The sequence below is a fragment of the Equus przewalskii genome, chromosome 17, assembly GCF_037783145.1.
Source record: "Equus przewalskii isolate Varuska chromosome 17, EquPr2, whole genome shotgun sequence".
Taxonomy (NCBI): Eukaryota; Metazoa; Chordata; class Mammalia; order Perissodactyla; family Equidae; genus Equus; species Equus przewalskii.
Window position 1 is genome coordinate 17,348,674 of NC_091847.1, and position 1,077,021 is coordinate 18,425,694.

At 42.9% G+C, this 1,077,021-nt stretch overlaps 3 protein-coding genes and 3 long non-coding RNA genes across 14 annotated transcripts; 3 read left to right on the plus strand and 3 right to left on the minus strand.

The window, feature by feature from the left end:
- Positions 1–365,891: 365,891 nt before the first annotated feature.
- On the plus strand, positions 365,892–700,483 carry MGAT5 (alpha-1,6-mannosylglycoprotein 6-beta-N-acetylglucosaminyltransferase). 6 transcript variants are annotated; one of them, XM_070581235.1, is made up of 19 exons: positions 365,963–366,359; positions 411,693–411,742; positions 442,696–442,816; positions 488,243–488,622; positions 503,711–503,875; positions 553,719–553,795; positions 554,860–554,949; positions 572,391–572,462; positions 574,136–574,297; positions 577,640–577,809; positions 581,055–581,189; positions 590,490–590,623; positions 607,099–607,232; positions 652,499–652,648; positions 662,021–662,167; positions 669,848–669,964; positions 676,425–676,499; positions 688,578–688,735; positions 694,508–700,483. In XM_070581235.1, the coding sequence occupies exons 4-19, from the start codon at positions 488,382–488,384 to the stop codon at positions 694,704–694,706; spliced, it is 2,226 nt and encodes a 741-aa protein (XP_070437336.1). In that variant the 5' UTR covers positions 365,963–366,359; positions 411,693–411,742; positions 442,696–442,816; positions 488,243–488,381; the 3' UTR covers positions 694,707–700,483. The 6 variants fall into 6 exon arrangements, with proteins under 6 accessions (XP_070437332.1, XP_070437333.1, XP_070437331.1 ...); XM_070581232.1 differs by lacking the exon at positions 442,696–442,816 and having other exon boundaries at positions 365,903–366,359; positions 488,240–488,622; XM_070581233.1 differs by lacking the exon at positions 411,693–411,742 and having other exon boundaries at positions 365,938–366,359.
- Positions 375,500–381,143, minus strand: LOC103555915 (uncharacterized). 2 transcript variants are annotated; one of them, XR_546079.2, is made up of 3 exons: positions 380,915–381,143; positions 380,068–380,253; positions 375,500–376,718 (listed from the first exon to the last, which is right to left on the minus strand). It is a non-coding gene; the product is annotated as an uncharacterized lncRNA (long non-coding RNA). The 2 variants fall into 2 exon arrangements; XR_011528707.1 differs by having other exon boundaries at positions 380,068–380,346; positions 380,915–381,122.
- On the minus strand, positions 521,246–569,551 carry LOC139076774 (uncharacterized). Of its 3 annotated transcripts, none has more exons than XR_011528709.1 (4): positions 569,386–569,551; positions 537,411–537,558; positions 532,986–533,065; positions 521,246–521,483 (listed from the first exon to the last, which is right to left on the minus strand). It is a non-coding gene; the product is annotated as an uncharacterized lncRNA (long non-coding RNA). The 3 variants fall into 3 exon arrangements; XR_011528710.1 differs by having other exon boundaries at positions 521,248–521,483; positions 533,007–533,065; positions 569,386–569,522; XR_011528708.1 differs by lacking the exon at positions 521,246–521,483 and having other exon boundaries at positions 532,810–533,065; positions 569,386–569,522.
- LOC139076775 (uncharacterized) lies at positions 628,661–639,209 on the plus strand. The gene is made up of 3 exons (XR_011528711.1): positions 628,661–628,777; positions 629,719–629,792; positions 639,125–639,209. It is a non-coding gene; the product is annotated as an uncharacterized lncRNA (long non-coding RNA).
- Positions 700,484–701,680: 1,197 nt separating the features above from the next.
- On the minus strand, positions 701,681–928,570 carry TMEM163 (transmembrane protein 163). The gene is made up of 8 exons (XM_070581236.1): positions 928,190–928,570; positions 922,762–922,881; positions 788,173–788,216; positions 786,670–786,761; positions 747,984–748,080; positions 713,843–713,954; positions 704,116–704,257; positions 701,681–702,719 (listed from the first exon to the last, which is right to left on the minus strand). The coding sequence occupies exons 1-8, from the start codon at positions 928,389–928,391 to the stop codon at positions 702,659–702,661; spliced, it is 870 nt and encodes a 289-aa protein (XP_070437337.1). The 5' UTR covers positions 928,392–928,570; the 3' UTR covers positions 701,681–702,658.
- A 65,517-nt stretch (positions 928,571–994,087) lies between these two features.
- ACMSD (aminocarboxymuconate semialdehyde decarboxylase) lies at positions 994,088–1,064,259 on the plus strand. Its single transcript, XM_008531613.2, has 10 exons — positions 994,088–994,306; positions 1,001,076–1,001,120; positions 1,010,416–1,010,512; positions 1,020,710–1,020,759; positions 1,022,200–1,022,436; positions 1,025,863–1,025,956; positions 1,028,527–1,028,622; positions 1,029,779–1,029,951; positions 1,060,349–1,060,447; positions 1,063,230–1,064,259. Exons 1-10 carry the CDS (start codon positions 994,250–994,252, stop codon positions 1,063,290–1,063,292), a joined length of 1,011 nt encoding a protein of 336 aa, XP_008529835.2. The 5' UTR covers positions 994,088–994,249; the 3' UTR covers positions 1,063,293–1,064,259.
- Positions 1,064,260–1,077,021: the final 12,762 nt, after the last annotated feature.

A 1,077,021-nucleotide genomic window follows, 5' to 3' on the forward strand; every position in this document is an offset into this window, starting at 1 on the left:
AACGTTCTACCTTAGATTTTGGAGCCACTGAGAGGATTAAGGAGGGTGATTTAGGACGAAGAAGCTTTCCTGCAAACACAGAGGGTGAGAGTGACCTGGCGGGTTCTGACCGGTCTGCCCTGAGCCAATGGTTCACTGTTTATTGTGACCACACTACATCTTACTGGCTCAGAGAGATTTTATGTTTCTCATATAGGCAGTCCTCCACTGTGTCATTCTGTGAGCAGAAAGCTCCATGTATTACCATCGTCTATTTTTAAATTATCCTAGAGCCTTGATTCATGGTTTCACAAAGTTAAATTCAGTGCCAAAACCTCAAAGGCTATGCTGGCACAGTACTGTGAGGTCCAATTGCTCACCAGTTGCTAGAATACTATGACGTGAGTACCCAGGAGTCACCTCGTGCTCCCAGAGTTGTTCTCCAAGACCAGCCCTTCCCCTTGGATTTTGGCCTACTACAGCCTTAGCAGAAATCATATGAAAAAAACTTTTCTTCTAGAAAAATAGTTGATTTCAGATTGCAAATACTTAATGTTGCCAGTATCTTGTATCTGTAAGCTAGGTTGCTAACATGCTCTGACACTGGTACTTAACAAATAAAATAAATTAGCATTCTAGAAAATAGATCAAATTTAGAGATTGGCTGGTTCAAACTATTATTTTTTTAAAAAGTATAACTAAGGCAAGAAACGAAAGTCAATAAAAAACATGTCCAGGTTGCACATTTCCTTTTGCTATACTTGTTGCGATGTTGGGACGCCCAGTGGTCCCCCATTCTGACTTGCCTACTGACTCCTACATATTTCCTTGGCTTTAGTCTGCTTTTATAACTCCAGATTTATTTCAAGCGCCCAAGTCCTTACTCCTTGCCTTACTCTTATGAGCCACCTTTGCGCACAGCAAGGAGCGTGCTGTATCTGTAAGGAAATCCAGTCTTACGCAAGACACATGGCATAGTCATCATAGAACAAGGCCACCTAGGGATTTTTAGATCTCATGACATAAATACCTCTCTGCCGCTTATGGAGCTTTAGTAAGTATCCTGATAATCTTACTGTACAGTAGAGGCACGTTAGAGAAGCTCACACTCTCCAAGGAGTAGCAAAGCAATCCTGTTTTAACTCCCTGCCAGAGCGTGTCAGCTTATGCTGCCCTTCGTTATCCACACACTGAGGTACAGGCTTCAATAGGTCAGAGATTCCCTTCACTATAGCTGATTAGTATGGGGGCATCTAGGGACATATAGTGCGTCCTGGACACAAAGCAAGAAACTATATTCTGGAAATGTAGAACAATCTGTTAGAATGATCTGATAGGTTCTGGAGGTCATAGAAAAGTCAAGGATCAGAGCCAGGAAGGCAAAGTGAAAGGCTCTGAAGGTCTTGGTGCTACAGAGAAACAAACCTAATGCCTGACATGCCACTTTTCAAACAATGACCGTGACTGGGCCTCAACTTCCTCGTGTGTCCGTGGGTAGCATGGACACAGCTATACTAACCATATCCTCCACCCAAGATTAATATTAGAGTGCGCATGCTTGTCACACTCCTCTGTCACAGAAACAGTGAAGTCATTGAATCTTGGAAAGCCCTCAGGGCCCACATGCCAAATTTAGGTCAGCAGGTAGGAGGTCAAAATCCAAGAAGACAGATGGAGCAACGAGGTCCCAATTTCTGGTAAATCAGAAGATTCACACAAGGCAGATGGCCAAGTCATTGAGAAAACAATCAAATCCCAGGTGCCTTGGTTCTTCAGGAAATAAAGGGGAAAATGGCAAGTGGATTAAGATACTGGTATTTAAAAGGTACTGATAAAGCGCTTCCACATGACAATGCAGGAACCTTGTCTGCAACATGGCCAAGCTGGCTCGGGGCTGTTGTTCAACAGGGAGCAAAACCCAGGAGGAAAGACCAAAACAAAACATTCGGGTTTGTTAAATTCAGTCATTGATGGAGTCCAGGCTGAGTGCAAGGTTCTCCTCCGGATCACTGGGCTCCCTGAGAAACAGTCCTGGCACAGGGTGGTGCTAAGGCTGCCATAACAAAGTACCACAGACTTGAGCACTCAAATAGTAGAAATTTATTTTCTCACAATTCTGGAGGCTAGAAGTCCAAGACCAGGGTGTTGGCAGGATTGATTTCTTCTGAAGCCTCTCTCCTTGGCTTGTAGATGGCCATCTTTTCCTTGTGCCTTCACATTGTCTTTCCTCTGTACGTATCTCTGTCCTAATTGCTTCTTCTTATAAGTCATATTAGGGCCCTCCCTAATGACCTTGTTTTAACTTAGTCACCTCTTTAAAGACTCTATACCTAAATAAAGTCACATTCTGAGGTACTAAGGGTTAGAACTTCACTACACGAATTTAAGGGGCACAAGGCAGCCCATAACTGGCATTTTTGAGACCATCTCACGACTAGCCCATCTTTGTTTCTCCTACTGTGTGGACTGACTCTGCACCAAGAGCCTCGCTGGCCATTTCTCGCTTACTCCAAAACCACCTTACTATCACCCATTAACCAACTGATGGGAAAATTCAGGCTCAGAGAGATTAAGAAATGTGTTGGAGGACACAGAGCACAGCCAATATGACTCTGGAGCCCAAGCTCTTAATTTGGCATCTAACTGTCTTTCCAGAAGCCGGGCCTGTTGATCCATTTGATTAATATGATTCCCAAAACAGCTGGTGCCCAGAATCTGTATGTCATATACCATGAGCGCCTGGAGCTTGGCCATCATAGGTTTAATTATTAAGTGTTTATTGTGCATCTACTGAATAGGCCAAACTTTTCTGCTTGCTGGCAATTTTGCCTAAGAGATAACAAAAGTAGTCTTAGAATGAGGTAAATTGATCATTAAGTTTTTGAGAAAGATGAGACCTAAATACTGGGCTAATGATTTGATCTCTGCTAAGTGTCCCTTGGCTAGGAAGGGAGGCTGAAGGTTGATGGGGAAGCCTTATATTCAGGCCTCAGAAGCCATATCTCAGGCCCTGGAAGTGACAATATTCTCAGGAGCTATAACTTAGACTCAAGCAAGAAGCCCTGGGCAACTTACAATCACATGTGAGGAAGGAAGAGGAGGTAGGGAGGAAAGAAAAGAAGGGAGGGAAGGAAAAAGAGAGAAACAGAAGGAGAAAAACAAGGTAGGACTAACAGCTGCTGTGAGGCAGGAATTGTGCTAGGCATGATTTATGTTGCCTCTTTTAATCCTCACAAAATGCTATGAGGTAAATAGTATTTATCTTCATTTTACAGATTCATAAACTGAAGTTCAGATGTGTTAAAACTTTTGCTCACATCGTCACAGCCAGAAATCGGTAAAGCCAAGATTTAAACTCAGCTTTATTTATGTTTTTCTTAAACCTCTCTGCCTGCCAACTCTAAGCTCATCAACAAGAAGCAAGCGGGCAGTTTATACTAACAGTCGACCGGACTGTGCCAGATGAGCCAATACCTCTGACGGGAGCATCCTTATCCCCACAAGCCGGAAGTCCAAGCACCTGAGTGTGAAACCATGACACTGATTTCAGAGTAGATTGGCTGCTGGGGAGACAATGCAATCCAGTGTGAACTCAAGTGAGAAGGGCCAGAGAGGCTGTCTCCTGATGGATGTGGCTCTCACAAGGCTAGTTGTCTGATAACAAAATAAATGGGATTTATTGATGGGGTTCACTTAGTTTATGCAAATGATTCCACCCCATGCATTTATCCCTTTATTGTATGGGGTTTTGCCTTGGTAAAATATATCAGCTCCAACCACCAGGGAAAATAAATCTCACTGGCCATTCAGAAAGCAGACTCCAGATTCAGAGCTGGATGAGACAACCTTTGAGTGAAATCAGTGGGCTGCTGAGCACCAGGGAATTCAGATGTTTATCCAGCAAACAGATGATGATTTATAGCCAGGAGAGAGAGACACAGACGAGAGAGAGGCACCCTGAATTGTACTTGTATTCAAAGACTGTGCCTTAAAGGCTTAATATTTAAAGAGCTGTCAGAAGATTAGGGTTGAATCAACAATTCATCAATATTTTGGTAAGTCACAGATGGAGGACCCTATACAATGGTGGGTGCTGCAAACAAATATATGATTCCAACTTCCATTTTATCTTGACCATTGAAGAATTCATCAAAATAGTGAATGATAAATAAAATAATTGCTATGGGGTATAGAAATGCATTTTTTTGGTAAATGATCCTTCCTGATTTTTGTCTCATGTAGGCTCATAACGAGATCTTGTGTCTCCCAGGGTTTCACTTATTGTCTAACAGCATGTTTGAGAGCCAACCTGTGCACAGTGCTTTCTGTGGAACAGGCCTAGTTCCAAGAGCCTCAGATAGTACAGTTCTATGAAGGCAGATGCCATTAGTACTCCCACTTTACAGATGGAAGAACTGAGGCACAGTTACTTGTCTTCACTCACAATGCCATGAGTGGGAGAGCTATGATTCAAATCAAGAAGTCTCATTTCTAACCACTGCCTGTCCTGCCTCTCATGGAAACACACTGTCCTGGGCTTTATAGGAATCGAGCAGTTATGCCCAGAGCCCCAGCTTCATCTGGCCTCACTTTATTGCCCTGCCTGGTCTTCTACTACTTTCTCCAATAGTCAAGGGTATCTTCTCCTCATCTCCCGTGTAAGTCTATCAAGATGCCCAATTTTGTAAAGATATCTTAAATTTTTTGTTTTTGTTGCTTTTGTTTTTGTTTTGTCCAAGAAGAAGTTTTGCTAAAGTATGCTATGCAAATTGATCTTTTTTTGTCAAAGCTCAGTACCTTCAAAAACAAACTGGAGTTTGTTATCTTGGAATTATAGTCTTTCTCAAACCCATGAGAAACTACAGAACTTGCCTTGGCTACTCACTATTGTGCTGTTCCTCCTCAGAGACCAGGGCTTAGCTGAAGGATCAGGACAGGCCTAGAGGGAGCCATGCAGGGGAGGACGAGGACAGAAGTGAGGGATTCTGGACCTAAGCTTCTCTCAAGGTTTGTTTTCAGGTTGACCAGCTGCCCAACCCATCTCTGAGTTATATACTTTGTTCTTATGAAAAACAAACCCCTTCTGTTCAGGCAGAGGCAACAGGTCCCAATGGAAAAATGGCGGTCCTCACAGTCAGATGCACTTAATTAAATCAGCCTCTGCTCTGCCATTTACTAACTGTGTGACCTTGGGTAGGTGAATTAACCTCTCTGAGCCTCAGTGTCGTCATCTCCAAAGAGGGATGGTAATATGACTTTGTAAGGAGTGCATAGATCATAAAATGTGAAAACATCTGACTTATTAGTGATCTTTAATTAGTGTGAATTCCTTTTTTCCTCCATTGTCATCCCTAGACTAAAACTACTATGTGAAGACAACTGGGGCATTCTTACTCACAGTACTCTGTGAGTAAGTACTCTTCTCAAGTACTCTGGCCTTAAAGACACACCCATGAGTTGAGGTGCTACTGACATTATCTTTAGCTGCATAAGCAAAATTAGTCGCTAAGGAAAGGCCTTGTAACAATAAATGCCTGTAATGATAAATAACATTATCAAATTGTTCTGTAGGAATTCTGAACTTCAATTACATTTGGAAAAAACCAGAAAACACATCAGCTCACAAGCCAATTGGCTCACCAGACTTAGTGTGATAAACCTTTAAAATAACTTAATGTTAAGGATACATATAATTATTTAATAGCTTTAATAATCATTTCAAAGAGAAATCTTATCCTATCTTTTTAATAACAGCAAAAACAATAATAAGTACGTTTGCACTTGAAAAAGTTAATCTTTCAAAGTCACTTTATTTAAAAGGCATTTATTTTAACCTCCCCATTGGCCATTTTTCAATGTCTTCCCTCCATTCTACTTCTGTCCCTTTTCATTAAATTCTAGGAAAGGCATTTAGGAAAAGCAGACTGGGTAATATCATGACAAAAATGAAAAAAAGTTTTAAATGCAAGCCCAGTAAAGTTAGAGCTAATTTTTGCTATACAAATATGCTACGTTGAGAAAATGGCAGTTTCGCATTCAGCAAAGATGTCTGGAAGGGATCAATACTGTAATTATTTATTACTTAGATATGTGTTTTAACTCAAAAAATGGCTTGAACCACGTATGAGAAGAAGGTAAAATTTATAATAGCAATCAAGGACAGAGATCTGGCAGGATGCATGCAAAATGATGATACATGGGAACAAAAAGGTTTTCAAAGAACAAATCAATAAATGACCGAAAGAGAAGCCATTTACTGCAAAGCCCAAGATCAAAATAGGGAGACAGTAATTAGAGGATATTCTTCTAGGGTTGAGTTCCTTTATTCTCCACCTTTAGAACAACACTGACCCAAACACACATACATAAGAAGCTTCTTATTTTATACTGATAGAACACCTGGGCAATGAACAATGGGGAGATTAAAAAGAGGCGTTTGTCCCAAACGTTTTAGAGTTCTGGGTCAGTTAAACTGTGTAAAAATTATATCCATTTAGGAAAAAAGCAAGATTGAAACATTAAAGTACCTGTGCTTTAAAGTGCCAAACCAAGCAGTAGAGATTATTTTAAACTTACAACCATAGTCTCAATTCCACACCTCACTTCAAGATTACACAGTCAGTCCTCAGCTTGCTCTTTGTTTCCTGGCTCTCTTTCCTCATCTCAATCCATCCATCACCTATCCACTCACTAGTCTTCCAGACCTGCTGTATGTAATCTTGCCGTAACACTTTGGGCCTATTCTAGACACACACACACACGCTCTCATATCTACCTGTGCCCCCAGGATATATTTCTCTCTTCTTGGCTAAATCTTTCAAAGCTCAAGGTAAGTCCTGTCTCCTCAGAGAGTCTCCATTCCCGATCAGCTCAGCCACAGTGAAACAGCAACTTCTCCCTCTTCGTCTAGAGTAAGTGGCAAAGAGTATTAAAATATGCCTTATGCTGGGATTTTCTCATGAATACATTTCATCTGTTCTTTTATAATTGCTTGTAAGCTCTTTGAGCTAAGGAGCGTGGCCATGTAGCTCTTTGAATCTCTGTTTTCTGTACCTTTTACAGAGAAGGTGATCAACAGAACTCTGCTGACCAGCGGTTGGTGATCATTCGGTAATAGCAGTCAGCTTTAAAACTCTTCCAACAAAAAGAGATAGGGTTTACTTAACATTATTTGTTTGGGTCAGTCCAATGAGACTATGCCAAAGCTGCAGTCATGAAAGATGCAACTATCATGGACAATCAAAGGCCCAGGAGAGGGTTGATTCCTTCATGGCACAGAACTGGTGGTCTGAAGTCAGTTTGCTGGATCTCACTGCTCGCTAGCTATGTGATATTGGGCAAGTTTCTTAACCTTTCTGTGCCTTGACTTCTCCACTCATAAAAGGGAGATTGTGGGGCCAGCCTGGTGGCCGAGTGATTAAGTTCACGCGCTTCACTGGAGTGGCCCAGGGTTTCACCGGTTCGGATCCTGGGTGCAGACGTGGCACTGCTCGTCAGGCCACATTGAGGCAGCGTCCCACATGCCACAGCTAGAAGGACCTGCAACTAAGATATACAACTATGTACGAGGGGGATTTGGGGAGATAAAGCAGAAAGAAAAAAAAAAAGATTGGCAATAGTTGTTAGCTCTGGTGCCAATCTTAGGGGGAAAAAAACGGAGATTGTAATAGTTATAATAGCCAACAATTATGGAGTGCTCCTTAAGCCTTTTGCAAAGCAATTTATTTAATTCTCATAACAACAATATGAGGTAGGTTAAACTATTATCATTCATATTTTATAAATTAGGAAACAGAGGCACAGAAAGGGCAAATTTCTTGTCCACAGTCACAGAAACAGAAAGTGCCAGAGCTAGAATTTTAATCTAGGTAGCATTAAGGACAAAATCCATGTTCTTAACCACTATGCTGAACTCTCTTCTTTCGTAAAAAGTAACAGATGCTATCAGTATGAATTTAATAAGGAGAAAGAATATATGTAAGCTATTGGGGACCATAAAGGGAAGATACAGTTAGGCTTTTTTAAAAAAAAATGTGACTACTTTATACATCTGAATAGCTCCATGTAGAATGTATTATCTTCTTTGTCAAACCAGGAATTAGGGCTGTTTGAAGGATAAAATGAGACAGTCACGTTAAGTGGTCAGCACAGTGCTTGATAACTAGTGTGGCTCATAAGTTTGGAGCCATTTTTGTCATTATTATTATGATGAAGGTGGTCGCTGTCTAAGGGCTCAGACACCTTGATGCCACTGCTGGCTCTTCTTCACCCTGTCCTTGCCCTGCCTTACTCTGCTCAAATTTCCAGTTGGAATTGAGGACGGACTGGATGAGTTGAAGCTTATCCCTCAAGGAAGGGAGAGGAGGGGCAAAGAGGCACCTCCCACGGCTTGATACACGCCTCAGCTTTACCTTGAAAGCTCCAGGCTCCAAATGTATCCTCCACACTGCAGCCAAACTGTATTCTTTCTCCTCAATGTCTTGTACTTTCCCAGTTCCAAATCCTTGCTAAGCCTGTGCCCTCCATCGCAAGTGCTTCCTCTCCCAAACCCACTGGTTTCTGCCAGTTCTTCTAAGTGCCTGCAAATTTTACCACATCCACAAAACTTTTCTTCTTCCTGCTAAGTGAATCGAGGCATTCATCCATTTATTCGCTTTGCAGATATTCATCGACATCTATTCCACTCGGCGGCAGGCACTTTGAGAGGCACTGGAGATGATCACACCTGGAGAACCTCAGCCTCTGCCTTCAAGGGGACACGAAAATCCATGATGAAATGCCATGTGATACGTGCTATGATTGTAAGTTGAACGATACCGCTCCTTCCTTTGAACTTCATATTCTCTTCTTTGCCTTCCTTTGGGGATTCAGCATATTCTGTCTGCAGTTACTGTTATTTATACTCCTCTCTTACAGTCTGATTAGTATACAAGCTGACTGAGGCCAAGGAACATGACTTTTGCTCTACAGATCGGCAGGGCAACCTCAAGCCCAGAATCCCCCTAAATGCCTAAGAAATACTGTTTGCACTGAACCCTGAATCCTGCCATACTGTAGGTTATAACAATACTCCATTTATAAAAACAACTCTGAAGCGTTAGTCATTAGGAAAAAACAAAGAAATGTTTCTTTGTCGTCTTCCAGGGTTCTTTAACAGGCGATACCCAACCAACCCTCAGCCACACTCAGACACAGAGTGAGAAGCAGGGAGATTTAGAGCTTCAGCTGCTCAAAAGCCATTGCTGCGGCAACTTACAATCCAGAAATGACATATGGTTCTTTATTACCAAGCCTTACAGCCCTGAGCAATTGTATCTGCCAAAGGGAGAATATTCACTTCAGAATTTTGGATGTAAATACTCAGTCCCTTGTGCTTTGCATGTCATTGCTAATGGTATATAAAGAATGATCCAAGAGAAGTATAAATAATCATTTGGCTCTACAATGAAAATAGAGGTTCTGACTATAACCAGCCAAAAGTGAAATAGTGCAAACTTCAAGCTCAAATCAGGAGGTTATCATCTGTATCCACCTCAGAAAGGAATTCTTACTGTCAGAGTACAGAATTAAGTTTTTTTAAAAAGAAAAGCACTAGTCCTTTTCTGCAACCCTATTTCAGCCAACAACGTAGGAAGTCCCAAAATTAAAAGTGGGTTGTATTTTTCAAGATTTTTTGTAAGTTGAGTGCTCAGAACCCAATTTCCAAATGACCATAAACGGTGGTCTGGTTTCCAGGAATAAACCTTCCATAAGGGACCTAAACATCTTTGAAAGGGTTTCAATGGGAGAGTGGGATTCTAGTTCCAATTTTAAAACACTTGGATAATCTTCAAGGATTGATTTGGCTGCTCAGTGTGGATAAGCAGGTGTCCTCTTCTGTGGCAGACTATAAAAATGGCCACAAGGACCTCCCATTCCTATACACATGCTTCTTTGCAGTGTGGCTTAGCAGCTCCTCTTCAGGGGAAGTGGTGGAGTCAATATCTTCCCCGTTGAATCAAGTGATGGAGTCCATATTTTCACCCCTTGAATTTGGGCTTTGCCATTGTGACTTACTTTGGCGGACGGGACAGTAGCAAATCTGATACAAGCAGAAACTTGAAAAGTGCTTGTGCATTGGGGCTTGCCCTTTCTTCCTGCTCTCAGGAACCCTGCATGGCCAATTCTCACTCAGATGATACCAGACAACAACCAGACATGTGAGGGAATTCATCCTAGAGACTCAGCCACCGTCCAGCCACTAGCTGACTGCTGAGATCAGCTGAGCATTCCAGGACCAGAGGAAATGACCACCCAACCCACAGAATCATGAGAAATAAGAATTGGTTGTTGTTTTAAGACACTGGATTTTGGTGACATCTTAAGGAGCAAAAGCTAGTTGGTATACCTTCATCCCATGCTATCTGCTCCATGTAAATCTCTTCTCAAGTTTTACATTTTGGAGAGAGAAACCACCTGCCCAGAACTTGGTTAAGTTAAACTCAAACTCACAGTGCAGGAAACATCTCCCTCTTTTGCACTCCTGGGGTGACAGTTACAGGTGGAAAGTGGGGAGCTGGGGCTTGGCAATTTTCTGAAGGGACCATCCTCCACTGTGTCTTGAGCAACACCCGTGGTAGTGCTGATGGGGGACTAGAGGCCCCAGGATGGAGAATGAGAGCAGGAGGTGCCATAACAGAGGTTCTCTGAGAGTGTGGGACATTCCGAAGTAAAAGATTTGCATATCAGGGTCTGCCTTCCTGAAGCCAAACCACGAAAATCCATTCTAGCATCCACCAAACTCTCAACCTAGGATGGAGGCTACAGGTCCTGTAAAAAGGGCCCAGAGTAGGGTCCATACACTAGGAGAAGGTTGGCATGGGTGTTGAATGAGCCCACCATATCTTAACTAAATCCCGGCTAAGTTCCTCACCCATGACCATTTTGCTTTGACATTTGCTTCCCTGATGGTGTACATTTTCTAGCACAAATGGAGGGATCTGGCCTAGTATTGCCATATACCCAGCACAGATGCCACCCCTTCCCATCTGCACCAATGACTACTGCATAGCCAAAGCAGTCCCTGCTATGCCCAGTCTCAGAAGTCCTCCTATCACACTGGTCTAAGAGTCCACTTACCAATCAGTCAGAATTGAAACATAAGCTGAGCTCTTCTTGCCATCCCTGTCCTGACTCCATCCTGAGCCATGTGGAACTCTGTTTGGTTCACAATCATCTTGAACACTGTGTCTATCAATTCTATTTTTATGCACTTTCCCATACCACACACATCATCGTGATAGGTAACTTTTACCTCCTTTCTTGGCTTTTTCTTTGCCCCACCATTTTTTTTCTTTATTCTCTTTAATGTACTTTTCATTTAAGTCACCTTATTTTATTCTATATATCTTTAAGGTTGCCATACATCTGCATTGGAACAAAGTGATATGTAAATATATAAAGTATTTATGTAATTGTCTCCCTTTTTTTGACCAGAAAGTAAGGATTTCATTTGCCTATTGCTAAGTTCACCTAGTGGTTTTCCATCTTTCTTGTATAACATCTTTCTGGATTCTGATTTTTTTCAGCCAACATATGACTCAGCCCTCCCAATTTCACATCATCTGAAAATATGGCATACATGCCTTCCATGTCTTCATCCAGGTCCATGATAAAAATTGTCAAAGGAGAGAGAAAACTTTGGCACAGTACCAGAGATCTTCATCCAAACAATCTCAAATCGTTCATCAGCTATCAATCTACCTAACATGACAGGATCCAGCCCACATTTCTATATTAATATCACAAGACTCCATCAAATGCCTGAAAAAATGAAGAAGGGCAACATTCTATGCAGGGAGGAATAATGAGAAAAAGAGCAGAGAAACATGTGATCTATTTCTCATGTGGAGAATATTCTCTCTGTATTAAAAAATTAATATGTCTACGTAAAAAACAATTCTAATTTCTTTGAACAGCACCACATTTGAAAGTGTTTTGAAAGATCTATTTGCTTACCTTAATTAAGAAAATTAACTATTCTCTCATCTGTATTTCCGTAGAACATGATTCATATGTTCTATTTAGTACTGGTAGTCATTAGTGTGTTTCACTAAATATTTGTCTTTCTGTTCTTTCTGGATGCGTGTTATGGTTTAATTTCCCTGCCCTCTCTGGGGTTTGGTGTGACCATGTGACTTGCTTTGTCCAAAGAAATGTGAGTGAACGGTTTATGTCATTTTGAGTTGAAGTCTTTAAAAGCTGACTTACCTCTGCCATGGCGCCTGGGAAGCACACGTTGAGATGAAGGATTCATCAGCCTGGGTCCCTTGGTAATTACCATGAGCAGAGCTTCTCTGCTGCACTACATTGCACTTGTGTGTGAATGAGAAGCCATTGGTGGTTGTTTGTTGCTGTGACATAGCCTATCCTGTCCATGCTGGTGTATAGAGTTTGCCTGTGTGTGTGCGTATGAGAGTGTGTGTCTGTATGGGGGTGAGGGGAACGAAGATAAATTGGGTATTGGAGATACAGCAGTGAATAAAACAGACAAAATTCCATGACCTTATGGAGCCTACATTGTCTTACAGGAAGCCAATAACCCTCTGACTTTTCACGTGATTGAGAAATTTCATTTTCAGTTGTGTTTATGGTAGGTTTTATCTAGGAAAGCCAAATGTTGGACAACTTCCTCCTCCCCTCAGTCACACAGGGATGAGTAAAAGGCACTGTCTTACCCTGTTTCTTCAGTCTGTCTATTCTGAAACATGCCCTTAGGGCAAGGGTCCTTCCCTTCTTCCCTCAGCAACATCCAGAGCTGCTGCCATTTGCTCCACCTGCCCTACCAGCTCCCGGGTGATGCTGATACAGCTGGTGTGTGGACCACACTTTGAGTAGGAAGGGTGTGGACTTCCCAGAGCTCCAGCTGAAAAGCCCGACACCCTTTGCCTCCCAAGTTTCTCAGAACAGCTGAGGTGGGAGTGGGGCAGGAAGGAGGGTCAAGTCCAATGGTCATTGTGGGTCTTCGGTTCAGATTTCCTTTTTGGTGTTTGTTTCCACGAGTGCACTGCAAGCACTTTGTTTCCTTTCATTTAAGTTGGACTCATCCTGGTGGCTCAGCTGAATCAGTATTTTTAAAAAGCTCACCTTTGGTTCTAAGTGCAGGCCATAACAGAACCACACAGCATAGGTGCCTTTTCCAAGAAGGTCAGAAAGTTATTTCTCCAGAAGGTAATGTGCTGAGGCCTCCCCAGAGAGAGCCACTAGTCCCTCTATTACATAAAATAGAGTTACCCTGCTTTTCCGATTGGGGTGGGGTTTGGGCTACTACTCAGGGGTGATGTTAACCTCTAATTGCATCTATCCCTGTTGTTCCATGAGTGGATTCAATTAGCTTCTTGGAGTTCATTACTCTCCCACTGAGGGAGGGGCTGCCAATATCTCCTTCCATGCAACATATCTATATTAGGTGAAATCTAAATATTATTTTCTATAAACTCATGCACTTTACTGAACAGAATGTGAGCTTTGCTTATATTAAACTCTCAGATTCTGACTGTGATTAACAGGATTTTCATCCCTTCCTCCTCATAGTCACATAATCTCCCGTTTGTTCCTGACAGCTCTGGTCTGCAAGTTTACTTTTCTGACATTTAACCCTGGGCTTTCAGAGTTTCAATCTTCCCTTTATTTACATCTCCAAGCATTTAACTGGGTCATGAGAAGTCATGCTCCATTTAACAAATAGTAGTGGCCACTGCTTGAGATGAGAAAAAGAAGACAATAAAAAAGTTTATTGAAAAATAGGAAAATGTGAGAACTTACCCACAGAAATGAATAAATAGTCCCGTTCTCTCCAGCAGTGTCCTACAAGCTGCAGGTTGCTGTATATTAGTGGGTCATGAAATCAGTTTAGTCATTTGTGACCAGCATTTCAAAGGACACAGAATAGAAAATATCAGCATTTGTCAGGCATAGGGAAAGATATTGTTGTATGAAATTGTGTTTCATAAATCTGCCTGTGAATGTGTGTGTGTTTGCTTGTCTGAGTGTGGGCTGTGATACAAAACATATTGAAAATCATTCATCTAAAGGGTCTCAGGTGATATCAGACCTTCTAAAACGTGTTGGAATGGCATCTCACCCTGTCTTTCACCTTCCTATTGACCGCCTCCTTCCTCTCTCTTTTTCCATCTCCCAAGCACTTCACCCTCTCCTCATAAAGCTGGTATTAATCCAAATAACAGAGTGAAACACATTAAGGTTGAATCTACATGAGCCTTTAGATTTCCATCAATCTAGTACTATGGTTGGCTCAAATGGCCTTTTGTTTGTCTATCTAGAGGGTATGTTAAAGCCAACTAGACAAGTGAAACTAACTCACGGACAGCTGATGAAGAAGCAGAAAGCCCTGTATGGAAAATTCCACTTAAGGTTGTAGAAACAAATGTTTTGAAGGCAGAATAGTATTATACAGAGCTCGGGTAATTGCTTTTCAAAACAGGATTTTTTCATCGTCACCCCAAATTTTAACACTAATTAATCTCTCGGAGCAATACTGGGAATTAACATCTATTTTCCAACACCAGCTTCCTGGATCTTTTTGCTTCCCCTGGAGGGCTTGTCAAAAAAAGCAAAAAGTTTGAAGGAACAAAGCCAAAGTCAAAAGTAAAACGATAAAGCTTGGGAGTGAATAGAGGAAGAGAAAAATGCATACAAAAGAAACCCCCAGAGGGATAGGAGAACAGAAGTTGTGGGAGCAGGGGACCCCACAGGAGAAGAACAAAACACCTTCAGACCAGCTTCAAAGAATTCTTCATGTCTGGGTACAGTAGTAAAAGGTTAAAATAACATATGCTTCTCTTAGCAAAACTCAAGTACAAAAAGACACTGAGCAGGACCAGGGTTTTGTATTTGCTACACCTATTCTATGCATGAGGACCTGGTAGACACTGGGAATGGAATTCCTTGCAAGCAATAATTTTATTTTGATGAGTAAATTAATGATGAATATAAACATGACTATGACAACCATGTAAGCAATTATAAGGTAAAAAGGTAATATGAAAGAGTGGTATTTACTAGATCAAAGCTATATAAATTCCAGGTAATAAAATAGAATTGGAATTGAACTTTCCCTAGATATTCATCCAAGATAGACACCCATCCAACCCCAGGTCAAAGGTATATTTAGCAAAGCTTACTAAATGCAAAGAGCTTCAAATGATACACCAGAACTCATTTCTTAAGGTCGACTCCCAACTAATTTTGAAGAGTCCCTACCTTAGACTCATTACTAGCTTTTCTAGTAAAAAGATCAGAATCAAAATTCAAATATATAATTCTAATATTTTATGCAATAACTTTTAAAAAATTATTATTTTAAGTAATCTAAACATTGACTTTCACAAACTAAACTTTTGAAAACTAAAATCTCAATTCACAATTAGTACTTAACCTTTTAGGCAAGAAATTTGTCAAATACCAAACCATTTATTGCTCGATCTTAATCTCTGCTCCGTGGTATTAAACCATCCAGTTCAATTTAGCTCAGCAAATATTTACTGAGTAAATCATACAGTGATCTTTTATGCTGAGAGAATAGCCCTATATCTTTTTAAACTTATCATTTGATATAATTTTACACTTACAGAAAACTTGAAAAGTTGTAATTTCTGTCTTCTCTCTTTTTTTTTTTTTTTATCTTGGCCAGTGTGCCTAGAGGTTTACCAGTTCGGTTTTATTGTTGCTTTTGTTTTCCCCCTAAAAAACAGCTTTGGGTTTCATGAATTTTTCTCTATTATTTATCTGTTTTCAATTTTATTGATTTCTGTCTTTGTATTTATTATTTCCTTTCTTCTGCTTGGTTTGGATTTACTTTGTTCTTTTCTAATTTCTTAAAGGAGAAGCTTAGATTATCAATTTGAGATCTTTCTTCTTTTCTAATATAAGCATGTAATGCTATAAATTTTCCTCTAAGTACTGCTTTAGTTGCATCCACAAATTTTTATATGTTGTATTTTCATTTTATTTCAAAATTTCTATTGAGATTTCCTCTTTAACACATTTTTCATTTAGAAATGTGTTAAATTTCCAAATATTTTAGAATTTACCAGACATCTTTCTCTTACAGATTTCTAGTTCAATTCTGTAATGGTCCAAGAGCATACTTTGCATGATTTCTATTCTTTTTAAATTTGTTAAGATTTTCTTCCTAGCCTCAAATATGGTCTATATTGGTGAATTTCTTATGGGTACTTGAAAAGAATATATGGTCTAGTGTTGTTGATTGGAATATTCTATAAATGTCAATTAAGTCAAGATGGCCAATAGTGTTATTCAAGTCTTCTATATTCTTACTGCTTTTCTGTCTGAAAGCTCTATTAAATACTCAGAGTGTTGCAATCTCCCACTATATTTGTGAATTTGTTTATTTCTCCTTTCAGTTCTATCAATTTTTGCTTCATGTACTTTGAAGCTCTGTGGTTAGATGCATACATATTTAGTTAGGATTGTTGCATCTTTCTGGACAGTCAACCCTTTTATCATTTTGTAATATCCCTCTTTATCCCTGATAATATCCCTTGTCTAAAGCCTACTTTGTTTGTTTAGTATAGCTACTCCAACGTTTTTATGGTTTGTATTTGCATGGCATATCTTTTCCCATTCTTTTATTTTTAACCTATCAACACCTTTATATTTAAAATGAGTTTCTGATAGCATAGTTGAGTCTTGCTTTCTTATCCAATCTGTCAATCTCTGTCTTTTAACTGGTTTGTTTAATCTGATCACCTTTAATACAATTCTTGATATAGTTGGATTAAAACCTGCCACCTTGCTAGCTGTTTCCTGCTTGTCCCATCCGTTCCTTGTGTTGGAAGGCAATTATCCACAGTGTTTCAACACATTTTGTAGAAGCTATTGTCTCAGAATATCTTTTCAAGGATGTTTATATAGCAAAAAAATCCTGAAAGGGTGGAGATAGTGTTTACTTGCAAGACAGGGAGCATATTTTTTCCCAACCAGGAAATCTGATCTCTTATTCTATGAGTTTGATTTTTTGTTTGTTTGTTTATTTTTTTCTTTTTAGGTTCTCCATGTAAGTGAGATCATAGAGTATTTGTTTTTCTCTCTCTTATTTCACTTAATATAATGCCCTCAAGGTCCATCCATGTTATCACAAATGGAAGAATTTCCTTCTTTTTATGGCTGAATAGTATTCCATTGTGTGTGTGTATATGTATATATACGTATATCACATTTTTTTAAAATCCATTCATCTGTTGATGGACACACAGGTTGTTTCCATGTCTTGGCTATTGTGAATAATACTGCAATGCACATGCCAGGGCAGATATCTCTTTGACACAGGGATTTTGTTTCTTTCAGATATATATCCAGAAGTAGAATTGCTGGATCATATGGTAGTTCAATTTTTAATTTTTTGAAGAATAAATAATTTTAAATAACAGAGAAACTCAGTTTCTCTCAAGCCCCTTCCCTTTGTCCTTCCTATGGAAAGAAAGATTTATTTGATTGGTGACCTTGGGAAATGGATCATTACCCATGTTTTTCTTAGGCTCTCTTTGGCTCTCTCCCTTGGAACCTGTGAGTCAAAGGCTATGTTGCCTCCCCTCTCTGCTCCTTCCTCCTCCAATTAACCAACTAACCCACCAGGGTAGAATACTGGTCCTTGGAGAGATGGGGGAGAAGAGGCTTTTGTTGTTCAGTCTTAGATCAAAGCCACAATCTCCAATCCTGCTTCACTCACAACGAAAGGGGCTATTTGACACCCTATCTGATATCTGTGACTTTTTCTCATTTGGTTCACAATTTTTCCTCAAAACCGCAAGAGTAGTGGAGGGAGAAGGATTTGATGAGATGAGGTTAAATCAAGTGGGAGGTGGAAAGGAGAAGTCACGGAAGACCTAGGTTGAAAGCAAAGGACAACATGACAACTACTATCTCTGAGAAGTGAGGCTGGTACATTTGCAAAGTATTAATGCAGGAAGAGGAAAGGCCACACTTGTCACTGTCCCAGGGAAGAAACTGGCAGAGACTTCCTGGGAATTACTTCCTCCCCACCAGAATATTTCCAGCTCCCTGTTTTGCCAGGAGTTTGCACAGCACAAGTTGTAAGAACTTTTTTGAAAACTTTTCTATGGTGAGGAAGATTGGCCCTGAGCTAACATCTGTGCCAGTCTCCCTCTATTTTGTGTGTGGGACACTGCCACAGCACAGCTTGATGACCGGTGTGTAGGTCCATGCCTGGGATTCGAACCTGTGGACCCTGGGCCACTGAAGCAGAGGGCACAAACTTAACCACTATGCCAACAGGCCAGCCCATTCAAACCTTTTTGTAGTGCCTTAGCACTTCCAAATGTTGAGCCCTTATGCGAGGTTTTGTGAACCAGCGATCTTTTGAGAAAAAAGAAAAGTCCCCTGGGGGCCAGCCCAGTGACATAGTGGTTAAGTTCATGTGCTCTGCTTTGGCAGCCGAGAGTTTGCAGGTTTGGATCCTGGGCATGAACCTACACACTGCTCATCAAGCCATGCTGTGGCAGCATCCCACATGTAAAATAGAGGAAGAGTGGCACAGATGTTAGCCCAGGGCCAATCTTCCTCACCAAACAGGAAAAAGAAAAAACAATAAAGTCCTCCTCACTGACTTCTATTGATCAGAATTATGTTTGTCCTGGTAAAACACTCCCTCATGTCATGCAAACATCTGCAGGATTTTCTAAAATAGGTCAGCCAAGAAGATAATTGGTTTGGGCCTATTATATTCACCAAGTAAGTTCTCAGACCAAACCAATAACCCTCCCACTTGTATGCAGGTCAGAAAAGAAAAAGGTACCCAAGAGATGTCTACATTATTTCTTGAACAGAAAATACTGTAGCAAGATATTTGTATTTCGGTCTGCAATGCCAGTAGGTAGATTTTTATTATTATTATTTAGTATATAGTTTCAGGCTCAGAAACAAGCTTTCCTTCAAAAGCAACAACACATGCTATACGCCTTTGTGATACAGATGCTATCTGTGTCACATAAAAAGCTTATTTTATGTTGTAAGTAACATGCTATTTGTAACAGATGTCAGCTCAAAGCATAATTGTAAACATTTTGTGGCATGGTAGATACTATAGTGTCGATATTCGGGACTGTTCAAATCCGTGATATAAAGCTGGGTAGTGGAAAGATATGAATAGCTCAAAGAACAAGAAGTTGGAGTAAAAATATTATTTTGCCATTTCTGGAAACTTTCAAAATCTTTTTTTCCAAATACACTGGGCCTGAACTAATTTAACTCCCACACATGTGACCTTTAAAGTTTGAGAATGATGTTTTAATTTATATAAACACAATCACAAAGAAAACGCCAATAACATCAATTCAATGTGTCTGAGAAAATTTCCAATTCTTAAGAAGGGTCTATGGAAAGATCAATTCAAACTCTAATATATAAAAAGTTCATGATTAAGCTGAGAAAACAATATAAACAGTAACACACATTTACATTTAGGGCAATTACAAGAATAGCAATTGACTATTACACATACACACACAAACACACACATGTACACACAACTACTGCATGATTAAACATCAGGTGGTGGAGAGTAGGGAAGATGCTGATTTATACAAATTGATAACATAGATCAAATTCTGAGGATAATTCTTCAGAATCAGTTTTAACCTGATTAAAGATTATTTTCCTTTTCTTCTTTCCAAATAGGAGAAATTTTCCAGATGCAATTAGAACAACTGAACAGGTTTTAATGCTGTCTTTTCCCTTCCTTGAATCCTGTGGCAAGACGCCAGGAGGATCTCTATCCCAAGACAAAGTAGAAATCGCAGCTCTCGCCCCTCCAGAAGAGGGGGCCTCCCCATAGTCTATGGGGCCCTGAGGTACCCAGGGTCAGGAGAGATCAGAATTCCTCAGCAGTCTCCCACGGTGCAGGAGCAAAGCCATGTCCAGGCTACTCCAGAGAGAAAGAGAGCAAGCCAGAGAGGTCTGTCCACAGGGCTGTGTTCCTTTTTTAACACCCTAGAGAGAAGCCCATTGCCTTGCCTCTTCCAGCTTCTAGCAGCCACCTACATTCCTTGGTTCTTGGCCCCCTTCTGTCTTCAAAACCAGTGACGCTGTATCTCTCTGACCACTCCTCCTTAGTCACATCTTCTCTTTCTCTTCCTCTGCCTCCTCCCAGTTTTAAGGACCCTTTGATTACATTTTCCTCCTTCTTCACTTTTAAGGACCCTTGTGATTACATTGTTAAGCACACCAGATACCCGTGGACCCAAAACCGACCCAGATAACTCAGGATAATCACCCCACTTTAAAGTTTGTCTTAATCACATCTGCAAAGTACTTTTTGCCATGTAGGATAACATATTCACAGGTTCTAGGAATCAGGAAGTGGAACTCTTTGGGGACCAGCATTCTGCCTGCTCCAGGCCTAACTGGAATGTCCTTTAGTCATGGCTATTATCAAGGATGGTTGCTTTTCATGGGCCAGGCCAGCCATACATGAGTGAGTGACCAGTCCTTTCAAATTATATCATGGAAAACCAACCACCCCTTAAAATTTATATATAACACCTACACTTAAATACAAACTATTATCCTCAAATACTTCCTTAAGACTTTCTGGCCTAAACTTATGTGAACAGCTTTAAACAGAGCTGTCTCTATTCAGAGATCTGCCTGAGGTCTAAAGAGGGAAAGACTCATGACAAAACGGCATTTTCTTTTCTTTTCTTTTCTTTTGAGTAAGATTAGCCCTGAGCGAACTGCTGCCAATCCTCCTCTTTTTGCTGAGGAAGACTGGCCCTGAGCTAACATCCATGCCCATCTTCCTCTATATGTGGGATGCCTACCACAGCATGGCTTTTGCCAAGCAGTGCCATGTCCACAACCAGGATCCGAACCAGCAAACACCAAGCCACTGAAGTGGAAAGTGTGAACTTAACCACTGCACCAGCGGGTCGACCCCCCAAAATGACATTTTCTTGAAGGGCCTGTTGATATCATTTGCAAATGAAATGTAAGAAGAGAAATAATCATCTATCTCAAAACTGTGTTCTATGAAGCAATAATTCTTGAGACACGACACACACACACACACATGCATGCATGCACACGCACACAGGATTTTGTAATCATTTGGGTAAACATTGAATATTATCCACCTCTTAAGGATTCTCAACGCACATTAATATTTTAAAGATCTGAGAAGTTCTACACTAAAGAAATATGTGTATGGTCAAGCTTTGGCCTCTTGAAAAACAAAATGGGAGCTTCCAACTTTAATCTGACCTGTGTTTTGGCCCTGTGGTGCCCTCACTGATCCCATACCTTCATGGGCGAGAACAGGGTTTCCCATCACATTCCAGAATTCCTTTCTGCTGAGCTTTAGGGCAGTTTTCAATAAGCTTGTGGACTTCTATAAGAATAATCTTCAAATTTGTTCTGATGTTCATGGCAAATTTGTGCTGATCTGATTTTTAAAAATTTTAATTTGTAAATTATATACATCTACTATTATACTATTATATACATACATGAGATACTATAACATAAAAAATAAGCATTATTTTATGTGTTTCAATAATTATGGTTGCTTCATATTAGCAACATTTACTATCTCAAAGAAAATATACATTTGAGGTTAGGGCTGTCTTTACTAAAGCTGGATGTGAATTCATCTTATTAAATACTTTCTTTATGAGTTTCAATGCTTCGGCCTATTCCTTATCAGATCTTACAAGATTACGGCTATTTTTACTTTATAATGTCATTGGAGAAGTACTCATTCGAGAAGTAGAAGAATCAGTTATTCCATTTTCTGGTGACCTGATTAGGCTTACTTTTATTATGCTGGGTCTATGATATGTTCATATGTTTGTTCACTTTATTTGATTGCTTTGCAAAACTCATTTCAAGCTATTTGTCTATTTTGTGAAGATCAATTTAGTGAAAAGAAGACAACATAATATGTAATTGTAGTTAACTCAGCACATATAACATGGTATGCTGCAACCAAGTGGGGGCACTGCTGATAAGGCCTCTCAGCCATGGAATATTGTTCTTTATTCAGCCCCTAGCCTGGCTCAGAAGACAGAGGACCTGTTGACATGTAGCCCAAATTTTTATATACTTATATCAGATATTAGTAAAGATTAATTCCTTTCTCCCATTTTTTATAAAAAATCAATAAATAGAAGTTCTAACATTTTCCTTCTGAACCCTATTTGATTGTCTCACCTTCTGGGGGTTCTCCCCATATTCCACAACCACCCTTCATTCCAAAACTGCAGCTGTGAATTCAAGGAGGTCAGGGGTTAATTCCAGATCTGCTGTTCTAAGTCGTTTCAGAGTTTCAGGGGCAAAATGCTCTGTAGTGCGCAGTAGTGCTCTCAGGAAGACGAATATTGAATTTGTCTCTGGCGAGATCAGTCTCAGGAAGAGGCCTGATCTGAGAAATACTGATTGCATCCCCCTGGTGGACCTTAGGCTTAGCGGTCAACTGGATGTTCTAGGAGAGAAAGAAGGCTGAGGAATACTGTGGGGAAGCTCTTCCCCCAGGCCTACATGGAGGGACATCCATTAGAGGAACATTCACGGTCTCCCTTGGGGAGGCCGAGTGAATTGTGGGATGGGTAGATCAGAGCACAGAAGCCGGGAGCTGTGTTCAGCCTTTTCCTTTCTCTTGGGCACCTGCTGGCCTGCAAATGAGACACACAGAGGGGGACAGTCTCTACTCCTGCTGGGGAGGCCTGGGGGTGCTTGGGGCTGCCTTTGAATGCCTTTGAAAACAAATTTATGTTTGTCCAATTCTGGAGTTCCATTTTAAGTAGCCCACTGTGGCCACATACTTGAGTCACATTCTTTCAGCTATTTCAATCCTTATCTGAATAGCTCCTTTGTTTACCTTTAAGTGGTGCAAACTGGGTCAGGAAAACGCAACACTGAAAAACTGTGGGATCTTAGGCAAGTTTACTTAAACTCAACGAGTCCCTGTTTCTATGCCCACATATGAAGCTGGTAGCATCTGCCTTTTAGGGCTTCCCTAGCCCACACTTTAACATTTATTGGCTGTTCCTTATGTGCAGGTGTGTGCTAAGTCCTTTCATTACATTTCCTCATGCGATCTTCACAATAACTACATAAGGTAGAGATTATTATCATCTCTGTTTTAAGATGAGGACACTGATACTTAGAAAGTAAATAAGATAACGTGGACCATGCCCTCATGAAACTCATATTTTAACAGAGAAGCAGAGAAACCATTCAGAACCGACAGCCCAGGTCTTGATTCCTTTCCAGAACAGAAAACTGAGTGGAGATGACCGGGGTTAAACCAGGAACTTCGTCCAAAAGTGGGTTATCTACCACTGGCTCATTATTCTGATTCTCTAGCTGTCCTCAGGGTTCAGAGCCCTGAATGCCCACCCCCAAATCTCTTCTTTGTATCCAGTGTGCTTCAAACTGCAAGTTATGGCCCGTCAGTGAATCATGAAATCAATTTGTGGTTCAAGACCACTGTTTTTCTGAGGGAAGGGAAGAGAAAAGAAGGAAAGGGAGGGGAGGGGAGAGAATGGAGAAGAGAGAGAAGGGGAGGGAGGGGAAAAGGACATAGAGTATACACCACGTAAGGACCATGTTATATCACTTAATGAAATGATTGTTTGGGGGAGGCGTATCCTGGGTTGCAATGTAAAGTGTATTTTCTTACTATGGATCATGATCCTAAAAGTTTTAAATTCATGGTTCCATCTTATTTGGCTCATCATAAGCTTGTTTTTATGATGTTAAGGCTGGTTCTAACTTTGCTTCAAGTTCTCTAAGCTGCCTCTGGAAGAGAAGAGTGAGAGAGGGCCTCTGTGCATAAGAGTATGGAGAGGGAAAGTGGCAGAAAGTGGAGATGAAAGTGGAAGAGGTGGATGGGGCCAAGCCAGGCAGGCCTTGAATGACTTATGTGGATTTTGTTCTTAAAAGCCTTGGAGGGCTTGGGTTAGGGAAGTGATGGGGTTCCATTTGTATTATGAAAAGATCCCTGCAATTGTTGTGTGGAGAGTGAATGGTAGGGGCCAGAATGGAAACAAAAGCAAGACAGGTAGCATGATCTAAGACAGTAGCAGTTGAAATGGAGAGAAGGAGTCGAGGCGTATGCACCAGTCAGGGTTTGCTCAGAGAATCAGAACCACTAGGAAATGTATATATAAGGATTGTAGCTTACACAGCAGGGCAGCTGGCTACACAGGCTATGTGAGGCTGCTCTTTCTGTGCCTGGTGTTAGAGCCTGAAGCCAAAGGACAGGCAACTGGAAAGAGAAATAGCACAGGAAGTGAAGGATGTAAGGACAGTTGGAACCGAACCTGTGAGGCTGAACTGAAAGTCACCAGCAAAGACCGTAGCCTGAGCTGTCTCTCACCACCTCTAGACCTTCGATTTGGGTGAGAGCAGTTCCTAAGTGAGAAGCTGGATCTGTCATCAAGGTGCTAAGATGCATGTAGCCCAAGATTCAGAGATGCCAAAGCAAAAGATAAACAGGAGCTGGAGGCTGTGGGCCTGGCCTCTCCCCACACGAACTAGGTGTTGCAGCAAATAAGCAACCACATAGGCGAATTGTAATAACCGTTGTGCACTGCACACACCTTTCGGTGTGAGAAAATTACCACCTCCTCACTCCCTCTTCCAAACCCTGCACAAAATTTTTCTTGAGGTCTGTACTAATGAAGAGGTATGCAAGGAAGGGTATTCTGGGAAATGAGTTTCCAGCTTAGCTAAGTTTACACAGAACAAATACGTCAGAGGGGCTTTTCCTTATGCACAGAAAAAGGGATCTTGGTGCTTCCTGGGAAGAAGACGACTCTTAAAGGGAACATAGGTAGACAATTCTGCAGTAAATAACAACCCGCAATCTCAGCACCTCAACACAATAACAGCTTATTTTCTACTCACGCAAAGTCGACTGTAGATCTCAGCAATTCTGCAAGGAAGCTCTCTGCCAATGTGGTGAGGGAGTGATCTGGACCCATCCCCCTGTGGATCCATCATCTCAACACAAGGCCCCATGATCACTGCAATAGATAAAAATAATGCACCTTCCACCCTTCAAACTAAAGAGTCAATTGCACTTCTGTTTGCAGTGCTTTGACTGCCATAGAGTATTTTGGAACATGCCACAGAAATAAGTCATTAAACGTTCAAGGTTTATCATCATCATTGTTATCACTATTATCCTGTGACATGCACTCTAGACACTTTTGCCACTCACATCACTCCTATCAGGTGTTTCATCACTCCCGTAAAAATAATATTTCACCATCAACGTCATGTCCAAGGGTTCTGCTACATCCATTGCCAATGTGGTATGATTTCTGCATTGCTAGATTGCATGTCTCGATATAGATTCTGCATTGGCCTGCCACGCTGGAGATGCATCACTATTGGGAAGACTTTTAAAGTAAGGTGTCAAGGGTCCCTGGTTAAATGCCAGTATGTTGCCTGGGAAAAGAAGAGTTTCACATTGAGATTTTAGTCATTTTAATACAAATTGAATTGGCCCTAATAGAGATCAGGGTCTGTGTGGTATTTTCAGACATCACCTCTGACACCAAACATGTATGGTATTTTTCCTGACACCAATCCTCCAACACCAACTGGGTGTCCAACAATTCAATTCAGTTCATTTCAGCTCAGGTCAGTTCAGTTCAATTCAATCCAATTCAGTTCGTTTTGATACCTGGAGTTAACGCACATCCCCATAGGTTAAGGGCTCAGTCCCACAAGAATACCCCCAGTTCAGACACCAGCCACACATGGGGTGCCCAGGCTACTCACACTTCTGCCTAGCCAGCTATAAATCTGAGAGTTCCCATGACCGGCCCCCAAAGTTTGATAATTTTCCAGAACAATTCACAGAACTCAGTAAAGTACTACACTTACTATTACAGCTTATTGTACAGGATACAAACAAACAGCCAGATGAAAAGGTATGTAGGGAAGGGTCCAGAAAGTTTCCAAGCACAGGAGCCTCTGTCCCCCTGGAGTCAGGATAAACTCCTCTCCCAGCACATGGATGTGTTCACGTACTTTGAATATCCCTAAGCCCTGTTGTTTAGGGTTTTTTATGGAAGTTTCTTTACACAGGCATGATCAATTAAATCATTGGTCATTGGTGATTGAGCTTAATCTCCAGCCCCTTTCCTCTCCCTGGTGGTCCAGGGGTGGGCTGGAAGTTCTAACCTTCTATTGCTTTTGTACTTTCTGGTGACCAACCCCCATCCTGAAACCATCTCATCCCCTACTCTCACCTCCTCATCCCCAACCTTCCCACCTCCCGCCATGAACCATCTCTTTAGCATACAAGAGACACTCTTCAGTCAGGGGATTCCAAGGGTTTTATGAGCTGTGTGACAAGAACCGAGGAGAAAGGCCAAATATTTATTTTCTTATCATACTGCAGGGTCTAAAAGTATTATGACAAGGGTAGAAAACTCCAGCGCATGGAGTACCGCTCACAGTACAAGAGAAAGGGTAGAAGAAGGGTACCACAGAGTGGGCCCCCAGAGTGCTTGAGGATCATGGAATCCTTCCTGCAAGTACTAAAAAGGCTGAGGGGATGACTGATGAGTACAAAAGGAATTCAACCGAAGGCTGCTGAGAACAGAAAAGTTAGGGTTCTAATCCCTTCTTGAACAGTAATTTGCCATGTATTCTATATCACATCAGAACTGAGCAGAGCAGACCTGAGAATTCCATGCATGTAAAACACCCCAGGTCCTTCAGGGAATAAAATATTCTAACCCTGTGTGAATTTCCTCAAAAGCAGGAAGCTTATGTTGGCTGTTATCACTTTGGAGGATAAATAAGGAATATAATATAAGCATTTATTTAAAGACTATACCACAGGGCAGTGGATATAATGAAAGTCAGAGGTGTGAGGAGTGTATATGAATGTATGTGGGAATAACAGAGAAAGAGAAAATGGGTAGTCTGGAACTAAAGAATTATAGAGAATTTTTGCAATTTCTATTGATGTCATTTTCCTAGAGACTGCACTCTACAACTACTTAGGTGAGTGACATAAACAATTACATCAAATTGAGTAACTATTAGATGCCTTCATTTTAAATTATATACAGTCATGAAGGCACTCCAAGAGAACAGAAAAATTATTATTATTAATTTGTTTTTGCCTGTCCTCAAGACTCTAAATAACATGATAATGTCTAAATGATGAAAAAAAAGTTTTTAAAAGATGACACAAATGAACTCAATAATATACAGACTACACAGTATATATTATTAAGTGGAAAGAACAGTGTTTCTCAGTTTTAGGTAAATATTTTTTCCTTTAGGGAGCAAATGTGTGGAGGTGTTCTTGTGCTTTATCCCTTTCTTGGACTATGGTGGCTTCACAAGCGGGGGTCACCTGATTTGAGTGCCCCTTTATAAACAAGATGTTTTACTCTTGGGATTTAGCCTGGCTCTGTCACTAATACTTTGTCAAATCTGGAACACATTGCAGATTCAATATATTTTGCTGATGAAAAGTTTCTTAGAACTTTTGAGGGTTGTTTATTCCAACCCTACCATCCAGTTCATCTCAGCGAGATTAAATGGCTTGTCTAATGTCTCAATATTTATTAACTATGTCAGAATAAGAAGCCAGGTTGCTAGTGCTCTGAAGTCATTCCTGCTAAATTCTGAGGTTTTTGAGGTCAGCTGATCACTTCCTTATTTTCGCTCCTCCAGGAAAAAGTACAGTTATTACAGTTGCTCAGTAAATAAAGATAATATAAGAGAACATGCTAAAGTACTTGCAAAGAATTAAATCATAAGCACATGTAGGGAAAGATTACTATCCGAAGCATTATTGTTATGATTGGGCTCTAGTAGACCCACCCCTGAATAGACATGTAACCATGAGCAAGTTACTTAAACCCTATGCCTGTTTCTTCATATGTAAAAGAGGACAGTAACAGAAATTTAGAACAGAACCTAGGTACAGTAGGCATACATTCAATATTAGCTATTATCATCATTTTCCAAACATCGAGATGATCTAGGTAAATCCTAAGAGGTACTTACATGAGAAAGAGTATGGTTAATACTGTATTGTCTCAATTTATAAGTAAGTAATTTTATTTACTGAAGTGGATTCAAATCTCACGTCAATTCAAACAACAATTTCTTTGAGCATGTGCCACTGAGCAACCACTCAGTAAGCTTACCATTAAATAGGGGAGACAAAGAATTTATATATGGTAAATGCATCAAGAGACATAACTATAAGGGTATGTGGCACAGAAGAGGGAGTATCTAACACTAAAGTCAAGATCTGTGATGTTTATCATATGTAATACATACTATCATATATATGTGTGACATTGTGATTAATAATAATAAATATATATTTGGTCTTCATCCCCATTCCTGGCACAGAGTTCCTAAAACCCATAGAATTTCCTGAGCTCAAAGACAGAAATCTAGAAATGATTCAGGTGGAAGAGGAGAGAGAAGTAAGATTTTAAAAGAGTGAAGAAACCCTACAAGATATATCTGATTCATTAGAAAAGCCAACATAAGATTAATGGGTATCCCAGAAGGAGAAGAGAGGGAGAAGGAAGCAGAGAGCATATCTAAAGAAATAATAGCTGAGAACTTTCCAAACCTGAGGAAGGAACTGCGTATGAAAGTCCATGAGTCTAATAGAGCACCTTATTATTTCAACACAAAAAGACCTTCTCCGAGACACAAGTCAAAAGTCACTGACAAAGAAAGAATTTTAAAGGCAGCCAGGGAGAAAAACACAATAACCTACAAGGTAATCCCCATTAGGCTATCAGCAGATTTCTCAGCAGAAACTCTATAGGCCAGAAGAGTAGAATGACATATTCAAAATATTGAAAGATAAAAACTGCCAGCCAAAAATACTCTTCCAGCAAAATTATCCTTTAGATATGAAGGAGAAATAAAGGCTTTCTCAGACAAATAAAGCTAAAGGAGTTCACCACCACTAGACCTGCCTTATAGGAAATGTAGAAAGGAGCTCTTGAAGCTGAAATGAAAAGATAAAAGTACACAAAACTCTGATTAAGTTTATAAACAGTCAGTCTGAATTAGAAAACTCTAACTCCTTTTAAAAATAGTATATTAAACTCTTAATTATAGCATAAAGGTTAAAGGAAATAGCATTAAAAATAACTATAGCTACTACAACTTGGTAATAAAATCACCACATAAAAAAGAGATAATTTGTGACATCAAAAATATAAAAAGGGAAGAGTGAAAGCATGGAACCTTTATAGGTGAATGAAGATAAATTGCTATTCAGCAGAAAAAGGATCATTTTATTTATGAGATTTTTTTTGTAAACCTCATGGTAATCACAAAGCAAAAATCTAGAGCAGAGACATGGAACATAAAAAAGGGGAGACTGAACAAATCATTATGAAAAACCACCAACTTACAAAGGTAGAAGAAAAAAAAATAATATAAGCCGAAATAACCAGAAGGCAAGAGATAAAATAGCAGTAGTAAATCCTCACGTATCAGTAACCACCCTAAATGTAAATGGATTGAACTCAGCAATCAAAAGGCACAGAGTGTCTGGATGGATAAGAAAACAAGACCCAACTACACGCTCCTTACAGGAGACTCATTTCAGCTCTAGAGACATACATAAGCTCAAAGTGAAAGAATGGAAGATGGCATTCCAAGAAAACAAACTAAAAAGGTAGGCATACCATACTTATATCAGAAAAAATAGACTTCCAGTCAAAAAGGGTAACAAGAGACAAAGAAGGTCAACATATAATGATAAAGGGTCAGTACATCAAGAAGATATAACACCTGTAAGTATCTATGCTGCCAACACCCAAGCACTGAAACATATTAAGCAAATAATTACAAATTTTAAGGGGGAAATAGACAATAATACAATAATTGTAGGGAACTTCAATACAACACTATCAACAATGAATAGATCCTCCAGACAGAAAATCAACAAGGAAATATTGAAATTGAACCACACTTTAGAACAGATGGACTTAAAAGACATATACAGAACATTCCATCCAACAGCAGCACAATAAACATTGTTCTCAAGTGCACATGGAACATTCTCCAGGATAGATCATATGATAGGCCACAAAATAAATCTTAGCAAATTTAAGAAGATTGAAATCATACCAACTATCTTCTCTGACCATAATGGTATGAAACACTAGAAATCAACAAGAGGAAAGTGAGAAGATCCACAAATATGTGGAAACTAAATAACATACATCTAAACAACCATTGGGCTAAAGAAGAAATAAAAAGGGAAGTAAAGAATTATCTGTAAACAAATGAAAATCGAAATAAAACATATCAAATATTGTGGGATGCAGCAAAAGCAGTTCTGAGAGGAAGGTTTATAGCAATAAACATATATGCTAAGAAATTAGAAAGATCTCAAATAAGCAACCTACCTTTACATCTCCAGGAACTAGAAAAAGAAGAATAAATTAAACCCAAACTTAGCAAAAGAAAGAAATAATTACAATCAGAGTGGAAATAAACATGAAAAACAGAAAAATGATAGAAAGGATCAACAAAACTAAGAGCGGCTTTTTTTTAAAAGATCAACAAAATTGACAGACCCTTAGCTAGACTAACTAGGCAAAAGAGAGAGAAGACTCAAATAAATAAAATTATAAATGAAAGAGAATACAGTACAACTGATATTACAGAAATACATAGAATCATAACAGACTACTATGAACAATCATATGCCAACAAATTACATAACTTAGAAGAAATAATACAATGAAAAACCACCAACTTACAAAGGTAGAAGAAAAAAAAAATAATATAAGCCAAAATAACCAGAAGGCAAGAGATAAAATAGCAGTAGTAAATCCTCACGTATCAGTAACCACCCTAAATGTAAATGGATTGAACTCAGCAAGCTACCAGAACTGAATCAAAAAGAGGAAATTATGAAAATAACAATAGCAAATAAAGAGAACAAATGAGGAATCAAAAAACTCCCAACACAAAAAGCTCCAGGACCAGACAACTATCCTGGAAAATTCTACCAAACATTTAAAAAAGAATTAATGCCAATCCTCCTCAAACTCTTCCAAAATATTGAAGAGAAGGGAACACTTCCAAACTTATTCTACAAAACCAGCATTACTTTGATACCAAAAGCAGATAAGGACACCACAGGAAAAAAAACTATAGACCAATATCCCTGATGAATATAGATGCAAAAATTCTCAATAAAATATTAGCAAACTGAATTCAAGAACTCATTAACAAGATTATACACTATGGCCAAGTGGGATTTATCCCTGGGATGCAAGGATGGTTCAACATATACAAATCGTTAAATGCAATGTATCACATCAATAAAATGAAAGATAAAAATCACATGATCACCTCAGAAAAAGCATTTGACAAAATACTTCCTTTCATGACAAAAACCCTTAACAGATTGCGTATAGAAGGAACATACCTCAACATAATAAAGGCCATATATGAAAAGCCCACAGCTAACATTACACTCAATGGAGAAAAAATTCAAAGCTTTTCCTCTAAGATCAGGACAGGACAAGGTTGCCCATTCTCACCACTCCTATTCAATATAGTAACGGATGTCCTAGCTAGAGCAACTAGGCAAGACAAAGAAATAAACGGCATTGAAGTTGGAAAGGAAGAAGTAAAATTGTTGCTATTTGCTGATGATATAATCTTATATATAGAAACTCCCAAAGAGTCAGTCAAAAAACTGTTGGAATTAATCAACAATTTTGGTAAATTTGGTGGCAGGATACAAAATCAACATACTGAAATAAATTGCATACCTTTACACTAAAGATGAAGGATCTGAAAAAAGAAATGAAGAAAATTATCCCCTTCACAATAACATCAAAAACAATAAAACACTTAGGAATAAATTTACCTAAGGAAGTGAAAGATCTATATGATGAAAACTACAAGACCTTGCTGAAAGAAATCAAAGAATACACAAAGAAATGTAAAGACATCCCATGGTCATGGATCAGAGAATTAATATTGTTAAAATGGCGATACTACCCAAAGCCATCTGTAGATTCAATGCAATCACCATCAAAATGCCAAAGGCATTCTTTGTAGAAATAGGAGAAACAATCTGAAAGTTTGTGTGGAACCACAAAAGACCCCAAATAACCAAAGAAATCTTGAGGAAAAAAGAACAAAGCTGGAGGCATCACGCTTTTAGATTTCAAACTATCCTACAAAGCCATAGCAATAAAAACAGTATGGTACTGATACAAAAATAGACACATTGGCCAATGGAACAGAATAAAGAGCCCAGAATTAAACCCTAGCATATACAGTCAACCAATATTTGACAAGGGAGCCATCAATACCCAATGGGTAAAGAATAATCTCTTCAACAAATGGTGCTGGGAAAACGAGAAACACATGCAGAACAATGAAATTGGACCCCTATCTCACACCACTCACAAAAGTTAACTTGCAATGGGTCAGGCTTAAATGTAAGACCTGATACCATAAAACTCATAGAAGAAAACATAGGGAAGAAGCTCATTGATATTGGTCTCAGCAATGATTTTTTGGACACGACACCAAAAGCACAAACAAGAAAAGCAAAAATCAACAAATGGGACTACATCAAACTCAAAAGCTTCTGCACAGCAAGAGAACAAATTAACAAATAAAAAGACAACCTACAGAATGGGATAAAATTTTTGCAAGCCATATATTAGATAAGGGGTTAATATCCAAAATATATAAAGAACTCAGCCAACTTAATAATAAAAAACAATCTGATTAAAAAGTGGGCAGAAGAACTAAACGGACCTTTTTCCAAAGAGGACACCAAAGTGGTTCAACAGACACATAAAAAGATGCTCAACATCACTAATCATCAGGGAAATACAAATCAAAAAGGCAATGAGATATCATCTCACACCTGTTAGAATGGCTACTGTCAAGAAGACAAGAGACAAGATGAGCTGGAAAGGATGCAATGAAAAGGAAATCCTTATACATCATTGGTGGGAATGTAAATTGGTCCAACCACTATGGAAAACAATACGAAGGTTCTTCAAAAAATTTAAAACAGATCTACTATACAATCCAACAATTCCACTTCTGAGTATATACCCTAAGGAAATGAAAACAGGATTTTGATAAGATAGATGCACTCCCATGTTTGTCACAGCATTATTCACAATTGCCAATATACAGAGACAACCCAAATGCCCATCAATGGATGAATGGATAAGAAAGATGTGGTACATATACACAATGGAATATTATTCAGCCATGAGAAAGGAGGATATCCTCCCATTTGCACCAACATGGATGGACTTGGAGTACGTTATGCTAAGTGAGAAAAGTCAGACAGAGAAAAACAAGTACTGTATGATATCACTTATCTGTGGAATCTAAAGAAGTTAAACCTGTGAAAAATAGAGTAAAATGATGGTTACTAGGGGATTGGGGGGGATAAGAGTAATGGCATACAAATTTGTAATGAGTAGTAAATAAGCCACAAAGATCTAATGCACAGTATAATGAATATAGACAATAACATTGCACTATAATTATGTAATGTAATAAATATCACTACATTGGCAATCATATTACAATATATAAATGTATCAAAGTAACACGCCATACTTCTTAAACTTACACAATGTTACATATTAAATTTATTCAATAAAAAATGACTTTATCTTTCCTATGATTCTTTAGAATTTTAGTAGATAGTTATCTAGTTTATAAAAAGCACTCTGAGTCCTGCCTGAATGACCCTACTCCGATAAAAATCCGTTGAATGGAGAATTTCAGAAACTATAACTTGGAATTATAGAACACGTTTTCCCTTAACATATAGCATCTTAAATTGTGCCAGGCATCTCCTGCAGCTAAATAAATATTCAATTCAGCAAGTGTTTTCTTAGAATTCACACTTACAAGACACGACATTGTACTGGCTGTCATGGAGCTACCAAGAGGGGCAAGATCCATTCAGGAGACATGTGGAGGGGTGGAAGAAATCGAGAGTGAAAAGTTAACAGTCAACAAGGCAGAATGGGCTACAAACTGCAAGAAGTACCGAGATTTGCATTCATGGAGAGAGGAGTGACTGCTTCTTAGTGGGTCAGGGAGGGCTGCAGGGAAATGGAACAGTGGAGCCAACTTGAAGGATAGGAAGGGTTTTGACAGGTGGAGGAGGGAAGAAAAAGACATTGCTGGTATTTCTGGCAAAGGGAGCCATGTGCACAAAGGCCAGGAGAGCAGGCGAGAGGGAAGTTGAGTAGTTCCATCTGCTAGGGTAACTCACAGTGCACAGAGGTGGAGCCAGAATTTGGAAAGGTAACTGCGGCTCCATTATAGAGCACCCTAGGAGCTTCACCCTATATTGCAGGTCCTGAAAAGTTGTTCCAAATTTTGAGAGTAAAAGAAAGACATGAGGAGTCATATACATGTCATTTGTGGTTCTGAGGGTGGAAGCTGCAATCAAACAGACCTCGGCTTGAAACCCCACCTATGCTCCTGAGGTGTTTAACTTCTCTAAATCTTGATTTCTTCATCTGCAGAATAAGAATAATAATGGTACCTAATCAAAGGGTTGAAATGCAACTGAGATGAGACACGTAAAAGAAATGAGAACAGTGGCTCCTGTAGAGTAAATATTGTCAGCGAGGAAAATTTTCCTCTACTTTTGTAGGTTCCTCTGGCTGGTCCAATAATTAAATTGACATGAGACAGACTAACAGGAGAAAATCAAATTTAATTTGATACGTATGGGAGCCTCACATTAACATGAGAGGGTCAAAGGAGTGAACAAAGCAGGCAACTTTTGTACCTTTTAGACAAAGAAACAATAAATTTGTGAGGAATTGTCAAGATGGAATTGACAAGAAGAAATTTAGGGTTGGGTACTTAGTTAGTGAAGAAACTAAGTGGATTTGTTTACACAGCCTTCTCAGCCCTGAATCCCCATCTCGGGCAATAAGGGCGTCTCTCTAACTCCTGGTGCAGAGAAGGTACCTTTCACTTGGGAACTTTATTTCCTGCTTTCAGGGAGACAAAAGATGGTCAGAAGATCCTTTTTGCACTGGCTGTTTGTTAAGTAATTTTAATTCAAAATAATCAATATGTCAAAGAGGCATATTTTGGGTGGCCTGCCCTGAGCTCCCAAAATATTCACTAGATGCTGAGGATGATGATGGTGAAAGAGGAAGAGGAGGACAAAAAGAGAGAGAAGCTCGTTGACCACAAGAATAATATTTGAATTCATTTTTATGCCACAACACCTACTATAAAGCCTGGCACGTTGTGGGCACTCGAACTGTTTTGTTGAATTAGACTAAAGAACAAATTTATCCCAGGGAACCATAAGTATATCATTTCACATCTTCACCAGCCTTAGGGAATGAGGTGAAAACAAATGTGAGTAGTAGAAAGTAGCCAAAGAAGAAAAATGTAGACTGGATAATTTGGGGTGCTTATTAGAAAAACTCTCTGGTGAGAATAATTACTAATTATGCCAACCAAATTTATTATCTTTATATCACAATTGGGAGAAAAATGTCAAGGTCAGTGAAAACCACAGAGTTAAAATGGAAAACTTGGCACCCTTGAGACGTAATTAGATGTTCTTACTGGGTTCCCTCTCATTAGATTTGATGTAATTGTTTTTAAAACGTCAAGACATAATGACAAGTATGTATTTCAATATAACCCTGATGCAATAATCAAAAGAGCATTTAAAATTCACTGTACAATTACAGTCCCATTAAATCTAAGTTAACTGCCCATTTGAGTCACTAAATCTAATCTGTTACCTTGCAACACACATGCAGCGCATTTCCATCACGACTGAATCATAACCAGACTTCACTCCTGGCTCTGAGAAAAGTTCTGCAATAACATTTAACAAGGGCTGGGTGATGCATACACACAGTAACAATTTGCCTGCAGATTCACTGGGAACTCATATTATCACATCAGTCATGGAAAAAGGGCTTGACCACTTGATTCATGAGAGCAACAGGCGGGCGGCCTGATACGCACTGCTCGCCTCACCTACTCAATCAAGACAAGGGGGAATTCGAAAGGATCACACGTCATTGCACTAAAAAACCTGACTTCAAGTCTCCCCCATTTTGTTGTGGGCAACTTCAGAGGATCAACCCAGAAGATCCCTAGTTTGCATTCCGCCCCCCACCACAATGAAAAAACTTCAAAAGAGTCCAAAATGGGACTGGCCTCACATCATTCAAAACATTGTGCACAAGGGGTCTTGAGAGGAAATGGCTTTGAAAAGACAGCCATCAAGTGCTCCTGGGGCAGTCAAGAGAAAGAAAAGATCCTGTGGGGAGGCAGCTGGCCCATCCAGCTGTGGAGGGAAGCGGCATGATGGATGGCGTCCACTGGGGACAATGGACGGCCGTGAGGGACAGGTCTTTGTTCCCAGGTTCCTGCACCCTCTCCTTTGACCTACTCCACTGACCTGTGTGCCTGTGCACATGGCAGGGACGCCCTGGCCCTCTGCAAGTTAAGGCCCAGCAGGATGGCTCATGCAAAGGGCCTAGTGCCTGCTGCCCTCCCCTCCCCTTCCTCCATTTTCATGCAGTCAGGCCAGATGGTGACGGGGTTGGAGGTGGAATCCTGGACTACAAACAACAAGGCTTCCAATCTGAAACCCGTTCCAGGATTAGACAAATCAATTGCACAGAAAGATAAGAGCTAGTAGATGGGGGAGGGCTCTTGTTTTTCTCTGGAAGGGAGAGTGAGTAAGCAATCACACCCAGATGGTTACTTATGGCATAATCAATTTCTGTTCCCCGGGCTATTTTCCAATTCAGCGTAGAAAGAGGGCAGATCTAAGAATCCGGTGAAATTCAGTACATTCCTCCCACAACTGCAGATTTCTGGTCGGCCTTTTGGGTGTGAAGGGCAGGCCTGAACCCATGGTGTCGCTGTGTGCTTCAGCCACTCTGGCCTCAGGATCCCCATCCAAAAACATGTGAATACTTTCTACACTTCCTAGTCACGAGAGTCTCACCGGAACAGGTGAACTTAAGAACACAGTGGGGAAAGAAAAGTACTGCATGCTCACACTTCTATGTGGAATCTAAAAAAGTTGGATTCATAGAAGCAGAGAGTAGAATGATGGTTACCAGGGGCCAGGGGAGTGGGGAAAATGGGGAGATGTTAAGCAAAGGGTACAAAGCTGCAGTTATTGTCGATGCAAATAATCCATAACCAACCTACAAATCAAAATTGGGGTGAGTTTATTATGAGCCAGAGTAAGGATCATAACCCAGGAAGGACTTGGAAGGCGTTCTGGAGACGCTTGGGTTTCAGTATAGTCTTATATCTTTTTAGAACAAAGAACAGATTTTAAACACACCCAGGATACATTTTCATCAAAATTTCAAAGAGGTATTCAGTTGCAAATTAGCAGGTCAACAGGACTGTGATGTCAGGAAAGGGACTAATCCGGTGTTACCAATAGGTCGTAGGAGGGGAAGTCTGCATTCTTATTTTAAGGGGGTGCATTCTTTACTTTAATGGATAAGCAGATGTACAATGTATGTTTGATGGGCCATAAGTCAGGCTTTTTAGTTCAAGCAGAATCAGTTTTGAACTCGAATAGTTACCCCATATACTTCACTATGTGAAAACCTCTTGTCATTGTGTGGGATGAATAAGTTCTAGAAATCCAATGCATAGTGTGATGGCTATAGTTAATAATACCATATTGTTTACTGGAAATGTGCTAACAGAATAGGTTTCAGGTGTTCTCACTCCAAAAAAAGGTAACTGTGAGGAGATGGATGTGTTAATTAGCTTGACTGGAATAATCATTTCACTGTGTATACATATGTCAAAAATATCATGTTCTACACATTAAAAATATATGCTTTTATTTTAATTTTTTCAATTAAAAAGTTTTTTTAAAGTGAAAAAAACACAGAGGGAACTTATCCAATGACTTAGAATGCACAACATTTCACAAAATATTGTAATCATTTGTGAACGTCAGTCTGGTAATAATAAGAGTAATAGCCACAATTTACTACTCGCCTGCTTTGTAGCAGGCAACGTGGGAAGCACTAAACCTCGTAACCCTGCTAGGGAGCATTATTATTAATCCCATTTTACACATGAGCAGACGCAGGCTCACAGGTATTAAGCAAGCTGCCCCGGGTCACACAGCTTGTAAACAGGTGAGCTGGGTTTGAACCTAGTTCATCTGAAAGCCTATGCTCCTCCCACTGTGCGTGCTGTCTGTGTCAGGCTCAGGGCCCTGAGGCTGTCCTGGAGCTCAAGTTCAGGTCTAAGTGGAACACGAAGACCTTTCTACCCAGAGCACCTGAACGGTGTTGTGTCGCCAACAAGAAGCCTCCCCACTGACACATTGACTCCTCCTCCTCAGCGCCATGCCTTCATTTCAGTGACTTCCAGGGACTTCATCACTCCTCACAGATGTCTCCTTTCTACTCAAAGTTACCATGTCCAAAAGCACACACATCCTTTCTCCCCACCCACCCCGCATGCCCAACCAGCATATCCCATGATTCACCCTCACCCAGTCACCCAGGTGGAAACTCAACACCATGCCTTGCTCCTCTCTCACCTTCTTCCACATCCACCCCTGCAGCCCCACCCTCATGTAGGCCCTTATGATTACCACAATGTCCTGTCCTATTTATCTTAGAGATAGGTCTAACGTCACTTCCTGAAGTACTGCCAGGATCCTGTCATTATCTTGCTCAGAAAACAGTCACTCCTTGTTATCTCCACAATGAACCCTAAACTCTTTAATAAACATTCAAGATCCTCTTTGATTGGACATCAACCTACATACTGAGATGACACCCCCAATTTTCCCCATCGCATGCATTCATCTGCTACCAGAACCAGCTAGTCAGAAATCAACTGAGCAGGATTTGGTAAGGCAAGAACTGGATACCACACAGATATTCCATAGCTGAGGAGGGTTTGTAACTGCAGACATCTGGGCTGGCAAATGGCCTGAAGCCGACAGTGGGGTCTTGCCAAAGCAGTCACACCAGACGTAAGACTCGTGTTCCATATCTGCTAAAAACAAAGTACATTCCCAGGTCTTGGGGAATTTGAACACCAGACAGGATACAAGTCAGACGGAGGAAAACAAGACAGCAGCACAAGACAGGAATTGCCTTTCAAGGTGAAAGATGAAGCACAAAGAACCAGGTGAGAGCCTGGGTATTTGAACCAGGATAACATGGCAAAGCAGAGGCAGCAGCAAGACTGGCAGACGTCAAGCTCTTAGGGAGCTTGTGTGGGTACCTCAAATTTTCTTAACTTAGCAGTATAGTGTCCATAGGTTTCTTTTGTTTTGCTTTTTAATTACGTAGGTTTAAGTTTCTGTAGTAAATTACAAGCTTACTCAGTCTCCCTTCCCCACATCGGAGATGAAGGCTGTGTGAGTGGAGAAGCGTAAGCTGAAACGGCAGACGTGGAGTGGAACACAGTTTACCCTGCTTTTTGTTTCTACCATGATGCAAAACTTGAAAAATCTACTATAGCCCTGAAAAAAATAGAACCGAAAAGCAAGTTTCACAATTTGTGTGGCTGATTTCATTCACCATTACGTTTCATGGTTTCTGAGGTTCCTGGCAATTATATTTTTCATTTTGTCCTACTGTTACACTTTGTTACACTCTGCTATGGGGAAGATAGAGGAGGAATATTATAAACTAGAGGGAGATACTGGGTTATTTGTACCTCTCTCCTCCTCCAGCACACTACGTGACTGTTATTCTCATTTTGGGATTTGGTTTCAGTCACTCTTAACAAATTCTTTTGTCATTGTCACAAAACTCAGAGTTACAGAGCCCCGCAGGCATTGTTACATATGAATTCCTGGGCTTTGGGTAGCAGAGCTCACTGTTCTGTTTGATATTCTAGTGTTCGGCTTTGGCAAATAGACGCAAACCACCTCTAACAGAGCCGATGCCTTAAAAAGACTAAATTCTGTCTGGACATGCTACAAGCCCTCCAATACTGCCACGAGAAAAGGAGACAGCTCGCAAGTGTCTTTTTCCAGAACTGATGTAAATTAGAACATTTCCTAAGACAGGTCAGCCTGGAGTAATTTTCCACTTGACTTGTCATATAACCAGGGGACAAGCTCCCACATCACAATGCAATGCGGATGAAAACCTCTTGCAATTTCTCTCGGGTTTTCACATTTGTTCGTTTATCGTGTGGAAAATTGTCAGTGTACGGCTCAAAGTTTAGTCAGGCTGTGGGGAATCCATCCACAGCTAAACCCAACACATAGTGGGTGCTTAATAAATATCTGTTGGTTACCACTGTGACAACTGAACGGTCCTTCTGGTCACTGTACCCTCAAATACCCTGGAGATGCTTTCAAAATTTCAGCCACTCCAGCAGCTCCAGGATTCCCCCATACATAGATTCTCCTGCCCAATTGGCATAATGTAAAACAAGGGTTTGGGTTCATTTTAAAGAATTTTGTATTATTTAGTATTTATCAGGCTTCGTGGCCCCCATCATCATTTAAACAGCCTTACTATATTTGGAAGGTGCTTCATTTTGGCCCTACCTCCCCCAAGGACCCAGGGACACACACCTTTCCCAGCCTTGGACTTCAAAAATTAGATGCACTTGGCGGCCGGCGCGGTGGTGCAGCAGTTAAGTGCGTACATTCCACTTCGGCAGCCCGGGGTTCGCCGGTTCGGATCCCGGGTGCAGACATGGCACCACTTGGCAAGCCATGCTGTGGTAGCTCAGGGACAGTCTTCCTCAGCAAAAAGAGGAGGATTGGCAGATGTTAGCTCAGGGCTAATCTTCCTCAAAAAAAAAAATTAGGTGCACTTAGAAGAGATGTTGATGTAAAGAGACGCTAAGAAGACAGAACAAGAGGAATGCTTTTCCTGCCAGCAGTGGTGGAGGAGATATCCTGATAAGTGGCAACAGTGGCAGAGGCCTTTGTCCAGTGTCCAGTGTTAGGCTGGATCTGAGGTATTTATGCCCAATGGTGAAAGCAGTAGGGTGTTTACTGACCGTCTCATGGGGGAGAGGGGGTTAACACTGCTCCTGATTGAGTGATCTCCAAGCCTAATGCTGGTCCTTCCATAGACTCTGTGAACACTTGAAACTAATATATTTCTTTTGTACATCTTCCACTTAAACTAGCTAAGGAAGGTTCAGGTGTTCCCAGCAAAGAACATTGACTGCCAAGTCTGTGTTGTGCTAAATGCCAAAGGAGGTGTGGAGACACCAAGACAAATAAGACATGAACACAGCTTCCAAGATTCCAGGCTCTAGAGACAGGAACAGACTCGAGCCCAGCAGCGTAAGGCACTGTGATCGGAGCTGTGAAGTGGGCATGCAAGTGGGCACAGTTACAGCAGGGCGTAGGGAAGGGACAGTGTGCATGGCAGGGTGCACACCGTTCTGTGCCCTAGCAATGGCCCTGCACCACACTCCTCCCAGACCCTCAGGCCGCACTTTACGGAGGGCTCCATCCCACCTAAGAAGCCTAGGATGTCAGACACTGCGATCCTATCACCTAGGTGGGCTCAAAATTACACAGAAGCCCAGCCTGGGATGCAGAAGAACCAGTCAGCTCAGTGCTGGGGCGCTTAAACAGCTCCCTGGCAGTTATCAAGCTCTCTTTATAACAAGACAACCAGTTGCAAGCTCAGGACTTACACTGGCAACAACAACTAGCTAAAAGGTAATGATGTTATTTTGCTTTCATTGCGTTTATACAAATGATATAAAGACATATATGCCTGTATTATCTCTTTACATTTATGTGATATTGACATTAATTTCCCTTTTAATTTTTAAATATCTTTTTAAAAATAAATAAATTTAACTTATAGAAAAAGTGAGTAAAATGTTTAAAAATTATAAGGACGTAGATATGGCAGAAATTGTGAAAATTCCCCCAAATAACTGAAGTTTGGTGAGCCCACCCCTGAGATGTGGATCGTCATGCTGCTCCTTCCTGTTCTCTTGCTCAGGCTCAGCTCCTGGGGAGATGGGGGTCCCATCACCGGCAGTCAGTCAAAGTTGGGACACTTTAAGTCAGTGGTATTTAATTCGTTTCTCTTTTTTTAATCGTTTTCATCAATGTTTGCTTTCACCCCATTTGCCCATTGCGGGCGAGTTCCTTGAAGGCAAACACAACGTCACTGCTTTCTTCCCAACTTGCTTGCAGCTGCCAGTGGCGGTATTAGGCACACAGTGAGCAGTCCATAAACACCACTGCTCGCCATTCAACACTCAGGCAACACCAGCATCCCCACTCACCCAGACACTGGAAAAATAGGTCATCTATTTGGCAACGGCAACAGGATTCATCAGGACCGGATCTGCAAATGTTGTAAATTCACAACAACAACAAACTCGGTCTTTTGGAAAAATTAAATCTTTGTTGCAAAGATGCCAGAATATCAGAAAATGGCTAAAACCGGGGGATTTTCCATAGATTAGTCATGTGGTTTAAATAATTAGAAGTGAAGGCACAGGGTGAGATGGCTCCCAGTGAAACATGAGCAGATTCCAGGCTAAGTTTAGTCATGTGTAAAGAGGAGAAGCTCCTCGGAATGACAGCAAAGAATTAAAAGAAGAAAGAAATCAAGAAAAACCCTGCAGCCTGGAGAGGAGAGAAAATGCCTGTGTTATTTGGGCTGGGCCTAGAGAAAGGTGTGCAGAAAGCTCAAGCAATGCAGTGAATATATTTGCAATTTTACAGAAAGAGCCCAGTCTATAGTGCAGGCATTTGGGGTGTTTGTTTTAATAACATTCTAAGTGAAAACTTTCTCTTTGGTAATAGAATTTCTTTCCATTTTTATGAAGTCAAAAATGAAAAATAAGCTAACGCAAAAGAATCTAATTTCCTATAATAAGGTTTTGTTTTTAGTCACTTATAAATGCGAAATCATGGGGCCTTACACACCAGAAGGCATATGTTGATCGTGGAAATGAAATAAGAAAAATAAAATAAAATCTAAGAAACCCACTCATAAATATTGACTTTCCCCTTTTCCCTCCCTCCAGCTCTCACCTAAAACTTCACACGTGTGTGCCCACACACACACACTCACACACCCAGGGAGAAGTAACAACACTGGCTTTCAGAGGCTCTGCGAGACAGACTGTGAAGTGACCTGTTCTCCAGATAGAACACACTTGTTCAATAAATTCATCACCTCTGGGTGGAAGTCCATGGAATTCGACACTGCTGCCAAAAACACCCAAACTGAGAAGTGGTCAGAAATACCTCGTGGTCCCAAGTAGCCCACCAGAGGCTGAGAGTCTTTGGGGGCCAGTTGACGAGGGCCATCAGAATTACATGCCATACCCTTTCTCAACAAGGTCAAAGCGATGTTTCATCAGCAAAGTTTGTGATTGCATTGCAAGCTATGGAGTCAATGACACAACTTCTAAATGTCTATTCCATTTTGTCAATTCAACCTAACCAGTGTACCCTGTAGCCTTTTCAGCATGTCTTTTGTCCAGAAGATTGCCAAGAAAAGGTCGTGAATCTTTAGTTTCATTAATTCTCCCCAGATTTTCTTGTTCCTGAATTAGCAAAGGTGTGGCTCCCACTTCCATTTATACGTATTTGAAATTGTCATCGTGAGTGATGAGCCAATGCTACCCGCCCTTTGCCCTCTCAATTTTGCTTCTCTTTAAGACCTCTGGCCTCCCTATTTCTAGGACGTGAAAACTAATTTTGCACCATCATCCTATGAAGCCACATGCCTTCCTCTATATTAACTGTCAGTTGGTCCACCCTGCCCCAGGAGTAGATGTCAGTTACACACATTAGGTCAGATCCCCGGTCCCAGGTAACATCTTCCATTCTTCCCTCATTCTCCTGGCCAGACCACTTCTACCTTCTCCTCCTCCACTCTGCCTCGTCCCTCCTAGGGGTTCTCCCGCCTCTACAATGCACTCCAGCTTTGCACATGGTTCATCCATACATGAGGGAAACTTATCCTGGCCCCCTAGAAGCCTAGACTAAATCTTTGCCACTTTTTCTACTTTTCCCCAAATTTACCCTTTATCCCTTCTTTCCACATGGGGCCAATACTCATTCAGAACCACTCATTCAAATAAGAAGAAATGTTTTTATAACACTTTTATTTTTCAAATTTTTGGAATCTGATTGTCCCTACAAAGGAGTCACTGGAAGGGCTGAGTGGAATATCAATATTCTGGTATGCATACATTCATGTGTATATTCATAGAGTGCCATGGACAGAGTGGGAGTTATATTCAGCCAGATCTGAGTTTGAATTCCAGCTTCACCAAGAACTCCAGACACCATTTCTGACCCTTCTAAGCTTCAATTACCTGATCTGAAAAAAACAGTGGAGATAATAGGGCTACTTCAGTGAGTTGGTACAAGAATTAAATGAGTTAAGGTCCTTTACACAGTGTCTGGATCGTGTAAGCTCTCAAAAAGTGCTAGCGAAATGTTAGGAATGATAATAATAATACTATTAATAATAATAATTAATAATCAATAATAACTTGAAGTCAGAAAACCTGGTTTCTAAACTAGCTGTGTGAATCACTTGTTTTCCTAGAACAAATCTTTGAGTGTTTTGTTCTGCCATAGAGCATGAGGGCTGAGACTGTAGAGTCTGATTCTAACTTCTCCTCTCGCCCTACGTTTGACAGTTACACAATGTTGAGCAAGGTACTTAACTGCAGTGAGACTCAGCTTCTTCATCTATAAAACACAGGTGATAATGGCACCTACTCCAACGGCCATGATAATTATTAAATGAGTTGCTGCATGGAAAATGTTTAAAGTGCTTGGCACATAGTAAGTGCTCAAGAAATGATTTTAAAATCAGTAATAGGATGTACTAACATCCACCATGCCGATTATGGAGAAGATGTGAGATAATGCATGAAAAGTGCTCAACTCATCACCCTGCCTTGACATGAGTGGTTCTTAAGCCAGGATGTATCTTAGAATTACCTGGGGATATTTTAATAAAACTAATGCCTCTGTCTCATGTCTCACCCCAGACCAATTACATCAGAATCTCGAGGAGTGGGGCCAGGCCATTTTTAAAAGCTTCTCCGTGTGATTTTAATATGCCGCCAGGGTGAAAAATATAGCCACAGAGGTTGCTAAAAGGCAGTTTTGATTACTCTCTATCTATACGAGCACGTGTATCCAAACCTATAGGAAAAAGAAAAATGTTCCCTGATTTATAAAAAGATTAAGCACTTCATAAAAACAGTCTGGAGTTATTCTGCCTACACTCACACTCCATCCTACCAAGTATTCATTGACTAAGCAGAGCGCAGCTGCCAGAGAACAGTGAGAAGCTAAAAGATAGACCTAAAAGAAAGCTTCGGTAGCCATAGCCAGACTGTAAAGGCCCACAGACGCCTGTACATTGTCAGGGCTGAATGGCTGTTTGAAACACTGGGTTGACCCTGTGATGTAAGTCAATGGAAAAAGACTGATTAGTAAAGGACACTATGGCTTAAAGCAAGACACAAACAGGAATGTGCACGGACACAGTCACACACACACGCTTCTCACTGCCCCTCTGGAATTCTGCCTCCTCCGAACCCTCCGCAAGGGCTCTTGACACTATCGCTATTGCTAAACAAATAAGTGACATGGAGGAGAAGTCATCCTGTACCTTATGTTCATAGGCACTTATGCCTACTGTGACTTAACATTATCCTCTTCTATAAAAAACTATAAAAATTGATGGTCTTAGAAATGAAAATGTATGCCTGCACAAAACCACATACACAAATGTTTATAGCAACATTATGCTTACTAGCCAAAAGGTGAAAACAATCCAAATGTCCATCAAAGGATGAAGCAGTAAAAGAAATGTGGTATATTCAAGCAACGGAACAAAATAAAAATGAAGTACTGGCGCTGGCCCTATGGCCTAGTGGTTAAGTTCAGCACACTTCACTTTAGTGGCCCAGGTTCATGGGTTTGGATCCCGGGCTTGGACCTACATCACTCATCAGCCATGCTGTAGCAACAACCCACATAAAAAGTGGAGGAAGACAGGCATAGATGTTAGCTCATGGCTAATCTTCCTCAGCAAAAAAAAAAAAAAAAAAAAAAACCATAAAAATGAGGTTCTGATACATACTACAATGTAGATGAACTTCAAAAATATTACGCTAAATGAGTGAAGTCACACACAAAAGACCACATATTCTGTGATTCCCCCCTTTATATGAAACGTCTAGAATAAGCAAGTTCATAGACACAAATAAACCAGAGATTAGCAGTTGCCTAGGCCTGGGGCCATAAGTCTTTGCTCCCCACATTATTTCCCAGGAAAGTCCTGACTGCTGGTGTTCTCTGGCTTCCAATGGGCATGCCTAGGATTTAACTCTTACCTCCTTTGTGGGCAGAGGCAAATCTCAGGAGCCCCTGCATTCTGGTAGGTTCCATTCAAAGTCACTGCTCTTTAGCTGATCTGCCAGTTCTAAAGTTTTGTTTTGTTTTGTTTTGGTGAGGAAGATTTGCCCTGAGCTAACATCTATTTCCAATCTTCCTCTTTTTGCTTGTGGACCATTGTCGTTGAGATAACATCTGTACCAATCTTCCTCTGTTTTGTATCTGGGACACCTCCACTGCAATGGCTTGATGAGTGGTGTGCAGGTCTGTGCCCCGAACCCAAACCTGTGAACCCTGGGCTGCCAAAGAGGACCTCACAAACTTAACCGATATGCCACCAGGCCAGCCCCTCTAATGCTGTTTTTTAAATCTTTTAGGAAAGTCTAACATGTTACCCATCCAGGAGCCATTTACTCCTTCTCCCCTAGTATACAGAATACGAATTTTGTTTAACTGGCAAAGTGCACAATCTCAAGGGATAATTTGTATTTGCTTTTAGGTCAATCGCGGTCATTCATTTCCCTGTTATTGCGTAGCCTGGTGGTGGGCAAGATTTCCAGGTCTGGCTAATCAGTGGAAGTCTGCTTGAGGGTATATTGGAAATACGTATTCCTTGATTTAAAAAAAAAAATAGGGGTTGGCCCAGTGGTGCAGCGGTTAAGTTCACATGTTCTGCTTCGGTGGCCCAGGGTTCACTGGTTCGGACCCTGGGTGCAGACCTACCCACTGCTTGGCAAGCCATGCTGTGGTAGGCATCCCACATATAATGTAGAGGAAGATGGGCACAGATGTTAGCTCAGGGCCAGGCTTCCTCAGCAAAAAGAGGAGGATTGGCAGCAGATGTTAGCTCAGGGCTAATCTTCCTCAGAAAAAGCTAGAGATGCTCAAAGATGGGCCAGCTTCTGTGTTCTCTTCCTTGACTGTGATGGGGTATAGATATTTTGAGACTACAAGGGGAGACATTTCCTAAACGCAGAGGTTAGAAGAGCAGAAGAATCACAAGAGTCCAGGTCTGTGATGAGATCACTGAGCTGATGAATCCCCTTTGGGAACACCTACCTTCTGACTTCCTATTATAAAAAATAATTAAATGCTTTATTGCTTAATCCACCATTACTTGGGTGTCTATTACGTGCAATCAAAATGATATAAACTGGTACATTGAACAACCTAAAGATACATAGTTCCTTCTAGACTAGGGCTTTCAGACAGCGTCAGTCAGAATTAGGTTTGGGTATATATAAGTACAGATTAAACAAGCAGAAGTGAAAGAAGTTCAGAGGTAGGGACTCCAGAACTAGTATGATGGTTCCACAGTAATCAAGGACTCGGGTTTCTTCTATCTTTTTCCACTATTATCCTTTAGTTGCCATCCTCAAGATCATCTCATGGTCCAAGACGGCTGCTGGAGCTCCAGCCTTCACATTCACATTCCATGACAAAGGGAGGGGAAGGTGTGGAAAGATAATAGAGGAGAATACCCTAGACTTGAATCTCCCATAAGGTTTTCCCTGGAAGTGCCATACTGAACTCTGTTTATGTCTCATTGACTAGAACTAAATCATGCGGTCACATCCTGTTGCAAAGAAGGCTGGGAAATGTCTTCTAGCTGGGTACATTGTTGTGGGGTCCCATTTTTAAGAAATAGGAGGAAAATGGATATTGGAAAGACAATTAGAAATCTCTGTTACATGGGGTTAAGTGCTCAATTAATCTCAATATACTCTTCCATTAGCCAAAGGTGACAGAAGATGCTTGATGCAGTCTTTCCAAAGAAGCTGGGCTGGCAGACAGTGCAGTCAGTGCATCAGCTGTCCCCAGCTTGAGCAAATGCATGTACTGTTTAAGTCGACACTTTGAAAATGGGTAGCATATTTGAAATTGAAATCCAGATCAAACTCTTGGGTTCCACGGACCTCAGATTGAAAACCAGTGAAATGATGGATCACTAGTGGCACACAGGTTATCCCAGAAGATTCTAGAATCTCCCAGGAACAGATGCAATTTGAGACAGGGAAACCATTCATAAGAAAGAAATAGCACTGGGTACCAAAACCATCACTTACCAAAGAATTCATTATTAAACTTTAATTTTATAAAATTAGCTCATGGAAAATAACCAGTATACCGACTTGTGTGCCAAGAAAACTTATTCTGAAGGAAAACTTAGGATAAAGTATCTGCCACCTTTTGTTAACTAAAGAGCATTTTTCAAAACAAACAGCAAGTTACTTAAAAACTCCTGACTTTATTGATCCTTATTGGGATAAACCACTGTTCCCTCAAATCCGTGGTAACAAGGAAAAAACATCTGGAACAAATTGGATACTGGAACTGATAAAAGACTGTGACATTAAGTTCTCATTTCAAATATTATGGTGCATCAAAACAGACCCATTTTTCTCCCCAATTAACTTTACATGAAATAGAGAGTAAACATTTGGACTTGCAAAATAAATTTATGCTGATGAAATACTGCATTGTGGATTCAATATCATGGAACCCCAAGTAAGATTTAACGTGAAAACAGAATTCTGCTGCTGAAAAATATTTGGAAGCAGTTGCAAAAATTGTTTGAAAGCTACCGTCTTATTCTAAAAATAAAAGTCAGCCCAAATGTGTTTTCTACTTTCCTTCTTGAGTTTTAAACCAAAAACATTAAAAATAACCATCACAAATCTTATAACTGGATGAAAACCTTACCCCCAGCCGTATCCTAATTTACGACTGGATGTGACTTTATAGCATATCTTAGACCATATGCTTGGACTGCAACATCCTAGCCCCACAAATCACCAGCCCTGCACCATTTCAGGCTAAATTGATAACAGGGAGTTTTCTTTTAATTCCCTTCCCAAACATGCCAAGGAAGCAGACGTGTGTTTCTAAATCCACCACCTCACCGTCATCTCCCCTGCCAGTTCCATCTACCAGGCTGGCCCTGCCCCGGCAGCATCTTCCCAGGCCTGCAAACACAGGCTCTCAGATGCTGCCCCCATCTTAACGTTCATGTTTCCCTATCTGTTCCTCACTATCTCATCATGGCTCGATGACTGCTAAAGTTTCTCATGCTGCCTGATGCCCCGAAAGTGTTGTTGTATCACCAGATTAAGCAATTGTTCCTGCGTGCAGACCTGGAAGCTGAATTCTCCCTGTGGTTTTCAGTCTTGCTCCGTGAAGCTGCCTCAGAGGCTGCTGTAAGCCCGGAGACCCTGCCCTTCCCACGGCAGCTCCTCTTGGGTTCGTCCTATGTACCGAGTTTTCACACAGAACGTCATCTGAACCAAAGCCACCCCCTAGAAGATCTTTAGAAACCACGGCTTCCCTGAGAAAGAGCCTGAAGGAGGACGGAGTGCTGGCTCCTCCCGAGACCAGAAGGCCCCAGGACTCATCCCACACCCCAGCTGTGGGAAACAACACATCCCTCCTTTTGTCCTTTTGTTCTGTTTCTCATCTTCCGAATTTGAAAGAGTAAGTCTGTGTTCACGAAGTACATAACCCAGCGGTGGGTTTTATGGACTTGCAATAATATTCCAATGCAGTCTTTAATCTTTTCAACTGCAGCTTACTTTTTAAAAATCAGTCCTCGGGGGGAAACCTCTTGATCCTTCCAGCTGCCTCTCTCATGACGATCTTGGACTCAGCAATGTCTGTCTTAGGGACTGACACCAGCAGCCAGGCATGGCCAGCACGCTCTCCCCTCTGGTATTTGGTGATGTCCTGGCCCAGCAGCATCTCGTCCTGGACTACCTCCCACCGGTGACTTTCAGCAGGCCATACTTTGCTTTAAAGGCCACCCATGCCTCCTTATTTCCTAGGGGGGCAGCCATATTGCCTAGCGATTGAGTCACGAACCCTGGCGTCAGACTGCCTGAGATTAAATTCCCACTTCACCACTTACCTGCTTGAGCAAGTTGCTTAACCTTGCTAAACCCCAGCTTCGTCAGCAGCAAAGGGAGGACTTAAAACATCTCCTACTTCTCCATAGGGTGCTGTGAGAAGATAACACAGGAGGATGGCTTGGCCTGGATCTGGCCATGCTTGGTCCACATTGGCAAATATCGCAAAAGAAACTAGTGTCTGGGCCTGCACTAGAATATAAGCCGCCTAGAATCAGGGACCAGCTGGCTAATGATCAGTGCCTAATGGTCACGTGCTAAACAAATGAATGGATGGATCCAGGAAGGCCGACCTCTGCTACTGAGCCTGAACTATCAGAAAGTGCAGGGGCTTGCTGCTGGGTGAATCTGCGTCCATCCCTGGTTCTCTCTGTGGCCTCCGACCTGCCACCTCAGCCATGGCGCTGCGGCCACCTAGGGTGTTACGTGATGGATGTAACACACTGCAGGGTGACCGTGAAGATGAAATGGGGTCACTCTGGAGTGTGAGAGTGGACTTGAGTGGAGTCCCCTCCTCCTCGGGGAAGCACAGTGCACTGCGCCCAGCTCCCTTCATGGGCCTCTGAACACAGGCTGCCTTGGGGAGGAAGCAGATGCGCTCTGAGCGTAACTCAGCCTAGCATACATTTCTTAGGAAAGTGTTCAAACTACGTGAATAGTGGGTCTGTGAAGGAGAGTCATCTCTGAGCTAAGAGGTTTGCTGCCTTTTCAACATTTTACTGAGAATAAGCTTCAGCCAGCATGGAAGTTCTCTTTTGGGTCCTCCCCAGCCCCCCAGAGGATCAGCGCTCACCGTCTTCCCTCCCAAACCCCAAGGTAGGAGACCCTACAACAGTCATTCGCTGTCCACACCACATGGCTGCAGAAACTGCAGGGGGTCGGCCACGGCATGGCTAAGTTCACTCGCTCAACTATGGCGGCCCAGGGTTTCACCAGTTCGGATCCTGGGCGCGGACATGGCACCACTCGTCAGGCCATGCTGAGATGGTGTCCCACATAGCACAACCAGAGGCACTCACAACTAGAATCTACAGCTACGTACTGAGGGGCTTTGGGGAGAAGAAAAAGGGGGAAAAATGAAGATGGGCAACAGATGTTAGCTCAGGTGGCAATCTTAAAAAAAGTGAAAGAAACTGCAGATGAGAAACGCCTCAGCAGTAAGCGGACATCCAAGGCAGAGAAACAAGTCAGATGCAAGACAGCATGTGGGACTTGCTGGTTTCTGAGGGCGGGTAGATGGTCCCAGAAGTCTGGTGGGGGGCCTCTGAGAAGAAGGGAAGGTTAAATAGGGATGGATGTGCAGAAGGAGCTGTGACAGCCACAGAGGCCCCGCTGAGATTCTTTCGAGAATTGCTGTTCCGCTGCGAGGAGAGCGGTTAGCTAATGGCCCCTGGCTGTTAGCACCTTCAGGATTTGTCTCAGCTCTTTGCTGAGGCCACACTCTTCCTGGGCATCCACCAGCCAGGTACTAACAACAGCGAGCTCCCACAGCAGGAGCCCTCTAATAGACGTCTTTGCTCCATAGCTCTCTGTTGGGTGGGCCACGACTGCTCAGATCTACATCATAGCTTGAGCTTTCCCTGTGCACTCCTGCTCTTCCTTCTCTTTTCATCGCTCACCGACATTACCTCTTCCTCCACCCCCACCAGCTTCCCCATGTCTCTTGTGCTCCTAACTCAGTCTCAGCATCTGCTTTCTGGAGGACCCTGCTGACCTGGGAAGGAAGGGGGATCATTAGGAAAGAACAGAGGATACTCCTGGAAGGCCCTTGAGAGGCCTAAAAACATCTGCATCAGACCCCCTAACGCAGTTAGGTCCTGCTTCTCTGTTCTGGGCGAGGTGGTTAAGTGGCCATATATGGGGACTAGGGCCCAATGCTCAACTGTAAATACCCCTACTCCCCACCATGGTTTGTTTCAAGCATATAGTCTGAACCCTTGAATAGAGAACCACTGAAGTCTCTGGTGTGTTTGTGTTGGCATCAGGGAACAGCAGGGGAGCAGCTGCCTGCCACAAGGACACGGGTGGGCATAGAAATGTCATAACTGAGCTACAGGTTGTCAAGAGGACTCCTTTACTGGAGAGACTGTACAATGCCAGTTTTATCAGCTCTGGCCGCGTCTCCCCTTAGTGATAGCTGGAGACATAATGGAGGAGAAGGGAAGGACCTACTTCCAAATGTCCATGATGCAAAGTATTGAGCTTAGAGCCCTGCAAACAGCTGATGCTCAAAACATTGTAGTGTCTTTTATTTTATCCATAAATTGGCCTGACCCTATTTTTCCAAGCTAACCTCCTAACCTATGTTTGAGTTAGGTTCTCACATATAACAAGGCTCCCATATCACAGTGACTTAATATAAAAGTTCATGTTCTCACTCTCCTAAAGGAAGCCCAGAATTGGTATGGTAGCTCCCTCATCAGTAGGGACCCAGGTACTGTGTATCTTTTTTGCTCTGTAATCTTTATCTTATAATTTCCAATTTCAAGATGACCACATGGTCATCAGATGGCCACAGTAGCTCCAGCCATCACATCAACGTTTTAGTCAGCAGAAGAGAGGAAAAGATGAGGATGAAGAAAGTGCATGTTTATAACTACATCAGGGCCTTTCAAAGATCTGTCCTGGGAGTTTCAGTCTCACCCATAGACATACACTGATTCTGCATTGGCCATTTTTGCTGCAGAACATGCTGGGAAATGTAGTTTTATAAATGGACATATTAATATACCCAATAAAGTTAAGTTTTCCTAGGAAGGAAAAGGGAGAGGATAGTAACGTGCAGGCAACTAGCATTCTTTGCACATTTGGTTTTTAAGCTGGTTTTCTCACAGCTCCTAACCCAAAACAGGTCATTTGAAACCAAGGACTGTGTTTACCCTGTGCCTCCTGCACCATCTTCTCTAACTGCCCAAATCCAACACCCCATGCAAGATTCTAGACACGCCCTCCCTTCTCCAGGAAGCTTTTCCTGACCCCCCAGCCCCCCAGCCCAGTGACCTCTCCTTTTCTTACTGGGAGGTTGTTCAGTCAGTTAGTATGTAACTTTTCACTTACTAGTCTTCTACCACCAATGAGAATATGATCATCTAAAGGACAGAAATAATAGATTATCATTATCAAATCGATAGCACAACGTTAGGCAAAATTTTAGCTGCTGCACAAACCGTGCGCTAGATTAATTTAATTATAAAGTATTGCTCATTTCTTCTAAGTACCGTTTGGATTATTCTTCCCTTACGTTGCACTCAAATGGCATTTTCTTTGTCTTCACAGAGTTGCTTGAATTCTTCCTACTGTTTATTCCCATTCATTTGTCGTTTCCTCTCACCAGGGTCTCTGTGTAACACACAGCCTGGTGCTTACCCTGTGTACGGGCCCTGCCTCCAGGCAGAAGCCTAATTAGACATAGATGTCTGACCTACCTTCAGGCAGGGCATGAAGAAACTCTCATCTTGTGTCAAACAATGCTAGTTGCCTATCCCATGTCTTTTCCTTTTCCCCACTAATAGAACTCAGCTAGAGGGAGCCTTGGAGGCAGGATGTTTCCAGCCAAAATAAAAGGTTCTCAACTCCCCATAGAGGGCCATGTGACACAGTTCTAGAAAATGAGATGGATAGGTGACCATGTGACACATTCCTAGCCAATGAGATGGATGGGTGGCCATGTGACACAGACCTAGCCAATGAGATGGACAGGTGACCATATGACACAGACCTAGCCAATGAGATGGATGGGTGGCCATGTGACACAGACCTAGCCAATGAGATGGATAGGTGGCCATGTGACACACTCCTAGCCAATGAGATGGATAGGTGGCCATGTGACACAGTCCAAGCCAATGAGATGGATAGGTGGCTGTGTGACACAGTCCAAGCCAAAAAGATACAAATAGGAATCGTTAGATGATGCCTCTGAGAAGGCTCTTTTAGTTCATCTGACACTCACATTTTTGCCTTTCACCCTTCCCCTCCTTTCTGACTGGAACCTAGACAAATGTAGGTAGTGGAGCAACCATCTTGGAACCAAGAAATAAGCATGAGGACGAAAGCCACATGGTAAAATTGGCTAAAGAGAAAGATAAGCAACCAGTCCCTGCTGGCACAGTGCAGCCGCAGGCCTGGACTGGTTGCCTTCTGACTTCACTCTGTGCGATAGGAATGAACCCCCCCGCAAAGGTTAGCGACTCTTGCTCAGGCGCCTGGAACCCTCAGCAGAAAGCAATCCTAACCAGTTCCCCACTGGGAGAGGTGTCCCAGCAGCTAAACATCCTCCTTCAGCAGGAAGTTGCTTTTGGACTTGGGCATTTTCCTCACACAGCGTTTTAGATGCAGACCTCCCAGAACTCTGCTTCTTTAATTGGAATTTGTGGCCGTGTTGGGCACTGTCTGCTGCTGCCAGACCTTCCTCAGACACTGTAATTTCTATTCCCTTCAATTTGGCATGATGGACAGTAAGTTTTCATCATTAGTGGTGCCCAAAATATCAACAACATATGCGTTTTCATAAAATCTCCAGATAAATGGAGAGAGAACGGTAAAGCACGCATCAGTCAAGTTGTAACCAAGGCAGAGCTGCTGAACGTGCCGTCCCAATTACTTCCTATTTATCAAGCCTCACATTCTAACCTCAGAGTGATGTGCCTTTGAAAACGGCTCTCTTTTATCACATGATGTTGAATCCAGTTCTGATATCTTCGGCATACAGTATAAATCTTTCGGCCTCGCTAAATTCTGAGAAACACTCTTTTGCCTAATCATTGGAAGTATGTGCTAAGAAAACAGAGTTAGCCCTTCAACAATCAGAAGAATTCCACTCTTCCTGAATCAGATTCCCGACCATACCTGATGGGGTAACAGTCAGTCATGTCCATTTGCCCAGGACTGAGGGGTTGTTGGAATGCAGAAATCTAGTGTTACAACCAGGAAAGTCCCGGGGGATGGGCTTGTCACTGTACCATCCTAAGCTTCTGGAACAAAATCCAGAGAGCAAGCAAAAAGGGCCACTGCTCCCCTTAACTACAATTCACCCCAAAAGTCCTTGTTCTCGACATCTATGGTCATCGTTCAAAGGGCATTTTTAACAAGCCCAGGTTTCTGTTTTATCACTCATGTTCCAGGCACCGGTCCAGGTCCAGAGGACAAAGAGATGAGATCCCAGCCCTGCAACACCATTGTAGTAGGGAAGAATGATAATAAACAAGTAAAAAAGAAAGAAACAAGATCACTGCAGAGCGGTGAAGAAACACTGGAACAGGAGAGGAGCATGCTGAAGGGGCGAGCGAGAGTGAAGGCCCCATATCTGCAGGCCTGCTCTGACTCTCTCAAAGACCGGCCCTCCCCCTTATTGCTGGGGAAGGGAGAATTAGGGGAAATCTGTGAGCCATGAGGACACGCTCATTCCAGAATTTGCACCTTCCTGTGTACACTGCGCTCCAGGGACCTAGGAACCCACCACCCTGCCCAAATGGCCCAAGTCTGCCTGTAGGGTCTGTCCCATGGAGGTGAAACAACCTGTAGGCAGGTACACCTCTAAGCCTGGGGAGTAGTCTGGGGGCCTGTGGAGGTAGGGGAGGTGGAGGCCCACAGGGTAGGGCACAGAGTTGGAGATGGGAGGAAAACTAGGCAGGCCCCTGGTCAGGGGTCGGGGGCTGGTTCTCCTTGTGCCTCCATGTTCTGGCACAAAACTCTGAAGAATCCAAAATTTTTAAACATGAACCTGGCCTTCCTGCTTTGTCAGGGTATGAAATTGGAATATATTTTATTTAACAGTTTGCTAGCCTGATACACACACCTATGTATGTATATATACCTGTATATGTATGTATATGTACACATATATGCATGTGTATGTATGCACATACACATATATACACATAAATGCATAAGCAGCTGTATATGTGTGTGAGGATATGTGTGTGCACACACACACATAGACACACACACCTTGGAAGAAAAAGATTAACAGCTGGTTCTGTGGTCATCCTCCAGCCTCTGGGATACCCAGGGATTTGACTCAGTCAACATTACCTCAGGGAATCATTAGGAGAATGCCTATACTAGATCCAAAACGAATGAGAATCCAACAGAGGGCCGTGTACCATTCCAAGCACCTGTACCTCATGATTGTGACTTTACTGATAACTGAGGAACCCATATCAACAAGCTACAGCTGTGGCAGAGAAGGGGCACTAGTCACACCCCCACAAGGGTCCCTGAGTTGGTCTAAGGAAGCAGACTCTGCAAGACGTGCATGCAGGAAGTTTCTGGAAGAGGGCTCCAAGGATCTGCACCTGTGAGGGAATGAAGGCAAGAGGATTAGGTAGAGAGAGAAAGTGAATTGTGATTTATTTGCAAAGGGGCCCTCAGTTGAGCTCCTGGGAAGGTAGGGGGTGGGGAGTATCCTTCAGAGATTTCTTGTGTTGGGGTGACTCCAGAAAGAGACTCAGCTGTAAGCCATCAGCAGCCAACATTCCTGGGGCAAATGGGGGAAGCCGGGAAATAAAGGCGTTGGTTCCGAAGTGGGGTCTCTGGGCAGAGCCCCTCATAATCCACCATAGGGGATATGTGACCAGCTACTTATAAAGCTGAAGAGAACCCCAAAGTTTATGGTTTTAGGTAACTGAGGTGGTCCCTACACTCCCAGTCCTGTCTCTTGTGACCACACACATCATGCTGTGTTGTTGCCTGTCCTTGATGCCCATGAGTTTGTGAGTTTGAATATCAGTCTGAAGCCAAGGCCACTGCTGCTGGTCCACTGGCAAGAACATCACGGGACTCCTTTTGTACTCATGCTCCAGGCCCAGAGAGGTCAGCGCAGACCTGGACAGCAAAACATACGATAAGGAGGCCAGTGCAGGTCTCTCTGAGGAGGTTATAATGAGAAGCGATATATTCAAGGTTTCTTAAACAAGTCACAGAAAACATTGACCATAAAAGAAAAGGTTGCTAAATTTGACTTCAGAACTTCTGTTTATCAAAAGACAGTATTAAGAGAGTGAAAAGGCAAGCTACAAAGGGGAGACATTTGCAATACACATGCCTAACAAAGAACTCACACCCAAAATATACAAAGAACTTCCATGAATCAATAAGAAAAACACAGGCAATCAAAAAAGTTTTTTAATGGCAGAAAATTTGAGCAGTACTTCACCAAAGAAGCTATCTGTGTGGCCAATGAGCATGTGAAAAGTTGCTCAACATTGTTAGTCATCCGAAAAATGCACATTTAAAACCACGATGAGACAATGCTGTAGACCCACCAGAATGGCTAAAAGTCAATACCAAGTGCCAACAAGAATGTGAAGCAATAAGAGCTTTCATATCCTGCTGCTGGGAGGGTAAATTGGCACACCACTTTCGACAAGCTATTTGGCAGTATCTACTAAAGCTAAATATATCCCTATTCTATGGCCCAGTAACTCCACACCTGCGCATATACCCAACAGCTTGTTCATAGCAGTGTTAGTCATAATAACTGAAAACTAGAAATCGAATGTCCTTCAGCAGTGGAATGGATAAATAAACTCTAGTGCATCCACACAATGGAAGGCTACATGGCAAAAACATCCAACTGCGGGTATAAGCAACAACATGGATGATCTAATAGACTAGGCTGAGCAGAAGAAGCCAGACACAAGGGAGTACATGCTGTACAACTGTGTCTATATGAAATTCAAAACCAGACACAACTGGTCTGTGGTAATAAAGCCCAGAGAACTCTTTTACGTTTGGGGAAAGGAGTAGATACTGCCTGGCAGGAGCACCCAGGAGGCTTCTGGGGGCCTGGAAATGCTGGGCAGTTGTTTTATGAGTGTCTACATTTGTAAAAATTCATCAAAGTGTTTAATTAAAATTTGGGCTGTTTAGTGCATGATGTTATGCCTCAAAAGAAAGTGAGTTGCTTTTAATAATAATAATAATAATGAGGAGAAGGAAGACAAAAGGGGAAAGGTAAAAGAGGAGGAAAAGGGAGAAGAGAAGGAAGACGAAAACCAATGGTGATGAGACCATCAGGAGAATTCCAGGCAGAGGCAACAAAAAGTGTCAAGTTTCTGAAGCAAGAACAAGCTTGGCAGAGACAGCAACAGGAAGGCCAGTGCGTGACATACAAGGAAGAGAGCGGTACTGGTGAAGCTAGGAAAGGAGACAGGGCTGCTCAAGGAGGGCCTTATGGAAGAGGCTGGATTCTAATCTAAACGCAATGGGAAGCAATTGGTCAGTCCTAAGCAGCAGGGGAGCGGGGCACGTTATCTGCTTCATAGGCTTTTTCTAAAATCGCTTTCGCTGCTGGGGAAAAGGGATTGTGTTATAAGAGGCAGAGGTGCATGCAAGGAGGGAGACTATTCATGCGACTATTGGAGTGAAAAATAATGGCAGGAAAGGCTGTTAGAGGCAGACCTGCTAGCAACAATCAGGAGAAGCAGTGACCTTCCATTTGCCCCTCCAGATCCCCCTCACTCGTCTCACCCTGCCCTTGCAGGAGGCTGTATGGACACCTTCAATGAGCCACCTTGTCCTTGAGGACAGGTTGGCTCAGCAGATCAGAGAGCAGGAGGAGAACGAGGTGGGTGTTTGTACCTCTCAACTCCCTCTCTGATGCGTTCCCACAGGATGGGGGGCTCCTGTCAGGCAGCCCTTTCCTACAGCCATGTAGTCTAGGTTCTGGTACCTGCTCCTTCTCTCATCCCTTCAGATTTGCCCTCAGCTTTGTAAGGATTCCTTTATTTAATTCTCCCCAATTAACCCATTTGAATGTACCATTTGTTTCCTGCTGTGTATGAATTCCACACAGTATTACGACATAGACCATTGCTGGAAACATCAGGATGACCTAGAGGTCAAGAAAAGGATAATGTGTATCCTACATGCCCCTAATAAAGCAGGGAAGTTTCTAGTGTATTTTCAAAGGGTTTACATCCAAAATGAAACTATTGCATTTAAAGGGGCAAGACTCAGTTATCTAGAATATTTGCTTATATGCCACATTTTGTTCTAGACAAGGCTGAATAAATGAGAGTATTTAGACATTTTATTTTTTATTTTTTGTAGACATTTTAAATGACTCTTATATTTGTCCTCAATAGCACTTCTGACAACTGAAATTCATATTTTTTATTCCCATCTTCCTTACTAGACTCTAAGATCCATGGAGATCATCCATGGAAGTGGTCCATGAGGAGGTCTGTCTCATTGCCTGCTGTATCTCCAAGACCTAGAACAATGCCTGGACTTAGAATTTAATAAATATTGTTGAAGTATGGAACTGAAGGAGGGAGGATAAGACGAGAGAGGAAAGAGGAAAAGACATGGGATCTAGGATCAGAAGTTGAGAATGGGGATCCCAGCTCCCCCAATTACCACTAGCTGCGTGTTTTTATACCTCTAACTTCTCAGGGCTTCCATTTCCATGTATATTTATATGTATATAAAATTAGGGTAAGAATTCCTTCCCCAATATTTGTGAAGATCAAATGAGATAAAAGCAAATGAAGCAGTAAATGAAGCAGTCATTAAATATGAGATATTATTATTATAATAAAAACAGCATCAGTAAGATGGGGCTGGACCTGGTTTTTATGCAGCACACATCAGCTTTTGCAGGGCATGGAAAGATATTATGCTTTTTACAGTTTTCATTTAAGAATAAACCAGCTCAAGTGGCTGCAAACCTTGGAATCTGGTACTGTGCATCTGGGTGTTAAGGAATTCAGACAGCCGTGTACAATACATGACAAGGTAACACGTACCTTATTCTCCCTGGCTCCTGAAGCAGTAAAGTGAAGCAAGAGGCCAACAGAGGCAATCATTTCAGGCAGTTTCAGGAGCCTGGCACACGGCCAGCGCACCTTAACTCCATCATCTCCAAAACACCGCTGTTGGAGGGTCGTGTCAGAAGGGGCGGGACTGAAAAGACCCAAGAAGCAGTGAGTTAACAAAAATAAAGGACGATTCCATTAGTGGACTTAATTCTCTTTTGAGGGACTCTGAAACTAGTAGCATATCTTGATACTGCGTATGACTATAATTCACATCTAAATAGGAGTAAGTCCTCTTGATTTCATATAAACTTTTAAATAGGAATTCTTATCTGTATTAGTCAGGGTCTCCAGAGAAACAGAAGCAACAGGATATGCATGGAGAGAGAGGGAGAGAGATTGATTTTAAGGAACTGGCTCATGCAGTTACGGAAGCTGGCAAGTCCAAAATCTGCAGGGTGGCCTGGCAGTCTGGAGAGCTGGGAAAACAGAAGCGTCAGCTCAAGGTCTGTGGGCGTGTCCCATGCCACTGCACCTTTTCCAGTGCTACCTGCTCTTGTGAGATGTTCTTTCTTCTTCCACTTATCAAAATTTTGTTTATTCTTCAAGGTTCTCAAATGTCATTTTTAAATCATTTCCCTAATACGGCCCTGATTCCTCCCATTCCCTTTCCCTAATCAGGACTCATTACTTCCACCTTTGGGCTCCCAGCACTGTTCATAAGCCCCTCTGGAGAGGTCCAAACATAGTCTGACTTATTTTATTGTTTGCTGTGCACATGTCTCTCTCGCCCTCCCTCCTCCACAAAGTCATGAGCTGTTTGAGAATAGCGTCTAGGATTTCCTCTTTTTTTAAATTCCCAGTAGATAACACAATGTCTAGTATAGAATGGATATATTTATTTAGCATTTATTTTGTGCAATAATTTGTCATACAACAGATACATTTATTTGGCATATAATAGGTGCATTTATTTAGCACCAACTTAGAGCTAGGCACTTCACCAAGTATATACGCAATATCTCTAATCCTCACAAAAGCTTGAGAGTTAGATATTATCCCCATTCTGTGGATGAAGAAACTGAGGTTCATAGAGGTTCGCTGATTTGCCTAAGACTGCATAGTAGCCTAAATTTCAGCCCAACTCTATCTGACTCCACAGCAAGCTTCACGCAATCAAATGCCATATTTATGACAAGAACAGAGCATCTCTAAAACAAAGGAGAGTATGCTTTCAAGTAGAAGAACATTTGCTATTTATTACTTTACTGCACAGTCTTGGGAAATGAAAATAATCATTCTCCCCCCCTCGCCAAAACAAGCACAAACACATGGATACACTTTTGCTTTAAAAAATTACACTAAAAGCGAAAATATTGCATGTTCTCATTTTGTATTATTGAACAGGAAATGTTTTATGGATTAATGAAACTGAGGGATAGGAGCTACTAAATCTAGCCATAAAGGAAGACAGTCTGGATCATAAAGTATATTTTATTCGTCTTGACAGCTGTAGTTTAATTTTAAGTATTTATGATATGACTTCATAGTAAATATGTCTAATTCATGAAAGCTAGGTAATATGAGACCCAACTTCGGAAATTTGCTCAAGTTTTGGCCATTAAAGCTAGGTGTAAACGGATTTTGTGCTACGAATTATGGGTTTTATGTAGTAATGACATGAAAATTATCCACATTCCACTCTACTATAAATGCACTATTTCCACGACTTCTACTATTGCTATTACCAAGACAACTACACTTGATTTAGTGGAAGTAAATCAATTGACATGTCCTCTGTCATATGTCATTTGAACTGAATATGAAAAATGCCATCATCGCATGATATAGGCTTTGTAACCTGAAGAATTACACATTCTTATGTCAACAATGTTTTTACTTTTAAAAGAAATAGTTGATTCTTATAGAAGATCCTTTTTTGATATTGTACATCTTCTTTACGTTTGGGGCTAAGGAAAGAGTGATGGGATTTTAAGTGATTTAAATCTTAACAAAGACCACAGCTATGCCTCTATCACCAGCTGTGAGGGGACTGGTCTCTGAGTCCAATGTATTGTGACATATGTACAAAAGAAAGCAGAGAACATAACCTTTGGCTTCCCTGAGAATCCTAACATGAAAGATATATCTGTGATTTAGGGAGACGCAGCGAGGAATCATCATGGGGGTTTCTGACCCTGCTCACGTTTATGAGCAGTTGTTAGTCACATAAACCCACTGAGATCCTCTAAGTTACCCATAATTCATATCTTGGATACCAAAGAAGAGAGCCCCAGAGTGTGAGAGAACTCTATTTTGAAAACACAGCAGAAATTTAAATAAAAGAAGTCTTGAGATGGAGTTTCCACCCTATTGAGGAGTAGAAGATGAGAAAAGAAATACAGGCAAAGGTGCTGGCTCTCTCTGTTCACATCATTTCATCCAAGAGTTTCTCTGCTTTACAGTGCCTTGGAATTTCCAATCAAAGTACTTCACTCAATATCTCAGGAAAGCATCTAGAAGTTTTGCCTAGTATTTCATCACTGATTTGCAATATGGGCAAATTTCATATCCGGGCCCCAGGGACTAGAGCAGTGAAGAACTTCTTGTTATCATGGGGAGGCCCTAGAGGCTGTTGGAGACTGTAGATTAAATTTTGTCCCCATGGGGAAGCCTAATATGATAGAGGGAACAGGTAGAGAGTAAGTGTGTGTACCAGAACTGTGGTGTCCCACTCAAACCACAAAGCAGACCCATAACACTCTCAGTAGACACCTTCTCAAATTTAAAAAAAAATCCACTATAGCATGTAGCCGGGTCAGAATAACCATTTGGGCCAGGCTTCACATTCTCAAGGGGCTTTCAAATTTAGACTTTGGAAGCCATTTTCGAAAGAGGCTATGAACATAATTAGTTACAGAGATACACTGACAGGATTGGAAAGTGAAGATGAGCATTATACATCTTCAATTTCTTGTCCTCTGGCTGGACTACACCAACCAGCTTTAGTGAACAATGAATTGATACATGATACAAATCCCACGATTATCTTTTGTCATTAAATATTTGTTTTTAATTTTAAAACAAAAAAATACTATTTTTAATATCTTAACTTTTTTAACATACTAGAAACTTCATAAAGTGAGAGTTGAGAGTGTAAGAAAGACCAAGAATGAGAGAGAAAGGAGAAAGGAAGCCACTTGTATGTGTGCTCAGACCCTTCCCATAGCATAGATGGTCCTTTCCCTGTTGCAGCACCGCAAATCCTACTTAACCTTCACGTCTCTCTCTGAGATGCAACTGACTTCCCCCTCTTTGGCATTCCCACAGCACTTTGGCACCCTTTCTTTTGGCACTTAGCTGTTTCGATCCTTCAATGAAGTCAAAGAAACCTTGACTTCCATGTTCATTCCCTTCTTGCCTGGCAAAGTCCTCTCATACTTTAAAACGCAGCTCAGGCATCCCCTTCTGCAAGAACTCTTCTAATTTCCACCTCCCTTTGGCCCCCTCCCCATTCATTGTCCCCTGTGGGGACCTGAAATTGGCCACCCCAAGATATGTCTCTTTGGCATCAGGATTATTTGAGGCTGATTGCTTTTGATAAACTGGGACAGGCAAGGAGGCTCTGAGGAATGGAACTTGCCCTTTGTTAGGACACGTTTACATTTGTAAGGTAAATCTCTATCTGTAAAAGGTGCCTCCCTCTCTGTACCAGGAAGAAGAAAGGAGATGACCTTCTCTCTAAAAACTCTTAATCAATACCAAAGGCAAGGACTTAAAATCTGCATTTTATTGTGCTTGTCTGGTAACCTCCTGTAACTGACTTCCCTCCCCCTCCCAAAATGGCATTTTTTAAGGATTAAGCATCTTTCCTTAGGCTAGGAACTGATTGCTGCGCTCACCTGTGACCGCCCAGCTCCAGACAATAGACTTGCCTCCTGCTACGCCCACCGAGATAGCAGACCACTGCCTGTGTGTCCATCAAGCACTGTGCCGACAGGGCAATCTTGTGACTATTGTGGGAGGGACATTTCAAACACACGTGAAACACCCTGTTTGGGGGTATATAACTACTATGTGCACCCCACTTCTTCGGTGCCCTTTCTTCCTTCGGGAAGAAAGGCCCCGGGCCATGGTTCCTCATAAAGCTTTGTTTAATTTTCTCTTGCTATTCTGTCTCATGTGAATTTAATTCGTTCTCCGGCCAGACGAGCCCACATTTGGGAAGAGGAAATGTCTTCCTCCCCTACACCCCAAAGCGCTCCTTTAGCATCCTGGGCACCCCTCTACCTCTGCTCCTGCCGCAGCAGAGAGATGATCTGTTTATGTGTCAGTCTCAGTGGGTTGTGATCTGCTCTGAGTGAGGGATTCCATCTTTGAAGCATCTTTGTCTCCCCAGCAGCTAGCACAGTGCATAGTGCAGAGCTGGAACACAATAAACGTTTGGTGAACTTCATGAACTAATCTGAATTAGTTATTCTAATTTAAGTCTTATCTCCCTTGTCAGTCTTTCTCCTCAGGGGTGGGTAAGATGTATATCTGATCACATGAATATCTCCAACTTTTGGTGCATAACGGGGCTTAATAAATATTTGTTGAATGAGTGAATGAATGTGTCCTGACCTTAGCCTCCCACTACAAATTGCAATGTGCAGTAGAAATGAGAACATAAAAATTCCATCTGTGAAAGCATTTTTCTTATTTACAACTGTTTTTTATTTCTAAATTCACTGTCAAGAGGATACTGTAGATTTCCTTTCTTTAGTTTTTGCCAGAAGAGAACATCTGCTGAGGCCTAGAAGGAGACTATACCTGTGGTTAAGGGTGGGGCAGGAACGTAAGAGTTTTCCAGATGTTTTCAACAAACCTCTGATTTTTAAGCATCCAGGGAAAGTCATCAATGACATGTAGCCCAGGCAGAATAAAAAACGTTGCCAGTGTTCATTCATTCATTCACACAGTCTGTCAACAAGCATTTATTGAGCATCTTCTCTGGGCCAGGTGAGGCTCTGTGCTAGCTGTCAGGGAAACAAAGATGGGTAACAGACAAGCCTTTGCCCTCCAAGACTTCAGAGCCTAGTGGGAAATTAACAAGTAAACTAACAACTCCAATTCTGTGTGGTAATGTTAGCAGTAAACACAGGTTGTGAATGAAGCAAAGGTTAGAGTTATTTGTTCTGGAAACTTCTCTTTACTTCCTGAATGGGCAGGACTATGTGTGAGAGTATGGGTGCCAATGACGCTGTGAGGCTGGTAATTACCTTGACTGAGAAGCTGATGGCACTGGGATGACCCTGGGGCAGGAGTGAGAAGATTATAGAGAGTTTTCTAGGTTAGATTTTGTTTTCCCGTTTACTGACTGTAGATCAGGGCCTCTCAAACCTTCATATGCATATGAATCATCTGAGAAGCCTGCTAAAAATGCAGATTCTCTCTCAGTGGGATCAGGAAAAGGCGTGAGATTCTGCATTTCTAACAAGTTCCAAGGTGATGCTGATGCCGCTGGCCTGTGAATCACGCTTTCAGTGGCAAGAATATAGAAGAAAGAGCACTGGCCTTTGAAGGCTAACAGACCTGGATAGCAAATCCCAACTTTAACATTTATTATCTGCATGGCTCTTGGTTACTTTTGCTCTCTGATTTCCAGTTTACAGCATTTGTGAAAAAAAAAAAAAAGGATAATGAAGTCCACATCATAAGGTTGCTATGAGGATTCAATGAGAGCGTTTGGAATAGATACTCAATAATTACCAGCTATTATTTGGAGGGTTTCCATTCTTTCCTCAAATGCATTTGGCAATTATCAGAAACAAATTCTAAATCTCCCATATTCAGATAGCATCCTGCTTACTTTTGGTCAGTATTCTCTATTTTTCTCCACGTGGGTCCATTGTCAGCTTGGGGTTTCTTTTTTATTCCCAGCGCCTCTCAATTTAATATCAGATGCTATTCATGAGCTAGATGGCTTGTTTATCTGGGTTATTAATGAAGTTGTTAAGTGAGGCTGGAGGGGGGAGCTGGAAGCATCTCGCTCTCTGCCTCCCATAAATCACCACCCTGAGCTGAGCGGGCTTCTGCCACTTGTCGGTTCCTATCATCTCGCTCATCTCAATGAATGTGAATGAATTTCATGATTAAAGTTTCATGAGATGCCACATCAACCCTTCTCCAAACCTCAAAGTCTAACACTTCGACAGCACGTGCCTTTGTCTTCTCATCCTCCAGTTTTATCACAGAAAAGCACACAGGTGCACCCTGCAGGATAGGATTTTTTCCTTTAGACACCCCCACTGCTGATTCCCCGTAAAGCTGTTACCTCCTCGGTGTTGAGCAGCTTGCTTTCAGCCTCAGCTCTCCACCTGACAGGTGACCAGCTGGCTCTGCACATAATATATGCCTCTTACCTCGGTAATAAATCTGGTGGTCTGACAGCTTGCCTGTGGCTCCAGTCACCTGCATATTCATGCTGCCGGACCCAGGCTGGCATTTCCCCATCCTCCTCTCACACACAAACAACAATATCCTCCACATACAACAGTTTGCTCCCAGGCCCACGAGAACAATTTTGCTATGATTCTGACCAACTTGGTTCACATGTTACACAACAGAGGTATAGGCCTAAATTCTTTGGAAAATGAAAATAAAGGGTTCTTTGCCTAGAATCTGCAAGGCTTTCCACCAGTCAAATACATCTGTATGTGAACATCATCAAATGAGTATTCCTTGGGCCTCTGGGAACAACTCAGTATCAAGTAAGTTAAAAGCCATGACTCCAAACTCTTGAAACACTAATGGGACCCTACAGAAAAAATCAGAGAGGTTTCAGGATCCACATCGGCATCTTCTTGGTTCCTTCTTTAAAGGAAGTTCATCACTTCTCCCGGAAGAGAGAAACTAATATAGAGGTAGGTCATTGGGCTGGTAGGTTTGCTACAGCCTTCCTGGAAAAGAGACAGTGGTATGCAGAAAAGAGGCTTGGCCTGCAGAGATGCAGTTTAAAAGCATGAAAAGGAAGAGCTAGAAAACTCATTCTTTACCATCTGGGGAGCCAGGAATCTCAAGGCCAAAATTCCATCCTACTTTTTTTCTAAACGTTCTTGTTTTCCTTTCCTTAAGTCACAACAAGATACAAAATTGGACTTTTTGTAAAATTTGACAATTTCCAACAGAAAGCATTTGGCTATGCCTCTTGCATGCTCACATACACCCTCTTTCTCTCTCTCAATACCTACACATGCACGCGCGCACACTCACACACACACACTTCTCTATTGTTTCACCATCACCTATAGCTGCACTGCCCTATATGGTAGCCAGAAGCCACAAGTAGCTCTTTAAATTTAAATTAATTAAAATTAAATTAAAATTAAAATTCAGTTATTTGATTACACTAGCCATCTTTGAATAGCCACATGTAGCTAGTTGCTACTGCATTTAACAGCACAGATACAGAACATTTCCATCATCACAGAAAGTTCTATTGGCCAGTGTTGACCTATCAGCACGTGTCACATGATAAATACTCAAGAAATATGTGTTAACTAATTGGCTAAATGAATGAATGTATACGTACTGCAGTTTTTCCAAATATATTTTTTTCCTCTTGTCTCTCTTCAATTTCTCTAAATAAATTTAGATAATAAATAAATTTCTCATTTATTTAGGAGTAAATGAAGTTAAATTCCCTACCTCACACCATAGTACTCATAGAGTTATCTTATTTGGCATACATTTCAATATTTAAGTAAACAAAAACTACTAAAAGAAAACATAGGAGAAGAATTATATCAACTTAAAATGGGAGTGAACTTTCTAATCCAGTGAGGAAAAGATTCACAGATTTGTCTGTGTATAAATTTCAAATTTCTATGAGGTACAAATAATAAATTAATTAAATGAAGAGATAAATATGTGGTAACTTATTAACGTATGTGATTGATAAAGGATTAAAACCCTTAATATATAAAAATCTTTTAAATCAATTTAAAAAACATTCCAGTAAAAGAATGGACAAAAGATAAGAACTGCCAATTACAAAAGACTACAAATAGTCATTTTTCTCATTAAAAAAGTTTAACCTTACCACGACTCAAAGAAATGCAATTAAAACAATAAGATATTTTCACCTACCAGTCTGATAAAGATCAAAAAATACTGTCATAATTAGCACTGGCAAATAGGCACACCCAATCTTGATGTTCTGAATTGTAAATTAATATGGTCTTTGGGGCGGACAGGTTGACAGTTTTAACCAAAATTTTAAATATGCATATATCTCGATCATAATTCCATTCCTAGAAATTTATCCTACAGGAGTGCTCAGATAAATGCATAGAGATTTATGTTCCTAGAAGTTTGCTACAGCATTGTTTATAAGAGTGAAAAATAGACACATCTAAAAGTCTACTAACAGGTTACATGTATGCAATGGAATATTGTGTGATTGGTTTTTAAAAAGCAGTTTTATATTACCAAAATAATATATTGTTAAGTCAAAAATCCAAGATGCAAAGTAATTTATATATTATCACTTCCATGTGTTTTAAATATATGTGTACACACAGAGAGATACAGACATAGATAGAACACTTAAGTTTATCTTGTGCCATCTCTGTTCTGAGTTATATATTAACTCATGTATCTTCACAGACACCTATAACGTAGGTAATATTATTATCTCTATTTTACAGATAAGGAGACTGAACCGTGAAGAGATCACTAGCACAAAATCACTTAATTAATAAATGGCAGAATCAGGATTTGAATGCAGGGAGTCCATCCCCAGAGTCTGCCCACGTAACACTGCCAAGTAGTGTGTGTGTTGGGCGGCAGTGGGAAGGATAGAGATAGAGATAAAGAGACAGATTACAAATTCTTAACCTTGGTTCCATCTGGTGAGTGGAATTGGGCTAAAAGGTGGTTAGATGAGGAGGAATGTGACAAGAGAGTTTTAAAAAAAGCAAGAAAGAGAAAATGTTCACTTATTACAATATTATAATGCTTAAATTTTTATAAGCATTATCACTTTTATAATAAGAAATTCAAATCTAGAAAAACATGTTTTATCTCATTTTCTCCAAAGGGTTTAGAAATAGTGCTTTTCATTTTAAAAACGAAAAGAGTGTAAATATGGTTCACGGACAGCTTGGAAACTTCACCTATATCCAGTAATCTGGAGAGACATCACTTTTCTCCTGGCAGAGGTTGAGCTGAGTGGAGTCTTCTGGTTTCAGGAGACTTGTGACACCCAAGAGCACACTGGCCAAGAGCCAAGCTCTAGAGTCAGCTGCCTGTACTGCCAGCCCAGCTTGGTCAACTTGGCCACACTAGGCTTTGGTTTCCTCACCTGCACAAAGGAAATAATGATTGGTCCTCCTGCATCGGCTTGTGGTGAGTATGGAATAGGGTCAGAGTTAAGTGCTATGAGCAATGCCTGGTGCCTTGTTAGTTTCATTGAGGCATTGGCTACCACGGGCAATCATTGCCATGTTGAACTCTCATCACCCCTTCTCCGGGCAATTTGGAATTAAGATTGTAAATTGATCAAGTCATCTGAAGCAGCCAAGAGACCAGGACAACTAACTTGGCATCCTAAATAAAGGATGAGTATAAATGAGAGACTACAGAGACTATGGCCAAGTAACTCCTGAGGAAAACTGTAAGAAGGCCCAACATGTGAATATGATGATCACCTCCTGAAGCGCTACAGGCATTTGAATCCTGGATCCAAACTGCATCCACCAACTCTGAGAATAAGGGAGCAGTTTGTTCAGAAAGCTGGTGTCTCCCACTGCTGTACTGTTTACTCAGTAATGTTGAAAAGTGCCCAATAAACTTATAACACTTCTCATGTCCAAAGTTCTTGCTCTTGGTTCCTTTCTCCTGCCTTTTATTTATAAGGAAAGAATATGTCTTCAGGAAGCACTCATGGCAAAATGTGTTTTTAAAAAAAAACAAAAGAAAAAAGATACCAGAAACTCCTTTTAAAGACAAGGGCCCACAAGTGTCCACCCAAAACCCACTTGCCATATGATTGAAATGTGTAGTTTTGAGAATGACTGTGTCAACAAACCATACCCTCTGCCCCAATGTCCATCCTACTCCACATTGCTTCTGTGTGAAGACACATACTTATTTGCACAGACATACACACGCACATACACACACACACACACTTGCACACATGTGCACACATCCCCACAGCAGAACTTGTTGTCTCCCACATTTTCAAGGACTGTTTTAAAATACAAGGCACAGCCAGGTTAATAAAACATCCTTGAGGCTGTGTTCTGTTTGTTCATTAAACATTTTAAACCTACAATTAATTCTTGGTAAATTAAAGACATGACACAGCCACAGTACTTTTGCAAGAGCATTTGTGCTAATATCTTACTTTTTTTTACGCTAAATGACCCTGCTGAAAGGTTTAACAGCCATTCATATTTATAACTACTTTCTAGATTCTTTTTTTTTTTTTTACCTACCTCAGTTGTCAAAGCGTTAACGAAGTTGGCTTTTGGGAAGAATTCCAATTCAGAGTTATTTTTCCATGAGGTACTTAAGACTCCACACAGCAGCTCGTGATTATGTTGGCAGTGGCTTTGCATGACTGTTGGTTTCCTGGAGTATAAATAAGTGAACAGCTAAGAATGCTAATGTTTTTCTTTGACCAAGAAAAAGCTCTCAATAAATGACAAGGAATTACCCTCATTGGACTACTTTATTTTTTTTTTTTCTTTAAAGGGGTAAGTTAAACCAAAGCAAGAGAGATAAGTGATCATATGGTACAAGCTATCACTTTGAGATCATTCCTCAAGTTAAAAAAACACATTTGAATTGTTTAATTCCCAAAGTCCTTTCTAGTTGACAAACTCAACTGAGAAAAGGCCATAAGGGTCATTGGGGAGCACCAATGTGGGCAGTGCCTAGTTATGGCTAAATACAGTACAAAGAAACTCAGAGCCTGCACCCTCTTGAGACTTAGACCAAAAAGGAAGAAAAAGAAGTCCGGGTTTGGAGAGAGGTTAGAAAGAGAGACTGTAGAGGAGAGAGCTTGGCAAGAAGGAAGTGTGCAGATGGAATTCCGAGGAGCAGCTCCTGAGAGGGGGAGGCTTTTCTTCACAGCACAGCTGTCACAGTCAAGAGCAGTACAGGAACTCTGTGGGACGAGATGTTAAGGATCTTGCACAGAGCAATGTGCCTTTTGCTTCTTCCACATCCTCCAAAACATCTAGCACTAAATGCTCCCCAGCCAGTCTCATTTCTCTTCACTCTTCCCCTCAAACACAACAATCCAGCTATATTGAGCAAAAGCCAGGTAAATGTCCTCCCAGAGTGCCTTGCTGTTATCCCTGCCCTCCCACCATCCCTCCTCCTCCCCTGCCCTTTTACCTCCAGCCGGGGTATCCCTTCTCTCCCCTGGATGGGTCGACTGCATTCCCCTGGCATCATGGGCCATGATGTCTCAGGTGACTGCTATTCTGCCGTTCTGTGGTTTTTACTCGTCTGTCTGCCCCACTAGAAAATGAGCTTCTCCAACGTAGGACCATGATTTAGATGATTTTCATCCTTAGAGCCTAGCCTAGTGCTGGCACATAGTGGCCTCTTAGGAAACATCTTTTGAAAGAAAGAACAAATTAATTAAAGAGATTTGTGTTTCCACAATTGTAATTGCCCTTATTTGCCCTTATTTGAGTGTTACCCCTTGATGAAATAACACATATTACATTAAGCAAGTCATTTTAACCTATTATTCAAACATTTTTAAATCACTGAGATAAACCTGGTGATTAGATAACCTATATCTATATCTATATATATAATATTATAACCTAAAATTATAGTATTAAAAAAATCACATTATACATCAAACATTATTTATTTATAGGTACAGGTTCACATAGATAAGTTTCACAATAAATGATTTCTAGTCATGTATCACCTTCTCTATCTGCCATTAGAAGAACTAGTTGAACAAGCACTATTCTTTTTGCCAAGATAGCCATTTAAAAATTTTTATAAGGAACACATCATACACAAAAGTAGACAGAACAGTATGATGAACCCCATGAACTCATGACCCAACAATTTTCACCTTACAACTAGTCTTGTTTCATCTATACCCTCACCTAACTCTCTGCCCTGTGTTATTTTAAAGTAAACCCAAAACATCATATCATTTCATCTACAAATATTTCAGTAAGTATCTCTAAAAGAACTCTTTTAAAAATATGTCAATATCACACAAGAAATTAACACTAATTCCTTAATATCAAATATTTAGTCAGTGTTCAAATTTCTAATTGAAAGGTAAATGTTAATAATTTGTTATAGTTTGTTTACAGAATCAGGATGCAAATAAGATCCGTGCATTATGACAGATTGGTAATTTCTTAGCTTTTTTTCAATCTATAGTTTCCCCCCTTCCTCTTTTTCTCTTTCCTACAATTTACTTGTTGAAGAAATAAGGTCATTTATCTTCTAGAGCTTCCCAGTCGGGATTTTGTCAACCTGCATTCATGTGATGTCTTCTACTGTGAGACTCTGTCCTCTGCGTTTCCTGTAAATTGGTAGTTCCATCTAGAGGCTTAATCAGATTCAAGTTTCATCCACTGGCAAGAGTACTGCACATATGTTGGTGTATCTTTTGGTCAGGAGGTACATAATGGGACATTGTTTCTCTTTTTAACATGTTAGCAGCCACTCATGCTCAATGCCGAGATCCACTCATTCATTAGTGGTTCCGTTGTGTTGATATTCCAATGCTATCATCTCTTCTTGGCCTATTAGCAGGATACTTCTATAAATATAAATATAAAGTTCCCGTTATCTACTGTTTGTTTACCAAGTGGTAAAGTTTGTATAGAAAAGACAAAATAAATATTTGATTCTTTCCCTTTAGTGTTCGTAATAATGAGTTGGTTCCCTAGCATCCTCCTACAGTGAGCAATTAGGGGTTTTTTGTTGTTGTTGTTCCAATGTGATTTTGGTCTCATGGATTTAATTATATTTGATGAATATTAATCAATTGCGATTAATTTTGATTGATTCTCAAATTGTTTCACCTTTGACCAGTGGAGCCTGGTCAAAGTTGGCTCTTGAGTCCAAGATTTGACCCTAGTAACCCATGACAGTCAATTTAAGACAAATTAAAATATCCTCAGAATAAAGAGAATTTCCATGCAGATAAGCACCTCTTCTTTCCCAGACGGCAGCATGTCTAACAAAATGCCACACTATCCACTGACCTGCCTTTGATTCAGAGATCCCCTGAGGAACTCCAAGGGAAAGATTGGAACTCAGGAGCTAGAGCTGTGTCCTTTTATCTTGCGGATTATTCTCCAAGTACTCAGTAAATACTAGGGTTTTTATTCACTCTTATGAGGCTTACATTCTTATTTTCTTGCGACCACAAAGCTCCATTTGACTTGATGTTTAGTTTGCAAGAGTATATTATTGCAGCAATTTCATAATGATTCCTCTAGAAGTAAAAATAAATATAATGTAAGCAACACCCAATTTCCAAATGGCAAATGGGATGGGTCAAGATGATCCCATGGGCTTGAATTGTCTTTGCCACCTTTGATCTAGCAGTGGGCATTCTTCCCATCTCAGGGTCATGGTGCAGATGTCAGGGGCTCAGCAACGAGACAACCACAAGAGGACCAGGAAGGCACCATGACACCATTGCTAAATGTGCAATAACCATTCTTGAAAACGTTGATGAACGATGGAGAGAAATATTTGCCTTGGATGACTTAGGGTGAGTTATACTTTGACATAACAGAGTGGGTAGATCAATTTGGATGTTTCTTCCCACTAATGTAGGACTAATGTTGTCCAGCCAGTTAAGCAGAAGGCACATAAGATTATTCTGTTTCCTGTCAGTCACTAAGAATTGTCATTGTCTCATTCTTATCCCCCTTCCCTCACTATTTTTTCTCACCTGCAGGCATGCATGAATTCACTTTATTCATTCATTCATTCATTCATGCAATAACTAGTGATTAAACACTTCTATATGCCAGGAGCTGGGGATACACTGTGGTGAACGGAATGGGCAGTATCTCTGCTTTTAAGGAGCTTTCTTTCTGCTTGGAGGAAATAGTCAAAATAAAAGTAAATAACTCAACATAACAGTTTAGATAGTAACACATGCTATGTAGAAAATAAAACAAAATGAAGTGAGGTACAGCCACCATGGGACTACCAAAAATGGCTGACTGGAGAGGGTTGCAGACAATTAGAATAGGGAATCAGTAACTTTTTCTGTAAATTGCCAGATAGTAAATATTGTAGGCTTAGTGGGCCATATAATTGTAACTACTCAACTCTGCCATTGCAGCATGAAAGGAGCCATAGACAATATGTAAATGAATGGGTGTGGCTGTGTTCTAATAAAACTTTATTTACAGAAATAGGTGGATTTGGCCTGTGGGCTATAATTGGCTGACCCTTGAACTAGAAATCTATTTCATTGATGGCTTGATGGTCCTATTCAAGAGGCCCAGTCTTTCTATAATAGCTTTTGTAGACACACCAAAGACAATGTATTATTCTAACCACCTTGCAGAGAAAGTTGGAGGTCTTAAACTCCACAGTCTTACTTGGCTCTAGTCTCACTACCCAAGTGTACAATAACTGAGGATTTAAGATAGTACCCCTAGGAAAAGAAAGGGGATAATTACAGCTTGACTTGAGCTCTTTATTGCAATGATTGAAGTGCACCCCTTTAGGAAGCCTAGAGGTGCCAGCCAATGTGTGTGCCTATTTAGCAATACCTTGTCCAGAGTCTTTTGGAAATCCTAATAGTTTATGTCCACTGTCTCATAACCCTCTGCTTTCCACATTATCTCCTTCATTCTCTCTCTTTCTTTTTTTCCCACCACATTTGTCAAATAAGATTTACCATTTACGAAACCACAATGGCTAGTTTTTGTCAGTTCATATTTCTCCAGATGTTTTGTGATCTCATTCCTTCTTAATGTCTCTCAGATCTGCCTACCTCTGAAGTTAGGCTGGACGGTCTATAATTTCTCATCCCCTGCCGCTCTAAATGGGTCCCCGGCTAAGCAACAGCCCCTTCAGTGAGGTCAGCCAGAGAAAGTCATCCATATCGTAAACATGCCGCGAGCTATTCAGCAATAACATTCAGTGGAGTTTGCTTTAGTTCAGAGGCCAAGGGGATTTGGTGGAAAAAAATACACAAAAGGCTGTTCTATTGGAGTAAGCTTGACAAAGTCAACTGCTAAAGAAAACTAGAGCTAGACTTTTGGCATGTAGAAAGGGAGGAAAAGATATTCTTCCCATCCAGTTCTTTGAGGTCCCCAGAATAAGAAAATAGAAATGATATGTGGTTGCCTGTGACTTCATTATGATTTCACTCTTCTCATTATTAAACCATAGTGTAAAATTCAAGTTCAGGGGTGATCTGACCCAGAAATGTGGGTTACGAGCACAACCTGCCCTTTCTTTGTGAATGGATCTGCCCCATGCACACAAACTCTGATAGAAATGTGCAAAATCCAGAGCTGAGGGAACATGCACTGCTTAGGGGCTGTGCCATCTGTTCATTCCTGCTCGTTGTTTCCCATTTTCATCTTCTTTCCTCTGAGACACTAACTCAACCTGACAATACCCAGTGGCTCCTGAAATTTGCATCAGACCCCCTTGCTCTTACAGCCCTTGTTCTGATCTTTATCCTCTGACCCTACATGATGCAGTTGTGGGTAAGGGGTCCTCTCACTTTCCAATGAAAGCCCAACAGAGCTGGATCAGCTCCACTCAGTCTCCTTTGTACAGATTAGAAGGGTGGGAAAATCAGGTACCAGAAGTTGAAATATAGGAGCACAGGGATGAGTGGAAATGTGAGACCATAAATGAACATAGTTCTAGAAGGTCACATCAGGGCCAGAGCTGAAAGCCGGTGCAGTTTCAAAGGACATCAGTGAAAATGGGCTGAAAGTCTGCTTCTGGGAGGTGGTCTAGGGCAGATAAAACCCGAAGAGATTGGATATCATTGCTGGAATACCCGCCCCAGGGACGTGGTGGCAGCAAAGTCTGAAAGGAATCCTCAGCTGAACTGAGTGCGGACCCAGGCAGAGATGCTGAAATGGTGCTCCTTCCATTGGCCCAACCCACAGCCAGGCCCTTGAGTATGCAGCTCAGCAGGCAACAGATTGGAGCAGGAAGGACACAGTTGTCAGCTGTCTTTGGCTTCCTCTTCAAATAATTGCAACCCTTCTTGTTCCAGCTGCACAAAAAGGTTCATTGTAAAAGGGTTTTGCCCATGCTTGGGCCAAAGCATTCAAGAGGAAGTAGCACTACCTCCTGGCCCTGCCCAAGGCGAAGCTGGCGAGGAGGTGGTACTTTGGAGCGTAGGGGGTGGGAGAAGAGTGGAGACAGCCTGTCAAGTGCTTCCAGTACTAGCCTAGGCCACCTCGGTTTTCTCTTTAAGAAAGGAAATATTTCTTTCCCAGTGCAGGAGGAATGTGGGGTGGAGAGTCTCTGTCAGAGGAGCGTGTGAAATAAGTGACTTCACCCATAGAGACAAAGAGTTGCCTTGAGTCATTAGCATTCTGGTCCCATGTACACCTAAATGGTGTTGCAAGCTGGCTGCTTGGGGTTGAAAGGATAGCCCAGAGTCACGGAAACAATGTTGACCCAGTCACACTAAGATTGAACCCACAAGTGCTGGTTCATGCAATTGAGCGACAACGACTAACGTGGCTTTTTGAATGTGGCCTCCCACTCCAGGATCCAAAATACAATGACTGTATTACCCGTTCTAAAGGAGACTGCGGCACTGGGAAAAATCAAGTTGTTTACGGCGAGCAGCAAACTGAGGGAAGAGGTTTCCTAGAACAAGGCCCAGCTGAGTGAATCAAAAGCGTGATTCTCTAATCAGCAGTTAGGTCTTATCATTTAATGGAGATGAGCCACATCCAGCTTCTTAGCGCAGGATTGAAATATAACACATCACCCGGAAGTGGGATACAGGCAAGCAGAAATGGCTTAGGACCCGTCACACCTGTTTTCAGGTCTCTCTCCCTGCAAGGATGAGATGTTTCCCCTTATTGGGTGCTTCTCTGGGTGCCTGAGCTGCCCACGTTTCTTTTGGTCCATTCTCAAAACGTGCCTGTTCTGGGTGCCTTTACCTCGAACCCTGCGGGCAGGTGAAGCCAGTCTGATCAAGTAATCCCTCATGAGGCAGGAAAGACAGACAAAGGCTCCCATCTCATTCTCACAGGGAACGTTTGCATTTTCACACAGCCCTTCAGTGACTTAACCCAGAAAATGCTAAGTGGAAGAAGGGAGATAATCACAGGCCTTTCTGAACACAACAATTAGGAGGAAATAAAACACTACATTTGGAACAGGACAAACCTGGTTTCAGAGCATGGTATTGGGTGTGGTTTTGAGCAAATTACTTCTCTTGAAGCGTGTTGTTCCTCCTCCCCCGCTCCTCTTTTCTCTTCTTCATAACATTTTAGTGAGCACCTTCTCTCCACTAGGCTCATGAGTGAATTGAGGAAAATGAAAACAACTAGTTCACAGAATTTTTGTGAGAACTAAATTAGAGATTATACGTAATGCGTTCAGTTCCATGTGTTGCACAGAGGAGACGTTTAGAAAATGGAAATTCCCAAACGTCCCTGCGTAATAACAGCCTCAGTCAGCTGAAGTGAGTACTCAAGGAGCTCAGGAAAGAATTTAATTGTTCGTATGAGCCCTAGGTGGCCGGACATCTTTCTCTTCATACAGGTAACTGGAATATCCTTAGCACAGGTGGGTGTCCTCTACATCTGGGAGAGCAAGAGGAAGCCAAAAGGCCTGAGCTTTCATAGGTTGGCCAGGAGAGCAAGGACTTAGGTCGTACACTGCTGCTTGGAAAACCTTCCCTTTGTGTTCAAAATTCTACATTTTAAGAACAGAGTTGACGATTCCAGAGCTGATGATTTCTTTAAAATCTTCAGCCACGATACTCTAAAGGCCTCTTTAGAAATTACTTTAATCAGCAGAATTTCCAACAGCAGGAAAGTCAGGAATTTAATAAAAAATATTTAGAAGTGGAAAAGACTTTAGGGATAACTGAGACCAGATATTTGGTATATAAAGAGACTGGGGAAAAGAATGGCCAGAGGAATGGTGTCTTGCAGCTAGTTACTGAAAGAACAGGAATTAAAAAGCAGGTCTCAGGACACCCAGGTTCCATGACATGCAGCTGGCCGCTGCGTTTCCTCAGAGGGGAAAAAAAAAAGCAACTCTGGGCTTCCTCACAAAAGAAAAGGGAGATTGGTATGGCAAAAGAGCACAGGCCTAAAAATTCAGCATATGGGTCCAAGCCCCAATTCTGGCCACCTGGCTGGGTGACTTAGTCCCGGTAATCTCACGCTTGTCCATGTCTGTGATCAGAGGGCCCTTGGGCAGCTGCTGAGAGCTCTGGATCCCTTCCCCAGCTCTAGACATCACAGGCATGCGACTCTCCCCAAAAGAGCAATAGAACACCCAGGGTGTGCTTGGCTGACAGACTCGCTTCGAGTTTTTCCTCACTCTGTCCAAATAAAGGCAACCTCTCTCTGCCCATCTTTTGTCAATAGCATTTTTGTGCTATCATCCCTGGGGTCACTGGCTGTTTGTTCTTGGACTGTTTTCTGGGAAGCTTTTTTACTGCCATGCTGAGCCTCTCCAGTGAGCTTAGCAGAGCTTCAATCACACAGGATGCCTCAGACAGAAAGAAAAGAAAAGCAAGAAGGAAAAAAAAGGAATTGCAATATTAAGCTGGCCTTTCCCAAACTGGATAGTGGCAAAACTGGGCAAATGGAATTGTGCCTTCATTTGGCTCTAAAATCCTCTGCTGCTAAGGCAGAGAAGAGCAGGTCAAAAGCTCAAATCTTTGCTGGCTGAGACAAGAGAGTGAGTCTTTGGATTTAAATTCCTCTCTTTTGTTGCCATAAATTCCACTCAACCAGTATGAAGTGAGCTGCTACTCTAAGCTAAGCTAGGCATTGTGTTAGGGGCTAAATGAGAGACAAAGTGGGGAAGTTTCATCCCTATCTTCAGGGTGATTGGAGTCTGGGGAGACTGAAAGTAGATGGGAACAGGATAGCAACCTAGTAATGGAACATAAGGAATTCATTTAGTCATTCAAGCATTCTTTCATTCTATTGACATGTATTGGAGTATCTGCTATGTATCAGCAAAATGCTTAGCACTAGGAATTTAAAGAATAAATAAGCCAGGTTCCCAGGCTTCTAGGAATTCATAGTCCCATTGGGGTATATATATGTCTGAGGCCATGAGACAGAGCTACTGGAGTTCAGAAAAAGGAGAACTTTCACTATGAGGTGATGAGGCCAGCCCCCAAAAGCAGAGGTGACATTTAAGGGAGGGCTTGTACATTTCCTGTCCCACACTTGGAATCAGCCATGTCTCCAAGGACATCTAAAAACAGAGGTATAGAGGAAGGGTGGCCTAGGTGAACACATAGCATGAAAAACAGCGCTGAGGTGAGAAAACAGAGGGCAGGGTCGTCAAACGGCTAGTGGGTCAGTGTGGCAGCATTTGGCAGCGTACGCAGGAGAGAAGCAGGGTTTCAGCTAAGGACTCAGGTTGGACCAGGCTCGGAAGCCCATTTGGAATGCCCAGCTGATGGACCTGTGGGTCAGGGAGGCCAGTGAAACCGCTACATGGAACACCACGTGACTAGTTCGGGGCTTCAGGAGGATCTGGCAGCAAAACTGCAGCACAGCCGTGAAGTATACAGGAATCAGAAGCTGGTGGGTCAAGTTTGCTAGAGCAGTTGAGATTAAAAGTGACAGAGAACCCTAGTACCCAAACTGTGGTCTTGAAATACATTTCTCACTGCAAGAAAGCAGGAGTCCTTGGAGACGCGACTGGCTCCAAGTCTGGGGCAGGAGATGTACAAGATGGGTCTGGTGTATCTTATGTCAGACAACAAAGAAGCTATCAAAGCCATTTGGTTGTGTAAAAAGAACTTGGAGTCACTTAGAGACGCTACCACAGGCCAAACACGGAGCAATTCAAGCATCAAATCAGGATCATAACTGAAGGGGATTGAAACACACCACATCTATTAAATCCATGATCTCATAATGATATTGAAAAGAAAAACCTTAATTGTTCACTATTGGAAGATGCTGGGAAATCACCCGGTAAGTAAGAGAAAGAATCACACATTTTTCTCGTCTTTGCTACATGAAGTGTACTGCTGGGAACCCACACGTTAAATGAAGGGAAGTTTATCTTCATAGAAGCATTCCTGCTGATAAATGAATAAGGAAAGATAGAATATCACCATTTTGCCACTTCTTATGAATGAATGGTTCTAGGCATTAATGACTGTTAAAAGACAGAGAAGCAGATGTTATGTGCCTCCTATGCCAGTATGAAGTGGTCTTGCAAAAAAAAAATCTGTAAATCAAATCTGTTGATCTACCAATCAAATTATAGGAAATGCAAGGGACATAGGAACATATCTAATGACATCACAGGGATACAATTAGCAAGATCCAGACCATGGGAAAAATCTAAGGACAAAAGATCTGGTTTCTTCAACAAGTAAATTGTGAGGGGAAGAAAAAAAAGAGATGGATGGAGAACACATAGATTTAAAAACACTTTAAAAATGTTATCAACCGATCATGAATGTGGACTTTATATGGATTCTGATAGAAATAAACTATGAAAAGTAAAGCCATTTATGAGATTTCAGGATGCGATAATATTAAGAAACTATTATTAATTTCTTTTTGAGCTGTAAATAATATATTGTGGTTACGTTTCTTAAAACTTCCTTGTCTTTTAGGAGTGTTTATGGATAAAATGATAGAATATGTGAGATTTGCTTCAATATAATACAGCTGGGAAGGATCCAGGTGGGAGGATAGAGCTGATTATTGTTGAAACTGTGATGGGTGCATGGGAGTTTATTATAGCATCTGCTTTGTTATGTGTTTTAAATGTTTCGTAATAAAAGGTTAATAGTAAAAATCAAAACAATAATAAAGCAACAGTGTATTGCATAAGAAACTGGGGAAAGAGGGGCAAGACAAAAGCCAGAGACAGATCTGTGTAGGCCTACAGGGTAACCCAGGCCCTGGCAGAGTACCTGGCTGGGATGATGCTCAGGTCCTGACAGCTCTTTGCTGTTTCTCTTGTCTGGTTCAAACTCTCCTTTGTTTGAATTTTCCTAGCTCTTTTTGAAAAGCTTCTCACCTGTAACATTCTGGTCAAGCTCACCTCCTCCTTGCAGCTTTTTCTGAGCACCACCCCCTCCCCAGGCACACCACGCACTCTCTCCTCTGAGCCCTGTCCACACTCACCAAACTCTTCCACCATAACGTATCTCTCTCCTTAGGTCAAGGACTGTGTCAGACACATGTTTGCCTTCTCCATGCATAGCACAATACTGGTCACACAATAGACTTTGAAACAGGTAGGTGAACCATGAGTGGATGATTCTGAACTTTGGGTGACCATGGCAAAGGTGATGCTATTTATGGAAATAGCTGTGAGACCTTCGATTGAAAGGTGGATGATGCATTTTGTTTCAGGCATATTGAGTTTAAAACTCAAAGGACTCGAACTCAGAAAGAAAAGTTGGAGTCAGAACTACATATTGGCAGTCCCCTTCAATCATCATCAGAGATGAACATTTAAGCCATTGGAGAGGATAGATTTGTAAGGCAGAGGAGCATTCGATGAGAAGGCTATTGAGGACAGACTTGGGTACTAAGAAGATACAACAAAAGAAAAGCAGGTTAAAAATAAAGACAGAGAAAAGAAGAAGGTGATCCAAACTTTTTAAAAAGGAGGTGGATGTAGGGCAGAATTCCAGATGGATACTCAGAAGGACGAAGCCCTGTAGATAGACAGAGCTATTCCAGAACAGGAGGCCCTCCGTGCCCTACAAGGGAGCGACTCCAGCAAAGAAGAGAAGTGAGTGAAGGTGGGAAGGAGGCTAGAAGCCAGACTTCTAAAGGGTTGATGGAGCCAGAAGTTGTTAAAAAAGGAAATGTAACTGTGGCTCCCTTTTCATGAAGCTAGCGATAAAGAGATAGAAACAGGTAGCAACAGCTCAGAAGACTTTTTCTTTACCATTTCAAGAAAAAAGAGACTATGATACAAAACTTTCCCAGGAAAGACATGGAGAGAATGAGTTCCAACCTCTGAAAGTTGTTCTTTGTTTGACTCCTGTGTGTAACGGAGAGAGGAACATGTTATTATTACTGGTTCTTAGAGCCACGAGCAAAACTATACAAATATAGATAACATTTATGCAGCAATTACCATTACCAGGTTGTTCTAAGTGTTTTACTTACATCAGCTCATTGAACTCTCCCAACTTAGCCCTATGGACATGGTGCTGGTACTATTACCCCATTTTATACATGAAGAAACCAAGGCACCAAGAGATTAGGTAACTTGTGCAAGGTCAGTATGTGAAAAGGAGATCTGTAACTTGAACATGATCTAGCTTCAGAGTCTGTGTTCTTAACCACCACAGCCCATGGGCTCTTAGGTGAGGTGAGGTAGGTTTTTTTTATAACCATCTTATAGAGGAGAAAACCAGTTCAGTGAAAACAAGCATGTTGCCAACCAGCCAGAGGAAGAGCCAAGATTCAAATCCACATCTTTCTGTGCCAAGTCCAGGATTCTTTCCATTACCTACTATTACCTCTTCTTGGTAAAGGAGACAAGATGTTATCTATGAAAAGTGAGAGAAGCTTCCAGGGAAACTGGTCAACTGCAGATAATTTTAAGAGAGAGAAAAGCTTGACAGAGCTTTTGTGAATAATGAGATAATGAGTCAACAGTAGGTACAATTTCAATCCATATGCTATAACCAAAAAGCAAATTCCAACAGAAAGAAAGAAGAATTATTAATAAATATTTGTTGAATTAATTAATTAATGAGTGAAACTGATAGAGACATCTCCTCTTCCTCCATCCATTGGCTTCCAAAAACACACAGAATAAGCAAATCGATAGAAATGACAGCTAGCATTTATTGAATTATGTTATTATGTTTCCAGCATTGTGTCAAGCATGTTAAATGCATAATCTGATTTAATTTTCATGAAAATGCTTTAAATACCATACTATTATTCTTACATCCATTTTACAGTGATGGCACGTACTTTACCTAAGGAAACACGGCTAGTAAATTGGGGACCAAGATTCAGGCCCTACTTTGGCAGGCTCTAGAGTCTTTGTCCTTAATCACTAAAGATGTTGGTCAGTGTTTGCCCACAAGGCTTCTAGGAGACTTGGCCCCAACCTTAGATACTCATGTCTCAGAGTTTCTGTTAGGAACCACCTAATCCAAACTCCCAACCATGACTGATGGCTGGAAGATGGGTGTATAACCCAAGTGTTGTTCCACTAGAGGTTGATACCCTACCTATGATTTGATGTAAAAAGGTGAACTGGAGCAATCAGATTAGTGTTGTGGAAATTTAGAATTGGGCAACCAAGACACTAAACAGTTGGGAGGAAAAAGTAAAGTTATATGAGCATGAGTAAGGTTGGACCAGAGAGCTCTTGTAGGATCATGTGTAAACCAGCTGATGGAATAAGGAGAGGAAGTCAATGAGAAAAACTAGAGGAGGATGGAATAGCTGTGCAGAAAGAAACAGTGATGCCATAAGGAAGAGACGACACAGCTCCTAAAGGAGTCACTAAAAAAGTAGATTTGGTACCTTGTAGTCTTCCTGTCACAGTTCCAATGAGGTCTGGAAGTTGTGCAGTTCATTGCTCTGGTAGCCAGCCTTCAAGGTGGTACCCAATAATCTCCACCTCCTGATACTCACACCCTTGTGAAGTCTCCTCCCACAGGATTGGTATGCGTGATAATAGAATTTGGTAGAAGTGATGGTATGTCACTTCTTGGATTAGATTATAAAAGACTGTTAGGTTTTTAAGACTGGGATTAGGTTATAAAAGACTGTGGCTTCTGTCTTGGGTTCTCTCTCTTGGAGAAAGGGAGAGAGGGAGGCCAGCTGCCATGTCATGAGGACACTCAGGCAACCCATGGAGAGACTTGCCTGGCAGAACCGAGGTTTCTAGGCAACAGCCAGTGAGGAGCTAAGGCCTGCCAGCAACCACGAGTCAGCTTGGAGGCAAATCTACCTTGAGATGACTGGTGGACTGCAACTTTATAAGAGACCCTGAGCCAGAACCACCCCGTTAGGCTGCTCCTGGATTTCTGAACCACAGAAACTCTGAGATAAAAACGTTTATTGTTTTAAACTACTAAGTTTGGGGGTAATTTGTTACATAGCAATAGACAACCAATTATACTTTCTTCGCTCCAGGGATAGCTCTGCTCCGTTTGTTGTCCTATAAGCTTCCTTTCTAAAAGTACCCATTTCCTTGTTATAGTTTAAATATGACTGTGTTTCTCTGATTGAAAGGACCAGACTTGAACCCAAGCCACTCCACTCGGTCCTTAGAGATGTATTCCTGGAGCCCTGAGAACTCACCTTAATTTCTGACCCTATTTTCATCCCCTCTGTTCTGCTCAAATTAACTGCCTGCGTTTGGGCTCATCTTGTTTCTTCTTTATGTCTGCTTCCACACGGTTTCAGGCCAGTTGCCCAACTTTGATCTAGTGACAGGCTTCCAAGCCCCAGCTAAGTTGACCATGTAGGTGCTCCTCTGGCCTGGCTGGATCCAAGGCTCACTTAGGCTTTCAGTCTTGTTTTTGAGTCTCACAGTACTAACTTCAAAGGGGTCTCCTCTTTCCCCAATTGTCAAAGTCTCAGCTTTGAAGAACACCTATAATTTTATTCTCCACACTGACTTTCTAAAATTCACTGTCATGTTCACCATTAAATAAATCTTCATCAGTACCTACAATATGGCAGGTGTTGTGCCAGTCATTGGGAACATAGAAATGAAATAAGACACAGTCCTGGTCATCAAGGAATTTTCAGTCTAGTTAGGGAAACGTGCATAAATAAACAATAATTTAACGTGAAATGAAGATTTCCATAAAAGTGGTGATATTTGGGGGGTTCAGAAAAGCTAACTAGGAATTTTCCAACTGAAGAACATGAGCAGGGGGTTCCAAGGAAGGGGAACAGCAGAGAAAATATTTGCCTTACAGATGAAAAGAGAAACTCTCCTTAGAGTTTGCACTGGCTAGTTACTTAGAAATTAGCCATGTCCCATGCATATACTTTGATCAAATACTGCCAAGAATTTTACTTTACAGCTATCTCACAGCCTAACCAGAAGTTTATCTAACAGATAAATTCAAAATGTACATGAAGACATAGATACACAGATATTATTGCAACTATTTTTAATAGAGAAAAAAGAATACAACCTAAATGCGCCTTATTAGTGGACTGGTAGAAACAGATCGTGTGCATTCCTACAAGGAAATACTAGGCAACAGTTAATAGAATGAGGTAACTCTTAGGTACAACTGTAAAATATAGGAAATGAAAAAACAAAGTGCAGAGCAGTGTAAATAGCACACAACCAATTGTGTGTGTGCTTGCATTCCTGCTAATTCATTTATTCATTCAACAAGCTTTTATTGCGTGCCTCTTCTGTGTCTAGCACTATGCTGGAAGCCGGAGACACAGTAGAGGACAAGACAAAATGTGGGACACCGGAACAGAACTCACATCCCAGTGCATTCACATGCAGAGCCCATCTCTGCAATGACAACAAAGAAACAGATGAGACTCACCCCCTGGGGCAGGTGCACTGCAGGGCTGAGGGTGAGGGTGTCAGCTTCACCTTCACTCTGTCTTTCTTTTGTTACCGTTTGAAGTCTTTACCATGTTCAAGAGTTATCCAATCCCCACCCCCAATTTTTAATTAGAAAAAGACAATAGCCATTTCATGTAATTAAACCCCTTGCATTAAGTCAGATTAATGCTGCTCCAAAGCACACTCGTTCTGCACTTCCTACTCATTCAATTCTTTCTATAAACTCAAGCCAAGAAATGATCCTGGAAATATCTTTCAGACTGATAGTTTCTGGTCTAAGTTTATCTCTCAGCTAGTGAAGGGTCAATTGGAATCAAAATATGTGACTTTTAAGAAAGAAATTCCATTCTTAAGTCACAGAGAGCAATAAATTGATTTTCGTGATAGGCTCTGAGTTGGTTACTAACACACAGTCCCTCCTGTGAAAGCAAGAACAGAGTTGGACATGATTAGTATCATTCTAGTACATTGCTACAACATAACTTTACAAATGATTCCCAGCAACGAGGCAGAAAGAATGTGCCAAGATTCCAGTAGCAGTCCTGTTGGTCGGGTTTTGCAATGGTTTGGGGAGGGGAGGGCACTTGCTGAAAAATTAGACATCATGTTTTCATTCAGGTCCTATGGGAACACCCAGCGCTCCCTCCTCCAGCTGACTGGCCTGCTAACAATATATTACCCTCATCTCAAACCAACATAATTCACTAATAACATTGCAGGTCGAGAACTAAGTTTAGGCATGTATTTGGATTAGGCGTGATCTGTGATGACAAAGGTTTCAAACTAAACACAAATAACAAGAATGGATTTATGCAGGCCGGGATGCTTATTGCGGTTATTTATCACAGTTACATCATTCTGCTTTGGGGTGGGGAAAGGGAGAAGAAGAAGCTTGTGAAATGAGCCTTTGGACACCTCGGACTGGTTCCAGCTGGCACAGAGGACAGCCCTGTTTGAGTGGCCCCCCCTGTCCTTGTCAGGGCTCTCCTGACATCCTACATCATCCTGCCTCGTCCTGTCGGACATCTGTCTTTAAACAGAGGCTGCCATTCAGACCTGGTCAGATGAGAGTCCTGTGATACCTATCTGTGTCTCTCCAGAGCAAAATGAGGTCACTGAGTACCTGGGAATGTCACCTCTGGGATTGGAGACAACAATGTGACCTAAGAGTCCAGAACTTGAGCCTCTATCTGCCAGACACCATTGAAACTCCCTCTGAGTTATGCTGACTTCAATGTCTCTTTTTGTTCTTTTCCACTGAGTTTTATGGGCAGCGGGTTGCCCTCCCTGCTGGATATGAGGTGTTGTGGCCACCCTGGGCCAAAAACCACTCTTGGCCCAGAAGGCTCATACTTGGCTTTCAGACAGTCCTGGCAGACACTGCCCATGATTTGGCTCAGGGCCTGCTCTACAGAGTTTTTAAAGCAGTGGAGCCAAAACGAGGAGACCTTAGAATGCAATGGCTGAACATTACAGGCTTAGTTCACCCAATTGAGAAGATAAGAAAAATATAGTCAGTGTCACTGCACTACATCTATATGTAACGTACAGTTATTCTAAAGGTCTATAGCATTTTAGAATCTTTGGCATCTTCCCCTGGGTGTCACACAGTGTTTGAAGCATCCACAAAAGCACCATCCCTGTAGGATAGACCTCAGTGTAAGAGAGGAGAGACTAGTTGCCCTTGGGTGGGTCAACCAATATTTACAGCACAACCAGACCCAAGCTCTGTGTCAGGCACTGTGAGATGATGCGGACATGGGCCTGACAATGTCCACTGTCTTACCCCTCACCATAACCCTGATTGAGTAGGACCTGGAAAATATCCCTATCCCTCTTTTACAGATGAGAAAGCTAGGGAGAAGAGGAGAGCATTGGTTTACTCAAAGTCACAGTGCTAGGACATCACAAAGGCAGATTTTGGACCGGCTCTAAGGACCCCAAGAGAAATGCTCCTCCCATTAGCCTTTGTGGCACCAGGGTTTACAGAGCAGTTGAGTGTGTTTCTTGTACACGGAGACATGTGCCCAGGAAACAGGCACAATTAGACTCACAAACCCACACACAGAGACCTTTTTTTCTCCATTCATCACTGATCAATTTGTTATCTCCCCTCTAGCAAGAAAAACCCAGAAAGGAAAACAAGGGGAACTCGGAGAAAAGGAATACAAAATAACTAATGGACCAAAAAGCTAGGGAAGCCAGGATGGCTTAATCCTGAAATAGGAAAGGTTACAATCATATAATAAATAATTTTCAATGAAAGAGTCAAGACATATCTCACCTAAGGGTGATTGTGTAGAAATAATGAGAGTTCCCAAAGGTCCCTCTACTGCAAATTTCTTCCTTTAAGAATCTGCCACTTGTGCCTAAAAATTCCATTTCCTGGAGCCCATGGTTGATATTCATTTGTCTCACCCTATTAACCTTTAATACCTTGTCACAGATTAAAATCCACCATTCACATAGACAAGCATGGCCTGCAGAGAAAAGCCCACGTGGGAATGGGGTGCTGGCTGGATTCATTTTAGACAGAGGAAGGCAGGTGAGGCCTCTGGGACTGAGGGCAGCTCGAGCAAGCAGTTGGGCAGTGGAGGGTGACAGGGTCTGTGGCACGTGTGGCAGTCGCAGAGTAATGGGAATGCCGTCAGTGGGGGCAGCAGTAGGGACTGTGGTTGTCCGGGGCTAGTGTCGGCCGCCTGGAGCGCGTTCCTTCAGCCTAAGTGGTGTGCACAATGAGCAAACGGAGGGAACTTTTTGCTTTAATTTTTAGGCATTCATTTTAATGCACATTAGAAAAATTCCTGCCAGCATTGCAAGGCTGTCATTTCACAGATATTAGTGCTTACAACAAAGCTAGGTTTTTAAAAAGCAGTTTGATTGAAAATCAATTTGATGAAAAAGACTAAATTAAATTACAAGGGGTCCTCAGACATAGCAAAAATTGTGAAGGTGGCATCCAAATAACCTGATTTCGACCCCTGGCATGTTCTCGGCAAACACCGGGCGTCTCCTTTGCGCCAAGCACCACACGGGGCCGGGGGTGCACGTCCTCGAGCAGCTCTCAGTCTAAGGGAAGTGAGGTAAGTGCAACATCACAGCGCACACCCACCGCCACTGTGCAGGCACGGACGCGAAACACCCGCCCAGGGAAACTGCCTAGAAGACGGACCGTGGAAACTGAGTCCAGGGGCATTTGCAGGTGTTTGACAAGCATGTGAGGAGCATGGTGTCCCAGGAGGGGCACCTCTGCTTCAAGCCTCAGGCATCTGGAAGCAGCTCTTGCTTTCGGCCTCGTCTACCTCTGTGAGACTCTGTGTCTATGAAGAGTGGCTGAGGGGGGCAGCAGGTGGCAGGAAGGCAAAAGCGGGAATTGACCTGTCAGCCAAGGGAACCGGGTCCAGCAGATGCTGGAGGACCACAGGAACTCTCGGTCAGCTGCTCTGATTCCAGGTGCTCATACGGCTCCTGCCCTTGGGTCTGGGCTGTGAGCTTTCTTGGGTGCCCTTGGTACTGAGCTCCAGGGGTCCTGACCCCTTCCTACCATTCAGGCTGCTTTCCCAGAATCACCAATTCGGATGTTCTCAACAGCCCCCCAACCTTGCTTCTAGAATGCTTATGTGTTTGATGATTCAGCCTTTCGTTCTTGACCTTGGACTGTACCACAGATCCAATACCCTCCCCACCGTGGCTCAGAAGTGAGGGGCCAGATCCCTTCCCTTAGCACCTCCTAAAGCCAGTGTGCATCTAACCCACAGATAAAACCATCCCTACTCAAAGAGACAGTGGTGATTTTCCTTTTCCACCACTAGTGCCCTTGATTTCAGAAACCCTGAAAACTTGCATGATTAAAAAATGAAATTAATTAGAACACTTAAAATCCACCAGCAGCCACATTCAAAACAGCAGCCAAATGTAAAGCAGCATTTGCAGTCACTGCTGCCTCTGACAGCTCCCTGGGCACTGCCAGCTTAAGGAGATAGGCCCCAGACAGCACCCAGGAGGCCAGTAAAGGACCATCTGCAGCCTTGAGATGCTGCAGGAAACACGCCACAGTTATAGGCTGACTCATTTGGCAATGATGTCATTGGATACCTTTAATAAGCACCCAAAAACACTTTTTAAAAATTTTTACAGTCATACCTTTCTTACTACCCATTTTCTATATTTCTCTACCCCTAAAAAAGAAAAAAGAAAAATAAAGTAATTGTCTAATAATAAAAATATCGAAGAGCTTATTCAAGGATCTTTGCATCTCTTTTGCTCTTTGGTGAAAGAAAAGTACCTTGGACTCTACATAAGTGCTCAATAAATATGGGTTTCATAGGGTTATGGATCTGAAGGACATAAAAATGCAACATTTGATCCAATGCTAAGATGAATATTTTCCTGTAGATGATGTTAGGCATTTAAATAAAGACATTGTTCATATCTAGCATAGCTTTTTATAAATCTGATATTCACCTTTGTATGGCATCATTTTCTTCACTCTGCCTCTCCGATGACTTCTCTCCTATACTTTATTTCAAGAAATAATTGTGCCTCAACCCCTGTTTCTCAGTTGTGTGGAGACACTTCACACTGATTTCCTAAATGGGAACAACCTGGAGAGGAAAGAATTGGGCGGGGGGTGGGGGGGGGGGGGCCGGAACTACCCTGAATTTCATTTCTAAAGAAAATCTATTTTACAACGAGTCTCTGAGAACTCAACCAATTCCTCAATCTTGAGTGAGTGCTCCTATGTGTGAGACATCGTGCTTTTAAGAAGAAAAGCTTAGGTGGGAGCGGTGAAGCTGAGAACCAAAACTCTACTGCGATTTCCCCAGCGGCGAGCAATGCTCCTAATTCTAAAGGTGAGTTGGCATGCTCACAGAAAGATAGATTTCACCCTGAAGTTAGACTCTACTGTGGAGACACAAGAATTTCAACAGGACATCTCTTCCCATCTGTCTTCCCTTCATTGCTGAATCTTTGGTGGTGCCATGTTTCTCTCCAACACACAAATTCTTCCTAAAATTCCACCCTCTCTGGCTTCACCAAACCGTGTCTCTCTCTTCCATTTTACAAAACTTGAAATCCATTCATACTGTGAAACTTTCCATCATTAATCCTGATGTCTTTTGATCAGGTCAATGCGCAGCCTGCTAGCAATAGGTACATGCCGTACTCTGCCCTAAATGAAGTGGTGTTTGCTTCTGTATTTCTTACCAAATTACTCCTTATAGATGGTGATGTTTTATTTTTCCCCTTACACTGTAAATTCTCAAAGGCAGAAATCAGAGACTCATCCTTGCTTTGTGTCTGCTTTCTCATTTCTCTGCTCCAAAATGTCTAACTTATTTGGAGACACTGTTGATTCATTCTCTCTCTCTCTCTCCTCATACTCTCTTTCTCGCTCATTGTGGTGATTTTCTCACCTAAACACAACGTTATCTGGCAATTATCAAAATCACAATTCAAAAAACAATTCCTGTGTTCAATACGAAAAATGTAATTAAAAAAGTGCTAATACTTTACACTTTATATTTTACAAATTACTTTCACATATACCATCTCCTCATTCTCAAATTCCGGGTGCTCTTTCTGACTAAAATCCTATACCCAAAAGGGAAATCATGAAAGGAAGTATGCTTAATTGCTTAATTCAGTTCAGTTATTTAAGTATTAATCTAACCCACACCGTTTTATCAGTATCACTTAATAGCCATTTTGAAAAATAAGTTCAAAGTTCCATTTGCCCAGGTGGGAAGATCATATTTCAGGATTAGAAAGGGGAGGGAGGTGGGTGAAGAAAATGATTGCTGTGTCATTAAGAGAACTAATGCCCCAACTTCACCCTTTTCAGAGGAATTTCACCAATTTTCTGCTTGCTGGCTAATCATCTTACTGGGAATTAAGAAACAGAAAAAGGTTTAAATTGTTCCATCCACCAACTGTTTCTAAAAGCTCTTAATTTAATCCTGGGAGGTACTTTTTCACACCAAGTAATCCTGTTGAGAAACCTCTTTGTATATTTTGTAAGCTGCTTTCCTTCTTCTAAGCCGATGATGAAGAATCTAAAACTATGGGCACAGCGCTATCTAGTGGTGTGTATGGTGGGTAGGATTCAAGGAGCCTTGAATCAGGTTGTTCCCAGCTGGCTTTTGAAACCAGTTCTCTCTGTCTGCAGCTCTGCCCAGAGCGGAAAAACTTCACCGTTCTCTTTCATTGAGATACACGATATTGTTAAGACATCTAATGAGCAGCAAATTCTCAATGACAAGAGTCTCTCCTATATGCCCACCCCTTATTAAGGCTTTCTCTCCAATTACAGAGAAGTCCTGATGGTGTAGGTTGTCAGTTGCTCAGGAACAGGCAATTAAGAGTGGAGAAAGTAGAAACCAGGCCCTCACAATAAGCTATGGTAAATTCATGAACAAAAACCAATTTATGGACAAAAAACGATGTTCACCTTGCTCAGTTCTTCATAAACATGGATTTAGAGTGATGGTGGTGGTGGTGGTGGTGGTGGTGATGGTGATAGCTAACATTTCTCTAATACTTACCACATGCCAAGCTCTAAGTACCTATAATCACTTATTGAATCCACCCAACAACCTGGAAGTCCCATTTCACTGATGAGGAAACAGGCAGAGAGCAGCTAAGTCATTTTCTCAGGGCCACACAGATAGTAAGAGGCAGATGTGGGATTTGAACTCAGGCAATTCAAATCCAGAGCCTGTGCCCTTAATAATGATGTTCAAGAAAAGTACTAATTTTCAAATTTAGGAAAAAAGCGTTCCTTCCTGAGTAGCACACCATCTCCAAAGTCAGGACAAAGAACAACACCTCAGCGTCCAAGAGGCCGCAGTCCACTTCTGCAGATTTTATTCTGTTCGAGCTGTCTGGTTGCCTGTTTGTTGCCCCCTCCCACATGCACACACACACACACACACGATCATGCTGTATCAGGACCAACAAAGCAACCTTGATGTTGCAGTGTGGGCTCACGGGCTGATGCTGCTGGAGCTGGAAGAGGCCTTGAAGATGACTTCGGTTCAATGTCCTCCCCATCCCACAGACAACAAAACAAGACCAAGAGATGCAGTTGTTTTCATAAATTCAAATTTATTAAATACTTATCAAAGAATGACTACCTGCAAGAAATGATGGAAGGCTTTTTTGGGGGGAAAAAGATGAGCAAGTCCTGGTCCTTGCCATCAAGTGGAATGTGGTCCAGTAGGGGAGAAGACAGGTTGATCAAATGACTATTATGGCATGGAAAGATGTATAAAGGGATATGATGATAATAATCACTAATAATAATAATTACCGGTGTTGAATGTTCATTCTATGCCAAGCATATTGCATATATTACAGCACTGATATGTGTAAAAACTCTGTGAAACTGACATTATTATCATACCCATTTTATAGACAAGGAGACAGGCTCAAAGACGGTGTGCTTCCATCCATCTATCGACAGGTAGTAAGAGACAGAGGTAGGATTTTTAACCCAGCTGGGTGGCAAGACTGTTGGCTTCAACCCTCCGTGAGAGGAGCACAGATTATTATCCAAACGTAAAGAAGAGAGGACTCTCAGCTTTAGAAATCAGGAAAGGCTTTGTGGAAGAAAGTACATGTGATCTGGGCCATTAAGGGTAAATAAGGTTTCAAGCAGTAAATGAGGTTCACTCTATCACTTTCTTGTGTCTGCTGTAACAAACTGCCAAAAACTGGATGACTAAAAACAATAGAGATTTATTCTCTCACTGTTCTGGAGGCCAGGAGTCCAAAATCAAGGTGTCAGCAGAGTCACCCTCCTTCGGAAGCTTGAAGGGAGAGTCCGTTCTTTCCAGCTTCTTGTGGCTGTCAGCGTTCCTTGACTTGTGGTCACATGGCATCAGTCTCTACCTCTGTGGTCATATTGCTTCTTCTCTTTTGTCTGTCAAATCTCCCTTGGCTTCACTTTTACAGGGACACGTCATGGGAGTTAGGGCCCACCAGATAATGCAGGATGATCTCCTTATCTCGAGGTCCTTAACTTAATTACATCTGCAAAGACTCTTCTTCAAAATCAGGTAACATTCACAGGTCTTGGGGATTAGGTTGTGGTTATATCTTTTGGGGCGGCCAGCACTCAGCCCACTATACATGAGTAAAGGTGAGGGAAGCAAGAAAGCACAAGACAAGTCTTGGAAGACAAAAGTAATCTGATTGGGTTTCTAGTTCGTCTTGAAGTCAGCTGGTGTCAATCCTCCAATTTTGTTCCTCTCCTTCCATATTGTGATGGTTATTCTGGGTCTTTTGCCTCTCCGCATAAACTTTAGAATCGGTTTGTTAATATCCACAAAATAACTTGCTGGGATTTTGATTGAGAGGGCATTGAATCTATAGATCAAGTTGGGAAGAAGGGATATCTTGGCAATACTGAGTCTTCTTATCTATGAAACGATTTGATTTCTGAAGGTGCAGTGAGAAGGTTTGGTGTGGCCAGATGGTGGGCACCTTCCAGATGATACTGAGAAGGGTACGCTTTCTTCTGTGAAAGAGGAAGAACTGAAGAATTGTAGGCCAAGGATGACATATTCACGATTATGCCTGAAGCATCATGTAGGATGGCCAGGAGAGACAGAAGGGAGGGCGATCATTTAGGAGACTGTGGAATGGTCCAGTCCCAGTGAAATAAAGGCCTGAATTAGAGCAGCTGCCATGGGAACTAAAGGAAAGCTGAAACCGCAGCAAGGTGGTGATCATTCTGGTACCACTCCTCCACAGCAATCATCAGCAACACCCTCTAATGGGAAGGCCAGAGAGCTCCAAGTCCACTCCCAAATGCCATTTCATTTATCATTTCTGGGTAGAGCGACCTGTTCCCCTTTGTGGGAGAGCAGGGGATGTTGCGTTCAAATCTCATCTTTTCAAATCTGATGGTGGTGAGAGTGGTGGTGGGGTGGGGAGATGCCTGTGTACACAGCAAATGAAGGCCCCTTTCAATCAGTCCATGGTTATTTGGCACCTGATCTGTGCTTAGCAACATGCTACATGCTGTGAGAGATACCAAAGAAGAGGACAAGTCATTCTTATCCTCAAAGAATTTACAAACTAGTAACAGAAGTACAATATTGGTGAAGATGATTTACTTTCAATGCACGCTAATAATTCAGGTAGCGTGGTGTTGAGAAGCCGGGGGTGGAATCACAAAGCCCAGGACTGTATATCACTCCACCACCAGCTGGCTGGGACTGGCCTCACTTCCTTTATTTCAGGCAAAGAACTGTGACTCCCTTCCTCACAGCAGGGTTATAAGGATGAAAGGCAATAATTATTCATGTATTCAGCACTGTGCCTGGTGCAGAGAATATGGGGAGAATTTACATAAATATGGGGGAGCTAGAGTGGAGGGGATCCCTGGCATGGGTTTGAGCTGTGCCACAGGTAGCGTGGGCATTGGACAAGTAAAGAAAAATGAAATGATTTTTAGGTGAGAAGGACAACGTGACTGAAGATGTACTGCTACGCCTGGTCCACATCCAGCTATTTATGTAAAGGTTCCTACAAGAAGAGGCCCCAAGCAAAATGCTAAAGGGAGCCCTGTGTTGGCACTACTTTCCTTCCTCTGGTAGGCTCTCCTCTTCTCTGATAGGTCTTCTGTCCATGTACAGCACCTCAGATGATTCTCATTACCTCTTTCCACCACTGCATCCTTACCCAGGCTCATTTTCCATTTTCTTGAGGACTTTTCACTTAACAGGAATGTTAAATTAACTCTTACTAAGGTATCCTTGGCTAATCCATATATGTATATAAACACATATATACAAATCCATATGTAAATATATATAATCACATATATGTACTGTGCGGGCCTGGAATTGGCCACCCCAAGATATGTCTCTTTGGCATGATGATTGTTTGGGGCTGGTTACTTTTAATAAACTTCAGACAGGAAAGCAACTGAAAAGTAGAATTTACTTATCCTTTGTTAAGAGACGTTTACATTTGTAAGGGAAATCTCCATCTGTACAGGTGTCTCCCTCTCTGTACCAGGAAGAAGGGGGATGACCTTATCTCTAGAAACTCCTATCAATACAGAATGCAAGGACTTAAATCTGCATAATAATCTTATTCCTGTTTATTGTGCTTGTCTGGTAACCTCCTGTAACTGACTCCGCCCCCCCCCCCCATCATCTTCCTTTTTCTTTAGCTGAATATGATATTTAAGGTGGTGGCTTCAGCCATTTTGGCGAGTTCCTCAGTTTGCCTGAGACTCTCTCATGTATACATGTTATAAAGCTTTGTTTAATTTTCTCCTGTTATTCTGTCTCATGTGAATTTAATTCGTTTTCTGGCCAGAAGAACCCAGAGAGGGTAGAGGAAATGTCTTCCTCCCCTACAGTGCTCAAACACACACATATGTGCCCACACCCACTTTTTTTTAATGAAAGAATTTTTTTCCTTGAAATCAAAAGTGTGACTATAATGGTAGCACTCCAGGTGTTTTGAGCACACTCTTTGAGACAGAGTGGCCTTTGAAAACCTACTTAACATTTGCTGTATATATATCTAAGGACACTCCTGTTATAGCAACAATAATCCAACTTAGGATAAATTATTAACATATATGTATACCAGAGATCTATTTTCAACAAAATACTCCCCTTATGCTTTTCAAAAAGTCCCTGCATAATGAGAGATGAGTTCAAATGTTAATCCTGCCCCTGGGTAACTTGGTGAAAATCCTTTGCCTCAGTATCCTTGCCTTTTCCTGTCCTCTTAAACTGTGATGCCTTTTGTGCTGGATATCTCGATTCACCCATCATATCCACTCTCCATGTCTTCACCTCTTCCTTGCCCTGGTAGGCTGATTATATGGACAGAACCAAATGGTTTCCTTGTTCTCTGGCTTCCAGCTGGGTTTGGCTGATGGGAGCCATAGCAGGAGAGCAGAGGAGGGGAGGAGAGAAGTTCAGGGTATCTGACTATCTGCCTGCCCTTGCCCAGCAGAGTCATTGCAAGCAGACCCCTCCCTCTACCTACAGAAGGTAACAGGTACAGGAGCCCTCACTGTCTCTGAGGTCTGGGAACTGCCCATGCATCACCCCTTCAGCCTTTTCAGCCCCTGGTCCTAGGCTACCCACTATGGCTTCCCTATACCTTGCTCAGGCCTTTGAAATAGTCCCTTACGAAACTCTCCTCATTTAGTGCCATTTTATTTTTGCTGGGGCCCTGACTGACATGCCAGTCATTATGTGTCTACTCCCTGGCTCATACACCCTCTGAGGGAAACTGCTCTATCTAACGCCCCACTCCCCCAGAAAGCCATGTGCTCTCCCATGTGGATTTTCTGCCCACCCCAGCCACAGCTGACTGGACCAAGAGTGGCCACCTGACAGAACATCCCATCACAGGCTGGCCAGTTACCTACGACTTGCAGGGCCTGGTTCCAACAGATAGGCTCAGCTAATCAGAGTCTTCTCTTAGGACTTGAGAATTGAGAGACAGAGACAACAGGGCAGCAAGCTGGGGTAACCAACTTCTGAGAGTCATGAGGCAAATTCGGGGAAATATTCAGAGTCATGTGCAAATAAATGTCAGGAAGCAGCTATGAGGCGAAAGGAGAGAAAATAGCAAATGCACAGAGAGGCATAGATAAGCTGGGCAAGAAAGGGAATGCTCCCCGATGCTGCCTCAGTTCCTCGATTCTCATGGAGTTTCACCTCCATGAACTCGAATCCCCACGAGATCACTGCATCAGTAGAAAAACATCCCTTTTCTTGAACCAACCTGAGCACCTACTGTGTGCCAGATGATGGGCTAAGCACTGAAAATAAGGGTGAACAAAACAGACAAGGTCCCAGCCCTTGGGAGGCTTACATCTTGTGGATTGCTGGTGACAAAAGAGTGTGGGACAAGGGAGTCAGGCCAAAAATGTAAAACCTGAATTTAGTCATGAGGAAACATTAGAAATAAATTGAAAGATTGAAAGATGTTCTATAAAATAAACTCCCTGTGCTCCTCAAATTTTCTAGATCATCAAAATCAAGGAAAGATGGAATAAGTATTCCGTGTTAACTGAGACTAAAGAAATATGATAACAAAATGCAAGGTGCTATTCTGGATTGGATCCTACATGAGAAAAAATGGTTCCATTTGCTCAAAGGATGCCTGGGACACTTATGGATGAGGAAAATAAGACCTAGGATATGTATGTAGGGGTATGCTTATGTGAAAACATGAAACCAGAGCACAGATAACCTGCTTCTTGAGTCCATGACCTTCCCAGTCTATCACACTGCCTCCCAATAACTCTAAGTTTTGTTACTAGTTTATTATTATTTCTATGCTATCATCAGCTCATCCAAAGATGATCTGTAGCAACACAATCTCAGCAATGATTTTCCCTCTGGTCTCAGGGCTTCTGATGCCCAAGGAAAACTCTGTGCTGCTAAACATACCCATTAAATGACAACACATTGTGGAGCTAAACCTGGTTACGTTGGATAAATTTCCCATTTCTGTTCAAATCCATTGTCTGATGATGTTTCAAAAAGAAAAACCCAGGCGATGAATGGTTGTATTGTGGCAGCATCAGTTCTGGCTGAAAGGTCTATATTTTTGAATTTAAAAGTATTTCAAGGGACAGTGAATGTTTTGAAAGCTCTGGGAAACGGGACGAAGTTCTAGGTAACAGATGTCTATTCAGGAACGGCGTATAAAGCACTGCTCGGTGGCTTAGGTTTGGTGCCCAGTAAAAGTGAAAGAATGAAAGGAAAACCTTCAGCTTGCATTAGGCTTGACGGTGGGCTGCTAAAGCTTAATTGAGACACAGTGAGCCATACAAAAAGGTGTGTATTATATAATGAAGCTTAAATGAATAGGCATCACCAAGGAGCAAGACAGAAATGAAAGCAACTTTTCGTACTGACAGACTTACTGCCTTTCAGAGCTTTTTGATTTTTCTCCAAGATGAAAATGTACGTTTGATTCTTGGTTTTGCTCCTTGGTTCTAAGTGAGCATCCATCACTTTCATTAAATAGAACATCTCTTTTTCTGTCCTGTATTCCCAATTTCCAATATCGGAATTTCCTCAATTGCTTGACATTTCATTTCACTCTATTTTTTTTAATTAATGATTTTCCACTTAATAAAAGTACTTTGCCACTTGATAAAGTACCAGATATGGATAGTAAAAATATGCTTCCTGCTGAACATTTTTATCTTTGACCTGGAAGAGGAGAATAAAACCAGGTCCACTGAATACAGAGGAATACCAAATACTAAATACAGTGGCAAGCTCTCAAGTATCCAACACAAAAATGATCTGACAAAATGAACCGTGGTTGGTAAGAAGTCACTTTAAATAACACATAAAATGAAGAAAAATTCAAAAACTGTATAATCAAGGTTACAATATTGTCAAAATGAAACTAAGATAAGTAGTTAATAATAACAGCAAACACTGTGTGCCATGGTACAATTCTAAGCACTATATACATATATATTAGTAAGTAGAAACTAATTTAATTCTCACAAAAACCTTTTGAGGTAGGTTCTACTATTCTCCCATTTTACAAGTGGAGAAACTGAGGCACAGAGAGATTGAGTAGTTGCCATGCCCTCATAGTGAGTTTCAGAGCTGGCATTTAAACCCACACAGTCTGGCTCCAGAGTGCATCCTCCTGATCACACTTAATCAGCCAGCAAATATTTCATGACTATTTCATGAGTACTGGATTTTCAGTACCACCTAGACTGTTATTAGTCAGTTTTTGCTTCAATAACAGACAATCCCCATTTCCTATTGGCTTACTACAATACTTGTTAGTTTCTTGGCCACATTACTTAAGGGCTATGGGGGGACTACAACTCTGATCAGCTGTACTGGGCACGGCTTGGCTCCACTAAGCTCAGCAATGTGTGGCTTCTCCTTGTAGGACCAGGATGAAGGAGGGGCTCCTCTCTGGGACCCGCAGTGGTCAGGAATTTAAGAGCAATAGAGAGAAGCTGAGAACAGCATACAATTTACTGCCTCCACTTGAACACACAAATGTCCCATCTGCTCACATGCCACTGGTCAAAGCAAGTCACGTGGCCAAGGCCAAAGTCAATTCCGTGAGATTGTCTACTTCTCCCATGGGTGGCATAGGCTAGTCACATAGAGGAAGTGAGTGGTTGAGACCAATAATCCAATAGCTCAAAGGCTCTTCACCCTGTCCAGGTGACCTCACAATTAAATTAAGAAAACAAGATTAGCATAAAAATAATTAAAGAGCCATGCAAGATACTGGCCATCCTCACTTTGCATGGTACCATGTTAGGCAAAACTCACACACATAGGAACCGTGTCCTGGCTTTGCAAGATTCTATGGTAACTGAGATTTGGTCATGCAGGACTGTGCAAAGCAAAGACTGCCTATACTTAATCATAATAATAATTAATAATTGCTCAATTATGAAATGAGATTTTAATGCAAGTTCTCCTCAGGGCATTTAAAATGAAATCCAAACCATGCCTGCAAGGCCCAAAATCATCTGGCTTTTGCCCACCTTCAAACTTTATCTCCATCTCTCCCCTTTTTCACCATACTCTACCCCTAGGGCCTTTGCACATGCTATTCTCTCTGCCTACAGTCCTTTTCCCCCAGATCCTCACAGGACTGGCTCCTTTTAGGCATTGAAGCCTCAGCTGCAAGTTGATCTCTTCAGAGAGAGCATCTGAAGGTCTGACCAATCGACCTAGACTAGCCCTCCACCACCCTATCCTCTCAGGTCCACTATTCTGACTTGTTTTGTCCACAAGCCTTATCCCTACTGAAAACTCTCCTATCAATATATGTGTTTACATGTAAATGGTTTGTCTCTTTCGTCAGACCATAAGCTCCAAAGGACAAAAAACGTATCTGACTTGTCATCATTGTGTTCTTGTTGCCTAGGTCACCGACTGGCACAAATTGGATGTGTAATAAATATTGTTGACTGAATGAATAAATGTGGACAGGGCCAGATCATCTAAGGACTTGTAGCCATGGATTGGATTTTATCCCACATGCACTGGGAAACACTTGCACAATCTGACATTTATAAACAACCACATATTGGTTCCCTAAATAATGTTCCTTGTGCTTTCTTAACCCAAGCATGTCATTTCTAGGGCAGGGATCATCATCCCAATCAACAATTCGCAACCTTGCCTACATTTTGAAATCAGCTGAGGCAACTTCTTAAAAATCCTGCTGTCTTGGTCCCAACCCCCAGGAATTGTGATTTAATGGGTTTAGGCTGGGACCTGGCATGCGAGCTCGAATGAGTCCATGATGATTCTAATATTCAGCCAAAATTAACACCCAATGGTCCCAGTGGTACTGAAAGTATAGTAGGGATTCAGAAAACGCTTTTTGGCTCATTGAGCATGATTGGTTGGAGCATTTGGATTCATTTGACAATATCTGACACGTAGTAGGTGCTCCACCAATATTTGTTAATTGGCTTTCTAGTAAATATTTGATGAATGAGTAAATATGTGCATAACTGAATGATTTACCTCAAGTGTGTAGGAGATTAGGGGAGGCAGAGGTCAGTATGGACGGAGGTATTTAGACAAAGCTCCATAACAGGCAATGGGCATGAACTGTGCCTGATGTCCACTTCTTTGTTATTCTGTTCTAGAATCCTAGAACTCCACGTTGGAGTGGGCCATGGAGACCATCCAATACAGTGGTTCAAGATATTGTTCTGGTCCTGACCTTCTAGAAGTGGATGAAGGTTTTGGACACCCTTCCCTCCCCAAAATACATTCATAATTATGCATTCAATTTGAGCGAGTTCAGCGAGCTCCTTGACAGTGGTTCCCCAAGCTAAAATCTTAAGGCCCAGCTCAAAGTCCCCATGGATAGAAAATGAAACAGGGGCCCAGAGAGGGTGAGTGACCTGCTGGAAGCACAAGCAAAGACAGGGGCAGCAGCTGGACTGGAACCTAGTTCCTGCAACACTGAATGGAGATGCCGATCTTACTTACATACTCGCTGAGGACAAAGTTAAGAGGATGAATTTGTAGTTAATTATTTTGTGTTTCCCAGTCCCTTCTTCACTTCTCAAACCTCATATGCCATAAAATTCCGATAGCTAATCTAACCCCACAGCTGTGCCACTTCATTAAAAAGGGAAAATTGAAATTCTAGAGCAACCAATGTTTTCTACCGTGTTTTCACACCAATCTTTGGGAATAAAGTAGTGGAAAATGGTCTCAAATAGAGCCAAATAACCTTGAAATGAGGACCAGATTATGGCCAGTCCTTAGGGCAGCCATTTCAACCAGTCCATGTCCGTGATAACACACAGCTGAGGGGGGAAAAGCTGAATTCCATCATTCCAGATGTCAAGATGAGCAACACGAAGAATAGTCGTGGCAGCTAGCTGGATAGCAGGTGTTCTGAATAAAAAGTGAGCTGAGAAAGTAAGAGGAACAAATGCGATGGAAGGATTCATGGATTTTAGGAGTAAGAGAAGAAACTGATGTCTCCTTGCCCTGGCTGGGAATGAGTCTTTAAAGCCACATAGCAGAGCACAACTGCTTAAGGATGGCTGCTGAGGGTGAGGAAGGTTTATTGAGGCTCTCCCGAAGGAAGTCAGCCTTGTTTCTATCTTGGAAAAGGGCACAGATGCGACGTACTGTCAATATTTCAAAGGATCCAGAAGTAAATCATCTAATATCTGTTTCTTCCTCCTCCTCCTGCTGCTCTTCTAGGGAGCCACACTTGTCACCAGCACCTCCTACAGAGGCCAAGGAAAAGAACAAAAGCTGAATCAATTGCTAGGTTGTTCGTAAGAACTATGGGAAAAGAACTGGCACCTTTCTCCACAATGGCACTTGAGAATGCCACATATGCATGTGTTCGCCTAGTTACTAATATATCTTCCTAACTTTTGGAATACTGCATTAAGACTCAAAATATAAAATGAAATGGTCAGACCCATGGTCCATCCTGCCCAGGAAAGGATCCATGGAACATCATGAAGGAATACGGCGAATGCTCTATTTATAACCTTTTCCACATGAATGTCCCTGACCGCTCCGTGATGCCATGAGTCAATCATTTAACATCTCAATTTGCTATCTTCAAATTTATTTTTTTTATTTTCTATTTTCAGTTAATTGTTTTCAACATGTACCTTTAGAATAATTAGTTCCACAGATTTGTTTCCCTGTCTCACTTCCTTAAGCACATGAAACTTGCAGTTGCATTAATTAGTAGTTCATAGAACTTAATAGACTAGTGACACCCAATATAACCTTAGGGACTAGCAGCCACTCCACAGGATAGACTGTGTGTCTCTGCTTGCAACTAAGTAACACTTCATTTGAAATAGCTGAGCTCCAAACATGGCACTTAGACCAGGCATGTAATATGTCATGAGTTGTAAATATAAGAACTGTTTCTGTCAACTTGTTGAGGTATATAGACCAAACGTTTCCCTCCACTTTATCAAAAGGTTATGCAATGATACAGGAGGGAGGGCAAGTGGGAGTGATACATGGTAAAGTGGGAAACCAGCAAATGTGAACTTCAACCCACACTTTATACCTCAGCATCAAAATCTTATCCCTTAACTTAAGTCTATGGCACTTTACTAGTAGATGTTAAATAGTAAGTTGCCACTGGTTGAGGGCCAGGATCCTGACGTTTCTAAGCTTTCGTTAATCACCTACCACAGCCAGAGGTGACTTCTGTCTAAAGACCTAAGGCATCCCAGGCAAATCTGCTTTGTAAACACTAGCCAGCACTTTGGGGCCCAAGCTCAGCACGATATCTACCTGGTGAGCTGCCCAGGCCTGCGAGACACAAGGAGGGGCCGGTTTACCTAGACTGGAGGCGGGCGGGCCTCAGCCGTCTTCCCCACACCTGCTTCCCTCTACGCCCCACCTCAGTTCTTTTTCAGCTTTCCAAGCGTAGATCATTTTACCAACCACACTGGAATGCGTCCTGAGGAAAAGAATACCAAGAAAGTATTTGCCTAAGGAAGTAGATCCATCAAGGTTCTCATCACAAGAAAAAAAAAATTGTAACTATGGGTGGTGATGAGTGTTAAGTAGACTTACTGTGATGATCATTTTCCAACATATACAAATATTGAATCATTATACTGTACACCTGAAACTCATATAGTGTTATATGATTATATGTCATTTATATATTCAATTTTTTTGAAAAAGGCATTTGTCCCTCATAGTTTCACGTAGATTTGCTTTCTTCTTCCTCCTCCTCAAAGTTCTTCCCCTAGAGAGATAGCCTCATGTACATGCCTGAGTATGGCTTTTGTCCTTAACCCATATCAGAGACCTTCTCCATAATGGAGCTTCTGGAAATGGGTACTCACTAGGTGACGTTCCATATAAAGACTTGCAGTAGTGACTTGAAAATTAACAAATTAATAAATTAAATAAATAATAAGAAATTTTAAAAATTCGGTTCCCCCAAATATGACTAGTAATTGCACCCTTTCACTAACTTTGGTACATAAAACAGTTGGAACAATGTGGAGTGTCCTGAGAACTAATCATTTTACAAGTAAAACCAAGTCACGATCTTTCTGGAAAGCACAGCAGAAAAAAACAAATCAGCAAATGAGCCACAATCATCAATTTTTCAAATCCCTCCAAATTGATATCTAGTCTTCAGACTGAGAAATATTCTACAGAAAAAGCCGTTCTTGTAATCTTTGCATGGAGAGTCTGGTTCATCTACAAATGATAACAAGCGGGCATTTTCAATCTAATTTTCTTATTCCTTGGAGACAGTTCCAAAACCTTCCTTTTACCACAGCGTTTCTCCCTGATATTTATCTGATGTGAGTGTTAGGAATAGACTAATTAATGTAGGAACCTCAAGGAGATCTCAAGGGGCAAAAATATCTGAAATGTCTGAGGCTCGTGCTGGCCGCCCTGCCTGGTAAGGATGCTGAGAGTCCTGTTAGTGACAAGCATCATTAGACATTCCCCAGTTTGAATCATTTTCATTCAGGCGGAGGGAGAAGACCTTTCAGAAGGACAGACCACTGATTTCCTGTAATTTAAAAGAGAGAGCCACATTATGCAGCTCTTTCATTTGAATTATATAAGACTCCGAGATAAGCACTTCCTGTCCGCGATAAGAGGGAAGGCCCATAATAGCCATAGAACTATTTTCGTGAAAGAGTTCTCATTTGCACGCTTAGCAGCTTCTAGGAGAGACGTGAGCAGTCGGCTGGGGTCTAAAGTGAGCCGAACACCCAAGCTTAAGGGAGAGACTTGGAGGCACCGCCACTGGGGGTTACTGATTAGACCCCAACGTTAGCTAGTTAGTTACGCTGTTCATCTCCAGTGTCAGACCCATTAGTTGAGGATCCTGCTGAGACCCAAATGAAGCAGGAATGGGAACGTTCTTAAGTATGCACTCTGAGGGAAAGAGTCACAAACATTGGTTGTTTAGGGTGACAACTTTTTCTTGCCTGAAAACCAGAGCAGCGAGTGGAAAGCAAATTGTTTTTTAATGACATCAGAAATAAGCAGATTTCTGACCTGCAAGCAGAGTAGCTCCCTCACTGCGTGTCCAGCTAGGACGTCAGAGTGCCTCCTGTGCACTCAGGTGCAGAGGGTCCTGAGAGAGCCCAAGGGCATGAGGGACCCGGTACACCCAGCATCATCACAGCAGCATCAGAGCAGCATCGTTCCCGAGAGGCCAAGTGATCAGATGTGCCCTTTTCTTCCTTGTTCTCCTGTCGGCCCTCTAGTAGAAAAAGGGCAGAATAGACCTCTGCCAAAATAAAAAGGGCAAGTGTGGGTATTTGAGGAGTGAGGAGCCTGCCAAAATATTGGCTGGGGGGGCGGCCACTGATCAGAGCTGGGCCCACAGGAAGTAACATGGAATGGATGGGGAACCAGAGGAGCCAGAGGGTGACGAGGGACCGAGTCCATGAACTGTGTGGACAGTCGCAAAGTGGGTAAACAGAAGTGTCAGTCATGATGCACCAAGGGCAAGAGCAAGCAGGAACTCAAGAGCAAAGCACAGGGTTTGACCCAGAAAGAACAAAAACTGAGGTGACAGCAATGTGAGCAGAAGCAGAGAGATAGAGAAACCTAGGCAATCAGACAGGACAGGGAGGGCCAGAGGCCACGTGACTCACGGGTACTCAGGCTGCTGTTCGCATGTAGGATATGGGAAGATAGTATGAGACAGCACCATAAAAACAAAAAGTGATTGTATCAAAATATTTAAAATCCCTAAAACATATTAGGGGAAATGGCTTGGAATTATAAAGAAGCAGTTGTCCATTATTCTGTGCAGTCATTCAAAACCAATAGCTGGGTACCCTATGTTCTTATAAAGTACTACAATATTAATTGTCCTATTTAATTCTCATAACAAAGGTTTATGTAAAAAGATAGTTGTGATGGTTAATTTTATGTGACAACTTCACTGGGCCACAGGGTGCCCAGATATTTAGTCAAACACTATTCTGGGTGTTTCTTTCAGGGAGTTTTTGGACAAGGTTAACGTTTAAATCGGTAGACTGAGTAAAGCAGACTGTACTCCCTAATGTGGGTGGGCCTCAGCCAATCAGTTGAAGGCCTGAATAGAACAGAAAGGCTGACGGTCCCCTGAGTAAGAGAGAATCCAATCCGTTTGGCTGCTTTCAGACTGGGACATTGGCTTTTTCTTGCCTTTGGACTTGGACTGAAACATTGGTTCTTCTTGGGTCTTGAGTCTTCTAACCTTCAGAATGGAACTATACCATCGACTCTCCTGGGTCTCCAGCATGACGATTCACCCTGCGGACCTTGGGACTTGTCAGCCTCTATAATCATGTGAGTCAATTCCTTATATTATGACAAAGTATACAACCAATAGAATGTATTATATATATGTATGTATATATAGATAGATAGATAGATAGATAGATAGATAGATAGATAGTACATCCTATTGGTTCTCTTTTGCTGAAGATTCCTGATTAATACAATAGTAACATCACCATTTTATAAATAAATAAGCTGAGCTCTATAAAGATTAAGTGACCACCACACGGTCACACAAGGGTCCACAGTAAACAAGAGCTTGAACTCAGATCTCTTAACTTGAAGCTATCTTGACTGGTTCTTCCCCACAGCTGGGATAAGATCATAAATGGATATAGAATCCATAGCCTTATTTTTTAATCAGTAGACTTTACTTTTTAGAAAAGTGTTAGATTTACAGAGAAATTGAGCAGAGAATACAGAGAATTTCCAGATACCTCCTGCACCCAGTTTCCCCTGTTAGTAACAGCTTATCTTAGCATGGTACCTTTGCTACAACAAATGAACTAATGATGGTGTATTATTATTAACTAAAGTCCATACTTTATTCAAATTTTCTTAGTTTTTCCTAATGTTCTTTTTCTATTCCTGGATCCCATCTAGGATACCACACTACATTTAGTAGTTGTGTCTCCCTAGGTTCCTTTTGGCTGTGACAGTTTTTCAGACTCCTTGTTTTTGATGACTGACAGTTTCAGAAGTACTGGTCAGGAACTTTGTAGGATGTTTCTCTATTGGAATCTAGCTGATGTTCTCGCATGATTAGAGTGAGACTATGGGGTTTGGAGAGAAAGATCACAGAGGTGAAGTGCCTTTTTTTTTCAACACATCATATCAAGGGTACATTCTACTACCAACGTGATTGATGATGTTGATGTTGACCTTGATCACCTGGCTGAGGTGGTGTTTGCCAGGTTCCTACACTGTAAAGTTACTCCTTTTTATTCTCTTTCCATACCGTACTCTTTGAAAGAAGTCACTATGCATGGCCCACACTTGAGGAGAGGGAAGTTATTCTCCTATAAGATAGAATATCTATATGATTTATTTGGAATTCTTCTGTGAAGGAGAATGGTCTCTTCTCCCCATTTATTAATACATTCAATGACTTTTGGGCTTGTGGATATATGTTAGACTTTGGGTTATGATCCAACATTACTTTATCTTGTTATTCAAATTGTTCCCGCTTTGGCCATCGGGAGCTCTTTCAGTTCACTTCAATGTCCCTTTGACATACTCCACCAATGAGTTATTGTTTTGTTTTCTTTTCTGTTTGTTTGTGCATTTCCTTACTTTCTGGCACTATAAGATGCTCCAGGTTCATCTTGCGTATGTTCTGTCCCAGTACTCGAATCAGCCATTTCTCCCAGGAGCCCTGGTTCCTCTTATTGGAGAATGATATTAGAAACCAAGATTTGGGACTAGGTGCGCTCCTTGCTACTGAGCTTTCATTACTTCTAGGCCTTCTCAGTGAACAGAGCAAAGAAATATATGTGTGTATACTACTATCTATAAATATTTCTATATGTAACCATCCATAGCTACATTAAGTTAAACATTAGTTCTTACTTATGTCTCCAACTCTAATCCACTGGATCATTCTATTTTAAAATTTTTTATTGAGATATAATTGACATATAACATTATCTTAGTTTCAGGTGCACATCATGATGAAATGATGTTTGTATATATTACGATATGATCACCACAATAAGTCTAGTTAACATCCATCACACGCATAGTTACAGTTTTCTTCTTGTGATGAGAACTTTTAAGATCTACTCTGTTGGCAACTTTCAAATATACAATATAGTATTATTAACTATAGTCCTCATGCTGTACGTTATATCCACAGGACTTAATTATTTTACAATGAGAAGTTTGTACCTGTAACTACCCACATAGATCATTCTAACCTCCTCCTCTTGCTTATCTGTAAACTCCCACTCCAACAGTGAGAAACATTGATCCCGCCGTCCACCATCCATTCTCTTAATTGTTCAATTCCAGTTTACATGTGCAGCAGTATCAGAATCGTTAACCTTGTGGAAAACAACTTTATCAACTAGAATATATCTCTTAGGGCATTTCCTTTTGCCTTTAATCTTACAGAATCCATTAATTTCCAAAGTTTCTTAGTCAGCACTTTCCCCCGTCCCCTTCAGTGTATTATTTCACGCATTTGTAATATAAGTAGATTCTCCTGTTACAGTACACATTTTTTTTCCTGGGGTTCCCTGACTTACTAAACTAGTTTTTAATTTGTTGCACTAAAGTTCACTCTTTGTGCTGTAAATTTCACTAAGTTTTGACAAATGCCTAATATCGTATCCAATATTATAGTATCATACAGAATATTTCAATGCCCCCAAAATCCCATGTACTTCACCTATTCATCCCCCCTCCACTTTCCTCTGGCAATCACTGATCTTTTTGCCATCTCTATAGTTTTGCCTTTTCCAGAGTGTCATGTAGTTGGAATCACACAGTTTGTAGCTTTTTCAGATTGGCTTCTTTCATTTAGCAATATGCATTTAAGATTTCCCCTATTGAAACACAAATGAAAACTACAGTGAGATATCACCTCACACCTGTCAAAATGGCAATGATTAAAAAGACAAGACACAACAAGTGTTGGAGAGGATGTGAAGTGAAGGGAATTCTCATACACTGCTGGTGGGAGTGCAAACCGGTGCAGCCACCACTGAAAACAGTATGGAGAGTCCTCAAAAAATTAAAAATAGAAATACCATACAATCCAGCCAGTCCACTACTGGGTATCTATCCAAAGAATATGAAAACACTAATTCAAAAAGATATTTGCACCCCTATGTTCATTGCAGCAATCTTCACAATAGCTAAGACTTGGAACTGACCTAATGTCCATGAATGAATGAATGAATAAAAAAGACTGTGTATATATACAATGGAATACTACTCAGCCATAAAAAAAGATGAAATCATGCCATTTGCAACAACATGAATGGACCTTGAGGGTATCCATGCTAAGCAAAATAAGTCAGACAAAGAAAGACAATTACCATATGAATTCACTCACATGTGGAAGATAAACAAACAAAAAAAATAGATACAGAGAACAGGTTGGTGGTTACTAGCGAGTAAGGGGGAAGAAGGAAGACAAAAGGGCTAAAGGTGTATATATGTATGGTGACAGATGGAAAGCAGAATTTTGGCAGTGACTACAATGCAGTCTATACAGAAGTAGAAATATAATGATGCACACCTGAAATTTATATAATGTCATAAACCAGTGTGACCTAACTAAAAGAAATTTCCCCTATCTTTTGGTCACTTGATTGCTCATTTCTTATAGCTGAATACTATTCCATTTTATGGCTGTACCACAGTTTATTTCTCCATTCACTTGTTGAAGGACATCTTGATTGCTTCCAGTTTGGGGCAATTATGAATGAAGATGTTATGAACATTTGTGTGCAGGTTTTTATGTGAACCTAAGTTTTCAACTCAGTTGAGTAAATACCTAAGAGCAAAACTGATGGATTGTACGGTAGGACTACGTTTAGCGTTGTAAGAAGCTGCCAAACTGTCTTCCAAACTGACGGTGCCATTTTGCATTCCCACCAACAATGAATGGGAGTTCTCGTTGTTTGACATCCTCACCAGCATTTGGTTTCTTGGTTTTCTGGATTTTAGTCATTCTAATAGTTGTGTGGTGGTTTAATTTTCAATTCCCTAATGACAAATGATGTTGAGCATAAGAGTTCTTCGTATATTTTGGGGTAGAAGTCCTTTCTCAGATACAGGTTTTGCAAATATTTTCTCCCAGTTTGTGATTTGTCTTTCTGTTCTCTTAACAATGTCTTAGAAACAGAGCAAATTTTTTAATTTTAATAAAGTATAACATTTTTTTCTTTCATGGATCATGCTTTTGGTATCATATTGAAAAATTTGTCACCAATCCCAGAGTCATCTAAGTTTTCTCCTGTTATCTTCTAATAGTTTTACAGTTTTGCATTTTACATTTAGTCCTATGATTCATTCTGAGTTCAGAAAAGTGTGAGATCTATGTCTAGATTTATTTATTTTTTGCATATGGTTGTCCAATTTTTCTAGCATCATTTGTCAAAAAGACTATCCTTTCGGGGCTGGCCCCGTGGCCGAGTGGTTAAGTTCGTGCGCTCCGCTGCAGGCAGCCCAGTGTTTCGTTGCTTCGAATCCTGGGCGCGGACATGGCACTGCTCATCAGACCACGCTGAGGCAGCGTCCCACACGCCACAACTAGAAGAACCCACAACGAAGAATATACAACTATGTACCGGGGGGCTTTGGGGAGAAAAAGGAAATAATAAAATCTTTAAAAAAAAAAAAAAAAAAGACTATCCTTTCTCCATTAAATGCCTTTGCTCCTTGGTCAAATATCAGTTGACTATATTTGCATGGCTCTATGTCTGGGCGTTCTGTCCTTTTCCATTGGTCAAAGTGTCTATTCTTTCTCTGATACCGTGCTTTGTTGATTACTGTGGCTTTGTAGTAAGTCTTAAGGTCATGTAGTGTCGGTCTTCCAATTTTGTTCTTTAGTATTGTGTTCCCTATTTTTAATCTTTTACCTTTCCATGTAAACTTCAGAATGAGTTTGTCAATATCCACAAGATAGTTTTCTCAGATTTTGACTGAAATTGCATTAAATCTATAAATAAATTTGGAAAGAATCAATATCTTAACAATAATGAGTCTTTCAGTCTATGAGCACAGAATATTTATTTAGATCTTCTTTGATTTTTTTATCAGAGTTTTGTAGTTTCCTACATATTTTGAACATATTTTGTTAGCTCTTTATCTAAACATTTCCTTTTCTGACACTAATGCAAATACTACTGTGTCTTTTTAATTTCAAATTCCAATTGTTCATTCCTGGCAGCTAGGAAACTAATTGACTTTGTATGTTAACTTGATATCCTCTGACCCTTGCTATAGTTGCCTATTAGTTTCCAGAGATTTTGTTGACTCTGGGATTTTCTACATAGCCAATCATGTCAACTGTGAGCAAAACGGTTTTATTTCTACCAAATCCTTATACTTTTTATTTCCTATTTTTGTCTTAATTCACCATCCATGACTTCCAGTATGATGTTGAATAGGAGTGGTGAGAGCGGACATCATTGGCTTTTTCCCAATTTTAGGGGGATAGTATCCAGTTTCTCTCCATTAAGTAAGATGTTAGCTGAGGTTTTAATCAAGTGGAGAAAATTCCCCTCTATTCCTAGTTTGCTGAGAGTTTTTGTGATGAATGGGTGTTGGATTTTGCCAAATGCTTTTTCTGCATCAATTGATGTGATCATATGATTTTTCCTCTTTAGCCTGCAGATGTGGTGGATTACAAGATTTGATATTCAATTTCAGATACTGAACTAGTCTTGTGTACCTGGTTGCAAGGGTTGTGATGTATAATTTTTTTAATGCATTTTTGGTTTTAAGATTCCATTGCTTTTTAAGACCCATTCAGAATATAATGACTAGTCTCATTCTTTCAGGTATTATAATGTTCACTTCAGTATTATTTTTAAAATTTTTTCTTTAGCATATTATTAAAATTTCCATTTTTCATCCTGTTCAGAACTTCTTGCCTCCTGGTTTGTTTTGCCCCCTGCTCCAGACTTAGAAGCCAGCAGTAGGGAGGGGAGAGTTGTTAAGAAGTTTATCATTCTCCCATCACTTCCTTCGTTACTCACTAGCTGAGATTTCTGGGAACTCCTGGGTTGGCCTGAGCTTGGGAAAAAGGAAGAAAGCACATTCTTACCTGGCCAGCAGAGTTGTGATGGGCCTTGAGCCTTGTAGATGTGCCACACCGTAGAAGTGTCAAATCTCTCATGAGGCATTTGGGGGTTCTTCAGAGAAGCAATTCCACGCTGGGCACTTGGGGCCTCCCACCTGCAGTTCCTCCACCACAAATGATGTCTCTTCTGACTATCTACTCCTGATGCTCCCCTCAGCTCCTGATTCCCTAAGGCTCTTCCTTCTATTGGGGGTTACCTCACCTATCCAGATGGTCCCGTTGGGTAGGACCCTTTCTACGAAGACAGATGCCTGCTTCCCTTTCAAAGGATCCACATTAGGCCCACAGAAAACAGATAAGTACACGTTCTCGTCCCACCAGATTGCAGGGGGTTTCTGAGACCCCCTTGACTTTTACTCTCAGGATACAACTGTAAGCTTTATTGGGTATGAGTTAGGTGCCTGTCCTTTTATCCTCCAATTCCAAGAAATGGATAGCAAGCTCTCCAATTAGTTTTCTTAAAGTTTGACGTAAGTTGAGGGAAAGCTCAGTATCTACCTGCCCCCCCATCTCCTCCTAAGTCAAGATGCAGACAACATACAAGGCACACTGACAGCTCCCTCCTCGTGAAGTCCCAGCTCCCCCTTGCATAGCCTGGAGGTGGCAGATGAGCTAATGGCGGCAGATTCTCCTTTCATCATCTCAGTTATGCGAGTGTCTCATCCCCAAACTGCCACTCTCCAAACCTCGGAAGCAGGCCAAGAATAAAAAATGATGAGAGGCCAAAAAAGGCACTACAGAGTGGAAATGGTTTTCCCCTAAGGGAAGTGAGTATTCTTGCCATCAATCTCCCTAAAAAGAAGTCAATCTTATGGCAGGAAATGAAGACGCTAGAGTGGGACTTTGCCTCCAGGAAGAGGAAAACTTTTCTCTGCTGTCTGGCCTTCAGGGCTGTTGGGAACAGAACTTTAAAGAGCAGCGGACACAGAACTCTCCCAGTGAAGGGGTGAGCTGGCCCCTAGCATCGGAGACAGGCCAGCAGCAGGCCAAGGAGGGCCCTGCTCCATGGCGGGAAGATAGTTTCTGTTTGTGGACCCTGAGATGGCTCTCGTCTGGTAAGAGCTCCTAGAGGTTATGAGGTAGGTGCGTGACCCTTCCAGCATACCTAAACCTCCAACTTATTATTATCAAAATTAGCCTGGCCTTGGCTGTGCAGTGGGGAATCCAGAGAAAGACCTGGCCCTTTCTTGGAAAAGAGTGGTCACACAGAAAGCCATGACCTCTCTCTGCCCACTGCCTCCTATCTGAGGCAGGATTGGTGGTGGCAGCAGAGGGCACCACCCAGGGCCATCAGCAGCAGAGGCATATCCAAGCAGCAGGATGAGGAGGCTGGAGTGGCAGGCAAGAGCCAGTAGTGACCTATTCCCAGGTCCTATGGGACACACCAGGAAGGATTTCAGTAACAGCCTGGGAAGGCACAGGCTGGAAGTCAGTCTCCATCCGGGTATAAAGAATAGAAATGCGGTCTTCTTTACAGGCAAGCGCAGGGAGTCAGACCAGCCAATTACAGCAACAAAGCGGTCAAGAACTTTAGGCCAGAGACCAAAACTAGGTGGACTGTATTAAGCTTGTGATTTTCCCGTTGAAACTGTTGTCATCTTCTGTCCATCTTTTCGATGGTGATGAGCAGTAAACTTTTGAAGTAAAAAGGTTCTCTGAGTTTGCCTTTGGGGCAGCAATAAAAGGTAGAGGGAAAATTGAGGAGTCAGACATCTCTGTTATCAGTTTTTCAGGGAAAAGAATTCCAAGGCCTAGGGGAAGTGGTGAATTCATCACAGAAAAAAAGGAAAGTGGCTATCCTTAAGACAAAGAGGAGAGCATGAAGAAGGGAATGAGCCTAAGGAGGCCCCTATCTCTTCCAAGAAGAATTTTGAAAGAACACCCTCCCTCCCCACAAAAAATCGGGGTTCTGCAATCTACCACTCCAGAGTTAGCAACCTACCTCTGAAGCTTATTAGCTAGCTGTCTTTGGGCAATTTGTCTCTAAGCCTCAGCTTCCTCCCCTTTAAATGAACCTAACAGTGTGTCTACCTATCATTCAATTATTGAAGAAACAAACTAAGCTAAAACATGTAAAACACTTGGAACAGAGTAAGCACTCAGCAAAAGCTAGTTTTTCAAAAACTAACACTTACTTCCACACAGTACATGGATGCTCTTTATGAAGATCCTGAGATATCAAGAAAGAAAAAGTTAAGCTTAAAAAGTTTGGCACTGGAAGTCTACAACAGTTTTTCAGAAAACTTACTTATTTTGAAGGTTTTTAAAATGACCACAAATTCTTTTACAGCCCTCTCATCAATAGTTGGGGTCTATGTCCCCATCTCCTTGTTTCTTTGCAGGCTTATAACTTCTTCAACAAATAGAGCAGGCAGAAGTGGTGATCTATGACTTCTGAGGCTGGTCATCAAAGGTCATGCAGCTTACACCTGCTTCTCTTGGGATGCTAGCTCTGGGGGACGTCGGTCACCATGCAAGAAATCCAATGGTCTGGAAACGGCCCTTCTGGAAAGGCCACATGTAGGCCTTCAATCGACGGCCATGGCTGAATGACCAGCCCACAGCCAGATTAACCACCATCCTGTGACTGAGTCATCTTGAACATCCAGCTCAGCTGAGCCTTCAGATGACAGCAGCCCCAGCCAACCTCTGACTACAACCACATGAGAGATCCCAAGAGAGAACTTCTAAACCAGAAATGCCTTGAATTTCTGACTCACAATTTGGTGAGCAAACTAAAGGATTTGCCAGTTTACATGCCTAAGTTTAGAGATAATTTTTAGACAGTAATAGTAACAAGAACACTTGTGTAGGATATGCCATTAGCCTATGATGAAGAATAGACTTGATGTGACAGTACTCTCATCAGACCATAATGAACATTCACCCACAAGATTAAGAACCCCATGGGCACAATGCTTCCAGATTCTTCCTATGTTTCCCTAATACCTATTTGGTCAGTGAATTCAAAACCCTAAGAATAAAACTCGCCTCTTTCTCATCCCCATTTCTGCCACCTGCTTGATTTTGATGTGGGTGAACAGTAATTCTGTGTTTCTTATGTTCCTCCAAGTGCGATGAGTGGCTCTCATCCTTCAAACCAGGACAGAGCAGCTGTGTCCGCTGAAGTTGGGACTGTAGTCGGCAGGAGACCCACAGACTGGCAGTCAAAGCCCTCCCTTCATCAGCACAGCAGCCCCTCTGTCAGCATCTATCTGTGTGGAAAATAGGCCATTGTTCGTGAAATTTGTGAGCCACCAATTTGTCAATAGCCATGCCTTTGAACGGAGGAGGGTGAGGGTGGAGAGAAGAAATACAAATCCTATTTTTTAATCCTCTGGGGTTTAATGTCTGTTTCACTGCTGTTAAGATTTTTGAGAGATAGAGCATGCCTGAGAAAAATACCGTGGCAAAAGAGAACAGTGCAAATTGGTTTCCATAGCAACTTCTCAGATAAAAGTAATAGTTCTACTCAGCCTAGAGGGAAAAGTAGTCAGACTAAAATATGCTCAAAATAAACACTTTCATGACTTGATTTTTCCTTAAGTATTTAATTTTATGTAACTTTCTTGTTGCACATATTATAACTCTTACCATGGGAGAATGTTTTCCCATGATCCTCTGTTTGTGAGAAACAAATGAAATGAAGAACTACACTCTGATGCATAATGATATATTACACCTTATTCAAAGAATAAAGCATAAAATTTATAATGTAAGTGGATCTTAGAGAGCCCAGTCCCAAGACTTAAAGGGACTTGCACAATGTCATTCTTGATTTAATGCTTGAAAGTTTACTTTGTGCTTACTTTATGTGCCTGAAAATGACTCTGTTGATGTCTTCCTAGTTCACAGGGCTGTCGTGAAGATTAATTGAGACAAGGCGTACAAACATTTTTGTGCAAATCTAAAATATAGAAGTAGTAGTAATGGTGGCAGCAGCCTAAGTAATAGTAGCAGTAATAGTAATATGATTATTAACATGGGCAGAACTAGAATCCCAGGTCTCCTGAGTGTACCCCTAACGCTGGCTGGTGTTTTTCTACCATCCCTCCAATATTGGAGTCAGATCCTCTTAATGAAAATTTAATGCCACAGAATCCATCCAACCAAAGACTTCATTTCATCCCAGTCAGTTCCAGTGAGCGCTCAGATACTGTGACAAAAGATGGAAGAATCCAATGGCTTCTATCTCCTTCTGTATTTTCCTAAAACTGCCTTGTTCAAAGACCATAAGCCTAAAGGTTTGAACCAAAAGATGAGCAATGTAGAAGCAGTGAGGTACCAACAGCATCCCCTACCATTTGTTGGTTCAGAGTCTGTGCTACTGTTAGAAATACTTGTCACTACTCATAGGGCATTTTAAACACCACAGCTGTTATGACCCAGGGAGTGCTAAATGGATTGGGTGAAAAAGAGAGAGAGAAGGTGAATTCCAGTGAGGAAGAACAGAAGTTAAGAAAGCATTCTTTCAGCCTACACTAAAGACCTAAACTTTATATTTGAAAATAAATTTTATATATATATATATATATGTATATATATATATATATATATATATATATAGTCTTTGTTTTAGGTTTTTCTTTTTTTTTTTTTAATTTGAGGAAGATTATCCCTGAGCTAACTACTGCCAATCCTCCTCTTTTTGCTGAGGAAGACTGGCCCTGAGCTAACATCCGTGCCCATCTTCCTCTACTTTATACATGGGATGCCTACCACAGCATGGCATGCCAAGCGGTCCCATGTCCACACCAGGGGTCCGAACTGGAGAAGCCTGGTCCACAGAGAAGCAGAATGTGCGAATTTAACTGCTGCACCACTTTGCCGGCCCCCTGTTTTAGGTTTTTCTACTAAAATCATATAATATTGGACTTCGTAGTAATCACCATGGGAGGATGTGGTTTGAAGTTCAAACATTTTAGTGCTGCTATTTTAAAACTGACTTCAGAACTAGAAATAAAGTTCCATCACTTTAGAATTTAAAACTGTTAATGACCAAAATTATGTTATCTCTTCTAGCCCCCAAATCATTCACCAAATGTGGCTATGAATTACTTTTGGTTATTTCCAGAAATCACACTCACCCTCAAAGGATAAAAAGTCACCGCCACTGAAGATAAGTAAAAGCACGTGCTCTAAACGCAATTAAATCCTACAGGAGTTTGAAACTGCCCTGGGCAACAAAGAGATTGTGGGAATAAATCCAAGATGATTACTTTGAAGCAGAGAAAAATCTAAATGTAAAAGTCCCAGCATATTTGCTTTTCAAAATTAATTATACTACTTTGTAGTTAGAACTTGATTCATTCACTTACTCATCAGTTTGTTCATTTAATGAATACTAATTTTCACCCCTACTATATAGATACTGGAGGAATATTTAAGCTAAAGATAAGACAGTCTTATCTGTATGTTGATGATTTACAAACTTGTATTTCCATGCCCAACTTCTCCTTGTGTTTCAGGCCCGTATTTCTATCTGCCTTCTGGAACCTCCACCTTGATCCTCCATAGATACTTTGGACTTTATATGTGAAAATGTATGTCTGGCCACATCAACCTGGAGACGAAAAGGCTTCTTTTTGTTTTTCTAGTTAATCACTGGAGCACCAATCTCTTCTTACCAATAGGAAGTCTAGATGCTCCTTCTTAAGAACAATCTTTACTATGATTCTTTGGGATCCTGGAGGCTTTTTCAGACCCAAGGGGTCAATGTGACTTCAAATGCCAAGTAAAGAGAGAACTGTAAGGTCGATTTGCCCACTGCCATCACCACCTCAAATACAGTCACAGAATGAGCACTGGTCCCACACAGGTCAGTGGTCATTTGCCTTGACGATGCTCTTAGACACCTAGACCATGTTATATGCACCAAAGTGATGCTTTGCTGTATCTTCCCATGCTCAACAAGTTCCTAAAGCATGACACCACCCCAGCATGACCTACCAAGCTCTATTGGGCTCAGCCACACACTGGTTGCCTCACATGTAAACCCTTAGGCAGCCCAGACTCCCCTTCTCTTGTGGTGTTTCTCTCTGCTGTGCTGTCCTGTGTCTTTTACCTGACTCTCCTTTGTATTAGAAGAGTGTCTTAAAAATGCTAGTATGTCAGTGCTCTGACCTACACATTTCATCACTGTGCTCATAACTAAGGATTGTGAGCACCCGCTATGTAGGAGGCAAGTTACCAAGATGAATAAAATCTCACCCGGATCATCAAGAAACCCAGAGTTTAGGGGACACTAGGAGCTTCAGCAATAACGTGCTGTGAGAACCAGAGGAGGATTTCAACCACCTAAGAATTTTCTGGAGCCCTGACTCTATATTAGACTTCTTTTGGTTCAAACTTTAAGTTTGTGGTCTTTAAACAAGGCAGCTTTAGGAGAATGATCTGATGCATCAGAACTGTTCTCCTAAACCGGCAAACATATAGAGATTCCTGTAGTATTCCAGAAAGAAAAATCAGCTGCTATGACCTCGTTTTTCCCTTTCCTGGAGCCTTCAACATTTCTATCGCTAGTTCTGTTCTTTCCTCTGTGAAATAATTTAATCCTATATGTGCAAAAATGGCTTGTCAAAAACACAGCATGTGTAGGGCTGACGGCTTCTGTGGGGGCTCATACATGAGCAGAGGAGCTCCCCGCTCTCCACTGTGAGAGGATTAAAATTTCTGTAGCCATAAGCAGTCTCCGAATCAGCAAATTCTGAATCGGCAGCTGTCAGGTGGTAGAATGCTGGCTAATTGAGTGAATGCAAACATCTGCAAAATCTGATTCAGATGGACCCCGAATTTGAGACCATTTTGAAAAGGAAAGCATTAACTTCATTTATTTTGTTTGTATGCTGAGCTCCTTCGGTCACATTCAAATTTTTAGAACATGAGTAGCTTAGGTTTAAAATACATGCACAATACACATTGATCTGTCCCACGCCACCCTCAGAGATGCCGGAAGACCCCTTCCAATGTCTTTAGGAGGGTAAGGAACAGCTGCCTCCACTCACCCAGCCACAAGAAGAGAAGCTCAGCAGAAAATTGCCATGTCCTAGGCACCTGCTATGGTTTGGGAAATGGTGCAGGGATAAGGAAGGTGGAAGAAAAGGGAAGATGGACAGTTACACTGAAGAGGAGTAAAATCAAGATGCACCATATTTAGGCAATGTAGTTGGCTGATCACAGCATGTCACTTAAGGGACAACTAAAGTGCACTTGACCAGAAATGCTACAAAACAACTGGATTGCTGAGGAAGGCACATGGGGAAACAATTCCATTTGGATTGAGAAATGAAGACACTTGTCTGCAAAACTGCCAGTGCAAGGCAACATAGAACCCATCATACATACTATTGCGTTGCCGTGGCCTGGAAAATGAAACTACTTAGCCAGTCCCCTAGCAAGAACTTGAAGAAACAATGACACTTACAGATGAGCTTTCATGACAGGGAGGAGACAGGCGACAAAGAACAAAAACATGGTGGTCAGGGAGGGAGGCAACCCTAGGTGGGTCAACTCTCATCCAGTCGTGTATTCATGCAACAAACATTTATTGTTGTCTTCCACAACCAGGCACTACGTATGGGAATATGGAGATGAGCAAAGCCCTCAAAGAAGGTATGGCTCTGTGTGTGTGTGTGTGTGTGTGTGTGTGTGTGTGTGCGTGTGCGTGTGTGAATGTGCACATGTGTGACTATGTAAGGGAGGAAGCCGACCCACTGACAACCTGATATGCTGCCAAGTGAAAAGCACCCTAACATCAGAGCACATCAAGAGCAGAGGCATCATAGATGAAAGAACAATTAACTCTGCCTTGACACAGGCCTGAGAATGTCATTGACAGAAAAAAGTGATTTACGTGCTATGAAGTTAGGGACAGTGAAAGAAGAGGACCATACTCACTTCCCAGTCAAGGGAGGGTCCCCTGGTGTGAATCCCCAGACCTCTTCCCACACACAGAAAAACCTTTTTCTCTCCACAGAGTTTCAGTCAGAAACACATTTGTCACCCCACCTTCATTTTCACAGCTCCGCCTTCCAGCTGCCACAGGGCAGAAGACGGAGAAGCACCAGGCAAGAGCGTGCGATGGCCTATCCTGGAACCTGATGCTGCTGATGGCTTCCAGGCCCTCCGTCTCTCTCTTCACCCTTACCCCTCAGCTTCGAGGCCACCCCCCCCCCCATTGGCTGTTTCTATAGACTTTGGAGAGCCATCCAGCTCATGCACTCTGAGTTTTGGTTATTTAACTTGACTGACCGCTACTTAGAACTCCCTTCCAGCATCCCGACAGTACCCTCTGCAGGTTGCTAACCAAGCTATGCTTATAAAGAAGAGATTCTTCCAGGAACACAGCAGGAGATCACAGGTGCTGGCTGCTTTCCATTAATCCTTCCGGATTTACCTTGCACACTGTGTACCAGACTCTGTGCCTGGGGACTGACTTCATGGACACATCAATGGCCTCTTTTGTGTTCTGATTCCACTGGGTTTGATGAACCTGGAGGTGAGGGCAGGAGACCAGAACCTTTCCTCAGGTTGGCTGAGTCCTCCTCCAAAGGCCACACTTCTGTCAAGTGGCCCTCTGCAAGTGGCTCTCCTTTAGGATTCTGGGAGCAGCTCCCTCCTCTTGTCCCTTCAAGCATAGGGGGCGTATAGCTGTTGCTATGTCCACATTATATCTTGTCAATCCTCGTCAGCTCCAAGCACACCTTTGTAAACAGTGATCCTTCCTTTAAAGTCTCCACACAGCACCCAGCTTCAAGCGCTGGGTGTCTCCTGCTGGGACCTTGACTGATAGAGCTGAATGGTTCTTCTGTGGGAGACACTGGTTCCCTTCTTCCCCCAAGATTCACTTACTCCCGTTCTGAGGACTGCACTGGGGTCCAGCAGTGAACAAAACAGCAAATCATCCTGCATTTGTGGGTTTTGCATCTAATGGAGGGAGACAAACAATAAAATAAAAGAGATATAGTGTGAGGTGGCAGTAAGTGTTATGGAGTAGGGGCAGAAGGAGAAGGAAAAGAGGACAGAGAGCGCCAGGGGTTCAATTTGATATAAGGCGGCCAAAGAAGGACTGTTGTACTTGTGTGGGGTGTAAGTATCAGGCCACCCAGGAAAAAGGAAAATCCCAACTTCAAAAAATGTGAGAAAAGTTATTGTGAGAAAATTTTGACTAACTACTTGAGGGCAGCAAGCCAGGATTTAACATGCCTTATATTTAGAGAGAGCCAAGATAAAAGAATATTTAAATTAACTAAAATAAATATTTTAACAAAATTTTTTAAAAAGTACTTTAAGAACTTTGCTTACCTGACTTTGTATCCACCCTAAACAACACCTTACCCTGATAAGATATGCATATAATGGAAAAATGTTATTTCAAGATGATGATATTTGATGTTATTTCAAGAGAGAATTTCAGGCAAAATGAGTTTTTTTCCTAAAAATTTTTTCTTCTCCTGATAAACTCTTTCCCTCCTATCCATTTAAGAAAATATAGTCTGTCCTGCGTTCGTTGCTTCAAGGGTGGTATTGTGTCAGGAGGGAAGTGTCAAGTGGGTCTTAAAGGATTTGGATCATAAATAAGATGCTTTGGAGATGTATTATTAAAGAGAGCAGCCCCTCTCCCCCCGGTGCCTTCAGGCTCCAGGCAAGTGAGAGAAGGGGTGAAGAGGCCAGGGAGCGTGAGTTGACCTGGATGGCTAGGCTCCTCCAAGGGAGCAAATGATGCTCAGCTGCACCCAATAGTGCAGAAATGACCTGATCCACCATTTCTCAAGAGCAGCCAGAAAGCTGAATCTTCAGATGAAATCTCCTGATTTTCAAATGCTAGAACTAATTAAAAAGTTTATGTACAACCATGGGTCAGCTAAACAATATGGCTGCAGACTGTCTTTGTTTCTGGCCAGATTTAGCTTCTTGGCCACAAGTTTGCCTCCTCTGTTGTGGAGAGAGATGAAAGGCAAACAGCAGCATGGAGATGTAAAGCCCTCACTGGCCCCAATTCATCAGTACAGTCTGCTACAAACAGAGACACTGTGCAAGAGATGTTTACAGAAGGAAGCCAGGAAAGCGAGTGGGGTTCCACATGTGAGGTGCTGCACTTCAGACTGCAGAAAGAGCGTAGGACTGTAAAATGACCCATCTTTTGAACTACACAGCAGGCACACAGCTCAGTCTGCTGGGGAAGCCAAAGCAAGCCTCGCACCTAAAATCCAGAGAGATGTGCCCCCTCGCTTCACCGTCAATGAGGCTCAAGTCAATTTGATTTGGACACAAAGACAGGGTAAGTCAACCAACAACTAGATCCCCTAAGATGAGGACACTGTGCTCAGAGAGATGGCATGATCTGCGGGTGTTCACACAGTGAAAAGGCAGCAGAAGCAGGAGTTGAGTGCTGGTCTAGCTTACTGGGAAGTAGGTGCTCTTCCAGTAACACCACTTGGACCTCCATAGGTATCAGAGCTCATGTACTGAGGAAGATGATGAAGAAGAAGCACGGGAAGAGGATGAAAAGGAGGGAGGAGAAGGAAGAGCAAAGACAGAGAGAGAAGGAAGGAAGGAGATGAGAGAAGAAGAAAGGGAGGAAAGAAAGGGGAAGAATAAAATGACAGAAAAAAGGAAAGAAGAGGAAAAAAGGAAAGAAAACAGGCAAAAAGAGGGAAAGAAAGAACAGTCAGAGGAAACAGCAAGGAAGAAAGAGAAAAGGAAAAGGGAAGAATGTAAAGAGAAGCAGGAGAAACAAAGGATGGAAGGGAAGTAAGAAGAAGGGAAGGGAGAGGAAAACAAAAAGGGAAAGAAAGAAGGAAAAGCAACAACTGGGAAGCAAGAAAGGGAAATGAAGAAAAGAGAAGCGAGATAAAGGAAGTGAAAAAGGGTAGTTAAAAAAGAAGCAAAAAGTTAAGGGAATTAGGAAAAGAAGCAAGAAGGGAGAACAGAAATAGAAACAAGAAAGGAAAATAAGGAAAAAGAAGTTTTAAAAGGGAGGCTAAAAAGGGAAGTGAGAAAAGAGAAGCAAGAAAGGAAAATAAGAAAATTTGGGACTGGCCCTGTGGCATGGTGGTTAAGTTTGGTGCACTCTGCTTCAGCAGCCCAGGGTTCGTGGGTTCTGATTCCAGGTGCAGACCTGCACACCCCTCATCAAGCCATATTGTAGCCGTGTCCCACATACAAAAAAATACAGGAAGATTGGCACAGATGTGAGCTCAGTGACAATCTTCCTCAGGCAAAAAGAGGAAGATAAGCAACAGATGTTAGCTCAGGGCCAATCTTCCTCACCAAAAAAAAGAAAAGAAAAGAAGAAAATTGAAGTGAAAAAGGAAAGTGAGAAAAAGGAAATGACAAAATGTAAGCAAGAGAAGGGAAGCAGAAAAAGAAGCAAGAAACTGGAAACAAGAAGAGAAAAGCAAGATAAAAGATGCAAGAAAACAGAAAGCATAAAAAGGAAATCAAGAAAAGAGAAGTGAAAAAGGGAAGAGAGAAAATGGAAGTGAGAATGACAAATGAGAAGAGGGAAGCAAGAAAAGGGAAGAAGGAAAGAGAAGTAAGAAAGGAAAGCAAAATAGAGACATAAGAAAGGGAAGCAAGTCAGCAAGACCAAAAACACAGAGGGTAGAAGAGAGGCAAGAAAAGGGAAGTGAGAAAAGATAACCAAAAATGGGAAAACAAAAAAAAAAGAATCAAGCAAAAGAAAATGAGAAAGGCAAGCAAGAAAGGAAATCAAGATGAGGGAATCGAGGAAGGGAAATAAGAAAAAGCAAATGAGTAAAGGCAGGCAAGGAAGGGGAGTGAAAAGGGGAAGTAAGAAAAGGGAGGCGAGAAAAGGAATGGAGAAGAGTATTGAGAAAAGGGAATTGAGAATGGAAAGTGAGAAAGAGAAATCAAAAAAAGGAAGCAAGAAAAAGGAAGCAAAAGAGAGAGAGAGAAGCAAGTAACTGGGAGAAAGAAACAGGAAATGAGAAAAGGGAAGGGAAAAAAGGGAATTGAAGAGGAGAGCAAAAAGTAGAAGCTTCCCTTCAAGAAAGGAAGGAATATAGGCAGGGCAGAAAAGAAAGCAAGAAAAGGGAAGCAAAAACATGGACACAAGAAAAGAAAAGCAATAATAAGAAACAAGAAAAGGAAAGCAAAATGGAGAAACAAGAAAATGGAAGAAAGGGGAAGAGAAAAGGGAGAGAAAGAAGTTAAATATGGAAGCAAGAAAAGGCCAGCAAAATAGGAAGATAGGAAAGGAAAGGAAGATAAGGGAAGTGAGGAAAAGAAAGCAAAATAATGAAAGCAAGAAAAGGGAAGGAAGAAAGAGGAAGGAAAAAAATGGAAGCAAGAAAAAGGACACAAGAAAAGGGAAATGAGAAAAGAGAAACGAAAAATATAAGCAAGAAAAGGAAACCAAAATATGGAAGTAAAACAGGGAAGAAAGAAAGGAAAACAAAGAAGGGGCTCAAGAAAGGTGAAGCAGAAAAATGGAAGTGAGGAAAATAAGAGTGGGGAAGTAGAAAAGGAAATAAGGGAAGCTTGAAAAGAGAAGCAAGAAGAAGGAAAGAAAATAGGGAAATACGAATAGGAAGCAAGAAAAATAAAGCAAGAAAAGGGAGTCAAGAAAAGGAAATTACTAAAAAGGACAAGAAAAGAGGGGGATGAGAACAGGGACTCTAGAAACAGTGGTGATAAGAGATGAGTAAGAATGGGAAGCGAGAAAAGGGAAGAAGAATAGGGAAGTGAGAAGAAAGGAGTAAAATAGGGAAGGAATACTAGAGACTCAAGGAAAAGGAATACAAAAGAAAGGATGCTAGAAAGGGAAGCATGAAAGGGGAATCAGGACAGAGAGAGAAGAAAAGGGAAGCGATAAAAGGAAGTGAGTAAAGACAAGCGGGAAAAGGGAAGCAAAATGTCGACATAAGAAAGGGTTGCAGGAAAAAGGAGGAAAGAAAAAGTAAGTGAGAAAAAGGAAGAAAATCAGAGAAGCAAGAACACGAAGCAAGGGGAAAAAAAGAAGAGAGGAGAGAAAAGGGAGGAGGAAAATTAGAGGCAAGAAATGAGAAGCAAAAAGGGGGAAGAAAGAAAGCAAAATGAGAAAAAGGAAAGTGGAAATGGAAGCAATAAAGAGGAAAAATTATAGAGAAGCAAGAAGGGGAAGCAAGAGAAGGAAAAAAGAAAAGCAAGAAGAGGGAAGCAAGGAACCAAGAAAGGGAAAAGAGAAAGCTGGAAATGGAAACATGGAAAGAGAAGCAAGAAAAGGAAATCGAGAACTAGGAAGCAAAAAGGAGTAGTTTCTAAAGGGAAGTGAGAAAAGATAAGAAATAAAAGGAAAACAAAATATGAAAGTAAAAAAGGGGAGCAAGAAAAAGTAAGCAAAAATGGGGAGGAGGAAAAAGGAAGTGAAAAAAGGGGAAGTGAAACTGCAAGCAGGAAAGAGAATAAAATAGGGAAGCAGGAGAAGGACACAAGAAAAAAGGAAGCAAAAAAGTGGAAGTAAGAAAAGAGAAGCAAGAAAATGGAAGGGAGAAAAAGGAAATGAGAAAAGGGAGGCAAGAAAAGGAAGCGAGAAAAAAGCAACAGAAGAGAGCAAATAGGGAAGCCAGAAAGGAGAAGGGAGACAAGGAAAGGAAAATAGAGAAGTAAGAAAGGGAAGTGTGAAGGAGGAAGGAAGAAAAAAGAAGTGAGAAACAGAGGACAATAAAAGTGAAGCAGAACAGGGAAGTAAGGAAACAGAAGAAAAGGGATAGAAGGAAATAAAAGCAAGAAACAAGAAGCAAAAATAAAGAGAGAAATGAGAAAATTGTGGTAATAACATGGAAGTTAGAAAAGTAATGCAAGAAAGGAGAAGCAAATTAAGGACATAGGAAAGGGAAGCAAAGAAAGAGAAGCTGAAAGAGGAGCAAGAAAAGGGAAGTAAGAAACAAGCAGCAAGGAAAGAAAGGTGAAAAATGGAAGCAGGAGCAGGTAAGCAGAATAGGGAAGTGAGAAAAGGGAAGTGAAAACGGAAGCAATAAAAGGGAAGCAGAATAGAGCAGTAAGAAGGGGAAACAAGACAAGGGAAGAAAAAAGGAAGGAAGAAAAGAGAAGTGAGAAAAGGAAGCAAGAAGAGCAAGGCAAGAAGAAAGAACTGAGAAAAGGGAAGGAAAAAGGAAGCAAGAAAATGGAGCCAAGGAAGGGAAGTGAGAAAAACGAAGTACAAATGGGAAGCAAGAAAAGGGAAATGAGTACGTAGAAGCCAGAAAGAAAAGAGAAACGAAAAAGGGAAGTGACAAAAAGGAAATAGAATACGGGAGTAAAGGGAGAAGCAAGAAGTGGGAATCAGGAAAAGAAAAGCAAGAAATGGAAGATATGGTAAGGAAGCAAGAAAAGGGAAGTGAGAATAGGGAAGTCGAAAGGGGAAGTAAGAATGGGGAAGTCAAATGGGGAAGGAAGAAAAGGGGATTGAGAAAATGGATGCAGAAAAGAAGGCAAAATAAGGAAACAAGAAAGGGAAGCAAGAACAGAGAAGCAAGATAAGGGAAGTAAGAAAAGGAGAGCAGGAATGCAAGTGAGCAAAGGAAAAGAAAAGAGAAGTGAGAAACGGGAAGCGAGAATGGAAAACAAGATAAGGGAAATAAGCAAAGGAAGTGAAAAAAGAAGCAAGAAAGGACGAGCTAGAAATAGAAGCAAAAAGAGGGAAGCAAAGACAGGGAGGGAGGGAGGAAGGGAGGGAGGTAGAAACGGAAGGAGTGGGGAGGATGGGAGGATATCTTCAGACATACGAAGGAAAATAAGAGATGGCTGCCATATACATACTCAGTTCTAAACGCAGGTTCTCCCCAGCTTCACAGGTTGTCTTGGCTCAAGCCCAACTCCACAAGAATCAGACACACATCAGAGAGGAAGAGCGAACACAAGGAAAGACAAAAGTGCTTTGCCTCCTGTGCCCAGGGCAGTGGGAGGCATGGACTTGACTTGCCTGTTTCATGAAGGGTTTTTGTAAGGAGAGCCGAGTCTAGCAACTCCACACAGCAAAGCCTTTGGTATCCAACCATGAAAGAAAGAAGGAATTTACTACATCCATTCTTGTTTTTCCAGGTAGCCAATGCCCTGGTCGCCTGCCCCTCCCTCAGTGGTTGCACGGGAACCAGCTATGCTGGCCAAGCTTTCAGAGAAAACCATTTGTTATTTACTTCAAAGCTGCTGTGGTGTCTTATGAAGAAAGTTGTAAGGTGTTTCTCAGGATGTGAGAGAGAAGTTTGGTATTATTTCTGTCCTAGTCTTAAGCACCTGGCTACCCTCTACCTCTAGCATTCACGTGAAAAGAAATGAAAAATACTTTTTGCACAGGGCTAGGCTCATAGCAGATCCCCCAAAGGTGCTAGTCGAGTTGGATGAAACGTTGCTCTCTTTCTAATTTTGAGGTCCTATCTTATCAAGGGATTCCAGCTGTGGTTTCTGGTAGTCTCTGGAATGTTCTGCCTGATTGCTTTCTGAATCTGGGAAATGAGGATACCATCTACATCATTTGGAACATGAGCCAACACATTGTCCTCTGTTTACCAAAGAAATAGAAAGCAGTGCATGAAAACCATCACTTCTTAAGTACAGCATGGAGAGTTTTAATGACTTTATCCTTACATATAAATGAGCATCTTGTTCTCTCCCACAATACCTAAAACCTAGCACAGAATTTGCTCAAAATTGAAGCAGTGTGTTGTATGAGAAAGAGTTCTGGACTGGAATGTTTTCCCTCTGCTTTGACAATACCCAATAACAAAGGTACATCATCAGGCAAGTCACTGAACAACTCTGGTTGTCAGTTTCTTCATCTGTAAAATTAACAAATCGATTTAGTATAGGGGTCTCAAACTGGCAGCCCTCAAGCTGAACCTGGTGGTAGAGATGCTGTGTGTGGTGGGCACCCGTCACACCAGATCTGCCTGGCTCAGGAGCTGTAGGTGACATCTCCTGGGCTAGACAGTCTGAAGGTCCTTACTGTGACAATGAAGTGCCTGTTCCCCCAGTAAAAAAAACAAACACTTCCTTCCCACCTCTGTGACCCACTTGCCCAGTCTCTTTTTGGGGCTTCACTTCTTCTGCTGTCTCTGAAATGTTGGAGTCCCTCACGGTCCTGTTCACCCCAGCCTACAAGACACCTCTTGGGTGCTTGCTTCATCTCCCAGGGCTTCCTGGGCTGAGTGGTCATGACTCCCTAGCCTACATCTTCATCTTGAATCTGTTCCATTATCCTCCTAAGCATCCCTACTTAGCTGCTCCAAAAGCACCTCGATCTCAACATGTCCAAAATTAACCCACATTTTCTCTCTTCCTCTCTCTACCTTGCTCTCAGTCAACCACTCTTCTATCCTCAAAACTCTGCTGTTCCATTTGCTTGGAATAACTACTTCCAACCTCTTTCTTTGCAGGATAAACTCGTTCTCCTCCTTCAGAAAGCAGCTTACTTCCTCGAAGAAGCTCTCTCTGACCACCTAGACCATGCTTCACGCTGGAGTTTTTTTTTTTTTTAAAGATTTTATTTTTTTCGTTTTTCTCCCCAAAGCCCCCCGGTACATAGTTGTATATTCTTCATTGTCGGTCCTTCTAGTTGTGGCATGTGGGACGCTGCCTCAGCGTGGTTTGATGAGCAGTGCCATGTCCGCGCCCAGGATTCGAACCAACGAAACACTGGGCCGCCTGCAGCGGAGCGCACGAACTTAACCACTCGGCCACGGGGCCAGCCCCATTCACACTGGAGTTTTGCCTCTCTCATAGCACCTGTCACAACTGGGCAATCATCATTTATTCACCTATCTACCGTCAGCTCCTTAAAACAGGCTCAGTGTCGTGTTCACTGCAGCTTCTCCCATAATTAACACTATACCTAGCCCAGTAAATAACTGTTGAATAAGGAAACCAAATCAAAGACAGACACTTGTTCCTCTTTCCTAAAAATGTGTAATCAACCTCTAAGGATCCTTTTCTTCATTTCCTTCTCCCACGCTTAGCTCATAAATCAATGACCTGCCAAGACACATTCTTTCCCAGTTACTATCCAGTGATGTAATTTGTGCACTGAAGCAAAAACTCTTGTCTGTGTGGATTCTCTTGCATTTAAGTCACTGCTTCTGTGAGAGCAGGATGACCACTAAAAAAGAAATGTTTACCTGGGAAGGAAGGAAAAGTTTACCACTTAATTCAACACTAAGTAGATTTGGTAGAATTGAATTCCACGGGAAATTAGACCTCCCTTGCTGGGAAGGCCTCTCTGTGCCCAGTTAACACGCACAGCATGTTTCTGGTGTTATGGAGAGTTGAGCCGTCTTGCGTGTTCACAGAGGGTGGACCTCTATCTTTCTCATCTCCAGCTTCCAAAGCCTCAACACTCATTGCCATTTCAAGCAGCACTGGTGTGGGGACTGTGTTTTGTGTGTGTGATGACATATTTGTAATTCACTTGCATCTTTAACGTGACCTCGGCAACAGGACTAGGTGGTTGAGGTGAAGATTAATGAGACAATTATTTTTACAAGAAATATAAACAGCCTGACTTGGCTGTGTTAACAGCAGCCGTGACATTTGTTGCTCCTTAGCGTTGAGATTTTGCTCCTTGAATTCTGAGCAGTAGAAAGTCAATGCAAAGTGTTATTCAAGGTAAATACTTAAAGTAGAGAAAAGTAAATTAAGATACGGCTTGATATCATTACAACAAAGACTGTTAACATTGAAGTTTCTTGAAAAACGGAAGGGTAGAGCAGAAAAACCTCACAACAGGCTCTTACACCACCACTTGCTGGCTCTTTAGCTCTGGTGCTCCTACAGCCATTCAGGACTCAGATCCTCAGTTTCCTCGTCTGCAAAATGGAAATAAATATTCAAGAAAAGGAAAGGGGAAAAAAATCTATTACATATGAGAACCAGCTGCAGCCACTTTTGTGTAATTAGGGATTCAAAGCTGGGCAGCTATTAAAGACAGCTCTTTATTTAGGAAAATACCTTAATGAGCTTCTTTGAGAATAAAAGGTGAAACCTTCCAGAGCATGGACTGAACAGAGAAAGTTAAAAAAAAAAAAAAAAAAAAAAAAAACGGAGAAAGGGATTGTTCTGCAAATCAAAGTGGGAGAAAATTTAACCACAGAACAAAGGAGTGAAGAGCCATCAGAAGTGAGAGAAAGGAAAGATGGGGACCACGGAGGCAGCGAGAAGGATCCTACCATATGGCAGCAGGTGAACGAGAAATGCCCTGTGGTGAAAATTGCTTAGCAGATTTCTATGAACAAGAACATCTGAGTGGAATTTGAAGTGGTTTTCTACCTGTGGTGTAATTACCTTCCATTTTCCCCAAAACTTCAATAAAATCTGCCACACATAACGATCTGGTATGAGTGGTGAATTGTGAGGATGAAGAAAGCCTGCTGATGGGCCAACAGGGAGAGGAGGCATGGTGCTCTTGCAGATCAGGCAGCATCCTGAAGCAGACAGCAGCAGTGTAGGCTGGCCAGGGGGCTTTACACCTCCCTCACAAGGGACCCAAACAGAACTCGTCATCTCTCCATCACTAGCCCCAAGCTTGTCTCCCCTGGAAATTCATGGAACAATTAGGTGGGCCTGCCTGCACCACACAGAAGGGAGACTTGAGCCCTCTTATTTGGATATGCAAGTGGAAGGTGACCCTAAACGTATTTGGGTTTCACAGCTGTCCTCACCACCTCATAGAGACGTAGTGAGGACCTTATGAAATAATAGATGTGAAAGTAGTTACACAAAAAACTATTTTAAAAAAGTAAAGTAGGTATCATAAAGAAAGCAATTATTGTAAGTAGGTACAATAGCATACAAAGCAGGGCACCAATGTAAAAACAGTTGAACTATTACAATTCAGTCTGTGACCCGCTTCTTCCAAGCAAATGCAAAGCATCAAGATTTGTAGCTCACCAGAGTTCATTAGGAAGGGTTACAGTAAGTTATATCTTACGGTTGTTATAATATTCAGATAACCATGCATGTGGCTTCCAAACATATTTTATTAATCAAAACATCAGTGATTATTTATTGAGCATTATGTAAGACATGCGATGGAGAGATTAATACAAAAGGAATGCTAGTATGTGGTCACTGAGCTCAGAGATTATAAATAAAGAATTAAATAGACAGAAACTTAAGAAAAAGAAAAGAGTCTATCAAATCCGGGTTCCAAGCCCAAGTCTGGCGCAAATTAACTGTAACTTTGAACAAATCACGTAGCCTCTTTGGGTTCTTGTTCTCAGCTACAAAATAAGAATAAATATGTCTGCTCTGTCTTGTATACCTCCCAGCATGGTTAGAAACATAGAAGGAGATAATACACATGGAAACCCTTTAAAAACTATTAAATACTCCAAAAAATAAGGCCTCACAGAGAAAAAGTCTCTTTTTGAGTGTTTATTTCTTTGTTTTATATCTGTTGGGTGTTAGGTGAACTCTGCATTCGGCTGCTCACGCTGCATAAAATGTCTGATCTCTTTAAAAACTCTCAGTGGTAAATCATTCACCCAGCATCCTCCACGGGGCTTGGTTCGCTCCCCTCCCATATGCTGGAGAACAGAAGGGCAGAGAGCAGCCCAGAGGGAGAAGTGATTCAGCTCAGGATCCCCCTCTGATTGTTTTTATGTGGGTAAGAACTGGAAGAGAATACAAAATGCCAGAAAATAATAACTGCCTGGGTTAGCATAGCGAGATTGCAGGTCCCTTTTTTATGTCTTTAGTGTTTCCTTTTTTATAGCTGTAATGTTCTTGTGTGATAAATAAAAATAAGGAAGAAGAAAGTCTGATATACACTTTGCAGTTTACAGAGCATCTCCACATATAGCGATTTGATTCTACGACTGCTCTGTGAAGTCAAGAGGGCACTGTTACTAACCCCATCCTACAGCTGAGGAAACTGAGACTCAGAGAGAGAACACAGGCAGCAGAATCAATATATTCTTGCCATGGCTGGGCTCTACCTCCCAGAAGAAAAGGAGACGCTGCTCCAGGGAGGGACTAAGAGGAGAGGTATGAATCCAAGAAAAGGAAGACTGTTCTAGAAAGAACCAAGGTGAGGCTGTGACTCGACGTGAGACAGCTTCAGGTTCTGAAAGCAGTGGTGAAGATGGATAGAGACGTGTAAGATGGTGTTGCTCTTGCCTGTGAGAAGCCATATTTGTACTTTCGTGAATGCAAATGGGAGAGGAAGCCCTTCTTCCTCCCAGAGGGGGATTCAAGCCCCACTGCAAACAGACATGGTACGGACAATGAGAGCACTGGCTTTCCCAGATACATGTTCCTGAGAGTCACAAAATTTTCATTCTAATTCAATGACTTTAAAATCAGTCAAGATTTTATAGAAGAGAGAATTGTCCCAGAAGAGTTGCTGCAAGCCAATAATATTAACAAGCAGTGCCTTTTCAGGGGCAGCTGAGAGCCTTGTGTCCAGGCTCACAGGGGGTCGGGGACTGAGGAAACGGAAAGGCTGGGATGTCACTGAGAAGCAATACACCAAACTAAGGCAGAGGCGCAGACTGGTAGCCCATAGACCAAACCCTACTCTTGGATGTGCTATTTGGCATCCCCAGAACTGTTATCATGGGTGGTGGTATTTTAATATGATTCAGTTGCCAACAATTTAATATTATCGAATTTAACACAAAAACCTAGGTTTCTATCTTCTCTTGCAAATATCAAACGTTCGGGCTCTCAGGGCCCAGGATTCCCACATGGAGGCAAGTTTCTGGAGGCTTCACGTGTACCTGTGCTCTCTGCTGCTCCCCAGGCACCAGCCCAAGGTCTTCACCTGCTTATCTGGATGGCCCCTGTAGGCAGTTGAGTACGGGACTCCTACTCTAGCACTGAAGCTATGACTTGGAGGACGAGCCCAGTCAGGCATGAGGCAGCTGCGACAGCCTAAGGTAATGACAGCCAAGGAACTTACTCCAGCGTGTGTTGCTCAGACTCTGTTTTCTAGGTTCCTCCCTGGCCCTCCTGCCTGAGATGCTCAGACTTAAAGGTTGACCGTCTCCCTCCCCGAGGAGAAGAGACCAGAGTTGAGCAAGGACACGGGACCACAGTTGGAATGGTCACTAGGAGAACCCCAAGCAGAATGGATGGGCAATTAAGCGTCGAAAGCCATTGAGAGCACATAAACAGACAAGAAGCGGCTGCAAGGGGTCAGGTGGGGGAGATCCAGACTGTGTTCCCTCAGCTTGGTGATTCACACCAGCACGCCTTTGGGAGGATCTTCACCCCACTCACATGGGGGCACTTTCATCCATAAGACCAAAACTGGTGGTCTCCAAATCCAGTGCTATAGGTAAGGAGGCCACAGGGGAGGGCAAGGCCCCTGACGGGCCTACTGCCTCCATCAGACTTAGCTCCATGCCTGTCACACTGAACACTCACAATCAAATCTCCGTAATGAATGAATGAATGATGGGATCCAGTCTGCATCTCAGAAGTTACAGCCAGGAGGGCACATGGGTGGAACCTCTAAGGAGGGCAACTCAGCCGTAGCCAGCAAAACCACAAAGAATGTAAATTTGACCCATCCATCCTACCTCCTGGAATTTCTTCTAGATATACCTACACAGGTACAAAATAATACATATACGAGTGTGTTCATTGCAGTTTTGTTTATCCCAGGAAAAGATGAGAAATAATCTAATGTTTCTCAAGAGAAGACCAGTTAAATAGTATACAGTACAGCCAAAGAATGAAATGCTATGCAGCCATTTTTTTACAGTGAAGAAAAACATAATGCTCTCTATGTACTCTTATGAAAAAATTTCCCAAAAATGAAGTGAAAAAAAAGTACAGAACAATATGTATAGTATATTACCATTTCTATGTGAAAGCAGGAAAGATAAAAATTTATATTCATATTTGCTTTTTAAACTTCACCGCACATACTAAAAAATAATAAAAATGGGTACCTATTTGGGACAGGGCGGGAGGATGAGGTGGATGGGGATGGAGGCCAAGTGACAGGAAGCCTTTTCACTGTCATCTCTACTGTTTTGCATTTCGAACCATGTAGGTGTGTTACTATTTAAAATACAAATGCTGTACATTTCTTTTTAAATGTCAAGTCGGGAGGTGGAAGCATCAGTGGGCCTGGGTCCTGAGAACAGCATGGGTAGAGGCAAGTGGGTACCATAGCCTAGCAACACAGGCTCCAGTGCTCTCTTGAGATCTGTAGGAGCCACAGAGGCTGCCTCCGGCACATGGCATCAGTTCACCCGGAGGCACCTGGAGGAAAGTGTGGGCCCAGAAGCAAATTTAGCAAACTTCATTAGGACATGCCTGCTATCCGGATTTGCAATATTATAGGTACTGAACATGACATTCTTGTAATTATTAAAATATAACTAATTATTTATATGTAATGATAATTGATAGCATTCACACAAATTATTCCATCAAATTTGAGGGGAGCAAAAGAGATGGCACTGAAGGTGTTGTGTGTTCGTGCATAAATATAACGTGGATACGTAAAGAATCTTTTCAGACACTTTGAAATATATTTATTGTCCTGTGACTCTGGTTGACCCTGGGGCTTCCAGGCCATGGTTCTCAGTGCTTCATGGATGGTTCAGCTCCCAAAAGAGCAAAGTCACAATCGATTTTGGTTTGACAAGAAACTTGAAAGTTCAGCATTATTCAGAAAGAAAAGTGCATCCAGATTGTTTTAGCCTATCAAGAATGAAGACTGGAAGACCCAGAAGACAGAATTTCCTCAGTGGTTATGGGAAGGAGGAGGAAGAGAGAAAAGGATGGTGAGATCTTCATTTGTTGTACTTCTCTGGAAGAGGCAGGCAGTTTAGAAACATCCAGATAGGTATGGAGGAGGCCAGGAGCAAGACACGGCAGCCAGCAGCTCCCACAGGTGCAGTAAAAGAAACCCACAAGCCTCCAAAGAATTTCTCTGATATGGACTGAATACGTCTCCACCCCATGCCCCCCAAAAAAATTCATATGTTGAAGCCCTAACCTCTAATGTGACAGTATTTAGTGTTAGGGTCTTTAAGGGGGTAAATAAAGTTCAATGAGGTTCTAGGATGGGGCCCTAATCCAATAAAACTGGTGTTCCTAAAAGAAAAGGAAGAGACCTCAGGGATGTGCAAACATAGAGAAAAGGTCGTATGAGGACACAGTGAGAAAATGGCCATCTGCAAGCCAAGAAGAGAGGACTCAACAGAAACCATCCCTACCAGCACATTGATCTTGGACTTCTAGCCTCCAGAACTGTGGTGAAGTAAATTTCTAGTGTTTAAGCCACATGGTCTTTGGAATTTTGTGATAGCAGCTCGAGCTGACTAAGACAACCCCCAATAGACCCTTGTACTATTGTTGGGCGAGATGTCCCAGCACTAGGAGTAAGAGTTGGCTTTGTGTGTCCCCCTAGCATGGCACATAGGGCCTCAGAGGCCCTAGTGGGGGCTCTTGGAGGTTCTGCAAGTCAGATGGCCCAGAAGAAGGCTGGGATCCCTCAAGGTGGGTTGGAACTTTGAAACCAGATACAAAAGGTGGGAGCCAATGTCTGCAGCATGAACGCCAGTGCATCAAACCATCTGGACAACTTCATCTGTTCCTTGTCAATGGTACCAGTCCCACACATCGCAGTCTTGCCTCACTCTACCAAAGGCCAGAGAGCCCCCAGAGGATGGCCTGTAGATGCAAGGGCATCTGCCCTCCACTACCTTCAGGTCACCTAAGCCGTACCCCTCCCTCCATTCACCTAGGGACCATATTGTTCAAGAGAAAGGAAAGAGGCAAGGAGGGACAGAAATTGGAAAGGCATCATTTACCCCAAGGAAATGAAATTACCTGGAGAGACTGCTCACACTATTGACTCAGGCTAAGATTACCAGATTGGACTAAATTAAGTCCCTGTTGGGACTCCCCACCTCCCAGAGGAAGGGACTTCATAAGGGAAATCATATCAGTAACAGGCAAAATAAGAAAAACACATTTTTCTGCACATCTGACTGTGATAAGAGCAATCCATTACTCTGCTAGATATATTTATGAGTACATACATCTATATGTGTGTGTACATACACATATTTTGTAAAAGATCTTCTAGCACTTTATGACTGAACATTCCATCCAAAGGAAGGATTGCATGCTGCCTAAATTTTAGAAAAGTTTTCTCCCTGATTTAGAATTGCCCAGGGAAGCTACTGATAGCACTTTTCCATCTACGTCCACAGCATTTACCATCTGGTCACAAGCCCTGATAAAATACAGCCCTAGGATACACTCACCCTTCCAACCTGGCAAAGCTGCTCTTATCTCCAGGAACCTCCTTCCGCCCCTTCACGGTGGAAAACTCACTCCCTTGGGGCCACACTGCCCATGCACTGAAGACAAACGAATGGGATGATTTATGCTACCATTTACCTTTCCCACAAAATGGTACACTACTGCTGGATACAGAGATATGATGGCTCACAGACCTCACTGCAGGTCAAAAATAACAGAGAGGAGAACACAGATGGGATGGAAAGCCTAAATCCCCATGTTGTCATTTGTTTTTGGTTTTGCTTTTTCAAAGCAACTATATGTGTTTTACAGAGAAGCAATTCAAAACAAAACAAAACAGAAGCATCTTTTTAAAATAGGTCTTCATCAATATCAAACAATCAACAAGTATTTATGGGCGCCTACCTCCTACCTCCTGGAGGAGGTAGACAACCCCAGAGCCCAGCCACCTTGGCAGCATCTGGCCAGGGTGCAGACCTCAGGAGGACACCTGTGTTCGCCTCCATGGGGTCAGTTCTTGGGGCACAGTGGGAAACTCACAAGGTACTGGAAACTAGAGAGAAGTCCTAATGTGGGAGTGGAAGGGTCAAATCCAGGAGACTTTAGTCGGAGAAACAAGAGAATGGAGGAAGAAAATTAGGGGTTCCTAAAAAGCAAGTGGAAATGAAGATGAAGTGAGGAAGGGCAAGGGTGAAGAACTAGTCAAGATGAGCTCGGGATGAATTTCACAACCTCGGCTCATGGTCGTTCTGCTTTCTTTTTGCCTGGGTTGGTTCTTTTCCCTGTGTTGGGACAAGACCTTCTAGTGGCCTGATGGTGCCACACCCTCACAGTCTAGAGGGACACAGAGCATTGACCTACAGGATGAAAACTAGCTATTCAGGGCGGCACATGCCAAGTGCCAGGAGGGGGCACAGATGATGACCTAAAGGTACCCAGAAGGGAGGAGCATTGCACCAGGGAGTCCAGGAAAGGCTTTGTGACTACGAGACTTGAGTGGGGCTAGAGGGATGGGAGCCAGTGGACACATTGCAACACTGCTTCTCATGACTCGGAGAGGACACGACTTTCTTCTATGTGACCTCAGCCAAGCTCAGAATACCTTGGTCCTCTGACATCTCTCCCACAGAATGGCCCAAACCTGCTCTGTCCAATAAGGTAGCTACTAGCCACATATGCTCTTGAAATTTAAATTTTAATTAATTAAAATTAAATAAAATTTAAAATCCAGATCCACATGTGGTTGATTGCTATAGACAACATAGAGAATGGACATTTCCATCATCACAGAAAATTCTATTGGATAGAGCTGCTCCAAAAACATATTTAGCAGTTGACGACAACCCAGCAATATCAGTTTGAGCTCAGAGTAAATGGAAGCTTTGGGTTGGGAAACTATAAAAGTAATTTTAATCCAAAAAACTTCTAAGTAAATGATTTAAATTACTGAATAATTAAGTTAAAGGATTATCCCAAGAAATTTCAAGTCCAGAACTCTTGTGTTCGCAAATTCAGTTAGTACCTAAGATTCATACAAAAAAGTAAAAAGAATTTCATTGATTATCCTTGATTCTTTCCTACTGATGTGTATGACAAATATGGGAAAAAATCATGCTCTGAATGGTTTACAGGAATCACAAAAGCAGCATCCTACTCACCAAGGAAATTTTGAAAATTTATGCTTTTTTTGTCTCCGCCCACACAGTCACTTTGTGTAGAGAACACAGCTGTTCATTTGTAAATGATTCTCTGTGTTTGGATGACCTCTGGGGTGGTCTGCAGACGCCGTCCCCATTAGCAATCCTAAATGTTTTGACAGATATCTGAGTGGGTCCATGCTTAAAGCAGGCAGGGCCATCCTATGGCCCCAAATAAAGACCTAGAATGTACCTGTCACATTTGCATTCATAAATCAACCAAAAAGGCTTCAAAACTTCCACCTTGGTGTTGGCAAAATATGTAATGGAGAATGACGAATGATCCCGCGACTGCTCAGAAAGCCACCTGCAGCTCATCAGCAGCTTCGGAAACCAGCTCTTCAAAGAGCGGCCCCGTTGATCTCAGATCAAAGAAGAAAAAGCAGAGGAAAAAATCCAGACAAATCTTTCACTCCATTGTCTGCCAACTTCCTTCAAAAAAAAAGAGATAATTTACCCAATGACATCGTGGCAATATGTTATGTCCTCAGCCTCTTTACAGGACTCCCGCCCTTCAATCATTGGCTCTGTGACTGGTGTGCATTTCTTCCAGGAACGAAATGATTTATCTTTTTGAATATGATTCTTTCCCCTTGTCATGAAGATGCAGAATAGTGATTGATGCTGAACTCTGGGTTCTGGGTTGGCTGGTTCTCTTTCTTGTAGTTTCCTAGCAAAAGAAAGGTAAAAAAATGGAGACATTCGCTTGGATTTTTCCACCAGATGGTGGTTATTATTAGTAGCTAACACTCACTAATTGCTTCTCCTGTGCCTGGCACTGTGCTGAACACTATTTCTGCATGTCCTTATTTGAGCTTCACAACAATGTCATGAGGAGATGCCACCATGACTCACATTGGGGAAGGAGCAGACTGAGGCACAGAGGGCTGAAGTGCCCAAAGTCACACAAGTGGCAGAGCTGAGATGCAAACCAGATGTGTAGGAGGCCACACCTGGGCTCTTGCCCACCAAATGGTACTGCTCTGAGTGAAGCTGGGAGATATTCTCTTCCTAGAGAAGAGGACGGGGAGGAGAATAAAAGGAATGTAAACCAGGCTGGGTGCTCCCAAGGAGAAGCCTGAGAAAGAGCCTGGAGAACTGAGACCAGCACTCTTTACAAGTCGGTAGGGACAATCCCCATCATAGCTTTGTGGTGAGGACGGCGGGGTAGGGTCCTATAATTACATGATTTATCAAGTAGTTCTTTTTGTGTGCGTGCGTGAGGAAGATTGGCCCTGAACTAACATCCATGCCAATCTTCCTCTATTTCATGTGGAATGCCTCAACAGTGGGGCTTGACAAGTGGTGCTATGTCTGCATCCGGGATCCAAACCTGCGAACCCCACGCTGCCAAAGCAGCGCTCACGAACTCAACCACTACACCACCAGGCCAGCCCCCAAGTAGTTCACCTTTTGATTAACCTTTTCTCTGTTTCTCTATGGCATGGAGAAATAAAAAAGGCTTTTGTACTGTTTTGAAAGCAATAGGATGGGAGAGAAAAAAAATTGCTTTCTCCACTAGGATTTCATAAAGGAAGGATGGGCCATGTGCCAGGGGCCTGCAGGAGAAAAGAGGAGTAGAAAGGAGTGGCCTGAGGGCCAAGGGAAGCTGTGTAGACTCATTCTTTCCCAGGATACATCTCTGGTCAGAGTGGGTTTACAATAGTGCCAACGTCTTACAAATCTAATCAACTTTGGTTGATTGGTTAATCTCCTTACCTGATTTGTTGATGCCTGAAATGCTACTCTTAAGGCTTGCCATTTAGTTTAATACTTTACTTCCTATTAAAATGAAAACATGACAGATAGAGTAATGAGGTTTTAGGCCAGGAATAGTAAAAGAGCTATCTGGTAAGCAGTCTGTCAGTAAATAGAAAGATCTGGAGTAAAACAAACCTGGGAACAATTTTGGCTCCACCACTTAACCAATCTGAGATTTGGAGCAGGTTATTTACTCTTTCAGGGTTTTAATGTTCTCAACTGTAACTGGGGATTCTACCCACACTTCATCATTTTACTATGAGAATAAACGATCTAGCATATTGAAAATGCCTGGTCCATAGTAGATGCTCTTATTGTTTCTACAGGAGAAGAAACATGCACTAATTGAAAACCCTACTATGTGCCATATCCTCTCAAAGAACTTTTCTTCTTTAATTTTCACAATAACCCGTTTGACTAGGAAGGATGGAAGGTTAGAGAGGTTGAATAATTTGCCCAGGATCATGTAGTTAGTATTGGTGGAATCAAAATTCAAACCCATATTTTGACTTCTAGTTGAGTGCTCCTTCCGCTTTAGCATATTATCTCTCAAGAAGGAAAAAGGAAAGACTCGGAAGAGGCCATTGTCATTGATCTTACCAAACTACGCCACATAGGCAGCCATCTTCCCTACCTGCATGAAGAATGGATTCTACTGTAGAAAACTAAGAGAAGTTTCTTTCTATCATGCTGCAGACTGGATGACCTCTTGAGTTTCCCTGCATCTCATGGAACCTCTACTCCATGCCACGCAAGCAGTATTGATTATGCTATTACAGGATAACAAGCAGATCCATAAAGCAAGAGCCAGAACTAATTGGACCTGGTTTCCTATAGATTCAAGTTTTCCGGGTGAACAACTTGTGAATTGAATTAAGACAAAGTTATGTGACATTTCTGCCTTCCTTGGGTCTTGGGCATTGGTGTGTTCTTTGAGATCCATCTCTGGGCATTCTGGGTCATGAACCAAAGAGTTGAAATGTCCAGTGCATAGTGCAATGACCTTTCCTACAAACACAAGGGAGGAAATGGAGGAGGGTGGGCAACAATAGGGAAGAGAGAGAGGAGGAAGCAAATAAATATTGATTGTTATGCCAACCATATGCTAGGCCCTGCATTAGGTTTTTATATCTTTTATTGTTATGGTACCATCTGCAGTAATTTCTATTAAACCCTTTTACACAGCAAGTAAGTTAGAACACTGGTATTTCTAATTTAGCCTTTGCTTTTCCCAAATGAGTCCACTTTTATGAAATATGGAGGGGATCAGAATGACTGTTCGCTGGTATTCAGATAGGTCTGACAGCCTGAGTAGGGAGGCTGCAAGAGCCTTTTTCAATAAGTCTGAGGAGCCTCCTAGCAGAGAACTAAAGCTAAGTGAGTTGAAAGAGAACAGGCACTTGTTCACTGAGTAGCTAAGATCTATTCCTCACCTCTTTCTTATTAAAAGAATCCAGATATTGGTAGGAGTCTCCATATGTCTAGCTGAACATTTGTTTTCCTGGCCTTTCTTGAAGATAAGAGCTTCATTTTTGTGGCATGACCAGGAATGTTTGCTGGATTTGGAGTTTTGAGAATGTAAGACTGGAACTAGTAGGCTGCAATAAGAGAGGCTTTCCAAGAGAGACGCCAACCCAGAGCAGAGCGGAGGAGAGAAACTGAGACAGACCAGGCCTGAAGACGTTGATTGAGCCTCTGGATCCAAGGAGTCTGAAGACTGACCGCCCCCTGAGTTGACAGCTATGTGAGCCAATTGGTTCCTCATTTTTGCTCAAATCAGTCTATGTACATTTTCCATTACTTTGAACCTAAAGTATCTTCCCTGTATCTTGAGCTTCATTTGCCTGACTTGGGTCATGTGCACACCCCCCAAAATTGAACCGGAAGTGGGAGAATCAGCCTTACCCAAACTACATGGAGAGATTATGGGTATGGGATGGTTTCCCAAGGAAAATATATTCCCAAAAGGTATAAGGGAATTTTGGTAGGCAAAAGCAACACCATCACTTCTAAGATGCTCTTCCCAGCCCTATTACTTAATACTAAAAAGGTTGAACACCATGAAACCCCATAATTCAGCTGTGGTGGAAACAGTGATACTCCCTGAATATAGAAACACCACAAAATTCTAAGACAGATACCTCAGACAGTATAGTGTCAGAAATAAGCTTTTCAGGGGAGCACATGTAAGACATCACACAGGGATAATACCACAGTCTGATGTTTTATATCAGGAGATAGAGTCTAAAGCCTGTATTATCTGGGCTGTTTATCATTATAGTTCATTTGTCCCCAAAGGCTGGTAAGAACAATGAATTAGACCATCATCCAACAACTACTGAGTGCCCGGCATGAGCAGGGTAGTTAGTTGGCTTGGTAATTGTGAGGGAATCAAAGACTAGAAGACTTACCAGTCCTCAAAGATTTTACAAATGTATTTATTTAACACAGCTAATAATATAAAACAGAGTTGGCAGAGAATTGGCACTACTTGTGCAGAAATAGAAATACTAATGAAGGCTGAGCACGCCAAGGAAGAATCCATGAAGAAAGAATGAGTACTCAGGATGTAAAAAGGGATATTTCCTTGCTATGAAAAGAATACCCCTCTTCAAATCAAGACTTTTCTCCTGCAACTTCTATTTCCTCAACATTTCCAAGCCAGGAGTGCAAAGGCCATGTTTGACTTTCCAAAATTTACCTGATTCTCAGGATGGACACAAGAGAGGGGAGGTGTGAGTGGCCTATGAGGACTCTGTAGACAGAGCTCACCACAGTGGGTGGGCTGAGATGGGCCCTCCGCAGGTACAAAGGAGCAAAGGTCACGCAGAGAGCACAGACAGAACCAGTCCACAGGCTGCCCTGCTCTCATCTGATGTGATGAAATAAACAGCCGCTGGGAGAGGGAGAGGTGGGTTGTGCTCAAAGGGTACATGGGGTCAAGGGATGGGTGTTCATTTTCTTAAGATGGAGGAGACTCCAGCAATTTCACCACTGAGGGAAAAGTTCCACTTGAGAGGCAGATGTGTGCACACAAGAGGGATAATTGATGAGAGCGGGATTCCTGAGGAGGTAGGATGTTCTGCCCAGAGTGCAGAGGAGAACTGGTCTCAGAGGGAAGAGGGGACATGTGAGCAATTCACTTGGAATGGAAAAGCAGCTCAGGTTGGCCCAGCCAGAGACTCAGTGGTCAAGAGCAGACATTCTGAGGTCAGACAGAGCTGGGCTCAAATCCCAGGTCACCACTTCTAAGCTGGGCAACCTTGGGTTCACTTCTTCACCCAAAAGATAAAACTGCTATTCTTCTATCATAGAGGTATCTTAAAGACTATGAAGTAATGTATACAGAAGGCTCAGCCTAACAGGAGGAGAGTCTAATATAAACCCTAAGAATGTATGTTGTGTCATACTCAGTAGCAATGAAAAAGAATGAGGTAGATCTTTACATGTAAGCATGAAAAGACATACTTCTTAGTTTTTTAAACAGGAAATTACAACGTAAAATATATATTAGGATAACATTTACATTTAAAAATCCACATAACTGCAATTGATTGAAAAACATGATATATGGATAAATCCCTGAACTCATTATGATATGAAAAAAAAATCAAATAAGATTAGAAAACTTTCAAGGATGTTAGGGAACCAACTCATTATTTTGAAAATAGATAAAGGATAAAATCAAACATTTTTCTGTCAAATTTCCTCTGCAAACTGTACTTCAAGGTATCCAAACAGTTGAAAAGAGGAAGTTTCTCAGAATATTCCAGCTAATAAAGAAGAAGTAACAGAGTTTGAATATCACAGTTTGGCAACCCCCAATGAGGCAATGTATCAGAGAATTGAGTGTCAATGGATGACAACACCACAAAGAGAAAAACAACCAGAAATTAGGCACTTGTTGATAGAAGAACGCAACACTTACGAAGGAATCTTGCCAAAAAAATCAAATCTGAATCTGATCCCTCTTCTGGAGCAACTACCAATTTGAAATAATAACAAGGACAGAGGAACATGTTAAACACCACCAAGGGAATGCCAGCACTCAAATTCAGACTGTGGAAAACTCTCAAGACAAGCAGCCTGCTTTCTCAAAAACAAAACAAAACAAAAAATCTGCAAAGGGAAAGAAATGAAAGGGAACCAAAAGATTAAAAGGGATTTAAAATGTCATCCTATTAATATATGTGCACCATATTTGGGTCCTGATTAAACAAGCAAACTATTAAAAGAAATAATGAAACACCGGAGAAACTTTCATACGAACTGAATGTTTAAAATATTTAAGAAATCTTATTAATTTTTTAGTGCCTGTCTGGGATCAGCATCCCTGGAGGCAGGCTCTGAGACAAGAATTCATGTGCCAGTGCTTTCTTAAGGAAGTGCCCCCAGGAAAACCTGGTAAGGGAGTTGGGGAAAGATGTCAGGGAAGGGAGAAGAAATCAGGCAAGGGTGCAATTTGAAGCAAAGTCCCAGCCTCAGCCCGAGCCTATGAGGAGCTCTGGAGTGGATGATACGCTGCAGAGTGTGTCCTATCTTGAGGTGAGAGAGCTGGGCTTTCATCACTGGGTACCAGTCACTGGCCTCCAGGAGGAAAGTGGGAGGTCCTTCTGGCTCTTGGTGGGTCAGGGATTGTGCACATTCTACATCACCCTTCTGAAGGGCACAGTCTTAATTTAAACATGGAAAGGCCTGACAGCAATTTCCCCAAAGCCTAAGGTCCTTTATGCAAATCAGCCCCTGGAGCAGGCCAGGAGTATCCCCAAGCACCCTGAAGCACTTATGCAGATCTGGAACTAAAAGTGACATTTAAGCATTTTTTTTAATTTCTTATTTTAATTGAGTTCATAATAGTTCACATCAATGTGACATTTCAGTTGTACATTATTTCTTGACTGTCACCACGTAAGTGCTCCCCTTCACCCCCTGTGCCCAGCCCCCACGCTCCTTCCGCTGGTAACCACTGAACTGTTTTCTTTGTCCATGTGTTTGTTTATATTCCGCATATGAGTGAAATCATCTAGTGTTTGTCTTTCTCAGTCTGGCTTATTTGCTTAGCATAATTCCCTCCAGGTCCATCCATGTTGTTGCAAATGGGATGAATTTGTCTTTTTTGTGGCTGAGTAGTATTCCATTGTACATATATACTACATCTTCTTTATTCAATCATCAGTCGATGGGCACTTGGATTGTTTCCATGTCTTGGCTATTGTAAATAGTGCTGCAATGAACATAGGGGTGCATATGTTACTTTGGAATGTTGATTTCAAATTGTTTGGGTAGATACCCAGTAGTAGGATAGCTGGGTGGTATGGTTGTTCTATTTTTAGTTTTTTGAGGAATCTCCATACTGTTTTCCATAGTGCCTGCACCAGTTTGAAGGCCCACCAGCAGTGTATGAGGGTTCCCTTCTCTCCACACCCTCTCCAACATTTGTTATTTTTAGTCTTAGTGATTATAGCCATTTTAACAGGCATACGGTGGTATCTTAGTGTAGTTTTGATTTGCATTTCCCTGACAACTAGTGATGTTGAACATCTTTTCATGTGTTTATTGGCCATCTGTATATCTTCTTTGGAAAAATGTCTATTCATATCCTCTGCCCATTTTTTGATGAGGTTGTTTGTTTTTTCATTGTTCAGTTGTGTAAGTTTCTTATATATTATGGAGATTAACCCCTTGTCAGACGTATGCTTTGCAAACATTTTCTCCCAATTGGTGGGTGTCCCTTTGTTTTGATTCTAGTTTCTTTTGCCTTGCAGAAGCTCTTTAGTCTGATGAACTCCCACTTGTTTATTTTTTCTTTTGTTTCCCTTGTCTGAGAAGACATGGTTGTTGAAAAGATCCTTTTTAGTTTGATGTCAAAGAGTGTATTACCTATATTATCTTCCAGGAGTTTCATGGTTTCAGGACTTATCTTCAAGTCTTTGATCCATTTTGAGTTTATTTTTGTGTATGGCATGAGATAATGGTCTGCCTTCATTCTTTTGCATGTGGCTGTCCAGTTTTCCCAACGCCATTTATTGAAGAGACTGTCTTTTCTCCATTGTATGTTCTTGTCGAAGGTTGTCTTTTGGAAGATTAGCTGTCTGTAGATGTGCAGTTTTATTTCTGGGCTTTCAGTTCTGTTCCATTGATCTGTGTGCCTGTTTTTGTACCAGTACCATGCTGTTTTGATCACTATGGCTTTGTTGTACCTTTTGAAGTCAGGGATTGTGATGCCTCCAGCTTTGTTCTTTTTTCCCAGGATGGCCTTAGCAATTCAGGGCCTTTGGTTGCCCCAAATGAATTTTAGGATTCTTTGTTTTATTTCCATGGAGAATGTCATTGGGATTCTAATTGGGATTGCATAGAATTTGTAGATTGCTTTTGGTGGTATGGATGTTTTAACTCTGTTTATTCTTCCAATCCGTGTGCGTGGAATCTCTTTCCATCTCTTTATGTCATTATCAATTTCTTTCAGTAATATCTTATAGTTCTCATTGTATAAGTCCTGCACTTCCTTGGTTAAATTTATTCCTAGGTACTTTATTCTTTTAGTTGCAATTATGAATAGAATTGTATTCTTGAGTTCTATTTCTGTAAATTTGTTATTAGAGTATAGAAAAGCAACTGATTTTTATAAGTTGATTTTGTACCCTGCAACTTTACTGTAGTTGTTAATTATTTCTATTCATTTTCCAATGGATTCTTTGGGGTTTTCTATATATATAAGATCATGTCATCAGCAAATAGCGAGAGTTTCATTTCTTCACTCCCTATTTGGATTCCTTTTACTCCTTTCTCTTGCCTAATTGCTCCGGCCAAAACCTCCAGTACTAAGTTGAATAAGAGTGATGGGAGTGGGCATCTTTGTCGTGTTCCTATTCTCAGGGGGATAGCATTCAGTTTTTCCCAGTTGAGTATGTTGTTGGCTGTGGATTTGTCCTATATGGCCTTGATTATGTTGAGGTAATTTCCTTCTATCCTCATTTTGTGAAGAGTTTTTTTATCATAAATGGCTGTTGGATCTTGTCAGATGCTTTCTCTGCATCTATTGATATGATCATGTGGTTTTCATTCCTCAATTTGTTGATGTGGTGTATCACGTTGATTGATTTGTGGATATTGAACCATCCCTGTGGCCCTAGTATAAATCCCACTTGATGATGATGTATGACTCTTTTGACGTATTGCTGAATTCGGGCTGCCAAAATTTTGTTGAGGATTTTTGCATCTATGTTCATCAGCGATATTGGCCTGTAGTTTTCCTTTTTTTGTGTTATCCTTGTCAGGCTTTGCTATCAGAGTGATGTTGGCCTCGTAGAATGTGTTAGGAAGTGTTCCATCTTCCCTAATCTTTTGGAATAGCTTGAGAAGGATAGGTATTAAACCCTCTCTGAAAGTTTGGTAGAATTTCCCAGGGAAGCCGTCTAGTCCTGTGGTTTTATTCTTTGGAATGCTTTCAATTACTGCTGCAATCTCTTTCCTTGTAATTGGTCTAATCAGATTGTCTGTTTCTTCTTGATTCACCTCTTGGAGGTTGTAAGAGTGTAAGAATGTATCCATTTCCTCTAGATTGACCATTTTGTTGGCATATAGTTTTTTATAGTATTCTCTTATAATCCATTGCATTTCTGTGGACTCTTGTTATTTCTCCTCTTTCATTTCTAATTTTGTTTATCTGAGCTTTCTCTGTTTTTTTTCTTTGTAAGTCTGGCTAGGGGCTTGTCAATTTTATTTATGTTCTCAAAGAACCAGCTCTTTGTTTCATTGATCCTTTCTACCACTTTTTTGTTTCAATAGCATTTATTTCTGCTCTGATTTTTATTATTTCTCTCCTGCTGACTTTGGGCATTGTTTATTCTTCCTTTTCTAATTCAGTTAGGTGTAATTTGAGATTGCTTGTTTGGGATTTTTCTTATTTGTTAAGGTGTGTCTGTATTGTGATGAATTTCCCTCTTAATACAGCTCTTGCTGCATCCTATATGAGTTGGTATGATATGTTATCATTTTCATTTGTCTCCAGATATTTTTTATTTCTCAATTTCTTCAATGACCCATTGCTTGTTCAATAGTATGTTGTTTAGTCTCCACATCATTGTCCCTTTCTCAGCTTTTTTCTTTTTTTTTTTTAAGATTAGCACCTGAGCTAACAATATTGCCAATCTTTTTTTTTCTGCTTTTTCTCCCCAAATCTCCCCAGCATATAGTTGTATATTTTATTTAGTTGTGAGTCCCTCTAGTTGTGGCATGTGGGACACCACCTCAACATGACCTAATGAGTGGTACCATGTCCACGCCCAGGATCCAAACTGGTGAAACCATGGGCTGCCAAAGCAGAGCACGTGAACTTAACCGCTTAGCCATGGGGCCAGCCCCCGGCTTTTTTCTTGTAATTATTTCTAGCTTTATAGCATTATTATCAGAAAAGATGCTTGTTATTATTTCAATTTTCTTAAATTTATCAAGACTTGCCTTGTTTCCCAACATATGGTCTATCCTTGAGAATGTTCCATGTGCACTTGAAAAGAATGTGTATTCTGCTGTTTTGGGGTGGAGTGTTCTATATATGTCTATTAAGTCCAACTGGTTTAGCTTTTTGTTTAATTCCACTGTTTTCTTGTTGATTTTCTGTCTGGACGATCTATCCAATGATGTGAGTGGGGTATTGAGGTCCCCTACTATTTTTGCGCTATTTTTAATATCTTCTTTTAGGTTGTTCATAGTTGCTTTATGAACTTTGGTGCTCCTGTGTTGGGTGCATAGGTATTCATAAGTGTTATTTCCTCTTGATGGAGTGTCCCTTTGATCATTATATACTGCCATTCTTTGCCTCTCTTTACATGTCTCATCTTGAAGTCTACTTTGTCTGATACAAGTATTGCAACATCTACTTTCTTTTGTTTGCCATTAGCTTGGCGTATTGTCTTCCATCCCCTCACTCTGAGCCTATGTTTGTCATTGGAGCTAAGATGTGTTTTCTGGAGGCAGCATATTGTTGGGTCTTGTTCTTTAATCCATCTCGCCACTCTGTGTGTTTTCATCGGAGAATTCAATCCATTTACATTTAGGGTGATTATTGATGTATGAGGGCTTAATGCTATCGTTTTATCACTCGTTTTCCAATTTTTCTGCATTACATTTGTTTCTTGTCCTGTGTGTTTTGGTCTACCCATTGAATTATGTAGTTTTTTATGATGTGTTTCTTTGTTTTCTCCTTGTTTATTCTTTGTATCTCTGTTCTGCTTTTTTGTTTAGTAGTTTACCCTGAGGTTTGTATTCAGAATCCCGTGTATAAGATAGTCCATTTTCTGATGGCCTCTTATTTCTTTAGTCTAAACCAATTCAGTCCCTTTCCTCCTCCCCTCCTAAGTTGCTTTTCTCATATTTTATTCCATCTTGTGTTGTGAGTTTGTGGTTAAAATGACAGGATTATCTTTGTCTTTGGTGTTTTCCTTCCTTTTAGCTTAATGCTATACTTGAGTAATTGCTATCCTAATCTGAGTCTGTCTACCTATTTATCTCCCTACTTTGTGCTTTGTGACGTCTTTCTCCTCTTTTTTTTTCAGGTATGAGGGCCTTCTTGAGGATTTTTTGTAGGGGGAATCTCATGGCTACGAAGTCCCTTAGTTTTGTTTGTCTGGGAAAGTTTTTATTTTTCCCTCATATCTGAAGGATATTTTTGCTGGATAGAGTATTCTTGGCAGAAGATTTTTGTCTTTTAAAGATTTGAATATGTTGTTCCATTCTCTCCTAGATTGTTAGGTTCCTAAAGAGAAATCTGCTGAAAGCCTGATAGGGGATCCTTTGTAGGTTATTTTCTTCTGCCTTGCTGCCCTGAGTATTCTTTCTTTGTCGTTCATTCTTGCCAGTTTTACTACTATATGCCTTGCAGTAGGTCTTTTTACATTGACAAACCTAGGAGATCTGGAAGCCTCTTCCACACAGATATCCCTCTCTTTCCCTAGGTTTTGGAAGTTCTCTGCTATTATTTATTTGAACATGCCTTCTGCTACATTCTCCTTCTCTTTTCCTTCTTGAATACCTATAATCCTTATGTTGCATTTCCTCACTGAGTCAGATATTTCTCAGAGACTTTCTTCATTTCTTTTTAGTCTCAGTTCTCTCTCCTCTGTCTGGAGCATTGCAACATGTCTATCTTTGATTATGCTGATACACTCCTCTATGATGTCCACTTGAGCATTCAGGGAATCCATATTTTGTTTCATCTCTTCCATTGTATCTTTCATCTCTAATATTTCTGATTGATTCTTCTTTATAGTTTCAATCTCTTTTGTGAAGTAGCTCCTAAACTTGTTGAATTTTCATCTCTTTTACCTCGTTGAGTTTTTTGATGATAGTTTTTTGAATTCATTGTCATTTAGATTACATATTTCTGTGTCCTCAGAACTGAATTCTAGGTGCTTGTCATTTTCTCTCTGGTCTGGAGATTTGATGTAGTGTCTGATGTTGTTAGAGGAGGTAGGTAGGGTCTTACGCATTCTGATATTATTTGGTTGCAGATACTGCCTATTGCCACTGGATGGTGGTTGAGAGCCGCATATTCTGAGCCCTCTGTCTTCAGCTGAGACCCCAGGCACTGGAGCTGTGCTGGGCAGGTGGGGGGAGGGGCACTTTCTCCTGCATGCTCTTGGGGTTTTCTCACTCTGCTCTCACTATCTGGTCTCCTGGGGTGTTAGTTTGATGAGGTCACACCTACAAAAGCTTTCACACCATTTGAGGGCTTCCATCTAGGCTGCAAGGGCCTTAGGGAGTCCTTGGTGATCCCATGAATGAGTGACCCCTCCCCCATCCCTTCTCTCTCTTTTTTTTTTTTTTTTTAGGAAGATTAGCCCTGAGCAAACTACTGCCAGTCCTCCTCTTTTTGCTTGAGGAAGCCTGGCCCTGAGCTAATATCCATGCCCATCTTCCTCTACTTTTTTTATATGTGGGATGCCTACCATAGCATGGCGTGCCAACAGTGCCATGTCCACACCCGGGATCTGAACCGGTGAACCCCAGGCCGCCGAGAAGCAGAATGTACGAACTTAACCACTGTGCCACTGGGCCGGCCCCATGATCACAGTCTTTAGGGAAGAGAGTGAAGTTTTCTCTTACCCCATTCCACATTGTCTGAGGGGGGCACCAGCCTCTCTGCCCCAGCTCGTGTGGCTGCGTGTTTCTCCAACATTTTTTGTGTTGTGTTAGGATGTCCTCTGTTGGAATATGGATGTCCCTATTCATTGTATCTTGGAGGAGAGAGAATCCTGGACAAGTTCACTCTGCCATGATGCTGACATCCTCTTGAAGCATTTTTAATGGAAATCTTTCTAAAATGTATCCCATCACAGAACTAAGGTCAGTGAAGAAAGCATACTGAACACAACTTAAACTTTTCTAAATGACTTCAGATGACCTAAAATATGTCCATAGAAAAAAAGTTCCAAAGAATGCTATAGGAACCACGCAGAGAGGATGCTCTAATCAAGTAAGTCTGGGAGAAAAGAACTCACTCAGAGTTAAGCAGATGCCTTTACCACAGGACTGTTTGGAGTTGTTAACACACCAATGAGCAGTGTAGATCTCCTAAAGACAAGAACTTCCTAAACCAATAATGTATGTCAATTCTAAGATGAAGGTTTTTTTCCATTTCTCTGAAATCCAGATGCATTTTACAATAGATCTTATGAAATAGTAACTACAAAACTAAAAGTTTTCTCTGTACAGCCCACCTTTTCATGCCCCAAGTCCAAGTCCATACTAAACAAGCTCAATGGGAACTGAAAGACCTACTATGTGCCTATTGAGGACTTACTATGTGCCTGGCATCATGCTCGGTCAAAGTGGCTTCCACTAGACACAAAGGGGCTGATCTTTTCTCTCCACTGCAAGGAATTTGGAGTTTTTTCTGATGTATCAGTGACAGGCCAGAGTGAGTGTCTAAGCTCCATGCCCCCTTAGTGTGGTGCACCACCACCTGCCTAGGTAACGAGCATCCCCTGTCCCAGAGGTGCCTTGAAGAACAGACACTTTGGCCTTCACTGACTGACAGGCTCATACCGACAACCCATCCACTAGGCTCCAGGCAGCCTCTCAGCTGGGCCCACACAGCTGGTGACTCAATACAGAAGGTTTGCAGTGGTCTTGACTTTGGCCACCTTGTCAACTGTCCCTTTTCCTCCCAGACACCTTTTGTCCTGCTTTACAATTCATTGTTTTTCATCAGCTGCAGGCTGAATCAGATAACCAAATCTCCTAGAAGAGAGTGTAAACTGTGAATCACAAGGTTCTGGGTAAAGGTCTAAGGTCATGATGAGGGTTTTAGACTTGCTTGGGCTTCATAGTGTGGCCAGTGGGAAAAGAACAGCTAGGCTGGTGGAACAGGGGCCAGGAGAGCCAATCTCACTTTCGGGTGGGACCCTAAGGGCGTGTCCACTAGCAGTCACCCAAAGGGATGTCATAATGTTGGTCTTAGTTCACGCAGATGTTCCTCTATGTGGATTTCCTACCCAAGGGCTGGGGCTCAGTGGTAAGACAACCCAGACAACAGGGAATTCTTGAGGTCTTTCTGGGAGGAGCAGCAGGCTCCTGAGTGATCAGGACTCAGAGTCTACCCTTAGTTGGAGACCAAGGCGGAGAGTGTGAGTTGCCTCAGGCTGCCAGTGGAAACAAAGAACTGGACCCTACTGGATGTCAGGGGCAAAACAAGAGAGACAGCGGCCACATCTTGTGGTTTGGGCTAGCTCAGCTGCCACTTAGTGAGAATTACACAAGATTCAGGATCTCTTCCAATAGAAGGTGGCGATCCCAAAGGCCCACCCGGGCCAGGCAAGTCCCCTGGGAACCAGGCAGTGGATCAGATGACAGGAAATGCTGAGAGACTGAGGGTAGTTCCCACCACTCACTTCCAGGGAATCCCAATTTGAATTTTTTTTTTTTTTAAAGATTGGCACCTGAGCAACATCTGTTGCTAATCTTCTTTTTTGTTTGTTTGTTTCTTCTTCTCCCCAAAGCCCCCAAGTACATAGTTGTATATTCTAGTTGTAGGTCCTTCTAGTTCTGCTATGTGGGACGCCTGCCTCAGCATGGCCTGATGAGCGGTGCTAGGTCCACTCCCAGGATCTGAACGGTTGAAACCCTGGGCCACTGAAGCAGAGCATGCAAACTTAACCACTTGGCCACAGGGCTGGCCCTGAATTTTTAAAACACACTCTGCAAGACAAACACAACCCCTCTGGGGGCCAGCACCCCCTGACAGAGGTAGATACCTAAACACTCTGCACCAGGCAGTCTAGGGTGACAAGAGGTCCGACAAGAGGCCTCAGCTGCACAGGAGACAGCCATAGCCCTCATATGAGTCCTCCTTTGCTCACTCCGCAGCCTCGGCTCTGGTCCAAATGGCCAGCCTGAGCTGACTTCAGTGATGAGGGACAATCCTTCTTAAAGTTCTTCAGGGACCCGACTTCTCCTTTTCTTGAGGCCTGACCTGGGCCCATGGACACCGCAGCTATCCACCTAAATGAGGGGGGTGATGACAGATGCACATCCCCCTGGCTTTCCTACCAGTCTCACGTGGTGAGTCAGGAGGCCAACCTGTGACTCTCTGATCTCGCTTGTATTTCTAGTTTCAAGTTTCTTTCAGGGAATCAACTTCCTGAGGGGATACTGGAGTTGAAGTGACAAGAAGGGAGATAAGATGAGATAGAAGTTTGATCAAGTCATTTGACTCTCATCCGACTGGCAGCACTCCCTTCAAAGAAACTGTATTAAACTTCTCCCTTTTCTGCCCTTCTTCTTTCATTGAAAGAGACCATGTGGATGTGTGTCTTCATTCACTCCTCTTCTATTTGTGCAGCCAGGCAACCAGAGGTCCCTCTCCAGCATCCTCCACTTGCACTCTACAGAGACCCCGACTTGTTGGCCCTCTCCCCTGATCTTACTTCCTGTACGGCTGTTACACTCCCATCCCCCTCAGGATTAGGAGCCAACTCTTCAGTGAGAACACAGCCAGCCAGTATACAGGCATACTGGGCCAACATCCTTCTATTTAGTTAACAAACAGTTATACTACACTTACCATGTGCCTCAGAAATGATTGATCAAATTGAAATCTTACTGATTTTGTGCGTGTGTATGTGTGTGCATGTGTGTGTGTGTGTTGAGAAAGAGAGAGAACTCATATGTGGGTGCATCTAACTGTTCCTACATTATTACAAGCAGAACTTATATTGTGCACAGAGCTTCTCATCGGTAAGCAATGGTCAAATGCATCCCCATATCTCTCCTTGGGGTCTTGCCTCTTTAAAGAGAGGTCACTGTGGCTTGAGTAGGGGTTTGCTTAAGGCAGTAGACAGACCACGTGACACCTTGAGGACTCCCTAAGAAGATATGTATTAAAGGTGAATGGTATGCCAAGCAGTATGCTAAGTGTCTTCTCTACATTCTTCACTTAAACCCCCAACAGCCCAGCGATGGAAAGTTTTTTTATTGTACCCATTCTACAGCTGAGGAAACTGAGGCTTAAGGGAATTTAGTGACTTGTCCGATGTCTTATAAACATGGTCTTTCTGACTGCAGACCCCAAATTCTCAACACTTCCCATTAGAGGGTGAAGGTGGTAAAGAACAGGGGCTTATGGGAAGTGAGGATAGAGGTGTATTTCCCTAATTGGTAAACACATTAAAAGCAAATATCAAATTGGCCACAATGAAAAAAAATTCTCGACTATTAATGAGAGTTGGGGAAATAGTTACTCAAATACCTCTTGGGAGAGAGTAAATTGGTACACATTTTCTCGAGTGCAATCCAACTCGAAAGCCCTTAAAAAGTGACTGTGCTTTAATTCTATAATCTCATTTCTAGGCATTTTGCCTAAGAATATAATTGGACAATTATACAGACATATGTGCAAAGCTGTTTATTATAGAAGTTATTACACTAGCAAAAATCTGGGAAAATCAGCCAACAATAGGCAATTGGTTGAACAATGTAAGGCATAACAAAACACTTACACACCCGTGGAAAGCACTGCTGTAAACTGATATACTGATGGGGAACGGCACACATGACTGTTTTTTAGGTTGAAATATGCAGGTTGCAAACCAAAAATAACATATTTTTCCTTGAAAAAAGTCTGGAAAACAACCCACCTAAAATGTTAGCAATTGTTGTTTCTGATGAGTGAGATTTTACATAATATTTTTGCTCTTGATTAGCTGTATTTTTCCCTATAAAATAATAATTGTGCAAGTTTCTAAAAAATAAAATGTATTTTTTAAACAGAGCCCTAGAACACAGAAAGAGGAAGTCACTGGCGTGATCTTGAGGAGTAAGCAGCAGGGCCCATGTCCTGAGTCCTACCAGGAGATCCCACACCCACAGCAGCTAAGTGCCCCCAAGACCAGGCCTGGCTGGGAAGTCAAAATGGATGAGAAAGACAGAAAAAGGACAAATCAACCCGGAAACTATAGAATCCTTGATATTCCACTAACCATGAAACCAAATGTAGCAGAAATCATCTGAGAGGGAGCCTCTTCCCTCCTGCTCCTGTAAATTGATTCCAAAGCACTAACCGCCCCTCCAGAACAGCAGCCTGAGCCTGGGAGGCCCGGCCGACAGGGAAGGGGACCATCGACAATGTGCGGTCTCAAGTCGGAGAACCAGCACCCTCCACGGGCAGACCAGTGGAGGACAGTCTCCCTCCACCAGTCGGCCTGGGTTCTCAGGCGGCTTCGACACCCATGCACTGCCAACAGCCCGACCCCACCCCCTTGGGAGCCCCATGCTCTTGGCAGCAGAGACTGTTCACCACCCGAAACGCTGAGGGGATTAGATTCCAGGAATGCCAAGGTCCCCAGGGGCAGGCAGAGAAAGGGTTCATTTCCTATCTTGCTGGTGGAAATGTGAATGATGACAGCCTTTTTGTAAAGGTATCTGGAAACATCTATCAAAATTAACTGTGTACATATCTCTCAGCCTAGCAGTTTTACTCCTGGAATCTATCCCACAGAAATAACGGCGCCAATTCAGGAAAATGCCTCTCAGTGGTTTAGGTGCACTGTTTGAAGTATGTACTATAGACATATCCCTAATTTCCAGATGTTGCTGGTTCTAGGATATCTAATAAGATGACAATAAAAAATGACCAACTGTTGGGGAGAGGGGAGTAATTCCAAGGTGGAAGTCAGCAGGGCAGGAGGTGGACCCTTGCAGGAGCACAAGCACCACAGACTGTGAGTTCAACCAGCATGATCCAATCTCAGTCTAGTGGTAGGAGGGCTGGTGTTTGAAAACGCACCCCAGATTTGTTTTATTCAGGTATGGTAAGACACACAGACACGGAAATGACTGTCATGAAGGAAGGAGCTTTAACCCACATAGTTCCCCAGAAACAGAAGGCACAGCATGCCACGTAGGGCCACACGGGGAAACACCAGAGTCAGCCAGGAGGCAGAGGGAGCAAGGAGAAAATGTGAACAAGAGCCTTTGTCGTGGTTTCTGTGGGAAGGAACTGATGAGGCAGGGTAAACCGGTGAGGTGAGGACTAGCTAGTTTGAGTACTTTGAGCATGCTCTGGGGCATAGGGGCTTCCCTAGTTGTCTGGTACCTGGCCCTAAGTGGTTAGGGCAGGAGGACAGTGCCCAGAGTGGGAGGGGGAGGGGTGTGGGCTCTGGATTGGTGGGTTTGCAGATGAAAGGTGCACTCCCAGGTGGGTTATTTACTGTCTCTAGGAACTGGCTAACCCTAGGAGGGGCAGTCTCCCCCGACCTCCCAGGGTCAGCAAGGTCCCAGATGTCAAATCATCTGAATAAAATGTCATGCTGAACACAGCTGGCCAGGCTCCAGGCATCCAGTGGTCAGATTTCCCAACCTGGGTCCAGAGAACTAGGTGAGCCAACCAATCAGATTGCAGAGAAAGAATCATAGCAAAGTCCCAGTCCTACAGGGACCCACGCTGCCAGGGGAGAGAAAACCAGAAGTGATGGCTGGCTAGCTTCTGAGACAACTTGTGCATGGGGAACTCAGAGCCACACAGAGGAGACTCAGACTGTCTGGGACCTTACCTTCTAGATTTGGGATTATGACCTAATTTCAAGGCTCAACCTGCCAGGCAGAGGCCTAGTGTGGCATGCTGCTATTTCTCTCAGGGATATATTTCTCTCTGGGTAATATCCTGCAGATAGAAACTGGAGCCTGAGGAGTAACTGAGGCCCCCAGGCGAATAAAGAAGTCAATGAGGATACTCTTTCCTCCCCTTGTGCCAAGAAAAAATTCCAAGGACTTGGGCGGCCTTGGAGCCTCCGAGGTAGGTCAGGAAATGAAGCATGCTCTGAATGGTAAGTCTGACTTCTAACGATGCATGTGCATGTGAGAAAGGAATGGGTCATTGCTTCCACCCAAATGCCACTCACCTGCACTCCCCCCACCCCATCTAGGTGGACTGCACCTTTCTGGTGGGTGGCACCACCTCCCTCACTCCAATTACTTCCTAACAGTGGCAATTCATTTTGCTCTTATTTTAAAAGAGGAAAAGCCAGATTGGATAATATCCACTGTGCTAGTCTGAGAATTTAATAGAGAGGAGGAATTTGTCTTCATTTCAGCCAAAAGCTGTCCCCTACTTAAAAGCACTTGTAAGACTCGCATAGAGCAGATACTGATCTGCCGCTGCTTCATGACTGGCATTTGTGACAGTCGGAAAAGAATGGGAGCAGCCCCTTTGGGCCACCAATATCCTTATTTAGTGGGCACAAATATCCCTTAACTGTGAGGGCTGTGCACTTGCATGCTGTCTCCATCTGTCACCTATCCCAGCTGGCCAAATGGCCTCATTTAGCACAGAGGGTCCCTGGGGACAGTCCCTAGGTACAGTCTGAAGCAGCACCTGGAGCCCTTGGCCATGGGAAATCCCTTGATATCCCTGGGTTTTGCCTGCAAAGGCTGGATGTTCGAAGCTTGGCCTGCTCACCCACTCTCTCCTAAAGAGATGCCTGATAATTCCAGGTGGTCTTTGGCTGTCTGAAGTAATGTGTCTGTGCTGAGACCCTGCTGTTTTCTTGCCCTTTCCTGCCACCTCTCCCTCCAGGACACTCTGCCTGAGGAGCTGTCTTTCTCTATATGTCACTAATCCACACCTTGTGCCCTAAAATGACGCAGATATGTAGCCCCTGCCTGTTATTATCAAATGAAATGTGCTGATACCCATGAGCCAGCCCATTTTCTCTCCTCAAATGGGACAATGAGACAGAAAACACAGTCTCTGATGATTAATAGTAATATACCCACCCCAGGAAGCAGCACCCAGCTCTGTGGTCCTTCCCATCCTATTGGACTATTGGCCCTTAGAACTAGCTTTAAAAAGAGTCTCATACTGTGCATCTCTGAGACTCCAAAGAACATACAAATCCCCTAAGGATCTTGTTAAAAGGCAGATTCTGATGCAGTCGGTCTGGGATGAGGCCCAAAATGGTGTGCATCTAACAAGCTCCCTAGTGATGCTGATGCTGCTGGTCCATAGACCACACTTTGAGTAGCAAGGGCGTAGGGAACATACAGCTCTGAGCATCAAACACACGTATATGCATATGGGCTTGCTAAGGCAAGCAGCAGCTTAAAAGGGAGCACTGTCAAAATGATCTGTTTGTCTATTTCTGAATTGGACTGCTTTAAAGATCTCTATGTGGCTTCAAGGTGTTATCATTTTGATACCATTTATAAACACATCTTCTAAAACAATCTTGCACCCATGCCAGAGTCAAAACTCATTTTATAGAGAGAAACAGAAACACCTGAAGGAGGAAGACTTAACTTCGGGCCACTGGGTAAATCCCCGGGGACTCAAGGCCCCAGGTGAAAGCGCTGTCTTATGGATGTGAAAATTGAATCTGAAAGGGATCCAGAAATAAGGGCAGGTAGTGACATCACCAGACAGCTCGGGGAAGCCCACCGTTGGGGCCAACACAGGCCCTGCCTGTGCTGCGTGAGGCTGGCTGCTCTCAACTAATGGCAGAGAGGGCTAATGCTGAGGAAGCCACCTGTATTTCTGCTGACAGCCATTCTAGAGGACATATCTTAATGTTTTACCAAAAAAAAATTGTTTTGGAGTTGAGTGGGTTTTTTTTGATTCTCTTCTCTTTTTTCTCCAGTTTTGCCTCAAGAAGAGAAACACTTGAAGCTGATACGTGTTCACTGTCCTGCAGATTTTGTAGGCTCTAAACATCCTTCTTTTCTTTGTATAGACTAAATATTTATGTAATATATGATGACATCGCTGGGGAGATTTCAGCGAGGGGTGCATATCCGTACAGAATGAAGCTGATGGTTTTGTTGTTCCTTTCCAACTATTCAGCAGCTGGGCTCTCCCTTTGCAGAAGCAGCCTCACCTTTAAGCTGTCGGCGGCCTTCCTAAACACCCCTCACGTCACACGTCGTCTTCATTCTCCGAGGGCTGCACATCTTGGCCACTCAGAACCACCCTCGAGGTCCCTGAATAGATGGAGAAAACTTAGATGCTAGGGGTGCCGAGATCTCTCCTGAGATTCCTCCTCTCTGACAGGCCCCTGAGCAGTTTGTTGGGTTCCCTATAAGCCAGTTTCTCTCACTCTGGAACTGATTCTAAGCTATCTGGTGCCATCTCCTGGAAAACTCCACACATGGCGAAAAGGAACATTTCCCAGACGAGTCCTAGCAAAGAGGAGAGAATACTTCAAATCACGTGACGGTTGTTTCTGTAGGATCATATTGTCTGCGTTTCTACCTCTAATAACGGGCTTGATGTGCTAGATTTTAATATCCTTGAGCCTGGGCAAGGGCACAAATCTTTTTAAAAGAAACGTGATTTACTTGCAAAAAACTGATTCGTTTTGAGGGATCGTTAATGCCCTTGAAGCATTTTTGGTGGATGTGAAACAAATGTTGAGGAATTGAACTGGTCCCTTATATTATAGTATTGAAATTAAGGCTACTGAATTTATCAAATTAGGTGCATGCCCTGATTTTATATACCTGTATCTATCAATAAACTGATACTTGGGGGGAAAAAAAACCTATTCCTATTGGCGCTGCAAAGGTTAGCAGCATGTTATGAGGTTTGCATCGTGAGGTGGGAAGAATCCAAGATCAGGAGAGAGCTCAGTCTCAGGCCAGCCACCACCTCTGTGTCCCAGGGCGAGCTGCTCACCTGTTAAAACTTAGTGTCCTCAGCTGTACAAGGGCAACGACCAACGCCTTGGAGGGTCACTACCTGAATTAAATGTGTTAACAAGTGTAGAGTTCCTGGATGGAGCTGGCTCCAAAGATGGGATAAAATTTTATTTATTTGACTCTGTCATTCATGATTTTCTTAAATTTTGTCTAAAATCTGGTTATCATGATGTTTACACCACTTCGAAAATGATTAAGTTTTGTAACTATACATGTGGTTATATTCCTTTTTTCTGTTCTAAAATTGCGTCTTTACAATATAAGGGACTTTCCCTCCACCCATATTCCAACCCCAGTCTATGATGACAGTAAAGATAGAAAATGACTCAATGGTCTCTAGAATGATCTATTCTGCATTTGTCCAGAGGGTGGGCATTAAAAAGACCCTCCTGGACATTTTCCATTCTTACCTGGCACTCTATGGATGTAAATGTCCTACTGGCCATTTGGAGATCATATGGTTCTAGAAAGAACCTTTGGTGGTCCTGGAGCCATCCAGTCAGATGCTCAGTGAGCTGTCAGTTTATGGGAGCTTGAGCCCTCAGATGAAGTGTGATAAGAATAGAAAGAAGCTAGAGGAATGTAATAGGTGAGAATGTTGGGGAGGTCCATTATAGGGGAGCTGACTCAGCTGCCCTGTCCCTTGCCCATTCTCTTTCACCTGCCAAAAGTACAAATGAGATGGCTGGAGGACAGCAGCCATTTTGTGGCCAAGAGACAAACATGCACTAAGGATGATATAGCCAAAAGATTGTAGAAGGCTGGGTCTCTGATGACATTATGGAGCTGACATTGCAATCCTGGACTGACTATATCCGGATTTCACATTATGTGAGAAAAGCAAAGCCTTTCACTGGAATAAACTACTGTTCTTTGGGTATCTGATATTTGCAGCTGACTGAAAGCCCTAAGTGATATAGGACAGTTATTATGGAATAACCAACTGCCTAGCCAGTCATGGTGGAAGGAAGAATTTTTTCTCATTTTCTTAATCAGTGCTATTGCAGATATTCAGTCAGAGTGCTTGGCACTAAACAGGCACTCCATTTTTGCTGACCAATCCTAAACGCACACAGAGGAATTCATGAGTTGTTTGGCTAACACCTAAAGTTTATTTCCTCATTGCAATTTCAACTTTGCAGTTCCTCAGTTTGAATCTTGACAACTGGGGGAGATAAAATATGTAGAAAGCTTAGCAGAATGCATGGTACAAAGCACTGAATCCTGTGAAGACATTCTGAAAACTGGAGCTCTAACCCAGTCTGTGCAGTAAAGGGACATTGTATAATAGTCCCAATGGAGATGCATTCCTGAAATCCTAACTTATTATATATGACTGAAAATTATGGGTTTACTTGATTCTTTAAACCATAATACAAATAATCAGGAGATTAATAACAATGTTATATATTATAAAATGCATAGTAATAAAAGAAAATGAGATTGAGAAAGTTACGTACTTATCTGAGAACTGCACATCCCCAACATGGCAAATGCAGCTGCTTCGGGAGAAAGTGTTGGCTGTTGTTTAGTGATAGATAATTGTGGGGCTCAAGTTAGACTCTGCCAAAGCAGGGTCCCCGGGAAGAGTGTGAAGCTGTCCTTGGTGACTCTACACTCTAACACGTGGTTCTTTTCTCAAGAGTTGAAGAGCTCGGCAGCACATACTTCCAATGAAGGCCAGACTTATCCACAGTGAAGACAAGCTGGAAGGGTGGACACCAGGCTTGTGGGGTCCTCGGAGTGCTGGGGAATCCAAACACAGCTTGCTGGTCAACGCCCCTTCCCTGCCCTTTGACACTGTGTCAGGCACTGCAGTGTTTGAACCTGTCAAACCAGCCAGGTCTGGCCCCAGGTAGTTTTGATCAGGGTCCTTTCCTTTGTTCTTGGAGGTGATTGAAGAGGCCCTTCTATTTCTCCTGGATGAAGAGCTTATAGAATAGGATGCTTCAGAGCTGCGCTGGCAGTTGACATCGCTAGGTCTAGAGAACAACGTTGCCTGTCTTAGGATCCAGGTTGATCCTCCGCTTGCATTTCTTTGAGGCCCTTAAATTACATGGTTTTTTGTCAGTAGTTGTGGATTAAGACGATTTACTTGAATACAAAATAAATGGCAGAAAGAGTGCCTACAGAGGAATTAACAACCCTCTCGTATAATACACTCAGCTCAAGAGAAGGAGGTAGAGGGCTCATCACACAGAGGTTTGCATTACAGAGTGCAGACTCTCATTGCTTGAGAGTGTGCAGAACAGCTTCTGCTCTCCCTGTTCTTGAGTGAAAGTATACAAGAGCACTCAGAACCCCGGGGAGAATATATAATAGTAAACTACAAAGAGTTTTTTATACACATACACATACATACATCATTTTCTTAGGAAAATAAGTTCAGAGACAAAGAACATAATAAATTAGTACAGTGTAGATTCTATTAAATGGAATATGGATGCATTGACTCCAAAAATTTATTCATTCCTCTGTCTTCCTAACAAATAAACACTGCATTCTTTCCTTCAAAAACATTTGTTAAAGTTTCACTTTGTGCCAGGCCCAGTGTTAGAAACTAGAAATAAAAGATGAATAAAACACAAATGGTCCGCTCAGGGGGAGTGGCATAGCATGATGCTTATGACTCTGGAGCCAGACTGCCTAGTTGTGAATACCAGCTCTGCCATACATGAAATCTGTGGTCACAGGCAATTACGTAAGCCCTTTGTGACTCAGTTTCCTGATCTGCAAAGTGGGCATAATAGTAATACCTACTTCACAGTGTTGTTATGAAGATTAAATAAAGAGAGGGACATCATCAACGTGGCGAAATAAAAGTTTTCTACTGTCTTCCCCCAAAGAACACTGATTTTGACAATCACCCACAGACAAGAAGCCCTTTGTAGAAGCCTGGGATTCCAGCAGAGAAGTTCCAGCACACTGTTGGAGCCAAGGAAAAAAATTCAAGATTGAACACATTAAAGAGTATAAGCAGGACTGTTTCCATTTACCCGTGTCACCCCTCTCCGAAGACAGCACGGCTCAGTGCCAAGAGAGATCTTCTCCGCTTGTGATTCCTCCCATGGGGAAAAATGAGAGCAGCTTCATGGATTGGAAGAATTAACATTGAAAAAATGTCACGCTACCCAAAACCATTTGTAGGTTCAATGCAATCTCTATCAAAATTCCAATGACATTTTTTGCAGAAATAGAAATAATTCTAAAATTTGTATGGAACCACAAAAGACTCAAACAGCCAAAGCAATCCTGAGGAAGTAGAACAAAGCTGGAGGCATCACACTTTCTGATTTTAAAGAGTACTATAAAGCTATAGTAATCAAAACAGTATGGTGCTGGCATAAAAATAGATACATAGACTCATGAATGGAACAGAATCAAGAGCCCAGAAGTAAACCCTCACATGTCTAGTCAACTAACGATCGACAGAGGAGCCAGGAATACTCAACGGGGAAAGAATAGTATCTTCAATAAATAGTGTTGGGAAAACTCTATATTAACATGCAAAAGAGTTAAATTGGAACCCTATGTTACACTACTCACAAAAATTTACTCAAAATGAATTGAAGACTTAAACGTCAGACCTGAAACCATAAAACTCCTAGAAGAAAACATAGGAAAACTCCTTGACACTGGTCTTGGCAATGATTTTTTGGATATGACCTCAAAAGCAAAAGCAACAAAAGAAAAAATAAACAAGTGGGCCTACATCAAATTAAACAGCTTCTGAAAAACAAAGGAAATAATCAATAAAATGAAAAGGCTACCTACAGAATGGAAGAAAATATTTACAAACCATATATCTGATAAAGTGTTAATATCCAAAATATATAGTAAATACATACAACTCAATAGCAAAAAACCACATAATCCAACTAAAAAATGGGCAAAGGAGCCAAAAGATATTTTTCCAAAGAAGATATACAGGTACATGAAAAGGTGCTTGACATATTAATCATCAGGGAAATACAAATCAAACCCACAATGAGATATTACCTCACACCTATTAGGATGGCTATTCTCAAAAAGACAAGAGAGAACAAGCACTGATGAGGATGTGGGGAAAAGGGAACCCTTGTGTGCTGTTGGTGGGAATGTAAATGTTCCATAGTGAAGCAGCCTCCATGGAAAACAGGATGGAGGTTTCTCAAAAAATTCAAAGTAGAACTACCATATCATCCAGAAATTCCACTTCTGGGTGTGTGTTTGAAGGAATTGAAATCACTGTTTCAAAGAGATATCCACATCCCCATACTCACTGCAGCATTATTCACAATAGCCAAGACATGAAAACAACTTAAGTGTCTGACAACAGATAAATGGGTAAGGAAGACATGGTATAGATATACAATGGAATAGTATTTAGCCATGAGAAAGAAGGAAACAGTGCTATTTGCAACAACATGGATGGACCTCAAGGGCATTATGATAAGTGAAACAAGTCAGAGAAAGACAAATATTGAATGATCTCGTTTATATGTGGAATCTATAAAATCTGAACTGATAGAGTAGAATGGTGGTTGAGAAGAGCTGGCAGTGGAGGAAATGGGGAGATATTGGTCAAAAGGTATAAACTTCCAGCTAGAAGATGAGTAAGTTCTGAGGATTTAGTGTACAGCTTGGTAACTATAGTTGACAAGACTGTATTATCTACAGGAAAGTTTCTAAGAGAGTAAACCTTAAATGTTCTCAGCACACACACAAAAAAGGTAGTTATGTGAGGTAATGGAAGTGCTAACCAACCTTATTATGGCAATCATTTTGCAACATATATGTGTATCAAATTATCACGTTGTACACCTTAAACTTACAGAATGTTATATGTTGATTATATCTCAAAGCTGGAAAGAAAAACAATAACAAGAAACAGAGATTAAATGAGTTAGTATTTGTTAAGCACTCAGAAGAGTTAAGATATATTGTGTCCTTAAATAAGTAAAATAAAGTGGCACATGGTTCAGAGGCAAAAACAGACGTGTAACCAGATAATTCAAGCAATGTGAAAAGTGTCACAATCGAGATGTGTTCTGGAAGCTCAAGGGAAGAGACCAGCACTAATGAGGAGGTCAGGAGAGGTTTCTCAGAGAAGATGAGGAAAACGGTCTTCAAGCTGAATCCACAGGATCAGAAGGAGTCCTCCAGGGAGACAAGGGAGGAAGCAGAGACCCTGGAACATCCAGACATCCAAGTTGCCCCTCGTAGTTTGTGGGAGTCTCCCGCTTCTTCTAGGTCCTCCCAGGTCACGCGGGAAGAGCCAATCCCAAAGCAGGAAGTGTCCCTTGGCTGTGCTGAAAAAGGAGTGCTCAGAAGTTTTGCTTTCAAAACCTCATCCCTGATTCATCAGTCCTTGGGTAATTGGTCAGCCAGGCTCCTATCGATCATGTTTCATACGTGACCATTGTGATTGAGCCAATTTCATTTCACAGAAATGTGCTCCCGTGGTGAGTCCCCGTGGAGACATCAGAACAGCTGTGTTTTCTCTAAGTCTGGAGGGTCCACATTGAAGAGAGGATGAGGAGAGCAGCGTCTGGAGTGAGTGGAAGAAAGACATCTCTGGGTAAATTCCAGCCTTCTTTGGCTGTCTCTGAAGAACTTCATCCCAAAGAACCCAAGCCGAGCCTGAAAGAGAACCAAGTCCAATTTGTATGAGAGAGTAGGGACCAGAAACCTTCCCTTTCACTCCATCCTCTGAGCTGTGTGACTGTGTGAAGAGAATTTTCAGGAGCAAGCAGCAAAAGCAGGATCCCAGTCATGAAATGCAAATCCTGAAGGCTCACAGGTAAGAAGACTCCAGCTTTCTTCCTTTACAGAAGAATTTTCAAAACAAGAACTCTTGTGGGCAACCTCTACTCCATTCCCTACTCTGGGTCTGACCCTTCCACCTACCGTCTTTCCCTTTTGCATCAAGTGGATTCTTCTGTAACAATCCCTACACCAGTTAACTAATATCCCAAAGAGGATATGGGGGCAAGAATGGGTAAGCAAAAAAAAAAAAAAAAAGCCTGATCATCCTTGCTTGGCTTCATCTCCCAAAGACTAGTTCCCAGTAGTTGACATCTATCAGAAAGAAGTAATACTGGATGAATTCCAACGCGTTCACCTGGAATTCGGTAATTATACAGCTACGAGTTGTTACCTGCTGACTGTGCTTAAGGAGCATTTGGCCTCGGGTGTGGCAGATTGGCAGGATTCCCACATACTCACAAGTAGAGGGGTTATTTTATAGCCAACCTTATTCACGGAGCTCCCCAAATACATGTACAGTGTGAACTCAATGACTACAGTGCTAGTACTTTCTGTGTAGCCGTGGGACGTCGACATTTTGTGTTGTTTAACCGAGCCAAAGAGTCATAGAGAAAGAGACACCTGGAGCTTCTCTTCCCTCTTACCCTCTTCTGGAAGTTGAACAGCCCATGCACAGCTGCTCCCTATTCTGTTCATTAGAATTCATCTCATCAGTACATCTTGCCAACCATAATCCCTAGTCCTGTGATTCTCAAAATGTGGTCCCCAGATGAGCAACATCAGCATAAGCTGGGTGGAACTTGATAGAAATACAGATTCACTGGCTCCACCCCAGACCTACTGAATTAGAAACTCTCAGGTGGAGCCAGAAATCGGTATTTTAATAAGTTTACCAGGTGATTCTAAGGTGCATGGTCAAGTTTGAGAAGCATTGGTCTAGTCTTTGCTGTAAAGGACCAAACCATACATATGTTAGGCTTTGTTGGGTCATCAATTCCTGTCACAACTATTCAACTCTGCTGTCGTACTGTGAGAACAGCCGTAAACATGATGTAAGATGCATGAGCTTGACTGTGTTTTAATGAAACTTTGTGGAAACAATCAGCAGGTAGATCTGGTCCAGGGGATCAGGTACTTAGGGGGATGAGGCTAGTCCTCTGGCCTCGTCTATCTTGATACACCCCTGAGAGTTTTATATGGTGTATCATCAGCCAGAATTTTTATTTCAGTCATGTCTCTGATCCTGGGTTCTTTTGAAGTCCTTACTGGGTTTTTTAGAAATTATATTTACTCAGGTTAAAAAAGAAAAAGTAAAACTAAACAGAAAAGTACAAAGTATTGTATCTTTTTCAAAGGCCTTGGAAGTAGGTAATAGCCCCATTTCACCATAAGGAAACTGAAGCACAGACAGCACACGTTCAGGGCCTGCCATGCTGGGCAGTCGACACTGTGTTCCTTGAGCACAAAAGGCCCCATCTCCAACAGATTAGTGGCTACCAGGGGAAAGGGGGGGGTGGGGGGTGGGCACAAAGGGTGAAGTGGTGCACCTACAACATGACTGACAAACAATAATGTACAACTGAAATTTCACAAGGTTGTAAACTATCATAATTTCAATAAAAATTTTTTTTAAAAAGGCCCCATCTCCATAAGACGAAATAGGCACATTGTCTCCCAGAGTTGTGCACCAGTGACCCAGGATGTATAATCCCATTCAACCACACTGCTGATCCCAGTTGAGCCTCCCCTAGAAACCCAATTCCACGATCCCTGAGCGAGATATCTACCCCATGCTACCTCCTCTTACTTGGGGCCACATAAACAAGATACAATAAAAATGGACAAAGTTGTTAATTATCAGCTCACATATTTCTTTAGACTTTATCAACAAATGGTCCTTCCGGAGATCCTATTCTGTTGACAAGCAGCTAGTACTCTTTCCTCACCATGAGTAAAGTAGGAATGTTTTTCAACAGGAGAGGGATAGGTTTGGTGCAACCAGGTTGGCATCTAGGTCTCATCTGAAGAGCCAATATGATTCCACCAAAACCAGGGGAGGGGGCTGGGAGGAAGGTCTCAGGCCAGAAATATACTTACAAAAAAATTAGAAACTGATGTGCCTGGGCTACTCTGCTAAAAGCACCGGTGGAGTGCCGTGTATGACCTACTGAGGATGGCCAAAGTGTGCAAGATTTGTGCTGCTTTTTCGTTGATGTTTGTATTGGAATAAGCTAGGTTATCTCACAGCAACAAACAGCCTGCACATTTCAGTGGCTTAATGCAACAAAGAATTCTGGGTGATGCAAACACCTCTTTAAGGCAGCTTTTCTCATGTTGTAGCTCAGGGGTCCAGGTTGTTTTTTAACCTTGCAGCTCTGCCCCTAAAACAAAACCTCCTGCTGGATCACATGCCCTTGAAAAGACAGTACCTCAGCTTTCCACTGCCTCTGCTCACAAGCCACCCAGAACGAAGCACGGGGCCCTGCCCAACTGCAAGGGGGCCTGTCTTCCATATGCCTGGAAGGGGAGGGGAGCTGGGTGTGATGCCAGAGCTACTGGAACTCATAATGCCTACCCCATTATGTGGGTATCCTCCCACAGCACCCAAGGGAGGTTAGTTCACACGAAAGCCAGGCACATCTTAGCGGAGGACTGAACAAGGAGCGCTTTCTAATAGCCCTGACCTATCAAGTGTATATAATAAGCACTGTCATTTCCCAACTCTATTAAACACAGATCTGTGATGTCATAGTTCTCACTACAGGCCAACCAGGTTTTACTGTGATTGCCTTTACCTTTTGCAGGACTCAGATCAGCTGATAGAGAGACAGAAAGGGTGTCTGAGAAAGGGCAGACAGTGAACTAACACCCCTGAAAGCAAACACAGAAACAGAAACAAAGACCAGACAGGCAGTGAAGTGCCTGCTGTGTCTGTCTTCTTGGCTCTTTCCACTCTCCTTGGCTCTGGGCCTTCACACAGGACACATCTACCCTCTGGAGTCTCTTTATCCCACTTCAATATCTCAGGCTGAAAGATGATATTGGGTAAAACCTGAAAGATAAGGGCCTCAGGATTCCTCTTTCTGAGCTTATCCTCTGCCACCCATCTCTCATCTAGTAAATACTGTTACCTGAGCACCTACTGTGTGCTAGGCATGGTGATAGGAGCTTTACATGTATTATCTTAATACCACAACAGCCCTATGAGGAAAGTCTTATTGTACCCATTTTGCAGATTCAAAACCTGAGAACAGGGCCGGCCCAGTGGCATAGTGGTTAAGTTCAGTGTGCTCTGCTTCGGAGGCCCAGGTTCAGTTCCCAGGCATGGACCTATATCACTTGTTGGTGGCCATGCTGGGGTGGCATCCCACCCACAAAATAGAGGAAGATTGGCACAGATGTTAGCTCAGGGCAAATATTCCTCAGCAAAAAAGTAAAAAAGATAAAAATTAAAAGAAAACTGAGAACTAGGTTAAGTAATTCTTATACAAGGTTACACAGTTAACGAATGTCTAAACTAGAACCTGCATCAAGTCTGATGACTCCAAAGCCAGACTATGTTACATCTGTTGTGCGATGTTGTCGTCCTAATCATTGCTTTTGTTTTCATTTACCAAACATTCAAAGAGTACTGACAATGCACCCTGTGCTTTAACAAGGATCAACAACAACGTGGAGCGATATGCCCTCCAGCTGCTCACAGTCTAAATCAATGCCACAAATATGGTGGTAAAAATGTGCACACAATGCTCGGGGATCCCACAGGTGAAAACTGTAATCTACCTGGAGAGGTTGGAGATTTCAGAGAGGAGGTAACGTTGACCATCTGAGAAGGAAAACTTGACAGCTGTGGGGTGGGGTAAGAGGGAAAATTATCACTAGGTGACCTTTTGTGCCTTTCAAACATCAGGGTCCCAATGGGACAAGACCAGGCAAATAGAGTGGGTGGTTGACAGGTCCCTAGTGGGAGACTTAGATCACAGGTACTCCTGGCTGCCGATGGCCACCACCATACCACGTGACACCACCCTTTGAGCAGCCCTTGGTTTCTGGCCAGTAAGGCCAGATGTTGGGACTTCGGTCAGGATTAACTCTTCTCACAAGTGCCCATAAAGAGGATGTGGCCAAGGCTGCTGAGAAAGGACCAGAACAGGCCCCAGACCTTGGGCCAGGAGACCTTCCAATCTCCCAGGTGAAATTCATCTGTAAGAGTTTGGCCCGAAGTAGAGGAAAGCTGGCTCTAGAGACAGAGGAATAACGTAGTGCCATGATCTCAAGGTCTGGTACTCAGACCAGCAGCAGCAGCAGCAGCACCCTGAAATTTGTTAGGAATACAAATTCTAGGCTCCATCTCAGACCTACTCAATCAGAAACTCTGCGTTGGTTTTTAATATGTGGAGAGATTCCACTCTAGAAATTCTATTTCTCTCCCCAGAAGACAGTTGGGAACTTGAGGAGCCTACTAGGGTTGGTCATTCCAAACTTAGAGGGCCTATCCTCCTCCCCGACTCCTCCAGGACCAGCCTGGGCCACTTCTTGAGAACCACAAATTCACATTGCCTTCACGGAAGCCATCACATAGTATGGAAGAACTTGCGGGAGAGCTAAAGAAGAACTGTTGGATGTATTGGCATGTGGAGTAACGGCTTATTTATTTTGGGTGGGGCAGGTTGAAGGAGGTGAGTGAGCGCTGGATCTAAAGGAGAGGGAGAGAGAAGGGGTATCCTGGGGCAGAGACTAGAAGACCACTTACGGACGGTGCCACAAGAGCACAACCATGTTCTGCGCATTGTCCTAGATGCCAAGAGGAGGGACAGGAGACAAAAATACAGGAACCCTTCCCCACCCACACACACAAGGGAGCAGTTAGACAACAGAGCACTTCAATTTAGCACACTGTTTATTGAGCATCTACTCTGTGCCGGGCACTATGAAACCAAAGAGACAATACAGAGGAGTGGTAAGAATGCAGCTCCTGCAGCCAAGCTGCCTGGATTTGAATCCCCACTTGGTGCGATACTCAGCCAGAGGTACCTGTATAGTTGTGCCAGATTTTGTACAGATAGCATCTGTTCTGAGCGCTCACAGCCTTGCCTCTGACTGGCCATTGCCTGGATCATGCCAATTGTTATATCTTTTGACTATCACCCATGTTGTCACTTATTCACAGAGAGTACTTAAGTGATTAAGCCTCTCCATGCCTGCATTTGCTTATCTGTAAAATGGGAACAGTAACAGTACCCATCTCAAGTGTTACAAGGATTAAATGAGTGAACATAAGGACTGTGCTTAGAAAGCGCCTGGTGCCTAATAAGCTCTCCATGCATATTATCTATGGTAATTCTTCTCTCCTAAAGAATAAATGGTTCCTGCACAAAGACCAGCTCTGCAGAGTTGAGATATCCAGGCAGAGTATCCTCAGTTGCTAAAAGCAGAATCTTCCTTCCCAAACTGATTTAATAATTCCAGGGCTCGACATCCACCATCAGCTCAGAGCAGTGGGAGGCAGCTGGATGGCTACAGCTAGAGGGGTGGGGACAATGACACCATTGTCCGTCTCTAGCCAAAACAGAGCCTTTGCACACATGACATCTTTGCTCTCCTCCAGAACATGCAGATATTCTGGCCCTAGTGCCGGGACAGGCTTCTGGAGCCCATTCAAATGTGGAGAAATATTTAGATCCAATCAAAACCACTTGAGATTGTTGGCTCTTATTTTAGATAAACAGGACAAACAAACTCTGCCCAAACGACAAGTGGTAATAAATACTCTTTCTTCCTGTCTTTCTGATTGTTCAAAGTCAAATGCTCCAAGTCTACATGTCTCACGGGAAATGTCTGAAGGATCTCTGGAGCATTTGTTTATTTGGTTAATAACAAAAATCCTTTACATTATACAGACCTTTCACATATGTGTGAAGCTCACAATATGGCTGATAGGAAAGGAGGACAGGGGGCCTCAGCTTCATACTGGACGGTTGGGAACTGAGGCCCAGAGAGTGTAGGTGGTTTCTCTTGGGGATCATGGTGGGGAAAAGGGCGTAAAACCACCACTGTAGAAATGTACCACCCTTCCTCTCCAGTGACCAATTGGAGCCCTCTTTCAACACACTACTCCCCAAACACTTAGCCACCACAGACTTTCTTGAAGATGCCGTATGCACAGATGCCCACACACACCAACCACAACAACCTTGTGGCTTCAGGCCGGGAGCAGGATGACTCCTCCCAGCAAAGCCTGGAGACCCCCGATCATTCAGCTATCACCACCACCTCCCTTCAGCACAAACCATTGAAAGCTGGTTCCGTGTGTGTTCTTGCACCTTCTGGACACGAAAGACAGAGTTAGGTACTTATCTTCTGGATCTTGAAACAGGTGTTTGGGAATGGGGCAGAATGAGATATTTTTTAAAATATTTAAGAGAGCTACGTACATCTCTGTAAAGAGACAGTCAACTTCATGTACAAACAGGATAATATGCAAGTATTAAAATGAGAAAGAAATTGAGGTGGTGACTTGCAACTTTTCAAGCAGACCTGGACAGGAAGATGTCTCTTGGAACCACGGAGAAAAAAAGCTACACAAAATAGCCTATATCATTCCATAGGTGCAAACGTGCAAATATATTTTGAAGTTCCAAACTACCAAAATAAGCTCCATATCCTTACAAAAATAACTAAATAAATGAAAGAAACCTTCCTTTATATCATGAGAAATCATGAAATCAGCTGAAAGACACACAAGTACTTTTATCCCATAACACTCATCTAAATTTAGTCCCAATAGGCACTACCACAATTTGGTTAGTTAGACAATAGTTTAATGCATGATGCCTAATATGCATATCTTTATATTGGTGCTTCTCCACTGGAGGTGTGGAGGGAAGGACCCAAACAGTGAGACAGGGTGGGGCCTCTCCATGAGCAGGCTAATCAGGCATTCATTGCAGCACATGACGATGGCAGGGGAACAAGGAATACGGCCAAGGTCCATGAATTCCTCCATCCAGATAAGTCTAACTCCTTTCTGGTCCTTTGATACTCCTGGAAACCCTAATCCAAGCCCTCCATCATCCCTTCCTCCTGTCCTGACCAGCCTCTAGCCTTTCCCCTTTGGTTCCCTTGAATGGTCCTTGGCCAGATTAATTTTCCTAAACTAGACATGAGCAGACTAGTGGTAGCAGCCAAACCTCTCAACCACAAAGAACCGTCTGCGCAGTCTGGCCCTGCTACCCCTCAGCCACACCAATCATCGCTCCCTAGAAGAATCTGCCGCTGCAACCAGAGCAGCTTTAACATGACCTCTCTATCCACCTTAATCCACCTGAGAATCCCTTCCCCCATCCTCCTCACCTTTTCCATCTTCTTCAAAATCCAACTCAAATTCCATCACTTCCATAGCGTCTTTCTTGACTCCTCTAGTCTGAAGAAGGTTCTCCTTTCCCACATCCTAACAGCAATAGAATTTGCTGTGGCTCCATTCGCCACCATGGGGAGGAGAAAATGGCGCAAGAGAATACAGCCACTATGCAGAGAGAAACTGAGATAGGCATGTTTTATGGACAAGCATAAAACTCTTTCAATCCTTTCTGAAATTAGGCAAACGGATCAATTTTTATGTAAATCTCCAACCAAAATGGCCAAAATAAAAACAGTTTTAATAGAAGACAAAACCAATGTTGGCAAGAGTATTAAACAAAAGGAAGTCTCATATACTACTAGTAGGAGGTAAATTAGTCAATCTCTTTGAGAAAACAGCATAATACTGAAGTTTAGCATATTCTCACTCTATGAGCTAGCAATTCCAACACAAGTGCACATAGGCACCAGGAGAGAGACACTGGAACGTTCATAGCTGCACTGATTGTAATAGCTAAATACTGGAAACAACCCAAATGTTCACCAACTGTAGAAGGAATAAACGTGAATGAATAAACACAACGACTTAAAATACAACAATGCAAATGAGTGAATGAACTTAGCTCATACAACAACATGGATAAGTCTCACGAAGATAGGTGAATGAAAGAAGCCCATCACAAAGAAATAGGGTAGTGGTTAGAAAAAACACAAAAGGGTTTCTGGGATTCTGGTAATGTTCTGTTAATGGATCTGGAAGCTAGTTACCTGGATGTGTTTATTTTGTGAAAATCAATCTAGGTGTGTACTTCTGATAAGTACAATTTCTCTTATACATGTTATACATCAATTACATTTAAGGCATGTGAGTGGGTGTGTGAAAGAGAAAGAGACAGAGAGAGAGGGAGAGAGGGAGGGAGGGAGATGCTCCCAACTGGAGAACAGGCAGAGAAGGAAATGGTCCAGAGACCAGAAACAATATCTGTAAGCACAGAGGGCTGCCTTCATGGGTGTGCACGTCGTGCAGTCACACAAGGCCCCATACTGATAGGGTCCTGAACTTGGATGAGAGCTCTGCTGTTGCTGTCTTACCATTTTTTAACATTTAAACCAGGAACCTGCACTTTCTTTTTACCCTGAGCCCTGTGCATTACGTAACCAATTCTGTGCACAGGTTTATGGCCAGCTCCCAATATCCAGTAGATTTGAAAGCAGCTCACTGAATTGAATAGATTCAATCTCTGAAACACTTTTGAATGCTTTTTCAAGAAAACCAGAACTGCAGCTACCTTTCTTACCATAAAGTCCCAGAGAAGCCAGTTGACTTAAAGCCCACAGTAGGTCAACAAGGACTGGAGCAGGGGAGAAGTCGGGGGAGCTTCCATTCTCTGTGTCCTGAGTCAGCTCCTGAATGAACCAGGAAGATGCTTCATTCAGCAGGATGCTAGGGGTGAGTCCTGTTTCCCCACTCCGCTGCTTAGTACGTGTCTGGCCTCTTCTCCCATCAAAAGGGGCAGATGGATGAATTTGAGAACAACTGGAGGTGCTTGTCTCAGCTCCCTTTCTCTCCTCTAGGAAATGAGCTGCCCTGGGGAAGCAGATGATTTCTGGCACTCCTTGCGGGGGAGGGAGAGTGGTTTACAGCATGTGGAGGGAGAGGGCTGCCTTTTAAGCACCACCAGCTTTGGGGGAGGGATGAGCGTGCCTAATTCTGGGGGCACTAACACACCTAAAGTCATGCCCTCCATCTTGGTGTCACTGGTAATAAAGGTGACAGTTGGCTTCTGCCTGCCTGTCCTTTGTCTTAGTTCTCAAATCATTCAGAAACTGGGCGGGGAAAGAGTAGCTGACCAGATTTCTGACCTTCTAGAAAATTACCGTGCTTTGCCTTTTCTTTTCAAATGACAGCTGCACTCTTGTGCAAGAGCCACCTACAGAATTCCACGATTACATCCACACGATGAAAACCAGCCTCCAAGCTGGCGTCTGTGTGCTTGGCTTCCAGGCAGGAAACCCAGCATCTCGGATAAAACAACCTCCTCCTCCCTCCGAACACTAATGAGCTGGCTTCTCCTCCCCTCTGCTCCCTCCCACTGCTGGGTGCCTTTGCAGAGTGGACGCCAGCCTGTCTTCACTGGGCAGCCAGGCCGCCAAGGTTACTGACTCTCCTTCAGTCCTGGAAGTCCAACTAGGTCGGCTTCTCACCCTGAAAATCACTTTCTGCTGAATTAAATCCAATTCCACACCCTGGATTGAACAGCTGATATCACAGCCTGACCATCGCCTCTATTTTCTGCCCAAATTTTGCTCGCAGTTAATCTGCTGAAGGCCCAGGAGATTTTCTCGGGTTAATTCACATGAAAAGAAGAGCTCTCTGATTTTCAACTGAGTATAGATAAAATTCCCAGGGCACATCTCAGTCACACAACTGCTCCTGCTGACTCCAGGCAACCTGTCTGATGGCCGCACTCGATTTCAATTAGCCCCCGGAAAACCTTTTCTTCTCATGTGATGGTAGCAATAATAACTTTTTTTTCTTTATTGCTATCAACCTACAGAGTTTCAAATATGAGCCATGCATTTGTGTGAGTCGCTCCTCTTTGGAGAACCTGTGCCTCAGTGACTCCCTCTATCTATGGGATCTTTCACCTGAATAATTTCATATCACCTTGCATTCATTCATTCATTCATTCATTCATTTAGTCAGCGACATAGCACTAACTGAACATTCATTTCCCCCACCCTACTTTCCCTCCACAAACTTTTCTTTATGCTCTTCAATGCTTTGTTCACAGTACCTCTCCCAAAAAGTCTTTCTTGATTGAGTCCATCCTACTTTGATCAGAGCCCTCTGATCTGATTGATTTCTCCTGTGTCTACTCAGTACTAACTGCTTAGGCTGCCTATTCCTGAATTCCCAATCCTAATCCCCATGGCTTCCTACCCATATCTTGGTTTTTTCCCTTCAGATATTTGTCTTACTTTGCATCTGTTTCTTGGTTTGGTTTTTATTTATTTTTTTTAAGGTATGCTTTTTGGTGAGGAAGATTGGCCCTGAGCTAACATCTGTTGCCAATCTTCCTCTTCCCCCCGCCCCCCGCCACCGCCGAAGCCCCTCAGTACATAGTTGTATATTCTAGTTGTAGATCCTTCTGGTTGTGCTATGTGGGACGCCACAGCATGGCTTGATGAGCAGTGCTACGTCCATGCCCAGGATCCGAACCGGCAAACCCCAGGCCACTGAAGTGAAGTGTGCAAACTTAACCACTACACCACCAGGCCGGCCCCTCCCAACCCATATCTTAAGCTGTAGTCAAATCCAGTGATTTTCAAATGAGGAGGAGGAGTGGCAGTGAATCAGTCTAAAGAGAGGGTCCTGAAAGGTCCTTCGCAGTTTATAAAAAGCATGTCCAATATTTCACTGTATTTCAAATAGTAAATATTTGTATTGATTTTTGTAATACAAACTGTATGAAGTATAGCTTGATAAAACCTCCCTGATCTGGAGGAATACAAGGAAACATAATAATTCTCAGTGGGGACCTGTCCCTTTAGGGACTGATCAGATCCTGAGCCAGGGGGCACGGTTTCCCTGTCAGTCTGCCCTAGAAGTACCAGGTTCATCTGTGGCCCCAGGACGAGACTCTTGTTGCATAAGCCTTTGTCCAAACTCTTTTCTCTGCTTGGAATGCCTCTCCTTCCCCTCCCCTCAATGAAATCCCACCCGTTCTCAAGGAGCTATTCCAAATATCACCTCATACTCTAAGATTTTCCTGGTTCTACCAGCTGTAAGTAGCCTTTCTTCTTCTGAATGTCCTCTAAGATGCCTCACCTACGGCACTAATTGCACTGTGGCAAATACACATTGTTATCCACCCACCCCGCTGACAGGAAGTTCCCTGAGAGTAGGAACCGTTCACAAGTATGACTTTTACCCTAGAACCCTAAGATACAACAAAGACCATTCTTTCTCTAAACCAAATTAAATTAGTTCTAAGCTCTACCACGTGGCTGGAGAGACATTAAATTTCAGCCTTTGGTGGGTTCCCTCCTCACATCTGCCCTCCCACCACCGCCATGAGACTGGAGAGCAATATTGAGCTCACGTGGGATCAGGCAACAGGAACAGCAGTCTCCTCCTTGGAGTAGGGTGGCGTCAATTTTGGTGCTCACTGTCCACACCCACATGGCCAAGCTGAAGCAGGTGGTTCTACCCGCTCCTGCCCATCTCAAAGACCAGTCTAAAGTCTGTTCTCAACAAGGCCTTCCCAACCTTTCTATCAGGACACATCCTTATCTTTACCCCATCTTCTCACCCCCTTTTGATGTTGACTGCATTCATGCCTCTGGTCCTGTTAGGAAAAATCCTTACCCCTTTCAACCTTGCTTTCTTCACAGGAGAGATTCATGCAAACCCGAGCAGAAATGAAAATTTCCTCAAATGTCCAAATGAAAGCCCTTTAGGGGCCATTCAGGCCATTCTTTAAATACTATTTTCTACCACTAGAATGTGCATCAACAGGGATTTTAACATGTTTGGTTGAAAATAGAAAATAATTCGATTAATTAATGTGCTGGGCACTCAAGAACGGACATGGTATAATTCTAATTATCATGTGAGAATGACATTGCAGACTAGCCTAGGGGACTGTGAGGAGCCTGGTTCTCAGCACTGATGGTATAGATCATATTTTAGCATTTTAAGTTTAAAGGAGCCTATTCTAGCAGCGTCTAGATCTGCACTTTCCCATACAGTAGCTACTAGCTCCCTGTGGCTATTTAAATTTAAATTCAATTAAAAATTAAGTTTCTCAGCCTCACTAGTCACATTTCAAGTGCTCAGTAGCCACATGTGGCTACTGGCTACTGTATTGTATAGTACTATATCACATTTCTATCAATATAGAAAGCTCTGTGACAGCACCACTCTAGATGCCTTGAACACACACCAAGTTGAAAAACCATCTCAGTAAGAGGACTTGCACTTAAATAGGAAATATAGATCAAACAACCACTCTTTTTACTATGTGCCAGATTCTCTTGTACCAGTTTCACATACAGCGCATCATTAAATCTTCACAACTTGGTATACGTGTAGTATATGTGCTGTACGTGGTATACATATGGTATGTGTAGTTTAAACTCCCCCTAATCTTGTTTGCTAGTGCTGCCATTGCAGACTACCACAGACTTGGTGGCTGTATTTGATAGAAAACAGAACACAAGTCAAATGAGTCAGATGAATGACTCTGCCTACCAACTTCCTTTTCCTTCCTCTTTGCCCTCCCGACCATTTGGGCGTGAATGACTCATGATGGGATGGGTTATAACTCCAAACCCAGAGAGATGGTAGCGTGGGTAATAAATCCTGCCCAGATCCATGCCTGAGAGGGCAGCCTCCCAGGTTGGGAGTGAGCAGCCATCTCACTGAGCAGGGACAACACAGTGCAGCACATGGCTCAGATTGAAATAATTCAGGATGCCAGCATCATCCAGTGGGAGTTTTGCATTGAAATATGCTAATTACCAAACCAGTATAATGGGCAGGGAGTAAAAAGCACCAATTCTCCTCCACAAAAGTAAAAATAACATGCAGCCAGCTTTCTATGAACTATACAAACTGGAGCAATGAGATCATAGGCAATTGGAATTTACAGATAATTCCAAAGCTTTTCTCTAGCAAGTGACAGCAAGTAAGCTCATTTTCAGAGGCTTCAAGGCCAATTCTAATGTAATAAACAGAGAGAAATCATGTGAATGGAATACACACACACACACAGAGCTTGACTTGTGAGGAACCAATGGGAACCAGCCCAGATATCCATTCAGGCTCGCCATACTCCCACCAAGCCCTTAGACTTTGTGTTCATAAACTCACCGTTCATTCAGGGCCTTTGGGCTTAATGCAAATTAATTAAACTGCCATGCAGCCCATTTGACCATTATCAAGGTTTTGAAATAATTAAGAGTGAAAGCAACTGATTAAAGCCTTTCCAGGCTGCTGTAGCAGTTTATGAATTATATAAGTTCCATATTAATGGCGACTCTTCTGTGACTGCAGATGAGCTGGGGGGTATTCATTAAGATGGAATAAAAAGGCAACAGTCACTGTGATATCCTTTTGTTTCCTATTCCCTGACAGCTTTCCAGGGCGCTCAATGTGAAGGCATGAAAATAATATACCATATTTCTATAGCATTTTGCAAATAGGATAATATTGTTTATCCCATTTGGTCCTCCCACTAATCCTATGAGCTTGGCAAAGCTGGTGTTGTTCTCTTTGTTTTACACAAAAAGAAACTAAAGATCAAAGAAGTTAAGTGCCTCACGTGGAGAATAACAGAGGGGATGAAGTCAAATACCAGGCCAGCAGCTCACAATCCGGTGTTCATCAGTCTGCCACGGTGCCTCTCTTTCTTAAGAATCATGCTTCTCCAAAAACAGTCCCTCCATTCTCCCATCGTAAGTGTCTGAAATTTTCAAAGAGAAAGATTCATCACTTTGGCTTAAAGCGAGATCCCGTATTAAAATAGACAAGAAGGATTTTCACTGAGAGATGGGAGAATAGAAATATTTTTGCTGTACTCTCTTGTTATAACGCCATTAAAATTACAAAAAGAAACAAGAGATAGAGAAATAACAGCATTTTAAATAAAGGAAACAAGCACAGGCCCGAAGCACACACAATGAAGCACAGCTGCCAAATACACAGGCTCTGAGTCTAGACGAGGCAACAAGCGAGGGCCGACTCATCTCCCTCAGACCTCGTGGAAGATGCAGATTTTCCCAGAAGCAAGTGTCACTAAGAAAGAAATATCATCACTCTTTCATAAACCCTTCCAGGGACTTTTTTTTTTTAATGGAGACTGCTTCCTAGCTCATTTTATGAGGCCAGCATAACCTTAGTACCAAACCTGGTAAGGGCATTCTAAGAGGAAAATTGCATAGCAAACTTACTCATGAATCCCAAACACAGAGCCAGAATTCAAAAATACTAAACAAAATATTATCAAAGAGAATCCAGCAATATATGAGGGAGATAATACATTGCAAAAAAGTTAAATTATTCCAGAAACGCAAGGGCAGTTTAACTTTGAAAGCTCAAAGTGATTCATTCCATTTACAGAAAAAGAGAGAAAAATTGTGTGTTTTGTTCAACAGGTACAGAAAAAAGATCGGTAAAATTCACTACTCATTCATAATAAAACCTTAGCAAACTAGGAATAGAAGTGAACTTCTTAGTCTGATAAATGGGATCTACAACAATCCAAAAGCATGTCGTGCTTAACGATGAAAGGCTAGAAGCTTTCCCTCTGAAATTGGGAAGGTAACAAGAATGAAACTTATTAACTCCTATTCAGCATTGTTCTGGAGGTCCTGTCCAGTCTAATAAGGCAAGAAAAAAAAGCATTAGAAAGAAGGAAAACTGACATTATTTACATAAAATATAATTGTGTGCATAGAAACACAAACTACAGGTAAATTATTAGATTAATAAATGGGCTTAGCAATTATGACAGATAAAAGGACAATATACAACAACAAATTATATTTCTACATGCTAGTAACAAACTAGAAAATAAAAAAAGTTTTAATTTTACTATTTCTAATAACATCAAAAAATTAAATGCCTAGGAAATAAATCTGAAATATGTATTATCTCTACACAGAAAACTCTAAAGCATCATCAAGAGAAAATAAATAGGACTGTGATAAATTGACGTATCTACCATGTTCCTGAATTAGAAGTTTTATTATTGTAAATGTGTCAGTTCTCCTCAAACTGATCTGTAGATTCAACACGATCCCAAACAACATCCCAGCAGGATGTGTTTGTGTGTGTGTGTGTGTGTGTGTAATTTGACAAACTGATCGTAAAATTGATATGGCAGTGTCAAGTGCCAAGAATATTCAAGAAAAATTCAAATAAAAACAAAGAGGAAATATTTGTTCTAAAAGATGTCAGGACTTATAATAAAGCTATAGTAATTAGATTAATGTGATATTGGTGAAAAAACACAAATAGGTCAATGGAATTAAAGAGAAAGCCCAGAAAGAGACCTACACAATGTGGAAACTTGATTTATGACAAGTGTAGCACTAACAGCAGTGAAAAAAAGACATTCTTGTCATTAGGTATTGCTGGTCAATTAGATGTCCGAATATAAAGAAACGAAACCCAGTTCCTACCTCATACCATGCAAGATCATGCCTGACGAACTGTATGTCTGAATGTGAAATGTAAATCTTCTAAAAGATAATAAATAGTAGAATATTTTTATGACCTTGGAGTAGGGAAAGATTTCTTAAAAAGACAGAAAATCTACTAACCATAAAGGACAAGGTGATAAATTAGACTAAATTCAAAATAGTTATTTATCAAAAGACTCCATTACAAGTGTGAAAAGATAGGCCACAAAACGGAAGATTTTTACAATATATGCAACTAAAAGAGACACACATCCAGACTATATAAAGAACTTCTACCAATGAATAAGAAAAAGACAGACAACCCAACATAGAAATAGGCAAGATATTTGAATGGGCACTTCACAAAAATGAATATCCAAATGGCCAATAAACATATGAATATGTGACCATTTGTATATTTTCTTTGGTATACAAAAAGATATTCAACTTCACTAATCATCAAGGAGACACAAACAAAAACCTCAATGAGATATCGCTTCACACCTGTTAGGATGCTCATTATATATATATATATATAATTTATTATATTTATATTTTTTATATTTATTATATTTATTTATATTTATATTTATTTTATTTATTTATATTTATTATATTTATATAATAAATTGTATGTAATTATATAATTTTTATATGTATAAAAGATAAGTTAAAAAGTATTGATGAGAATGTAAAGAAATTGCAAACGCTGTATACTGTTGGTGCAAATGTAAAATGGTGTAGCTACTATGGAAAACTATGGAAGTTCCTCAAAAAATTAACAGTAGAAACACTATATGATCCAGCAATTCCACTTTTGTGTACTTATCCAAAAAAATTAAAATCAGGATCTCAAAGAGATACGTACATTCCCATGTTCATTGTAACATTATTCACAAAAGCCAAGATGTGGAAACAACCTAAATGTCTACTGGCAGATGAGTGGATAAAGAACATATGGCATATAACTTCCAATACAGTATTCTGTCTTTAAAAAGAAGAAATCCTACCGTACGTGACAACATGGATAAACCTTGAGGACATCATGCTAAGTGAAATAAGCCAGTCACAGAAAGACAAATGATTCCATTTCTAGATCTAAAATAGTCAAACTTGTGGACACTGAGAGTAGAATAGTGGTTGCCAGGGTCTCGGAGGAGGCGGGAAATGGGGGATTGCTGTTCAATGAGAATAAAGTTTCAGTTATGCCAAATGAATAAGTCCTAGAGATCTTCTACACAACACTGTGCCTATAGTTAAGAATACTGTAATGTACGTTTTAAAAATTAAGAAGGTAGAGCTCATGTGAAATGAGATTCTTATTCTTACCACAATTTAAAAAAAAGAAAATGTACCCAGACACATTAAAGGAAATGCATATTAAAACTACAGTAAGATACCACTGTATAACCTTTAACACAGCTAAAATTAAGTGTAGACAAGAATGTAAAGTTAAAACAAAATTTAAAAATAAAAAAGGAAATGCATGCCTGTGTGCACCAAAGGTTATGTGCAGGAGAGTTCACACATCGTTATTATTCATAACAGCCCCCAAACTGGGGACAAGCCAAATGTTCAGCAACAGCAGAAAACCTTTTAAAAGTTTGTTGTGGTGTATGTATACGATGAATTCAATACAGAAAAAACATGCTAAACTGTAGTTGCATGCAGCAACGTGGACGAATCTCACAATGTTGTGCAAAATAAGTCAGCAAGGAAAGAATACATAATGTTTGACTCCATTTATAAAAGCGCAAAACTGGGTAAAACTAATCTATAGTGTTAGAAATCAGAATAATTAGAGTTAGGGAGAATAGAGGGACTATTGAATGAGCACAAAGGGTGCTTTTAGGATCTGGAAATATTCCTTCTCTTGACCTGGTTAATGTTAAATAGGTAGGCTCACTTTGTATACTTAGGGTTAGTATAGTTTTCTGAGTGTATTAAACTTCAATTTAAAGAGACACATTTCACTACCACAAAAGTAGCAGCCAATGATAATGACATTAAAGACAGTGATCCTTCCATTAAACACCTAGGGTCAAAGACAGTCATAGAACAGGTCAAGAACATCCCTATTTACAGAGTTCAATTCTTTGGAAGGGCTAGGAAAGGGGAATCTGAAGGAGAAACTCTGCCAATAATCTACTCCTATTCTTTCTTTTTTCAATATAAATTCTTTATTAAGATGTAATAGAAACACCCACAGAATTCACTCTTTTAAAGTATACAATTCAGTGTTTTTTTATATATTCATAAAATTGTGCAACTATCACCACTATCTAATTCCAGAACATTTTCGTCACCCCAAAAAGAAAGCCTATGCCCATTGTCAGTCACACTCTACTATCCCCAACCCCTAGACCTTGACAATGACTAATCTAGCCTTCATCTCCATAGATATGCCTATTCTGGACATCTCACATAAATAGATTCCTACATTATGTGGCCTTTTGTGACTGGCTTCTTTCTCTTAGTATACTGTTTTCAAGGTTCATCCAAGTTGTAGCACGGATCAGTACTTGATACCTTTTATGGCTGAATAATATGCCATCATATGCATATATTACATTTTTTTGATCTATTCACTAGCTGACAGACATCTGAGTGGTTTCCACTTTTTGGCTTTTATGTATAACGCTGCCATGAACATTCACGTGGAGTTTTTATGTGGATACATGTTTTCAGTTCTTTGGGGTATATACTTAGGAGTGGAATTGCTAGGTCATATGACAACTCAACGTTTAACACTTTGAGAAACTGTCAAACCACTTTTCAAAGAGGCTGCACTATTTTACATTCTCTCCAGCGCTGTATAAGGGTTGCGATTTTTCCACATCCTTGCCAGTATGTGTTATTTTCTGTCTTTTTTATTCTGGCCGTCCTCATATGGTATCTTATTGTAGTTTTATTTGTATTTCCCTAATGGCTAATGATGTCCAACATCTTTTCATGTGTTTATTGGATATTTGTATATCTTCTTTGGAGAAATGTCTATTCAAATCCTTTGCCCATTTTTTAATTATTGTCATTTTATTGTTGAATTGTAAGAGTTCTTTATGTATTCTGGATATAAGTCCATTGTCAGATGTGTGGTTTGCAAGTATGTTCTCCCATGGCCTTCAATGTACAATTTTTACATTTCTTTTGTGAAATTTATTCCTAAGGATTTTATTCTTTGTCATGCTATAGTAAATGGAATAGTTTTCTTAATTTAATTTTGGGATTGTTTATTGCCAGTGTATAGCATTACAGTTGACTTTGGATATTGATCATATATCCTGCAACCTTGCTGAACTCATTTATTAGCTCTTAATTTTTTTGGTGTGAATTCTTTAAGATTTCACATAAAAAAAATCACGTCATCTGCAAATAGAGATTTTTTTTTTCCTTTCCAATCCAGATGCCTTGTATTTCGTTTTCTTGCCTAATTGCCCTGGTTAGAACCTTCAGTACAATGTTGAATACAATGTTGAATAGAAGTGGTGGGCATAGACATCCTTGTCTTGTTCTTGATCTCAGGGGAATGATTTCGGTTCTTAAACATTAAGTATGATGTTGGCTGTAGATTTTTCCTAGATGCCCTTTTTCAAACTAAGGAAGTTCCCGTCAATTCCTACTTTGTTGAGTATTTTTAGCTTAAAGGAGTGTCGTATTTTGCCACATGCTTTTTCTTCATCTATTGATGATCATGTAGTTTTTCTCCTTTATTCTATTAATATTTTATTATGTTAATTAATATATGTTTCAAACAAACCTTGCATTCCTAGGAAAAAAATCTCAGTTGGTCAATGGTGTATAATTGTTTTTATATTACTGGATTGGTTTACTAGTATTTTGTAGAGGCTTTTTATTCCATATTGATAAGGGATATTAATCCACAGTTTTCTTTTCTTATGTTGTCTTCATCTTGTTTTAGAATGAGTTGGGAAGTATCTGTTCCTCTTCTATTTTTTGGAGAATCTTGTGAAAAATTGGTGTTAATTCTCCTTTAAATATTTGGTAGAATTCACCGTTGAAGCCATCTTGTCCTGGACTTTTCTTTTTGGGAATCTTTTTGATAACTAATTCAATCTCATTATATGTTATAAGTCTATTCAGTTCTATTTCTTTTTGAGTCCATTTTGGTAGTTTTTTTCTTTCTAGGAATTTGTCTATTTCATCATAGTTTTGCAATTTCTAGGCATGCAATTGCTCGTGCTTTAAAATCCTTTTTACTTCTGTAAGGTCAGTAGTGAAATTCTCTCTTTCATTCCTGACTTTATTAATTTGAGTCTTCTCTCTCATTTTTTTTTCCTTCAACTGTCTAGTTAAAGATTTGTCAATTTTATTGATCTTTTCAAAGAACCACTGGAGGAAACAAGATGGAGGATTGATTTACTCACATTGCAAGAATTCCCCACGTAGAGAGGCTCCGGGTAGGTAAATTCACCAGCTGTGATGTCATGGAGGACCCAGGTCACGTCCATGTGTCTGCCCTGTGATTTTCATGTTGACTTGGCCCTTTCTTACCCCATCCCTGTGGCTGCCACAATGGCAGGTATCCATGCAGATGTGACACTGTCCAGTAGAAAAAGACTCAAAAATAAAATGCTTTTCAAAAGACTCTCCTGCAGACCCTTCCCCAAATTTCATTGCCAGAATTGAGTCACGTGCTCACCTTTAATCTAGTCTCTAACAAGGTGAATGGAACGATCGTGATGGGCATAAATTAATTAGGATGCATAGAAGAGGGTGAGATCTGGACAAAATTATAACAAGGAAGTAGGGACTCGGCATACACTGCCTGAAGTTGAAGCCAGTAGTTAAACAAAGGTACTGACTCCAATTCCTGACAGTTTTTCATAATTTTCTTCACAAATTTTAGAAGGTTTTTTTAAGAAACTGATATCTCCTATGCTGGAAGAAACATTCAGGTAAGATTCAGCAATTGTTTGAGATTCTTTTCCTTTATTCATATCGATAACAACACTTTTTCTTTTAGTAATATGCATACTATAATTCCAAGTTTCTAAAGACAAATCTGTTTTTACTAAGACATAAATAACCCAAGAAGCAGTTATACTATGTAAATGTAAACTGCCTATAGTTATTATTTATGTCATTATCAGCCACAGATACCTTGGTCAAAATTAGCCCAGATTAGTTTATCTGTCATATTGGAGAGCAGACAGAATATGGTTTGGAGAGAAAGAAGAGCTCAGAAAGTTGATGGACCTGAAAGGGATGTTGGCAGAGAGTGGGGGGTCGGGGAGAGGCGTGGGGGATCCCGAGCAGCTCTCAGATAGCAAGGCCGTGCTCAGAGCTGTGCGGGAGGGGCACATGAGGGCTGGAAAGATTATTTTCCTGTATCCCTCGCTATGAAATGCACAGAAAGCCTCCTGTGAAACACCCGGGGCCTGAACCACAGTATCTATTTAATATTGACAATACAGCCTTGGGCCAGAAGTTGATGCTACAAAGATGAATACGACTCAGTTCCTGCCTTCAAGCACTCACATTCTAATAGGAAAGATGAACTCATAAAAAGCAATTTCGAATGCAACAATAGAGGTGCAATGGTATGAGCTACAGCAATTGCCCAGGAGGGAATGATTAATTCAGTTTGGAAAGTCAGAGACAACTCTATAGAGAAAAAATAAAAATCAAAGGATGCATTTGAGTTCACCAAGTGTACAGCAGAAGAAAGGATTTTCCAGAAACCGAAAACAGGTTTGAAGCAGCGTGGTCTGCTTGGGGAATCACGAGACAGCTGACACTGATGCATTGTGGCAGTGGAGGAAAATAAATCCAGAGTCAGGAGACAGGGACTTGACCTCAGAGCGCCTTCCCTGCCTTACTGGGAGAGTGAAGCTTATCCTGGGGGTCATGGGAGCCACTGAAAGTTTTTAAGTAAAGAAATGTCCCAATTTGCATTTTTAGACAAGAGACCCTTGGTAGTTCTCCAGAGAACGTGTTGGAGCAGGTCAAGATGGGAGGCGAAAGACCCATTAGGAAGAGGATACAGGTAATAGCTGTCAGATCCTGAACTGGGGAAGTGACAAGAAGAAGAGACTGAAGTATGAAAGCAGTTACTGATGGCTGATGGAGAGAAAGCAGTAAAATATGACACGCAGGTCTCTGGCATGAGCAAGTAGGTAGGTGCATGCACGAAGCGATTCAGTCCAAGGCATGTAGAACTCGAGATGTCAGTGGGACAACACACAGAGGATGCACTTTGGCATCTGGATGTAGGTCTCTTCCAAAAATATGGATTTGGAGGCCTGAGGTGGCATCTCCTGAAGCTACAGAAGAAGCTCGTATTGCCTGGGGAGAGAAGAGAAAGTGTGAAGGGAAAATGGAGGGGCCTCCACAATCCAGGAATGGGTGGGTCAGTCCCCAAAGGAGTCTGAGCAGGGACAATCACAGAGGTCGGGGAGAGACTGGAAAAACCAGTGCATCTGAATCCAAAGGATGAAAAAATTCTTAGAAGGGAATAATGATCTTTGTTAAAAAAAAAAAATTAAAGAAGAGGAAGAAGAGAAGAGAAGGAGGAGGGGGAGGGAACACGTTCACGCATCATTGGCAGAGAATGATCTTCTAGAGTCCCAGAACTCTTCTGCTGGTTTCCCTGTCTTTCTTCCAGGAAAGGATGGGATGTGGTCAGATGAGGGCCATGTACCCAGGGTCCTGGAGGAGGGAGCAACATAAGCCTATGCGACTTCTAGTGACCTTCCTCCCCCACCCACATGTCCTACAGCAGAGGAGCTTGTTCAGCTTGGTGGAGAAAGTCCAATCTCAAGCGGAAGTTTCTGGCAAATAAATATTAGGGACTTTTCAACCTACTAATGTGCATGCCTCATAAATAGTCCTTTTTCTCCATCTGGCAGCATGAGAATGACAAACCTGGGACCCTCCAGTGGCAGCTTAAAGAGAAGCCCCATTGCTTTCACTTTGATTGCTCTCAGCCTTGGGCTGTGAACTAGAGATGGAGGATTCCTGAAGGCTGAAACCCAGCCTCTTACCCCATTCCCTCCACAGTCTGAAGCTGGGCAAGTCTGGTTAGATACGCACACAGCCTATAAACATAGTGAGGATACCATCTCAATCAACTCCTTGGGGAATAGAGAAAAAGTGGACTTTTACCGAGAGCCAACTCAGTGCCTGCTGCCAGGTTAGAGCTACGTGCCTGTGAGCTCATTATGTGGCCCCTGAGGGATGTGGTTTCATGTCCACTGAAGAAACTCAGATGTGCATCCTCCCTGAGACCCCCTGACTATAGTAAACAGCTGAGACGAGATTTGATATTACGTCTGCAGGATCCAAAGTCCAGGATTTTTCTGTATTGGAAGTGTAATTTTTTTTTTATTTTGATGGTTCCTTATTCCTCAGATCCAATATGCAGATGAGTCGTCAGGGAGAAAGACGTGTGTCCCTGTAACGTTGTATACAAGCTGAATTTTGTAGCTCAGATCCTATTTCAAGTATCTTAAATTTCATGACAAATCCTTTTTCTACATCAAAGAACCCTTTCAAAGACAAAGAGCCACTCCTTAAGTTATCTCGAGTTTCGTGTGTCACATTTCCTTAAAGTAGAGCTCATTTCTGCCACAAGAGAAAGTGTACACCCTGCCCCGAATCCAAAGTCACACTTTGTTGTCACTGAGAAGGAGGAGGCAGGGCTGGGGAGCCATCGGTGCAGCCCCCTGTGTTCCTGTTTTGCGTCTGTGGGCAGCTTCTCCTGACTGAACGGCTGGGGAGACCCCAAGGCCCTCCTCCTGAGCCCGCTCTGTCGGGCCATAACAGACTTCTGTTCCTACACACTCTTGGAACTTCTGGGGGAGGAGTACAGAGCCTGAGTCAGCACAAAGTTGCCCTTCTCCTTGGTCCCCTGAACTCCTCCAGTAGACACAGGCTCGGGGGAAACTGAGGCACATCTCTTCGATGTGTCTATGAAACTCCGACTCCTCTGCCCATTCTTAACTTCTTAAGTCTGTAGGCAATTTCTCTTTCCCTTACCCCACCCCACAGCCCAGGAACTCAAGAGGTGAATTTGAGGGCAAGCATGGACAGCTCCTTCCATGCCCTCCCTCTTTCTGCAACTGTCCTGAATTTATGAAGTTTGTACAAATCCCTGTACACCCGATGGGCTGAGCCCAGGGTTACCTGGACAGAGATGCTGTCCTCTTAGCTCGGACTTAACCTCTACAGCAGGCTCATCTTTTGTGCTGGTCATCTATGTCCAGGTCCACCAGATGTTTCCAGGTCCAGATGTTCCCTCTCCTGGGCACAGGTATGAATGCACTGCCCACCCATTTCGAGTTAGGCACGGCCATATGACTTGCTTTGGTCAATAAAATGCGAGCAGAAGTGATGTGGGTCATTTCTAGGTGGAAGCACCAGGAGGCAGTGTGATGCGGGAGGCAAGCATTGAGATAAAGCTGCCGTCAGCCTGGGTCCCTAAGAGACGATATTGAACAGGGCCGCCTGCAAACCTCAGCAGACACAAAGCAAACAAAGCCCAGGCTGCCATGGGATTCCTTAGGAAAACTCCTCAGGGAGGACCTCCTAGAAGAGGTCATGCTGGTGCTGGGTAGGAGTGGAGGATGAGCAGGTGATAATAAAGCAAAGGGCTGGAGGCATGGATTGGGGGAGGAGGCATTGCGGGAAGAGGAAACAGCATGTGTGCGAAAGTCTGGAGGAGCAACAGCCAGAGAGTGAGCAAGAACGGAGGGAAGGAGGGAGGGAGGGATGGGAGTGGAATCTTTAATAGGGGCCACACATCATCAAAGGCCTGGCGTACCTAAGAATTCCTTCTTTCCTAACAAACTTTGGTACGACCCCAACACAGGCCAGAGAAAAGGAAAAGAGAGAGAAAGTATAGCAGAGGAGAATGAGAAAAACAGAAAAGAGAATTTAAGGAAAAGAGGACCAGAAAAGAACAGGAAGCCCAGAAAATTCAGAATAAAGGAGAATATTTTTAAAAAGATGCAGTGGGTGACATAATGGCCCTGAAGATATCTAGCCCTGATCCTTGGAACTTATAAATGTGACCTCATTTGGAGAAAAGGTCTTTGCAGATGTGCTTAACTTAGAGATTTTGAGATGAGAAGATGGCCCTGAATTATCCAATGGATTCTAAATGCCGTCACAAGTGTCCTTATAAGAGAGGCAGGAAGAGGAGAGAGCCATGGAGCCACAGAGGCGGAGAGGCAGAATAATGCGGCCACGAGACAAGGAACACTCGGTGTCAACAGAAGATGGAGGAGGCACAGAGTGGATTCTCCCCTGGAGACTCCGGAGGGAACACAGCTCTGTGGACTCCTTGATTTCAGACTTCTTCTCCGGAACTGTGAGAGAACATGTTTCTGTTCTAAGCCAATGGGTTGTAGTCATCTGTTCCCGCAGTCCCGGGGAACTAGTACATAAGATGGCACAGAACGACTCCTCATTCTGTTTGATAGTCACTCTCCTACTTCTCTTACATAGACTCCTGACCTCGCCTCCCAGCCTCCTGCGTCGCAGCCATCAAGCACTTCTTACACTTTCCTACCTTAGGTCTTCTCTAATACCACGCACATTTTTGCTTTCCTTCCATCCACCAGGCCCCACCCAGTGCTCACTTCCCCTTCCCCAGCCACCCCTCCATCTCCTGCACTCATCCTCCTCCCCATCCTCCTCCCCCTACCCCAGTGCCACACAGAACTACCCTGTCGTTGGCTGTGTTTCTCCATTCAGGCAGATTCTAAGCTCTTAAGAGGCAAAGAACCCATAGCCATCCCCAAGTATTTTGTTCAGTGCCAGACTCAACACACAGATTTGAATGCACAAAAGGCTAACTGATAAATATCTGTGAGTGGACTGATAATTTGAACTTGGCTAGTATTACTAACAACCGTTTAGGAAGCACCTGCTCTGTTAAGGCACTAAAGAATAGTAGTAATGGCCATTTTAACTAATGAGCTGTTATCATGTGCTAGCTACTGTGACACACACTAAAAGTATATCCTTTTATTTAATCCCCACCACCATATTATTACTTTCTCCTTTTTATAGATAAGTAAGCCAGGCCAAGAGAGGCTAAATAATTTGCTCAACGTCACGGAGTTTCCAAGCCTCAGAGCCAGAGTTCAAGTCCAAACCTGACAGGCTCTCAAAACTATGCTCTAAGTAAGGTCTTTTGTGAAAAAAAATCCAAGTGTTCTAGATGGCCATTTCCTTGGGCATTCGTCTTGTCTTAAGGTGCCTCCGTTTCCCAAACGTTTGGGGTGTTCCTTAAACAGCGTGAGTCCAGGTTTACCAGCTAGACATCTGAGTCTCAATTCCAGGAGCTGCAATCAACCTACCTGGCCACTAGGTGGCACCAGTAAAGTGTGTCTGAGACAAAAAAGCCACCCAACTGGGGCGGCTTCCCACTCTGCGCTGTTGGTCCTAGAGATGAGCTGTGGAAATAGGGAGGCAGAACTGCCCAGAAGGAAATAAGCCAACGGTCAAAGAAACAGATTGGAAAACGTTTCCTCATTCCTAATGAAATGGTGATTTAATAAAAGCAAATCCACACACTTGTATTTCAGTGAAAAATCATAATCCTGAGAATGCAGACTATTTAAATACATCTGTTTACCAGGAGCACACAGAAATCCCCGTGGGTGCTCCAAGAAAAGAAAAATTATAGGCACAATCACCGACAGTGAGGATGTCCAAACACTTTAACAAGTCCTTGTTGAAACGGCAGCTCTTAAATGATTCAACTGCCTCTTAGCCAAAACGCATAGCAACAGCCATAAATACACTATAATTAACATCACTTGCAGAGCAAAGAAAACTTTGAAAATATTTCATTTAGCATCTCAAAGGAGTCCTAGATATTCCTCCCCGTGAATGAGGACATTGTCAAATTATTTATTGAGAGCCAGCTGTGCATTCTCTGAGTTGTAAAATACCTAGAGATTGCTACCCTGGGGTGGAGGAAGGATGGTTCACTGAGCAGCGCCACATCCCTAGTCTCAGAGCCCTGCTGGAGATGGGGCTCGCGTGCAAGCACCATGTCCTGCACCCCTGCTACTCCCAGGATGGTCTGCAGAGCGCTGCCCCTCTGTAGACTGTTTGCTGCTAATCCGTGAGGAGATAAGTATAAAAACGAGAGTGAGCATTAGAAATTTGTAGAGCAATTTGACGTTGCCATGACATCCGAGGCTGTGATCAGTTCAACGGCATTGGACAGTCGGGATGTTGCAAACTTGCTGGTGAGTCATGGTGCCAAGAGATGTGAACTAGTCCTCACTGTAAATCCGTGTATCGATCTGGCACAGATTGGGAATGGACTGACCTCCATCACAGGTAGTTTGAGAAGCACAGTCCTTGGGCAGGTTTCTCCATCCCCGTCCACCCAGTGCCCGTGCCGGGACAGGGAGAGAGCCTGGTGACTCCGGGTGCGGGCTTGGGAGCCAGGAAGAACCAGATCCAATCCCTTCTATTAGTTACCAGCTGTGTGGCATTAGGCCCATTCCCTAACCTTTTGTCTCTTTTGTTTCCTTCATACTAAAATGGGGCTAATAATACCTACTTTACAGAGCGGTTGTGAGAATGATATGAACCGAGATCGATGAAGTGAGACTGTGAACATCAGATGGTTTTCTACCTCTTTCTCAGTCTCTCTCTCCTCTCTCTCTGTCCCTGTTTCTCCCTGTCCCTCTTTCTCTTTCTCTGCAAATAATACCCCTAACCTGTGGGAGAGTGTTTGAAAACGAAGCCCTCTAGCCCCTAAGCAAATGATGTAATCAACACCATCTTGGGGATTCCTAAGGACCAGGGCTCTGGAGTTAACCAGCCGTCAAGTTTTCTTGTGGAGGGAGGAGAGAATTATAGATTGATGGACAGAAGAGAGAAAAGGGAAGGCCTGGGGGTGAGGAGGGAGTGAAAAGGGAAGGAAGGATTCTCTTGGACCAGAAGACACAAGGAAGTCTTAAGACCTCACACAGAGGAAGGGAAGGACAAGGAGGGCTGGGGGACAAGAGCTACGTGCTGATTCTGGAAGAAGGTTCTAGAAGTGAGGGCCCACTCTCCCGGAAGAGCAGAAAGAGTGCCTCGGGCCTAGAGCTCCTGGGACCGCCTGGTAGAGTGCCCAGAACCCTAGGTGAGCCCACCACCCCTCGCTTGCCTGGGGCTGTACCAATAGCCTTCCTCTGTTCCTGGGAAGGCCTTGACTTTGTCACTGTTCCCTGCCTCATCCAGTGACCACCTGCGCAGGTGAGGCCTACTCAGGACACATCATTTTGCTGTCTCCATCTTATCCTGTAAATAATTATCCAATAAATATCTAAACACCTACTAAGTGCCAGGCACTGTTCACAACACAGTCCTGGAGCTTGTCTTCCAGACATGGTGGGAAGAAGACTAAGGAAATGTCGACTAAATGACAGTTCTCCCTTCACAGAGCAGTGGCTTATTATAATTTGCTCCAGCGTGGACAGAGTGTTCTATGAGTACTTAACTTTACACTTCAGACAGGGCTTCTTATGTCGACGCCCGCAGATCGAATCCGGGGATTTCATGAACTTGGATGAGGGGAAAAATTGCATCTTTGTTTTCACTAACCTCTAACTAAAATTTAGCATTTCCTTTAAATATGAATGCAGATAACCACAGAAGTTCCTCTGACTTTGTAACTAACAGAACTTACAGATATTTGCATTGCTCATTCCAACTGTTGCAGAGATTTTGAAATATCATTTACGCTCGTCGCTTCTCCAAAATTATGGTAGTTCTGAGACCTGCCACCAGACCTTCCTATTTAACACGTTAATAAAGAAGCACGTATATTGTTGCATCGCATATATTTGGTTTTCACAGTTTTGATAACTGTGTTTCAATATAATTGGCTTCCTCCACGTATAAACATTCTTTGTAAACATTACTCTGGGAGAGCATCCCTGGGTTTTACTAGCCTGTGCAAAGCACAGAAAAGATTAAGACCCTCTGCGATAGGGCCTGCTGCTCCTCAGCTTTTGAAGGGCCCTCATCCGGAATCCACTCTCTAGGCTCTGTTAGCACATGAAAAACCCCAAACAGGCAAGCACATCCCAGAGCTCTATGGCAGCTCTCGCAACCTGGCTATTTTGATCAGTGCTAGAGGGCTTATAAATTAGCCTCAGGGATGTTAAAAGCAATTTCTCATTGGTGAAATAAGAGGTGTTTCGTATATGTGGAAAGGATGTACATATTGCATAGGCACACGTGCTCTTGTATGAACAAGAATGTCAGATTTTAGTGAGCCCAGCTGCCTAATCCCTCTGGAGTGGGACACAAGGCCCAGGACTCTCATTTGATCCTGTGCACTTAGAAGGGGATGCCAAGAGGATAGTTAAGCTATCTTGCCTCTCTTGTCTAGAATACTCTCTCATCTACCTCCAGTTGAAGCATCATGCAAGGCATTGTGGAGATGCCTGGGGAGCTGAGGGCTGGGGCTTCCACAAGCCTACAGAACAAGTGTGTATGACTATTCTCATGCTTGCTTGCTACTCAATACTCATATGCGTGGCAGGATGGCTCCTGAAACCTGCTCCCCTGGCAGCATACTACCTGGTAGCAAGGTGGTGGGAAGGAGATCGTGGAAATAAATGGAGACCACCCAAATGAGAACACACAGAGGCAAATGATTCAGAGCTTGCTCTAGTAAGGGAGTCAGCCGCCATCACTTGCTTCAGGCACAGGAGTGGGAAAGCTTTATGGTGAAAAAAGGAAGGCTTCAGATATACCCTGATAGCAGGTTGTTGGCATGAGGAAGCTGTAGGCAGGCTAACTAGAAGCTGGGGATCTCACGTGATTAGTTTGAGAAGCATATTTGCCTTTCTCCGGTTGGTCCTCAGTTGGAAGTGGAGGAAACAGAAATAGGGAAATTGGTAATTGTTGACCAAGTCCTGACTATTCTGGACCGGTTGCTGCAGAGGTCGTGTGTCAAAGTTGTATTGTCACATTTGGCCTGGCCATTGTGTGTTGTTTATTCCATCTATCAGGGCCTCTAGAGCTCATCCACCTCTAGCAGTGAGATGTGAGGGATGTCTGCCAAAAACAGCCTCACAACTGTGAGAGGCCTGGTCAGCTTAGGTCTATTCACCACAGGCACACATGCACCTGGGCATCTCCAGCCCCGTAAAGGTCTTGGTTACCTTGTTGGGTAATGTTGAGCCAACTCCTCATACTTTAACTTGGAACACCAGTAGTAAACACATCTTATCCCCCTGAGCTGATGTTGTAGCTAATGACACCAAATCCACAGGTGAAGATCTAGCCAGTGCCTGACACACAGTAAGCACTCAGTAAAACATAGCTATTTTTTTTTAAGAAGTAGCGTTTTGCCAAAGAGGTAAGATCTATGCCAGTGCTTCTTAGCCAGGAGCGATTTTGCTTCCCAGGGAACACTTGGCAATGATTGGAGACATTTTTGATTGTCACAAAGCAGTTAGGGAACGCTACCGGCATCTAGCGTGTAGAGGCCAAGGTCGCTGCCAAACATCCTACAGTGCGCAGGACAGCCCCCAACAAAGAATTATCCAGCCCAAATGTCAATCATGCCAAGGTTGCCTATCCACGCAGAGAAATGGAGGACGTGTGGGTAACAGAGGGCTATTCTGGTGGCACAACAGCATGGTGATCAAGAGAGGGGACTCTGCATGAAGTGCATGGCTTGGACACTGCTTCTGTCACTTCCTGGTGACCATGGACAAGTTGCCTGACTCCTCACAGTGGTACCTCCCTCATAGGATTTATTGTGAACTGACCTATGCCAATTTTGTCTCGCACGTTTCTTAGGTTCCTTTAGGTAAATATGGGTAACCTAAACAGGTTGAGATGGGGGAGAGTTGGCCAACTTTTCCTCTATAAGCTCGCCACCAGGCTAAAAAGGAAGGAAACTCCAAAATCCTGCCACACACACACATTTATTAGCAAGTAAAAGCAAGAGCACCCACAGTGCCTGTCTGTAAGCTCCATGAACTCCTAGTTCTCAGGCCTTCAATGCTCCAACCTCAATTTTGCATGGAAGATTCCCTCCAGGCAGACACACGGTGGCTGCTGAGGCAGGATTCTGTTAATGTTATCACTGGCTTCAGGCACCAGAATCCTCCTCCTTGCTTGTGGCTGGACACCACACAGATTAGGGATTTAACCCTCCTGAGTTATTTCTAAGGATTCAGGCCATAGGTCTCCCTGGATCTTTATACCCAACTCATGCAAGGGGAGAGAGCATTTCTAAAATATTTTATCCAGCCCAAATACCTTGACGATCTTCATTTCCCCATTGAAACCCACTTCTAGCAGTTACCATGCTATTTAACAAGCCACTAATCTCACCAGTAAGGAAACATTTCTGACATTCTCTAAGCTAATAAGCAAAGCATCTGATGTGGATGGAGATGCAGAGAACAGAAGCCTGAGTCAGCCCTCCAAGAGGCTCCCTTGATTGCAGAGTTAGCTGAGCGCTCCTGCGTCCAGCCCACACTACAGTGCCAGCTGCACCTGGGTGATTGCTTAACCACAATTACACACACACACACACACACACACACACACAAGAATACAGCATCTGGTGCAAAGGTTTAAAGCAAACCACAGGCAACATAAAAGAGCTCAGAGATCTCACATGTGCAAAGTGTTTAGCTCTGTTCCTGGAATATTAGTAAATATGCAGTGTATGTTTGCTATTATTGTAATTATTTTTAAAAGCCTTCCTCCAGCTCCTTGAAGAAAGGGAGGAGAGTGTCAGTATCTAAAAGTAGTATGGGAAAGGAAGGTTATGCATTATTGAGCAGCTGCAGGGTGCCAGGCATTTCCTGTGCTTTGTGGCATTTAACCAGCACAGCCACCTGGCCAGGTAACTCGACTGTCACCGACTCCCATGTGAGGAAGCTGAAGCTCACATGGCATCTTGCCCAAGGCCACCCAGCCGGGAAGGGCCAGAGCCAAGACTGAAACTCTCCTGGATGGGAAAGTCTGCTGCAGCCCCAGCTGCCTCCTCAGAATGGCACTTTGAACTCCCTGTGATAGGGAGATACTAAAACTCAGAAGTGTCAGGAAGATAAAGCCATAGGTGTAGGAGGCAAGAGGGAATTACACAGAAACACTGCTAGAGGCTGCCAGCCAGCTACCTTCAGGGATGAGGGGATATGGCCTGACAGAGGGCTAACTGGGTATTAGCCACCAGGGGTTGTCATGGGGTGAGTTCTCCCGGAAGCAGAACTTGAACCAAAGATTTGGTCCAAGTGACAAAAGTCCAGTGAGAGAGTGGGAGCAGACACCAGGACAGGGACGGGAAGAAGGCAGACTTACAAACAAGCCAGTCAGCACTGGCTTGGCGCCACGGCTCCCACGCAGCCTTACGCTCTTCAGGCTATTCTGGCTCTTCCAGATCCCTCTGTGGTGATGGCTCCGCTGCACTTGGGCAGCCTCTGAAGGCACACACAAGCTGGGGGACCGAAACACAGAGCAAATAAAAGGAGTCCCAGGGGCTCCAGGCAGAGCACCAGCAGCGTGCACGGTGTTGGTCATCGCCAGCATCCAAAGGGATTCATCCTTCGAAATCTAGCAACACTGAAATGCTTCCCCTGGATTTAGCCTCCTGACTGACCCCACCTAGCCATGGAACTCCCACTCTTGCCTCCCCCGTTCTGCTCCAGCCACAGCAGCCTCCCCACTGTCCTTCAGAGACACCAAGTACACCCCAGCCTCCGGCCTGTGCGATAGCTACTCTCACTGCTCGGGGCCCTCTTCCCTGGAGAACAGCCTTGCTTCCTCCAACGCTGGCCCGAGATGACGCCTTCTCCAGGAGACCCAATCACCTTTTTAAAGTAGCACCCCAACCTTTTTCCCTTTGCCTGCATCCCTTTCCCATCACCACCTGACACTACATCATGCACATTTCTTTGTTAACTTGTTTCCTGTCTTCCTAACGACGGACAGATGTAAGGCCCATGAGGGCAGGAACGTCTGCCTCTTTTGATCACTGCTCTTTCTTCAGTGTCTAGGATAGTGCCTGATGCAGAGTTGAAATCAATAAATGCTTGCTGAATGAGTGAGTAAAGGAATGAATGCATGCATGAATCCAGGATGTATTCCCCAAGGCAGCATTACTGGAAGTTGCTCCAAGGACCACCTAGGTCAGAATTCCTTCTGGGAGCTTATTATAAATGCAGATTCCTGAGTGGTTCCCTGAGTGGCAAGGAGAGGAATTCTGAGGGTTCCCTGAGGAGTTTTCACCCCAATGCTGCTCTGTGGATCCTCTAGAAGAAGGTGCCAAGTGGATTGGAGGGAATAAATGCTTGGCCACCCAGAGAGGCTGGACACTTGGCACCAGGGTTCCCAGCCCTCCCCTCCTACTTTCCCAGAGACTAGACCCCAAGCCCAGCCAGGAAGCAGCTGAGCTCTCAGATTCAAAGGATACCTTGAATTTAGAAAATAAAGCCGTCAGGGGCACCCCGGGCAGACAGGATATTAGAGGCCCTCACCTCTTTCCAGACACTGTCTAGACCTTGATCCTGTGGGAAAGAAGGTGTCCCCAATGCTGCCTGAGACAGAGTCAGATTATTTTTTAATAAATAAATGAGAAACAGCAATTTGATGTTTTAGTTGTTTTCACAACTTACCATCAAGTGGGTAAATTAATTATATCTACATCATTTTAACCTTTTTGCAATAAGCATCCTTTATCTCTCAGAATCTTTAGTAATATGTAATATTTTCTCAATATTAAATTTGAATTATGTTCAAGAAATATTAAATAATACAATCATGCGTCACAACAATGGGATATGTTCTGAGAAATGCACCATTAGGCAATTTCATCATTGTGCGAACATCATAGAGCATAGTTACACAAACCTAGATGGTATAGCCTACTACACACCTAAGCCGTATGGTACTAATCTTATGTGACCACAGTTGTATATACGGTTCATCATTGACCAAAATGTCATTATGCAGCCCATGACTGTACTTCTGAAACTTGTATTAACACATGCATTTGAATTAAAAGATGAAGTCAGACTATTTCTGTCACCAGGATCAGATTGAATTTGATTTAGAGAAAACAAATTTATGGAGATGTCTTTTAAAATGTATATTCCTGGGTCCCATCCGAGGTCCTCTGAATCAGTCTCTGATTGTAGGGCCCTCGAATTACATTTTTACCAGGCTCCACACAGAATTATGGTACCTTCTATGAAATTTGAGAATCCCTGCAATGCCTGCCCTCAAGTGAGTGGTAACGTTAGAATCAGCAGAGGGAAGGGTAAGAGCTAGACCCCTGCCACCCCCATGCTCCAGGGCACTTGCTAAGGGACAGTGAGATTAAAAGCTTCCCTCCCTTTCTCTTAGACATGGAAATGGCTGTGTTCCCTTCCAGCAAGGAAGACCCTGTCTCTAGAGGCCTGCTGAGGTGGGTCAGCAGCTAAATAAACCACATGGAGGCAGGGAGGCTTGACTTCATAAGGGAAGAAAGATAGAAAGGAAAACCATAGGATTTAATATTAACCAAGAATGATGTCACTCAAGATCTCTTTAAGGACATCGTGCAAAGAGTGAAGAAAAGAGAGAAAGTTTTTTGAAAGCAGGCAGCCCAGGAGCTGGATCCTGAGAACATCTCGGTGGCTCATGGGAAAGAGTACATGGCTATGATGGCGATGCCTTGCGTTTGAGCCCTGGCTCAGCCACTCATTTGCTCTGTTTCTCCATGAGGATCATCTCACTACTCTGTGCCTAGGGTTCCTTATCTATAAAGGGTGCGTTATTATCTCTCCCCTTCCCCTTGACCTCTGAAAAGGTGCACTGGTGGAGTCCACCATCTGAGAAAAAATCCCCACACTGGACAATCATGCCTATACTTACACTCCAAAGGATGGAGCAGGAACAGCTCTGCCCCAGGTTCCAGCCCCATGGTCTTCTTCCCATTGCTTGACCACAGCAGGTGCATGACCTTTGAACTTTCTCTTCTTTCTACCTGGACCAGTCTTTCTCTGCAACTCCATGTTGACTTATAATTTTTTTGCCTGGAACATTCTTTCTTTTCATCTCCACATGTTGCCTTCTCATCATTCAACTCTCAGCTTAACTATCACCTCTTCAGAGAGACCTTCCCAGGCCTCCTTCCCCAATGTTACTCCCCCGACTCTCATCCTCAGGCGCTCTCCATTATATCATCCTCTCTTATCTTTGTCTTAGGACTTATCACTTTCTGAAATCAGATAGTTTATCCATTTGTTCACTAGTTTATTGTCCACACTTCACTGCCGTGTGAGTTCCTTGAGGGCAGAAGCCTCCTTTTCCCATGAGCACATTCCCTGAAATATAGTAGATGCCTGTAGATATCCAGAGAATGAATGAAGGAACTGACTTGTCCCTCTCTTGTTGGCTCAGTCCATCACCCCTCTGTTCTACTCTCAGTTCTCCCCTTTGTCTCTTTTGTCTTTTTATCTCTGCCCTCCCACCAGCCCACACCTCTTCCTCTAGACACCTGACTCTGTGAATTTCCCCGAGACGGCACTGGAGAGGAAGCTTTTAGGCCCTTCCATTCCTATTGGAAGATAACTTGGTTGAAATTAATCCAGCCTCAACAGGACTCACTGAAGACAATCAAGCTTTCTCTCTAGCTAATGTTGCTAAAAATATGGCTCTGATGCATTATTATACCCACACTTTCTCCTTCTCATCAAAGATGGTCTTCTGGCCACCCAGATGGGGAAGGAAGGGAATGGGGGGTGGGAGAAAACTTCATCCTACCACATTATCCAATAGACATCGGTGGTGATATGTGGGAGCCCAAAACGAAGAGCCCTCCAAGGAACTGAAAAAGGAGGAAAAATGATTGTTTTCAGACAGGCAAATGGGAAACCAACCAACCTTGGATCAAGGCTGCAAGCTGGGGCAAATCTCAGGTGGAGGCGCTGCCATTTCTAAAGGAAGACTCTCTCCCTCAACAGAGGGCTTGATCAGTCCTGGGATTAGAGTAAATGTTTATTTAGCCTCGTTACTTGCCAAACACCTTGCTGAGAGATTTCCTTACTTTATCTCCTGTAATCCCCCCAACAGCCCTTTGTTTTGCTACCATTGGTCTTATCATCAAAAGTAGGTTACTGAGACCCATAGGAACAGGAACCATGTCTTCTGTTTCTCACAATTCTTTTGCTTAATATTTTGTCCAAACAGCACAGCACAGAACACAATACTGGGAGGAACAACCAACATTGGTTGATTAATTAATTCCTCTAGCCAGGGGTTTTCCACCTTTCTGAAAATCGTCCTCTCCCTTCGCTTCTATATATACAACAGCTACACAGCCTCTTCCTCGCTCTTAACGTTAGGTTCTGTTCCCTCTGTAAGGAATGCCTCTTTCTTCTTTCTTTGACAGACATTGCTTATTTTAAAGCAATATAGCCTTGTGGATGGGTGAAACTTTCCGTTATAAAATAAATGAGTCCTGGGAATGTAATGTACAGCATAGTGACTATAGTTAATAATGCTGTCATATATTTGAAAGTTGCTAAGAGTGTAGATCTTAAAAGTTCCAATAATAAGAAAAAACTTGTAACAATGCAACATGATGGATTTTAACTAGACTTACTGTGATCATTTTGCAGTATATATAAATATTGAATCATTATACTGTACACCTGAAACAAATATAATGTTATATGTCACTTCTGTCTCTCTGTCTCTCTCTCTCTCTCTGTTTCTGTCTCTCTCTGGGCGAATGGAAGTTAGAAAATAAGAGACCCATGTTTGAATTCAGGTGCTGCCATGAAATAGCTATTGGGCAAGTTAACCTTAAGTGTCTTTTTCCCTTCAGTGAGATGGGTCTAAGAATAGCTAATCCTAGAATTATCGTAAGAGTTATTGTAAAGAGTTGAATTGTAAAGAGTTAATAATTGCAAAGAATTAAAATGTAATTAAAGACAAAACACAATCCCTGGAAGGGGAAGTCAAGCCGGAGAGAATATTTCGCAGAGAAGATAGCACATGCTGATCAAATGATAGCTGGTAGGATTTTTTTGGTTGCAAGCAAAAGAAATTGCATTTGGCTAATTTAAGCAAAAAGAAAACTCTGAATGTGTAAAGATCCTGGGGCTCTAACGGGCTCAAAGGGTAATCCGAATGATCAGTCTTGGGAAGGCTGGCCCTGCAGGGATCTCAGCTGTTGAAATTCATTTAAGAGCCTTATTCTGGGCTTTGCACCCAGATGATTTAGCTCCAACTGCCTTCCATTCTGATCCTAGTCTCAGTTCACCTAAAATTTAAATTCCAGGATAGAAAATCTGGGTCATGTCGTGTCTTCTCTTTGGGGAAGAAGGAGGGTAAGCATAGTGATTGATGGTCACCAAGATCACGCAGAATGGGGCTGGGGTTAAAATCTGTATCAGTTTCCTGTTGCCACTGTAACAAATTACCAATACTTAGTGTCTTAAAATAACACAAATTTACTGTTTTACAGTTCTGGAGATCAGAAGTCCAAAATCCATCTCAGTGGGCTAAAGTCAAGATACCAGCAGTGCTGTGTCCCTGCCATCTGCTATGACAGTCTAAATAACATAAGGTATTTACGGAGTGACTGTTCCGGCACTTTTGCCATATAAACGTTTGTATGCCTTACAAAGGCCATGTAAGCTGACTAAGGGAGTGACATCCCATCATATTTACAGGTCCTGCCCACCATCAAGGGGAGGGGATTATACATACCATCTGTGTCTGAAGTGTACCTTTTAGTAATAAGGTGAGGATAGGCAGGTAAAGAGATTGTAGTGCAGCACAGGAGGTGTTGGCACAAAGATGCATATGAGACCTTATGGGCAATTACGAGTAAAAGCGCCTGAGAAGGAGGGGAGGGAATGGGGTTCAGAAAGGAGGTGAATTCTGAGCTGAGTTTGTTTTGTTTTGTTTTCCTTCGCCTTCTCCCCAAAGCCCCCCAGTACATAGTTGTATATTCTAGTTGTGAGTGCCTCTGGTTGTGCTATGTAGGACACCGCCTCAGCGTAGCCTGATGAGCGGTGCCATGTCCGCGCCCAGCATCCAAACCAGCGAAACCCTGAACCGTTGAAGCAAAGCGCACAAACTTAACCACTCGGCCACGGGACTGGCCCCTGAGCTGAGTTTTGATGGATGAAAATTGGTCCCTAACAGCAACTGCACATGCAAACCAAGGAGAAGCCAAATTCATGTTTCTGGGTAAAAGACTAATGCTTTAATCTAGACCATGGCTGAATTCCAAAAAAGCCATAAATTAAATCCAGGCAGGATTAATCACTTAATCAGCCAGTCAGGCCACCTTGATTTGCTTTGGTGACTTAAGGGGGCTTAGACACTGCATCTGGATCCCATTTCTAAAGCTTGCTGCATCTTGAAATTCTTCTTATCTTCAGATTACCAGTGAATTTTCAGACTCTTTTTGCTAAAAAATGCCATAAAGGAGCGGGCATATGTGGAGTTGCTGGGAGGAAAAGTAGTCATAATATCATCTAGATAGTACGGTAGTTGAATTCCCCAATCAGCCAGTTGCCCTGGGCTTATTAGTTTCTTTTTAATCTTACACTGCAATATAGAACTGCAGGATGGCGTGAAATGTGAAAAAGCAAAGGAGGAAGGGAGGATTATTAAAGCAAGCACAAAATTGAAAGGGAGCAAGGAGAAAGCAGTGCATGAAGTTCCAGCCGGCTAGCTGTGATGGATCATAGCTCCATTTGCTGTTAGAGTTGGGGAGCTGGTTGGGGGGGTAGGAGGGTCTTTGTTCCCTAGACATTCCTTTCTCGTCAGCTGTAGGATTGGCCCAGCCTAGAGTTAACCAAGCCTGAAAACTTAGAGAATCTAGAGATTTTTTTTCTTATTTGTAAATTTTTGTTCAAGTGATACAAGCACAATTTTTTTAAGAAAAATAATCAGGTTTTACAGACGGATTTGTAATGAAAGACAGCAATCTCTGTCTCCTGCTCCCGCCACTCCTGTTTTCACTTGTTGGGTAGTTTCTGGTCTATCTACAAATAATGCGTTTCTGTCACTCTTGCTGTGTGTCCCAATTTGAGAGAAAAATCTCCCTCCTCTCTTTAGGAGATGAAGATTTCACTCTTCTATTACATCATACCGAGCCCTAACTTCAATAAAGTTTTATCACTCTCTGGACTTCCTCTATTGATTATTTTTATCACTTTAAATGATATTCTACAACCTTTATTTCTTGTTCCATTGCCTGTAAACGACAGTACCTCTTGACTTTCTCCCTTGTATTGAAGGGATTGTTTTAACAGGGATGTTGACAGGTGAAAATAGTTATAAAGGATGCTAATAGATGGGCCACGAAAAGGGTGTTTCATGTACAAATAAGTTTCAGAAATCCTGGGGAAATAAACAGAACAAGTTTCTCTGTAATGTATCATCTCAGAAGCTTTGATGTGCAAATGTGTGCTGTGAAGCTTCAAAAGGACATGTAACGCATAGCATTTCCCAAACTTTTGATGTAGAAACTATTTTTTTCTTTTCGACAAACATCCATTAATGTCTTAGGGAAATGCTTATAAAAACGTAAAGGAGGCAAATCTCCTGTTTGATGCGATGGAAGGAGCGCCAAAGTCTCCTTTTAGCCAAATAGGAGGGATCTGCTCACACGTTGAGCACACGTTGTGACCCGCCAATGCTGCCTAAATATAGCACGCAGCACTCCGTGACACTGGGCTAATGGTGTCTCCATTTTACAGAGAGGGAGACCGAGGCAGAGAAATGGCAAATAGTTGTCCAATGCCCCACAGCTAGTTAAATGGTAGAGTCAGGATTCAAACTGAGTCTTCAGGTTTATAATCCCCAACTACACTCTACAATCTCCCCAGGGGACTGCCACATGGCCTGAAATGAGAGCAGTGAAAAAGGACTTTCTAAAGTCCTTTCAAGTTAGGCATTTTGACTAGATTCAGTCACTTTTGTAATCCTTATGCTGTCTCTTACCTCTGTAGAGCAATTTATAACATACCAACAGCATTTCCATTCATGATCTCATTTAAGTCTTGCCCAACCCTGTCAGATGGTAGAGCTGACAAGGAAACAGAAGTTGCGTGCTGGTCACCTCAACCTAGCTAATCAAGGACTAAAATTATCAGCAGTCTGCCTTATTCCTGCCTATATCCAAATGAGGAGGGTTTCTAGATTTAGCAAATAAAAATATAGGACTCTAGTTAAACCAGAAGTTCAGAAAAAGAAGGAATGATGTTTTTAGTATACATGTGTCACATACAATATTTGAGACATACTTATACTAAAACATTATCCATTATCTGAAATTTTTCTCTGAATTTTATCTGGCAACCTTACAAGTGAGAACAGAGCTCAGAACACAGGATTATGTGAGAGAAGAGCAGGTGAGGCTGAGAGCCCAGGAAGCAGTGTGAGAGTATACTCTGTCTCTGAGCTTCCTGACTAGTGCGTGCCAGTGGTTTAAGGTATATGGTGAGACATTGATTCTCTCAGCCCCCTGTGCAGCCAGGAAAGCCTGGAGTGGCAGAAACACAAGGCCAGGCACCTCTGGCCACAGCAGTCTCTCCCAGGGCTCTTTGAAGGGTGGCCCAAGTGTGGTGAGATCTAACTGTGGGCCCATAGTTCTCTCAGGTGGCATCCAGGATAGTCCCATCTGGACGTCTGCATCAGCAGCCAGCAGCAGAGCCCTCAGCTGCCCATCATGGACAAGGGATCCATGGGCCCACTAGAGTTCATATTCCAAATGCCACGGAGCAAGGATCACACAGCCCAAGGTGCAACTCGTTTGGGTGAAGATGGTCAGCGACCCCTAGTGGGCACAGCTCCAGGCAATGGAGCCCCAAATCTCTCTTTCATGTATATCAGGTAAGTGTTGCGTTGTGGCTGATGTATTTCTACTAGCAACCCAGCTAGCTTCCCTGTGACGGCTTTGCCTTGTGTGTTCTGTAAAGCGGAGCTTCATTGTCATTTTCAGATACTTGATATGCAAAAGATAGTTTGCATTTGAACTGTTTGCATTATTACAAAATAAAATTTAACCTACCATGGTCAATAAAAGGAAAGGAAGCGCCATTACAGTCTTTAAATATGACTTTAACTCTTGCAAGTGTTTGAATGGTCGCCAAAAAAATGATTTCAGATTTTTTTTCACCTTTGTGTGAAACTCTTTTTTCAATGGTGATGCTGAGAATTTGAAGAAAACACATTAAAAAGCCAATTAGGATTTGCTTGTAACCATTTCAACATAAAACTTGATAGAAAAAGCTATGTTGACTTCCACTTCCACTTGGGATGTAGAAAGTCACAAGAGAAAAATGCTCCCACCCTAACAAGAGCAAGACAGGCAACCTACAAAATTATAATTTTTTAAAAGCCTGTAAGAGAGTTCAGGTTGTAAAGAAACCTAATGACCAAAATCCAAGAAGTGACAATGACCTCCTAGGAGAGCTGCTTTTCTCCTAGGCAGCACAATGAACGGACGAGGAGGCTGATAAGAAAAATCAGCTGAACATTTAGCGCAATTTTAAAGGGACTTAGAATCGCCAGGAGCTCAGACTCAAGGGGGTCTGCACCTACCCACTGACCCTTTTCCGTGGGCCTTCACTCAGTGCTCACAGGACAGACTGGGGGTAGGGCAAGAGAGCGGGGAGACCTCCGAGCACAGGTGTGCGGAGCCTGCTGAAGTCTGAGTGGGAGAACTGAGGGAAATCACCCAGCACTCAGATCCTGGTGCTGATTATGAGGCAGCAACTGTGTACCCCTAGGGGAGGAGCTGGAAAGCTGAGGACAACATGCCCTCTCTCCCCAGGCGCAAGAGGGCAGGGCCTGCTGGAGTCTAAGGAGAACTGAGAGGAACTCCACAGACACTGATGGGCCTGACCTTACCAGGTGAAGTCCTCCTCCCCACTGGGGGAAGGGCTGGAGAGCTGAGGAAGACGTCTCACTCCAAACACAGGTGCATAGGGCCTGCCTGCTGAAGTCCAAGGGCAAAGCAAGGACCTTGAGAGAATCTCCAGGCCTTGCACTGAGTACAAGACGGAAGCCATGGGCAGTCAGTTGAGAGAGGGCAGGAGAGCTGAGATGGGCATGAGGCAGAGACAACAAGGCCTGCTAAGACCGAGGTCGGGAAAAAAGAACTGAGAAATCCCTGCAGGCCCTCACACTCCAAGTCCTGCGAAAGGTTCTGATCCTTCCACCAAATACTGTGAAGCCTGTGGGGAACCAGATCTGACTGAAGCAGCAAAATGTTCAGACCTAGACCAGCTACAGACCAGAGTGTCTGAAACCTCCTCGCTGTTAGTTGCCAGACAAAAAAGGTCCACCCTTTTCTAGATGTGATTATTGTCTTTTTCAGACTCTGCTATTCGTTTATAATTCATGATGTCGGAATTCAGCCAAAATCAAATTACAAGACACATGAAGGCCGGCCCCATGGCCGGATGGTTAAGTTCGTGCGCTCCGCTGTGGCGGCCCAGGGTTTCTCTGGTTCGGACCCTGGGCGCGGACATGGCATGGCTGGTCAGGCCATGTTGAGGCAGCATCCCACATACCACGACTAGAAACACCCACAACTAAAATATACAACTATGTGCTGTGGGGATTGGAGGAGAAAAAGCAAAAAAAAAAAAGACACATGAAAAAGTGACACTTCCTTAAAGAGCAAACAGTAACTAGAACCAGACCTATGAAATAGAACTGTTGGAACCATCAGACAGGCATTTTGAAATGACAACAATAAATATACAAAATGATAGAGTGGAAAGTGAACAACATGTTTGAACAGATGGACAATTTCAGAGCCAAATGGAAATGCTAGAAATGAAAACTATCTCAGAGATAAAGAATTTTTTCAATGAGTTTATTAGCAGACTGGACACAGCAGAGAAAGGAACCAGTGAAATTAAAGACAATCAGCCAATTTGTATTTAAAGTCCATTTGCACTCAAGATATCTGAGAGATATATATATATAAAGTAAATTATATGTATGTGTACATATTATATATATATAATGTTCAAATAAATAAACACATAATTTGAATCCCAGGAGAAATATTTGAATGTCCTAGAATTTTCTAGAATATGTGGAAGACATCAACCCAAGATTCAAAAAACTCAGCAAACTCAAAGAAGGATAAATTCAAAGATATACCAATAAAAGCACTCTTAGATACATCATAATCAAACTGCTGAAAATCAAACATAAAAAGAAAATCTTAAAAGTTGCCAGAGAAAATGACACATTGCATAAAGGGGAAGAACAATGGAAATGACAGCTTCTCACTGGAAACAATGAAGACCAGAAGACAGTGGAATGACATCTTTAAAATGTTGAAAGGAGAAAAATATCCACCTAGAATTCTAGGTCTCGTGGAATTATTTTCCAAAAATAAAGGCAGGAAAAATAAAGTATTTTCAAAAAGGCAAAAGTGAAGGACATTGTCTCACATGGACCTCTACTATAAGGAATGCAAAAATTAATTATTTAAGGTGAAAGGAAACAAAACCAGACAGAGACCCAGTTCTTCAGGAAGGAGTGAAAAACACCAGAAAGAGAAAACAAGTCAGGAAATATAAAGGACATTAAAACACACACAAATATATACATTTTAAAAACTATTGACCTTTTAAAGTAAAAATAATAACAATATAATGTGAGATTCTGGCATTCTTAGGGGTAAAATATATGACAAGAGCACAAAGGGTGATAGAGTGGTAATTAAAAGATGTTGTGAGATTCTTACATTGTTGGTGAGGTAGTTGAGTAATTTTTATTGTAGATGTGACAAGTTAGAGAAGCATATTGTAATCTCTAGGACAATCGCTAAAAAAATAACATAAAGAGACAAAACTAATGATAATAACTAACACAAAAAATAAAAATGAATACCTAAAAATACATAATTCACACACAAAAAAGAGGCAGAAAAGCAGGAACAAAGAAACAAAGAGCCGATGGAACAATATAAATTGAATATCACTACGATAGATTAAAACCCACATATACCCATAATGACATGGATGAAAGAGCCAAGTTAACAAGCAGAGATTGTCAGACTGGCCTAGGACAAACAAGACCAAAGTCTGTGTTGTTGACAAGAAGCACACAAACATAAAAACACAGACAATTTGAAAGTAAAAGAAGGGAACATGGAAAAAGATATACCGTGTAATTATTAATCATTAAAAATCTACCATTGGGGCCGGCCTCGTGGCTCAGTGGTTGAGTTCACACATGCCACTTCAGCAGCCCAGGGTTTGCTGGTTCGGATCCCGGGTGTGGACATGGCACCGCTTGGCACGCCATGCTGTGGTAGACTTCCCACATATAAAGTAGAGGAAGATGGGCACGGATGTTAGCTGAGGGCCAGTCTTCCTCAGTAAAAAGAGGAGGATTGGCAGTGGATGTTAGCTCAGGGCTAATCTTCCTCAAAAAAAAAAAACTACCATTACTGAATTGTATAACAAAATTAGACTTCAAGACAGAGTATTACCAGAATATATTACCAGGACAGGATAGGGGGCATTTCATACTGATAAAAGGGTTAGGTGATCAAGAAAATAGAACAATTTTAAATGTGGCAGAACTAAAGAAAAGTACAGATAGATACCCAATTGTTGAAGAATTTAGCACCTGTCTCTCAGCAGTTGATAACAACTAACCAAAAAAATAATAAAGACATGGAAGATACAACTCATCTTAATTGACAGTTATAGAAGACACACCCAACCGCAGAAAAGGATTGTGTCATCTCAAGTGCCTATGAAAACTTCACCAAGATAGACAGTTTTCCGGGCCATAAAACAAATCTCAATAGATTTCAAAAGTCAAAATCATACAGACTATATTCTCTGGCTGCAAAAGTATTAAATTAGAAATCCATAACAATAAAATATTCCAATAGGATTTCCTGCAATGATGGAAATATTCTGTATCTGTACTCCCCAAAATGATAGTCACTATATGACTATTGAGCACTTGAAATCTGGCTAAAGTGACTTAGCAACTCAATTTTTAATTTTAACTCATTTTAATTAATTCAAATTTAAATATCCACATATGGCCAGTGGCTACTGTACTGGATAGTACAAATCTAGAAAATCTCCAAATATACATGACACACACAAAAAGATTTCAAGTGAATTATAGATCCAAACTTAGAAGCTAAAACTATAACACTTCTAGAATAAAACATAATCGAATATTTTCATTATCTTGGTATAAGTAAAAATTTCATAGAGAAAATAGAGGAAGCAGTAACCATAAAATAAAATATTGATAAATTGGACTTCACTAAAGCTAAAAACTTCTGCATTTAAAAAAAAAACCATTAAGAAAATAAACACATAAATCCCAGACTGGGAGAAAATATTTTAAAAACAACGTCTGACAAAAAAATTGTATCCCGAATATATTAAGAACTCTTACAACTCAAAATGAAAAGACAACCCAAATAAAGACAGAGCAAAGGAAAGAACAAACACTTCACAAAAGAATATTTATAAAAGACCAATAAGCACATGAAAAAAGTGCTCAGCATAATTATTTATCAAGGAAATGCAAATTAAAACAACAACTAGATATTACTACAAACCAACCAGAATGGCTGAAATTGGAAACATTAACACCGCCAGCGTTGGCCTAGATGTGTAAGCAGCTGAAACTTTCCTACATTGCTAGTAGGAATGTAAAATGATACCATTACCTTGGAAAACTGGGAGTTTTATAAAAAGCTAAACACATCTACCATATTACCCAGCCACTTCACTCTAGGTATTTATCCATGGAAAATGAAAATATATGCCCACAAAAAGCCTTGTGCAAGAATGTTCATAGTAGCTTTATTCATAGTAGCCAAAAATGAGAAAGAACCCATCAACAGGAGACTGGATAACAAACTATATGACATTCATGCAATGAACTATTATTGCTCAGCAGTTAAAAGCAAAAAATTACCAATACATGCACCAAACCGAATGAATCTTGAAAATGTTATACTTAATAAAAGGAGCCAGGGGGCCGGCCCAGTGGGCAGCGGTTGAGTGCACATGTTCTGCTTCGGCGGCCAGGGGTTCGCTGGTTCAGATCCTGGGGTGTGGACATGGCACCGCTTGGCACGCCATGCTGTGGCAGGCATCCCACATATAAAGTAGAGGAAGACGGGCATGGATGTTAGCTTGGGACCAGTCTTCCTCAGCAAAAAGAGGAGGATTGGCAGCAGATGTTAGCTCAGAGCTAATCTTCCTCAAAAGAAAAAAAAAAATGAGCCAGACACAAAAATAATAAAATATTATTCCATTTATATAAAGACCTACAGTAATAGATCCAGATCAAGCAGCTGCTTCTAGAGACCAGACATTGAGTGAGAGCAGACACAAAGGAACTTTTTAGGGAGATAAAAATGTTCTGTATCTTGCTTGGGGGTGGGGGGTATGTGTTCACTTGTCAAAAATGATCAAAGTGTACACTTATAATCTGTGTATTTCACTGGATGTAAATTAAGACTCAAGAAACATTTCTAATAAATAATGAGACTATGTTCATGAAAGCAGGCTTAAGTTTCTCATTAAAAAATTCAAAATGCTTTTCTTTGTAAGGTTACTACAAATTCAGTATTTAATATCTTTTACAATATACGTATTTTATTTTTCTTCTAATATTATATATGTGAATTTTTTCACCAAGCCTTATCTAAATGTTCCAGAATATTCTGCTGTTGGTTTCTGCCTTGCAAATGTTACGCTTCTCCATGTGTGCCACAGTATGAAAATGCTGGGGAGCACCACTCTACCTGGAGTAGAAGCAGGGAGGAGGGATGGGCGAGAGATTCATGCTTGGGAAGCAGTATGCACAAAACTGTGAAGGGATGTCTATGTTATAGGATGTTGTAGAGATTAAAATAAAATGGAGTCTGTGAGAGTAAAATGAGATTCCTGGTTCCATAGCAGGTGCTGAATAAATAGTATTTCCTCACCCCTCTTGGGTGCTGTTTTTTGGCAGGGGGTGGAGTAGATTTTGTCTCTCTATGTGGAAACCTGCAGCTTATATTTGGAGAAATGTTTTTTTCATACCTTTATTTCCCATAAAAGAAGGTTGGAATAGTCAAGGGATTACAGTTTTGGCTGCTCTTCCGAAATAAGCTAATTTATGAAAAAGAATGTTCTGAGTCTTCATAGTTATGGCCTTAAACTGTACGCAAACAAGAAATTCAGAATTCATTAATTAATCTTTGTGCAATCTTGTGAGTTGTGAAAAGAACAATATTCATACAAAACTAAATACTTTGTCACAATTAAGATGACAGTAGGGAGCTTTTCAGAAATATAAAAAGGCTTTTTTCTAGACAATAGCCAAATACTTAATTTAAAATACCAAAGATAGAAATTCATTTATTTATTGATACCAAGTGTTCAAGAAGATTTAAAAAAACAGTTTCTTCCAACAGTCCTCATGACTTAATCTCTCAAATTAATTTAGGAAGAGTGCGTCACTGTTTGATGAAAATGTCTTTCAAGGCAATTTTAAGCCAATAAAATCGAAATGAAGTGTTATTTTTTAAAACAGTGCTACTATTTTAGATTTAGGGTAATCATCAAAGCAATTCCCTCGGTGTTATTTCATGCTTTGAACAAGAGGCCTGGAAAGCTAGCTTTCTTTTTGTCTGTGACGTGTTCTATATTTCTCCAACATTTAACTTTTAAATTATGTTTTAGTTTTTGAAGACATTTATGAACCATCACAATACGTCACGTCAAACACATTTCTGCACTTAATTTTCACAGCCCACCTTCTCCCATTTTACAGATGGAAGAGTCAGGGGGCAACATGGGGTGGTTGCTTTATTTACTTAGGATCCACACCTGACACAATACTGAGCTGGAATTTAAGTCTCGTGCTGTCTCTATTTCCCAGCGGTTTCTAACATCCCACCCAACCCCTATATACCCCATACTCCATGAATAACACTGAAGAAGAGAGGCCACCATGGTGTCAGGAGCCCTCAGCCTCCAACAGGAGCCAGTGCCAGGCAGGGAGACCTCAGAGCAATGTGGCCAAGGGCAAAGACACCCAGATGACACATGCTCCCATCAGGGTTCTCCTGGGTGGTCTCTATGCCCACCCCTCACCCTCCCACCACCTCCACCCCCACACAACAGGGTTTTGGTAATGTTTGGTTTTTCCTACCCGCACTTAAGAGAATTTCTGGTCTAAGATCCCTGGTCCCCACTGGCCCCCACCCCATGCCACTCACAGCAGCACCAACTCCCCAAGCAGACACTAGCTTCAGACAACCACATGTTTCTCTGTGAGGAGTATGAGGAGGAGGAGTGGCTAATTGGATGTGAGCATAAGCAGTACCTACCCACCCTAGCATGATTCAAATGGCACATAAGCGATGCTTGAGCAAAGACATCACACTCAACAGCCTGTTGCAAAGCCATGAAAACCCTCACCATTTTATTCCCTCCTCAAGGGCCTTCTGGAACGATTTCCACATTAACTAGTTTAAATCATTTTTCTTATAAGCTAAGTCTAATGTTCAGCTAAGGAATCAGTGAAGTTAGTTAACATGACTCCTAAGGAAAGCAAGAGACCAACACATTTTGCTTTTCAACCTTGACGCTGAGGACATCTTGGCCATCCATCCATTTAGTTCCAGGCAAAGCTCAAGTCTTTCCTAAACCATAGCTTTTCATTTACCCCTGATCCTGGTTTTACAAAACGGAAAATGGAGCTGTGGAAGCAACTTCCCACACAGAGCAAGATTATCCGCATCGAGACTACTTATCTATACTTTTCCAAAAGCTTAATATTTATCTGCAATTATCTGAGACTTAGTGACAAAAGCCTCCAGGACACATTTGACTTTTGAGTGACATTTGTTGAGCGTCAGGCACTTTCCATATACAGACGGTCCCTGAGTTATAATGATTTGACTTAAAGACTTTTTGACTCTAAGATGGTGCAAAAGCAATACACATTCAGTAGAAACCGTACTGTGAATTTTGATCTTTTCCCAGGCTAGCAGCAGATATGCTCTTGTGATCCCGGGCAGTGGCAGCAAGCCGCAACTCCCAGTCAGCCATGTGTTGACAAAAATCTCTGGAATTTTATCAGAGGAAAGCTTTATTGCATTTGCATGCACAGTTTGCAAACTAGGGAGACGCAGCATTGGAGGCAAACCGAAAAAATGCTCCAGAGAGGGGAAAGTCACGAGAAGGGTTTTAAAGGCTAAAACCACAGAAGCCACAGGAACATTTCAGCAATTCCTCTGCCAGCTCATCCTCACATAGAAACCATCGTCTTGTGCTGATGGGTTGCTGAATTAAGGTGAGGTTGTATTGGGCTGAGCAACCTGGATACAGAAGGAAACATTTGGTTACAAGTACATCTTCCGGTTTTTCTGAAAACAGAGTATGTGACTGCACCTCAGTCCTGCCATGGCGGCTTGACTCTGTTTTGTTTTTAGGCCCCAGTTAGCCACACAGAGTCCATTTGTTTCTCTGAATTATTCCATCTTGGAGGGTTTCTGATTTTATCTCATTTCGCACATACAGTCATGAGGGTAAACAACCAATACACTTACAACCATTCTGTCCCCATATAACCATTCTGTTTTTCACTTTCAGAACAGTAGTCAATAAATTACATGAGACATTCAACACTTTATTATAAAATAGGCTTGTGTTAGATGATTTTGCCCAACTGTAGGCTAAGGTAAGTGTTCTGAGTATTTTAAGGTAGGCTAAACTAAGTTATGACGTTCAGTAGGTTAGGTGTATTAAATGGATTCTTGACTTACAATGTTTTCAACTTACGATGGATTTATGAGGACGTAACCCCACTGTAAGTTGAGGAAGATCTGTATTTCTCTAATGATTACACAATAATATAGAAATCATTTTACCATCAGGAAACCAAGACTCTGAGAGATTCAATAATAATGAAAACACAAAATAATCAGGAGAGTTAATGTTCAGTAAGCACCCACAAGGTAACAAGTACTGTGCAAAATACAGTGTATATACTTCATAAAGAGTATTGCTCTCATTTCCTCTTCACAACAACCCAACAAGATTGATACTATTATTATCCCCTTTTTGCAGATGGAAACAGAGGTTGGAGAAGACAAGCAACTTGCCCAAGGTCACGTAATTGGTGAGTGGCAAAGCTGGGACTTGAATACAGATCAGGGTGACACCAAAGTCCACACTCAACCACTCCACTCAATAGGCCTCCTTCTCTGGGGTTTGGATTCCAACTCAAGTCTGTCTAACTCCTAAGCAGATACACTTTCCACTGCCATGTGGAAAGAATTTGCTATTTCCCCCAAAAAGCACTGATGATGTCATTTAAGAAAAAAATTTTAGTTTTAATTTACAATTTAGTACTTTTAAATTATATATGAAGGATACCATAATTTTTTAAGTTTATAATTTAAATAACATATGGAGATGGGGTGCCATAAACTTTTTTTAAATAGATTTTTTTAAGCAGTTCTAGGCTCACAGCAAAACTGAGCAGAAGGTACAGAGTTCCTATGTACCCCCTCCCCCACACATGCACAGCCTTCCTCCTTATCAACATCCACATCTGAATGGTACATTTATTACAATCGATGACACATCGTTATCAACCAAAGTACATAGTTTACATTAGGGTTCACTCTTGGTGTTCTAAATTTTGTGGGTTTGCACAAACGCATAACATGTATCTACCATTATAATATCATACCGAGCAGTTTCACTGGCCTAAAAATTCTCTCTGCCCTGCCTGTTCCTCCCTCCCTCTCCCCTAACGCCTGGCAACCACTGATCTTTTTACTGTCTCCATAACATATAGTATGTAGCCTTTACCGATTGGCTTCTTTCACTTAGTAATATACACTGAAGATTCTTTTGTGTCTTTTCATGGCTTGATAGCTCATTTCTTTGTAACACTGAGTAATATTCTATCCTATGGGTGTACCACATTTTATCCATTCCCTACTGAAGGACATCTTGGCTGCTTCCAAGTTTTAGCAATTATCAAAAAAGCTGCTATAAACCTCTGTGTGCAGGTTTCGGCATACCCATAAGCTTTCAACTCATTTAGGTAAACACCAAGGAGCACAATTGCTGGACTATGTGGTAAGAGTATGTTTAGTTTTGTAAGAAACCACCAAGCTGTCTCCCAAAGTGTCTGTAACACTTTGTATTTCCATCAGCAATGAGTGGGAGTTCCTGTTGTTCCACGTCCTTGCTGGAATTTGGTATTGTCAGTGTTCCGGATTTTGGCTTTTTGCTCATTTTTCAGTTGAGTTGTTTTCATGTTGTTGAATTTTAAGAATTCGTATATTTTGGATAACAGTCCTTTGTCAAATGTGTCTTTTGCAAATATTTTCTCCCAGTCTATGGCTTATCTTGTTATTCTCTTGACATGATAAATGTTTCAATTCGTAAAGCCTCTACGGTCATAGCCCAGGCTGAACACCAGCTCCCCTCTCTCTGAGGCTAGGAAGCTTGCAAGGACCAGATCGCCAACACAGATGCCTCCCAGCCCCCAAATACCAAAAGTGTTAGCAAGAAAAACTACCTGAAATTTAGATCCTTTGCCAAGACGTACCAAGCGATAATAATCCACACTGATGACCATGACCATCTTGTCTCAATTGTGCCCATGAAAGAGCCTAGGGAACACAGTATGAGCAGACTACTGACTCACAAAGCACAGGATCCTACTAGAGAATTACCATTGTGTTATATCAGGGGCTTAAGCTGAGCCCTAGCTCTGAAGTGACTGTTTCTAGAATTACAGGGTAGGAGACCCTAAAGATCAAGTCCATTTGGTCAGGAAGCATTCATTGTTCTTTCATTCTAATATTTATCAGGTGACCATTATGTTTATGACGCAAATGAGTTGCAAAGACATATAAATTTCTCAAGCTAATTATAATCTCATGCGAGTAATATGACGTGTGTAAAAGCAAATTGCCTTTCAGGTAAAAGAGGCAATAAATCTTGAGAATCACCGTGGTTTATTGCATCCATAAAATCTTAGGCTAGGGAGAGAAGTTCAAGTTCATCTTATCTAATCTTTTCCCCAATACAAGAACCAGAAAAGGCTTAATAGAGATTCTGGCTCCAAATTAACTGGTTTTGTGACTATTAGCAAGTCATGATATCCTCAGGACTTTGCTTTCTCTTCTGTAAAATGAGTATACTAGACTTTTGGTTAGATATGGCTGATGGAACACACGTGTTTGTCTCCACTCTCTGCTAAAACCCTTTTAAAATGACAGCAAATAATTTTTTATCCATAAGCAACAAAAGAACAGGAGAGGAAAGAATCACGAGCAAAAATCCTTATAAACAGAAAGAAGCTAATTTCTTTCAGGGACCCAGCCAACGCACAACACAGAACCTCAGAGAGTTTCGAGAACTGGGGGGAACATTGAATTCCTAAGTGTGGGAGGGTGCAATGGGACAGAAAAGAGAAGAATTGATTCAGAAGCAGATGAACCTCCGGGTTCCCTCTCCAGCCACGTACAGTCAGACTGTGATCATCGTTCAAACCAGTAGAAGACTGGAAGAGAAATCGAGCCAAGGGACTCGGAGATGCCAGGAACAGCAGAAGATGCGCTACAACACAAAACAGCCCAAAAACAAAGAGATTGAGCAAAAGTCTACTTTTTGGATGGTGAGGCCCCCAAGCCACTTGTGGTAAGCAAAATAAATGCTCCCCTCCCCCCAAATTCCCACATCCTACTCCTCAGAACCTGTGAATGTTTTACCTTACGTGACAAAGGGTAATTAAGGTACTAGATGGAATTGTTTGCTAATAAACTGACCCGATAATAGGAAGATTGTGCTGGACTGTCCAGTGGGCCCAGTGTAATTACAATGGTCCTTAAAAATGAAAGAGGGAGGCAGAGAGTTGTTCAAAGGAAGATTTGACTGCAGAGGAAAAGCACAGTGATGCAAGTTTGCTAGCTTTGAAGATGGCTGAAGGGAGCCACGAGCCTGGGAATGGGAGGGGCCTCTAGAAGCTAGAAAAGTCAAGGAAATGAATTCTGCTCTAGGGCATCCAGGAAAGAACCCAGCTGACACTTGATTGTAGCCCAGTGTGACCCATGTCAGACATCTGTCCTACAGAATTGGAAGATAGTAAGTCTGTGTTGTTTAAGCCACCAAATTTGTTACAGATGCAGCAGAAAACTATTGCACCCCATCCAAAAGCAGTAATATAGTGCAAGCATGTTATTTAGAAATACAGAATAAATTCCAGAAGAAATAGCTGAAAAAATTGAACATAGCTGCCTCTGGGGAGAGGGAATTGGTGATCAGGTAGAGTGGACAAGGGGACTGCGCTTTCTTGTTAGAAGTCTGTAAAACTATGTAACCTTTAAAATTAGGTTGCAATATTACGGTGAAAAAGACACAACTAAAAAAAATCTTTAAGTTTCCCAGATTTTTATATAATCAACTTAATCTACCACAAGTGGCGGGAACCATGCTCTGAACAATTGAACTGACCAGTTACTGCCTAGCCATCCTGTAACAAACAAGCTCGCTCTCTGTCACACTATTGCACTGTGTGTTTATTTTTCAATATATTTTAAATCTATCTCTTATAACTTAAACATTCAGTTTGATCAATTAAACTGTAAATTTATGCATCATCATATTTGTGATACTATGAAAAATTTGATGTTTATGTGAAAGCAACAATATTTTCTCTACAGTTTTATCATTTGACTAGTGGAACATCCTGTGTTTTCTTGATTCCTGCCATGTCGGCTCCTTGTGATTATGACCAACATGTGGTCTTTGGAATAAATCTCGGTATTCTGAAGATTTTTGATATAGAAGATGGATGCTTAGAGCAAGGCTTAAACCATATTGAAGTGTTTCTTATTGTAAACTATAGGAAATTTAACAAAGTGTCCAGAATAGAAATAAAATTTGTTTCTGTTATTTGTATTATAAAAATAATTTCTTATCGGGACTTGAAAGAAGCCATCCCAGAGTGATTACTTTTAAATTCAGAAGTGGGGCTCCTTCTGCAAGGTCAGGGTCGGGGAGGCAGAAGATGCATCCAGGAGACTCCAGTGTATTGACTACAAAGCTATTCACTTGCTATATTTTTTAAATTGTCTAAAATATTTTTAAGAAGCTACTTCCTCATTAATCTCTATTATACAATTAAAAAGTAATTTCTATGAAATAAATTTAAGTGATGACAGTGCCACCTTTCTTGATACATCTTATGATAAAATTAACATCCTGCCTTCATTTGATTGTTGTCTTAAGACAGTGGCCACTCTGGCAACGAGTATTCAACTGCCTGCAAACATATCGTCCACACATGTGAACATCTGTCTTGAACACACATCACAGCATATTTGTGATGACTTGCTTCACTTGTGTTAAGAAAATATCTTAAAATGCTCCTGAGGTCATAAGTGTCTGCGTAAAGTCATAGTATGTGGTCAGTTCATTTACTGCAGCCAGTTCTAAAGGTACCAGCCTGAATTTCAGCTAGGAGATCTTTCAGTACAAAAAGTACAATATATGTTTACAAGAAATTCTATTTCGACTTTAACCCGTATGAAGAAAGTTGATTATTTTATTACCAGTCTGTAAGGAGTTGGAAAAAGACTTAATATTAGGCTGTCACTAAAGCATAATTAAAGGATTTTTTCCTTTAGCTGTTATTATAAATACTAGCATTAGTCCTAAGTATTAATTTTGAAAAGAAATTTTACAAGTTGCAATAACATTTCCCTTTTGTATAAATGTGAATAAATGATTTAACTTAATTTCATTTTTACTTTGATTTTAAACCTTCTTACATACTTTCATCAAATAACTTAATTTATCCAGATGAGAACTAGTCCCCTCCAGCTCCATCTTTGCAGCCCTCCTAAGCACGTGTTCCTTTGTTAGGCCAACTCAACCACCTGGTGCCGAATATTTAATGTGAAGAGAATCTCCAGCATCTGGCTTTAACTGTCAGTCTCTCTGCATCTGGTTTAGCTGTGATCTTTGTATATTTATGTTTAGTCTTTTCACTGACATTTTATAAAGAAAAAGGATGTGGGACAAACTAGGAAAAAGCAAAGGGTAAAAGCCCAGCGGCAATGATGTGTTGTGATAGAATTTTTATAGGATCTAATAAAAGAAAAAAAATGTAAAATTAAATAGATGGTTATAGAAAGTGTTTTACAGCTCAAAAAATATGTTTTAGAATCTAACGTGATAGATAAGATTTCCTTATTTTATAAAGAGTATAGTAAGTTGGGCTAGTTATCAAATTTGGGTTCTCTTCCAAAAGAAATGATCCATTCAGTCTGATGTTAAGCAGACCCTTAAGTGGTGGTTTTGGGAATCTTTATGGAGCAGATAATATTAAAGATTTGAGGATGATGAGCAACAGTAAAGTAGAAAGTGTAGCTGCTCATCTTACCGGCTGATGAAAGATAAAGTAGTTGAGTTTCACACCTAGGGAACAATAAGACAACAAAAGTCGGTTTTCCTACGAGGTAATAAGTGAAAGGACATTATCCACTAGGTCCTGAAAACACTCCAGGGAGCTTATTGGGCAAACATGACTGAATTAATCATAATGGAAATGAAAGTTCTATAGCTTGTCCTTACTTTAAAATCTGATGGGTCACCATTTGCTGTAGAATCGAGTCAAAACTGAGAACTATTTATTAACTTAAAATATCCATGAAATGGTAAAATTACAAATCCTTGTGATAAAGCTTGAAACTAACAGTAGTGTAATTCTACAAATTATCTTTTGCACTTAAAAATTATCAAAATATTTCACTTATGCACAATATTTAAGTTTTTAAAAATGGAATAGAATACCTATTTTGTATGGCCATTTTGAAGATCAAATATGTAAATTTATGTACTGCATGTGACAAGCACAGCACTTCACACACAGAATGCCTTCAATAAATTACAGCTGTTAGTTGCTACCTGTTTGTCAAACTAACAAATAAGTGGATACCGAAGTTCTGATCCAGTCTGGCCGTTGAAGGAGACCTTGATCCTTCATTAGACCACCCCTTCCATTGCTGGTTAACTCCAAAGCTTAGAAAGGCTGTTTTTATACTGAGTCAAAATCTTCAGTCCAGCTTTTGACTATTGGTATCAGTTTTGCCCAGTGGAGCAACATAGAGCACCTACTCTGTCTTCCATATGGCAACCCTTTAAATAGTTCTACATAGCTACACCCTCTGCTTCCACATCTTCTCCCTCTTGACAGTCATCTTTAGAGGGTTGAACCTGGCAATGAGCGCAATAGTCTCCACTAGTGTGGCCGGAGAAGAGCTTAGAATACAGCTACTTGGAGATTTAGTATTTCATGATTTTCCCACCCTTATTCCAGACACTATATTTACAGCTTAAGTTTGTGAATTGTTACTTAGGATATTTTGTATTGCAAATGGCAGAAACTTAATTAGCTTGAGTTAAAAATCTCTTTAACTATTCTATTAACTATTCTATAACTACTCATTAGAGTAGAATGATACTGAGGAAGGACAAATGCAGCTGAGCCATAGGAACAACTGACCAAGGAAACAGAATTTAGACAGAAGCCTCCCTTTCCGTCTCTCATCTGTTTCTCTCTCCATAGACCAGACTCCTCTGCTTCCCCAGTGGTGGAGATAGAGACGTGGCTGCCTACAAATCAAAAGCTTTACCTCTTAGAAGCCAGAGTTCCAGAGACACTGGCTTACTGTTCTCTGATTTAAAATAATCATATTTTAAAATTAATATGAACTTAATTATTAAGTCAATACTTTTTAAAAGCTCTGATTTTAAAATCCTCGGAGATCCTCATTCTTGAGTCAAATGTTCACTCCCCTACCATCAACTGTGACCAGGGGACCACCAGGTCATTCTGTGACTTAAGTGCTTTTGTTGCAACCTTTTGGATTAGGTGAAAGGGAAATTTCTAGAAAAGATATGCCGGACAGACAGGCCTGCAAGTGTTCACCAGAGAAGATATTATGTTGGTTTTCATTTTTCGACTAGCAGATAATTAAACCCCTAGTCCACTTATGTTTAAACTGCAGCGTAGTCTCATGTGTCCCATTCTGTACTTGTGATATTGTCTACCTGAACCTCTGACATCATTTTTACTGACTGAATTTCAGCACATCTTTGCAGCCTATTGAAATTTTGTATCGTCATTTCTCATTCAACATATATTACTAATGTATTCCAATTCTCCGCCTGAAGTCTGGCTTTCAAATCTTCATAAGAAGGTGATAAAATGGACAGTGTCACAGACAGAAACTTCTTGCAGTCCATTAAAAACCTAATGGGTTTGACATGGGTCCATTAATCAACACCTTTTGGGTACAATCATTCAACCAGCCACGATGCCTTAGAAATGAGTCTTTCCAGAAGCACCTGGATGTACATGTCAGAGACACTAAGGTGAGAGGATTCATCATCTTCTCATCCCACCGATGGAAACTATTTGAGGCACAGTGTTCCTGCAACACAAAAAAGAGAATTCTTAAACAGTGACTTGAAATGCTGATTTTCCCCCTCAAAGAGGAGGTGGTGCGTGAAATACCCTGTGGCATTGTGGAGATCATTGTCTCAACAAATCATTTCTTTTGATGAAAAGAGAGCTTAGAAAGAAGTTTCCAAGAAACACGAGTCCTGACAGGAGGGACCAAGACTCTGAAACCCCAGATGGGCTCCTTAGCTGGGGCAGGTGCCTTCAGGATGACGTCCAGATGCTGGCCTCAGGACAGGTGCTAATCTAAGCCATCTCCACTCTGTGCTCTGAGAGACCCTCAGCGCTCGAGTGCAAAGTCCTGCTTGGAAAGCTCTGATTTCCCTAAACATTTTTTGACAGACTTGGCTGATACCATCTCATTTCCTAGGTACTTCGTTTTTAACTGATGTGTCAAATGGTGTTATCAGTAAAGTGAAGAATTGTGCCATCCATAAACGGTTACCTTCAACTCAGTTTTGATGCTAAACATTCAATTCATTTATTCTTTATTCATTCAACAGATATTAATCAAGTATTTAAAATGCGTCAAACTCTGGAGATTACACTTCACAACACAGACACAGTCCCTGGCTTCATGGAACGCAAAAACACTCTGCTTCAAGTCTGCTCGCTGATTGCTGAAACTTCTAGCACTTTCCTGACCCCCACCCCCAACCCAGAGTTCTCTCCACTCCATGGTTGCCTGTTTAAATCCACCTCAAGAGTTCCTCCTCCTCCAACAAGGCTCCCAAGTCACCCCAGCCTGCAGGGCTCTTTCTGCTGTCTGAGTTCTTGTAAGAATTGCTCATACATTCACAGGCAGCTAGGAGCCCATTCGATAGAACGATGAGCTGTAGAATGGGAGACATACATGTTCAGCTCCCGCCTCAGTGGCTTTCTAGATTGTGTAGTCATAGATGATTTAATATTTCTCGGCCACATCTTTAAAGTGAGGATAATGCCAATTTCATAGAGAAGTTGTGAGAAATAATTTATTCCACATGACCTTTTTTATCCAAACATCCAGTTCTCTAACAGTGGCGTAGGTAAAAGAGAACGGGACTCAGAGCTGGAGCCATGAGTGGCTCTGCACCTCTTGGCTTTTCTCCCTTGGAAATATCACCCAATACCTGTGAGTCTCAGTTTCCTGAGAGGCCAAGTAGGGATAATAATTAAGTCTTAAAGGGAATCAAGTTAATGTATAAAAAAGTCCTTTCTGAACTAGAAAGCACAGCCACACATGGCAGACTCTGTCTTGATGACCATTAGGTAGGTTTCCTAACTGTAAGTGGATTGTCAACCCGGTTGGGTCAGTGAACCTATCTCCTATTTCTCTCCTGTACCTCTCCTTTTCCTACACAGAGACAGTCAGCAACCCTGACTGGTGAACACACACACACACACACACTCTTAGCTATTCATATTCTGTTTTATAAACTTTTTTTTATAAAATATGATACACATGCAAAAAGTGCACAAATCTTAACATAGCTTAATGAATTTTTTAAAAGTTTATGAACAGCCAGCCAGCTCAGCTCATAAAACATTTACCAGCAACCCAGAAGCCTCGACCTCAGTACCCTACCCACCCAAAGTTAGCTACCATTCTGACTTCTATTGCCAAAAATTCATTTGGCCTGGATTTTTGTGCTTAATATGAATGCAATCATACAATGTGGACTCTTATGTGAGTCCAGGGTTATTTCACTCAATATTAAGTCTGGAGATTCACTCTTTGTCACATGTAGCAGTGGGTCGTTATTTTCATTGTTTGTTAGTATTTATTGTATGAATATACCAAAAATTATTTATCCATTCTACTGTTAATGAACACATATTGTTCCGGTATGGAGGTATTTCAAATAGCACAATGAACATTCTTGTACATTTTTTGGATACTCTGTGTATGTATTTCTATTGGATGAGTACCTAGGAGTAGAATTACTTGTTCATAGGATATGCGTATGTTCAGCATTCGTAGAGATCACCAAACATTTTTTCAAAGTAGTTGTATGGATTTACCCTCCATTTACCAGCAATGAATGAGCAGTTTCTCCACTCCCTCACCAAGACTCGGTATTGTCTTTCTTTGTTTTGTCTATTCCAGTGAGCGTGCAGTGGTATCTCACTGTGATTTTAATTTGCGTTTCCTGATGACTGATGTGGCTAAACACGTTTTGATATGTTTATTGGCCATTTGGATATCCTCTTTGATGAAGTGACTACCTAACTCATTTGCCTGTTTTTATATTGGGTTAACTGTTTCTTAATGATTTTTAACTCTTTATATATTCTGGATATGAGTCTTTTTATATGTGTTACCAATATGTTCAGCATTGTGTGGTTTGTGTTTTCGCACTCTTAGTGGTATCTTTGGATGAAGATTAGGAACTTCCTAATTTTAATGTAGTTCCAGTTAACATTTTATGACTAGTAGTACATTTTGTATCCTTCTTAAGAAAATTTTCTTTACCTGAGATAATAAAGACATACTCTAATTTTTTTCTGAAAGTTTGTCTCTTGTTTATCTTTTGCATATATAAATCTACAGTCCACCTGAAAGTGATTTGTGTAAGGTAAGGGTAAAGATTAATTTTTCCCATGTGGATATTCAAATAACCCAACACCATTTATTAAATAGAGCATTCTTTCTACACTATACAACAGTGCCACCTTTGTCAAATATCAGGTATCTATAAAGATGTAGGACTCTGTTCTATTCTATTGATTTTTTAATCTATCTTTATGCAAACTCTATCTCAAAAAAAAATAGAAAGACTAGGAAAAGTAATTCTTTTTCTGTTTTCTGAAAGAGTGTACAGTCGTCCCTTGGTATCCACGGGGGACTGATTCCAGGAACCCCCCCAGATACCAAAATCCATGGATGTTTAAGTCCCTTATACAAAATGGCATAGTACAATGAATACAGTCAGCACTCCTATCTGCTAGTTTCCCATCCCTGGATCCAACCAATCAATCTGTGGTTGGTTGAATCTGTGAGTGCAAAACCCAGGTAGGAAGGGCTGACTGTATGTGCATATAACCTACGCACATCCTCCCATATACTTTAAAAGGTCTCTAGATTACTTATGATACCTAAGACAACGTAAGTACCGTGTACATATTTGTAATAGTGCATTGTTTAGGGAAAGATGACAAGGAAAAGAAAAGTCTGCACATGTTCAGTACAGAAATAGCCATCATAGGCCTTTCAATCTGTGGTTGGTTGAATCCATGGATGCTGAACCGAGGGATACAGAACCCATGGATAGAGAACCCATGGATACTGAGGGCCAACTGTATATAAAATTGGAATGATTACTTCCTTTAATGTTTACTAGAATTCACCAAAGAAACCATCTGGGCCAAGAATATACTTTATGGAGAGGTTTAAGATAAAACATTTAATTTCTTTAGTAAATATATGTTATTCTGATTACTCTTTCTTGTTGTGTCAATTTCAATGTTATATTTTTCAAGGAATTTGTTTCATTTAAATTGGCATAAAGTTATTTATAATGTCTTCTTTTAACTGTCTATAGGACCTATACTAATGTCTCTTTATTCATTCCTGATAGTGTTTATTTTTCTCTCTCATTTTTTACATCAGTCTTGCCAGAGTTTTATCAACTTGATTCTTTTTTTTCAAGAAACAAACTTCACATCTCATTCATTTTCTTGATTATGTTTTGTTTTCTATTTCTTTTATTTTCATTTTTATAAAAATAATTTTGGGGCTGGCCTGGTGACGTAGTAGTTAAGTTTGCATTCTCTGCTTCAGCAGCCCAGGGTTCCTGGGTTCAGGCCCTGGGCACAGACCTACACACCACTAATCGGGCCATGCTGTGGCAGAGTCCCACATGAAGGGTGGAGGAAGACTGACACAGATGTTAGCTCAGCAACAGTCTTCCTCAAGCAAAAAGAGGAAGATTGGCAACAGATGTTAGCTCAGAGCCAATCTTCCTCACCAAAAAGATAAAAAGAATTTTTATGATGTGCTTTTTTTTTAATTATTTCCTTCCTTGTTTCTTTGAACTAATTTGCCATGTGTAATGTTTGTTTCATTTTGTTTTAAGATGGAAACTTCAATCATCGATTCATAGCATTTTATTTTCTTTCTAATATATATATTTAAGAATATAAATTTTCCTCTACGCACTGATTGAATTTCTTTCAGTTTTTGTTAATCTAAAGATATGTTTATCTCACCTTAATATTTGAAGAATATTTTTTGATGATCATAAACTTTTAGGTTGGCAGTTATTTCTTTGATCACCATTTAGCTGTTTTCCACATGTTTTGATATGCCATATCTTCACTATCATTTAGCTTAAAATATTTTCTAATTTCCACTGTGTTTCCTTCTTTGATTCATCACTTAGAATTTTATTGGTTAATTTTAAAGCAATTAGTGCTCTTCTAGTTATCTTTCTTTGTGGGTTTTGAGACTAATTCCCCTATACTCAGAGAGTATACTCTGAATGATTTCAATCCTTTGAAATATATCGCAGGTTGCTTTATGACACAGCATATGGTAAATTCCAGTAAACATTCCATGTGTATTTGAAAAACACCATGTATTCTGTCACTGATGGATGCCATATTTTATATGGGTATTTAGAATAGCTCCAGGTTTTTGCTATTATAAGTAAATGATACAAAATATACCTTACTGTATATGTGACATTTTGTTCTTGTTGAATTATTTCCTTAGACTAAATTCTAAGGAGTGGCACTAGGTCAAAGGCTTAGGAATAATTGTATGGCTCTTCCTATTTATACAATATTGCTTACCAAAAATATTTTATTTAATTGCAATGTCAGTTATGATGCATGAAATAACCAAATTTCCCACAGTGTTGGGTGTTGTAATTGCTTTGTTAATAAAGTGGGTAATAAATTGTAATTCAAACCTGACAGTAATTTCCATGCCTTTGATAACGAGATAAGATGAACACTTTTCTAGGTGTTCATTCACTATTTCAATATCCTCTCATATATATTGCTATTCAGCTATTTACAATCTACTGAGATCTTAATATTTTTAGAATAAATTTGAATGATTAATTTTATAATATCAATTCTCCCTTGGCTTATGTATTTGGTGCAAATGTTTTCCCAATCTATTATCTTTTTAATTTTAGCTTTGTGGTTTTTCACCATACAATCATGTGCAATTCAGGTAGATCTGAAACTATACCTTTGTTTGTGACTACTCCTATCACTTCAAAACTGTGACAATGTTTAATTCTTTTCTAACTGCATGTTTCCTTTTTTTTCCCTCCTAAAGTTTTTATTGTGTATGGCACAAAGCAACAGTGTCCAATAGAAATATAATGCGAACCACATATGTGATTTAAAATTTTTTGTTAGCCACTTTCAGAAAGTAAAAAGAAACAGGTGCAATTAATTTTAATTATATACTCTACTTAATATCCAAAATATGGGCAGATTTTGCTTTGCAGGGTTCCAATACACACGAATTTTAGTTACCACTATTTACTTAATACTAGTCCTCCGATAACATAGTTCAAATTTCAGTTTCTGTGGTATATTAACTGTGAGTAATTGTATAATGTACAAACTTTGCTGCGAGACTTTCAGTCCACAAATGACTACAAAAACAACAGGTGTGCATCATTATCAGTGATCAGCTATATCATTTCTTTCAAAGTCTATAGGTGATTGGTCACTGCACATCTGTTATTCAGTTCATGCATAGACAGTGAAGGGTATAGTTGTGTTGACTCTTCGTCTTTCAGTAGTAAACTCATGTGACATTTTACAAAAATGGATAATCTCAAGAGGGAATTGGCCAACAGTTGCAAAAGGGCAGCAAAGAAACAAAAAAAAATGCTATTGTTGGAATTGAAAGTAGGTGTGATGAGAGATGGATGACTATGGGAAGTTGACCCTCCCACTGTTCAAGAGACTCTATACGTGCAGCCAGAGGAACTTAGCGAAGGCAAACTTATCGACATACATGACAAATGTGGTTTTGATGAAAAGGACGCAGATGTCCCAGAGGAAGCGACATCAGCAAAAATCTTCACATTAAAGAAACTTTCAGAAATATTTCACAACATTGAGAAAGCAAAGGATAAAATGTTGGAAGCTGATCTCAGAAAGGAATATAACAATTCACAAGGCTTAGAAAAGATGCTTGCTCCATACTATGTTATACAACAAGTAGGCAGCGACCCCTGTTCAAACTACTCTTGATAAGTTTATTACAAAGAAAAGAAACACTTTAATTCTCAATGTTTCTATTTTAAATTACTGTGTACCAAATGAATATTTTACTACTTTTTTCACTGCTGCATACATTTATAAGTGACAGTAAGAATTTTTTTTAACAGTATATATATATTTTTTTAAGATTTTATTTTTTTCCTTTTTCTCCCCAAAGCCCCCTGGTACATAGTTGTATACTGTTCGTTGTGGGTCCTTCTAGTTGTGGTATGTGGGATGCGGCCTCAGCGTGGCTTATGAGCAGTGCCCTGTCCGCACCCAGGATTTGAACTGACGAAACCCTGGGCCGCCTGCAGTGGAGCTCATGAACTTAACCACTCGACCATGGGGCCAGCCTGACAGTAAGAATTTTTAATATTTTGGCAAAAATTTTTGAAGGTCACATAAGAATCCTAACTCCCCCCATTGATTATTATGATCGTTTGTATGGTTTCAGCTTGCACAGTCACTTTTATGGTCCTGCATAGCCATGCAAAGCAAGAACTGCCTATATTATCATTTCAACATATAATCAATATAAAAGTTAGAGATACGTTACATTTTTTTCATACTAAGTCTTCAAAATACATTGTGTATTTTACACTTACAGAACCTCTCAGTTCAGACTAGGCACATTTCAAGTGCTCAATAGCCACACAGGCTAATGGCTACAGTATCTGACAGCTCAAGTCCAGAGTATCCTTTGTTTTTAAACCAGAGCTGAAAAGTGTTGGCATTGGTGGAAATACAAGTAACGACTAGAAACTTGCTGTCCAAACAAATCAAAGTTTAATAGGGGGAGAAATACAGAGATACGCTTTCTCCCTCAGTAGTAATGAAGGGTACTGACGTGACTTCAGCTCTCTCTGGTACAAAAGCTGAGAAAATAAGCCTTGACTTGTTCTCACAAACTCATTGGAATGAGCCTTGTTGGAACAATAAGAGAAAAGAACTAGTCTTCCAGGGAAAATACTGGCTCCTTCATCCCCCATGTGAGCTGAAGCTGCTTGGCTCCTCTTACTCTGGGGTGATTTGTAAGGGCTTTTGGGTTAACGCATTACCTCTGAAATATCACATAGAGTCTGAGGGCCTCTGAAGAGTGAGTAATCTGTTTGGAGTTTTGAAAATACTTTTGCAAATTAGTGGAGTCAGCAAACTATTTATTTGATTTCTTCCTCAGTGGCCTAATAGGAAAGGCAACAACACCTGCTTGGCTGTCGATTTGCGGGCATCTTTCTTCCTAACGTTCCCCAAATGGTTACCCTGCCTGTTGTCCTAATAGCTCTAGATTTCCCTTGGGTGAACAAGATTATAACATCTACTCCACTTTCTTATCCCAGCTCCACATGACAATTGGCCCATAAATATTTGTACACAGTTAACGTCTAAAGTTAGATGCCTTGTGTGTGTGCACGTGCGCATGTGCTCATGCTACTAGGCATTCTAACAAATTCCTCATTCATTAGGAAACGAACACAGCAAAGCGGTTAAAAGCACAGTCTTTGAAGGCAGACAAAACAGTTCAAATTTCAATACTGTCACTTACTAGCTATGTAATTTTGAACATATGTTACTTAATTTTTGTGCCTCGGTTTCTTCATCTATAAAATGGGAATAAGGGGCCGGCTCCGTGGCCAAGTGGTTAAGTTCGCGCACTCCACTGCGGCGGCCCAGGGTTCGGATCCTGGGCACGGACATAGCACCGCTCGTCAGGCCACGTTGAGGCGGCATCCCACATCCCACAACTAGAAGGACCTGCAACTAAGATACACAACTGTGTACGGGGGGTAGGGGGGAGTTTGGGGAGATAAAGTAGAAAAAAAAAAAACATTGGCAACAGTTGTTAGCCCAGGTGCCAATCTTTAAAAAATAAAATAAAATGGGAATAATATTACTACCAGTATTATTACAGTTGGTGTAGGAATTAATTGAGATCATACCCATAAAGTGCTTAGTCAATGTGTGTTGTGTTGTAAATGTTAAAACAACAGTCATTCTTCATTATTGGTGTAACTATTATTACCATTGTTTTACTATTATGGTTATAATTACTGTTACAACTTCTGCTTGAAAAGAGCAAAACGAAATAAAAACACATGACAAAAGAGGAAGAATCCAACTTCACAAGTGGCATTAAAGAGGAAAGAGTTCCTTGGATAAAGGGCATCCTGGAAAAAGACCATATACCACTCCATCAGCTACAAAACTTCTCAAATTTCCTCTTCACCAAGGTATGTTCAGAGAGCCCCCTTCAGGACAAATCCGTCTGCCTCTCCCCAAAGCTCCACCCTGTACCTGCATCTCCTTCACACCCTCTACCGCCCTCCCTTTGAATCCTGCTTCCCATCTCTTCTCATTTTCATTTCACTTACTCTTTGGGCTCATTCAGACTTTCATATGGTACAAAATGTTAAAGACACCAAAAGATAACAGTAACATATCCTTCTCCCATCTCTGTCCCCAGCCATCCAGATCCCCAAAAGCAACCATCATAACCAGTAATATTCTGTGCATAGCCAGCAAATACACACACACACACACACACTCACATCCATTTTCTTTTTTAAACCACTGCACTTTGCTTTTTCATTTAATAAAACTTGAAGATTGTACCATAATAGTACCTAAAGAGTTGCCACAAACGCTGTAACAGCTGCATTGTTTTCCACTGGATGGATAAGCCATTATTTATTTATCTGATCCCCTCTAGGTAGAATTTAAATTGTTTCAATACTTTATTATCATAAATAAGGCTGCAATAACTAACTATGTACATATATAGTGTTACACATCTGTAAGATAAATTCCTAGAAATTTAATCATTGGGTCAAAGGATAGGTGCATTTTTAATTTTTATAGATTTGACCAAATTGCCCTCCATTATCAGTTTTGCTAATTTATACCCCTCTAGTAATGTAAGAGAGTGTCAGTTTCCTCACACTCTGCCCACATAGGTTGTTTTAAATTTTATGACCTTTTCCATGCTTTTTCTTAAGCAGCGCGATCTCAGCTTATTCAATACTGCATCTCTAACTGTATATCCTGAAGAAAAAAATGTTTTTGTCTCTTCTGCATCTTCCCCCAGTGGAATCTTTGCAATCTACCTGTGGCATCCAAGCCACAGGTAGCCCCGGACCCTCCACCCTCCTTCCCCTCCTCTGTGCTCGCGAGGATCTCCTCCACAATGCCCCCGGGGCCTGTATTACATGGGTCAGTCTGCTTAGGACTGGGAAACCTCTAACTGGCCTCAGAGCAAAGGCTTGAGTCAGGGTGGAACACCCATCCCCCATCCAGAGTCTGAAGCACCTTCCAAGAGAGGCAGACTGTGTCCTTCACCAAGTCCATTTCTTTGGTGATCTTGCCTGATGCCATTAACTGAATCATGGCATATTTATACATGGGACTACCATACAGCCCTGGAAAATGAGTGAACTACAACTGCATGTATCAACAAGGATGGATCTCGGGGACATACACCAAGCATAAAAGCGAGTCACAGAAAATACAGGCAGCATAATACTATGTTTATTAAGTGGTAAAATCAACAAACCAAATGACATAGTGTTTATTAATATATACGTGCATGATAAGACTATACAAATTGTAAGAGCACGATAAATACAAAATTCAGGATTGTGGTCTTCTGGAGACAAGGCAAGAAGGAAGGATGGTCTGACCAGGGAGGGGCACACGGGAGCTTCAATGACATGGGTGATTTCTTTGCTTACGTTACGTGGTGCATTCCTGGGTGTTCATTTTATTTCTCTTCTTAATAGCTTCTATGCTATGCTACTCATAATCTTTTGTATACACTATTTCATATTAATTTTTAATGGAGAGATACAGACGAAGTATAAACTAGAAAGATGGTCATGATATATTAAATAAGGAACAACAGATAACAAAACTGTGTGCATTGTGTTCCTGCCTCAAACAAGACACAAACACACATTGAAATTCTAGATAGATATTGAGCTTGCAGAATCATAACTTTTTAAAACCTTACTTATTTTTCTCATATGTGTTTCTCAATTTTTCAACAATCAACATTTTTTCCTTTTGTAATGAGAAAACATTTTTGAAATGTTTAAAAAATGATATAATGTGCTAAGTGCTACTACCAAGTGGTTAAAAATAAGTAACGCTTGCTGAGCTTCCACTATGCCAGGGTCTGTGCCAAGTGCATTACAAGCATTTTCTTATCTAATCTTCATGAAAAGTCTGTGAGATTGGAAGTATTATTCCTATTCCACAGAGGAGAAACCGGAAGGCCAGAGAGGTTAAGTAACTTGCTCAAAGTCATATAGAGAGTCAGTGGCAGAGCCAGGACTCAATCTGTCTTGCTGTCAAGCCTGTGCCCCTAGCCAAGCTGCCATGTAACACTCACCGGCCTGGGGAAGCCCAGAGGAGCTGTACAGTGTCAAGAAGTGTTAAGGGTCTGGGATTTTGCCTTACTTTTCAAACTAATAAGCTAGTCTGTTACTTTTTCATGGACGTTGGCAGAAGACGTGAGACTCCTGGGTCACAGGCGATAACAAGCAGCAGCATGCTTTTGGTTTGTTTCTGTTCCTCATGCGCCCCCACTCCTACAGGGGCAGCACAAGGGGGGCCTCGATGAATGCCCACACACATGGTGGGTGGTGCTGCAAGAAGGGAACGCTGAATCTGGGGGATTCACCACTTGTGTAGTTAGTGGAAGCAAGCCTGCTCTTCGTCTGTAAGAGAGGTTACCCCACCCCTCAGCTGTTCAGTGCAAACACGGTCCTCAGAAATGTCTCCAGTAAAGAGCAGTCAGGGCCTTGAATTCTTGGCATTTCCAGAAAGAATGTGAGGGGCCCACGGCAGATTGCTCCTCAATATATAGTCAAGACTCTGAGCTGCAAATTACAGAAACCCAGCTTAAATTTGTTTGAATCAAACAAAACAAATAAAGGAGGAATGAAGAAAAATGTATTGACCCACAAAAGTCCACTCTCTCTTTTTCTCCCCCTCTTCTCCTTTCCTCTATGTGTCTCCACTCACTGACAGGCACTCCCTTTGTGATCATAAGAGGGCTGCCTGTATTACTAACCCCAAACAGAGCATGCCTTTTCCCAACCCTTCTGACGAAAATCCTGGAATCAAGTCTCAATGGCTGTGTTTGGCTGGATTGGGTCATATGTCCCTCCTAAACCAATCCTCAGGACCAGGGGATACAGTACTCTCATTGCCCATACCTAGGGCTCATTCCTCCCTCCAGAGCCAGAGGTGGGATCAGTCCCACCAGATCATGTGGACTGAAGGTGGAATATGCCCCCCAGAAAATCAGAGTCCTGCTAAGAGAGGACCAGGGAGTGCCTCCTCAGCAGACAAAATATACATTGTGCCCAGGAATGGATTAATTCTCAAACACCGCATACAAGTAGTAAGCTAGTTGGGCTGACAAGATGAAATGTGAGCTATTCCAATAAGATGCACAAAGTTCCACAGATCTCAGTGGTACTTCTGCAGAAACGGTGGCTGGCTGCTGGGACACCCTGTGACTTCTGACATATGAGGCAGTTATCAAAAGGCTGTAGCAGCTTGACTGCACCCAAATGCAGTGTGCCTGGGCATTTGCCAGCACAGAAGGGGAAGAAAAGAAAAAGAACAAGGAAACTGTTCCACGCTAATCGGTTTATAACTGATTTCGATGTCCTCCTTCAGTCTCATGAGTCTTTTCTTCTGAACTCTCTTAAAACTAAGAACAAGGAGTAATGCTCCAATATGATCATACCCAAGGGAAAAATCAGTTTGCAGGAAAATTATCTAGGTGCCCAGGGTTGCTTTTGTTAGAGCGCGATATTTTGGATGAGAAGGGAGTAAACCCTCATAGGGGCTTAGGGATCCTCAGCTAAAGGTGGCAGAATCAAAAAGATTGCACCACTGCAATGTTTGGGCTGAGTCAAGGCTTTTTAGGAGAAATGATAGCTGTCCAATTTTTCCTTCGTAGCCACCTCCACCACCACCACCCCTTCCCACTTTCAATAAAGTAGCACCTAAATTGTAAGAACTGTAATGATGGCAGATGAGAGTCACTGACTTAGAGCTCCCCGTCTCACAGCAGGCATGAGGACTAAAGACGTCACTCACAGGCAGTCCCTCCTAACAAAGATGTCCTCATAAAGGGCTGTTCAGTAGAGGTTAGGCAGAACATGTGAGAATGTGAGGCACACCTGAGTGCAGAGCAGGCACTCAAAAAAGAGTTGTTGATTTGAGCTAAGCTTAATAGCACCACAGCCCTGCTTTCTCAGCTCAACTATGCGATGCTGTTTCTCTAACTTCTGCCAACCCCCTAAGTGAAAATGCAAATATTGCCATTTCAAAAAAATGACCTTTTGTGATTAAAGAGAATCCGTTGGCTAGAGGAAGTTCATCAGAGACCTCAAAAGTCACGAGGGCCTCTTCAGCATTCTGAGTCTCCTCTCCTTCCCTTCTTACCACCTGATGCCTAATTAACGGAATCCCAGCCATTGTGCCCAGCTATCCAATATTTATCATCAGAAACGCTCTTTTCGAAGAAATTTCAGCCTAAAGCAAATGTTTCTGGAGGGCAAGGACCGTGTACTAGTTGTCTATTGCTGGACAAATTTAACAGATTAAAATGCAAAACATTTATTATCTCATAGGTTCTAGGATCCAGGTGGCTTAGCTGGGTGTCTCTGGCTCAGCGTCTCTCTCAAGGCTGCAGTCAAGGTGTTGAGCAGGGCCAGGTCATCTGAAGGTCCAGCGTGGAAAGAAGCCAAGCTCCCCTACATGGCTGTTGGCAGGACTCAGGTCCTCACTGGCTGTGGGCCAGAGAGATCAGTTCCTTTCTGAATGAACCTATTCATCAAGCAGCTCACTACATGGCAGCTGGCTTCCTTCAGGATGAGCCAGAAGAGAGAATGAGAGAGAGAGCAGGATGGAAGTCACAGTCTTATGGTAACCTTGTTGTAACTTATTGGAAGTGGCATCCGATAACTTTCACCATGTTCTGTTTGCTAAAAGTGAGTCACTAGGTCCAGCCCGTACCCAAATGGAGAGGACTCACAAAGTCACGGATACTAGGAGATGGGGATCGCTGGGGCCTTTTTAAAGGCTTCCTGAGACCAACTACAGCTTGGTCATGTGCGTGTGCCCACACCTGGTAGAGGACCAGGCAAATGGTAGGCTCAGTAAAACTTCCTGCACCGTAATTAATCCAGTCCAAAGGACTCACACCAAGTAGATAGGATATATACAAGGAATAACAAAGAATGGTGTGGTGGATATGAATTTCATTCCATCAAGCATGCAAGAATTACAAAATTTTCTATAACTGAACATAACTTTTATTGGAGCCCTCATCCTACCAGATGGCAAAATGTAATCTCAGTCCATGGGTATTCACTTCCTCTTTGTCCAGCGTAGTTTTTCAATTCAAAAGAGATTGCTCAGTGCCAAGGCCATGGGGATGGGGGGAGGGGAGGGCATCACCTGGTCCTTGAGTCACAGGTGTTAGCCAAAATGTGCTTCACCCATTTGCTCCACAGTCACCCGTCTATGTCCTAAGATTCCTGTCCACATGGCACCTTTGGGGTCACACTTCTCTCCTCTACTTATGACCCATAGTGAAGTTTCTGAGCTAGAATGGGACACAGGATTCTCAGCCAGGCTCTCTGTGGCCCATCTTGTGAGATATCCTGCTCAGACATAACCTATCTAGGCTCTCGCAGCCTCCCAGAACCACGGCTGTGGAGGACTGTTGCAGAAGCCCCCTGCTCTCCAGCCCCTCCGAATTCTCTCCCAGGACCTGCCTTTAAAGTAGGGTGCACATGGCTCTCTCAGACCTGTTGACTTTTCTGCTGTCATTGTCACCTCTCCACCTCTCTCCTCTTCCCTCTGAGCCCAACCCTCAGCCTAGAGGACCCTTTTCTAGTCTGGGAGTAGGAAAGGAGGGGGAAGAACATCTTCTCTGCTGACCTTGAGCACTTGTCCCTGAGGCACACACACTTCCTCCATCTTCACATTTTCCCATTAGGCCCCCACCCTACCCAGGGCACCTCACCCACTCTTCCTGAAGCCTGCGATTAGCAGGCTACCTTGCCCTTTCAAACCCTTCCCCGAGGCAATGAACACAGAATGGAATCTGGTTTGCACAGGGAGAGAGAAGGAAGAATTAGAGGGAATTTTTTTATTGGTAAATCTGTGGAAACGTGACCAAAAATTGCCACAAAGGCAAATTGTTTGCACAAAGCCACAGGTCTGGAACATGTTAGTTGACATTCTGAAAAAGACAGAAGACACAGGGAGCCCAAGGGCACGCAAAGATGAAAGCAAAGTCAGTTAAGCGGACAGGTGGGAAGTTGGCGGGAGGAAAAGTGCTGCGCTCATCTCTCTGGCAGATGCCTTTTTCTCTCCTCCCTCCCCTGGCTGTCTTGTTCTCCCTTTACACGGGCCCACTGCCTCTGGCCACTCCTGCCGTGAGAAAGAAGCTCCTGGGGCCTGGTATCTCCTGAGCTTTCCATGATTTGGGCATGTTCCTGAGGAGGTGCACAATCTCTACTTGTTCCAACAGGAAGAGAAGACCGCATAGACCCGTGTGCCTCTCTGGAAATAGATGGCCTTCTAGAAGGGTCTGGGAATCTCATGAGGTGGCAGGTACATTATTATTAATGCAGAAATACACTAAAGATAAAAACAATGCTTAAATTGTTAAGTTACCTTACTGTCTTCCAATTTCTCCTTAATTTTCACATCCAAAAGTTAGCTATTACTAATTCTATAACTGATAAAGAAACTGAGACCAGCAAGACAGGGATTTGAGACTTGAGCTCAGATATTCTTATGCTAAAATCAGTGATCTTTCAATTAAAATATTTCAAAATGGATCTTTCTAAGTAGAAGACAATAAAAAGCCGAACAATTCTCTCGACTGGCATAAGCAATCAATGTACTTCATTCTTTTCGTCAATAGAGCTTCCTGACTGGAAAAAAAAAAAAGACAAATTTTCATTTCTTCACTTTGTTCCAAATGTAAAGAAAGGTGGTGGTGGCAGGAAGGATTAGAATGTTCTCATGAGATTTCTGTTTGCTTGTTTTCTATTTTTATAAAGACTGGTAATTAGAGGTGTCAAGGAAAATTTTTTAAGGTATTTTTGTGGCTGATTTGTTCGTCTGAGCATTACTGCCAATTAGCTCACTTGTTAGAGCATCTTTGGAGCAAGGATTCTACAGCAGGAGAGGAACGCAGCATGGTCAGCCTGAGACAGCAGGGACAGCAGCTCAGTATGGCATTTCCTCCCCCCAGGAGAAAATCAATTCATTGCAAGCATTGGGCTGATTGTGGGCTAACTGGCATTGTTGTTAGTTCTCAGGAGCCAGTTCTGGCCAACCCTCCTTCTTCTGTGAGTGAGGCATTCTGCACAGAAAAATGGAGCTACTACATAAGAAGGACTTTCATGCTGACCAGAGGTTCTCAAAGTGGGAGTCAACAATATTTTTCGAAAATGGTACAACAACCCAGTAAATACAGAATTCATTGGCTGAAGACTGAGTATTTAACATTTCTCTACAGTATACTTTATGATTTCTCAATTATATACAGATCTATTACGAATTGATAAAATACAAATTCACATGAAAGCATTTTTGAATGCATAATGGTTTTTGTCCTGTGGACTTAGGCAACAAAATGTTAGTATTAATAGAAAAGTACAATTTTTATCCTTTGAAGAATCAACAATAATGTTTTGTTTTATAAAGGGATCTTGATGCTCAAAACTGTTGGGAATCCTTGGTGCAAGTTACCCAGATGACCCATGCTCACAACATTTTGGAAGCAAAATGATTAAAACTAATCCTGGAATAGTCTAGAAGCTGATCTACAGATTAATGCAAGCCCTATCAAAATGTCAGTTGGCCTTTTTTGCAGAAATTGACAAGGAGATCCTAAAATTCATATGGAAATGCAAGGAATCCAAAATAGCCAAAACAATCTTGAAAAGGAAGAACAAAGTTGGAGGACTCACACTTCTCAATCACAAAGCCTATTACACAACTTCAGTAATCAAGACAGTGTGATACTGTCATAAGGATAGACATATAGATTAATAGAACTGAGAATCAAGAAATAAACCCCCACATTTACAGTTGATTGATTTTAAACAAGGATGTAAAGACAATTCAATGGGGGAAAGCATAATCTGTTCAACAAATGGTGCCACATGCAAAAGAATGAAGGTGGACCCCTTCCTCACACTATACACAAAAATTAACTCAAAATGGGTGATAAACCTAAATGCACAAGCTAAAACTATAACTCTCAGAAAAAAACATGGGAGTAAATCTTTGTGACATTGGATTAGGCAATGGTTTCTTAGATATGGCACCAAAAGCATGAGTGACAAAAGGAAAAATAGATAAATGGCACATCATCAAAATTAAAAACTTTTTTTACTTCCAAGGAAATCAAGAAAATGAAAAGACAGCCCACAAAATGGGAGAACATACCTGCAAATCATGTATCTGATAACAGACTAGAATCCAGAATATATAAAGAACTTTATACTTATCGTATGACCTAGCAAGTCCACACTTGGGTATATACCTTACACAAATACATAGCAGCATTACACATAATAGCAAAAAAGTGGAAATAACCCAAATATACATCAACTGACGAATAAACAAAATGTTGTATATCCACACAATAGAATATTATTTGGCAATAAAAAGAAATGGAGTACTGATCCATGCTACATCATGGATGAACTTTGAAAACAGTATACTGTGAAAGAAGCCAGTCACAAAAGACCACATATTATGTTATTCCATTTATATGAAGTGTCAGGAATGGGCAAATCCATAGAGATAGATGGTAGATTAGTGGTTGGCAGGAGGTAAGGGGCCAACTGCTAATGAAAACGAGGTTTCTCCTGGGGTGATGAAAATGTTCTGAAATCCAATAGTGATTATGGTTGCATAATTCTATTAATATACCAAAATCCCTGAACTGTACAGAGGTGGGCAAATATTTTCTGTAAAGAGCCAGATAATAAATATTCTAGGCTTCTTGGGCCATACGATATTTGTTACAACTGCTCAACTCTGACGTTGCAGAGCAAAAGCAGCCATAGGCCATACGTAAATGAGGGGTGTGGTTGTGTTTTAATAAAACTTTATTTAAAAAAGCAGACAACAATTTTCAGCTCACAGATGTGGTTTGCCAACCATTACTCTAGACAGTGAGGTTTTTGAGACAGGGGCCATGCTTTATTCATCTTGTCCCCTGAGAGCCTAGCCAGTAAAGGGTACTCAGTATACACTTATTTGAATGGAACAGAAATGCTCTTGACCATCATCCTTCCATGGACAAAGGGAGTTGCAAGCATTTCTCATCCCTCTCAGCCTCTGGCAGCATGTGGGGATGTAGTGACCAGCTACCCTCTCGTTGACTGTGGAAGAAGTCTTGCAACCTTCAGACAGCTGGGTCTAAGACCAAAAAGAAAGGATGGAAACAAGATAAGAGCAAGTGCCAACCAAGTGATGAAGATTGAAACTTGGAACCCATTTAGCATTGAGTTGCCTCACCTAGAGTACTCCTGGAACAGCAGCACTGATCAGAGGAAAGAGTTCCCGCATGTGTCCCAAGAACTACCTCACCTCACCCAGAGCTACAGCTGTTGGCAAACCCATGCATCTCTAATGTATCTATCACACCAAGTGAAAGTAGAGGTGTTGGTTCTCTTATAGGAAAGGATCTTGACCTATTGTTCCAAACCTAGTTAAGGTTCCATTACAGTCTTTACTCAGGAAGCCCAGTTGCAACATTTATCCAACTTCTCTAAGGGAGGAAGCATAAATGCATTACAACATTCACCATCCTAACTTAAAGGGGTCGCTTCAAACTGTGCATGTCCACAAACTATTTTCTCCAGCACAGGCTAAGAAGAGAGATGGAGCAATGAGATTGTGTTCCATTATGGGGAGTGAGAGAAAATCGGGCATATTTTCCCTCTCTGGGTTTTTCCCAGTGATGAATGATGGGGATGCTCCACTGATCATTTCTGCTCCTCTGCATTCACGGGTCTCAGCTGTCTCCAAAAGACACAGCCTTGCTGTCCTCCCTTTGGAAGACAGCACAGAGTGAGCAATAAGGATGAGCTTTGAGCTGTCTCCCAGTAGTGGGGATGGATAGGAGTCATCCCCACCCTCTGACCTAGTTAGAGCTTGGTGACCTCGGTGCAATGGCTTATTATAGACACAGTCAAAGCTGAAGGCAATTACAGATAAATAACTGCTAATGTCTAAACACCATCTTACAGTTGTTTGATACTCAAGTAGAGAATATGTTAGGGAAGCATTAGGGAATATATTAAGGAGTCTTCTACACAGCAGAACATAAAAATGATGTTATAAGCTGTGGTTCTATTTTTGCACAAGGCTAATTTACATGTTTGTTACATCTAGAAAAACAAAATATGATATTTGGGAGGTACAGTTATTCAGCATATTAATCTGTGTGCCTTTTATTGTCTTTTTAAAATTTCAAGTACCAGAGGGAAAAGTCAGCAGGTCTATTAGACATTGAGCTAGAAGGGACATGAGAAGTATCTATATCTGGTGTCGGCCTCAAAGCCCCTTGGGAGCAAGGATAAATGTGTACCGCTCACTCGGGTCTCAAGCTGACAATTGGAACCAAATGTCTGTCTCAGTTCAAGATGAGCACACGTAACTCATAATAATTCTGTGTGGCTGTGATGCTCTAAAATTACCAACCTGGCTTCTTGCTGTATCCCAGGGGAAGGCATTTCAGAAATTGGTACTGACGGGATCAGGTAGGAAGAAGGCATGGACACAAGGTAGAGCATCCCCACTGAAGATAGGAAGTGGTCTGCAAACATTTTTACTTACAGAATGTTCAGCTTGCAATAAAAGTCCACATCATTTTGTGAAGTTTACCTCCAAAAATTAAAAACACAACACAAGCCCATGTTGTTAGGACCCTTTCAGCTTCAAGTAAGTGAATTTACAGAGAAGCTTAAACAATAAGTTATTAAATCACATAACAGGAAGATCAGCGGTAGGCAGGGGCTAGGCACGCTGTATTAGAGTCCCAGCTCCATGTCTCTGCAGTTCTCTTATTCCTCCCCTTCCTCCTGTGCTGGCTTCATTGACAGGCTTGTAGCAAGATGGTTATGGCTGGTCAAGGCATCTGGGCAGCGACACTTTGGAAAAGAAAAGGACTCTATCTTGCAGCACTTTATTAGGATCAAGAAACCATAGATGCCCTCATGCAAGGCCACCCTCATGCTTCATAGGCCAGAACTGAGTCACATGCTCCTTCTCAAACCAGATGCTAGTTTAGAATAATTGGAATGTACCCCTGGGGGTGGGGGTCACCTTTCTCCAAATCACCTAGAGTAGGGATGTATATCTAAACAGAAATCTGTTAGGAAGAGGAAGAAAAGTAGTAGATAGCGAACAACACCCACTATAAACCCAGAGATCACTGTGTTAGGCCTGGCTCCATTCTCCAGTTTTTGGACCCCACAGCTAGAATTATCTGACTTACGTGCAGCATCCGTTGTTCCCTTCCACCCCCACCCCATCTACCAGCTCGAGGGCCAATTCTGACCTGAGATGGGAACTCTGTAAGTAGGAGGCCCCCTGTTTCAGTTATCTATTGCTGCATAACAAACTGCCCCCAAACTTAGTGGCCTAAAGCAACAATAATTTTATTTATTACAATGCTATGAGTCAGGAATTTGGGTGGACACAATGGAGAAGATTCATTTCTACACCATAATAACTGAGACTTTAAGTGGGGGACTGGCCAAGACTGCTCTGTCAGAGCCAGGTATGTAGGACCTAGAGCTTGGTTCTTGGTTGAGTTCCTTGGTTGTCTTCCACGTTGAGAGCTCACATGGCTAGCTTGGGCTTCCTCACAGCATGGTGATGTCAGAGGTCAAAGAGGGAGCATTCTAAAAGCATAGATCCAATGTGCAAGTGCTTATCAGGCCCCAAATTTATCACATTTGCTGATGTCTCATCAGTCAAAGCAAATTACCTGGTTGAGCCCAGAATCAATATGGCAGGGACTACACAAGAGTGTGAATACTGAGAGACATGGCTGCCTGGGGACCATGAATGTAACAGTTACCACATGAACAATCCAACTCATCCTTGAGTCCTGTCCAGCCCTGATCCTGTGCTCCGGTTCTGATCATTGTGCTTCTGCTGTCTCCAGTGAACAGTCACTTTTAGGAGCTTTCTCTATACCCAAAACCTAAGCCGTAAATAACTTATAAAAAGCAGCGACACCTATCTTCTCTTTAGCTCTGGAATTTTACCAGACTCTACCTCTTTCACTCCTCTTTGAATCTCTTCTCTCTCATCTGCTTATCCTCCTTCCAATCTATAAATGTTACCTTATCTACCCTCTCTGCCTAGCCTTTCAAATGACAGCTACCACTTAGGACAAGCTCTTGGGCTTTTATTATTGGGTTTCAACCCAGATTCTGCCCCTTAGACTCCCTCTTTATTTCTGTGCCCCAGGGACTACCTGTAAGTGATGCCCACCCAGGGACCCCACCTGGGCTTCTGGGTCCAGCACCTTAGCCCCTGCTTGGATGAGGGTAGCCCACAGATATCTGCATTTTCCTCATGATCCTGAGTCCTTGACTTGGAACTTGTTTAGAACACCACTTCCTCTAGAACTGTCCGCTCCCCATCGTCTCTCCACAGGACTTGAGTCCCATCCTGAAGTCCAAACCAGAGGTGAAGACTTTGCTATTGGCTGACACACTTCCATGGCACTAATAGCTACCTATCTTCTAAGATGCCCAACATCTCCAGGTCCAAGGATCCCTGTCACTTTACACTGTCTGCCTGGAAGGACATCCCTGCTGCTTCATGTATGAAAAGGACATTTGAATCACCTTAAGCAGGTGATGGGGATTTATGGGCTTACATAATCAAACCATAGGAAGGCGGAACTGGCCTCAGAAATAATAGATGCTGGGACTGGAACAGAGTCAGAGTCAGGACTTGCTTTCTAGTCCCGCCTCTCTCCAATGCTGTCTTTAAATGTTGCTTCATCTTCACTCTCTAAAGACAGTTTTCTCTAATGGCAGAGAAAACCATGGCCACCAGCAGCCCTGAAATCTTTAATGGGTATGAATTTCAACACTTGAATTAAAATTCCTTAACTTTCTCCCAGAGCAGATGATTTTTATCCCAAAGTTAGTTAGCAATGAAGAGAGAAGAAAGACAGAAGTTGGTAGCTTCTTTTAAAGCATTTATTTTTGCTTCTCTTCCCACCCTGTTTTGACCTATAGAGGAAAGGGAGTCTAGATGCAAGAGGATAGAGAATAAGCAGGTCAAGTCCACAGGACCCTCAGGCCATGGGAGACCCCACGGAGCTCTTCACAGTGTTCCCAGGTAGGGCCAGGTCCCATGAGGCTGTCCCACCTGAGGGTGGCTTGTGAGAGGCTTTTGCACATCGGTTGGATATATAAATCTAAAAACTCTTACCCAAGACCTTTGGAATCAGATGCGTTTTAGAATTGTTTGGATTTTAGAAACGTAGATTACACACCATGTATTATGTATTGCTCCCAATGGGGTGCAGAGCAGCACTCCATAATCAAACTTATTAACTGTAATCATAATCAAAACATTAATGGTTTTATGGTAAAATGTATGAATATTCACACTTTTAGGATAGTTGTTTATATAGATCCTCTCGTTAGCTCAGGTCAGCTCAGACTTCGCTACTAAATGCATAATGTAGAACCTTTTGGTTTTCAGGGTTTGAGGACTTTAGACTAAGGGATAAGAGATCGTGGATCTATAGCAAGGATGTGGAAAGTGATCACTAAACTCTGGACCATTGTTGGAGACCATATCTGACAGGAGCTGGTGTCTGTGGTTGGTTGAGAAGGCGTCATGTGTCTGCTCCTATGCCCCATGCCCCTACCCCACCATGCTTCCCCAGCCACGCCTCCAATCATCAAGAACCCCACAAAGCTCCCCTCCCCCATTATTTCCTGCCTCACTGCTACCATCTGCCGAAAATCTACTTTCAAGAATGAGGCTACACTTACAACGGATTGTCCACCTCCCAGTAGGAGACAATCAATACCACTCCCACCTAGTTCTACATTCCTAATTCCCTAGCTCACCACAAGATGTCAACAGTCCCAGGTCTTTCTTCTCCATCTGGACTTCCACTCCCATAAATTTCAAAACATCCCCTAATCAAACCCAATTTCCTATTCCTTCAAATTTTTTCACTGTGCCCCATGAAATTCATGGTCCATCACCAATAAAATTCCCTCTATCTTTAATGCCTGCATCTTTCCTTCTCCTTACTTTGGCTGAAGCCAGGATCTCCCCTGAGGACAATTTCCCCCATCCCCATAGCCCTGTCAAGTCATAGATTTAGCTCACCCCTCTTGCACCACTGAGCCTGCGAGTGGGAAAAGTGTCCTCCTTACTCCTCAATGCCACTTTCAAAACTTCATCCCTCCCATATAAACATACACACACACACACACACACATACACGCACACAGCTTCTTTGAAACTTATTCGCCATATTTATTGCTCTTCCTTATTGGAGCCATTTAAAGGTCTTTGGGTTACTCGTCTTTGTCTCCCTCTCTCTCCCCTTCATATCACTCATACAACATTTGATGATTTCAGTGTTCACATAGATGACACCTCCAGGAAAACCTTTACCTCTCAGTTTCTCTATCTCTTTCTCATCTCAACAAATTTTGTCCACGCTACCTCTGCTCAGCCTCACCTTATCTTTGTCATTACCATTTACCATACCCTTTCACAAACGGGTTTTTGAATATTCCATTCCCCAAACACAGTCTTTTATCTCTCAAACTTCTTCCCTCTATACTCTACTACCACTGATGCTTGGTATTGGTAATGATTGGGATCATTTCACTGCCCACTTTTACCCTAAACCTCCCTCATTAGACTCCATGTTCTCTTACTATAATCATTCCTTTGCAGACATAAACAACTCCTTTTCTCCTCTCTTCCTCTGTCACGCCCACCTGGCAGAAAACTCAGTCCTCATTAAATCCAACTTTCTGCCTGCTGCATACCCACACAGCTCAAAGTGCTCAGAGAAAAAGCACACAACTAGGATGACTTGTCTCAACTTAGTCACTCGCGTGAGCCTGTAGTGCTGTTTGTCACTCTTACCACATTCCCTTAGTCAATTCACTCCCCCACTCAGTGATGAGTAATTCACACCTTCTTCTCTCTTCTCGAGTTGCCCACTGCCTTCCATTCCTACTCTCAGCTGAAGACTTTGCCTTTTATTTCACTGAGAAAATAGAAATAATCAAAAGAGAACTTTCGTATGCCGCCATATGCCTTCCTCACCCTCTCATGCTCATACTCATTTTTCCTTCATTCTATGTGATCTTTCATTTCAGCTTTTCTCTGGGTGTTTAATTTGGTCTCCTCCTTCTGAAGATCATTATTCCCATCTCACTTTTCACTACCATGAGTTCCACCATGTTCACAGTCACCTCAAAATGGTAACCTCAGCCCCTAAGACCATATGACTTGTTTCTCAGAGTTCCAGCTCCACATTTCCAGTGTGAAAAACCTGATTGGCTCAGCTTGGGTCAGGTATTCAACCCAGTCCAACCAGCTGTGGCCATGGAAGAGCGCTCGTATGCACACGAGGTTCTTATACAGAGACCATGCTCTGAGAAGGGGATACAGGATAACAGAAAATATAGGACAGCAAACCAAACAAACAAAACAGAAAACCCCTCCAAAAGTCTGTCTTCCACTGGGAAAATAAAGTATGGATATAAATTCATAGAATATTTAAAAATTCAGGGAACAAATCTTTACAAAAACTGAGAAAGAAGGGAGAGATCACTATAAGAGGAATCTGAGGAAAGCATAGCTGTAATAGAACATGTATTTCACTCTGCAAGCTGTAGTCTGTCCCAGAGCCCGGAACTAGCTTTACTGATCATTATAACCCAGTATGTAACATGGTACCTAACATTCAATATTTGCTGGATTGAATAGAATCCCCTGGAAGATAATGAAGGAGAAATGACAGCTTGATGGTCATTGAAATTCTCCTCATCTATAGCCAGGCAAAATTGAAGTTTTCCTGGAGAGTCAAATCTTTCTCTAGCACTGAATATTGTAAAGGGTTATATAGAGAAATCTTTATTTGGGTGACATTTGGTCACGTAACAGACAATGGCCTCATCTAAGGCTTTGCAAAAGATTCAGAAATGCCTTTCAACTGTCTGTTTCTTATATTATTCCACTCTAAAAGTCAAGGGCATAACACTACATTATAACTCCGGGATGGCATTACCATGAGAGATGAGCTAATCTGGCAGAGCGGGCTGCTTTCTGACCAAACGCAAGAAAGGAGCTGAGAAAATCTGGAGATGTGGCTCTGAGCTAGGGCTGGAGGACTGGGAGGCAAAGAGGCAAATCAGAATAACGTGGAAGAACTTTTCAAAATATAAATCCACCCTCCACCGTGATTCTAATATTATCTGAGTGGGGGTAGAGAGGGATCAGAAAGAATGCTGCCCCATATATTTTGAAAAATACAGCTCCCTTTCCCTTCCTCTCCCCCTCACTATTTTGAATACCAATGACCTAGAGGGGTACATTTGTGTTTGATATGTCTTCCTCAAATATCAGTATACATTTTGTGTATGTGTATATGTACGTATTTATATGCCATCTCATTCCAGAAAGGATGGCAGATGGCTTATAAGGATACATAAAATACCAGAACAGGAGCATAAAAAATAGAAACAAAATGCCAGAAAGGAAAAAAGTTGAAAATGCAAATGTGAGTAGCCCTAAGTGTACTTTTACAAAGTTCAGTTGGCTTCAATTCAAGAGAGGCTGAGACTCCTGAGAGGAGGTTAGAGCACAAGATGCATGCTGAGCGTTCAGGGTGTGCATGAGCTTTAGGAACTGGACCAACTGCTGGAAGAGCTAATCATCTGTTATCAAGATGGAGACCCCTGACTCTTGAGTTTTCACAAAATGAAGCAATCCCACCTGAAAGGAAAGTGGGCAGCAAAGGTCCCATTTTATAAAACCAGGGGTGTTCCAAGGTCCCCATGAGGAAGCAGGAATAACACTTGGGATTTAAGGAATTAGTAGGCACAGTAAAGGATTATTATTGTTACTAGGTCTTATTACTTCCTCTCCTACCCAGAGAGTTGCCCCAGGTTGAGGCATCTGGAATTCAGCCTTTTATACTCAGATTCCGTCTTGACCAGTGGCTGAATTACAGATTAGATGTCTAGGTCTTCCTAGTCCTGATTCTGTTTGATTACTGCTGTCTTCCTACACATACCACAAATCTATATTTGGAACATGACCAGGCATTTACATAAGATCCCACGATAGGACTGAAAACATTAATGTAGGTGTGGAGTAGGGGGAGGGGTTAGATGAAGGAGGGCAGAAGATCAATTAATTCCACCCCTGGATAATAATAATTATAGTTAATACTACTGAGGACTTTTTAAGCGTTGGGTGCTTTAAATGCATTATCTCATTTGAGCATTTCAACTACCACTTGGGGAGTACTTTCATCATCATTCTCAGTTTATAGCAGAGGAAAGACGCTCAGAGAGACAAAACGTCTCGCTCAGAACAGTTCAGCTCTTAAGTTGTTGAGCCAGGATTCAAATCCAGCAGTCAGGCTGGTAGAGCAAGACCAGAGAGGGGAGGCAAGAGGTGGTGTGTAGTCTACAGTTCATGGAACCAAGGTTGAAAAAAATTGGCCTCGATCTATTCCTTGAAGCTCAGTCAGTGGACTCAGCTTATTTGGACAGTGAAAGAGCAGACATCCATGGAAAATTTTTCTCCAATTCTCCTTCCAAATACTGAGCCCACAATTATGCCAAAGAAAAATTCCTGCTAATAATTCAGCAGTCATCCTGGTTTGTCTTGGCTAATGGTGGAGGGAAGGGAGGGTAGAGGTGGGGCAAACAAGATGTCATTCCTAGAATAATGAGACCCATAACATCTAGGCCACACCTTTTCAATAGTTGTTTTTTTTTTTTTTTAACCCACACCACCATTTGATGACAATTTTTATCATCACCCTAAGAATTATCGACGTGTTAAAGTGTGTTTCCTTTGACACATCCCTCCCAGCCAAGATTTTACTCAGCTTTACTTTTTCTAGTTAGAATTACAATAATATTTTTTTGGTTTGTTTTCCAAATATAAGTTTTGTTGCAATTTAAATATGAGTTTCAAACCACTCATGTCTCCCTTTTTGACACCCTCCACCTTCCCACTGTCCTAGAAGAACCCTGGGAGAAATGTTACTCATAAAAGCCTTTGTCTGAATGTATTTTCTCTGAAATATTGACTAGAGTTCAAGAGCCTCTGAAGGATGAGCAAGTTTGCCAGTTGGAAGAGTCAGGAAATTCTTTGTTTCTTCCTCATCCCTGGCTCTAAATACCTTCATATGCATCACTGGAATAGCAAAATCACCTGATGGGGGGGGGGGGGGGTTGGATGCATCGTTCATTTTAATGTCTTAAAAATTATTTTCCTAGTGTTTCTTTAACTTAACGTGAAGTACAAGATAATAGCTTATCTTCCATTTACTTAGATAGGACTTTATCTGACATTTGGGCCATATACACATGACAAGTAGCTCATTTCTGACATTTCTAAGGCAAGTGTGTGATCTGTGTGTGCACACACCCTGAATTCAGGCTACTGAAGATTTTTTGCCAAGGTCTTCCATTCATAATTAAACTGGACAGAATGATATTTCTGTCACAGCTTTCAACCTTTGGGCTTTTCTACTACAGTTTGAAGTTCCTTGCAGGTTTAATTTATTACATCCTAAGTAGCTAAAGCTGTTCTCTAAATGTACAATGGGATCCTGAAAAACTCTCTGTTTGATTAACATTGCAGCCCTTAGGCCAGAGCAGCTCCTGCAGTGGGGCTTTCAAGCAATGCCTTTTCCCGAAGATGGAGAAAGGGACACCTAAGGATGGGTACAGACTTTCGAGCCAGGAGATCTGCTTTTGTTTAGTATAACATTTTATTTTGAAATAGTTTAAGACTCATAGCAAGTTTCAAAAACAGTACAGAGTGTTCCCAAGTACCCTTCACCCAGCTTCCCCCAATGATAATATATTACATAACCACAGGGCACCGAGGTGACCTGCTCTCAATAGCAAATACTGTGCACGTATGCATTGTGCCAGGAACTCTTTTAAGGGTTTTAATGCATTAACTCCTTTAAGCCTCCCAGCAAACCTTTGGAGAAGGAAGAGTAGCCCCCATTTTACAGTTGAGAAAACCAAAGCACAGAGAGATTTGATCAATCGCCCTTTGCCAGGATTCAAACCCTGACAGTTCAGCTCTAGAACGCATGCTTTGAAGCACACTTCTACCCTGGATTTTTTTCTGCGTAAACTTAGCCAAGTTACTTGTACCATCCTGTTTATAAAAATTCCGTTGTTTTGGAGTTTTTTTTAAATTAGGCCAAAAAGTACTGTGTCTCGGGTCCAGCACTCCGTGGATTGTAGCCCCTCTTCTTCCCTCCAGCCCCACGTGTCCCATATTCATTGGAAGGCTATTGAAAACTGGTCTCCCAAGCACTAGAAAACAAATTGTAAAAATCAACAGCAAATTCAATGAATGGTGCAAATCACCCACTGGCCAAGCAGTATTCGCGTCAAGGTTGAAAGATGCAGGGATGGTGGTTACCACCACATCCCCATACAACCAGCCTACAATAGTTTGCCTGTATGGAAAACAGATGGAGTTTGGATTATCTTAAACTTAATCAGGTGGTGACTCCAACTGCAGCTACTCTTCCAGATGTGGTTTTGTTTTTGGAGTAAATGAACACATCCCCTGGCACCTGGTATGCAGCTATTGATCTGGCAAACGCCCTTTTCTCTATACCTATTAATAAGACCATCAGATGGAGTTTTCTTTCAGCTGGTAAGGCCAGCAATATACTTTCACTATTCTAATTCAGGGCTATAGAAACTCTCCAGTCCTGTGTCATAATCTAGTCCATAGGAACATGACTCTTCCATTCCATAGGATACTGTGTTGGTCCATTACACTGATGATATGATGCCAATTGGACCTGGAAAGCAACTATGTGGCATACATTGAGGTAACATTTGAGTAAGGTAAGGGAAACAAATCCCACAAAATCTTAATTAAATGCTATTGTCTGGGGCATGATAAGATCTCTCTTCCAAGATGAAGGACAGGTTGCAACATCTGCCCCATCCTACATAGTGGGTCTCTGGATTTAGAGGCAACATATACCCATTTACCAAGTCACTCAAAAAGCCATCAGTTTTGAGTGGGTCCCAGAATAATAGAAGACTTTGAAGCAGGTCTGGGCTGCCATTCAAGCTGTTCTGCCACATAGATCTAATCACGCTTGAAGTGTCAATGGCTGTTTTAAGCATGAGGTATGGAGTCTTTGGAAGGCACCCCTGTGTGAATCACAGTGCAGATCCTTTGGATTTTGGAGCAAAGCTATGCCATCCTCTGCAGATAACTACTATCCTTTTGAGAAACAGCAACAATCTTGGGCTTTTTACTGGGCCTTACTAGAGACAAAATGCTTGACCATGGGACACCACATTATTAGGTGACTGAGCTACACATCATAAACTGGGGGTTGTCTGACCCATCAACCCATAAATTTCAGCATGCACAGCAACACTTCATTACCAAATGGAAGTGGTATATATGAGATTGGGCTTGAGCAGGTCTTGAGGACACAATTTGCATGAGGAAGTAGACCAGAGCTCAATGATCCCTGTATCTGCTACGTTGCCTTCTCTCTTTTAACCCACACCTATGGCCTTATGGGGATTTCCCTAAGACTAATTGATTGAGGAGGAGGGAGAAAAACCTTCAGACATGGTTTACAGATGGTTCTTCAGCTGAAAATGGGTGGCTGCAGCACCACAGCCCCACACTAGGATGGACCAGAAGGACAGTCATAAAGGGAAATACTCCCAGTGGATAGTATTTTGGAGCAGGACACCTAACTGTTCATTTTTCCTAGAAGGAGAGATGGCAAGAAGTATGGGTCTAAACTACCACATGGGCTGTAGCTAATGTTTGGGCTGGATGGTCAAGGACTTAGAAAGAACAAGACAGGACAATTAGTGGTAAGGAGATATTGGGGAGAGGTACATGGATAGACCTCCCCAAATGGGAATGGAGTGTGAAGATATTAGCGCCTCATGCACAAATGCTCACTAAAGCATGACTTCATCAGAGGAGAAATTTAATAATCAAGCAGATAGGATGGCCCGTTCTATGGATACCAATTAGCATCTTTCCCCAGCCACTCCTGTCACTGGCCAATGGACTCATGAACAATGTGGCCCTGTGGCTCAGGAGCACAGACTTCTCTTCACCAAGGCCGTGGTTTCAGCTACCGCTGGGTGTCCAATCTGCCAACAGCAAACAACAACACTGAGCCCTTGATGTGGCACCATTCCTCAGGAGAACTGGGTGGTGTGTTGATTACCATGGACCACTCCATTATGGAAGGGAGTGCATTTTTCTCTTAGTCACTTACTCTGGACATGGATTTGCGTTTCCTGCCTGCAATTCTTCTGCCAAAACTACCGTCTCTGGACTTACAGAATGCCTTATCCACCTTCATAATATTCCAAACAGCCTCATTTCTATCCAAGGAGCTCACTTCATAGAAAATGAAGTGCAGAAATGGGCCCAACTTCATGAAATCCATGAAATTAACTGGTCCTATGATGTTACTCATCATCTTAAAGCAGCTAGTTTGGCAAAATAATGGAATGACCATTGAAGACTCAGTTACAGTACCAGATAGGTGGCAAAATATTGAAGGGGTGGGACAATCTCCTCCAGGATGCAGTATATGCTCTAAATCAGCATATGGTGCTATTTTTCCTATAGTCAGGAGGTTTGGGACTCACAGACTGGAAATGGGAGTGGTACCACTCACTATGACTCCTAGTGATCCACTAGTAAAATTTTGATTTGTGTTCCCTCAACTTCGGATCCTGCTAGGCTAGAAGTCTTAATTCTGACGAGAGAGATGCTTCCACTAGCAGCACAACAATGATCCCATTGAACTGGAGCTTGAGTCTGCAGTCTGGCCATTTGGGCTTCTTGTGCCAGTGAATCAAGAGGCAAAAAAAAAAGGGGGAAAGTTACTATACAGGTTAGGGTAATTGATCTTGCCTATCAAGAGGAAATTGGGTTGCAGCTACACAAGAAGGGCAAGGAGGAGTATGTCTGGACTGCAGATCTTCTGGTCACCACTTAGTATTCCCACACTCTGAGACTACATTCAACAACCCAATTCAGGTGGACTACTAATGGCCCAGACCCTTCAGCAATGAAGGTTTGGGTCAACCACCAGGCAAGGAACAATGACAAGCTGAGGTGCTGTTGAAGGCAAAAAGAATATGGAATGAATAGTAAGAAGGTTGTTATAAAAACCAGCTACAACTCTGGCCACTCTTAGAGGACTATAATAGTTATGAATATTTATTCTTTATTTTTATATGAATGTTCATATGCATATTAACTGAATATTTGTCTTTCTCTCTTCCCCTTATTATCTTACATGAGATGGGTTAATAGATATTAACTTTACATTTCAGCATTTAAGGTAGAAGATATAAAAGGGCTGATACAAACCTCCCAGGGAAAGACTGAACATGGTCCAAAGACAAATAAAGGACTTTACATCCTCTTTCAGAGAAAGGGTTAGTGTTTCTGTTTGTACGCTGAATGTTGCATCATGTTAGGTGGGAGCATGACTTTGTTACTGTCTTTATGTGGAGATCAGTATGGTTTCAGGGGTGTGTACGTGTCCCAAGCGGTCAAGAAGAGGACCATGATGACTTTGGAATGTATCAACTTGGTTAGGCTGGACTACATTTGCTAGAATTCCCTTTCCCGTATGTTTCTGTTCAGGGTGAGCCACAAGAGAGATTCTTGTGGGAGATTTCTTCGGGGGAGGGGGTGGAGGGCAAGCAGTAAGTGTTTCATCGTTCACACATGTTCTCATTTATCTGCTGACTCATCTCATTGGTACAAGGGAGTGGCTGGGCCTGCAACTGCTCTACCTTCCCCAAGATCCTTCTTCAACTTAGAAGACCACTGGGCCAGGTGCGTGTTTCACTCCTGATGAAGAGCCTCAGCTTCTGCAGGATACCCATCCACCAAGGCCAGAGGCAACGAGAACTGACATGGGTTTCAGTTCATCCTCGTGGGCTCCCACTTGTGCGCATGGGTTCAAGCTTGTCCTTGCTCTTTACTACTTTACATTCGTGTATATATGTAATCTGTTAGGGATTTGACCTTATCAATGAACAGTGGAAACTGTCTCTCTCTATAAACATATATTTTATCTATAACATATAAAATTTGTCACCTTACCAATAGATTTGGCCTTACCAATAGAAGGAACTCTCTCTCTCTATGTAAATATATAATGTAATAATATCGTACTATACATAATACACATATATAATTTGTTGCAAGGATGTGGCATATACATATATATACGTATCCCAGGTGGTTCTGCTGCTCTTACTGAATCCTGACTGATACATAGATCCAGCTCAAAGGATTAGGGACCTGTGACCACCAGGCGCATATCCCTTGAGACTTCGAAGAGCTCCCATCCAGGGCAGCAGCCTTTGTAAAACTCCCAGCTCTGTGTCTGATGGAGAAGCTTTCATGCCTTCATGGTTTCTTCTTTTCCTTCTAGGCTCATCCGTTTCCCCATTGCACCATGTCAGGGAGTGGTTTATGATAGGGATGATCCCAGAGCGAGCAATGCTTGAGGAAATGAGAAATGGCTGCGGACCCCCCTGAACTGCGTTCCAGCCTGAAATAATCACACACCAGCTGTCCCCCTCAAGGCCCCTGGATTCCTCCCTTATCTCTGCACATCTTGGGAGGATGTGATTTCCTGCTCGTTCCCAGGGAACGGTGAACCTCCTCCAGCCTGTCATCCAGAAGCACACATTCCTGTCGTGTGAAACTGCACATAGTCCTGCTCTCGTCCAAGGAAGGCCTGTGAGCTCTCATCCTGAAGGCCTTCAGCCCCACCATCCGTTGTCTCTAGTGCTTTCTCTGAACCCGGCCCCTCTCCCACTATAGCCGTTGACCTGACATTTCTGGGAGGGCAGATAACATTGTCCTCCACCTTTAATCATCCTGCTTACCTCAGATTTCTCCTGTCCCAAAGCTGTTTGTTCTATTGTGGCTCAGGAGCAGAGACAGAGATGGAAGCTTCCAATTCAAGGGACCAGGGGGGAAGTAGGGCTCACTCTCCCTGGGGGTTCACAGAGGTGGATGATCGGGAGCCCCTCCCTCCCTCCAGGACATTTCTGCTCCTCTGAATTCCTCAAAGATTCTCCTTCCTCTGGGAAAATGCACCCATGAGTCATGACCTGGGGGACCTAAGCTTCAGTCAAGCACACTGCAGGCTTCACTCAACCCTAAAGGGACTTGAGAGATGGCAGGAGTGAGGGATGAAGTCAAGAGTCCAGGTCAGACCAGGCTCAAGGACCCTATCTGGAGGCTGAGTCTTTAATACCGATTTGCTTAGCAGACAACAGCCATTAAAAACACCCTTAGCTCCTGTAAACCAAGAAGGGTATATTAGGATGTCCTTCTCAGCATTTTTCAGAATACTAAAAATGCCAAACAATGTGAGCATTCGATAATAGAATACTGAGTAGCTATGAAAAACCATGTTTTCACTATTTTTAGTAAAAAAGGAGAAGTGACCACAAAACGCTAAATCTTTTTTGGGAGTAAGTGGAAAATGATATAAGCCCATTTGTTTATTTGCTTTAAATTTTAAATTACTGGCTATGCCTAGAAAAAAAAGTCTCAGGCCGTTAGTAGTGATTTCTTCTGGGGAGGTGATTGGGAGAGGAAAAAATTTCTTTTTCCTATTATATACAATTCTGAAACCTTGGGTTTACTTAAAATAATTCTTATTTTGTAATTAAAAAAGGGATTAAAAATCATGTTTTTGAAGACTGGCAAATGACAGAAAAAGGTTTATGATGCAAGGTTAATTTTTAAAACTTTGACACAGAATACATAAAGGCTAAAACTCCACAAAATATCACCAAATAAAGAGGGAAAGACACTGAAAAGAAGGAAATAGTTCAACACATAAACACAGGCAATTTCTGGATACTAATATTGTAGGAAACTTACACGCTTCAGGACACTTTTTATATTCTCAAAACTTTTAAAATGTGACAATTTTTAAATCTGAAGAAAATAGACCATTATTTTTTATAGTCAGCCTTTGTATTAATATTCTGTGAAGCACTAGGCCGGGGCAGCTGTGTAGGGCTCACATTTCCTTATTTTTTTCCCCAAACAGAAATTCTTTGGGGAGACTATTTCTCATGGATGCTGCAGTGCTGTGTTCCTGTGGAGAAAGTAAAGGAAATTTGGAATAATTCTTCCCAGGAAACAGCTCCACAGGCCACATGGGCTCCTGGCTGCCCAGCATGACCACTCCTGGTGTCCTGGGCAGCCACTGCCTCCACTTTATCAATTAACTGGTTATTAATCAACTTTCTTCTAGGCAGACTTTTTTTTTTACCCAATTCTCTAACTCATATCTGCCGTCAAGCACCATTCCCTTCATTTTATCAACAATAAAAACTGAGTAGAGAGTAATTTAACTCACTGCCAAAAGGACCAATTCAATAGCAGGGCCAGAACCAAACATCCAGCTCAATTATTCTCACACTTATTCAAGCTCCTAGTGTGTGCCAATCATTGTCAACACTAAGGACATGAAAACCTCATTGACATTATCCTTGTCTTTTGGGTGATCATAATAGGCAGGCTGGAGAAGGGAAAGGGGGCCAGGGCAGGTTTAAAACTACTGGGCTCACAGCACTGAGACTAATGAGCAAAAGAAAACCCTGGCCACCGCCACAGAGACAGGAGAAAATGTAGGACAGAGGCAGCACAGGGCCTGAGCTTGTCCATTTTCTAAGAGCAGTGGTTCTGCAGGTGTGGTCCCCAGACCAGCAACATCAGCATCTCCTGCGCCTTATTAGAAATGCACATTCCTGGGCTTCACTCCAGATCTCCTGGGAATTAGAAACTCTGGAGGCAGGGCCCAGCCATCTGCACTGGAACACGTCCTCCTCCTTCCCCCTCTCCGCCCCCCTAGCCCAGCCCCCACCTCCACCTCCCTGTGATGCTGACCTCTGCTGAAATTGAGGAGCGCGGACCTAAAGGTCAGTGAGTGGCAGATTCTAAATAACTCAGGAAGGCAAACACATAGCAGAAAACCTGGCACAGATGAGTCACCTGTGCCTCCTGGAAAGACCAGAAAAGGCTCCCCTGATAGAGGCCCTTCCAAGATAAGCCCCCAAAATGCCCTATTCACGCTGCAAATTGAGACCTGGGAGGGTTTATACTATGCTTGTTCCAAAGGTAAGTTAAATACCTATTTGAACGACTCTGAGGAAGAACTCTCTCATGGGTATTTCAGCCATTCCCGGGAGTGCTGAGTAAGAGGAAATTGCCCAACATCAGCCAAATTCCGTGAATCTAGAGAAGCCTACAAATTCAACCCTGCGCAGGCGGTAGGATGTGATCTGCGCTTAATTGGAGATTTGAACACAAGGCAACAGAGCACACAGGAAGCAATCGCTGCTGACTGGACGTAGTTAGAGAAGGCTTTACTGAAGAGACAACACTGACTGTGGAGCCTGAACAACCAGTTGAATTTTACCAGGTAGAGAAAAGAACAGGGGCAAAGATTGGGGAAGTCATGAGGGCCTCCTGGGTGGGAGAGGAGGATGGGCGGGTGGATTGTGAAGAGCCCCAGTGCCAGGCTGGGGAAGGGCAACTGCCTTCTGTGAAAAGGGGACACCCTTGGAAGGTTGTGAAGCAAAGGATGGGCATGATGAAATGGACAAGGAGAAAGATCATTTTGTCTGAGTGGAAAGAATTGATTGGAGAGAGAGCCAGTTAAGTGACATTCTGGGTGATTTGTATTTTTGCTGATTTGTATTTTTTTTATTTGTATTTTTTTCTGCCATGAATATATTTCGCTCACCACTTCTGCAGTTAAGAAGCGTAGCCTTAGGCCAGCCCCGATGGCCTGGTGGTTAAGTTCAGCACACTCCACTTTGGCAGCCTGGGGTCAGTTCCCAGGTGCAGACCTACACCACTCTGTTAGTGGCCATGCTGGGCTGGCGGCCCACCTACTAAAAGATAGAGGAAGGTTGGCACAGATGTTAGCTCAGGGCGAATCTTCCTCAACAACAAAAAAGTAAAATAAAATTGTTTAAAAAAATAAATTTCAAAAAAAGAAGCATGGCCTTGAAGAGAAGTAACCTAGGGCAGGTATGCCCTGGAGATCCGGACTTGAGTGACTAAGGAAAGCAGGGATCAAGGCCACAAGGAGAAGTGTTAGCAGTGGCAAAGAGGAGGGGTCATCTGTCCTTTGAGATCAGAAAGAAGGGGATAAAAATTCATGAAACATAAATTTCAGAGGTGGAATAGAGTTGAGATGATTTGTAGCAGAGATCTCTATGTCCTCAGGAAGGAAGACAGCAACATCTCTGCTTGAGAACACAAGGTTGGGGCTGGGGTGAGAGCTTGAGGAGGGCTGCAAAGGTTTGGGACAAAAAACAGCTAATACCCTGTAAGTATGTGTTAAGTGTCAGGCACTGTCCTAAATGTTTTATATCTATTGACTCATTTAATCCTCACAAGAACACCAGGAGGTAGACACTATTATTATCATACCCAATTTACAGAAGAGAAAACTGAGGTACAGAGGGATTGCAGTCATAAAGCTAGGATTTGAATCCAGGCTCCCACCCACCAGCGTCAGGATTTAGAGAAGGAATAGCCCCGGGATGGCTGAAAGATCGGAAAGCAGTGCTGACATCTCCGCTGAGTTTAACATCCGCGTCTTTGCTGTGGAGTCAAGCAGAAGTCCTGCTTTTCTCAGTCTTGCAGACAGACCCTTAGAACAATCATCACAGGTTCTCAGGAGAGACTTCTCGGGCCACGCTCAAAACACGGCCGTGTGCTGCACTCACAGAGGCAGCTGGAGCTCTCACGCCACTTGAGAAAGCCCCAGCAGGAGCGTTCCCATGGAGGCCAGCTGTGGGCGAGCGGACCCCTGCTGAGCCAAGGCCATCGTCTCCCCGCAAGTCAGGGGAGCGGCAGTGGGAAGAGGGCTGCTCCCCAGCCACCAGTGTCTGCCTCATCCGACTGTGGAATCAGAAGTTCCTCAAGTATTTGGGGAAGAACAGCTGCCAACTAAGCTGAATCAAAGGATCTAAAAATAGTGAAAGAAAACACAAAGACAGAATATGAAAATCAGATTATTTGGGTAACCAAGCCAAACCTAGAAAAACTGCAAGATGAGTGGGGAGCAAGAGAACTGAACCGCAGCCTCGCTCCCCAGTGATAGTTGCACCCCAAATTGAGGGTTTCCTAGCAGTGCTCTCTCAGCTGTAGGAACTCTCTCAGGTCACTGTCACTGTACGTCAGAGCATTCAGACCAGAGACACGAACTGCAGGATCTAGCACTTCACTCGCCTCTAACAAAATCCAGGGGCAGCAGGAGGGGTCCATACACCTCTCCCCACCATCAGTGGGGTGGACCTGCCTTACTGGCAAGGGGAATAAATTGCAAAATCTTGTCTCCAAAAAATGCCCAGCCACCTGGTCCTTACATGTGACATTTGGAGGTGCCCAGAGGAGACCCAGACGAGATCTGGGTCAGTTAGGTTGCATTTGGCTGTCACATCAGAAAACCCTTCACAGAAAACCGTGACTTCACCCATAAGGCGGCATGTGTGTGTGTGTGTGTATATTTTTTTTTTAATGTAACAAGACAATTGGGGGAAGGTATTTCCAGGGTCAACTTCAGCAGTTCTGCAATGTCAGCACATCAGAAGGTGCAACTAGGTAGGGCCATCCTCAGTGTCTGCCACCCAAGCTATGTAAAGAGAGGCTGGGTTTCTGCCCAGGCTGACGTCTTAATGCCCTGTCCTTCCCAGGGGACAGAAACATGTTTCAAAGCTACAACCTGTATTAATATCTCTTGCCTTTTCTACCTTCCTGAGGCCAGTTGCATTCCTTGGCTCATGGCCCCCTCACCCAACTTCAAAGCACATCACCACAACCACTGCTTCCACCATCACATCTCTCCTCTGAGCTCCTGCCTACCTCTTCATCAGGACCCTTTTGGTTACATTGGGCCCACCTGGACCATCCAGGGCACTCTCCCCATCTCAAGATGCTTAACCTAATCACATCTGCCAAATCTCTTGCTGTGTAAGGTAACACATTCATAGATTCTGAGGATTAGAAGTGAGGACATCCTTAGGGGGCCATTATTCAGCCTACCACAGGGCCTGCCTCAGAAAAGTATCTCTTTGGCAATGTCCTCTATGCTCTCACTCACTCTAGGGAAACAAGCCACGCTTCGTGAAGGTTTATGTAAATAATTCTGGAAATTTCCACATGTGTTCCTCAGACAGCGCTTTCGCCTACCCTATGGCAGCTTGCCTACCCCATGGCAGATGTGATTAGGTTAATGTTAACCCGTTAATTTGGGTCACCATGGTTATGCTTCTTGACAGAGTGTATTAGTCAGAGGTTTTCCAGAGAAATATGGAAACATAACTTGTGTCGTTTGCACCAAAACCTTTGTGGTGCCTGCCTCTTCTTGGCAGAGCCATGCGACATGACCCACCTCACCTTCATCTCCTTCCCCACCCTCTGAACCAAACTATGTACTTTAACTCTCTCTTCCCTTACCTTGAGCTCTTTTCCCACAAACTCCTTTCTTTTTCATATAAATAGCCTCCTCACAGACCTCCCACACCTCCTCCCCCACCATCAGCCCCCCACATGACCAGGCAAGCCCAACCGGAAGATAAAGACAGCTTAAAACGTAAACCAGGCTTGGAAACCTGCTGAAGTTCTCCAAGACTTCAAGACAAAAGGAAGGAGTCTTTGATGTCAGCAGCGTCCTGAGTGTCAGGAAGCGGCGAAGAAGTGGGATGTCCGGGGGCAGTGGGGTGTGACTAGGGGCCTCAAGTCATGCCAGTCAGGCCCTGTCCTGTCTCTCAGCTGAGTGGTTTTTCTGAGGACAATCCAGTTTACCTGTCGCCGCCCAGGGAACCTGTCCTTGCGCACGCAGCCTTTCAAATCCTGAGCTGCCCTTGAAACGTGAAGATCCTCCAGCCAGAACTCCTCTCCCTTCCCCCTTGGTGACAAGCAAAGCAGCCAAATAAAAGAGTGGCTCTCCTTAGCCTGACTTCTCAATCAGCTCAGCTGATCTGCACAGACCCAGACTTTCCAAGACCGTAGGAAAAAGCATACATATTTCATGGAAACCTAATCTAGTCGAGTGTGTGCAGGTTGGAGAAGAAAGCCCTAGGGGGTGTTTCCCTCCTGGCTGGGCAGGTAGGACCAGCACAATGCAGGTGGTGTGCTGAAAGCTGAGTGCTCGAAGGCCCCAGCAGGGAGGCTGACTTCTTAGGTCAGAGGTAGGGCGGCAACAGAGTCATTGATCAGGCTTCACGTTTGGGGAGCACAAGCTGCTCATGCGGCCTTGACAGAAACCTTTCAGCTGGATCAGGGAAGGGGCTGGCTTTCAGCTCTGCCCCAAACAAATACCTGTATGGCTGTTCCCCAAAGGTTAGCCATGAGCACCTGGGCTCACAGCAGTATAGGGTAGCAGCTAAGAGCACACGTTTGGAATCAGGTAGGCCATGGTATGGATTCCTGCTCAGCCCTTCTTAGGATGAAGATGTGAAGCCAGTTAGTTTATCTCTTAGAGTTATGATTCTTTATCTATAAAGACCTGTCTCATATGAGCATCATTAACAGCTCCACGGTGTCATTAGGGCCCCAGATTTCTCTTTCTCTTGTGTCTCCCTAGTATGTGGCTCCCATTCTCAAGGTCAACTAATGGTCCAAGATGCCCTTGGAGCTTCCAAATTGCAGGCTGGAAGGAGGAGAAAAGTCAAAATGATAAAAAAAAAAAAAAAAAAAAGGAGGTCTCTTCCAGTTTAGTCAGCTCCTTTTAAGCAGCCTGTCCCGCCCATTCTACAAACATTTAGGCTTCTCTTTCAAGGAGGAGAACTAAGTCTCATGACTGAGCTGTAAAGTGTAAGGCACTTGGGAAATGTTCTTTTATGTGCTTCTATTGAACTAGACTCATTTCTCACCACCCCAAATAAAATCAAGCTCCTGTTACTAAGGAGGAAGGAGAAATGAATGTTGGAGGAGGCAGCAAACGGTTGCCACAAAAGTCTCCATCTTCCTGAGTCCCTCTCTAGGTCACTCCCGTCACAGGCATCCTGCTCACTTTCTTCTCTCAATAAGGACCAGAGTCAGGCATCCAAAGAGCAGGACTGGGACTACAGCACAAAATTTAAGGAAGTCTTCACTCTCAGGTGCATGCAAGTGCCAACACTGCACGTGTATGAACCTGAGAGTGAGATCCTCCTTAAATTTTGCATCCTAGGCACCTCCCAGCCTTCATGTAGTCCCAGCTCTGCCTGAGAGTTGCCAGGTGGAAACTCCGGGCCCTTTTACCCCCTCACCACATTGTGCAGGGCAATTTCTTCCCATTACCTCTGGTTTTCCAAAATGGGAGAACTTTCTATGTGAGCCTTGGAATTTAGATCAGTTCAGGGTTCTCAGAGACCTCAGACCTCTTCAGACCCTCTAGAACACACAGGTCTCACCCTCACACCCACAAACCCGTGCCCCCCAGAGCAGGTGAACACGTCTGGATGGTCGGGCTGGGTGCCACTTCACAGAAGAACAAAGCCGATTGCCCCGTGACACAACTCTCATTGTTTGGGACTGGAGAACTGCCTCGGAAGCTGTGGGAGAAGCAAGGGCTGCAGCTGGCACCATTCCCCCTCCCCCCACCTCTGCTTTGAGTTCTTCCAAGAACACACCAACCACGCTAATACTAGCGTTTCACAAACCAGCTCGCCTGAAACAAGTTTGGATATGTTGTAGGTTCCATACACAATGGGTTAATTTTCGGCCCAATTATAATAATGGTAATAATTGGCCACGCTCAGGGAGCTGGCAACTACCACTATTTTTAACCTGCATCACTAAGGCAAATGGTTTTATGTACAGCTGGTTCCAAGAGAGCTGAGTTTTCTCCAGCTGGGAAAATCATGTACCAGAATCACTGCCCATCCCTCTTTTCTCCAATGTTCTTCTTCCAGTTTGGCATCACCTATAAGTTCCAGGCTCAGGGGACTATCAGTGTGTTTCTTCCTACTTGGCCTTCCTTCCCAGCTGGCTCTCCAAACCAGCAGAGATCTGATTTATCCTGTTACCATTGGTGGAACCCCTTGGCTCTTGAATTCTGAACCCTGCTCGGGGCTCCTATCCTCACCCCACCATTCCCAGAGAAAATGCGTATTCATAGTTTTATTTTGCCAATGCTCTCTCTGAACCCTGGCGTGGGCCTCCTGGCTCTGTGTAGTTTTCTAACATCATCATGGGCCTGGCCTCCTCTCTCACGACTTCTGCCAAGACAAAGGAGGTGTTGGCAGGACACCAAGAGGGCCACACCTATTGGGAAGCAGGAGGGAGGGAACAGGGCAAAGGAGACACTGCCCAGCTCTCATCTCCCATCCCCATGCATGAAAAGGAGGAGATCTAGAGAATTCCTTGTGAAAGGCCAGGAAGGATTGTAGGGAAGATAAAAACCTCTGGGGGAGCGTGACCCCTGCTTTGCCCCCTCTCTTTCTGCAGCGCTTGTGTCTGTCCTGTATCTTTCTTCTATACTATGAACCCCTTAAAGATAGAGATTATATATTTTGCTATTATCACCCAGCACAGTTTCTGACACCATTGATGCCTAATAAATATTTGTTAAATGGATGAATAGCAATGGGCACTTCCATAGCCTGGATATGTTCAGATCTCACCAACCACAGGTTCATATAAAGTCACATTAAAATCATTCATATGTCATATGGATCATATCAAAAGGAGCCTGCTGACAATTTTCCTCTGTGTGTCCCTCATTGCATTGTTACGAATGGATAAATGAGGACAGAGCCAGCACTGGAGTGAGAAGAGCAAGACACTTGACTTAGGTGCAAAATGTAAGGGGCCACCAAAAAGCTCAGTCATCAAAATCAATACTTTAATGCAATTGTATCAGTTTTGTAGGGCTGCCATAAAAAAGTATCATAAACTGGTTAAAAACAACAGAATTTATTCCGTGACAGTTCTGGAGGCTGGAATCAGAAATCAAGGTGTCAGCAGGGCCATGTCCCTCCAAAGGCTCTAGGGCCGGATGCTTCCTCACCTTTTCCTAGCTTCTGCTGGTTGCCGGTAATCCTCGGCGTTCCTTGGCTTGTGTCTGCATCATGCCAATCTCTGCCTCTGTCTTCACGTGGCCGTCTTCTCTTTGCGTCTCTTTGTGTTCACATGGCCTTCCTATAAGGACACCAGTCATTGGACTTAGAATCCACCCTAATCCAATATGAACTCATCTTAACTAATTGCATCTGCAAAGACTCTGCCTCCAAATAAGATCACATTCTGAGGTTCTGAATGTGATGGGGACACTATTCAACCCAATAGAGCAATATTTTTTTAAATCAGAATTAATGCGAAATAATCCTTGAAGAACAAAATTTCAAAATTCTAAATAAAGGCAGGATCCACCCCTGCACTAGCATGATGCTCCTCATTCACGTCTTGCTAGGCCCAGCCCTGGTGAGACAACCTCTGTACAAAGCCTCCAGAACAGTGTCAGGGTGCTAGAAAGACAGGATTAAGATTGACTTCTTCTCCCTCTTTGCTCCGTCCATGCTTTCATGAGGAACTGTTATCTGTTTCTGGGGTTTGACCTCTCTGGTGTCAAGGAGCAAAAGCAATGTTGAAAACATTTCTTTTCTCTTGCACCAGCTGTCCATACTGACATAACTCCCTTCTTAAAGAAAGAAAGGCATTTAGGAGAGAAGCAGAGCCCACGCTTTCTGCCAGACAAGATCTAATTGTTGCCAGGGAGTGTCTGAGAGAATAAGCACCAGTGGGGACAAGAAGAACCCTCCCCAAGGCTCCAGCCCTGGGAGACATCCTAGGAAAACAGACCTAAGTTTGCACAGCAGCCTTTCTCTATCATTCTAGTAGCTTGTGCCATACACTTGGAAAGATTTCCAGAATTTCCAGAGAAGTCTACCCACCCTTTTACAGAAAAACACAATCTCTGCTTGTACGTTGGTTTCTCAGCAAAGGAACATAGGAAGTAGCACAGTCTGGGCTGCAGCGATTCAAAAAGTAGGTCATAAATAGCCTTGAATCAAATTACTGGGGCTAACGGCTGGCAGCGGACACCACAGCAAGCAGGTTCTATGCAGTTCGTTTTTCTTTCTGTTCTGGAGTCACAGAGACAAAAGGGCTGAAATCTTCATGTTTCTCTCACTCCAAAAAAAGAAATGGCAGAGAATTCAGAGTTTTTACTATCTATGGAGTTTTTAGGACATACAAAATTCTGTGCACATGCTATATGTAATTTCCATGAAATCAATCTGATGAGGTCGATATTGAATCATCTTTGTTTTCGAAATGGGAAAAGTCTCAGAGAGATGTCTGACTCACCCAGTGTGTCCCAGGCCATAAGTGTGGTGTCAGGATTTGAACCCAGGACACAGGCATTTCTTCAAACACTGGAATCCTCTGTCTAGTTCACAGACTACATGCAAAGTACAGTACTGACAGGCTCACGACCCTGCAGAAGATTGTTTTTCTGGAGAGTTCAGGCTAAAAAAATTGGTCTACGTCACAATCCTTTGATATGGGCAAGCCATCCCCCAAGCAATTCCACCTCTAGAAATTTGCCCCAAGGATGCACTCAATAATATACCCAAAACTTTATCTGTAAAGTTGTTTATAGCAGTGTTATGAATGATAGTGGAAAATGGGGAAAAAATAGCCCAAATAGGGGATGGTTACATAAATTATGGTCCCAGGCTTTCCAGCCCTGTGTAGCTACCCTGCTCTTTAATACTCAAATAAAATAGCTGGACTTTCCGATCTTTACGACAGAGGGATTCCTGAATGTTTCTAACAATTCATGAGGAGTGGCTATGGTAGTTGGTGGAAGCTATCGCCTCTCGGTTCATGCTGCGCTTGACTTCTAATATCTTTTGGCCATATTTTCACCCTCTCTCCACATGCCTGCAAACATAGAAAAAGCCCCCTGCCTTCATTTCTCAAGGCATCACTTGGGTATGTAACTGTATGTGCAACAGTCCTTAGCGAGGAGATCGTGAAAAGAATACCAGACAGAAAAATAAAACTCATATCTCAAAGTCAGACATCAATATTCTTAAATCCATCATTTGTGCTTCAGTGCAAGGAGTTTCTGCTGACCATCTCACCTCTCCATCCTGGTCCACCTCCTGCTGCTGGGGTCCACCCTTACTTATCTCCACATCCTTCTCACTTCCCTGGGTCCTAGGCCTGCAACCCCTGACTCCAGACCCCAAAAGGAAGCCTTTCTTTCTACAACCATCAGAACTCAGGAAGGCAAGGTTTTCACTGCCATTTATGTCCTCCTTGTCTTTGGCTTCAAAGAAGGTATTCGTTCTTGCCTTTGCATAATCAAAAGGCTCACTGAAGTGTTTCTCTTAACCCAATTAAAAAACAAAATACGATTTCTCCCTCAAATGAGTTTTGCTACCACATCCTAGAGAAACCAAGACAAACTGCCAATAGCTTTTAAAATACTAATTTGTTTTCCTTCCCACCACATATTTAATTGAATTCCTCAGAGCCATTAAAAGTTGTGCTGTAGAAAAGTATTTAATGACATGGAAACAGTGTTCATGGCATATGGATAAGTGACAAAAAAAAAAAAGACCCATCAAAAAGTACGTGTAGTAGAATGCAAATTATATGAAAGTTGTGTATATATTTGATTATGAGAAGAGGGTAGGATTTGGAAACATATTGTTGTGTTTCTCTATTTTGCCTTCCTACATCCACCTGCCTCAGGGTGAGGCATTATTACAGATGCCAAGAGAAAAGATTGCTCTTTAGCTTTTGACATTCAAAATAGAATTTTACACCTGAGATGAGCTTGAAAGCTGGGAACTGGTAAAAAGAGCCAGTCACCATATCAGTGGCTGTGCATGAGGGATGAGAGGGAAGAGAAATGAAGATGAGTGGGGGAGACATTCAGGGAGAAGCAGCTGGGTCCCGTGAGCTCCGGGGACAGAGGGTAGACAAGACTTTATTCTAGTCTCCTCTTGGGACTTGAGGCAGAGACCACTGTGCAACGCAAGCCCATGGCACATGACTAATAAGGCAGAGAGCACGACTGAGCAGAGGGAGCATCCTTTCGGGGCACGGACTCTGAGTCAACATGTGGACAGGTGACAACATGTGTGGACCAAGCCAGTCAAGAGTAATTAGACGATATGGCAGAAACTCAGGGGTCTACAGTACCTGTAGGAGCCACAGAAAGACCTAGATAGCATGGGGAGGCCCCTAGCCCCTGAACAAGCTGAGAAAGAATAGGACACATGTCAGCAGTCACAGATGTCAGGGGCAATGTCAGGGGCAGCAGAATGTCCAAAGATGGACCAGGCCAGCTGTTCCTCAGCACCAGCAGTCAGCACATGGAGGACTTCAGCACAAGGCCAGGGTCCTCAGACCATGTGGACATGGAAGTTCAAGTCCCGTATTCCCAAATGCATTTTGAGAGGAGTTTGGTGAGGCAGGCAGGAAAAGAATCTTCAGATTCTTGGGACAATCTTTCAGAGCAATTGTGCCAGGAAGATAAAGTTAAACCTGAAGGGGCTGTATAAATTATTGGCTTGGACTAAGTTTAAACTCCAGTAAGCTAAAATCAAAATCTTCCAACAATCCCGTAAAGTGGAAGGGGTAGGGATCCCAATGGGGCAGCGGATCGGAGGATCAGATTAGTTAGAGAGGAGTAGTTCTCAGACTTTAGTGTACATTGGAATCACCTGGAAGGCTGGCTAAATCACAGATGGCTGGGCCCACCCCAAGAGTTTCTGACTCCCAGGAGGTCTAAGGTGGAAGATGAGAATTTGCATTTCTAAGAAGTTCGCAAATAATGCGAATGCTGCTAGTCCAGGAATGACACCTTGAGAACCACTATTACAGAGAGTTAAGAAACTCCACTGTCTTGCAGAGCTAAAGGTAGTGATGTTGAGGTTTCTCCATCTCTCTATCTACCTATCGATTGATCGATCGATCTATCTATCATCTGTCTGTCTGTCTACCTATCTGTGACCAGAAGGACATATACCAAATAGCACTTGTGGTTATAACTAGGTTGAGGATTATGGATAATCTGTATTTTTTTACTTTATGCATTCTGAACTTTTCTAATAACCTAAAATGAGCTTGTATTACTTTTGGAATCTGAAAAAAATATATATCAAAAGTGTTATTCAAAAGATAAAGAGACTTACTGGCTGGGATCCATCTAACACAGTCCAAGACAACAAGACTGACCAAAGGGCCAGGCTCCCACTCCTCCTTCCAGGCCTGGGCTGGTCCTTGGCTTCCCCAAACCTTGTGCTGTAGACACTTTCCAGCAAAGACCAGTCTCTTTCATAGACAAAGAAAGCAGCCACCAAATAGGTGAGGTTTGAGGGCTAAAGCCAATCCCTCATGCCTTTAAATGTGTCCCTACCATCTATTCTGGTACTGGAAATTGCTCCGTAGACTAACCCCCAAAGAACCTTTGAAGGTGTGACTGTCACTGACTCAGCCTCTATGTTACCTGGTAGGAATCATCGTTCACTTTCCCACTGGGGAAGCTGACATACAGTACAACAGCTGGATTGACCTCGGGGCACTAGGAGACAGCAGGAGGCTAAGGGGTTGGGACAGGTGACAGATCGATTTTGCTGGCAGGTTCGGCACCAAAAGTTCCAGGGCATGTGACCCAGCCTGAAGGGAACAGCGGGTAGCCGTGGGCATTCAGGCATCAGCATAGGAAAAGGGACCTGGAGAGAGGGAATTCAGGCCAACTTGCACAAATAACATTAAGCCTGAGCAGCTCCTGGCCCCAGCCTGGCAACAGGCTGCCTGGGACACACGGCAGTTCCAAGCCAGACCCACCCCGCCTCAGGACAGCTAACATGCACAGAGGCTTGGGGGGCAGCCTGCTGCAAAGGCTGAATGACCAACATAGGTGGAAATAGAACATTTCACACACGATTAAGTTTTCAAAGCAGTTGGACTGCTTGTGGAAAATTGTCCTTTGAATGTCTTGGGACATCTTATTTTCCAAAGGCAAAATTTTCTGGACAAGCAGTGTCCAAATCTGACTCATAAGGAGAATCACAGAAGGCATGGTGATTCCTTTTTAAAAGAAATCTCAATTCTTACAGAGACCTAGCTCGACTCCTGCAAGCACCACTGCCCCACATTATTTCCTATCTACTCCCTTGTTTATAACAATGGCTCACATGTAGATTTCCTAGGCTCTGCTTTAGGGGTGTCCCAGGCTTAGAGGCTGAGCAAACTGACTTAGAGTTCTGAGCAGGCCAAAAGGATTCATTTACTTAAGGCTTTAGAATCCATCTTCTTTGGCCATAACACTCTGTTGATGTTCCCCAGCTCAGGTAACAAATCCTTCAGCAGACACTGTAACAAGTATGGAGTGGGTCTCTTGAGTTCTGCCCCCGGGCCAATGACCCCCGGCCTCTATATACAAGGTGACACATGCATGGCACACAGGAGCACAGATGGCTAGCTAACTGTGCAGTATTTTTCCATTCCCTTGTGATTCTCTCTACTTGGCTGTGAGCTCCTCGAGGGCAGAAATCGTGTCTGAATCATCTTTGTAAGCATGAAGTTCTAGCACTGTGCCTGGTGCATGGTAGGTTCATTAATGTCTGTGGAACGAATGAACGATTCAATAAATAGATCATAATTATCATGGCTCCCATAGAGAGAGCATTTACTATGTATCTGACGGTATGCTACACAACTTACATTTTATAATTTCATTTAATCCTCCTGACAAATCATTTTACAGATAAGTAAGTTGGGGGGAAGAATAAATGGAAAAAGAAAAAGAAAAGAGGGAAGGATGAAGGGAGGGAAGAGGACGGCTGAGGGGAAGAGAAGGAAAAACTGTGACGGGGAGGGGAGGGAGGGGAGAAAACAGTGTAGGATAGAATGGAGGGGAAGGACAAGATGGAGACCCATTGGTACCTGCGAGTAGCCTTGCCCAATGGGAGGCCCTGGTCCAGCAGAAGGTACTAGAAGGATTTCAGTGGAGCCAGGAGAGCACATCTTCTGGAGGGGTTGACCAGATGAGCCTGGAGCAATGCCAAAACAGCAGTTGGCACCAAGAATCTGACCAGAGTGACCAGCTACACAACAGGCCCTGGCAAAAGGACTCTCCCTGCTGGCCAGGTTTGAAAAGCAAACAGGCAAGCTTGGTAAAAGGCTGTCGGCAGGCAGTGAAGGCGGAGACGCGGCCTCAGAAGCCAGGGGCTGGACTCATCCAGCATTACAAAGAGGGATGCAGGCCCAGAGCACAAGGGAGGCATCCAGTTACTGAACAGAAGTACAGGGGAGATGGGGCAAGAGGCCTCAGTCAGGCTGGGGGAAGATATAGAATATATTATAGCATGGTGTTCACATATTTGTTTTTAAAGTAAGGAATTCATTGTTTTGGGAAAAAAATATGTGGTCATTATAAAATAAAATTAAGCAATAAAAACTAGAGCAAAGGTCAAAGTATAAAACTCATTAAACTGCATTACCTAGGAATCAGCCATGGTACTGTCAGATAGATTCCATTTCAGACAGCTCTCTGAGAACATACACACAGAGAAATACAGATAAATATAAGTACGTGGATGGACACGCAGATGGACTCTTGAACAGACAGGTAGATATTTACTAAATGTTCTTTTTAAAGTATTAAAGTTAATTTTACTTGATTTAACTTAAATTTAAATTTTATTTAAATTTGAAGGCCAAATTTATACTTTCTCATGGTTTGAAAAACCTCAAGCCAAAAACATGATTTCAAATCTTCCCCGACTGTGCTCTTGCTGTAAGGCACAGAGGAGAAGCAAAAGCAGTTTCTCTGGAGGGCGACTTTCATCCCAGGCCCGGGAGAATGCCTACAGATCCAGTTCCAAGGAAAATGAGCAGCTTAGAGTTTAATGTCACAAAACACGCAAGAAAACAAGGCACCACGTTTGAGAGTAAGCCGAAACAAAAGAGGGCTGAAGCAACATAACGTATGTTAGATATTAGAATTATCAGGCACGTAATTTAAAATGTTTAGGGGCTGGCCTGATGGCCAAGTGGTTAAGTTCATGCACTCTGCTCTGGTGGCCCAGGGTTTCGCAGGTTCGGATCCTGGGCGCAGACATGGCACCACTCATCAAGCCATGCTGAGGCAATGTCCCACATGGCACAACCAGAGGCACTCACAACTAGATTATACAACAATGTACCAGGGGGCTTTGGGGAGAAGAAAAGAAAAAAAGAGGAAGATTGGCAACAGATGTTAACTCAGGACCAATCTTTATTTTTAAAAAATTATGTTTAATATGCTTAAAGAAATACAAGAGACACTTGAAAATGAGCAGGAAACTAGAAATATAAAGTGTACCCAAAGAGATTTCAAGAAGAACCAAATAGAACTTCTAGAAATGAAAAAAAAAAAAAATCTAATAATTGAAATGAAAACTTCAGTGACTGGCTACAAAGCAGATTAGTTACAGCTGAAGAAAGACACAGTGAACTGGACATGAAAACTGAAGCGACTATCCAAAATTAAGCACAAAGAGATGGAAAAATATAAAGAAAAATTTAAGAAGCATGAAGGATGGAGTAGGAAGATACAACATGTGTATAGTTAGAATTCCAGAAAGAGGAGAAAGAGAATGAAGCAGAAGCAATCTTTGAAGAAACAAAAGCTAAATATTTTCTAAAAGTGATAAATTACTCTTATCCACAGATTTAAAAAGAAGAAAGAGGATAAAGAGGAACATACCTGAGTAACAACATAAACTGGAGAATACCAAAAATGAAAAGCAGATCATAAAGGTAACCAGGAAGAAAAGACAAATTGATTTCAAAGGAACAAAAATTAAACTACAAGTCTCTTCTCAAGATAAACCAGAATAGAGTAGGATGATATCTTCAATAACAGAAAGTAGCACTTAAATGGTATCTAGAATGTGACTAGAAATGTTCTAAGGGCTTTACTTGCTTAACCCACTTAATCTTCAAAATCACAATGAAGTAGGTGCTACTATTATTCTTGTTTTACACAAAAGCAAACTGAAGCAAACAGCTTAAATAATTTTTCCACATTCACAGAGCTAGTAAGTGTCAAAGTCAGAATTCAAATAAAGTTAGTCTTATTTCTGAGGCTATGTTCTTGGCCACTGTATTCAGTTAATTCTCTGTGCTGAGAGAAAGAACTATCGGCCTTAATTTCTTACCAGCGAAAGTATCTTCCTATAATTAGGCCATAGGTACTTTCCTGTTCTGACAATGGCACATTACATAATTCAATTAAAACATTGAATCTGTAATTAAAAACCTTCCCATGAGGAAAACTCCAGGCCCAGATGGCTTCCCTAACAAATTCTACCAAATATTTAATAAAAAATAAAGCCAATCTTACACAAATGCTACCAAAGCAAACAAGGGAACATCCCAAATTCACTTTTTGAGGCAAACATAATCCTGATACTCAAACCTGGCAAGAATATTACAAAAAAGCAAAATTATAATCAATCTCACTTATGAACATAGAGGCAAAAATCTTAACCAAAATATTAGCAAACCAAATCCACCAGGGCAATTTGGAAAAATACGTTCAGTTAAAAATGCACTTATTGTGTGACCTGGCAATCCTGATTCCAGGAATTCATTCTCCTGATTTAACTGTCTTCATATAAAATGACAGTGTTCACTACAATACAGAGCATTCATTGCATCATTGTTTGTATTAGAAAGAGACTGGAGACAACCCAAGTTTCCAACAATAAAGGCCTCATTAAATTATTGTACATCCAGGGGCCAGCCTGGTGGTAAAGTTTGCACACTCTGCTTTGTGGTCCAGGGTTCTCAGGCTCAGAACCCCGGTGCAGACCTAACACGGTTCATCAAGCCATGCTGTGGTGGAATCCCACATAAAACAGAGGAAGATTGACACAGATGTTAGCTCAACCACAATCTTCCTCGAGCAAAAAGACGTAAATTGGCAACAGATGTTAGCTCAGGGCTAATCTTCCTCACACACACACAAAAAAAATTATTGTACATCCATGCAATGGAATATTGCACAGCTAGATGTGATTTCTTGTGTCTTACTTTCCCTTCTAAGGTTGTAGACATTGAATGTTGCTATGGAAAGTCTAAAGATAGCCTGATTCTTGTTCAAAAGACTTCCTTATTCTGCATGGTGACGTAAATAATGCTATCTTTTTCCTTCTCCAATAAATTTTAAAGGATACATCTCACAGTATACCATCTGGACCAACGGTTTTCATCAACACAGCTTGTCTTTTATTTCAAACTCAAGTATTCCTTTCAAGGAAATTTTTCTTCTATTAAATCTCTTAATAAATTTTCTATTCCATTTGGTGGGTTCTCTACTTCATGTTTATCAACATTTGATCCTTATTATTTTTCTTCCATAGCTGCTATCTTCTCTTTCCCTAATTCCTTTAGTCTCTTTCTAAATCATTTAAACTTACTGAAATTATCTCGATATAGTACATTGATCTAAGTGCCATGTGGTTTCTTTTGATGTTGCTTGTCCTTAACAGGGAAGCTCTGTCCTCTGATGGAGGATGGATGAATTGTCACTGACTCCTTTCCCACTTGAAATCTGTTACCCATCTCTCCAAACTTCAATTGAAGAGCTAAGTGTGAAATTTGATCCATCTGAAGATAGAAGAGATCCACTTGGGCTATGTGCAATCTTTGTTGGAAAACTTGGCTCTGACCTCTGTCATCTGAGGTTCGGTTAAATGTCCTGTAAAAGTTCATTCCACTTAATAAGGTGGGCAGTGTTCGTCCCACACTGCAGCTTTGAATTATGCTCTGAATTCAGCATGACCCCCTGGAGGCTGCGTCGGATGAGCCTGCCAGGCACAGTTGTTTACTTCCTCTTTTCACCCATCTCTTCCCAGCAGCTGTTGTTACTTCCCCAGACAGAGAAGATCCTGAGCCTCCTGTTCAATTCTTGTTCTTTTTCCTTACCAGTTGAGGATATTTGCAAAACTTCTCAGGACTTTGTTGGTTAAACTTCTTTTTTTCATATCCTCATTCTAGGGGTTGGAAAGAGAAGCATTCGTCTTCTTGATCACCATTTTAGATGGTTATGATGGGATTGTATTTCTTTCTTTCTTTGGTTGCTGTTGGACTTTATTTGGCATTTCTTTTGGTTTTTACTGCTTTTATTTTATTAGACATAGATGGAAGTAAATTCTATGCTACAGCTTCATTCTATGTTTATCTGGAAACTAGACAGATACAAACTGACACAGAGAAATAAATTGTTGAATAAAAAAGCGAGTTATGAAACAGTATTTACAATTGTCTTATTGTTATTAAAACACATATTTGATCAATTTGTGTGTATGTGTATCTATCTCTATATTGATATCTATAGATATAGACATTTATGCATATATAGATATATCTATATTAATATATAAATATAAATATATATAAATGTATTATATAAATTTTATATGAAAATATATGAGTGTATACCAAAATGTTAATACTGGTATTCTCTAAATGAATAGTTTATTCACTTTCTTCTTTGTACCTGTCTACGTTTTATAAAATTTCCATAATACACATGTATTGCTCTTTTTTAAATGCATGCTATTGTTTCATTTTTTTTCCTGGTTTTATTTATAGCCTGCCTTTTTCCAAAATGTGTTTGACAAGGTTTCAGCAGAAGAAATATACAATGAAGTTAATGAAATAGAAAATCAGGACCAAGGGAAGAACAAAGAAAGCAAATAATGAAAGAGGGAGGGGCAAAGCAGCTTCAGGAATGGTCTGATGCTGTCTTGAAGTAAGTTGCGTCAGTGTCCATCCTGGAGGGGCCCCGGGCCCTGTTGGGGGGTCAGGGGGATCCAGTTAGGAAAAGGAGAGTCATATGAGGGAGTGAAGCAGAGACTGGACCTTCACCTGCCTTGAGCTGAGTGGTCATTTCCCTACATAGCCCAGCAGGAAGTAGAACGTGTAGCCATGTCGTGTATAAAGAAGCTACTCTTGATACCTAGAGCCAGCCCAGCCAAGGCCATCAAGGAGCTGTGTGAATGTGCTTCCAAGGCGATAAACAAATCAACACCTGGAACTTTAAATGGAACATTAAAACTGAAAACTAACATGAGGACAATTCAGAGATTGGCTAATTGTTCTTCTCAGCAGGAATGACACCATCATATGATTGTTGGTAACGTTTGAAGTAGCTTATTAGCTAGGTGTGTGGTTTGCCCTGGCAACCCAGCTGCCCTTCCCACCTCCACATATACCTACACTGTTCTTTTGTTTGACGCTGCCTCATTTTTGTTAAGTATGGTAAGAGCCCATTTCATCACCTGCCAGCCACCCAGTCCCAATCTTAACGCTGCCCCCTTGTCTACAGGATAAAATACAACTTCCACAAACTGATATTCACAAAGCTCTCAATAATCAGCCACGCCCTGTCCATATAAATTATTTCTAACTCAAATCAGCAAAGTCTTACTCAGCCTAAGAGCTGAGGGTATATAACCACATGAGCTTCCCCCTAAAATCTGACTGCCTAACAGGAGAGACAGATATATAAATAAATACCAATAATACAGCATAATGATGGAATAATTTATTCCTCTGTGTAGGGTGAAAGGCTGTTAGAAAAACTTAAGATGGCTGGAGTTATCTGAGCTGGGTCTTGGTGTCAGAAGGGGGATTTTGCCAGTGGTTAAGCTGGGGAAGAGTATTCCAGGTAGGATGAGAAAAGAGTACAAAGGTGTGAATTTATGGGGTCTTTTTAGGGAACAGAGAGCAATCCAAAGATACTAAAGAATAACCAGGCTATTTCACTGCAAAACTCCAGTGACACTGATGACGTTGCATTCCATGGGATGCCACTTATATAGAAATACCATGTGAGTGGTACCCCATGAAGCAGTGCAACATCAGTGGCCCCCAAGCATCTAAGTGGGAATGTCTGTACTCATGACAGAAAGACAGGTTTGGGCTAAAGTATGAGGGACTTTGAACTCAAGAATTTATACTTTATTCTGTGGAAATTCCTCATAGCTGTGTTAGTTTCCACAGAATAAAATATAAATTCTTTAGAATTTGAAGTCCCTCATAACCTAGCCCAAAGTATTAGAGTGATTCGATCATGTTTGACTATTCGAAAAGATATATAATTTGGAAGATCACTCAAAGTAATAAGGAAGATAATGTGTGTATGTGTGTGCACGTGCAGAGAGAGAGACTAGAGTTCAATCAGGAAGCTATTACAATAGTTTTGCCAGTGATTATGAAGGGCTGAGTAGAGCAGTGGAAGGGGCATCAAGAGAATGGGATGTGTGGGAATTTCAGAGAGAGACTCCAGCGAAATCAGTACCCCACCTGTAGTGTTGAGAGAGAAGGAGGAGTCAACAAGCCCAGAGACTGGATGACTGGGTGGGTGGGAAGGGTATTCACCAAAACAAGAAGTTCCAGGTAGGAGCTGGTTTACAGGGAAAGATGACGAGTTCCATGTAAAATATGTAAATTTAAGAGGCTTATGAAACAATGGGATAACTAGAGATAAAGGTCTGGGATTCATTAGCAAAATCCTGGCTCAAAATAAAGAACTGAGAATTATCAACATGTCAATAGTTGAAAGTCACCGAACTAGGTTTCTAGCTTTTGGTTCTGATGTAGACAATTGCAGGGTCATCGCACTCACTGTAACGACTAGAAAAAAGGGGATATGCTAAAAGAAAATGTATATTTTTAAATGACATTAGAGAGTTACAAAAGCAAAGAAGTCTAAAGGAACGAAGCACCAGCAAAGGATGGGACCTCTCTAGGTGAGAAGAGATCAGGCTGGATTTTGACACGAGTCTGGAGAATCTGGCCTCTCATGGACACAGGGACTTTACAGGCATAAGGAGAAACCAGTGGAGCTTAGAACAACCTTGCAAGCTGGCAAGAGAGATTGGGATCTGTAAGAGTTTTAAATGTAGAGCTAGTTCTCCGTGTCCACCAATTCTCCCCTGTAACATTTGCTGGGTGTGCAGTCCCTGCAGTGAGGGATCTGGGGCTGAGCTGGAGAGCAGAGACAGACATTCACACTCATGCAGTACTTGGAGACAAGGTCCTGCTCGAGACAAGGGCAAATAACATGCACAGGATGGCACCTTGACCCTTATCTCTCACCATGTGCAAAAATTAGTTTGAGATGGATATGTAAAGTGCGAAAGCTGAAATCATTTTTTAAAATTGATAAATTGGATTTGGTCAAAATGAAAAAATCTTTTGTTCATGAAAAGACATCATTAAGAGAAGTAAAAGGTAAGCCATAGGATGGGAGAAAATATTCACCATATATATATATATATATATATGTATATGTATATATATATATGTATCTGGCAAAACTTGTATCTAGAATATGTAAAGAACTCCTAGAAATCAATAAGAAAAGCCACACTACCCAATTAAAAAAAGAGGCAAAAGACATAAGAAGGCATTTCACAAACGAAGATATCCAAATGACCAAAAAGCATATGAAATAGTGCTTAAAATAATTAGTCATCAGAGAAACACAAATGAAAACCACAAAAAGATAGTATTATACAACCACCAGAGTGAGCTAAAATGAAAAGACTGACAATTACAAGCATCGGTGAGGCTATGGAGCAATTGAAATTCTCGTAAATAACTGGTATGAGTGTTAAATGGTAGAACCACTTTGGAAAACTAACTCGCACTTTCTAAAACATGGAAGTATAAGATTTTTCTATGGCCTAGCCTTTCTACTGCAAGCTAATTACCCAAGATATATAAAACTACTTACCCACAAAAGACTTGTAAAAGATTTTTCATAATAATTTTACTCATGACAGCCAAAGACTGAAAACATTCCCCATCAACAGGAAAATGGATAAACAAGTCATGGTATATTTGTACAATGGAATACTAAACATCAATGAAAACAGGAGAAAACTACTGATATACACAACATGGAACAATCTCAAAATATTATGTTAAATGAAAGAAGTAAGACATAAAGAGTTCCAACTGCATGATTCCATTTATATGCAATCCAAGAACATGAAAAATTAATATAAAGTTACAGAAGGAAGAATATGGGTCCCTTGGGGTGGGGAGTGGGAGTGGGTCTTGCCTGGGAAGAGGCGCAGGGAAACTTCCTGTGTGGATGAAAATATTCTAGATTGTGAACTTGTTGTTTATATGGGTATATGAATATGCACAAAAGGCATCAAGCTATACACTTATGATCCATGCATTTTTCTACATGTAAATTATACCTCTAGATGTAATACTCTGAAAAGACTCTAATATCACCTATGCAGAATTCTGGCAGAGAATGCATAACCTCAATCCAATCACAAGGAAATATCAGATGAACACAAAATGAGGAAATTTCTATTTAAAAAAAAAGTTAATGTCATAAAATACAAACAAAGGCTGTGGAAAAGTTCTAGATTAAAGAGATCTATGGAGACATGACAACTAAATGCAAAACTTGCCCCTAGATTGAGTCCTGTACTGGAAGGGAAGAATGCTACGAAGGGCATTACTAGGGCGACTGACAAAACTGAACTGTAGACAGTAGGTTACATAAAAGCATTGTATCAGCTCTTTGACATCAGTCTTAAAAGGATCTTTTCAGACCCATGTCTTCTCAGACAAGGGAAGCAATAGAAAGAATAAACAAATGGGACTTCATCAGACTAAAGATCTTCTACAAGGCAAGAGAAACATGATTGAAACAAAAACACAACCCACCAACTGGAAAAAAATATTTACAAGTTATATATCTGACAAAGGGTTAATCTCCATAATATATAAAGAACTCACACAACTCAACAACAAAAAATCAAACAACCCGATCAAAACAACCCGATCAAAACAACCTGATCAAAAATAGACATTTCTCAAAAGGAGGTATACAGATGGCAAATAGATGCATGAAAAGATGCTCATCACCACTGATCATCAGGGAAATGCAAATAAAAACTACGCTAAGATATCACCTTACACCCATTAGAATGGCTAAAATAACTAAGACAAAAAATAACAAATGTTGGAGAGGTTGTGGAGAAAAAGGAACCCTCATACACTGCTGATGGAAATGCAAACTGGTGCTGTCACTATGGAAAACAGCATGGACATTTCTCAAAACATTAAAAACAGAAATACCATATGACCCAGGCATCCTACTACTGGATATCTATCCAAAGAACTTGAAATCAGCAATTCAAAGAGACCCATGCACACCTATGTTCATTGCAACATTATTCACAATGGCTAAGACGTGGAAGCAACCTAAGTGCCCATCAACTGATGTCTGGATAAAGAAGATGTAGTATACATATATACAATGGAATACTACTCAGTCATAAAAAAGGATAAAATCATCCCATTCACAACAACACGGATGGACCTTGAGGACATTATGTTAAGTGAAATACGCCAGATAGAGAAAGACAAACTTTGTACGACTCCACTCACAAGTGGAAGATAAACAAAAACATGGACAAAGAGAACAGATTAGTGGTTACCAGGGGAAAGGAGGGTGGGGAGTGGACACAAAGGGTGAAGTGGTACACCTATAAAATGACTGACAAATAGTAACGTACAACTGAAATTTCACAATCTTGTATACCATCATAACCACAATAGAAAAGCATTGTGTCAGTATCAATTTATGAAATTGACAACTGTACTGTAGTGATGTAAAAGATTATATCCATTCTTAGAATATGCACCCTAAAGAATTTAGAAGTAAAGTGTCATGATGTGTACAGCTTGCTTTCAAATGATTCAAAGAGAAAGAGCAAAAGAAATAAGATGAATCTATAGGGGTTTTTTCTTTCTTTCTCTCTTTCTTTCTTTTTTTTGGAATGGGGGGGAGGAAGATTGGCCCTAAGCTAACACCTGTGCCAATCTTCCTTTATTTTCTATGTGGGATGCCGCCACAGCATGGCTGATGAGCAGTGTGTAGGTCCATGCCTGGGGTCGAACCTGCAAACCCCAGGCTGCCAAAGTGAAGCAGGCAAACTTAACCACTACACCACTGGGTTGGCCCTGTAGGTGGGTTTTCTTTTCGTGGTACTGTTTTAATTTTTCAAATTTTTGTAAATTTGAAATTATTTCCAAATAAAAATTTTTTAAAATAAAAACATTTTAAAAGGTGCTTATACTGAGAAAAGAACAGATTATATTGGGTGTGTGTTGAATGATTATCCAAAATTGTTAACAGCCGTTACTTCTGGAGGGTGGGATTACGTAGAGACAGGGGATAAACATTAACTTTTTCCATATTATTTGAAATATTCATACATTTTATATTATCAGGGAAAAAGTTATTTCAATTTTTTAAAAGTACAAAATGACAATTAAAATATGATTTGAGTCATTTTCTTTGGTAGCTGAAGCTTGGAGCAAAAGCCAAAACTTAAAATACATAAATCCTTAAGACAGCTCGAATTTCAACTCCTCTGGAAAGCCTTTAATTTTAGAAAGAATTCTTTTAGCTGCAGGTGACACAAAGCCAAACCTAACTGATAAACACCGGTGATGAATATGTTGGCTCTTGAAATACAAGTAACATTTGAACAAACAAGACAAGAAAAGGGAGAAGTTACAGCCGGGCTGTGGGAACAACTGGAACCGTGGACCAAAAGGCAGCCAAACTCTCCATCTCCTGAACCTCTCTTCATTTAGCTTCCATTCTGTCTCGCTGCAGCCCATTTTTCTCCACACAGCAAGAAATATGTTGCCTACAGCTCCTTGGAAGCTTTCCTTTTAACATGTATACTCTTAGAAAGAAACAGAAACTCTCAGTTTTAGTTTGAAATATTTCAGGACAAGAGGCAGATTGGCCAAGCTTGGTCAGCTTCCTTCCCTAGACCAATCAACTGAGATGAGAGTATGGATCAGCTTGAATGATGTCCCACCACTGGACCAAAGTTGAAATTATGTACAAACACGGAAACTCTTTCAGGAGCAATAGAATAAGGAAGTAATGCTATGCTCGCCCATAATTCTTAGTTTCCAGCTCTCATCTTCTACTGGTGTTATGCTATTTGTGTGCTTGACATAACTCGTCAGTAGGTTGTAAGTTCTTTAGGGATAAGAACCATGTCCTTTTCTCCATGGATATTCTCTAAATTAATGGCACAATGTTTTCCACATAATAGATGAATTATAAATTCCAAGAGTAAAGAGATGTTGTCCACCATTTTCACTGAACATTGAACTATGCCTGGCACACGGTAGACACTCACAAGTATTTGGTGAGCAAAAGAATAATATATGCTCAGCCTATATAGGATGGATGGATGAATGGATGGATGGAGACTGGATGGATGGATGGATGGTTGGATGGATGGATGGATGGATGGAGGATGGATGAATGCATGAATGGATGGATGGATGGATGAGCTGATGGACAGATGGATGGGTAGATATGTAGGTTTTCCTCCAGTAAAGATGAATTTATCCTCTGGGGAAACCAAGGTATGCTTCCTGGGCCTGCGTTGGTAGAGCTGACTGTGGTCACCAGGCAAGCACATTTAATTAACACTCGGAATGATCAGGCTCTGGTCTTCGCTTCATTACCTGCAACCTGTGCCTTGCAGCCTGATGACTGTGGATGAACTGGAGGCCAAATCTGTCTTCTAAAACTTTCTCTCTCTGAAAGATGAAAAGATGTCTGAAAATCCAGCTTAGAAGCATTGATGTAAGGATAGATTCAATTAGCAAATGCTTGAAGACCTATTCTGGACCAGACACCATCCAAAGTCTGGGAGCCTAGTAGAGAACAAGACAGAAATAAATGCGCTAGTGCTGAGAAAGAAAAGCACAAGTTGCTATCAAAGTATCCAACAGGTAGATCTAACCTGGCCTTGGGGCCAGGAAGGCTCCCTGGAGGAATTGACGTTTTAAGCTCAGACTTGAAGGAATAAGTAGAAATTAAGTAAAGAGCCTGGAGAGGGAAAAGTGTTCCAGGTAAAGAGTACAAAAGCCTACAGCTTGGAACCTAAGAGGAACTGAAAAATAATCACGTATGTGGATCAACACTTACCTCTAAGGATGATCATTATAGTATTATTTATGAGACTGAAAAATAAAAACAAGTCAAGTGTCCAATAATAGGGGGGTGATTCAGCAAGCTGTGCTACAGAGGATTTTTAGGCCAGCGAAAATACTCTGTATGATATTACAATGATGGATACCTGCCATTACGCATTTGTCCAAATCCATAGAAAGTACAACACTAAGAGTGAGCCCTAATATAAACTATGGACTTTGGATGATAATGTAGGCTCATCGATTGTAATAAATGTACCTCTCTAGTGGGGGCTGTTGATAATGGGGGAGGCTGTGCATGTGTGGGGTCAGGGGATATATGAGAAATCTCTGTACCTTCCACTCAACTTTGCTGTGAACATAAAACTGCTCTAAAAAAAGTCTTAAAAAAAAATAAATAAGCTATGCTATCCATGCAATAGAATCCAGCAAACTGTTCAAAATAATGCTACAGATTACAACACTCAAGACATAGTAAGTTAAAAAAAAAGTACAAGGGTATACAATCAATATGACCCAAATTTTGCTCTATCTATATTTTATTTCATGTATGCATTGCATGTCCAGGCCAATTACCCCACAATTCAACTCGTAGTCATATCTGGGTTGTGGAAAACAGGTGATAATTTGTGCTTTTCAGTGTTTTTTAAGAAATTTTTAAATGAACATGCACCCTTTTTGTCATGGAAAATAATGTGAAAGCAGACGCAGGCTTGCTTTCTCAGGCCCTCTCTCAGTGTGCTTCCCCTGTGAAAAGCGTTGGTAAGCCTGAGCGACAGGAGCGCTTGGCTGAGCAGGCCCGGGCCATGCCACACAGCAAATCTGCCTCCCTTGGGTCCCTCGGCGGCACATTCCACAGGAGGCCCCATGTCAGAGCTCCCTGGGGCTGTGCCATTCCCGCCCCAGCCTCTTTCGTGTGTGGGTGTTTTCCTCCCTCATGAGGGTTTGTTTTACCTTCATTACACAAGGGCTGCTGCTCTGACGGTGACCTCACTGGATGAAAGGAGCTTTATGAACAGGCTGGACTGCAAGAGGAAGAAAGGAGATGGAGCCAAGCTGCTCTTAGCAAGTAGTCTGGGAACAGCAGCCGCAACACCAGGAACTGGCGGCCTGAGTCTCTGTTTGCTGAGGCATAAGGGGCTGTGGCCTCTCTGCCACCCTTTGCCACCTCCCCACCCAATGCAGAAGCGGGTCCTCTGCCCAAAAGCTATGGATTCCTTCCAAAGTGGGAAGACTCCAGGGGTGAGGCAGGAACGGGGGGAGGAGGCCCACAGCTTCTGAACGTGAATGCATGCATCTCTTGGTTTCAAACATTTGGTCTCAGCTTTGGCCCCACCTTGGCATAACCTGGAGAGCTCTCAAAAGTACTGACGCCTGAGGGCCACACCCAAAGGTCCTGATTTAATCTGTCTGGCATGTGGTCTAGGCATGAGGATCTGGTGCCCTTTTCATCCTCTCTTCCAAGCTTTATTCCTGCATTTCACTTTCCCCTTGAGTTATTTCCTAAGCGAGCATGCCCTTCCCATACCACCATACTGCCAGACTCTCTCTCCTTTCGGTCTTTTAAGCCAATTCTGAAATGCCATTTCCTGAAGAAACTTCCAGTTCTGCTAGTAAGGCTGTGTGGTCTTAAGGCAAGTCTCCTAACCCCTTTGAGCTTCATTTCCTCACTCAAAGGACCTGGTTTATGGTTTTTCCAACTCTTGTAGGACCAGTCTCATGGCATCCCCTCCCTGGGACACCAGCAGCAGCCAGACTGCAACCCCCTTCTCAGAGGTCTGAGTTTGGGCTCCTCCAAGCTTCTAAATGTTAATCATTGCAACCCCTGCTCTTTGCTCCTCTAGTTCTGGAGGCGGAAGCTGCTTCCTACAGTTGCTAATTCCCCAATACCCTGCCTCTGAGCAGGGGTCAGCAAACCTCTGCAGCAAAGAGCCGGATGTCAGCAATTATTTTAGGCTTTGCACACCATATGGTCTGTTGAGACTATTTAACTCTGTCATTATAGCACAAAGCAGCCATAAACAATATGTAAATAAATGAGCACGGCTGTGTTCCGATAAAACGTTATCTACAAAAACAGGCAGCAAGCCAGATTTGGTCCAGAGGTTGTAGTTTTCAGACCCCTGCCGTATTCTCGTTTTACCCTCTCAGTTACCTAGTTAACAACTTTATACCTAGTTAACAATTCTTTATATTAAATTGTCTCTGTTCAAATAACTGTTGCTATTTCTGCCTCTTAACTGGACTCAGCATAATACAACTTCTCTGATTTTTTTTTATTAAGTGGGGGGGAAATATCTAAAGTATACTCTTCAACCCTACTGTATTATTTGAATTTTTTGTAAACATATTTTTTGGGGAAAAATTTCACCTAAAAGTGTGTTCTCCTTTAATAAGCATTTAGTACTGTCTTTTCTCTGCTTTAACAGCAAAGGGAGATTATTTATATGCTAAATATTTCATTTTATTTAAATTTTCCCTCTGAGGATGAAATAGTTGTATTCTCAGAGATATCACTGTTTATTCGACTCTGAATTTTTGCTCTGATTCTGGCAAATTTGTGTTTTAAATATATATTTTTAGAATAATAGCTACACTGTCAACCCTAGAGCGGTGGTGAAAAACAGATTAGATAATAGATGGAAAAAATGCTTTGAGAAGGTTAAAAGTGCTACACAGATATGAGGAGGTGGAAGCAATCACAAAGCCCTTTCAGCCTTCCTAATGTACCTTAGGGAAATATTTAATCTACTTATTTCCCGGTTCTTAAGTGCATCTCTCTCATAAGTGGATATTCATTATGTGTTCTTCTTGGTCACTTGCATTGAGTGTGTACAAGCTGACAGGCAGAGGCCTCGTCTCCAACCCCAGCAGGGCAGAGCCACGGGTCACTGATCCCTTGATAAATGCCTTGGGACTGAAAATTGGCTGGTGATTGGGCCCCCATCTTGCTTCCTTGTCCTTGATGTTTGCTAAGAGAATCCGCTTACATGGAAGCATTGCATCCCACGGGCATCTTTCCTAGACAATACCTGGGGAAGGGGGAAATTTATGTTATACCCTAGAGCAGAGTTCTTAATCTAGGGTCTGTGTCCTTGGTTGGACAAAAACAATGAAGTTAAGCATTTCCTTCCACGATGAATATAGACAACAGTGTTGGGAGGACCTGTAATTTTCTCACTAACAGAAATCACAGACATCTTCATGTCACCTTCTGGTTGTTGTATCTGGAAATGTATCCAATGATCATCACTACTTCAAAATCTGTGGTGGTTTTTAGACTCGCTGCTAGATCTTTCTATGTAAAGTGTTAATAACGAAGCACATACGTTACTATATCTCAAATTTGTTTCTTTTTTGTATTTGGATAATTATTTTTCAATATAATTGGTTTCCCTTGTAATTCTTTATATTTTATTTTATGCATTTAAAGAGATCTTTAGGTTTCCCCAGAGTGCCAAGGGGTACACGGCACACAGAAGATTAACCCCCACCCTAGGATAATAGATATGTTATCCCAAGAGGTTTTGTTCTTAACTTTTATTTCTCAGTCTATATCTTGATCCTCGCTGGTTCTGCTCATTCACTTCAAGATTCTTATAGACACTCACCCCAACTTCAAATTCCTCACCCATCTCACACCCACAGAGAAATTCACCTCAGCAGACTTGTTAGCGTGCTCAGCATAATGAGGGTCTCTCCAGCCACAAAACTCACCTTCCTTTGAAGACAGTTTACAGATTATGTTTTTTTCCCTTAAAGAAGACCTTGAGGTCTCAGCCGCTACATCATAGGCTTATTAAACTGCTCCACTCAAGAGTAATTTTGGTGAATTGTTGTAGAAAATGAGACCTCAGGCTCCAGGCTGTGAGGAAAGCTTTATTATTTACCCAAAAGCCTCATAAAAGAAGAAATGAAGCAAACACATGCAACACAAAGTTTTACACCCAGTTTGACCCACTTTTCCAGGCACAGAATTTAGGTACATTAAATTAAGAAGCGAACTGATTGTGGCAAAATATTCCAACATGGCAGGATAATCTGTTCAGTTCTCTTAAAATAGGGTAATAGAGCCTAGGTTAGTAATTTCTAAAGAGCCATTTGTAAAGCATACTTACAACTGATTTTTGAAAGAGGTCAAACTATTTGTTCAGGAGAACTAAAACATAAGTTCTTATTTGTTTTTCAAGGTCTAAACCAGCAGCCTCTCTGACATGCAGCCTTACTGTTGGGGGACGAAGAGGGGGGAAGTTTTCTTCCACAGAATGATGTCTCTCCATCTTACAATCCCAAGTTTATAGTAGCTCTCTATGGATGACACAAGGAAATTCACATGATAACTATCTATCAGTCAAGGAATTTGAGGATAGGGAGAGAACAGTTTTTCCTGGCAAGCAGGAACGAGCTACAAAAGCAAGCAAAGACTGTGGAGAATCAGAAAGGCCATATTAAAACCCATATGGGTCTCCCAGCCTGTAATATGAGACCTGAGATATTTGGCCTGAATCTGTACACTTCAGAGACTTCCTTACATTCTTCACTACATCTATAGTGGATGCTAGAAGACAATAACTCTTGATTTTTACCTTCATCCTTGAAAAATATTTTCACTGGTTACAGAATTCTAAGTTGGCAGGATGTGGTTTTCTGCCTTCCATGTTTCGTGTTGAGAAGTTGGGTATCAGTATAATAGTAACTCCTTTGGTGGTGATTTGTCCTTTTTCTTGGTCTGTTTTAAGATATTCTCTTTGCTATTAGTTTTCTGTAGATGTGGATTTCTTTTCTTCATAATCTTCCTTGGGATTTCCTATATTTCTGAATCTGTAGATTTGCATCTTTCATCAGTTGGGTGATATTCTAAAAAAAAAAAAAATATCTCTTATAACATTGCCTCTACTCCATTTTTCCATCTCCTCTTTTTTCTGAAATTCCAGTTAGATGTATGTAAGAATTTCTTATTCTATCTCCATGTCTTTTAGTTGCTTTTTCATATTTTTTACTTCTCTGTCTCTCTACGCTGCCTTCTGTATTTTTTCTTACTTAGATTTTGGCCTGAAGATTACTTATACCCTTGTCAGCTCTTCAAGCTTTTGGGAAGATTTTAAACCTGTTATTTTGTACAGCATTTCTGGTAGTGTTCATTAGTATGATTATTTTGTATACTGTGTCCACCATATTCCCAGAAGCTGTGGTTAGAATTTGGTGATTTATATTATGCTTACATGTTGGAAACTTTGTCCCCTTAAATGGGAATCTTGGCCTAGGTGATTTGTAGGAATCCTAAAATATGCAAATATTTTGACCACATGCATGGGTTTATTTCTGGGCTCTCTATTCTATTGCATGGTTTATGTGTCTGGTATGAGTTTGTTTTGTTTTGTTTTGTTTTGGCTGAGGAAGATTTTCCCTGAGCTAATGTCTGTTGCCAATCTTCCTCTTTTTGTATGTAACCCTCTGTCACAGCATGGCTGTTGACAGATGAGTGGTGTAGGTCTGCACCCAGAAACCAAACCCAGGCTGCCAAAGCAAAGCACACTGAACTTAACCACCAGGCCACCAGGGCTGGGCCCTCTATGTGTCTGTTTTTGCGCCAGTACCATACTATTTTGATTACTATAACTTTATAATATAGTTTGAAATCAGGAAGTATGATGCCTCGAGCTTTGTTCTTCTTTCTCAAGATCGCTTTGACTATTTGTAGTCTTTTGTAGTTCCATACGAATTTTAAGATTGTTTTTCTATTTCTGTGAAAAATGCCATTGCAATTTTGATACAGATTGCATTGAATCTATAAATGGCTTTGAGTATTATGGATATTTACCAATATTAATACTTCTGATCCACAAACATGGGATATCTTTCCAATTATTTCTGTCTTCAATTTCTTTCATCAACGTCTTATAGCTTTCAGTGTGCAGATCTCTCATCTCCTTGGTTAAATTTATTCTTAAATATTTTATTGTTTTTCATGCTACTGTAAATAAAATTTTCTTTATTTCTCTATAAGATAGTTTGTTGTTAATGTATAGAAATGGAACTGAGTTTTTATGTTGATTTTGTATCCTGCAACTTTACTGAATTTGTTTATTAGTTCTAACAGCTTTTTGGTGGAGTCTTTAGTGTTACATGTATATAAGATTTTGTCACCCGCAAACATAGACAATTTTACTTCTTCCCTTCCAATTTGGATGCCTTTTATTTCTTCTTGTTAACTAATTGCTGTGGCTAAGACTTCCAGAGTTGAGTATGATATCAGCCATAGGCTTGTTATATAGGCCTTTATTATGTTGAAGTACCCTTCTATACCCAATTTGTTGAGAGATTTTTTTATCATGAAGGGGTATTGAACTTTGTCAAACACTTTTTCTGCATTTATTGAGAAGATAATATGATTTTTATCCTTCATTCTATTAATGTGGTGTATCACATTTATTGATTTACATATGTTGGACCATCCTTGCATCTCAAGGATAAGTCCTAATTGATTAGGGTATGTGATCCTTTTAATGTGGTGTTGAATTCAGTTTGCTAGAATTTTGTTCAGAACTTTGCATCTATATTTACAAAGATATTGGCTTGTAGTTTTCCTTTCTTGTAGTATCCTTAGTCTGGATTTGATCTCAGGGTAATGTTGGCCTCATAAGACAAATTTTGGAGTGTTCCCTCTTTTCAATTTTTTGGAAGAGTTTTAGAAGAGTTTGTATTAATTCTTCAAAATTTTGGTAGAATTCGCCAGTGAAACCATCTGGTCCTGGGCTGTTGTTTGTTGGGAGGTTTTTGATTACTGATTCAATCCTCTTACTTGCTACTAGTCTGTTTAGATTTTCTGTTTCTTCATAATTCAGTCTTGGTAGGTTTATGTTTCTAGGAATTTATCCATTCCTTCTAGGCTATCGAATTTATTGGTGTCTAATAATTCATAGTAACTTCTCATGATGCTTTGTGTTTCTATGGTGTCAGTTGTAACATTTCTTCTTTCATCTATGATGTTGTTTATTTGAGTCTTCTCTCTTTCTTTCTTAGTCTAGCTAAAGGTTTATCAACTTTGTTTATCTTTTAAAAAAAACAAATATTAGTTTCACTGATTTTTTTTCTGTTGTCTTTCTAGTTTCAATTTCACTTATTTCTGCTATAATCTTTATTATTTCCTTCCTTCTGCTAACTTTGGGCTTACTTTGTTCTTCTTTATCCAGTTCCTTGGAGTGTAAAGTTAGGTTGTTTATTTGAGGTCTTTCCTTTTTCTTAATGTAGATATTTATTACTATAAATTTCCCTATTAGAAGTGCTTTTGGCTGCATCCCATGAGTTTTAGTATGTTGCATTTTCATTTTCATTTGTCTCCAGATGCTTTCTGATTTCTCTTTTGACTTCTTCTTTGACTCATTGGTTATCCAGGACTGGGCTGTTTAATTTTCACGTATTTGTGAATTTTTCAGTTTTCCTCCTGCTATTGATTTCTAGTTTCATATCACTGTGGTTGGAAAAGATACTAGATATGATTCCAATCTTCTTAAATTTGGTAAGGATTGCTTTGTGGCCCAACGCATGATCTATCCTGGAGAATGTTTCAAGTATGCTTGAGAAGAATGTTTATTCTAGTGCTGTCAAAAGGAATGTTCTGTATGTCTGTCAGGTCCATTTGTTCTATAGTATTTTTCAAGACCACTATTCCTTATTAATTTTCTGTCTGGATGATCTATCCAATGTTGACAATAGGATATTAAAGTCCCCTACTATTATTGTATTGCTCTCTATTTCTCCCTACATTTCTGTTAATATTTACTTTAAATAGATGCCATAATGTTGGGTGCATATGTATGTATAATTGTTATATCTTCTTGATGAATCGACCCCTTGTCACTATTTGGTAACCTTCTTTGTCTTTTGTGACCAGTTTTGACTGAATGTTTATTTTATCTGATATAATAATAGCTACTCCTACTCTCCTTTGATTACCATTTGCATAGAATATCTTTTTCCATCTCTTCACTTTTAGCTTATGTGTGTTCTTAAAGCTAAGATGACTCTTATAGGAAGCATATTTTTGGATCATATTTTTTTAATCCATTTAGCCACTTAGTGTCTTTTAATTAAAGTATTTAGTCCATTTATGTTTAAAGTGCTTATTGTTAGGTAAGAGCTTACTACTGCCACCTTGTTAATTGTTTTCTGCTTTTAGTTCCTTTATTCCTTCATTCTTCTGTTTGTGTCTTCCTTTGTGACATATTTTTCATAGTGGTATGCTTTAATTCCTTGCTCTTTATCTTTTTTGTATCTACTATAGGTTTTTTCTTTATGGTTATCATGAAGCTTACAGAAAACATTTTATAGATATAACAGTCTATTTTAAGCTGATAACAACTTACCTTTGATTGCATACAAAAACTCTATGCTTTTACTCCCCCCCCGACATTTTATGCTATTGATGTCACACTTTACATCTTTTTATATTGTGTATCCAATACAAATTATTGTAGTTGTAGTTATTTCTAGTATTATTGTTTTTTAACTTTCCTTTATTGAGGTCATAATGGTTTATAACATTGTGAAATTGCAGTTGTACATTATTTTTTACAGTCACCATATATATGTGCCCCTTCACCCCTTGTGCCCATCCCCTAACCCCCTTCCCCTCTGGTAACCACTTAGCTGTTCTCTTTGTCCCTGTGTTTGTTTATCTTCCACATACAAGTGGAATCATGTCATGTTTGTCTTTCTCTGTCTGGCTTAATTTGCTTAACATAATACCCTCAAGGTCCATCCATGTTGTTGTGAATGGGACAATTTTGTCTTTTTTTATAGCTGAGTAGTATTCCATTGTATATATATACCACATCTTGTTTATCCAATCATCATTCAATGGGCACTTAGGTTGCTTCCACTTCTTGGCTATAGTGAATAATGCTGCAATGAACATAGGGTCGCATAAGTCTCTTTGAATTTTAATTTCAAGTTCTTTGGATCAATATCTAATAATGGCATAGCTGACTCATATGGTATTTCTATTTTTAATTTTTTGAGAAATCTTCATACTATTTTCCATTATGGCTGCACCATTTTGCATTCCCAGCAGCAGTGTATGAAGGTTTGCTTTTCTCCACATCCTCTCCAACGTTTGTTATTTCTTGTCTTGGTGATTATAGCCATTCTAGTGGATGTAAGGTGATATCTTAGCATAGTTTTCATTTGCATTTCCCTGATGATTATTGATTTTTCTTTTTGTTCCTCTAACTAATTATTTTCAAATGATCTGTCTTTGAGTTCACTGATTCTTTCTTCTCCATGATCAAGTCTGTTATTGAAGCTCTCTATTGAATTTTTTTTCAATTCTGTTACTGTATTCTTCAGCTCCAGGATTTCTGTTTGGGTCTTTTATATGGTTTCTATTTTTTTTATTAAAATTCCCCTTTTCATCAGGCATTGTTTTCCTCATTTTACTTAGTTGTCTGTCTCTGTTTTCTTGCACTTCATTCAGTTTCTTTAAGATAATTATTCTGAATTCTTTCTCTAGACCTCCATTTCTTTGGGCTCAGTTACTGGAGCTTTATTAGTTTCCTTTGGTGGTGTTACATTTGCCTGATTCCTTGTGATCCATGTAGACTTGCATTGGTGTCTATGTCTTTGAAGGAGCAAACACCTCTTTCATTCTTTACAGACTGGTTTCATCAGGAAAAGATCTTCTCTTGTCTGTTTCCTGGGCTGATGGGATTACCTCTGGAATTTTAGTCATGCTGGGTTGGAGCCAGTCATGAGTCTGTTGCTGGGTCTGCAGTTGACCAGCTTGTTACTAGAGGATCAGGTGGGCATGAATGCTATCTGATCCCTGGATAGATGGGACGACTTCTAGCATTTGTTCAGTAGGGTGGCACTGAGGCAAGGGTCCACTTTCAGGTTCTCATTCAGCAAGCCTATTACCATATGTATCATAGGTGTGGTTCCCACCAGTTTGTTGGGAGGGCTGCTGCCTGGTCACTGGATGGGTCCCTGGGTGGACAGGACTGTCCCTGTACCATGGCTTGGAGGGGCTGGAACCAAGGCCCTGAGCTGTTTCAGGTTCCACAGTCGTGACTGAGGTCTGTAGACTTGACTCTGTTGCAAAGGCAACAAAAGCAAAAATAAGCAAGTGGGACTACATCAAACTGAAAAGCTTCTACACAGCAAAATAAACCATCAACAAAATGAAAAGGCAACTTACTGAATGGGAGAAGATATTTGCAAATCATGATCAAGTCTGTTATCTCATAAGGGGTAAATATCCAAAATACATAAAGGATTTATACAACTCAATAGCAAAAAAAACCCAAATGATCAAGTTAAAAAATGGGCAGAGGACATGAATAGACATTTTTCCAAAGAAGACATCAAACGTCCAACAGGTACATGAAAATGTGGTCAACATCAAGGAGATGCAAATGGAAACCACAATGAGATATCCCCTCACACCTGTTAGAATGGCTATAATCAAAAAGACAAAAATTAACAAGGGTTGGTGAGGATGTGCAGAAAAGGGAACCAATCCACTGCCAATCCTCCTCTTTTTGCTGAGGAAGACTGGCCCTGAGCTAACATCCGTGCCCATCTTCCTCTACTTTATATATGTGGGATGTCTACCACAGCATGGCTTGATAAGCAGTGCCATGTCCCCACCTGGGATCCGAACCGGTGAACCCCAGGATGCCAAAGCGGAATGTGCGCACTTAACCACTGCGCCACCTGGCCTGCCCCTAAAACATTCTTGAAGGGCACCACAGCACAAGATTGGAAACAAGCAGGCTCCAAGAATAAGAGATCAATTGAATAGACCATGGTAAAGCCACATAGTGGAATACTATACAGCTAAAATAAAGGGGAAAAAAAGAATGCAGAGGCTTTCTGTGTATGACAAAGAAAGGTCTACAGGTTATAAAGTAAGTGAAGAAAGCAAAGTATTTAACAGTACCTTTATTATGCTACTTTTTATATGAGAAAAAGCAGGGAAATAAGAATAAATATTCATACTTGCTTATATCTTCAAAACAAACACTAGGATGACAAACAGGAAATTAATACAAATGGCTACCTACGGAGAACAAGCTGGATGTAGTGGATGAAAAAAGGATAAGAATAAACATTTTAGTGCATACCTTTCTGTATTGTTTTGATTTTACTGAACCATGAAACTTTATTACCTAGTCGAATAAAGTAAAATTTATCCAAAATGTTCAAGTAGAAATATTTCTCTAGAAGCATATATTTTTTAGATTTTACTAAAGGTTTTACTAGCACCAATTCACAAAAGGTGCCATTTTTTACAATTGTAACTAGCATAATACAATTACAATGCATTTCAATTGAATCCTCATAATACATTACATTTGCATAAAGCAATTGCTTCTTTTCCTATAGAGAAAAACAACGAACTCCATTCTTAATATTAAAGTAAAATGTTAAATTTCCCATTTTCATTATATAAATGCTTTTTAATCATTTCAAAGTTTAAAGGGTTATTTTACAAAGGTCTCTCTATGTTTGAAAAACATGTTTTAGAAAAACATAATTCACAAAAGACTTTTTAAAACAAAAAACCACCCCCACATTCTTGCTTTTTCTAGAACCAGAACTTTTTATTCCTTGACTTGCCTCCTCTTATTAACAGATCAAAAGTTCTGTGCTTAAGACTGGTAGAAATTAGAATTCTTGTTTTTAAAGAGATTTATTTCATAATTTTTAGTTTTATACAAATAAATTCACACATTGTTTCTAATCATTAAAACACACAGATTTTAGGAAAATAATCAAACAGAAGTACTTATAGCTTTATCAATAGAAGGTTTATATTTTCAATCAAATATTTTTCAATTGTTTCTTGAGAATAGCATTCCAAGTTGCCCTTCTTGGGACTCTGCAATCACTAGACACCATTTTTATTCTGTACTCAAAAAAATCCGTGTTTGTTTTGCTGAGTGTTCGTGTCCTGGGGGAATTTGCGATGACACGATATGTTCCATTAGTGATCAGTCATAGGACATTATGAGGTTGCACTTTTGTCCCTGACCTAATGGTTGGTCATGTGTCACTCTTGTGAAGCTTGTGACCACACTTACGGGTATGCAGTGTCTTTCTAGAATTGTTCCAACTCTATTTCTAGCTAGGGGGCTTCACCCAACCCATGGAATTGTTGCAAAATGAAACATTTATAGTAAGACCATGAAGAGAAGACTCACCATCATCAGGGGGCCGCACACCCAAGCCCAGCACTGACTTATTTTCCTATGCAGCTGCTGGGTTTCAGGAACTGGGTTACTAAACTATTTGCTGAGGCATTGAGCATGGATGATGCAGATGAGTAAGAGCTCAGAGACACCGAGAGAGAGGAACATGGCAAGAGGGCAGGAGGAAAAGTCTTTCTAGCAGACATAGCCAACTGCAATGGTAAGCAAAGCAAAGATGGTTAATAATTCCATGGGAATATGGAAAGTCAGCATTTTCTAGTCTGTCTCTCAAGTCCTGAGGTCACATGGCTTGCATTTCCAAAGAGTTCTTTACTACTTTGCAGGCTTCACAAAGTTTTCACTCAATGGACACCACAAGGTAACCCTCTTTCCCTCGAGAGTATGGGTCAGCAAATGTTTTCTGTGAAGGATATTTTAGGCTTTGTGGGTCACACTGTCTCTGTTGCAACTTCTCAGCTCTGCCACAGACAATATAAAAACAACGGGCACGGCTGTGTTCCAATAACACTTTATGGACAATGAAATTTGAATTTCATCTGATTTTCACATTTAATGAAATAGTCATCTTTTTTTTTTCTTTCAACCATTTAAAAATGTAAAAACCATTCTTAGCTTGCAGGCCATTCAAAAACAGATGGCAGGTCAGATTTGGCCTATGGGTCAGAGTTTGCCAACTGCTGTTCTAGGTGTTAGAGGAAAACAGCTGGAACATAAGCTGGAACCATCCTGGGCCATCCCCTTACAATTTCATCGGGGCTGAGCTCTCTGGCTGTCTGCAGAACTGCTTGTTCACTATGATCATTGGGAAGGCCTCAGGCCATTTAAGGTCTTCTTTGAAGAGCGAAATTCATTCTTGCTTAATGTCATAATTTTTGCTCTCTACCTTGCCAAAGCTTTCCAAGTTTATGAGTTCTTGTTGGAATTTAATGTTTAAAGCTTTACATAAAAATTGGGAAACTTATCCCACAAAATTGGAAACTTAATCTCAGTCTATGTTGAGGAATGTATTTTTGGAGCAATGTTTTGGCAAGGTAATGATGTCTGCTTTCCTCTAGGGCAATGGTTCTCAAAGTGTGATCACCAGATCCACAGTATCAGCGTCCCCTGGTATGCTGTTAGAAATGCAGATTCTTAGCCCCTACTCCAGACCTACTGAATGAGAAACTGAAGATGTAGCTCAGAAATCTCTGTTTTAACCAGCCCTCCAAGTAGTCCTCATGCAGACTGAAGTTTGAAAACTACTCTGTCAGGAAAAATCTTTAGACCCTCCAGAGAATACGCATGTTATAACTAGGACTTGAGGCTACCACCTGGCAGGAGAAGATTGACGCATTTAATTCGCTAATGGATGAAAGCATCCAATTCCTGGTCAAGTCCTGGATGGTTCCTGGACGAGCTTCCCTGCCCTACAAGCACAGAGTACACGTAATGACAAGCTTCTATGCTGGATAATCCGGGCACATCCAAGAAGTTCTAATTTGTTCTGTCCCCTCCAACTGATATATTGACTGGTAGAAGGGACCTGGGAGTTATGGGATGACTATATGGGTGTAAACAGGTTGTAAATAGGGTGAAGGAGGCAAACTGCTGTTTTCCTAATGGCCTTTTTCTAATCAGGAGCCTCATTCCTTAAGTCATATAGTTGTTTTATGGTTGGTAAGCGGCAAGAGGAAATAGATGGTCCTTGAGAAAAGCAGCTTCAGTGACTGCAACAGCTCAAGCAATTCCTCAACTAACTTCATCTATGTGATTGATGTGGGCTGTTGGTTATGGTGGAAAAGGCACAAGGCGTTGGGAATTAGAATATACTGGAGAGGAAAAACAATGCATTGGCCAGGTAAAGCAAAGAAAGCTGAGTTGGGATCCTGGAGAGGATGGTGTCAGAATTAGGAACTGTGGGATGAACAGGGCTGACATATACATTAAGGTGGGATAAGTTCTCAACAAAGCAGTAGGCTTGTCTGCCATCAGAGCTAAAATTCTCTGATCTCTTCACTAAGTGTCAAGAGTATGCGGACTCTGGGTTAGAGCTAAGACACCCAGTTTAAGGAGGTTGTTAATGAAGGGCTCAAAACTGCTTCTGTTTATTTTGAACACAGATATTAGGACATCAAAGTGGCCACATAGGCAATTTGGCTTTGGTTTTAGCAGAAGATGCTGTAAGCTGATCTCCCTTCTCACTAGGGTAGCTGCCCATAGACAGATGGGACTTCTGCAAGGGTCAAACCCAAGCAGGACAGTGCTTGTGACTTAGTCATTGTTAGTTTTCCATTCAAGATGGTCCAGATAGGAAGATCTGATCCATATATACCATGTTCAAAGTGCACTATTTTAGGGGCTGGCCCCGTGGCCGAGTGGTTGGGTTCCCGCACTCTGCTGCAGGAACCAAGTGTTTCGTTGGTTTGAGTCCTGGGTACGGACATGGCACTGCTCATCGGGCCATGCTGGGGCGGCGTCCCACATGCCACGGCTGGAGGGACCCACAGCGAAGAATATACAGCTATGTACTGGGGGGCTTTGGGGAGAAAAAGGAAAAAAATAATATCTTTAAAAAAAAAGTGCACTATTTTATGAAGGGTCCTGATAAGCTAAAAAAAAACATGCATTTAGAGAATTGGTTTTTCCAATGCCCTGAGTTTTAAAATAGTGGCAATTTATCGAATGGAGTTTAGGGAAGAGTAACCTTTAAAGTGTGAGATTATGATCCATTGTCCTTGTAAACTTTTAACTTGGAAGAACATAAGATTAGCTTCCTCCCCTTCCTTTAGGTTTTGAATCTTGTCATACCCATGGACGACTGCTTGCATGAATTCGTTTGTCAGTCTTGGCTTCTCCTGGAGGGCTGCATTTTGGACTCCCTCAGTAACCTTGGACAATTGTCCATAGACAAAAACACAGAGAACATGTCCAATAGGGCCTTCAAAATTCTCTACCATGAAAACAGTCTATGGAATTTCCTGAAGAGATTGTAAGAACCTTGAGGGCATTTGTCTGACTTCCATTTATACTCCATTAATTTTTGAATAATCATCTCTAATATAAAACTAATGAGTATACTTTCCTATGTCATATATTAATTCTTTTCTATTCCAAGCTAGCCTATCACAGAGCTGAAGGATTTTAGAGGAGTCTAAAAGTTCTTCAGACGGGGGGACAAGGATATGGCTGGTGGACCTCAAAAGGAATCAATAGTCACCCTTGTGAAATCTCAAAGCTACTGCTGGGAGCTTTTTAACCTCCTCCCATGTAAGATCTCCTACATAAAAAAATGCTTTCAGGCTTTGCTGTGAATCTCCCCACTTGCTCTCTATGTTTTGGGAGCACTTTGGCTGTGGCTACTATTTCAGACTCAGCCCAGGAGACACAGGATCCTGGGGGACAGGACAACAGATGGATTTTGACAAAGCGGTTTTGGAGGTATAAGTTGGTCAACAGAATTATCAACGTTAAAATAACATTGTCACTGGAAGCCTCCACCTCTGTGTAATATACACCCAGAAAGGACTCTTACTCATTTACTGTGAAAAATAGAGCTTCCTGGGGTGAAGAGCCCATATTTTGAATTCTTTTTATCTAGAAATCATCCCGTAAGGGTCTTGGGGGATAAAGCCCAGAAGTTCTTCAGCTCTTATCAGGACGCGGAGGCCAGGAAACAGTCCCAGGGCCCTAACCTGATGGGGCTACAGCAATAAACACTCAGGAAGACTTTTCCAGGTACTTAAGAAGGCTTCTTCTTGAGTGTTGACAAGTTTTACAAACTTTCTAGGGTATTTGCGTGGGAGGCACTCAAGGATTTTGTATCTCATATAAACTTCTCTTCCTGCTTCCACTTTAACTTCATCTGCTTAAGACAAATAGTCTGCAGGGTTTTCCTACATTTCGGCCCATCAAAAGGAAAGCCTAATTTCAAGTCTCCCTCTTGTACATGTTCCATATTTTAACAAACTTTACAGACCAGTCAATCTAATGGTTCAGCATGGACTAAATAGCAATAAGAATCCCTTTTTAATCCTTGGACCAAGCAGTGCCCATGGTCAGTTGATTTAGACCAGGGATGAAAACAGGATACTCAAATGTTTTACAGGGTCTTATAGAAAAGATATAGGTGGAAACAGGTGACACAGAGAATAGAAAAGCAAGGGCAACCTCAGTTTATGACTTGAAATTGAAATGACAAAGCCTTCCAAACTGAAATTGTTCCGTTTCAGAGTCAGCTGCATTGGCCCCAGACAGCAAAGGGAAGTCAAGAGTGGAAAGTGGAAGTGAGACAGTGGGAGGTCACACTGTCTGCCCTTGGTCCTCTCGGTGCCGTCCACTTCTCTGGCCACCAGGGTCACAAGGCTGCAGGTCCTGCCAACCATGCGAAATGGGTGGAAAAAGAAATCAGTGCCTTATATTTTCAAGTAAACTCTGTCATTCACTAAAATCAGCAAGCAGGGCAAAAGAGGGGGAAGCACGTATTTCCCAAAAGCAACCACTTCAATTCCCCCATCTTAAAGCAGAGGTCAGCAAACTTTTTCCGTAAAGGGCCAAACAGTAAATATGTTAGGCTTTCTAGGCCCTATGGTCTCCATCATGACTATTTAACCCTGCTGTTGTAGCGAGAAAGTAGCCACAGAATGAGTGGCACTGTGTTTCAACAAAACTTTATTTGTGGACACTAAAATTTGAATTTCATATGATTTTCACACATCAGGAAATATTATTCTTCTGATTTTTTCAACCATTAAAAAATCTAAAAGCCATTGTCACTGAAGTGTACACTTTAAAATGATTAATGGTTCATTTATGTTACATGAATTTCAATTCAATAAAAAAAATTTAATCTGTTTTAGCTGGTGTGTGCTATACAAAAAACGATGGCAGGCCAGATTTGGCCCATGGGCTGTTTGTCCATTCCTGTCTGAAAGACATAAACATCATTTTTTTTTTTTGAGGAAGATTAGCCCTGAGCTAACATCTGCTGCCAATCTTTCTCTTTTTTGCTGAGGAAGACTGGCCCTGAGCTAACATCCGTGCCCATCTTCCTCTGCTTTATATGTGGGACGCCTACCACAGCATGGCTTGCCAAGCGGTGCCATGTCTGCACCCAGGATCCGAACCAGCAAACCCCCAGCCGCCGAAGTGGAACGTGAACACTTAACCACCGTGCCACCGGACCAGCCCCTAAACATCATTTTAAATAGTCTTATGTGGAACTAGATTAATACTTAATACGTTATTTTATTTAAGATCCACTAGGTAACTATGCGTGATAATCAACATTTTTTAGAGGTGGAGAAACCAAGGTATACATACATTCATTAATCTTCCCAAGATTAGGTCCCACCACCAGTCAATGACAATAGCAGGATTTGAATCTAGGTCTTTCGGTGTATCTCTCCTTCATGAAAGTTATAAAAGCTGACATCCACTGAGGATTCAACAAGTGCCAGACACTGTGCTAAGGGCTCTGGACCAGTGCTTCTTCACAGGGGACACTTTTGTCCCCCAGGGGACATTTGGCAATGTCTGGAGACATCATTGCTTGTCACAGTAGGGGGAAGCGTGCTTACTGAGAGCAGTAGGTAGAGGCCAGGGATGCAAACATCCTACAATGTACAGAACAGTCCCCCACAACGAAGAACTATCCGGCCTAAAATATCAATTGTGCCGAGGTTAGGAAAGTCTGCTCCAGATGTTTCATCTCATTTAGTCTTCACAATGACCCTAAGAAGTGAGTAGCATTATGATTCCCCATTTAACAGATGAAGAAACTGAGGTTTGAAGGAGTTAGGTAACACACCTAATGACACCCAGCCAGCAAATTGGATTTGAACCCAGGCAGACTGGCTCCCCAGGCCACACTTTAGAGTCATGATTGCAGGTTGTAACTATGCATTCATTGGTAGGATTATCGCATTAGTTCTCCTGCTAGACTGAAATAGACATGGACCATATTGGTCTCTTCTTAGCGTTGTATCCCCAGCACCGAGCCCAGGCCCTGCTCCATGATAGATACTCAGTGAATGAATGAATGAATGAATGAAAGAACATGTATACTCCACACAGGGCACATGAGAACCTCTGCTTTTGCCATCACCAGAAGGTTCCACTTCCCTCTCTCTCTCTCTCATGAGCGAATTCTTCAAAGAACTGACAGTGGTCCCTTTCTATTTCAAAACTCTTTTCCTCCAATCTCGGAGAGAACTATTTTTAAATCTTACTGCACACATTTCTCCTTAAACATTGAGCTGAATAATTAAACTCAAACATTTACTTAGTGCTTTTAAACTCACAGAGGACTTTCTATATTATCTTGTCTTCACAAGAGCCCTGGAGCAGGTGTTCTATTATCACGCACCTCACTCCCATTTGGCAAATGTGAAATTGGGACTCTGAGAGAGACAGTGACTTGCTAAAGGTCATATAGCTGGTAAGTGGTGGAATTGGGGCTGACCCTCAGATCTTCTGAGCCATTCTCTCATTTTCTTTCCACTTAGGCCTGCAGCTGCCTCCCATCAGTTAACCTTGCCTTCAGAATTCAGGGTCTCTTTCTGTCCATGAGTTGCCATATGCAGGATCCAGTGGGCTACAAAGCCATGTCAAACGGTTATGCCCCAAATGGCTCCAGGTGCCATGTTTTCTGTGCATATGAATTTATTATGTATCGTGTCTCAGTTTCTTCTTCCCTCGTAGTCTTTTTTTTTTTTTTTTTTAGGAAGCTCAGCCCTGAGCTAACATCTGCCACCAATCCTCCTCTTTTGGCTGAGGAAGACTGGCCCTGAGCTAACATCCGTGCCCATCTTCCTCTACTTTATATGTGGGACGCCTACCACAGCATGGCTTGCCACGGGTGCCATGTCCGCACCCAGGATCCAAACTAGCGAACCCCGGGCTGCCGAAGTGGAAGGTACAAACTTAACCGCTGCACCACCTAGCCGGCCCCTTCCCTCATAGTCTTGCAGTCCACATGCCATCCTTAGCAGCCTCCCCTCACACACACACACACACACACACACACACACCCCTGTATTAGCCAAGGTTCTCCAGAGAAACAGAACCCATAGGTGATATATATAAAGAGGTTTATTAAGAGGAATTGGCTCAGGTGATACTGGAGGCTGAGAAGTCCTATGATCTGCCCTTGGTACCCCGGAAAGTCGGTGGAGTAATTCCAGTCTGAGTCCAAAGGCCTGAGAAGCAGAGCCCGATGGAGTAAATCCTAGTCCAAGGGCAGAAGAAGACGGATACCCTAGCCCGATCAGGCAGGCAGGAAGCAAAAGCTGTGAATCTCTCCTTCCTCCTCCTTTTGTCCTATTCAGACCCTCAATAGATTGGATGACACGCACCCACATTGGGGAGGGCAGTCTACTTTACTGAGTCCACAGATTCAAATAGTAATCTCATCCAGAGACGCCATCACAGACACACCCAGACATAAGGTTTAATCTGGGTATTTCACAGCCGGTCAAGTTGACACATAAAATTGATCCTCACACACCCTAATCCCTTCTAAATTGATGCTTCTAATCTGCTTCAAGATAGAAGCCAGCTATTTGGATTGATCAAAATCATACCAAATACAAGAATTAGCAGGATCTAAGTGAGGGCCTGACGGGTAGTCTTTTGAGTAGGAAAAAAGAGCTTTCATGCTTGAGTTACTGTCATGTAAATGAATGCACAGGATGAAGATGGCAAACTCAGTAATCTATAGACTGGGTCAGGAGGTCAATGCCACCCATGGCTGAGTTTGGTAAGCTTCCTAGGTTGGCCACTAGGAAACAGGCAGCTAAACAATTTATAGCCCAGGCTTTCTACAAATCATAAAATTAGGCTCAGAGGTGGGGAATTTTCAGGTCATCCGTCAAGTCTGGGTCAAAGGGTTACCAAGGATGTGCTCTCTGTAGCCTTGGGCGGCTATGGCAGCAAACTACATCTTGGTTGCTTCAGATGAACCTGGGACTTCTGCCACCTTCCACAAGATGGTCTCCCCAGCCTGCCAAATTTAAAGAGATTTCTCTCTGCCTGATGACCTCTCTTCTTCCCCACCAATGTGCTCATGGTGGGGACAGGTCTCCCTAAGAATTGACATAGCATCCATATCGCCCAGGGCTAAGGTTTGAAAGACTGTGCTACTGACTACAACTACAGATTAGCTGAAAGTATGCACATAAAGCACTTAATACCATTCTGGGATGTTCAATAAATGCTAGTTATTATCATTGCTGCTTTTAATATTTTACTATTTACTATTCCATAGACAACAGTCTATTAAATCCACGTCAACAACTCCATAGCTTTTTGGGAGCTTCTTGGTGGGAGATATCTTCCATTTCGTTTTTTCTCAGGGATGTTGTGAATAAGTGGAATGTCTAGATAAGTGGCCCTCGTAAGTGACGTGTGCATTATAGAACATAACAGAAGTGACACACCAGCAGTGCATGTTTCCTACGTACCAGGCACTTTTTTAAGTGCTTTACTGTGGTTAATTCAGTTACTCCTCACATTACTCAGAGGCAGATACTACTACTATCCCCATTTTACAGATGAGGAAGTGGAGGCGCAAGTTGACCTAATTAGTAGGCGGTGCAGTCAGGTGCACACTTGCTACTTCAACTGCCTGGAACAGCCTCCTTTGAACCCCACACCCTCCCCACGTATCCCCAACTCACAGCTGAAATCTCATTGAGATTTTGAGCGGATTTCTGATAGCAACCTCCTCCCAAGTGAACTTCCTTGATCTTCCTAACTCAGCGGGTTCCTTCCCTCTTGTGAATCCCCCAGAACTTTCTTCCTTTCCCTGTCTTGTGCCCCAAACCAGACTCTACCTTGTAACGTGGCTATTTGTGATCTTGTCTATGTTCCATAGTAGATCATGTCAAAGCACAGGCGTGAAAACAACTAAAGCAGGTGAAAATAAGTTGTTGGGTCTTGATCAGCTGTTTCAAAAATAAGTAGAATAGAACAGAAGTTTAATAGAATAAAAGGAAATATCAGAGTGTGTCCCACGTAGCAAGAGCAAGTATTGTTCCATGAGATTTTTGTATCAGTGAGGTGTGTGTGAGTGTGTGTGTGCACACACTTGCTGGGTTGCAACATACAAGATATTTCTTCCTGGGAGTTCTTGTTTAATGGGTACAGTTTCAGCTTTGCAAGATGAAAAGAGTTCTGGAGTGCTGTTACCCAACAACGTGAAGTACTTAACGCTACTGAACTATACACTTAAAATGGTGAGGATGGCAAATTTTATATTAGGTGTATTTTACCACGATTAATATAAATTTTTTTAAAAGATATTTCTTAACGTGAATCAGGGCCCAAAACTTTGAGGAACACTGTTCTACTGGATTGAAGTCATTTTAGGGCTTAGAACACGTGGGATTCATCTTTTTATTCTAAGCAGCACACGCCTAGCACAGCAGCACTAGCTCAGAGTAAACTCACTAAATGTCCCCTGAGTGGAATACGTCACTCATAATGAACAAGTCTCAGTGGCTCATCAGGTAAAACCCATGGTCCCTCCTTCCTGATAGTTAACAGCTGCCACAAAGAGAGTCTCCCACAGCAAATACCAGGGAAGGAAAATGAGGAGACCCAAGGTGGGACACATGGATGGAGAATGGTCCTCCGGCCCTCTGACAATGTCCTTCTCTTTACCTTATGGTAGGTAAGCTGTTCCCTCTGTGAGTGAGGATCCCTTCCCCACAGCCCTCAACATTTCAGGCTGTGTGCTGGGCAGTGTGAGCTGCTCTGTACTTCACAAGTGTATGTGCTTTCTGTCAGAAGGGCGGCTTGGCCTCCCCGGGTGTGAGTCAGACACCTTCATTCCTTAATTCCTCCCAGAACAAGCCTCCAGTGGCTGCCTTCCTGCCTGCAGTGCTGAGAATGGACGGAAAGGCTGAGCCTAGAAGGTGCTTGGGGCCTCTCATGGGAACCAGAACCACAAATGAAACCAGAGAACGAATGTGCCTCCCCCGCCAAGAAGGAGTATTCTTCGTTTTGCCACTAATGGGTCAGCAGTCTGTGACTGACCCTACTCCCCCACAGAGGCCCAGGCAAGCCTGGGAGAAGGACTGAGGTGGGTGAGTGGGGAGGCTGTTCTGACATCATCAGGCATAATGCTAGAAAATAACATTCCCCATGGTGGGATGGGGTCAGGGAGTGGATGATTATTCTCTTTAGGGAGACACTTATTAATACGAACTAGAGAGATTGTACTATCTGAGAGAATTATTGCATGTTTTGGGGAGTTGAGTCAATAGTTACCCCCAGGACAGCAGAAAGAATAATCCATGTGAATAAATCTCACATTGGCAGGAAGAACTCAAAAGAGACAGAGCTCCAGTGCCAAGGCCTACGGAGGGCTGACCTGCTGCGTCTAGTGCTAGGGAGGCCGCTCCAGGGGGAGGAGGAGCCAGGGCATGGAGGATAGAGGGAAACGAAACTCCAGCCAAGACCAGCCCTCTGGGGCAGGGCGATACACCTTTCCTGAATCTGTGGAGGTTTGAAGGAGCTTCTCTTCAGGGCTGCTGCATTGCACAACTCCAGGGGGTGCCATTTCCACCATGCTCCAAGTAAATGGCACCTCCCGGAGTTGGGGAATGAATGCACATGGTAGCCCCTCCCTGATCCTCTTTCAAAGGACCCTAGACTGAGGGGAGGGAACAAGGCTAGGAACTGGGACGCGTCACCTCTGTGAAGGGCCAACAGTGCTTTTCTCTTGGTTACCCCAGATGGCAACATAAAGTGCAACGTAAAACGTGTTTCCCTCCCGTGTCACCCTTCCCTTCCTTACCTCTCCTGGCCCTTCGGTGAGTTCAGACCCTCCTGTACAGCCTCAGGAGAGGTTGTCCTGAGCAAGGGAGGGATGAGGAACAGAAGGGTCTCTGCCCATGCTCATGCCCCCATAGTCCAGGGAGTCGAGCTGACAGAGCTGAGGGCCGGAGTCCAGGGGTTACGGAGCTGCCATGTGGTCAGGGAAGAGGCCATGGCTATGCTGGGTGGGACAGGAGGAGACCCTCCCTCGCAGGGGGACACCTCAGGGGAGCACGTTTGAGACCAGCTTTTTCCTCTTCAAATATTCCAGAGGAAGGGACTGTTAAAGGGAGAGGTGACCATTGAGGTGGCGCATGCCTTTTGGGTCCAAAGGGAGTAAATTCGCTGTTCTCACTTTTTCAGAGCTCTGAAAACTTCTGTCTGGCTTCTGAGCTGGAGAATATTTGATTTTTTTTTCCTCTCTCTCTCTTAAAGAGACAGGCATTTTTCCAGCTATTTTCTCTTAACAAGCGTACGTATTTCTCTCTTTCATTCGTGCATTCACTGAGGAAGACTACTAGGAGCTACCCCCTTGCCAGGCCTGCTAAGTGGTGAAAACTAACAACGGAAGACCAGGTCCCCACAGGACGCGGGAATTGTTGACACTCCATCCAGTAGGGGCCAAATAAGAGCAAACCCTCTAAAAGCCACCACTGCAGAGAACAGCAGAGCAGGGTCTCCCTCTGGGGAATTCTCTCCATGGAGGGAGGGAGCAGTGAATCAGAACCTCAGCTCCCTGGGGACTTCTGATATGCCCACCTGCTATCGTGTGTCCCCCACGCCATCCGCAGTCCTGAAGGGGGAAGAGACATTTCAGCAGTCTTCAAAGGCAAAGTAGATGTTTTCCGGTAAAGAAGGCAAGGAAGCGTGGCCCAGGCAAAGAGACCAGCATCTACAAAGCGACAGAGACTTGGAAAAGCGTAAGCATTCAGGAAACTTCTGGAGGTCAGTTGGATTAGAGGGTGCCCAGGTGGGACACAAGTGGGAGTGATGGAAAAAGAGACTGAGCAGGGAGGGCCAAGTAAGACCCAGGCTTGAAAAGCCAAGGAACCCCTTCAGCTCTGGAGTAGGTCCTATATATTTGCAGCAAGTTAATTTTCCCCGATTTGGATAATATTACGTATTCAGCTGTGAGAGAGGGGGCAGGGAGAACCTTCAACAAGGCTAAAAGAAACCCATACCTTGACAATTCACTCTGCTATCTGATGAGCACTAAATTAATTTCTACATTAACGCATTCTGTGGAGATAAGACACAGAAACACAAATTACAAAAGACACGTAGGGATCTTATTAAACTTCCGAGGAATACAGTGCGTTTATTAGTCTGAAGCCGGGGAAACCTAATGCAAGTGAGATTTGCAGGGACCAGTGGTACAGAGATGGATTACCAGGAGAAATAGGTTTGGCTCTGGAGCTGATGTTTTCTTTTCCACTATGAATGGAACAAGATAAGACATGCTTCTTACAAAATGTAACCATTCCTGGCAGCTTTCCCCCTAATTCCCAGCCCCCCTGCAAGGGCAGCCAGGCACAAGGCTGGCTCTCAGCTCCAGCTCCAGAGTTCATTATCCAGCAGCGTGGGGCTCTCCCACCTGGGCCCCAGCGACCCTTGCAGATGAACTGTGCAAAGTGGGGGGAAAATGCCAGTTCCCCGTCCTCTCAGGCTTGGCTCTGTGCTCTGTCGATCCAGCTTTAGATGATGAATTGATGAATTTCCCCTGTGTCTGGAGGTACCATCACCACGGAGCCTAACCCTAATGCATCTTTAACTCTCCCCCTTTTAACCAGGCACCAAGAAGAAAAGATCAACTTGAAAAATTTCCCTTGATGGGTGCACAGGAAGCCAGTAGGATGAGTGCCTCTTTCTTTGGGAGACTGAAAGGACTGGGGGGAGAAGAATTGTTAAAAGTACCAACAAGTACCAACCATGGCCCCTTGGCTGTGACTGAGGCCAGCTGTGGCCTCGGGACAGCTTGAGGCCTGCCTGGTTCTCTCTACACTCCTGGAGAGTCTGTTGGTTGCGTAGCATACGAGCTATCCGGTCCTGGAAAGAAGGGAGGCAAGGATGAGGATTTGATCTGCTATGACCGTGGGCAAGTCACTGAACGCTTCCTTTTCCTCCCTTACTTAATGAAGAGATTGAACTGCATGATCTCTAATGTCCCTGTGAATGTTAATATCCTATTATTTCTATGATTCTGTTAATTCACAGCAACCTTATGCTTTCACATTTTGGCAGACACAGTGATGGGCCCCCACATGACCCTTCAGTGAAGACCTTATTGTCCAGCATTTGAGAGCGTTATTCGGAAGAATCGCCTCAAGCTGCAGAGAGCTGCCTTGCCAGGGTCCCAGCCCCTCCTGGGACAGCTCACACCCGCACCCATGGACGTAGGGTATAAAGGCCTAGCCCTTTCACCCCTACTGACGCAACGCCAAAGGGCGATCTGGCTCCAGAGCTCACCACGTATTTGGCCAAAGCTTTCATTGGGCCTCAGCTTCTCCCTCTGCCCAATGGTGCTTCAGCCCCTTCCTTCCTTGATGTTGCTCCCACAGCTCCTCCTTATCAAGCAGCCAACCCGCTAACCGGCCTCTCAGAGTCAGCTTCCTAGGGAACCCAACCTGCCATGCACACTTCCGTAGACTCCCTGTTTGAGTCTCTGCACCTCCACCCAGTCCTCCTTCCTCATTTTACAAACGGGGAGATGAAGGCTCAGAATGACTTCCAGGTTCACTCTGTCGGCAGAAGTAGGGCTAAACCTTCAGTTTCTCTAATCTCGGCCATGTCCTCTTCCTATCACACCTCACTGCCTGCCCCCACTTATCCCATTTTCTTTGCATGGTGGATGGAGACGCGCAGGCAGAAAGATAAATTGATTCATCCATCCTTCTCTACTGCAAGGAAGAATAACAAGCAAATGCATGAATTCATGAGTTATTCACTGCCTCTACTTTAAATAAATAAACCATCGGTTTTCATTTGGAGATTTTTTTTAACCTCCTTGTGAAGTCAGATCACGTCAAGACACAACAAGCTCTGGATTAGGAACCAGGAAAGGAATTGTAATCTCCGCTCCTCACTCTTGCATTGCAAATATTCTGCTGCTTGATAGTATGCTCTTTCAGATTCCAAGCCTGATTGCTGCAGGGTTGGGGCTGAGGTTAAGGGGTGGGGAGGAGGTTAATTGTGTTGTGAAATAACAACCAGTGATGAATGTTATGTAAATTGTCTGGAAACTGGGTGAAAGGTACACAGGAACTTTCTGCATTATTTTGCAATTTCTTATAATTTAAATTATTTCAAAAGAAAAAGTTTAAAAATAATGATAATGAAATGATGGTTTCATTTAGTCTAACAGGGAATGGACGACTTGAGGTGGGCTGTGGGGAAGGAATGGGCGGATTACAGAAGATATTCAGAGTACCTGACTGCAAGGCTAGTGTGTTCCGAAGGTCACTCAATGGGATGCAGGGTAAAGGAGATTTTTGCACCAGGCATGTGTTTTTAAAAACATGTGCACCCTGACTGCACAACCTAAGGACTGACATTCTTTAAGCCAAAGCCTTGAAAAATGTCTGCTACAGCCCCTGCTTTCCTGTTTGGGTTCAATCTCCCCAGTGAGTCTCAGCTGCCTTGGGTCTGACCAAAGCCCTCCTTTTATGGGTGAAAAAACTGAAGCCTGAGAGGTAGACAGCTTGTGCGGGTTGCCCAGAGAGTGGCTGATTTAGTATAATAAGAAGAGACAATTCCAAGTTATAAGCAGACACCAGGCCAGTGGTTTGTAGAGCATCTTGTCCTGTTCCAAGAGCCCAGAGTCGGGGGAGCAGAAGCCGTGTGCAGCTGGGATCCCTGCCCTGTGGAATGGAAACTGGGGACCAACTTGCTTTAACTGTACTCAGTTAGTTGTCTTTTTGCAAAAGTAGTTAGATAATGTTTTACTAAAACCCACCAGATAGATAACGTCTCTGACACTTGCGTCACCATGGTAATGGGTGCTTGAGTTTTTCAGGAACTGAGAGTCAATTTTTCATCCAGTTCAGGCTGATTAAGACCCTGACACATCAACTGGGCCTGTGCGGACGACTGATAGGTGAGCCTTTGACGTCAAGGAGCTGAAAACTCCACCCTCAGATCATTTTGTGAACACGCGTCCTATGAAGAGCCATGAAGCTTGACTACACTCGCACAGATCATCAATTACCTCACTTCTCTTTACCTCCAATATTCTCAAACCTCACACTACCCTGCCCCCTTATCCTGTAAATATCCCTAATCCTCATTTTCAAGAAGGCGGATTTGAGGTTTATTCTCCTGTCTCCTTGTGTGCCTGCCTTGTGAATAAACCCTTTCTCTGCTGCTAATTCGTCATCTCAGTGATCCGCATAATCATGTGGCAGACGAAACAAACCTGGTTCAGGAACAGAGTGGCATCAGAGTGCCCACTTCCAGCCCACAGGCTCCAGCCAAGGGCCACCAGCAGCAGTCAGGCAGGCTGTCCAGGGCAGTCTCCTGGGAAAGGATCCTGACGGCAGGAGCTGTCTGCAAATCGCTCAAGAATGGAGCATTTTCAGTTTTGAAACAAAACTGCATTCCAGTGTACTGTCAACTATAAATCAGCTGTCACCTTAAAAAGAAAAAGAAACTAATCAACTAAATGGAGACCACTGCCTCCTATCATAATGTCATGCCATAAAGGGTCCATCTCTTCTCTAAGTTCTAATTTTCTCCTAGGAGAGGCAAAATGTTTTTTTCAGTTACAAGATGCAAGTACTAACCAAAACATATGTTATCCTAGTGGTGTTTAACGTCCAATGAAATAACAATGAACTCTATTTCATGCTTCAAAGTCCAAAGTCATAAGGAGGACAGTTTGAGGTTTTATCCATGTATATTTTGAAAGCATATGTATTTTTAATTACTTTTTTATTGATGTATACCTTATATACAACCAAGTATACAAAACTGATTAATTTTTATATACTATACACCTGGTTACCACCACCCTAACCAAGATAGAGAATATTTCCAGCACCCCAGAAGTTTCCTAGAGTGCACAAATATTTAAACAACATTTAAATATTATGCAAATTGAAGTCCCAGCTTCCCCTCCTGGGTGGCTACCTCATCCCAGAAGTGGGATAGAGGCCCCTTAGGTAGCCAGCTGGTATGGGAGAGAAGGTTTATCCAACAGGCAGGTGTGAAACATTCAGGCACGCTGTTCCAGAACTCCCCACCAGCTGCCTTCGCAAAGTAGGCCCATGCCCTTGAGAACATCTTCTTGACAAAGCAAAAGAAAGTTTAAGGTAAGGAAAAAAGGACTGGGAGCTGGGTGAGGAAGGCAGTGAAGGTGAGGCTTAAGGAAAAACCAGAGTAGGGGGACAGGAGAAGGGTAACAATGAAACCTGAGAGGATCGACTTGTAAATTATGGTTTTCAATGCATAATAATAATGCCTCTGAGTTTGTTTCATAGCCAGTGAGCAGTAGAAACATTGATCTTGAGCCTGAAAAAAGATGCTCCTGGCGCTTTTAAATCTCTAAACTGACGTTTGCAGAGAGCCGGCTTTTCTCTTGATGGTCCAATCAAGCGCCAAGTATCAACTTTCATTCCGTTTTTTCCAGTGGGAAATTTCCTTCAACTCTAAAGTCAGGATTTAATAACACAAGAAGCTGCTGTCAACCCAGGATTTTGGCTCTGACTTGACCAACCTTCTTCATTCTAGGTCACATTTAAAAATCCTTTATTCTTAGAATCGTCTAGCCTGAGGGTTTCCTCTGTGAGGGGCATGACGACCTACTCTTCAAATGAGAAACTCATCTATGACTTCCAAAATTCAATTCCTAGTTCTGAAAAGGGGGTCAATGACTTCCCCCACCTCCCGAAAGCACAGCCTCACCTCCTTCCTACTGTTCCACCCCGGGCCTGGGTAGCTGATGAACCCAGTCATGCTGTATTGAGGACATTTTTAAATAAGACTCTTAAAACTGTGGACAGGATGGAGGCCTTAGAATCAGATGAGGTTAGGAGGCCATGTGGCGACCTTTGACCAGTAGAGGAAACAAGATAATAAATAGAAGGCATCATTTCTCAGAGGATCCAATCCATTCTTTGAATCTGAGAGCCTGTTGAACTCTCCTTGCTATTGAGCATAAGTGAGAACTTTGAGGAAATACTAAATCTCTAGGAGCTCAGGACTTTCCTTTTCATTTCCTACAAGTTGGGATTTGACTCATCTGCTTTCAAAGAGGTTGGAAGACTGTGTAAGTATAGCAGGGGGTCACAGTTGAGCTCAAATTGAAGTCCAGCTTCTGCTGTGGCACTAGTGGGCTCTGGTCATGCCTTGGCATTTCTATTTACATTGAGCTGATGTGTAGAGAGGGCTTTGTTCTCTGGCTTCAGGAAAGAGGGAGAGTTTTATGCACAAATGTCTGGGGAGAGGAATCTCACCTTGGCCTGAAAGTCTGCTTTTCTTCCCACCATTTATACCCCCTTCCTTACAGTGTTTTTCTGATTACAAATTACAATATGTAAATATCATATTCAGTGTAAATACTTCAAACAACTTATAAAAATATAATACTTTCAAAATATAACAAAATATATCTCGCCATCCTAAGATAACCAACACTCATATTCTGGTAACCATTTTTGCAAGCATTTTATGCATCATGCACATACCTATGTAGTTTTACAAAAATAGGATCTAGAATAAATGATCATTTTTCCTGTGGACACCTGTCTCCACCTCTTTCTGTCATCACCCATATCGGCACCCAAAACCCATCTCTATTTTCCCCAAGGAACCCATGAGTCTTAGCCAGAAAGCAGAGTCTGAGACAAGGGTTTGCATGCAAGGAATTTACCTGAGGAAGTGACCCACAGAACAGCAGTGAGGGACTGGAAAGAGCAAAACAGGGAAGGAAGAAAAGCCAATACAGGGGTGCTTTACTGAAGTGGTCACTGCCATGAGCAACTGGGACGCAGTCTCCCTGGGACCCTCTAAGGAGTTGCATGGCCTTCCATCTCAGAATTGTCTGCCTAGGGGAAGGAAGATGGAAGCACTTACTTATTCACTAGCTTCTGTCTCCCACTGGTCAAGGATCGCCACACGGATGGTTAATTCCCTCTTACTTCTAGATTGTGCATGAGTGAGCAAGTGCCAGACTGATTTAGCAGTCATCTCATAGTGTGGCTTCAGAGAGGCCCCCAGGCAGAAAGTGAGAAATGAGGTGCAACTGAGGGAAAGTACTAGAAGGTTATACCTGCATGAAGCTGGTCACTGCAGCAATAGACACAGTAGAAGGTGAGCTGAAGGCATGTAAGGCATGAGGCATGAGAAAAGACCAAGACAGTTTACTCCTAAAACCACTCAGATCCACTTATGCCCTCCCTCCCTGGAGTCCAGTCAGTCACGAGGTCTTTAATATGATGGCCAGCGGTAATCTCTACAAAAGACAATACAGGAGAGTTAGTGGACCATGCTACCGTCCTCTCAGCTGCAGCTGGTCCCAACACCATTGTCAATGTGTATCATCTCTTTCCCCTACACCCATTCCAGACTTCCCTCATTCTTGGCCAGACCTTCATCCTTCATCCTTGCCGAGTTGGGGCCTTAGTTCCCTTCCCCCTATTGGGTCATGGTTGTTGCAATGGCCCATTTATAGTTACCATTTGGCATGAAGCACAAGTGTCCTATGGGTTCCAGATATGCTCCTTTCATACCCCATTAGAGAGCAGCAACCCTAGCTCCTCATAGGAATCAGGGTCAATTATCCCCACCAATATAGCTCTTCATGGGCCTGAGATATGAAATAGCCATGTTTCAGGCCATCTCTGCCCCCGTACAAATTAAGCAATTGATGCATTGCTTGCAGCTCTTCCCACAAAGAGGATTTCTCTTCTCACAATCCCACAGTGCACTCCTGGGTGGGGCTACAGGGCAGAAAGGTCTGTTTTCAGATAGCACCAACATACTGAGCTTATCTATGAACAACATTCAAGCTCCTTCCTCCTTTGTCAGTTGATCATAGGAACTACCCCCCATGAGGCTACGGGTGTAAGTTGAGGGGGAAGCAATGATACAACAGAGGCAGGTGGCATGGGAGTTAGGCCTACCACCTCATGGAACTTACTTGTGCCCTCTGTGCCTCTTCATGTGCAATCCAAAATCTATCATTTCTTCTGAATGATTGTTGTGTGTCTGTCCAATCTTGATTTGGTGCATGCCCTGATGCCCAACTTTTGATTGGCAACTCAGGTCACATAGTCACTTGACCGCTCATGGCAGGGGCTCAGGTTCCGCTAGGGCCTAGCAGCACAGAAAGTACCACACATTTGCTTTTCCAAAGGTGAGTAAATCTCTGCTGCAGAAGACATGACCTTTCTGCAGACCCCTAGGGCTCTCTGCTGTGATTTTCCTATTAGGGTTTTCCAAGGACTCTACACAAGCATCCTTATCTACTGTGGATACTGCTAGCACTATTGGATCTGCTGGGTCTTATGGCCCAAGTGGCAGCTCAGCTCGCCCCACAGCGTGGACCTGCTGCAGAGCCTTCTCGACACTGACAGGATTCTGAGTCACCCAGTCAAAGGGTAAGAGCAGTATTCCCAAACGTGTTAAATGCAGCCTCCAAAACTAAAAGAGGCACACCACATATAGCATCTCTTACTTGGTAGTAGGAGGTGCAAGAAAAAAATAAGTTGTCCTTTATAACTTATTGGGACTGTCCTTGCATGCCTCACATCCTTGGGCCCCCAAACACTTCATTAATGCTCTGGATGCCACAATTTCTTACCAGCCTGCCCGCCACCAACAACAGGGTCCTTATCACTGTCTGATCAGTGACTGAACCAGGGTTGTTCTTCTATGGTCACTTCTGGAACAAAGTATCTTTGCCTAGATTTTCCCCAGAAAGCGTGAGACCAGGGCTTACATCGAGGAAGTTTATCTGTGGAAATGATCTTAGAGAACAGGAATGCGGACTGAGAAGTGTGAAATAGGGAGAAAAGGAAAGCCAACCCTTCAATTCTTGAGCTTGCCCTGACCGTGGGCAGCTAAGGCTGGATCCCCCTAGGGACACTGGGTTAGCCTCCTGTGGCTGCTATAACAAACCGCCCAACCTTCTTGGTTTAAGACAACAGAAATTTATTCTCTCCAGTTCTATAAGCTAGAAATCTGAAATCAACGTGTCAGCAAGGCCACACTCCCTCTGCAGGCTCTAGAGAAGAACCCTTCTTTGCGTCTGCAAGCCTCTGAGGGCTGTGGGCGCTCCTTGGCCTGTGGCTGTATCTCTCTCTGCTCTGTCTTCACATGACTTTCTCTTGTGTGTGTCTGTGTTTTCTCTTCCATCTGTCTCAAATTTTCCTCTGCCTCAGTCTGAAAAAGACACTTGTCATTGGATTTAGAGCCCACTCAGATAATCCAGGACAATCTCCTCATCTCAAGGTCCATAATTTAATCGAATCTGCAAAGACTCTTTTTCCAAACAAAATAACATTCATAGAGTCTAGAAATTTGACATGGGTCTCTTTGGGTGCCATTTGTTGGCCTAGCACAGACACCTGAGGAGTTCTGTGGAAGGCACCTCAGAATTGCCCACCTGAGGCAAAAAAGAGGAGAGGATTAATCCACTAGTTTCCAAGCCCCATTGGTCAGGGGTTGCTATGTGCATGTTAGCAATTTTGAACTCCCAGATTGTGTATGCACATGTGAGTGCCAGGTGGGATCCAGCAGGCATTCCACACAGCGGCATCAGAAATCCTTAGTGAAAGTAAGTGGCGGAGCTGAGGGGGTGTGACACCTGCCTGAACCGGTAGCTGCAGCAGAGTTTGGCAAAAAAGGTGAACTGAAGCACACGCAAGAAAAGAAAAAAATAAATGAGACTACATCAAAAATGAAAACTTCTGTGCATTAAAGACACAATCAACAGAGTGAAAGGCAACCCATGAAATGAGAGAAAATATTTGCAAACCGTGTATCTGATAAGGGCTTAATATCCAGAATATACAAAGAACTCCTACAACTCTAAAAAAGAAAATACAACCAGATGAAAAAATAAGGAAAAGACTTAAATAGACATTTTTCCAAAGAAGATATACAAATGGCCAATAAGCACATGGAAAGATACTTAATGCTGGGGCCGGCCCAGTGACATAGCAGTTAAGTTCATGTACTCCACTTCACAGCCCAGGGTTTGCCGGTTCAGATGCCAGGCATGGACCTATGCACCACTCATCAAGCCATGCTGTGGCAGGTATCCCACATATAAAGTAGAGGAAGATGGGCACAGATGTTAGCTCAGGGCCAGTCTTCCTCAGCAAAAAGAGGAGGATGGGTGGCTGATGTTGGCTCAGGGCTAATCTTCCTCAAAAAAAAAAAAAAAACAAACAAAAAAGATACTCAACATCACTAATTATTAAGGAAATGCAAATAAAAATCACAATGAGATACCATCTCATACCCATTAGGATGGCTAGTATCAGATTTTTTTAAAAACATAAAATAAGTGTTGCTGAGGATATGGAAAAATTTCTGGAACCCTCGTGCACTGTAAGTGAGAACATAAAATGGTGCAGTTGCAATGGAAAACAGTGTGGCAGTTCCTCAAAAAATTATGAGCAGAATTACCATATGATCTAACAATACTACTTCTGGATATGTACCCAAAAGAATGGAAAGCAGGGTCTCAAAGAGATATCTGTATACCCGTGTTCACCACAGAGTTGTTCACTATAACCAAAAGATGGAAGCAACCCAAGGGTCCACCAACAGATGAATGGATAAACAAAATATGGCATATACATACAATGGAATATTATGCAGCCTTAAAAAGGAAAGAAATTCTGACACATGAAGACTTTATGGTTGAGGACATTATACTAAGTGAAAGAAGCCAGTCACAAAAGGACAAATACTGTATGATTCTACTTCTATAAGGTACCTAGTGTAGTCAAATTCGTAGAGTAGAATGGTGGTTTCCAGCAGCTGGGAAGAGGGAGAAGAGGGAGTCATTCTTTAACGGGTTTGAAGTTTCAGTGGAGAAGATGAAAAAAGTTCTGGAGCTGGATGGTCGCGATGGTGGCACAGCAGGTGAATAGACTTAACGCCATGGTGGCATGCTGGTTAAGTTCACGTGCTCCACTTTGGCGGCCCCACGTTCACAGGTTCAGATCCCAGGCACAGACACAGCGCCGTTCATCAAGCCATGCTGTGGCAGGATCCCACATGAAGTAGAGGAAGATTGGCACAGATGTTAGCTCAGGGCCAACCTTCCTCACCAAAAAAAAAAAAAAAGAGAGATTCAAAAAAGATGTTAAATTTTCTGTAGTGTGTTTGTTGTTAGTGCTGTTGAGTCAATTCCAACTCCTAGTGACCCCATGTACAAGAGAACTGAACCCTGCCTCGTCTTTTTGTGCCATCCTCTCACCTCCCAGCACTGTATTTGATGATGCTCCACTGCTATTCATAGAGTTTTCATGGCCAATTTTTCAAAACTGGGTGGCCAGGTCCTTCTCCCTAGTGTGTCTTAGTCTGGAAGTTCTGCTGAAACCTGTCCACCATGGGTGACCCTGCTGGTATTTGAAATACTGGTGGCATAGCTTTTAGTATCACAGCAACATGCAGCCACCACAATGTGACAACCAATAGACAGGTGATGTGGTTCCCTGACCTGGAAATGATCCTGGGCCGTGACAGGGAGACCACTGAATCTTAACCTCTAGACCACCAGGGTTGGCTGTTACGTGTATTTTGCCACAATTTAAAAAATTTGTTTTTGATAATTTTTTTTCAAAGCTGGACTGAAAAGATGTGAGATGGGGCATGAGAGGTATCTGACGCCTTTATAACAACCTAAGTTCTGTCCTTCCATTTTGTTTCTTAATACTAATAAAATCTTATAAAGACCATATTCAACAAATCCTTTACGCATACACACATAATTTGCTCAAGATCTCACGGGAAGTGTGTGATGAAGTCAGAATTTGACTTCAAACAATATGCCTTCAGAGTTCACGTCCTGACTGGCATATTATTCTACATCCCAAGACTGAAGAGAATTTACACCAAAGCAAAAATACACAGTTAGTCCTTAGCTCTTTCCCCATGCTCGGTGGTTCTTTCTTTCTAGTCACCTTATTTTCCAACCTTTAAAAAATGAAAACCATAGAATCCTCCACAGACTCATTGAAATCTCTGTAGGGAAGGATTAGCAGTGAGAGAATGATTTCTGCTTTAGTGATGAGCTGACTTACAGAGGGTTACAGACACAACTCAGGATTTCTGAGGCAGCAGATGCAGGTAAGGTGGGAAATTGTATTTGTCCGAGTCCCCATACTTGATTCCCCTGACAGGGGGAGCGTCTAAGTGTATGTGGAATAAAACGATTGTGTGATGTGTGTGTGGTGGGGTGGGTGAAGTGGGGAGTGGATGATGAAAGATGAGGCTAGAGAGAAATGCAGAGGGTGGAACCTTAGTGGTCTCGGAACTCTTCAGCTGCTGTGCATTGCGCAGGGGCCACTGAAGAGCTTTCAGAGAGTGAGTGAACATGAGCTTCAGGTTTGGGAAACATCTCTTTGCTTGGTGAAGACTGGATTGAACAGTCTCCTTGGAGCCTACACAGGAGAGCGGGAGTCAGGGAATGGATTCAGGAGCTGGTGCAGTTTTCCGAGAGACACATATGCTGGTGCTCTGTTTCCGCAATGGCAGAGGTGCCCGAACAACACTTGTAGGCAATCCACATACCTTGAACACTGTGCATTTCAGTGATGAAAAATGCTTTCTAGCGTCCCCTAAGCTCTCGGGAAACCCTCGAGTGTTGACTGGATGTAGTGGTGATTGAAGGCTCGTGGTGTGCGATACCTGATTAGAAATTTCAAACTAACTAACCCTTGTCCTGCAGATGAAAAGGATGAAAATTAACACATATTTATTACATGGTTGATGCTGCAGAATTTAAAAGTAAAGTATGCAGCCGACAGCATAGCTGAATGATGTGATAGTGGCTGATAGGCAGCTCAAAGGAAGAGATCCTTACTGTCTAAGATCCTTTCGTCTACAAGGAAGACAAGATGACAGAATGTGCGACAGTTGCCTGGTCAGATGAGGCAGTGATCGACGAAGGATCTCAGCGCAGGTAATGAGAGGAATAGATGTCCCCGTAGTTGGTGGGTGGTGAGATGGTCTGAGTCCAGAGTAGACTATTTAGCAAATACTTATTTAGCAGCTGCTATGTGTCAGGCTCCATGGGGATATGTCAGTAAACAAAGAGACCAAAAAGATCCCCCTGTGGGGAGCTTGCATTCTTGGTAACATTCTTGGAGGAGGTAGGGCTTAAGCAGGATCCTGAAGGAATGGGAGCCTTGATTGGCAGAGAGAAGACAGCATCAGAGCGGGAACAGCAAGTGTGAAACTCAGACACGGGAATTGCTTAGGGTGGGAAATGACAAGAGCAGACTTGGGGAGCGGTGAAGGGGAGTTTGTACTCCGGTGTAGGGGCAGCAGGAAATCCAATCGGAGACTGAGGCTGAGGCTGGGCTGGAAAACCTGGCAGGGGAGCCTGGACTTTACCCTGCAAACCTCACACAGCCCTGGGGATCCGATGCAAGCTGCAAGCTGAAAGAAAGAGGCAGCAAACAGCAGAACAGATGGTGGGGCAGGAACTCTGTGGCCATTTCAGAAATTAATTATTTCTCTCTCACTCGCTCTGCCTTATCTTTTTCTCCACCCTCTGAGTTGTAAAGATATCTAACATGTTGTAATTGTATCTGAAGGCATAAGAAGAGTGGAATCAGGTGGAAACAGCTTACAGATCCATGGAAATTATTATGTAAATGACTTAGCAGTAATCCAGACAGTGTTCCCAGAGTGAGCACTTAGCCATTCTTCTACTGGCTACTCCAGCGCTGTGAGCTTAAGAATAAATCCAGGCGGTTGACATGCTTGTGTGGAGTGGGTCCCTAGGCTGGGTCATCTGGACACAGTTCCTCCATTGGGAGGCCTTCATGGAGAATTTAATTTTAAATGGATGATAATAAAGTGGAGAATTAAGAGTCAATGAGAGGGAGGGAAAATGGATAAAGTCTCCAAATCCTTCTCTCTCTCTCTTATTTATACCACACACTTTATAGAATAGTTTATCATTCTGACACTTGCCATTTATATCCCCAGTGTCCTCTCCTGCCAGATTTATCTTACTCTTATTGTTAAGGAGAAATAAAGCTGCTTATGCAATTCTCCAGCTTGCTCTGCAAAATGTAGAACCCTAGTGATGATTTCAAGAGCCCCAAATCCCTTGAATTTCTCAGAAGAAGGATGTGCATCACGGTTACCTTGGAAAGGAATATGAAAGCCTTCACTGTTCAACCCAGATGGCCCCAAGCTGCAACAAGCTGGGAGAAATGATCATGAGGCGACTGTGGAAAGCTCGGGCACAGTCCCCCTCAGGGATTTCTGGAAGTTTCCAAGGGTGCCTCACCTGTGCTCAAGGACACCTCTGCTTATATCCTGCCTCTGCTGCTGGTGTCCTAGCAAGAATGTGCTCTGCTTGGCACACCACTCCTTGAATCCTTGCCTGTGTCCTCCGGTGACCAGGCTGCAGACTAGTCTTTGGTGAGCTCCTGTGTCTCATCCTTGAGGCCCTGAAGCTTCACTACTTGTATCCGGTCTCACAAGGTCCTTGTGACTGACGTTCAGCCTTGAGCTCCTCTCCCTGTAGAGCTCAACATCAGGCCGTCAGAAAGATGCATGTCTGTGTGTGTGGGGCAGATGAGTGTGAGTATTGAAGAACTGGAAATAAACTGCTTCCCCATCAGGAGAAGTAATTGACTGAATAAACTGTGATATATTCATACCTTGAAAAAATATGAGGAGGGGCCGGCCCAGTGGCGCAGCGGTTAAGTGTGCACGTTCCACTTCAGCGGCCCGGGGTTCGCCGGTTCGGATCCCGGGTACGGACATGGCACCGCTTGGCAAAAGCCATGCTGTGGTAGGCGTCCCACATATAAACAAGAGGAAGATGGGCATGGATGTTAGCTCAGGCCTAGCCTTCCTTAGCAAAAAGAGGAGGATTGGCAGCAGTTAGCTCAGGGCTAATCTTCCTCAAAAAAAAAAAAAAATATATATATATATATATATATATGCAGAGATTAGAAAGGATGAATTAGAACTGTTTCAGATGACTTGGAAGGATTTGAGTTACAAATAAAGGATGTGAACATGTATATGAAATTTGATCCCATTTTGGTACAACAATGTAACCCCCCCATATGTTTTAGTATACCTGTATATGTAAAGGATTTGTTGAATACGGTCTTTATAAGATTTTATTAGTATTAAGAAACAAAATGGAAGGACAGAACTTAGGTTGTTATAAAGGTGTCAGATACCTCTCGTGCCCCATCTGGCATCTTTTCATAACTTGGGGAGCAAGTTATTTAATCTCTCGATGACTCAATCCCTGGATCTATTACATGACGGCAATAACAGCATTTATTCTTCTGGATTTTTGCGAGAATTAAATAAGGTAGTACCTGTACAGTACTTAGCATAATGCCCAGCACACAGTGAGGACTCAGGAAAGCCTTTATTTTATAGTCACCCAACTTGTAATCCAAAGATCACCATATTGTTGCCTTGGGGTATTACCATGCGCAGAAGGGTGATGGAGTGAGGTTGAAAGAGCCGTGTCTTGGAGACCTAATTTCCAGGCTCAGCTCTGTCACTTAGTAACCATACGACACTTGCTAAGTGTCTTCCTAACTCTGGTACTTGATTTTCTCAATGAAAGTGTTGAATGAAACAATACTATTCAAATTTTAGCAGTGGAACCTTCCTTCTAATGATATCTTTTTTGGGACTGCCAATATAGTAAACAGGTAAAAATGATGCTGCATCCCCCTGGCTATTCCTGCCCAAATCTTCTGAGATACCTCTGGGCGACCCTAAGGCTCCTGGGTGAGATCACTAGATTATGATCACTATGAATCTTTGATTTATGAATGACTTTCCCTTTCAAAAGTGGCCATGTAGTAACTACTCAATAAATATTAACTCTTCTTATTGTGGTTGTTGTTGATGATGATGGTGATGATGATGATGATAAGAACTGCTGCACTTGACATCCTGACTGGCCGTTTCATTCACACATGTGTTCAACAAATATTTGTTCCTGAGAGCCTACTTACACACTCAGACACTGGACTAGTGCTGGGTCATTTGAAGCCTGTCGTCATTCTAACAGAAGGACCATCAATTCTCACCATGGTCCAGTTGCAGTCATAAGTTGGTAATGAACCTAACTCAGTGACAGGCATCTCTGGGGACTGATCCCAATTCCAGGCTCCTACCATGGCCACTTTACTGACTGTTCTAAAGCAAAACCAGTCTCTGCCAGCTAGTTATTTCACTTTTCAAGAATAATATTGTAGGAGGTAACACTGAGTCAATACTCTGTGTTGTCAACAAGGCACTTCCTGGATGACTCAGTCTGAGGATAAATCAAGCCTAGGTGCTCAAGATAACCCTGGATGCTAAAGAAATACCCCCCTCCTGGGTAAATAATCCCATCTAGTTGCTTGTATACATCAGGGAACTGAGAAGAGAAAACCACTGACACCTTTCAGGGGGGATTCTTAAGAGGGAACGGAAATCTCTTAGGCCACCCTGGTGGTTGTCATTAGCAGGGAGAGATTTCTGGAGACAAGGATAAATATTTGGGTCCCAATTCCCAGCCATCCCTGCACACTTGGCGTTTTTCCCTTCACTTTCAACCTTACGGGATTGGGCAGCGGTTTATTAAGAAAATCACTGGGGTTTCCTTACAGATGCCCTCCCTCACCAGATGTTACTCTGTGTGCTCCCCACAACTGCCTTGTACTCTCCACCTACTTCTACATCCATCTGTGCCCTTTCCGTCACTGTTCTTCAAAGAACCTGTCCTCACAGAGGCAGGAGGGCAAGGGTGTTGGCAGGCTGACCCCATGGAGAAAAGGGAGATTGGGCTCTCTCCAAAGTTCATTTTTAGAGATTGCCAGGGAGTAAAGTTTTCCCCCCTGTCAAATTTGTATGTTGAAGCCCTAATCCCCAATGAGACTATATTTGGAAATAGGGCCTCTAGGAGGTGATCAAGGTTAGATGAGATCACGGTATTAGCACCCTTAGAAGAAGAGACACCCGAGAGCTTGCTTTCCTTCTGTCTCCGCACACATGCTCAGAAGAAAAGCCTTGTGAGGACACAGCAAGAAAGCTGCAGTCTACCATGCCAGGAGGAGAGGTCTCCCCAGAAATCAAACTGTGCTGGCACCTTGATCCTGGGCTCTCCAGCCTCCAGAACTGTGAGGAGTTTTTTTTTTTTTTCCCCTCTGAGGAAGATTCACCCTCAGCTAACATCTGTGCCAGTCTTCCTCTATTTTGTACATGGGTTGCCGCCACAGCCTAGCCACCGTCAAGTAGTGTAGGTCCACGCTGAGGAATTGAACCCAGGCTCCTAAGAGGAGCACACTGAACTTAACCACTAGGCCACGGCGCTGGCCCTGAAAAGATAAATTTTAATCCACACAGTCGGTGATAGTTTGTTATGGCAGCCCAGGCTGAGACAGAGACATTAGTGGGGTTTAAGGGGATGTCTCACACAAGGCTTTGGGCTGCTGAGCTGGCTGAGGAAATGTATTGGGGTATGTTCCATCCTCGAGAGAGAGACTTTATGCTGGCACTCGAATCGACTCCATTCCATTCTTTATAACTCTCTGAAAGCATTCAAATCCTTCTGGCAATGTTATTTGTTCCTTTGCAATGTGGCAAATGGAACTTCAAAAGCTTCTATAAGACCAGGGTTTTGAACACCTGGCTTAGTGTACGAATGACTCTCAGCAACTCCTCAGTGCCGGATCCATCTCCTCCACACTGCAGGGTCAGTGCCAGGAGGGCGGTGGTGGAACCACAGCTTCTGGTCCAAAACAAACCACAGTTAAAAATGTCCAGTAATGCATACACATCGACAATCTAATTATAACAGTAATATACGCTCATGGTAGAAAACTTGAAGATTGTATTTAAGTATGCAGAAGAAATTTTAAATCACCCACAATTCCACTGCCTACATGCATTTCCTTCCAGTTTTGTGTGTGTGTATATCCATAATTTTTTTAACAAAATTGGGATTATCCCATATATATTTATATATCCTCCTTTGTCGATTAACGTTATGTGTCGTGGACATGTTATCAAGTCACCAAGTCTTCACCAAAAACTAAAATATTATTTTAGTGGCATTTTTAATGTGATTTTTACCTAAAGCTACAAATTTATTAATATAAAAGCGCCAAAGGGTAAAGGGCAAGAGGATAGCTGAAGCTTCGTTTCCTCATGTTCTGCACTCTTGAGTAGCGATTCCCAGATCCCAGGACAGGCTACCAAGAGAACTGGAGAATCTTTTTTCTCTAGAGGAATCTGAGAACAGAAGCATCCCCTCCAGCTGGGGTGGCTTCAGCAGGTGCACAAGTAGCAGGTCAGTGCAATTTTTAAAAACATCAGGCACACCAGCGCTTTGGGTCACACTTTGTCACCTTCGTTTTTCACTCTTTTCCTCACTCTGTTGTCCAGACATTGCCTTAGAAGGATGCTAACAAACAGACAGATGTATCGGTCTCTTTCCTGCAGGCTGGTGCCTAAAATCTTAGATGGCTGGGTCCAACTCTTTCCGTCTCATGGTTTAGGAAACAGAGGCCCAGAGAGCCAAGGGTAAGAGAACAAGTGAGGGGCAACACAGACAAGAATGCAAGCCCTGAGCCTGGGGCTTGCTCTCTGTCTCAGACCATTCTGGCTGCTGTAACAAAATACCATAGGCTGGGTGGCTTATAAACAACAGACTTTTCATTTCTCATAGCTCTGGAGGTTGGGAAGCCCAAGCTCAAGACATCAGCAGACCAGATGTCTGGTGAGGGCCCACTTCCTGGTTCACGGAGTGGTGTTCTCCCCGTGTCCTCACACGGTGGAAGGGGCAAGCCAGCTCCCTGGGGCCTCTTTTATAAGAGGACTAACGCCGTTCCTGAGGGCTCCACCCTCATGACCAGATCACCTCCCGAAGTCAGGGGTGGATTTGGAAGCATTTAACTGTTCCAAATTGGTTTTTTCCTTTTGTTCTGTTAAGGAGATGCAATCACCAACTACACTGAACCAGACCAAGCCTCCCATGAGAGCTACGCCTGTGACCTTTGCTTTTTTTTTTTTTTTTAAGGATTGGCACCTGGGCTAGCAACTGTTGCCAATCTTTTTTTTTTTTCCTTCCTGCTTTATCTCCTCAAACCCCGCCATACACAGTTGTATATCTTAGTTGCATGTCCTTCCAGTTGTGGGATGTGGGATGCCGCCTCAACGTGGCCTGACAAGCGGTGCCATGTCCACGCCCAGGATCCGAACTCTGGGGCCGCCGCAGCAGAGTGCGTGAACTTAACCACTGGGCCACGGAGCCGGCCCCCTGACCTTTGCCTTATTTTAATGCTAAGATCTCTCCAGGAGGAGCTTAGGCCTTATTACCATAACTTGCAGTGTGTATGGAAGCATGTTTTCCAACTGAGCCTGTGTGAGCAAATACCCACCTCTCCCTTTTGAATATTCATTCCCCGTCCAAAATAAATGTCCCTGCTTCCCTTTGTTTGGGGACACAATGACTTTGGAAATGATTCCTCAGGGTCTCCTATTTGCTGCAAATATACCTCACTTTGTGAGACAACTGCTTCTGACGGAGAGTCTGATTTAACTCGCCAGGAGGGAACCCACTTCAGTTTGGGTAACAGCCCCACCTCCTAATACCATCATATTGGGGGTTATCACGTTTTAACATATATCATAAATTTGGGGGGGGGGGTCACAAACATTTAGTCTATAGCACTCTCTCATTTTTTTATTCTAATGGAGATTTTTTCAGGTATGCAAAAAAGTATAGTAAAATAAGACAAGTACTTTGTGGCCACCACCCAACTTCAGAAATAAAAATGTAAATGAAGCCTCCTGTGTTCCCCTTCTCATAGTCGACCCTTCCTCCCCGCCTCACCCCCAAGTGATGACCACCGTCCTGAATGTGTTGTTCTGCATGTCCATGAAGATTTCCTGTCTTTACTTCCACACTATATTAGATAGTATAAAAGTTTTCTGCATATTTTAAACTTTATATCCTTGCTGTCCTTATGTCATATGTTTGGGACTCTTCTACAACTTTCTTTTTTTCATTCAACATTTTCTTGAAATCTATCTATGTTTTGACATCTGTAGTATTCTATGTCATGAATATTTCAAAATCTATTTACCTGTACTCAGGTTTGTGAACATGAAGGACACATTCACCATTACAGCAGTGTGGCAAGAAATATTCTTGCACAAGTCTCGTGATAATTCCAGTGCTTTGCCCACGAAGCTAAGTAGCCTGCGATAGTATCTGCTCCCTAGGTATGTATGGATTCTAGTCACATATCACCATGCACTGTTCTGTTGTAAGAAAATGTGTGTTGTTCCCTCCTCCAGAGGGTGGAAAGGAAACAGAGCAAGAGCGGAATGGATGAGTTGCACCCAGAACAACTTGGCAGGTGGAAATACATGTAAGAAACACTCTGCTAAAAAGCGAAATAGGAAAAACGAAGCTCCAGAGAAAACCATGGCCCCAGCCCCACTCCATAATCAATTCCCAAACCCTCTCCTGGAGGAGCTCTGAGGCCTCTAGGTCATATATTCAGATATTTATCATTTGGTATGGGGTTGAATGTGACTCTTTCTTGGTCTTTTTGATCATTAAATTAAAAATGTCATGGATGTTAAAGTTCTTCTGAATCATTTGACTAATTGCCTGCATCTGGAATACTTTTTTCTTCCACTACTGTGTCTGAATTTTTTTGGATAGACGTTTTCTCTAGAAAACTTACAGCAACACCATCAAGGAATATTTATTCATTCGAAGTTCTATCCTCCCTTTCTGTTTTTAAGACTCTCAGAAAAAGTTAAACATTTGTCCTTCCAAATTTGGTCTGCTTTAGCAAGTGCTAAGATTTTTGCCCTGAGCTTTGAGTCTTTAATGAGGCTGAAATTAAAACTGCTCTCTGGACCCAACTCTAAAGACTCTTCCTTTATGCAATGGCCTTCACCGACATGAGAATCAAGCTTATTAGTCAACCACCCGCCACAGAAAATAAAATTCTCTAAAACTCAATGGAACAATGTTTGTCTCTTGCCCTTCTTAGCTAAAAGTGCGAAGGATTTAGACACAAAGAAAACAGATAGTTGAAATCTGGGCTCCTTTCCTCCCCAGAATGTGCTTGCTCCAAAGTAGGTCAGACTGTGTTGCTATAAATCTTAACAATTCTCTTTAATTCTTTCACTGGCTATACTTGGGGGCTTGGAGGCAGGGAAACTTGTCCAATTAATTGAAGAAAAATCGCAGTAGAAAAAGAAATGCTCCTGAAGTGCTGACGATCTCCATCCCCACCCCCAATGCGTTCATCAATGTGAAAATTATTATCAAAAGAATTACTGGTGGTGAAGCAATTATTATACAATGGATGCTTCAGCAGCTGCCATGGTTGACCGCAAACATTCAGTCTCCCTCCTGGTGTCTGAGAAGGAGGCAGACGCAGCTCCGGAGCGAGGCCAAGACTGAGCTCCAAGAAGAGGAACCTGGAATGAGCCTCAGCCCTCTGAGCTTGACATCCCTTCGCAGAAAGCCCAGAGAAGGGCTTTTCAAACCAAGGATTCAGCAGAACTTGCTAGAAGGCATAGAATTCAATGGAGGTGTGTGTAAGCGATGCAAATATACTGAAAGTTTTCATCATCTGTGTGTGCATATTTTTCCTGAATCCAAATCCTTCCTTTTCTTTGGCCCCTAAATTAGACCCCACCTTACCCAAAAAGTGATACAGTTGTTCCCAAGAGCAACCTTGCCAGAAAGCAAATAGTACAATTTTGCCACTTAAATAAAATGTTGCCAGTTTAGTTTTTTTTTTAATTATGCCCTTGTAACTTTGAAAATTTTTAAACTCCTTTTCTAAATCATTACAGGCCAAGAAAATCTGCAGGATTTTAAAAGGACCTCTAGCTTATTTTCTTACCACATCTGAGTCTCTGCAAGTAATTATTCTAGAAAAATGACCCTTCATTAAGCTATCCCGGAAAAAAAATTTCCCAGTGTTCCCCAATTAACCAAGCTAGGATAACACAGTTACCATCAACAAATTATTTTTCCTATGCATCTAAATGATAGAGACGCTTTTTCAGTCTTCACTGGGGAGGGATATTGTTCGTGTATTATTATATTTAATGTTTTTAAAGCTAGTTTCTTAACTGTGTTCATCCGCTATTGCCAAAAATATGCTGCCCAAGAAACAATCCCAAAACTCAGTGTTATAACAAAAGTATTTATTTCTTGCTCAGTCCTTTGTGGCTTGTTAGAGATTTCACTAATCGAGGTTGACCTCAGCTAGGTTGGCATCAAGCTGTGGTTGGGAAGAGGGCTGCTCCAGTTGTCTCTCATTCTCCTCAGCTCGGGGATGTCCTGAGGCGTGGTCTTCCCATGGGGAAAAGCAGGAGCACAAAGGACAAGGGATTCAAAGTCTGCGCTCACTTCCCTTCCACCAACATTCCTTTCGCCAAAGCAAATGGCGCAGCCAAACCAAACATCCATGGAGCCAAAAAATGAACTCCACCCTTCATGGTAGCAACTGCGAACTCATGTGACAAAGGGTGTAGATTAGAGGACAAGTGGGAAAAATAATATGCTCTATCACCCTAATCTTTTCTATTTTAAGGTACAGCAATAGTCTATAGCCCTTTTAGAAACCTTAGCCGACACCACAGAAAATCTGACAAACCTTCTGGATTTGAAATGTTGGCTTTTCCATTGACTAGCTGGGTACACTTGGGGAGATTAGTCGGCTTTTCGAGGCCCCAGTTCCTGACTCTGTAAAATGGGAGAGAAAATTTACTTTACATGACAGTTGTGATGACTAAATAAGATAGTGTACGTTTAAAGCCTAGCATAATGTGATGCCCATAGTAAAATGCACTTAATAAATAGTAGCTGTTGATATTGGGTCATTCATTAAAGAGACGTTTAGTGAGAATTTCCTACATGCCAAGCATTTTGCTTGGCTGTAGTGACACAAAGATAAATGACACAGTCCCTGAAGGTGATGACTGCTAACTATGCTTAAACAGGTAACAGTCACTAGGGGTACATGGGGAAGTGGCACCTACCCCAGCCTGGAGCCTCAGGAAAAGCCTCTTCGTAGAGATGACGCATAAATAGAGTCTTAGAAAATGAACGGGAAATTGCCAGGTAGGTGGGGAAAGGGGTACAGGGTGGGCCTTTCAGGCGGAGGAACAGCCGAAAAGAATCTGATGTGCTCAGAGGACTGAGTCATTCATTGGGTATGCAGGAAGGAGGGAGAGCAACTGGAGAAGTATGGTTAGGACAGGGGACAAGTTCAGTTATCATAAGTTTGCTTTACTAAGAAGTTAGATTATGTCTCAAAGTCTATTAGCTATCCATTAGCGTTCACATTGGAAGCATTCATTTAATGACATCTACAATATACATATATGCCACATGGTCTCATTTAAACTGCTGTGACCTAGAACAGAGAGGTCTGGAGTCTGATAGAAGAGAGATCAATCAGTTTCTGGGAGGGAGAGAGGACCTTGGTCACACCTTCAATCCCATGCAATTTAGCAAAGTGGAATGTCCTTCTGTGCCCAGCACTCTACTTGGCACTTGGGATGGCAAATTGGGGTGAAGTGAAAAGTGTGAAGAGATGTGAGCTGTGCTTCTAGAGGTTCTAAACCCAAGGGTTGTGCTCTAGCTAAAGGAAACCCAAAGATCTTCCATAGAATTCCTGCAGCTGTCACATGTGCCCCATTCTCTCATCCCCAAACCTGTTGCATCTCAGGCCACACCCACTTTGGGGGTTATGCTTCCTGGATCAGTAAGCAGGGATCACCTCCCCCGAGCAGAATGAGCAAGAAGTGCTTTTCTGGGTTTCATCCAGTGCTGGCCCTTCCTCCCCTTTCCACACTCTCCTCTGTTTTCCTGAGGAGAAAAGATGGAGTCAGCCCAGGGAAGGTTGAGAAATAAGGGAGGCTTGGATTCATTATGTGTTGCCTTTCCTTTGGGGGAGAAATAAAGAGCTTGTGAAGCCCAACTCTGAAGCTCATGAGCATTGAAGATAAGGATTTTAAAAAGCTGATTCTAGGAATGAATTAGTAATGAGTTTCTGCTGAATTTTTAACAATTGTACTTGTCGCACCATTCAGTGGTTGTTATCTCTTTTTGATGAATCCACAAGGTTTATTTTTGTAATTTGCAAGAAATTCAGAGCTTCAGGAGAGATTGTATTGTGTGCTAGTGAATCCCTCAGGCCAAGGTCATTCTTTCTAACAGTGTATGTGTTCCTCCCCCTCTAGATCGCTCCAGTTTCTGGGGGCCCCTCATGCCGCAGTATGCTCCCTCTGGAGTCCATCCCTCCAGATCCTCCCAACCCTCGCACCAAAGCCCACTCTGCTTCTGCCGCCTGAGTTCACACAGTTCTTTCTTACCATAACGGACTCCAATTCTTAATGCCTGGACCTCTAAGCAAATGTTCCTGTCATCTCCTCTCACGAGCATTGAATGCCAGTTCATTTCCTCTCACCCCAAGACATTGGGAGCTAAAGGTCAGAAACTCCTTCTCAGACCCTCCTGCTGCCCTAGTTCAGAGCCAGTGGGCAGGACTCATCCTCTTTTGTGGATGATGATGATGAAGATGACCCCCACCGGTAAGCCTTTTGAGGTGGGCTCTGCTTTGGCCTGGGTCAAGCAAGATTCAATTTTCTAATTCTATTCATTTCCTGTTGCAGCTGTAACAACGTGCCACAAACTTGGTGGTTGAAAACCACCCAAATGGATTATTTTACAGTTCTGGGCATGAGAAGTCCCAAGTGGATCTCACTGGGCTAATATCAAGATGTCAGCAAGGCTGCATTCTTTTCTGGAAGCTGTAGAGCAGAATCTTTCTCCTTCCCTTTTCCAGCTTCTGGAGGCTGCCCAGCGTCCTTGGCTAGTGGCCCCTTCCTCCATCTCGAAAGCCAGCAATGGGCAGTTGAGTCCTTCTCACACTGCGTTACCCTGATGCTGACTCTTCTGCCCCTCTCTTCCACAGTTAAGGACCTTGTGATTACATTGAGCCACCTGGACAATCCAGGCTCATCTCCTTTTCTCCAAGTCAGCTGAGGAACAACCTTAATTCCATTTTCTCCCTTAATTCCCCCTTGCCATGTACACAACACATTCACAGCTTCCTGGGATCAGGACACGGACATATTTTGGGGACCGTGATTCTGCCAACCACACTAACCAGGGTGAAGGAGAAGTGCAGGACAAGCATTTCCCAAGCTTGTTTAGTGGGACAGGCACAACTGGAGACAGCCACCAGGTGGAATGCTTCCAAATAGGAAGGCAGAGGAAATACCGTAAAGCAGCACTTCATTTCCTTGCCAAAAAGGTGGGGGCCTTTCCCTTTGTTTATGGCTGATGCTCTGACACGCTAATGACAGAGAACTTCTCTAGCCCTGAAAGAGTGGGGAGGACAGTTGGGATGGGAGATAAAGCCTGCCTTTCTTTCATCTGCCACGGGCCTATCCAAGGCATCATTTGACCTTGTTCTGCAGAGGTTTTCCTCATCTAGTCCGAGGATGAGGCCACCTGCTCCCTATCTGTAATTAGTTGCACGCTTGTGCTTCTGCTGCTCTTGCACTATGTTATTATGTTTGGGTTTTGTTAAAGTATGATGTGTGCCTCCCTTATTTGAATCAAGGCTTCCTCAGACAGTGGTCTGTATTTTTGGTTTGATTTTCACCCCGTGCCCCACCCATGCCTGAGAGAGAGCACTTCGCTTAGCGGCCACTCAAGTGGATATGGCGTTTGCTGGCCAAGGAATGTCTGGGGATGTTTGGAGTCCCTGAGTGGCAATGAGGCCACCAGCACACTCTCACCGCCTGAGAAGAAAGAGCTGCAGTAAACAGGAAATCATCTGCCATCAATTCTCAAAATCTTGTGCAAGCTGCGTGGCTCTACAATCCAGGACAGTATGGAAGGGTTACCAGTCATCCAGAGCAGAGGAGACTAGAAGGGAGAAACAGGATCTTAAGTTGAGTGTGGGTCATTCTCACCACTTTATCCTCAAAGAGAAAATGCTGGCAGTGGGAGCCAAGCAGATGAATGAGCAGGTTCTAACCTGGGGTCAGGGAGGAGGAAGGCGCTGGTGATGGCGCGGACAGCGCTTAGGTCCTAGTTGATGGGAGAGCGAACAGGAGAAAGAAGAGCAGCAACTCCCTTTGCCGACTTTGTCTGGTGTCACACGCTCTTGTCAAGTTTTTTTCATCACAGTGCTAACAACTAGAATATCAACAAATTACATGGTGGGAAAAAATATTGAAAAAGCTTTCCTTTGCGAGAAAGTACTCAGCAAGCGCTTGTCTCAGCCCCATCTCTACTTCTGAATACTAGAGGGCAAGAGTGAGATCAGAGCACATGACCCCAGGTCTCCAAGAGGGACATCCTCTTGCAGTGCCAGAAGCCACACTTCCTGTGGGAACAGGCATCCTGTCTGGGCATGTCTAGGGGGGAGGTTTGACATGGAACTGCCCCTAGTCCCCTGCCAGGACCCTGCTGCTCTGCCACTTTTTGGTGGAAAGGCAAGGAAAACCCAAACTGGGCACTCAGAACTCACCTGTGTCATTAGACTTTAGCAAAAGCAGATGCTGGGTGTGGTCATGGTTTCTGTCAGTGACATTTTTTGTTTAATATATAATATAGCCACATGGTATAAAATTTAAAAGGAACACAGGGGTACACAGTGAAAAGTCTTCCCCCACCCGTGACTCCCAGCGCCTAATTACTTCACTGAAAGAAACTAATGTACCTAATTTCTTACGTATCCTGCCAGAAATATTTAATGAATATATAAGCAAACGTGTGTTAAGTATTCTCTCCCATCCGTTTTTTATTTTGGTTTTAAATTAAAAAATAATTTAATAGACTTTATTTTTAGAGCAGTTTTAGGTTCACAGCAAAATTGAGAGGAAGGTACAGAGATTTCCCATATACCCCCTGCCCCCCCAACATGCATAGACTCCTCCATTAACAACATGCCCCAGCAGGGTGGTACATTTATTACAACTGATGAACCTACATTGAGCCATCATTATCACACCAAGTCCATAGTTTATGTTAGGGTTCACTCTTGGTTTTATATGTTCTGTGGGTTTGGACAAATGCGTAATGTCGTGTCTCCATCTTTATAGTATCATACAGAATAGTTTCACTGCCCTAAAAGTTCCCTGTATTCCCCCTATTCATCACCTCTTTCTCACCGACCCCTTGGCAACCACTGATCTCTTTCCTGTCTCCATAGTTTGGCTGTTCCAGAATGTCACATAATTGGAATCGTACAGTATGTAGCCTTTTCAAATTGGCCTCTTTCACTTAGCAATATACACTTAAGGTTCCTCCATGTCTTTTTGTGACTTAATAGCTCGTTTCCATTTAGTGCTAAATAATATTCCATTGTCTGAATGCATCACAGCTTATTTATCCACTCACCTGCTGAAGGACATCTGACTTGCTTCCACATTTTGGCAATTATGAATGAAGCTGCTGTAAATATCTATGTGCAGATTCTTATGTGGACATAAAATTTCAACTCATTTGGATAAATACAAGGAGCCTAATTGCTGGATTGAATGATCTCCCCTCCCTTTCTACCCAAACAATAGCATTCCATACATGATGTTCTGCATCTTACTTTCTTCATTTATAGTTTTTGGAGATCACTCCGTATCAGTTCCAACGAACTCTTAATGGCAGTTAAAAAAAAAAGAGAGAGAGAGAGAAAGAAAGAAAAGAAAAGAAGCATGGAAAGGACCATGCATGTAAGCCTACGACAATTTTCTTTGATGGTCTTCCTATGAGACGTGATCATGGAAGATGAAAATTCCCGTTGAGGAAAAAACATGGTGTAAGTAGTTCGTCAACCTTAAACAAGTGTTGGAGAACCAGGGACACCATGCTGGGGCACACAGGATAGGCACAGGATTTGGCAAAAAGAAGAAAGTGTCTAGAGTCAAAAGCTGGTTCCCACTCTGGCTCCCTCTCTTACCAGCTGGGTGGGCTTAGACACATCTTTCACGGATCAGGATCCTCAGTTTCCTCAACTACAAAATAAAGCCAATAAAAATGGGTATCTCATGGTTTTTTGAAAGAATTGAATGAGATAATGCATGAGGGAGGGCTTTGTAAAATGTTAAGTGCTAGTTGGACCTATTCATTCTCTGAGCAATATTTGCTGAATGCCTGCTGTTCCAACTCACAGAGTTCCAGGAACTGGGACACTGAGTGGAAAAGACGACAAATTCTCTCACTCCAATGGAGCTCATGTTCTCATGGTATGGGGAGAATGAACAAACAAATAAGCAAACGAAAGATTTTGAGAGGTAGAGCTACGAAGGAAATAAAACCTGGAGACATGATGGTGAGTGGTTAGATGGGGTGCCCAAGTGAGATGGGGAGGTCAGAAAAGTGGGCTGCTCAAGGGCTCCCTACCCAGCTGGTCCCCACCCAGGCAAGGAAGGAAGGGTGTCGAGGCTGTGTGTCAATCCTCTGTGCCCACCCAGTGCCAGGAGAATGCTGGCGTCAGGAAGGAAGGTTGGTAGGACAAACTGTTTTCTCTTTTTTCAAACTGAAGATCTTCACCCTGGTGCTTCCTCTTCCATGAGGCGTGTCTGGGCTGATGGCATCAAGCAGGACAGCAGAGGCTCTGGGCTCATGTAACACTGCTCTCGTCTATACACAGATCTGCAGCAGAAGACCAGGGGAGAGCGCATCCAGCTCCACGCCTTCCTCCCGTGCTGCCTCTGCAGCTGGGCCAAGCTGCTTGCTTGTTTGTTTGGACCGTAGAATGTTTTGTGTGTATGTGTGCTTCCAAACGCTGCAAATCAGTGCATTTGCGTATATGTGCACTTGTGAAATGAAGTGCATTTAAAATGGAAGAAACCAACTTTTATATAGATGTATAAACTTATGTAGCAGTATTTCTAAGTTCCTGCTGCACTTCTATGTGCAGTGAGAGCAAAACAGCTTCTCAGATTCACCCTTCATTCAAAACAAAGACTGGAGCAGCCCCAGGGGAGACAAGAGGGGGCCTGGTGCGTCTTAAACTGCAGACAGCTAATCCAAAGGAGACTCACCTGGACTTCTAGTCCAAAATGCCTCCAAGGCTGCTGAGGGGCTCCCAACCTAACTCCAAGTTATTCCCAGGCAACCTTGTGAATAATGGTAGTAATAACCACCCTCTATTGAAGACATACCAGTGTATGCAAAATACCCAGGCTAAGTATATTCCATATATTTCTAATTCTTCCAACATAACTACAAGGTTGGTACTTCTCAGGTGGGTCTCAGGAACTGGTAGGCAGGGGAAAAATTCAAAAGGAGACTCTGTAGCGTCTTCTGAGGAAGGCTTGATTTAAATAAAGTTACGTAGCTTGGCTGAAGACACAAGTTAATCTGTAGGGGAGCTGGGATCCCAGCACAGACGAATCTGACTCTCCGTCCAGCATCTCTCAACCTGCAGCACTCTATTCAGGCCCCTTTCCCCCTACATGGCGCCAGAATCCTCAGGTTGCTGGTCTGCTGCTCAGGGACCCCACTCAAGACCACCAGGCAGACCCAGTTTCCTAAGCAGTGTCTGTGTCCTGGCTACTGACAGCAACCTCTGTCTGAGGAACCTCTGCTGCTGCTCGCAGCACGCCAGTAGGCCTGGTGTGATCTCTACTGCTGTCTCATTGGGATTCCTGCCTCTGTCCGCCCTCCACTGACCAGACTTAGCAGGATGGAACACTGGGATAGAAATCTATTCTGATCTTTTCTTCCTCACTAACTATCTACCAAAACTTACCTATCCCAAAAGTAGGTTAGTGGTTACCTAGAGCTGGGCGAGTGGGAGGAATGCGGAGTGACCCCTGATGGGCACAGGGTTTCTTTTTGAGGCGATGAAAAGGTTCTGGAATTAGGCAGTGGTGATGGCTATACCACACAGCACTGTAGAGCACTGTGATTGTACTAAAAACCTCTGACTTGGACGCCTTAGATTGGTGAATTGTATGATAGGGCAAATAAACTGCAATAAAACTATTGAGAGAGAAATCCCTACCTATGTCATTCCCCATCTCTTCACTGGTATTGGGTGATTCGTTGTGGTGAGTTTTAAATATGCTACAAATCTTCGATACTCTTCTATTCAAGAGATGGAGCTTAATTACCCTCCCCTTGAGTATGGGCTGGCCTTGGTGACTTTATGCCAAGGAATGGTATATGCCAGCAGTGACAGGGTACGACTTCTGAGATGAGGTCAGAAAAAGGCATTGCACTTCCTCCCTACCTCTCTCTCTCAGACCATCCCTCTGAGGGAAGCCAGCGGCCATGCTGTGTGGATGCTCAGGCAGTCCTGTGCAGTGGCATATACGGTGAGGACCAGAGGCCTCCTGCCTAGAGCCACATGAGCGAGCCATCTCGGAAGCATTCAAACCTGCAAAGGACTCCAGCCCCAGCCAGCATCATAACCACGTCCTCGTGAGAGACCCTGAGCCAAAACCACCCAAATTCCTGACCCACAGAAACTGTGAGATAATACATTTTTACTATCTTAAGCTATTAAGTTTTGGGCTAATCCGGTACACAGCTGTAGACAACATGAGACACAGAATAATACTTTATCAGATAATTCATTAGATTATATTGGCTAACAATTAGCCAATCTGAGCTAAAATTGAGACAAATTCTGGTGGGTTAATGCTTTATCTTTCCAAAATAACACCTTTCTATTTTAACAGAGGAACCCTAGAGACTCCGTGCCCCAATTCAAAAGCACTGTGACAATGGTGAGCATTTCAGGCTTGGTAGCAGGCCTGTAGGGAGTTTATTTTTGGTCCGGGGCTGGGGAGTTCATGTGACTTTCTAACCGTTTCATGAGCCAGCTGCCTGTTCTCTGTATGAGTGTCTCTACCCATTCCACAGGTGGCCCAGAGAGACAATTCCGTCAGAGGCAATGTGTGCAGGGACTCAATAATGTCACCACTGTCCCACTGACAGAGAAATGCTCCCCTCTCTCCAGGGCTCTCGTTCCCCTTTCTTTTTGTAGCTCCAGCTCCTTTCACTCCATCTCATCTCCCATGAGGAAAGGTCATTCATTCTCTCCTTTCTCCCCTTCACTGAGGCGGTCTTTCCATTCCAGGTGTGTTATGTCTTTAGTGCCTGCTGACTTTTTCTCTTTCTTACATTTCTTCTGTCTCTTTTGACATTTATCACTGCTATAGCCCTTTGGAAATCCTGGAATTCCGCTAGCAATTTACCGAAAGCTGGGGATTGGAGCGTAAGAGGCCTACACAGCAGTCCACAGCAATTATTTCAGAGGTTTTTTATGCTTGGCTGCAACAGAAAAGAAACACATGCACAACACACAACACACCACCACCAAAACAACAAAAAGGCGAGTGGAAAGGCTGACGAGGGTGAGCCTCCCCATTGGGAGGAGGATGGGTGATTTTTTTGTTTTTTGCTTTTTTTGGCTCCAGAACCCATGCTTTTTTTATTTTTTTTTTTTTAAGGAAGATTGGCCCTGAGCTAACAACATCTGTTGCCAATCTTCTTCTTTTGTTTTTCTCCCCAAAGCCCCAGTACATAGTTGTATATCCTAGTTGTAAGTCATTCTAGTTCTGCTATGTGGGATGCTGCCGCGGCATGGCCTGATGAGCGGTGCTAGCTCTGCGCCCAGGATCTGAACAAGCGACCCCACGCCGCTGAAGTGGAGCACGTGAACTTAACCACTCAGCCACGGGGCTGGCCCCAGGATGGGTGATTTGATTCTGCATCCCTCCGCTCCCACTCAGGCTGAGGGTTATTACTAGGTAACAGAAAACCAAAACCATTCATAAAGGGTTAATAATAATCTCTCCAGCATATACTATCTCCTTTGCTATAATCTTTACCTTCCAGCATTTCATTTCTACATCTGCTTTGCAGGTGTTCAAGAATTTTCTGTTTTTCGCTAACAGGGTAAACAGTTACTTAGTATCTTCATTTACTGACTCCACGTTTTGAGTTTTGCTGTTTCCTTGCTGTACCTCTTTTAGAAACCACAAACCATATTGTGGCCCCAGGATTCCCAGATTGGGCTCTGCGGGGCCTCAGAGCACTGTCGGGAGCTCACGGGGGAACACGGGGTGTTTTACATTCTGGGGGGAAATGCAACAATCCTCGACCTTGAGGGACACAGCCTGAGGCAGCTCACAGTTCAGCGTTAGACTCAGCTATGCTCATTTTGACAGCATCCCGTTTTTGCAAAGCTGGGTATTTGATGGCACAATGATCAAAAGGAAATGTCACCCAAACTTCAAGGTCGAGCAGGAAATGAAGATGGAAGTGTCCAATCTGATCCCAAGGTTGGAGAAATTGTGCGGCGTCCAACAGGTACATCCGTCCTATTCATAAGTAACTGTGATCTTTTAGGAATGGAATGATAATATTAGTTATTCTTTCAATTTATGCGTATCTTTTTTCAAACGGTATCTTTTCAAAGTGTATCTTTTTCAAACAATTTTCAAATTGTTAGGACGTAAATACCTATTAAGATGTTTGGACCCAACTACTTAATACATGGAACTGTTAGGTGTTTCTTTTAGCCTCAGAACACCATGAAAAAACAACTGACACATTGAAAGCAGTGAACTGAGAAAGTTCAGGAATCTCTGTTGTGGCCCGTGTGACCCGGCCTCACCCCATCCGTCTCTAACATTTCCCTGCTCCCTCATTGCATGCCTTTCCATAGTGCACTGGCGCTGTTCCCCAACTTGCGAGGCCTCCTCGCCCCAGGACTTCACACAGGCTCTTCTCTTTGTCGAGAATGGCCCTGTCCTTTCTCCTCTCTTCAGTGTGTGCGCCTACAGCACCTGTATTTGCAGCTACATCAGTGCCTATCACATTGTATCGCATTTATTTGTTTGCATATTTATTTTCCCACTAGACAGTGAGCTTCTTGAGAGCGAGGAACAGATCTTGCTCACCTTGGTATACCCAGCCTTGGTTGATTGACAGAAAAGGGATAAGTATGGAAATGGAAGCTCTGTTGAGAATTCTGCTGGCTAGACACTGTCTCTTACTCTCTCCTCCCCATAGGTTCCTAGCATCCCTAACCTCAGCTGCATCATCTGTACTCCAACTACAGAGACCGACCGTGGGTTAACTGGCCTTACTTCCCCGTGAAAGTCTCCCTTTGATAGAAGGTTATCTCTGGACTGGGACGCTGAGGTTTTGCTTGGGATACGCCGTCCTTGTTTTGGGAAGGGTGTGTGCTGGGGCTGCACCAGGGATGGCGGTTCTGGAGTGGAGTGCCAGGCCAGACACATCTGGTACAAGTAACAGAAATTCCAGATTCCTAAAGAAGGGATGAGAAGTTTTTTTGGTCTGGTGTGGGGTTTTTTTGGAATCACAGCCTTATGCTTGTTCTTATGCTAGCCCAGAAACAGCATCAGCACCAGGATCTCGGAGCAACTGGACTTCCCAGAGCCTCAGACTTCAGTCAGGAGCTCAGGGTTTGCTCTGAATACCAAGCAACACCAGTGCTCAGGTCATTGTGAACTTTCCCCCAGGGCTCCATTGTCAGTAAGACATGGTTTCTCTCTCCTCTCTCCAAGCCCCTCTCTACTGTGCTCCAGCACCAGCTAACCACCTTTCTCTGTCAAAGTCCAAAGAGAGGGAATCTGATTGGTCCAGATGATCAATGAAGTCTCTGAACAGAGATTTTTGCAGAGCCTATAACCTGGCTGTGCTTGGCTCAGGTGTCTACTTCTTGTCCAACGTGCTGAGGTTAGGAGAAGAGGCTGAGAGAGGGCACCAGCGTGATGGTTCACTGGAAGGAAGTCTGTAAGGGAGCTGTGAATGCAGCAAATAGCCTGAGAATTTGCCTCTCTGGTCCGTGTAGTCCTTCCAGTTGTGTAGCATTAACTAGCTGATTTCTCAACAACATTGCTTATTTTGTTTCAGGATTCTTACTTACCATTCTGAAATTGTCACTTATGGTTTATGCTCTGATAATGCTCAGACATCCAGTGACGGAGCCATGGGTACCAATATCATGTAACACTTAACATACTAACAAGGTGACTCTTTATGTTTCCTTGAGCAAGTTTCTTTCTCTCTTGGGTGCTCAGTTGAATTACCTGTGAAGGTGAGCATCAATATGCCTTACCTGCCCAAAGAGAGGTCAGAGACCAGTTCACCTCTTAAGGTACTCTCTCACACTATGAATCCAGGATTCTACAGTGATTTATGAACACAGCATTTCCAGGCCACTGAGGAGGGATCTATGTGCAAGATAAATGGATCAATGAGGTGGAAATAGAACTTCTTCTTAACTTGAGAAATGAAACTCATTAAATAAAGGAAAGCCCTTTTAATTAATATGTCCAAATAATTGAGGACTCGGTTCTTTGTCCTTGGCCTAAATCAGTAGGTATTTGGCATGCGTATGGGCCAGGCCTGAGGCTTTGGTGAGACACTCCCAGGATCCAGGCACATTCCCAAGGCTGACTTTGAACCTAAATAATGAACTTTTTCCTGCCTCTCCCCTGAGACTGTGGTGTAAACCACACCGTGGTCTCTGCTGCCACGTTCTTTGATGTTTCAGATTATTTACCCATAAATTTCACTTTCTTCTGACCTACTCTCTCCTAGACCTTTTACTTCTGTCTTTTGTGGCTTTTAAGCCCTGTCAAACTGGCTCTTTTGCCTAAACTTGTACACATGTTTAAGACATCCAAAAAATAAATTCCCTTCCTTCGACCCTGCATGATCCTCTAGCTCTCTCTCCGTCCCTTACACCCAAGCTTCAGGAAAGAGTGGTCTGACCTTGCTTCAACCAGGGTTACTAGGCATCTCCTAATCTCCATCTAGGGCACCCTCCTCAGATCTGACGTGCCTGCGCTGTCCATAGCATCTGACCTCAATCTCGTCTTCCTCCCTCCTTTCTGGTACCACTGGTTCCCAAACTTCCCCGGGAGGGCCTGTTCAGACAAAGATTGCTGGGCTCCACCTCAGAGTTTCTGACTTAGTGGATCTGGTTTGGGGCTCTAGAACATGCCTTTCTAAGAAGTCCCCTGCGATGACATAGCTGCTGGTCTTCCGGCCTCACATTGAGAAACATTACCGGGAATGATTTTCTCCCCCCTCCCCACCCTGACCCTTGAACATTTGGCAATGTCTTTAGACATTTTTGCTTGTCACAGCTTGGCAGGGGGAGTGCTACTGGAATCTAGCGGGTAAAGACCCAGGATGACGCTAAACATCGTAAAATGCATGGGACACCCACACTCCTCCCCCCAACAGAGAATTACCTGGCCAAAAATATCAGCGGTGCCAAGGAACCTTTGGGAAACCTGCTCTGGAGACTGTCTTTGGGTGCCTAGTCTCTGATCACTCCCTCTCTCCTCATCCAATCGATCCCTTTAGCTCTTCGGTTCCACCTCCTGTAAATGTCTCATCTGTCTTCACCTCTTCACTTCTATCATCCCTCCTTATTTCAGACTTCATCACCTCCACCTGGATTACTTACTGCAGTAACTTCTTAAATGGACTTTTTGACAACAAGATCGTCTCTCCTGAATCGACATGAACTCTCTGAGCATGTGGCTTCCCTAGTTAAAAGCCATCAATGCTTCTCCTCCCTACTCAGTGGCTTGATGAGAGGGCCTCCGACTCTTGGAACACACGAAGCCCCCTGTGAACTGACTCCTGCCAGCCTCACCAGTCTTACCGCCCTGCTGCCTCTTTGCCATGCACCATCCTCTGTCCTGCAAAGCTAACTACAATTGCCCAAACGGGCCACCTGCTGTCTCATCTCCAGGCACATGTTCTTTTCTCTCTATCTAGAAAGGCTCTTTCTTGATCTCTGCTTGGCTAATTCTTTTCCAACCTTTAAGACTCAGCTCAAGTGCGACCTCTTTCAAGGACCCTTCTCTGACCTTCTTCACCTGCTGAGTTATGTCTTAGATCTGTGCTCATCTATCCTAATATTTACCACACTAAGGGGCAGGATAGCATGGTGTCAAACACTATGACTCTGAGCTAAACTTCCAGGATTGGGATCCCAGTTCTGATGCTTACTAGCTGTGTGACTTGAATAATCTACTCACCTGTCTGTGTCTCAGTTTCCTTATCTGCAAAATGGGGTTGCTATAGTACCTACCTCATTAGAGTGTTGTAAGGATCAAACAGGGCTTAGCAATTAATAAACAGCTTCATAGGTTGGCCATTATTATCATTATTTATTTTTCTATTTGCCTCACTGGATTGTAAGCTCTCGAAGATGACAACATGTCTTTGATTTGAGGTTTTGCATCTCAGATAAGGATAATAGTGTCTGTCACTTTCCTCTGTCACCATAATTTTGTAAAGCCATCATGAGACAATGAATTTATGGAAAGTATAGAACAATCATCAAGTGTAAAAGATTTACTTTTCTAGCCCACATTTTTTTGGTAAAAAATCTGGAACAAGGGGCACAGACTTATGATTACTTGCACCCTGCTCTTCACAGAAAAGTTGGAGAAAATGTTAAGTGAGAAATAGATTTGTTGAGGCTGTGAGAAACTGGAAAACTAAGGGAACACTTCCATTTGAAGGAATCATACTGGTTAGTGATCAGTGTTTTCCAAGGAGTGTTTCAAGTGATGGCAACAAATATTCCAGGTGATGGTAACAAATGTTTTTGGGTTTTTTTGGGTGGGGGAAGTGGGTCCGTATCAAACAAATTTGGGAAATACTGGATTAAAAAAATCTAAGTTAGTCTCTTTGTGGTAGGAGTTTTCAGAGTCTTTAATAAGCTAACAGACACGATGAATCTCCAATAGGGAATCTCAGATGCATCTAGGGGACAGAATTTCCCAAAGTCCTTTGACTCTAGAATCCTTTTCCATCAAGGGTCTTGGGAAACAAATGTTTCATGGTTCAAACTTTGAAAACACACAGTGGAAAATCCTGGTCCAGGCCATCTCATATTTACAGACATTGAAAGGGAGGTCCAGAGAAATTAAATAACTTGCTCAAAATGACATAGTCAATGGAAAAGCCTGACCACTGGACCAGGGCTGTTTCCAAACAGCCATACTAATGCCATCTTCTTTTATTCTGTCAGAAACCAGAGGCCTGAGGCTTCTGATTTCATTCCAAAGCGGTTTTCAACTTCAAATTCCAGAATCTCAAGAGATTTCAAAGCAAAGTTTGTGAAGAAAATAAATGAGAGTGGATTTCATCTGCTTTCCAGGCAGATATTAAATGACCTCCTCCCTTCTCTGAAGTTCTAATTCCAACTTATCCCTCAAGGCCTCTTCTTTCAACACCTAACATGTAAGAGGAGCTCAGTTAATGCTCGTTGAGCGTTGAGTCTTCATAGTTTCTCCTATCGGTGGGGATCATCTCCCTCCTCCATAACACATTTTCTGCACTTTTCAATGGCAGTTTTCATAATCTCTCTTATAACTGTTTATACATTCTTTTTCCAGCACTAGATTATAAAATCTTGAAAGAAAGGGTCCTTATCTAATTCATTCCTGTAAATTCATACCAAAACTGATCCCAAGCCAGCCCTGATGGCCTAGTGGTTAAAGTTCTGCACTCACCATTTTGGTGGCCTGGGTTCGTTTCCTGGTCACAGGACTACAACACCTGTCTGTCAGTTGCCATGCTATGGTGGCAGCTCACGTAGAAGAACTAGAATGACTTACAACTACAATATATAACTACGTACTTGGGGCTCTGGGGAGGAAAAAAAATGAGAAAGAGGAAGATTGGCAATAGCTATTAGCTCTGGGCATATCTTTCCCTGCAAAAAAACAAACAAACAACTTGATCCCAAGCAAAGAGCTACTATAATCATTTAAACCTTACTAAAACTTACTATGCATCATTTCTCATGCCATATTAACCTAGACAAATTAGGTTTATGCTACAGTAACAAACAGCCCCTAAATCTCAATGATTTAACCCAGTAAAATTTTCTCACACTTGCTATAGATTTCATATGGGTCAGCAGAGAGCTCTGCTCCATGCAGTCACTCAAGATCCAGGCTTATGGAGGCTCGCCTAGTGGCCTCCTCAGTCGCCACAACTAGGAAAAAGAGAGTTGGAGGTCTCACAGTGGGCATCTCATGCTTCGGCGCAAAGGGTGACACGAGCTACCTCCACTCCAAGCACATCAGTTAGACCTAGTCATGTGTTCCTTCCCAGATGCGAGGGGCCAGAGAAGTCTCATCATCTCAAGTGACCAAAGGAAAGGAAAATCAGATGTGGGAGAGCCCTGGATGTCTCTACCACACTATGAGTTTCCAAAAATTAAACTTTATTTCCAATAGTGGAATGAAAGACATTGTACCCTTAGTAGATGCTTAAAGTAACTTTAACAAATGGATGAAAATTAGAGGTATTTCAAAGAATAGGGAGTGTTGAATGAATAAAGCACTAGTCCGGACTTCTAAACCAGTTTTGTCCCTACTCTCTGACCTTGAGCAAGTTTGATCACCACTCTGGACCTTAGTTTTTTCATCTGTAATATAAGAGATGGAATTATATAACTTGTAAGGTCCCTTCGTGCTCAAATATTCTAATATTCTACCATGGGGTAGGGGGCATTCATCCCAAGAATTACCCTCTTTTTCTCTATAAAAGAGATCTTGTAACAAAGGCCCTGCCGTACTCAGCAGAATTATCCCTTTAACACCAGCTGGTTTTTTGTCCTAAATAAATGGAGAAGCCGCAGAGGAGAGAACAGTGAGGAGAGAAAGGATCCAGAAATAGCCTTTCCTTTCAAGCTGAAGTCAAGCAGGAGACTTGAGCAGACTGGAGATGTCCACTTTGCTTTTGGGAGATGCCAAAGTTGTCTCTTCAATCAAAGAGGATTTGAAGAGGAGCACAAAAATTCTTCAGTGTTCTCTGAGCTGCTCTCTGGCCCGGGCCCAGGAAATGTTCTTGTAACTGAGACGTCGGGACATTTGGCAGTGTTAAGTTCTTGTTTGCCCCAGTGCAGATCTTTATTTATTAAAGCCTCAGGGCTCTTCAGGCCATGGCTCAGTGTATTAATTTATGTAGTGTGCCTCCCTAGAGAGAAGACCAATTTGGATACCCCCAGCTTCAGGGATGACCCAGTTTGCCACTGCGATGCTAATTCTGAAGACTTTTCTTTCCTCTTCCTTCTTATTACATCTGCAAAAGATATTTGCGGCCCACCCTAGGCAAAAGGTCAAGATTCAACACCTCATCCCTCCGCTTTAAAATGTCCCTCTTTTCCTTCACTATCCCAACATGAGTTAGACTCTCAGTTTAACTCAACTGATTGCAAGTTAATTCAACAAGCCCAGTATTTCTTGAGTGCTAATTATATGCAAGCCATATGCTAGCATGAATTAAATAAGACACAAACCCTGTCTTCAAGGGGCTAGGAATGTACTGGGGAGGCAGACATGCAGACAGCCTACTCTAGGAAAGTGTGGCACATGCAGAACGAGAGGTTTATACAAGAGGGATGTGGAGTGGGCATCCTTGCCCAGGAGGCGCAGGTGGGGAGACTTCTAGAGAATAGTGTTTGATTTGGGCCCCAAAGATGGGTAAGAGTTTGCCAGATATAGATGAGTGGGAGGAGGAAGAGGGTCCCCACTGGGTCAAAGCATGATGGGGAAAAATAACATTCCATGTTTGGGAAACGTCAAATAATTTCAGTTGGTTCAAGCACAGAGTGAGTGAGAAGAGGTGCTGAGGTAAGAAAGGGACAAGATCACAGTGGACCTTGTTCTCTGAAGCTATTGTCCTTCCCAACAGTATTTGGAAAATGGATTCTGGAAGACCAAAATTTCTCATGAGCTTCTAAAATGCATTTTAAGTATGTCAACCAGAGTCCCCACAGAAAACAGCATTCTCACATTATGATAATTCAAAGATGTGTTTATTATAAAGGGACTACTGACAGAGACACGGGTGTAGGAAAGCCACTGGGTAAGTGCAGTACGCAGGGGTCCAGGGGCAGAGGAGCTGCCATCAGACTGAAGGGATGGAGAGAAGGAGTAGGACTTGGAACTCAAAAGGGGAGAGTCGTGTAGGAGAGAGTTGTGGAGGGGTGTAGCCAGAAGAATAAGTTCTCTGACCTCCATCTCCTCTCTCCCTCAGTCTTCTGCCCAGTCTCCTCATAGGCCCAACTCAACCAGAAGCCAGAGCCCACTGACATTGTCCATAAAGATCTATTGGTCTGCAGGACAAATGGAAGATACTCTGCAATTTTCTGCTGGCTTTATTGGCACTGTTGCTGGCCATGAGGGACGCGTTTATGATTGGGGCTCTCCTCCATCACACTCATTGCATGCTCTCCTTCCTCAGAGGCTTTCTCTGCAAATCCCAGGCAATGCCTACCCTATCCTTCTTGGTGTCTGGAATCTACTCCACAGGGTATGAGTCACAAAATGCACCAGACTATTAAAGAGACGATTTTATTCAGCTGTCTCAACAGAGAAAACACTCATTAATGAGGAATGGCTCAAAGAACAGGAAGGGGACCTGGGCTTTGTAGAGGGACAAAAATGAGAGATATTAGTATAAAACTTTGTGTTAAAGTAAAGATCCAGGAATTGAATCTTGAGGGTAACCAGTCTGGTGGATTCCGGGTCACTGAAAATCTTTCAGTTATGCAACACTGCTCTTTGAGTTTCTTGAAGCTAGAATGTCAGCGCTCTGGTGATGTCCAGGGTCTTGGTTACCTCTCATATATGAGCATGCATGACCTGAGCACTTCACTGGAATTCCTTCCTTAGTGGCCCAGATAGCTTGTCCAGGGAAAAATCTGGCCCATGCATGGTCTGCTGCAGTGAGCCCTTTGAAGTTTATATTAAGTCATTGGACTTCAGCTCTCAGGGATTCTTCAAAGGGCCAGAACAAGACAACATAGAGTCCCAATAGACAGGAATCCAGGTGGTCAGGTTTAGTTCTCCATGACACCAGGTTAGGTGGGAGGGAGGAAAACTGGAAAACTTAGGGTCGAGTGTAGTAACTAAATATTGAAGGAAATTGAAAGAATTGAAAATTTGGTATGTATTGACAATGTGGGCAAGGTAACAGGAACCAGTCCAATTTGCTGGTGGATATCACAATGGTTTTTCCATGGGATGAGGAAAGGAGAAAGTCAACTAAATCCATCAATAACCTGCAATTTATGTAGAAGTGCAAAATAGCTCAAAGGCAATGAACAGGGCCAGCAGTTGATAACTGGGAATGATGTGCTCTGGACAATGCATAGTTTTCCATTGACATCCAAAATTTCTCTCTACAGTCACCCTCCTTTTGATCAAAAATAATCTCTCAAAAAAAAGATTATTCTTGATCCCAAAATAAAGCTAGTCTCATTGGATTTCACCTGATTTTTTATATAAGTGTGGTAAGAAAGGTAATTTACCATATACAGTCACGTGCTGCATAACAACATTTAGGTCAACAACAAACCACATATACAATGGTGGTCTCGTAAGACTAGTACCATGTAGCCTAGGTGTGTAGTAGGCTACACCATCTAGGTTTGTATAAATATACTCTATGATGTTTGCACAACAGCAAAATCACCTAACAATGCATTTCTCAGAACATATGCCCGTCATTAAGTGACACATGACAGTACAGGTCTTCTTAAGTTTGCTTTGCTGGAAATATTCATATGGAATCTCAGATGGATTTCTGAAAGTCTTTTAGGGCTAGGAAGCCAGGCCAAGAACTTATCACCAAATCTTTACTTGCAGTACCTACAGATTTGGGTGAAATCCACTCTTCTTGAGATCCCCAAAAATATTCTAAGTCTCCTGGGCTTCCCAGAAAGTGACTTTTCTTACTTACGTGTAACACTAGGAACTCTGTAAGCCAGGTACAAGGACAGTTTTCCCAAGAGGGCTTTGTAAGCATTGGCTCCATATAGTGAACCTTTGTTTCTTAAAAATGTTTGGTTATACCTGATTAAATGAGCATCATTCTCAAATATGGCATTCCAGGCAAGGCCACGGTTGCATACCTGATGTTTTCAACTATGTCCTGCTAACAAGAGAGATTGATCATCATTGAACCTATTCAAATAACTATATTGCCATGAAAAGAGAATACTTAATAGTTTCTGAATTCTGGAGAGGCCAGTCATGGAGAAAAAAGTAAATGTGTCATTTCTGTTTATAAAAGCATAATCTACTAAACCGTTATGAGTTACAGACAGTTTAGAGAAAAGACACCCTAAGGGGTTCCTTATGTACAGGAAATAGAACATTAAAATATCAACAATACTCCTAACATAAGCCACAGTCATGCTTCATGATTCAATCCTAAGTAATTAATTCTTGTTCCACTCCACCTTGGGTTAACAATCTCATGAATCCATCTGTTTTTTGATTAACGTCCTGGAAATCCTGACTCAGTCCCACATTGTTTAAGTGAGGCCTTCAGAAGCCTATGCCCAAAAGTATCTGGCAAAGTCTCTTTCCATGGGGCTCTGAGACAGCCCTTTGTTCGAGAAAAACCACTCAGGCCTGTATCTGTGTGGCAAGACCTCACAGGGAAGCATCAGAGTAAAGCAAAACTTATCTGTAGATGACAAAATACTCAAAATGGTTGTAGTTAATTTATCACTGATCGTTTTCAAAAATGAAAGATCTAATGAAAGTTTATCACAAGAATAATGTTAATAAAGTCAATCCAAAACAAGTTTTAGGGCCAGCCTGGATGGCCTGGTGGTTAAGTTCAGCGCACTCCACTTTGGTGGCCCAGGTTTGGTTCCTAGGCATGGACCTACACTGTTCTGTTAGTGGTCGTGCTGTGCTGGTGGCCCACATACTAAAAAATAGAGGAAGATTGGCATAGATGTTAGTGCAGGGTGAATCTTACTCAGCAAAAACAAAAGAAAGGCAATCCAAAACAGGTTTTGGATAAAGTATCTATGAACATAATGATTAATCCTACTTTCAAAGAAGAGTAGATATTGCATCTAGTTTTTAAAAATGGATAAACATAATCTCTACAAAGAAAAATATCTTCAGATATAACATATAATAATTCTGAGACATAATGCACCACGAATATTAAGCACATAATTAGAATATACCAGGAACATACTGAGAATGACGAATAAAGAGATTTAGTGAGTCTGGAACAGGCCCAAAACGTCTGTATATTAATATAACTCCATAGGTAAGTGACGTGAATCCTTACTTGAAAACTGCTAGCCTGGACCACTTATCAAGCCATGCTGTGGCAGGCATCCCACATATAAAGTAGAGGAAGATGGGCACAGATTTAGCTCAGGGCCAATCTCCCTCAGCAAAAAGAGGAGGATTGGCGGCAGATGTTACCTCAGGGCTAATCTTCCTCAAAATAAAAAAAGATATCACTTAGGATTCAATTTAGGAAAGGCAAAAATATCAAAAGTTGTCAGAAGATTTGAACACCAGTTAAGATCAGATGATGAGTTACTGAGAATAATACTTGCCTACCAATTTAATCAAAGCAACAATGACAGATTTAAAAAGTAAACATAAGAGCTAATAGGATGGTAAAGAACCTTAGCTTAGCTCTTTCAAAAATTAGAGACTTTGCTCCAAGAAATATCCTACCCAATTAGGAAATGCAACATAAGAATTATAGGTATTCAAGAGGAAGAAGAAAAGGAGAATGGAGCAGAAATCTTGTTCAAAGAAATAATAGCGGAAAACTTCCCAAACCTGAGGAAAGACATGGAAATCCACATGAAAGGGCTATCAGATCTCCTAAATATATGAATGTAAAAAGACCTACTGCACGGCATAGAGTAGTGAAATTGGCAAAAGTCAACAACAAAGAAAAATACTCAGAGCAGCAAGGCAGAAGAAAACAACCTACAAAGGAACCCCTGTCCAGCCTTCAGCAGATTTCTCAGCAGAAACCTTACAGGCTAGGAGAGAATGGAATGATACATTCAAATTATTGAAGGACAAAAATTTTCAGCCAGGAATACTCTATCCAGCGAAAATGTCCTTCAGATATGACGGAGAAATAAAAACTTTCCCAGATAAACAAAAGCTAAGGGAGTTCATAGCCACAAACATCCCCACACCCACAAGAAATCCTCAGCAAAGCCCTCGTACCTGAAAAAAAAAGGGAGAAAGGAGTTACAAAGCCCGGAGTAAGGAAATAAACAGGTAAACAAAATCAGAAAATTGTAGCTACACATCAGAACAGGTTAACAAATACTCAAGTATAACTTAAAGAGAAGGAAAACACCAAAAACAAAGATAATCTTGTCATGTTAACCCCAAATTCACAACACAAGATGGAATAAGATGTGACAAAAACAATATAGGAGGAGAAAAGGAAAGAGACTGAATTGGCTTAGACTAAGAAAATAAGAGGCCATTAGAAAATGGACTATCTTATCTATGAGATTTGGCATACAAACCTCATGGTAACCACTAAACAGAAAAGCAGAACAGAGACACAAATAACAAATAAGGAGAAAACTAAGAAATTCAACATAAAAAACTACATAACTCGATTGGTAGACTGATACACACAGGACAAGAAACAAAGGAAATGCAGGAGGACTGGAAAATGAGAGATAAAATGGCAGCATCAAGCCCTCATATATCAATAATCACCCTAAATGTAAATGGATTGAATTCTCCAATAAAAAGACACAGAGTGGTGAGATGGATTAAAGAACAAGACCCAGCAAGATGCTGCCTCCAGGAAACACATCTCCGCTCCAACAACAAACACAGGCTCAGAGTGAAGGGATGGAAGACAATACTCCAAGCTAATGGCAAACAAAAGAAAGCAGGTGTCGCAATACTTATATCAGACACAGTAGACCTCAAGATGAGACAGGTGAAGAGAGACAAAGAGGGGCAGTATGCAATGATCAAAGGGACACTCTGTTACTTGCTCTTAGTTAATATCAGCTCTGATATTGGTTCCCCTTCAGTGAACCCAGCAGAGATGAGTTAAAACTAACGGCACACATTCCCAGGTCCCTGGTTCTTTGGTTTCACTGTAAATGTTTCATATGTAAATGTTTGTTTCTTTAACCTCTGACTCCCTGAGCTGTAGAGCCAAATAGCAGTTACAAATTGTTAAAGTCCAGATGACCTCACGCTGGGCTCCCACTAAAGTTGTGGCTAATCCCAGGACATTGAAATTCTTTTACAGAGAAACTAATGTCCAGAGAATATCAAGAAACCAAAGCTTCCCAGGCCCAACTCCTTGGTTTCCTGACATCAGAGTCTAATTTCCCCCGTGGAGATAAACAGACAAGGACACTCATCTGAGAAATCCTTTGTCTCCTCTGCTGGAAGCAGCCCCAGACACAGGCCGATGGGAAAATGCTGACCAAGAAGTCCATGGCCCCCTCCCCTACCTAAAGCCCCAAATAAAAATCCCTACCTGTTTCTGAATGGAGAGCAAGCAACTTCAGGGGCACTGGTCCTTTGCTTTGCTCCCTCCGCCTGGCAAAGTAAAGTCTTTCCTTTTTCTCCCAAGACTCTGTTCTCATTATTTGGATTGGCATCAGGATCAGAGACTGAACTTTCGGTAACAACTCCACAAAGAAGACATAACACTCATAAATACCTATGCACTCAACACAAGAGCACCAAAGAACATAAAGCAACTGTTAACAAACTCAAAAGGAGATATTAATAATAACACAATAATAGTAGGGGACCTCAACACTCCACTCACATCAATGGATAAATCATCCAGACAGAAAATCAACAAGAAAACAGTGAAATTAAATGAAAACCTAGACCAGTTGGACTTAATAGACATATATAGAACACTCCATCCCAAAATAGCAGAATATATGTTCTTCTCAAGTACACATGGAACATTCTCAAGGAGAGACCATATGTTGGGAAAAAGGGCAAGCCTCAATAAATTTAAGAGATTGAAATAATAACAAGCATCTTTTCTGAACACAATTCTAGGAAGCTAGAAATTAGTTACAAGAAAAAAGCTGAGAAAGGGACAAAGATGTGGAGACTAAACAACATGCAATTGAACAACCAATGGATCATTGAAGAAATTAAAGGAGAAACCAAAAAATATCTGGAGACAAATGAAAATGAAAACATACCATACCAACTCATGTGGGATGCAGCAAAAGCAGTACTAAAAGAGAAATTCATCACAATACAGGCTCACCTTAACAAACAAGAAAAATCCCAAATAAGCAATGTCAAACTACATCTCACTGAACCAGAAAAAGAACAACTAACAAAGCTCAAAGTCAGCAGAAGAGAAATAATAAAAATGAGAGCAGAAAGAAATGCAATTGAAACAAAAGAGGCAATAGAAAGGATCAATGAAACAAAGAGCTAATTCTTTGAGAAGATAAAAAACATTGGCAAACTCCTAGCCAGACTTGCAAAAGCTAGAGACTTTGTTCTCTTAAATAATCAAGGACATGACAAAGTCGACGTGAAGCACAAGAAATTAGTCTTATAATACACAGAAACTTTGTTATCTAGGTAGGTTGCACAGAAGGTAAGAATAACCTTTTGCAACCTCTTGTCAAGAGTGGATCAATAATCTCAGAATTTTTTGTCATTTTAATTGAGAGAAAACCAAATTCTAGTTTTGCATCAGTACAACTGAGACTAAAGCTTTTTTTAAAAAACCTTATAAATCAATCATAAACCTTGCCAGCTTTGACCTCGGCAAGTAAAATTCCGTCTCTGCAAACTTTCTACAACATTTATACTCATTCAGGTTTTGTCTTAAACTTTTTCTTATTCTTGAACAACCATTCAGTTTACTTTAGGACAAAACTACTCTCTTCTTTTCTTAACAAAAACACATCTTCTTTAGTACAATTTCTCAAAGCGGCAGAAAATGAACAGATTTATTAACAGTCCCAAAGATACAGCCTCTGTGTATCATACAGGAACTTTAGGAATACTCAGTTTATGTAAGTGCTTATTTATCTCTAAGCCAATCAGAAAAGAGCTGTTTTAAGAGATTTTTATAATCTAATTTGGTAATACCATCTGCCAGTAGGAATGTATTTTAAACTTACAGACACGTGTGTGTGTGTATATATATATATATATATACACTCACACACATACACACACACGCACACACAGATACAGATAGAAAACTTATAGCTTCAATTTTAAATTTCAACCATGGGTCAAGCATAAGTACAGAAATACAAAACTCACACGTTCATATCAAAGAACTGTTCTCTTCTCATTATGTACAAATTCTTAATTAATTTTAACTCAAAATAGACAAATCAACAAACAACAACAAAAAATGATAACAAGAGCCTGGCCCCATGGAGTAGTTGTTAAGTTTGGGGCACCCTGCTTAGGCAGCCCAGGTTCATGGGTTCAGATTCCAGGTGCAGACCTACACTGCTTGTCAAGCCATGCTGTGGCAGTGACCCACAAACAAAATAGAGGAGGATTGGCATGGATGTGAGCTCAGGGCCAATATTCTTCACAAAAAAACCCCAGTAACAATCAAGATTATCTACCATCTGTCACCCTGCAGAGACAAGATCTCTATAAACCATCAATCCACTTACAGAGATCACAAATGGTCAGACCATAAAACCAAAAGAAGGTAGCTCTAGACATCAAGCAAGTAATCAGAAAGAATCTAAATCCAGTCCCTCCTGGGGCAGGCCCTGTGGCCGAGTAGTTAAGTTTGCACATGCCACTTTGGTGGGCGGCCCAGGGTTCAGATCCTGGGCTCAGACACAGCACCGCTCATCAGACCACGCTGAGGCAGTGTCCCACATGCCACAACCAGAAGGACCCACAACTAAAATATACAGCTACATACTTGGGGGATTTGGGAAGAAAAAGTAGAAAAAACAAATCCTTACCATATTATCACTGGACATGAGTCTGGAACACAGGACCAAGTGTCAGACTCACTACTGGGTCCCCTCGTTGCCAGTCAGGAATGGAACACAGAAGGCTAAGGCCTCATCACTTGGGTAAAGTAAACAAGGATCTGAAGGAGAAACCCAATCCTATCCAAGTCATAGCAGCAATTAGTCAAAGACGAAATACACGGGACAATTATGGAGGTGATTTTATTCAGGCTGTTGCAACAAGGAGAACATCCACTAACGAAGAATCTCAAAGAAAAAAGAGGAGACCTGGGGTTTCACAGTCTCAGGTAAGTAAGGGAATTGTGAGGAACAGTGGAGGTGGGTTTTATCTGAGTCATAATGGGGGGGGGGGGTGCCTTTAGTTGTTTTCTGGAAGACAAATGGGTGGAGGATTCCAGAAAACAAAAGGATAGGATTTCTTAACTATTGCTGTTTCCTGGAATACAGGGCTCAGGTAATGTTTAATGTTGTGAGGACTTATCAAGCAACCAAATGTAAGCTATGGTTATTGTAATTTTAGTGGCTTTTGACTTTGGTATCATACCACAAAGATCCTTGTAATCCATTGTAAGATGCATCATAAGAATTTTTTTTACTATGTATAGGTCAAACACCTATCACATTTAGAAGTGATTTATCTTTTCAAATATAACTTAGGACACAGTCAGTGGCATTCCTGCTCACTTGACAGGCCACATGGAAGGGAATAGCTTGTGCAAAAGCATCTACAAACTGTGCTGCAGTTTCAGGGCACTGAGAATTAGTCAATGTGGGGAGAGTGTGGAGTGAGGAGGGGCCAGAGAAAAGTGAAGCTGGAGAGAGAGCCAAGGACAGGGTGGGGAGAGCCCTCTGGGCCTCTCTCACGAGGTAGAACCCAATCTGGAGGGAGATGTGAAGGTTTAGAATTAGGGGTGTGATGCCCTTTTGATATGAGCCTAAGCCTTGAGGCCAAACTCTGGTTTGGGATCCAGACGTTGCTACTTACTGGTTCTATGATCTTGAGAAAGTTACTTAACCTCAGTTTTCGACGGTTGTAAAATGATGTTAATACATCTGTTTCAGAGGAATTTTGTGATTTAATACAAGTTAAGCACCCACAATGATGTTTGGCATATAGAATTAGCTACGATGACTGCTGGAACTTCAATTGTTGTTGTTAGTTTTTACGCTTTTCTTGGCTAAATGTTGCTCTCTGGGAGCAGCTGCACGAGTGGGCCTCCAATATCCTCCTTAGGAGTAGTTCAATAGCACCAATCTTGTTGGAAGTTGTGGGGATGGGCAAAGGCTCAACTTGATACTGCATCTGCATAGCTGTTTAGGCAGGAGTAACTAGAGTCAATTGATCAAAGCAAATAATGAGGTTTTGGAGATTGGAGTGTGGGTCAAGTCCTGTCAATGCCACCCCTACTATACGGGGATGGGGGGCAGAAAACAAGCTTGACTAGGGAACATTGTAATGGTTTGCACTATACGGCTCCAGGAAGGTCTTTTTACATCAGTATCTACCCAGTGCCCCCGTTTAAACTTCTGCTGCAGTGAAAATGAGAAACTCAGGTAAAATGGTCAGGGAGAGGTACCAAGGGCCTAAGTATGTCTGAGGCTTAGAATGCACAGAAAGTCATAAAGTAAAACATTGAATATGTTTGTCAAAATATATGAGGTGTTTCATCAAAGCACAGGAAATTCAAAGAACAGCCTCTCAGCCTCCTCATAAGGAGAGACACACAAAAGTAGGTGTTAAGATTCTTATCTGACACAGAGATTGTTCCAACCTTCCTTAGCAATGCCAACTTGATTTGCTTCTAGTTCCCAGCCCAGGTGAGCTGGTAAATTACTCTGGAACATGAGCTCTCTCAAATTGCTGTGCAAATGCCTGCTGGCTGCAGACAAGGGCCACCAGCGTGGTTCAAAGCCAATTCTGTCTCCCACCTCACTCAAGAATGGCACTCCTGGGGCATGTGGCATGGTCCGAGAGAAGGGTGGCAGGGACTACTACCATCTTTTGAAGTCATGCAAGCAAAATACCCATTCTCTTCATAACTGACACAAATTGCAATCATAAGTTTACTGACATAAATTGCAATTCACAGCCTGAAACATTAGGATGAAAGATCCACACTCTCCCCACCCCCCAGCTCCTGCAGCTGGATAGAGGACAGAGAAACACAGAAACCAGAACACCCATGGCCGAAACGTCCATAGGAAAATGCCTGTTTCCAAATTAAGTTGGGTAGTCTCACCATTTGCTTTGCTACTGTGTCAAGCCTTGCATCCAGGGGCAGAAATATTTTACACAAATAGATTGTTAGCAGTGCTGGGAACTGAAGTTTACTCAGTCACTGTGCGAGCCATGGCTTTCAGAGATTTTGACCACGACCCAATGTAAGAAATACACTTTCTACTATGACCCAATGCACACCTCCACAACTGAAGCAAGATTTCCACGGCGTAAACACCCCCACCGTGGCTCATTGCTGGCTATCAACCTGATGTCACTGAACCACTGAACATGTGGAGATGGGAAGAGAGGCACGCAATCGGCTACCAGCACACAACTGCTACACACACACAACAGCAACACCACCAGCGAAGATACTGAACTAGTGTTACAAAGAACACTTGGGGAAACCCTTTCCAAGCCGTAAAATTTGTGAAACAAGGAAAAGAGTCAATGTGCAATACCTGAAGGTATTCTTTGCAGAATTCTCAGGGCTTTTGGAAGCCTGTTTCAGGAAACACCCTCCCTCATAATTTAATCTTCTTTGGGGGATGTTCCAAGAAAGGGGGTCCCTCTGTTTTCATTCACTGCCTTCTCTGATTTTTCTCTGATCCCTCTTTGCTTCAGTTCAGATGACATTTTCTTTGGAAGCAGTTTCTACAAAGCAATAAAAAATCAGGTTTGATATAGTATAAAATGAAGTGTGTGTGTGTGTGTGTCTGTGTGTTAAAATTCACAAGACTCTAGGCGTCCTGAATAACGGATGAACGTTGGTAGTTTTCACTTAAGCTTTAAAGTTACTGTGCAAATAAAAGAATTATGTATTGCTGCATAACAAACTACCCTAAAAGTCAGTACCATTCAACAATAAGCATTTATTTCTCACATTTGAGGGTAAGCTTCAGAGACTATCTGCTGTTACCAGGGCTTACTCTTGTTTGTGGAACAGCTGGAGGCTCCACTCTAAGCTGGGTTTGGGTGGGGTGGCGAGGCTCCACACATCCCTCAGCCATCTCATGGGACGGCCGGTGGAAGCATTACTTTTCATGGCAGTGGCAATCGCTCAAAAGAGCAGGAGGAAACTTGAAAGACCCATTGAGGGTATCTTTTTTTCCTCTTTCTATCAGCCAAAGCAAGTCACAGGGCCAAGACCAGAATCCAAGGGTGAGGAAGACACCCTCCCCACAGAGAGAGGGCCCTGTAAAATTACATGACAAGGGACATGGTTGCAAGGAGGGGTAAAGAACTGGGGCCTGTGGTAGACTGAATAATGCATGCCATAGATGTCACTTCCTATCTCTGGAACCTGTGACTATTACCTCAAGTGGCAAAAGGGACTTTACAGATGTGATTAAAATAAGAATTTTTGAGGTGAAGAGATTATTCTGGATTTCTTGGGAGGGGTTCAATGGAATCACAAAGATCCTTATAAGAGGGATGCAGGAGATCAGAGTTAGAAGAAGGATATGGAACAATAGAAGCAGAGGGAGAAAAGGTGATGCGATGTGGGGCCGTGAGCCAAGGACAGAGGACAGCCTCCAGAAGCTGGAAAAGGCAAGAAAACAGAGTGTCCCCTGCAGCCTGCAGGAGGAATGCAGCCCTGCCAACATCTTGATTTTAGAGTTCTGACCTCTAAACTCTAAGAGAACAAATTTGTGTTGTTTTAAGCCACTAAACTTGCGGTAATTTGTTATAGCCGCAATTGAAAACAGTACAGATTTGGGTGTCTGGATGTGAGATGTGCTGTAACAAATACCTAAAAATGTGGAAGTGGCTTTGGAATTGGGTAATTGGTAGATGTTGGAAGAAGTTGAAGGAGCATTCTAGAAAAAGCCTAGATTGCCTTGAACCGACTGTTAGTAGAAATATGTGTGTTAAAGACTCTGCTGGTGAGAGCTCAGGAGGAATTGAGGAATATATTATTCAAAATTGGAAGGAAGGGACTCTTGTTATACAGTGGCAGAAAGGTTAGATAAATTGTGTCCTATATTTATGTGGAAAGAAGAACTTGTCAGTAATGAACTTAGATATTTAAGTGAGAAGATTTCCAAGAAAAATGTTGAGGGTGCAATCTGGTTTATTCTTATTGCTTGTAGTAAAATGCAAGAAGAAAGAGATAAATTGAGAAAAGAGCTGTTAAGCAAATGGAAGCAGGACTTAATAATTTTGGAAATTCTCATCCCATCCAGATTGCAAAAGAGGCTAAAATTAGGAGATTTACTGTCAGAAAAGCATACTCTGGAGAGAAAGCCAAGGGTGTGACCAGAAAATTTTTTGCTAGTGCCTGGGAAGAAATAAAATGTCACAGTATTCTGTCACAGAGGGCTCTTTGAAGATATTAAGCATGTGACTCATGGATCCCCTCAGGCATCTCATGGGCCTATCAAGGAAAAATCTGTGGAGGAGCCTCTTGTCTAATGGAAGGAATCTCTGTGATATACATAGGAGACCCATAAGATTCTTGACGATGTTATACTAGAAGAAACATTGCCAGATTGAACTGAAAGGGACTGAACATGAACACAATAAAAAAGACTGTTGGATGCCCAAAATTTTACAGGCAGGAAACAGGTGGATAAAACTATTCAGCTGAAAATGGATGCCACTCTTCACGAAAAGGAAAGATGACTCAAGGTGGACTCTGCAGCTCAGAGAGTACAACCAAGAACCACGGAAGATTAATCGCCAGCCTTAAAAGTTTTCGGAGCTGCATTTCAAAATTTCTTGGCATTGGTGACTCCTTCCTTCCCTCTATTTCATTCCTTTTTGAATAGGAATGTCTATCACTGTTATCCTATGCCTGTCTCACCATTGTACTTAGGGAAGCAGATAACTTGTTTTCTGGTTTCACAGGTCTATGGAGAGAGAGAAATTTTGCCCCACGATGGATCATACCAAGAGGTTCACCCACTCTTGATTTATATGAAGTGATTTGGGATTTTTGAACTGATAATGTTCAGAGAGATTTTGGACTTTGAGTTGATACTGTGAGAGGTTGAGACTTTGGGGGATGTTAGAAAGGGGTGAGTGTATTTTGATGTGGGATGTATGTGAATCTTTGGGAGCCAGAAGGCAGACTGTGGTAAGCTAATTAAGGATCCTCCAGAGATGTTCACAACCTAATAATCCCCAGAACCTGTAAATATTACCTTATATGGCAAAAGGGACTTTGCACTTATGATTGATAATGATCCTTAGATGAGGAGATTATCCTGGATTATCTAAGAGGGCCCTAAATATAATCATAACAGTCCTTATAAGACACAGGCAAAAAGGTCAAAGCACGCACAAGGTAAGGTGATGACAGAAGCAAAGACTGGAGTGATGCATCCAGGAACCAAGGAGTGCCCCAGCTTCTAGAAGCCAGAAGAACCAAGGAACAGATTCTTCCTTAAACCCTCCAGAAGGAACTAACTCTGATGACACCTTGATTGTAGTCCTTTAAGATTCATTTTGGACTCTGACTTCCAGAATTGTAAGTAATAAATTTATATTATTTTAAGTCATTAAGTTTGTGGTAATTTGTTACAGTAGCAATCGGAAACTAATATAGGGTCATTAATACAATCTTATGTAGGAATAAACCTAGTTCCCCTGTTTTTATATATAATGTCATCTTAACCTTTATAATTATTTTAAAAATATATGCTTTTTTTTTTTTGAGGATTAGCCCTGAGCTAACATCTGCTGCCAATCCTTCTCTTTTTTGCTAAGGAAGACTGGCCCTGAGCTAACATCCCTGCCCATCCTCCGCCACTTTATATGTGGGATGCCTGCCACAGCATGGCTTGACAAGCGGTGCCATGTCCGCACCTGGGATCTAAACCAGCGAACCCCAGGCTGCTGAAGCGGAAAGTGCGCACTTAACCGCTGCACTACTGGGCTGGCCCCATGGTATCATTTCTAAGGTATGCCATTTGTGAATCTTTGACATTCTCAAATGTGATTTGACTCATATGGGACCAACTTATCTTCCAAAAGAAGGCATCTTTACTTTAAAAATGAAAGTCAGTGAGTAATAGGATCTGAAATACAGGAATGTCCATTATAAGCAACGGTAAACACAGCTTAAAAAGTTAAAGTTAAAAATTATATGTGATAGAACAACAATTATTAATGTAGGAGTGTTGGTAGTCACCAAAGAGAATTTTGCAGTTACAAGTATGGCCCCCTCCCTCTTCATTTTTGCTGATTAGAAGCCAGGAATTCTACATAACAAAAACAGAAACAGTGGAGAAGGAGAAAAGACAAAAGAAAGAGAGCTGGAGACCTATGGAGCAAGATGCTATAGTGCGGCTGTGTGGCATGATCAAACTAGATAGAAGGAGAAAGGGGATTTTTAAAATGTATTGCTGTAAATTATATAAATGTATTTAGATGCTCTTTAAAGTTTTCAAGAAATACAGACTAAGAATATAAGCGATCTTGGGCTTTCTTCTGGTTGTTGGAAGCAAGATATATAGTACATATCTGTGATGTTATTTTGGATCCTTCCTCAAGGATCTTTATCCTTTAGGAATGCTTTAGTGTGCAGGTATTAGAAAAGTGGTAAGGTAAATAATACCTTGACAAGTAGAGATTTGTTTCCGTCATATAACAAGAAGCCTGGAGGTACATAGTTGTGGGAATGGTTCTTCAAGGACCCAGGCTCTTTTCATCTTTGTATGCTGGTCATCAGAGTGGCGTTTAAGCTTAGGCTTATACCTCATGTTTGAATGATGGCTGCTGTAGCTGCAGGCATCATGACTTCATTCAGAGGCAGGAGGTACAGGGGTGGTCAAGGTGAGAACCTATCTCCTCCTACATCTCTATTAAAGGAAATGAATCATCTTTCCCAGAATCCCTCAGTAGACTTCCCCTTAGATCTCATTGGCCAGAATTGGGTCACACGCTGCCCCAGCCCCCAGAGAAAATCCACTGGAACGCTCTTCAAAAATGCTGGCATTCAGGGCCGGCCCGGTGGCACAGCAGTTAAGTTCGCATGTTCTGCTTCTCAGGGGCCCAGGGTTCACAGGTACGGACATGGCGCCGACTTGGCAAAAGCCATGCTGTGGTAGGCGTCCCACATATAAAGTAGAGGAAGATGGGCACAGATGTTAGCTCAAGGCCAGGCTTCCTCAGCAAAAAAGAGGAGGACTGGCAGTAGTTAGCTCAGGGCTAATCTTCCTCAAAAAAAAAAAAAAACAATACTGGCATTCCCCTCATTGTGAACTTGTCAGTGCTGAGGCAAATATGTGTCTTGTGGGCCAGCTTGGGGAACGTGGTATTGGAATGGATCAATAGGTCACACTTGATAAATCTATTAGATCATTTCCCTAAATTATTGGATTCCTCCCTCTACATAATACCAAGGTATTTCTGGCACTTCACCTTCATAAGAAGGACTTCAGCATAGACCTTAAAAGCCCAGACTCTAGAACCAGGCTATCTGATTTGAATCTCAGCTTTACCACTTACAAGCTGCATGTAGGAAATTGCTGAACCTCTAAATGCCTCAGTTGCCTCTTTTATAAGTGAGGATAATAATACAGATCATATAGACTTATTCTTAGGATTAAATAACTTAATATATAAAAGTATTTTAAACAGTGCTTGGCACCTAGTAAGAGCTACATGAGTTCCAGTTGGCATTATTATTTCCCCTGGCCCCCATGAGTCTAGATTTCAGCAGCCAACTGAGCAGATGATTACCACTACGCCTAACTGTTCAAGTGAGCACACTGAGTCTAGAATTTTGGTAACTGTCTCCATCTCAATGGATGCAGCCTGATCTAAGTCTATGTTCTTTCTTTTTTGGTCTAGAATTCTCAGAATCTCTTGCCACATGTATTCTCCAGATTTTTGCTTTTACAAGTTAGCAGAATCATGCAATTCCTGTGATGGGTAAATCTTCTTCAGAGTTTGTCTTTTCCATTGGTCTCTTGAGGTGTGCCAGGAACTTCATCATTGCCTTTCTTTGGCAAGGGAAGCCAGTAAAGGACTTGAGGAGTGTGGAGTCATTCAGTCATCTGAATTCTCCCACGCCTTGCCATTCAATCCTCAGGGCCCTACTCTGTTGTAATCAATGCTCTTGGTTTCAAGTAAGAGAGTATTTAGAGTGTGAATTTAAGTTACTTTGCAATTCAGCAACCCACAAGATCAAACTGTTTTTAGTTTTCACCTATCTTGGCCTCCAGCTGCTACAAAAAAGAAATTTTGTTACTATTGTTGTTTGTCTGACTCAGAAGTCACAGAAAATCCTTGGTATATATTTGCACTTTGAGCTGAGAATTTAGGACTTTGACCTGAAAAATTAGGAGCTAGAGCTCATTACTCTCTTTCTTTAAGCTGTCCAACTCCATAAAAAAAAAACCAAAACATTTTATTCCCACAGTCCTTATATTCCTCAGCTGCTATTTGGTCTCCCAATAGGTTAATTTCAAGGGGTACTTTATTCTAGGTGAGTACAGTTGATAATTTAATAAACTGACCACTGTATGCCATAGGCTGCCTGCATCAAAACTCTTTAAGCCAGTTGGATTTTTAACCCTCAGCCTTAATCAGACTAGATAACTCATCTCTGATTTGTTCTGTTTCCCTGAGGGTTTGTGCCTTTTGATTCTAATGTCTGTATCAGTCAGGCTACTTAACTGCAAGCAACAGGACTTACTTTGACTGATCTAAGGAGAAAAGGAATTTATTTAAAGGAAAGGTGGAGTCAGGCTCAGAGGCATATGCATCTAACCAAGAACTCCTAAAATCACATCATAGAACTGGTAAAGTGAAGACACTGCTGCCTCTACCACTATATACTAGACATCTCAGCTTACGTTATTAACACAGTGGCATCAGTCACTGGGTACCACTGCTAGCAATGCTGTCCTAAAACTCGATTGACCACCATTTCCATAAGAGGCTTTACTTTCCACCAGGATTATATAGTGGTTAATTCCCAAGTCATTAAAGATAGTTCAGGTCCTGGGCAGGAAAAAATAATTCATTTGTTTATTTCACAGAGACCCATTTCAAGAGTGAATCACATGGGTCCCAGGTTTACAGGGTTTCCAAACACATTTGTTACTTTGTTGCTTATTATTTTCATACTATTTGAATAGGTCAAGAAATGTGGTTTAGGTATAGTAGCTTAAATATCCCCTTTAGTTTTTAGTGTCCTTTTCAGAGTGGTTTCTGCCCTGATCATTTCTTCTTGGTTTCCTGGGAGTAGACAGCATAGTGTAGTAGAAAGATTCTGGGCTCTGGAGTGAGGAAAACTTTGGATTCGATCCTGACTCTGGCCCTAATCAACAGTACCTATTGGTGGGCATATTATTTAATTTTTCCAAGTCTTGGGCTTTTCTTCTATAAAATGGGTATAGTCAAATCTGCTCTATAAGTTGTAATGAAGATGAATATAGCTCACTTGGAGCTTAGTAAAAGATGCTGAGAAACAATGGACTTGATTGTGTGGACAGAGTTGTGTTTTCTAAGTTTATCACTCAGCAATTATCTCAAGTATGGTACATGGGACAAACAGGCAAGAAGTGGAGCCGACTTAGCAATACCAGCACACACTGCTGCATCGTTGGGAAGTAATCCCAAACATCTTTCTTCTATTAATCTAACACCCCTTCTTCACAAGTGGTGGAACTGCTAAAAATGAATCACTGTTCACCAGGTAAGCATGCTTTCACTGTTGAAATCCCACTGTGTCATTTTCTTCCTCTCTTAGAATTGTAATGAGTTGTCTCTTGAGAGGACATGATGAAACATACATCTCTGTCCTAGTAAGCATCCTTATGTCTACAAGGAGTGTCCTTTAGCAATTATTATTATGTTATAATCTCTTTTTTTAAAAGACTTTTTTTCCCTTTTGCTCCCCAAAGCCCCCGGTACATAGTTGTATATTTTAGTTGTGGGTCCTTCTAGTTGTGGCAAGTGGGATACCACCTCAGCGTGGCTTGATGAGTGGTGCCATGTCCCTGCCCAGGATTCGAACCGATGAAACACTGGGCCACCTGCAGTGGAGCGGGAGAACTTGACCACTCGGCCACAGGGCCGGCCCCTATGTTACAATCTTAACTATGTAAGAAAAACAGTTGAGACAGTATTAATTTCCCTCAAAGGCACTGCAATTATATCTACAAATAAACAGACTCTATATAATAAAAATTGATTTGTATTGTATAAAATACATATAATGTGTGTACGTATGAATATTACACCTTTATACTTTATTTCTCTATACGCACATACACTTTAAAAAAAAAAACTAAAACAATAACCATCTGTAATATTGTCTATAGCAGTGGGCCCACAAAGTTTAAATGACTGATGTCTTTCAGGAACCTCTAGAAAACCAGGTGGTACAATTAGTAACTTGGCTTCAAAGTGAATCTATTAGGATTAGAATCTGTACCCTCATCCAAAGCACAGAAAGTCCTGGCCACCAGATGTCACCATTCTTCTATTTCCCTCCCAACACGGAGAGAGCTTGCAACATTATTTTCTTCCAAGGGACTGAGAGAAATATGTGCCTCCCAACATTCCTGCGATTTCACCAGAAGGTCTTATTAAGAGGAATCCTCCTGCCCACGCAGATTTCATTGTAGTTCTTGAGTGTCGGTCACCTGCACAGTTTCTGACAGCTGAAGATCCAAGTGGCTGATAATTTGGGGCTCGCCTGGTCAGGACATGTTAGAGCCATTTCCTCCAGCCTGAAGTTAAAGGTAGGACTGACCTAATGCATCTAGAGCCTAGAGCCTGCCCAATGCGAGAGAGGACCCGGAGTGTCTTCTGCTAGATTCTGGAGTCAGGAGACCTCCCTAACCAGCTGTGTGGCCCTGAGAGCTCACCTACAAAATTAGGGAGTTGTATTAACTCCTTTCTAGGGTCTAAACATTCCAGGATCCTCAGTTTTTAAATGCCTCTGCTGGGGAAAGGGGGCGGCAGAGGGGGGTGATCTAAGTTCAAGAAAGAAGACCCCAGGGAGGACAGTGAAATAGGAGTGGAAAAATCCTGTAGGGAAGGCAAGGGAAAGCTGAACATAAACCCTCCTACAGTCACCTGACGCAGTGATTGGTTACAGGGCCTAGGACTTGCTAGGGTTATGAACCATGTCATTTCCACCCCTAAGTAATCCACCAGGCCACTCTCCTTCCATTCCAGATTCTACTGCTTAACAACGATCGATAATGCTTAGCCATGTAAATGTACGGCGTTCTCTCTCCAGGGCCCTGGTTGGATTTAATTTGTCATGTCAGTCAATGTTCTCTGCGGTGCCTTTAGGGCATGGGATGTGTTTTATTTCTTTTTGAATTTACAACAGCACAATGTTCAGCTAGCGGTCCAGAGCGTTCATAAAATCACGGGGCGGGAGGGGGGATGAGCAAGAGAAATGGAATTCATTTACTGAGCGCCTACTATGTGCCAAGCATTGCTAAATACTTTACATATATTTTATTTAATCTTCAAAATAACCTCATGAAGCAGCATTTATTATGCTCATAAAGGAACTGAATTCAGATGGTTAAGTGGGTTGCCCAAGGTGACAAAAACCAAGTAGCAGAAGCTCATACTGCTTTACACACCCCATTCTCGAAGGAGGAAACTGAGGCTCCGGGGACTTATTAAAGCTGTCTGCACTCGTAGATGGTTGAGCCCAGTCTCGCCTCACTGGGCTTCACAGCTGGAAGGCCCCTGGTGTTTACAGGCCTGCACTGCACCTCCCTGGAGGATGCATTGTCATATTAGCGTTTGCACACTATCCCTGACCTTGCTAGGATATTATTTATGGCCGCGATCAAACTGTCTCCCTTACTCCTTTCTCCCTTTGGGCTGCGGAATTGAGAGGTACGGTAGAAGTCCTCTCCGTCAGGGTTGAGAGTTTGCACACGGCCCCTGAGAAGCTGGGGCGTTCCGAATTGGCGGAGCGCTCCGCCGGGGAGGGCGGGGAGTTTGCCGAACGTCCCTGGCTGGGATCCCTTCCTTCGAGAGCCGCGAGCCCAGAAGCGGGGTGAAGTTGGAGAGGTCGGGCAGGAGAGGGTTGGAAGAAATTGAGGACAGACCTCCCCCGCCGATCGGCTGAACCCCCAAAGAGCCTCTCTGCCGCGTCCGGGCCGAGTGTGGACGCGCCGCGCGCGGCCCCGCCAGGGCTGGGAGTTTGCAGACCGTCCCTGCCGAGGCCCGCTCGGCGGCGGCCCTGCGGCTCCCGCGGCAGCCCCGGGCGGCCCCGGGCGCGTTCGAGCCCAGGTTGCCGCGCCTCAAGCTCAGGGCGCCGCGACCCCTTCCCCGCCGCCCTGGGCCCCGCGGGGACGGCGGCTGGCGGGCGGTCCCGGCTGCTGCTGTTGCTGCTGCTGCCGCTGCTGCTGCCGCTGCCCAACAAGGAGGTGAGAGCCACTGGGTCGGGACGATCGCGTCGAAGCTCGCCATCCCCGCAGGGAGATGCACGCAGAGGGGACCGCGGAGGGCGCGAGGAGCTGGGCGCGGGCGGGGAGAGCCGGCACCGAGGGCGGCGCGGCCGGGGGCTTCCGCTTGCTGCCCCTCTGCTGACTGCGTGGGTGCCCCGGCCGCCGCCGCTCTGCGGGACCGAGGAGTGCAGCCGGGGACGCGCCTTGAGTCGCCCACCTGCCCGGGGCAGCCTCTCCCCAGGGAGACTGCAGGCCCCCCGGGCCCGTAGGGAGGGGGCTTGTGGGCTTTTCAAGGGACCGTCCAGAGGAGGCTTTGGTTGCGCGGGCTGGAGGCAAACGGGCGAGGATGGCAGATGGGCGCTCGGACCGCGGCAGAGCCTGGTGGGGTCACGCTGCGGGGGTGGGCCGGGCTGGGGTCCCCGGGACCTGGGCGCGCAGGGCGGGCTCAGCAACCGGCCACTGGAGCGGCAGAAGGGAGGCTGGTCCCGGGCCCCAGGGCAGGAGGGATGCGGTGGGCGGGCGCTCTGGTCCGGAGGACCAGGGAAGCCCAAGGGTGCCCCCCACCCCTTGGGGACCGCCGCCGGGCCGCAGTCTCGCCAGTGCTCCCCAAGGCTGCCTGGCCGGAGAGGCTGCGAGGAGCGCAGAGCCCACACCCGCGCGCACACTCCCCGAGAGCATGCTCAGTGCGGCCCTGGGAACTTCCTGCCGAGTCGCTAGCCTCCCGGGCCCCCTCCCGGGCCCCCTCCCGGCCCCCTCCAGGCCGGCGGCTCGCAAAGTTGGCGGCAGCGGGGCGCGCGAGGGGTCGGAGGGGTGGGCGCGCGCCTGTCGCCTTCTCGCGCCCGCGGCCCCTGCCTCGCTTTTGCCCGGCTCCAGGGGCTGCTTTCGGCGGCCACCCCTGCGGCTGGGAACGGGGGCGTGCATGTCATCCCCGGCTCCCCGAGGCCAGGTCCGAGGCCGCGTGGCCAGAGGCCTGGCGGTGCGGCCCTGCCAGGTGGACCCGCTCGCGGCGCGGTCGCCGCGCGCACGGACCCGATTCCCGGACTGGGTGGAAGGGGGTGTGTGAGCCCGGGGACGTTCGCTCATACGCTCGCTGTCACACACAAAGCCGCGGTTTCGTAGCTACCGCGCGGAAGAGGAAAGAGGTGGCGCTTGCATTGTCCACCCGCGTTTAGAGCGCCAACAGGGCGCTCGGCGCCTGGGGAGCTGCGGGAACCAGGCGATGCATATGGTTTTCAGAGATGCCCGAGTCGAGGTCTAGGGCCCGGTACTCCCTGGCACTGACTGCCAGGCCCGGCCCAGGGCGGAGGGCACTGTCTGCACCTAGCTTTGGCGGCCCAGTTAGGGAAGGTTGGGCACTTATGGGGCTGCGAAGTTGGGGAGGGGAAAGCTGAGGTTTTTCTGGGGTTCGGGTGGGATGGCAACAGTGCACCTGTAAACACGCTCGGATCCAAGTGTTGAGAGGCAGGGTCTCATTCTAAAGAGAGGCGAGCGCGACGCTGGTGCTGCCTGCCCCGGTTCATTGTCAGGACCTGAGCGACTTGGTTGGTTTTTACTCCCAGAGAAACTCCTCAGTGTATATTAGCCGCTGTGTCACCCGCATCCTGAGTCTTGAGGCAGGATTAGAATTCCCTTGTTTCTGACTCAGCAAGGTCACAAAACAGTTTTTCAGGATGGACAAACTGTCAGACATCTGTCTCGATTAGTGGCTTTTCACCACTCACCTCGCCTTCTTTCCTACAAATTCTTTTTGGTGTTATTGTTCGGGGCTGAGATAGGCACTCTCAAATTTGTTTGGCTCTGTTAGGATTAGAGCAAAGCTCCCCTTTCTAGAGGCCTTTTTAGTTTTCTCCGTTTACCAACTTGATGTTTATGCCTGAAGTGGAGAGGCCCTGACAAACAAGGTGATGGAGGAGGGGGAAGAGTGTGACCTTCTTGTACCTTTTAGGGCCTGGGAGGAGAGAAGAAGGGAGCTGCTCTACCTGATTCCTGACTTTGGCAGAGCTGGGTGCCTGGACTAAAGATTTGCGCTTTTCCTTTCGTCTCCTCCTTTGTTCCAGCCTGCCTTTCCAGTCTGGGACACTTGTGACTGGAGTCCCTGGGAGAAAGGAGTCTTCAGACCTGTTTTGGGGCTTTGCAGGGTTCACCTCCACACAAGCAGCTGCCAGTGGGTTTTAAGGCGGACTGCAGTGGCAGGAGGGCTGGGGGCTCTGCCCACATCTGCCAGTGGCATCTGTGTTCCAGCCGCTGCTGCAAAGCAGCTCTTGGGCTTTTGAATCTCCTCAGCAGTGCGCATTTCAAGTGCTTTGTGTTTGGAAGTGTGAATACAGTACTTGTGTATATATATATTCACACATCCGGATACGTTTTTATCAGGGAGCATGTGCATATGTATGTGCATATGCATTGTTCTTTGGTGGCATCTTGGAGCTGCAAGGGACCTCTGGAGATCATAGGAATTCAGATTTTCTCCCTTCCCGTTCAGTTTTCTGTTTAAAAATAACCAGCCAGCCTTCTGCCCAGCTGGCCTCCAAAAGCATCCAAATGCCAGAGTCCCCCTGTGACTCCAGCCGAGGGGGAGGCCTTCAGCTCCTTCCCTGAGAAGTGTGACTCCTCAGGATCTGTTTTAGATGTCACTCGGACGCTTGACATGACTTTTCCTAATGCTCCACATGGCTTGGGATGTAAGTCACTGCAGAGTCACTGTCAGATTGATTTTGGCAGGAGACAGGCAGTTGACCAGTGTCTCCTGCAGAGACGTCTAGAAAACTGCAAAGAACAGTCATCAGTAAGACTTGGGTTGGAGAGTTCCCATCCTTACACGCTCTCTTGTCTTCCAGGCAGGTGGTTGCTCTGCTCCTTCTGAAAGAGGCTTAAAGTAAAATAAGTGAGGCTCATTTATTCCCTCCTCCTTGTGTGTCTTGGCCTCCTGGCTCTCAGAGGGTGGGTGGCATTTGGGGGTGGCATTCTGTGTTGATGTTACTATAGTGGTGTCAGGAGAGCATGTGCTGTCAGCAGCCTTGTTGTCCCTGTGGGTTTGTTATGGTGCATGTGCAAGTTTGGGGAAGGGGTCCTGGTGTCAGGTGAACAGTTAACAGGTAGTTTTGGCTGGAGGAAGGTGGATGTGTTCCTGAATCCAGATGCTTTAAAAAAGGAGAGGAAATAATTTTATATTTGGGGCAGAGTGCCACATCGGTGACAGTTGAGAGTTTGGGGTCAGAAATAAATTTGGTGCTTGTCAGTGCACGTTTTACTAGGTTGCCTTTCAAGTTCATAACTGCTTTGAAGTAGAGATTCACCCTTGATGGCCAGAAGATGGCTATCCTTTTTCATTTCTGTTGGAAATTGGGTGAAGATCTCCCAACCTAGTCTTCTTAATTTCTGATCTAAGCCATGTCCCTCTTCTATCTTGCCTGCTGTGTCAACATCAAAAATTCGAGCACAGTCGTGACCTCTGTGCCTGCTGCAGGTGTGTGTACTCCTTGAGTGTTGAGCAGCCACCAAGAGCCGTGCACTGTGCTGGCACTGGGGATAAAGATGTCCTCCTTCAAAATTACCTTCTCACTTTTAATTTCTCTGACCTTCTCTTTGACTGTGTTAATGCAAACTAATAGGTCTTGGAAGGCTGCCACGGTGGGTCCCAGGAGCCTTAGGACTGTAACCATGTTCTCAGCTGGAAGAGTTGGGCCTTGGGCTGAGTTTGCTCATTCTTTTATTTATTTATCTGTTTTTTCATTGCTACAATTAAATGCATCCTTCCCCTACTTTGTCACATCTGGAAGGTTGTATGTGTGCATGAGAGAGGTTGGAGAAATTGCTTTATTTCTTCACGATCTCACAGCTCTCTTGCCTGAACACATGACCTTCTGGAAAGAGAAGAGGAGCCCTCCTGTCGGGGCCCTTTGTCTGGCCTCAGAAATCTGCACGGGCAAGGCGGTAAGCTCTTGAGGCTGGGTTTGGCAGGAGTGGTTCTTCCTGGCAACTGGCGCCCCCACTGTCATGCCTGTGTTAATGCTTCTGGACCTTGGCCCTCAGCTGGGGCTATCCTCTAGGCTGGCTGAAGAGTATTCCTCCACTCTGTGGCCCGTGAACTCAGGAGTGAGGTGTATCCAAGTACTAGGTTCCTTGTGAGTTAGTTGCTGGTGTTTGCAATTGATTTTCCTTAAAAAAAAACCAAACAAAAAACTCAGCACTTTAAGGTTATTTCTAGAATGATAACAGCCTCACTTTTTTGTGTCTCTCTGTGATTTTCATGGCTGGCCCTTGAGGGAATGTATGCCGCCCACCCACTCCTATCTAAGCTCCACTCCTTAGTGTTGTAGTTCTGAGCAGACGGCTTGTAAGTCCTGTCATGCTGGTAAGATGCTTTTTATAAGTATCCTACACAGAGCAGTCTTCCACTGTAATAGTTTTGGATCTCTCTCATGTCTCAGTCCATGTATGGGAGTAGGTTGTATTGGTGATCAGCATAGAGATGGTATGTCTTGGTGTAGAAATGTCAAGAATGGGTGTGCAAGAAAATAGGAGTGATGGTGATGAAAAAGTTAATCTTCTGTAATTGACGTGATTGCAAATGCTGCTTTTGTATTTCATTTACTCCTCACTACAACACTGAGGTTGATTCCATTGTTATTCCCAGTTATACATAGGGAAACTGAGACACTGTGGGGTTGTGAACCTGACCCAGGTCACGCACAGCTAGCAAGTGGCAGGGTGAGGATTCGGACCCAGGTGGTCTTGGTCCGGAGCCCATGTTAGATTGACTGTGCTTAGTCATTAAGGCTAGCAAGCTCAGCCTGTACTAGCTAGCACCTTCTTTCCAACCATGGCCAAGGGGAGTCATAGACACTCAGGGGTTGGAAGGGACCTCAGAGAGATCCTTCCAGATCCCTTCTCTTTCTCTCTGAGGTCATGGAGGTACAGAGAGGTTGAAGGACTTGCTAGAAGTCTCAGCAGCAGGCAGCCGTGACAAAGCTGGGCCTCAGTTCTGATCCTTGGTCCCACAGGAACAATTGATAACAACTGGTAACAGATGTGTACCTGCTTTGTTTTAGAAGTGATCTGGGAAGAGAATGTGACGGTCATTTGGCATCTGTCCCTCCCACTCCAGCACCCCCTGTGGCCTCACACCCAATTTCAGCTTGGAATCCAGTGGGGAGCAAGTGGGTGTGTCCAGGTCCCTTCACTATCCCCATATAGGAGAATCTAAGCAACTTACTTGCCTTTAAGTGAGGTAGTTCCTTTCTCATGTCACCTTTTAAGCTTGACATCTTAAGAATACAGTCTGGGGGGCCAGCTGGTGGCGCAGCAGTTAAGTGTGCACATTCCACTTCAGCGGCCCAGGGTTCACTGTTTCGGATCCCGGGTGTGGACATGGCACTGCTTGTCAAGCCGTGCTGTGGTAGGTGTCCCACATATAAAGTAGAGGAAGATGGGCACGGATGTTAGCTCAAGGCGTCTTCCTCAGCAGAAACAGGAGGATTGACAGCAGTTAACTCAGGGCTAATCTTTCTCAAAAAAAAAAAAAATATATAGTCTAGGATGGATTTTACATTTCACTCTTGAATTCTCTCTCTCTCTCTGTCTGTCTGTTTCCGTGTCTTAGGGCTCCTGGCCCCTCTTAGCATTGATTTCTACTCTTTGGGTGCATGGGGTGAGCAAGGGGTAACCTGGCAGAGCCGTCAGGGCTGTTCTGTAACAGTTCCAGTAAAGGGCTGGTGAGCACATTCCCACGGTGTCTGTGGAATCCTAGAAAGATTGGCGAGGCCCTGTAAAATGCTCTCCTGACCACTGGGATCATCAGACTTTGTGGAATTTCCCCTCTGTGCATAACGACAAGCACCATTTCCTTTCATTTTATTCCTTACATATGACCAGGATTGCATCAGACACATCAGGACTCTCACCTGCTCCTGAATCTAGACATTTCTGGTTAATAAATAGTCCCTCGCTGCTCAAGGAGTTTAAAGTCGAGGCCCGGTCAGGGCCCGCACAGAAGAGTTCACTGCAGTCATAAAGCAATATGCGAGTGAAGAGCATCTTAATTCAGCCCGTATGACACGTTGGACCTCAGTTCTTCTGTTGAAATGTAAGAAAGGATTGAATGAGTGCCAAAGTTCTCTTCAGTCCTAACGTTGTATAATCCCATACGCGTGGCTAAGGAGGTGTAGAATAAAGAAATAAAATTCCCGTATTGAATTAAAAAAAGAGGGCCAGCCCTGCTGCTCTAGTGGTTAGAGGTTGGCACTCTCACCACTTCTGCACCTCGGGTTTGGTTCCTGGTTGCGGAACCACACCACTCGTCTGTCAGTAGCCATGCTGGGGCAGTGGTTCACATACAAGAGCTAGAAGAACGTACAGCTAGGATATACAACCATGCCCTGGGGGCTTTGGGGAGAAAAAAAAAAAAAGGGAAGATTGGCAACAGATGTTAGCTTAGGTCGACTCTTTCCTTGCAAAAAAATTAAAATATTTAAAAAAAGATTGAGGAAAAGCTCTCATTGTTTTTGCCTTTGCTGGTAGACTCTTTAGTAGGTAGCTGAAATGCTTACCTAAGAGGAGCAGACCCTTGATTATCACTATCTCTTGGGATGTTTATTTTTGTATGTTTAGAAATAAAAAGCCGTAGTCCTTACTTCTCGGCCTAGGAATAACCTGCTTCCCCTAGTGAAGCTGTTTTTTCCCCTAGGAAATTGAGATTCCAAGAGCAGAGGATGACCAGGCTCGTGGAGTTCTGTGGTTCCGTGGCAGAGCGCCCTGGGGAAGGTGGCTGAGTATTTACACTGCCACGAGCTGGGTGGAATTCTGTTTACATACCTTCATTGCAGCTTCACTGTGAAACAACAAAGTTGAAAGAAGAGGGAGTTTGATAGCAGTCTCCTTGCAGCTGCTTTTCTTTTAACCATCTGTTATTTCCAACTCCAATTTCTTTTATTTACTAGTGTTCATGCTGATGAGGTTTCTGTATGACCAGTTCTTTCTCTCCTGCCTCGTGTTTAGGAAAGCACTGTCTGTGCCTCACGCTAAGTAGGATCTGCCTGTTTTCCTTCAGGACTTTGCTTAGTATTTCTGTTTGGTATATGTCCCTCACGTGTCTCTTGTAATTTTTCAGAGCAACCAGGGTTAGAGGCAGCGGTAAGTGGGGATTTAGAGGGGAAGGGGTGCTTTTTTCTTCCTCTGCTCCACCAGTCACGTTTATCAGATGAGGAGTCCCCAGTCTTACGTGAGACCTCTGCAAACACAACCTCAAGCCCGCCCGTCCATCGGGACTGCCTTCCCTCTTTAGCAAAGTTCTTGGCTGCAGTCACTCAGAATGGTACATTTCCCCCTCTTCTCCTCATGCGATTTCTAACATTATCTTTGCTAGATTTAAAGGCAGCGTTGATATGTGGGTAATCTTTTGGGTGTACATAAATGTGATTCTCTCGGGTAAATGTTAACTTTCTTCCATAGGTTCATCATTCCTTATTACCTCTTCTGATGTCCATTGAGCTTTGGAGGGGAAAAGTTTTTTCCCATGTTGGTTATAAAAACATCCATCTGGCCCCAAGGGTTTCTTAGAAAGGAGTATAGAGGTCTCGTAGGCAGGACTAGAAGCTCCATTGCCTTACACAGAGCCTGACGCCGGAGTCACATGATCCTCTGGGCAGTGTGGCATCGTGGGTGAACTGACTGGTAGACGAGGCCTCTCTGAAGTTGGCTGGCGGTCTTCATGCAGGTGTAGGGGAGGAAGACATTTCCTCTTCCCAAATGGGGGTTCGTCTGGCCGGAGAGCGAATTAAATTCACATGAGACAGAATAGCAAGAGAAAATTAAACAAAGCTTTATGAGGAACCATGGCCCGGGGCCTTTCTTCCCGAAGGAAGAAAGGGCACCGAAGAAGTGGGGTACACACAGTGGTTATATACCTCCAAACGGGGTGTTTCACATGTGACTGAAACGCCCCTCCTACAATAGTCACAAGATTGCCCTGTCGGCACAGTGCTTGATGGACACAGCAGGTAATGGTCTGCTATCTCGGTGGGCGTAGCAGGAGGCAAGTCTATGTCTGGAGCTGGGCGGTCACAGGTGAGCTCGGCAATTAGTTCCTAGCCTAAGGAAAGATGCTTAATCCTTAAGAAATGCCAGCGTTGGGACGGGGAGGGAAGTTAGTTACAGGAGGTTACCAGACTAGCACAATAAAATGCAGATTTTAAGTCCTTGCCTTTGGTATTGATTAAGAGTTTTTAGAGAGAAGGTCATCTCCTTTCTTCTTCCTGGTACAGAGAGGGAGGCAAATTTCACAGATAGAGATTTACCTTACAAATGTAAACGTGTCCTAACAAAGGGCAAGTTCCATTCCTCAGAGCCTCCTTCCCTGTCCCAGTTTATCACAAGCAATCAGCCTCAAATAATCCTGATACCAAAGAGACATATGTTGGGCTGGCCAATTCCAGGTCCCCACACAGGTCAGTTCAGTGCTCTCTGATTCTGGTTGTTCATCTGTCAAATGAGGCATCTCTTATCTTCTCCTACCTCTGTGAGATTCTGCTAGTGGCCTTCTTGGCTGAGTTCAGCACATTCATCTACTCTAGTTTCTTTAATCTGTCCTTAAGCATATTCTTAGGTGTGTTCCTAATTTTGAGGTCCTATTTGGTTGTCATGCCTGCTGAGAGTTCTGTTTTAAAAATCAATCAGTGGACCTTTTGTAGACATTTTTCTCTCCCACAGGCAGCATAATTTCTAGGTCCATGAAGTCCAACAAATGGGGACTGTGTGTGTGAGAGTGGGTGTGTGTACACATGTCCACACACCGCTAGGGCTTATTACCTTATTGTCATATTATCTATGAAAAGAAGTGGAGGTGGTCAGAGTTGGAGCTGCAGATCTGGAGGAGCCGTCAGTTAAATGCAGTCTCTAGAAAATTTCTGTGGAAGGATTTGTTAATATGGCTTTTCCCCCAGTACGTGCTTGTTGGAGCTATAACTTGGGAACTTATTGGGGATAGTATTGGGTAATGATTTTATTGTACTTTCCTAAAGACTGCAGTACAGTGTTTTCCACGATAATGAGTTGCTTATTCTATCATATTGCCTTTTCTCTAATTGCCCCTATAACAGAATTAGATAAAGCTTTCCAAAAGCTTTCCATTTTTTTTTTTAAAGATTTTATTTTTTCCTTTTTCTCCCCAAAGCCCTCCAATACATAGTTGTATATTCTTCGTTGTGGGTCCTTCTAGTTGTGGCATGTGGGACGCTGCCTCAGCGTGGTTTGATGAGCAGTGCCATCTCCGTGCCCAGGATTCGAACCAACGAAACACTGGGCCGCCTGCAGCGGAGCGCGTGAACTTAACCACTCAGCCACGGGGCCAGCCCCAAAAGCTTTCCATTTTTGATGCCATGACTCATTAATGTTCTCCATGTTCCAGAGTTCCTTGCTTCCGGTCCACTGGCTTCAAGAGAGACTTTTCTGTTTCTTCATTGTCAGTCTTTAGCATAAAGATTACAAAATTATGCCGTCCTTCTTTTACTGCTGTTAACAACCCACAGACTTTGTGGCTTAAAGCAATGCAGATATATTCTCTTATAATTCTGTAGGTCAGAGGTTCACCAGGAGTCTTGTTGGCTAAGATCAAGTTGTCCATTCCTTCCGGAAGCTCTAAGGGAAAATCTTTGCTTTTTCCAGCTTCTAGAAGCCACCCACATTCATAGGCTTATGCCCTTTTCCTCCAACTTCAAAACCGGCAACACTGAGCTGCGTCCTGCCCCTTTGTCATCAGGCCGGCTCTCTGACCACAGCTGCGCAAGGTTCTCTGATTTTAAGGATCTGTGTGATTAGATTGGGCCCTCCCGGATAATCCAGGATAATCTCCTCATCTCAAGGTTTTTAACTTAATCGCGTCTGTCCTGTAAGGTAACATCATCACAGGTTCCAAAGATTAGGATGTGAACATCTTTGGGGGCCATTTTTCTGCCTACATTAGTCCTCAAAACTCTTTGAAAGGAAATGATTTTTTTTACTCTTTGTATAAAGAAACTGTTCCTTTCTGTCAAGGAACTTTGCTGTCACCGGAAATTTGGCCCATTTCCTTGTTCCTCCTCTTTTTGAATATATTCTGATCAACTGTTTGCAAAACACACGAGTATGTTAGTAATGTTTGAATTCTGCTATGGCCAGACATTGAGCTGCAAACGTTTACAGTGTTGTGGTTTATGAGTTGTCAGCAGTGCTACTATAATATGAGGAAACTGAGGTACGAAGGAAACTCGTCTGGTGTCATATAGCCAGAAGTGGCAGAGCCGGGGTACAAAAGTGGGTCTCATTGATTCCAAAGCCTGTGTTCTTTTCACTCTGCTGTTCTACCTGAGAAGTGATAATGGAAAAACAAAACGAGACATGGTAAATGGAAAATCTAAAATAATGTCAGATCTCTCTGCTTCTGCCAAGGTGATGATAAAGAGTAAATACTGCCTGTGGAAGATTGATGGCACTAATGGCCCCGATTAATGGCCTCCCTGTATCCACACTCCTTGTAACTTTGTAGTCCCCCATCTTCCCTACCCCCACCACTGGGATTGGCCATGAGACTTGCTTTGGACCCTGGGATCTTAGCAAATGCTATGTAAACAGTGCCTGCATGTTTGTGATTGCATTTTGCACAGCTGAGCTTCCTCTCTCAGACCCCTGCCACCACCATGAGAACATGCCCAGGCTAGCCTAATGGAGAGGTCTGAGAAACATATGGGCATGAGGCTTGACACAACTAGACCAGCCAGCCCCCAACGGACCTGTCAGCCGCTTGAAGTCTCCTGAGCATGTCTTACCAAGATCAGTTAAGCCTGTCCCAGATAACCAGAACCACCCAGCTGACCTATAGAGTTGTGGAAATAATTGATGATTGGTGTGTTAAGGCACTGAGTTCTAGGGGTGTTTGTTATACAGCAATTGCGAACTGATACACAGCTCATATCAGATATTTGAATAGCATAAGAGGTAGTTTTAGTGTTTTTTGAAGGTCATTTTGGACTACTTTTGACTAATTAATATTCTTTTAAGATTATCCTTTAGGCTCAAGAACTTGTGCATTATATCTACCTTTTTCCTTCCCTTTTTTAAGATGAAAAATCCTGTAAATTCTTTTTGGTTTCAGTCAGAAGCAGACTTATTTTCCTTTCTCAAACTACTTTTTATTTCCAATATGGTGGCTTTTGACCCACACCTACAACAAGAAATACATATTGACTCAAAACTCAAATATACATAGATATAACAGCAAGAAAGTTTCACGAAACTGTACCCACCCTTCTCCTTCTGGTGTCCTCTGATGTTTTCTGTACTATTCTATTTCATTTACTTAGAACATGCTGGTCAGGAGTCAGCACTCTGGGCTGCTGCCCATTTTTGTAAATAAAGTTTTATTAGAACACAGCTACTCCCATTTGTTCGTGTATTGCTTGTGGCTGCTTTCATGTTACAGTGCCAGAGTTGAGTAGTTGTGATAGAGGTTATCTGGCCTGAGAACCTCGAGTAATTACTCTCTGGCTCTTAAGGAAAAAGTTTTCCTACCCTTGCACTGAACTGACTTCATAACCTATTAGTTAGGTTCAACCCTCAGTTTAGAAGACACCATTCGGGTGACTCATAACTCTCCTGCATCTCTTCTGGAAATTACACTAAACAAATCTGGCAGATGTGAAAATTGACCCTTTTCCTGTGTCGCACTCAAACTCTCTTTTTTGTTTCGATTCAACCGTTGTTTTTGCTATTTAACATTATACTTGATTGGCTTATATAGGAACCTTCTCAAACATTTCTAAAATGTTTCATCATAAGTAGTATTATGTCCTCCCCACCCCTTTTTCTAATTTAAATGAGGCTTTCTTATGGAAACCAGCTGGAATTAAAATGGACACAAATTCCATTCAAGTGCTAGTTACGTATTCATTAGATTCCAGCAGTGCCTTTTCTGTGATATAATGGAGCCCATTTCTGGACCAGGTGGAGAAACAGTGATCTTGGCTTGTTTTAGAACACCTTTCTGGCAACTAGTCCTTATTGCCACATTTCTGAATTAGGGTGGAATTATTTCTGAGCATAATACAATTTAGAGACATTAAGTCGTGGACTTTGGGGTTGGAAAGACGTTGGAAAAAACATTTTATTCCACTGGGACCTAATTGGTCCCTTAAAGGCTAAGTTTCTGTGATGCCTCAATTTGCCAAGTCTGTCAAGGAAGGACAACATTGTGGTTTATATGGTGTGGCCAGTGAGTTTGATGAGAAGGAGCTGGGGCAGAAAAGGATTCAGAATGATCTGGGTCTGTCTTTCTAAAATATGAAATGTCAGGTGAAGAATGGTCACTGGCCTATTTATTTATTGACAGTGAGAACAGAATCAAAATAAATGAGCTTTAACTACAGCTTGAAGAATTTAGTCAAGTCTGAGAAATGTCCACCAAATAAGATGTGTTCTTTGATGTTAGAATAGGTTCTCCTGAACATTTTTGATGTTAGCTGCCCCCTTAGTTCAGGTGGGTGGCCATCTCTGCAGGTGCTTGGACTCCAGTAATTCATAAGGACTCTTCTGGGTGTCAGCAACAGAAACCTGCTGGAGCTCCCTTCAACGAAAGTGGAGAATTCACATTAGGGCTACAGGAGCAGGAGGCAGGAGCTGCGTGACCCCAGGAACCCCCTTTACTTTCTCTCTGCCTCCATCTGCCTGGCTGCTTAATTCTCCTCTCTGCCTTGTTCTGTTTTTCGTGTCGCAAGGGCAGAACTCTGGGTGAGGGCACTTGTTGCTGGGTAAGCCACCCAGCAAGACTGATGTTTCTTTTGTAAAGAAAACTCCAGTTTCCTGGGGAGTATCCCCTCAGTGGCCCAGCTTGAACTCGCCCACAGCTGAGCAGAACATGGGAGCTACAATGTGGATTTTGGCTAGCTCCGGGGAGCCTTTTGGGGGCCTTTTAGAAATCCGGGGCGGGGGGGAACTTTGGTTGTCACTGATTGAGGGGTGCTACTAGCTTTTATTGGCTGAGAACTGGGGATGCTGACCATCTGCAGTGGGTAGAACAGTCTTACACCCCAAAATATATCCTGTGTCCCACTGTGACGATCATAGATGACAAAACATGTTTATTACCTAAGCCTAGAGACCTAACTTACATGTAACCAAAGAATATTTTGCATGTTTTGAGTAAGGATTGAGTTTCCCAGTCCATAAAGAAAGATTGTGCTTTGTTTTGCTGGGAAATTTACCAAGAGGTGTTTGCCATTTTGGAAAATCGCCCCACCCATGGCATCAGCACGTCACTTGTGTCACTCCACATTTGTAGCTGACCCATTTTTTGATTTTACATTAAAATATAAGCATCTCATGACCCCGTTATGCCTTCTAGATTGGTCTTGCCCAACTAATTGGATATTGAAATACACGTTAGTTTTGTATAGATTATTTTCCTTTTCTTCTCATTTCTATTGCTCTTACGGCAATAAATATGTGTATTTGAAATTAAGTTTAGGAAGGTTATCTAAGAATTTGATTTCAGATAGTAAAGGAGTATTAGAAGTTGCTATAAGCTGGAGGCTTTGGGGCTGATAGAGTTTAGAACACAGCACTAGGGGAAGCGATTTGTAAAGTAATTTTTTCTCCCCCCCAGCCTAATGATTCAGCTGAATTAAACCCTTTTAACACCAACTATTTAAAAGATAATAACCTGTGGCCCATGCATTGGGTGCAGCTGATTGAGAAAAAGGGACTAGAGATGTTGGCCCCATACTGCTCTTCTCAGTAGGTGGTGGACTCTCCATAGTGCAGACCCTCCATCCTCCCATATATGTGGTTCATAGCCTCTGCTGCTTCATGGCTCCGCTGTGGGTCTCCTCATCATTCTGGAAAAGCCCTAGGAGTAGGGAGGGGATGAAGTCAGATTATCACTTGAGCTTCATCTGAACTACTGCAGACTGCTTTGCAGGGCTTCGGGGGGATCTGTGAGCTGCATGGGAAAATATTACACCTTGATTTTCACTAATGTCTCACCAACATTGAGCAATTCCTTAACTTTTGAACGTTGCACACAAATCACAGTAATATTAGCATTGTCTGTGACTTTGTCACCAATGGAAATCTGATACTTTCATACCACAGTTATAGATGGCTAACAGATATCTTGAAGTAGCAATACTCTTTATGACTTGAAATTAAGTGATATTTCAAATTCAAATATTACACCTCCTGCTAGATAGTATTATTTAATGCATTAGCAAACAAGCTTATGTATTATTATATCACAATTTTAAAAATATTTTGGTAACCATATAATTGACTTCCTGTGTAATCTTATGTATTTCATTATATGCATTGAAAAAATCCAGAGAAGGGGTCTGTTGGCCTCACCAGTCTGCCAAGGGGTCCAGAAATGATGGGGGAGAATTGTGGGGGGTTTTGGATGCTAATACCCTCCACTGCTGCCTGTCTCTTGTGTTCATTGGGAGTTGAGCTCCTCCTGACTTGGCATTTCCCCAAGACTGCCAGATATGGATATGGAGGGAGTGTGGGCTTACCTTCAATTGGTTTATTTTCCTCTTAGACCTGGTCAAAGACTTGAGCTTGATTGACTCTGGCTCATTCTTTTATCATACATGAGGAGGAGGCAAGTTTGTCAGAACATTCCTCCGGCAAAGCTGTATTGATCAGTACTAGGTACAGGATGTGTTTAAAGCTAAAATGTCCTGATTATCTGAAGTGCGATTCTGCTTCAGGTTTTCAAGTGGAGAAAAACCACAGAAGTTCTGCAGGAAAATTCCGTCTATACAGACCAACTTTCATTTTCCTCTTCGTATGCTTCAAAGTTACATAATCACAACGCAACTCTAAGCAAGTACCCCATTGCCCAAGAAATCTATTGCACAAACGGCTGCCAGGGGTGTTTTCTGTTACCATATGACTTGTGGGGGGAGAGGGCGTTTCCCAGAAATTAGGGTTTGAGATGGAGGTAGACAGCTCCATTGGTGTGCACTTCATCCTGGCTGCTACCTTGCCACCCAGTAATTCCAGCCTAGAGGGTGTGGTGCCGTGGCTATACCTGGATTTCTGGGAATAGCATCAGCCTTTTTCTGTTTCTGGAAACTTCTATTGATAGGAAATGACTTTTCCACAGAATAGCCTACTGTTCTTGCCGGCCTCCAGACACCAAGTCATTGTTGTGCTGCCATGTCTGTCTTTCTCCTCTCACAGCTTCTAAGTCTATATTTAGAGCATGAAAGTGCTGAACATTCCTTTCTGATTCTTTAAAAGTTGAGCACGGGCGGGATCTTCATACATTCAATGTTAATACCTTGGATGACCATATTAAATAATAATGAGAGTAATATTTTTTCAACTTTCGTTTCAAAAAATATTATGCTGGAGATTGGAATTGAATAGTTTCAAATTTTTAAGCTTCATTTTTCTGTGGGTTTACTTATTGATCAAATTTCTAATTGAGTAAAAGCCATTCCTTTAAGGAAGTAGGGGCAGCCGCATTATATCATATTGTGACTGCTCATGTCAAAGAGAACATACATGTACTTAATAAGCTTATCAATGAAGTGACAGCATCTCTCTCACTTTTTTTTTTTTGTAAAAGGGAACAGCAAAATTCTGTCATTACCTGTGCTGCTGATTGCTATTATAGTTTCCCATGCAAGACTGTGGGTGCTATTCGGCCTAAGTTTTAAGGTGCTATATCTCAGATCCTTTTATGGATAAACTGTCCTATTGTTGGATTGGGAAGGCCAGTTTTTTTGGCTTGAGAAAGCAGGAGATTCACCAAATTCATTGGCTGAGGGATGGTAATTTGACTCACTTTGAAGAATCTCTTACCCCACCGTCCTATTCTGAGCCGCATTCATTTGGCCTATTTTTCATAAAGGTTTTGTTTGGGATGGATTTCAATCTTAATCCTACCTCTGTGGAGAGAGTAAAGCAAGTCCAGAAGATCTGGAGTATAGGAGTTTAAATCTGCACCAGTGATTCATCTCCTGGTCAGATGGACAACAGCATTAATGGTGCAGCTGCTGGACACAGATAGATCCCATTACCATTTTACAGACCTTGTCACAATGGAAGTGGAAAATGCAGGTCCTGTCTTCAAACTGGCATTCAGAGGGTAAGGATCTCACATGCAGAGAAACGCTTTTTCCCGAAAGTAGACCTCTTGAGCGTGTAGCTGGTGTTCTGAGGGATCCTGGGCACTTGTGGGAACCAAGCCTTGAGCACCCTGTCTAATTTCTTGCCTGTGACAACCCTGTAAATCAGATTGCTTTGTCTTCATTGAACAAATGCAAAACCAAGGTATGGAGAAGTTAAGTGTCTTGCGTGCAGTAACTCACGTAATTATGAGGTGCCCATATAGCTTATCCTCCAAACCTGAACACTTTTGAGAGTGAAGGGGGTACTAGCAGTGATTATGCTGGGATAACAGGTGCAAGTGGGGACATATTGTCCCCCTACTCATCAGGTGCAGATTGGGGGTTTCATTCAGGTCTCCGATTCCACAGCCTGTCTGCTCTCCATGAGCTACATTAGATCAGGTGCCTTATCTGCAGGTGAACTGGTGAGACGCGTACTGAACAGTCTTCTGAAGATGAGATCTGCACGGGTGTAGAGACAAAGGGAAATTCTCGAAGGCTAGATAAAAGTTCCCTCTAAAGGGCAAGAGAAATGCCTATTGGAGATCTTTGTTCCTGTAAAAAGGTAGAAAGAGTTTTCTTTGGAAGGCAGATGGTTTTTCTCTAGGTAAAAAATGGTTTTTCTTTTTTTTTGTTTGAAAGAATGGGTCTGCTTTAGCATTTACAAGAAAGATAAAGTGAGGCTCCTAAAATTTCATATCCACGGCAGACATCTTCCTAGCCCGTGGCTGTTATGATACAGTGGTATAACGAATTCTTCAATAGTGAGGTGTGTAGATGAAATTTACTGCCCCTGTTTTTAGCACTCTGTCCACGACTATTATTATCCAGGCAGATTTGTGTGATAGCATCCTTACTATGAGATGTTTAGATAAAATCTCAGCACTTGAATATTTTGCACTCCCAGTATTGGACACTCCAGTTTGTGATGATCCTCTGTGAGCCTCAGACACACCCGTGTGAACAGGCGCAGCAGAGGTGCAGACCCGAAGATAGATGAAGCCCAAGGTACTTATAACAGATATTACAGCCCAACCATGAAAAGTAATAAAGAACATCACACAGCACTCCAGGATTTATTTGTTCACTGTGTTATGTTCTTTTGCTGCCTTCTAGGCCAGTTAAGGTGTGAAAGCAAAACTTTCCTAACAGAGTAGTTCTGTAAATACCATGGCCTCTAAAAAAGTCCTGCTGGATTGGCATTCGTCACGTCAGCACTGCCAAAGAATGACATGCTATTCAAAGGCCCCTGTGGGAAACCTAGAGCAAGTGGGCAGATGGGTGAGAGTTCTGTGTTTGGTTAGAAATTTGGGATCTGGCTTTCAATTGAGAGCTGTTACTTGGCAGTTATTCTCCACCCAAGTTCCTGGGGGATCTGCCTTCTGACCCTAGGAGCACCCAAAAAAGACTGGATCCCAGAGTAGGCAAAATGAAACTTTCCGGTGATGAAGAGGAAGTCTTCTCCCATCAGGAGTGACCAATGGGACTAGAGAGGGACTGGGGGGCTCAGGGATTGCCCCGCCCCTATGATTTTTTTCAAGCTGCTCCCTGGAGAAGACATTGATATCTTGTTGCCTTTTCAAAGGCCAGACTTTTCTCTGGAAATAAGAGAACCACAGGTTTGGAGCAGAGGCGTGAGAAGGGGAAGGAGGGGGCCTGGGTGGCCAGCAGCAGCCTGTCTGCAGTGGAAATAAGAGACCGTGGAAGATGCAGAGCAGCTGTACTGTCTTGGGTAACAAGAGTCTTCTTGAAATGGGGCGGGAAACATCAGCTGAGAAGTCAGGAGATCTGGGGGCTGGTGCTTACCCTGCCACTAACCAGCTTTGTGAGCCTCTGTCTCTTCCGCACAAGTGGGCGAGTTGGGTCAGATGTTATCCAGCGTGACTTCCAGCTCTACAAGGCTTTGATGCTGAGCCACTGAACCATCTTTGTAGGGCTCACCCATGTGGCTAAATAAACATTTACTGAGTACTTATATGTCAGGCATAGGGCCTCAAAGGTGACTGCAACAGCTGACCTTATGTCTAGGGTGGGGCCCTGCCATAAACACTCCCGTTGTGCCAATAAGAAGAATGGCTAACTCTTAGAAAGCATTTATTGTGTGCCAGGCAGTGTTATGGATACTTCCCATTGAGTTACATCTATTAGTACTTTTCATCCTCCCAGCAACCCTGTGAAGTAGGTAGAACTGTTCTAATGTTAGAGATGAAAGTGAGGCACAGGGAAGTGAAGTAATCTGTCCCAGGTTTCACAGTGGTGGAACCAGGATTCGAAGCCAGGGAGCCTGGCTCAAGAGCCCACACCGTGCAGCTCTTAGAGGGGAGTGCTGTCATGTCTTCTTCTTGTCTCCACTGCTGGACTGTGAGCTGCCTGAGGGCAGCAACCATGTCTGCCTTGTTAACTGTTCCTAGTGCCTGGCCCAATGTAGACTCTCGGGGCATTTTTTGTTGAATGGGTAAATGGATGGATGGATGGATGGAGAAGATAAACAAGGTCTTCAGGGAGCTTATAATGTAAAGAGGAAAAGAGATGCATAAACACCTAATTTTGGTCCATGTCAGGCAGGAAGGGTACTTAAATGTGGGGCAACAGTGAAGCCTTCTTTGAGCCTTGAAAGATGTGCAGAATTTGGGAGAATCAGGTGGAAAAGGCGTGCCAAGCAGAGGGGCCGTGTGGGCTACCTCTTGCATTGCCTCAGCATTCAGTAATTCCCAGAGGACAGAAGGCAAGGCACAGGCTGTTGGGGATGGGGCCAGGTCAGGAAGAGCCTTCCCTGGGAAGGCCTTTGGGCTTGCTCCTGAGAACGGTAGAGAGCTCCTGAAAGGGTTTAAGCAGGGGAGTGACATTAGCAGCCTTGGATTTCAGATGGGGTATTCTGGCTGCAGTGTGAAGGATGGAAGGAACAGGGACACGAGATCGGGGCAGGGGAGAGGCGACTGCAGAGATCCCAGCAAGAGATCATGGGAACCTGAAGTGGAGGTGGAGGAAGAGGTGACTAGATGGGTAGGAGGGGAGAGTGACTTAACTTTGGGCATGCTGAGTTCAAGGCGTCCTGGGGCTGCTGGTGGGCTGTGCAGGTGCTGCCATGTTTAGGGCTGAGCCTGGGAGGCTAAAGACCACGGTAAATGTGGTTTAGGCATTGCCTGCATCGGGTGGCAGTTAAAGCCAGGAGAGTGGATGATATCTCCCTGAAAAGGGTGTTACCCTGCAAGAGCCAGTCCATGGGAGCTGAGCCAAAAAGAAGCCCCTGAAGGATGGCCAGAGAGCCTGGTCCTGCTCGAGCAGAGTGTGGCCACGGGTTTTATGGAACTCGTAATCTTCACTATAATGATAACATGTTTTGAGCCCTTACAGTGTGCCTGGCACATTTACGAGCACTTTGGGTACTTTTACTTATTCGTTGTTCATAAAAACCGTTTGTGTGTTATTCTGATTGCTATTTTTTACAAATGAGGAAAACGAGGCACCCACAGGTTAAGTCCCAGTTACCCAAGGTCACATGTGTTGCATGACCAGAGGGCCCCGATGAGATGAGGCCTCCTGAGTTTTTATTGAGTTTGTCAATACGGAAACCTCTGAAGGCCTTTGCATATCCCACCAAATGAATGAGGCTGGGAAGGGAAGGAGGCTTGGTGTTTTGAAGGATGAGAGAAAGAGCCAGCTCAGAGGAAGATTTTGAAGATACAGGCAGGGAGGGGCCTGAGGTCTCAGCAGCAATGCACTGGGTGGTGGGTCCCAGGCACAGAGGAGAGAGGAGGCTGAGGGGAAGGAGGAGACTGAGGAGGGGACGGCGCCGCTGGAGGGAAGAAAGCAGGAAGGGCAGAGCTGTTGTCAGAATTGGACAGGGGTTGTATGAGTCCGTGGACGGGAAACGTCCAGAATAGGTAAATCCACAGAGGCAGAAAGCAGGTTAGTGGTTGCCTGGGGCTGGGAGGAGGGGGAGAATGCGGAGGACTGCTTAATGGGGGGTTTCTTTTTGGGGTGATAACTAGACAGATGTGATGATTGCACAATATCATGAATGTACTGACTGACACTGAATTGTACACTTTTAAGGTTAATTCAATGTTACATGAATTTTACCTCAATGAAAAAAAATTGGAAGGGGGAGAAGAGGGCAGGTAGAGAAGTGGGTCACACGCGATGACCAGGATTTTCTGGCCCCCACTTGCTTCCTGTTACCTAAGGGCTTTATTTTCATCGTCTTCCAACCCATGGCGTTGTTTTGTTTACTGCAGTGTAAGTGCTGTGAGATTCAAGCCTGTCCCTCTAGTACTGGAACAGCATGTGGCGCAGAGTGGGTGCCCAGTAAATGGTGCAATGAATGACAGAATGGTTGAGTGATGGGTGAAGTAGAAGATCAGGCAGCCTCCTGGAAGTAGAGTGTGGAAGGGAGTGCTGATTTGAAATCGCTGGCTGAGCACAAAGGGAAATGGACTGACTGGGCATGAGAAAAAGCCCAAGTTCTAATGTTAAGAGACCTGCAGAAGATGAGGGCGTGAAGTCACCTGGTAACAGTGTTCGTGTGGTTACTATTTATTCATCTACTTTTTCTGGCCCTGCTGAACTGCCCGAGTGCAGAACACAAGGGAGACTGAGAGTGAATTTGTTGTTACATGTTGGGGATTTTGCTGGGTGAATAGAGTGGAGAGACAGGGAGTTGGGGGGAAAGAGGGCATTGGCAATAAATGGTTCTGGGAGGTCAGCGAATCTGGGAGGGATAGACTGTGGACCCCAAGAAAATGGAAAGAAGTGATTACAGGACCCTCAGGCATGAAGGGTGGCCATGAGTGTTGGGAGTGGAGACAGGGACAGCTGACCTGGACAAGATGTCGGGGATGTGGCTCAGGTGGAGTGAAAGTGAAGGTCATTAGGCTCCAAGTGGTCACTATGTTGCAAGCCCAGGGCAGTGATTTCTAAAATTTCGTACTTAGGATAATGGGGTATGGGAAGAACATATGAAAGCTTAATTATTTTTTCCCTTAAAAATTAAGGACTTTAGTAATCTTCACATGTTGATTATTTTAAAATAAATTAACGTGTATTAGGGGTACATGCTCACTTTTTACTAATGGGACGTGTGACCAAAGTAGTTGTGCAGGCTACTGGTTTGGGAGGTTGGACAGGTCCTTGGATGACATCATTGAGAGTGATGTCATGTGGGAGACCAGGTCACATGGTTTGCTGAAACAGAAGCCTTGTGTCTCCTGTGACTCTGTTACCATCTCCTGGTTGACCAACTAAGGATAAGCCTTTCTTCCAGAAAGGGCATAAGGTTTCCCTGGAGTGACTGGCTCTTTGCAAACCCCTTATGTACTGCTGCAGATCACCATTTTTTTTGTGTGTGTGTGTGAAGAAGATTGGCTCTGAGCTAACATCTCTTGCCAGTATTCTTTTTGCTTGAGGAAGATTGTCGCTGAGCTAACATCTGTGCCAATCTTCCTCTATTTTATGTGGTATGCTACCACAGCATGGCTTGAGAAGCTGTGCCTGGGATCTGAACCTGTGAATCCCGGGCCACCAAAGTGGAGTTCTTGAACTTAACCACTAGTCCACTGGGCCAGTCCCAAGATCACTTTTTTTAAGTCATCACAAACCATTTGCTGAACATTCCTTGTAGAATTTGAATACTCACCCACATTGAGTTTTGGAATCCATTCCCCCCTTCCCCCCACCCCCCAACCCCCGCCTCTGTTTTTTTGTTAGAATTGGACTTCCCCCTCCCCCCTTCTCTTCTGACTTCCTGGATATCCATTGATGTTCTCCTCCTCCCCCCAAGAGATTATGACTTAGGGAGGGGTTTTTAGAAACCTGGGATACCATTTTCCTGAACCTTGAAATTTGAGCTGAAAGTGACTCACAAGATCTGAGGGGTAAGGGGCAGAAACGAGCGTGGCTCTGAGCCAGGATGATTTGGCTTCCAAGTCTGACTCTGCTGTTACGAGTTGTGAGCTTCTGGGCAAGTTGCTTAACCTGACTTCTGGTTTCATTTTAAAATTGAAGAGGTGCTTATCTATCTGATAAGGTTATGGGAAAAATTAAAGAAGTGTGTGACACATATGAAAGTCCCTTAAACTTGCTAGGGCTCCATAAATGCCAGTTCTTTGTCTTTCTTGACATCTCCCGCCGCACCCCCAGTTGTGTCTTGTGCTGGCCTCTAGTGCCTTTCCACCCTGGTGGAAGAGACAGATAAGAACAAAGGGTGAATCGCTGATAACTTCCCCTTGGGCTGGTTTAAAGCTTTCCACGTGTTGCAAGCCCGCCCCTTTCCCTTGTGCTCTCTCTGTTGTGGGTTCCTTTTCCCAGCCTTCATTCTGTTTTAAGGAGTGTTTGGGGCATCGTAAGTTCTCTTATGGTGTTTGGTTAATGCTGAAACAACTCATTAATTATGAGCCTCCCCTACCCCATTAAATGCCTTCATGAGGAACAGACTTCATAGGGCAGAAAACAAAATAATGCCACCCCCTCACCCTACTGCATTTTAGAGTTCTGAGAACATTTCAAAGCACAGTGTTTGAGTAGGATCATTTCAAAAGCCCTCCTGTAGTTATGGAATGGGAACCTTCCTATGTGACGATAATGATGATGTTGGTGGCCAGGGGACTGTTTGCAACAGTGCGTAGGCCAGGCTTCCGGAAGTGTGGGGTTTCTCTCACCGCTGGGTACTGGCCATTGCTTCTTCGACAGCCAAGGGTCTGACCATGCTGTTCTCTCCTGCATTTTAATCTGAGTATTGTAATACTTCACAAATGGAAGAAGAATGCAAGAAGTTTAAAAAGTTCTTCTGGCGTCTTTAGAAAATTGCGGCTTTGAAGAAAAGTAAAAGCCTTTGAGTGAATTAGCTCAGTCTGTTGCTAGGGTAAGTGGGTGTGGCCATCCCTCCCCACCCCAGGAAAATACTGTATTGTTTAGTTATAAATAACTACCTTTTAATTTATAACTGGAATTTCAATCCAGATGTTAACATATTTGGGGCTTTCTTTTCCTCTTTTTTTTCCCCCCCCGAGAGTCATTTTATAACGTCAGGCTCTGTTTTGGAGTTCCTAATCATTTTATTTCTATATTAATAAGATGGGATAATAGTACAGCGTGGATGTGAGCATTAGAACCAATTGAGGGAGAGAGCCTAGCTCTGTACCATAAGTATAATAGCCACTCAGTACATGGTAAATACTATTTTAAATTCAGATGAAAGAAAAAAAGCTTTCAGCTCCTATTCAGGCAGCGTAGCACTGTATGAAAAGGAACCTATTGATTAAACACTTAGAAAGTTTAAAAAAACCTCTTTCTAACTCCCGAGATATTGGCACTTGTGATGGATGTCTTGAGGCAGCTAAAACAGTTGAGTCTTTTTAGTGGAAGAAACAGGGATCTTTTCACATGAAGTGGTACTTGAAAAATATTGCTGTAATTAAAATATACAGTGTAGCTAGTTTTCAGGAAATGTACATTTTTCATGTCTTGAAGGAGCCTTAAAGACTGACTAAAAAAGAAGAAAGGAAAGAAGCAGCCTCTACTGCAAATCAGCACGTGAGAAGGTTAAAATTCTTTTTTTCCTTCCCTCTGATGGCACACCTAGTGGTAGGGCCGATGTTGGGATGAGGGAGTCCTCGGATGCTGTTGTAACAGCACCTGCTTTTCCTGGGAGTCTGTGAGCTCGAATGGGGCGAACAGTCCATCTTTATGTTCAATGAATTCTGACTGCAGTTTGGCATTATCTTCAGTGGTGAACATAGGCAACAAACCACAGAGGTGTTACAAGTATCCAGACTTTGTCACCAATAAATCCTCTCACATTACACTCGCTGCAGACCCTCCAAATATTATTTACACTCATCACTACTTCAAGGTGGCAAGTGATGGTAGGTGCAGAGTTACTTTCACATCTCGGTACTTGGTGGATTAACAAAGAAGCACCCATATTACTATATCCCAAGTTAAAAACCTTGTGATAACTAAATCTAAGTATAATGTATTTGGTTGGAAGTACTTTGTTTTTTATTTTATGCATTTAGAAACATTATTTGGAGGAGACGTCCAGGGGCTTCACCTGATTGCCAGTGGATCCATGGCATACAAAAGCCTAGGGTCCTCCTCTTGGTCTGCATTTTAAATTTTATCTTAAGGGACTAGGCCTGAGGGGAGTGGCTGTCAACCCTGGCTGCCCATGAGAACCACCTGGGGGAGCTTCGGGGCTCCCACTGCCCAGGCTATACCTCAGACCAGTTAAATTCGAACTTCAGGGGTGGGACCGTGGTGATTACAGGTGATTCCGGTGTGCAGCTGAGGTTGAGAACCATTGGTCTATACGTTTGGATAAACCATCCTACTTCCCTCTTTCCCTCCTTTCTGAGTCTTTAAATAAGAAATTGTTTCATGTTCGTGGTAGGAAATTCAGTGTACAGAAGAGCACAGCTCTCTCACCTTTCTAGAGATAACCATTGCTGAAAATTTTTGTGCATAAACAATCATTATAGACACGCGCATCCATACGTATCTCCACGTTGGGGTTATACTCTACATGTTCTGTCATACAGACATACAACACATGATTTTTCACTTAGAGGGAGCTTTCCTAACCGATTTCCGAGCTAGGTTTGTCCTTGAGATTAAAATTCTCTTTCTTTGGTGTTTTTGGTTTGCCTAAAACTAGGAAGCCCCATCCCACTAGGCCCAATTCAGGAGTAGTTTGGAGACCATCAACCTTATTTCCCACTTTTAAGAACTAGTGCAATGGAGGAGAAAGAACAGCGTTTGGGGTCAGGCCCACCTGGGTGTGGGACTTGGGGCAAGTTGCTTTTCCATCTTTGTATCTCTTTCCTCATCCGTCAGGTGGAGACAAAGAACGTTTCCTCGCAGGGCAGTTGTGAACTGTGTACAGGTCAGTGACAGGTAGCTCTTATCCTGGGTCTCCTTGCAGGTTGCATTCCTCAGAGGAGCTTGAAGTGTTCCTCGGGCCTGTCAGAGTTCTTTCTCCTGTATTAGTAAGCAGGTAGCAGGAAGCACAGGGTAAATAAAAAAAAAAAATCCCTGTGTACCTGGTATAGACAGAGTCTGGAGATCCTAAACCTGTGCCTTGGGATTTCTGTCATCAAGTTGGGTTAGGAGTTGGGTTCAAGACCACACTGATGATGAACTAGCCTTATCAGCTCTTCTTGTACCAGGGTAGCCAACTCTAAGAAATGCCCCCACGTGCTTATTGACCCATATCTTTGCATTTCATCTCACTTGCAAAAGCAGTTATGTCTGGAGTGAGAGTCAGTATCAGAACTCCTGGCGGGAAACAGAATTCACCCCAGATGGTTTGAATGAAGACTAATGAAAGGAACAGTTGCAGAGGGGCTGGCCAGGCACCATGAGGCCCCCAGGGACGAACAACAGTGGGGAAAACAATCTTGCCTCTAGGGCCGGAGCGGGAAAGGAGAGAAAGTAGAGTTCTTGGGGCTCAGTAGGATCTGGAACTGAAGAGCAGCTGTCCAGCAGGAGCTGTAGTCCGTAGGAATGGTGCCCAAAGATGTGGCATCTGAGGAGAGAGGGAGCTGGAAAGAAATAACCCTGACCTCTCCCCTCCTTTTCCAGTCTCCTGCTGGGCCTCTGGTCAGCTGAACCAATGGGAAGCCAGCAGGCGATGGAGCCCAGGTGATGGAGTCTACAGGTGTCAGCCAGTCTGGGCGCAGAACCGGGCTGAGAATAGATGGGGGAAGGGCAAATGGAATAACCAGATAACCAGCACAGAGGCTGTTGCATGTCCGACTGTGTGAAGTGCCTGCCAGCGAGTTGAGCACTTAGATGGTACACGGTGAATATTGTTTCCTTCCCTCGCTTCCTAGGATTTGGATGGCAGCTTGTTTACTCTTGCGTTAAGCACCAGCAAGGGCATTGAGGCAGAGAGAGAAGGAGAAAGAGCTTCACGTAGTGAAAAGCAAACCCTTGCATCAAGACCTGTCATATTTTTCTGAACTCTGGCTTTCTTGGTGTCCGTGCAGAGGAACTTTGCAGGCAAATCGTCCCCTAGTTCCTGGCTGCCACTGGGCAGGCAAATACCAAAGGCATGGAGGTCCAGACGGGAGATGTTAGTTTGAAAACTCTCTTGTTTCTCCTGACACACATGCCTGGAGATTTCCAGTAGTCATCTCTGGAAGCTAGGAGACCACACTGGTAGTCTCTGGTGAGGCCTCCCTGGCCGCTGTACAAGTCAGTCTCTCAGACCTCAAGAGAAGACCGGGCTGATTCCATAATTTGAGCCTTCCGGTCTATTGAAAAAGTGAGAAAATGCATATTAGGATTAGAAACACCATCGGGAATCTTAAGTGTTTACATGTGAGAACTGAACGTTTTTTTAACACAAAGAAACATAATACAACCTAATCATGCTTTTCAGAGGATAATTATAGGAGTTACAAAATATGGAGACACAGCTTCCTCTCGGCGGTGGGGTCTGGTAATGGGATATCAGTTCAAAGTTACGTGACGAACGTCTTCTGTTTCATCTCCATTGTTGTATCTCTGTGAGGCTCTGTGACTCGGGGGACAGTCTCAGAAGTCTGGCTCCGAGGCTGTTGTGATCTGGGCTCCTGCCACCTCTACACCCCACCCCTCCGTGTTCTGTATACTTGGACTCCTGGTGCCTCTGTGCCTTCTCAGAGCCAGTTGTGGAAAGATTCATGGTTGAGTGTGTTGCGTTTTGCATAATTATCAGGAAGATACAGCAGGAGTAAGGGGAACCTTGCGGGAGGCTCTGGTTGAGCAGAGCAGGCCCGCTCACCGCCACGGTGACAGCTCTCCGTTCTGTCTCCAGATGTTGACCTTCGTAGATCACGACTGGTCTACGGGGACTTCACCAAAGGCAAAGAAAGGAAGTAAATGTAAAATCAGTGTCCTTTAAATTTTTTAAAATAATGAACTGTCTGTTGAAAGATTTGGGGGCCAGGGATTTGGCTGGATGAATGTGGTGAACTATGTTTTATCTTCAAGTCACATGCAGATGTAGTTGAGGCCATCTTAGTAGTAAAAGAAAAGTATGAATTGCTCTCCTACTTTAGCTGGATATCAGCAGTGCATTAATAAAATAGGGTGGCGGGCTGCCAACTTTGGTTGTGTAAGAAGGACCAAAGGAGCTTGTTAGAAAGCACATCCCAGGCCCCCTCGTGCCGAGGCATGGAGTCCACCTTTTCAGCCAACACCCCAGGTGCTTCAAGAAATATAGCTTAGGAAACACTGGAACCTGGGATGTTGACCCCCTTGAGACTTTTTTAAGGTGTTGACGCTTGATCAGGAGATCTTTGGTCTTTTTTTTTTCTTTTTAATCAGAATTGTAAAAAGCCTCTGGACCTTCTTCCAGACTGGACTGTTTTGTTTTGACCCGTGTACTTCAGGCAGCCCGTCATTGGCAGGACAGATGCACAAGAAGTAATTTCCCTAGAGAGGGAGCCTGCTGTCACGTGGTGGGAGATGCTGTCTTGTTTAAAAACAAAGAAATAAAACTCTCCATCGAACTCGATGGTCTCCCTGAAGCGATGGGAAAGGTAATCCAGTGGTGTCTGTTTGTTTCAAGCCTGTGTTCTTATTAGTCCTGTTACAAATGATAATGCTTTCCATTTGCAGGCTTGCTGTCTCCGAGGAGTTTTATGTAGCATGTACTAGACCCTGCTGGGTGATTAAGCCACTCACTCGGCATCTTACAGGCCACTCGAGGACTGTTTGTTTATAGCAGACTACGGCTCTACTCTGAGAGTTTGCTGAGTGGCGCGTTAACTCGTCCTTCTGGTTCCTCGGGAAGGGAGGGTCCTCAGGGCCTAATGCTGTGGGGGTTGAGGCCCAGAGAGATGGGGTTCTCCTGCTGGTCTCATGCCTTTATCTTTCCCATGTCATTAGAAGCTTCTTGGCCCCTTCAGGTGGGGTGAGGGCAGGGCTGTAGCTCTTTCTTTTCAAGGTTCATTATCCTATAGGGAAAAAATATGAGCATCCTACAAAACAAGAGGTAGTTAATTTAATACTTGTGTAAATAGGAGAAAGACATGGCATTTTTCACTCACTAGGTTTTACAGTTTCAATTAGAATTTCAGAGACTTTGTGGCTAATTAAGGCAGCGTGTCTAAGGAAGAAGAATATGGGACAGATGCATGTGGGGGAATGAACAGTTAGGCAAGAGAGTATTTCAAAGGGGCAAATCGCCCACTTCGATAGCCTTTTAAGATGAAGCCCTTCAAAACTCTGAAATCCATGTGGCCTTTTCACAGCTGTAGAAGTGAGGCTGTGACTGATTCCCATAAGGAAACGGTGCTTTCGCTGCCCACCCTTGCCCCGTCCTCTCCTCTGGAGGCCCACACTCCGCACCTGGCCTGTCCGTGCTGCGTCAGACATGCGCATCAGAGGGCAAATGCAAAGCTCTTCTTAGGGAAAAGGGAAGCCTCGTGGTGCTCTGCTTCCACCTGTCACAGAGACAGGAAGCCCAGTGGCTCCCCCGGTTGGTTGAGGTGTCCCTGCTGCCAACACCCATCTCAGTCAGCGGCTTTGATTCTCAGGCTCCATAAGATGACTGGGGGTGAAGCCTCTGCACCCCGCCCCTACTGACCACCCCTTCAGACTCTAAATCTAATCCAGGGAAATGCTTGCACACTAGGCTTCTCCAAGACCCATCCGTTTTACCAAGTCACAGGTGAGACTTTTCTGGAAATTCAAGGCACTCTGACGAATGTGTTGTCATACTCTCCCTAAGGAACTGCAAGGCAGTCAAGGTAATTAAAGGAAACTCCGCTTGTGAAAATGCGGGCGAGAAGCCTCCCTTTACATCTAAGTTTGAGTCCGATCAGTGTTCATGAGGGGGCTGTGTGAGATGTCTTGGCCATTTGTAACCTTTCCTGGTGGATAAAGGACATCCATTCTAAACAAGGAACAGACTTTTCCCTCAAAATGCTAAAGTTTAAGCATAAGAGTGGCTGGGATTGAAGAGGCCAAGTGCTGCTATTTCTGTCACACTGACAGCCCTGTGTTTGGGTTAGTCCTACAGGGTGGGACGCCTTCTTTTCAGCCCTTATTCCGATTCTCTGATGGCAGATGCAAGGGTGGGTTAGGATGAACCGACTTTGTTCAGGGGTTTGAGAGCTTGTTCCACAGCCCCTGGGAGAGTCCACTCTTTCTCTGCCACCCAGACATATCTCTTGCTTGGACATCTCTGCTGTCACCACCCTGGCCCAGGCCACTGCCATTTCTTGCCTGGACGATGCAGTGGCCTCTGTTTCCATTCTCTCTTCCCTCTCTACGCAGCATCCACAGCGAGCTTTTGCAAATGCAGAGCAGATCATTGCCGTCAGTGTACTGCTTCTTCCCTCTCCTGCCGAGAGGCAGTGTAGCAAGGTGGTTGGCCCCACGGGATTCTAATCCTTTACTAGCTGGTTGACTTGGGGCAACTTATTTAACTTCTGTCCTCATCTATAAAATGGGGATGATGATGATAATAGAACCTAATTGTGGGTTGTTGTAGGGATTACATTTTTATGTGGAACTCTTAGACCAGTGTTTAATAAATGTTAGTTATCATGTTTATTGTTAATATTCTGCCTACAAGTTGGGTGCATCTTTGTAAGCTTAGACTCCAACACAGACTCTTGACCAAGCTTGTGAGGCGCAGCAGGCTCCAAGGCTGGGCAACTTCTCTAGCCTCATCTCCCAGTTATTCCTCCTGCCTCCTTCTCTGTTTTCTACCTGCACTGTGTTCTTTCATTGTCTCCAAAGCACCAAGCTCTCTCCTGCTCCAGGGCCTTTGCACAAGCTTTTCCTATACTGAGAATGTTTACTTCCTTCTCTCTTTGCCCCGCTGACTCCTGCTTCTCCTTCGTCTCTCAGCGTAATTGTCCTTTCTTTAGGGAGGCCTCCCTCAACCACTGAGGTGAAAGGAGATCCCTATCATTCTCTCTGGTGGCACCCCCATTCTTTCATAGTGTTTGCCACAGTTTGTAGTTGTTTTTTTTTTTAATATTTTATTTTTCCTTTTTCTCCCCAAAGCCCCTTAGTACATACAGAGTTGTGTATTTTTAGTTGTGGGTCCTTCTAGTTGTGGCATGTGGGACACCGCCTCAGCATGGCTTGATGAGTGGTGCCATGTCTGCGCCCAGGATCTGAACCAGCGAAACCCCGGGCCTCCAAAGCAGAGCCCGCAACCTTAACCACTCGGCCAGAGGGCCGCCCCCACAGTTTGTAATTTTATATTTATTTGTAGGTATGCTTGATTGGTATCTTCAAGCTTTCCTACGCTTTAAGCTCCTTGAAGCCAAGGATGGGCCCATAGCTTGTAGCACAGGCCTGGCCTACACTGTGTGATGTCACGAATGGGATGAATGAATGCTGCCACCCCGGGTGGGCTTGTGAGCTTCTTCCCTGGGCCTACAGTCGATGTATGATATAGGGCTTGTTTGCAGACAGAGACCTTTTTGAATCCATTTCTAGGTTACAGGTCAGCCCTGGATGGGGAAGATAGAGAGCTTAGTGGTTCTCAGCTTTCTTGTGCATCAGACGCACCTGGAGGGCTTGTCAAAACAGATTGCTTGTCTCCACCCCCAGAGCCTCTGATTCCATAGGCCTGGGTTGGCCCGGGAATGTGTGTCTCTAACAAGTTCCAGGTGATTCTGATACTGCTGGTGATGGGGCCACCCTTTGATAGAGTATATAGATAGCAAAACAATTACTGTAACAGTGCCTCGAGGCCGGCTAGGTCATAGAGTGCACAGAGGAAATAAAGGCAAACAGAAAAGTGAACAAGGTGGCTGGTCATGGGCGATCCAGAAGAGTTTGTCCTAGTTCCTGCCCCACTCACGCCGTGTCCTTCTTTGTGAGGTGGTTAATGATCTCACGGTGGGAAAAGCTCTTCTTCCTATGTCTTTGCTGCTCAGGTGGTAAAATCCAGGGGTTGGGAAAGGTTTGAGGTACAGGATCCCCCCAGGAGAAGAATTTTATTTTTAACTTTTTAAACTTTATTTTTTCCTTCTTCTCCCCAAAAGCCCCCCAGTGCATAGTTGTATATTTTAGTTGTGGGTCCTTCTAGTTGTGGCACTTGGGACGCCGCCTCAACATGACTTGATAAGCAGTGCTAGGCCTGCGCCCAGGATTTGAACCAGTGAAACCCTGGGCCACCGAGGCAGAGTGCTCGAACCCAACTGCTCGGCCACAGGGCCGGCCCCAGAATAATGTTTGAAAGGAGCTCATTGTGGTCATGTTGTAAAGGCCCGAAAGCAAGGATCCTGGTGGTTAGATTGGAAGCCAGATTTAAGATGGTTGTTGATGGCAACTCCTTCTGCTGCTTGTTCCTCCAGAAATGCTCCCTGTGAAGGACTCTTCAGGGAGCCCTCTCTGGTTTCTCTTTGCTGACTGAGAGCTACAGGAAAGCCCTTAGGTTTACTAGTGGCCATAGAACAGGTAGGCACTTTGCAGAGGCGTGATCCCCTCCTTTCCGATCACAGCCACTACGAGGTTTTCATGGGTTTCAGGAGCTTTTCATGGCCCCAAGCGGCTCCTCATCCCTCCGCGTTAGGAAGCGAGACGGTGGCCCTGGAGCGAGGCTTTTGGAGTCAGACACATCCAGGTTTGGTGCTGCTCCTGGTAGCATGCCTTTAGGTAACTAGCTTCTCGTCACTGTTTCCTGTCCTAAAAGGTAGGGAAGATAATGTCCAGGGAAGCTTACAGTGTAGTGGTAAAGCAGGGGAATCAAGTTGAAAAGCCTTGCCAGCCTTCACTGTTGTGACCATGAACAAGTGATGGCATCCTCAGCATCCTCATCCTTCATCACACAGGCCTTAGAAGGGTCCTTACCTCGTAGGGTTCTTGGGAAGATAAAATACTTGCAAAAACTGGTGGGATCCAAATAAAGTCTGTAGTTTAGTTATTGGTATCGTACCGAGGTTAATTTCTTGGTTTTGACAAATATGTCATGGTTGTGTAAGATGTTAGCATTAAGGATGCTGAATGAAGAGTATATAGGGATTTTGTACTATCTTTGCAACGTTTCAGCAAATCTAAAGTTATCCCAAAATGAAAAGTGTATTTTAAGAAATGTTTGTGAAGTAGTTAGCAGGGTGCTTGACGTTTAGCAAGCCCTCAGTAAATGGTGGCCATTACCATTACTACTAATATATCTGTAGTTATTACTACTGATACCTTGAAGGGTCATTGTAACCAATGTATGTGTCCAACTGACCACTACAGATGGTATATTAACTTCCTATTGCTGCTGTAAACTTGGTGGCTTAACACAAATTTATATCTTATAGTTCTAAGATCAGGAGTCCAAAATAGGTCTCATTGGGCTAACATTAAGGTGTCAGCAGGATTGCCTTCTTTCTAAAGGTTCTAGGGGATCACTCTGTGTCCTTGCCTTTTCCAGCTTCCAGAGGTGGCCATGTGTTCCTTGGCTCACAGCCCCCCCCATCTTCAAAGCGAGTGATCAAATTACTCTGACATCTGCTTCCCTGATTACATCTGCTTCTCTGACCCTCCTTCCTCTCTCTTATAAGGGCCTTTATGATTATATTGGGCCCATCTGGATAATCCAGGTTAATTTTCCCAGTCTCAAGAGCTGTGACTTAATCACATCAGCAAAGTCCCTTTTCCATGTACAATAACATTCACAGGTCTTGGGAGTTGGGACGAGACATCTTTGGGGAGCCCTTATTCTGCCCACCACAGGTGGTAAGCTGTCTTCCTTCTCCTTTTTTCATTTGCCTATGTCCCGTGTCCCCTACACAGCCCCTAGACGGGAGAGACCTGTTGTTTTAGCTCCTCGGGTGGAGCTTATGCCTATGGGGCAGCGGGAGGAGCTTTGCCATCCAGCTGTTTCCCTTGGAGGCCTGAGCTCTATGTGGGTGGGTTCTGAGGGTTCAGACTGTTGCTTGGTGTCTAGTAGATGTGTGTGTTGTACAGCCGGGCACCAGGTTACTGAGTGTCCATATGGTAATGGACTCTGATTCTTCCGTTGTGGGCTTGGTACTTTGGGCACAAAAATGGTGACAGCATCTATCTCTTAGTTAGCAAATTGTGCTCACTTACTCACTGTTGAGTCTGGAGGCTGAATCTACCAAACCCCTGTGAATACAGATTGTGGGTTGTAGATGATCCTGGATGTCATACTCCCTTAGTTCTTTGTCCAGGGCGTTATTCCCACCCCTCCTCTTCCTCTTCACCTGCCCAAGTCCGTCTAAATCTAGACTGTCTGACATGGTAGCCACTAACCACATGGGGCTGTTGAGCACTTGAAATGCAGCTAGTCCGAATTGAGATATGCCGTAAATGTAAAATGCGCACTGAAATTTGGAAATTTAATGAAGAAAAAGAAGGTGAAAGATTTCATTAATGCTCTTTAAATGCCCATTACATGTTTTCAATAATATTTTGGATATATTGGGTTAAATAGACTACATCATTAAAATGAATTTCACTTGTTTCTTTCTACTTTGGGTTGCTGCTAGAGCATTTAAAGTTACATATGTGGCTTGCGTTGTTTTTCTTTTGCAGAGTGCTGGTCTAAATCCTGTCATAATCTGGGAGTGCATGTGTGTGATGGGGCCCCGTTATTGCTCAGTGTCATGTAAAGGCCTTCCCGAGACTTCTTTCTTTCTTTTCCTCCCTTCTTTCCGTCTGCGTGCTCATCTGTCTTTTTCTCGTTCTTTCTCTCCCTCTCCTCACTCCTTTTCCATTCCCTTGCAGCGAGCCTGCTAAATGAATCTCTGGAAATGGCGATGTTAGATCATTTGAACCATGACAAAGTTGCTCAGAAAAAAAGATGGCTGGTGCTTTCTCCCAGCCCCAAAGTTAGAAAATTAATCACTATTTCTAGCTCCTCCCCTGACTCTTTACGCCTTAGAAGATTCTGGGTTTTTTTGTTTTGTTGTTTGTTGGAGGGTGGTGGCATATCTTTTAAAAGCTCTTGGGGGATTCTAACATCCTTCTCCCAACTCTGCCTTGAAAAATTGCTGCTCTGGAAAAGCGCGTTGGTCCAGTGGTTCCTGAAGGGCGTCAGAGTCCTCTGGGGAGTAAAAATGAAGATTCCTGAGCTGGTTTTTGCCAGGAATGAGGATGCATTTACACCAAACAAATCAATAAACACATCTGTCTGACGAGTGTGGTGGTGCAGCCTGGGCTACGTGGTCACCCTCAGTGTGCACTTCTGCAAAGTGCTGTCTGGCTTGCCCGAGCCGCTCGGGAGGAATGCCAGTGAGCAGGGTGGGTGCAGCTGTCGGTGTAGGTGGTGGTGAAAGGATTGGCCCCAGTGTCGTGTGGAAACAGCTGATCCTCGCTGCCCCCAGCACTCAGCCCCTGATGATGGTTTGTTCTTGCCTCTAGCACTTGAGTGAGAGGATAGTGAAGTGACAAGAGGTGGAGAAGGTACATGGCTGGTACACAGGTGACGAGCGAGGGCTCTATGGTTAGACAGGGTTCACATCCTGGCTTCACCACCTGTCACCAATGTGATTTTGTACGAGTCACTTTAACTCTGTGTCTCAGTTCCTTCATCTTCAAATGATAGTAACTCCTAAAAGGGCTTGTTGAAAGCTAAATAGGGAGCATCTGGCTGGTTAGTGAGCTTTCAATAATGCTAGCTGCTGCTCAGCTGTGATCTTCTGTGTTGTTGGATACTGCTGGTGAACTTCAGGCTGTGATCAGCTGGGAGGACCCAGCTGACTTCTTGGTTTTAGCAGGGAACACCTGTGAGCCCCGAGGCAGGTTTGGGTGAGGAAAAAATGAGGACAGCTGGAGGTGGTGGTGGAAGGAGGTACGGAAGCTGGAGGCAGAGAGCTGTTTGGAGTATTTCTGGTTGGTCAGTGAGTTGCAGCTTTTCAGAGAAGTTTAGGCCCGTGTGAAGCACAGCTCACTCCTCTGGGTTCTGACGAGCCTTCTTCAGCCTGCATCAGAGGAAATGCCTGTCCTTGCGTCAGGTGACTGAGTGTGACTGGGGTAAACGCCTACGTGCCTGAGCAAGGCCAGGGCATTGAGGGGACTGCTGGGCCCTGCCCTGGGGCTGGGCTGGGCCTGGGAACAGGGGAAGGAAGTGAAGTCATTTTTCAGCTCTATGGAGTAAGACTATTGCCATAGAAGACACATATTTCTGGTGGGAACCTGGTTACCTGGTAACTCATATAACTTCTGAATGCTGGCCTCTTGCCCTTCCTCTCTCCTCTAGCAGTTGAGGGACCTGAGCCAAGGATTTGCCTCTTGGGCCTCCTGGGCCCCTGGACCCGAGCTGGGAGGAGGCAGAAGCCAGGAACCACGGGGCCCCTAGGAAGAGGAGAGTGGGAGCACTGGGCCTCTCTTTGCTCTGACTTCCCCTCTGAGTTTTCAAAAACTTGTAAATTGATCTGAAAGAGGAGAGTTTATTTTTCTTCCCAGTAAGAGTGTCATCTGGCTGAGGCCTGCCTTTTGCGGGGTTGTAAACTTTCATCCACTCGTTTCAAGATTCATTTCAAATCTGTGGATTTTTCTCTCTTAGCACTTTGGGCTCTTTTTTGTTAGAATGGTTTTAATCATAAGATTTGTTTTAAAAAAGTAGCCAGTGGTACTGGTGTATTTTCCTTTCAGGAATGGCCTTGCTAGTGTCGTGTATAATTAGGAGTAGCTATGGATGTTTGGAAATTGGCAAAGCGATAAAAATGAGGATGCACCTGTTTGCCTTAAGGAAATGGGTCTCCTTGCAGTTCTCAGTGTAATTTTCTTGCATTCACTGTGTGAGGACTCCACTGATGAATGTGACTGGGGAGGTGGGGGTTGTCAGCTGAAAAGGCTGGGGCCTGGTTTATGGACTTAAAGAATGCGACTGGAAGGACTTGACAATGACGTGAGCAAGGAGTACGAGGGTGTTTTTTCCTTTCCAGTTGTGTTTTGGCTGAATTAAAACCATATTTAGTAAATGCCGCTCATTGAGTGGCTGACTATGGACTGGCATGTTCCCTCATTTAATCCTTAGACAAACTCTTTGAAGTTATTAATCCCATTTTATAGATAAAGATGCCGAAGCTGAGTGGTTGAATAATTTCTCCAAGGTCCCACAGCTAGGTGCTGAACAGAGTTGGGGTTTGAACACAGGTGAGTTTTATCCCCGTAACTGTGTTTTTTCTACTATGCTACGTGTCTCCTTAAGGAGACTTACTAATAATGGGAGAAGGAGGGGTAAAGGAGCATTTATTGAGTGCCTGCTGGGTGCTGGGCCCTATGCTAAGTGCTTTACCCTTGTCTCTTCAATCCTCAGGGACCTGGGGGTAGGTACTATTATTATCTCGGGTTCACAGAAGATGTGACTGAGGCTTAGAGGTGTGAAGTGCCTTGCCTGGGAAATGGTGGAGCTGGAATTCATGAGGCAGCCTGAGTCCAGAGCCTGGGCTTCTCGCTGCAGTATGGAGCCTGCAGGGGCTCATGGTGAGCAAACTTTGTATTGACAGGGTCTTAGTGGTCTGAAAATCCACTGTCAGAATAATGGACTTACTAGCATGGATAGAAACTTTTTTCAGTGGGTTATTCAGATATTTGAGGAGTATTGGTTTTGTGTAAGATTCTGGGTCTAAAATGCTCCTCAGAGATATCAAGAAGTGTGACATGCCCTGCCCTTTGAGGAGTTGACAGTCTGGTTTTGTATGTTATCACACACAGGAGGGAGTTAGCACTTCAGACCTGGGACATTTTCCCCGCATGGATGTTGTTTGTGTTAGGGAAGGGTAAGTTGGATGTAGTGGGTGCAGGGAAAACCTGAAGATGATAGGGAGAAAAGGTAGACTGGTTGGCTTCTGCGAAGCAGTCCCTCCTGACTTAGCAGGACTTCAGAGGCCAGGGTTTGATCTTAGAGATGATGGTGCCTAAACCGTCTTATTGAAGCAGAAAGGCCTGGCCCTGGCCCAAGGGATGTTTCCCAAAGTTCATCTGGTAGGTGGTCAGGAATGGATTGGGATGGACGAGGATGAGGCTGGAGAAAGGTCCACCAGATTACAAAGCTATTGCTGTGAGCTACTGGGCAGAAAATGGTTAATGCTGGAACTCTGATTAGGGTTAGTAATTCAGTTGGCTGTGGTCCTTAAGCAAAGGTGAGTAATGCTGGAAGAGAGGTAGAAATTGGCCTTACTGATGTGACTGAGTTGGGAGCTAGGAGAGAGGAATGTTTATCCAGGATTAAGTGACTTTCATAGGCTCTAAGAGAAGAATGTGTTTGTTTGTCATCACCCCACCCCCCACACAAGGATCAATTGATTGGAATTCTTATTAGAAAACTCTCCATCTTGGGGCTGGCCCTGTGGCCAAGTGGTTAAGTTCGCGAGCTCTGCTTCGGCAGACCAGGGTTTTGCCAGTTCCAATCCTGGGCGCAGACCTGGCACTGCTCATCAGGCCATGCTGAGATGCCATCCCACATGCCACAACTAGAAGGACCCACAACTAAAAATATACAACTATGTACTGGGGGGATTTGGAGAGAAAAAGCAGGGGGGAAAAAAAGAAGATTGGGAGCAGTTGTTAGCTCAGGTGCCAATCTTTAAAAAAAAAAAAAAAAAAAAGAATCAAACAATACTTGTCTTTAAAAATAAGTAAAACTCTCTGCCTTGATTTCTTGTCCTAGCTCTACAAAGTTCCCATTCCGTACTTTATCATCATGGTGCAAGAGGCCCAGGTCTGATGTGTATACCAGTTTGAGTGTGGGACTCAAGGGGTTACCAAAATTGCCTAAAGGAGTTGGCAGTAGAGGTGGCATTCTGATTTGGGTCCACCACTTTGTAGACCAATGTCTGCAGCTATGAAGGCTGCCTTATCTTGGACGCAGAGTTCAATCCTAGGGACCTAATGCACAGACAGCAGGGAGGGAGGATGATGAAAGCAATGAAGAACCCAGGGAGTGAAGAAATGCTCCATGCAGTTGTAACAGTCGAAGGTCAAATCGGTGACCTTTCCAATTTATCACTGTGTGCCCCACTCAGGGCTGTTCTAATCCAACAGTAACCTACACTGCATTTTAGAATCCTTCCCCAAATTGGAGCTATATCCCAGTTTCTCAAGTTTTTAATTCCTGGAAGTCTTTTAAGTAACTCCTTCGAGGTCAGGTGTAACCAGGCTCTTTTCTAGCCTGCTATCACACTGTCATTGTCACCAGAAGCTTGCCTCATTGCCAATTATCCAACTTTTAGTGAAGTAATTGAGTGAGAGTGATTGGTAGGAAATACAGTGATTTGAGAGGTGGTTTCCTTGCATTGATTTCTTTAATAGTTAGAAACAACAGACCAAATTTGGGAAACCTAGCTTGCCAAGGAGGAATAGCAGAGATTAACTTCTCACTTGGAGAGCACTTTGAGGATGTGCCTCAGGGATGTCCCTGCGTGGGTGGTCACACAGGTGTCTGTGTGGCTGCTCCTGGGTGTTTCTGGACCTACAGTTGCATAGGGTGGATTTTCTGAATGGAAGGGCTTATGACGATTGTTTCTTAGTGCCTCTCATTTCTGACTTTTCTCTTCTTGGAGGTCGGCCCACGTGCTTTATTTATAAGTTTATCAAATGACCTAACTTGTCAAGGAATGTTATTCCTTAAAAGATGAGTTCCAAAGACATGTAGGTATGGCCACAGTTAGTCCGATGAAGCCCTGAATTAGTTCTGTGGTGACTACACTTGGTCACCCTGCACAGTGTTGGAAGGATATTAGATGAAAAGATGCTGTCCCAAAATATCTCGACACCAGTGCGGTCCAGTAGAACATTTTGCCATGAGGGAGAAGTTCTGCATCTGTGCTGTCCAACACGATAGCCACTAGCCGCAGGTAGCTATTGAGTGCTTGAAATGTGGCTAGTGTGACCGAGGAACTGAATGTTTTGTTTTTTTTTAAGTTGTATGATTGACATGCAACATTATATTAGTTTCTGGTATACATGATTCAATATCTGTATATATTGCAAAATGATCACAATGTCTAGTTAACATCTGTCACCATACATAGTTACAGAATTTTTTTCCTTGTGATGAGAATTTATAAGATCTACTCTCAGCAACTTTCAAATCTGCAGCACAGTATTAACTATAGTCACCATGCTGTCTACGACATCTCCATGACTTATTTATTTCATAACTGAAAGTTTGTACCTTTTGACTACCTTCACAGGAACTGAATTTTTTATTCTGATTAATTTAAATTTTAAAGAGCCGCATGTAGTAAGTGGCTACCATATTGGACAGCGTTACTCTAGACGATGGCCAGAGATGACCAATTCCTGCATTTAGCACTTGGATATAGTCTTAGTTGGGCAGGCTTGTTTGTGAGGGGAGATTTACGACACAGTGGACATTAGAAAATCTAATAGGATAGCATAGAATTGTGAAATTATATTTAAAAGTTGGAATTCAAAGAAGACTTGGGCCAGTTGGAGCTGGAGTAGGCGGGGAAGTTTCTTAGAAGAAGATGCCATGCCCGTAGCTTTCAGATCTTCTGGAATAATGTCGAGGCATCCGTAAATGTCCTATTTACTCATGCTTCTAGGGAAGCAGTATGGTGTTGAAGACTCCAGGCTTTGGAGCCTGACAGATCTCTGTGAAGATGGGGGTCACCTATGAAAGATATTTACCTTTCTGAGCCTCAGTTTCTTCATCTGCACACTGTGTATAGTAGTACTTCAAAGAGCTATTGTTACGTTAAAAAACTAATACAAAGCTCCTAGTGTCTGGCACATAGTAGGTTCTCAATGTAGACGTTATTATTGGAAGAACTGTTGGCATATATACACAAAGGTCCCTGTCTCTAAAATTGCATCATGAGACTGAGTTCACGCTCCTTTTTCATGCTCCTCATCTTCCGATGAGGGAGACCTGTCTGTTCACGCCTATTAAGCTCGAAGTCCTGGGATTGTTGCAGAGATGGAGAGAGGACAAGGTGGTGAAGAGGCTAAGTAATGCAGAGAGAGACCCTTGGAAGACTGAGAATTGTAGTGTGATAAATAAATCCATCTCTTCATCCATGGTAACGACACAAGTTTATTGGTGTGTATAGTGATGGTCAGAATTCTGGCTTTCGTTCTCCTCCCCTTCCGGAAGAGTACTAACTGGAGTTTACAGCTGACACTCTCTGGGTTCTGGGCATTTGTTTGCATGGCACCTTGGACGCTTCCTAGAGACAAATACATTATTATTTCCTTATCTGCATTCTCTGTTTACTTGAACACTTGAGGTTGATTTAGTATCTTACAAGAACTGAACACTGTCTTCCAGACATCATTAGTCTCGCCTTTCTTATCCAGTGTAAGTGTGAAATTAATCAAAAAGGAAAGGGAAATTAATAATATGTTGGTATTCATGATTCATCAGGAGACCTCACAGCGGGTATGAGATTAACTTCTCCAAATGAATACACACCTCAGCAAATTAAAGGTATAGAAAAGGGTTATTTATTATTTAGGAAATGCCCCTTAATGCTTCCTGCTTTCATACTTAGTTAGATGCTGGGTGGTGTCTGGTGATGAAACCATTCAGTATTGTGAGGTCACCTTTGGACCCATAGAAAGCATTAAATCAACTTTTTTCATATTTCACTGAGATAAATGAGATAAGGCCAGATGGTTAATGCATACTTGTTTCCTGTCAATTGGAAAAGCTTTGCCCAAACACTTGCAGTTTTGATCTCTATTTACAATAAACTAAATTTGATCTTGGGTTCTGTGTTTCCTTGTTATGACATGTGGTGTGATCAGTTTCAAAGGATACGTTGTTATGAACACATTATGGAAAAGAATGGAGGGTTATAATTATAACTCTCTTAGAGCTTTTGCCGAGGTTGATAAAGGACAAGCTTTTGTTACTGAATTGTTCCTGTAATTACATCAGAAATAACAGGCAGCAGTCACCTTCCACTAGGGGTGGGAGAGAAGGATTCTCACTATTTAAGTGATCGCATAAGGTGCTGAGTGAATCATCGTCAGCCTCATCATGAGGACTCAAAAATAGAACAGTTGACATCATCCTGTAGCAGGTTTTTAAGGAACAGAAAAATGTTAGATGGTTTTTTAAGGAAAAGAGCTGTCTGAAGTGATGTTCCAGCCCACATGTTAATAGTCTGTTGGCAGTGGTTCTCAAACTTGAGTGTGCATTCGAATCTCCTGGAGAGCTTGTTCAGACTGCTGGGCCCACCCGAGAGTTTCTGATTCAGTAGGTGTGTGGTGAGGTCTGAGATTCTGCCTTCCCAACTTCCCAGAGGATGTTGATTTTGCTGGTTCAGGGCCTGCACGTTGAGAACCATTAGACTAAGGGGCAGAAAGAGGTGTATCTTGGGGAGGGTTCCAGAAACAGAATTTTAAGATTAATTTCCTAGTGTCTGTTAAAATAATTTTGATGAAAATACCAAGTTTAGTTTGAGATGGTGTGCAAGTTTTGTAAAGGGGATCTGTTCTTTGTGACCTTATAAAAGAACATTAAAAACAGTTGCAAACCTAGTTAAGTGGTCTCCTGGCCTGCTGTTGTCATGTCTTGGTAAAATCTTGGATAAAGTTTGTTGGCTATGAGTATTATCTCTGTAATTCAAGTTAGTGATGAATTCAGAAGTCATAGGGTTGGGATGTTTTTTCTCATTTGTAAATCAAACACAGTTTACCTGGGGACCATCTGTAGGAGAAGAGTAACTTTGAGAGTATCCTAGGCACTAAATTATTGCCATTGTCACACCTGCCTGGCAAAATAGCTGTCAGCAAAATGAAAATGTCACTTAATTGGACACCACTGGCGGCTGTGGTTCCAGGTTTTTGACTGGTTCCAGAACTGCCCTTTTATTATTCTATTAGTTTTTCCTTCTGTTATAGCAATAGTGACCACAGTAATAATAATCACCAGTGTTTGTACAGGGCTCGCTGCCTCTCTGATGTGATGGCTGTGTTGCGTTCGTTCATGAATCCCCACCATCACCTCTGACCGAGGTGCTATGATTACCTCTTGTCTCAGATGCCAGAGAATGGAGGCCGGGACAGCTAGTTGGTTGCCCTCACATAGTTTGTAAGAGCTGGACCTCTGTCTCTGAGTCCAGGCAGTGTGAGCAATGTGGGGCACATTTAAGTTTGATTATATTTTGGGACGCTTTCAATGGAGGCTTGATGAGAGGCCTCACTGAAACGTGAAGATGCTAGAAAGTTTGTTGAATTGTGATGAAACCAAACGTATTTACGTTTAAGATTTTGTAAGTTCTGGGTGTCAAGGACCACTCTAGATCTTTGTAACTCAGCAAAATTTCACTGTGTGGTAAATTTAGCTGATCTGCCCAGCATAAGATGAAAGCCATCCTAAGCCAGTATTGTAATTATGGGGCCTCTTTCTATGTGACTGTGATGTTCCATAAGAAAGATTGACTGACTTAAAGCTTATAAAGATGGTCATGATTTGTTTCTAGCGTGTACTACTAGGTGGTTTTATCATTTGAAATCTGTTCTCTAGGTATGAGGATATTTTAGGCAGAACCATAGGCTCTTCAACTGTTTTCTCATGTGAACTAATTTAGAGGACACCTTTGATGTTCTCAGTGAGCCATCTTTACTTATTAGGCTGAAGAGAAGAAGCTGAGAGGGAAAGCCTGCTTTGAGTTATGTCCCTGGTTAATTTTGGCAGCAAGATTCTGAGATTCTCTATTTGGAGAAGCATTGTCCTTAGGGAAAAAGAGGATGAAAAGCTTGAGTATAAAATTGAAAAGAGATCAACCTGACAGATTCCAGTGCTGAAGAGCATTGAGGGGGTGGGGGAGGCGTGAGACCTACAAGTCTGGAATCGGCCACCTTTGTTCTGTGTCATCAGATCCAGAGTGGATATGCAGAGGTGTCCTTCAACATGCTTGGTTTGTCGTGGCTCATTTTTAGAGATGCTTTGAATTGGGGGGAGTGGGAAGGCAAGAAACTCAAATACAGATTTCTAATAGAATACCACCCTGGAGGGCAGACCTTACCAAGTAGGTTGTTTGTTTGTGGGCCATTTACAGTATCTTTTACCCAAAATATAAAATGAAAGGGGTACATGTTGGTTGAAAATGGGATTCCAGTTTTTCCTACCTACTCTTTCATTGTCTGTCCTCTGTGGTTGCTGCCTTAATCTTCTTTCCAGATTGCATTGCATTCCCATGATCTCTATTTACAAATGCTTTCACAGTTTAGGTATAATTAACAAAGGGAGGAAAGTCAAAGCATAAGCCCAAGAAGAGACTGAGGGAGCCTATTAATCCTCAGAAAAGATACTTCTGGGTGAAATCTTGATGGAATCTTTGGAGTGGTGCTGTTTTGAACATTAGGAAGGAGAAAGGACTTCCTTCGTTTTCTTTATCCATGGACACAGCTAGAAGTGGCTATAAATTTTCATTAATGTTGTGTACTTGGCTCTGTAGGAAACATTTAAGATAAGTTGAGCATTAAAGCTTTGTTGAGGGTAGACGTGAATGACCTTAGGTTTCTTAGTGACCATGAATTTTGCTCCCATATAGAGCCAGGGGTAATGCAGTAGTTTTCATATGACTCAGGGAGCAGCTTATCTGATTCTTAAGGTAAAATCAAGATTGAGTTCTTAATTAGTGTGATTATTGTTAAAGAAAAAAGTCCAAATTTGAAAGCATTGGGAGAGGTAAAGGGTGAAAAGTTTTTTTTCTTTTGGCACATCATGAACATTTTCTTGAATCTTATAGTCTTGCTACTGGTATGATTCATAAATTACCTATTACCCGTGCACTTGATCCCAATACTCACAAGGAAAATTGCCATATAATGTACCAAATGAGATGTGTGTGAAAACATACCGAAAAGAGTAAAAGCATTGAAAGTAAGTTGATATTATTTAGGTCTGAGGCATGTGGGTACTCATTTTATTAGCCTATTCCATACACATGAATGAGGTTTTGATGTTGACCAAGATGCTTAGGATTGTTTTCTCACAATATATCTTAATTACTGGACTTACTGGAGTTAGCAGCTTTTTCTGTATCACGATAATCCAGTTTCAAAAACCATTCCTTCACCTCAGAGCTATCTCAAACAGAGGCTGGTATAAAAGGAGGGCCACGTGGTCGCTGGCATTGATTCAGTTGCCTCCAACCTTCCATCCTTTGGTAAACGTTTACTGCCGCCAGACTGTCTCCTGGAGATGGTGGATTTGGAATGAGTGCTCTCCCAGGCTGCCCCAGTGCACAGATCCCTGGTATTGCTCAGAGATTGTTGACACAGACAAAAATGTTCATGCTATGAAGGGTAGTTATAGGCTGCAGACCATAAAAAGAGGGAATTGGCTTGTTTGGATTAAAAATAACAAAACCCTCTCAGACATTTTCCAGCAGAAAATGGTACACGTTCTTCCATGAGGTCCTTAAGTATAAGGTAGACCAGTTGGTTAGTCTTAGAAGATGCAGACTCTTGGGCTGTCAGCTGGAAGATGGGTCTGTGCAGCATGGTCTTTATTTTCTTCCTCCCTCTTTCTCTCCCTCCCTCCCTGTTGAACTCTTTCAGTTTTATAATTCTCTGCTGATAAATTCTGTGAATATCAGAAACACACTGTATGTATCTGTTAGAGGACATATTTTCCTCCCTTTTCTTATAAAGAAGCTTTATAGAGGAACAATGTTAGCTATATCAGTAGCACATAGTAGATATATTTCTAGAATAGCTTTTTACTCCTTTTTTTGGTTTTATTCTTCAAGGTTAAGCGGCTACAAGAAATCTGTTATATTTGAATGAACAGGCTTGTAATTCAGTTGGCTTTATCTCATATAGCAAACTCCTTAGTTTTTTGTAATAGAGCTATCTATTTTAAAGTTGTGTGTATGCATATACTTGGGACTGTGTGTATATATTAATGTAATCTAGTCCGGAAAGCATTAGGTTTGGTAAAAGCTTTGGTTTAATGCCTCCTGAGACTTGGAACAAAGAGCCGTTTTGTACAGATGCTCCATCTTTGCCAAATGTAGCCTTACTCCTGCTGAACTAACAACGGACAGATTTGGATCCTAACAAGTGAGATAATAGAATTTTTTAGATACATGCCTCTGGGTGTTGAAGTGATCAGGCCTCCCACCTAGCTACTTTTAAATATCCATCTCAAAAGGCAGTTGGGTTCCAAAATGGGAGAAGCAGAGTTCATAGAAGCTCTGTGTCAGCCTGTTTGCAATGGATCAAGTCCTTAAAGAGGAGAAACTTAAAAATGTCTTTGTCCTTGTGATTTCAGGAGTGATTACTGTTCTAAAGTGGACATTGGAGGAGGATCCATTAGGCGGTGTAAGTATTGTAGTAAGCAGATATTCATGCGGCTAAGCCCAGACCCAGGGTATTTGTCCTTGGGAGGGAAAGGACCAAGTAGTTGAGTCACGTTAGCATTTAGAACCATAAACATACAGATACTGTAGTCCCAAAGGGTCAAGGGATGGCTCTACCTGTGCCACCCCAATCCTGAGGGGACATCTCTGTCTATCTGGTTAAGGCCTGGTGGAACTGAATTTTTTTTGGATAATTGCGCAAGGATATTTCCTCTCTCAAATCAGTAAAGTGACTGGAGCAGAAGGCCATTTATTACTTTATTCAGTCATTATCAAACACAAATTTATTGAGCTTGGTTGTGGTTGATTACTCTTACATAGAAGGGCTGGTCCCTTCAGTGCAGCCCAACCCAGACCTGACACAGATCATGATGTAAACATAAGTAAAGCCAATGAACTGGAGATTGTGACTCATAAAGACTTCGTAATCTCTGAATTCTGTCTATATTAAGGAACTGCTGCTCAAGGAGTACATTTTCCTAAGTCTCCAGTTATGAATATATTTTATAGAGGAAGAAATTTGCTAAGTACTTCCTTGTTTTAACTGAATAGCCTGTAGCGCTTAAAACTACAATCCAGGTTACCCTTGAGAGTTACCTTGGTAAATCAGACGTTCATCTTGGGAGTAGAATATTTGGATTTCACAGGCTGATAGGATTTGGATGTCAAGGTTATGGGGCCAACAGAATGAAACATTAAACATTCCTAATTCTCATTTCTTTTATGTATGTGGGTCTTTGAATAAACTTTGTCTCTAACAACATCACAGGAGGGGAAAAAACCACTCAGCAACTCACAAGCAGACGAGCATTTGATGTGAATAAAAGCCTTAATGTTAGAGCTAGAAAATCATGTGACCATGTGACTTTTATCACAGGCTTCTCACTAGCTGTCACCTTGAGAGTTTGTCCTGCTGAGAGAAACCAGAGAAATAAATGTCTCCTTCAGAGCCACAAAGGCATTTTGAATCTCTAAACATGTGGGATTTTAAGGTGCAATAAGCATATTTAATCTGTCCCTCCCCACCGCTCCCCATGCACTCACCCCACACATGACTTAATTGGAGTGGGACTCCATTTCAGGGACTGGACAATTGAGCAACCTATCTTCAAAGGTCTGTTCTGAAATTAGTTTCGTGTTGACAGATAGGGAGGTTTGTCACTGCTCTCCAAGAGATGCTAGGCATGGCAGCTGGGGGTAGCAAGCTGGCATCCTCGAGACTCAGAGCTGGGTCTGCGGTCCCTGATACCCAGTTGCTGTGGCTTATGCTATGGGAAGGATGAGCATCCTTCTGTCTTTCCTGTGATTTTTTTTGTTTTTTTTTATGGCAGTGTCTGCACTGTGTGGGGTTGACAGCCTTCATGGAGCAGGCAGACGAGCTGACGTCATATGGTGCTCCTGGGCTGTGTCTATCTGGCACCCAATATGTTGTCACCTTCCCCCTTCATGCCGTACCTAGCTGCCTTTGGAGCAGCCTCTTGGCTCCTTTGGGAATAACTACTGAAAGAGCAGCTGTCTGTCAGCCTCCTCCAGAGCCGTCGAATTGGGCTGCTGTCAACCTGTTGTTGGAGGAGTTCCCAACGCAGCAGACTTGGCTGTCACTGACATTTATAACTTGAAAGCCGTATCACAGATGAGTTTGCGTTTCTTATAATCCTTTAAATAGCCTTCCGAATATAAAGCACACGGCCTCTACACACTTTGGCAACTCCCAGGAGTGTGGAAATAATTGAGTCTTCCTGAAGCTGGAGAAGTAGCTCCCCGTTCTCCCCCAACTGTATTATAAAATCCTCTCTCTTCTGATTTAGATAGGAAGAAGTTGTCCTGGCTTTATGCTTAAGTTTGTGTGCAACCATATGAGTCAATTTGGATCAAGAAGATTATTGGCTTCTAAGAACAAATGACTCACTCTAACCCTTGACTACCATGGAGCCTGTGATAAGAGAGGGTATTACTGGGAAGTTGATTTCTCTCAAATGGGTTGGTAGATCCCATACCTGGTTTTTTATGCTCTAATTTCTCAAAGAACCAGCTTCTAAGCTTCATTTCTTGAGATATGACTGGAAGAGAAAGATGCAGTGTTGGTGATAAAAATAAAACCCCCCCACAACTAGAAGGACCTGCAACTAGGATATACAACTGTGTGCGGGGGGGTTTGGGGAGATGAAGCAGGGGGAAAAAAAAAAGATTGGCAACAGTTGTTAGCCCAGGTGCCAATCTTTAAAAAAAAAAATAATAAAACCCAAGCCACACTAGTAGATCATATGAACACTTACAGCCAAAGAAAGTGGACAAAATGAGGGAGGGAACTGGAATGCGTTTTACTTACCGTGGGTCTGTCTAGAGTGAATTCCTTGATGGCTAGGATTGGCCTTATTGTTCTTCTTACCACCCGTGACTAGCACAGAACCTGACACATGGCAGCATGATGACCTGAACGAATTAATGTAAAGAAGAAGTTGTTTTAGGTAGAAGGTGTTTTGTTTCATTTTATTTTTATCGCAGTAGTGCAGACATTGAAATATATTAATCAACAAATCCAGATTATGGGATTTAAAGTTAATGATGTTTTCCTGTTATCGTCAAAGATGAGTAATCTTGGAAAAGGCGTATCATAGAACAAGAAATGAGGACTTAGATGGCAGGCCTTAGATGCGATTAAAATGAAACACCTTCACAGCCTGTGCTCACATTTCTTTTTCTGGTTCCCAGGACGTTAGTCACGTCTTATGAAATGTCAGTGCCTGACCTTGGCTGTGTGCTGTGCAGCTAAGTCTGGTGCATAGCTTGCCTGGAGTGGGGCTGGGGTAGGCTCTTGAGCCAGCTGGGTGCTGGCCATAGACTTTTGGAAGATTGTCAACTGAGGAATGTTTGTCACCTTCCTGACCCTTTGCCTGTGGTGCAGGTTGGTGCCCAAGAAGTGCCTTAGAGGCCGTAAGACCGCTCTCTTGATAGCCACTGCCCGTTTTGTTGATAGAGGCGCATGGTGGGTTGAACCCTGCTTCCCTGCTGGCCTAGGGGAAAGGTGAGTGGGGCTGCAGGGCAGAGGTCAAGGTGGTGGGCAGCCACTTGTCGCATCATCAGGCCAAATGTGGAGCAGCAGAACAGTTTTCTTCACGAGGAGGCACACCTGGTTTTGACTGGATTGAATCAGAATTCCTGGTTCGTGGCAAAAGGTTTCCAAACAGCACCATGCATCTGTTCTCTGGCTTTACTTAAAAAAAATTTTTTAAATTTTAAAATATTTCAAATACCCAGACAAGTGCCAACTTACTAGAACACTCACTCATGTACTTCTCCCTAGATTCTCTGCGTTTTTGGCCTTGCTGATGACGCATTGTATTAATTCTGAAAGGTGCTTATGTTCAAATTACTGTCCTTTTGTCCCTGGAAATACTGAAAAAGGCGGTCTGCCTGGACCCCAGACCTACCCTGAGCCCCAGCATACCTGCACTCTGGGGAAGGTTGGTGCAACCTGGGTCCTCTGTTACCTGTGGTTTCCTCTGTTGGTTCTGTTGTTATATCATTGCCATCATTGCCATTCATTCAGTTTCAAGGAGGCATGTATGTGTTGAAATTCTTTTCTCCAGCGAGTTCAGGACTCTGTTGTAATGGGCGATTCAGTCGGTCCTGCTTGGCAGAGCTAATGCTATCTCCACATCCCACTCCCTTCCCATAATACTTCATCACACTTGATGTCACCCACTGACGACTCACTTTGTAAATAACCTCCCGTTTCTCCCCAAGCTGGTGTGGGATTTCTCCCTGTCTGTCGACCTCCCTGGAGAAGTGAGGTGAGGCCATTTTACTTTGCCTTTCAGGTTTAGAACAATGGATAGACAGCATCTATCGGGCAGACTGAGGCCTCAGGTTAATTAATGTGGGTAAGGCCCATTGACAGGTTTCCAGTCATTTCCTCTTTTACCGTGGCCATTTTCTGGGACCAGAGTCCTGTGTTTTGGCTGTGTTGATGGATGGCTGGTCATTCAGTTAACTCTTTGTTTTGGTCTGAGCCTCAAAGTGTCTTACGGGAATCGGCACTCACAGCTCATAAGTTAGAGGGCCCTCAGAGATTCTACCGCCACCCATTTACTGAGAGACGCCGCCTTGAAAGGAAGGGTAAAGCGGGTTCTGAGCCAGGAGGACTGAGGAGAGCCTGGGTGAGGCAGGAAGGACTGGGGAAGGGGATATGGTAGCCTTGGGAATTTGGCTAAAGAGTTAGGGGACTCTGGGTGCCTGGAGAAACAGAACAGTTTTTAAAAACTCTAAACCATCATGGACTGGTACAATAAAAATAAATTAGTAGGAAAATGAAATTAAAAAACAAGGACGTCCAAAATACAAGCCTTCAATTTTATTATTGAATTTGAAGACACAAAATTCCTCTGTCAAATTGCTATAAACGTTTCCAGAACACTTACCTTCAATTTTGGTATTTACCTCTTCACAGAGTAGAAACACTCTGTGGACTAGTCCCACTCTGTAGACCACCCCCCGCCACTTTGAGTTGCATTGACCTAGGAGATGTGGGCCTCAGCTCTCTTTCTGCCTTCGCATGCTGGGAGGCCCACCCGACCTCTCGGAATCCTGGTTTTTATGCTACCAAGTGGAGGTTGTGTTGGTCTGCATGGCATTGTTCTCCCCGCGACAGGAAACGAGGGAGCAGGAACCGGTGCTGATTCCTGAGTCCCTTGTCCAAATGGGTCTCCTTTTAGAGATCTTTCTGGAAGGGACATTCTGGGGATTATTTCATATACCCCTTTGGCTGCCTTGCCCAAATGTCTGACCAGCTCATTTGAAAGGCACGTGTGCTCATTAGTGACCTTCTGTAACAAATGGACCTCTGTGTGCATGCATGGGTGTGTGTATGTGTCCATATGTGTAGTCATTTTGCCACCCAGTGTAAGTGTTTTTCTAGTTCATAGTTTTAGACTGGTGGTGAGGGTTGGGGTGGTGGGGAAATGACCCCTTTTAAGAATTCATTTAGCAACCAAGACTAAATATGGCCCTGACTTTTTGAACACAGGACCTCCAGAATCACCCTGCAGTAATGTTCATTGGAGCTCTCTGGAGGGGAGGAAATGGATGGAGGAGTCACCATGGCAGGATTTTTTGGCAGGGCCTGGTGGTGGTTAGTGTCACCTTACATTCATACTCCATTGCCTAGAACTTGGTCACATGGCCACACCTACCTGAGAAACGCAATCTTGCTGTGTGTCTGGGGAGAAGAAGAGAACATGGATTCAGTGAGTCTCGAGCATTCCCCACGGCCCCCCCTTCCTCCTGCTTCTCTGATGACTTATCAGAATCTGGTACGCTGTTGCATTCTTCTCTCCAGAAGAACTGGTTGATGCCTCTTTTGTGCCTGCACGTGATTATGGTCAGGCAATACATTTTTGTGCACTGGGGTAAGAAACAATGGAAAGAAGAGAGAATGGAATTTGCCTCAGAATTAACGAACAGCGATTGTGCAGGCTGCTGTGAGCAGCCAGGAATGGCCGATGCTGACTGAGAGAGTCAATTGGCCATGTGCCACAGGCCGCATTTGGATTTTTTTTTTAAATCAAGGTATTTATGAGTTGAGAGTAATGCCTAGTCTTTAAAAAGTGAATAGCAATTGAGCAGAGGGAAACCGTTGGTGCAGGGGGAGCCAGTAGGCTCCCTATTGAAAGGTGGCAGAGGTAATGTAATGTGATAAAAAGCTGAAATAGCTCTAACATTTTTATAAGTACACTTTTTTCCTGCAGCAATGAATCAACAACAAAAAAAAACCCCCAACATATCTTTATTTGCTCTCAATCTAGAGAAGCCGGAGAGTTAGAACTGAGAGGTGAGACTGTGGGAGGGACAGGCGTGTGTGTGGCGGGTGTGGTTCCTGGTGGATGAGTTGCCCAGTGTCGCATCCCTCTAGAGGAGTGTTCAGTAGGGTGCTGGTCAGGAGAACGGGACTGGGCATTTTGGACAGAGAACCTACTACAGAAGTTGGGTAGGTAGGTGGTGGAAAAGGTGAGATACCAAAAGGAATATGTGGCAGTCCAGAGATTTGCAGCCACAGGAAGATGTCCCACCCAGTATGGCTGCAGGGGGGATGGGAGTTGCTTATCAGAAACGGGAAGTGGGAAGTGGGGCCGTTGGGAAGAGCTGCATCCATGGAGGAGATGCCCTTGGGCGAATGGAAAGAGGGTGCGAGACCCTGGCTCCTTCCTTGTGCCTGTCTTCCCAGCTTCTGCTGGTGCTTCCCACAGGGCAACCCGAGGTGGAAACCGAGGGAGTTTTGGAAATGTAGTTTCCTCTGATACGTTGCAGAAAGGACAGGTGTGCAGAGAATGGATTGGAGAGCAGAAAGGTGAATGGCTGGCATGGGGAGTGTCACCTCTTGGTGAAAAGGAGATAAATAGATTGAGAGATTGCTTTAGGAAAAAAAATATTATGAGTTTTGATTTCTTTCCTCCGTTTCATTTCCCTCATTTCAGTCCTTCCTCTATGGGTTCTCTATTACCACCTGTGTTCTTTTTTCATAATTCTGTCGTGCTTTTTATATTATACCACGTGATGTTTTATTGACATAGTTGACTCCCCAATAATCAGCGTTTGTCGAGTGCTCACTTTGTGCCAGGACGGCAGTGTTTCTGTGCTTTATCTGTATTAATTCATCGAATTATTAGAGCTGCTCTGGGGCAGGTACAGTTGAACCTCATGATTTGCGGATTCTGTATTTGCAGATTTGCCTACTCGTTAACCTTTACGTGTAATGCTCCCATCAATAGTTGTAGCACCTCTGCGGTCATTCGCAGCTACACACAGAGTGGAGGAAGATTCGAGATGCCTGATCCACGTGTTCCCAGCTGAGATGGAACAAGGCGACTCTGTCCTCTTGTTTCAGGTCTCATAAATGTCCTCTTTGTGATCTAATTTTGTGATCCACTTTTTTTGGCTTTTTTGAGCTTTTTCTTTTTTTTTTTTTGGTGACTTCACTATTGAAAATGGCCCCTAAACATAGTACTGATGTGCTGTCTAGTGTTCCTACGTGCAAGAAGGCTGTGATGTGCCTTAAGGAGAAAATACACGTGTTAGAAAAGCTGCTTCAAGCATGAGTTAAGTACTGTTGGCTGTGAGTTCAATGTTAATGGATGAACAGCATATATTAAATAAAGTGCCTTAAAACAGGAACACATAAAACATGGTTACGTATTGATCAGTTGACAAAAGTGTTCTGACCAGAGGCTCACAGGAGCCTAGCCTGTGTTTCCCCTAGGAGCGCTGCTTCAGTGCTCGCTAATTCAGTGTTCACCGTGACCTTGTAGAACATAACTGCTGCGAATACTCAACCGTGCTACCATTATCCCCAGCCTGCAGACAGGCACTGAGGCATGTAGAAGTCGAGAAAATTGCCCAGCGTCACCTAGTAGGATCAGAACCCAGGGAGTCTGGCTCCCTGCTCTTCAGTCTTCACTGCTATGCTCTCCTGGTTTTTCTATACATTACCCTCCATTTCATGAATAAAAACTGGCGGCTTGGGGGTTCTGATTTGCTCAGGCCCCAGGATGAGAACGTGGTGGGACAGAGACTCAAGTCCAGGTTTCCTAACTTTAAACTCCTGGCTCTTGGCACTATCAAGGCAGGCTCCTGAGAGGCCCTCTGGGGACTGGATGCTTGCCTGTGGCTTCCATTCTGATTTGCTTCTTCCTTTCCACTTCAACCTGGAGAAACCATGGAAAATTAGAATTGTGTGTAAAATAAGTGATTCTAAAGGAGAGACAAGGTATATTTTCTTGAACATGATCGTTTATTTCCATGTTTATAGACAATCTTTCATGGGCTGGAATGACCTTTTTGAAAAGATGTTAATTATTTTTCTATTCATTAGGGAAATAATTGAAAATAAATAACAAAATAAAGGAAAAATAATTGAGAGGGCTGGTAGCATTTTCTGAGTGGTATACTCTCTCACCTAAACGTTGTTCCTGCCTTGTCTTTAGTTTCCTTTGGGTATGTAAATTTGTGTGTTTGAATAAGAAATAGGTGCACTTGATATGAATTAAAAATGTACGGAGAAAACAGGCTCCCTTCCGAGGAAGCACTCTGTGCCTGAATGCTAGTGTCCTCTTCCCAAGCTCTTCTGACCTCCCCCCTAGTGACTCGGGGGACACTTGCCACATCTTGGGTGGAGGGTGAGGGAGTATGTTACTGGCATGTAGTGGCTAGAACCCAGGGATGCTGATAGACATTCTACAGTGCACAGAACAGTCCCACAGCAAAGAATCATCCGGCCCAAATAGTCAAGAGTGCTGAAGTTGCCAAACCCTGCTGTCTCCTCAGTGTAATAGGCGAGGACTATCTTAGTGCGTGAAACACAAAAGCTTTTGTGTCTGAGCTTTGACGTTTATTTTGTGTCTTCAGAAGGCTTTTGTTTGTGTCATACTTCTGCGCCTGGCTGTGCTGCAGCTGCCTCCCACGGGTGGGGCAGTGGGAGTGGTCCTTCCCAGGTGCAGCTCCTCTCCAGATGTGGCTGTTAGGGGTGCATCCTCCAAAGAGACTCAAAGCAATAGACCTGACTTCAGCCTGGCTGCTTTTTTGTTGTCACATGTGTGGGCAATCGTAAGCAAAGCCAGTGATAAATCCTTTGTGGAAAAAAACTCTTTGGTGTGTCTAAGTTCTAAATAATTACTGCAATTAATAATAATTGCTACACACACTTTAGGTTAGCACACTTTTTTAATGTATTCTTTAACGAACATTGCATTCTGCGTGGAAGTTAATTTGGAGAACTCCCTGTCATACACTTGGCCCTGACATACATGGACTGAGCCATACATGTCGCTTTGAGGGGAAGCTCCTAACGGTTCAGAATTGTTGGCGCTTGCTTTGGGCGCATCCCAAACCCTTAAGGTACAGCATATTCCTATCCAAATAGAGCTTTGCAATAAACAATGATAGTGCAATTTAAAACAAAGAAGCCAGAACTTGAGTTTCCTCAATTCTGTCACTCTCTCTGACCAGTTGGAGCTTTCATGTGTGATTAAAATTTAAAGCAGTGAAAAAGTGACAACTCCTAGGTGTAATGATTGGTAAGTGCATAGTTTAGTTCATAGAAGAAATATTTTACTGAATTTTAGAAGTAACTTTAAAATTGACACACTTTAAGTGGTTATTTAAAAAAGAAATGATTCAAGAATATGATGGTTGATTGTTGCTGGAAATAATTTTGTCCTATGGAGGAGAGAAGGTTCAATAGTGACGTGCCCTGGGTCCCCCCCTGTGCTCGAGATGCCACTGTGAGGATGATTGACATCTTTAAGAAAAAATGAATGAATGACAATGCAAACAGGCCCAGTAAAGCAATTAATTATTTCTGTTTGTCTGGTTTCTGTTTTGTGAAACTGGTGCTCTTTCAAATGCCACATAGGATTGAAGTTCTGACCTATTATGGTCTGTGAGAGGAGACAGATTTTGCCCTTCACCCTAATGTTTTAAAACTTTTCATTGATTTATACTTCAAGAACAGTGTACACATTGTTAGTGTACAGCTTGATGAATTGTCATAGCCTAACACAACTGTGTAAACCTACCCACATCAAGAAACAAAATGTGAACAGTGTCCAGAAGCTACCTGGTGTCCCCTTCTAGTCAAGACCTGCGTTCACCCCAATCCTGAGCACAACCCTTGGCCTGACTCCTCACAGCACGGACCAGTTTTGCCTGTATGTGGATGTTATGTAAATGGAATTAATTATACAGTATGTAAAGAGAGGACTGATGTTTAAGCCATCTCTCGATTTTGCTTCTGACTGGAGACATTTGAAATGTTCCAACATGTGGCGGTTAAACATCTTGGCAACTTTCAGCGGTAGATTAACAAAAATTCCCAGTCAGTTTCATGTGTGGCTTCACAATACAAACATTGGCCTTCAAGGTAGTAACATTTAATATGTTTGCTTCTATAGTGAAGAACACAACCGGCCTAATTACGATATCACTTCTTGGGCTTTAGAATTTTATCTGGAAGGCAGATAATTGTATAGAAATTAAGTTGGAGTTTGTGTATCTATTGAAGCTATCCAGTCCATTTGGAGCTAGAATAGTTTATAGGCTTAAAGTGTGGTCAATAAGATGGATACACTGCATAGAAGCTTATAATTGGATTTGGGTTGGAAACCATAACATTGCAGTGCAATCCTACTGCATCAGTGTATTCTATTCAGAGTACCATTTTCTGAGTAGTAAGCATGTCTTGTCTATAGGGAAAGAACGGATGGGATTTTTTTTTTTCCCCTGCTTTATCTCCCCCAACCCACCCTGTACACAGTTGTATATCTTAGTTGCATGTCCTTCTAGTTGTGGGATGTGGGACGCTGCCTCAACATGGCCTGACGAGCGGTACCATGTCCGCACCCAGGATCTGAACCCTGGGCCGCTGCAGTGGAGCGCACGAACTCAACCACTTGGCCACGGAGCCGGCCCCTGGATGGGATGTTTGATAGTTGACGTTTGGGCCACGGGAATCTGAAATTGCCCTTCACGTTATGGGGAAATTCAGCACTCAGTTTGAAGGCCCTTGGGAAGTTGAATGGTTAAATTAACATAAAACTATCGTTTAGAAAAAAGAGCCTCCTCTAACCATCATCCATGGTGAGAATGTGTGCATACTCTCACTCCTGCCTGCACCTGTCAGAGGCTGACTCGTTCACTGTGAGCTGCGGTGGCCGAGTTGGGAGGTTGGTGTGGCCCCTACTGAGGTGTTAGGTGGCCGCAGGCTGCACGGGATGTGAGAAGCGTTTTTCCACGCAGCTTCTGTTGATCCCAACAGACGAAAAGGAATAGTTCTGGCAAAATTGCTGAGTCAGGGATGTCTGTCTCTGGGAAGCTGCTTTTTGCTCACTTAATTTTTTGGTTTGTAAAAAACATTCTCTTTTCCTTTCCCCGTTAGTGGTTTTCTAGCCATCTTCTGTAATACAGGGAAGAATCTTACCTGCCTTATTCTTTGAAACTTATTTGTATCCAGTTGCTAAACCTTTTTTTTTTTTTTTTTTGCATTTTCAAGCCTCGAATAATGTAGGAGAGGCTTGCAAGTAAAAACCAATTCAGGAAATTATGTCTGAGATGGGAATCATCTCATCACTCCTGGGCTTCAGGCTCTTCAAAGTCACTCATCAAGTATAGGGGAGACCTAAGTCCTGCTGTGGCATTCAAGATCCCTGGTCACCTTGTCTCGCCTCCCCTTGCATTCCGGTGTGCAGGGGAATGGTGCCCCTGAGTGTGACTGTTCACTCCCGCTTCTCCTCCATGCACAGGCTCTTCTCCCTGCCGGGAATGCCTTCCTCTGCCATCCTCTTTTCATCTTTCAAGACTCCTTCCAGGGTTTTCTTTTTCAGAGGAGGCTTCTTGATCCTCCTGGATAGGATGAGAGGCATTTCTTCTGTGTTCCTTTGATGCCCTGTGTATATCGCATACTCTTGTGTTTGTGTACCAGTGTGTGCCCAGCATCCATAACAGTGCCCTGCACAGAGTAGGTGCGCAGCAAATACTTGGTGAACCAATGGATGGATTCCACTTTTATATTGTATCCTAACAATTTACTGATGTGTCTGTCTCCCCACTACAGTTTGAGGGCGAGGATCATGCTTGTTCCTTGTCACATACTCAGTGCCTGACAAAGGTACTCAGAAACGTTTGAGTGGAAGGCAGACAAGGCTGGCCTGTGGGGAGAGCATTTTAGAAGCAAGGGAGAGTTTCCCGTGCACCATAATCATTTGTATTAAGTCCTGAGTTCATGAGCAGAATCTTATCCTGTGGCTTTGTGGTCAGGAACAAGGGAATCCCAGAATGCTGTGGGGTAAGAACTGTGCCCTCATACTCCCCTATCCCCACCCCCTCATTTTCCCAATGGGAATGCCTCGGTGTCTGGGAAAGTGTTGGTGGAAGTGTTCCCCTCACAGAGAAAATGCCTGACAGTGATGTTGATTACCATACTGATTGCTGATGCAGGAAAACATCAGTAAAAAGAAAAACTCAAAGAAAAAAAGGGGGCAAGTGTTATGTAAAGGCAATCTTAATTATCATCCTTTAAGGGAAATAACTGTCATTTTTATGTGATTACTGTGCAGCCCAATAAAGGCTCTGTGTGTTGCATGTCTTATTTCATTTCTAAGGTAATTTGGTCTGAGTGCTTACCTGGATTCAGGTACTTGGCCCCTAGAATGATATCGTAGTGGTGTTTTTTCAGTTCCCAATAAAGGAAATTGACTTATGGGAAAGAAAGCTTTCCCAAATTTGAGTGTTTCATTCCTTAACCTACCCAGATCTTTGGCAATCACTTATTTGCCAGTGAGTGGCAGCAGGTCGTGAAATGAATAACCAAAGAAAAAACAAATTGTGTAGGAAAGCAGAGAGATGTGACTTTTTAATATTTTTTGTATTCTTCTGAGATGCCGAGGCCTTGCCCACAGCATGTGCCCTATCCTCCCTGTGGGATTGTTCCTGGTTCAGAAGAAGGAATTGCATGTTGCAGGGTTCCCCGGTGTCCAGGAGCCCGTGATGTTGGGGGCTCTGCCTCCTTCACAAGTTTGAGGAACCCTGGATTAATTATGAATAGAGACAAGTTGCCTGAGGCCCATGGTTCACACTTCATGGCTCCTGCTCCCAACCTGGGAGAAAGAGATCCCAAAACATATTCTTCAACTCTGCCTCTCCCCAAAAGGGAAGGTTGAGCAGATCAACATGGATGGTCTAGGTAAAGCCCGCTATGATTCTAATCTGGAATGTGTAGGTCTTTTGTGGAGTGATAGTCACTCTGAATGGAACACCCTCCACTGGCCTGGGACAAGGGAGATTTGCTCATTCTTCAGGGAAGAAAGGAGACAAGTGAAGACTGAGTTGCCAGAGGACAGCAATTTCCATCAAAAGTTTCACCTGGCTGGGAAGCTCTTGTGTGTAAAGAGCCAGTCAATCTGTTATGCTTGACAATGCCACCTCAGGACATTCCCTTTCCCAGGCCTGAGGTTAGTAAGCTCTGTTAGTCACCATGATCCTGTCCTTGGTGTCACTACCCTTGACCAAAGAAAAGGAGAGAAGTTGCCTTTGACCACTGTGAAAGCCTTGAAGGCAGCTTTGGGGTGAGATTCCAGGCAAGGGTAAGGTTCTCTCCCTCCCTCTCCCCTTCCCCCATCAGTGATGAGATCCCCACTTCCCGTTCAGGCCTGAATTCCACTGAGGGGGCTCAGTACTCCCCTGGCCAGGCCGGAAGACCTTTCAGTCACTGATCCCTCACACTAAGGCCTGGGGGCTGACACCGTGTTTTCCCCACCAGCAGTTTTTGAAAGGACAAAGCATTGAAGCTTAAGCATTGAGGTAGGCCGAAAGATGGCCAGTCTTGTCTGTCTCCCCTACTTGATTGCAAGAAGCCCCCAGACCCAGGGACTGCCTGTTGGGCTCATTGTGTTCCCCAAGGCCAACCCTGCAGTCGCTACATAGGAGGAACTCAGTGAGCAGTGGCCGAGTCTGTGCAAGAAAGGAGAGCGCTGGAGACGTTTTCTGCCTACTCGGAAATTCTGTCCACTCATTGACTCATGGAGGGGATTTGGAGTGGCATCTCTACTTACTTCACAATTTGGGTAAATTTATCAACCAAGAAGCGCTTTGGGGCCTTTTGTGTAAATATTGGGTTGTTAAGTGATTTTGTAGGGAGTTCTTGTCCTCTTAGGATCAGAATAACAGCGTAAGTTACTCGGAGCAATTGGCCCAGTTGGATGGAAGATGTTGCATTTTGAGCTTTCAGACAAAAAGTACTGAACCAGGCATAGGTTGTCCCTGACAGGTAGTGTGGATAGCTTGGATGCACAAGATTGTGGGTCATGAGTTTGATGGCATCATCAGTGTCATTCATTCTTTCATTTGAAATGTATTTATTGAGCGCCTACTCTGTGCCCAGCACCATTCTAGGCACTGAGGATATAGTGGTGAATAAGATGGAGAAATAGGTAACTCATATGTCAGGTAGAGATGAGGGTGCAGAAGAATCAAGTAGGACAAGGGATACAGAGAGTGTGTTGGGTGCCGTGTTAGATAGGGTGGCCCAGGAGGCTGCTCCAGAGAGTGATGTTTGCATGGAGACTTGAATGACGAGAGAGTTAAGGCAGTATCTAAGTGAAGAGAGCTCCAGAAGGAGGAAGTGGCACGTCTAGGAGGCTGAGGCAGGAATAAACTTGCCCCAGCATGAACTCGTGTAGGTGGAGTGAAGGAGAACAAGGAGCTGAGTTTGGAGGGCGAGTAGCTGGAACACGGAGAGCCTTGCTGGCCAGGGTACAGAGTTTGGGTTTATTCTGATTGTGATGGATGTGTTTGAGGGATTTGAGCATGGAGGTGACCAGAGTGATTTAGAAAGGTCATTTGGCTTGTGTGGAGAACTGGCTGTAAGGGACAAGGGTGGAAGCAAAGATAACAGGTAGGAATGACAGTTGTCCAGTGTAAGGTGATGGTGGCATAGACTCAGGTGAGTGGAGGGAGATAGTCAGAAGAGGTTGGCTACCTCAGTTCAGAATGATCTCGCCCCTCTCTGTCTTCATCTCCCACTACCTTTCTCATGATTGATTTCACTCCAGCCACACATGTCATCTTGAACTTCCCCCAGAACTGCACTCACTCTTTTTTTTTTTTATGTCACTTGTCATTTCCTGAAATTAAACACATGTACACATGTGCACATACCCACACTCACTCGCTGCTTCTTTGACTTTCTCTCCTGCTGGCATGGAAGTGCTGTGATGGCAGGCAGGGACTTTCTCATATTTATTGCTGAGTCTCCAGTGCCTAGAATGCTGTCCGGCGTGGAGTAGATGCTCAAAACATTTACTGAAGGAGTGTGTGAAATGGAAGGACAACCAACTGATGTCCCTAGTACATAATTTCTGTTTGACAAATTACCTCCATGATGGCCTGAGGTTTTAATTACAGTGCTAAACACATTGAAAACATCGAACTGTAATACCAATTTAATGTAAATGAAGAAGTATTTAACACTTCAGAGTTGAAATAATAGGAAAAAAAAGAGGGGAAAGGGGATTTGTGTCAACCATAGAAAGGTTCTGCCTGCTCTGAGGGAGATGATAACGAAAAGGACCAGTTTTGAATCTGTTCATTTATTGCAGTTACATTTGTCACTTTTGTTTACATCTAGTATCATCCAGCTGTTAGTTTGTGTTTTGTTGGTAAAAACTTTCAGGGAAATAGTTCATCTTCCCCAGTGCTATCTGTGTTCTCAAAATTAGTTTTCCTGAGCTACAGTCAAAGCTGAATAATTCTGTCATCAGAAAGCACACATTCTTCCCCAAAGAAATCATAATGTGACCATTCTAAGGATAGAGAATAGAAGTAAGTGGGGATGAAGAGGAGGAGTGACCTATGGGCCCTTGGAGGGGTGGGTGGCTAGCAGCCATGGCTTTTCCTGTAGACCTGTGGCTGAGGGGTGACCTCTAGAAACAGAGGAGCTTGTTTTGAATCCTGGAACCTCTACCATGTGACCTTGGACAAGTTCCTTTACCACTCTGTGCCTCAGTGCTCTCATCTATAAAATGGGAAAAAAATAGTACCTACCCTATGAGGTTGCTATGAGGATTCGGTGAATTAATACATGTGGAAGGTCTTAGAACAATGTCTGGAATAGCAATTACTCATAACATGTCAGTGATTATTATTGAATGGGGGGAACTTTCTAGTCATTAACAGTTGACATAAATTTTAGTGGGTAAGTTATTTTATTTGGACCTGGGTATTGAACAACGCTTGAGTCGACTGGAAATGTGCCTGAGGAGGAGTGTTCTGAAACCAAGTGGTGTGCTGCAATACACTTCTGATGCTAACCGCCTGGGATTGATGCAAAGCCCATAAATTAAAGGGTATGGTCCCCAACAAGAGTGCCCCCACTTCAGATGTCAGCTGCAAGTGGGATCCTTAGTCGACCAACACTTCTGACTAGCTACTGATCTGAGGGGTTCCCATGACTCCCTCAGGTTCGATAATTCACTAGAATGACTCACAGAACTCAGGAAAGTGCTACAATTATGATTACAGTTTTATTTTAAAGAAGATAAATCAGGACCATCCAAATGAAGAGACACATAGAGCAAGGTCTGAGGGGGTTCCAAATGCTGAGCTTCCATGTCCTCTCCCTGTGGGATTAAGGTGTGTCACCTTCCTGGCACATCAGCGTATTCACCAACCAAGAACCTCCACTGAGTTTGGTGTCCAGAGTTTTTATTGGGGTTTCATTCCATAGGCTTGATTGATTGAATCGTTGGCCATGTGGATGAACTCAATCCCCAGCCCCCTGCTTTCCTCAAGATTGAGCTGGCTCAAAGCCCCAACTATCTAATCACAGGGTTGGTCTTTCTGGTGATCAGCCCCCAGTCTGAGTCTCCTGGTCTTTTAACATAAACTTAGGTGTGATCCAAGGGGCTCATGAATAACAAAGATACTTCTCTTACTCGAGAGATTCCAAAGATTTAGAGTCTCCCTTTCGGGGACCAAAGATAAAGACCAGTCACGTTCTTCATCGTACAATAGGAGGTTATATTCAAGATAGCAAGATACAAGATGGTGGCCTGGGAAGGGAGCCCAGCTCTTTTGTTGTCTTGTTGGGCTTCCAGTGTCAGGTTGGGCTATGATTAGGCAGTAACATGTGATTAGCCTTGACAGCTCTAGCTTTCTTTTCTTTAGAACAACTTTATTTTGTCTCAGGGTGATTAAGCTGTCTTTTGGGATTTTATTAAATAAGTCACAAAGACAACATTTCTAAATTTGAGTCTTTCAAAAATGTGGTTTTGAAATTATTCTGTGATACTATGTGAGTACAGTGAATTGCTGAATGGACAGACAGAAGCTGTCTTTCTGGCTCCCACAGGTACCCTTCTCAATAAGTGTGCCTTAAATCTGGATGGACATGGAGTGCTGGCTTGTGGATGGGCAGTCTTTCTGTTTTCTGCATCCACTGTTCTTGACCACTGACCCCTGACCCCTGAGGTCTGGTGAACTGCAGGATTGTGGTCAGACCTTTCCTGTGGTTGTCCGTTATTCTCAGTAGTCATGAGTCAGTGCTCACCTGAGTTTCCTATTTGTTTTTTGATTCTGGTAACAAGTGTGGTTTTTTATAGTCCATCTCTTTGATTTTCTCTTTTTTCTTAGTGTTTCAGATTGCTCACTTGTGTGAACATTGCAGTTCAGGTTATTCCCTGCCATTAAAGATTAAGTATTTCCGGAGACTTTTTCTTCTTTTCTTAAGCATTTGTACCTGCCTCACCCTCCAACTTCTTGGAGTAGCACTACCTGAAGGGTTTATGAGGATCTGATTATGGCCCAAGTGGCTGAAGTACCCTAACTAGATACAAAGCTCATAGGAGGCTGTTTGCTTCCAAAGGCTTTTTATTATTATTATTATTGTGGTGAAATATATATAACAAATTTATCATTTATCAAGTGTACAGTTTAGTGGCATTAAGTGCATCCACATTGCTGAGTAACCATCATCACCATCCATCTCCACAACTTTTTCATCTTCCCAGCTGAAACTCTGTACCCATTAAACAACAACTCCCCAGCCCCTCATTCCATCCCTGCTGGAACCACTATTCTTCTTTCTGCCTCTATGACTTAACCTATTCTAGGTACCTCATATAAGTGGAATCATATAATATTTGTCTTTTTGTGTCTGGCTTCTTTCACTTAGGCTAATGACTTCAAGGTTCATCCATCTTGTAGCATGGGACAGAATTTCCTTCTTTTTTAAGGCTGAATAATACTCCCTTGCATGTGTATACCACATTTTGTTTATCCATTCATCCATTGATAGACACTGGGTTGCTGCCACCTTTTGGTTCTTGTGAATAATACTGCTGTGAACATGGGTGTGCAAGTATCTGTTCCAGTCCTTACTTTCAGTTCTTTGGGGTGTATACCCAGAAGTAGAATTCTTGGATCTCAAATCTTTTTTTATTCAACAAAACAAATAAGCCCGTTCTATTTTATGTGATTATTGTGACGAAGCAAATAGTGACAGGCCAAAGTAATGATAAGTGACCCAAGCTAACAGTCTACTTTCAGATACGGTTTGCTAAAACAGGGCTGTGTCTATCACTTATGGGACCACGCCACAAATGGTGATGTTGAAATTGTGAATAAAGGTTGGAGTATGATTGGCAGGATATATTTCCAGTGATCTCTCCACCAGTTGTTAACCTTATCCCTTCCTCTTGTCCTTCCAGATAGTTCCCCATGTGGTTGTATTGCATAGTGGTTAACAGCCTGGACTCTGGAACCAGATTACTTGGGTTCAAATGCCAGCTCCTCCAATTACCAGCGGGGCAAATTGCCTCATCTCCCTGTGCCTCATTCTCCTCATCCACATAGTGGGGTTAAGAATATAGCCTGACTTCAAACATGTAAATCACCTGGTACATAGTAAGTGCCTAGTAAATGTGGGTTTTATTAGCAGGAGTCATTTGCACCTATCTGATTGGCAAATAATTTTTTTAAGTGACAAGAAAACATAGATAATAGACACTTTGGTGAGAGTGAGGGTATATGGGCATTCTTATACCCTGCTGGTGCGGGGTATAAATTGGTATAACTTTTCTGAAAGAAAATGTGGGAATATTACTGTGTCAGAAGCATAAAAGTCCTCTGATTTGGTAATTCATTTATTCTAAGGAAATATCTGAAATTGCAAACTTAGGAGTGAAAGACAGTTTATTGTGTTATTTTTTAATGTAGAAAAATTGGGAGAAAAATAAATGCCTAATACTGTGGGATGGTTTAAGTAACATATGTGTATGCAGTGGAGTACTATTTAGCTGTTAAGTTGTGGTTGAAAAACACTTATGAGAAAGTGTTTAAAATGTGTTAAGATACAAAGAGCAGGCTGTAGGAAAGCAGGTATAGTATTATTTTTGTGATACACATATATGTAAATTTACACACGTGTGTGTGTGTGAAATATAGCAAAATCTTACCCGTACGTATCTGCAGGTGGTGGGATGACAAATGATGTTTTAAAAATTCTTTGTGATTTTCTGGTTATTTGGCAATGAGCAAATTTTTGGCATTGAGCACGTATTATGCGTCTATTAGAGGAAAAGGCAGTAACTTCACTTGGAAAAAGAAGAACTGGTTGGTTATGTGAGGTTCAAAGAAAGCAAGCCCCAGAGGGAGAACTCTGCAGAATGGACCTTTCTTTTGGGGGTTCCTGGCACCCAGTAATTGGCTGGCCTTGTGCCCGGGCTGTGGTGCACCTGCCCCCAGAGTGCATCTACCCAGCCAGACTCCAGAGTCTCAGCTTGAATGTGACCCCCTGAAGTCTTTTGGCATCAGTGGATGCAGGGCAGTCTCTCCTCTCTTCCATGCCCAAAGTCCTCGTGGTTTCTTAAACAGTTTCTAGCTGAGACACTGGGGTGTGCTGGGATTCCTCAATGTTGGGAGGGCGTCATTTAATCAAGCACCTTGAAAGCTGGCTTGTGCTGGATCCCATTTTTGGATCCCATTTTCCAGTCTCGTTAAAGTCTTCCCGGCATGCCTAGCACAGACTTTTATGTCCTTGTAGTTTTCTGCATAAAAGGTAAAAATAAACTTGCTTGCTGCTCAGAATCGATCCTAAGCAATACATCCTCTGCTGGACACGGGTGCCAGATGGCGCTGCACCGCCTACCGGGTTAATGAGGAGGCATTTGCCGGGAACCTTGAGTTGCTCTTGAATCGTTCTGTGCAACTTAAACACGGAAGTCTGCCAGTGGCAATTTGCATTTGTCTCTCTTTCCTCCCTCTTTTGATTTTAGGAAGGAGAAAGAGGTGACACTGGCTGGAAAAATTTCCTATGAGTTGAATTAGTTTTATTGTTAGTGTAGCCGCCCCTGACACAGGAAGGGTTAATAATCACTGGAAAAAGCTTGCCAACAAACTGTGACCCGGAGGTGAGAAGGCCGGTTAGCCAATGACGGGTAAGACCCCCTGGGGGGCAACCTAAGCCAGGCGGCGGCCGCCCGGGGGCACAGATGGAGAAACGATATCGATATCGGGAGCAAGAGGGACCGTTGCCTAAGAGACCTTGCCTGCTTTGAGATAAAAATATAGGAGCACAGCAACAACATGATAATATCAAAACAGAGGCCAAGAGAGGGCTCCTTGAGAAATCACTAAGAATTCTTGGCATTCGCTAATTACTTCATCCAGAACACCTGTGTATGTTTAACAGATGTAAGCTATGTATATATTGAAACGCTGGTTATAATAAACTCAGAGTGGCCATCAGCCCTCTCCGCTTCTATCCTGATGTGTACATTGGATTGCGACACCGACAGTTAGTATAACAATTTTCTCCCTAATTAACTGTCTCCCTAAATAAACATATTTGTGCCAACTTCTGGGAAAAGTAAATTTCTTCTCAGAGCTGTCTGCAGTGGTAGCTTTAAAATACAGCGCTCTTTTGGGTTAGGTGGAGCAGGATGTGTGTAGGTATTAGGGTGAAGGGGGCCAGAAAAAATGGTGCTCGTGGCTATAATATCACTTCCTTTACCATGTTCCACATGCATCTTGTGTCACTCACTTTGCAACCTTGGGCGATAACAAGGAGGCAGGTAGTAGAATATTACTTCTTATGTCCACCCAGTAGTTGGTCAGCAGCTTGAAGGTAAGATGTCTGTTTGGGTGCTGTGCAGTAATAATAAATGTTCGAATCAATCTAATCTTTTGCTCACAAGCTATGAAATCATGATGGGGAGACGTTTAGAATCCAAGAATTTTGGTCTTGCCAACATGAATTCTTTCCCTCCCCCTGAGGTGTAGGTCCCTCAGGCTGCACATGGAGCATAGAGTTTTGTTCCAGTCATTTAAGCAGGTTCTGGAATCCAGCATCCTTTACGAGGCCTTTCTAGCCATAGGAGTGTTCCTCAAGTCTGCCCTCACTTTCCTCACTGGTTGAGGCCCTAGTGAAATATCTTCTATGAGCTTTTATGCCTCTCCTTGATATTAGATGATATTTTGTGGTTCAGGTGACCCATGCTACCACAAGAACATCACTTCAGGAAGCCAGTAAAGTGTTGAAGTTAGGAGCTGTTTACCAATATCCAGGAGTCTTTTTCCGTGTGGTCTGAGTGGGTTGCTCAGGCTCTTAAGGTCCAGCAGTATTTTATCAGTGACTGTGGCTGTGAAAGTCACATGTCTATTTTATTTTCGTGGCCTCTGATCTCAAATGTCCCAAGAACATGGTTGGCATTAGTGTTGGAAGTAATGGTGGTTGTCAACCTCTGGGACTGAAGCACCCTTTGGAATATTCCTGTCAATGATTTGGATTCCTTCAGGTTCCCAAACCAATGGCTCATTTCTTACCCATTCAAGCAGGTGACTTGAATCTGAATTAGCAGATCACCGGGTGTACTAGAATTGAATCCTTGTTAATCTTCAACAAATTTCATACTATCATTGTTGTTAACAATTTTCTCATCAGTGATACTTTTTTTTGTTTTTGAAAGATTGGCACCTGAGCTAACATCTGTTGCCAATCTATTTTTTTGTTCTTCTCCCCAAAGCCCCCCAGTACATAGTTGTATATTCTAGTTGTGAGTGGCATCATTTTTAAACTTGACTTAGAAAAAAGTTTCAAGTATGAATTTCCTGTTCTGGAGAAGGATTTATCTTTTCAAAGTTTCTGAAATAGCCTTTTGATTTTAGTCTAGGCATTGTGTATAACAATTCTTTTTTATCCACTTAAGTTAGAGTATAATTTTTCTAGAAGTTACCCTAGAAATTACAGAGGGAAGAAAGATCCAGACATTTTAATCATGGAGTCAGAATTGTCCCATAATACCCTGTTCTTGTCCCCAATATGGGATGTAGCATGCGGTTTTATAATTTATGTATATAGACCTTTGTTCCCTTCACTAACTATGAACTCCTTGTGGGATGGGTTTCCTTTTGCCTCATTCCTTTTCTTAATTCCTAGTACCTACTGGATTAAGTGAGTCTCATCATAAAGTCTATTGTCTTTTCTGTATTTGATGCCTGGGCTGTGTGTGTGTGTTTGGGGAAGAATTTCTGAATGGGTTGGAGGATCTGTTTTTCCGGAGTTGGTTTTATTTGTGAAGACTATATTAAGGAGTGGCTTTTATTCTGTGAGCTGAGCTGGAGAAGACCCTGAGTTCGATCCTTGAGGACTGGGGATTCCAGGCTTTGCTGTGCCCATAATTGGCTCGTGTTTTCCAGCAAGTCACTTAATATATCTGGGCATTTAGAACAAATGGTCCTGAAGGTCCTTCCACCTTTAAAATGCTGTGAATTTAAGAATAAAATAGACCTGCTTTACTTTTTGAGAATTCCAGGCTAAGAGGTTAAGATGTTCCTCATGGAATAAAAAATAACTGCTCCCAGCTTGTCATTTGGGGTAGTTCCCCTTAAACTCCTGTTTAGTACTCTGGGCGTGGTCTTCTTTCATAGAATTTTCTCATTGCTTTTTGTTAGACATTTGTTTAGTCTCTGTGCCAAGCTATAAGCAAGTAGCAGAAGTGGAAATTTCCACTGAGCATAGGATTGGTTCAGATTTGCCTTGTGTTTGGGAATTGTGACCCATGACCTATCCTTGGTGTTTGAAAGATTATTTTTTTCCCCTTGTCTTTTAAAAGAGAAGACTTTAGGCTCTTGCTTCTGGTGCTCAAGTCCTAGCATGGGAGGTGTGTATGTAATTTTTTTTTTCTTCAGATCTTAAGGTAAAAAAAAAATCTATATGGTTTTAAGAAGGGAGCTTCTTAAAACATTATTGTATATGTGTTTTCTCTTTGATTCAACGTAGGATCTATTTTCAAAGCAAAATGATTGTTTAAAAAAATGATAGTTGAGATTTCTTAGTGCTCTAGCTAATTGTAATTGTTTTTCCATTAAGGGCAGCTCCTAATAAATGGTAGTTAATGCTTCTAAGTGTCATGGATCTTTAACTCCACCTTTATCCTTTAAAGGCTTTATCTTCTATCTTAACAGACTAAGGTTAATATTTAAGGAGAATACTTGTGTTTACTGGGGTTACAAGGAGATCTTAAGTCATAGGCTTTGCCTTTGAATTTTCAATTATTTTAAAAATTATGCTCAAGATAACACAGTTAATTCAACAATTTCATTGATTAGCTTACCAAACATTTATTGCATTCTTACTGTGCCAGGTACTGAGATGCATGCACTGGAGGGGGGTGGGGTAGCAAGGATACGAAGATTAATAAGCAGTTCTTGCCATCAAGAACCCAGCAGACTCAAGGGTTAACAGGTGTATATACTGAAATATACTTCAGTCCATTTTTTAAAAGTCCTCCAAGCCCTTAGGAGTTGGGACATTTTTGCATATGAACTTGGCTATGATGTTGAGGAATTTTCTAGGTCAGGAAGGGCCTTCCAGGCAGAGGGAACAGCATTAGCATTGGGGAAGTGATGCTAGACTTGTTCCAGAAATTGTGAATAAGTTACATGGTAATTATTGGTAGAAAATTCACTTCAAAAGGAAGATTGAGACATTGATTGACAAAAAGAGGAAAGCTTGTATTTTTAGGTGGGTATAGCATTTAAAATTTGAAGTTTGGGATTAGGGGAAAATTTTTGAGTCTCTTGGTATAACTTGATATCCTTTGGAGTCAAAGATGATCAAGTCTGATATACTGTTATGTGGAGGAGGAACAGGAAGGTGTGAAAGTATTGCTTCTTGATGAGTAGTTCTTATATTCCATGTAGGAAAGAAAACCCTTGTTTTAGGAAACACTTGCAGCTGCTATAACAGAAACCTCAAAACAATAGTGACTTAAACAAGACAGAGTGTGGTTTTCTTTCATGTTAAAGTTGGCTAGAATGGCACTTCTGCTGAAGTCTAAGGGGCCCAGCCTCCTTCCATCCGGTTGCTCTACCATCTCCACTTGCTTTCCTTTGCACAGCTCCAGATAAGGGAGGAGAAAGGGTGGGAGGAAGGACAAGGAGAGATGATGATCCAGAAGTTGCATATATTTCTTGTACTCATAGCCCGTTGGGCAGAATTTGATCCCATTGCCACCTACTGCAGGAGCTGCCTGTACTCTGCTCAATGTCCGATTCCACAGAAGATGGGGAGGATGGCTTTGGGGTAACAGTAGCAGTCAAACATAGCCCTATTTGGAGCTTGTCAACTATGGCTGAAGCCAGTGGTAACTAGAAATAAAAGTTTCTTTAAACCCTGAGTAACCAAGAAGGGTAGCCACAGCCTACTCTCTTCGAGTTCTTTATATTGAAGAATGAACAGATTTTATCTCTGTCTGCCTCTTCAGACTCACTGAGCCTATTAACTAGCCTCAAGCTGTCATCCATGAGCTTCAGATGTTCTACTGGACATGCATACTTCTTGCTCTCAAGGTCTGCCTAGCTCTGAAGATTTCTAGCATTCTGACCCAGCATTCTTTAGAACTGCCAAGCAACTGGCAGCAATGCCTAAGAAGTTTGCTGGAGGATGCCTTTTGCTCTTGAGTCCAGCTGGATGTGAGGCTTGGCGGTCTTGGGCCATCTGGACTCCCTCCAAAGTGGCTGAGTTAATAAGATCTCTTGGGCGTTTTGGTACACACAGCCTGTGGACCTGGAGTTCGTTTGTGGTGTGGGTGAGCACAGTCAGCCCACCCTTGCCATGCTTCTAATAGCAGCTGCTACTGGGCCTGGTTCGTGATCAGAATCACCTGGAGGAGGGGCCTGTTAAACTTGTGGGTGCTTGCGATCCACCATAGTTGACCAACTAAAGAGGATTCATAGGGGAGTGCCCAGGAATTGACATTTAAGCTAACCTCCTCCACGTGGGTTTGATGGTGGGCCGGGTTTGGGAACCACTGCTTTTGTAACCTTTCTCTTACTACTTCTAACTCTTGGTAACTGCATCACATTTCCCCTTCCATTGAGAGGTTTATATTACAGCTTACCTTGTAAATCTTAGGCGCTGGGCTGTTTCTGACACTCAGTAAGTATGAAAGACACAAAAGTTTATTTTCTGAATGAATGGCATTTGTGTGCAGCTCCCCGGCTCCCTTGAAATGTATTCTCATGGCGTATTAAATTGTCTTAAAACATTTTGGTTAATCAAAGCAAACATCAATAAATACAAGAGAGTTGAAATAATATCAAGCATCTTTTCTGATCATAACGCTATTAAACTAGAAATCAACTACAAGAAAAAAGCAGAGAAAGGTGCAAAAATGTGGAGACTAAACAACACGCTTCTCAACAAACAATGGATCATTGAAGAAATTAAAGAAGAAATCAAATATTATCTGGAGACAAATGAAAATGAGAACACGACATACCAAATCATTTGGGATGGCAGCAAAAGCAGTCCTAAGAGGGAAATTCATTGCAATACAGGCTCACCTCACTAAACAAGAAAAAGCTCACGTAAGCAACCTCAAACGACACCTAACAGAACTAGAAAAAGAAGAACAAACAAGGCCCAGAGTCAGTAGAAGGAGGGAAATAATAAAAATAAGAGCAGAAATAAACGATATTGAAACAAAAAAGACAATAGAAAGGATCAATGAAACAAAGAGTTGGTTCTTCGAAAGAATTAACAAAATTGACAAACCCCTAGCCAGACTCACCAAGAAAAGAAGAGAGAAATCGCAAATTAATAAAATCAGGAATGACAGAGGAGAAATCACAACAGATACCAATGAAATACAAGAGATCATAAGAGAATACTATGAAAAACTATATGCCAACAAATTGAACAACCTGGAAGAAATGGACAAATTCCTAGACTCCTACAATCTCCCCAAACTGAATCAGGAAGAAATGGAGAATCTGAATAGACCAATCACAAGTAAGGAAATAGAAACGGTAATCAAAAACCTCCCCAAAAACAAGAGTCCAGGACCAGACGGCTTCTCTGGAGAATTCTACCAAACATTCAAAGAAGACTTAATACCTATTCTCCTCAAACTGTTCCAGAAAATTGAGAAAGATGGAGAACTCCCTAACACATTCTATGAAGCCAACATCACTCTGATCCCCAAACCTGACAAGGACAACACAAAGAAGGAGAACTACAGGCCGATATCACTGATGAACATAGATGCAAAAATCCTCAACAAAATTTTGGCAAACCGATTACAGCAATACATCAAAAAGATTATACACCATGATCAAGTGGGATTTATACCAGGGACACAGGGATGGTTCAACATCCGCAAGTCAATCAACGTGATACACTACATTAACAAAATGAAAACCAAAAACCACATGATCATCTCAATAGATGCAGAGAAAGCATTCGACAAGATCCAACACCCATTTATGATAAAAACCCTCAGTAAAATGGGTATAGAAGGAAAGTACCTCAACATAATAAAGGCCATATATGATAGACCCACAGCCAACATCATACTCAATGGACAAAAGCTGAAAGCCATCCCTCTGAGGACAGGAACAAGACAAGGGTGCCCACTTTCACCACTCCTATTCAACATAGTTCTGGAGGTGCTGGCCAGAGCAATTAGGCAGGAAAAAGAAATAAAAGGAATCCAAATAGGTAACGAAGAAGTAAAACTCTCGTTGTTTGCAGACGACATGATCTTATACATAGAAAACCCCAAAGAATCCACAGAAAAACTATTAGAAATAATCAACAACTACAGCAAAGTAGCAGGGTATAAAATTAACGTGCATAAATCAGTAGCATTTCTATACACTAACAATAAACTAACAGAAAAAGAACTCAAGCACTCTATCCCATTCACAATCGCAACGAAAAGAATAAAATACCTTGGGATAAACTTAACCAAGGAAGTGAAGGATCTATACAATGAAAACTACAAGACTCTCTTGAAAGAAATAGGCGATGACATAAAGAGATGGAAAGACATCCCTTGCACATGGATTGGAAGAATAAACATAGTTAAAATGTCCATACTACCTAAAGCAATATACAGATTCAATGCTATCCCAATCAGAATCCCAAGAACATTCTTCACAGAAATTGAACAAACAATCCTAAAATTCATATGGGGCAACAAAAGACCGCGAATTGCTAAAGCAATCCTGAGCAAGAAAAACAAAGCCGGCGGAATCACAATCCCCGATTTCAAAACATACTACAAAGCTACAGTGATCAAAACAGCATGGTACTGGTACAAAAACAGGTCCACAGATCAATGGAACAGAATTGAAAGCCCAGAGATAAAACCACACATCTATGGACAGCTAATCTTCGACAAAGGAGCAGAGGGCCTACAATGGAGAAAAGAAAGTCTCTTCAACAAATGGTGCTGGGAAAACTGGACAGCCACATGCAAAAGATTGAAAATTGACCATTCTTTTTCACCACACACCAAAATAAACTCAAAATGGATCAAAGACCTAAAGATTAGGCCTGAGACAATAAGTCTTTTGGAAGAGAATATAGGCAGTACACTCTTTGACATCAGTTTCAAAAGAATCTTTTCGGACACTGTAACTCCTCAGTTGAGGGAAACAATAGAAAGAATAAACAAATGGGACTTCATCAGACTAAAGAGCTTCTTCAAGGCAAGGGAAAACAGGATTGAAACAAAAAAACAGCTCACTAATTGGGAAAAAATATTTACAAGCCACTTATCCGACAAAGGGTTAATCTCCATAATATACAAAGAACTCACACTACTTAACAACAAAAAAACAACCAACCCGATCAAAAAATGGGCAGAGGACATGAACAGACATTTCTCAAAAGAAGATATGAATATGGCCAATAGACACATGAAAAGATGTTCATCATCGCTAATCATCAGGGAAATGCAAATCAAAACTACACTAAGATATCACCTTACCCCCGTTAGATTGGCAAAAACATCCAAAACCAAGAACGACAAATGTTGGAGAGGTTGTGGAGAAAGAGGAACCCTCATACACTGTTGGTGGGAATGCAAACTGGTACAGCCACTATGGAAAACAGTATGGAGATTTCTCAAAAAGTTAAAAATAGAAATACCCTATGACCCAGCCATCCCATTACTGGGTATCTATCCTAAGAACCTGATATCAGATATCTCAAGAGTCCGTTGCACCCCTATGTTCATTGCAGCATTATTTACAATAGCCAAGACGTGGAACCAGCCTACATGCCCAGAAACTAATGATTGGATAAAGAAGATGTGGTATATATACACAATGGAATACTACTCAGCCATAAAAAAAGACGAAATTGGCCCATTCACAACAATGTGGATGGACCTCGAGGGTATTATGTTAAGCGAAATAAGTCAGTCAGAGAAAGACGAACTCTATATGACTCCACTCATAGGTGGAAATTAGTATATTGAGAAGGAGATCTGATTGGTGGTTACCAGGGAAAAGGGGGGGTGGGGGGAGGGTACGGAGGGGGAAGTGGTGTACCCACAACGTGACTAACAAAAATGTACAACTGAAATCTCACAAGGTTGTAATCTATCATAACATTAATAAAAAAAAAAAAAAAAAAAAAAAAACATTTTGGTTAACAGAAGGTAAAAATTAGCACACCAGGAAATGTTGCATGTGTATCATTTCAGAGAAATTAAATACTTTCATATCTTCCAAAACTGGTGATAGATTTGAAAGTAAACATGAAATTCCATTCTGGAGGTTTTTTTGCTAAGCCAGTGTTTCTTAGGGAAAGATTTGACTAAATTCATTGAGTAGTAAATTCCCTTCCTTTCTTAATTGCGCATCTTTGCCTCCCATCCTGCCCCTCTCACTGGAGGGCACTATGTTTTCCAGCTTCCTGATAGGACTCAGAAGCTTGTGCATCTGGTAAGACAAAATATTCCAGAATGTGGCTGGAGTCTCGGAGTGAGTCAGGGCATATGTGGTCAAAGCTGTGGGACCCACTGTTGACTGAAAACCTTTTTCCTTTTTGTGCCACCTGTGGACTGTTGGGCTGTTCTCTGATGGGAGTTGGCGTTTCAGGGCTGGCTGCTGGCGGCAGCTGTGTTTTGTTAGCTTACTCCATTTTCTTTTTTTCTAAAAACAGTGGCCCGTACCTTGTTCTTCCATTCACTCTGTGGGGATGGAGCACTAAATCTCTGTTTAGAAAAACATAATTTTTACTGTGTTCTGCGTGCTGGTCCAACAACTCTTTGACGTCAATGTCCTGTGATTTTCCCTGACTGTTTGATCACTGAAATATTCATTCTGTGGTTTTGTTCTTCTAGTCATTCAGGATTTTCTTCTTAGGGTTGACCTAGAATCCTTTGCTTTTTTTTTCCTCCACCTTTATTGTTGGAATCTTCAGCTTTGGGAAGGTTACCCAGAAATCTTTTGCTTGCAAAATGGCTCTGCATAATGGCTAGTACCCGTCGTTGCTCATTAGTCTTGTTCGTGTGTGAGGGAAGCAGGTGTTGATTGGGTACCAGCTAGGTGCTCTGGGTGGAAGTGGAGCAGATGGGAGGATGGAACGTGATCCTTGCCTGCAAGGAGCTTCAGTCCGACAAAAATAACACTTCATGTGCAATTAGACTCTTAAAGCCTTTGACTAGAAGTATCTTTCTGGAATACCTGAGGATTTATTTTCTGTCTCAGGTCAACTTCTTGGAAATTAAAAATTGATTACAGGAGGCTGGCTTGGTGGCACCGTGGTTGAGTTTCCACACTCTGCTTTGGTGGCCCTGGGTTCACGGGTTCTGATCCTGGGTGCGGACCTACACACTGCTCATCAAGCCATGCTGTGGTGGCATTCCATACACAAAATAGAGGGAGATGAGCACATATATTAGCTCAGGGCTAATCTTCCTCAGCAAAAAGGGGAAGATTGGCAACAGATGTTAGCTCAGGGCCAATCTTCCTCACAAAAAAAGAATTGATTACGTAGTCCTTTGCTGATAGCAATGTCTTTTATTTGCACAATGATGCCTATTTTAGCTTTCCCTGCTACGCTCCAAAGAAGGCTGTGAAGGTCACAACTTTGGGGAAGTATTCCAGAAATATTTGGATGACTGACCTTGGTGAGGACACTAGTCACTAATACTCATGCTTGAAGGGTTTCAACAGATTTTCTGCCAAAGGAATGTAGCCTTCGTCCTGGATGCTTTGAACAGGGCTGTTTGGAGGTCACCTGACATTGTCTTCCTTTGTGAGTTCTTCTGGAAATTTCTCATCTCTGCAGTGATGCTGTCTTTGTAGGGGCACAGCTGTTCTTTCTGCACCATGGCAGGAAGTGGTACCACTGGTCTCCTTTTCTTTTCTCTATTTAGCTACCCTTTGTCCTTCACCCCCTAAATGTAATCAGATAAATCCAGTTTGGTGGAGGTCAAGTGTCTTTTGGTGTCACCTCTCTTAGCTATTAGCCTTTCTCCATTTATCCATTCATTCAAGGACTAATTGAGCCCTTTCTGTGCACCAAGCCCTGTTCTCATCACAAGGATACAGTGGTGGACAAAACATGTAAGCTCTCTCATGGAGCTTGTATTCTGGTAGACAAAATAAACAGAACAATTTCAGATAGTTACACGCCTGTGAAGGAAAGGGAGAGTTAAGGGGAGCGTACATTTCATAAAATGATCAGGACAACCTGATCCCCTACTTTGGAGTTGTGAGTTGAACAATGAGGCGACAGCCGTGGAAAGAACTTGCCAGACAGAGGAGAAAGCATGCACAAAGACCTTGTGAGACCAGAGTGAAATTGGCATTTTTGGTGGTGGGGGAAATGGGATAAAGTGATGTTGGTGAGGCAGCAGAAGGCCAGATCGTCATAGTCTGTATATAGTCAGGGTAAGGCATTGCGAATTTCCCTTAAGTGTAGTGGGAATCATTGGAGTGAAAAGGGCAGCCCTAGGAAGGCCAGGTGAATGGCCTCACATTTCCGTCGGTGCCAGTAATCTGAGTATTTACTCTTACGTGGACATTGGAGATCCCAGGGCCAGGTTATAAGTTTTATTTCCTTCCTAGAAGTGACATGCCATGCCGTCTTCGCTACCTTCATAGATTCGTCCCACATGGTGGAGGCCTTCATCTGCTGCAGCAGAAGTGTCCTTGGTGATTATCTGGACTCGTGGAGGTGCTGTGGAAGGCAAGTTCGGGCCACTCTGGCTGCCAGTCTGTCCCTGTGTTGCTTTTAACTAATGCTCCTTCCTGCCTCTTGCTGGTGTAGTGAGAGGAAAGGGAAATAAATAAAGTGTGCCTAGAGCAAATCATTGTTATCCATATTCCGAGCACTATGGCTGTCTTTCTGTACCTCCTTGTCCTTTTCCTTCCCTTTTTGGAGCTGTGTCTAGAGTTTTCTATCTCCTCCTCTGATGTTACTGTAAGTTATTACAGGGCTCATAAACTCTTAAAGGTCATGTGTTATATAGCATAATAAAATGTACATCCATGGACTTGGTAACACCAGTGCCTGGGTTTTCAATAAGCTGCTTTGATTTTCAAGCACAAATGAAAAGAATGGATTTACACTTCAGTTTTGGGGAGCTTATCTGTTGTCTTTATTTGTTTAACTACCTTTATTAAAGGCTCGCTTTGTGCCCAATCTTAGTCCTGGTGCTGTTTCCTACAAGTGGAGGGGATGTGGTCTTGGCCCGCGTAGGTCCTCTCTCATCTAGTTGAGGCAGGTTGACGTGTGAAGCAAGAGGTACAGTGAAGTGTTAAGTGATAATGTAAAGGTTGGTCCAGGGGTCAGTGAGGGCACCAAAGAGGGGGTTGTCTGCTCTCTTTGAGCTGGTGGAGTGGAAGGTGGGATATGGTAATCCTCTCTTATGCTTGGGCCATAATAAGTGAATTATTTTTCTCTGTCCCTTCCACTTGAAAAGCCTCTTTCTTTTTGTATTCTTTATATTAGGGAACAGCAGATAGAAAAGATGGGATGATGGGGGCAGGAGGAAGAGAAGACAGTCAAATGCCCCTTTCATGCCTCAGGAGGCCCTTCGGAAAAGAAGTTAACATTTTCTGCCATGCCCAGTCAACCTATGACAGCTCCAGTCAGGGTGAAACAATTTTTATGATTTGTCTTTGGATCCTTTTCTCCTTTTGCCTTTGGGGTGACCTGTGCTTGTCAGATTCCCCCGAGGCGGGTGTTATTGTCGGGTGAGGCAACAGCTGCACAATGCTAATGAGAAAACAGAATGGTTGTTTGAGGTGGCCTTGGTGGCTGCCAGGCGCCAGCATCTTTATCTGCCTGACACACTGTTCAGAAGGCCATGCTCCCCATACCAAGTGCGCTGCTGCTTTTTTCTTCTTTTTTTTAGATTAATATGAGAACAGTGCCGATCCGTCCCTCCAGAAGCTGCTCATTAGCACTCAGGCTGAAACCGCTCCATGCTAATAGATAGTTTGCTGTCTGTAGTACTGCCAGCAGCTGGGTATGGTTGCTAAACTAATTATTTTCCTTTCTATGATTATTAATACAATAATTGATTGATACTAATGAACACATGCAACTAGTTGTATAGCAACACTATTATTATTGAGTACCTTTGAAACCACCCAACCCAAGAGCTTGGACTTGCCAGTAATCTGCATCTGTCTGTGTTCCTCTTCTCTTCCCTGCCCTGCCTCCTGTCCCAGCAACCACTAGCCAGAATTTTTTGTTTTCTGTTCTCTGGGTCGGCTTCTCTACCTTGTGGCTGGTCCAGACAGAGCTCAGTATGGATAGGAGTGCTGCTGTAGGCATCCACCTCTGGCTGCCAGCCTCTATAACCCAGCTCACTTTTTTTTCTTTTGTTGTATATGGGTGAGTGGGTAGGTGGGGAATGTCCTTAGGGAGCTCCCCTATTTGTGAGATTAGCCAAACGTCTCAGAGGAGCCGTAGCCAGGATCTTTTTTAGTCAAACTTAATCCTATAAGGCCCATTGTCTCCTTTCATAACAATTACTTTGCGAAGCTCTTTGCCATCCTGAATGCAAGTCATAGATAATATAATCCACCAGCACACAATTAAAAAAAAAATCAATACAATTTCTTAACTAATGTGAAAGAGAAATGAAAGTAATGCAGAGTGAAATAGGTATTTCATTATCTGAATGCTTGGGCCCACCCGTACTAAGACAAGAGGAAGTAGTCAGATAGATCCCCTGCACCTATTGGTAAAACCCCCTTAAATGTCACAACTCCAGATAGAGGGTTGATTTGGTGACTCATATTCCAGAAGTGTGTTTGTCATCTGTGATGCACTTTTCTTTTAGTGGTTAATAACGCTTGTGGTAAAGTTCAGAACAAAACAAAGTGTATTCTTGGCTCATTGTACATAATAGTTGCATTCTGGGAAAAGTTAGGATATGTTAAAACTATGCAAAAAGTCATTTGTCCTCAGATGTTCTCCTGTAATGGGTCTTAATCGCCACAGCAGGTCAGAATGCCCTGGGGTGTCATTGATACGGCCAGTTTCTGGGCTCTACCCCGGGTGATTGAGCAGGTGTGGGATGGGGCTCTGGGATCTACATTTTTAATGAGCATCCAAGGTTATTCCAATGCACTTAGTGGGTCCTGGGACAAACTTGGAGACAAACTGTTTGAAACTCAGTCTTTATACAGTCTGAGTGCTCTCTGAAGGATGCTCTAGGAATAGAGAGAAGTCAGAGCCTGCTTATCTTACTATTTGTTAAGAACAACTGGTCTTTCAGGTAAGCTAAGGATCAGACACAGGAGGAATGATCAGATTTTTGGTGAGTCCTATAAGGTACTCCACGATTCTTGCGTTTAAAAAATGTGTTTTCAAACAGCTCAGAGATACCCAGGGTTTTATGAAGCATGAAAGAATGGGGAGGCTGAGTGGTGGTCTGGAGAAGGGTAGGACTAATCTGGACTCTTATCTGCCATCTCATTGCTGCTTTTGACCTTAAGCAAGTTACTCCACCTCTTTAGAGCCACTTTATGACTCTCAAGGGCCCAAGGCATTTTGAGTTTAGTAGAGCCCTTCTTCTGTTAGAAAACTTCTGGAAATTATATTTTATGACTGCATCTTGGGTGGATTATATTCAGTTTTTTCTTCTGATTTTAAAGGAATGAAAGCATTTTTGTGGCCCCTGAAGTGTCATGGGCGCTGCCTCATGGGGAGATCGGCCCTGCACCTTTCTGAACATACATTTTTTCACCTGAAAAATGAGAGAATAGTTACTTTGCAGGTGTGTTGTAGGCGTTACTGATATGAGCAAAACCCTGTTGCATTTTCACTATCTGGCTCACATACAACTCCAGTTTGTGCCAAGGGGAAGCATTCCATGTAAGATCGAGCCTTTGTACAGGACTTATGAAAGGATCAGACTTGCCCTTTTATTGCTTAATTTTTCTTAATTAATCGTGTTGTTTACATGGAGATTCTTTTCCCTCCTAATCTTCCTTCTCATTCTTGCCAGCACTCATTTCACGTATCTTTGTGATTCCCACCATCTGTTGGGTCTGACACCCCTCCCACCCCTTTGGGAGGATCTGTGGTCACGTACTCATCTTTTAAAGGAGAGCGAATGGAGACGCATTTGGACTTACTACTGTTGGGAGGATTTCTTTATCTCAGTACTAGAAATTCTCATTTCTGCCTGAGTGCCCTTGTTCTGTACTGTCTCCCCTTCTTCCCAGGCCTGTGAGAGTCTCTCTCAAGAAGTTGAATGGAGAGACTCAAAAGAAAACCTGGTCATTAGCGAGTGGCGTGATGTCCTGGGGAGCAATAAGGGAAGGTTAGGGAGCCAGCTTGCTGGTAGAAACCAGAGAATGGGATGCACATAAAGAGAGCAAAGAAGCCAGGAGAGGGAATAAGAAGGAAGCACAGGACCCCAGGAGAGAGATCTTGATGCCTTTCCTGTTGAAACCTAGGAAATCACTCCTCCTTAGAACCAAAGAGACTGAGTAACACAATCCCTTTTAAGATGATCTGATACTGCCCCTGGATTGTAAAACCACTCAGCATCTCGTGAACAAATATCTCTTGAGCTCCTGATGTGTGACAGGCACTGGAGATACCGAAAAGAGACCTGCCCTTAGTGAGCGTATTGTCTACTGGAAGGGAATCACTCACGGCATCAACACACGACCTAAAGACCCTGTCACGTGTTCCTAAGGGTTCTGAAAAAGAGTAGGGCAGTATGAAAGCAGTGACTGAGGGGTTGCTCTTGTTAGGCTAGGGTGATAAACGGTTGAGGCTTCAGGGAAGGAAGAGGGCAGTCATGCATAGATGTGGAGGAAGGGCATTCATAGCAGAAGGCACAGCAAGTACAAAGTCCTGAACTGGGGACAAGCCTCACATGTTCCAGGACAGGAAGAGAAAGGAAAGAGAGGTTGAGGGTTGAACAGTGGGCAGATCACGTAGATCATTGTCAAGTGTGGAGTGTGAGTGTAGCTGGAAGCCTCTGGATAGTTTTACACCTAAGAATGACGTCTGACTTACACTTTAGAAAGATGACTAACGGCCCTGTGGAGAGTGAAGGCTGGTTGGAGGCGAGGGCGAGGGAGGCAGGAGGACGATCTGGGAGCCGATTGCTGTAATCTGGGTGGGAGGTGAGGGTAGCATGGATTGGGATTGAAATAGTGGAGATGGTGAAAAATAGTCAGATTGGGGATAAATTTTGGAGAGACAGCTGATAGAGTTATGATGGAGTAAATGAGGGATGGGACGGAATGAAGAGAATGTGCTAGGGTTTCCTTTAAGCAATGGATTGGATGGGGTGCTGTTACCCAGCTGATATGTGAATCTCTGAGAAATCAGCAGCTCTGTTTTGTGCTGGCTAAATTGGGGATACTTCCTGAACATTCCAGTGGAGCTATTGAGTAGGCACTTGGATGTTTGGATCTGGATATATGAATTTGAGATCATGGGACAGGGTGCACTGCCTAAGGGAGAGAATACAGAGAGAGAAGAGGGCTGAGGACAGAGGTGTCCCAGCGTGGGGAGTTCTGGGAGAGAAGCCTGCCAGAATTGCTGCAGTGTCCTGAATGCACTCAGTGAAAAGGAGCAGTTCTAGAAATAGAAATCCCCACAGAGATGAGGGAAAACCAGCAGTGTAAATGCACTGAGAAAGAATAGTGATTAATATGTGCTTAAAAGTATAATATTCTGCCCCTTGAATGCTAGGAAACTACCTGAAGAGGCAGTTCCTAATTGAGGAATATGGTCTTTTAGGGTCTTACATTGTCTTATGTTTGTGGTAGGGATTACTGGCTTTGTGAGCAAAACCCTTTGACATTTGTGGATGGAGTGTACTCATTATCATTAAGAGGAATTTTCTGAAACAAATGTCAGTTCCTTTTTGCTTTGCTTTATGAATTGCCATAAGGTTTATTTAAGAAACTTGTGATGGAAAGAGGGATATCATCTTTAGATATGAAGGACCCCCCAAGGATGCTGATGTGAATCGTGGGGATGGACCACAACTCCTTCCTCTCACCCAGGCCTTCTCCTGTCTGTAGCACATATTTGGGAGATAGGAAGTGTATTAGTTTCCTATTGCTGCTGTAAAAAGTTACCACACTTAGTGGCTTAAAACAACAGGAATTTATTATCTTATGGTTCTGGAGCTCAGAGGTCTGAAGTGGGTCTGTAGTAGGTTGAATAACACCCTCCAAAGACTTCAGGCTCTAACTGCTAGACCTTGTAAATGTCACCTTGTATGGAAAAAGAGACTTTGCAGGTATGAGTAAATTAAGCATCTTCAGATGGGGAGACTATCCTCAATTATCAAGATGGACCCTAAATGCCATCATAAATGTCCTTGTAATGGGCAGAGGAGGGTTATACAGAGACAGAAGAGAAGGCCATGTGACCCCAGAGGCAGAGATTGGAGTGATAGAGCCACAAGCCAAGGAATGCTCACAGCCACCAGAAGCTAGGAAAGCAAGCAATGGATTGTCCTCTAGAGCCTCCAGTGGGACACGGCCCTGCCACCATATTGATTTCCATCCAGTGAAAGTGATTTTGGATTTCTAGACTCTAGAACTGTGAAAGGGTAAATTTTTGCTGTCTCAAGCCACTAAGTTTGTGGTAACTTGTTACAGCACCAACAGGAAACTAACGCAGAGTCTCACCAGGCTAAAATCAGGTATCGACAGGGCTGCGTTCTTTCTTGGAGGCTCTAGAGGAGAATGTTTCTGTGCCTCTAGGGGCTGCCCACATTCCTTACCTCATGGCTCCCTTCAATCTTCAAGCCAGTCTTTCTTGACACTTTTTAGACATTGACTCGTGTTCCTCGCTTGTCCACATGAAAGGATCCTTGTGATTACCTTGGACCCACCTGGATAATCCAGTATAATCTCAGTTTTAACTCAGCTGATTAGTTACCTTAATTCCATGTGCAACTTTAATCCCCCTTTATCGTGTAAGGAAACATGCAGGTCCTGGGGATTAGGACAGGGACATTGGTGGGGGGGGGGGTCATTATTCTGCCTACTACAGGGGACAACTGTTTAAGAATAGTATTTAGGGTGAAGAAACAGGTCTTTCTGGAAAACCTGACATACCCATCTGAGGTTACCGTGGTATGATTATCCTCCTCTAACTATGTGAGCCAGCCAGACTTTCATGTTTTAGCTTCCAGATCAAGCTTGCTTTCTCAAGCACTTGGTAAGCCCCATGGTGAAACTAACAGGTTATAAAAAGACAGCTGCTTGCCAGAGATACTGATCATCTGCTTCTGCTAGGCTCAGAAGTGATTTTTAGAGCCCAGCAATGAATCATGACTTTGGAAAGCTCTTCCTTCCTGGGAATCTTGTGCATGGTTGCCATTGAGATTGGACACCAGGCTGCAATGATAAATATTGTTTGCGCTGGGCCGTCTACTGTCTCCTGCCTGCCACCAGGCCAGCCTCAGGAGGGCAGTGCCTATAGGCTTTGCAAAATGACTTTATACAGCTCAGGGAGGTTTTAAGGAGAGGGATTAGCTTTTACTCTATTGCCTTGTTGGCTTGTGTGTCAAAACTCAATAAGGTTCCTGAATCTCAGCTGAACAGGAGCCACACCTTATTTGAAGGTGAAAAAGACCTTGTGTTCTATTTCTAAAAGATTTCACATTTGTCACACTGTCCTAACCCTATCACCTTTGTTGCTGTCATTCTAGTGAGGCCTGCCTGGGGAAGATAGGTGAAGGATCCCCAAGGACACAACAAGTCGGCTGTTAGAACCAGAGCTTTCTGAATCTTGGCTGAACTTTTTTTTTCCCCCCAGTGAAGCAATATTTTCCAAACTTCGGGCACAGTTTTTACCATATGCATGCTATCATCTGTATTAGTTACTTAATATACTTGTCTTCAAATTTATTCTGAGCAAACTCATTTATTTTAATTTGGTCTCATCCTAATTGACAACATGTAAAACTTACAGTGTGCTTATGCATTTTAAAATAAATACTTAGCTATTAGGATAAAAAGGGTGTCTGTAGATTATGTGTACCACAGTGTAAATGTACCACACTCAGCAAAAAACTGCTTTAGACCTTGCTGACTCCCCTAGGCACTCTGTGCCTAGGGGAGATAGAGTCTTTGATGATCAAGTCATCAGCCAGACTTCTGTTAGCTTCAGCAGCTAACAGCGTGGCTGGTTTGCTATTTAGGAACATTTCTAGTAGATTACCTGTGAACCAGGGAGTGCACGTGCCTTTATTCCCAGTAAGCAAGAGGGTGCAGCTACTTAACTCTAGTATTTGCAATATAAATAACAAAGCCATGTGTCTACACCAAAAACCCTCATCTTTACCCCAGTTGGGGTTAAAAGCTAAGGAAGAACTTACATTACTTCTATATGAAATGTCTAGGGAAACTGGATTGAAACAGGATCTTCACCGGAGCCTAGGTAAGCCATGAAACTCAGTATCCAAAGGAAGCAAAAATTTAATAAACAACTCTCCGTATCTCTTTGGCCTTTCTTGGCTGGGCTTTTTAAAAGAATTTTATTTTTATACCATATTCTTTGTTTTAATAAAACTTTTTCTTACTCTTAGTCTCTGGGGAAAATAAAAGAATTAAATAACAAACAGAACCAATCAGTAAAGGCCCCACTGTTGTGACCAGTGTCGGTTTCTCTAAGTGTCTTGAGAACGGGGTGCTGGTGGTCTCTGTTCCATCAGCATGAAGGAGACCATGTGCATGGAGAGACCCAGATCTGCCCTGCTATCCTATGTCACCAGCAGCCACTTGTCTTCCTCTCGCTGTTGCTTTTGCGTCTTTGTTGGAGCCAGACGATTTATTCATGGTGTTGGCTTATTTGTACAACATAAAACACCTTGAAATGGTTATGCTGATTCCTGGGCCTCTTCTTGCCCAGCTTTGAGAGAATGTAAAATCAGAGTTCTTGGGAAATTTGGAGCACCCCCAACTTCCTAAAAAAATCAGAGATCTAGTTTTACATGGAAAATCATGGGGAAGATTTAGGTTTTCCTCATGCGTGCAGTCTTTTCCCCTTTTCGCCATCATCTTCTCCTTCTCCAGAAATACTCCTTTTAGTATTCGATTATAATGTACCAAACTATTCTTTTCCAGGGAGCGGGAAGATGTCAATAAGACCTTGAGACTTGGGTGTCTCCTGAGTGATGGTGGTAAATGAACCGGCTTGAATGCTGAGCTCCACTCGGCATACAGTGCTGATTTGCTGAAGCCGCTGCTTGTGCGAAATGTTTGACTCATTTTCTCCTTGACATTGAGATACTGTTTTCTCTTTGGAAGAGCTGTGTCTGGACATGCCTTTCCACTATTTGCGGTTTATTTCCAGAGAGTCTTTGCTGCTGACTTGGGTAAACGCATCACTTTGCATACTCTCTCACCCCATTTTCCTGGAGGAAAGAAAGGCATCCAAGTGACAGGCTGGCAGCAAATTGGACTATTGAGCTTAAACTGCAGCTCGGTAAATAGGTGGCGCAGGTGGTAAAGTGCCATTTTGCCTAATCAGATATTGGGCTGGCTTTGGAAACGTTCAACACATGCAGGTAGTGAGCCTTGGGAGTCTCCCCTTGTAAATCTTGCATTCTGAGATGGTGAGGGTCAGTGTCAGATGCTCTCTCAGGTCCCACCTGGGCTCTAAACCAGGCAGACTTCCACTTGTGATTCTGCTCCACATCATGAAGGCCAAGAGTCAGGGAACGAATGAGGAGGATGATCTTAGAATCTTCAAGAATTAGAGCTATGGGGAAGCCTGAGCCAATGTTTCATCCAATCCTTTTTTTTTTTTTTTTTTTTAAACAAATGAGATGAGGCTCACAGGGTGAAAGAATGTGCCCCAGGCCACACAACAACCAACTGGTGTGTAAGCTAACTAGTTACCTGTAGCCATCAAGAAGCTAGATCCACCTAATAGCCAAGGAACATTTTGATAGAGTGTCATTGAGGCAAATGGTGACTTAACAAGCAAACCAGTACCCTTGATTTTCTTTTGTTTAATTAATTTTTTGCTGAAGATTAACCCTGAGCTAATATCTGTTGCCAGTCTTCCTCTTCTTCAGCTTGAGGAACATCAGCCCTGAGCTAACATCTGTGCCAGTCTTCCTCCACTTTATATGTGGGTCACCTCTACAGCATGGCTGATGAGTGTTGTAGGTCTGCGCCCGGGATCCAAACCCACTAGTCCCAGCCCACCGAGGCAGAGCACGCCAAACTTAACCAGTATACCATGGGGCCCAGCCCCCCTTGATTTTGTTTTTAATTTTTTATTGACATATAAAGGACACATCACAAGTACACAGCTTGACAGATTTCTACAAAGTACACACACCCACCTAAGCACCTCAAGAAACAAGCAGAACATTACCAGCACTTCAAAAGCCCCCTCATGCTCCCTCTGGTCGTTATCCTTACTGCCTGCCTCGCCCTCCCTGCCCCCTCCGCCCCCCACACCCTCATCCTAACCTTGAACTGCACAGATTACTTTGGTCTGCTTTCACGTACTCTATATAAATGAACTCATACAGTTGTCTCAGTTGTGTTTTACTTCTTTTGGTCAATATTACGTTTGTGAAGTTCATCCATATGGTTGTGTCCAGTTTTAGACTATTCATTCTCATTGCTATAGCATAGTCTGCTGTGTGACTATGCCACCATTTATTGATCCATTCTAAAATAGATAGGCACTTAGGTGTTTCCAGTTTTTGACTATTATGAATAATTCTTCTGGAAACACCCTAGTTTATGGCTCTTGGTGAACATAGATCTACATTATAGTTGAGTCTATGCTCAGGAGTGGCATTTCTGGGTCATAGTGGGTATGCAAATTCAGTTTTGAGATACCACCACTTTTCCTAAGTGATTGTCCCAACTTACATGTTTACTGGCGGTGTATGAGAGCTTCCCTCTCTCACTCCTCACTACACTTAGTATTTCCCATCCTTTTTGCCTTGGTCATTCTAGTGGGTGTGTAGTGGTATCATGTGTTTTTTGTTTTTGTTTTTGTTTTTTAATATTGGCACTTGAGCTAACATCTGTTGTCAATCTTCCTTTGTTTTTTTATTCTTCTTCTCCCCAAAACACCCCGGTACATAGTTGTATATTCTAGTTGTGAGTGCCTCTGGTTGTGCTATGTGGGACGCTGCCTCAGCATGACCTGATGAGCGGTGCCATGTCTGCACCCAGGATCTGAACTGGTGAAACCATGGGCCACTGAAGTGGAGCACATGAACTTAACCACTTGGCCCCAGGACTGGCCCCTATCATGTGGTTTTAATCTCAGCCTTTATATTTGATTGTGAAGGACTTGGATCTGTGCTTTTACTTTGTGCTTATAATGGTTTTTGTAATCTTTACTGTTTTTAGATAGTGACTTTGGAAAGGCATTATTTACGTATTCAATGAGGCTGATGTGTTCTCACGGACTCTTACCATCTTTCAGCTGTTCTGTGAGAAAGACCCTTGTGAAGTTGGTGTCTTCCACTAAATAACATTCTGCTCTCACATATGTTTGGTTTGTTGCAGTGAAAGCAGCAGGAATAAGGAACAAGGTCCAAATCAGCCCAGCTTAATTTAGTCTAGCTGAATTTATTAGCGCCAGACATGGACATTTATAGTTCTATGCGGAGGAATGAGCAGGTGAAAGATGGATAAGTCTGAAGCTTGTCCACGTAGACGTCCTGTGAGACCAAACTCGATTTTCAGGTTTTAAGTCGGCGATTCCCCTGTTGCATTCCAATAGGCTTCTAGGATAGAGGGATTGCAGAGAAGAGAAATGAAGATGAAGTAGCTTAGAACCACTTGACAACTGAAAGCACAACTGTAGTGTTACTTCTTAGCACGGTATCTAGGTTGAGGCAATTTCATGATCTGAAGAATTTACTGTGAAGATCCTGAAGGAGAATTAAAGTGTGACTAGGAAATAGTGCTGGTACGTGGAGCATGCTGGAGAGGCCCGGTTCTCCTTGTGGAAGCAGGTAATCTGATTCATTCTCCGACTGTTTTCCTGGGAGTTTCACACCTAGCATAGGAAGGTGATTAATGAAGACAGATTTGGCATTGTTTCTTATGCCGCTACTTTTGCCATTTCTGCCCTTTGTCCAGGGAACATCTCAGGTGCTCAGTGAATGAGGGAGGTGGGAGTCGGGGAGTAAGGTCTCAAGAGTGGGGAGGTGTGATTCCTGGGCTTGACAGTTGACGGCCACCGGGATAGGTTGGAGCCCTAGTCTGGATATGACCGGAGTCTTGCTTAGCATAGGGACACTTTTGCAGGAAAATAAAGCCGCCTTGGGCTTGGCAGAAGACTGACTTCAGTAGGATAATGGGATGCTGTTTGCTAGGACCACAATGGCTTGTTTTCTTATTAGCTACTCTGTGGATCGTGTAAGTAGGTTGTTGGTATCCATTCTAGGAAGAGAAGAGTCCCCAGAGGTTGGTCAGGTCCTCAGGGGGCCCATGTCGATCATACCCACTGTGGTATTGGGTAAAAGTTGAATGAATATCTGTTTTGGGGATATGACTTTCAGGACTTTATGCTATTCCTGCTACTACAACTGTGACATTATCTTGGGCAGAAGGGGATGAGTGTGGCCCGAAGGAGTGTGTGTGTTTAGTGTAACAAGTGTGTTTTTGTAGCCAAAAGGAAGGAAAGAAATCTTTTTTGAGCACGGATAGATGCCTGGGTCTGGGCCCGAGCCTTTGAACTTGCATCTTCTATAATCTCATTCAACCTCCTTTGACCGTCCGCTTTATATATGTGAAACTGAGGCTTGTGGGGCTTGATAATTTTTTAGACAAGAGTTACCTGGGAGAGTGTGAAGGGAAGTAGGTGTGGGTGACTCAAAGCCATCCTCTGGAGGAAACACATCCTGGAAAGACACTGCACCTACCAGTGGAGCAGCTCCCTTCTGCAGGGACATTCATGAAAGTCCTTATTTAAGAAATGTGGTTGAGGTTAGGGCCTTCCTACAATGCTTTTTTCATTTTAGAAAGCAAGCCCTAGGGCTCGCCACCTGCTGTGGATTTCTTACTTTTATGGTCAGAAAAAATAAGGCTGGGCTCTTCTCTAGCCTCTGGTGCGAGAAGAGGGCCTTTTAAAAGGTCCCCCACACTGACTTCCCTGAGTGCAGAAAGCGTATGTTTTTCGTATCCTCAATGCTCAGCACAAAACTGGTGTTTTGTTGACTCAAGGGGAAAAAACATGGAGAGTTGAACGGAAAAAATGAATTATAACTTTGAAAAATGTTCCAATGCCTTGCTTTTTCCCAAAAAGGTTTGACGTCATCACCAGAAATTGTCATTTATATTCACTGAGAGCTGATTCATAGGCAGGTGATGTGCCTAGAGGTGGATGAGATAGACAGTCAGTAAATGCTTGCTGTTCTATTAGTATTTGTGAGGGTTTAGGGGCTCTGCCTTCCAGGAGGTGTATTCAGAAATGGATTCTTGGTCCTACTCTTCCTCTCTCTGTCTTCTCCAAGAAAGCTTATCAAAATGCGCAATGGTAGTGGTATAGATGAGGATGATGATGAATCCACACTAACTTCAAGTAAATCTCTTGTAAAATTCAGAAATATCTTGTTCAAATACCTTACAGCAGATCATGATATACCTCCTAACACGTTGCCACAGTGTGCTTAAGAGCTGTGGTTCTCAATAGGCACAGAACGAAAACGCAGAACCCCTGCCTTCTAGGGACTTCACTGCCGTAAGTTAGACTATTTATTCATTGTTGGTTGGGTATTCCCACATGGCAAGCTACCCCAACACTTACTGGCTTGGAACAGTAAGCCTTTATTGGTGTTCAGGGGTCTATAGTTCAGTTGAGTGGCTCTTCTGGTCTCAAACAGGTTCACTTATGTGACTAGGAGGTCAATCTGCTGGTCTTAGCTGGGCTTTCTCACAGATTTAGGGGGTTGGCTGGCTGAGTCTGATCTAGGATGGTCTCAGCTGGGACGCCTGGTCTCCCTTCTACGTAGCCCTCTTGCAGCAGGGTGGCCAAGGTTCTTTGTGTGGTTCAAAGAGGGTGGGCAGAACCATGCAATGAATGCCTTTTAAACCCAGGTTCAGAACTGGCTTACTGTGACTTCTGCATTTTATCAGCCAAAGCAAGGTGCAAGATGGATCCAGATTCAGAGGGTAAGGATAGAGACTCTTCCTGATGGGAGTTGCTGCAGAGTCTCATTGCAAGGGGCATGGATACAGGGAGACCATTAATTGGGGCCATCAATGCATTCAGTCTACCACGTTCGTTCTTCATTCATTTATCCCATAATCCTTTTTGTGGTCCCTTAAGCAATCCTTCGTTCTCTTGGTCCATCCTTTATTGGTTAAAACTCAGGAAAGACTGTACCATTTATTGTGCATCATTTCTGAGGAAGCCACCAAGAGGAGTAAGATACCAGCCCCGCCTTGCAGAAGTTCCTAATCAAAGTGGCGGGGAGATGGACGTGAAGGCAGCCAATAATGAGAGAATAGGAGGAAGCCCAAAGAAGTTTGTGTGCAGAGCAGACTGTGAACCAAGAGGAAGGAGGGAACCCAAGTCTGTGGGTGGCACGGCTTTCCAAAAGTGGAACTAAGTCACCCAGGGACTGGGAGCAGGAAATGTCTGGAGAGAAGGCTGAGAGGGGAGGGTGTGCAGTGGGTGGAGAAGTGCCCGCGGGGGCAAAAGGACCTCGGTCGTTCCTTCTGGAATGCTTGGTTAACTGTAGGGGTGGGAGTAACAGGTGATAAGGTTGGAAAAGTGTGCTTGGGCCAGGTGGAAAGGCCTGCTGAGAGGGTTCAGGGACTAGGACATCATTGATGCCCACAGGCAGGTGACATTTTCTTTCTTTGCTCTTTCAGTGACGCATGCACTTTCAGGAACAGATTCCGATTATTGCACCCAGATGCTTCTTCCTCATCAGAAGGAGGAAGGCGGGAAAGTGTAGTTCTGTGGATTCCAAACTGTGTGCTGAGGCACCCTGGGGTGCCACAGGAAAGTCACAGGCTGCCCTGGGAGATTGTAGAATTTCGAGGAAAACACAGCTCTTAACTGCTACTAAGCTGTTTGGACCTAACTACTTAGTAAATTTTATTAATTATTTCTTTGTGCCTAAAGTTACCATGAAAAAATTACTGAATCACTGACAGTGCAGTAAAGTGGGAAAGTTTGAGTTTGAGAACCTCTGGTCAAGAGGACTGGGTTCGAATCCTGCCCCGGCCCTTATTAGCGGTGTGACCTTGGGCGAGTGAGTTACTTTCTCTGACCCGTTTCCTCATCTGTAAAGTGGAAATGCTACCTCCCTTCCTAGGGTTATTGAGAGGGATGCATGAGTTTGTGTAAGCAAAGAGCTTTAAAGGAGCCTGGTGTGGCGTAAACACTAATATTGGTAGCTACTTCATTAGCATTATTAATTAGTAATGCCACTGTACCTGGGCTGTTGCTAGATCACTTGTCTTTTTGTAACGGCAACAACACAGCAGAGGTACCCTTGCTGGGGGAAGAAAGGCCTGCAGAGGAATTCATGAGACTTTGAATGGCAAGTGGGACTTGATACTCTATGTGAAATTACAGGCTGAAATGGGCACTGCTCTCCATCTCGATGCTCTCCCATAGAATCCTGGTTCTCTCCAGCCTCTCGTTTCAGGAAACTTACTTCCTAAATGCAGCTCTGGTTTCAAAGGGAAGTGTTCAGGCACATTCATGCATATTCTGTCTCTTTCCCATGTACCAGCCACACCCAAGTGGAGGGACTGGCTCTACAGTAAAAGGCCCAGAGGAAAAGAACATACGATAGTGTCTCTGCCTTGTCATTTTGTGCATTAGTAGAAAGGAGCTGGACAGCTGGATAATGTAAGGGGGGTGGTTGAGGGGAGGTGCTCATGCAAGTGCCAGCAAATCCTCTCACACATCAGGTAGGCTTTTGTTTGTAATGATGAGCTGATCTGTGATAGCTTAGGCAGCTCCTTATTCCCCATCTCCCATTGGTCTCCTGTTTTTTCTTAAGAGGGCATCAGATTGTGTTGGGTTGGATTCTCTGCTGTCTTCAGAGTGTGTGTGTGTGTGTGTGTGTGTGTGTGTGTGTGTGTGTGTGTGTGTGTGAGTGAGTGAGTGATGCTGCTGTGTTTTGTTTTCTGTAATGGGGACCCACCCACATTCCTCCTCAGCCCTGCCTCTCCTTCAGTCCAGGCTGTTCGCTTTCCTTTTGTCTAGGGAACTTTCTCCTTTTTCGTCTCGACATATGTCACTCTGACTGCCTCTCTCTCTCTCACTCTGAGTGGTAGCTGGGAGTTGGCTGTGGCCTCATTTCCCGGTCTGATCGCCTTCTTTTCGGATTCTGCCAAATCTCTTTGCATTTGTTCTTCACCTCCGCACTCTCTTCTGTCAGCAGTTCAGTGAGCCCTTTCCAAGCTAATTTTTCCCCATTTGCTTTTTAATTAGTTTTCCTCTTCTGCTTCTCCTCTCCGCCCCTCCATCCTGCCGTCCTTCTGTGGATAACCAGTACAAGGCCCACAGTTTATTGCGTGCTTTTAAGAAAATGTGGGTCAGACTAATGCCGATCGCGGTTATTGTTTCCATTGTTGTGGCGTTGTCTTGAAATTTTCGGTTTTATTCATTTGTCACGTCCCTCTGTGATAAGACATACAACCTGTTTGCTGGCATTTCATGATCTGCAGTAAGTTTCCAGAGGCAAGGACTTGGTATCTCTCATAGAGTATTTGCTCGAAAGGATTTGTATTTTAAAAATAAAGTACTTCAAGTGAGTGTTGACCTGGTCTTTAAGTGTTCCAGAAGGCAGGGAGCAGGCTCCCCTTTTATAGACTCAGACAGTCTGAAACCTCTGAACCTTTGGCGTCTGTGTATTTTTGGGTGAAAGAGGGTATGAGCTTTTATTGGATTCCTATAGGAGTCTATGGCCCCCAAATATTAGGACTTTCTACTGTGATGTTTAGAAAACCTAAAGAAACGTGAAATTGTAATGTATGATCTGAAAGGAAAGGAGAGAGGCCGCAGGAGCAGACACAAACCTGCTTCCAGTGAGGATGAAGCCGTTACTGGGCACCTGGAGGTGCACAAGGCCGGGTATCCACAACTATGACATCTAAACAGGGGATGGTAGGAAAGGAGCTTGAGATTTGCTTTTGAGCATTTCCCCCTGTAGTAATTCTTACCCCTCAGGGTTGTCGGCTGGTAGAGTGTTGAATGGAATAAAAGGAAAAGGTCTAGGAATTTCCACTCTAAAGCACACCACATCAGGCTTTGTCCTCTGTGGCAAGTTAGCGCAGCTCCCTAGAGCATCATGTAGGCTGCAGGGAACAGAGGTGGTCATGGGTCTCTGCTGGAGCTCCTGGATCCTTGCTCCTCAAAGAGGGGGGTCCACAGACTGGCAGCATCAGCAACACCTGGGAGCTTATTAGAAAAGCAGACTCTTCAGGCCCACTGACTCAGAATCTACAGAATAACCAGATTCCCAGGTGATACACAGGCACGTAAATGTTGAAGTTCTAGGCTCAGCTTGTTTCATGGGCGGCAGCCAAATCTCTCGGAGACATGGTGTCCTGGGTATGTTCCATCAATGTTTTAAGTTCTCATTTCCTATCATTTTTATAATAATTCTAATACAAAGAGATTTAGACACATATCTGTATGCCTGTAGGTGACTTGGTTTTGTACCTTTCTGTGAGTGTTCACAGGCAAATGCTCAGATTAGAAAAAGAATCCTTTCTTCACTATAGGCCTGAGGTCTGGGGATGGGAAGATAGCATCGTGCCTGCCGTATGCAATCACCGTAGAAGGCACCGGAGATTCAAGCAGTCAGGCACTGGTTCTTTGAGAAGTCTGGTCCAGGAAGATGAGCACATGAAAGGATAATTTCATCTCCTACTATATCTTGTGCTAGCATAAGGGACCAGACAAGAGTGGCTAGTTCTTTGCCCTACTGCTGGGGTGTCACTAATGTCAGTATACATAGATAGTTGGACAACTGTATGTGAGAGACATTTTTAGAGCTTTACCAGACTTCTGACCTCTTCAGGGAGCTGCCCTGATGGCTCTTCAAGTTGTGAATGCATAGCACCTTTTGTGTTTTCAAGTAAGTAGCTAAAATAGTTAATTGTTTAGTTACCAGGCTTCTGGTGTGTATCCCGAGAGAGAATGTGTGGTGTTGATGGCTCTTCTGCTGCTCTGGCCCTCCGGTGAGAAGCCCTGCTTCCCGCAAAGTGGACTGACTTCCTGCTATGACTTTCTCTCTTTGTGATCTCAAACTGAAGGCGTATTATGTTTAAACTTAATGCTTTTCCTTCTGAAATGCCTAGCTGAAGCCTGGTCACTGATGCCTGTAGCAGAATTAACCCCATTTGAAGATTTAGGAAGTGGAATTTTGCTCGCTTGATGCAAGATTAAGAGTTTTGTAGAAGAGAGAAGCAGTGGCCCCATAATATATTACTTTCTTTTTACAGATGTAGAACAAAAACTATCTGGGAAACCAGAGAGTGTTTGCAATTAGCCTATTGCCTCTTCTTTTTTTTTTTTTTTTTTAAGAGCTTCTACTTAAAATGCCCTGACTTGCTTGTCTACACTCCTTTGCGTTGAAGTCTTAGAAACTGGCGATCAGATTCTGTAATCACTTTCTAGCTGGGTGAGCTTTAGAAGCTTTAGAAGCGCAGTTAGCTAATTTTCTGAACCTCACATGAAAAGTAGGGAGCGAATATTTCAAATGGTGATTAAGAATGAAATGAGAGGCCAGCCCCAGGGCCGAGTAGTTAAAGTTCCACCCTCCGCTTCAGCAGCCCAGGTTCACAGGTTCGGATCCCAGACATGGGCCTACTCCACTCATCAGCCACGCTGTGGAGGCATCCCACATGCAAAATAGAGGAAGATTGGCAACAGATGTTAGCTCAGGGCCAATCTTCCTTGCCAAAAAAAAGAAGGTCCTTGGCTTACTCTAGGGTCTTCTTTTGCTGTGATTTTTTTTTTGAGCATCTCATGGCCTTGGACTGTCCTGGTTTATGGTGGGCGAGAACTGCTGTGTTCTTCAGTCAGTTCCATGTGCTTTGGAGTGGCAGCTGCTAGTGTTGACCCGTTGTCTTGCTAGTGGCTGTGGGACATGGCAGGTGGGAATGAGCCACTTTTCTTTTACCTAGATTAGGGCGTTGATGTCGAGTTCTTCACTCACCTGCCAGCTGTTGGAGAGACAAAACACAGCCTGGTTTAGAGGTTCAGGGCAGAAAAGAATTGGATCCAGAAAATATGGAGCTCTTAGTGGTGATTTCCAAATGAGAATATTAGCACCAAATTGGAAAGATTTATACAGAGGGGTAATCTTTCTGATATAAAAGGAAAGAGCTGGGATATTCTGAGTCATTGTTTCAAGGCATAGTGATCAGAATGGCACAGAATTACGGTGGGATCAGTCACAGCAGTGTCACCTGTTGGTACAACATAAGATATGTCTGTGATGGACTATGTGTGTGTGTTTAGGAGGGTAGGGAAAGAACAGGAGTGAAGTGGAAGGTAAGGAGGGTGTTCCTTTGAAGGGGAAGGTGAGGATTCACAGGGAAGTTGAGAAGGATTCTTAGCGTTATAGATGTGTAAACACTCAGGGTCAGCCCTTAGCAAATTCCAGAGCAAGAAAAGCCCCAAGTAGAATCTTTGTTTCACTTTTGTTGAAAGCCAAAGTCTTGCAGGCAGAGGGTACTACTCTAGTGTCTTTCCCCGTGTATGTATCTGGCATTTCCCAAATGTATTTGACCACAGCATGTGTGCCATTATTGACCTACAGCCTCTCAACTCCAAATTTATCTCTTTTGCCTGCTCTGTGAAACTGGATCTGGGCCCCTTCTGTATTTTTCCTTTGCAGCTGGCACAGTGTTAAGCTTTGTCAGTAGAGGGCACTGGAGAGACATTGCAGGAGGAAAGGGTTTTACTTCCTGATTCTTTGTAGTCTCTAGGGGGCTCTTCCAGAGTGTGTGTCTTCTTCAGGGTCCTGCTCTGGTGGCATGGCGTGTGGCAGCCAAGAGCACACAGTGGCCAGCCACTTCCCCCGGGGCCCCCTTGGGTGGTTTCGTAGCGGAGTGCCTCCGTTGAGATACCTCCCTGTGAACAGCCTTCCCTGACACCCTAGAGGACACATTTCTGGCAAACCGGCGACGTGGTGACTTCTGTGCCATCTGATGAGTCATAAGGATCTTGGCCCTGAGGTGGGTTCCTCTTCCTTAGGTGCTCTCTCTCAGTCCCAGGGGTGGTGGCTGTTCCTCCTGGTTGGTCTTCCTGTATGCTTGAGAGTTCATTGTATTACTGCTTACTAGCCAATCTCTTGTTACCCCAATCCCCAGTTGGAGTTAATAATTGTTTATATTAAGCATTTCTTATTCAGATTACCATGTGATTTCCATCTCCTGATTGGACTCTGATATAACACATCTTAAAAGAAAAAGTATTGTTGAGAAAATTTGTGAAAGACTCTGAAATAGGCAAAAAGGATTACCTAGTATCTAGTGCACCCTTCTGGGTTATCTCTGCTTTTCATTTTCTTTGAACTGTTTTACAGTTTGGCAAATTATAGAAAAATGATAGTTATAGAAAGGACTCGTGTTCATAGAAATGCAAATTAATTTTGTCCCGTGGAGTTACTGTTAATTCTTCCCAAGAAATCAATTTTATATAAACAAATTTATTTCAGCATTCCTGATTGCCTACATATGTGTGTGTTCTTTGTAGTCTCCTTTGAATCTTTTGTAATATCCTTCTGGTTCCCTCTTTAATTAATGAGTTAAATAAAGTCTTTGATAAATGTTTATTTTGCATTTGTAAAAGAGTCATAGTTTTATCTTTGGAAAAAAAAAATCCTCTAACACTATTATTTATTAAGGAGCTCATGAGATAGGACCACTTAGATTTGAAAATACCACAAAAAGTGGTGACATGAATTGCTGGGAAAAATGATTTAAATGCATTTTTAATACGTTATAACTAGACAGCAATAGAAATAAAATCACTTTATTTATAAAGAACAAAGTATTACAGTTATGTTTTGAAAATAGAAAAGATTTATAACATACCCACAGAATGGGAGAAAATATTTGCAAATCATATATCTTGATAAGAGACTTGTGTTTAGAATATATTAAAAACTCTTACAACTCAATAATAAAAAGACAAGCCAATTCAAAAATGAGTGAAGAATCTAAATAGATACTTCCCCCAAAAGAAAGACAAATAGCCAATAAGTACATGAAAAAGTTCTCACCCTCATTAGTCATCCGGGAAATGCAAATCAAAACCACAGTGAGAACCTACTTTATACCCACTAGGATGACTGTAATAAAAAAGACAGATACAAGTGTTGGTGAGGATGTGGAGAAGTTAGAACCTTCATGCACTGCTGGTGGGAAGGCAAAATGGTGCAGCCCCTATAGAAAACATTTTAACAGTTCCTCAAAATGTTCAGCAGAGTTACCAAATGACCCAGCAGTTCCACTTCTAGGTCTAAACCCAAGAGAAATGAAAATATATGTCCATGCACAAAGTTGGATGTGAATGTTTATATAGCGTGTTTATTCATAATAGCCATCAACTGATGACTAGATATACAAAATTTGATCTATCTATACAGTGGAATAGTCTTTGAACATAAACGGAATGAAGTACTGGTACACACTACAACAAGGATAAACCTTGAAAACATTATGCTCAGTGAAAGAAGCCAGTCACATAAGACCACTTACTATGTGATTCCACTTATACGAAGTGTCCACAATAGGCAAATCTCTAGAGACAGAAAGTAGGTTAGTGATCGGCTAGGGCTGAGGGTGGGGATGGAGGGTTAGGAGGTAATGACTGAAGGTTATGGGGTTTCTCTTTTGGGGTGATGGAAATATTCTAAAGCTGATGGTTGTGATAGTTGTGCAACACTGTGACTATACTGAAAACTGTTGAATTGTACACTTTGAATGTGTGAATTGTGTGGTCTGTGAATTATTTCTTAATAAAGCTGCCTAAAAGAGAGAACCTGGACAGATAATCGTCATATAAACCACATTCTTCAATTGTGGGTGGTAAATGCTGCCTGTGCATGAATGTCCAGATCCATTGTCCACATGTGAGAAGATCTTCATACGCTTTCTTTTTTGATGTCCTCTCATATAGAATTTAGCTTTTTAGCTTGAAGCACCGTTGCTTCAAGGGGGATTATTGCAAAATGAAATGAACAGCTACATGATTTCTTGGTGGGTTTTTCCTCAGCCCCCTCTCCCCGCCATGCGAAGCAGCTTGGGGAACTGATGCTTTCCCTGAGTCTTTATTTTTCCTGTGTTTCTATCACTACTTAAGTTTTTAATGTCTTATTTTATATCTTTTTCTCTCAGGATCTTGTGATAGTGGCTCCTGAAGGAATCTGTAAATTTGTAAACTAATTCGCAAATGACACAGAACCCAAATTGATATCTTGAGCTTTGATTGACAAAACAATTCAAAGAAAAGCCAATGGGACAGAACAATGGACCAAAGTAACAATACAAGATGTCCTGGGAATAAATAGGAAATCTTGCCCCTAGGTTCAAAACAATCACTTATACCAACCCAGAATGGAGAAGATCTGGCTTAAGGGCACTTCCAATTATAAATAAAGCCATGTTGATTTTAATTGGGGTATGGTGGGGAGGAGGGCTGAATAAGAGCCAAAGATTGCTGTGGCTTCGAGAAAACTCTTGGTTTTTTTCGCACTCCAAGTCAACCACTTACTAACTGAATGGCCCAGGGAAGGCTACTTAACTTCATTGCATCTCAGTCTCCTCATCTGTAAAATGGGGATAAAAGTATCTATCTTATAGGATTGTTGTGAAACATAGGCTAGGTTAATATTTGTGAAGCCTTAAAGCTATACCTGACACGTAATAGGCACCATAAGACGATGGTGCAGATGATAGAAAATAGTTATAGAAGTAGGGATTCCAGATTAAGGGAGATGACGATGCCAGTACTCGGCAAGAATCAGATCCTCTTGGGAACACTGGGATCTGGTTAAGGAATGATGGTTTTAGAGGGAGTGCAGGCAGAGGGTGGCCCTGATGGAGGAGGAGCTGGGAGTTGTGAATGCAGTTTAAGCAAATAATTATTGAGTGTCTTTGATGGGAAAACTTCTGTGTTAGATGCTCTGGGGACAGAAACCTCACATCTCGTATATAATGTGGAGTAAACAAGGGCTTACTGGAAGGGGCAGCCTGCGTTAGAACAGACAGTGATGGTAAGAGGGGCTCTGTGCTTTCCTAGTATCTCTGTCTCGGGTTCCTCATCTGTAAAATGGTTATTTTGTGAAGATTAGTTAAAATTTGCATAAAGCAGCTAGCTGGTGTGTAGTAAGTGCTCAAGAAATAGTGCTTCTTATATAACATAATCAGTAATAGAATCAGGGGAATGAGACAGATACAAACATAACTATGGTACAGACATTTCATGAAAGTCCTAAAAGAGAGAGAGTGCTCTGGGGTTTGGAGAAGGGATGGGTCTTGCATGTTTAGGCCCTGACATGGCAACATTTCATTTGAAAATGGCCTTTTAGTAGATGAAGATTGGGGTGGAGGACGGGGACGGGTGAAGCCCTGGTTCGCATCATGAATGCTGATCTGGAAGGGTTTCCTTTAGGTCCAGGAAGGGAACAGGAGGTAACTATTTTTGAGTTCCCTTCTACCTCTTAGGATTCTTAGTAGTTCATTTGTTCCTTTTGTTGAAGGCGTGTCTGGAGTTTTATTCTCTGCCTCAAAGAAATACATTTCTAACTGAAACTTAAGGAGCTGTGGCAGCCTCTCCTCTTCCTATTCCTCAATAATCCATACTCCTACAAGTAAGAAAAAATGTGAAAACATTTGTTGTAGGATGTTCGATTCTGGGAAAAAAATTTGTCAGATTTTCTGTGCTATTTAGTTGCTTTCATAGGAATGCTGGAATCCAAGGCCTGTACATTCGATGGGGCCATCTGAGCGTTGGGTAGCTCTCTTCCGTCTGTGGTGTCAGATGACTGGGTGTGTGGTTGGATGTGAGAATGATCTGACAAAGCTGATGTGGCTGAGCAGTGGCCGCCCTTCTCACCTGCTGTGCCAGGTTGTCCATCTCCTGGTGCTTTGTGCCTGGTCAGATGAGGAAGAGGGAATTTCCCCAGTAGAGGAAGAAGTCTGTCCTGTCCGCAAGATATGATATACACTGTTGCCCTCTGGAACCTTCAGGCAGCCGCCTTCATCCTCGCTCTCAGGCTGGCTCCTCCATTTACCTGTCCTGGTGAATGATACACTACTTTTCTTCAGCTGCCCAAGCTGAGTCTATGGGTCATCCGAGACTCCTCCCACATTCCCTCCAGTTAGTCATTGTCCATTGTCCTGCTGATGTGATCTCTTCAGTGCTTCTGGTTCCTGATCTCTACCATGACTGCTGCTACGTTGTTGAGGCCTTTCTCTCACTCATTTCTCACCCAGAGTTACATGAACTGCCTCACTGGACTCCTGGGCTCCAGCCCTGTCCTCTTCAAATCTTCTGCACAGAGGCCAAGATCAAATATGGAGGGCTCTCCACTCTTAGTAGACTCCAGTGACTTACACTGTTGGGGCAGTGGTTCTCATTGAACGGGGGAGGATTTTCAGAACCATCTGTAGACCCTTTTTCAAAGTATTAAGGTGTGGGTCCCATCCCAGACTGCTAAGTTTAAGGGGTGGCCCTGCGAAAGGGGTTTGGGCTTCTGTATCATGAAAAATCTCCCTCAACAGGAAGATATGCAATGATTAATGCTTCAAAAAATGTGACTTCATTTTGAAAATAATTAGTTCACAGGAAGTTGCAAAAAAAGTATAGAGTGTTCCATGAACCCAGCCTCCCCAAATGGTGTCATCTTATATGCTCCAGTACAATGTAAAACCGGAAAATTGACATTGCTACGTGACTGTTAAGTAGATGACAGACCTAAGTACCCCTTTTCAATGCCCATTTCTCTTGCTAGGTTAAAATGTTGCACTTCCTGTTACATGAACTATTGGGATACATTTTAATTAAGGAATGGCATGGACATTCTTGATTCTGGGAGTGGTGGTGGTGGTGTGTGTTGTATGTGAGTGTAAGATTTTGATAGCTACCACTTGTTTATCTCTGTAAAGTGGATTATACCCCAGAGAGCGTGCCAAGAATAAATTTGAGCAATGTAATTCTGTCTAGTGACCTAAGGTCATAACTTTCTTATATAAAAAGTCGGAACTGCCACAACAGGTTTTATGCTAGAAGAATAGTGCAGACGTTTATTCTTCTTGAATCTAAGATCCAGTTAGCTTAAAATCATGTCAGTGTAAACTGTTTCCCAGGCATGTGTAAATCTTGCTTTGTTTTTATCTTGTTTAGATCGTAAAACATTAGGGCGCAGGGTTTGTTTTGTTGTTGTTTTTGTCATAATTCTAAAATACAGCATCTACTAGGGAATGGCTCTATGCAGTGAATCACAAAGTGTAGTTTTGCTGTGAGAGATGCAATATTATTATGGGTTATAATGAGTTCAGTGGAATGGATTTCTGACTTTTAGGTGCTGATCCAGGAGATTCTTTGAAGTAGGGATCTAAACCGATACTGAGAATCGGGCTCAGCTCGACTTCCTCATCAAAACTGATGGACAAGATAGAAAAACCCTTTGTATCAGCTGCGGTGACATTTTGCTGACACTTGTCGGCATTTTTTGTGTTTCACACAGACTTGCTTGCATCTTTTGAGAAAGAGAATCGAAGAGTAATAAGAAAACCACTGACTGCTCCAGAATAAAACTAGGTCACAGAGGCCGCTGCTGTGTGTTCAAATCAGGCGGTATGGTGAGTTCTCCCACCTGACTCGCAGAGGCCTCGGGGGCTCCTTAGAGGGCTCATGAGACTTCTTCAGTAAACCCGCCTCTCCTCAAGGGCCAGGCACTGGACTAGGCCCTTTGCAATTAAAACCCTGCAAGATACATTTTTTACATAGGAGGAAACTGGATCTCTGCTTCTGTAACTTCCCACAGCGGCCACAGGGCCAATTCTTGTCAGTGCTGAGTTCTGAATCTGGATCTAATTCCCAAGCCTTTCTGCCACACCAGATTGCCTCTCTATCCATGCAAGACACTCGGGGTCAGTTCTGACTCCTGAATAATTCCAAAGCAGGCTTCTGAGAGAGGCTTGCAAAGGCCGACTTCTTTCACGGCTGGGAAGCTGCCTTCTGAGGTGTATCTCTGAGTGGAGCATTCGGAACACGCTAGATGTATGTCCCTTGCTGACGGGTAATAACCTCATTAGACTAGAGAGGAGCCTTTGTGGCCCAAGAAGAGAAGGAAGCAGCCAGCTGAAAGTTACTCATCTGCTTCATTTCTTGGTGTTTCTCGTACTTTCTGTGACCGGAGTGGTGAAGCAGTTATTGAGGGCTGAGAAGGAGACGTGGGTGAGTGACTGAGACTTGCAGATTCTTCAGAGAGATTCCCAGGGCACCGATGCCTCTATTTTCCAAGGACAACACCAGCAGGCATCTTTATTGACCAAGGGACTACGAGGACTTTTCCCAACAAATATTAAGTCCTCAATTTGCAGAAGGACTTGGATTGCTTCCTTCAAGGAGTTTAAATCTTAACAGGGAGCAAACTGTGAGGATAAAAGTCAAATCTGTGTGTATGTATCAAGAATTATCAGACTGTGGAGGTGCATGCACAGGGGACAGCAGTGTGGCCCTGTCCTTCATCGAGGGCGACCAACCAGCATGCTTTACTTGGAACAGAAGGGTTTTCCAGGACAGGGGACTTGCGGTGCTAACACCAGGACAAAGTTGGTCGCCCTGCCTTCAACAGTCTTTGTGGCCTTGGGCAAGTCACCTAGACTTTCTGGATCCTGGGGCAGGCCTCTCTCTTACTAAATGGCTTTTAAAGTCTCTTCCAGTTTCTTAGGATTGGCAGTTAGGTGTGAGGCATTCACAAGCTTGTGTCAGGTGGAGCATGCCGGCTAGCAGCTGCTGCTCTGAAGCCTTTGCTAGTGATGGTCAGAGATCGGTGTTGGACTGAGAGCGGTGCTGGCTACTGTTTAGGAAGTTTTAACAGACACCTGTAATGAGGTGGCCTGAGCAGGTGAGCGAGATTGCAAACTCCTTTGAACTTGGGCCTACCCGGAATTTTTTTTTAAAAAAACCTAAATTAGTGCCAATGATTATAAATAGAGATTTCACCCAAAACTTTGAGTTTCTGCTTTCTCTGGAAAGATCGGGAGATCTGGTCGCCCCGGGCTGTCTTCCCTCAAGTTGTCTGGAGCTGCAGAGTGGCTGCCTTCTCTAGGTGGAGCACGTGGTGTGGGTTCATTACAGGCCCCACTTCCCCTTCCTCTGCCCCTCTCTACCCCTCCTCTGCTCCCTTCTCCCCATAAACTCTTCCCCCCACCCCCAGCTTTTCTCCCTGCTCACTTTTATTATCTGCCTAGCTCAATAGTTCTCAACCCTGGCGCACCTTAGAATTTTGGGGTGTGCTTAAAATTTTATTGATTTCCTGGCCCTACCAACACCAACTGAATCATAATCTTGGGGAGTGGTTGGGCTGACATTTGTATTTAAAAAGTCTCCCCAGGCAATTTTGATGCACAGTGAGGGTTGAGAATCTGGTGCCTCAGGTTGATTCTGGGGTTGGGTTTGATGGGAGAACCACCGTGGAGCAGAGGAAATTGACTGGGGCAGTCGCCATGTGAGTTAAGTGTTAACTCACTCGGAAAAATTAGGGAACTTTTAAAAAGTGAATATCCCAGTGGCATATTTTGGCACCTTTTGCTAAGGTATTCATAAACCCCTCCCAGGTCCTGCTGTGCTGCCGTAGCCACTTAACTTGTTATAATAATGACCTTTGTGTTTTGCACGGAGTGATCATAAAAGTATTTTTAATGGGCTTCTAAATCTAGTGGTTGTGAGAGGCAAGTGACGTGAATTTAGTGCATTTGAGGCAAGGGATAGAATGGAGGGGGCACAGTTAAAATGAACTTTGGTGGTTTTCTGTTTTTGCGTATGGTTTCAGATTCTCTGACTGTAAATCAATTCCTATCATCTGTTGCCTTCCCCCTCCCACCAGCATGCCATTCTAGACTGAGTGTGGTCATCCTGAATGATGGAAAGTCTCAAGTAGCTGATAAATAAAAATTTGTTCTCATTGGAAACTTAAAATGGAAGGGACTTAGACACCACCCATTCCTGCTGCTTCATTTTCAGGACAGATGAAACTAAGGTGTTGTGATGTTAAGTGACAGGTTCAAAGCTCTCCCTCTAGTCCTGGAACTCTGTGCCTCGTGCTTCCCTTCTTCCCTTTAGAGCTGTTCTGCCCAGGTCCCTGGGACTGCCGAGAAACTGGGTATCTGTGAGGCTGGGTATCTGTGTGCCTTTCCTTGAGCTTGCAGTCAGTAGCTTCAGGAACTTTGTTTTATCCCCCTGTGTCTAGCCTGGGGCCTCGCATTAGTTGGAGCTCAAAAAATGAGGGATAATGAAGGAAAGAGACTCAATTCAGGTCATTGGGTCTCCATGAAACCTCCTGGGGCTTCTCTGTATCCCCCAAATCTTTGGGACCCACAGGTGGTGTGCCCTCGAGAGAGCCCCTGAGTTAGCAGGTTCTGCGCTGCCCCCTGTGAGCTTTGTGGGAGGTTGGGGTTTGTCTCCAAGGGCGGAGATCGTCTCTGGAACCTTTAGTGTTTTCCCCACAGCGTGTAGAACCATGGAGAGAGCATACAGCGAGCCGCTTTCAGGAATGTTCATCTGATGGAGTCTCAGCTCTCTCGTTGGCCTCTCATGGCCCTTTCATCTGGTTTTTGTTCTGTGGAAAATAGTCTCAAATGCTACTCTCATGTCACTTTGATGGAATTGCAAAAGAAAAACAGTAAGATTGGTATCTCTGTCTAAACTGGTGACGTGTTGGTAATCTCTCATTTTCCTCGGGATAGCCTCTGCAGTTTAAGGTGTGAGTGTGTGTGTGTGCGCGCGCACATGTGCACATGTGTGTTTTACCCCCTTGGCATGTACCTGACTGCCTCGCTCTAATAGCGCAGATATTTTGCTGATTGCTTAAATTTTACTTGTGCCTCCTCATGTCTTTGAAATTCAGTCTCCACCATGAGGCTCCACACAGAGCCCTCTCTGGGTTCTGCTCCCTGTCCTGAGAGCCAAGACACCTCGTGGCAGAGATGCTTCACGGGCTAGGCTGGGGCAGGATGTGAGTAGGTGTTTGCAGGATCATCTGGGAAGTTGTTTCTTTTTTAATTCCCAGATTGAAGCCCAACTCAGAATGACAAAAGCAGAGTCTGGGGAGGAAAATGAGAGGAGAGCTCTGCTCAGGGCTGTATTTTTTGAAAAATTTCCAGATGATTATTTTCTGCCTCTCTGGCTCCTCATTTGAAAATGGCTGGCTTACAGAGTTTCCTTGAGGAAATAGGGAAAAGCCTAACACAGTTGCTTTCAATGGAAAGCAACTCCTATTTATTGAGCGCTTATTATTATATGCCTGACCAAGTGATTTAATCCCTTTGTTTTTTTTTCGGATTCACTCCCTTTATTCATTTCATAGGTTTGGCTGCCTTCTAGGTGTCAGGCTCTGATAGGTGCTGAGGCATCCTGGAGCCCTGGTTAGGAAACCAGATGCTCTACCACCTGGTAGCTGTGTGGCCTTGAAACGGATCGCTTGGGAGTTGATGCCTCAGTTTCCCCTGCCCTAATTGAGGACAGTCATAGCACCTACCTCACAGACTGAGAGGGTATGTGTTAAGGTGCCAGCTCTTACTGCAGTGATGATTAGAACAGTCCTAGCTTCAGAGAGCAGATAGTTTGGTGGCACCCAGGGTGCAGAAAGGAGGAACCATCATCAGCATATGTGGCATTTGTCCCTATCTGTGCTTTTCCCATCTTGCCATACAGTCTGCCTTCCCTCTGCACCCCTCTCCCCATCAACACCTCATTATCGTTGTCACTTAAGAACTCAGCTGTATGAACTTTTCTAGAAACATCCCAGAAGTCTGTGTTACATCCTGTTAACGAGTGATGCGGTGTTGATGTGAAAATTGGTTTTGTTCTGAACTGTAGAGTGACTCTCCCAGGTTCTCCTGAGGTGCCGTACTTGCCCCACTTATGTTAAATGGCCCTAAACTAGTGTCCTTTTCTGTAGTTATTTTTTTTGTGCTGTCATCTTCATTAGGGAGCCCCCCTACTTCTAAAGTTCCTAATCTCTTACTATTAGAGTAGAACCAAAGGCTACCAGGAGAAACCAAATAACCAGACTTGTTAAATCCATGACCTTAGTTTTATGCAAATGGCTTAGTGAATAGTCTGAGAGTTCTAAGGAGACACTGTTGTATTCTTCCAGTGTACCTGCTGTCTCCCTTTTCTGCTTTTAAGGACCCTGTGATTACACTGAGCCCCCCAGAATAATCCAGGATCATCTCCCTATTTTAAGATCAGCTGATTAGCAACCTTAATTCCATCTGACACTCTAATTCCTCTTTGTCATGTAATATAACAGGTTCTAGGAATGAGGACATTGACTTATGTGGAGGGTCGTCATTCTACCTACCACAGCGGTCTTGTTCCTTTTTGTTTAATTAATTGTTATCATGATATGTTCTTAAAAGGATTACAACATACAATACAGGAAGATAAAAATACATTTAAAATTAAGTGAGGAAGAAAATGAGGCAAGGAGAAAATAAGAGGGAGAAAGTAAGAGTCAGGAATGAGGTTTAATCACAAAATAGGTACCAATTTACTTCTGGAAGTCGACCGTGATTTTGGCTCTGGGCTTTTCTTAGCAGCTTTCTCTTAAAGAGAGAAGCAATGTCACTTACATTTTACTGTGTCATTGGGTAAAATCTGACCAGTTGTTGGGATGCCCAGATGAGTATTCTCGATACTAAGATGAAAGATGAAAACTTGATACTAAGATGAAAACCTTTGCCAGATTTATGGCAAACCCAGCAGTATGTTTCACCTGGCCTTTTTTTTTTTTTTTTTTTTAAACTGCTTTCTATTTTAGGTCAAATTTGCATTGCTTTGAAGATTTCTTCCAAGACATGTGGTCCAGGGCCAGGCCAAATCCAGGGATTTGAAATATCCGTCTGGTGGTTCTCATGTCCTGGGGATTCTTGAGGGTGACTGGAGCTTTCATTCTAAATGGCAGTGATGTCTGGTTTACCATTTCTATTTTTGAAGGTTATTAAATAAAAAATGTATTTACATATACAATCTCCCATGCCCCTTGTTTGAATGCCTACCAGCATTTATCAAGAGTTTGGATCATGGTTAGTGGCATTCAGAGGAGTGTTCTGCACTAGCAACCCATGTGGTTTTTGAAAATATTTTATAATAAAAAAATATTTATTTATATCCCTAATGGACTGTTGGTTAAAGACAGGATGCATTAGGAACACTCAGGCCAAAATATGAATTATTGAGCATTATGCTGATAATTCTGACGATTTCCCTCCAGATTATCTTCCCACTAGCCAAAAGTTGCATTCATCGGATCAGAATTCTTTTGGCATATCTTGTAGTATTTTTAAAAAATGAACATTTAGAAAGAGAAAATATTGTGACTGTTATAGTCATTTTGTCTTTTAATTTATTAGGATTAAAGATTTATACACCTGCAATGTGTTTTTTTGTGGAGAAATGCTTTCACATAGCTGCTGAAAACCACCTGTCTGACCCTGATATTTAGAAACAAAACAGAAAAAATATGAAAATAAACTTACGGGTGTTTGTAGATGCCAGTTAATCTACCCTTCCTCCCTTCTGGGTTCTGAACTAGAGGAAATAGACAGAAGCAGCCAGACGAAGATTCAAGTACAGTGCCAGCTTTATTAGAGTAAAGCTGAGTTGGAAGATGTGTCTTGGGTGCAAGACTATCTGGTTGACCCTTGATGGAAGCCACACATCTGCCCAGTTGTGTCCTGGCAGCCATAGGTGGGTGTTCTTGTGTCGGGAAGCCTTATCTCTTTAACCTGTGTGGGCAGGGAGAGAGAGAGTGGAGCCCAGAGGGCGGGAAACCCAGCAGTGTCTTTGTGTTGTGTCCCTTCCTTCCATCGTTGCCCCCCACCCGACCCCTGCAAGCTTAGCTGCCGGCTGCCCACCTTCCTCACCCAGGCGGCCTGTGAGTGCTCTGAGCTCTGATGCAGGAGCAGGAATAGTCCCCTGTGGTTTCTGCCTGTGAAATGGAGCGCACGTTCTGTGTGAAAACACGTCCAGAGGAGATAAGGAGTGTTCCCTTTATAAACCATTAGGTTTGTTTTTAAATTCAGATGCAAGAAATCCAAACATTGGGCAGTTTCTCGGCTATGCTCGGGCCGTAATTAGATTGCTATCTGGTTTTGAATACAGTCCTGTGTTAACGATGGAGACACATTCTGAGAAATGCGTTGTTAGATGATTTTGTCATTATGTGAACATTCTAGAGTGCACTTACTCAAACCTATATGATACAGCCCACCACACACCTAGGCCATATGGTGTAATATGGGACCATGTATATGCGGTCTGTTGTTGACCGAAACATCATTATGTGGCACATGACTGTGTATGTTTGGTCCCTACACCAAATGTATACTAATAAGAATGTAATTTTGGAAGTGATTTTGTTGACATCATACTTTTTTCTTATACCATTAAATGTTGTGTGTTTTAGGCTTAATGGGCAAAAGACAATTTGTCACTATCGTTTCGAACATTAACAAAGATGTATCAAAATGCATGAACTTCATAAACTTTACTACCTTGTTTCAAAAATGAAATTTGGTTTTCCTTTAATATTCCATCTTTATCATACATATGTAAAAATTAAGAAATGATTAAAATGTTCCTAAGGGGGTCGGTGTATGTGTGTGTGTGTGTGAGAGAGACTATGAAAAGAGCTTGTTTGTCGTAAAAGGTGGAGCAAAGTTGATGTAGAACAATGGCTGGATTGTGTGTCCCTTAAGTCATCCTTCAAATATAGTTCCTTTCAGAAAAGCTCTGAAAGGCTTTCAGTGGCATAAGGCACAATTATGTGCCCTGGAAAATAACAGAATTAGAGGCATTTCCAGAAACTTTAAATATTAGTTGATATCTTCTCATGCAAAATTAAAGCATCTAATGAGGGTGTTTACCTCAGTTGAAGGCTGTTCCACTTTGAAGTCAATGGGGAAAGGACTCATGATTGTTAGGCGGGTGTTCCAAAGTGAGCACTTCAGCATTTATAAAACAGCAAAAACTCAGTCAACTGTCTGTGATATCCAACTTGGAGCAGTGTCAAGTGTATGTTGGGCAGCTGCATAGCATGATTTGTGTGTGGAGTTATTTTGATATCAGAGGTGAAAGTTGGAAGACATGTGTCCAAACTGTGTCTTTGATTTTAGTGCAATAGATTAAAACCCTGCAATTAGAAAGCAGGACGAGTGGTCTTGTAGCCCCTCCTGGTTCACGGTGATGAAACCATGCCATCTGGGTATATAATTCTCATCTCAGCTGGATATGTGTTGGTAGGATCCACGTCTTACTGACATGCACCAGTGTATTCAAAAGTAATACCATATCATTAAATTCTGTGCACATTGTAAAAAGGAGAATTGTGCCGTGTTTTTCGTCACCCCCCCCCCCCACTGGAAATTAGTATCTGCTTTACCCCCATTCTTATTATTCTGAATGAGATAAAATGATGCGTCCCAAAGTTTAATATGCATATAAATACCTGGGGATCTTGTTATAAACATCAGTTCTGATTCCTTTGGTCTGGGGTTGGGCCTGAGATTCTGCATTTCTAACAATCTACAAGGCCATCTCTATGCTGCTGGTCCACAGACCAGACTTGGAGGAACAGGATACTGGTTCCTAGAAGCATGGGTAGAAGTTAAGGCCGTTAGGTTAGCCTCAAATACTTTGTCATCTTTGGAGCCAAATACCAGGGAGAGATGAATAAAAGCCTGAACTGTCCAGCATTATTCTCCACAAGTCCTTCACAGCGTGCGGATCCAACAGGACTCCGTTGTGGACTAGCTCTTCCTCAAAGACGGCCTCCTTGGGCAGAGCCGCTTGGGCAATGGCCTGAGAAGACCAGTGTGCAGTTCTTTGAGGAGAAAACCAGCGTACCTTTTAAGTGGATTGTCTAGTAAGCCAATGGCTCTACATTTGTGGAGAGCAGAGAGTTTGTCTTTTTAAATTTGGGATAGACCATGTTTTGGGTCCCACTAGTTAGGACTCAGAGTTGATAAAAGAAACATCTTTCCAAGGACATAACAGTTCTCGGGTCTGCCTGCATATTAAAATCACCAAGGCAGCTTAAAAAAAAATACCCTTCTTTGGCCACATCCCAGGTGAAGTAAGTCAGAACCTCTGGGCGTGAGACTTGGGCATCTCTATATTTTTTTAAAGGAGCCCAGGTGATTCCGACGTGCATCAGGTTGAGAGGCCCTGGCTAAGGCAGTCCTTAACTCGGAAGACAGGAAACTCTCCTGAGATGCTCCGTTCTAGCTTGAGCTAATTCATCATTTGTGTCCTCTGAAAGCTTGTGACCAGGTCCCACTCAGGCTGACCCAAGATATTTGCAGTTTTGGGAGAGTTGACCTTGGTTTATAAATTAGGGGACAGGTAAACTTATCAAGCAGCATCTGATCGTGGAGTTCTTCCCTAAGAAAATTGAGACCTGGGGCGTTTATGACCCACGCTCTGCTGAAGCTTGGGGCTTTATGCTCCATGTGGATTTACTGTAGCCCTGTTAAAGCAACAAGAAAGTCATTAGAAGGTTTAAATTTGATAAGCCTCTGCATGGCCACTTCAGATTGTGTGTGTATGTATGTGCGTGTGTTCACACCTTCAGCTAGTTTTTTAACTCACTCATTAGCTAGTTTTTAAAACATTTTAGCCTAGTGGTCTTTATCAAATCCAGTGCTCGGAGGGCTGTCCTGTTTCTGCAGACAGTGCAACTTGAATACTCATGTGGTAGGTAGGCCACCACCCAGCCTGTGTGCCTCCCCTGGTGGGGGAGAGGTGTCCTTGGGGTGGGGGGGGTTGGCTTGTGGGGTTCAGGGAGCACGTGTTGAGTAATGAGATTTATCTTGAGGGCGTTACCCCACTTTTTGGAAGTAAGTTTTAAGATTTTTTTTTAAAAGATTGTCACCTGACCTAACAACTGTTGCCAAATCTTTTTTTTTTGCTTTTCTCCCCGAATTCCCCCAGTACACAGTTGTATATTTTATTTTGACAGTTTTTGTGACTGGTTTTATTACCGTGGCCATTTGGGGCCCGTTGTTCTTCATGGGTGTTTTCTAGATGTAGGGAGTTGCTAGATGTCTGGTCCTCAGAGAAAAAGGTGCATTTTATACTTACCATAAAATTACTCTGTGGCTTTGCTGTCCTTTGGCTCCAAATAAAAGCTAATCTTCTGAGTGTTTTCATTCAACATTGAGACCTACCTAACAAATTTGCACACTCAGTGATCTTTTCACAGACCATTCCTTTTTTCTTCCTGGAGAGTCATTATCGACCTGTCATGATGCGTGTTCATGGTTTCCTGGGCTGGAAGCCAGATGACAATCCTGCTTTTTTCGAAGACTGTCTGATGTAGCATCCTCTAGATTTTGTCTTCTCAAAGCCTTCTTCCCTGTGTCTGTTGATTTATAGACTGGAATCTTTGTGGAGTAGAGCCGCAGTGCCATATACTAATTAGTAAATGGAGGCACAGCCAGCCTAGGAATGAGCTCCTCAGCTATACCAAGGTAGTATTGGTCCTGAAGGATGTGGAATAAATGAGATTCACCTGTGAGTCAGCTTGGGATGGCGTCAGGAATCGGCCCTCCTCTCATCTCTCTGTGGCCTCCAGTCTTAGCACAGGGCTCTGTGCCTGCTGATCTTCAGGGCTGGTGAATGACTTCTGGTGTCACCTTGGTTGGCTACTCTGTGCTGTGCAATCTGGTCCTGACCTTCTCTGAGCCTCTTCCAGTGGGGTGGGTAAGGTTTTACTGATTGATTAAGGTGGTGGCTCTCAACAGGGTTGCTCTTTGCCTCTAGGGAACATTAGGAGACATTTTTGACTGTCACAGTTGGGGGCGGGGGGTACTAATGGCATCTAGTGGCTGGGAGACAGGGATGCTGCTGAACTTGCTACCATGTGCAGGACAGGACCCCCCCATCACAAATGTCAATTGTGCCACAGTTGAGAAGCTCTGGATTAAAGGAATTTGTTACTTTTCAGAGACCTATGCTTTTTGATTTGATGTAGCAGATGTTCTCAGAATACTCAGAGTTGCTGTGGTTTCGTTTTTGCCAATGGGAAGTTCTGTCGGCTGTCACTAACCTCCGGACCTAGTGAATGAAACTCACAGAACATGCGGATCTTATCTGATCCAGCACTGCAGCTTCCTTCTCGCTCCTGTGTCTCCCTTCCCCTTTGTCCACCTGCCAGTATGTGCACACCCAAGAGGCCAAGTCAGAATGAAATACCAGCTGTTCCATTCCAACTGATTTTTCCTTCCCCTCCGCAGCCTCTAGCAGAGATGGCCATATGTGAAGTGGCCAGAGGACGATTAGGCGTGGGAGTGGGGGAGGACGGAATAGAGAGGGCGGGAAGGAGGGCCTGTTCCGGATACAGAATTATTGGTGTACAACAGTATTTGAAAATTTATTTTGCTGTTGGTGCCAGATATGGCGCCCTGAGCTACACCTCCTGTAGCTGCTGGGCAAATACCCCTTCAGGTTGGCGGAGTCGGAAGTTTTCCTTTCCCTGCCTGCAGGAAGGATGCAAGTGCTGCATAATAAATGAGAACTTGGCACAGGACTGTCTTGGTTTGATCACTTCAAAGGTAGAATGGGACTAGTTGGTTTAAAACCCAGATGTCAAAAAAGCCTCCCCAAGAATACCAAAGGTGTGTTGTTTTAGCGGGTCTCTTTCAGTTACTGACTCAAAATAAGACTTGTTTAGCCAGTTCTAAAGGGAACAGGCTGTTTTCACTTAGAATGTGTTTTTCCTGTTTATAGAGAAAAGTGTTAGAATTTGTCGGAGGACCAAGCCATGAAAGTGGAGAAGAAGGGCCCGGAACAGTACCTGTTCCTGGGCAGCACCCTGTTGACTCCTGAGCTCCTTTGCTCCCTAGAATGGCAGGAGAGCTAAGTGGTTAGCATGACTGACAGGGATTCACACTGCTGATTTGAGGCTGCTGCTGAGTGGGCCCTATGACTGGTTTCGAGATGGTGGCACTGGGCCTGTGTGTCCGGGCCATCCAGGGGAGTGAACAACCTCAGGTCATCTTCTCAGGAATCTGGACTTATTTTGGAGGAAAAAGCTGCTCTGCCTGTCCTCCTCCTCCTCCTCCACTTCTTTTAACAACAGAAGACAACTGTATTTAGAGCAAGAGTCTCTCCCCAGGCCATCTGTCTTCCTTATACCAGTAATTCCGTAAATATGTACTTTTCTTCCTCTCATCTGTTGATTCTCGCAAGCCCTTGAGGTTGGTGGGATATGTTGCATTAGACTCAGCTCCTTAATATCACTGGACTGTGGTTTCTGATTTGTGTTTCATATTGGTAAGTCTCTTGCATTTTGAGTGTCTGCAGGCCGCTGGTAGATGCAGGGTGCTTTGGTGGAGACCACATTGTATTAGAAAGCAGGACATGAGCTCGAGCAGACTTGAGCATTGTTCGATTCTCATTCTAACTGGAAAACATGACATTTTCTGGGCCTCCGTGTCCTCCTCCGTAAATTGAGGATTTGTAATGGTTATTATTTGCCTAAGCAGGATCTAATGCGGTCTCCCAGTCTGTATAAAGGACCCTTATACATTTTAATTTATCATATTTCCTTTTAAAGTCCATCATTAGGCCAGTGTGCTGCTCTGGCGAGCACAGAATCGGGAGTTTCATAAGATGATGTGCCGTCCTTTCAAATTAGCATCCAGTTGGTTTCTATACCACATTTTGTTTGCAGAGTAATGGAAGCCCAGATTGCAAATGGTAATGGCTACTATTTTTTAAAACAGTTTTCCACGCACTCTAAGTTGCTCTGAACATAAATTGATACCAGGCTGGAAAGAGAAGTCAGAGGAAATTGCTTCAGAGTTGAATCATTATTATCTTAAAGACTTGTTACTTCCGTAAAGAAGTCAGACAAGAAGCCTCGGAAACTTACAATGTATGACTGACCCTCATCTAACGTTTAATTAGAGTGTCATAGTGTTCTCTGTCACACAGTTTTATGTGAATAGATGTGTGGACCTGAATTTTATAAAACAAGCCAACAAGACCACTGCCAAGCATTAATTTCCTGACCCAGTAACATAGAAATTCAAAGTTCAAATTCCATGTACAGAGGTCACTAGAGAAGTTTTGTCCTAAATCTCTGTAGTGAAAATCGATACGTATATTGATTGTCCCCAGTATCTTAAAATTTGGTATGTAAAACTTTTCTTAACAGATTTTTTGAAAAGAACATGTTTTAAACAAAGAAAAACGAAATTCAAATGAAAACATTTATGGAACCTCTGAAACATGTCTCGGAACGCTGAAGGCCTTTGGAACACAGTTTGAAAACCAGTAACTGGGATCATTCGCCCCCTCTACTCATCCAGCTCTAACAGTCTTCTGTGGTTCTACAACTTTCCCCAGTTTGTACATGTGGAAGCTGAGATGGACAGACTTGTCTAGGATCACACGGTACCAGTGTGTAGACTACAGATCAAAGATTGCCAGGCCCCGGGTGCAGAGGTTCTTTCAGCTCTCACCCTTTTGGTGTCTTCCTGTGATCATCTCGGGTAACCAGGGGTGAAGCCAGCAGCTTCCAGCAAAGCTTCTCTGACTTGCTTCCCCTCCCATCCCTAGTCTTGGCCGTCTTTTTGTTCCCACAATCACTGTCCCTTCTAGAATTTTTTTCTGTAGTTTTTTTCCCCTCTTTTTTCTCTTTTAATACCTGTCCACCACCATATCCACTTTAGTTTAACCCCATCTGTTCAAGGGCACAAAGATTTTTCCCTATTATGTGACAAGATCTTAGCGTAAAAGCAGGCGGAAATATACTCTGAGAGTGCTGGGTTCTTTGTGGTTCACGCCAGAAGGAGGTCATTGCTGATCTGTCTTTCTTTATCTGATTTCCACCATCCTGTCCTTTCATCTAGCAAACACTTAATGGCCATCGACTGTGTGCAAGGCACGGCCATTCCCGGCATTTCCTGTCTTTGGGGAGTTTACAGACCCCACAGGACAGATGAAAGAAAGGATTATCCTACAGAGCAGTGGGTAAGACGCTCTTCAGAAGGAGCACAAACTGTTGAGTGTTCCCAGGAGGATGAGCTCTCCTCAGTCTGGGGAGCCAGAGGAAGCTTTATGCAGGAGATGGGGTTCGACTTTATGATATGGGTGGGATTCCCAAGGGAACATGGATGAGCACAGTAGACTTAGGATTTCTTGAATGTTATTGCGCAGGATGAGGCTAAAAGTAGGCGCCAAGAACCACCGTTAAAAGACAGATGTGAGGTAGTTCAGGTGGTACTTATTCATCTGCCTGGTTTTCTCTTTGCTGCAACTGGGCTGTTCTCAGTTGGTTTGAGAATTTGGCATCTGCCAGGCAAGTCTGGCCTGGAGCTGTCCAAAGGGCGGCTTGTGAGCTTGATCCGGAGCTTGTAAGAGCGGCCATGTCTGGTGAGCTGGTGGCAGATTTCTCTGTGTAATTTCTTTCTGTTGCTAGGCCTGTGGTCGCCCTTACTAATGGTCCATCCTGGTCCTGGCTGTGCTGTGAGAAATGAGGGAAGGTCCTCGCCAGGGCTGCGGTGGGCCCATGAGGCTTGTCTCCCTGTCTCCAAGTACGACTCCTTCGCCTACCCCCGACTTTGGAGGTGGGCTTGCTTGCTTTTTTTTTTTTGTAACAGCTTTATTGAGATATGATTCACACATCATACAGTTCTCCAATTCCGTGGTTTTTAGTATATCAGAATTGTGCATCCTTCTCCACAATTTTAGAACATTTTTATCACCCTCCAAAATAAACCCTACATTCCTTAGTTGTCCCTGTGAGCCCTAAGCAACTACTATTGTACTTTCTGTCTCTGGATTTGCCTGTTCTAGATGTGTCTGTGGGGACCTGGAAATGGCCACCCCAAGATCTGTCTCTTTGGCATGAGGATTATTTGAGGCTGGTTTCTTTGCAGATAGGAAAGCAACTGAAAAGTAGAACTTGCTTACCCTTTTGTTAAGAGACATTTACATTGTAAAGGAAATCTCCATCTGTAAAGATATCCCCCTCTCTACCAGGAAGAAGGGGAGATGACCTTATCTCTAGAAACTCTTAAGCAATACCAAAGGCAAGGACTTAAATCTGCATAATAGTTTTATTCCTGTTTCTGGTAACCTCCTGTAACTGACTTCCCCCCTCCTCCCAACCTTGGCATTTCTTTAAGCATTAAGCATCTTTCCTTAGGCTAGGAACTGATTGCTGCGCTCACCTGTGACCACCCAGCTCAAGACAATAGACTTGCCTCCTGCTTCGCCCTCAGAGACAGCAGACCCACTACCTGCTGTGTCCATCAAGTGCCCTGCCAACAGGGCAATCTTGTGACTATTGTGGGAGGAACATTTCAATCATGTGAAACACCCTGTTTGGGGGTATATAACCACTCTGTGCACCCCACTTCTTCGGTGCCCTTTCTTCCTTCGGGAAGAAAGGCCCCGGGCCATGGTTCCTCATAAAGCTTTGTTTAATTTTCTCTTGCTATTCTGTCTCATGTGAATTTAGTTCATTCTCTGGCCAGACGAACCCACATTAGGTAGAGGAAAAGTCTTCCTCCCCTACATGTCTTATAAATAGAGTCATGAATATGTGGTCTTTTGTGACTGTCTTTTTTCACTTAGCATAATGTTTTCCGGGATCATCCATGTTTTAGCATGTACCAGTACTTTATTTCTTTTTATTGACGAATAATATTCCATTTTATGTGGATATGATGCAGGGTTGGTGAGCCGAGGAGTCGAAAGAAAGATTTCTTAGACTCTTAAGATCTGGCAGTAGTGCTCTTTTATTTAGAGAATAGTGTAGCATGGGGACAGGACCCATGGGCAGTCAGAGCTCCTGCTGCTGCTGCTTCTGCTGCCCCCGCTGGCATGGGGACAGGGCCCATGGGCAGGCAGAGCCGCTGCTGCTGCTCCCGCTGGCATGGGGACAGGACCCATGGGCAGGCAGAGCTGGTGCGTGGGGACAGGACCCACGGGCAGTCAGAGCTCCTGCTGCTGCCGCTTCTGCTGCCCCCGCTGGCATGGGGACAGGACCCATGGGCAGGCAGAGCCGCTGCTGCTGCTCCCGCTGGCATGGGGACAGGACCCATGGGCAGGCAGAGCTGGTGTGTGGGGACAGGACCCACGGGCAGTCAGAGCTCCTGCTGCTGCCGCTTCTGCTGCCCCCGCTGGCATGGGGACAGGACCCATGGGCAGGCAGAGCTCCTGCTGCTGCCCTGAGTTGAGGGTTAGGGCTAAATTTAAGGCATAGGTATGTGAGTCATCTCTTTACGAAGACAAAGGAAAGAACATGAAAAAAAGTTAAAATGGTATCAGTGCAGGTGGGGTCTGGTCATTGGGTGATCCCATGACTTTTAGACAAGAATCAAATCGGATTAAGTAAAGGTTAGAAAGGTTAGACGCCACTACCCTAAACCAGTTACATGAGATTGCCAGACAGCAACCAACTTAAGTTCTTGCCTTCCCCATTAAGAATTTCTAGGGATAAGGTCATCTCTCTTCTTCTTCCTGGTACAGAGGGGGAGGCACCTTTTACAGATAGAGATTTACCTTACAAATGTAAATGTGTCCCAACAAGGGCAAGTTCCATTCCCCAGAGCCTCCTTCCCTGTCCCAGTTTATCGAAAGCAATCAGCCCAAAACAATCCTGATGCCAAAGAGACATATCCTGGGGTGGCCAATTTCAGGTCCCTACAAGGTCATCCCCCCTTCCTTCACAAACGCAAATGTCTCAAAAGGGCAAGCAAAATTCCAGTCCTCGGAGCCTGCTTCTCATCTGCAGTTTTAAAAGTAACCAGCCTAAAAATCCTCATCACAAACCGTTTTAAAATTAAGCAGCCTAAAAGTCCTCATCAGATATACTACATTTTGTTTATCCGTTCATCAGTCAATGGACATTTGGATTTCATTTTTTGTCTTTTATGAATAATGCTACTATAAACATCTGTGTGTAAGTTTTTACATGGATGTATATTTTCGTTTCTCTTGGGAGAATTCCTAGGAGCAGAGTTGGCTCAGTCATATGGTAATTCTGTGCTTAACCATTTGAGGAACTGCCAGACTACTGTCCTCACTGGCTGCACCCTTGTGCATTCCCACCTGCAGTGTTTAAGAGTTCCAGCTTCTCTCTATCCTCGCCAACACTTGTTCTTATCTGTCCTTCTTCATTATAGCCATCCTAGTGGATGTGAACTGGTATATCATTGTCGGTTTGATTTGCATTGCCCTAATATGGCTAATGATGATGATGAGCATATGCTTTTATTTTTTAAGAGAACCGACACATTTCCTTGCCAGAGATCTTTGACCACATTTGGAAAGGTGGCAGCCAGATTTTGTTGTACTGAGGAGTGAATGGGAAGGAAGGCAGTGAATGCTGCTCTTTTAGGAAGCACAGGAGTCAGAGGAGATACACGTTAGGGTGGTTAGTGGCAGTGACTGACCCGGAAGTGTTAACTCATTGCAGACAGACTTCGTGCAAACGTCTTTCTGGAGGAGGACAGGTGAAGTCATGGCCCTGGGCTGTCACTGCTCTGGTTGGCAACAAGCACTCTGAGATACACTGTGTAGTTCTTTTTGTGCCTATAGGCCCACTTTGCTAGAGGATCCAGCTGTTGGAAGGTCTGGAGGCAGGCAGATTCTTGGCCTGCTCAACAACTTTTTGATTACTATTGTTCTGTGGCCTCTTGATTAATTGTGTGGCCGTTACTGATGATTATCTTTAGGTCCTTTTATGGCACCAAGACCCTCTGGTGAGAATTGCTGTCCTGTTATCCTTCTAGTCCTGTGGGAGATAGGGATGTCTCTTGAATAATGATTTTGAAAAGTCTTTTAAAATTCTATCTTCTTAATAGAAATTGTAGAGGTGAATTCTAATTTAATTCTCTGTGTGTGCTGGTTGTTTGCTGATATAGTCTCTGCTATTTCAGACCGTAGGTTCGAATGGAGTAAAGGATATTCTGGCAGTTCTATAGTCACTTAAAATCTGGGCCCTCAATAATCAGAACTATACCCTGAACTTCTTCGAGTTAGGGATTTTCACTCCAAATTTGTATGTGTCTGAGCTGGAAGAATTTAAACTTGGCTGGGTTTCTTGACCATCATTTTGCCCCTCGAATGCTCCACCTGGGTCGTTCTGATTGTCCCCACGGCCAAGCAGGGAAGTTTGCCACCTTCCACTGAAACCCTCGTTCGGTTCTTGGCCCTTGGCTTTTCGTTTGCTTAAACTCCGCAACGTGGAGCAGCTTCTTCAGGGGGTTCATTGTGCAAGCAGAGTGGGGTTTCCTGTCTGAAAATTGACAGGTAATTCCTGTCAGTGTTTGGAGTGCGCTCCTGAAATAGTAAAAGAAAATCACCAGAAGACTGTCTTTTTTGATATATTTCTTAGTGTACTTGCTCTGGGAAAATCCCTTCAGCCTGGGGTAAAACCTGCTGACTAATGTGGGTTATCAAAAAGGAAGTGCAGGCACTTCCTATAGAACCTGGGGCAGTACCCGGTTAGAGGGGTGGCTTCTAAAGCATCAGCCCCTTGAGGGTGGGAACTCGGTCCCATTCATCATTCAGTCCCCAGGGCCTGATGGCAGCAACTGCTGGCTGTGTACTTGTAGCAAGAATGGAGGAAGGAAAGAGGGCGGGTGCTGCTCAGCTGGCCATATTGAGAGGGGCTGAATAAGGTGCCATAGTGCCCAGATGACAAGTCACTTAGTCAACAGGTGTTTTATCATGCCCGGGGGGTTACTGTCTTTCTCTGAGAAGGTATGTGGAGGAGTCATGGGATCCCACACAGAAACCGGTAAACAATCAAAGGTAGATAGACAAGTGTTTTAAAATTACAGACTAGGCAGGGGCATCTTAGGCTGGAGCAGCGGGGGAAGTGATCTGAAGCAGGTGGGACCGGAGCTGGGGCTTGGGGACAGGCCGGGTTTAGGTTATCAGCATGATACGGGAGGGCCAGCGAGGTGGAGGACCAGTTCAAGTAAAGAAAGGGAGACCCTGAAGAAGGATATTCAGGGTTATGGTGAGAGCAGACCTGCCGATCTGGAGGGGCCACATGGATCAGAGGAACTTATGTGATAAAGCAGTGCGAGATGGAGTTTGAGCCCCATTGTATTGGCAGAATGGTGGCATGGCATAGTGACAGCAACCGTCCGCCTGGGTCAGGGCTCTCAAACGTGAGTGGACATCAGAATCACCTGGAAGGCTTATTGAAGCACAGCTTGCTGCCCCCTGCCCCCCAAAAGTTGCTGACTCAGTAGGGCAGGGCTTGAGAATTTGCATTTCTCTCTGCTGCTGCTGAGTAGGGACCACACTCTGAGAACCATTGGTCTAGAATTCAGGGGTTGGTAACTTTTTCTGTTAATGGCAGGATAGTAAAGGTTTTAGGCTTTTGTCCTAGGGTCCCTGTCACATATTCTTTGTTGCTTTTCACAACCCTTTAAGCATGTACAAACCATTCTTGGTCAGACACGAACAGGCTGGTGGGGGTGGAGGGATGACAAAGGGACGTGGTTTAGTGATTCCTGGGCTGTGCCTAGATTATCCCTCCTCTGCCGCATAGCTGGCTGACCTTTGCCAAGTTAATCTCTCTGTGCCTTTATTTCATCTATAAAACAGAGATGATATAAATAGTTCTTACCATATAGGACTCTCAGAAGAATTCAATGAACTGAGGCAGAAAAAACCATTTATCACAAGGCCTGAGGCATAGCTAGAATTTATTTGTCATTTACTATTAGTAGTAGCAGTGGTCCTGCCAACTCCTGATGACTCCGTTGATAGGTGAGGGAAAGACAGGCAGACCAAATCTGCTGCATTGCAGACTGTGAAAGATCCCAATATCATTTCCTCTTAGGCTGCTTATGAAGAGGAATCCTTTGACCTGAAACATATCTGCACTGTGGATACATCCTGGGTTAGTCCCCCATAGATCACTGCTCCACCTTTCCCTTGGCACACTTAGAAAATGGTGCCATTTGTAAGCTGGCTGGGTCTTGGGCCCAGGACTCTGGCTGTAGGGATGGATATCTGGGCCCCCCAGTGACTCATGTGCAACCTATGCTTTGGCCCCGTTTGCTGGGAAGCCTTCATTTAGGACCTTGGCCCAGCCTGTGCTGGTATCAGATAGGATCTGGACACATTATCTTGAAACCATGCCTTTTGACTTCTCATTTTGCCCTGTGGTGTAAGTGCAAGTGAGAACTGCAGAAAAGCAGGTTATCGCGTGCTCCACATTTCCTGTGCTGAAGTGTGGAAGTGAGTAGTGAGGTGGAGCTTTTACCCGTGGTAGCTAGAACGGAAAGACCACTGGGTCCCTCTGGCAAAGCCTCTCTGTGATAGTGCCCAGGGTGAGGCCACCTGGTGGCTCCAAGAGACTCAGCTTGTCTCTGGACACTGCTAATGAAAGCTGGCCACGCTTAAGTAATATGGGGGCTCTCTCCCCTTCCTCATCTGATTACCCCTGAGGGGGCCTCCACTTTTCTTGCTCATCTCTCCAGCTGCGAGCTCTAATCCTTGCCAGAGCACGTAATAATGACTTTGTAATCTCAAGTTACAGATGCACAAAAGTGCCCGGTGGCAATATGGCTCCACCCTCCGCTTAGGTTTTTGCTGACATCCAGTGTGAAATGTTGTTCCATCATCTCCCCACCTTGCAAAACAAACTTCCTGTTTTGGACTTGATCCAGACTGGAGCTGCCCTGCTGCACCTGTTAACACACTCCGACACGCATTTCCCCCTCTGTATTTATACAGCTTCTTGTCACCGGGCCAGATTTCCCCTCTCAGCTTACAGATCCTGAAACATAACATAAGATACTGAACCGGCAAGTTAAGAAAAAAGTAAGCTCACATTTTAGAGCTATTCGAGTGAAAACATGACTTGTGGTTTATTTCACTGTGTTTTACTATGACCCCTCTGCTAACTTTCCTCCTCCTTCACAGCAGAATGGAAGTGAGCAAAGGAAGTCGACTCACGCAGGAGCCGGAGTGAAACCCACGAACCCACAAACCCAGCCTACACCATGAACTCGTGTCTCCCTTCTCTGCCTTAAGAGCCAAGGGCGGGTGAAGTTGCTGGAGAGCAATGGCTCTCTTCCCTCTGTGGAAGTTGTCTTCTCAGAAGCTGGGCTTTTTCCTCGTGACTTTTGGCTTTATTTGGGGTATGATGCTCCTGCATTTTACCATCCAGCAGCGAACTCAGCCTGAAAGCAGCTCCATGCTGCGCGAGCAGATCCTGGACCTCAGCAAGAGGTACATCAAGGCGCTAGCTGAAGAAAACAGGAATGTGGTGGATGGACCGTACGCTGGTGTCATGACAGCTTACGGTAAGCACTGTGCTGCTGGGACCTCTCGTTTGAGTGTGGCTGTACCTCGAAAGGATACCACAGGCTCTCTTGGTCTTGTCACCACTGACTTCATGGCAGTGAATTGCACGCAGAGGGACACTTGTAGACCGTTAAAGGAATGCCTTTGGGAGATGCTGAGCTCTGGTACACACTGACACTTAGCCCTAGGAGCAATGGGCAGGACAGTTAGCATGCTATTGGTTGTATTTGCAGCTAGCTCCTCCTCCTCCAACACATTTCTGGATTGCGTGATCTCATCTGGGAGTATGATCAGGGAATGTAGAAAAATATTCTCATTATCTTTCCCTGACAAAACTTAATTAGGACTGGTAGGGGTGAGGTAAGGAGGGTGGGGAGGAATGTTCTGTGCATGCCAAGAAACTGTATGCCTCCCTCCGGCCAGCATGCAGGACAGGCAGGACGTTGGGGCTTATGTGCTGGCTAATAGCTTTCACCTTTGACTTCTTCAGGGTTTGCTGCTCTTGTTTCTTGCCCTTGTCTTGTAATTACCCTCACTTTGAAAGAAGTCTTTATGTACTTGTTACTTTTTTTTGTCAGGTGCCCGAAATCCTTTTTGAAATGAGGCTGAGGAAAAAAAACATACATATGGAATATTACTTATTTTCTTTTGGCAAAAGTTATGCTTAATATAGAAAAAATTGGAAGCGGTAGACAAGCAAAAAAAGGGAAGAAAAAAGAAAACCATATAAATCTACCACTCTAGGAAATAACCACAATTAACATTTAAGTGTATATCTTATATATACACCCAAAAATGTATATACAGATACGTATATACATATATATATACACACAAAATACTTACAAATATATATATACACACAAATACAAAACAAAAATTGCAAATGAAACCTGGATCATATTGTTTCGGAGAATTCACGTCCCAGTTCTCCTGTGGTCACTGAGTGTCGCAGTGGACTTGATCTGTAGAAGATGACCTGCACTTACCCTTCAGTGACAAGTCTAGTCATTGAGTGGAGACTTCAGTGGCCTCAAGGTTTGGGACCATGAGGTATAATATAAATGAGATATAAGAATGGGGTTGGGTGAGGTGGAGGAAGGTTGGTGTTCCGCTTTGCGACCCAATCCCTGATGTATGTGGAGTTCAAATAATAATTCTTGAAAATGTGCAGCAGCAGATTGAAGCTTGAGTTCAAACACAGGAAATCCTACTCAATTTTACATATATTTATATATATTTTCTGAAGGGATCCAGGAAACTTGGAAACTTTTTAATTTTATGTATTTTTTTGGTAAGGAGAAAATGGTTGCTTTTAACATACAATGTGGAAATTCTTTTTCAGTGCCTACTATTTGATCACACTGTCTGCTTTTAACCTATTCAAGCTTTGGCAGTGTCTGTAGACACTGGCTTTTTTAATATGTCTAAATAAAATGCCACCTTTTTTAATCTGATGGATTGAAAAATGAGACTCTACTTTGAGAGCTCATGTTGAAAAACAACTAAGTAGTTTTTCAGAGGGTGCATTTTTAAATTACTCATTGACTTTGATCTTCTGTAACATTTCCTGAATATTACAAGTAAACCACCAGAAAAAATAAATAAGCAAATGGTCACCATTGCTGTTACCAATGTGTAACAAGTAAAACAGTTGCTGTTTTCAAGTTTCTGGTTCAATGCATTCCATGTTACACATTTCGGGGGAAAGTCCTCCTTCAGTTTATCGAACCTTTTCCCTGGGAAGAAACAAGCTACGTGAATGGTAAATTTCCAGACTTTCAATTTCTCTAGTTTTGACTGTTAAATTTCTTTCTTTTGTACTGCTAAACATCTCAAGGGTAGGCTTTCTCCAAACTCTGAAGGACAATGATCTGGTCTTAGCTTTTCAGCCTTTTCAGCGTTATGTTTTTTAGAAAGCTACCAAAAACCCCAAAGTAGTCTGTTAGAATTTTAACCACCTTATATGCTTATAATCATAGGACTTTGGAGCGCAGAGAAACTACAGAAATGATTTGTCCCAACTTCCTCCTTTTATAGATGAACTCTGACAAAGTAATTCTTTTTCTTAAAAACAACAAAGAAACAACCACACAGGCCCCATCAGCAAGTCTAACTTACACTGCTATTTTTCTCTTTCATCTAATCGACTTAACATGTCAATCAAAGTGGTCTTTGGAGCCGAGTTTCTGGAATTTAATTGGACTGTGAATATATGCTTGAGGCATTGGGATCATCATGTGGTGAACTCCCACGAAGACAGGGCATCTCACTTGATACTGTTGATATTTTGGACTAGATAATTTGTTGTTGTGGGGGTCTGTTCTTGCATTTTAGGAGGTTTAGCAGTATCTCCAGTGTCTGTACCCACTGAGTACCAGCAGCACCCACCTCGTAGTGACAATCAAAAATGTCTCCAGACACGGGAGGCAAAATTGCCCCCCTCCCCACCATGGAAAACCACCAAGAGTAGAAACAGCAAACACTATCTAACAGCATCTTCTTATGGAAATTCTCAAGCAGATAACTAGGTTGTGTTATTTAAAATTTGATAACCTAGCCTTCTCCCTGCTTCTTAGTTCTGGGCAACAACAGTTGGAACTGAGCAAGATGGTATAGTCCAGAGGCAGTCCTGGAAAGCTGGAGAGCTATTCTGACGATGTACGCTTCCCCCGGAGTCTGTCAGTACCAGTTGTGGACATGTCAGCAGGCGGGCAGCTCTAGCAGTCACTGTCAGATACAGATGCAGAGACCGCAGGATATTCACTGGTTTAGCTGGGCTGACAGAGCGGGGATGAAGATGTGTGAGCCATTGGTTTGCAGTTTTGTTCTCTGCCACAGATGCAGTTTGTGTACAGAGCATTGCCTAGATGTCTGCTCTGAAGGAGTAAAGAGCTGATCCTACATGGCTGGGATCTATGTCTGATTTGAATGAATCCAGCTGACAGAAAAATTCCCGTCTCCCATCCCCATATTGGGATAATCAGAGGCTCTTGCTTTATGCTTTAATATGTGTCTTCGGTAGCTGTGGCAGATGTTGGAAGAATCCTGCTAGCTGATTTCAGGTTATTACTGATTTATTAGAATCCCTGACATGAGATCCTAGATCAGCAGGGTTCAGCAAATTATGACCTCTGGGTCAAATTCCAGCCTCTGCCTGTTTGTGTAAATAAAGCTTTATTGAAACACAGCCACTCCCATTTGTTTATAACAGCTGTAATAACAGAGAAACATGATAATACCAGTATTTATTTCCCATAACATCTAAAACATTACTGACTCCATCCTTCAGTATTCACCATAGTTCGTTCTAAAACACTCATTTGATCATGTTCCTTCTTGACTCAACAATTTCCCAGGACTCCCATGGGCTAAGGCGTGGTCAGCAAACTATGGCCTTGGGCCAGATCCTCTTGTTTTTGTCTGTGAAGTGTCTTAGAACCCAGTGTACCCCTTTGTCTGTGTGTTGTCTGTGGCTGCTTTTGGGCTACAATGGTAGAGCTGAGTTGTTGCCACAGAGACTGCACAGCCTAAAATGTTTACTGTCTGGTCTTTTGCCAAAAATATTTGTCAGTCCCTGATCTAGATAGTTCCTGGGTCAGTCTTTCTACTTACAGGCTGTTTTTTGATGTCCCAAGACTCTTTCACCTTTGCATTTGAATTCACTCAAGACATTATCTCCAAATGCATCTTCTGAGGGGCAGACTGAGAGTTTAGTGGTTAGGAGCATGGGCATTGGAGCCAGCCACCTTGGCTTTGCCACATCCTGGCTGTGTGGCCTGGGTCCTAGAGGCACAAACTACTTTTAGAGTGGCTGTCACTCCCTGTCTCACCAGGTGGATGTGAAGCTGAGCGAGGTGCTGCCTATCAGGTGCCCGACACATGGTTGCTGTCCTTTGTTCATTTGACTAGTCCTCAAACAACAGTAGAACTTTCAAACAGTACCTCCCTGGTTCCCTTCCTTGTTTTGGTGATTTGAAAAGAGACTTCTGAACTTCTTTTGGGATTTGGTAATTCAAAAGTGGTGCCTGGAAGATGTCCCGGGCAGCCTGTATGGAACAGTTGGAGCATTCATTCTCGGGGTGTGGAGCGCACTTCTGTGTGCTTCTCTGTCACTCTGGAGAGGAGCGTGTGGAGCAGAGCCCTCTGCAGTTCAGCCTCAACTGCATCTATCTCCCAGGCCCACGTGGCAGGGCCATGCCTGTCAGTGACTTCGCGGGAATTGCGTCATGAATGGTGTCACTCACCCCAGTCAGTGCCGTTCTTGTTTCTGAGGTGAATTGATCTTTGTCTCTCATGGCCTGACCCAAATTCTGATCCCTGGTGATCACCTCTTATCTAACATGACAGGCCTGGTCCACTTGCGTTCTCTAAGTAACAGGAATGGAACCTTGTGGTCCATCTGTACCTTATTAACCCTGACACGTCTCACCTGCTTGCTTCTCTGGGCACTAGCTCTGCCTGGACCAGTCATCAGCTCAGGCTGGAGCAGCTGTGGGTCCTCAGCTTCTCTGCCAACCTGTCTCCCAATATCCTGTTTGCATGCTTCCCTGTTCCCACTTGATCTCCAGGTCTGTATGCCTGCTCTGCCTTAGCCTTGGGTCTCCTGGTTCCCTGAACTTTTCGGGCCTAGACTGTCTTCTTGATTGGCTCTTGTCCTTCAAGCCTGGCACTTTGGAAAATGTCTGTGCCATTGGCTGGTGTATTCCACTGTTTTGTGTGTACAGGCTTTGTGCGTCCAGCAGGAAAAAGATGGACAAGGCCCCTGCTCTCATGGAGGCTAAAAAGGAGGGGAGAAGTAATAAACAGGAGAATGTCAGATAGCAATAAATTACAGGAAGAAAAGTGACGCATGAGATGATTTTAAAAAGTACTTGAGGAGCTACTTCTTTGGGTGAGAAGGTCAAAGAAAGCCTCTCTCCGGAGGTGTCTTTTAGCCCAAATGATACCAAGGAGCCAAGAGGAGAGGGGGGTTGGGAAGAGGAAGGTTGAGGCAGAGCATGCCAGGCAGAAGGCAGGGTGTGTGCTAGGCCCTAAGACCTACATGTATACTCCCAGGGCAGAACAGAGGCTGCTGCAGCTGGAGTAAAGTGAGCAAGGAGCAGCATGGAAGGTGTTGACATCTGAGAAGTGAGCAGAGGGCAGTGCGTAGGGTGGCCCTGTGGGGTGTTGGTGTTGGTGTGATGGGAGGGAGAGGGAGGTGATTGGCGACTCTTGTGAGTGAGCCTGGCCTGCCCTCCTGGTGCTGGCCTTGGCCCCACCCTGTTACCCACTGTCACCTCCATAGGGGAGAAGGGAGGTAAGGAAGAAGTTCTTCCTGTTTCCTTAAGGAGATGGGGCGTACATATAGGGAGAGAGGAGAACCAGGGTAGGGCTTTTGGTTGCTGGTCAGGGGGCAGTGGTGGCCGCCTTGGGTGGCCCTCGTTGGCCTGGGGATGCCCATTTCTAAGACATCAGTACCATTTCGGGTTCTGCTTAAAAGCCAGTGGGAGGCCCCCAGCGTGTCGCCTGCATGACTGCCTGAGTTGGCTCTGAAAAGGTGACAGCTGTCCTTGTTGCAGACCTAGGTAATGTTCTGAGGGTCAGGCAAGAGCTTTTACATGTGTTTCATTCCACCTCGCCTATGTAAAAGAAGCTAAAAAATTTAAGTTGGATTCCATCAGAGATACAAGCCGGTAAAGGTTTTTAAAAAAGATTTAATTTTTTCTTTTTCCCTCTGTTCTACAAATATGATCTAGGGACTGCTTTTTGGAGGGCTGTGGTGATGTGGAAAACCACATCACTGAAGCAGAAATTCCCTGCCTTTGAGGGGAGTGTGCTGGAGTGAAACTGGTAGGGGAGAGAAGAGCCGGGCTGTGTGGTGTGTCTGAGGAGGCCTTGGTTCGTCTACGGTGACGTGGCTGGTGTGATTAAAGAGAGGGCTTTCTGCTTTAAGAAGCTTGGAACCTACAAGCAGGCCTCTTTGGGGCTTGGGGCTTTTCCAGCGATGCTGTGGTCGAGGTCCAGCCCGCCGAGCGTCCCCATCCGAGCCAAGCCGGGTTCACAAGCTTTCTCAGCCCAGTGTGGAAGTCTGAGGAGAGGACCTGGGAGCGTTTAGACACAAGAATAGGAGAACATGGGTCTCTAGGAGGAACTGGAGGCTTGTTCTTCAACTCTGTTTTCTTTCACACCAGCCACACCGCTGCTTCTGGTCGTGGCTTGAGGAGGGAATGGGTGTGTGAAGGGACCTGGCTCTCAGGCTCAGAACGTCCTGGCCCCTGTTCCTCACCTTGCTTGGTGGCCCTGGCTCCTCCCTCCTCCCAGCTGTGTCGTGATGCTCTTTTTCTGTCAGAGCCTCTTGGGCAGGCCTCCTGCCACTGTGGCCACCCTGACTCGCTGTTCACCTTCTCATGTCTGCCCTGGCACCACAGCTGTCTTCTACGACCAACTGTTGGGTGATGCCCAGGCATTGCCCCATCTCTGGTCTCTGCGTTTGCTCTTCCCTCCACCAGCCTGCCTTCCCTTCAGAAAGCTCGCTCCCTCCTCGCCTTCCCTTCTCTCTTTCAGAAGTAGGGCCCAACCGTGCTTCATTCTCATGCTTCATAACACATAGACCACCGAACATTACATAGTTATTGTGTTTGTTATCATCTCTCTCCCCCACCTACAGTGTCTGCCCCCAAAGAGCTGGGCTTTTGTCTGTCTTGTCCTGTACCCCAGAGCTTAGCGTCTGCCTGACAACCGAGTAGGAGCTGTGGGTGAACAGCAGCAGTCCGCACGCCCCTGACTCTGCCTGTGTGGTATAGTTATAGCTGGGGCTAATTTGAAAATCACAGCAATGTTTTGAGTGAGACAGGAAGCGAGAAGAGATTCCCTGTGGACTCTGTGTCCAGGAGCCTCCAAATAGCTATTATGCATGATTCTGACATGGGAACCGTTGTTTATTCTGGAAGGCAGTTAGAGAGTGTTTTTATATGTGGCTCGTGGAGGGGTTCTTTACTAGATGGATGACCTTGGGTGAGTCACTGATGGTTTTTGGGGTTTTTTTAGATAGCCCTTTTTTTGTTGTTGTTGAGAAAGATTCACCCTGAGCTAACATCTGTTGCCAATCTTCCTCTCTCTTTTCTTTTTTCCCCTCACCAAAGTCCCAGTACATAGTTATATATTCTAGTTGTAGGTCCTTCTAGTTCTTCTCTGTGAGCTGCCACCACAGCATGGCTACTGACAGATGAGTGGTGTGGTTCTGCACCTGGGAGCTGAACCTGGGCCACCAATGTGCAGCACACTGGACTTTAATGACTAGGCCATCAGGGCTGGCTCAAGTTACTGATATTTTAAAATCCTGCTTCCTCTTTTGTAAAATAGAAGATATAATCTCACTTCCCTCATAGTTTTTGTGTAAGGATTACATGTGACAAAGCTTATTAAAGCACTTAGGTTAGTGAAGTGCATTCATTACTGTGAGTCATTGCTAACCCTGCATGTCACTGCCTCTGTTACCACCCAACCAGCACTGTCCATGTGGACCTGATGTTGTTTATTTGTTTGCATGCAGGGCTTAGGAACCTCCTTATGTAGCCGTCCTTAGCATTTACGGGGGAAGAGGCCCGACCAGACATGAGAGGAAATAAGCTCTGCTCAGAGGAAGCAGTCTTGTCACCTGCTCCTAAACAAGGATGGGCAAGGCTTGTCCACCAGAATCACCTGGGACTGCTTTGACAACACCGACTCTGGGCCCCGCGCCAGTCAGGGTTGAGAACTGCTACTCTGACTCTAAAGAGAGGCTGTTTGGCTCTTCCCTGGGTCCCTTCCTAAGGTGTGTTAGCTCCACAGAGTGACTTTGGCATTTTCGAAACAGGAAATGTGATTGTCATTGCCCTGTTCTCTTGTTCAACAGAGAAGGCTTTCCCTTGTGGGCTGTGAGATAAACTGGGTGTGGCCGACCTCCCTTGGTCTCTATAGAAGGCACTGTTGGGGGCTCTAGTTGAGCTATGGGTGGTAAGCTAGAAGGAGAAGTGTGCTCTGGCTGCCCTTTCCTGACAGGGAGGTTTTGGGCCCTGGAGTCAGGTGGGGAACTTTGGGCAACAGTGGGCTTGACCTCTCAGAGTCCGAGTCCTTTTCTCTTCTATACAAAGGGCTCACATTCTTGACTCCTATTGCATACAGCTGGCTAGGTTGGGACAGTTAAGAGAACAGCTCAAGGACTCCATTCTGTGTATTTATGGATTCCATGAAGCACTGATATCATCAATGGGCCTAGATATGATCTTTTTTTCAGATTCTGCTGCCTGGAAAGTTCCTTGAAATACTAGTGACACCCCGTGCAGCACCTCAGAAATAACATTCATTTCTAGGTACAAGTTCGAGTCAAAACTTCGATCCATACACCTAACCCAGGGGAGGGCGTCTGTCAGTGGTCCTGGGCATCTGAGCTGCTCTTTGATGTTGTGATGACCCTTCAACACTCTTTTGTGTCCTGATTTGGCTGCATGTGACAACTGTGGGGTGAAGGGCACATTTGTGAGTTTAAGTGCAGGTGAGTTATCCACTGTGTGGCTTTAAAAATTCAGATGGAGTAAGGCAGTGAAGGTCAGTGTCTGAGATGTTTCTGGGCGAGGTCTTCTTGTGTGGCATCAGGGTTCTTGTGGCCAGCATCTGTGAAGTCTGACGGTAGAATACGCTGTACTGTGTGTGTTTTAAAATAGCATTTAATGCCTTTGTGATTGTGAGAGTAATGTGAATGTTTACGTAACACTGAGAGCATGTGGCATATGAGGCTATCAGAATCCTTGGACTCTCTGGGCACTTTACCTACGTAGGCATGTTTTCTCTGCCAATAGGAAAGAAAAGAAGTTCATTTTCAACTTAAGTAGCTATTTGAGTCACTATTTCAGGGAGGGTTCAACACAAGATAAAAGATAGTGTCAAGAAAACACATAAGGACAAAGATGATGCTAAGCCCATCCTTGTAGCCTTACAAATAAAAAGCATAAAAAATAAAATACTCTTTATCCCCAAACCCAGATAAGAAGAATAAAAGAAGAAAACAAAATACTCCTTACCCCCAAACTCTGGTAAAGTTTGGGTTCTCACCAGTCCGTTTTTTAAATGCAGAGAGAAATGTGTGTGTGTATATGCTCATTTTAAAAAACTGGAATAATTTACATACAGCTTTTTAAACTCATCTTTGTTATGTTTTCTCATGCCGTTAGATGTTTTTAATGGCTTTACTTTTTCATCCATCCATTCAATAAATATTTATTGAGCACTTGACATTAATAACTATTGGTGATAAGCCGAGAAGACAGGACAGATCTGCTCTCTTCCCTCCTGGAGTTTCCAATCTAGAGATTTCTTCCATCTGAAGAATGGATGGACAGAATGTAGTTTAATCTTTTTGTTGGGTATTTGGGTAGTGCCCAGTTCTTATCTGTAATAAATAACACTGTTCTCTTGTGTAACTAACACTGCTTTGAATGTCCTTGTGCATAATGAATGGAGTGTATTTTGGTCATGACTATAACTGTATTATCTTTCTGTGGAAAGGTCACTTTAAAATTAATTTAAAAGTGTATAGCTGATGAAACTTGACATTCCTGGCAGGCAGTCAATGGGAATGAGAGGTTGGGGTTAATTCTTTTTTCATTATCACCTTCCTTTCTCATTAACAGCCTGTCTTTGCTGGTTTCTCTGGAGCGGTGGGTGAAGCGGCTCTGTGGTTCTGTTGTTCACGCTCTGCCTCTGGGGCAGCCGTGGTAGAGAGCAAGCACAGATGTAAATTATTTTTGGCAGTTCAGGTGTGACTTCTTGCTCATTGCATAGTTGGTTCTGTGCCAGCGAATTGAGGCAGCCACACCTTAAATGTAGTTCTCAGTGGGAGCTGTGCCTGGAATCCTTGACCTGTGGGTTCTGCAGATTCTGGTTGAGTGCTTTAAGAATGGGGCCTGGTAACCCTGACTCCACAGGTGAGCCTGTTGGACGGCAGGCTGAAGAACCACTGCTTTGAAAGCATCCCCAGTGACTTGGGTAGGGACAGCCTAGCCCCCAAGCACAGCCTTTCTTGATAATTCCTCAAATATTGGTTGACGTGATGATCTGGGCAATCGGGGTTTACCGGCCAGTGTCACAGCTTTAGCTGATAGACCTATAAACTGATAGACCTTTTTTCACCAGCAGGACCTCCTTTGTCCTGACATCCCCCCTCCTTGGACTACAGCTGTGGAGGAAAGGATAGCTGGCAGTGAAATCTCTTTGACTGTCCTGCTCAAGGATGTGGCAGCATCTTCCAGCCCCTTTCTTCCCCCTCATGTCCTGGCTTTCTGGAAATGAAAACTTATAGAAGCTGTCAGAGCACCTGTTCTGAGATTTCGTCGATTTTACTCTTTATCAAAGAACTTCTAGCCTGATAAAAACCAAAACTTACTGTCTCCAGAGGGACATTTTAAATGTTTTGAGCTACTTTGATCTATCTTTATCATGTACAGTAAGTTTTAGCAACACAGAATTGCTGTAGTAATGTTGGGATTAAGTTTTGATTGCTAAGGCTTTGAAGCATAAACAAAATTTTAAAAGCCTGTTAGTAATTGAAGTTGTGATCCTGCTGAGGACACATGTTACTGCTGTAATAACTGTAAAACATAATGATAAATATAAAAATATTATACTAGAATTTGGAGGAATATTTTCACCCTCATTTCTTTATTAAAGTCTATAGAAATTATTCTTGAGTGTATAGTCTTACTGGGCAAATGGGTTATCATTAAGACTGAAACACAAACAAAAATACTCTGATATTAGTTTAAAATGGCAATAAAATTCTTAACAGTTTTTGCAGGTTTAACTGTAAAATACAAAGGTGAGATATAATTTCATTGCCTAGAAAGGTATAATTTATGTAGCCTTATTTGTGCAAAGACTGTGTTTCATTAATTTGTTGGTTCGTTCATTTATTCACTTATTCACAGAGCTGAGCTTGGCCTCGTCTTTGTATCTTTGTGTTTTGTTTACAATGTCTTTCATCTTGCGTTAGACTGCTCTGAAATAATGAGTCACATAACTGCTTGAGTTGCAGATGACCTTTTTTTTCTTTCATGTTGGGAGAGAAAACACTTTCCCTACCCAGGGAAAGTACCTGGAGAGTCCAAGGATTTTGAGAGCCTTATATTGCGTTTTTCATTTGAAGGCCCATGGTAGGGAAGGGCAGATTCTTCCCCTTTTTTTAGTGTTGGAGTTGTCACAGAGCAGTGGCATCAGCGAGTCTTGAGGGTGGTTGGGATATGATTTCAGAAGAACGCATGGCAGGGCCCAGAGTTAGTTCCTGATAAGTGTGCTCAGAAGCAGCAGGTCAGAGATGCTTGCTGGCCCGCGGGTCCACAGTGGTTCTTAGGAGGCAGCGTAGCATGGGAGGTTAGAGCCGTCAGCTCTGGAACCAGGCTGTTTGGGTTAGAACTCTGGGTCTGCAATCATCTGGGCAAATTACTTGACTTCTCTGTGCTGTGCTTACTCATCTGTAAGATGGAGATGTGAACAATGGCACGTTCGTCATATTTGTCTTGGCCGGATCAAATGGGTTAATCCATGTAAAGTGCCTAGGACAGCAGCTGACACATACAGCTCAATAAGTGGTGGTGGTGGGAGTAGCAGCTGCAGTAATAACAGTAACAGTAGCAGCAGCAGCAGGAGGAGGAGTAGCAGTAGTAGTGGTAGCAATAGCAGTAGCAGCAGGAGTAGTAGCAGTAATAGTGGTAGCAGCAGTGGTCGTAGTAATAGTAGCAGCAGTGGTCGTAGTAATAGTAGCAGCGGTAGCAGTAGGAGGAGTAGTATGGGGGTGGTAGCTGTGAGGGTGAACATCAACATCCTCATCAACATCATGAATTCCCTTATTCATATCAAGTCACAGAGTTACAAAAAGGTCAGTCTCTGGTGGGTGGGGCCAGAAGGAGATAGGTTGTACTTATCGGTGGACTGTATTTTAAGAATTGAGGAAAAGCATCTTCTTAACGCTGATGTGACAACTTGGCATCCTACCTAAGGTGTGCCCCATGTGCCCCACCAGTGACTGTCACCGATGACTGTGGGTTAGGAGCTCTGTCCAGTAGTCTTGTTGCCTTTTAACAGTGTTGCAAAAGGTTACCAGCCCTTGAGCGAACCTTAGCATGGGCTAGGCTTCTGTCAGCTCCCGTGGGGAGGAAGGCTGACTTTCCCTCATTGTACCTATCATTGAATTGGTAGCAGTGCCTCTCGTGCCTCGGTGAGTGGAAGTCACACATAATCTAAGTTTAGTGAGTGGTGTCTCACATTTCCCTTTTCTATGCTGTAACCCCTCTGTCAGAATTCTCTCGTGATATCTCCACCGAAGGGAAATGGGGAAGACAAGGGTTGGGAGAATGTGCCTAATTCAGTGGTTCTCAAATGGAGGCAGTTGTGCCCCCCAAAGGACATTGGCAATGTCTGAAGACATTTTTGGTTGTCACAATGGGGGATTGTGGCTGTCATTTAGTGGCTAGAGGTCAGAGATGCTGCCAAACACCCTACAATGCACAGGATAGCCCCTCACAACAAAGAATTGCTTGGTCCAAAGTGTCGATAGTTCCAAAGTTGAGAAACCCTGAGTTAACCAAACTAGAGGGCCAGAGCTTCTGTGTCTGGCTAACTGTAATTGCTGGTAATAGTTAAATGTCATTTTTACACAGGGATTCTTTCCCTGGTAATCCAGGCTCCAGGCAAAGAGGCTGAGATGGGGGAGACTGACATCCTTTATCTGAGGAGCGGTTTCTTTATACTGAATATAGCCACCTCTCAGTGGCACCATTGCCCCCATCTGCGTGGCCAGCCTCTGGCAGTCTTCAGAACCCTGGAGAACTCGTTGATGCTTTAGATTCAGCGTAAGAGCAGAGCTGGTGGCTGACTCCTGCTGTCCATGCCAGCTAATGATGTGCCAGGGATAGACTATGAGTCACGCTGACCGTGGGACTGCAGCCACCAGAGGAGAGCAATCTCATGACCCTTTGGATAAAGCGATAAAGCTTTGCATCACCCAGAGAGAGAGTTCTTCAGGAAAGAGGAGAGCATTTTTCAGAGGAAGGTTTTTCAAATTTATGTGTGTAACGGGAACTTACGTAGTGCTTATTATGTGCCAGGCAGTGTTCAAAACATTTTATAAGTATTACCTCATTAAGTCCTCATAACAACCCCAAAAGTAGGCTTATTCATACTACTCTTTTACAGAGAAAGAAGCAGGAATGGAGAGCAAGGACTCAACCCTAGGAAGTGTGGCTTCAAAGTCTGGGCCCTCAAAGACAGAGAATTTCACACTTGGTTTCTTTTTTCTACGCTGGCTCTTGACTTCTGGCCAGTCCCAGTGAGGCATCAGGGAATTAGGCAGACCTGAGTCGAGTCCCTGTTCTGATTTATGATCTCTGTAACCACGAGCATGTTACTTCATGTCTGCGAACCTCAGTTTTCTCTTCTGTAAAATGAAGTCATACCTACCTCATGGCGAATGTGAAGATAACATGGGATTTCTTATACATGTGTGTGGCATGTAAAAGGCACTGAGGAAACATTGGTTCACTTCCAGCTTCTTTCTTATAATCCTGTTTTGAGCCCTGTTGCACTAATGTCATGGCCACCTTGTCTTACAACCTGTAGGTAAGATATACACTGAAGAGCGAAAAATAGGCCTTGTCAGGTATTCTAATGTTAGAATGAATGAGGGAACAGACTGCCCCAGATCTTAACATTGTGGAGAAGCCTGATGTTTTGTGTGGAGGGAGTGTGGGGAGAATGAGATTACTCCAAGCACATAAAACTAGGTTTTCAAGATACACACGTGGATTTTGTTTCTGTTTATAGTTTTTTCGTCAGCTCCAGTGATGCTGTCCGTAAACCACTGAGAATAGAGACTTCCATGTTAATTATATATCTGTGTTTCTGTTCTGATGAGTTTCTGTCTTGACTTGGCAAAGTAGGACAGCCTGACTGCCTCTTGGTTAAATTTGGTTGGCTGTGCTCTGGGAGTTGGTGAATTAACCAGATGTGTGTTTCCTTCCTGGCCAGATCAGAGCACCTGCTCGGAGCAAGCTTGTTCTTTTCCCAGCAGAGTGAAGATGGCAACTTCCCGTGGGTCGCAGTTCCGGACTTTAGTCCATCCTGTTACCCACACTGTGTGCTTCTCCCTTGGCCCACTCCCAATTCATAATGAGTCTGGATTCTATTCACGTGGATGGCTTTCTTGTGGTCCATCTGCTTTTCCCACTTATACAAGTGTGTGTATCTTTCTTTGATTATGAGTCTCCAGAGGAGAGGGGCTAAATTCAAATTTTTTGTGTATGTGGAATACCTTGTATACAAACCTAGTAAATGCTGATGTCTGTGTGAGGATCATGTGTCTGTAATTTGTCCAGAGGGAAGTACACTGCTCTTTAACTCAATCAGGTGTATAAGAAAGGGAATCAACTCTTCAGTGTAAGCACCATGAGACAGTATCCCCAGCATCTAGAACAGTGTCTGGCACATAGTAGTTGTTTAATAAATATTTCTTGAACAAACGAATGACTCTGGTCTTTAAGTAGTTTTCTAAATCTGATTATAGTTTGGGTTATCCAGCCTGCCTAGAAATCAAGAAGTGCAGCTTTTATTAAGTATTACCATAGGTAACTAATTTTGCAAAAAAAATTAGGACATGCTACAGTACACAGCACTAAAAATAACAGTGGACTTGACCCAGAAGCTACTTCAGAACCTTGCTGCCCTTTGGGGTTGTCATTCTGTGTGTCAGTAATCATCATGCTCTAAGGAGGAGGAATTAATAGAATGCTTTAGTAGGATGCTAAGTAACGCGATATTTTCTCTATCACCCTAATAGCTGGAAATAATTTTGTCATTTATTGCCAAACTTGCATCGCAGAACAGACCGATTTGTTTTGTACTCTCTAGGCCACTTGAAGATGGCCCCTTTCATCTTGAAGACATGGTTTGTTAGGACAGATCATTGAGCAGTACTTTTTGACTGCAACTCTGTTTTAATATCAGAGAGAAAGAGTATGTGCCCTAAAGCAATATGCAGAGACTGAAGAGTTTTTAAATTATGTGCATTTTCTTTTACAGATCTGAAGAAAACGCTTGCTGTGTTGTTGGATAATATTTTACAGCGCATTGGCAAGTTGGAGTCGAAGGTGGACAATCTTGTAATCAATGGCACAGGAACAAACTCGACCAACTCCACCACAGCTGTTCCCAGCTTGGTAGCACTTGAGAAAATTAACGTGGCAGGTGAGAACAGCAATCTCCACGCCCTGACGTGGAGTCAGTTCGTGCTTTGAACTGGGAAAAGAATAAAGGAGCGCAGTGGTTCTTGGTGTAAGATAAATCCCGTAAACTTGGTATGGCCCCTATAAAGCTACGTTTAAATTGATTTTTGAATAACAGATGTTAAAATGCTTTTATAGTCTCATCATGATGTATAGTGTCTGGTGGTTTCTGTGACGTTTTTCACATAATGAGCTCCTGAGTTCACTTTGAATGAGAAGGTTCACAGTGTGGTTAAATGAAATGTCGAGCTTATCTGGGAAGCTCATGCCGGTTAGAGTTCCTTCCTTCTCCCCATTTTTATCAGACGATATCAAAAGTCTGTTACGTATAATAGATTCTCTCCTCCTTGTTCTTAAAGAAGAGCCACCTCTGTAGAAAATGCCTCCTGTGGGTATCTGGAGAAATAGGAATTCTAGAAATGGCTCTTAGGAAGTGAGTGGCCCCTGCCTGACCTTGGGCTGATTCTGTAGCCACTCATGGATGCCACCATGCAGTTCCCACTGGAATGCATGCCTGGCCCTTCTTGAACCTGGTGTCTTGGATAAGATGAGGGAAATGGATTAAAAACCAAACCTAAGTCATACATAGATGTATTGTGTACAGCTCACACTGAACCGCCATCGCACTGCCCTGGGGTTGGCAGTGCATCTTTGTGGTTGAGCCAGGGTTTGCTCTTGTTTAGGGTGACAAGTGTCGTTTCCTAGGGACTCAGGACAAAGCGAAGAGCTCGAGAATTAGGATTAGGTGCTGTGGCTGAATGGTTGTGAATGAGCCGTCCATGCTCCTGGTGGGTGGTATCCAGACTCTAGTTAATGGGTAAAGTAAGTAACTGGGTTACTTCTGAAATTTTTTAACTCCAGTACACTTTTGGCTTGTTTCTCTCTCCCTCTTTCTTAAAGGAATTCACAGACTTAAGTGGAAGAGATTCTTTTCCTTGTCTGCCTCCCAGTGTCAAATCATTTAATTGTTTCACATTATGCAAACTTGTCGGGTTACCTTTTGGTTGTGTTCTTTGCCCTTTAGCAAGTTTTAAATTACAAAATATATTTCTAATAATCCAAAGTATCCAACCAAACAAAGGTATTGAAAATAACTTTTAATTACAATGCAGAGGCAGTGTCATCTCGGCCATAAATCCTGTGTTCCCTGCAGTTTCCAACAGCTTCTGTAATTAGACAAGAAAACCTCCCACTGTGTTGAGCTGCTTATTAATAAATAGAAGCCAGGCCTCTCCAGTCTCCACTCCTCCACCCCCATCCCCAGTAGGAAAGGCTACTGAAGAGATCCTATCTGGTTTCATGACAGCTCTGCGTTTTCGTAGTTCAGGGGGTGGGGTGAGGTGTTCTGCCTCTGCCTTTGTTGCCTCCCACTGCCTCTGTCCTGCAGGGCCCATGAAAACATGTCTGCTGTCATTCTCTTCCCTAATGAGGGATCTTGCGGCCTCCAGCAGCTCTATTTGTGTACCAAGTTCACAGGGAGACTTCTCTGCCTGGGCTCCAAATCCCAGGGTACAGAATTCTGGGGAGACCTCCAGGAAAGAAATGGGAGGGAGCTGGTGGTTACTTCTTTTAAATAGGATCCCAGCCCCGTGTATTGAGCTAGTTCACTCAGTTAATAAATGTGTCTTGAGCACATTCTCTAAGCTATTGGCTCTGAGTTGGGCTCCTTTAGATGTACCACTGGTACTGTGTTTTTACTAATATTTAAAAAACCAAAGTATTTTTTTTTCTTTTGGGGAAATGGGAGAAAATGTACAGTTAATGCCTTTAATAAGCTCATTTTCCTTTGTATGTTTCGTGTGTGTGTGTGATACGCTCCATACTTTCGAGACTTTACTGGATAATTAGGAAAATAATACACATGCATAAAATAACAGGAACTATGGTCACTGTAAGTGGGCATGACTGTAGAAGTCTTCCTTCAAGGAGGTAAACTTTGAAGGTGAGTAGGATTGAGGCATAGGGGCATCATGGAGGAGATACTGGCTAAAAATGCATTGTGACCCAGAAAAAAACTTGAAGGAAGAAGAAACTGACATCTATCAATAGTCCAGTAATACCAGTTACTGTTGCCAACCCTTGGGGGGTATATCATTTTACCTAATCTTCTCAGCATCTGTGAGAAGTAAATGGTTTCACAGGTTTTACTGAGTTTAAGTTTTGAGGAGACAGGGACCTTTGGTACTAGAATTCCCTGAGCTCAGCTTAAGACCTCCCAGCGCCTTGTAGAGAAGAGATTATGAGTGTTTATTCCATCTTTCTTGCTTCCATTTGTAAATCATTGCACATGGATGAGTCTAGAAAAATGTGCTACCATTTTCTTAGAGGTTCCTGGAAGCTGACAGTTTCCTGGAATGTTGAATAACCTGTCTAATAAGGAAGTTCTCTATGTCTAAGGGTCTCTTCCTTTGGCTGACCTTGCTATAAAAAAAAGCTCGTCCACCTGTGTGTGTGTATGTGCATATGCATCTCTTCCTTTGGATACTGCATTGGCTACTGTGGATATGGATGTGAAATAAGGAATAAAAGCATCCTCCTTTATTTTCCTAGAGGCTGGAGAATCCTTTATACCTTGTCAGTTAACCAACAGTTATTATTTTAACTATTTGCTATGTCTGTAGATAAAGGTGCCGAGAAAAGAGGGGCGAGAACTTAATTTCATAGTCCTCATTCATGAAAATCCCTCATTGCTTTTGTTGCCTTCTCTCCAATCCACGGCCATGTTGGTGGTCCTCACATCCCTCTTGTCATAGCAGGAATGTGAGCTGTGAGAGAGTTCATTTTTCTAGGATTCCAATCCTAGTTGAGTAAAGTGTTTCTCTCTCCCTTTCTGCAGTAAGACATGTGGTAATTGCTCAGAAATGTTCTCCCTGGTGTGTCTTTACTAGTTACTCTGGTGTCTTATTGCTCACTGACGTTTCTGATTGCTTACTGTTGTGTCTTACTGCTGATATAGCTTCTGATTGACTATAAACTGCCTCTAAATTGGGTACCATGGCAGTTGAAGAAGGGTTCCCTAAATTTATTTTCTTTTTAGGGGTAGCTCTGTGTGTGAGTGTATCGCCATTCCTTTCTCTGTTTAGCTGTGTTCTATGTGGCTTTTATCCAAAATGCCTTTTCTTTCCGAATTTATCACTCTTGGCCTTTTTTATTATGTGAAAGTGAATGTACCCCTAAAGAAATCTAGGTGGAAATGAACTTTATTAAAGTCAAGAATCAGATGGAACTGCTTTTTTGGAGCTTTTTTTTGAGTTTATTTTGTTGAAGATGAAGGTGAATCAAATAAATGAAAAACTGGATTTTAAAAAATCCCCACCCTTCAACCAATCACATTAAATTAATTTCTCCAGATTTCCTCCCTGAGAGGACTTGAGTACGTGCGCCTTTGTCAAAATTATTTTCAGAGAGGGGGATTGCACAGCTCTGTATGGGGGGTAGGGAGCATGGGTGTGTGTTTGTACATGTGCATTGATTTATTTTTCTCAAGAATCAGTTATTTTCATTCAATATCAGCTGAATAACTGGCCAGTATTGAGGGTTAGCTAAAAGACAAGACATCATGATAGCATTCCCTTTGTGTTATGACCACTTACAATTGCAAGGTCAGTTGGGAAATACAACCACAAAATTGAAGGTGCGGGCACAACTCCAGTGGCTGTTTTCTGATCTTTAATCCAAATTGAACATTAGGCAGCCCTGCATTTCCTAAATATCACTTGCAACATGCAACATATTCTAGTATTTGGGGTTAAGGTGCAGTGTATTTCAACTTGGATGCTGTTCTCAATAAAAGGAACCATAATTATTATTCTTACCATTTGAAAATTGAAAATGAAAAATGTCCCTGCTGAGTTCCAGGGCTTACATTTGGAAGTGCAATTTCCCCCCCTTTGTGCTGCTAATGGACCTTGAAATTAAGTTGCACCTGTGCTGTTTCCTTGTTTGTGTACCCGCGTTATCAGTTGTGTTGGAGTAGCGCCTGAAGTGTCCTAGCCCCCTGCTCAGGCAGTGGCTCAGCAGGTGGCCTTCACAGGATCAGGTGTTGGCCAGTCAGTGGCATCTAAGATGCTGCCTAGAGACAGGAGAGAGATGAGATTGCAGAGTTCTTTCTTATTAATTTGAGCAAGACAGAAAGGTGTCCCTCCTACCTACCTGTCACTTTCTGTTTCATTTTTTGCAAAGGCACAATACGTATTTCGCTACTTGTCAGAAACAATTCTTTTGGTATCTTCACAGTAAAATGTATGTTATTGCTGGTGTACTTATCACTTTCTGTGGTCAAGGGTGTTTTGATTTTTATCATGAAGGAAGGAGAAAGGAGGGCAGGAAGAGGAGGAGGGAGAAAAATACAATTTCGGAGAAGTGATGCTGACCTTTGAGCCTGGGTATTTGTAACACTGAATCTCAACCGCAGGAAATTCGCCCCCCACAGGCAACACTTGGCAATATCTGGAGACATTTTTGGTTGTCACAACTAAGGAGGTGCTATTGACATCCAATAGATAGAGGCCAGGGATGCTGCTTAAACATCCTGCAGTGCACAGGCCAGCCCCCACAACAGAGAATTATCCAGCCCAAAATGTCAATTGTGCTGTGGTTGAGATTCCACAAGGTATTGTTGGAATCTGGTATTCCCACTTATGATTGGTGCAGAAAGATGCCTGAGATGTTAAGGTTTCTTTATTGAGCAGGGGAGACCTGAAGTCTCTTCCCTCCTCCTAGCAAGGCTGTTTGCACGTCCCCAAGCCCCACACTTTTAGCTTTGCACCTGATCTTGAGACCTCTAAGAAAGAGATTTTATCAACTCCCAGGAGACTGTTTTGGGATCTGGACCTTAAGAAACTCCTCTCCTGGACCCAAACCAGTAAATTTTTGGCAATCCACATTTTACTCCTGCTTCGATAGAGGGTAATTATTTCTTTTCAAGAAAGAGCCACTAATTCAGAATGATGATGGCAAAGTAGTCTGAGAGAGTGGATTTAAATCTACAAGAATGTCTTAGGAGAAATTCCCTTTTATTAATTTTAAGCAGAGTATATAATTATCAGGACAAGAGAGAGTAAATTAAATAAGGGAAGGAAAACAAGACAGGTCCCCAAAGATCGACTTTATAGCATGAAATACCCTACAGAGCATATTTGGAGCACTATAAAAGGAGATGAGACTGGAAAGGTAGGTTGGGGGATTTGTAAAGAGTTTTTCAGTGTAAAACTAAAGAAGTTTCTATTTTATTCTGTAGGTGGTGGCAGCTGATGAGGATTTAAAGCAGGAAGATGATTAGATGCGATTTGTATTTTCAGGGAATAATTAATGGCTGTGTGGAAGTGGGATGCTTTTGAAGGGGGTTATACCGAAAGTCCAGTGAGAGAGAGTTTAATTGATTGAGGTGTGAGAGGCCTGGAACTAGACATGAGCATGAGGCCCAGGGAGAAGGGGAGGATTTGAGACCCAAGTCAGTGGAGCAGACATGACAGGTACGCTGGTGGGCCATGGGAGAGGATGAGGGAGGAGGCATCATAATGATTCCCCAAAGATGTAGCTTGAAGGATGACTGGGTGATACCTTTATTGAGGAAACAAGCCAGCAAAGAGACAGGATTTTGTGCAGACAGTAGCCATATGTGAATATGGATTTAGGGAGTATAAATTGCTTTGCTGGAAGCCGTTTGTTTCGGGCTCTCAGTTTAAACGAAGTTAGAAGGTTGGTTCTAGTGCTCAAGAGGTGAGGGACAATGAAAGGTAGTGTTTCTGGAGCTGGGCTGCCCTGGCTCAAATCTCAGCTCCACCACTTGATGCCTGTGTGACCTTGGGCAGGTTTCTTAACCTTTCTATGGCTGAGTTTCCTCGTCTGTAAAAGTTGGGAAATAGTAGTGGTGCCTGTTTCATGGGACTGTTTATGAGGATTAAGTGAGATAAGAAAACTGCTTAGAAACATACCTGGTACAAAGTCAGCCTTAAATGAGCATTTGTTAATTATAGTTTAAAGCTACACTTCTGGATTTAAGAATGGAAATTGCATTGATGAGTTATTAGAATGCCGCCACTAAATTAATGTCACTGATAGTGAAAATAATAACTAACATGTAGTGCTTTATAGGTTAGAAAATATTTTCGTATATATTTCACGTTAGTGCATTAAACTTGAAGTTCCCAACTTGGCTTTTTTGTCAATACTTAGAGACCTTTATTATCAGTACTTAGTGGTTTAGCAGGAAATCCACATATTTGCCAGTAATCTCTTGGTTGCAAGAGGCAAAAAAAAAAAAAAAACAAACAGAAAGGGCATATGGGACCCACGTAATTGGAAGGTTCAGAAGACGATGCTGAGTTCGGGCCTGCTGAATGCAGACATGGAAACTGTCTTCAAGAACCTTCACAGGATGGTGGCAGAAATAGTCCCAGGAGGCTCTGGGGTTTTGGCAATACTCTTGGGGAGCGTTCTGATCCACTTGGCTGGCAATATATTTCTGTCCATGATCCAGTCACAGTGACCAGTGACCTCTGATTGACTAGGCCTGGATCACATAGGTCACCCTTAGATTTCATGGTGTGGGGCAGGTCCCTAAAGAGACTCCAGGCAAGCAGATAGAATGGGTATGACTACCAGAGACCCTTGTCACATTGCGGTTTGGATTTCCAGAGTCGTCCTAAATCTGACTCATACTTTCCTTTCCTTGAGAGTTCAGAGGGCAAAGCTTCTGGAATGCTAACCTTTCTGCCCCCATTTTATTTTATTTATTTATTTATTTATTTTTATTGCAGTAACATTGGATTATAACATCATACAGCTTTCAGATGTACATTGTAATATGTTTTGAAGTCTGTGTAGATTACTTCATGTTCACCACCAAAAAACTGATTATAGTTCATCACCTCACACGTGTGCCTAATCCTCCCTTTTGCCCTCCCCCCTACCCCCATGGTAACCACTAATCCAATCTCTGTTGCTATGTGTTTGTTTGTCATTGTTTTTATCTTCTACTTAGGAGCGAGATCATATGGTATTTGACTTTCTCCCTCTGACTTATTTCACTTAGCGTAATACCCTAAAGGTCCATCCATGTTGTCACAAATGGCCGGATTTCATCATTTGTTATGGCTGAGTAGTATTCCATTATGTATATATACCACATCTTCTTTATCCATTCGTCCCTTGATGGGCACCTAGGTTGCTTCTAAGTCTTGTCTGCTCCATTTTAAATGCTGCTGTGTGAGTGTGCCTCAGCCCTGCTAGGAACTAGCCTAGCCCACAGCATGCTCTTCATTTGTGCCCTTATATATTTACATGTTTTTGTCCTCAGTCTGGAATGCCGTTCCATTTTTCTGGCTAACTCTTATTTATCGTCTTTTTTCCAAGACTCATCTGAAGCATTGTCTTTGCTAAATAGCCTCTCTTGGTGCCCCTCCCACCCCAGAGCTTTCTGGTGTCCTTGCTTTGTGTTCCTACAACTGCCGTGTGCATCCTTGGACCTTCCTACACTTTGCCTCTCTCCACAGGCTCTAAGCTCTTCAAACATGGGCAAAATATCTTACATCTTTCTTTTAAACCCAGTACCTAGCTGGGAGTCTGGCAAATAGCAGGTTCTCAATAAGTGTTTGTCTAATTGAGTGCATTCCTTGCTCTCCTGGACACACGCCGGGTCAGCCACTGTCCTGGAACTTTTATGACAACAGCGATGGCCACACGCTCAGTTCTCCATCAGCGTGTCTTCTGCTCACCTGCTTTGGCAGTTTCCTGAATATTTTAGGAATTCCTGAAAGCGCCTGGAAAGTTGACTGCTGTTTTGTTCAAAGGGGAAATGCTCTTGCTTTATCTACTACGCTTTCTGAAAACTGAGATTCCAGAATATAATTTATTTTGTAATGTCTTGGTGGCTAATTATAAAAATGTAAGTAGGATCAAAAGAAGATTCTAACCAGCTACACTATATTGGCGATTACTCTGAATGAATAGTTCTTGCAGAAGAGAGGCAGGGACCCATCAGTCTGAATGCTTTTGGATTCGTTACTGACCCTTCAAGGAATATGTGGCTTTTTTCATTTCAGAAAGTGAGAATATGTATCCCCATGAGGAATGGTGTTCTTCCCCAGCCGTTTGAGGGGGAACAGCGGGAAGAGGAGCAGCCCTCAGGGACGTGCACTGTGGGGCTGGCCTTGGGAACTGGTGCAGGCTTTACTGTTATTTATGAAAATGCCTCTCCACGGGGCGGTTCTGTGGACTGGAGATAGGACATACTGAAATTAGACTTGTTTGTTTTAATCAGAAGGCGACAGATCCCACTTGCTCTAATTTGGCTTAATGAGGTGTGTGTATACAGTCGTGCTATCAGCTTACATATGGTCTTGATTCAGTAGATGTTCCACGGCTCCAGTGTGGCATATGTTTTCGCATTTCATCCTTTACCTGTTTTCATTGACATGTATTTCGATAGACTCATTCTAGAGCCTGAGATTTAAAAATTCAGAAAAATTTTAAAATTAAAGCTGTTTGATGGAGGCAGGGGAAGCTCTCTGTCTTGTGTTGTTGAGAAGGTTTTTTAGGTTTGTGGGGTTTTGAGGGATTTTCTTTGAAGCTTTGCTTTGGGCTTTGCATATCCACTGCTTCTAAAATTAGGTGGCCTAAATGAAAATCAGTTGCTAGTTTTTGGTGTTGTTTTCTCTTCTTGCTGTATCTCAGAAGAGAGAAGGCGCATGAGGTGAAGGTGGTCTGAAATTCTTTGCTGAGTTTAAAAAGGAAGGAAAGAGGTATCGGATTAGATATGTGATTAAGAGGGGCCAAACGGGCCCACAGTTGCGGAGAGCAGAATTGACCTTCAATGCAGTCTCCTTTCTCTGTCTGTCCTGTGCCTCTGGACCTTCAGGGCGTCTCATGTGGCCGATCGCAGCCCCCAAGTCCATTCATGTCATGGTGAGGGCCTGTAGCACTGACAGAGCCAGCAGAGGGACTGAGTATCTGGGATTGATGGAGGGTTCAAACTATGTTTTGATTTGCCCTGTCGGAGTTGGCCAGCTCTGTTATTAGCTGGTTTTAAGCTGTCTTGATGTTTCATGTTGGTGAGCTGAGTCAGCGTTTGCAGTGGGAACTTTCTCTCTGCGTTGGTGCCCCTGGAGATGGGCTCTTGACACAGAGTCATTATGGAACGTCGGGCGAAGGGCTTGTGCTAGGGCTTCCCCCTGTGGAGCAGAAGCCATAGGATTGTGGTTCAGACATAGACTCTGGACCCAGACCTCCTGGGCTCAAGTCCCAGCTCTGTCAACTTCTAGCCGTGTGTCCTTGGATGAACCCAGTCCATTTCCTCATCTATAAAATGAGGATAAAGTACCTTGTGCCCTGGTATTGCTGTGAGGACAGTGAGTTAATACATGGAAAACACTCAAGGTCAGACACAAAATAAGAGCCCGGTAAGTTTGGACCCGACTCAGGGTCTGACCTGTGGGCCAGGCGTGTAGCCAATGGTCAGTGCTTCATGAGTATGTAAACTCCCCAATCCTAATGCTGTATTTCATAGAGAAAACTGGACCTGGGGAAAGGGATTTCTGGAAGCCACTTGACATTTACAGGGTGGACCTGGTATTTGGCATCAGACAGTCTTGAGCAGAACTTCCAGCTCCTCATTTACTCAACAGTTGGCGTTTTACTTAGCATCACTGAGCCTTTGCCTCATTCTCTGTACAATGGAGATAGTGTGACACTAACACTCATGCGCCTGTGAGGATGCAATGAGATAATGCAGACTGAGAGCCTGGCATGATGTCTTATTCCCGGTTACCTACAGACCCTGCCCTCTGTGTTAACACCTTGTTAGAAGGGAGGGGTCCAAAACGTCATATGGCAAACAGTGATGCATCTTTTGTACAACCAGCACTGCCTGCATGGTGCCAGGCCTGTGTCAGGCAGTGGAAATGCATCCAGGTAAGAAGCTAGGGCTCCTGTTGTGAATGTAGGGCTCACGATGCCTTTCGTGACCCTCAACCTAGTGCTTCTTTCACCCTAGTCTGAGAGGACCTGTTGGCTTTGCCTGCCCTTTTGGCCTTCGGAATGACCTTCAAACTCTATAGCCATTTGGAGATAGGCATAGGAATGGCCCACAGGAATTGTCACAGAAGGAATTTCCACTATTACACAGTAGAAGTCATACAGCCCTTGTTGCAGCAAACTCAAGCAATCTGGAAACTGTGCCTGACCCCTCACTATACCTTCTCACTCCAAAGTAGGGACGGGAATTCCTGTGCCATAGAGCTCAGCTCTCAAGGGAAGACAGTCGTTAACCTGTCTAAACTTGATGCTAATAGAACTTTCTCGATAATTGCTTCCATTAAGTATGGTGAATATGAGCAGTACAAGTTATAGCAAGATTAGCAGAAGAACAAAGTAAATATTTAAGACTTTATTTCAGGGTGCAGTTGGGTGGGGCCCAAGAGAAGAATAGTAAAAACTGAGTCTGGTGGCATCTGACATCAAAATGTAGTGGACCACTCGGCTGAAGTTCCAGTGGTTTCTCTTCAGTGGCTCTCTTGATCCTAACTCGGGGGATACAGATGAATGTCCTCCAGGGGGCAGTTATGAGCTCTGTTCTCGCCTTACATTTCTGGCTCCTGTCAGACAGTAACATAGTGATGAAGAGCAACTGCCTTCCCTGTCTTCCAGGAATGCTGTGAGGATTAAGGAGGTGGCTGTTGGCCCACGGCTGTGCCATGTGGGGAAGACTGTTGTTCCCTGAAGGCAGAGTGCGATTAGTGGCAGCTGAGTTGTCCAGGATAGCCCGTGATGAGTACGTGCCCATGGCTGGCCAGGCTGACCTGTCATCTGAGGACGCCAAGGGATTAATTTAGCCATGGTTTTCATGCCTCCAGGCTACCAGTGACCAAAAGCAGCCATAATCTCTGTCTTTGAGTTTATGTAATCACGGGGTAGTGTTTTCAAAAGGAAAGACTTTATAAACAGAACTTTTCTTCTATGTTATAAAAAAGGATAAAATTTTACTGCTAAAAATTTGGAAATTACGGCTAAGCAAAAAGATGAAAATATAAAGCAGCTGTTACTCCATCACCCAGAGATCGATTGATTTGGTTCGTTCCTAACAAATACCATCAGCGTCTGTTCTGTGCCGGGCACTCTCCAGGCGCTGGAGATAGAAGGAGGAAAACCAAGTCTCTTCTTTCGTGGGGGTTATAATCCAGCAGTGAAGGCAGGTAATTAACAAATACATGGACATACACTATGCCGGGTGGTGATCAATGCTGTGGAGAACAGTCAAGCAGAGTGAGGGGATAGCGGGGAGGGGGTCCTGTTTCAGGTTGGACGGGTTGTCGGGGAAAATCTCTCTGAAGAAGTGACACTGAACAGAGACCCAAATGAGTGAGGGAGGGAGCCATTAGGCTACCTGGGGAAGGTTGTTCCATGCAGAGGGATCACAGGCACATTCTTCCTGGGTGTGTTCAAGAAACACTATTGTGCACTTTGAATCTTATAGCAGAAGGTGGCTTATTAAAACCCAAGAGAGACCATTTACTCCCAAGCTGTATCCTTTGTGATTTATGCTCCCTCTAGGCTCATAGTGGATATTTGAGAGCAGTGTTGGCACCCGGTCAGGCGTTGATGTGGTAACGTGGTGGTTCGGTGTATGATGAGACCTGAGTGTATGCTGCAGCCAGAAGTACAGGCTGCATGCTGAGGCTGCTGGGGTTTTAATGTGAGTTCCACCAGAGCAGCATGACTTTGGCCAAGTCATTTAGAGAGGTCAGGTCTCAGTCTCCTCATCTGTGCTACAGAAACTAGCTCAGGGGGAGAAAATAGCTCATTGGGACAGCCACATGAGAAAGTGCATGTGAAGGGCTGGCACACAGAAGTGCCGGGAAAATATTGGCCATGAGTATGATGATCAAAATGTGGTTTTGGCAGATGGTATTTTTTTTAAAAGGCTCTATGTGTATCTTTGTTTGGTAGGCCTTTTACCAAAGCTAGTGAGCTTCAAAAATTATATTAGAGGCACCAAAGTGGGGGAGAGTTCTATTCAGTTGCCAAAGAATAAATATAATCAAGGCTTTAACAGAAGGCTCACGCATTTTGGGTAGGGTTTGGGCTTTTGGTCATGGAGTGGGTGCAAAGCTCGTGGAGATCAACTTCTTGTCTCTATTTGCCTGTCTGTATTCAGATTTAAAACCATCGTTGAGGAATGTAGTACTTGTTCTTGCAGAAACCGTTCTCAGGTTTGGGGATGTTGGTTTGTGACCTCGAGTCTTTGGAAGGCCACAACGAAATCGTCATTGGTCCTATGTGATATTTGTGAGGCTTAACCTACCTTGGGTTCTTGCTTTTAGTTTAATGCTTCCGGAAAGATGATATTTGGATAACTAAATCATATATAGGGGTCCAAGATTTCCTCAGCGTTTAGGTCATCTACCTGACTCCCTGTGACTCAAGATGAAATCTTGGACACATGGAGTCATGGGGTAAAGATCTGGCCCCCCAATTCCCATCTCCACAAGAATCCTTTCTATAGATACCCTCTAGACCCTGCCTACTCTGTTCCTAATCTCCAAAGGGGAGAATTGCACAGATTCTCCTGGCCACTGGATTCTCTTTGTGTGATGTCAGAGATGCAGAGACATGGGCATCAATGCGGGAAGGTCTCAGAGAAATATGTGACTGACTAGTGATTGACTTGCCGGCATTTAGAAAATTTCGGAGTGTAATCTGGCCAGAAGTGGAGGAATACTGGGCTAGGAACTGTGATCTGTGGTGAAGGAGTGTAGGATGAGGACCCAGGAGGTCTGGGTTTAGGCCTGCTGCTGTGAGAAATGACTGTTAGATCGTCCAGTTTTTCTGTTTCTTCTTTCATAGCCAGATTTTCATGGACTTTTAGCAGTGGAAGATACTTGGATGTTCTAACTTTTCTCCCAAGTTGAGGTCCTGCAACCTTCCAAAATCCATGGTGGATGATCCTCTATCCTTATCTGAACACTTCTAGATATTACACAACTTCAGCAGACCACATTCCCATCATAGTGTATAGCAGGGGTATAGCATAGTGTATCCCACGGGCTGTATCTGGCCCACCACCTGTTTTTTTTTTTTTTCCTCCCCACAGCCCCGCAGTACATAGTTGTACATCCTAGTTGTGGGTCCTCCTAGTTCTTCTATGTGGGACGCCGCCTCAGCGTGACATGATGAGCCATGCTAGGTCTGCGCCCAGGATCCCAATTGGTGAAACCCCAGGCCGCTGAAGCGGAGCGCGCAAACTTAACCACTCGGCCACGGAGTTGGCCCCACAAACTTGTTTTTGTAAATACATTTTTGGAACACCGTCTTGCCCTTTCGCTTCCGTATTGGCTGTGGCTGCTTTTGTGCCACAACTACAGAATTGAGAACTTGTGGTGGAGACCATATGGCTCACAAAGCTGAAAATATTTACTTTACGGAAAAGGTTTGCTGACGCTTGGTCTAAATGAATGGTGCTCCCTAGAGTGCATTGCACGGCCTCTGCCTCCCTGTGCTGTGGCCCTGGTGGGCTCAACCACTGTAAAAGATAAGCTTCTGGGTGGCAGCAGTTCTAGTTTGATATTTTCACTTGCTGATCTTGGCTTCACTTTTGAGAGCAACTCTTAATCCTTGGAGACTTGGGCCCGGTGGTCTTCAGAGTATTCCTTTTCAGACAGCACATCCGCACCATCCTCAGCTCTGTCCCCAGTCTGCTGCTGGTATAGTGTCTTGGTCCTTTGCCCCTCTGAATGCCCTCCTCTGAGCATCCTCCAGTTTGTCAAGACTTGCTGCTTATGATGGGATGCCAGACCTGCATTCATTCCTCCAGAAACTGAGTAGCCCAGAGCTTGGTAAAGAGGGGTCTCACCCTCCTATCCGACACACCAGGCTCGCTTCAGTAGCCTGAATGCACAGCAGCCGCATCGTGCTACAGCTCTGGCTTGGGGACTAAACCTTGCTGTCTTTTCTGTGGACTGTTGTAAAGCTAAGTTGTCTCCTTATCTCCACTCCTCTTGTGCTCCCCTGCAATTCATGCTTTATTCATATTCCCAGTGTATGGGATTTTACCTTAATCCTTATTCAATATTATTTTGCTTATTTTCTAAACATGTAAACGTTATATTGACTCTTTGAGGTTTTTGACTCTTGAGGTTTTTGTTTTCTTCTGAATTATTAGTTTTTTCTTTCAAATCGGTCCTTAGTATTTCCGTTTTGGCTTTCAGTCAGTGAGTCGAAGAGCAGAGGCACGGTCACCTAGTGCTAGAGACAGCTTCCAGGTTGACACAGGTCCATTGACCAACATTGTTAATCGAATTGCTCAACCAGGTACAAATATAACTAGTCAGGCTGTCACTTTCCCATCTTATCCACAAGGATATCATTAAAAGACTAAAGTCAAGATGTTGTGTCATTTCACCTGTCCTTCCATCTCCTGGTCTAGTGCCCTTTTCTTTTTTTCTTTCTTTCTTTCTTTTTTTTTTAAGATTGGCACCTGAGCTAACATCTGTTGCCAATCTTCTTCTTTTTCTTTTCTTCTCTTCCCCAATCCCCCCAGTACGTAGTTGTATATTTCAGTTGTAGGGCCCTCTGGTTGTGCTATTTGGACGCCACCGCAGCATGGCCTGATGAGCAGTGCCGTGTCCGCACCCAGGATCTGAACTGGTGAAACCCTGGGCCACTGAAGCGGAGAACGCAAACTTAACCACTTGGCCGTGGGGCTGGCTCCTAGTGCCCTTAAAAAGGTGGGAGGAGGGAGTTGTGGATGATGTTAGTTTAGTTGATATTCTAGGTTCTCTTAAGTCAACTGTTTAATAATCTACCCTAGAATTATGCCAGAAATCAACAGAAAGCTTATTCTTATTTTTTGTAATCTTATCTCCCCTACCACATTTAAGTATGGAGGAAATAGTGGCCAAACTCAGGTCTCCTCAACATTTCCTTAATAATGGTGCAAAACGTCGTCATCCTTCAAATCTATGTCATGTTTGTACTTTGCCATCCTACAGATTTTGGCAATAGAAAGTAAAAGCAGACTCATTGAAAGCACTATTAAAAATATTTAGGGGTCAGCCCCATGGCATAGTGGTTAGGTTTGGCATGCTCTGCTTCGGTGGCCCAGGTCATGGGTTCGGATCCTGGGCATGGACCTACACCACTCGTCAGCAATGCTCTGGCAGTGACCCACATATAAAGTATAAGAACATTGGCACGGATGTTAGTTCAGGGCTAATCTTCCTCGACAAAAAAAATAATGATAAAATTAAAATAAAGCCCTGTATGAAATTACGATGGCAATAATCACTTAGGTATGCCTTGTGTGTATAGCACACTGACCTTGGTAAATGCCAGTCTAACTAATAATGCTCTGATTTATTTACTTTCCAACAGTATATCTTTCTGTTATTTCACTGCTGTTCATCTATCTCTTGAAACTTCATTTGTTACTTGTAAAAGAGAGCTCACAAATCCTTTGCGAGTTGATCAAATTCCCTTTGAAATAGCCGCTTTCTTAATAAAGGATGAAGTTATAAAAATTTGACATGGTAAGCTAGCCACTGCTGTGTAGCTCTTTGAAGTCAGCCTCTCCTTTCACCCATTCTCAGACCTAGTGCATGGGAGAATGCGTCAGTGAATGGATGAGGACACAGCTTCTATTAGTGAATATGGCTAAACAGATTAGATTTGTGGAGTGTTTATAGACTAGAACAAAAAAATAGCCACTATTTATTGATGGATTACTGTGTTCCAGACTCAAATAATCATTTTAAAGTACGTTACTAGTTCTTTCCTCAGAGCAAACCTGCAAAATAATAATCCCATTTTAATAGACAAGGAGTGTCAGGGTAGGAGGCACTGGATAATCTGCCCAAGTTGGGAAAAGCCTGAGCCAGGATTCAGATCCTGGTTGGCTCAACTCTAAAGTCCACAGTCAGAGATGCTACCCACAGCTGGGACAATAGGATTTCAGTGAATATTATGCTGAAAAGTCACACATGGGATGTTTTTAAAGGTGAGAATAGTTTAAGCCTCAAGAATGGAAGATAATCTAGGAGACAGGACCTTTCTGGGGATTCGGATGTGACTGTAAATGTTTTAGGTGCCACGCATACTTAATTTTTGCAGTTTTGAGTTTTTTTGGTCTTCCTTTTTGCTTTTGAGCAATGATTTCCCTTTGGTTTTCTTGTTAACCATTAAGTATTTCAAATGAGGTCGTTTTCTCTAGAGAAATACCAAGAATTATTTTCCAGGTTTTTTTTTTCGGCTTTAAAAATTAAAAACACTGTACAAATGCTCGACAAGGTGATGCACATTCATTGTAGGAAATTTGGAAAACATAGAAAAGAATAAATAAGACATAAAAATGACCTATAATCCTGTTATCTAGAGCACATGACTGTTAACATATGTTTATATCTTTCTGGTCTTTTTCTATCCATGTAGTGCATGAAAATTATAATTGTACTCTATAGTTTTTAAATCCTGATTTTTTTTTCTCTCATGTCTTTGTTATTCTTTGAAAACTTTATTTTTTAGATAACTATATAATATTTTCTTATTAACTAGATCCCTATTTTTAAATCCCCCCTTTTTCTGTTATAAAGATCATTTCACTGAACATAAATCTTTGCATCTCTGATTATTCTCTTGGGAGACTTTCTTAGATATAGAATGGCTAGGCCTGAAGTAAAGCATTTTTTAGGTTTAATTTTTATTTATATCAATTTAGGACCTGTATATATTTTAAACGTCCAATAATCAAAGGCTTATAACAAAATCACAGTCCCCTGTCGTGTACTTCTCCATTCTCCCCTGCCTCTAACTTATGTTCCTCAAATGCAAATAACTTTGACTCTTTTTAGTTGTTTCTTCCAATATGTATCTTCATGTTTCTCTTTAACGTGTTTATGCTGCTTTTCCTTATCTTACAGTTTTCAGCATTATCTACTGATTTTCTGTTATGGGAAATGGCAATTTAGCTTTCTCACACTACATATACCACCATTGCCAGGAACCCCTCCCACACACACTTCCTCTCCCCATCCTCCAGAATCCTAATATCCTGATTTTTTTTTTTTTTTAGTTAAATCAGTGGTCAGTGCTTACTCTATAAAGTAACTTGATACTGAATTGTTTTTCTGATGCATCTTTTTCACTTTCCCAGAATCGATAATTTACTTTTTAAATTTGCTTAGTTTTAATTAATTAGTACAATCAATAAGTATTTACTAATTACTTTCAGGGTGCTGAGAATACCTCAGTGAACAAAATAGACAAAAATTCTTCCCTTGCCAAATTTCAGCCCCAAACTTTCCATCAGAATGCATCTTCATATGGCCAACAGATCAGACAGTCTCTCAGATCCATTTTTATTTAGCAGCTTTCTTTGGGAGCCTTCCGCCCCCTTGCTGTGGTCTGGCCTGGTTGCTTTTGGGACTTGCTGTTCAATTGTTGTCCTGGGGCCGCCTCTTTCCACACCCTGGGAACCCCCTTTCCCTCTCTCCTGTGCTCCGTCTCCTATTTCCTGGATTCCATGCTTTCCTCTTTGTTGGCTTATTACCTCATTCAGGTAAAGCTTATCTTCTAGTTTCCTGAGAGACAAGGTACATGGGGAGAAAAGTTTGAAATTTCTTCATTATTGGAAAATAACTTTTTTTAATTGACACATAACATTATATTAGTTTCTAATGTACAACATAATGATTTGATATTTGTATGTATTGCAAAATGATCACCACAATAAGTCTAGTTAATGGAGAATATCTTTATTCTACCTCAAATGATAAATAAGTTGAATGTAAAATTAGTGGAATGCAAAACTCTGTTTGAAGATTATCTTCCTTAAAACTTTGAAGACTTGTTCCTTTGACTTCTGGTTTTGAGTGTTATTTTTGGGAAGTCCAGTGGCATTCGCATACCTGGATGTGACCTGTGGTCCCTCTGGAAGCTTGTGGGATTTGCTTTCCGCCCTGGGTCCTGACATTTCTTGTGCTGGTGTGCAGCGTATTTCATCATGACTCTCACCCTTCAGTGGATTTTTCCCATTGGGATATGTATGTCTTTCTTGTCTGGAAAGTTTTCTTGACCTATATGTTTGATAGTCTCTCTTCCAGCCACAGCTCCCCAACCCTACCCTACTCTACTTTTTCTTCTAGAACATTAGTTGGAATTTGCAGTTAAGTGATTGATTTCCTCTCTCCTCACGCCTAACTTTTCTCTGCTATTATCCTTCTGTTTGTCTTTCTGCTCTATTTTCCAGAAGATTTCCGCCACATTGTATTGAGCTCCTCTACCACATGTATCAATTCTTCTATTTTAGTCTTTATTTTCAAGAGTTCTTGTTTTCTCAAGGTTCCTTTTTTTGAAAAATAGCATCCTGTTCTTGTTCTGGTTTCATGAATCAATATATTTCTTGACTTATCTGTCAGATTGTTATTAAATTTTAAAAATATTGTTAAATCATTTTCTGTTTCCTCCATTGTCTCTATTTCCTCTGAGTTTTCTTCTCTCTCTTTGTTTCCCTCTCTCTTTTGTTTACGAGTTGGTTTTGATTTCTTTCATGTTAGAATGTTTTCTGAAATGTCTTGGTAACTTTTAGGTGTTATTCTCTATTTGAGAGAGAAGCTATTTAGAACGCTGCGGTTGGCCATAGGTGAGGTGTCACAGGAACCAAAGGTGGTATGAGAGGACCCTAGACGTCTGTTTCAGTCTTTTCTCTCTCTGGTTAGTTTCCTCAGAGATGATTCCTTCAGTACCCAGGGGACCAAAAGCCTTGCTGCTAAAACTCTGTGCCAGAGCTGTAGACTGGGGCCTTTTAAAATTTGGAGTAAGGACCTCACTTCCACTTCTCTGTCTTCTCCACTCTTCTAGGTCCAGAATCCTTTTTGGTTCGATCTCTCTAGAGAGTAAATCTTTGCTGTTTATGACTAGAAGTCTCTAGTCTAAGCATCTTAAGACTTGATAGACATTACAAGTTGCACTTTCACCAATAACGTATGAGTATTCCTGTTTTACATTCTCTGTCTAAATACTTGATATTTTCCTTTAAAAAAAAGAAAAAGACTTTGCCAGTATAATAAATAGAAAATGATACATTGCATATGTTTCTTCGATTACTGGAGAAGTTAGATGCTTTCCACATGTTTCATGGGATGTGTATATTTTATGAATATCCTGTTCATGTCTTTTTTTTGTTTTTATTCTCTTGAGCACTCACTGAAGTTTGAATCCTGTTGCTAGTGTCTGGAAGTAAAGACCTCCTTAATTTTTGTTGGCTTTGTGTGCTTCTGTCTCCCTGACGTGGCACAGTAAACTCCTGTGAGGATAGAGGCACCTGAAATGCTTTATCTGGCGCATGCTGTGCATTTCTTATCCGATAGGTCAACACCAGTTCAACTAAAAACCTAAATGGCTGTCTAAGACCTGTTTGTGCATCTTACAAGTTCTATATGTAAATTAGACCATTGGTCAGTAAATGATGGCTCATGGGCCAAAATCTAGCCCACAGCCTAGATTTTACAGTTTTCCAGTTTAGATTTTAGTTTCTGTAAATAAAGTTTTACTGGAACACCGCCATGCTTATTTGTTTACATGTTGCTAATGGCTGCTTTCATGCTACAATGGCAGGAGTCGTGTAGTTGTGGTAGAGACAATTAAAATCTAAAATGGGTACGATCTAGCCCTTGAAAAAAACGTTCACCAACCTTTGAACTAAATGTTTGTTGTTTGCTTAATGCCATATAAGTATTTGGAAAGGCTCTTGAAAAAAACTGATGGTTCTTTGTTCTTATGAATAAAAACTAACAATTGTGATTGCCATGCCTTCTGCAGACACTAAGATGATGACAGTGGTAGTCATCTTTCTTCAAATTACATATGTGAGTGTAATACCTGTGTCAGTCTACCCTTTTGTGAAACCCCCAGATAACTGGTTTCCAGGAATATTGCTTTGGTAGCCGCATTCTACCCTGAAGCCACCCCACTTCCTTTTCCGTTCTCCTCCATCACTGCCCACACCTTCTGGAAATATCAGATGTACAAAATGCGCTTAACCTGCTCAAACCTCTCTGTCACTATTTTCACAACATTGCAAAAACAAATTATGTTAAAAAAAATAATAACCAGCAGATGGATGCCAGTGGTTAGCGTGTGGAAGGCGAAAGACTCTCCATATGCTTAAACCACTAATCTTTTTTGAATGTCCTTCATCTCACTTGTCAGTGGTGCCCCAGTCTTCCTCCTGTGACTTCCTCACATCCACCATCTCCTTCAGGATCCAGCCTTTTACTTCTCAAGGGCTGTGCTTACACTGGGGGCTGAGCACACTGGCTTGGCTGTCCCCTGCTGCACGGCCTTTGCTGGATGGGACTGCTCTCCTGCTGTGTGGACCTGCCTCTCCTTCTCTGACTTTGGGAGAAGCATCACTGCCAGACTCCCTGCACTGGACACTGCCTCTGTCTCCCTGGGTGCTGAAATCCCTGCTGTGGCTCTTCCCAAGTGCCTGTCAACAACAGCGCCCCTTGGTAGTGGCCCATACACAAAGTTGTTAGCCTCTGCTTCCTGCCCACTCTCATGCGTGCTGCATGAGGCAGGGGCGTCCTGGCAGCAGCACATTGTGTGTTACGTGTATATAGATGTGACAGACTTGGGTACCATGTAGGACTGCGCAGAAAGGGCCTGAGGCTGCTATCCTTAGAAAGGCCTGCTTGCCAGGTTGGCCCATGGCTGGCATCTGAGAATGTGGATGTTGGGAGGGTTCCTACAATTCCCCAAGAAGAGTGGCTCACTCTGCCTAAACTGTGCAAATACTATGGTTTATGCCAAACATCTGCTTTCTTCCTGAGAGTTTGGAATCTTGGCTCAAGCTAGGCAGAGGGTGCCTACATGACTGGACCCCAGTAAAAACCCTGCGCATTGAGTATCTAATGGCGTCCCTGGTAGACAACACTTCACATGTGTTGTCATAACTCATTGCTGGAGGAATTAAGTGCATCTTGTGTCACTCCACTGGGAGGGGACTCTTAAGCTTGTGCCTGGTTTCCTTTGGACTCTGCCCCCTGCACTTTTTCCCTTTGCTGATTTTCCTTTGTATCCTTTTGCTTTAATAACTCTTAGCTGTGAGACCTCCTAGCAAGTCACCAAACTTGGGAGTGGTCTTGGATACCTCCCCTGACACAAGGGTTTATCCTCAGGGCTGGTTCTCAGAACATCCAGAACTCTCCAGGCTCTGCAAATTCAAGACAGACTGTCTGACGTCTGATGGTTCTACATGCACATTCTTGTGTTCATCCTCTCTTTCAATAAGCGTGCACCTGAAACCAGTGAAGTGACATCCAGAAGAGCTGCTCCCAGCAGAGTTGTCTTGGCCAGTTGATGCATTGTAGCGTGTCCTTAGCTTTGACTGTTTTACCGTTTCTGGCTGGAGCTGTCTCCATTTTATTTCTCTGATCATGTTGCCTCCAAGAGTCCCTCAGCATTTTCTGGGGTTTTTGTGGGAGATTAAAGTAGGTGACAGACAGTGACCAGTTCCACTTGCAATGCAAGCACTTGGGGGCTGGCGGCTGGCTCATCTTCCTCCTTTCTGTGCTGTCTCCCCACCGCAGGCGAGGCAATCCTTCCTGTCTCTAGTCATTTCATACAGTTTGGTTTGTACTGACGTCTGACCTTATGAATTGTCCTTCTAAAACCTCTCCTGATTGTCATTCAGTTCCCCATTGGACATGTGGCCTCCGTCGCTGGTTTTGCATTAAAAATACTGGCCCCCCTGAAAATGGATGCCAAGAGGCTGGTCAGGCATTAATTGATCACTGTGACAGAGGAGCTTGCTGATTCTGTGGCTTTCCCCCTATTTGGTGGCTGCTGTCAGTAGAGAAAAACATACTGGAGGGACGAAACTGCAAAGCCAAGCCAATTTCTTCAGCACTTTACAGTGGTGGGAAAAAAGCGTAGCAAAGAACTCTTCTCCCAGCGGAGCCAAGCAGAACAAGACCACCTGATGATTAGATTGGGTACATGGAGTCTCAGAATTAATTGTATCACTCAGTACGTGTTGAGCCTCTTCTAAAGTAAAATGAGATAGACAAGGACCTCACTACGGGGAGCGTGCATTCTGGTTAGAGAGACAGGCAGTAGACAGGTTTGCGTATAATAATAATGTCGAGTAGTGGTGAGTGTGATAAAAAACATAAAGCAGGACTAAGAGAGAGAGAAAATTATGTGGGACAGGTTGAGAGTGCATTTAGGGTGATTGAGGAAGGCCTCTGAGGACGTGCCATTAGAGCTGAAATCTGCATGAAGTGAGGGAGCCACTTTCTGGAAAGGCATTGAAGACAGAGGGAACAGCAAGGAGAGAGTCTGGGACCCAGGACATTCCTTAGTATGATCCTAGACCAAAGTGAGGCCAGTATGGCTGGAGTGTAGTAAGCCAAGGGTCAGAGGGATATGAGCTGAGGTTGAGAGCTCTGTAGGCCAAGGTAAGATCATTTGTTGGATACTGTGAGAATGTCTTTATGCTCATTGTGATAGCAGCTGCTATGATTACTTGTTTAGTCAATTTTTCCTTAAGGTTTCCCTCTCAAATTTATTCACCCTGTAGGCTGTGTCAGGCCAGGCTGGGTTGATGTATATGGTCATGCCATCTTTTTTTGTCTGGAGTTGAACATGTTTAATTTGTGGAAGGGTTGGGCCCACTTAGAATGAGTGAGTAGAATGAAAACTTCCCTTTACCTTGACAGGTAAACATTGCCACATTCAGAGAAGGTTTTCAGATGGCGTCCGCGTCTTCTGAGTGGGGCGCACCTCAGGAAGCAGTGTCAGAATGTCCCTCCTAGTTCTCTTTTGGAGAAAAGCCGTGAGGAGTGGCATTTGCTCAAGATCCTCCTGCTCTTGAGTAAAACACCTGAGACTCGAATCCATGCTCTTTCCAGTCCATCGTGTTATATCGGGCAACAGGAGAGCTTCTGTTTCGGGCTCTGTTAGGAATTCATAGTTTTAACGTAGGGGTAAAGCCAGGCTTTGGTTTCTTTATTTTTGAAATTATAGGATTTTGGTTCTCTCTGTGGTCTTCCAACTCCAAACTTCTGTGATTTTAATAGAATTTAGGTTTATGCTCTCCCACCCTCCCACCCCTGCCAGTCAAGGGTCCCAGATATCACTGAGTATTCTTTTTTCCCCATTAGGATCTGTCTTCCTCTTTGTTCTTTGCCATGGGCCATAGCTGATGGCTGAATTTCCATTTGAAGGTCTCTGTTCCATGGTCAACTCTTGTAACCAGTGGCAGTGCTGTCGACTCTCCGTGACATGCAGGGGGTCTTTATCAAAGCGGGTTACCTGACTTCATGCTCTTGCGGCTCTTTGAAAAGCTCCTGCATTTGAGCCAGATACCTAAGTTGATAAGAACAGCAGGTACCTACCTGGAAGGCTGTGTTTCAAGGTCCGATGAAGGAGGTCATGGGCCTTCACTCACCCCTTCCCAGAGAGGTGCCTGGCTCAGGGCAAATCCACTGTTGTCAGTGGTAAAAATAGCAAGCAGGCGTGCCTCCAGGGAAGCATGGGTCCTTAATGGACCTTCACACATGAGAGGTAGCCAATTCGCATTTAATTACAACTCGTTTTGGGTACCATTGTGCACCCTGGCCCCTCCTGCATGTTTTCATAATGTGTATATGATAATAAGCATTACTATTCAGTGTGTGGAAAATATGAAAATTGAAAATGGATGGTAGATTCATTAAATTGCAAATGAATACATTATCAGTGGGCACTTGGTTCCAAGCACTAGCCTGGTTACTGCTGCTGTGATTTTAGTATAATAAGTATGGGGGGCAAAGAATACAAGCCTGCAGGTACTGGTACGAGTAAGTGCTTTGCTCCTTTCTTTTTCTTCCCTCTTCTTCCACATATCTCACCCTCTCTTCCTTCTTCCCTTCTCATTTTTATTCCTCCTCCTCTCTCTTCCTTTGAATTGAAGAAAAGCCAAGCCAGAAAACTATTTTGATAGTGGCCAAGCCCCTTAAAGCTCCAGCTGGCTGACAGGAGGAGGTGCAGCAGCTCCCGGGTCTGCGGTGTGGCTTTGCTAGAGAGTGGTGAGCTCCCTCCATCCTCCTGCATCCTTTCTCACACAGAGCGCCCTGGGGGATCTGCAACACAGTGGGGAGGGGGGAGGCCTGGACCACACCCTCCTGCTTTGTCCCCTCCCGGGTTCCTGTCTGCTGCTTCTCAGAGTGTTTCAGTGTCTAAATGGATGGAAGGTGGAGCTAGCAGGGCATGGCACTCGGCCTGCTTCACACAGTATTTCCCATTCAGTAAAGAGAGCCTGTCCACTTTTCTGGTGGCCTCAGTCCTTTTGCCTTGGAGTGAGGGGCAGATAGAGGAGAGAAATGCAGTTGTGTTCCACCTTCTTTCATGGTGACTAGCCTGCACTGTTTCAGGCATTAATTAAGGGCAACACCCGTTGTCTTGCCCCATGGACCTTATAAGTAGTGGGAAGATGTCCATGCTGGCAGTAAAGTAATTTTGTTCATTTTATAATGTTTTCGTTTTTATTTTCATCCATTTCCTAGTCTTAACATAGGATCTCAACATAAGGATTTTATTGGGATGCTGGGTAAATTTTGCCTCAGAAATCATTAGGATGAAGTATTCAGCATATGATATTCGTATTTCTGAGACAAACTTAGAAACATATAGTGTAACAAAGGATTTTTATCCCAGGTACGTCCACCTGCAGGTCACGTTTTCTCTAAGGGGATTGTAGTCCTGCATTGCTGAGGGCTGTGGTTTTATAAAAGGTAGGTCCAGATATATAGTTTTGGATACCTTGTATGTTGATTGACATTTGGTGGCTCTTAAAGGGTTTGAAAATGCCAGAACAGAACAGTTGGAGGGTTGGAGAGACCAGAAAAACCTAGAAATAATAGAGCCATGATAGAGCTGGGTTGTGCTAGAAGTATCTGCTGAGGTTGGCAGTGGAATTGCGAGTCTAGTGGGCCCAAGTCAACTGTATGGCTGTCTTCAGTCAGGCAGGGAAAATCATTTTGGGGTCCTCTTTCAATAATTTCCAAACATTAGAGGTATGAAATAGGATATAAATGGAAAGAATTCTTCATGGTGTTGAGAATATTTTCCCCCTGATTGGGCTTCTCTCTTATTCTCACTCTTCTCTGTCTTAATTTTAGTAGGTAGTTTTATCGTCATTTTACTAAGGGTATTCATTCCATTTTGACACATCACACAGATTCTCTCCAGGGATTACAAGGGCAGCAGTAGTGGCCTGATGGTGGCTTGTCAGTGATGTCACTGGCTTCAACCAAACAGGAAAGGCCTGTTCAGAGTTTGTGTTGGAAGCATCAAGAATACTGTTTGCGTGGCTTTGATGCCCAACAGCAGTGGTTTCAGGAAGCTTGAGTTACACCAAGTCATGGTTTGTATTCAGCTCAGTGTCTTAACCTTAGCAACATGAACACTCCCCTGTCTTAATCTAAGTTCTGCTTAAGGATTGGGGGCTGAGTTAGATGGTTTCAAAACATTCCTTCCAAATCATAGAAATCTATGGGTTTATGATTTGTAGTGAGACCCAAAAATGACTGCCTTATTTGGGAGGTAGAAAGTAAGGTGTGAAATCCTTTGGAGGCAAAGAGTGATTCCTCTAGTAATAATTGGCAGCCTCCAGCACACATTTGCTCCTATTTGAATTTTGACTCTTTGGGAAAAGGAATAGTATGATCTTGGCCATTTAGGCAAAGAGGTGGAGGTGGAGGGAGAAGAGAGTGGGGAACAGACTAATTTAAATTTCGGGTAGCATGGTAGGCAGAGCCAGTTGTGTTTGAGTTGCTGTGTTTTCTACACGATTATGTTTCAGGAATCGGGGATGGACACCTGGTACTCAAAGAATAACACACAATTTAATTCACTATAATTATATATAACTAGCTGAACCTGGGAGTCAACTTCTGGAATTTGTGGGCATTAAATAAACACCAAATATTAAATTACTTGGTTTGGTGTTGGGGGAGTGGCTGGCTCATTCAGTTTTTCTGAATTTCCTGTTCTTAATATCCTTGGCTTCAAGATTTCATTGGTAAAAAGTTAAATATTCCTTTTTTTCTTTGCACCATGTCACTAGAACTTAAGGTTTTTTGCTTCCTTTTTCATTTTGCCCCGCTCGTGTTTCTCCTTTTCACCCTTTGGAATTGATGTTAATTCTTAAAAGAAAAGCCACTTTTCTTATTTCTTATAGATATATGAGAGAGAGTAAAAAATAGAAAATCTTTTTATAAAGCTGACCTTAATCTGCAGATGTTGTAATCTATCTATTTCATGTAACCTCTCTTTCTTCTGTTAGTTATTTTACTTTGCTAAAATATTTTTTATTTGATTAGGAAAAGAAAACAAAAATCTATGTTCAAATGGTAACAGCTATAGAATCCATGAAAGGGAAGATAAATGAAAATTATAATTTCCAAAACTGGTTAATATGAAGAAATTATACTTTTTCATTGCTTAGTATTTGTAGTTCTGCAAACACAGTGTGGGTTGAGGGCAGAACATGCAGTATGGTGGAGGGAGTAGCGTGGCAAATCCTCTCCATAAAAAGCAATGAGAAAACTGGATAAACATGTCAAATATAACCATTTCAGGGCTTTGGAAATTGACAAAAGGCATACAGCAGTTGAGAAGTGATTACTCATGAAAAACTCATCCTTTGTGTAAGAACAATGGGAGTAGATAGCCTTTTACTTGGAGGTGCTGCCATTCTCTACCCCAGCACATCAGGGCAGGGCAATCTGAGAAAACCAGCAACTTCACTGATAGAGAGAGGGTTGACTTGATTTGGAACAGAACGCAGAAAAATTCCATGTCCAGTCAGTAACGGTAGTGATCTTGGCAAGTGAATGAGAATGCCACTGGCTCAGCTAGATTGAGGTTGTCTTCTGGTTTGTGGCAAGCAGTGAACCAGAAGACTAGCCAGATATTTACTATGGAGATCTGGGAAGTAAGACAGTTATAAGGAGCTTTTATAAGATCTTCACAAATCTGCTCAGGAGAAACCAGAGAGGGCCCAAGCTGTCTTCTCATCCTTAGCTGACCATGAACCTGTGTGCACATATAGAGGAAACACAAAAGGGCACACCAGAAAATAAAAGGCTGGATAGATTTAAATGCTGCTTAATATTGAATGTGCTACCAAAAGACCAATCTCTAACCAATTATTGCCTGACTACTAAGCTGTGTGGACACAGGGGTGATCCCTAAAAACAAGAATAAAAAAAACCTAAGGAGAGACATCAACAGCCAAATACCTTGGAGGAAACTGATTCTACAGATTTAGCCTGGGCAAATTGCTACACAAACCAAATAATAGTAACAATAATTCTCTGTCCCTCCCAACCCCCCCCCCCCCCCAAGATTCAGGAAGAATCAGAATCCAGAGCAGCTGTAATACATAGCCAAAATATCTAATTTCAGCAAAAAATTGAGACTTGCAAAGAAACAGGAAGTGATCCATACTTAGGGGGGAAACTGCCTGTGAGTGGCCCCAGATCTTGAAATTAGCAAAGACTTCAGCTATTAGAAAAACTAAAGGAAATCATGTTTTAACAACTAAAGGAAAGTATAGTGACAATGACCCATCAACTAGAGAAACGCCACAAGGGGAGAAACTATAAAAAAGAACCAAATGGAAATTCTGGAGTTCAAAAGTAAAATAACTGAAAAATGAAAAAGTCACCAAAGGGACTCATGACAATATTTGAGATGTCAAAAGAAGTAATTAGTGGACCTGAAAATAGATAGAAATTATTCAATCTGAAGAACAGAATATAAAAAGAATGATGTAAAATAAAGTGTCAGAGACCTGTGTGAATTCAAACATACACATGTAATAGGGGCCCCAGAAGAACAAGAGAGAGAAAAAGGGAGCAGAGAAAACATTTGAAGAAATAATGGCTGAACACTTCCTAACTTTGATAAAGATCATTAATCTACTGACCAAGATACTCAATGAGCCCAAAGCAGTATAAACACAAAGAAATTTACACACAGACACATCATAGTCCAAGTGTTGAAAGACAAAGAGAAAATTTTCAAAGCAATAAGAGAAGAACAATTCATCACATCAGAAACCCTGGTGGCTAGAAGACAGTGTTATGCAAAGTGCTGAGAGAGAAAAACTAGCAGTTAATTCTCTTTCCAGCAAAACTATCCTTTGACTGTGAAGGCAAAATGAAGACCTCCCCAGGCAAATGAAGACTTGGAGAATTTGTTGCTAAGTAGACCTGCCTTACTAGAAAAACTAAAGGATGTCCCTTATGCTAAAAGGAAATGACACAGATGGTAACTTGAATCCGTACAAAGAAATGAAGAACACCAGAGAACTAAACATGAAAGATTTGTAGATAGATATAGGTACGTTTTTTCTTTTCTGAACTTCTTTAAGATTCTATAAAAAATAATTATATTATTGTTGGGTTTATAACATATATTAATGTGACTTATAAGTTTAAACCCTTTTATTAAAAAAGAAGAAAGCTTCCAATCAATAACTTAGACCTCTAAAATAAGAAACAAGAAAAAGAAGAGCAAAGTAAACCCAAAGCAAGCAGGAGCCAGGAAATAATAAGATTAGGGTGGAAGTCAGTGAAATAGAAATCAAAACAATAGAGGAAATCAGTGAAACCAAAGTTGATTCTTTGAAGAGATCAGTAAAATTGACAAATCCTTAGTTAGACTGATGAAAAAGAAAAGAGATATAAATTACCAAATCATGAATGGAAAAGGAAACATCACTAATGACCTTACAGAAATTAAAAAGATTATAAGGGAATACTATGAATAAGTTTATGCTGTCATATCAGACAATTTTGATGAAATAGGTGAATTCTTAGAATGACACAAATAATTGATACTGACACAAAATCATTTGGCTAGCTCAATAACAAATAAATTAGTAATTAAAATTCTACCCACAAAGAAAAGTCTAGGCTCTTATGACTTCACTGGTGAGTTCTACCAAATATTTAAAGAGGATTTAAATAATATCCATCCTTCATAAACTGTTCCATAAAATATAGTAGGAGGGGCAATCCTTTCAGCACCTTCTTTGAGTCCAGTGTCACCTGAATACCAAAGCTTAGATGAAGACATCACAGATAAATCAACTGTAGACCACGGACTCCTGTGAACACAAACACAACAATTCTTACAATATTAAGAACTTGAATCCAGCTACATATAAAAAGGATTATATATCATGACTAATTGAAATTTATCCCAGGAATGCAAGGTTGGTTTGACATTCAGAAATTATTAATATAGTGTGCCATATTAATAGGACAAAGATCAGAAATCACATATCATCTTAATAGATGCAGAAAAGCATTTGAGAAAATCCGACATTGACTCATGAAAAAAATTCTCAACAAACTAGGAAAAATCTGATAGGTAATATCACACTTAGAGAAGAACCTAATGCTTTTGCATTCAGTTCTCTGATTTTCCACTCTTGCCACTTCTATTTAGCAGTATATTGTTAACTGTTGAAGCTAAGTGATGGATAGTAGGGGTTCATTATATCATTCTTTCTACTGTTGAGTATGTTTCAAATTTTTTCTAAAAAAAAGAATTTTATTAAAAATAACCTAGGTTATTAAAAAAACTACCAAGTCCTTAAGTCTGTTGTGTTTTCTGTTTAGCCAAATTAAGATTATGTAAGCAATTGTTTTCTTTTAGAGTATGAATGTGTATGTCTTTATGTGTTAATGTTGAATCGTTCGTATAAATAATGTAATTGAAAATTGAGAGTTAGAACATTATTTCCATTCATAGTAAGTCATGTCAGTTATTTTTTTTTCCAGCCCTGAGAATGATCAGAGAATTGGAGGAGCTATTTATACAGAGAACTGGAACTGGGCATCATGCAAATCAAATTCTGTTGTAACAAATCTTTGTTTATCAAATTTAATATCAACCAAATACAGTTCTGAGTTTCTAGATGTTGGAAGCTGTTTTCAATATGATATAAATTCAGGACCACAGATGAGTTTAGGTGGTCCCTTGAGGTCTCTTGATTGTTATCAGAAGTATACCAAAGAACTGAATCTGGGCTAGGAATCCGGGAAGGGTAGGTAGTTTTTCCTCCTGGTGATGGTGGTTGAGTGTGTGTGTGTGGGTATGGGCTTTTTGTGTTTGGTTGGTAGGGGCCATGTGTTGGAACTGGGGGCTGGTTGGTTGTAATGTGTAAGCTGAGATGATTCCAATGCAACAAGTATAAATGTTAAGAGTCTAGCTTCTCTCTGAATGAGGAAGGCAAAAGAATGGAAGAAGAAGAAAGTGACATTTAAAAAATGATTCTTCTCCTTTCCTCTGAAAAAGAGATGTCGTCATTTGAGAACAATATTTTTACCTAGGTCTTTCTGACAGCGCTTTTCCATCTTGCCCAGAAACACATGAGCTTGTCATTTCTTCTCTCCTGGGTCGTATCTGACCTTTCCAAGTACCAGCACCACCATCACCATCTTTAAATCGTAAAAACTGTATCGATTGTATTAGCTATTCTTGTTCTGGGGAATACAAAAGATGGCTGATACATGGTCACTGACCTTGTGGAAGTTAGTCTTGTTGACTTTGCAATATTTTTAGGTTATGCTCTTGGTTGCACACATAAACACACCCCAGTTAGAGGACAAAGTGAATGCAAGACCGAGTTCTAGATTGTGTGGTACAGATTAAAGTTTTTATAGAAGTTCACAGGCAGCCTGAAAGTGTCTGTTTGAGCTGAAGTATACTCTTGCAAAGTTTCACAGATAAGGCAGGGTTTGAGCAGGCTGTGTAGGATTTTGAAAGTACTTGCATGACCTTCATTAAGTTGAATAAATGGAAACAAGATTTATACTTAAGGTTTTGTAGCTCTTTGATTTTGTTTTGTTTTTTTAAATGGAGTGTATCTGCATCGGGATCTTCTTCATTTCACCAAGGTGAACTTCAAGTGTTGGTAAGGTTATTTGCCCCTGCTCTTCGGATTCCCTAGTGGTAGGGCCAAGTCCAACAGGAGGAATACCTAAAAGAACTCAGGAATTCTCTCCCTTTTTAGTCTAGTGTTTAGGTAATATTTAGAGAAATATCTAATATTTATCCCCTCTCTCATCTTTTATTCCTCAAGAACTTCATATTGGGTATGTAGAGGCTCCATCTAAAAAAAGAAAGTTTCTGGGGCTGGCCCCATGACCGAGTGGTTAAGTTCGCGCGCTCCGCTGCAGGAGGCCCAGTGTTTCGTTGGTTCGAATCCTGGGCGCAGACATGGCACTGCTCATCAAACCATGCTGAGGTGGCGTCCCACATGCCACAACTAGAAGGACCCACAACGAAGAATATACAACTATGTGCCAGGGGGCTTTGGGGAGAAAAAGGAAAAAAATAAAATAAAATCTTTAAAAAGAAGAAAAAGAAAATTTCCACTTCAGATTGTCTGCCTTTAATTCCATACTCAGTGTCCAAACGCTGCCTTGGGCAGCATTCCCTTCCTGTAGCAAATACCCCTGGAACACATAAACATTCCTTCGTCCCAACAGGCACCTGCCTGGCTTTCCCTCGTACTGAACTTATATGGAATTCTGGGACTACCTCTAAGCTCATAGCATACAATTTTGTCCCTTTAGTTATGGAAATCATTAGTGATTCCTCTTTGATGTGCAGTTCTGTAGTAGAGGTTACTATTAAATTAGTTTCTGTGTTTTACTGAACAGAGTGGAAGTAAATGAGATTAATTCCTTGCAGTATTGGTTGTTCATTGTAGCTTTTGCAAGAATCAACCATTCTCTACCCTTTGGTTGGTTACCTCTGCATGATGCTGAAAAAAAAAAAATCCTAACTATTCCTTTTATGTCCCTCACTTAGACATCTTCCCTTTTCCCGGACATATTTAGGAGGTTGGTTTGAGACACAAAAAGCCACGTGCAACAAATAGGCTCAGAAACCAGCGTTGTGTATTGTAAATTGAAGTTGAATGGTTTTTGTCAAAGGCTGCAAACAGGAGTGAACTCACAGCCTTTCTTCTGTTCAGTTTCCTGTGGCTGATCATTTCCCGGGACTGCTGACTCTTTCTGCACAGATGCAGTTACATTTTAGAGTGAAGGCTGTTATTTAAACCTCTCTTCAGCTTCGGTCCAAGCACTATAAATACACAATTAACTAGTCTGCTCCAAATAAGGGACACCTAGCTGCAGAAAGTGACCGAGAAAAACATTTTACCAACAGATTATGCTTAACTCCGAGATTGTACTTTCTGGAATAAAGATTAAACGTCCGTTCTCTCTGTGCTTTGGTAACCAACTTAAACAGAGGGATGCCCTAGCATGGTCAGCCCACAGCAAAACGTGTAATATTGGAGGCCAGTGACGGTACTGTTACTTGAGGTGCTTTAAAATACGGATGAGCTCATTGGAGATTGTCTTTCCTCGGAAGGTGGTTGGCAGAGGGTTAATAAATGGAGATGAGCAGAGGAAAATAATAATGTTCTTCGTCTGTGTTCATAAGTCATATAGAAAGCATACATTTTTAAAGCAACTTAGCTTAATTTTTATGTGAGAGCAAAATTACACATAATGTGAGGCACAGATCTTAAGTGTACCATTTGATGAGTTTTGATAAATGTGTACATCCATAAAACCAGCACTGCAGGCAAGATACAGAACATCTTCATCACCCAGAATCTTCCCTCCCGCCTCCTCCTGTTCAATCTCCATCCCCCATGGGCAGTCACTGTTCTGATTTCTATCACCATAGATTAATTTTGCCTGTTCTTGAGCTTCGTAAAAATGAAATGATACAGTATAAACATTTTTTGTGTTTTCTGGCGTCTTTCTCCCAGCATAATATTTTTGAGATTCATCCAGGGTGTTGCTTATATCAGTAGTTGGTTCTTTTTCTTTTTTTAAATCACAGAATACTATTCTGTTTTATGAATATAGCATAATTGATTTATCTCTTTTCCTGATAGAATGGACATGTGAGTCATTTCCAGTTTTGGACTATTATGAATAATCCTGCCAGAAACACATAAGCCTGTAATTTCTTCTAAATGGTAGACTATCTTGCCATAAATTGTTCATAGTATTCTCATATTCTTTTAATATCTATAGAATGTGTAATGACATTCTATTTCAATTCCTAATATTACTCATTTATTTTTTCTTTTTCTTGATCACTCTTGCTAGGGGCTTATAAATTTTATTCATCTTTTCAAAGAACCAACTTTGGCTTTGTTAAATTGTTCCTCAGTCAGGAGTAAATCAGAGAAGCAGAAACACTAGAAGGGGATGTGGGTGTGTGTATGTGTGCATGTGTATATATTAAGGGATTTGTTAAAGGGCTTTCAGCTTACACAGTTGTGGAAGCTGGTTAAACAGTATCTATAAGGCTATTGTCTTTGTGTCTGATACTGGAGCTAGAAATCCATAGGTCAGGCAGCCAGGAAGGGAAGATAAATATTAAGCGGAAGAGAGTAAGAACATGCAGGAACTCACAAGTGTGAGCTGGAGTCCATGATGACAAGGTGACACCCATGTCTTTTTTTTTTGCTTCTGGCTTTGGGATGTAGCTGTCCTATAGAAGGTGGTGCCCTCTGTCTTGAAATAAAAGAGACTTGAGTGGAAGCAAATCATACTACTCCACCTATGAGATACAAAAAAAATTCTGTAAGTAGTAAGACCAACCACAGGACTGTAGAGAACAAGGGTTGACAAGCTTTTTCTAGAAAGCACCAGATAGTAAATATTTTAGCTTTGAAGACCATCCTGTCCCCATTGCAGCTATTTAACTCTGCCATTGTAGTGCAAAAGCGGCCGTAGACAATATGTAAATGAATGCATGAGTGTATTTCAGTAAAGCTTTGTAAAACTAAGCGGTGGACTACATTTGACCTATAAGCTGTGGTTTGCCATCTCCTGTCCTAGAGATTTCAGTGTATCTTCTCAATTTACCACAGTCCCCTTAGAGTTAATGTCATAAACAATGTTTAATTCCATTAATCCCCCATCTTTTGTACTATTGTTAGATATCTTACATCTACAAATGTTTTAAAGCCCACTATACCCTAATATGATTCTTGCATCGGATAGTCAATTGATAAGGAAATTAAAGGAAAGAAAAAAATAATCTTTTGTATTTACCCACATTAAAGTTTCTGAGGCTTTCATTCCTTTCTGTAGTTCCAAGTTTCTGTCTGTCGTCATTTCCCTCTCAACACAAAGAATTTCTTTTGTTTATTTTTTGCCATGCAGGTCTGCTGGTGGTGAATTCTTTCGTCATTCATTTATCTGAAAATGGCTTTTTTTGGCCAGCATTTTTCAAGGACAAAGGTATAGAATTGGTTGAGAATTCTGGGTTGACTCTAGTTTTCTTTCAGAACTTTAGAAATGTTATTTCTTTGTTATCTAGCCTCCATCTCTTTTTCTGATGAGAAGCTGGATGATATTTCTATCTTTGTACCATTTTATGTAGTATGTCTCATGTTTCTCTGGCTGCTTTCGACGTTTTCTCTTTATCTTTGGCTTTTAGCAGTTTGATTACCGTAAATGTAATTGTCTCTGTTTATTTTGCTTGTGGTTCACTGAGATATTGGATCTGAAGTTAATGGTTTTCACCAAATTTGGAAAGTTTTTGACCATTATTTCTTCAAGTATTTTTCTTCCCCATTTGCTCTCTTTTCTACTTCTGGGTATCCATTTACACAGAGTTTAGCCTACATGATATTGTCCCACAGGTCACTGAGGCTCTGCTCTTTTTTCTCCCCAATCTTTATTGTCTTTGTTTTTTAGATTGAATAATTTCCATTTTACCAAGTTCACTGATCCTTTCTTTTGCTACCTCCAAACTGTTCTTCATTCCATTCTGTTTTTTGTTTTTTTTTTTTCATTTTAGGTGATATACTTTTCAGTTCTGGAATTTCCCAAGTGTTCATTTCTTCTTCTTTGTCTTTAGTCATATTTATAATGTAGAGGAGGAAGACATTTCCTCTACCCTCTCTGGGTTCTTCTGTCCGGAGAACGAATTAAATTCACATGAGACAGAATAGCAGGAGAAAATTAAACAAAGCTTTATAACATGTATACATGGGAGAGGCTCACGCAAGCTGAGCAACTCACCAAAATGGCTGAAGCCCCCACCTTAAATATCATATCCAGCTAAAGACAAAGGAGGATGTTGGGAGTGGGGGGAGTCAGTTACAGGAGGTTACCAGATAAGCACAATAAACAGGAATAAGATTATTATGCAGATTTAAGTCCTTGCATTCTGTATTGATAGGAGTTTTTAGAGATAAGGTCATCCCCCCTTCTTGCTGGTAGAGAGGGAGATGTCTTTACAGATGGAGATTTCCTTTACAGTATAAATGTCTCCTAACAAAGGGCAAGCAAGTTCCACTCCTCAGAGCCCCCTTCCTGTCTGCAGTTTATTAAAAGTAACTAGCCCCAAATAATCCCCATGCCAAAGAGACATATCTTGGGGTGGCCAATGCCAGTCCCCCACAATAATAGCTGCTTTAAATTCTTTGTCAGTTCTGACATTTACATCTTCTTGGGATATGTGTTTTTGTTAACTGCTTTCTTGACTTTTCACATTTTCCTTTTTCTCCATCTCTAGTAATTTTTTATTGTATACTGGGCATTATGACAATATGTTGTACTGTCTGTGTTCCGTTATCCTTCTCTGAAGAGTATTGAGTTTTGTTTTAGCAGGCAGTTAAATTACTGATTTACCACCTTGAACTTTCCAAGACTTGATTTTATGGTTTGTTGGGTTTGTCTGTTTCAGTTTTTGCCTTTGTCTTAGGAAGTCTTAAGTCCTGGGGCTGATGCAATGCCTTTGTGGGATTTTAATGGAAAGCCTGAAATGTTAACCAAACCCTCTGGCTTGTTGGGATTCAAACTCTGAGTCACTTGTTGTGAACAAATGCTGAACCTCGGAACATCTTTAGAGTTTTCCTTGGAGTCTCCCGTACAATTCTTAGTTATGTGATCACTCAAGGATTTTAAAGTAGTTTATATGCAGATTTGGAGGCTCCCCTTCTTTGGTTCCCTGTTTTGGGGCATATCCTGTCTCATTTACTAGCCACCCTGATTGCTCAAACTTAATCCTTTGACTGTAGCCTTTTGCTAGCCTTCTAGTTACCTCCCATCACCCAGATAGAGTGGTCCCCTCAGGGGCAAAGCCATATAAATGTGCAGTTCCCTTCTTTTAAGGATCAAATCTCCTCTAGTGTCTGTTCCTTTTCCTTCCTTTTCCTTGCCTTGTTATATGTATTATCTGTGGGAAGGTTATTCCAATATAAGCTTCTCTGCCATTGCCAGTGTATAATTCCTCAGCTCTGTCTTATAAAGAATCCAGAATTAAATTAATCACATAGTTCTTGCACAAGTGATGCAGTTTAGCAGTCCCCCCTGGCCAACAAACAATCTAGATTATTTCTTAACACAGCTCTGACTTTCTCCTGCCTTTCTGTATGTATGCCAGGTCTTTGTTGCTTTCCATACAATAACCACCATTGCTAGGTTGGCAAGGAGAGTGTTTTGAATGCTGGCTCTCCCTTTGCTCAGGACAGCATGGCTGGAGAGTGAGTGAGTGAGTGTGATTTGTTCTGGATACTGCATGGTGGAACGAGTCTTCTGGTGGAGACCTTCAGGTAGTAATCCCACCACTAGAGGATCAGAGCCCTCCAAGAACTGACCCAAAAACCAAATTCCAATCTGGGAATAGATTTCCTGAAACACAAATTCCCAGGGATTTGAAAACCTTTGTGTTTCGTACTAGAGAGAATTTGTATTTGCATATTTACTAGCCTTTTCTACTGAGTAGATGAATAGCATTCCAGGGTAGCATGTAACACTTAAGAACATGCACTTTAGTCTCTCAGCTTCACAAGCTGAGTCTCATTGTCCAAATGTACATCGTCTTAACACTGGGCATGTTTCCTTTCCACAGGAAGAAAAACCTGCTGGGGGCAAGGAGAGATGAAAGGAACTAAGTTATAAGACAGCCTGGTTTTGGAGAGACATCCCTAGCCAAGGACGTATCTAGCAGGCATAGCCTGTATGTTTTGTGTCACTGGACTTGTAGATTTCATGAAACTCTGAGTGAATCAAATGAGACCTAAAAATGAAGTGGCTCTCAGCCTTTCTTCAGACCTGTACCCAAGGACTTGATGTACTTGTGGGTGTTCTCAATATTCTAGGCCTTCAGCTTCGTTTTTGTTCTCTCTGCTTTTTCTGGTACCAAAAACTTATTATCAAGGTGTCATCTTAATTCTAAATTAACGTATAATTTATTTTTCTGTGCTAAAAAGGAGGAGCGAGACTATAACCAAGCAACCAAAGCAAAGTGAAAAACTCAATTCATGTGAGAGAATGAAAATAAAAATTTATCTTGATCTCCTATTAAAAGAATAGTCAAAGTACTTCCTCGTTGCCCATAGATGTCTGAGTGGCCAATTAGAAGCCCTGTCTTTTAGCAACAGCTGCACAAAGGCTTGTGACAAGTGATTCAGAAAAGGGGCTTGTGTGGTGGGAAGAGAACACACCTATTTTTGGCAGTTTGTGCAGTCAAAATAGCCAGGTAGGTAGCAAGGCTTCTGTAGCTGTTAATTCCGTATTTCTTTCTTTTCTTCAGTTTCAAGAAAGAAATATCAAACACTCATACACATAAACTGTGTATGTATTTCTTTATTTTACTTAACAAAATCCAAACCCCAAATGCCTTTGACAGTTTAATAAGTCAGAAATGTGTGAGCTGTGCTTAAATCAACTGGGTTTTAGAAGGAAAACGAAACCATTGGTGGTTCGAGAGGATGAAGAAAGAGGTGTGTGCTCCGTGTTCCCGGGGCATGTTGCCTCCATAGTGAGAGAGCTGCATAATGCGTCTTTCCCTCTCCCGGTAAACTACATGTGAGGAGAGGGCACGTTATGAAAGGCTGTGCCCTTCCTTGCTTATTGGAGATGGACTCTAGGTGAAAAAAATCGCTTTAGGCCCCCAACTTGAGAATATGGTGTAGTTTTGCGAGTATAATCTTGTATTTTTAATGTGTGCCACCTACTTCCTAGTATATTTTCTTAAATCTAAATTGACAGCTGAGGATGCATCAGAAACTGTCAGTACTATATTTTATTTTTAAAAATATTATATATAGAAACTTTTTTTCTGGAATAGTACACTAGTGTAATATAACTTTTTCTTTTGTTTTTGATGTGTAAAACTAGCATTCTCCCAATTCAGTGATTGGTGTGCCCATTTATTGTAACTGGATACCTACATAATACCCATGTGAGATATTTTATGTCCCTTACCTTGTTACTTAAAATGCTGAGGAACGTTTTGTTGCAGAAGAAATGACAGCAGAAATTAACTATAAACTTACAGAATATGGCATTTACATAGAGATGAATACATGTAGATTTAAACATAAAAAGGACTCTGATTATCCAAATCATATTGCAAACTCAGTTTTATCATCCAATCCCAGAGCTATTAGAATATACAGTATATGTTTTTGTGCTATTCATTTAAAAAGACTTGAACTTTTTTTTTCCTTCCATAAATCCAAAGCATTTTAATCACTGACTCTATCCCACACTCCACCAAGCATTGTGACATAAAATGAATCAGAGATGGGTAACAAACACAAAGAATATATGGACAGTAGGACAGGTATATTGAACAAATAGACGAACTGAGTGAATGAGAGCTAGTGTGTGATATTCCAGTGTGGCGTAGGCAATCGCTCGTTCCCCTGATTTGATCTCCCTCAGTATTCCATATTTGACTTAGCAATAAATGAGTGCCAGACACAGAACCTGACAGAGAAAGGGTAACTCAGATGTTAGAAGGTTTCACTCACTCTGGTTATTACATGAGGAAACATGGTACCTTGCCCAGGTCATCCAGCTGGTAAGCTGCAGGGGGATGATCCCAGCTGAGGTCTCTGACACACCCCAGCCTTTCCAACCCCTGTTCTTTCCAGTACCTGGTTTTTACTCACTTTTTCTACTGTTTCTACTGCTGAGGTTAGATGTGGTCAAGTACTCGAAAATACCAGGGCATGGGGGTGCTACTCTCTCGGAACATTTTATGGTGTCAATTCCAGGAGCAGGTTGCTTCATAATGAGAAGGCATCTAGCATGGTGGCCAGAGAGGGGAGATGGCGTCTTGTGATAAGATTGGTGTACTATTTGAAGGTCAGAGAAAACAGATTTTTTCCTTTATTTTATTGAGATGTAATTGACATACAGCGCCATATAAATTTAAGGTGTACGGATACTGACTTGATTTACATATATTTGGAATGATTACCACAATAAGTTTAGTTAACATCTATCATCTCGTGTAAATACAAGAAAAAAAAAAGAGGAAAGAAAAATAATATTTTTTTCTTTATCATGAGAACTTTTAGGATCTACTCTCTTGGCAACCTTCAGATAGCCCATGTAGCAGCGTTAACTATAGTCAGAAGACAGATTTTTATAGCTTTATAACTTTAGAGGCTAATGCAATGTCATTTTGGAAGTACATTTGAAAATTTGAAAAGGATTTACCAATTACCTACAAAGTAGGCACCAGTGAGAGTTTAATTAAATGTAAATGGGTGTTAAAAGGGCTATTTATGAAGGGCATTAGAGGCTGCTGTAAATCAAAGAACAGGTTAAGCCTTCATAATTATCTTTATAAACCGTGTGTTGGAAAAATAGCCTGGGCTTCCTTACCAGTGAAAGACAACTTGGACTCCTGACAATTTACAACTTTAGGTGTGAAGTCTCTTCAGCCATAAAGACTTTATGCCGCAGTATCTTTTAAAGTCCATATAGTCAAGTTTGTATCCTCAAAATGTGGCTAGTGCTCTCTTTTTTCCTTGGATTTCATGTTTTTCAGTGTATTGCTTCTCTCCTCACCGACTCTTAGTTACTTCCCCAGGCCATTGTACCGACCACGCAGGTGTACGCGGTGACCTTGCCGTCTCCTGCAGTGGAGGAGTGCTCTCCTCAGCCTGGAATTCACGATTCTGTACCGTGCGTTGCCCGCTTACCTTCCCAACCTTATTTCCTACTGCCCGGCCCTGATTCCTCTGCTTTAGCCAAGTTATCCCCCTCCACTCTCCCACGCCTTCTCAGACATTGATGACTGGTTAATGTCTTACCCAGTGGGGGTGGATTTGCTCTCTCAGGAGAACAGTTGGGGTTGAAATCTAAGATAGAAATCTGTTCTCCATCTGTGACTTTTCCTCTTTTTCCAGTATGCCTACCTTCACCATTTATTCTGTTGGTTCCTGACCGTGGCTGCCCTGTAAGATCAACCTGAGGTGAGGGGAGCAGAAAAACAGGGCAGTGGCTGAACCGTTCCACAGACCCTTCAAATCAGAATTTCTGGAGGATGCGGTACATTTTTCAAAGCTCCCCGAGTGATTTTAGTATGCAGAAAGGGTTAAGAAGGGCTGCTTTATTCTGTGACCTTGGCCAAGTTAGTTAATCTCTGTGGTCCTCAGTGTCTTCTACTGTGGAAAGGGGGATAATAGTCTTTACGTCTTAGGGTTACTGTGAGGATGAAGTGGGAGGATCCACGAGCTTGGTTTATGGTAGGAGCTCTTGGTAGGTGCTCGGCTGTTAGCTGTCATTATCACTGGTTCGTCTTCCCCTTTCTCTCCTACTCCTCTTTGTGCTTCAAAGCTCAACTGAAATCCCACTTGTCTGGTGATGACTTAAGGTACACACTAAGCTGTTATGACAAAGACCCAGAAATACAGTGCTTCGATAAGACAAGTGGTTTCTCTTTCACGTGATAATCCAGCAGCAAGCGTTCCAGGCCTGCTGAGTGGCTCTTCCCCACACTACCCACCAGGATTCCAGAGCTCTCCTGTTTTGCTGGGTCATCGCGTGTGCATCTTCCAGCCCAGAGGAGGGGAGTCAGAACTATAGACTCGGCCAGGCAGATTGTCCTGAAGTTGGAGATTGCCTGTAATTTCTTCTCAAATCTCCTTCGCCTGAACATAGTCACATGGTCACATTGAGCTGTGGGAGAGTCCCTAACTGGGTGGCCAGGTGTTCAGCTAAACATTTTGTTACTGTGGTGTGAAGGGAGGTGAGATCTGGAAGAATGGCAGATGGCCTGGCGATCCAGGCTGGTGCCCTCTGCTTCTTCCTCTTCTTGCCTGTTCATCTGTTGTTTTGTTCCCTGTCCCTTATTCTCTATTGCACCGGGCTCTTGACTACCTTTTCTGGTGTGCAAGTTTTTAGGTATATTCTAGGCTCCCTCAACGTAAAGAGTGCTTTGTGTTCCTCCGTTTACTTCATAGAGGAAGGTATTAAAATCCTTTCAGATGCTCATTTAGGTGCAGTATTTGCTGAATGAATCAGTCGCAGGGTTTTTTGGGTTTTTTTGGTAACAGCTTTATTGAGATACAATTTGCATACCATATGATTCACTCGTTTAATGTTTTACAAAGTGTATTCACAGAGTTGTGCAACCATCACCACAATCAATTTGAGAACATTTTCATCACCTCAAAAAGAAATTCCCTACCTATTAGCTCTCACTGCCCCCCTTCCAACCTCCCTCTCCCCTAGTCCTAAGCCAGTAATTTAGTTTCTGTCTGTAGATTTGCCTATTCTGGACATTTCCTATAGTATATAGTCTTTCGTGACTGCTTCTTTCACTTTGCTTAATTTTTTCTGGGTTCATCCGTGTCGTAGTGTCAATCAGTACTTCATTCCTTTTTATGGCTGAATAATACTCCATTGTATGGGTATGCCACATTTTGTCTGTCCATTCATCAGATGTTGGATATTTGGATTGTCTCCAGTGTTCAACTTTTGGCTCTTTTGAATAATACTACTGAATAATGAACTTTCGTGTGGACTTAGGCTTTCATTTCTTTTGGGTCCATGCCTAGGAGTGGAATTGCTGGGTCAAACGGTAACTCTGTGGTTGACTTTTTGAGGAACTGCTTTGTTTTCCAAAATAGCTACACCATTTTATGTTCCTACCAGCACTGTTTGAGGGTTCTGATTTCTTGACGTCCTTGCCAACCCTTGTTATTACCTGATTTTTTAGTTGTACCATATCAGTGGGTGAGGTGGCATCTCATTGTGGTTTTGATTTGCATTTCCTGGGTAACTAATGATGGTGAGTTGTTTTTTTTTTTTCCATGTCAGTGGCAGGTATTTAACCTCAGCAATTTTCTGCCTACCACGTATGTGTTCCTAGGTGTGTGATGACCAACTTTTCTGCCTGAACATGTCTACAAATCTGACATGTTTTTATCAATAGCAATGCCTGGGACCTTATCAGAATGGAGGAGACTTGTGTGTATACCTGTGTATGCAACATTCTTACAGATCCTGACCTCCTACTGAGAATCTTAATCTTAGGTCCTCTTTTTAATTCTGTTCTACCAACAAAAAGAAAAACCTTCTTAATGCTGGCTTAAAAGCTTAATTAGGTAGATAATCCTGCAAAAAATGATAAATAAGTGACGGAGGGTATGACAAAGGAAAGCATAAATGATCTAGGGTTATTTGGCTGTTATTGTGATTTGAAACTTTATGGCATTGATTATACTTGGCAATGTGTGTTCATAGTCCTCACAACTTTATTCTTGTTACATCTTCGTTCCGTTCTTGAAGAGTTGTGCAAATTGAGAAACTGTGTACTTTGAATATGGTTTTCTTGTTGACTTCTGTTGTACCCATAGTATTTGTAGGTGGGCAGTGCTGGAGCGCTAGGTTTTTTAGCAAGTCCCTGAGGCCCTTGGAGGTTCTTATTCAGAAAGTAGTAAGAATTTGTCATTTTATTCCTCAGTGTTGACTCTTCAGGTTTCCGGTGCAGAATGTGAAGAAGGTACTGTGCCTTTTAATACCTAGAAACAGTGTAGTGGAAATGATGTCAACCCAGAAGACAGAGGCGTGGGTTGAATGTGCAGAATGCCTTGTACCTGGAAGGTGTTGAAGGACTTTTGTCTAATCAGTGACTGGGGAAGGCATTTTCTCTCTCTAGGCCTTGATTTTATGAATCAGGAAAAGTAAACGGTTTACTACTGTGGCTTCGGAAGTCCCTTGTGGCTCTAAAATTATTTGGTCCAATGATTGCATTTGCAGCTTCTTAAGTTAAAAAACACAACAAAAACAGCAAAATACAAACAGCTCTTTTCAAGGGGCCCACTGTGCCTGCTGGGGGTCTGAGTGAGTAGAGCCCATTACCTCTCGTGGCTCCCCGCCTCCTTTGGTGGGCAGAAAGCTTCCTATTCCTGTGCACCCTGGAGCTGGAAAATGTGTACATGACTCAGTTATAGAAATTAAATCACTTTTTTTGTAATGCTAATATAAAGTGGCCCTAAGTGAATATTTGCCAAGCCGGGAATGACTGGTGAGGTCATTTTTAATGGGAGATTATATTTCACTATGGCTGATTTCTGTCCAGTTTATTGCTATTAACTCCTGACGCAAGGCCAGCTGATGGAGCTGCTGGCAGGAGCTTGGTCTCCCGGCCGAGAGCAGAGATGGAGTCAGTTGCTGGCTGGCGCAGAGCGGCAGGCCAGTAGCGTGCTCACGTGGGTTCTCCGCGGGGGCCATCTGATAACTGGAGCCGCATGTTCCTATCAGGTGTTCCCGGAGAACCTCTACCTTGTCCCACACACAAAACAGAATTTCTGGAGCCCCTTTATCTTCTGAGAGGAAATACATGTGGGGTGCCTTTGGGCTGAATCAAGCCCTTGCTTGTGAAGATGATTATCTTAGCTGCTGGCAGAGGAACTGGATGAGGAGACTGAACCCAGTTTCCTGAAACTTCCCGGGATGGACAGATGGTCATTTTTTTGAGATTTCTGAGAGTTTTTTAAACCTGCTTTTTCTTCATTTTTCCCCCCTCTCTTTGAAATAGCCATGGTGAGGGACTCAGAGACCCTTAACCTATCAGATGCCTGTTCAGTTCTAGATAAAAAAGTAACAGCCCTGTGTTCTACACGTTCTTAAAAAGAAGGGCCATTTCAAACACTTGTCATCTTTGCTGTGATTAATGTACAGAAAAGTGAGCCTTGGCAAAGGAGGCTCTCTCAGTAGGGTCAACTTTCACTCAGAAATAACTGTCTTCTGTATTGGAGCTCACTTACAAACACTTCTCTCTCTCATTGCTCTCTGCCATTGCTCTCTCCTCTCTCTCCATCTCTCTCTCTCTCCCCCCCCCCCCGCCCTGGCCCAGCCATTTCCTTCCCCTCCACATCCTCACTTTATCATTCTCGCCCAGGAGCATGTAGTTGAGTTTCTTCCACATGGGACCACCTATAAGCATCAATAGAATCGGGATTAAGGGTGACACCTGACTGCCAGCCTCTTCTGCTTTGAGCCTCTCTTTGTAACCACATTTCTGGATTGCTTGTTGAACAGTGAGGAGTGGTTATCGTTAACTTTAAACAAGTTTGTAGTAGGTGAGTGTTTTATGATGCTGCATACTTGATAGTTGATGCTTTAAAAAAACACGACAGCATCTCCATGTATGTGTGTGGAAGTGGGCAGCTAAAAGATAAAAATATCCTTGTATGGTACCCAGTGGATGTTGTATTTGATTTATAAATGCATCAGCACAATTAACATATGACTCATCAAGATCATCTCTCACAGAACTGTAAGCCTCTCGTTTTAAATACCAATCAAGTATGACTATCACTAACTCACAGTGGGGATAGGCCACTTCTGCTCTCCTTGCATCAGAAATAGCTGCCCCTTCCTGCCTTTTTTCCTTTCATGGAGCACAAATTCCATCAGCTGTGTTTAGTGTGTAGTCCAGAACTTTCATTCTGGGTGAGGCTCTCGTACTCCCTTTCTTCTGGGGCACTTTCTCCTCTCTTCACTTCTCTGGAACTTGCACTCTTCATTCTTTTGTTACATTTGTTCATTCATTTGTTTAAAAGCATACTATGGAGTTGCCAGTGTGCCAGGTGCTGTGTTGGGCATCGTAGCCCTGAGGGCGGCTCTCCTGCGTTCCAGGACTGCTGTACTCGGATGGGGGCTCCGCTGACGTGCTCACTCTCTTGTAATGGTCCCCCCACCCCTCACCGCGGTGAGCTGCTTGAGAGAATGGGCCATATGATCCAAGGATACAGCTTTGACACTTCAGCACACGGCAAGCGGCAGGCTTTTGAGAGATGTTCAAAGTGACTGTGGGCTGAGTTTGGAGGTAGAGGCTGAGGATTTTAAAGTTTCTCCTTTCCAAATTGTAAGATGAGGTAACTGTCTTCCATTTTTGGTAGAAGGTGGTACGTATAAAATGTGATAGTGTATGTGACAGCATTTTAGAAAGACAGGTAATACATCAAGGGAGGTTATTCTCATCCTCCTTCGTTTCCTGTGTCACCCTATTTCTATCCTCACTGTCCCTTTGAGACCATCTTTACCATAACTTCTGCCCTCACTCTCCCCCATTTTCCTTCCTTCCTCAGAGGCAGAGAAAAGCATTAGTAAAAAGAAAATGTCTGCCTGGTTCCATATCTTTGTCACTTCCAAATATATATTTAAAAGCCGATGCGTTGGTGGTATAGTGGTTAGCATAGCTGCCTTCCAAATATATATTTAAAATACCATTGTCTCTGTCTATATGTGTCTCTCTCAATACGTGTATGTATATTAGGACTGTTGGGGAGAATCTGGCTCCACGCCTGACAGGGACACCCCGCTCTGGGTGTGCTTCTGACATCTTTGGCCCCTTTTGCTCCTGCTGTAGGTGTGTTCTTCCTGAAACGTAAGCATTTTTGATAACAGGAAAAGTGTTTATTCTCTAAGATTAAATCCAATACTTGAGCACCTGCTGCACTGTGTGGGTATAGATGGCTGATGAAAAAAAAAGAGAATTTTCACACCGAGGTAGGTCATCTGCCTTTTGTGTAATACTTGGTTGACAGTTCCATAGATCAGTACAAAGGTGAAATTTTTTTTTTTTTTGATTAAGATTAGCCCTGAGCTAACTACTGCCAATCCTCCTCTTTTTGCTGAGGAAGACTGGCCCTGAGCTAACATCCATGCCCATTTTCCTTTACTTTATACATGAGATACCTACCACAGCATGGCTTTTGCCAAGTGGTGCCATGTCCACACCCAGGATCCAAACCAGCGAACCCCGGCCGCCAAGAAGTGGAACGTGCGAACTTAACCACCGGGCCGGCCCCCAAAGGTGAAATTTTTGGTGAAAAACGCAACATGGGCTGGTGTGTGAGAGTAAGGGATGAAACTGAATCCTAAATAGCAGTAAAATCTGAGTTTCTACTCAGCTTACATTAGCATCTTTTATTTCCTTGCCCTTTCACCGTTAGAAAAATCAAGATGCTGAAGAGCACGGGGTGAACAGCAGGGAGAACATTCTAGTAGCATATCGTGGCCGAATCCTGTCTTCTCCTTTTGAAGGGATCTGTGTACAGTGAGCTAAGTCTCCCCTGAAAAGCAGTAACGTTAATCAACTTTTTTGGCCTGAATTTTTGTTTTCTAACCTAACTTAGATTGGAGGCTCTTGCACTGCTAGGAAAGTCTTCTATAGTCACAAATGAATAAAAACATTATTTATTGAGTTTTTGATATTGTGGTGGAAACAAAAGGGCAAGCTGTCCTCCGAGAGGAGCTGAAACTCCTTCGGAGCTGTGCTGTGGTGGAGGGTGTTGCTCAGATTGCTAGTGGTCGGATTCAAGGGGCAGCTCGGCCCCGCTCAGAAGTCTGGCACTTCCTTTTTGCTCCCTTTCATGGATCCCTCTGGCCCCAGAACCTCAAGCCATTAAACTAAACTTTTATCTTTTCAAGTCCATCACTGTGTAGCTAAATAGAAAATTCATCGTAAGATAACGGAATTGCAGTGGAAACCCCATTGGATTAGCTGACAAACTGCAGTTGGAGGAGGAGTAAAAACCTTGGCCTAGCGGGGTTTTCAGCTCAGTCTAGTGCTCCCTGAGCGAAGGGTCAGGCCCAGGCGGGCAGGTGGAAGATGCGTGTGTTTATTTGGTCAGATGGCACTTACTGAGTGTCTGGTGATGGAGCAGAAAGACATAACCTGTCCATAACATCCTCACGTCCTAGGAGGTGAGATGGACAAATGTAAAGAAGATAGCGGGATTGTTCACAGCCGTGGGAGAGACACGAGCAGGAGGGCAGCACTAACTCCTAACTACATCCTCAGTTGGCGTGGGAAGGAAGGATTAGGACCGTTTCTTCTGGAGGTGCTGCTTGAGCCACGTCTTAAAGGAGGAGCGGCATTAACTGGGTGGAGAAGTTGCAGAGGGCAGAAGGGGTGAGAGGAAGGGCATTCCCAGCAGAGAACTGCTTGTAGGCGTCCTTAAAAAAAGTCCTTCCAACGCGTCTTTGCAGAAATGAGGATCCTCTTTTTGGGACTCCTTTAGCATAGGAGACATGGGTTGGGCCTGTTTTTGTAAATAGACTTTTATTGGGACACAGCCATGCACATTCGTCCTCCTATTGTCTGTGGCTGCCTTCCTGCTAATCCCAGAGTGAGTAGTTGCAACGGAGCCCGTGTGGGCTGCTGAACCTCAAATATTTACTCTCTGGTCCTTCACAGACAATGTTTGCTGACCCTTGGCGTGACGTATTTTTATTCCTTGAAACTCCTAATGAAGAGGACCCACACTGTCAGCAACCATGGTTTGCTTGCAGGCCTTCGTGGACCTGTTAGTTTATTTTACCACCCGGTGATTTCTCTTCACGCTGCACCATCACACCTCCAACGAGGTAGCCTCTGGTTTTGATAACTTCTGGCTCTGAACATCCTGACCCAATATGGTACCTGTACAGTGTGCGAAGACTCGGGGTGCATTTCCCCCTAACTGTCCTCTTAAATGCCTGATTACCCCAACCACTAGCTGTTTTAGACTCCGCTGAATTTCTTAGAACCTCTGCTACTGCTTATTTGCTTGGCAAATGTTGCCAAGCAAAATCAGAATTAAAAATAGGGATGGGAGGAGTAGTCATTGAACAGCATCTCTGTTCTTTGATGAGGTGGTCCATTTGTCAGTGGATTCAGGAGCTGGCTGTCTCCTTACAAGTGAGACAGAAGGAGAGCTTTGGGGAGACCCACCACCTCCAAGCCTGCATCTATTTCAAAAACACAGAGAATGCGTTTCCAGAAGCCGCTGTGCATTTGAAATACTGCTTTCCTGGATAGAGTGAGTGAAAGTTATGTGGAATTACGTAGCAGATGCCAACTTTTAAGCACTTCCTGTTGTCTGTGGTGTGAGCTGTTGGGAGTTGCCAGACCAGACTTTTTATGAATGTTGACTTATTTAATAAGAGCTGGATAAAATAGAGGTGCAATTATTCCGATTTTACAGATGGGAAAATAGAGGCTCCAACAAGCTAAGTCCCTTCCTTGTTAACTACTATTGCCTCCTACCTCTGATAAGGAGTATACTGATTTTATGCTCGGTTATCCTTAGCAAGTAGAATGCTGTTTGAAAACACCGAATCAAGCCCAGGAATTTCTGTTTCAGACTATCAAAAGAGCTGGTTTTCAGGGGACAGGTACAACTAAAATCCCCTTTAGCACTAAGTTCTGTTTTAGCCCAGCAGCCACCAACATCGCTTAAATACCGCTGTCAAATGATACTGTATTTGGGATCTAATTTCTCATTAGTACTTTGTTTAGAAAACTGTTAGCAGTAAGTAATGGTGACATTTTCCAACTGTGTCTGGAAAATATAGTAGGTCCAAAGTGAGGAGCATGTAGGTTTAGGGTTGTCTTAGTTTCCAGCTAAAATGATTATTCCTAAACAAAAATCTGGTCATAACCATCTCCTTCTTAAAACCTTGTAGTGCTCCGCCATGCCCTGAGCATAAAGACCAAAGTCCTTATTATGGTGCTTGAGGCTTTTGTGGTTTGGGCCCTGCCTGCTTCTCCTGTCTGACCTCTCAGGACCTCTCCCTTCTTCATTCCAGGCAGGCGAGTCCCTGCGTTGGAACCACCTCAGTTCTGTAAACACCGTCTCTACCTCGTCCCTCTCCCTGGCTCAGTCCTGCTTCGTCTTCACATCTCAGCTAAGATGTCCCTGGATCCAGAAAGCTGCCTTTGACCCTTTGAGACTGGGCTGGGTGGCCTTCCCCTGCCCTAACGTAATGTCTGTCACACTGTTGTTAAATTGTCTGTTGTCCACAACTAAACTAGAGGCTTCTTAAAGGCGTCCTTTTAGTTTTGACTCTAATTACAAGGAATAGGAATCCACTCGAGCTAGCTAACAGAAGGGGAGTTTATTGTGAGGCGCTAAGGAGATCTTCCTGAAAATTTTAGAACTGGGTCCAGAAGCAGCTGTACCTTGCAGATGTGTCTCGTGGCTCTCTGCTCCTCTGCTCACCAATTCTCTTCGCTTCTCTCTCTCTTTCTGGCTGCCTCAGCTCAAGCACAGGTCTTCATGAAGCTGCTCAGGACTTCGGTTTGTCTGCTGGCCTGGCATGGCCCCGCCAGCCCTGTGGACCCTCCTAATCTCTTGGCTTCATTTCCTCCTTCCTACTTGTTTGGTTTCTCACTTTCCCAACTGCAGGCTTCCAAGCAAGCATTCTGGCTGGCCTAGCTCACCCTTGCAAGCTGGGCCGCACATGTCATGGGTCTCTGGCCGTACTGTAGGTGGGCTGTCGTTGGGTCAGGTCCTCACTGCAGACCCATTGGACTTGTTTCCAGCTGCAGGGTTTCCATGGATCAGAGCATGGCTCCCAGGACTTCTCTTTTTGATTTCTCTCCTTGCCCCCTTGCTTGGAAGGATGTTAGGCTTGTGTTTCATAAACCTCATGATGTCTTTTGTTCTTTCTCATCCTTTTCAGATATCATTAATGGAGCTCAAGAAAAATGTGTATTGCCTCCTATGGATGGCTACCCCCACTGCGAGGGGAAAATCAAGGTAAGGCAGAAATGATGTGTACTCACCATCATCCTCAAACTGCACTGACACCTGCTTCCTCCCTCTCCCCTCTCCCCTCTCCTTTCCTCCCTAGCGATACACACGGGCAGGCAAGTGAGCCCTTTCGGGGAGTCATTTAATGAGCGCCTCAGTCCTGCCAGTTTTGGGCTATGGCTATGACAACCCTTCTCTGCTTATGCCGGCTCCATGGAGTTAGTCAACAATGCCTCTAACTGAAAGAGCCTGGGCCATTTCAGGCGCCTGCTGTGTCTTTGAAGCTGCTTTCTTGCTTTCCCAGCCTCCAGCAGGTGTTCCTTCAAGGACCAATGACGAGGGGTTGCCATTATTTAGTGTCCAACTTCTCTCTCCCCCTATTCCCCAGGTCCCCACTATCAGGTCTCCAGATTGTGACTTGAATGTCCCATTTGCATTGGTAATTGAGTACTCAGAGACACTTGGCCAATCTTTCACTCTTAACATTTTTAAAAAAAATCCTATTTATATGGTCTGCCCTTAGGGAGACCACTCCCCTGCTCATTAGTTTTCAGAGAAAAATTTCAGTTCAGATAGACATTTAGGATGGTGAGATCAAACCCCAGAAGCCTTTGCATGGTCTCCGTTTGGGACTCAGGCACACATTAGACTCCTGCACTCACTCATGTGGTCTGTTCCAGGCAGGCACTGTGCAGGGCCTGGGGGAACTAGTCCTCTGGGGAGGGGAGATTTCTGTGCAAAGGTCCCATTAGGCACTTGCTCTTAATAAAACTCTCCTAGCTGTTGCCTCTCTTGGCTTTATTGCCTGGTGTGTCCCACGGCCTCTCTCCACTCTAAGCACCTCTGCTGAGGCCCAGCCCAAGGCACTGTCTGCTTATGGATCATCCAGGACCTGAGCATCTGTTGTCTTGACCTCAGCTCAGTGATTCCATCACTCTGGTCTTTAGGCCACAGCTTGAGCCGTTCACCTATCCTCACTCTTCTCGCCCACACCTTCTCTGCCAGCAGATGTGCAGGGCCCCCGAGAACAGGCTGCTCATAGATGTTCTTGCCTGGCTCTTGTGTTTCAGTGGATGAAAGATATGTGGCGCTCGGATCCCTGCTACGCAGAATACGGAGTGGATGGGTCCACCTGCTCTTTTTTTATTTACCTCAGTGAGGTGAGTAGCTGCTTGTGGCTTGGAGAGGTGGGGTGGAGGGGAGAGAGATGTATGTGGTTAGTCTGACTTGTAACTGAGCCTGGAATTTGAAAAGCTTAACAACATGTATTGTTTTTACGTGAAGGACCTCCAGTTCCCTGCTTCATTACTCTCCCCTGCCTTCAAGTAGGATGACTTTTTTTTTCCTTGAGGGAAAAACAGGCTGAGTTAGCTATTTACTTTTTCCCCCCAGTTTTTAAAAAATGTGGTAAAAGACACATAACATATAAAATTTGCCATCTAAACCATTGAGTGTATAGTTCATTGGCATTACGTACATTCGCATTGCTGTGCAACCATCAGCACCATCCATCTCCGGAACTCTTCATCTTGTAAAACTGAGACTCTACACCTATTCCACAGTAACTCCCCACTCTCCCCTTCTCCCAGCTCCTGGCAACCACCCTTCTGCTTTCTGTCTCTGATTTTGACTGCTCTAAGTATTCATATAAGTGAAGCTCACAGTATTTGTCTTTTTGTAATCAGCTTTCACTTAGCATAATGTACTCCAGGTTCATCCATGTTGTAGCAGGTGTCAATTTCCTTCCTTTTTAAGGCTGAATAATACTCCATTGTATGGATAGACCACATTTTGCTTATCCATTGCTCTCTTGATGGACACTTGTGTTACTTTCACCTTTTAGATGTTGTGAATAATGCTGCTGTAAACATGGGTGTACACACAATTCTTTGAGACCCTGCTTTCACTTCTTTTGGGTGGAGATACAGAAGTGGAATGGCTGAATCATGTGTTAATTATATTTGTAATTTTTTGAAGAACTACCAAACTTTTCGAAAGTGGTGGCAATATTTTACATTCCCACCAGTAGTGCACAAGGGTTCCAGTTTCTCCAAATCTTCATCACAATGCTTCTTTTTTTTCTACTTATTTATTTATTTTTATTGCAATAACTGTGGTTTATAACAGAATATAAATTTCAGGTATACATCATTGTATTTCGATTTTTGCGTAGGCTACAGCATGTTCACCACCCAAAGACTAATTACCGTCTGTCACCATACACATGTGCCCTTTTACTCCTTTTACCCTCCCCCTCCTCCCTCTCTCCTTCCTCTCTCATAACCTCCAGTCTAACCTCTGTATCTTTGTGTTTGTTGTTGTTTTTATTTCCACATATGAGTGAAATCGAACAGTATTTGGCTTTTTCTGTCTGACTTATTTTGCTTAGCATAATACCCTCAAGGTCCATCTGTGTTATCACAAGTGGCAAGATTTCATCTTTTTTATGGCTAAGTAGTATTCTTTTGGGTATGTATATGCCACATCTTCTTTATCCATTCATCTGTTGATGGGCACTTATGTTGTTTCCAAGTCTTGGCTATTGTAAATAAAGCCACAATGAACATACAGATGCAAATATCTTTTCAAATTAGTGTTTTCGTATTCTTTGGATAAATACCCAGAAGTGGAATAGCTGGATCATATGGTAGTTCTATTCTTAATTTTTAAGGTTTTATTTTTTTTCCTTTTTCTCCCCAAAGCCCCCCAGTACATAGCTGTATATTCTTCGTTGTGGGTCCTTCTAGTTGTGGCATGTGGGACGCTGCCTCAGCGTGGTTTGATGAGCAGTGCCATGTCCAAGCCCAGGGTTCGAACTAACGAAACACTGGGCCACCTGCAGCGGAGTGCGCAAACTTAACCACTCGGCCAGGGGGCCAGCCCCTCTATTCTTGATTTTTTGAGGAGTCTCCCTACTGTTTTCCCTAGTGTCTGCACCAGTTTACATTCCCACAAGCAGTGTGTGAGGGTTCCCTGTTGTCTCTACAACCTCTCCAAGACTTGTTATTTCTTGTCTTTTTAATAATAGCCATTCTGATGGATGTGAGGAGATACCTCACTGTAGTTTTGATTTGCATTTCCCTAATAATTAGTGATGTTGAACATCTTTTCATGTGCCTGTTGGCCATGTGTGTATCTTCTTTGGAAAAATGTCTTTTCAGATCTTTTGCCCGTTCTTTTAATTGAATTGTTTGTTTTTTTGTTGTTGAGTTGTATGAGTTCTTTATGTATGTTGGATGTTAACCTCTTATGATTTGCAAATATCTTCTCCCAATTGTTAGGTTGTGTTTTCATTTTGTTGATCCAGTTTCCTTTGCTGTGCAGTTTTTTAGTTCGATGTATTCCCATTTGTTTATTTTTTGTTTTCCTTGCCTGGGGAGACATGGTATTCAAAAAGACACTGCTAAGACCCTTGTCAAAGAGCGTACTGCCTATATTTTCTTCTAGGAGTTTTATGGTTTCAGGTCTTACATTCACATCTTTAATATATTTTGAGTTAATTTTTGTGTACAGTATAAGATAATGGTCTACTTTCATTCTTTTGCATGTGGCTGTCCAGTTTTCCCAACGCTGTCTTTTGAAGACACTGTCCTTTGTCCATTGTATGTTCTTGTCTCATTTGTTGGAAATGGACTGTCCGTAGAGGTGTGGATTTATTTCTCAGCCCTCAATTCTGTTCCATTGATCGGTGTGTCTGTTTTTCTGCCAGTACCATGCTGTTTTGATTACTATAGTTTTATGGTAGTATGTCTTGAAATCAGGGAGTGTGATACCTCCAGCTTTGTTCTTTTTTCTCAAGATTGCTTTGGCTAGTCGGGGTCTTTTGTTGTTCCATATAAATTTTAGGATTCTTTGTTCTATTTCCACGAAAAGTGTTGTTGGCACTTTGAGAGGGATTGCACTGAATCTGTAGATTGCTTTAGGAAGCATGGACATTTTCACCATGCCAGTTCTTCCAAACTGTGAGCACAGAATGTCTTTCCGTTTCTTTGGGTCTTCTTTGATTTCTTTCAACAATGTCTTTCACCACTTTTGTTAAATTTATTCCTAAGCATTTTATTCTTTTTTTTGTGATCGTATTTTTTATTTCTCTTTCTGCTATTTCATTGTTAGTATGTGGAAATGCAACTGGTTTTTGTATGTTGATTTTTCCCTGCAACTTTACTGTTTTCATTTATTATTTCTAATAGGTTTTTGGTGGATTCTTTAGGGTTTTTTATAGATAAAATCATGTCAGCTGCAAATAGTGACAGTTTTATTCTTCGTTTTCAACTCGTATTAGTAGCCGTCCTAATGAATGTAAGGTACTATCTCGCTGTGGTGTTGGTCTGCATTTCCCTAATGATTAGTGATGCTGAGCATCTTTTCATGTGCTTATTGGCTGAGTTAGCTACTTACTTACAGGCCGAGTTATTTCCTTTTACCTTTTTCTTTTTCTTTTTTATCTGAGCTTCCTTTTCATTTGTACCCTTGAATTTATAAAGCAACTTTTGCGGGCGGGGGGCGGGTGGTTGCAGAGCATTTTACGGACCACGTGGAATTTGTTGCAGGATTCAATGAAGAAGAATGATCTTCACCTTTAGCAAAATCGCGGGGGAGTGGGGGAGTGGATGGGGTAGAGTTAAGCCTTTATGCAGGCCAAGCTACAGGGGAAGAATTGAAGAGGGAGTCAAGGCTCACTGGCTTCCCCCTCCACTCTTTATCGATGGTGGCAGCCCGAGGGGCTGGTGAAATGGGTACTGGCTAATTTCAGAGGATGTGCTCTTGGCTGCCATTTCTTTTGTATTCTCTCCCTTGGTTTTGTGTGTTGCTGCTGTTTATCCAATAGTTAATAACGGCTCCCTGGTGATGCTATGTGGAAAGGAGAATGCCTCCAATTTGAGGCTAAATGAAATGCTTTTGCCATAATTTTCCTTGTGGGACTCAGATGCCTCTCTTCTCTGTGCTGTGAGGTGATAGGGATAGTTTTTTGGGATGGAAGCCAAACCAGTATTGCTGTGGGGCTTGTGGGACTGGATTCTGTGGGGTTCGTCCCTCTCTTTCACCCCTATATCTCTTTCCTCTGTAAGATCCAGTTTGACTCTTTTTTGTGTGTGGCGGGGTTGCACCATGGCCGTCCCACGGCCATCATGGGAACCCTGAGAACTAATGGTAGTTTACCTACCTCTTGGAAACTAAAAGCATGGAGAGTTGGGTGTGCGATGCTCCTCATTAGCAGGCTGCTGGCAAATTGATTTTGCAGCATTTCTTTGTGTCTTTCTAGTTTGAGTGGCCTGTGGCCCCACCTTCTCATTTCTTTCTCCAGAGGAGTAAGGCCTGGGGCCACAGGTGAGCCTTCACCCCAGTGAGAAGTCAGTTAGAAGCACCTTTCCTACCCTGAGGAAAAGGTTCCTTATTCAGTTTAATTTTCAAAAGTTTTCTTCCCCTTTCCATTTGATAGAATTTAGCCAGGATCCAACTGTGCTCCCTGATTGACAAGCTGAGCTAATTTCACGCCTTCCTGAGACTTAGCATGATGGGGTGGACTGCTGAGGTAAACGAAGAGGGTTTTACATTCCCACTGCAGCCTCGCTCTCCATCATCTGAGCCAGAGCTGGGAAGGTGTGGGAGAATGGTCCAGAGGGAAAGGGGCTGCGATTACCTGTGACCTGGTTCCCTGACTTTGAGAATGCCCGCTTGCCCCTACTGGCTGTGAAGGAAGGATGTAGCTCAGAGAAAGTGGGGTTCTGGTGAAGGTAAATTATGAGGAGTGTGGGACAGACTGGGCTGTATGAAGATGTACTAGATCATATAGACTGAATATTGGAGCCTGTAACTGTTGGAGATGTGGGATGGGGCTTCAGTAGCCTATTCTGCTCTCTTCTTATGTAGGCGATCAGGCTTGTTTTTTTTGTTCAGCTGAATTAAGTTCAATGGGCACTCTTTGAACACCTATTCTATTCATTGATCGTCAGCCATTACTGAGAACTCATTTTCTTGGCACCATGCTAAGTGTTCATTATCTTAAGAGTCAGATGGGAGCAGAAGAGTGTATGCGGGTAATTGAGCTGGGAAGGGGTAGAGATAATTCCCCTGGGGAGAGATCTAGGAACTTCTTTTCCTAAGTTTTAATCTGAAAATAGCCTTGAAACTCTGGACTTTTAAAAAAAAAAAAATTCCATTTTATCATAGGTTATGAATAGGTACCCTATAAGAGTTAGAGGAGAATTTCACCAGCTTGGCTCCTTCAATAGGAAGTATGGCCCTAGGGCCTCACACTCAACTTCAGCTTCTCTTTCTGATGCTTTCTAAACTCTGTACTTTTGGAAAAGTTACTTACCCTCTCTGTGCCGTACCTTCTTCCTTTATAAAATAATAGTTTTGTATGTTTGTTTTTAAAGGCTCCTACCGTGAGGATTCCTGAGTGTTTATGGGAACATGCTCAGATTAGAACCTGGCAGATAGATGGCACTTAACTATAGAAGTATCAGTTATGTTTATTTTCTTTTTGTTTTTTTTGTTTTGGATACTTTTATAGTTTTTGATGTGGTCATTATTTGAGGACAGTTACGGGACATTGCTTAGCCTGGGACATTGTATGTTGGACCTTGATTCTGTTGTAGAATTAGAATCAATTTCTGATTCTCATTCACCAGTCTGATTTAATTTTAGATCTCTTGACTTCTGGGTGTGTAGAAATTCAGCTGTTCCCTTTCAGTTCTTTTCTGTGGATACGACACTTCAGTTTACATTCAAATCACGAGCTGGGCTTATGGAGCAGCAGCGCACTCCTCCCCTTGTTAATGTGAAATTATTAGAGATGTTTTCTAAAGCCAGTTAATTCTGTTCTATTATGTTTTAAATCTGCACAATGTTGGTCTGTGGCTTTATGGTGCTGTTGTCTTTTCTTTTTTCTCTTGCTTCCTTGAAACTTTCCTTCTTTCATTACTTCATTTACCCTGTATCATATGCCAGGTTTCTCTTGCAGTTAGGACAATGATTGAGAGAGACATCTTCGGGGCCAGCCTGGTGGCGCAGCGGTTAAGTTCGCACGTTCCGCTTCTTGGCGGCCCGAGGTTCGCCGGTTCGGATCCCGGGTGTGGACATGGCACCGCTTGGCAAAAGCCATGCTGTGGTAGGCGCCCCACATATAAAGTAGAGGAAGATGGGCATGGATGTTAGCTCAGGGCCAGTCTTCCTCAGCAAAAAGAGGGAGATTGGCAGCAGTTAGCTCAGGGCTAATCTTCCTCCCCCCAAAAAAAAATTATTAAAAAAAAGAGAGAGAGAGACATCTTCATTTGATTTGTTTACTTGATCAAAGATGTTCCAGTGACTTTTTTCTTAATCCTTATTGAAGAGCCATCTGCATTTGTTTCCATCAACATTTGACTTCAGAACTTTGAGAGATACAGAAAAGGACATGCAGTGAAATGTGTCTCGTGTAGTCAGTCCCCAGTTGAACTGAGGCGTATAGATTCAGACCAGTCTTAGGAGGTGGCACTCTTCCTTCATTTTCCTTTCCCCTGGTTGTCTCAGTGTGCCAGCCTCCACTGAATTATGGGATTATCAACTTCTACTTTTACCTTCACCAACTTGTAGCCTACAAATCTTTTTTGGTAAATCCCAGAAAGTAAAGCCATCAGTATTTCCCCTTGTATTATACTCGTGAATGGTTTTTGTGTGTCTAACACTGTACTAGGGACTGGAGGTGGTGAGAAAAGTTTAGTCATTGCCCTTGTTGGGTGGCAGACAGTAAGAGAAGAATGAAATGTTACTGAGCCCCACTGTATACCAGACACCTCACATGCACAACCTCATTTAAACCTCTCCCCAACTGTGAGAATAGAGACCTAAGTCATGGAACTCCGAGAGGTTCCGATGCTCAGTGCTTCTGCACTTTCCATGCTGCTGTCCCTTCCCGTCGAAGGAAAGCTGAACACAGGTCAGTGGTTTGTCGCCATTGACTTTGCATTCAGTTCTTATACTCAAATCCACTCGTGTTTGAAATATGGCTCTAATTCAGCTAGTTTTAGAATACTCACCATTTTGATATCGCACTCAAAAACAGAGACAGCACCATTATCCTGAAGAAATAACTCCTGAAGACCAGGTGATCAGCCATTCCAAGTGGTGGAGTGAAAGAATGATTCATTAGGCGGCCTTGCATTTCCAGACCATCGGGCAGTTCATTTTCTCTATCTGTTTTTGTGAGCCATGTAACTACTCCCGTTATAGAGACAAGGCCCTATAAAGTAATTACTCTGTCATTGTTCCAGGTGTATTAAGTTAGCCCTCTGCAGAGCCTTTTACTGCCATCAGGTTCTATGAAGATGAGAATGAATTTCTTTACCCCTATTGATATTATGTTGATGATGCTGATATATTTGATACCCACACATTTTTTCGATTTATACAATTATTCTAGCAACTAGCAACCATCATACCCTTCTAGACTTCTTAGTTTGTTTCTGCTGTTTCTTTAAGCACGTCTGTTGCCATTGCAAGTATAGTTGCAGTGAAATAATCAAATTGCCCAGTAATTGATTGCTAGATCTCAGGATGTGTACACGCTGTTGCTTCAGCTGCCAATTTGGACTGGATGAGTGAGTGTGTGTACATGTGCGTGTGTGTGCGTGTGTATGCCTCCCTCATAAAGGAACACAAGAAGCAATTTCATGCCTTACTCTTCAATCTGTAGCTTATATTTCAAGAACAACAGATATAAAGGTCTTTGCCTCTTTCTGTTCTCCCTTGGCAATATGTAAAACTAATATTGGCTGAGCATGCTATTAACCTTGAGTTTAAATTCAGCGTACTTAATCCCTTGATTAATGCCAAGATTAATGCCCAACAGCAAAGGTTGAAAGCTTAAATGTTTGTGAATGTGAGCATGAAATGAAATCCTAATAACCAGTACAATGATTTGGATTTATGGGCTGTGTTTGCTGCTAAAGATAACTTGGAAATGGTGTTGCACAGACTAATTTGTCAATTTGGGCAGCAATAAAGAATTGACTGTTTAGGTTGCAGGAGAAAGCTGAAGGAAAAACAGAACTAACATTTTGGGACGGGTCGGAATACTTCAAAAATATTACTAGACTGTTGCTGGAGAATGGCAACACACACCTTTTAAATGCTCAGCCGTTTGAAATAGGAAATTCTCTTTCTGTGAGATATTTCTTGGCAGTAAAGGTGGTAGCAGAGATTTATGACCATGTTTTCTTCACTTTTTGAGTTCAGCCTTTATTTGTATCTTCTCGTCTCTGTTTTTGTTGCTCTTATTGCCTGAATTCTAAGACCTCCTAAGAAAAAGGATTTTTTTTAAAAAAACAATCCTGAGTTTATGGAACAGTATTTGTCACTCAGGCTAACTGATCTCCATTCTCTCTCCTCGACTTCTCTCCTCTCCCCAGTTCATTTTCTTGGTGACACCTCCTTTTTGTAAGTTTCACAAACCACAACATTTAGATTTAGGTTTCTTGCTCTGGCCTCCGCCTCACAAAAATTAGAAGGGTAAATGGCAGGGCTTGCCAAATACCAAACCGGTACCTCTCTGCTCTCTGGAATAATATGTATGAGGGGCTTCAATGCAGTCATCTTCAATGTTTTTTTGTTTTTTTGTTTTTTTTTTTTAACAAACTTTTAAATACTGTCTCTGGTATTTTCTGTTGTATGCCAGTAAAATATTCATAAAATTTTTACTTTAAACTTTTTTTTTCTTCAACTGTTGCCAATCTTTTTTTTTTTTTTTTCTGCTTTATCTCCCCAACCTCCCCCGTACATAGTTGTATATGTTAGTTGTGGGTCCTTCTAGTTGTGGTATGTGGGACCCCGCCTCAACGTGACCTGACGAGCAGTGCCATGTCTGCACCCAGGATCCGAACCCTGGGCCGCTTACAGCAGAGCGCGCGAACTTAACCACTCGGCCACCAGGCTGGCCCCCAACTTTAAACTTTTTAATAGGGAAAATTTCAAACATATGAAAGAGAAGAGCATAAAGGACCCCCGTGTGCCCACGACTCACATTTAACAATTGTCAATTTAAGGCCAATCTCATTTCATTTACACCCTCCCCTGGTCCACTATTTTGAAGCAAATCCTGAAAGTCATATTATCTGTGAGTGTTTCAATAGAGACTCTTTTAAAACATATACTTACTGCCATTGTAACTACTAATACCATTTCATATCTAAAAGTTAACAGTTTCTTAATATTAAGTATCAGGTTAGTATTCACGTTTTCTAGGCTGTCCTGTAAGTTAAAGTTTATTTATTTGAGCTAGGTTTCAAGTCAGGACCATAAATTGAAATTGTTGGTATCTCTTAAGTCTCGTTTTAATTTTAGATTCTTTTCTGTCTCTTATTTTTGCTCTGTGTGATTTGTTTTTGAAAAAACTTCTTCATTTGCCTTAGAGAATTTGTTGTACTCTGAATTTTGATGATTCCATCTGTGTCTTGTTGTATAACCTGGTTTCCTGTCCCCTTGTATTTCCTATAAATTGATAGTTAGATCCGACGCTTGATCAGAGTCAGGTTTAGTACTTTTTTGCCTCCGGGATCGTATGATATGCTTCTGTCAGGAGGCACATTAGTGCCCGGGGTCTCTCTCTGTGAGGTTAGTAGCTGTTGATGATCAGTGCCTGGGTTCTTTAATTCATCAGAGGTTCCTTCTTAATCTATCAGGAATACTTCCATGAAGAGAAGGACTCCTCATCTGGTATTTGATTATTCTGAGAGTTCATAGAGGAAACCTTTATTTATTTCTCTGGTGGTTTCCCAGCATCTTCCACTGTGACGAGTATTTTGTTTGTTTCTTTGTATACTTGTTGATTTTTATCATCGTTATGAAGTCATTTATTAAACATATTTGATATGTTCACTCTATTCCAAGTATTTTCTTACTGGTTCTCAAATTGCCCTTTCTTTGGCCAGAGGGAAATAACGTGTGTTGTCTTCTGAGTCCTTTTGACATGACCCTGGTAGCTTTTAATAGTTCTTTTCCCACCTGGTATGTCAAGATCGTCCAGGTTCATCTTATACAATTTCTGCCCTAGACCTGGAATTAGCCGTTTCTCTAAGGACCCCTGGTTCCTCTTAGTGAGAAATAACGGTTAGAGACCACAGTCTCAGGGCCAAGGGTCTTTGTTGATACTGGATTTTTCTGGGTGCTGGAGATGTAACAATGAACAAAAAGACAAACGTTCCTCATTAAAGTTATGTTTTGTTAGAGGGATACTGACCAAAAAAAAAGTAAAATATATATCTTTTAGATTGTAGTGTCATAGAGAAAAATAAAACAGGAGAGGGGGCTAGGAAATCCTCCTGAGGAGTGATGGTGTCTGTTTTAGATAGAGTGATCAGGAGATGCCCAACTGAGAAGATGACAGGATAATGTATGAGCACCAATTTAAAGGAGGTAAGAGAGTAAGAAGTACAGGTATCTGGCAGAGGTATTTAGCAGGCAGTGGGAACAATAAGTGCAAAGGTCCTGGGGTGACAGTAATCTTGAGTGAGATTTTTGTCTATTTTGTTCATTGGTATAATGGTGCCTGCTACATGTATTTATTGAGTGAATGATTCTGTTTAATGCATTTTAAAAAAATAGGTGATAGCTTTTTTGTTTGTTCTGAGTGAGTAACCTCTCCCAGCTATCACCTTTCTAATCTTGAAAAAAAATTATTGTAAAATTTGTACCATTAAAATCTGTTGAAACTTTAAGTTTGAGGCATGAAGCAGGGGCATTTTGAGCACTTATTAACCATGTTAGCGTCATCCTCTTTGATATTATATCTATGAGACAGTAGAAGGGATCAGATTAGACTGTTAGAGTGGAATGTGCCAATTATACTAGAAGGCACAGCTTTCTTGCCCATCTTTTATTCTCATTATCACTTAGCATTATGTGCCTGGATCTACACTTCAGGGAAAAGTGTGCATTAACAGAAAAAGGAACTCTATCCCTGGCCTCTAGAATGTCACCCTCTATAAATTGGGTTACTTTGGCTCTGGAAGTATCCTCCGTGTGGATGCAGACCCGATGGCCAGGTTCGCTGCTGTGTAGTGTGCCGGGGCAGTGTGCCTAGTGGGAGTTGGAACAAGAAGCATCTCTGTGCGTTATCCTGTGGTTGGCTACAGAGGAATTCATTTGCTGTCTCTTCTACGTAAAGGAAAACTGACGTTTCTCCTCCTACAGCAATTTGGGGTGGATTTTTAATCTCTATGATGTCCTCTCGTTAGAACCCCACTGGTTTTGTGGCACACTGAAAATTTACTGCAGTTTCTCTTTAAGTTCTGCCCCTTCCCTAACATTCTGAGCAAAACCAGCGTGGATCGCCTCAGTCCTTGGCGCTCTCTCTTGCACATGGTCAGTTCTGTGCTTTCTGTTTGTAATATTCCTGCATCTCGTGGTAGAGGGCAGCAGTACAGTATCATAGAAAACACTCGAAGCCCTGATTGCCTGTCTGCATCTACCTCCTGCCTGTGTGGCCTAGAGCATTCCCTGGAGTGTTCAGTCTGTTTCTGCTAACTGAGATCAAGGTAAATGCTGCCTTGCTAGCCTCAGTGTATTGTTGAAAGGTTCTAGTAAAAAGATGAAATGGATAACTGCCACATAAATGGAAGAGAGTATCATTATTGTGAATATCGTTCGTACTCAGTCATGTCTTTGATTAATTCACTTTTGAACAAATAATAATTGAGCACTGTGCACCAGGCACTGCTCTCGGGGCTGAGGAAAGAGCTCTGAACAGGCCAGTTGGAGTTTCTGTCCTCATGGAGCTTACATTCAGATGGGGCAGCAAACAAGAGCCAACCTAAAATATTTTCCGCAAGTAGGGAGTGCACCAAGGAATAATGAAGTCGAGGAAGGGTGTGGCCAGGTTAGTAGGTCAGAGAGAGCTGCTCCAAGGAGAAGCTGGAGTGTAGTGTGGAAGGAAGTAAGGGAGGGAGGCATGAACTGTCTTGCAAGAAGAGTGTTTCATGTGGAAAAAATAACCAATGCAGAAGCCCCAAGTGTAGGGTTACCAGGGAAAATACAGGATACCCAGTGCTATTTGAATTTCAGGTAAACAGTGATTTTTTTGGTGAGGAAGATTTGCCCTGAGCTAATATCTGTGGCAATCTTCCTCTATTTTTTCTGTGGGTTGCCGCCATAGCATGCCCACTGATGAGTGGTGGAGGTCCACCCCCCGGGAACTGAACTGGGGCCACTGAAGCAGAGTGCGCTGAACTTAACCACTAGGCTACGGGGCTAGCCCAACAATGATTTTTTTTTTTTAAAGTATAAGTATGTGATAAATACTGCCTAGGACATACCTATACTAAAAAAATATCAGTGTTGATCTGAAATTCTAATTTAACTGGACCTCCTACCTTTCCCCACCCTAAATCTGGCAACCTTCTGAGTAGGAATGAGCTCAGCATGTAGGGCAGGGTGAGTGAAGTGGGCAGTGTAAAGGGTGAGGTCAGATTCTTTAGGATCTTGGTGTAAATTCTGGGTTTTATTGTGAGTGCAAGGAGAAGCCCCTGAGGAGTTTGAGCTCGTGTAGGATATGATCCAATTTGGGCTTTAAAACCATCACTCTTGCTCACAGAACAGATGGTTGGGCAAGATTTGCAAGCAGGGAGTTGTCATTACTGTCATTGCCGTTACAGTACTGCCACAGAGTAGGGCATAGGAAACCCTTTTGAAGGATTTTATAGAGAAGATTTAGGCAATAATACTCTAATATTGAAGACTAGACTCTGCTTATGGGACTGCAGAAACCAATGTCTGGTTTCTATGGATGTTGCATAATGATTAAGCACAGGGCCCCTGGGTGGGGACAGACAGCGCTTCAGTCCTCAGCTATGGGTCCTGCCTGTGCAGTGTCTTCCTCTGGCATGATAAGCGGCCTTTCCCAGAGGATTATTTGAAGACCAAATGAGACAGTGTGTGTAAAGTGCTCATCCTAGTGCATGGCTCATAGTACGGTATAGCTTTCATTCTTATCCTCCTCCTTCCTGGCCCCGCCCCCCAGGCACAGCCATTTCTAACAAGCAATTTCACAGAGTATCAGTCAGCTCAAGTGTTTGGTGCAGAGGACTAGTCTAGATAGCTGAACCACTTTCATGTGTAGACATCTTTTACCATTTGCATTTCCTCTTTGAAACTTTGGAAAGGGGAGTGGGTGGGGGTCAGAGTGGGTTAGAGAAGTCTTTTTTTTTTTTTTTTTAAAGCATATCCCTTAATGAGTAACTTCCTGTGATATGTCATCAGTATAACAAATATCTGTGTCTGTATATATGTGTGTATATGTACATATGTATGTATAAGCATTGTATCAAGTGAATAGATAGCTATAGTCAACTGTGTTGTTTTGAAATGTAACCAACTAGCCTGACAGGATGATGTAAAATTATCTTTTTGAATCTTTCAGCGCAATGTAATTTTTAAGAGGTCACCTGGTCCTTTTGTAGATGAGAAAACCTGAAAGCCACATGGTGTGAGGTTATATGCCTAGTTGTTTATACAGTTGGGCCTAGAATCCATTTTTAGTCCTCTTTCCCCACTCAACAGCTCTCTTGTCCTCCACTAAACTTGGCCTTTAAGGTGGCTCTGACGTGTCCTGGTCAGGGAAGCGGCAGACCTCATGTCACGCAGCCCTGCTGCTCTCGGTGAGCTAATCTTGGCAAGTCCTCAACCCCTCTAGGTCATGACTCCTCACCTGTGACCTGGCAGCGGTACCCATGTCATCGGGCACTCCAGAGGGTTAAGGGATAGAATGCATGCAAGCTCATTTGTTTTTTCCCAGAGCCCTTGACATACTGTAAACCTTCAGTAAATGAGTGTATGCTTATATAATGTAACTCCTTTAAAAATTATTCTGTTAATAAATGTTCATTGTAAAAAAAATGATAATGTGCAGATTAGCATACAAACTACGGGAAAGAACCCATAACGTCATCATCCAGAAATAATCTCAGACTTTTCTTAATGTGTTTTTCTCATTTAGTTTTGATTGTGCTTCCTGTCTGAAAAATACGGCATGAAATTCTATATGTCAGTGATCCATTAGAGAAAAACACTTCACATTAATCGCGAGAGAAGAGGCCATAACCAAGCCCGATTGTTATTCTTGCGAAAGAACAGAGTGTTGCTACAGAGTTATGCCTAAATCCATGCATATATATGTTGAATCTCCTACTAGTTTCTGCAGAAATTTTATTACTTCTTTTTCCCCTTTCAATTCCAACTTGAGATGTATTTGTTATCTACCTGCAGTTTTTTTTTTCTTAAATATAATGAACTGTCCATTCTGTGGACCTGGAAGGTGTGACCTGGTTGAGCTCTGTTGAGGGACTTTGCTTTGATTCACGCTGCACATGATTAAGCTGCAAAACCTTCTCAGGTCAAAGGAGTTTAAATAAATCATTGGGAGGAGGGATGTCAAAAATCAAATTGGTTAATTTCATATCTCCTCCTTCAAGAAAAGTGATTTATAGGGCCCTCTCTGTGGAATATGCATTAATGTTCCAAAGATCTGACTTGGCTGGTCTTTTTCTGTTTTTGCTGCCTCTTCATTTTGTGGCCTGAGGCTAGTGCACTAAAAAGATTAGCTCCTATCGAAAAAGTTTTACCTTCGCATGGGAGGTATTGGTTCTGCTCCTCTGATTGTTGTGTGCGTGTTTCCGTGATCTCAGACGGTGTTCAGTTCTTAGACTTACTGTGCTGGTTTGTGAGCTGTTTTAAGGCTGTCCAGCCCCTTCCCTGGCACAGGGCTTGCTGCAGGTCTTGCCAGCTCACAGACGTCGGGCGGGGCAGGGTGGACAGTGGGAGGGTCCAGTGACACAGCCATGTGTGCCTGCTCTCAAGGCAAATACAGAATCCTGTCTGAGAGAGGCCACCAGGGGCCACAGTTGGGAAAGTGTGGCCAAGACAGTGGGCAAAGGAAGGTGACCACAGGCAGATGTAGGGCACTAGGGTTCTGAGAGGCAGGAGAAGAAGAGTGGTAAGAATGATTTGAAATAGAGCTTCCAGATCAGAACGTGGTGGCCTCATTCTGGGGTCCGCCTGTCTCAGTAGGGTGCTGGCCTGGGGGGTTAAACTCGGTCAAGGAGCCTGGGTGGATGAGACAGAAAACAAAGTTGGGGCTTAGGAGGTTGAGTTATTAGCCTTGAGCAAGATTTTCCCTGAGTGTTATTAATGACGCTCTTATTTAGGAAAATGTTGATCATTTGAGAGCTGTTTGTTTCGGCACTTGGCACTGTTGCCAGTGCTGGCTCCCTTCCAATCCTGGTAATCCTCTGAGGTTTCCGAAAGAAATGTTTTTGTTTTTCCTTCTCCCCATGGAGGAATTGGTTTATGTATAATTTATTTTGTTATCCTATGACTGTGCACAAGAACAACCACCTTAAAAAACCACCATCCCCTTTCTGTGTCAGGATGTTCCTAATTGGTTTTTCCTCCATTACGACTGAATATGTCATGGTAAGATTTCTTGCTAAAACTAAAATAGACTGACAGTATTTTCCATACTTCAAGGATGCCCTTGAAGACTTGCCAGGTATTATCCAGTGATTTAGAGTAACAAAAACTGAGATAAATGATCAGTTTCAAAGAGGAATTAAAGTCTTGCCTGTTCTGTAGGGCAGTCGTATTTTAGAAGGTCACCTTGGACCGTATTTTCATTACAGGGAGTTTTGGAAGGTGCTTCTTAGAGTGGCGGAGCGAGGAGGGAATGTACTGTCCTTTGTCAATAGCTGGTCTTACTCACGTCTCTCCTCGTGGTTGATTTTCTTTATTCACAGTCTTGTTTCCTCTTTCTCTGTCATGCTGTTTTTGGGGAATTTTTCATCCTGACGTGTTGGTGTGTAAATTTAGTTAGTTATTCAGTGTGAGGTTGACTTCAAACCTGTACACTGCTTGCTCATCCTCATCCTTTTCGTGTGGGGTTGAAGGTCCGCAGTCCCTTTGAGGCCTTCATGTTATAAATAAGCTTTTTAGCAATGTTTTATTGAGTCTATTTACAAAAATTTAATTTGAATTAAATAATTCAGTCGAGTGTAAGAATACAAAGAACAGATGTGCGCAGTGGTGCTGGGAGCAGCTGAGGCTTCATCCACTCACAGGCTTCTTTTCTACTGGTTTCCCCTCATTTTTTGATTTGTGGAACTCCAGATATTGCCTTTCATGGTGATATCGCTATAAGGTCTCAGTAATTAGACTTGAGCATCCAAGGCAAGTTAGTATTTTCTTTTTTTATGAGTAAAACTCATTTCAACTCTCCTTCTGGGGAGCTCTTTGGAGTCCCTGAAGTCATTCACAAATATGGTGAAATCTAATTTCACTCCACAGGAAGAAAAAGGGAATATCGCACTTTTCCTGACCAGGGATCCCACCCTCCTGCAAGCTTTGCTGACTGCTTTCAGATCACTGCAGTGGCGGAGGGTTTTATGCAAACCACTCAATTATTTTTGGTCATGGTAAAAATCACCTTACATCAAGAGTCATTTCTAAATTAGTGAAACTGCTGTGTGTGTTTGAGAACTCATCCAGAGCAGGAGGGCAAAGACCATCTTGTCTGACTCTGCGTTATTGACCCCAAGGCTATGGTCTCACACACGCTCCTGCCGTCTCAGTGACCCTCCGTGGACATTCCCCACCGTCTTGCTCTGTTCATTTTTACAGGTCCACCTGGCCATAGAAAGATTATTTCCAATGGCTGTTTATTAGCCATCTTTAAAGTCTCATTATATATTAGCAAGTGAGTGACACGCTATCTTGGAATTGTGTGATTAGCTTGAACAAAGAAGCCAGACATCAATATTATTCAATGCATTTTTCATCTTTCCTTTACTAGAAATTTTGGATTTGCCTAATTTCCTTGGGTAACCTTTGTTTGAAGTAATTCCTATAAAATCTGCTGCCTTTCTTTTTTTCTTTCCTCCTCCCCCTGACTCTCTATAGTTCATCGACAGAACAATCCATCTTCCAGAATGGCTCTCACAAGATCACGGAGGGTTTTTTTTTCCCTTTTTCCTTTCATCTCTTTCTCCGATAGGTTTTACCATCTTATTCCTTGAGATAGTATGAAGTGAACAGCGAGAAAATGAGGGAGAGCCTTGATCAATTGGCCTTAAACTGTCAGCCGCGTTCCTAATTCCGAGATGAGTGATTCAGTTCTATGGCTTGGATGCCATGCTGTGTCCTTTCCAGACGTGCCACAGCAGGTAATGAATCGTACCTGTCCTGGTCCTGAGTCTCAGAGAGGCACCTTTACATTCTCAGTCCCCTGCGGCAGTGTTCAAAGTCTTTCACCGTTCTGCTGTGAGACCCGCCTCTCCTTCTGGTATAAAAATGTGAGGATTAAATGATTCAGGAGTCACTCGCTGTAAAGCACTGTGGAGGACAGATGTATAATCATATGCTCCTTGGGACCTTTGCTGATTATTCTTTCATCTGAAAGGACATCTGTCTCTGGATTGCTGGCTAACAGTGTGTGGGGGTCTGACTAAAAATAATCATAACCTACTTAAGTAAAGAGTGTATTGTGAGCCAGACACTGTGCTCAGTGCGTTGTGCACACGTTAATTCATTTACAGATGAACCAGTAGACTTAGTGTCTCTGATTTATGTTTTTCAGGTTGAAAATTGGTGTCCTCATTTACCTTGGAGAGCAAAAAATCCCGTCGAAGAAGCTGATGACTATTCAGTGGTAAGTGATTTTGGAAACCTCTTTCTAGGCTTGTGATTTGGGTCTGATGCCAAGTGATACATGTGGAGTCTTCTGGAAATGCTAGCTGTAATCTGAAATGGTGGTAAACGGAAGAACTTCTGTCCCCAGTCCTTTGGAAATGTGGGTGACCAAATCAGTCAACCACTTAGCATGTATTTATTTATTCAGCAGTTCTCTGAGAGTTCTCAAGTCATCAGCTGCTGATATGAGTAAGACCTGGTGCTTGATGTGGAGGTGCTCAGTGATCTAATGAGGGTGATGGTTGTAAGTAATGACCATACCTGTGTCAACACTGGAACACAGGCCTGTGGAAATTAATGAGGAGCTGGTGATCTCAGCCTGCAGGGGTTAGGAGAAATTGCAAAGAGAAGCTGGCACTGGAGCTGAATTTAAAATGATGAGTGAATTCATACTAGGTCAAGGAGAGAAAGATGTCTCTGATGTGAGGGGGAAAGGTGTATGTGCAAGAGCTTGACATTTTCAGAGAGTAGAGCATGATTCAGTGGTCAAGGCCATTGGGGTTTGGATCAGCTGAGGTGAAGATGAAATTGGAAAGGTAGGTAGGGGACTGTGAAAGGCTTTGTATGCCACATTAAAAGCTTAAGTCTTCATTCTTTAGACCAGGGATCAGCAAGCTTTTTCTGTAAAAGGCCAGATAGTAAATATTTTCATCTTTCCAAGCTGTAAGTTCTCTGTCACGATTACTCAATTCCGACCTTGTAACACAGAAGGCAGCCATAGACAATACATAAATGAATGGGTGTGGCTTTGTTCTCATCCAAGCTTGTGTACAAAAACAGGCAGCAAGGAGGATTTGGCCCAAGAGCCATAGTTTGCTGCCCTTTCTTAGATCATGGGAATCTTGGGAAATGGATGACTCAAGGCGGAGCACGATCAGATGAGAATTCAGGGTGAACTGTGGTGACTGCCAAAAGATGGACTCAGCACGTTTTAGATGTTATATGAAATAAATACTAGTGTTGGTATTTTTCTTTGTTATTTCAGTCACTGGTTGTATCCAGCTATATTACAAAAATGTTCCTCCTGACTTTTAAATTATTCTGGCTTGAATTTTAAATTTTATTCAGTTCTGGTAGGAAAATGTTATTCCTGGCTTTTACATTCCCTAGAAAATAATGAACTTTTGTTGGTTTGGACGGGGACCAAACTGGAAGAGGAGCATTTATTTTCCTACTTAACTTTGTAGATAGAATGAGGCTTTTTGGCAACCTACGCAATACCAGGTAGCTTGTTAAGAGTTGACTTCAGTTTTCCCAAGACTCCGCTGCCCTGAAGTAGATTGAAGTGGCCGGTAAATTGGGGTGCAGAGAATTTCAAGGTACATCAAGCATACTCTTGTAAAAAAAAAAAAATGCATTTTAACATAGCTCACAGCTTTGCAATGACTGTGCTGCCTTTCTCAATTTCTAATTTTTTAATGATGTGCCTTATAGGAGATCAGCAGTTGGGGCCTTTTCTTCCGTTTGCAATCCTGGGACTGTAACGTAAAACTGAGCAGCAGACAAGACTCACTTTGAAGCCCTGTATTTAATTGACTATCTCTTTCAAGTTTTGAAATGTCACATCGTGAAGACCATTATGCTTTCTGCCTTTTTATCTTCAATTCATTTTTATTAACTTTCTGTTTCTAGGCGAAAATTCGTAAGGATTTTAATCTTCTCTACAGTATGATGAAAAAGCATGAAGAATTCCGGTGGATGAGACTGCGCATCCGGCGAATGGCTGATGCCTGGATCCAAGCAATCAAGTCCCTGGCAGGGAAGCAGAATCTTGCGACGAGAAAGCGGAAAAAAGTGGGTTTCTAATTAATTCAGTTCGGTTAGATGCCAGTTTTCTTTGAAGATTTGATTTTGCTTGGAAACAAGACTAAGAGAAATGTCATGTCTCAAATGATATTCCCTCAGGGTGAATCTGTTCAGTCTCTTGTACAGCCATTTTTGGGTTTTTCCTTTCCCCAATTACAATCATCTTAACTTAGCAGGGACCAGCACACATGTTTCTTGGGGGAAGCCAAGCAGAATATCTGCCTGTAAAGATTTTCCTTTGAACCATCTGACTGTCACTCTCAGTGGTGTCAGGAAACTTAATCTTCTTTTCTTTACCTGAATAAAACCTTTGAGAACTTCCTGGTACCTCATTGTGATAATTTCATGTTTTTGGTATTTGCCAATTCTGGGCTTTGGGCCACTGGAGAGTTCCATTGCTGCTCTGTTCGGTTGGTGCTTTTGCTTATGTTCTGAGAGAGAGATACTATAAATTAAACTTGAGCCCGTTTGTTTCAAGTTCATGAGGAAATGCTTGGTTAGAAACCTCTAGAATATCCCTGAGCGTGGAAATTCTTATACCCTGTTAGTTAGAGATTAGCTGGCCATGGGTTTAGCTTAACTATTCTGATGATGAACAACTGAGCAAAGTAAACAATCTGTTCCTGTATCTAAAAATAGATTAAAAATGAGTCTGGTAGTCCTAATTCAACTAGTTTGATATCCTCAAACAAGAAAATACAAATACACTGGCAAAACCCCAAATCACAGTTGATGGATCAGTTTTACTTAGATGCCTGGAGTTTATGAGACAGCAGGACTCAACGTCCTGGCACCCTGCGGTCCTCTAGGGAAGAATATGTGGTCTGAGATGTGGGTGGACTGTAAAAAGAAATGAAGAGCATTTCTATGTAATACTGTGGAGTAACGTCCAGGATGTCTTGGTCGGTGAAGAAATGTTAGGTGGAGAATTGTGAAATTTATTTTTAAGGGGAGAGAGAATTGATCTATCTATATCTATATATACATGTATACGTACAGATACACATATATACACACATATATAGCATGTATATAGTATACATATATGCTTCTTGCTTGTTTTTTTTTAAATGGGGTGATAAGCCATAAAATTAAAAATAAAGGAGATGGATGGTGGTGATGGTTGCACAACAATGTGAATGTACTTAACGCCGCTGAACTGCATACTTAAAAATGGTTAATAAGGTAAATTTTGTGTTAAGTGTATTTTACCACAATAAAAAAAAAAAAGGTCAAATAAGGTACAGGAGGGAATAGTATAGAGGCAAGGGGTATAGAAACTAGATTTCTCTGAATATATCTGTCTTTGCAGGTTTGATACTGGAATCATTTTACATAAGTGTAAAAGAAAATTTAATTACCAAAAAAAAGCAATACCTAAAAATCACAAGGAATAGGAAACACATGAACCAACCACATATTCGGTTTTATGCATCTTTCAATATCATTTCTGCTAAATGGTATAAGAGGTTCTTGGAAAAATGGCTGATTAAGGTCTGAGACAGAAGTTGTGCATGATGAGCTTGGAACATCTTGTCATACCAGAGAGCAAAGAAACTAGCAAAGACTACTAGGATTATGTCAGAAGAACATAGGAGCCAAGTTGAATAGCCTCTCACTGGCCAAGATGAGACAGTTTGATCATCAGTAAGAATAGTAACTACAGTTTATTTTGAAACACATCCAATATATTTATATCCATGACTTTATAATGACAATATATATTTTTAAATCCTCATTGGTTATCATTACAGTATACTAGAGAACAAATCTATTATTTTGGAAACTGGTAAAAAAAAGTGGAAAGAATCAAGTATTTACCAGGTGTTTCCTGTGTAAACCGTACTTCAGGGTAACCAAATAGTTGACAACAGGTAGTTTCTCTTGATAGAAGTATTCCTGCTAATAAATGCAGAAGGAATGACAGAATATCACCATTTTGCAACCGCTGATGGATTAATGCATCTAGTTAATGATCATCAGTAGCTGCTAACATCACAGAGCAGAGACACACAGATATTATTCCCACCAATGGAAGTACCCAGCGCCACCTATGAAGTAGTATTGCCAAAAAAAGTAAATATGAATATGATCATGTCTGCAGATCTAATTACTAATTTACCATAAGCACAGGGGACAGAAGAATCTATAATATAATCAACAAAATCCAGAATGTGAGAGTCTCTGCTGGAAATACAACCCAATTTCTTTGTAATTTGATAAATTACAGGCTCCTCCTTCCCTAAAAAAAAGGATAATCGGAGACTAGTATAAGTTAAAGAAGGCTAAGAGATATATAGGTAGTTATAATTTATGCACTTTGACTTCTGACTCGAACAACTGTACTTAAAAAAAAGAATCAGGGGCAGTTGAGGGAAATGTAAACCTTAACTGGATTTTGGATGATATTAAGGAATTAAGAGCTATTTTAGGAGGGATAGTGATGTTATGGTTATTTATCTATTTATTTATTTTTGAGGAAGATTAGCCCTGAGCTAGCATCTGCTGCCAATCTTCCTCTTTTTGCTGAGGAAGACTGTCCCTGAGCTAACATCCGTGCCCATCTTCCTCTGTTTTATATTTTATATGTGGGACGCCTGCCACAACATGGCTTGATAAGCCGTGCGTAGGTCTGTGCCCGGGATCTGAACTGGCGAACCCCTGGCTGCCGAGGTAGAACGTGTGAACTTAACTGCTGCACCACTGGGCCGGCCCCATTTTTAAATACGGTTATGTTTTTAAAATATTTATGTCTTTTAGAGATACACCCTGAAATATTTACAGAGGAAAGGATGTGATGTCTAGGATTTGCTTCCAGATAAGCTGGAGGAGTTGGGAGAAAATGAGAGGTTTAGATTAAATAAGATTTGTCATAAGTTAACGGTTGTTGAAGTTACATGATGACTACATTGGAATTGACTATATTGTCATGTCTGCTTTTGTATGTGTTTGAAATTTTCGCTGTTAAAAGCTTAAAAACATTCCAGCTGTGGAAAAAACCTCAATATTGTTAAAAGATATTTTATTGTCCTGGCTTACTCTCCCTTAAAATCTGACTTTCCAAATATCTCCCGCTTTTTAAAAGCAGGATTATCTGTTTATAACTCATGCTCATAACTGTCCCAAGGGAAGTAATGACTTTTTTCCTCTAAAACAACAATGAAAAATCATTTCCTTTCTTTCTTTTTACCTTCTAGAAAAACTGCTTACCCCACATTGAGAACGTAAACATGCCTTTAGAATTGGTTGATGGGTTTTTGGTATGTGACTGAGGAGTTTGTCCTTGGTTCAATGGGAATCAGTAAATGCCCCTTCTTTGCTTTTTTTCAGGTCCTTGTGCACCTGGGACTCCTGACGAAGGAATCTGGATTTAAGATTGCAGAGACAGCTTTCAGCGGTGGCCCTCTTGGTGAATTAGTTCAGTGGAGTGATTTAATTACATCTCTGTACTTACTGGGCCATGACATTAGGATTTCAGCTTCACTGGCTGAGCTCAAGGAGTAAGGAGATTACTTTTCAATTTTAAAATCACAATACAAAAAAGAAATTGTAAACTCTTAAAGCCCTCTATTAGTGTGTAATTTCTTGTGGAGGCAAATGAAAGTGATAATTCACTAAACAGGAGATAAGAAGATTATTTTCAGGAGCTAAATACATACAGTGTGAAAAGGATAATATGTTTTCATTGTATCGACAGGCTCCAGAGGCTTCATAAATGAATGCCAGAAAATTCAAACTAAGGAGCTTATTCTTTGCTATTACAGGTGCTTCCAACATCTGCAGCGCAAAACATTATTGACTTTCCTACTTCCCTGTCTCTTGCTGAAATTCATACCATTCCCTACTCAACATCCAGCTTTCCAAATCTTAAGACAGGGCAGGTTCCTGTTGACAATTTAATTTGGATAGAATGAATTTCCTGAAAGCCCTGATCCCATCCTTTTTCAATTAGCCAACTTTCAACTCTGGGTCTGTTAACTCTACCTGGGTTTTCTGTTTCACTCAAGTTTACTTGGAGCTCCAGCCCTCTCTTAATCCCTTTTAGGTTCACACAGCTGGCTAAGCAGGAATACTTAGATCCTCTTCACTCCTTTTGGATAACTGCCCACGGAGACTTTCCACCCAACAGCCAAGGTGGCATGGTGCAATATGTCAAATGTTCCAGAAGAAATACCTTGAATGAACATTCAGTAGATGGAAAGGGTGTTAATACAATATATGTCCTACCCTATTCCATCTTTATTGTCTAAGACATTGATGGCCAGAGAGGTCACTTGTGTTAGGTATGAGGTCTGTACCCGATTATGGCAGTGTTGAGAGGAAAGCAATAATATCAGTAAGATAATATCGGCTATCGTTTGTTAAATGATTTCAGTATGCCAAAACTGCAATAAGGGCTTGAGTTACAACAGTAGGATCAACAATTATGACGACTATAATATTGACAATGACTATTAACAGCTAACATTTGTTGAGCACTTACTGTGCATCAAATACTAAGCATTTTCCATGTTTTATCTTTAGTCCTTAGCACAAACCTGGAAGTAGGTGCTGTTGTTTCCTGCATTTAAAGATGAGGAAACTGAGTTTCAAGCCAAAAATGAGTTGTTCAAGGTCACAGGGAGAATATGTGGGAAAGGCAGAGTTTGAGCCCGCTGTCTGTCTGACTTCACAGCCTGTGCTCTTGACCACAGTACTAGATTGCTCCTTTCAGATCTGGATTAACCTCAGGTCTTCTGAGCCCTTAATCACCACCCTTGTCCTTTTGCATCCTGCCTCCTGTGGCCTTCCTCCTGCTTGCTTTACAGCACGTTGGATACACAGCCTATGAAGTGGATACAGTCGGACTTTAGCAGTCATTCTTCCAGTGCCTCCTCTGGGCTGGTTCTTGCTATGGGATATGCAGAGATGACCTGCATGTGGTCAAGAAGATGCCAATCTTTTGCTAATTACAACTGATACATTGCATAATAATTACATTAATTGCAATGTGATTAGTACTAATTGAGGTGTGGGTGCCAAAAATGTAAGCACAGGCAGTGCAGAGGCTGTGCATATTGTTCACCACTGTGTGTTCAGCACCTAGAACAGTACCTGGCACACAGTGGGTGCTCATAACTACTTAACGAATGTGTGAAGGGATGAGTGGATGGGTGAGTAGGTAAATAGAGGGAGTTCTGTTGGTGCACCAGGGACATTACTTTCTAGGGAGGTCAGGAGAGGCTTATTAGGAGTCTGTCGGGCATAGACTTAATTTAGTGGTCAAGAGGAAGGGTGTAGAGGTTTTTAAGCACTGGTGACAGGGCCTGATATGTTTTATTTAAGATAAGCATGGAAGCAACATAGAGCAGGGGTTCTCAAACATACCTGCACATTAGAATCACCTGGGGATTTTTGTTTTAAGCTCCCCAAAGCCCAGACCATATCCCAGACTAATTAACTCACAATCTTTGGGGACAGGATGTAGGCATAAATATCTGTTGATACTTCCAGGTAGTTCCATTGCACAGACAAGTTTGAGAACCACTGAAAACAAGGCGGAGCAGGAGTCAGCAAACAGTGGCTTAGTGGGCCAAATCTAGTCCTCTGCCTGTTTTTGTTAATGATGTTTCATGGGAACACAGCCACACCTGTTGTTTATGTATTATCTGTGACCACTGTCGTTCTGCAACAGCAGAGTTGAGTAGTTGCAACAGAGAACGTGTGGTCTGCAAAGATGAAAGTATTGAAAGTATTTACTATCTGGCCCTTTACAGAAAACATTTTCAAATTCTTGGGAACAAATTGGTTATATGGAACCTAGCCCTTCCAGAAGCACAGAAGAGAAAGGTGCCTGAATCAGTGGCAGGATGGAGCTATAGAGCAGAGTCCTGTTTATGATGCTTGTTCTCTGAAGTAGAATGTCCATCATGTGGGGAAGGATTGTTAGGGGTGTGAGCAGGGAGGAAAGGCATCAGTGATGCTCAATTTCTGGGTGAGTGGACATACTGTTAGCAGTTCTTTATTCCCACCTGTGAAGTTGGCATATGATCAAGTATGTTGGCTCTCTTTGAGTACACGGGTATGTTTAGACGGATGGATGGATGGGAGGAAGGAAAATGAAAACGTGTAAACTGTAGTGCCAGTTCTGTAATAGTCTAGTCAGAAGGAAAAAATTTACATAAGAGAAAAAGTTAGGAAACAGTATAAGACAATATAGAAAGAAGTTTGTAGAAGCTAGAAATGGAAGACATTTAGGAGGTCAGTAAGGACTGGACTAATGACAGACTGGGAGAAACTAAGGGTCACTGAGTATCTGTAAACCTTAGACACTTTCTATTCAATACCTCCTTTAACCACCTGAAGAATCTGAGAGTTTGCTCTCTTATCATCTTCTCTGTGTCCAGTTCTGTTTTGTTGTGTTTTTTTTTTTTTCTTTTTGAGGGTGAGGAAAGATTCAGAGAGAGTGAGTAACTTGTCTAAGATCTCACAGCTGTTAGATAGTGAAGATAGAATCAGACACAGATCTTCCTTGGTTTCAAAGGCTGTGTTTGCATGCTACCATTTACTTTTGCAAGAGTCGAAATCAGTGCTCTGGCTGGGCCTTGGAGGATGGGCAGAATTTGGATAGGCAGTGGATTGGGAATGGCCATGCCATCCTCTCCGGTAAGGTTTCTTGGAATGTTTATTTGCCTATTAAAGTTGGTAAGTGTAGTACCTTGCAGTAAATTGTTTTCTTTTGTTGTCTTTTCTGTCCTTTCTCTAGAATAATGAAGAAGGTTGTGGGAAACCGATCTGGCTGCCCAACTGTAGGAGACAGAATTGTTGAGCTCATTTATATTGATATTGTGGGACTCGCTCAATTCAAGAAAACTCTGGGACCATCCTGGGTTCATTACCAGTAAGTGCACCTGCAGTTCTGAAGTTTTTAGAGCTTTTTATTTTTTAAAAAAGGTTACATGGTTGCAGGTAGGAAAAAGCTATCAAATATTATCTTTTGAACTATGTGGAGTGTATTTCTCATTCCTAATTGAAATTCATATTCTCCACAGTAACTTTTTACTTTCAAGCGCTGTTCATTATTTTCGTTGATTTCTTTTAAGAATAGAAAACAAGTGTCCAGCCTCCTTTTTGCCTTCCCTAATACTTGTTAGCATTCCTCTCTCAGTATGCCTACACCAATCTCATCTGTCTAATTAAGTAACAATTTTGGTAAAGTACGGACAGTGTCGTTTCTTGTGTTCCTTACGTTTGAGATGGTGACTCATTTCTTGTCCCCATTCCCTCATCAGTATTCTTGTCATTTTTTGGAAGAGAAAGCTGGCAATACCTTGTCTGGAAGCTGGGATCCTACACTTTTTTAAAAAAATTTTTTATTGAGTTAATGATAGGTTACAAGCTTGTGAAATTTCAGTTGTACATTATTGTTTGTCAGTCGTGTTGTAGGTGCAGCCTTTCACCCTTTGTGCCCATATATCCGACAGAGGCTTAGTATCCATAATATATAAAGAACTCACACAAGTCAACAACAAAAAATTAAACAACCCAATCAAAAAATGGGCAGGAGACATGAACAGACATTTCTCCAAAGAAGATATATAGATGGCCAATAGGCACATGAAAAGATGTTCATCATCGCTGATCATCAGGGAAATGCAAATTAAAACTACACTAAGATATCACCTTACACCCATTAGAATGACGAAAATAGCTAAAACAAATAGTAACAAATGTTGGAGAGGTTGTGGAGAAAAAAGAACCCTCATACACTGCTGGTAGGAATGCAAACTGGTGCAGCCACTATGGAAAACAGTATGGAGATTCCTCAAAAAATTAAAAAGAGAACTACCATATGATCCAGCTATCCCACTACTGGGTATTTATCCAAAGAGCTTGAAGTCAGCAATCCCAAAAGTCCTATGCATCCCAATGTTTATTGCAGCACTATTTACAATAGCCAAGACGTGGAAGCAACCTAAGTGCCCATCAACAGATGAATGGGTAAAGAAGATGTGGTATATATATACAATGGAATACTACTCAGCTGTAAAAAAACAAAATCGTCCCATTTGCAACAACATGGATGGACCTTGAGGGAAGCCTCGTGCTTAGTGTGACTACAGTGCATGTGTCACTCTGTGCACAGTCTGTATTATTTAGCAGAAGAGCTCACTGTTTCCCTGGGTGTGACTTTGGGACCATGATTAGTATTTGAAACGACTTTACATGGTACACAAGCCTGTCACTGTCATTGAATTATATAATGAAGTTTATTGATCTTTCGATTTTGTTTGTCTTCCTGAAAGACCTTAGTTTGGTGCTCTAGAGCTCCAACACTTCTTTGAACATTTGCATGCATTTTTAACAAAATAGGAGTAGCTGTACGTCTCAGACTTCAGCAGGCAAAAGTATCTACTTTGAATTTAATAATACTTTTTCAAGAAGAGTAGTATGCTTTTTTTTAATCTTCCATTTATTGCAGCTGATACTGGCTTTTATTTATGGTTTATAAAAGTTTCCGATAAATTTAAATAAACATTTTATTTAATGGTGTCAATGGTACATAAACTTAATCATGAATTTAGTACCAATTTTACCAACTAATAGTAAATATTGACCTACAGTTTGAATGAACTTCCTAAAAGAACACACTTGAAAATCTTACAATTAGCACAACGTGGAAATCCTTCCATGTGTTTCTTTTCTGTTGTTATTGGGTAAAGAGATTTTTTGATGTGTTCTCCTAACTCAACCAATAAATGAGTCCTTGATGGCCAGAACTAGGTTTCTCCACTTTATGTTAGCTTATACTTTAATATTATTTAATGTCCAAGGTTATATCAGATTGAAAGTGTTTTAGAAATTCAAATGAAATGAAAATTCAAAATATTAAGAATCTTCTCCAAAACACAGAGGGGAAAAACGCCCATTTTGTAGAATTTCCTTGCAATTTTCTTTCCAGTAGCACTGATTTTCTCACTGGGCAATGAAACGCTCATGGGCAGAGAAAGGGGATTGATCGAGAAGAGACTTTGCACTTTTCATTTCCTTCTCAATATAGTCTCATAAAAAAGCAAAACAAAAATCTTGTTTGGGGCCAGGATAGCATTCTACCTTCTGCATCAGATTTTTTCTGCTTTTTAGTTGTTTTTTTTCCCTGAAATCTTCACGAATCACAGGCCATCACGTTTTTTCTCAGTTATGTAGAAGTAACCATCTTTATTCTTGGTTACTAAGCCATGTAAGCAAACAAACTTTTTCTTTTTCTTCTTAACTACAGTGCCAAAAAAAGAAGGAAAGGCAGAGCTGTTGTTCCCTGGCATTTTGTGATTGGCTGGCATCTGATAAATGTGCAAAAGCAACTGGGCATTATGGGCATCTCCAGACTCACATATCCTCACCATTAAGAAGGGCTATTTGGATGGAAAAATATTCTCAGTGGTAGTGTTTAGGTCAATTAAAAAAGGACAATTTCATTATTAAAATGGTTACCGTTGATTGCTGTTTGATTCCTGTTGGGTGAAAAGGCACCATCTCAGAGGGGGTTTTATGACAGTGTAATGTTTATCCCTCCTTTCTGTCATAAATCATCTACGGTGGTGATATTAGCTAGTTAGTGACTCTGTGTCAGCGATATGGCAGGAAATCTGTAGTATGTTAGCCCTGCCATCTTTATGTTGTGATGAAGTTAAGATTTCATCAAAAGGCCGAGCAGGTCCTCTGGAAAGTTTCTTGCCCATTTCTTCCCCTTTTGAAGATTAGAAATTTTCAGGGCTCTCTGTATTCATATCGGTAAATGGTATGAATTCCATTAAATGTAAAGTTATCATCTGATCTTTCATTTAGGAGCAAACCCTTGAGTCCTGTTGAACTTGGAAAAATATGTCTAAATTCTGTATAATTCATGTCTGGACCCAGGAAATTCAGTTAAACATATATTAAATACTTACATGCACTAGTATACTGCTGGGTACTGCAAACTCATACTCACTTTGCTTCAGATGAGGTCTTAGCTGCGCGTTGAGGACACACAGGAAAGTGAGATAAAAATAGCCCAAGATATATACCATGTTTTACATCAAACTCCAAATTAGAAAGTAGGTCCTGACAAGGAGGTTGTGAGCATCCATCCCGTAATAGTGTGGCTTAGAGCACAGAAAATGTTCCAGGAGTCATTTGGCATTGCTGTAGTGACTTCTGTTAGGAGGAGGGCAGCTGCCGTGGGCAGCAAGGCAAATATCTTTTTAAGTCTTCAGTCTGTTCCTGATGCTCCAGACACAGAAAAGACATTAGAGCAACGGCATAAATATTAACATCGCAAACACAGTTCCAAAGCACGCAGACGTTGAAAGTGATTGAAGAAGGAAAACTATAATGTTGAGCCTCCCGTAGACAGAGATCAGTCCCCTGCCTCTGGTTTATAAAACCAACCCAGATAAGCTAAAAAGTAGTTCCCAAACCAAAGCTTCACCTATAAGGATGTGGAATTACAAGTTTCTGAGACATGCGGTCATTTTTGTTTTGTAGCCTTCTGTCGGGCAGAAGCCCAGAGTCACGTGGCTTACATCTAGGCACCGTGTAAAAGGTCCAAGCTTTCAAGAGTTTGGCTCCTACCAGGCAGCTTTACCCATCAGGGTTTGTTTTAATTATCTAAATTAAAAATAACACTAGTAAAACTCCAAGTTAAAAATAGTCACAAACCAAAGCTGGAGAGGAATATAGTCTGTCAGAGTCCATTAATAAATAAGTGGAAGGGGCTGGAGCCTTTAAGGCAAAGGTTCCTTATGAGGAGGGCTGCCTTTTCTCCTGCTGTGCCTGCAGAGCTGTAATCTTTGAATCTCAGCTCTGGTCCTCTGGCAGGAGCTGAACCTCGCACAGCCCCACCTGGCAGTGTGTGTCCCTCCTTCTCCTCCTGCCTCCTGTCACAGCGACCTTCTGCAGAGCTGCCGCTGTCATCCCTGCTGCTTTCAGAACACTGCCATCTTTCTCAGAAGAAAATACACTGGCTCCAACCAGTTGCTTTTATACCTTATTTTAAAATATGAGTTAGAGTTAATTAATAGGAGTTTTTAAATTGAGTTTTTAATTCAGTTAAGAGTTTTTAAATGTTAAGCTATATTTAAAAAAATAAGTTAGGGCTGGCCCAGTGGCATAGTGGTTGAGTTCTCACACTCTGCTTCAGTAGCCTGGGTTTGTGGGTTCGGATCCCAGCCACGGACCTACACACCATTTGTCAAGCCAGCTGTGGTGGCATCCCACATACAAATTAGAGGAAGATTGGCACAGATGTTAGCTCAGCAACAATCATCCTCAAGCAAAAAGAGGAAGATTAGCAACAGATGTTAGCTCACAGCCAATCTTCCCCACCAAATAAATAAATAAGTTAAATGGAAATGTTTTTTATTAAGAGAAAAGGAATGCAGAGTTATTCGAAGAGCAGGTAAAACACGATTGGTCATTTCCTTGGGTCCCTAGCTTTCTTTTTCCTGGACTGTGGGCTCCATTTCTGTCCTCCTGTCGGCTGTGAGACTGAAGACATGTTCTTGGTGTATTGTGAAAATTGCTCCTGTGATGATAGCACATTTGTTGAACGCCAGACGGAAATCCCGACAAGGAAACTCTCTCTTTGGCCAGCTTGTATTTCACTTGGTGGTCATGGCCCTCCCCTCTTCCGCCCTGCCTTCCCTCTTTCTTTCTCCTCTTCCTTGTCTAGACAGAGAGTGGTCATCTCTGATGAGAAAATCATTATGCTAAAATGCTAATTTACCATTACTCTTCCCGGGAAATCCCATCTGGTGTTAGGACTTTTTTCTAAACTTCACATTGACATAAAAATTAAAAAGTTGGAAGAATGACTTCTTAATAGTAGAAAAAGGAAGAAAGAAACTGAGCCAGATACTTGAAACTCATTGCTAGCATCTGATTCTAAAATGAGGGCTTTAATCTTTACTTACTTTTATGTTTGTTGGTCCACTAAGAGCCATTCAGAAGTATAATAGAGCAATTTTTATCAGCTACTCACAAGCCAAATTTCCATCAATGTTTTAAGAAGGAGTGATGAAATAAATGTAACCAAAATCAGTAAATTCTGTTTGAGGATTGATTCCTTTCCTCCGGTTGCTGGTTCTTTGTGTCGTCTAAAGCAGTGCTCCGCAGGCCCTTTCTGTAAAGCGCCAGATAGTAAATGTTTTAGGCTTTGCAGGTCATATGGTATGTTGCAGCTACTGAGCTCCCTTGTTATTGTGTAAAAGCAGCTGCAGACAAAATGTAAACAACTGAATGTGGCTGTGTCAAATAAAACTTTATTTTTGAACACTATAAATTGAATTTCATAGAATTTTCATGTCACAAAATATTCTTTTTATTTTTTTAACCATTTAAAAATAGATCTTTTGCCCATTTTTCAATTGGGTTGTTAGACTTTTTGTTTTTGAGATGTATAAGTTCTTTGTATATTTTGGGGTTTTTTCTTGAGGAAGATTAGCCCTGAGCTAACTGCCGCCAATCCTCCTCTGTTTGCTGAGGAAGACTGGCCTGAGCTACCATCCGTGCCCATCTTCCTCTACTTTATATGTGGGACGCCTACCACAGCATGGCTTGACAAACAGTGCCATATCTACACCCGGGATCTGAACTGGTAAACCCCAGGCCGCTGAAGCAGAACACGCGCACTTAACCGTTGCACCACTGGGCTTGCCCCTCTTTGTGTATTTTGGATATTAACTCCTTGTCAGATACATGGTTTGCAAATATCTTCCCCCAATTGGTAGGTTTTTTTCATTTTGTTGATGGTTTCCTTTGCTGTGCAGAAGGTTTTTAGTTTGATGTAGTCCCATCTGTTCCTTTTTTCTTTTGTTTCCATTGCCCAGTCAGACATGGTACTTCAAAATATGCTGCTAGGGCCAGTGTTGAAGAGTGTACTGCCTATGTTTTCTTCTAGAAGTTTAATGGTTCTAGGTCTTACATTCAAGTCTTTAATCCATTTTGAGTTACTTTTTGTGTATGGTGTAAGATAATGGTCTACTTTCGTTCTTTTGCGTGTGGCTGTCCAGTTTTCCCAACCCCATTTATTGAAGAGACTTCCCTTTCTCCATTGTCTGTTCTTGGCTCCTTTGTCAAATATTAGCTATCCATAGATGTGTGGGTTTACTTCTGGGCTCTCAATTCTATTCCATTGATCTGTGTGTCTGTTTTTGTGCCAGTACCATGCTGTTTTGGTTACTATGGCTTTGTAGTATATTTTGAAATCAGGGAGTGAGATACCTCCAGCTTTGTTCTTTTATCTCAGGGTTCCTTTGGTTATTCAGGGTCTTTTGTTGTTCCATATAACTTTTAGGATTCTTTGTTCTATTTCTGTGAAAAATTTTGTTGGAACTCTGATAGGGATTGCGTTGAATCTGTAGATTGCTTTAGGAAATATGCACATTTTAATTATGTTAATTCTTGCAATCCAAGAGCACAGAATATCTTTCTATTTCTTTGTGTTTTCTTCAGTTTCTTTCAACCATGTTTTATAGTTTTCGGTGTACAGATCTTTCACCTCTCTGGTTAAGTTTATTCCTAGGTATTTGATTCTTTTTGTTGCAATTCTAAGTGGGATTGTATTCTTAATTTCTCTTTCTGCTACTTCATTGTTAGTGTATAGACACTCAACTGATTTTTGTATGTTGATTTTTATATCCTGCAACTTGACTGTATTCATTTATTATTTCTAAAAGTTTTTTAGTGGATTCTTTAGGGTTTTCTATATATAAAATCATGTCATCTGAAAATAGTGACAGTTTCACTTCTTCCTTTCCACTTTGGATCCCTTTTGTTTCTTTTTCTTGCCTGATTGCTCTGGCTAAGACATCCAATGCTGTGGTGGAACAAGAGTGGTGGAAGTAGGAATCCTTGTCTGGTTCCTGTTCTTAGAGGGATGGCTTTCAGTTTTTCTTCGTTGAGAATGATAGTAGCTGTGGGTTTGTCATATATGGCCTTTATTATGTTGAGGTACTTTCTTTCTATACCCTTTTTATTCAGAGTTTTTGTCATAAATGGATGCTGTATCAGACATTTCTCCGAAGAAGATATACAGATGGCCAACAGGTGCAGGAAAGGTGTTCAGCATCATTAACTATCAGGGAAGTGCAAATTAAAGCTACAATGAGATATCACCTCACTCCCATCAGAATGGCTATAATTAACAAGACAGTAAACACAATAAATGTTGGAGAGGATGTGGAGAGATGAGAACCCTCATATACTGCTGGTAGGAGTGCAAATTGGTGCAGCCACTAAAGAGAGCAGTATGGAGATTCCTCAAAAAATTAAGAATAGATCTATCATATTATCCAGCTATTCCACTGCTGAGTATTTATCCAAAGAACATGAAAACATGAATGTGTAAAGATACATGCACCCCTATGTTCACTGCAGCATTAATCACTCTAGCCAAGACTTGGAAGCAGCCTAGGTGCCCATCAAAGGACGAATGGATAAAGATGATGTAGTATATATGCACAATGGAATACTCCTCAGCCATAAGAAACGATGAAATCCAGCTATTTGTGATAACATGGTTGGACCTCAAGGGTATTATGCTAAGTGAAATAAGTCAGAAGGAGAAAGTCAAATACCATATGATCTCCCTCATAAGTAGAAGATAAAAACAATGACAATCAATCACATAAAGACAGAGACTGGATTGGTGGTTAACAGAGGGGAAGCGGGGGAGGGAGGAGGGCAAAAGGGGTGATTAGGCACACATGTGAGGTGATGGATTATAATTAGTCTTTGGGTGGTGAACATGATGTAATCTACGCAGAAATTGAAATGTATAATGATGTACACCTGAAATTTATATCATGTTATAAACCAATGTTACTGCAATAAAAAAATTTAAAATAAAATATATTTAAAAATACAAAGATCATTCTTAGCTTATAGGTCATATAAAAATTGGTGTAGAATGGTTTTGACCGATCTCGTTCTAAGGCTTTGGTGGAAAAGCCAAATGACACGTCTTTCAGTTTCACTTCTTCAGGCTCTGGGAGAAAGCAATAATGTTCCTTTACCATCAAATACATAAAAGTCACCACTGCCTATTGAGCGGGATTCTAAGCTTTACCTAAAATCAATCACATACTCTAGTTAGTTGATGAAACTGTTGAATGGTTGTTGAAAGAGATAAGGCATGCCATGTGTTTTAAGCAGAATAAGACCTCCATCTTAGTCTGTTTGGACTGCTATAGCAAAATACCACGTCCTGAGAAGCTTATAAACAGCAAACATGTGTTGCACGCGGTTCTGGATGCTGAAGTCCAAGATCAGAGTGGCTGCATGGTTGAGTGAGGGCTCTCTTCCAGGTCTCCGTCTTCTCTTGTGCCCCTCACATGATGGAAGGGGCTAGGGAGCTCTGTGGGAGATTTTTTTTTTTTTTTTTTTGGTGAGGAAGATTCGCCCTGAGGTAACATCTGTTGTCACTCATCCTCTTTTTTTTCTTTTGCTTGAGGTAGATTGTCACTGAGCTACCATCTTTGCCAATCTTCCTCTATTTTATATGTGAGATGCCTCCACAGCATGGCTGATAAGTGGAGTAGGTCTGCGCCCAGGATCCGAACCCATGAACCTGGGTCACCAAAGCAGAACTTTAACCACTGGGCCATGGGGCCAGCCCCTGGGGTATCTTTTATCAGGGCACTAATCCCTTGGGCCTCCACCTTCATTACCTGACCACCTCCCAGAGGCCACACCTCCTAATACCATCACCTTGGCAGATAAGGATTTCAACATATGAAATTTGGGAGGACATAAACATTCAGACAACCTCTAAAAATGGTAGTTCTTCGTGTCTTCCACAGTTGTTCATTGGGCAACGCAGTATGCTCTGCCCTGGCTAGGAGTACAGCCGTGAACATGGCAGTCCACGATTTCAGCTTTCACGGAACGTTGTATTTCACTGATATTTGAGCGATCTCTGTGATTAGTCAACTAACCTGAAGCAAATCCTATCTGCTGGGTGATGGCCCAGACTCTGAAGTCACAGTGGAGATGTTTGGTATCCAAGCTATGCTCAAACCTCTCACTTCCTGCCCAGTAGCGTTTCTAATTAAAAGTGATTTGTCCATGTTTGGTAGTCCTGAAGGAGGGGTTAAAGCTTTTCCCTTTTGAACTGTGGGGTCAAGGTTGTAGCTTTACCCACCATGCTTTCTTCTTTCAGGTGCATGCTCCGAGTTCTGGACTCATTCGGAACCGAGCCAGAGTTTAACCATGCTAACTACGCCCAGTCTAAAGGCCACAAGACCCCATGGGGAAAGTGGAATCTGAACCCACAGCAGTTTTATACCATGTTCCGTGAGTATTCGTACTTCACCGTGCTTTGCAGAATGCCGCCAAAGACAGATGGGAAAAGCAACGGCCTGGCCATGCATTTGGGGTTATGATTCTCAGGGCCCTTATAGCTGTAGAAATGTGTGCTTTTGAACCTTGCCCTTGGGAATAACTGAATTTTTTTTTAATTGGAATTGAAAGGCCATGTGAGCATTTTGTGAAAAGCCTTAGAAGTGTTCTGGAAATCAATGTTCAGTATGAAATATCTATCACCAGAACCCGTTTGCGAGAAGACTTTGGGCCGACTTTGGATTGGCAGGCGCTACGCACGTTTCATGCCACACAGATGCTGCTTAGGGTCCACTTGATTACTGATGAGGAATGAGGTCTTCCATGTCCATACATTTTCCAAATAATTAAATCTTAGTCTCTTAAGCATCAAACTTTGTAGAGGAAAAAGTTGGCCTTTTTCAAATGGAACTATTTTAAACTCTGTTTCACACTTTCCTGACTTCTTAAACTCTGGGTGCAGAAGGAAATCACCTTCTCTTGCTCATGCGATGTTGTTGTCACCGATGGCAGTGACTGTTTTATGGCGTGATGCAGTGGGCACACTCAAAGCTGATGCCCTGCCCCACCCCAGCTCTAGGTTCTCGGCGTTTTTCTGTTTCTGTAGGGTTCTTTGCCTACGTTCACAATTTCTTCACTGCTGCTATCAGATCACCTGCCTTGAGCCTCATTTCATTTATAATTTGCTGAGGACTGTGAAGCCAAACACCAAATTTGGCAGTGTTCATGCCAAAGATAACTATATTGTGTAAGTCACTGGACCTTGGGGATGAGGTGAAGTCCTGTTGTGGAAATGATAGCCCACATGAGTTAAACAGTTCATTTGGATGCTAAGGGTGGAGAATTCCCATTTTCCTAAATTATCAGAATGATTTTAAATCCAGAAATTTCGATCTTAGGATTAATCAGAGATGTGAATCTGTTTGCTTTGTTGAGCTAAGACCCAAGGGACCCCTGCCCTGCCTTTTCCCATGTGGTGGCCCCTACTCCTTGTATGCAGCCGCCTGGAGATGACCTTTTTCTCAAGTTCACTAAATGAGACATCGAGCACATTGGCCCAATCCTTAGGTGTAAGGTTTGAGAAGGGAGAATTAAGAAGGGCTATGGCCTGGGGCTGGCCCCGTGGCCAAGCGGTTAAGTTCGCGCACTCCGCTGCAGGCGGCCCATTGTTTCGTTGGTTCGAATCCTGGGCGCGGACATGGCACTGCTTATCAAACCACACTGAGGCAGCATCCCACATGCCACAACTAGAAGGACCCACAACGAAGAATATACAACTATGTACTGGGGGGCTTTGGAGAGATAAAGGAGAAAATAAAATCTTTAAAAAAAAAAAAAAGAAAAAAAAGAAGGGCTATGGTCGATGGGGGAGTGATTTTAAAAATCAGCTTGGGGGCCGGCCTGGTGGCACAGCGGTTAAGTTCTCACGTTCCGCTTCCGCAGCCTGGGGTTCGCCAGTTTGGATCCCAGGTGTAGACATGGCACTGTTTGTCAAGCCATGCTGTGGTAGGCGTCCCACATATAAAGTAGAGGAAGATGGGCATGGATGTTAGCTCAGGGCCGGTCTTCCTCAGCAAAAAGAGGCGGATTGGCAGCAGTTAGCTCAGGGCTAATCTTCCAAAAAAAAAAAAAAAAATCAGCTCGTGTTTAAATCTTGTTTTTAGCTCAGATTTGTGCATGTGCGCTATATGCATCGTAAACATTATTATTGTTCCTAGAGCTGTATCATCCTGCTGTTGCAACCTGTCCCTTGGGCACGGTTCAGAGAACACACTCATATATGGCGTGTGAGGTGACAGATGGCTGGGCAGCATGGCGAGGCATGGTCAGAGTTGGCCTTTGGTTTGACTTTGCTGGGTAACTTTGACGGTTGGGATGAGCTGGTACAAAATGGCCTAGGACGTGACCCCTGTGTTACATCAAATGAAATAGAATGTCAGCTCTGTCCAAAGTGGCCTAAACTGACTGACTGATGTGGTATGTGTGTGCGTTCCATGACATGGTATTTACCTATATCCAGTGAGTAAAAACAGGAGCCCTTTCCAGATAGTATGAAGTTCTTTCTTAGAGTGTTGGAATTCAGAATCCCAAAAAGCCTGTTTTGTTCTCCTCAGATAGAGGATTTCAGCAGTGTTGGTTGATTGAATTGAAAGAAATCGACTGTTTAAAATGTAACTAAAGATGAAAACATGGGTTAATTCCTATTAACCTGGGACAGGGATAAGTTTCCTAACGACTCAGAATTCAGAATCAGGGGGTAAAGTTGATACATTTGGCTACCTTTTAAAAAAAACCAGCTGTATGTCAAAAATAACAACAAATAACACTCTAAGCGAGTTCTACCACAGAGGGTTAATATCACTAATATATAAAGAGCTTCTAAAATTGAGAAGGAAAAGTTCCACAATCCGATAGGAAAATGGCGAAAGCTATTACCGGTTCTGAGGAAAAAGCAATTTATTACCACAAACATATGAAAACATGTTAACCTCACTCACGATGAGAAGAATACATTTTAAAATGGCGCCAAGATCCCATGTCCCGGATATCAGATTGGCCCACGTCTGAAAGTTTGCTGGCAAAGCTATTCCATTGGTGAGGCTCAGGGGAACCAGTCTGTTCCCATCCTAGTGGTGAGAATGCAGTGTGGTACTACCGCTGTGAGAGGGTATTTGTCACAGTCTGGCAAAACTACCTGTGCATCTTTCCTTTGACTGAGCAAATCACATCTAGGAATCTATCCCAAAGATGCATGAGCAACAATAAGAAATGCCACATGTGCAAGGCCATTTATGGTGGCCCTATTTGTAAAAGGAAAAGACTGGAAATAACGCTAGTGTTCCTAATAGGGGACTGAGTGAAGAGCGTGGTTCACTGATGGAGTGAAGTACTGAGTAGCTGTGCAGGGATGAGGAAGGTCTCCTTCTCTGGAGGGAGATAGCTAGAATATGGTAAGGGATAGAAACCAAGGTGCATGGGGCCAGCCCCATGGCCTGGTGGTTGAGTTCAGCACACTTTGCTTCAGCAGCCTGGGTTCAATTCCTAGGCGCAGACCTACACCACTTGTCAGTGGCTATGCTGTGGCAGCAACCTGCGTACAAAAGGAAGGAAGATTGACACAGATGTTAGCTCAGGGCGAATCTTCCTCAACAACAACAACAAACAAAAGCAAAAACAAAACCCCAAGGCGCAGGGCAGTGTGAAGAGCTACTCCTTTCTGTATGAGAAAAGTACGGAGGAGGAACACGTGTGTATGATGGTGTATATAAATTTGCTTGTATTTTCAAAGAAACACTGGAAGAAAGAAATAACAAGCTGATGAAAATGATTAGCATTGGAGGAGGGGTGTGCAGGGACGGGGGTAGAAAGTAGACGTCTCTTGATGTCTCTGAACCTTACTTTGACTTTGGAACCATGTAAATGTTGTACATAATTTAAAAAGAAAAATCTAAAAGAAAAAAAGCATTCACTAATAATTGATTAAAAAAATGAAACGAACAAACCTAGTGATATATCAGGTTGGTGTTAATCTCTCACATAGAGAAAATAATTTTTTCAAGTGATCTTAGAATACAGTCTTTGGACTGCACATTCATAGTGGGAAATGTTTATGTTGTTATTTGAAACTATTACAGGTTTACTGTAGGAACCAAGATTTTCAGTATACAAGGGAAGAGTACTTAAAGAATTCAAATAGACTGTATAACCTTCAGCTTCAATAGGAAATATTAATATGAACTTATTTTTTTTCATATGTTTCAAATGTTTCATAGCTCTGTATTTTGAAAACGATCGAAAGACAATTCGGTAGCAATGAGTATCCATAGCACTCAGATTGGGATTCCCTAAATACCTTTCCCACTAAAAGGAACCTCCTCCTAGGACTAAGAGCTGATTCCAGGTCTAGGGCAGGAAAGGTTCAAGATGGGACATCTTGTCATGCCAGAAAGCAAGGAAGCTGAGAAGGACTACAGGATGAGTCAGAAGGACACAGGAGGGGCCAGCTTCGTGGCCGAGTGGTTAAGTTCAAGCGCTCTGCTTTGGCGGCCCAGGGTTTCGCCAGTTCAACTCCTAGGTGTGGACATGGCACTGCTCATCAAGCCATGCTGAGGCGGCCTCCCACATGCCACAACTAGGAGGACCCACAACTAAAAATACACGACTATGTACCCAGGGGGCTTTGGGAGAAAAAGGAAAAATAAAATCTTAAAAAAAAAAACAGAAAAGAAGGACACAGGAGCAAAAGATGGGGTAGTTTGAACATCAAAAAGGATAATGACTGCAGTGGATTGAAATCAAACCAATGACAAATAATCCATGAGTCCAAGATGATACTCCAAATGAGTAAGCCTCCAAATGAGAAAAACCCACAAGATCAATCGGTCACCTTTGCAGGTTCCTAGGACACCACTTCATTATTCTGAACGATAAAGGGAAAGAATCCAGCTTTGATCCTGATTTTCTAGGACAAATTGTATTTGAAGATAATCAAATAGTTGCTGAGAGAAAGTTGTTAATCATGGAGAAATTACAGCTAATAAATGCAAAAGGAATAAAGAATTAGAAAATCAGCATTTTAAAACTAATGAGACCATGGAGCAGGGCAAGAATCATCAACGGTTGCTCAATCCGTCAAGTTACAGGCTGATGGAAAACTTCCTCATGGATGAGGCTGCCCGAGTGGACGAAATGGGGAAGTGAAGCAGTTCGAGATCTTTGTTGTGTTGAGATGTGTCAGCTGGAGAAAGTGCAGCAGGAAACAGGGACTCGTGCCTGCACCTTGCATTCCAGAGCCTGCCCACAGAGAACTTGGGCGCATCCTCAAAGAGGGTCCCTTCCTTCCTGCGTGACAAAGGAACGGGGTCCAGTCCAGCCCTGTTGTTCCCACAGAATCTTTCATTTCCTCCCCCTTTCAGTAAATGTGGCTATTCTGGTGGTCTGAAGGGGAAGACCATTCCTTTGAGTATGCGATGAAAATGTCAAAATTTTATTTATTCCATGTTAGTTTTTTAACAATGAGACAGATTCACTACTGCTTAATATATGGGCTAAGAATAATCATATAATGTATAAATATTAACGTGTTGTGGGTGTACTTAGATTGTGTTCTTCTGGTGGGGTGCACAATGAAAAGTTTGGAGACTGCAGAAATAGAATGTTGTAGAATCAAATCTTTGAGTCCAGCTGTCCTATTATGAGATTTAGCAGTGTTCTGGCACATATGGCGTGCAGAGAGAGCATAGGGAAGGCCAGTCAGAAAGGGCCCAGCAGGAGGATAAAGAGAAGAACGCACCATTGCTGAAGCATCTTTAGGAACAGTGAAGTATAAGATACAGTCGTGTGTTGCTTAACAACAGGGGTACATTCTGAGAAATGCATCATTAGGCCATTTCATCGTGCGAACATCATAGAGGGCACTTACACAAAGCTAGATGGTATAGCCTACTACATACCTAGGCTGTATGGAACCAACTCTTATGGGACCACCGTCGTATATGTGGTCCCGTTGACCGAAACATCGTTATGTGGTGTGTGACTGCACTCCTGACCAGAATGCATTTGCTCTCTGTGCTATGCAGAGTACTATGCTTCTCACTTTAAGGCTGCTTCTGTTTCTCTTCTAACTCACTTCCTCATTCACTTGGTGGCGTTTCTACAAGTTCAAAAGCCTGGTTTGTCTATTATTTTGTCCCAATTCTCAGAGTTTCACTGGAACATCCTCTCCGTGTATTCTGTTTGCAGTGGGACATTTTGTAGGTGTCAGCATGGAGTATTGCTGGAAGCTTCCCAATCAGCTTCTACAGGGACCAAGTGGGCAAGCAACACTAAGGCCATTAGACTAGATCTCTTGAGTGATGGTTTTTTCCAGGAAGCTGAGAAGTCTGGTTGTTCCTCCCTCAAGGCAGGGACCTGGTTCCTGCTTTCACCTCTTGTCCACACTATGGCGTGGCCTCTGACCTAGGCACTAAGGCCTTCCTCCTGCCACCAGAGTCAGTTTTTGAAAGCCCAACTTGAACCAGGCCGTTCCTCCTAAAAGACTGTGGTACCTTCGCTTTGCCCACAGAGCCAGGTCCAAAATCCATAGCAGAGTATTCAAGACCCTCACTTCTCTGACCTCAAGCCCCCCTGCGCTTCTCTTCCCACAACACATCCCTCTCCAGGTCCTGACCCAGCCTGACCAGACAGCCTGTTGGCCTCTGAAGCTGCCACCCAGATTCCTCACCACTCTGCCTCCTTCAAGTCATCGTCATAACAAAATTTTATTTTTTTCTTGAAGACTCTATTTAAGTGACTTCTTCCATCTTTCCAATCAAATTAAAAAAAAAGAATAACCCTATTACAAAAACAAGGAAAGCCTCTCCTGTACCAAAAAAGGCTCCCGTACCCTAATGTAAGCATTATCTTTTTCATGAGTACATTTTTACATAGTCGTAACATACGTACTAAAATTCTGTATCTCCTTTTTTTACCACCTAGTATATCATAAATATTTTCAAAGCTCTACTTTTAAAACCATCGTTTCCAAGGCTTTTTTATAGTCCATCAAGTGGCTAGCTCCCAATTTGTATTTATTTTGGGATACTTTTGTTATTTCTTGCTGAGAATTAAAATGTCGCTTTTTATGGACTTGACCCAATATTTAGGCATTATTTCAGTGGCGGCCTTTCGTCTGCTGTCCCTACCGCTCGTTCTGAATTCCTGAAGTCACTCTCTTTTATTTTTCTCAGTCCCAAGCAAGATGCATTACACCTCAGTAAACGAATGAAGGAAATCTGCCCACACAGAAAAATGAAACAGAGACAACGTTTGCCTATACCATTTACAAGAAAAAATAAAACCCTGAAGTCATCCACTTCACCTTGAGTTATCCTGTATTTTGGAAAGTTCTAATTATCTGCGTGGCACCCTCTTTCACAGCTTCATCTGGCTGACGTAAAAAGATCAGCAGTGGTAAAGCATCTTTATCTAATTGAGCGTTTTCCTCTTTTTCCCTGGAGACTATGGCTGAAAGTAGCAATAGCAGAGATGACCAGACTCCTCGTCTCTGGTTTCACCCAAGTTTCGTCTCAGACTTACGTTTACATCCTATGGTTGAAAAGTTTCAGTAACGTTTAGTAGTCTGCTTAACAACCTCATTATTCATAGCACTGTCATAGGACATTTCCTATTCTCTAGGCAAAGCCTGTTTGTATTCGTTTATTTTTATTTAATAATTAATTTTTTGAGGACCTGCCACATTTCAGCTGTCATTCACAATACGAAGAAACCAAAGAATTCGCCTTCTGGATGCTCACATTCTGTAGTTATTGTCAAGGCTGGGGAATATTCACTGTCTCTTGGTGCGTGTGGAAATTTAGGGCAGAAAAGACAGGGAGCTGACAGGGAGTTGAGTAAAGAACAGATTGGGGATTCCGAAGTATATATAGCTGCGTGGATCTCTTAGGCATCCTGCGTGCTGTGTAGGGAATCCTCTGTTGGTTAAAGGATGTCCGTTTACTTGTAATTTAGAGGGGAGAGACAGAGGGAACAACTCACTCCACCGTGATGCTGACGTCACTCCCCCAGATGGGGGTTCTGGAGGGGTCAGTTTCAAGCCTGCCCATTTCATCCTCAACCACTTCCCTTTTTTTATACTATCTGGCGCCTCCTGGCCTCTCGCCTCTGCTTGGCTTTTAGGGGTCTTCTGGGGTGCCAGGTTCTCTGTGATATCCATATTCTCTGTGTTCTTTTGTCTGGAAGCCCCTGTCCCTCCCTCTCTCCCCACCACCCCCATGCACACCCTGCGCATCCTTCAGGGAGGTGTCGTGTCCTCCGGGAAGCCTTCCTCCCCTGAGCCAGACACTGCTGCTCTGCAGCTCTCGCAGCACGTATGTTCCAGCCCCAGCCCCACTGTATGAGCCCCATGAGCATGATCACTGCTGAGTCCTCAGTAGCTGAAGTCGTAACCTCGTTGGTGATAAATATCTATTGAATTAATGACTAAAGAACAAACAGACCCAGGTTTTCCCCAACTACAAAATGTAGTTAATTAAACATAGATCATGACACTCCCGTGCTCACAATGCCATAGTGTCTCACTGTAGGGAAGGACAAATCATCCCAGTGAAGTGGCCTCAAGGTCCCCGGCATGGTCTGGCTCCACTTCCTGTCTGGCCTCATCTCTTACTGCATGTGTTGTTGCTCACTGCTCTTTAGCCTCCTTGCTGTTTCTTGGATGGACCAGGCATGCTCCCACCCCGGGACCTTTGCATTACTTGTTCCATCTTCTGGAACATTCTTCCCTTAGACTTCTGTATCACCTCCTTCAAGTCTTTAACTCCAATGTCACGTCAGTGAGACTATCTCTGACTATCCTTTTTTAAAATGCAACTCCTTTCTCCCCTAACTTCCTACGCCCCTGCCCTGCTTTATTTTCCTCCATAACTATATTACCACCTAGCATTTATGCTTCACTTACTTTGGTTTATTTTCTTTTTTCCTACCCTGGAAGCTGAGGCATGTATTAGTAGGAGTTTTGTCTGTTTTGTTCATTGCTGAAACTCAGACCTGAAGGATGCCTGGCACATAACAGACATTCAGAAAATATTTATTGATTGAATTAAACTGGACAGTAATCGCTGTTCTATTTTTCGTCCATGCAGCAATGTAGGGAAGGGTAAGAAGTGTGGTATAAATTTAAGATGACAGAAGTTTCTTGGGACCACTGGCCTCACGTTACTCTCTTTTGTCTTCCCACGGAACTTATTCACGTGGTTGGGCTTTCAAGAGTTCTTCAAATCATACTGGTTGTCCTTGTCATTCAAATCAGACTAGTTGTCCTTGAATTTCTCCCAGGATTGGGGGCTCACAGTCATGCTTATTTGCATGATCAGGTTGGAATAGTGGCTCGTAGACCAAAACTTTTGCCTAAACAAATCAAGAATTTTAGAAATGAGCCAGTTCCCTTTCATGCAAGTAAATGACAAGCCTGTTGGCTTCAACTTAGGATCAGTTGTTTCCGTGTATGATTTTATTTTTAGGGCCTGACAATCAAAGGAGCTATTTGTGATTCAAACTGTCTTTTTGGCCTTTAGCTTGGATCAGGAGAACCCCTGCCTTTTACTTCTGTGCAGACCAGTGAGTAATAGGATCAGCCTTGCAATTTCTTCAGTCTGAGTCTCAGCCTTCAGGAGTGATGTTCTTCTGAGGAGTCCACTCTCTTCTAAATTGCTTTTTGACACTTGAAAAATTTACTCTGGTGTGCCTTCTGTCAGCAGTTCAGGCACTCATCTTTTCAACTCAACTGTACATAATAGTTTCCCTAGCCTGCCTTCCCAGTCTCCTCTCTGTCTCGCAGAGCTTAGTATCGCCACCATTTGGAAAAAAATCAAGTTTTGGTAAAATTCAAAGCATGACATCACTATGTATGTACAGTTTTTAAAACCAAGATTATTTCTTGTGTGATGTAACTTTATTTCTCAGTAAAGTTGTTTCTATCGTGTCAGTTTCATCATCATCAGAATCAGCGTCAACATTGTGAATGCCATGAATGACAGCAGCCAATTTTCATCCTTATTTTTTAACAAAATTTTTCAAATATACAAAAAAGGTGAAAGAAATGTTCAATAGAAACCCACAACCTAGACTCTACAGTTAATAGTTTGCTTTATTTGTTCTACAACATATCAGTCCTGATTCTTTCTTCTCTCTATCAATCCACCCTTTATTTTGTGTTGCATAAAAGAACACTTAATCTGTAGATGTTTCAGCGTGACATCATTAACTAGAGTTCAATATTGGTCACCAAACCAGTTGTGTTTCTTTCTTTTTTGTTTACTTATTTACCATCTGTTTCTTCAGCTGAATGTAAGTGCAGTGAGGGGAGCTTCATTCATGCTTATCTTGTTCACTGGTATGTCCCTAGCTCCTAAGTTGTTGCTTGGCTCACAGTAAGTGTTCAGTGAATGTTCTGGATGTTAAATGAATGAATGATATTTAAAAGCCTGTGATGTTAGAATTTTAAAAGTCTGTATCACTGATTTGTTTGCCTTCTCCCCAACATCTGCTTTGTGACCTAGATAAAAAGATATGTTAATTTATTAATTCAGTAAATATTTATTGAACACCTACAGGATTCTAGGCCTGAACTAGGTTCTGGAATAGTGGTGAGCATCTTTGGCTAATGATGAATCCCAAGAAGAATGGGCTTTGGTTTTGGAGTTTGTTTGCAAAGAGCGTGATGCTGGAGGTAGTTTACGCATGGCTTCTTCTGCTGGTAATGTCGACCTACCTACAAAGTTATTTACACCAGTTAATTATGTGTTCTTCATTGGCTTCATCAATTGTGCGTTCAATATTTTCTCAATTCGTGCCATGCTCTGGGCAGTGCGAGACTACATGTAGCCTGGCTCAGTCCTCAAGGAGCATGTAGTCCATTAGTGGAGACAGTGATGTGTAATCAGAGCTTTAATTCTTCATGATTTAAGAGGAAAGGTCCTTACCCCAGTCTTCGGGAGTTAGGGAATCCCTCAACCGGGAGGTGATGGAAGCTGAGACTTACAGGGAGGAGGAATTGAGAGAGATGCCAGATGTATGCCAGCATGGGATAAGGTAAAAAAACGTGGCATTGAGAAACTCCAAGTAGGTCAGCATGGAGCAGTGGTCCCTGTGGGCGGGGGACCTGAGGTTAAACTGGAATGGTAGGTGTGCTGGGCTCTGCTTCATCCTGAAGGAGCTGAAGGTTTTCAGCAGGAAACTGCCATAGTTGTGTATTTGTTTCAAAGAATACCTTGTCAAGCAACAGAGGATGGATTGGAGTTGGGGAGCAGAGAGAAAGGAAGAAGGGCAAGCCTGGGGGTATGGAGACTACTTAGAGATCCACTGCAGAATTTATGAAGGTGTGATGATATATGGTATTTGTTCATTTGGATAGTCAAGAATTGGAAACATCCTAAATGTCTTGTGGTCGGGTGTATCAGGCAGGATTTCTCTCATGGTGACTTGGTCACAAGGGTTTGTTGGCTTGTCATCACTGGGCATTGTTGAAACCAGGTTTAGGCAGAGCTGGATTTAGGACTTGGATACATCTTCCCTCTCTCCATATCTTGGCTTTGCATGTCTCTGGATGGGCATCATTCTCAAGCAGGCTGTCCTCACATGGGTACACAGATGACATCTGCAGCTCTAGTCTTCCACCCTGCCAGCTTAGCAACTGTAGCAGAAAGACATTGACTTCAACTGTTGCTCTGACTAATCCTGGAGCAACTGGGATTGGTGGGACTTGGATGATCATAAACCCATCTTTCAAATGAACCTTGGTCAGGTGGCGTGCTCTGGGTTATGCGCCTATCCTTGGACGTGTGAGAACTGGTGGGGAGCTAAGGAGTCAGGAGTGGCATCAACCCTACCACCTGAATGGAACAGAATTGCATGGCCTGGAGGAAGTGTGGTTAGTTCCACAAAGCGCTGCTGGCAGACCAGAGCCGTGGGGCATCCCAGCTGATGGAATGAATTCAGGCACTGAAGTGTTGTGCTGCTTTGACAAGCAGTGATGAGCTGTGGTTATTAACCCGGAAAGATACCTGTGGCACATTGTGTAAGTGAAAAAAGAAGAACACAAAAGAGTAGATATAGTAGGATCCAATTTTGGTTTGAGGATAAAAAAGATCCATAAGTCTAGAAAAAAAAGCCCACTAGTAGTGGTTATTTCCAGGTGGTAAGATAATGGTTGACATCTTTCTTAATATCTTTCTCTATGGTCTGAAAAAAGTTCAACATGGGGATATATTTCTATTTTGATCAGGAAAACCAATAAAACTGTTTCTATTTAGGGAAAAGAAAATCTTATTATTGCAGAAGTCTCGAAAGGCCAGAACTAAGGAAGATGAAGAGGAGGCAAGGAGTTGTTGGATTTTGAGAAGCTGACATCCCCAGGACGTGCTGACTGACGGGTTATGGGGACCAAGGGAGGAGCCCAGGCTGACTCTGGGGTTCTGCCCTTGGTGACTGAACCAGGTGCTATGGGGGTACCCAACACTGTAGGGCCAGCTGTGGTTAAAGGCCACCAGACAACCTGTCAAAATGAATATTTGCACTTAGAGATATATAGGTCTTAGTGGTAGAAAAAACAGACCTCAGAGATTTATACAATTGAAAGAAAGGTAAATTTGACTTAATAAAAATTTTGAATTCTATTTCAAAAGCGGACATCATTACTGCTTGGTTGATATAGTGCATACCTCGTTTATTGAGTAGTTGGTGAATTCTGTGAGGGCAGAAACTCATCTTTATGCTGTAATCCCTCAATACCTAGCATATGACCTGGTGTAGAAAGAACGCTCTAAAATGTTTGTCCTTGAATGACTTATTCAGGCTGAACTAACAGTGGTTCTTAAAAATAGTCATCGCTGTAATCTGCTCAGGAAACTTACGATGATTTGTAATCATTTGTAAATAAGTGCTTCCAAAGTGCTTAAAATAATGCTTTTCTGAATAAAATGTTTGTCCTAAATTATTTTAAGACCATTGCTAATTTTTAGCAAGTCCCCTCCAACCTGTAGCATGTAAAAAAATCAGCTTGATCCCAAATACATACACTATAAGTTGCTCAAGAAACTGAAGTAATGCTATGTATATTTTTTCGTGGGTCTTTCATGTGTATTTTGGTCTAGCTTATAAAATTATTTTCCTCTGAAGGATGTTTACTGCCATAGTTCACAGAGCCCAGAAAATAAAATATTTGGGCTACAAGGGTGAATGTTAGCGTGCTCTAAGGGCCTTGGGCTCTGGAACCAGCTGGTCTGGCTCTGAATCCCAACATTGTCATTCTGTAGTGTGTAGACTTGGTAGTTTAAGTAACTCTCTCTCTCTCTTTTCCTCTTTTCTCATCTGTGCAAACATATTATTAGATTGTCATGAAGATAATATGAAATAGTCACTATGAAGCACTTAGAACTCAGGACGTAGTCAGAATTCGAACATCAACCATTTCTTAAAAATCGTTTTTGTTTATCTCCTGGGACAGAGTGATTTCCCAAAGTACAGGATTTCCTGTGTCTCATTTATGATGGGGTTTCTTTGATTTACCTTGAAATGTAAATAACTCCTCCCAACACAGCTATAGTCTGTGTTCCCATCATGAGGCAGAACGAAAAGAGAAAGCTTGGTCTGAGGTTGGATCTCCACAGAAAGGTCATGTCAGATAGCATCAGGCTGTGCTTGTGGCTTTTGAGTTATTATAAGCAACTTGAGGAACACTTGTGTTCAGACCAGGGTGCTCCGTGAGGATGGCCAGGCAGGCACCCAGCTGCTGACCAGCCCCTTGGAAGCAGTCCACACCGGGCCCGTGGTTACTTCCCAGTGTCCTGTGGGTGAGTCACAGCGGAGCAACCCCTCCTGTTGCGGCTGCTCAGTGTCCTGTGACAGGTTCCGTGGTTCCTGGGAAGAAGTACGGAGGGTCTGGTAGGTGTTCATGAAATGTGGTGTTCTTTCTAAGCACGGCCGTCATTTCTCCTTAAGTCTCATCTAAGGTCCTTCAGCCGTCCTTGCAGGTTGTCGATCCCCGAGTTAACATCTCCAGATGATAGAGAGGAGTTAACATGAAGTGTTGGGATGAAAACGTAGAGGAGATCTTGTATGCGGAATTCGTTCTTCATACAGCGTCAGAGCTGATTTAGTACCAAATTATGTACAGCAAAAGCCTGCCATTTCTCACAAGTTCTTTTGAAGAGATAACTTACTTCTCCTCCTTCTCACTGTTCCAACTATAATCTAGGGGACTCTCTGACAGAAAAAAAAATATATATATATATATATATGAGTTCATTTTCTTTTGGGTTTGACTATCATTTTATTTTATTTATTTATTTATTTTTTTGAGGAAGAATAGCCCTGAGCTAACATCTGCTGCCAATCCTCCTCTTTTTGCTGAGGAAGACTGGCCCTGAGCTAACATCTGTGCCCATCTTCCTCTGCTTTATATGTAGGATGCCTACCACAGCATGGTTTGCCAAGCAGTGCCATGTCTGCAGTCGGGATCCGAACTGGCAAACCCCAGGCCGCCAAAGTGGAATGTGCGCACTTAACTGCTGTGCCACTGGGCTGGTCCCTATCATTTTATTTTTGACTACACCTGAGTATATTATTACGTGAAGTAAGATCTAGTAAGTGTTTTAGATGCTACGTTATTGATTATTTTTTTTAACATAGACTTTTTTCTTCTTTTTTTTGGTGAGGAAGATCTGCCCTGAGCTAACATCTATTGCCAGTCTTCTATTTTGTATGTGGGATGCCACCACAGCATGGCTTGATGAGCAGTGTGTAGGTCCATGCCTGGGATCCAAACTCATGAGCCCTGGGCAGCCAAAGTGGGGTGCACGAACATAACCACTACACCACCAGACCAGCCCCAAAATGCAGGTTTTAATTCAGAAGCTCTGGGATGGGACCTGAGCCCTGCATTTCTTTTTTATCTGAGGGAGATTTACCCTGAGCTAACATCTGTGCCAATCTTCCTGTTTTTGTATGTGAGCCGCCACTACAGCATGGCCGCTAACAGACGAGTGGTTTAGGTCTGTGCCTGGGAACAGAACCTGCATTGTCAAAGCGGAGCACAGCGAACGTAACCACTAGGCCATGCGGCCAGCCCTTAGATTATTTAGTTTTTTAAAAAAGTGCCCACATAGGGACTAGATGACTGAATTGCAGAGATAAATATCAAAGCATGGACCTTTAGTCACCACAGAAATTTTCTGAAGGTTAAAAAAAACCTGATCTCAAAGTTTAAAGTGTCAGATTCTATTTCAGAATTTTTACTATTAACCAAAAGTTTACAAAGAAGTATTTTAAGTTGCCTTATTGACATGTCATATGCACACAGGCTGTCTTCCCCTCCCCCATAGTCCTTCAAATCCCCTCCCCCACAGCTCCTCAAAAAGGAAAAAAAAAAAAAGCAACTACTGCCTCTTGTTGGCAGTAGAATTTATTCAGTAATTTACTTTCCAGCAAACTGCAGCCATTGCCATTGCCTCTGGGCACTTGTTCAAAAATGCAGAAATGAAATAACAGATTGGCCAGGCCGAGCACAACTCCCCAGTCACAACCCTATTATCTCCTCATTCTGTCACCCCCATTAGGCAAAAGCCTGGGAGACTGATGGTGATAACACAGTATTTATGCAGCTCATTCATCTCCACAGTTCACAGCGCTCTGCCGGGTTGCCTTGTTCATCTTCGTGTGGGGCGTATGAGAGCGGGCCCAGGGCTTCAGATCCTTAGGCCTTTGCTGCAGACCCACCCCTGCCCAACTTAAAGGGCTTCTGGGCCTGCTTCCTGCCTGGGAAAGGGCTCCTGAGTCCCGAAAAAACCAGAACAAGACAAAGGAACCAACTTCTGCGTTTGTTGACCACCCTGTGAATGACTATGGTTGAAGCTGCAGTGTGTGGATTTCACTGAATATGGAGTATCTTTCATTTTAAGTTATTTATAGCTGTTCTGTTCAGGTCAGAGTCAAGCAGAGCAGTTGCTTCATTTAATATTGTGGGGCCTCTGCAGGGTCATCTGAAAAACAGATTTCTCTGGACAGAATGAATGTATTGGAGAGCAGGGTTTTTGAGTGTTGCCTTCTGGTGAAATTCCTTTGAAAATTAATAGGCACAAGTGACACATGTTTGGGGAGGGTGTGGGATCGCTTTCCCCCTTGGTCAGGCATCAAAATGGGGAAGATGTAGAACTCAAATGATGAGAGAGATCCAGAGGAAAATGCTTTTTCTCTTCCAGAAAAGTCTCTTCTGTAGACTAGATAGCGTTCCTTGGGGTAGTTGACCTTTGGGGGTGGTTGACTTTTGGGGTTGGTTTCCATCCCAGTGAGCCTCACCTTTTATTCTGTCTTCCTTCTATCCCTTCAGCATAGCCCCATAATGACATCTTTCATTAGTGAGTGATTCTTAGAGGACATGCAAGGTTGGGGTGATGTTGCTTGGTTTTGCCCCCACATCCCCTTTTACCCAGCTGGACAGTTGAACACAGCTGGCGTCGGATCGGGTTGTCTGGGGCCCCTAGCCCTGCCGAGAACCATTGATTCAGCCTTGCTCCCTAGAAATTTCTGTCCTTTAGTTGGTACAACCTGGGTGAGGACATTTCTGTCAGGAGGCAGTAGCCTTGTGCTGAGGCAACAGGAAGGGGGAGAGCGCGCAGCTGAGTGATTTTCAGACAGATGTATTTTCTGCTAAAAAGAGCAGGATTTGGTAATCCATCCTGGAATTATTCTCACGTGAAGGTTTTACTGGGGATATGTGGGAGCAGGCAGTCCCTCGCCCCTCCCAGGTAAGGAACAACAGATTAAAGTGAAAACATTTAATTGTGTCTGAGATGGCTTGTATTAAATTTGTAATTACTGTTGTTTCTTCTCGCTGATGACATCCTAACTGCCCTGTCCTTTCCCTTCCACATCAGCTCATACCCCAGACAACAGCTTTCTGGGGTTTGTGGTGGAGCAGCACCTGAACTCCAGCGACATCCACCACATTAACGAAATCAAAAGGCAGAACCAGTCCCTTGTGTATGGCAAAGTGGATAGCTTCTGGAAGGTGAGTCAGTCTGTGTGCATGTGTGTGTGTCTCTCTCTGGAAAAAAGCTTGTTGGGTAATTTAATTTAACTTTGATCCAGGGAGTAATCAAGCCAAGTGCCCAGGGCTTAATAGGATCTGCTTAGAAGTAAACAAGAATATTCGAGGATTTGGTTGCTCAGCATTTGGGTATCAAATAAGGGCTGTACCTGCTCATCCATATGATGGCTGCATGACAAAGCCCTTTACTCTTTGCATGTGTGAAATAACACATTACAGTTTCTTTCACATTCTGTACTTGCTTCTGAAAGCCAGGGCCCCACAGGGGCTGGATATCTTTCTGGAGCAAGACATTGCACAGAGAGACCCTTTACCAAGTGACTCTTTGCCTCTGCCTTCTGGCAGAGGGGTGTAAAGGTTGACAGCTCGCTTTGCCAGGGGAGTGCAGTGGCCTTCCTGTCCTCTTGGCTGTGGTCAGCACTCACAGTGGTCAGTATTCAACGGGGAAAGGGACGTCCCTGCTGGGGCCGATTGTGGGCACTTTGCTCAGGGACATCTTGGACCAAATGACATTCTTGGTGCAGCCTGAGCCAGGTTTTCCGAAATTGTTGGGCTGTTGGGTCCTAAAGGTCCCTTTGGCCCTCCTGGATAATATGCAGAGTGCATCCGGGAGGGTGCAACTGAAGAGGAACCGGATTAGAGTAGGATCTATTGACACGACATGCAAATCTTTTTATACGGGAAGTCCGCCTTAGTATGCAAATGTCGTAAATTTTTCAGGACACGTTTGTATAGGATGGAATGGTCTCCAGGGCTTCAAAACATACCTCTTCCTAAACGTAAAAGTTAATCGCTTTCCGGAATGATCAGGAACTGTGGGTTCATGTTAATACATCTCCCTTATTGAGGAAGTTAGAGATCCGACCACCGAGGGAGCACAGGTGCTGTACAGGGTGAGGAGTTCCCTGCTGTTGGTTTTCTGATCCCATGTTCAGAAAAGAAAAAGCCGATTTAATTCCAGATAACTGTCTTTGCTTTAAACAGCTAGAATTTTGTCTTAGTTTAGTACAGTGTTTGTCAGCTGTGGGCAGTTTCACCCCCCAGGGGACATTTGGCAATGTCTAGAGACAATTTTGGTTGTCATGACTGATGGGGGAGGTACCACTGACCTCTAGTGAGTAGAGGTCAGGGATGCTGCTAAGTAAGCATCCAGTAGTGCAGAGGACAGCTCCACAACCAAGAGTTACCTGGCACAAGATATCTGTAATGCCGAGGTTGAGAAACCTGGGCTGGTAAAGAAGATTTATTATCTACATATATCATTCCACATTTTCTCCTCTCAAGTAAAATAAAATCAGTCAAGATTGTAAATGGTTATTTAAGAGGTTCCCATGAATTTATGCATCTTTGCTTCCTTTGAATCAAAATCTGCTTTGTGTTAGCAGAGCATTTTTCAGCTGACTTTCAGCTGAACTTGGGTGAACAAGGACACATTGGGTGTGCTCATTCTCAGCTGGGCTGTGAAATGCGTGGGTCCTGGCACTGGTTTTAGGAAGACGCTGGCTCTTTAAAAAAAGATGTTCAGGCCGGCCTGGTGGCATAGTGGTTAAGTTCAGGCACTCCACTTCCATGGCCCAGGGTTGTCAGGTTTGGATCCCAGGCATGGATCTACACACCACTCATCAAGCCATGCTGTGGTGGCATCCCACCTATAAAATAGAGGCAGATTGGCAACAGATGTTAGCTCAGGGCCAATCTTCCTCACCAAAAATTAAAAAAATAAAAAAAGGTGTAACTCCCTTCTCCCCTCTGTACCGGCTTGAAGAAAATAGTTGGCTTGTCAACGTGGACTTGACCTTGGACTTACATCACTTCTGTTTTAGAACCAAGTGTAGCTTCCTCCGTTTTCAGTTTCTTTAGAAAAACAAAATGATAAATTGGTTCTGAAAGCATTTTGGTCACCTTTTTTTTTTTGGATGAAGTAATACTGCCACTAAAAGGATGATTTCCTTGATGCCAGTCAGAATCCCAACAGTGTTAACCATCTTGGCCCAGGTGAATTGGAGCATGATTTGCAAATCCTGAAACTCCACAGATGATCCAGCCTTCCTCTTACGATGTGTCGCCCAAGTATTACAATAGGCTGAATGGCATTGTGTCTGCATGAGACTTGGTCTCAATACCAAAAACCTGGGGGGTTATTTCAATTTTATTACCTCATTATTACCCAGTATTCTTTGATAAGGAAGGTTCAAAAAGATGAAAAATACTGTAAAGTTTTCACATAAATTCAGGGCATCGTCTCAAAGTTTTGAACTCAGCACAGAATGTGAAAGTTTAGTTTCTTTTTCCAAAGGGTCTCTGTCCCATAGTATCTAGTGAAAGTGCGTGGAAAACAGTGCAATAGTTGCAGCAACACCGACCATAAACAGCAGGAAGTTTTGTAAGTCACTTTTCCCATCCCTGGCCCCATCTCCTCCCCACACCCCACCTCCTTTGTCTCAGAGATCTCTAGGAGGGCAGTGACACTGTCAGTCCTGGGAGGACCAGGACTGCAGTCGGGGCATGTGGACCAAATGATGTGGGAGGTCCTCCCTCACCCTCAGATTCTAGGACTCACTGAAACTCTGCAGATACTGCTGTGCTGTCAATCCTACTCCACCATCCTTCCCGCCTTTTGTGGGACTCTCCCCACCTGCTGGTGCACTTGCGTGGGGAGTGCCACCACGTGACCCCTCCGCCCGTGACTGATTGGCCTGGGGGATTGTCTCTCTGACCCAAGGCAGTCCAGCACATTGGTGGTTGGCAACTGTGATTCTGCCTCAGAAAGCCAAGCTGGATCAATGAGATTCTTCACTCCCACTGGAAAACAGAAGGACAGTGACAGTGAGCCAAAGGGTCAGAAATTAAAAGGCTATGCCCAGAGTTGCGATGAGGGCAAGGCAGAAGGCTTCCTGGAGTCTATTGATGAGGAAGCAGGACTGATCTGGAAAGGGAGAGGGTTGTTGTGTTGAGAGGATAATTGAGCAGAGCTGCAGAGAGGAGAGGTGCCACTGCAAGCGATGTGAGGGGCTTTGCACGGGCCAGGTAGGAAGACAGGCAGACAGACGGAAACAACCCATGCAACCTGGAGAGAAAGAAAAAGTAGCTGCTGGAGTTCCTGGAAGCTTTTTTTTTCCGGATCATATATCCTTTTATCACAGCGTTCCCTTGCAGGATCCTGAATGTTTTCTGCTCCTTATATTCAAATCAAGGATATCTACTAAAACATATGTGTCTTCCCTGTGTTCCAAATGCCTAGCAAGAAAGACAGTCTGTTAAATAGAGACACTAGGAGGAACAGGCTACCTCCTTAATGCCACCCTCTGGCCTCCACTTCACGGCTGAGGCACCCTGCAGTCTTGTCCTGATGCTATAGGACATGGTGGAGAGATGGGTGGGAGGGAGGAGACCTTGTTGTCTGACTCCAGAATCCTGAACTTCAACTCAGGAAGCATCTCAGCCCAAGCCCCTTAGCATCAAATGAGACTTCTTACAGTCTAATCCCAAGTACAAATCTCTTTCTTAGCCCAAGAACCCATTTTTCTAGGTTCTTGACTTCTGCCTCTGGGGCATTGGCTCCAGCTAACACATGTGCCTAGAAAAGGAAGAGAAGTCTGTCCAGTGTGGCCGACTTCAAAGTCCTTCAACATCCTGTTACCTAAAGTCATCAGGGAATGAAAAATTAGTCAATTTTGTACAAAGAAGAGATATTGAAAATTGTGGAAATTGAAATTAATTGAAGTCTTGCTTAACTATATCATTTCCAAGTTTCTTTAAAAAATACTATCCTGGGCGTGACTGTTCACGATGCAGGGTCAGATTTTACTTATTCGTGAGCCCACCCTGATGCAGTTAGTATGTCCTGATGCACATTTGCTGCTGAGGTGTATGTCCTGAAGGCTTTGCTTTGAGTACCTCGGGGGAATGACCGTAGCCTCCAAACCACAAACTGGGGTTCAGGCTTGAGCCTGCAACTCATGAGCTTGTGAGGTCATGCACTGTTTTGAGCCTTGGGTTCCTGGCCTTTGAAGTGGGACCAGTAACAATTCCCACATAGAGCAGGGCTTCTCAGCCTGAAGAGTGCATGGGGATCACCTGGGACCTGCTAAAATGCTGATTCTGATTCAGACCCTCTGGATGTGGCTGGAGACTCTGCATTTCTGCAAGCACCCAGGTGATGCTGATGAGCTGTTGATAAAAGCACTTTGAGTAACAAGGCCTTGGGATGTTTGGGATCGTGGAGAGTGCTTGGCGCTGAGTAGCTGACTCATCAGTGAATAAATAATTTTTTCTCGCTACTTTTCACTCCTGCTGCTCCTGTCAGACTGCCAGCTATCGTGTCTCTGTGTACTACTGTTGGTGCCTGATTCCAGTCACCTCCCAATCTCATGTTCTACTAAGTACATTTGCAGGCCTTGCTACTTCTAGTCTCGGGTGCCTGGCCCCGTAGAGTGGGGTAACGTGTGGGCTCTGAGAGGAGGTGAGAGGTGCCCCGAGTCTTCCACGTCATCTGCTGTCCTGGTTTGTGCAGTCGGGAGCTGCTGGGCAGAGCGGCATAGCGATCGAGAGCACAGAATCAGAGCCAGACAGCTGGATTCCAGTCCTGCCTTTGCCACCAGCGGCCTGATCTTGGGCAAGTTATTTAACTTCACTTGGCCTCGTTTTTCATGGGGATGATAATAGAGTTTCTGTAGTGATTAAATGAGTTAATACATGTCCAGTTCTTAGAATAGGGCCTGGAACACAGTAAGTCTAAATAAATGTTTGTTGCTCTTACTAATATCAATATTGGGGTCAGATAGGAATCATAGTGAGAACTGATGGGGGTGTGAGATGGGGAGTAGAGCTTGTGAGGAACTGGCAAATACAAGCCTGTCCAAAGATATTCAGATTCAAATTTTCAGGGGTTGGCAAACTCTGGCCCTTGGGCCAAACTTCTTTTTTGTACATAAAGTTTTAATGGAATATAAGCACCCCTGTTCGTTACCTATGACTGCTTTTGCATTAAAATGGCAGAGTTGTTACAGAGAGTCTATGACCAGCAAAGCCTTAAGTATTTAGTATCTGGCCCTTTACAGAAAAAGTTTGCCTACTCCTGAGCTACACCATATCCCAAGTAAGCCAAGTCTCTCTTGGAGGACACATTTGGCCAACAGTCCCTGGGATGGATCATCAGGAGTCCTTTTAGCTTGTTTCAGCGTTCTTGATTATGTTCTGTGTAATTGAGGCTGATGGATGAGCAATCCATGGAAAATCAAGTGTGACTTTACTGAAATCTCTGTTGCTCTGAAAACAGAGCCCCAGGCCCTGAGCTTGGCATCTCTTAGCAGGCCCTCAGCAAAGGCTACCACTTATTCAATGACTAACACATTGGTAATAAAAGAAGGCCTTATTTAGTGCAGTGTTCACACTTCTCTGAGCCATCATTTAAGCAGGTGCACGCGATTCCCTCAGAGCAAGGGAGGACAGCTGTTACCCTCCTTCACCATCCTGGTTCATAGAGGAACTGGCTCAAGGAGATGGAGTGACTTGGCCAAGGTCCTACAGCACGTGACTTGACAGGTCCAGAACCAGGATCAAGATGCTGACCTCCCCTCTTGGGGACTTGCCTTCCTGCTGCCCCATGCTTGAGGAGCTGTTTCTCTGCCCGACCCTGGAGTGTGAGTCCGTGGTGAGAGCCGAATTCAGAAGCTGGGAAGCAAGATCTGCATGAGTGACTTACGTGTGCAGCAGGAGCCCTGGGCAAATGTTAGCATAGCAGGTAAAACGTTGCCCCTGGCAGCTCACCACATAAACGGGGAAGTCAGCAACTATCTTGCAGCCAGTTCTGCAGAGTGAAAACGCCTTATTTGAGCAGTTCAAACTGTTTCTGGCTCCAGACCCCAAGGGCCTGGCTTGCCCCAGCCCTAGTCTGCCTGGCAGCATCCAAAGTCAACCAGTCTCAACTGAAACTGGAAAGCTCCTTTTTATCTAGACGTCGAAGACTGTGGTTTTAAAGCAGCCCCTAAAAGGACACGGAGTCCCGTACCCACAGGCCTAAGAAGTCGGGCGGCAGACCTTCCAGAAATGTGATGCATCCTTTCCCTTCTCTCCGTCCCTGACTTCCTGCCCTTGTTAATCCGTTCTCCACACAGCAGCAGCCAGAGTGATCTTTTTAAAACTGTAAATTGGACTTCGTTACTCCTGGTCTCAAAACCCCCCCCATGGCTTCGTTTTAAACTTAGAGCACATTACATATACGGTGAAATCCAGTCTTGGCCGGGTGGTTAGCAAGGCACTCTGCAAACAAGCCATATCTGCTCTGCACCCACCACTCTCCCTCGCTCCCCAGGCTCTGGCTACACAGGGTGCCACACACCACTCCTTCCACCCGGGGGCTCGGCCTCTGTAATGGCTGCTTTCTGGCCTGGCTTGCGCAGCCCTAGCCTCCTAGGGTCACCCTGTCCCACATACATGCCCTGAACCAGATGTCAGCCCTCCCCATTGCTATCACAGCATCTTCCTCCTTCCCTATACGTAATTTTAGTCATTTTGTGATCATGTGCTTATGTTTCTTTTGTCAGTCTTTCCTTAATTGCTAGTCTGTAAGCTCTTTCAGGATAGAAATCATTATTGATTTTATTTTACGCAACACGGAGTGCCTGGCACAGGGTAGGTGCTCAGTAACTACTGGATGAATGCATCAGTTTCTGTTTGGTTTCCTCTAAGACCGATTTGTCCGGGGAACCTGGGGATACAACTTGGAATGCGTTTTGCTCTGGGTATCGCCCTGTGCTCTCTGATCCAAGGGACACTGGAATAAGGGATTTGAAGGAAAAGGAGTGGAGCAAGACCTGTACAAATTCTGCAGACCACATAAAGGTTTCGAAAGGTTTTTAAAACCCCTGGTGAGATTAGCAATGAGATGACTTGGGAAGAGAAGGCTGCACAGGGAGACCGGGGGCCTGTCTCTGGGCCAGCTCTACTGTCCTCTGTGGGATTTGGGGCAGGCACCTCCAGCCTCAGTTTCCTCACTTGTGTGAATGAAGGTAAAGGTATGAATTACTGATATACACGACCACATGGTGGACCTCAAAATAGTCATGCTGAGTGGAAGAACCAAACGTAAACAGTCTTTACTGTATGACTCTATGTACAAAAAACTCTAGGAAGTGAAAACTAACCCGGAGTGACAGAAGACAGGTGGGTGGTTGCCTGGGGAGGGGGTGGGCATGTTCACTGTCTTGATTGTGGTGATTGTTGTTATATGCTGTCAAGTTGGCTCTGACTCCTGGAGACCCTATGAGTGAGTGATGCCCACAGTGTCCTGTCCTCAGCAGCTCTACTCAGCTCCTGTGGACTCATGCCTGTAGCTTCCTTTATGGAGTTGATCTATCTCATATTTGGTCTTCCTCTTTGCTTGCTGCCTTCCACTTTTCCCAGCATTACTGTCTTTTCCAATAATGTGCCCTCATGTGTACCCGAAGTGTGCTGGTAGGTTCATGGTCTGTCCGTATGTCAAGACTTATAAAATTGTACACTTCAGATATGTGCAGTTTATTATATGCCAATTATATCTCAATAAAGCTGTTAAAAATAAATTAAAGTTGGCAAACAGTGACCTGTGGGCCAAATCTCACCTATGGTCTGCCAGCTAAAAATGGTTTTTACATTTTGAAAGTCTTTAAAAAAAAAAAAATACCAACATCAAAACAAAAGACTCTGTGGCAGAGACCTTATGAAGTCTCTAGACTAGGTGACCTCTGTGTCTGAGGTAGAATCCCATTCTAAAAACCACGCAATTATCTAGCTCACTAATTTGGTTGACTTGGGCCTAGTTTAAATTAATACAAAATTGGAAACGGGAGTAGTTTGGCGACATGCCATTTTATTCCGTAATAGGAATTAACTGCTCTTAGTGTATTGTTTTAATGAATTACCAAAGACCATTGTAATTAAAGAATGTACTGAAATCCTTGAAAAGAACACATTTTTGTAAGTAGGTTAACCTTATCTTCCTATTTGTTCTTTGATCTACTTGGCCAGATGTTTCTTCCCACATAACGTGGAGATAAACGAGATAAATTTAAACCTTAAGTCAAATTGGCATAAATTTTGAAATAATGAAATTGGAATCAGTTTTGTTGAATTTGCTGGAAAATGTAATGTGATCACAGCTCTTGGTTCTGCTTCCAACCAGAAGAGCATTCAGAAGCCTCCCTGGATCTCCCCGTTTATTCCCCTTGGCGGCAAAGTCAATCAGGAAAGACCTTGTCGTGGTCCCTTAGAGGCCACACTTGCCAGAGGCAGGGAGCAGATTACTGTTCCTCAGGGAAGAGATGGTCTGTGTCCCAGTGGGGATGGGAGCCCCTCCAGGGCAGCCACTCACCTAGCCTCAGTCACCTGTGCATGTTGTGTTGCCTGGCTCACAATAAGGTGCAGTCACATGGAAGAGCCTTGTCCCCAAATTCAAGTGCAAGCTTTGGGGGAGGGGGAAGGAACAGAGAAGAGAAACCAGATGCAAAGAGAAACATCAGAAATGAATCATTGGCTTTTAAGATTCCAAGGGCTACGGTCCAAGAGACTTAGGAACTTTTCAAAAATAGTGCTGGCTGCCTGCTGACTCTAACCTAACCCTGTGTAGCATCCGCTGTAAGCATATCAGTGTGTGATGAGCAAATGTGTGCAGGAATGAACCCTGAATTTGGAGCTCAGAGAATCCTTGGGCGGCCTTTTTCCCTATCTCATCCTTGTGGTCTGTTCCCTGTTTCCGCAAGCTTCCTGCTGTCATCTTAAACCCATTGATGTTTCCTTGTTGATTGGCAGAGAAAACACATTCTCCTTATTGTACTTCTGTCTAATCCCGGAAACTCTGAGTGGAGACAGACTGGAGCAGTTGGAGGAGCCAGGGGTGGGAAAGCAGACGCCCAGATTCTAATTTCAGCTGCACTACTTGCTGGCTGCTTGTCCTCGGAATTCATTTGCCCTCTGGGTCTCCCTTTTCTCATCTGTAAAATGAGGCAGAGGACTGGATGTTCTTTTATTTTGGTCCCCAGAGTTCCATGATTCTATAATCTAAACTCCTCCTTGCCTTCTCCAATTCTTTCTACAGTGAGGGCACAGAGAAGATAGGCTACAGGACAACTTTATGGGCCGTCAGAAATAGGGCAGAGGGATGAAAATTAGGCCAGGCCAGGCACAGAGTCCATAAAACCAACTGCCTGAGGAAAAGATGGGGTTGCTGGGACTTAGCACCCGTGTGTGTAAAAGAGATTTAAGGGATTCATTGAGAGTGAGCTCACATGAGTCAACAGTGTAGGGAGGTGCCAAGAGTTGATAATGGACCTTCAGCAGAGGCATAAGATACGGAATGAAGAGCTGGTGGTTCCCATCCATTTAAGAGCACCTAGCACGAGTCAGTCCCTATTAACGCTAGGGTGTGTTGGTGGCCTTCCTTTCTCTGCACTGGTGAGCCCACCTGGAGACCTGGAGTGCTAAGAGCATGGACTGGAGCATGGAGTCAGATTGGTGGGGTTTGCTCCTTGCTCTACACTGATCAGCTGTGTGGTTGCAGGCAAGTACCTTACGCTCTCTGTGCCTCTGTTCTCTCCTCCGTAAAATGAGTGGTAATAATAGCATCTACATTAGAGTTCTTAGGAAGATCACAGGAGTTAAGGAATATAAAGCTTTTCGAAGAATGCCTGGTATTCATTAATTTCTATGTTAGTTTTTGCTATTATTCATACTATCCAGACAAATTAGAGCCTTTTGATTGGAAGGAGTAAAATATGGGGAGGCTCAGAGTCATGCTTTATGAAGACTGATTGAGGAAACCAGCATGTCTGGCCTGGAAAAAAAGGCTTGATTGAGGCTACATGGGTGGGTGAGGACTCTGAATGGGCGGCATACAAATGAGGAATCAGATTTGTCCTGGACGACCCACCAAAAGACAGAAAATAGGCTGCTAGGGTACTTCCTGAGCTTTCCAGGAGTATCAGATGAAGCATAATTCAACCGTCAGCCCTGTCCAAAGAGGAGGCCAGCTACCTGGGAAGCCGTTAACCCCCTGTCGCTGTTGGCTGAAGGGACGTTGGCAGGGCTTTGAGAGTGCTGTCACTCATGCCAGGGGGATATTGGACTGCCTGAATGGGAAGGGCACTGCCAACCCAGAGAGTCTGTGTTTGCAGACTGCAGGTGGAAAGGGGCAAAAGGCAGGGAGACAGGAGGGAACGCTCCAAGGAGAAGAGCTTATCCACAGGCTGGTGGTATCAAGAAAACACGTTGTCCAGTTGACTCTTCTTTTGTCGATGCACAGCTTTATGCCTAAAGCAACAGAGGCAGCCTTGGACCCCATAGACCGATCTAACTCACAGACATTTGTGTTTAGCCTGTGCAATATTTTTTAAATTGGGAAATTTGCCATTTGGGAAGGTTCACCTGAAAAGCCAGAATTCCCATCTTCTCTTGAAGATGTAGATGGTGTGGCAAATTGGACTTTCATTCCTCTCATTCCAAAGATTGGCTGGAGCTGAGTAGTGGCTGCCTCCACGTATGGGTTAGGGGTTGTTCCAGGGGTGACAGTCCTTGTGGGGCCTTCTCTACCCTCTGTGACCCGTTTGGCCCTAGGATGTGTTTGGGTTTGTGACCTTACGCTAGGGAAGCCAGGAAAAGAAGCCACCAGGAAGAACCCAAAAATAGTTTCTTCTGAGAGGGTGAAGTTACAAAAGGAACTTCGAATGGAATAATGAATTCTGTGTTTCATCCGGGCCAAGTCATCCTTTGAATGGCCTTTTTGGAAGTTTCTCAAGTTTTGAGGCATAAGGGTGGGTGGGGAGGAAGACCAAGGCCTGTTTTTCAGCATGCAGCAGCTCCAGCAGCAGCCCCAGGGTCTTGAAATCTGTATGTTAGACTTCGAGTTTTTTCTTCTTGTCAGAGCCCAGCCAGTGAGCACTTTCCAGCCCTGATGTGGACTGCCAGGGCTGCTTCTGCCAGGTTAGCTTGTGGTTGAAACTAAGTCTTCTCCTTTGGGTTGGCGATTGGGGTGGATGGAAAGAATGCATGGCAGTCGACCCCGTAGCTGGGACTTGGAGCCTGTGGCTTACTGCTCTTGTGTAATGTAATCAAGTCTTCAGCCTTCTTCCCACCTACGAGTGAAAACCTCTCCTTAGAACCCAACTGATGGAGCCTCTCGTGACTCTGGTTTCAAGCAGGAGCTCTGTTGTGGGTCCATGCAGGAACCTGACATGGACCTTTGGAGTCGCATTCATGTATGAGGTTTTTGCTAAATTGATTTCCAGCCTTTGTTCCAAGGAAAGGCAGAAAAGCTTACGTTGGTGCTTAGAATCCAGGTTATTGTTAATCAGATCATAAGTTCCTGATCGTATGTTGCCTGATCATAAGTTCCACCTGGGAACTGGTTAACCATCCAGATGCCAAGGCCCCTCCAATAATCGGAATCTCCGGGTAAGGGACTTGGGTATATGTATGTTCCACAAGCACTCCAGCTGGTTCTTTTTGTTTGAGAAACACTGTACTAGGTAGTCACCAGTTTTCCTAGATCAGAGAAACCTTAACTGCTTCCTTTGCATGCATCGTGTGTGGCCTGCATGTCACCAACAACCACCCTATGCTGTAGAAGACACTTCTGCCCTTGTTTTACCAGCTTGCATCCTGTGCTGCAGGCCTGTGCTTCCTGGTACAACTCACCTGCCCCATGGCCTGTCCCCCAAGGACCCACCCTCTTATTTCTATGGTAACAGCACATCCCCTAAATTAATCCACACGAGGGTGTAATCAGCTGATACGGTTCCCATGAAGTCTCTCTTGAGAATGCCTTTTAATTCAGTAATTCAAATAAATATTTGCAAGAATTTAAGAGGTTACAAAGCATTTCCACATAGCCTTATGAAACATGTGACAGTTTTACAGGTGATAAGCCCTCAGAGACGTTTAGGAGAAACTAAGCTATCTTCAGGTATGGATGAGGGGTAGCCTTCTTGGTGTCATTCCTTTCGTGGCAACATTTTTACTTTAAAGAGGTCACCAGTGGTCCAGAAGTTTGGAGGGTGAATGGTAGTATTTTAGGCCTTTTTGCAGGTGGTTATGGAGGCATTTGAGGGGCCCAAGGGTGGAGATAGTTTTCCTGGTGCCCCTCACTAGCATTTGCCTACAGTGTCCGTGACTGGCAGCCCTCCCAGAGGCGTAAACAGCTGAGTGCAAATTACCGCAGCTGTGAGAAGAAAATGTTATGAAAGTATTGTGGGTGAAGTGGGGCCCCTTGTGCTCAGCAGAGGGTCTCCTCCAAAAGCCAGGACTGGCTTGGGTAGCAGGAGGCTGACGCAGCCAGCAAACATCCTGAGGGTGGGGTGCTTCTGGAAGGTTCCAGATAGCTGCCTGCCTGCTCTAATAGTGCTGGGATGAGTTCATTTGTAGCTCTTAGTAAACACAGCTGTTGTGGTTGTAATTTGCCTCGAGGCTTTTTACTATCACTCCATCCCTAACAGTTTGGCAGCTGATCTGGGAACAATGGTGTTTAGGGAAAGGGAAAAGAAGTTTCTGTTTGAGAGCAGAGAGAGAGAAGAACAACGACTGTCTGTGGACAGAAGTCGCGGAGTGAATCCAAGCATGTGGAAGCTGTGCTCCCTGAGAAGGAGGAGGCAGCATCCCGGGTTGAGACAGAGGGTCTTGGTACCCAAATATTGAACAGCACATTGAGAAGCCAGAGGGTCCGTGCAGAAAGGAGTTACAGAAGCATTGCACGGTTGTTCCCTTCCCACGAAGAAAGGGTTAAGATGGCTCCTGAAGAGAGAGAGCCACGTAATGCCTCTGATTTTATAGCAGTCTGAAAAGCCTAGCTTTCTGAATGTGATTAGGCCCAGATTTATAAGAACAACGGAGATATCATATTGATTGTGATATTTTCCCCCCAAATAGAACATTATTAAAGCACAGCTTATGGGAAAACTATTTTGGATGAGAATTCTAGGCATAGTATGAATCTTCTGAAAGCACAGTCACATCTTGAGGGGACATACCTGTACTCAGCCATGCCAGGCAGCAGATGGTTGGGCTGGAAGACATAGCCACTTTGTTAAATACTGAGGTGCTGAGGACAGTGGCAAGGCCAGGTGTTGTTCCCACACACCCAGCAGCATCTCATCCTAGCCCAAGGTGTGCAGTCCCCGGAGACTTGAGAGGCTTGGAGAGATTGCCAAGGACACTGCCACCCTCTCGACTGGAGGAAGGCTTCCTGGGGGAAGGGGGCTTTGGATGTCTTTGTTTGGTTCAGGAATGCAGATCCCTGAGGCCTCCCCAGTTTCCTCCTGAGAGAATGAAGTTCATTGCCCACTGGCACTGCTGGAGAGGGCTTCAGACACACCTAAAAAAGGATGCCTTTCGTCGAGTTTTCTGTGGTCCTTACATCAACCCTGGTTTACAAACTCGGCAAAGAAAGCAGAGTCATAGCAGTAGGAGGAAACAGAAGTGTGGATTTCTGGCTATTTCTTGGAGAGAAAAGCAAAGTAGAAGTATTGTTTTCCAATGGAGGTGGACAAACACCTCATAAATGTGGAGTGGGATTCACATAAGCCAGTCGAGTGTGTGGGGCCGGTTGAAGGAAGTTTGACCTCTTTCTGGTGCTGTCTGCCCTGCCATGGAGAACAGGTATATGAGGTGTTAGCCTGAGTGGCACCCAGGTGGCTTCCCATGCCGGCTGGAATCCTGGAGGAATAATTTTTGGTAGAAAGTGGAACCATGGGATTTACCGTGTGGAACTTTCTACATCAGTGTACAATGTCATTGAGACCTTGAAACAGGCCCTACAAGGACAGAGCTTGTTGATGGAATTTTATATCAAAAATACAGATTGCGAGCATATTTTACAACGTGGAGTATTTGTTGGAAGCAGAATCCATCATTTTATCACAAGAAGAGGTATTATGACATTGAGAAACAGTGGTAAATCACCAATTCAGAACTTATTGTTTAAGGCAATGATGTGTGTGCTTCTAGAATCATATTTAGCATATATGATTACATATACAATACATGTAATTGCATACTTAATATATACAATTGCATACTTAAATAAAAATCATATAAGCAGCATATGCTCATAAAATCTGGCTCTGCTACCCTAAGTCCTAAAGGAGTCTATCTGTGCTGAAGATAAATCAGGACTCGCCCTTGGGAATCCTGGTCCAGCCTCCAGGGACAGCAGGGCCCCAGGGAACAGTGGAGTTATCCCCGCTCGATTGGAATTGTTACAGTTGGCTGGCCTTCGCTTCTCCCTTCCCTGATTCTGTTTTTTATGAGATTGAGCTCCTTGGGGAGGTGATGATGATAACGGCTAATACTTGAGCGCTTCGTACGTGCCGGGCATGATCCTTGCAACAACTCTATCAAGTCAGTACTGTTATTAACCCCATTGTCGAGTGAGACAGCTGAGGCAGGTGGAGGTTATGGCTGACTCAAGATTTGAATTGAAGGAGCATATCCTGTAGCCACTGCACTGGACCATCTCCCAGGGAATGGCTGTGCTCTCTCTCTGGCAACTCCTTCCTCTCTCTCCTGCCCATATCCTCTCAAATCCCAAGAGGCTGATATCCATGATGGTACAGGGCTGATTTCAAGAAATAGTTCTGTAGGATCCTCAGTGGAGATTTAAAATCCTTTATGAAGAACTAATGAAACTGAGTGGGTGAAACCCATTTCCCTTTGTCTCAAATCTAAAGATGAAATGTGGCCATATTTATGATATTTATAATGATTGTTGTCATCTGGAACCAGTTATCAGGAACCTGCTTGCATATTGGGACTTTCAAAGATGTGTCTGCCCTCAGGGAGCTTGGAGAGACAGAAAGACTGACCTGGACTTGTGAGAAGTGGGGGAAATTTTAAAATGAAATAAAAAACTAGGTGGTAGAGCCCCAAAAGGGCTTTGAAGGAGAAGTCAGGAATTTAAGGGTGGGATGTGTAAGGCATGAGTGATGGTCCATGTGCGGTCTTGGGGAAATCCATCTTATTTCCTTAATTGGGTCACAACACACATCCCCTCAACTAGAGGAGAGAGGAGAGGGCCAGTGGTGGTGGTGGGAGGGAAGGGGCCTAGGAAGCTTTGACCAAGGTATTTTCATTCTCTGTCTGGGCTGCTGGGGAGTTTCATGAGCTCAGAGTGGGAGTCATTGGGGGGCTGCCCCATAGGCAGCGGGTCCTGCAGCTTGTCCACAGCACAACCCCAGAGGGCACCATTCCTGTTGAAGGGCGTGGAATAGAGCAGTGCATGGCCCTTTGATCAGACCAATGAGTGACCATTCCAGGTCCTCAAAGCCTCCGAAGGTTTGGCCAGGCCTCCAGATGGTGCCAACGTGCTTGTAGTGAGTAATGTAAGACAGACAGGAGCTTCTCAACAGCCCTATAAGATAGCAGCACCGTTATCTGCATTTTACTAGGAGGAAACCGGGGTCAGAGAGACGGAATTTGAACCCCTGCCAAAGAGAGGCTGCATCCAGGTCAAAGGCTTCCCTTCCTTCCTTCTTTCCTTTCTTTTCGTTCCTCTCTTCTCTCCTCCTCTCCCCTCTCTTTTTGTCTCTTTCTCCCTCTCTTTCCCTCCTGTTCTTTCTTTTTTTACCTTTAGATCATTTGTTAGAGTTGATGTCGATCATATGCTGGACTTGACGTGGACAGTTTTTGTCCTAAATCAGATAGTGTCTTTTTATGTTCTTATTCTTAACTCGGTGATGATGATGAATGAATTGGCGTTGGGTCATTTAAACCGGTGGCAGTTTCAGAAACAGCCTGAAGAAGCAGCAGAGGTGTAGCTGCTTTCGTGGACAAATCCCTCTCTGTTTGGCCCAGACAGCACTTCCTCCTCAGTGACCCATGGGCACAGCACATCTCCTGGTCTGGAGAGCGTTGTCGGTGAGCCTAGGGAAGGAGAAAAACTATCCCTCCTCCTTATCCAGGGGCTTACCAGATGCAGCTGGAACTGGCAGGCCTCATCCCATCCTTCAGCTGAGGCCAGGGTTTGAAATATTAAATTAGCTTTGCTTACTTACATTTTGTGAGAAGATGCTGGCTCTTGCAGGATCATAATCCAAGGATAGGGCCCTGTAAAATGGAACTCAAATGGCAGCCAGAATGGGTCTTCCTGCTAACACCATCCAAGGTGATCTGAGCTCAGTAGACTCAGATCCCAGCTCTGCTACTGACTGTCTCTGTGCTCTGACCAAGTCGCTTCACACTCCTGAACCACGTCCTTATCCTTCCAATGGGCTCGCAGCACCTGTTCTGCCTACTGCGTGGAGTTGACATGAGAATCAAACAAGAGATAGTTGAGAAAATACTTCTTAAACTGTCAGAAGCTAGACAGGTCTGCCCAAGAACTGTTCCTCCAGATGCACTAGAAGTGCATTCAGCTGGAATGAGCAGAAGACCTCAACTAACAGTGGATCCAACAGGATCCAACAAGAGTTTACTTCTCTCTCATAATAAAGTCCGGGGGTTGGCAGCCCAGGGTGGCGGCATTCTCCATGTTGGAGTCACCAAAGACCCAGGCTGCTTCTGCCTTTCTGCTTTGTCATCCTTTGCATGTTGGCCTGCTGCCCTAGAGTCAAAAGGATGTCTGTAGCTCCAAGCATCATATCTGTGATCAAAGCAGAAAGAAGGGTGAAGGGGCCAAGCCAGCCATGTCTGTTCCTTTCGTCAAGAAACAGAAGCTTCCCTGGTCATGTTCCCCTGCTATTTCTCATTATCTGACCTGGGGCACATGGCCATCCTTAGCTGCAAGGGAAGCAGGGAAAGTGGAGGAAGGGACAGCTGTGACTGGCTTATCAATCAGGGTTCATTGTGTCCTCAGTAGTAGTGGGATTCTTGTAACAGGATGCAAGGGAAGGAAATGGATTTTGTGTCTATGGCACCTTCACATACCCTTTTCTCTTTATCAAAGTCAGAGGACACTTTGGATGGTGGCGCACGTCGTCGGCAACATTGACAGAGATAAAGTAAAAAGTCTATGCCCTCCCGGGCCTGCCTTCCCGCACTGATATGACTGTGTAATTCAGAGGGCTCCCACTATCAAAACTGGTAACTTTTTCCACAGTTTTGTCCTTTTTCCCCTACCTGTTTCCCCACTCCAATTTTCTGGACCAAAACTGCTGCCAACTTCTCTTTTACAGAGAACTGGCTAATGCTCACATTGGCCCCATCACCAGATGTGTCCAAGCAGGTGCCACAGGCTTAATTCTAGCACAATCCTCAACAAAATCCAAGTGGCACCTAGTACCCCAGCATACACACTTTTTTTAGCCCTCCACTGCGAAAGCCCCCAGACTCACGAAGCTCCCTGACCTTGGCATGAAGGTAAGCCAGCATGCCTGTTACTGACTTACTGCTGCTTAGCTCCAAATTCACCCTTTCTAAGTACTCTGTGAAAGTGGATCTGGGCCCTAGAAATACTTTTCCTTTGCAGCTGGCACTTGAGTGTTGTCAGTAGAGGGTGCTGGAGAGACACTGCGGGAGGAAATGGATTCTGTGTCTGGTTGTCGAGTGACTCTCGCTGCACCCAGGTCCTGCAGCCAGAGAGGGGAGATGGGGCCCATGTGGGCCGGGTGTGTGAGCTCAGGGCTTATCATCTGGGAAGCGGAGCCTGTGGCAAGGTTCTTCTCTTTTATAATTAGTCTCTGTTTCTGTCTCTCTCTTATTTCCCTTCGCCAAAGTCAGATTTAAGAGGCTGTTCAACAATAGGCGTGTCTATAGAATAAGCCAGGACACAGAAATTAAGAGCATGGGCTTTAGAGGCAGACCAGGGTTCATTTCCAGGCTCTGCCCCTTCCTCACTGTGGGCCCTTTGACCTGACACTTAACGAACCTAAGCCTCAGTGTTCTCAACAGTAAAATGGGGATGGTAGTAGTAGCAACTTACAGGGTTTCCTGGATTACTTAAGATAATTGTTGTAAGTGAAAACATTGACTGCAGTGCCTGCCATTTGGGGTGGCTCCATCAATATCAACACGATTGTGTTGTTGAGGCACCCTTGCTCTCAGTGGGTGACTGGAGTCCTTTCCACTCGGAATCCTCAGGATAGCGTGGATGCTGCTGGCCTCAAGCCTCCCGCCTCCTCATCTGCATTTCTGGCTTTCTCTCCCTCTCTTTCTCTTCTCTGCTCTTTCCTCGTTCCCCTGCTCATCTTCATCCTGTGCCTCTATGCTTCTCTCAGTCTTTCTCCCTATTTTTAGGCTTTTGCTGTAGTGAATTAACAGTGGTTTGATGAAAGAGTTTAGAAATATTTGCTCAGTGCCTTGCAGAAGCGCCTGTGCGGTTGTTGTAAATATTTTGTTATCTTGTGATGACTCGCTAGTGTGACTTGTCTCCAGGGTCAAGTGTTCCCTTCTAGTTTTGTTCTTTCAGGAATAAGATAAGAAGGAAGCATTACTCTGGCCATGACCCAAAAGACGAATGAGTCACGGTGCAGGAACAGACACAAAAGTCCTGTGTAAGCAGTCTTTCGTCCTTATGAGGAAACATCTGTAACTTTCGAGGGCTCCCCTTCACCAGCTGGATATGGACTTGAGAGGATTAAATTTCATTCAGGCAAACCAGCAGACGGAGGCAGCCTGCCAGCACTTGGAAACCTGGAGAAAGTGGTTCTGTGGGCGAGGGCTGCCTCTGATGGGATTGGGAATCTTTCCAGCAAGCTGGATTGCAGGCATCCTGAGGGCAGGTATCAGTGGTCTGGTTCACATTTGCATCCCCAGGGCCCAACCAGGCGCTGGCCACAAGAGAAACAAAATAATATTTTAGGAGAATGAAATGTGAACATGTGGGTGAGGTGGGCCAGAGGAGTGTCCTGTTGATTTCGTCCCCTCTCAAAAGCAACTCCAGCATTTTTCAGTGAAAGAACAAAAGCCTAAACACTAGTGGTCTGCGTCTTGGAGCTGTGTTCCTGTGGTGAAGGGTTTAGCCTGTGGGCTCTGGGCGTGGTCTTGACTCCATCACTTGCCCTTTGGTCCTGGGCATGTTTTAACTTTGATAAAGCCAGGTTTCTCATCTATAAAACAAGAATGACACTAACAGTGCCTAGGTCGTAGGGCTGTAGAGATGAGATAAGAAAGGTCCAGAAGTGCTTGATTGGTGCCAGCCCTGTGGCTGAGTGGTTAAGTTCACATGCTCTGCTTCAGCAGCCCGGGCTTTGCTGGTTCGGATCCCATACACCACTCATCAAGCCATGCTGTGACAGCATCCCGCATAGAAAAACTAGGAGAACCTACAACCAAGATAGACAACTATGTACTGGGGTTTGGGGGAGAAAACAAAAACGAGGAAGATTGCCAACAGATGTTAGCTCAGGGCCAATCTTCCTCACCCAAAAAAAAGCATACTTGAAAAAAAAGTGCTTAATGTAGTGTCTGCCGCATAGTAGGTTCTCAAGGAAGATTTGCTGTCAGGTTTAGGTTGAAGAAGATGTCATTCAAAATTGGGGATTTTTAGCCCTGAGAAAGAGATTTAAGAGGTCATTTTCTGGTCCGTTCTCTCCCATATCTGTCCTTTCCCCACTTTTTAAAACTTCATCTGCTAAACCAGGTTAATAATACTCATCTCACAGGATTGTGGGGAGGAATAAACTAGAAATATGCAGGTAGCATAGTTCTGGCGCACAGTAAATGCTCAATAAGTGGTATCTAGTATGATCGTGTTATTTCTTTCTACTTAGCACCTAATACTCATCATTTATGATTGCACTTTCATTAGCCTTTTAAAGGAAAACAATTGTTTCTATCTGGGCTCAGCTGCAGGCATTAAAATGCAGGTGCCCCCTGCTTGGCCTTGCTGTGCTGCAGTACTGTGGTCAAGAAGTGGGGTGCATGGATTAGAGGCAGACCCCTCCCCGGCCCCCCTCGCCACCCAGACAAGCCACCTGCCTTCTTCGAGCTTCATTTCCCAGCTACTACCTGGCAGGTTTGCTGTGAAGATCTCATGAGAGAAGAGTGTAAACACTGGTGCTGTGCTGGAACAAAGCCATCATTTTTATGATTTATGATTAGAAATCTTCATACAGTACTACTTTCACTGCCTTACGTATGGTTAGCTGTTGCCATATTTAGCTGTTTCATTTTTGCCCCACCCCAGCCAAGTGGGTTATATTCAATTTCTAACTTTCCAGAGGACAAGAACCGTGTTTCATTCGCTCAAAATATATGTCTCCTCATTTCCAGACATTGTCCTGGGTCTGGTACTGCAGGAGTGAAGAGGCTGTAAGCTTGCTTTCATGGAGCTTATCTTCTCATAAGGAAAAAGAAGGCAATAAGCCACTAAATAAATATTTAGTACGGTGATAGATTCTATGAGCAAGAATGAAACAAGGTAAGGAAACTGAGAGTGAGAGAAGTTGCTCTTTTGTGGGGAAGGGGCAGGGTGCTCTGTTTTTCTTATGTACACCTGCCCCACCCCACCCCCAAATTCCAGTAAGTTCCTCACAAATAGAAGAGCCTGTGTCCTTCTTTGTGGAAATGACTTCTGAATTCTTCTTGAATCATGGGAAGGTTGAATTCACCTCTTTGGCCTGATTATAATGACTTGCTAGAATGGTTGTGGTTCCGGGGACCCAGGTAAATGCCTGGAAAGAGTGGTTGGTTTCCTACTTTCCATAGAAATGCCAAGAGTTTTCGGAAATCCCGCCCAGGCTCCCAAATGCATGACTTAGTCTTTGCTCCTTCAAACCTTGCCATCAGCTCTTGTGAGGTTGGCCTTTAGGAGTTTGTTCTCTCCATCGTTTCAGTTTGCAGTTCTTTAGAAGTTGATTTTTAGTTGCCTGCAGTCCCTGGGCCCTGCCTAAGTACGAACATAGGTCTTTTTATGGTAAACCCACGTTAGAAATGTATATTTTTAACAAAAACCATTATTTGCCTAATAAACCCCTTTTCACGTTTTCTGTGAAACAAGTTTGCATTTTCAGGAATTGAGGAGAGGTTTTATGAGCTAGCCCCATCTGCAGTGTTAGCCCTGGAGTGTTGCAGTGGTTCTCAGCCCCGGCTGCCAATTCTTCGGAATCGCCGGGAGAGCTGTGAAAAATCCCAGTTTACAGCCCCACCCTAGACCCAGTTAGATCAGAATCTCCGTCAGGGGGCTGGCCCAGTGGCGCAGCAGTTAAGTGCGCACGTTCCACTTCTTGGCGGCCCGGGGTTTGCCGGCCCGGATCCCAGGTGTGGACGTGGCACCGCTTGGCATGCCATGCTGTGGTAGGCGTCCCAGATATAAAGTAGAGAAAGATGGGCACGGATGTTGGCTCAGGGCCAGGCTTCCTCAGCAAAAAAGAGGAGGACTGGCAGTAGTTAGCTCAGGGCTAATGTTCCTCAAAAAAAAAACAAAGAAGAATCTCTGTCAGCCTGATAAAAATCTCCCCGGGTGATTACACTGTGCAGCCAACGTTGACCACCACTGTTGCAGAGACTTCTCTTATGTCTCACAGGAAGGTTGAGACCGCAGACAAGCTCCCTTGGTTTTCAGATGTAGCATGCATCAGAATCACCCGGGAACTTGGCGGAAGCAGGTACTGCCCCCCCGAGATTTGGATGTGGTAAGACGGGGTAGGGCCTGAGGATCTCAGATATTCGAGGGGATTTTGATGCAGGTGGTCGGGGAGCCAAGCTGAGATAGAGCCTTCCAGCCTCTGCCTCCCCAAATGATTCTAAGGCATTCCAGGGTCAAGAAACTTTGCCCTGGAGAATTGAGAGTAGACCAGAAGACCTACCTCCACTTCTCAAAGGCCTGGTTAACCTATGTCTGCCATGCTCTTTGTCAAACGTGCTGAGGCCAAAAACCTGGTAAACGCTGGGGTTGCCACACTACCCCCAACCATGGCCATGCACTTCTGCACCCACAGTATGAGTTGTGTGCATGTTAAGCATCCGGTGTGTCTGCTGCCAAACCTGTTGATGCCTGTTTTGTAATTACATCTTTTCGTTAACTATTACATAAACTGATGAAGTAGAAATGTGAAAATTAAGAACAGTCGTTTCTGTACAGACTTAGGTTGTAACTTTGGAAGGATTTGATCAGGGTGAGACCTCTATGAAGAAATTTGTATAGAGCGTTGAGACAACAATAAAATAATGGAAAAATTCACAAAATTTTTAAGGCTGCATTTACATTGCGCTGCAAGTATTTTTAAGTTTGCACAGCAACTTTAAAGAAATTTTAGGGGGCCGGCCCGATGGTGTAGTGGTTAAGTTCGCCTGCTCCACTTTGGCAGCCCAGGATTTGCGGGTTTGGATTCTGGGCACAGACCTACACACTGCTCATCAGGCTATGCTGTGGTGGTGTCCCACATACAAAATAGGGGAAAATTGGCACAGATGCTAGCTCAGGGCCAATCTTCCTCACTCCCCCTGCCAAAAAAGAGGAAAATTTAGTGAATTCTTTATAGTTTTAGGTTAAAATAAAATATTCCCAATATGTAGCTACCACTTTTCATTTTTGTCTACTTTAAAGGATTCTATTGGCTGATCAGCTACTTCTCCCTCTTAAGTTGAATAAGAATCAGTGAGCAATGGTGTCTGCTGTGGGTAAGTGAAGTAGGTGTGATAAGCCATTACCGTATTAACACAGCACTAATTTTGTACTTGTTTAAACAGCAGTACATAATTTAGTGAACTTTCTATTTTTCTTATAAAACAAAGTACCTCTAATTTAAATATAACACTGAAAGGAAAAATTAGTCAAGGACCTGTTAGTAGTCTAACTATTGAGCTATATGCTTCATTGAGAGATTTGCTTGTGAACTTATCTTCCTCCTGCTTCCTCCAGGCTACTTTCAATATTGCTGTTGTCCACTTCTGCCAGTTAGTATCTATTTGTTGTTTATAATACAGTGGTTAATCTTATCCTTAATACATCTCCAAGCTCTAAATCTGGGGTTAGCAAACTCTGGCCCTCGGACCTACCACCTATTTTCCCATGGCCCATGAGCTACGTATGGTTTTATGTTTTAAATGGTTGAAAACAAATCAAAAGAACAATTTGTGACATGTGAAAAATACATGAAATTCAGGTTTCGATGTCCCATAAACGTATCCCTGGAACGTATCCACACCCATTTGCTTACTGCCTTCGATGGCTGCTTTGGGGCCACAGTGACAGAGTTGAATAGTAGGAACAGAGACTTCATGGTGCACAGAGCCTAAAATATTTATTTTCTGGTCCTTTAAGAAAAAATTTGTGGACTCCTGACCCAAATGCCAGCTCTGCCTGAGTCTCTTGCCTTTTTGTCTGTCCCTCTAGGCACCCACTGCTCCTAGTCCTACACTGTCCCACCTTGTCCCTACTTGAGGACTAGCTCCTAACCTGCCTTTAAAGGAAATCTGTTGAATGTACCTGGGCCGGTTTTTCAGGGGTCTTTGCTCCCCCACTGAATTCTGGCCAATCCTCTGGTGTGTAAGAACCAAGTTCCTAGTTCTTCTAAGCCATAAAATATTTGTAAAATCAAATCTAAGCTTTTAAAAATGCAAATGGTTAATAACTATTTGATTTTTACAAATGCATATTTATATTAAATTCCTCAAATTTACTTTTGGTGCCCCCATTACCTTTTTGAAGTTTGATACACAAGCATTTCTGCTATATCATGTTATCCATATTCCTGAGAAATCTCAAACTATGAAATCACAGACTGAAAATAACAGAACTTATGAGAAAAGTGGCGTTGGGCCAGACCACAGCAAATCTAAACAACTTTGAACCACAGCTGTTATTAAAAAAATAACAATCCTAATAAAAATGGTAGAGTTTTAAAAGAGACATTTAAAGCCTAAAAAGTAAATGCTATAGTAAATATACAACTTTACCTTTAACAAAATCAAATTAGCTTGCTTGAAAAGGGCGCAGGTTAGGATGATTTGAGGCTAATTCTAGTTCGAAACAGTAAGATGCACAGTGATGGAAGAGAACCCCATGGGAGCACTTCCAAGACAGAGCCAGGGGCCACAGTGAGCCAGGAGGGAGAATGGGCATGGTTTGCAGTACTGTGTCCCTCTGTGGCTTGTTGCATGCGGCTGAGTGAGTGTATTTTTCATTAAGCTGCTTTTACTGAGTCTACAAAATATTAATGTGCTGGGGAAAAAATCACATATGAACCAAAGCGACTTACATGCTCCACTGACAACATTCCCCACTCAGCCTTCATGTATAAGCTGATGGATGTTAGAGAAACAGGCATTTGAGCAGAACTGACTGGAGTTACTCTGTTAGTCTCTCTTGCTTACCTTTCTGGAAGTAATGTTATATATTAAACAGCAGTGTGAGCAGGAGAATCTTAATCCCAATAACTGGCCAAAAAAACAAGCAGATATGAAATAAGCATTCAAAATGTCAGGTCACGGGGCTGGCCCTGTGGCCGAGTGGTTAAGTTCGCGCGCTCCGCTGCAAGTGGCCCAGTGTTTCATTGGTTCGAATCCTGGGCGCGGACATGGCACTGCTCATCAAACCACGCTGAGGCAGTGTCCCACATGCCACAACTAGAAGGACCCACAACGAAGAATATGCAACTATGTACCGGGGGGCTTTGGGGAGAAAAAGGAAAAATAAAATTTAAAAAAAAAGTCACTACTCTTAAAAAAAAAAAAAAGTCAGGTCACCATTTATGTCAAGACGGCATGTGTACACCACAATATATATTAAATCCAAAGAGAATGAAGAATAAAAGGGTGACGAGTGTCATCAATCACTTAATCTTCTTGTGCCATTTAAAGCCCCTCACTTCTGGCTCCCAATTTGGGAAGTTCTCAGCTGCTGATTGAGCGCTGTGTTCATTTCAGGCGGGCTCCATCATGCACAAATGCACGTCAACAAACTGGAGGGGGACGTTGTTTTTAATGCCCCTAGAATTTGAGGTAGTAAGGTAAGCCTCCAAGATTAGGTTCTAGACATAGACATATAAGTTTTTTAAAAGACACATATATGGTTGGGTATTTGGAAATATACCCACATGTATAGATCATGACGATAAGAAAATGAAACATCATTGACAATGTGACACTGGAGAAAGATAATGAACCCAATGAAGTTGAAAAATATTGAGCATTCTCAGGAGGAGGAAGAGATACAGAAAATCAGACTTTGCTCAATGCTTCTTAAAAGGAAGATAAATCTAGCATTTTTTACTCGGGGCATATAAAATGAGGTCATATTGATCCTAACAGATGGAGAAATACAGAACAGCTAAGCAGAAGCTCTGCTAAGCAACAGGAAAGGCTCTTGGAAGGTGAGATGAGGTGTAAGTTACACCTTGTTATCCACCAGAGTCACATCACAGTAAGCACTGGGAGCATTTTGGTATGCTGACAGAAATCCTCAAAAGGGCATCCAAGCAAAAATTCGATGAAAAGTAAAATAATGGGTTATTTTTAAATATGCAAAATTAGCTTGTGCCTGGACTATGGAGAATCAGTTAAGTGTCAGGATATGAGCAGCTGTCAGAGACAAAATATGAAATGTTTGAACAAGCTATTGATAGAAAATGCAGAAGGGAGGAATGACCTCAGAGGTGTTAGAAGAAATGTCATTCAAATGAGTAACTACATCGAAAAAATGTTGGCATTCAAGTTTCCCCAAATCGGAATGTTGCCATGGGTGGGCGTATCAATTAAATTACGAATTGCATTCAAATTTGAATATTAGATTATACACAAATCCCCTAAAAAAGGAATTTCTCAAATAGATTAAGGGTTTTGTTTTTCTCTCACTGAAGAAAGATAGGCATTTCAGGACTGCTTTAGTGGTCTATCATCAGGGACCCAGCTGTTTCTGTCTTTCTACTCTGCCGTCTTAGTAATGGCACCCAGGCTCAAAGTTACCTCTTCATCCAAGACAGCTGCTGAAGCTCCAACATTTAGATCCTCAATCCACTTAGGATGCTAGAGGAAGAAGGGAAGGATAGAAAGGGTATACTTATCCGCTGAGCAGCCCTCTTTAAAGAGCTCTCTTGGAAGTTATACCCAGTCTTTACCTATCCCAAGGAGACTGGGAAATGTGATCTTTTAGCTGGGAGTATTGCTGCCCCAAATAAAAGTGTGTTTCTTGGGGCCAGCCCCTTTGGCCAAGTGGTTAAGTTCGCATGCTCTGCTTCAGTGGCCCGGTGTTCACCGGTTCAGATCCTGGGCACAGATCTACGTACCGCTGGTCAGGCCATGCTGTGGCAGGCGTCCCACATAGAAAAACTAGAACTAGAATGGCCTTTCAACTAGGATATACAGCTATGTATTGGGGCTTTGGGGAGGGGAAAAAGAAAAGGAAGATTGGCAACAGATGTTAGTTCAGGGCCAATCTTCCTCACCAAAAAGTGTGTTTCTCTTCAAGGGGGAAAAAAGTAGCCACCAGCTGTCTCTACCGCAAAGGGTGTATGTGCTAAGCTAATCTTTATATTAAATGAAAGGGTAGGGAGGGTAGTGCTACATGCTCAGAAAATAGGCCTATTTGGGACATCTCAGGTTAAGCAAAAGTTGGGATGAAGATAAAGAACAACAAAAATGTTATCACAGTAGGAGTATGTCAGAGACCACTTGGCCAGGTAAAAGCTATACATAGTGCATTCTCTTTAGCAAGTTGGCACAGAAACTAGCTTATGTAGAGCGTTGGTGAAGAGCTTTATTCCAGTCCTGATTCTGCCATATAACTTCTGAGATGACCTTAAGCAAGCTTCTTGATCTTTCTGGGCCTTGGTTTGTTCGTCTGTAAGGCGGAAACAGCAGTCCCTTCCTCCTAAGGTGGTTATGATGATTCATTGAAATGCTGCATAGAAGGTCGTAGTACAGAACTGAGAGCACAGCACACAGGGGCACCACGCCCACCAACGTGGCTGTGCCATCTCTGCCAGAAGTCCCCTTCAGCCAAGAGCCAGCTCTTGCATCTTGCCACCTGATGCTCGAGGGAGAGAAAGGAATCAAGCTCATCCTGTGACCCGGCCCTGAACAACACAGAAGAGTTGTTTGATGAAGGGGAACAAGACGGGGCAGGAATATTGGGAGAAAGTAGCCCTCTCATAGCCACTGAGGATTGAGTATCCACGTGCACCTGAGAGCGCCAAAGCTGGAAGAAGAATGTGTCTGTGAATGGAAGACCCCCAGTAGAAGATGACTGGTCTGATGATTGTTGAAGAATCAGAATACTTTCCACACAATTCTATGATCACGGCAATCGCAATGAGGAGAAATTAGGAGACACCAAAATCACCAGCTTGACTTCATGGGGATCAGAGTCTTGGGTTTTAGAAGGATGCGCAAAAGATGAAAGGGAGGCAAAGAACCAAAACGTAAGGTTAGAGCTGTCTGAAGCTCAACGTTGCCGCCTCTTCCCCAAAAAGTTAAGGACAGCAAAAAAAAGAGTTCTCCCCACTTTTCAGTATTTGAAAGCTTTTCTCAGAATAAATTGTAGTTACTCTTTTATCTTTAAATTTTATCATGGAAATTTCCTAATAAAAGAACATTATAATGAGCCCACATGTACCCACCACCCAGCTTCACCAATGAGCAGCTCAAGGCTAATCGTGTTTCGTCTTTATCCCCTGCCCCCAGATTATTTTGAAGCAAACCCCAGACATCTTATTATTTCATTCCTAAGTATTTCAGTGTGTACTTCTAAAATACAAGGACTCAAAAAATCTAACCACAATACCATTATTGCACCTAAAAATAATAAGTTCTTAAATACAGAGTGTTCAGATTTCATAGATTGTCTTGTAATTTTGTTTTCATTTATTCAGTCAGGATGCACATAAGATCCACACACTGTGATTCAGTGTGTTCCTTAAGTGTCTTTCAGTGGAAGTTTATTTGTTGAAGAAACCAGGTGGTTTATCCTGTAGAGTTTCCCACAGTCTGAATTTACTAATTGCATACCCGTGGTGTGGTTTGCCATCTTTCTCTCCCTGCTGTATTTTCTGAAATTGGTAGATAAGATTATACAGCGTGATCGTATTCAAGTTTGATTTTTTGCAAAGGCTCCTTCCTAGGTGTGGTTGGAGGCACAGGAATCTGTTTCTCTTGCTTTTCTTGATGGTCTCAGCAGTTAAGACTTGTTGCCTGGATCCATTAGTTCATCAGTGCTTGCAAATGGTGATATTCTAATTGCATGTCTTTAGGAACTCACTTAATTTGAACATATTTGATGCTTTTCAGTCATTGAAGTTATTCTTACTGATGGTATATTGACTTTTAAATTTAGGCTGTTTAAATCTCATAAATGCTAAGATTGGGCACATCTGAAAAGTCATCTAAGGAAAGGGACCTGACCTGGATAACATCTGCACAGAGCTAGCTAGCACCCTCTGCCTTTTCCAGATTTGCTTCTTTTTTAAAGGAAAGCTTTCTCTCTTTAATTTTTTTTAAAGATTTTAAAATTTTTTTTCCCCTTTTTCTCCCCAAAGGCCCCCGGTACATAGTTGCATATTCTTCGTTGTGGGTCCTTCTAGTTGTGGCATGTGGGACGCTGCCTCAGCATGGTTTGATGAGCAGTGCCGTGTCCGCGCCCAGGATTCGAACCAATGAAACACTGGGCCGCCTGCAGCGGAGCGTGCAAACTTAACCACTCGGCCACGGGGCCAGCCCCTCTTTAATTTTTTTAAGTAGAGAGAAGCCTCAGCATTACCTCCATATGCTTTACCAGCTGAACCATCAGACCTACCAGCTAGATAGGTTCCCCGGTGATTCATTTTTTTTCCTGGACACCCAGAGGCCCACAGTCTTGCACATATGGTATCTAATTGCTTGGTGGGTAAGTGAGTTAATGGTGTGTGAAGGTGACCTGAATAAATTTGAAATCAGAACTAATGTGGAATATGGCAAGCTGCTCCTATAATAAATTTGGAGTACTTGTATTTTTGCCTAAGTGGGTGTTAGGTGACTCTGTTGGAGAGAAGCTATGTAGCCCTGAGCTCAGAAATTCTGCCAAGGACACAGGAGACCAAATGCTCCCTCTTTTGAACCTTTTTAATGAAGATGTTCACAGTCCGTTTCCCACGTTCTGCTGGAATTTAGAAGATAATCGGCACTCTCCTTTTACAGCTACTCTTTCTAAATTGAGAACTGCCGATGAGCAAGACAGATTAGTGGTGTGGTTTCGTCAGCTTTTCCCAACCCTTCCTTCTAGAAAAAATAAATGCCAGCAGAATTTGACTTGTCCGCTTCATTTCACTGTGGGCAAGTGGGTATTTGCAGGCTTCTATTCAGGGCTGGATCGCCACTTGGTCTTCAGTTTATTTTTGATTGTTGCAGCCATGTCACTGAAAAAAATTTGAGCATGCCCTCCCAATCTATAAATATTAATTTATTAATAAGATGTATAGTACTATAATAATGTTATGTCTGTTCTAAAAAGATCGAAAACTGTAAACAAACATTTTCGTGTTTTTTGCCTGCATCCCAGTGGATCTTCTTGTGCGTCCCACTTTGGGGCCCACTTCGTCAGTTAGAGTAGGCCCTGTGTGAGGTTCCAGTGAGGCAATGACACCTTCCAGACAAACCAGACACCGGAAGCAAAATTCAACTTAAGTTAATTTTTAAAATCAGAAAATAAGGGAAGAAATTCTTTTTAACATATAAATTTCTACTGTTTTCAGAAACGAAATTTTATTTTGAATCACATGGCAGGGCTCCATAATCCTTTCAAAGATAGGACTTCTTGAAGGACTTTGATCTGATTCTGCTTCCATTAGTATCTGCATGGAGTAGTCTGGACTATCACTGAGGACAAATTTAAGTCACATGATGTGTATTCTAGTATGTGAAAATTAACCCCCCCACCCCCAGATCTAAGTAAGATAGTGGTCACTGATTTTTGCTAAAATAGTCACTGCGGAGTTCCTTGAAAATATCCAATTATTTGGGCCCAGGTCCCCACTGAAGTGGGCCGCCCTCCATCCCTCTCCGTGGTTTCTTTGACTGCATGAACATCACTTCAGTATCGGTTACGCCAACTATCAGACTTTTGCTGCTCCTCGTCTTGTTTCAGACCCCAGAGGGTCTTTGCTTCTTAGACTCCTGACTGTTTTATTTAGCAGATGTATACTGAGCAACTTCTGGTGCTGTTGCTCTAGACTAGTGATCAGAAGTGAATATGACTGGTTCCATGCCCACCTACCTCCACTCGAAGCTTGGAATCAAGGAGGGGCAGCAGACACACCGAACCCTCAAGCACTGTTTAACAAGGTGGGAGACAGTACAGAGGAGAGGATGAGGGGTCCACTGCCTGGGGGGAGGCACATGGCACTACTAGTGATCTGCCTGAGGAAAGTATCAAGAAGAAGGTGCCACTCAGAGCACTTCAGAAGGGGACTGCCTCGGGTGGTAAATAGCAGGTGGCATTCCTAAGTGGGAGAGAGTCTCTTGAACAAAGACTGGAGACAAGAGTTAGCCACGGACATGGGATAGAGAAGAAAGACTTGACTAGTATAGAACACAGGGTTGGGAGTCCGGAGAAGAATCCTAACTGTGGCACAGCTCTTTGTAGTTTACGAGTCACTTATCCACATCATCTTGTGTGATCTTTTGCACCTCTCTGGAAGGGAGAGTGGTTATTACCTGAAGAATCCGCTTGCAGAGAGTGAAACCACTTGCCCAGGGGCACACAGCCGGTAAATGGCAGAGCCCAGACTATAACCCAGATCCCCTGAGTCCAATCTCTCACCCTTTTTCCTGGACCTCCCCAGGGCAGGTCATGGTGAGGATTGGTTTGGGAGCAGAGCTTCAGAACTCACATGGTGCCTGAGAATTGTGAGGGGTTTGGGGAGCGAGGGGTTGATTGAGAGAGAGAAGGATATAGAAAGCGTGAAAGAGATTTTCCAAAATGGTGGACAAGTGTGAGACCTCAGCTTTACTTTCCCAGCGTATTTTGTTTCTGTTTTCAACCTCCCGCTTCTAAATTGGATACTTTTGCTGTTTTTCCTTTCTAAATATATTTACTTGCAGCATTTCACATTCAAATGTGTGCTAATTAGGCTGATCACTTTTATTTTGCTGTCTTTATGTTTTCAAAAAGTCAGGAATGAAGGGAAGAAATTTCAAGAGGCAAGTGATTTATTTCAAGGAGAGAGGAGGAGGGTATTTTTAGCTTCCCTGTTAAGATCCGTCCTTCACTTAAAGCCCGGCAGTTAGCTGTCCTTTGAAGGGAACTTTCACTGCTCTGCCAAAATGGGAATTTCCATCTATACACTGTGGCTTCCTCAGAAAACACAGAGAGATTACGCTGGGAATTTAGAAAGTTGTTCTTAGTTTGATTGGAGCAGGGGAAGGAAGGAACCCAAGAGAGAGAGTCTTGTGTTTTAAATGGCCTGGTTTATCATATGTCAGGTCCCAGCTTTTACAGCAAAGATGTGTTGACACTTGCTATTCTGAGGGGAGAGATTATGCACATTATTACCAACTGACACATCCATCATGATGAAGTCGTGGGTATTAATGCATGTGGCACTGGGCTGAATGCCTTGGAGAGGAAATTTAACAAGTATGGCCCTTAAGCACTAGAGCTTAAAACTAGAAATGTGAAACAGCCCTGTGGAGCCATGCACTCAAGCCCACACCAGCCCACCCAGAGGTGGGGATCTTCTGGGTCAGGGGCCTAGCGTCAAGGACAGAAGACCCCTTGGTGAGTGAAGGGCCTGCCCTATACCAGAGGGGAGGCGTTGCATCCTTTGGGGTCAATGGTGTGCCCTGTCTTTGCCGTAACAAAGTGCTGGATGACGCCCTTTCAGAGACGGGGGGAGAATGAGGTGTGTGATCGTGTATACATGTGTGTCACATTACTGTAGTGGGAATTATGACTGCTTGATATGATAATAACACATCTCATTTGTTTCTGTGGACGCTCCTATGAGATAATAGGGCAAGTTTAATATTCCCTTATTTTACAGATAAGAAAACTGAAGCCTGGGAACAAAGCCAAAGATCCCACAAGAAGTTAATCACAGAGCTGGAATAAAAACCCAGATTACTTCATTCTTGACCCCAAACTCCCTACTAAATTTTACACAAATGTGGGTGGTTCCCCAGAAAGGGCCAAATGACTTCAGCTCAGTGTAGGGGCTGGCCTCCCGTGGAAAGGCTGTTCACAGGCAGAGTCCAGTTCTCCCCTCTTACTCTGAGGGAGGAAGCCGGCTGGTAACAGGTGACCCGACTCTGCAGTCCGTTCTGGGAGACAGTGTTTACACTGAATGCCAGCTGCTGGTAAGAGCCGCCAAGCGTGGGGATCTTCAAAGAGTCCTCAGTCTTTTTGAAGCAGTGCTGTTCACCCTGCGTATAACCATTCTGAGGAGAGCTTCCTGGCACGTTAAATTATGTCTAAGTCGGAGGCTACCATCCTCCTGTGCACACTTTGCAGCATGTGGGCTGGGACCAGAGGGCACATTTGTGACCTGCCTGAATCTGTTTGGCTCTCCTGGGATCCCCAAAGAGGTGCTTTTTATTATTAATTAGAGCTCCAAAGAGAAGGACACCTCCAAATGCTATCATAGAATCATTTTATTAATCCTCTTATAGTAAATTAAGCACTAAATGAACCTCTTTTCAGTCCCAGAGTGCGTGTTGCTGTGTTTCTCCACAACACAGTGGCCTGGTCTTGTGTTTTTATAATTCGGAATCAAATTGATGGGATCAGTCACCCCCACTCTGCTTCTACAGGGTCCCGCATTCAGTGCAATGTGAACTCCTGCCCTGTGTGTGTGCTTCATTAGGTTCAAGCTTCCCTTCTTATTCCGAGCTGGGAGAGGCTGGCGGGAGGGTGAGGCCTCTGAGATACCCTGTCTCCTTAGGATGAAAGACGAAGGTGTGCCCAGTCCTGATTTCCCAACAAAATAGGGCCTTCTCCATGTATCCCCCTCCCAGATTCCTACGTAGTCACCATATGTGGACTGTGCCATGCAGGGCTCCCAAATGTGATTTTGGAGACAGTCGTTCTCCTTTCCAACTCCCCCCACCCCGACCCCCATCCCCGATGGTAATGTAATTACATTCGGAAAAATTGAAAATTGCAAGAAAACTATTACTTCTCCTTCCGGGAGCACAGCAGTGACCAAGTTGGATATATATTCTGCCAGTCACTTTGTGTGTTATTTGTATATCTTGCTTCATCTGAAAGATGCCTTTTTGAAATTAATAAAAAGTGTTCCTCAATAAATTATGAGTGAAGATAGTGGACAACTGTGGCTACACTGTCTGTTAACATGAATGTGTGAAGAGCATTGATTTCGATGGAATCAATGACACATCTTCAGAAGTTAACACTCGAAAACAGAAAATTGAACTGTTCGTTACTGAGAGAGACCAATAGAATTTTTTCCCTTTTTATAGAAAAACACATTAAAGTGATTAAAAAGTATTAATCTGTTTTTTTCACATGGTAATATTTGTATTCTTTATTGACATGATTATATAGATATGTAAATGAAGTTCAGAAAAGAAAATCTTCACAGTCTACATTTCTTTTCTCACCACTATTATTATATATTTCACTTTATGGTTATTATTGAAAATCGTCTTTGGTCTAAAGGAGGGGATCCTAAATCCTAAAGGAGGGGACTTAACAAATGATCCCCTATGGGTGTCCGATCCTCCAGGTACACCACGGGTTTTCAGTTGGAGAGCAGCCTCAGTCTGACTCTTTGGGAAAGTGGAAGTGGGGAAAAAGTTGTTCCACGCCTGGCCTCACCTTGAGACAAGGGGTCTGCCTTTGTAACCCCCTGACCCTCCTCAGGGGAGGGCAGGTCTCTGGAGGGGAGGCAGTTGTGAGATTGACAGCCAGTGCTAAACCCCCAGGGACGGTGAGCTGGGTGGCCATCGGCAGCCACTACACCTCCTTGCCTTTGCAGACTGATAGGTGTCACCCTTGGGAAAACAGGCAAAGGTGCTTTAAGTCATAAATAAAAAATCACGGACTTCAGGGCTCAAAGGACCTGCAAACCATTAAGCCCCTTATTTTACAACTGAGGACCTTAAAGTTGCAAAAGATGAAGTAGGTTGTGCAGGTTTATCAGGCAGTTCTGGGAGAGCTCAAGCTCGTACCCGGGCCTCCTATCTCCCGGACACTTCCCCTTGAAAAGCCTGGCACAGCCTGGCCCAAGAAAAAGACTTTTCTTCAGATAACTTGAGAAATTCACAGGGGAGAAGGTCATTCCGGGCAAGCCTGGGGGAAGTAACTCCATGCGCGGTGTTTGCTGAGGAAGTGCCGTTGACAGCTGCTGCAGGCTGGAAGGCTAGCTTATGAGGAAGCTTTCCATCCCTGGACTTCTGCAGAGTGAGACAACATTAAGTGAAAATAGTGTCTCACCTTCTTTTCCTTGGACTCTCTGGCTTGCCTTTCTCTGTTCCTCCCGCCTGATAAATGGAGTGAAGGGAGTGACCTTGAGTCCCCTGGCCCTGGGCTTGCTGCCACTGTGCTGGGTGGGATGACAGAATGTGGTCCTTCCTTACTCTCAGTGTCATCATCTATAAAATGAGGATCTCCACCACACACTTCTAGGCATTAATTTCCAAACTTGTCATCCACACCAAATCGTGACTTTTGTTTTATCCATACCCCACCTGGTCTATTAATTATGTAATATTTTTAATGGAATCACTTTTTAAAGAACTACTTTAGCTTTGTTGTAAGCAATTAATATCCATGAAATCACGTGGATATGTTACTTATGTTCTTCTAAACCACATATAAATTGATTTACAACTATTAAACATTTTCATCCGTGTTCTACCTAAAATCACCTTGTATATGTATGTAACCATTAGGTGGAGAGAGTGGGACTCCATTGAATTCAAGCAAGGAACAGCTTCTTTCTCCCTTAAACTATAGAGTTTGTCTTTTCTGCCCCTTGGATATAATTTTGGACAGGTCCTGTAACTTGCAGATAATAAAAAACCCATCTGTTACTTTTAGTCCCATGAACAATCCAAGTGCGAGATCTGAAGTATCCACTTTAGTTTTAATGGTGGAAACGGAACACCATTTCAAGTCAAGCTGCTTCCCTCCCACTTCTAAGTGCTGCTTCGCCTAGGAAGCCTGAGGTGGAGGTGGGGACGTGTGGTCTTCTCTGCTTCCCCAGCCTGCAGGTTACCTTCTCACCCTCCCACCATCTCTCTGTCTCGCAAACCAGGCTGCTGACAGTGCCTCCATGGATACAGTGGGGAGAGAGCCGAGACGGGGGGAGGGCGGGTAAGGTCTTGCATGAACAGGACTGGCACCGTCTAGTATCAGTGCTCTCTGGTCTCAGCAGGTGTCTGACGCTGGAGCTTTTCTCTGGCTGGACTATTGTGGGTCTTTGGGTCCCTCCTCCTCCCATGGATGACTCACCTGCCCTAATGTGTTACCTTCATACAGGCAACACTGCCTCTGGCTGGTCGTGTGGCTCCTTCTCAGCACGAGTTTCCCACAGCCCACACTCCTTCCATCCCCCTTGGATGGAGCCCTTCCCAGTAGGACCCAATTGGGCACCCTTCTTTCTGTGGTCCACACCTGCACCAAGGCAAACACATCGTCCATTCCTTTGAGAAACTGGGAGCTCTGACCCATCCTGAAGCAGGCCCCGCTCACAGCTCCTCCTTCAGGACACCCTCCCAGCCCCCGTCTCTGACCATTAGCATTTTGAGGTTTGGGTGTGGCACTGATGCACGTGTCCCAGAGATTCCCAGGGATGCAGGTGAAGCTCTGCAAACGGTCCGCTGAGGCCCTTCTAACCTGTTTAGGTAAGGAAAGGAAACCAGCCAACAGCTCCCCAAAGAAGGCCTCTCTCCTCCTCTCTCAGGGTGTGGGGAGGTGAGCTGGCCACTCGCTTTGGGGTCACCTGGTACCTGTTGTTTGACTGCTGGCCTTTGGGGCCTCAGTGTACTTGGCAGGAGAAGCCCCATGTTCACCCCCGTTATACCATCCAGCCATGTGACCGTGCTGCTCTGCTGAGGCGGCGCCAGCCCCAGTGCTCTGAAATCCTTCCCTGGAGATGCACAGGGTGGTCCTGCCGAGTGGCCAGTTCTCCTTTGCCCTTAGACAGCAGCTGATTGTCACGCGCTGGCCAGAGCCCTTCAGAATATCCTCTCTTCCACTTTTTCAGGAATGGATGAGACTCTGAGGTCAAGTCCATTCAATCCACAATTCCAGGACCTTGTGGAGGTTCTAGAAGAAAATGCAACTTGAGTTCTGCCAAGGCAGCCTCTTAGTTTTCTAACCTTGCATTGTGACAGCCTTCTCTTTGTCACGGAGTGCTCTGTTTTCTGTGATCACTGCTCAGATAGAGCTGATAACAAAGCTCCTGGAAGAGTCTGTTGACATATTTAGGCCACAGTGGTCTATTTTCAACCTTTTAGCCTGTTTTCCAAGCACAGCAGCATAGCTGGTGGGCTTTGTTGCTTTAGGTCTGCAGCGGTCACAGTAGAGTAAGGGGCATCGTTATCCGTTAAGTGAGGCATTTACATTGCGGGGGAGAGAAACCGGCTTTACAATTTGAAGACCTCCTGCCCTCTCAAAGCAGAAAGGAGGTCATGTCAAAGGGCTGCTTGTTTTCACAAACTGGCTGGCAGATCCCCAGGATCCTTTAAGAGGCTTTCGTTAAATAGCAGAAAGCTCCAGTGCTGAGGCAGAGAAATCCTGAAACCTGCAAGTGCTGGGAAATGGGGAAGCATACTGACTGACCAGCCGGCTCAGACGGAGAGATCTGGAGGGGCATGGGCATTCGTTCAAGCTGTACAGTGAACTGGAGGCTCTGCCGTCTCGGGACATTTTATAGTTGGGGGCATTATTAGCACCATGTATTTTGAAATAAGGCTACATATGTAAACGGCTTTTACGTGCATTTTATTATTCCCAATTCCACCTCAGCACTGCACGTACAGTAGATGTCTGATATACTCGGGAAGAGATATCCCCATTTATAGATCCTTCAAGTTGCAAAAAACAGGGCTGATTGCTCTTTCCACATTACCCATTTAGCCTTGGAAATCTCCTGGTTTCTTTCTTTAGGCCAGAGACCAAAATTTTCACTTAACCACACAATAAAGAAGAATAACATACTTGTGAATATTACTCCCTTTCACTTGCTCCCCATCCATTCTTTGTCCTCCTCCCCAAACTGAAAGGTAGGTAGCTTCTAAAACCACTCATATCACATTTGAGTGCAGCCTTACGTACAACTGTTAACCCATTGCCCTAGGAGAGTAATTTATATCAGATGAGGTCCAGTCAAGAATAAGTGTGGAGCCCAGTGCAGCAAAAGGAAGCAGATTCCCTTCTTTTTTTGCCCCTGGGCCCATAGGTGGACCATACGCCAGCCTAGAGACAAGATTCCCCTGATTATTGCCACTATAATTACTAAGCACCATCCTTTCTCCTAAAGGGGTAACGATTTTGGCAGGAAGGGTCAGAAGTGGACAGGCTTCTGAGAATCTTAACTGGCCAGAGTCTTCTAGAGCTCTAAGAGGCGTGAGTGGGACACAGCGAGGACCCCTCACACACACCTTAACCTTGAGAGGTTACTTGAAATAAATGATCCAAGGACTGCAAAGTCTAGATTATTCTGTAATGTAAATTGTTTCTGCATCACTGCTGAAATTCACAGAGATTTGCATTTTAGAACTTCTAATCTTGGAATAAAAGAATTGTTCATCCTCATTGAATTTTAGACTTCAGGAGCAGACAGAGGAGGTAGTGTCCTTTTGTTTCCCTCTCTCCCTCCCTCCCCTCCTTTCACCTCACAACTCCTGAGAGAGAACCTTACTCTTGGTAGCTGTGTTGAAAAGACGATGGATCAACTGCGAAATACATCTTTTAAGGTTTGCAGCTGTCCTTTTATTTTATTTTCATTAAAATACACCCTTGGGTAAAGTCACGAACCTTAAGCTCATTTGCTGGGAGAAGGTTTTGTTGTAGAAAAATTCGGCTCCTGAGACAGGGTGGGAAGCTGCGCAGGCCCACGGTGGGAGTCTGAAGGAACTAGGCTGTGCGTGATCTGCTCCATGCCAGGCCTCCACAGACACTGAACCCACCGTGCCCTGCCCCTGGGAAGTTCACAGTCCCACAGGGTGGACACACACAGTGACAGTGCAACCCCCAAAGGCCAAGCAGGAAGACGCTGTTAAAAGACAAACTGAGGCATGTTAAAAATTTTAAGAGTTTATTTGAGCAAAAATCACTGCGAATCAGGCAGCCCCAAACCAGAAGTAGTTAGGAGTGCTCCTCTGACAGGAGCCAGCGGAGAGACTTAATGTGGAGAAAGTGCAGAAGCAGAGAAAGGAAGTTATCTGATTGACTGCAGCTTAAAGCCTAGTTCGCTGTTTGTGATTGGTTGGCCTTAACGTTTTGATTTCGTGACCTTGAGGCATTGACAGGCTTGGATTTTGATTTGCTTACATAGGTCATCACAGCATAAGAGCCACCTGAGTCCAATGGCTTCCTTCTTTAATTAATTTAACAATCCTAAGGGGCACAGAGGAGGTAGCAGTAACGGCAGCTGAGAGAGCTCAGGAACACTGATGTGTAAAGGATGAAGGGAAGGAGTCCATACAGGAGAGAAAAGGAGAGAGGAAGGAAGGGCGTTTGGGGGAGGGCAATGACAGGCCAGATGTATGACGGAGCAGGAGAGGTTTGGGAGTGAGGAATAAGTTCAGTGTAAGTAGAGCAGAGAAATAGTACGTGCTAAAGCTGGAGAGCTTGTACGAGCCCAGATTGTGAAGAGCCTTGTGTGCATAGGGGAGGAGCCTTTGAAGACTTTATATAGGGAAACTAAATCTTCATTTTTAGAAACTAGTGGCACTGAAGAGGACAGATTGAAGGGGTGAGAGCTTAGAAACAGTATCTTAGCCTCAGGCCTCTGGAAAGCAGGGCCTGAGGCAAAGATTCAAGTATTACCACTTATTGGGGAAGGGCATGCAAGCCCAGGGCAGTAAGGATGAAGGAAGAGGGATGTGAGGCCAAGGCAATGTGATGGAGTGTGTGACCATGCTGTGCCCTGCTTACCCGGAGCCACACAGACACAGCAGCATGAGCGCTGGGCACTCTGGACTCCCTGGAAGGTTTGCAAGGAGGAATTCCACCTTGGAATAGTCTGTAGAAAAGAGAAAAGAGGGTGGTTTTACAGTTTTCCCTCAGTGTCTACAGAGGGTTAGTTCCAGGATCCCCACAGATAGCAAAATCTGAGGATGCTCAAATCCCTTAGTCGGCCCTTCGCATCCACATCCGTGGATTCAAGCAACTTCAGATCACAAACCTAATATGCTATTTGTGGTTGGTTGAGTCCGCGGATGGAGAAACAGCAGATAGAAAGGGCTGACAGTATTTCCCTTGCTCCCTCCCGTTTCCTGTTTCTCTTTGGCCCTGGTTTACCTCACAGTGAACTAACGCGCCTGTACTTCTGCGATGCTGTTCAGGAGCGGGGGCCCCATGCCCTCCATCCCATGGTGTAGCTTCTTCCCAGTCTAACAGTGGAGGGCAGCCTAGTCTGTGTGAGCACCGACTGAGAAGGAGAAAGTAGAGCCGGCGATCAGGGGAATCTGAGGCGACTTGTAAGGTTATGTCACGATTCAGACAGGAACTTGGCTTGGAGATTTTGACAGTAGTTCAAGCAGGAAGGGATGGACCAGAGTGAATGGAGGAGGCTGGTGGTAGAGAAAGATTCACAAGATCTTCATTAGTAGACAAGTCCAGGCTCAATCTTTCAAAGGGTTACCTCACAGTAGTAATTAGTGAAGAGCTTCTGCGGCTAGTTTTTTCTGTATATGTAGGGGAGGAAGTGGAAGCTAGTACTTAAAAATGATTAAAAATCCGTGATCAAAATAATCACAAGCCTACTCGTCAGGACTCTTACTGCTGAAATGATGGAAGGAAGCCCAGCTTCAGTAGCGTAGGCCACAGTGGGGATTGGCCGGCTCCGGGATCCCTGGGAAGGGCGGGGATACACATGACTGCAGACCCTGCACTCTCTCGCATTTGGTCCTCTGTGAAGATTTACTTTTTCTCTGTCTGGAGCCGGCCCTCCTTGCGGGCTGGGCGCATGCTTGCTTCAGCAGCCTGGTTTGGCAGTTCTCTGCTTTGACTCTGGAGACGGATTGACCCCTCCACACCCATTCGGCTCTTCCTTGGGAGGAAGCCCCCTGGCTCAGCACTCGCCAGGTGCTCTCCATGGACCAACCAACTCTGGGCAGGGCTGCAGAACTGTTTTTTTTAGAAAATGGCGGGTCGCAAGATGCCATGTGGATGAGGGGAAATGGAGTCTGGGAGAAGGGATGTGTGTGTCTGCAGTGGGGAGCCAAGGTGTGGCTCCGGAGAGAAGAACATAACATCCACTGCAACCAGAAGCTCAGAATACTGCCATTTACCAAAGTACATTCCTACACCCCTAATTCACCAGCAAGAAAAGAAAGATCTCATCTCCCGTTCTGTATTCCAGCTCTCCCTGCCGCCAACTCACACTAGTGTTGCTTTAGATGAATTGTTTTCCTAAAGCTCTCTGTTCAAGCTCTGAATATCTGACGCCCAGTTCTGCAAATGTCCCTGCCTCCAGCTACAACCATAAGCAGCTGCAGACGCCCTGAAAACGCTGCTCCTCTACTCCAGCCCGCTCTGCTCTCCTCTCCTCTTTGCATTTGAATCTTCCCTTCCCCCCACCTCCAGATGAGCTTAGGTAGATTTAAATTTTAATCAGTTTGATTGGTTGTTTTCAATGGGAATTTAAATTGAACTAGAGAGTGAAAGCATTGTGGGGCAGCTAGTTGCTTTTGGACACATTTCTCATGGCTCTGAGACAGGGGTGGTGGCACGCTGTGGTGTGATACTCAGTGCCAGGCCCATTTGGACTGTGTCTCAACAAATTTGTAGGTGATAGGGTTTTGGGAGTAGATAGTTTTCTTTGACCTTGGTCTCTTACGTCAGAGAGGTGAAAGCTTTCTAGAGAGTGATCTTGATCCAGTTCTTGGATCAATAGGAGACCCAGTTCCATGGTGCCACCTTCACCCTGGGCCTGGGTGTCAAAGATGGGAGGGAGGGGTACGCTAGCAAATGCCCTCACCCCTGCACACACACACTCCCTCTCTCCCCGCCCCACTTTGGGCCCTCCCATGGGTTGGGGAAAGGCAGGCAGGACAAGCTTAATATAAAAAACCTCAGCACCCTATTCCTTAAGCACAAATGATAGCAACACACATTGAAGACAGAAGGGGGTCCTTTGAACCTCTCTATGGCAAGAACAGAACCCTCCAGCATGGTGGCAGTGGTGCAAGCCTTGGTGTTGTACAGACTGATTTCTGTTTTTTCTTGATTGCATATATTTAAAATTTTCAATTTAATTGTGAAATGTGGCAAATATACCCACCACCTGGAGATATATGTTAATATTTTGCAATACTTTTCTTTAACAGAGAAATGATATATGATGAATTTCATTAGCGCTCCATCCACCTCCCCAAACACTCCTTCCCCACCGTGGTAATCAATATCCAGAAGTTGATGTCTGTCATCCCTGTGTGTATCTTTGTACTTAACTACAGATGTCCATATGTAAAAATATTGTCCATATGCATAATATTGAATAATATTGCTTTTCATGCTTAAAAAAAAATGGCATTGAGAGCCAGCCCTGATAGCCTAGTGGTTAAAGTTTGGCACGCTCACCGCTTTGGCAGCCCGGGTTCGGTTCCCAGTTGTAGAAGCGCACCACTCATCTGTCGGTAGCCATGCTGTGGCAGCAGCTCACATAGAGGAGTTAGAAGGACTTACAACTAGAATATACAACTATGTCCTGGGGTTTTGGGGAGGAAAAAAAAGGAAGATTGGCAACGGGTGTTAGCTCAGGGTAAATCTTTCCCAGCAAAAATACAAAAAGGCATTGAGCCATACAAAGTGTTTTGCAATCAGTCTCAACGCTGCTGCTTACTTGTAGAAACCACAGACAAGTTGCATCACCTTTTGGGCCACAGGGAGATGTGTCAGGATGCTGGTTGTGTTAACTCTGGCATAGTCCAGGTGAGCGAAGATCAAAGCCTGGAGAGGAGGAGACAAATTTGATATTATGGAGGGAGAGTCAACAGGGCTTCTGACTAATTTGATGTGTGAAATGACAAGTGTGATTCTGGTGCAGGTACCTGGCTGGGAGACTAATGCTAGTCGCTGAGAACAGGAGGACACAGGGTGATGCTGTTCTGGGAAAGTGAGATGATGGATTCCCTTTTTGACCTGATGTGTTGAAGTACCTGCAGCACACCCAGGTGGAGAGGTTCAGGAGGCAGTCAGATTTTTGACCCAAAATTCGGGTTGGAGATTGCGTTCCCTTAGCATCCAGTGAGCCTTACCTTTGGGAAGTGGGGCAGCTCCGTGTGAGTGGCTCCTTTGGCACCTTTACCTGGAATCCGTAGCATGGTTCACCCTTGCCAGGTTTCTACAGAACTCTGACAAGTGACAACAAGAGACCTGGGCTGGAATCTCCTAATTGCGATGTCAACTTCAGAGGTTAGAGTTATGTTTGAAACAATTTTTTTCCTCTAATAACCTGTTGTGATTTTCCCATTTATGAAATTACTTAAGTCCTCTCTGAAGGTAATTTCTACTTTCAGACTTTACCATGCTTTAACGTTAATGAGTTCATAGACTTTACTAGTCTTTGCACATACTTCTTTACATTTGCCTGAACTTGCCCGCTTGTTATACTTTGAGGAGCCCCAACCTTTTCTGGGACTGACGACAGTACCTGTGTATCCTAGTAATTGTTCCCTTCCCAGGCTTTCGATCTGGGACTCCTAATCTTGAGACGGTCTACACTGAGTATTCTCCAGGACAGGAACCAGATGGGCCGTTGATGTTCCCCTTTGTAGCTCACTGCAGACCTTGGTGCATCTTCGCTAGTTAGCAGCTGGCTTTTCACAAGGAAATGCCTCCTTTTTCTTAAAGGAAAGATGCCTGCCTCATCCTCCACCCCAGTCCCTGAGGAAAAGGCCACAGGATGTCCTGACAGGCGTCCTCATGGATGATGACAATCCACCCAGAGTAGCTCAAGTAAAAGTGTGCGTGTGGCGGGGAGAGGTGGGTAGCTGCTATATTGTAGGAATCCAGAAAGACGGGAATTTAGGATACACGACAGCCGTGGGTGGGGCAGGACCCAGAAGCAGCTCTGGGCCCTGGTTTTCTCTCCTGTCTCTCTCCTTTCTTTTCTCTGTCTTCTTCCTCCTCCTCTTCTTCCTCTTTCCTCTCCACCCCACCATCATGCTTGCAGGGGTGATGTCTAGGTCTTAGTCACTCTGGGTTCCTCTTATGACCACCTGTCTGTCTCTGTCATCTTCTGTCCTTTCTTTCAGCTCTTACTGGTTCTATTTCCACCCCCAACCCCCAAAACTGTCAGCTGGCTTCCTCACAGCTTGTATCTGGCCCGTAATTACCCGGACTCCAACACTGAATGACCTTTTTGCTCTAAAGCCCATGGCCATCTGGCAGTGATCTCTCTGTGTACAGGATTCTGAGCTCCTGAGACAGGGTCTGATTGACTCAACTCTTCTTTCTCAGCCTGGCCACACTGTCCCAGGCTGCTGGCCAGCCTAGGAATGGGTCCCCCTCAGGTCAGACACACCTTGGGCTGGTCAGCAGGGACAGGGACAGGGTTGCAGAACCCCCTGCCCTACCTACCAGGGGCTATGGATGGGGATGGAGTCGCTGAGAATGGGGTTCACGGGGACAGGAGTTAATCGGGTATGTCTAGCACAAGAACTCTATCATAGAACCCCTCAAGTTAACTTACACCAGGGAAGCGATCTTAAATTCGGCTCCAGCTGTGAATGGGAAGTCGTGGTTTATAAACGGTTCTTAGTCACCTCTGCACTGATTCAAGGGTCTGCATCTCTGAAGTAATAAACTGAGCATCTTCCAGCCACACAAAACATGGCATGAAATTAAACTTTCATCCCAGGTCTTCATTTTATTCCTACATTGGGGGCAGGGATGGACTTGGTTGACTCCGAACAAAATCATCCTGGTGCCTGGAGAGTGTAGACTATACTGGTTTTCCAGTCATGAGGACTTTTGATACAGGATTTGAAACATATTTCCCCCAAAGTTGAGAATCCTTTGTAATGTTCTCCACCAGGCAGTGAATGGCAGACGGCAGACCCTGAACCCGGCTCCTGGTACTGTGAGGAGCTGCCCCCCAAGTCAGAGTAAGGGTGTCCCTCCAGGCAAGGCCGAGAAGAGGTGTTGCCCCTCCTCCTCTCATCGGGGCCCGCTTCCCCTTCTCTGCACACTGTGGCTGCTGATGCCACATCCCCGTGTCCTTTGCGGTCTGAAGTCACAAAACTGGCTATAATTACATTTTCCTGGAGTGTGTGAAAACAGGCTTAGAATGGGAAAACCTTGTCCCACTTTCATACAACTGGAAAACGTTACAGAACTTGAATCTTTCAAATTTCCAAAGAAAAAAAAAAAAGAGAAGCAACCTACAAAATCCAGCTTGTTCAACTTAGTCACACGGAAATGTGGAGAGGATGGGAAAGTGAGCTTGCTTCCGCTTCACAGGTGGTTTTGATTTAGAAAATGTGCCTCGAAATTCAGTGCGTGCAAATATAGAAAAGAGGTTTTATTTTGCTTCTAAGAAAAGTAAAAACTGCTCTTGAATGTTTCAGAGCTCATCAAACTTTACATTTAATCTTGTTTCCACTTTTGTCTACCTGGATATTCTCATTCTCTCTCCAGCTGCCGTGTCAATGTATATTGTGGGAAACTCTCATCTCCCCCTGATTCGAATTCGGTAGGATCCAGTTCTGACAACATGAGTTAATCATCACTAGAAATATTGGCTGGGGCTGGGGATGTTTGTATTCCTCTGGGACAGCTTAGCATCTCCGGATAAATGTTCCAGTCCAACTGACTGCCTTCTCTGGGTTTTCCTGCCCCAAACTTCCTCCCCCATAAAGAAGACAAGCCAAAAGCAAAAGTGTTGAGTCTCTGGTAATTTACAGAACAAGAATGATAGTTCAAAACAATTAGCTTTGATCTATCATTGATGTTCTATAGTAATATGGTATTATATATAATATACTACAGAGTGATATATTAGTATTATATAGTAATACGTTGCTATATGTTTCTTCTTGCAAAAGTGGACATCAGCAATATGATTGTTTTTGTCGTCAAAATCCTGTCAGATTACTCTTGAAAGAAATTTTAGGAGTTGAATTACCAAATTCTGCATATTGAGAACTCTGGCCTCCAGTTATGAGACAGATTGTTACGAGAATGAAAAGAGAAATGCCTTCTCCTTGTGTCCCCTCTTCAGAATAAGAAGATGTACTTGGACATTATTCACACGTACATGGAGGTGCACGCGACTGTTTACGGCTCCAGCACCAAGAATATTCCCAGTTACGTGAAAAACCATGGTATCCTCAGCGGACGGGACCTGCAGTTTCTTCTCCGAGAAACCAAGGTCAGTTTTTAGTAGTTTTGTAAAAATTCACCAGTGATGTTGTTTACAGATCTGTTTCCATTGGCATTGAAAATGGGATCAGAACCTCTCATGCTTTCTTTTCAATGCTGCAATAGCTCTTCAGGTCATTTCTAGGCAGTGGTTTTTCTGGACCAGCTGTAGCTTAAAAGTTAGTGAAGTGTGGCAGAAGGTTGCTACAGTTTAAAACTTATTTACTAAGGACCTACTCTGTGTCAGGCATCAAGCGAGGGGCTGGGGATCTGGTGGCAAACAGGACAGGGAAGACCCCGTCTCGAGCATCAGACCTGATAGAGCAGCAACTTTCACAGCAAGTCTGGGGTGCTTAACTCCCCCACCTTCCCAGTCACCGCTATTCAAGGAATTGGTCCCCCAACCAGCTTTTCTTTGCACCTCCTCATTCAGAATGTTTGTACTGGACACTGACAAGGTTCAGATAAGGGGAAGGTTCCTTTGGGCTTAAGGAGCAGCGAAGGCGTGATGAAAGATGTAAGAGATGAAAGATGGATGGAGTGTGGCTGCACCTGACATGTGGGACAGACAGGAGTGAGAGTCAGGCTGTGGACGTGGAGATGACACATTCAGGAGAGAGCCAGAAACCAACCCCTCTTGTCTAAGTGTTGGGAAACAGTGGAAGATAAAATTAGATAAGGGGCTGACTATGTTTTCATTTTCAAAGCAGGAGAGAGAAGCTGGGTAGGTGAATTTCTGTGGCATAATAGCGATTTCTGATCATTGTGTGATACTTCGATTTTGGAAAATGTGTTTACGTATGCTGTCCTGTTCAGTTATCACAATAGCCGTAAGAGGTAGCAGGGAAGGTCTTAATGTTAACTTTATTTTAAACATGAGGAAATAGACTAGAGAGTTTGGCTTGCCCACAGTCACCGAGGTTGTCTTGGCAGGTGGTCCTAGGTCATGGTTTTTTTTTTTTTTTTTTTACTGGAAATTAAAGCTCTGCTACGCACTCAACGTAACATCCTCGTGAGTAAACACCTAAACATCACATTTAGTGGATACTCACCAGCCAAAAGAGTATGCATCTCCTTTCTGCCTCGGTTTCTCCGTATGCCAGTACACCTAATCACTTCTACCTCCAAGTCATTTGTGTGATGCCATGAACAAACTAGTTTGGTAACTTATTGATCTCCTTGGCCAAAGATCTGCTTTGTTGTAAATAAGATATTATTTCTTTGCCTGGTCAGCTGTGGTCTGATGACTGTTTGTGACAGTCCAGGAGCGCAGTCTGTTCCACAGTGTGCACCGTTCACTTCCTACTCACCTCCTGTCTTCAGATGACATTTTAGAATCATTAGGATGTCTGGGCCCTTTAGTGGCAATGCTATTTTTGCCATTTGCCTCGTTTTACTTTTCCCCACATCACACTGAGGAGAAAGCTCAAGCTCCTTTAAAATTACATTCAACAGCGCTGGTTTTCAGCAGCGTGTCGTTACTGTCTCACACGCTTCTATTAACCCAGCCTCGTGAATGTGTTACTCAGCCTTGAAAATTTTAAAAGAACCCTTGCTTACCTACCATCCATTTACCCTATCAGAGAATGGAAAATAGGCCAAAGCTGAGGTCCCTGCTGTCCAGGGGAGGAAGAGAAGAGGCCCGGAAGGCCCAGGCTGCAGTGTCAGAGTCTGCCTGACAACCAAGGGGGTACAGCTTGAATCCGAGTGTGAGGAGCGTATATTTATCCTTGAAAAACCGGTGCCTTCAGAGGATGTCACTGATCCCATTTTGTATTGCCTGTTCATCTGACTAGAATATATTAAGGTGCTCCAAGTGGAATTATGGCTAAAACTGTTGGGAAATATGATGAAAATGAGGAAGTGTATCGCCGAGATTCCCCTTATACCCAGAACACAGCAGCAGGTGCTGAAATGAATGAATCTTGGGCTTTGAAATAATGATGCTAAAGACCAGCAGGCTTTGCATTTATAACCCTTTCTGTCTCTAGCTTTTTCCTCTGTGTCTCTGAGCAGTTTAAAAGCAATTTATTCCGATCCATGTTGAAAGTGGCAAGCTGGAGATGCAGAGAAGCAGATGTCTGCAGAATGAGTGAGGCTCGAACTCTCCTCAGACTGGTTATTGGAGAAGGAAGCAGGGCTGGTTCTCCTCAGGGTTTAGACACGTATTGAAATGATTGATGCTTAATCAGCTTCTCACTCATTATTTTTCTTTATGAGCCATCTTTCAGTCTCTGCACCAAGCCCAGGAAACCCTCTGCTCAGCAGAATTTTGTCCTGGCATGCCATTAAGGGCCCAGGTGTCATTAGCAGACTCCAGCTGCAGGGTGCCTATGAAGACAGGAGGAATTGTAATACTAACATCGGGGCTAAAAGAGCTGGGAAGTTGTTGAATCTAGAAGACTCTTCTAATAGGCTTATAAATTGGGGTGAATTGATTATTTATCAGAGGGCTATAGACAAGTCATTCAGTTCAGCAAACTCCAGGAGTGTAATTTAAGCTGGCAAGTAGGACTGACTGGTGTGGCATGTTTTTACTTTTGGCTTAAATCTTAGTCTATTTTAATGTGGTTTCTTTCTTCTCTTGTTAATTTTAACCTCTTCATGCCCACCTCCCCCCGTCTTACCGTGGGGCTCCTTATAGAATGGGGCATTTGCCTCCTACGCTGGGTTGGAGGAGCGTTTGAAGTGAGCCAGAACAGGTACCTCCCTTTCTACAGTCAAAGTCGAGAACAAATTCTGGCTGTGGAAAACCAGAGGAAGAAGCTGCTGCTGCTCATGCTGTTGCTGTACCCCTTCTCTACCCAGACCTCCGGTCCTTCCTCCCTCCAGCACTCGGGTGGATCATGACGACCCTGATTCCCTACCACGTCAGCTCATCAGCTTACCCATGGAACTCAGCCAGGAGCCTGGGCAGGGTTGGAAGATGTGCAGTAGGTACTGTCCCTGTCCCATCCCATCCCCACGTCTGAGCCCCCCCGAATCAACCATGGCTCTTTCCATAAGCTTGGATGTGGCTGCACAATCTCTCTCAAACCCAGGGCTTGTGGCAGCCACTAACGGTGAACCAGACTCTCGTGCAGCCCCATGACTGCGAGGGGCCTTGCTTTTCTGTTCACAGGTGCATTCTCAGTGCCTAGAATAGTGCCAGGCTTGTAGAAGGCCTTCAGATAATAGTATAAAGAGTGAACAAAGGAGTCAAGGTGAAATCCACTTGCCATTTGGGATCCTGGGGCCATGCCCCTGGGAGAGATTTCTTGCTTTTCTCATGAATTACACACCTAGGTCTCCAGGATCTCCCCTGCGAGGGGCACTGTTCTTCTGATACCCCATGCCTGCCTCTCCATGCTGTTGCCCACATCTCCAGGCCCTGGGAGGGAGAGCCCAAGAGCTTACTTACTGGTAGAGCAGTCCATCTTGCATTTCTGTTTCACAGACTGAAACATTTGCCCTCAAGCAGTCAAGCAGCTTTCATCCTGGTGACCAGTACCTCAAGTCATTCCTGTTTCAACTAGATGGAAAAAAAATTGCATATGCACATATTGCCTGCTCCCTCTTCCCCTCCCACGTATGTGCAGAGAATGAAGAGTGTATAAAGATAGGATTCAATAACCTCTCTGAGTTCAAGAACCAAAGGGCATCCCCACACCCAAATACATACAAAAACCGTCCACATCTCCTTACAGAGACGCTTGATTGCTGGAAAGATCTAGTCTATTAATATTTATTCTTTTGCTCATTTACCCGAAAAATGTGTATTAAGTACTGAATATATTCCAGACATTTTTGATACAGGGATGACTAAGGCAGTTTTGCGTGCAAGGAGTATACAGGCGTAGTGGAGGAGACCAACAGGTAAACAGGTGATGAACAATATGAAAAGTACACAGGTAGAAGGAGTAATAATAAAAAATAGTGATACTGACATAAAATCTCACTGCGATGCTATGAGCAGGATCCCCCATTCAGGTGTGTAAGATGTTGCACTGTGACTTGTGAAGTCAAATGTTTTAACACATTTAGCGCATTCGTGTTATTGTGGTGCACTTAACCATGGGGTTTACTGCAACAACTGCCATTTTCTCTACCCTTTACCTGTGCTAAGCCCTTTCCGCGAATTCTCTCTTCATCATGAAATTTCTCTGATCTCGGTACCATTAGAAGCCATCCTCATGTTGCAGCGAATAGGCCTGTTGTGCTGCCTCACTGTTGAGAGCGAAGGGTCAGCCTGCTGTGGAATTTGGGTGACAGGTGGGTGCTCAGGGAAGGCTGCTTCAGGGAGGGGTTAACTGAGTTGCCTTTGAACGGTAGACATGTGATGCTGGCACGGCAGGAGATGGTCAGTGTCTACAGTTTTAAATTTATCCAAATGTTCTCTTACTGCCCCATCTCCAAGTGAATGCGTTTACAATGCAAATTGTCCCGGGGCTTCCAGATGGTGGAAGTGCAGGAAATTTTGGTCTGGATGTTGTTGTTTGTGTTTTGTTTTGTTTTGCTTCTGGAAGGCCACTTGGGTAAGTGGGCAGAGTCTGGGAGTTGACCCAGTGAGCGGGTCCCCAGGAAATAGCCTTTGCTTTAGCAGCCAACTTGGACAAACTTTGGGCACTTAAACACGGTTGACAAGTGTCATTGTCTTAGTCTCCTTTGTCCTTCTAGCTTTTTAAGGGAGAATATAGTATAGTTATAATATATAGTTATAGGTAGTATAGGTTGGGGCACCTGGAGTCCATGAAAGGGTGTGGCCAAACCTGTATGGGGGAGATTTTGGCCACTGTTGTGTACATTGGGTACAGAAGGGAAAACAGATGTCCAAAAGGGAACCCTTTGGGCTACATGAAAACATCACCTATCAGGAAAGTAAATTTTCTCCATACCCGCTATTGTATGAATTCTTTTTAAAGATATAAAAGGGATACTTGTTACCAAAAATATAGTGATTCCCAATCATTATCGGAAGAATAACCAAGTAAGGTTTAACATCAGCATGTGGCTCATGGGACTGACCTTTTCATGAGGCGGTCACTGTAAACCATGTTCTCTCTCTCTGCCTTTTTTTTGGCGGAGATTGGCCCTGAGCTAACATCTGTTGCCAATGTTCCTCTTTTTTTTCTTTTCTCCCCAAAGCCCCAGTACATAGTTGTATATCCTAGTTGTAGGTCATTCTAGCTCCTCTATGTGGCATGGCTTGATGAGAAGTGCTAGGTCTGCACCCAGGATCCAAACTGGCGAACCCTGAGCTGCCGAAGCAGAGTGCGCGAACTTAACCACTTGGCCACGGGGCTCGCCCCCTTCTCATAGATGTCCCTCCATTTTTTTCAGTCCAGGTCCTTTATGAATCACTGAGAATTCATGAATACATGTGCAGATGCTGAATGGCTTGTAAAAACCCACAGCCACGACTCCAGCAGACCTAAACTCCACCAATACAATACAAGGTCATGGGCAGGCAACTGCATAAAGTTGAATCTGGGTTTGAATTTGGTGAAAGCCAAACCTTGGAATACATCTTTTCCATGGACTATCTCATTTAATCTTCACAGCAGCCCCAAGAAATAGAGCACTATTATTTTTACCATTTTACACATGAAAAGATAGGTTTGGAGAGCTTGCGTTACTTTGACTAAGGTCTCACAGCTAGAGAGAATGCATTATAAATGGACCTCAGAAAAATCCACAGAAAGAGGCATGTAACAGTTTCCCACAGTTACAGATCTAGGAAGTGATGGAGTCAGGATTTGAACCCTGGTCTGCCTGACTCCAGAGCCTGTGCTGTTAATCACTGCATTGTCCTAAACACTTTGTGCCAATAATCAGTTTACTGGATAAGCTGAGGTTGAGTCATTGCTCAAACTCCCTCCTGAGCCACCTCACCAACTTGTCCAATTAAAACTAGTCGGGCCAGCCCTTTGAGGCCTAGTGGTTTGGTTCAGTGTGCTCAGCTTCCATGGCCCAGGTTTGGTTCCCAAGCACGGAACTATGCCACTTGTCTGTCAGCAGCCATGCTGTGGTGTTGGCTCACATTACAAAAAAAAAAAGAGGAAGATTGGCAACAGATGTTAGCTCAGGGCAAATCTTCCTCAGCAAAAAAAAAAAAAAAAACTAGTCAGCAAAGTCTATGTTGAGCGTGTCTCCTGTTTGGGATTATCCTTGATGGTCCCCATCAAGAGTGACTGGAAATTGACCAAACCAGTCCAGTCTTCCTAAGAACGACCTTAATCCATGTTTAAAGGATTCTTTGTTATACTCCACTTAGGGGTTTAAAACAATTCCATTTCTCCTCTCACAGAGAATGAAAAACGGAATGGTTTTCCTAAACTCTTTGTTAGCATGTGAGAATTTTCCAGTCCTCTGCCATGAATACAACGTCCAGGGCTTCATCTGTTCTCGCTTGCATAGTATTAGTTCAAAAGTTTAATTTTAAAGCATGTAATCCCTCTGTTTAGAAATGCTCATTGATGGAGCCGGAGTTGCAGCCATGGAGATGTTCTGTCATCTGGAATATCCTCATTAGATTCTGGGCTTCTGAGGGCCAGATGAGATATAAATAAAATATGCCCAGCTCCCTCCTGAAGAGTTAAGCCTCTGCACTTGAATGCATCCTCGTAGTGTGTCTCTTGCCCCCATGCTAAGGAAATCTGTAAGTAGGCAGAACGGCGGGGGAAGAGGGAGATGGGAAAAGCAATTTACTGTGGTTAAGGTACCAGCATGCGGCAAGGCCATCAGCTCTCAGAAGTTCACGCTGGTGATGAACTCTCTCTGCCTCCCTTGTTCAAACCTCAAGTGTGCAATTTGACCTTCATACATCTGCTCCATTATAATGTCACAGGTAATGAGTGCACAGGAAGCAAGAAAAAATGGCTTATTGACAGAAGTGACAAAGAACTGTTATTTTGGTGTTTTCAAGTAATGCATTTCCTGTAATCCTAATTAGTGGGACAAGAAAACTCATTGCTGAGAAACTGTGCAGTATTTGCTTCAACTTCATTCTAAAACTGTGAGGCTTGGAGAGTTAGCCCAAAGTGTGTATTTTATATGTGCTGAGATACTCTGATGCCAGCAGAGCAGAAGAGATGGTGCAAATTGTTATTCAGATATAATTAAACCTAGGGCATATTCAAGTCCATTAAGCAACAGCCTCAAATGCTTTTAATTAATGGGTTCAGTTTGGTTGGTCTGAAGGAGCTAATTAAATTTTTTTCCAGGATTTTCTATTTAAATAGACAAGCATTGTGCTTCCTGCATTTCCTCCAAAGTTCTTTGCAATTTAGAGTTGATGAAGGTATCGACGCTTCATGGCAGGCTCTGATTTTCAGAGGTCAGGAAACACTGAGATCTACAAGGCCCCTGGTTAAACCCACAGGGACCCTCCGCCTGCATCTTCCAGCACCTTTCTGCTCAGGGTCAGAAGGATCTGGGGTCCCTGTGCTTTCTGTGCCCAACCACAGCCTGATAGAGGTTACCTTTCCCCTGGAGACTTGGCACACCCTCCCCAAAATCTGATGGGGAGGGCAGATCACAGTGATCAAAAGCCTCAAGGATGGTGACCCTGGATTCCTCCTATTCATCAAAGCTGGGATGTCTTGAGACTGCTCCCACTGTTTCGTTTCTTCTGCTGCTGTCTAGCACCTGCCACCACTGAGCCACATGCTTGGGCCATACCCTATACACATAAGTTCCCTCTGATAATCTCACTCCTGTTAGCTACATAATAAGAATAAGATCCAGAAGCAGGGCCTCCAAATGGTGGTGGAGATACCCCTTGTCTATACAGCTTCCAGCCTCCTGCTGCCTCGTTTTCGCTTGCCCCCATGTCTCCAGTGGTTCTGCCCCAGGGGAAATGACCCAGCCCGCAGCAAGAGCTCAGCTGGCCTCTCAAAGCTTCTTTTCTCCCCAATTCCCTCCCCTGTGGACATCCCTGACAGTATAGTCAGTCATCTCAATGTTTACAGGAAATGAAAGGTTAATTTTCCAAAACAATAAAAAGGTGAAGTATCCTATTCTGTGCAAAAGAACACACAATTATAGGAGAGGGACTCTGTCCAGAAAACCTGAGATTGTAGTTTCTTGTCCCAGAAAGACCGCTGTCAGGGTTACATGACTCTTCAGTGTGTCCACTGTGGGCCATGCTCAGCCCTGGAATTGAGTGCCCAGCACATACATGCTGCATCTTCCAGTGTTGTCCGGGGAACCCGGCAGCTTGGGCTCAGGGCTCCCTAGGAACCATTCTAAATAATCGGTCAGTTAAAGCGGCTGCAAAGACACCGTTGCTGGGGAGAGGACCCGGGGAAAGGAGAATCAAGCTTGTAGCTATATCCGGTTCAACAGCATCCTTCAGTCTCAGGGCCTGGCCGTGTGGGTGTTCCTCAACGTGATGGCAGAAGGAAATGATGCCCTGGGACCCAGTTACCTTTCGCCACTTGATGTGCCTCTGGAGACTGGAGCAATTTCAGAATCAGCCCCTTAATGTGGGTAGGGAGATCTCACACCTCACTAAGCCCAGAAGTGGACCTTGCCCGTCAATACCCTACACCCTCCGGCAGTCTGAAGAACCCTGTGGTGAGGAGATGCAGTGAAGCATTTCTGTGAGATGATGTTTCATTTCTGGACTCCGGAATCAGTGCCACTGAACTGCAGTCCCCTTTGTCCCAGCGACTCTCAGCTGCAGTTGCTTCAAGGACTCTGAGAGTGTGTTTTTGCTGCCATCTATTGTCTGCCATGGGGAAAACACATGGTTTGCTCACTGGAGAGGGAAGCAGGCCTGAGCATTGAGCAGGTTACCACCCTCCCTCCAGGGAGGGGGAAATAAAAACCGAGATGTTGGTATCCCCCAGTGAAAACCCCATTATGAAAACCTGTGTTTACTGACCTACCATCATTTTAAAGCCGCTCCATTTGAACTGTAATCAAACCTCCAAGTGACCTTTCTGTCCCTCTGCCCAGCATCACTGAAAGGGCTTGTTGTTCCTTTGCTTCAATGAAGAAACCTTCTGTTTAGTTAAGCAAGTGTTTTTCCAGTCGTGTCTCCCGGTGAGTTACAGAAAGATGATTGTTGGGTCTTGGTTTTTGTTGTTGTTTTTATTCTTTTAATACCCCACCACCCTGCCTCCTCAACTGCCCACCCCAACACTTCTTTCTGTACTTTTTTAGCAAAAGAGGAGAAGATAATGACCGGAGCAGCTTCATGAGCCTTTCAGGGTCCCTGGTCATGTTTTTCGGGTCCTGATGTAAGCTGACTTCTCCTCGCCCCACCCCCTGTGGCCTGGGAACCGTCCAGAGTCTCTGGGGCTTCCACACAGGAATGGAGCATGGAGTAGCCCTTGCGAGCCAGGGATGCCAGTCCTGACTGACGTGTTCATATGTGGGGTGCTCTTCTGTCTTGCAGTTGTTTGCTGGACTTGGGTTCCCTTACGAGGGCCCGGCTCCCCTGGAGGCCATCGCCAATGGATGTGCTTTTCTGAATCCCAAGTTCAACCCACCCAAAAGCAGCAAAAACACGGACTTCTTCATTGGCAAGCCAACTCTAAGAGAGGTAAGCATCGATAAAAGTCATTCTACTTTCAATAATATGAATCAGAGCTATTTCTTGAGTTCTAGGAGCCATTTAAACCTCGTAGCCTTGGACAGTAGGTATCATCACCTTCATTTAACATAGTTGAGCGGAAGGAGGAGAGTGTGCAGGGGCTCAGAGAGACGAATGGCTTGATTACATCCCCCAGCTTGTTAGGGGCGGAGCCAGTATTTGAATCTATTTCCACCCCTCTACAAAGTGTGGGATCTTTTTACTCTATCCCAATTCTGTCTTAATTCGAACAGACATCTACAGCCTTCTAATGAACTGAACTCTGATTTTCTGAATGTTTAGAGTTTATGGAATAAGGGCATCAGCTGGTTAACAGATGTTTTTGAAGAACCTACTCTCCATGATGTGCTGTGGGGAATAAAAAGTGTGCCATGAGGGTCCTTAGAGAACCATCAGCTTTGAGAGACAAGACCTCTCATGAGTGACTGAAGAAATGTACCTGGTCCCTTAGCCCACCACCAGCAGGCACCATCCTGAGAAGTAATCCTGCCATGGCTCAAACCATTTGCAGAAGTTTATTTGAATTGCCTTCAGAGATCCTCTTGAAAATCCACAGTGGGTGATGAATCACCATTGAAGGCAGTTGGATTCAAGTTGGTGCAATAAACAAAGTCATTTAGAGCGTGTGAGTGATCCAGCTGGGTATTTCTGTATCTGGTCAGCAACAGGTATGTGCAAGAAACCATAAGCTTGATTTTCTTATTATTTCCTTGTAGTTAATAAGTGGCTCTGCAGGCTGCTCGTGAGCAGGAAGCCCCAAGGGTTGGAGTCGTCACGTGCCCTTGTCACTTGGGGCCTTCTACTGGGGAGTGACACTGCTGGGCAGCCATCTCATGACGTAGTAGCACAGTTTCTAAAGCATACGTTTTTCAATTCTGCTTTTAAACCTTTCTGGGTCCATTCTCCTGACCGCTCTCCCCCAAATAGTATATAAAACACATTTCCCATGATTTTCTTTACTGACCATTCAGAAATCTTACCAACTCATAGAGTTGATTATTTTGAGAGTTCTTTTCCTTGACTCTCCCTGTCATTAGTGAAAGGGCCAAAGGAGATGGAGGAAGATTAACAAGACCCGTAGATTATCCTGAAGAAGAGGAAGCTGTGGCCTGACAAGGGTTAACCCTGTGTGTTTTTGCTTGCTTGCTGGCTGGCTGGCTTTTTCCTTCCGTAATATGATAAATTTGAATTCTTCCTTTTGGGGTGTGGTTTCTTTTGGGAGGTCATTCCTCAGCAATATTTAATGCACACCTGTGTGCCGAGTGCTGTGGGAGGCGCCAGGACGCAGAGATCAGGGACCTTCATTCTGGCACTGGGGAGCTTATTCTCTGGAAAGCTTTGAAGACACTCCCCAGCAACGAGAACATCAATTTAGGAACCTCTCCTTTAGCGTCTGACTAAGTTTTTGAAACTTTCCAGTTTGCGGTAGGAAAGATGAGCTAATAAATCATCCTTACATTTTAATTTAGGTGTAGGAAATCTCTGAAGTTCTGCTTCTGCCCACATTGGATAGTTATTTGTAATTTTTTAACTTTTTTGTGATAAAATATACATAATGTAAAACTTACCATTTTTAAGTGTAGGACTAACTGGCATCAAATACATCCACAATGTTGTGCAACCATCACCACTCTCTGTTTCCAGAATTTGTTCATTGTCTCAAACAGAAGCTCTGTACTCATTAAGCAATAACTCCCCATCTCCCCTCCCCACAGCCCCTGGTAACCTCTATTCTACTTTCCATCTCTATAAATTTACCTGTTCTAGGTTCCTAATGTAAGTTGAATCATACAATATTTGTCCTTTTGTAACTGGCTTTTTTCACGTAGCATAATATTTTCAAGTTTCATTCATGTTGTAGCATACGTCTGAATCATTCCTTTTTAGGCTGAATATTATTCCGGTGTATGGATATACCATATTTTATTTATCCATTCTTCTGTTAATGGAACCCTGGGTTGTTTCCACTTTTTGTCTATTGTGAATAATTTTGCTGTCAACATTGCTGTACAAGTATCTGCTTGAGTCCTTACAGTTCTTTTGGGTGTATACCTGCAAGTGGAATTGTTGGAATTTACTTTTTATTTATTTTGAAATAATTTTAGTTTTACAGGAAGGTTGCAAAAATAATACAGAGTTTGGGTATATCCTTCATCCAGCTTCCTCTAATGGTAACATTATAAAACCACAGTACAATTATCAAAACTAGGAAATTAACATTGGTACCATAGTCTTATGTAAACTACAGACTTTATTTGGACTTTACTAGTTTTTCCACTAAAATCTTTTTTCTGTTCCAGGGTGCAATCCAGGATCTCACATTGCATTTAATTGTCATGTCTCCTTAGTCTCTTCCAGTCTGTGATGACAATTTTTCAGTCTTCCCTTGTCATTCAGGACACTTTGAAAGAGTACTGGTCAGTTTTTTGTACACTGTCCCTCAATTTGGATTTGACTGCTGTTTTCTCATGATTAGTTTGTGGTTACACATTTTTGGCAAGACTACCCCAGAAGTGATGTGGCCTCCTCAGTGTATCCTATCAGGGTGCATCATGTCGATATATCTTATTACTGGTGATGTTAACCGTGATCACTTGGTGAAGGTCGTGTTTATCAGGTTTCTCCACGATAAAGGTGCTATTTTTCTCTATGTTGGGGGAAATACTTTGAGACTGCATATATCTCGGTTCTCTTGAAACTTTTGCCCATTTATTTTTCCCATGTACCAGTAGATCTTGCCTACGGCAGTTATTAATGTGGTGTTCTAATGGTGATTTCCTTTTTCCCTCATCATGATTTTTTTAAATGCGTGAAAAGTGAAGAAACCCATCTCTGTTCTTCCCACAGTTTCTAATACATGCCTTTGAGGAATGATTAATCGAAAGTATCTTAGACTACATTGGCAACTGGCACCTTTTTTTAATTGATAATTCTAAAGATTTTGATGATACTTTGTTACAACTGCGTATTTTTTCCTGAAAAAAATTTAGGACACTCTTAAACATGATCTATTTCCCAGTGAGTGATATAATGTTACATAGATCAGATTACCCAGTATGAAGTTATTGAGAAAATTGTGTTCATTGTTTCCAATCAATTACCATCACTGAGTAGTTTGCTTTTTGTTGAGATCCTGGAAGATTCTCATTCTTCAAAGAGAGTGGGCATTCGAGCTGCCTTCCAGGCAGTTGGTTCCTCCTGTCCCTTCAGATGATTCCACCAGTGCCCGACTGAGACTGCAGTTAGAATGGCACTGTGGGGTCCTTGCAACAATTGCTCAGCACGTCACCTCACACAGATGACTTCATCAGTCCTGGGCTCCCATAGGAGGGCTGAGATGCAAAAGGTCATTTGACAGATGTTGATTATGTCTGCACAGGATCTGTGGTACTAGATGCTACCTTGGGGAAAACTTACCAAGGTACATTTCCTGTCTTCCAGGAGCTCAAAATTTAATATGGAGGAGTGGTAAGACAGATACATAATCAATGGAAATGCATAAAGAAATAGCTAAGTTAATTAAGGGGAGGAAGTGAATTTGGAGTTGCGCCAGGTGGAGAATGTGCTAAGTTATCTGAGAAGGAGGTGGAGGAGGAGCTGTGCTTTAAAGGACAAGGAAGAGGGGGCGATTTCAAGCTTGAGAGGTGTGAATGTTGATGAGTTGGAGGGAACCTTGAAGAAGGTCAGTTGCTTTGGGCAGGCGGGCAGGTTCCATCTGATGTCCGTCTCCTTCTCAGCTGGAGACAGTGCAGAGAGTAGACTTAGTAGCCAACAGCAACACGCAGCTTTGCGAGGAGGCAGTGAACTTGACCTCGCAGCCAGGTGGGCCACCCTGCTCTGCTCTTTGAGCTCACAAAAGCCAGAAAATCCCCCTAACCAAGATGCTTTTAATTGGCAAAGGGCTGCCAATAGTTCTACGCATCCTTAAGGGTCAAAAATCCCTAGAAATTATCCTTTTCTTTTTTTAACCAAAACGTACATCATTTCAAAGCTATCTTTTGTGCCTATTCTAGTCTTTCGAGTTAAGGAACAATTAATCCATATAAATCTGTCCATATAAGTTGCATATATGTCTCTTCTTTGCCTTCATTTGAAGAGAAGAAAAATATGAGTTTAATTTTGTGGGCTCTTTTTTGTTTTTGCATTGGACCAATTTTTAGACCGTGATGTTCACTCAGGGGGAAAAGTTTCATAATGTTTTAAGTAATGTGGTCGGCTCAAGTTATACTTTAAACGTAATATAAATCGGATTTTTATCTTTATTGGAAAACATATTAGTAGGTTGTTGATCATTATTCTGGCATTTTGTAAACCATTAGAAATTCTCTGGCTTCAGGGTTTTTTTCCCCATAAAGAGAACGCGTGCTCTCCTCTAAGATTTAATAGCTGCTCTGAAGTAATGTCTCATATTTAATAAGATTTTCATTACTTTTACAAACTATACTCCAGTAAATTTACTGAGTGATATACCATGAAGTAGCTCAGATCAGACAGTTCTCAATAAATTAACGAGGAAGAACATGACATTCAGAGGGGGAATAATGAATCACAAAATGCCTTAGTCATAAAATTAAGTAACCCTCAATAATTGTAAATGAACAAAATGATAATGGCTCAGCACTTTGTATTTTCCAAGAGCAACCTTGTAAACAAGCAGAGACCTTTAAATGGGAGGGGAGAGAGACTGCTGATGTGTAAATGGCTGAATAGTGACATTGATGGCAACTTTAATTTGCCCGATTCCATTGGAAGAATTAGTTTGTTATCCAGACCACAAAATGAAAATGGTGTGACATTTTGCTCATCTTCAGAAAAGGTGTAATACAGGCATAAATTCAGTCCTGGGGTTTTTTTTAGATTGGCAAGTTTTAGGAGAGTGATTACGAGACTGTGTTTACATTGGCTTCTTTTGGTCTTTGTCTTAAGAACCCAATAGCATCCTTTAAAATTGTCACCTTCCTTTTTTTCTAAAGCTAGTAAGTTGTTGAGAACCCAGATTTGACTTTGCTTTGCTGCTTTTTAGCCATGTGGTCTTGGGGAATTGTAGACCCCACTAAACCTCAGAATCCTCATGGATACTCAGGAAACCTGATAAGTAATGTGTGTGCAGGCAATGAGCACAGTGCCTCGCCCAGCCAGAGCTCCGTCAATATGTGTTAAATCTAAAATATGTGCTGAGGAAACAAAATGGACATTTCCTCAGCTCTCAGAGTCTGCGGGCCCTCTGTAGGTTCTGTCATTGACCATACAGTTGAGCAAAAGAAGACGATGATGTCCAAAGGATGGGGAGCTGAACAGGCCAGTGATGGGTGTGATTTTAGCAGAGAAGGCAGGAGCAAAGTCCAGGATTCCTGTACCTCAGAATTGCATGATTTCCATGAGTGGGTGCCAGCCAAGGCTCGGAGCTGAGGCCCAGTAACTTATCCCCTGGGTTTCTCACCCTCAGTTGTGTGCACACACCATTGATGTGGCACGATACGAAGAACGATGACTGAGAAAAAAAGAAGAGAGCCAGCCTGGCCTCAAAAGCAAGGGCCTCAAACCTGGCAAAGCAGCACCTCCTTTATTACAAGAATATTGTAAGATGTTTTTCTCTCCCGAAATGAAGTTCATAAATAACATACACTGCCTACATATGCAATTTCAAAAAAGAATGATTCTTTAATTCTAATCTAAAGGAAAATAACTTACAATAAGGTAATACATATTTCACTGTATATATAGTCAAGAAATACTGTACCATACCCAAGAACCATACTAGAAGATATCGTGATGTCTCATTTCTCCTTATAGTGAATAAGTTTGTATTTAAGGGCTGAATCTGGTCAGCCCCTGATCGTTATAGTTGACATTAGGGAAGAGAAGCTAAATTAAAAAGTACCTGTACATATACACACATATATATGCAATTGCCATTAACATGAGAGCTATACACACAGACTGATTTGGGTGTGTTGTACTGAAGATAATCTGAGTGATACTGACTTTGCTGTCATGATTTTTCCAGAATGGTAACAGCTTATTGGTGAAGTCCCAAATAAAAGAGTATAAACATCCCTTGATTTATACGGTAATTACATTCCCGGGAAATTGAATGTATGTTAAAACTGTACCGAAGAGTTAGATTCTGGGAACCCACGTGAAAGCCCAGCAGGACACATGAAAGCTGTGCTGGAGGTGGATGGTTCTGCCTTGTGCAGGCCTGTGCCGTGCATCACAGGTGTCCGACGTCCCTGGTCCCCACCCACGGATTAAGGGTAGCACCCCCAGTGTTGGTGAGAACTGAAAATGTTCTCACAAATGTCCAGAATGCTCTCTTTATAACACGACCTTAAAGAGAAATGAGAATAAAGGTGGAAACGACTTTGAGGGGTCCATTTAACTGTCTTAAAGAATGGACTCTTAGGGCTCACCCCATGGCTGAGTGGTTAAAGTTCCGTGCAGTTGGCTTTGGTGGCTGGGTTTGCAGGTTCGGATCCTGGGCGTGGACCTACTCCACTCATCAGCCGTGCTGTGGAGGCATCCCAGATACAAAGTAGAGGAAGATTGAACCAGATGTTAGCTCAGGGCTAATCTTCCTCACCAAAAACAAAACAAAAAAAGGACTCTTCAAGATCTGAGAATGACCAGTATTCATTCAGTGGGTTTCTTTGACCACTCTTTGTGCTTAAAATAAAACCTCCTTTAGAACAAAAATCACCTTTCCTTGCTTTTCTGATTGCAAATTGTCTTTATAAATATTAAGGCTCCAGTGTTATGCTAATAATTATTCCTGAAACCATTCCAAAATTCTCTGTTTTTTTGGTAGCATTATTTGTCTTTCTGTCCCCTTTCATATGCGCCATTACTCATCCTCCTATGACTTTAAAGCGTTTAACGACTTTATTGTAATTTTCTTATGCTTACCTGTCTATCCTAATTGGCGTTTTATAACCGATATTCGTTTGATGAAGGTGATTTTCAGAGCTGGGATGTGACTGAGGGTAAATGCTCATTATTTCTTGGTGTGATCTGAGGACTTGAAGTCACTTGTAACAGCCTCCATGTCACCTGGTTATGACATTCTAACTCTCCCCAAGTTCGATTCAAGATGTGGAACCATCACTGGTCCTGCCCCACGGATCTCATGGCCTTAGGCAGGGCCGTGGTCCACATGCCACCCCTCCGGGACCCCAGACCCGCAGAGGCCCCTCCAAAGTGCCCATGGTCCCAGCTCAGCGGGTCCAGGATGGCCGGGGCATCTATCTTGTAAAACGTCCCACATGAATCTGTTGGGTATCCAGGCAGGTGCTGACGGTGACCCCAGCCGGAGCACACCTCACAGCCTCAATCTCCTTACTGTACCTTACTGTTAGTGCCGTGCCTGCACATCCAGATGGTTCTGACCTGGGAGGGCCCAGTAAATGTCCCTCTGGGTCAAAAAAAAAGGAGTATACAGCTATCTCTATTTTATTGTTATCTGCTATGGGTGTGTAGAACGTTTTGATCGTCAAAGGAAAGAAGAAAAATGTATTGTTACCTATGCAAGTACAACTAAGTTCCATAAAAAGCAACGCTTTATCTAGCACAGAAGGTTTTTTAAAAAGTCAGTGTCAGCAAGACTGAGATGTTCTGTTTTTTCTTTTCCAGCTGACATCCCAGCATCCGTACGCTGAAGTTTTCATCGGCCGGCCACACGTTTGGACTGTCGACCTCAGCAATCAGGAGGAAGTAGAGGATGCGGTGAAAGCAATTTTAAGTCAGAAGGTTGTTTCTTTTATACCATTTTCCCTGTTTGCAATGTGAACAGGAATGAGTGGAAAGCATCACAGGCCCTTTGTTTGAGTCATTGGAACGTTTCCATGTCAGCTTAACTCTGGAATTAGAAAGTAGCCAAGCTGTGGGATTGGCCTGGGGATGTCGTGGATGCTCTGTGAAATGGAAACAGAGCTGGTGTCCAGAGGTGTGGGTGTATTCTACAAACCCTTTGATGTGACTCCTGGATCCCAGACACAGGAGCTTGAATTACACTTGCCTCAGAGACATAATTATATAGCTCTCACAAAGATCAGAAAAGATGGACCTACTACCCTACAAAAAAATGGAGAAGGATAAGGAATGATTAAGGAAATACTAGGAAATGTTATTATATAGCGTCTATTTATTTGGCTATTCTGCCTCAACATTTTATAGAATTTTGTATAAGTAACTACCATCTCTGGACTGTCCTACTCAATTCAGTGGACATCTACTATTAGGTACCCACTGTGCAGACCATCCTCCGAGCCACTCTAGGGACTCACTTTCATAAACATAAATGAGGCCGGCTCCCTGCCTGTAGGAAGCTGACCAGCCTCTAGGGCTGCATCAGGTTATCCTCTCCCAACCCCGGGACTGCCTCAGACTCTATCGAGTGCACCCAGCCCTCCGTACTGCCCTTATGGGAACAGTTTTTACCCTCTGTTAGATTTTTTTAAGAGAAGCAGTAGAGGTGTGGTTGTGAGGGCGAGCTGGAATTGGATGGCTTGGATTTGGGTTCCAGCTCGACCACCGACTGGCAGCATCCCTTCAGGCAGTTATTTAACCTCTGAGCCTCAGTTTCCTCATCTCTAATATAGACTAATATTACCCACATTATGGGTACTTGTGAGGATTCAATGAGATAATGAATATAAAGTGCTTATGTGCAGTGTCTACCACATAGTATTTAGTCAATATTATTAAGTCAGTATTATATATATAATAATATAATATTCTTATTTTTATCATCGATAGTCTGGATTTCCACTAGACTATAAGCAACGTGGGCAGGAAATATATTTGCCTCACTGCTGTGTTCTCAGTACCCAGCATAGTGATTTACCAAATGGATGGATGGGAGGCATGGAGGGAGGGGGAAGAGGCGTTTGCAAATAAGCATACTGTAAGGAGGAACATGTTCAGTGCCAACAACTTGCCAAAGATCAAGGAGTGGAAGTATGAGGAGACTTTTGGAGAACGCAGCATTGAGTTAAGTCTTAGAGGAGGAGTAGGAATTTGGAAAGCTAAACTGAGAAATGGACCCAGGAGGATATGGGTTCAAGGCACAGTGTGAATGAGGGGAAGAGGCTGGAAAGGTATATATCCTGGGAGAATAGCTGTTGGCCCATGTAAAGGGCCATCTTTCCCCTTTGGCAAATAGAATGTGGAGAACTGAACTGCCAATTTCATCTTACTCAGAGCATCTCCAGGGGAACAAGAGCTCCCGGATGTATTATCCATGTCCTGCTCCATTTAAAGGGGGTCTGATTATTGAGCTTTGGGGTGGCTGCTCAGAGCTTCCCATTGATGGCATGTACAGTCCCAATCCTGGTCACAATCGTTAGAGTAGAAGTTCCCCAGACCTCTGGTTGGCCAAGCCCAGAGAAGTGCTGAGTGGACAATGGGACCACTGGACTGCTTCAGAATATCTGCCACACATCTAGTCATTCCTGTGGAGATAGAAGGTTCTTCCTTCTTTCTTGAGCCCCAGAGTCCCTTAGTGTATTAGTTTCCTAGGGCTGCCATAACAAAGAACCACAAACTTGGTGGCTTAAGCAACAGAAATTTATTTTCTCACAGTTCTAGAGGCTAGAAGTCCACGATTAAGATGTTGGCAGGGCCCTGCTCCCTCTGAAGCCTCTGATGGAGGATCTTTCCTTGCCTCCTCCACCTTCTGCTGGCATTCCTTGCTTGCAGCTGCAGCGTTTAACCTCTACCTCTGTCATCACATGGTGTTCTCCTTGTGTGTGTGTATATATAACTGTCCTCCACTTCTTCTTAGGACATCAGTCATATTCGATTAGGACCCACCCTAAGTTTCTATGACCTCATCTTAACTTGGTTACATCTGCAAAGACCCTCTTTCCAAATCAGGTCACACGATCCTTTTGTCAGACAAATATCTGATGGGAATGCCTGATACATGAAGCATTGAGAGTGGGCACTGAGTTGTATTTGCTCACTCCTGTGTCAGCCTGGCTCTGTTCATTCCATGGATGCTTTAATGTTTCACATTTTAAAACCCTGATCAACCTTTTTCCATCTTATTCCAAAAACTATTTAAGACCACTTAAGAAAAAAAAAGCTAACTGTAATAGTGTCTTATGTAGAGAGAACCTCTTTCTACACATCTAGAATCTTTCTGTACATCTTTCTGAGCCTTATCTCATTTAATCCTTCTGCAGGTGAGAAGATTATTGTTTAAAGAAATTAATTAATTTACCAAGATCACACAACTAGTAAGTAGTAGAATCTGGATTGAAACCTAGGTCTTTTTGACTAGTTTGTTAAAATAATATAAGATTAAAAACAGCATGAAATGAAGTAAAGGGAAAGATAAGAGTGGGAAAGAGAGATGAAGTGAGGAATGAGAATAATACAAAAACTATTGTCGTTAAAATCCTTGTGCTTGTTATAAATGGGTCAGAAATTTCATGCCAGGCTTTCTCATATTTAATTACAGGATTTTAAATTGCTTGACACTCAAAAAAGCAAGAAAATGTGGCCCATCATTAAGAGAGGAAACAGTCAGTAAAACCAGACCTAGAGATGGCCCAGGTGTTGGAATTATATCACAAAGCAACTTTAAAATGCTAAGATAAATATATTAAAATATTTGGTGAAAAAGGTGGACAACATAATGTGAATAGATGAGGAATTTCATCAGAGAGATGGAAATTTTTTTTAAAAGCAAAATGAAAAAATGCTAGAACTGTGAAAAATATGATATCAGAAATGAACTCTTTCTGTGGGTTTATCCAGAAGAGGAAAACCATCAGTGAACTTGAAAACTTGTTAATAGAGATTATGCAAATTGAATCACCAAAAGTAAAAAGAATGAAATAAAAAAGAGCATGTGGGATCTGTGGGACTCTTATCAACCAACCTAACTTATGTGTAATTGGAATCTCAGAGGGAGGAGAGAAGAAAGTTTGAAAAGATAATGGCTAATAATTTTCTAAAATTAATGAATGGCATCAACCAACAGATCTTGAAAGTTCAGTGAACCCCAAGTAGGATAAATATGAAGAAAAAAAATAAGTACATCATAGCCAAACTGCTGAAATCAAAAGATAAGGAAAAAAATCTTGAAAGCAGTCAGAGAAAAATTTATTACATTCTGAAGAAGAATAATATGAAAGACCACCAACTTCTCATCAGAAATAATGGAGCCCATAAAAGGGTCCCTGCGAGCCGGAATATGTAGAGCCTTTAAACTTGCACAATAAGGATTCTGGGTTTTGTTTTAAGTGGGATGGGAAGTTTTGAGCAGGGGCATAACATGGTCTAGTTTACATTTGATATCATCCAGAGAAATTACAGAACATGTCTGACTTAAAATCCTATATTTAGTAGATAGAGGGGATAGGACTCAACTCCTGGTCTTCTGGTACCTTCCAAGAAATATTGGATCATCATTGAATATGCCATTGAATATCATCGTTGAACGATGCCAAGCCACGTCTGTCAGGTGGCACCATGGAGACCTTAGCTGATCTCTGAGAGCAGTTCCCTGTAGGAATTGTAATCTTAGAAAATGAGAGTGTACAGAGGAGACAGGACATCCCACACAAAGGGAGGTAAGGAGAAGAAAACAAAGGAGAAGGTGGGGAGATATTGGAAAGTTCCGAGGCCAGTGGGAACTACACAGTACAGCCTGCCGTCATCCTTCCACGGCCGTGTGAGCAACAGTCCTGTTTCCACAAAGCAGGATGACCAAGAACACTCCTCCTGCTTCTCCACGACTGGCCCGACTTGGGTTTCTCAGTGACTGGATGTGGTTTCAACATTCCTTTTATTCCATCCCCTAAAGAACCTTTGACTGTTCCTGAAGGACTGTCATGCAGAAAACTATCACACACACACCCCCAATGTGTGCAACAACTCCTACATCTGAGGCTTTCTGGTGCTGTTTATCCCTGAAGCCAGGCGTCTGCAGAGCTTTCCCACACAGAGGGCCCTGTTCCCGTCTACAGCAGAAGGGCTAGTGGAACTCACAGGCAGAGGTGGATTAAGAATACAGTTTCCTTGTTTTGTATTTCCTTTATAGGAAAATTGTTTGGCTCCATATACTTTAAAACAGTGAACTGGCCACAAAACAATTAATGAGTCAGCATCCCTTTGGTTAAGCTCAGTTTGGTTCGTAGAAGGACACAGGAAGAGCCATTTTTCTGTATTTAATGCATTGAGCCCTTTGTTTTAATTCATCCACTTCTAATGGATGCCCTTTGAAGTAGGTTGTAGGACTGGCCCTCAAATATTCAGCCTGCTTCCCACCACATAACTGGATCTGTTGATCTCACGACAGATGGCCAGTGATGTTTATTTCACTCTAGAAATTCTACTTGTTCCCTCATAAATGAGCCCAATATGCCAAGTCTTCTGTTGTTGCTTCTTTTTGTTCCTTCTGTGAACCTTTGCGGGGAGACGTATCTCTAGGCCAGTTATAGAAAGCTTCTGGAATCACCCACAGATTGAGTAAATAAATATCCTTTAAAAGAAAAATTTTACATTTGGCATGAAAGGCTACATCTGGATCAGAGAGGGCACAGCAAGTGCAAAAGCTTGAGATGAAAAGGAGCAAGCTTGGGACATGGAAGTTAGTTTTTCAACGTATTGAGCTTTTCTGAGATGAACTGTCTAGGGACAAGATTCTGTTCTTGCAGAATAGTCCTGCCCTGATATTGTAATGCTTATGGCTTAGCCTCTTTCGGCTTCTCTGGATGGATGTGGGCAGGGATGACTGAGATTCAACCTGTGTGATGCACCATCTAATTGTGCATTTGAAGATATGGTGTGGAATTAACAGTCATGGTTGAAGAAGACTTCAAATGTAATGTGTGAGTCAACACACACAGAAAAGAAGGAAGATACCTTGAGACCAACTTCTTGGCTATCCACAGAAGGATACCTTCTCTGTCAATTGTCCCATTTTCAGCAGGTTTAAACTCATAGGTGTTTTGTCCATTTCTCCGCTCTGTAGATTTGAGATAGGCAAGAGTAGACTTAAGAGGGAGATGGTGAATGTACCCTTCTATCCTCTTGCTGAGAAGTGCTTTTGGGCTCTCTGAAGCTGTAACAGACTGCATTGCCGGTAATTTTATCCCACATGAAATTTCCATTTCAAATTGGTAATGTTAGCTGGCTGCCCCAAAAACAGGCCTCATAGCTCATGGTGTTGGCTGAGACACCATACAGCAGAGATCAAACCCTCATTTCCTCCCCTTGCCTCAGATGTCACAATATATTGATCAGATTGCCTCTCCCACCCCAGTGAAGCACCTTCTAGGGTTTCCTGCTACCCTCAAATAAAGTGTAGGCTCCTTAGTGTAGAAATCTTTTTGTGGAAATCCAGTGACCCTCTTTCCAGCCTTGTCTCACCAGCCTCCATGATCCCGAAGTCTTCCCTCCTGCTGTCCTTCTTTTGTGTCTAATTTCCCACTACTTTCTCCACCTGGAGCATCTTCCACATCTCAGACCCCTCAGTCTTGGCTTGCTAGATCCATAGCTGGTCTTAGAAGCCCAGCATGAGCAGAAGTCTGCTTTGACCTTCTAGCCTCCAAAGAGCCTCTAGCTAAACTCCTTGTGTAGTTTATTCCTCTGTTTTTGCACCATGAGTTCTTTGGGTACATGCTAACCTCACCTACTGAAACAGACCGATGCTTTTGTCACCATCACGGGTCCTCAAACCACTGATCATGTGCCTTTCTCAGCCTAGGAAGCATGCATTCATTCAACAGAGACTTGCTAAGTTCCTGCGTGTCACACTGCCCAGCACTGGGATGTAGAGATGACCCAGCAGCCATGGACCCCACCCCATGGAGCTCACCTTCTAACAAGTGATACTCCTCACCTTTTGTTGTATACCCACTATGTGCTAGACACTGAACTAGGCACTGTACCCTGGGTTTTTTTCCATTTAATCTTCACCACAGTTTAAAAGAGGTGGGTTTTTCTTATCCCCATTTTATACATGAAGAATTGAGGCTCAGAAATGGTAGGTAATTTGCTCAGGGTCCCACAGCTAGTAAGGAGCCGAGTGAGGTTGTGAACCCAAGTCTGTTCACATCCAAGTTCATAGTCTTAGCCGCTCTCGAGGCTGCCTGCAGGTGTTGGCACCTGAGTGTGAATGAGTCAGTGGAGGACTAGGTAAGAGTGGCATATCCTGCGTCCTCCTCTTTCATGTTACTGTGTTCTGTCTCCGCAGATTGAGCCGTACATGCCATATGAATTCACATGTGAGGGGATGTTGCAGAGAATCAATGCTTTCATTGAAAAACAGGTGAGGCTCTTCGGAAGTTCATCTGTCTTTGCCGTGTCCTGCTTCCTGTTACCCCAGAGGGCTCTTGTGAACAGTTAAGAGCTCATCATGTTTCTTCGTTGTTTTCTTGCTTTGGAAGGCTCCAGAAGCTGCTAATGCCTTGTTGAAATTTTAAAGTATGCCCTGTCATGGTCATCCAAGGGAGTCAATCTCTCCTTGGGGTAAGAATATTCTTTATGATGGCAGAAGGTCAAATGGAAACTTAAAATGGGAGAGACTGCATGGTCAAGATGCAGGCCTCCTTGCCCATCAGACCTGTGCCCTGAGTGGGTTCTGAGGAGCATCAGAAAGACTTGGGTGGGGACAGGGACAGAGCGGCGGCTCTCTGGTCCTGCCTCATCTTCATTTCTCACCCTAAAAAAGGCGAGGACTGGGGCCAGCCCAGGGGTGCAGTGTTAAGTTCACATGTTCCGCCTCAGCAGCCTGGGGTTTACTGGTTCAGATCCTGGGCACAGACCTGTTCACCTCTTCTCAAGCCATGCTGTGGCAGGCATCCCACGTATAAAGCAGAGGAAGATGGGCACGCATGTTAGCTCAGGGCTAATCTTCCTCAGCAAAAAGAGGAGGATTGGCAGCGGATGTTAGCTCAGGACTAATCTTCCTAAAGGAAAAAAAAAGTTTGAAAAAGGCAAGAACTGAAACCAATGGTTTCTAAGCAGTCCTTTATAAGTTCCATTAATTCCAAATATGTTAGGACTTTTTAGTGGCTTTCAAACATCTTTTAAAACAGGACCCCTTTTCAAATGCAACTTTACATGAAACCTAAGTATATGAAACAGATAAAAAGCAGGACTTCAGTCCCAAAGCAGAGGAGGACTCCAGGGGTCTCTCCACCCCCAACAGAGGTTGGAAACTCTGGCTTGCACTCATAGCAGTAAAGGCCAATAATGTCATTGCCATCATTTTATAATGTTTTAATTCCTTAGGCTTCAAAAGCAACCCAGAGCTAAAAACAGACAGATTCAGAACCCCCATGGTTTCGGGAGTGTGAACTCCTTGACCAGATTCCAGAAATAAGGGGCTCCTCTTAAAGGGCAAAGCAGAGTGTCTTGGGGTGATCAAGAGATCTTTACACAATAGGGGATGAGGATTGTGCGGGCTGAAAATAGAAACAGTATGTTGAAAATGTAAGTAGGCGTAGATTGTAGAGTCGGTCCAAGGTAGGTTTCAAGGGAAAGATTGGAGGTGACAGACTGTGGAGAGCAGTGGACAGTCCTGGGTGCAGCTGCTGGAGAGCGAGAGCCGGGGCACAGGCTTCAGGGTGGCGGATCTGATATTCTGGGTGTTTCTTAGTGGCAGGAGGGCATGCTCTGCAGCCCAGCCACCTGGCTTCGTCACACCTGCATGACTCTCTGGATCTATAACTTGGACGTGTTACTCTCTGTGCCTTAGTATCCTTCCCTGTAAAATAAGGGTAATAATAGACCCTCACAGGGCTGGTGTGAGGATGAAATGAGCTGGTACATAGGAAGTGCTTAGAACAGAGCTGGCACACTGCTTAATAAATGCAAACTATGCTGTTGATCACTTAATGTATTATATTTTATCATATCATTATATTATGTATTCTTATATAAGCATGTTATATTATTATATAATATACTGTACAATATTACTCGTTAGACTTTACCATGAGAACTAAACTTGTGAATCATTACCTCATTCAGTTTTTGACCCCTAAATTAAGAATGACAGAATCATCATCCTAACTCTAGCAACCATTTATGCCAACGTGTACCCAGCCCGTCACAGGGCATAATCTCGTTTACTCCTCACGGTAATCCTGGGAGGTGACAGTAATAACTCCATTCTCTGGGGAATACAGTCACGGGACTGACATGTCGTGGAATCGAGGTTGATGCTGGCTTGGTCTGTGCCCAGGCCTGTAGCAATGTCAAGGCCGGGGCCTCAGGTGGTGGCGTGGCCACGCGCCATACTTCCCATCTTCTTGACCCCCGGGAGGTGCTGGTTCTTCCTGAAGGCGCAGAGAGGTGCTGCAGCGGCCGCCTCTGGCAGTGCGTTTTAGGACCCTGCAGCTCTTCCCACCTTCACGGGAAGCTGTCTGAGATTTTTCCCGGGGTCCTGGCAGCTGCTTCTGAAACCTACTTTGTCCTTTCCTGTCTCTACTTCCTCTCAGGGAAAATAGTCACTCACCACCACGTGTAAAAGGACTCTTTATCAAGTTTATTTGAAGGCTTTTATTTCTATCTTCCCTAAGACTTGAATCCCAGCCAGTCTTTAAAAGTTCTCATCTGGCCTGTTCTCTGTAAATCTGTGACTAGGCTGCCTTTCAAACAGGAGGGTCCCGCTCCCCAAATAGACCTCACTAAATGCTCCATAATGCAGGGCCACGCCCAGCCTGGCCACCTCTGTATCCCAAGTGCCTAGCCCCCTCCTGGCACACGGTAGGTGCATAGTAACTGCGACTTGAAGGAATGAACAAATGAATGAGTGAGTGTGTGCACTTTTATTCATGTGTAGCAGGAACCAGGAAGCTCATCTTGGACCTTATGATTGGGAAAACATGTCACTAAACTGTCTTCTGGAAAAGATGCTAATAAAACTGCCCTTTCACTCTACCTCCTGGACACGGACTTTTGTACAGAGCTCTGCAGTTCACAGAAATCCAGAGCGTTCTTTTTTGCTTGCTATTATTTATTCATTCATATAATCTGCAAATATTTGTCCGCGGAAATGTGCTGTGGGACACTAGGACACTAGGAATCGTGGGTGGGGGAGACGTCGAAGGGTGAGCGCCTGTTCTGAGGTAGCTTCATGTTTCACAAAGAAGCCAGTCAAGTCCCCCAGGCAATGCCACTGCTCTAGATTATGCCCTGTGACAGTGATATAACTAGGATGCGTATGATGGCATAACTCAGCCTGCAGAGTGGGGAGCAGGAAAAGACGAGGAGAGTCTTATCTGTAAGATTTGACTCATTTTGCAAGATGAGTAGATGAGTCCTGAAGGCGAACTGGGCCTGTGGGGGAGACCGTACAAGTGAAGATGCAAGACCTGGGAAAAAGAAAAATTGTGGGGAGTTATTGGAAGTTTGCCTGTGACTGAAGAGAGGCGATGTGACAGATGAGTCGAGTGGAAGAGACAGATCAGAAAAAGATGCTGAGGGGCCAGCCCAGTGGCCGAGTGGTTAAGTTGCGTACTCTGCTTCAGCAGCCCAGGGTTTCGCCCATTCGTATCCTGGGCGTGAACCTAGTACCGCTCATCAAGCCATGCTGAGGCAGCGGCCCACGTGGGACAACCAGAAGGACCTACAACTAGAATATACAACTATGTACTAGGGGGCTTTGGGGAGAAAGAAAAAAGATTGGCAACAGATGTTAGCTCAGGTGCCAATCTTTAAAAAAAAGAAAAAAAGTTGCTGAGGCTCAGCTGAAAATTCGTGTTTGATTCGGCAACAACGGGAAGCTAAAGAAAGGTTTTAACACAGGATGAGAGGCACTGATGCTGTCAGATTGGCATTTTAGAAAAATTGTTCTTGGAATCTTGTGTTTGGACCTTTCTTATTAAATGCTCCCTTTCTTATTAAACGTTCTCTCAGTGCTCCTAAATGAGCAATAAGGGGGCCTATTTTGAGTTTATCCGAAGCCTCTGGGGAGGGTCCTATGGAAGTCATAATGTTCCCCAACTCCAGAGGGAAGATGGGAAGCCAAGACCCGATTGGTTCACAGATTGGGTCTTCTCCATCTAATGGTCAACTCTAGGTCCCAGTATTTTAGAGCTTGGGGTGTTCAGTGTTTTTGCAGGCAGAAGAATGTCTTCAAAGAGCAATGAGACTGGAGAGAGAAGTCTTTCTGGTATGAACAGAACAGGCTCGAGCTCCGAAGAGGAGGCGCCAGCCCAGGCTTCCCATCCCTTGAGCTAGGAGGAGCCCTAATTAGGCTGATCTCCGCCTTCAGAGTCCTCCATGTGATCTGCAAGAGGAGCAAGGAAGCTTTCATCCTGGAACCGTTTCAAGGTTGTCCATCACGCTCCGCCAGGGCAGAGGAGCCAGAGGAAGCCAATGGACCGCGGCTGAGAAGGCCCCAGGCTTCAGTGTCCAGTGGAGCAGTTGACAGCAGGATACCTACCTCACACCCAGCCACCTGGGCAGGAGCACCCAGTGGGAACGAATCCTGGCTTCAGGAAAGCCACGTGCTTTTTCCCCTAATGCGCCCGCTTTACTGTACTAACAGTGTTGATTTGGATTGCACGCTCTTTTAAATCAGCTCTCCAGAAGAGAAGCTCTCTCCAGCAGTGGGGGAGTTGGTGCCAAGGCAAAAATCCCTTGTAATCTAAGATCAAGAGGCCGCTCTTCCCTAACCCCAGAGCATCTGGGCTTGTTACGGTTCTCATTATGCGTTTCTTGGAAAAGATTTGGGTATTTGCCTCAGGCCAGAGAGCACAGCAGTTTCTTTTGAAGGAAGGGCAATGTTCAGATTGATTTCTGGGAACCATACATAGGCTCTTCAATTCTATTTTCTGCTCCCTATAAAGACCCTGTAAATATACAGGGTGATGGTGCTCAGATTATTTAGCAAAGAGCTCTGTGATTCATGTAATAAGCATTCTGGAGATAGGGAGGGGAAGAAAGAGTTAACAGCTCCAGGAGCTGCTGTGGAACCACGAGCTTCAGCTCCTGGGAAATCTGAACTTCCTAGGAGTGTTGTAGATGCGAGGACAAGCCTGGGAGTCCATCTGGATAGACCAGGGTCGGGGAATGCTCGAGGTGACAGGTTTCAGGGAAAGAGGAAGAGGAATTGGGAAGGGGAGAAGGTTGGCACTAGCTTGGGGAATGTTTGCTCTTTGGAAAAATCAACAGCTGCTGTTTGCCATTCCTGATCCCGGGGAGACTGGGCGGGTAATGATTAAGTGCTGGACCCTGGAGTCTGACTGCCAGGTTCACGACCTAGCTCTGCTCCCACTCTCTCTGTGACCTTGGGCAAGGTTCCTTAACTTCTCCGTGCTGTTTCCTCGTTAGTGCAATGGGGATAATACCACCTACCCCATAGGGTTGGTGGAGGAATGAACAGATCAATACATCTTGGAGCTAAAAACAGTACCTGGCTCAGACTAGGTCCTCTGAAATCCTTCCCTACTTGCTGCAGGAGCCCAGAAACCCACCAAGATGTGTGTTTTAAACAGCTTCATTGAGATGTAATTTACAGACCATAAAATTGACTCCATGTAAGAGTACAATTCAAGGGTTTTTTGCACATTGGTAGAGTTGTGCAATTACAGCCACAACCTAGTTTTATAACATTATCATCACCCCAAAAAGCTTGTTTGAGCCTGTTTGCAGTCAGCCCTTGCTCCCTGCCCCAGGAAAACACTGATCCGTGGTCTGTCTCTGTAGATTTGCGTTTTCTAGGAGATTTCTGGCTTCTTTCACTCAGCGTAATGTTTGTGAGGTTCGTGCACATTGTGGTATGTATCAGTCCTCATTCATTCTTTTATTGCTAAATTGTATTCCATTGGACGAATGTACCACAGTTGGTTTATCCGTTCACCAGCTGATGGAGATTTGGGGCGTTTCCACCTTTGGGCTCTTGTGAAGAGCGCTGCCATGAACAATCACATGCGTATGGGCATATGTTTTCATTTCTCCTGGGTAGACTCCAGTGGAAGAGGGTGGAATGCAGGAGGTTTATATTTGGCTCTTTCAGCAGTGAGCGTGTTGACTCGTTGATTTGCATGTGTAGAGAGATCCATGGGCATGAGTCGCTGCATCCGGCTTCACAGCCACCTTGTCTGTGGCCCTTGTGGAAACACAAATTCACACCCTCTGCTGGGAACCAGCCCTGGGGGCCACCCAGTGGACTGAGGCCACTTCTTTTGAGGGCAACACAGGCTGAGGACGGTGGGCACCAACAAGCAACTGAAATGTGTTTGATCCAGCCAGTCAGTCTTTATTGAACACTTTTTCTGTGCCAAAGCCTGGATTTCCCAGCTTTGACGTAAATAACAAGTGTTTCCGTTACCTCTCAAGTAGCTGAAATTAGCCCAAACCCCAATCTGATGGCCTGGAACATGCCTCCCTCCCCACCTTTTTTTTTTTTTTTTTTTTTTTTGCAAATTCCTGACCTTACTTCCTCCAGACCCTGTATCTGAACCTGTGTTCCTGGTTCCAGGTAATGTGAGTTTCTGCAGAAATCCATTTGGCCTCATGTGTTGTGGGCGTCATAACTCTTAAAGGTTTGGCCGGGACTGGGTGGGGGTAGAGAGTTTGTAGAAAAGATCCCATCATGTACAACCAAGAGGGAGGGACAAGCCAGCCCCTGCACCCAGTGCTTCTCTCCCGGGAACGGCCTGCACCCCATCTTCTCTGGCTCTTTTGGTACTTGTGTGAATTTTTTTTCATGCTATTGCTTATCCTTTGTCACAAAGGCAGCATTCTTACTTCTTCACGGTTGTATAAATTTGTTGCTTAATAAACCTTTCTTATTACAGTTACTGCATGAAAATTTTAGAATAGTCAAGCAAATTCAGGGAAGTTTGGTGACTGGTTAAAATCATTGCTTAAGAGGAATGTAGATGTTCTGTGTTCTAAGTGGGCTTGTTAATGAGATTGGAAATTACTGTTTCTCTCACTCTGGCTGTATAAAGCCTCTCTGGGTTAGAATATTGTCCTTTTCTGCTTATACTACTGTCAGATCCCCAGGATGCCAAAACCATTCAGTTCAATAGCTCTTTATTGAACACCAATTATCTGCAAAGCACTATGTTTGTAATAAGCCACTAACTCCTATTCAGCCTACAAAATCCCACCTAAAAGACCCTATTTCCTGGAAACCTTCTCTGATTGCTACCACCATCATGCTTCCCCTCCCTACACAGTTAATTATTTTCCCCTTCTAAGTGGCCCTTACATCCTGTTTGGATGTCTGTTTTGTTCTTTTCTATAATTTTTGAAATGTCAGCCTCTCTTTACTAGACCGTGCGCTGAGCCTTTGAGCCTAGAGACAGTCTCATTCATGTTCATATTTCCAGCACAGGCTTTAACAGTCATTTGTAAAGTTTTCAATGGATGAATCAAAACACCTTCGAAGCCAATGTATGATGTGAGTGTTTCACGGAGGTTTGTGGAACTAAGATGCCTGGGTCTGGTCCGAGGCCATTCTCTCTGTCCTGCACTGTTGCTAGCTTCCTGACTGTCTCTGCTTCTCCTCCTGCCGTCTGTTCTCAGCACAACAGATCCTCTTGCTCCTCTGCCCAGAACGCTGCAGGGGCCCCCCTCCCACTCCAAGGAAAAGCCAGAGCTTTACTTGGTCCCCCAAAGCTGCATGCACTGACTCCTAGACCTCCCAGACCCCATCACACGTCCTCTGCTCGAGCGACACACAGCTCCCTGCTCCTCCCGGAATCTGCTAGACACGCTCGCTCTGTCGTCAGAGCCTCTGAGCTGAGTTTTCCTCTGCACGGAGTCTTCTTCCCTGTGACTCGCGTGGCTCACCGCTTTACTTCCTCAGGTCTTTTCTCAAATGTCACCTTCTCAATGACACCGTCTCTGGACGCCCTCTCCCCCAACTGTCTCAACCCCTTTTCCTCACTTCGTTCTTTTCTAGAGCACTTACCACCTTTTAAGAATTTATTTCTTTTGTTTTTCTGTCTTCCTCACTGGTTATAAGCTCTATGAAGGCAGGGGTTTGGGTTCCCTTTTGTCACCAAGTCACCCCCAAGAGCCTAGAAAAGTCCCTTGCACATAGGAACAGTAACAGCCAACTTATAGATCATGTTATTTATATCTGGCACTTTTCTGGGCACTTTACACACTATCGTTATCTTAATCCCCTCAATAGCTCTATGAAGTAACAGTTGATATTTTCTTCATTTTACTGTTGAGGAAACTGAGGCAAAGAAAGATCGTGTAAGTAGCCAAGATCACTCAGCTAGTAAATGGAGGAGCTGAGAGTCAAACCCAGGCAGTCCAGGCTCCGAACCCTTATGTTTTCTGCTTCTTAGCAAGTATTTGTTGATGAAAAAAAGAATGAGTGCTTATAGCAGGAGACACGACAAGTTGGCATTGCCATGTTCGCCTATGCCGAGGTTCCATGAAAAAGAAGACCCCCCAGCCTTCCTGAGCTTGCCCGTAGGGGTGAGGAGAGACTTATGACAGGGCTGCCGTTTCAGTTGTGTCCTGCAAGCAGCTGGGCAAAGAGATGGTTCTTGTGAGCGACTGTCGTATGTAATTCAGGCCACTCAACTTTTGCCTCTGGACCCTGGCAGCTACTTGGCTGCCTTGGAATATGATCTTTAACATGTCAAGGCACCTTCTTAGGAGTCACCTCATTTTATCTCACAGGAACTATATAAGGACTGAAGGACAAATGATATTATCTCAATTTAGATGTGAAAGCTGGCAGCGAGAGCTTGAGGGACAGTGGTGAAGACCCCCAGCTGGGGCCAGAATAATAACCCAGATCCTCGCGCTCCCTCCTGCCGTATCTGGTGTCGTGGGGACACCTTCAGGCCTCCCTCTGTTCAGTTTTATCACCTTCAGACTTTCCAGATGGTTCACCAAGTCTTAAGTTCTGCCATTTTTACTATTCCCGATCCTACTGGCTCCCGTAACAGACTACTGAGAGGATGCCAGACCAGCTCCTGGTGAGCCATGAGCAAGGGTGCCTGGAGCACCAGAGTTCTGTGAAATTTAGCTAAGTTCACCTCAGGAAGGGAACTTCAAAGATGTCGGCTGCTGTGGTTTACTGAGAAATGATCAAATGGGCAGATCCACCCTGCAGTGAGCTTTGAGGGCACTCCCCTTTGTGTAGACCTCATGGTGCCATCTTGCCCTGCTCGGGACGAAGTGCTGGGCTCCGTAGGGCCTCTCAGACTCAGCAAGTGTAGAGATATGGCCCTCAGCTCTAACTGCCTGTAGGTGTCCTATAAGGAGAGACAGTCTATGATTATTTTTACAAGCTATAAAAGCGAGAGTTTGAGCCTTCAACATGGGTTTCCAGTTCCCCAGCCTAATCCAGGGTTGGGCCAAGCTAAGTCCTAGAGGCACAGAGAGGAGATCTCTCACTTGGCTTCCAGTGAGCTAGACGGCATGATCTGGTCTGGATTCCTGGTGGTTTGCCTGTTCTGTACAGTCGCACAGTAGGCTTTGGTGTACATTGGATTTAAAATCTATTAGAATATTTAAAGGCTGTAGAAGTTATGAGATTGGGCCTTAAGAATTATAAACAAAGTTGCTTGCATTAGCCAGCCAGAAAAACAAACAACAAAGCAACACTTAACGTTTTCCAAACATCCATGCACTCACTCGGCTCTGATCAGCAAGAACTGCCCTCATCACTGCGTGTTCTCCTTCTTTCTGTTTGATGATGGCCATTCTTGTGGGATGGACAGAGCATCAAAGGCCAGCCAGTAAGTTTCCATATACTGCCAAGTAAGAGAGTGACAGCCACCGGTGAACACTGTGTTCCTTCTCAGGGGACCCCGGGTCCATGCCGTCACCCTTAATAACAGCATCCAGGCCAGCGTCACTGTGCTGCCTGAGGCTTAGCAAGCGTGTGGATTCTGCTTAGGATCAGCATGAATCGAGGAGTCAGATAAGGGTCTTCAGCCCAGTGAATTGTCCGTCTCTGGTGGTGCCCAGGGCTGTGAGGTAGGACACTCTGCCCACCCAACCACCATACATCACTTTCAGACTATTACGCCGGACCTTAATATCTTTAAATAAACCACTGTATTTCTATCATCTCTGAATTATGAGACCCTTCCAGAATCTCCTGTCTTCAGCTGATAGGATGCAGGTTCTACGTTTCCCAACCACCATGCAGTGGTGGATTTCTGCTGCTTAACCACCAAACCCGCTCAGGCTCAAGCGGCCGCGTCCTTCATCATAGGATCGCTTGATGTGGAGGAGCACGAGGGGTTAGCCTTACTTGACGGGGTCTAGATCCTGGATGTGAGGGGGCCTAGAACAGAGGCTAGCAATGAGTGCTCACTGCCTGCCTGCTGCCTTTCTCAGTGTGTAACAGCATCGCCTCCTTCAGGAAGGAGGAGGGAGAAACGAGCTGTAGAAATCGTCAGTATCATTGTCTTCGTTTTTCTGATGAGGAAACTGAGGCTTCAGAACATTATGTGTTTTGCCCAAAGGTTCACGGCCACTAAAAGGGAAAGGCAGGGTATACCCTCAGCTGTGTTCTTTTCCGATTTCTTTTGCTCGCTAAAAGTAAACAAGCATGGTTTAAATACAGAAATGCAATCAATACAAAAGGCCCCTCCTGGATGCAGCCTGGCCTGCATTCCCAGGCTGCCCCCACCTCGCTGCTAAGGGACCCGGCAGTGCCAGGCCCTCCTTTAGCATCGCTCCACATGACCAGCAGGGTGGGGCGCGAAACGCTTCCTCTGGGCACGTGCGCCAGTTCTGGAAGCCCCGACCCTGGGATTGTTCATCAGCTCCTTGTCTACACAGAGTGAGGAAAGGAAACAGGAGGAAAAATAAAATATTCCGGAAGGACTTACATTGAAAAGTAAATTTCCTTACCACGCCCGACCCTGTTACTCCTTCCCCTTCTCAGCAGTGCCCACGCCAGCCAGAGATTCGTCCGGGAGCAATGCACGTGTGTGTGTATCTTTTTGTCTCCTGCCGCAGTGCTCGACAGAAATGGAAACACACTAGACACCCCCTTCACTCTGCTGCTTTCCCTTCTCAGTATGTCCCGGAGATGTCAGCCGGTGCACACTTGTTGCATTTTTTGGTATTGTTTGTATTTAAACAGCTAGCTGTTTAAATACAACCTTTAGATTGTGTCAGGCCTTTTGCTTCTGTTCTAACAATACTGCTGTGACACTTCGTGTCCTGTGTAGGTTTCTTTGCACCGCGTGTCCCTGTATGTCCATCGGGTGAATTCCTACAAGTGGGATTCAGAGCCCAGGATCCTGACCACCACTGGTGGACTCGCCTCAGGGCCAGCACGCCCCCAGAGGACTTACGCATGGCTCTCAGTTCCGGCAACAGACAGCACCTTCCACGGGTTGAGCAGCCCAGGGATTCGGGGGAATTTTGTGGGCTTCTGTGCCAAGGTTCAAGAGAACACACTCTGGTGCTGGGGGTGCATGAGTCCCCACCACTCGGGCCTGCTTGGGCTTGCTCCGGGCCAGCTGAAATGACAGCTGAGGGCCCAGGGCAGGGAAAGCGTCCTGCTCCTCCCCTGCCTTTCCCCCGCCCCACTCCATCGTTCTTCTCACGGCTCAGGCCGTCGTTCATCGTGCTGCACAGGTCCCTTCCCTCTGCCTGGCCCGTGTCTTCCTCGGTCGTGCTCGTTTCCTTCACTCCTTCCAGACCCCAGCATGGTTGGTCCTGCCCCATCCTGAGCACCCCTCCACCTTCCGAGCTGGGGGGCGGCTGTCTTTGCAGCGGGTACCGGGTTCTTCACCTCCTGTCACGCTTGTCCTCAGACAGTTTCTCTAGCTGTTGAATTGTGCAGCAGCGTTGTAATTGTTTTCAACCAACAAGCCCTGAGCACCTGCTGAGGCCCTGACCCCGTGATGGGTTCTCTGGCCCGAGTCTGCAGGCTCCCGGCTCTGCTCCTTTGCTTTGCAAAGTTGAAACTAGTGCTCACTGAAAGGTGTCGTATTAGGTAACTGCCAAGTTAGGTAGACACTGAAAATGTCTTTGGAATTAGAGCAAGGGAGCAGAACAGCTGGTGAAGCTGGGCCTAGAGATGGGCCTTCGAGGGCGGGGGCTTTAAAAAATAGCTGGATTGAGTAATTGTTGATGGTAATAATAATGAATAGCCACCGTTCCTGCAGGCAGGATGCTGTGCACCTGATGTGTGTTACCTCTTGGCCTTGAACCGGGGTGGGAGATGCTGTTGTTGTCCCCCTTTCACAATTAGGGAAGCTGGTGGGTAGAGAGGCGAAGGACGTGTTCTATGGAAGCCCAGTTCCAATGCAAGTCTGTCTGGTTCCCAACTTCTCCCTTTGCTGCTCTCTCACAGTGGGGTGCCTCCCCTTGGCAGGCCTGCTTGACAGGCTCTGAATCCCCAGTTGCATCCTTGCTCCCTGGGCTGATGGCTTCGTTGTCATTCTAGGACTTCTGCCACGGGCAGGTGATGTGGCCACCCCTCAGTGCCCTGCAGGTGAAGTTTGCTGAGCCAGGCCAGTCCTGCAAGCAGGTGTGCCAGGAGAACCAGCTCATCTGTGAGCCATCTTTCTTCCAGCACCTCAACAAGGACAAGGACATGCTAAAGTAAGTGCTGGGGGGGTGTGGAGGGCGGCTCAGCCTCCAGCTGGCCTCTGGGTTAGAGTTGGGTTGAGAGGGACGAGGTTTTCATTTCCAGGCTTGTGGGCTGTTGGGAAAAGATTTGGGAAGGGGAGGAGGTTGCAGCATGACCCCCTGCACAGAGAAAGTGAGGCCAGCATTTTTCTTGTTAGGTAGGTGAAGTCACCTGGCATGCTGATATATTTAGAATTCAACTGGGGGTGTTGTATTCACATAAATAACCGTTTCTGGGCTTGGAGACTGTGGGAGATGTGCAGTTTGCTGACGTTATACAGAGGAACCGTGGGAGCAGAGATGGACACAGAGCCACAGGCATGGACAAACCCCCTCCCCAGGGTCCCCTTACAGTAGCCAGGTCCCCAGACGGCCCCCAGCAGCAAGGAGGAGGCACAGAACTGCCCACAGCCAATTCCATTGCCACCTCCCCCTCCTGCAGCCTCTGTCCCCTTTTGCACTTTATTCCAGCACCTCTGGAACATGGTGCATCGCAGGGGGCGTGAGCAGGCCCCGCTCTGCCGGGTCCCTTAGCAGGGAGGTGAGGGTAGCACCAGGACTGCAGGTCAGAGCTGCACCCAGGAGGGGCCTCTGTATTGCTGCAATTTTTTCCCTTGTGCTCGCATAACTTTTAACGATGTCATTCATTTCCTTTGCATTGGCATTTTGAGTTTGGCATTTAGAGTTCCCAAATTTCCACGTGAGATTTCTTCTGGCCTGACTTATGACCCCTGTCAGTGCTAAATCTCGGCTCCCAGTTTTTATCACTCCCCACCCTGGGCCACATATTGCTGAATTACCTAGCCTCCCCTCCCAGCCCCCCTTAATTGCTCTAAGTAGGTATTTCCCCGTAAGAGATTTGCTATCCCACCCCTAGATGTTCAGTTGAGCAGTGGTAGGGTCCCAGTCTTGAAGAGGATGTTTAAGGCATGGAGTGGCCTTAGGGCTCGTGTCTTGCCTGTCCCCCATTCTGGCTTCACATCCTGTTAGAGTGCGTGCTTGGCTGCTGTGGTCGTGTGTGGTGGTGTGAGCTGGCCTGGTCCCGCCTGTCAGTCTTCTTGTCTCCAGTGTGGGATTACACCCGTTTTAGAGAGAGAGTGTGGCCTCTGGCATCACACCTGTGGGGAAGCTCTCCTGAGTAGGGATGCGGCATATGTTATTTTTTTTCCGTTCTTTTATGTGAAGACCAGGCTCAGAGGCTGCCTTGACTCCACCATCACAACAAAAGCCAGGCCAGAAGAGAGTCAGTGTGGCACCCTGCTCTGCGACCAGTGAAACTTTGTGAGAGGGGGTGGTGGTCTGATATTTATGGAATGCCTAAATGGTACTAGAAGGCTCCATTTCCATAGCACATATCCTGAACCTCTAGGGTTCCAGGAGGGGCTTCCCACTGACTCCTTTTGCAAACAGCTCCTGGAGCAAGGTGACTCTTTGAGAACCCACGTTTCTCTCTCTGTTTGTACCGGAAGTCTGGACTCGCTGGTAGGGACTAGGGACCGTGGACATAGAACTGTCCACATGCAACCCTGCGTCCACCTCTGGAGGAGGAAACAGGAGAAGCTGCAGCCCGAGAATGGAACCCAAGTGGGAGTCCTCAACAGCGCGGTCCTTCCCAGCCAGGCGGGAGTCAGGCCTCCTGCCTGGGTCCTGTGATACCCAGAGACAGCACAGGGCCCCACACAGCCAGCCTGTCTCTGGGGCAGAGGTCTCGGTCCAGCGAGTGGGGGGGAAGGAAGGAAGGGGAGCCAATGGGCCAGTTTCCTCTCTTCCATCAATTTTCTCACCTATAAAATGAGGACATCCTGGATGATGGTGAGATAATGTGCAGCCAGTGCTGGAGACAGGGCACAACAGCCCGTTCTCCCAGAGAGCTTTAGGCAGCAGAGTTGACCTGAGGTCGCCAGGCCGAGATCATGGAAGTCAGTCCCCTCCTTGGCCTCCCTGTCCAGCCCTGTATACTATGCAGAGCCCACGAGAGCAGAAGGCCTTGGTGTCGGGCTGTCCTGGGGCCAGGCCTATGCCATGGGGTTGTGCCACTGTTGATACGTGGGTTTCCTTCCTAGGAGGCTGCAGTGAATGCTAATTTTGCAATAAAACTGCCTGAAATTAATTCTTTGAACATAAGAGCCCTATTGAATATCTCGTTCCTACATCTGTGAATCCTGACAGTGTGGTAAAACCCCAGCTCTCCGGCAGGCCCTTGAGGGCCTCCTCAGGATGGGGCAACCCTGGCCCATCCATATTCATGGCCAGTTAGCAGCGAATGGCTCCTCTAAGCCAGTCCTGCTTTTTATTCTCCAACTTGGGGCCTGGTTCTTCCAGTCTCTGGAAGTCCACAACCTTGAAGAGCCACCTGTCCTTGTTGTGTGAATGATATCACATCAGTCGAGCCCTGTGGAGCACCCCGTGCTGTCATCTTGAATCAGGGAGAATCAGGCAGCTGGGCTCTGAGCTCCTGTTCGTGCAGGGTGTGGCGTCAGTGACGGAGAGGGGACTACACTCTCCCATGCACAAAGCATGCATGACTCAGGTGAGACCCATCCTCCACCCAGACCAGGGCTGGGGTGTCCGGAAGGCAGAGGCTCTGGGAGGAGCTGGAGTCCATGCTGGCGTGGCCCTGTCGGGACGACGTCCTCTCCATAAACAGGGACACATGTTAATGTGAGACCCAGCCTGTAACATTGTTTCCTTTTTCAAGTTGTCTCTTCTAAAGTATTAAATTATGAGAGTTTGGGTTTCCTTTGTGAAAAAGGGAAGTCTGAGCCACAAAGGCTAGAATGTGAGCACTTTGGTGTCTGAGAGAAGAGAGATGGCCCTGAGTCAGAGTGATCCCGGGAGTCTGGGGGGACCCGGCAGATGCAGGGTTGGAGTGAGTGGGAGGGGAGGAACTCCAGGGCAGGGAGGAGGAAGCCGTGACTGCAGGTGCATGGCGCTGCTCCCATCCCTTCATCCTCCGTGTGTGCGACAGACATCACAGGAGCAGCCACGGGCACACCCTGAAAAGGCAAGGCATCCATCGGTGAGGGCGCAGGGGTGAGGATTGCTGGGCTGTGGAGGCTGTCTGGTTTCAGAGTGCACTCCAGCGAATGGGGGAAGTCACCTCACCTCTCTGATGACCTTGCTCACTAGTTAAGCAAGGATGAGAGAGTAGCCATCCTGACTGCCCAGGGCTGTGGGACAGGGACCTGCATGCTAATACATCAAGGCTGCTCTGGGTGCCCACAGCACTGTTTCAAGTGCCCCTTAGGGAACTGCCTCGTGGCGGGTCCCCTGTGGTTCCAGGGAACATGTGCTGCTGGAGTGCTTTGTGGGGTCTTTAGGCACTGTCCCTGGGCTGGCTTCCCTGCCGCAGCCTCGGCTGAGATGTGCTCACCCCCAGGGGGCTGTGCCTGGATGGAGTCTGAGTCCTGGTGACCTGGGGCTGGAGCAGGAGGGTTTCTTCATGGCTCCTGACAATTACACTCCTTGCCCTGAGGTCTGAAACTAGTTGTAGAGATTTCCACACTCTGGTCAGCAGTGTGCCAGGCAGATGGCTTGAGTTAAAACATAGCAGCTGCTATAATTCACCTACGTAAATAAATAGCATAAGCATACATCTGTACCCCAAGGCCACACTCCATATGGAAACTTTTAGTGCACAGTTGAGCTCTGGAGACCCCTTCTGTGGGTTGACAAGTAGGAGTATCCTGTGAACGACCTGGTAGCCCCAAATCTCTGACTCATTTTTCCTTTAGGAAATCCATAAAATCCCCACTTCCTGCCCTTGCCTTCATGGGGTCCATGACCTTAACCCTCTGGGCACCTCCATCTCCCAGCCAGCACACCAAGACCGATGGGGTAGGGCATTTAGAGAGGTCGCAGAGCTCCCTGGTGGCTGCGGGAGCAAGATCAGAGGGGGCACTGCCCTCCAGGAACCAGGCTGGCAGCCCAGAGCCACCAGAAGCCCCAGCAGATGTGCTGGAAGCACCAGATTAATGTTGGGAGGGGCAGGCAGGGCCCAGGCAGTGGTTTGGCTGGGGGAGGACAAGAGGGCGCAGGAGTAACAGGCAGGGGGAGTTAATGATGCTTTTCCCCCACATTTGGAAGCTTTCCAGAGGCAGCCGGAAACCTTGAGCTTCCCATCTGGATCCCCACCCCGTCAGCAAGAGTCGAGACTTCCATGAACAAAGCAAAAGGGAAACAATTGGCATCTATGTAAATTCACACCGTAGGACAAGGGAGGAAGATGGCATAGGCAATCCAGCATCTGCCAAGGCAGGGTGACCATGAGGATGATGGTGGTTGTAATAACGTAATAGTTCCCTTTGACTGAATACTTACCCAGAGCTAGACTCTGCCAAGTACTCTATAAGCACTAATTTAATTCCTGGTCCTCCCCTGTCAGCTAAGGATTATGTATCCCCATTTCACAGAAGAGGAAGCTGAGCCACAGAGAGGCTCAGTCATTTGTCCAGGGTCACACAGCTCATCAGAGATGAAATCAGGACTCAAACCCAGGTCCGCCTGGCCTCCCTACTCCTCCTCCTCTGAACTGGTCCCCACCTGGCACATGGGACAGCATGCTGGACACCTAGTGAGGCCTCGTTGTTCTGAGGGAGCCAAAGTGGGTGGGACCAGTGTAACCCAGGCAAAAGGAGAAGATACAGACTGGGGACAGGAATATGCAGTGGTCCCAGCCTGAGAAAGCAAAGCCACAAGGGTCTCCAGCCCACAGGCAGGTCAGCTGTTAGGAGAAGATGGCAGAGGAGCAGGAGTGTGGGCTCTGGCTCAGGGCCTGGGTGCTGATTCCTGCTCCTTGCATCCAGAAGCCTCAGGCACTTACCTCACAGATGGGGAGGCACTGCTGCCTCGGCCAAAGGTGGCTGCTGGGGTCCAGTGGGTCAGTGCCCTGGGACAGTGCCTCCCCCCCAGGGAACCATCTGATTGCTCTTCAGTGGGAGACTAAGGACATACCACAAGAATCTTTTCAAGCTGTTAATAAAAAAAATTAAACATCAGGGATTTTTTTTGGTGAGGAAGATTGGCTCTGAGCTAATACCTGTTGCCAGTCTTCCTCCACTTTATATGGGACACCACCAACAGCATGGCTTGATAAGCCATGCTAGGTCCACGCCCAGGATCCGAACCTGTGAATCTCAGGCCACCGAAGCAGAGTGGGCGAACTTAACCACTATGCCACCGGGCCGGCCCCAACATCAGTTTTTTAAAATATTTGAATAATACACATCTTTGCCCCACTTTGACTCCTCAGAAGTAACCAGTGTTAAATCTTTAGTGCGTAGCCTTCCAGACTTTTTACATGCACACACACACACACACGTTGATCGCACTGTCCATCCCGTTCTGTTATTTGCCTCCGTCAAGGACAGCTCTCCGGGCCGGGGCTTGCATTTTCTGCCCCCTCCTTTTTCAAGGGCTGCATAGAACTCTGAAAGCACAGATAGGCCATATCTATTCAGCCATTCCTCACTTGGTGAGTATTCAGGTTATTCCAGTTTTTCTCCATGACAGACAGAGCTTCAGCAGGCAGCCTTGAGCACACATCCCCGCACACATGTCCAGGCACACACATGCCTTTCTCCAGCCTGGATGCCGCGAGGTGGAGAATTGCTGGGTCAGACAGTGGCTGCCATCTCATTTCCACAGCAGGAGAACTGAGCCACACCACAGCAGGTGGGCCGAAGGAGCCAGTGACAAGGACGGTCCCTGCGTCTCCAACCCATGTGCCTTTCTCTTCCTCTGCAGGTACGAGGTGATCTGCCAAAGCTCAGAGCTGGCCAAGGACATCCTGGTGCCCTCCTTCGACCCCAAGAACAAGCACTGTGTGTTTCAAGGTGACCTCTTGCTGTTCAGCTGTGCCGGCGCCCACCCCAGGCACCACAGGATCTGCCCCTGCCGGGACTTCATCAAGGGCCAGGTGGCTCTCTGTAAAGACTGTCTATAGCGGCCACTGGCTTAGCCCGCACACACTCTGCTGGGGAAGATGGTGGCTCCATCTGGCCACTGGGGGCAGACGTCATTCAGGAACTCTCGCCAGAGCCCGGACTTCTTCATGGAAGATTTTGACTTGATATTGCTCCTCCCATAATGGAGCCTCCCAGTAGGGTTCTCACCAAAACGAGAACCAAAATGGCTCCCGTCGAGAGCAGCCGTCAGGCCCCAGCCAGGAGCCTGGCTTCTCCCTGGCACAATTTTGTTTTTCTTATTTGAGGAGCAACTGTAGGGAGACTGTCAGTGCAGCTGCTCCAGGGTAGAAAGAGAGTCTAAAGGTTCATTTAAAACAAAACAAAACCAGAGGAGGACTTGAGCTGGTTGGAAGGAACTTTGTGTGGGAACATTCCTAAACCCATTAACTTATTTATTTGGGAGGGAGGGTGGGGAACCTGGGAGGGCAGAGAGGGACTGATCACACGTCTTGCTACTTCTTTGATTTTTCCACTGTTTACCACCCACCTTCACTATAATATTATTCCTGTCTGCTTCGGATGGGGTGCGCTCTGGGGATGGTGGCCGCTTGAGGGCAGCTGTGGATCCTCGAAGTGGATGGTGGCGGAACGAAAGAAAATCTCGTGTGTGTGCTTGACACATGGCAGCTAGGGGACAGGCCTGTGTTGTCCAGAGAGCCCGGCCGGGGACCAAAGACAGGGCTGCTTTGCAGTGAAAGGCTTCTTTTCTCTGTGTCCCCTCCCCCTACGCACACACCCTGGCCCTAATTTCTGGTTGGGATCCTTTTAGGAACAAAATACAAGAGTAGGGAATTGACATTTGCTAGTCTAGTAAATTCACTCTTCCTCACATGCCACCGGGAGGAGAAAGGTAGAAACTTGAGACTAAAAGAGCCACTCTTGGAGGTCATGCTCTTTACCCCCTAAGAGTCTTTGAGCAAAGATTTGGACAGGGGTGAAGCTGGCCCCTAAGAACCGGTGGCACCATCAAAGCTGGGCTCCAGACAGGTGGGTTTGTGTTCTATTCTCTCTAATGTCGGGTATCACCCAAGTCCAGGGAATGGGGCTGTTGGTGAACTTGATGTTGGCAGGGTGGGGAGCAAGGGCAGGCCAGGATGAATGCAGCGTGCTGTCATGGCCGCTCACCCGTGGTGTGGGTGTGGGTGTGGTTTGCAAGGGGTGGGAATCTGATGCTAGCTTTTATTCCAGGTTGAACCCCCTTCCAAACCCTGGAGTCCCTGTGTACTGCCTTTGTGTGAGCTCCCCACCCCTCTGCTTCAGTGCTCTTGGTGTGTGTGTCTGTGTATTTCCTGCGAAGCCCTGGCATCCCAATGCTGGTAAGAGTGAGCCCTCTTTCCCCTCTTGCAGAATATCCCCATTATGAGCTGTCCCGTGATCCACCCAGCCCTCACTGGTGGTTTTGAGTGCCTTGGTTTCCTAGCTCCATGCTCCACGAGGGTAGCCCTAGCCTCCTAGCACCTTGTGTGCCCTGGGGACAGCTGGGCAAGGCTAATGGCTGGATAGGCCTTTGGGAAATGAAGCTAAAGGAAGAATACAGAAGGAGCTGGAGCCTTTAGGTACAGGAAGTTAGAGTCATCCTGCTTCTCCGTTCTTTCCTGGTACAGAAATAATACCAAATGCACAGCCAGCCTTTCTTTCTTAGACCCTCGGTGGGTCTGAATTGCACCTCCAATCCTGGAGAACAGAGGGGGCTGAGGGGAAGGACGGGAGCAGCCAGGGTCTCCTCCACCCTTCAGGTGGCCCCGAGCACCTGTGCCAGGGAGAGTGCTGATGGGGAGGCCTCTGCCCTGAGCATCAATGCAGGGGCCCCTCGTGAACTGACTGAGAACAGTCTCTGCCTGGGCCTAGCAACACGGGCAAAAGTCCAGAGGGAACCTTGGTGATGGAGTGTGAGTGAATGTGTGTGTGTGTGCTCCCGTGTGTTGTTTTAAGCTTTGTAAGGGCAGTTTCCTGCAGTAGGAGGAGAAACAACTGCCCTCCGTGCTGTTAGGAACCACTTTTCCCTGTGAATGGGTTTCTTGTCTCCACTCTAGGTTCTGGGAATTCCTGTGAGCGCCCAGGCCTGCGATTCCTGGGCCACCGCTGCCCTCTCCTGGGCTCTTCTGGGAGCTTCCAACACCGAGGCTGTCAGTGCAGGCATTCAGCCAGCAGGGGGAGCGTGCGGGCCAAAACGCATTTCCCTCGCTGGGCTAGATTAACCCATTTCAAAAAGAGCTGTTTAAAAAGCACAGGGACTGAAAAACCAAGGAAGCTGGAGAGCAATGTCTTGTGGAAAGACGCTGTGCCTGCCTTGTGTCCCAGAAGCTGCAGGGGCCGTTCGCTGGCTGTCCCTGAGCCTCGCTCCCTTCCCATTCCTCTTCTCCAGGTCAGGCCGCCTAGCAGAGCACTTTCCCCACCTGAAGATCCCGCTGGCTTCCCCTAGTCCCGTACTAGAAGGAAGGAGGCTGGAATGCCACTGGTGGGGCTTCTGCTCTCGTGCAAACGAACCCACACTCCAGTTGTTGAGGGCATTATGAATAGAAGCGGTGACACCCAAATATATCCTGGCTCCTAGGCCTCTACAGACTTGGCCAACTCTGGTCAGTAGCCCACGAGAGGACATTGGGGAGGGGGCATGTTCCTGCCTGCCCTGGGAGAGGGAGGCACCTCTCAGAGTGAGGGCTGGGAGCCCTTGCTGGCCTTGCCAGGGCCCCTCCTAATAGAAACCTAAACCAATTTGTAATTGAGGACAGTTCCACCTAAGTCAGCATCAGCGTCTTCCTGTGCTACGAGCATATCTTGCCTCGTCTGTAAGTTTCTGTACATTTTTTTCCTAAGTGAAATTTGGCTCCCCCATCCCCACCCCACAGTGTGATCTTAAGTTCTTAAAAAACTTGAGGGAAAACATTTATCTAATTTATTAAAAGAGAGAGCGTTCCTTGAAACATATACGCTTTCAGGAGCAAACTCCTGAAAGAGGAAACACACTTCTTTTAATGCCAGCGAACACCTCGCTTATTTCCTGTATGTGATTTGGTTTGCACATGTACAAATGGGGAGAGGCTTTTTGCATTTTTGCCTAGATTGGGTTTTTGTCACTGCTTATAGTTTGCTTTTTTTGTGTTTGCTTGGAAATATTGAGTGTTTCTCAGATGCTGTTTATTGTTTCTCTGCTGTGCCTTTTCACTTTTCTTTGGGATTGGTTTTTGGAATCTGGGTGCTGTTGAAGGAAGAGAGCAGACTCCTCCAGCTTGGAGGTAGGACGTGTCCTCTGTCACTGCAGACGCTCAGGCTGGACGCCAGAAACGCCCTCCAAGACCCCTAGGACACAGCATACATGCACATACACCCCCACGAATCCGTGAGAACCCCAAGGTTCTCCCTCTAGACCAGCCCAGGCCCTCTCAGGCTGTCTCTGGGGCTGTCTGGGGAATGCTGGTTGCCAGTGGGCCTGTGTTCCCTGCCACGCGGGCACTAGGTGATGTGTGGCCGCAGCAGAAGAGCAGCCACATCTGAGGGGTTGCCCTGAAAGGAAGCAGGCCCCACTGGGCTCATTAGTAGCAGTGGTCCCAAAACACTTTATCTAGTTAACATAAAGGAGACAGAGTAAGCACCCCATTTTTTTCTGTTTCCTTGGCCAACGCAGGGTGTGATACAGGTGACAACTTAGCTTCCCTTTGGGAGTAGAGCCCCAGTGCAACTCACTGGTCGTGGAGGCATAAATTTGACAGGTTGAGTTGAAACTGTGCTGTTTCTAGGTTGGTTCGTGCTTTTTAGACCAGACCAAGGCAGGCCACCCCATTTCTCCAAGGTGGTTTACCTAGGTTGTGTATATAACTGGGACATTGCCGTCCTCTCCCACGCCCCCAGAATTCTTGATTTTAAGGAAAGAGAGTCTATTTTGTTAACGACAGGCTCTGTTGTATCTGTTACTATTCCAGGCCTGGACTGTTTTATTTATTTAAAAATATTTTAATTTCCACATTGGCTTCATTCTAATCCCGTCCATCCCCATAGGGCTACAGAGCACCTTCAAGTGAAGAGATGGATGGACATAGATTCAGACTTCTTTAGAAAGGTATTTCCTAAAGCTGAGAGTGAGTTCCTTTCATTCTTGTTGGCTTCAACAAAAAGTAGAAAACCAAGTTTTTATAGCAAAAGGCCAAATTAGCTGTATAGTCTCGGATGCAGAAAAGAATTACCCTAGCTTCCTTAGCCCTTAGGGTTTTTGTGAGGATTCAGTGTTTAGCAGTGTCTGGCATATAGTAAGCCCTAGTAAATGTTAAATATTGTTGTTAGCATTTCATAAAATTTGAGAAATAAAGAGCTGAGCTCCCTCCCTATCTGTTGATTCAAAAGTAATCCCTACATGAAAATATTACTCCAAATTGACAGAGTGTTGTAGGAATGCCTGGTTTAGGATGTCCAAGTCTCACGCCCGCCCTGCTGGTTGGAATATTACCATCTCCCTGATACACTGGCTGATTTGAAAATATGCCTGACCTCAGCCCCCGATGAAACTAGGCTGCAAGAATTTATAAACTAGAGATGACAAGGGTGACCTTTGGCCACATACTGGATCTCACCCCACTGATGTCTTTTGGACCACTCTAGGGGTTTTCTTTGCAGAACTTTTTGAGCTAGAAATAATAAAATGAGTTTTCTCACAGACCATACCCCCAAAGTCAAAGTTAACTATATTCCTCTGAAATGCAACAATAGTGACTTTTCTGTTTTTTTATTTAAGGGGAAAAGAATGACCAATGAACTTACTCATTCTGTTCTGTCCCCTGGTGGCCTGGGTGGCCCCTCCACAGTCCGAGCCACAAGGGTCAGACTCCTGGGCTGGTTGGCTGTCACATGTTTCTATCAAATGAGAACTTAATTCCATACCCGCCCCGGGGGTGGGGGTCATCTTTAGAACCACTCCCAGAGGCTGCTAGTCATTTAATGATGTTTCCCCAAATCTCCTAAATAGCGGTTTGCTTCTGTTTTATTGGAGTGTCAAAGTTTTATCTCCTCTCCTGTTTGGCCCCATTCTGGACAGACTGCAGTGGTGGAATATGGAGGACTTTGCTGGAGTCCTGTCTTTTTAAGATCCTTTGGATTCTCTGAGGCTGAATCAGCAGTCTATACTTCTGTGGATGTAACATTAGAGTTTACCTTCTTCCAAGCATCACTCCCTCTATCCCAGATTTTGTGAGGCCTTAACATTATCTCCCCCCACTCCCCGCCCCCTGCAGCTGATGAGGCCTGGCAGAGGGACGAAAGGGGAGCCATGTGCTCACACAACAGGCAGGCCCCTGTCTGGGGGGGGCCAGTAGCAGTGGGTGTTCAGAGAGCATTTGCAGCGCTGGGGTCTAAAATCCTCGCTGGGCCAGCAGGACAGGAACTTAGTGCAGTCTTCCACCTCCACCAAAGCTGAGATGGAGCAAACTTGGGAAGGATTTTGCTCCCTGTCGTGCCCAAGTATTAACAGGACCATACGGAACAATCGATGCCAAAGGAGATGGTAACGTCCTCTGTACTGTAGTTGCTGTCACAACCTTGATGTCTTTCTTTAAGCTAATGGCCGTTTACGTCTGTGTCTTCAACCAGCTTCTGGTACAACCATTTTTCTACTGTTTGCTTCTGGGGTTAAGTAGTGCAGGATTCTGCAGATGAGGTGTCGCTGTCCAAATGTACTGTACCGGTATAGAAGAACACAGCTTTGTTTTCCAATGTTGTAGAGAAAACTAGGGAGAACTTTATTTTTCAATAAACTTTTCTTGTGTGACAAGTGGAAGTGATTTTTGGGGGCTGGGTGGGTGCAGGGTCCTCTGCAGAACAAAGCCCAGCTGTTGTCCAGGTGCATCCCCCCCCGCCCCCTGACACTGGCATCCCAGACTCCGTCTCACCATTTGCAAATACTGCTGAAGATGCCGATAGGATGGTGTGTGTAAGGAGTGGAGGGGAAGGATTTTGCTGTTGAGTATTCTCTCCCGTACACCACATCCACCAATACTAATTTCAGAGCACCTAAAGGAACTGAATTAGAAAGTGGACTGGTAGATTTTATGTGTGTGGTAACTGTGTACTACATCAGATGTTTAAAAGAAGTCTTTAAGGATGCGCTAGTAAAATAGCCCTAAAAAGGCTGTCTGAGGGCCTGTGAGACCTGGAATACATTCCCCCTCCTCACAAAGAGCTCTTTTTGACCCGGGGCTCAGTGGTCCATGAGCACTTGGTCAGGCACATGCCCTGGAAACACAAGGAAGGTCAAAAGTCCATGCCCACACCAAGGGCTTGCCTGTAGGTGATGCTGGAGGGCCATGGCTCAGCCCTCATCAGCACAGCCTCTGAAGACAGGGAGCTCCTGGCTGCTGCCCGGAGTGGAGACACCATGCAGTTTCCTTAGCGTGTTTAGTGGGACACAAATCCCGAACAAGGTGCCAAGAAAAACTTGAACATGTAAGTTTAAGGGCTGCTACTTCATAGCTTCCACAATGTATGTATTACATACACTGAGGAAACCTGCAGGAAAGAAACCTATGGAATCTTGCCTTTCCCAGACCTGCTCAAACAAACAGTTGACTTTTTTCCACGTAACATGGTCACATTCCATAGAACACTCCTTCAAATGCTGTTGGAGGAGGCCATCCTGAAGCATCAGATTGAAACAAGGTCCGTGAGCTCTTAGACCACCTTCCCTTCACCACCCTGTAGCCTGGTGGGAAATGATGGGGGTCCCTCAGCCCCAGGCAAGATCAGCTCCAAGAGCCTCAGGTACCAGCAAATGAAGGTGTGGACACCCTCCTCCCCTACCCAAGTTGGGGGTGGGCCTGCCCACAGAGCCACAAAGCCCCTCACAACAGTCCTTCCAGAGCTCCACTCCGCACTCCCCCCAGGCACAAGCAACTCCATCCCACGTCATCCTTCAGCCACAACGGAAAACGTGCCCAGGACACTGACAACGCTCAAAGATAATGTCCCGTACCATACAAAACAGGGAAAGGTCTTTATTGGTCAGACACTGTCGCCCGGACGAGCAGCAGTGCTAGAGGTACAGAATGTTGTGTGTTGGGGGAACACTTTTAACGGACTCTATACCTAACGTTACATAAACGGAGAACATCTTGTTCCTTACAGAGGAGGAAGCCATCTCTAACAGACAGTAATGTACCATTACCACTTTAACACAGCATATAGATATATGCATACATGGATAGATTATATAATTATTTATTACAAATAAACTAGTTTCACATCTCTCAAAAATGGATCCTGTTTTTACATGTATGTTCAGGTTCTGAATGTACAAGGGCCATGTGCTTAGTTCGTCCATGCAAAGCTCATACATATATCACTAAGTACTTTAAAAATAGAATGGTCTCCTTTTAGACAAATCTGTCTAGATTTAGGATTAGTAAAACGGTATGAAACTAATGAAATACATGGATAGGAATTAGGAAGTGATACATACTGATGGTTCTGGGTATGTAAAGGGCTGAGGGACAAAAGGATATAGTCTTCCCTTAAAATCTGCCAGGAGATGAGAAACTTGAACCAGGAGGTGGCTGGGGCCACATGGAGTCCAGAGGAGGTGGGTCTGGTCAGTTGCTATCCATTTCAGGCTCGGAGCACCACAAAACAACGTTCTGCCAAGCAGAGATGTTATGCTACCCACAAGGACCTTTTCACTCCAGAAAATAGAAAAGGTCAGTTCCCACTGGAAATGGGGAAACCCGTCTCCCCTCCTGCACACATTGTCCTAAGGTGTTTGACGGGGGCAGTGGAGCGAGGGGGAGCAGTGCAGACCAACCTGCCGGCCAGACCTCATTCCCATGAGCACAAACTTTCCAAAAAAGAAATTGGATGTTCCGTTAAATATTGGCACCATCTGCCTGTGTGGAAACCTCTCATTGTCCTGACAGTCTTCAGGCAGATGCAGAGCTGCTGGCTCTGGCCACCTTCACTCAAACATCTCGTAGTGGCGCGTCTGCCTCACCCTGGGCACCATGTCAATGAGGAGCCTGCAAAGAGGAAACAGACAGGTCACCCCAACACACCCTCCACAGCCCTGGGGTTTGAGCGCTTGGAGAAGCAGCCAGGAGGCACTTTTTTACATGTATATAAGTCACATATCATGAAATCCACCCTTTAAAGTGTATAATTCAGTGGGTTTTAGTATATGCATAGGTTGTACAACCATGATTACCATCTAATTCCAGAACATTCTCATCACCCCAAAAAGAAACCCCATACCCAGCAGCAGTCACTCCACCTCCCCCTGGCAACAACTAATCTATTTTCAATCTCTATGGATTTGCCTATTCTGAATATTTCCTCTAAATGGAACATTTGAGATGTGGCCTCTCATAACTAGCTTCTTTCATTTGGCAGAATGTTTGAGGTTCCCCCACCTTGTAGCATAGATCAGTACTTCATTCTTTTTATGGCTAAATAACACTCCGCCGTATGTCTCTACCACATTTTACTCATCCATTCATCAGTTAACGGACATTTGGGGTGTTTCTACTTTTTGCCTACCAAGAATAATGCCGCTATGAATGTTCACGTACAAGCTTTTGTGTGGATGCATTTTCATTTCTCTGGAGTATTCACCAAGGAGTGGAATTGCTGGGTCAAATGGTAACTCCACAGGGAACATTTTGAGGAACTACCCAACTGTTTCCAAAGCAGATGCACCATTTCACATTCCCACCAGCAACGGATGAGGGTTCTAATTTCTCCACATCCTCACCAACACTTACTGTCTTTTGATTAGAGCCATCCTAGTGGGAGACAGGAAGCATTTTAACATTTAAAAACTCAGTGCCTTTTACAAACGGTTCTCTCAAAGGCCGACTCCAGCCCGGATGTTGGATATGGAGTCAGCGATGCCTGCGCACCACTTCTTCAGTGTGAGGACCCACAGTGGGCTAGGACCCAAGGCCCAGCGTGGGTTTGTCCTCAGCGTGGCCCTTCTACACTGACAAGTCCCTTTTGTAGAGTTCTCTGAGTGTGGGGGCCCAGCCTCCCTGCTCTCGCTGTAGCATTGCCCACATGTAGCAGGTGGCAGAAGAGGCCTCACCCGTGAGGACCTGCCTGGTGCATCATGAAAACCCCCATTACAGAGAAAGAAAGGGGCACAAATCTTCAGGCACAAAGGGTTACAGGGAGGACCATAGTGCATAAAAACAGACAGAGAAGTAAAGGAGGCCTTTGTCACTTAAGGCCTAGGCCTCTTGTCAAAGTCCTTGCCTCACTTCTGTGCCAGCCACAAGAATATGACTCCTGCTGGGGGCTTTTCCAGTCACCTGACCTCACCCAGGCCCAGGAAGGTCACAGGTACAAAACGTGACCATCAGGGGTGGGAAGCACAGCCCTCCTGGCCGAGGGGAAGCAAAGATGAAGGCAGGAACTTACTTGACCCCATAGGCAAATATGGTGAGGCCGATCAGCACACCTATGCTGCCATCCAAGTACCAGACCGCCGAGTTATGCTTGAACACTTCCGCACTCAGAAGAATGGAGAAGCCCATCACGCCACCCACGAGGGAGTTAAACCCTGGAGAAGAAGCAAAGAGAGGCTGACAGCAGTGCCAACCAAATTTTCTTAGTGCAAGAAAACTACCCAAATGCCAGGCATACCTCCACGTTCCAGAGCATGTGCTGGAAGGAACGTTGCCCAGAAGTGCTCTAGTGGGTGATAGCTACCACCTGAGGTACCTACATGGCTTGTCAAGTCTCCACTCAAATGTCACCAGAGTCCTCCCTGGATAGAGCCATCACCCCATGGTCAGTCTCCATCCCCTGCCTGGCACTTATGCCTGCATGACATAGCCTGTGTGTGTGGGTATTGGCGATCTTCCCATGCCTACTAGAAGGCAGAGTGTGAGAAGGGGCTTCCATCCCTGTAGAACCCACAGTATCCAAAACAGTGCCTGGCACACAGGAGACATTCCTGGTGACTCAAATCTGTTGAATGTCTACTGGGCCAAGTCCAGAGCTGGGATTGTCTCAATCCCATGAAGCCAGATTATTATCCCCATTTACCGACGAGAGTACTAGGTTAAGCAGAGTGAGGGTTAATAAATTGACCAAAGTTGTACAAATAGAGAGGGGCAGGGCCGGGGTTCTATCTGAACCCATGTCCTTTCCTTCCAGAGTCTCCTTAAGTTACCTGAGGACTTTCACTCCCCAGGAGGAGAAATACAAAGTCTAGAATTAACCACATGGCTGCAGAAATGGCCGTCGAGATAGAACTGGAGCCAATAGGTATTGATCATCGCTTGCATATGTTACCTCATTTGGTCCCCACAGTTTAGGAGTCACACTTCCATATTACGTGTGAGTCTTCAAAGGCCACACAGGCAAGGAAAGACTTAGAGTGGCTCCTGGGGTCTCGCTGTGGTGTAAGCCACAAGGCCCTTGCCGCCCTCAGCATAATGGTGGCCCGGAGAGAAGCTCCAGGTCCCTGCTGCCCCCTCGCAGCTGGTCTGTGCACGGCCAGTGACCTCTCCAGCAACAGGCCTGTCCTGGGGCAGCTCTGCCTGCAGAGTAGTGCTGTGCTTTTGAGGAACTCAAAAACATTAACTCTAGGATCAAGCAGGAAAATTGAGATTAAACAACCTTAAATACATTCCCTGGGGGCTGGACACCTTGGGGAGAGGTTCTAAATGAAGAGTACGGAGAGTATGGGATAGAGATGATCAGACCAAAGCCTGGTAAGACCCCTTTCTCAGGATCCAAAGGGCGGACTCCAGCAGGGTGCTCCCCGATAATGGGGACCTGGGCCCACAAGGGCCTCTCTGATCGATATTGCATTACCCCTCTTCCCTTCCCTAGCATCTCCGCCATCTCCCCACTCCAATGTTCAGTGGATGACTCCGCCTCGTATTGCTCAGAGCACATACGTTCAGACAACGAAACCTCATCTTCCCGACATCAAATCCACCCCAACCTGTGCCTGCTGCCCCCACATCCTCAGCTGCTTCTCTGTTATCCCTGCTCCTGTCTAAGACTAACTCCTTCAAACCTGTTCCCCAAAGGGCTTTGTTCTTGAAATTCGCCCTCTCGTGGATCCTTCCCGTGGGGAGAAATCTTACTATCACCCACCTCAAACTCCTTCCTTGACTCCACGCTACCCCCACCACAACCCCATTCACTATCGCCCTTCACGAAACTCCTTCAAGAGTTGTCCACCCCGGCTGACTCCACATCCATCCCTCCTCCCCACTGCCCTCCCTGAGGTCATCGAAGACTCCATGCTGACACACGCCAAGGTTAATTCCTGGTCCTCATCTTACGTCCGTCTTCCTGGGAACTCTTCTTTGGCCTTCCCTGACACTGCTGGCTCTCCTCTTTCCACTCCAGCTATTCTTTCTCAGTCTCCTCTGCTAGATCCTCCTCTCTTCCCCATCTGAGTGCCCAGCTCAGCCCTCTGAACTCTCCTCTATCTACATTCTCCTCCTTGGTTATCGCCTCCAATCCCATAAGCCAGTGTCTCCCAACTTCCTCTCTTTTGTCCTGACCTCTCCCCTCAGCTGCAGACTCATTCATATAAGCATCTCAAACTGAACATGTTCAAAATAAAAATCTCCATTTCTGCCCCCAAATACCTCACCCTCTAGCCAGCTTCTCTGTAAATGGTGCCACTGTCCACCCAGCTGCCGGTGCTAAAAATCTAGGAGCCCATTCTTGACTTCTCTCATACCCCAAATCCAATCAATCGCCAGTCTAACCAATCCATCAAGTAGTGCTTGCCAACTGTTACCTCCAAAACTCATTCTCAGCCTCTCACCCCCGCCCCCGCCCCACCCTGGCTCAAGCCACCCCATCCCCTGCCTGCACCCCTGCAACAGCCTCTTCAACACCTCCCCTGCTTCCCCTCCTGTCCACATCTCCCTCCACCACAATCCACTCCTCTCACAGCAGCCAGAAAGCCAGAGCGACCTTGGTAAGCGGACAGCAACCAAAACCCTCCAAAAGAATAGCCGCCCAGTTTTGAATCAAACTCTTCACGGCTGACAAGACCTGATGTGATCAGCCCTCCTGCCCCTCCCACATCGTGGCCATGGCTCCCTTCCTCGTTCACTGTGCTCTGGTCACAACACCTACAACAGCCAACCCTGGCCTCCCCACTTTGGGCTCACCACCCGTCAGCCCACACCCCTCCTCCTGGGGTCTCCCATCGCTGCCACCTTCCCAGCCTGAATTCTGACACCCTCAGAGAACCTAAGGCGCTTCCTCTTTACCTCGGCCACACCCTCCAACCTTCTCGTCCTTACTGCTGCTTTGTTTTTCTCCATAGCTCTTCACTTCATAACACGGTTATGTTTACCATTTTTCTTTTCACAACCATCTCTTTGCCACTAGAACATAGGCTTAAGGACAGAGATTTTGCCTCTTCTTGCCGTATTCCAAGTCCCAGGACAGGGGATGGCACTTCTCTGGCTCAACTGATTGCTGCATTGATTCATGAATGAGCAGATGGAGAGGAAGGCATGGGTCATGGCCTCACCGGTGCTAAGAGGGCTCCCACTCTGCAGCAGCAGCCAGGCGGAGCTGTCCTGAGAGAGAGGAAGCCAGTGCCCGTGCCCAGGCTCTGGTGGGGCCCGTGGCTAGAGCTCTGGGGAGACTGCCAGCAAGAGGGGGTTTGGAGCCTGGCCCAGGGTTCACTCCTGAACTGCAGGGTGTGGCCTGGGGCTCCCTGGAAAGTCAACCTCCACACTCCCTTCTGAGGCTCTTTGTAAGGTTCACCCCTGATGGACCCTTCCAACCCAATTTCACGAGCTTAAAGGTGACAAGAAGGGACTAGGAAAGGCAAACTCCCCAGTCTTCCTCCCACTCGGAGGCCGCATCCTCCAGAAGCCAGCCCAGGGAACTGTGTTGAGAGAGAAGCCAGGACTTGCTGGGAGCCTGGGGCTCGTGAGGGCTTTTCTAGGTAGGGTGCCTACCTGCCCACCACCCCCAGTGAGCACCTCCACCCATTACCCACTGGGGCCCCCTCTGCAGGACAGCCAGCCTGATGGAGAGCTTTCTGTAGATGCCCTGAGAGAGCGAGAGTGGGGCGGAGGTGCGGACTTTAGCTCCACCTGAGATGTGCCTCACCAAGTCCTGAGGCCACTTCTCCAAGTCTTCCACCTCTGACCATGGAGGCGAGGGACAGGTGGGCCCGCTCCCTGGGCAGCCTCCTGGCTTCCCCTTCTCAGGGTGGCCCAGAGCCAAGGCTGCAGGCTGGGCCCCCGGGGAGTTTGTTTCTGTGGCTTCTCCACGCTCACTCACCTCTGGACAATGAAGAAACCTGCCCAGCATCCTTTCAGCCTCTGCTCTCCATGCAGTTCATGTAGCTGACTCTCCTAAGCCCACATGTTTTAAAAGCACAATGGCCCACCTGCAGCCTTTTGTCGCCACAATGGAAAGCTCTGAGCCAGTTGGGTCCTTCCCAGCCCCTTGCATACAGAGCATATTGGGACTTCCTCCCTCTCCGACCCGCCCATGGGTTGTGGCCTCTGCATATCACACCCTCAATTCTGCCTCCACATCTCCCAAAGCAGGGGGGCAGCAGGGCCACTCTGAGAAGGGGAGGCTAATTTCCCTCCCGACTTCTCTACATCAAGGTCATCCCTCCCCTCTCCTGTTACGAGAGGCTGGTGTTTACCCTCTTGCCTCTGGTTGTCCCTGGAATCTTTTAACAGGTGGAATCAGACGAGTCTTCAAAAAACAAATCTCTGCAGCCATCGTTTCTCAGAAGGCCACGAAAAGCATCAGCAGAGGCCACAACATTGTCACTGGCTCCCTGGGCTCATCGAGCATTCTCAAAGTTGGGAGAATTTTGTTTTGGGGTGGCTAGAGGAAAGGGAGAGACAAGGAGGAGATGGGCGCTGCCCCAGGACAGACTGGAATCCTTCACTCCCCTCTGTACATCTTGGTCACGGCACAAGTGGGCCCCGGGAGCCCTCAGAGAATCCGGTGGAGCTCAGAAAGGCTGCAGAGAGCATGTGAGGTTCCCCAGATCGCCACTAGATGTCCACTCAGCTCCACCAAGTCACTCCACTCTGCAAGCTGAGGACAGCCCAGCCTCTGATATCTGACAGCAGGGCCCACCCATGCGTGCTCCCACCCATGTGTGCTCCCGAGAGTTCACAGCTGATGATTTGCAGTGTGTTCACATTCCAGGAGGAGCCTCTGACCTGCTTAGCTCCACTCACCCTTGGTTATGACAGAGCCTGACTCACTTCAGCCTCACCTGTAAACCTGCATGAGAACGCTGGAAGGAGCATGCAGGGACAGGGGCTTGGTGCCTTTCTGCCCTGCCACATCCTTCGTAACCTGAGAGCCTTCCCAGCCGCAGCCATTCCACACTCAAGACCCTGAGCTCACAGCCCTGCCCACCAGACCACCCTTCTTCTCACACAGCACACAAGGCCTTATGGGTCACTCACCTCTGGGGAGTTGTCCTCACCCCACACATGCCCACAAGCTTGTTCCTGTCCCCTCAGTTAAAACCAGAGCTGTTGCAAGGAATAAATGCTGTCATCAGTTTAAGAACACAAAATAATGCCTGAGGCTATCTTGATTAGAGGCTCCACTAGTCTTGCCTTAATAACAGATAAGAGTCTGTATAATTAAGCAAATTAATTTTATGCAGAAAATTCTGATTCAAAGTTTTTCACGTGCTTGAAAACCCTCAGAGACTCTTAGTGAGTACAGCCTGCCGGGGCCCCTCAACTCAGAGAGGTTTCCAGCCCCCCGGCGGGCAGTACTGGAGCCGGGCTCCTGGCCCGAGTTCAGAGCTCTCTCCAGGTACTTTCCACACTCTCCCTCTGTCTGATTTGTAGTATCAACTTGCTCTACAAAATCACTTTACCTTAAATAATGCAGAGCCATCTTCAGCCTAGTCCTAGCAGCAACGATTGCATGTAGACTAAATAGCCAAAGACACAAAACCAAATTCGACAAGATTTTTACTGCGCTGCATGGCACAGAGTGGGGAGGTCTGGAATTTACCCACCTCCTGCTGCCCCCCTTTCCCTGAAGACCTTCTTCCTGGCTGTAAGGACACAACCCAGCAAGACAAAGGCTCTGGTGGAGTCAGCCCAACCCAGTTCACACACAGCTCGAGCCTGGGAAGCAGCCACCTCCCCACTGACGGGGGAGGCCTGCCCTCCCTCCCTGCACCAGAAGCCGTTTGCTGGACTTGCTTCCTGCTTGGAGAGAAAGTGCCTGGCCTGTCCACTGCCCTGGCCAGACCCTGAGAGGGGCATGCCCAGCATAGTGGCCACAGCGGATGCACTCCAGAGCCAGCCCCTCAGAAAACCCTCAATATTAGTGATAGGCATGGTCTGGAATCCCATCCTGCCCCCTACCTCCAAATGGAGGGAAGAACTGAGAGGAGATAATTACAGATGGTTCCCTAGTTCTGCTCATCAACGAAGGAGTGAAACTGGGATCCCAGACAATACAATCAGCAGGAGGCTGGAATTACTGCCCCAGATTTTGCTGACACTCCCACCAAGCGACTGCAGAGCACACCGACCCCCCACCTGCCCTGGGGCCCCTTATGGGGAACAGGCTTAGGGATGGGGGTGCTGCCTCGGCTCTTTGCAGTGGTGCTGTCTTTCTGTCTGTGTCTGTCTGTCTCTCTCTCACCAACCCCCATGGCCAATGCATCCCCAAGCCCTGCCCATTTTATTAATATCGCCAACATTTCCTCAAATCCCCTACATCCTCACCCCTCGGCCCTCACCACCGGCCATACCACCGCCTTCCCCTCAGCTCCCCAAGACCTCTCCCCACGTCAGCCCTTGTTCCTTCCACTCTGTTCCACCTTTACGGCCAAGGGGCTCATTAGAAAACATCCATCACATTACCTCATTTGTTTAAATATTTGGCAAAATATCCAAAATCCTACCCTTCACCTAACATCCTTCATGACCTGCCCTTGCCCACCGTCGGGGCCCCTGATTCTGCGTGCCCCCTTCCTCACGCGCCCCCGCAGATGCCCCAGGTTCTCTCCCACAATTCCCTCTGCCTGAGAGCCTTCTTCCCCACTTTCCACCTGTTTGTGGAACAATTTTCACTGAAACCATCCACTTCCATTTTAATGACCCCTCCCTGGTTCAAGAGCATGATGGAAATACTGCTTACGCGTGTGGACAGTTTTGTGTGTGAAAATCACAAAGTCAGAAGTTATTTCATTAGAAAAAACAGACTCATCTTCTCTGTACACCAAGTAAAATGGCGAGAAGTTAGAAGAACAGTGAAGCCTAAAAGAAACTTGGTATCTGGAATATCTGTAAGACGTTCAGTAGAACCACCAGTCAAGGCATAGGGCCCACTGCTCTGAGAAGGGGGTCGAGCCCCATGGTCACGGGTGGGGAGGGGGACACAGCCTCCTGCCTGAGGGCCTGAAGGGAGGCACACGGGGGAGGGAGGTGTCTGACTGCTGGGTGCACACTCAGGCTTCCACAGGGCACTTCCTGTGTCTGGACTGGGGTCACCTGAACAGATACAACGCCAGTACTCTGAGAGGCTTTGTGACTTAAGGGTCCAACTCGGATCTGAGAGAGGAACCCCAGAGTTCTGACCACTGGGAGCCTAGAAAGCTGTGCTGACCGGTGCAGCCCCCGACCCAGGCCTGCCTTCCCCATTCTGCATGTTGCTGATAAAGAGACACAGAGAGAGGGGCACAGAACACACCGCAGGGGAAGCCAAATCCAGCCAGGCCTCTGCTCTGCTCAGGCCTAACGGGCCCAGGCAGAGCTGTGTCCCTCAGAGCAGCATGAAAGAACCTCGAAGGTGGCTGGAACACCCACCTCTAAACCCCTGGTTAAGGCGGACGCGGCTCTCAGCACAAGCACCCCTGCGCCGCTCACCCCTAAGGAAAGGAGGACCCCACAGCCAAAGGAGGTATTTTCTTTTCAGACGAAAAAGCAGCAGACCAGAAAAATCACAGGATTGAACATTTCTCCCCAAATTCTGGGTCTGACCCAGAGAGGAAAGGGCACCGAGATGGGCCAGGGTCTCGTGGGACAATTAGGGTCAGACTGCAAACTGCCCATGAATCCATTGTCTCAGTGGGTGACAGAGACCTCAGGAGATGTGGGCAGGCTGTGCCCTCAGGCGGGCCTGCATCGTTCCCATGGGACAGAACCGCAAGGTCTTCAGGTCCGGCTCTGATAGACAGAGCGATCCATATATGTCAGAGGGGTGATGTAACTCAGTTGCAACCCCACTCTCGGGGACCAGGCAGGACTGTTCACACCAACAGGACAGACACCTGAGAGGGGTAATTCTGACTCTGCCTTAGGAGCTGTTTCCCCAGCTAACATGGCACCACCCACAGCACCAGGCACAAGAGAATTCTGTAACCCCCCAGTCCAGTGTGACTGCAGCATCAGGATCTAATTCCAGCAAACCAGACCTGAGGTCAGCTGAATCCCAACTGCACTCGGCCTGATGGAGGAAAGCAGCCTCAGGGCTTCATCTGGAGCTGGAGGAGCCGGGCTGGGCCGCCTGGGACACACAGGGGCCTTCACGCCACTTGAAAGCAGAGCAGGGAACAGGACGGCTCAACCCCGGCAGCCGATCCGCCTCCTCTCTTAAACAGCTGCAACTGTTTAAAAAGTTTTCGTTTCATCTGGGCAAATGGGCTCTGCAGCCCAGGGAGAGAGGCGGCATCTCGCAGGGGTGGAAGCAAAGAGTGAGCCCTAGAAACGCTCACTAGAGGAAGGATTCTGAGAGCTGTTGGTCGAAACGGCATATAGGAGCACTGCACACTGCAGGGTCCACCTTCCCTGGTGGCAGTGTGTCCTGAGGACTGGCCACGGAGGCAGCAGCAAACCTCAGTGTGCACCGTGGACTGGGCGCTGGTGTAAAATGACTTCCTGGGCCCCACCTCACACTCCAGAATCAGAATCTTCAGTGGGGAGGCCCAGGAATCTGTGTGTTTAACACACACCACAAGCAGTTGTGATGCTGCCAGTGGTAGTGGTCAACAGACTAGCATGTGGGGTCCCTTGGTTTTGTAGTCAGCCTATCAGATCATATAACCCCAACTTCTTCAGGACTGTTCAAAGGAACCCACCCACATACATACACACAGGCGATGCTACTCCAGGGCAGTGCAGTCGAAAAGCTGGCAACCTCACTGTGACTCCCTGCCCACCTGCCCCGCTCCACACACAGCAGGGCATCAGGACGAGGAGTCAGAGCCCGCACGTGTCACCATGCTTTGTCACCTGGGAGAGAAGAGCCCTCTGCACTGCCACCCGCCCCGTCCACAACAGAACAGCAGCCACCCACACACATCTGCATTGAGGTATTTCACATAGGCGAGAACCCTCAGAGTTTAGGGGGTAAAGTGGTTCGTTTCTTAAAAAAGAAATGCAACAATTTCTGCTCTATTTTGTGCAGACACACCCACCAACCCACAAGTTTTCACCCTTTGACCTCCCATCCCACAGTACGGGGGCTCACCGCTCTACTCCTGATCCCCTGCACACACTCAGGAATGAAGACAAAGAAAATGAGCAGCCGACAGTGTTTGTCAAGTTTCTTGTCCCCTTGCCAGCACTAGTTGGTGGCGGTCCTACTTTCACACACCCTCCTCTGTCATTGCAAAGGCCACGCAGGAGCTCCTCCTGACCCATGGGGACACTTCTACCTGGTTTGGGTTTTAAGCAGAGAACACATGGATCCTTTGCCCAGTGAAGCCCTGGTAACTGCAGCTTAACTGCCAGGTGAGCATCTCACCAACTGGAGGGGAAAATGAGCATGGAGAATTCACAAAGGAAACTGATAGAACCCAGAAAAGACCTTTACTTCTTACGCAACGCACATGAAAGCCAAGACTCCAGGAGGTCCTTTGTGATTCATGATTAAGAGGCTGGGAGCCCCAATACACCCTGTTAAGAGCTCAGAGTGGAGGTGATGCATGAAGAGTTTATTAAATTCCCAGGTACAGGACTTCTGCCCTGATTTGGGAACGCTGAGAATCATTTAGCAGCCTGCAGAGAGGAGGACAGTGAGGAAAGGATTCCAGATTGTTGAGCTCTTCTGCAAGACAAGCAACTAAAAGTGACCCAAACAGCATCTTCCCTCATTGGGAGCTCAGCCCCCAGAGATCAGGCACCCTGGCCTTACTCACCATCTGTTATGAGTGCTCTGCTGGTCAGAACCTTCCCCAGCATAAACTTCAACACGGCCAGGATGCTGCAAAGGATCCCACTTAAAATGGAGACGCTGAACAGGAAGTCATCCTAGAAGAGAAAATTTCGGATTTCAATAGTTCACCTCCTGCTAGAGTGGATCATCTGCAAACCACTTGCCTTAAAAACCAGCTTTGTTCCCAGAACAAATAATCAGCTGGGTATGCTGCCACCAGGTGGGAGTATACTGCTTGTTTTCATACCTCAGTTACCTGTGTCGCTGAGAATTGGAAAAGAGGATCAAAACCAGATAATCCAGATTTATATTTCCTTAGAAACCCATTAAGTATTTCTTTTCCTGTGGGAGATTCTCCTTCTCACTATTCTGCTGAAATGACTGGCAATCATTGATCAATAACAGAGTTGGTCAGAATGCTAAAAACAGTGCCTTCTATGTAGTGTTTTTCCACAGATAATTCGAAAAGCAGCTGATTAAGAATTATGGACCATGTAAGTACACCACTGACCTAAGAACAGGTGAACACAGAGCCAACTGAATTTGCCACAGGGTCAATTATGGCTGAAACTATATATAACCATATTTTTTCCTTAAATTCACACAAGGCAATTGGAAGTTCAAATATATAGAGACTTCAAGGTGGGAAAAAGGTGTCTAAAAATAGTCTGCTATTGATGTTATCTTTGCACTTCCTGTAAGCTGTTACCTTACCTTTGCAAGCAAATGATTGAGTCACATATGCAAAGACGAGCGCCACTATCTCACAACAGCAGGGCCCAGTGAGCTCCTCAGCCTGGAGCTCCCATGCATCACCCCTGTGGGACACAGCCTTCAGATTCTCCTAGATTAAAATGCGACTGCCAGCAGAAATCTGATAAAGCATCATATCTACCCAAAGAAATAGGATTCCTCAAGTACTTTATTATTCAAATTCACTAACCTGGTGACAGAAAGCTGGTGGAGGAAAGACAGTCTATTTCCTTGGGTTCAAAACTGAACAAAGTCATTTGAAAAATCACCTCCCGGGAAACAGGACATCTGCATAAGCATCAAAGCGTCTCCCCCCAGTACTGGTCAATGGTGGCTAGTTTTAACATATGTTCCCAAATCCTTTGCTACTCCTTCCTCCAGGAGGCACAGCTTAGTTCCCTCTTCCGTTGACTTTGGCCTAGACTCGTGACTGGTGTCTAACAAATACGCCGTAGAAAGGGAAAAATAGTAACTTTGAAGTGGAAAAAGCTGGCGAGCGATCTTAGCCAAGTGATCAAGATTAACATGACCATTAATAAGTGATGCTGACATCATATACCTCCTGCCATGATGTGACGTGATGAGAAGAGCATGTCTTGGTGTTCCACCTAAAACCCATAACCTCAGCTGAATCGCGAAAACACATCAAACAAACCCGTTTTGGGAGACAGTCCACAAAATACCTGAGCACTACTTTTCCCACATGTCAAGGTCCTGAAGGACCAGGAATGACTGAGAAACTGTCAAATTGGAGATAAGGAGACACGAAAACTAGAAGCAATATGGTGGCCTGGACTGGATCCTGGAACAGAAAAAGGTCATCAAGTGGAAAAGCTGGAGAAATCAGAATAGAGTCTGGAATTTAGTTAATATGTAATCGCATAGTTTGGGTAAATGTAGCCTGGTTATCTTCGTGAGATGTTAACACTGGGGGAGGCTGAATGAAGGGTACACAGGAATACTCTGTAACGTCTTCATAACTCTTTTATAAATCTAAAATTATTTCAAATTTTAAAGTTTTTTTTTAAATAATCACCTCACTAAAGTTTCACCTCTTCAAATTATCGATAAGGACTGTGCCAAACCTGGTCTCTTGGCAGATCCCAAGTCCCTGTTGTGCATGAGGTTACACAGCAGGGGCCACAGTGGGTGGGGCTGGGGTGGGGAAAGACCCCCAAATCAAAATTCCCTTTGTGCAGGGACTCAATCTAATTATGGGAGATGGCACCCACAGGAAATAGTGAGCATGATTAAGGAATCGCATATCAACATAGACCCAGCCGCTGATGGCATTCAGAAAGCCCAAGTTGGGAGACAGATTTTAAGGCTCCAAATTGGGAGGCTGAATTCATACTTTGCTCACCGCATGCCTGAAGCCTTTCTGGCTCCATTCAATCTCTCTGTTTGCAAAGCCCTCATCCCTAAATTTCCAGAGGTGGAAAAAGCCTGTGTTCACCCCATCTAGGCCCCATCTAGGTTAGGGGGACCCCTCACCTCCAGATACATCTCGAGAAGAGCCACGGTGGCTTTGCTGGTCCTCTCCTGGGTCTGCTAATCCAGGGGGCCCACCGTTGAATGGGGGGTTGCCTGCTGAAGAGCTATGACGTGCCAGCAGACCTTTGCTCAAATCTAGACTCCATCACTTACTGGGGAAACAAACCCAAGCTCTCACATCTCAATCCTGTCTTCCATAAAGGGCAGCGTGGTACCTACAGCCCCTGGCAAGTGGCTGATGTGCAGTAAAAGGCAGCAATTGTTCTTAAAGGGACCAAACACGTGATCCGTGCACTAACATTATCCATGCCACACTAGATGCTAATGGTGAGCCCCAGACAAAGTATGGCAAGCATTCCTATAAAAGAAACATAGGGAATTGACTACCTAGAAAAAAGTATGCATGGTGAAATGTAAAGAAATGTAAGAGAAGCTATGATTGGGATCCACAGTAGCTTATCAGCAGGAAGGTTTTTGGACCCACCCTTCACCTTAGAAGCTTCATCTTGGCGAAGGTTTCCATGGACTGAGTGGCTCTGAGGTCCACTTCCTGGAGGAACAGGGGGGTAGAGTTATGATATAATAAAGTAGAAGCAGTGTAGTAGCTAAAGACACTAAAGCAGAAGCCTTACTTAATAACTGAGTGACGCTGGGCAAGTCACTGAATCTCCCTCCATCTCTTCCTCCATTTCCACATCTGTAAAATGGAAAAAAGAATAGAGCTACCACCCTTGGTGGCTGTGTACTGTGTCCACAGCGATCAACAGGAACTACATTTCCCAGAATTCCCTTCCTAAGTGGTTGTGAGTCACACTTGACCACCAGGGACATCTGGGTGATATTTGGAAGACAGAAGTGAAGTGGCCCCTAGGCCCTGAAGGCAGGTGGAGGGCAGCAGGTGCTGCTGCCGCCCATGGATGTGTTGCTGGTCCACTGGCTCACCTTAGTGGAGGGGAAGGGCAGCAGCCAGGCCCACAGCTCCTCTGAGTCCCGAGCCAGGCATGTATACAGCTTCATGGCAAAAGGCTTCTGCTGCAGGTCACCTGTGTCATCAAGGTGCAGTTCTGGTCCATCTTCATGCACCAGGTTGTCCTTGCTCTGCTTCACTCTCTGCCCATCCTTCCTTCCTGCCAGGCGGCCCTGCTGACTTCAGGCCCGGACTCTGGGGCAGAAGTCTGACAGGGCTTCTTCGGCAGCCCCCACTGTCCTGTAAGGTCTCATGCCTGCAACAAAGCCCTATTCCGTGCCCCTTGGAGTGGCTCCCTCCTCTGCTTGAATCTGACATACTGCTCCCTAAGGATGTTTCAAAAGGCTTAGACAGTGCCTGGCACACAGTAAATGGAAAAGCCAATAGGCAAAACCAGGTTTTTCCTGTCCGTGGATTATTTCTACCAACCACCCTCTGCTCCCCGGATCAGCTCTGAAGGAGCAACTGCCTTCCTGAAGTCTGGCAGCGCAGACATCGCGGCCATCCTGAAGCCTCACCCAGAGCTAGAAGGTGCTCCTCACTACTGCTGCACTCATCTGCTTCAGAAAAAAGTAAACCCTGCAAAAGAACCCACGGAGGACCCGGGACGGCCCAGACCTGCCAAACCCCCTCTCCCCAAACCAGCTCTCAGCATCCTAGAAGTTCTCTGTGATTTCCCACCCAGAGCCCACCTGGCTCTCCTCTCCTCACACAGCCACCAAGTCTATTGTTAGCATGAGCGTAACATCAGAGATGTAGTCATCAACCTGCTCAAGACATCAGTCCCTGCCACGGACTGGGGGCTTTTTAGGGGGACATAAATGTCCCATGTTGAAGCCCTAACCCCCAATGTGATGGTACTTGGAGATGAGGCCTTTGGGAGGTGATTAGGGTTAGATGGGGTCATGCAGATGGGCCCTCATGATGGGACTAGGGCCCTTATAAGAGAGATTTCTCACTCTCTCTCCACCCACACACGCTGAAGACAGGCCAGGTGAGGTCAGAGGGAGAAGGCAGCTGTCTGTCCCCCAACGAGAGATCCCTGACCAGACACTAACCCTGCCAGCACCTCGGTCTTGGAGTTCCAGTCTCCAGAACGAGGAGAAATAAATTCCCGTTGTTTAAGCCACCCAGTGTATGGCATTTTGTTATGGCAGCCCGAGCTTAGACAGTCCTGAGCGAAATAAGAGAAGGAGTTTCTGAGAGGATTCCTTCCCAAGTCAGGAAGCCAGAGCAGACGCGGCTAACGATGAGAAACCGCAACCTGAGGAGGTCGGCACCCCCGCGGACTTCTTTCAAAGTGCGGCCACAGCGATTGGGTCTCCCTCAACTCTCACAGTCTAGTCAAGCGGGCATCCGACAGACGGAGGAACAGGCACACAGAGGCTAAGGGACTTGTCCAGGGTCACTCAGCTAGGGGCAGGATCTGAATTTGTTCCCAGCTGTAAATTAGGCAAGGACGCCTCATCCATAGCTTCGTAAACATCTCTCGTTACTGAAACATGGACTCTGTAAGAACAGAGGGACCACTATTTCCTAGTTAGCTATCAGTTTCCACTGTTACCAGCAGTGGCCCTATGATTTCTCACAGCTGAATCATTACTGAATGGATAGACGATCAGGACAAAAAGATTCAAGAAAACTAGCCACTCACTCAGAAGACAAGGGTAAATGTAGTAAAGGTTAATGCTACATGAATTATGTCTGTGCTGGCAAGCTTCTTTACGATCTTGTAGTGTGAAGGCCTTTTATAACTGTCTCAAAGCCATAAACAATCAATAGACTTGACCATGTGAAAATTAAAACATGTGCAGGGGAGAGGTTATATACAAACTAGGAAAGATATTATCACAAAGGGCTAATCTCCCTAATACATAAAGAACTCCTAGAAACCTATAAGAAAAAAACAAAAAACGAATAGAAAATAGGGACAGGACACAGGCAAAAGACAATTAGAAAATGAAAATGCATTGTAAACATAGGAAACATGCTTAAACTCATTCATAAAAGAAACAACCACCAAAACTACGCTGAGGTATCATTTTTCACCTAACCAAAAGTATTATTAAAAACTTTTGCTCCTTGAAAGACACTACTAAGAAAATGAAGGAAAGTCATAGTCTGGGAAAAAAAATGCTTGCAAACATATATGTTCAGGGACTTGTATTCAGAATATATTAAGAATTTCTACAACTCAGTAAGAAGAAAACAGATGATTTAATTTAAAAAAATGAGCAAAATATTTGAACACACACTTCACCAAAGAAGATATATGACTAGCAAATAAACCCATGAAAAGATTGCCAACATCATTAGTCAGCAGGGAAACGTAATTCAAAACCACTGTGAGATACTATGATATACACATCAGGATCAGTAAAATTTAAAAGAGAGAATACCAATTGCGGTGAGGATGTGGAGCAACTGGAACACTCAGGTGCTGCTGGTAGGAATATAAAATGGTACAGCCACTTGTAAAACAGATTGGTCATTCCTTCTAAGGTTAAATACAGATTTACCACAGGACCCAGCAATTCTACTCATTGGCATTTAACCCAAGAGAAACAAAAGCCTATGTCCACACAAAAACCTGCACACCAATGTTCTTAGCTATTTTCATAGTGTCAAACAACTGGAAACAACCTAACCACCCAACAACTGGTGAATGGATAAATGAACAGTGATCTATCGGTACAATGGAATACTACTTAGCAATGAAAAAGAGTGAACTACTGATACATTTCACAAGAACATGGCTGCATTCCGAAAGCATTATACTAAATGAAAGAAAGCAGATAGAAGAGACTAAATACTTTATGATTTCATTTATCTTACATTCTAGAAAAGGAAAACTACGCTGACAGAAAGCAAATCAGTGGCTGGGGAGAGGAGGTAATTAATGATTGCAAAATGCATGATGGAACTTTTTAAAGTGACAGAAATATTCTCTGTCTTCATTGTTGTGGTATTTCTGTGACTGACTATATACATCTAACACATCTTATCAAATTGAATGGGTGAATTTTACTGTATTTACATCACATCTCAATAAAACCAATTTTTCTAAAAAAGAAGTTTATCTCAGGGACCCTTAGGTGACAATTCCTAATATTTACATAATTCAGATAATGCACATTATGATAATGGACATTGTGTACATTATGATAATGTGAGTAGAGGACTGCAATCAAAGCACAGTCATTACAAAGATTAAATCAGAAGATTAGAGAGGTCAGTGGTGGCACACGGACCCAGATAGGCTGACTTCAAGTCTCCTGAATTTCCTGCTGATGTATTTTCACTGTCTGGGTGGGTAAACACTCCTTTTTCTAGACTTATCTCAAGTGTTTCCTCCTCTATTAAGCATTTCCTGACAGCTCATGCTCTAAGAACTGGCACGTCCACTCCATGCCCCTGCTGGACCATGTTCTCATGGGTCCCATGACACGGGCTTGCATGTGTTTCCTTCATTGTCTCCCTCTCCTGTGAGCTCACTGAGGGGAGGCATCCTTTCTCATCTACCTCAGTATCTATCCCCATTGCAATAATAAATGTTTGTGAAACGAACTGCTACACTGCACAGAGGGATGTCAAAATCATAATCAATAAAGTCTTTTACACGCAGTTTTAGGGAAGAGGCAGAAATGTTGATCCATATAGCCATTTGTCATCTTGACCCTGTGGAAGGTCAATAAAGTTGAAAATCTAACTCTGGGGGCCAGCCCGGTGGCAGAGTGGTTAAGTTTGCGCACTCTGCTTCAGTGACCCAGGGTTCACGGATTCAGATCCCAGGCACAGACCTAAACACCACTCATCAAGCCATGCTCTGGCATCGCCCAACATACAAAATAGAGGAAGATCGGCACAGATGTTAGCTCAGCGACAGTCTTCCTTAAGCAAAAAGAGGAAGATAAGCAACAGATGTTAGCTCAGGCCTAACTTTCCTCACAAAAAAAACCTATCTCGGGGCCGGCCTGGTGGTATAGCAGTTAAATTCACATGCTCTACTTCAGCAGCCTCGGGGTTCACCAGTTCGGATCCTGGAAGTGGACCTATGCATCACTTATCAAGCCATGCTATGGCAGGTGTCCCACATATAAAGTAGAGGACGATGGGCATGGATATTAGCTCAGGGCCAATCTTCTTCAGCAAAAAGAAGAGGATTGGCAGCAGATGTTAGCTCAGAGCTAATCTTCCTCAAAAAACAAAAAACCTAATCTGTAAAGGCATTCCTGGGAAGGTAGGGCAGGGAGAGGAGAGGGCTAAGCTGATTGGCTTTTTAATGATCAACGGGATGCTGGAATGTACCTTGGAATGGGGAGAAACACCACCCCAGGGACAGACAGTGTTCTTGAGCACCAGCTGTTTCCCTGGACTGTTGGAGGGAAGCACGACATCGGTCAGGGCGAGGCTGAAATTCTGTGAAAGCCAGAAGGGTCCTCATGGCCACACTCATGCTCCAAGATATCAGACACGAGCTGGGTCTGAACGTATCCGTTTGCTCCCTGCCAGCCAAGGCTGTGGGAACAAAGGCTCAACTGCCACAGCCCTCCCCACGCCCACGGCCAGGGCTGCTGAGCTCCTCCTGCCCTTCCGGGCAATCGCCTGGGGCCCCCAACCCATGCGTCAGGACAGCCTAGGAGAAGCCACCTCAGCCTGCTTGCATCACAGCCTCCACCTTCCAGACTGCATGGGACAAAGGCCAACGGTCAGTCCACCTGAGTGGAGTGTCTTTTCCAAGAGCCAGTAATGCCTTAAGTCTGTAATTTTCCAACTTAATTGGTCCCAAAACATGAAAAGCAACACCTTAACTCAATAGAACAAATTGCTTACAGAGAAATTCCAAGAACCTGAGAGACCCCTAGAGTACAAAAAGCTGTCCACCCCAAACTCTTTGGTCTAAGCCAAGACTAATCCCATCTTACCTAATAGATCAAGTCATGGAGACACCCCCCCCCCCCATGTTCCCCAGAACCACCATCACCAGCTCTTGAAGTCTGGTCCACCAGTAGACAAGAAAGAGGGTACCTTCTGTATAAACACGAGATGGTCTTAAAATCATAGAGCATGAGAACTGGAAAGGGGCTTAGAGATCATCTAATCCATGCTGCAGGTGGGGAAACTGAGGCTCAGAAGGAGGAGGTGGCTCCCCCAAGACAGCAGAGAGACGGTTGCAAAGCTCAGAGTTCCCAAGCGTCCTCCATCTCAGCCTTGGCAGCCTGACACTACCAACCCCTTCCAATTCTCTAAGCCCAGGCTGGAATACAGTGAAAGCCACAGGGCTAATTTTAGGATTCAAAGACAATTAGGGGAGAGAGCTGATAAAACCTAATTGGGGGGAGGATCCTTGTGCTGATGTGTGATAGTAGTCGTTGTATCCTAGCTCAGGAGACCTTGGTCAGCCAGATCTGAGCCTTGGTCAGCTTTTCTCCAGGAGGATGCAGGGCCCCTGCACTGCCCCACATGCAGTCTGGTGACTTGGCAAATAAGAGTCCTCATGAACTGATGTACACTGCTAAGACAGTAATCTTTTCCAGCTCCTCTCAGCAAAGCCAAACCAAACCAATGGGATGAACCTGACCCCTCTGCCCTCACTTTTACCACTCTCCCCCTCTCTCCCTCTGCTCCAGCCACCCTGGACTCCTCCTTGTTCTTCCAACATGATGAGCATACTCCTACTTCAGGACCTTTACTCATGCTGTTCCTCTCACACCCTCACCTCCATCATACCTCTGCTAGATATCACCTCCTCAGTGAGATGGTCCCTGACTATCATCGCTCCCCATCCCTTGATCGTTTTCTTTTCTAATAGCACTTTTTACATTCAAACACACATGTGGCTACTTAAATTTAAAATTAACAAAACCAAAAAATCAGTTTCTCATTTGACGAGCCACATTTCGAGTGCTCAACAGCAGATCTAGAACGTTTCCATCTTCACAGAAAGTTTGACTGGATAGTGCTGATTTAGAAACAAGTTGGTTATTCCCTTTGAACTGGGATAAAGCAGTAAGTGGATGGAAAGTGGTCTGGACAAGTGCGGGACAGGAGCACACAGAGATTATGACCTGGGAAACGGTCAGAAAGAAGTGGCCAGGCAAGGAGATCCCACCATGAGTTCAGCAATCACAGGGCTAAAATTCATCACCATTGACTAATACCCTGCCCCCAAAAGGCACCTAGGGATTAGGTGTTTTTTAAACTATATAATTTATTGAGGTATGATTAACATATGATAAAATGTACCGATTTTATGGGGCCAGCCTGGTGACGTAGTGGTTGAGTTCACGCACTCCACTTCGGCAGCCCAGGGTTCGCTGGTTTGGATCCGAGTTGTCGACCCATGCACCACTTGTCAAGCCATGCTGTGGCAGGCATCCCACATATAAAGTAGAGGAAGATGGGCAAGGATGTTAGCTCCTGACCAATCTTCCTCAGCAAAAAAGAGGAGGATTGGCGGCAGATGTTAGCTCAGGGCTAATCTTCCTCAAAATAAATAAATAAAATGTACAGATTTTAGACATTTGATTTGACGAATTCTGTCAATGGTAACACCCATTTAACCACTCCCAAGAAAAACAGAACATTTTAATTTCCCTAGAAAGTTCCTTCATGTCCCTTTCTCCACCCTCTGCAACCACTTTCTGACCTCAGTCACCAGAGATTAATTCCATCTATTCTTGAATTTCATATCAATGGAATCATACAATAAGTATCGTTTTGTTTGGCTTCTTTTGTCAACATAATGTTTTGTGGGGGATGTTTTGGTGAGGAAGATTGACCCTGAGCTAACATCTGTTGCCAATCTTCCTCTTTTTGCTTGAGAAAGATTGTCCCTGAGCTATCATCCATGCCAATTTTCCTCTATGTTCTATGTGGGATGCCTGCACAGCATGGCTTAATGAATGGCGTATAGGTCCAACACCCAGATCTGAACCTGTGAACCCTGGGCTGCTGAAGTGGAGTGCATGAACTTAACCACTATGCCACCGAGCCGGCCCCCAAGTAATGTTTTGAGACTCATCCATGTTGTTGCAGGCGGCAATAGTATGTTCTGTATTGTTGTTGAGTCTTATCCCAGTGATTAGTTTCACAGACCTCCCCATGAAGGGTTTTTAATAATTCAATCTCGCTGCCTCCTGTTGACACCAGGCTTTTTATTTAGGTTCCCAATGGAGATGGGCAGTTATTGATGCAAGGATTGAGCAAAGAAATAGGAAGGAAGCTCATGGGGTCTAATCCTCTCCCTTTACACAGAAGACCATCAGCCATCATGAGAGCTGTACCTTCAGGTCAAAATAGGGTGAAATGAGCTCAGGTGGAGAAGCTGCTAGAACAACGTCTCCCATCAGTGTCTACCAATAGCCTTTCAAAAGGCCAGCCCAATCATTGACCAAGATCCTGGCCGTCAGGATGTCCCAGTGCACCTTTCCGACCCCTTCAACTTGCCTGACTAAAGCTGAACCCCATTCTCTCTGCTATGGACTGCATGTTTGTGTTCCCATAAAATTCAGATGTTGAAGCTCTAATCCCCAATGCGATGGTATTTAGAGGTGGGGCCTGTGGGAGGTAATTAAGCCATGAGAGTGGGCCCCTCGTGATGGGATTAGTGCCCTTATAAGAACAGACATAAGAGAAAGGATCTCTGTCTCTCTCTCTGCTATATGAGGATACAGCAAGAAGGCGGCCACCTGTAAACCAGGAAGAAAGCTCTCACCAGATACCTAATCTGCTGGCACTTTGATCTCAGACATCCTAGCTCCCAGAACTGCGAGAAATAAATGTTTGTTGGTTAAGACACCCTGTTTATGATATTTTGTTATAGCAGCCAGAACACACTAAGACACCCCCATCACTCCCACCAACATCCCGTATACCAAAATAGAGGTGGGGGTGCGAATTAACACCCATAAATCAAATTCATCTTCCTACTGACCACATCATCACATAAAATGGATGATCCTTGTTTCTGGCTGATCATTAGCCAGCAGCAATTTCTAATGTTGTCATACTGAGTTTCTCAGCCTCCCCTGCGACCACCCCCACTTCACCATATAGCCTCTCCTCAGAGCATTTCTACTCATGGTGGTGTTCACAGGAAAACCTTTGGTAGAAATGATTTTTTTCCCCGAAGTACCACTTGTCACCTCCTACTTTAAGCTTATTCCTCATCATGGTTGATATCAGTAGTTGTAAATCCAGGTCACGGTGAACTGTGGCACTAACACCAGACAGAGGCCGGGGCTGGAAACCCAACCCGCTCATTCCCCCAAAGACCAACACTGTCCCTTTTCAGAAGATGTGTGACCACATGTGGGGATATGAAGGCTCGCTTGCCTATGCCTGCAAAAAAGGCGTCCTCTGCTTCCCTAATGAGGACAAATTTCAAACCATTCTGACACTACATGTGTTACAGAATTACCCAGGGAAATGTTGGTGCTGGCTAAATAATAAATGTATATTGATTTACGGCCCCAGGTGAAATTAAAAGTCACTCTCATCCTCAGGTCTTTTCATCACCATTGCCCCCACCCCCGCCCCCAGCAGATGAGAAAAGCTGGCAGATGTGGAGGAAATTACCAGAGCACAAGCCCTCAATTTCCCTTGGTTATTAAATTATATTGACAAATTACCATGGATTCACATTAAATGTCTTCACAATTTTTAAATTAGCATCAGACCATTTTGATGTCAGGAGGGTCAAGAGTTGCCGTTTAGATAATCAGGTAAGCAGCCAGGAGCTTCTGCAGCTGGCGGACATCGGGGTCCCTGGTGGGACTTACAGACTGCAGAGTGATTCCCGGCTGGGCTGACCGACCTGGCTGTTGAGGCCCCGTGAAGTCTTGTGAAAGGAGCGGATGCCCACCTCCACGGGCCCCCTGAAGCCCAGGGTGGCGGGGTCCAGGGATGCCGTCGAGGAGGGCAGGCAGCATCAGTGGAGGCACTAGACTGCCACAGGAACAAGAAGGGCCTGAAGTGCTTGGCTGCCACTACAAGAGGCAGCCCGGCTTCCGGGAAATGAGTCCGATTGCTGCTTTCTCATGCAAGATAGGAACGTAAGGCTCTTTGGGGCGGAGCACTCTAATCCCTGAACACAGCCGTGGGATCTGAGATGAGCTGTCCTGCTGGGCTCGCACACCTTCCTCCCCCAGTGACCACGAGGCATCTAAAGGAAGCGACACCTCTGGGGTTGCCTAAAACTGGGACCAAGTATAACACCCCACAGCTAAACTGTCACGACACAGAGGCACGACGGCCCTCAAATAGCTCGGCTCTTCAAAGGAAGTAGGATCTGCTGGCCGCCTGCCTCTGCTCCCTTTGTTGGTATGAGTACTACACCGAGGAATATTACACCAAGACCCCAGTATCAAATAAGAGAGTTCCTTAAATAACAGTCATAGTAATATAAGCAGATGCTATTATCAATGTCCATTAGAGACGACACTCTTTTCCAAATGCTTAAAAACAATTTAATTTTATTTTAAACACAACCGTTGGAAGATATCTGCTAGGTAGAAATTATGACCCCAAACAGAGAGGTTAAGTAATCCCCCTAGAGTCAGGTCACACAGCTAGTCAGTGACGCTGAAGGTACACCCATCTGTCGACCTAAAATATACTGCCCTTCATACCTAAAAAAATGGAGGACAATCTGCCTCTAACGTTGCCTAATGGCCCTGAATTTCAATTTTGGCCAAACAAAGGGAAAACAACAAAGAATTCACAAGGCTAAGAATATTGCTTCATATATTTGAAAATGTCTTAAAAATCAGAAAGGATTCCAATTTACGATGGTGGCATGAACACACACATTCTGCTTTTGTAAGGCCACTAAATGACAGCTTAGGAATTTTTTTTTAAGGAATGAACCCACAAGGACAAAGACAACAAGAGAAGGACAACAGCCACACGACTGTGGGAGGGTCAGGGAATGTGGTCTCCTGGGGCACAGAGGGAGGTCGAGAAGCAAATTGTCAGAACCCCCAAAGGCTCAGGAAGCAATGCCACGAGGCACTCCTGGAATAGGGGGGGAAAGAGGTGAGACTAAAAGCAGGAGGATTAATTGACAACGTCTGGAAGAGGCCCAGACCGCCTCCCCCACTGCCCAGAGTGTGTTGACCTCGGCTCCCAAGCAGGGGAGAAAGCGTATTCACTACAGAAAACAAAATAAAGGGTCTCCTGCTGCGTGCACCAGGCTCAGCTGAGGGCAGAGGCTACTGCATTGAAAAGAGGGGCTTAAGGAAGTTTACCTGCTGACCTGTGAATGCGACTAGCCCAGGGGAACAGAGAACAAAACTTCAAGTGCATTAAGTAAAACGTACACTTATAAAGGAAACCAATTATATTAGCATACACTTAATGACATTAAAAATTGTGCTTCTAAAAAAAAATAGGGCTTCTAAATTAATGCATTAAATAGCAAATTCTAATGGATCTAATACAGTAATACACTAATTTTAAGTTCTGATAACCACAAATAATATTTTGAGATATCTGCCAAAACCAATCTTAAATATATCTGATTTTTGTTGATGACAAAGTCACAAGCACTCCAATATTACAACCGTGGTTCATTGCCTAATTTTATGATAGAAGAAAATGCTAAATTTCAGATACAGGTTAAATGAAAATAAACACAAAATGTCTTTCTGATTCAAGTTCATGGATCTGTTAACTTCCATCCATGGACCCAAACACCAGGTTAAAAACTCTTGCCCTAGAATTAAGATCACGTTTGACAAGCCTAACCCACACACAATCATAAATAAATTCTTCTTAAATATAATCAGAAAGCCAATAATCACCAGACTTTGGGAAGCCATCTAATATGAAAGACAGAGACCAAACACATAGAAAAATGTCACTTCATGATGGTATACAGGGAGGAGAAAACTTTTAAAATTATTGTTAACATCATCAGAGAGAGGAAATATTGTACCTATCAGACAAGAAAAGGATGCTATAAAAGAACATATAAAGAAAAAAGAAAGTTTTTAGAATTTAAAAACATAACAGAAGTTGACAACTTAACAAAAGCATCAAGAGATAAGTTTAAGAAAATCTCTCAGGAAGTAGAACAAAAACATAAGAAATAAAATATAGGAGAGAAAAGAAGACAAAATTAGAAGACTAGTCCAAGAAGTCCAACATTTTAATAATATAAAGCCTAAAAATACAGAATAGGGAAAATAATAGCAAAAAAAACCTCATTAACAAAATAATTTAAGAAAAACTCCCAGAACTGAAGCACACAAGGTCCAGAATGAAATGGTCTAAGTACCTAGCACAAGGCATGGAGAGAAAAAAAATCCTTACCGAGGCTAACAACTGTAATCTTTCAGGACACTGAGGACAAACAGAAGATCTTACAAACTTCCAAAGAGGAAAAGCAGAGCTTTTTTTAAAAAAATAAAAAAACAAAACCAAAAGATTGGTTATTAGAATTGCACTAAGCTTCTCAAAAGCAACACTAGAAATGAGAAGACAGTGGATTAATACCTTCAAAATTCTAAAAGCAAACTCATTTCTACCCAGGCAAACTACCAAATAAATGATGAGGTCAGAAACACCAATATTTTAAGACATTCAGAGTCTCAAAAAATTTACCTTCCTTATATCTGTTCTTAGGAAGCTACTGGAGGATGTGCTCCTCCAAAACAATGGAGTAAACCGTGAAAGACAAGAACACGGGATCCAATAAGACACAACCTAAGAGAAAAGTAAAATGAATCCCCAGGATTACAATGAACGGGATCCCAAGATGACAGCTGTGGAGCAGACCTGAAGTGTGCACATATATACATGTGTGTGTGTTTGCGTGTGTGTGTGTGTGTGTGTGTGTGATTTATGTTATACATTCATTTATTAGTATCAGGGAACATACAATGTAACGCAAGAAAGGAAAAAACAAATCATACAAGACTACAGGGCTCAGCTATGAATAACATTTACAATCATAAAAATAACAATATTGACTACTGACCTAAGCAAAATAACAATGTAAATGTACTGGGAGGTAAGTGGGCAATGGGGGATGGTGAAAGGGCCAACCACAGTGAAATGTCAAGAAATCATATCTATAACTGAAAAAGCAAGCAGTAGCAACATACAAATGTTACTTAGAGATGTGGAGGTTGAAAGGAGTTATAAACGGTTGCCTCTAGGAGGGGTTTATTTTTTATAATGAGTCTTGCAGAATAATTGGCTATTTAAATCATATACATATACAACTTAAATAAAAATAAAAAACAATACAAAATATTTCAGGGCAGTAGTTTCTGAGGGTATTAGTCAGGGTTCTATTAGAGAAAAAGATCCAGGAGGAGATAAATATTAAGAGATTTATTGCAAGGAATTGGCTTATGTGACTGTTGGCTGGCTAGACAAGACTGAAATCCAGAGAGCCAACCATCAGGAAGGGCAGGCCAGGACTCAGGCACCAGCTGAAGCTGCTATCCACAGGCAGAATATCTTGTTCCTCAGGGAGGCCTCATACTGTGCTTTTTTTTCTTTTTTTCTTTTTTTTTTTGTGGTGAGGAAGATTGGCCCTGAGCTAACATCCATTGCCAATCTTCCACTTTTTGCTTGAGGAAGATTGTCACTGACATCTGTGCCAATCTTCCTCTATTTTGAATGTGGGATGCCGCCACAGCATGGCTTGATGAGCAGAGTGTAGGTCCACACCCAGGATCTGAACCCACAAACCCTGGGCCACCAAAGCAGAGCATGGGAACTTAACCACTATGCTACCAGGCCGACCCTCATTCTGCTTTTAAGGGCTTTCAACTGACTGGACCAAGCCTACCCAGGTTATCAAGGATAACCTCCTTTACCTAAAGTCAACTGATCATACATGTTAATCACATCTACAAAATTCCTTCACAGTAACACCTACATTAGTGTTGACTGAATGTCTGGAGACTACAGTCTAGACAAGTTGACACATCAACCTGCCATCACCCTGAGGAACACATGGACACGCCCAGCCTGCTCCTTGAGATGGACAGCCCAAGGGCACTCACAGGTGGTTCAGTCAGTGAACTGTTTCTCACACTGATAAACCTCAGCGCTCCGTCAGAGGTCCTTATGTCGTGGAGTGAAGTCAGGCCAGAATCTGAAAGCGCCTGACACCTAAAAGACACACCGTGGAAAAGCACCAGGCAGAATGCATTCTGCCAAATCTCCTCTGCCAGCTCCTCACCAAAAGGACTGTTTTTGTCTCTCTTGTAGTTTGAAAACAAAACAGAAGGAAAAAATAAACCAACAGCAAAAACTAAAAACGAAAAATAAACAAACATAAAACTCACTTACCCACCCCCCAAAACTGAGTGTGAACAAACTAGGAGGAAGTACCAAAGACAAGAGCTTGGTGAACTAGAAAGCAAATCCAGACTCGATCTGAAAAACCAAACGCAGGTTTTTGAAAAAGATGAATAAAACAAACCTTGGGCAAGCCAGCTCAAGAGACAAAAAACCAGAGCACAAACAAACATTAACAATACAACAGGGCCCACAAGGACAGATGGAGTCGAGATTTTTAAAAATCATATGAAAGTAATATGAGCAACGTTCATGTACTAAGTTTGAAAGCCTCGATAAAATGGGCAATTTTCTAGAAAAAAAATTTTGAAAATTGTTCCCAAAACATAAACTCTAAAAATATTTGAGATGGCAAGAGAAAACCTCCGTAATGACAATAATGATGATAACGATAGAAGCAGCAAACACTTATTGTAGCACTAAGTGCTGGACGCTTTTTAAAATGCTTTTTACACACATTAACTGGGCCAATCCTTACAGCTCTATGATGTAGGTACTAATGTTGTGCTTATCGTTTTGCAGATGAGAAAACTGGAGCCAAGGACGGGAAGCAGCGTGTCCAAGGTCCCACAGCTAATTCACCCAGGCAGTCTGGCTCCAGCGTCCATTATCCTAACTGAGAACATCCTCTGCTGCCTCTCCAAAAGGCCAGAGGCTCAACTTTGCAGAGAAGTTCTACTAAAACTTCAAGGAACAAGTAATTCCTACGTTATAACCAATACTCCAGAGCACAGAAAAAGAAGAAAAGAAAAGCTACAGAACTCATCCTATGTGGTACACAAGGACAGGGCCTTTAGACCAATGCCACTCATGAGCCCAGAGGCAAAAATCCTAAATAAAATAGTAAGTGGAAACCAGCAATGGATTGAAAGAATAATACTTTCTGGCCAGTTAACCCCAAGAATGCAAGGATGCTTCAATATTAGAATATTGATTAATTCAAAATATTAACATCTTAAAGAAAAAGAAACATCTCAGTATGTACAGAAAAAGTGCTCAAAATTCAACACCTATTTGATTAAAAAAAAAAAACTCTTAGTAATCAAGAAATCAAATAGTCACTCCAAAATCAGCAGAAAACCATTCAATATTGTGTTGAAGATCTTGGCCAATAAATAAGACAAGGAGAAAAGAAATATTAGAATTGAAAAGGAAAGACAAATTGCCGTTATATAATATATCCAAAATAATCAGCTGATAAAACCAATGTTTTAAAAAGTCAGCAAAATGGGGGCTGGCCCCATAGTGCAGTGTTTGGGTTCAGTGCACTCCACTTTAGTGGCCCGGGTTCACTGGTTTGGATCCCAGGTGCGGACCTACACCACCCATCAGCCATGCTGTGGAGGCAACCCACATATAAAGTGGAGGAAGATGGGCACAGATGTTAGCTCAGGGCTAATCTTCCTCAAGCTAAAAAGGAGAAATATTGACAATAGATGTTAGTTCAGGGCTAATCTTCCTCAGCAAAAAAAAAAAAAAAAAAAACAGTCAGCAAAGTTACAGGTTAACAAGATCAATATCCAAATATCATTAGCTTTCTTATGCAGTAATAATTTAGAAAGTGAACTAAATAAAAGCTCTTAAAATAGCAACCAAGCTCACAAAATATAAAGGAATAACCTCAATAAAAATATATAAGGTCCTGCTGGAGAAGATTACAAAATTTCACTACAGGACATATAGGAAAATGTGAATAGAGAAAGGTGAAATGGAGTGGAGGATTCAATAGTTAAAAGGTGCCAATTATCTCAAAATTAGTAAATTTAATGCAACTTCACTCAATAGTCCAACAGGATTTTTCATTAAACTTGGCAAACCGATTTTGAAATTCATATGGAGTACAGTCACACATCACTTAATGACAGGGACACATTCTGAGAAATGTGTTGTTAGCCCATTTCACCACTCTGTGAACAGCATAGAATGTACTTACACAAACCTAGATGGTATAGCCCACTACACAGCTAGGCTGTATGGGATAGCCTGTTGCACCTACACTACAACCCTGTACAGCATGTTTCTGTACTGAATACTGTGGGCAGTTGTAACACAGTGGTAAGTATTTGTGTGTCTAAACATAGAAAAGGCATGGTAAAAATATGGCAAAAAGAGAAAAAATGGTACACCTATACAGAGCACTTACCATGAAAGGAGCTTGTAGGACTGGCAGTCGCTCTGGGTGAGAGAGTGGTGAGTGAATGTGCAGGCCTAGGACATCCCCGTACACTGCTGTAGACTTTGTAAACACCGTACACCTAGGCTACACTAAACTTAAAAAATATATTTTTTCTTTCTTCAGTAATAAACTTATCTTACTGTCACTTTTTTACTTTATAAATTTTAAATATATTAACTTTTTGACTTTTTTGTAATAACGCAACACAAAAACACTGTACAGTTATACAAAAATATTTTCTTTCTTTATATCCTTATTCAATAAACAGTAAAATTTTTTCTATTTTTAAAAGTTAAAAAATTTTTTTTTTTTTACTATTTAAACTTTCTTGTTAAAAACGAAGACAAAAACACACACATTAGCCTAGGCCTGCACAGGGTCAGGATCATCAATATCACTGTCTTCCACCTCCACATCTTGTCCCACTGAAAGGTCTTTCAGGAGCAGGAACACGCATGAACCTGTCGTCTCCTGTGATAGCAATGCCTTCTTCTGGAATACCTCCTGAAGGACCTGCCTGAGGCTCTCGTGGGGGTGTCACTCTTTTCAGAAATATGTCCATGGTGGTTTGCTTGGTTTGTTTCTTTTTTTCATTGTAGATTTGCTTGTAAGCAGATAAATGTACCATGAGCATTCCTCTCTGTTAATGAAAACCTTTTAGCGTCAGGGTTCTTTTTAAGGAGCTTTGCTGAGGTCTGCAAAAGCTTCTGCTAAACCCTTCACTGAATTTTCTTGCAGGTTCTTCTTCTTCTTCTCCTCCTGCAGTTTCCTTTTCTCTTGTCTCTTCTTCAGCTATGCATTCCTGTTCCAGTTTCAACAGCACCTCATTAGTCAATTCCTCAGGAACCAGACCTAGGCGCTCCTCAGTGTCATCCTCATCCACACCCAGGCTAAGTTGTTTGCCCTCTCAACCACAGCCTTGTTGATTTTTGCAACCTCCTCATCCTCGGCAAATCCTCTAAAGTCATGGACAAACCTCTTGAGTGTCTTCTTCCAGATGCAATTCATACACTTTTTGGTGACATGACCCCAAGCCCAAGGTCCTTGATGCAGTCATGGATGTCGTAATCCTTCCAGAGTTGCATTAATGTCTTCTCAGTGTCTTCCTCAGTTGCAGCAATAGCCTGGGCAAATGTCCTCCTCAGGGAGTAGGCCTTAAAATCCGCTACAAATCCTTGATCCATTGGTTGGATCAAAGAGGAGGTGTCTGGAGGGAGAAACCCTGCTGTGATGTTGGGATGAAGGTCAGCATTAAAACATGGATGTCCAGGAGCATTATCAACAACATGCAAAATCTTGAAAGGCATGTTGTTCTCCAAACAGGAGGTCCTCTTGGAAGAGGAGCTGGGTCATCCATGATTTCTTATTGCTTCTGTAATAGACTGGCAGTATGTGCTTATTGATACGCTTGAAGACCCTGGGATTCTCACTGTGCCAGATCACAAAAGGTTTCAATTTGTAGCCTGCAACACTGTCCCCAAGAAAGACTGTTATCCTGTCCTCAAAAGCCTTGAAACCTGGAATTGACTTGGCCTCCTGATGGATGAAAGTCCTTTCAAGCATCCATTTCTAGAATAGGGAGCTCTCAACCATATTGAATATTTGCTCTGGCAAGTAATTTTCCTCCACAATCAGCTCATCTAGAGTTTCCAAATATTCTTCAGCTGCCTTCATATCAGCACTTGCAGGCTCACCACTCATGTTCATATAATGTGATGAATAATGATTCTTGAATCATTTAAACCACCCAGAGCTAGCAGTAAATTCAACATCATGGTCAGGTCCAGCCTTTTCTTTCAACATCATGAACAAAATTTTTGCTTTGGTCATGATTGTCATGGTCTGAGAGAGATATGCTTCTGTATCTGGTCTTCAATCCGGGTCCTTAGAAATTTCTCCATGTCTGATATAGGCTCTTCTCAAATGATTTTTAGTCTCGTTGCCTTCAATGAAGCAGATCCTTTAACAGCTTCCATCACTTTGTTTTTGTTCTTCAAGATCGTAGCTATGGTGAAATGGGACATGTCTGACAGGCAAGCAATAACCATCACCAATTTTCCACCTTCTTACTCTGCAATCACTTTTAATTTTGTTTCCATGTCAATCACTCAATGTGGCCTCTTACTGGCAACGTTAGCAGTGGATTTTGTACATTTAGGGGCCATGATAAACAAAACAGCATGAGATTAAATCAAGCACAAGACAAAATGATGCAATCAAGAAACACGAGATGTCTGAGGCTGCTGCCAGCATACATGGCATACTGTTTTACAGTAAACTTTTTATTATAAGTAGAAAGAATACACTCTAAAATGATGATGAAAACTACAGTATAGTAAATACATAAACGAGTAACATAGCCATTTTTTATCAAGCATTATGTACTGTACATCATTGTATGTGCTATACTTTGGTACAGCTGGCAGCACAGTAGGTTTGGTTACATCAGCATCACCACAAACACGTGAGTAATGCATTGCACTACGATGTTACAATGGCTATGATGTCACTAGGCTATAGGAATTTTTCAGCTCCATTATAATCTTACGGGACCACTGTCAGATATGCAGTCATTGACCCAAACATCATTATATGGAACATGACTATACTACAAATGCAACATTAGTCAAAACCACTTTGAAGAATCTAGAAAAGAGGGTGACCAAACATTAAGACTTGCTGTAATTATAGACATTTAAGAAGTATGACATTAGAACAGAAGGACCAACAGATGAACGGCAAGTTCAGGGACGGCTGTGCACCTATGGGAAGCTGATGTATGATGGAGGGGGTGAAATGGTAGCAGGAAAGTGGTATGTTCTTCTGAGAAAAAAAATCAACAAAATTGGATCCCTAGCTCATATCAAACACAAAAATAAATTCTAGATGAATTAAAGATCCAATTTTAAAGGCTAATGTTTTTTTTACATGTATTAAAAGACAATAAGAAGATATAGGCATATGTCTTTATGGCATCAAGACAGTAAGGCATTCTTAACCCCCTACTCCTCCAATGAAACAAAACCACCACAACCCCATAAAGGAAAAAATTAATAAATTTGACCACACCAAAATGGAAGGGGGGGCTACTTCTAATAGAAAAGATATACAATATTAAAAAGAAAAATGATACTAGGAAAAAATATTTGCAACTTGTATACAAGATTGATACTCAGAAGAAATAAATAACTCCCAAAAACCAGTAAGAAAAAGACAACAACAGAAAAATGGGCAAAGGATACACAAAGAAGCAGTTCATAAAAGCGAAAACACAAACAGACCATACATATAAAAAAGTATAATCAACTTCACCAATAATCAATGGAAAACAAACTAAAATGAGATACCATTTTTCACCCATTAGACTGGAAAACTGTGAAGATATCAAGGATGGTGATATTCTGAGAACGTAAACTGCTGCAGCCACACTGAAGGGCAACTTGGCAGCATCTATTAAAACATGTGCACCCTCTACTATCCAAAAATTCCTCTCCCAGACATCTACCCTGGAGAAACACCATCTGCACACATTACTCATTACCATGAGAGTGCAACAACATTCACTCTAGCAGCTTTGTAATAGTAAAAACCTGGAAACTACCCAAATGCCCATCAACAGAAGAGTGGCTGCAGTACATGAATTTATACGACAGCAATTAACATCACAAATAGTCTAGATTTTAAAAACACGTCAATTTAAAAAGCTGCAGTGTGATATGTACAATATCCATGCATGTAATAACACACACAACAATGTTACATTTCCTAAGGATATAAATATGTATCATACAAAATTCAAGGGTGATGGTCAAAGGAGCCATAATATATGGCTGCCTCACCCGCATACCACCTTTTCACATACATCACTAGCACCAAAGCACGGAAGAGAAAAGAACTCAAGGCTATGAATGGGGGAGAGTGGTCTAGCACCAGCCCTCTTTGCTAGCTCTATTTCTCCCACGGGGGTATAACAATGTCCACAGCAAGGTTTCAGGCAGCTTCTGTTTGGGGTTCCTTGAAGAATAAGGTCCTCTTGGTTACACTCCTTTCCTAAGTGTGGTTCTAGCCATTGCCTGGTACAGCCAATGGCCTCATGCATGCAGGAATTCATTCATTCAACATACATTCATTGAGTTCCTCCTACACGCCAGGCCCTAACAGGTGCTGGGAGGACAGCAAGCCTAAGTCCTCAAAGAGTTTACAGTCTATTTGGGGAGACAAGGAGACAGAAAACTCCACTGCAGAGTGCTCAGATCTACCACAGCGATCAACATGAGGTGTCACGGGAGCACAGAGAATGGGCACCTATACTGGGCCGGGTGGTATTTGGGGAATGCCAGATGGAGGGGGATGGGGTTGGGTAAAATAGAAGGACAGAAGAAGAACCTACTGGGAACACTAACTTTCACCAAAGCCGCTTCTCACTAGCAGTAGGGGGTAGGGCTGGAGACCACAGCTCTGAACAATGAGAGCTGTAACTCAGTTGTGTCCTCTTACAACCCTCTCTGCATCATCCTTCCTCCTTAGGACAGCCACCATACAGAAAATCAAGGAGCAAGTCCAAGGTCCCTCCGGAGCAGCTGACCTTCACGACCGCCCACTGTCAGCCTGGTTTTCAGGTTCTGCCTCTCCTTGGAAAAGTTCTTTAGGGTAAACATCCTGTATTGAGTCCATGAGGGCTGGAATGATCAGAGAGCCCACTTTAATAGGATTATTTAAGGATTAAGAATTTTTACCCAGTGCCCCAAAACTACTTCCCAGAGAAGTATCAAATGTTTCTCTAACAAGTCAGTGACATGTGGCTTTGTCACCAAATGCTCATATTCTGGTCACAGGCACACTATCCCAAACTAACAGTGATGTGGATCAAGGCTGTCCCAGGGAGAGAAGCCCAAGGCGTCCTGGCCTACATGCCGATCTATATGACCCGATTCATATCTAAAGTTATACGACCACCCAATAACCAGACCCCACCTGCACTGGTACCATTTTAACGATTTTTTTTTCCTGATCTTTCCTTTGCCTTGTAAAGAAACAACTCACATACCTATGCCTTATAAATTTAGCCCTAACCCTCAACCCATTGCAGCTCTGACTGCCCATGGGTCCTGTCCCCACGCCTGCAGCCTTCACTGCCCATGGGTCCTGTCCCCACGCCTGCAGCCTTCACTGCCCATGGGTCCTGTCCCCATGCCTGCAGCTTTTCACTGCCCATGGGTCCTGTCCCCATGCCTGCAGCCTTCACTGCCCATGGGTCCTGTCCCCATGCTATTCTCTGAATAAAAGAACACTACTACCAGACCTTGAGAGTCCAAGAAATCTTTCTTTCGACTCTTTGGCTAGCCAAGCCCGCATCAACAGCTCATGTGAGGACAGAGCACAAGTAATTGACAGGAGGAGCTCTAGTCACTTGGAGGAACTCATTCCCGACTGCTTTGCTGTGCTAGGAGGCATTGTGTGCACCACATAAACAGGGATATTTTAGTCAAGCTTGGGAAATAAAAAGGCATTCTGTATGATTCTCTCCATTAGCTAAACAATAAACAGAAAAATAGAGAAATGTTATGAGGATTGCATTGTCCATATTATACTTAGGGAAGTGAATGAAAAAAATATTTACCTTAAATTGTTAAACATCTTTTAAAGAAAATTTTTTTCTCTCTTCAAAAGATAAGAAAGTGCTCTCAAACCTCACAGATAGAAAGAAGAGCTAAATTAGAAGTGCTAAATTCTCACATTCCAGATGGAAAAGGACCAAAAGAGTAGTAAATCAGTTTCCCAAGGTCAAGCAGATGCATTTGAATAACAAACTACTCACCCTTGATCCAGCAACGCCCATCCTTGATAAACACCAGTATCCTTAAATACACAGATGCCCCCCTAGCTGGGGGGTGGAGAGGAACGCGCGCATTTACCTCCCTCCCTCTCTCCCTTCCTCCCTCCTTCTCTCTTCCCTTCTCTTCTCCATTTTTGTTACCTTAACCTAGGAGTCCCTGAAGACAGGTTTCATAGCACATGTCATGTTGGAACCCTCAAGGCCACAGGGAAGAAGCCGGGGTGGGGGGCGGGTGTTCCATTCTCGTTCAGTAGAGTTTGGAAAATCCTGGACTTGAAGTTTATTCAGAATCTTCTGTGAGACTGAGTCTCTGGGCCGTATTTTCTCAGTCAGGAAACTGAGCCAGTTGTATGAGCTTTTCTTAAAGGATGACTTTCAGGTCTTAAATTTTGTGGTACTTCAGGAGGTAATCCACAGAACAGAAAGAGATCTTGACTAGCCAAGAGACTTGGTTCCATTTTTCATGTGTCTCTCTGACACTGATATTATGCAGTCTGAAGGAAGTCATTTTATTTCTTTACCTGAGGATTTGTTCCCTTGTTATAAAATGGCAGTGGGCCTACTGTCGGCACCTACTTCAGAAACACTGTGAAAGTCTCATGAGACTCAAGCTAAAAAGCACTTTTTTGAGGTGAAAAATGCAAAGAGGCAAAATAGACAGAATCGAGCAACATGGCAGACTGTTCACAGACCTATTCTATTCCGATTAAAATCAAGGCTTACACAGCGAGGAACGAGAAGCAATCAGAGCCTCTCATACAGCCATTTCCTAGGTAACACCTGAACTGACAAACAAATCATACTGTAGGCAAGAGACCTAGAGGGCGGACTACCCACCCTTTCAGGTTTAAAATGGTTAATCCTCTCAAGAGCCTGAGTCACCAGCAGGCACGTCATAGAGGTTTCTGGCAACTGCATGACATCAGTCATATTTCAGCAAAAGTTCCTCTATGCACCTCTGATGAGAGCTGTTATACTTAGCCTACTATTTACACTTGCCCCTCTTATCATACACTTTGTCTTCATATTACTGCCTATTTATAGTATAATTTTAGCGGTGGTGTCAACATCCCAGGTACTAAATGTATGGGGTTACAATCAGGAAAAGAAAACTTCACTCCATAGCAACTTAAAATACTTATCCTCTATGGACCTGAGCAGGATTCCAACCTGGCCTAGCAATGTGAGGTCATTCGTGGCCCTGGATGTACTTGAACTGCATATATTTAAAGCATACAGCTTGATCAGTGTTGCATATTTTTATACCTATGAAATCATCACCCAAAGCAAGAGAATATTTCCATCACCCCAAAAGCTTCCTTGTGACTCTTTAATAATCCTTCCCTCCCTTTCCTCCCATCCTCAGGTGACGACTAAGTGCTTTCTGTCACTATAGACTAGTTTGCATCTAAAATTTTATATAAATGGAATGAGATAGTACATATTCCTTTTTGTCTTGCTTCTGGTATCCACCTCAATTATTTTGAGATTCATCCATGTTGTTGCATAGATCCACATTGTCTTTTTATTGCTGAGCAGTATTCCATTGCATGGATATACCATAATTTGTTGATCCATTCACTTGTTGATATACATTTGGGCTGTTTCCAGTTTTGTTTGTTTTGTTTTTACGAGGAAGATCGGCCCCGAGCTAACATCTCTGCCAATCTTCCTCTACTTTGTTTATGGGACGCCACCACAGCATGGCTTGATGAGCAGTGTATAGTTCCACGCCCAGGATCCAAACCTGTGAACCCAGGGCCACCGAAGCAGAGCCCACAAACTTAACCACTATGCCACTGGGTTGGCCCCAGGTTGTTTCCAGTTTTTGACATTAGAAATAAAATGGCAATAAACATTTGTGCAGGCATATATTTTCATTTCTTCCGGATAAACACCTAGGGGTGGAATGGCTAGATCACATGGTAAATGGATATTTAACTTTTTAACGAACCTCTGAACTGTTTGCCGAAGTGGGTGAACCATTTTACTCTCTCATCGTCAGTGTATGAGAGCTCTAGATGCTCCACACGTTTGTTTGTTTGTTTTGTTTTTTAATTTTAGACATTTTAATGGGGATGTAGTGGTATCTTATGGTGGTTTTAATTTGTAATTCCACAATGAGTAGTAACGTTGAGCATTTTTTTGTGTGCTTATTGGCCATTTATTTATCTCTTCTCTTGTGAATTATCTGTATAAGTCTTTTGTCTATCTTTTTACTAGGTTGTTTGCCTTCTTCTTATTAAGCTGTTTTTTATGCGTTCTGGATACAGTCCTTTGTCTGATATATGTGTGTTGTCTGTGCTGTCTTGTCATTTTCTTAATGGCGTCTTGGAAGAGCAAAGGTTTTTGATTTTGATGAAGTCCAATTTTCAATCTTTTGATTTTATGGCTCATGCTTTTGGTGCCACACCTAAGAAACCTTTGCCTAGTGCAAGGTTGCAAAGATTTTCTCTTGTGTTTTCTTTTAGAAGTTTTACACTGAGGTTTATGATCTACTTTGAGTTAATTTTTACATAAGGGGTGATGTCCATTTTTATCCACATAGCTATTCAGTTGCTCCAGCACCGTTTGTTGAAGAGACACTTCTTTCCTGTATTGAATTGCCTTGGCATCTTTGTTAAAAATCAGTTGACTAGATATGTGTGGACCTATTTCCAGACTCTATTCTCCTTGAACTCACTCAAGCCAATAATAACCCACTTTCATCAATGCTCAGTTCTCTTCTGTTTAGAAGCTGGTAGGTCCTTGGCTCTAGGATGAATGAGGAGGTCAATCTTGCTGAGGTAATGGAATTATTCTGTCTGAAGCAACAAAACTGGGACACCACTGATAATCTGACACCACGAATTTCTGCCTTTCTTTGTGCAGTGCTGGAAAGATGCTGGCAGGGAGGATGTTGAGGACCTTGACTGTGCGTGATTTTTTTTTCTTAAGTATTTGTCAATACAACTCCCAAATTAAATTTAGAGTTGTGCTTGAGAGCATGTCATACTGGAAGATGAATCTCTCTATTGCTGATGGTGGGTCCAGGAATTATAGCTTATTGCACAAGAAGGAGCCTACAGCACTATCCAAGCTGAGCTGAGAATAGTATCCCTGAAGGCATTTCCTGGACGGTTCAATGCAGCCAACGCTTCCAGAACTAAAGACATCAAAGGTCTGCCAACTTCCTTGGAAGCCTCTTCTCTAGTCCAACAGCAACAACATCAGTCGACATTCATTCAATAATTATGTACTAAGCACATCATCTACATCTTTTTATTTTTCCTTAATCTTACAAAAAAGATGCTGCTTTTGTTTCCATTTTACAAACAAAGAAACTGAGGCAGAGAAAGGTTAAACAACCTGCTCCAGTTCCCCCAGTTAGGAAGTGGCAGAGTTAGGATCTGTCTCCCTGACTTCAGCTCGCACATCCTTAGCCACAAGGCTACACTGCCTCAGAGTACTTACTCAGTACTAAGGGGACCTTTAGAAACTCACTCCCATGCACGGGGCACTTGTCTCAGAAGACATGAGGCTGACAAGCTGATTGCATGAGTAGCGCCTCTGTGAAACCACTCGCTTGGCTCCAAACCTTTACTGCCCGCCCCCACCACTCTCCCTCACTTCCTTCTGTTAAATATCTCCTACATCAAAAGGGATGCCACGAAGAAGGTACCACCGGGGTGGGCTGAGGGGAGGCAGGGTTTGAACTTGAGGAGATAAAATGAACAGGAAGGATGCGATGATTGTCTTCAGATAGAGCTCTTTCAAGAGCAGAAGAGGATAGAGGGGAGAAGGGAGGGCTAGAAAGCAAATGCCTAGGTAGGAAGGGGGAGGCAGGGAGTGCCCAAAGATAACAGAAAGAGAAGGACTTAGTGTGGAAGCGAGACTTCCAAGGAGGTGGGCAAGGAGGGAGCTCAAGGGTTAAAGGTGGGAAGGGGAGAAGCCGTGAGTGAGAGGGAAGGATGAAAGAGAGAGAACAAAGGTAGCTTGCACTGAAGACTTGGGTGTGGGAAGGAGGCAGGTCAGGCTGTCTCCATCCTCTCCACAAGGTAAAGACTTACTGAGAGCAAGAAAATAAAACTGAAGAACATATAGAAGAAGGAAGTAACTCCTTCCAACCCAAGCTACTGGCTGAATGCTAAACACTTTGCAAATACAAGCCTACAAATTCAAGAATCACAGTCACTTCTGCAGGTGGGAAGAGCCTTGGGAAAAGTTCTTGGGTGTGGACTTGGAAATACAAACCTAAAGTATCCTTTATAAGAGTTCCATCTCCGGTTTTGTTCATACGAGTGGAATCCCATCTGAGGCTGGTGCAGGACCAACAGTGACCTCCACAGGCTCTGCAGAGCCAGCCCATCCTTCCAGGGTGGGAGACTCTCAGCACCACTTGTTGAACAGGTGCACCAATGAAAAGACGACAGCCGCCACCCCAGAAATTCACATTCTGCAAGAAAATATGCAGTTGAGAGGGGCTCCCTTTTATTGCTAGAGTGGAGCTGCTTTGTTCTGGTGGGTGGAATGGAATTGTAGGCAAAACCTTAGGAGGGAGATAGACAAGGGGAAGCTTGAAGGGCAACCTTGCTACTCAAGGAAGAAGAAACACAGTTTTGCTAAGCAATCATTTATGACTTCCAACACAAAGTTATTTTTCCTTTCTTCCTTTTGCCCTCTTCTCCTTTGCATTTTTCTCTCTCTATTCCTTCCTCCCACCCAGAGATGCTGTGTAAACAGGAAACAAAGAGAGAACAGGCTCAGAGGGAACCTGCAGCCCCTCCTCCCCATGTGTCCCCCTCCCCCCTCCCCACTACAGCCTGCCTTGCCAATTCCCACTCTTCCTTTACATGTCATGTGGAGGGTCTGCTCCTCTGGGAAGGCCCCAGCACACCTCCCCTACTGCCAGGCTTGATATGGACATCTTCTCCGTGTTTTTCCTTATCACCATAAACCAAATGCATCGGTTTATGGCTCTCTCGCTGACTGTGAGCTCCTCGGCAACAAAAGCCAACTCCTATGATAAGTCAAGGGCTTTTGAGGGCAATGAAAAAACTCTAGCCATTAGTATTATTTGACTTGGAACCCCCAGTTCCTAGACAGAGGGTCTGGGGATCAGTAGACATTCGAAGGGTAGCAATTATTATTATTATCAACATATGGCTATCTATTACTTATGGCCTTATTACTTATGACCATTTATTACTGTAATTTTAATTATAATCACTATTACTACCACATGACCACTTAAGGAGGTTGGACCCAGACACTGGCCAAGAGCTCAAGGTAAAGAAGTCATGGTCTACTGAAGGTAGACCTGAGCTGGTCCAACCAAAAAGGACATGGAGAGAAAGCTCATGGGCAAGGATGGGCCTTCCAGGGCCTTGGAATCAGAAATAATATCATCTCCTTCTTTCATAAAATATGCGACAGTTTATAGAACACATTCATTACATTATTTAATTCTCCCAATTTCTGTTGTCGAGTAGGTGGCATGACACCCATTTACAAAGAGGAAACTTGCTCAGAGAGGAGATACGATTTGCCAAAAGTCACACAGCCAGTGAGTGGTGAGTTCAGCTTAGAGGATAGGTCTTCCGTCAGCGTGTTTGTTGAGTGTTCCCCAAAAGAATGGCCCAAGGTTGGCTATGACCATCTGAAGTCCAAGAGAGAACACCAGTTCCAGCTAGCCAGAGGGAGAGCAGGGGGCAGGTAAAAGGGACTGAAGAGCCCAGTCTGACGTTACCACAGGCCACAAACTGGGGTAACTTTGATTTGCGATTCAGAAACATAAAAACTCAGAAAGTTAAGAGCAGTAGCTGCCATAGTAGTACTGTCTTCTAATGCCAATTATTTTAAATAAATTGCTCATTTTGTCCTCATCATAAACCTCTGACCTAAGTATTGTCTCCATTTCACATATCTGGAGGCCCAGGGTCAGGGAGACTAAGTAACTTGGCTGTGGTGGTCACGTAGATAAGAGAGGCAGAGAGGAGATTCACACCTCCCTCAGGTCAGCCGCCCATCACGCCCACATCCCTTCCACCACACTAGCAGCTTCCCTAAAGCACTTCCTTCCATGTGATTCCAGGCATCCCATGATCCCCCTCCTTCGATACTTCTCCTGCATTTTCCATTGCTTCCTGGTTAAACTACCTGTGGGTTTTTCAAGAGACAACATAATGGGGGCACACCCTGGTCAGTGGCACAGAGTGCAAAGTGTTATGAGGGGTGGGGGTAGCAGGAGTAGCCAGAAAGTCCAGGCATGGGAACAGCTGGGGACCTGGACAGCCCACCTCTAGGACAGCCCTTAGCAGGATCCCACTCCAAATATAAGAAGTAAGACAGGAAGGCCAGACCTGAAAAGCCAATGAAAAACAGGATCATATAAGCCCATAGGACCAGGAGCCAAAACAGTACCCCCAGACTAGGAGACAAGGGTTCAAATCCAGGCTCTGCCACCAGCCAGCTGACGACCACGGGAAAATCACTTCAGCTTTCAGAGCCCCCGTGTCCTACCAAAAAGGAGAAGCATACGACCTTGCCCTCCTTACCAAAGTAGGGTGTGGTAGGGGTAAAAACAGGAAGAGGATGTTGCTCCTTTCCAAGCAACCCACAGACACAGGGCAAGCACAACTCCCACTGCTTTTGCAGCACCTCCCACTCTCCCCAATCTTAGAGTCACAGTTCACAGAGAGCTTCTGAGACGGCTCTTTCGGAATCCGTTCCATTAACAATCCAATGCAACCACGTGTAGGTTGTGAGGGAGCAGACTTACATCATTTGCTCATGAAGCCCCTGTAGCAGATGCCATGGATTCCAGTTCCGGGGCTCCCCCGAGAGATGAGGTGGCCTGACTTCTCCAGCACCACACCGAGAGCAGGACGACGCCACCAAGGCTCAGAGCCAACCATCTTCACAGCTGGGAAATTCCTACCTGCATAGCTTTCTTATCCAAAACATATCCATTCTTGCAATTATTCTCACTCTGAGAATTATGCAGCTGACATTACAAAGAAATCTACCAGGGGAACAGGCCTGGGGTAGAAAAAATGCTGCTTCTGACAAACTCACAGTAACAACTTGATAGAAATCAAGGCAATTCTCTGCAGTTGAGAGCAAGGGTGAAGCTGTAACTCAGACCTAAATTCATGACATCAAGGTCCTAAAGACCAGTCTCTCTGGTTTCAACCATCACAGGCCATGAGCAGCCAAGAGGCATGCTTTATTTGGCACCATGAAATTGTCCACCCACTCCCAACCAGGGTTGTCAAAATTTTTCAATTGGTTGCCAATTTATTTCACACTAAACATAGATTTTCACTTTCTCTTAAAAACTTGGAAGATTTGACAAGCCTGGGTCCACACTTGGGCACAGTAACTCTGCTAAAGGGCAGACTCTTCATCCAGGCACACTCTCTAGTTGCCACAGACCCAAGCAGTTTCTCCTGTTTTGAGGCCTGGCTTCTGTGTGTATCTGAGTTTGTGACTCCCAATTTAGAGGCATCATTGTGGACGAACACTCATTTTGAATTACTGCAGGCCTGGGGTCAGGGATCTGGCCATAGCCTACTGGCTCCCCCCAACTTCTAGAGCAGGGAGAGGGAACCCAAAGACTCAGGATTGAAAAACTGTCAGCTACCACCTGGCAGCGTTTACCTAGCTCCAGTGTGCCACTCAGGTGAATAGAAGGCCTCCCTTATGGCAATGGGAACGCAGCACACACCTTTGTTACCTTTCCATACCTCCGAAGGCTTAAAAAAACAAAAAAGAAGAACAAAACCACGTTATGTGTCTTTTCTTAGAGATCTGATGAGATAACCATATATGGGTGGGATTTTTAATCCCAGGCCAGCACTGATAAAAGATACAGTGGGTGTGAGTTCTCCAAGGACAGGCCCAGTGTTGTGCAAAATCGTGCAGCTCTTCACTCTCTCTGACCCCCACCTGGGCAGGGCCTTAGACATTTATTTCTGGATATGGAATTTAAGTCACTGAGCTGCTTCTCTTAGGAGTATTTGCCCATAGGATATGAAACTGTTCCCAGTTAAAAATGGTTCAGCTATCAAGAGAAAAACGAGGTGGGGGCCTCTGCAAGGGTCCGCGAGCACAGCTATCCATTCCACACCAAGTTAGCCCTGGTGGAAATTAATTTTTAATGCCTAAATAAATGAATGCATCAACTAGCCGAGTGCTGAAAATTCCCACCAATAAACATTTCTTAAGGTGGAATCAGATTTCCATCCCTTGTAAAATGCAAAGGCGTTATCTGATTGACATGTTAATTAATCACACTTAATACTTCCATGTCTACATTTTACCTAAGCTTCAGATTCTGACAGAATGGTGCACAGGACAGCAACTCTGATGGAGGACAAGGATGGAAAAGTCCAGGATCCCAGGTAACCAGGAAGATCCACGTGACACAGCACAATAGTGAGATGAAGAGCACAGAGCACAATAAATAGTAATATTTGCTTGAGCTAGCTCTGCTGAAAAAGACTAAAAACCATACACACGTACAGTCCTACCCTGGTATCCATTTTTCCTCCCTGTCACTGAGCTATCAGAGAACAAGCTTCTGGCCAGCTGTGATGAAAAATAATAGTTAAGATCCTGGTGAGTTAGTAAAGGAAGGGCTCTAATCTCAGTTTCAAGGTGGGCAGTAGGGGCAACTTAAAGCAGTTGCTTTAATAGCTGTACTAAATGCAGTATAGTGTCCCACTTCTCTTGTGTCTTCCCCATAAACATACGCATACAAACACAAATGCAATACATTACCCCAGAAAGGATTAACGTATATTTTTCTAAAAGTGAAATTAAAGGTCTAATAATTTAGGCCTTATATAAGATGATGGTGCACGTAGCCAAGCTCAAATCAAATCACATTCTAAGAGTCCATATTTCTGCATTTAAATCACTATGCAACTGTATAAAGACAATCATTGTAATGGCAGCATCTTCATCTCCCTGTAAGTAAATTGGCTGCCTTCTATGAAGATAGCCTGACAGGAGATGGTAAAAATATCTCTCTTCTCAGTATTCATAAGGAGAGGGGAAAAAAAAGAATCAGAATGCAGGTAATGACCGTCACCCAGAGAACAAAGCAGTCGAAGACACATTTTAATACGAAATGGTGTCCTCCAGTTTCTGCATCCAAACGCCAGTTGTGCTAGAAAACCTAATGTGAATAGATTTATGTATTGAATTGAGGGGCAAAGGGAAAAAATAATTCTTACAGTCATTGAATGGACACAGAACAACAGATGCAAACAACACTGACTGGATCACTCTGCTATATAAAAGTCATCCCATTTGTCTTTAACACAAAAGACATCTTGCTTTAAAAATAGTCAGAAGATCTAAGGAGAGGGACACAGAACTCAGTACCAGCTCAACTACTTGAATGCTCTTCATCTTGCCCCATGCTTCTCTCTGCCAAGTCATTCACATTCTGCAATGAGTTCTGGACTCATAAAATGATGTGTATATTCTCTCCCCACCCACCCAACTTCCCCCAGTAAATCTGTGGTGAGAGGTAACACAGGAGGCTGATACGTCCAGGAAAGATTATTAAGGAAGAAGAAGAACCTTACCACTTCTGGGAGCAGCCTAGTTGAGAGGTCATGGATGGCTTTGACCACTATACATATGGAAGACAGAAGGAATATCACCCCCAAGATGACGCAGGCTCTGCAAAGAAACAAAACATTGAAAATCTTAACTGGGAGAATTCCACCCTGCTGATTTACACAGTGACAATGACAATGACACAAGGCAAGGTATTACGACTCAATCAAAATTTGCCACACTCCCATGGTGACCACCCACAGCCTCAGAATTAAGACCCAATCATCTCTAGGAGAATATAGCTCAAATTTTATCACCAAAATAAACCCCATGGTGCAGGGGCTTACCATCCCACATAATCTGACAGAATCCCATGAATGCTGGCATGGAAGGGTCTCCAAGGCCATGAAATCCATACTCCGTGCCTGGAAACACAACATTTCACTCCTCCTCCAGCTGGAGGGTACAGAGTTTAATAGCAAAGAGTGGAGGTGGCTCTGGCCTGAGACATCCCAAACTCTACCACTTAATGTGTTGCTTGATCCTGGTCCAACCACTGAGCCTCTTTTAGCCTCTATTTCCTCACCTGTCAAATGGGAATAACATTTTCTATCTGAAGATGAAATGAAATAACGCACAGAGCATAAAAACGTAACCCATTAATGTTGGCTTAAACAAAGGAAATAAAAGTCCACCCTGGATGTCTCTTTATGACATAATGTGATGGACACATTTGGATTTTCCCCAAAGATAAAAAGGAGGAATGATTTGGTAACAACAAAAGACAGTGTTTATGGTAAGATGGAGCAATTCTTAGAAAAGAAATGAGAGAAGGAAGGATGATGTCAACCAAGACACCCAGCACAGGAGGAGGCAGGAGCAAGTCAGGGACATGGCCAAGGGTGAAGCCAGAGGACACACAGCCAGGGGTGTGGGGTGGGAGCCAGCAAGGAGGTCTAAGGGGCTCAGGACCTAGGAAATGTGTCCGGCAACCCAGACACAACAACTCACAAGAAAGATGGAAAATGAAAGTAAACATGAGGAAATGATGACAGTAACACAAGGGTCAAAATACCAAATGAAAATGAAAAGAGAGAGAAAAGAGAAAAGATGCAAGAATGACTACGGTTAGCTCCAGATCATTCCTGTCCCCACCTGATGTCACCATCATTTGGCAGCCTCCTCAGCCCTACTCCCCCAGCTATCAAATAAAATCATTTTTCATTATTCATCTTGGATTCCCTTCTCTGGACTAAAAGAATGGTCCAAAATTGCCCACATAACGTTGAAGTGGCACCTACTTAGGATATCAACAAACCTGTGGACAGACATGTTCCCCCAAACCCAGAAGCCAGAAATAAGCAGGTAAACAAGGCTGCTTGGAGTCCATTCAGTAGGCTTCTAATCCACACTCTAGTTGTAGGTTTTAGTCTTTCAAAAATACAGACAGAAAGAAGGCATCATTGCAGGCTGGGGCAAATCACCAAGAACACAGAGATATAGGAAATCTCTATGGGCGTCTTTGTATAGACTTCAGCAAGAGGAAGTCCTGGCCCTATACACCAAATGGAGATCTACCATGGTTGCCATTCATCTTCACAATAAGCCTGGAGTAAAAAAAAAAAAAAAAACCCTACATTTAAGGGGGAGAAAAGATAATGCAGGCAAAGTATACACTGAGGCAGCAGCAGGAGTGAAGAATGCTCAGGTGAGGCAGTGAGCCTGCAGTTGGTCACCTCAGTCCTGCAGGGCAGTTGGGGCCAAGGAGGCTGCAGCCAAGAGGAGCACTGTGCAGGAGCAAGGCGCCCTACAGGAGGGCCACCAGTGATGAGATGCTGGAACAAGACCAAGGAATCCCAGGGCTTGGGGGAATCAATGCTCCCAAAGCAGCTGGCCCCTGAGTCCCAACTGTGCCCACAGGGAAGAGGGCTGTGGGCCAGCCGTGCCTGGCACTTGAAATCACCATTTCTACCTGTGAGCAAATGGGACCATGAGAGGTCCCATTACAGGTAGAGAATACAGTTAGGATAGCCCTCCAAGCTAAGTTTTGTGATGTGTTTTTTCTCCATTCAAAAAACTCCTGGGTGGCTAGCAGAGACTCTCTCCTTCAACTTTCAGATAAATTCAGCCACCAGCTCAGTGCTTCTCAACCCTCATGGCACACTGCGCTCACCTGGGGATTTTTTTGTGAACAGCTGTGCAGTTGAACCACTCCAGTTCAGTTTTATCAGACCCCCTGGAGGTGAACCCAGGCATCTGTATTTGTTTAAAAGCCCCCCAGGCAATTCCCATGTACACAAGGGCTGAGAGTCCCAGGCCTAGACTCAGGTGAGGCCTTGTCCTTAGGGAGCTTCCACCATGGGGTAAAAAGCCACAACTCTCTGGACAGAAGGCGGGGAAGGAATGGTCATCCCAGCTGGTGAGGAAGGAACGGGGTCTAATGGTCCCTAAGAGACTATAATCTATCTGTTTACTGAGCAGCTTTCTCTCCCTGGGACACGAGTAGGGCTGCCACCACTTGAGTGCTAGATCTTCTACAGGCTGTTTGTCATAATATCCTCAAGAAGCCCCCTTCTCCGAACTCCTCTGGGGGGAAAAGTAACAAATGTCTGAGCTTCTTCCTGACAGGCAACAGTGATGCTGCAGGACTTTCTCCTTCTCCAGATCACTGGAGGCACACCTCTATAATGCACAAAAAGTAGATCTGGACTCTGTTTACATTTCGTAAGGAAACAGGTATAAAGGATGCAATGGTCTCCTTACATAATATCTTGCTTATGTATCTTTCATCAAAACTATACTACAAATCCCTTAAAGGCAAGAACCATATTTTGATATCTCTATCTAGAGCAGCATGTAGCAGGTGCTCCTTCTGCATCTGAGAATGGGTGTAATCATTAACTGATCAAGTAATCATAACTGATTTGTAAGTTTCCCCCCACGGAGTTTAAGGGGCATGAACTGCTTGCCAATGGGGATGGGAAGAGGAAAGAGACTCCTAAGACTTCAGCCAAAATGCCTATGGAATAGCCACATTGGAAAACTACTCTGAAAGGTAATGAAAATCAAAATAAATTGATGATTTGGTTTACTAAAGTTGAATTTTACAGAGCTGTCATGTTTTCTTCATAAATATACCTATGAATATGATCAAAAATGTTTTAAGAACCTATTTTCATCTTCTCTTCAATGTTTTACAAATTCAAAAACCACAGTCACCCTTCCTTCAACACTGCTGGGAGCCTGTGTGTCAGAGCTGCTCCCACAGCCTGAAGCAGCTATTGTTCGCAGAGACTGCGATGCTATTTTTTAACGTTTGATTAATAATGTATTGTGTTTACACAGCAGCTTTCTCCTCAGGCACTCAGAGTTCCACATATCAGCTCATAAATGCCCTGGAGGCCCCTCACCAGACCTGGGTTTCTGTTTTTCTGCTATTTTATGGATTGGGAGCGGGAGAGTATGTTTCATAAACATAAGGGTCAAAATGGGGAAGTCAAGGATTAGGAGGCTTGCACAAGGTCACCCAAGGAGTTGGAAGTCCACCCAGAAATAGAACCTAGGGCTCCTGACTTCCTCTCAGTGACCAACCCCGGTCAACCACCCAGCCAACCAGCCGGCCACTTGAAGGCTCTGGGCATCCACGTCATATCCTCACACCACCACTGCCCTAGGACTGCAGCAGTCTCCAGGAGGTGGCAAAGATTTGGGTCAGGAGCAAATACGGCTGCTTCTGATTGGGCGAGTGTGTGCTGTTTCCTGGTTTGCGGGCAGGCTGAAGGGGAAATGGTGGAGGGTAACTGCTCCATCAGCACACCATGGCCTTCACCTGGAGAGGCTGTCCTGGCACGTAAAGAAGGCAATGTGCCCAGGGGCCTGACTGCATTGTGAAGCCAGGTCACCGGAATGAACGAAGACTCCTTCTCCTGCCTGCCCAAACCCCAGAGGAGAAAAACACTGAGTCAGAAAGAGGCAAATGAACTACTGCCCCTTTCAACGTAATCCCGCAATCAACACAGACAGAAACTGAATTTAAATTCCCACAGGACCAGTGCTTGTCAAAGTGTCGTCCAGAGATCAGCAGCAGCATGTCACCTGGGAGCTTGTTAAGAAAGAAAATTCTGGAATCCACCCCAGACCAACTGAATCAGAAACGCTGGGGATGGGGCCCAACAGTCTGTGTTTTAATAAGCCCTTGAGGTGAGTCTGATGCTCACTGAAGTTTGAGAACCACCGTATTAGTCTTGCCAAAGACACATTTAATATCTGAAAGAAGACTGGTAAAATCCAAAGAAATGGTTAAAGCCACTGGCACCTTTTTCTTCTGCTAAAGATTGCAAATTGTTAATTACACGCAGCATTGTAAATCTATGAATAATCTTGCAGTAAGCATTAATTTTTCCTCTGAAACTATAAGGGCAAAACCTACTGACAGATATTCTCCTATCAGAAATGATGTAAGGTTGAAAGTTTGGTCCCTTGTCAATTATAGATTTAAAGCCCTGTGGATCACATCAACACAGCCTGAATCTTAAAGCAATTCTAAGTTATTTTCCAAAGAGAAGCTTCTTCTACTCATCCACTAATTTACAAAAGACCTAAAACACAATAGCCCTGTCAAGTAACCAATTCAGTCCACCAGCTTAAAGTGTAAATGTTTTATTTACCTCCTTCACCCTAGTCTTCAAAGGACTTGTAATCTGGGACACTGTCCACATGTGAAATAATGAAAAATGAAAAGAGAGTCAAACGTGAGTACACACGGTACTTACGGATGCACGATCTTTCCTGCTGTTTTACTCTAGCTAGGTCCTTTTTCACTCCATGTATTCTGCCATTTTAAGTAGAGCAACAAACAAAACCAATTTGGAGGCAGGAGAAAGTGAGCAAAGAATGCTTATGAGCCATTTCTCATTCTCTATAATGGCTATGCCAAACAGTCACCATTTTATTCAAGATCCCCCACCTTCGGCCCTCCATCTCTATCAACACCCACCTCCCCTCCTACTGCAGGAGTGCGCTCCTTCCTGTTTCTATTCTCACTCATCTTACTTCCTTCCCTAGTCTCTCCTAGGCTCTAGACCCCATCTCCTCTCTCCACCCATGTTCCCATCTCTCATATCTGTCTTCAGCCTCATGCATCTGCTTCATTGTGAACCAGCTGTAGTGAAGGGGAGAGTGGCTTGGACCAGGGATGGTCACTCAGCCCAGAGCTCTCCAGGCAAGGCGTTATACCTTCTCCACGGTAAGACCATCCATCTCCTCAACATGTAACCATTAAAAACCTCCCCTTACTCAACAAATGGTCCTTTGCTCATATCTGTATGAGCAAGCTGACTGAACCCACCCAAGTGAAATCTCATTTAGACAGGACTTTTTTCCCGGCTTCAGCTTTAGCGACAAAACTCAACTTGGGGGATTTGTTAAAGAATTAGATTCTAGAGCAGCTGAGTCCAAAAGAACTTTCTGTGATGATGGAAATATTATTCTGTGCTGTCCAATGTGCTAGCCACTAGCCATAGGTGGCTATTGAGCACTTCAAATGTGGTTAGTGCATCTGAAGAAATAAAATTTTAATTTTAATTACTTTCAATTAATTAAAATTTAAATGGTCACACATTGTTAGTGGCTACCATATCGGACAGTGCAGCTCTAAAGGTTGGGCTGAAAACATAGAAGCTCACCAAAGAGTATATCTATATATAGAGAGAGAGAGTAGCCCAGAAGCTACTCATCATGATCAGGTACATTTATATGGGTAGGAGGGTCTGCTCTAGGAAACATGCAGAAGAGTACCATGCCTTTGGTAACCTCATCAATTAATGCATCATTTCCTCCCTCCAGTAAACCTCCAACTCCCCAGGTTTACATGCCAAGTCTCACTCTTGTTCTTATCTAATGTCAACCAACCCCAGCCACAGCTACTGCTCCATCGGGGATAACTACATCTTAGAAAGGGATTTGAACTTCAGTCACTCACATTTTAAGGTCTACGTGCCAAGCCCTATGGCTAAGGCAAATAAAATCTATTCCCAGCCTCCCAGAAGCAGGAGGGGAAACCTGAAAATCATCATAGGACAGTCACTATTTATGAACATGAAAACATACAATAGACAAGGAACAAAATGAAGAAAAGGGTCAGAGTAATAAAACTCAATGTGAGGACAGAGTGGGAAGGAAGGATGGTTCTACAGTGTGATGTTTAAGTTGGGTCTAGAATAATGGACAGGAATCATCAAGCAGAGAAACTAGAAGGCTGTGGAGGGCACTCCAGGCAGAAGGAACTTCATAAGCAAAAGTGTGAAGACACAGCACTGTGGGATCCTGCTTCGCTGGAAATTCAAAGTGGAGATGCTATTCTTGGCGTATTTGGCCTTAGGGGAGCAGCAATGCAAGGGCCACATGTAGAAGGGCCCTCTGTGTCCTGGCAGTCCCCTCAAGATGGTGGACACAACATCCATGATATGTACAATGGATCTCAGATGGTACATGGACCAATGTGTTGTATTTAATAGTTATGTATTTTAACATACATTAGAAAAAAACTGATCATCACCCTATGTCTGCAAGGATATTATTGCTCAGGGGAAAAATTAAGTATGATTATATTTAAATAAATATTAAGTGAATAATATCATAGGTGGTACCCAGATAGTGCAAAAATCATCAAGGTAGTACACACATGTGTAAGGTTGAGAAAACCTGCAGTGGTGGCAGGAAGTCACTAAAGGATTTTAAGCTAAGGAAGCCCATGATGTGATCTGGGCTTTACACAGACCCTCTGACTGCAGCTGGGGTTTGGCTGGGTTGATGGAAAGAAACTAGAGGCAGGAGAAGCAGCTGGCAGACAGTGCTAGTAGCCAAGAAAACAAAGTGATGACTCCCTACACAGAAGCCAAGACAGCTGAAGGATCAAGAGGAAAAGACCCTGAGAAGGCAGAGTGGATAGAACTTGGTAATCGACTGGATATGGAAAGCACAGAAGCGATAATCTCGATTTTGAGATTGGCCAGAAGGGAAGAGGTGCTGGCACATCCAAGAGCAGGCGGTCTGAGGCTGCTGTGGGGAGCTGGTAGTGAGTCTAGTCTGGGACTTGCTAAGCTCGAGGAGGAATGTCCAGACAGTCAGGTACACTGGGCTTAGCTGAAAAGGCACGTCCTGAGCCTGGGCTCCCAGGGCCATTTTCCTGGGGCCCCCAGGTCTCACATTGTCATCTCTGGGGTGTAGAGAGATGGAAGGAGAGAAAGCAACAGGGAACACTCCATCTCAAGGTTGGCAAACCCTACCCAGTACCTCTACTTCCAATATAAACTGCAAGAGGTGTGCAGGCTGAGACTCAGGGCCCCCAGCTCTTTCAATCAATCAACAAACACTCATTGAGGCCGACTGCATTCTAATGAATCCTTACTCAATGGTGAACAACTGTGTTCTCGCAGAGCTTACATGGGGAGAGACAGACAATAAGCATGTGAGCAAATAAGCACATTATGCATAGAAACATAAAGCCACATAAAGGAGGAGAAAAATGGGAGGCTTATTTTATATACAGTAGTCGCACTTCTCTCTAATGAGGGGATGGTTAACCAAAGATCTAAAAGATGGGGGAGTAAGCAGTGCTGCTACATCGGTAATAACACTCTAGATGGAGGGAACAGAGAGTGAAGGGTCCCACTCAGGAGGGAACCCAACACAGTCAGTGAACAGGGATACGGCAGCATGGCTGCAACACAGTGGCCATGCAGGGTCTTAAGGCCATGAAGGACTTGGGCTTTTATTGTGAGTAGGACGGGAAACCTTTTAAGGATTGAGTAGAGGAGTGACTCACATTTAAATAGGATCATTCTGGCTGCTCTATCGAGAAGAGACCAAAGAGGGACACTGGTAGAAGCAGGAGACCAGAGGGAAAGTAACTGTAACGATCCTGGAAAGAGATAACGCTAGAACTGGTTTCTCCCAGTTCCTGTGAGAGACAAGGCAGACTTGCTGATATGCACTATTTTCCACCTAGCAAGTAAGAAGTAGACTGGTAGATTTTAGGAAGATTTAAAAAGGACTTTCAGGGTAAACCTCTGTTTCTCAGGAGAATAAGAATATCCTGGAATCTTACTACTTAAGCAAACTGGTTATTTAAAGAGATCCATTTAAGTACTTTCAATGTCAGGTCAATTATGCATGCATCAATTTCAATTTTTTCTTAGATATTCACTAAATAGATAACTTCTTGTCTATGCATAGAACATACCCAGGCAGATACTCAAAAAGAGTGATAACGGCCTCTGCAGAAAACGTGAGGAACTGAGGCTTGCTTTTGCCTACATGCCCTATCACACTTTTTATGTATTTTTTAAACAATGTACTTGTACCATCTATTAAAATAAATAAACACTAAATCAATGTTGAGATTGAGAGAAACATTTACTGAGGGTCCACCAGATGCCAAGGAACCTGCTATACATCAGACACGATGACAAAGACAAAATCCTTCTCAAACAGTAGAGAACGGTGCCATGTAAATCACACAGGAATCTTTCTAGAGAAGGTGTGATCTGAGTGGACTGTGAAAGAAACAAAAGAAGTCAGCTTGGTAAGGAGGAGTAAAGACTATGTTCCAGGAAAAGGGGAAGTATGTCCAAAGGTATATCAGAATTCATTCATTCAGCACATTTTAACTGCAAACCTACTTTGTGCCAGGCACCATTCTAGGGAGCAAGTCATACAGATATATGGGTCAAGAACCTTCCAGGCAGAGGGAAGAGCAAGGCTCTGAGGCAGAAGTCTGCTTGACTTGATTGAGGAACATCCAGGCAGCCGATGGGCCAAAGAGGAATGAAGAGTGGTGAAGTCAGAGGGCAAAGATCATGTAACGTCTCACAGCCATTATAAGCATTTAGGCATTTACAAAGACGGGCAGCCAGTGGAGGCCCCGACTTGAGAATGCCATGATGTGACATGTCATAAACAGCATCACTGCTGATTGGCAAAGGCAGAAAGAGGGAGAGCTGTTAGGAGGCTATTGCCACACACAGGTGAGAGAATGACCACTGATGGTGGCTCCGATCAGGTCGGTGGCATTGAAGGGTGAGTCTTTAGATATATTCTGAAGGTACAATTGGCAAGTTTTGCTAATGTATAGCATGAAATGAACAAGACCCAAGAATGAGTTGAGGTTTTTGACCTGAGAAAAGTAAAGGATGGAGTTGCCATTTCCTGAGATGGGGAAGAATGCAGAAGATGCAGGGTTTTGTTTGTTTTTTTTCCTTTGAACAAGGGGAAGATTAGGAGTTCAGTTTTGGACATGCTAAGTTTGGGATGTCTGTTAGGCATCCAAGTGGAGGTGTCAAGAAGGCAGTTGGAGAAAGGAGTTTAGCTTCAGAGAAAGATCCAGAGAAAAGGACATAAATGGGGAGTCATCAGCACACAGATTGTATTTAAAGCCTGAAAGTGGATGAGACCATTTTTTCAAGACTCTCAAGTGCCTTAGTAAGGCTGGAGCAAAGGTTCCATGAGGGATCCTGGCCGAAAAGCTGGGTGGAGAGGTGAGCAAGGGGCAGCACTGAAGAATGTCATGTACTAAGCTAAGTTGCAGAAACTTTCTTATGAAAGCCATGCAGAGCCCCGACAGCCTTGAAAATGATGGAGTAAGATTATTAGATTTGCATTTTCAGCAGCTGACCCAGGCAATATCTACTGTGAACATCTGCTGGGCCTGACCTGTGTCCATTCCCCCTTTCATTGGTAACAGGCCTTGATTCTCCTTGCAGGCCCCACTCTCCTCAAGAGAAGAACTGTCGATCACCGCACCCTGCCTTGAACCAAGGCACCTGACCCATGCTTGGGCTAATCAGATCTTCCCTGGACTTTGAATCCAAGATGAATGATAACAAGGACTGAAAACAGACATGATTCATCTCACAGTAGGGGGCGCTGGAATGCCGAGCTCAGCTAGGACTGTGGCCCAGAGTGGTTAACCAATGTCCCTCAGGGTGGTCAGGCTTCCTACATGGCAGCTGACTTCCTCCTGAGCAAGTGTTCCCTAGGAAGTGGTCAGCTTCCCAGAAGCTGCCAAGCCTTGGAAGTCACGCAGCATCCTTCTAGAGCATTCTATCAGTTATAAGTGAGTCATAGGCCTGCTGACATGAAAGGGGAAGGGAAAGAGAAGCCACTTCTTAATGAGGAATGGCGGGGTAATATTGGAGAAGGCCACAAACCAGGTTAGCAAATCCTTCGTTTCTGAAGACTCTCTCACAATAGGGTCAAAGTAGTTCACGTAGAAAGCCAGGTTCTGTACTGGAGTGGACAAGGGGATGGATGGATGTCAGAAGAAACATAGTGGAACACCTGTCTGATGACAGCTTTATCATGGCAGAGAGGAATCACCTCAAGTTTTAGTCCATCCTGAAAAGCAGACAATCCCAGTGTCACAGATACGTGCAGAAAACCAGTCCTTGAACGAATATTCTTACTGAAAAAAAAGACATACAAGAATAGAAGCGTCCTCATGATTTCTGGAACTCCCATCTGTGTTGGCGGCACCAGGCTCCAGCTCCACTGCTCTGTCTCTGTGCGACATGAAAAGCTCTGCACCTTCAGGACACACGCTGATTGGCAGGACTTGGTTAATTGAATCTTTCATTCCTTTTCATCCCTAAAAAAATACTCTATCATTTCCTTGGTAACCTATTCTCCAATGTTTCTAACCTACTTGATTATAGTATTTAAAGTAACTGGCTTCAATTGTTCATTCACTTTGATCCACTTCTGGGAACCTCTTCCTAGAGAAAAAGCTTTTTGCAGAAGAATGTTCACAGCAGCATGACTTAAATTTAAAAGTGGGTAAGTTAAACGTGCCACAAAAGCAGTGTTTAAGTAACTGTGACACATTGATTCAATAGACTACTAAGTGCTATTTAAAACTGTTTGTCAATAACAAAGAGGTGTCCAAAAGATAAAATATTAAGTGAAAAACCAGGATATAAAATTATATGTATACAGATTAGAAATATGTAAAAATAAATCTAAACCCAGGGAAACATTTTTGGCAGGAGATACACTAAAAAGTGACAACAGAGAGAAGATGAACTTTCTTCTCTTCTACTTTTCTGTAAATTTTTATAATGAAAAGAAAATTTCTAAAAATGCCTTCTCTAGCTACATTACTTTTAACATTTCTTTTTATTGTATCCTCACAAGACATCAAGCACTGGTCTCCATCAAGTCTCAAACTTGGTGCAAAGTAATCAGGTTTTAACTGAGCAGCTACTGTCTGTCCTGTACAGTCAGGGGGCACAGGTGGAAATGTGCTCTTTGGTGGGTTAAGTGCTGTTATTGGGGCAATAACATAAGCTTCTACCCAAGCTCAACTGTTTATGTCTCCTTTTCTAAGACTCAGTTTACTTATAAGTAAAATGGGAATGATAGAAATACTACTTCCCTCCCAAAATTGTCGTGAACATAAATAAGATGATGAATAAAATACCATAGGTCATTAAGATGATCTTGAACACACATAAAATACTCAGGATAACATTTCTAATTTAATCCTATGGCATTTCCTTCTATACTGGGACTTCTGGTAAAACCCACCATTTAGCGTGTTCTATCTGAAGCAGAATCTTAGGGTGAGTCCTATGGGCCTGAATTCCCTGGAGCAAATACCCCTTGGCATGTGGGTAAGAGTCTGTGGCTTACAGAGAACTCTCACGGACTTCTCGTGGACTTATCAATGTTGCCCTCTGACAGGTTAGAAGGGCTGAGAGAGGGAAATCCGGGGAAAGAGAGATGGGGAAGGCCTTGGAAAAGTGCACGAGCTGACTAGGAGTATAAAGCTTGTCAATAGCTGAGTTGGGACTCAAATCCAAATCTGAACCTTGAAACATAGACAAGCTAGAAATTTCTTTATCTGAGTGTTCTGTCAATTTTAACTCCCACACGATTTTTGCACACAGTTTAATGTGCAAAATTTTCTAACTTAAGTAGCAGTATTGCTGGGGTCACTAAGTTAGGGGTGGGGCTCAGGCATCCGGGGTTCTAGATCAATCCTTGTCATTAACTTGGGGAACAATGGGAAAATAGTAAAACCTCACTAGACCTGTTTACTCGTTTGAAAGTTGGCAACTTTGACTTAATCACCACGGTCCTGATGCTCCAAAATTCTAGTCTAAATGTAGCAATGGGAATTCTGGCTCATTAAAGACTGTTATTTTAGATCAACAGGTTGGAGGCACAGATTTATTTGCATAACCAAAATGTAACAATTGAACAGTAGGTATTATTTACCTACTGGCAAGTTAGGAGAAAAAGTATGAGTTTCTCACTGAGCAATGCGCAAATTATGGGCTTCCTTTCATATATTACTACAGAGTTGTCAGATGGCAAAAAAGATTCACCATGTTTTTGGCTGAATCTTAATTATTTCTGCAACTCCGCTGTGACCTATACATACACTCTACTATTTTGAAGGGCTGACATTTCCCAGAGTAAGAGAGAAAAAATAGATAATGCGAAAAGAGAATATTTTAAAAGAAAATGTTATGCACCCATGGAGTTGGGGAACTTTTTTTAAACAGAAAAAGGACTTTAAATTATTTGAACATTAATATACTATAGCCTCACTATATTATAACTTGGGAAAAGCACATTAATGATTAATCCTAAAGCTTTCAGCTGAAGGAGCTATTTCCTGAAAATTCTGGAACTTTAAGTTACATTGCTATCTCTTATCAGAGTCACAAAATGCTGAGCCTTCCCTATAAAATGGAGATCTGCCTATAAATAGGCCACTGATTTGGTCCCTAAATCAGTAGTGCAAGCTAAAAGCATCACCAATCACACCATCTCAAGGGACAAATGCCAGTGTTTACACATCCATTATCATCCCGCCCATTTTAGGAATGAAGAAATTAAGGAACCTAAATGTAGCTTGCTGTAGTGTTGAATAAATACAAGGACATCTCAGAGTAAACACACAGAGGCGGGGTTGTTTTACCAACGGGGGTCACCCGAAAGACTGCAGGGTGCTAGGAGGTGTAGCAGATGCTTTTGAAGTCACGCCACATCCCCTTGGTCAGCTCAGATTGCAGCTGCTGCCCTGGTGGAGGCTCCGTGCTCTCCAAGCCTAGCTCAGGGTGGCATGGTGTATACTTCTCAGAGGCTGGGGCAGAATTGAGCCCCCACTACAGAAGTGGCCACAAGACCACACCTTTGTTTGTTTTTCCTCCCTTCCTGTCTCCCTCTTCCCACTTTCCCTCACATCTGCTTCCTGAGATCACTCTTAGAATCATTGCCCAATCAACTACCCACAGCCAGGTCCTTGCCTCAGGCCCCAATTCAAGGCAGGAGGAGTTCTAGGAAGAACTAGAGGAGCGACAGTCATAGTGTATTGTCAAAATAAAGAGAAAGCAAGATAACCTGGAGATAACATGGAGGACAAACTTAGCGTCTGACCACAAATATCCACGTATATAAACCAAATGTAGAATCAGGACAGCAGCTTCAACATTCTCCTGGTTTTGCGGATTAAATCTGTCCAGGGCCTCTAGAATTGGGCCATTCTCCCAGACTCGAATGTCCAACCAAAAGCAAGTCTTGGGCACAGTTGTAGGAGCCCATAATTTCCTACTACCCTTCAAGAAACTCAAAGATTGAAAAGCAAGGCTATGAATAAACCAAGCCAAATAAACAGGATTAGAGAGCCAAAGGAAGTGAGACTTCCTCCCTCAAATAATCACATAGTTTAGCTCTGAAATCCATTGCTTTACCCCTCCTTTGGGAAGAGTCTTTAACATCTGGTATGGTTTCATCAAAAGAGGCCTTGGTGAGTGGGTGCTGAGGTTTGTGTCTGGCTCAAATCAGCACAGAAAACAAAGCTCCATCTCAGTGTGGGCCAGGAGGCAAGGATGAGCTTGGAGCAGAAGGAGACGTGAGTTTCCTGTAGCTAGATAAACGCAGAGAGGCTAGCCAGTAGTCCTTCTGATGGCCGGCACTGTCCAGACTAGAGGTGAGGACCTGAGTGCTCAGTCATCTGAGAAAACTCGATCAGAAAGGCCAAAAAGGAGAGTGATGCGAACAATCTTTAAAACACAGAAATGTCTGCAGAGTGAGGAGAGTGACTGCAGGGAGGGAGACAGGTGTGGGCACTATGTGCCAATGGCATTCACGCTCATGTTTTGGGGCACGAAGTAGAGGCAAAGACAGTTCAGAGTACCAGTCCACCCTCAATATATTCATCTGGAAACCAAAGTCTCACGCCAATATAACGGTGAGAGGGTTCAAGAAAACCTTGTTATAACTTATCTACCCTTAGAGAAGAAGGGAGGGAGGGACCATTTTAATAAGACAACCTGTCACTCTGTTTGATATATCCACATATTCTCCCAAATAGAGAATCAAATCAATGTCCTAAAAAAGACTGATTTGTCAGTTTGTTAATTAAGGATATGGACACCTCTAATAAGGATTAGCATACACAATTTCTGTGAAATCCATCATAACATCCTTATTAGCAACAGCAGTGAAAGCTCTGGTTGAGCCTTCATTCTTGCTACGACAAGAGGCAGTAGAGGGTGGTGCTCAAAGCATAGGCCAGTGTCTGGCTGCACTGTGGCACCAGCACTCACTAGCAATGTGTGACCTCAGGAGAGCTACATAGCCTCTCTCTGCCGCGTTTCATCATCTGCGTAATGGGGGTGACTGTTGTGAGTTAATTCACATACAGAGCTTTCCGCACAGCGCCTAGCACAGAGTTTAAAAAAAAAAGTGAGCTACTTGGATGATGCATAAAATGTAACCAATCCAAAAACACAAACTCTCCTCATTTTCTTGGACCACACTCCCATCTTCCTATGCTAGGGGGCCTGTAACTTACTGCTTGAAGTCCAAATGCCTCCTCATCTACAACCTCACTTTCCCATTACTAACCCTGTAGCCCAAGGCAGACAGTAAACTCATCTTTAGAAAGTGATTGTAACAGGCAAGTTGACCCAGGGCCACTGGCAAAGGGACCATGACAGGTAAATCTCTTGTCCCCAAACTGGCTGCTCATCAGAACCATCTGTGCGGCTCAAAGAACTCAGATTAGTGGGCTCCACCTTGAAGTTTCTGACCCTATAGTCTGCAGCTGGGCCTAAGCAGGTGGTCTCTGTTAGTTTTATTTTATTTTTATTTTTACAAAGCTCTCCAGGTGTTTTACGAAACAAAAGGCTTGGGAACTCTTGTTCTAAGGTAGGCATGCCTCTAAGTTGGTGGTTCTCAACTGGGGTGATTTTGCCCCACGGTGGACAAAGGGACATTTGGCTATGTCTGGAGACATTTTATATTATTACATCTTGGGGAGGTGTTACTGGCATCTAGTGAGTAGAGACCAGGGATGCTCATAAGCATCCTATAACGCCCAGGACAGTACCCTACAACAAAGAATTATCTGGTCCAAAATGTCAACCATGCCAACACTGAGAAACCCTGCTCTAAGTCATTTTTAGCATGTGACTTTCTCTTGGTGACCCCTATGGAACAGACATCAGGTTCCTAAGTTCATGAACTTGGGGCAGCCCACAGAGCCAAAAGGACCAAATTAGGTAACACATGTTGGACTAATAAAGGAGAAACAGTTTTGAAAGAAGGGTGATGAATTCACGGAAAGGTCACCATCACCACTGTGCACACAGAGTGAACAGAAACCTCACTTAAGAAGAGCACACCGATAATCCCAACACTGGGGATTCAGCAGACGGCAGAGGTGCTGCTTTTGACCAGTGAGTATCAGGTCCCCCTGCTCAACACCTACTAAGCGGCAGGTACTGGGGTAGATGCTTTGTCTACACTATCCCATTTACTCCCCACAACTGTCCCGTAAGACAGACATTACTGACTGCCTTGAGTAGTTGAGGAAACCAAGGTTCAAAGGGTTTAAGAAGCTGCCAAGCATCTGTCTGTGTCACTAGAAGCCCATGCTCAGGCCACCCAGCGTCCTGCTCCTCGTCTCGTTCTGTGTCTTTGTTTCTCCAAAGGATGATCTGAGGTGCCTATTATATCTTACAATCCATGATGCCACCCCAGATCTGTGGACAATTTCTAGAGGGGGTGGGCACAGACTCTGGAGTCCTCATAAGCTCCACTGATGACTCCTGAGCACCCTGAAGTCAAGAAGCAGACACTGAACTCTGATGGCCTTTGTTTGTCCGAGCATGTTGCTGAGGCTGACCACTGCAGGCCTGTTTTCTACAGAGGACAGAGACAGACTGTGCTACATAAAGACCACCACCAGGCTCCCCTGAAGAGAAGACAAACAAGAGAAGAATAAAGTACCAGCTCAACTGATCAGAGAGAAGGAAAGCACTCGTGTCCCTTTATTTGGCAAAGCCAGCTCCTGAGAGAGGCAGAGCTTCTCCTAAGCAGGTGAGTCTCGTGAACTGAACTATTTTGGCACTAACGGTGTCTGAAGGGCCAGCATGCTGGGGCTTCATGGAGATGTGGATTGGTTAACTTGTTCCCCCAAACTCTCACAACCAGAAATTATGCAGGCGCATTTGTAAATAATCCACTGAGCCTATGTTGGGGGCCCTGGAACTAACAAAGACTTTATCAACCACGGCCTTTATTTTGCCAACAACAGAAACAGCCTTGTAGGGACAGGTTGGCAGCCACATGGGGCAAATGATTATGGGAGCAATAAAGAGGAATGTCATTTATTAGTCTCACCACAATTATTCAACTGGCTTATCTAAGGCTCATGACAATTTGCCCTACTGTTGGAAGTACCCATTTTGCTCTAATTTGTCTGCCCAATGATTTTGAATTAAAGTAACCTGCCACTGCTTTTTTTAAACAAAGGGGAAAGAAAGATCGAATCTCATGCACGTTGAAAGAAAAATGCCATGTGGTTCTGCGCAGCCCTTGCAATACCCATTCCTTCCTAATTACCAGCCCATTGGCTTCCTGACAGATGGAAAAGAATGACACCACCCCTAACAGAGCTTATATAATGAGGCCCTGGGTAATCACCAGCCGACATTCAATCCACACCATTAATGCCAGACGTGGTTCAGCCAAATTAGAGAATTAGGGTCTTGTGGATAAAGACTGATGCATGTGTACACAGTAATTTTATTAACTATTAACATGCTGTGTGTAAAAAGCCTTCCAATTCAAAACCATGCAAGAGATATGCAATTTGCACCCCTCACTGATTTAATAGCCTGTCAGTGGGTGTGTAGATGGGGGTTGGAGTGTGTGTGCCATCATTGAACTGCTACAACACCACAGAATAAAAACATCACCAGCCAGTCAACTAAGGGAATTATTCATGGGCTTGTTAAAAGGTCACATGCCAAAAACTTCAGTTAACGGAAAGGAGCTGAGGAGTGGTGTTCAATTTTTTTTTTTTTTTTTTGACTCAGAGATGATTGGAAATGAGGACAAGCAAAATTTCACTTAGAAGTATATATAAAGCTATTACTGATATCTTTCAAAATCTATTATAGAGAAGATTATTAGGGCACTTCTTTCCCCCACCCCCCAGCCCCTCAACTTCTCAGGCACCTACTGCTTCATCAGCATCCCGCCACCTTCCTCTGCCTTAGGCAAAGGAGCTGATGTTTAATTCCTCTTGGTACGAATTCCTCTAGTCATTGTATGGCCTCTTCCAGGCACTGAGGATGAGCCTAGAGGTGGATAAATGGGTTTCCTCCTGTTCAAAGGAATAAAGGTTCCATTAAAGAGAGAAATGTGAACGTGAGGGGAGAGGCTTTTAAGTCAACCTGAGGAAGCCATATTACGCCAGTGGTTCTCACCCAAGGGAGATTCCCCCTACATTACCCCTGGGAGACATGTGGCACTGTCTGGAGACATTTTTGGTTGCCACAACTGGGTGGATAGGTGGGTGTTAGTAACATCTAGTGGGTAGAGGGCAGGGATGCTGCTAAACATTCCACAGTGCACAGGACCATCCCACAACAAAGAATTATCCGGCTCGAAATGTCAATAGAGCTGAGATTGAGATACCCTGTTCTACTCCAATATTTTAGAGCCTCATAACCCAAAGTGTGGCTCATGGACCAGCAGCATTGACATCACCTGGGAGCTCATTAGAATCTCAGGTCCCTCCCCAGACCTCCTGAACCCAGAACCTCCCAAAGTGATTCATAAACGCATTAAAATCTGAGCCCCACTCTCTTAGAACAACGGTTCTCAAAGTTGGCTGCTCACTGAAATCACCCAGTGTAGCTTGATGCTTGGGTCCCACACTCAGACATCCAGGTGTAAGTGGCCTGTGGAGTGGGCCGAGCATCAAGAGTTTTCAAAGCTCCTCAGGTGATTCTAACGTGTAGCCAGGTGTAGTGTTACTCAAAGTGTGGTCCCCGGACCAGCAGCATCAGCACCACGAGGGAACTCGTTAGAAATGCAAATTCTTGGCTTTATTACACCCCTCCTGATCAGAGACTCTGAGGTGGACGCAGCAGTGTGTGCTTTGACAAGTGCTCAGGGGATTCCGGGGCCCCTGAATCTGAGCAGCACTGCAATAAATGATGTACCGCCAGCCACCTGGCAGGTTCTGATCATCTGGAATCACATCACTGTGTTCTTCCACATATGACAAAATCTGTTGCCAAGCAGCATTGTGAGGGTCCTGGTTTCCTTTGTTGTGATCCTGTAATTGTGGTATGAAGATGTGCTTACTGGAATGGACGGGCTGCTTTTGAGTCTGACCTCTGGGTTAAAGGTGCAAGTCTACACAGTTTGGAACCACTCAAATGAACTTTGACCTCCAAGTTTGTGTTTGGAGAAGGATCCACTGAAACCAAATCTGTTTCCTGCTCCTGCCCAACACACCCAACAGCAAGGTGGGCCCCACACGCAAACAGCTACGGAACCTGCCTCTGGCACCTGGTCAGACGTCATGGGGCATCTTCCCCCTAGTCAATCTCCCAGACCTGGGGGTGTATGGAGTCCAGAAAAGCTTTCGGAGGAGGATGCGTCTTTCAGGGCAGTACGGTTAAGATAAGTGGAATGAGGAAGCAACAGGAAGGAGAACCGCATGAGAAGGAGGAGGTAGGAATGCTGCAGGCTTTGATACCACACAACAAATTCATCCACCGGGCTAGCGGAAGGGTTCCAGTAGAGAACAAGCTGGAGAGATGGTCTGGGCCAGGTCTCAGGTACGCCCCAGGTGTGACTGCTTCCGGTGCAACCACAGTTCTGGGCTTAAGCCTTTCACAGCTATTTCAAAGCTGATTTGCCCAGGCCACAACAGGTTAAAAAAAAAAAAAAAATACATGGTTACTTTCATTCTTTGCATTTAACAATATCTTTTCTGAAGCCAACAGGGAGGAGGAAAGGCATTTCCCCCCCATTTAGTGAAAGAAAAAAAGAAAGGACACTTCCAGACACATTTAGCATGACAGTAGAATTTTATAAAACCACCCAAGACTTGTAAAATACTTTAAGAGAAATAATTATCTATGTCAAAAGTCTCTTAAGGAGGAGCTGAACTAAAATCCACTCTACAACTCTAAAATCAGAGCTAACAGCACTACTTTAGACATGGCAGTGAAAACAGCCCAGCAATGCAGAAGGTGGATGGGTCGTTTGGGAAATCAATTTCAAACATTATCGTGGCTAAAGCTCCATGTCTGGTTTTGTCCTAATTGGGCCATTATAATTTATTTTAAGAAGAACATGTAAATATTCATCCTCCAAGCCTTGTCTTTTACCAACCCATTTAGGAAAACCTAATAATAAAAACTTCCATAAAATACCTCTATGAGACAGCAAGGTCCAGTGTGCACTGGTGGAGACAGATGATCAATGAAGTCTCCCATCATTCACGGTCTAAGCCTTGAGCCCTGAACTAAGTCTCTATAAAAATGCCTCACCTCGGGGCCCGCCCGGTGGTGCAGTGGTTAAGTTCGCACATTCCGATTCTTGGCGGCCCAAGGTTCGCTGGTTTGGATCCCAGGTGCGGACATAGCACCGCTTGGCACACCATGCTGTGGTAGGCGTCCCACATATAAAGTAGAGGAAGATGGGCATGGAAGTTAGCTCAGGGCCAGCCTTCCTCAGCCAAAAGAGAAGGATTGGCAGTAGTTAGCTCAGGGCTAATCTTCCTCAAAAAAAAAAAAAAAAAAAGCCTCACCTCCAAACAAAAAGGGGGCAAATAGCTCTCTAGAAAATTAGTTATCAATTTTAAGCATAGCTCCTGTATTCATTTCCTTTCCAATCATAACAGACTATTTTTCAGACATGACTATTAGCTATAACTAGGAACAAACCTCATATTCTTGGGAATCAAGAGATCATTGTCTCACTTCCATTCTCTCATTCTCACTTCCTTTGGCTCCTCTACAAATCTCTATATATGCATGAATACATGTATACTATGTGTCTACATATATGTGCATGTGCATATTTACATGTGCGCAAGGGTCTGTGTATATAGATATACACATACTATAGAGAGAGACAGACAGACAGACAAGGGAGGGTTTAAGCAAAGCGAGGGGAGAGAGCTTTAGAAAGTTCGTAAAGAAACTTTCGAAGGACTTGCAAAATAACTTTGGAGAAACCACAGAAAATGCTCCAGAGGGAAATACAATAAATTCATAACATTTGCAAAGGGTACTTGCTCCCAAAAGCCCCAGAGTCCCAAATCCTGCTACAAGATAGCTTGAGGTTGGGGAATGAAGGAGAGGAACAGGCATGGCAGGAAGCTTTCAAGGTACAAGGGCTTTATAATGTTCAGAGAAGTATGTGGCAAATGATTTCGACATCTCAAGGGCTTTCCAATTCCTCCTCTTCCAACGTCCTGAGCAAGGCTACCAGAGTCACCCGTGCTAACCTTAGAGTTGTTCTGGTCCTGGCTGAAGCCAAGAACACTGGCTTGGAAAATGTTGAGATTGAAAGAAAGAAAACAAATCATCGTGACAGCATGTGAAACTCTCAGATGAAGTGAGATTTAAGAAGAACATAAGAAAATTCTCAGGCAATTAATCATTCAAGGACGCAATCAAAAGAACAGTGCAAACATATATATTAGACATAGGCCCAAAATGGGCTGAGCCTCGAAAATATCTTTTTGATATTTAAGGCAAAAACAAAATCTTTCTCAAGCGCTATTCAGAAAAAAATTCTCAGGTGGGCTACAAACCAAGAAAAATGGTGAATGTTAAGAGGAAACAAAGAAAAAAACAGAACAGCACCACTTGCCGTTCACTTCTTTCTCCTGGCCTTCCAACCCGACAAGGCATAAAAAATAAAAGCCTAAAAAAAAGAAAAGTCCTGAAGAGGACACAGAAGTGCAACAAGAGGGACTCAGATAGAAGCCCCGGGTCACTCCAACAGCCTCCAGATCCCAAACCCGCCTATCCCAAATTCTAAAAAATCATTCAATGTTATTATGGAAAATCTGCCAGCAGTCTTTGAAAAAGAATCAGGGCAAACAGGAAACAATTCTACTAGTCTGGAAACAGGTCTTAATATTTTTAAGTAGATCTTAGGAATTAAAGATTGATAAAAGTTTTACTTCAAATTCTTAGATGAATTATTCAACAGATTTATTATAAACATTCCAAAATGAACAAGACTTTGTGCAACTAAATCACACTGGCCTAACTTCATTTCCTTTATAGACGTCTTTACTGGCCTAGAAAACCAGCACATCACCTTAAATTATATATTTTAATTTCATGAAGGCACAGGTCAAGAGTTTGTCACAACGTTCTTATAAACAAGATAGAGAAATGAGGGTAGAGTTAGGGGAACTAAACTGGATGGACAACCTTTCTGGAAAATCCTCATGAATCAAACACAGTCAATTTGGAGGTGAGGTCCCTAGCATCATGTCTTCAAAAAAAATTTGAAAAGCAAAGTTGCAATGGACACCATTTTGCCTCTTAAATTGTCATTTTTTTAAGGAAAATATCCAGTGTTAGTTGGAATATAAATTGTCAACCTTCTCAGGGGACAATATAGTAAGCATCACATCTCTGACTAGAAATTCCATGTCAAGTAATTTTCTTCCTAAAAAATGATCAGATACAGGCAAGAATGAGCGAGCTTCTCCCCTGTTGAGTTGTAATAGAAAAAAACAATACTTAATGAAAGGGGAATGGTTAATAATGGTGCATTTATAAGATGCAACATTGACACTTAAAATGACGTATATCAAGATTTTTTAATGACAGAGAACTACTCACTCTAGGAAGTGAAGTGGGGGAGAAAGTAGGATGTACAACAAAACACGTAACATTAACTCAATTTTGTAAAAATGCACATAAACCTGTGCATGTGCATAAAGGAGATGGAAAGAAGGTTAACTACTTCTCTGAGTGGTGGGATGACGGGTGATTTTTATTTTTATACTTTGAGATTTTTCAGTTTTAAAGTAATAAATATATATTAACTTAAAATCTTAAACATTATTTAGCCTTTTTTTTTACAGTTGGTTTTCAAAAATCATAAAACAGTTGTCACAGGTCTCTAAGTATTAGCCGAAGGGACATCATTCAAGTTGGTAACAGAAATACCACCCTGGATTTCCACACTGGGGAAGAGATTGCATCAGGGACTCTGAGCCCACTTCCAAACTAGTGGCTAGCCCAGGCCTGCACAGGAAAGTTAGAATCACGTAGGTTGGGAAACCCCATACCCGACCTGAATCCCAAACCAAAAGTAAGACTGATCTCAAACCAGAAGTAAGAGAAACGTAGGGGGAGAAAGAGGAGAAGCAGCACCTGCTCTTCTTCCTTAAAGTTCATTCTACAAATGCCCCTATTTCTTCCCAAGAAACAGCTCCTCCTTCCCTGTGAAGGCCCTTAATTCTCCTAAGAGGTGGTTAGGAGAGAAAAGATTGACTTTCCACTATGAAATGGCTCCAGTGAAACCCCAAAAAAAGTCTTCCTCAATAAATCTACCCAAATCATTTTTATTTTATAAGAAGAAAAAAACCTGAATTAGTAGTTAAAGGCTTTTTCTTTAACTCAATAACGTATGCCTTCTTTGGAACTAAATCTAATAACCTGGGCTTCCCTCTGGGATTAGAGAGGGAATAAATCAAAGTAATTTTTTCTGGAAAGTAGCTAATGTGCGAATAAATTTTCTCCCACAATAAAATTTCCCAACACGCACACGTACACATACACACCCTTTTTTTTGAAATGGGCCAAACAAGTACTATAAAGCCTTGCTCCAAAGAGAAATTGACATGCTTTTCTACATTTCCTCAACTCTGGTTTGATTCTTTCTAGTCTGAGCTACAACACTTTTATCAGCTTATATCACAGTCTGGTTTTGACATAGAGAATGGAGTAAGGGTGGGGAGAGGTGTTCATTTGTTCTGCTTTGCCATAAAAATCCCCGTTTTCAAAGGCAGCTAAAATATGTACTTTGGCTAATATCCTAGACCTGTCCCCGAAGACTTTCTCATGAACGTGCCCATCTCCTGCTGGTGACTGAATGGGCAGACGGAGGCTGACTGCAGTGAGGTGGAGTGGACCTGGCCTCATGTCCAAACAAGACACAACAAGCCCCAAGTGCTGTGCAATTCTCGCCCACCCCAAACATGTCAGTAAGGCCAGTCTCTTGGACTGTCACAGGGCTTGGGCAGAATGACATATGCAGAAAATTCCTCTTAAGTCATTTTTTTTCTCCCAAGAACTTTCATCAGCCAAATCCTCTTCTCTAAGCTCCTTTGCTTTTAATAGGATGTGATATTTGCAAAATGTAGATTTGATAATAAGGAAATGTGTACTTGATCCTGAACGTGCTTGCCACCGCCTCCAACAATCACATTTCTGGAAATGCAAAATCGCAAGTTAATTATGCAAAGGGCAGACCCAGCTTTGTGTAGTCTATTGTTTGTAAGTCTGTCCCTGGCTTTAGTTACTCATGATATTCAGGAAAGCAACCTCATACAGACCTGCAGCTGTGCCCACACAGTGACGGGCGCTTGGGGAATAGCGCCGGCTCGATGTGCATGTAAAATAGGTGAGTTACCATTCCCTGCATATGTTCCTCATTCTCCCGTGCACTGGTGGCTGGCAGCGTTTCCAATCACAATGGCCACCCCATGGACAGCTAAGATTACAGATCAGTGGCAAACAACAGCCCCACCATAATAGGTGAGTTACCGTTCCCTGCATATGTTCCTCATTCTCCCGTGCATTGCTGGCTGGCAGCGTTTCCAATCACAACGGCCACCCCATGGACAGCTAAGATTACAGATCAGTGGCAAACAACAGCCCAACCATACTTGGGGACTGACAGGTCTCCCGTGTAAGGCACACTCTTGCCAACAAACCAGCTTTCGCCCCCATTCACAATACAGATTTGGCTATGATGCACTAAGGGATCTTTAAACGCACAGTTCAGTTGTCTCCTATTAAAGAGAAAAGTGCCCCATATTTCAAACACAGGGCCTAAAGGAATACACAAAGAGGTGTACATAGATTCAAGCACAAGCAGTAAATGGTAGCACAGCTTAAAACAGCAAAAGCTGGAACAACTCAGATTTCCTAATAGGAGACTGTAAAATAAATCATGGTATAGCCAACAGCAGAACTCCATGAGGCCATTAAGAAGATGGGGTTAGATATATAGGCAGGAGATTCATTTAAAAGGTCCTTGGTTTTGCATTAGGAGAAAGAAGCAGGTTCCAGAACAATATGTACAGAAAGATTCTATTTTCATTTACACCTAGTCATGTGTGTATAAAGCATATGGGTGTGTATTATATTTTAATTTATATTAATTTAAATGTATTAGTGCTACAAATATGCACCACGATTGTAGTCAGTGAAATGAATAAAAATATTTTCATTTTTAAAGAAACAACATAGGGCCTCATACATTTACAAGAATGGCAGAATTCCCTTATGACAAACCACCTGAGCTCTCCGACGTTAATTACATAATCAGATCACTTCACTCCCTGGCTTAATAACTTGCCCAGGGCTTCCCACTGCTCTTATAATCAAAATTCCTCTCAAGGGTCCCAGAGCCCTGTGGCTGCCTCCCAGCTTCAGCTCCTCTTTGCCGCTCACTAATAGTCCAGCCACAGAAACCTATTTTTCTGACCCTCAAACACACCAAGCTGCTTCCCACCTTCCGGCGTTTGTGCCAATGCCTCTGTCCAAGGATGCTTTCTTCTCCAGACTCCTTTCTACCTTCTGAAGTATCAGTTCTGGGGCCTTCCTTGACCCCCAACTTCAGAGGAGCCCTTCTCACGTTCTCTGTCGCATCACTATGGTTGATTTTCTTCACAGCTCTTACCCTTCCCTCTGCAATTATGTTATCGTCCATCTCTTTTTTGGTTCATGAGGCAGGAGCTGATGGTTTGTCTCTTATTTCCTGGTGCCTCACAAAGTACCCGGCACATGGTGGGGATTCAATAACTCGTTGTTAAATTAATGGATACACATCAGAGTCAGGTATTGGAAAATGCATCTCCTGATAGAAATCTAATCTGTAAAACCAGAATTTCCCAAAACAAATTTTACCTTCTCACATATGAAACAAAATGCATGCTGAATTAACAGAACATCTATCTGACCAGAAACCAGATGCCTCGATCCTCATCTACCATCCGGAAATGCAGATGACATAGAGAATTCAAGATAAGGATGAGGCTTAGATTCCCTGATATTTCATGAAAGTCTCTCAAAATTTATTTAGCCATGAATCCTTACTACTCTTAGAGAAGACAGGAAAGAATCTCTCCGTGACCATCTTTCCTGAGTTGTCAATCCAAACAGCCAAACGAACCCTGAGGAAGAGCAGATACTTAGCCATATTGGTCTTAACTGGAGCCAGCCACATAGCTTGCTCAAAATAGGAGTAAAAGGTGGGTAGAGATACAGAGGCCTAAATATGTCATTTTTCAAACTTCCATCTGTTCTCTCAGACAGGACTTGTCAACAGACCCTTCATACCACGACTATTTTCGAAGGGTCCTCAGTTTCAGACTCCAACACACGCCTTCATAGTCGGGAAGAACTGCCCCCGAGGGAGCCTGGCCCTCTCATGACCTCAGCTTCAGTCACCTTGGGAGAGGACGAGGATTTGAACTTCATTTAAAAACAGGTAAGGTCAGTGTACTGTTTGTTTTTAGGGGACGTATCTTTCACACGGGTTTTCTCATTAAAAACATGCACAGAAAGAGCAAAAGATTTCGTGGCAGAAAATGCCAAGGAACAAATTTTGGTGGATGCTGACACCCACACTAAATGCTCCCTTTGTAGCAACAAACACAACAGCAAAGAGAGAAACACAGCCACTTGGCCTGTTGTCACAGTCGCCCCAGGAAAGCTATGGGGGGGGGGGTTCCTGCCATTTAAATCCTGGAGGAACTTTCCTGCACATATACCAAATCCTCTCAGATTTTCCCCTCTAGTGACTAGTATTTAAGAGTTTAAGTTAAGGGGAGAGGGGAAAATGGGAAGCTGTTCACCAACAGGCACAAATTTTCAGTTACACAAGATGAATAAGTTCTAGAAATTTGCTGTACAACATTGTGCCTAGAGCAGCAATACCATACTGCACACTTCAACATTTGTTAAGGTAGGTCTCGTGTTAAGTGTTCTTATAAGAAAATTAAAAATTTTAGAAAGAATTTAAGCTTATTAATATAGTTATATTTAAGTATATAACTTTTATACATATATGGTATATACTTACTTATTTATATATTTAGTGTGTGTGCATATGTACACACACAACACTTTTCAACTTTCAAAACATGTTCTCTTTGAACCCTTTCCCTGATCCCTCCAGGAGGTAAGACAGCAGTTCTAATCTTAACCTAACAGATGAGGAAATGAAAGCGAAGGGTAGTTACATGATACGTAGTAGAAACGGACCTAAAATACGAATTTGTTTGCCTCTCAAACTGGGAAAATGACTTCTTTCTGGGCTACAGGGAAAATGAAAGGAGTGCCATTCACCAACCCCTTCTGGCTCGTGGTGAAGCCGTGAGACACCCCTTTGGGGCTGACAACGGTCTGGAGCTGTTCACAGCTGTTCTCTCTAGCTCCTCCTTACCTGTAAGTCCACAGCCACACCTGTCATCAGCCCACAATGAACCCACGGGCTTCCCAAGTGAGCAGGGCATATACAATCCCACTTTGAAATAAAATGAAGGCCACACCCGGGTTTTGGAGTCCGGCAGGGCTTGGCGCAAATCACCAGCATCAACCCCAGCTCTACAAATCTGGGCAAGCCACCGCGACTCTCTAAGCCTCCATTTCCTCTCCTATCAAACTGGAATAGTGACACCTGCACCTCACAGGATTGTCCTGAGGATTAAAGGAGACAAAACATAGAAATCACTTAGCACAGCACCCAAAGCACAGTAAGAAAATCAGTAATTAAGGCCGCCCTAAGAATGTAACATTTATAGCAAAACCTACCCGATCAGAATAGGAACTCGACAAAAATGCCTTGGCCCTAGACCATGGGTCCCTGCCAGACTATAAAATCCACAGCCATATGTTTAGGGCCTATAGGCACTCCGAAAATATGGAATAAAGAAAAGAATAAGAGGCCTCCATTGCTAGCAGATGATGCTAAAAATAACTAAAGAAAAAGCTATAAAACAGAAACGAGGCTGGTCAGCTAGGGAAACACAAAAAAAGGTGGCTATATAGGCAAATTCGGTGGATCCCTCCAAAATGCGTCGCCCAAAGGAGAAGGAATCAGAATCTTAGCCAGTGCCCCGGCTGAGGGAAAAGGTGGTTGCTTTTAGACCGGAAGAGCATCTCTGCTTTACAGACTGATACATCAGGCTCTCGGAGCCTGATGCCGTGAAACATTGTATTCATCTAACCCCTGACTGTTCCAATGCCAGGATCCCTACATGGGTCCACCTACAGGGAGAAAAACGGAGGAAACCATGCGGATATCCAGACAAGGCCTATGATGGAGATACTTTGCATCTACTAACTAATAAATTGGCATCCTGTTTTTACACATCAATTCTGTGAGCTTGATTAATCGGAGTTTCTTCTTTTTGTGCCATTAAAACAAAGCCTCAGCCTGTAAGGCCAAAGCTAGATTCTGCAGAGCCATAGGAGGCCTGGAGGACATCGTCAGTGGGGTGTAGGGTCTCTTGGAGGAAGCTTTCTCCAGACACTAGTAACGTCACTAGCAGAGATAAATAACTTCTAAAGAGTCTGTGGGAATCAAGACCAAGAATCAAACAAGCAAAGAGAAAGGTGATTTTTCGAAAGCATATAAACCATCAAGTATAAATCAAAACCACAGTGAGATGCGGCTCACACACACTAGGATGGCAAGAACCAAAAAAGCACATATAACAAGCACTGGAGAGGAAGGAGAGAAATTGGAACACTGATACATTGCTGGTGGGAATGTAAAATGGTGCAGCCATTTTGGAAAACAGTTTGACGATTCCTGAAATGTTAGACATAAGTTACCATAAAACCTGGCAATTATACTCCTAGGTATAAATTGAGGAAAAATAAAAACATATTTCCACACAAACTCTTGTGCAGAAATGTTCACAGAAGCATTAGTCATAATAGCCAAAAAGCAAAATGACCCAAATGTCCAACTACTGATGAAGGGATAAATTAAATGTGGCATATCCACACAATGGAATATTACACAGCAATAAAAAGAAATACTGGCACGTGCTACAATGTGGAGGAATGTTGAAAACATTATGTTAAGCCACAAAGACCACATGGTGTATGATTCCATTTATACTAAAGGTCCAGAATAGGCAAAAGTATAGAGACAGACAATAGATCAGTGGCTGCCTAGGGCTGGCAGTGGGGAAGGGAGTTGGGAGAGGTTGGAGCAGTGGAAGCTAAAGGGAGTGAGGCTTCTTTTTGTGGTAATGAAAATGTTCTAAAATTGATTGTGGTAATAGATGCACAACTCCGTGAATGTACTAAAAGCCATTGACTTGCATACTTTTGATGTATGAGCTATATGCTATGCGAATTATATTTTAATAAGGCTGTTCAAAAAAAATACATATCTTTATTTTGCCTAGAAAGCCTATTGCTAAAAATAACTCCCATTTATTTGATACCTACTGTATGTCAGATGAGCAACTTACCTAAATTATCTCATCTGTTTCTCATAACAGTTTTATGAGGTAGGTAGGAACTATTCCCAAAATAACCCCCACAAACTCCAGTATTCCTTTAGATGCCTTCTACTCAGTGATATGAATCTAGAGAGATGCTTGTAAAACCCATGCTGGCTAAAAGCTCAAAGGGTGCATCTTTTTAGAGAAAGGCGGAAGATGGGGAGAAAAAGATCACCAGAACTCCAAACAACGCAATTTCATAGACACCCAAAGGCAGGCTACGTGCACCGTGGCGGGTCCCTTCATAAGGGAAGTCATCGCATGTAAAAGCACCCGGTGGTGTTGGTGGCAAGTACGACAGCCCCTGGTAGGATAATCACAGGAAAGCAGTATCAAGATAGAGGAAATGAGAGCTTGAATCTTTGTTCCTAGACTGGCTTGCTTTTTATATTCCCCAAAAGGGAAAAATGTATGCTTGATAGGATACAAAAATAACAATGCGTACCTTGTAAAATCTTTTTCAGCAAATGCAAAAAAGTATCAAGAAGAAAGTCATCGTTAGCTATAAACAACATCAACATTTCTGTGTCGATCAGTAATCAACGGCAAGTGCCATGCAAAATTAAATTAATCTAAAACGTTCAACAGCTAACACACAGGACAAGATCTGGAGACTGAAGCGAGGAGAAATATGCCATGAAAATGCTGACCCTAAAAACTTCAAAGGCAACTATGGAGAAACCAAGCCCACAGAGTTTTCCTCAGAAAATAGGAGTCCTCAGAGAAGAGAACCTGCCAAAATCTCCCACTGACATAGGTGGTCACAAAGAGAGAAGGACCGCGTTCTCAACTGCCTCAAATCTCAGCACTTCAAAGACGGCTCCTGAACTAAGTCCATTCACCCCAAAGCACAGGCAGTGGTTGATGCTACCGCAGCCGAGAGTGAAAGACAGGAGGATGCCAAACGCTGTGACTCCCAGGCTCAAATTTCCAAGTGGCCATCCTCAGGGTGAAGCTGGGGCCCTGTCCATAGCACTTGGTCCTGGCATTCTCGGGGACAGAACACTCTCCACTCGGCAAGGGCCTTGTCCTGGCAGCAGGTGCCAGAAGAGAGGCCACAGCCATGGACAAAGGTGGGCTCCTGTTCCTTGATGGCAAAGCCTTCAGCCCAGAATCGAACAGTCCCCATCCAGCTGCCAGCTTGGCCTGAAAACAGAAACCAAAGTTTCAAAGACCATGGAACAAGTCCAGGATGCAGCCAAGACAAATGATCCTCATTTGCAAGGCCTTTCAGACTTCGGAGGGCTGCAGTACTTGTCATGGCAGCCATTTGCCAAGAGACCTGGAACATGAATGCCAGCTCCTGGGAATGCCACCCCTGACCCTTGGCTGCCCTACAGTGGCCCAAGCAATTTATCCATGTCTGGCCTACTGCCAACCATTTCCCCACCTTGCAGACTTAGAACCAAAGCCCAGCACTGCCTTTCAAGTTGGATGATTTTATAGCTCTTAATCCCTCTGCATCCACAACCACTTTCTGTCTTCCTCTGATTAATTATGGGTTGCAGCTAAGTGCCAGGAAGGGGCATTTCCAGGAGGAAGGAAAGGGGGCCAGAATGAAAAATTTGGTAAAACCAAGACATGCAAATGATCCTTTGGAGAGGTAGCATTGCACAATGGTTACAAGCACAATTCAGAGAAAGCAAGATCTAGGTTCGAACCCCAGTTGTATCCATTACTAGCCACAAGCCTTCAGGAACAACATTTACCTTCTCTGCCGTTTGTTGAAAAATACCTCAACCTAACACAGAGCCCAGCATGATGGCACTGAGCACTGGCACAAAGCAGGTGCCCAGTAAATGCTTATTATTATCATCTTAATAAAGGGTATCAAACTTTACATAAGATAAAGGGGTTCCATGGTTCAATCGTTCATCATGCAACTCTTTAATGAGCACCTACTAAATGCCAGGCATTATTCTAGGAATTGGAGATAAAAAGAATAAGACAGTTAAGGAAAACCCTTGCCCTCATGAGCTTAGAGTCTTGTGAGGGTGGCTGACAATAAATATACCAATACACAAACTACATAGAGGTAATTAGATCTAGGAGAGAAAAAAACATGGCACTGCAGAAAAAGAATATGAGTGGTGGGGGCAAGGCAGGAAGGACCTGGCCAATTATTAACTTGTACTTCCTTAGTCACCTACGTCTTGGGAGCCAGAGGCTGGGAAATGTCCCAAAACGGAAATAGAAGGCTTCTTCTATTTATTAGATTATTAATCTTCTATTAATACTGTCCCTCTCAAGGACAGTATTAGTTTCCCATCTGAAATTCTGGCAACCCATTTTCCAAAAGAAATACAAATGCCAAAAAAGCACAGGAGAATATGTTCAACTCGACTGGTAACTCGAGAAATGCATGTTAACATAGAGAGTTCAATTTCCCACCTGGACAAGTGGCTAAGATCAAAAAGAATTACAACACTCAGTGCTGGCAAAGTGGAGTCAACACACATCCTCACGCCTGCCAGTAGAATGTAGATCAGGATGACCTTTTTGGAGGAGAGTTTGACAGTGGGCATCAAAATTACAGGTTAGCATATTCTTTGACCCAGACTTCTAGCAATTTATCCTAAAAAAATAAGAGGACAAGCATGAAAATACGAATGCGTAAGCACAGTTATTTTGGGTTGTTTCTAACCAGACATTGGAAATAACCCACGTCTTCAGTAGAAAATTGCTTAAACAAAATATCCACACATAGACTACAGTATAAATAAATCAAAAAATAACATACCTCTATCCTAAGATGGAAAGATGTTCAAAACGTGGTGGAAAGTAGAGAAAATCCAGTTTTCAAAAAGGTATGTATAGATCATCTCTGTTTATGTGAAAAAAAAAAAAAGGATGTATGTGCAACCACCCATGTGCACGCACATGCACACGCTCACTATACATCAGAATGTTAGCCGTGAGAGGCTCTGTAACAGGTGAGTTTTACTGTATTCTCTGTACCTCCATGAATTACCTCAACCTTTTACAATGACCATGTATTGCTTTGTCTTGCTCCAGATTTCTTTTCTTTTGGGAGAGGGGCTATGAAATCAGGAAATCATGGAATCACCTCTATCGCCCCACCACACTACTACCCCATGTCCCGAGATCAAAAGCAGCTTTCTACATATGCCAAAGCGTGTGTCTGGTTTTTCAAATTTTTCTCTGAAAATTCTTTTATTCCACACCCTCGAAAAGCAAAATAAAACAACAGAGCAGACAATTTCAAACTATCTCAGCATGACTAATGAAAAAACATTTTCCAGGTGCCAGCCCAGTGGCATAGTGGTTAAGTTCACACGCTCCACTTCGGCGGCCCGGGGTTCAGAGGTTCAGATCCCAGGCACAGATCTAGTGCCACTTGTCAAGCCATGCTGTAGCAGCGTCCCACATAAAGTGGAGGAAGACAGGCACAGATGTTAGCTCAGCGACAATCTTCCTCAGAAAAAAAAAAAAAATCCAAACTCTAGGGGTGGAAAATAAGTGATCTACAATTTTTTAGCATATACTGATGTTACATTCAATATCACATTTAATCTTCACCACGGTGCCATTTGGTAGCTATCATGGCCCTCCCTGCTTTCACAAATGAGAAAACTGAGGTCTCAAAAGACTAATAAATCATTTAAGGTCACAGAGCAGGTGAATGCTGGTCTAACGGAGAGCTCTTCTCATGGACAGTATTAGTTTCCTGCGGCTGCTGTAACGAAGCGCCACAAACTGGGGGGGCTTGAAACAACAGAAGTTTATTACCTCACAGTTCTGGAGGCTAGAAGTCCAAAATCAAGGTGTCGGCAGGCCCACACTGCCTCTGAAACCTACAGGGCAGAATCTTTCCTTGTGTTTCCTAGGTGCTGGTCTTTACCAACCTTCTTTGGCTTGTTGATACATCACTCTGAACTCTGGCCCCATTGTCACGTGGTCATTTTCTCCTCGAGCGCCTCTGTCTCTGTGTCTCTTCTCTTCTTATAAGGACCGCAGTCATACTGGATTAGGACCTCATCTCACGTGGTGACATCTGCGAAGATCCTGTTTCCCAATAAGGTACCATGCTGCGGTACTGGGGGTTAGGACTTCAACATCTTCTGGGGGACACAATTCAACTTATAACAGGGGCCAAGCCTACACTCCTTCCTCTAATACATCCTGCCCACAGCACCACAACCTGTTAATGTCATGTCTGTGTTGTGGTGGGTTTCATATGTCCTTTTCATGACGATGGAAGGCAAGTCTCTTCTGCTTTAAGGCAAAACTAAATCCAACCTATCCGAGGCAGATGAGTTCATGCCCTGCTATCGAGGCTCTGCCTTCTGCAGTGGCTCTCACCAGTCATTGAGGGCATCTCCGAAGTTATTTATTCTTCTGGGTTAGGGTCTGCTCTTGAGCTAAAATACACTCAAGAGCTTTGTAAAGTTAAGAGCACTAGATAACTGTGGAGAGAATGTGATTCACTTTCCCAGAACCCCCATTTGGGTCAGGTCGAATGCCCCATGAGAAGAGGGGGGAGATATGGTACTATTTTAATACGTTCTTGGTATGACTCATTGCCTTTGCAGTCCACTTAGATCAGATGCCAAAAGCAAATTACCAATCCATCATTTCTTGACTGAATCAGTTACTTTTCTTTTTCAGTTTCTGGAACTGTTTCCAAAAGCAGCAAGGGTGCTGCTGAAACCAGTAATCAAAAGATTAGCAAGCCATCCTGTCGACCGGTAGTTTTTAGGCCAAGCATTTGGCTCAGCAAATTGGAAAAGAAAACAGGGCAAGGACCTGCCTGGGTGAGAACCAGTGTGCCCCATTTATTTCACATGAGAAGACACATGAAGGATTGATGCCTGTCTAAGAATATCCACCCAAGAGCCCTCAAATTTGCTTTCCAATATGCTGCTGAGCATGATGCCATTTGGAGGTACATTTGAAACAAGAGAACAAGCTCCCAGGCTGTGTTTTTGCCTCATGTTTCAGAATTAGAAGCCTGGACAGGTGAACAGCCTCCTGCCTGCCTCCACCTCTCCATCTCAGTGAGCTGATGGATGGCGCAAAGAGACAGCTGGGACTGCGGAGCCTTCATGGGGCCCCCCACCTGTGCTGCAATCATATGCAAAATGTCAGAGGCCCCCAATGAGCGTCAAGCTGTACCTTCCGTGGCAAGCATCCCAATGGCCCTTCACAGCTGAGGGCAGCAGGAGGCTGTACTTCCTGTGGCCTTACATAGTACCCAGGGCTGAGAATGGCTAAGACAGACATGAAATTCCCTGTATCATTGGGCCTTGCCAAGCTCCTCCTATGCTAATTTCTCCCACACCCTCCACCTCCAGCACCTCCTCCTCTCTCTCAATACCTTTCTCTCATTCTCAAATCTTCTGGACTTTGATTTATTAACAACTTTCTCTATTATTAAAAAATAGATTAAAAATGATCAAACTATCTAAAGAGGCATTGTCCAATATGGTAGCCACTAGCCACATGTGATGATTTACATTTAAATTAATTAAAATTAAATAAAGTTAAAGATCCAGTTCCCCGGTCACTATAGCCACAAGTCAAGTGTTCGATGGCCACATGTGGCTAATGGCTATCACACCGGACAGTGCAGATATAGAGCATGTCCATTATCACAGAGAGTTCTATTGGATAGCTCTGGTCTAAAGGATATAAAGGAAATGTCTCCCTCTTTCTTCTGTCCCCAGTCCCCCTCCCAGAGGCGACCCCGCTGCCAGTCTCCTTTGTATCCTTGCAGAGATTTTTTCATATGCCTAAACAAGTGTGTGTGGATGCAAATCTCTTTTGTTAAAACAAATGAGAAAAGACCCTAAACACTATTTGGCTCCAGCTTTCTTCACTTAATGAAACTTAGAGATCACAATATAAGTGTACAAATAGTGCTTCATTCTTTTGAGTGGCCTCATAACAATGCACTGTCACCAGCACAACCATTCTCACCCCACCCTCTGTGTGCCAGACTCCCTTCCCTCACACTTTCATCCTACCCCGAGGCTCCATGTCCTCCAACACTTTTCTGACTCTTCCCCTCGCCTCTTGCCCTAATACAAACCTGGTTGTTCCCTGAGGAAGCCACCTTCCTGATCTTTGAAGTGGAGGCAGGGTTTTCACCCTCATCCACATTCTCAAAGGCTGCCTTCCTCGTGGTGAATCCCAAAGGAGTTCTTGGGCTTGCTCCCTCAACAGGCCCAGTCACCCTCAGACTAAACCCACTATACCTCCTTGTCATTACCTCCAACCTCCTGGCCCCTCTCCTTCATTCACTGATGACAACAGCACCTGCTTCACTGCCCTCATCTCCTCCCTGAATTCTGCAAACATTCCCTCAACTCCAGGTGGAGCATCCAGCCAACACCTGGCCTCACACATGTCCCTGACCATTTGTCCTCACCCTACCTCGGCCACCCACTCCCACCCTAAATCCACACCAACAAATGAACCCCCTGTGAAATCTTGGTTTTTAGCATCCCACTCTTAGGTTAGTGCCCACACCAACAACGGCCAGCCTAAGTAAGCAAGACTTCTAATCCATGATGACCATTCATTAACCATGCCATTGTCATTATGCTACGTGAAATAAGCCAGTCACAAAAGGACAAATACTGTATGATTCCACTTATATGAGGCACTCAGAGTAGTCAAATTCATAGAAAAAAAGTAGAACAGTGGTTGCCAAACCCCTGGGGGGGGGGGGGGATGGCGAGTGGTTTAATGAGTATAGAGTTTCAGTTTTGCAAGATGACAAAGTTCTAGAGATCTGTTCACAACAATATGAATATATTTAACACTAATGAATTATTCACTTAAATTGTTTAAGATGGTAAATTTAACGTTGTATATTTTTTACCACAATAAGAAAAAACAAAACAATTAAGGCTCCACTCTGTGGTGGTGCTGAAGGCATGCTCCCTTCTGAGCATCAAGCACCCCATCGCATCCACAGTCGGCATCCACAGTCATCGGGTGGCAAAGCTGGGAAAGGTTTCCCTCGTCTTGGCATTAGCAAGTCCAAGCTCAAGATTCTTTCTGAAGCTTAGAGTCAACATAGGAAAAATTAAAGGAATTAACTATGGACCAGTTGGGTATTTCCCTGTTCTCTTGAATATTATGCTCCAGCAACTAACTGAAAACCAATGGTTTTTCTAGCTCTGCCTCTCATAATTCATTCACGCTCATTAATACGCAGTTTCTCAGCTGGCAGTGATTTCATGAATTTTTAATTTACATGGGATGAGCGAGAGATTAAAAGTTTAAACTAAAGCTAACAATAGAGAGGATTGTGAGCGTCGTTTTAATCCCTAGATTAAGAATCTCCAAATGAATTCATTGGCATCATCATGTGAACCATCATCTGGGAATTATCAAAGCAACTCCTGGGTGAGTTTTTGCCTTTTGGGTATATTAATAGAGATACACATTTTTTTTTTAACAGTTCCTGTTTTGGGATCATTAAAAACAGTGAAACCAAAGACATTTCCTAACATCAATCTTAATCTTGGAAAAACTCCAAGCCACCTGATAAATGCTCACAGAGATCCCAACACTACAGAAAATCCACAATAATTTGTAGACTTGTGACTAATACATAAGAAACTCATTTCAGCATAAAGGAAAACAGATAAAAAAGCAAATTAGAAGAGAGAAGTGGAGAAATACTGAACTCAATTTCTTCTGGAAATGCAAAGCAAATTCTGGATTATTAATTCTAAAATAAAAACAGGCAGAAGGAAGAGCTTTCTCTTGAGAATGAGGCCCAACAGAAATACAATATAAGCCACAAATGTAAATTTCTAAAAGCTACATTAAAAATGTAAACAGAAGCAAGGAAAATTAATTTTCATAGGTTATTTAATCCAATATACTCAAAATATTCTTATATTGACCTGTAATCAATATTTTTAAAAATATTAATAAAGTGTTTACATTCTTTTTTCTTATAAGTCTTTGGAATGTAGCGTGTATTTCACACTTACAACACCTCTTAGTTTGCACCAGCCACGTGGAAGTGCTAAAATAGCCCCTAGCGGCCACCATATTTGATAGCACAACTACAGAACCAAAGAATATGTGTTCTTCTGACAGGACAGGACTGGCTCTTGAAATCTGAGCATATTGCCAGATTGCACTTTCTAGATTGTTCTCACTGTACTCCTCAAATAAAAGCCAGCAACAGCTTGGGTGGATGCATTAGGCTGCTCTTACAGCTAGACCAGTGTTAATTCAACTTTGATCATTATGGTGCCATCATTTGAAATTTTACAAAATTAGTTTACTACTATTGTTTTCTTAAAATTTTTCAACCATAAATTGACTTTTAAAAAAATTAACCTTATCCTAAACAATATCAGGCTGTGATATCACAAATTTGATATTTTAATTATATTTGTTAAAAGAGCCAATGCACATTAAAATAAATATTTAACACTTAGAAGTTTTTGTGCTCTACCTAAAGCCAACAACAAATTAAATTAAAATTTATTCTCTTTTGTAAATCAGTTAACGGTGTCATCTTTCAAAAGCTTCCCATTTAGCACATGCAATCTCGGATATATTTCTATCTGAGTCCTCTGGCGCCCAATATTTGTATCCCAACATTCGTATGTTTGAGTATGACATAGCATCCCCATCAAGAGTACCTTCTGTCTGGGCACCACAAACCACAGCAAGCGGGCATTTACTCATTTGCATTCAACTGTCCAAAAGCTGCAGAGGTGGGGTAAAACTCTTGCCCTAATGACAAGTGGTGGCTCAGTCCCAGGGGAGCCCCCTTAATAACTAATAATGATGGCAGCTGAGGTTTACTGAGCTACATGCCAAACACTGTTCTAAGTTAATATATATTTAATACATATATATGTATACACTGTTCTAAGTTAATATATATGACATATTATACTATGTTATATAGTGTGTATATATAATATACATACCTCCTCCTATGAAGGAGGTAATATTGTTTTCCTGCTTTTCCAGATAAGAAAACAAAACATAGAACGGTTAGTAGCTTCCATGGTCACAGAGCTAACAAGTGCTGGAGTTGAGATTCAAAGCCAAGAAATCTGACCTCTGAAACCTGTGCTGTTATCACCCAGAGGATTACAAATGGAATAAAGAGATAGAAGTTGGAAAAGACACATGATTTATGGTCACAAACATAAATCCCTCAAAGACAAAATTATCACCCATATGATGTGGAGACTGGGGCAAGCAATATCCTCTACTACAGAGAGGGATCGAAGACAAGCGGAATAATTTAGAATGCCCTCCAGATGTCTTCTGTAAATTACAGTGGAAAACTCATCCTTGTCAGAAAGAAAGAAACAAACATGAAAATTCAAGGGAATAAAGATTTCAATAACACAAAGAGAAAGAGGATGGAAGGATGGATAGATTGATGGCTAGATGGACAGATGGGTAGAAAGACAAGTGAGCTCACTTGTATGAGCATTCACTCTAGACTTGAGAAGAGAACAAGGAGAATTACAATTTGGTGACCTTATTCTCCTCACTGAGACCAAAGCTGCAGGGTGAGCTGTGCTGACAGCCTGATCATGTGGCCTTCATTTGCAAGGGTTCTGCAGTCTGGAGGAAGATAAAGATCCACTTACATGTATTCCCTATGGGCAGAGTGTACAGCGGCCGCATTGCTGTAACGCCACAGGACAATCGCCGATGACAGGACGTCGAGGACGGCATCAAACTAGGAGAAGGAGACAGGACATTAGTGGCTTTCCAGAGTTAACAGGGCACGACTGTGAAGACACAAGGCAACTGTTCGGTGACTCGGAACATCTGAGGAGGGACCTCAGAGCAAGGAGGCTTCACGTCACTACGATGCAGATCATTCATCATCCTCACAGTGGAACCTGGGAATCTGGAGCCTGGGGCACCCAACGTCCCAGCCTGGTGGCAGTGCCACGGCCCCTCCTCGTACCTCACTCTGCTCCCACAGCCTGAGAAACCACACTCTGTGGTATGGTGGGCTCTGCTCCTGGGGCCCCTGGATCCCAGCATTGTATAGATATTGGGGGTCAGGGGCTGGAATTACACTGTTCTGACACACGTGAACTTGGTTTCATCATGGCAGGCAAGATAATTTCCTGTACATTCCAAGAAAAGATTTGGGGTGAGGATTCTGTTTTTCTGGCTCCCAATGGGACTGTTCTACTTGGGGCTCAGGGTTGAGGGTGGGGTCACCTGGGGGCTCTGGGAAGTCTGCCAACACTGTGAAATTATATACAGAATTCAATGCTTTTGTTTAAATAATGAGTGAATGTGTGAGGGCGACAAAAGAGAGAGAGAGAAAGAAGGAGGGGAGGAGAGAAAAGAGGAGTGAGTGAGAGTGAGTGTGTATGTGTGTGTCCATTTTTCTGGAGAGACAGTCCACACCTTTCAGAAGATTCTGAAAGGAATCTGCTGCCCCCAAAACATTAAGTTCTCACAACAAAGGGAAGAAGTGGGTTTGGGAAGAGGAACGAATACCCTCAGGTACAGGAAACCCTGACGCTACACAGGGGGGATGTTTAAAGGAGCTCTCCGTATGAGTCACTGCACCCCAGCGCACTTTTCATTTGGAAAATTGCAAGCAGTAGCGCTCTCTTGAAGGGACGTCGGGCAACTTTACTCAAGTTTTCAACATGCTGAGTCTGTAAAACACCTGAGACCCGTTTTCTCTCAGCAGCTCCCATCAGGACGCAGGCTCGGAAGCCAGTCACCCCTAATCGGGTACAGAATGACCAATCCTTGCGCCAGCAGCCCCTACCTTCACTCCCAAGGCCGCTACCAGCACCAGCAGATGCTTCACTCCAGTGTGTGCTCGTTTTCAAACCCAGTACTCTGAGGGGGAAAAGAGGGCTAAACCTCTAAAAGCTTCTCTTAACTATCTGTGGAAAATGTGGTCGCCTCATCTGTTCTTGAGCATTATACAGTGTCGTTGCAGTTTACTTCTATTAAATTGTAAGTTTCGATAGAAGCTATTTTTCCATAAAAGGTCTGTTTGTCATGCTGAGCTCTCATCTGCTAACCACCCTCTTAATCAGAGGCCAGGAAGAGATTCACGGGCTCAGGAAAAACGTGCAAAACTCCATAAAAGTACATTTCAGGTTACTTACTGCAAACCCAAAAGCAGAGGCGCTGTACCTCATAACGGAGACAGCTAAAAAGAAAGAAAATAGTATTCAGAATATTTTAAGACCTCATGGAAATTTTCTCATTTGTGAGTATATTAATATACTTGATATGGCCTTTTAAACATCAATGGGAAAGTTCCAAGAGAATAAAATTAAAAATTAACTGTACTTGTAAAATCTGAGAACCAAAACAGATAAAGAGGGAAGTGAAAAGATTCCAGACTCCACCTATAGCAACTTCCCATCCCAGTGTGTTCAGAAGCACCAAAGGACCAGCTTCAGAATGAAAATGCTTAAGCAGTTGTCAATCAAATGGCTGCCGAGACTTTGAGAAGTTAGCAACTGGGAATAGAGAAACTGCATTAAACTTCCATAATGAAAGTGTAACCATCCACACTGTTCCCATAATAAGGTAATTAGTGCTGGTATCAACCTGCACATGCCGTCACTAACACACAGTTGAAAAGAATCTCTTGCCCATCAGAGCTTAAAATCCAGCGTAGACCTCAATTAGACTGTTTAGAAAAACAATAACAAATGATCTTAAGCAATGGATGTCTACAAATGTAGATATAACAATTATAGTGAAAATATTGATCCATATTCAAAAATCGATCTACCTCTTTTGAGGCAAGTCAATTGAGCCGAACTTTTGCCTAATTCTGTGATCTGTTCTGTGCCAAAGCAATGCACCGCTTCAAAGATTATTCTCAGTTTGACTTAATAGAGGCAGATCTCCACATAAAAGCCATATGGAACAAGCAAAAGTCCACCCTCCAACAAAGAATGAAACCTACCCAATGGGTCAGCTTTGCTTTGCTTTGCTTGGCACCCAATTGTTCCAAGCACAAATGTTGCAAGCACTCACTGATGAGTAAGAGAGGTGTGGAGTGAGGCAGGGAGGTCAATATCCATTTGGACTCCCACTCAGCTCAACACAAGTCCCTTCTCTGGGACCCACTCTCTGTCCTATCCACAAGGTCCAGGAATGGCCCTGGACAGCCATGTTGTCTTTGTACCCCTGCACCTAGCCATAAGAGGGTCATCTGAGCCACCGTGAATCAAGCATATTTCATTTTCTAGAAATTAGGAATTGAGACCGAGAGGGACTCTAGTTGGTCAATTATATTGTTGGAACTGAAACTTGTAAACAGTCAGGCTAGGGTTGGCCACTGCTTGCTATAAAGACTGAGGAGCAGAGAGACAAGCAGGTGGTAAACACTGGTTCCTGAAGTTTCCACTCCCTTCCTGAGACAGCCACATGCCAATCCTCAGGCTGTGCGAGGCAAATGCAATCCATTAAATTCCTGACCTTCTTTGTTTTTGACCAGCGCTGCTCCAGGTATCCCTGCTGTTGCTCTTCCTGGCATAAGGAGAAGGACAGAGCCAGCTGTGTACAGTGACCAACTGCAGCTTTCATGGGTGACACAGCAGTGCAAAGGGGCACCAGGCCTTCCCGAAGACGTTGGCATGTGCCAAAAAGCCAGCAGGTCCCTCGAGAGGTCGCTATAGGACACTGAGCCTGGCTTGCAGTAAGTGATCAGTAACTGTTACTCAGACTTAACATTTCACAGAAACAAATCGAAATGAGTATCTTTACAACCTGTTTTTAGACTATTTCAGCGGTGTGCTTTTTGCGGGTTACTTCTTTATCAGCAGTGGAAACCTTTTTAACTCCTAACATCTTTCCCAGATGCTCAATATATACAACCAATAAAAAGCTGCCCGCCTGGAGCTCCTGCTCTGCTCTGCCTGCATGGCTGGCCCAGGCACCACGGGACAGAGGGCACAGCTGGAAAAGCCCTCCACTCGCCATCACAGAAGCCCACCCGCCTTCCAAGCAGTAACCCATTACTTTAAAAAGTTTTAATCTAGATATTTGGTAATACCAGACGTTTATACAGTGAGCTATGGATTTCAAAGAGGTGGACGCCCACTTGATTATACTGAGAAACACAAGGAATCTTGTCTCAGAGATTCTGGAATCCGACAAAGGAGATGGTCACAGAATAGTGGGAGTCAATGTCCGTGATTTCCAACACTCTCAGAATTATCCTGGAAAGTTCTGCTTGTGTGAGGGAGTTAAGCCTGCCCAGTGGATGAATAACTTAGAGCACAAGTGGAATACTAAATTGTTCTGTCCCCCATGCACTAAGCAGAAGGTGAGCAAGAGGGCTCCAGGTTAACCCAGAGCCCCGCAAGAGGGAGGGATTCACACAAATCATTTCCTTATAAATTGGCTCCATCTAATTTCCTTGATGAGATGAAAAGGGAGAAAATACCAAAAATTGCGTGGGGAATCTAGGTACACTGAAGGGCCCTCCACACGGCCTTGGCTCTGGCAGCTTCCCTTTGCGACAACTCCCCGCTTCTCACGATGAAATAACAGCAAATAGTCATTAGCACAAGACTCGAATGGAAGAGGTCAGTAGCCCTTTTAGGAATTTCTGAAGAGTGTCAAATAATAACTTTATTTTCTGAGCTGAATGTGCCACCTCCTAATTCTGGGCTGAGAATGGACTCAAAAGAAAGGGTGAGAGGGGTTTAGACAGTTCCCCCCCCCCCCCCGGCCCCCCGCACCCCATCCCATGGGAAAAGCAAACTGTGGGGTTTTCACTGGGATGTTTCCAACTTCCCTCACAAGAAGAAAGGGTTCACTTGGAGACCAGCAGGCCGGGGCCAGGATGACCCACCACGGCAAAGGTTACAAGGTAGGTGGCCCTGGAGCCCCCACATGTACTTGGCTGAGGGTAGCTGAAAGCCACCATAGGTCCAACAGTCCAGCATTGCCTTTAAGGCAGGTGCAGATTCAACAGCGGACAACAGACAAGGGCCCTTCCGACCTCAGACAATTATGCTGCCAACTGGCAAGGTCCCTGAGACAGGCAGTTGGACAGCCAGGAAGCGGAGCTCTCCTATGAAGGCTGCTCTAGGTCAAGGCAGGGGTCACAGAGCTGAAGGTAATGAAATCACCTCAGCTGTCAGCACGTGGCGTGGGGCCTGTTTAACAAACACCACAGCTGCTCTGGAATGGAGCGCCCGACTGTCAAAAGGCTCCAGATTCATCAGGATAGCTGTGCTATCAGAATCCCGTAGAGAAATTTTCAAGAATGTTTCTGCTCCTCACGTTTAGAACTTGTCTCCACTGCTCATAACTTAAACGTGCACTCAGGGAGCCCATGGCCACCAAAAGCCAATGAGGCATGCAATTACAGGCCATCTGAGCCCCATTCTCCAGGGAACTGAGGCCTTGGTTTCCTATCTTTTACTCCCCCATGGTGAGAGAGGAGGTAGCCTGCCCTCTGATTAGGCTGGCCTTACACACCCAAAAATGCATACTTAGGATACATCTGGACTCCTCTCCCTTTCTATGCTGTGTTTTCCTTTTTTGTTTTACTAAGACACAGAGTCCTTAAAATGTTCATAAGTAAAATGAAGATCTGTAGTTCAGGGCCTACCCAGCATCCATTCCCCATTTGGGGAAAGAGCACCCTAATTCTCCTCTGGGGAATCTTACTCCCACCACCACCCTCACACTATATGGTTTGAGTGGGATGAATCAAATCATTAAACCCACTCTAGTATAGCCTCGTCTCGTGGCCAAAGTTAGTGATTCAAAGATGGCACAATTCGATGTGAGCCAATGAGAACATGCCTCGAGTTTTTGCTAAAAATATTGGGCAGGGGACGCCCTTCCAAGAGGGGATTGTAGAGTTGGTAGCATAAAAATAGGAGCAACAGGTAGCAATTTTGCCCTAAATGGGGAGAGGTTGCCTCAGAATGAAGCCAACAGAGAGGAAAGCCAATATTAAAGAGTAAAGATATAAATCAGACCTCTGATGACACAGACGGAACCTCTGGAATCAGTCCTACCTGAAGGCTAGCCCTCTGTTTTTCAAATATGTCAGCCAATAATTTTCTTTAATTTGCTTAAGCCAGTTTGAGTTGAGGTTGTATCACTTGCAGCCAATATGTCTTAACACAATATACCCTGACCCAGCAATCCCATGACCAAGAATCTCTTTTAACACCTAAAAAATGAAAAAACACTTTATATACAGAAGGTTCATAGTAGGTTTATGCCATTTATAATAACGACACACTGGATGCAATGTAAATATCCAGCAGTAGGATGATGAGTAAAGTACGGTCCGTTAAAAAAACAAGCTAGATGTAGCTATTTAAAAGTATTTACAAAGAGTGCTGTTGGTTAATGCTTATATTAGCATATTAGTCAGAATAATGATATTGATAATAAACGTAAGTGGCATGTTTCATGCCATCAGTCCTGGGTGTCATGGGAAAGGATGGGTCTGGGTCAGGAGGCATTCTGGCTGCTATAGGCGCAAACTTAGTGGGGAGGTCAGACGAGGCTTCACTGAAGAGGTGACATTTGAGCAAAGCCTTAGAGGAGAAGAGGGAGTAAGCCATGCAGTCACCCAGAGGAAGAACCTTAGTGCAAAGGTCTTAAGGAGGAACGCCTGGCATGGGAGAGGCCATTTTGTCTGAAGCAAAAGGGAACAAGAGGAAAGTTACGTGAGATAATAGATTTATTGTTTGAACAAAAAATTAGGTAGAAATGGGCAAGATATAGGACGATGTATGTGATATAACTAGCTTTACAGAACAACTATGTTTAAAAAATGCACCGAAGGGCCAGCCCCACTGGCCCAGTGGTTAAGTTCAGTGCACTCCACTTCAGTGACCCAGGTTCAATTCCTGGGCACAGACCTACACCACTCTGTTAGTGGCCATGCTGTGCTAGCAGCCCATACACTAAAAAACAGAGGAAGTTTGGCATAGATGTTAGCTCAGGGCAAATCTTCCTCAGCAAAAAAAAAAAAAAAGAGGAGGCGGCCAGGCCTGTGAACTAGTGGTTAAGTTTGGCACGTTCCACTTTGAAGGCCCAGGTTGGGTTCATGGATGCAGATCTACACTAGTCGCCAGCAGGCATTCTGTGGCAGTGACCCACAAACAAAATAAAGGAAGACTGGCACAGATGTTAGCTCAGGGTAAATCTTCCTCAGCAAAAAGAAATTCAATGACGATATAGTCTACACAGAAATCAAAATATAATGATATACACCTGGAATTTATCTGTTATAAACCAATGTTACTTCAATTTAAATAAATAAATAAATGCATTGAAAACTACTAGAAAAAAAAATCCCTCAAACGGTAACAGTGGCTAATCTTTGGTGGGTGGGAATATTTGAGTGGATTTCTTTCCTTTCTACTTTTTTGTATTTTCCACATTTTCTACAACCATCACATATGACCATTCAAATCAGAAAAAGAAATCTATTTTATTTGAAGGAAAGAATTACCCCACTCATAATAATATGGTCGAAGATCTAAAACAGAACAGCAGAAAGCAGATGTATGATGCACACCTGGGAGGAGGCTGCACCGTGAGCTCATGAACGCTGCTGGCTAACAGGAAAGCAACCTACCACATGCGTCGTTATTACATCTGAGTGTCTGCAATCCATCTCTCTAGGCCAGATTACTCACACGAGCAGGTTGCTAACGCCCCAAGGAGTTCACAGGAGCACAGCAGAGGCCAGGGGAGCCAGGGTGTGAAACATAAGCAGAATGTCACTCCCTGGGTAAGGGACCTCCTGCCTCTCAGGTTTTTGCTTGTCCTACACTCTACTGTCATTTACGTGTCAAGGGCATAATAACAGCTAAACTTCCAGAAGCACGCATACAACAGAAGTCTTAAATAAATATTTGTGCATGTCTGGTTAAAGACCAGACCTTCTTTAACTAAGTCACACTCAGGCCAGAAAGCATGTCAGCTGGAAACTCAAATTCAAACAGAAAGACAGCTGGAAAATGGAGCGGACCCGGGCAATCCATTGTGAGAGCAAAGCCAAATGCAAATCACGCAGCTGAATAAGCAGCAGGCTTTGAGGGAGGGCTGTGGAGGTTCAGACAAAGGGCCCTGGAAAGGCAAAGAGAGGTGAGAACGCCAGCAAGGCAACTGAGGGTCAAGGCCGAGAGCCCCTCAACAACGTTAAACAAACAATGCCATTTCAACTGCAGGCCAGCTTTACAGCAACAGTGCAGACACATCTGTCATTCTCTCCAAAGTCAGGCAATAATGATCTTGAGCCTTAGCACTCTCCAGCGATACCCTAGGCCCCATAACACCTCCTGGATGCTAAATTATGTGACCAGTAAAGCTCTCTTAATAAATCAATCCCACTTTAATTATACCACCTCTGTCACTCAGACGCCTGGCAACAACCTCACCCGCAGCCACGTAACTACCCCAACCTGAGAACCCATCTTGCCATCGTCCACCTTCATCATGCTTGCTGCAACCTAGGCAGCAGAAGACGTGGAGCTGAGAGGGGTCAAAACGAACTGACTTGTGTTCTAACTCACTTCATCAGAACCTCCAATAGCTTCCAGAATCTCTCCCACTCAAACGAGATTATAACGTACTGCAAAAATTTGTGATAGGATGTTGAATTCGGTCATCACTGAAGGAAAAGAGAGAAGCAGTTTGAAAAACAGATCAACAAAACTACTGCTTAGCCCTTTAAACGACTCATCCTCAGCTGCAGCACAGCGACGTAAGTGTGGTTTATCTGTCTAGACCAGAGTATGCCAATGGGCTCCCTGAGAAGGAAATCCGGAAGCTTTTGTTTGACCTACACAGTATTATTCAAATATCAGAATTGGCTACCAATATTTTTAAATCAAGAGACTTCACAAATTAAAAAAAAAAAGGAACATGCAGATTTTTGGCTTTTCTCAAAAAACTGCATCAAAAGGGGCCTCCAATGTTTCCTACTGTAAGGTCTGGCTGGCAGCAAATTACGAAAAGCCGTACGATGGACCAGGTTCTCAAAGCCTACATCATTCTTTGAGAGCTCTTTGTCTTCCATAGAACCTAAGAACCATTAGTGAGCCCCAGGCAGGCTATGGACGCTGCCCGCCCACCTTCCAGGGCTCTGCCAGTCTGCAGACAGGCAAACCCTTGCCAAGACCTCAGGGATGATCACGAGTCTCTTTCTCATTTTCACATGACCAAGAGGTAGGTGGTTATGTACCAAAAGTGGCCATACAGTCCTTCCCCGGATCCCACACCCACAATAACCAGTGTAACCACAGCAAGAGTGGGCATAAATTATAGAGATTGGAAAATATCGCCCTTGAGCTATGGCTATGGGGGCAAGGAGTGTTTGCAATGAAAGTTGTATTTGCATTCAGATTCATAACAGGGAACAACCTGTTATGGGAAAATGTCTTGCCTGGACTCCCTCCTAACCATCCCCCCTGCTGTACCTCGGCCCCAGCATCCTTGACATGCAGCCAGAATGGTTGTCCCTGTCACACTCCCTGTGAAGGCTGAAGTCCTTACAACACTGAGGCCCCCTGTGCCGACCTCCTCCCCTAACCAGCTGCACCTGCCCGCTCCACTCCTGCCCCACAAGCCTCCTCATGGACCCCTCCACAGCGGGGCATGGTCCTGCCAGGCCTGGGCTCTAGCTCATTCCTCTGCCTGCAGCATTCTCACCCCAGGATCCAACCAGCCCACTCTCTCATCTCCTTCAGGTCTCTGGTCAAAGCTCACCTCACAGGCCTGTCTGGGCCACACTATTTAATATTGAAACCTGGCCCAGCCCACATCTTAGCTCCCCCTTACCTTGCTCTACATTTATTTTTCAGAGCACATTTCATTTCCTACCATAACATCCTATTTATCTCTCTATGAGCACTGTGTACCGTCTGCCCCCTCACCCATTAGAAGACAAACACTATGAAGGCAGTAGGCTTCTCTGCTTTGTTCCCTGATGTCTCCCAAGTGCCTAGATCAGTGCCTGAACACATGAAAGCATTCAGATTGACTGACTAACTGAAATAACACCTTTCCCTTAGCTCCAACTTGCAGTGAACAGAAGTCTTCAGGGAGAAAGCAGACAGAACGAAGGGTTCAACATACCGAGAGGCCCAGCCGTGTTAGCAGACAGCCATTCTCCGAGCAAATGGAATGGCAGCCAGCACTCTGTGGGGCATAACAGAGAAACCAGCCTCTACAAGGACCATTCTTTTAAGGAGAACTTGGAGCATCTACAAATGGAAAGACTAAGACTATGGGAAGAGCAAGAAGAGCCTTGGACCCAGACAGTCAGGAGTCAGCACAGAATGGTACATGAGAAAAAAATCAGAATGAGAAGAACCCGAGGAGAGTCTCCACCCTGGACTGGGCACCCTCGCTCTCTCCCTCCAACACCCACTATATTTGTTCTGCTTCATTTAGCATAACATGAAACACACCCAATCCCCATTCCAGAGTGGAAATCAGCACTACTGGAACACAGACAAGACAAGCGCCACTTAAGAGGGAGAAGCCCGGTTTAGACAGGTTCTCAGAGGTCACACACAGAGGAGGCACCAGCCTAGAGACAAAAAGCCAAGAGCCCAGCTTTTCAGGCCCAAATTTCTTCAGCAGCACAGCACACTTTCACTTTGCTTTTTCTACAAACTGGGAATAAAGAGAAGGAAGGGCTGCTTGAAGCCATGATTACCCAACGTTTATGAACGCTATGCACCATCTTCAATGGAGTAAACAACCTACCCTCATTTGTTGCTGTTCATTCTAAAGACCTTACTTGTCAGAACTAATGGTAGGAGAATGGTTCTTGCTGAAAATCAACTGTGCTTTCTTCCTTGCATATAATTTTACTCCTCCCATTGCTGTGGTTCCCCATGATGCCAGCACAGCTCTCAAGAAAGTAGTTTACTGCCTGTGGGCAGCAGGCCTGGCCAAGTCCCTGCCCAAGCCTGGCCAGACATCTTCAGACTACACTCAGCCCCTCTCCTACAATCCACCCTGTCCAGACCAACACTAGCAGCCTGAGCTTGCCAATCACTCTTTCATTCAACAAAAAAATGTTTATTGAGCATCTACCACATGTCCCATACTGTTGCAATGAGCTTGGGATACAGTAGTTTCTTGCCTAATAATTTGATGAAATACGCCTCTTAAAGCCCCAATTATCCATTAATCACAGAACACTGCTACCCTCACCTAGTAAATAAAGCATTCATTGAATAGAAAACAGGGATAGGGGAAAATTCTATAGAACAGAATCCTCACAGTTTGTCTTCCCAAGCCTTCCATTCTGAGCGCAGTTGCTGGGAATTTGAAGCTTGAATGCTCATTCTCAGACCATTATTTCTAACTTGGCTCAGTGTCACTCCTCTGGCACCCAAAGCCCCCTACCCCTACTGCCCTCACCTTTTACCACACAGAAACAATCGTATCTTTTCCCAACCAACATTATAAAAACCTGAAATAGGGGTTGGTTATGTCGTATTCAACTCTCTATCCCCAGGACCTATGAAAGCGCCAGCACAAAGACGGTGATCAATAAATGTTTCTTGAGCAATAAATGCTTGAGGAATCTCTAAACTCTAACAATAATGCCTAGTTTTTATTTAATATGCAACAATTAATTCATACCAGAACCAAAAGATAATGCCACGGGCAACTAGAGCTAGTAATGCCACGGATGTTGTTGCCCAAGGTTATCCTTGTCAAATCACTAAGATGGCCCTTAGTCTGGCACTGCTGGCACCACACTACACGCCGGACCTCTTTGGTTTAAAGAACTGCAGAACGAACTTTTTGAAAAACAGAACATATTGTGGGGAAGAGGAAAACACTGACTAAGACTTCAAAGACTTGGTTTAAAGAAATGGTGCTGAATAAATATTTACTCATTTGAGCTGAATCAAAGTCATTAGAAGGCCATTAACATTATCACTCAGAGAATAAAAATTAAACATGGTAGAATAAAGGCCTGTTCCCCCCGCTGCCTCCCTACCACTGTCTATAAAACCCACCAAAGCAACAAGAAGCCTGGAAAACTACAAAAAGAACATAATGATCAAAGAAACTAGGAAATGGCCAGCCCCGACCCCATATTATAAAGAATATCTATCAATACATTAAAATTTAGACCATATGGAGAGAAGATGCAGAGGGCTAAAAACATACTTCAATCAAAACTTAAGTAGAGTTCAGAATTTTCCACAGTTACACGGCACGGTCATCAAAAGCCCAAAGAATTATCCCCTATATGCTACAGAAAGTTTGGGAAGGAACTGCAGCATTCGTTCCTGAACCCCCTTCCCAAATTCCACACACTAGAGAGCAAGGGAGGTGAAACCAAAGGAGTCATTGCTCAGATAGCCACTGGTGCTAGAATCAGGTAGTTGGAAAACCAATGGCATTTTCAACAAGAGGAGCAGAGGTTCTACTGTAAGCCATGCAGTTCTCTCTTGCTCATAAGGTAGACTACTGAGATTGGATGTAAAGTGTCCAAAGAAGAGATAATCAAATTAAAGCTACATGCTGCTCCCTTCATGACCCAGCTGTCCATCAGTCCCAATTATCAGAACAGTGAGGTACTGGCAAAATGGCAGATAGAATCAGGAAACCAAAGAGAATTAAGAACTTAATTCAGCAAGATCACCAGACACAGATACCAGTTAGTTCTATAGTAGCCACAAAACAGTAATAAGATGAAATTTTTAAAAGATACTATTTTCAACAGCATAAAAATCAAATACCAAGGAACAAACTAATGAATAGTGTAAGACCTCTACCTAGAAAAATAATAAAACATTACTGAGAGAAATTAAAGAAGACCAAATATATGGAGAGATGTACCATGTTCATGGATTAGAAGACTCAATATTAGCAACGAAAATTCTAGAAGGTTTTTGTGAGAGAATTGATAAGACGATTCTAAAGTTTAAGTGGAAAGAGAAAAGAGTCAAAAATAACCAAGACAATACTGAACAACAAAAAAACTGAAAGACAGTCACTACCAGATATCAAGATTTATTTCAAAGCTACAGAAATTAAGACAGAATAGTACCGGCACAAGGATAAACAAAAAGACCACAGAACAAAAGAAGATGCACACATAAATGGTCACCTGATTTATAACAAAGTTACTCCTGAAGTACACATGGGGTAAGAAAGGTCTTTTCAATACACGGTGCTGGGCATTGACTCTACCTGACATCATACACAAAGAACAATTGCAGACAAGCTGTAGATATAGATATGCAAAGTAACATAGGAGATATCTGAAATATAATATGAGAGAATACTTTCATAATCTTGGTGGGAGGAAAAGATTTCTTAAATGGGACATAAATGCATTGATCACAAAGCGAAAGATCAGTAAATTAAACTACATCAAAATGTCTCATTAAAAGAGCAAAACAGCAAGCCATAGAGTGGGAGAAAATATTTATAATACTTATAACTACCAGCAGATGCATATCCAGAATATATAAAGAAGTCTTACAAATCATTAAGAGAAAAACAATCCATTAGGAAAATGGGCAAAAGACTTAACAGACTCCTCATGAAAGACAATACACAAATAACCCGTAAACATATGAAAATATACTCAACTTCATTAGTAACTAGGGAAAATGCAATTAAAATCACAAAGGGATTCCACTACACAAGAAAAAAGGCTGACCACTTCAAACGTTACCAAGGATGCGGTCCAACTGGAACTCTTAAAAACTGCAGGTGGAAATGTAAATTGGTACAAACACTTCAGATAAGACTATCTGTAAAAGCTAATCATACTCTACAGCCAGCTATTCCACTCCTAGATACATACTCAAAAGATATGGATACTTACGGATCACAAAAGATGCTTAGAAAAATGTTCACGGCAGCAGTGTTCACAATTGTCAAAACTGGAAACAATCCAAATGTTCAACAGCAGAATGGATAAATTGGTGGTGCATTCATCCAATAGGATACTAGACAACAGTGACAGTAAATGAATTATAGCTACTTGCAACTACATGTATGCATCTCAGCAAACAAGGATAAGAGGAAAGGAAGGCAAACACAACAGCATTCATTGGACAGATAATCTATTTATGATTCTGTTTGTATAATGTTCAAAAACAGACAAAACAATGCACAGCGGTAGAATTCAGAATAGTCGTTCCCTCGGGGGCAGGGGGCTTCCCAGCTGAGAAGATGAGTGAGTGTGAGTGGCAATCATGCAGGTGTATTCATTTTGTGAAAATTCAAACTGTATAATTTTGATCTATACACTCTTCTGTATGTCTATTATACTTTAATTCTTAAAAAGACTACTTACAAATCAGTGTTAAAAAAAGTCCAAGAGCCTAAAAGATAAGAAAGGACATGAATAGGCAATTTCAGAAAAAGGATTTAAAATAGCCAATAAACACAAGATGCTAAAATTGAATAAAAGAAAATGAACATCAATTCTATTTCACCTATTAGAATGGCAAAAATAAAAGGATTTTTTAAATGCTGAGTGTTGGCGAGGGTAGGCGGATATAAATCCTCTCATTCAATGTCAGTGGGAAAACCTATTCCAAGAGCAGGTTGGAGACATTTATCAAAATGTAGAATACACATTCTTCGAACCCAGCAGTTCTACTTTGAGAAATATATTCTATACTTGTACTGGCACAGGTGCAGAAAGAATGTATACAAGAATGTTATTACAGATGGGTAACAGCAAAACATTAACCACTTAGGCATCCATTAATAAAGGAGTGATTTAGTAAGGTATTGTACATCCATACTATGAGATGATATCATTAAGCTCTTGAAAAACATAAATTTATAATGCCGAAAAATGTAGTGAACGAATAAAGTAAGATAATTAGCAGTGATTATTAAAGCTTTGTGTGTGTGTGTATGTGTGTGTGTGTGTGTACAGAAATAAGTACTTACATATGCAGATAAAATTTCAGAGAGAAGTTACCCAACAAACTGTGGATGATGATTACCTCAGAAGGGGACTGGGGGTGGGAGATTCAAAGGATGTTCTCTTTCACTGAATATCCTCCTGTATGCTTTGGTTTCTTTTTTTTTAAAATTTTTTGAGGAAGCTTAGCCCTGAGCTAACATCTGCTGCAAATCTTCCTCTTTTTGCTGAGGAAGAGTGGCCCTGAGCTAACATCCATGCCCATCTTCCTCTACTTTATATGTGGGATGCCTGCCACAGTATGGCTTAACAAGTAGTACGTAGGTCTGCACCCGGGATCTGAACCGGCAAACCCCGGGCTGCTGAAGCAGAAGATGCGAACCTAACCTCTGCGACACAGGGCCGGCCCCTATGCTTTGGGTTCTTATTCTGCATTCCTACCTGCACGTGTTTCCAAGGCAGAGATAGAGGTTCATTTGCCACAGCCAAAGAAAGAAGCCTAATCACTTTTGATATGGCCATTGCGAATCAGTTATTACGTAGTTGCCTGCCATCATGAACTTAAACTGAAATCAGCCAAAAAGGCTTGTGCAGACGGAGATTTAAGTTGCTGGCATTTTATACTACCTGGTCCTACTCTCCAGTTATACAGTTAAAAATCAAATAGATCCACTATTTGTCAATACCCACAAAATAAAATTAAAATAAAGAGTCAGAGATTTTCCAAAATTAAAGTCACCAAGACAGAACCATTTTCCATTTGCAACAAAACTTTTCCTTCCTAGTTGGGCATGATGCTAATGGAGAATCAAGAGGAGGAGGAACAAATGCAAATATTCTCAATGCTACAACCGTCCTGGACATTCACTGGCTAGATACAAAGGTCAAAGAACATATTTTACAGTGACTAAAATGGTCAGGTCTCCACTTAGCTTTATCACCTCCTCTATTAGGGGTTGAAAACTTACAAGTTGTCGTTTTTAAAGGTTGCTATCATATCGGAGGGCGTTAACTGCATAACCCTAGCATTCTTATCACTTAAAAAAATAAAACTAGGCCAAACAAGATTTATAATAGAAAGTTAATTTATTCATCATATTTGACTCACTTTACGTGAAAGCTTGGGTTAACTGATGTATTTTGGAGTACCCAGATCTATTACGTTTTGATAAAGTATCACCAGCTTTCAATAACCTTGAGCATGAGTCATTATAGCTTCACAGAGGTAGAAACAAGAAAGGAGGAAAGAAGTCCTTAAGTCTGGTTTCTTCTTTTTTTTTATGCTTTTTTGTTGATGAGGAAGACTGGCCCTGAGCTAACATCTGTTGCCAATCTTCCTCTTTTTTTTTTTCTCCCCAACGCCCCAGAACATAGTTGTATATCCTAGTTGTAAGTCTTAAGTCTGGTTTCTAAGTCGACAAACAGATTAGCTATACACGGGCCCGTGAGCGTTCTAAAGTAAGGAGAATACAACAGCAAAGAAAAGACATCATCAGATCCATCATCCAATCGATACAACTTTACAAGAGAAGCCTGGGGATCAGTCACAAGAACAAATATGGAAGATACAACCCATCAAAGTGAAATTATAGAGACTCTATGATGTCACTATGCCAAAGATCCACAGAGCAGCCTGTTACCCTGACACAAACAGCCTGGGCTGAGCTCTGATAGGATTTTATAGATGGAGAGCTGTGTTTTTGACATTTTACATGAACCAGGACATCCTCCCAGTGATATTGAACTATAAATCAAAAACGAATCAGTGTTGATGCTCAAAAAGAAAATAAAAATAAGGAGTCATGGTTTTCTTGATCCTATAACAATAATTCTTCCCTGATAGGACTTGCTTTATTTCCATTCAGTCCTGATAAATAACTCATAGCTAGGCATCAGAACAGTGAATTAATCTTTACCAAACTCTCTGCCATGGTTGGCGCATCTCCCTCAGGGTTTTTGAAAATGAATTCCTTAGACCCTGTAGGTTTAAGCCTTTAGGGAATTACACAGGACTCCCAACCTGCTCATTTTAACCAGAGTGACTTCCTTCTCACCTCTATTAAAAATTAGAGTTCTGCCAAATTTAACTGCAAAATGTAACTAAAAAGAACACCTGAAAAACACATATAAATGGAGACTCCCCATCCACATTAATAAGGATGGCCTTCACACTACATACCATCCCTTGTAGGTAAGACCAGTGTTCCAGCCTCAGTCATGTCCCCAGTCCCTGGCCCAGATCAAGCCCCTAATATAATTATTACCCATCAGAAAAATAAGGCCACATTCTGTTTCCATACTCAGAGACGGTCCTCAAATGTCCATCAACTACACCAACCAAAGGGACTCACAACGTCAACTCCATGGAGGCCATGCAACGTTTTCCTGGGAGCCACATATACTAGACAGTCACTTTCGCTCATTCTGCTTGCTTCCTTCTTCTGCTAAAAGAAATCTTTTCTTTTTGAAGATCTGTTCCTTCCCAGTGGGAGGTAGTTGATACTAAGATGACCCTGCCTTTGGGGACAACTGAAGACCACCACACGAGGAGTGCCGGCCTGAGAATGAAGCTGACACAGAAGAAGGGAAAGAGGTGAGGGGAGAGAAACAGGATTCTGACAACATCCCTTGAGACCAGGGATCCAGCCAATTGCATTCTGTAATAAGTTGTCGTTTATTTTGCTTAAACTAATATGAGGGATTTCTATTGCTTGTAACTGGAACACTCTTGACTGCTACAACATATGCACGTCTCTTTCAATCAGAACACTCAAGGCTAAGACTCACGCTACTCCCCCACTCATGTTGGCTTCACTTCAAAGATAAATTAGGAATGAATTCAGAAGAGGATTTCTTCAAACAATAAGTTCCCCTCACATTATAAATAGCCTCAGTCTTAACAATCCAATTATATCCAATTCAACAATGTGGAAGGACACACCAATATGTAAAACACACAGCTAATTGGATGATGACTGAAATGGTATTGCCTAGTTACTGTCTCACTTTGCATTGACCATTTCTCACTTCTATCTATCTTCTTACAATCAAAAGCACACATTTAATGGCCAGCTAGGCTATGGTTAGACCAAAGAACAAGGGGATTTCGGTGAGCTCACTCCCATTTGCCTCCACCATGACCTTTTCTTACTACCAAGTTAAGGGGGAAAAAAGCCTGAGGTATTAAAATAGTCTTTACTCAGGAAAAAAAAAAATCCAAAGAACTCTACTCACAATATAGATTTTCAGAGGGTTTTAGAGTATCCATGTCAGGGGTCCTCGAGACTACCCCCAGATTCAGTGATTCGCCAGAAGGGCTCACAGGAAGCAGTATGTAGTTATACCCATGGCTAAGACTTATTACAGCAAAAGGATGCGAAGACAAATTAGCAAAGGGAAAAGGTATGTGAAGTCCAGAGGAGACCAGGCATAAGTTTCCAAGAGTCCTCTCCCAGGGAAGTCACAACGGACGTGGTTAATTCCTCTAGCAACAAGTTGTGACAACATGTGCAAAGTGTTGTCTACCAGGGAAGCTCATTAGAGACTCAGCACCCAGGGATTGCATGGGAGGCTGGTCACATAAGTACCTTCTGCCTGGCACATACCAAAATTCCAGGCTTCCAGAAGGCAAGGAGGTGTTGAGCATAAACCACATTGTTTGTACAGACAGTTTGGGGACAGTGAGCCACTCTTATCATTGAAAGAAAGTTACTATCAGTGTAGAGAACCATTTCCTAGCCAAGTTCCCACATGTCACCCAAGGGCCAACCTTGCAAGAGGGCTTTTCTAAGGATAGACAGTGGCACAGCTGCTATGTCAACATTTTCTGCACAGGACCAAAGTGTAATTCTTCACATTAAAGTGAGAACTGAGCCCTGAGACATGAAGTGGCTTGCTCAAAACCATATAGCAAAGCTAGAACTAGCACCCAGGGCTCCAGATTTGCAGAGAGAGGAAGATGCAGTCACCCCACCCTCAGCCTCCAGACACATGCGCACACATCTTCCAAAGAATGTTCGCTTCCAAGCAGCGACTATAAATGAAGGAGATGCAAAGACAGCTCTGATCCTCAACACACAAATTCTCCATGGCAACATTAATTACATCACTTGAAAGTTTCACTGATGGAATAAATATAATTTTTAATATCTTACCACTATCCCTCCTCTTAGAAAAAGATACCTCTCCAACTCAATTAATTATATTTGAAAATACCAAGCTCATTATCACTTTAATTAAAATCATACATTTTCACTTAAAGCTAGGAAAGTCCTTAGAGATGGTCTATCTAGTCCAACATCTTTATTTAAGAGAAAAAGCACTGGGGTCCAGAGACGGAAGCAACTTAGCTGGGTCCCATCATCAATGCGTCTAAAAGCCAGGGCCAGAATCCTACTCTCCTGGCTTTAAGTCACGTGCCCTTCTAGTGCATCTTGCTGTCGCACCAGCCCAGGCTCAGAGCTCATAAGACTGTATGATTATTAGAGACCCTGCAGTGCTTAATGATCTGAAATGAATTCCTCTTCATGACCTGTGCAAGGAAGTCTGTACAGCCCTGCAAAGAGCCAATATTCCTCAAATTAGAGAACCAATAAAAATGATGGCTGCACTAGAGAAGATTTCATATGACATTTAGATGCTATTTGTATGCACCCCTTTTTAAATACTCACAGTTACTCAGAAGCACAACACAATGCTGAATCTGCAAAGATTCAACATGCCCGAGACAGCCATGTCCCACAAACAAAGCCACTGGATTGACCACCAAGGGGCCTTCTGTGCACTGTCTAGCTCCAGAGCAAGCCAATGTCTGTGCAGGTTGAAAGAATGCAAAGGGGCTTATTTACATGGCCAGAGGAATCAGAGATTTCAGGCTTTCCAGCACATGTTATCATTATTATATCACACAAAGAGAGCCACAAAGGCACATGAAGACAGAAAACTAGACATGTCTCTACAGAACAGATGCTCACTGTGTGTAATCCAGCCACTGGAGAAACCCAAATGATGAAAACGTTTCCATACCCTAATGTGTAATATATGTCAAATAAAAAACCTGACAGAAGGGGCTCAGTCTGGAAAGTGACACTCCAGATGTGTCAGAAAAGTGTAAACCCAGTGCTTCCCAAATGGGGGCACTTCTGCCCCGCAGGGGACATTTGGCAATGTCTGGTGGTGATGTTTGTTGTCGCAGCTGGGGAAGGGGAGAGATACTACTACTCGCATCTTTTGAGCAGAGGTGAGGGATGCTGCGATGCACAGGACAGCCCCCCACAACAAAAACTATCTGGTCCAAAGTATCGATAGTGCCGAGGTTGAGAAACCTTGCTCTAAAGAGATCAAGGCCAATTCATAGTTCTGGATAGTCTGCAGACAGATTGATTCCGAGAATTCTATGCTGTTTAATGTTAAGTACCGTGCTATATAAAGATAATCAAATTCAAACATTAAAATGGAATTAAAAACATAATTCAATCAACCAGAGGATTCTGGTTGCCATAAATTTTACATAGAGTTTTAGTTTGTTTATTTCAGTGCTTTAAGGCTTGGGTCCTTTCATTCTGCAAAATTTCAAATGCCTTTCGGCTGGAATTCGGTCATTACCTTAGGACACCAGTTGCAGCTCGGCCTCCATTATTAGAGCCCAGGAAGTGAAGGACCCTCAGGTGAACTTGGAGAGGGACCCACAGGCAGAGCTTGCCGGGCAGCCATCATCTGTTATGTGGCCTGCGTGCCAGAGCCTCCGGCTACTACCCAGCAGTTTGTATTTTTAATTACGTTTCTAAGGGTTTAGAGTAAAATTTTCTAAACTACTATGAAAACACTGATAAATCAAGACAGCAATTAGGAGTGAGAAATAAAACCCGTATTACCAAACAGTAAAGCAGCAGCAGGTCCTGGTAACTTAGGAGACAGAGTAGGTGGACACAATAAAAACAAGTAAGATCTGCATATTGTGTGTTTATAGAAAACGATGGCCAAGCATTGAGGGAGTAAAACAGAGCCAGGGCACAGACTCCACCACAGAACTAGGAAGGTGTGCCCAAAATTATTTGGCACTCGTCAAAGTCTTTCGGTATTAGTCAAATTTTCACCAAGAAAACACCGATTTGGATGAAGAAATTATCTGAAGACCAAATTGGGGGGGTGGTGCAGGTAAACTCATTAACAGGAATCTTTGTGCTTGCAGGTTTCCCAGCTGCAAGACGGGAACAGATTGCGTGACAGCTCAGCTTGATGCAAAGCCCGGCATACAGCTGTGCAGGCTGTTCACTGCCCAAGGGCTTCCTGCAGAGGGTCCAGTGAGGCCTGAAACCCAGGCCAGCAGGCTACCCAAGCTGAGCGCCCTGGCCTGGGGCTGCATCCACACTCAGGAGAGAGGGCCTTTTGTAATATGTTCAAAGGTGCCCCGCGGCCTTTAGACCACTGGGGAGAGAAAGAGACAGGAACCATTTGCCAAGCAAGGCCAGTCCAGACACGTGGGGCTCCAGGGAGGAAGAGGGTAGTACAGGGGTCCTGAGCACGCAGAATGGGAGGTCAGATGGAGGGGAGGGAAGGGGAGAGTTGTGACCTCCTTGGCCCTTGGATTTTTCTCCAGCATAGCTTGAGGGGGAAGAATCAGGAGGAAGGAAATGATCATAAAGCACAAGTACTAATAGCTGGGGATCACTTTATAAAGATGCTTGGCCTTGATTTTTCATCTACAAAATAGGACCTGGTTAAGCATTCTGGAAACAAATCCATCTAAACCATGGTCAGACCTCCCCCGCCCCAGCCCCCTACTCCCCACCATTCCCGCCTCTGTTCATCCAGGAGCCAAGGCTGAGAAGTGCCCCCTCTGTTGTCAGACAATTCCCTGGGGGATGCTCACACACCTGCCTTATTTCAGCTCCGCACAGCCTCATTGAGGGCCTGCACGTGTGCAGGGTTGCAGGCACAGACGTGAATAGAACCAGTTTGGTGGGGGAGACACACACACAGGCAGCGTTCTCGGGACTGTTCCTAGCTCCACGCCATCCCTCTGTGTCACATTCCCATGAGACAGGTCTCGTCACAGGGAGCCACTGCCCAGCCCCTAGGGAAGGCAGAACAAATTCCCTGCAGCAGTGCAGTGCACCCAGTTTGGCTGGGAGAGAACACAAGATTTTATGGAGGAGCCTACTTCTACTCAAGTGAGGCAGGATTTCGACAGGTGAACGGGAGAGAACATCCAACACCAACACAGGCATGTTTTGGGGAGACAGGCCTCCATGCAGTACTGACCCCCAGGACAGTCACTGGGCTTATGGAGGGCTGTGGGACTTGTTCACAAAGAGGAAAGCCCAGGGATATAGAGGGGAGTTCTCCATGGAAAGAAGGATGAGGAAGGACCTTGGGGGAGGCCCATGCTTAAGAGGTGGGCAAAGATGCTAGAGTCAGTGAGAAAACAAAGGATGCTGAGGAGCAGAGAAATGAGGGCTGGAAGGTTTAGTGGTCGAGGTTTTCAGGGGCAGTGGGCCATCAACAGTGCCCACAGGTGGATAAGCCCCTGAGGAAACGGCAATTGACTGGTCAGCTGAAAGGGGGTGGGGGTAAGGGACACCAAGGAAGAATAGAGGGGATATGAGGATTTTGAAAACTCCTGGCCATCGTAAGGAGAAAGTCACTATGAAACGTTAGGTAGGAGATTATGACCTGTCTGTGAAATTCTACAGAGTGGTCTCAGTCATCGGAGAGTCTGTTCCCTTATATTTCTCACTGAGCCCTAACTTAGGAAACCAAAAGTGCCAATAGGGCCGTTAGTAGTCATGTTTTCAGGAAAGCTGCATCCCCACTTATGAGGGCTTGATTCCAGATGAGCCTAATTTTAGCTTGCAAAGTAAGCTCTCCCAATAGAAAAGGCCACCCATTAAGCAGCAGTAAGAATTTTAACCTGGAACAAACGGCCCAGCAAGACTCCTTACCAATCAGGCTGAATGCCTCTCAGAGGCCGAGGTTTTCTTTGTAGGAGAGAAAGGTCTCTCACACAAACCAGCAGGAAGGGCAGATAATGGCCTAGCCTCTCCGAGCCTCTCTGCTTACAAAGCAGAGGGTTTAGGGCCAGCAGGGGACAACCTTTCTCAAAATCTAATATCTCTGCAAACATTTCAAGTCCCAAAGACAAAGGGCACACTTTGCACTTCCACACAGGCCCAGCTCCACTCTTCCATGCACGCAGTTTCCTTCCTTTCCCTGCCATAAATGCTGTCCGAGGATGGGAGCTGGGGATAACGCTTTAAAATCTCCTAAATCAAAGGAGCATTAAACAAGGATACTAATATTTACTCCCTGCTGAGATGCTGCATGGCTAACTCTTTCTAAACCTTATAAATACCTTTATCGGTGCACCGTCACAATCCATCCAAACTACCGTTTGCTCGTTCTGGCTTCTCTGGCCTGGAAGCTTCCCAAGGGCCACAACTGCCATATTCCCTTTCATAAACCCCTCCTCAACCTCACTACAGAGCTAGGCAAAGAGGTCGACACAAAACAGGTACCCAAGAGATATTTCCTGAACTTAATGAAGACCACTGCCATTTTTTTGAGCATTTTAGATAGACATATATATGTCATATGCATACCCACATATCTACACCACACATTACAATACACCACACACGCTCACACAGAAAGATTGGTATGGCATGCACTCTAATTCAACTCCTCTGGAGAGCCAAAATCTGCCTCCTTTCTCTATGGGAGTCACATCATTTCTCTTCTGGATGGTCCTTCCTTCCCTCAAGAATCCCCTCTATCAGCCAAGGTCCCAGCAGAGAACAAAAGTTGCCCTAGATGGCACAAATGGAGAGATTTTACCTTGCAGGGTTAAGGGAGCAAAAGTGGGACGCATAGTAGTCAGAAACCGGTTCTACTCCTAGGGCTGGAGTGACAAGGGGAGGAGACAGTGTCCCCAGAGCCAGCAGGAGCTGGAGCCCTGCAAGAGGTACAGCCCCAGAAAGCAGTTACTGCGCAGCTGCTCTGCCGGAGGCTCAGAGCCAGCACAGAGGAGCAGGGAAGTGTCCTGACCTCTCTCCCCCGCCCCTGCCATCTTCTGCAGGTGGCATCCGGATCCTCAGACCACAACCACATCAGCTGGGAGGGTTTTCCCCAGCTCTCCCCCACCTGCTACTGTGAGCCTGGGTGCCCACAAGATAGTTACTTCTATCCTAAATAAGGGGAAATTATGGCTGAACGACTCTTTTAACCCTTCAATTTTCCTACTTTTGATAGTTATATTAACTTCATAATTTAAAAATACGAGGAGAAATGATAGTTTTTAGATGAGATATGCAGTATTCTCATAGGCTTCCATTAAAAGTCTTAATCACAGAATTTGGCTAGAAAAGTCCACATACAGATTCTGCTCACACATGTTCTGGATTTGCCCATTTCAAAACAATTCCCCTCAACTAAGTAAACCAGAGAACCCAGACAGACCCAACTAAGGGAAGAGCAGAACATTCTGGTTATATTAATGCCTCCACTACACTGGTGTAGCCTTTCTAGAACCAGAAATGTAACGGGTGACATTCATGCCAGACAATTATATTTCCATCTTGCTGCACACGTGAATAATGAAGCGTTTACCATTGTGGTTAGATTTTGCATGTGTAATGTTGCGTGCAGCCATTTGGAGAAGATTAATTTGATAAGCAATTGTAAAAGGCATCAGAAAACATTTCTCCATGGTACAGTTAATATGAAAAATACTGTACACATCCAAAATAATGCTAATATGCAGCTGTCATGACTCTCCTTTCGTCTTGTCACAGCATTCTGATATACAGCCTAGACACAATTATTCTCATCATATAAAACCTCATGGCTAAGTGGATATATAAATAACGGGGTGTGTGTGTGTGTGTGTGTGTGTGTGTACGTACACGCAAGCGCACATGCTTGACTGCACACATATGCATACAAAGCAACAATTTTTCTGTAGCTCAGCCAAGTGGAGGCTGACTATGGTCTCAGGAAAGAGGGAGGTAAAACGACACTGCTCTATTCCCCAACAATTTAGCTGACTATATTCCCTCCATGCCCAAATTCCCCACCACAGAGACACAAACCTCTTTCCTGGACTCATCCAGTATTTAGAGACAATCACAAAGGAAATAGGATAGTTCAATTATTCCTACAGGAGATCAAAAGAAGGAGCCGAAGTTTCCAGCAGGTACAGCACTTAAAAGAAGTCTAAAACAGCAGAATGGCATCAAGCCCTCCTGGACCAGGAGGGAGAGTCTGGTCCATCACGTGCCACCCCACTTTTCTACAGCAGCCCCAGCTGCCTGGACTAGCTTGCCCACAGCACCCAGCTTGACTCAAGTCCATCCCAGGAAGCACTACTCTATCTACAAAGGGCCACTATTCCCATAAGAACTTCCAATACAACGACTACTGGTCAATTTTCTAGTTTATCAAAACTTATGCAGTATGGACATAGAATTCTTTTTCAAAACTCCATTTCACTTTTCTCACACTACAAAATAAAATGGATTTAAAACCATACCACCAGAATCCTATTCACCTACAAGTAGGACTCTGATGCTATAATTGACTCTGGTAATTTTTCGGGATGATTCCTTCATGATATTTTCTTTTTAAATATTGAAATGTCTGATGCCTTTTGAAATTCACTATTTTTAAGTAAATTTGAAGTTTCTTCCACTAAGTACTTTTTGAGGGTTTAACAAAACAGACAGCCACTGAATTACAAAGTTCTAGATTCATCCGAGTTCTGAATGCTCCTGCTATCATCACCTGAATCACATTCAACCCTTTTTTTCCTAACTACCCCCTTACAAGGCAGCTAATGGGGAAGGGCAAATGCTCCTTTTGGGGCCGTCTAGTCAAGTTTGCAGCATGAGGCCTTGGGACAGACACACCTGGACTAGAATCCAGTCACGACCTTACATCAGCCCTAAGGAGGGACAAATAGTTTAATGTTTCTAAACCTCAGTTTTCTCATCTGAAAAGTGGGACACTAAATCTCAAAGTTGTGAAAATTAGAAGGCATATATGTAAAATATCATTCATGTAGTAAAACAATTTATTCCTTACTACATGAATATTCCTTGCTAATTTCTTTAGCAAGTATTTCTGGCCAAAATAAAACCTAGTTCTTGGCCCTTGTTTAATGGTAATGATTTCTTTTCTTATACATGACATGAAAGATCTCACATGATGCCAAACTGAGAAATCTAGTCTGAAAAAAACAAAATAATATGACAAGAAACAAAAAGTACCCATGTCTCACAGATTGATTATTAAACCAGGGAAGATTTGGTACTTAAAAGAAACTCCAACCTCAGGCTTTCATCGAGAGCTTCAGCAAACAAAGCAGAAGTATTTTACCTGTCCAATTACATGGTAATAAAGGTATTTTCTTAAATTGAGAAGACGCATTTTCATAGCACATTAAACGCTGCTGTCTGGACCTCAATGACTTTCACATCGAGGGGAACAAAGGTGAAAAGAGTTAGAATTCATTAAGGGTTGAAAATTAATTAGTCCATTTCAATCCCCATGAGTCACAGCCATCAATTTAAAAGACATAACACCATACACTGGATTTTAATCAGAAGGCTTACAAAACCGTTTAAGAACCCAAACCTAATTGTCAAGCCCAATTAAGCAGGTTGATGGAACATACTATGTGATGCTATAAAGTGTTGCTTTTGCAAAAGAAGAATAAAATAAAATTCTTGTTCAGGGGCTTACCAGCTTCCTCCCAAAATATATAATAATATATATGTAATAAAACTCATTCATTCATTGTGCTAAGGATGTCAGTCTTTGGGACAACCGGAAATTAATCTGGAAATGGGCCCAAGAGCAAGTCATTTGTAAGTCAACAAAGAACCCTGGGACGGAGGCAAGATGTGGATGGTGGTTCTGGCTCAGCCCAGGTCTGGCCAACCCATCTCTCCAGGAGGGGTTTCAAGAGATGACCACTGGGACTCAATTCAGTTCCAAGATCCTATGATGAAGACAAACTTCCTGACCATCGCAGACCCGGTGCTAGTGGGAACAGATTCAGGGCAGGGAGATGCTGCGTTAAGGGTCAGAGACACACTGGGCAAACGAGGCGGAAAAGAACTGGGAGTCCAGAATGTACCACTAGCATCCTGAGACACTATTTCTAGTTGACCCTGTTCTTCCTTTCCTTTTTTTCCCAAAACCAAGTTTCTATCGCCTAATGTAGCAATTTAAAAATAACTCAACAGTCTTCCTCCTCTTAAAAAGCCAATTACTTTTAAAAAATTAACTAGAAAATACATATCACAGAAGCAATTTTCACACCCTCTTCACAAGTGTCTACATGCAAATAGCCTCCACAACACGTCATGCTTGTCTCATTTAGAAAATATGCGTAATTCTCCATTTTGCTTTGGTGAGAAAAACTGAATGTCAACATTCACATTCATTCCAGAACTGGGTCCATTTTCATCCAAATATAAAATAGCGGCTACCATCCCAGTCTGGCTGCATTGCTATGCGGACGCTCTCCCGCCCTGCCTCCCAACAACCCCCACCTAAAGGAGCCTAGAACATTCTTCATACTCTTTCCTGGTGGGGAGAGCCTTTTAGGAGGTTGACGAAGGAATAGTCTACTTTTAGTAGCCCCATCCCTTCCCATCATATATATCAGCACATATACACTAAATACACCACATTAGCCATAAAGAAGACAACTTTACATGAAGCAGCAGAACCAAAAAGGCAACTATCCCTCAGTTTCCCTCCTACCACTGATTCTCCATTTTAAATATTCAATGGCTCAAAATATGGCTACCTATGTGAGGGCTTTGTCCTTCCTAATGGTGTTGTGAAGCTTGAGGAGTGTCTCTGTCACCATGAGTGTGGGTACAAATATCAAGAGACACTGGAATCAGAAGTGCTTGGGTTTACACACACACACACATACACACCCCGAACAGCAGAGGGGCATGACACAGCACAACAAAGGCAAGGGCTTAAGGAAACTTTCAGAGGGTTTCCTGGAAAGTATGATCATTTCAAAAAAAGGAGAAAGAAAGAGAGCCGTGTGCAATGGAAAGACACCTGCTGAGAGAGAAAGGAACTAAAGAGGGGGCAAAGGCTGGCGCAGGGAAAGGTGTGTTCTGCAAATGCATGTCAGCGTTTTACAAATACACGCACCTCGAGGAATCACAAACCTCAACCCAAGTGGATCTGCCGCACAATTACAATGATGTGCATACAACCAATCAGCTGGAATAAATGCTCAGTCTCTAGGACAAGGAAGAAAATAAAACCTTGCATCAAGTTGAAGCCTCATTTTATGGCAACATTAAGTCACAGGCAGCTGAAGAAGAGGAGGCCATGGTGCTCTCTGAGGTCCGGGCGGAGGAGCAGCCTCCACCTTGAGGGAGGGGAGCCAGGGGGCAGAGGCACCGCTGCCGGAGTACCAGGGTCCTGAATTCCCTCTTACCTGCAAGCAGTAAACAAGAATCCACCTGCTGGAACACATCCCACACGCCTCCTAACACATCTCTACTTCTGAGACCATCCTTTCTCTAACAATGGCACTAAAACATACTCCTCTATTTTAAGAGACACTGTGCAATGATAATTTGGATAAAAGAATATATCACTTTTGCTTACTCCTGTGGAAAGAGAACTTCGGCGCTTCCATAGAATGTTACTATTGGCATAGCAGTCACTTAGAGCGCCAGCTCTAGAACCCAGCTCCCTGTATTTGGATCCGCAGCCCACTCTTGCTGGGCATCTAAAATTGGGCAATTTCTTTAACATCTTTGTGCCTTGGGTTTTTGCCTTTAGAACAGGAATAATAATCTCTAGTTCACAAAGTTGCTGTGTATGGAGGAAGTTGATACATGTAAAGAATTCAGAGCACACATTGGCGTGTAAGCTTTTTTTTTTTTTTTTTATTAATGTTATGATAGATTACAACCTTGTGAGATTTCAGTTGTACATTTTTGTTAGTCATGTTGTGGGTACACCACTTCCCCCTCCGTACCCTCCCCCCACCCCCCCTTTTCCCTGGTAACCACCGATCAGATCTCCTTCTCAATATACTAATTTCCACCTATGAGTGGAGTCATATAGAGTTCGTCTTTCTCTGACTGACTTATTTCGCTTAACATAATGCCCTCGAGGTCCATCCACGTTGTTGTGAATGGGCCAATTTCGTCTTTTTTTATGGCTGAGTAGTATTCCATTGTGTATATATACCACATCTTCTTTATCCAATCATCAGTTTCTGGGCATGTAGGCTGGTTCCACGTCTTGGCTATTGTAAATAATGCTGCGATGAACATAGGGGTGCAACGGACTCTTGAGATATCTGATATCAGGTTCTTAGGATAGATACCCAGTAATGGGATGGCTGGGTCATAGGGTATTTCTATTTTTAACTTTTTGAGAAATCTCCATACTGTTTTCCATAGTGGCTGTACCAGTTTGCATTCCCACCAACAGTGTATGAGGGTTCCTCTTTCTCCACAACCTCTCCAACATTTGTCATTCTTGGTTTTGGATGTTTTTGCCAATCTAACGGGGGTAAGGTGATATCTTAGTGTAGTTTTGATTTGCATTTCCCTGATGATTAGCGATGATGAACATCTTTTCATGTGTCTATTGGCCATATTCATATCTTCTTTTGAGAAATGTCTGTTCATGTCCTCTGCCCATTTTTTGATCGGGTTGTTTTTTTGTTGTTAAGCAGTGTGAGTTCTTTGTATATTATGGAGATTAACCCTTTGTCGGATAAGTGGCTTGTAAATATTTTTTCCCAATTAGTGAGCTGTTTTTTTGTTTCAATCCTGTTTTCCCTTGCCTTGAAGAAGCTCTTTAGTCTGATGAAGTCCCATTTGTTTATTCTTTCTATTGTTTCCCTCAACTGAGGAGTTACAGTGTCCGAAAAGATTCTTTTGAAACTGATGTCAAAGAGTGTACTGCCTATATTCTCTTCCAAAAGACTTATTGTCTCCGGCCTAATCTTTAGGTCTTTGATCCATTTTGAGTTTATTTTGGTGTGTGGTGAAAAAGAATGGTCAATTTTCAATCTTTTGCATGTGGCTGTCCAGTTTTCCCAGCACCATTTGTTGAAGAGACTTTCTTTTCTCCATTGTAGGCCCTCTGCTCCTTTGTCGAAGATTAGCTGTCCATAGATGTGTGGTTTTATCTCTGGGCTTTCAATTCTGTTCCATTGATCTGTGGACCTGTTTTTGTACCAGTACCATGCTGTTTTGATCACTGTAGCTTTGTAGTATGTTTTGAAATCGGGGATTGTGATTCCGCCGGCTTTGTTTTTCTTGCTCAGGATTGCTTTAGCAATTCACGGTCTTTTGTTCCCCCATATGAATTTTAGGATTGTTTGTTCAATTACTGTGAAGAATGTTCTTGGGATTCTGATTGGGATAGCATTGAATCTGTATATTGTTTTGGTAGTATGGACATTTTAACTATGTTTATTCTTCCAATCCATGTGCAAGGAATGTTTTTCCATCTCTTTATGTCATCGCCTATTTCTTTCAAGAAAGTCTTGTAGTTTTCATTGTATAGATCCTTCACTTCCTTGGTTAAGTTTATCCCAAGGTATTTTATTCTTTTCGTTGCGATTGTGAATGGGATAGAGTTCTTGAGTTCTTTTTCTGTTAGTTTATTGTTAGTGTATAGAAATGCTACTGATTTATGCACGTTAATTTTATACCCTGCTACTTTGCTGTAGTTGTTGATTATTTCTAATAGTTTTTCTGTGGATTCTTTGGGGTTTTCTATGTATAAGATCATGTCGTCTGCAAACAACGAGAGTTTTACTTCTTCGTTACCTATTTGGATTCCTTTTATTTCTTTTTCCTGCCGAATTGCTCTGGCCAGCACCTCCAGTACTATGTTGAATAGGAGTGGTGAAAGTGGGCACCCTTGTCTTGTTCCTGTCCTCAGAGGGATGGCTTTCAGCTTTTGTCCATTGAGTATGATGTTGGCTGTGGGTCTATCATATATGGCCTTTATTATGTTGAGGTACTTTCCTTCTATACCCATTTTACTGAGGGTTTTTATCATAAATGGGTGTTGGATCTTGTCGAATGCTTTCTCTGCATTTATTGAGATGATCATGTGGTTTTTGTTTTTCATTTTGTTGATGTAGTGTATCACGTTGATTGACTTGCGGATGTTGAACCATCCCTGTGTCCCTGGTATAAATCCCACTTCATCATGGTGTATAATCTTTTTGATGTATTGCTGTAATCAGTTTGCCAAAATTTTGTTGAGGATTTTTGCATCTATGTTCATCAGTGATATCGGCCTGTAGTTCTCCTTCTTTGTGTTGTCCTTGTCAGGTTTGGGGATCAGAGTGATGTTGGCTTCATAGAATGTGTTAGGGAGTTCTCCATCTTTCTCAATTTTCTGGAACAGTTTGAGGAGAATAGGTATTAAGTCTTCTTTGAATGTTTGGTAGAATTCTCCAGAGAAGCCGTCTGGTCCTGGACTCTTGTTTTTGGGGAGGTTTTTGATTACCGTTTCTATTTCCTTACTTGTGATTGGTCTATTCAGATTCTCCATTTCTTCCTGATTCAGTTTGGGGAGATTGTAGGAGTCTAGGAATTTGTCCATTTCTTCCAGGTTGTTCAATTTGTTGGCATATAGTTTTTCATAGTATTCTCTTATGATCTCTTGTATTTCATTGGTATCTGTTGTGATTTCTCCTCTGTCATTCCTGATTTTATTAATTTCTCTCTTCTTTTCTTGGTGAGTCTGGCTAGGGGTTTGTCAATTTTGTTAATTCTTTCGAAGAACCAACTCTTTGTTTCATTGATCCTTTCTATTGTCTTTTTTGTTTCAATATCATTTATTTCTGCTCTTATTTTTATTATTTCCCTCCTTCTACTGACTCTGGGCTTTGTTTGTTCTTCTTTTTCTAGTTCTGTTAGGTGTCGTTTGAGGTTGCTTACGTGAGCTTTTTCTTGTTTAGTGAGGTGAGCCTGTATTGCGATGAATTTCCCTCTTAGGACTGCTTTTGCTGCATCCCAAATGATTTGGTATGTCGTGTTCTCATTTTCATTTGTCTCCAGATAATATTTGATTTCTTCTTTAATTTCTTCAATGATCCATTGTTTGTTGAGAAGCGTGTTGTTTAGTCTCCACATTTTTGCACCTTTCTCTGCCTTTTTCTTGTAGTTGATTTCTAGTTTAATAGCGTTATGATCAGAAAAGATGCTTGATATTATTTCAACTCTCTTGTATTTATTGATGTTTGCTTTGGTTCCCAAAATATGGTCAATCCTTGAGAATGTTCCATGTGCACTTGAGAAGAATGTGTAACCTGCTGTTTTTGGATGAAGTGTTCTATATATATCTATTAAGTCCATCTGGTCTAATTTTTCATTTAATTCTATTATTTCCTTGTTGATTTTCTGTCTGGATGTTCTGTCCATTGGTGTTAATGGTGTGTTGAGGTCCCCTACTATTATTGTATTGTTGTTGATGTCTTCTTTTAGTTCTATTAAGAGTTGCTTTACAAATTTTGGTGCTCCTGTGTTGGGTGCGTATATATTTATAAGTGTTATGTCTTCTTGGTGGAGAGTCCCTTTTATCATTATATACTGTCCCTCTTTGTCTTTCTTTATCTGTTTTGCTTTGAAATCTACCTTGTCTGATATTAGTATAGCGACACCTGCTTTCTTTTGTTCATTATTAGCTTGGAGTATTGTTCTCCATCCCTTCACTCTGAGTCTGTGTTTGTCTTTGGGGCTGAGGTGTGTTTCCTGGAGGCAGCATATTGTTGGATCTTGTTCTTTGATCCATCCTGCCACTCTGTGTCTTTTGATTGGGGAGTTCAATCCATTTACATTTAGAGTGATTATTGAGACGTGGGGGCCTACCACTACCATTTTGTGTCTTGTTTTCCGGTTTTCTTCAGTTTCCTTTGTTTCTCGTCCCATGGTTTAATCTGTTCTGATGTAGAGCTGCTACTCTCTGTTGTTGTCCTTCTACTTATCTCCTCTGCTCTTGGTTTTGTAGCCCCTTTCCTTTTTTGGATTTTTCAGGAATGAGGGTTTTCCTGAGGATTTCCTGAAGAGGAGGTTTTGTGGCAATGAACTCCCTTAATTTTTGTTTATCTGGGAAAGTTTTTATTTCTCCATCGTATTTGAAGGATATTTTCGCTGGGTAGAGAATTCTCGGCTGTAGATTTTTGTCCTTCAGATTTTTGAATATATCATTCCACTCTCTTCTAGCCTGTAAAGTTTCTGCTGAGAAATCTGCTGATAGCCTGATGGGGGTTCCTTTGTAGGTTAGTTTCTTTTGCCTGCTGTCCTTAATATTTTCTCCTTGTCGTTGACTTTTGCTAGCTTCACTACTATATGCCGTGGAGTTGGTCTTCTTGCATTGATAAAGTTTGGAGATCTATTGGCTTCTGTCACCTGAAGATCCATCTCCCTCACCAGATTTGGGAAGTTCTCAGCCATTATTTCTTTGAATAGGTTTTCTGCCCCTTTCTCCTTCTCTTCTCCCTCTGGTATACCTATAATCCTTATGTTGCATCTCCTAATTGTGTCTGATAATTCTCGGAGAGTTTCTTCATTTCTTTTAAGTCTTGCTTCTCTCTCCTCCTCTGCCTGCAACAATTCTATATTGCCATCTTCCAAATTGCTAATTCTTTCCTCCATATTATCGGCCCTACTGTTAGATTTTTCTTAATCTCCTCTATTGTGTTCTTCATTTCCAATATTTCTGTTTGGTTCTTCTTTATCGTATCAAACTCTTTTGTGACATAGCTCCTGAACTCGTTGAGTTGACGGTCAGAATTCTCTCTTAACTCATTGAGAATCTTAATGATGGCTGTTTTGAAGTCATCATCATTTAGGTTATATATCTCATTTTCTTTGGGATTGTTTTCTGTGTATTTGTTACTTTCTTTCTGTTCTGGAGATTTAATGTATTTTTTCATATTGCTTGATGTTGTTGATTTGTGCCTCGGCATGGAGATAGAGTTTAGTTGCTCCTTTCACTTGTTTCAGCTGCTGCGGTGGGGGGAGCAGCTGTTTATACTTCACCAACCAGGAACCCTGTCCGTAGTTGCTAACTGGGCCTGGGCCCCTCTTCGTAGCCACAGTGGCCCTTTGGATTCCCTCCTCTGCCATGGGGGCCATCACAGGGGGGCTTCAGGCTGCAGGTGCCTACTGTTGCAGCCCACCTAGATGTGCTCTCTCCTTGGGGTCTGCAATGGTGTTATGGGCTTTTCCAGTGGCCAGGGGTGGGATCACTTATATTTGTCGCTCCGTTGCTGTCGGCACCCACCGAATCTCACTTGTCCTCTATGGGTCGCAGGAGAGCTATTGGCATCTTCTACAGTCTGTGGTTAGTACACCTAGCTATGCTGCTTTTGCCCTGGGGTCTTCCAGCCTTGTGGCTGGCGGCTGGGTGCCTTCTACTGGTGCTGTGCAGAGGCTTTCCCTAAGGCTGCTGTGAGCCTGTAGGGTTTCCCCCTAGGCTACTAAGCTGGGTCTCTGGAACTCTCTCCAGCCCCAGTCCTCTCCGAGATCTCCGGCAATCCCTAGTCCCACGGGGCGGGCAACGGCAGCTGGGGGTCGCCCCGCCCTCTGGGATTCTCTCCGGGCCTCTCCCGGAGCCGTGAATGCTCGGCGTGGCCCCTCTGCTAACGGCACACAGAGAGTTTTGTCTGCTGCCCGGGCGGAGCTCCGGCGCTTCCCCTCCGGGTCACAGAACCGGCCTTTGAAAGTTCCCCCAGCCCCGGTCCTCTCCGAGATCTCCGGCAATCCCTAGTCCCACGGGGCAGGCAACGGCAGCTGGGGGTCGCCCCGCCCTCTGGGCTTCTCTCCGGGCCTCTCCCGGGAGCCCTGAATGCTGGGCGTGGCCCCTCTGCTAATGGCAGACAGAGAGTTTTGTCTGCTGCCTGGCGGAACTCTGGCGCTTCCCCTCCGGGTCGCAGGACCGGCCTTTGAAAGTTCCCCCCGCCCCGGTCCTCTCCGAGATCTCTGGCAATCTCTAGCCCCACGGGGCGGGCAACGGCAGCTGGGGGGCGCCCCGCCCTCTGGGATTCTCTCCGGGCCTCTCCCGGAGCCGTGAATGCTCGGCGTGGCCCCTCTGCTAACGGCACACAGAGAGTTTTGTCTGCTGCCCGGGCGGAGCTCCAGCGCTTCCCCTCCGGGTCGCAGAACCGGCCTTTGAAAGTTCCCCCAGCCCCGGTCCTCTCCGAGATCTCCGGCAATCCCTAGTCCCACGGGGCAGGCAACAGCAGCTGGGAGACCTCCGTACCCTCCGTGACTCTCTCTGGGACCCTCCGGGCGCCCCGAGCACCAGGCTGGGTCTCCCCACCAATGGCGGGGAGAGACTCTCCCCGCAGGCTCAGGTGTGCAACTCCAAAGTTTCCCTCTGCGTTTAGGAGTAATTGCGGGGGGTTTAGGTAGGGTTCTGGTCACCTGTTTCCACCGTCGCTCCTCTGTTGTGTTCTCGCTCCTGCCCTAGATGTGTGTGGATCCTCTGGGGGCGTCCGTTGGAAGAAAGCCGCTTGCGGGTACTAGGCTGCCCGTCTGGGTTGGAGAGTTTTCACCTATTTCCACATCCTCCTGGAGGAAAGTCCGTCCGCCTTCCGATGTATAGTCGCGTGGGTGTCTCAGACGTCCTGAGATGCTGTCTGGATATCCTTTGTCAAGCGATAAGTGTCCAAATAATTGTAGACTCGAGAGACAAAGAGGACTACTCACGGCGCCATCTTGGATCTTCCACTGGCGTGTAAGCTTTTAATAATTAGCTCTCGTCATGATTACCTTTCGGACTCTCATATTTGTCACTTAAGGTGATAAACTTTCAGGGGACAAAAATCTGGAAAGAGGCTCCTACAGATTGAAGGGAAAAAATCAATCAAACCAAGTCCAGGGATGGTGAGCCTCTCAGGCAAAACCCCATGAAGAAGGCCATAGACCATCAGAAGTGGGAGGCCACTTGGTCTGCAATCCAGATGGAACTCAAGGGCCAATAACGGAGCTGAAGCCAAGGGAATTCTGGAAAAAAGGCCTCACCATATCTATCGGAGCTATATTTGGCCTTCACTCTAAAACCTTTAATAGGCTTTTATTAGCCCAGCACTCAGACTCTCAGTCACCTCACGTGGCCTCATGGCTCATGACCTTCTCCTCCCCCTCCCCTCTGCTCCACAATGGCTGCCAAGCTGTTCTGAGGAGGCTGCTCCCCGTCAGGGCCACTGCCTTGCTCTTCCCTCTGTGCAAAATGCACTTCCCCAGATACCCGCATGCTGCTTCTCTCACATTCTCTACATCTTTGTGACTTTCCCAGTGCGGCTCTCTCTGACCACATTACTTAATGTGTACCTGCTATTTCTGTCCTTCTCCATTCCCTTTCCAGCTTCACTCTTCTCCATAGCACTTCACAATCTAATATGTACTTCATTTCTTTTGAGCTCCACAAGGGCAGCAATTTCTGTTCATGGCTCTATCCCCAGGGCCTAGGACAGCACCTGGCAAATACTAAGTGCTGAGCAAATAAGTTACAAGATTGCCTCGTAGGAAATGCATACTATTGTTAGAAAGAAAGGTTAAATGATGAAGCAAACACATCACTAAACTCTCCTTGCTCTTCTAGGATGAAATCACATTTTTAGATGCCCTAATGGATATCCAAGTAAAATCTCTCAGCTGTTGCCAGGAGCAGAGCAGAGGAACAATGCAAACCCTTGGAATGAAAAGCATAAGTACATCACCCTGCCAAGAGAGGGTTGGATCAGAGAAGGGCAACAGCCTGAAACAAAACCCACAAACTCACTGTCCAGCCATGGTTTGCAAAGCAACACCCACAAAAGCACATGTTCCCTGAGCTCCTTCAAGGTCATGGAAGGAACACTCAGAGTGTTCAGTAGGGCTTCCAGGTGGTCTATGCAACCCCTCCACTGTCACCCCTGTGATAATCACAGGTGGAAAATTCCTCCCCAAGAACTAAGGTTCAGGCAAGTATAATTCTCAACGTTTATCTGGAAGACAAAGTACCCAGAACAATGAATTTGTTGACCATTTCACGTTAGAAGACCTCTCTGAAATTGCTTGTAAAAAATAGTCCAAAAACACAGGGTGAAGACCCAAGACTACTGCTAAGGAGGGAAGAAAGTGTAGGGGAGGAAGACACTTCCTCTACCGACTCTGGGTCCTTCTGGCTGGAGAATGAATTAAATTCACACGAGAAAGAATAACAGGAGAAAAATTAAACAAAGATTTATAACATATATACATGGGAGGGGCTCAGGCAACCTGAGCAACTCGCCAAAATGGCTGAAGCCACCACCTTAAATACCATCTTCAGCTAAAGACAAAGGAGGATGTTGGGGTTTGGGGGAGTCAGCTACAGGAGGTTACCAGACTAGTACAGTAAACAAGAGTAAGATTATTATGCAGACTTAAGTCCTTGCCTTCCGCACTTATTAAGAGTTTCTAGAGATAAGGTCATCCCCCCTTCTTCCTGGTACAGAGAGGGACACCTTTACAGATGGAGATTTCCTTTACAAATGTAAATATCTCTTAACAAAGGGTAAGTAATTTCTACTTTTCAGAGTTTCTTTCCTGTCTGCAGTTTTTTAAAAGTAACCAGCCCAAAATATTCCTCATGTCAAACAGACATATCTTGGGGTGGCCAATTCCAGTCCCCCATAAAAGTATGGGCAGTAACTTGATTTACACATGAAAGTTTGTGAAAATTTTCTACAACATGAAAGCATCAACAACATACCCAGGTACGGAGCGTGACATGTAACTGTAGGGTAGTATTTCCATTTACAGCTAAGGAAGCTGAGGCCCATCAAAGGCCATGACCCATCCAGAATCACAGAGCTGGGAAGCAGCAGAGTGCAAGATGCAGCTCCAGAACCCAACTGTACACAGTGAGCTGCCTGCTACCCCACAGACGCTTCACGGCCAAGATACTTCAAGGACACCTGAATGTTCTTTAGCTAGAACTTAAGAGATAGGCCTCCAAACTGCATTCTCTGCCTGCAGACATTTTCATTATATCATAACCACACCACATGTGGTGGCATTTATTACATTTATACATTCAATTTCTACCCCCTAGAAATGGGGGCAGAAAAGAGACAGCAACCTCACTCTCTTGACCTAATCGATTTCCAGGTAATGATTCCACAGGGGAGGAAGTGAATTCCTCTACCCATTCTAGGTCCCTCTGGCTGGTCTAGGAATTAAATTGACATGAGACAGAATAATAGAAGAAAATGTAAGAAAGCTTTATAACATGTATACATGGGAGAAACTCAGGGAAACTGGGTAACTCGCCCAAATGGCAGAGGCTGTTCCCATAAATACTATCTTCAGCTAAAGACAAAGGGGGATGTTGGGGGTAGTGATTTGGGACTTCAAAGGGGAGGAAGGCAGTTCACATGGAAATGGAAAAACAAATGTTTGCTAGATAAGAGTGGGCTTAGCAAGGACCCTCACAGTCTAGGACACCCAGTCTATGGTGATGGCCTGTCCTGGGGACAGACCTTTTATGTTAAATTTCCTTTAGGTAGTTGGGGGTTGGGGGCCAAGTTTCTTTCAGAGTCTTTTGTTCTTAAAAATAATCAAGGCAAGGCAAAGACACACCTTTTGGGGTGGCCAATTCTGATCTCCCACAATTATAAATTGAATCATCTGTAAAACCCTTATCATCTCATCTCCACTTCCTACCTGGGTGACTTTATGCAAATTACTTAATCTCTCTGTTCCTCCACTTCCTCTTAGAGGGTTGATGTGAGCATCAAATGAGTTAATGCAATAAAATGCTTAGAACAGTGTCCAGCATAATCAATGCTCAATAAATGTTAGCTGCTATTATCATTAATATTTTTCATAAACGTAATGTAAAATTGGGATATTTCATTCATAAAAAGTAACCATGAAAAGAAATAGTTGCTTTTTCATGTGTTGAACATAAATAAAGACAAAATTGTAGTATAAAACCCTTATCATAAATGTTCCTCCCAGGGAGGACTTTTGAGCAGGGGCTTTAGGCTTCTTGAAATAAGAGCTCAGTGAAGGTTGTAATGAAGAGCAAGCAGGGCTCTAAGGACTTCCAAACAGTGTTCAAACTATGGGTCGTCAATTGTAGGAAGTTTCACAGTTGAGCCACCTACTTCACGGCACTTTGTCACGGTGGCCCTAGCCAACTAGTATAAGCTTGGCCTGCAGTTAAGGGATCCCTAAGAAAAAGGAAGTTGCCCTGGAAACAGCCCTTTCTCCAACAAGTACCATCCAAAGACATCAAACTATGGGTCGTCAATTGTAGGAAGTTTCACAGTTGAGTCAAGGTACATAAATGCCGCTGTAAGTCTTTGGATGGTACTTGTTGGAGAAAGGGCTGTTTCCAGGGCAACTTCCTTTTTCTTAGGGATCCCTTAACTGCAGGCCAAGCTTATACTAGTTGGCTAGGGCCACCGTGACAAAGTGCCGTGAAGTAGGTGGCTTAAACAACACAAACTTATTGTCTCACAATTCTGGAGGCCAGAAGTCTAAGACCAAGGTGTCAGCACGGTTGGTTCCTTCTGAGAGCTGTGAGAAGGAACAGGGCAACACACCTCTGTTCTAGTTTCTAGCGGTTTGTTGACAATCTTTGTCCTCCTTTAGCTTCTGCTGCATCACTCCAGTTCTCTGCCTTCATCTTCACATAGCGTTCTCCCCATGTGTCTACGTCCACATTTCCTTTTATTTATTTTATAAGAACACCAGTCATAGTGGGTTAGGGACCCATCCTACTTCGATATGACCTCAATTAATTACATCCTCATAATCCTATTTCCAAATAAGGACACATTCTGAGGTTCTGGAGTTAGGACTTCAACATATGAATTGGGGGGAGGGACACAATTCAACCCATAACAGCTGTTCACAGAGTGCAGGCCTGGCCCACCAGGGCCACTGGTACGATTGGTACAGCAGCAGCAATGGAACTCTCGGGCCATCACGAGATGACGGTAAGCGCCAGTGTTGGCTGTTGCTGAGGCTTTAATTAATCAGAGAAATGTAATAAAGTGGCAGGGGTATTACAGCAAGCCATCTTAAATCAAGCATCACCTATATTTGGTCATTTAATCCACCAGAAAAATCCAAAATGGTCCTTTTACCCTTTCCACACCTATAAACAGTGAACAGAGAGGCATTTCCTTTCCCATGAGAGTGGGCAAAATGAGGAGGTAGGAAAACAGGGGTCTAATGAGTCTATCTTTGATTTCATATCTACTCCCAGAGTCCTAGAAAACTATGGCCTTTGAAGTTCTTAAAAAAGGACCCACGGGGGCCGGCCCAGTGGCACAGTGGTTAAGTGCGCCTGTTCCACTTCTGCCGGCCTGGGGTTCACCGGTTCAGATCCCGAGTGCAGACATGGCACTGTTTGGCACGCCATGCTGTGCGAGGTGTCCCACATATAAAGTAGAGGAAGATGGGCATGGATGTTAGCTCAGGGCCAGTCTTCCTCAGCAAAAAGAGGAGGATTGGCAGCAGTTAGCTCAGGGCTAATCTTCCTCAAAAAAAAAGGACCCACAAAAGGTCTACCCTTGACTCTGAACCAAAGTATCTCCCCCAGTCTGGGAAGCTGGGTTGAGTGTACCACGTACACAAAACTTGAACCCTGCATAACTCACAGTCCTCAATGCCAGCCTTTCTGCACGTCCAGGCATATATGTCTATGCCAAAGGTCAACAAAGACACAAAAGAGACTGGGGCACCCAGGAAAATCACACAGCAAGGGCTTGGAGGAACTCTGTCTCCTCACTGTTCTCATTCTATGGTACTAAGACCCCAAATAAGAAAGCAGCTCCTTAACCAAAGAGGCCTGAATGCTCCCCGAGGGTTTCTGGCTGATGGTGTTCCTTTCCCTGGTAACAAAGACTCAGTTTAGTCACATGATGTCAAGAACCTGGAAGGCTCCAGAGACCTTCTCGAGGGTGCTGATGAAGAGGCATCCAAACACATAACAAGAGGGGATGCACTTCAAATCCAATTACTGTAGAGTGTTTATATTTAATTTACTTTTAGGAAGAAAGCAGCTTCGTAGTGTTCCCTGTTGTGTTACAAGAAAAATAACCCTGTCAGTTATAGTCTCGCTGTAAATCACATCTGAAGGGAAGTAAAACGTTACAGAAGCCCAGAAAAAAAGCTGAACATGAGTCCCTTCAGCGGCAGGTAGATTCGTACTCAACTTGCAATATCTCCATAAGCCAAAGTCCACTTACTTCAGGTCCTAGAACTAACACTTCTGGAACCAAGAGAATTCATCATGCGAATATGAGGACCGTTGTTGTCTTTCCAAAAATCCTACTACACGCAGAGCTCTGAGAAGAACCTGGAGAATCAGACGGCAAGCCTGGAAAGCTGTTAAGTTGTTAATAGGATTAAAAAACCATCCTCCGACAACTCCAAGAGAAAAGAGGGAGTCAGAGAACAAGAAAGGAGGGGGAAAGAGATATGTGATTCTGCAATGGAGGCATGTGCCACCACTGCTAAACTATGCCAGTCACGTCTAATCATGTCACCATTCAGGCCAGAGACGCAAAGCCAAACAAAGAAGACAATTATCACCTTGGGGTCCAATCGACAGTTCCTAAATTGGATGAAACAGGTGTGATATCACATCTGAGAGGGAAGACAAGGCCATCCTAGGGCACAGGGAGAGACACTCAACCAGCACGTGCCTTCAACCACAGCAGCACTACAGCTCTTCTCGGAAGGAGAGTCTCCATTCATACATTCATTAGATGCCTACTGTGTGCAGAGGACACATGCTAGATGGGATAGTAGAGAACCTACAGTACATGCACCTGGACCCTGACCCCTAGAAACTCACTCCAGTAAGGCAAATGTTATCACAGTGTAAAGTCTGCCAGTCGTGAGAGTACAAAGGGCCATAGGATTTATGGCCTGATGATGGCAGAATCAAGAAGTCCGTGTGGAATAGGTGACATGTGAGCAGGTATCAAGGGTGGATATGCAAAAATTGGGAGAGGAGGACGCCATTCCCAGTGGAGGCAAGAGGACCAGTTAGACTCAAGTGTAGGATTCATGAAGGGTCTTAAACAGCAGACTAAGGAGCACAGGCTTTCATTTAGTTGGGAATGTGGCCATGTCATGTTAGAGGGAACGTGAGATGTGCTTCAAAATGTTTACTGTATTATCCAGCAATCTTAGGATGGATTGAACAAGACAGAAGCTGAAGGCAGAGAGTGCAATTATGAGGCTATTGCAATAGCTTGTGCACAAGGTCATGATATTCAGAAGTGAGAGGCAGCAGAAAGAGCAGGGACCCAGGTGAACGCTGAGGTACAGACAGGATACACAGGCCCTGGGCACTAAAAATGGAACAAGAGAAAGCAAAGATCAAAGAAGAGGCTGACACTTAAAGAGGATGATTGAGGCCTGTTGCGTACAGGGTACTGGCACTGCAAATATGAGAAAGATACACCCCTAACCCTCAAGGAACCCGAGGGAGAGAGAGCATCAACAGCCACAGAACTAAGGCAACTGCTATATGATCTGGGCTTTAAGGATAAGTAGACTTGCTCTTATTCACCAGTCTCTTAGACTTGAAATTCCCATCATCTTTCAGGCCTTTCCTCCCCTCCAGTCCCAAGCCTCATGATTCTTATTTTTCTAAGAGTTTTTGATGAGCCATACTCAATATGATCCTATGAAGCTTAAGGTTGAGGTCCTCATTTTCAGACAAGGACATAGTGGAGATACAGAAAGGTTAAAGCGCTTGCCCAAGGTCACACAGATGGTCAGTGGCCAAACAGCTTGTCTATCCCTAACGCTGTGTTCTTACCTGCCTCCCCCCCTGGAATCTTCCACCCAACCCTTCCTTCCACTCTCAGAGCTCCCAACTCAGCCTGACAGCTGTCACTGGCATCTGAGCTACTGTGACTGCTCCTAATCACACCTCGGATCTGGTTTCTCCCAGTTCTTGCCCAGTGCTTCCAGATAAATCTGCCTAAAATCAGATTTGCATCACACCACTTCCATTAACAAACATTCATAGCTCCCAATGTCCACCAAATAAAGCTCAAATTCCACAGCCTGACATTCAGGGATTCCCAACACTGGTCAAATGCCACCACTTACATATGCTGCTACCTCCCATTTAGCTTTGAGGAGCTACAACCATTTGTTTTCCTGCAGCCTTCACAGCCATAAATGTGCACATATAAGACAGTCATTCAGAAACATGTATATCCTATATCTTCGGAAATTAGAGAAAAGCAATATCTTAATAATCATTTATTCTCACATAGTGCCATACTCAGGTTTTTTCCAAAGCTCAGGCTCCAGGGGCTTCTGTTTCCTTGGGAATACAGGATATGAAGCTTTTAGGAAGACAAATCAGTAAGTGATCAATATCTGGGTTGTGTGGTAGAGATCAAGCTCCTATGAGCTAGAGAAGAGACAATCCATGTGAACTGACGGGACCCACCATCAGAGGTGGATTAGAACCCGAGCTGGCCTTTAAAGGTGAAGGCAGAACTGAGACATGTGGAAAAGAGAGAGACAGGCACTTTCAGCTTCTTCCCTAAAGGTTGCACTTTGATTCTAAGTACATTCACTCAAGATTATATGTGGAAGCTCCTTTCTGCAGCACTGGGCCTGACAGCCAACAAGGAAATCAGACACGACACCACACTACTTCCCTGAGACTGACTGCTGAAAAGAGCAGCCCAAGCAGACAGGCCCCTCTCTCTTCACCATTAGCATCTCCCAGGACTGAGCAGGGCCAGTCACCACCACTCTCTTCAAAAGGTACGTGCTCCGGTGCTGTCTGCAGTTCTATTTGGAGGAGATCTCCTAAGAAACCGCTCTGATGAAAAGTCTTGTAAGTGCAGACCTAAGAGGATGAGAACAGAGTCAGCACAGTGGGGAGGGGGCAGAGAATGAGGGGAGAGGGTGGAAGGTAAGCCAAGTCCAAAACTGACTGTTAGTCATTGCTTCTCCAATCAATCAGTCTGGGTTTCCGTAGTTCAGAACGCCCGCCACCGCAGGGTTAATAGTGTCCAGTGACTAAAAGCTTGATTCATAAAAAATTGAAGATGACTCTGATTCTGGGATTTTTTTACACGCAGAGGTTTAACTCAGGAAGATGCTGGCTGCCTTGTAGTGATTAACCCCTGTGAAGGCGGCTCGGCCACCATGCAGCCTTTCTGGAGCGTTCCTGCCAGGGGAAGCGTGGAAGCCAACATGTGAGACAGAGCAGGAGGGTTGTTTAATGAAGTCTCAGGCTCTCTCTAGGTGGAGAATTTAAAGGGCTTGGGCAGCTGCTTAGATGAAGATGCAAGGAAAAACTCCAGTTATAGGTACAACCCTTGAAGAATGCGAGCACTGAGATGGCAGAACTTCCCTGCTCCACCTAACAGCAGAAAACACGTGCCATCCAGAGCTAGACACACTTTTCATCTGCATCATTCCAACTTAAAAGATATGAAGGAGGGGAGGGAGAGACGGAGGGAGAGAGAAGGGGAGAGGGAGGGAGGGAAATGCTGACCATTAAGGCAGCCTAAAGGTTATCTATTTCATCACCAGGCTTATTTTATTCCATTATATGTGGACCTTAACTTTACTGAGCGTTCCAAATGAGTGTGATGCATCCTGACTTCTGTTAGGTGGTAATTACATCCCATAACTTATTAAATAAGAAATCCCATTTAAAAAAAAAGTCATTACAACTAAAAATAAAAATGGAAGCTAGCTATTTATATGCCGCCTGTCACCATGCCCTCTCACACACACAGCAGGGTAAAAACAAAGACATATGTGGCACAGAAAGCTACTCTCCCATTCTCCTAGAGCCCAGAATGCAGCAGAACTGTAATTGGGAGGGGCACCCATTGGCAGAAATCCTGCTTTCTGAGTTTGTTAATTTAGGATCCCTTCCATCTACCAATTTAGATGATCAGCAAGTAAATATCATTTCATCAAGCACATGAATATGCCAAATTCAAAAGAAAGCATAGTGGCCAATTCTCTGAATCCCAGAGAATCTGCAGAATATAAACACCATGGTACAATGTGCAGTGCGGACTGAAGGTTGGCCTCTCTCTCTCTCTCTTTCAGGAGAAGAAAACATGACAAGGAGAGGTTTCAGCAAAGCAACAAGATAATGTGTTTCATAGAATAAAAAAAGATGAAAAATCTATTTCCAGGCAGCTTGATGCAGGTTCTGAATTAAACTATGTACGAGTAGATGATCACAGAGCATAATCTCCTTTCACTGACTCTCTTAGGCACCTGCCAGAGTGGGGGACACTAGACCCTCCGTAAAACGCCCTGACTGATAAAGGCTACTCTCTCTGGCGCTCGCTCAGTTCTACTTTCAGCAGTTTTTAACCAGGAAACAGTGTTGTCAGCTCCCAAACCTGCTTATGCTGGTTGAATTTGTTATTACAATTACATAATACTAAATATGGACAGTAATAATACTAGCCAGCACTTACTATGCACCATTGTTCTAAGGACTTTACTTGTGTTCACTGATATAATTCTCCCAGCGATCCCATGAGGGATGTATGATCACGAGGCTTATTTCACCAAGGAAAACACTGAGGCCACAGCCCAGCTTTCAGCTAAAAGTAGCAGAGCTCAGACGAGAACCTGGGTAGTCTGCCTCCACGGCCCCTGCTTTTAATACTAGGCTTTGCTGCCTAAATATTAGGTAAATTGATATTGATGAGGGCAAAAAGAAATAGTTTCTAGGAATTCAATTACTTTTTTAAAATTTATATATATGTTTTTTGAGTTTTTTATTTTTTAAAGATTGGGACCTGAGCTAACAACTGTTGCCAATCTTTTTTTTTTTCTTCTCTCCAACCCCCACGCCCCGCAGTACGTAGTTGTATATTTTAGTCGTGAGTCCTTCTAGTTGTGGCATGTGGGACGCCTCCTCAACATGGCCTGACGAGCGGTGCCATGTCCACACCTGGGATCCGAACGAGTGAAACCATGGGCCGCCGAAGCGGAGAGTGTGAACTTAACCACTCAGCCACGGCGCCGGCCCCCGATTAAATGCTTTAGAAAAGCTCACTAAAGCCATTTTGTTGAAAAATAGTTGACTTCACACCAGGTGTGGACAAGATAACTATGAAAGACTGGGAGAAAGAAATCATTAAAAAAATGTAGAATTCTGGGCTCAGATGGTCGACCTGACAAGTATATACGTGCTGCTTCTGCTTTTACCCCAAACAATGGGAAATCAGAGGCAGCACGTTCTGGATACCACTTAGAACAAGTTCAATTCAGAACTCCTGACACTGAATCCATCTTCAAAGAAAAGGTCTATATGTTTTAGGTGTAGACATATAAACTCTAAACATAGAAAGTTAAAATATAACATTAAAGATATCCATGTTCCAAGTTTTACCCTTTTTATCAACTAAAGCACCTGGTCCTAATCACATCCTGCAAGGAGGCTCCACTGTGTGTGTGGGGTGTGTTGACACACACCCCACACACACATCCAGAGCGATCAGGAACCTCAAAATAGAAAATGCTGTCTAAACATGCCTAGTGTTTCCCCCGCTGGAAATCAAGCTCCTTGAGAGCAGGGTTTGCCTGCTTTGTTCACTTCTGCATCCCCAGACTCTAGAAAAATGCCCACTACATAAAACACAAGTCACTGATATTTGTTGAATGACTGTGTAACTGAATAAATGAGAACTGCGTGCATCTACAATACCGGCGAGATGACAGGAGGTCTAGAGAAGCAAACCGCATGGGGAACTGGAAAGGCTCCTTGTTCCTCGCAGGTAATGAAGGTGAATGTGGTTTTTACGTGACTTAATTGTTTAATAATGTAATTCTTCACTTGTCTCTGATCCATATAATATGCAATTGCTAGTTAGCTAATTAATATGCATCCCTGGAGGAAGGGGCAAAAGTGCCCGGGGCCCCTGAAGGTCATAATGCAGCAGGGTAATGAGCAAACAATGGCATAAAATATAATGTACACAGAGGACTAAAGTGTTGTCTAATAGAAAGAAAGAAGGAAATAAATTTTTTTTTTTGGGAGGAAGATTAGCCCTGAGCTAACTGCTGCCAATCCTCCTCTTTTTGCTGAGGAAGGCTGGCCCTGAGCTAACATCCAGGCCCATCTTCCTCTACGTTATATGTGGGACTCCTACCACAGCATCACGTGCCAAGCGGTGCCATGTCCACACCCAAGGATCCGAACCAGCGAACCCTGGGCCGCCAGAAGCGGAACATGTGCACTTAACCACTGCGCCACCGGGCCGGCCCCAGAAGGAAATAAATTAATATCTGAGGGCCTACTAAGTACAAGTTGCCTCCAGATGCATTTTCATTTTAACACACAAAAACCTGTAGTAGGTCTTCGCATCTTTAAGAGTTTTCTACTTATCTAAGAGCCCCCCACTCCCTTTAAGATGACTTATTAGTAACAGTAAATTTTTACCCAGCATGACCGAAGAATGGAACAAACACTTCACAGCCATTCACAGGTGACCACAGGGATGGAGAGTCAATAAGCATCTGTTGAATAATTAAATTAAATGAGAGAGACTTAGAAACTACACTTATCTATACTTCTTTGGAAGGTTTCTCAGGCAGGGAACATGGCACACAGCAAGAAGCATTAGCCAGGGGTTCCGAAGACCTAATATGACCTTAACAGCCCAACAGCCATGTGGTTTTCAGCCAAGCACAGCCTCCTGGGGCCCCAGTTCCCTCATCCATGAAAGGGACGAAATTTGCCTCATGAACTCAAAAATAATTTTAGGTCTAAATCCACCATATTCTGAGTGACCCCAGGCAAGTCATAACCAATGCTGCATTATGACCTTCAGGGGCCCCGGGCACTTTTGCCCCTTCCTCTAGGAATACAGATTAATTAGCTAACTAGCAATTGCATATTATATTTTACACCTTATAGATGAGAATTCTAATATTATATACTAAAACATATTCTCTGACCTAAAACCTCTGTTTTTTCTACTGATTTTAAAAGAAATGAAAACATTTCATGAGTGTAATATGAAAGCATCATAGGCTCTAAAGACTGGCTGCTGTGGCTAAAGGAGAAGTCAGCGTAAATCTATTCCATGGGAACAAGGAACGCCAGCCCACCCAACCCCAAACCAGACCACATTCAAGAGTTGTGTTCATACATCCCCATGATCATGGGATCAGAGTGGCAATGCAGGAAGATTCATCTGGCCACATGTACAAGAGGGGCAGGGGGAGGCAAGGCTGGAGCCCTGGAGACCATGAGCCAGTGAGGTTGAAATCAACCCAACAGTGTAGTAGTAACTAAATGATGAGCATGCCAGGGAACAGATGCCAAGGCAACTCTGCTGTGGGACCACCAACCGTATCCTTCCTGTCCTCTACCTCCTAAACTGCTTCCAAGATTTTCTGGTCTAAATTATTCCAATTCAATTCACTCCACAAATATTCATAGGGTGCCTACTATATGCCAGACACTGTTCAAGACACTTGATCTACTCCATGAGGGAAAGGAAAACAAAGATTCCTGCCCTAGGGCTAATATTCTTCTGGGATAACAGCTGATAAACAATAAGCATAATAAATAAGTATACTGTACATCCAACAGTAGTAAGAGATAAAGAGGTAGGGCAGAGGAAGGAGGATCAGGAATTCTGGGTGAAGGTGGGTGTTACAGTGTTAATAGAGTGGACAAAGCAAGCCTCACTAAGAAGGTGACGTTTCAGCAAAGACCTGAAGGCAGTGAGATAGACACCTGGGGGAAAGGCATTCTAGAAAGAGGGAAAAGCTTGAGCAAAGGCTTGGAGATAAAAATGTACCTCTCTGATTACTCCCAAACTTGTCATTAAAGGAGAAAATTAAAATCTGTTACCAGCAGCTGAAAGCAATGTCTATTTTAGATGGAGGAAGGGAGTAGTTAAGATCTAATTCTAACAAGTTGAGTCTGAAATGTCTGCTAAGATATTAGACCCCTGGACGCTGTAACTGGAGAGAGAGGCAGGGGTGGTAGGAATGCCTTTGGTAGTGTGGCAGAGAAGGGTTAAATGCACGTCAGTTCCTAATCTTGGCTTTCCTGTGCAATTAGGTTGAGATCATGTGACAGTTCTAGGGGATAGGATTTGGGTGGAGGTTAATTACTGCTGCTCCCAGACCTGACCATACACTCCCTGCATCCCTGTCCGGCTCTCTCTTCCCCTTCACAGCAACTGCAGTGACCTCAATTACAAGATGGCAGCAACATAAGATAAAGAGCTCTCAGATTCCCAAGTCATTGCTTGGAGGATTGCCACCAAGGAGAGTTGCCCAACCCACATAGGATGTGGTATGAGTGAGAAACTATGAGTCGTGGTTCTGAGATTTCTAGGGTTGTTGTCAAAGCAGCTCGCTTGAATTGCCCTGACTATCGCAGTAGACACCTCTACAGAGCAGATACTTAGAGTGGAAAGGGCCAACATTACTGAGCGGTCATTCATCTTTGAAACCACCTTGAAAAGGGTCAATGAAGACCACCTGATTTTCAAGGACAAAGGACACTAATTAAACCTTTATCTTACTGGATATGCTTAAATTATTCATCTTTTCCTCCTTGAAACTCTGTCTTCCTCAGGATTCTAGAACCCACTTTTTCCCTGGTTATCTGCTTGCCTCATTGGCTATTCCATTTCCTTCCTCTTTCTCTTCCTAACACGGGGTGTTCCACCTCAGCTGACTCTTGTTGTCTTTCTACACCTTCTCCCTGGGCATCCCATTCACTCTCAAAGCTTCAACTCCCACTTGCACACTCTCACCTATATCTCTAGCCCCCACCTGCCTCTTGAGCTATAATCCCTATTAGACACACCTGTCTTATGGGGTGTGATTGTTAATTTTATATGCCAACTTGGCTGGGTCATGGGGTGATCAGATATTTGGATAACACTACTTATGGGTGTGTCTGTGAGGTTGTTTCCAGATGAGATTACCACTTGAATCAGTAGACTGAGTAAGGCAGACTGCTCTCCCCAATATGGGTGGGCCTCACCAAATCAGTTGAGATCCTAAACAGAACAAAAAGGCAAAGAAAGGGGAAATTTGCCTCTCTGCTGTGACATTGGTCTTCTCCTGCCCTTGGACTGAGGCTTATACCATTGACTCCTCTAAGTTCTCAGGCCTTCAGACACGGACTGAACTCCCACTGGCTTTCCTGGGCCTCCAGCTTGCAGATGGCAGACCACAGGACTTCTCAGCCTCCATAACCACATGAGCCAATTTCTCATAATAAATTTCTTATCTGTGTGTGTGTATGTGTGTGTGTGTGTGTGTCTTATTGGTTCTGTTTTTCTGGAGAACCCTGACCAATACACTAATACATGGGGTGTAGGTACTGTAAACTCAAAACTGTATTCTAACACAGATTTATCTCGCCTCCAAAACATGCTGCCCCATCTTTAGTCATTGGGGTCAGTAAAAACATTCTCCTTCCAGCCACCTGAATTACAAACTCAGAGTCACTCTTGACTCTTACTTTTCCTTCCCAGTCGCACATCCAACATCAAGTCACTTCAACCTTCTCTCTTTCTGCTGGAAGAGATCACCCAGAAAATCTCCCTCAAGGGGCCTGGGCAGATCCTATCTTTCAACAAGCTTTTTTTCTTTTGGTTACCAGACTATCACCAACATTAGTTCAAGTTTAAAGGCCCTAAATGTTAATTTTAAAGGTGATGGAATTTCATTTTATTAAAATAGTTTGGATTTGGTCCCAAAGGCCATATGTGAACTGAAGACATGAAGGATTTTAGCCAAGTAATTTAAGATGGTGAGTGAAGATATCCCATGAAATCTCAGATGCTCTAGTAAAGAAGCCCCATAAAAGAAGAGGTCTTCCTGCCCTTTGACCAGGGCAAAATGAGGTCACTACCACGACACCTTTGGAAAACCACTAGTAGAATTGTTGTCCCTCCCCTGACAAAAGAAAGCCATGTAGCCCTCCTCAGGATCCCAGGTCCCCTAGGACCACCTACATGCATGCACACACAGCCATGACCTCAGCATATGCTACGTCCTGCCTGACAGGGTGACAGCTGTAACCCTTAACACTCCCTGGGCTAAAGACGCTCCCCTTTGTTTCAACTTTCAGACTCTGAGGTTAGTCTTTGGACAGTGTAAAACAACCCCTCTCACAGGTACCCTCTCTCTCCAAACCCAGCGCATCAGTTCAGATTCATTTTCTCTTTCATCTGCACTACTGCAATAACCTACTAACTGGTTCCAGCCTAGCTGCGTTTCCTTCACCCTGCTGTCAGAGTGGCATCCGATAGACACATCTGAGCCTAACTCTCCCCTGCTTTAAAAAGTCCACAAAAAATATTGGTGTGCCCAAGGAGGCATGCACAAGGATGGAAAGTGCAGCCCTGTTTACAACACAGGAAGAACTGGGAGGGAATGTGGCGGGGGGCGGGGGGGGCGGCGAGGGGCGCAGTGTTCACCCATGGAAAATGGTTCAGTAAATTCTTCTGCAGCCACCTACAGAATATTATGCAGCAGATAAGCACAACAGCTAGTGTTCTATGCAGCAACAACGAAGGATGGACGAGACTTACTGTTCATGAGAAAGCGAGCTTCAGAACTGGAAATGCATCCTTAGCAGTTACTGAAGAACAAAACCCTCCAAATAATGCAAGACATCTTCCCTAGGTACATACATGTGTGTAAAGCGATAGAAAGGGGCCTGAAATGTCACTCCCCAAACTGCTAATAGCTGAGGTCCTGAGGCAGGGGGAAGAAAAATAAGATTGGGGGAGGCTCATGGGAATTCAAAACTTGTATCTTCAAGGCAACAATATTCACACACTGCATCTATAATTTAAAATATTAATTAAATTCAAATGAAAAGATAACACCTAAAATATGTTTGAAGCCTCGTTGCATCAATAAGAAAAGAAGCAACCCCCCAAAAATGGACAAATGAAATGCATAGAAGAAATCATTGGTCAATATACATAGGAAAATATTCTCAATTTTGCTAATTAAAAGGAACGTCTATTGGGGCTGGCCCCGTGGCCAAGTGGTTAAGCTCGTGCTCCGCTGCAGGTGGCCCAGTGTTTCGTTGGTTCGAATCCTGGGCGCGGACATGGCACTGCTCATCAAACCACGCTGAGGCGGCATCCCACATGCCACAACTAGAAGGACCTACAATGAAGAATATACAACTATGTACCGGGGGACTTTGGGGAGAAAAAGGAAAATATAAAATCTTTAAAAAAAAAAAAAAAGGAATGCCTATTGCAATATTAAAAGCTTGTTTTTCACATATCAGTTGTTTGGCAAAGATTTTTTTTTTTTTGATCCAACCACCTTGAAGGGGCATTTTGAACGAGTAATCTGGGCTTGGCGATTTCTCCTGTGTTCTATCTTACAAACACTTAACTGAACACAAAAGAGCAAAGAAACACGTACAAGGATGTTTACCACTATATCGTTCACAGTAGTGAAAACTTGACAGCCTCACTGCCCATCAATGGGAATGCGGTAAAACAAAATATGAGATATTAATATAATGAAATGCCACGGGGTCTGAGAAAGAATAAGGCAGATCCAAACGTCCTGACATGTCAGATGGCAGCAATGTATCATTTAAGTGACAGCAGCAAGTTGCAGAATAGTCTGTAAAATAGGATCCCACTTTATATTTATATAAACGAATGAATGAATGAACGTCTGGGACACACACAGAATTGGTAACAGTATTCACCACTAGGGAAGAGCATTCACTGTTTCCTTTTAAACGCTTGAGTACTAGAAAAAGAGTTGTTTGTTTTTTAGAAGAGGATATAGTCAGAATGGGTTATTTTTGGTAAAAATTATAATGGTAACTTAAAATATGTATTTTTAAGTTCATTGCTCTCAGGGTAAATGATAAATTTCTAAACACAGCATGTAATGTCCTTATCTGACACCAAAACTCCCCTCCAGGGTCAACTTCCAACAGCTGCCATCACGAGACCCACGCTCTGACACTGAAACTTCTGCCCCCTGAAAATGCCATGTTCTTCCCTCTGCTCACAATTAATGTTTTCTTCCCTGTTCTCACCACAAGCACATTCCTGGGCATCCCCTGACTCAAAGTCCCCTCCTCCGTGAGTCAATCCTGACCAGTCCTGTGGAATCACTCTGCCCAAAGTGCTCCCACAGCCAGGCTGCCTGTCTCTATTCCGGCTCTTGTCTCCCTGGGAGAGTTGGGCTGGGGGGCCAGGAGCTCCAGCAAGGTAAGGGCTGTGTCTCGTGTGTCGTCTTATCCCCAGCACCGGGCAGAACATCAGACGCAGCGTGGATGTCAGTGTTTGATGAATGAGTGAGCAGAGGACACAGCTCTGGGGACAAGGAGCCAGTGGAAGGCAGGGAAATTCAAGAGAGTAAGTGACAATCAAACAGCAGTGCAAACAGCAGACAGTGGCAATCAGGAAAGGGTGGCCGACAGCATTGAATACACAGAAAATTTGAGGCAGGCCAGGACTGATGGGAGGGAAAATCCTTGGATTTGGTAAACTTCAGTTTGGTGAAAAGCAGTTTCACTAAAACAGTGCAGCAAACAAGTTACAGGTAAATAGGCTTGAATGTGGCAATGAGTACAGACCCCTGAGAGCTCTGGCGTTGAGAAGGGCACGGACGGGTTTATGGGCTGCCAGGAGGCTGTCAATGTCCGAAGGGGAAGGGGAAGGAGAAAGCAGAGAGAGAAAACCCAAGATGCTGGGTGGGGTGAGGCAAAGGGGATTGATAAAACAAGATCCTGCAGGAAGCAGAAAGGTGGGCCAGGTTTAAAAAATGGACCAAAGGGCCAGTCCTATAAAGGACAAGGAGGTCCAGACACCTCTTCCGACAAGCGTTGAGGAGAGAGGAAAAAGACTGCTGAAAACAAAACTATCCCAGGTTGGACCTTCAACTCCTGAAGCAAGGCAGGGCCAGGCCCTCTGCTCTGCTGGTACAGAGGATACAGGAGGCCTGAGGAGGGTACTCTGAGGGCTGAAACCGTTGCCAGCTGCGGTACAGCCTGGGCCCTAGCAGCCTGGCAGGTGGGGCTGAAGTCCAGCCCTCATGCCTGCCAAGGTCAGCAACAAGGACAGAGCTCTTCTCCTAACTCGATGGTTCTCAAACGTCACAGCACATCAGTCACCTGCAGGGCTTGTGAAAACAGATTGCTGGGCCCAGCCCTGAGTTTCTGAACCAGCAGGTCTGGGGGGAAGGCTCAAGGATACACATTTCAAATGAATTCCCAGGGGAGGCTGATGCTGCTGACCTGGGAAGCACACTCTGAGAACCCCTGCTGTAAGGCACTGCCCGAAGGGGGTATCTGCATTCAACAGTTCACACACTTGTCGACAGCATCATGCGTAAAAGACCTGCAGGATGCGTAAAAGACCTGCGGGATGCACGCAGGGTTTGATTCTCAACCTGGCTGCCCATCAGTCACCTGGGGAGTTTTACGAAAGACACCCATGCCTGGGTCTCAGCCCTAGAAATTCAGATGCCGTCTGTCTGGGGAGGGGCCCAGGAATATTTTTTTAAGCTCCCCTGGTGAATGTAATGAGCGGCCAGGGTAGAGAATCTCAGCCTCAGAGAATCAGTGGGAGGAAAGTGGAGCGTGCAGAAGTGCCCTAGGGCTTGGGGTAATGATTACAGATTAGGCAAAATCCTTAAATCCAAAGAGCTTCTTTACCAAGACTGTAACTTCCATGCCCAAATTGTCTTTTGAAAGAGGCAGGTCAGAGGTGTTCACGTAACTAGCACAAAGGATGTTGTACACACACCTAACAAATTAGGTATAAATAACTAAAAGCAGATGCTTTTTACTTGAGCATTTTGAAAAATCAAACAGAGAAAAATCAAATTTAGAGGTTGGTTACCCAAAATGTCTACCCTGTGACCAAAAGTCAGTTACTATTTCTCTCCATTAAAAAACGAAACCAAACCCTTTGATTTCCACCCAACAGAATCTAGGCTATCCCAGAATGGCAAGGATCAGGATCACTTACCCATCCTGGGGCCTCACCTAATTTTCTTACACATTCACTCAACATTTACTGAAAATCTACTAGGCCCTCAGGCACAGTGCTAGGGATGCAAAAATTAATAAGACAGAGAAATACAGTTCCTACCCATGGGGATTGACAGGCTGGGGGGAAGAGAAAAATATCTAAATAAACAAACAAAAGTCTAATGAAGTGTTAAAGGTGCTGTGACAGCTATTTCTACAAGCACAGTGCAGCCATAAAGGACAGTGTGTTGTATTTAACTAGGGGATCAGGGATGGGTACCACAGAGGCCCAGACAAATGACTGACTCTTGAAATATTCAGAAGTGTTTACTGGGAGTGGAAAAGAGACAATAAAAAGTAAGAGCATTTCAGAGATTAAAGAGCAAAAGAACAAAGATAGGCCAAAAATAATATAAATTACATTATTTTCCTGAATATAACGCAGGACTTAACCCATGTAACATCTTTTTTTAATAATCTGAAGGAGACCTGGCACAGGGGACTCTTTCCACTTCCCCCAAGGCCTTCCAGAGAGGGAAATGCCAACCCGCCAGGAACCACCTGGAGACCTCTCACCTGACCACCAGAGCAGGTGGTACAGAGCACAGTATCACGCTGGAGTGAACAGATGTAAATGACAGGCACTTGCAGAAAAGTAATCCAAACAGCAGCCATAATGACATGCTCATATGAACCCAGAAGTTTGCTTGAAAACACTGGCACATCTGCTAAAGAAGCCAAAAACATAGAGAATATCCCAGAAAGAGTATTGAAAAGCAAAACAGAAAACATTACCCAATCCTCATATTACTCAGGCACAAGGTAGCTCAAGGAAAAGGGCAAAGTGATTGGCATCAACTGGAACTAAGTGCTAATCTTAGCATTACCACATGAATTGCAACCTAGACTGCTTAATAGCTAAGACTCAACTTCCTTATCTGAAAAATGGGGATATACCACCTTCTTCACAGAGTCTTCAAGATGACTATGTGAGGAAGTACGTTTCAAAGGGTTGTGCATAATGCCCAGGAAGTAATTAGAAATGTTGATAATAATAATAAATATGCTAAAATAATAAGTTGATAATAAGCAAACATTGTATGTTTCTCAATATCCAACAAGGAATATGCAACAGTACAGAAAAAGTTCTAGAAGATGATGCATTGCCTGGCACTAAATATAATCTCCCTCACAAGAAGACCTGTGAAAACCTGACACTTCATGAAAAGACAATTAACATGAAAAGATATGTTTTCGTAAGTTCGATGACAAACGACCCCTATTAAACTCCCAAAAGAAATTAAGCTGTTTTTTTTTAAGATTGGCACCTGAGCTAACAACTGTTGTCAATCTTCTTCTTTTTTTTCCCTTCTTCTTCTCCCCAAAGCCCCCAGTACACAGCTGCATATTCTAGCTGCAGGTCCCTCCGGTCGTGCTACGTGGGACGCCGCCTCAGCATGGCCTGATGAGCGGTGCCATGTCTGCGCCCAGGATCCAAACCGGCAAAACCCTGGGCTGCCACAGCAGAGTGAGCGAACCACTCGGCCACGGGGCTGGTCCCTAAGCTGTCTTTTTTCACATACTATATAATTCACTCATTTTAAGTATACAATTCAGTGGTTTTTAGTATATTGACAAAATTGTGCAACCATCACCACAATCAATTTTAGAAGATTTTCATCAATGTAGAAAGAAACCTTGTACCCATTAAGTCACTCATTCTCCCCAAGCCCCTTATCCTAATGTACAAATCTACTTTCTGTATCTATTCCATTTCATATAAATGAGATCAAACAATATGTGGTCTTTCGCTCAGTGTTTCAAGTTTCATCCATGCTGTTGCCTATATCAGTACTTCATTCCTTTTTACTGCCAAATAATATCCCATTGTGTGGATACACATTTTATTTATCCATTCATTGGATGATGAACAATTGGGTCGTTTCTACTTTTTAACTATTAAGAATATGCTCCTAAGATCATTCCTGTACAAATTTTTGTGTGGATGTATGTTTTCATTTCTCTTGGGTATATACCTAGGAGTGGAATTGCCTGATCATATAGTAACTCTATGTTTAATATTCTGAGGAATTGCTAAACTGTTTTCCAAAGCAGCTGCAGCATTGTACATTCCCACCAGTGGGTTCCAATATCTCTACATCCTCACCAACACTTGTTATTTGTCTGTCTGTTTTATTGATTATAGCCATCCTGGTGGGTCTGAAATATCTCATTGCGGTTTCGATTTGCATTTACCTAATAACTAATGATGTTGATCATCTTCTCATGTGTTTACTGGCTATTTGTATATCATCTTTGGAGAAATGCCTATTCAGATTCTTTGCCCACTTTTCAAATGAGTCATCTTTTTATTCTTGATTTGTAAGAGTTCTTTATATATTCTGGATACCATTGCCTTAGCAGATATATGATTTGCAAATATTTTCTCCCCTTCAGTAGGTTGTCTTTTCGCTTTCTTGATGGTATCACTTGCAGTACAAAAGTTTTAATTTTCATGAAGTTCAATTTATCTATTTTTCTTTTGTCCCTAGTGCTTGTACTCATACCTATGAAGGCTTTTTCCAACCAAAGGTCACAAACATTTACTCTATTCTTTTTTCCTAAGAGTTTTATAGTTTTAGCTCCTACATTTAAGTCTATGGTCCCTTTTGAGGCAATTTTTGTGTATGGTGTGAGGAAGGGGGTCCAGCATCAATCCACCGTTTCTTAGGTAGACATCTAGTTGTTCCAAAACCACTTATTGAAAAGACTATTCTTTCCCCCATTGAATTGCCTTGGCACTCTTGCAAAAATCTATTGACTATAAATGTAAGGGTCTATTTCTGGACTCTCAATTCTGTTCCAATGATCTATGTTTCTATCCTTATACTAACACCACACTGTCTTGATTATTGTAGTTTTGTAGTAAGTTTTGGAATTGAGAAGAGTTAGTCCACCAACTTTCTTCTTTTCAAGATTGTTTTGCCACTTCTGGGTCCCTTGCATTTCCACATGAATTTCAGGATAAGTTTGTCAATTTCTGCAAAACAGGAAGCCAGAATTTCAATAGAGATTGCCCTGAATCTGTAGGTCAATGTGGGGAGTAATGCGACCTCAACAATCTTAAGTCTTCTGATCCATGAACATGAGATGTATTTCTTTATTTGGGTCTTCTTTATTCTCTTTCAACAGTGGTTTGCAGTTTTAAGGTACAAGTTTTGTACTTCTTTTGTTAAATTTATTCCTAAGCATTTTATTCTTTTTGTTGCTATTGCAAGTGGAATTGTTTTCTTAACTTCATTTTTTAACTTTTCATTGCTATTGTATACAACTGTAATTGATTTCTGTAGGTTGATCTTGTTTGTATCCTGCAACATTGCTGAACTCATTTAATAGTTCTAATAGCTTTTTAGGGGATTCAAATCCTTAGTATTTTCTATATACAGGACCATGTCCCCTGCAAATAGAGAAAGTTTTACTTCTTCCTTTCCTATCTAGACACATTTTATTTCTTTTTCTTGCCAAATTGCCCTGACTAGAACCTCCAGTACAATGCTGAATGGAAATCATGAGAGTAGGCATTCTGATCTTAGCAGAAAGCACTCAGTCTTTCACCATTAAGTATGATGGTAGCTGCAGGTTTTTCATAGACGTTCTTTATCAGATTGAGAACGTTCCCTTCTATTCCTAGTTTGTTGATTGTTTCGATCCAGAAAGGGTGAATTTTGTGAAATGCTTTTTCTGTGTCTATTCAGATGACTGTCTGTCTTTTGTCATTTATTCTACTCATATGAGGTATTACATTAATTGATTTTCAGATGTTAAACGAACGTTGTATTCCTGGGATAAATCCCACTGGTTATTGTGTATAATCTTTTACATACTGATGGATTCAACTTGTTAGTAGATAGCCTACATTTTAACTTGAAAATAAAATAATCTTGCCTCTTTGAGAAATGATCTTTGGTATCTCTGTCAAAAGTCGAATACTGCACTGAAGAGTGACCCCTGGCCTTAGAGAATTAAAAATAGTATTGCTTGTGTTAGGTGATTAATTTGTGCCTCAATACCTCAGAATTTTAAAGCTCAAAGTAGCCCAGCATTTTATCCTAAACTGTCTTCAATGATCAACTAACAACTTACTAAAAAAATTAGCATTAATTACATTATCTAATGGGCATTAAGTTGGATTATAACCTGTATTTTCTTCTGTAAATTCAATTGAAACTCAAAAGGTAGGAGGTTTGAATATTCAAGTATTAATGTCTGTAGTAAATTAACCAAGCCTAATGTTAACAGTATTTAAATTTCTCTTACATAACTTTCATCAATGATGTCATATCTTTACAAATTATCACACTGGAAAAATAAGCACAAAAAATATTTTTCTCTGTTTTTCTGAACTAGAGGTATACTACGACAACAGAATAAGCATCATGCAGGGTGGGTGCCATCAACCTGGAGGGGTAAACTCATTCTGAGTTCACCGTAACAAATGATTACGACAGATACAATTGGAATGCCAGACCATGTTCATTACAAACCTTGTTTTTCTTCCACTAAACTTCCACACATACTCTACCATGTTGTTTTTAAATGCCCTACATATTCCAGACATTTAAAATTATAGGCATGACTTCAGGCAATGAAGGAAGGAAGGAAGAGGTCAATAAATCCTTTCTCTAAAAACCAATTATGTAAGTAGATAAAACTGTCAAAAAACAATCATTTCAGGTCTCTGGAAATCAACCAAAGGCATACAACAAACTGAGAAGGATATGTTCACAAAACACTGCTCAATTTTGGGTAAGTATAACGGAAGTTGATGACATTCTTGCCCGGAGCTACCACCATCCCCCAACCCAGCTCAATAAACAAGATAGTTATACAAGGGCAGAGCTGGCTGGGAAAACTAGTAGCATTGCTGCCAGAAGGGGGTGACTTGATTTGGACCAATGACTGAAAAACCCATACCCAGTGGATAATGAGCAAAGCCCACCTCTCCTAGTCTGAAGTTACAATCCTGGTTGTGGTAGGCAGCACACTGAAGGACAAGCCAGAAATTTAACAGGAAGATCCTGGAAATGAGTTATTCACTGAGAGACTTAATACACATTTCACACATCCTTCGCTGTCTGAAAACCTACGCAAGTGCACAATGGGAACCTCAAAGGGCCCAGCAGAAAGTAAACGCTGGGACATACTTAAACACTGTCTGGGCAGGACTTTCAGAATGGTGGGGTGAGGACTTACGTTAAAAAGGAACAAAAATATTGTCAAAAATTGTCAAAATCAACTTTTTTAGAACTCTAAAAATTAACTAAAGATTTGTAACAATCCGAGGAGCATTTACTTATGAAAATGTTGAACCTCATTAAGTACAGTAGATTCAGGGCATTTTAACTCAACCTACTCCCATTCTCCTCTCTCCAGCTCGACGGTAGCCCTGAAAGCCAGAAGCGCTGCAACCACCAGAGGAGGCAGACTGGATTTGGGGCTCCTTTAAAAAGTCCCATCCCCAAAGTATTGCTACTTTTTGACCTGTGTCTCATGTGCCGTCATATCCCCAGCACCAGACAGAGTCCTGGGCATAGAGTGGCTGCTCAGTGAACTTCTATGTACTGTGTACTAGCAATGAACAATCTGGAAATGATATTAAGAAGCAATCCAATTCATAATAACTCAAAAAGAAAAAATACTTAGGAACAAAATTAAAAGTATAAGACTTGTACGCTAGAAACTACAAACATTACTGAAAGTATGGACCTAAATAAAAGGAGAGATATTCTGTGTTGATACCCAGTAATGTCAAGATGGCAATTATTGATCTGCAGATTCAATATAAACACTATCAATATCAAGCAGATTTTTATTTTAATAAATGGACAAGCTGATCATAAAATTTACATAGAAATAAAAAGGACCTAGAAAGTCAAAACAATTGTTAAAAAGAAGAATAAGATTAAAAGATTTACACTCCCTAATTCCAACACTATAAATCTACAGCAATCAAAACAGTGTGGTATTGGCACAAAGACAGACATAATTATTAATGAAACAGAATTGAGAGTCAAGAAAAGAAAAACCTTACATGTATGATGAATTAATTTTTGACAAAGATGCCAATGCAATTCAGTGGGGGAAAGGCTGATCTTTTCAACAAATGGTTCTGGGAAAACTGAAGATTCATACCAAAATAAGAAAAATGAACCTACACTTTCATCTCACACCAGATACAAAAATTAAAATAGATAACAGACTTAAATGTAAGAGCCCAAACTACAAAACTTATGGAGGGAAATGTATGAGAAAATCTTCGTGATCCTGGATTAAGTGCCAAGATTTCTTAGATATGACAACAAAAGCACAACCCATAAAAGAAAAAGTTGATAAACCAGACACGATCAAAATTAAAATCTTCTGTGCTTCAAAAGATACCATTAAGAAAATGAAAAGACTAGCCACACACTGGGAAAAATATTGCAAATCATATTTCTGATAAAGGACTTGTATTTACTATATATACATATATAACTCATACCATTCGATAATGAGTCAACAACTCAATGAAAAAACAGGCAGATAATTTGCATAGACATTTTACCAAAGAAAATATATAAATGGCTAATAAGCACATGAAAAGATGACCAACAGCATCAGTCATTAGGAAAATACAAATTAAAACAACAATGAAATACTACTACATGTCCATTAGGATGGATATAACCAAAAGACAAACAATAAAAAGTGTTAGCAGAAGATTTAGAAAAACTGCAACTCTCATTGACTGCTGGTGAGAATATAAAATGGTACAGCCATGCTGGAAACCAGTATGACAGTCTTAAAAGTTTAAACATAGAGTTACCATATAATCCAGTAATTCCATTCCTAAGTACAAACCTAAGAGAAATGAAAATATGCATCTACACAAAGCCTTGCATAAAAATATTCGTAGCTGCATTATTAATAAAAGCACCCAAACTGAAAGCAATCTAAATGTCCATTGACTGAACAGTAAACCATACATGGTTTATCTGTGCAATGGAATACTATTCAACAATTAAAAACAACACACTACTCCAGCATATATAGTCAACTAATATTTGACAAGGGGGCCAAGAACACTCAATGGAAAAAAGACAGTTTCCTCAACAAATGGCCTTGGGAAAACTGGATAACCACATGCAGAATAATGAAACTGGACCCCTGTCTTACATCACTTATAAAAACTAACCCAAAATGGACTAAAGACTTAAACATAAGACCTGCTATCATAAAACTCCTAGAAGAAAACAAAGGGAAGAAGCTCCTTGCCCTTGGTCTTGGTGATAGTTTTTTTAATGTAACACCAAAAGCATCAGCAACAAAAGCAAAAATCAACACATGGGATTACATCCAACTAAAAAGCTTCTGCACAGCAAAGGAAACCATCAACAAAATGAAAAAGCAACCAAGTGGGAGAAAATATTTGAAAATAATATATCTGATAAGGGACATATTTTGGATATCCAAAATATATAAAGAACTCATATAACTCAATAGCAAAAAATCCCAAACAATCCAGTTAAAAAATGAGCAGAGGATCTGAACAGACATTTTCCTAAGAAGATATACAGGTGGCCAACAGGTATATGAAAAGATGCTCAATATCACTAATGATCAGGGAAATGCAAATCAAAACCACAATGAGATATCACCTCACACCTGTTAGAACGGCTATTATAAAAAAGATGAGAAATTCCAAGTGTTAGCAAGGATTGGAGAAAAGGGAACCCTGGTGCCCTTTTGAGGGGAATGTAAATTGGTGCAGCCACTATGGAAAACAGTAGGGAGGTTCCTCAAGAAATTAAAAATAGAAATACCATATGATCCAGCAATGCCACTTCTGGGTATTTATCCAAAGGAAACAAAAACATTAACTCAAAAAGATATATGCACCCCACATGTTCATTGCACAATTATTCACAATAGTCAAGACATGGAAGTAACCTAAGTATTCATCAGCAAATGAATGAGTAAAGAGGATGTGGTACATACATACTACGGAATATTATTCAGCCATGAGAAAGAAGGAAATCCTGCCGTTTTTGACAACACGGGTGGACCTTGAGGATATTATGGTAAGTGAGAGAAGTCAGACAGAAAAAGACAAACACTGTATCATATCACTAATATGTGGAATCTAAAAAAGCCAAACTTGTGAAAACAGAGGGCAGAAAGGTGATTACAAGGAACTAGGGGGTAGGGGAATTAGAGAGACATTCTTTTAGGATACAAACTTACAACTAGTAGATAAATAAGTCCTAGAGATCTAATGCACAGCATAGTGACTATAGGCAACAATACTGTATTATAGACTTCAAAGCTGCTAAGATCTTAACTGTTCTCACCATGAAAAAGAAATAACTATGTGACGTGATAGAGGTGTTAGCTAATGCTATGATGGTAAATACACTGCGATACATAAATGTATCAAATCAATCCAATGTACACCTTAAAGCTACACAATGTTACATGTAAATTACATCTCAATTTAAAAACTACTGAGGGACCAGCCCAGTGGCATAGTGGTTAAGTTCATGCACTCTGCTTTGCTGACCCGGGGTTGGAGGCTTCGGATCCTGGGCATGGACCTACACACCACTCACCAAGCCATGCTGTGGCAGGCATCCCATATACAAAATAGAGGAAGACTGGCACAGATGTTAGCTCAGCGAAAATCTTCCTCAATCAAAAAGACGAAGATTGACAACAGATGTTAGCTCAGGGCCAATCTTCCTTACTGAAGGAAAAAAAAAAAGCTACTGATATTTGCTACAACATGGATGAAACTCAAAAACATTATGCTAAGTGAAAGAAGCAAAACACAAAAAGACTACATATTGCATGGTTTCATTTATACTAAATGTCCAGAAAAGGCAAATCTATGGAAACAGAAAGCAGATCTGTGGTTACTTGGGGCTGGGAGCAGGGACTGAATGCAATGGGCATCAGGGAACTTTTGGGGTGATGAAATGTTTTACAACTGGATCATGGTAATAGTTGCATAACATCAATTTTTACAACTGGTCAATTTTCTATGTAAATTATACCTCAATAAAAATCGTAGTTCAGATGGGACAGCAAATAGGTTTGTTTTCCATGCATGCATTGCCTCTGTCACTTGCACAGCAGGAAATCAATGGTTTCAATTCCTTACAGGGAGGATGCTAATTGCTGTAATGAAACATGCCAAGAAGATCATTTTTGCTAAATTACAGCAAAGGCTGTATCTTTGCATCACCAACAGACTGTGGTGAAACTGAGTGGTACTGAAGCATTTGGCTTCGGGGTGCAAAAGACACCAGTTTCTACTTATCCCGCCGACTTTAAAGTGAATTTCCAGCAGAAAGTATTATGAGAAGAAAACTACAAATGCAGCACAGACAAGTCCCTTTAAATTATGGCATATGTTGATTCTCATTATCAAGTCCTGAGAAGCCACCAGCCTGCCTGCTGAACGGGGCACTGGGTGCTCAGAAGTACAGGGCAGGCCCTTGGGGTATTTCAATATGAAACAGAATTTCTACTTCTCATCACAAGAAGAAGGCAGAAGCAGAAAGGTGGTCTCTAAAACACACAGATGAGCAAGAAATGTTCTCTAAGCTCATATGCAGCCACTGTCAATTTCCTAAGAAGAATTTTTGGTGGACTGCACCAATTTTTCCCTCCCATCCTGTCTTCTCTCTCTGTTCTGAAGATTTCTGACGGTAGTGCAAAATAGGAGACAAAGAAAAAATAAGGGAGAGAAACTTCACCTTCTCATCAACACTCGCTTTGTGTGTTGTTTTCCCTAGGTAAGAATGCAGACCTCAGACAAATTCTATTTTTTTAATGGAAGATTAGCCCTGAGCTAACATCTGCCTCCAATTCTCCTCTTTTTGCTGAGGAAGACTGGCCCTGAGCTAACACCCATGCCCATCTTCCTTTACTTTATATGTGGGCCTCCTGCCACAGCATGGCTCGACAAGCAATGCATAGGTCCACATCCGGGATCTGAACCGGCAAACCTGGGGCTGCCGAAGCAGAACGTGTGAACTTAACCGCTGTGCCACCAGGCTGGCCCCTCAGACAAATTCTGATGCTAGTCACTCAACTAAGTCTACATACTATAAGTATTATCCTCAAATTCATCTTATGACTTCCATTTACACTTTGTCAAGCAGCATTCACGTCTGAGGACTAGATTCAACTAAGAATTCTAGAAAGTTAGACATGGAAAGGACCAGAAAATTCACAACTCCAAACTCCTCTATTTTAGGTATATGGGTCCCAGAGAGGGGAAGTAAGTTTTACAAGGTTCAGTTAGCAATGGGCCTAGAGCAAAAATTCTGGCCTTCTAACTCTGAATTGAGTGCTCTTTCCATTATTCTGGCCTTCACTTTTACGACAAAGAGAAAAATATCATCCAAGACCAAAAAGGACAAGTGACAGTAATACAACTACTTGTTCTCACCAGTGAACACACAGAAACAGCTCACTCCACATCCAGAGTTTCTTAGTCAATATCAAGACATTAAAGTAAGGAAATCACTGAATGAAGATAGCAGACAATCCCTGATCTATAAAATATTTCCATAAATACTCAGAAATAAGAACTTGCTGGCACCACTATCTACCACTGTCTCTATAATTTAGGGCCAGCACATAAAGGCAGGTCTTAAAATAAATATCTGTACTCTGTCAACACTGAAGAGATGCTCAGTCCTGGAAACTATAATCAGGTACTAGAGTTACACAGAAAGAAGCATCAAGTGTACATAGTAGTTTCTCTTCTTTCTTTAAAAAATAATGCACGGTTATGATTAAAGAAATCAATACATGATCATCGCCAAAAGTAGACTAAACAAAAGAGTATAGCTGAGAAAAATAGAAATCACCCCTAACCCCACCACCCAGATCAGTCACCAGTCTTTTTTCTGCCTAGCACTACACAGAGCCACTGCCTGGTGGAACCATGGTGCACATACAGATTGTCCTTCCGTGGGGGAGAGGGGTGGATTGTGAACACAAGTCACATGCAGGTCTGAGTCAAAGTCAGGGAGCACTCTGGGAAAACGGGCGTGTAGGGCTATCAGGTGGGAAGCAGAGATACCCGGAGAGTGATTCTGACTTTTCCTTCACATGAGAGGTGGCCTTGCCAACGCTACGTTTAACTCAAAACCCAAATACGTCCTGAATGGCTGAAAATATTGCCTATTGAAAAAGAGATCAATCATTTCATGTGTCATTCCTGAATAGTGATACAAGAGGGACTATGATGCAGGACAAAATTAAGCGTAAACTTTTCTAATCTGGCAAGTCTGTACTTTTGGCAGACAAGGTCAACAGCTTATCAGGGAGTCTGCTGCAGGGGGCAGCACCCCACCCGCCAATCATCTCATGGTGATGGTATCCACTCTCCCCGACTCATTTACAGAAAGTGAGCTTTCCCCTGGTGTATTGGTTTCCCATCACTGCTGTAACAGCGATAAATTATTTTATAAAATTATTTCATAGGTCTAGAGGTCAGAAATCCACAGTCAGTCTCACTGAGCAAAATGTCAAAGTGTTGGCAGGGTTGCATTCCATTTGGAGGCTCTAGAATCCATTTCCTTGCTTTTTCCAGCTTCTAAAGGCTACCTGCATTCCTTGGCTCATGGCCCCACGTCATTCTAACCTCTGCTTCTGTCATTATACCATCTGTTCTGAACTTGACCCTCCTGCCTCCCTCTTAGAAGGAGCTTTGTGATTCCATTAGACCCACCAGGAAAATCAAAGATAATCTTGGATATCTCAATATCCTTAACTTAACCATGTCTGCAAAAGTCTCTTTTGCATGTAAGGTAACATATCCATGGGTTCTGGGGACGAGGGGACAGACATCTTTGGAAGATCATTATTCAGCCTACCATACCCAGTCATAAAACATTCTTCAGGAACATGAATTTTAATGAATGGCTAGTATTTCTTCTCATGCGTAAGTCAACCATTCGCCTATTGCTCCTGTTAGGTTGTTTCTAAATATTTTGCTGTTGTCAATAATGCTGAAACAGACACTGCTTTGTACTGAACGTGTCCTCCCCAAAGTTCACACGTTGAAATCCTAACCCTCACTGTGATGTTATTAGGAGGTGGGGTCTTTGGGAGGTAATTAGGTTATGAGGGTGGAGCCCTCATGAATGAGATTAGTGCCTTTATAAAAAGAGACAGGAGAGCTTGCTACTTCTGTCTGCACTCCGCTATGTAAGGATACAATAAATTGGCAGTCGGTAACCAGGAAGGGGGACCTCATCAGAACCCAACCATGCTGGTACCTTGATCTCAGAATTCCAGCCTCCAGAACCAGGAGAAATAAATTTCCATTGTTGATAAGCCACGAGTCTATGGTATTTTGTTACAGCAGCCAGAGCTGACTAGGACAAATACTATACAGTGTAAATTTGTAAGCACTCCTTTAAGCAGTTAGTTTCAGATCTAAGGATCTGAGCACATGATTAAGGGTCTTGAAACATGTTTGCAAACTGCCCTCTGGAAAGACTTTATTTACATGCTTAACAGCAGTGTATTAGAAAGCCCATTTCCATCACTCTTGCTAACACGGAATATTATCATTTTTTCCAATCATTGCCAATTTGGCCAGAAATGTTAGCTTAATGTTTAAATTTGCACTTCTTTTCTTTCCAGTGATATTATTACTATATTTACTAGTAATCTGTATTTCTTCCTTTCAAATTGTCTGGTCATGTCCTTTGCCTGTTTCTCTAATGGGTCCTTTCTTGTCACGCATTCGAAAAAGTCTGTCTATAAGATTGTTGAACTTTTTAATTTCATCTCTGATAAATGTATTTTACAAATATCTAGTTCTCCACTTTCTTTTTGCATTTTATTTATGAATGTTTAGTACGGAATAGTTAAATCTCCATAGAAATTTTTTAATTATCCAGCTTTTCCCTTCAGTACATTATTTTCCCTTGTGTTAATTTCCTTTATTGCTTATAAGCCTAAATGGAGCATAATAGAACACAGAACTGCAAGTAGAAAATTGCATATTTGAGTTTTACTTAATGCAAAAACATTCACATACTAACATCAGATCAAAACCACATAAGACTCAGACGATTTATTTTTACAGTAAATTATTCAAATAGAGGATCAGCAAATTATGGCCTGCTACTTATTTTTCCTGGCCCATGAGCTGTTTGAGAGGGAAAAAAAGAGGGACATGCCACAGACACAGCACGGCCCACTAAGTCTAAAGTACTTACTACCTGGTCCTTTATAGAAAAAGCAATTCATCTGAAATGTATTTTGGTGTATATGGTGGGAAATATAAACCTATTTTTTCAAGGAAATTTAACCAACTGCCTCACACTATTTATTAAATCCTTCTATTCTTTGAATTTGAAATGCCACTTCTTCAACTCAAGAAAGAAACAGAAATGGCCAGTATACATATTTAAAAATGTATAATCTAATTACAATGAATTACAAATGTTGTCTCAATCAGGTTATAAAAGATTACAAAGGTTTCTAATATATAACATTGGAGAGGATGTGGGGAAATGTCAACACTGTTTTTTTAGTAGGAGTGTGAGAGCAACCTTCTTGGGGACAATATTACAAAAACTGTCAAAAGTTTAATTCTAAAGCCTCTTTGATGCAACCATTTAAATTTTATGCATTTATATCACAAAAACTCTCACAGAAGTTCACAAGACAATGTGCACACAGCTAGTTCTTTAAGTATTGTTTATATACAATACTGGCAAAATACTAGAAAATTCCTAAATGCCTTTGTGTGTGGAATAAGGTTAACTAGCAGACCTGGATTGATCAAACCCAGCACATTTCCAAAAAAGACCTGTCTTCAGGACGGGCTTTTGGCATCGCTCTGGGAAGATAAGCTTTGAGCCCCTGGAATATTCTGCCTGATAAGAGTGTTTCTGTATGCCTGAGGCCATGGGCCATGCAGAAGCAGTTTCATCAGAATTTCTGCCATGATATGATATATGGCTGACACCTGTTTTTTCTCTGAAGGGCTGGAGTGCGATTAGCTGAGGCCAGTCTCACAGGCACTGCTTGCCTACATAATGACTCCCAATAAAAACCCTGGACACCAAGGCTCAGTGAGCTGCCCTGCTTGGCAACATTTCACATATTGTCACACATCATTGCTGGGAGAATTAAGCACATCCATGTGACACCACTAGGAGGACATCTGGAAGCTTGCACCTGGTTTCTCTTGACTTCACCCCATGTGCCATGTGCCTTTTCCCTTTGCTGATTTTAAATTGTATCCTTTTGCTATTATAACCCATAATTACAAGTATTACAGCTTTTCTGAGTCCTGCGAGTCCTTCTAGTGAACTATCAAGTCTGAGGGTGGTCCTGGGAACCCCCAACACATTAGCAACAAGGAATTTTGTTAAACTGATACAACGGAATAGTATACAGCCATTAAAAGGAATGAAATGGATATACGTGTATGAGTATACATGCAAATAGATGCCAACAATATATTGTTAAATGATCGGTTAATTGCAAAACATGATTGGTATGACCTTACCTTTCTAAAAGCTAACTTTTCTTGAACATTCACAGTGTGCCAGGACTTATCTAAGTGTTTTACCTGTACGATCTCATTTGATCCTCACAGCAACCTTGTAAGTACTATTATGATGTCCACTTGAAAGATGAGGAAACTAAGGCGCAGAGAAAGTAAATAACGCATCCAGGGTCACACATTCAGAACCTGAAGCCAGGCTGTCCTAGGTCAGAGCCAGCACTCTTAACCAACACTCTGTGCTGCCTCTCTCCCAAAATGTGTGCATATCCTTAGGTATATCTGTGATATACCACAAAATATATATTACTAATAGCTGCTTCTTGGGAATGAGATTACAGGAAGAACATATGTGACTTATACTTTGAATTTTCATACATATTGTGTTTTTTATGTATAGCATATATTAATGTTATAATAATTTTTTAAAATAAGTTATGAGATCTGCCTTATCAGATGCCCGGTTTTTATAGATACATTGGGGGCCTGTTTTTGGTCTTTCTCTTTTCTTTCGCTGATCAGGCCTTGAACCATTCTGCTATATTTTAATGTCTTCAATTTAAATTTCATTGCAATTCTGATTATACTAGTCCTTCCTCACCAACCTCTGTCCAAACTCTGGGTTATTTTTATATATTTACTTTTCTAAATAAATTTAAGTATCACTCTATCAAGTTCTCCAACAAAATTCCATGAGTATATTAATTAGAGTTATTTGCATGGGTTTCACATAGAAGCACAGCCTGATTAATATAGACAACACCAATTTAGAATTTGTGATTCCAAGGGGGCTGGCTTGAAGTTGACATCTGCTGTTTGTGAAGAAAGGATTTGATAGGCAAACTGACCAGTGTTGACCAGGCATTCCAGATGGACATTTACCTAATGGGAACAGTGACATCTAAACACCTATGATATACTTTTCTAATTAGAGAATATGCTGAATTATACATCAATATCAATATTTACAGGCCCTCTGAGGACTTTGTCACTAGCAAGTGAATTCATTTATGCAACATATGTGCCTACTATGTGTCAGGACCATTCACAGTACTTGACTGAGTTAACATTCTGGGTTTAACTTCTGCTACTTAGTAGCTCTGTGATCTTAGGTAAGCTACCTAACCTCCCTGATCCTCACTTTTCTCATCTGTAAAATGAGAATAATAATTACACACCTTTGGGAATGACTATGAGGATCAAATGAGACGACACTTGATAAGTTTCTGGCACATAGTAGGTACCTAACAGACGGAAAGTATCATCACTTCTAATGCCCGACACACAACCAGCCTATTTCAAAGTACTAGCTCATTTCTAAAAAGAAAAAAAACAAAAAAACCTCTAAATAATACTCCTTTTATTTCTAGCATTTTCAAATCAGCAATGTCTTAATATATCTGAATTTCCCTTATTAGGTCCCTCATCTCCAATGTAGCAGTGTGCAGAGAATAAGAGATGCAAGAGGAGAGGGGAACACCTGATGCTGGAACGTGAAAGAAAGGCTGGAGCAAACAACCTAGATTAGGGCACAGCTAAGAAAGCCATCTCCACACAGGCACGTCCATTGTGCTCTCGGAGAGTCGAATGCCAATCCTGAGAGTATGGTACGAAATGTTTCTGAGGGACCAACCAGGGGTCTGACAGCCGGGTCCCCTCCCCCTGCCCAGGTTTAGTTAGCTTTCCCACGGTTGCCATGGCAACCCTCTGTCAGAAGACACACCACCTCCAGTCTGTGAAGCAGGCAGCCTGTCCTCTTCAACACTGTGAAATGTCTAGAACGCTCTTTGAAAATCATTTTTTATATCTGTGTTCTGTACGGGAGATGTGTGAGGGAAAGAGGGGGAGTGCTGGCTGTTAATCGTGGCTCAGCAGATTAAACAAAAAAACCCACAAACACACACAATACCGAGCTAAGACAGACTATGCTAATGATAGAAGTAAAACATTTTGACAGCCTCACTCAGCTAAGTGTCAAACACTTGAGAAAAAGAAAAATTGGTTTAAAAAAGAAAACCAGCAACCAAGTACAAATAAGAGTCTAGAAGGAATAGATTAAAGGCAGCCCAGAGCCTCTTCAAGGCACAGAGAAGGACATCCCAATAAAAAGGAAAAAGCAGACCCAAAGAGGTTTACCAGATCTTGATTAGGGTGGGCTGGCAATAAAGCAAGGTGGGCATTGAGGTTCTGACTTTCACAGGCAGTTGAGAAGGGTCAAAAATAAACACAGCTTGCTCAGTACTCACAGTGAACAACACAGAACAATAAAGCGTGTTTAAGTATGGGCAGGCATGTACACACACACCTCACAGACATAGCACCCAACACAGTGCATAAGCCAACACCTGTGTGGCCATCACCACTTACCATTTTCCCCAGAACTGTCATCCCATGAGTAGAAAATTCACCCATGAGTAGAAAATTCCAGAAACACAGGTAACCTGACAGCCAGATCATCTTTCTCTCACAGAACATCTCACCGTATACTTAACCAACACAAAGGTAGAAAGGGGCTCGTGTCCCTCTGTCTAAATGAAAAAGTGCCCCTGTTCTGTAGCCTCTCTCACTGGACCAGTATTCAAAGGCCTTTTAGCTAGATTGATGTCCCAAAGTGGGGAGTGAAAATTTTAGTCCTGGCAGGGGAATCAAATATACAATGTTGCCGCACAGAGCAAAAGACAGTTTTAATGTCTTTATGGTAACAAAAAGGAATCATAATACAGGACAATCACTTTCAACCTAGCCAGTGAAAGGGAAAAGCAGCAGGGAAACATTTTGGGGAAGATTTACGTTTCTTCATCTATTTCTCCTAGGCCAACAAAGGAACGAGGTTGCAACCCTTGCACAGGTCTGTTGGATAATGGGCAAAAGCACCATTGCCTCCCCAAGATGCATTCTCCCTCATCCCTTGCCATGAGCACTCCAATGCTGATAGGACAGCAATATGCTGGTTAAGGTTCCCTGACTCCCAGCCTCCCTTGCGACTAGAGGTGGCCATGTGAACCAGAACCAGCCAATCAGATGTGAGCTGAGAGTGCTCTGAACTTTTCCCCTCTTCTTTCCGCCAGGCATGTGGGATGCTGCACCTGGAGGTGAATCTACTCTCCTATCAGCATGACAAGAAAACTCATGCTACTAACGATGGAGAAGCCAAAGCTAGGGGGCCCAGGTCCCTGACAGGATTATAGACTGCCTTCCTCTGGATTCACAAGAGGAAAATAACCTCCCATTCTGGTAAGTCACCCTAGTAAGGTCTTCTGTCACCTGCAGCTACGTGTCATCCTATGCTGTAGGAATTCTGTCAGAATCATGGAGTCTGAATTCTCTTTCATTATCCTCAGTTAAAGGCACTGCAGCAGAAATCAGTATGAACGCCAAATCATCTAATACATTTAATTAGTAAATGCTTTCACTCCTCTATTTCAGTTATTTTTATATTTTTGCCAAGCATCGCAATGACATGCAATTTTGCCAACTTCACACTAAGTTCTTCGAATGCGGTTCTTAGTTCACTCCCAAACTGTGATTCTCCATAAATTAAATTACGTTTTGTCTTCTTATACCTGGTGGCATTCCAAAGCTCACCTGTGGAGAGAAGGATGGCATCAGGGAAGAACCAAAAGTAAATGATCTTGTTTTCCCAACTTGCTCCCAACACATCCATGGTAGCAGGTAGCCCCACTCAGTGTCTGCAACCTGCAACCAGCGAGGGGCACAGACTGGTTTGTCAGCATCTTAAAGGAACAGGTGCTGTGCCTGCTGCAGGATCCGCCTTTGTGTATTTGACCAGTTGTGCTATCTCCACACCAGCCTTATTTCTTTGGTTGGCTCTGGGCTTTTTAACAAGACAAACTCTCCAAACTCTAAAGTACTTCTAACTGGGTACATCTGCTGGTCCCAAGGAAGGGCAAATATTTCCACCTTCAAACTGCCCAGGCTCCACTCTCATCAGGCTTCAGAAACTTCCCCAGATGACACCTATAAATGTGGTACTTAGAGGATCACGAGGGAAAAAAAGGTTTTGCTTTTCTTTTTGAAGATTGGCACCTGAGCCAACATCTGTTGCCAATCCTCCTTTTCTCTTTCTTCTTCTCCCCAAAGCCCCCCAGTACATAGTTGTATATTCTAGTTGTGAGTGCCTCTGGTTGTGCTATGTGGGATGCCACCTCAGCATGGCCTGATGAGTGGTGCCAGGATCCGAACCAGCGAAACCCTGGGTCTCCGAAGAAGAGCGCATGAACTTAACCACTCGGCCACAGGGCTGGCCCCAAGGTTTTGCTTTTACTTCCTCCAATTATTTAAAGCCCAAGTTCAGCCCACATACACATGGTTTCCATTTCTTTTGAACTTCCTCCTGACTGAGTCTTTCAAATGTTCTAGCAATAAGATAGAAACCTGGAGAATTACTGACCCAGTGTGATGAAGGTGGATATGATTTTAAATTACACACATTTTAAGCCTTCATAATAATGTTAATTATCTCCATTTGCTTAACCAGTATGAAAATGAAAATAATCTTGCATCTCAGAACATCTCTTAGAAAAAGAATGCCTCTTGCTAAATTAAATTATAATTAAAGTACCAGATTTATAATACTCATCCAATTAATTAAAATAAGACTTTGAGCCATAGTATGCTCTGCCTTAGGGTTTCTGAACCTGAACACTGTTGACATTTTGGACCAGATAATTCTTTGTTGAGGGGCTGTCCTGTGCAATGAGGCAGTTTAAAGCAGCATTCCTGAGTAGCGCCTTCCAAAGAATGTCTCCAGACATTGCCACATGTCCCCTGAGGAGCAAAATCGCCCCCTGGTACTGCTACTCTACCTGGAAAGGATCTTAATCCAAACCCACTTTACAGACGAGAAAACTAAAGCCCAGAAAGGCCAAGAGGCAGGCCCAACGCCACAGAGCTGAGTTAGTGGCCAAGACAGGGTACAGCCGTAGGAGCTACCGCTCGGTTCTTGTGCGCCATCACACTGAACTAGTGTGTTGGGACTTTGGCTGAAGACAACGGTATTTTAACTTTAAATATTAGTGAAAGCGTGTTTTAAAGAACTCAGTATCATTCATCAACAGCATATTAGAGATACTGGAATGAGAAGCCTGTTAAATTTCATGCCCAACCATATGACTCTTCTCCTATGCTCCCATTCAGACCAATTCAACTAATACTTACTAAGCATTTTCGAGGCATCTTCAACATTAATTAAGCAAAGAAGAGTTCCTGCTTTGGTGCATTAGCAGTTCAGTGAACAGACAGTAAGACAAGTTCACCAGTCACCATGGTACATGTAAAGAGCCAAGTTCCCTAAGAAAGGTTCCAACAAAGTAATATAGAGGTTTGAAAGGGAGAAAATTCACATTAGCTTAGAAATCAGAGAGAGGACAGAGGAAATAGCAACTGAAATGGGCTTTGCAAGATGGGAAAGTCATTCTGGGAAAAAGGAATAGCATGGAGGTGGGAAGCAAGGGACCACTTATGGCACCACTGAATTGCCTAATTGCCTGGAACTTGGGAACATATAGTAGGCAACGACGCTAGCAAGAAAAACTAAAGCTCACATAAAGGCAAGGTTTATATGCTTCTCTAGACATTTTTAATTTGTTAGTCAATAACGAATCGCTGAACTCCTCAACAGATAAATGATATAAATGATGCTGCACTTCCAGGAAACGACTTCACCATAACTGCATAAATAAATCAGAGAAGGGATGAACTGGAGTGCCATCACTGACTCTGTTGAGAAGGCTTCTGAGGCATGGTCTGGTCAAATGGAGAGAATACCATGAGGCAGTCTGCTGTTCCTGGCCTGGAGCAATAAAAAGTTAAAGAGGCTATTATACTAGTGTTAGCAAAAGGCATTGTGAAGGTTGGCCTGGGGTTGAAGTGGCAGGTGTGGACACACTGAGACAAACACACAAGTTGATGCAGACGCTAAGAGTTGATGGGAAGTGAGGAAAAGGGGGACATGAGCATTACCTTCTGAATCTCAGTGACTGGAAGAACAATGGTGCCACAAACAGACACCCTGAGGTTGGGAGAAGAACTGATCCTAAGGGAGAAAATGAGCTTGAGATCTCAGGGGGACACCTGAAAAGTCCAGTAAGACATTAGAAAGAAGGGAGTGGAGCTCTGGGGGAAAGATCAGGACCACGATTTAGTTCACAAAGAAAAGCAGGTTACAGATTCAGAGTCTCCTGCATAAAGTTGGCTCTTCAAGCTTCAACCATTGATAAGATCCCACAGAAGAGGAGGCGAGAAAGAAGAGTCTCAAAGAATGCCTAGGTTTAAGATGCGAAGTAAGAAAAAGGATAAGAAACAGAAGCCATGAAGGAATGTCTAACTCGAGGTGGGCGAACCAGGGGAGCCAAACATAGGCAGTAGAAGTTCAAATGCACCAGAAAGATCAAGTGAGAGAAGCCTGTGGTGCCTCAAGGCTGGGTGTGGTTTCGATGAGGCAGTGGCAGAGCAGAGGAGGTAGGAGACCGCTCTCTCTCGAGTCATACAGACCCGGATTCCTATGAAGACTTTGGCACCTGCCAGTTATGAGACCTGGAAATTACTAAACTGTGCCTTCTTCTCCTCAATAAAATGAGGATAATACCTTTCTCCACATGTAAGTTGTGGGAGGTGAAGCATGTAAAGCCCTTAGCCTAGCGCCTGGTCATTCTCAACAGCAACAGCTGTTCAACACCACCTCCTCCTCCTCCTCCTCTTCCTTCCCCTTCTCCTCCCCACCTCCTCCTCCCCCTCCTCCTTCTTTCCCCTTTTCCTTCTTTCCCTCTTCCTCCCCATCTCCTCCCCCTACCCCTCCTCCTGTCCTTCTCTCACTCCTCCTCCTCCTTCTCCAAGACTGCAACAGCCAGTGACTTAGCTCTCCTTTGCACCCAGACCCAGGTGAGGGAAGCACTGAGAAGGACAGGTCTGCACTCCCCAAGCTAGTGGTTTTTGCTGAAGTGTTGACTATATGTCGTGATGTGAACACTACAGAAGAACCAACCAAAGAAAACATGATCATGGGGTGGAGGCGGAGGAAGAGAATGGGGTGATGACTGAATATGATACTCTCTGAAAAGTGCCAGATACCGCTATTTCAGGATTTGAGGGCCATATGATCTTTGTCACAACTCCCCAACTCTCCCCTTGCATCCTGAAAGCAGCCATAGATAATACATGAATGAACAGGTATGGCTGTGTCCCAATATAGCTTTGTTTACAGAAACAGGCAATGGGTGGCCTGTAGGCCATACTGTGCTAACCCTTGCAATAAAAGGATAAGGCCAAACAAGGCAAATGTCCTTACACCTTCACTCCAGCTGCTAAGTTTAGGGAAGAAGGTACCAGAGATTAGAGAAACACACTGAGACAAGTAACACCAAATTCTAAAGAATCCCAGGCAGCAGAATCTAATGTGACAACTGGCTTCGCATGTTTAGCATTTCATTGTTCTGAGGCGGGGGGCATGGGGGGCACACACAGAGATTGGCTGAAAAACATGAAAAGTTCTCATGGAAAATAATAAGCAAGTTAGAGAAACTCACAAGTAAAAACACTAACAGAGGCCAGCTACATTGCAACTTGAGAGAATTTCCGTCGCTCATTCCTTGCTAAAATTCCAGGGCTGATCTGGAAAATGGAAATACTATGACCTTATTTCCTGGTGACAGGGACTTGGACTCAGTGCTCAGTGCACGGCTCTTCCAGCCCATGCATCCCTGAGCCTTCCCCACCGCCCACCTACACCCCAGAACTGCCCCTTAAAATACCTCATACTTCCTCTGCTCGAGGAATCTCTATCCCTTTCCCATCAATCATCACTTGGGGTACCATTTGAGGCCACTCAGAGTGACGAAATCTTCCAACAGGAAGTCAAGATCATTGGGCTGACAAGCACTGTTAGACTTAGCGGGACGAGACCAAACATTCAACACTGCAGGAATCCTGAAAAATCCCCTCACGTGGCAGAGGGGATACAAAGATGAATGACTCTGGTCTTATCAGCATGTCATTAAAGTTTTTATCACGGGAGATAAGACAAGGAAAACACAATAAATTTATTTAGAAAGAGATAATGTGGAAACCCAGACACCGATAAAGGGCTCAGAGCTTCAGAGAGCAGAGGGTGATGACCTGTACTCAGGAGCGAGGAGAGATGAAGAGCTCGGCCTGCCCTGAAGGGTGGACAGGCCCTGGAAAGGCAGAGATTAGGAAAGGGTGCTCCAAGTGGAAAAGACCACGTAGCACGGGCACACACTCAGGTCAGCAAGCAGAGGCCACATAAAGGACATCCACATTGACATTCAGAGGGGAGAGGGCAGAAACGTTGTGCTGGTTGTTAAAATCCCCCAAACCTCCATATCAGAGGTATAAGGCTGCTACCCCTGCCCTCCCTCTCCTGCCTTATGCAACTCTGCCACCATCACCCTGGCCACCCTGGCCATCCTCCCTCCCTGCTCTCCCCATGGGACTTGCCATATATCTCTGCAATACAGTAACTAAAGTGAGAATACGGTGCGGCAGCATCCACTAGGACTTGGTCCAGCACTAAGGCCAGTGCCCATTCTGTCGGGGCAGTGTTCACACCACACATACCAGACCAGTCGTTAGAGGTCTGTGCCTTTCTTCACTGTGCTCAGGCTGGCTATCAAAGACCATGCAGAGCAAAGAAATAAAAATGTGGCTGGAAACACCCAATGGCACAAATCTAAAGACACTTTGATAGAAAGCTGATTCAGAAACCCATACTTGCTTCTATAGTACATAAGTGCTTGCAAGGTTTTGTTAATTTATTTATTAACTAAATTTTCTTTGGGAAAAATGTAACACATATACACAGTTAAAAAAGAAACTGTACAAAACAATGTTAAGTAACCTTCCCAAATATTTTGTAGATATTCAAGAGTGGGTATAAACTCATCCTGCTTTTAACACAAATAGAAATATATTAATATATATACTACTGTGCTCTTTAATCTTTTTTTAAACTTACTAACATACCTTGAATTTTGTTCCATATCAGTAAATATATACATACCTCATTGTTATTTATAGCCACAGGGCATTCTATCCATTATATGGTTCTCCCTTAATTAGCTTAAGCAGTGTTCTCTTGATGGACACAGAGGTTATTACATGATTTTGTGTCACAAACACATGACAGCAAACACCGTTGTGTGTCAGTCTTTGAGCACACACGTCTATGTAAATTTGCAAGAAAAATCGTAGCAGAAGTGGAAATGCTGGGTCAAAGAATATGCACCACCGAAGGTTCCTGAGTGACTGGGAGAGGCAAGAAAACAAAGAGGAGAAAGGATTGGAGACATCTGTGTGTCAAGGTGGGCAATCTGGACAGAAGAGTATAAAGGACTAAAGGAAGGGAGATGGTAGAGAAAGGCCACATAGGAGGCTCTATCGATGTGAAGGTGGGAGGACCTGATCGAGGGCAGGGAAAGAAGAGAGGAAAAGGGATTTCAGGACGGATGCAGGTGAAACTGCAGAGGAAAAACTTAACTGAATTAACAACTGATGATATGGAGACAGGAACAAGGGAGAGGGCAGGTAGGACAGTGAGGAAAGGAGGGGGAAAAAGCCAAAGGCTCACATAGCATTTCCAAGCATGAGATACCAGGAGGACACAGGTGCCAAACAAAACCCTCAGCATGGGGCGGACTGTCTTGGATGAAGGAGAGTTCCATGTTGCACATGGTGATGTTGAGATATCTATGGGATGACCAGGCAGACTTTACTAACTGCGGCTAGAAATGTCTCACTGAGCTCAGGAGAAGAGACAGGAGCGGAAACAGGATTTAGGCACCACCCACAGAGGTGGGTGGGATCAGACATGACCACCCAGGGACAGAAGGGTGCAGAGTGCCAAGTGCTGCCTCTCTTGGATCACCAACATTTAGGGAGCCAGGATGAGGCAATCAGACAGAGAGGGAGGGGGGAAAAGCACACTGGTGTATCATGGAAGCCAAGAGATGGGTGAGTCAAGGTAGACGGTAGACCAGAGGGAGAGGTAAGCTCACAGCAGAAGAGGGAAGCCAGCCAACCTGGCAGGCTGGCCCCGCAGTCTTTCAACACAACTGGAAAAGACACCAAAGGAAGGAAAGGAAGCAAGGCTGGAGCTGCCTTCAACCAAGCTGGCACCGAGCAAAATGGAGACAGGGGCTGAAGAACAGTAAAAGAGTGGATTTTTCTTAGGATATGAAGACAGTTCAGGGTTCATAAGCCAAGGAAAAGGCATAAGGGAAAGTGGAGAACTAAAGAAAAGACAGAGGTAACTGACCTAGCAAAATCTCAGGACTATTGGCCCCAAATGCCTCATTATTACGACTGATACGAGATTCTAATCATCTGAAAATCAGCCCACTGCCACACTGTTTGGACACTGCTATAGTTTCTTTTATTTGTGGTTTCTGGTTCCAACTCCAATTTGCCATTTTCCGGTAGCCTTTTGCTTCCATTGGAGATGTTGTGAGCTACTAATCCCCAATGGTGTGTCTGCAGTAAGAGAAGCTTCCAAGAGGCTCACAGCAAAATGTCACTGACACAAGCTACTGTCTAAATGTGCTGTGTTTGTGTATAATCTTGTCCATAGAGGACTCTTTTGTCTAGTTATAGGAAAACGTCTGCTAAATCAGAAATAAAGATCTAGAAAATGCCACAAAAACAAGCAGCAAGGCAAAAGATGGCATACAACTCTTCCCAAGGCTCAGGGTATTAGACACTATCCAAACTACCATTTGGGATGAAATGAAAATTACTTTTTTTCTGAATATGCCCCATGTCTTCCAGGAAAGGAAGACGTTAACGTCTCTTAGGTTCATTCTTTTACTGTCAGGTCAGTAACATCATTAAATTCGGCAAGTTACTTCTTTTGGATATTAAATCATCTTCTTCTCTCCTAAACACAAAGAGTGCCTGCAATTCCATTTTCTTGGAAGAATTAGTTTCCCCAAGTTGTAATTATCCAAGACTGTTCTCTTCACTGCTACTTCTAATTACTAGTAATATAGCTCCAATTTTTGAAGTACCAGTTCTGCAATCAGTGCTTAGGCAAAAGTTAAAACCCAAGTCAATCTGACAGGACATGAAATGCAAAATCAAAACGTAAAACTGTAAACAGTCCCAAATATAGAAAAAGGAAGGATGAACCATCTGGGTAAAGATGGCAGAGCTCAAGGAATAGGGTCCCTCTCTTCGATAATGTCTAACAAAATGATGAAAAATAAAGGCCCAAAAGGCAAAAAAAAAAAAAAGAGATAGGTAAAATTTCAAAAAGTTTCAAAAATTTCAGTATGACAACATACTGAAAATTCTCACCAACAGTCATCAATTTAGAGAGAAGCAAGATGAAGAAAGGCATAAGAGCCTAGAAACGTGAGCAAAATGGCATTGGCGGGGATGAGTTTTAACCAACACCATAGCATCTCCAGATCTCAACGGAGGCCAGGAAAACTGACAGAGCCTGTTATTTGGGCAGCTCCACATGAACTGGGGAAATGCTTCAAGTCTGAGTATACCTCCATCTCCATGGGAACAGATACATCTCTAACTCTGTAAAACTCTGTAAAACTTGGTTTAAGATGTTCAACCAAATCTCAGAGGAGAAAGCACAGCTCAAGCCATTCAAAAAACGATGCTCCCAGGTACAGCCAAGCTCCATCCCCAGCCGCCTTTCACATACCATGCACCTTTAGGCCACAGGAAACTTAAACGGATACAATACCCAATGTCCTCAAACTGCAGCTCAGAGAGGAAGGCAAGCAAGTGTCATTTAAGATGGAAAGGTTGTCATGGAAAAATCAGCTTCACCTTATTAAAACAAAGATTAGGTCTAGACAGAGCTGCCCCACCTAAGCTGAACAGTATGATCAACAGCGAGCTAATGTGCAAACATACTACACGCGAGAAAAAGAAAGATTCATAGTATTCTTTAGAAAATGTATGAAGGACGCAGTTGGAAAGAAAACATAACTAGAAAAACAAAAGGAAATTGCCCACAAGTGTAAAAGCTCAGTAGTAATCAAAATTGATATAAGGAGAGTAAAACAAACAATGGCCCAGAACATAAAGTACAGAAATAGGCCCACACATACACAATCAATTGATTCTCAACAAAGGTGCCAAGGTGATTCAAGGGCAAAAGGAAATGTGTTTGAAGAAATGTTGATGAATAACTGAATATCCAATTAAAAAAAAAATGGACTCTGATGCCTACCTCACATCATACACAAAAATTAACTCAAAATACTGTAACATAAACATAAAAGCTACTACAAAACTTCTAGATTAAAACATGAGAAAATACCTTTGCAAACTGAGCATAGGCAAAGATTTCTCAACTAGAAAGCAATACCATTTAAAAACTTGGAAATTAAACTTAAAAACTTCTGCTCAGAAAAAGATATGTTTAAGAGAATAAAAAGGCAAGCAGCAGACTGAGGAAGAAAATATGCACTATATATATTGGACAGAGGAACCATCAAAAAATACATATATTATATATATAAAGTAAATATACATATATAAAGACATATAGTTAAAAACACAATAGTTAAATTAAAATGGACCACTAGAAAATGTTCAAATAACTCAAAAAGGGCAGGAAAGAAGAAAGGAGAAATAGACATATCCACAATTACAGTTGGAGACTTCAATACTAGTTTCTCAGTAATAGACAGAACTAGCAAGAAAATCAGCAAGAAAGTAGAACTAAACAATACTAGCATCCAAATGGAACTAACTGCCATTTATAGAACATTTTACCACACAACAGCAGAATGCACGTTTGTTTCAAGTGCACACGGAATGTTCACCAAGACAGACCATATTCTGAGTCATAAAACAATCTTAACAATATAAAATAGCTGAAATCAATACAAAGTATATTCTCTGAACATAATGGAATTAAATTAGAAATCAATAAAGGAAAGATGACAAGAAAATTCTTAAACACTTAGAATTTGAATACAATTCTAAATAATCCATGATTTAAGAGGATGCCTCAAAACAAACTGCAAAGGAGCTGGCCCAGTAACGTAGTGGTTAAGTTCGTACACTCCACTTCAGCAGCCCAGAGTTCACTGGTTCGGATCCCAAGTGCAGACCTACACACCATTCATCAAGCCACGCTGTGGCAGCATCCCACATACAAAATAGAAGAAGACTGGCACAGGTATTAGCACAGTGACAATCTTTCTCAAGCAAAAAGGAAGATTGGCAACAGATGTTAGCCCAGTGCCAATCTCCCTCATGAAAAAAAAGAAAAGAAAAAAAGAAATTGCAAAATAATTTTTTTATTAATTTTTATTTAATTTTATTTTATCTTGCTGAGGAAGATTTGCCCTGAGCTAACATCTGCGCCAGTCTTCCTCCATTTTGTTTGTGGGACACTGCCACAGTATGGCTGGTGAGTGGAGTAGGTCTGTGCCTGGAATACAAACTTGGGAACCCAGGCCACCAAAGTGTGGCATGTGGAACTTTAACCACTTGGCCATGGGGTTAGGCCCTTGCAAAATATTTTTAATTGAAAAAAATTAAAACACAACATGTCAAAATTTATGAGATGCAGACAAAGCAGTGCTTCAAGAAACAGATCATTAAATACTTCTACTAGAAAAGAAGGAAGGTCTCAAATCAATAATCTTAGTTTCTGCCTTATAAAACTAGAAAGAGAAGAACAAAATAAGCAAGGCAAGCAGAAGGAAGGCAATAACAAAGATAAAAAATCAACGACATTGAAAACATAAAAATGAAAGAGAAAAATCAATGAAACCAAAAGCCAGTTCTTTGGGGAAAAAAATCAATAAAATTTAAAAATCTCTAGCAAGCTTGACAATAAAAAAGAGAGAAGAAACAAATTATCAATATCAGGAATGAAAGAGGAGCTATCACTATAGACCCCATAGACATTAAAAGAATAATAAGTAAATAGGACAATAACAAAAAAAACTCTATGCGTGTGATTTTTTTCAATTAGATGAAATTGATAAATTCCTAATAAACAAACTACCAAAACTCACTCAAAATGAAAGAGAGAAACTGAATAGTCCTATAACTATTAAAGAAATTGAATCTGTAATTAAAATCCTTCTGAAGAATAAATCTCCAGGTCCAGACAGTTTTCCTAGTATATTCTACCAAACATTTAAAGAAGAAATAATTCCAATATCACACAAAGTCCTTCAGAAAATAGAATGGGAGGGAATACGTCTCAACTTGTTTTATAAGGCCAATATTACCCCAATACCAAAACCAAATAAAGTATAAAAAAGAAAACTACAGACCAATATATCCCTCATGAACACAGATGCAAAAATCCTCAACAAAATACTAGTAAAAAGAATCCAGTTATATATAAAAACGAATATACCATTGACAAGTGAGGTTTATTCCAGGAATGCAAGGCCGGTTCAATATTCAAAAATCAATCAGAATGCAAGACCGGTTCAATATTCAAAAATCAATCAATGTAATCCAATATATTAACAGTATAAAGAAGAAAAAGACACATGATCGTATCAACTGACAATTGTGAAAATTCAACATCCATTCATGTCAAAAGTTCTCAGCAAATCACAAAGAGCCAGGAATGTTCACTCTCAACACTCCTATTCAGTATTATACTGCAAGTCTTAGCCAGTGTAATAAGGCAAGAAAAAGAAATAAAAGGCAAACAAATTGGAAAGAAAGAAAGAAAACTCTCTATTTGCAGATGACATAATTGTGAATGTAGAAAATCTCAAGGAATCTACAAAACAGAACAAAAACTCATAGAGCTAATAAGTAAAATCAGCAAGGGTACAGGATATAAGATCTACACACAAAAAATCAATCATATTTCTATACACTGACAATGTATCATTTGAAACAATTTTTAAAAAAATATTTACAATAGGGGCTGGCCCAGTGGTGCAGCAGTTAAGTTCGCATGTTCCACTTCGGCGGCCTGGGGTGCACCAGTTCAGATCCCAGGTGCGCACATGGCACTGCCTGTCAAGCCATGCTGTGGCAGGCAGCCCACATATAAAGTAGAGGAAGATGGGCACAGATGTTAGCTCAGGGCCAGCCTTCCTCAGCAAAAAGAGGAGGATGGGCAGCAGATGTTAGCTCAGAGCTACTCTTCCAAAAAAAATAAATATTTACAATAGCTCCAAAAAATTAAGTACAGGTAAATCTAGTAAAATATGGACAGTAACAGTATGCTGAAAACTACAAAATGCTGATAAAAGAAGTCAAATAACTAAATAAATGGAGAGATTCTGTATTCATGGATTGAAAGCAAATTCTTCTCTGGTTGATCAGTAGATTTAATACAATTCCAATCAAATTCCAGCAGGATTTTTTTCTAGATGTACACAAGCTGATTTTAAAAATTCATATAGAAAGGCAAAGCAGCTAGCTAAAACAATTGTGAAACAGAAAGACAGTGTTAAAGGAATTACACTACTCAATTTGAAAACTTGCAATAAAGTTATAGCAATTATTTTTTTAAATCATACTTTAATTATTAGTTTTATTATCAATTTTCTGACTTTATCAAAATTAAAACATTTTTCTACAAAAGAAACTATAAAGAGCATGAAAAAAAACAAGCTATAGACTAAGAAATAATATTTTCAAATCACGTATCCAACAAAAGATTTGTATCCAGAATATATAAAAAACTGTTAAAACTCAACTGTAAGAAAACAATCCAATTTTTTAAAAAATGGGTAAAAGACTTAAAAAGCCACTTCAATAAACAGGATATAGAGACAGCAGATAAGCACATGAAAAGGTGTTTGTTATCAATACCAATTATGGGAGTGCAAATGAAAACCATGAAGAGATACCACTGCATACCTATTAGAACGGCACAAATAAAAAATATTGCTTATACCAAGTGCTTTCGAGAATGCGGAGCAACTGCAACTCTTAGACATTGCTGGTAGGAACAAAAATAATACAACCACTCGGGAAAACAGTTTGACAGTTTCTTATAGACTTAAACACACACTCGCCATATGGCCAGCATTGCTGCTACTAAGCATCTACCTTCAGAGGGTTCAGCAAACTACAGCCCTCGAAGCCGAATTCAGGAGTGGCCCAAATTCAGCCAGGTTCATTTGGTTTTGTATTGTTTATGCCTGCTTTCTGCTACGTCTGCTTCTGCGCCAACAGCTTTCGGCTGTAACAGCAAAGTTGAATAGTTGCAACAGAGATTGTCAGCCTGCAGAGGCGAAAAAATTTACAATCTGGCCCTTGACAGAAAAAGTTTGCCAACATTTGCCCTGGAGAAAAGAAAACTTAGGTTGACACAAAAACCTGTATACAAATGTTTATAGCAGTTCTATGCATTTGGAACAAACCTAAATGTCTGTCCTTCGACAGGTGAATGCATAAACAAACTGTGGTACATCTGTACAATGGTATACTACTCAACAATCAATAGGAGCAAACTATCGATACGCACTGTAGTTGGATTCACCACGAAGCCGCACAAGAAAATGTTCCGGGAGACCCAAGGATAACTCCTATTTATAACAATTCATCTCATAATTTACATCCAGCTGGAGGTGTGTAATTACTACAGGCAAGTCAGCTGAAGTCCATTCCCATTTGTGTCCATCCTTCCAGTTTCTCAAAATGTTCTGTCAACACTGACAAAAAGCACAGTAGCGTAAGGTTCCAGCTTGAAAAGGAACAGGAAGACACCAGACTGCTCTAGGAAACCAGACCTGCCATTAATTAGCTGTGTGTTCTTGGCAAGTCACTCAACCTCTCGATGCCTCAGTTCCCTCATCCATAAAGGAAGACCCCCATTAAACTTTATATTCCCTTCCAGCTCAAACTGAGCTCATGTTATTATCCATTAACTCATTAATCAAAATGTCTAGGAACCACATTTGTTAAGCATTAAAAAGAAAACTGATAAAGAAGAAGCATTTATGCCCAAAAGAAAGTCATAAAAGAAATATTCTCAGCTTTTTAATGAAATTTAAACAGGAAAGCTCTTAGTTTCCCCCAGCATGCCTCACCTCTAAAAACCAGCTAGAATCTACTGGTCCTGAATGTCCTACCAACCTCTAAAATCACCTCTGGAGGATTCTCGTCAGCCATTCCAGAGCACTCACGTACAGTGGGGATTACGTTTAGACCCTCATTCTGTCCGGACTGTTCATCAGGCAGTCAAGTTCAATGTAATTGTGGAAACTGTAGACTGACTAGGTCTCCTGGCACAACTGATAGAGGGATGTATGTTCTCTGTACCCCACAGATAGTAAGAAAATAGCCAACAGATCAAAAATATATCACCCACCACCAGTTTTGAGTATTTAGAAAACCTAGCTGAAGAGTAGAGAAGACACAAATTAAGGATATGAAGAACCAGGGTCCAGCTGGTAACGACAACAAATTACTGTATTTACATTTCTATTTGAATTGTATGCTCAAAGACGTAAAAGGAAAAGACAACAACCCTACACAAACTTCTAACTAGTCAATCTGTGTTAGCGTTGTTGCTTCTAATTATAGTAGGCTCTCTGAAATGGGGAGCATGATTCATGGTGCTAAGAACTTGCTTCCTGCCAAGAGTATTAAATCGTAATATTTCTTCTATTCTTTTAGAGCTTGCTAATACGGGACGGAAATGATTCACTTTAACCTGCAGTAAACACTTCCTTCAGGGTACTACAGTTGATGGCTCACGGCTAAAAACTTCCTCGGTGCTGAAGAGTCATTTCAACTCTAAGGAATCATGATATATCCATTTATTTGTAGTAGGATAAAATGAAATAGAAAAAAAAGAACTGAATGTCAGAACTCCAGAGACATAATTCTCTGACATATGATACATCAAAAGAAAAGTTTAACACATTGAATCTGTCAAAGTAAAAAAGTTTGTGCAACAAAATAATAGGCATAAAGGTTGAGGAAAATATTTACAGGAAATATATCACCAAGTGATCTCTATAATACATAAAATCCTCAAAGTCATAAAAAATCAAAGCTTCAAGAGATGTGAGCCAAATATACATGCACAATTCACAGAAAAGGAAATAAACACTTGAAATGTTCAATCTCAACTAATAATCAAACAAAACTTGAGGGATCCTCATGCTCAGTTGAACACACATTCGCTCCCCCCTCCACCCCCTCATACCCCAGGGCTCATAACCAATACTAGTGACCAAGACACCCTCAAAGTGCTAGTGGCACTGGAAATGTTGACAATCCCTTTTGGAAACAATAGTGCAATGTAACCCATGGAGGCATTCTCTATAGTAGAGAAAAGGTGGAATTTAGGAGCATAACAATTGGGTAATGTTTAGGTGCTTTATTGGCTGAAAGATGTCAATCTTAAATAATAAGTGAAACAGAAACATGGCTAAATGTTTATAATGATTAAACACTTGCAAGTACACCGAAATTACATTAAAATATGGATGCATATTTTAATAACCAAAAAATTTGAAACCATTTAAATGTCACCAGTATTGGAATGGGTAAAATAACATAAAGTATTTCTATAGGACACTATGCAGCCATGATTAAGAATGTGGTAGGTCTCCATGTTCTGGCATGCAAAAAGGTCCATGAAATAGTATTGAGAGGAAAAAAAGGACAGTGTAGGGCCATATGCACAGTATGATCATATTTTTGTGTAAAAAAAAGGCTATATTACATTGTATATGTACATGCATAAAAAATTGGAATTATATATTTCAAATCATTAACACTTAAAAAGCATGCTTAGAAACTCTATTTTTTAAATTTATTCCCTTCTCTATCATATATATTTTTAACAACCTGAAGTACTTTTACATTTAAAAAAAATCAATCATTTGTATATTCAAATATCAAACTGAAACAAGCAAAAGATTAAAATAATAATGTTGAAGCAGTGAAATTAGAGGTGATATAAATCAAGCTTCAAAGGTTTATTTCTAAGTAAAAGTTTGTTTTAGAAACAAGTAGCTATAACAGGTAGAAATGAGAATCAATACTTTATTGCTACCTTTCATCACTGGCAGGCTGGACATAGCTCTCCACTTGCAGATTCTCGTAGACTTCAGGAAGTTTCTATGGTGTGTGAGTAAAAGCCTGTGAGGACACAAGGCAACACCCCCAAAAGATGAGCAGAAAGAAATCAGCTATGAAAAAATTCGGTAACGGTCACTGTTCCAACTTAACAGCTCTAAGGTCACAAAAATCTAGTTTTCAATTCAGGATTCTATTTGCTTTGGAGACAAAAAGCAACATGGAAGGCCTTTGTGTAGTTTTGCTTAAATGATAAGTTCTCCCACCAGTACTAGACAGAAAGGTAGTCAATGTGTAAATCTGAAAAATTATATACTTTTAATGAGTTTTTTGAACAAATATCTCAGCCTTCTTCTGAGTATTGACATGAGCAAAACAACTGTCATGCCAACAGAGGAAAAGTAGAATGCATATTCCAAAGTTGAAGATAACATAAAAATCACATGTTTTGGGGAAGCTCTGCTGTGCAAAAGAACTCAAAATACTTCAAAAAAAAATGAAGACGACAGGCTTTGAAGTCTGAGAGTCCAAGAAGATGATCACAGTTCCCTGCCTCCCCCCAGACTGAGCACAGACCCTGTAGTGACCTCTCAGACTGGCACAGGGTGACTCTGAAGCACCTCTGGCCGTGCCACCATGCAAGTCACTCCAAGAGCAGGTAGGACAGGCGTGGAGCTCACTTACTCCTCCATGGGGATGCACCATCTCCTGAGGGCATGTTAGCTTCTTCCCTCCACAGATATTTGCCCGGTACCTTCTATTTTGAGGATGCCCGGGGAGAGAGGAAGACAAGTCCCTGCCACTGTTCTCAGGGAGCTTACAGTCAAGCAAAGAGAGGCAAATCATTAAAAAGTCAAAAAAGACAATGTTAAGTTTACGAAGAAAACAAAACAGGGTGATTTGATCAAGTAATACGGGCAAGGGAGGTGGTGGCTACTTTAGATGGGGGTCCAGGAAGCCCTCTCTGCAGAGGAGAAGTGAGCCGGGACTGAATGAGGGATCTCGGCGCGTTGGAGGACCATGGAAGGTGGCTGCAGCCAGAGGTGAATGAGGGGAAGAATTCCTATGAAGTCTGAAGGGTAGGCAGGGGTCAGACTGCTCAGGACCCGGAAGCCATGGGGAAGAGTTGAGATTTTCACTCAAGAGCAATGGAGAACCACTGGAAGATTTTAAAATACGAGAGAGGGAAGATTTAGTTTATAATTCCAACAAGATGATCCATCTATCTGGTATGGAGGGGGAGAGGTAAGCCAGCTTGGAAGGGACTAGAAGCAGGGCTTGTAGGAAACCACAGGAATGATGCAGGCAGGAGATGACCATGGCCCAAGGCAGCAGAGATGAAGAAGGATGGGCAGATTAAGGACAGATTTTGGACATTAGTAACACAGCTGGCATTTGAAAGTCAGTCACCTGAGGTCCACCGTGGGGCCAGTCCATGGCAGAGAGAAGCAAGACAAACCAAGCCAGTAAACAACTCCAGATCAGACCCTCATTAGGCTCTGCACTTTAAACAGCTGAGCAAGGTGGTCACATGCATGCGCGGTGGTACTGCTAAAGACTTCCAAAACAATTGTCCAGTGACAGAGAGACAGAGACAAGTAGTATTTTCCTGACAATTTGGAAATGAAAGGAGACCCCGGGAAGAAGTACTTTCACATTACAACTGCTTCACTTTCACCATGTATTTTTTCACGGGAGAACTTATTTCACTTGAGTGGCAAATGAAATCTGCAGCCATATTCATGTTCCAAAACAATGGCTTCACACGGCAGCACAGCATTGCTCCTAAGTATTCCTTTACAACAGGGCCAGACGAAGCTCATGCAACACATCTGAAGACTTGAACTTTATGGCTCCTTAATTTTTCAGGTGGAGCGCAGCAACATTTGTTAAGTTTCAAGAGGCTTATGATGATCTCAGGGAGCCATTCACAATATAGAAGCCCTTTAAATTCTATAGAATAAAGACCAATTTAACTTTTTCATTCAGACATTAAGCAAATGTATGCACAGCTCACACACTTACTCTTGAAAAAACATTTTGCCAATGCAAGATTAGGAGCCCAAAGGCTCTGCATATTTTCTGGAGAATTATGTGATTTTTAAACGGGTTTTTTTTTTTTTTAATGGAGTCAGCATTGGAAATAAAATTTTACACAGTCTTTCAAGGAAGCGTTCATGGGTTTATTACTTTTCATTCATTTAATTTCCACCCTTGGAACCAATGTGCAATCATACTATATCGTTTCTCCTTCCTTAAGATGGATGTTTGAACTGGCTGGAGCATGATCTCTTCATACATAAAGATGTAAGGAACGGACGAAAAGGATGTATGCCAAATTCATAAAAGTGGATATCTTTAGACACAGTGGAGGCAAGGCCAGAATGGCGACATTAAACAAAACAACCTGAGCTTTATCTGTAATGTTCTGTTCATAAGATAATTTTTCATATAATTTCAATTTCTGTACACATTCAGAAAAAAGCCTAGCTGTAAACATGACTAGAAGGTTACTAGTGATTCATTCTGGGATTTGAGAGGTGAGTAGTTACTATTCTCCCCATTATGTTTATCTCCTAGGAAAGAAGAAAAGAAGGGAGAAAGGGCGTAATTTATGTTTTAATCTCTGGGCATCACTGACCTGAAATCTACCAGTACATCTGAAACTTATCAGATCGTGGGCTTCAAAGGAGGGAGGGAGAGCAAGGAGGTTTCCAAGACCTTTGAAAACACTTTATACCTAATACCCAAGTTACAGTTTCTCTGTGCCATGCCTGGTAAACTTGGGGCTGTCTGCCCAGCTGACAAAACCTCCCTTTCTCTGGGAACCAGCACGCACAAACCCACTCCACTGGGTGTCCAGTGGTGAGGGTATCTTCCTGGCCACCACTGACAACAATGGCTTGAACCAGGTGCCCACTGCAGCCAGACTCTGGCCCAGAAATCCTGAACTGGGTCTGCGGGACTATTCCGTCTCTTTGTGTGACCAACCCTCTCTTGCAGGCACCCATACTTCACCCTGTGGCCTGGAAAGTGAAGGAAGCCCAGCTGCAGAAAAAGAAGAATGAAACAGAACCAGAGAGAGGCACAGAGGCAGGAGATGATAGCTGGAGTCCTAGTGGCTTTCTAGGGCCTGAAAGGCTCTAGGGTCCATGCCCTGAGCTCCAGATCCCCTTCCTGAGGAATAAGCCTTATAACTAAGCCCTGATTTTGGCTTCAGCCAGCTCAGGCTGGTTTCTATTACTTAGAAATTTGTCAGTCCTAATATTTCAAAGCCTGCTAGGTGGCCCCCAAGGTTTTTGGTGCAGTTAGTGAGACAAACATACAGAAGAGAATTCAGCAGAGGTCCCAGGAGCTCATCAAATTCAAAATTCCTCGTTAACTTCTTGCGCCTTTCTAAAATCTCAAAGATAATAGACCCTTGCGGGAGGCCCCAGCTTCGGCTATTTGGACTGGATAAATCTGGGGAGTGACATCTTAGAAGCTATGCTCAAGTGCTCTAAATAGCAGCACCACAGGTTCCTCTCTGCCTGGGTGTCCCTGCTACAGCCTGAACCTGAAGCATCATCAGGAGGACTGCATTGATCTTCCTGATGTCGGGCACGGACACTGGATGCCCTGCACACACCCTCCCGCATCTTCCTACATCCTCCTTCCACCCTGCAAGGCAGGAATGGCCTCCATCCCACAGGTGAGGTGGAGGAGATGCTATGACATTAGGCAACATGCCCAGGCTGCCCAGCTAGTAGGTGGCAAACCAAGACTCTCAAAATCTGATTCCTGCCCATTCTACCATACCTGCTCCTTCTCAGATCCTCCAGAAGCTAACAATGAAGAATTCTTGCCTCCACAACTCCTCAAGGCCACTCTGACAGTTGAGCACCCAACTTGGCCAATCTGTTGACGCTCATAACCCTACAGGTACAGTCCAGTCTGAAGGACCCAATAAGGTCATCTCCCCCTTTTTTGTTCCATGGCTCTCCTCTCCTCCCACCTGCATCATGGCATTTTCATCAAGACCACATGCGCCTTTCCTCCTTCATAAATTCTAGGTCTGGATTTCTCAGACCATCTTTCCTTGTGAACAGCAAAGACAGGCTTTCATCATGGCTAATGCATATTCGTTCTTGTTACCACTTTATATCCTCATGGAAAAATTAATAAGAGGCAACACCAGATGCCCATAGCTTTGACTACCCTTTTCCCAGCCACTAACTTAGTGGACAGTTTCCAATTACAGGCTGAGCTATGTGAACTCACTGTCAACTTCAGCATCCGTCAGAATCACCTGGAAGTCTTGCTGAAACATAAGATTGTTGGCCCCACCCCTAGAGTTACTGATTTTATCGGTCTGGGGTGGGGTCTAAGAATTTACATTTCTAACAAGTTGCCAGGTGTGGTAGGCTGAATAATGGCCCCCCAAAGACAACCAGGTCCTAACTCTGGAACTTGTAAATGTTACCGTATACGGCAAAAGGGACTTTGTAGATGTGGTTCACTTAAGGATCTTGAGGGGGGAGATTATTCTGGATTGTCTGCTGGGGAGTAAATATAATCTCAAGGGTCCTTACAACAGGCAAGCAGAGAAAGGTTTGACGACAGAAGAGAAGAAGGGAATGTGACAATGAGGACAATGGAGTAATGTGGCCACAAGCCACAGAATGGTGGCAGCCAGCAGAAGTTGAAAGAGGCAAGAACAGATTCTCCACTGGAGCTTCCAGAAGGAACCAGGCCTGCTGATACCTTGATTTTAGCACCATAAGACTCGGCTCAGCCTCCTGGCCTCCAAAACTGTAAGGGAATACATCTCTATTGTGTTAAGCCACTAAATTGTGGTAGCTTGTAAACAGACACAGGAAACTAATACAGCAGGTGATGCTGATACTGCTGGTTGGGGTCCATACTTTGAGAAGCCTGCACTCCATCTAGCCCTGGACTGACCTAATGCCACCTGGAGGATCAGGGTCTGTGGCAACAGTCCCCTGGAAGATCTGATGACGATTCTGAACAGCGTACTTCAAGGTGAGTACACACCACACTCATCTTCTCCCTTCTCTTTAACTCATACAGCGGGAAAGAGCACAGCCAAGTGGGTACAGAGCTGAGTTCAAAACCTGGCCCTGCTGCCCACTGACCCTGTGGCCTAGCCAGTCTCTTAACCTCTCCTTGCCCCAATTTCTGCATCTGTAATTCAGGGATACCACCACCAGCCTCAAAGCACTATCAAGAGCATTAAATGAGGGCCGGCCTGGTGGCGCAGCAGTTAAGCGTGCACATTCCGCTTCGGCGGCCCGGGGTTCACTGGTTTGGATCCCAGATGCGGACATGGCACCGCTTGGCAAGCCATGCTGTGATAGGCGTCCCACATATAAAGTGGAGGAAGATGGGTACGGATGATAGCTCAGGGCCAGTCTTCCTCAGCAAAAAGAGGAGGACTGGCAGCGGTTAGCTCAGGGCTAATCTTCCTCAAAATAAAAAGAGTATTAAATGAGATGATGTGTGTAAACTCTGCCTGGCTCATAGAAAGCACTCACCAAACACCTGCTACTATCATTATTTTTGTGACTTGAAACTGCTTTGAAAGTAGCTGAATGCATATGCCTATGATCAACAGAAGCCAATGATGCGTGTTTACTGATACAAATTAGTAAGTTGCTCCTTGTGAGATATGATCAGATTATCTATAAATTATCAGAAATAGTAACAAAAAAATAGTAAGAAGTTTTTGAAAAAATCAGATCCTCTACCCTGTCCATCCAACTCCTCCCTCACTGGGCCCCTGCCAGCCTCTCCAGCCTAATTTCTCACACTCACCCTCACCCACACAGGCCATCTACTCCAAACTCACTACTTCAAAAGCCACTCTTGCTTCCACCTCCACATATGCCTCTCCCTCTGCCTTGAAAGCCTTCCCCGGTCCCCATCTTCTCCACCTGTAGCACAGCCATGACAGGCTCAACTTCTGCAGGGAGGACCCCTCCGTGTTCCTGCCCAGGGCTGGTCTAAGCCTGGCTCTCCCTGTTCTGGAACAGGTGAAAATACAACTTGGGAGTTTCACTGTCCAGATGGGAGACTTTCACTTATGGCTAAGAACATGGACTCTGGAGTCAGTCTGCCTGGGTTCAAAACCCCGTTCCACCACATCCTCATTTTATGACACTGGGCAATTTACTCCAGTTGCTAATCTACAAAAAAGAGATTACAATAGTATCTGCCTACCATATAAGGATTTTATATGGATTAAATGAGATAACCCACATAGCAAGCCATGTCTAGCATACAGTAAGTGTCTAGTAAATGTAAATTATTAACAGAACTTGCAAAATTTGAGTGTTCCCCTTCAGAGGTGTCATCTTAGGAGGCTGTCTTCTTTTCTATCAAAGCTTCCTCTCCTCAGAAAATGACTGAAGCCCCTCTGTGATACTGTGCCTTTCAGAACCACTGTATGAGCCACACTAGAAAAATCCATTCATCATACACGATGGCCCCTTGTTTACCTGGCAGGAGTATGACCTCGTGCTTGAACATCCTTATTCACCAGACTTGGTTCAAAGGGTAATGATACCCAAATCAAACTCAAACCCAAGGAAGTGCTCCTTCTGAGAATAATCAAAATTAATATTGTGGCAGAGGCTGCTGGTTATCCTCCATATTTATTCCCTCCTTTTCCTATAGTAATGGAACTCCAGCTTTTAGCTAGGAATGTGGTATCAAGAAGAAAGACTTTATTTCCAGTCCTACTTATAGCTAGGGATGGCCATGTGAGGAAGTCCTGGCTAGTGAGATCTGAGTGTGGACTGCATCTTCCAGGCGTTTCCCCTACAGAGAAAGGGCAAGCTTTCTCCTACCCCATTTCCCCTCACTGATTGGCATGTGGACATGGTGGACGTGGAATGCGGAAACCTCTTCTAACCATGTGGATGTGATCAACATTGTAGAGAAAACAGAGCAAAAAGGAAGCAAACAGCGTCTCTGACCTTATGAAGCCATCATGGCAACCTCGGACTGCTTATGCCCAGGCTATATGTTTAAGCCACAACTATTTGGAGTCTATTAGAGCAGCTAAACCTATATTCTAACTAACTCAAACATGTAACAGCTTCTGAAGGTATCTGCAAAAGAAAAGTTTAAAATATATTTTAAGCAAAGATAATACTCTATAAAGTTCCCCAAAGTGACTACTTGGAAAGGAACACTCGTTCAGCTAGAGCATTAGAGTGTTACTTGTTTAATGAGTCACACGGTGTACAGTTAATCACTACATCTCCTGAGATGGTAGCAAAACCAATCTAATGGTCCAAAAGCCACCAACATCACCCAAACGCATCCAGTGACATTTACAATGTTTTCTTCTAACAAGTTTTTTGAACCACACAGTTGGAACAATATGGATCATTCTAACGGACAAAGCTCTGGACCAGCTGCTGGGAGATCTGGGCTGTGGACCAGCCCTGCCAAGGGCAGGAAGACCTGCTGGGCCTCACTTTCCACATCTGTGAAACACCAAGGCTAAGACCCCCACTCAGAGGGGCCAGAGACCAAAACTCTACAACCAAAGAAAGAAATGGCCCCAAAGTAGCAACAGGAAGGAGAAACAAAACTACTAATGACAGAAAATGAAACAACTGAACCCAAAAGAATAGCCCAGCAAAAGTATAAGCGACTGCCACATTACCACTCATCCCCAGTCGGCACACAACCCTCTCCTGGAATAAGCCGAGAGTTTCCATCTGTGTTAACTACAGGCCGCGTCTTCCTCTCACCTAGGCAACCAGGAGGGGAGGAGACGGTGGGGATGGAGTCTATAGAGTCCCATCTCACGGTCATGGGCATTAACATTCTTCCAAATACTCAGACCCCAAATTCAAGTCCCCAAAACCCAGATAACAGGTCTTCACTTTTCTTTTTTTTTCGTCTTTTCTACCATTTCTGGTTCCTCTTTCACTAGGTTTAAGAAGACAGAGGTTGTAAAAATGGGCCTTCTGTTGCCCTTTCTCCTCTTCATGCCATAAAGTGGGCTTACACATGGTAAGTACACAGTAAATTTATTTTAAACAAATGACTGATCCCTTAAGAACCCAACCACAAAATAACCTACAAAGGTGTTATTTGATGATGAAGTGTAGACATCATTTTGCTTTGGAGGCAAGATGAGCCCATGTCTGTTTTACACCTGGGAGGCCAAAATCCAGCACCTGTGGCCATTTCTCCACTTCAGTTACTAAACTACAACATTTCCTAAAGGAACTCTCACACTGAGAGATGCACCACTTCACAGCCTCCAGCATGTGCTACATGAAAGACGACCAAGGAGTGAATCAAACACGAGGCCAGGGAGCCCGTGGCCACTTCCTAACCATGGATGGCAGCATCCTGTGAGAGCAGAGCCTCCAGTTCCTCCCCCTCACTTCTGAAGAACAGGAGGAGGGGGGTGAATGAAAAGTCTTTTGATCACTTCCAGGATATGCTATCACTATAAAGACCAAAAGTCCCTCCACAAAGCTAATACTAACCCCTTTGGATGCCCGTTCACGTGCTCCTGAGATGCTGCTTCTTCCCTTCGGGAAGTCCCTCCTATCTTGATGGATGGCCTACCAAGACTCTCGGGGTTAAGTTCTATCCTCCAGTCTCATGGAAAAGAAAAATCAGAGTCAAGAGCCTTGGCCATGTCCATGTCCTTTTCTTTTGCTTTCACTTCCAGTCATCTCCAGATGGAAAAAATAAACCAGATCCCTAATGAAGATTCTCTAACACCCCAGTCCCAAAGCTCATCGGCTATAACAGATCAGCTTCCAGTGAAAGTCCCCATCCCAGAGTGTGGCAGATTGCATTTTCCAAAGATGGCTACACTGATGTCTTTCCTATCCCATGTTGTGCATCTCACAATGTGACACTGACACTCGTCATTGAGAGGCAGGTCTATGGTCCCTCTCCTTGAACCCGGGCAGAACTTTGGAACTTCTTCAACCAAGAGAATGCAGCAAAAGTGACAACTTCTGGAGCGAGGTCTTACAAGGCAAATCAGCTTCCACCCACTTCTCTCTTGGGACATGTCCCCTCTGAGCCCTGAGGCAATATGGGAGAAGTCCAGTGACGCTGATGCCACCATGCTGGAGAGACGACATGGACAGACTACGTAGGGAAGGAGAGAGATGTTCAAGGAGCCCCACCTTTTTCAGCCCCCAGCTGTTCAATGGTTCCCTGACCAGGCCCCAGACATGGGAATAAAGAAGGCTTTGAGATGACCCGAACCACAGCCATTGTCTACCTGTAACCTCACCGGGGACCCCGGGCCAGAACCACATGGCTGAGCTGCTCCCAAATTCCTGACCCAAAGAAACCATGAGATAATAAGGATTACTGTTGGTTTTAAGCTACTATGTTTTGAAGCAGCCATAGTGACTGGAACACAGGATCTGCAGTAGACGTGACCCCTTCTCCCAAGACAAGGTTCAGAACGTCTTGTCCATGTTTAATTTCACAACACAACCTCCTAGTGGGATAAATGGCACTTTTTTTTTTTATAAGAGTTTAAATTTTCACTTCAAGATGTTGAGAATTTCACAATACCTCTTTCAAGTTTACTTGAGAGACCTTGAAGCATCTCAAACTTGAATTAGGCAATCCCCATAGCCAGAAGTATATGACCCTCCAGTGCTTCCCAAGGACAGACCCAGAGCAGGGGGCTGGCAAAGCTGGGCAAAATCTTGGCCTCCCCACTCCCTCCTGCGTGTTCTTGCCTTTATACCCTCCTTCCTCCACTGCGACAGCCACACCGACAGAGCAGGCCTCTGGAAACCAAGAATCAGGCTCGCTTATTAATAAAGAATGACAAAATAGGACTGATGACATCCGTCGAATTGGCTGGAGGGTTGCTAGAATCCAGCGGCTGTGGGAAACAGCAGCAAACAACACATAAAGGGAAGAAAGGTTTATTATGAGCTAAGCAAGAGCTGGGAAGAAGGGACAGGGGCATGTCACGGGAGTGGGGAGCGTCCATTTCAGAAAACCAAAGCCCTTTTAACTGAGTTTAAGCTGGAATCTGAGATCAACTGCTCCCCAGTTGTAACTGGAAACCTTTCCATAAAGAGCCAATTACTTGACATTAAAGTCCCCGATTTTAAAGGACTTTGAAACTAACACCATGTAAGTGCTTGCATAAACAAAATATCTGTTGGTGATATTCTGGCTCATTTCTTTTCTTTCAAGCGCTGAGCCCTTCTTCCTAATAGATGAGGCATCTGCACATGAATCTAGGAACTCAGTCCCCATCCTGTGAAAGGCCCACCCTCTGCACACCACACAGTTTGCAAAGGCTTCCCTCTGGAGATGCTTCCATCCTCCTGTCAAGCCACGTCTGCAGCCCGCTGGGTGGGATTGCGTCCCCTGTCCTTCCTCACCAGCAGTTAGCTGGCTCTCCACAAAAGCTAATAGCGAATAATGCAAAGACTGGCCCAGGACCCATAGCGCTAAGGTTCCCAAAGACTGAGTCCTGCCTGCGTTTCAGAATCCTCACTACTAGCAAAGCCAATTCAGTGGGCCCAAAGATACTAAGCTGATTCTCAGGAGCACTGACACCCCTCTGAGGCCAGGCCAAGCTGCTCCATCAGAGAGGAGACCCATCCCTCTCTGATTCCTGGTCCTTGCAAGTCTCTAGGATCCATCATTACTACGTCTTCCCAAACTATTTTGGATCCAGCCACAGATGCCCAAGGAGCCGCACGCCCTCTCCCGTGTCTGGCATCTATCTCTCCAGCCTGGCTATCCAGGAACACGGACCTCCCTGAGTTAAAACCTTAAACCAACTACTCTGCCTGTGGCTGGTGACAGAGACTCCCCTCCCTTGTCCTGCAGACCCCAGGGATGCCACTGTTCTCCACTCCTTGCTGACACTGCCCTGCCCACCCTCTCCTGAGGTCCTTCTCTTCCCAACACTGGCCGTAAACCAGAAACACTGTTGTTACTTTCCTCTATGCAGCCCACTCAGCTCCCACCTCCTTGGAGAGACAGTATGGCAGAGTGGAAGGAACACAGGAACTGAGTTGAAAACATGAATACAGGCTGAGCCCCACCACGGATGGACCTAACACAGGCTTTAAGAGCCACACCCAACTGTCTGGGTTCAAAGTCTAGCTCCACCCCTCACTAGCCATGTGACTTAGGGCAAGTGACTCAACCTCTCTGGCCCTTGGCTGCCTCACCTGCACAATGGGATAATAAAAGAAACTGCCTTATAAGGCTATTGTGAAGATGAATTAAGCTAATAAACGAAAAGAGCTCAGAACCTAGACTGACATGGTAAATGCTCAATAAGTTATCTATAATTATCATCATTATTCTCACATGTCAGTTACAGTTCATCCTCCACCACCCTTCACAAGTTGACGTAAGGATAAAATGGGATTCGGTTTGTGAAAATGCCCTGTAAATTATAAAAGTACAAAAAATTTAAATATAGAAGTATAATTCATGAATATCTATACCTCTGTATTCTAGAAATCTCTATGCCTGTATATTGTACTGTACTACTCTCTATGCCTAGACAGTCAGCCCTACATACCCGCAGGTTCCCCATAACTTGAAACAACCAGGGATCGTGTACTATGTCTGGAGGGCCAATTAAGGGCCTTGAGCATCTGCAGATTTGGGTATCTGGAAGAGGTCCTAGAACCAATCCCCCAATGATACCAAGAGACAACTGTATATTATACTGTACTACTCACTTCCATTTGGACGATATGAATATGCGTATGACTACAGACTAAGGAATAGACGATATGAATATGTACAAAACTGGATTTATCATCTCCCTCCCACCTCACAATGACCCCTAAAGCTGATCATCATCCTATATTCCCTAAATCCAATAATAGATCCTTCAACTATCCAGAACTCTGGCAAATTATCCTCCACCCTCCCCAATTATAAAGTCATTCAAGTCCTGCCAGTTCCATCTCACCTACCCTAGACTTGTACTGCTGCTGTGTTCCGTCATCTGCCCCAACTTCATTCTCCCTGACTCCCATTACTGTGGGGACCTCCTAAGGATGTCTCTGCCTCTACTTTTATACTCCAGACCCCACCTGGGGTCAGTTTTCCAAGGTGTAAATTTAATCATGTCATTTCCCTAATTAAAGTCCTTCAAGGTCCCATCAACCACAGTTGTGGTACTGAACTTTGGCTTCACAAACCCCATTGAAAATCTGATGAACATCATGGACCCTCTCCACAGGAAAATGCACAATGCCTAAAATTTCACATATAAGGTTAGGTGGTACAAGGAACCCCTGGCGTCCTTCCACTGACCTAGGATAAGAGGCCCTAATCCACAAGGTGAAGTCCCATTTCATAAGCTCACACAAACCCTTGTTGATCTGCCTCTAATTTACCCTCCCCCTTCATCTCTAGCTGCCTCTCATCTTGTACCCAAGGCTCAGCCACTGGGAATCACCTACAGATGCTTCAGTATCTCACGTTCTTTCATGAGTCCCCATCTTCATTCAAGGCTATAATCCATAACCCCCTGAAAAGCATACAAATGTGTCATTCATTTTTGTATCCCTGGGACCTAGTGTTCAGTCATGAAAGCAGATTAAACAAAACACACAAGTATACTATCAGCTGGCAGTTTGTCTAAAATTATGTGCTAGACAGAATAATGCCTCCTCAAGATATCCATGTCCTAATCCCCAGAACCTATGAATATGTTACCATAATGGGAAAAGGGATTTTGCAGATGTGGTTAAATTAAGGATCTTGAGATGCGGAGATTATCCTGGATAATCAAGGTGGGCCCAACACAATCACGAGAGTCTTTATAAGAAAAACAGAGGTAGGAGAGTTAAAGAAAGGGATGTGACGAAGGACGCAGAGGTTGGAGTGATGTGACTGCTGGATGGATGGAGGCTACAAGCCCAGAAATACGGGCAGCCTCTAAAAACTGGGAAAAGCAAGAAAACAGACTCTCCCTAGAGTCATCAGAAGGAACACAGCCCTGCCGACAACTTGATTTTAGCCCACTGAGACTGACTTTGGACTTCCAACTTCCAGAACTGTAACATAATAACTGCGTGGTTTTTATGCCACTAAGTTTGTGGTCATTTGTTACTGCAGCAATAGGAAACCAATACAAATTACTATACAGAACTGTATTGTTGTATATTCTCATTACACAACTGTCTGCAATTCTAAAACTGTGATATCCTAAGCATCCATCAGCAGGGGACTGGTTAAATATATAATGGTCCATACATACAATGAAGTACCTCATGCCCATTAGGAAGGAAAAGGTTGCTATTTCTCTTTTGCTCATTTATATGCAAAAACAAACACAATTCTGTCAAGGGTATAAATTCTTCTATTTTAGGGGTATACTTTCTGCACATAAATCAGATCACACTACACCCATGACTCTCTAACCTACCTTTCTCATTTAATACATTACACTACAGATATCATTCCATTAACACAAAAGTACCTCTCGCTCATCTGAGGGCAGGATTAAGATCAACCCTCACTTTCTATGCACTAATTTTATAATATGTACTATCAAAAAGAAATACAGGAATACATTTCCATTGGCGGGAAACACTCATTCTCAGGAAAGTTTCACGTCAAAATTTCATTTTGATCATCACACACAAAAATAGTCAGACAAAATATTAGTAAAACTTAATGAAATACATCATCCTGCTACTCTTATTAATATAAAATAACCAGTGAAAGAAATCTGAACCATGTAGGAATGAAGAGAATAATATCTGGGTTTAAAGATATTGATATAGAGCCATATGTATCACCTGAGCTTTTCCCAATCCCTCTATTATTTCCACAGTTTCCAGGGTGGCCGGCTGTCTAATTACTCATCTCACTGAGAGATGTTGACAAACTAACACATGGGAACAGCAGTAAGATACGTAGCACTGATTTCTCAAGGGACCAATATGCATAGTTCATAATGGGAAGGCTATGAATAATTCAGATACTTCCTGTCTGAAAAAAATGACTTTCAGCTATCTAAGCCTAAATCAGACTGAATTAATTAAAGAAGATGAATAAGAAGGAAAGTGGATTCTCTTCCTTAGCTTCGCCAGTCACAACTGCAAATTTCATCTAAAGTTCACAATAGGGCAGCCTCTAAGTGAGAGGACAGCACTAATTAACAGGTCTGGTCTCAGGACTTAGGAATCAAATCGGTTCTTCTTTCTCAAAAGCAAAGAGGCTGTGCAGAAGCAATCACTGATGATTAGCAGACATTCCACAGAGCACAGCTCCCAAAAAAGAGAAGACCCTTCAGGTTAGCCCCGAAATCCTACAGAAATACGTCAGTCAGATGTTTTCTGTCAGAAGGAACGTGAGACCCTAGCAGAGTGCCACAGAATTGATCCTCCTGACCCCCTCCGCACCCTCCCATCCCCTCATCAACACAGTTTTCCTAAACCCAGCTGGTAGTTCAATTGCCAGGAGGAAAGCTGACCTTCCAGGACGCAAGGTACAATGAAGTGGGGCCAGAGGTGTGATGGTAAAACTTTAACTGGCTCTCCAGGAGGGATAAAAAGCCCCGATGTGCAGCATTTGCCGATTTCCACGGTGTACATACACCCACCGTTGCCAATTTCAAGCTACCAACTTGATGTCACCAGTTTACAGAAATCCTGAAAATTTAACGAGCAGCTCTCATAAGCCAGCCGACTCCACTGACTAGCCCTCCATCCGTGCCCCCCAAAAAATAAAAAGTAACCTCTCATCCAGATGCCTGAATCTCCATTCATCCCTATGCATAAAGCATTGTTTCTTTGTGTTCTGTCTTTAAAGGACGCGTCCTTCAGAGAGGTTATATATTCACTGCATTGTTTAGTACTGCAGTGGACATACATATATTCATATTTTTGCAAAGCTTTATTAAGGCATAATTTTCATATTTTTTTCAAAGCTTTTGAGACACATAATTGACTGATTTAAGGTGTACAATGCAATCGTTTTTAGTATATTCAGAGTTGTACAACTATACCACATTTAATTAGAACACTGTCGTCACCCCAAAAAGAAACTCTTGACCTTTTGTCAAGAAAGAAAGAAAGTCACCTCTCACTTCCCCCCAACCCTCTCGGCCCTAGGCAACCATTCATCTAACCTTCTGACTCTACACGTTTGCCTATTCTGGATAGTTCACATACATGGAATCATATAATAGCATACATATATTTTTAAATATAAAAATATTTGAGATAAAGAGACTATAATGAATTGCTGTTGTTATGAGGCAGCGCTAAATGGAAAAATTAACCACTGTCATGTTATCTTGTAGAACCAACTGATAAAACACCACAAATAGGATAGGAAAACATCCAGGAGAGTCTGCCACATCTCTGTTTTCTGTCTGCCATTTTTCTTCTCCAGTTCTCTGAAGAAGGCATTTTAACCAGACACAGCCGCCAAGGAGAAAGAGATGTAAATACCATTAAAATGTCCACATGCCATTAGTGTAACTTGTGAGGCTCCAAAATCAAAGCAGGCCAGCTTCTGGTGACCCTGCTCTTCTATCTTCCTCCCACAGGCATCATGGCTTTGACCATGCAGAGAGAATGACAGCTTTGAAGATGTTCCAGGATCCTCACATCAGGACAAGGCTGCAGAAGAGTGAGGCCCCGCTGGACTGCCACCATGGGGCTATTTTTAAAAGCATCTCCCAAGTGTCAGCAACTGATCTTGCCATGCCCCTCCCTCAGAACAGAAACCCACTCCTTGTGAGAGAACACTATAGACAAAAAGCTTACTGCACGATCCATGCAGGAAAAGCCATGGGGAAGACAGAAAATAAAGGTTCAAAAGTAGCCTTTTGAAGCAAAGAAACCACCAGATTTCAGTATCTTTTTAAAAAAAAAAAACCATACCATGTAATACTTTTATAAACAAAAGAAAAAACTACACCTCTCGAGGTGGGGAGATAGTTTCAATCTCTGAAAGGTCTTTTTATAATAAACTCACCCAAAACCAGCAAAATACAAAACTGTATCTATAATATGACCACAGCTATATGTTTCTTAAGAATGGATGAAGATAGGGATGAACAAAAACATTAAAATGGCCATCCTTGGAATATAGGAGAGTGGAAGATTATTTTACAATCTTTTTCAAAATTATGTGTTACTTTTGTAATATTATTTTGTAATAAATACCTAAGCAATGTTTATCTTTTTAACTAAATGCACTCATGTGTAATCCATTCACACGGAAATGAACAGCAGTCCTTCCAATATCACCGGATATATCGGAATAAAAGGAGGAGGAGGATACATCGGAAGGAGGTCATTATCCTCCATGTAGTTTAACAGGAAGGGGAGAGCTCCAGCCATGAAAAGCTCCACCACCGTCCAGGAAACTCACTTGCAGCCAAACCAGGAAAGCAAATGAGGGCCAGAGCTGCCCCAACAGAATTGCAGTTTCTTTCTGCTCTCAGGAAAGCAAATTGATCCTAGCTAATTAATTCTGCTGTTTCACTTCCAGAATGCACCTTTTCTAGAACTGCCCTGGGCTATGTAAAATCATCTTTAACACACCACTCCTTCCCCAGTCCACTAGCAAACACCCATGGGCAAAGAGAACTGTGCAGAGACTCTGGGGAGCTCTGAGGTTTCACGTGTAAGGGCCACACAGAGCGGAGAGGAATCTCACTGTTCTAGAATCTAGGCAGAGGTCAGTTGAGGCTCAAAGTCAAAATGGTAGCAAAAGGTATGCCCTGCCTCATTCTCCTGCCTAGTCAAGATAGCACATGAATTTGTTATTTCAGACTTTATTGGTTACAAATGGTTCCTGAGAAGCAAAAAAGGAAAATGTTTTTGACTTTTTAAGTAACATGGCATTGTGAGGAACATCTAGATCCTTCTCTCTGGAATGAGCTCCTATGGGAAAAGATGGTGGCATCTCTATCTTACTCAGCTTTTCCTTCATGTTACCCAGTGGGAGAGAGGCTGACAGGCATCGAGGTTAGGGCAGCAGCTCTGGGGCATTCAGACCTGGGTTCAAACCCAGCCTCTGCCACTCACAAGCTATGTCATCCTGGGAAGTTCTTTCTCTTCCCAGAACCAGTAAAACTAGAGCCACAGCAGGTACCCAGGGCTGCAAGTCCCAAAAGCAATCACAAGCCCTGGCACATTCACATTAGGCAATCCAGTGGTAGCCATTTTGGATAAGTTATTATTTTTCCCAGCACAAAGCAGGTGATCAATAAACATCGGCTGAATAAATTAATCCTTTCAAGTTATCGGTTTTTAATTGCTTTAAAATGAATTTTTATTGAGCTGTTTTGTTCTGCTCTAACTTCAAGTAGATAAGCCACATTTTAATGAGGCTACTGTATTTGAGAACAACTGTTACTGCTATTGCTGAAATGTCAGTCTTTCACCAAGTAAAAAACCTTTCCAAGATCTATCTATGTACATGAAAATAATGGATTTGTACACAGAGGTGACAATCAACATATTTAACAACTATCAGAGCTCTGGCCCCATCAGCCATAAGGGGCAGCATCTGCTCCTGGGCTCAGGATAGGCATTAGCTGTCAGCTGCTGGCCAGTGGGTGTGTCCAGAGGCTCCCAGGAGCAGGGTAGATGCAGGATGGAGGTAGGGGGCTTGGGGCTTGGGGCAGTGGCTAATTACCAAGCAGTGTTTTAACAACCATCAGAGCCATCTTGGTATGTACCCACTGGCCATCAGTCTGACGGTTAGTGTATACAACTACACATGTATGTCGAGCCTCATTTGTTGGTTCCCTTGACTTTAGGATAAATTCACTCATTTGAGGTTATACATCATAACATTAGAAGAGATTTTCTCCTCTTAGGGCAAGATTGGCATTTCAAGCAGGTGACAATTATGTGCCATCGCCCCCACCTACCCCGCCTACTTCACTCATTTTCATACCTGCCTGGCCCCTGTGAGAACTTACATTTAGAAAGAAGAATTTCACCCAAGCGATGGGAGTGAGCAACAGATTGTTCTGGGTTGGAAGGAAGGGCAGAAGGTCAGGAACTGCAGACTGATTCTGGAACTTACCAAGGTTTTCTAAGGCATTTTATTTGATTCATAGACTAATCTTGGAAAGGACCTCTGGTGAGGATCATTATCCCCATTCCACAAATGATCAAAGAGGCTCAGAGAGACTCAATGTCTTGCACAAGGTCACAGAGCTGGTAAGTGGTGCCCTGCCTAGAAGCAAGCTTCCTGACTCCCAGATGCTTGTCCCCAGCTCCCTCCACCACACCACACCTGAGTGATGCCCCAGGGAGGGCTCACCCACTGGGTCCTCACTCACCCTGCCCAGCTATTCACTGATCACAACCTTCTCTAACCACATCAGATTCCCAGCTCCCCTTACCACTTCACCCTACACCTGCCAGAAGAAACCTATTTTAACTCACTCCTTAAACACTAATTCCTACAAAAATACAAAGGAACTAAAGAAAGCCACAAAATAGGCACAAAAACAATACCTCAGGTTACATGGCCCTGTGCCATAGGCACGATGGCTAGAAAAGGGAGGCTGCTGAGACAAAACCCTGACTATTTAGAAGTCTCTTAACCACGAAAAGGCTTGCATAAGAAAAGTTTTTCTACATAACGTTTTGGAGAAAAAAATTTTAAATGAGGCTTTAAAAGAATTTCAAATCATTTTCTAAAAATTCATTACTGTTTTCTTTTCATGGAATTTTCATTTTAAATGGGTGTTTATCCTCAAGGGATAGATAAAAGGATGAAAAAAAGAATAAACCAAAGAAAGGATTTAACACACAAAGAGGAAACCTATAGAAACTAGACTTTAAAGTCACTGGTCAAATTTAGCCAAACGTCTACCTCCCACAAACCTTTCGCTTTCTCATTAACTAAATCACCAAGACTTAAAATTCCCCTCCACTGTTGTATTCCCAAAGGCTCATTATGGACCGAATAACAGTGCGTGATTTCCGTCAGTCCTTCTGACAGCCAGTTGGTGGGCTGGGCAGTTACCTACTTGCCGTCCATTTCAAAAGAATGGGGACCCCCGTCCCTGCCCAGAGAGTCAGAGAAGGTTTCGGGCAGGCAGGGCTTATCATCAGTGCATGTAGAGGAAGGATGACCCTCACCCTGGAGCCAGAGGGCCGGGGATTGGAGCCCAGCTCCACCACGTGTGGGCTGTAGGACCTTGGGGGCAGTGTTAACCTTTCTATGCTTCCATTTCTTGAGTTGTGAGGATTACACAGAAACATGTGAAGGGCTTAGGAGATGGCCTTATAAGTGCTCAATAAAGATTAGCTTTATAATTATTACCACTACAACCCCGTGGACTATTTGAATAAAAAACAGTTGAATAGGGCACATTTGATAATCTGAGATGGAAACTGAACAGTAAATATATGCCTTCACCCAGGGTTATAGCTACATAGATCAACCGTCTAAGATTCCTGGGAGGTGTAAGAGGGCCTGGACAGCCACCATAACTTCCTAAGTCATCCTCTTCTCTCCATCCAGTTCCCATGACACTCGTATTGAAGCCCCTCCTCTCTCGCCCAAGTGTCTGCCACAGCCAGCTAGGGGGGTGCCCTACTCCGTCCCCCACAGGCTGCATGGCAATCTCTGACATACACACCGGGTCGTGCCATACTCTCATCTGACCTTTGGCAACCCCGCTCAGTACTAGATAGAGCCTCAGCTCCACGCCAGGCAGACTGGCCCTGCATCCTCTGGCCCCCGACCTCCTCCAGCTTAGCTTCTTGTAACTCCTCTCACACAAGCCCCATCCCTGTGCTCTTGCCAAATTGATCTAACCACCTGCAATTCCCCAAAGGCATGAGGCTTTTGGGGAACTCTGCCTCCCCATCCCACAACACACACACATACATTCACACATTCACACACACACACACACACTCTTTCTCTCAAACATGTATACAAGAACCCATCGGGAAGTTCCACTATTCAGCTTCCACAACTGGAAGCATGCCCTCTCTCAGCAGAGCATCACCCACAGTGCACAGTTTACTCTCGGTTTACAAGTCATCCCTGCCTGCCTTCCCCACAGCAACAACCTGACGTCCAGCACGCAGAGACCTCAGTCAGGGTCTGCGGAATGGACAGATGGATGGGTCACCAATAAGCACCTTTTTCCTTTAGGAACAAAACAGCCTGATGTCCTCATATTACCAATTTAGTTTTCATATGCCCAAAAGCACACTCATAGCAGGCGTATTTTCATAAGTGTAAATTTAGAACCCAAATATAAAGGAAACTTTTAAAAACTGGTGGCCTAGGGGACAGGAACACACATTACACAGGGCAAACAAGCTTACTTCATCAAATACTTATTTAAGAGATGTTTCAGAAAACAGATACAGAATCTGCATGCAATTAACCCAAAGGATGCCACTCAGCCTTGCAACTTTTCTCAACCAGTGTTCCTCATCTGACCCACAGGCCACAGAAAACGATGGCAGGAGTTTTCTCAGTTCTCTCATTCATAGTGCATGGCCACTACTCTTCTAAAGGCATGCATGGGACAGAAGTTAATTCACTGCATGCAACACTCTCTCATTAGAACTTAATTCTCCTGCAGAGCCTATGTTGAGGAAGGCTGGGGGAGGGGACTTTCTCACTTTCATCTTTATTCGCTTTCTTCTATCACTTCACAAAGCTGAAAGCTGCCCTTCTTGTTTGCAGAGGCCAAGAACATGCACCAGGTCATGCTCAGCTTATTTTGGGGGGTCAAAGCCATGTCTCAGTCAGCTGACCATTTTGTGGCCCAGCATCGTCCAGTAAAACTGCAGTAAACTGAGGGGAACGGTGTCCAGCCCTGCAGGAGAGGCTTATGGGAAGAAAATCAGTGAGCAATGGGCCCAAGTCCCTAGAACCACAGGCTGTTAGAGCTGGAGGAGCCTCGAGAGCTCTTCACTCTCATACCCTACAAAAGAACACGGGAGCCAAGGCTGCAGGAACTGCAATGACTTCCAGAGTCCCAAAGCTGGACCTCACATCCCCTGACTTCCAGTTCAGTACTCTTTCCACTGCACTCAATGCCTTAATTTAAAACCAAATAGATCTAAGCTATAAACAATGAGAACAACTTTTCTGATATAGTAAACAACAGGAGCAATCACAAAGTCTGCATCACTTACGCTAGAACCTAAATTTCTGCTTCTTAAAGGTTCTACAGCTCTACTAATTAAATCTGTAATAGTCATGCTCATTTCTGGACACACAGAATGGCAGGCAGCAGGTCTTATTCATTCCTGTTCAGCATAGCCCCTGGATTAACGGCAGGTGTTTGGTAGACAGAGGGAGAGGGGGTAGAGGAAGTTTGTTAGATTTTGCTATGAAAACAAATATGGCCAGCAGCAGGTAAAAGGACAATGAGGGCACCAGAATGACTTGCTTCAGCAATTCCCTAAACTTGACGTGTCAACACTAAGATCATCGCCACTGGGAAACACAGGAGAAACACTTTTAGAACACTATGCCTCAGCTTCTAGTGGTCTCTGAAGGGTACAACTTAACTCATGGCAAATTCAAAGCATTATAACAGGCAATTTATTAACAGTAACAGAGATAATCAGTGCCATTTATTTGTGCTATAATGACCTAAGCAGTGGCATGCATTGGCTCCAATACTTGTCACAACCCTGGGGTACGTACTACTATCTTGCTTTAAAGATGAGGAAAGCAGACCTACAGAAAGGTTCAGTAAGTTCTCCAAGGTCACAGAGAGAACAAGCAGCACTTGTTCTGTGCCTTATGATATACACCCCCATTCATTCATTCCCTTAACACATGTTGGACTGAGCAACCTCTATCTGCTAGTACCTGAAAAGACTTGTCAATCACAAACCTTAGCAAGGTTATAGACACATCCAACTACCACCCACAAGGCAAAATGAAATGAGCGCCAACTAAAATCATAAGCAGCGGCGCTGTAGGAGCATGAGGAGGGGAAGTGTAGTAATACATTCTGACAAGGAGAATACGCAAAGGCTCAGCAGGGCCTTGAAGAAGCGAAAAAGTGTCTCAAGGCCAGGACAACGAGAAGGGCATTTTCTCCCAAGGGAAGCTCATGAACATGGGGCACCCTTGGGGCCGAGCCATCAGCTGGTAAGGCTGGACTCCACAGGTGCCAAACAAAAGGGGACAAGAACAAGACAGTGCCCTACAACCCCAGTGTTCTGGAAACACAGACACACCATAAGAGCAGAATGAATTAGCTCCCAAGAACAAGATCCACACAAAATATGGCATGCCAACAACGTCCACTCTCCCCAACCTAACTCGGAATCTTCATGTCCTCACCTCGCTGATGTCATAACTAAAATAAAACAGGAACTGCCTCTCCAGACCTTCCCTTGGGTGCTGAGCTGACAAAGTCATTGGCTAAAGGTGTGCCCACTCAGGGGTCAAACACAGCATCATGTGCAAAGATCCGGGCTGAGTCAGTTCCTGAAGCCAGTTGTCACATCTTAGAGACGTCTGACTCTCAAAGATTAGCTGTGTCCAAAATTCCCATTTAATTGCCCTAGAATTCCACTGTAAACCTACCACTCAGGACTCCTCCTCTACATAAGTCATCAAAACATCCTAAACGACATATGAATTTCTAACTCAGGAAGATCTATGAGTAGGTAGAAACAAAAGATCAACAAGCTAATCAGCAACTAGAAGTTTTTATCATGAACAATTTTGGGGGAGTAATTTTGTTCTTTGCTAAAAATAGCAATTCAGAATGCTAGGAATATCAAATTATGAAAATGAATTATTTATGAGTAATAAAGCATACTTTAGCTTCATGTTACACCTATTTAAGTTATAAAGTAAGAAATTTTCCAGAAAAGTCACTGTAAGGTTCAGCAGTAGCTTAATTAGATCTGGAGCCTCCCTACCACAGCCCCACACTCCCACCCCTCCATCAGCACTTCATGCAATCACTATAGAACTACTATAAAAGGAACATGGTGGAAGGAAATACAGCCAAAACAAGGAAAGGATTCTCTGCCTACAACTCAATCACATAACCATTAAGCCCCTTTTCTGAAACTACCACCTTATCGATTCTTGAACATGATCATACTCTCCATTACCTACTCAGGGACGGCAAATATGCTTTAGAATCATTTGGACTTTTTCATTACAAGAGATGGAAAATCCAACCCAAATTGGCCTAAGCAAAAAGGAAATGTACTGAGTCATGTTACAAAAATAAAGTCTAGAGCAAGATGAGCTTTAGGTATGGCTTGATCCAAGACTCTACCATCCTGTGTACCCATCTGTCCTGATTATAGAAATGGCTGCCACAGGTCCTAGTGTCATGCCCAGAATCAACCCAGGGAACAGAGGGGTCCAGAGAGACCTGCTCCAGGGCTAGACAAAGAGCAGTGGGGAGAACGTTTACAATTCATCTTTCCCTGGTACCTATGAATGAGTTAAGCTGGACAGATGCAGTCAGCAAAACTAGACAGACAGATGCAAAACTAACAGCTTGAGCTTTTGTGACAAAATATGATGGATTCCTAAATTTCAACAGTCAAATGTACCATAAAGTTACTACACGTGGGCTTTACTTCAAATGAATGCCCAAGCAAGTATAGGCCCCCCTCAAAATGTGGTTTCTCCAAAGAAGTGCATATAAAGCTCAAACGTATAGTTCACCTTGCCCGTTTACTTTCACATAAACTGAATATCTACCGATTTATCAAACTTTAGCTGCATCAGCAATTCATAAAAAAGAAAAGTCACCAATTAAAGTTGAAGGATGGATTTAATTCATCACAGGAAAAACCACTGAATTCTTCAGAGCCTTGAGCAAACTATGAGAAATCCCAACCCTTCCCTCTGACCTCAGCTCAGCACAATTAAAAACTTTATGACCTTGGCTCTCTTTACACTGCTATTCTCCAGGCTAACTCACTAGACCTCACACAATCAAAACTGTGGCTGTTCCCATCAGTGGCAAGACTAATACTAGCAAGATGCAAATACCGATGAAATCCAAATACACTACTAAAATAGAGAGCGGGCCCTAATAAAGACTCTGAGACAACTCACTCGTTAATTTATTCAACAAACCTTGACTGCCCATCTACCTGCTCCAGGCAGGCAGCGCTCCAGGTGCTGGTGACATAAAACAGAAGAGAACAGGTGCCTGCTCTGGAGGCGTTGACAGTGTAGTGGGGCAGGGGGACACTCTGACAACCAAGGGAGAGACATTAGGGCAGCGGTCCATACAAAGGGTGGTAAGGGCCCAGAGCTGGGGTGAGACTTTGGGGAGAGCAGGGGAGCAACTGAAATGCCTGGTGAGTTTTAAGAACAGTTGGAGCAAAGCCCCCTCCTCATCCTTCCGCTGCCAGCCTCCTGCAGAGAAGCCCCTGAGTCAGCTCCTTTATTCCGTGCACTGAGCAGGGCAGCCTCCGCCTCCCCGGAGCAGGCCACAACCAAGATGCTAGGTCTGTCTAGTTTAGGCACCAAATGTAAAGAAGGCATTGTGGCTGCACCAAAGACCCATTCTCCAATCTGGGCTTATCAGCAATACAGTTGATATTTTTCTCTCTGTCTGTTTGACTTCTCTCTATCCTCTCAACTGACTCTGAACTTGGGAGGAGAAAATGGATATTATTCATTAGATCTCAAAAAAACTCTAACAATGCATGTGCATGTGCACATGCACACACACAAACACACTCTTTGTATAACCCAAGTTTCTCCAACAGACAGTACTGTGCTGACAGCCCCTCCTCTTCTCCAATGCCCACTCCCATCTCTTGGCAGCCTACCTTCTGAGCTTACCACTATGACATGACGTTCTCTTCAAGCTCACTAGTGACTTCCTGAACACCAAATCCAATGGGCAGTATCCTCAACCTTGACCTTGGGCAGCAAGTAACACTGCTGAAGACACCTTACTTCTTCAAGTGTGTGTTTATTTGGCTCTGTATCCTGTACAATTCTCGTTCCCTGTGGTAGGCTGAAAAATGCTGCTCTAAAACATATCCACATTCTAACACCTGGAACCTGTGAATGCTACCTTATACAGAAAAAGGAGGCAGTTTTTTGCAGATGTGATTAAGTTAAGAACCTTAGATGGGGAGATTATCCTGAATTTTCCAGATGGGCCATAAATGCCATCACAAGCATCCTTATAAGAGAGAGGCCGAGGGTGACCTGACACACACAGAGGAGAAGGCGATAGGAAGGTGGGTCAGAGAGAGAAGTGAAGATGCCGGCCTTGAAGACTGGAGTGAGGTGACCCAAGCCAGGGAATGCCGGCAGCCACCAGAAACTGGAAGAGTCAACAAACAGATTCTTCCCTAGAGCCTCTGAGGGAGCACGGCCCTGCCGATCATTCATTTCTGCCCAGTGATACTGACTTTGGACTTCTGGCCTCCAGAACTCTGAGAGTGTACATTTCTGCTGTTTTAATCCACCCAGACTGTGGTAATTTGTTACAGCAGCCACAGGAAAGTAACACATTCCACTCCAGCTTTTCTGACCTCTGAGTCTTCTACTAGCTCCTTCTTGTCTTCTTCTCACAAAAGGAGGTATTCTCCAAATTCTGTCCTCTGCCCTATCCCCCCCCTTTCTTAGTTAGCTCAGGCTGCCATAACAAAATACCACAAAATACCAGATTGCGTGGCTTAAACAACAAGTATTTATTTCTCACAATTCTGGAGACTGGAAGTCCAAGATCAAGGCGCCAGCATGGTTGGGTTCTGGTGAAGGCCCTCGCTTTGGGCTGCAGCCACCTTCCTGTGTCTTCCCATGGTCTTTCCTCAGTGTGAGGGGACAGAGAGAGAGAACAGGTTCTCTAGTGCCTCTTCCTCTTCTTATAAGGGCACTAATCCCATCACAAGGGCCCACCCTCATGACTTCATCTAAACCAAACCACCTCCCAAAGGCCCCATCTCCAGATGCCATCATATTGGGGTTAGAGCTTCAACATATGAATTTTAGGGGACACAATTCAGTCCCTAGAACCTCCTCTTTCATCATGAGCCTAGGCCGTTTTACCCATCCCACTTCCCCAAGGGTGAAACACTCCCAAAGTCCATCTCTCTGTCTGCACTTATCTCACTCACTAGGGTCAGGTTTCCAAATGACCACCAGCTGTTTCCTTCTCCAAGTCTCACCAGGACCTAAACTCAGTATCAGCAAACTGAAGCCATCTCCTGCCTCCCCTTAGCCTCACCCTCATCACTGCCACCAGAACCATCTTTTTTTCTCTCATCCCTTATTTCTGTTAGAGATTCTGCCATTCCTCCTGTTCTCCAAGCTCTGGAACTCTTTTTACTCTTTCACCCAAAAACCTTGAGCATCAGCAGGTGCTGGTATGAGCCCCGCCCGAAGAGCATAAAAAAATAATTTTTAATTGTTTTAAAATGTCAACAATTTTAGGTGACCATAAAGTGAACCAGAGCCTACAGCATGATGAAGCTTCTAAAACTAAAGCAAACTTTACCTGCATTCATATGAATTAGGGTGAATTTCACATCTTTGGAGGTAACTGCTGATAACTATTCCCCATTGACGCCGTAACTTAAAGGACAGTCTTTGCCTATGGGCATCACTTTAAACAGGATACCTCTAAGTCCAGACAACGCTGGCCAAGATAGTGGGTTCCAAAAACCATCTCACAGAGGAAAAGCTGAAGAATATAGGATGTTCAGTCTCTAGAAGAGGTGACGAGATGACAGGACAGCTCCCACTGAAGACTCGCCTTGTGGACAATGGAGATTCGTCCTGTGGTTGACAGCACAGACTCTACAGTCAAGTTGACAAGGATGTGAACAGTCTCCATCTCTTATTAGCTATGGGACCTCAGGAAAGTTCCATCACTTCTCTGAGACTTAAAATTCATATCTACAAAGTCAGGACGATAACGCCACCTCAGAGCATTGTTGTGAGAAGTAACCGTGATCATGTTAGCAAAGCACTTAGCACAGAGCCCAGTATATATGTGCTTGATAAATGTTAGCTAAGAAAATAATAAATAGGAAGCAATAGCTAGAAAAAGGTAAATTTCAGCTGACTATTAAAAAAAACTTTCTAAAATTAAGATTGGTCAACATAAACTGCACTCACTAAAATACTAGAATTCCAACACCAGATGTATTCAAACAAAGGCTAGAGGACCATTAGAATTCACCTAAAGAGAATAAAGAATCTCTAATGATGGCAATTTAGACGTGGTGGTATCTAGAAAGAAAGAATCTTCTCAATGCCTTATAGCACTGGCAATATCAGAGAATTGAAGGACTAGTGTTGTTAGCATGGTGACTTTATCACTTAAAGGTAATGAGATTTACTTGCAACTAAGAACTTATTCTTATTTTACCAAAAGAAAGTCGCATCTGTCTCTGCTTAGAACAAAAAATAGCCATCTTTTGTAATTGAAAAACCATTCCCTAAGAATGCTCTCTTTTTGGGACATGTAAAGTTCACGCTCCTGCTTTCAGGAGACTGGTACATCAATCACTCTATGATAAACATATATTCAGTTCTGATACCTTATCTCCTCGTTCACACCAAAGAATAACCTAGGATTAGATCCAAACTCTCACAAAAATGACTACATTTACACATTACTCTTTTTCAAAACAACAGCAAGATGTACTTCATCGAAGGAACAAAGTTTGCTTGTCATCTAAAAATGCTACAGGGGCCAGCCCCGTGGCCCAGTGGTTAAGTTCGCACACTCCACTTCAGCAGCCCAGGGTTTCAGCAGTTCACATCCTGGGTATGGACATGGCACTGCTCATCAAGCCATGCTGAGGCAGTGTCCCACATAGCACAAATAGAAGGATCTGCAGCTAGAATAACAACTATGTACTGGGGGGCTTTGGGGAGGAGGAGAAGAAGAAGAAGAAAAAAAAAAGATTGGCAACAGATGTTAGCTCAGGTGTGAATGTTTAAAATAAATAAATAATAAATAATAAAAATGCTACAATGTTGCCAAATGCAATTAACAGTCATGCCAGAAATCCCCCTGGATAAATAAAGATTAAAAAAAAGTTACTAAAACACAAACTGCAAAGTTTTCTGGAAAGATAGAAAGAGTGATGAATAGTTTTTTTTTAATCTCCCTGAATTCCCCTAAAAAGCATCGGAGAATCTAGGATAGAAAACCCAGAAACTCAAACATGTACAACAAAATCAAGTGAAAGGTACTGCCAAAAAACATACAATATGAACACTGACAGCTTCAAGACTCTCATACCAGCAGAAATGATCAGGACGAGGCAGAGGGAAGGAAGGAAGAACCCCCAAATCAACAGATAATTATAGGAATCAATCTGAGAGAGGCAGCCAAAACAGAGAAAGCTTCACAAGCTCCAATTTGCAGGCAAGTACACAGGAACAACAGTAATGTCTGACTTCAGTAAGTCTGACGGTGCTGAAGCCGTCAGTGTGCTGTGAACTAAGTCGTCAAACAGGGCAAAGCTCCACACGGAGAAGAATTTACAAGCAGAATCCACACTGAACAGACCAGACAACTGGGACAAAGGAAAGCTCAATCCTAACGAAAAATGGAGAATAGGAGCAAAACCAAAGATAAGGAGGCAGATACAAAGAAGGAGGCCATGTTTCTTTAACCACTTTGTGAAAAGAAGAGAGAAGAAAGAGTTCTACAATCATCATACTCAAAAAGCTAGCCAGACTTACCCTCCTCATAAAAGTAGAGGGAGACTCGTTTCACTTAAACATGAGTAACAGAAAAAGACTGCACTCAAATATTATACAATTAAACCAAAAAATGAGAAGCAGAAAAATGTCCCTTCATAGGATGAGCACACACCAGGAAAACATGCTCACTAAACTGATGCAAACTCTAACATAGCATCTTAAAACAAGCAAAAAGAAAGAAAGAAAATGATACATGTATGGAAAATATACATAAATCAGAATTTAAAACTTCAGAAACATGGGACTGGAGAAATGAAACATTAAAAAAAACATAAAATAAAACTCAGAAAAGGCTTAAAACCAAAAGAAAATTTTTATTTTAGCAATGAAGAGGAAACTAGAAGGAACACAAGAGCAAAAAAATAGTAATACCTGTAAAGACCTAAAGATGGAAAGGAGGAAAATCTTTAAACTCAAAAAAAATGAAAGATAAGGATGTGAGGAAAATTAACAGATATAGATGATAGGTAAGGAAGATCCAACATACATATATCAGAAATTCCTAAGGTAGAAAACCCAAGAAAACCAAAGCAATAGAACAGAACAAATACTAAAAGCTATAATACAGTTGTCCCTCAAGATCAGCAGGGGACTGTTTCCAGGACCCACACAGATACCAAAATCCATGGATGATCAAGTCACTTAGTCAGTCCTTGGTATGCATGGATGCAGAACCTACAGATATGGAGGGCTGACCACACGTATGAGAAAAATTTTCTGAAATAGAAAGACATGAAACTATAACTTGTACCTGGGAAAAGTTGACTCAGAATAGCCATCACCAAGACATAGTTTGGTAAAACTCTTGGACATTAAAAAAATAGTAACTATTTGGGCATCCAAGAAAAAGATCAAATAGCTTTTAAGAGAAAGAAAATCAGATTGTCATCAAACATTGACAGCAGTGCTTTATGCCATGAGGCAATGGCATAAAATATTCAAGATATTTGGGGGAAAAAATGTGAACCAAGGATTTTACATTCAGTCAAAATGACCTTCAAGTACAAAGGGCAGAGAAACAATTATAAACATGTAAAAGCTCAAGAAATGTTGTTCCCATGAAGTCTCCCTGAGGAATCTAGTGGAGAAAGAGCTGAAAGGAAGCATCAGAATCAAGATTGGCAGAGACTATTAAAAATCTATTAAAGGGGCTGACCCCATGTAAGTTCAGCATGTTCTGCTTCCGCAGCCCAGGTTCACGGATTCGGATCCTGGGTGTGGAATGACATCACTTGTCAGCATGCTGTGGCAGTGACTCACATACAAAATAGAGGAAGACAGGCACTGATGTTAGCTCAGGGCTTATCTTCATCAAGCAAAAAAAACAGAAGAAGATTGGCAGCAGACGTTAGCTCAGGGACAATCTGCCTCAGCAAAAAAAAATATAATATATATATAACCTGTAGAACCAAGGCTAAATGACAGCTATAAGGAACACAGTAGAGTACATAATGTCTATATGATCTGACAATGTAGATGCTCTACTATTTTAAAGGGGTAAGAGGCACTAGAGGGAGTATATGAACAGAAGAATATGTTCACTGATTGCCTTATGGGGATAGGCTGTGAGTAAAAGGATATTACTTCAAATTAGATGTTGTAGAAAACAGAGGGGAAAGGAAAGAAAAGTTTACTAACTCACAGTAAGGAACCAATAATAGACAAAAGCCAAAAAAAAACCTGGGGGGAGGACAAATGGTATCACATAAAGGAATAGATAAAACAACAACCATTCATCTGACCATTATCTTATTCATCCTCTTGCTTTGTTGTCTCACTTGAGATTATTCTGTGAGGTATTCAAGCATACAATGAACTACAGAAAAATAAAAGGACCAACACCAGTATATTCTCCATCCAGTTTTGACAAATCCAAACACTTTATGTATTTGCTCCAGAATTGTTTTGTTTTGTTTTGTTACAAACATTACAGTTACGGCTGAAGCCTTCTGCATAGCCTTCATTGGCTCCTTGTCTCCACCCCCCACCATTCTGAGTTTAGCTTATTGTTCCCATGCTTGCTGTTATACTCTACTTAGAAATCTCCAGGCAATATACTGTATTAGTTAAGATTACATAATTGGTAGGGTCTTATAACTTTTTTATTCCTCAGCATTGTTTTTTCAGATCCATCCAAGTTAGAGGTTCTAACTCAGCAGTTCTCAAGACAGTAGTACTGCACCCTTGAGGGCATGTTGGAAATTCGTAGGGTTGTCATTGTTACACCTTTGGACTGGGGAGATGATGGTATTTAGCTGGTGGGAGACAGCCAGCGATCTTAATACCCTAAAATATTCAAGGGAGTCCTCCACTATGAAGAATTTCCTTTTGCCCCATAGGACTTCCCGATAACCCAGAAGATACTCATTTATGTGAAAAATTATCTGAGTCTAGAACTCAACTCTATTTTACCTATCCAGGAGAGTTTGTTTTGATTTGTTTTGCATAGTTTTAAATGTACACTGATTTTTTTTCAGTAATGGAACTACCATGTAAATCAAGAAAAGAGTCTGGTTTTATTCAGACCTTTATAAAAAGTTATAAACCAATTCAAAAACTGAGCAACTCCACTCAAGGTATTCAAGACACAATACAAAACACTTGTAGTAATCTGTTCTTATAACTGTCGCATTTATGACGATTCTATATATGCATACCAATACCCATTTAGTCCTATTTCAAAATATCATATAAAGGAAAAATGTCAAGAATACAGTATGACTATTTTCTTACCTCTCTTAGATCCCAAATTATTCATTATAGGCAGGTGTAAGCAACTAGTTAGTTCTGTCTGTTAACACATCACACCAAGCATACATATATTCAAATATATACTGTTTTCTTCAAAATTACTTTCCTTTTATTTCTCCATCATATAGCATCTAGGATATATGTAACACTATTTTTGTAAAAGGTGTGTATAGATAGAAATTTAAGATAGTAAAATGGGTATGATAAAATATTGGTTATAAAAAGGATGCACTGGGTCTGATAAAGCTGAAAACTGCTGCTACATATAGATCCACAGTATTCAGACTCTACAGTTTGCTTATCGAATCTCCTGTTAATGGACATCTGTCTCCCTCCCAGTTTTTTGCTGTTACAAACAAAGGTGCTATGAATAGTCTATATATCTCCTTAAACACATATAAAAGTAGCATGCTTTGTAAATATCTTCTCCCACTCAGGGGCTTGTCTTTTTTTTAAACCGTTTTTTATTATGCCCAAAGTTTTTATTCTGCTTGTAGTTAAATGTACTGATGTTTATTTTATCAATGCTAAATTTACTAACATTTCTAATTGTTGTAGTTAAATTTATTGATGTTTGTGCTTTCTGTGTCTTAAATTTAAAAAGTTTCTCTAGTTCCAGGTTATATTCTTGCATATTCATTTAAAAGTTTTAAATTCTTGCTTTTCAGGTTTAGCTTCTTAACTCACTTGGAATTTATATTTGTGTATGTTAGGAGGTAGAGATTTATTTTCATTTTTTCTATGCAGACAGACAATTGTTCCAGTATCATTATTTCCCTCCCTGATGGGTGATGCTGCCTTTCTCATATATCAAATTTCCTTATACATGTAGTCCTATTCCTGAATTCCCTGTTCAACCTCCCTGATCCATTTGTCCCTAAAAATATCACAATTCCAACTCCTCTAGTTTTAAAAGTTTTGACAAGTGTATGCATGCACGTTGTTCTTCGAAACCATCTTGACTATTCTAAGCCCTTTATTCCTCCACATAAGTTTTAGTTTACCAATTTTATTCTTTAAAAAAACTATTGGAATTCTAAGAAAAATTGCACATATTCAGGTTAATCTATGGAGAATTAGCATCTTTATTACATTGTCTTCCCAATCATGAACACAGGATTTCTCCCTTCATTCAGATTTTATGCATCTTAATAACATTATATTTTTGTCATGAAGGAATTGTGCATATATTAGATTTATTCCTTTTGTTTTGTTAGTATAAGAAATGGTAAAAATGGTATTGTTATGAAAAGTAAAAATTTTACTTTTTTGTTGCCATTGTATAAGACCACAATTGATTTTTGTATACTAAACTTCTATCCATCCACAGCAACCTTGCTAAAATTTCTTATTTCTTTTAATAGTATCTGCAGACTCCCTTGTCTTTTCTATGTATAGTAGACTATAATATCCATGAGTAATGATTATTGTTTTTCCTCTCCAATCCATATACTTTTATTTCTTTTTCTTGCCTTACTGCACTGGCCAGGACATCAAGAACGATATTGAGGAGAAGCGGTAACAGCAGGCATCCTTATGTTCATTCCAGATTTTAAAGGACTGCTTCTAATATTTACCATTTGTAACTGTTGACATTTTAGATTAGATGCCCTTTATCAGGTTAAAACAATTCCCTTCTTAGTTTGATAAAAGTTTTTATCTTGCCTTGAATTCTATCAAAGGCTTTTTGTCTACCTTTTGAGAGATGCTATGATTTTTCCTCTTACTTTACAAACACAGTGAGTTACATAATAAATATTCTAACTGTACCATCCTTGCATTCCTAAAATAAACACAACGTGATAATTATTTATGGTATTTACTGTTTTGTTTGTTTTATAAACACAGAGAGATTCAGTTTACTAATATCTCATTTAAGACTTTCACATCTATATTCACGAGGGACAGTGATCTATAAAATCTTCTCTATTGTCTTTGGTTTTGGTATCGAGGTTGTACTAGTCTCAAAATGATACGGGAAACTTTTCTTCTTTTCTGTGGAATACAGTATATGAGATTGGGATTATCTCATCTAATGCAATTTAATACTCATAGAAGCACCTGTAAAACCACGTTGGCCAGATCAGAGTTTCTCAACCAGAGGACTATGCACATTTTGGGCCAGATAATTCTTTGTTGTGGGGGACTGTCCTATGCATTGTAAGAAGTTTAGCAGCATCCCTGGCTTCCACCAACCAGATCCCAGTAGCAGCCCTACCCGCAGTTGTAACAACCAAAAATGTCTCCCGATATTGGCAGACATCCCATGAGAATGGAGGAAAGTGCAAAATCACCCCTGGTTGAAGAACCACTGGCATAGATTAACTTCTTTAATGTAAATCAGGCATACTCAGGCATTTTTTTCCTTGAGCCAATCATGGCAAATTATTTTTCTAGGAATCTATGCATTTCAGCCTAAGCTTTCAAATTTATGGGCATAAAACTGCAAATAATAGCCTCATTTCCCAAATTTTTCTTTATTACTAATTATGCCCCTTTTTTAAATTTCTAATAACTTTTCATTCATTTCTTTTCTTTTGTGATCAATCTTACCAGAGTTCAGCCTATTTCATTAGTCTTAAACAGTTTTTAGTTTTGTTGATTCTATCATATCTTTTCCTATTTCATTTATTTGTACTCTTAAATATATTATTTTCTTTCTTCCACCTGTCTTGGACTTACTGTTTTTCTGTTTCTTAGCCTCTTGTTTTAGACAGTTTTGTTCAATTTTCAGTTTCTCATTTTCCTTAAATTCTAAATACTTTTAAATTTGTGTGTGTGTGTGTGTGTGTGTGTGTGTGTGCTGAGGAAGACTGGCCCTGAGCTAACATCTGTGCTCATCTTCCTCTATTTTGTATGTGGGATGCCTGCCACAGCATGGCTTGACAAGCGGCGTGCATGTCCACCCCCGGGATCCAAACTCACGAACCCCAGGCCACCAAAGTGGAGGGCACAAACTTAACCGCTACACCACCAGGCTGGCCTCTATGTTTAAATATTTAATGTAACATTCCCCCTTGAGATACTCAGAAATGTGTTGCTTAATTTCTCAGCATATATTGTGAAATATAGGAGTATTTTAGCTATGTTTGATTTCAAATGATCATTGCATTGTAGACAGAGAATATTATCTACAAAATACAGATTCTTAGTAATTTGAGGAGACTTCCTTTGTGACCATGGAAGTGGTCACTTCTTACAAACATTCCACAATGTTAAAACACACTTGTTGGAAACCTGGTTTTGTTTTGACCTATTGGGTCAGTGTCTTTAAACCAAAAGTTAGAGTCTACTAGTGGGGCATGAAATCAATTTGATAGGTTGTGACCAGCACTTTTTAAAATGAAAAAGGAGAAAAATGATCATAGTGTACATTTTTTTCTTATTTTAAAATCTCTGACATCAGGTTGTTCACACAATGCACAGCATGATATACTTCAATGGCAGCATTTTTTAATTTCCTAGCAGCACAAAAGAATTATGTTGCATATTATAATTAAAAGTGTCTTAGCCATGATGATGTGTATATACACACGCACATCCAGATATACCAGGTCACGTGCATTTTTTTTTACTATGGATAGCAGTCAAAAATGTTTGAAAAACACTGAATTCCACAAGTCAAATCTTCAATGTCCTCACTAACTTCTTTGTTGTTTCATTTATCAACTAGTATAAGAGATGCATTAAAGTCTCCCATTATGATTATGATTTGTCGATTTCTACCCATAATTCCATCAATTTTTGCTTGGGTGCTTTGGAACTTTGCTGTATACAAATTCGCAAATATTTTGTCCCCTGGGTAAACTGAACCTTTTGTTTATATAGTAACATAGGCATAAATGCCTAATAATGCTTTTTGTCTTCAAGTCTATTTCCTCTGATTAATACAGCTACGTCAACTTTTTTTGTTCGTATTTGTAAAATATATCTTTTCTATCCCTATACTTAAGCCATTGGGTGACCTTATGTTTTAAATTTCTCTCCTGTTAACAGTATACAGTATAAACCAATGTTGTCGCAATTAAAAAAAAAGAGAGAGAGAGAGAAAGTTAGGACAGAAGTGCAAAATAATATTGTCTATATTGCATCTGAAAAACGTTATTTGTGTCATGATTTATTTTAAAGAATTAAAAGACTGCAAACCATAAAAAAATTAAATTGCATTAAAAATGTAAAATATCAATAATTTCTATATTGATTACATGTTGATAGTATTTTGAATAATTAGGTTAATAAAATATATTAAACAAATAAATAAAACAGTATACAGCTAGATGTCTTTTTTATTGAGGTTATGATAGTTTACAACGTTGTGAAATTTCAGCTGTACATTATTAGTTGTCAGTCACCATATAGGTGTGCCCCTTCATCCTTTGTGCCCACTTCTCACCCATCTTCCCCCTGGTAACCACTAAATAGTTGTCTTTATCTGTGTGTTTGTTTATCTTCCACATATGAGTAAAATCATACAGTGCTTGTCTTTCTCTGTCTCGCTTATTTCACCTAACATAATATCCTCAAAGTCCATCCATGTTGTTCCAAATGGGACGATTTTGTCATTTTTTATGGCTGAGTAGTATTCCATTGTGTATATATATACACCACATCTTCTTTATCCAGTCATCATTCGATGGGCACTTAGGTTGCTTCCACATCCTGGCTATTGTGAATAATGCTGCAATGAACATAGGGGTGCATAAGTCTTTCTGAATTGTTGATTTCAAGTTCTTTGGATAGATACCCAGTAGTGGGATAGCTAGGTCATATGGTATTTTTAGTTTTAGTTTTTTGAGAACTCTCCATACTGTTTTCCATACTGGCTGCATCAATTTGCATTCCCACCAGCAGTGCATGAGGGTTTCCTTTTCTCCATAACCCCTCCAACATTTGCTATTTTTTCTTTTGGTTATTATACCCATTCTAACAGGTATAAGGTGATATCTTAATGTAGTTTTGATTTGCATTTCCCTGATGATCAGTGATGTTGAGCATCTTTTCATGTGCCTATTGGCCATCTGTATATCTTCTTTGGAGAAACGTCTGTTCAAATCCTCTGCCCATTTTTTGATCTGGTTGTATGATTTTTTGTTGTTGAGTTATGTGAGTTTTTTATATATTATGGAGATTAACCCCTTGTCGGATATGTGATTCGTACATATTTTTTCTCAGTTGGTGCGTTCTCTTTTCATGTCAATCCTGGTTTCCCTTGCCTTGTAGAAGCTCTTTAGTCTGATGAAGTGCCACTTGTTTATTTTTTCTTTTGTTTCCCTTGCCCAAGACAAGGTGTTCGAAAAGATCCTTTTAATACCAATGTCAAAGAGTGTACTGTCAATACTTTCTTCTACAAGTTTTATGGTTTCAAGTTTTACCTCCAAGTCTTTGATCCACTTTGAGATTATTTTTGTGAATGGTGTAAGAAAATAGTCTACTTTCATTCTTTCACATGTGGCTGTCCAGTCTTCTACAGCTAGATTTTTTAAATCCAATCTACCCCTGACTTTTACCTGATGGATTTAATTCATTTATATTATTTTAACTACTGAAATGTTTGGATTTGTTTTGACATTTTATTTTGTACTTTCTATGCTTTTACTGTGTCATTTTTTCACTTCCCCTGAGGTTTACTGAATAAGGTAAGTTTCCTAATTCTATTTTTCCCTCCAGTGGTTTGAAAAGTATGTACTCCATCCTTTCCATCAATTCCAAAGCAGTCTCAGATACCTCTAAAAACAGTGACTACTCTCTATGTCCTCTCTTCTCTACTTTTGGAATTCTTATTTGTTTATATTGGAATTTTTCCTATCTTCCACGTCTGTTAGACAGAAAATATGAAAGAGAATTTTCACTTTGTGCTACATTCTTGGTAAGTTCCTCAGACTATATTTTGCTTCACTGTTTCTCATTGGTTTCTGGTTCACTTACAGGATTTTTCATTACAAATTGTTCTTTCCAACACTTCCAGGAAAATATGGCAGGATGGTTCTTCACATTTATTTTTGCTTTTCTAAAAAACTCACTAAATTAAGAGTAGAGGGATTTTTAAAAAGAAAACCCATTAGAAAAAGAAAATGGAAGAGGCAACAAAAAGTATTTTCAGAAGCTAGAAAACATATGGGCGAGGAGTAATTGATTTAACAGACTCCAGAAAGCAAACTCCGAAGACAGCCATGTGAAAACAAAAAGGCAACCCCATTTACACCTCAAGACACCCAAAAAACCAAGAACTGGTGGCATAATGTAACAAAGCAAGGGCTGTAAATAGAGTGATTGGCTCAAAGCCTATTTCAAAAGCAATTCTCCAGATTTCCTCCCCAACTCTACAGAGATGGGCAATACCCTCCCCCCAACTCTCCCATCAGATGATTAGAGGTCTATTCTCGCTAGAAAGGACAATAGCCTCCTGTTTGAAGAACACCAGACTCAGCTAAAGGTGGAAAAACCACACTGAAAATGGCAGACAAAGCTAAAAATTTCAAATAGAATGTGACATCTCAACCCTCCTCCTCAACTCAGCTCCCAAAATTCATGCAGTCAGGTGTTCACCCTCCAGGCAGAAGATCAGAAGGCCCCTCTCTGGGCAACCTGGGCAGCTCAAGAGGAAAGATCTGGAAGTATTAAACTAGAATCTGCCCAACAAAACAGTCCAGCCTACAGCGAAGGCCACCCACATGCTCCAAGCTCCAGTCAGCTTTTTAATAGCCACTCTTAATCTGAGCAGCCTGTCAAGGATAACCCTCATGGGATTCCTCCCCTAACACAAATGATGAGCCCAAGACAACAGAAAAAAGAAAACAGCTTGGAGGAAGATAATGAAAAAAAGAGAAAAGATTTTTTTTTTTAACTATCAGTAATATTTTCTCAGAAAGATAAGAAAAGATCTACTAAAAAGATCAATAAAACAAGAGTCGGGTGATTTTTCAAAGGAACACTCAGACAATTAAAAAAAAACTTGACAGTAGAAATGAAAAGCTCAATAGAAAGACAGGAATATAAAGGAAATATAAGTATAAGGAGACATATATTAAGGAAATTTCCCAGAAAGTAGAGCAAAGAGAGGAAAATCTAGAAAGCAAGAGCATACATGGATGAAAAAGACCCCAACATAGCAAGTCTCATGCAAAGGATTAGGATTTAGAATACATTAGGACTTTAATGGCAACACTAGAAATAAGAATAGAATGGAGCAAAACCTTCAAAATTCTTAAGAAACATTATTTCCTACTGAGAATTTTCTATTTAATCATCAATCAAATGTCAGGATATATTAAGGACATTTCAGGCTTGAAAGCTCCACCTTCCATGTGCCCTTTCCTAGGGAGCTAGGAAAAGATGTGCTCCCCCTAAAAGTGTAAACCAGAAAACAGAAAATCATGGTATCCAGGAAACAGGAGACTCAACGGAGATAAATAAAAGGAATGCCCAAAAAGGTGGTGAAGGGCAATCCTAGGATGCAGCTGTGCGCCAAGTAGAAAGAGCAACCAGAACAAATTAGAGGACGCCAAATGGCTCCAAGAGAGATTTCTTCAAGAAGACACTGACAGAATTACCTATGCATCTGAAAATACCAAAAAGAAGTTGAAGTTGGAATAGAAATGCTGAATTAAAGTTTAATAAGAAATAGATTCAGAGAAAAGTAAACATAGGAATAAACAAAACAGATATTAAAACCAAAATAATTTTTAAAAAATTGTGCAGGAAACAAGTAATTATTCCCCATAGGCTCAGTGAGCAGGATTTTTATATTCATAATAATGCAAACCATAACTATTATGCAAGGACGGAAATTCAGGAAGTCAGCACGCTTGTGTGGGGCCAGGAGGAGAGCAAAAGGGTAAATTATCTTCTTTCATGGTGGGAAGTCAATAAGTAATGCCTAAACTTGAAAAAAAGTCAAGAATTCGCATTAGAAGCCTGTTATTTATGCACATATAAGTAAAACCAGAATCAACTGGAAGAGGTAAAGTGGTTGCTGGAAGGGGATAAGGGGGAAATAGAGAACAGGGGACCGCTGTAGTTCTTAACTTTGCAAAAACTACATCCATATTATAGCTTCAATAAAAATAGCAAAAATATATTTGCTTGGTTATTTTCTTGTTGCTCTTTTCAGTGTCTTTTCCTTTCAGGGGTTTGATTCCTTTCTGATTATCTACTCATACTAAACATACTTATTTTACAGATTTTGTCAGGTAACTCTCTTATCTGGAACTTGAGTTCTACTCAAGCTGCTTGTATGACTCTCAGTTATGGTGGACCCTTTTCTCAGGAGTTTTCTAATGCTGGATTGTGAGCTCACCTTTGGTGAAGCTTCATCCATGGGACACCTGCTGGGCCATACTTGAGGCTCTTTATGTGCTTCTTTCAGGTACTCTAGGGGTATTTCCAACCTCGGACCACATCCATGTTAATATCTCGGATCGAGGGTTTCTAGGTTAAGTGGGTAGTATGAACTCTTAGGGTGGATACCATGTGTGTCTCCTGGATCCTCCTTCACTCATTCTCCCACCTGCCAGGAGTGAGGGCTACTGATGTTTCACAGCTGCATCCCTCTCCTGGAGCTGCCCTCTACTGAAGGAAGCTTCCTCTCCCAAGGTTACATGTCTCCCTAGGGCAGCCCACACCAATGACTGCTCCGCCCCCTAGCTTCAATTGCACAATTCTGAAGGGCCATCCCAGCTTCCAAGTCCCTATGGGACAAGCCTCCAAGGCAACAGCATGGAAGGTCAACTTCTCCCTCTGCCCAGTCTTGCTTCCCTCGTCCCCTTTCACGTATCATTCCTGAGAGCCTCCTCCAGCTCCCGCCCCCAATAAACTTCTTGCAGTAAATCTTAGTCTCAGAGTCTGTCGCCCAGGAAATCGACTTATGAAAACTCCAAACACAAATTTATACGTAGTCAGTGCCATGGTTGTGAATTCTAGTGGAAGGCTCCCCAACCCTCACTCCACATAGAGCTATGCTGAGACAGACAAGATTCCTCACTGTCTTCCTGGGCTGGTGGGTGGGTTTATTCCAGTCCACCCATTCCTTGAGGTAAAGTTCTCTAGTGCATTTACTTTATTCTGAGATCTTAGTTTCCTCCACCTGCCTTGTGCCAGCCAAGGCCATTGTTAGGAGCTGAACTGTGTCCCACACACCCAAATACATATGTTGAAGATCTAACCCCCAGTACCTCAGAAGGTGACTATATTTGGAGATGGGGTCTTTAAACAGATAATTAAGTTGAAACAAGGTCATTAGGGTTGGCCCTAATTCAGTATGACTGGTGTCCTTATAAGAAGAGGAGACTAGGATACAGGCACACAGAGGGAAGGTCAGATAAAGACACACAGAGAAGACAGCCAGCTACAAGCCAGGAGAGAGGCCTCAGAACGGAATCGACCCTGCTGACACCTTGACTTTGGCCTCCAGCCTCCAGAACTGTGAGAAAATTAACTTCTTTTGTTTAAGCCACCCAGTCTGTGGGACTTTGTTATGGCAGCCCTAGCAAACTTCTGCAGCCATGTTCCATCCCTGCGTGGACAGCATAACACAGGTGCCTCGTACTGAGATGGGCCACATTCCCACACTCCCACCCAGGGCAGCCTTAGCTTCTGCACTGATGGCTCTGATTTTCATCTCATTCCATTTAGGGAGCAGGGGCTCCTGGGGACTTTGGACTGTCCTTTCTCCAACAGGTCAGTGATGTCCTATCTTGAGCATCCTATGTGTCTCATGTGGGAGGGAAGGTTTCAGGTTATCCATCCTACCCCCGACTGCCCTATTGTTTGCTCTGACATCTATAGAGTTCGCTTTCTCATTAGGCCTGAGGTCTTCAAGGGGACAGACGGATTGTTCCACTTTCTGCATCCTCTGTAGTATCTATCACAACAGACTGTCTTTTGCCAACAGGAGCTCACTAAGGAGTGGATGCACACATCCACCAGCTGGAAGGAAGAATGGGCCATTAGGCATGAGAAACGGTGGAAGGTAAGGAACAGGTTCCTTTATTGGGGGAAGGCGGGTTCTCTCCCTCCCTCTGGCTTCATCTGTTACTTCCAAATCGCAACACGCCTGCATTTCAGCCGTCAGGACAGGGCCCCAGACAGAGAGGCTATGCCAGAAATTCACCTCCAATACGCAATTCCCAGAGGACCAAATCAGAGCCCTGGAATACAAGCAGACCAGAAAACCCCTTCTTGTCCAACTGGCTAACAAATACAACTGGAAAGAGACAGAGAGGCAATAGGAAAAGCCCTCACAAATTTCTTACAGGGCACTGGCCCTTTTCCTAGCAGAGCCCAGGGCCCAAGTGAGAAGGGGCAAGGACCCACCAGGCCTAACGAGGTGAGTCCAGCTGGGGCTCACTGCCCAGCTCCCCTGAGTCACTGCCACGGCTATGCGACAAGGACATACCCGTGCGAATGTACCCTGGCCACACTTTTAATTAAACGCTGTGTGCAGAATGCAGACAGAAGGCAGGCAGAACACACAAGCAGCTGTTGAGACCCCTCCTCCACTCCCAGCTAGAAACAGCCACTCATTGTGAGCACGGAGACTCAGGAAGATGTGCTCTCCTAACAGTGATCAGCGAGTCCCTGTCAACAGAACCCTGGATCCCTCCATCCAAGAAGAGGTGGAGAGAGAGGGGAGAGCAGGGGAGTGGGGTGAGTAGGGGGAGAGAATGGGCTCCTGCACCCCCCCATTTACAAAGTTGAAGCAGTCCCTGTTGCAGCTTTTCCCCTTGTTTCCTTTCACTTGAAAAAGCTGCTACTCCTTTGTCTGGAATCTTCACCTACAAACATACATCCTCAACCCGCTGCAGCCACGGTGGCCTTAGCAGGAAGACAGATATCAAAAATTACTTCAGTCCAAGCAATATCTGAGTGCCTACTGTGTTAGGGGCTGAGGATACAGACTGGAGAAGAGAGGGCCCCCGACTCGGAGGCGTGTATATTAGTGCAAAAAGCAATAGTGCCATTCAAGTATTGCGTGTCAAATTTCTGATTGACAGGTGCCCACGGGGCTATGGGAACCAAGGGGCACTTAAATCAGCCTGGAGGGCTAGAGAAGGCTTCCTGGAAGAGGTGAGCTTTCATCTCCATTGTAAGAGATGAGTAAAGTTTAGCTAGAAAACAAAGTGTGGGGGTCAGAAACAGAGGCATGGGAGGCCAAGGGAAGAGGAGGTGCACGGGTTTGGGGCAAAGAGCAGGAGGCTGCATTTGTGGGCTCAAGTGAGAGGGAACTGGGAGATAGGAGGACACGAGTCCAGCCACGAAGGCGGAGCCAAGAGGCCAAGATCACGAAGGCGCCTAGTGGTAAGCAAGGGGGCCTGACAAAAATACTATTCCGTAGTCCACGAGCCACCAGTGAGCTAGGGCGAGGGGAGTGAGCGGGTGACAGACACAGAATCTCTGAAGACCTTATCATGAGGGTATGAAGGAGGAACCAGAGGCAGGCAGAGCTGTCAGGGTAAGGTTCCCGAACCACATTTCGGCCTGTTCCTCCCTCCTGGTTTCCACCTCTCAGAAGCAGCATCCGTAGTTATCACTCACCCAGCACACTTACGGGGAGCAAGTTATCCCACCGAACACCCCCAGGATGTGGCTCACAGACTTCCTGCCCACATCCCCCTCCCTGGGTCACTGGGTCAGCAGCAGCAGGCAGACGGTGGCTGGGAGATTGTCCCTGAAGATTCTCCACATCTAATCCACTTCACACAAAACTGGGGAAACAGTAGCTTGTGAAGAGGCCCGTGCTATCTGAAAGACCAGCAAGGATAAGACAGCACATCTAACATAGGTGGCAACCAGAAAGTGTACACAGGCACCACGACTGGTCGCATGAATTTTTTTTTTTTTTTTCTAGGAAGATCAGCCCTGAGCTAACTACTGCCAGTCCTCCTCTTTTTGCTGAGGAAGGCTGGCCCTGGGCTAACATCCGTGCCCATCTTCCTCTACTTTATATGCGGGACGCCTACCACAGCATGGCTTGCCAAGCGGTGCCATGTCCACACCCGGGATCCGAACTGGTGAACCCCGGGCCGCCGAGAAGCAGAATGTGTGAATTTAACCACTGCGCCACCGGCCGGGCCCCAAGAATTTTCATAATGTGCATATACGGCCTTTATCAATTTTTATCAATAAAAATAAATACAAGACCAGCAAGCTACACAAAGGATCATTCTACAAGCAGAATGCTAAGCTGCATGTTTAAGTCTTTGGTTCATGGAAGTATTTCGGGGGTGGAATCTTAGAGACACAGGCACGAGTCCAGGGCCTCACATACTCCATTATCTAATGGAGGTGGGGCACAAAGGGAAAAACTGGTGAGGAAAATACACAGTACGATGGATAAAACTACTCTGGGGGGATGAGCCCAGGCGGTTGGTGAGGCCTCTTTGAGGAGCTGGCCACGTGGATATCCACGAGAAGACGAGCTTGGCCAAAGGACGCTGCTCCTGAGAAGTTGGGGTGTCTGAGCAAGTGGGCAAAGGCCAGGTGAGGCTGGACCTTTCAGGCCATTGTAACTGTTTGGATGTTACTCTCAGGACACCAGAAAGCCACTGGAGGGTCTTATGTCTTTTCCACCTCACAATGTGTCAGTTGAGGGAAAACCTAAAAAAGTTCCCAGGCATGTGTTGTTGAGTTTCTAGAAAAGTTCTGTAATTTCATTTTATCCATCTCCCAACTCTTGGCCTCACAATTTAAAAATAAAAAGAATAAGTACACACATTCTACCTTTTTTTTTTTTTATTAAAGATTTTTTTTTATTTTTTCCTTTTTCTCCCCAAAGCCCCCCGGTACATAGTTGTGTATTCTTCGTTGTGGGTTCTTCTAGTTGTGGCATGTGGGACGCTGCCTCAGCGTGGTCTGATGAGCAGTGCCATGTCCGCGCCCAGGATTCGAACTAACGAAACACTGGGCCGCCTGCAGCGGAGCGCGCGAACTTAACCACTCGGCCACGGGGCCAGCCCCCACATTCCACCATTTTTAAGAGACAAGAGTTTACACTAAAATCAAATATATTATTTTAAAAACCCTTCATATAAAAAGAAAATCCCCCCTTTTTGGAAATTCTTTTAAATTCTTAAATCTATTGACTCACTAAATTTTTCAGTGAGCTTTTTCTGAGAAGATCTTGGTTTGAAGTAGTTTTTTTTTTTTAATGGAGCTGTGTATCTTAGAAAAAGTTTCCCCTGAGAATGTCAAATATATCTTCATTCTCACAGAAGATGTACTGAGTGCCTAAAAATTAACTTGCACTCATTCAAACCTCAAAAAACAGTCAGAATGCATTTTCCCAAACCATTCTAACAAAGGCACCAATGATGTCAAAACCCTGAGTTTTGAAAGGGAACTTCTGTTCTCTTTCTAGCCTTATTATTAAAACAGACATTTTTTTAAGGCTTGTTCATAACAGGATTGCCATTTTCCATGCTGCCTACCGATTATAAACAGAACCAATTTTAAAACCAAACTAGGGCTCTCTCTGAAATATTCAAGATGTATTACCATCTGGTTTTATATCAGCATTTTTAACAGGTCCAAAATCTCTACATTAGAAAGTATTATCAAAAATAGTTCATATCCCTTTCAAATCGCATATTCCTTTCAAAACACTTTCAAGTCACAAACTTTGAAAGTTCACCTAATTTTTCAAACTAGACCAGACATGTGAATGTCAGCCAAAGTTACACACATAATTGATTTAACCCAGATAAGTCAATAACACTGACCAGGTCTTTTGGAAACTACTGATTTGAGAAAAGACAGCATACCTGATTACCTGGTGGTTTACAGGAGGTGAAGGTAACAATTTTTATTTTGCAATATATATATTATAAAAAATGTCAATCTTTCCAGTTAACTGAGAAAAGAGGTGTCCCCAAAGCTTAAACATATCCATCACTCTCATTTCCAAACACAAAAGAGACAATAGCATTTCTTCAGAAGATGCTCAGCTAAAAATCAGCATCTATGATCAAAGAGAAAATGGCAGGTAAAGAGTTAAAGACAGGAATTGGAACTGACCCCAGCAGATGCAGCTCCAAGACAGCATCTTAACAAGAGAAGGGCCATAAAGACCATCCAATTGACTCAAAAATTTTTCAGTTGTTTATAAAATAAATGAAACCTAATCCTGGTATTTAAACAAACTTTTAGATGAAATTCATCTTTTTCTAAGAAATATTTTCTTTCCACCTAAAAGGAAAAGTTTTTTTAAATCTCTCTCAGTTCATTCATTTAATATTCTTGAATATTGGTCCCACACAAGGATGGATGCTCTTCCTGCCCCCAGAGTTTCCCATCCAGCAGTGGCAAGAAGACACGACAATAAATACAGTCTTCTCTTCCCCATGATTATCACCCCTTGTCAAAACACACACACATACACACACGCACACACATGTCGGCACACACTCTGAAAACTCTCCATCTCAAAGCATAACATGCAGTGAGTTACTCCACAGCAATTCTCTTAAGAAACACTAATTGGTTCAACCTGACCATTGCATCGATAGGACAGAGGTGCACCAAGCCAAACCATTCCATTTCATCCCATCTGTCTGTCAACCACCTCCTTGGAAAATAAGACTTGAGCTCCTTCTGATACTTTTTAAAAAATACATTTATCACTACTTCTGAAACATACAATTTTCCTTTAGATACTAATTTAAACATAACTTCAAAAGCCAGCTAATATTGCTCAATCCCTATTGATTTTCTTTCCATTCAAGACTACAGATAAAATTGCACAAAAGTCTGTCGACATATAAATGATGCTTTAGGAAGGATGTTAAATATTTCATATTACAAATACATTTAAGAAATTACAGGGTAAAACCAAAAACCCTAACAATACAACAAGACAGCCCATGGGTTTAAAATATGCAAGACACACACACACACACACACACACACACAACTCTGTATAAAGTGGGGGAAAATACAGTTCACCTTCTACATTTTTTGTTTTAACTACACCAAAGCAAGTTGAAAGTCACTTGGGAACAAACTGAATATACTAAAGAAAATAACACAGACCATAATATTATATGCCATATGCCAACATTTTATAGGCAAGAAGTTAGAGGATTTAAATACTTGCTACAGTAAAGGGGTAAAATCGTTTTCAAAAAAAAATGAAGACCCTTTTCACCAAGCAACATTCTAATTCCATACGCATTATGCAACAGCCTTTTCCTAGTAAAGGAAATGGCACAAAATTTTCAAGATAGCCCCACTGATCAGGCATAACATGTGAAAGCAAAATTTCCTTATAATTTTTCCCCATCACAAGATTAAGCACATCAGGTGTAGTGTTACTCTCCCAAGGGAAAGGCTTCTCCAACATTTCTTCACATTCAAACACCCACATGATAAAGTCCTAACAGCTCTATTGCACCGACTGACTAACTATAACTCTATTTGTAAATCACCCCCCTGCATTCCATTCCTCTTTCTTCACATATGTAAATTATGGTGTCTGATCCAGAGCCCACCACCAGCCACCACAACTAAATTATCCTCTGGGGACATCAATCTGGCTTGTTATTCTTGTTTCAGCATAAAAAAAAAGAAGAGAGAGGAAGGAATAGCTATTTTCAGGAATCAGAATTCCTCTTGATTAGATTTCTGGCTCACTGGTAAATGTTTATACCCTGAAATGCATTACCCTCTGCTTCTAAATGTTTGGCCTTTTTTTAGAGCCAAGATATGGTACAGTGTTTCCAATATAAATTGCTTCACGTAACATATGCCTAGTTTTGCAGGCAGCATTTGGTCAAATTCTAATATGCCCTCTTGGGAGCCAACACCAATTCCAGCAGCAGATCTAACTGTGCAGAACAGAATTTTAAACAACACACACAGCGCCCTGTCTTCCAGTGGACATAGTCCCTTTTTCTGCCACTCTGAGGGTTGTCACATGAGACACCTTGTATGACACTTATCACTTAGAATATAGATCCTTCTGTTAAGGTAATAAATTAATCACAAAATACATTCCTCTTTTCCCCAGCATAAACAAAACCATGGTTTCTACCAAAGTTGAGCTGATGCTGAATGTCACTGCTTAAGCTTGTGAATCATTGCATGATTAATAAGAATAAATAGCACATGCACATTTCGATAGGCTGCAAATGTTAGCTGAGAAAACGCATGTCCTAGGGCTTCCTAACCCCCAAACCGGATTATCCAGGGGCAGAAAGTGTTCAATTGTCTTAGTTTATCTTGATTATAATAAACCTTGTTTCCATGACCACTGAAAACTTGAGGACCCTCCCATTTTTCTTTCATAAAAATACATGCACATGATTTTATTCCAAACCTTATACAGATATAATTGGGGAAAAGGAAAGGATATACTGAATATTGCATTCATCTGGTTGCAGTAGGCTCAAAATACGAATCTTAAGGGTATACATTTTGTCCCATATCAGCCCAAGCTGAAGGCATCCAGCAAACGAATATTGTCACTATTCAGCTGGAAGCCGGAATCTACTTCCATAAACCCAGATGGTTATGGAAGAGGAGAGCCAAGGCTCTGAGTACCACTCTCCATTCTTCTTAACCACCTCTTCCTTCTGCAGAGGAGAGAAGCCATTTTACTAATTTATACGTACCCTGACTATCCAACCATCTAAGAGAATTTACTCATCAATAATAATCAACTAAAAGCAAAAGCACATCCCACAGGAGTCAGGGAATAAAACAGGCAACACCAGCACGTATTGATCAGCAAGACCCCCGGATACTCACTAAAGGCAGCCACTGCCAGGGCCAGTGTGACAATAATGGAGAACCAGGAGACCCACAATGCCTTCTTTCTGTAGTTCTGAGCTTCGTGAGGTTTTAGTCGAGTGCTGCTTTCTAACAAGCCTGACAAAAACAAGGAGAAAAGGAAGTTAGACATTTCCTTATTAAGAAACCCACAGCCAGAGCTATACTCTCTTATCCAAGGATTGCAAACCAACAGCCCATGGGCCAAGATGTGTTTTAACAGGAGAGTTCACATGGAAATCAGGCTTTCTGGCATCTGTTGAAAGATCATAGGCTCTGGCAACATCTGGCAAGTGTTCCTACAGGGTAACAGCAGCTGTCTTCTTTATAAGGACCCTGCAGACCCCACCACTCCCTGACCTGATGTGTGACCCCAGCCATCCCGCTGCCCTGTTAACTCGCTTGGCTCAGGTAGGTGCTGCTCCTAACAAGGCCCTTTCGTTAGGAAACAGCTGGAAGAGCCCACATTTAGTTGGGCCTTCAGGCTCTTCAGCTGTGGGCATTGATTTGCATTGATCCACCAGCACGGCCCCAACTGGTGGACGGGTTTTGCCCAAAGCAATGAGTCGGAGAAGAATATAAATGCCCCTCATTGCTCCCTCGACAATTAACAGGAGGAGAAAGGACCATTTCTCTTTAACCACAACCAACAACAGCCGCCAGACCTAAATTACATACCATGTTTTCTTCCCTCTCCTTTCTGTTCTATAGTATCCACCCATTTGTACCAAGCATATATCAAAAAATTCTCACAACATTAAAGGGGAGTAAACCTGCTAAAGCGGGAGGCAGCTTCCCAGACAGGCCGTGTGGAAGAAAGGTTTGATTTTTGTCTCCGGTGCTTTCCACATGGAGAGCCCTCGACGACAACAGGAACTCATGGTGACTCCCAGGCAAAGCCCAAGCTTCAAGTGCCTTAGGCGGAAGACTAGCCCGTCTTCAATATGATCCTGATTTACATTTTTTCTTCTCCTTTGAAAACAGATTATATATGGCACCTCTTTGTGGCACAGAGAACCAAATTCTCAGTCATGCATTCTACATGAACAGGAGCTTACGACACCATCTCGGGCTAAACAACACACAATAGACCTTTCAGAGGTGGCGCAACCTCATCACAACAGCTCCAAAGGATGAAGAAATTGGGAGTCAAAGCTTCGGCACCGCACTCATTTGCAAAACACCGCCCAGCGTGCAACAGATCACACCTCTGCCTCAGGTAAGAGGCACCGGCCCTTTAGACCGACTGGACACCTCGCTAAGCCTGGCTGCTGAAAACTGCATCCTGTTCAAATTTATAACAAGGACCCTGTTAAAACTTCTCAGTTCCATTTACTACCCAGACTCGAGCAGCCTAACAAGTCCTGAACAAACCAAGAAGAAATATCGAGAAGGCTGCTTAGTGAGCCCAGTTTATAGCCCAGAAATTTTTACATAATCAAAACCTGTGGACTTACACAGGCTCACAAAGTAGATGAGATTGCTAAAGATAGGTGAAAATACCATCTCCATTACCGCCCTGTAAAAATCTCCCCAAGCTTTCCCCAATAAACACACTTGGATGGAAACAAGAAAAACCTCTTTTGTCAAATTCAAGGACAAGTGATTTCAAACTAAAATCCCTTTGTCTACTTTTTTTTTGTCCCTTTCATTACTTCTCTGCTGCCAAAAAATATCCCCTTCTAATTTTCAACTAGGATCACTCCTGTCTTCAGTTAAAGCGACAATCTAGAATGAGCAGGTCCCACACACTCCCAATAATTTATTTCCCTTTTCCCAAACGATATAAAAATCTTCCTTTCATCCCGGCCCATTGATTTTCAGAAGTGAAGCTGTAACATTTAAGTACTGACTCAAATAAGCAGTCCATTTGCTGAGTATTTTGACAGCAACCATTTCGAGAGGTTTATCCACTGAGGATAGAAAACAAAGTTCCTTTTAGAAATAGATTTAATTTTCTAAGAGAAATGCAATGATCTGAGTTTTCTATTCTGCCACATGACATTTTTCCTTCCAAAGCCAGCTGTTCCCAAAAACATGACTGGACCACACAGACCAGTCTACACACCCCACCCCACAGTGGGCTGGCACTCCCCTGGACCAGTTTGGAATGACGGTCCCTGTGGGCTGCACTGCCCCACCAAGGTGGCAGCTGAGGCCTCTCAGCATCAGGACTGGTGGTTCTTCCCCAGATCTGATCCCGTGTGTGCCTCCCCCACGAGACGTTTTAAATTTAAAAACTGGAGTAAAGGCAATGCAGGACTGTCCAAGAAGGGAGGAACTTGCCCATTTCTCTCCGACCTTTGCTTGTTTCCTGCTGGTTTTCCTTTCTCAAAATATAGCCAATACCAACAACGGAAAACCTGCCACTCCTCAAAGGGAAGTGGAGTATAACGACCTACACAGACCCTGCTCATAAATGAACAGTCTGCAATCAGGCGCCTCCACTTCTGCCCCCATCTTGGCAGGCAAACCATGGAGATATGGTGAGAATTCCTAACATTTTCAGGAAGCCGTGCTTCAAAGGTAGAAGAAAGGCAGCACAGCCTAGAGAAGCTAAAGCATGGCTTAGATCTGCATGCTGGGCTGGGTCCTTCCTACGCAGAGCTGGCCTCCACATTCATATTTCTAATCTCACTCAAATTTCACACATTTGTAATTTTGACTGATACTTTATTGTTTGGGGGTGGGGGAAATGCAAATATATGTGGGGAGATTGAAGCCATCAGTCATTTCCATGCTAGTATGAATTAGTCCCAATTGCTTTCTCCTAAGAGTTAGTCATGCTTGGATTCTCTGAAGGAAGGGGAATACTCATTAGATGGGAAAGTAGTAGGAAATGCTGCAGCCTCTGACATGCTAAGGAGGCTGAGCCCTAAGGCTTAGGGCAGAATGATTGGGAAAACACTTATGGAGAGAAGAGCACGTATTAAAAGGGAAGGGGTGGAAATGCCTAAGACAAACTTGGCGTGTTTTTTGTGTGTTTAGCCCCTTAAGGTTTGCTCCCTGAACTACAAGCCTCAGCCAAATGGCACTGCAGTTCCTGACAATATGAGCTAGCTGGGTTTCTGGGAACCAGCCCACAACAGTTCTAAGGGTAAAATATCTCTCAAGTCCCCAAACACTGGATTATAAAGCCAGCCTCTGATCGGAGTTAGATACAGTCTGTAACAAGGTCCTGCTAGCTTAGAAGGAAGTTAGGACAAGAGGGAAGTCCAAACATAGGTACACCTCCAGGGTGCCCGCCCCCGACACCCCCTGTAGGTATTCAGGCCTAGAAGAAAGCAAGCCAGGCATGATGGAGAGATGCACAGCAGGCAACTGCTGAGGCTTCCTCCTCCCCAAATCCTCTCACCATCAGGAAATAGGTAGCAGCAATCCAACTGCTCCCAAAGGATACAAAAACCGCTATTGGAAAGATGCAGCCCCAGAAGAAAAAATAAAGCACAAAAATTATAATAAATCTCCCCAGGTAACCCTCTGATTTATTCAATAAAAATGACTCATTCATCATTAACTCTTTGCCATCAGGAATAGGTCAGACAAAAGAATGTCACACTGACTTTCAGCTTTCAATGCCACACAGCACTGGGTTCTTTGGGGGACAAGGCTCATCCTAACAGAGAGGCTGTGTGTGGTATGCGATGCTTTCACACAGTGACAGTTTATGAACACTGAACGCTTTCACGCCATAACATAATGGAAAATGAAATCCAGTTGACCAGTGAAAAATAACCTTAAGAAGGAATTCAGAAGGGCTTTTCATACTTGAGCATGAGCTACAAAACGATGCTAAATATTAACTCACCCTAGCACTTTTTCCCTCCTGTCATCTCGTGGGGTGGGGAGACACAGGCCAGCTTTTACAGATGACCTGCAATGCTACAAAAATAAGCTCAGCCCACAATTTTGTCTTTCTTCAATACAAAATGTTTAAATCCTACAACATCAGTTGCCGAGGGAAAGGTAATTAACGCGACCTATAATAAAACTATGTTTTGCTGGGTGCTCGTGATGTCAGCAATCAGCAGCTCTAAAATGCTATCTAGTGATGTGAGAACAGGAGGAGAAACTGCAACAAAGGTGCAGAACTCCTTGCAATTGGAGCGGCTCCAGTTCTCGCCGAGCATCTCTGCCGATTCTCTGAGAACTGCCGTTTCCATGCCATTCTATTTCACACGCTACCGTTTAAAATTTCTAAGAGGAAAGAGATCGTGCATCCGAACACTAAACTGGAATAAAAATGTATAGGAGATACTAAGAATAGGACAGAAACCTGCTAAGACTAAAATATAAAAATCCGCCACAGCCAGCAAAATAAGGCTTCCAAGAAATGGGGGTGGAGATGGCGATGAGCCGGCTTCCCCGGAAGGGCCTGGCTGCAAGAATCCCGCTTCGGCCACTAGCTGGTTTCAGAAGAACCACTGAGACTTTTTGAGGGGGCCGACTTGGATTCAGCAAGAAGCAGAAAAGGTGTAGACGTGGCCGTGGCCAAGAACAAGGTTCCCTCTTAGCCAAAAGGAAACGAGGAAGGGAGGGAAAGAAGGATGTAGGAGGAGGGAGACAGAAATGAACAGGAATCTCTCCCGTTTCATGCGGGGAACTCAAAGGGACACCGGCTGACGGTCGGAAGGTAGGGTTTGGCCTCCCAGGAAAGGGACGTTTGCGGGGCTCCGGGGCAGTCTCTTGGGAGGGGTTCTGAAGGCGCTGGAGACGCGCGCTCTGGGAACCACCAGGTTTCAGTGGCATCCATCCACATGAGCTGAGTGGCCCAGACCCAAGTGTCCCAGTCCTCTGTCCCCGTGATCAGACAGCGGGGCAGTGACCCACGGTCAACTGGGTCCCCTGTAAGGGAGGGTCGGGGGCCTCTCGACTCCCCTTCGCCGGGGCGGGCACCCTGGCGGCCGCCGAGTAAACTCCTCGAAGCTAAAACCGCCGTGGGAAGTTCTCCCGGGGAGCCAGCGCGGGTCGCAGGGGGCTCGGGAAGGAGGATGCACCGAGCTCAGGTCCCTCCGAGGTGAGCAGGACCGGCCGTCCCCCGGGAGCGCTCGGCTCGAAAGCAAAAGAACGCCTCCCGCAAACTTTTCCAGTGGGCGCCGGAGGACCGGAGGCTGGCGGGGAGGAGGGCGGGGGCCCAGGGGGGGGGTCGCCCAGGTGGCAGCCCGCTTCTCGGGTTCCGGGGAAGGAGCTGCTGCCGCGGGAGGTGGGGCCGCCGCCCTGCGCTCTCCGTGCCTTCGCGGGGAAGTCCCGGCTCCGCGCCCCCGCGCGCGCCGCGGCGCGAGCCCCCGCCCGGCCCGGCCCAGCCCGCGAGCGGGGAGAGGCGGGCCCGGAGCCGCGGACCTAACCGCGCCGCCCGGCCGGGGAAGGGACCGGCCGGGGGAAGGAGCCCAGGGCGGCGCGCGCTCACCTCGATCCTCCAGCCCGTCGCTGAACTGGCCGCTCTCGCTGATCCGCAGCTGCCGCTCCTCCTCGGACTGCGGCGGCTCGCGCGCCGGGGAGCTCAGCGGGCCCGGGCCGGGAGCGGCGGCCAAGGGCGCACGGCCCCGGGGCGGCGGCGGGACGGCGGGGCCCGGGGCGCTGCGGCGCTCGCTGCCCGCGGCCGGCTCCATGGCGCGGGGCGGCGGATCCCGGCGGCGGCGACGAGTCAGAAGTGCGAGGCGCGGCGGCTCGGAGCGAGCGGAGGGACGGACGGACCACGCGGAGAGGGAGGGCGGGCGCCGCGGAGTGGAGGTGCGCCGGCTGTAGGGGGGCGGGGGGTGTCGAGAAGCCGCGCGGCTCAGGCGGCCGGTGGCGGAGGCTGGGGCCGCGCTGTCGCCGCCGCGCTCCGCCCCCAGGGGCAGGTGCGTGCGGCAGGGACCCGCCCCGAGGCCCCAGCGCCGGTGCCGGTGCACCGAGGCCGGTGGGGAGGGAGGGATCCGGCCGGGCCCAATGCTGGGAGGCTCAGGGTAGAGGGACTACTGGGGTCGCGGGGACCAAAAGGCGCCTCGGGCAGGGCCTGGTGAGGGTGTGGCGGGAGACTGCTCCACCCGCGCCGTAGGACGGTACCCAGAGGGGACCCCTCGGACCCGATTCCTCTGCCGTCCGGGGAGCCAGTGGCCGCGCTCGGGCAGGAGAGCGGGCAGCGCCCTAATTTGGCATCTTTCTCCTCTGGAGCTGCACAAGCTTCAGAGGCTGTGCATGGTCTCCTCTGGGGCTGCCATCCTCTCCGCTCATCCCGAGAAAACGATGTTCACCTGTCCCCAAGCCCGTGCATCTCGGACCTTCTTCTAGGATCTTTGACTGCCCTCCCAATTGTTCCCTCCACTCCAACTTAAGGGGACCGGGTGTCCTTGGGGCCACAGGGCGCTCTGAAATATGTCTGAACCCCAAAGCTCCCCCACTGCCACTATCCCTGGGCCTTTGTCCCAGCCAGTACCCCATCAGCTCGCTATTTCCCCTCTGAGTATCCAAATCTTGCCGTTTTTGAGGACTCGAATCGAACCCTCCCTCCTACGAGAAGCCTCTCCTGGCCATCCCAGGCGGCCGATGGCCCCACCTCTGGCCGCGCCGAACTGGTACCCTTGCGCGGTCGGGCAAGTCTCCGCAGCGAGGCCGCGCCTTCGTCCTCTCCGGGCCCGCGCCCGCTCCCTCGTAGCTCCGAGAGGTGCAGAGGCGGACCCGCCATTTATCAAATTCAGCTTGAATTTAATGGTATCAACACCCAAACTCTAGAATCTAGATTTCGTCTTTAGATGGATATCAGTCTTTAAATTTAATGAGTCTTGTAAATTGCCAATTCCTCATTTTAAAGCCTGCCTACTTTGCGGGGGGGGGACGGGGGCGCGGGCACGTTGTTTTTTGAAAAGTAACCGGTTTCCTCTCTCATTCTCGCTTTGCCTGCGATCGAAACCGGAGTGGGATTTCAGTGCCTTTGTGGTGGAGTGCAACATCACTAGAAATGGGAAGAGGGTATAACTTTATTTTGTTGTTGCTGTTGGGTTGGAATGAGAATATCTGAGTTGACCTTGGCCAACTCGCTTTACCTTTTTGACCACTAATTGAACTGCAAAATGGAACAGTTGAACTAGGTCATTTCAAAGGCCTCTTCTTGCTAGGGAGGGAGGAAAGAAAGAAAAGAAAAGAAAGAAAAACGCCATGATTATTTGGATAAAAAACAACGAAAACTTCTACCCACCAATTCTGGTTGACAATCTTTCAGGTATTTTCAGACACCCTGGCTCCATCTCATTGCTCTCCCCTGCCCAGACTTTTTTCCTCCTGGTTATCCCATTTAATCCCTCTGTCAATGGCTCAAACATCAGAGTCACCTGGGGAATTTAAGAACAAAAATACTCAGGACTCACCCACTGATAGAGATTCTAATATTGTAGGTGATGAAATCGGTCTGGTCTGGGACATTACCTTGGGTATTTTTTTAAGCTCCCTCCCTCCCCATTCTAAGAATTATCTGGGAGGCTTTCATTTATTTAAATGCTGACTCCTCGTTGCTCTTTGAGATTCTGATTCAATAGATCTGGGATCTGGCTGGGAATCTTTATTTGAATACTATACACATACACACACACACACACACACACACACACACATCTACATTTCTGATGTAAATTGTGCTAGGACCACCTTTGTGATTCTCACTACCTAACTGCCCTCCACAATATAGCTCTGCCCACCCTCCTCCCCCGCTCCAAGGTTTGTGTTCTCTCAAAGAAGCAAATGTCATTGTATTTTCCTCTGGGTCCTCAGTTGTTTCTCTAGTCCAGCGCATCTCAAATGTGAACATGCAGATGAACACCCAGGATCCTTGTTAAAATGCAGATTCTAACTCACTAGGTCTGGGGTAGAGGCTGAGATTGCCAGCAAACCTCCAGGTGCTGCTGACGCTGCTGATCTGAAGACCACGCTTTGAGACATAAGGATCTAGGAGTTATTTATTATTCATAGGATAGATATATTTTCCTTCCAGTTCCAGCTGCCCTGGTTCAATAAGCCACTCTTGTCTCCTCCAGAAAGATTTCTCTGACTCCAGCCTCGCCTGGGCACTCTCGTTGGTGAACTGTGTTTAATAATTCACTGCTTGTCCCATGTGTGAGGCAGGGATTGTGGTGCTTGCCTGATCCCCATTTTCACTTCCCCACATCTACCAGGATGCCAAGGACACAGTATTCCCCCAAACAATCTCTGCTGATTGACTGGGTGATGATATTAGTTTACGTTGTCGGAGGACATAACAACGTGTGCCAGGCATCTCGCTAAATGTTTTACATGCATTGTCTTCATCACTCAATTACAGCAATCATTTTACAGAGGAATCAGGGCCAGTCTCCTGTTAAGCTCTGTCCAGCACCACAGCCGTACCGCCCCCTAGGGGGAATTTTGGAAAATTGCAGGTGCTTTAATTGTTATCACAGTGATGGTGGAGGGCCACTGGCATTAGTCAGGGGTGGCCAGGGAATGCCGTGCACAGGACTTTGCAGCACAATGAAGACTGTGTCCCACATGGCTTTCATATGTCAGACTGGTCATTGGGGCAGTTTAAATGTGCTTCTAATCACATTAGAACCCTAACTCTGTTTTATGTATAAACACGAAATATTTTTGCACCATACTGAATTTTCTGTAATGCAACTACCGGGCAAGTCTAGGAAAGACTGTATTTTGTTCACCATTTTGGAAAACCAGGATTCTGAAGCCAGTTCCACTCATGGCATCTAAGTCAGCAATTAACACATGTGCACCTGTCAATGTAGACCTGCCACGAGCCCAGTAATTCCACATGTGTATGTGAATATTTTTATTTAGGTCTTATTTAAAAATGTCAAAAATAAACAGTGTCAATAATATTCCAGAGTCTTGTCTTACTGCTCTTAAATTATAGTAGGTGCAAATATCTGGCTACTTCTTTAGGACTTAGAATGCAGTTCTGCCTGAGCATTTATAAAAGCAAATACATTTTAAATGTTTGTGGCTTTACTTTTACTCCTCTTTTATTATAATTAGGTCATTACATTGATGTTTCTGTGTATAGGTACTATCTATGAATTCCGTTTCATAATCGCAACAGTGAATAAAATAATTCTAAAAACGGAGGCTTAACTGTCACAGCCCAGAGGAGCCTAAGACACAACAACTAAATGTCACTGGTATCCCGCATGGGATCCTGGAACAGAAAAAGGTAGAAATTAAGGCTGTCTGACTAAAGCTTAGACTTTAGTTAGTAATAATGTATCGATTATGGTTCATTTATTGCAGCAAATGTGCCTCACTAATGTAAGATGTCAATAGTAGGGGAAACTGGGTGCAGCATAGGTGAGAACTCTGTACTGTCAATTTTTCTGCTAATCTAAAACTGTCCTAAAAAATAAAGTCTACTAAAAAAAAAAAGTAAAATAAAGGGAGGTGGGGGAGATGGGAAGGCTTGAGTGTGACAGGTAGACGTCTAACCTTGAGCTTTGAATGTGCATTGCAGAAGAGAGACCATGGAAAGACAAAGTAATTGGAAACTTCAACGCAGTCACCAGAAGAGTGACATTCATCAACAATGGTAAGAAACAGAATGTGACAACAATTAAACTAATATTTGCAATTTTAAGCCTATTCCACTGACTTTTACTGGAACTTGTTTTTAGTATATTTAAGGATTCAGGATATTTTATGAAATCTCAAATTCTCAAATCACCAGGCTTCCACCAGGACATTTTAAAAAGGCACATTTGGGTAAGAACCCATGGGCATGCAACCTGACTATTCAAAGACGATACGAAGTTGAGTGGTGTCTTTTTTGTTCTTACCTGTTCCTTTTTACATTTTCAGTAAATGTCTCCAGATCCTTAATCCTGGGAATCCACACAGGAAAGAGAAGAAAGATCAAGAAGCCAGAGGGAACAAAGCAGGCAGTAAGAGCCTCCACTGGAATGAAAGTCATCATTACTCGTGGTGGAGCTGCCAGCAAGGGTCATGAGTTCTGAGGACATTGCACATAAGAGTCCACGGAATCGTCACAACCCCATAAAGCAGGTATTATCAGCATCCCATCTTAAAGATAAAGAAACTGAGGCTCGGGTTGAATAGCATTGCTAACCAACCCAAGAGCGGGTCTCCCAGGCCTTGCCCTTAACCACTACCCTACATGGCCACTCTGGCGGATCTAGAAATGGCCAAAAGCATGGCTTCTCCACTTGACTCCCTGCATCAGATTTCAGATTAAAGTATACTTGTTTTACTTTGTTACACTTGTGGGCTTTGGAAAACCAAATATAAACATATTATTCATCTTTTGCAAGTCTTGAGGAAACATAGGCAACGCTTAGAACTAATGAGCCCTCGTGGGCCTGACCCTGGGGCTGGGTAAGGAGCTGTTCCGGGATGGAGTGTCTAAACTGACTGCCAAGGTCAGCCCAGAACAGTGTTTGTGTAGGAAGGGCCCTGAGATCTTTTCTTGGAAGTGTGGCTGCATACACAGGCCTGCAGGTGTGAGTGTTAAATTATAAACTCCGTTTCCCATAAAAAAAATTATGAGTGCATGACTATGGAACATTTGGAGAAGCACCATATTAGCAATAAACATTATTAAGAGGCTTTTATGCAAAATATCAAAATATTAAGACATACAAAAAGAACTGTTCAATGTCAGCTCTGCCTCGGAGGGACCTACACTCTAAATAGGATGGTATTGCCCGCCTTTTCCATGTGCTCTCCTGAGCAATGCATCTCAACTCCTTCTGCACATTACAGTCATGAGGATTAGGGTGACCAACTTGTCCTGACTTGTCAAGGACGTTTCTACTTTTAGCACTGAAGCTTCCAAGTCCTAGGAAAGTAGGGACACTTGGTCACCCTACTGGGATGCTGTTAAAAATCCTGATGTGAATGGGCCGGCCCTGTGGCGCAGCGGTTAAGTTCGCACGTTCCGCTTCGGCAGCCCAGGGTTTGCCGGTTCCGATCCCAGGTGCGGACATGGCACCACTTGGCAAGCCATGCTGTGAGGCGTCCCACATAGAAAGTGGAGGAAAATGGGCACGGATGTTAGCTCAGGGCCAGTCTTTCTCAGCAAAAAGAGGAGGATTGGCAGCAGATGTTAGCTCAGGACTAATCTTCCTCAAGAAAAAAAAAGTCCTCATGTGAAAACCAACCCCCTGACCCAGTGCACTGCACAGGTGATTGCAGCCATAGTAGGAAAGGTCTGCTGGCATGTCCCGGGCCTCCCTCGTTGGACGGTCCTGAAGAAGTCCTTTCTTCATCGGGCTGCCCAAGTCCACCTGGCCAAACTCCTCCTCTGGGCTCTTCAGACCGCTGCTTGAGTGGCAGCCATCAGCCCTTCCCTTCAGGAGGGCACTGGGCTTCTTGTGCCAGCAGATGAGGGCCCAGCACCCCTCACGGTGTTTTCAGAGCTGGCAGCAGTGTATCGGCACAAGCACGATGATGAGGACTGCCACGGCCACGATGGAGGCCACCACCAAAGCAGGGGTGGCCAGCTTTTTCTGACTGGCAGCCCCCATGGCCAGGAGTGTTTTAGGAAGACCCCCAGGTGATTCCACTGTGCAGCCAAGCGTGAGAAAGCCCTGCTCAAGGACCGTGCTTCTCAACTTGAACTTTTGCAAGAACCACCTGGGGATCTTGATAAAATGCGGATTTCAGTTCAATAGGCCTGGGGTGGACCCAATTCTCCACATTTCTAACAAGCTCCCAAGTGATGCCAGTGCTGCAGGTGGACCAACCACCCTCTGAGTGGCAAGGGCCTGGAATGTACCAGCAGTAGGTTTTGTTTCTACTTTGAAAAACACTACAATATTGTCAGGAAAGGGGGAATGTGGGGACAAAATTAACAGAAGGGAAAAGTCAAAGTATAAGTAACTCATCATGCAGGACAGAGAGGGGGCAGATTCTAGGACCTTACTCTTGGATTCCTCAATGCTAGGCACACACGGTGGGCATTCCACATGTAGCAAAGGCCACAGGAAGTGCTTCATGGGGGTGCGTGCTGACAGTGATTTGCAAGGATGGGAGGACATCCCAGGAAATGGCGATGTGGGCATGAAGATTGTGTGATAAAATTAGCTAAAACTTGGTATAAATGTGCAGATCCACAATTCTCCCCAAGCAGTGGTTCCCTTTGGGGGAAAAAGGGCCTGGGATTGGGATGGGGCATATTGAAGGGGCTTTTAGGGTGGCTGGGAAAGATCCTGTTCTTGACTTGGGTACCACTTGCTTAATAATAGTTTATTAAGCCATATATTTTACTTGTGTGGTTTTCCGTGTCTGTGTTTTATTTTATAATAAAAATATTTATAGACAGTTCTATCCAGAATAACCATGTACATATTGTGAGGGGTAGGTTTTCCTTGGCTAAAGCAGTTTGTACTGAACCCAGTCAGAGGTTGCTAGGGGATACTGCGTGTGCATGACTAATGGGTCATCTCACTGCACTCGACGGAATGTCAGAGGCATGGAAGAGTAGGGCATTAACAGAATAAAGTACGAAGTTAACTGAATCTGATATGGGAAGAGGGAGTTATATAAGCTCAAAATAACTGTTTCATTTTCTTTTGCTCATGTAAAAAAAAAAAAGGGAAGGTTATGGCTTCTACTCTCCCCTTGCTCTCCTCTGACCTCCACGGAACCCCCAGACCCCCAAATCCAACTGTCCCTGAATATCTCCAGCTGAGTAAGTCCCCCAAACTCAATGTGTCCAAATGCAGAACTCACTGTCTTTCCCCCAAAACCTGTGCCTCTTCGATCTCCCTTTATTGGTGACTTGCAGCACCCTGCACCCTGTCATCTTGAGCCAGAAGTCAAGAAATACCTCCCCTTGACTCCACCTTCCTCGCATCTTACAAGCAGCAGGTGACTAACCTCGGTCGATTCCAGCCTAACACCCCTTAAATCATTCCCTCCTTTTCAGTGGGGCCCCTGTTGTGTCCCTGCAGCCCCTCCATCTCCTGCCTGTATTACTGCAGTCGTCTCCTGGCCAGTCTGGCTTCCTCTGGTCCAGCCCCTCCAGCACCCTCCACACTCTGTTACAGTGCTTTTCCCAAGAAATCACTCTAACTATGCTGCTCCTCTGTTCGCTACTGTTTATAGAACAAAGCCTTCAGTCTGTAAGCTTGGTAGGGAAGGCCCTCTTGCTCTATGTCCTGCCACCTTCCTCTCCCGCTGTACTGACCCTCCCCATCTCTCCAGCTCCTCTCGCTCCAACTGGGCAAAATTTCTTTGGTTCCACAAACTTGCCTGCATAATTCATTCATACCTCTGGGCTTTTGCCCTTGCCATTCTCTCTTCCTGGATGAGTCTTCCGGGCTCTCCCGCAACCCTAGCCAAATGCAGGCACACACAGCACCTTCTGTTCTTTCAAGAGTTCCATTGTCTGCAAGTCTTTCCTGATACACTCACCTGCTACTTAACATACATTAGAAGATGACATACACAAATCTTAGGGTTAAAGGTCAATCTATTTTCACAAAGTGAGCACACACATGGACCCACTTCAGCTACATTCTGTTCTTTTCTTTTCTTTTTTTGGTAAGGAATATTGGCCCTGGGCTGACATCTGTGCCAACCTTCCTCTATTTTGATGTGGGATGCCACCACAGCATGGCTTGGTGAGTGGTGTATAGGTCCACACCCAGGACCCAAACCCACAAACCCTGGGCCAACAAAGCAGAGAGCATGCACTTAACCACTATGCCACCAGGCCGGCCCCATGGACCCACTTGGGTACACAGAATATTATCACTCCCGTCAAAGCCCCTCCTTTGTCCCCTTTCAATCACTAACCCCCTCACCAGGGATAGACTGAAATAGTTCCAACATTGCTTTGATACGAACTAATTTGTGAAAACTTATATATTTTATATAATTAAAAAACAATTATAAGAGAAAATAACATATGCTCATTATAAAAAGTTTAAACAGAAGCGCAAAAATGTACAAAATGAAAGAATTTCTCCCATCAGCCCTCTGACCACATACACACACAAACACCCCATTCCCAAGGTTAAACACTTCAAACAGTTTGATGCATGTGTCCATGAAGACTATATAACAAGCAGGAGAAAATTCCATTCAAAATGGATAGAACAACGAAGATAATCTTCTGGTTCTCATAATTTATTTAATCCTTTTCTGAGTGAATGAACATTTAGGTTGTTTCCAATGCCTGGCTGTTACAAACAACACCACATCCACCATTTCATTTGACCATCTTCAACAGAAAATGTAAAGAGCTTCTCAAAGCCCAGAGGAAGGGCAGGCTTCGGGATTTGTTTAATTCAGTCACTCAACTGTGTCACCAAAGACTCCGTTTCTCTCTCCTTGCTCTACCTTCCAAGACATCAGCTTCATCCCAAGTCTGGCTCACCTCGTGATTGTGACATTGCTGGCTACAGGGCCACATGCTTCATCAGAGAGAGGAGTAGGGAGGGAAAGGAAAGGAAGAGAGGGAAGAGAGAGAGAAACTCAACAACCGTGGAGTGAACATCCTAGGCTTCACTCTGATTGGACCGAATTTGGCCATGTGCTTACTTATGAACCCATCACTGAGGCCTGGGGAATGCCAAGTATTGATTGGGTCGGTTTCCATTCTTGAATTAATCTCTGTGGCAGAAAGGATGAAATTTTCCTAGTTGGCTCCATGAATAGGGCCAACCTCTGGAGTTGGGCATGGGGTCAATTCCATCCAAACTGTGCAATAGGGTAATGGGGATGGATGCTGGGAAGGCCACCATATTATTCACTACAATGAATATCCTTTGAGACCATTTTTTTTTGTCTAAATATACACTCATCTATACACGAATACATATATGTAATTTTTAACTACAATGTGATCACACAATTCTGCAACTTTATGTACATATAAATCTACCTCAGCTTTTGAAATTGTAAGGTATTCCATCATATGGGTACAAAATAATTTATTTAATCATTTCCCTAACTGGTGAATATTTAGATCGTTTTAAACATTTACAAAAATTCTACATTGACCATTTCATCCTGAACAATATCTCAAACAGATGATAAAAAGTAATTTTTGAAAGAGACATTTTAAAATGCTTTATTGTGGGGCCAGCCTGGTGGTGCAGCAGTTAAGTTCACACGTTCCACTTCAGTGGCCCGGGGTTTGCCAGTTCAGATCCCAGGTGTGGACCTACACACCACTTGCCAAGACATACTGTAGCAGGCGTCCCACATATAAAGTAGAGGAAGATGGGCACCGATGTTAGCTCAGGGCCATTCTTCCTCCGCAAAAAGAGGAGGATTGGCAGCAGATGTTAGCTCAGGGCTAATCTTCCTCAAAAAAAAAAAAAAAAAGAAAATTATTTCATTGTACCTAAAGTTCGTGAACACAAGAGGACGTGATGTTCTTTAAAAGTCAGCGAGGTACATCTCTACCAGTCTCTATCCAAAGAAAAGATTGCTTTTCTTTTATCATTTTATTTAATACAGATATGAGCTGTACTACATCTTTCAAGGGGATAGGAAATATTTCATTGTTGCTTTAGATTGAAAGGAAATAAAAGCCAGTTGCAGAAACAGAATGCAGATTGGGAGATGTGAAAATGTTATTTGGCCAAGAGAAACCTGAAATTGATGGGCTCGGAGGATTGAAATGAAGCCCAGCGTTCCCCCAGCCCTTCTCCTGCCTTCACACCAGAATTCATTCAATCACACCCAGACGCTTAGCTAGAAAGTCACCTGCAAGCAATTTGGAGGCTTATTACAAAATATTTTATATAAAGAACCTTGCATGAAATAACATTTCCATTACATTCAACCATAAACACAATTCTTTCTTTTCTCTCCTCCATAATATTTTTCTAGTTTCTATCGTAACTTTTTTCCCTTTTATTCATCTCCCTGACGGAGAGTTGATTCAGTCTCTGAACAAGGTGTCCCGGGGCTCTGCTCCTTCCTGTCGGAGACTTTCTGAAGTCTAATCCAAAAACTCTCTTGCTATACTTCAGGCCTGTGTCTTCTCCCTGTCCTTCCTAGAAATGTTCTACGTATGTGCTCTCCTTTCTTGTGGGTGTCGGAGCCTGTCTGTCTTACTCTCTCTTTCCAGCTCTGAGATGCCTGCTATGGACTGAACTGTGGCCCCCAAAATTCCTGTGTTGAAGCTGTAACCCCTGATACCTCGCAATGTGCCTATATTTGGAGATGGGGTCTTTAAAGAGGTAATTAAGTTAAAATGAGGTCTCTAGGGTGGGCCCCAGTTCAGTATGACTGGTGTCCTTATACAAACAGGAGACTAGGACACAGACACACATAGGGAAGACCCTGTGAGGACACAGGGAGATGGCAATCTACAAGCCAAAGAGAGGCCTCAGAAGAAACCAAGCCTGCTGACACCTGATCTTGGACTTCCCGCCTCCAGAACTGAGAGAAAATAAATTTCTGCTGTTTAAGCCCCGCAGTCTGTGGTACTTCGTCATGGCTGCCCTAGAGCAGTAATACAATGCCCAGACCCAAGCATGCGATGGTAACTCCTTTCTGAGCCAGATGGAGCCCCCTTGACCTCCCATCCCTGTCCGGGTGGTCCCTGGGTCCCTTCTCCCTGGGTCCTCCTGGACTTCTGTTGGATTATCCCTCCCACTCTGCTCCTCCCAGGTTCTGCTGGTTGCCTCCCTCAATATGCCGGTAGCACAGAGGTTTTCCAGTCTCGGGAGCTAAGAAGCACTGCTTTGTGAATGCAGGTTCCCAGGCCAGAGATTTGAATCACTAGTTCGGCGATGGGGCTGGAGAGCCTGCACTTTTAATAAACATTCTCAGGTAATTCTGAGAAACCCCATCGAAGATATTTCCCCTTTCCTGTCTCTCTAACCCAGTGGTCATCCACCTTGGCTGCACATTAGAGTCACCTAGAGAGCTTTTTAAAACCCACGCCCAACTCCCCCCCCATAATATTCTGAATTCATTAATCAAGAGTGGGGCCTGGACATCAGTATTTTAAAAAATTTGTCCATGGGGTTCCACATGCGGCCAAAGGGAGAACCACGGGTCCAGCCCCACTGCCATTTTCCCAAAGTCAGGCCATCCTCATGCTCAGGGGAACTGAGCGAGAGCCTCCCAATGTCTCTCTGCTTCCACCTTTACTGCTCTCCCCATGCCACTCATTCTCCACAACGCAGTCAGAGGAACACGAGTTTAGTCATGTCTTTCCCCAACTAAAAGTCCATCCGTAGCTCCTCGTTACTTCAGGTTAATGTTTATAAGCTCCTTAGACTGACAGACAAAGCCCTCCATGTTCTGGCCCCTGAGGGTCTCCCACCTCCACCCTGGAGCTCCAGCTCCCGCCATACTCACATCCTGGGTTCCCCCAAATCACCAAGTTCACTCACACCTCTGCCTTCACCATTGCTTTTCCCTTGCCTGGAATGCCCTTCCACCCGCTTAATGCCTTCAGTTCTGTGGTGACATTGTCTGGGAACCCTTCTCTGACACCCTCCCCATGCCTAAGCAGGGAGATGAGCCCCTACTCCTTTTCCAGAAGGCTACCAGTGCACGCCTTTATCGAAGCACATATGACACTGTATTGTAATTGCTACATTTCTATCTCTCTCACTGGACTATGCTCATCTTTTCTCTCAGTCTCTGAGGGTCCCAACTCAGTGCGCATGTACACAGGAGGGCTTGGTGAACACTTGTTTAATAAATGAATGAATGAATGATTACCTTGCGCTCTCCCAGCTGTGCCCCTTGCCCAGTGCCTGCTGTCTCGTTACCATCCACAAACCGGCTTGGCTCCCTCAGTTCTGATGTTCCTCCTTGGCGCTGTGTTCCACGTCTACTTCCACTCCAGGGTAACTATTTGCACCAGGGCTCATCCAGCCCAGAACTAGGAGTGAGAACAAGTAATAGAATCAGTGCTACTCCGGGCCAGGCACTTCCCCTTCTTTAATACCCACAGCAAGACAAAGTAATTATCATCATCTCCATTTTACGGCTGAGGAAACTGAGGCTCACAGAGGTTGAAAGTGATTTTCCCAGGGTTGCACAGAGCTGGGCGTGGCTGAGCCAGAACTGGAAGCCCAGAATCTGGTTCTACAAGCCCAACTCTTCCTGCTGGGCTGCACGCACATCCGTTGAAAGGAGATGCAGCTGGGTGGGAGGGAAGGAGGAAGGGCTGCCCAAGACTCAAGCTGACAAAGTGACTCAGTTCCCGTGAGTGGGGCCTGGGGCAGTCCCCCAACTCTATAGCCATCAGTGTTTCTGCCAATGGACATGGTGTACCCAAGTGACCTGTCCGTAATGCCACCCTCCATCAAACAGGTTTAGAATGTGCAGTCCCTACGGACAAGGGCTTTTGCCCATTTTGTTCACTGATGTAACCCAAGTGCCTGGAACAGTGCCTGATATAAGGCAGACGTTTAATTAGCACTTGTTGGTTTAATGAAAGAGAGTGAATTAACGACGATCATCCTGTTAAAAGTCCTGAGTATAGTCCTTTTCAGAACTGCTCAGGCCTTTAGAACCCAGTTCTCTAATGAACCCCTATTTAAGGGTTGAAAATTTTGTTCTTCTTTCTCCTCTGTGATGTATTTTTCCCCTTTTCGCATGTGGAGACTGAAAATTATAATTACTTGTTGACGAAAAATGCACGTTAAGATCTCCTGATAAAAAGCCCCTCAATAGGTGAAAACATGTCCTGATGTTACTTCAATTCCAAAATAGTAATCCTGGGTGGCACTACCTCATGAGACCCTGAGGCTTTGGAGCTGTTTATAGACTTGAAAATTGGTTCAATTTCATCACCATGAGCTGTTGCTTATCACCTTCACTCTGACTTTCAAGTCCTCTGAGTCCGACCTTGAGCTCTCATCTCATGATATCAACACCTTGAAATAGGCTCAAACTGTTCCATATCCAAACAAATATAAGCAGGGGAGACCTCTTCTCTGACTTTTTAATTTAATGGAAATAGACAAGTGACTGGCTTCTGGTTCACCTCGGCAATAGCAGCGTGTCCTTGTTATAGCGCACTGGACCTTGACTTAATGTCTGGAAAAGACATAGAAGCTTTATCTAGCCCAAGAGAAAGCCAGGATAATAATCATAGAATGCAAATATGAGAAAGAGAATTAGATGGGGCCTCAGAGGTCACCGGAGTTTGGCGAGGCTCCACTTTACAGATGAGGAACTCAAGTCATGACAGTGTACACTAGTTTCCTGTTGCTGCCATAACAAGTGATCACACACTTGGTGACTTAATACAGATTTATTCTTGTATGGTTCTGGGGGTCAGAAGTCTTATGGGGCTAAAATCAAGGTATCAGCAGGGCTGGTTCCTTCTAGTGGCTCCAGGGGAGAATCCATTCCTTGCCTCTTCCAGCTTCTACAAGCCAACGGCACTCCTTGGCTTCTGTCTGCATCACTCCAATCTCTGCTTCCCTGGGCACATCAACTTCTCTCTGTCTCTGATCCTCCTGCCTCGCTCTTGCATGAATCTGTGTGATTACTTTGAGCCCACCTGAATACTCCCAGATAATCTGCCTATTTCAAGATCCTCAATTTAATCACATCAGCGAAGTCCCTTTTGCCAGATAAAGTAACATTCACAGGTTCTGGAGATTAGGACATGGACATCTCTGGAGGCCACTGTCCAGCCTACCACGTGGGGTGAAGAGATTTGCTTAAGTTGACACCATGAGGAAGGAGCCAGGCCTAGGACTGAGGTCTCTCAGCTGCTCCTGTTTATCTACCACCTGGGGGTCAGCTGAGGCCTCTCTGACATTCCAGATTAAGTGAAATTGAATCCAGCCCCATCTCAGGTTCTGTGAGAAGGTTAATGTGCTCTGCAAGATTGGGCTAACTCTCCATCATATCTTCTCAAGGTCACCTCTCCCCCACACCCACTGAGCTCCTGCCACCGCTGAACTCCTAATTTCACCTGCATCTCAACTCCTATATCAGTTCTCCAGGGTCTCCAAAAGGCACCTGTGATCATCACTTATACTTCCAGGAAGGGGATAAGACCCCCACAGCCCCTTTAGCCAGGAATATCTTTACATATGAAAATAGGAGGTTTTGGAAGGATGCTTTTTTTCCCCACTCTTCTTCCACTTTTTGCTCCAAGAAATACTTCCTACACCCATTGCTCGCTGAAGTCTTCTAATGGGAACAGTATTTTTTATTACCCAAATACACATCTAGTTTCCAAATTCTCCTGAAGAAGAGCATGCAATATTTCAAATTCACATAAAGGTGTAGTTGACTGATAGCTGATCCTCTCCTGAGAAGACATTTTAATGCAGGAAAGGCTGTGGGCACATGAGATGCAGGTCAGGTGATGCAGAGACGAGCACAGAGAGGAAAGGTGGGTGCACTTCTCTGCTTCCCGCAGAGCCAGGCTGTGGCCGACTTCCACCTGCAGGAACGCTTTATCAGAACTCTCAGCCTCACCCCGAGCAGATTCCTAAATTTTCCCTGGAGGATTAAACATAGTAAGGAAAACCACAGTAGGACAGAAAGCCCCGTGAGGACACTCTGCCTTGATGGGGTTGAGCAAAGACCAGAAATATCTCTGGGACCTGCCTTTCATCAGCTGCCTTTCCTGACTTCAGCTCCAGATCTTGCCCTGCTAAAAAGACCTGGGTGAGAAAGCTCTGCCTGAGGGACTTCTGGCTGGATTAGATGCTCCAGCTCTGAGCTCCCTTCCAGCTCACCCACATCCTGGTCATTCAGTACCCATGCGCAAGGCCTGGTAACTATCTTCCTGGAAAAGCCGGGGTTGGAACAAAGAGAACTGGACTCAGAGTCAGGAGACCTGATTTCTGGTCCTAATTCTCACCTTCTGAAGACAGAGCTGCTGATAGGTCTTGGGAGGACAGAGCCCGTCACCTAACATTGTCTCACCTGGAAGTGACAACTAGCTATGCTCAGTGTTGAACAAAACTTTTTCAGGTGCAACAGACGGAAATCAGTGAAAGGCCTACCCTAGCTTGGTAAGCGGGAAGGACAGGATGTACCAGGTGTGACAGACCCAGGCCCGCATCAGTGTTGTCAACACCACTGCTCTCTCTCTCTCCCCACCTCTTAGTGCTGTTGTTCCCTGAGTGTTGGCTTATTCTCCATTATCACAGCAGGTCATTTTCCATGTGGCAGGAAAGATGGCCACAGGCAGCCTCAGATTCAAATCCTTCCAGCATCTCAGAGGCAGGCAGCTGTCTTCCCCTTTGGTTTCTACAAAACCGTCCCAAAGAAGGGCTCTGATTGGCCTGGCTTGGTCATGTGCTCACTTCTGAACCAATCTCTGCAACCAGTAGGGGATGGTGCACTAGTCCAGGCTGGGTCATGTGCCCACACTGTGGCTGAAGTAGGGGGCAGGGTGCGCTATCAGAGGAAGGGACAGGAGGAAAATGATGCTGGGCAACCCAAATCCATGGCTACCTCAGCCCCCAGCTTATCTGTGTGTGTCTGGTAGCCATGGTCCACGGTGAATGAAGGGAGACAATGATGAGACAGAAGCCAGGGAAGGAAGGAAAATAAAGAGTGTGCCCAGAGGATATAGAGTCTGTGAAGGTGAAATTGCTCCTCTTCTCCTTGGGAAGCAGTAGTTTCAAAGAGGAAAGCTGGAGAAAAACATTCCCTCCATGGGCAGGGAGCCCCGAGTCATGTCACACCTCCAGCAGCAACATGGAATGCCTTTAGTGGGCACAGCACCTCCAGCTTCACATTCCCCCTCTGCAAAGTACAGACAGTAGTTCTGGACTCACAGGCCGTGTCTGGGGTTCTACAGAAGTAACAGCCAAGGTGGGGCTTCTTGGTGCCAGTGCTCTCAGGAGAAGAGGAACGAGGGAGGCAGGATGGAACAGAGGAAGAAGCCTAGAAAGATGTAGGTTCAGCTGAATTCTAACCTCAGCCTGATCCCACAGGGAGCTCTGTAACACTGATGGCACCGCAGAGTCATCCGACCTTCAGACAAGAGACCAGGGTTTTGCATCGCATGTCTGTCAATCATTGGCTGAGGGTCACCTTCGCTGGGAAAGCAGTCATTTCTAGGCAGCCCAGGGCTCAGAAAAAGGAAGCAGCTGAGAGCTGTGAGCAGCCAACACAGCTGCTGGGGGCAGGGTGCTAGGCAAATTAAATGGGATCTAGGTGGGCCCCAATAGCACCCCTATAGGGCTATGGGGAGATAAGTTAATTCAAGTGCCCATCACAATGCTAGGAGTTATCATTGTCATCATCAGTTTATCCCTGTTGTACAAAAGTAATAGTAAACACCATGTAATGCATGATTCTCTGCCAGACAGTGTACTCAATAACATAGGCATGCGTAGGCGGTAGGAGTCTAGACAGACCTAGGTTCATATCCTGTGCCTGACCGGCCATGGACTAATTGTGTGATTTGCGGTGTACAATTTAACCCAATTGAGCTTCAGAGTTCTAATCCATAAAATGGGCTAATAACCAGAGCTATCTCCTGGGGCTGCCCTGAGGAGGACATGAGATCATCCCTCAGATGCTTTTGGTGAAGTGTTGGAACAGAAGAAGCTCTCAAGTGACTCTTAGTTCTTATTAGTTTCTGTGGCCAGACTGCCTCAAACAGCCAGCACTTAAGCTCACAGACACGAGGAAATCATGAGGCATCAATTGGTTTCACAAAAGACAGGAATAAGGATTTGCATTATGTAAAAGATGAAGCCAACTGTGCTTAAGGGAGCGAATCCATTTTCAAAAAGAGGATATGAAAGCTGAGGCTGAGCCCAGTCCAGGGACGTAGGTGATTCGTCAAGATGGCATCATGGGTGGGCGTCTTTGCAGCAGTTCCTCGGGTCCTCCCAGATCTCTGGTCGGAACAAAGGGGCCTCACCCTGGGCTTCCACAGAGATCTGTCAGCCTGAGGTCACTACCTCTAATGGTGGATCCGCTTTTCCTGCCTGTAACCAAAGAGGATGTATGTCCAGGTAGAGATTAGCTCAGGCTCCGACGTCAGATGAACCTGGGGTGTGCCCAGTTCTGCACTCTAACCGCTGTGTGGCCACGAACGTGTTACTTAGCCTCTGTAAGTTTCATTTCCTTCTCAGTTAATAGGGGAGTATAATATCTGCATTTAGGATTATTATGGAGATTAAGTTAAATGATATTTGTAAACACTTAAATCAGTATCTAGTTCTTAAATCAGTGCCCGCTCCCAAAGAGCAGCAGTTATTGTTATTATTGATGTTCCTTTGTTCAACCAATATTTGTTATCGCCTACTAGGTGTCAGCACTGTTTCTGGTAGTGGGAAGACATTGGCAAGAAAAAAACGTGAGATTCCTGCTCTTAAACACTTATATTCAAGTGAAAAGAGATAGTTGATAAATAAACAAGAAAACCTCCAGGGCATGGTTAAGCGTTATGCAGGGAATTAAAACAGGGTGACGTCATAGAGAGTGATGAGAGAGATCCTTTAGTCTGGCCTCTTCTTTAAAAAGGCCTCTCTGAGGAGGTGAGGTTCAGGCTGGGAACTGAAAACAAGATGGCACCAATGATGGGATGACCTGGGGAAAGTACGTTTCAGGCAGAGGGGGCAGCTAATGAAAAGCCCCAGAAATAGAAATGAGCTGGGCATGGTGAAAGCAAGCTCAGTATGTTGGAGGGACGACAAAAGGCTAAAGTGGCTGGAGTGCAGTGGGCGAGGGTGGTGGACAGGTGAGAGGCGAGGTTGGAACAGTAGACAGAGGAGACCAGTTAGGGTTTTGTAAACCAGGTGAGGAGTTTGGATCTTAATCTGAATGGGATAGAAAGTAACAGAAGGATTTTAAGCTAAAGAGAGAGAGAGTCTGAAATAGCTCTTTAAAATCTTACCTGAGGGGCCGGTCCAGTGGCGCAGCGGTTAAGTTCACACGTTCCGCTTCTTGGCAGCCCAAGGTTCACCAGTTCGGATCCCAGGTGCGGACTTGGCACTGCTTGGCATGCCATGCTGTGGTAGGCGTCCCACATGTAAAATGGAGGAAGATGGGCATGGATCTTGGCTCAGGGCTGGGCTTCTTCAGCAAAACGAGGAGGACTGGCAGTAGTTAGCTCAGGCCTAATCTTCCTCGAAAAAAAAAAAATTTTTTTTTTTTAAATCACTTGAATAATTTCAACCAATTTTTAAAGAAGTAATCATACCATCCTACATATCTTTCAGGAGATCGAGGATGCAGAAACACTTCCCAGTTCTTCATGTGAGCCTGGTATTATGCTAACAGCAAAGCCAGAGAGACGCCATAAGAAAACTAAAGATTAATATCCACATGAACATAGATGCAAAAATCCTTAACAAAATGTTAGCAATCTGAATCCAGAAACATGTCTTTAGTGACTTTTCTTCTGATCTTCCATCTGCAGCCTTCCAGACCCCCCTTTTCCAGCTTCACCCATGGTCTAATTTTAATATTAAGCCTATTAAATCTCTAATACTTGTTTTAAAAAATGAGTTTGCTAAAAGGCAGCACCCATTCATGATAAAAGCTCTCAACAGAATAGGAAGAGAAAGCAACTTCCTCAATCTGAAAAAGGGTGTCTGTGAAAAACCTACAGCTAACTTCGTATTTAATATGAAACACTGATTTACTGCTGAGACCAGAAACAAGAATAAGGCAAGGTTGATCCTCCCTCACCACTCCTATTCAATACCGGACTGGAGGCTCCAGTCACTGCAATACGGCAACAAAAAGAAATAAAACACATCGAGATCGGAAAGGATGAAGTAAAATTGTCTTTATTTATGGATGACATGATTCTGTGTGCAGAAAATCCTAAGGAATCTACCAAAACCCAAATAAACAAACAAACTCAAACTATTAGAATACAAGACAATCCAGTTTTTAAATGAGCAAAGGATTTGAATAGATAGTTCATCAAAAAAGGTATTCAAATGTCTAATAAGCACATGAAAAGATACTTAACATCATAAGTCATTAGAGAAATGCATTTTAAAACTGAAGTGAGATACCACTACACACATACTAGAACTGTCAAAAAGACTGACAATCCCAAGTGTTGGCAAAGATGTGGAGAAACTAGGACACTCATACGTTGTTGGTGGGAACATAAAACAGTACAGTCACTTTGGAAAATATATTGGAAGTTTTATAAAAAGTTCCCATATAACCCAGCAATTATATTCCTAGATATTTACCCAAGAGAAATGAAAACATGTCTACACGAAGAGTTGTGTGCAAATTTTCATAGTAGCATTATTCCTAATAACCAAAGACTGGAAATAATCAAAATGTTCATCAACTAGTGAATGGATAGCAAAAATTTGGTAAATCCATACAACGGAATACTATTGAGCAATGAAAAAGGAATGAACTATGGATACATGCTACAACATGGATAAATCTCAAAAACATTTTACCAAGTGAAAGAAGTTAGACATAAGCAACCATGTATACTATGATTCCATTTATGTGAAATTTCTAGAAAAGGCAAATCTATAGAGACAGAAAACAGATCAATGGTTGCCTCATGCTGGGAGTGGAAGCTGAGACTGACTGCAAACAGAGGTCAATTCTGTTTGTGGGGAGATGGAAATGTTCTAAAACTAGATTGTGGTGAAAGTTGCTCAACTCTATAAACTTACTAAAAATAATTGAGTTGTACACTAACAATGGGTGAAATTTATTGAGGGTAACATATTACCTCAATAAATCTATTTAGAAAAATTTGGGTAATTACGTGGAGAGTGGATTGCAGGGGATAAGAATGAGAGAAAAGAGATCAGTTACAGGCTGTTGCATTGGGCCACGGTGAAAGCAATGGTAGCTGAAACAAACATGGTAGCAGCGAAGATGGTAAGAACTGGTAGGATTCTCGATACATTGTGCTAGTGGTGTTGACAAGATTGCTGATGGCTTAAACATGCAATAAGTAAAGAGAAGGATAGAGAGGAATTGTGGTGATGAGGATGGTTGTAGTTGTATTTTGCAGTTAAATTCTGAGGGATTCCTAGCACCCATTGCTGAGGGCTCTGGCCCCACTCAGTGTGAGTGCAGAGATGGGGTGGTGTGTGTGTTGAGGGGGGGACTTTTTAAAAGTGCAGATTCCTAAGATCTGATCTACTGAATTAGAATTCTAAAGGTTGGTCCCCGGTAATCTGCATTTTTACAAATTGCCTCAGGTGATTCAAAAGCACTGCAAAGTTTGTAAACTAATCTGTTGCAGGCATTATTTAAAAAGTGTTACAATGCTTAACTTTTGTTAATTGGTTCCGGTAAACTTGTCTAATGTCCCTCTTCAGGTTCTTGAGCCTAGCTGTCCTATTCCCGTTCATAATTCTTCAGCCCTGAGAACACCAAGATCAAAAGTCCAGCATTCTCCTGAGCTCTGTTCTTTCTCACTTAAAGTCTGCTTGCCCAGTTTAGTAAGCACCGCTCCCGAGGGAGGGCTTGGTTTTGAAGGAGAAAGATTAACCAGGGCTGGCGTCTGTGGTTCCCCATCTAATACCCTCTCACTGGGGAATCTTTTGAAGTGATCTAACCACAACTTTTAGATGAACCACAGAAATTATTTATAAATCAGTGAAATCACAAGCATTCCCACCAACCCTCTAAACTGGTCTTTCTCTCTGGCTATGCCCCACTCTTCTTAAGGCCATTGATAGAAGATTTGTGAAACCTGAATTTAAATCCTCATATACCACCTAACAAGCCACTTGGCCTTATTCTAGTTCTGGGACTCAGTGAGCTCAACTGTAAAGGGAGAATGAAACAGTCAATGGTTCTTAACCATGGCTGCACATTAAAATCACTAGGGGAGTGTTTAAAAATTGCTGATGCCCTGGCCACACCCCAGACAATTGCATCAGAATCTCTGGGTAGTGGGACTGAGGCATCAGTATTGTTGGAAAATTCCAAAGGTGATTCCAGTTGCAGCCAAAGCTCAGAACCATTGATCTAAGTGATCATTAAGAATTCTCGAAGCTCTTTCTCTAATGTATATTTTCCTTGGCTCTTGCGACCCCACCCATGACCACCACTACAAGGCAAAGGTGAGTGAGGATACTGTATTACAGTCTGGCAGCTGGCCATTACCCAGAGGGTACGTCTACTCAGTCTGACGAGGACCACCTCTGGCCGGGCTGCTGAAGAACCAGTGAGTATTTGAAGGTGCCTTCTTGAGCAGGTAAGTGAAACCAACCTCCCTGGTTGCATTCAAGACCCTGCCTTTGGGGGCTGGCCCCGTGGCCGAGTGGTTAAGTTCGCGCGCTCCGCTGCAGGCGGCCCAGTGTTTCGTTGGTTCGAGTCCTGGGCGCAGACATGGCACTGCTCATCAGACCACGCTGAGGCAGCGTCCCACATGCCACAACTAGAAGAACCCACAACAAAGAATACACAACTATGTACCGGGGGGCTTTGGAGAGAAAAAGGAGAAAAATAAAAGCTTTAAAAAAAAAAAAGACCCTGCCTTTGGTGTCCCATAAATTAAGAAAAACTACCACTTCATGGGAAGCAGGGGTTCTATCTCTTATAGACATTGCCCAGTAGCCTCCCCAGTCTACAGAAAGGCAATCATGGGTTGTTTTTTCATCTTTTGTTTCTGCCAAATGGAGTGAGTCGAAGAAGACGGCATATTGGCTTCACAAAGCAGAGACTATTTTTAAACATTAATTTGACTTTTTGGATTGATCAGATGTCAACAGTAGGTAACAGAATCCTGGGAAATATATAGGAGGCTAAATTGTATGGAAATCTCTAGACATCTTATTTTTCTGTGGACTTAGAAATTGCCTACTATTCTATAAGGTATAAATCATTCCAAAATCTGTGCAACAAAGAATGTGAAGACAAGAATGCTTGAAGCTTCAAATTGCCTTCTTTCCCTTTTAGCCACAGTAATTCTAACCCCCCATGGTGTTTCCCATCTCAGTGTATAGCACATCCAAAAATCCTGAAGTGTCCTGACTCTGCTCTTTCATACCCATATGCCTAAGCCATCAGCAAATCCTGTTGGCAAGACCTTCATAACATATCCCTACTCTAATCTTTTCTCACCACTCTTTTTCAAGCCACTGTCATCTCTTCCCTCTGTCTAGCTCTAACACGCATTTGCTCTGTGACCCCTAAAAGGACAGAGTTGGCCTAGCTAACCTCTGAGGTCCCTGCTAGTCCTAAGAGTCCAGATAGTCTAATTCACAGAAGTGAGTGGACGTTTACTGAGCGCTCACTATGTACCAGGTGCTCTGCTTTTGTTATTTCATTTTGTCCTTATACCAACCCAATGAGGCAGGCACTATGGTTCTCCCTTTGAAGAGATGAGGCAGCTGAGACACAGACACTGCTGGCTGTCTACCCAGGGCCACTCCCCCTTGCCTCCTTGTGAACTGAGTCTGACTCTACTAGGAGGGGCAATGAGCCCAGCTCCTAGGGATCAGTGAGTCACCATCAGTCAAAGCCAGTTTTGTAACCATACTCTGCTTTACCCATGATTGGTACAGATGTGGACATGAGAGATATAAGGAAAAGTCTGTTGGGGCATCCTGGGAAAATGTTTTCTCCCTGAGGAGAGAAAAAGGAGCTAAAGAGAAAGCCCTTTATGCCTTGTCCCTGTTGCTTCATGTTTTGGATGTCGTCAGGAGAGGAAGTGAAGTTGGCGGCTTTGTCAGTCTTATGGCAATCGTGAAGTGGGGAATGGGATGTTTCTAAGGATGGAGAAGGAAAGAGGAGAAAAGTTTGGTCCTTAATGGTCTCATTGAACCTGGTGCTGCCTACCTTTGGCTTTCTTAAGTAAACCATAAATGTCCTTATGAATTAAGCCAGGCCAGTCTAGAATCCTGTTCCACGGAACCCAAAGCATCCTGACACAGAAGTAATTGTCTCAGGACATAGAGCTAGGAAGCAGCAGCACCAGGCTGCAAAGCCCCATCTGTCTGTCTGTCTGTCTGCAAAAACAAAGTGGACAAGTTCTCGTCTCTGCCACACCCCTAGTTTAATTCCAGCTCTATACCTCTAGAACAAGATGGGCTTGAACAAGCATTCAAGGGCTACCCAGCCATAGCTGACAATGGACCCAGATCTGCACACAGCTGCTCTTCTTGACCTGGGCAGAACCTTCCTGAATGTGGGCCCTGTGGGAGCCAGGTTCCCCCTCGGCTCTGTGGAGACAATTTTCAGGGGCTACTATAATAAACAATGAGACTCATAGGAAGCCACCAACTTCTTCACTCATCTGCTTTCATGGCATCCCCCTCATTTCTCTGTGCTTATGTCTGGAGCTTGGATAACTCCATTCAATCTGTCTTCTAGAGTTGGGGCTCAAAAGGTTGATCTTTACCCCAAACCAGCATGTTCTCATCAGGGGGTCTCAGAAATCAAGCCACTAAGTTTTGTACTGGACCCAGAGGGTTCAGGGGAGGTGATTGGAATTCCTCCCCTTTCCTAGCCTAACCCTGCACCCCTATAGGCTGCCTAGGGGCATTGAAGCAAACAGATCTGAGAGATGCCAAAAGGCTTGGCCACCTTCCAATGTCTCTCCCATTGACCCACTCCAGGGTGAGAAATTCCTACCTTGGGTCAGTCCTAGGAAATAAAGTAGAATTTCCAGATTGAACCTTTTTTGCAAAACAAATATATTACTTAATAGGGATAGCAGATCAGTTTCCTTGCTATACATGAGACTCTTACATGTTGCCTCCATTTATATGGAGATAAAACCTATCTCTGTTTGAAGTACATACTTTTTTTTTTTTTTTGAGGAAGATTAGCCCTGAGCTAACATCTGCTGCCAAACCTCCTCTTTTTGCTGAGGAAGACTGGCTCTGAGCTAACATCTGTGCCCATCTTCCTCTACTTTCTATGTGGGACGCCTACCACAGCATGGCTTGCCAAGCGGTGCCATGCCCACACCCAGGATCCGAATCAGCGAACCCCAGGGCGCTGGAAAGGAACATGTGCACTTAACTGCTGTGCCACCAGCTGGCCCCTGAAACTATGTACTCCTAAAACGTGGTTTCTTATTATCTGTTTCTCTTAATAGTCTGTAAGCTCTATGAGTGTAAGGGGCCTTACATTTTTTTACTTCCTATTATAGCCTGAGCATCTATCATGGTGCCTGGCATTCAATAAATTTATATGGAAAGAATAAATGAATTGCAGTACAATGGAGAATGTAAGAAAGAATGTAAGAAAGTGGAAAAGAATATAACTCTTTTGAGAAGATTGGCTGAGAGGAGAGAGAATGGTAGTTAAAGAAGGACACGAAAGTAAGGGAGATTGTTGTTAATATGACAGCCTGGGAGAAAAGGTTAGTAGAGAAGTAGGATTTTCAGATCAGTGCTGTCCATTGCCAACTCCAGGTGGCATCATTTGCATCATATACATGTTGTGCAACGCAGTGGCCCATTTGCATGTAAGAAAAGTGATCATTCATGCAGAAGATAGAGAGGGCAGGGATCTAGAGCATGGGTTAGACTTAACTGGGTACTCACCCTCTGAGATTGGGCAGATGAATATATTAGGGATAAAGCGAGAAGCAGGAAATTAGGGCAGTTTTTGCCCAACCGCCTAATTTTTTGGTCATATAGGAGATGAAGCTATCCAATTGTAAGAGAGCTGGGGCTGTGTGAAACGTTTGAGGAAAGTGATGAGGGTTTGGAAGGGAAGAGAGAATTGACTAAGTAAAAGGATGTAACTAAACCATAAGGTATGTTCTAAGGGCCACAGACCTGGTCTGGCACCAACAGAGGACTCTGGCCGACCCGGGATCATCAAAGAGAAGGAGAGGAGGCTGGGAAATGCAGTGTGAGAAGTGGTAAAGGCGGTAGGAGTGTCTGCCATGAACAGCCTCTGATTCACAAAGGGTTACAAAACTCATTTTTAAGTAAGTTGTCTAGACTCAGAGAGCAGTGTCCTACGGGAACCATTGTTTACAGTGGTTCAATTCTCTAACCAGGAACCTGCCAAAGCTCATTTATTCTTCAAAGTCCCTGAAGTCATGAGCTAATGCTGGATTAATACTTCAGTGTCACCTCCCATTATTACTAATTATAACATTTTATGGGAAAATGTATTCCAAGGTATGGGTCAGTAGACCAGGAACACTTCTACCCACCACGATCCATCTCTGAGACTCTCCCCCAGCATCTCTGCCCAACATGTGGTGAGAGCCTTGGTCAGCCTCAGGGCGAGCCCCATTGGTGGAACCAAGACTCTATGCACCCAGGGCTTGTCAGCTGCGTTCACTGAACCAAGCGCTGGACCTGGATGCATTTGTAAAGGGACCGAGAGCTCCCCCAGGAGTTCTGAATTCCACACTACTGACAGGGCCAGCACGCAGGCTGGGAGAGGGCAGCGTTAGAGAAGGGCACATTCTCAGATAAGTCTCCCTTTGGTAGAGAGGTCATTACTATGTCCACTGAGAGGGCCTTTACACTTTGACCCAGGAGTTCTATTTCTAGGAATTTATCTGGTTGAAATACCTGCACAAAGGTACAAAGATAATGTCCAAAGCTGTTCACTGCAGCTTTATTTGTAATTAAGAAAAGCTGGAAACAACGTAAATATTCATCAAGGGGGAAATGAGTAGATTAATTATGGTACCCCTGTCTCACCACAGTGGGCCACCGTGTGACCTTTAAAAACATAAGGCAGCTCTACAGGTATTAATATGGTATATGATTGATCTAGTCATGATATATAATTGAAAAAACTGGGTTAGAAACAGTGTGTGTGATAGGAAATTAGATATAGCTAGATAACAAAATATACACATGTTAAAATGTATATGTGTATGCATGATTACAAATCTACTTATTGAAATATACTCTGTAGGATAAGCCCCTAATTATTAACAGTGGTTACCTCTAGGGGAAGGATTAAGGAAGGAGAAATGGGACTTTCATAGTATATACATTACAGAATTGCCAGAACTTTTCTTATAATGAGCATGTATCACTTCTATATTAAAACAGTATTTTGAGCTAATTTTTAGAGAATATGAGGCATTGTAAATATGTCAGTGCACCATAAATTAATCTATAAATAAAATGTTCTCCCAAAGAAAATACCACAGGGGCTTTTTTGGGAAAATAACAAGCTGATTCTAAAGTTCATACGGAAAAATAAACATACTAGAATAACCAGAAATTTTCTGAAAAGGAAGAGAAATGAGAGGAGACAAACCCTAGCGGGTATTAAAACACACTGTCAAAACTACAATAATTAATAGAATTACCCAGGTAGTAGCCCAGGAATAGACAGGCAGATCAATTCACTAGAAGAGAGCCCAGATATAGACACAAATGCTTGTGGAAACAGTTACTGGACGAAGATGGCACCTTAAACCAGTGGGGAACAGCAAATCTTTCAATAAATGGAACTGGGACAACTGGGTTGCCAGCCTGGGGGAAAAAAGAACTGAATCCCTCATTTGATTTCGACACCTAATAAATTCCAGGTGACTCTATATATAAACTATAAAACTATAAAAACTATAAAAATAGATAAAAACTATAAAAGTATTAGAATAAAGTATGAGAGAATATGAGAATATTTTATAATATAGGAATAGAGCGTGCATTTCTAAGTAATATACAAAGTCCAGAAGCCATATAAGAGGCTGTTGGTGTATTTGACTTGATAAAATTAAAAATTTTCTGCATGGCAAAAAGTATCATGAGCAAAGTAAAACAGACAAACTACAGACTGGAAAAATATCTGCATAACAAACGTCAGAAAGCCAACTTCTTTAATATGTATAGTGCTTCTAAATCAATTTTAAAAAGAGGTCAATGATCTAATAGAAAAATGAGCAAAACCATGAATAGGAAATGCACAGAAATATAAATAAATATAAATACAAAGGCTCATGGCCACAGAAAAGATGGTCAACCTCAGATGAAACAATACAGTATCATTTTTCATCTATAAGCTTGATAAAGTTTTTTTAAAGTTTAATAATAAAGTCTTAGTAAGGCCATATGCTGGCCTTGCTAGGGAAAAAAAAAAAAAAAAAAACCCAGAGACTCCTATACTGCTGGTGAGAGTAGGTCCATCGTCTTTGGAAGGGCATTTGGCAATATCAGAATAACATGTGCACCTACCCTTCAATCCTGCATTCTACTTCTAAGAGTTCATCCTTCAGATATGCATGTGTGCAAAGATGTATATTCAAAGAGTGTAGAAGCAAAAGACTGGACACAATTAAGTGTCTTATCACCAGGGAACTGGTTAAACAGACTGAAGGACATATATGCCGGGGGAAGAAACATTATGCAGCTGCGAAAAAGCATGAGGTAATTTTACATGTGCTGACATAGAACAATCTTCACGCTATATTTTTCAGTGGCAAAGCAGTATGTGTAGTATACTGCAATTTATGGACAAAGAGGGAAATGAAATCTGTATTCACGGAATCTCTGGAAGCTGGGGAGGGAGACCAAAGACTACCAGTTTGGGGTAGAAGAGAAACTTATCTTCATTATACGCTTTATTCAGACTATCTGGATTGTTTACCAAGGATATGCATTCATTTTTAAGTTAAACGAAATGTAGTTTAAAATACAGCATTAGAGATCATTAAGTCCAGACCTCCCATTCTACAAACAAGGAAATGGAAGCCCTGTCCATTCATTCATTTCTTCAACAGATGGTTTTGAGTGCTGTATTAGTATCCTATTGCTGCCGTAGCAAATTGCCACAAACTGGGTGCTTAAAACAACGTAAATTTATTCTCTTCTATTTCTTGAGGTGGGCAGTCTCAAATGAGGTGGCAGAGTTGAGTTTCTTCTGGAGCCTCTAGGCGAAAATCCAATTCCTTGCTTTTCCTAGTTTTGAGAGGCTGCCTGCATTTCTTGGTCCATGGGCCCTTCCAGCAACTGCATCATTCCAACCTCTGCTTCCATCGTCCCATCTCCTTCTCTGACTCTGACCCTCTGGCTCCCCCTCTCATAAGGACTCTTGTGATTGCATTGGGTCTATCCAGATAATCCGGGATACCCTCCCCATCGCAAAGTCCTTCACTTAATCACACCAGCAAAGCCCAAAGGCAAAAAGCTAGGTAGGGTTACATATTCATGGGTTTCAGAGATCAGGACTTGGACATCTTTAGGGACCATTATTCTCCCCACCACAAGTGCCTACTCTGCCCCAGGCACTGAGGACACAGCAGGACAACAGACACACAATCTCTGCCTCATGGAGTTCACCCTCCAGCCTGGGGGAGGGAGACAATAAGCAACAGACATAAATACAATAAATAATGTTAGATGGTGATTACCGCTATACAGAGATAGAGAGCAGGAAAGGAGGCAAAGGAGAGTTGGGACTGGGGTGGAAGAATTTAGAACCAGGAAGCCCTCGCTGGAAAGGGGACATTGGTGTGAAGATCTGGAGGAGATAAGGGAGTAGCTGTGCAGACATCTGGGGGAAGAGCATTCCAGGTAGAGAGGACAGCAAGTGCAAAGGCCCTGAGGTGGAGTGCATGTGATATGTTCATAGAGCAGAAGGTAACAAGTGTGGCTGGAGAAGGGTAAGGGAGATGGTAGGAAAAGAGGCCAGAGGGAGTCAGGAGGGCACATAGGGTGTAGAGTCCACCAGGCCATTGTTAGGGCTGCCTTTTCCTCAGAGCAAGATGGAGCTTCTGGAGAAATTTAGGCAGAGACGTAACAAGATGTGCCTTACTAAAATGCTGTCCAAAAGCAAGGGAGGAAGCCGAGAAGCTATCACGGTAACCTAGGCGTTAGAGAGCGATAGCGTGGTTCATAATACTAGCAGTGGAGGTGAAGAGAAGCCATTTGATTTCCTGATTATATGACAGGATGTGACATACATGCCAGCCAGATTTACAGATTGTTTGTAGGATATAAGAGAAACTGATAAGTCAAGAACGACTCTAAGGGTTTTGGCCCAAGCTGTTGAAAAGATGGAACTACCGTTATTGGAGAAGGAGGTTTGCAAGAGAATGGATTTGAGGGGGATCATTAGTTCAGTTTGGGAAATGTTAATGTTGAGATTCTATTAGACATCCAAGTGGGGCTGCTCAATGGGCAGCTGTAAATCCAAATCTTGAGCTCAGGAAAGAGAGCCAATGAGAGAGAAAAATTAGGAGTCAGAAAAAGTGGCATTTAAAAACACGAGACTGAACAACAGGCCACTGACGGCAGAGCCAAAGCTTCAGCCCAGATCTCCTTGCTCCTGCTTTTCCACCTTGGTGACTTGAGGTGCAGAACTGACTGTATTCCTCATTCCTCGCTTTGTTTATAAAAGAATTAATTTGTTTTGCTTTTTTTTAATAGGAAAGTATCTCATGTTCCATTTATCTGAAAACCAGATAAACACCAGAAGTTAAAATTACCTACAATCTCATCAACCATAAATAATCGCTCTTAACCGTTTTATGTTTCTTTTCAGACTCTTGCTGATGTAAAGTATCTATATTGTATGTCGCACAATACCCAAAAAGTATAAGTTGATTTTACTTTCTTATTTTATAAAGAAATACGAGAAGGGAAATGGAGGGTCCCTTGGGCGGCTCACCTGGTGAATATCCGTCCATGAAAATATAAATGTGGCTTTCTGCCCAAGGGTGCTTCATTTTGCCTAAGGTTGGTCAGTGCCTTGTCCTGGGCTGTGCAGCTCTGCCCTCTGTTGAGCAGACAAGGGAGCCCGGTTTTCTGATGTGCATCTCTGGCACCTGCTGTATACACACATAAGTGGGCACTTGGCAGGTGTGTAATATGCCTCCCTGCCCCAGGGCTTCCACCCTAGGCTGGATTTGGGTGAGTGAGAGGCTGTTTCTGTGACAGCAGGAAATTTATTTCCTTACCCAAACTGTGAGGTTCAGGAAAGGTTATTCAGCAGCGGTTTCCCACTAGAACGAAAAAATTGTCTCAGGCAAAAGAGGGGAAAAAAAACCTTGGGAATTCATTTTGTCTTTTCAGCTCCCAGAACGTCTCATTCAGAGAGGAACTGTCACCTTTTTATTCCTGACCTGGTCGAGGCTCCAAACTCATGGCCTGCCTGCCTCTTGCCTGAATTTGTTGGAAAACATAAGACCCAAGGAGAGTGCCCATGGGGCAGCTGCTCCAAATACTGATTAGCAAAGGAGCAGAGGGTGTGGGGCAAAATTCACTGGCTCGCTCTTCTGCTCCACCCCCGACCTTCCCCACGCCCCACCCCATCCTCCCAGCTGCTCCTGCCAAGACAAAGTGAAACTGTGACACAGCCTCAGGGGCCCCAGTGTCAGGGCTTTCATCACCATGGACGTCTGTCATCTCTTATCATAATGACCTATGGACACTTAGCCTCACTCACTCCTGCAAGAGCCTGGCATGATGCCCTGGTAAAAGCACAGATTTTAAAGGGGCTCAAATCTAGGCTCAAATCCCACCTTGATCAAGTTACGTAATCTCTCTCAGATTCGGTTTTCACACCTGCAAAATGGAGATGATGATACCCACCTGTCAGGTCTGTGGGGCAAGACTAAAGAAAATGTCTGCAAATCCCCTGATCCATGGTAGGGTCACAGCAAACGTTATTCCCCTCCCCTAGTCACTGAGACCAGACTTGTTGATGTGGATTCCCTCTCTGTATGTTCCTTTTGGGGACCTCAGAAGGTCATCTGGTGACACTTCTCCTTTAGCATCCACAGGAGCACTCCAGAAAAGGAATCGCACGTCATTCCCTTGACATGTGCAGTCGATACGAAAATAGATGTGATATGAAGTGGAAAGAGTCAGAGTCACAGTTCAGAGCTTAAAGAGGGTTCAGAATAAAAATGACCTGGGCAAGAAGTTTAATTTGGGAAACTATGAGTAACTTTCTTTGGGTGAAAATGCAGAGGCTCTCCGATATTGCCTCAACAGCAGCATTGAGTGAGGTGGGAGGCGTGTGGGTGGCCTAGGTATAGAAAAGAAGGTCCTGTCCGGTGGTCTGAGGGGTCTTGTAGCCTCAGAACTGCTGCTCTGGCCCAGGCGAGGCCTCCAGAAGAATCATGCATGTGGGTCCCAAGAGGAACACCTGAGCCCTGCTGTCATGAACGGCTTCACCACACAACCTTGCTGACGCCTCACAGAGAGTCCTCCCCAGAGGAGATGGGAAAGCATGAGATAAGTGATCTTATCCTTTTCTACTTAGTCATGGTTAGAAGACACACAGTGGAGAGCAGTGGTGAATAAAAAACAATTTTGTTTTAAAGTAAAGATTCTAATTTCAAGATAATTTCTTCAAATGAGTATTAAATGCCTAGGGTGTGGCAGGTCAACTCCTCCACGTGGGGTGCTGTGCCCCTGCATCCCCCCTTTGCATGTTCCCCTCCAGCCGCCCTGAACTTTATTCATATCCTTGAACATAAGTATCTCACACACTTGTGCACCTGCACAAAAACCCTGCACTCTTCCTGATCTCAGCTCCGGGGGTGAATAGCGATTGTGTCTAAGGCCAATCTTGGTGACCCATTTCCCATGCCGGTCATTGGGTTGGGTATCCCAAAGAAATGGGAGGGAAATGTGCTAGGGGAAGAGGACATCCTGGGGAGGATTTCCCCCACTAATTAAACAAAAAACATATTAAGCAAAACGTTTCTCTTACTCTGCCAGACGTTGTCATGTCTGTGTGTGAAGCCAAGAACCACTGCAGCCACTTTGTGACAAGAAGGGAGCTAAGCTGATATGATGAGGACTGCGAAGTGGAAAGATGGAAAGAATCTAGTGGGGTTTTTTGGGGGTCGATTTTTTTGAGGAAGATTAGCCCTGAGCTAACATCTGCTGCCAATCCTCCCCTTTTTGCTGAGGAAGACTGGCCCTGAGCTAATATCCATGCCCATACTCCTCTACGTTATATGTGGGATGCCTACCAAAGCATGGCTTGACAAGCAGTGCCATGTCCGCACCCGGGATCCGAACCAGTGAACCCCGGGCCCTGAAGTGGAACGTACACACTTAACTGCTGCGCCACTGGGCCAGCCCCCAAATCTGGTGTTTTGACAACTTGTTTCAGCCACTGGATTAATCACTCCTGCAGCTGTTGTATCTCAAGACTTCTGGCTAAGTGAGTAATGCATTTTCCTTATAGTTGTAGCCGTTTTGGATTTTCTGTTCATTGCCTCTAAAAGCATCCCAACTGATACATTACTTGAAGTCCATTTTTAATGTTCTAATTTAATCATATAAATAGGCACAAGGCTAAATTGTCTTCCTCTAAATCTACGAGTTTGTTTTTTGAGGGGGTGGGGGAAATCGAGGGCACAGTGGCGGAGGGGAAGCACAGTCTCTCTTGGCTCTCTATAAACTGAGACTAGAATTTGCCTGAATGATTGTTTGTTCCTGTGGAAATGGGTGGTTACTTTTCTACATTTTACTAGGTTGTGTGTACGTATGTGTTTTTGGGGGGTTTTGTGGGTTTTTTCCCGAGGAAGATTGGCCAAGAGCTAACATCTCTTGCCAATCTTCCTCTTTTTGCTTGAGGAAGATTGTCGCTGAGCTAACATCTATGTCAATCTCCCCTATTTTATGTGGGATGCCACCATAGCATGGCTTGACAAATGGTGCTAGGTCCACACACTGGATCCAAACCTGCAAACCCCAGGCCACCGAAGCGGAGCTTGGGAACTTAACTGCTACACCACCAGGCCGGCCCCTGCATGTGTTTTAATGGTGAGTATGCATTTGGACAACTGTTTATAAAATCATGAGGGAAAAGCCTTCAGGGGCTTTTTTTTTGCAAAACGTATAGAATCTCCCCATAAAGGAAGTCTATATTCAGAGAGTTGGGGCCTTCCTTCCACCCTGCACAAGGGCATCTGGCCAAGGGGGTGAGTGGGCCCCAAAATCCAGCCCACTTTCTGATCACTGAGTCAGGTGCCCTGGCATGAGCTGCATCCACCTGAAGGAAGGGCTGCATTTTTCTAATCTGCACAGAGACACCACGAGGGCTAGTGGTAGTCTTATGGGCAATACTGCTTCACGGCCAGTAACAAAGTGTGGCATAGGGGTCATCGAGCAGATAAGAGGATCTCTGTTCATATTTTTCCCAAAACTGTTCCAGAAGTCCAGGAAGCAGGGACTTTGGCCACAGCAGGAGAGAGCTCCTTGAAACAGATGTTCTTGATGTCTCCAGGAGCATGCTACCTTGCCTGTCAATTGCTTTAAATATTTCATCACAGACCAGGTGTGACTACATATGTGCTAGTTAGTTCAAGCATCATCTCTAAGCATATCAGCTGTCCAAAGCAACACTAGGTGTTCCTGGGGTGATCAGTTGGCATGCACAAGAGGGGCCACAACAAAGTGCTACTGATATGAGTATTTCCATCAATGCTTTGCTAATTAGAATAGTGAATATTGGAAATTGCTTTTCAATGATGAAATTAGCGACTTGTTGGTTAACATGATTCATGGTTGGAAATGCATTCTAATTGGTGTAAGTAATGGTATTGAAGATATGTAGGCTGGATGAAGTATTTTTGAGACATTGCCCACCCTTTATAATCACGAAGTGAGAATCCAGCACCCTGAGGAAGGAGTGTTCCTAAATGATCCCATATCCAGCCATTGTCTCAGAGGATTTCTGTTTGCCAAAGCCAACTCTAACCCTCACTGAATTGAACCTCTGGATGTTAGAGTGACTTCCACGAGTGGACTTTCAGGTAAGGATGTGGTCAGAGCAACCTAAATGGTAAGGAGCGGGAATTTCATTGAAATTACAGACGAGGAGTAAGGGAACGTTTTGGTCCCTGCTGCTTGCTAATGAATCTGTAATAAATGTCTGCAAGGGTGGCAGAGTTTGGTCTGAGACTTGTTTTTTTATAACAAGATTATGAGGATCCACTGAAATCTCCCAAAACCATCCCTGAGGTTAGTTTGCAATAGGGCACCATCATCAATGGCAATACACAGTGAGGCTCCTTTAGGAAGTTTTGAGAGCAACGGATATTGGCCTGGGGGAGCCAGAACATGACAGACAGAATGTATTGGATAGAAGGGAAAGAACACGGTGATGCTGCATGGCAACTAGTGGACAAACAGGCTTCTAAGCATTTGTGAGGCACCCCTTTAGAGACTTCCAGAAATAAATAGAATGTAAGAGGCTGCTGATACCTCACAGTAAAGCTGGCTAAGGCTCGCACTATTTTAATTTGGGCGTCAAAAGCAAATGTAACTTCATTACCTACCTACATACTAGAAAAGGCTGAAATATTAGTTACATCCAGTGAAATTAAGCACAATTATATACAATAAATCATTTTAAGCGTTTAATGGTTTCGGTTGTAAGCTATCCGCGAAAAAAAACAGTTGAGACCATTCAAGAGCAGAGTTCTTGATCCAAGTTATGGCTTTTGTAAGGTTTAATAGGGACTAGTCCCTTTTCCTCTATTAGACTTGTAAAGAAGTTTTATCTACTACTTTTGCTGATTTTGTGTGCTATATTCCTGGGAAGGGTAGAGGAGTGGAGTGGGACGGTAAAGCTAGTTGTGCCAAAGGCTTGTCATGGGGATCCTCTAGCTGGGAGCATCAAATAAAAATTACTGAGAAGACTGGGTGATTTGAGGGTGTCTTGGGTTTCCATTTCACCTCAAGATTTCTGTTTCACCTCAAGACTTCACCTTGGACTTCCATTCATAGATGAAACAACTGTTCAGGAGCATGGGCACCCTGTGGAATGAGAAAATTTACATGGGGCTTTAAGAGAGGGGCCTCACTACCACAGATCGACAGGAGGGTCCTAGTCACCTGTGTCCTGGGAGGCAAAATGGAAAGTTGGACAAGTCAATCAGCAAATAGTTACTGAGCTTTGTTAAGTGCCAAGCTCTGTGCTAGGCACTATGAGCCAATCCTGATACGAATAGTCTTGTTGATAGCAAAGACAAAATAAAATATGTGAGTAGTTGCAAATCAAGTAGGAGGAAAAAGCCCATGCCTATAGAAGTGGGTGTTTGTCATTCTAGAATTTGTTCATAGCAATCAATAGAACACCTTCAGGCTTAATGCTTACTTCTCCTGAGCCTTGACATCCCCTAAATTCCCTCTTCCTCCTGTCCTTCTTTTTCCCAGTAATGAAAATTTTTGAGAATCTAATGTGTTCCAGACAATTGTGCTAGATTCTGAGGATACAAAGATGAAAAGACAAGTTATGGCCTTTCAGAATTCATACTCTCGTGTATACGTGTGTGTGCATGTGTGTGCACACGTCTATGAGAGGATGGTGGTATAAAGACATAGATAAACAATTAAAACACAACTTGATAACTATTAGGATAGTAGGGGCCTCAGGTACTCAGAAGAGATACATCAAACTCAGAAAATATGTCAAGTCTATAAGGACAATCCCCCTGGGGGTGATGTCACTTGAAGCCAGCCTTGAAGGACAAGCCCATTGGCCAGGATGAAGGAGCAGGATGAAAGGCATTCAACTAGGTTGGTACAAGCATTGTTGTTGTAGCCGCCAGAGGCTGAGGGGGTACTCCAGGGAATTCTGCTTTTTGGCAGCTGGGGTATAGAAGGCATTGGGGGAAAGGGTGGCATCAGGGAAAGCTGAAGCTTTAGGCTGAGCCCAGACCACAGAACAAACTGAACTTAATCCTGAAAGTGATAGAAAGTCAAAGGATTTCCAACGGAGAAGGAAGAAAAATATTTTTGTTAGAGAAGGTTGAGGACAGACTGCAGTAGAGAAGAAAGATGGAGACAGGACCATGGGCAGTGGTTTACAGTGCAGTACTTAAAAGAGCCCATTCAGGTGTATTTACCCATAATATCAGTCCTATAAGTAGTCTATAATTAAGGTTTTTAAGCTGAAGTCCCATTATTCTCTAAAACTGGTACCTGAGTGAAGGAATCCTCTTTATCCTTCCTGTGAATCACGTCGCTGAGCACTCCCCATCTGGCGTCGACAGTACTTCAACGGTTCTTTGTTTCAGAAAGAAGGCGGACGCCACTGGGATCAAAGAAATCGTAGCTCAGCTTTAAGTTTCAAAATGATTTGAAGTCTATGCTGAAGATAATAATCTTGAAAGGTGGGTTTTGTTGAGTGAAAAAGGTATTTCCTAAATTCTGAAACTTTCCCCTTAAATAAGAAGCAGCAAAGCTTGGATCACAGAGATAGGAAGAACCTGGATAAGGGTAAAATGTTTGAAAGAGGAAAGGGAGAGAGAGCAAAAGGTCAGATGCAAATGTCTTATCTTGTCTTATGGGGTGGGAAGTCCCAGAAGGGTCTAAAGAACCCACTGTTAACATTCTGAGAAACCTGAGAACACTGGGGTTCTATGTCAGAGGAGACTGTAGGACACTCAAAGAAGTCCCACATTGGGCGATGGCCCTGCTTTTGATGCCTTGAGGGAGTGGGGGAGCAGCTTCATTCAAGTGGAGTTAGTGGTCCCAGTGGACCAGTCTACATGCCATACGCAGGGCTCCAGGAAGACCCACAAGTACCAGTAGGGGATGAGCGAGTGCTAAGAAAATTGGTACACCAGAGGAGGCCTGGACATCAAGAAGAGGAGACGACAGAGCATAGGACCTTGTGACTAAAGGCTGTAGCAGTGACCCTCAATTTTAGCAGTGACATCCAAAATTCCAGCCAGGACCCACTACTCCTCAGCATCATGTGTAAAAATGGCCCAGAGACCCTGCAGGATGAGGGCCACCTTGTGGAAGGCAATGGAAACCCAGAGGCCCTCTCTCTGGACCGAGGTGCCCAAGAAGGGAGATACAGCCCTGAAACAGAAAGTGAATTTGAGTCCACTATTTACCCACAATTAACAGTTTTAAACTGGAAGAGACTGAGTTAAATATAATAAAGAATTTTAAGTGTCTTCCTCAGCATGGGCAAGAAGCGGGGCTGTCTTGAGCAGGAAGGGCTCAGTTCATGGATGTAAGGTTAGGTTACTTTTTTCTGCATCTGAGTTGTAGTGGGTGAACTTCCATCCTGCTTCATCAATGTGTGTGATACACACATGCGTGCGCACATGTGCACACACACACACACACACAGGCTTTTGAATTCCTTCTCTGACAAAAATCATCATGTCAAAAATTGTACTCCAACATAGCAGACAACAGAAGATCCTAGGGAAGGCTGGCTTTCAAATGAAAAGGCTGAGGACTCATTTACTTTAGAACATGAGAGACAACAGAGAGTAACGGTCAAGGCCATGGAGCCTGATGTGTCGTCTGCAAACCTTGGTTCCACCACTCACTAGCTGTGACCTTGGGCATCATTTATATCTCAGTGTCTCAGTTTTCTCATCAGTAAAATAGAAATAATAGTCACACCCACTTCATAGGCTTGTTACAAATACTGAGGTCATTTCTGGAAAGTACTTGGAACAGCGCCTTGCACGAGTGGTACCACTTGTGTTTAACAAACAAACTTTGGTTTCACAACCTCAAACTCCTGAGAGGCTTCTGATTGAAGGGAGGGTCACATGTGAGGTGGTGATTTAGAATAAAAACTGTAAGCTTGTTGTCCAGACTTCTGAATCTGAGCAGGTCCTTTGGCCATAGCTCTTCTTTCCCTCTAAATCTGCCTATACAGTGAATATAAGATCATTTTGTCTGTTTCATTTTATTGAGGTCACAATTATGTAAATTTCAGGTGTACATAAGATTGTTTTGTCTATTTCTGACACTAATGGATGTTAAAAATTTATGAGGGAATATCTGTGAAGTGCCTTGAATTCCTTGAAGGAAAAGTGAATCATAAATAAAAGGTAATATAATTTTTGAGGCACTTTTTCACAATCTTTAACATTCAACTCTTTCATCATTGTTGTCTTCTAGTGTTCTCCATTTATTTGCCAACTGAAAAAAAAAGAGAAAGAATAGCAATCAAAATTACAGTATGTTTCAAGAAATGTTTGGCATTTAACTCTCTCATAAAATTTAGAGCTGAGTGGCCTACAGTATGCTTTTGATATATCTGCTGGTGGATTTAAAAAAAAAAATATTTCATCACAATGGTAGCATTTAACACATAGGAGGAATTTCTCTTAGACCTGAATCCAGAAAATTAATCTAACACCTATCTAAAAATAGAGACGGGTTCTTTCTTCCATGTCCTTTTCTCTATTTTTAAAAACCCACTACTTGTTCATTTGCCTTCCCCAGATGTTAGCTGGGCAATCGAACTCTTTTTTTAAAGCCTAGCTAGAAGTCACAGATACACAATAGTGTTGATAACACCAAAGGTGTGACTTACATCAAAATCTCACAGAATTCAGAATTTTAAGGATCTGTTGTTGCCACTTCTTCTCCCGTTATTAAAGGCATAGAAATCACAAGGCGTGTACCTGTGAGAATTTCGTGAACTGACAAACATCCAAAATGCAGAACGAATAGGGATGACATTTAGGCTTTACGGCAGAGCTAAATTCAGGTTTTTCGAAGGCTGGTCAGCTGTTCAATGCATATGTTGTCTGTATCGAGTGCTATGATCATTTTATTGTATGTTTCTTGAAGCGGCAGGAAACTTGAGGTTTGGGATATTTTTAGAAGGGGTAGTTTCTATGATCCTTCTACACGCACGAACGAATCACACTCAGCTGGGTCTGCACCCACGATCTAAAGCAGTGTTTTTCAAACTGGGTCGTGACCCTTTCACAGGCCCCCGAAATCACCTTATGAATCAAAACCATCTTTATAAAAAGTAGAATAGAAGACAATAGAATACATGACATCATAGAAGTGCATTTTATGTTGAAAGAGGAAGCTTTGTTTCAGTTTGTGTGCAAGTGTGGGTTGGGCTATGATACAAAATGTGTCTTTTAGGGTGAGTCAATAAAACATGTTTGAAAGCCACTGATCTAATATTCCTGTATGCAGATTTCCCAGCCAATATAAACTGTTAATAAGTTTCAATAAGTTTCATAGAACTTGAAATTATCCACAACCTTAAACTAATTATTTTGTCTTTGGATATCTATCTTAAGGAAATAATCCAAAATTCAAACAAAGATTTTTACATAAAAATGTTCACTGCACTGTTAGGCATTGTACTGGAAACTCCAAAGAGCTTAAATGCTCAATAACATAGCAACATTAAGTCAATTTTAGAATATGAAAATTGGTTGAATATAGTGGCATCATTAAAATCAATATTTTCAAAGGATTTATAGCAATGTGGGAAATGCTTATGATATAATATTAAATAAAAAAGGATTCAGAATTGCTTATACTCTATAATCTGAACAATTGCAAAAACTTAGAATAAAAATGCTGAAATAGTGGTTTTCTGAGTGGTTAAGTTGCAGATGATTTTCATTCTTTTTCAAGTTTTCTACAGTGCACATATGATATATCTATTGTCTAGGGCAAAAAATGTTTCCTAAAACAAAAGTTCTGAGCCAGCCTTGATGGCCTAGCTGTTAAAGTTCTGCATGCTCCACTTCAGTGGCCTGGGTTCGGTTCCTGGGCACGGAACCACACCACTCCACTTGTTTGTAAGTAGCCATGTTGTGGCAGCAGCTCATATAGAAGAACCAGAAGAATTCACAACTATACACAATTACAGACTGTGGCTTTGTGGCAGAAAAAGGAAGGAAAAAGGAGGAAGATTGGCAACAAATGTTAGCTTAGGGCAAATCTAAAACAAAGTTTCTTCCTCCAAAGAACAATCAGCCAGGTAATAATGTCAAGCTCATCATCATTTGCTTTTGTAAGGATGCCACCTTGGTTGACCTCCCCTGTTGGGCCAGAGAGAGTAATGTTTCCCTTCTTTTAAATGCATTTTCATAGTGTCATGACTTTCAAGGATCCATTGCACATTCTTCCTGGGTGATTAACACAAAAGCAACAGCGCCAGGGTCAGAGTTTCAGGTCTGCCAAACAGCATGCCCATAGGTACTTTTCCTTTTCTCAAGCATCTTAGTTTCTGATCCCTGCTGTAACAAAGTACCACTAATCTAGTGGCTGAAAACAACACAAACTTATTACTTCACAGTTCTGGAGGTCAGGAATCCAAGACGGTTCTCACCACTAAAATCAAGGTGTCATCAGACCTGAGATCCTTCTGCAGATGCTAGGGGAGAATCTATTTCCTTATCTTTTTCAGCTTTTAGAAGCCACCTGCATTCACGGCCCCTTCCTCCATCTTCAAAGCCAGCAGCATAGCATCTTCAGCTCTCTCTCTGCTTCCGTATTCATATCACCTTCTCTGACTCTGACCCTCTTGCTTCCGAACTCTTACTAAGGAGCATTGTGCTTACATTGGGCCCACCCTGACTATCCAGGGTTATTCTTTATCTTGATATCTTTAACATAATGACATCTATAAAGTCCCTTTTGGCATGTAAGGTAACATATTCACAGATTCTGGGGATTAGGACATGGACATCTTTACAGGGACCATGATTCTTTCTACCGCAACCAGGTTTGACAGATGAGCTTGAGACTAGGCGGGTTCATCTCTCTTGCATTACAGATAGAGTGGTTTGAAAATTGCACCATGCCCAGCTAACCGTCTCAAATGTATACAGACCCTTGATTTTCCACTAGGGGGCAACATCCATTAGTAACAGGATCTGTCACTCAGTTGTTGGCACTGGCCAAAGGTTAACCAAAGAAGAGATGATCTCTAGCCTTACTGCTACTATGCAAGTCTACAGGATCACAAAAATGTAGACAAGGTGCAAAGGCATCCATAAATACACACACACACACATACACACACATGTAAATAGATGCTAGAGGACCTGCCGCTGCCATCAGGATTCCTTTCTATCGTTATCTCTTAGGCTATATGGCTACACAGAAGGCAAACGAGCCAGAGAAGGGAGATTATGGGCTCAAAAAACTCAGAGGTTATTCTAACTTGCTTTTGTTTTTATTTTAGAACTTTTAAAGTTTTTCAAGTAATACCACACTGTAAAAAAAAAATCAGAAAATACAGATAAGCAATAATAAAAATATTGTTTTCATGTCACTTTTGGTTCTTCAAAGCTGAACACAAAACAACCAAGTGTCAGTGTTTTATTTTTTAAAGATCTGCTTACTGAGTTGTGGATTTAGAAAGTTAAAATTCATTTAGACAACTAAATTAAACTTCAAAGCAATAAGAACATTTGATTATTAGCTTAACTATCTGCACACCTACTGTTTTTAGTTTGTTTGTTTTAAATTCAATAGTGTGCTATTTTAAAAAAAATTAATTTCACTGAAATTAATTTAGAGTCGCAGGTTTCTCCAGGTTTGGGCAGACCCTCTATCCCGGAGATTTTCTTTTAATAGCCTCCAGGTGTGTTTTCCTTCAAAGCTGATAGGTGAAATAAACTGCCAGAATTCACAAGCCAATGAATCTTTTCCCTTAATTCCTCATTGTTAACAATAAAGTAAAGAAATTGGATTCTTTCCTGTCTGTCTCTTCATTTCCTTTGTGCTGTTTCTTCTCAAGATAGTATCCTGCCTGAAATATTCCACTGTCCTCCCCATTGCCTAATTTCTGCCCATCCCCTCAAAGCTCAGCTCCAACACTGCCTCTTCCATAGAGACTTATGGAACCACAGAGGCCAAAGCTGATTTCTTCCCTCTCTGAGTTTCTCTGGAACTGACCAGCTACCCCAAGTCTGACACTTAATCACCAATGTGTTTACCAAGCGTTACTATGTAGCCTGGCGTTATCTTCCCCATCCCTTACAGCTAAGGGGATGTCATCGCAGAAAGGTTAGGCGACTGTCCCAGAGTCTCCCAGGACACTCAGCATCAGCGTGGGCCCTCCAGCCAAGTCTCCTGATCCTTTCCCAGTGCTTGAGTCACCACCCCATGCTGCCTCTTGTGCCCATTCTATAGCTAAACACAGACCTTTACATTTGATAACGGGATTAAACTTTCAGATATTTGTATCTTTCTACCCCAGATGTTACCCAACCTGAAGTGAGTTCGCTCACCTGTTGCGCAGCAAGCCAATCTCTGACACTGGGGGTGGTGGAAGAAATGAGGAATTTTATTTTATTTTATTTTGCACAGTGCTGAGCAAGGAGAGAGGGCAACTAATGCTGAAATCCCAAACTCCCTGAAAAGCTAAAAGGAAGGGTTTTTATTTGGGGTTTTAGGTAGGGGAGGCGGAGAACATGGCCTTGCTGGTCGGAGCTTTCCCACCAGCCTGTCTTCGGCCTTGAGACACTTACAGACAGGAGGGAGCTCATGACCTTGCTGGTCAGCAGCTTTCCCACCACCCCGTATCTCTTTGCGGGAGGAGATAGTCCAGGTGCTTGTCCTTGACGGTGTCTGTCTCCATGGAGGATAGTGGATTCTGGAGCCAGGAAGCCAGAGAGTAAGCAGGGAATGAGAGTTTTGGTTTTAACCCCATATATGCTGGGTTTAATGTGGGGAAACTGATATCAGGGTCGGTATCACAGATACATTATAAACTGCTTAAAGGTGGAGATCGTATTTCCTCATGCCAAATACAGTAAACGTATATTGAGTTCCTACTCTTTGCCAGGTACTGTGCCAAGGGGGTGAGGGGAGGCTCCCCAAAAGGAAAGCTTGAGCTGAGACTGAGCTTAAGCATCCCAGTTAAAGAGAAAAGCATGTGCAAAGGCCCTCAGAAGGAAGGGAGCAGGGTGTTCACAGGGAGCTGTTGATCAGAATGTAAAATCAGTAGCATTTTGACAGGCAACTTGGCAGTTGCTATAAAATGTTAAATGTGCACACTCTTCAACCCAGCAAATCTCTTTTAGGTTTCTCTCATAGAAAACCTGCTTGCACGTGGGCACAAAGTAGCATTAACCTGATGTTGAGGACAGCAGTGTTTGTTATAACAAAACTCTGGAAAGAGCCTAAGTGCCCATGAAGAAGGGAATGGTAGAAGAAACTGTAGAACATCCATCTCACAAAACACCAGACAGCAATTCAAAGGAATGAAGCAGACAGAGATATGGTAGCTTAGAAATACCTGGAAGACTTAGTGGCTAAGAAGAAAAGGAAGATAATTGGCGACTCTGTTCCAGAAGGTATCCCAGATTCCATCTCCCCTCTGGTTTGGGCCCTGAGTGGAGGCATTTGCAAACAAGGACTAATCCTTCCTGGCATGAGGATGCTGCTTTCAGAAAAGTAAAGTGGAAGGCTCTTTCATGAGCAAAACTTTCATTGCTTTCATAACTAATCCAACTGAGGACACGGTCCACTGAGGTATACGTTAGGGACGCTTGACATTGTATTTATTTTCTATTAATAAATCTGGGCTTCTCTCAAGGCACCAAGGTAGCTTGATTAAAGTTCTTTTTCACATGATCCCCAAGTCAAGTGGTAGCTTTCTTGCCTGTAATTCAAAGTCTAGTGTGGCTCCTTGTCAAATGGTTGCTGGGAGATAGCAGAAGAGCCAACTCCCCATCTCCTCCACCATGGCAACACACCGTTATTTCCTAATCCGTCTTCTTTCAGCAGAGGCTAGATTTCTGAGAGCAGTGTGCTACCCTTGCTTATTCAGTTAATCTCACAGAGAGAGAAGAACCCTCCTAACCTTCCTTCTGCACAAAGAGACTTCCTCATGTGGCAGCAGCCTACCACTGATTTTTCCTTTGTGATCTTGCACTGTAGCTGCCATCATTCTCTCTTATCCCCTCCAATGAGGCTCCAGGGAGACACTTCTGGAAGCAGAAATAAACTGTGAACCCTTAAAAGTACAATAGCTCACTTCAATGGCGACTTCTCAAATAGGAAGCAAGGTCTTTGTAATATTTTTCTAACGTAAGAGCAGAAAGTGTGTTGAACATGGGTTGATGGAAGTGGGGCCCAATAAGTGCCTCAGTTTCTCCATCTGTAAAATGGGGACAGAGTCCCTTGTAGGTTACTGTCAGGATTACATGAGTGAGTATATGTAAAGCTCTTAGAACAGCCCCTGGCAGATAGTTGGTGCTCCATAAATGCTAGCTGTTATCATTGTAAGTCAGATTGACTCCCATTTATTTTTTTATCTGGAATTTTAATCAAATTTACAGAAAAAAGAACTAAAGATAAATTGTTGGTCAGGACTGTTTCATTTGTAAGTGACTACTCAAGTTGGCCTATGTTAAAAAGGCATCATACTGGCTCCAAGTGGAGTTGTCTTCAGGCAGAGCTGGCTCTGAGGGCTTAAAGAAAGTAATCTCTCGCCATTACTTGCATCTGTTTTTCCCTCTTGGCTTTACCTTCAGACAGGCACTTTTGCAACTCCAGACCAACTTCCTTACATCTGGCCATCCCAGTGGAAAGAGGGTTTCTCTTTCCCAAAATGTCCCACAAGGATTTCAGGATGGGTGTCACTGGACTAACTGACATCATCTGCCCATCTCTGAGCCCATAGCTGTGGCTAGGGGGATGGGACACACAAATTGGCCAGAAGTGGAGCTGGTGGCAGGAAGGGAGTGGATGGAGGGGATCTGGGAACACGAGGTCAGCACAACACAAACCACATCAACTGCGGGTGGGGCAGGGGCATCTCCAAAGGGAAGCCAGAGCGCTCTTACTAGAAAAAGGGGAAAGGATGCTGGGCAGGCCAAAACAACAGACATGGAATGCAACATCACTTCTCATTTATGTTGATGTATAGAGGAACATGTTACATAATTTAAATCTGGATTCTGGGAACTACTCCTTCCCCTTGTCTCTCCAGGCCTAGGAAAGGTGGCTGCACCCCACTGTTTGTAGCCCTACGGTACTGCAGTATCCCAGGAGCTTCCCTACCCTCTACCCACAACCTTGCAAATAGTCCTTTAATTAAAGTCTCTCAAATTGTCTAATTTGAATGTGCCATCAGTTTCTGCTAGGACCCTTGATTGATGCAGAAGACAAAATGTGTTCATTTACACAGCCTATGGGTGAGCACTCTCTAAATATTGTTATGCACACAATTGCATTATGCACCCGATATTCTGCATATGATGGCATTATTACAAGCATATACACTATTCCCAGCTCCTTTTAACTCACTAGCATGAGAGTTCATCATTTCTATTCCTCTAGAGACAGAGATACCAATGCCAATAGAAACCTAAAATCTAAAACAGAAGAGAAGCGAGTCGTGCTTTTTCCTTGGAACAAAGCTATTGAAGGCCTGAGGACAGTGAGCCATCCCCTTCCAGTTCCTGCAGGTGAGTCCAAAGTCAAATGGGGATGCAGTGGCAACCAGGTCACCCACAGCGCAGGGACTTAGCCTGCTCAGAGGGCAAGAGAGTGAGATCCTTGCTTCAAGCAGAGACAATTCACGAACAGGCTCCAGCAGGATGCCCCAGAGACCAAACCACCCCCAGCAACTAGGACTTTTACAATGTGCCAAAACAGGTGGCAAGCAGAATGAATGAAACAGTCATCCGGGAGCTCCAAGCTTTCACCAGGAAGCAGAATTTCAGCGTACCAAGGGGATCAAGTTTCAGTTGCAAGTGATACATATCAACTTAAATTGGCTTAACACAAAAAAAGAAGTGTATTGACTCATATCACAAAAAAGTCCAGGGATAGATCTTGTTTCAAATGCAGCTGGATTCAGGTGCTCGGAGGACGTCACTAGGAATCAATCAATCAATCTCTCTCTCTCTCTCTCTCTCTCTCTCTGTTTTGCTCTTAGCGTCTTTTTCTCAGCTCTGCTTTCCTCAGGGTTACTTTCCGTCTCAGTCAGTCTCTTCCCAAGCGGTGGTAAAATGACCATGAATCCCTCCACTTTTATATCCTACCAAACAGTTACCATTCTTCTCCATAGGAACAGTGCAAGACCTGAGACTGAGTCTGATTGGTCAGATCTGGGTCACATGTTCATATCTCTAGCCAATCATCTTGGCCACTGTTCAGGCTGGACCGAGCGGGTGGGGTTATCCCCACTGAAACGAAATGAATTGCGAGTAGGGAGAGGGGAGTGGATGTTGTTAGGTAGAGGAAGAAATCCTAGGAAGGAAAATACCGCAAATGTCCATCACACCGTGGCTGCAGTGGCACCCGGCTGCAGCTAAGTGACCCAAATCTGTGATCTACAGACAGATAAGGGATCTGCGTCTTTGAGGCGCCTGCGGTTATAAGGTAGTAGAAAGAAGAGAGACTGGGCATCCCAGCTTGGCCACTGTGTGACCCTGGACTCTCAAGTCACTTTCCCTGTCTGGCTTCAGTGTTCTCAGCAGCAAGTGATGGTGTGGGACCAAATCTCTGAGAGTCCTCCTAGATCTAAAAAGTTGATGCCTGTGTGCATTCAACAAATATTTTTCAATCTCCAGATCTCAGAGGAGAACAAGGCAAAATCCACTACCAAAGTAGAAGTCAGAAACATAAATTCTTTTTCACTTTGTTCTCCAGCCGCCGCGGTAGATCAGCATCCTCAGGCAACCACCAAATCACCCCCTCCTGAGGTCGCATCAAGGCAGTTTATGGGGAGACATTAATGAGACCAGCACCTATTTCTCTGTCACATACTGATCTTAGCAATGCAGCCAGAGACATTTTCAACAAACGATTTGATTTGGGGTTGGTAAAACTGGATGTGAAAACAAACTCATGCAGGAAAGTGGAGACCTAACAGAATACAAAGAGGGTGATATGGCCTGACTTTCGCAGGAAGTCAGGAACATGGATTACATTTTGGTAATAGAAATGAAAGACCAGATTTTTGGTGGTTTGAAACCAACATTTGATAGTAACTTCTCAACAAATACAGGAAGGAAAAGTGATCAAATGTAGACGGCTTGCAAACAGGAGTGTATAAACCTTGACATGATGTTGACCCTGATTTTGCCAGGTCTGCCATCTTTGGATCACTGCCTTCAGCTTTGAGGGCTGGGCTGGTGAGTTGGCCAGGTGACCACTGACAGTGCCAAATCAAAGCTGAGAAGGGGTAAGTTTGTAGTGGACCGCTGCACACCAACATCAATGATGGGCAGAATTTGGAGTTTCAGTCTATCAAAAGTATGTAAGGACCTTGATACCCAGTTGGACCCATCAGGCACCAACTGAATTGCATTTGCTACTGCAGCTAAATGTCCACTGATCTCACTGCTTCCTTTTCTGTAAGTCAACGACTGTACTTTAATTGAACAGACCCCACTCAGACTCTGAGGCCTGGATTGAAATTCTTGCTGGCTGATCTGGAGTTGGAAGCTGGGCATGAACAGCAGAAAATTTGGCCTTATTATATTTCCAATTTGGTTTTTCCCAAGAGGGTGATAAAATCAAGGGATGATCAGAAGAAGAATATTTAGATAATTACTTGCCTGCTGGCTTCTGGTTAAATTGATTATCTGCTCAGTTACCAGCACAGTCAAGTGCATATTATTTAAATGTATTTATATAGATTCTGCCCACCAATAATGAAATAGACCTTTATTACAACCACTGTTCTCTGCTCTAACTCTGCTCTGACTTTCTGAGCAAAGGTTATATTACCTATCTTGCATTCTATCAGTGGTTCTCAAACTTTTTGGTCCCAGGACCTCTTTACACACTTAAAAATTGTTAAGCACCCCAAAGAGCTCTTGTTTATGTGAGTCAGATCCATGAATATTTACCATGTTAGAAATTAAAACTGAGAATTTTAAAAATATTTATTAGTTCACATAAAAATAACAATTCCATTTTATGTTAACATTTTATGAAAAATAACCATATTTTCCAAAACTGAAAAAAAGAGAGAGAGAGAAAGAGAGATGTGGCAGTGTCTTTTAATTTTTCAAATCTCTTTAATATGTGGCATAGTAGAACACTGATGGATTCTTACGTCTGCTTGTGCACTCGGTTTGTTGTAGTATGTAGTTTGAGTTGAAGGATATGAAGATTACCTGGGCTCACACAGATACGCAGTTGGAAAAGAGAAGACTATTATAATAGTCTTTTTAGATAATTTTGGATATTCTTCTCTGGTTTTACACTAAAATGTAGCAGGTGGTAGTTTCTTAAAAGTTAGTTGCAACATGGAATCTGAAACCAAGTTGATCAATTTTTTGTACTCTGTTACATTAAAATTCATTGGTCTATTTTGCGTTTGGAATGACTTTGTAACATCACGCATTCTAGTACCTGGACAATACTGGTTTTCTGAATTATGCAGACCTCCCAGTGTTGACACATTTCATTATACAATATTTTAAAAGTCATATTCATTAATATCACCACCAATATCATCAAAAAAGTCTTTAAGGATTGAGAAGCTGTTAAATTCACAGATGTGGATGCAAATTTTCCAAAATTCTAATTTTGGGACGCTTGAAAGTTAGAATTTTATCATTGGCAAAAAAATATTGTTGGTCATTTTCTTTAAAGTAACAGATTCATTTTGCTAATTTTCGAGAAACTCTGTCAGATATCCAAGTCTTAATGGCCACAGTTTGTTGGCCAGTCATTCTTTTAAGTAAAAATGGCATTTCATGAAAAAAGTGGCTAGTTTAGCTCTTAACTCAGAATGCACAGAAGTTCTTTATGCAGACATGCCATTTTGCCACACAGAGTATTAAAAAGATACATAATCAAGAGTTGAGATTTAATAAAATTAATAATTTCTACTGCTTCATCAAGGACATTCTTAAGTTGAACTGGCTTTTTTCTTTTTTAACTGCAAGTGCGTAATGGTGAAAATACAATCACAGCTGATGTGGCTCCATGTCATTTCCTTGGTTCCTGCTGAGGCATCAGTTTTACCCATCATTGCTTTGGCACTATCAATGCAAATGTCAACACAGTGAAAAAGGCAAATAACGTTTTGGTATGATTATTTAAATAGTTTTGATGTGCACGGTTGTGTGATTTTTCTCCAGTTTTTGTCAATTGCTGGGTAGGCAAGTAATTGCGGCTCTGCCAGGCAGGTACAAGAGAGACAGAGATGACCAAGGGAGTCAAGGGTGTTTTAAAGGGAAGGTGTATAGTATGTACTTGGAATCTAAATTGAGAAAAAGGAGCTGAGAACCAAGAGGGAAATGGATAGTGAGAAAGTGGTAGGGTCAATGGAAGGATGTGGGTGATGATCGGAGTGGGACGGTTGCCATTGAGAGATCAGAATTACTATAGCTATTGATGATTTCAAGCCTCAGTTTTGACCCTATAACCAATTTTAACCCTATTATCAGTAAGAGGGACTGATAATAATAAGAACAGTAGCTGGCATTTATTGAGGCACTATTCTAAGCACTTTACAAGTATTATATCATTTAATCTTTATGTCAATTCTATGAGAGAGGTACTACCATTATCCACAGTTTAGTGGACAAAACACGGGAGGCTTAGGGACGTTAAATACTTTACTCAAAATCATTTTGTATTGGAACTGGGTTCAAACTCAGGTCTGCAGACCCCAGAGCCCATCTTTTTCATCACTGCTTGAGGGTTTCCTATCGCCAACAAAGGTAAGGCGTTTGGAAGACAGGCTTGGTCAGTCTTTGCCTTTATAAAGAAAGAAGGTTTGTATTTATGAGGTGATGACAAATAAGATAACAGATGAGACGTGGGCATATGTGGCATTTTTCCTAGAGGTGCTATCACCTCCAATTTCTCCTGTAACAGTTGCCTCCATTCAATGCGTAGAAAACTGAATTCTTCCCTCTTTGTGTATTCTTAGCTTTATTCCACTCTGTTCTTTGGTCCGTGGACACATGACTCAGTGGACATGAGCCTGGAAAAAGTGGGACAGACTATTTGCATGTTAATTTGAAATTGAAAAGTTGCAAATCTTTTTTTTTTCTTTTAGATATGGGCAGATGCATTTTCTTCATTGAGAGATAAAACATGTGTTTTGAATAAAAACATTGTATTATGGATTTGCAAAATTTGACAAAATACTGGCTCAAGAGTTCACAGTTTTCTTTCCCACTGTTCTTTGTCTAATGAGATAAGCTTTCTTTCCAACTGGGATACAGATCCCTTTTTTAAAAAAATAATAATAATCACTTTTTTTGCATAAGGCTTTATATTTTTTCTAAGAATTTAATTCACTCTTTCAAACATTAAAATTTAAATATAAATATAAAATACATAAAATATAAAACAATTATATAAAAGGTCTACTCTGTGATCAAATGGTATCAGGCATAAACAGAGACTAAAGAGCTGAACCAAACACGGCACCTCTAGTCTTATATTCTAGTTGGGGAGACAGACAAGGAACCAGCAAACTCTATAACTTTCCACAGGTAATTTCTCTATCTTGGGTCTCCCAACATCCTGTGCAGTAGGTAGTTGTGGTAGGCAGAATAACGGCTCCCCAAAGAAGTCTATCCTAACCCCCAACCCTGTGACTGTGTTACCTTACATGGCAAAAGGAACTTTACAGATGGGATTAAGTTAAGGATCTTGAGGTGGGGAGATTATCCTGGATTATCTGGCCCAATGTAATCACAAAGCTCCATAGAAGGGGGAATAAAAGAGAGTCAGGAGAAGATGTGACAATGGAAGCAGAAGTTGTGTTGTTTAAAACAACTAAGTTACTGGTAATTTATTACAGCAGCACCAGGAAACTAATACAGTCGGGCATTATTATTGGTCCTATTTAACAGGAAAAAATGAATGAAAAGTCCACATGACTTAAACCTCAGACATTCTGGAGGGAATGCAAAATGGTATAACCCCCATGGAGGACACTTTGGCATTATCTGTCAAAATTACCAATTTCATTCACTCCACTTACCCCAATCCTACAGATACACCTACTTGCATGAAATGGCACATGTTCAAGTTCATTCACAGCAGCATTGTTCATTAGAGCAAAATATTAGAAACAATCCAATTGTTTCTGTCTAGAGGAGTAATGAAAGAAACTTCATGGTGGAATAGTATGCAGCCATGAAAAAGAATGAGGAAGCTCTCAACATACTGATAGGGAAAGCTCTCCAAGATATATTGTTAAGTGAAAAGAGCAAAGTCCAGAAAAGTATGTATAGTGTGCTACCTTTTGTGTATGAAAAGGGAGAAAGTAAGAATATATATTCATATTTGCTTATATATGAATAAAGAAATATTGGAAGGATACACCAAAAACTAATGAAAGTGGTTGCCTATGGAAGACAAGGCTGTGTGGAATTAGGTGGATAGGGAGAGGGATGGAAGAAAGACTTTTCAATATACATCTTTTCATATCTGATTTTTTAACTATGTGAATGTGCTACTCTATTTCTTTCTAATTAATTTAAAAATGAGTTTAAGTAACTTAATGATGTAAGGTTGCACAGCCAATTTTAACAGGAGAAATAAAACTACAAACAGCAGTAGTGGGATCAGCTACTCTTTGTTGAGCACATATTATGTGCCAGTCACCTTCAGGTTTTTTTTAATTAAATCCTTACAATACCCATGCAAGGCAAAGATCCTTAACCCATTTATAGATGAAGAAACTGAAGCTCAGAGAGGTTGAGATTTGCTTGAGGTCACTCAGCTTGTAAACAGAAGAGCTGACCTCCTAGCCTGGGTCTCTCTGACTCTAAAGCTGTGCACTTCACCATCAAGTTATAGTGCCTAGAAAGCGGGTCTTTAACTTCTAGCATTAGTGCTCTTAATATCGCAGCACAGCATATTACACACAATACAGTTGATGGACTAAAGTGAGAGCCAAGCTGGCTAAGTCAGATATAAGCATTTATCCTTTTTTTTGTCCAGGCTCTTTTATGAGGCTTTGGAGAAGCTGATTTGGGGACAACCAAGTGTTTTTTAAATCTGTAAAATTAGATAGTCAAAGCAGTCACATTAGTGTTCACACCATGGAATGAAATTGACAGGTTCTTCCTTATCATCTCAGGACAAGATCTGGGTCCAGCCTCTTGAGTTCTCCACCTGCGCCCTAGGCCAGATTCTAACATTTACAGCTCTGGGGCAAGGATATAAATGGAGACCTATGTACCACATTTATGACCATAGGTTATAAGCCAAGCTAATAAACTGTCAAAATATATTCTATCCACCTATCTTAACAAATACAGCTTGAAACCATGGGGAAGGCCATGCTTGAAGTTAAACTTCTTGGGCTCCTAGAAGTTCTGTACCCAAACCTGATATTTCAGAGAGCTCTGGTGCCTGGCCCATAAACTGTGCCCCTTCTCTTCCCACCCCTAGATCCCCTCCACACCACAATGGGTCTCAAATTCCCAGTCTACAGGTCCAAGTTGCATTTACACACCCCCAAACAGCCACCCTTTGGGCCTAGGGTGTGTGTTTGGCGTCATATTCTGTCCCTGGGAGGATGAACCCAGAAACAAGGCCCTAGAGGCAGACTCAGAGCCTTTGGGAATTCCAGGGATGAATGAGATGATGATGATAATGAGAGGCAGGGCTCCAGGTGGGCATAGCCCTTGGTCTCCAGGACTCCTTACCCTGCAGGGAGGGCTGAGGCCAGAGGAGAGGCAGACCCAAAATGTGCTAAAGCACCGGCCCCAGAGAAGGAGACCTCTTTCTTGAACCCAAAAGAAATACTGGTAGCCTGTCTTCTCGAGAGTCACAAAACTGATCCTGGGAGATGGACGAAACTCGGGGCTCAAGCCCAATCACTTAGTGAACAGGAGAGAGTAGTAGAGAAATAATCACGTGGTTCATGATAAACCCATGTGTTATACAGGCAAATAGGGGGAAAACAACTAGAGTAGACCCCAAATTGTAGTGCCTGTGGGGACGTTTTGAAGATGTCTAAGTTCAATGTTAAAGGATGAACAGTTGAGCAGTGATGAAAATTAACCAGTGTCCTTTCTGTTGTTAACGTTGTCAAAATATTTAAGTCCCGCACACACATTTTTCACTTAAGAAATCATTTACTCCTGGTGTGAAAGTCCTTGTCAAGTTGTTTGGCCTCTGTTTATTACAAGGAACCGAGTGCCCCTCAGGTATATAAAGTCCTCGGGGTGTGTTGTGAGGTTGTGATGCCTCGGATTAGTAACCTCGGCGTATCCCCAGACTTCCCCTCTCCCACCACCACAGAGGAGTCTGGCGGGGCCTGCTCAGGCTGGTCCCCACCCTTGCCTTGCTAAATCAGACCTTTGGAATCTTGAAATGTAGGATTGAGAGAAAAGGAAAAGGAGGAGAAAAACTAGAAATCCAAAGGCTGGGACTAGGGAAGAACTGGGGGCTTGGGGCTTTATGTGGAAAAAAATGTATTTAAAGAAATTTTAAGACGTTCTATTTTGGTCTATGTGTCCCCTTCATGATGTTTGAAAACTACAAGTTGGAGACTTGAGTTATTTTGAAATTACGTGTAATTGCTGGGACACGCTCTGTTGGTGGTGACTTGGTAATGTGATGAGACGCCATGGGTAAAGGTTTTATGAGCTTACAGGTGTATGTGGGAATAAGGATTTGGGAATCTCATAGGGACATGGGCACATCCATATTAACACATCCATGGTGACCAGAACATAATGCAACAGCCTTAGATGTGGTTCAGGGTGAAAAGCAGCTTCAATAACCATCATCAACCATTACTGACCATTGCGTGACTCTCTTTCTCTCTCCCTCTGCCTCTGATTACTCCTCCTACCGACACCCAACCAACCAGGATTTTCTTCAATTCATGGCACCGATGGTCTCATGTCCTCTGCAAGCTGTTCTCTTTCTGTGTGTCTTTTTTAGTTTCAGCCTCTGTGTGGTCATCAGAGCAGTCTGCAAATCTTTTGTCTCTCTCTCTCTCCTTCTAAGCAAATGATAACATTGTATTTACCACTAGAAATTATGTATGGTCATATCGCTTTCTTTGGCCAGTGAAATTGAGCAGAAGTGACACAGGTCACTTCCAATGGGGACAGTTTAAGAGCCTGGGTGTGCCTCACCATGCTCTCCCCATCCCTTCTGCTCTGGTGGCCAGAATGTCCCAGACAGTGGCCGCTCCATCAATGTGGGTCTCGCAGTGAGGAAGCTGACATGGTGGAGCTGAGCTCCCAGCCAACCCACGACGAACATGTGGCCCCAACAAGAAATAAACCCTTGTTTCCTTCAACCACTCAGATCTGGAGCTTGTTTGTCACTGCAGCGTAAGCTAACCCAATAACTCTCCAAGTGTGGCCCCTGAATCAAAAGCAGCAACATTATGTAGAAATTTGTCAGAAATGCAAATTCGTGGGTTCTAGCCCAGACCTAGTGAATCAGAAACTCTAGGAGCAAGGCCCAGTAATCTGTGTTTTAATAAGCCCTGCAAATTATTCTAGCACTCATTAAAGTTTGAGAGCCGCTGACCTAACCTATCTGGACTGATTCTGCTTCCATGAACAATCATCTGACGCTCTGTATCCAGAAATAAAATGCACAGAGAGAGAATCTGTCTGGTCTAATTTAATCATTGCCACCATACTGGGCAGAACTCTTGCGCCATGCCACCTCATTGTCCAGACTATAAACTGACTGTCTTGGGCCATGTGCCTCCCTCAGGTTCAGTCAGCCTTGGCCCCAGTGGACGAAGTTTGGATGAGGGCAGGGAGGGTCGCTGATACAGAGCACGCTACACATGCCTGCATAACCATCTAGACTTGCCCGCCTAGCGTGGGCCGAGGGCTTGGTAGTTCAGAAGGCGCTGTGGATGCAGCAGGCTCCATGAATGTTCTCCTCATCAAGTTCTAACAAATATAAGATAATATACAGAATATAAGGTAACAAAATAAAAGACTTTAAAGGGTTGCAATGGGTTCTTCTGATCGTTCTCATCATTCCCCAACCTTCTCTTTCCTGTTTTAGTTTGCCTTCTGCCAACCTCATCTTACAGAGGAGGCCTCTTAAGGTTTAGCCCAGTGTTTCTGAATCTTGGTGCACATTAGAATCACATGAGAAACTTTTTTAAAAATACAGACCCGTTAATTCTGAATCTGGTTTGGGGTGGGCAGGGGGGCTGTCAGATTTAGCAAGTAAAAATACAGGACACACAGTTAAATTAGAATTTCAGATAAATAAGGAATTTTTTTAGTATAAGAATGTCCCATGCAATATTTGAGACATACTTATACTAAAAATATTATTAATTGTTTATAACTTCAAATTTAATTGGGCTTCCCTGGATGGGGGGGCAGGGGCAAGGGAGGAGAGAGACGGATCAGTATTTTCAAAGTTCCCCAAGTGTTACCATTTGGAGTTTAAGATTGAGAATCTCTGGTTTTGCCCAACCCATCCTCCACCCCACAGGATAAAAGTTATTATTTTCTATCATCAGAGTTCCGAGTAAGTCTAGAGTGGAATTCATTCTTTTTTCAACATCCTTCAGGTGATGGATTTCACATTCATGTATTTCTGCTTCTCCCTTCCACAGCTCTGTAAAAGTGTGCAATGATTGACAACCCCAGCACCGTTATGAGTGAACAGCACATAATCTCCCATTATGTAAATGCCTACCACCTCATTTCCGAATTAGGCATCAATTATGGCAATGGTGAGAGAAGAGGCTTAGTCAGAGAGGAGAGCTGATCTCTAATTCAAAGTCATAGTGAAAAAAAAGATGAATAAAATCCAAGCATACCACTAGCTTTTAGGGTGGCACTCAGCAATCCAATTTAGAGTCAGCTGATCATTTTTCCTGAGCTCCAGTGGGCGTAGTTCTTTCTACAAGTGTAGAATCTTATTAGTTACTCTGATCTTGCAAAAGTTCATGGAATCAGAGAAGCTCCTGGACTGACTCTTAATTCTTGGTTCTTTTAGTTGATTTAAAAAATAGTTCAGGGGGCAACTGGAGTAGAATGTATATGGCTGTGGGTTTATTGACTCTATCATTGAAGCAAACAGGCAGCTATATTGTGCCTAGGTTATCAGAGCGAGATGAGAACATTGGATTAACCTATGGTAAAACTGCTTAGAGAAGACAAACCATTGTGTCTCATGGTTAAAGATGACATTAGTTATGGTGACTTTTGAGAACATTGATAATGTGACACATCATACATTCTTTTTTTTGAGGAAGATTAGCCCTGAGCTAACATCTGCTGCCAATCCTCCTCTTTTTGCTGAGGAAGACTGGCCCTGAGCTAATATCCATGCCCGTCTTCCTCTACATTATATGTTGGCCGCCTACCACAGCATGGCTTGACGAGCGGTGTCATGTCCACATCCGGCATCTGAACTGGTGAACCCCGGGCCTCTGAAGCGGAACATGCGAACTGAACAACTGTGCCACTGGGCTGGCCCCCATACATTCTTTTTAAATATATTTTTATAAACCTTTCTAATGATCAGAGTAAGATAACTTCATTATAAAATATTTTGAAAATACAGAGATAAAAAGTCATTCAGAATCTCACCACTCCAGTAGAACCATAGTGTATGTTTGGCTGCATTTTCTTCTAGACTAAAAAAGTTCCTTTGTGTGTTTTCAAGTGGTAGTCCATTAAACATTCTTTTTTTTTTTCCTTTTTTGGTGAGGAAGATTCTCCCTGAGCTAACATCTGTGCCAATCTTCCTCTATTTTGTATGTGGGTCACCACCACAGCATGGATGCCAACAAATGGTGTAGGTCCACACCCGGGAACCAAACCTGGGCCGCTAAAGCAGAGCGCACTGAACTTAACCACTAGGCCATGGGGCCGGCCCCCCATTAAACCATCTTAAAGTCCAACTACACTGTGGCCCTGATGCTGCTCTTCAACACATACCAAGCAACTCAAATGCCATTTTAAATCTGTTCCTTTCTTTTTAAATCTCTAACCCTGTTTCAGTAGATGACCTCACGTCTCACCTCAGAAAGACCTTACATATTAGCAGCTCTTGATGGTTGAACCTTCAGTTCAACACATCATGGCCCCCTTGTCTCATTTCATCTTTCCCTTCACCCTCAAAAGGTGAGAGGATCCTTCCTCTCCAAAACTAACCTTCTTCTAGTCCTCAGGTCTCCATCACCTGCTGTCTCCCTGAGCTAACCCTCCTCCTATACTCTGGTCTCCATTGCTCCATGCCTCTTCAGATGGCTCAACCCATTGATGATACGGCCTGTACATGGTGGTGGGATTATCAGTCCCAACCTCCCCCCAAAAAACATCCCTACCCTTGCAATAAAACCTGGAATTCTTAGATGAGCTTCCCAAAATTTCAAGTGTGTCATTGTGTAAATGTATACAAAATGTAATTTTCTCTACTTTTCTATAATACCTCTCAATTGTTAATACAAATCCTTATGCCATCAGATGGCAGAAACTTAATCTCAGTTATTGTGGGGTCTCTTTTACCCACACATTTTCCTTGAGGTTTTGTCTAAATTCTGGCAGGCCTCTGTGACAACAATAATATGAAAAACAATGACTAACCCTTACATAACACTTCCTCTATGCTAGGCATTGTTTTATATGCCTTCCATATCTTAACTCATTTGATCCTTGCAATGGTCCAAGGTAGGTTCTATTATTCTCCTATTTTATGGGGAGAGGAGTACATAGAGAATTAAGTAATTTGATCAAGGAAACAAAGTTTGTAAGTCTATGCTGTAGTCTGCACTCTAAACTGTTACTCCAGACCTGCTTTACTCTCTTTTGTAGCCCAAGGCATTGGCAGGCAGAGGTGGTATCTGGTTTGGGTCACATTTATGTTGCCATATGCTGAAACGTCTCCCTTCCATCATCAACACCTCAGACACCTGCTGACTCATCCTTCATCCCTCACCCCAAGGCCTCTTCAAGACTGGCTTGCTTTCAACTCCTTCTATCCTCCCTTTGGGGTCACTCTATAGCTCTCTTGCCTTGCTGAGCCTTGGGCACCCCGCTTACCCATGTAAAGCCTTCTCTGTCCAAGTCTAACATTTAGTCACATTTCCTTGCCACTTTCTTAGGCACTGTCTGGGAACCAAGGCACAGGTCCCATCTACTACTAGATCAAGATCTCGAGATCTATCTGGGTTTTCTCCCCCAACATACACACTCCCAGGCATGGCTGTGGAAGGCAGGGCATAGGGATGCCCTCCTCAGGGACCCACAGTGTTGACACATTCCCCTCTCCTTCTCTGACTCCCCGCTGCCTGGTCTGGGAGGTCTTCATTTAGTCAGAGGGGAGTGAAATTTTGATCTCAATCCTGGATTCTCCTAAGTCTACGGCTCAAAGTCTTTCCATCAACCATTGAGGCTGAGGCTTCTAAACTCAAAATCCAAGTGCTAGCTTCTGTTTGTACCCTTGAACACCTAATTTTCCAAATATAAGAAAGGCCATAAAGTTCACAGCAATATTGGGAATGGCAGCTGTTGCTGCATGATATTGAATAAAGGCTGTAATCTTTCACATAACAGTTCCACATGAGGCTTCAACAGAAACATTCCTGAAAAAGGCATTTTATCCACCTATTCTCCACCTATTCATGTTTATTTACTTATTTATTAATGAATTCATCAAGTATTTACAGAACATTTATAAAGCATTGTATTCATCAAAGTTTCCAGAGAAACAGAACCAACAAGGTGTATATAGAGAGAGAGAGAGATTCATTTTAAAGAGTCAGTTCCTGCCATTGTGAAGGCTGGCAACTCCAAAATCTGAAGGTAGGCCAACAGATTAGAGACCCAGGGAAGAGCTGATGCTGCAGTTCAAGTCTGAAGGCCGCAGAATTCCCTCTTCATCCAAAGAGGTCAGTCTTTTCATATTAAGGCCTTCAAATGATTAGAAGAGGCCCACCCATAATATGGAGGATAATCTGCTTTTCTAAGTCTATTGATTCAAATGTTAATAGCATCCAAAAAAACCTTCACAGAAACATCTAGAATAGGGTTCAACCAAATATCTGGGTACTGTGGCCCATCCAAGTTGACACATGAAATTAACCATCAGAAGCACCTACCTACTCAGTTGCTTTTCACTGAGGATAACAGCCAACAAGACAAACATGGTCCCTGGCCCATGGTGTTTACTCAAAAATTCATTAATTCAACAGTCCTTGGTTGTAAACAAATTCAAACTCAAATGCAAAAGATTGAAACCAGCTCCTCTCCAAATAGCAAGAATTGATAAGGAGGAGAGAGATACAGAGGTCTCTGGGTGCCAAAAGCTAGAAGCCAGGGAAAAGCTAGTAGAAAGAGATTCTGGTGTCTTCAAAGAGGAACTTGAAATCATTCACAGCTTTGTCAGGGTCATTCTTACTCACTCCCCCAACTAACTCTTGCAGAAGGGGTGGTCCCCTTTTATAGTTTGTGCATGGGTGTAGTCAGGAGAGGCTTCACAGACGAGGTGGTGTTTAAGCTAGATGTTCAGTGATGGATAGATGTACACTTGGCAGAAGGAAGGACAGGGGAAGGTCATCCCAAGCATTAGAGACCAAAGAAGCCATAAATAAAGACGAAATGGGAAATGCGTTACATGTGGGAAGGCATAAAGTACTCCCTGTGGCTGGGTCACAGAGCACAGTGGCAAAGCACAGAGACAAAAGAGGTAAAGTACCGATGGGGCCTGTTTCCCACACACGCTTGGACTTAGCAGTGAGAAACCATAAAAAGCGTTATGCTTAGAAGGAGATGTGATCATTTTGTGTTTTAGAAAGATCACACTGGTTGAGAGTCCTGGGGATGGAATACGGGGGCCAACACTGGAGTCAGAGACCATTAGTGGGTGATTAAACTATTCTGGAGAGAGAGATAATGAGGGCCTAAAAGTGAGACTGGAGAGGAGGGACGAGGTTGGGAGGTGCAAATGGGATTAGAATAAGAAGACTTGGTGATTTATTGATTGTGGGGTAGAGAAAGAGAGGCAGAGAGGGAGGAGTTGGGTTTGGATAGAGTGTCATCCACTGAGAGAGAAAACACAAGAAGAGGAGCAGACATAGAAGAAAGGAAGAATCCCATTTTGGTATGGGAGTCTCCAGGAGTGGCCCTTCAACCAGCAGAGCTGTCCACCTTCAAGTGGGCCACATAGGCCTGGCCAAGGAGAAACACTATCGTGGTGACCACCACAGAGGGCATGCCCCCACCCCATAGTCTTGGATCATATAAACCTAGGGGTTTTATATAGTCCAAGAAAGGCAGAGGAAGGTCCCTCAAACTGACTGATATCAGACTTCCTGCCAGTCTTTGTATACGACAGACTAAGAAATAATTGAATTATGTGTCATGGTATAATTCATAGCTGATAGTTTTATATCACTCAAGTTGATACTTACAATAACTCTAGGAGGTCAGTTCTATCATCATCCCTGTTTTACAGTGAGATTATGTAACTTTCCCAAGGCCATTCAGCTAATACGCAGTAGAGTCAGGAGTCGAACTTCAGTATTTGAGCTGATTCATAGCCATCAAATTAGGGCCAGGAGAAAGGAGCTACTCAGACTTAGTCTAAACCATGTTTTATTTTTACACAATCCAACTACTGATAATTTAAGGATCTCTTGCCTTTTTCCACAAATGAAGGCCAATATAAAGTCCATCTGATTTATAATTCATTTTTTAAAATGTGGAGATGAGATTTTATATAATTTGCCTTTCTTTTGTCGCTTTCCTTAGTGTCATAGTAGAAACTGAAAGAGTGTTATCCGTTTGCTCATGAGGACCCTATAACCTCCTCTCCATTTAGCCAAAAGCTTTGCTTGTCTTGATAAGCAAAAATAGCAGCCTGGCTCTCTTCTTCTGTTACAGGAACATCGAACACGCGACTCATTGGGTGTTGTTACGTACGCAATATTTTAAATCTCCCACTTTCCCTTTAATACTGCTTGGTGAAGGTAGCCTTTCTCCTCCCTCTGGATGAAAACCTATGCAGCCTCCAGGACATGTCTACTCACTTTTAGGTAACAAAAATTCCTAAGATCCCTTTAAATTGCAAACCCAGGCTCTGTTGAAAAAGTAAAAAAGCCTAGTACATTAGTAATCTTTTCAACCCTCATTGAACGGTAAGGCTTCTCTCCCTGAAAGTGGGCACTGATCTTTTCTTCTCCTTTCCCACCTGGCATTGCTGCTTCTCCCTGAGCTTGAGTTCTCCTTCCCAGGGCCAAAGTAGGAGGAGAAGAAATGTCAGGGCTCTAGGACGGTTGTTACTTGAATGACCCTGTGGTAAAATGACTCAGAGCCCTCTGGGCAGGCTGGAGCTTAAAATGCTCTCTTTCTCTCTCTCTTGTGGAACACTTTTAGGTTCTTCAGAGGCTCCCCAGCATTGCGGCCCTCCTCTGCATCTCCCTGCAGATGATTTTTATCTGATTGACCGAACCATAATTGAGAGACATATGTGGGAAGATTTGCCAAATATATATATTTGCAATATATGTGTGTGCATTATATATTTTGAGGCAATTTGGTGTACCAAATTTAGAATTTTTATGGCTTTGTACTTAGTTGAAACTTTTATTACTGTATAGTGATCCTCTTTGGCCCTAATAACACTTTTTGTTTTGTAGTCTGTTTTATTTGGACTGCCCTGAAGTGTTTATGACAGACATTGCTGTTATGGCTTTCTTTTGCTTCTTTTATTTTCTCTTATCTTTTTACCTTCAAACATTCTATATATTCTTATAGTTTAACTAAATAGTTTAGTTAACTATATATATATATGTATATATATATATATGTATATATATATAATAGTATAGTTTAACTAAATATTCTTATAGTTTGAATGTATTTCTCATAAACAACATAGAGCTGGATTTTGTTATTTCTGCCATTTTATTTTGTGCTTTCTATTTGCCTACATTTTCTGTTCCTTTTTTTTTTTGCTGAGGAAGATTAGCCCTGAGCTAACATCTGTACCAATCTTCCTCCACTTTATATGTGGGTTGCTACCACAGCATGCCTGACGAGAGCTGTAGATCCGTGCCTAGGATACAAACCCACAAACCAGGGCCACCAAAGCAGAGCATGCCAAACTTAACCACTACTCCATGAGGCTGGCCCATTTCTGTTTCTCCTTTTTTTTTCCCCCTTTATTACCTTCTTCTGAATTAATTTTTTTTCTTACTCTATTTTCCACTTAACTGGATTGGAAGTTATATACTTTATCTGTATTCTTTTAGTAGTTACTGTGGAAATTTTACCATGCCTAATTATGGTAGGCTGAATAATGCTACCCACTCAAGGATGTCCATGTCCTGTCCTCAGAACCTGTTAAAATACTACCTTACATGGTAAAAAGGACTTTGAAAATGTGATTATGTTAAGGATCTTTAGATGGGGAAGTTATCCTGGTTATCTGGGTGGGCCCACTATAATTACGAGTCTTTATAAGAGGGAGACAGGAGGGTTAGAGCCCAAAAAAAGGTGATGTGATGACAGAAGCAGAGAGAAGGACTGTAAGACGCTACACGGCTGACTTTAAAGATGGAGGATGGGATCATGAACCAAGGATGCAGACATTCTCTAGAAGCTAGAAAAAGCAAGAAAACTGATTCTTTTCTAGAGCCTTCCTCAGGAAAACAGCCCTGCTGACCCATTTTAGACTTCTGACTTCCAGGACTCTAAGATAATAAATTTGTATTGGTTTAAACCACTAAGTTTGTGGTAATTTGTTATAGCAGCATTTGGAAACTAATACAGATTTTGGTACCTGAAAGTGGAGTACTGCGGTAACAAATACATAAAAATGTGAAAGTGGCTTTGGAATTGGGCAATGGGTAGAAGCTGGAAGAACTTGAGGTGCATGATAGAGAAAGCCTAGATTGCCTTGAACAGACTGTTAGTAGAAATATAATTGTTGAAGATTCTACTAGTGAGGGCTCAGAAAGAAACGAGGAACATGCTAGAAAGTGGAGGAAAAGTGATCTTTGCTATATTGTGGCAGAACACTTTGCTCAACTGTATGTCCCACAGTCACGTGGAAATCAGAACTTATAAGTGATGAAATTGGATATTTAGCTGAGGAGATTTCCAAGCAAAGTGTTAAAGGTTCATCCTGGTTCCTTCTTGCTGTTTACAGTAAAGTGCAAAAGGGAAAAGACAGAATGAAAAGCTGGTAAGAAAAAAGGAACCAGAACTTGATGATTTAGGAAATTCTCAGATTCTCAGGAATTCTCAAGTTCTCAGGAGTTCTTATTCATGTTGCAAAAGATGTTAAAATGAGGAGATTTGCTGTAAAGACATTAAAATGAGGGGATTTGCTGTCAGGAGGGCAGACTTTGGAGAGAAAAGCCAAGAGTATGGCTGGACAACCTTTTCCTAGTGCCTTAACTCCTTAAAATAGGCATTATTATTATTTTAAATATTTAATATTGTTTCAATTTACTTATCTGTTTACCAGTTTCTTTGCTCCCCACTCAATCTCACATCTCAGACCTTCTTTCTGGAGTCATTTTTCCTTTTTTCTGGAGTACATCATTAGAAATTTCTTTAGTGGGGGTCTGTTGGTAGCAAAGCCAGTTTTTATCTAGAAATACCTTTATTTCTCCCTCATTGTTAAAACAAAGTTTTACAAGGTATGCAGTTTCAGGTTGACAGTTAATGTCTCTCAGGCTTTTGAACATATTATTCTATTGTCCTACGGTTCCCATCACTGCTGTGAGAAGTCAGCTGTCAGTCTAATTGCTGAGTTTTGAAGGCATTCTCTTTTTCTCTCTAGTTGTTTATAGGGTCTAATCTTTGTTATCGGTATTCTGTAGTTTCACTACAAGGTTTCTAGAAATGGAGTTCTCTTTGTTAATCCTTCATGATATAGGTTGTGATTCCTGGATCTGTTGACTCATCAGGTCTGGAAAATTCTTAGCTATTATCTCTTGGAATATCTCTCCTCCAACTTCTCTCTCTCCTCTCTTTTTTTGGTTTTGGTGAGGAAGATTGGCCCTGGGTTAACATCTGTTGCCAATCTTCCTCTTTTTTTTTTTCTTTTCTTCCCAAAGCCCCAGTACATAGTTGTATATCCTAGTTGTAAGTCATTCTAATTCTTCTATGTGTGATGCTGACTCAGCATGCCTTGATGAGTGGTGTGTAGGTCCGTGCCCAGGATCCAAACCGGCAAACCTTGGGCTGCCAAAGTGGAGCATGGAAACTTAACCATTTGGCCACTGGGCCAGCACTCCTCTCTCCTCTTTTTTAGCAGTCTGATTACACTCCTTTTAGAGTTTCTTTCTATCCTTTGTACTTTGTGATGTTCTTGTACATGCTCAATCTTCTCATCTCTCTGTGCCAGTCTCTCTTCCAATTCATTAATGAGGGAGTCCCAGCTTGGTACAAGCCCATGGTATGATCTCTCACTCCTCTGGTGGGATATTAATTTCAAAGCTCCAGGATTCTGAATCCACACTGCCTGGGTTCAAATTCTGACTCTGTCACTTACTATTGTATGACCATGGACTAGTTACCTAATTTCTCTGTGCTTCAGTTTCCTCTTCTATAAAATGGATATTGGTCATAGTTCCTCTCATACGACTGTGATGAGGAAGAAATGAATTGATATGAGTAAAATGCTTGGAACAGTGCCTGGTCCATAGGAAGTGCTCTAAAAGCGCTTACACTTGCTCTGAGTATTGGCATGTGCCTCTATGTTAAAGACTCACTCATTTGGTTTTAGCTCATTGAACTTTTTAAAAATGCTTTTGAGGATTTCCCTTTTTTCTTCCAATCTGAGTAGCCTTTAAAAGTATGTTTGTTACAATTTATCCAGAATTTAGTTGAATTTGTCATAATTTATCCAGAGTCTAGTTGAAAAGAATGTTTGTTATAATTTATCCAGGATTTAGTTGAACTGGTTATAATTTATCCAGAATCTAGTTGAAAAGAATACTTGTTATAATTTCCAGAATCTAGTTGAATAGCCTAGTAGGAAGGCTTTTGTAACTATTTAGTCCCTGTGATGTGTAGACTGAGCTGAAGGGAGCATCCCAAAACAGGTTTAAGGCTTTGCCAGGGGCCTCAGGTCCCTTGAACATTTTATGCTTTCCGGGAATAAGAAAGGTTAAACATAGAACAATAAAGGGCTTCTTTAGAGGCATGACCGTGAGCCCCACTTTATGCTCCAGTGGAAGCCCTCCACAAACTACTCTGACAACCCTCAATGTAAATTGCTGCTCTCTTCTTTTCCCTACACTTAGGCTTAGTACAACTATCTATTACAATATACGTATCATTTTATCTCTCATTCAACCTTATATCCTTGGCACATAGTAATTCTCAATAAATATCTGTTGAATGCATGAATGAACAAATGAACAAAAAGGCAATGGATGAAACAACATATATGAAGAATGGGATCTTTCTACGATTTAAAAGTAAAGATATAACTTCCTCCACAACTTTTCAACATGCTAAATTTTGATGAACAAGCTAATTTCTAAATACTGTTTAAAGGCCTAGAGATAACCAACTGAACAAAAAGCAAAAGCATTAAAATTGGTTGCTTCTGGGAAACGAAACCAAGAGTAAGAAGGGGTGAGTCAGAGATCTATTATTTTCTTTAAAAGCCCTCTGTCCTGTTTGATTTTTAATCAAATATATTTGAGTTTTAACTATGTATATCTTGATAAAAATTGAACTACTTTAAAAAACAATTAGTCCATTTTGGACCTGCTGTGGTTTATGATACCTGCAGGACATTTGACGCCATAGGGTTTATTACAGTCCTTTGTGTGTGTGCCTAGGGTCCTGATTACCAAAGAGCTGTTGACCCAAAGCCAAGCTGTCAAATAAACAGAGAGCTGAGCTTTAAAAAGGCAGTCCCAATGCACTTAGCCTGGGCTGAGCAGGTCTCCACTGACTGGTACCCGAAGGTAGCCATAGAGGGACTAAGTTTATCCATTAACTCCATGGTTATCCTGGAGATCCCTTGATATCAAAGCTTCTTTCCTCACACGCTTCTCTGGTCCTGTGGAGATGAAAATTGACATCCATAGTCATATTCTACCAAAAGAATGGCCAGATCTAAAAAAGGTAATGGGGATTAATTTGCTGAATCATTTCTGGAACTCCTCCAGGGTTTCTCAGTGCCTCTATCACAGACCTTTCTCTTCTTCTGGGAATCAGATGTTAAGTTTCTCTGCAGGAGTGATTTTAAATTATTTAGTAGCTCTGATTTCTAGTTTTTAAACGTGGCTTTTATATTTATTTTGGAAGAATACTGGATCAAAGAAGTTAAGTGCTTTCTCAAAAATCCCTTTTTCCCCTCAAATAAGCATTCTTTAAAATTTCTGGACAATTTAAGTCAGGCAGTTTTACTTCCATTTAAATCACATTTTCAGCTGCTTGGAAAATACATGCCAACTATAGCATTTCAAGTTGCAGTTTCAAGTAAGAGACTATTAAAAATGGAATAGGATAGGTTTCCAGGACTTCTAAAACGTATCTTCTTTCCAAAATGTTTAAAATAAGTTTTAGAAGCACCAAGATATATCTTGGTGAAATTTTTTTTAGTCTATTTTAGGATACTGTCTGCAACCTTACCTTTTTGACGTTAAGCTGTAAATCCTTGTTATGAAGAACTAGGGAGCAGGAACATCAAAAAGCCCTAGAGGAAATGACGTGAAGCCTCTGCACAATGAGTGTCTCTAAGGAGCATTCTCTGTGTTTCTCTAAAGATGGATATTTCCTTTGTCATTAAGAACTGTTGAATTAATACTAAAAGAAGAAGGTGGGGGCACGAAAGAAATTTAAAATTGACTTTATTTTTGTTTAGGCTGAGTATCAGGTTTTACCCAAACTTCAGCCTTCTATAGCACTTTCACCCCACTGATAATGTTTCATTATTTTTATCTCAAGTGAGGAAAAATGAATTAACCCAAACTCTAATTAAAATGTGGTTCATTGTGGAAGTCAATGAAGCTATTTTCTTCTCATAGTTGCCTCCTGGATGAATGTAAATCTTAAGTGTTTCTTTGTCTATTGTTATCTTAGGTAAGATGGTGATAAACAAGGTGATGGAAAAATACAAATGACACTGAACCATCTTTGAAAGGCTTTCCTATTATAGCTAATAGTAAATCTAACTCTATCAAACTAACCACTCCAAAAGGAGTTTAAGTGCCTACGTGGGAACTTGCTGTTCTGAATGTTGTTGTCCTTGTCATATTTTATTCAAGTGTAAACACCCATTCACAATGTTAGGGATTTTTTTAATGAAATGCACCAGAGTCTTTTAATTCACAAATTACTTCAGAGGAGTATGTTTGGCTTGTTTGGAAGCTGCAGGCATTTCTTACTTTTTATGGTGTTGCTGTTTTCTACCCCTAGTTTATGGTTATTTGCCTGATGAACGATACACTGACTAAAGCAATTAATTAATTTATGATACAGGAAATGGAAGGAATAGACTCTACTCCCTTATCTGAGAGGCTTAGAAATTTAAGGATTTAGTATTTTACAATAGACCTTGATCTATCCCAAGAAAATAGCATTATATTCAACATGACAGCTTTTCTCTTTATTTGAGTCTCAAAGAATACTGGCGTGAAATGTTTTGGGAACTACCTTAGTGGTGTCTGGGGGACACTGCCCACCTGTACTCTCCCCCGAGAGAGCTGGCATGACCCACCCTCCAAGAGAATGTCACAGCAGCAGAGCCTCCAAGCTCCACAGCATCTACCTCTTTGTCCAGATGAGGATTTGGTGCTTAGAGAGCAGGCCAATCATAGTTAAAATGTTCTTTCGCCAGTAGGGGAGGGCTTTTCAGTTCCTCCTGCTGGCGGATGTAAAGTTGATTATGCAAAGAAGAGCCTGGCCGTTCTACTCAATCTTGTTGGATTCTCAGTGTGGAATTCAGATTTAAATCCAGGCTTCAGCAGCTCCAAAACTGATGTACGTAATGTCCGAGAGAAATATCTTGTTTCTGGGGAACGCACTCTTCTGACTCCTTGAGAAAGATGGTCATCTTCCCACTAAACCTAGGACCCAATGAGACATTCCCTCTGGGCACCGGAAGCTGTTCTTAAATAAGCCACGAAGTATAAGGATCTCTTTCATAAGCTCTCAGCCTTCTTCATCTGGAAGACATATAGCAGCCTAAAAAGGTGCCTTCTCTTTGCTGAGGGGAGAAAACTTTCTACCTAATATCCTGTGCCACAACCCCATCTCCCATTACTTGCCTCCCACTCCAAAGCCTGCCTCTAGTTTGAGCAGAGAACAGGTCATCAAGAGCTGACAATTTCTAGGTGCCCCACCGAATGCAGGGCCCTACGGACATTGTTAAAACTCCTTAGGAAGCTGAGGGGAGCAGAGCATGGGCAGGACTTCCCAAGCACATGTCCCGCTGGCTCTTTACACTACCTCCCCTCCCTGTCTGCTAGCTATCACCTCAAAAGAGGGCAGGGGCATTTTTGTCCCAATAAACCAGGCCTCTATCTATCAGTCTCACGTGCTCCAAGCAGATAGCTGGTACACTTAATAATGATAATGATAATGATGTCGATGGTAGTAATAATAACCATAATGGTCTCATACTTCCAGGGAGCAGTGTGTGTGTGTGTGTGTGTGTGTGTGTGTGTATTTCATTAACATAAAATCTTGTGAAATGTGAATAGAACTTATAGGAGAACAGATTTGCGGTTACCAGAGGGTAAGGGGGTTGGAGGAAGGAGAACGGGATAAAGGGGCACATACGTATGGTGACGGACAAAAACTAGACTATCAGTGGTGAATACGATACAGTCTACACGGAAACATGTACAGATACAGTGTACATGGATAAGGTACACCTGAAATTTACACAATATTATAAGCCAATATGGCCTCAATAAAATAATTTTTTTTTAAAGATTTTATTTTTTTCCTTTATCTCCCCAAAGCCCCCCAGTACATAGTTGTATATTCTTTGTTGTGGGTCCTTCTAGTTGTGGCATATGGGACACTGCCTCAGCGTGGCTTGATGAGCAGTGCCATGTCCACGCCCAGGACTCGAACCAACGAAACACTGGGCCGCCTGCAGCAGAGCGCACGAACTTAACCACTCGGCCACGGGGCCAGCCCCTCAATAAAATAATTTTTAAAAATTAGGGAAAAAAACCCAAATAGGACTTATATTATTAACTCAGCTTGACAGATGAGGTACTTGAGACTCAGAAATGAACCTAGAATCGCAGAGCTACATGGTACTGTGGGCCTCAGCACAGCACCACCACCACATCCACCTTTTTTTAAAACAGAATATTGTGTTTTTACATATATTTTTGTAATTGACACATAGCATTGTGTAAGTTTGAGGTGTACAGCATGTTGGTTTGCCACATTTATATATTTCCATGTAATTACTACAGTAGCATTAGCTAATACCTTCACCACATCACATAATTGTCATTTCTTTTTTGTGTTGAGAACAATGAAGATCTAGTTGACTATGATCACTAAGCTGTGCATTAGATCTCCAGAACTTATTTTTCTACTAGTTGCCAGTTTGTACCCTTAAACAATATCTCCCCGATCCCCCCACCGCCCCAGGCCTGGTAACCCCCCTCCTCCTACTCTGTTTTCGCAAGTTCGGAGAGCTGGCCCAGGAGAGTATCACAGCTCTGAAGGACGTCCTCGCTTCACCCTGGCCTCCAGTGCCTCCCTCCACACCTGCTGCTCCCCAACTCTTCGCACTCACATAAACCCACTGAGGGCATGGGGTCATTGGAACCTGCCTCCCAACCTGCAGGTCAAGCAATCAGGTCTGTTACGTGGTAGAAGTGTCCCTTTGAGTGCAGGCAAGCCAGTGACGAAACAGCTAGAGGAAACAGTTGTGTGTTTTCAAACTGGGAGAAGTGAGATAAATAAAAATACATCTAAATGTTACTGGAACCATTTTCTCTTTCTCTCCCCATTTCCCGTCTATATAGTCAGAGTAAAGTGAGTATTAAAGTGACTTTAGTTTATAGCAGAGTTTCCTTTGTCTTCATATAGTTCAATAGCTACAACGGATTTTCCTTCTCTTCAAATCATTTCTTAGTGGGTAAAATATTATTTCAAAACATCAGTCTCTGATCTTTTCTCACTATTTTTTCAAACTTTCCAATTAAAAAATGAAAAGAATAAGCCAGTACTAGTTTCATTTTAGAAGAGGAAGCCCCTTTGGAAGCACTAATGTCTCTTTTCAAAGCTGCCTTTCCTTATTAAATATTAATAGACACACCTCAATAACCTTGACCTCCTTATGCAATGAAGAAAGAGAAAAGCAGAAACAACATGAATGGGTTGATGATTAACTAATGACGACAAACGACTGACTCCAGACTACCTTTTCAATCTCCCTCCCCTGATACCACGTGACCCAAGTTGTACATCAGTAACCTCCTGCAGGCTTCCAGAGAACTTGTGCGTCACTCTGTCACAGCACGTCTCACACACAATTGCCAGTCTTCAATTACTTGCCCATCCTAGTCCCACTCTCTCAAGACTGTGTCCGACGCAGATTGGAACTGTCCTTCACTTTTGTTTTCTCTGCCTTAGCAAGGCTGGTCATGGGTGGGACTCCATGAGGGTTTGAAGAATGAATGAATGAATGAAATGAGACTTTAAAAACCTGTAGTTAGACGAGTCATATATACCTGTGTTCTTAGGCAGAGGCCTTCAAAATATTTTATTCATGACCCCCAAGAAGAAATATATTTTATATTGTGATTCAGTACAAATATCCTTATATACAACAGAAACAAGAGTTTCATGAAACTAATAATTACTTACATGGAGGCATTCTAGTGTATATCATTATGTTTTGATTTCTGTGTAGACTACATCATGTTCACCATCCAAAGACTAATTACTATCCATCACGATACACATGTGCCCAGTCACCCCTTTCACCCTCCTCCCTTCCCCCTTCCCTTCTGGTAACCACCAGTCTCATCTCTGTATCTATGTGTTTGTGTATTGTTGTTTTTATCTTCTATTTATGAGGCAGATCATACAGTATTTGACTTTCTCCCTCTGACTTATTTCACTTACCAGATACCCCCAAGGTCTATCCATGTTGTCGCAAATGGCAAAATTTCATCTTTTTTGATAGCTGAGTAGTATTCCACTGTGTATATATACCATATCTTCTTTATCCATTCATCCCTTGATGGGCACTTACGTTGTTTCCAAGTCTTGGCTATTGTGAAATAATGCAGCAATGAACATAGGGGTGCATATATCTTTATGCATTCGTGTTTTCATATTCTTTGGATAAATACCCAGCAGTGGAATAGCTGGATCATATGGTGGTTCTATTCTTAATTTTTTGAGGAATCTTCATACTGTTTTCCATAGTGGCTACACCAGTTTACATTCCCACCAGCAGTGTACGAGAGTTTCCTTCTTTTCCCATCCTCTCCAATACATGTTATGTCTTGTCTCATTCATTATAACCATTCTGACATGTGTGAGGTGATATCTCATTGTAGTTTTGATTTGCATTTCCCTAATAATTAGTGCTGTTGAACATCTTTTCAAGTGCCTCTTGGCCATCTGTAGGTCTTCCTTGGAAAAATGTCTTTTTGATCTTTTGCCCATTTTTTAATTGGGTTGTTTGGGTTTTTTTGCTGTTGAGATGTATGAGATCTTTATATATTTTGGATATTAACTCCTTATCAGATACATGATTTGAGAATATCTTCTCCCAATTGTTAGGTTGCCTTTTTGTTTTGTTGATGGTTTCCTTTGCTGTGTCTATTTCATTCTATTCTATCCCATCTAATCTCATCCGATCCCATCCCATTCCATTCTATTGCTCTACTATCTTGGCTTGGGTTTTCCAAGAAGCAGACCCTGAGACAAGAATTCAAACGCAAGTAGTTTACTTTGGAGGTGATCCCAGAAAACACCAGTAGAGTGGGGAAGTAAGACAGGGAAAGCAAAGCAGCCAATGAAAGTATAGAATGTGTGCTTCACCTCAGAGTCATCTCGCCCAAAGGGCCTGATCAAAGCTGGTTCCAGTGGCAAAAGAGAAGCCCTTGTTGGGGCTGGCCCGGTAGCATAGTGGTTAAGTTCATGCACTCCACTTCAATTGCCCAGGGTTCACAGGTTTGGATCCTGGATGCAGACCTACACACTACTCATCAAGCCATGCTGTGGTGGCATCCCACATACAAAACAGAGGAATATTGGCTCAGATGTTAGCTCAGTGACAATCTTCCTCACCAAAAAACCCCCACAAAAGACAGAGAGAGAGAGAGAAGCCCCTGTCAAAGAAACGCTGGTACTGTCAGTTGAAGGAGAGCTGGTGCGCACAGAAATGTTAAGGGGAGAGAACATGGGTGGGACACCAGCAGCATCTGCTACACATACTATTTTGTGTTTTTAGAACATATAGGTCACTATCCACTATATTGATTTCATGATCTACTCATGGATTGCAACCCAGTTTGAAGAGCAGTGTTAATGTTCTAAGATGATATCCCCCGAAGAGTGGTCCTTATAGTCTGTGTACTCCTGGTGGTCCTGAAATGATTTTAGGTGGTGAATAAATATTTTTTAATGTTAAGCTTCATTTAAAAATTGTGACCTGCATTAGGAGAAAAGGTAAAATTAGGATTTCTATGATGCAGAATTTTCTTCCTAAATAAATATATTTAAGGAAAAAAGTAAATTGATTTAAATATAAATATTGAATAAGTGATACATGGGTATGGGTAAAAAATGGGAAGGTGACACTTGAAAGGATGCAGCTTGGGATCCTTTGCCGCAAGGATGCCCCTTTATTGGAGTCCTCTCTGCTTTGGTCCTCCAGTATAACTGTGCTTCTCTCTTGCAGAAATTTGGCTATGGAGGCTGGGTGCAGCTCCAACACCATAGCAAGGTGAGTTTTTCCCAAAGTGTGAGCATGCCGCAGACCCAGGGACATCCTGAGCCTGGGATCTGCCTGCAGGTGGACCTCCAGGGAGTTCAAGCTTCTGTCCTCCCATTGGCTTTGCAGTAGGCAAGGGAGCAGTACTGAGGTTTCTCAAAATCATTAGGAAAAATGGGGGTAACTTCAAAGAGCAGCATTTAGGAAGATAAAATTGGAATTTGAGAATCCATTAAGAAATCTCTCTCTCTCTCTGTCTCTCTCTTTTTTTTCCTGCCCTAGAACCAATTTTAGCATTTATCACTCTGTCTTAAGGAAGTGACCTGGCCCTCTCCACAGGTTATTACAGAACACTAAAGCCAACCAAACAAATGGAACAATTTAGGTTTGAGCACAAGCTGGAGAAATTAAACATTTGAGACAAAGAGGAGAAGAAGCCACTGTTATTAAGGGTTGAGTTTGGTAAGAGGAAAAGGCAAGAGGAGGAGGGCTTGGGGCAAAGCTTTCTGCAAATAATGAGGCCTGAGAGTGGGCCAGAAGTCTAGGGCTGCACAGAGGTCAGGTCTGACTTCAATTTCAGAGGCATCATATGCCTTCATGGAGGGAACATTCCTGAGCTTCCAGCTGGAACACAGACATGACTAAGCCAGGCCCTGGAGGACTCGCAGTCTGGGAAGCACAGTTACCACGCACAGGGGTAAGGCAATGCAGTGTGATAAGGTTAAGACTTCTTTCGCACCAGGTACTGAGCACCAAGGATTGGAGAAGGCCTCCTGGAGGAAGTGGTGCTCATCCTAAGTCTTGAAGCAGGGATGAAGGCTCGCCCAAGGAATAAAGGAAACAAGGTTCCAAGAAGAGAAGACAGGGAACAAAGGCATGGAGATATTAATCATATGTAAGCCCAGAACTCAAGCACACAGTGATGGCATTTCTCAAAGTGTGGCCCTGGACCAGCAAGTGCAGCTTCACCTGGGAACTTCGGAGAAATACGAATTCTTTGGCCTCATACCAGACCTACCAAATCAGGAACTCTGAGAGTCAGGCCAGCAATCTGACACGAGCCTCCGGGTGATGCTGATGCTCCTCAAGTTTGAGAACCACTGGCTCATATACATTCACTCACTCACTGATTTTTATTGACACCTATTTGGTGCCAGGCCCACCAGTCCAGACACTGAGAATATGCCAATGAACAAAAGAGACATACTCCCTGTCCTCATGGTACTCAGATTCTAGGGGGAGACAAACAAACACGATCACTTCAGAGAATGGAATAAAAAACAGTGCTGTAACAGGGAGTGACTGGGAAGATTCATTTGGGCTGGCCAGTCAGGAAGCTAGCTAAGACTTGGAGGACACGAAGGAAAAGCATGGAAGAGTGTCTCTGGTTGAGGGAACTGCAGTTGCTAAGGCCACCATATGAGGAAGAGCTGTGTTCAAGGAACAGAAAGGAGGGCAATGTGGCTGAGATGTAGTAAAAGAGGGAGATGGTGGAAACGAGGCTAATGAGGTAAGCAGGGGCCAGAGCATGGAGGGACCTTTGTACATGCAAAGGAGTCTGGATTTTATTCTCAACGAAATGCATATTCTTTGGAGGGTCTTAATGGCTTACAAAGACCACTTTGGCTGCTCTGTGGAGAATGGACAGAGGCAGGCAAGAGTTTGGGGAGCAAAGTGGTGGGAAGAAGCTGAACAGCTGGGCAGAAGCCTCATCAGATGGGGCTTTGGAGGAAGGGTTTAGGCCTTTGTACTCGATCCTGAAGGCAGTGGGGAATCATTAAGAGTTTTAAACATCAGAATCTCTGCGGCAGCTCATTCTCACCTTCATCAAAGAGTGCCCACTAGTGCCAGTCTAGACACTGGGCTACACTTCTCCTGGGAAAAGTGCTAGTTCCCAGCCTGGGAGCTGGGGATCTAAGCTGGCCTCAAGTCTCCCTAAGGGCGAGAAAAATGTGAGTGGAGAGGATTACAAGGCTACTAGGAAGAAGCCCCAGGTGTAGGGATGGGAAGCCTGTGATTTTTTTTCTTTTTACTCCGCGTCCCAAGCTACAGCTGGCAACCGTGATACTGTATTTAAACGGACTTGCATAATTTAACAGCAAATCACCAAAAGAAACAAGAAGGAAAATATTTCCAGTCATATCTACTACCTACATATTTCCAGCAAAACTGGATACAATGGTAGTCTAATGGGACAAAACAATGACAACCTCCCTCCCTCTCTCTCAAAAACAAAACGAAGCAAAACAGACCAGAACCAAATCTGTATTTCATAAATACAGTGGTCAGGGATTACAGTCACTGGAAAACAATGTGCAAAGATATACAAATATGCAAATTAGGCTAAGGGCAATGAGAAAAATCCAGTATTTTGGGGTTGAAATTTCTTTTTATTCTCCTGCATTCCTTCAGTGAACAAATATTTTCTGTCCCCCATAACTGATTTACCCTGGAAATTCCTGTTCTCTGAAAGCCTTTCCAAAACATTTCTCTGGTTTGCCCTATTTGTTTCTCTTCTGAACCTTTGGTTTTTCAATGCTTTTGGAATGAATGGAGGGGTATTTGTTTGCCACAGTATAACCCTGCTCAGAAATGAAAAACATCATCTGTCCTTTGGCTGAATATTTATAAAAGTTTAGTTAGCAAGCCAGTTTGTATGGCCCCCTCTCAGGAGCTGCTTGGGGTGGGGGTAGAATTGACTTCTGATGGCAGGAACACCTGGGAGCATTTCAAAGGAGGGTAGACACAGGGCCTATTTCAAATTCGTGGGTCAGCAGCAACTAGAAACATCCACTGAGTGTTTTTAGACCCTTGGGAATATAAATACACACACATACACACACCATTTCCATCACACTTAGCATTTTCACACATACTATTCTGTGTTATCTCTGATCATCGGGTCCCTGCTTTCAAAATGATTTCCCCCTCACTGGGGAGCCAGGAAGACACTCAAATGGATAAAGAACATATGGGTAGTGATAATTTTATGCCAACTGAGCAAGACAGACAATAAATAGTAAGGGTGTTCAGGGAAGGTGGGGAGCCCAAGGCAGGAGGCAATAGATAAATAAAAAATCATAGAACTGTAGGGCTAATGATCATCTAGCCAAGTATTTGAAAATATGGTTTGCAACCCAATACCAATTCAGTGGGTTAGGACAGCCTTGAAAATAAAATAGATTACAAAAGAAACTAGCAGAATGTACTGTGTATGGTAAGAGAAGATACTGTTTCATGAAACTTTTGTCTTAGTCTTTAGCTGTTTAAATAGATATATATATGGGTGTACTGGGTCACAACGGAAAATATACTTCCTAAAGTGGGGTCATAGCCAAAATTGATTAAAAGCCATTAATCTAGCCCAGTGCCCCCATTTCATGTTTTATTAAGGTTAATTTCTCATTACATAAGTAATATTTGAATAAATTCTCCTTTTTAAATTTAAGCTATTGGAGATAAGGCCACAGTTCCCTTGGATCAGCACTCCCCATCCTCAAAAGTAATTCCTATTAACAGTTTGGTGAGTATCTTCCCAGACCTTTTCCTATTATTTTACTTATATATACAAGCAGCTATAGAAAGGATATATATTAATTAATATGTTTATGTACCTATTTTTTAGCTAAGTCAATTAGGTTCCAAACAGAAAATAAATGGCGCACTTAAATTAGAACACTTTGGAAAGAGTTAATAAAGAGCCTGTTTATAAAGGTGTAGGTGCGTGATGAAGGTATGGTGGTGGCAGGGATTACATCATGCAGGGTCTTACCAGCCATGTTAAGGAGTTTGGATTTTACCTTCAGGGCAATGGGAATCCATTAGGGAGTTATAAGTGGAGAGCTGGCAAGAGATGATTTAGGGTTTTAAAAGTTTACTCTGGTTGCTTGGTGGATACTGGGTTGGAGGGGAGCGAGAGGGAAAGCAGAAAGAGATCAGGATGGAGGCTGGAGCAGTTGTTCAGGTGAGGGGGGACGGGGCTTGGACCAAGGCCGGAGCAGTGGAGATGGAGAGAAGTGGACTACTGCAGGATCTATTTTGGAGCTAGAACCAGTGGTATTGGGAAACAGATAGGATGGTGACATGTTAGACTGAGGGAGTGGAAAAAATGATGTGGTCTCAGAGGGATGAGAAAGATAATGCAGGCATCAGAAACAGAAGCCGCCGAGCCAGGAGGACAACGAGGTCTGAGACAGACAAACAGGTTGGGTGAGTGGAGTTTGAAGCAGTTGTAGTAGAGCCCACATGGAGCTGTCTTTCAGAAGCTTGCAATGTGAGACTTAGAGTGATTACAGAGGTTGCTTCCTAGTGACAGTGTCTCGTCCATTTCTGCCAACTCTGCACCTCAAGTTCAACCAGCATGGCACCTTGCGCGGTCTAGAGGGATAGCCTGAGTGGGCACTGCGGGAAGGCGGAGGAGAATGGAAATCTGATGGCTTGAAAATACATTTTTAATGATACAGGCAGTACCAGACATTTGAAATACCAGCCATATTCGAACTTACTTGCAAATAGTGTTAGAACTAGAACTTAGGAATCAGAAGTGTCACAGGTTAGGTTCCCTGGGAATCAGACTCTGAGATGGAGATCAACATGCAGGAGGTTTATCAGGAAGTGCCCTTAGAGCACAGTGGAAGGGAGGAGAAGGAAGCAGGATAGAACAGAGGGCAATGTTGAGCCGTGATGTAGTCTCAACGGAGGCCTCAGCTGACCCAGAAGGAGCTCTAAAGCTGACCTTCAGAGTTGTTCCAAGGTGGGGAGTCCTGGGGTCTTTACATCTCCATGTCAATCAGTCACTGGAAGTGGGCTGCCCTGGAAATGAAGCAGGACCTTGAGGGGGCTGGCTCTCTTCAGCCAAGGCAGTCTTCCCATCTCCCCATAGGGGCTGACAGCTGAAGGCTGTCTGCGGGCAATGCTCCCAGAAGCTGGGAGAATAAGTCCTTTATTCTTGAAGGGGGGTCTTGGTGGTACATCACATCATCCTGGGAAAGACCTTAGACCTCATTTTCACTAAGCCCTTATTTTATAGTTAGATTCTGAGGTCCTGGGAGGGTAAGTGGTTTACATGTAGGATCCAGGTCTCCCGACCCCTCCAGTATCATGATTTCCACTATACCGTGCTGTTCTGGCTTAAAAGATATTTGAGGTGTATTTGAAATGAGTTATCTGGGTAGCGATGGTTGGTTGGAGAATTCTTTATTTTTAAAAAAACTTGGTTTTATTTTGAGAGTTTAGAAAAAAATCAGAATTTGTTTCTTGGTTGAATAAATTAGAGCAACTTGCTCCAATTACTTGGCTATTAGTTTAGTTTAAGATCTTGGTTGGTATTGAGGTCAATGTTAAAAACAGAAACTAAGAGACAACCCCCCACCACCAGTGACTCCCCAGCAGCAAATGTTGACCTCTGAGGCACATTTATAGCCCTGCAGTGATCCTGGGTTCCCAAATGTAAAGTGAGAGGGATCAGGAGCTGATTCTCTACCATGGCTCTCAGGTCCCAAAATTCTGGCTGAAAAAACAATGAGAATTGGGAGCCTATTATAGGGGCACAGCTGCTATGTGGCAATTTTCACTCACAAAGAGTTCCACTGATGGTTGCTGTCATCCATTTGCATTATCATGGATCCAGCATGAAGGATATGGAAAAAGAAGTTTAGTAAATCTGATTTTCCTGCAATGTAATGAGAGCAATCCTCCCCAAAAGATCAGACTCTTTAGGAAATTATAGTAATTAACCTCTGCCTACTAAGCAGAGACCAATTACCAAATATCAGCCTGGTGGGATGGAAAATGACTTCATAAACCTGGGTTCTTCTCCCAACTCCATACCAACTAAGCTCTATACCACTGCACCACATGGACTCATTGGTAAATGCAAGAGTTGAACTGAATGACCTATTTCTACTTTAACATCTTCTGCTTTGTCTGAAACCAAAACTTAGTAATGCACCTCCCAGAGAAACCCAATTTCCTCCTTTGCCATGTTATTGATAACATGGTAAAATCTAGCCATCACTGATTGTGCATGTTCTCTGGCCTGGTGCTAAGTTCTTTACAAACATTCTATTATTGAATCTTCTGTATCACTCAACATTCTTAGTTGCAGACAACAGAATCCACTCTATCTAGTTTAATTAGAAAAACAGCTCACAGACTTCCTGGGAGAGCTGGAGATCAAGCTCTGAGGCTGTGCTAGTATGCACAATGTACAATCATATCTGGGGAGCTGCTCCAGCAAAGACGCAAATGCTGCTACTCCTGGTCACAGACAGGAAGCTCATGGTGATACTGCTGAGATTGGAGACTAGTGTTGCAGTTTCTCCTCCAGCAAGGTCTGACACTTGAGAAAACACCCTTGCCAAAACGTGGATTTTGCACGGTCCCTGCCTTCTCACCGTGCTCTCTTCCAAATCAAAGCCACAAATGGGGCCTCTGATTGGCAGAGCCTAGAGCATATGCCAGCGTCCTTGCTACAAGGGAGACTAAGAAAGTGAATTCTGGATTCTCCCTCAGGAAAGGGGGATCTAAATGTGAAAATGTCTTCACACATAGGAAGTGTTCCAAAGATGGTGAGTGGTCACGAGCATGACAAATAAAATGATCCACATTTTACAGATAGAAAAAGCGAGGTTTAGGAGCCAGCATGGTGGCACGGTGGTCAAGCCCCTCAAGAATTACAAAATGCCCAGGGAACCACATTCATAAATGTGCAGGAACCAAGGGAAACCAGGTGATTGAAGCCATAGCCAAGGCAACGCCACAGGAACAGCCTGGCTAGGGAGCTGCTACCTCCCAGCTGGACACTGGACACTCCCACCAGTACCACTGCCAATGGACATAGCACGTGGTCACTGCTGGAATCACTGGCATAATAAATTCAACTGTTCCTGTCTTTTTGCATCTCTTGTACTTGATTCAAATCCAAGCATTGATTGGCCAAGTTTGGAGCAAGTATTGGGCTTTTGGGTTTTAGTAGAGGGAGGCTGAGCTCTGCCGCCACCAAGGCTCTCACAGGAGGTTCCCTGACTCAGGAAGGTGGTTCAGATACTGGAATGATCAGCCAACTATGAGAACTGAGGCAAATCAACCCTGATGTCCTGGTGTCAGAAACTCCACTCTGCCTGGATATAGACACCTGTAACAGTTACCCAAGTCATTTGCCCATTGACTTGTTCCCCAGTCCATGAGAAACGAAAACATGGATCTGAGGTCTTCCTATGTATGCAGATGTGGACCACCACACTTGAAGATGAAAAGACCTTCTCTACGCAGGAGATGGAGAAGGTGTTGTCCACGGAATAGAAGGAGGAAGAAGGAAGCTATGGCAAGGCCTGAGTGCAAGTCATGATCAAGCCAAGAGGAAGAGGAGGAGGGCAGAGGACTCCACCAAGCAGAGCTCAAGGCCTTTGATCACCACTTGCCCACCTGACCAACACATAGAGCCCAAGGGCATCTTGAGGCCCTGAAGCATCACCAGAGGAGGGGTGCCCTCAAAGCAGGGGAACATCAGGAGACAGCCTAGTCTCTAATTAACCATACATCATTAATAACTAATACTAAGAATAACACACTTCTTTCCTCTCAACATGTGTCAGATACTCTACTATGTGCTTTGTATAGATTATCCCATTTCATGCCCACAAGATTCCTTTAAGGTAAGTCATATTATTTTTTTAAGGTAAGTCATATTATTATTTTAAAGATGAACAAAACCTCAGAAACTTCTAGACAGAACAGCAAGTAGGACAGAGGCTGAGACTCACAGATATTTGATGTCGCAAAGCAGAAGAAACCATAGAGCCATGGCTGAATGGGATGAGTATGAACTAATCTGTGCTATCTGCCAGAATGATCTAAAGGAAGTAGTCACCACCGAATGTGACCGTGACTTCTGTCCTACCTGTATTGTTCTCTGAGCCAAAAGAAGTCCAAGCCTTACTTACGAGTGTCCTGTATGCTGGGTGATATGCTGGAAGTGATACCTCCTTACGGAACTGAAGGAGTTGCAATGAAGACAGGGTTACTGAAGAACCAAGAATCTTCTTTCCTCTCTAAAGCAACAATTGACCTGTCATTCCAACTGGGCCTGGTCAGGAGAAGAAGGCTTTGCCCTGGTTATGCCCAATCATCCAGGAGAAGTGCAAAGACACTTTCAATTTAAGTGACAAAGAGAGGGAGATATTCAGATGTTCCAAATTGAACATCACTGCCGAGCATAATACCATCTCTGGCTTATTGAACCTCTGCTCAGCCAACTCAAGTACACTATTCTTTGTCTCCATGGACAGGGATCTGTGCCTGAATTTCTTCCTTTTCTCTCAGGCTTTCCAATCTCCATGCTTATGATCTAATTTTTCAGTGGTAGTTTATGAACTTGTCTTTTTTCCTCAACTATGTATCATTGAAGTCTTACATCATTCAGAGAAATCATCTTGCCCACCTTAAGGGCTAAATAAATATTTGGTTGGTAAGTTAAAAAAATAATTATAAAGATGAGCAAACTGAGGCTCAGAGATGTTGTTTAACTTGCCTAAGTCCACACAGTAAGTGGTAGAATGGGGATTTGAACCCTTGCAGTCTGATTTCAGGGACCTAGATCAGAACATTTCCCTTTTCTTTAGGGATCACAAACTGGAGGCTCAATTTAGAGACCACTGCCATGTTTTGTACAGCCATTTAGTCTGGCCCCCCTGCACCGCATATTAAAAGGTATTGTACACAGGCAAGCATGAGCCCAGTGGAAGCTAGCAGCTCAGCACCAAATTCATATGTGCTGCTAGGCTGATTCACTTCATTGTCCGCCTTCTCCTGCAGGTGTTGACATCAGTAGGCCATGCTCTGTTAGACAAATTATTTACTCTCACTATCCATCTGTTGCTTCTCTAGAAGCAACTGGATGCTAGGACTGGATGATCTGTCTCAGAGAGCCTTTCCAATCCTAAAATGTTATGAATCTAGAGTTTTCCAGGCACTGGGCGATCCTCTCAGGTCTTGTAGCCCGTGGGTTCAGGTCGGTAAGGTGACCAGTTATCCTCAGTCATGCAGCCCCAAAAGGCCATGACCATGACCTTCTTCTCTCTGTGTCCAGTCACTGACACACACAGAGCACATCTCTTCAAATTCAGCCAATATTAAGGCATGACGATGAAAAGTTCAGTTCCATTAAATGAACCGATTTCTACTTCTGGGAGGATTAAGTAAAAACCACTAAAAATGTTAGGGGAGAAGCATGTTCCAAAGCATACAAAGAAGGTCTAATCTAAGTAGGCTTAGGTTGCCTTTTGCTGATGTGGGATTTCTGCCCTAGGGAGAAGCAAAGATGGTGAAAGATGGGCAGGTCTTCAGAGTGGTCCAAGAGAACTGCTGGGATCCAGAAGTCCGTATTAGAGAAATGGACAAAACAGGTACTCACAAGGACAAATGCTAGCAATGTTTGCATCTGATAGAAAAGCAGCGTCTGCCCCCAAAGCCTGTTGACCACTTTACATAATTTATGTGATGGCAACTCCTATCACCTTTTCTCCACCAGGCCAGGGTGTTCCAGCTTCACTGGGGGAGGGATGGGACCTTCCACTACAATGTTTTTAGAGTGTAGATTTAAAATTTTTTTTAATTAAGTATACCCTGTTTTAAAATAGAATGCTATATCATCAAAAAGATAAAAGTGACATTTTATTATTAAAAAATTTTTTAAGTTCAAATACATAGTACTTAATTATTATAGAGCCAATTAAAACAGTAAAAATTAGAATTCACAGATTAAGGATGCCAGGATGCCTGGTTAGTCAGACTCAGGATCCAATTTCTTTCTGTAGTTTGTTTTGGTGCACAGTACACAGAACACCCTCATTGACCTATAGGGGTGGCAATGGGAGCAGAGTTTAAAAAAAGTTAATCATTTAATCTCAGAATACTCTACAATGAAACCAAACCAGAAATTTAAAAGAGGAGAATTAGAAAATTTTTGTTTCAAAGCTGAATCAGTAACAATTTCTAAGAATTGCTTGCATTCCTATTTTACATTTAAGAATCAAAGAAGTTCTCACAATTTAAAAGAATTTCAAAAACTATCTAAAATATGGTATGACAGCCGCATTGTATGACAGGCACTTGTTACTGCATGGCTGACTGTGCCACCCAAGGAGAGTGCACTCCAACAAGAGCACCCAGCCTTCTGGACACACGTGGGCCATGCTCATGGGCTGTGATGGGAACTCACCACGACAACACTGTCAAGCCTAAATTTTGACATCAGTGGTCTAGATTTAAACCAGAAAATAAATAATTCATACACATAAATAAAAGAGCACCTTAGAAGTACCAACTTCTTAATCAAAGACAAATTTATAAGAATTTCAAATATATACACAGAGATGGCAGGAGACATTTTATTCCATGGTCTGTACAAAACTAGTTAACCTATTAGCCCTAAATGATGAAGTGGTCTCTGGCATGTTAGAATTTGGTGTAGAATACTTTAGACCAGATATCGCTTTATAGACTTTTTTAAATAATTAAAAGTATATTTAAATGGCATTCAAATTGAACTTTGCAGAAAGCCTGAAGCACCTCTGTAGACCATTCTACACAACATGATGTATACGCCCCTGTTCTAGAATAGGGGTGGGAGGGCAGCTGGAGAGAGAACAATCTTCTCAGACTTATAGCAAAGAGCAAAGTTTTGCTCTAAATGTGAAGGCTGAGCAGGGCCCACCCTCTCAAGGAGAAAACTACTGGAAATGACACTCAGATGACTAGTGTCAGAACTATTGCTTATGACTGCAGTTTAGATGAACTGTGTCTCCTTTGGTTTTTGTTGTATTTCATTCCGTGGTTATCCTTGAGATAACAGTCATGATGAACATTTCCTCAGTATTTACTCTGTGGCAGGCACTGTTCTCAGCACCTAATGTGTATTATCTCACTTAATCCTTATAACAACTATAGGAGGTAGCATCTATTAATATGCCCATTTCACAGATGAAGAAACTGAGGAACAGAAGTTAAGCAATTTGCTAAAGATCACACAGCTTTAAGGGGGCAGAACTAGGATTAAAACCCAGGCAGTCCTGCCCGAAAGGCTTATCCTATCACCTCCATGGAGGTGAGAAAACAAAATGATGAAGGCCCAACACTGAAGATTGCAATAGTCCATCCCATCTTCACAGGGAAAGAAATGTAACTGGCAGCCCCTGGGTCACTTCACTACAAGATCCAACGCAGAGCTGAGAAAGACCAAAATGATAAGATAACAACGAGAGGATATATATGTAAGCATCTCCTAAATCCTCAACTAGGTGAGTTCCTGTAGAAGCTGGGTCTGGAGCAGACCCAGGAAGGTCAGAATTGGTGAGGGATCCAGGTCTGGTGAGGGCTGGAGTGGGAGCTCAGTCCTCTCTGTATGAAGGAGGCTGAGAGGCCCCAGAGGAGTCAGAGGGTTGGTGTTTCACATACCTGCTCACATTTAATCCTCTCTCAACATCTCTGAGTAGCAGGCATTGTTGTATCTATTGTTAACGAAACAGTGCAAGGAGGTTAAGTGATTTGCTCAGGATTACACAGATGGTAAGTGGCAGAGCTAGGATTGTCCCTAGAGCCATCTCTCTTAGTCTACCACTAAAGCTTTTCCCAAGTTTCCTTCAAGATAAGAATCACCTGGGGTGTTTTTTAAATTTTTTTTCAAGCCCCATCCACTGTGTCAGAATTTCCAAAGGAGGGTCTAGGAATTTGTTTTCATAATGTTCTCACACACCCCCCCCCCATTTTAATCAACAGGTAAGTTTTGGGAACATCATGCTATGCCATACTGTTAAACACCCCTTTTAAAAAATACAAGCTCTAGGTCAGCATCATGGTGGAGTGAGTGCTTCTCTTAGACTCTCCCTGCTAAGATACAATGAAAAGAACATTCATAAACTAACAGAGGACATCCACACAACACAAAGATTTCTGAGAGGCCCACACAGCAATACATCTGAAGGTGGAGGTGCTACACTCCCCAGGAGGAAGTGGAAGGAGGTAAGGGGATCTCCTCTCCCTCCCCAGCAGCAACCCGGGGCACAGGACCACGTGTGGCTCTGAGAAAAGACTGGGGAGGGGTGGCTCTCTGCAGGAATGCCTTTACTCTCCAAGTTCCCTCACAGCTTGTGGGTAACCTCTACACAGAGGAGGCTAAGCTATTGCGTGGGTGTCTTCATGAAGCCAGCACCTCAGGAGAGTAGACAGCAAGGACAGAGTTCATGCATGCGAAAGAAAGTGCCCCTCCCCCAGCCCAGCTCACTAGCCCAGCTGGTTGGCCAGAGCACCTGCACATATATTAGAAAAGCAGCAGCTGCAAGCAACAGAGTTGACAATCACAGTCAGGCTCTGTCAGCATAGATTCCACAGGAGGACAGGCTCAGACGCCAGGGATGGTGGTGGGCTCAGTATTCCACCTGCCACCACTTTGGCTAGATACTATCACTATGCAAACACACAAATCCATGCCATCAAACAACATGAAGAAATATATTAATACTCCAGACCAGAAGGAAAATTACAAGCACCCAGAAATCAATTCTGAAGGCACAGAAATTTGTAATCTAAATGACAGAGAATTCAAAATACCTATCATTAAAAAACTTAACAAGTTACAAGAATATTCAGACAGACAGTTCAATGAAATCAGAAACAAAATTAATTAACAGAGGAATTCTTCACAAAAGAGATTGAAACTATAGAGAAAAACCAATAAGAAATGTTGGAGATGAAAAACACAATGGATGAGATAAAGAAAAATCTAGACACCCTGGATAAAAAGAGCTGATATTATGAAGGGCAGAATTAGCAATCTGGAGGACAGAAATGTAGAAATGCTTGAGATGGAGGAGAGAGAACTAAGACTAAAAAGAAACGATAAATTCTCTGAGAAATATCTGACTCAATTGGGAAATGCAACATAAGGATTATACATATTCCAGAGGGAGAAGTGAGGGAGAATGGAGCAGAAATCTTGTTCAAAGAAATAATAGCTGAGAACTTCCCAAACCTGGGGAAAGAGCTGGAAATACAAGTAAAAGAAGCTAATAGAACTCCTAATTATATCAATGTAAAAAGACCTTCTCCAAGGCATATAGTGATAAAACTGGCAAAATTCAATAACAAAGAAAAAATATTAAAGGCAGCAAGGCAGAAGAAAATAACTTACAAAGGAATGCCTATCAGGCTTTCAGCAGATTTCTCAGCAGAAACCTTACAGGCTAGAAGAGCATGGAATGATGATTCAAAATTGTGAAAGACAAAAACTTTCAGGCAAGAACACTCTATCCAGTGAAAATATCCTTCAGATATGATGGAGAAATAAAAACTTTTCCAGATAAAGAAAAGCTAAGGGAGTTCATCATCACAAGACTCCCTCCCTACACACACACACACACACACACACAGAAATTATCAAGAAGGCCCTCATATCTGAAAAAAAAGGGGGGGGAGTCACTTGAGCAAGGAGATAAATAAGCAGACAAAATCAGAACATTGCAATTGCAGCTCTCCATCAGAATAGGTTAGCAAGTAATTATAACATTAAAGATAAAGGGAAGGAAAACATCAAAAATAACTATAATCTCGTCATTTTGACCACAAACTCACAAGACAAGATGGAATAACTTGTGACAACAATAACTTAGAAGGGGAAGAGGAAAGGGATGGAATCAGCTTAGATGAAGCGATTAAGAGGCTATCAGAAAATGGACTATCTCATCTCTGAGGTTTTTTATACAAACCTCATGGTAACCACTAAACAAATAATCAGAACAGACATACAAATGATAAACAAAGAGAAAACTGAGAAAATCTTCAAAGAGAACTACCAAACTGAACTGGTAGTCCAAAATACATGGGATGAGAAACAAGGGAAAAACAGGACAACCAGAAAATGAGTTATAAAATGGCAGCATTAAGCCCTCATATATCAATAATCACTTGAAATGTAAATGGATTGAATTCTCCAATCAAAAGACACAGAGTGGCAGGATGGATTAAAACACAAGACCCAACAATACGCTGCCTCCAGGAAACATATCTCAGCTCTAAAGACAAACACAGGATCAGAGTGAAGGGATGGAAGATGATGCTCCAAGCCAATGGCAAACAAAAGAAAGTAGGTGTTGCCATATTTATATCAGACAAAGTAGACCTTAAGATAAAACAGGCAATGAGAGACAAAGAGGGGCAGTATATAATAATAAAAGGGACACTCCACCAAGAAGATATAACACTTATAAATATATATATGCACCAAACACAAGAGCAGCAAAGTACATAAAATAATTATTAACAAACCTAAAAGGAGATTTTAACAACAACACAATAATTGTAGGGGACCTTAACACCGCACTTACATCAGTGGATAGATCATCCAGACAGAAAGTCAACAAATAGTGGATTTAAATGGAAAACTAGACCAGATGGACATAACAGATATATATAGAACACTCCATCCAAAAACAGCAGAATACATTCTTCTCAAGTGCACGTGGAACATTCTCAAGGACAGACCATATGTTGAGAAACAAGGCAAGCCTCAACAAGTTTAAGAAGATGGAAATCATTTCAAGCATCTTTTCTAACCATCATGCTATGAAACTAGAAATCAACTACAAGAAAAAAGCTGGGAAAGTGACAAATATGTGGACTAAACAACATACTACTGAACCACCAATGGATCATTGAAGAAATTAAAGGAGAAATAAAAAAATATCTGCATAAAAATGAGAATGAAAATACACCATACCAACTCATATGGGATGCAGCAAAAGCGGTCCTAAGAGGGAAATTCATGGCAATTCAGGCCCACTTTAACAAACAAGAAAAATCTCAAATAAACAATCTTGCACTAAACTTAACAGAATTAGAAAAAGAAGAACAAAGCCCAAAGTCAGCAGAAGGAGAGAAATAATGAAAATTACAGCAGAAATAAATGAAATTGAAACGAACAAAAAAAACAGTAGAAAGGATCAATGAAACTAAGAGCTGGTTCTTGGAGAAGATAAAAAAAACTGACAAGCCATTAGCCAGACACACTAAGAAAAAAAGAAAGAAGGCTCAAATAGATAAAATCAGAAATGAAGGAGGAGAAATTACAACAGATACCACAGAAATACAAAGGTTATACGAGAATACTCTGCAAAGCCAAATGCCAACAAATTGGACAATCTAGAAGAAATGGATAAATTCTTATACACATACAACCTCCCAAAACGAAATCAAGAAGAAATAGAGGATAGACCTGAATAGGTCTGAATAGACCAATCACAAGTAAAGAGATTGAAACAGTAATCAAAAGTCTCCCAAAAAATAAAAGTCCAGAACCAGATGGCTTCTCTGGAGAATTCTACCAAACATTCAAAGAAGATTTAATACCTATCCTTCTCAAACCATTCCAAAAAACTGAAGAATATGGAATGCTTTTGAACTCATTCTATGAGGCCAACATCACCCTGATCCCAAAACCAGACAAGGACAACACAAAGAAAGAAAATTACAGGCCAGTATCGATGATGAACATAGATGCAAAAATCCTCAACAAAATATTGGCAAACTGAATACAGCAATACTTTAAAAGGATTATATACCATGATCAAATGGGATTTATACAGGTATGCAGGGATGATTCAACATCTGAAAATCAATGAGATACACCACATTAACAAAATGAGGAATAAAAACCATATGATCCCATCAATAGACACAGAGAGAGCATTAGACGAGATCCAACATTCATTTATGACAAAAATTCTCAATAAAATGGGTGTAGAAGGAAAGTACCTCAACATAATACAGGCTGCATATGACAAACCCACAGCCAACATCATACTCAATGGGGAAAAACTGAAAGTCATCCTTCTGAGAACAGGAACAAAACAAGGGTGCCCACTCTTGCCACTCTTATTCAACATAGTACTAGAGGTTTTGGCCACAGCAATTAGGCAAGAAAAAGAAATAAAAGGTATCCAAATTGATAATGAAGAAGTGAAACTCTTGCTGTTGCAGATGACAAGATTTTATATATAGAAAACCGTAAATATCTATCAGAAAACTATAAGAAATAATCAACAACTACAGCAAAGTTGCAGAGTACAAAATCAACTTACAAAAATCAGTTGCATTTCTATACTCTAATAATGAACTAACAGAAAGAGAACTCAAGAATACAATCCCATTTACACTCACAACAAAAAGAATAAAATATCTACAAATAAATTTAACCAAGGAGGTGAAAGACCTATACAATGAAAACTTAAGACATTACTGAAAGAAATCAATGATGACATAAAGAAATGGAAAGATATTCCATGAACATGGATTGGAAGAATAAATGAAATTAAAATGTCCATACTACCTAAAGCAATCTATAGATTCACCGCAAACCCAAACAGAATCCCAATGACAGTCTTCACAGAAATAAAATGAAGAATCCAAAAATTCATATGGTGCAACAAAAGACTGTAAATAGTAAAGCAATCCTGAGAAAAAAGAACAAAGCTGGAGTCATCACAAACTCTGGTTTCAAAATATACTACAAAGCTATAATAATCAAAGGAGCATGATACTGGTACAAAAATAGACACACACATCAATAGAACAGAATTGAAAGCCCAGAAATAAAACCACATATCTATGGACAACCAATCTTCAACAATAGACCCAAGAACAAACAGTAGAGAAAGGAAAGTCTCTTCAACAAATGGTGTTGGGAAAACTGGACAGCCACACACAAAAGAATGAAAGTAGACCATTATCTTTTGCTATACACAAAAATTAACTTGAAGTGGATCAAAGACTTGAATGTAAGACCTGAAACCATAAAACTCCTAGAAGAAACCATAGGCAGTACACTCTTTGACATCGGTCTTAGCAGCATCTTTTTGACTACTATGTCTACTTGGGCAAGGAAAACAAAAGAGAAAATAAACAAGTGGGTCTTCATCAGACTAAAGAGCTTCTGCAAGGCAAAGGAAACCAGGAACAAAACAAAGAGACAACCCATCAACTGGGAGAAAATATTTGCAAGTCATATATCGAACAAGGGGTTAATCTCCAAAATATATAAAGAACTCACACAAATCAACCACAAAAAAACAAACAACTCAGTCAAAAAATGGGAAGAGGATATGAACAGACATTTTTCCAAAGAAGATGTACAGATGGCCAATAGGCACATGAGACGATGTTCAACATCATTAAGCATCAGGGAAATGCAAATCAAAACTACACTAAGATAGTACCTCACACCCATTAGAATGGTTATAATCACCAGGACAAAAAATAACAAATGTTGGAGAGGATGTGGAGAAAATGGAACCCTCATGCACTGCTGGTGGGAATGCAAACTGGTACAGTCACTATGGAAAACAGTATGGAGAGTTCTCAAAAAATTAAAAATAGAAATACCATAAAACTCAGCTATCCCACTATTGGGTATTCATCCAAAGAACTTGAAATCAACAACTCAAAAAGACTTATGTACCCCTATGTTCATTGCAGCATTATTCACAATAGCCAAGATGTGGAAGCAACCCAAGAACCCATCGACTGATGAATGGATAAAGAAGATATGGTATATATATTGACAATGGAATACTACTCAGCCATAAAAATGATAAAACCATCCCATTTGCAACAACATGGATGGACCTTGAGGGTATTGCATTAAGCAAAATAAGCCAGACAGAGAAAAACAAACACAGTATGATTTCACACATATGTGGAAGAAAAACTAACACATGGACAAAGAGAACAGATTAGTGGTTACCAGGGGGGAATGGGCTTGGGGGGTGGGCACAAGAGGTAAAGGGGCACACTTATATGGTGACTGACAAATAATAATGTACAACTGAAATTTCACAATGTTATAAACTATTATGACCTCAATAAAACTAAAATATATATATATATATACAAGCTCTGATTGGATTAGACTTGTTTGTTCCCCCTCTCAGTTCTCAAAGACCAGAGAATATGTATTCAAACCAACCAACACACAAATAATGCAATTTACTATGTTAATATGAAAATTGGTGACAAGTGATGGCCACTGAGGTGTAGGGAAGGAGCAATGCTGGACGGGAGCCTCATCCCACCACAGTCAAGCCATGTGACCTTAGATCTAATCCGTAAAATGGAGAAATTCAATAGAGTAATGTAAGCAAAAGTATTTATGTAAAATATAAAGATTTTACAATTGAAAAGAACTCTGTTTTATACTAATCAATGAATGTAAATAAAATCTCATGACAACGTTGAACAACAGTCTCTAATCAAAAGCTGGAGTCTCTAGTCCTCGCTAAACGATAGCTTATTCTTTCATTTGTTGGTCATATTCAACGTGCCAGACACCACTCTGGACACCAGGGGATACAGCATGGACAGATAGCCTCATGTGGTGTTTGCATTCAAGAAGGGCAAGCATAAAAATACACAACTAAACACAGTCATGACAGGCTGTAATAAGTATTAGAAAAGGAAAGGAACAGAATGATAGGATAGAGAGAGGCTGGAGCTGGGGAAGGCCTTTCTGAGGAGGGGACATTTGAACCAAGACTTAGGGTGAAAAGGACTCTATCCTGTGATGAGCCAAAAGAGCTTTCCAGGTAGGCGGAACAGCAGTGCAAAGGTCCTCGGGATGAGAAAGAGCTTCAAAGAGCAAGCAGGAGGCCAACGAAGCACAATGTGAGCCCTGGGAGAGACTGTGTGGGCCCTTATAGACCATGTTCAAGTCTGGATTTTATGCTAAGAGTGATGAAAAGTCAGAAGTTTTAAGCAAGGGAGTGACTTGATTTAAGTTTTAGTCCTTACTTTGACTTCCGAGTGGAGAACAAACTGTAAGAGGACAAGAATGGTGGTGAGGGACCAATTCAGAGCCTTCTGCAGTGGTCCATAGGAGACGCTGGTGGCCTGGGCCAGGGAGTGGCAGGGGATGGGGAGAGGTGGGCGGATAAAAAGATTCAGAGCGGCACTAACAGGACTCACTGGTGGGTTGGATGTGGGTACAGGGGAAAGAGAAGCCACCCTCAGTCTGGCAGCATCTCTCCTGACAACCCAGCTCCAGGAGCTTAAAGACAGGAGATTCTAGGCATCCTGGATGCTGGATTCTGGAGCCAAATCCAGGTTCTCATTCTGAGCATTCCAGACAGGGGGACTCCACCCAGGCTCATTTAGATGAATTAAAGGGGCCAGGAAGGTGACTGAGAAATACACTCTGTCATGCAGGACCTAACATGCAAAGCCCTGAAAGAATTCGTGGGGAAATGTCTTGTTTAAATAAAACAGCAAAGGAAGGAGGGTGGAAATAATCCTTGAAAAATGGAGTAAATTAGTTTTTCTTGAATGATCTCACTTTTGTCCAGCCTTTACCCCTCCCCCTAGAACTGAGGCTGAGGGATGAGGAGGCCTGGGACAGAGAGGTAAGAGAAGGGGAAACCAGGAGGAGCAGCAGCGAGGGAGGGGAGGGCAGGAGGAGGCTGGGATGGAGACTGGCTGGGCTCCTTGGCCCTGGGAAATGCGGAAGGAGTGCCCAGGCGGTTCTTCTCATCAGCTTTGCCTTTCTTTGTGTCTGTGTCTAGGAGTGACCGCACAAGCCCTTTCCACAGTTCCTGTCATGTTTAGCTACTGGGTGAGTGTGAAACCTCAAACCATCTCTTTGCTGGTTGAATGCTCATGTCCAGTTCCCTAGAAAGTAGACAGGCCTCAAGTCGTGACATTGCCCCCACAAGTCTTCTCTCCTTTAGAGATCACTGGGGTCCCTCAACTTCTCAAACTGCAGCATCCCCTCTCAGGCCTGTCTTCCTAGTCATGTCGTTGCTCTGGACCTGCACGGTCCAGTATGATAGCCAGCAGTCACATGTTACTATGTGACTCACATTATATTTCCACAGGACAACGCAGTTCTCGACCCTACTTTAATCTCCATCAGAACTTCCCTGTCTGATGACTCATTCCTGCAGTGCCTTGCTCAGTAATCGACAAGCCAGTTTATTCTGAGGTGGTAATAATTTTGAAGTGAGAATGATAATAATGGCCTAATATGTTGCCTCTCCCAGGGAAACGTACAATTCAAAACGAGATTCCTGGGGTTGGATGCCTTTCCCTAAGTGATCAAGTCTCGAGCGCTAAAAGTTTCAGGCCTGATTGCAGGCCTGTGGAAGGACATGTTTGTACACAGCTGGGGGGCACTAAGCACCTGCTCAACCAAGTAAACATTCACTCATGTTGTGATTTAAGGAGCAATGGAAATACCACCTGATCACACATATGTCCCCAACCTGTGCTCATAATTCCAGTTTTAGTGATTTGATCCTAATCTGGTCCTGAGATTAGATTCACTGCTTGAAATAAAAATGCTCTAAGGCCTCAAGATGCCTGTCGTTATCAGATTGGGTACCATTCTGACTGGACAACTGGGATTGCAGGAGAGAATCAAATTCCTGGCCGTGGGGTGGGATGATGTTGAAAGGAAAGAATAAAGAAGGGAGAGTTAGGAGAACAGAAAGCAAACTTCTTCTGCCTCAGCATTCTGCTAACTCTTAAGTGTCACTGCCAATGGGAAAGACAGAGAAGAGGATGGACCAGGAGAGGAGAGGTCCATGAGCAGCCTGGCATCCCATGATGAGGCGTGACAAGGAGGTGTCCTGATGGTGGCATCAAGCACTGGGTCACGGCCAGCTTCCTGTGTGTATAATTGGCAGGGGGCCGAGGGGGGGGGGAAGGGGGGCTGGGTGTGCAGCCCTGCAGTCCCCTGTCTGCAGTTAGTGGGTGGGCCCATCTTCAACCCAGCTCTAGTGTAGGATGCTAGGCTCAGTAATTGTGTCCATACTTTCTGATGATAGACTCAATTTTTCAATTAATCAGCATCATACTAGCAAGTTTCTTTGCATTTGCAATGATTGGCTTCTGGGTCCCCTGCAGCCCGTGCCTATCTCAATCAGAGCCTCAGTTTTTGGAGGGATAAAGCCACTGATAATAACAAATGATTTAGCCCAGGGGAAGTGTTGTTCAGAGTAAACATCTAAAGTGGGATTTGAACCGTGTGGTTTCCCTTACCTATCTCCAACAGGCCAAACCTCAAGACACTTTAGACCTGTGCCAGCTTCTAAACAACGACCTAGCTGCCACCGTTGCGAGCCACCCCAGGAGGTTTGTGGGCCTGGGGACGTTGCCCATGCAGGCCCCGGAGCTGGCCATCAAGGAGATGGAGCGCTGTGTGAATGAGCTGGGCTTTCCGGGGGTCCAGATCGGCTCCCACGTCAACGAGTGGGACTTGAATGCGCAAGAACTCTTCCCTGTCTACGCAGTGAGTACGCGGCTCATTCGACCAACACGCAGAGGGGCGGGCGCTGCACTGGGTGCTGGCGGGAAGATGACGGCGCCTCTTCACCGGGAGGGAGAGAAATGCCTGATGACAGGATAGTTGTAGGGGGAAAGGTGGGAAGAGCTTCCAAAAAGAGTGGGACGTTTTACTAGAAGAGGCCAGCCCTGCGTTGACTCGCTGAAATGTCTCTTCTCTCTCCCTCCTTTGCTCTCCTTTTCATCTATCCTTTGGAAGCCAAAATATTACCCTCATCACAGCCACCTGTAAAAGAACCATGTTAGTGACATGGGAAAAAAAAGTATTTATTTTTGCTTTGGAAAAAAATAATTCTTATCATTTTTCAAAATTATAAAATAACTTTGAAGAAACTGTGGAAAATACGGAAAAGTATGAGAAAAATAAAAATAACCCATAATCCTGCCACCCAAAGATAAACAACCATGGTTATAGTATGTTTCATTTGTATTTTTATTTGCAGATATCTGCATAGATTTACATTTTAATGAAATTGGAATTGTAATATACATGTGATTTCATATCTTAATTGAGAATTTCCAACCTAAATGAAAATTCTCCTAATGCATGATTTTTGAATAACTGCATAATATTCCAATATATGGATATGTTTTGATTTATTTAATCCTCAATTAAGATACTTTTAAAGCCATATATTTTGAAAATGTGTAATAAAAATACGTAGCAAAAATTGCCGTCAAAATAACATTTGATGAAACGAGATGGTGAGTATATGGATGTTCATTGTCCTATTGTTTATAGCTTTCTATATTTAAAATATTGCATAATAAAATATATTTTCAAAAGCTCAATGCCATCCATTTCTGAAGTATCCAACCAAAATGGCCACAGTCCCATGGTCCTCTCCACCAGTTTCCCTCTACCTTCTGTTCTTTCTGCAACTAAACCTGCTTTCCTTAGCACCAGGATTCAAGATGCGTACTTCTTTATTCAATGGCACTTTTAAATTTCTTACTTCCCTCCTAGACTTATAATAGTACTGTTTTCTGTTATTTTCATTGTAAATGGAAAATCTTCAATAATGAATTATGTAGATGGTCGTGGACTCACCAGGCACTATAATCACCAATCATTTAATATTTATTGAGCTCTGACAACATGCAAAAGCTTTTCCATGTTTGTATCTATGGACACTGCCCACAAGTTTAGGATTGCCTATCAAATTTCCTCCTAATAAGCTGAAAGATTTAATGTTCCTCTAAATATTGAACTCCCTGAAAATTACTGGCTGTGGTGGTTGAACTGATCCAGTGAATGTTTTCTAGAAACTTTAATGAGCTTTGAAAGAGGATTTATTTACTTGTGCATCCAAGTTGTTTCAGCACAGTGTGAGCAAGCCTTCAGCTGCAGTCATTTTATTATTCATTGCAACTGGGTTTATGAATTACTAAGGGGCTCAGAAAGCAAGAGCAGCTGGTTGGGGTCCAATGGGATACTCTCATTTGTGTGACTAGCTCAACCCATCAATCATTCTAACTAAGCTGTTTTGGGGGCTGCCAGTCTCTGAGGGGATTCAGGAGAGCATCCTCGCCCCAGTTGACTTGTGATGTCCTGGGGTTGACAGCACTTTGTTTGGCTAGTAAGACTTGCCAGCCTCACTACTCTCTAACTTGCATCAGTAACATGTGCTTAAACAAATGAGAGGAGTTACCATAACCCAAGTTGGCTTTGTTATTTTAAGGTGATCCTGGAACTTCAAACCATCTCACTGTCCCCCTTATCTCTTAGACCTCCCTTCTCAGTGAGTGAACCCAACAATACCATACTCAGGGCAGTTTTCAGGCACAAAAGTGACTTTATTACAAGTATGAGGCAGACAGAGTGGAAATCTGCCTGCCTCTACCCATTATCAGCCACAAGACCTGACTCAGTTAGCCTCTACCTGCCTTAGTATCCTTCTCTGTAAAATGGGAGTAATGAAGTACTCATTTAATAAAGGATTAAACTAGTTAATAACTGTAAAATTCTTATAACAGCTTTGGCACATGGTGAGTTCTCAGTTAATGTGAGTTATGATTTTGAGAGTATAAGTGACTTCTTTTTGTGTTCTCTACAATGCCTCACAAACAGAAGGTGATCAGAAATATTTGTTAATTTGAACCGAATAGAAGTGAACTGTCCTAGACACGTAGAATAAAGGTTTATCCTAATGAGGAGTCAAATCCCACTGAGATAACATGATCGTGTGTCTTTGTCAAACCCAAACCATCCCAAGAAGTTGATACTCTCTTTCCAGCCTGCATCCGTTATCAGAAAAACCAATTAGCTCCTCTCCCTGCAAAGGGTTTAGATCTCTTCTGCTCCGCAGAACCTGCTGAAGTAGAAGTCCTTTCTCCAACCTATTGTTTGCCTCACTTCCAGAATCCCCTGTTGCCCCAGAATTGTTTCTCCATTTTAAAAATGCTTATGTACAGAAGTCACATTACATCAGCCTATTTAGCCCACATATTTGTATGTAAAGGTAGGATGAATCACTCCAGCACCCCGATATATTTGGAAAAGAAACGTACTAAGAAAAATCTGTTTTGAACCTTGATAAGCACTAATACTCAATGCCATGCCTGTTCAAGGGACTTTTTAAAATTAAGCATTTTGTTGAGTAAAGGTCATTTCATCCAGATGGTATTTCCATTTCCCAGAAGGCCCTGGCGCAGGTTTGCCCATGACATTTATCTCAGTACCTGCCTGACTGAGGCATTGAGAGCTCTTTCCTTTCTAACGTCATCACATCCACAGCAAACTGTTCAGGGACTCAGCTGGGCTCCTGAGGTTCTGTGAGTGCCTGAAGACACCAGAAATTCTCACCCAGTGTTGGGCTCTGAGTAGCCAGATGGCTTGGGTCAGGCCAGCCTGCTCCAGCCCAGTCATGAGCCCCTGGCTCCTAGCCCATCACCTCCTCACTTTCCACATCCTCAGGTTTCCCAGTGGGGGAAAGAAGAGAACACTTTGACCCTGACTCCAAGGATACAATCTGAGCAGTCCTTCAGAAAGAATGGACCAAGTAGGAACTAGCAGGGGAAACTTCCCTGGCATTTGCGGTGTGAGATCAGTCCTTGAGCATTTTGCTCTCAGCCAAATGTTTGAATGACAGATGTTTCCTGTGACTTGTTTTGCCAGACAATATATTAAATTCATCAAAGCCAACGGTATATCCACCAGCCCCCTTGTTAATTGTAAGTGTCCTTTTTACTTTCCAAGCAGGAGCAGAGTTTATCAATGACTCTTTTATATAGATCAGGAAACAACTTCAAAAGTGTGTTAGTTTATTTATTCAGATCAGTATAACCCAGGGAAAAGCAATTTCCCTAAAATAGTACCCGGTATTTGCTGGCTTGTCCAAATAACCCTGTCTCTCTCATTGCCTCTTTGAAGGCGGCTGAAAAGCTGAACTGTTCCCTATTCGTGCACCCCTGGGACATGCAGATGGATGGACGGATGGCCAAATACTGGTTCCCTTGGCTCGTAGGTTTGTGTCGGCTTGGGATCTGGAAAAGAGGATCAAGTCTTTGTTTTTTTCCAATTATCTATGGAACCCTAATTGTGTCAGAGAGAAAGTATGAATAATTAACAGGATTGTGAGTTATTGAGCTCTTACTCAGATAAGTGCTGTATATATTACCTCATTTAATTTTAATCGTATCCACACAAAACTCTATGAGGTTGATGTTACAATGCCTGTTTTATAGATGGAGAAACTGAGGGTCTCATCATGGTTAAGTAAGTCGTACAAGTCACACAGTTAATAAGTGAAAATGGAATTCACGTGGATCAGTCTGACTCCAAAGCCTGTATGACTTACTATACAGACTCCCAAAAAGGCTCCCAAAATAAGTAACCATGCCTGTCTAATAGATTTTTTTAAGGAGCCAATAATAGCATCAACTCTTACTGAGAACCCTGGAGTAAGGAGTAGAAGGTCAACTTCCGCCACCCAAAGATCTGAGGCCCTAGATTACAGATGACCCAGGTTTTCAGTTTTCCTGTCATCTGCTCCTCTTTTCTGCTCTTTGCCTCTTGCGCTATTCATTCATGGTTCCATATGAGGGTGAGGGAAAGGGAAGGAGGAGAGACCTCCATTTGGCCTATCCAATCTCTCCTTATCATCCTTGATAAGAAGAAATGGATACAGATGTAAAATTCTGGGGCCACAAGTGAACAGTGTAGCTCATCTACAAACCCAATGAAAATTGGGTCCCCAAATGAACAGCATTGGATTTTCTTTAGGGAGGCCATTATCCTTTTTCTCCTCAGCCCAATTATACAATTGGTACAAGTAATTATAAAGTAACTACCATGAAGAATTAAACGGAACAATATATTAAAAGTCAAAAAACTGAATTTCAGCTCCAGCTAGTTTTATTTCACTGTATAACCTGTAGCAAATCACATCACCTTCCTGGGCCCTAGGTGTTCATATGTAAAATGAAACAGCTGGTCTGGATTTTCTTTCTGTTCTTACATTTTATGCCTCTGTGATTGCTTTTGGAGACTAATGTATTTAGTGAAGCAGCTTCCTACCCATCTGCCACCAAATTCTTAAGCAATAATTAGTAGGAAGAGATAACCTAAGAGGCCCCATTGCTGTCCAGCTTCCAAGAAAATCTCATCCTCCTAATTCACATAACAATTTGACAAGTCTCAGAAACCTATTTACATTGCAACTTCCACATGAAAAACAGAGGAGAGCCTTTGCGTAGAGTCATTTCATCATTCATTTATGCAACACGTATATATTGATCCCCTCCAACATGCCAGGCCTTGTACCAGGCACCAAGGATATAGATATGGACAAAACCCCTGCCCTCCTGAAGCCTATGTTCTGGTTAGAGGAAAGAGATGATAAATAAGTATGCAGACCATAAACAAACAAACAGGCTAATTTCAGAATTCTATTCTGGATATAAAGGAGGTCATTAGCGGATTGGAGGATCCCCAGCAGGGGAAGGTCATGATCAAATTAACACTGTAAATATTGTACTTTGGCTCCAGTGTGGAAAATGGGATTATAGAGTTGTGGTCCAAGTGGATGCTCTGCCCACAAACCACTCCCAGATGGATATGAATCCATCATGCTTCCAGAATTCCCAAGACGCCAGGGAGCCAGAAACATCTCTGTGCATGGAACAACAAACAGGCTTGGGGCAGAATGAGCATCTGGTAAAGCCCCATTCAGCAGTTAGAAAGTCAGGCTTCCCCAGAAGGTGCAAGCCTCAGCTGTGGAGGCCCCAGAGATTTCTTAATCACAGTGTGAAAAGCAGTCACCTGGAAATGTAGCCCAGACTGACTGTGGAGGTGAAGGCCCCAGGGATGGAATAGCTGTTTCTTCCAGGAGCACAGAGCACTTGAAATAATTCATTTTAATCCAGCTGTTTTTAACCTCAGCTCTAAGAAGGAGCAAAGATTTGGCAGGAATAATAATATTAGTTCATATTTATTGAGCATAATATTTATTGAGTGCCAAGAACTAACCATCATCATCCCTATTTTACAGATGAGGAAACTGAGGCACAGGGAGGCAACTAATATTTGTTGAGCAACTCCACTGTGAAGTTCTCACCAGGAACTTTCCTGACATCATCATTTGCAAGGCTCCACAATAGCCTTACAAGATGGGCCTTTTTCTGTTCCCATTTCACATGTGACGAAGCAGACTCGGGGGCATTAAATAACTTGTCAAAGGCCAGAAAGCAAAAAATTGGAGGAGTAGCATTCAGCCCAGACTCATTGTCCTCTGCTTGCCCCACTGTATCCAAGACTGAAGCTGGGGGAATCAGGACAAAAGCCAGGTCCTCTGGCTCCTTGACCATTCTAGTCATTAGATGACTCTACCTGCAAGTGGCAAATAGGAAGGGTCAGATGGTTCTGCTTCCCGAAGTAATGGCTTGTATACAACCAAGCCTTGCTGGGGCACAGGGACGTCACATTTCTCAGCACTGACAGTCACAGCAAGCTGCCGTTCCCCAACCATTAGCATCACTGAGCTTCTTCTTGTTGGAGATGACAAGCCCTGCACCTTATGACTGTTTCCTTTTTCAGGAATGCCAGCAGAGACCACTACAGCCATTTGCTCCATGATCATGGGTGGAGTATTTGAAAAGTTTCCTAAACTGAAAGTATGTTATGCACATGGAGGTAAGACCCTATCTGTATTAGTCAGCTGGGGCTGCCATAACAAAATACCACAGACTGGCTGGCTTAAACAACAGAAATTTATTTTCTCACATTCTGGAGGCTGGAAGTCCAAGATCAAGGTGCCAGCAGGGTTGGTTTCTGGTGAGCCCTCTCTTCCTGGATTGTAGAAGGCCATCTTCTCACTGTGTCCTCACATGGCCTTTCCTCTGTGCGTGTGCAGAGAGAGAGAGATTTCTGGTGTCTCTTTCTCTTCTTCTAAGAACACCAGTCTTATCAGATTAGGATCCTACCTTATGACCTCATTTAACTTTAATTACCTCCTTAAATGTCCTATTTCCAAATACAGTATCAATGGGGGTCAGGGCTTCAACATGACATGAATTTTGGAGGGACACAATGCAGTCCATAACACCCTTCCAACCATCAGTCTAGTCATAAAGTATATGATGGTTTGAGGACCAAATTCCATTTTTGCACACAAGTTTAGTTTGGTTGGCACAGTTTTTGTTTTATTTTGTTTTGTTTTTTTATTTAAATCCCTCTAGTCAGACCACAAGCTCTCCAGTTTACGATAGTCCCTGCCATTTACTATTGTTTACAAATAGGCCTATTTCATTCATTTACATTTCATGCTTGGTCTCCTGTAGGTAATTGAGTTTGTGACTCTTGGACACACACCACACACACAAACACATACACACAATATCAAACTCTATGTGCTGTTCTCTAATCTGTCTTTCCTTCTCAACAGCATATAGAGACATCTTTCCATGTCAATAAATATAGAGCTCCATCATTTTTGATGGTTGCATGCATGGTAATACATTTCATGGATAGGCAATCATTATTTAGATATTCCCCAACTGATAGACTGCCTCTGTATTTTGCTATTATAACCACATTACATTTGAAAACCTTGACCACATATCTTTACACACGTCTCTTCTCTGTTTAGGATAAATTCCTTAAACCGAATTTTTAGATGAGTTAACATCGTTTCTTCTAGGTTATCTCCCAGCAGTTGGAACCCTGTAGGTCCTTTGTAAATACTGCTCACCATCTGGGCTACAGTAACTTCTCGTTGCATAGAACATGAGGATTGAAAGGTATCTTTTTCAACTGACACTAGCCCCTCAGTAATGGGTTTTACTTACAGGTGGTTCCTTCCCCTTCACTGTGGGAAGAATTTCCCATGGATTCAGCATGCGCCCAGATCTGTGTGCCCAGGACAACCCAACCAACCCAAAGAAATACCTTGGATCCTTTTATACAGACTCCTTGGTTCATGATCCTCTGGCCCTCAAGCTGTTAACAGATGTCATAGGAAAGGTAAGTCGGAACTGTCATTTGGATGGCTTATGGGAGGCAGAGTGCAGGATCAGCAACCGGTTACTTGGCCTCTCTCCAAAAAAGGGATGGAAGAAAAGGCGTTAGAAGAAATGAGCAGGACCCTGAGGTTTGGCATTAGGTTTGCTTGCCCAGGGGATCCTCTCCAGAGCCTTCAACACAGAGTGTGTATCACCAAGAAACCACTAAATACGCCAAGGAAATCCCAGATAAGCCACATGACTTGGTAGTTCTCCGAGATCAGCTTCTTTACCTTAGGGTCATCTCTGTACTCATCAAAAATGACGCATCTCGATATGGTAAGCAGGAAAGAACCACCAGTTTTGAAGTCAAATTGACCTGGGTTAAAATCCCAGCTCTACCTCTTAGTAATTGGGTAAGTTATGAACCAACTATCCTCATCCACCCAATGAAGAAAATTGGAACATTAAAGAGGGGGAAATGGACAGGGAGGCAGGGGAAGATGATGAAGGGTCTTGTCCCTTGAAATTTCTTTCTGGAATAATATGGCCTTTGTTTTGAAAACAATTCTCTCATTTGGCCAAAAAGACCAACGTGGTAGTACTTTAAATTTCACAAGAAAAAGTATTTCCTCTGTTGTCATCAGCTAGCAGATCTCCCTGTTGGTGGCATCTCTACCTTTAAGTAGTCTTTGAAAATTCTAAATCAGCAAATTAGACCATTTTTAGGGCAAAGGCCAGTCTGAATTAGTGAAAACTCTGAAATATTTTGTATTTTAATTCTGTTTTATTACTTACAGTTATCTATACAAGGTTTCCAAATTTTCCCAAAGGAAAAAATCTCTGGGCTTGTCTAAATATGGACATATTTAAAGATTTGCAGTATGGTACTTGGATTGAGGGTAGAGTCTAAGGCATTTGAAGTCTTGTTTAGCAGAAAAAGACGTCCATCATTTGAAAGTTGCAAGTAGTGTTCTATCTCCAGAATGGAGACTTCATCTCACTTTAAAGCTATTTCTCTGACTTAAGAAACTCACTAGAATATAAATGTTAAACATTCTGGTTTGGTAATAAATTATGTGGTTGAACTGTGTTTCTGAGCCTTCTAGCTTTTGTGTTGTCCCTGCCCAAATGGGTGCTTAGCAGCTAGTTATGACTGTTGATTATTATTGGTTTGGAAAGAGGTGTGATAGGGAGGAAACTACGAAGAGGAGCCAAAAGAGACTATGCACTCTGGACTTTGAGCAACGGAGGGGTAGAGGAGTGGGAAAGTGGCATGGAAATGCAGAAATGGTCATTCTGATTACCTGCCATCAACCTGAGTAGTCCTTGGTATTCTTGGAAATGGCAGCATCAGGAGAAAATGCCCTTGGCAAGTACAACACCCATCTTATGAGGGATACCTACCATCAGCAGTGACGGATACTATGAGCACCTTCAAACAGCATTTGGGGCAATACACATCGCCATGGGGTCAGAGCAGAAGAGGAACACAGCGAATGCCTTGTGGTAATCAGTGGAGAGACTAGTTAGTGAGCACATGTGAATAAACCCCTTTTAGGGAGCCCCAGAAAAATTCAGAGGGCACTTTGCAAAGTTAGTGGTGCTAAGATCTTGCACTCAAATTGCGACGACTTGAGCCATTATAATTCAGGCATCAAAAGCAAATGTGACCTCATTTTAAGTGATCTCACAGTCTGGTGAATCCAGGACACATAAACAGTATATATTAATAACTTGGGATTCTCTTTAAAATGTTGATGCTTCCTCATTCTAGTTATATTCACATTAACAAATTCTCTCAAAAACAATCCCAAAACCAGGAAAACTAAGGAAAGTCCCAGCATGTCATCTGGGCTAGACAGCAACCTGTCCAGATTAGAGCATGAGGACAGAATGCAGTGTAGGGAAGGCTCCAGGACAGAAAAAATGGAACTGATGGATTATTTGATGTGTTGGAGAGTTTCAAACAACACCAGGCATTCAACAGATCTGATGACGCATTAGGAACAAACAAGCAGTACATACACAGAAGACAAAGCAAATGAAAGAAAAAGAAAGAAAGTCCAGGAAGACAAGCATCCACATGAGGCAGATAATTATTGTACATTACTTGACTCAGCAGTGAGCAATATTTACAGTCATAATAGTGTAAATAGCAAGAACTGGTTTAACTGAAAATTGTAATTCTATTTGGAAAATAGAAGAGAGAAGCTGGGGTAAGAGAGAAATTCTCAATGATCATAATGAGAATAAATACTCTCTAAAGCTAGTAAATCAAGAAACAATAGTATAAGCTTATTACCTGGAACCATAAAGGTAATTCTCAGAAGATGCAGTTTAAAAAGGTAAAAGTGGCTGCCTTGGGGGACAAGAGTTGGGAAAGTAAGCACAGGACTGCTTTTGATAAGAAAGATTTTTAGTAATATTTGATTGTTTATGTATAGGCATTACTTTGATAGATCAAAAATTTAAATAAAACACTGATATATATACACGTACGAATATATATATGGAAAGAGACAGAGACAAAAATTTGTTGAGCACCCACTGTTTCTAAAACATTGTGCTAAAGGGAGCACTTAAATTACGTAATCTCTTAGCTTCCTTCCATCTCTAAAATTCTTTGCTTTTAACTACATCTACTCATTTTGAAAGACAGATGTAAAAATGCTAGTTATATGTTATCAGTCTATCACTGTGAAAATATGAAAAAAGAGAAAACCTTATTGCCTCCTATATTAACATGGTCATAGAAACTTCACTGTATATATTTGGGTGGATAGATTTTTGAAAGGTCAGTGATCCTCTCATTATGATTATATCATCATTTTGGCTAGATCCATTGGTAATCTATTGCTGCATAACTAATTACCCCAAAACTCAGCAGTTTAAAACAATAAACACTTCTCATCTCTTATGGTCTCTGTGTGTCAGGAATTTAGGAGCAGCTTAGCTGGCTCAAGGTCTCTCACAAGGTTGCAGGCAAGGTATCAGTAAGGGCCACAGTCACCTGAAGCCTCGACTGGAGCTGATGGATTATTTCCAGGGTGGCTTTTACACATGACTGGCAGGAGGCCTCAGTTCCTCCCCGTCTAGGCCTCTCCACTCTCCACAAAGCTGCTTGAGTGGCCTCACAACATGGCCAGTGGCTTCCCCCAAGAATGAATGATCTGAGAGAGAGACAGGGGGACAAAGAGAGAGAAAGAGATTGAGTGCGTACCAGGCAGAAACTATCCTTTTTAAGACCCTGCCTCAAAAGTCACATAGCATCATTGCCATGTGGCGTTTATTTATTAGAAGCAAGTCACTAAATCTGGCCACGTTAAAAGGGAGTGGAAATAGGCTCCACCTTTTGAAGAGAGGAGTATGGAAGAACTTGAAGACATATTTTAAAACCACCAGATTCTACACTCTGGTCACAAATTACATTCTTCCTAAATGCAAAATATTCTCACCCCTCCCACAGCCACCCCAAAAGTCTCATCCATTTACAGCATCAGCTTAAAGTCTAGGATCTCATCATTTAAATTAACTTGGGGATGATGCTCCCAACATACAGTTTGTCTCAAGCTGAAGACCTGTGAACCATAAAGACAAGTTCTTCACCCCACACACACTCAATATAAAATGGTGAGACAGGCAAAGGATAATTTCTATAGATCCTCCACTCCAAAAGGGGGAAAACAGGAGGTTTAGAGGAGTCACTAGTCACTAGAAAATCTGAAATCCTTCAGGCACATGTTGGCAGGTTCCTTCATTAGAACTCAAAGCTCTGCTAATACAATACTCTTAAAAACTTTGCAGGTCTTTTATGAATCTTATTAGGTTTCATGCCATTAGGCAAAAGCCTTACCCACAAATCTCTGAGAAAAGCTCTTCTCTACCTTGAATTTCAGCAAAGGCACATAACTTTTAAGCTACCTAGAAGCCTCATTATTTGACAGAATGGTTCTTTGAGGCACTGCCTTAAATCTTTTGAGGTCACAACAAAGATATTCACATCTTGGCTTCATTTTTAGACTATATTTTTCTGGTTGTGCTCTGGATTTGCTCTTTGCCAGAAAGCCATCTCCAATTTTAGCGTCATTTGCCATTGGAAGGGCTGGGAATTTTCAAGACCAACAGTTTCTGGCTCCTTTATCTTTAACAGTCCTTCCTTTAAGGCACTCCCCTTGCATTTTACTATAAGCAGCAAGAAGCAGCCAGGCAGCACTTTCAACACTCTGTCAGGAAATTTCCTTAGCTATATCACTCAGTTCATTAAATATATTTTCTACTTTGCATATTATTGTAGGTAACAGTGCTGCTAAATGTTTTGCTGCTACCTAGCAAGCATCTCCTTTCCTCTAGTTTCCAACAACATTTTTCTCATTCTCCCTAAAGTCCTTACTGGTAGCCTTCTCATAGGCCAACAGGCTTCTAACAACAATCTTTATAGGGATGTTTGGTCTTTCACTATTCATATGGTCCTTCCAACTTCCTCCCACTAGTCAGTTCCAAAGCTACTCCCACATCTTTAGGTTTTCATTATGGCAACATCCTACTTCTAGATACCAAAATCTGTATTAATTATCTGTTACTACATAACAAATTAACCTAAAATTTAGTGGTTTAAAACAGCAATGAATATTTATTATCTCATTCATTTCCTCTGAGTCAGAAATTCAGGAACCCATAGCTGGGCAATTCTGGTTCAGGGTTTCTTGTAAGATTCAATGAAATGACTGCAGCCTACCAATATCTATCTATCTATCTATCTATCTATCTATCCATCCATCCATCCATCCATCCATCCACCCATCCATCCATCTATCTATCCATCCATCCATCAATCTATCTATCTATCTACCTACCTTATCTATGTATCTATGTATCTATCTATCTATCTTTTTGTTCTTTCACTCTTTAATTTTTTTTTTGCACACTACTTACACTAACTTAACCCCAAACTCTCCACCTTTTATACATCCAAACATCCAAACATATTGGGTAGAGTAGTCTATTAATTCTACCTGCTTGAAAAAATATCTTCAGGAGTCTTCTGACTTTCTCCAATCTGGAGTGGGTTGCTATTTAGACCTGCTGCACAGCTGAAATCTTGAAATCTCCCTTCACCATCTTCCTTTCTCTCCCTCTCTCTGTCTCTCTCATTGGACTCCTGTCTCCTGAATCCCATGATTTTCTGATTTCTTGGTTTACCACTTTGTCTTGCCGAGAACATCCTCCAATAAATTTCTGAGAAAGCGGGTATGGTAGATGAAATTTTTGAAAACTTGGTTATCTAAAAATGTCTTTATTCTTCCCTTACAATGAGTTAGATGTTTGGCCAGGTAGATAATCCTAGCTTGAAAACTGTTTTCCCTGTTAATTTTAAAGACATTTTTACATTGCATTCTGGCTTCTAGAGTTGCTGTAGAGTAATGTAATGCCATTTTAATCTTTGAACCTTCATATAAAATCTGCTTCTCTCCCCTCTCCCCCAAATCTCAAAGACTCTAAGATTTTCTTTTTGTCCTGAGATTTCACAATGAGGTTCCCTGATATGGGTCTATTTTCACCCATTATGTTAGCCATTTGGTGAGCCCTTTTAGTCTGTAAATTTTCTTAATTTATTTCTTTAATGACTTCCTTCCCTCTGTTTTCTCTTTCTGGAGTTCCTTTTATTCTAAAGTTGAACCTATTTTTTTTTCTGTCTCACATTCCCCTTCTTTCAGCTTTTGTTTTACTTCCTGGGAGATTTCCTCAACTTTATTGATAAAGCCTTCTATTTAATTGGCTTTTTTGTTTGTTTGTTTAATTTCTAAGAGCTTGTTGTTATTGTTCTTGTTTCTAAACTTTTTTTTTAACATCCTGTTCTTGTTGGGTAGATGCAATATCTTTTCTGAATATACTAATAATTTTGGGAAATTTACTTCTCCCTACAAGTCTTCTCCAATTGGCTTTTTTGTCTTTTTTTTTTAAGTCTCAGTCTTTCATATTAAATGCTTTCCTCAAATGTCTGTAATCCTTGGCTGTCTGCTCATATTTAAAAGCGGTCACTAAGAAGATGAATGGAAGTCTCTGCATATGGATGAGGCCTGTCAAGTGTGGTCTTCTCTATAGAATAACCCAACGTGTTCTTTGGAAACTGCAAAAATTTGGTCTTTACTTTTTGATTTATCAGTTTCCCAGAGAAGCTCTTCCAATCTCTTACCCAAATGGTAAAAACCTGGTTTCCAGTATTCTGGGACCTGAGTAGGGGGAAGAGGCTTGGAGTCTCAATTTTTAATAAATAAACTTTCATTAACCCTCATACTTTCAGAACAGTCCCCACTCTCAACTGTGCCTGGTATTTCCCCAGTTCAGAGACCCTCTCTGTCACACTCTTTTTGTAACAGGCACATTGGGTTCTTATTGTTCCCCAAGATAGAAATCAAGAGAGACAACAAACAGGAATAGAAAAGTAAAAGTTTATTAGCTTGTGCACAGAAGAGGCACAAGAGAGGTGGTGCAGAAAGGAAAGGGGCAGGTGACCAGCTTGTTATGGATCAGGATTGTGGGGCTTTTACTAGGCAAAGGCTGGGGAGGAGTGCCTTGCCATGGCATGTAGAGGTGAGGTTGTGCTTACGCCTGTGCTGTCACATAGCATGCTACCACGTGGAATGCATGTGTCATTAGCATGCTAGCTCTCCACCCCTGGGTGTGGTTTTTATTATGTTAATAGAGCTAGGGTCACCTTCAGTGGACTTCTAGGTGCTAGGGTGCATGCGTAAGCCCGGGAAAGTCCAGAGGCTGCAGAATGTGGATCTTGGTAGCCTCTCTCTGATTCTCCCAGCTTGCCAATTGGTTAGGGGCCTTATCTTGTTAGGCCAGGGGTCTTGCAGATGACCCTGTTTTGTTAGGCTGGTTCCTGTCTCATTTTGAGACTAAATGATCAATATTTTACCAGGGTATGGAAAAAGCAGTTACTGGTCTAAGCAGAGTCAAGGAGGTGATCTAGGGTCTAACTGCTTCTTAAACAGGCTCACAATGAATCCTCCTCTTTTTAGTCCCATCTTTGTGTCTACTTCCAGAAGCACCTGGTACTGTCAATTACAGATATTTGGGGGACCTGGTGATATAAGCCAGGTTACTTTCTGGCTTATCTTATATTAGCTAAGAAATTCCCTTTCCCAGTCTTCTAAAGTCAGTTGCTATTGTCCGGCTGCTTTCTAGTTTCTGAAATTTGCTCTTGTTTCTTCTATCCTGTTCTCTTTGTCCTTGTGGTTATATGCCCTCTAAAATCTCTTTACCATCTTTTTAGTGGGATTTCAAATTGTGATCCTCAAACCAATACCAGTCCACAAAGAGTTTGTTACTAGTCCATGATGAGAGAAAGAACTTGTGCCAGAATGTAAATCGAGTCACTAAACATATTATTTAATTTAACTGACTTTTGTCTTTCATGGCAAGACTTTCTTGGTAAAGGAAGCAGTGCATTGATTTACATTCTAGGGCATGCTCCTTATGTCATCCTGGACAAGTAAAAGTCTAGCTTGGGTATCGGTCTTAATATCAATCTTGAGCTTTCCTCTCTTTCTCCAACAAAATTCATCTTACCTATATTGCAGCCCACTATGGCCTAGATTGCAGCTCCCTGAAGTCATTTTCACAGTTATAGGCAATTACAAGTCAGAAGGAATAGCAATAGAAAAGGTCAGGCTGGATTTTCAAGAGCTAAAGAATTTTTTAATACTGTCTCTGATTTGGGTTGAAGGAGGAAGAAAGAGAGATGAGATGCACATCTTAGAGCCTTAAGATTTTTTCTGCTTCTAAAATTTAATTTATTAATTCAACTAGAACATTAAAAATCACATAATTTATTAGCTTATAAATATTACTTTCCCACATTTACATTTCATGAAACAATTTTGTTCAAACATGTATCTTTGACATAGTGCCTTGTCATTATTAGAAGCACCCTGTGAAGTATTAAAATTGTTTTTAAAAGTATTATAAGCATTGCAATAAATAAACTCTCTTAATGAGAGTGTTTGTTTCCTAAGTTTCTAAATATCTGAGCTTCATCTTCAACCAAGTATCATTAGAATCTTCTTCTAGAGATGGAGGAACTATACAATTATTCATATGTTATTCACACACAGCATTCTATTCCAAATTGAATTCACTACTGCTGCTAGTCTTTTGTTTGTAGCTTGTACTTTTCAGGGTTTCTGTTAGTTTGTTAATTTGTTTCTGCATGCCTGAGAAATGTAGTGGGAAATGATAATACAATTAAGAGTAGAAATAAAAATAGGAATAAAGATGAAGTGGAGAAAAAAAGTCTTGGAAATTCTGTTCTTCTGAAGCAAATAGTGAATGATGCTTAAGAGTTTAAGGCTGCACTACATAGCTGTAGTGATGAGAGAGAGATCTTGAGTAAACTATGTCATCTCTTTAAGTCTCAGTTTCTTTATCAGTAAAATAGGGATAACAATAGTGCCTAACTCTTGGCGTTGTTCACATGGTTAAATAAGATAACCACATAAAGTACATAGCACAATTCCAGTCCCAGAATAAGTGTTCATTAAAAGCATTTGATAAAGGTGCATACAGACTTTGAAGAATGAAACTATAGTGAGAACAACTGTGACAGTATCAAATAATTTGCAAGATTTTTCAACTATAAAAATCAGAGTTATAAAATCACTGAAAAATTGAGAAAAAGGAAAGAACTTCTACTTAAATTAAACTTCACAACAAACAAAATGTGTCTCTGTCTGAAGCAATGATGCAAAATAAGGCTTGGATCCTCTATGGAGAGTTAAACAAAAGTGAAGTGGGAAAGAGAGAATAAAGAGGGAAGAAGCTAGAAAGCCACACACATGCTCAGAATAGAATGCATGCTCAGAAAAGACATGATGGAACCCCAAACTTTAATCTCTAGTTGATCTTTAGGCTCAGTGTCAGCAGGAAATGAACGCTAAGGCAGACTTGTAAATGGCTTGGCTAAGTGTTGAAGGAATGCCTAACATAGGGCCAATCTGCAAACACCAGGAGAGGGTTTTTTTCTAGGCATTTAAGGAAATATTGATCAAAATATGAGCTGACCACAAGCTTAAGGAACAGAGACTTCAGAGATCACATGCAACAAAGAATAAAAGTCTTTTAAAAATAGTTTAGAAAAGTCACTAAACAAATGACTACAAAGCACAGCAAGAAACAACAACAAACCCGGAGGAGAAGGAAGAATCTGATTACCAAAGTTAGCACATTTTAACATTCAAAATGTCTAATCTCAACAAAAAATGGAGGCATGTGAAGAAACAAGAAAGTATGGCCCATTCACATGAAAAAAAGAAATTAATGGAAACCATCAGTGGAGAAACACAGACATTGGCTTTACTAGACAAAGACTTTAAATCAACAGTCTTAAATATGCTCAAAGCAATAAAGAAAATCATAGACTAAGAACTAAAGGAAACCAGGAGAAGCATGTCTGAACAAGAAGAGATGACAAATAAATATATAAAAATTATAAAAAGGAATCAAATAGAAATTCTGGAGCTGAGAAGTATAACCTTAATGAAAAATTCACTAGAGGATCATATTCTGACAAGGGATTTGTATCTGAATATATAAAGAACTCTTACAGGGGCTGGCCCTGTGGCTGAGTGGTTAAGTTCACACACTCCACTTTGGTGGCCCAGGGTTTCTCCTGTTCAGATCCTGGGTGTGGACATGGCACTGCTCATCAAGCCATGCTGAAGCGGCGTCCCACATAGCACAACCAGAAGGACCTACAGCTGAATATACAACTATGTACTGGGGAGCTTTGGGGAGAAGAAGAAGAAGAAAATAAATAAAATAAAACCTAAAAAAAAATCTTACAATTCAATAATAAAAAGACACATAACCTAATTAAATTGAGCAAAGGATCTAAACAAACATTTCTCCAAGGAAGATATATATAAATGGCCAACAGCACTTGAAAAGATGCTCAACATCACTGGTCATTAGTGAAATGCAGATCCAAACCACAACAAGATACCAATTCACACTCACTAAAATGACTAAAAACAAAAAAAATGGAAAATAACAAATGTTGGCACGGATGTAGAGAAACTGGAACTCTTGTACATTGCTGTTTGGAATGTAATATGGTGCAGCCACTGTGGAAAACAGTTTGGTGGGTCCTTAAAAAGTTAACCGTAGAATTAGCATATGTCCTAACAATGCTATTCCTAGGTATATACTCAAAAGAGTTGAAAACAAGTATTCAGACAAATGCTTGCACACAAATGTTCATAACAGCATTATTCACAATAGGCAAAAGGTAGAAACAACCCAAATGTCCATCAAAGATGAGTGAACAAACAAAATGTGATATATCCATACAATAGAATATTATATTCAGCCGTAAAAGGAAATGAAATACTGATACATGCTACAATGTGAAAGGACCTTGAAAACAAGTGAAAGAAGTAAGACACAAAGGTCACATTTTGTATGATTCCATTTAGATGAAATATCCGGTATAGGTAAATCCACAGACAGAAAGCAGAATAGTGGTTGCCAGGGGCTGAGAGAAGAAGGGAATGGGGAGTGCCTGTTTAATGTGCATGAGGTCTCCTTTAGGGGTGTGAAAATATTTTAGAAATAAATAGAGGTGATGGTTGCACAACATTGTGGATGTACTAAATGCCACAAAGCGTATGCTTTAAAACGGTTAATTTTATGTTATGTGAATTTGACCTCAATTTTTTTTTAAAGTGAAGAGCCTTTCTCTGCAAGTTAGACTTTCAACCACTCCAACCAAAATGTCTATTCATGTGTTCTCTTCTTTATTTTAAAAAGAGGAACCAGAAATTTCTGTTCTGCAAAAGAAAGTATTTTATCTCACAGTAAAAGAAATGGTTCACTTTTGGAAGTAACAATGTCATTTTGGGCATTTTATGCCCCCAATTTTTACAATAGGCATAAATGTGACCTTATCTTGGGCATTTGATCTGTGGGTTAGATGATGAACCTAAGCCGGAGACCAGTCAGGCCCAATGGCCAAAGCTTCTTGACCACTTTTTCATGTCTTCTCTATCTTTAACATTCAGGACGACTCTGTTCACAGGTTCTAAAGGGTTAGGATAACCTGGAAGTGATGAAAGATCACCAAAGAAAGATTTGATTATTTCCGGGGCTATCGTAGGCAGTGGAGTATGCATATCATATGTATTAGAAATATTTCCACCTGACTTGAAATTTAAATGTATTTTAATACTTCTGTAGTATGCTTGTTAAATGATGTTTTCCTGTGCACTGCAGTCCTCAGTGGAGTGGAACCCTTTTTGATGCCTGTAAACTTCCTGAGAACAAGAGTATAACTTACTACCTTCTCAAGAAGTTGTGGTAAGTGAGAGAGAATTCAAGTCCTGGCTCTACCACTTGTTAGCTGGGTGACCTTTAAGGTCAAGTCACTTACCCTCTCAGCCTCAGTTTCCTCAATGGTAAAATGGAGATGATTACCAGGCAGCGTTGAGGGGACGAGCTAATATAATACCATGCCAAAGACCTATACAAATGTCAGTGATTTATACCACCTATTCCAGTGCTTTACAAATAGTAGATGTTAAGTTAATGTTTGTTTAATTGAGTTGTGTAATGATCTTGTGGATATAAGGCTAATCTTACTTTGCATCGATTGAATTAAATCAGGCTCTTTCTCTAGGATATTACGTCTCAGGGAACAAACTGAATCCTTGACATACTGAAATTTTTGTAGTAAACTATATTATAACAGAGTTATGTTGTATTTACTGCAAATGCTACTAATGAAATATGCTAATAAGAAGATAGGTAATTGTTCCTTTTCCATAAGACAAATGAATTCTCTTCCACTATTTGAATTTACCTAGTAGGCCACATCTTTCAGTGTCTGCAGCATTCTCTGAAAATGTGAAAAAGTTAATGCATCCCAGCAGGTGAGCAGTTTCCTTCCTTTTCCTGGCAGGAATATTAATCACTATTATTATCAGCTCAGTAAGTCTTTGACCTCATGGGGAATGTGTGCTGCTGGCTTTAGGGAGGGAAACGTATGTTGGGGCAGAATGTTGGTGCTGAGAAATCAATCATGATTATCCACTGCTTTACTGCCCAATAAAGAAAGCCAGTGTCTGTCTAGAAGGTATAATTTTAGGATCCCAGAAGAGGCAGCCATGGTACCTAAAATGCCCACTATTAGAATTATTCCCTTTGGGTTTAATAGAGTCTTTAGAAAGGTCCTACTAAAATGTAGATGTTATCAAATGTTACATTAGCACAGATATCTTTAAAAATTTGTTCATGATCATGATAGATCCCAAGGGGATAAAATCCTGGAGCACAGACAAAAAGACAGAAGAAAGTTCCAGCTTTTGGGACCAGGATTGGGTATGTTGCTTGGGAACCTGAGACGTCACAAGAGTCTTAGGTACCCCAGGGAGCTTGGATCAGTGGGAAATGGGGCAAGTCATTCAAGGCCACATCTTATGCCTCCTTAACCAAGATTCTGCATGTAATCCATTTAAAACACAATCCATTTGCAGCTATAACAGGTGGTAGAAATAACAGTACAAAAACTATTTTTAACTCAGGAAGTATTTATTAAGCATCTATCAAGTAGAGACTGATATGAAGCAATGAAGTATGCAACCTTCACCCTACAGGACCATACGACTCTTGAGGAATCTCTTCACCCAGCTTTTCCCTGTTACTGTCCCTTCTTCCTCTGAACAAGAAACACAATCAACAAGAACTCATTTCAACTTCTTTTATGCCTACTTCCCTCTCACTTATGAAATTACTAGCTAGTTAGAAACAGTCAAAAGTTTACCAGAAGGTATCAATAAAAGGTGTACACAGAGATAACAGGCATGAAAAATTCACAAGTCAAATTATCACAAGTGGATAATTAACCTTCTATAGAGAAGAGCTGTGAACAATAGCTACCAATAAATAATAATTAAATAATACTAATAATACTACTAAATAATAATTAAATACTGCCAGACCAGGAGTTTGGTGTTCTGTAACAGGTATCCAAAATCAAGTTAGGGAGGAGAACCTGGAAGTACCTTAACCAGGAAGGATGAACGGCAGAGAAGTGGTTTTCATTTCTACTTTAAAATCATTTCCTTTCTCCACATTAAAACAGAACATACCCCTCCCCACTTAAAATGTATTTACATTCAGGAAGGCTGTAGTACTGGTAATGGAAGAATTTCTGACTAGAAAGAAAAATTAATTTCTAGATTTCAATTTCATGTTAATGTAGCTGACAAATGTGATATAAGCACAGGACTTTTAAAATTTATGTTGTGTTTTGGAATTGTAAACAGCTTTAGCGAAAGGAGTAGAAATAAGGGCAAGTGAACCTCCAGTGAATAACAAGCAGGCAGCTCAAAACGAGATCAGCTGTTGGCACAGATGTGCATCGACATAACTGGATCTTTAGGGCTTCTATCAGCAGGTGTATTTGCTTGGTTTTATTCAGTAATGGATACAGGAATCTAGAAACAGAGTTGTTAGTCTATCATGGCCTTCTTCTAAACTCTATTATGCACTTGCCCATATTATTTCATGTAAATGTATTCATAAAACCTAGGGGAAAAATTTTTTTTTTTAGTAGAAATCAGTGTCATTTATCCTCAGAACAGCTCAAATTTAGAGACAAGTGGGGCCAGCCTGGTGGCATAGTAGTTAAGTTTGCACACTCTGCTTCAGTGGTTTGAGGTTCATGGGTTCAGATCCCAGGTGCGGACCTACATACTGCTCATCAAGCCATGCTGTGGTGGTGTCCCACATACAAAACATAAAAGAAGACTGGCACAGATGTTAGCTCAGGGATAATCTTCCTCAAGTAAAAGAGAGGAAGATCAGCAACAGATGTTAGCTCAGGGCCAGTAGTCCTCACCAAAAAAATAAAATACTTTTAATATTTCAGGCCTAGTAACAGTCAGACTTTCCTCTTTCATACATTCAAGCATTCGTTCCTTCAACACACACGTTTGTTAAAGCAACACTCAGATTGATTATAAGAGTATGTCAGAGTTTTATTTCAAGCTTGTTTCAAAAGAAGAGGCTTTCTGAAAAGTCCAATTCAAAACTTCTATCGTGGCAGAGACATTTTATAGGGGAAAAAATGTTTACTTAGCTATTATTAGACTGAATTAAAAAAGAAGAAGACTATCTAGTTAAGGAAAATTAGGAGATCTCGTCAAGATGGCACCGTACGCAGACTCTGAACTCACCTTCTCCCATGAACACAACCAGGTTACAACTATTTTTGGAAAAATTAGCCTGGAGAGAAAACCAAAAACTGGATAAAAAGAACCCCCACAACAAGGGACAGTCCTGACTGAGGTAGAAGAGGCAGAAATTCCTTCTGGAGAGAAAAAAAAAGCCATCTTTGTGAGTAGTGGAGCTTCACAGCTGGCTGGGCAGAAGCCACCCTAAGGTACACAGCCCTCCCTAGAGAAGTGGGGGCCTTAGCAGGGGTACATTACCACTGTAAGCATCCTTCACACTCAGCCCAACTGAGATGAGTCCTCCTATCTGGCTTCACTGACTATTCACTGCAACAGGGGATACCCCCAGAAAAGCTATAGGATGAAAGCCGAAAAAACCCAGCTCTTAAAGGGCCCATACACAAACTCACCTGTCTCCAAGAGCAACCTAAAATCACCAAGAAGAAGGCTGCACAGTCCTTTGGTGAAAAGAGACTCACCTGGTAGGCTATCACTGCATCTTCAGAGACTGAGACATTGATGGTGGCCATTGTTGTCACCTAGTACAGGCGTGCTGACACAGACACTGGCAGACACCATTGAACACTGAAGTTCTTCCCCTGGCCTGTTAGCCCTGGGGTCTGCCACACCCACTAGAGTGCAGATTTAATCCAGTTCAGCCAGGGCAGGCATCCCGCCCTATGGATGGGCACTGCCCAACAGCAAGCCCACAGGCTACTTGTCAGCCTGCATTGACTGGGTTCCTTGATCCTCTACAGCCATGCAAATATGTCCGCCTCTGTGTGGCAGGGCCTCTGTGAGAACCAAGTGAACTGTGGGAGGCATTGGTGGAGAGGTTGAGGCCTCTGCAGTGGGGCAATGGGGTATGCTCCAGAGGGTCCAGAAGTGTGCACAGACCAGGACTGTGTTGATGGTGTGTGTGGACCTGTGGGGGGTGGGGTTTATCAGCAGCAGAAGACCTGTGCTTCACAAACAGCCATAAGGAGGATCAGCATCACCTTCCAAAGGCTGAAACAATTGGGCTCTCCCATGCCTAGGGCAAGCCCCACTCAGCTACAATCCTAAGAAATCTGACAAAATCCTTGCAGGCCTGAGGCCTACAGCAACTGTAAGCCCCTAAGCCTAGCAATGAGCTACACTGGGTACCTACCCAATTAACAGGAAAACTGCAACAGGAGTGTGCTATTAGACCTTGTAGCCAATGCTGCTGAGGCTCCCCAAGCCAGATTTACAAAAACATGGCCAGGGAAGGAAAGACTAGACTCCCCAGGTAGCTGCAGTAAGAGCAACCCTGCCACAGCAGAAAGATACCAGTAGCCCACACAGGGGTCATTCCTGGATCATTTGGACTGGTGATAAGAGGGAAGCACACTGCTGGGTCTCAAAAGGCATCTCTTACATAAGGCCACTTCTCCAAGATCAGGACACATAGCTGACTCACCTAATACATAGATATAATCACAGAGAAAGAGGCATAATGAGGAGGCAAAGGAATATATTCCAAGCAAGAGAAGAGGACAAAACCCCAGAAAAAGAACTAAATGCAACAGAAATAAGCAATCTACTTGACAAGGAGTTCAAACAAAAACTCATAAGGATGGTCACTGATATTGGGAGAAGACTGGATGAACACAGCAAGATCATCAACAAAGAACTAGAAAATATAAAATAGAACCAATCAGAAATGAAAAATACAATACTGGAAATGAAAATTTCACTATAGGGACTCAATAGCAGAGTAGATGATACAGAAGAAAAGATCAACAAGCTGGACAAAAGACTAGAGGAAATCAACCAAGCTGAACAGATAAAAGAAAAAAGAATTAAAAAGAATGAGACAGTCTAAGGGAACTCTGGGACAATATCAAGTGCACTAACATTCATATTATAGGTGTCCCAGAAGGAGACAAGAAAGAGAAAGGGACAGAGAATCTATTTGAAGAAGTAATGGCTGAAAACTTTCCTAACGTAAGGAAGGAAATAGACATCCAAGTACAGGAAGCACAGAGAGCACCAAACAAGATAAGCCAAAAGAGGCCCACACCAAGATACATTATAATGAAAATGTCAAGAATTAAAGGTAAAGAGAGAATACTAAAAGCCACAAGAGAAAGACAACAAGTGACATAGAAAAGAAAGCCCATAAGACTATAGGTGGACTTCTCAGCCAAAACCCTACAAGCTAGAAGAGAATGGCATGACAAACTTAAAGTGCTGAAAGGAAAAAACCTACAGCCAAGAATACTCTATCCAGCAAGGTTATCATTCAGAATGGAAGGAGAGATAAAAAGCTTCCCAGACAAGCAAAAATTACAGTTTATCACCAAGAAACCAGTTCTACAATAAATGCTGAAGGGACTTATTTAAGTGGGAAAGAGAAGACCTCAAAGAGGGATAAGATTATTATTTTTTTTAAACCAAAAAAAAAAAAAACAAGCAATAAAATCACTGGTAAAGGCAAAAATATAGTAAAGGTAGGAGATCAACGACCTATGAAGATAACATGAAAGTTAAAAAGCAAAAGTACTAAAATTACCTATTTTAATGATAAAAGGGTAATGGATAGACACATACAAAACATGAGATTAGATACAATTTCAAAAACATAAAATGTGGGAGGAGGGGAGGAAAAGAGTAGGGCTATTAGAAAGAAGTCAAGCTAAAGAGACTATCAACTCAATACAGACTGTTATATACATAGAATATTATATAGGAACCTTATGGTAATCACAAACCAGAAACTTACAATAAAAAACAAGTAAGAGGAAATAAATCAAACATATTACTAAAGAAAACCATCAAACCACAAGAGAAGAGAGCAAGAGAAGAAGAAAGGAACAGAGAAGAGCTGCTAAAACACCTAGAAAAAAGAAAGAACAAGATGGCAATAAATACATATTTGTCAATAGCTACTTTAAATGTCAATGGACTAAATGCTGTAATCAAAAGGCAGAGGGTGGCCAATTGGATAAAAAAAACAAGACCCATATATATGCTGCATACAGGAGACACACTTCAGACCTAAAGACACTCATAAACTTAAAGTGAAAGAATGGAAAATATACTCCATGCAAATGGCAAAGAAAAGAAAGCTGGGGTAGCAATACTTATACCAGACAAAATAGACTTTAAAACAAAAGCTGTAACAAGAGACAAAGAAGCACACTACATAATGATAAAGGGAACAATACAACAAGAGGATATAACACTTGTAAACATCTATGCACCCAACATAGGAGCACCTAAATATATAAAGCAATTATTAACAGACATATAAGGAGAAATAGACAGTAACACAATAATAGTGGGGTACTTTAACACTCCACTTACACCAATGGATAAATCATCCAAACAGAAGATCAATAAGGAAACATTGGCCTTAAACAACACTTTAGATCAGAATGGACTTAGTCATTCCACCCAAAAACCACAGAATACACATTCTTTTCAAATGCACGTGGAACATTCTCCAGGATTGATCACATATTAGGCCACAAAGCAAGTCTCAATAAATTTAAGAAGATGAAAATAATACCAAACATCTTATCAGACCACAAAGGTATGAAAGTAGAAATCAACAATAGGAAGAAAATAAGAAAAGCCATAAAAATGTGGAGGTTAAACAAAACGGTACTGAACAATAATTGGGTCAATGAAGAAATTTCAAAGGAGAAATCAAAAATCAGCTGGAGACAAATGAAAATGAAAATATGACATGCTAAAATATATGGGATACAGCAAAAGCTGTTCTAAGAGGGAAGTTTATAGCAATTCAGGCCTACTTCAACAAACAAGAAAAATCCCAAATAAACAATCTAACAGTGCACCTAAAGGAACTGGAAAGAGAAGAACAAAGTCCAAAATCAGCAGAAGGAAGGAAATAATAAAAATAAGAGCAGAGATAAATGAAATAGAGACTAAAAATCAATAGAAAAAAATTAATGAAACCAAGAGCTGGTTCTTTGAAAAGATAAACAAAATTGACAAACTGATAGCTAGACTCACCAAGAAAAAAAAGAGAAAAGGCTCAAATAAATAAAATCAGAAGTGAAAGAGGAGAAATTACAACAGACTCCTCAGAAATACAAAAGATTATAAGAGAATACTATGAAAAGCTATATGCCAACAAATTGGATAATCTAGAAGAAATGGATAAATTCTTAGAATCATACAACCTTCCAAAACTGGATCAAGAAGAAGTAGAGAATTTGAACAGTTGGATCACAAGTAAGGAGATTGCAACAGTAATCAAAAACCTCCCCAAAAATAAAAGTCCAGGACCAGACAGCTTCCCTGGTGAATTCTACCAAACATTCAAAGAAGACTTAATACCTATCCTTCTCAGACTGTTCCAAAAAATTGAAGAGGAGGAGAGGCGTCCTAACTCATTCTACGAAGCCTACATTATCCTGATACCAAAACCAGACAAGGACAACACAAAAAAGGAAAATTATAGGCCAATATCACTGATGAACATCCATGCAAAAATCCTCAACAAAATACTAGCAAATCAAAAGCAACAATATATTTAAAAAAATCATACATCATGATCAAGTGAGTTTTATTCCAGGGATGCAGGGATGTTTCAACATTTGCAAATCAATCAACATAACACACCACATTAACAAAATGAAGAATAAAAATCACATGATCATCTCAATAGATGCAGAGAAAGTATTTGACAAGATACAGCATCCATTTATGATAAAAACTCTAAATAAAATGGGTATAGAAGGAAAATACCTCAACATAATAAAGGCCATATATGATGAACCCACAGCTAATATCATTCTCAATGGAGAAAAACTGAAAGATATCCCTCTAAGAACAGGAACCAGACAAGGATGCCCACTGTCACCACTCTTATTTAACATAGTATTGGAAGTCCTAACCAGAGCAATCAGGCAAGAATAGGAAACAAAAGAGATCCAAATTGGAAAAGAAGTAAAACTGTCACTGTTTGTAGACGACATGATTTTATATATAGAAAATCCTAAGGAATCCACTAAAAAACTTTTAGAAATGATAAATGAATACAGTCAAGTCACAGTATACAAAATCAACATACAAAAATCAGTTGTGTTTCTGTACACTAACAAAGAAGTAACAGCAAGAGAAATTAAGAATACAATCCCATTTAACAATTGCAACAAAAAGAATAAAATAACTAGGAATAAACTTAACCAAAGAGGTGAAAGATCTGTACACCAAAAACTATAAAACATTGTTGAAAGAAATTGAAGAAGACACAAAGAAATGGAAAGATATTCTGTGCTCTTGGATTGGAAGAATTAACGTCATTGAACTGTCCATACTTCCTAAAGCAAACTATAGATCCAACACAATCCCTATCAAAGTTCCAACAACATTTTTTACAGAAATAGAACAAAGAACCCTAAAATTTATATGGAACAGCAAGAGACCCCAAATAACCAAAGCAATCCTGAGAAAAAAGAACAAAGCTAGAGGTATCACACTCCCTGATTTCAAAATATACTACAAAGCCATAGTAACCAAAACAGCACGGTACTGGCAGAAAAACAGACACACAGATCAATGGAATGGAATTGAGAGCCCAGAAATAAACCTACACTTTTATGGACAGCTAATTTTTGACAAGGGAGCCATGAGCATACAGTGGAGAAAGGAGGGTCTCTTCAATAAATGGTTTTGGGAAAACTGGACAGCCACATGCAAAGGAATGAAAGCAGACCATTATCTTACACCATGCACAAAAATCAACTCAAAATGGATTAAAGGCTTGAATGTAAGACCTGAAACCATGAAACTTCTAGAAGAAAACATAAGCAGTACACTCTTTGACATCAGTCTTAGCAGCATATTTTCAAGTGCCATGTCTGACCAGGCAAGGGAAACAAAAGAAAAAATGAACAGATGGGACTACATCAAAGTAAAAAGCTTCTGCACAGCAAAGGAAACCATCAACAAAACGAAAAGACAACCTAACAATTGAGAGAAGATTTTTGCAAACTATATCAGATAAGGGGTTAATATACATAATATACAAAGAACTCATACAGCTCAACAAAAAACCAACAACCCAATTAAAAAATGGGCAAAAGATCTGAACAGAGATTGCTCCAAAGAAGATATACCAATGGCCAACAGGCACATGAAAAGATGCTCAACATTATTGGCTATCAGAGAAATGCAAAACAAAACTACAATGAGATATCACCTCACTCCGGTCAGAATGGCTATAATGAAAAGACAGGAAACAACAAGTGTTGGAGATGATGTGGAGAGAAGGGAACCCTCGTACACTGCTGGTGCGAGTGCAAACTGGTGCAGCCACTATGGAAAGCAGTATGGAGTTTCCTCAGAAAATTAAGAATAGATCTACCATATGATCCAGCTATTCCACTGCTGGGTATTTATCCAAAGAACTTGAAAACACAAATGCATAAAGATACATGCACCCCTATGTTCATTGCAGCATTAATCACAATATCCAAGACTTGGAAGCAGCCTAGGTGCCCATCAAGGGATGAATGCATAAAGAAGATGCAGTATATATACACAATGGAATACTACTCAGCCATAAGAAATGATGAAATCCAGCCATTTGTGACAATGTGGATGGACCTTGAGGGTATTATGCTAAGTGAAATAAGTCAGAGGAAGAAAGTCAAATACCATATGATCTCATACATAAGTAGAAGATAAAAACAACAACAAACAAACACATAGCCATAGCCACAGAGATTGGATTGGTGGTTACCAGAAGGGAAGAGGGGAGGGAGGAGGATGAAAGGGGTAATTAGGTACACTCGTGTGGTGATGGATTATAATTAGTCTTTGGGTGGTGAACATGATGTAATCTACACAGAATTCAAAATATATTATGATGCACACGAAAAAAATAATAAAGTAAAATAGAGATACAAAAAAAGATGTATCAAGAAAGTTTAATAGTTATCATCTATTTATTCTTTGATGATTGGATTAAGTGCATAATGTTCTAATCTACTTGAAATAAATTGGATGTTGTAATGATTCTCAAAATAAAAAGGACAAGTAGCCTTTTTACATTATTGGTTAAAGGGCAGACTAGTGTCAAGGCTAACAATCAACTGAGTGGGTTTTTTTTAAAGGTATGTTTTGTTTTGTTTTGTTTTTGGTGAGGAAGATTAACCTTGAGCTAACATCTGTTGCCAATCTTCCTCCTTTTTTTTCCTCCCCAAAGCCCCAGTACATAGTTGTAAGTCCTTCTAGGTCTTCTATGTGGGATGCCACCACAGCATACCTTGATGAGCAGTGTGTAGGTCCCTGCCCAGGATCTGAACTGACGAACCCTAGGTCACTGAAGTGGAGTGCGTGAACTTAACCACTACACCACGAGGCCGGCCCCCAATTGAGTGGGTTTTATAGGAAGGGTTCCTAAGCTTACTAAATTGTATTAAAAATTGCTCAAGTATTTTATCAGGAATGGTAATTATTCCCAAAGAAGAACAGCTAGTGGTATCAGACCACAAAGTTCTGCCCAGCTCAGGTTTAAGACGACTTTCTTTCTCACATTTGTGGGGGGGCGACCTATGCCATGCTAAGGAATTTGGGCTTTACCTTCTAGACAATGGGAAATTATTGAAGGATTTTAAGCAGGGATGTAGCATGATCAGATCTGTATTTTTAAAACAGCATTCTCTCCAGTTAGGTATTAATTAAAATGGATGCGACTGGAATCAGGGAGATCAATTAGAAGACTATAGTAGTGGCCCAGTTTAATGCAATAAACATCCACTCTATACCAGGAATTTTGCTCAGAGCTAGAGACACAGTTTCTGTCACAGTTCTTAGCTAAGTAGAGGAGATGTGGACAAAAGCCTGGCTCCACAGCACACTAGCCATGCAACTCTAGGCAAGTTAGTTATCATCTCTGTTTCCTCATCTGTTGAATGACAATAATAACAGGACTGATCTCATAGGAAGCTTATGAGGATTAAATGAGTTAATGACAGAATAAATGAGTAAATGGCTTAGAACAGCATCCTGCACATAGTAAGCAATCAATAAATGTTAGATATTGTTATTGTTATTATTATTATAAGAGATTATCTCATAGCAATGTAATAAGTGCTATTAATAAAAGTACATTTAGGGCACTTCAGTACAGAAGTCACCCTTGGCTGAGCTAAGAAGTGGTAAGAGCCTGAGTTAAGGGAAGAACTGGGGAAGTGGAGGGGAAGTGATGGGTACAAAAAATGATATAGAGGTAGAATCCAAAGGCCTTAGTGATCCATGAGATTTTGGAGTGAGGGAGCAGAAGGAGTCCAACATGACTCCCAGGTTTCTGGCTTGGGCAATTTTCCTTCACCAGAAGGAAAAAGAGGTTTGGTTTCATCCTCTATCAAATAATCATGCATTAGGCATTAGAACTTGTGAAATTACCCAATTAATACCCAAGATACAATTCCCAATTAACTGTGGCAAAAATGTTATACAAACATAATCAGAATTACTACTTAACATCTTCAGTTGAAAAAAGACACTATTATGGTGGACACATTAAAATCCTAAACTCAGTTATGGTGTAAGTCTAATTAATTGCTCAAGGTTGAGTTTTTTCCAAATGTCCCATATTTTTGGTCCCATATCTATGACTTATTAATTCAGACGAATATAACATAGGTTAATTGAGGCCAAGAACATGGGTTAGTTCAGTGGTTCTCAACCCCAGTTGTACATTAGAATCACCTGGGGCTCTTTTAGAAAAATAGGCCCACCCCCAGATACAATGATTTAATTGATTTGGGGTAGGGTCTGGGGTGGGTACTTCTTTAAGTCTCCCTAGGTGATATTAATATACAAGTAGAGTTGAGAAACATTGGGTTAGACGTCAGTAAGAATCTAGACTTTAGAGTCACAAGGAACCTTAGAAACATTCTAGTTCAGTGTTTTCAAACTTTGTTTTTAATACATAAAAACCTATGGTCAAACGAAGTCTTATAATAATGTGTTAACAAGTAAAACAGAGAAAGGTAGAGTTGTTCTAATTATGGAGTGGGGTGAGTAGGGAAGTTTTGTCTAGCAGGCCTCCCTTCCTCCCCTCTTCTCTCTCCCTTCATATTCCATTTACGCTGTTCCCCTTCCCTCTAGCCTCCAAGAATTCTCTGTATAATACAGTTTAAAAACAGTCCTTAGGACTAAAAACTGTCATTCACTCATTCGTGAAATATTTTTAAGCTCTAACAACATGATTGGTGCTATATGGTGTAGGGGAGGAAGACATTTCCTCTTCCCAAATGGGGGTTCGTCTGGCCGGAGAGCGAATTAAATTCACATGGGACAGAATAGCAAGAGAAAATTAAACAAAGCTTTATGAGGAACCATGGCCCAGGGCCTTTCTTCCCGAAGGAAGAAAGGGCACCGAAGAAGTGGGGTGCACACAGTGGTTATATACCCCCAAACAGGGTGTTTCACATGTGATTGAAATGTCCCTCCCACAATAGTCACAAGATTGCCCTGTGGGCACAGCGCTTGATGGACACAGCAGGTAGTGGTCTGCTGTCTCAGAGGGCGTAGCCGGAGGCAAGTCGATTGTCTGGAGCTGGGTGGTCACAGGTGAGCTCAGCAATCAGTTCCTAGCCTAAAGAAAGATGCTCAATCCTTAAAAAATGCCGAAGTTGGGAGGGGGAGGGAAGTCAGTTACAGGAGGTTACCAGACAAGCACAATAAAATGCAGATTTTAAGTCCTTGCCTTTGGTATTGATTAAGAGTTTTCAGAGAGAAGGTCATCGCCTTTCTTCTTCCTGGTACAGAGAGGGAGGCACCTTTTACAGATAGAGATTTACCTTACAAATGTAAACGTGTCCTAACAAAGGGCAAGTTCCATTCCTCAGAGCCTCCTTGCCTGACCCAGTTTATCAAAAGCAATGAGCCTCAAATAATCCTGATGCCAAAGAGACATATCTTGGGGTGGCCAATTTCAGGTCCCCACAATGGGAATAATTCATATTTTAGAGGGGAAGACAGACAAGATTACAAGTGTATTTAGAAGAAAATATAGGGAAATTCATCTACATCTTGGAAGTAGAGAAAACTTTTCTAATGATAACTCAAAATCTAGAAATTGTAAGGAAAATACTAATAAATTTGGTTAAAAAAATTTTGCAAGGCAGTAAAATATTATAAGCAAAGTAAGTCAAATGACAAACTGAGAAAATATTTGTAACATAAATCATAGAAGAGTTAAATCTCTAATACGTAAAGAGTTTCTAAAAATAGGTAAGAAAACAAACAATAACCCTACATAAACTGCAGAAGATCTAGTCAACCTCATGCATAAGAAAAATAAAAATTAAAACTATACTGAGATACCATTTTTCACTTAACAGATGAGCAGAGGAGTGTAACTAGAGTTAAAGAGGGTATTTTGTTTTGATAAAAAGGTCAATTCATCAGTAAGACACAATAATCACAAACAAGTATGTGCTAATAAAAGAGCTTCAAAATTCTTGAAACAAAAACTGGCATCATTAAAGGGAAAAATAGACAAATTCATAAACATGGTTGAAGATTTTAATACCCATCTCTCAGTGATTGAGAAAAAAACTATCAGTAAGGATATTGAATATCAAAATAGCACTATTAACTACTTTGACTTAATCGATATTTACAGAATATCACTCGCAAAAACTACAAGTATATATTCTTTTTAAGTACATATGGGACCTTTACCAAACTAAACTATATGCTAGGTCTTAAATCAAGTCTCAATACTTTCAAAAGGCTGAAATCTTACAGAATATGTTCTATGACCAGCAGATATAATTTAAAAATAACAATAATAAAATATTTGGATATTAAACCACATACTTATAAATAATCCATGGAACAGAGAAAAAAAATCCCAAAAAGAAGAAAATATTTTAAATGGATGATAATGAAAATACAACATATGAAAATTTGTGAAATGCAGCCCTGGTAATGCATAGAAGAAAATGTATAGGTTTAAATGCTTACACTGGAAAAGAAGAAAGGTGAAAAATTAATGACTTATGACTCAACTTTAAGAAACTAGAAGGGCAGAAAATTAAACTCAGATTGAGCTTACAAAAGGAAATGATAAAGCTAAGAGCAAAAATCAAAGAATAGAAACAAGACAAACAATAAAAAGAATTAATAAATCAAAAGTTGGTTTTTTGAAGAGATTAGTAACATAGATAAACTCCTAGGAAGATTGATCAAGCGAAAAAAGAGAGAAAACACAAATTACTAATCTCAGAGATAAAGGTGGGCTATAACTACAGATCATACAGTCATTAAAAGGGTACCAAGAGAATATTATAAGTTTATGCCACTAAATTTTATAAATTACAATAAATGAAAAAATTTCTTGAAAAAACAATTTACCAAAACTATTATATGTATTAAAGGCATCCAAGCTAAGAGATATGAGATACTTGCTATTTTTTCACCATCCATTTACTTTTTCATTCAATGCATCTTATTTTCTCTGCATCACTCCATTGAAAGTACACTTAATAAGGTTGCCAAATCCAATAGACACTCTTTAGTCCTTATCTTTTTCATGTTCTTCTAAGGCATTAGTTATTGAAAATTTTATTCTTCAAATATCTCTCATTGCATTTTTTCTAATGCCACCTTTTTCTGCATCTTCTTGGGAGCTCTCTGCCTCCTTCTGTCCTCCATTTTCACAACCACTCCACCCCCAGTGTTGATGTTCCCTATAGCTCTATCCTTAGCCCTCATCAGAAACCACAAAGGTCAGAAGACAGTGGAAGACATATTTAAAGCACTGAAAGAAAAAAAGTGATCAAGAACTCTATATCCAGCAAAAACATCCTCAAAAAATGAGGAGAAATGGAGACATTCTCAAATAAACAAAAACCCAGAGAATTCATCACTAGTAGATTTGCCATACAAGAAATGCTAAAGGGTGTCCTTCAGGCTGAAATGAAATGACATTACACAGAGAAGAAATCACAAGGGAAATTAGAAAATATTTAAGACAAATACAATACAAAACACAACATTCCAAAAACCATGGGAAGCAGCAAAGCAGTACTTACTGGGAAATTTATGGCAGTAAAATGCCTATATTGAAAAGAATAAAGATCTCAAATCAATAGCCTAGCCTTCCACCTTAAGAAACTAGAGAAAACTAAACCCAAAGCAAGCATAAGGAAGGAAATAATAAATATTAGAGCAGATATAAAAGAAATATAAAATGGAAAAACAACAGGGAAAATTAACAAACCCAAAACTTAGTTCTTTGAGAAGAACAACAAAATTGGTAAACCTTTAACTAGACTGGCCAAGAAAAAAAAGAGAAGATTCAAGTTACTAAAATTGGAAATGAAAAAGGAGGGTATTACTACAGACCTTACAGAAATAAAAAGAATTATAAGGAAAAACTATGAGCAATTGCTAACAAATTAGATTACTTAAGTGAAATGAAATTCCCAGAAAGACTACAGAAACTGACTCCACAAGAAATAGGACATCTGAAGGGACCTGTAACAAGTAAAGAGACTGAGCTAGTAATTTAAAAATTTCCCACAATGGTAAGCCCAGGACCAGATGGCTTCACTGGTGAATTCTACCAAAATTTTTAAAAAGAATTACAACCAATCCTTCACAAACTCTTTGAAAAAATACAAAAGAAGGCAACACTTTCTAACTTATTCTATGAGGCCAGCATTACCTTGATACCAAAACCAAAGTAATCACCAGAAAACTACAGACCAATATCCCTTATGAATATAACTGTAAATTTGCCCAACAATATCTATTAAACTGAATCCAGCAACATATAAAAAGAATTATACACCACGACCAGTTTGGATTTATCCCATGAATGCAAGGTTGTTTCAACATATAAAAATCAATCAATATAATACACCATATTAATAGAATAAAGGGCAAAAACTACATGATCATCTCAACGGATGCAGAAAAAGCATTCAACAAGATCTAATAGCCTTTCATGATAAAAACACTCAACAACTAGTGGAAGGGAATTTTGTTAACCTGATGAAGGGCACCTATGAAAAACCCACAACTAACATCATGCTTAATGGTGAAAGACTGAAAGGTTCTGCTCTTCTCACTTCTATTTAACATTGTACTGGAGATTCTAGCCAGGGCAAATTAGGAAAGAAAAATAATTAAGAGGCATTCATATTGGAAAGGAAGAAGCAAAATTATTTGCAGATGACATGACCTTGTATATAGAAAATTCTAAAGAATGTACAAACAAACTGTCAAGGCTAATAAACACATTCTGCAAGATTGTAGGACACAAGATAAATATACAAAAATTAATTGTATTACTATATTGTGTTAATTGTTTTACTATAGATTAGCAATGAATAATCCATAAATGAAATTGGAGAAACAATTCCATTTATAATAGCATCCAAAAGAATAAAACACTTAGGAATAAATTCAACTAAAGAAGTGCAAGACATAAACAATAAACTACCAAATTAAAGAAGACCTAAATAAATGAAAAGACATCTTGTTTATGGAAAACTTAATATTGTTGAATGGCAATACTCTCCACATTGATCTACAGATTCAGTGCAATGTCTATCAAAAATCCAGGTGCCTTTTTTTTTTTTGCAGGAATTGACAAGTTGACCCTAAAATTCATATGGAAATTCAGGGGACCCAGAATAGCCAGAACAATCTTGAAAAAGAACAACGAAGTTGGAGGATTCACACTTCCAATTTCAAAACTTTCTACATAGATACAGTAATCAAAACTGTGTGGTACTGGCATAGGGACAGTAATAAAGATCAACTGATTTTGAAGAAAGGTGCCAATACGATTCAATGAGGAAAGAATAGTCCTTTCAACACATTGTATTGGGACAACAGGATATCCATATGCAAAAAAATAAAGTTGGACTCCTTTACACCATACACAAAAATTAGTGCAAAATGAATCAAAGACTTAAATGGAAGAGCTAAAATTACAAACTCTCAAAGAAAACACAGTTGTAACCTTTGTGACCTTGGATTAGGCAATAATTTCTTAAATATGACACCAAAAGTACAAGCAACCAAAGGAAAAAAATAGATAAATTAGACTTCCTCAAAATTTAAAACTTTTGTGTTTCAAAATATGCTATCAATAAAGTGAAAAGATAACCCAAAGAATGAAGAAAATATTTGTAAATCATATATCCGATAAATCTCTAGTATTCAGAAAATATAAGGAACTCTTACAATTATAAAAAGAAAACACATGCCCTTGAATAGACACAAAGGATCTGAATAGATACTTTTCCAAAGACATACAAATGGCCAATGAGCACATGAAAAGACGTTCAACATAGTCATTAGAGAAATGCAAATCAAAACCATAGTGAGATACTACTTTACACCTACTATGATGGGTATAATAAAAAATATGGACAATAACAAGTGTTGTTGAGGGTTTGGAGAAATTGGAACATTCATACATTGCTAATGGGAATGTAGAGTGCTGTAGCCACCACGGAAAAAGTTCTTCAAAATGTTGAATGGACTTACCGTATGACCTAGCAATTCCACTCCTAGGTGTATACTCAGTAGAAATGAAGACATATGAGCACACAAAACCTTGTACACAAATGTTCAGAGGAGCATTATCATTATAGCCAAATATTAGAAACAACCAAATGTCCATCATCTGCTGAATAGATTTAAAAATGTGATATATCTATATAAGGGAACATTATTCAGACTAAAAAGGAATGAAGTACTGATTCAGGCTAAAAGATGGACGAACCTTGAAAACAGTATACTAAATGAAAGAAGGTGACATACTACACGATTCCAGAGGGTAAATTAGTGTCCTCCAGGGGCTAGAGGAAGGAGGGAACGGGGAGTGCCTACTAATGGGTATGGGGGTTACTTTTTGGGGTGATAAAAATGTTTTGGAAATAGATTGTGTAAATGATTACACGAATTCATGAATATACTAAAACCCATTGAACTGTACACTTTTAAAGGGTAAACTTTATGGTATTTGAATTCTATCTCCAAAAAAAAAGAAGGGAGATCGCCCACATCCCTTAATCCTAGTCTTCTTTCCCAAAGATAACTGATGTTACTTGTTTCTTGGGTACCATTCCTGAAATAGACTGGATACATACAAACACATATTTCTATGTCTACAGGTCCCTTGTTAAACAGAAATATGAGCATAGCAGACACATTGTCCTGGACGTTTTTTTCCTCTTTACAATACAACTTCAAGATCATTCCTCTTTACAATATAACTTGGTGATTATTCCATTTCAGCTTATGTAAGCATTCCTCATTCCTTTTTATTTTTGGATATCCTATAGCTTAGTTTGCTAGTCTTTTGCTGCTACAAATAATGTTGCAATTAATTTCCTTGTATATATTTCCATTATATGTGTATAAGTGGGATACGTTTCTAGAAGTAAAATTTCTGGTAGACAATGTGTTTTTCTTCTTTTATATTGATAGACTGCCATTATGGATTTAATGACTCTCTTTCTCACTAGATTATGAGTTCTCTGAAGACAGGGACCATCTCTGTTTGATGGACCAAGATAATCTAGATTCTAGCACATTGCCTGACACATTGCTTTACATGTTTGTAGATGGACACACCTGTGTGCTTTATCATACAAAGTGTAAAATGGATATTTAAAGCTACATCTTTCAAAAAAACAGATAAAAATCCAGTTTATAGAAATGAGAATTGTTTGGGGGGTTGAGTTTTTTGCTTTGTTTTTGTTTTTTTACTTTTTTCATCCAGTTGTTCTCTATTTTTTCCTTCTCAACCTTAGTATGTTTTCAAAAATTATGCAATGTATCATTCTAAGAAATATGTAATCCTTAATTTCATCTGAAGACATTAATGTGTTTTATTTAGTAAATGCCCTGTGTGTTGTATTTGCATATTCTGTATTTCAGTTATCTAAAGAAAAGAAGGGAGGAGGAGAGTTGATTTGCAACTTTAAGAGACCTAATAGTGACACCTACTGGAGAAAATGTCAGAATAGGTTTTTAATCTGTTAAATCTTTTAAATTTTAGATCAGTTTGTTCTATTAATCAGGAGGAAATCTGTTATTTTACCACAGGCGTGCTTGTAATAGGTAAATGGAATTACATTTACAGGAGGTTGTTTGATGTTCTATAAAATTGCTGATTAAAAAGAAACTTTTTTTCAGGATAAAGTCATTTTGGGAACCGATTACCCCTTTCCACTAGGTGAGCTGGAACCTGGGAAACTGATAGAGTCCATAGAAGAATTTGATGCTGAAACAAAGGTATATGCCTTTTTCTTCATGGTTTTCTCCCTGAGTTTTCCTGCTCTAATTGTGTTTGGTTTCAGAGCACTTTGATCCTTGAGAACAAAGAACAGGGGAACCATTACACTTAATACTCCTTGAACTCTTACTCAATTTCCAGAAATAGAAAATTATTTAAGGGCAAAGGAAAGTAAAAAAGCTGAAAGTCAACCTAGTACAACTAAATACATAAAGCCTAGAAAGAAAACTGTAAAGAAGCATATCATCACATATTTATGTTTGCATGTTAGATAAATAAGAAAAAGTCTAAATTCTTCCTTTAATAGTCCTGATACAAATCTACCAGTCTCAAAGTTGTAATGATTCTAGTTATTTGAACACTGAGACTGAAGTCTTGATTAACAAGGACTCAAGGAGCCAGAACCTTCAGTAACTGACTTTTTTCTTTCTGAATTTGACTTTTAGGGTCAGTAAATGTGCCATAATGGCTGCCATTGCCTATTCTACTGCCAGGCTCCTGAACCAAGATGAGTTTAAGGACATCTTAATACAATGTCCTCAGATTCCCTCTCTTTTCTCATCCCCTTGCCATCCCACCCCCAAATCCCAACAAAATAATTCTTCCTGAGGGCTTCACTACCAACCATTATAGGATCAGAGATGGCCAAAAATGAAAATATGGGGATATATAAACTCTTAACAAATCTTACCTAAGTCTTTGTCGTAATCCTTTTGTATAATTCTTGGCTTTCTTCTAAACTAGAATCCAAAAGTTCCCTTGGACTCTAATTCTCTGCTTTAATCATTAAGGATAGAGCTCATCAAATCTCGGTAGGCTTGAAACACCTTAACGGATGCCAAGAAGAGTCCATTCTGATACATACTAATTGCAAGTTATTAACTGGGAAAGCTCAGACTGCTTTACACAGAAAGCATCCCCTTTGGCACTTCACCACCTTAAGGCACTAAAAGTGTTGAATTGTTAAATATTTACTTTTTAAAGTATGAAGCTGTACTAAGATTTTTTTACTTTTTACAACAAGGGTTGAAAATGAAAAACTTTCTATAAAGTTATCCAAAATTAAACTGAAACCACATTACTCTAAGTATCCATATCCAAGTATGACTAAGACTTTAATGGAAAAATAATTACTATTTTATGTGTTTTTTATTATTTAATTTTATGTGCTTATCACTTTCAAGTTTTCAAAAAACCTTGCATAAAAATTTTATACTGTCACAAATTCACATGATATTCTGTACAAGGTTATTCATTGTAACATTGTTTGTGATAAAAAGACTGAAAACAACCTACAGGGGAATACTTAAATAAATAATAATATATCCATACAATGGAATCTATACAGCAATAAAGCATATTAAAAATCAATTTCAAAGATATTTTAAATTAAAAAATCAAGGTGCAAAACAATGCAGATACTTCCATTTATGTATAGTATACTATCCATTTGTGAACAAAAAATTTATATACCTAAATATCAGCATTTGCTTATATATGCATAAAATATCTCTGGAAGCACAGACAAGAAACTGATAACTCTGGGAAGAAAAAGTAGTGGTTGGGTGGCAGTAGTGGAAGGAAGTGTCTATTTTATACCTTTTGAATTTTGAACCATGTGAAGGTAAATTTCACTAAAAAAAATTTTAAATTAAGTAAACAAATCCATTTGATGAACACAATACTGAGAAGTAGACAGGCAGATGCAGTCCACGATGTAGATGCAGAGGAGGAAAACAAGACCTGGAAGTTGAGTGATTCGCCAAAGGTGATACAACTCTTGGATTATACAGCACATGTGCCCAACCCAAATCTCCTGACTCCAGGATCAGATCTCCACCCAAGACACCAAAGTGTATCTCCTTCAAAGGGTACTTGGTACCAACCTATTTTTAAAAGTAAAGCAAATGGTTTCTCAGCGCAGCAATAGTCACTTCTGAAATCTTCCATTAGAGGAGGATGGGCCAAGTGTGGATCAAGGAAGAACCCTGAGTAAGAGGTCCCTGCCTCAAATCCACTCTTCATGGCTGTGCAAGAACCCTGAAGTGGTCATGATATGCAGATACACATTAATGGTATGGATGGTACACAACCCCATACATGTTTCCTTCCATCCTCAGCTACGTGCCTGCCCTTAGCAAACCGGACATATATCATTTAGGGTATCACAAAGTTACCTTCAAATCACAGAAGTTCTTTCTGTGGAGCTGGTCTAGTCTGTAGCTGGGGAGAAGGTGAAGAAAAATTTGGCAGTCCTTTTCTCATGTGAAATTTATAAATGTACATATTTGTACAATATTCGGAGACTCTTCATCTATATATCACTTTTCTTGCTTCAGAAGAGCTTAACTTTTATTCAGGGCCATGTGAAAGGACAACACATATGACTAGAAGCTGGGGGATGGCTGGATGACATCTGGGCACTATTTCCAGCTCTCTTGTCCCACAGACCTACACTGTACCTTTTCTCTGAATTTGCCTCCAAATAGTCCTGAAAACCCATTGGAGGGACCTGTAGACATTTCCAAAGAAGAGCATTTTCCTAAGAGGGCTCTCCCCCTTATAATTCTCCTCCTTTTCTCCTACAACCAAATTGCAAACTTAGTTTTCAGACAGTGGGGCAAAACCTGGGTGAAGAGATTCATTGTTTAACCTGCTAATATTTTGTTTCTCACATTAGGGAATTGATTTTTTTAAAGCCTGATAAAGACACTCAATAAAGGACCAAAAAACAACCATTTAATAATGCTTTAAAATAAAACCTTTTCTTTTCTTTTTCAGGACAAACTCAAGGCTGGCAACGCCCTAGCATTTTTGGGTCTTGAGAGAAAACTATTTGAATGACCGAATTTACTCCAAAAGCAACCTTTCCAGAAGCTATTTTGTTTTTGTTTTTAAATACATATCACACATGCTTTAGTAAAATGCTATTTTGAACTATTTTATCCAGAAATAGAATATCCCCAAATATTCTAAATTATTCATAAGAAAAATGACTCATGTGTTTTCATTCTGAAAAACAGTATATTAATTCATGTGTAAATAAAAAATGATTTTCTCAGGGCTTTTTAAATTAATGGCAGAAATAAAAAGCAAAATGTCATTAATGATTTATATGGAGAAATCAAAACCAGATTCATCCTAGAGGGCTCAGGTAGGTTTCCACTTTGAGCAAGTGCATATGAACAGGGCCCAATAACCTATTTCTAGTCACTTTTAACACCTTCCATCAGCCCAGAACTGAGCTGGGAATGCTTTAGATTCCACAAAATAAATGATGTACATATTCCATAACCCCCAGGAGCTTATAGTCCAATTAAGGAAGCAAGACACATGTTCGTGGAATAATTAGTAAGCAATTCCACATGAGTGTCACAGAAGTTTCAACAAGAAAAATTCCCTTGGACTCAAACTGTTAAGCAGATCTTCACAGAAGTTGGAACTTGGGCTGAGTCTAGAAGTCCATCCATAATTGTTTAGAATTGGAGGATGGGAAACAGATAGAAAGGCAAAACTATGGGAACACAGGTTTCAGACTGAATGAGAACTTAGCCATTCTGGAGAAAACTTGCAGTCTGTAATTTATTTTTACCAGAAGCTCTTTTAATTTAAAATACTGAGTAGAGTGTGTAAAGCTGGCTGTGGAGGTTGAACAGGGCAACACCAGGGTAGCCTTGTTTTACTTACTTCTTTTATGGTCATCCCACTTGAGCTGCTGAAAATGAACGTGGTCCTGGGAGGGGTGATGAACATCTGTGGTTCATGTACTTCTGGCATGTATGCTAAAATCAAATATAATTTTTCAAAATTACCCTCTTGCTTTAGATTCTTTCATATTTCTTTTCCCATCCGTTAGCCCAGAAGATCAAGAGTTGAGTGTTGGCATGTAATTTGCACTGATCTAATTTTTGCTAAACTACACTCATCTCACTATTTTCACATTATTTAGTTCATTATTCCATCTCTTTCTCACTCCTCCTGTTTCTTTCTAGGACTCTACCCACTCAGCACTCTTCTTATTACTCCAATCTCCCTAAAAAAAAAAAAGTTGAGCAAAACAACATGGAGCATATGTTATTATTTTTTTCTTCCCCACTATTTGGGAAAAATGTCTATTCCTTTTTAAACATTCTATATTTGAGCACTTTTTAACATAGTGTTTACTTAGTGTTTTATTATGGAAGGTAACCTGATCACTTTATTCAATATGCTTGATAGATAGATAGATAGATAGATAGATAGATAGATAGATAGATAGATAAATGGGCATATTCATATTCCCAGAGTGTTTATGTGATGTGCCAGGGCTGAAAGACTGTTCCAGGCACCAGGGATATAGAAGTAAACACAAAGGAAAAAATTCCTTCTCTGATGAAGCCTACAATCTGGAGGGTAAGAAACATAAATAAAGAAGGGAGGAAGAAAGAGAGAGGAGAAATGGAGAGGAGGGAAGGAAGGAAATTTTTCTTACTCTGATGAACACTATGAAGAAATTTAAAAAAGGGAAATGTATAGAGAGTGAACAGGGGAAGAATAGGAGATAAGACATTAAATCGTGGGGCCAGAGAAAGCCTCTTTAAAGAGGACTTTGAACTAAGGCTTGAGTGATAGGAGGCAATAGCCATGAAGAAGAGCCTTCCAGACAAAGTACAAAGGCTCTGAGGCAGGAAAGAGCTTGTGGCAGAGCTTGTGAGCAAGGAAGAGAGAGGTAGGAGATAAAGCTAGAAAGGTGGCCAGGTAAGCAGGTCATGGTCAAGAGTTTAGATTTTTATATTAAGCTTCAGAGGAAGCCATGGGAATTTTTAAAAATAGGTCTGTGATATGTCCTGACTTTTTTTTTTTTAAGATTTTATTTTTCCTTTTTCTCCCCAAAGCCCCCCGGTATGTAGTTGTGAATTTTTAGTTGTATGTCCTTCTAGTTGTGGCATGTGGGATGCCTCCTCAGCATGGCCTGACAAGCGGTGTCATGTCCATGCCCAGGATTCGAACCAGTGAAATCCTGGGCCAGCAAAGCAGAGCACGCGAACTTAACCACTCAGCCATGGGGCCGGCCCCCTGACTTTTTTTTTTAACCACATTAGCAGCTGTGTAGAGAATTATTTAAGGAGGTCAAGAATGGCAGTAGGGAGACTAGGCAAGAAATGATGATGACTTGGGCAAGAGTAGTAGAATGGGGATGGTGAGATGTGGTTGTGGGTAGAACCAATAGCACTTGATAATAGGCTGAATGTGAGGAAGAGGGAGAAAGAAAAGAAAGAAATCAGGGTTGACTCCTAAGTATTTATCTGAGTGTGTGTGTCTATGTATGTAAAGGTGCACGCACCATAGTTTGTTCAATTAATCTCGTATATTTGGACAATATATATAATTTCCAATATTTTGCTATTGCAAACAATACTGTGATAAAATTAGATTCATTTCCCACATCATACATAAGGATAATTCCAACATTGATTGGATCAAAGATTTAACTATAAGAAAACGAAACTATACAGGCACTAGGGGGCTGGCCCAGTGGCATAGTGGTTAAGTTCGTGTGCTGTGCTTCAGTGGCCCAGGATTTGCCAGTTCAGATCCCAGGCGTGGACTTACACACTGCTCATCAAGCCATGCTGTGTCGGCATCCCACATACAAAATAGAGGAAGATTGGCACAGATGATAGCTCAGCAACAATATTCCTCAAGCAAAAAGACGGAGATTGGCAACAGATGTTAGCTCAGAGTTAATCTTCCTCATCAAAAAAAAAAAAAAGAAAAAGAGAAAAGATTAGTGAAATCTTCCTTAATCTGGGTGTGGATAAGGGCTTTCTAACTATGACTTTTCTAAAATAAACAAGGAAACATTGGCCTTAAACAACACATCAGACCAGATGAACTTAAGAGATGTATATAGAACATTCCTTCCAAAAGACACAGAATACACATTCTTCTTAAGTGCACATGGAACATTCTCCAGGATAAATCAAATGTGAGGCCACAAAACAAGTCTTAATAAATTTAAAAATGAAATCATATCAAGCTTCTTTTCCAAACACAATGGTATGAAACTACAAAAGAATTACAAGAATAAAACTTGAAAATTCACAAATATGTGGAGATTAAACAACATGCTACTGAACAACGAATGGGTCAAAGAAGAAATCAGAAGAGAAATCAAAAAATACTTTGAGACAAATGAAAATGGAAATACAAAATACCAAATCTTGTGGGATGCAGCAAAAGCAATTCTAAGAGGGAAATTCATAGCAATAAATGCCCACATTAAGAAATAAGAAAAATCTCAACCAATTTTATACCTCAAGGAACTAGAAAAATAAGAACAAATGAAGCCCAAAGTTAGCAGAAGGAGGGAAATAACAAAGATCAGAGTGGAAATAAGTGAAATAAAAACTAAAAAGACATTAGAAAAGATCAAAGAAACTATGACTTTTCTGTGCACATAATCCTGGGGACATTTAGTCTCTGAGATGTAGTTAATGGTATTAAACTCATCCATACTTTAGACATAGATGCCTTGACTCCTAGTTTTTTTTCCTGAGCAGCTAGGTAGATTTATTATCATTTGCCATGATGAGGAAGACTATGGGATAAACAGGCTTGAGAGGGAAGAGACTAAACAATTTTGTTGTTAGTCTTATTATATTTCAGATGTTTCTTAGACATTTAAGTAGAAATATCCAGTAAGCAGCTGGGTACACTAGTCTGGAGAGTTCAGAAGACAGGTTGGAGAGAGTTCATCAGTGTATAGAAGGTATTTACAGAAATGAGACTGGATGAAGTCACCTGGAGAAAAAGTGGAGCAGTGAACCAAAAGAACCCAAAACTACTGCCTGGGATTTGCCAATACTTGGAGGTCAGATGGAAGAGCCAGCATTGGGCACTGAGTAGGAACCTGTGAAGTATGAAGAAAACTGAAAAGTGGTATTCAGAAGTCAAGAGAAGACAATGTTTCAAGAAGTCCTAATAGCTTCAGGCATTAAAAAAAAAATTGGAGAGGTGGAGCAAAATGGCAGGGTGAGCTGACCCGGGACTCTCTCCCCTCCAAAATAAAACCAAAGAAACGGAAAAACTGAATTTCAACCAATGACCCCTAATGCCAAGACCGTCAGAGACCTACAGAGTGAGAAGACAGAGAACGGAGAGGCTGTAGCCACCCTCGGAGGAGCTGGAATGGGGTAAGAGAGAACTTCGCTCCCTCCCAGACTGGGGTCACTGCCACGAGTGAGGGAAGGAGTGGGGGAGGGGCCGTGTGACTGGGGGATCATCCAGGACTCCCGCCACAGGTGCAGTGGAAACCCGCTGATGGGGCAAAGCTTTCATGTGCAGGGACCCCATCAAGCCAGGGCCCCGGGAGACCAGAGAACGAGAGCTGATCTGAATCCAGATCTGCACGCGAGAGAAACTGCCCCTACCCCTGGCAAACCACACTGGGCGCTGCCATCTTGCCTGAAGGTGGAGAGCTCAGAACACGCAGCTCTCGACCCCCATCTAGTGGTGACAGGCTGTAACTGCAACTGAATTCTACCATCATGCTCAAAAACTGCTCCTCTACCATCCAGCAATTTATAAAAGCTCCAGACCAGAAGGAAAACAATAAAAACACAGAATTGACTCCTGAGGACTTGGAAATCGGCAAACTAAGTGAAAATGAGTTCAGAGTAGCTATCATCAAAAAACTCAATGAGGTAGAGAGAAAGATAGAGAAACAAGCCAATGAGTTCTGGAGTTACTTCACAAAAGAGACTGAAATTATAAAGAAGAATCAAACAGGGTTACTAGAGATGAAAAATACAATGGACCAGATAAAACAGAATACGGATTCCCTGAATGCCCGTGTAGACACCATAGAGGAGAAAATTAGCATAATCGAAGATAGACACGCTGAATGGCTCCAGACAGAGGAAGAAAGAGAACTAAGAATTAAAAAGAATGAGGAAAATATCAGAGAGATAGCAGATTCAATGAAGAGAAAGAATTTAAGGATCGTAGGAATTCCCGAGAACGTGGAAAGGAAAATTGAGCAGAAAGTGTGCTTAATGAAATTATAGAAGAGAACTTCCCAAATCTAGGGGTTGAGGGAGAAATGTGTGTGGAGGAAGCTTTCAGATCTCCTAGATTTGTCAATGTAAAAAGACCTACTGCAAGGCACATAGTAGTACAAATGGCAAGAAGGAAAGACAAAGAAAGAATACTCAGGGCAGCAAGACAGAAGAAAATAACCTACAAAGGAACTCTTATCAGACTTTCAGCGGATTTCTCTACACAAACCTTACAAGCTAGGAGAGAATGGAGTGACATATTCAAAACTTTAAAAGATAAAAATCTTCAGCCAAGAATACTCTATCCAGCAAAAATATCCTTCAGATATGAGGGAGAAATTAAATCTTTTCCAGACAAACAAAAGTTAAGGGAATTTGTAACCAAAAGTCCTCCACTACAAGAAATCCTCAAGAAGGCTCTCATACCTGAAAAAACAAAAAAGGGAGAAAGGGGTCACAAACCACAGAGTAGAGAGATGGATAGATAGAACCAGAATAGGATAGCAAATATTCAACTATAGCATTAGGATAACAGTAAGGAAACTACCAAAGCAAAGATGATCTTATCACTCTAACTACAAACTCATAACACAAGTTGGAATAAGAAATGAAAATAATAATTTAGGAGGGGAAGAGCAAAGGGACTAAATCAGTCTAGGCCAAGTAAGTAAGAGACCACCAGAGAATAGACTATATTATACACGAGATTCTAAATACAAACTTCAGGGTAGCCACTAAACTAAAAAACAGAACAGAGCCACAAAACGTAAATAAGGAAAAATCTAAGAAACCCAGCATAAGAAATTGCGGTAGTCAATGGGTAGGCTAAAACACACAGGATGAGAAACAAAGTTAATGCAGGAAAACCAGATAACGAGCGACAGATTGACAGCATTAAGTCCACATGCATCAATAATCACCCTCAATGTAAACGGATTGAACTCTCCAATAAAAAGACACAGAGTGGCAAAACGGATTAAAGAACAAGATCCAACAATTTGTTGCCTCCAGGAAACACACCTCAGCCCCAAGGACAAACACAGGCTCAGAGTGAAGGGGTGGAGGACAATACTTCGAGCTAATAGCAAGCAAAAGAAAGCAGGTGTTGCAATTCTTATATCAGACAAAGTGGATTTCAAAATAAGGCAGGTAAAGAGAGACACGGAGGGACAATATATAATGATCAAAGGGACACTTCATCAAGAAGAAATAATGCTTATAAATATCTATGTGCCCAATATAGGAGCACCAAAGCTCATAAAGCAACTATTAACAGACCTAAAGGAAGATATTAAAAACAACACAATAATAGTAGGGGACCTCAACACCCCACTCACATCAATGGACAGATCATCCAGACAGAAAATCAACAAGGAAATATTGGAGCTAAACAAAAAACTAAAACAATTGGACTTAATAGACATATATAGATCACTTCATCCTAAAACAGCAGAATACACATTCTTCTCAAGTGCACATGGAACATTCTCAAGGATAGACCATATGTTGGGAAACAAGGCAAGCCTCTACAAATTTAAAAAAATTGAAATAATAACAAGCATCTTCTCCGATCATAATGCTATAAGGCTAGAAATTAATAACAAGAAAAAAGCTGAGAAAGGCACAGGGATGTGGAGATTAAACAATACACTACTGAACAAGCAATGGATCATTGAAGAAATTAAAGAAGACATCAAAAAATACCTGGAAACAAATGAAAATGATAACATGCCATACCAACTCTTATGGGATACAGCAAAAGCTGTATTAAGAGGAAAATTCATTGCAATACAGGCACATCTTAACAAACAAGAAAAATCCCAAATAAGCAATCTTAAACTACACCTAACTGAACTAGAGAAAGAACAAGTAAAGCCCAAAGTCAGCAGAAGGAGAGAAATAATAAAAATCAGAGCAGAAATAAATGCTATTGAAACGAAAAAGGCAGTAGAAAGGATCAATGAAACAAAGAGCTGGTTCTTTGAGAAGATAAATAAAATTGACAAACCCCTAGCCAGACTTACAAAGACAAAAAGGGAGAAAGCTCAAATAAACAAAATCAGAAATGAAAGAGGAGAAATAACAACAGACTCTGCAGAAATACAACAGATTATAAAAGAATACTATGAAAAACTACATGCCAACAAAATGGATAACCTAGAGGAAGTGGATAAATTCTTGGACTCCTACAATCTCCCAAAGCTCACTCAAGAAGAAGCAGACAATTTGAACTGACCAATCACAAGGAAAGAGATTGAAACAGCAATCAAAAACATCCCAAAGAATAAAACCCCAGGACCAGATGGCTTTCCTGGGGAATTCTACCAAACTTTCAGAGAGGATTTAATACCTAGCCTTTTCAAGCTATTCCAAAAAATTAGGGAGGATGGAACACTCCCTAACACATTCTATGAGGCCAACATCACACTGATACCAAAGCCTGACAAGGACACCACGAAAAAAGAGAACTACAGGCCAATATCACTGATGAACATAGATGCAAAAATTCTAAACAAAATTTTGGCAACCAGAATTCAGCAATTCATCAAAAGGATCATACATCATGATCAGGTGGGATTCATATCAGGGACACAGGGATGGTTCAACATCCGCAAATCAATCAATGTGATACACCACTTCAACAAACTGAGGAATAAAAACCACATGGTCACCTCAATAGATGCAGAGAAAGTATTCGACAAGATCCAACAGCCATTTATGATAAAAACGCTGAACAAAATGGGAATAGAAGGGAACTACCTCAACATAATAAAGGCCATATATGACAAACCCACAGCCAACATCATACTCAATGGGCATGAGCGCCATCCCCCTGAAAACAGGAACAAGACAAGGATGCCCTCTATCACCACTCTTATTTAACATAGTACTGGAGGTCCTGGCCAGAGCAATGAGGCAAGAAAAAGGAATAAAAGAAATCCAAATAGGGAGGGAAGAAGTGAAACTCTCGCTGTTTGCAGACGACATAATCTTATATATAGAAAACCCCAAAGAATCCATTGGAAAATTCTTAGAAGTAACCAACAACTACAGCAAAGTTGCAGGGTATAAAATCAATTTGCATAAATCAGTAGCATTTCTATATTCTAATAACGAGCTAACAGAAAAAGAACTCAAGAACACAATACCATTCACAATCGCAACAAAAAGAATAAAATACCTCGGGATAAATTTAACTAAGGAAGTGAAGGACCTATATAATGAAAATTACAAGGCCTTTCTGAGAGAATTGGATGATGACATAAGGAGATGGAAAGACATTCCATGTACATGGATTGGAAGAATAAACATAGTTAAAATGTCTGTTCTACCTAAAACAATCTACAGATTCAACGCTATCCCAATCAGAATCTCAATGACATTCTTTGCAGAATTAGAACAAAGAATCCTAAAATTCATATGGGGCAACAAAAGACCCCAAATTGCTAAAGCAATCCTGAGAAAAAAGAACAAAACGGGAGGCATCACAATCCCTGACTTCAAAACATACTACAAAGCTACAGTAATCAAAACAGCATGGTACTGGTACAAAAACAGGTGCACAGATCAATGGAACAGAACTGAAAGCCCAGAAATAAAACCACACCTCTACGGACAGCTTATATTCGACAAAGGAGCTGAGGGCATACAATGGAGAAAAGAAAGTCTTTTCAACAAATGGTGCTGGGAAAACTGGAAAGCCATATGTAAAAGAATGAAAATTGACCATTCTTTTTCACCATTCACCAAAATAAACTCAAAATGGATCAAAGACCTAAAGGTGAGACCTGAAACCATAAGGCTTCTAGAAGAAAACATAGGCAGTACACTCTTTGACATCAGTATTAAAAGGATCTTTTCGGACACCATGTCTTCTCAGAGAAGGGAAACAATAGAAAGAATAAACAAATGGGACTTCATCCAACTAAAGAGCTTCTTCAAAGCAAATGAAAACAGGATTGAAACAAAAAAACAACCCACTAACTGGGAAAAAATATTTGCAAGTCATACATCTGACAAAGGCTTAATATCCATAATATATAAAGAACTCTCACAACTCAACAACAAAAAATCAAACAACCTGATCAAAAAATGGGCTGGAGACATGAACAGACATTTCTCCAAAGAAGATATATGGATGGCCAATAGGCACATGAAAAGATGTTCATCATCGCTGATCATCAGGGAAATACAAATCAAAACTACACTAAGATATCACCTTACACCCATTAGAATGACAAAAATATATAAAACTAATAGTAACAAATGTTGGAGAGGTTGTGGAGAAAAAGGAACCCTCATATACTGCTGGTGGGAATACAAACTGGTGCAGCCACTATGGAAAACAGTATGGAGATTCCTCAAAAAATTAAAAATAGAACTACCATATGACCCAGCTATTCCACTACTGGGTATCTAACCAAAGAGCTTGAAGTCAGCAATTCCAAAAGTCCTACGCACCCCAATGTTCATTGCAGCATTATTTACAATAGCCAAGACATGGAAGCAACCTAAGTGCCCATCAACAGACGAATGGATAAAGAAGATGTGGTATATATATATACAATGGAATACTACTCAGCTGCAAAACAGAACAAAATCATTCCATTTGCAATAACATGGATGGACCTTGAGGGAATTATGTTAAGTGAAATAAGCCAGTTAGAGAAGGATAATCTCTGTATGACTCCACTCATATGAGGAATTTAAAAATGCGGACAAAGAGAACAGATTAGTGGCTACCAGGGGAAAGGTGGGGTCCGGGGTGGGCACAAAGGGTGAAGTGGTGCACCTACAACACGACTGACAAACATTAATGTACAACTGAAATTTCACAAGATTGTAACCTATCATTAACTCAATAAAAAACAAATCAAAGTGATATCACCATGGTACTTTATAGAATCATATGTCCCACATGTAACTCAAACCCTTTATCCCAAAATTTAGTTCTACTTCCTATAGCTCCAGCTTTGATTAATGGCATCACCCAGTCACTTAAATCTTCTCCTTTACCCATATCAAGTCTGTCATAAATCCCATAGATTCTACCACTTTTATATCTTTCATTTCTTATCTATTCCTTCTTCCCAGTAGCTTCCAACTAAATTCAGGTCCTCATCCCTCACCAGGACTATTAAAATAATGTCTGATTTATATTCCTGCCTCCGGGCTGTCTGGTACAATCCATCTTCCAACCTGCTGCCAGAGAAAAATTTCCAAAGTACATGCCTGATCATATTACTCTCTCTCAAAATTCCTCAGGACCTAAAGTGGTGGTTTCTAGGCTTTGGGATACCATTGATCAGTAGCTCCTCTTTTTAAAAAGTGTGCTGCTATCTCTAATAGAACATACCTCTCATTTTGAATTGCAATTACTATCTTCCCACTAGACTGGGACTTCCTTGAGAGCAGGAACTATGTCTTCATTCACTCATTCACATGCATTCAACAATATTTATTAAGGGCCTATTATGTACCAAAAACCATGTTAGATACTGGGATAACGTAAGTACAAACAAACATGGTTCCTGCCTTCAATTGGGCTTCTAATCTAGTTATGAAGACAGGTATCAAAAAAGCAACAAATCAGTATAAAACTGCTGCCATGACAAGTGCTATGAAGAAGCGCACAGTGTGTAGAGAGCTTATAATAAGGGATTTGGCCTAGTCAGAGTTGGGGAGAGAATTTTCAGAAGTGTTGCTTAAGCTGGGATCTGAAGAGCAGACAAGAGCTAAAAGGTAAAGAGGAGAGGGAAGAGTATTCAACACAGCAAGAGCAGCATAAATGAAAGCATTCTGGCAGGAGAGAACACAGAAAGAAATAAAACCACTAGGGTTAGAGGCAAGAAAACAAGATGCTCTTGATATAAAGTGACAAGATCGTGTAAGGTCATAGGTCAGTTGAGGAATTTTTGTCTATCAAAATGCAGTGAGGTTTTTAAGTAGGGGATGCATAACTAGAGTTGAATTTTGAAAACACCCTTTGGCCCTAAAACAACAGGGCTCACACCTAGAATCTTGAAAATCTCTCAAGAAAATAACTTTTTCAGCCTTTTCTCTCCTTTGTTATCTAGCATTGACTCAGTCATGCATCACTTAGCAGGGATATGTTCTGATAAACGTGTTGTTAGGCAAATTTGTCACTGTGCAAACATCATAGTGTGTACTTACACAAACCTAGATGGTATAGCCTACTACACACCTAGGCTATATGGTACTAATCTTTTGGCACCGCTGTCGAACATTCATTCTGTCATTGACCAAAACATCATTGTGTGGCACATGACTGAACTTCTCCAAAATATACCCCTGAAAAAAATCCCATTACCATCAGATTTCAAAGGACAACCATTCATAGTTATCCAAGTATTTCTCTTCCTTGTATGGTACCCTTCCCTATCTTTTCAATCTCCCCTAAAAAGGAAGCCAGCTCTAATTTAACTCAAGTTATATTACCCAATCTTAAACCTTAGACCTATGTTCAAGGTAATTACTTAAAATTAACTTAATTAAAATAAATAATCACTTAAATTTGTTTAACTTAAAGAGACCATTCTGAGGATTTTCCCAATCAAAATTGAACAAAAGTGAATTGAAGTTGCCATTTCTGAATATAAAACACTGCTCACAACCTAGTAAAAGATTTAAAGTTAATTTTTGAAAAGTCAGTACATGAATAAGTGAGAAGAGTTCAAAAAGATCAAATTCACCCTGTCTCCCAGAAGGAATCAATTTTACCTGTTCTTTTGGTGTGTGTGTTCTTGCAAAGATAGTCTATGATTATACAAGTATTCACATGTACATATTCCTTTGTTCATTTTACCCAAACCATAGCATCTTGCTTTTTTTCCCCTACTTAATACCTTAGTGGCCATTCTACATATAAGTTGCCTTTCTCTGTTTATAATGGTCTATTTTAAGTTGACAAATTTGGACACACTCTCAGAGCTCCACATTTTACTCTCTCCTTCCCCACCACATTTTATGTTGGGTTTTTTTTAGATTTTTTTTTTTTCCTGAGGAAGAGTAGCCCTGAGCTAACGTCTGTGCCAGTCTTCCTCTACTTTATATGTGGGTCACTGCCACAGCATGGCTGATGAGTGGTGTAGGTCTGCATCCGGGATCCGAACTTACAAACCTGGGCCGCCGAAGCAGAGCAAGCCAAACTTAACCACCAGGCCATCGGGCTGGCCCCCATGATTTATATTTTTATGTCACAATTTACATGTTTTTATCTTGTATATCCATTAACAAATTATTTTTGTTACAGTTTTTACTACTCCTCTTTTAATCTTCATGCTAGCTTTATAAGTGATTAACCCACCACCTTTACAACATTAGATTATTCTGATTTTTACTACATATTTACCTTTAGCATTGGGATTTATACTTTCATATGTTTCCCTATTCCTAATTAGTGCCCTTTCATTTCAGCTTAAAGAAGTCCTTTTAACATTTCTTGTAAGGCCGGTCTAGTGGTGATGAACTCCCTTAGCTTCTGTTTTTCTGGAACACTATTTACCTCTCCTTCAATTCTGAAGGACAACTTTGTTAGATAGAGTATTCTTGGTTAGCAGGGTTTTTTCAACACTTTAACGCCTTCTTCTTTTTAGTAGCTGAATAGTATTTTGTTGCATAGATGTACCATAATCATCCAATCCTCAATTCATGGACAGTCATGATTCCAATATTTTGCAATTATAAACGGCTACTGAGAATACCCTCAAGACATATGATGTTGAACATCTTTTTTTTTTTTTTTTTAAAGATTTTATTTTTTCCTTTTTCTCCCCAAAGCCCCCCGGTACATAGTTGTGTATTCTTCGTTGTGGGTTCTTCTAGTTGTGGCATGTGGGACGCTGCCTCAGCGTGGTCTGATGAGCAGTGCCATGTCCGCGCCCAGGATTCGAACCAACGAAACACTGGGCCGCCTGCAGCGGAGCGCGCGAACTTAACCACTCGGCCACGGGGCCAGCCCCGATGTTGAACCTCTTTTAATATGCTTATTTACCTTCTGTATATCTTCTTTGTGAGATGTCTGTTCAGATCTTTTACCCATTTTTAAATTGTGCTCTTTCTTATTGTTGAGTTTTAAGAGTTCTTTGCATATTTTGGTTACAAGTCCTTTAACTGATATGTGTTTCGCAAAGATTTTCTTGTATTTTCTCTCTCTTAACAGTGTCTTGCAAAACAGAGGTCTTTACTGTTAATTAAGCCCAACTTAATTTTTTTCTTTCATGGATCATGCTTTCGGTGTTGTATCTAAAAACCCATCGCCAAACACAAGGTGACCTAGATTCTCTATGTTATCTTCTAGAAGTTTTATAGTTTTGCATTTTACATTTAGGGCAATGATCCATGTAGCTAATTTTTGTGAAAGGTGTAAGGTCTGTGTCTAGATTGTTTCGGGGTTTTTTTTACATATGGATGTCCAGTGGTTCTAGCACCATTTGTTGAAAAACTATCCTTTCTCAATTGAATTGCCTTGGCTTCTTTGTCAAACATCACTTGACTACATTTGTGTGGGTCTA

Coding starts and splice junctions, on each gene's coding strand:
- MGAT5 (XM_070581231.1), top strand. CDS start 488,382: ATGGCTCTCTTCCCTCTGTGGAAGTTGTCTTCTCAGAAGCTGGGCTTT. Junction 553,796..554,859: donor ACTGCGAGGGGAAAATCAAG/GTAAGGCAGAAA, acceptor CTTGTGTTTCAG/TGGATGAAAGATATGTGGCG. Junction 574,298..577,639: donor CGACGAGAAAGCGGAAAAAA/GTGGGTTTCTAA, acceptor GCTTTTTTTCAG/GTCCTTGTGCACCTGGGACT.
- TMEM163 (XM_070581236.1), bottom strand. CDS start 928,391: ATGGAGCCGGCCGCGGGCAGCGAGCGCCGCAGCGCCCCGGGCCCCGCC. Junction 786,762..788,172: donor CCTCTGCTTTTGGGTTTGCA/GTAAGTAACCTG, acceptor TCCTTCTCCTAG/TTTGATGCCGTCCTCGACGT. Junction 704,258..713,842: donor CAGAGCACTCATAACAGATG/GTGAGTAAGGCC, acceptor CTTCTTCTCCAG/GGTTTAACTCCCTCGTGGGT.
- ACMSD (XM_008531613.2), top strand. CDS start 994,250: ATGAAAATTGACATCCATAGTCATATTCTACCAAAAGAATGGCCAGAT. Junction 1,001,121..1,010,415: donor AGCTCCAACACCATAGCAAG/GTGAGTTTTTCC, acceptor TTTCTGCCCTAG/GGAGAAGCAAAGATGGTGAA. Junction 1,010,513..1,020,709: donor TAGAGAAATGGACAAAACAG/GTACTCACAAGG, acceptor GTCTGTGTCTAG/GAGTGACCGCACAAGCCCTT.